The 1,122,500-nt window shown below is 39.8% G+C and overlaps 2 protein-coding genes, 5 long non-coding RNA genes, 4 other non-coding genes and 5 pseudogenes across 19 annotated transcripts; 7 read left to right on the top strand and 9 right to left on the bottom strand.

Moving 5' to 3' along the window:
* Window positions 1–33,147: 33,147 nt before the first annotated feature.
* On the top strand, window positions 33,148–33,300 carry LOC120101108 (U2 spliceosomal RNA; annotated as a pseudogene).
* Window positions 33,301–40,155: 6,855 nt separating this feature from the next.
* On the top strand, window positions 40,156–45,425 carry LOC134485769 (uncharacterized). The gene is made up of 3 exons (XR_010064020.1): window positions 40,156–40,358; window positions 44,014–44,232; window positions 44,917–45,425. It is a non-coding gene; the product is annotated as an uncharacterized LOC134485769 (long non-coding RNA).
* Window positions 45,426–107,374: 61,949 nt separating this feature from the next.
* Window positions 107,375–107,438, bottom strand: LOC120101220 (U7 small nuclear RNA). Its single transcript, XR_005501605.1, has one exon. It is a non-coding gene; the product is annotated as a U7 small nuclear RNA (small nuclear RNA).
* A 33,087-nt stretch (window positions 107,439–140,525) lies between these two features.
* LOC134485982 (uncharacterized) lies at window positions 140,526–147,335 on the bottom strand. The gene is made up of 2 exons (XR_010064464.1): window positions 147,127–147,335; window positions 140,526–141,182 (listed from the first exon to the last, which is right to left on the bottom strand). It is a non-coding gene; the product is annotated as an uncharacterized LOC134485982 (long non-coding RNA).
* Window positions 147,160–179,511, top strand: LOC134485983 (uncharacterized). Its single transcript, XR_010064465.1, has 2 exons — window positions 147,160–147,499; window positions 179,167–179,511. It is a non-coding gene; the product is annotated as an uncharacterized LOC134485983 (long non-coding RNA).
* Window positions 163,379–166,579, bottom strand: LOC134485981 (uncharacterized). The gene is made up of 2 exons (XR_010064463.1): window positions 164,971–166,579; window positions 163,379–164,154 (listed from the first exon to the last, which is right to left on the bottom strand). It is a non-coding gene; the product is annotated as an uncharacterized LOC134485981 (long non-coding RNA).
* A 118,253-nt stretch (window positions 179,512–297,764) lies between the features above and the next one.
* Rps10-ps14 (ribosomal protein S10, pseudogene 14) lies at window positions 297,765–298,245 on the top strand (annotated as a pseudogene).
* Window positions 298,246–313,663: 15,418 nt separating this feature from the next.
* Window positions 313,664–838,582, bottom strand: Stpg2 (sperm-tail PG-rich repeat containing 2). 3 transcript variants are annotated; one of them, XM_017591047.3, is made up of 14 exons: window positions 834,590–838,582; window positions 828,723–828,835; window positions 825,175–825,303; window positions 822,304–822,468; window positions 779,360–779,472; window positions 778,178–778,289; window positions 734,077–734,184; window positions 721,310–721,466; window positions 717,914–718,077; window positions 709,648–709,740; window positions 611,421–611,580; window positions 489,760–489,878; window positions 318,401–318,549; window positions 313,664–314,134 (listed from the first exon to the last, which is right to left on the bottom strand). In XM_017591047.3, coding segments are annotated over exons 1-14 (1,692 nt in total). In that variant the 5' UTR covers window positions 834,699–838,582; the 3' UTR covers window positions 313,664–314,133. The 3 variants fall into 3 exon arrangements, with proteins under 3 accessions (XP_017446536.1, NP_001094463.1, XP_008759742.2); NM_001100993.1 differs by having other exon boundaries at window positions 313,664–313,827; window positions 834,590–834,906; XM_008761520.4 differs by lacking the exon at window positions 313,664–314,134 and adding an exon at window positions 317,284–318,178.
* Window positions 429,458–429,564, bottom strand: LOC120101162 (U6 spliceosomal RNA). The gene has a single exon (XR_005501559.1). It is a non-coding gene; the product is annotated as a U6 spliceosomal RNA (small nuclear RNA).
* Window positions 539,124–541,752, bottom strand: Cycs-ps2 (cytochrome c, somatic, pseudogene 2; annotated as a pseudogene).
* Window positions 540,099–540,205, bottom strand: LOC120101136 (U6 spliceosomal RNA). Its single transcript, XR_005501533.1, has one exon. It is a non-coding gene; the product is annotated as a U6 spliceosomal RNA (small nuclear RNA).
* Window positions 838,583–880,138: 41,556 nt separating the features above from the next.
* Window positions 880,139–880,283, bottom strand: LOC120101272 (small nucleolar RNA SNORA48). The gene has a single exon (XR_005501647.1). It is a non-coding gene; the product is annotated as a small nucleolar RNA SNORA48 (small nucleolar RNA).
* Window positions 880,284–901,766: 21,483 nt separating this feature from the next.
* On the top strand, window positions 901,767–902,750 carry Nme2-ps3 (NME/NM23 nucleoside diphosphate kinase 2, pseudogene 3; annotated as a pseudogene).
* A 51,290-nt stretch (window positions 902,751–954,040) lies between these two features.
* Window positions 954,041–1,098,883, top strand: Rap1gds1 (Rap1 GTPase-GDP dissociation stimulator 1). Of its 7 annotated transcripts, none has more exons than XM_039102470.2 (15): window positions 954,041–954,245; window positions 986,265–986,372; window positions 1,021,805–1,021,927; window positions 1,027,151–1,027,276; window positions 1,052,608–1,052,754; window positions 1,069,854–1,069,982; window positions 1,071,802–1,071,927; window positions 1,076,420–1,076,563; window positions 1,077,073–1,077,204; window positions 1,078,200–1,078,334; window positions 1,079,507–1,079,632; window positions 1,080,343–1,080,482; window positions 1,089,118–1,089,244; window positions 1,093,249–1,093,377; window positions 1,097,040–1,098,883. In XM_039102470.2, the coding sequence occupies exons 1-15, from the start codon at window positions 954,242–954,244 to the stop codon at window positions 1,097,162–1,097,164; spliced, it is 1,821 nt and encodes a 606-aa protein (XP_038958398.1). In that variant the 5' UTR covers window positions 954,041–954,241; the 3' UTR covers window positions 1,097,165–1,098,883.
* On the bottom strand, window positions 1,037,261–1,069,171 carry LOC120100955 (uncharacterized). The gene is made up of 6 exons (XR_010063960.1): window positions 1,069,060–1,069,171; window positions 1,068,262–1,068,384; window positions 1,067,419–1,067,484; window positions 1,052,882–1,066,518; window positions 1,042,869–1,042,936; window positions 1,037,261–1,037,597 (listed from the first exon to the last, which is right to left on the bottom strand). It is a non-coding gene; the product is annotated as an uncharacterized LOC120100955 (long non-coding RNA).
* A 9,775-nt stretch (window positions 1,098,884–1,108,658) lies between the features above and the next one.
* Window positions 1,108,659–1,111,780, top strand: Hspa8-ps20 (heat shock protein family A (Hsp70) member 8, pseudogene 20; annotated as a pseudogene).
* Window positions 1,111,781–1,122,500: the final 10,720 nt, after the last annotated feature.

The following is a 1,122,500-nucleotide window of genomic DNA, read 5'->3' as shown; positions in this document are numbered from 1 at the left end:
AACCCTGAATAAAATATGTATGCAAATGCTGATTGGTTGGAATTTAAGTTCTACAACTAGTATTATATTGTGAAATCTTTCCATGGGGTGCTTACTGATCTGCGGAGAACAAAGATGTGTTCATTTAATACATCAGGGTTTTTCTTAGAGTATGTTAAGCAAAGGAAGGAGTCATAAAGTAGGGTCAAAAAGGAAGATCACCTCAGTGATAGGACATTGTGAGAAAAGACAAAGATAGAACATTCGTCAAGACTGAAAGACGAGGGAATAGGCTTTGGTGAGGCCTGTAAAGGACACTGAAGCCTGTGGATGATCACAGACAAGCTGGGTCTTCCCTCTTCAAGTAACCCAACCCTGGAATTCCCTCAAGGCATGGCCAAAATTTCGCTCTCCTTGATGACACCAGATTTTGTCACCTTGTCAGTAAATATCAGTCATGAAACAAGACTTTTAAAATATTGAATTACCTTAGAAGATCTAAGGTAATACCAATGTCATATTAGTATGACATTTTCTTACATTTTGAATATATTTGTGTGGTTGTTTCTGAAGACCCTTTAGATAAATATTGGTAAAAGAGTATGAGAAATTGGAGAGGGAAAATGGGAGTCTCCATGTCAAGATAGAAAGCATATCATTATGTCAGGTAGTTCTTAGCTTTTTATTTATGTTTGATTTCTGTTCTTCATCATAAAGAATTTTATAGCCTTTAGTTCAAATTAATTTTCCTTCTAATGTCTTTGAGGAAAGCGCTTGCTATTGAAAAATGCAGCAGCTTTTACTAAGAATTTTGGATCTTTGGAAGATCATTTTTGTTTGCTCTGGGATTGTTTTATCTCCATTAATGAAGCCAAGATATACACGGACTTTAGCATAACCATCTAGTAAACTCCATGTCAGAGATAGACACTACTAGCATTTTAGAGTTGAGAAATATATTCATAGAATGACTGCAAGAATTTTGACTTCACATTGCTGTGTGTGAGTGCAGCTAGAGTTCAGAAACCGTTGGAAGCATATAATAAAGATTTGTTCGCCACTGCTGAACAGAAAGGACGATACTCATCAATTTGGTTTATTTATACAATCATAATTTTGGAAACTTAAAAGGCAATAAAACTCATTTGGCTCTCAAATATAAACAGGCATTGCCAAATGAAAGCTATGATGGTCTCTTTCGAGATGGAATCATTGCAGAGAATCAACTGTGATGTCACTGCTAACAGTCAAATGTTAGCAATAATAAATACTTTATTGTGGGCAGCGTAAGAACTACCTGCGGATGAGCCACAGTGAAGGGAAACAGCAGCATCGTAGCGAATAAGGGCGCATGCTCAGGATGATCAGTAGCTCTGACAAGTCTTAACACACCATTTGTATTTCAGTCATCCCACAAAACTTCAGTTAGCATGAATTGTAAGAAAGCACAAAAGCCTTGTATATGAATTCAAAGCAAGAAATGAAAACGAACTTTGCAAACTGTGTGGGAAAAAACCCATATCTTGACTTGAAGGAAAAATTCAGATTTGTGGTTGTTTGAGCCACAATTGTTTTACATACAATATGAATTTGCATAAAATAAATGGCATTTTGAGGGCTGTGAATTCGCTGTCTTTATATAGTAGGAAAGCTCATTCTGTGTAATTGTGAGTGCTATATACACAGTTTGTAGTTGATGCTAGACATAAAAACTCTGCCAAGTTCTCCTTTCCTGGCCAATATATTCTTTAAACCCTATTTTTTGCTCCTGACACCCTCACAGGCTCTTCTGCCAACCAGAACAAAGCAGAACGAAGCTGACTAACACTCATGCAAGTTCTTAAAAATTGAGGTAAAAGTCACAGTACTGCTGCGAAATACATTTTCTTAATTATATTCTATAACAAATAACTAACTAGAAACCATGCCAATACATTTTCTTTAGCAAGAAAATGACTACATATGAAAGGACAAAATTTAAAAAGAGATTTTACATCAAAATGAAATCTGCGCATTTCACAAAATCTTCAGGCTTCATCTTTCTCTATCTATAGATATCATATGTTATATAATACATAACATGTAATATATAAGAATAATGTATAATTATATTAATATATGCTATATTAATTGCATATAATACAGTATTATAATATATGTTAAGATACAAAATGTATGATGTATATTTAAACATTATATATTATATATAATATATGCACAATATATGCACATAATATATATGTATATAGCATATAGTACATATTACAATGATTATATATTATATGTTAATTATATATTAGAAAATATATTTATGTAATCAAATTACATATATCAAAATCTACGGGGCTGGGGATTTAGCTCAGTGGTAGAGCGCTTACCTAGGAAGCGCAAGGCCCTGGGTTCGGTCCCCAGCTCCAAAAAAAAGAACCAAAAAAAAAAGCATAAAATCTACATATATTAAGTTATCTTCAAATTATCTGAGAGTTTTATTATATGTTGCATATTTTATCCATAGCAAGAGAAAACATAGCAGACAAAAAAGTCTTTCCTCTAGAAAGCTCGGTTTTTATATTTACTAATGGAATTGATATAACTTCTATTTTTTTGCAGTTTGGTAATGATTACCCTAATTTCCTACTAAAAGTATACTTATTTGAAATATCAGAATTATAATCACTAGACACAGGCCACAAACAACAGTAATTATACTATTCTCTGAAGCTACTTTTCACATTGAAATGTACCAGGCAGAGCTTTGACTGTAGATTGGGTGAGCGGTCGCGTCTTGGAGCTGACAACTCTGCACTCAAACCGTTGCATGTCTCTCAACTTCTGTATGACCTTGGGAAAATCAGCTTGGTCCAGTGATCCAAAATTAACCTCTCCTTCTTTAGTTGTTACTGCGAGGTATTCTTGTTCCAACAATTAGTCAAGTAATTAATGCACCACCTCAGAATGATCACGGGAGAGAGGAGCATAACCTGTCAGCATGCGTGAACCAGCCTCAAGGGTCTTTTATGACAAAGACCTTTCCACATGATAGCTCTTCTGCTTGTTTCTGTCTAGGTAGCTTCTGCGGAACCCAGCACTTCTATGATCCAGGAAGATCACATCGGTTCACTCAAAGCACGGCAGCTACATCATCTCACACCTCAAGGGTAAAGCTCATTAATGCCAGCACCTTTTCCCTGGGATGATCAACTGAAGGAGGAGACTAAGTAAATTAAGCCCCTGGTAAGAGTGGAATCTATCACTATGGCTGCTCTGGCCTGCAAGATGGATAATAAAGGGGTTGGAAAATTCCAAGAAGATATGGAAGATTCAGGAACAGGTTTCAACATATTATGATGTTCAGTTATTCATAACATTAAAATTTTGGACAAATTGTACTTCTGAAGATTTGCATCAGTCAATGTTATCTTTTTTGCAAGATGAAATTCTATACTTTTTATATATGAACCACTATCTTACTATTTACGTATATGAAGTTGACATGAGATATATTTGCCTTACTTGAAGTGTGTTCTGAAAGTACATGTAAACAGTTTGTAAAATCATCCTAAAATTATCTTGGTGTAATTCTTTGGGTTCCATGTGAGAATTTTTGGTTTTTATGTTTCTTTGTGATTTGAAATGCCATCCAAGAACCATCATATCCAGGCAGAGAGACAGAGGACCTCACATGAGTAACCATAAATGCTTTCTATTGCTCAGCTAATCATAGACACAAGGGGAGAACGAAGGTCGCAATGCTTAATAATTATGAGAGAGCCTTCTCTTCAACCATGATGGATTTGGGCCTAGGAAGTAATATTATTTCATCATTCTATGCTACAAAGGTGCAGAGAATGTAAAATCTTAGAATATAACTCAGCCTTAAAGGAAACCCCTCAAAATAGGTTTTAAGGATACTTAAATGCAAGATGTAGTCCCAGTTTTGCACATATCAGAACATAGGGAAACTGACATGAAAAATGCTGGGATTTAATACTGCAGAGTCTACTATCGCTAAGCATAAAACTGTAAGAGGAGAGAGAGTTCTCTTCCTGAACGTAGATAGGATAGCTGTGTAGACTGACACTTCGGGAGCTGTAGACCTCAATAGAATATTCAGACAACATCTAGTGACCTTAGGAAGAAGTACTCAGAAGACTTCATTCCTTTTATGGTCCAGTCCTTTTTCAGTAGCTTCCACAGAACATGGAGGAAAAATAAATTAGCCTCAGAATATAAATGCATAAACCTAGAACAAAAGGAGGGGTTATGAAGATATACATCACCATAAACTACACTAAATGTCATAGAAATTGTTATGCCATGGTTCTTTAACAAACAAAGACATAAGGTTAGTATAGAGCTGAGGTAAAGCCTGAAAAAGTAATCATGGCATCTGGTAAAAACTCTTGATAATATTGAAATTTTTACTCAGAAGCTCACTAATGAGTCCCGGAACGAAATGGAAAATAGAGTGTTAAATAACAACTGATTGCTGTAAACTGCATTTGGCAAATACCAGAGGAAAGGGACAAACTCAAAACATCATTTTGAAAGCAAATAGGAATGTCATCAAATATGAGGACTTGTCAGATTGGAACCCTGACTGCATCTCAGTTCCAAATAGGGCAACATTAAAAGGAGAACCATTTGAATTTAAAAGCCCATTGAAAACCCAGGCTCTCAGAAAAGAGTAAGCAAAGGCATGCCCACTCAGCTCGACATGACAGGCTCTGAATGATATGCAATGCAAACGCAAATGGAAGATAAAATGTCCCTTTCAGTTAGTCAAAACATCTCCAGGAAAATGGATATATGTTTGGATTTCCTACCGAAGCAGATAGGATTCTGGTACCTGCAATTAAGTCAAAAGGAAGATTCATGGTGTTTTAGTTAACAACCATCGGAGCAGATGAAGCCTCTTAGAGCCAATAGGGAAGTTGCCAGCATCTCTTCGTTTTGACAAGGCAAGCAGAGACACAGCTGTCAGGATGAAAAGCTGAACACCTCCGTTCTGGTGACTATGGTGAGTTATTCTAGACATAAAGCAGGAAGCACAGGTAGCAGCTAGTTCTTAGTAAGCCATTAGCTTGTGCTTATTTACAATTATCTAACATGACAAATAGTTTAAGGCAGTTACAGACTTTTGGAATTGAAGAAGCTGTGTAACTGTGAAACTGTGGTAACACAAACTGAAACTATAATAGGCAACCAGTGTACAAAAAAAGGGGTAGAACCTACAGCAGCCAATAGAGATTGATGCAAACCGTCAGATTTACCGTAGTTTTCCTGAATGGCATGGCTAGTTAAAACTAAAGAGAGCTGTCCACTTTCATTCTGTTGTAAGTACATGAATAAATTTCTAACATTCTCATAAATGCATTCAACCTTAAATAACTTTCAGAGATATCATTTTGATATTTGAGAGAATAGTGCAAATTTAAGAGTCTACAAGGGACCTAAGGAAGTTGTGGGGGTTATGAATGGTGGACATGTAATGTTTGGAGTTCAGGGAAAACTCTGTGGTCGAATAATAATTGTTTTTTACTCTTCGATCTTTCAGCTACAGATCCTAGAAAATCTGTTACATTCCAAGTAGCAAGAATGCCTTTTAACTCATCAAACGTCTCTTTAGACTCTTCCTGGATTTGTGATGATGAATTGATCTATGAAAGGAACCTAGATAGTTTCAAAGTGGAATCTGGAAGAGTCAGGCACCTGAATATAAAGTTAGAAATTTCAACCCACGATCTTAAGCTCCAGACTTTGGAAGTGAACACTTTGGAATTGGACAAACGTTCACTAGTAGCTAGTAAGTTAGCAAATCACATTTCTACAATGAAACTTATTATAAATTAGGTGGTGTAGCTCATTGTTTGAGTTGGTCCTAGGTTGTTGGGTAACAGATAGACTAAGAGAATGTTACCCCTGAAGAGTACATGAACTCATTGCTCTATTATAAAGCTAAAAGTAAGCATATCACTCTTCTGCATTATGTTTTTGATTCTAGTGATTCACCCAATCTGAGGAAAACCATAATAATCTATGGTCTTACTAAACAAAGAAGTGTTGTTAACATGGGTACTCTCTTAGGCTGCCATGTAAAATGATGATAGTAATGGTGAAAAAAAACACATGGATGTTGGATCATTTGTACTCATTCCAGGTTAGTTAGTGTTAGAATTCAATTCCTAAACACATCTGTTGGTGTTGGAAGGATATAGGGAAAACTACAGTATCACAGTGTTCCCTTAAATAAGTAATGAACCTGGCAAAGCATCTCTGAATGTGAACAAAGCACTCTTCAGGACATTTAACATGTGCATAATGAGGAAAATATAAACATCATATACAGTTTGGATTATAAAGATGCGTACTTTCTCAAAACCTGAGAAATCCTTTTAAAATAGATTACATTCCCATTCATAAAAGAAGCTGGAATAGAAGTATCAGAGGTAGCAAACATGAGCTGGGCATGGAGCACACTTTAATCCCAGCACTCAGAATGCAAAGGCAGCTGAAGCTCTGTTAGAGGCCAGCAAGTCCTATATAACGAGACTTACAGGGTCAAACTCTATCAGAAAGGAACAGGATGGGGGAGGAGGAAGAATATCCGGAGGACAAGAAGGACAAGGAGATGAAGAAAACAAGGAAGAGAAGCAGAAGGAGGAGGAAAAATAGGAGAGCGCAAGAGAAGAGGCAAGCAATACATTTGCTTATTTTTTATATAATTTTTTCAGATATTCTTTTCCAAAATATGATCACATCTCTTTATTGCCATGGAATTTCCACTGACTTTAGTTAGGGCCTTTCTATTTTTCTTCCTTCTAGATCTTCTTTTTCTTATTACTATTTTTTTACTTACAATTCTGCCATTACCTCCCCTCCAACCCTCCCCTCCCACAATTCCTCCTTCCCCTGTCTCCTAGAGGATGTTCCTCCCTCACAAGGCCTCCCTTCCTTCCCGAGGCCTCAATCTCTCAGGCATTTCTCTCCCACTGAGACCAGACCAGACATTTCTCTGCTATATATGTGCTGAGAGTCTCGGACTAGCCCATGTATACTGCCTGGTTGGTGGCTCCATCTCTGGGACCTCCTGGGGATAAAGGTTAAAGAGACTGCTGGTAATCTTATAGGTTGCTCTGCCTTTTAGCTTCTTCAATCCTTGCTCTAATTTCTCCACAGATGGGTCACAGACTTCAGTCCAATGATTGGGTGCAAGTATCAGCATCTGTCCCAGTCAACTGTTAGTAGGGTCTTTCTGAGGATAGCCATGCTGGGCTCCTCTCTGTAAACACATCATAGCATCAGTAATCGTGTGAGGCCTCGGTAGCCCACGCCCATGAAATGGATCCCAAGTTGAGTTGATCAGGTCACTAGACAGCCTTTCCTTCAGTCTCTTCTCCATTTTTTCCTTGAGTTCTTGATAAGAAATTTTGGCTATGGGTTGGTAAACACATCACTCCATACTAAACTCTGTTTATCTACTGGAGGTGGACTCTTTGAGTTTCCTCTCCCCACAATTGGGCATTTCACCTAAGGTCACCCCCATTGAGTCCTGAGAGTCTCTCACCCCGAGGTTACTGGTACTTTCTAGATGGGTCTTTCTACTTGAGGCTGCATATTTCCATTCATTCTGCTGGCCCTCAGGGCTTCTCTTCTTCACACACGCCCATTCCTCAGCCTGTTCCCCCTTTCCCTTACCGTTCCCTTCTCCCACCCACGTTCCTCCCTTCCTCTGCCTCCCATGATTATTTGTAATAATGAAATTACAAAGGAAGGCATCCCTGGAAAGGGAAAACCTAGGAAAAAGATCAGAAGCTACAGATGCAAGCATCACCAACAGAATATATGAGATAGGAGAATCGCAGGCATAGAAGATACCATAGAAGCTGTTGACACAGTAGTCAAAGAAAATATGAAATATAAAAAGCCCCTAACACAAAACATCCAGGAAATAAAGGCCACGATGAAAAGCTCAAACCTAGATTTTCTAGAAGGTAAATTTCATAACTATTTAATCCATCATTTATTTTTTAAATCAAGTTATGTCTTCACATGCGTACATGCAGCTTGTTCTTAGAAGCTGTGATTATTTTTCTCAGTTGGAAATCTGCATACCTCTACATTCATACTCTTTAGTTAAACCTGTGTCCAGAAATTTCTACAGCTGTGTCTATTATTTGAACAACAAGAAATGATAGTTACAGGTTAACATCAATCCAAGAATGCCCCAGGCTATACAAGTAACCAAAAGTTCAATGTCAAATGCAGAATATCAACCAGGGATTCAACTTACACTTTTGGCTTAGAAACAAATTTATCCGCTAATATTCATTAGTACTTCTAATTGTACATGACAAGAAATTATAGAAAGCAAAACGCAAAATTAGATGTAAGTTCTCTCAGGTTTTAAAGAACTTTAAAAATAATTTCAAATATAAATGTGAGAAAATACTGCATAGCCTATTCATTTCCTATCCATGGGATCATTTGTGATACAGAAACATTTGTCATGAGTGTGCCAGCTGAAAATGTGATACAGAGAACACACTAGGAATTCAGAGGTCACACTCCTTTTTAGTTTGATTGAAGTGAAATCCTATCATTGTTGCTATATTCTGTCAACAAGAATCAAATTACTCAACAGAGGCAGTCACCTATGGCAAAATATATTGTAAGATGAGATGAATTTAGAGTGATTTTTGATTCGTCTACCGTAGCAAATTTGTTTGTAAAGCTTTATAGTTTACTAGCTATGTCACAAATTATAGTATTCTGCTTTGTTATCAACCAGCAACAATTATTAATAAAGGTAGTTCAAAATCACCAGACCTTTCGGTCAGATAATCAGACAGTGTTCAGTCCTGAAGATGGCAAACTCAAAGGATTGAGACATGTCCTGGGACGATTCACCACTGTGCTTGAATGGTGAAACACTATGTGAAGTGAAGATGGGGGAGAGGAGGAGGAGAGGGGGAGGAAGAGAAGGAGGAAGAGGATAGGAAGGGAGAAAAGGGTAGGAGAGGAAGAGCAGGAAGAGGAGATGAAAAGGAGAAGTTATTCAAATACTGTATTTGAATGGTCCCAGAACATGTCTCAGATCTTGTGAGATCACTGTAGAACAGGCAGCATGAGAACTGCTTGAAAGCGTTGAATGTGTTGTGCTCTGTCCACCACTTTTCCTCTGGTCTTTTTTCTCCCAATCTATCATGACACTCTAAAAACCTAACAAAATGCAATCTTTCTTACGTCCACTATATTTACTGCATACAAAACTTTGTGACAGAAGCACACAAACTTCTCATACTCCTCTGTCTATCTAGATATAAAAATAAAGCAACCAATTATCTAAATATAAAAAAGAGAACATATAACTGATATACATGGTGTTTAAATTAGAGCCAGTCATTTGTATGCAAAGCCATGTCTTCTAAACATATCCATTTTTAATTTTTCAATATGTTTATGTGAAGTAAAAGAAAAAGTTACTGTGGAACTGTCTTTGCAAAGCAACATTTTTAAATTCCTCTTTTTAAGAGCCAAATGCACAAGATAAGTACAGATAAAAAATCTCCGCAAATGCAATTTATAAAGCTTTCATGACTTTGTAGTTATCTTAAGGAAATAGCTGTCATGCCATTAGTAGGTACTAATTGTCTGGTATATTAAGATACAATGGTAAGACAAAAGAAATTAGCCCTGAATTTCTATCTATAAAACAGAATATTTTTATTACCAGGTACATCCTGGTAATAGAGTTCCTCTTTCTCTAAACATGCCAGGATATTTAATTGCATTTGCAAGATTGCATTGTGAGTTAATGAGAATGCATAATCATCAGATACATGTTCATATGCTCTACCTCTCATCTTTATTTTCAGCCTCTTTGTTCCCTATTTTCTAAGATAGATGCTACTCTGCCTAACTCTTGAGTTTCATCGGAAACAAACTATGTCATAAATAAACTTGTTATACAAGAAAGAGAATTGTTTATTCCTCCCATTGAACCACTCAACTCCCTTTGTGAAGGCAGCAGATTGAACCAAATGAATGTTGAGAGACGTCATGAGTTCACTAGAAAAATCACACATTACGGTTGGATATGATAAACTAGAACTGTATCAGCATTCTGGTTATTAAACCTTCTTAATTAAATTTAATTTTATTTCCTCCCTACATTATAGTAATTGGACAGAAACCACATTGACTTTCTGTGCAAGGGAAAATAAACCCTTGTTCTAAGCAAGATAACAATTTAAACTTTCAAATCCAAATGTATCACTCAGGTGAAAGACACTTTTACACCCAAATGAAAAAATAAAGAGGGGCAATATTTTATTTCTACTGTTCCAGATGTTCCTGTAGACTATTGCAAGATAGTGAATTCTATAAGACCTGCTATATGGTAATCTTACAGTTTCCTCCTGTATCCCATTTTAAAAAATGCATTCAGAATAAAGTCAAACAAAGCCAGTTGAGCTACAACACAAATCTGATGACTGAAAAACAGAGATCTGCATTTTAAAATTTAGTTGTGTTTAGTTAAGTTTCGTAAGTTGCATTTTGTCATAGTCTAGCGCACATTATATCCTGGAGAAATGTCAAGAGAGTTCCAACACACAATCCACACACAAAACATACACAAGTGGCCTTGGAGTTTGAAAGGCAGAATTTGAAAGGAGATACAAGTCTTCCAGTAGAGCTATATAGCCCATTACTAAAACACAGAAAAAATAACTAGATCTTTGGATAGGGTTAAGATTGTGTAAGAAGAATTAATTCAAGTATTGAATTCCAATGAGCTGCAGTGAAGACAGATATTTGACTGAAGATTTCATGAGAGGAAATAATAGAAAAGTATTTTAAACTGTGTAATCAAAGTGAATGTAAAATGTGACAAGATGGTATTATGATAAGAAGCCAATGGGTTGTTTGTATAGCATGTAGAATGAACAATATTAAATTAATACTTTAACTTGGTGGTTTATATATTGCCCTCTTCTCGGGGCTTTTCTGATCAATCAATCATCCTTGCTCATTATGATTATCAAAATAGAGTCACCATATAGACTTTTAATTATCACCTATCTAAATTTAAAAAAGTAAAAAATAGCAATTCATATGAAATACAACATACCTTAGCAATTGCACTTTTGCTAACTTGGGCAAAACTCAAGTGACATGTATGCAGTAAAATATTGGGTGTACCTACTTTAATTGACAAGGATGATTTTGGTACTGAAAGTGGAGAATCTACATGCTAAAAATAATTAAATGATGACAATTTTTAAACTTTCTATTAGTTGATTATTTTACTTATTTATATCTCAAATGGTGCACCCCTCCCAGTCCCCCCACTTGTAGATTTCCTCCCCCATCCTCTCCCCTTTGCCTCTGAGATGGTTGCCTCCCATAGGTATTCCCACCCTCTTGGACCTCAAGTATTTACAGTCTCATTCTCTACCACTGATGCTAAACAAGGGAGCCCTCTGTTACACGGGCCTCCGACAAGCCCATGTATGCTCTTCAGTTTGTGGCTCAGACTCTGGGAATCACAGAGGTCCAGGTTGGTTGACACCGTTGGTCTCCCTATGAATTGCCATTCCCTTCGGTTCCTTTAATCCTTCCGATACCACTTTCATATGGGTCTCCAACCCCAATGTAATGCTTTGCTGTGAGGATCTGCACTGTTTCAGTCAGCTGCTGGTAGAGCCTCTCAGAGGACAGGGACGCTAGACTCCTGGATGCAAGCACAACACAGAATCAGTAGTAATAGTTTCAGGGCTTGGTGCTTGCGCATAGAATGGATCCCAAGTTGGGCCCATTACTGGTCAGCCATTACTTCAGTCCCTTCTCCATTTTTGTACCTTTATTTCTTTTAAGCAGGAGCAATTTTGGTTTGAGAGTTTTGTAGGTGGGTTGATGTCCCAATCCACCACTGTAGGTCCTGTCTGACTACTGGAGACGGTCTCCTTAGGTTCCATATCCCCACTGTTGGGAAAAAGCCAAAATCATGCAGTGGAAAAAAGAAAGCATCTTCAAGAAATGGTGTGGATTAAATGACAGTCTACATTTAGAAGAAGAATGCAAATTGATTCATATTTATCACACTGCACAAAACTCAAATCCAAATGGATGCAGTATCTCACTATAAAACCAGATACACTTAATCTTATGGAAAAGGAAGTAGAAAATAGCCTTAAAAACATTGGCACAGGAGAAAATTTCCTGAACAGTGGCTCAGGATCTAAGATCAACAATTGATAAATGGGACCTCATGGAACAAAAAAAAAGCTTTTTTAAGGCAAAGGGCACTGATAATAGGACAAGATGGCAGCCTCCAGATTAGGAAAAGATCTTTATAACTCTATATTCAATAGAGGCCTAATGTCCAAATAGTGTAAATAACTCAAAAACTTAGAGTCCAAAAACACCAAATTACACAATTAAGAAATGGGGTACAAAGCTAAAGAGAAAATTCTCAACGGAGGACTCTCGAATGAACAATTCATGCATTTAGCATCATGCACTATCTCCTCCCTACGGAATACATGTTATTGCTTTTATTTTCTCAAATAAAAACACAATGAAATTAAGTTGTTGCTCTGCAGTAGACTGAGCACACATATATTATTATTTATTTCTCTGAATTCCTGTCGTTTATAGATACAGGGAACATATGAATTTTTGAGCGATACAAATTATTTTCTTTCTTCCACAGGCCAGATCATAAACAAAACATAGGCTGTTCATAATGTGAAAGGGATACTTACAGCTTCACATGTAAAACCTGCATGATTTTTTCCTGTGACAACTTCATTTATTTATTCCTGGTGTGCTTTAGTTTGCACTTTAGAAACGTTACAAACATACCGACCAAAATTTAGATGGTCCTTCTTTTGTGTGACAACCATGTCAATGTAAGTCCTACCTTGACATATTGAGACTTACCCTGAGAAAGCACAGATCCTAACAAGTGTAGACAATGAGAAATTTGGCTATACAGGTGTTAGCATCGAGAGATTCATATGTCGAGTTTCTCCAGTTCATTTAGTTAGTATCTTTTTATCAGCTTTTATTTTATCCATACATTCCTGATTGTTCATGTCTCTGGAATAAATAAACTCAGTGTTTGAAGTTCTATTTTGTATTTTCCTTTCAGATATACTTCTAAAAAAAAGCCTTGTGATTCCTTTAGAAAAGAATGAAATACCGTTAATTCTAACACAAAATTCTTATGTATGTGTTTACAATGAATTTTTTTCATCATTAGATTTTAGAACTAGAATGTAAAATATACTATGTAAGTTTGCTTTCTAATGTATGATTTCCACTGTAGAATGTACATACAAAACTACTAACATTTTGAGCAGGAAATATTTTTTCTGTCCTGATTATTGTTAAACTAAAATGTATGAATAATATGTAAACATTTAGAAATTGTCAAAAATCCTACATTTAATAATAGATGTATACCATGTTTATTTGTCAATAGTTATGTGATAAATCCTTAAAGAGAGGTACTTGTGATACAGTATCAATGAATCAGAAATTTGATGACTTTCTGATTAAGGACCTCTTCAGAGACTCTGTTATTTTGTCTGAAAAATAGTGGTTCTCCTTTGTAGGTTCATCTGGAGAAAGATCTACCTCTGTCTTCATGTAGTGATTAGAAGCATTAGGTTCTATATAGCTGCTTCTGTGGACACTAGGGCCTAATGTTTTGCTGGCTATTGGCTGAAGACCACTGCTAGTTTGTATTCTTGTTGACTTCTCTGACATTGAAACATTCTTTGTGACATGCTAGAAGTTGAAACTGTAACATTAAGAATATGCCAGCAAGAAAGGAATCACAATATTTGTGATCAGATTGAAATGATACACATTCATTGATGTTAAAATTTATCTGTATGAGTCAAATCATTCAAAAAATGTGGGCACATAAGGTCATGAATGTCAGATAAGATATACATGGAGTGATCTTAGAGTTTCCTTTCATAACAAATATTTTTGCAAATCATTATAGTTCACTATGTCAGTATACATAGTCATCTGCCTCTGAAAGAATCATGTCAAATGTTTCTACCCACAGCTGCCAAATACAGAAAAATCAGGAACATACATTCTATACATTTAGGATATAATTATGAAGAACAGCCAATTAAATTATGTTTCAGGCAGTAATATTAAATCTAAATGGTCAGAATAGAGGGAATCTTAGAAGGTGATGAAAATGCTCAAATTGAAAGAGGCTCATACATGTAAATAGGATGAAGGAAAATAAAGTTTGTCAAAAAGAAAACATACGGGTATTAACAGTGTATACTTCCAAGTTAGCTACCCCAGTCCTGTCAGATAATAGAAGAGACACAGCTGAGAAGCTTGGCTAGGCATTAAATTTGACATTGTTTCAACGAAGTCTTCCATTGCATTTCCAGAGTCAAGCCTGGACCCCACAGCTCATAGTGAGTAGAGTATCTTACTTCATGACACCGCACAGACATGAACATACACACACAACTTCGGTAAACATTTCGTGACTTCCAAATCTATTCTGAGTTCATCCTAGCATAATCCAATGTCCTTTCTGATTATGCTATTATATGTCATTTCATTTCAAAGTGGTATAGCCAAGATCTACTGAATCATTAAATGGATTTCATGTCCCACTAATTAGTATTGATTGTCTGTTTGGAAAGCACTCACCCACTCCAACATGCTCATGTTCTCCTTATAAGTAATTATATCTATGGGATCTAGTCCGTATTTGGAGGTCTCATTAGAAACTATCTCGCTTCCAGGCTGCTGTTCTGGGCTGGCTAAGCATAATAGCCTAAAAAGCCCTTGTGAGAAAACATGTTTTCCCTCAGCTGAATTACCTTAGTATCAATAGTTAATACAAAAAATGGGTATTTATCAATGACAAAACACACCTGCCTCCTGATAATCAAGTGAATCTCTCATCCTTCATTCTCCCTTTAACCTGAGAATGAAACAGAATTTTGTCCTTATAACTTACTTTTCTATTAATGACCAATATAAAGTATGTATCTAGGTAAGAAATTCAGCAGTTCCTCTAATATACCCACACTCATTTTCACAAAATCTAAAGTTGAAACTGTCAGCCTTGACTCTTTATAGCAGAAGTTCAACAAATAAAAATAAATTACATCACTTAGTCTAATGGTTAATAAAACAGATAGAAAAAGAAAACATGAGACTCCATTGGGTCGAGGGGTTGATACAATTGCGTCATAATTTTAAGAGTTGTTTTGATCAAAACATGGCCAGAATTACTTCTTTCCTATTAAAATGTAACATGCCAGGAATATACATCAATATGTAGGCAATTAAAGTTTAGCAGATCCAAGTAGCCTATTAATTGTCCAGGTATTTCAGGTGAGCACAGTATCAATGGACAGGTCTAAGTTCAGGGAAGTTAGCATTGGACCTGGAGGTCAGTTGGTGCTAACTGGCCCATTAGAGGATGTCCTGGAGAACTTGGCCTCATTATCACTTTGAATGCTGACCCAGTAATCTATGCGAAGAAAGTGAAAGAGTTCAGGATCATTAGAACCTTTGGCTCAAGTACAAGGTTAGAACTATTTCTTAATGCTAAGGACTTTTATACAATTGGTTAAGTGTTACAGCAAAGATGCATACCTGTGCATTTCTGGAAAGCTAATAGGAAAAATAAAAATGACTAGAGCATATATTACATGGATTAAAACCCTAAGAAGCTCAGTTCAAGTTTTAAATCTATGGCTTGGAAATTCAATCCACACAGAGTTTTGAAATACTAGGTTCTTAATACAAATCATGTCTAAACAGGGTGTGAAAGGGCTACAAACTTAGTTTCTTGGGATAATTTCCAGCTTTTGCAGCTTATATCCTTTGCAAGTTATAAATGAAGACTGTTATGGGAATTAAGAAACAACCCCAGCAGAAGTAGGGGCATGATCATTGTTCATCCTTTTTCTAACTTTGAATCTAATTTATTCTTATTTTCATTCACATTTTAGTATATTTAGAGTACAGAGTACATAATGCCGTTAGAGTTATAGGTTCATATGATAATACTATCAATCTTCCTGGCATTCTCTTTCATTTCTAATAGACTTGGTCTGTATATGACAAAACAATGTTAAGTTACTTAGTATTTGTGAAGCCATAAGCAGTTCAGGGGATTTACCAGTGCCATGTAAATTAACACTCTCATTTTGGAAATTGTACTTGGTATCTGTATTTCATCCTGGCATCTTGTATTGGATGGTGAATAGATGATAATGGGAACTTGTAACAGGTCAGGCAGGGAGTTCTAAAGATGACTGATGACTCAAAACAAACCTGGATAAAAATTAGGGACAGTGATCTCCAGCATAGTTTATATATAACATATTAAGATGTATTTATCATTAAATAATGCATATATAAATAATAACATAAATATATCTTTCAGAAGTTGATTTAATAGTAGAAACTTAGAGGAATTTGAAAAATATTATAAAAAGATTTGTCACGCCCTTATGTATTTTTCTCCAATTATTACATTTTACATGTAAGAAGCACAAATTCATGGCCAGGAAATATAACATAAGCAAAATTCAGAAATGTAATTCAATGTTGTTTTGCTACATCTTAGCATTTACATCAAAATCAACTTCATTATAGCCACAAAAAAAATCCTCATTCTCCTTTAACCTCCTATCCCATTTTGGTTTATAATAAAATAATTGCAAGTATTTCTTGGGTATACAGAGAGAAGTACTTAAATACATGTTATATTTTTTCAACATAAAAACCATAAAACAAAATGTAGAAACTACTGAGATGGAATGTTTATTGTATTTGTCCATATTTTCACTGTCTATATCTTTCTTCACATCCATTTTGTCTCAAAACTCTTTTAACTTCACTTTTTCCATCATGTGAAGGTTTCATGGTAGTCTTTCCTTAAGAGTAGCTCTGAAGTGTAGAAGTCTGAATTACTTGATTCCTTTTCTCTTCTGGAAAGCTACCCTCAGTCCTTTGATGCTTTAAAGATTGCCTTCTCACAGACCCCACCTTCTCCATGCTATCAGATCAGTGAATTAGCCATCATCAAAAAGGCTTCCCTCTGCAATAGATGGAAATTTATACAAATCCCAACAACTGGTCAATCCACAAAGAATAAGACTGTTGATTACTTGGTCTAAATGGGTTATCTCTACCTTTTCCCTGCCTCCAAGGTTTACAGATCATCACAGAAGAGGGGTAGAAAGAGTTTAAGAGCCTGTGGTAATTGAAGTGTGCTGTGAATCAAAACACTATTTTGCTAACTATGGCCTCATTGAACAATTAAATGTACAGCTTCTATAACTGCATGGATGTGACCTGCACAAGATTAAGCCAATTAGAATCCAACCATGTATGGGGCGGAGCTATTGAACTCTCTCCTCCTAGCTAAGGAAAACTTGGCAAAATTACTACTGGGGAGAGGAAAATTAGTTTTAATCTATCTAAGATGTGGCCCCAGAGAGACTTTCCTTGCTCCCAAAGATGGTTGTACACACAGGACACATAGACAGCATTAATGAAATTAGTGGTTTTTTTTTAAAGAAAGAAACAAAGTCAAGAGAACAGAGCTGTTTGGAGAGAGGAGAGTAAATTAAACAGAGGATATGGTAGTGCATAGGAGATAAACAAAGGGAGGGAGAACCAAGGAGTTTGCTCCCAAGCCTGCCAGCAGTACAATTCCTACCTTACTGAGAAATTTAATATTCTGATTCTAGTGTTAAACTGACTACTCCAGATACCTTGAACATAAGGCCAAAATATATGTTTTATATCATTTTCCTAGTATTTTTGATGCACATGATATTGAGAATCATTGGGCAAGGTCAAAGGGCAATGCCTGTGATCCAGACAAGTGAACTACCCTTCCCAGTAAACATACAAAATCCAATTCATATGGCTTGTGTTCAATGCTAATTTCAGTGACTGCTGTGGTGTCAATATTAATGCACTTATTCATTATGAATTATCTATGGAGAATCCTCCAGTGGGATCGTAGTCGCCAGGCACTGAAAGTTGGAGAAATTGAAAATCTAATGTTCAATGAGTAGAAAGATTCTTGGTCTTATTGATTATCCATTGTGGTTATTGTTGTCCACATTACGTTAGTAATGAGAAATATCCATAATTATGGCTACAGTGTAAATTTTATTGTGTATTTTACCACTACCTTAAAAATTTTACTTTATACTTTTATTTATTCTGATATTGCTATCCAAACAGAGCATATTTTCTTTATTTTTCAGAAATTTAATGAGGTATTTTACATTACTCTCTTTTAAATTATATTATCTGAAAGCTCATTAGTTTTTCTGAATTGGTAGGAATGCAGCTTTTGCCAATTTTCTACAATTTTGAACAAATTCTCTGACTACACTGTCAGCCACATGCACTTTTCCTTTCTCTCAGGAAATCATAGGAAAGAAACTCCAGGTCTTTGCTTGCTTTCTAAAAGAAATTCAAGGTCATTTGCTTTTTGTGTTTCAAGTTCTTTCCTTTTAAATACTTTTATAATTAAAATATTTTTTAAAAGTATTTATTCATTTTGTGCATGGTGAGGTTATATGACTGATATGGTATGTATGACTATGTGTGTATGTCTGTGTGCACATGTGTCAGCATATGTGTCTATGTCTGTGTGTTTTTCTATATGTGTCTGTGTGTGTGCCTGAGTTTGTGTATGTGTCTGTATGTGTATGTTCATCTGTGTGTGTCTTTGTATGTCTCTCTGTATCTGTATGTGTGTCAGGTGTTTTGTCAACTTTTCTATATGCATGTTTCTCTATGTATGTGTCCCTGTGACTTTGTGTGTGTTCTGCATTTTCTCTGTATGTCTTTTTGTGTTGTATATGCAAATATGTCTCCATATGCATCTTCTTATGGAGGCCGGAGGAAGACAAGTGTTCTGCTTCTATCACTCTCTGCTTTGTTTCTTTTGAGACAAGATCTCTCAGTACCCGGAAGCTAGGGCGGCTGGCCTGCAAACCAGAACACTCGTCAATTCACCTTTCTCCACTCCCACCAAGAAGTCTTTTCAGGCATCAATGTCCATACAAATCTTTTAGCATAGATGCCAGATCCATAAGAACGCAGCAAACACTTTTAGGCGCTAAGCCATCTCTGTGGTTCTTACATTAGATACATTTTTTTATTATTTTATCTTTAGTTTCATAGACACTTCCGCTCTGTTATACATATGTATTGATAATTTTTCTTTGGTTTCGATTATTGTAATTTTAATCTAACATTTCTGTTTGTTTATACCTTATGCGTTCAGATTGCTTTGTTAAAATCTTCTATGCTCACTGTGCTTAAATCTTGTGACCATCTAGAATTGCTCTTCGAAGCCTTTCTGTAAGGACTACTTACTTTAGATTTGCTGCCAAATGATTCCAGCATCTTTGTCACTTTGGAACTGCATCTTCTCTCATTCTTGCTCATAATCTGCTGTTTCCCATATCATTGCTGTGTGACTATTTCCTAGATATTTTGCATCCTATGTTGTTAGACTCTTTTAGGAGGCCTCCTTAGGCTCTGTGTCAGCAGAGAGAAGTTACCCACTGCCTGGTATGGAGAAAGGCCTCACTCCTTAGAAGACAGATACTGACACTGTGGAACCAACAGAACACTGTCACTGGGTAAGAGGAAAACTCCAGCTTCTTGAAGTTCTCCTTGATGGCATCTTGAGATGAGCTGAGTCAGCTAAAGATTCACATTTAGATAGTAGCTCAAGGGTTCTATGTCCTTCCTCATTTTATGAGGTTGGAAAGTCTTTGTGGTGTTCGGCTTGGACGGGACTGTGTCTGGAAGTTTCCATCATGCAGACTGACCTTTTTCTGGTTTTCTCACTTCAATAAATAAATTTTCTTTTCTAAAAGTCTTCTATTTGTTTATACACTTTGATGTTTCCCATTCTGTCTCCTTTGGTTCCCAGTTGTGGACAAAGTACACAAAGGGTAAGTAACCCTTTGCCATCGCTTGGTTCTGAAGGTCCACAATGGTTTTTTTTCTTTTTCTTTTTTTCGGAGCTGGGGACTGAACCCAGGGCCTTGCGTTTGCTAGGCAAGCGCTCTACCACTGAGCTAAATCCCCAACCCACAATGGTTTTTATGGCTGACTTGAATGCATACATTTTTAGCTGTGCTTATTTATCAAGAGTAATAAAGAGAAATAGGTTTATTATTTACCTATTCTGAGCCAGAGGGCTCTACCCTGACTAATTTTGAAAGAATAATGTACTTATGGTAAATGTTATTTTGATAACTTAAATTTTTCAATGCAAAACAGTATTTCATGGTTATAATTTCATATAATTATTTTGTTGTGATGCAGGCATAGGATGACACTTTAGCAACTCTGAGCTACTTCAGCATTTGAGATTTCCACACCCATTCAAAACTAATGGCTATGCTCGTATCAGCGGCTACAGTGTCATTGCTTGGGGGCCTCTGACACCTTTTGTCACCTTTATCGCTGATACCCATGATGTGATGAAATAGTATCCTGAGGCTTTCTTCTCAACTCCCTGAGGCAAAGTGCTAGCTGCAGATTGTCCATAGCTTATAGCTGATAATGAAATCACAGAATGAACATTGTCCCATCAAGTGACACAAAATGGTCCCATTATGTAGAAGATGTGCTTATAAACACCAAGTTTACATGTCTGTAACAATAATATTTCACACGTACAAATAAACTTGAAAGCTTGTGATTTTAACTCTGAAAAACAAAACAGAGAAATCTGAGTTTTATGATTATTCCTTCTACTCATGATTTTTTTTGGACAGTTCTTCATTAAGAAAAATTATTGAACATAGAAACTGTATCAGTTAAAATGTATTCCTTCATTTATTTCAACTTGTATCAAATATTTATTAAATAATTGTTTGTGAGTTCTCAGAGATATAATGTTAGTAAAACACTTTAAGGCACCTTTAAGCTTCAAGACATTGAACGTCATTTAGAGAGACAAAGACAATATTTATGAAAACATGTCAATCTGTTCAGGAAAAAGTTGTAAGGACAGCAATCCATAATCTCAGTTTGACGTTACCTCAAGCCTTTTCCTAGACTCATTTAGTCCTTTATCACCCCAAGCTCATTCTCTTTGAAACTCCTATCCATATGCCAAATGTCAACAGAGAGGTAAGTTTTCACTGAACATAAACTCGTAGACAAGTAATTGATCAGAATTTTTCCTCAAAGTTTCATGTTTCAAAATTACCTCGTCTAAAGTATCATTGAAAATTTTTTACATTTTCAAAAAATCTTTAATTTCTCTGACAAATAGATGACTTCTACCTTTTTATAATCTACATGCAAAATAAAGGCTCTAAAGACCTGATGATCTTTGTCTCCTCTCTGTAGACACAGGAATGAGCATGGAGGTCTTTGAGGGTTTAGTCTCCACAGGGTACCTGGGCTGTCACCACTATGATCCTAAGTGAATATCAGTCTTGACTTCAAAAACTCATTCCAGCATCAACACTGTCATGTCACTTCCATGACTTTGAAGTTAACCTTCACAATCACTTTCTTTTATGTCTCTAAATGAATTTGAGGAGGATATTAATTCTAGGGATACAGTTTTTCTTGTTGTTGAAAAAGTCTTCTAGTCACTGCCACAAGAGACAAAGGACAGCCCTAGTGACTGGGAAGGGTGCAGTTTAAAGGCTAACTGGCAGGAGGTGTTCTCATGCTGATCACAAATAAGAATGTTGATAACAGAGACAACAAGGGCACTATTATGTGCTTAAAGGGGGTGACATGGCTGAGTATGCGTGAGTAAAGGGGGGATGGTATGAGGTTCAGCCTAGGCAATGTACCACCCTTTCATGAAGACCACGTGCCATTAGCAACCAATGACAGAGTGCTGACCTTTAGTGTTAGACTTGGAGTTAAAGCGCAACATGCATCTGCAATATTACAGAGATGATTTTACCTGGGAATTTACATTGTGTTTATGTTTCTCTGTTTCCCCGTTGGAAATATCCATTCTATTAAACTCATTATCCTCATCGTCTGCCATTCCTCTTTCTCTCATGACAAAATTATGATTGGGGTGCTGAGAAAATTGAAGCACAAAGACTTCATTTTACAATGTTGTTTCCGTTTTAAAATATCCACTACCAGTCTCTAACACAAATTCAAATCTGCCTAACATATCAATAAGGACAAATGTCTACATAAGCAGCAACAATTACATTAGTTTGGATATTATTATCTTTGAAGAAATTTAGGTTAGTGATGTTTTTACACCGAAATATCTTAGGTCAAGTGAGATGAAACTCATTGAAGAGCTTCTAGTAAGACAAAGAAGATCATAAATGCACAAGACAGCAACTGAGAAAATGAAAAAAAATTGATCAAGCTGTCTCATAATTTTTGTCATTGTTTAGAACAAGCACAGGGCAAATATCAGCTCTGAAAATTTTTACATATGGAACCGATTTTTCATATATCATAGCATTCTACTTGGGGTTGGATATTTCATGGCTTTCACAGGCTTTGTTAATCTAAAAGAAAGTTTAACAGAGAAATGGGAGATCTCATTGTCTTAAAACACTGGGCAGGACTGATCTATTAGAAAGTCTCAGAATTATTATGCTATAAACCCATTTACCAAAGCCAGTATAAATAACCAATCCTACTGTGTCCAAGTGGGATGGATAGACTCTTTGAAGTGGTATGAAAGGATGGATTCAGTATTACCACTAGAAGCACTCCTATACATAGTCCTTTATCACTTTACTCCCACTTTCCCAACCTAAGAGCTGAGGACATTCTGTAGAACATGAAGTTCTTTTCACATTCCCCAAGGCTCACATTTGCCTGATGCCTCTCAACAGGCTTGCACTATTGCTTTAGAAGGCAAAATACGTCATGTGAAAATTACCCCAAACTTAAGTACTTAAACAAATAAAGCTGCAAAAATGATTCATTTTATAATCTTGACATCTCTGGCTAAAGCCAGGAAGCTAAGAGGAGACAGTGCCATGATGTTGAAGAGTGATTAGCAATTAGGATCATTTTAACTGCAAGAAAATCACAATTACAGTATCCTGTTTCTCTAAAACAGTTCCTCCGTTAAAAGCGTCGGTAGTGACATTGGCTAGTAAGAGTCATTAAAAGAAACTTAATACATGGTACAAATAGAAAAGATACTGCCTGAAATAAAACAGTGTGCCTAAGAGCCCTGCCACTGTAGTTAGCAATGAGGAACTGTGGCATTCTGAACAGTAAATCAAATTTACTGCTATGGTGGAATAGGGAGATTGTTCTCAAACATATTCTACCTCCTCTCACATTCCTAATTGGTCACTGGACATTACTGAGCCAACATTTCTGGCAGAGATGGAAAATGCATTTTGGACACATTTTTATATTGTAAATATCAAGTATTACCATATCATTTAGAGAGTGTGCTTTCTCAACTTTAATGGAGTCCATTACTCCCCCGAAACATGCTAGTTACTAGCTAACATAATCACAATAGTCCTACTTCCAACCACACACTGAGCTATCATGCAGAGGGTATTTTATGAGTCAAATTCAAGCAACCCCTTTAGGAGCTCACTCAGAAGTCTTAGTAAAACATAAATACACTTCTGGGTCAGCTAAGCTTATCATATTTACCCATATAACAAGAGAAAGAAAATAGTGCAACATCTTAGAATCTGGACTTGGAATCAATTTATGCTAATAAGAAACTGTATCCTTTACAAACGTTTATAGGAAAAGATTTCAGATTGTGTGCTCAGCATCACATGGTGAATTTTATTCTTATTAATGTTTCACAAACACATGTATAAAAACGATATGCTTTTTTTTCCTGCTTCTAAGTATTAAGTAGAATTATTACAGCATCTGCTTCCAATGGTTGAGTGCACAAGCTATCCGTGCCTTATCGTAAATTCCACAATGCATTAAGATGCCATTAAATGTACCTTCCATGATTGTCTCCTAATTTACATTCTTTATAAATCATCAGGTAAGAATCAAGTGGACTGGGAATAGTCTGCCCTGCTATCCTTTCTGCCACAAACCAAATGCCATCCCTCCTCTTCACTTTAGCATCTTCAGCCTCCCCAAATGCTCCTTGCTTGAGCTTTTCCAGGGCATTTAACATGTCCAGACGTACCAAATACACAGTCATCAATGGTTCTTATACGATCACAATAATAGCATACAAATAAACTTTTAAAGTTGGCTAGAATATTATAGACAAAGATAGAAATCCTAATCAAACCTGCCTTTCTGTTGTAAAGCAGGAGTGCTTCCTTAAGACCCAGCAAATAGGAGATTAAAATAGGCTGTATTTTAAAGCATCCCTTCTCTCTCACTCCCATCCTTAATGCCCCCACTAAAAGGTTTCAAAATAGGCAAAGATTCTCAATATGAAAGAGGACTTAGAACTCATCTGGTTCAACTCCCACCCAGTGTAAGATCCCCACAGGTCACTGTCCCTCTGCTGCCTGAGTACTTGTAGTATAGGGGGCCCACATATTCGTAAGAATGTCCATCTTGTTGCCATTCAGATGAACTCACATTAGAGGTCCTGCAGGAAACCCCTCACTTCTTTTACAGTCTCTTCTTGCTCTTGTTTTACAAAGAGTGACAGTGTCTTTTCTTCTCTCTCGGTGGCCACACTTGTCTCATTTTGATTGCCACTCTTTGATACATGACAGTGCTGCTGAGTTGTAACATTTCTCTCATTCTTGTTATCTTTGTCACTTATCTTGGAAACCACTATTGCTCAAAGCAACATGGCTCCTGCCTGTCTAAGTTAGGGCATGCACTGCTGTGAAGAGACGACATAACCACAGCAACTTCATATAAAGGAAAACACTGAATTGAGACTGTTGCACAGTTTCAGGAGTTTAGTCCATGTTCATCATGATGGGACGCATGAGGTCATGCAGGTAGATACGGTGCTAAGGAAGGGGCTGAGAGTTCTACATCTGGATCTGTAGGCAGTAGGAAGAGAGAACAATACTGGGCTTGGTTCGAGCTTCTGAAATCCCAAAGCCCACTCCCAGTGACACACTTCCTCCCACAAGGATAGCCTACGCCAACGAGGCTACATTTCCTAATACCTGTCATGTGGAAACACTCCCTAATGACCAAGCATTCAAGAATATGAGTCTATGCGGGTCATTCCTATTCAAGCTCCCACACTCGTGTTGTCAAAACTAACAGCAAAGATCTTTGTGGTTTTTGTGAACTACACTCAACATTTTTGTTTCTATTGCAAAAAAAAGGTGTTGATTTTAATATTGTCCTTTCTGTTTTGGAAGAAGTCCCACAGCAATTTAACAGGAAAGAAGTTTTAGAACTATGGCCGCATGAACAAATGCATATGTTCTACATGGAAGTCTCGGAGAGAACACAAACACTTATTCCAGACAAGCACAAATAACAAATGATCGTTAATTTTGACAAATAAGTTAATGTGTCATGTCGTGCTTATTTATTTCTGGAAGAAGTTATCTAATGAAAATACCCTTTATTTCTAGATTTGGATGTCTTCCCAAAGTCGTATAACTTAAAGATTTTAATAATTCTGAATGTTAAAATAGTAGATGCCACTTGCCATAGTTTTATCTTTAATTCTGAACCTCTTGTTTTGCTTTAGAATGAAAGACGCGGGCACTGGGCAGTGGATAGTTGTCAAAGTTGTTTTATTAATAATTTTATTCATTTACACTTCAAATGATGTCCCTCTTTAGAGTTTCCCCTCCACAAACCTCCCATCACCTCCCTCCTCCCCTTTGCCTCTATGAGGGTATTCCCCAACCCACTTACCCATCCACTTCTGACTCACTGCTCTAGCATCCCCCTATGCTTGGGTATCAAGCCTCCACAGGACCAAGGACATCCCCTCCTATTGATGGAAGACAAGGCAATCCTCTGCTACATATGTGTCTGGAACCAAGGATCTTTCAATGTTTATTCTTTAGTTAGTGGTTTAGTCCCTGAGAGCTCTGGGTGGTCCATTTGGTTAGTAGTGTTCTTTTTATGGGGTTCCAATCCCCTTCAGATCCTTCAGTCCTTCCCCTAGCTCTTCCATTGGGGCCCCCAACCTCAGTTCAATGGTTGGTTGTGAGTATCTGTATCTGTATTGGTCAGGTGCTGGTAGACCATCTCAGGGGACAGCCATATCAGGCTCCTGTCAGCAAGTGCTTCTTGGCACTAGTAGTAGTGTCTGGGTTTGGTGTCTGCAAATGGGATGTATCCCTAGGTAGTGTGGTCTCTGGATGGCCTTTTTTTCAGTCTCTGCTCCATTTTTTTGCCCTTGTCTTTCCTTTGGACAGGAATAATTCTGTGTTGAAAATTTTGAGGTGGGTGGGTGGCCCCAACCCGCAACTGGGGTCTGTACCTATCCGTACTTGAGAAGTAGTCTCTACAGGTTTTATCTCCCCTTTCTTGGGTATTTCAGCTAACGTCATTCCCATTGCATCCTGGGAGCCTCTGGCTTCCCTAGAGTCCGGGACTTTCTAGTAGCTACCCTAGTTCCCCATCTCCCACTGCTATATATTTCTATTCAATTTCCTGACCCTCTGTCCTGCTCTTCTGTCCCTCCCCTTACCTGATCTTACCCGTTTTCCCCTCCACTTCCTCTCTCCTTCCCAGGTCCCTTCTTCCCTATACCTCCTAAGATTATTTTATCGTACCATCTACGCAGGATTGAAGCAGCCATATTTTAGTCTTTCTTCTTCTTCTTAAGCTTCATGTTTTGTGGGTTGTATCATGGGTATTCTGAATTCTTGGGCTAGTGTCCACTTATCAGTGAGTACATACCATGTGTGTCTGGGTTATCTCAATCAGGATGATACTTTTTAGTCCCATTCATTTGCCTGTGAATTTCATGAAGTCATTGTTTTTAATAGCTGAGTAGTACTCCATTGTGTAAATGTACCGCATTTTCTGTATCCATTCTTCTGATGAGGGACATCTGGGTTCTTTCCAGCTTCTGGCTATTATAAATAAGCCTGCTATGAACATAGTGGAGCATGTGTCCTTGTTATATATTGGAGCATCTCTTGGGTATATGCCCAGTACTGACATACAGAGGAAATAAGATTTTTGGTTTTCTGCTTTGTTCTTTGCTCTCAAAACATGTCCTAGTGTTTATAACAATGATATTAAAAGGAGCATGGAATTGGAATCCCCTATAACTTCCAGTCTACAAGCCTCAAGAGGACCAGGTTTTCTTTTGCTTCTGTCCCCTAGAAGAGTAATGCATGATTCTGAAGAATCTAGGGAGGGGAAGACCATATAGGAGAATACAGAACACTGTTCCTTTTAAAGGATATGGTAGTAGGCTGCATAACGCTTCATGTGCCCTTGTGCAGCGCACTCTCTTTTGGAGCAAGCAGAGGCATTGCCAAGCAGCAGGTATCAGGAGGGAAGAGTAGGCGGAAACAAACCCAAGTGTACGAGATTCTTCGACGTCTGTCTTCTCTTCCATCCGGGAGTTTTCCATGGGCACACCAGGTCTACAAACCAATTTTATATGTCATTCTCATCAGAACACAATCAAATTTTCTATCAAATGGAAAAGCAAATTCATTCTCGGTAATAACACATATACAAGATTAAACTTGTGCTGTCAGCTTTTCAGAGGGAATTAAGACCATGTTAATGTCAAGGAAAACAAGGCTCTACTTCCCACGTGTGATGATTTAGAAAATAAATTTCCCTGTTACTCATCTGTTTTAATTACGTGCCAGTCTGAGATGTATTTACGTATTCAGTGCAAAACAGGCAAAATGGTATGAAAAAGTCACATGGAAAATTTTATTCTTCTTACTTCAGAGTCATGGCTGATAATGCATGAAAAACTCTACAAGACAAATTAAAGACACTTGTGCATAAACACTGAGTCTTTGATTCATACCCAGATTAACTTAAATTAAAATATAGAAGACATGAAATCAGTTCAGTTAGATTTGGGTAAAGTGAAATCACTGAAGCTCACTTTCATCTTCACCCCGGGTCAACTACACATTAGCAGTATGACTAGAACCAAAAACTGTGGTTTCTCCCCAATTCCACTCATTTTTTCCCATTTAACATCATTCTTTAAAAATCATGCTCTTAAGTGTGATTCAGATTTGTAATTTTCTTCCATATATTTAATCATATGACACAGGATTTAAAAAATCTATGATAATGTTTATATTGTACTTGATATATAATGTATAATTTGCTAAATAATTTATACCTGCTTACCCTGTCTCCAACACCATACCTATCTACTTCTTGCCATGATGGCCAGGGACTAATCCTCTGAAACTGTAAGTAAACATTTGATTAAATGGTGTTCTTTGATGAGGTTTGCCTCGAATATGGTATCTTTTCACTGTAATAGAACAGTAATTAGGACACTCTTGTCCTGTCCCTTCTATCCCGTCTCATCTTCCCCCTCTTCCTCCACCACTATTACCTTCCCTTTCCCTTTCATTTTTGCTCAGTAAATTAAAAACAGATAAACTCTTCCTCTCCTTAACTTTCCTAAACTGCAATGAAGTTTTGTTGAAATCCTACAGTTTTAAATTGTCATATTTATTCTAACACAAACACAAATGTACACACACATACACACACACACACACACACACACACACACACACACACACACACATGCACATATTCCTAACAAAACCAGCAATTTCCCTAAGGTCCTCTATAGGCCTGAAAACTTCTTCCCAGAGTCTAGAATCTAACACACAAGTAATGAGGAATAATGAACATTATATTTGACAAACTTTTCCAAGTGATTTTAAGTTAGGTGCTATTTAAACCCATCTTCCTGACTTCTCTAACTCAGCATAATTTGTAACTCCATACTAAATACATTCTTTTATACCTATAGCTAGGTGAAGATCTCATCCTTTATCAAAGATGCTTCTTGTGTAGCAGATGGGGACTCTTACGGAATTCCCACAACTCGTCCAAACACAGAGAACAACTGACGCTGGGTGTTGCATACAATTGGAGAGGTCTACAACAGTACCTAGGACTATCATAGAAGATGGGCTGGAAAGACTGTAAGAGCCAGTGAACTAACATCACTGCCGCTGCTGAACAGTGTCTTCTAGACATTATAGGGAATCCGCATCCATCAAATCTCAACAATACAGTTGTCGAAACAAGAACTGCATAGAGGCAACACCCGTTGGCATGACAACATGACTCTCACAAAGCCCCATCCTTAGAGGAAATGTTGTAGCCAAACAATGGCTGTTGAGATAGAAATTATTCTTCCTTAGGAATAAAACAGTGTATTATCCAGCCCCAAATGGCAAATACATAAATACATATATATATATATATATATATATATATACATATACATATATATGTATGTATTAAGCATATATATATACTTAATTAACTTGAATTGTATTCCTGGTTCTCTGTCTCTCTGTCTCCGTCATACTCACACATACACATACACATAAACATACACACATGCACAGGCATGCACACATGCTCACATACATGTTTATATGTAAAAATAATATTTAAATGAAAAGAGGACCATATTTAAGAAGGAATAAAGAGGAGGATGAGTGAGTTGGGAGGGGAATGAGTCAAAATTATGTAACTACAGTACTCAAGTACAGAATTCACAGAACTAAAACTTAATTAGCAGACTGTAGGACACATTCCACTGTTTTGGGGTTTAGAATATTCAGATCAGAGATGATTTAAAAATGTTTCACATTGCCTCAAGAAGCATTCCTGTTGATAACCATTAATGTTTTATATTGGAAGGAGTGAACGTATAGCAGCAGTCTAATAGCGTTTCCTTTCATAATAGCATAGTCTTAAAGAATTAGTGATGTCCTCTACTAATCTCATCCAGCCTCACAGCGTGAGATGGTGTAAAGACAAAGAGGCAGACGAATAGATACAGAGCTTTGGACTGAGCTGTATGTTCTGAGTGTCCAGCGATCTCAGAGAGTGGGGCAAAGCTAAGTCTGCACAAGACAGATGGCTGTCCAGGGGAGAGCACTGCTAGTCTCTTTACACTTTTAAACTAAAACATCCTCATTCCTCTAGGTTGTTAAAACAGCTTAAGGCACTGAAAGTTTGTGATGTTCTCCTTTGAAACTATTTCCTGCAATATTTAGTGTATGGAATAGTTCCAAATTTAATGTGCACGTGCTTAATCACCCCTGGGGAGTTATGGAATACGCTGCTTCTGTTTGCTTCTCATACTCTCCAGCTTCATAACAGTTCACATATCACATAGTGGTCAGAAGGCCACACCACAGAGTCCTTGCTCCTCACATTGTGGATGCCGGATGTGTTTCCATAGTGATGTTACATCCAGATCAGAAACACCTCATGTCTACTCATATACTTCTGGTCTCTATCATTAAGTGTAGCTGGCACCAAGACACAAGCCCTCTGAGCTTTTCTTATTTTATGAGGCAAACACTGGGATTAAGGGAGACCAAAAAGAAAAGTATTAGATATCAAGATACATGAAATTAAAATTAGAACCCTCAGAATTACTCTCTAAAAATGATAAACATCATGGTTATTTGATTAAATCTGTTTTGTATTTCATCAATATTCTGTTGCCCAGAGAAAAACAGGCGCAGTCAGAACATTGTATACATCATTGAAGTCACTCAATTTTATTCTAATTGAGGACCACAAAGTGTTTGTGTATTGCTGAATATTAGATTAGACACAGTTGCCCTCCAGTGACCTTAACTGTGGTAGATGCTTACTGATACTGTCCACGACTAATCAATTCTCAGGCCAGAAAGCAAAAGAGAATCAACCAGTGATTGACCTCTGGGTACTGACTTCAGAAACACTGTGTGATGTTTCTACGCAATCATTCACAGTTTTCCTGGCTTTGTGGTTATCCTGACTTTCCATAGTTTTCTTGTCAGAAGTTGTTAAGAACCTGCTGATGGAAAAGTGTGCTAACACCCAACTCCAATACTTGTATTACCTGTATATCTGTATACATATGTGCATGTGTGTGAGTTTGTGTGTGGGATTATGTGTGAGGGGGGAGTATGATTATATGTGGATGTGAGAGTCTGTGTGTATGTCTGAGGGTGTCTTCTTGATGTGTAAATGTGTGTGCCTGGGTTTGAAAATATGTATTTGTGTCTTAGTTAGGGTTTTACTGCTGTGAACAGAGCCCATGACCAAGGCAACTCTTGTAAGGACAACATTTAATTGGGATTGGCTTACAGGTTCAGAGGTTCAGTTCATTATCATGATGGTAGGATCATGGCAGCATCCAGGCAGGCATAGTGCAGAAGGAGGTGAGAGTTCTATATCCTGTTCTGAAGGCAAACAGAAGATTGGCTTCCAAGGAGTTAGAATGAGGGTCTTAAAACACACACTAACAATGACTAACTTTCTCCAATAAGGCCATGCCTACTCCAACTAGGCCACTACTTCTAACAGTGCCATTCCCTTAGCCAAGCAAATTCATACCATCACAATGTGTGTATGAGTTTGTATATGTGTGTATGTTTGAGTGTGTGTGTGTGTGTGTGTGTGTGTGTGTGTGTGTGCACGCGTGTGTGTGTTCACTCACTTGGTGGGTTGAACACAAGCATGCTCAGGTGCATGGTGGGTCAGAAGTCAACACTTGTTTCATTTCTCAGTTGATGTCTTCCCAGGTTTTTTGAAGGAGGATCTCTCGCCTTCATGGAGCTCACCAAGAAAGCTAACTTGCTCACCACTGAACCCAAAGGATCAATCTGTCTCTGCCTTCCCAACACAGGAATTACAAGCATTTGCCACCCATGCCTGGGTTTCTTTCATTGTTTCCTAGGATAAAATTCAAGGTCTTATGTTTCTACAGAAAGCAATTTCCTTATTGACCTGTCTCCCTAGAAACCCTACCAAGTACATTTTAATTTAACCTACAGTAGATGCTTATAAAATTGAGTTTTTCTTTCTGACCACTTAATTCCCAGAAATAGTGACTCTGAAACTATTTATTAATAAATGTTTATGCCATAAGCTTCGGCTTGTTCTCTGACTGCCTCTTAACTTATTATCCTTTTTAGTTCTAACCCAAGTTCAGCAATGAGGCTTTTTTTCTCCTTGTGTTTTTACACCAATCCTCTCATTCAGAGGCAAATCTCCCCAGCCTTTGACTATTCACAGGATTCTCTCTATTCCTGCCTGATGCCCTACCTCCTATTTCCTGCCTCAGCTCATTGGCATAAGCTTTTTAATGACAGGAATGATTAAAAGAGATTCTCTCTACAAATGTTTCATATACATAAAAACATCAGCTACTCAATTAGATGTATATACATTAGGTACATGACAGAGGTAGATAGATAGATAGAAAGATAGATAGATAGATAGATAGATAGATAGATAGATAGATAAATTGATAGATGTATCATACATGCATACATACATACATACATATATAGTTTTACCATTATTTACTCTGTGAACAAAATGATTCAAATCCCTTCACTTCCACAGCACGCAGAAGCATGTTGCCAAATTCATATGCTGCTTTATGGTTTGTTTCCATTGGGAGCTGAACCCCATACTTATAACCAAGATTCAAGAATAGAAACAAGTCATTGCTTCTCACCTCACAAATAAAGACAAGACGAAAAGGAGTCATTGCAATTGGTGCAGTGAATTCATAATACCTTCCAGGACCTGGGCTACATCCAACTTCTCTTCCATGCTCACTTATGTCTACCCAGAACGGTAGCAGATAATATCCAGACTCCAGAAACAATGTGCCTGTTGAATCAGGAACAAGCTTGTGTGCCAGGGTGGAGTAGGGCAAGAGAAAAAGCTCTTTTCATCTAATTTCACTCCATTTAAGACTTTGTGAGAATCTCAATAGCTGTGAGGATCTCATTAGCCAGAAGCTACTAATGGACCCATAAGTAACAGACAAGGAGGATTAACATTTTAGTTTTGTGCCTGTGCACAATGATGACTGTATAAAATGGCAAAGTCATTTCTTTCTAAGGAGGAATAAGGGAGGGGGAGGAGGAGATGAGGGAGAAAGAATAAGGAGGAGGAGCATGAAGGGGACGAGTCAATAGAAGAAATTAGGACGTGAACTAGCAGTTTTAGAAAAGGAGGATCATCGCTTCTCGGCCTTTTGGCTAAGATCAAGTGTAGAAAAGGAGGATCAGGTATCCATTCTTTTTCTTACTTCATGTGTGATTGTATGTAGCACCTGAATTACACTGTTTCTTAGCAACAGTTTCCTGGACACTGTAGAGTGATAAAAACAGGTGCAATCTTGTCTACCAAAATCTTACTTGAAGGGATTTAAATGGACAGATGTAAATGCAATTCAAATAACAATATTATATTATGATCATTTAGAAAGGAGATATACTCCAAAATGTCCTTTTAGCCAATTACTAAAACAGGAAATTAAATGAGTCTTGAAGAATTAATAGTGCTTCTGATTATAAGGTGATTGCTGCCATGACATTAGAGACCTGAAAACAATATGAAATAAGAATAAAATTATTAGGTTTCAGTTACTTTCCAGGGATAAAGAGACACCTGCTGAGGTTTTATATACTTATTTGATTCTTCACAAATTGTAAAAAGTAACATTACTTTACTTTATACCTGGGGATCCATCCCATCTGCAGACGCCAAATCCAGACATTATTGTTGATGCCAAGAAGTGCTTACTGACAAGATCTTGGTATAGCTGTCCCATGAGAGGCTTTGCCAGAGAATGACCAATATACATGCAGATGCTCCCAACCAACCATTGGACTGAGTACAGGAATCCTAATGGAGGAGGTAGGGAAGGACTGAAGGAGCTGAAGAGGTTTGCAACCCCATAGAAAGAAAAACAATATCAATAAAACAGACCTCATAGAGCTCCCAGGGACATAACCATCAACCAAAGAATACACATGGAGGGACCCATGACTCCAGTTGCATGTGTTGCAGAGGATGGCCTTATCTGGCATCAATGAGAGGGAGGCCTTTGTTCCTGTGGAGACTCGATGCCCCAGCATAGGAACATGCTAGGGTGGTGAGAGTGAAGTGGGTGGGTGGGTGGGGGAACACCCTCATAAAAGCAAGGGAGAGGGGGTAGGGGGCTTGTGGAGGGGAAACCAGGAAGTGAACAACATTTAAAATGTAAGTAAATAAAATAACCCAAAAAAAGATTTCAACTTAATAAGTAAAATAAATGCAGTCCCAATTTTTACTTCTTTAATAGCCCAAATCATAATTCTTCCTTTAAAATTTTTAACTATATTTCTATTTATTCTTGTGAACCTCACATATGCATACATGTACACAATGTACTATTATCATATCTATTCTCTTTTTCTTCCTTCAACTCCTCTACATCTTACCTTAATGTTCCTTTCCTAATTTCATAATTTTAAAAAAAATTATAAGCCATCAGTTCCAACCAGTATTTTCAGTGGATGTGAAGCCTTCCAATGGACAATGGGAAACTTACCAGTAGAAACATCATCAAGCAAGAATAATTCTTAGCAATTATCAACTATCAATAATAGCTCCTTTTAAAGGGTGTGTCTGGGAGAGCAAATTCCCCCATCCATGCTGGACCACAGCTGCAAGTTCATGAATTTATTAACCATATGATGTCCAGAAAAATGTAAATTTACCTCAACGCCCTCATTCCCTTGCTCATATGTCCTTGCTGTTACACCTGCATGATGCTTTCTGAAGCCTGACATGGGATGGGACGAGATGGGAAATTTTTTATGAAGTTGTTCTCTATCTTTGAAATGACTTGTACCCTCTGAAAAAGAAGCTTATCAGACCAAGGTTTAATGCAAACCAAGTCTATGTGTATAGGCATAAATGTTTTCATGGTAAATTTGACCAAGTGGCCACTTGGGGTAGACCAAAATAACCAGGTCTACCCTAGAGCCTACGGCATGCCAGCCATGGACTTTTGGTTACGTTTATAATACCAGACATGAATTCTCTGCTGGGCAGCAGAATTCTAATCCAATTGGCAAGCAGCTAGTCATTCTATGCGAGCCATGCTTCTATTACTAATGTATTCCACTAATGTGAACATTATGCTTAGTCGATGAGTATTGCGCCATCAAAGTCCAGTCTGGGAAAGATAATTGATGTTTTTTCTTTCAACGAAGCCTACATTGTACCTTTAAACACAATGAAGGCTAGACAGTGGGGGGGGGTAATTTCTCACTCACTTTCAGACTGAGTCCTTTGTGTCCTCCTATCAGCAGAAGGTGTAGAGAAGAAATCTTATCTTACCCTGTAGTTATGGTAGAGAACTATATCAGTAACTACAAGAAAATTGACTTAGAGTTTTGATGTTGGAGTACTTTGTGGATGGGAAGGTGTGTAGTAACAGGGTAAGGAAGTCTATCAGATCACATTTCATCAGTATACAGAAGAGAGAGAGAGAGAGAGAGACAGACAGACAGACAGACAGATAAGAGACAGAGACATAGAGAGACAGAGAAGGAGAGAGACAGAGACAGAGACATGGAGAGATGGAGAGGGAGAGGGAGAGACAGACAGACAGACAGACAGAGACAGAGACATAGAGAGACAGAGAAGGAGAGAGACAGAGACAGAGACATGGAGAGGGAGAGAGAGAGAGGGAAAGAGAGAGAGAGAGAGAGAGAGAGAGAGAGAGAGAGAGAGCGAGAGAATGCTACCTCCCACCCCTCAGTTTCATTGTTTGCTCCTTGTGGTTGTGATAAAATATCACAATAAAAAGCAACTTGAAGAAGAAAGAATTTAATTAGCTTAAAGGTTCTGGTGCATCACAAAGGAAAACCAAACCATGAAATCAAGACAGATACAAGGAGGCAAGAAGTGAAGTAGAGACCAGGAAAGGATGTTGCGTGCTGGCTGGTTGCATCTGTCTTTCTCAAGAATGGCATCAGATGGAGCTTGAGGATTCTTATGAAAGATTAAGAGTAAGTCTTCTGCAAAGAAGTGCAGGCCGACAGGAGCTGGATGTAGATCGCTCCTGAGAGACACAGCCAGAATACAGCAAATACAGAGGCGAATGCCAGCAGCAAACCACTGAACTGAGAATAGGACCCCCATTGAAGGAATCAGAGAAAGAACTGGAAGAGCTTGAAGGGGCTCGAGACCCCATATGAACAACAATACCAAGCAACCAGAGCTTCCAGGGACTAAGCCACTACCTAAAGACTATACATGGACTGACCTTGGACTCTGACCTCATAGGTAGCAATGAATATCCTAGTAAGAGCACCAGTGGAAGGGGAAGCCCTGGGTCCTGCTAAGACTAAACCCCCAGTGAACTAGACTGTTGGGGGGAGGGCGGCAATGGGGGGAGGGGGGGGAGGGGAACACCTATTAGGAAGAGGAGGGGGGAGGGGAATGTTTGCCCGGAAACCGGGAAAGGGAATAACACTCGAAATGTATATAAGAAATACTCAAGTTAATAAAAAAAAAAAAAAGAGTAAGTCTTCTGGGACCTGAAGCCAACAGAGTCAACTAACATGGACAGTTGGGATTCTCAGAGATTGAACCACCAACCAAAGAACATACAGGGGCTGGACCTAGACCTCCCTGCACATAAGTGCAGTTTGGTCTTCATGTGGGTCCTGAACAACTAAAGTAAGGGGACTATCCCAAGAGCTGTTGGCTGTCTGTGGGATATGGTCTTCTAGCTGGGCTGCCTTGTCTGGCCTCAGTAGGAAAGGAACTGCTGAGCCTTGCAGAAATTTGAAGTGCCAGGGTGGGAGGAGTACCTGGGGAAGGGGGGGGGACCTGCACAGAGAAGGGGAGAGGAGAATGGGAGTGTTATAGGAGAGGGTGGCCAGGAGGGTGCAGTGTCAGGATGTAAAGTGAATAAGTAAAAAGATTAAATTATTTTAAAAAATGGAAGAAGGGAAAGGGATGGCATTGCAAGTGGTTATCTGCAGCTTTCTGTGTAACACAATATTTAGTTTAATACCTCCACAGACATGGGTCTTGGGATTTCATCGTAGGTATATTTTTGTGTCACACTGACAAAGACTGGCCAGTGCATCCCGGAAGCTGGCCAGTGCATCCCGGAAGCTGGCCAGTGCATCCCGGAAGCACCTCTGGTAGGCAGATGACACAGAGCGCTAACATTTCAGGCCTCCTCCCACAGACGTTGCACCTCAGCCATTCTTTAAAACCGCTGTGAAGAATCCATGACGTCCTTAGTTGTGGTCCTTCACATCTCCAAGGCAGCTTCTACATGGACAATGCTACCAACTTTGGAAGCCTAGTTGGGTTGGACCCTTTCCTCCTTAGAACACGGGAGCAGCAACTTTTGGATGCTGAAACCATTACTTTCTGGGAGCAAGCAAGTCTTTAGGTTGTTTTTTGGTTCGGTTGGTTTTGTGTTTGTTTGGGTTTTTGTTGTATTTTTCCCCCACAAACTTGAACTATAGCTAGGTGGGAATTTTCTGTAGGGTTCTATTCCATATGTTCCAGGGTGGAGTAGAGGGGTTTTCTTGAGCTGATAATATCATTAATAATCCCTATCTTTTCTTCATCATATGACTGTGTTGTAACACTGGGACTCCTCTTGCTCCTTTCCTCTCTGAACTATACATTTTTCACTTCTTACTTGTTGCTTCTTCCTTGGAAATCTGTGTAGCAGCAATCTGTAATAATCAAGGCACGGACTCAATGTTATGATCTCTTGAATTTTTCTGTGTCAAAGAAATCATTCCATTACTTTTTTAAGTTAGCCTCAAGCAAGTTATCAAGATAAGAGTAGAATATATCATATTCTTAACCAAAATATCACTGTAATCACCTCTAGCCAAGTTGATTATAAAGTCCATTTGTCTTCTGAAACTTCAAGCCAGTACATTCCTTTCAACTCACTGTCTCTCTAGATACTACCCACACAGCCTATTAAGCTCTGCTTACAGCATTCAATGTTTTCCTATTCCAGAATTCCAATGTTTCCACATTACTCCAAAGAAAGAACAGGGTCAGGTTCATTACAGTCAAAACCCTACCCCTGTTACCAATATTCTTATTAAAAATCTGTTATTATGGTGAAATATCGTGACCTTAAGCAATGCAAGGAATAAAATACTTAATTCATGTTATTGTTCCCAAGGTATACATTCCATCAGGCAGCAAAGACACAGCATGGTGTAGGAGCAAGAAGCTGGCTAGATTTGAATATTTGCATATTAAATTAGTTATAATAAAAATGACATCTCAGTCTATTTATCCCATACTGTATCACTTGAGACGATAATGAGGAATGAAAAAGTAAATAAATTCTCCTTTGTGCTGAAAGGCTTTTGGCATAAACATCCATAAGCAAAGACAGACTAATAAGGAAAACACAAATGAATTCATTTAATGCAGATTTAAAGACTCAAATGACAGCCAAAGAGCAGCTACCTCATGAGATCAGTCATCTGTTCATGCTGGGGAGGGAGAACTGCTCCTCCAAATTCATTTTACTCCAGAAACTGCCTTTCAGAGGAAATTATAATCAATGATCCAAATCTACCTTACACTGACTCTTTGGATGTAAAACATTGCTTATCGAAATTCTCAACTCAGAGGTACCCTTATCCACCATGTTTTAAAATATATATTATTGTAAACTATGCATCAGAAAGGTGTCTGCCTCTACATGTGATATTGAGACTTTCCTATATGATGACACATAGATTATTTTGAAGGAAAAGCCTGTTACTTTCCTTGTTTATCAATATTTTAGGAATTATCCCTAGTACTCTTTTTAAAGATTTTAAGTACTATTTTAATTAAATTATAATTGTACCACTTCCCTTTCCTTCCTCCAGCCACTCCAAAATACAGCCACTTGAGGAGTCAATGCCTGGGTTCAAGTGTTGTAATCTAGTACTAATAGAGGCACTTAGCAAGGACTTTATAACCATCTTCCCTTGTGTATCCATGTGACGTTGGTTCCTTTTTCCTAGAGAACATGTGCACATGAGGGTCTCCTGAAAGAAAGGAGGCAAGGGCTAAAAAGTGGCTTTCTTTAGTTTAATAACCTGAGAATTCCTGCTTCTGGGAGTTCCTATGTCATTTTAAGTACAAAGGACTCATTATACCAAAATGAGACTTTCACAATACTGTGTTTATGAAGCCAGAATAATCATAATGACTTCCATATAGTAGCTGCTTTCATGTGCTAGCTTCTGTTCTTAAAATACTGGATGTGTATGTCAAAACACTAGATTCTAACCAAGGTTCATTATGTAGAAATTGTCTTTATGCCTCTTTTTGGAAACAAACTGTGGCCCTGATCAGCTTAACCAGCAGCAGTGGTTCTCAAAACCAGTAATGAGAAGAAAATATTTAAACACAGGCAGTCAGGATCTAGATCCAGTGCTTGTATTCACTATGTTTTATTGTTTGTAAGTGATCATAAACTATCGTGTACAACTAAATTCAGGCTCTGCATGAATTGTTTCTTCATAATTATTTTAATTTCTCAAGTACATCAGATACCACACTGATTTGTATTTACCTATTAATTACTTAGGATTAACCAGAGTGTTCACTTTCTACCATCAATAAAAGGCAAATTAGTTTCAATGCAAGTGAATTAGTATACACTTATACACTTATTTACATTATACATATACAACATATATGTAAATTGAGTGAAATCTTACATTTCACTCATTTTTTAAAATGCAAACAATATTTCATCAATATGCTTGTACACCAATTCAACAAGGAATTATTGAAAAGCATCTAATTCAACTAAGACATGTTGAGCCTTTAGAAGTAAACAACCATATCTGAATTCACATGTGTGCTTTAAGTCACAGGCAAAAGCATATTTAAAGAGACTCTTGTGCTAAATGGATATCACTTTCCTGATACCTGCCTTTTCCTTTCTAAAAGTCATCTTGGACTCTCAAAATACTAGTATTGATCAAGAGAAAAGAATTCTTTTTATGTAATTCTAGCTGAGCATTCAAAAGGAATGTGAATTAGACTTCAAATATAAATCTGAATCGCTGTTAATTTTATGAAGGTTACTATGAAAGAGAAACATAAGTATCACAGGTGTTCATCTTCAGAACCAACAAAAAATGACAGCTCTGGTCTCTTTGGAGACTCACTTTTCGTGTACCTGGAATGCTTCATTACGCAACATTATTCATTATAAATGTCTCATTGTTCTGTCTAGCAACCAGATGTGCTGATGACAACTCTTTCACTCAAGGTAAATTACGTGATAATGGGAAGAAAGGAAATCATTTCATCTTGCATTCAATGGGATGTAATCATCAGGTTGGCATGTGCAGAAAAAAAAAAAAGCCAACAGTGACTTGAGACTGTTTAAGGTGAGTTTATTTTCCTGGAAACTACTGGTTTTTGTTTGCTTGGAAAGAAAAGGAGAAAGAAAGAAATGAATTTGTAATTACAACATAATAGGTTTCAGAAAATTCACATGGCTAATTATATGCACACTAGACAGGGTTCAGCTGGCCTGGAGGAAGAATTTTGTTTACTTTGAGAAGCTTCATTAAGCCTGAGTTTTCAATGTAGCACACAAACATTGGAGAAAATAATGTAACCGTTTACGGTGATGAGGTGTGTGAGTAGCATAATCAGGTGAACCTGATGCAACATTGTTTATAGCTGCGATATTATAAATATATAAATATGTAGATATATAGATATATGCATATAATATACACATACATACATTGATATGTATGTATATATTTATGTATGTATTACTAATGTTAAGAGGAAAATAGTGTTTCTTATTATAAAGAATGAGAAAGAATGGGATCTTAGTCCATGCCTATAGTTTACTAGAAAGACATTGATTAAAAAGACGACACACGTTTACTCACTCAGAGACACTGAAGTAGGCAGAATCATAGACACGAGACATTGTTCATGTGTTTGCCTCACCAAATTCTACAACTTGAAGAGATAAATTATGCTTTTCTGAATACAGTCAGGAGAAGCACATTAAATTCTTGTTGAAATGGTACAATAGTGTAACATATCAGAGTCTTCTACACTCAAATCTGCCAGTCCGGCATGAGGTTTATTTTTGAGTTGAGGTGAACTGATAAAAAGGAGACGAAAGTGAAGTCCTATGATGTCTTCCACTTGCCTACACACAGGGATGTGCACGAAGACTCTCTTACCTCCTCATAAGAACAAAGAAGGTAGGTTACTAGAGACAAATGGAAACCCTTGACAGCTTGGAGACAGCACAAGAAAAACTTACATAACAAAGGTTAATTTATTTCCAACACTCAGTGCGGATACTGAGCAGAGCTCCCACCCTCAGGAGAAGTAATGCATGATGGTAGTTTCGGCATCTCCACTCTAATTTCTTGAGACTGGGAATGTTTCATTGGACCAGAAGCTCACTGACTCAAATAGATTCACTACAGTGATCTCACCAGCTCCCATCTACCCTTTCTGGAATAATAGGTGTGCACTAGCCATTTAAGTTGCCACGTTTTCAGGTCAAGTACTGCCCTGAATGAGTTATCTCCCCTTCCCCTTTAAACCATTTTAATTTGTTTTTTTTACAATTATTTTGTTAGCTATGTATCTTCCAGTTATTTGAAACATATGTCAAAAAAATCTTTTCTTCTGAACCTGTAATCTATAGCTAGATTCAGTCTTTGTCAAGATCCATGAAAAGGAGAGAGAAAGAGAGAAAGAGAGAGAAAGAGAGAGAGAGAGAGAGAGAGAGAGGGAAAGAGAGAGAGAGAGAGAGAGAGAGAGAGAGAGAGAGAGAGAGAGGGAGGGAGGGAGGGAGAGAGAGAATTTTATACCCCAGTGAAGCATATGAAATAGAAACAAAATATAAGTTTGAGTCAAACCGAAAATTAGTTCCAAAAGACTCTTCTTCAAAAGATGTTTGCAGCAAATAATGCTATTTTGATCTGAGGAAGAACAGTTAGACACAACATAGCCAAACAACAATGCAGGTACTGAAGCAATCTATAGTGTTTTCATTAATTGCTAAGCTGCTCTCTGAATAATCTTAAGGGAATCCCAATCCCTAGGACCAATCCTACTTCTAAATTTCGATCACCCTAGAGCAGTGGTTCTCAACCTTCCTGATGTGGCAGCCTGTTAATACTTGTTAGGTGAACCCCAAGCATTCAATTATTTCATTGCTTTTCATAACTTTAATTTTGCAACTATTGTGGATCATAGTATAAATATCTGTTATGCAGGTTCTCTGATATGTGACCCTCAAAGACATCTTGGCCCACACGTAAAGAACTGTTGCATTATAGACCCGGATCCTTAACACAGTAACAGATGTAAAATGCTTTAAGAATATGATTCTAGGAACAGATTTTCATGTGCAATCTCTCCAATCTTGACACTGCTATCTAGAATTTATTCACTGTTTATCTTCCATGTATGTTAAAATACACATTAATAGATATTTTGATGTTTTTAAGGGCTGGAGTGATTAAAAGCATGGTTTTTAGACCTAAGAATCCAAGTTTGATCCCCTGCAACCACATGGGGACTCAGTAATCCAGCCCCTGTGATCCAGTGTCAATATCCGTCCTCTGCCAAGCATGAATGTGGGGCATAGACATACTTGCAGACCAATATCTGTATGCATAAATTAAAAACTTAATATTAAATATTTTAAAAATAATTTGTCTTACAGTTTTTAAATTCCAGTGTTTCCAAATAAGCCTACACAGAGAGCAAAACGGTACACAGAATGGGTGAACATGCACTGAATTGAGATTTCTGTTTGAAAAACAATGTCATAAGAAGCCATTATTTTGCATAAAGTTCTGTGCCAGGCACTAAAGGTCATACCAAAAGGGAGTCTCAAACCAAGTCTAACCTGATCAAACTGAAGCTTTAAAAAGCAAAGCCGTTCCTAACGAAGCCCCATACTTTTTTCTTTTTCTTTCTTTCTTTCTTTCTTTCTTTCTTTCTTTCTTTCTTTCCTGCTTTCTTTCTTTCTTTCCTTCTTTCTGTATTTATTTATGGAGTAGAGCATTCATCGTAACCAATAACAAAGAAACAATCTTTTTTAACCAGAGTGAAAATGAATTAACTCGTGCTTTAACCCTAACAAGAAAAGCTAATCAATTTGCTTTTTCTTATTGTTATTATTCTGTATCCTTGTACCCACTGTACGAAAATCAATCAGTCTCTTATGCCCAGTGGAGCAAAATTTTATTTTATCGAGTGAGGCATTGGACAATATTAGAATCACAAACAGAAGACAACTACACCTTTAAAATTGAATGTGATCTCACTTTGTCTTTCATAGTTTGATATTGAGGAGATGGCTATTGTCTGGCCATCTCATTAAAGACTATCTGTATAATGAATCACTTTATTGAAACAATATGGGTTAAATTGACTAGATAACATATTTGTGCGCTATAAAAATTAATATTTAGAAAATGGCATTTCTTTTTTAAATCAGTGCTTCTTTAAAAGGTAATTATTTTTCACTGATATCCATTCTAAGTGGTCATTGTTTAAAAGTGTAGTTTAATAAATATTAATCATATGTTTGAATTTGTAATTGAGATAAAATTAAATAGACCATGCAATACAAATAGAAATTAATAACAATAATTTTATATTTATATTATTTGAAACAGTACTTCCTTTAAGGAAAGAAATATCTTTTATTTCCTATAAAAGATCTGTTCCCTAAAGAAGAAAATAAAAATATCACTTATATACCTTGAGTATCAACTCTGCAATATAACACTTTCATAGTATTGTAGGAATGAGAGTTTAATCATTAGAACTATAATTAAAAGTGCCCTTCACAATTCTACAATGTAGAAATAGAGCTTATTATCATATCTGGCTTCAACATATATTAAAATTATTCCCCTGCTCCATTACAGTGAGTCTGGAGCTACAAATGAGTGCTTACTGTTGCAGTGAAATGCACTTTATTTCTGGTCAGCACAGAGAGTGTTGGGAATCCTCTACCTCCACTTTTGTTCTCGTTACCCTCAGCTCCTGGTGGGTTCCCACACTTATGTTCCAGTCAGTGTGAAAAGAGAACGGCATGAACACTACAGCCTAGAACTCCAAGGATCAAGAAATCCTTCTGCTTCAGCCTCCCAAGTAGGCAGTTATATGTGTATATTGCCACTGAAGATATTTACTTACACGGTTAAGACTTCTTGTCTCCATGGTTCCCTCCATGATGATTATTAATTAAACCTCTGAAACGTAAGTCAGCCACAATTAAATTCTTTCCTATGTAAGAGTTGCTGTGCCCATGGTGTCATGGTGTCTTTCCAAAGCAATAGAAACCCTACCTAAGACACTAATACTATCCTAACTTCCATACATGAAAATAGAATACCATATATACTAAATTACTTGCTCAGTTTCCTCAGTAAAAGACAGACAAAAAGAAAATATGAATCAAAACATTTCTCATTCCAATGTTCTTCTTTCTATAGCAAAGAGAATTCCTGAAGCAATGCCTTGTTCTCTCCTAATTGCTGAGTATGAATGCGACCATCACCATAGTATTGTAGATAGAGGCTCATTGTATTTTCAAGGTTCATCCAATCCTTCTTGTTCTCTCCAAATCATGGTCTTCATCTATGCCCCAAACTTTTTGTTTCTTTCTCTTTTGTAAATAGTTATAGTGACTATGTTCTTTGCCTTACAGAAGCTTTCCAGTTTCACGAGGGCCCATTTATCAATTCTTGATCTTAGAGCATGAGCCATTGGAGTTCTGTTTAGGAAATTTTTCCCTGTGCCAATGAGTTCGAGGCTCTTTCTCAATTTCTCTTCTATTAGATTCAGTGTGTCTGGTTTTATGTTGAGGTATTTGATCCATTTGTACTTGAGCTTTGTGCAAAGGTGACAAATACATATCTATTTTCATTTTTCTCCATACAGACTGTCAAGTTCCAAACAGGAACCTAGCATGACTACTCTCCAAAAAGCCCACAAGCAGCTGAAAGAGTCAGATACAGATATTTACACCCAACCAATGGACAGAAGCTGGTGACCCCTGTGGTTGAACTAGGGAAATGCTGGAAGAGGCTGAGGAAAAGGTCGACCCTATAGAAAGTCCAGTAGACTCAACTAACCTGGACTCTCGAGATCTCTCAAACACTGAGCCACCAACCAGGCAGCATACACCAGCTGATACGAAGCCCCCAACACATGCACAACAGAGGACTGCAGTGTCTAGACTCAGTAAGAGAAGATGCACCTAACCCTCAAGAGACTTGAGGCCCCACGTAGGGAGGAGGTCTGGTGGGGTGGTTTCAAGAAAGCAGGGACACCCTCTTGGGTCAGGGAAGGCAGAGGAGGTTTGGATGGGGAATAATCAGAGGGTGGACCGGGAGGGAGATAAAGACTGGACTGTAAAAAAAGATTAAAGAATAACAAAGTTAGTTATACACATTGTCTATGTCATTTAAATATTTTTAAAACATAGAAAAATTAACTCATAGTGTTCTTTTGTAGAAAACTAAAGGTTTTATCTATATCACTGAATTATCCCAGATAGGTTGTCTCTGGCATGAGAAAGATGTCTCAATATGTACCTAGCTTAAAAATACTTATGAGTGTTCTTACTATTTTAAGAACACTTCTCTCTTCTTCTCTCTCTGTCCATTCTCTCCCCATTCCCCCTCACCCTCTCTCTCCAGGTGTTCATGGCTAGCCTTTCCTCCCCTTCCTTCTCCTTCTTCCTTCTTCTCTGTCTCTGCCTCTCTGTGTCTCTTTGAGTCTCTCTGTTTCTCTCTCTCTCTCTCTCTCTCTCTCTCTCTCTCTCTCTCTCTCTCTCTCCCTTTCAACTCCTCCTCTTTGCATACCCTCAATAAACTCTACTTTATACTTAAAAAGTACTTAGCAGTATTGTATTAGTATTCTTGTTTCCCTTTCTCTGACGTTAATGTGAATTGTATTTTTATATTTCTCTGAAATTTCAATTATGTTTATATGGATTCTGGAAGTACTTATTTTGCAACACACACACACACACACACACACACACACACACACATATATATATATATTTAAAGCAGCCACAGAAAACCTTGATTATAGTATTCACATATTGTGTATCAAAACCTATATTAAGTATTGTAAAAATTCTGAAAAATGATACTATTCTCAAAGCTGTCTGAATTCTCTCTAGAAAGCTTTCCTTTCTCCTCCTAAAATGATCCTTCCAGGATGCGGGATGGGAGGAGCCAAGCTAAAGCATATGCAGTGTGAACTACAATAGAAAATTTCAGAAATAAATTCAGTGGTAGCTTAACCCACTAGTGGGGGGAAGCATATGCCGTTATCATACATCTTCCTGAAGTATATCTTAAGGCCTCACTGCCTTTGGCATCAACCAGCTGAAAACATTAAACTCTTTTAGCTCTTTTAGTGCAAAGATCTAGTTTGACCTAAGTCATTGCAGGTAAAAGGTGCCTATGATTTAGGGGCTCTAATGCAATAGCTAATAGCTTTGCTTGAGGACCACATTTTATGTCCCCAATGGATGCTTCCTGTTTCATTCACTTTAATTATCCAACATTTTAGGGATGGTTCTCTCTTTCCAACTTCCCTGTTGTTTTAAAGTTAATCACTGTTCATAATTGCAGTGCCGGATCATTGAGAAAGAAGAAAGAAGCCATTCTGCGAAGCCATGTATTTCTCCTGCTGATAGCAGGATTGTTCCCCAAAGAATATTTCCAAGTACATTGTCCATTTTAGTTACAATTGTCTCCAGAGACATGCCTTGTATAATTTTCCCTGAAACACCATTTGACCCATTATTAATTTAATGGACTTTATGATTTTTTCCTTTTATACAAAAACATGCATTCCATTTCCTTAATTTGATCTCATTTTCACTAGATATGAGAGATCATAATGGTCTAAGTAATCTCTCTCCATTTTCTAACAACTAATTTTTTCCATAAGATAGTGGCATAAAATGAACCTAAAATAACTTTATGTATACTATATAGTGCTAAATTGGATTTTCACCAATTTTACTGGAAAATGAACTATATCTTAAGATGTTTTCCTTTCAAAATACCATAAAGGTAATACAAATGCTGAAAAAAAAAGCAGACCAGGTTTACTTGAATATTTACAGTTTTCTAATCTTATCTCAAAATTTGTAAATGCATTCACTTGTTATACCATTGAAAGGTATAAGAAATTAGATAATCAAATGAAGTCTTGCATTTGTCACTAGAAAATTATTACTACAATTCCTCTAACACTATTTCAAATATAACACTTTAACTTCTTTCTATGATACAAAAAATTTATTTTTAAATATAATAACTTGTTATTTAAAGTCAGATATGAGGTGCACATGAGAGCAAAAGGTAAAAATCAATGTTTATGTTTGATTTCAGATAATGCATAGCATTAATGCATAGAATTCACTTTCTATTTATTCATTAAGCTGCCTCATTTGTTTTGATAACTAATATAAAAATTACAACCTCAAAAGTGATGAAGTCTAATTCAATCTCATTTGTTAAGACAGATAAGGTCTTTCTTGCTTTCAATAATGACTTCAAGTACCTTATTCCAAAATCCTATATGAATGTGTGTGAGTGTGTGTGTGTGTATGTGTGTATATATATATATGTACATATATATATATATGTTATTTTTGTGCCCAATCTGAATAGGGACCTTACCAATGTCGCTTCTTAGTGCTGCACACTATCCTTGACCATATTCCTCAGTTACTGTAGTTCTTATTTATAAGTCTCGTCATTTAATCTATATATTTCACAATGTCAAGGCCAGTGCCAACCTCAGTGTAAGTCACACAGTAGACACTGAACATTTGGATTGCAGGTATGGTTACAGGTATGAATAGTTGGCATAGATGTGTGTGTCTCTTTCTGTGGGTAATTTTCATTGCTAGTTATTAAGTCTCGTGGAGTTGTTGCTTCCTTCTCTCAGGACACCAAGGATCTAATGTTTTCTTTTCTCTTTCCCATTCATTGCCTATCTGAGATACTAAGAGGGAGAAAAAGAAGAATGTGTGGAAAAGACGTTGTAACTTATTTAGTAGTTCAGTTTGGGGTTTAGGTTTGGGGCACTAAACCGATTTCATTTATCAAATACCCTGAGAAAAAGTAACTTGCAGAACATTATGGTTTGTTCTAACCTAGACTTCCAGGCTACAGATCAGCATTATATAGAAGTCAAGGTAAAAATTTCAAATAGCTAGACACGTCATATCTCAGTTCAGAGATTTAAAATTGCATACATGTACACTTGCTTGCTTGCTTGTATGCTTGACTTTTCAGTGCTTTGTAATTCAGGATCCTGGCAAATGAACGGTTCTAACTATAATGGGCTGGACATTGAATTAATATCAATTAATTTAGACAATTGCCCACAGACATGCCCACAAGCCAAGTCTATCAAATGTAAAAATTTCCCCACTAAGACATTCTTCTCCGATTATTCTTAGTTATATCAGATTTACAATTAAAGCTGCCCATCACATGAACCTGTGACAAGTGAAATATTCACTTAACAAGAAATATAACTTATTTAATGAGGCATAGAAAGTACATGAATGGAAAGCCAAAAGAAAAGGGAAATTATGTATATTTGTTTTAATTTTGATGAGAAGTGGATGGTTGTGGGGCTGTATGATTGGATTAAAATCCAATGTTAAATAATAAACTGGAGCATAAGATCTAATTCCTCAAGTTGGTTGCCAGGTTCCTATGTCTTTAGAGTTAAGGGCACTGCTCTGTTCTTGGTAGAGGCAGGTTCTCTCACAGCAGTCTATCAATGATGAACTTCATAGGAAGTTCCAGTGTGACCTGCTTCAGATCGTAACAGTAGACAAAGGCCAGAGAGACCTTCCTGTTTCACGTGCAATTTCACATAAGCCAACAGGCCATATATTGGATTTGATGCCATCAACTCTATCAGTTGAATTGAAATGAACTAAGACACATAGAAAACCTGCTTAGAGAGAAAAATCAGCATACATTTATTTTCAGGGAATTAAAAGGTAGCATATACTAATTGGGAAAAGAAACAGGTAGCACATATTTACACTCTGTGAGTATAAATCTTTAGAAGTAAGTAGTCAAATATATGAGCGTCCATTTCTACTGTGCAGTCTCATATGGTAATAAAACTTGAAGTTAGATAATTATTTGAATTTATTTTTTCTTTACTACCCAGATTTATTGCCCTGGGAAGTGAAAATTTACTGTCTATTTATGTAAACTTATAAAATAGAAATAATGGTGGGAATTTAAAGATGTAATATTTATTGATATGAGATACTGCTAGAAAAGTATTTAATACACAGAAACTCAACCTGTGTATATTAAGTGCAGTTTGCTTCCCCACCACTGTGTGTGTGTCTGTCTGTCTGAATGTCTTCTTGTCTCACTGTCTCTCTGTCTCTGTCTTCCTCTCTCTGTCTCTGTCTCTATCTCTGTCTTTTCTCTATCCCCATGCCTCTTCTTCCTATCAGAGCTGACTGATAAAATTATAAACCCCCTTACAATTAAAAATAAAACACCTGTTGTATCTTTATCAAGGCCAGAACTATAAAGCCACTGCCATGATGAAATTGGAGCCTGAAGATCTAGGTGACTGGGAACTTCAGCCCAAATTCAAGCCTCAAAAGAACCAGAACCAGCACTGCTGATCTTACAGACAAGAAAAGTTAAATACGCCAGACTATACCCAGTGTGTGATTCAAATGCTAATCTTTCTGGAAACATATTCAAGGCACAGTATAACTATTATTTACCAGATTACTGGGCATCAGTTGCAAGTCAGTTGATACATTGAATTAGCCATATGGAGGTAAAAATTAAGAAGCAGGTAGCTGTGACTCTGTTACTCAAGTGTGGGATGACCAGAACGCTCAATGTTATATGCTGAACATGCAGAGGAGAGCACATGCCAAGCCTGGTCTTTGCAACTGGGCACTTGTTCTATGGTGGTCACCTAATCTGGAACTGTTGGCTTAAGCTGCCAATTTTCCAAGCTCGCCATTGTCTTCTTTATTGGCTTGCATATTGTCCTATCTCAAGTAACTAAAAATAATAAAATAGGCGATGTTTGTACTTAAAAAGAACTGTGCAAACCAAGAAAATCACTCTCTTCTTAGTTACAGGACAGAATAAAAATCATTGTGTAACGATGCTGAGGAATAATGTAGAGGAATAGAGGAACAAGCCTATAACTGCATTCATTAATCTTATTTTCAAGATTTGAAAGTGAACTACAAAATTATTAAGCTCTAGATCTTACATTTTTTGTTTCCCTAAAGGCTATCTGACACACAGTCTCTCTTCCTCGCTTATAGAATTTCTCATACTATAAATCTCCTCGATCTTCCTAACTGTACATAGAAGACACAACAACAGCAACAACAACAAAGATGGTTCCTGATGCTGAAGAGAGATTGGTCCTATCTGATTATGATGTAACACCATGGGCATCTGCTGGCTGCTTCCTGAGTTTATGTTATTAAGGTCCAGAGGAAACATATCAAGAGTAAGAGATACAGCCCCTTTGCAAAGAAACCAGGGCACATGGCTGCTATTTTCCCTCCACAAGGCTTATGCCTGCTCCAACATTACAGGCTGTGAACAGAGAGCTATCTAACAAGCCCGTGATCTCTGCGAAGCCTGTGCTGGAAAGGAAACCAGAGGATTATTATTTCAAAGTGACTCAAACAGACCTTTCTACTACAAAGTGTCTTTTCAATTAGAATGCTGGAAATCACACAGTGAGAAGATGTAAGGTAAGTCAGGCGGGCAAGGTAGGGCTGCCAACCTCTGCCGTGTACTCTTCCTTTCACATTTGATTTATCTCCGTGAAAAACTTGGGGTGCTGCAGACACCAGTTCCCTATGCTCCACCCCCACCTTTTCCTTAGAATGTCTGCATTCATCCCATTATTCCTTCAACTCTACCATGAAGCAGCTATCAGTGTTTGAAGATTTCGTTTCCAAAAGGTAGCCTTTTCCCTCTCTCTCTCTCTCTCTCTCTCTCTCTCTCTCTCTCTCTCTCTCTCTCTCTCACACACACACACACACACACACACACATGCTCAATATAAGCAGGCTCTGTTTCTTTTTCTTTTCTTTTTTTTCCATTTTGGGTATTTCTTATTTACATTTCAAATGTTATTCCCTTCCCAGGTTTCCAGGCCAACATTCCCTTAAACCCTCCCCCTCCCCTTCTATATGGGTGTTCCCCTCCCCATCCTCCCCACATTACCGCCCTCCCCCCAAGAATCCAGGTCACTGGGGGTCCAGCTTTGGCAGGACCAAAGGCTTCCCCTTCCACCGGTGCTCTTACTAGGCTATTCATTGCTACCTATGAGGTTGGAGCCCAGGGTCAGTCCATGTATAGTCTTTGGGTAGTGGCTTAGTCCCTGGAAGCTCTGGTTGGTTGGCATTGTTTTTCATATGGGGTCACAAGCCCCTTCAGCTCTTTCGATCCTTTCTCTAATTCCTCCAACGGGGGTCCCGTTCTCAATTCAGTGGTTTGCTGCTGGCATTCGCCTATGTATTTGCCGTATTCTGGCAGGCCCTGTTTCTAATCACGGAGAAATTAAATGAGTGGATCATTTGACAATATCTGTGAGTTGGAAATATCCACTAATGACCCTTATTACTGAAGACCTAAGCCCTCAGGCAATGAACCTAGACAACACTGATTAAGAAAGAAGCCTGCTGGCTTTACAGCTCTATAAAATGGAAGGAATCTTTGTGGAAATGGAAAGGGGTTGGGGAGAGAAAGAAATGTAAAGAAGAAGTGAGCTATAAAAACAGAAAGGCTTTTCCCTTCCTCCTCTGGGTCCCAGTGTTTGACTCCAGGGATGTGGATGCTCAGAACAATCAAGAGCCATCCCCAGAGCCCAGCGTTTGGAATGGAGGATTCCTTTTCAAAGATACACCACATTGTGAACATAGGCTTTTCTGAAAGAATAAAATAAAACATTAAATTTTCTTTTTTAAAAAAGTGTCATTTTGACTAAGGGCAACCCTGTCAATTCCCTCCCTGCTGGGCATAGTGAGGGAGGCTATTGCTAGAAGATTTTTCCTCAGTGGTTTCTCCAAGTTTTCCTTCGGCTCCAAGGCAAGCAGGTGACTGTCCCCTTTGGAAGAGCACTTTTTACACAGGATCCCCAACCACACACACACATGCACACGCGCACACACACACACACACACACACACACACACATTGTTTGAAACACTCCCAAAAGATTCCAGCCAAAGTTTGTTTAACCCTTATTATTCTACTTTTCTTTTCTTCCATGTACCCTACAGGCTTGGTTACTACAAGAAGTTCACATTTTGTCTCACAATGAGATCAAGACTTAAATGAACATGTACATGGCTACTCGTTGATTTTCAACTATGAATATGTTCAGATATAGATGAGCCAAGTTTTTGAGGTGATATAGAAATATATTCAGTTAAGATTACTTGAAGCTGAAAAATTATAAAGCACAACAAAAATAACTCATAAAACCAGTTTGAAGGAAACTAAAATCACTCAGAATTCAAATAAACCCCAGAAGCAATAACTTTTGAGATTAGAATATATTCTTCCTGGTTGCTGCCGCTGCAGAGAGCCCGTGGGCAGCACCCCACGAGCGAACTTAAGCCTCGGGACCACAGGTAAGACCAACTTTTCTGCTGCAAGAAAGCTGCCTGGTGAGCTTGGGACACATGGAAGCAGAATTCCTCTAGGAACGGGCACGTTCTGTGTTTACCGGAAGTCCCACACCCGCGGATCCCAGCCCGCAGCAGCTCTCTGCTCCCAGACCCCGTGAGAGAGAGACCCAACCTCCTGGTCAGGTGGGCACTCCTGAGGCTGCAGAGCAGAAGAGACCACCAACACTGCCCACCCCTGCCCACATCCCTGGCCCAAGATGAAACTGTATAAGGCCTCTGGGCTCCCGTTGAGGGGGGGGCCCAGGAGCGGCAGGACCCCTGCCTGAGACACCACCGGAACCTGAAGGAAACAGACCGGATAAACAGTTCTCTGCACCCAAATCCCGTGGGAGGGAGAGCTAAACCTTCAGAGAGGCAGACAAGCCTGGGAAACCAGAAGAGACTGCTCCCTGCACACACATCTCGGACGCCAGAGGAAAAAGCCAAAGACCATCTGGAACCCTGGTGCACTGAAGCTCCCAGAAGGGGCGGCACAGGTCTTCCTGGTTGCTGCCGCTGCAGAGAGCCCATGGGCAGCACCCCACGAGCGAACTTGAGCCTCGGGACCACAGGTAAGACCAAATTTTCTACTGCAAGAAAGCTGCCTGGTGAACTCAAGACACAGGCCCACAGGAACAGCTGAAGACCTGTAGAGAGGAAAAACTACATGCCCGAAAGCAGAACACTCTGTCCCCATAACTGACTGAAAGAGAGGAAAACAGGTCTACAGCACTCCTGACACACAGGCTTATAGGACAGTCTAGCCACTGTCAGAAATAGCAGAACAAAGTAACACTAGAGATAATCTGATGGCGAGAGGCAAGCGCAGGAACCCAAGCAACAGAAACCAAGACTACATGGCACCATCGGAGCCCAATTCTCCCATCAAAACAAACATGGAATATCCAAACACACAAGAAAAGCAAGATCTAGTTTCAAAATCATTTTTGATCATGATGCTGGAGGACTTCAAGAAAGACGTGAAGAACTCCCTTAGAGAACAAGTAGAAGCCTACAGAGAGGAACCGCAAAAATGCCTGAAAGAATTCCAGGAAAACATAAATAAAGAAGTAGAAGCCCATAGAGAGGAGACACAAAAATCCCTGAAAGAAATCCAGGAAAACACAATCAAACAGTTGAAGGAATTAAAAGTGGAAATAGAAGCAATCAACAAAGAACACATGGAAACAACCCTGGATATAGAAAACCAAAAGAAGAGACAAGGAGCTGTAGATACAAGCTTCACCAACAGAATACAAGAGATGGAAGAGAGAATCTCAGGAGCAGAAGATTCCATAGAATCATTGACTCAACTGTCAAAGATAATGTAAAGCGGAAAAAGCTACTGGTCCAAAACATACAGGAAATCCAGGACTCAATGAGAAGATCAAACCTAAGGATGATAGGTATAGAAGAGAGTGAAGACTCCCAGCTCAAAGGACCAGTAAATATCTTCAACAAAATCATAGAAGAAAACTTCCCTAACCTAAAAAAAGAGATAACCATAGGCATACAAGAAGCCTACAGAACTCCAAATAGATTGGACCAGAAAAGAAACACCTCCGGTCACATAATTGTCAAAACACCAAACGCACAAAATAAAGAAAGAATATTAAAAGCAGTAAGGGAAAAAGGTCAAGTAACATATAAAGGCAGACCTATCAGAATCACACCAGACTTCTCGCCAGAAACTATGAAAGCCAGAAGATCCTGGACTGATGTCATACAGACCTAAGAGAACACAAATGCCAGCCCAGGTTACTGTATCCAGCAAAACTCTCAGTTAACATTGATGGAGAAACCAAGATATTCCATGACAAAACCAAATTTATACAATATCTTTCTACAAATCCAGCACTACAAAGGATAATAAATGGTAAAGCCCAACATAAGGAGGCAAGCTATACCCTAGAAGAAGCAAGAAACTAATCGTCTTGGCAACAAAACAAAGAGAATGAAAGCACACAAACATAACCTCACATCCAAATATGAATATAGTGGGAAGCAATAATCACTATTCCTTAATATCTCTCAATATCAATGGCCTCAACTCCCCAATAAAAAGACATAGATTAACAAACTGGATACGCAACGAGGACCCTGCATTCTGCTGCCTACAGGAAACACACCTCAGACACAAAGACAGACACTACCTCAGAGTGAAAGGCTGGAAAACAACTTTCCAAGCAAATGGTCAGAAGAAGCAAGCTGGAGTAGCCATTCTAATATCAAATAAAATCAATTTCCAACTAAAAGTCATCAAAAAAGATAAGGAAGGACACTTCATATTCATCAAAGGAAAAATCCACCAAGATGAACTCTCAATCCTAAATATCTATGCCCCAAATAAAAGGGCACCTACATAGGTATAAGAAACCTTACTAAAGGTCAAAACACACATTGCACCTCACACAATAATAGTGGGAGATTTCAACACCCCACTCTCATCAATGGACAGATCATGGAAACAGAAATTAAACAGTGATGTCGACAGACTAAGAGAAGTCATGAGCCAAATGGACTTAACAGATATTTATAGAACATTCTATCCTAAAGCAAAAGGATATACCTTCTTCTCAGCTCCTCATGGTACTTTCTCCAAAATTGACCATATAATTGGTCAAAAAACGGGCCTCAACAGGTACAGAAAGATAGAAATAATCCCATGCGTGCTATCGGACCACCACGGCCTAAAACTGGTCTTCAATAACAATAAGGGAAGAATGCCCACATATACGTGGAAATTGAACAATGCTCTACTCAATGATAACCTGGTCAAGGAAGAAATAAAGAAAGAAATTAAAAACTTTTTAGAATTTAATGAAAATGAAGATACAACATACCCAAACTTATGGGACACAATGAAAGCTGTGCTAAGAGGAAAACTCATAGTCCTGAGTGCCTGCAGAAAGAAACAGGAAAGAGCATATGTCAGCAGCTTGACAGCACACCTAAAAGCTCTAGAACAAAAAGAAGCAAATACACCCAGGAGGAGTAGAAGGCAGGAAAAAATCAAACTCAGAGCTGAAATCAACCAAGTAGAAACAAAAAGGACCATAGAAAGAATCAACAGAACCAAAAGTTGGTTCTTTGAGAAAATCAACAAGATAGATAAACCCTTAGCCAGACTAACGAGAGGACACAGAGAGTGCGTCCAAATTAACAAAATCAGAAATGAAAAGGGAGACATAACTACAGATTCAGAGGAAATTCAAAAAATCATCAGATCTTACTATAAAAACCTATATTCAACAAAACTTGAAAATCTTCAGGAAATGGACAATTTCCTAGACAGATACCAGGTATCGAAGTTAAATCAGGAACAGATAAACCAGTTAAACAACCCCATAACTCCTAAGGAAATAGAAGCAGTCATTAAAGGTCTCCCAACCAAAGAGAGCCCAGGTCCAGACGGGTTAATGCAGAATTCTATCAAACCTTCATAGAAGACCTCATACCAATATTATCCAAACTATTCCACAAAATTGAAACAGATGGATTACTACCGAATTCCTTCTACGAAGCCACAATTACTCTTATACCTAAACCACACAAAGACACAACAAAGAAAGAGAACTTCAGACCAATTTCCCTTATGAATATCGACGCAAAAATACTCAATAAAATTCTGGCAAAACGAATTCAAGAGCACATCAAAACAATCATCCACCATGATCAAGTAGGCTTCATCCCAGGCATGCAGGGATGGTTTAATATACAGAAAACCATCAACGTGATCCATTATATAAACAAACTGAAAGAACAGAACCACATGATCATTTCATTAGATGCTGAGAAAGCATTTGACAAAATTCAACACCCCTTCATGATAAAAGTCCTGGAAAGAATAGGAATTCAAGACCCATACCTAAACATAGTAAAAGCCATATACAGCAAACCAGTTGCTAACATTAAACTAAATGGAGAGAAACTTGAAGCAATCCCACTAAAATCAGGTACTAGACAAGGCTGCCCACTCTCTCCCTACTTATTCAATATAGTTCTTGAAGTACTAGCCAGAGCAATCAGACAACAAAAGGAGATCAAGGGGATACAGATCGGAAAAGAAGAGGTCAAAATATCACTATTTGCAGATGACATGATAGTATATTTAAGTGATCCCAAAAGTTCCACCAGAGAACTACTAAAGCTGATAAACAACTTCAGCAAAGTGGCTGGGTATAAAATTAACTCAAATAAATCAGTAGCCTTCCTCTATACAAAAGAGAAACAAGCCGAGAAAGAAATTAGGGAAACGACACCCTTCATAATAGACCCAAATAATATAAAGTACCTCGGTGTGACTTTAACCAAGCAAGTAAAAGATCTGTACAATAAGAACTTCAAGACACTGAGGAAAGAAATTGAAGAAGACCTCAGAAGATGGAAAGATCTCCCATGCTCATGGATTGGCAGGATTAATATAGTAAAAATGGCCATTTTACCAAAAGCAATCTACAGATTCAATGCAATCCCCATCAAAATACCAATCCAATTCTTCAAAGAGTTAGACAGAACAATTTGCAAATTCATATGGAATAACAAAAAACCCAGGATAGCTAAAGCTATCCTCAACAATAAAAGGACTTCAGGGGGAATCACTATCCCTGAACTCAAGCAGTATTACAGAGCAATAGTGATAAAAACTGCATGGTATTGGTACAGAGACAGACAGATAGACCAATGGAATAGAATTGAAGACCCAGAAATGAACCCACACACCTATGGTCACTTGATTTTTGACAAAGGAGCCAAAACCATCCAATGGAAAAAAGATAGCATTTTCAGCAAATGGTGCTGGTTCAACTGGAGGGCAACATGTAGAGGAATGCAGATCGATCCATGCTTATCACCCTGTACAAAGCTTAAGTCCAAATGGATCAAGACCTCCACATCAAACCAGACACACTCAAACTAATAGAAGAAAAACTAGGGAAGCATCTGGAACACATGGGCACTGGAAAAATTTTTCTGAACAAAACACCAATGGCTTATGCTCTAAGATCAAGAATCGACAAATGGGATCTCATAAAACTGCAAACTTCTGTAAGGCAAAGGACACTGTGGTTAGGACAAAACGGCAACCAACAGATTGGGAAAAGATCTTTACCAATCCTACAACAGATAGAGGCCTTATATCCAAAATATACAAAGAACTCAAGACGTTAGACCGCAGGGAAACAAATAACCCTATTAAAAATGGGGTTCAGAGCTAAACAAAGAATTCACAGCTGAGGAATGCCGAATGGCTGAGAAACACCTAAAGAAATGTTCAACATCTTTAGTCATAAGGGAAATGCAAATCAAAACAACCCTGAGATTTCACCTCACACCAGTGAGAATGGCTAAGATCAAAAACTCAGGTGACAGCAGATGCTGGCGTGGATGTGGAGAAAGAGGAACACTCCTCCATTGTTGGTGGGATTGCAGACTGGTAAAACCATTCTGGAAATCAGTCTGGAGGTTCCTCAGAAAATTGGACATTGAACTGCCTGAGGATCCAGCTATACCTCTCTTGGGAATATACCCAAAATTTCCTCAACATATAAAAGAGACACGTGCTCCACTATGTTCATCGCAGCCTTATTTATAATAGCCAGAAACTGGAAAGAACCCAGATGCCCTTCAACAGAGAAATGGATACAGAAAATGTGGTACATCTACACAATGGAATATTACTCAGCTATCAAAAACAACGAGTTTATGAAATTCGTAGGCAAATGGTTGGAACTGGAAAATATCATCCTGAGTGAGCTAACCCATTCACAGAAAGACATACATGGTATGCACTCATTGATAAGTGGCTATTAGCCCAAATGCTTGAATTACCCTAGATCCCTAGAACAAACGAAACTCAAGACGGATGATCAAAATGTGAATGCTTCACTCCTTCTTTAAATGAGGAAAAAGAATACCCTTGGCAGGGAAGGGAGAGGCAAAGATTAAAACAGAGACTGAAGGAACACCCATTCAGAGCCTGCCCCACATGTGGCCCATACATATACAGCCACCCAATTAGACAAGATGGATGAAGCAAAGAAGTGCAGACCGACAGGAGCCGGATGTAGATCGCTTCTGAGAGACACAGCCAGAATACAGCAAATACAGAGGCGAATGCCAGCAGCAAACCACTGAACTGAGAATAGGTCCCCCGTTGAAGGAATCAGAGAAAGAACAGGAAGAGCTTGAAGGGGCTCGAGACCCCAAAAGTACAACAATGTCAAGCAACCAGAGCTTCCAGGGACTAAGCCACTACCTAAAGACTATACATGGACTGACCCTGGACTCTGACCCCATAGGTAGCAATGAATATCCTAGTAAGAGCACCAGTGGAAGGGGAAGCCCTGGGTCCTGCTAAGACTGAACCCCCAGTGAACTAGACTATGGCGGGAGGGCGGCAATGGGGGGAAGGTTGGGAGGGGAACACCCATAAGGAAGGGGAGGGGGGAGGGGGATGTTTGCCCGGAAACCGGGAAAGGGAATAACACTTGAAATGTATATAAGAAATACTCAAGTTAATAAAAAAAAGAATATATTACTAATTTTTAAAGACATGTATTTGAATATTTATATTTATATATTAAATATTTAAATGTTGAGATCAATGTGCGCAGAATATGTATTTTACTTTATGTAAAATGCCTTTTGAGGACTAGGAAATGGCTTAGAAATTAAGAGCACAGGCAAATTCTCTAGGATATCTGTTCCTTCAGGTTAGATGCCCAGCACCCACATGGTGGCTTATAACCATTTCTACCTCCAGTTCCATAGGCTCTGACATCTTCCTTAAGCTGACCCAGGCTCCAGCCTCACCCATGGTGCAGAAATATACATGCAGACAAAGCATCTATGCAAATAAAATGATAAAATTATGTTTAAAAATATAATGTAAGACTCTTCTATTTTAAATTAGAAAGATGATGCTTTAATTGGTGGTACAATACTGGGTATATAGATATAATACCTCAATCAAGAGTCCACATTAAAATAATCAGAGAAACTAATTATTTGAAAAACCCAGCAGCACGAGATTGACAAGCAAATATTAAATTTATGGTCTTGGTTAATATGGAAGCTGGTTGTGAAAGCAGATAAATATCCCTTAGCTCTTGAACAAAATTAACTTTTCTTTTTTGTCACTTATTAAAATGCTGTTTATATGAAGAATAAGACCTACAATTAGATCATTGTTCAAGAATAAAATAAGCCTGCCCTCTTGTAACCATTTTATTATCATGGATTGCATTCAAAAATCATCAGAACTTAAAATGTCTACAACAGTTTTTATTCACTTTCTAATGATGTAATTGAATTAGCTCATGCATTCACTCATTCCTTGAACACTTATTGCTGGAGAACACTAAGTAAGTGTTACTAACACTGTGGGAAACAATGGAAAGGCATTTGGCCACCTTGTACTTTATAGTCCAACAGAGGGTGACTATAGGGAAGCAGTAAGCAGATGGTTGTGTCCTGGACAGATTCTAGGGAAGACAAAACTTCAGCCGAGTGCCAGAATTGAGTACCATGGAAGCTAAGACAAACTACTGAAACTGAGAGAATAGAGAAGTGCTTTACTTAGATGAAAGAACGGCCACCTACAGGAAGACCCTGTGGGGGAAAAGTCATAGGCTACTGAAGGGGAGGTGAGAGAAGACATATTGATATGAGGGTGGGGAAGAGTTAGAGCCCCATCTATGAAGTACATGCAGATTATAGTAATGGCTGAAGAGTTATGGATGAAACAACACACAGTGCCTACTTATCCTGGGTTCAAAACAGTGGAAATTTCTACTTTTTAAAGCAAAACCACATTATGATAGTTACTCCCTTTATAAGACAGGAAACAGGAGAATATATTGGATTCAGCCTCCACCACATTTTTCTTGAACCTACAAGGTAAGAGGATAGATACAACATCCTTACATTCTCCATGAAGAAAGCCAGATTCTGTGACTTGGTTCTTCAGGCCAATCTGTAAACAGGCTTCTTTCTGTGAAACAATGTTCTGGATATTCAAATAAGCAAACTCAAATATATTCTTGAGTATTCGTGCTCCAAGTTCAAGTTATGTAATAAGTGTGTCTACTTGTCATAGTATCTAAATACAACAGCAGCATTTAGCAGAGCTGCTCTGAGGCTGCCTACTTGTGTGAGTTCCCTCAAACCTCAAGACGGTCTTAAGAAGTGAGCCTGAGTCTTTTTTTCTATTTGTATGGATGGAAATTGAGGCACAAAGCAAAAAGGAATGCGATGTCAAATACTCTGCCAGTTAATGGTGTTGATTCGAGGTTATAGGTCTCTGGAATTTATGCTTCTAAACAAAATAATCAATGCCTCTTAAGCTCTTTGACTCTGTTACATGTTTTCAATTTTTTGCAATGAAAAATGTAACACAGACCAGTGTATCTAGTAGGCTCCAAGATATTCACAAATTATTTCAGCGTCTTGCATCTATGTCCTTGTAATAATTCCTTCAACTTTGACATTAGAAACAAAGGCTTTGTCAAAGGCTAATCTTCTCTACATAGGACAGTAGAGCTGAACTTGCCTGGTGATGATGTATTGGCTTTCTCCCAACCTGGTTCTGTGAATTAGCTAGTTCTGAAGAGGCCAATTTAACAAGTCACTGAGACTGTCAGGGGCTGAGGATGTCAACCCAGTGATCAACAACAAGGGTCTGAAGCCAACCAATGACCCCTGTGGCTTGACAATGGATCCTTGCCCAGCTGAATTTAACAGTAGTCTCCCTGTCTTGGGAAATTCTTGAACTGCAGTCTGACGAAAGTGCCGAAACAAATCTACCCATGCTGGATTCTCAAAACTCAGAAACTAGAAGATAAAAACATGTCGTTTCTAGTCACACCACTTCTGGTAATTTATTATGCAGCAATTGGAAATTTAAAAAGGCAACAGTAAAACATATATAGAAGCCGGAGAGAAGGGGAAATGACATGGAAATGGAGAAAAGGGGAAATGACATGTTGGATCTAATAAACTTTTTCCTCCACATCTAACTTCTGTAACATGAGCATCCTTTATGAAGCTGGATGGGTCATGCCTTCTCAGAGCTATGAAAGAGGAGCTCCAGAAGGTTGACCAACTGGCTCCATAGCTGTGCTGCCCTCACCTATGATGACGTATGATCTGCTTCATAGTCTCGCACTATCCTGGTCCTCAGGGCAGCACTTCTCCCATGAGTACCCATCAGAAGCAGTTGTGTCATCCTCTTTGACTCAGGAGAAGACATGCACACCAAACATGACTATCAGCTCAAATTCACTGAAGATACTTGTTATTCCTGCTTTCACGATTTTTGTTAATTTGGAAGCCTACATGTCCACAGACATATACAGCATAAATAACATTTAAAAACTCAATCTTATACTCACATGCCCGTGGCCAGTTGAAACTGGTGATTTTCATCTCTTGTTGGATTCCTTGAAGTTCATAAACTACTTTCTCACCCTTCAGTCACTGAATGAATGTTTGTTTAATAAACAAAAATAAATGAAGGAGTCAATTTATTGATTTCCTTTAGAGTGAAGATCTCTGGACAGCTGCAAGCCTTAAGAAGGAAAACACAAAGTGGGATGGCAAGGTTAACTAAAATAGAGAGAGCTGAGAGCAAACTGTCCCAGTGTTTAAGGTGACCGCTGGGAACACACTTCACTAAATCCACATGTTAACATCACGGCAGCATTCTCAAAGAGGCCTCAAGTCAGAATGTCTGCCCAATGTGCTGGGATACATTCTGTGGTTAAAACACACATTCCCCTTCCTGGTCATTCCATGGGCCAGTGAGATCTGCTCTGTGGCTGGGTGAAATTAAAAAAAAAAGTCATAAGGGTATCTTCATCCTTTATGCATAAAGTAGATTACATCCTTTAAATACGTTTTATGATTTGTATTATGAAGAAGTGGTGTTGGCATCTTTAGCTTAATATTAAGAAAGACCATATGAAGATTTCATGCAATAAATGGCAATCGTCTACTGAAATAAAGGCCTCTTTACAAAGCTCATAAATCCTTTAAAAGAATGAATCATGCTTAATTTAGAATCTTGCTCTCCCAATAACAAAATATTTATGTATGTTTTGTGCTGTAGGCTAAGAGAAAATGGTATTAATAATACTTGACTTCGAGGGCTAATGAGGTTTATAACCTCCAAGTGACAGCCTGGATTTAACATCAAATACTGAAGATACCCACAATGGATAACTGGTGAAAATGTGGTTGGTCAGTTTAGTATTCTGCCTTCTATATTTCCTCTTGCAGAATTTTATTTATTGATTATAAGGTTATGAAAAGTTTTCATAGCACTAAAAAGGTCAAGTTCACAGTCTTAATATAGATTCTATTTACACGCTGTTATTATTTTTCTCTGCCATAGACTTGCTTCTTTTTGTTTTCTTTGTGAAAATACCCACTGTACATGAGTGACTCGAGATGAAGAGTAAGTCATTCTGGGATGCAGTTCTCCCCTAGCCACTCCTTGTGCTGGACCTTCAAGTCTGAATCCTTTGTCGTCACACACTGAGAATCCATCCTTCCACAGCTCTGACACAGTTCTCTTTAAGTATGACTACCTACATGACTCAATTGTTCTTCAGAATTCTCCCTGCTTCTTTAAGGTTTGGAGCAAAGATGGGAGTCTACAACTAGACAGGAATCTACCTCTCAGGAACCTACAACTAGAATCCTTTATTCAAAGCAGTGGACCTTGCCCACCTTGAGATACTCTAGTTACTTCCAGGTTCTTTTTCCTTATGTAAAGTTCCTCTAAATTTGAGTAAAAAGGGAAGGAGACGTTGGTTATCAGTTGCTCTTTTGCTGCTTTGAGAGTACACCATGACCAATGCAACCTATACAAGGAAGGGTATATGTGGCTTGTGGTTTCAGAGGGTACACGTTGGACATGGTGGGGAAATCTGCCAATGGGCAGCAATAATGGCAACTGGAGCAGAAGGTGGTGACTCTTATCTTGAACCTTAATCACCAAACAGAATGCTAATTGAGAATGGCATGACTCTGAATTAGCAAAGTCACCCCAAGTGTTATACTTCCTACCCAAATGCCATCATCAACTGGGAACCCAGTATTCAAACATACAAGCCTTCAGTGCACACTGTCATCCAAACCCTAATTCTTAGTTATGTTTTGAATTAAATTATGACTCCATCACCCTGTCAGAAATTAAATTGAGATATAAGAAACAAAGTCCTTATTTAGCTAAGATCCTCATCGACTTGAAAAGTTTGAGCAGAGTGTTCCGAGACACTTGGTTGATTTGTTGATACAGGTTCTATTTTCCAGTTTAATGAAAGTACTCTGCATTGAACACTACCTCAGTGGCTCAGGAGACTGTTAGCCATGCACATAAATGTGATTGACAGGATTCCAATGAAGTAACGTTTGGCAATTAAATACAAACACGTAAGCCTCAGTACCTGGGACTGTTATGCTTACTGGTTTCAACTTCAATTAATTTTTGGCTTGATTTCAATGTCATCATATTTTAAGGAACTGAGCATGAGGATTTGCAGGAAAAAAAATCTAAAAAGTTCCACTATCCCCTCCTGCCCACTGAGTGACTGGCATATACTCTTATTGAGTAGCCTACTGCCGCTTATCTTTTTTTGTAGAGATGTGTGTAATTGTATTCTTTTCTACCATGACTTGCAAGTTATTGGGATATCTATTTATCTTTGTGTTAAACATTTAAAAACTCCCATAGTATTTAGCTTGTTTAAAGGCAGAGGTACTCAGTAAATATTTATTCAACAAACAAGCAAACAGCAAAGTGTTAGTCAATTTACATATGTACTTACTGTATGAAGTCAGCATCACAAAGATATAGTAAAATCCAAACTTCTTGGGATAGAAAGAATTGGTTTTTCAGTTGAGAAAAATGTTAATGCAAAAATGTATCTCCTCTTAAATATTTCAAATGGAGATTTTGCTAATGATATGTTCTCTTGAAAAGACCTGCACACCATGTGCACTGTTTCAGACATTTATAAGGCTTTTGAAAGTTTCAAGTGACTTTAAAAATCATCTCCAGCCCCATCCTTCAAGCAGTGAGGTAGATAGGCCTCCCTGGGGGTGCTTTCTTTTTGAGTACCTGTGAGTCTGAGTCACGCTCTCTTGAAGACTCTCTTATGGTGTGATGGAAGGCACTGAATTCGGGACCAGCTGCAGTCTCCACATGCCTTTCTGCTCTGGTTTCAGAAAAACACATTGCAGTAGACACATCCGAACATGATGAATGTAGGGAGCACCGTGGCAGAGGCCCATGCTCTGCGGGAAGGGATGCAGACAGTCAGTCAGATGGGGAGTTTAAAAGGGCATCCTGGCTGCCTAAGCAATCTGAAAACCATCAAAAGTGATAAATCTAGTGATAGTCTTAGGTCATGTTCCAACTTCAACGTTGGAACATAACCAAAGTTCAATTCGTGATCCAATTTCTCTCCAGCACCCTCTCACCATAGGCATTGCCCGTTGGCAATATCACTTTTGCTCCTGGGGGCCCAACAACTCTTTGTAAAAATCAATGAACTCTCCCAGCTCACAGTTGTTGGTTACCTCAAATATTGGGTTTTATCTAATTGTTCAAAATTCCCTTTTTATCATTCCATCATTATTTTTCATTAGTTATGTACATTTTCTCTGGTAATCACATCTTTTATTATGACTGCTTAGAATACAGTCAGATACCCAAACTATGTTGACATTTGAATAAAATAATTTTCATTATTAAAAAATAATTTGTTTATACGACCTCCCAGTAGCTTGCTAGCTCTGAAACTGTGATTTATTACCACTCCCTGGTGCTGTGCTAGGTACTAGCTATGGATTTCACTGCTTTGAACTGATAAAGTCCTGATGGCAACATGCTCCTGAGTCAAAATGGAAAGATGTAGAGTGATCATGAGGAAGGCATTCTGAGGGAAATGGCAGAAGCTTAGGTCTATCTGGGAGACCGTATCACACAATCCCAGCCCAATAGATTAGATAAAAGATGGTGATCTGGAAGGCTAACAACGTTGCAGATTATAAGTGTTTTAAGAAGTGTAGCAAAAGGCAAAGGAATAGTCACTTAAAGCGAAGGAACATTTGCACAGAAAGAATCACGATAGCATATCTCTGTTCATTCATCAGTTCTGTTCCCGCTCACCTCTCCCAAACACACAAAGACTTAGACACAGGCACTTCTGTGGCTGAAGAAAATATATCATCCTTTATGATGTGAAACTAAGTATCTAGGGTTAACATTCGGAGATGCTTTGACCCTTCCTGCACTCGCAGAACACTGTTTATGGGGTAACCATTTCCTGCTTTTTAGACTCATGGAGTTTTGGAGGAGGGAAAGAGATATATGCAAGCAAGATCTGGAAGGGAGTGTGCCTTGCCAAGCCCCAAGAATAATCCAATCTGGCCACTGTAGCTTGCTGTGTATTAGCATTCGAGCAGAAGCACCGTGAAGTCAATTTATTCAGAAATAGAAATTCTCTGATTCAAAATTACCAGTGGCAATGGTTGCTTCTTTTAAAAAAAAAGTATGAACACTTTGAAAGAAGCAGAACTTGCAACCAAATCTTGAGTAGTGTGGGGTAATAGGCTAGGAGCCGGCGCTTCTTTTCCTTGGCACTGTAAAGTCTAAGATAGAATTGTGTGATCCTCACGGTCTTGAGAAAACAATGCTCTCTAAATAATATGTGTGGGAAGGGGGGAGGGAGAGCTGATGTAAACTAGGTCAGTTTTATGGTTTCAACAGACAAGAGGACAGCTGGGATCTTGCACTTTTGGATTTGTTTCAAAGTTGAGGTAGAATTGATTGCTTTACATGGGAATTGTCATACGAGTCCACAGACTTTGACGGGAGAGGCTAACGGTTGAAATATATAGCTCGGGAAAAAAAAAATCAAAGAACGAAGCATCACTAAAATAAGCATTTTACTAGGAAATAAAACCCTTCTGGGAGGCCTAGAAAAATAGGAATGCAACATTTTTGGTGGTAGTATCATAAAAATGCTATAAGATTTAACTTCAAATTTTACGTCATTGTTTATATGAATGAAATTAGTATAACCTAAAAATATTCAGGTTATAATACAAAATAATACCAGGTTAAATTTATTCAAGTTGTATAAATAGCAGTTGCCAAGAGGGTAAAGAACTATAAGAAGTGAGATTAATAAAAAGTCCATGGCTAATAAGAAAAGGCAGCATTTCATTTAAGTTTCGAACATGCCCCAGGCATTGGTTTTAGCAATATTAGAATCTGAAGAGGGTATTAGCATTTCTACTTTTCCTTTGTTGATTGCCTTCCGGTGGTAAGTTACATGGAAGCAGCTATGTGTGGTAGTTTGCAGGCAAGGGGCCTTATTCACTTAACGCCTACCTAAAAGATGCCTGTTCCCCTCCCAGGGTGATGATTCACTAAGAAACTTGCACTACTTTCTGCTTGAAATGTAAAGCGAGTCCATATTCTCTAAGTCTGCGGAAGCCAGGCCTTGGCATATGGGGGGAGTGAGAATGAAGAGTTAAAAAGTTGTGGGCTTGGCTTAGTGGCTCTTCAATAAACTGCATCTCCCTCACTGGAACCAAAGCAAATAGAACCAGAAGTTATATTAATTTGCTGCGAGACATTGAATGAACAGAACTACAGCACTTGGCAGAAACGATTGTTTTTTTTCAAGTATTACTGACACCTGGTGGTTGCAACTAAACAAGCTGCAATAAACAGAGATGGGCCTTTTTTTTTTATTTTTATTTTTTTATTAACTTGAGTATTTCTTATATACATTTCGAGTGTTATTCCCTTTCCTGGTTTCTGGGCAAACATCCCCCTCCCCCTCCCCTTCTTTATGGGTGTTCCCCTCCCCATCCTCCCCCCCTTGCCGCCCTCCCCCCAACAATCTAGTTCACTGGGGGTTCAGTCTTAGCAGGACCCAGGGCTTCCCCTTCCACTGGTGCTCTTACTAGGATATTCATTGCTACCTAGGAGGTCAGAGTCCAGGGTCAGTCCATGTATAGTCTTTAGGTAGTGGCTTAGTCCCTGGAAGCTCTGGTTGCTTGGCATTGTTGTACATATGGGGTCTTGAGCCCCTTCAAGCTCTTCGAGCTGTTATTCGTTCCTTGAGAATTTTATACAGTGCATGGTGATCATATTCATATGCCTCACCATACCTCGAAAATCTACTATCTCCCAACCCTCTATTTTTCTTTAAAGTATTGTTACATATGTACATAGAAATAGAAATAAAACCTACTTACGTCATTTAGTGTTATATGTTTATACATGGTAACCACTTGGATTTGGAAAACCGATACGGAGCTCATAACTGGGGGAAACGTTGCCTTTCTTTCTCATTAACGGTTAAGCGTCTATTGTTCCTCCTCTAGGGCAAGGCCTTGTGTGATTCCCTCTCCCACCTTCCAGGCTGACATGCTGTCTGGTATTATTATTGTTGAGCTCTTGTTCCGGCACCCATATTGCTGATATTACTCTCATGATTCAGTTTCCCTGTCATCTATGGAAAACCAAATTCAAAGGAGACAGCATAGCCCTCTAGCTTTTACCCATCCCCCTCACTTCCAAGGTGTTTCATGAGTCTTGAGTACAAAGGTTGTGCTGTAACAATAGGAGACGGGCATCCCACAGTCATCTTGACTAGTTATGTCTTTCTATAATGGTCTCTATCTGATGCTCTAAAGGTAGCTTCTCTGGTGAGGAATGGGAGCTGAACTTATCTGTGAGTATCTGCGAATATAATGCATTTCAAGATTAAACTGGCTTAGGAAAGTGGGAGGACTGGGTTTCCTCTAAGTTTCTGGCTCCGCAGCCATGGCTAGGCTTACAGTACCAGGAAGGAATTCTTCCTTATCGTGTGTGCTGTAAGAGCAATTAGGCGTCTCTCAAGATAAAAGTGTACATTATGGCTGCCCATTGCTGTGCTTCAGAGGGAGCACAGCTAGGTTGGATTATAGATTGCCCTCCTCCCTCCTCAACTTTCATCGCCTGCTGACACAGTGGAAGCTAGTACTCAGGAAGGAGCCTTCCAGATCAGTTTTAGCTCAGTTCCCACAAAGTTCTGTGTCTGAACTTTATGCTGTCTTTAGCAATAAAAAGTTAGCTTCAAATTCTGGGAGCAACCAAGGGAAATGACAAGACCCATAGTGAGTTTCACCCTCTTCTGACCAAAAACTCAAAAGGAGGTTTCTTGTGTCTGGTACTGGGTTTTATGTTAGATAGTCTAAGGGTCAGTATTATCCTCTCAGGTAGAGTAACTTTATGTTTTCATAGCCTCTGGTACCGTGGAAATTAGTATCCAGGTCACCTCTTCCCCTCCCTCTCGTTCTTGGCAATACTGGATATTTTATAAGTAGAAGAACAAAACTCGACCTGTGTCTATCATCGCATACAAAAATTTACTCTAAATGGATCAATCGCCTCAATGTGAAACACAGGACAGCGAACTGCTGAACTGCTAGATAAAAACATAGCCAGTTCCCTACAAGAGCCAGGTATAGATGATCTTCTGAATAAAAGCCTGTTTCCCTGGGAGTTAAGAACAATCAACATGTGGGGCCTTATAAAACTAAAATGCTTATGTACCGCAAATGAAATCGTCAAGTAAAGAGAAAGACTTTTAATATCCAGAATATATTAAGAATACAAAGCACAAAGAAGCAAGAAAACAAATGAACTAACTGAAAACAGGCAATGGACGTTAAAAGAGAAGTCCCAAATGAAGAAATGAAAATACCTAAAAGATGCTATAAAGACGATCAATGTCATTAGGAATGAGGGACATGCGCATTGTAACTATTTTGAGATGCCATCTTACCCCAAGTCAGTAGCCTAGGATCAGGAAAACAATTGACAGCAAATGCTGGAGAGGAAATGGAGAAAGGACGCTCATTCATTACTGGTGATATTGCAAAATGGTGCAGCCATTATAAGAATCAGTATGGAGAGTTATTAAAAGCTAAAATTAGATCTGCTAATGCAACCAGCTATACCACTCTGCGGCACATACCCAAAGAAAATACGCATTGTCCTGTCCTTTGCCACTCTTTTCACAGCTAAATTGACGAACAACCTAAATGTCTTAAAACTGATGAACAAATAATGAAAATGTTGTACATATACAAAATAGAGTATAATTCGTGTGCTGTGGTTTGAAAAAGAATGGTTTCCATAGACTCATGTGTTTGAATGCTTAGGGTGTGTCCTTCTTGGAGGAAGAATGTCACTGGGAGACAGGCTTTTTTGGTTTCAGAACCCCAAAGGAACAACCCTGGTAACTAACTCTCTCTCTCTCTCTCTCTCTCTCTCTCTCTCTCTCTCTCTCTCTCTCTCTCTCTCTCTCAGGTTCATGTGTAACTGGATGTAGAACTCTCAGCTTCTCAGCACCGTGCCTTCCTGTGCTGACCTGCTCTCCACCATGATGATAGCGGACTAAAATTCTGAAAGTGTAGCAAGCCTCAATTAAATGTTTTCTTTTATAAGAGTTGCCACGGTCGTGCCATCTCTCCACAGCATTAGAACAGTGACTGAAACAAACTGCAAAGGAAAATGGAATCGTGACATTTTCCAGGCAAACAAATGAAACCAGAAAACACTATTCTGCATAAAGTAAACCAGACCCAAGAAGGCAGAGGACGCATCCTCTCTCACTTGGAGTTCCAGATCTTTAGATGTAAAACCTGGATCACACACATAAACTAGGAAAATAAAAATGACAGAACTGGGGAATACCAGAACAAAGAAGCTATGACTGAGAAAATAGTGGAATGGGTAAGGGGTGGTGGCTTTACTTGGGGAAGGGAAAGGCAATGCTATACAGAGGAAGAGGGAGGGAGGGGAAATAATACTATGAACACTTGGGTGAAAAGAGTGCTCTGGGTAGATTTATGGCAACTTGATGTAAACTGTAGTCACATGAGAGGAGGAAACGCCAATGGAGAAAATGCATCTATAAGAGCAGGCTGTGGGCTAGCCTTTAGAGCATATTCTTAATTATTGATTGATGGAAGAAGATGCAGCCCATTGCGAGTGGTGGCACCCTTGAACTGGTGTTCCTGGGTTTATAAGAAACCAGGCTGAGCTAGCCATGCAGAGCAAACCAATAAGCAGTACCCCCTCAACAGCCTCTGCATCAACTCCTGCCTCCAAAGTCCTGCCCTGTTTGAGCTCCTGAGTTGGTTTCCCTCAGTGATAGACTACAGTGCCAAGGCGTAAGAATAAGCCAAACAAGCTCTTTCCTTACCTACAGGCTCTTTGTCATGGATTTTCATCACAGCAGCAGAAACCCAGCTAATTTTCAAGTCTCCCACCTAAAAAGATATATTTGAAGTGTGTGTGTGTGTGTGTGTGTGTGTTTCTTCTGTCTCTCTCTCTTTGTCTCCCTGTGTGTGTGTGTGTGTGTGTGCGTGTGTGTGTGTTTCATATGTGTTCATGAAGGTGCCCAGGGAAACTTGAAGAAGGTCTCCTCAAGCTCGAATCACAGGCTGTCATGAGTACACCAGTAAGGAAACCTTCTGAGCTTCTGTACATATGTGTGCATGTACTTATATACACATGAACATGAACATAACGTACCAATACATTTATAAACAAAAAAGGATTCAATGTTTTAAGTTAAGATGTAGAAAAACTTATGGCTGGCAGAGGGTGAAAATCCCAAGATGCCCTACTGATACCAAATAGACATTTTGTCTCATCTTACTCTGTTTGCAAATCTACTAATAAAATCACTAATACTCCTTCTGTGTCCAGCATTATTGTATGGATGTAAGAAAACACAAATTGTGCTGATCCATTTTGGAAAACCCTGTTCTATTTCTTTCATGAGAGTTGGACCTAAGAACTGGGGCTTAAGGAAACAGGGATTCGAAGGTTCAGCCCATAAGGAAATGTGCACAAACAAGTAGTTGGTCTGGAATTGCAGGGGGTATTTTACTGTGGAAAGTAACTAAGACAGACTCAGTAGATTAAGTGGCAGATGAAGGCCCTGATGAGACTACTAATCACCCCTGTCAGTTCTTCTGTAAACAAAATCACATAGGACAGATCTCAGAGATAGTGAAACACAGTACAAGGGATGTAAGCTCTCTTCTGAGGGGTCACCAGTTAGGTCTGCTGAAGTAAGTGCACATAGCTTGACAGGAGGAAGAACCCATGACTTTAGTCATATGTACATGTCCAGGAGAGACAGAAATAAACTGAAAAAGAACCAGATGTGTGAGACTTAAATAGCCTTCTCATCCGTGAGGGGAAAGATAGAGGGGTAGGGGGTGAATATAGCTTCTTTTCCAGAGGGAATAAATGGTTTCGGGGAGATCAATGGACCCAAAGTAGAGGCAATGGGCTGGGATACAATCACCATGAGCCCTAAGTGTTGTATTTGATCTTTACTTCTCTTTCTGTAAGGTATGTGCAAAATCTTTCTTGGTAATGAAATTGCACTAAGATTGAAGGCAAGTGTGTTTCTCTGGCTTATCCAGGTTTAGGTAGATAAGAGAACTTCAAAGAAAGTTCTTCCCCAGGTGCTCTCAGCTTGAAGTCTACTGCTGCACATTTTTGGTATCATTTTCAGAGCCCCAACATTAGCTTTCCATGGCATCATCTGAGCGTGTGGATCCAGCAGAGCTGAAGCTGGAATTGCCAGTGACTACCCATGTGTCTATGTGTTCTCTTTATTCTGTTCCTCTCATTCGCAATGGAAGATTGTGTAGTTCCAGGTACCAGGTACGTGGTCTGCCTCATCTTTCTGGTCCTGTGATTTTTCCCTCCCCATTTCTTGTATTTATCAGCTTTTGGTAAATACACAGCCTTCCATTTGAATTGGGATCTAGATTTGTAAGCCAACAAAGCAGAAGCACTGATAATAACCGTTTGTGAATATCATGCTCTCATAGCATTAGTTAACCTCATCATTATACTGTGGATGATATGAAAATTTCATCATTTGGTCCTGGCCTCAATATTTGCTGCAATAAAATGCAAGACAATCCACCACCAGATTGTACACACACACACACACACACACACACACACACACACACACACACGCATATATATTATAGATATCCATAAAAATGAATTAAAATTAATAAAAATATTCAACTTATTTCCATTAATTTATTTATTCAATTTACATCTTGATAGCAGGTCTCCCCTCTCCTCCAAGTCCCCTCCTCACATAACCCCTCTCCTCCCCCTCCCTTTCTGGTCTAAGAGGGTCAAGGTCCTCTGGGTTCCAACCCCCCATGGTACTTCAAGTCAGTTGATGTCTAGGTATATACTGTCCAACTGAGGCTAGCCAGACATAGCAGCCCAGTTAGAGAAACAGGGTCCATAGGCAGGCATCAGAGTCAAGAACAGCTCCCATTCTAGTTTCTCTGGGACCTGGATAAAGACCAAGCTGCACTTTCTGCTACATATGTACAGGGGGTGGAGGACCTAGATACAGCCCATGTATGCTCTTTGGTTGATGGTCTAGTCTCTGGGAAAGCCAAAGGGTCCAGTATAATTGACACTGTTGGTCTTCTTGTGGAGTCTATCCATTCTGGGTCCCTCAATCATCCCCCCAACTCTTCCACAAGACCATCCAAGCTCTGTTTAATGCTTGGCCATGGGCATCTGTATCTGTTTCAGTCAGGAGTCAGGTTGAGCCACTCAGAGGACAGTTATACTAAGCTCCCATCTGCAAGCATAGCACAGTATTATTAATAGAGTCAGGTATTGATGCTTTCCCATATGGTGGGTCTCAAATTAGGCCAGTCACTAGTTAACCATTCTGTCCGTCTCTGATCCATCTTTTGACAGTCCAAAATGAACACAGAATTCCATCTGGGTGATCTCAAATCAAGAGTTGTCAAAGCTCAGAAGGCAAAAGTTAGGGAGTGCCTCATACAAAGTTGTTTGATATTTATCATGACTAGTCGGTCCAGTGGATTCTGCAGATATTACTGGATAATTAAAAATAATTATTAATTTTTTAATGTTGAAGGGAGCTGGAGTTTCACTATTGATTTTTGGAGATATGTACAGGAAGTAGTCCTAGTTTAGTAGCTCCTACTTCTCAAATAGAACAAGATCACATTCTACTTAGGTAAACTAATCCGCTATGCCTGCCTACACAGCTCCAGGACGTAGTCTCCACGTTGAATTCTTCTAAGAACACAATGTATCAAACTCCATGTAAATCTTTTAGCAAACTGTAGATGATCTCTATTTCAGGTCAGGTTCAAGCACAATCAGGCAACATCACCGACCTGAGTAAAATAAGAAGGACCAGAAGTGTACACCTTGCACCAAATATAAACCATGAAGTCTAAATGAGGTTGAAATGATCCAAACAATTCTGTTAGTGTTCAAATTTCAAATTCTACAGCTCCCTGAACATCACTTCAACATGAATTCCATTCACTGCTCACAATTGCTGGACAGCACAAGGTATAGCTACAACTTAAAAACTAAAATGTGAATTTTATCTTTAAGAAGTGAAAATCTTTCCCGAACTTGAAGATAGAGAAGACACACCAAAGTGTGATTTGATTCCAATGGCTTGGAAGTCTCTATGCATCTTCTCTCCTGCTCTTTAAAAAGCAAAGGTATTTTTAAAAGTTAAGATCTTAAATGCACATATATTTGCTACTCTTCTTTTGGTGATGAATTCTTATTGGGTTTTTATTGCCTCTGTTATGAACAATTTAAATGCTTAATATATTCTAAAAGTACAAGAAAGATGTTCATACTCAAAGCCTCCCCATCTTCTCCTGTACATTTTTCTTCTCTTAAGTATACCCTGCAGAAAGGATTGAAACAGGTAACCTTGGGAACTAGGAAGTGGGGGGACCCTCTAAAATGTACCAGAGACCTGGGAAGTGAGAGAATTTCAGGACTCAATGGGAGGGACCTTAGATGAAATGCCCTACAGTAGGGAGAGGGTACTTGAAAAGTCCACCTCCAGTAGAAAACCAGGGCATCAACTAGAGGGATGAGGTTGCCATCCCACAGTCAAACACTCTTACCCAGAATTGTTCCTGTCTAAAAGAACTGCAGGGACCAAAATGGAGAAGAGCCCAACTTGGGATCCAGCTCAGGGGGAGGCCCCAAGGCCTGACCCTATTACTGATGCTATGCTATGCTTACAAACGGGTCTATCATGACTGCCTTCTAAAAGGCTCAACAAGCAGCTGAAAGAGTCAGATGCAGATATTTACACCCAACCAATGGACAGGAGCTGGTGACCCTTGTGATTGAATTAGGGAAAAGCTGGAGGAAGCTGAGGAGGAGGGCGACCTTATAGGAGGACCAGCAGTGTCAACTAACCTGGATCCCTGGTATCTCTCAGACACTGAGCCACCAACCAGGCACCATATACCAGCTAATATGAGGCCCCAAACACATGTATAGCAGAGGACTGCAGGGTCTGGATGCAGTCAGAGAAGATGCACCTGACCATGGAGAGATTTGTGGCCCCAGGGTGTGGGGAGGTCTGGTGGGGTGGGGGTGAGGATGGAGACATCCTCTTGGAGACATGGGGGTGGGGTGCAAGGAGGTGTGGGATATGGAACAGTAGGAGAGTAGACTGGAAGGGGGATAAAGTCTGAACTGTAAAATAGATTAAAGAATAACAAAAATTAAATAAAAATATACCCTGATGATTTTTCCTTCTACACTGCTTATCCTGATTCTTGGAATAGATCATACCTCATTTATCTTTATATCTTCTAACAGGCTTAACACAATGCCTTTCAAAAATAAAATGCTCTGTAAAAAGGCAGTGAGGTTTTCTTCTTAAAACCTACAGATAACCATCCAAAGCACAATATCAAGAGGCCAAGTTCAATGGGAAAATCAAAAGACACATGGGAACGTAGCAAACACCAAGGGCTGTGTTCTTCCCTGCCTCAGTTACAAAGCCAGCTAACTCATGTGTCATCCTCCAACACCTTTTCTCCAAGTGTATCTTTGCTTCTATAGACCTTGTTTTGTTTAGATTTTCTGGGTTTTGTTTATGCATTAAAAGTTATTACAGTTGGAATGGCTAATTGGAAAAACACATGAGTTCAAATTTAGGTTTTTATAGCTTGAAAAGTACAGTAAATTTTATATGATAAACTTTTAAAGGGCCTGAAAGTTATGAATTATAATGGCATTACAGGTCAAGCTTAGCAAGTAGACACACTGGGGAATTTCAGAATGTAAAAGGCCCTTAAGTAGGTATTCCTTCCCCAAGTTTTGTCATCATAGCCATTTCATAAATGCCATAGTGAAGGAGTGTGCACTACATACTCGGCAATACTGAAACAGAGTTGACATTTTATCATTTCCTTGTCCACAGTAGAAAGTGCCTGAAGGCCTGCAGTAAATGCTCCCCATGGAATATATAAATTGTCTCATAATACTATTGTTGCTGAGTTGGGCTTTAGGATATTACCTTGGGGTTTTATATTAAGCTAAGCACCCAGATTGTATTAAAATTCATTGTTCAGCCAGAGAGGCCTTCAACATGACAAGTTTCATTATTTTAAGATACTTTTCTAAACCAAAAATGTTTTAATTTTTCTACATGAGAGCACACAATAGAATGGAACGAACAATATCTCTTCACTATAGCAGAACTTCAATAAAGAAGGACAAATAAGAAAATATCATAGACATTTGTTTAATATGATTTTAGAAGTTACAAGAAATTTCAGAAATGAAATTGCTGATTCCATGAAATGGGAAAACTTTTTCGTGTTGTTAGTTTTCCTGTAAATTTATTCAGTGTTTGTAAAAAGTTGTGAAGATTAATTAAAATAAAGGAATAGAAAGCTTTTGTAATTAGTTAAAACTATTGGCTTAAGTGCTTAATATGTATTCCTCTGTGGAGTAGAAAAACGGCATTCAGTAGCGAATTTCCCAGTTTATCAACCTGACATTCAGCTGGACTTAAATACGTTTGCCTTTGAGATTTTGGATAAATGTTATGAAAGAGAAATAGAAAATGCCGTGTTTATTTCTTCCTCCAACCTCGGTGCCTAGTTCAGTCAGGTCTCAACTCACACTTATAGGATGGTTGGGTACATTAAAACCTATGGTAGGAAACTCACAATATCGCTTGGGGTAGCTGAGAAAACACTCTACAATTTTGAAACAAATTGAAAATTAATACTTTAAAACTCCTTAGCTGGCAAGGTAAACTTTCTTCCCCATTGGATCAAAGATATATGGACAAAAGCCAACTCATAAAAACAGATTGAGCAGCACAGGTGTGGCAGTATTCTGTCTGCACAGCATCGTTCTGATGTCTCCCCACGTCCTCCTTACACAGAAACATGGAATTACAGCCTGGCATGCTTGGGAGACTGGGGAGAGGCAGTGGCCAAAGAACTCGTCTTCACTGCCGAATGTGAACAGTAGATAAAAGCAGCCTGCAGGTTGCAATCATCCGTCTACTGAAAATGAAGCGGAAGAAGCTTCGCTTCCCCGTGTCTGGGTGCAGATGTGAAGCAAGACGTCAGCCTACTTTAAACTCCTTATTTTTAAGGAAATATCAGCTTATGGTTGGGAAATACTGGTTTACTGGAGCATAGACTCCAGACTAATTAATTATTTTTTTTTTGAGAGCGAACCAAGGTACATTTGGGCAATGAATTAAAATTAATTAACTTGGTGCCACAGTACTGGGAGATTTTTTTTGAAACACAAACATATCCGGTGTCACCGGAACATGAGCCAGACGCCAGGTACTCCAGACGTGGAGGTTGATGGTAGCTGTAATTCATGGCATTTTATGACATTTCATGGAACATTTGGTCATTATGACATTTATGATGTAATGAAATAGGCCATAAAATGCTGTAAATTGTTGGGAACAAAAGACATTCACATTTTTGATGGGCATCTTCATTTCAACCAAGATGTTCTCAGGTTAACTCAAAGCTCAACCTGGAGTTGAACAGTAAAGTTATAAGGTAGTCTTCTCTCGACGTCTCTGCTCTGTCCCCCTCTTCCTCCTTTTCTTCCTCTCCTCTCGATCTCCCTCCCCCTCCCTCTCTCCTCCCCTCCTGCATTTCACTCCTCTTTGCATCTTTTCCCCAATTAAATCAAATACTCAGATCTTCCAGCGTAAAAGCAGAAGAATTTTCTCCATATTTAGGAGAGAATAAAATCACTGTGGTTCTATGAGGGAGAGTAATAGATTCCCAAAGTGCAAAGTATGCGACTTCTAGCTCATTTGCATATCTTGTGGCTAGGTAAAATGTGAAACATGCAAAACTTCTAATAGTAAGTGATGACTGCATGACTGCAGCTTGCCTACACCTCATAATGTAATTCCTGAATTTTTTTTTTTTTTTAGTATCTACTGCCAGGTTTTTTAAATGTCAGGAATGCCCTTGTTGAATTATGCATGAAAATTAATACTGAAGTGTTTTTCCAGGAAATCGGTTTAAAACACACAAATGTTCACTTCAGGAAAGAGAAAAACAAATGCCCTCCAAACAGCACTTCATTAACCAAGCCCAGCGATTCTTTAAGATTCTTGTGCGCTGTGTACCTTACTTAGTATTTATAAAGCTACCCAACTCTCATTTGAATGATAAAATAGAAAAAGGTGCCCATCAATCAGCTCAAGTGTTCTAAAGATCGTCAGGCCTACCAAGGTTGCTCTACAGGGAAAGGCACTCGCTGCCAAGCCTGGTTACTAGAGTTTCATACCTTTACCTACTACGGTGGAAGGAGAGAGCGTGTTTCTGCAAGCTGTCCTCTCCCTCCCTACCCATGTGCCATGACAGTCAAATGTTCACTTACACACACACACACACACACACACACACACACACACACACACACACACACACACACCTACACAAAATAAAAACTTCATAAAAATGCCATCAGGACATTGGTTTTTTGTTTGTTCGGTTTTTTGGATTATTTTTAAAAAATCATATCTACATTATGCATTCAAGTGAATGGTAATTAATTGTGTTACTTCAGTGACAAATCTGGCATTGGCAAGTAGGAGTTAGAAAGGAAAATCCAAGTCAGATTACTTGTCCCTTTCCTGATTTCCATTTTGTTCTGTTTCATTTTGCCGTGTTAACTGACACTATTTCAAGTGATATTTATAGTCAGAGATAAGAACAAAGTCTAGAATTTATAATGGACTGAGTGTGTGTGTGTGTGTGTGTGTGTGTGTGTGTGTGTGTGTGTGTGTGTATGTCTGTGTGTCTGTCCACCAGAAGTCACTTGTTAGAGGCCTTCTTTCCAGTGAATTTGGGGATCTGGGGTATTTGGGGAGGAGTCAGAGTTTGGGAGATACTGAAGTTTAAATGAGTCTCTCTCTCTCCCTCTCTCTCTGCCCCCTTCCTTTCTCTCCTCAAGGAAAGACTATAGGATATCACAGAGACAGAGCGACGCTTTGTAATCCGAGGTAATCAGAAGGAGAACCATTGAGAACCACATCTACCACCCCCTTTACATAGGACATCACTCCTTCCACAACCTAAGGAATGATCATCACCCAGTCACTCGTGCAACACATTTATTCTATAACAGCATGAATTGACCAACAGCGGTAAAGTTCACAAAGATTTTATTCTAAGAGATAAATCATCCTTAGATTAAAACATTTTTCTATTAATTACTTATATACATTAGAAATTCCATATACATATATATGTATATGTCTACATACCTGTATAAATATATAGATCTCGAAACCCCTATAAGCTTTGTCACCATGAATGGAGCTAAATCACACACGAACCTTGATTGTAAGTTTTCAATGCCAGACATTCTCTAATTCAAGGCGAGAACAGCAGATCTTACTGTTCCTAGAGGAAGCAGAGACGCTCTGATCTTATTCCGCAGACTTGACCGTCTTGGCACAAGTCCACTTGAAGTTTAAGTTTCATGCCTCGCCTTCTACTTCTTGCTACTCCCAATCTAGAGTTTTATTTCTTTTTTATTTCTATTTTTATATGGACATTATCAATTGACCTTGGAAATGTGAAAGCATATTTCTAACAATTCATGCTGCTGCTAAAACATTGTTGGATGGAGTATATTTAGTAGTTCCTGTGAATAGTGTATAGAAATATACTAGAAAGCAAACAACTCAGAGAACGTGGGACCTTATATTTCACCAACAGGTTCTTTTGTATCTCGCCCAACTCCCCTGCCTCGACCCCAGAAAAATGTGAATGTATTCTCAGCATAACAGTTTTGTATTTTCTAGAATGCTATAAAAATGTAATCTTGTATAACCTTTGGGAATTTAAGTACTCTCCTTCAGCAAAATAAATTAAGACATGTTCATATCACTTACAAAGTCAATATTTTGTTTCTTTTGTTCCTAAGGAAAATCCAATTGCATGAATTTATCACAGCTAAAACATCTCATAGTTGAGTTTAGACTTGGATGATATGATTACATTTTTCTGGTAATTAAGAATAAGGTGTTTGACAGTCAGATATAGTTTTTATGTAATTGTAATTATTTTGTTCCCTTTTCTGAAAAATAACCTAGAAAAACGTTAGTTCATATGGCCAGTGGGTATTTCTTTTTCTATTCGATGCCTCCGAATTGGAGCTTTTCTTCTCAGAGGAAGGAAGGAGGAAATATTAATTGCACAATACCATGAACAGGAGCTAGAAATTTAGGCTACAGGAAGCTCAGAATATTACAAGATTCACATGCCCCCTCCCAAAGTAATAAAATCAGTAAACAATTGTAAGAAAAAGGAGACTCTCTGGCAGTGTTCCCAAGCTGCAGGAAGTTCATGGGATGCAGCCTTTGTGAGCCACCCATTAAACTAGGGCCAGCATCTTGATGAGACCACAGCCTCCTGGTCGCCATGCTATTTTAAGTGACCTAAATAGACTACCAGGCTCACACATTGAGAACTAGGTTGTCTACCTGATCTAACAACATTTGTTCATTCATACCATACTCTGTCAAACCTTACAGGAAGTCACTATGTGGCTTTCCTTTGACGTTTAGCCATCCTCTGCTGGCCAAGTGGTCCAGCTGTTTATGTCCCCTCAGCACTTGTTGCTTTTCCTCTGGCTGTGTTTTTGTCATTTGCTCATCCTGTGAAGCTGGTTTTCCTATGGGTTTCAGTTGCCTTTGATCAGTAATTTTGTTGCTGTGTCATCAAACCCTATCCTTGTCAAGGTGGCAAGGCCTTTTTCTCATTTCGTTATAGTGGTTTGTGTATTTCACTATTGTCTCATTCTTTTTTGGAATTTTAAAATTGAAGCTAAGGTATCTCTGTGGCATTGTTTTCTTGGTATCTCTTTCCTCTGACACAAGATCTAACCAAGATCTAACTGGTCAGTACTATTTTGCAGCCTACTTCTGGTCTCCTATGTCAGAACTCTGATTAAGCCAAGATCATAGGCAATCATTCATGATTTCTTCTACTAGTGTTAGAACTTAACATGGGACACTTCGTCTTGACTTCTCCTAAAACTGAACTTTCATAAACGAAAGGGAGTATGTGCTAAAGTATATTATTTTTTAATTTTTTTAAAAAGTATGTTTTAGTTTGCTTGTTTGTATATAGTTTATTCGATTACCCCAACGTCTTTATTGAATTTATTGTATTAGTCCATTAAGCCGCTGCTGTCAGATATTGGTTTATGATCTTAGAGTCTATTCAGAACTACTCAATTGCCCGTCCTGTGGTTTTATTTCTATGTTTTAGATCATTGTAACTTTTGGTAAATTTTAGAATTTCATCAAACGAGCATCCTGAACTTACTGTGAAAGATAGACAAAATGCAAGGTAGGCCCCAATCCTTCACAGGGAATTGAACCTCAAAATTAACCTTTAGTTCCATGGTCACCCAACTATATTTATATGCTGATAAATATAGATAGGTTGTACTTAGCACAGATGAACAAAGTTTGATAGTCAGAAAGTTTCTAGAATAGAGACTGACAAATACTATAGTCATAGTCTAGACAGGATAAGTCTCCCAGGTCACCTAACTGGTTGGGGTGGGGAGTCTGAACCACTATTAAGTGTCATGCTTCCTTTTCTCAGTCTCTATAATGCTTTATGTTAAGATGTTACAAGGTTTTTTTCCTTTGTTATTTTTAATATCATCTACAGACATCTACAAATGGCCCTAACTAATAAGTTTGTTGAATTCATGTCTATAGTTCTTACTACTCCTAACATAAGACCTCAGAAAACATGTTTTATGGCTGACAGTTCAGCCAAAGGACCCTAGCATTCTTAGAGAATTTAACAGTTATCATCACTAGGTCAAAGCTCAAACGAGAGGTCATCAAAATCCACAGGGCATTTTGTCCTGATGACATGTTTCTGTAAGGACCAAAGGATTGCTTTCTAAGTTATAACTCCTAAATCTGCCAGGGTTAAGGAGGGTGTCTAGAAGACACAAGGACAGAAAACTAGCATCCAAAGCCCACACTTGCTAATGATCTTCACAGCCATGAACTTTTTTAAATAATTTTATTTTTCTTGAATATTTTATGTATTTATTTTTCAAATGTTATCCCCTTCTCCCCTCCCATACCCACTTACCTGCCCACCCTGCTTCTATGAGGATGCTCCCATCCCCACCCACCCATTCCAACCTCAAAACCCTGGCATATACCCTACACTGGGGAAATGAGCCTTCACAGGACCAAGGGCTTTTCCTCCCATTGATGCTGGACAATGCCATCCTCTGCCACATATGCAGCTGTAGTCATTGGTCCCTCCATGTGTACTCATTGGTTGGGGGTTTAGTCCCTGGGAGCTCTGGTGGGGTTTGGATAATTAATATTGTTGTTCTTCCTATGGGGTTGCAAACTCCTTCAGTTCCTTCACTCTTTTCTCTAATTCCATTGTGGTTTCCTTGTTCAGTCCAATGGTTGGCTGCAAGCATCCTCATCTGTATCAATAGGGCTCTGGCAGACCCTCTCAGGAGACACCCATATCTGGCTCCTGTCAGCAAGCACTTCTTGGCATCAGCAATAGTGACTGGGTTTGGTAGCAGCATATGAGATGGATCCACAGGTGAGTCAGTCTCTGGATGACCTTTTCTTCAGTCCCTGCTCCACTCTTCTTCATTGTTTTTCCTCTCCTGAGTATTTTATTCCCCCTTCTAAGAAGGAATGAAACATCTACATTTTAGTCTTCCTTTTTGGATTTCATATGGTCTGTGATTTTTTTCTTAGGTATTCCAAGCTTTTGGGCTAATATACACTTATCAGCGAGTGCATACCATTTGTGTTCTTTTGTGACTGGGTTAGCTCACTCAGGATGATATTTTCTAGTTCCTTCTGTTTGCCTAAGAATTTCAGGTAGTCATTGTTTTGCATAGCTGAGTAGTACTCCATTGTGTAGATGTACCATATTTTCTGTATCCATTCCTCTGCTGAAGGACTTCTGGGTTCTTTCAAGCTTCTGGCTATTATAAATATGGCTGCTATGAACATAGTGGAGCATGTGTCCTTGTTATATGTTGGAGCATCTTTTGGGTGTATGTCCAGGAGTGCTATAGCTGGGTCCTCAGGTAGTACAGTACTATCATGAATTTTCTGAGGAACCACCAGACTGATGTCCACAGTAATTGTACCAGCTTGCAATCCCACCAACAATGGAAGAGTGTGTCTCTTTCTCCACATCCTTGCCAGCATCTATTGTCACCTGAGTGTTTCATCTAAAGCCATTCTGACTTGCGTGAGGTGGTATCTCAGGGATGTTTTGATTAGCATTTACCTGATGACTAAGGACATTGAATATTTCTTCAATAGGTGCTTCAAGGCCATTTGATATTCCTCAGTTGAGAATTCTTTGTTTCGCTGTGTCCCTTTTTTTTTTTTTTTTGGTTCTTTTTTTCGGAGCTGGGGACCGAACCCAGGGCCTTGCGCTTCCTAGGTAAGCGCTCTACCACTGAGCTAAATCCCCAGCCCATCTGTGTCCCATTTTTAATAGGATTATTTGATTCTCTGGAGTCTAACTTTTTAAGTTCTTTGTATATATTAGTTATTAGCCCTCTATTGGATGTAGGATTGGTCAAGATTTTTCATAATCTGTTAGTTGTCCTATTGACAGTGTCCTTTGCCTTATAGAAACTTTGCAATTTTATGAGATCTCTTCTGTCAATTCTTGATTTTAGAGAATAAGCCATTGGTGCTCTCTTAAGGAAATTTTCCCCTGTGCCAAAAGATCACACACTTGTCATTGCCAGGAGAACTTAATAAGTTCATATCTCTATTTCTTCCTATGTTCCTTGTCCAGCGTCTCTTATGGTATCTAAAGGCAGCAGAGAAGAGAGAATGTAAAAACAAAGTATATAAGGGAACAGCCCAGACCTGAGGTGATTTAAAGTATTACTTGGTCTTTACAAATTGTTTGTTGGAGCAATAATGAAGACAGAAGCAATTTTCCAGCTCAAATCCCATTAGATAAATGAGGAATTGCAATTGCATTAATTAACATACACTGCAATATTCTTATAGGTTTGCTAGACACTCTCATCAATGTTAGATCTAATTTCTTATTGTAAATAGTCGCTGTGTTCCTAAGTTCCACTATGTAGTGTGATTTCTACTTTTATTTCCAGAGAATGATGTGATTAAAAAATGATCCACAAATACTGAATATAAGATTATCTTTTATTGATAAATATTACATTTATCATTTAATTTCTAATAAAATTTGACATAGGGACATGAGGTATGTTGATACATATTTTTTTTGTCCTGATTGTCCCTAAAATACTGTATCACTTGAAATGTGACTACTGAGCTTGCAAACTCAGATATCTAAAGTCCTTTTTCATTTTTATGCTTCCTGAACTTAAATTGGAAGTTCAATTACCTATCTATCTTAGAGCTTACACATCTTCCCACCCACCACCACTCTTGTATCCACCATTGCTGATCATCAAGTTTCTGGGCTGTTTTCACTTTTGGCTCTGTTTTCCCTAATAAGTGATTGGCACTTAAACTACTGTTAATGAACAGCATTAACTCACTATCTTTAAAGATTACCCAGGGACTGACCATTGCCTTGTAAGATAAAATTATACTTCCTTTATAACAAAATCCTTTAGTTTTTATGTAGGTACCTGTCAGATGTTTCAATTGAGAAAGGACCTTGTCATCAAGCTAAATGAGCTGAATTGTGTTCTCCAGAATCTATGTAGTGGAAAGTGAGAACTTAGATTCCACAAGGCATTCTCTGACCTCAACTCAGTCACACTCTCCTGCATTTTACCAAGCTCAGCTCACACCCCTCTACTGGCTGGCATGCCCACTTCTGATGTCATTAACATCATTTTGTTTTTGTAGTAGGAATGGGATCATGCCTACTCTGGCTCTCATCATGACATAATTTCTAGCACACTATGTTTCATACCGAACAGTTTTAATGTGTTTGCTAAAAGACTGAATGAACGGGGGCTGGTGATATGGCTCAGCGGCTAAGAGCACTGACTGCTCTTCCAGAGGTCCTGAGTTCAATTCCCAGCAACCACATGGTGGTTCACAACCATCTGTAGTGGGTTCCGATGCCCTCTTCTGGTGTGTCTGAAGAAAGCGACAGTGTACATATATAAAAGACTGAATGAACCTTCCAATGCAGATAGACAGCATGGTTCTCTAGCATGGAGCACATAGGTCTTTGGGGAAACCACACAGTGAGCTTGAGAGGACTTTAATAAACCCTATAAAATATGTCTTGTAGCATCTGGATATATATATATATATATATATATATATATATATATATATATATATATATCCCTGATGCTTATAAGATAGACATTGAAGATTCTAGAAATAAAAATGTTTAACATATAAATTATGATTGAAACCATGGAACTAGCCAATATTGATCTGACACTGGGCAGTGTGTCTAGTGTAGAAACAGGTCTGAAAGCTTTATTTAAAAGACACCATTTCACCAATCAGCCAAGACTACAGAAATAAAATGGGGATGATCCTGCAAAGAGGCTAAGGAAGTAGGAGTGCCCAGACACTCAGAGATTACAATATACTTCAAGAAGGAGGCTACAGCAAAGTGTCACTTGTTGACAAATGGATGCCAGGAAAGTGGAAACTTGAATTTGAGGAAAACAAAAATTAGCCCTAAATAAATAAAAGTATTATGCAAATTTGATGATAATAATAACTATGAATCTCTATACATGATTGCTGAGATCCTGATACATACACCAAGATATGTAAATTCATCCAGGTATGTAAATTCTTCCAGAGGTTAGAGTTTGTTAAGGCTTGGGTACTGTGTCCACATAAAGGACTCAGTAGAGGGGGCTTCACTCCTAACTTCTGGGACCATTTGGAGAAGTTCTAAAACCGTTAAGAGGTGAGACCTAGTTTAGGAAGGAGGTCACAGAGGATCCTGTCTCTCCAACGTCTTTCTGGTCCATCATGAGAGGGAAAGCTTCTGCCTTCCATGTATTCCTTCTGCCACTCTGTCTTACTTTGGGCTCCAAATTGATGGCACCAGATAAGTTCCCTGGAACCATAAGCTGAGCAATGCTTCCTCCACCCACCTATATTGCTATGTTAACTTGTGATCATGCCTGTTCCACAACAACACATGCAGAGTTTTAGTATATATGTATCATGGAAAGTTACATGGCTGGGAAAGGTGAGGCCAAACCATAGAACACGGACTGGGTTAGGATGCTGACAGAGAAAAAAAGGATGATGACATATCAGAAGGATATGGGTAATTGACCAACTGGAATCTTCAAGGAGTTGGAGATATGGCGAGAACCATGGCAAACACATGTGAGCAAAATTAAAAGGAAATGATTTTGGATGGAAATGCGTAGCAGACTTTTAATATTTCAGAAATGAAAGAGCTTTAGCTTATGATCTGTACCTGAGTGAGTACATGGGCTTGATTGAGGTAGAATGGCTGAGCCCATGCCACAATCCCAACATTTGCCTCCACCTTAATCTACAGACGTGAGGTCAGCATGTTGATTTCAAATCAAATTTAGAACTCAGAAATGACTTGCTTTGTTCATTTCAAAGATTCATAATGACTTTCATACTTAGCAATTTTGTCAACCTTGCCTTTACTTTCCAGGTCTGGAAGCTGTAAAATTCTCTAAGCTTTTATGGGTGTACATGCCTCTATGATCTACATCGCTCGTTCGATCCAGCCACAAACCGCGAAGGTAAAGCGCATCAGCTTCTTCTCCCTACCAAAGGCAACACTAATTGTCTCTCACAGTAACAGCAATTCCTTCCCTCTCCTGAACCACAAGATCTTTTAAGACATGCTGCAGAATGTGGTGAGAGACGAAGAGTTTCATCAAGTGTTGCATCATGAAATTGCCTATTCTTGGATTATCATCTTCCCAGCCTCACACACCAGGTCCCTTTCTGCCACTTAACCCAAAACCTTATAGGGTAGCCTTGCACTACAAGGTCACGAGAGATGATTAAGTTTCTCTCTCTCTCTCTCTCTCTCTCTCTCTCTCTCTCTCTCTCTCTCTCTCTGTGTGTGTGTGTGTGTGTGTGTGTGTGTGTGTCTGTCTCTGACTCTGTCTCTGTCTCTCTGTCTGTCTCTGTCTCTGTTTCTCTCTGTCTCTCTCTTTCTCTCTCTCTGTCTGTCTCTGTTTCTCTCTGTCTCTCTGTCTCTGTCTCTCTCTCTGTGTGTCTCTGTCTCTGTCTCTCTGTCTGTCTCTCTGTCTGTCTCTCTGTCTCTGTTTCTCTCTGTCTCTCTCTTTCTCTCTCTCTGTGTCTGTCTCTCTATCTCTGTCTCTCTGTCTCTGTCTCTGTCTCTGTCTCTCTGTCTCTCTCTCTCTCTGTGTGTGTGTGTGTGTGTGTGTGTGTGTGTGTGTGTGTGTGTTTTACAAACTCCAACTTTGGTGCATTAATACATTTATTTTCTTCTTGCAACTCCTATGTTTGGTGTCCTGCTCTCCAACTCATTCAGTTAATCAGTGTATGGATAACTCTCAATTCCTTCAGGCTCCTTCCCTCATGAGCATAGTTAGACAGGGAGACATCAAAGAGCACAGAATGGATCACGAGCAATTTTTCAACTCAGACTTAAAGTGTTGTGTGTTGCTTCCACTGACCAAAAGTCCATCCAATATCTAATGAGAAATTTTACCGAATATTGTGCTCACGATGAAAAAGAAAGTAGGCTCCATGAGAACATAGGAGCCACTGTCAAGTTTTACACCTTGGTGTGGTTTTATTTGCACATTGACCATTAGGAAAATACGAAATTTCCTTCTATTCAATTTTGTCTTAGAATCTTCAACTTCTCACCATCACATCAATCTGAATATTATTAATAAGCTTAACAACTACTGCTATAGAATTCACAACTATGGCTTTTGTGATTTTTTAACGTGCATTTGGCTGTATGAGTTCGAAATATCTTATTGGTAAGCTATGTTAATATAAGTATTTATATTCTTTGCATGGTTAGAGTTAAGTCTTACAGCCTTTTATATTAATGTAACTTAGTAACCCAGTTGAGTATCTATGTGGTGCCATCGATTTATTGACTTCCTTATATTTTGTGGTCCTTGTGACCAAACTCAGGTCTCTGGGATGACAGGCAAAATGCTCTATTGTTGCTGATTACCCTCAGTCATTTTCTGTTTCCTGTATTCTTTTTCCTCCAGTATCTAATGTTAAGTGTTTGCCCACAGTTGATGGTTTGTTCAATTTCCCTCTTTACAAGTCAGTTAATCTCCTTAATATTTTTAAAATTATTCTAAAGTGTCATTATTTTTACTCCAAATACTTTAATAATTCTGCCAATTCATGCAGTCGCAATCTAATCTCTTCCATAATCTCCTGTTTATTAAAATAAGTGAATCCTTTCATTTTCATGCAATTCAGAGCGGTTATCTTTTTTGGCAGCAGTTTCCTTTGAGATAATGATCTTCATCTGGCTTTGGCTTGCCTCCCTTATTAAAGCTTATTGGTTCTAGATAGCTGTGCATGTTTACTCTCGTTAGAACCAAAACATCTCTCTCTGGCCCGCTTCTGATCCCCACAATCATAAATGTTGATTTTATTTTATTTTTAACCTCCTCCTCTCTCCCCCTCTGAGTTCAATTTAAAACTTCTATCAGTTATTTGACAAAGGATTTTGCAGCTCTGCTCAATGAAGTCTGCCTTCTGGCTTGCCCTAGGAAAATGAATAATACCAAGGACAATAAATGATAATATTTGGGACTGTTTCTGTATCTGTCGAACTGACTTTATTTGGTACAGTACTGTTCTGCTAAGTTACAGTGCATTTTCCCAACATGGACTGATTTTATTTGATCTGCCACTCAGTCCATGAATATAGCTGTTTTGGTGAGAAGAGAGTACGGCTATTTTAATGACAGCCCACATCCTCTATCTATAAAGTTGTCTTTATATTTGTGAGTGTTGGGCCACAATTGCAGATGATTCTTCAGAGACACATTCTTTAAGATGAAAAATTCTGAGGTTTCTATTTTCTAACTTGAGCTAAAAACATAGCAACAACAGTTCTTTTAGAATGCTGAACTCAGCATGAAAGCTTAAAAAATTTTTTATTCAAAGAAGTAATATGTCATTATTGGAAATGTATATGAATAAAAAGAAGCCTATCAGCATTGGTACAATGCCATTAATGGAAAAGTTTATGAGTTTTTTAAAAGTTACAAACACAAATTCTGTGACTCATGTTTGAGAGAATAACCAGGAATCCTCACACAAAGTTAAGACCATTCCATGGGTCATTTCTTAGGAAAAAATCTCTTGTCACCATTATCTTAGGATTTGGTTATTGGGTTAACACAATAGCCATCATTTAATTTGCTTACCTGTGTGCCCATGGATTACATTTAGCCAGATGGTTCTTCAGTATTACCTGTAACACGGACAGGGAAGTCCAGAGTCTCTTTCTAGGCTTCTTGCATTTGTCAGTGGGGAAGTTAGCATAATCTGTGGTCTAGAAGGTGTTGGCCTCTCTTGTTGCAGACATCTGCATAGCTATTGCATTTCTGTCTAACTCAGTGGCAGGACCCAAACAGAAGCACTCAGTGAGTCACCAAAAAAGCTGTCTCTCTGTCCAAGACATCTGTGGAGAGCTACAGGGCTTCACTCGCGCTCCAGGCAGGGTCACAGAAGGAAGCATTGTCTCATCTCTCTATGAGTAAAGGTCAAGTCACTATGAGTGAAGACGTTGTAGAATTCAAGAGGTCATGGTAGTTATTTGGGGAAAACATTGCAACCTCTATTATTCACATACTGTCCTTTATAGCCTTGATTTCATCTGTAGAAGACTCGAGAGAAACTGCAGACTAACAAAGCCCTCACGCATGCCTATTTGTCAGGTTTTCTCTTTTTCAGTGTATTCCTGAGAAAGTACATATCTCTTAAACAGTACAATCTTCTTTATAAAATTTTAATAAAACTTATACACTCGAAAGAGCGTTCCAAGCAAATATCTCAGTCCTTCATTTGAGTAAATCACTAGTAGAAAGATAAAATAAACAAATACACAAATAATAACAGTGAGGAAAATATCCTACTCCCAGCACCCCTGGGTGTCTTGTAGTTTTTTTTTTTAATTCTAGGTCTGAAAGCCCATGAGAATTTCTGCTTCCATATGTTATTGAAATATTTCATCCCAATCTGGGGTATCTACTCCACCTTTAACCATTTAGTTCAAGGGTGAAAACACGCAGAACCTTTATATCTATGATATGCCTTAATCAGCACAAGAACTGGGCAGATATCGATCCTTTATGTCATTATATCAATTTCCCAGCCAATAATCCCATTATATAATTTGCTGCGTTTCATTTGGGCTGCTCATAAATTCAATTAGAAAATCTACATGACCATATATTAAGATTTTTACCTCATAGAAACTTCTCTGTTCACCTGCTTTTCCCTCACCTCCATGTTCAACTCCAACTCCAAGTCCAGGAACACTAAACCACTGCCTATGTCTCTTATGCCTAGATATTGGCTGTCAGCATCTTTATGCACTTATCAGGGATAACTCGGGGGACAAGTCCACATACCATCACCCGGGTCTCGGAGAGGTTTACTGGAGCAACCAAACACCAACATCCATGTTAGCATGTCTTAGGAAAACAGCCTTAAGAGCCCTAAAACATTTGTTTTAACATTTTGTATCTATTTTATGGATTCTGTTTTGCTGCAAAAGTTTGAAAGAATTAATATCAATTAAACATACACTACGTATTTCTTCAATTTTGTATGTATGTGTTTTCTTTTTCTGTTTTTCTAAAGTACTGTTTTAATTTTTTCCTTTTTGATTAGATATATTTCTTTACATACATTTCAAATGTTATCCCCTTTTCTGGTTTCCTGTCCATAAGCCCCTATCCCTTCCCCTTCCCCTTCCCCCATACAGATGTTCCCCCCAATCATCCCCTTTACCACCCCCACATTCCCCTGCACTGAGGGGTCCAACCTTGGCAGGACCAAGAGCTTCCCCTTCCACTGGTGCCCCAACAAGACCTTCCTCTGCTACATATGCAGTTGGAGCCCTGGGTCAGTCCATGTATAGTCTTTCGGTAGTGGTTTAGTCCCTGGAAGCTCTGGTTGGTCGGCATTGTTGTTCTTATGGGTTTACAAGCTCCTTCAACTCTTTCAATCCTTCCTCTAATTCCCCTAAATGGGGTCCTGTTCTCAGTTCAGTGGTTTGCTGCTAGCATTGACCTCTGTATTGGACACGCTCTGGATGTGTCTCTCAGGAGAGATCTATATCTGGTCCCTTTCACCATGCGCTTTTTCGCTTCATCAATCTTATCTGGTTTTGGTGGCTGTATATATATGGGCCACATGAGGGGCAGACTCTGAATGACCATTCTTTCAACTGCTGCTCTAAACTTTGCTTCCATATCCCCTCCTATGGATATTATTTCCCCCTTTTAAGAAGGAGTGAGAGCATCCGCATTTTGGTCATCCTTCTTCTTGAGTTTCCTGTGGCCTGTGGATTACATCTTGGGTAATTCGAGCTTTTGGGCTAATATCCACTTATCAATGAGTGCATAACAAGTGTGTTTTTCTGTGATTGTGTTACCTCACTCAGGATGATATTTTCTAGTTCATTCCATTTGCCTATGAATTTCATGAAGTCATTGTTTTTGATAGCTGAGCAGTACTCCATTGTGTAAATGTACCACATTTTTTGAATCCACTCTTCTGCTGAAGAACATATGGCTATTATAATTAAGGCTGCTTTGAACATAATGGAGCATGTGTCTTTGATGTATGTTGGAGCATCTTTTGGGTATATGCCCAAGAGAGGTCTAGCTATACATCTCTCTCTCTTTTTTTTAATGTAAGTGTTAGATTTATTAAAATTACTTACATGCTGTGGTCTGGCTAGTTCGACAATGGCTGCCTCCTAGTGAAAAGTCCAATAATCTAATAATCTTTCAGTTCATGAGGTTGGATCTCAGCTTGTCTACATTTATTGGAATCTAGAAATAGGTTCTAATGCCAATGAAGAAATGAAGGGGTGAGAGCAAGCAGTCATAAAGCAAAGACTTCCTCCTTCCACATCCTTTTACATAGGCTCCACAGAAGATGTGTCCCAGATTTAGTGTGGGTCGAGGAACACAAATGATCCAAATTTAGGAAGGTCTTCCACCTCAAATAATCCAATGAATAAAAATCCCCCTCAAGTTGTCAGCTACTTGGTTTTTAGTTAATTCCAGATGTAAGCAACTTCACAACCAAGAGTAATGATCAAAAGACAGTATGCTCTCTAAATTTCTTCTCCAAGTAGACTGGATCAAGTGAAAGCTGCTACCGTTTACATTTTCTAAAATGATTGAGGTTGGAGATTGTCCAGTTCTGACCCTTAAAATTGTGCAAAGTCACTATTGGTGTGTCACAGTAGCTATGTATAAGTATCGTATAACTTTTTAGATTATTTAACAAATTATAGTTAAATGTCAGACACCAGACTGTCTGATTCATGGGAGTGATGTTCCCATCATTGTCACAAGAATGCCTGATATAAATAACTTGAAAGGAAGAAAAACTTATTTTGCCTTCCAGTTCCAGAGATTTTAGGCTATGGCTCGTTGGCTCCATGATGCGTGGGTCTGTGGTGGAGCAAAATCATGATTGGGAAGAACAAGACAGAAAAAACAATGACTTCTTGTATTGTGATGGTAAATACTGATTGTCGATGTGTCTGGATCTAGAACAACCTCTGAGGATGACCTGAGTCATTTTCTCCATTAGGTCCATCCAGTCAGAGAAATCAGTCCCTAATGTAGGCAGCCCCATTCCATGGGCTTGGTTCTCAGATCACAGAACAATGGAAAATGGATTATAGCCAAAGCCCAAGGAGGAGGCAGCCAAAATAAGCATGGTCTCCTTCTGCTTCTTGATTGGAGGGGACAATGTGACCAGCTTCCTCCATTATGTCCCTGACATGGTAGGTTGTGTTGTGCCCTGGAATAGTGTGACAAAATCAGCATTCCCTTATGTTATTTTTGCCAAGGAATTTTATCATAGCAACAAGAAAATTATCCAACATGCTTATGGAAGGTGGGACGGCCCTAAAATCATCTTGCATTCACCAGGGCAACAACAACAATTGTTTGGGACCAACTTATGTAGCGATTCTTATTTCCTCAGAATTTCTTAAATTTACTTAAAATAAAACTCAGAAAATGGTATAATTTCAATGTGTTTTCATAACATATAAAATACGGAGAACTATTAGAGTGTGTTGTCTGAAATGCATACATATTTAAAGCTACTTCATATTATGGACATACCATGCAGTTGCAAATATTCAATACGGTAGATAACTTGTTGAATTGTGTCGCTCATCATGTTCTAATAGTTCATGTAACTGTGGAAACTCAAGTTCTCCATTTTAACCCTCAGAGTATTTGCCATAAGAACACAAACAAGGACGGATGTTGAGATTTGCAGGGCTGCGGTGGCAGCTCACTCGACACAAGTTATCTCAGCTTTGGATTATAGCCAAAGCCCTAGGAGGAGGCAGCCAAAACAGACAAACATAATTCTGTTGGCCTGACTCTCAGGAATTCAGTGAGAGCCAATTCGTCGTTATTTCAGGCAGTGTTCCATCAGGCTACATCCGTGCTCTCTATGAGCAACAGTGAAGGGACACCTCATAGAGTCAGAGGTGTAGAAAGAGAGAGCATTGACGGATATTTGCATGCGTTGCGACCCTGATGCATATATGATAAGTGTTAGACAATTTACACCTACATGAATCTTTACATTTGCTGGTGAAGTTAGTGAGCCTCATTTGGTCACTGTTATATATCCGACATACATGACTCTAGAGATAGCTCAGGTCTGATGTCTTCTTTAGTTCCTATTGTCAACTTGTCCTAAAGTAGCTTTGGAAAAAAATAAACCCCAGCTGAGGATGTGTTCAGATTGGACTGGCCAGGGGCATTTCTGTGAGACTCTACCTTGACTGGTGTGGGAAGGTCCAGCCCACTGTGTAAGGAGTCATTCCTATGTAAATAGTCCTGGAATGGGTTTTTTCAAAACAGATCCCTGAATACAAATCAAAGAGCAAGCCCATTTGTTCTCTTCCAAGGTTTCTGTTCCAGGCTTCTGCCTTGAGTTCCTGTCATGACTTTCCTTGACAGTGGATTGTAACCGGAAGTATAAATTAGAAAAACAAAACAAAACAAACTTTCACACCAAGTTGCTGTTATCCATGGGATTTTATCAAAGCAGCAGCAAAGTGAACTAGAATACCTCCCAACTTTACAATTATAATTACGTTGTTTATTCCCCTCAGAAGACAAGATGTAGATGTCATGAGGGCTCTATAGTCACAGGATGATGCCTGAAACCTTTATACCTAAAGAGATCCAAACACTACAGGATTCTTAACACTTGAGACAAAACAAAGGTCCAAGATTATTTATGTTTAAAATAAAACTATACAACACAGCTCAACTACCAGAGGATAAAAATGGTTAAGTTTCCTCAAAATAGTGATTGAATTCAGAATGGTAGAAAGAGGAGGAGGAGGAGGAGGAGGAGGAGGAGGAGGAGAGGGGGAAGGGGAGGAGAGGGGGAGGGGGAGGGGACAGACAGAGGGAGGGAGGGATAGAGGGAGGGAGGGAGAAAGTGAGTAAATGTCTACAGTAGTAGAATACAAATTTGTTTCTATGAGACATAAACAATTAAGGTGTCATCCGACCTTAGCCCCAAGCCTGCCAGCTTCAGGCTGGGAGTTCCTGGCTGTTTTCAGCTATTGCTGAATTCTCTCTTTCAGTCTCATTCCATCACTGATTTCTTGTTCTCAGCACTGCTCACTACGTTAAAAGTGCTGAAGAGGGCCATTGTCTGTTTTAGGCTCCAAATAGCTAACAGTGGGCATTTCAAGTGTTCTTTAAAGTTTCTTATATTTTTATTCAGGAGTGCAATTATATCACATATCCACAGCGATAAAATAAAACAATATAAAATAAATAAAATGAAAGCGAGCATGGCGATGCCTCCGTTTTGAGGAAGTTGCACAGGCATGGAAATGTTTCCCCCTTTACGGTGACGCATATTGACTCTAAGGACAATTCTGTTTTTATTTCCAGAAACAAAAGCACTATCAACCAACTAATATGAGTCACAGTTCTACCATCAATGTATATAACATTTTTGCAAATTAAGTCATTTTACATTCCTTTATTTATTACATTTCTTACATGTTTCCCACATGACACATTTTAGTACATATATTCATACAAAGATATTTTAAATGGCATGGGGTTTTACTGAAGTGAATGGATAGGTTCTACATGTTTCAAACAGAAACGCATAGTGCAAATTTGACGTTTAGACTGTCCCCCACTTAAAAACCTCCCCAGATTAGGCATGTGGAATAGATGACTACCAAGACATCAGCATTTATTCATTGTTTACTAAATGTTAACATCCTCAGCACAAAGGGCATTTATCTTGTTTATGGTAGATAAACTCCACTCAGATCAAGGCTTCTGTACTGTGGCAATGCTAGGAATGTACAATGAATATGGTCTTTGCAAACCAGTATACCTGACTTGCCTCACTGTTCCTAATACTGGACGCTGGATGAAGATCCTTTTTTAACTTTTATTGACAGTATACAATAGGTTCTTAGGGTGACGTGCCACATATATCATTTGGAATTTCCTAGTCCTTTGTTTTTAAATTTGTCTCTGTCTTAAATATGATGTCGCTTATTCATCCCATCACTCTGACAGATGGCAGTTAATCAGATCTGAACTGAAGGAAAAGGAGTCTCAGAACATTCTGGCAATTTCAAAAATGTACCTAAGGCAGCATAGTTAGAATGTGGTACTGGATCTTTGAATGCATGGCCAACTCTATCATGGCCAATACCCTCCCTCTGATGTTCTGCTGCCATGGTTTAAGTTAGTGTGAGTCATCAAGCATCATCTCCTGCTTTTAAGAATTAAAAATAAATAACACTTTCACAGTGCTGTGAATTAGGTTCCAGACAATGCAAACCCATCATATAAAACATATTCCATAAATGTTCTACATAATTCCTAACTAGAGTTGCTGAAGACCTATGCTTATTAAGTGATCAAGTAACATATATGTAAAATGCATTTCATAACAAGTATGCCTAACAATGTGCCTATCAGTGTTTTCTTCTCCGATATACCTGTAGTAACTGCAAAAAAATTTGTACGATGTTTTGATTTTAAAAAGGACAAACTCCTTCAAATATATTTGTAATACATAAGCTTTAAAATTATAAAAAAATCTAACCACTTTATAGGCATAAAACAGGTTCAAGACCACAAATAAATTATATATTTTAAACTGCTGAAATATGAAAAAACTAAAAGGAAATTCCTATTTTCATGGAGGGATTTGTCAAACTGTCTTTTGAACCAGAAGGAACCTGCTAAGCTTATTTTTCTCTCAATTTGCTACTCCTTAATCACTCAGGTGATGCTTACCATTGTCACACAGTTCACTGCACAGATAGCTCATTAGCCTCATGGAAATGATAAATTATACTCCAATTGGTTGAACATTTGGTGTTTCTTTTAAGCCACACCCTTTGGAATGCGCTTTTCTGTTTTTCTCTTGAAAAACTATTCTCTGAAGGCTGACATATTCTAATATAGGTCTCATATCACTTAGATTTTCCTCTTCTTTGGTAACTGAAAACAAGATGAACAAATTAAATCTCCCCACTGCAAGGGTAAGATTCACCATTTGTAGTTAAAATGGAGCATGACATAGGAAAAGCCAGAGTACTGAGAGGAGATGGTACACAGCTTAGTGTGGTCATTGGCCAGTGTAGCCTATCAGGGGGACATTTGACAAGTATGCACAACCTGGGCAGATAAGAAGTCAACAACCAAAACTCTGAAATAGAACATTAATTGGAATTGGTTGCTGGTATTGAAAATATGAGATAATACAAAGACCTGTGCCTTCTCTGGTCTTGGAAAGCTCTTGATAACACCTTTTGTAATACTTTTTGTTTGGATGAGGCCAGAGTTCTTCAGAACAAAAATACCTTCCTCTCAAAATGTCTTTGACCATGGATTCCATTCAATCAATTGAAGATATACATCATAAACCATGAATACACAATGTAGAAATTATAGGGCCCAGTTGTAGAACCTGTTCTTATAAAGGCAAAAGGACTCTAAGAATAACACTAAAAATATCAGTTAAAGATAAGACAGTAGAAGACAATACCTTCAAGGAAGTACATTTCATTTATTTTCTATGGCTTACAAACCCACTTATATCCATACAGAAGTATGTTGTTTATATGTTTGGGTCACTAGATCATAGATGATCTAAAGTCAAACAATAGATTTTGTTTAATCTCCCTTTGTACTACATATTTTGACTGAATAGGATACAAATTCAATAAACATTCATTGAAGACATATTGAGCTGTCAAGGTGAGTGTCTAAGTATGGTCTAAAGGAAAAGTTTCCAAGGTAATTTGACTTTGAGGCAGAATATTAATGGGTCATCTCTGATCCCTTCCTTGTGATTTCTCCAGAAAACCATGTGCCTGAGTACACCCTTTTCCTATTACTTACAAATTACTACAATTTCAATTTTAAGGGTCTGGTAGGTTATCTATAAAATAGTATATATATATATATATATATATACATATATACATATATATATACATATATATATGTATATATATATATGATATGAGTGTTATTTTTTATTTTAATTTTAATTCCAAACTACATTGGATATGTAGACAAAATAAGTATTCCACTTTAAAAGGCTGCTGAGAGAATTGGAAGGGTCATATTTTTATCTTATTTACTATTTTTTCCCATAGCATTTTTGAAAATAACAATCCCACTTAATTATTGGACTTTTCAGTTGCCTGTGAAAGAAGGCTTTAGAGTCACAAGATATGTTCTCTCTTCTGACCCTTTATCCTATCTTCTCATTCCTGTTTCTAGGGAAATGTTTCCCACCTTTCTAATGCTGTTACTCTTTAATACAGTTCCCCATGTTGTGGTGACCTCCAAACATACAATTATTTTTGTTGCTACTTCATAACTGTAATTTTGTTACTATTCTGAATCATAATGTAAATATTTTTGGTGATAGAGGTTTGCCAAAGGGGTCACAACCCACAAGTTGAGAACCACTGCTCTAGGGTAATTTTTTTCAATGGTTGACTCTACCACTTTCTTTATACTCTCCATGAATTAAAACAATAGCCACTTGAAAGAGTAAAGGTTGTCGGCTTAAGAAATCGTTTACATAGATTTAAAGCACGGAGTTTAATTAGAAATGTTAGCATTTAGAGCCATTTGATTCATTAACCACAGTGATAAGAATATTAAATAAATTAACTTATCTGTTCTTCCTTAAGAACACATGAGGCAGGCACCACAAGGAGTTGTAATAAATGAGAGAAGTTGCTTCTCTTTACTCATACAGCTTGCTAAGCAGTAAAATTACTCCTGAGCCATGAGAAACCTCTCAGGTGGGGGTGGTTTCAGGTTAATTAACAGACAGACTGGAGTTCTTGTTGCTTGCTTCTGGTCTTCACTTAGCATGAGAGTGAACCCAGCTTGACATTCCTCCTGCTCTATCTTGATACCACTACCACGCTGTGTCGGGTAGAAGGTTCTGTGGGCTCTCACCCATCCCTCCGTTCACATATTGACAGTGTCTACATGACAGTAGCTACTTTGCTATTGGATAACTAACAGGACACAGAGTAAGACATTTCAGTGTTTTAACCTATTAAGTCACTTTTAAAAGAGCATTCTGTCGAGTGGGAGTAGAGGTGTTTCTCACTCTTTTGCCTGCTCTTGGGTCCCTTTTCTTCCTACTGGGTTATCTTATCTAGCCTGGATCTGAAGGTTTGTGCCTAGTCTTATTGCACCTTGTTATGCTGTGCTCTGTTGATATCCCTGGGAAATCTATACTTTTCTGAAGGGAAACAGAGGAGCAGTGGATGTGCAGGACAGGATAGGTTGCGGAACTGAGAGGAGGGGAAGGAAGGGATGCTGGAGTTGGAATGTATTATATGAAAGATGAATAAAGAAAGAGATAAAAAGGAGCATTCTGAAGGTGTAAAACTGTATTTTATACTTTAACTTCCAAATACATTTTCATGCCCAGTAGTTGGAAAAGAATAGCCATTCTAATATGAATAAGCATTTATATAAATGAACAAACTTGTAGTCTTATTAAATTTGGTATGTGATGTGCTTTATTTGCAAGTTTATATAGTATAGTTTATTAAATAAATAAAGAAAATACGGAGAGGAACTCCCTCTGAACTCCTTATCGACTGAAAAGTAGAACCTACAAGAGGAACTCAGTTACATGCCTGCTCCCTGGAAGTTCTATCAGTCAGAGAAAACTGACTCGATATACAAGACTAGAAGATGACAAGACACCCAAAACCTTATTAGAAACTTTCGACTTTCCCATTTATATTTCAAAGAACATATTTTCTTATCCCTATAGTCATCTGGCTATCCTGTTATAGCATAAGCCTTCCTTGCAGAGAAATACCAGAAGGGTTCAGTCACAAATCTAAATAAACTTCAGTTAGGCACCATGCATGCAGTAATAAAAGGTCACATTCCTCTAGTGTGAACTCTGCCTTTGTCTGTTTACCTCATTGCCCCAGCTGAAAGGCTCGACTGGATAGATATACCTTTGCATCTCTGTAATCCTGATTATGAACCAGGTCAAAGAACTCAAATGCCTGTAACATCCCATCACAAATTCCCTGATGCTTATTGGCATACACTAAAGATGATAGGCATCCACTACAAAAAAATAAAGATAATTTGGATTGTAAAACTTTAATAGTCCTAGACAGGATGGGTTCATTCTGTCTCTCCTAATGTCTCTCACAGCCTCTAATCAGTAATGTAGTGATTGTAATGGAGAGTTAAGAATAAATGCAAAAATTCTACCAGGTTATTATTTTATAAGAAATAGATATTTTTCTAATATCTAACATATAAATTACAACATGATGGATCTAGGTCTATGACATGATAATTTCATTTTACCAAAAAAAAAACCCAGTGGCTTAATGAGGAAAGTCTAAGATATTCTGTTATTGTACTGTTTTGAAAGTAGCTGGATGCTATGAAAGGTTAGGACAACGAACCATCCATCTCTCAGGCCTTCATTAGGTTACTTTAATTCCAGCTATTCACATGCATTTTTGATACATTTTTATACTAGGTAACCACTCCCAGACAATATTATGTATTTCTTATAATGACAAAAAACAGGGTACATAGGGAAGGGAGAGTGGTTCTGGAAAAAGTTGTGATATGATAAAAATCACCTTTTAAAATTCTCAAAGAACTAATAATACAATCAAATAAATATTAAATACTAAATTTAAATCTTAATAAAATGTTAAATAAACAGAAATAAAGGGATAAGAGGAAACAGAAAAGAAAAAGAAAAAGCTATGGTGATTTTAAAGTGGAGCCAAAACAGCTCTTCCAATGAGATACAAGTCCAGTTGACGGAAGAGATAAGGAAGGGATGGAAAATGACTTCTCTAATTTTGAACTGATCAGAGCGAAGAGGTATCTGTAGTATTCATTATGATAACAAAGACTCCTCAGTGAGGAATTTTCAGAAATGGAGCATGGAGAAGAAATGGAAAGTTATTATTTGGAATGGCTATGAAGAAAATAATTAGACATACAAACGGAGTTAATTATGTGGCAGCCAGGTGGATAAGGAATGACGGCATGGGAATGAAATGAGTGACGGAATGAGAGCAGAGATTAGACCATGGGAAATTATACAGAGCCACCATGATCCAGAGGACATCCTCAAGATGAGAAAGAAGTGCTGGTCAGTCCAGCACTGAGGGAAGGGCAACTGTGCTATTAAAACCAAGACAGGTGTTCAGTAGAGCAAGACCAGAGTGCCTAATGCAGGACTGGAATAAACAAGGAAAAGTATCCGTAAGTCTACATGAAGCAACAACGTGAGTGCCAATTACACTGAGGAGGGGGAGGACAGAGGTCATTGTGTGGTCACACAGACTCTTTTGAAGAGCTCTCAGTTTTGTGATTGCTATTGTTCCCTGTGAAAGAGAGTGAGAAAATGGAAGGTATTTTGACTGAAATGGAGGATAAAAGAAGTTTTCTGAGAGAAATTTAGTGAGAGCATCTCAAATATAAAATGACCAAACACAGAGAAGAAATTACTATAACAAGGGAGGAAAGGATACATAATATCTGAAGTAATGTCCTTGGAACATCACAACATCTGCTTCCTGCTCAAGCAGAGGTGTGGTTTTGCCAGCTTCAAAGAGCTTCTCTGTGTGGAGTTTAGCATTCTGGGGATTCCTCAGAGGGTGTTTGAATGCTAGGGCCCCGAGAGTTCATGTTGGTGGTGGTTGGTTGTTGGTTGCTGTTGACTGTGGTTTGTCAGAAGGAGAAACAATAAAAAACTTAGAGACCCTGAAGGTGAAGATCAAACTTGTTCAAATGAACTCATGTCCCTACTCAGCAGGAAGTAGTCTAACTAGAATGTCTCCCCCTTTTCCTCTATCTTTTTCCTCTCCTATCTAGCATTAAGTGGTTAAAAGGGTAGAAGAAAAGAGATGGAGAAGGGTGGAAGAAAGAACCCACAAATGAGCAAAAAAGAACAGCAACAGAAGAGTAGAGGAATGTACAAAAGTTTTGGCCTTAATAATAGGATACGAGGCCCCGATACATATACAGCAGAGGATGCCTGGTCTGGCTTCAGTGAGAGAAGATGCACCTAACCCTTGAGAGACTTGAGGCCCGAGAGAGTGGGGAAGCCTGGCAGGTGGTTGGGGATGGGGTTACTCTCTTGAGACAGGAGAGAAGAGGAATGGGATGAGGAACTATGAGAAGGTGGACTTGGAGGTGGATAAGGCCTGGACTTAAAAAAATACAAGAAAAGACTAAAATATTAAAAATGTTGAGGGCAAAGACTGAAGAAACGGTCATTCAGAGCCTGCCCCACATGTGGCCCATATATATACAGCCACCAAACTAGATAAGATTGATGAAGCTGAGAAGTGCATGCTGACTGGAACCACCTATAGACCTCTCCTGAGAGACACAGCCAGAACATGTCAAATACAGAGGCGAATGCTAGCAACAAACTGCTGAACTGAGAACGGGACCCCCTTGGGGGAAATCAGAGGAAAGATTGAAAGAGTTGAAGGAGCTTGCAAACCCATAAGAACAACAATGCCAACCAACCAGAGCTTCCAGGGATTAAACCACTACCGAAAGACTATGCATGGACTGACCCATGGCTCCAACTGCATATGTAGCAAAGGATGGCCTTGCTGAGCACCAATGGAAGGAGAATCCCTTGGTCCTGCCAAAGTTGGACCCCCAGTGTAGGGGAATGTTGGGGGGCGGCGATAAGGAGGGGTGGATGGGGGGAACACCCTGATAGAAGGGGAGAGAGGTTAGGGTCCTAGGGACAGGAAACCAGTAAAAGCATGCATACTTACATACTAACACATGTGTATATTATTACTTACTGTCTAACTTCAGGAATCTCCTATGTATGATACCTAATTGTCTTATAAAGCATTAAATTCTTAGTTGTTATCTTCTAGAGGCGGTGAGACCTGGGAGGATGGAGCCAATACATGAGGCAGAATAAAGTCTTACTCAATAGCCAACTTTATTCAGAGCATCAGACAATTTATATCCTAAGGGCTAAGAAAGGTCACCTGAGTAAAATTCTCATGAGTTCAAGCTGTAGACAATCACAAGAACAAGCCGCATGTGGCAAAACATGATTTTCCATAGAGGCATAAAAGCAAATATCAGACACTTGTACCGAATAGTCTGTAAGTAAACTCACTCCTATCTGACAAACCTTGGAGGAGCACGTAAGCACATTCTAAGAACAATTTCATGACTTGTTTTTAAAATTTTTATTAGACATATTTCTTTACTTACATTTCAAATGTTATTCCCCTTCCCGATTATGTCCATAATCGCCCATTCCCTCCCCTCCCCCATACAGGTATTCCTCCTATATATCCCCCTTACTACCTTTCCCATATTCAACTGCACTGGGGGTCCAACCTTGGCAGGACCAAGGGCTTCCCCTTTCACTAGTGCCCCGACAAGACTACTCTGCTACATATGCAGTTGGAGCCCTGGATCAGTCCATGTATAGTCTTTCAGTAGTGGTTTAGTCCCTAGGAGCTCTGGTTGGTTGGCATTGTTGTTTTTATGGGTTTGCAAGCTCCTTCAACTCTTTCAATCCTTCCTCTAATTCCCCCCAAGGGGTTCCTGTTCTCAGTTCAGTGGTTTGCTGCTAGCATTGACCTCTGTATTGTACATACTCTGGATGTGTGTCTCAGGAGAGATCTATATCCAGTTCCTTCCAGCATGCATTTTCTAGCTTCATCAGTCTCATCTAGTTTTGGTGGCTGTATATATATATGGACCACATGTGTGTCAAGTTCTGAATGGCCATTCCTTGAGTCACTGCTCTGAACTTTGCTTCCATATCCCCTCCTATGGATATTTTTCCCCTTTTAAGAAGGAGTGGGAGCATCTGAGGTCACAAGACTCTTGCTTCGTTGTCTTGTATTTTCTCACAATAACTCGGAATTCTCACATGACATAATTGTTGTTGGGCACTACTCTTCCTCCATGATCAAGATAATTCAAAAAACTGTTCTAGCATTATGTTATGAGCCTTTTGTTCCCAGTGGTTTTTATTGCCACGTGGCTAGTCCTGAAAACAAACCTAGAAGTAACATCATACTGAGATGCCAAATCTTTTAAATTCAGACTCCATTTTAGAAAACCTGACCTAAGTTTAAATTCAGGTAAACTAAGAGGCTAGTATCTAGCATTAGTTTCCAAGTTGCTTCCCCAACAAAACCCAATCCTAGCTCCAGTCTCTAGGCTAATCCCCAACAGGACCAAAGTCTCCAGGCTAAACCCTCAATAAGACCAGCATATCCAGGTTATTTCCCCAATAAACCTACACCCCAGGTTATAAGCCCACCCTCTGCTTAATGACCACCAATGCAGAAGGGAGCAGAAATTAAGTTTATGATGTGATTCCGAGCACCAGCCAATTATATTAAAGGCCACCATAGCTTTCCAAATAGATGCTTGCATTCATACTCCCTACTTACTGCTTACTATAAAGCTTTGCCCCATAGGTATCCAAGGATTCCCCCCAACCAAAACCATCTTGCATGCTTGTGGTGCATTGGGGGAGCCTGAGCTAGCTTGAAAAGAATAAAGACCATACTGTGAGTTGTATCAGATTGGCTCCTGTCTGTTTTGGGGGAATCACTAAAAATTCCCTGGCACCACAATACAAGCTGAACAAGTTATATTTAGGAATATTTGTATGACATAAATGCATGAAATAACATAACAGTGCAGGAAAAGAGGCCATAAATTTGAAGGAGAGGAAGGGATAAACGGGAAGATTTAAAGAGAGAAAGGGGAAGAAAAAATGTTGTAATTAAATTATAATCTAACATTTTTCAGGTTCAAAAATTAAAAACAAAAATTAAAGTTTTACCCCATCTCTTTTGCCTTTAAACAATCTTCACAAAGGTAAATGATGGGCACAGTATATCAACCGATATTCGATGATCATTTAATGAGTTCCTTTCTGTCTAAGGCATATTTATTTACTCAGTTTCTTACTATTTATCTAGAAGGCTAAGCATACCTCTTCCAAGTATCTTCTGATAGTTGATAATGCTCAAAGGGAACTGCTGGAGTTGATATTTCTCAAAGCTCTGCCCATCTCCTCTGCCTCATAAGCACAGCACGCACCCTCACTGATGTTGTGAACTTCATGTGTGAGCAGGAGGAGAAAAAAACGAACTCTGGATGAGGGCTCTGGTCAAGCCACAGCCCAAGGCCTGCAATGCTTTTGATCTTACTGTACATTTGATGCATGGCTGTGTCTTAGAAGCATAATGAAACACAAATCTGACAGTGCCTTAAAAACAAGGGACTTGGGTTCAGATGGCTTCTCAACACATACATCATAGAAAACCTTTGAGGTCAACATATAAGCTTTACCACTAACAACTGTCCTGGCCGACGACACAGAGTTACTGTGACTTTGGAAAGTGACAGAGTAGGGGCCATATGCAGAGGAAGGGGGAAAATAAAAGGAAAAGGCCAACATTCTTTTTAGCACTTACAACAGACAACTGCTACGATTTCTAAAGCCAGTCAAAGTGATGAGAGTCAAAGGCTAGGCCTGCTGCCAGTGGTTCAAAAGCAGCATGAGTCTAAAACTAGAAAATGCAGAATAACACAACAAATCAAAGTAAGAATGATGCCACTCCAGGACACTGACATCCTGCCCTTGGCAGCCTATAAAGGGTCAATATCAGACGCCAGTACAGGGAAGCTTATTAGCTGAAAACCAGACACATCTATAAAAGACTCAACAGGGAAGCAACAGCAACAACAAAATGACAACAAAAATGACATCGCTGAGTATTTTCATCTTTATATGCTCCAGTCAGTAATATTTAAGTTAGAAAATACAGTGATTGGTACTGTTACCTACATTTTCTATGTTTCTTTCACAGTGTTTTACACCCTACAGTTGGGTGCTTGAACAGTCCACATTAATCAAGAATCTAATTACAAATTTGAAAGACTTAATTAAATTTAATTACACTTACAGAATATCCTGTATTCAACCCTTTTATATATCTCATTTTATACTGAGATTTAAGTGTATTCATGTCATTAGGGTCAGACATCTGATAGTTAACTACATTAAAAACTGCAGTAATGAATCCCCATGGTTTGGTCTGCCATTCACAATAGCGAAGACACCTTGGAGCTGATGGTCAAGGTGACAACCTGACTCCTCCTTATGATGTTAACACACCAACAAGTAGCATCCAGTAAGAAAGAGAAAGGCGCACCAATTCCACCCAGGACAATGAATGAGTTTGGTGCAAGAAGTGTAGCTGGATATCCAGAGAAATTTCCAAGGCTACAACTTGTAATTTCGATATAAATTTTATTCTAGACTTGTACTGAAGTGATGCTCTGAAAGGATGTTACAGATATTGAGATACAACTAGCAAATTATGCTTCAAAACAACTTAGATATTTGTATGTAGCAATATACAAACAGAGAAACGCAGAGCTGTCTATTCAGACTTCGGAGGTGACTAAATGAAATGCAGATGTGAACAGTCAGGAGTATCTGTGGCGAAACCCTGTATGTAGGGTGTGTTTCAGAGGAAGAACTGAGGCATGACATTTTTTAAAATTCAAAGTCTTGCAACTTTTTATTGGCCTTGGCATTACATTATTATGATGAATAAATGAATTGATTAAATTTCAGTAGAAAATAATAGATGTGTGATGAAGCTATATAGACAATATACAGACAGATGATAGATAGATAGATAGATAGATAGATAGATAGATAGATAGATAGATAGATAGATAATACATGGTAGATAGGGAGACATATAGATTACTATTTATTATATGTATAAATTATTTATATTCAAGAAATTATGAATAGTTAATGATATCTACAGATGCCCAATATCTGATAAAGACCATCCTGAGCTTGGAGAGGAGTTCTGAGAGAAGGTGTGTCTGCGAGTGGTGAGAACAAATATCTTATAGTCAAATTATAGGTCCAAGCTGGCAACCTATGTTCTGCTCGAGATGTCTTCCTTGAAGTTCTCTGTAGATAGTTCTTGGCTCTGCAGTCTGTTCAAGTCAGATTTTTGGATTGCTCTCTCTTTCTCTGTGCATGTATGTTCTACTCTGCTCTAGATAGCTTTTTCTTGATATTCTTAAAAACTCTCTGGTTGAGAAAGCTTTCGCTTGAAACAGCTCTCAGTCCTAGTAAAATTCTAAAAGCTCTCTGGTTAGTCCATGGGTTTTCTGACCAAAGTCGGAAAAGCTGCTATTAAAAAAGAGAAAGATTCTTGAACTTTAAAACCAAGTCAGAAACATTATTAGCGAAATTCTAAAAGTAATTCTCAGCTTTTCTGATCAAAATCAGAAAGCCAGAAAAAAATTCTAAGAGATCTGTGTTCACTCTTCAGACAGCCTTCTCCAGGCAACTGTTGGGAAGCATTCTGAAAGAGCTGTGCTTGCTCTCTAAGTAGTGCTTGGGATTTCCAACCAAGGTCAGAAATCCTATTAGAAAAAATTCTGAAAGGGCTAAGAGCTATGTTCATTCTCCTTGGATTTTCCAACTAAAATCAGAAATTATATTAGAAAAAAGTCTTAAAGAGCTATGTTTGCTCTCCAAAGAACTCCAGGTACTTCAGTTTTCCCTATCAAAGTATTTGAAAGAAGGAAGTTTTCTCACTTTCTGCTAGCTCATCTCATTCAGACACCAAAAGCTCAGTTTTTATTTACATATGAGTTCGTTGTTTTTTTTTTTTTTCAGGTGTCGTCTTGACCATCCCGTAAATCAGCACTCCATGACCTTAGCCCCTTGACTCTTAGGAAGAGACAACAAACTTAAGAACAGACAATAATATAGCTGGGCTTGACCCTGCCCTGGAATTACCTTTCTGAACAAAAAGCCTGGACCTAAATTCACTCTGTCTCATACTGACCTTGAACTCAGGAATCTGCCTGCATTTGTACCTGCTTGTCTTTGCATCTCTCTGACAAGCTGTCTCATAGAGTAGCTGCCTCTGCTCTCAGTGAAGCTCCTTATACAATTCATATGTAGTCTTTATATTTTTGAATAGTTGAAAAATTCACTGACCACACGAAGCTCAAGAAGAAGGAAGACCCAAATGTGGATGCTTCGCTCCTTCTTAGAAGGGAGAATGAAAGGACAAAGGACAAAGAGTGGAGCAGGGACTTAAGAAAAGGCCATCCAGAGACTGCCCCACCTGGGGATCCATCCCATGTGCAGTCACTTACTGATGCCAAGAAGTGCTCCTCCATGCTACGTTCTATTCCTTCCTCCATGTTTCTTGCCTTGAGTTCCTGCCCTGATGGACTACAAGCTGCAAGCTCAATGAACCCTCTCTTCCCCAGGTTGCATGTGATGACAATGTTTACCACAGTAATAGATAGCAAACCTAGATGAACTGCAGCATTTAGAATCCATGACACCAACCCACCTTCTCATAAGGCGATTCCCTCCTGTACTTTGTCCCAGAAACTCATTACTAACATACTCTACTGCCGGGTATGGAATTTAATAATCCAATATATCTTTTGGTACACACAAGTCATCTAGAAGTGGAGGCACATTTATGTATTCTGTTTGGTTTTCAATTCATCTCAATCCATCAGGCATCTTCATGAAACTTCCAGTGTAAGAATGAGTACCCATTGAGACTTGTTTAACTAGAAACCAATTAAGTTCACATGGATTTAATTCATCATGAAGACCCTATAAAGTCTGAGTTTTAGAAAAGGAGTGTTTACCCTTTTGTAAAGTGTCAAATCACCTCTAAAAATATTGAAGTTTTAATTTTGATAACCTTGAGGAAAATCTCCTATCGAGATTAATCTGTGATCAACTCACCAGTTCTAATTTAGTGTTCACAATATAGTCTAAAATCTATTTATATCTTGAAAGTTGCCGATTGAGAGATAATTGAGTAAGTTATTAGTGCTATAACATAATTGTGGGACCTGTTCTGTCTCTCACAAGAAATTTAATTTGAAGAGAACACCATCATTTTATAGCAATGAATTCTAAGTTTCAGAAGCTTACTTCAACTAGCAAATCTAAATAAGTCTCAATATTCAGGAAAGTTTTAATGGGTAGAAGCTTGTATAACTCCAACTAAAATTGCATTAGGGAAATTATAATAAATATTATTATTTTTTGTTTAGCCAGAAGCATGATGGTACATGCTACTAATTATCACTCCAAAAAAGACAGTGATAATGGTATCTGCTTGGGTTGTTTTTAAAGGATTCTACTGTTGGTTACACATAGACTGAACCAGATAAAGACAAGAATTAGAGTCTATACTTGTGTAGGCTAGGAGTTGATGTCTTGTGAGGTAATGACATTGTGGGTTAGGATTCTGGCCTTGAGAATAAAATGAATACAGTTTGACAAGAGATATCATGAAAGGGAATTAGATCAAATTTGGCAATTCATAAGGCTGCAAATGGAAGGGTTTGCATGACTTACATATCTTTTATAACTTTGGAGATTGGATGACAAACTGGAATGCAGACTAGAGGACTTACAAATATTTATTATTAATATATTTAGATATTCAAAATAGGACAAGCTAGAAAGAAAACTCATTTGCACTGTATTCTCCTCTACTGGGATGTAAACATTTCTAGGAGAATGGCAATGCCACCTGCGTTCTCCTGTCACTGTGGGTTGAAACACAAGAACAGGAGAAGACTTTCCATGCTCCTCTTCTAATCCCTCTCCTTCCCCTACATTTTTCTTTGCCCTTTTCCTTTCTTCCTAAAGGAAGTGTGTGCAAACAGTTTTTTTGTTACTAATGGCTTCCCGGAGATATTTTTATCCCAGGGATTCTTTGTAGAACCTATACATTTTTTTATTTTTTAAATAAGTTTTCATATTTAGGACAAAATTAGATTGTAGTGTGGTATTTAATATAACATATTAAAGTAGCAAGATCAGATATTAATAAGTGATTGAAATCTAATTTGTATAAGATGTGTATATTTTCACCTTTTAGATGTTCTCATATTTATGTTCCTGAATTATATAATTTCTTTATTTTTTGTTTACTTTTTAAATTGAAAATAGATTTTAAATATAGTATTTTTGTTACCATTTCCTAACTCCTCCCAGACCCTACCAACATCTCTACTCATCCAAATCCACACCTTTTTATTCTTTCTTTCATTAGGCTACAAACAGGCATTTAACATTATAATAATAAGTTAAAATTAGATAAGATAAAATAAACAAACCAAAATAGGACAAAACAAGTGAATAAAAGGGCCAAAGAAAATCCCCAAGAAACATATATTGATATAAACACACACATTTTTTATAGAGATAAATTATTAAAACCCAAAACTAGAAATTATAATATAAATACAGGATGCCTTGTTGTTCTTTGATAAATAGTATAATTTAAGCCTTATAGTTTTAGAAAAAATTGAGAAATTAAAATTGGAAATGATCTGTGTGATAGAAATATCATTAGCCTTTTATGGAAATATGTTTAGTATTTTGAGCAAAGCTTAGTTTTTATAGCTCTTGTGAGTTTAAAATTACCATGCATTAGGTATTTTCTGACAGGTGTAAGAGATTAAGAAATTTTGTTCAGTTGAAACTCACACTGTGTGTAAAAGTCGGCAAAATTCATTGTACTGAGGAAAGTATTGATTTAAGATATTTTTCACACTAAACACAATAGGTCAGTGCTTCACAGATCTATACCACCTTAGATTATTTCTACATAATAGAATAAATCATAAGGGAATTTTATTTTTAACTATATTATGAAGCTAGAAGGCACGCTTCATAACTTCATGCTGTCTTATACTTTCTTGAGACTATTATAGTACACTGGGTAGCTTATAAGATTTATAAAATGATATATTTTATTAATGGTACCCACAACTTACAACTGGTTAGCTCTGACCCTGACAATCTACCAAATAAGTGATTAGTGTTTAAACCAAGGAATAGTTGCTTGAAACCCAAATCAAAAAATGTTAATCCATCTAATTGATTATCAGGTTCATGACCATTGTGTTTGGAAAAATAACTTGTTCCTTTTAATAATTCCATAAACTCTGCACATTACACAATGGTAACAATCGTGTTATTCCATGGAGAGGGACAAAACTGCTAGGAAAAATAATCATTTCCTTATTTTATCAAGCGTATCAGTATGTAAATGAGTCATATGGTATGTGCGTGTATATGTATGTACATGTGTGTGTATATATGTGTGTGTGTGTATATATATATATATATATAATTTCTGGATATCTACACAATGTTATTAGTCAAAGTTTGTGTATGTGTATGATTGTAGGGCATGAAAAACTGCATTTATGTCAATAAAAGCTTGCCTAAACATGCCATAAGATATCTGCAGGAAAGCTCTCTGGTATTCAGAGCAAAATCTAGTTTTAAAGCATCCATCTATATATCTAAAATGATGCCTTGAAAGTTTGAAACCTCCCTTGAAGAATGGCTTTGTGTACACTGTGACTTCCTAACGACTATGAGCAGATGGGATTGATTGCTAACTCAGTGTGAAACAGGAGGAAAAACGCCTGCGGATACTCACGCCTGGTAGGGATCAGTCATAAAAGCCCCACCAGCACAGGCTTCTCCGGGTGAAAGCCCCAGACTGATGAGTACAAGGCAAAGTTTGTGCAAAAGAAGTGAAATCAGCCTAGTAATGGCCTGATTATTGAAAGGACAGTATCACTTGTGGAAAAGGATGCTCTGAGAGAAAGCAGAAAAAGAGAGACCTTCTGATTGCTAGGCTTCGACTAAAAAGTTACACGATTTGTTTTTAGTGGCAGAGAGCAGGCCCAGAATTAATTTACGTTCTGGGAAGACTTTCTTACACAGTTATATCCTCTTTTATATCAGACTCCCCAACCCCCGCTCCAAGTCTCAAGAAAGAAAGGGAAAAGAAAGAGAAAAGTGCATGGCAGATGAGAAGAAACACGTATAAGCTACGGAGGGATGAATTATGTAAATTCCCAGGACTGTGGTAAGTGGACTCCTTGGGAAGCTCATTCTGTCCTCCTCAACATCGGAGGAAGATAAAGTAAGTAAATTGCCATTGTGAAATAATAAAGCACAGAAAGATCTTTATTGCCATCTGAGGATGGATGGAAGAATGGACTGCGGGTTCATTTTGATGTGAGCTTTTTTTTTTTTTTTTTAATAGCACTTCAGGTACTTAGAAATGCATGGTGTGTATAAGCCATTATTCAGCTAATGAGATGCTAAACTACAATTTGCGTTGAAATTGTCCAGTGCTGCTTTTCATTAAAGAGATAATGACTCAAAAGATATTTGAGGTGTTGCTACAAGCTGCTGTTTTCATTCCGTTTTTATTTGGCAAATTGGGTCACATTGTATTACAAGAAAATCATCTGTCCCTATAACATGTCCGCGTCACTTGATTGTGCGACAGGGAGAGGCTGGAATCGGATCATCTCTTTGCACCTGCCTGTGGCCCCAGAAGACGGCCTTGGAAGCAGAAAAGCAGACCTTTATGCAATAACCTTGGTTTTGCTCTGAGGCGCTTTTATATATATTGAAATGCGCTCTTAGAGAGTAAAACATCTGCACACACGCATGCACGCACTCACGCATGCACGCACTCACGCATGCACCCACGCACACACTCACGCACGCATGCACGCACTCACGCATGCACCCACGCACACACTCACGCACGCATGCACGCACTCTGCTCCAACAGAACATGGAAGACAATTTGGTGAGCAGAACTCTTATGCTTCTCTCAGATTTGTTGGCGTTGCAAAGAAGCCGAGGGTGTGAGCACCAGAGAACTCCTTAGCCAAAGGTAGGAATCACCTGACAGTTCTTTTGGAAGCAAAACATAGCCAAGCTGCAGGGCCACTTTCTAAGCTATCAGTCCTGTTGGTGTAGATCTCTATGTCGACAGTCTGCATCTGTCAATAGATTTCAAGGGGCAAAGTGGTAAGACGAGCTAGCAAAAACTAAAATGTTTTGGTACCGTCTTGGTTCCCATCACTGATGAGAATATGGGCGAATGTTCCGCACATGTGTTTGGAAGTGAGCACTACAGTGCAGAAGTGTGTTTCTTCTCAGAAGGGTCTGCCTGCGGGAGGGGGGGGAGTGCCCTTGGCTTCCTAGGTTCAACTACTCAACTCTGTTCTTTAAAAGTAGCCACATTGGGGCTGGGGACTTAGCTCAGTGGTAGAGCGCTTACCTAGGAAGCGCAAGGCCCTGGGTTCGGTCCCCAGCTCTGAAAAAAAGAACCAAAAAAAAAAAAAAAAGTAGCCACATGGGGTATCAGAATAAATACATTCTGTTACATTAAAGCTTTATTTACAAAGCCCAGCCCAGCCCTCAAGTCAGTTCTTTGTCCGTCCTTCTATAAAGCCACGCAAAAGTTAAAGCCTCAATTCACTAAACTTAATTTTATGTTGTGCCCAAAGCAAAGGCTTTTTTTTTTTTTTGAAGTATTTGGCTGGGCAAGAGAGATGTATCTCAGGCATGGTGTTAAAAACCAGATTAAAGAAACAGCAGCTCCAGGCTCCCTGAAAGAACCTACTTAAACACTGATAAAGGAGGGTATCCAAGGTCAACTTCAAACTTTTACATATGCATACACACATGCACACCTATCTTCACACACACAACTGCACACATTTATGTACTCATACATATGTAAAATCACACACACATTAATATGAAAAATACAAATAAATAAATAAATAAATAAATAAATAAATAAATAAATAATAAGGTTGCCCTCCAGGAAGTGGGAAGGGTTAGTGCCTTGGTTGATAAATTACTTCCCCCAAAAGCACAGGATTTGATCTCAGATGTCCAGCACCCATCTAAAAAGCTGGGGGTAGAATCAGGTACTCTCAATCCCAGGACTGGAAAGCAGAAACAAGAACATTCCATGGACTAGCTGGCCAGCAAACTGGTCAATAATCTCCAAGTTCAGAGAGAGAATTTGTCTCGAAAAAGAAGATGGAAAGCACTTAAGACACCTGGAGTCAATGGCTTTCTTCCACAGGTGCACACATGGGCACAACCACTTGCCACATACATGTGCATATACATACCACACACACACACACACACACACACACACACACACACACACACATTACACATTCAAACATTTCCCCCTAATGATCATGACAGTGCTATCCACCATGGAGAAATAAAATTGTCTTAACATTTAACAAAGAAATACTACAAATACTAAAGTATTCTGCATTTCCTGCATACTAACATTGACCAATCAGTATATAATATACGTGTGTGTGTGTGTGTGTGTGTGTGTGTGATTAAAGACAGCCAAACTGTGTATACACAAAACCAAGAGCACAATATTTTAAAAGTTCAGAATAGAATTAGGTGTTAAATTTTTTTCACACTTCATATATTCAAGACAAAGGGAAATCACTGGTCATAGCCACACATTAAGATAGCAGACTCTTGTAGAAAACATGTGGTAGTCACTGTGCTTAGCATATAGTTCACAGGAATATGTGGGAAACCTTCCCTGAAATAATCATACAAAAGAACATTGTACTGCAGCAGAGATGATGAAATTATGATATATCTAGTAAGCAATGAGAGGAGAGAGGGTTAACAGCACAAAGGTTGTGGAAATGACTCCACCATGAAGGAATTTAGTAGCTGGGGCTGTTTAGTAGGGTCTGGGGAGAGATAAGGTCTACAGATCATTGAGAGCTTACTCTAACACACTACAGAGCATAGCTTTTATTCAGAAGGTCATATATGGATGACAGAAGTAGGCTGCATGGAGAGGACATAAATTCCAAGTCAAATAATCTCCTTTAAAGTATTCTTGCAGTAATATGAAGGATCTATTACAAAACGCAAAAAAAAACACATAAAGCAGTTACGGGACACATTCACAAGCAAACCTGGCATTAAATCATCAGAGCTTTGTAACCTGGATACTAGTTTTGCTCACTGAAAGAAGAGCTTCTCTGTCTTCTGCCTTTTGTGGGTAAAAATAAGCATAGAAATACTTGCGTGCACGCAGCATTGTGAAAGTTGCAGAAAGTAATGTTTATAAAACCATCTGCTCGGTGCAGGTGTTATGGACAAACACACGGGAATTGGAAGCTGCCATTACCAGTTGTATTAACGTAACAAATTGGCTTGAGAATAACGGGGAAGATGAAGTACAGAGAGATGAAGAAGACCTAGAGAAGAGAAGGTAAGCAAACACCCAAAGGACCATTCTGCAAGACTGTATCATTAACCCACAAAGGAATTACAAAGGATGAAGCATGGAGCCTGGCGCTTAAGAGTGTTTCTCACAAGCTAGGCAAGGTGGCACAGAAAACCCTTGGGAGGCAGAGGTGGATCAACCATCTGGTGTTCAAGGCTCATCTGTACTGTGTAATAATTTTCATTGATTGACAAGTTATTTCACTACCCCTTCCCTAAAACAGAATGTATCGAACATTGGAAAAAGTAAGCATTTTAAGTTTAAAATAGTTGGAATGTGATCGACTATTTATGCAATAAATGTAACCTCAGTGGAGTTAGTTGTCCATTGTGTATCTGACACAATGCTGGCCAAGGCTGGACTTCTTGAGGAAGAGAAGGGGAAAGAGGAGGAAATATCCACAGATCCCTGACAGGAACACGAAAACATAAACGCACGACTCATCACTGAAGTGCAGCAGATACGACATTGCTTGATTACACCTTTCAACAGAATTCGATGTTTCCTTTTGCATCAACACTTGGCACCCTTTGTCCTCATCCATTAGTGTGAAACCCAATTTGCTGTGAAAGATGTGCCTGTTATTGATATAAAACTTAAATGTCTTCTCAAATCTTCAAAGTCAGTGAGAACACAGAGAAATAATCATCGGAGAGAACCAATTTTACTATAATTTTGTTTGTAATAACATTGATGAGCGATGCCAATTTCCTCCATGCTTCAATGTTGCTCCCTTTGATAGATGTCTGAGTGGATGGCTCACAGGCAGACCTGATTTCATCCTCCTCCTCTTTAGATGCTTTTTCTATCTCCTCTAAAATGTCTGACCGTGCACTTCACCGTGGAGCTCCTCTGTATTCAGTTCAATAATTGTCCATGCATAACTGGCTAACTTCATGTATCTGACCTCAGTGAGATAATATGTCAGGAGTCTTCTAGATATGCAAATAAATTATGCCTATTGCTTACTTGTGTCAAGAACTCACTGACTCTCTTGACTGATGTAAAATACTTGGCTATGAAGGCAGACAACCATCTTTGTATCAATCACACTGTATTTTCCACACATCTCTGCCTTATCTGAATATTTTTTCACACTGCTTTTTTTTATAATCACCCAATATTTTAGCCTGACCACTGTTAAAGTTTTTCCTTTGGACACGTAATATCTATGGGTTGCACATTTGAAGAACATATATTCCTGAATTTTTTCTTAACCTCATATTCATATTATACCCACAGCAAATGAGGGGGACCAAATTGGAAAGAAATAAAGTGATTTCATAGAGTTTTCTCTGCCAATCTCTCTTGGTTCCAAGTGTAAAAAGTTTTTGAGAAATTAAAAAATGCAATTAGGTAGTTATACATCTATTTGCAGTGCAATAAAGACAGAAAGTTTCTAGAAAAATCAATTCTATACTATATCTGCTGGTGGGTCATGTAATTTTCTATTAAATCACACTCTTTGACAGTGACATCATTTTAATATGGAATACTTATACAGGGATCAAATACAACGGACTTTTAGATATATGTTATCTTAGTTATCCTAGATACTAAGATTATAACTTTTAGCAACATAATTTTATTAGGCTCTCATTCTAACTAGGTGAAATAGGACACAATATACCATTAATCCAAAAATATGACATTATGAAGTAATCAAATGTAGAGAAGCTATATTAAGCTTTCTATCTAGTATGAATTATATCTGTAAAATGATATTGTGGCCATTTAGAACCAGCAAGCAGAACTCATAAATTATGCCTGAAATGGGTAATTCTGAACACTGGAGTAAAATGGAGCAATAAAATATAAATTTAATGATTGACAAGAAATCAATGAAGAACTGACTTGGCCATTTGGCCACATGCTGAAGAATTATAAATTTGGGTAGAACTCACACAATGTTAATTTTATGTACTTCACAGATTATTCACAATTTACTTAATCAAATCGATTCTGCATACATTTTCACAAAACCCTATGTTATTTGTTGAGCGAGAAAAGGAACACTTTCTCTTCCTTGGGGTGAGGTGAGAAGGTTTACCAATGATGCCAAATGTTGACACAAAGGACCTGCACATGTCCTCTGAGTGTTATCAGTTTCACAGGTCAGAAATGAAACACAGTCCCTATAAGTGAAAGCTCTGTCTAGAAGAATGGAGCCCAAAGGCTACCCTTAAATTTGGGACCGAATACTATTGTGTCATTTAGCTTCCTATTAAGTAATGAATAGTAATTTATTGGTCAGATGCCAGGATGATCCACAAGTAACTTAAAATTTTACTTTTACACACACTCACATACACTAATGTCTAACCACAAAGTTAATGACAGTGAGGTACCTAGACATTAAGAAATGACCAAAAATGAACATAAATTATTTTTATTAATATTCTCTCACTTTAATTACCTAGTCATACCCAGAAAAAATGAAGTAACAGCATCATGCACTACAATTTTAGTGTTTGGATTGGCATTTTATATTATACTATGACAAACTGAAAAGAATAAATCACTCTGCGTCACTTTAAGGGCAAGGGTTGATCAAATTTAAAATAAATTTAAGAAAAACCTTCCCTAAAATAATGTTTGATTATTTTTCATAAATTTATTATAAAAGACTGTTATTTATCTCTTTATTTCTTAAATTAGACACCTATATAATTGTTAGTGTAGATGATATACCATAAATATTTCTGTCAATAGAAATTAGTCAATGCTGCTTATTTTGTGATAGGGGAAGTAACAAACTGACCAAAAAAAATGACATAATTTGGAAGATGAATAGTGGTTTGGCACAGAAAAGAGATGGCAAATTTGCTAAGAAAGAGAAGCATCCCCTTGCAGGAAGATTATTAGATATAGAAAAGTCAAACAAGCAACTGATTAAATCAACTAAAAGGTGTAGATAAGCTTCAGGATGTCTAAGCAAGTTAAAACCACCCAAATATAGAAGGATAGTGATGTATTGCTTGCTGCCTGAACAGAGGCAGATGGAATAGTTCATTCTAGGCCAAACTATTCAATAAAGTATTTATATCAATCAACTCCAAAGTGCTCTCTGGAAGACAAATAAGTGGTGAAGATCTTTCATCCTTCGTATTTAAGGGTTAGCCCCCCGAGTTGTGGAAGGTGTCACTGTATAGAAGCCTCACAGGAGTAACAAAAGCTCTCCAGTCACATAAACACGCCCCACCCTTTGGAATGTTTGGCTACTGTCCTTACAATAAGGGCATCTGTTGATTTCTAGACTAGCAGGGCATCCGCTCATTCTCTGATCTAATTCCCAAAGCCTGGCACAAAATTCAAAGTTACTGTAACAGTCTTGCTTCAGAGTGGGTCCCAGTGGTACATTCGTCAAATCGGAAAGGGGTCTTACAGAAGCTGTTGAGTCCAGGGAATCAATGAATTATCCTGATGGTTAATCCCTAAGAGATTCTATTGGAGAATGGACATTGCTTATTTGTTGTTTCTCCAGATTGTGGTAAAGGGCTTTTAGAACAGAGGCATCATTGTAAATAGGCAGCTCTCTCCTTGGGCTATAGCAGCATGGGCATTTGCTTCTTAGCAACACTCGAATCCTCAATCCAGTCCATTTGAAGTCACACATCAACTGAGATCAAAAGCATATTGGTCGTTCTATTTTAATTCTACTTTGACCTTCTACCAGTGCTGTCTGCACCATGCCACACACAGTCCTTTAGCCTGCAACTGCTGCAGAACACTGGGTAGATTAGGACTACAGTTTACAACCTTGTGACTCCATCTTATTTTATTGCATGCAGCTGTGTGCTTGCAGACTGCCTTGTTGATGTCTAAAGACTGCATCTTTCATCATGATTCTAGCAAGGTTTCCTGGACTCCTGTGGACTTGTTATGAAACCTGTGTTACTTTACTGTGAATACTTGTACCAGTATCACACTTTTCCACTGTGTCTTTAAAGGAATCAAAAAACCACAAAATTTCTCTCTCCTAACATGACCAGGTAAATAATTTCAGACAGTTGTAAATAATGTTCTTAAAAGGCCCACAACTAAGTCATTCCATCTCAAGCAAGTAAAGACTTATATTACTAGAAATACAATAAATATTGAATGATGAGCCAAAACCATTCATAACCAACAAACTTTGACATCAGGAAATGTTTCCTCATTGCTACTCTAGGTCCTTCCTCTTTTATTTCCCCCTATTATGATCTCAGTAAATGAGAACAGCTAGCAATCAATCTTTGTACTATATCTGTTCCTTACACGAAGACTATTATTAAATTTCCCTCATAATCCTCAAACCCACTTAGCCTTCTCTTCTGTAAGCTAAATAATTCATCTCCCTTTTCTATTCCAGCCTTGTCTGAGAATTTTGCATTAAGTGGGAGGAGGAATGCTGGAGCCGGGGGGAATTTTTTAATCCAACATTATGTAATTATGTTAAGAGAAATAAGCCAACTGCAATGGTGTGTGGAGATGCCATGGGTAATACGGATAAGTGATGTAAATTGTCCAGGAATCCCTAACATCTGGATAATTTTATAATTTGACTTTTTATAAGACATAGTGTGTAAGCATCATTAATGCTTAGTGAGAAATAAAAAGTTGCAGCTAACTATACACTCCTTACCTACATATACCCATTTCATGCTTCTTCTGAACCTCTAAAATCGTCCTGTATGTTACCCACTAACTTCATTCTACAAAATGAAAAGTGTTTGGCGTCTTCCTGTACTCTTGACTAAACACTAGAAAGAAGAAAAATGGTTCATATATTTCAGGTGGTTTCCAACCAACAGCAATAAACTGTCTTGAATTCCATTTAAAGAAGTTAAATGCAGAGAGTGTAAGCTATTTATCAGCCTGGCACTCATGTTCAAAGAAGCAAGATACACACAATTCTTAAATTGTAGAAGAAAAAAAATTGCTGCAGAATTTGCCCACCATTTGCATCCCAAGCGATACAGCAGATGGATCTCTTAAATTGGTTTTTATCATCACACAACGGACTTAAGAGAAATTAAATACCTTTCGACTCAGAATAAACTGTTAGGAATTGCTGGACAGATCCAAGGTTAATGTGGAAGACTGGACAGCTATAGCTTGACTTGCCTCGTTCATGTGAAGGAGTGACAATAGGCAACACAGGCTGGTAGAACTTCAATAAATGACCTCTCAAATTCTCAGGCTTTTAACCTTTAATGTTCCTGTGAGATGTGAGAACTCCTAAATATTTCATTTTAATGCAGTGGACTAGGAATAGCTGGGCAATGTCCCTCTTGGATATGTAGCAATTTATTACTTTCAATCTAGGGAAGACCATTGAGAAAATCTCCTTATGACAGGCTTGCTATAGACTCTGTCACCTCCTTGACCTATATGCGTAATAGTATTCTGTTGACCCAAGTGGAAAGTATAGACCTAGCGTTTAGATTATTGCCATCATTTGTAGCCTTTTAAGAGTTCGATTCCACTAAACGTTTAAGGAGATAGGGTATGCAGCTCAAATTTTGCAATGTTTTTATTAGGGAAGCAAAGTGGATAACTGGATTTCTGCAGAGTATGTTTTCCCCAGAGAATGCACTCACTCTGCTTAATCAACTGGCAAACAAGACACCTAGGGTTATCCCTTTACCATGCTATTGCTCCATCAATAATGTAGAGTGTCATTAAGAAGTCATTTCTCCCTCTGGGCTGAATTTTGAGAGGTCCATCACATGGGGAAAAATGGGAATTCTGGTGTACAGACTATGCATCACATCATAATCCCGGGAACATGCTGTGCTATTCACCAGACAGTCTATGAAGATATGTTCCAAAGCATGCACCAGTGAATCACAAAATACACAGGCTCAGACTACCAAACCCATTTCATTAGGACCTCTCAAGGTTAAGATTATAATCATGCTTCAGGGCATAAGCTGATCACCAGCTGAGCTCAGGAAGACATTTTGCTCCCATGACAAGACTTCCCAGGAGTCAATGGCACTGCTGGAAGATTTCAATTTTGCAAATATTTCCTTACTATTCCAAATGTCTTCCTCATCTCTTTCTGCTTGTTATAAAGTGTGAAGATCACAAGGCCACACTGGCTATAATCCATCTCAATCTGAACCTTGATTTGTTTTTTCCTTCTCAAATTATTGTCGTCCCTCTTTCCAAATGGTAATCTTTTTGTTTTACTAAAAATTTATATGGCAACTACATTTCAAGATTGATGGTTATTTAATAATAAAGGACTTGTTTGAACTAAACTCCAAATAAGAATACTTCCAGGAGTAATAATGAAGTAAATAGATTCTATTTTGAGAAAGCGTATTTCTGACTGCAGGATCAGATAGTAATTTTCTCATGACTCTACTCAACCACCTGGCCAGCAGCTCAATGGACTGAAGAACAACATTCCTTCCTCACTCACTCCTGCTAATGGCACATCCCTCACAGTAGCAAATAAGCAGAGAAGTTGTGTTTGAAATGATGTCCTTCCAACATCCTCCCATTATATTAAAGAAGTATAAATGCAGAAGTAAGTAAATGAGCTTTCATCTCCATAAGCAAGTAGAGAGTAGACAAAAGAAACATTATCTACTGGTTTGATTGATTGATTGATTGATTGATTGATTGAGTATGTCAACTTGATACAAGCAGGGTTGTCTGGGAAGAGAGAACCATAACTGAGAAAACGCCTCCACCGGATTGCCTGTGGGCAAGTCAGTGAGGCATTTTCATGAGTAATGATTGATGTGGGAGGCCACAGAGAGGAGCCACCCCTTGACTCAGACCTCACCTTATGATAAGGCAGGTAGAGTAAGCCCCGGAAAGCAATCCAGTAAAGCAGCTTTTCTCCATGCCCTTTGTTTCAGTTCCTGCCTCTAGTTCCCTGCTTGAGCTTCTACCTTGACTCTCCTCAATGATAGATTGTGACAAGGAAGTGTAGGTCAAATAGTCCTGATTCCTCCCAAAATTGCTTTTGCTCACGGTCTGTAGAACTGCGACGGAGGGCGAACTTTGAACACGTGACTGTCGGAGGCGCGTCAGCTGCTGCTCTGGGAGCAGGCTTTATCTGGACCCTTTGCCTATCACTTCCACTTGTTGACTACAGTGTCTTTTATCCCAGTTAATAACCCACAGTTTCTTAAAGAAACCAAGTCCCATTCCTAAGTATTGACTTCTGGCACTGCTCCTATGGTATATCAGTGAAAAAGCATTGCCTTTAGGCTTTCATTTTTGCTATGTAAGGTGAATCATCTACACCATAACAAGCAGCCTTTGAGTTGCGATCAGCTTTAAAAAATTACTCAGAGTGGCGTGATAATGATCTATCAACTGAGTTAATCTTCTACGGCTCTAAGACTGGCCCAGACTACATGGGTTCAAAACCCACCTCTCTCACTTAATTTGGAAATTATTTAACCTTTCTTAATTTCCAAGCCCTGTGTCCAGGTGCTTTAGGAGTGACCTGTAGGGTATATATGAGGATTGCATCACTAGCATACAGTCAATATTCAATAAATGTTGAGGAAACTGCTATAAAGTGTGTATGTATTATGCCTGGCCCATGGTACATAGTCATTCGCTTTTATTATCAATGCTTTTGAATGGAAATCTTGGCCTTGTGTCACAATAGTACCAAGGAGAATTCACTTCTCTTAGCAAATGCTATCGTAGGCAGGGGCTTTGCTATGCATCACAGAAACCTTAGGATTTCTAACAGGCAGGCACTTTAAGGAAGAGACTATTAAGTTGCAGAAGGCTGATCAGTTGGCATACTTATCAATTTGCTTAATGACATATTCATGTAAAATGCTCATTGATCAAGCGGAGTTTCCATCTATGCTAGGATAGAGTTGGCTTGAGGGATTTGATGAACTTCTACAGCGCTTGTTTGACCTACTTTCGAGGGCTTTGGAGTGTCCCACCCAACTGGGATGAGCTGTTTTAACAGTTATAAAATTAGTCTTGAAAACTGAAAAACTCTATCTAAAAAAATTCCTAAGTGTGGCGTCAGACGGTATAAGTAATGATATCGCTACAATAAATTTCTATTAGTAATATCATTATTTATTAGGCTAATGGGTATTTCAGGGAATTGGACATTAGAAGAATCGGTTTTAGACAAGCTGACCCCCACATCTCTTTAAAAATTGTGTGTGAACGTAGTGCCATCAATTCGAACTGATGTCATGTCGATGAGTTGTCTTTTGATGAAATTCAGCTGTGGTTCAACCTACTGCTCCATTCACTGTGGTGACTCTTAGCTTCAAACCTGTCACAGATTTCCAGGCTTAGAGCCCATAAGCCCGCCTTGTCTGACCCTCGTCATGTGGCAAGAGTATATTTTTTCCCTGCACTGACTAGACAGGACCAGCGCAATCTGGTTCAACCTGGCTCTGAACTCACATTGATATGCTCTATGTTCTATTCTGGCTTCTCTCCAGTTTTCCTGTTTTGGTAACGCACATTTCAAACACTGTCTCCTTCCACAAGAAGTATTTTCAGCATAAGTTGCTCAGAGGTATGAGAATTTGCCTATGAAAAGAAAATACATGAGATGTCACAGATATATAGTAATAAATCAAGTCCCCTTTTCTGAAATGGTGGCAAACACGTGAGAACTTTTTTCTTAAAGTCAGTTTTGTTCTCCTTGATTCCCGGTCTTACACAGAAAGAACGAATGAACACTCTCCTCTTCTTTATACTCAATAATATTCTGCTCCAATTTTACAAAGTTGAGGAAATTCTTGTTTTAAGAAGAGTGTTTGGCTTTCCTGGCATTCAGAAGGTGAGGCGTCCGGAACTGCTAGGTGTCCGGAGTTTGTTTAAAGTTCCGTTTGACTAAGTGACAATGTGAACACGTTGGTTGCGTTGTGGTGTAACTACTAGTGTGGAAATTGTCATCTGCCAACAAGTAATGGTGGTCATACCTCACTGCCCCTCCAACTGCTCGCAGTCCGGCTCAGCCTGCCACCCTGAGCTACAGCCAGCTGTCAGGACTGTCACAGCTGCCATCTTATTTACTGCCATAAGCTTTCTTGGCATTGTGGACTCAGAGACTGCTGAGACGGCGCCTGCCATTGGCTGTAAAAGGTACAGGGAGGAGAGCCTCCGAGGAACCCTGGGAAGGTGCAACATGTTCCAGCCACCTGACAGTGGAAGCAGCCGGTCCTGAGTCTCTGAGCTTGTTCTTTGTTGACTGATAAGATTGGACAGGGCACAGTAGGCCCTCCAGAACTCCTATTCAGACCGTTTTAATTGAATGCGTCACCGACAAGGCACAATCACTTGGGCTGTGGCATCTATTCCAAACAAAACAATTGTTTTAAAGTAATTGCTCTGACAAGTCGGCCGGCAGCCATTGAGGATAAGATTCATGTGTTGCTATGAGAAGAGACAGAAAACACGTTCCCTGTAATTGCCGTGGCTGAGCTTTTAAACTCTCCCCTTTATTCCACATGAAACGCGTCCTTTAAAAAACCTCCGATTTGAATAAACATCGAGCAATTCTGGAGACGCCTCTTCGCTTTCTGAGTCTTTTATGCACGAAAGAGGCTCGTTTAGAGTATCTAGCCACAACAATTTACAATGAACTCGAACAGGAGGAAAAAGTAAGTGGGAAGGGCCAGCTTACTTCTGAGGTTCAGTGGGGCGCTCTATCGTGGTTAGCAAGTGCTGATATAAAGATGGCAATTACGCAACTTAAGACAGAAGGCCAATTACATCACCTAGTTAGCATATCCAGACTCAGATTTCCACAGTATGTAAGTGGCTTCTCAGGAGAGTCCCTATGTTGCCAGAGCCAAAGGAAGCAATTTTCTACATTTATCACACCTACACAAAGGACTGCATGGTAAATAACCCACTCTGGCCCACAGCCTTTGTTTATCCAGATAAGAAAATGTCCCTTTTCATATGGAAAATAATTATCATTGTAATAAAGCTTTATAAATGATTTAATATGTAAAATATTGTATATGGTATTTTATATCATGATTTACTATAAGAATTAACTGTGTAGTTATATTTTAGATTAATAGAAAACAACATTCTTACTGTCTTCGACATTCAGCATATCTTCCCACACAGAATATAGTTTTCCTGTGAAATCACAGCCACTATGGAAGTTCTAATTAATCCCCCCAATGCTTTCTTTTAGGAACTGGAGTTTCTCCTATGAGGTACCAGGCATATCAAGCTACGATATACAGAGGTCAAACCTGTGTGTTTAGTGATGATATTGCTGGGTTTGAAACTTCAGTTGTGACGTAACAGATGAAAAGTTGAGAGCATTATTTCTCTCTTTACACCTCTATTTCCTCCCCTAAGCAAAGGGTTCTGTCCCTCATCCCTGCATTTGCTCGGTAAGTATTCCATGTCGCTGTGTATGGAATGCCGCTCTCAGCCTCAGGAATATAACAAGGAACAAGCCAAACATAATAAAACTGGGGAAAACTTGGTCAACAAATAAAGTAAGCATAGTTCTTGTTAGAGATATTTGCAATGGACAAGGATAGGATGATGGGAAATAGGAGATGGAGAAGCTACAATAACCTTTTAGATGGCATTGTGTGGTAAGTTTTTGTTATTTGTTTTGTTTTGTTAGTTTTTGGGGTTTTTTATTTTTTGTTTGTTTGGTTTCTTGTTTTTTTTTTTTTTTGTTTCATTTTATTGTTTTGTTTTAAGTCGGCATTTAGTTATTTGAAGGAAGCTGGGGGCAGAAAAGCCTGTGAAGAGAATTCAGGTAAGGAGGGAAAAACATGCTCAATTAAGAGAAGAATGTCTCTGTGCAGTCAAGGAAGAGCAAGGAGCCCTAGTAAGAGCCTTAGAGGATACTTGGGAATTTTATCCGTAACAGTCAGGTCGGTAAACAGTCAGCTCTAGCCTTGATGGCTTCACAAAAGACCTCCATGTAAGGCGTGAGATGGGAATCCGCTTCCTCCTGTAGGTCTGGAGGTCATCACTCCAAACTGTAAGAAGAGTAGGCTCTGGGCAAGAAGATAGGAAAGGGAAAGCCGTTGTCTTGCAATCCCAAGTAATGCCGGAGAGAGCACAGTGGCTTTAATGATGCCTGCTGCTGCGGAGAGAGGTGAGCGTGTAATTGAATGATGACGCAGGATGGAAGGGAGGGACCTTTCAAGCGTGATTACATTTGTCCAAAGAGTTTGGGGGGAAGATGATAGGCTGACTGTCAAGCTAGGACACATTAGGAAAGGGGATAATTTAGGGGGATCAAAAACACCTCTTTTCTATGTTGCATGTGAAAAATGGTGGCCATCCGGAGTGTCTGGTGTATGAAAACTTTTCAAGAAACCACACACACATTCTTATGGCTATCGCCATCGCCACTGCCTAATGGCCAAGTCCTGGAACTATTATTTCCTAAATAAGTCTCACAAGCATAGTCCCCTCCCCTCACGTAGAGCAGTAAGTTAGTTCCACCCCCTACTGTCTTTTATTTGGTTCTGAGAATGGTGGTCTAGCTGAGGTTTCTAACGCAGCTGAAGCATGTTTAGATGTTTTCTCCACTACCTGCAGAATCCTCCTCCTGACGTGCAAATGTGAGTGTTCTCCTCCCAAGCTTAAGCCACGCGTCTCAGAGGCTCTCCATATTCCAGAGAATGAGCGCTGACTCTGTAGTCATCCATTCAACGACTCTTTCTCAGTGCAATCCTCTTGTTATATTCCAGGTCCCCAAACCGAAAGCCCCTCTAAATTCACAAATAATGAACGTCCCTCCGCATTCTCACAAACCATTTTCCCTTGCCTAGAATATCATTTTACTTCACAGTGTGCAACTTATAAAATTGTACCCCTTCGCTTAGGTCCTACTCAGGACTCAACTTTTCCATTGAAGGATTTTAGGAAGCCCATTAAACAGTAGACTCTGCCCATTGTTTCATGCTCTATCCGTAGCTGTCTTACTGTAAGCCGCATACTCTTTATATACAGAGAGAGTACACTATCATGCACTCTCCGAAGGTGAGGGAGTATCTCCTTTATCTTTAAATGAATATGAATATGACAGTTAGTGGCATTCATATTATTATATCATATACTTACCATATATTATACCTTTAGTATATTTATTTATAAAAATTATAAGTAAATGTATATTGTACACTCTATATTTCATATCATATTTTTTCACTGCTAGGACCCAGGTACCAAAGACAGAGAAGGGTGTTCCTTAGTGTACCTTACATGTTATATCATAAAATGCTATGTCATATGTAGCATTTCATATTCTTGGCGTTGCATATTCATCACGTCAGGGCACATCATGTGAAGGACACGTGTATTCTTCAGATCTTTCAAATTAAAACCACTTGAAATGTGAATTCCTGTCTTCTCAGACTCTAAGTCTATCCTGTGCTATCTGTGGATCACCTCTTCCTCACCGTTTTACTATTCACAGTATTCGGTGCCTGCCTACCTCCAAACTGAAATTTTTATTTTGGTTGCTAAGTATTCAAGTTCCTAATATTGTATTATAATTGTACTCATACATTTACTGTTCCTCTTAAAACTTTTGATATTCCTTTTGTTCTTTTAACTTAAAATATTAGTTAAAGTGTAATTGCATCACTTCCCCACTTTCCATTCAGCCCTCTGAATTTCTTCATGGTCCACTTCCGTATTGTCTTCTGGAAATTCTATCTCACTTTTTGCATCTCTCAATGATATGATATATTGGCCTTGGTATAAAAGTTTGATAATGGCATGTTGGAGTAAAAAGAGGAGCACACCACAACACAATTAAATCCATGGCCATGCTTGCTCATGGTGCATGGAAACTGCGAGACCAAATCTTTTAAGTTCAGACTCCATTTTAGAGAACCTGACCTAAGTTTGAACTCGGGTAAACCAACAAGCCATACCTAGCATTAGTTTCTAAGTTATACTCACCCCTGACCCCCAACAAAACCCAAACTTAGCCCAGTTTCTGGATTAACCCCAACAAGACCTGAGTCTACAGGATAATCTTCTCCCAACAAATCCAGCATTTCCAGGTTACCCCCAACAAATCTGCACCCCCCAGGTTACAAGCTGTCCCTATCTAATAACCATCAATGCAGACAGAGGGAAGCAGAAGTTAAGTTTATGGTTTGACTCCCAGCACAAGCCAAATATGCTAAAGGCCACAGCAGCTCTCCAATTAGATGCTTGGCAGGCTAGAGACGCCCTTCACTTGCTATTTTCTATAAACCTTGCCCTGAGAAGTTTTCGGAGCTCTACTCTACCAAAACTGTCCTATGGGTCAGCAGTGGGCTGAGTCCAAGCTCAAACTTGTAAAGACACTATGTGATTTCATCAGATCAGCTCCTGACAAGTCTTTGGGGGTTCACTAACACCTCCTTGGCACTACAGAACATCCTTTTGAAGACCTCAGGGCAAAGGGTAGTGACCATCTTGTTCATCATGTATACCCCATGTAGAAAGAAAGAAGTAAGGTAAAACTCAAGTTTGGAAAATAATCTTATTTTATGTTTAGGAAGCAGGCTCGTAGCTAGCAGAGTAAATGCAGACTCATTTTACCTTGACTTTTCTAAGGTCTTCTTACCAGTGCAGCAGGAAAGAGGAAGCAATATTATCACATCATTCCAATTTCCTTCAGCATCAAAATAGCCCCTATCTGAAAATAGATGTTTATAATGTTGTTTATTTCTGTAGGTTACACGAGCTAAGCTGTTAATGGCTGAAACAATGAACTAGAAGGTCTGAAGAACCATGTTTTTTTCTCTGCTAGGATACCAGAGAAATAAAATTCTGTAATCACCATGGCTCAACTGACATGGTTCCAGGAAACTCAGTGCTGTTGATGGTAAACCCACTGTTTTATTTAATTGTATGTCATGCTTAGTTTTTAACTTTTAATACAATACACTTTCAGAGATTTAAAAAGTCCCTCTTCGTTTGGCCCAGATTAAAAATCAAAATAAGAAAACATGCGAGGCTACTTCTAATTCTCAGATAAAGTCTAATTCCAAGGTTGCTTGGGCACACTCTGCCTGGGGCATATTATTTTTTGTCAGTGAAAGTTTAAAAATAAAATCCCAGGACAAAGGGCATTTTAAATAAATTAAAAACTGTCTCACTGCTCTCTGCAACCTTGGAGACATATAGGAAATTTACAGCCCATCATGTTATTTTTCTTTCCTTAGCATAGCTATTGGCAAATGGTCAGCCTGTCATAAGAGTCCAATTAAATTATATAGCATTGCAAGCTTTTCACTTCTCCAGTGTCAATAATGGGGCTCCTTCAGATGGCCCCTTGATATCCACTCCTGGGTATTTTAATTTCCTGACAAATCTATCATCTAAAATTTACCATCAAGAGTAGCCCGTCTCAGAGCTGTGATAAAAGAGCACTAGTACCGGTACTTCTCTTAACTCCAACAAAGGACACTCTTTCCAGGTCTTCTGTGGCTAGATACTACTATAAGTACCTTCTCCATGTCTGTGCATCTGCATACTATAACATTGAAATTTATCCCCAGTTTAGGTAAATTTGTAACATACAACTGCACAATATTTTAAACACTATTTTTGAACAATATCTACTCTGCCAAGACTGTCCTACAGGTCAGCAGTGAGCTGAGCCCAAGCTCAAACCTGTAAATAAAGGTCCTTATGTGATCAGATCAGATCAGCATCTGACTGGTCTTTTAGTTTGATCATCTAAACCCAAGCTATTTGTTCCCACTGAAAAGTCTCAAAGAGTATTAAGTATGATTGAGGACAGTTTGAGGTGGACAATTTTCAAACAGAAGAGGTCAAATGTAAAATCTTAGATGGTCACTGGCATTATGACATTTCACCAACAGTGTAGATGTACTTAGCATTTGAGGGGATTGAATTGTACTTAGGATCAGAGGGGAGCAAGGGATTTGTGATTTTTGAATTGTCACCAATTTGTATTTGACAGACTAGAGGCTAGCAAATTAAATGACTCATTTACAGAAACCAAACTGGGCTCAAAATACCAACCCTTCCACATATTAGATGCAGCTGCTTTGTGCGTTTTCCAATAGTAATGAGCTTCTTTGATGATCAGATGATCTCTGGACTGGCTGAAATATAAGCCCATTTATTATTAGGCGAGCAGGTAGTGCAGTACACATGTGATGTCACAGGCTGAATTGTGTCCATTCAAAAGATGTGTTGATAAAACAGAACAGGGTCCTATTGTAGAAAGGAGAACCAGCAGAAAAGAGAACAGAAAACAAATGGGGCAGTTGGAACCAGGGAATGCTGTGGCCAAGGGTAATAAATATGAAGAAGAAACTATAACATATTGGTACATTCACATACAGTACCTCAGAATGTGAGTGTATCTGGACAGGGTTTAAAGGTAATTAAAAGAAAAGAAGTCTTTATCTAAGCTGAAATCCCTTTTAAGGAGCAAAGAATTATGTGCATATTTATACACACACTCAAACTTCAGAAGAAAGACTATATAGTAAGGGTCAAACTAAGGAGAGAGGAATCCAAGGAAACCAACTGGTGGGACCCTTATAACAGGGCTTCCAACCTCTAGAACTCTTAGATATAATTTAGCATCCTTAGGCCTCTAATATAGTAGCAAAACCCAAACACATTATAAATCAGTGTCATCCAGAATAGAACTGACAAAGTTAACATCTTGTACATAGTTCTTCTACCTTAATCCTATAACCAGGACAAAAAAGAACAAGAGTTTTCCTTGAAACCTTGTGTCAAGTAGCATATGATGGAAAATACGTAGGACATGAGTCCTACGTGTATTCTGACCTGTAGTTATCAAAGGAAGTTAAGCAGCAAATGCATTGAAAATGAGCCACAGTGCTGAATTATGATAAGTCTGTATCATGTATAAGAAAAAGTTATTCCTAAACATGAGCTGAACATGAAAGACACAAAGAGACGTGCCTAAGTGGATGGGGAAAGCCTGTAAGACCTCAACCCTATGTAACCAACTGTGGGCAACTAAGAAATGCTGGTAATGGGAGAAATATTCTCCAGGGAAGAACTCATGAATTAGTTATGCAGTAACAATCAGGATTGGAGTAAAGGATGAGATGGTTCACTAAGGTTTGTGAAGCATCGAACTCTTTTACACTGCATGAGATTTAAAGCAGGCCCTCTAGTTTGCTTACCAGGGAGACGAGAATGGAGAGTAAATGGACTTCTTATGTCAGGTAAAGGAAGGAAATTCTATAACCAGTAGATAGAACAAGCCTTGGCTTCCTTCTTCTGCATCACTCTCCTTTTCAGTACATCAAATATTTTATCTAAATGTCCACAGATAAGAAAAAAGACTGTTAGCAAACAGATGGAGAGATAAGCTGGGATCGAGCAAGTGGATAGATTTAGCAAGAATTCAGATTCAGTGGAGTATAGGTCTTGAGTACTTAAATAAATCTGGTTAGTTTATAAATTCAGATGCTAATAAAATGAGAACGTGTATGGGGGAAACACAACACAAGCTTCCTTCTCCCATTATTGATTCATTGTCTGGTAATGGAGATACACAGCAGAAGGACTACTGTGGGGAGGGAGAAAACTGAATCAACAATTCTTCTTGTCCCTTTATAATTGATTCAGTTTTGTGCATGCTTTATTTAAAAATTTGAGAAGAGTTAAAACTATAGACTTTGGTGACTAGAGAGATGGTTTAGCAGTTTAAAGCACTGACTATTTTTTCTAAAGGACCTGTGTTCTCTTCCCGTATTAGGTAAAACACCAACACTCATAAAATTAAAAATAATTTGTAAAATTATAAAAATATAGTATGTTAAGAAATAGCAGGATATATCTATATCTATATATAGTTTTTATATTGGAATATAAATACATACAGACAGATAGATAGATAGATAGATAGATAGATAGATAGATAGATAGACAGACAGACAGACATTCCCATAAAAAACAATCATGCAGAAGATGAGAAAATGGAATGCACTTTAATAACTCAATTGAAGCTTTAAATGTGTCTTTGTAAATTGAATATGATTGGGAAAGGTAAACCAAAACAATATTATGATAACAACTGACTGTGCAAGATAGATAAGTTAGAGCCAGTAACGCAGTAGTGGCAGGAATGTTATGGGAATAACCAACTCTTTTCTGGTTATATTTGGGGTCTATCACAAAATGTAGTTTGTGCCAGGTACTCTTAGCTGAGCCAAGAACCCTTAGCTATTTAGGCATAGACCCTAGAATTGAGTCTACTACTATAATTCTGCCAAGTGGTCATAGTAAGACATTGTCCACTAAGTACTTATCTTTATACTCATAGATTGTTGAAGCTCTCAACCATCATCAGAGAAGTATGTTTTTGCAGTAGATAATGGTTAATATAGAAATTCACAGCTAGACAACATACAGAGAGTAAAAGAGTATGGAACGCTCATTCATAAACTGACATTTATCATACATCCTTTTTCACAAGTGGTGGGAAGAGAGTGAAAGTCAGAGCTAGTAGAGATCTTGAGGTAGCAGATAACTACACTGAAAGAGTGCTTTCCAGACATGACAAGGACAATGCACACACAAACTCACAGTGACTATGACTACATCCCCAAGACCCATCCATGATCAAACCAACAAATATCCCAGCATGGATGAGGGAGAGGTTTACAAAGTAACACCCCAGCTGAAAATTGCATATTACAAATTGATGGCCGCTGGAGTAGAAATATCAGTTTTCTTCAGTGATGTGGCTCCTTAAGGGCTACCCATGTTGGACTCTACAATCATATACATGCTGCCCGCTCTAAGCAGACCCAATAGTTTTAAAAAGAAAGGATACATGACATTAGTGGAAAGTAATGGTTTGTGGGCAAAGGAAAAGAATTAGAGAAAACTGAATGGTCATGGATTTGATTATAATATACCATATGTATGTACAAAATATTTAATAAAAATTATAAATCTAGAACGTTTTAAAAAAATAAGTGTTTAATTCAGGCACCCTGGGCAAGGGTTATAGATTAGAAGAATGGTGGAAATATTAACCTGTATGGGTGAGATGGTTTGAGAATACAGAGAATTTGAAGACATTTGCATAAAAACCTATAAAGCAGAGAGTAACATGAGCACATGAGCAGTGAGGAAGTGAAGGAAGGAGTGTATTCAGGAGTTGGCATCCTGAGGCAAGAAACAAAAGGAGGGAGAAAGGTATAATACAAGCCAGGAGCTTTGGTCTATGAAGCCCACCTTGACCCTAGCGGAAACGCTGACACTGAGATGAACTTTCCAGACCTACAGCAACAGGAAGGAGCAGCTACAATTTTGTAAGCTCGCATCCATGGAGAAAAGATTCCCCGTAGGAAGGGAATTTTCTTAGTCCTGACATCTGAGCTGTTGCCACGAGATTGACTCTTTGGGTCTTGAAAATATTGAGCCAACATGTATTTCCTGCAGTGCATTCTTTGTATCTCTCAGGTCAAGCTTTTTTGTTGTTTTAGAACAGATTTTCCTTAAGAAAAGGCAGAAAGTGGGTCAAACTGTAGCCCCACTGCTGGCACTGGGTTCAGGAAGTGTAAATAACACATAGGTGTGTGGATGTGGGGATGTCCTCCCTACCAACTAAGGTCACAGTCTACCACTACCAGATAGCTCCTCTGAGCTCAGTGCAAAATGGAGGACTCCCTTTACCTGAAAGGCTTCCCCTTCCCTGACCCTCCCATATCCTCTACCCGGGGAGGGTTGTGTAGTCTTTGGCAGGCCTACAATATCTGGAAGGCAGAGTTCATGGAATGCGTCTCCATACAAATGAGGCATTCATAGAACCTTAAACTCTACCCAATGATTTTTTATTTACCCTGAAAACTCTTTCTCACTCTCCAAGGTCCATATATACCCCTGGTTTACCCTAAATAAAGTATATGTGTTCAAACCCTTGATGAATAAAAGTATTGCACAAGCTAATATCATCTAAGAGAGCTGTTCCATTGAATTGCTTTGTCTTAAAGAACTGGAGCACTAAGATTCTTGAAGAAGCAACCCCATCACCAACATCCACTCAATCCCAGCTGGTCTAGGATCCATGCGGCTGTGTGTGGATACGCTGAGGGGGAACATCAGACAGAGGACACAGAGCCACACTGAGGACAGCATTTCATTCTCAGCTAGCACTTCAGATGGATTAAGCAGTTTATCCAGTGAAAAGACAAAAATGCTGACCCATATGCAATCTGAGCACACCTTCTAAGGCTTACAGTCTGTGCTATTCCAATCTCTGTAAAAACTGAGCACAGTTGTAGTCATAGGTACCAAACTGAGTCACAGGGAGTAAACACTTTCCTTCCTGACTACTTGCCATAATAAATTAGCAGAAGCAGCTGTTCTTGCCAGGATGGTGAAACTCTCTGGCCTTCAGCAAAGGGAAAGTGGCAAATCTCAGACCATAGTCTCAATGTACATGGTGGCGAATACAGTGTGTGCTGTCTTTGTTAAGGTTTCTATGTCTATGATAGAACACCATGATCAAAAGGAACTTGAGGGAGCATATTTCATCCTACAGTCTGTAGTCCATCATCCAGGAAAGCTAAGGCAAAAAAAATCAAGTCAGAATAGAGAGATGGGCACTGATGTAGAAACCATAATGGAGTGCTGCTTACTGACTTGCTTATACCAGGAAAGCACAGCCCACAGTGACCTGGATTTCCAATATGAATGATTAGTCCAGAAAATGTCCCCACAGACTGTAGACAACCTTATAGAGCCTTTTGTTTTCATTTGAGAGTCCCTTTTACCAAATGATTCTAACTTGCATCAAGTGGACATAAAAATAACCAGCAAAATTGTGGGCCTTGGTATAAATTTGAAAAAGAGAGATGTCACTCTAAAATGTAAAAAGGTGATGGAATGTGAAACTTCTACTTTCAAAGTGATTGTCTGGAAGAATCACTTTCTGCCTCGTCTGGTCCATTCATCCCCCTAGTGGAGATTTAGTACTTAAGGCACTGAAAGAATTCCGGGGGATGATTTCCTCATGCTATTCTTTTAGTGTTCATGCTGACACTTTAAACATGATCAACAGACAAGTCTATCATGGTAGGTTTTTCATGCTCTTCCTTGTATAAGCTGGACTCTGCATTGCATGATGTAAATAGGCAGCACACTCCTGGTCTGAAATCTCTTCATGTCATAATGAAATATTACTGCAACAGCCCCCTGATCACCATGCTTTATTGGTTCTGTTTATTCATAGTAAGTCATACTCTTGGCTACCGTGTCTTACTCCTATGGGAACCATGTTCCATTAACTATCTCCACAAGCCACTGTGTGTCAAAGCACCATCTATTTTCCCCACCAGTGACCCTGCAGCTAATTACAGCTGTATAGACCTGAATTCTCTATGTTATTCCTCCACAGATCTTCTCTGTTCTTACGAAGGTTCAGCTACCTGCATTGCTCCTAGAGAATAAACTTCATAATGGAAGAGCTCACCATAAACTTTAGCCCAATGGAAAAGAATAATTGGGGGGGGGGGTTGGAGGTATGACTTCTTCACCATAAATACACATCTAATTGCTCTGGTAAACAATCAGTCCTCTAAGAATACCAAAGAACATAACGTCTGGTGTATGTGTGTCAGCACACACATTCTCTAATAAGGCATGCTGTGTATGGATTTGCAACCTTCTTTGTGAGATATAACAGTTGTGCATTTTTATTCTCTGTCAGTCTGTCCCTAGTTTTTGTCAGTGTGTGAACCTCCTCTAGAGATATACTGTTAAATCTGTTTCAGTGCTGTTTCACATCTCACAAAAAAAAGCCACCCTATTATAACTTATCAAGCATAAGCTTAAAGACAGAAGAAAGACATCTCTTTAGAGTCCCTTGACTCATTCTGCCTGGATGTCAACAGAAGTAGGAGAAGTCAATATATTCATTGATAATATAATATACAAGATAATGTGGAGTTTATCATATCAGTTCTAGATATGAAATTATTTTTAGATGACAACTGTTATAAAACTAACCAGATCAAATCTTAAAGTCTCAGATAACACTTATTTTCCTCTATAACATGCAACTTATAGAGATCATGTAGGAATACCTTGTATTTCTTCTATTGAGCACCAGTTGGAAAATCTAAGAGCCAGAACCTGTAATCACATGAAGGGATGGCATATATAACTCATATGTCTATCAACAATTAACACTGTCACTCACTAGCAAGTGTAGCTAAGCATGTTAGTGAAGATGTGTAAATGAGGCCTGAAAGTATGGGGATGAGTGAAGAAGGAGAGGAAACAAAAGGGAAGGGAAGAAGGGGGTGAAAGGTAGCAAGAAGAGGAAGAGAAGTTAGAGACAGCAAGAGGTGATATTAGACTGGCTTAGGCTTTGAATTTATACAATATTTCATCTACTGCATTTCATTTGCCATAATAATCATAAAATCCTGACTAATTTTAACCAGAGGGCAAATCTTCCCACCTCAGGACTAGGATGGTGGCAAACACTGAGAGCACATGGTGGGTGGAAATGATGCTACACCATCTCTGAAAGCTACAACTCACCAGACTCTTATACCAGAAATGCGTGGCAGAAGAGGAATCTTATCAATTTGACAATTACTTAGACCTAACTTCTTCGCCTACTTATCTTGCTTTAACACGGCTATCTGGGATAACAGAGGAGTCATGGCCAACTTTGCTCTGTCTTTTTTTTTTTAAAGCTAAACCAATTTTTGAACTACAAGGCTTGATAGGCTACCTAAAACTTATTATCTAAGGTAATTAGCTACTATCACAGCAGTACGTTATTCCTGATATGTGGAAAGAGTTAAACAATTGCAGTTGGAAATAGGGAGGAGTGTGGCCTACTTTGTAATTACTTTTCAAGGTTTTTTTTTTTTCTCTTGATATTTCAGACCAGAAACCATTTTGGACAACATTGTGAAATATATACTGTGAAGTATTTGTATATTTGATGCTCAGTGAGGGAATAAAAAGACTGCTTATTCTATTTAGAAGCCATTTTTCTTAGTAAACGCCAATGAACGGTTACATTAAGATTTTGTTAGCGAGGGTTGGGGATTTACCTCAGTGGTAGAGCGCTTGCCTAGGAAGCGCAAGGCCCAGGGTTCGGTCCCCAGCCCCAAAAATAAAGAACCAAAAAAAAAAAGATTTTGTTAGCAATTATTCCGCAAAAAAAGATTGTGTTTTGTTCGTTCATTCATTTTTGCCTTGTCCCCTTTCAGATGAAAACATTCATGAATGTTTTCCTACAAATTGGTTTATTCATGTATCTTGTTTTGTCTAATAGAAATATACAAACTCACATTTTATGAACTGAAACTACATATGCTTAGTGGAAGAGAAGAGAAAAATGTAAAGCTCATTAGAACCAATTATGCACTTATCCACCACCCAAAATTGCAAAGTCTATGACAAAATTCAAAGTAGAAAAACAGTTAGCAGGGCATTGTGTAAATTGGGGGTGGGGACAAAAAAGAAAAAAGAAAAAGAAAAACAGCTTTGTATCCTCTCTCAGAACTCTTATCAGTTACCTATGCTCAGTTCTTGCTCAGCTCCTAGTAGGAGCTATTAGCTGTCATTGCTCCTTCTTTTACATTTTATAATGTAACCACATGGACATTTGTTTGTTTTTTTCTTTATAGGATTATTTGACCTCATTTAATATCAAAAGTTCTAAGTATATCCATTTTCATGCAAAATTTGTAATTTCAGTTTTCTTTAGGACTTAGTAGTGTTAAATATTCATTATCCATTCATCTGTTGATAGAAAATAGGTTGATCCCAAGTCTTTGCTATAGTCAGTAAAGCATCAATAAATACAGGGGTACAAATATCTCTGGTTACACAGGTTTGGGGGTAAATGCTATACAAAGAAAGAATCGTCATACAATATTTCTATTTGTAAATGGTTGACATTCTTCCAACTAATTTCCACAGTTAGTTGGTGTCCCCACCAACCATGAATCAGGGTTTCTTTTTTTCCATATCTCTTCAGTGTATGTTGTCAGAGTTGTTGATGAAACCATGCTGAATTAGGTATTATCTCAAAGTGGGCTTAGCTGAGGTGGCTACGGATATTGAAAATTTTAAAAATAATTACTGACTGTTTGTGTTTCTTTTCATGAAAACTGTACAATCAGGTCATTTGTCCGCAGCCGATGGACAATTTTATTTGCTTGCTGTTTGTTTTCTATAATTCTTATTTCTTTCAAGATGTCAGCTTAGCGTCTCCAGTGTAGCTGGTAAATATTTTCCATTGTTCTGTGGGATATCTGTTTACTCTTCTGATCATATCTTTTGCTCTACGGAAGGTTTTAACTGTCACACAACCCCATCTCTTACTATTTGGTGTTAGTTTTCATATTAGTGTTCTGTAAAAAAGGTTCTCCTTGCTCTACCTCCTCCCCACGTGTGCTCTCACTTGAGGTGTTTATCTTAGCCATTCTGACGGGCGTAAGGTGGAACCTCAAAGTTCTTTTGATTTTCATTTCCTGGTGACTAAGGACTTAGAACATTTCATTAAATATTTCTCAGACATTACAGATTCCTCTGTTGAGAATTCCCTGTTTAGCTCTTTACACCATTTTTTTTAATTGGGTTATTCGGGTTGTTGGTGTCTAGCTTCTTGAGTTCTTTGAAAAATTTAGATATTAGCCCTCCGTCAGATCTAGGGTTGGTGAAGATCTTTTTCCCAATCTGTAGGTTGCCATTTTGTCCTATTGACAGTGTCCGTTGCCTTACAGAAGCTTTGCAGCTTCATGAGGTCTCATTAAATCGTTTGTTGATCTTAGAGCCTGAGCATTAGTGTTCGGTTGGATAAATTGTCTCCCATACCAATGTATTCAGGGTGTTTCCCACCCATGGGACTTTTAGAATCTGAACCACCAATGAAAGAACATATATGACCTGGACCTAGGTTTCCCTGCATATCTGCAGCAGACGTGAAGCTTGGTCTTCATATGGGTCCCTAACAACTAGAGTAGGGACAGTGCCAAAAGCTGTTACCTGTACAAGGGATATGTTCTAGCTCTGCTGTCTTGTTTGGCCTCAATGGGAAAGGAGGATTCTAGCCTTACAGAGACTTGTCAAGGTGTCAGGGAGGGGAGACATCCATGGGTGACCCAGTGGCTCAGAGGAGAAGGGGAGGGGGAATGGGGAAGAGATTGTGGGAGATAGTGACCAGGACAGGAGGAGTGAGCAGGATGTAAAGTGAATAAGAAAAAAAAAAAAATATATATATATATACATATATATACATATATATGCTGTCATACCCTAAATCTTGAAGTGATTAAAAAATATATTCAATTATAAAAGTAAGTTGTCTAATATAAACTTCAGAATGGCTTACAGAAATTCGTGGAGAGGCATAGAGTGAGGCTCTTACTAAGTTTGGTGTGCAATGTTTATTTGAAATGTTTTCTAATCAGTTTATATTTTTTTTCATTTTTGTTGGTTGTTTTATTTATTTACATTTTAAATGTTATTCCCCTTCCCAGGTTCCCCTCCACAATCCCTCTATCCCCTCACCCCTCCCCCTCCCTCTGTGAGGGTGCTCCCCCACCCACCCAACCACTACTGCCTCAGCGCCCTAGCATTCCCTTACCCTGGGTCATGAAACTTACATAGGACGAAGAGGCTCCCCACCCAGTGATGCCAGATAAGGCCATCCTCTGCTGCATATCCAGCTGGACCCATGGGTCTCCCCACGGGTACTCTTTGGTTTGTGGTTTAGTCCCTGGGAGCTTTGGAGGGTCTGGTTGGTTGATATTATTGTTCTTCTTATGGGGCTGCAAACCCCTTCAGATCCTACAGTCCTTGCCTTCACTTCTCCTTTGGGGTCCCCATGCTCAGTCCAATGTTTGGTTGCATACGTCTGCATCTGTATTTGTCTGGCACTGGCAGAGCCTCTCAGGGGACAGCTATTCCAAGCTCCTTTCAGTAAGCACTTCTTGGTATCAGCAATAGCGTGTGGGTTTGTTGCCTACAGATGAGATCTATCCCTGGGTAGGGCAGTATCTGAATGGCCTTTTTTCCAGTTTCTACTCCACTCTTTGCCCCTGCATTTCATTTTGACAGGAGGAATTCTGAATTAATATATTTGAGATGGGCGGGTGGCCCCATCCCTTAACCGGGGGCAGTGCCTATCTACTGGATATGGTCTCTACAGGTTCTATTTCCTCTTTGTTGGGTATTTCGGCTAATGTCCTCCTGTTGTGAATTTCTTGGTTCCCTGGCATCTGGGATTTTCTAATGGCTACCCAAGTTCCCTCTCCCCCACTGCTACATACCTGACCCTATATACTTCTCCCCCATCTTTGCAAATAGTTCTACCTGAGGACCCCACTATACCACTCCTGGGCATATGCCCAAAAGATGCTCCAACATATAAGAAGGACACATGCTCTACTATGTTCATAGCAACTTTATTTATAATAGTCCAGAAGGTGGAAACAACCCAGATGTCCCTCAACAGAGGACTGGATACAGAAAGTGTGGTACAATTATACTATGGAGTACTACTCAGCTATTAAAAACAATCACTTCAAGAAATTCGCAGGCAAATGGATGGAACTTGAAAAATCGCATACTGACTGAGGGAAATGGATGGAACTTGAAAAATATCATTCTGACTGAGGTAACCCCGTCACAAAAGAATATACATGGTATACATTCACTGATAAGAGGATATTCGCCAAAAGAAACTCGGAATACCCATGATACAACTCACAAACCATGTGAAACCCAAGAAGAAAGAAGGTCACACCAAAGTGTGGATGCTACAATCCTACTCAGAAGGGGGAAGAAAATAATCTCTGGGAAGTAGAGAGAGAGAGGGGTCTGGTTGGGAGAGAAAAGGGGGAGGGTGGAAGGGGGCCAGTTCAGGTTGAAAGCAGTTGATAATTTTTTAAAGGACAAATTCTGACTTTCTTAGTGAATAGTGGTAATGTTGCTCTGCAGGGCTCAGTTCAAGTGCTTGCACAGGAGATATGGCTTCCAGCAGACTCCTGGGCGTCCTCTTAACATAGCTCCAATGTGAATTCTTCACTGCAGCACCGCTCCTCTAAATAAAGTCAATGGAAGGTAATAATTCAGGGTTAGGAACAGACCCCTATAAAGCAGACTATCACTATGAGAAAATCTGTTTTTAAAAGAAGAGTCAACTATTACTTACTTCACAATTGCCATAAAGAAATTATTTTAATCTACTGAATCTTTTTTTTTGAAAATTACTTTTTATTAGGTATATTTCTTCATTTACATTTCAAATATTATTCCCTTTCCTGGTTTCCTGTTCATAAATTTCCATCCCCTCCAATGCCCCCATATGGGTGCTCCCCCTTACCACACTCCTCCAAACATTCTGCTGCACTGGGGTTCCAACCTTGGCAGGACCAAGGGCTTCCCCTTCCACTGGTGCCCCAACAAGGCTTTTCTCTGCTTTGTTTAGTCTTTTGGTAGTGGTTTAGTCCCTGGAAGCTCTGGTTGGTTGGCATTGTTGTTCTTATGGGGTTGCAAACCCATTCAGCTCTTTCAATCCTTCCTATAATTCCCCCAAAGGGGGTCCTGTTCTCAGTTCAGTGGTTTGCTGCTAGCATTGACCACTGGATTGGACATGCACTGGATATGTCTCTTAGGAGAGATCTATATCTGGTCCCTTTTGGTATGCACTTTTAAGCTTTATCAGTCTTACCTAGTTTTGGTGACTGTATGTATATGGGCCACACGTGGAGCAGGCTCTGAATAGTGGTTCCTCCAGTTGCTGCTCTAAACTTTGCCTCCATATCCCCTCCTATGGATATTTTTCCCCTTTTAAGAAGGAATGGGAGCATCTGTATTTTAGTCATCCTTCTTCTTGAGCATCCTGTGGTCTGTGGATTGCATCTTGGGTAATTCGAATTTTCAGGCTAATATACACTTATCAATGAGTACATACCAGGTGTGTTTTTCTGTGATTGTGTTACATCACTCAAGATGATAATCTCTAGTTCATTCCATGTGCCTATGAATTGCATGAAGTCATTGTTTTTGAAAGCTGAGTAGAACCCCATTGTGTAGATGTACCACATTTTCTGTATCCATTCCTCTGTTGAAGGGCATCTGGGTTCTTTCCAGCTTCTGGCTATTATAAATAAGACTGCTATGAACATAGAGGAGCATGTGTCTTTGTTATATGTTGGGGCATCTTTTGGGTATATGCACAAGAGAGGTATAACTGGGTCCTCAGGTAGTTCAATGTCCAATTTTCTGAGGAACCTCCAGACAGATTTCCAGAGTGGTTGTACCAGTCTGCAATCCCACCAACAATGGAGGAGTGTTCCTCTTTCAGCACATCGCTGCCAGCATCTGTTGTCACCTGAGTTTTTGATCTTAGCCATTCTGACTGGTGTGAGGTGGAATCTCAGGTTGTTTTGATATGCATTTCCCTGCTGAGTAAGGATGTTTTACATTTCTTTAGGTGCTTCTCAGCCATTTGACATTGCTCAGCTAAGAATTTTTTTGTTTAGCTCTGTACCCCATTTTTAATAATGTTATTTGGCTCTCTGGAGTCTAACCTCTTGAGTTCTTTGTATATTTTGGATATTAGACCTCTATCAGATGGAGGATTGGTAAAGATCTTTTCCCAATCTGTTGTATGACATTTTGTCTTACTGACAGTGTCCTTTGCCTTACAGAAGCTTTGCAGTGTTATGAGGTCCCATTTGTCAATTCTTGATCTTAGAGCATAAGCCATTGGTGTTTTGTTCAGGAAATTTTCCCCAGTACCCATGTGTTTGAGACTCTTCCCCACTTTTTTTCTATTAGGTTGGGTGTATCTGGTTTAATGTGGTGGTCCTTGATCCACTTAGACTTAAGCTTTGTACAGGGTGATAAGCATGGATCGATCTGCATTCTTCTACATGCTGAACTCCAGTTGAACCAGCACCATTTGCTGAAAATGCTATCTTTCTTCCATTGGATGGTTTTAGCTTTTTTTGTCAAAGATCGAGTGACCATAGGTGTGTGGGTTCATTTCTGGGTCTTCAATTCTGTTCCACTGATCTATCTGTCTTTCTCTGTACCAATACCACACAGTTTTTATGACTACTGCTCTATAATACTGCTTGAGGTCAGGGATGGTTTGTTTATTGTTGAGTATAGTTTTTGCTATCCTGGGTTTTTTTTGTTATTTCAAATAAATTTGCAAATTGCTCTTTCTATGTCTCTAAAGAATTGAGTAGAAATTTTGATGGAGATTGCAATGAATCTGTAGATTGCTTTTGGCAAAATTGCCATTTTTACTATATTAATCCATGAGCATGGGAGATCTTTCCATCTTCTGAGATCTTCTTTAATTTCTTTCTTCAAAGACTTGAAGTTCTTGTCATACAGATCTTTCATTTGCTTGGTTAAAGTCACACGGAGATATTTTATTATTTGGGACTATTGTGCTGGGTTTCATTTCCCTAATTCCTTTCTCAGGCTGTTTATCCTTTGTGTAGAGGAAGGCTACTGATTTGTTTGAGTTCATGTTATATTCAGCCACTTTGCTGAAGTTGTTTATAATCTACTGAATCTTAACTTTAGTAAATTTAGGTACTCCAGTGCTGTATCTGCAATGCCTTTCTTGCTTTGCTTATTTCCAATGTCATGAATATTCTTTTTCTGCCTTATAATATTCTACCCAAGGACCCGAGATTTAAAAACCCAACTCAGAGATGAGTGCTAAAATAAGTAAAAATTAAATAACCATGCAAAAATTTGTAAAACGTCTTTAAGTGAGACGACAACAGAATTGTTCATGTTGCCTAGGGGGGTGGAACAAGGTAGCAAGGAGAGACTGGAAAAAGTAGAGGGAGGGAAATTTGTGGTGGTAGAGATGTAATATATGACGGAAAAAATAAAGAGAAAAAAGGCAGGCCAACCATGGAGAGAGAGAAAAAGAGCAGAGGTGCGGGGTCAAGGAAGGTGTTCCACAATCATACCCTTGATCATAACAACATGAGACGTATGGTAAAGACTGTGAAAAGGGTCAGATTTCTTCAGTATCAAAAGGAGAACTCAATCCTCAGAAAATACTAGAAGTCTAATTCAACAGCACCCTCAAAGGATGATTCATTATGAACAAGCACAGTTTATACTTGGTATGTAAGAATGTCCATTTCATGTAGATAAAATATTTTGCACATTACATTAACAGAATAAAGGGAAAGAGGTATGTGCCACTATTAAACGTAGAAAACTGTTTGATGAGACTTTCTATCTCTACATGACAAAACTCTCAGGAGAGCATTGCATAACCGCTCCTTTGCTACTTTATTTCTGTTATTATGTCAGCACTAGGAAGGGCACGTGTGGCAAATCCTTAACTAGTGTCATACTCAATTAGCAAAACGTTGAAAAACTGCTTTGAAAACAGAGACAACTGAAGGATAGCCATTCTTAATATTCTGATATACTATATTACTATAGATCCTTTTCAGAGGAATTAGGGAAAAAATCGTATGAAAAAGTCAATGGGAAAAATATGTGAATTGACACATATGATGTGATATTTAATTTAGCAAAGATGCCAATGCCAAAAACCCCACTAAAATTATTAGACCTGACACATGAAAGTATTAAACTGATAAAATATAAAGTCAACACATAAAAAAAGGTAGCAGTTTTGTGTCTTAACAAAAACCAGTACAAAACCTTCAAGACAATAATTGTATTTACATTTCCCTGGAACTAAAGGTAAAAAGGAAATATCTGAACACAGGAAGCAACACCACACTGGTAAACACTGGACTAAATACAAACAAATGCAAATGTATTCTGCTTATGTTTTAGAGGAAGTAGTATTGTTAAGGTGGTTAATGTAACAGAGGTTCTATGCAGATTACATATAGTACAGATACATTCAGTGTCAAAAAAATGCCATGAAATTACAAAAGTAACACCCATTAGGTAAGGTACTCTTCCCATCTAAAAGAAAAATTTTAGAGGCACGATACCATCTGACAGACTTTATTAAGTAGCTATAGTAATCAAAATATATTGTTAATGGCAGATAGTAGACAAAATGAACCACAGAAAAGAACACTATTCAGATTTTTGGAAAAATATCACAAATGTATTGCTTGGTCATTTTCAAAAATTATGCTAGGAACACAATAAAATGTCAATATGCTTAATAACATAATTTGTTTAAACTAGATATATATGTGCAAAAAAAATGATACTGGGCTCATCTCATGCCATCTACAGAAAACTCCAAATGGGTTGATGGTGCCAATGAAGATATGAATATATAAATCTACCAGAAAAAAGAACAACAAACAAATGAGATTAAGACCACACAACATACATCTAGTGAGTAATTCTGGATTTGACTGCCAATACATAAGGGACAAAAACAAAAAAAGATAAATAGAGTCCTATAAGCCAGAGCAAGCTTCTACATGGAGAAAGAAGTCATCACTACAGAGAACTGGCAAGCCAGAGAGTAGGAGAAATAGTTGAAAAGCACACATTTCATTTGGTGTAAATATGCAAACCACACCAGGAGCACAGTAACAAAAGAACATACCAATTACATACTGTAAATGCAAAGGGTACTAGTAGGCATTTCACAAAATTGACATACACTGAGCAGAAACCTGGAAAATATGTAGCAGTATTAATCATCTGTTAAATTCAAATTAAAACCATAATGACCTAGGACTTCACAACTTTTAGAATAATTATAACACAAAAAGACACTGTCATAAAAGGAGAGGAGATAGGATGTGGGGATTGCCATGCATTTTTTGTAAGAAAGTAAATTAGTATATCCTTTGCAGAAAAACCATATGATAAGATATGATGCCATGAAATGCGATGCGATGTGATATGATATGGTTCATATGGTATGGTACGATATTTTCAGTCCCTCAAAACAAAAGTAGAATTACCACTAGATGGGAAAGCCTCGCTTCTATGGAACATGTAAAGGGAAAAGGATGTGTGACCAGAGATAAAGAGATCAGCCTAGAAATCATTATGCTAAAATACTAAGCAAGCCACAGAAAGACTAGCAATGCTCCCACTCTGTGTGACTGGAAACAACTGGGGAAGTTGAAGGGCAATAAAGAAGCTGGGGAATGCTAGCCAAAGGTCCAGAGATAATAAGTTTCATTTTCCACCAAAAATAAAGATAATAGGCTAATCAGCACGATTTAGTACATGGATCTTAACCACATATGTATCGCATACATACATGCAAGTATGGTTTACCATTTAGTGTTAAAGAAAATATTAAAGTAAATTTTTAAAAATCCAATAAAAGCATGGCAGGGAGGGAAAAGGAAAGAAGATCAAAAAGCCTAGGATAGAGATGAGACATGAAAGTAAGAGTTGAAGGAAGGTGGCTCCATTCCCTTAATCTGATTACTTAAAGTGACACCAAGCATCTAGACAGATCGATGTAAATTAGTTTTCGAATTCTGGAGCAGTAGGTCTCACTTGAGCACACAGGAGGCCTGACAGAGCTCATGCAGGCCCAGTTCACCAGCACAGGTTTGGCAAGACTGTAGCTTCCCCAAGTTTCCAGACGAGTTTAGCAGATGCTCTGGTTTAAGAACCATTGGTTTAGATAAATCATCATTTTAGCGATATTGATGAACAGGAAAGAAAATTTTTCAAGGGAAGTCAGCTAATAATTTTTTTTTTGGAACTAGGAATTTTTTTAAAAAAAATGTTTTAACTTGATTAAGCATTTATTGGGTTACAAGAAGTCACTTATTATTAAATAAATGACCAGACAATTGAATTATTATTCATTTTAATTTCTGACATTTTGTTTTCTGCTTCGATTGAACTCTTTGGCTAAATAAATCCTGCAGCTTTTCCCCACTGCACTCGATGTCTGCACTAAGCTGAGTCTGTTGCCCATAACCAGGCAGGTGAGTGTCTAATTTTCTTACTGTTCCCACACACAGGAAGCAATACTTTGCTAGCATAATCGAACACCAGGCCCACATTTTCTGCTTTGTTACACTCACCCTTTTGCTCTCTGGGGTTTTAAATGTCCCATTGTGCCCTCATTCTTCCAACAGAGGAAATGACGCCACCCACAGAACGCGTGCTGGGTTTTCCCATCCTGATGGGAATGCCACAGTGGCCGTCCTGGAAGTGGAAAGGCACAGAGCAGGGACAACCAGCCCTGGATCTGGGTCATCCCAGCTGCCGCTGGCTTGGGAACAAACCCAGCAGGCTCTAAACTCCACAGAACCGATGTTTTGTATGCAACTCATTTGCACACAGCAAGCACCCCTCTGTGTGGCTGAGATGGTGCCTGATGGGATGCACTGGAGTGACAGAGGCTTCAGAGGGGAGCGAGGACCTGGCAGGATGCAGGGCTAAGATGTAAATGAGGTAAGGTACCGGTAATGGCCAGCCCTACCAGGCTTCATTGCTTTCAATAACACAAATGCTTTCAACAAGATGAATTTCCAGGACAAGAGGACGGCAGAAACACAATGCGATTGACAGACTGTTACAGGCAACTGATTGTATTATATTCAATAGGCTGAATCGTAGAATATGCCCAAATGCATCATACCTTGTGATGATATTCAAAAGGGACAAAAGCACAGAGGCAGAACTGAATTTAACTTTTCTCCGTTTATCTTTGTCAGACTCTTTCTCATAATATCCAGGTATACGAAATTTTCAGGATGTCACAAGGTTAAAAATCTTGGTAAACGCGTGGTACCCATCCCTCATTAAGGCATTTAATTAGCATAATGGACACATAGAGTATCAGGATTCTCTCAATCTGATAGCTATCTTCCAGGCAAACACAATCTCCCCTAAATCCTTGCATTATCTGCATCTATGGAATTATATGAAGTCAGCAGATAATTAGTAAAACCTATCCTAGTAGATTACCATAAGAGGCTGCAGGGCCTGCTGTTTTACTCTATCTTTGCATGTCGATAGCAATCTATACATTTATGTAACTATGGGCTCACATGTAAAAATGATTTTTTTTTCTTTCCTTTCATTTAAAGTTAACTTTCTAATTTTGAAGCAAGGAAGCAAAATACATTCTATGAGATATTTCTGCAAACATTTTTCCTAAGACCTATAAATATATATGCATAATATATCTTCCTGTGCTTACTGTAGAACAGCTAACTGAAACCTTGGGGCTAATATTTTCATTGCATTTTCACTCACAATTCCTGTGGTCACAAGAAAAAGCACGGTACAATAGCTACATCTTGGCTCCTCTACTTGGTATGTGGAGAGAGTGATAGTCCTGCTTTACAGTAAGTTTCCTATTAAAAATGGTCAGGAGAAATGTGCTTCATAAATGCAAGGCTGCTAACATTTTAAGAAGATAACTGTGCTATACACAATGGGGACTAAGACACATTTTGTATCAGGAAACACCTTAAAAATAGGACTGGCCTTCCTGTTCCCAGGGAAGGGCGATTCGGGCGTCTACTGGGATGGGCTCTGAGTGTTTCAAATGAGAAATCACTTTTTAAATTACAGAGTCTAAAGAAAGTGTGGATTTGGGGACTATTATTAAAAATATACATCTGTGTCACAATTGTATGTGAGTATGATAGTCCCTAGCCCTGAGGAAAATCTTTAAGCAATTTAACAGTACCTTTTCATTAATTAATTTATTTCCTGATCCCAACTTCAACTCCCTCCTTTCCTCCAAGTCTCACCCTATTACCTTGGTTCCCCGCAACCATACCCTTCCTTTCTCCTGAGGGAGGAACAGGACTCCCACAGATGTTAACCTACCTTGACATACAAAGTTGAAGAAGGACTAGGTGCGTCCTCTCCTAGTGAGGCTAAACCAGTCAGCCCAGTCAGCTGAGAGGGATTCAAAAGAAGGCAGCAGAGTCAGAGACAGCCCCTGCTTCCGCTGTTGGGCATCCCACATGGAGTCCAAGCTACACATCTTTTACATATGTGGAGGGGGCCTAGGTCCTTCCCATGCACGCTCTCTGGTTGGTGGTTCAGTCTGTGAGAGCATATATAGCCCAGGTTAGTTGATTCTGTATGTTTTCTTATGGTGTGCTTGACTTTTCCGACTCCTTCAATCTTCCCTCCCACTCTTCCATAGGATTGCCTAACTGCAAATATAGAAGATTATCATGAAGAGTGTCAGGGGTGGGCTCTCTCTCATGGTGTGGGTCTCACCCATGCATCTTGTAGTCAGGGCAAATTGTGGGTCTAAGGTTTTGTGGCTGGGTTATTGTCCCCATCCTTCCATTAGGAGTCTTGCCTGATTACAGGAGGTGGCCGTTTCATGTTCCACATCCCCTACTGCTAGTAGACTTAACTATTGTCACCCTCATACCTGGAAGTTTCCATTGTCCTAAATTCATCCTCTGTCATCCCCAGACTTGAACACTCATGTTCCTCCCCATCTGTGCACCCCCTGGTTCCTTCTCTCCATCAACCTCCAATATCTATTTCCTGTTCTCAGTGAGAATCAAACATCCCCCCTTGGGCCCTTCTTGTTACTTAGCATCTTTGAGTCTGTGGATTGCGGTTATCCTGTGCTTTAAGACTAATATCAACTTATAAGTGAGTATATACTATGTGCGTCTTTCTGGGACTGAGTCACCTCCATCAGGATAATATTCTTAACTTCTGTTCACTTGCCTGAAATTTTCAAGATGTCAAGGTTTTTAATAGCTGAGTCCATTATGTGAATGTAAGACATTTTGATATTCATTCTTCAGTTGAGGGATGTCTAAGTTGTTTCCAGTTTCTGGCTATTACAAATAAAGCTGTTATGAACATCGTTAAGCAAGCGTCCTTGTGGTATGGCGGAACATCCTTTGGGCATATGTTCAGGAGTGCTATACTTGGGTCTTGAGATAGAACTAGTGACAACTCTCTGAGGGACTTCCAGAATGGTTTCCAAAGTGGTTGTACAAGTTTGCACTACAACCAGCAATGGAGGAATGTTCCTCTTGCTCCTCATCTCCTCAAGGATGTGCTGTGGTAAGGTTTTTTTTTTTTATCTCAGCCATTCTGATGGATGTGGGATGGAATCTCAGGTTGTTTTCATTTGCATTTCCCTGATGACTAAATATAATGAATATTTCTTTAAGTGCTTCACAGCAATTAGAGATTCCTCTATTGAGAATACTCTGTTTAGATTTGTACCCCATTGTTAATTGGATTTTTTTTGTTGATGTCTAATATATCAGCACTCTCTCTCTGATGTTTGCCCATCCTACAAAAAGCCATCTAAAGATTAGATGAAATTTCCATCAAACTTTCAACACAACTCTTTACAGACCATGAAAAAACAATGCTCAACCTCGTATTGAAAAACAAAAGAAACCCAGAACAGCTCAAACAATACTGCAAAATAAAAGAACTTCTAATGTATTACCATCCTTGATATCAAGCTATATTACAAAGCAATTGTAATAAAAACCTCATGGTATTGGCATCAAAACAGACAAGTTAACCAATGAAATCAAATCAAAAACCCAGAAGTAAACCCACACATCTACGGACACTTAATTTTTGACAAAGAAGCCAAAACTGTACAGTGGAAAAAAGGAAGCATCTTCAACAAATGGTGCTGGTCTAACTGGATGTCTGCATGTAGAAGACTGCATAGATCCATACCTATCACTCTGCACAAAACTTACGTCCAAGTGGATCAGAGACCTCTACATAAAACCAGATACACGAAATCTGATAGAAGAAAAGGTGGGGGATAGCCTTAATCGCGTTTGCAGGAGGCAACTCTCTGAACAGAACACCAATAGCTCAGACACTAAGATCAACAATTAGTAAATGGGACCTCCTCACACTGAAAAGCTTCTGCTTTTCAAATTGAAAAGTTTCTTCAATAGGAAAACAACTGCAGCCTACAGAATAGGAAAAAGATCTTTACCATCTGAATATTTTTGTATATATGTATGTATGTGTGTGTGTATATATATGTATACATATATATATGTGTGTGTGTATACATATATATACATATATATATATGTGTGTGTGTGTGTGTGTGCCAGTGTGTGTGCTAGGTTTTGTCAGTCTTATGTACAATTGGACCCAACTTCACAAAAGAAAAAACATGTGCTTCATTCTCCCCAAATCTTTCATTTGCAAATTATCAGAGGACCCTTATCTCGCCACAATAGCGATTTGGGAACTCATGGGGATCAAATAAAATCTAAGAATTCTAACTGCCCTCAGTAGCACCAACATTAAATTTAATTTTTGATTTTTAAGAGACCTTCAGCCATTTCAAGTCTCAACCCACAAATATGCCTCATTCTCCGAAGGAAACAAGGGAAGTCCTTTCGACAGTCATTCACCAAGCAGTGGTTTGCGCTCAGAAATGCTCAGGCAACTGACGACTATAGAGAAAGAGCCAATGGTCCACCCTAGTTGGGTAAGACATCAATGCCATCCCCTTACAAGAATGATGTCATCTTGCTGGGCAAATATGGGTAAGAAAATATAAAGCTAAAACAATAGCTTTTTCTTTTCCTTCTTCACTTTCTTTCCTACTTTTCACTCACAGACACCAGAAGAAAATGTCAAACCTAAATTTTGCTTTAAGAAGTACATTATGGCTTATAGCGGAGTTCGGCAGCTTTGAGTGACTGATGTGAACAGCACTCTCCCGCATGCTACAGACACGTGCATAGGTAGAGTTCAAGGCCCTCTTTTATTTCCATCCATTTCTATGCTTTCATAATCGCATGTTCTCGCTCACTGAGCACTTACTTTTGAAAAATGGTATTTTAACACTCGACTGTCTCTTCAGCAAAAGTCATTTTATTGAAATAATAAAACAGACTGTATCCTGCTGAGCATGATATTCTGCAAGAAGACAGAGGGAAGGAACAGAGACGTGCCTACGGTTGATGGGTTTGAGTGCATACAAACAAAATGCCAAGGGAGAAGAGCAATCACCCCCAAACTACAGACCAGTATGTGTGTCCTTTACGGTGAGGGGTGAGGTTATAGTCAAAGAAAGAATATGCAGACAAGGAAGCTGGACACCAAGCCGTGTCTCCATATGAATTTTAGCATTCCTCACTCGGGAGTCAGCTCTAAGGGTCACTAGTAGACTAGTGGATGAATGAGAACATAAAGACAGGGTGAAGTGGTGGAAAGGGGGCCTTAGATGCCCATTTAGAGTGTTTGTGAAGTGAATGTGCTTCTATTAGAGAACGAACCAAATAAAATCCTCCCACTTCCGCAGGCATTTTTCACCTGGTGAAGAAAGCAGGATGTACAAATAATAATAATACAGAAAGGCCAGCAGAATAACAAATAACTCAGGCGCTTTGGATCTGTTTTTGAAACAACAGAATAGACTTTAAAAAGCAGTAAAGACAATAAAAATCCAGCCATTGTGAAGCAAGAGAAGCCTGGGCTGCAATAAAGGCAGTCAATAAAGAAGCTCTCTCATTTAAACATCAAATGCGCATTGTTTTGCAACACCTGTTATTCAGCCATAATAGCTTTCTTAACCTGTCAAAGTGTTTAAGCTGAGGAAAAGAAATGGGCCTCCAGCTGTGCAGTTCTGTGGAGAAAGCCTGTACTGAGCGATATTAGTTTAATGAAATGTGTACAGATTGTAATTGTGGTAATAAGAGGGCAATTCCCCGAGGTGCTGTAGGAAGGCGGTGAGCTCAGTCAGGCAGAAAACAGAAGTGTGCAGTCTGAGGAGACAAAATATGGCCTGCTTGGGAGAAAATGCAGGACTGAGTGGTAGGGAAAGAAGAATCCAGCAGGGAGGTTTACCTCAGAGCAAGTCTACAAGGGGTTAAGCCCCTCTTTGGAAGTTCTGGAAGTGACCCAGAGCTAATCTGAATCAGGGTTCAGACAACACCACCTCAGAAGCTTCAGACTAGAGGCCATCAGACCCCAGTCCTCAACATGATGATCAGGACCTTTCAGGAACTCGGTCAGAATGAGAGTCGATGGACAATCCCAAGCAGGTGGGGATAAAGGTGGTAGTTACACAAGAAGAAATACAAAGAAACTAGGAACCAAATAAACTCTGGCACGGGTTGCTTTTGTGTTTATCTTGGCATCGATCTGGGATCTGGGAGGGCTAGGCACATTTTAGGAGCTCACTGAAAGCAAGAACTATTTTTGTCGGCTCCCCCATAGACAATGCTCCAGTATTTCAAAATGCCTCAGTCATTTAAAGTCCCCAGAGCAGACACCAAAATGTAGAGCCCTCAAGGAGAACCGGCAACGCCAATGGTATATCTGAAACAAAGACTGGTAAGTTACTGGAAGCCTAGTGTAACAGAGTCTAGCGTTCAGAACTCCAGGGAGACCCAGTCAGAAGGCGCCATTCAGCCCTGTCCTACTCTGACAGGGTCTCGCGATGCATGTCAGAGAAAGACTCTCTTGTTCTTCTAGCAAGGAGTGAAATACGAACCGTTTTGAAATAAGCCAGAACATCCTGTTTTCCTTAACAAGGTCTACCCCCAAGAGAAACGTTTTACAGAAAGTCTCATGTTATGACTGTGTTTTATCAGAGTGTAACTGAACTGAGGAAAGGAAATACCTAACAGAAACATCACATATCACATCTCAAGTAAGGACAGGCAAGAACACTGAGAAGTACTTGTGACCTTTACATCCTGCTGGTGCACACTCTTAATCAGAAACTAAAAACCAATCACAGGACTTTGGAATAGGGCCCCTCTTGTCACATGCATTAAAGTCCAACCTACCGTGCGTTTTAACTCGGTACATGATGGGTGACTGGTCACAAAGGATCGCTAGGTTGCCTAGCTCACCTGTAATCCCAGCTCTTTGCCAGGTGTGCAGAAAGGTCCGGAGCCCAAGGCTAACCTGAGCTATGTTGTAAGACAACGTTTCAAAAAGAAAAAAAAATTCAAGATTTTTTTTCCCGACCGTAATTATTACCTCAAAGGTACCAATGGTTAAGGAAGAGTCCATGCAGGAAGAGGTGGGGAACGGAAACTTAGAGACAGACATTCCAAGAAGACCCAGAAGGAAATGTCAGAAACCAATGGTGCCTGTTGTATTGGGAGTAGAGAATGTCTTGACAGGTTTGTTAGTGGAGTGGACTCAGCTAGGAAAGGAACTCTGAGCCTGAGGAAACTTTAATAGAAAATTCAAAATCCAAACAGAAAAAAAAAAAAAAAACCAAAACAGAAAACACTCTTGGGGAATGTGAAACAACCATAAAATACAACAAATGAAAATTGAGGATCTCTACAGAGAGAAAGGTTTAAACAAGCCAAACAGAACTTCCCCCAAATCAGTGTCACAGAGAAAATGACACATCCAGTAATCTCATATAATATCAGGTAGAAGGAAAGTGTGGATGGTGGATATCAGGATATCATTTTCAATATACAAAATTTCAAAGCAAGGTGAGGCAACACTGAAAAGGAGCTGTCAGGGGGAAATGCACAGCCTGTCTACAGTGGGCATGGAAGATGGCTGAGTCGAGACTGCCGACAAGGAACAGCAGTGCTTACTTAACCTGGGAGGAAGCCAGTTTAATTCCCCGCACCCACACGGTGTCTGACAACCATGGACAGCTCAGTGCCGAGATCCGATTCCCTCTTCTGCCATCTTCAGACATGGCTTGCAATGTAGTTCAGTTATAGGTAGGCAAAATGCTCATAAACATAAAATAAAAATTAATAAGCTCTGAAAGGAAAATAAGTCCAGCTTTTACTCAGAAATAACATCAAACAGTCCATTTTACTATAAAAAATTAACTGTGATAATCTATGTTAAGACGACGCTGTGATCTACTAACCCTTCTGTGGTAGTACATGGGACGAAGGAAATTTTAGGAACTGTACAAACTGATCTCTAAACCTTCCTGTCCCTCAAGAGAACAATTGCCCAAAACCCTAACTCCCACGCACCAAGAAACACTTTCAATAAAGCCTTCACACACCAACTCATGAGCAGTCATCAATGTATAAGTGTTGAAAGCTCATTCAGATACCATGATGCAGCAAAAATCATTTTTATTACTTTTATGTTTTCACAAGTCCAGCCATTAGTCCCCTTCTGGTCCCCCCTCCTGGTCCCCCCTCCCACAGTTTCTTACTCCATTCCTCCCCACAGCCCGTCTCCAAGATGATGTTCCCCACCCTACCCCACCCCATCCCTGCCATGCCTCCCCACTCCCTGGGGCCTCAAGTCTCTTGAGGGTAAGGCACATCTTCTCATTTTAAAGTGTGAAGAAACGATCAACATATTGAAAGTTTGTAAGAGAAACAAAAGAACAAACCGCTCTGTGATGTTAACCTTCAAAACTGTCAGAGAAATAATTTCTCAAGCAAGATGTTTGTTGTTCATACACTGGCCTTATAGAAATGCTAAAGAACATTTTAGAAAGGAAACACAATCTGTATTAGAATCCCATAGCTAGGGTTATAACCCTTGGTGTAATACCATGCGCAAGACCCTGGACTAGGTCCCAGCAGCAGGAAGGAAGGGAACTCAAAGCCATATAAAGATTGGTACGTTCACATACATAAAATAAATCTTAAAAACGAAAAGGAATGGTATCATGTTCAAGAGCAAATAGACAGAGATAGATGAAAAATGAAATTTTATTATTTTAATTAATCTCAGCAGCTAGAAATTTATTCAAAAATACTATCACAGCACATTGAGTATACAGACATATATTATGTGTGTGGCGTGAACAGCAGAAGTGATAAAGGAGAGAGGGAGTAACTCTGATCGTTTTCCTATAATGAAATATACTGCCTAAGAAACAACACAGGGTTTTCTGAAAATGGGATTTGACTAATTGTAGATACGTTGTAAATACTAGAGCAACCTGTACAAGAACTGAAATGAAGAGTATAGCCAAGATGGTGACAAAAGAAAGAAAATTATACCCCTAAAAGTGCTCCGTGTGGCACATGATAGGCAGGGGAGGAGTCATAAAAAATAGAACAAAGGGAAAATGGCACACATAAATTTAGATATACCGATGGCTACAAGGAATGGTATTGGTGAAGCTATCAATTAAAACACAGATTTCCAGAGTGCGCACACACACAGGCACATACAATCCTAAATACGTGTTGTCCACCATAAATAAACTTTAAACATAAAGACACACATAAATGAAAAGTCTGGGAAAGGGTAAACCATGGCAGCCACAGCCTGCAGAAAGTAAAAGTAGTTTATTCCTTTCAGACCAAGCTGACTCCAGAGCTAATGAAGCTACGAGCTGTGGAAGCAATTTTAATTCGGTAAGTCATTATAATACAATACGTCATCACACTACGATCAGGGAGTTGAGTCTTCAAAAGATACTCTGAATTTCTCATGAACACTCGCAAGTGCGCCTGATAACATGGCAGCAGAGAGTGGCTGGGTTCACCTGAAGATGCAGCGATACTGCTTGGCAGCTGCAGTGGCCGGTGTCTGTGGGTGGCAGCAATGAATTGACAACTAACAAACTTGGAAGGAAGAAGGGTCTTGAAAGTTTTCCCCATGAGCAATGAGGCATCCCTGAGATCTATGACGTAAGTTAACTCAGGTATCATACGTCCCACAAGCAAGTCTCAAACTATCTCATTGCTATGTCCCTGTGTAGTTTTGATTTTACTTCTCAGTTAATAAAAGCTTAAGCTCTTTTCAGGGTAGATATCTGACTGGAAAAAAAATAGGTCAACCCACCAATGTAGTTGGAGATGTCAATACCCATCTATCAAAAGCAGACAGATCCTACAGGGGAAGGGTGGTGAGGACACAGGTGCACTGGGACTCACCATTAATCAACTACATGTAACTGACGCCTAATGAGCTCTATCCAGCATCAGTAGAGCAAATATCCTGTCCGAGATCATGCACGGTCTCTCATTCTATCACTTTCTAGGAAAATAAAGCATGACGTACGAATTTTAAAGACCAGAACTCGTACCATGGTTATTCTCAGACAACAGCGGTATTTGGTGAGAAGCCAATATCGGAAGGCAGGTGAGAAAAAGAAAATACACAGAAAATATGAAAAAAATGCAACGGTAGCTGGGAGTGGAAACACAGGCTCAGGAGCCTGGCGCAGGATGAGCGTGCGTTTCAGATCAGTTTAAGCACAAAACTCCATGAGGTCAAAGAAAAAGATCTTAAAGGAAATTTAACAAAGCATATCTAAAAATAAGTGACAAGACCACATAGCCTCTAGTTTTGTAGATTTGTACTAAAACAATGCTTCAGGGTATATTGCAGCATTGAATACACACATTGGAAAATAATAAAATTCTAAAATCTATCATGGTTTTTACCTCGTGAAACCAGAATAATAAAAGCAAATTAAATCAAAGGTAAACAGAACAAAAAATAATAAAAATCAGGTCACCTCCAATGAAATTTAAAGCAGAATATCAATAAAGGAAATCAAATCCAAAGCTGGCTTTTGGAAGGATGATTAAAATCAATAAGCCTCTAACCAGGCTAACGAAGTAAAAAAGGAAGACACAAATTACCAAAATTGGAAGTGAAAATGAAACTTACTTCAGCTCCCAAGGATATTAAAATGGAAACTTTATGAAAAATTCTGTATTCCTGTCTTGGTCCATTCAGATTACTATAACAAAATGTTATAAACAATGTGTTTATAAGCAAGAAAATATTATTTTTTGGCAGGTTTGGCAAGAGCTGTCTCCTGTTTTCAGATTGTACCAATTCAAGGATGTTTCTGTCTGATGGATGGACTTGCTAGCTCTTCAACCGTCTAAATACAGCACCAATCCAGCAAATAAGACCCTACTCCAGAGGTCTCATACCATCCAAAGGACTCACCTCAATATTGTCAGAAAGAGGAACAGAAGTTCTAAAGGAGAATTCATTAGTGACACAATGCAAACCATACCAGCAGAATGTGACAACGTAGAGGAAATCAGCCCATGCCTTGAGAAAGCACAGAAGAAATGCATAAGCAGTGTTTGAAGGACCAAAGAGTAGTACCATGGCAACAGCTTACATCCGCACATGGTGAATCAACATGGGGAACTTGAAATTACAAACACATTTCCAGTTTGTGATATGAAGATGTAGACTTTAGTCGAGATCGCCTACATTTCAAAGAATTTGATCTCTTACAGTGCTGAAAAATAGTAATTTTAGCATTTTCTATACAAATGGAACATTATGCTGAAGTATTAGTAAAATTTTATACAAAAATAATAAATTGTAAACATAACAATTGTAAATCGATGAAAGAACTCACAAAACAACATGAATTGGGAGATATTTCTCATTTATAGTCAGAATATTGTCAGGGTGTGAGTTATTATACATGTATGGATAGATTCAATATAATCTCAAATAAATCAATAACCTAGTGTAAGGACATTGCAAAGCTAATTCCAAATTTATTTTAAGAGAAAAAAGCCAAATATATCTAATATAATATTGAAGAACAAGGAAGGTAGGAGACTGGAGGTTTCTGTTTTCAAACTGATTATCAAGCCAAAGCAATTAGATCACGTGGTATGTATCAAGAAGCACGTGCATGTCAACGGAACAGACAGAGACTAGAAGTAGAGTCATAGTTAACATTTTGTTTTATTTTGTTTTTGTCAAAAATGAAAACAATTAAATGAAATTATGTATAGTCTTTCAAACAAATGGCAGAATATTCAGACATCCACGTATACGTCAATAGGTCCAACCAAAGACCCTCAACAAAATCAACTTCAAATGAGGTGCGGAGTCAAACGCAAGCGTAAAACTATAAAGGACCCAAAGTAAAGCATCGGGAAAAGTTGAAAAGAACCTTGAGCTCTGTGATGATTTTTAGGAACGACAGTGAAGACATGATCTGCGAAAGACAGAATTAATAAACCAGACTACATTGAGGTTACAAACTTTGCTCTGCAAGATACACTGAAGAGGATGGAATCCTTCTGCCCTGACTGGAGGAAAATGCAGAGAAAGGAATGTGCGTGACAGCATATCAGTGTCCGTATCTACAAAGGATTGTTAAAACTTGGCAATCAAAGGCGATCACCCGACCAAAAAGTGGGTCAAAGACCTTAACAGACATCTCAACAACAAAAGGAAAAAAAAAAGAAAAACAAATAATTATATGGGAACATGTACCATGTCATCATTCATTCATAAATTAAATAAACAGAACTAGAGTTATAGACTTGTGAAAATGACCAGAACACTAAGTACTACGCCAAATGCCTTCAATGATGAGCAGTCCCAAGAGCTGGTCCAGTGCGAGAGGGAATAAGATGATACACCTAGGGGTTGGGGATTTAGCTCAGTGGTAGAGCGCTTGCCTAGCAAGCACAAGGCCCTGGGTTCGGTCCCCAGCTCCGAAAAAAAGAAAAGAAAAAAAAAAGATGATACACCTACTTAGAGAGTGTTTGAAATTATCCTACAAAACCAACATACTCCTCCTATGTGATACAGCAATCACACATCAAGGCATTCGGCCAAAACATCTTCATATAAAAACCTGCTTCTAGATCCATGTAGACGTTTAGTTCACAGTCACTAAAATGTCAGAGCAACCACGATTTATTTTAGTGGGTAGATGAAAAAATGAACTGGAACCAATCCAGACAGACAATGAACTGTTATTCACCATTATCAGGAAATGTCTACCGAGGAACAAGCATATGAAAAAAAAACGCATAATAAGCAGAAACCACTACAGACTGTAGTCTTCTATGCTACTCTTGCAGACTTGGAAATCCATGAACAGATAAGTGGTCTCCCAGGCTGTCTGATTCTATAATGATGGACTCCTATCATTATGTGTGTCTGATCTGGTAGAATAGTGAGAAACTGTGGGATTATACACCATGATGCCATGTCAAAATAACCAGAGAGATACCTGTACCAAATTCACCAGTGTGAATTCATCATGATCGTGAGAATGAGGAGGGGTTAGAAATGTTTGCAGGTACTGACCACATAAAAATCTCACTGGTTTCCCCCCCAGTTTTACAAGTGAACCTAAAACTAATTTAAAAAAGAAAAATTTGGGGCTATGGACAGTTTATTTTTAAAGGTGCTGCCCTTTCTAGCATAAGGATGTGAGTCACAACACCAGAACTCATGTGTAAAAACCAGAACATGGTGGGGACCATTTGTAATCCCATGGTTAAGAAGCAGGAGAGACAGGGGTATCCCTAGAACTCCCTGGCCATCCAGCCTAGCCTACTGGGTGAATTCCAAACCAATAAGACACCTTATCTCAAAAACTAAGTAGATAGTACCTGAGGAACAACATTTGAGTTTTGCCTCTAGCCTTTGCATGCACACTGTTGCCTGTATCTGTACATGAGTAGCACACACAAAATAAGATTGTAAAAATGAATAAAGTATATTCCAAGTATTGCTTCACATCTGAATAAATACTAAGCCAGCTTAGCTGCTATTGTCTCCAAAAATGTCCAAGGTGGACAGAGGTGAACTCTGTAACCTCTTATGAGCCCAAAATATTAAATGTACGTAAAGCACTTTAAACTGTATTTACATTTCTGATCAATATCATATGTTGTTTTCCAAAAGCCAATCATCTTAAGTCTTACAAAGTACGGATCGGGTAGCAATTCCTAGATATCACCTATCAAATTTTCTTCTTGTATTGGTCAGCACTCTCTATAAAAAAATGAATAAAATGATATTTTAAAGGGGATTTATTAGATTGCCTTAAAATATAATCAAAGGGTTTCCTTCTAGTTCACTGAATCAAGTTTACAACCAAGTTTACCTACTACACTTACTCATACCCCAAACACATTAGAAGATGATTTATAGAAAGAAATTTAAAACTCAGATCACGACAGGCTTTACATATCTCTTCAGCTAGCCTATCTGAAAGTCAGAGCCAGTCCTTTAAAATGATAACACACATTCTAGTTCCTGTTGTACCCATTCATGCTTTTTTACTGTATCTGGACAGACCTAGATCAACAGTTGTAGCAGGCAGATGCCTTGAAGGTTTGTACTTGGGGGAGGGGCTATTGCAGCAAAGCAGCTGGATCAAGGGATTGCTGGGAATTTTGGTAGTAAGAACAGATTTTAAAACTTTTTTACTTAATACCAAAAGTGTCTCTTTTTTCTTTTACCATGTAATTATTAAATACTAAAGGCATGCAAATGTTTAATTAAATACTCAAAATGCACAACACGGTGCATTATCTGAGACGAGTATTATCTACATAGCTTACAGCATTTCCATGAACGATGTTCACTGTGATGTATTTAAAGATTTTGAAACATGAGAAAAATATGCCAAGTCCTTGGTTAACAATACTTTTGTTGGTTTTATTAATTTCAAAAGCTCCCAAGGCAAAGAGGAACAACACTTCAATAATTATAATAATTATAATGCACAGCTTAACTTTTGAAGTTGCTTGCAGATGCATGGTCCTCTAGAAGTGTTAACTCAGATAGAAGCGGGTCTAACTGGCATAATTACAAGCCGTTTTTCCTTAGGGTTACTCTGCAACCTGATCCTCCACTCCTGAAACATCATCAATCCATGAGGGGCAAAGGGCAGCATTTAAGGTCAAAAGACTTGACCTTGAATTTACAAATGGCATTTAACTTCACCACTGCTTTCTAATTTCCCTCCCATGTCATACACTGGTGTCTAGACCCACAGGAGTATGGTCAAATCTCAGAAATGTGATATTTCCATCATAGACTTTGAGAAAGTTAAACTAGTCACAGAAGACACAGTATTACTGAAGCACTATTGGGTCAAGGGCTCATCTCTTTCTCTTTTTTGCTTCTTTCTTCCTTCCATTTCCTTCCTTTTTTCCTTCCTTCCTTTTCTTTCTTCTTTTCTCTTCTTTCTTCCTTCCTTTTCCTTCCTTTCCTTCCTTCTCCTTCTTTCTTCCTTTTTCTTTCCTTTCTTCCTTCCCTTTCCTTGCTTTCTTGTTTTCTTTCTTCCTCTTTTTCTTCTTTCCTTCCTTCCTTCTTTTCTTCCTTTCTCTTTCTTCCTTTTCTCTCTCTCTCTCTCTCTCTCTCTCTCTCTCTCTCTCTCTCTCTCTCTCTCTCTCTCTCTCTCTCTCTCATTTCTATTTACCTCATTTAATTCCTAACCCTAACCCTACATTTAAGGAGTAATTGACAAGGAAATTGTAGAGTCACTATTTCATTTTCAGAGCCGAGCTCCTTCATTTGTCATCCCACTAGCATTCTAGTGAGAAGGAGAACTGCAAACAAGCTAATTTAAGCAACTTTTTACATAAACTGTAAAACTATATCACAGGCTAGTATGGTGAATTTAGTCCAATGAGAACATAAAGAAAAATATTTCCTATTCCTTGGTAAGGAACAGCTTCCTTCAGAACATATTGCAGCAATGGCGTTCTAAATCTGCGAAGATTAGAAAGTAGTTTTATGGTCAAGATGTTACAAACTGAATCTCGTTTTGCTTTAGACCACAGTGCCTTTCTCAGACTCAGTTTCCTGCAGGCATGTCACATATATACAGCCAGCATGGCGAGCTCAGGGAAATTCAGCAACGATATTGAAGCCAACTGTAAAGTCAAAATTCACCGTCTCTGAACGGTCGTCATTTTGCGCTTATTTAAGTAATAGCAAAATAGGCCATCTCATATTAGAAAAATCCTACTTGGAAATCATTTTCAAAGTACTATTGAATTGCGGCCGCAAATGTAACAAATGGTTTTGAAGTGAAAATCGACCTGAGGCAGGAAGAAAACTCTGTAATCTAGCACCAAACTCAGTTATCGTAACTCAACTTTGTAATCTCAGCTTGTTCCCCCACGACCTGGGTGTTTTGTTTTGAGATTATATTTTTTAAAAAAATGAATTCAAGGAGTCTCTGAAGCTGAGCATCCAGAGCCTGCTTCTTTCTCTCTTTTCCGAGAGTAGGTAATAACAGCCGCGAGGATTTCCGAGACTTCCGTCTGCTGAGAAGCTGTGTCGTGCATTGAAATTACGGCCCTCTGTTCCATGTGGTCACGTGAAGCATACTGACTGATTCCTTGTGACGGACCCTGTCACGGAGCCGGATGCTCCAGCTGGAAGACAACAGAAGAAATCGCTGCTGCAAACAGCCACTTAGGGGTTAAAATTTCATACTATTTTTGGAAGAACCATTCTATCTTAATCACAAAAGTAAGTGGGGTAGGTTATGTAGGACTATGTTCACATTATAATGCAATATGATTCTAGACCATTCCTATGTATATACCTTCATGTGACTGATTTTATAAATAAAAATAAAATTAAATTATTAATATCATCTAAAGAAACTCAAGTTGCTTGCTCCTGTAGTACTGAGAAATTTATTAAGGCATGGCCGAGCTATTAGTTTTCTATCATGTTCTAAAAGACTAGAGGGGAGAAGTGTTTCCCAGGCGAGCAATGCAAGGACTTGGGTTTGGGAAATGGGAAGTGTGCCTTCACTCCAAGCATCGAGCCACAGCTCTTTTCTTTCAAGGCATACCACTGCGGGAAGACATCTCCTTGGGAGTTATGCTGATATAAGTTTATCTTTATAATTTAGATATTATTAAAGTAGGGTATTATTCAAAGAAGAAAAGCTGAATGTTGTGAACATGGATGAAGCAAATGCTGGGGAAATGTCGATGGTCCTTTATAAGTTCCAGCCCCCCCTCCCATCCCTCGTAGTGTGTATGTGTGTGGGGGGGCAACCACAGGCATGGATATGCACACACAGACACATATGTGCATGGGGAGAGCAGAATTCTACATCTAATCTCTTCCATAGTCATTCTCTACCCTTCTTTTTTGAGACATGGCCTCTTACTGAACCTGAAGCTAGTGAATAAGGCTAAGGTGGGTAGCCAGTTGAACTCCATGGGTCTAGTTGTCTCCATCTTCTCAGAGCTGGGGTAACAGATGCCTGCTGCTACACAGTACTTTTCTACATAGGTGCTGGGGATCCAATCTCAGGTACTCATAGCTTCTACAGCAGGCACTTGACAGACTGAGTTGTGTCCAAGACCCTCCTATTTCTTTCCTGTGTACTTTTCCTATGTTCCATCTTTCTCACAACCCAGAAATCTTCTGACCTTTCCAACCTGCAAAGTGAGAGGGATCGTTATTAGGTTAATGTGAATGGTATTCAAGCAATTTCCTTAATCGTGATAACAAAACTTCATGATATTTTCATAAAAAAGGACACATAAAATTGTATTAAATGGGGTACATGTTAAAAATTGCACAGCCCATGTAAGAAAATTCTCCTGCAAAATTCATCTGACTAGAACCATGTTTTCAAAACTCCCAGGTCTTGGCGCTTGGTCTGTCTACTTAACAGAGCCCCGTCTGCAAATCCTTTCCAGCAAAGATTTAAAGATTTTTGCTTCCGATACTTTTCAAAATGAGCTTCATTCATACCAGTTTTTTTTGGCTGTGACCGAATTAAATATTATTTATTTTTATTTTGCTTTGGCCTTCAACTTCAGCAGAACACTGAAGATAATACATACAGGCTTCCTGCACTGAAAGGCCTGTTCATTACTAAGTCTTCTGCTTGTGTTCCCTGGCCTTCCGGGAGTCCTAAGTGCTCCCTTCAAGCTGGCCAAAGCTGGCCATTGAGTCACCCCGCTTTGACTCTGAAACAGTCATGGTTTCTTCAAGACAGTCCTGCCTATTTAGATCCAGGCCTTTCCACCCCATCTCAGGGAAACTAATCACCACAGATCCCATTCTCCCTTTTGCTGTACTTTATTATGTGTTTCAAGGTTGGAAACAAAGAAGGATCAATGCTTTTCCTTTAAAATATGACAGAGCTATTCCTTCCCTGCAAGACAGATAACAGAGATTAACTAAGGCTGTGATTCTTGATGGGGGTAGTCTTTCCGTGCCCATCCTGGCCTGATTGAGTTACTTACCCTTCATCAGAGTAATTGACTCCCCATCTTTACTGACAGCTCTGGTGACGTTTTAAGGCAGCCTGTTTGTTTTCTTTAAGTATGATGCACAAAACCAATGTCCCCTGCACTTGCATTCACCCAGAGGCCGAGACCGTAATTTCAAAACTAAAAAAATAGAAGATTAAAAATAAAAGATCATTGGAAGATATAGAGCCATAGTTCTAGCCTCGCCTGTGAGGAGTAATATTATCACCACCAAAGGACCTGGGTTCTGGGAGCTAAAAGTCTATATTAAATTGTCAATCAGTTGAATACTAGGGCTCCTAAGTAGGCAGTTCTTATCAAGTTGAATTTTATTTCCTCATAATCATATCTCATCCGTCGCTGATTCTATTTCTCTGTCTTCTCGCTATTTTCCTTCTATTACGTTTATTTTCCCCTTACTGGTCCTTTGAGGAAATATGCATTATAAAATGCTTTCAATGGTAGCAAGTTCATTTTCATTTACTTAGCAAAGAGATACAAGGGAGGACGGAAAGCCAGCTGGGTGGGGCATTCCAATGCACTCTCATGTCTCAGGAGCCAGAAGGGAATTACAAGTTCAATATCACTCTGAACAGCTTGGGAAGTACCCAAAGGCGCTGGAGACATAAATCAGTGGCGGAGAATTTGCCTAGAATACTTAGGGCCTGAAGTTCAAACCCCAGTACCCAAAATAAAAGTATCTACAATATGCAAAGAAAGGTGCTCAGGATGGGAGGTATAGAATGCACAAGATGAAAATATTGTCCTTAAGATCTTATATTAAGGAAAATAAGCATTCACATCAAAGAATACTGAGACAAATTCTGGTTAATTTCCTAAAGTAATCAACTCATCGACAGTGGTTTTATGGCCTCCTCTCCTCTGTTGTCTAATATTTCCTGCGCGCTGAATTCATAATGATGTTAAAAATGTAATTCGGATAGCTGCTTTATTTAAAATCCTTCATCAGTTCCCATTTGTCATCAAAGAGAGCTTCAAACTGCACAGTCAGCATTTTTTGTGATATGACCTCAGTTTCTCTCTCCAGTCTTTCAGGCGTCACCTCACCCTCTCTATACTGGTGTCCACTACAGGAACATTGTCCTGTTGGCCACTTCCTCCATAGTACCCAGCTGCACACACTGAAGCACAGTGATAGACATTTTCTCTACGGAACAATGTTGGCTTGGAAATGCTGAATTCAAAGTTCTGACCCAACACTCAGACAAGCATGCCTGTATGAATGTGGCTACGGCTTGAGATAGAAGCTGTGGTTCGCACACTCTGGAGATGACTTAATATCAATGCTTCCTGAGCAAGCACAAACAACAAGGTTTGGATCTCTAGTACCCATGCGAAAGCAAGGCGGGCATGTTTACCGCCTATAATCACAGCATTCCTCCAGAAAAACATGAGATTCTAGGGCCAAGAAGGCTTCCTAGATTTATCAGAATGAGGGAACTCCTGGTTCAACAGCTGTCTCAATCAGCCAAGTGAGGAGTCAAACACAACAGCCTGCAGTCTACACACACATAAACATATACACCAGTACATATATGTGCATCCACACACATGCAAGCATGTACACACAATAGGATATATATTAATATATTAGTGTGTAAATTAATAATATATCATGCATCAATTATATTATATATTAATATACAATATAATAATATTAATACAGTATGTTATGTTTTATTATATTTCATATATATTACTTACATGTTACATAATATGTAATATGATATGTTGTGTATATTAATTATGTATCTTGTAGTATATGCTGTATTAATATACAGTATATTAAATTAATGTACATTAAAATAAATGGGGTTATTATATAGATGCTGGAGATGTCTACAACTACATGATCACAAGAATTGCCAATGAAGAAAACATTAATTTCGAAAACAGTGCCATAAGAAGAAGCAAGCATATTTAAGATTTCATTATTAGACTTCAAAAATGTTGTAACATCAGAGTGAAGTGTGAGGACAATGAGATTTGCGGTATTTTATAAATGTTTTTGACTGCAAACATCTTTCTCGTTAGTCATCATAATGTTAAAAAAGCAAAATGGAGGAGGTTTTCTTTTAAGTGACTAAGGGAAAAAAAATACGTGTATAAAAACATCTTGGAAAGAAAAGGATCAGTTTTAAAATTAAGTTGTTTTCTAATAGTCAAGTAATTGAGGAAATGCAAAGAAATTTGAGTAGTGTCATTGTTTCTCAAGAAATGTAAATTGTCTACATTTGGTGTCTGTATATGGGATGGATTCCCAGGTAGGGCAGTCTCTGAATGGCCTTTCCTTCAGTCTATGAGCCCCACTTTGTCCCTATATTTCCTTTACACAGGAGCAATTCTGCGTTAAAAATTTGGAGATTAGTGGGTGGCCCCATCTCTCAATGGGGCAGAGTGCGGGGGTTTGCCTAACCTCTGGATATGGCTTTTACAGGTTCTCCCTCCCCTTTGTTGGGTATTTCAGCTAATGTTAACCCTGTTGGGGACTAGGAGCCTCTTGCTTTCCTGGCATCTGGGACTTTCTGGTGGCTAACCCCAGTTCCCCATCCCCCATTGCTATACACCACTGCTCAGTTTCCTGACCCTCTGTGTGTCATTCTTGTCTCATCCCACACTTGATCTCAACCCCTTTTTCCCCTCCTCTCCTTTCTTCCTCCCAAATCCCTCCCATCCTATACCTCCAATGAATATTTTGTTCCCCCTTCTAAGGACTGAAGTATCCACACTTCGGTCTTCCTTCTTCTTGAGCTTCATATGGTCTGTGAGAAGCTCTGCCAGAGCCTGACAAATACTGATGTGGGTGCTAGCAAACTGAACCTGGGACCCCAGAGGAAGAGTTAGGAGAAGGACTGAAGGAACTGAAGGGGTTTGCGACCCCATAGGAAGAACAAGAACATCAACCAACCAGACACCCGAGAGCTCCCAGGAACTAAACCACCAACCAAAAAGTACACATGGAGGGACCAATGACTTAGCTGCATGTGAAGCAGAAGATGACCTCATCAATGGAAGGAGAGGCCCTTGGTCCTTGGCTTGTTTCCCCAGTGTAGGGGAATGTCAGGGTGTTGATGTGGGAGTGGGTGGGTATGTGGGTGGGGGAACACCGTCATAGAAGCAGGGGGAGAGGAATGGGATGGGAGGTTTGTGGAAGGGAAACCAGGAAAGAGGATAACACTTGGAATGTAAATGAATAAAATATCCAAGAAAGAAAGGGGGAAATGTAAATTGTTCTGGAAATGGAGTCAAACGAAAAGAAGGTGTAAGAGCTGGCGGAACTGAGTGAGATGATGCCATGGTGTGGAGCGGTCGCACAGCGTGCGCAAACCCATCCAGAAGCGCCCTATGGCTGTGTGAGGTAGAATCGCCTCTTCCAGGTACCGGAAGCAATAGTGGAGCTCAAGAGCTGCTGTTTCAACTCGGGGCATTTAGTACAGGCAAACAGGGCCCCAAACAGACCCTGTGTGATCCTTGCACCTCCTAGGATCATATAATTGATTGGCAAGGGCCCCCAAATTGAACTTATTTATTTATTTTTGACAGCCCAATTCATTAGAGCAAGTCCATTGGCTGTTCTACATGCTTCAGTCCCTTGCTGCAGGCCAAAGAGAGATCGCCAGTAGCATACACCTGAGCTCTGTCCACAGGCCCTGTCCACTCCATCATGCTTGCTTCTGGTTTCACGTGTGAGCTCTCGGTTTCCCCTCACCCCTTTGCTTTTGAAAGCAAGCTCTCCCTGCGTTTCATTTTCTGCTGATTTTCTGCCTCTGTTTCCCCTGCGTCTCCCAGACCAACAAATGCTATGGAGCAGACAGACCCATTCATCTCCCCAGTCTTATCTGGAGGAGCATATGTTTCCTTTCTTTGAGGTCAGATTAACTATTCCTATATGCAACACAAAGAAGCAATATGCACTGGCAGCAAATTCTCCTCGGGCAAACCATCCTTTCTGTCCACTGTGTTAAGCCAATTTAACATGCTTAAACATGCCTTTTGTCATTCACAACAAAAGCAAAAGGCAAATGAACTCTGCTTAATAAATCATTTTCTGAGGCAGAAAAACTGCTCAGGAAATATGATGCCACACATTTAAGGCTAAAGTCTGAGACGTTTTAGTCACGAATTCATCCAGTTTCTCCATGACTAAAACTGGCTTAACAAAGACATTTCAAAGAGCAGAAGAAGTTTTTAAATTCTACACCAACCTCACTATGTATTTGAGGCCCACTTTATTTCTACAGATGGGTTTATTAGATAAATTATTTTTCTACAGAGAACATGTAATGATATAAATATATTTCAAAAGGATAGGAACTCTAATAAATGTTAGCCTCTCTGTGTGTCTCTGTCATTCTCTCTGTGTCTGTCTGTCTCTCTGTGTCTCTGTCTCTGTGTTTCTCTGTTCCTCTCTGTTCTCTCTGTTCTCTCTGTTCTCTCTGTTCTCTCTGTTCTCTCTCTCTCTCTCTCTCTCTCTCTCTCTCTCTCTCTCTCTCTCTCCTCTCTGAATGTGCATATGTGCTTAGGCCTTAACATGACAATTTGATTTATTCATGCTTCCAATTTTATGAATTCAAATTAGAAGCTATAATTCCCTAACAGGAGTTACCAAACTGTACTTTGTAAAGTATTTAGCACAAAAGACAAAGTACCTCAGTAAAAGAAAAGGAGTAAAAAATCACCTTGGAACAACACCAAAATGATAGCCAGACACCTAAAAATCACATTGTAAAACAAAGAGGCTCAAAAAAACATTGTGCATACTCACACCTGCATACACATTCACTGAAATTGGATTAATTTTCCAAATGCCAACTTCTAGTAAGATCGAATATAACTAACACTGCCAAATATTTGAGCACGCCTAGCTGTTCATATCTCCACATTAAATTTTGTTCTAATACAGAAGAATGAGATGTGCTGCACACCCGTTCATGCTAGGTAGCGCTTGCGTTCATTTCAAGCAAAACATTTTCAGGTCAAGTGATAACGTTAGAAACCCATCTTCAGGTGGTCTGGGATGAATTTTCTGGCTTGTCTTTTATCTCCTCCTCCCACCCAGCTGCTATATGGCATTTAAAGCTTGGACATGCTTCCGAATTCTGAGTGAAGGGGACTCAAAGCTTTCGGACACGCAGGTGCCACAGTATGCAGAGTCTGCTATTGCTGTGCTTTCTCGAAGGGGGGGCAGCAAATCATCCTGTCCAGATAGCTCAGTCCTTTCCAATTTCTGCAAATGACATTGCTTCTTGGTCAGGTGGGTAACATTGCAAAATACCGTCATCCATATGGACCCTACGAGGAAAACTGGGTTGAACGGCTTTTAGGCTTTTAGCAAGCTGTGCTTTGACAAGAACTGTCTACAGTTAGTAGAGATAAGTGACTCTTCCACAGGTAGTAGGTGCCTTACTGGGTTCTCTCCGAGAGTCTTATGTATTTAAATGAACACGTAGCCTTAAAATAATGAGGGCCTTAAGTTAGCTAAATGCACTTATAATAACCATAACACAGGCCAGTTACTGGGCAAAGTGATAAACATTCGTCACCTCTTTTACATGAGGATGTCGAGCATAGAGAGGACATTCCTTAGTACATCCTTTCGGGTTGTGCTTTTATAAGCCTACTGTAAGGAAAATAGCGTAATTGTGGGGCAACCTCTAAGTGTAAGTGAATTTTATACCATGCAGCTAACAATAATTCTACCATCCTAGGAAGTGCATATTCATTAAACTCTCATCCTACAACAAGAAATATTCTGTCTTACTTCATTAATTTCACCAGCACTCACAATAAAACCAACACATATCAACTCATTTTATGAAGATAAGAGTGCCTTTGTCCCTATGTTTCAGTCTCTTTGGTGTGGGATGCTACTCTGCAGGCTAAAGAAAGAGGAAATCTGGACACCATCCTAGCCAAAAACCTTTGAGCTGCCGTCTGTCCTGCTTGTTAGATGAGCTGGAGTGATGGTGGCACACAACTTGAGGGAGTGGTTAACTAATGTCTGGGTTAACTTGAGGCCCAAGCTTTGAGAGGGAGCCCATTCCTTACCCTGCCAGGAAGGCCGTAAACAGACTAGACAGCTTAAAGATGTAGGGGAGAATCAAACATGACTGGAAATACTGAACGGGAGAGAGAAGAAGAAAAGTAACCAAAAAGAAAAAGGAGAGAGAGAGAGAGAAAGAGAGAGAGAGAGACAGAGAGAGAGAGAGGGAGAGAGAGAGAAAGGGAGAAAGGGAGGGAGGGAAGAAGGAAGGAAGGAAGGGGAGACAGAGAGAGAGGGAGAGAGAGAGAGAGAGAGAGAGAGAGAGGGAGGAGGGAGGGAAGGAAAGAGGAAGGAAGGAAGAAAAGAAAGAAAGAACAAAAGAAAGAAAGAAAGAAAGAAAGAAAGGAAGGAAGAAAGAAAGAAAGAAGGAAAGAGAGAGAGAAAGTTCCTAACGCTATTCTGCTCATAGCTCTGTCACTGGCCATCAGTCATCAGAGAAGCTTCCTCCCACAGCACACGGGAGCAGATACAGAGAGCCACAGCCAGACGGTGTGCAGGAAGTAAAAATGAACCCAGGGAGAGAGGAGGTGGGGGCAATGCATGTGAGGGAGCTGGGAAACTGGTCAAAACCTATTGTGTAAGATGAGAGTCTGGATAATTAATATAGCAGATGGTACTGTGATAAGATGTAAAGGTGCATGTGATTACAACATTCTGGGTGCTCTTGGCTACTTCAGTGTATTGGCTATGAAAATATCATGGGAAACTTGGGAGAAAAAGGTCGTCCTGATAATATAATGCTAGCCAGTAGTGTTCTGTATTCTAAATGGTCCTCAACACATACGCTGAGTATATACATTACTCTATCCATTCATTCACCTGCCGTGATTCAGAGTTCAATCCCTGGCACCCACACCTGGTGGCTCACACCCACCTATAAGTCCAGGGCTTGAACATTGAATATTATCTTATCTTCCGGTCTCCGTCGGCACCAACAAACATGCAGTGCATATGATCTCATGCAGTAACACATACGAACTTAAACCAAAACATATATATATATATATACACACACACATATAAATATATATATATATTTATATATATATGAATCAATGCATCCACATCAGTTAGATTCATATCCCCAACTTCCTATTTGGCAGGAAAAGTAAATAATACTAATTAAAACATAATCAGTTTTAAAATATGTCTTGATAATCCAAATGTACATTTACATACAAAACTTTATTCTCAATACTTTCATTCAAAATTTAAAATTAAAGTAATTAAGGCATGTTCAATCCCCCCTTTATTTTTCCAAATAATTAAAATACAGTTAAAATTTCACCCTCCGTTTTCATCCCTCGAAACCTTCCCAAACTCATGACTTCATTTTGTAATTTTTGATAGATATTAAAATTATCAATAGATGAAATAGATCAATAGATGCATCTATTTAAATATAAAAAGTTATAAATCTTTAGGATTATATACATACACACATACATATCCTAAAAATAGACAAACTGTTTGTATTATTATATTTATATGTTACTATGATTATATGTACATGATACATGTAAAGGCACTTATATGTATGTGATTTCAGGCCTGACTATTTTGTACTGGCTAACCAATTTCAAATACTTATTAATCAGTTTAAGATTTCAAAATATGCTTTAATTTAAAAACTCCTACTTCAGTTTCTCACAGCCCCTGTGATGCCTAGAAAAGGAACTCATTCATTAGCATAAATGTAAATATCTCAGAGAAAATAAGCTAAAATCAATTTCACATGGAATTATATTGTACTCTATACATACAAAGATGCTTTCATGTACTTAAATGTAAAACTACAGGATCTGTACAATTAATCACTTTATAGTAACAAAAACAAAAACAAAGATATATCCACAAATACTAAAAGGGTAAAAATACACTGTGTATTGTAAGCATCTTTAAATTATATAGCCTAGATGTGCAGGCAGCTGAATGGAACTGGAAAAGATCATCCTGAGTGAAGTAACCCAGACCTAGAAAGACAAACATGGTGTGTACTCTCTACAAGTGGATATTAGTCATAAAGTACAGGGCCACCATGCTACAAAGTATAGACCTAAAGAAGCTAAGCAACAAGGAGGGTCCAAGGAGTGGAGGCACTTGAATCTCACTGAGAAGGGGAAATAGATTAGGTATACGGAGTTGATAGTGGGAGAAGACTGGATGGGGAGTGGTGGGGATGGGAACAGAAGGATGACATGGGAAGAGGACAGAGGAGGGAGTGAATACTGACAGGAACACCTGGACTGGGGAGGATGGGCATCTCTGGAACAAGCTAGAAACCTAGGACAATGGAAACCCAAGAAAATATGATGGTGATCATAACCAAGACTCCTAGCAATGGGGGTTATGGAACCTGAACTGGACATCTCCTGTACCTGGGCAAGATTTCCAAATGGAGGGATTGGAACACCAACCCATCCACCAAATCTTAGACGCACGATTTGTCCAGCCCCACAAGATGTGCAAGGGTAAAGATAGAAGAGAAATTGAGGGAATGGCCAACTAGCAACTAGCCCAGCTTGAAACCCATGCCATGAGAGGAAACCCCTCTTCTCATAATATTAATGACATTCTGCTATACTTGCAGATAGGTGCCTAATGTAACTGTCACTGGAAAGCCTTCACCCAGCAACTGATGGAAACTGAGACAGCAACTCAAAGCCAAACATTAAATGGAGCTTGTAAAACCTGTAAAAGAGAAAGAGGAAGAATTGAAGGAGACAGAGGGTAAAGGACACCATAAGGAAACCTACAAAATCAACTAACTTGATCCATAGGTGCTCACAGAGACTGAACCACCAACCAGAGACCATGCATTGAATGGGCCCCCTACATGTATGTCTATGAGGATGGACCCAGACCTACTACCCATAAATAATAATTATGATGATGATGACGACGACGACGACGACGATGACGACAACGACAAAAATGACAACGATGACAAAATAAAAGCAAATAAATCAGAACGGGACAAAACAAACAAACAGAAGATAAAAAAACCAAAGAAAAAATTTAAGAACTATCTATATAGATGCAGACACACATATTCACACACAGATAAGTCTCATAAAAACACATAACCATGCATCATAATGCACATGATAAGGTTAAAAAGCATGCCCTGACAAAGTGAGTCAATGATGGACTCCTTTCCTTATTATTTCAAGCTGTTTCTGAGATTCGTCACACATGTGTCCAGGTCAAAGCAAAGCGCTTGTTACTTTACCGTCTGAAAATCGTCCCCCTCATATTTTCATATCATCTTGCCTCCTTCCATTCATATTTCTGTGCAAGTGACACTCCTTAGAGGTTTCTTAATCTCCCATGGAAATGGTATTTAATATCCCTTTTCACGTTAAGGAGAGACTGGCATATCAATGAAAACCGTGTTTGTGTTCTGTAATTTGTCCTAATTGTAAGGAGTCTGCAGTATGTAGATGCCCAGTAAACATGAACTGAGGGACACTTTGCGTCATCGTTGGTTAAGATAGTCTCTTTACCATCATCAACAGCAACTGAGACAAACTGATGTCCGGCCACTTGCTTCATGAAAATCTGTATTTCATTTAAAGCACTAATTACAGTACATAATTATAACTCTGTAGAGGAAAGAAATCAAAATAGAGATCCACAGTCTCCTTTAGTTAGTGAAGAAACCATATCTACTTATTAACAGTAGACTCTAAAAAGAAGTAATTATCTTTCCTCTTCTGCGTCAGCTGTCATTCTTTTATTTTCTGTGCCACCTCCTTTGAACTGTTGCTATTACATTTACACGGTGATGCAGAATACTTATTAAGAAAGAAAATATTTGCTTATCTTAATGCTTGAATAAACCCCTATCCCTAAATATTCATGATGAGACATTACTCACCAGTTAAGACCTAAAAGAGAGAAATAAGGTTATAAATGTGGCCATAAAGCATAAAGTGGTACCATGTCCTAATAAGATTATTGTCTTCATAAGAAAGGACATTAAAAAGAAATCTGCTATACAAGAGTGTGTGCTTGCATGTGTGTATGTGTATGTGTGTGTGCTTGTGTGTGTGTGCTTGTGTGTGTGTGTGTGTATGTATGTATGTATGTGTATATGTGTGTTACACATCATGATAGATCAGGTGAGCAGCTATCACGGTGCTGTTGTCTATAAGTTAAGCTACCTTCCAAGAGAACTTGGCCAAGCTCCAGAGAAATGAGAAAGCTAAGTGTTCATCCTTATGCTTCCTGATTTATTGAATCCCAGAAAAAACAATCAAATAACAATCAAAAATGTTCCCTGTCATATTGAATTAAAGGACACACACCATGTATCATAGTGACTTTCACTGCTGTATACATTAAGATGCTTTATTTTAAGCTGTATACAAGCTTTCTTATAAACCCCCATAGCATTAAATCCCGCCTGGCATGGGATTGCATTCTCTGTCGTGACTAAATCATAGTAAGCATGTTTTAGTATGTAGTATTACCCTAGAGATTGGTTCCTATCCTGTTTTAATCACTATTCTTATCTTGAATTACTCTTATGTTACCAACACTTTACACAACTTAGTAGTAAGCTGTATCTTCGGAGGGAAGGGAAGTGGGTTTTACTGAAAATAGATTTTTTTTGTCCTCACATAATACATCATGTTTACAGATTTCCCTCCCTCTTCTCCTCCCACTTCCTCCTCTCTTCCCTTTCCATCTGGACGAACCCTCTTTCTGTCTCATTTGAAAGCAAACAGGCAGTGAGCCCATGGTGGCTGACTCAGGAGGCAGAGGCAGGCAGATCTCTGAGTTTGAAGCCATTGTGAGATCAAGGACAGCCAGATCCACACAGAGATACCCTCTCTTAAAAATCAAAAGAAGAGAAGAGAAGAGAAGGAAGAGAAGAGAGGAATAAGCTTAAAAGAGCTATAAATAAAATAAAGTATAATAAGATAAAACAAAAGATAACACATTAGAATAGAACAAATCAGACAAACCAAGGAAAAGAACCCAAGAAAAAGCACAAAGAAAGGATAATAGATGTAGAACCCCACTTGTTCACACCCTCAGGAATCACATAAAACCACAAAACTGCAAGCCACAATATGTACATAAAGGACCTATAGGGTATATATATATATATATATATATATATATATATATATATATATACCCCATATATAAATATATATATATATATTTATATATATACACACACATATGTGTGTACATATATTATGATAAGATATATAATATATTCGTGTGTATAATTATGTATAAAATATGATTATATGATACATATAATTATATATAATATATAAGAATATAGTATACATATATTAACAATAAAAATTAGATAAATTTCTAAGAGCCTTGACACAATATTATGAGTCAAAGAACCAGCCACTGAGTTCATTTTCTGCTGGATAACTAATGATGGGCATGCAGCCTACTCCTAAGAGTAGTTGGTTTCCACAGTAAGAATTTCCCTTGGAGAAAAATTAGTTTTCATTTGCAGTTGGTTATCAGTTGTGGAGATAGGGGCTTGTATCTGTGTTTACTTTCAACCATAGAATGCCATTCGGTGCAGATCCATGCAGGCCCCTGCTCATACTGTCTCAGTCTCTCTGAGTTCATGTTTGTGCCGGTCCTGTTGATTTACAGGGCTTTGCTTTCCTGGGGTCCACTATTCTGTCTGGCTTAGACCTGGGTGTTCCAAGGTCTTGCACTCTGTATAATGTCTGCCTGTAGGTCTCTGTATTTGTTTCATCTGCTGCAAGAGGAGGCTTCTCTGATGATGCCTGACGAGGCCCCCATCTATACTCATGTTCTGTGAGAATATCAGAATGCATTGGGGATCACTTTACTGACGCTTTTTTTCCCTGAATAGTAGTATTCGCTTTCCCCTAGGATCTCTAGTCTCAGCTTCTTGATCATACAAGCAGCGCTGGGTATGGGTTCCATCTTGTTGAGTATGCCTTAAGTCGAGTCAGATTTTAGTTGGTGACTCCCACAAGGTCTGTTCCACCACTGCACTAACATACCTATGTGGCTTGATTTGTATATAGATGCTGCTTAAATTTAGTTTTCATGGAATGCCTTATTTTCTCCATCTATTGTGATTCATAGTTTGCTGAGCATAGTAGTTTTTCCTGACATCTGTGGTCTCTTAGAGACTTTTGCATATCTGTTCCAGGCATTCTGGCTTGTAAAGTCTCTGTCTAGTAGGCAGGTATAAAGATAATTTGTAGGCATATTTGGGGTGGGGCTACTTTACTGGGTTTTATTATCTCCCACCCTTCCAACCCTCATTCCACCTCAATCCCTTCCAAACCCCCAATACTAGGTAGGACAGAAAAAAGGTTAGAGCGGAAAGGGGGCATAGAAGTGTTTAGACTACTTCCTGCTGATTCAGGGTGTGGAGTTCCTTAGGTCAAGTCCAATCTTGATTGTCAGAATGTCTGCAACCAGCAATCCTGCGACCCAGTGACCCAGCAACTTTAGAAGTGGCAGCAGGGACAAGCAGCAGCAGAGGAAGCAGCGCAAGGGAGCAGCAGCCACCACAGGGCCTCTCTGGGATCTCGCATTTATACCCTCTCAAGCGTCCCCAGAATTCCAGACATTATCTGCAGCTGGCAAAAATCACGCCCCTCCTAGAACACGAGACAATCATAGTTAGTGGCTGTGGACAATCTGAAGCAGCCCCATATCTCACAACAGGGATTAAAAACAAAATGATAATCATATAGCATTACTGGGTTTTTAAGGAAAACAAAATTCTCACTACACTAATATGTCTGCTTTTATTTCTTAACTGGTCTTTTTTCCTTTGTAGCATTTCCCATTCTTCCTGTTTTAAACATTTAGTGTTTTGATTATTATGGGACTAGGGGACTTTGTTTTATGATATGTCCTATTTGGTGTTTTGTATGTTTCTTGTACTTTAATAAGCATCTTCATTTTAGGTTAGAAATATTTTCTTCTATCATTTTGTTGAAAATGTTTGCCTTGCCTTTAACTTAGATTTCTTCTCAGACCTCTATACCTCATGTCCTTAGCATTGGTCTTTTCATAGTGTTCCAGATATCCTGGATGTTTTCCAGATGTGTCAGGACTTTTTTAGATTTAACTTTCTGTCGACCAATGTATCCATATCTTTCATGATAACATCAATGACTGAGATTCTTGCCTCTGTGGATCTCATTTGAGTACATAAATGTTTCCTTTTCAGATTTCATTCAATTTAGATTTTCTCTATTAATTTCTACTTATGTCTTGAACTGTTTTTATTAATTTACTTCTGTGTGTTTTCATGGATCTCTTTAAGAAATGTATTTATTTCCTCTTTAAGGATTCCTGTCATATTCACTAAAGCTGTGTTAAGGTCATTTTCCTGAGATTCAACTCTCTTACAGTACTCAGAACCTGTACCATATGTCCTCTAGTGGAGTCAGATTGTCCCGGCTGTTACTGCATTTTTATGCTGGTGTCTAGGCATCTGGGTTTGGGGAGATTTCTAGATGATGACATCAGATCTTGTGTTTTGGGGGAGGTTGGTGTTCTGTTCCTTGGCTTTTGTTTCTTCTCTGGTTCTTAGAAAAAGATAGTGGTGGTGTGTTGCCCAGTAGGAAAATCTTCTGGGATCTTGATAGGTGTAGCCACTCATGGTTTAATGTAAAATGTGTTTCTGGGACTTGATATCTGACACTTATGAATGAGGATAGGTTGGGAGGGGTTGAGGGGTCCACAGAGGAATAATAGCAGGTGTTTAAGCCAGAGCTGATTGGTACTCTGGGGATTAATGAAGATGATGAGGAGAGACCACAGCACAAAGTCTGCAGAGCTGGGAATGGGGCTGGGGGATCATATTTGGAGGAGCAGAGGAAGACATGAAAATCCGAAGTTAACCTACCTGTTTCTCTGGATGGAGTGGCCTGTGAGTAGGAAGTGCCTGAGTAGGAGAAAGCAAGGATTTGGGAAAAGAATATGAAGAGTGGAAGGTCTATGGGATCCACTGAAGGTGAGGTGGTGGGGAGGGAGGCCGTTGCAGGTGCAGTCTGCTGCAGTCGGGGATGAGACTAGGAGATTGGACTTGGAGAAATGGAAGCTATGGTGAAGCTCTACAGTTGACCTACCTGCTTCCCTGGCAGGAACCTCCTGTGGAATCCGGGATGCCTGATGGAGTTTGGGGCTATGATTGAGCAAAGACTGAGGAGGTGTTTGGGAGCAGAATTCTGGGATCCAGCGTTGATGGAGCCACGGTTGCGGTGGATGACTGCAGGAGGTATTCTGTTGAAGAACAGAGACCACACTGATGGATTGGAGTTGCCAGAGCAAAATGAGAGAAAGAAGGAAGGATCTGTAGTCAGGTCTGTTACCCTCCGGGCACAATCTGCAAGTTCCCAGAGAATGCGTTCTGGGGTTGAGCCATTTTACAATCCCATCCAAAGGTCATCTTCACACTTTCATAAAATAAAGCTGCATTGCAGAAATAACGCAGCGACTTGCTTAAGGCTTCATTTGAAAATTCTTAAAGGAACCAGGCATCTTTAGAGGAACGGTGAAGGATCTTGTTTGGAAAACAATTGGCATTGAAATATGCCCCCCTAGAGTTTTGAGTATGAAGGTCTATCAGTGTCAAACCTAATTGCTGTCAGTGTTTCCCACAATTGATGGTGTTGAAGTCAAGGAGTCTATAACATACCTCATCATTATGGTTCTCTCACTATGTGGCTGATGGGTACACCTGGGCACAACTGACCAAAGGCGGTTCGGATTTGTTTTGTCTTGCAGACAGATCTGTTATTGCTCTTGGAGATGAGGGCTGCCTTCAAACTCAAAACTCAGTCAGTGAAATGAAATATAGGTCCATTAAAAAAAATAAGAAAGAATTCAATACAAGGATTTAAATCTAATACAAACAGAAGACAGGAAAAGTGTGTTAACTATAATCTGAGAAAATATTCAAATGCCCTAATGGGCATAGCGTTAAACTATGGACTGGCTATAAATATAAGCTAAACAACAGTACGTGATGACCAGGTGGTGAAGGGACACAAAGAGTTTCTGGTGATTGTTCAATCCAATTGTTGTTGAGTCATAGCCTGAGAAGGACATGAAGATGATTTTAGGTTATAAATGACAAGGGCAGTCTCAATCCCTTATTGCATATCTAGTGCTTTTAAGCTGATCTCTCAGAGAGAAAACTTCTTGGGAAAGACTACACAGATATGGATTATTGACCATAGTTTAAAATGTCATTTTCTCAGAGGAAGAACACTTGCCTATAGTGAAGATCTCTCCGAATGCTCAGGTGAATCAAACGACCCCATGCATTCATATCAGTGTTTGTGTGTGGTGTTCAGATAATGACAAAATTAACATTCTACCTCAAAACCTGGCAGTATGCAATATTAATTTCATAAACTTGATGCCCTAGTAACAAGTATTTATATTAGAGGTCCTTTATTGAAAGTAGATTTTGAAAATAGAACACAGACTACTATAACAGAAAATGAAAAATTATTTTCAGCAAAAATATTCAGAAAGTAACAAATTCCAAATGATGAGAATCTAACAGATTATTGTATGTAGTTGGGGGGTAGATTTGGTACTAACATCATAAATTATTCAACTTAACTTGTTGTACGGAGCCATATTGGATTTGGGGCTAGCCGCTTTTTGACTGCATGGTTCAAAGTGACTAGGTAACTCTGGGCTGTTTGGCCACAGAGACTCACCCCTAAGATGACTGCATTAAGTCTTAAGATTGTTGAATGAGGCCTCTCCCATGAATTTACGGCACAGGAAGATAACATTCAAGGGATGCCTCAGCTCCCTTAGCAGATACCTGTTACCTCCTGAATCAACACCCAGTGTCTCCACTGCCTGACCTCATCCTATACCGCCTGACCTCTTTTTTTTTTTTTATTAACTTGAGTATTTCTTTTTTTTTTTTTTTTTTTTTTTTTTTTTTTTTTTTTTATTAACTTGAGTATTTCTTATATACATTTCGAGTGTTATTCCCTTTCCCGGTTTCCGGGCAAACATCCCCCTCCCCCCTCCCCTTCCTTATGGGTGTTCCCCTCCCAACCCTCCCACCATTGCCGCCCTCCCCCCAAAGACTAGTTCACTGGGGGTTCAGTCTTAGCAGGACCCAGGGCTTCCCCTTCCACTGGTGCTCTTACTAGGATATTCATTGCTACCTATGGGGTCAGAGTCCAGGGTCAGTCCATGTATAGTCTTTAGGTAGTGGCTTAGTCCCTGGAAGCTCTGGTTGCTTGGCATTGTTGTACTTTTGGGGTCTCGAGCCCCTTCAAGCTCTTCCAGTTCTTTCTCTGATTCCTTCAATAGGGGACCTATTCTCAGTTCAGTGGTTTGCTGCTGGCATTCGCCTCTGTATTTGCTGTATTCTGGCTGTGTCTCTCAGGAGCGATCTACATCCGGCTCCTGTCGGTCTGCACTTCTTTGCTTCATCCATCTAGTCCAATTGGGTGGCTGTATATGTATGGGCCAAATGTGGGACAGGCTCTGAATGGGTGTTCCTTCAGTCTCTGTTTTAATCTTTGCCTCTCCCTTCCCTGCCAAGGGTATTCTTTTTCCTCATTTAAAGAAGGAGTGAAGCATTCACATTTTGATCATCCGTCTTGAGTTTCGTTTGTTCTAGGGATCTAGGGTAATTCAAGCATTTGGGCTAATAGCCACTTATCAATGAGTGCATACCATGTATGTCTTTCTGTGATTGGGTTAGTTCACTCAGGATGATATTTTCCAGTTCCAACCATTTGCCTACGAATTTCATAAACTCGTTGTTTTTGATAGCTGAGTAGTATTCCATTGTGTAGATGTACCACATTTTCTGTATCCATTCCTCTGTTGAAGGGCATCTGGGTTCTTTCCATTTTCTGGCTATTATAAATAAGGCTGCGATGAACATAGTGGAGCACGTGTCTCTTTTATATGTTGAGGCATCTTTTGGGTATATGCCCAAGAGAGGTATAGCTGGATCCTCAGGCAGTTCAATGTCCAATTTTCTGAGGAACCTCCAGACTGATTTCCAGAATGGTTTTACCAGTCTGCAATCCCACCAACAATGGAGGAGTGTTCCTCTTTCTCCACATCCTCGCCAGCATCTGCTGTCACCTGAGTTTTTGATCTTAGCCATTCTCACTGGTGTGAGGTGAAATCTCAGGGTTGTTTTGATTTGCATTTCCCTTATGACTAAAGATGTTGAACATTTCTTTAGGTGTTTCTCAGCCATTCGGCATTCCTCAGCTGTGAATTCTTTGTTTAGCTCTGAACCCCATTTTTTAATAGGGTTATTTGTTTCCCTGCGGTCTAACTTCTTGAGTTCTTTGTATATTTTGGATATAAGGCCTCTATCTGTTGTAGGGTTGGTAAAGATCTTTTCCCAATCTGTTGGTTGCCGTTTTGTCCTAACCACAGTGTCCTTTGCCTTACAGAAGCTTTGCAGTTTTATGAGATCCCATTTGTCAATTCTTGATCTTAGAGCATAAGCCATTGGTGTTTTGTTCAGGAAATTTTTTCCAGTGCCCATGTGTTCCAGATGCTTCCCTAGTTTTTCTTCTATTAGTTTGAGTGTGTCTGGTTTGATGTGGAGGTCCTTGATCCACTTCGACTTAAGCTTTGTACAGGGTGATAAGCATGGATCGATCTGCATTCTTCTACATGTTGCCCTCCAGTTGAACCAGCACCATTTGCTGAAAATGCTATCTTTTTTCCATTGGATGGTTTTGGCTCCTTTGTCAAAAATCAAGTGACCATAGGTGTGTGGGTTCATTTCTGGGTCTTCAATTCTATTCCATTGGTCTATCTGTCTGTCTCTGTACCAATACCATGCAGTTTTTATCACTATTGCTCTGTAATACTGCTTGAGTTCAGGGATAGTGATTCCCCCTGAAGTCCTTTTATTGTTGAGGATAGCTTTAGCTATCCTGGGTTTTTTGTTATTCCAGATGAATTTGCAAATTGTTCTGTCTAACTCTTTGAAGAATTGGATTGGTATTTTGATGGGGATTGCATTGAATCTGTAGATTGCTTTTGGTAAAATGGCCATTTTTACTATATTAATCCTGCCAATCCATGAGCATGGGAGATCTTTCCATCTTCTGAGGTCTTCTTCAATTTCTTTCTTCAGTGTCTTGAAGTTCTTATTGTACAGATCTTTTACTTGCTTGGTTAAAGTCACACCGAGGTACTTTATATTATTTGGGTCTATTATGAAGGGTGTCGTTTCCCTAATTTCTTTCTCGGCTTGTTTCTCTTTTGTATAGAGGAAGGCAACTGATTTATTTGAGTTAATTTTATACCCAGCCACTTTGCTGAAGTTGTTTATCAGCTTTAGTAGTTCTCTGGTGGAACTTTTGGGATCACTTAAATATACTATCATATCATCTGCAAATAGTGATATTTTGACCTCTTCTTTTCCGATCTGTATCCCTTTGATCTCCTTTTGTTGTCTGATTGCTCTGGCTAGAACTTCAAGAACTATATTGAATAAGTAGGGAGAGAGTGGGCAGCCTTGTCTAGTCCCTGATTTTAGTGGGATTGCTTCAAGTTTCTCTCCATTTAGTTTAATGTTAGCAACTGGTTTGCTGTATATGGCTTTTACTATGTTTAGGTATGGGCCTTGAATTCCTATTCTTTCCAGGACTTTTATCATGAAGGGGTGTTGAATTTTGTCAAATGCTTTCTCAGCATCTAATGAAATGATCATGTGGTTCTGTTCTTTCAGTTTGTTTATATAATGGATCACGTTGATGGTTTTCCTTATATTAAACCATCCCTGCATGCCTGGGATGAAGCCTACTTGATCATGGTGGATGATTGTTTTGATGTGCTCTTGAATTCGGTTTGCCAGAATTTTATTGAGTATTTTTGCGTCGATATTCATAAGGGAAATTGGTCTGAAGTTCTCTTTCTTTGTTGTGTCTTTGTGTGGTTTAGGTATAAGAGTAATTGTAGATTCGTAGAAGGAATTCGGTAGGGCTCCATCTGTTTCAATTTTGTGGAATAGTTTGGATAATATTGGTATGAGGTCTTCTATGAAGGTTTGATAGAATTCTGCACTAAACCCATCTGGACCTGGGCTCTTTTTGGTTGGGAGACCTTTAATGACTGCTTCTATTTCCTTAGGAGTTATGGGGTTGTTTAACTGGTTTATCTGTTCCTGATTTAACTTTGATACCTGGTATCTGTCTAGGAAATTGTCCATTTCCTGAAGATTTTCAAATTTTGTTGAATATAGGTTTTTATAGTAAGATCTGATGATTTTTTGAATTTCCTCTGAATCTGTAGTTATGTCTCCCTTTTCATTTCTGATTTTGTTAATTTGGACGCACTCTCTGTGTCCTCTCGTTAGTCTGGCTAAGGGTTTATCTATCTTGTTGATTTTCTCAAAGAACCAACTTTTGGTCCTGTTGATTCTTTCTATGGTCCTTTTTGTTTCTACTTGGTTGATTTCAGCTCTGAGTTTGATTATTTCCTGCCTTCTACTCCTCCTGGGTGTATTTGCTTCTTTTTGTTCTAGAGCTTTTAGGTGTGCTGTCAAGCTGCTGACATATGCTCTTTCCTGTTTCTTTCTGCAGGCACTCAGCGCTATGAGTTTTCCTCTTAGCACAGCTTTCATTGTGTCCCATAAGTTTGAGTATGTTGTATCTTCATTTTCATTAAATTCTAAAAAGTTTTTAATTTCTTTCTTTATTTCTTCCTTGACCAGGTTATCATTGAGTAGAGCATTGTTCAATTTCCACGTATATGTGGGCATTCTTCCCTTATTGTTATTGAAGACCAGTTTTAGGCCGTGGTGGTCCGATAGCACGCATGGGATTATTTCTATCTTTCTGTACCTGTTGAGGCCCGTTTTTTGACCAATTATATGGTCAATTTTGGAGAAAGTACCATGAGGAGCTGAGAAGAAGGTATATCCTTTTGCTTTAGGATAGAATGTTCTATAAATATCCGTTAAGTCCATTTGGCTCATGACTTCTCTTAGTCTGTCGACATCACTGTTTAATTTCTGTTTCCATGATCTGTCCATTGATGAGAGTGGGGTGTTGAAATCTCCCACTATTATTGTGTGAGGTGCAATGTGTGTTTTGAGCTTTAGTAAGGTTTCTTTTACGTATGTAGGTGCCCTTGTATTTGGGGCATAGATATTTAGGATTGAGAGTTCATCTTGGTGGATTTTTCCTTTGATGAATATGAAGTGTCCTTCCTTATCTTTTTTGATGACTTTTAGTTGGAAATTGATTTTATTTGATATTAGAATGGCTACTCCAGCTTGCTTCTTCTGACCATTTGCTTGGAAAGTTGTTTTCCAGCCTTTCACTCTGAGGTAGTGTCTGTCTTTGTCTCTGAGGTGTGTTTCCTGTAGGCAGCAGAATGCAGGGTCCTCGTTGCGTATCCAGTTTGTTAATCTATGTCTTTTTATTGGGGAGTTGAGGCCATTGATATTGAGAGATATTAAGGAATAGTGATTATTGTTTCCCTTTATATTCATATTTGGATGTGAGGTTATGTTTGTGTGCTTTCATTCTCTTTGTTTTGTTGCCAAGACGATTAGTTTCTTGCTTCTTCTAGGGTATAGCTTGCCTCCTTATGTTGGGCTTTACCATTTATTATCCTTTGTAGTGCTGGATTTGTAGAAAGATATTGTGTAAATTTGGTTTTGTCATGGAATATCTTGGTTTCTCCATCAATGTTAATTGAGAGTTTTGCTGGATACAGTAACCTGGGCTGGCATTTGTGTTCTCTTAGGGTCTGTATGACATCAGTCCAGGATCTTCTGGCCTTCATAGTTTCTGGCGAGAAGTCTGGTGTGATTCTGATAGGTCTCCCTTTATATGTTACTTGACCTTTTTCCCTTACTGCTTTTAATATTCTTTCTTTATTTTGTGCGTTTGGTGTTTTGACAATTATGTGACGGGAGGTGTTTCTTTTCTGGTCCAATCTATTTGGAGTTCTGTAGGCTTCTTGTATGCCTATGGGTATCTCTTTTTTTAGGTTAGGGAAGTTTTCTTCTATGATTTTGTTGAAGATATTTACTGGTCCTTTGAGCTGGGAGTCTTCACTCTCTTCTATACCTATTATCCTTAGGTTTGATCTTCTCATTGAGTCCTGGATTTCCTGTATGTTTTGGACCAGTAGCTTTTTCTGCTTTACATTATCTTTGACAGTTGAGTCAATGATTTCTATGGAATCTTCTGCTCCTGAGATTCTCTCTTCCATCTCTTGTATTCTGTTGGTGAAGCTTGTATCTACAGCTCCTTGTCTCTTCTTTTGGTTTTCTATATCCAGGGTTGTTTCCATGTGTTCTTTCTTGATTGCTTCTATTTCCATTTTTAATTCCTTCATCTGTTTGATTGTGTTTTCCTGGAATTCTTTCAGGGATTTTTGCCATTCCTCTCTGTAGGCCTCTACTTGTTTATTAATGATTTCCTGTGTTTCCCTAAGTGTGTTCATGTCTTTCTTGAAGTCCTCCAGCATCATGATCAAATATGATTTTGAAACTAGATCTTGCTTTTCTGGTGTGTTTGGATATTCCATGTTTGTTTTGGCGGGAGAATTGGGCTCCGATGATGGCATGCAGTCTTGGTTTCTGTTGCTTGGGTTCCTGCGCTTGCCTCTCGCCATCAGATTATCTCTAGTGTTACTTTGTTCTGCTATTTCTGACAGTGGCTAGACTGACCTATAAGCCTGTGTGTCAGGAGTGCTGTAGACCTGTTTTCCTCTCTTTCAGTCAGTTATGGGGACAGTGTGTTCTGCTTTCCGGCGTGTAGTTTTTCCTCTCTACAGGTCTTCAGCTGTTCCTGTGGGCCTGTGTCTTGAGTTCACCAGGCAGCTTTCTTGCAGCAGAAAATTTGGTCTTACCTGTGGTCCCGAAGCTCAGGTTCGCTCGTGGGGTGCTGCCCAGGGGCTCTCTGCAGCGGCAGCAACCAGGAAGACCTGTGCCGCCCCTTCCGGGAGCTTCAGTGCACCAGGGTTCCAGATGGTCTTTGGCTTTTTCCTCTGGCGTCCGAGATGTGTGTGCAGGGAGCAGTCTCTTCTGGTTTCCCAGGCTTGTCTGCCTCTCTGAAGGTTTAGCTCTCCCTCCCACGGGATTTGGGTGCAGAGAACTGTTTATCCGGTCTGTTTCTTTCAGGTTCCGGTGGTGTCTCAGGCGCAGAAGTCCCGCCGCTCCTGGGCCCTCCCCCACGGGAGCCCAGAGGCCTTATACAGTTTCCTCTTGGGCCAGGGATGTGGGCAGGGGTGAGCAGTGTTGGTGGTCTCTTCCGCTCTGCAGCCTCAGGAGTGCCCACCTGACCAGGCAGTTGGGTCTCTCTCTCACCAGGTCTGGGAGCAGAGAGCTGCTGCGGGCCGGGATCCGCGGGTGTGGGACTTCCGGTAAACACAGACCGTGCCTCCTAGAGAAATTCTGCTTCCGTGTCCCAAGCTCACCAGGCAGCTTTCTTGCAGCAGAAAATTTGGTCTTACCTGTGGTCCCGAGGCTCAGGTTCGCTCGTGGGGTGCTGCCCAGGGGCTCTCTGCAGCGGCAGCAACCAGGGAGACCTGTGCCGCCCCTTCCGGGAGCTTCAGTGCACCAGGGTTCCAGATGGTCTTTGGCTTTTTCCTCTGGCGTCCGAGATGTGTGTGCAGGGAGCAGTCTCTTCTGGTTTCCCAGGCTTGTCTGCCTCTCTGAAGGTTTAGCTCTCCCTCCCACGGGATTTGGGTGCAGAGAACTGTTTATCCGGTCTGTTTCTTTCAGGTTCCGGTGGTGTCTCAGGCGCAGAAGTCCTGCCGCTCCTGGGCCCTCCCCCACGGGAGCCCAGAGGCCTTATACAGTTTCCTCTTGGGCCAGGGATGTGGGCAGGGGTGAGCAGTGTTGGTGGTCTCTTCCGCTCTGCAGCCTCAGGAGTGCCCACCTGACCAGGCAGTTGGGTCTCTCTCTCACCGGGTCTGGGAGCAGAGAGCTGCTGTGTCGAGTATTTCTTATATACATTTCAAGTGTTATTCCCTTTCCCGGTTTCCGGGCAAACATCCCCCTCCCCCCTCCCCTTCCTTATGGGTGTTCCACTCCCAACTCTCCCCCCATTGCCGCCCTCCCCCCATAGTCTAGTTCACTGGGGGTAAAGTCTTAGCAGGACCCAGGGCTTCCCCTTCCACTGGTGCTCTTACTAGGATATTCATTGCTACCTATAAGGTCAGAGTCCAGGGTCAGTCCATGTATAGTCTTTAGGTAGTGGCTTAGTCCCTGGAATCTCTGATTGCTTGACATTGTTGAACTTTTGGGGTCTCGAGCCCCTTCAAGCTCTTCCAGTTCTTTCTCTGATTCCTTCAACGGGGGACCTATTCTCAGTTCAGTGGTTTGCTGCTGGCATTCGCCTCTGTATTTGCTGTATTCTGGCTGTGTCTCTCAGGAGCGATCTACATCCGGCTCCTGTTGGTCTGCACTTCTTTGCTTCATCCATCTTGTCTAATTCGGTGGCTGTATATGTATGGGCCACATGTGGGGCAGGCTCTGAATGGGTGTTCCTTCAGTCTCTGTTTTAATCTTTGCCTCTCCCTTCCCTGCCAAGGGTATTCTTTTTCCTCATTTAAAGAAGGAGTGAAGCATTCACATTTTGATCATCCGTCTTGAGTTTCGTTTGTTCTAGGGATCTAGGGTAATTCAAGCATTTGGGCTAATAGCCACTTATCAATGAGTGCATACCATGTATGTCTTTCTGTGATTGGGTTAGCTCACTCAGGATGATATTTTCCAGTTCCAACCATTTGCCTACGAATTTCGTAAACTCGTTGTTTTTGATAGCTGAGTAATATTCCATTGTGTAGATGTACCACATTTTCTGTATCCATTCCTCTGTTGAAGGGCATCTGGGTTCTTTCCATTTTCTGGCTATTATAAATAAGGCTGCAATGAACATAGTGGAGCACGTGTCTCTTTTATATGTTGAGGCGTCTTTTGGGTATATGCCCAAGAGAGGTATAGCTGGATCCTCAGGCAGTTCAATGTCCAATTTTCCGAGGAACCTCCAGACTGATTTCCAGAATGGTTTTACCAGTCTGCAATCCCACCAACAATGGAGGAGTGTTCCTCTTTCTCCACATCCTCGCCAGCATCTGTTGTCCCCTGAGTTTTTGATCATAGCCATTCTCACTGGTGTGAGGTGAAATCTCAGGGTTGTTTTGATTTGCATTTCCCTTATGACTAAAGATGTTGAACATTTCTTTAGGTGTTTCTCAGCCATTTGGCATTCCTCAGCTGTGAATTCTTTGTTTAGCTCTGAACCCCATTTTTTTAATAGGTTTATTTGTTTCCCTGCGGTCTAACTTTTTGAGTTCTTTGTATATTTTGGATATAAGGCCTCTATCTGTTGTAGGATTGGTAAAGATATTTTCCCAATCTGTTGGTTGCCGTTTTGTCCTAACCACAGTGTCCTTTGCCTTACAGAAGCTTTGCAGTTTTATGAGATCCCATTTGTCGATACTTGATCTTAGAGCGTAAGCCATTGGTGTTTTGTTTAGGAAATTTTTTCCAGTGCCCATGTGTTCCAGATGCTTCCCTAGTTTTCTTCTATTAGTTTGAGTGTGTCTGGTTTGATGTGGAGGTCCTTGATCCACTTGGACTTAAGCTTTGTACAGGGTGATAAGGATGGATCGATCTGCATTCTTCTACATGTTGCCCTCCAGTTGAACCAGCACCATTTGCTGAAAATGCTATCTTTTTTCCATTGGATGGTTTTGGCTCCTTTGTCAAAAATCAAGTGACCATAGGTGTGTGGGTTCATTTCTGGGTCTTCAATTCTATTCCATTGGTCTATCTGTCTGTCTCTGTACCAATACCATGCAGTTTTTATCACTATTGCTCTGTAATACTGCTTGAGTTCAGGGATAGTGATTCCCCCTGAGGTCCTTTTATTGTTGAGGATAGCTTTAGCTATCCTGGGTTTCTTGTTATTCCAGATGAATTTGCAAATTGTTCTGTCTAACTCTTTGAAGAATTGGATTGGTATTTTGATGGGGATTGCATTGAATCTGTAGATTGCTTTTGGTAAAATGGCCATTTTTACTATATTAATCCTGCCAATCCATGAGCATGGGAGATCTTTCCATCTTCTGAGGTCTTCTTCAATTTCTTTCCTCAGTGTCTTGAAGTTCTTATTGTACAGATCTTTTACTTGCTTGGTTAAAGTCACACCGAGGTACTTTATATTATTTGGGTCTATTACGAAGGGTGTCGTTTCCCTAATTTCTTTCTCGGCTTGTTTCTCTTTTGTATAGAGGAAGGCAACTGATTTATTTGAGTTAATTTTATACCCAGCCACTTTGCTGAAGTTGTTTATCAGCTTTAGTAGTTCTCTGGTGGAACTTTTGGGATCACTTAAATATACTATCATGTCATCTGCAAATAGTGATATTTTGACCTCTTCTTTTCTGATCTGTATCCCTTTGATCTCCTTTTGTTGTCTGATTGCTCTGGCTAGAACTTCAAGAACTATATTGAATAAGTAGGGAGAGAGTGGGCAGCCTTGTCTAGTCCCTGATTTTAGTGGGATTGCTTCAAGTTTCTCTCCATTTAGTTTAATGTTAGCAACTGGTTTGCTGTATATGGCTTTTACTATGTTTAGGTATGGGCCTTGAATTCCTATTCTTTCCAGGACTTTTATCATGAAGGGGTGTTGAATTTTGTCAAATGCTTTCTCAGCATCTAATGAAATGATCATGTGGTTCTGTTCTTTCAGTTTGTTTATATAATGGATCACATTGATGGTTTTCCGTATATTAAACCATCCCTGCATGCCTGGGATGAAGCCTACTTGATCATGGTGGATGATTGTTTTGATGTGCTCTTGAATTCGGTTTGCCAGAATTTTATTGAGTATTTTTGCGTCGATATTCATAAGGGAAATTGGTCTGAAGTTCTCTTTCTTTGTTGTGTCTTTGTGTGGTTTAGGTATAAGAGTAATTGTGGCTTCATAGAAGGAATTCGGTAGGGCTCCATCTGTTTCAATTTTGTGGAATAGTTTGGATAATATTGGTATGAGGTCTTCTATGAAGGTTTGATAGAATTCTGCACTAAACCCGTCTGGACCTGGATCTTTTTGGTTGGGAAACCTTTAATGACTGCTTCTATTTCCTTAGGAGTTATGGGGTTGTTTAACTGGTTAATCTGTTCCGGATTTAACTTCGGTACCTGGTATCTGTCTAGGAAATTGTCCATTTCCTGAAGATTTTCAAGTTTTGTTGAATATAGGTTTTATAGTAAGATCTGATGATTTTTTGAATTTCCTCTGAATCTGTAGTTATGTCTCCCTTTTCATTTCTGATTTTGTTAATTTGGACGCACTCTCTGTGTCCTCTCGTTAGTCTGGCTAAGGGTTTATCTATCTTGTTGATTTTCTCAAAGAACCAACTTTTGGTTCTGTTGATTCTTTCTATGGTCCGTTTTGTTTCTACTTGGTTGATTTCAGCTCTGAGTTTGATTATTTCCTGCCTTCTACTCCTCCTGGGTGTATTTGCTTCTTTTTGTTCTAGAGCTTTTAGGTGTGCTGTCAAGCTGCTGACATATGCTCTTTCCTGTTTCTTTCTGCAGGCACTCAGCGCGATGAGTTTTCCTCTTAGCACAGCTTTCATTGTGTCCCATAACTTTGGGTATGTTGTACCTTCATTTTCATTAAATTCTAAAAAGTGTTTAATTTCTCTCTTTATTTCTTCCTTGACCAGGTTATCATTGAGTAGAGCATTGTTCAATTTCCACGTATATGTGGGCATTCTTCCCTTATTGTTATTGAAGACCAGTTTTAGGCCGTGGTGGTCCAATAGCACGCATGGGATTATTTCTATCTTTCTGTACCTGTTGAGGCCCGTTTTTTGACCAATTATATGGTCAATTTTGGAGAAAGTACCATGAGGAGCTGAGAAGAAGGTATATCCTTTTGCTTTAGGATAGAATGTTCTATAAATATCCGTTAAGTCCATTTGGCTCATGACTTCTCTTAGTCTGTCGACATCACTGTTTAATTTCTGTTTCCATGATCTGTCCATTGATGAGAGTGGTGTGTTGAAATCTCCCACTATTATTGTGTGAGGTGCAATGTGTGTTTTGAGCTTTAGTAAGGTTTCTTTTACGTATGTAGGTGCCCCTGTATTTGGGGCATAGATATTTAGGATTGAGAGTTCATCTTGGTGGATTTTTCCTTTGATGAATATGAAGTGTCCTTCCTTATCTTTTTTGATGACTTTTCGTTGGAAATTGATTTTATTTGATATTAGAATGGCTACTCCAGCCTGCTTTTTCTGACCATTTGCTTGGAAAGTTGTTTTCCAGCCTTTCACTCTGAGGTAGTGTCTGTCTTTGTCTCTGAGGTGTGTTTCCTGTAGGCAGCAGAATGCAGGGTCCTCGTTGCGTATCCAGTTTGTTAATCTATGTCTTTTTATTGGGGAGTTGAGGCCATATATATTGAGAGATATTAAGGAATAGTGATTATTGCTTCCTGTTATATTCATATTTGGATGTGAGGTTATGTTTGTGTGCTTTCATTCTCTTTGTTTTGTTGCCAAGACGATTAGTTTCTTGCTTCTTCTAGGGTATAGCTTGCCTCCTTATGTTGGGCTTTACCATTTATTATCCTTTGTAGTGCTGGATTTGTAGAAAGATATTGTGTAAATTTGTTTTTGTCATGAAATATCTTGGTTTCTCCATCAATGTTAATTGAGAGTTTTGCTGGATACAGTAACCTGGGCTGGCATTTGTGTTCTCTTAGGGTCTGTATGACATCAGTCCAGGATCTTCTGGCCTTCATAGTTTCTGTCGAGAAGTCTGGTGTGATTCTGATAGGTCTCCCTTTATATGTTACTTGACCTTTTTGCCTTACTGCTTTTAATATTCTTTCTTTATTTTGTGTGTTTGGTGTTTTGACAATTATGTGACGGGAGGTGTTTCTTTTCTGGTCCAATCTATTTGTAGTTCTGTAGGCTTTTTGTATGTCTATGGGTATCTCTTTTTTTAGGTTAGGGAAGTTTTCTTCTATGATTTTGTTGAAGATATTTACTGGTCCTTCACTCTCTTCTATACCTATTATCCTTAGGTTTGATCTTCTCATTGAGTCCTGGATTTCCTGTATGTTTTGGACCAGTAGCTTTTTCTGCTTTACATTATCTTTGACAGTTGAGTCAATGATTTCTATGGAATCTTCTGCTCCTGAGATTCTCTCTTCCATCTCTTGTATTCTGTTGGTGAAGCTTGTATCTACAGCTCCTTGTCTCTTCTTTTGGTTCTCTATATCCAGGGTTGTTTCCATGTGTTCTTTCTTGATTGCTTCTATTTCCATTTTTAATTCCTTCAACTGTTTGATTGTGTTTTCCTGGAATTCTTTCAGGGATTTTTGCGATTCTTTCAGGGATTTTTGCGATTCCTCTCTGTAGGCTTCTACTTGTTTATTAATGTTTTCCTGTGTTTCCCTAAGGGAGTTCTTCACCTCTTTCTTGAAGTCCTCCAGCATCATGATCAAATATGATTTTGAAACTAGATCTTGCTTTTCTGGTGTGTTTGGATATTCCATGTTTGTTTTGGTGGGAGAATTGGGCTCCGATGATGCCATGTAGTCTTGGTTTCTCTTGCTTGGGTTCCTGCGCTTGCCTCTTGCCATCAGATTATCTCTAGTGTTACTTTGTTCTGCTATTCTGACAGTGGCTAGACTGTCCTATAAGCCTGTGTGTCAGGAGTGCTGTAGACCTGTTTTCCTCTCTTTCAGTCAGTTATGGGGACAAAGAGACCTCACCGCCTGGTCAGGTGGGCACTCCTGAGGCTGCATAAGCTCCTGGAAGCGGAGGCACAGGTCTTCCTGGTTGCTGCTGCTGCAAAGAGCCCGTGGGCAGCACCCCGCGAGCGAACTTGAGCCTCAGGACCACAGGTAAGCCCAACTTTTCTGCTGCAAGAAAGCTGCCTGGTGAACTCAAGACACAGGTCCACAAGAACAGCTGAAGACCTGTAGAGAGGAAAAACTACAAGCCCGAAAGCAGAACACTTTGTCCGCCTGACCTCTTTGCCTCCAGCTATCACTACCTGTATCCGCACCTCCCCCTCCTCTGTGTTTCTCAAAGGACACTCCCCCTACCTGAAAGCCTTAAAAGCTGTAACATTCACCCCAATAAACGAGACCTTGACAACAGAATCTTGCTTGGTCTCCTTCTTCTCTCGCCCCCCATTTAGGCCCAAGGGTAGCGCACCTTCGGGACCCTGAATAACTGGGTCCCCGCTGGTGGCGACAAGTGGCGCCCGAACACAGGGACCCCGAAGTAAGGCCAACTACTGGAAGACGGAGACAGGAGATCCGCGGAGAGATTGAGGACTCTTCAGGCTGCATCGCTCGTGCATCACTGGAGAGGGAGGTAAGCCCGTTTGAATAAGTGTCGTCCCATCGCCATGGGGAAGGTATTGTCTAAGGAGGCTTGATTCATAGGAGAGATCAAGCGCTCATTCAGGGAGAGAGGAAAGAGTTAAGAAAAAGGATTTAATCAATTTCTTTTGTTTTATTGATGAAAAGTGTCCCTGGTTAATTTTAAGTGAATTTTTTTTTTGTCTTTGTGTGAGAAACTTGTCCTTAGTTTATAATTGAAGGAGCAGAAATTAATTCCTATAGTTGGAATAAGGTTGGAAAGTGTTTAAATGTCTTTTTGTAAGAAAAAGGATCCTAGGTGGTTCCGATTCAGGAGGTAGTGTCTTTGTCTTTGTGTATTTGTGTTTTGTGCTGGCTAAACTCTGGGTCTGTAGTTGCTCTCGAGTTCTGGAGTTCTGGAGTTCTGGTTTTGCAGATGCTCCCATCTCAGGCTGAGAGGGAGGATCGTGTCTCAGGAGAGACGCAAATGTGAGCGGTAGATGTGCCAGGGACTCACGGATTGCGCTGGCCTGGGAGACGTCCCAGGAGGTAAGAAGGGACCCCAGGGACGCCTGGGAGATTTCCGTCTGGGCGCCGGTGAGGATTCGGCCATTCTCATGGATTGGAGAAAAGACCCGCCTTTCCGTCTGTCTGTATTTCCAGAGTGGTCTTTGTCTGTGTGTCTTAGGTCCTTGTTTTGTGTTACTTGTGACTTTGACAATGGGAAGATTCTGGTTGGGAAGGAGGAGTGATGTGGAATCTGCTCCTGTTCATCTGTCTTTGCTGAGCTCATGGAAGCTCCCATCTGAATCAGCTCAGTTTTGTGGCAATCTTGTGGCGGCCGCTTGTTTTTGTTTTGTGCGCACTTTTGTTTTTTTGTCCGTTAATCTTTTGATTGTCTTTCTATGTGACTAAATGCTTTTGCCCTCTTCAGCAGACCTCTATTTTCTGGACTCTCTTCTTGTTTTCTCACCATTCCACTTGGGATGCTTGTTAGTGGCTGTTACAGGAAATCTATAATGCTCACTTGAGTGTGCTCGAGAAACTAGAATTTCAGGTTTGCCCTGGGTTCCTTTGGGATAGGTGTGGGGATAGGCTTGATTTCTATTGCAAATGATGTAACATTGCATATGTTAGTACTCCTAACACTTCTTGGGACTGTGCCTCTGGGATCACAACCTGTATAAGTTTAGAAGTTCTAAAAGGCAGTCATGACCTTTGTGTGTAGGTTCAGATAGTGTCCAGATTGGAATCCTGATGCTAAAGACTTAGTAAGACACAAAAGAGAGTTGAGAATTACTTAGGGCTATCTTAAGGTGGAGTCCAGCTAGGTGCTGCAAGGGCATCTGCTGTTGCCCTGCAACACAAGGCTTATGGAAATAAAGCTTCAGTTGTGTTAATACAAAATTGTAGGCTAGAGTCTTGAAAGTATTTAAAAAAAAAAAAGAAAGAAAGAAACCTGGTAAAACATATCTTATTCCAAACAGCAATTAAATTGGTTATTACAAAATACTGATATGTGGCCTATCACATATACAAATTTTTCAGGCGAAGTTGATAATTTTACTCTTTGCATGCTTTTGTATTTCCTATAAATTTGTGCATGCAACCCATAGGAAATGAGCTTACTGTATTATAGGTGGTTCATCTAATGAAAAGGCTACATGTATGATTGGATCACTTGTTTATTCTCTTCAGTTTCCCCTGCTTCAGCACAGATTATTAATTAACTGTAGCCAGTTTTTATAATGTTAAAAAAAAAACAAGCTTTCAATTCATATACTGATAGCCAATGTGCTGCTTGTGGTTTACAATTGATTTCAATTACTTAATGCTTTATTAAAGGCAGGTTTTCTACATAAAATCAGTGAGTGATTTCAGTGTGAATGTCTGACAACTCACTGTCCTTTCAGTGCTCTGGCTCAGACAACTAAACAAAACCATAGACCCAGCTCTTTGAAAATGATAATGGAGTTGATAACACTCCCTCACAAATAGAGGAAGACTCCATTTGCTTACTTTCAACTCCCAGCCTCACCTTGCCTGCTCAGGGATTTCTAGTACAGTATTTATAGGATTTGGCATCTCTAATTAATGCTTATGTTTAGGTAAATAAAGCTGGTGAGGGGCTGGAGAGATGGCTTAGTGGTTAAGAGCACTAAGTACTGTTCCTTTATAGGCCATTTAAGAACTCAAACTGGATTGCCTGGACACCTTACTTAGCAAGGGAGGACAATGATACCAGGCAGATTATAGGCCTTATATAGAAACAGTTAGTCAAAAAATCTCATTCTTTATATATGCAAAACAATAATGCTGGAGACAATAATTTGGTATAAAAGTCAATTTATAAATACAAGTGCTCAGTGTCCTCAATTTAATCCTCAAGGACTTATCTTAATAAATAATATTTTAACAATATTTTAATAAATAAAAAGGGGAGTTATACCTGTATGTTAAAATATGCTCCTTTTATTTCAATTTTAAAATTTGGATGCCAAGGAACACTCTGAGTTTATGGCACCCTACAGCTAGGCATACTTCTGCCTAGGTGAAATAGAAAGATCCACATATTGGCATGATCCTGTTCAGATATTTTATATGGGGAAGAGGGAATCTTTGTGTTTTTTCTACAGGATGCTACAGGAGTGTGCCAGCTGCCCGAGTGGCTGGTGAGACTTGCTGATCCTGGGAGCATGAAGATTCAGCTCTCCTGGTTCGGGTCCCTGGAGTCATTCCTGTGTCCTTGGAGGAATATGGAGGATTCCCACTCATCTTTTGTCATCACAGAAATTCTGGCGTTGCTGCAGTCATTGTGTCCCGTCCCACCACGGCCTGCGCTCCGACCCTCTGTGCACTGTTGCTTGGTGGAAGCTGCTGTGGACTGGGGAACTCTGCCCTGGTTTTGCAGATCTCAGTCATGGTTCCATTGCCTGCTGGTTGTTCCAGAGAAGAATGACCGATCCTGAAGTGTCCTGGGAAAGACCTTGGCATTTTCGCTGCTATTGTAGCAGCCATTACTGCTGCAGCCATTGTGTCTGCAGTGTCTGGAGCTACCCTCCCCCAATCTATTGTTAGGCAAGCACAGTGGGTGAACTTTCAGGAGTAGTTGCTAACAATTGGGAACTCTAAATTTTATTACAGGAGAGGCTTGACTAGGCCCTTGGTGGTATGGCCATAACAGCTGAGGAGAACCAGATGAGGTGCCCACTACTTATCGGGAGAGGCTCAATTTCCACAATCTCTTATATTAATGCCATCTGGCTCCTGCTCCTTCGCCCCTGGGCTCAAGTAAGAGGAATGAGAAGATGATCCAATGTAGCTTTCCTCAGTGACGGGCAACTTCCTCTGACCCTTGACCAATCTAGACATGGAGCCTTGAGGGCGACAAGGTGGTCCTATGACAGAGAGGCTGGGGTTTGAGAGGTCGATCCTAAGACAGAGGTGGCTACACCCCGTTTAAACGTGCGGGCCGGTCAAATGCTCCTCTGCCCAGTTTCTCCCCCAATAACACACATGTATAGCCCAGAACAGTGTGTTACAGCATAAGTTCATTCCTAGCCATTGGGGTGCAGTCCTAACTGCAAGAGTGGCTCACCATGGCCGAGCTGGGCACTCTGTGAGGCATGTATGGTCTCTCTCAGACCACTACTTCCACCTAATGGTTTTTTATAAAAGAAAAATGGGGGAGATGCACGGAGCCATATTGGATTTGGGGCTAGCCGCTTTTTGACTGCATGGTTCAAAGTGACTAGGTAACTCTGGGCTGTTTGGCCACAGAGACTCACCCCTAAGATGACTGCATTAAGTCTTAAGATTGTTGAATGAAAGCCTCTCCCATGAATTTACGGCACAGGAAGATAACATTCAAGGGATGCCTCAGCTCCCTTAGCAGATACCTGTTACCTCCTGAATCAACACCCAGTGTCTCCACCACCTGACCTCATCGCCTGACCTCTTTGCCTCCAGCTATCACTACCTGTATCCGCACCTCCCCCTCCTCTGTGTTTCACAAAGGACACTCCCCCTACCTGAAAGCCTTAAAAGCTGTAACATTCACCCCAATAAACGAGACCTTGACAACAGAATCTTGCTTGGTCTCCTTCTTCTCTCGCCCCCCATTTAGGCCCAAGGGTAGCGCCCCTTCGGGACCCTGAATAACTGGGTCCCCGCTGGCGGGGACAACTTGTTGTGGTCAATTAGCTTTGCATCCCAAAGGACATTATATGAGGGAGGTATATTTTCTCATGAAGTCTGTGGCGATTCCACTGTAAAAACAGATGGCAAGTCAACTGGCTTTAGTTGGATAATCCAGATAATGTCATACTAAGTGACATTTTTCAGCAGGAAACAATATCATTGGTGCCTCTTTCACCAACTAAGGCTATTTGTGGCCCTCTACCAGACTTGTTTCCATTGACAGGTACACAGAACAGTAGCATCATAGAACAGTCAAAGAGTGGACCCTGAGTATCCCAACCCCCTGAGCTGTCAGTTGAATCTATGCCTTCTAACTACTTAAACAGGGGAGTGAAATTCTATTTTACTATTTGGAAGAACTATGAACTTAATGAACAGCAAGTATGATCTCAGTAATATCAGTCATCCACAATTATGACTTTTGGTCAGAATGAGAAACAAGACTGATGTAATATTATGATTTGACCATCAAATATGTTATTCTTTAAAAAAACTGAATAAAATACAAATGGTGTGTGTGTGTGTGTGTGTGTGTGTGTGTGTGTGTGTGTGTGTGTGTGTATTCCTTATCAGTATATTATCAGGGTAAATATAATATGAACTTAGGTTTAGCATAAATTCACACCAGAATCCATTTCCCCTTCCACAATCCTGAAACTCTGACTTGTTTGAGTTTAGCCCACAGAGTCATTTTCCTACCAGAACATGAATCTCACTGGTATTTAATCCTTTGAATTGAATCACACACAGCTTCAGCCAATTCCAATAGGCACCATGTAACTGGAATGGCCGTGGCAGACACAACGCTGCTCTCTGCCAGCACTCAGTTTCATTTTTCCTGGGCAGCTTTATTACTGTGCATATGTTTATGAACATGAATTTTTTGTGTCTACAGATTCCAGTACAAAGGGAAAAAAGGATCTCTGCCTCTGAGAGGAAACTAAACCTTTAGGATGCAGTAACACCTTTGATAGTAAAATCTATAGCTGGACAATTGGCAGGCTAAAACACAAGCTCTTACCTCTGGCCAGATTGGAATCAGTCTCAAATACACTTGTCTGAAAGACACATGCAGACTGGTTTCCATTGGCACATTCAAACCTTGTCTTAACGCTTACCTATTTCATTATTTCTGAATCAATAGGAACGCTAGTGTGACTGGGGAATACTGAAAACCTTTCAGTCTGATGTCCATGTGTAAACATCAACATAGTTAGACAGGAAAGAACCAAGCATTCCTCACTGGCATGTTAGTCTTTGGATTTAGCATAAATTCCATGTTATGACAACATGAGGAACAACTTAGACATTTTGTTCACATTTGAGCCTTTTATAAAGATATCTGATACGGTTAGAGCAGGTAGCAGGAATTGAGAACCAAATTCCCAAAGGATCTGCATTTCACCTAGGTTTGCTCATCTGCCCATGGGGTGCCAACATTCCATCAGCTCAGTCTGTCTTCCAATACCAGTCACAGTCAGCCATGCCCTGAGAGGCAGTCATTGTTTTCACTTCTGTCTAGTGCCAGGCTTCCTTCTCCTCTCTAAGGCTCAAACCAATTTGATTCATTTTCTTATTTGGTCAAAGGAATTTTAAGGTCATTTTCAGAAAAAAAAACTTGTAATGTGCATCTGTATGTGTTTGTGTATGTGGGAATGTATGCCACATGAGTGCAGGGTCCCCTGGAGATCAGAAAATGGTACCTGATTCCCTATAGCTTGAATTGCAAATAGTTATAAGCCAAGGGGCAGGAGTGCTGAGACTTAAAATGGGCTCTTCCAGGAAATGATCTTAACTTCTGAGCCATTGCCACCACCCATTAAGGACATTTTTTTTAAAGCAGACAAATGCAGAGATTGCATTGAGTTCTTTACTTGTATGGTTGTGCTCTTGTGTCACAGCCACCATCTGACGAGGGCAGCATAGTGAATGACCGTGGCATTCCAAGCTCATCTAAAGTAGCAGCATTAGTAGGTTACCACAGTTGAGAGAGCATAGACCAGAGTTTAGGTAACTCTTTGATATAAGTAAGAGGCACGTCTAAGTCATTTGACCCCAAGTCTAAATGACTTTAGAACCATTTTCTTCTGTATTAATAGCGATAAAACCACCTGAATATCTTCTTGACAATTTTTTTTCTTTTCTTTTTCTTCAGAGCTGGGGACAGAACCCGGGGCCTTGTGCTTGCTAGGCAAGCGCTCTACCACTGAGCCAAATCCCCAACCCCTTCTTGTCAATGTTGAGTGGTTGTTACACGTTTTCTGGGAGTTTGTCTTTTAAAGGAAACATATGTCAAGTTACTCATCAGGAAAGGAGAGTCCACAGATAGTAATGAACAGAAGGGATCAGTTTTGTCAGGGCCTTGGTGGTACTGTTACATCATCATTTGGTCTCCTAGGCTGGTCCTCTAATCTGTATGCGGAAGAACAAAGTTGTATAACCCTCCATGATACCACTCAGAGTTGGAGTGATACAGCAGTGGGCTACACTTCAATGCTTTCCAAACAAGGAATTTTCCAGTAAGATAAATTAAGGAACAACTGAGCGCGATGTAAGTGCTAGTTGTTCATGGTGCATTTCATTAGCGAGCATAGACAAATAAAGGCAGTATTGTTATATTGCCCAAAATGGAGGCACACAGATACATGAAAACATAAAAATAGTGACTCCTGAAATGTTAGTCATCTCCATTCACAGCAGGTCTGAAGAGCCACACCTGCCCAAAAGGACACTGCTGCTCCCTGGCAGATTCCAATAATAATCTCGATTGAACCACTTTGCATAGCTTCTAAATCAGCCTTTTATCAAATAAAGTATCATACTGTACCATTATTTGTAAGCTATCTAATTGTTTAAGGAGGACTACCATGGTTCCTGAAGCCTTATTCTTAAGGAAGAACTAGAAAGGTTCTTGAGGATGGTACCACACAAAACTAGTCTCATCCCCTCTTCCCCCCAGAGACCAATGATTTTGACTGTGGGAATTTGGACAATTACTCTTAAGAATGCAGGTGTTGTTTCCAGGCAGCATCTTCAGAGGATATAATTGCCAGATAAGATGTTGCTATCACCAAGTTTTAGAAGTTATACCTGGAAAGATTGCAACTGACTCAAACTCATGCCAAGGTGGGACAGCAAATGTTGTTCAGACCATGAAGAGAGGCTTAGTGGTACATCAACAGGCATCAGGGATGCTAAGCACTGACAGAAGGAATCGCTCCTTCTTGGGAAATGATCTTTTGATAGCCCGAATTGCAACAGTTAGGACAATTTTCCTCATCTATAAATAAGTTTAGCATTATCACATTGTTATTACCTATTCTATGACAAATATTTTGTGTTTTGCAGTAAAGTGACTTTAGTCAAAGTCTACTTATGGGGCTTGCACTGACTGATACACACAGACATATACACACACAAGTGTGTGTGTGTGTGTGTGTGTGTGTGTGTGTATCAGTGCAAGCTCCACATATGTATCCGAGAAGTTCAGAGTTTTTCACACTAGATTTTGGCATAGTTCATCTTTCTAATTCTTGCAAAATCTCTTGTGTTTAATGAGATTGAAACTAAACACATTCTTGAACGTAATTTGTTAGAATAGAAACGAACAAACAGAGAACAGTGATTACGAAGTCACAGAAGTAGAACGTGGGCTTGCTCGTTTTTGTGGATTCGTGTGAGCAATTAAAGTTTTTATTTGTGCATAAAATAACAAGTAGCTATACAAGGGGAGAAATACAAAACATCACACTTTGGTTTGAATGATGAGGGGGGGTGATGTGCTACTCTCTCTGATAGGCCACAAAGCTACTAAACCCTGATTCCAGAATCTGTGAATACTTCCTAACAGAAAAATGTACTTTATAGGTGTGATTAAGTTAATGGTCTCGAGTCATCCACAGGGCTCCATGTCCTCACAAGTATCATTAGAACTGAAAGAGGTTCAGGAGAGGGTAAAGAGAAATAACTGGACAGGGACAGTAGAGGTTGCGGTCATTAGGTGCCTGGGTTTGCAGGAGTCAAGGACAGCTTCAAGAAGCAGGCAAGTGGCAGAATAGGTGTTTTCCCACGGAGGCTGGTGAAGGTGCTCAGCTCTGAGAAGCTGGGCATTAGTCCCTTACGACTTGTTTTATATACTTCTGTATAACCATATGTCTGTGAAATCAGTAAGCGAGCAGTGGTCTGTTACAACAGCAGTGGGAAGCTGAGGCAGTAGGAAATGAATATTGTGGTGGAATGACTAAAACGGAAAGCAACTCTTTGAGAGCAAACACAGTACTGTACTGACAGCCCAGCACCAATGCAGCAGATGTGCATCTTGGTCTCCATGTAAGCCCTCCCAGAAACTGGTTTCAAGGCTAGCCCTAAAGCTGTTGTCTGTCTGTGGAATCTATTCCCCAATAGGGCAACCCTGTCTGGCCACACAGAGAGGATGTGCCAGGGTCGGGTGATACCCTCTCAGAGGTGAATGGGAGAGGTTACAGAGAGAGGAACTCTGTGAGGAGAGTACCGGGACAGGGGGCAGCTATAGGGATGTAAAAACTAAGTTAATTAATTACTTAACTAACTAATTAATTAATTAAAAACGATGAAGTCATTGTCTAATTAGCAACGAGAAAAATCAATAGAACTATTGTTACTAACATGTTTGTCACAAGTATGGCATGTTAAAAGAATGCGATCTATGCTTCAGTGACAGAACTAGCACTAAGTTTCAAGAGCTCTTTTGGCAACAAGAAGTTGCCTTCCAGACCCTGCCCATTCCATATCCTTCCGAGTTCTACTCTCTCTTTGTTATCACTCCAATTATAATGCTAACTGACCTGACTCTTTTAATTATGCCAATATATAAACATGTTATAATACTATAAGAAGAAAGTCAAGAAGATAAATAACTTTACTGACACGGTCAGTCTCCATGAATGAAACTGTACCTTATTTATCCCCCGCACTGAAATAATCATCTGTCATCAAATCAAGGAAACAATAAAATATAATTAATAAATTAATAAAAAGGAAATTCCAGTGTTTTATTATTCTTATTTGAGATTATAATTATATCATTTATCCCTTCTCGTTGGTCCCTCCAAACTCTTTTATATGCCCCTTCCTTGCTTTCATTTCAAGATATGGTATTTTTTGTAATTAATTAGTTATATAGCTTTTACATAGCTCATTTGGCACCTTTTAAAAACTTTGGATTTTTATATTTTAATTGTTGTGTGGCATGTTTTATACGCATGCATGTATTGCACCACATGCATTTCTGGTGCCTTCAGGGGTTAGAAGAGACATTAGACCCTGTAGCAGTGTAGTTACAGACAACTATGAGTCACCATGTGGTAATCAAACCTGGGCAGACACACCACCCAACAGGTCCTCTACCAGAGCACCGCATGCACTAAAGCACGAGCCATCTCCCCAGCACCCCCCTAGGACCCTTTCAATATTCCACTTCAAAGCCAATCTATTCACCAATATTTTCCTAGTTGCCCTCTTCCTCAAATGATGTTATTCCCCAGGTCCCCATGCCCGTTTACTGCACAGTTCACGTCAGGCTCTGACACGCAGAAAAACTGGTTCAGTGTGCTTTTCGTTTCCCTGATGAAGTTCTTGATGGTCAGAAGTGTGTAAGGCACTCGAACCAGTGGTCATTCAACCTTCGGTTTGAATAATTTGAATCTGTTACATAATAATTATGCTTCAACTTAAAAAGGAATTGCCATGCTTTCCACCTTAACTCTGTAAACTAGTGTCTTTGAAGGTATGAAAATGTTTCCCCAAGCTTTTACGCCTCGTCAGATAAATCACGCCTTTTCTCATTAACTTGGTTTATTCTACACCACAGTACAAAAAAAAAATCTTCCAGGGAGTTGTTGCTCCAAGATGTCAGCTTTAATATATATTGTGGTGGTACCCGGTAAGATAAATGAGTTATTTTCCTTTAATATCCAATTTAAACAATTAAAATGGGTCTCTGACGCAAACTCATTTCACTGCTCCCCAGAACATTTTCTTATTGCTGTTAAATTCGAATCTTCGTTACTTGTAGGACATTAATATTTACAATGTACTCCATACATATAGATAATATCTTTATCTGGTAGTCTGGTGATTTATAGACAAGCATGTGGCCTAAACAGTGGAGACTTTAATAGAAAGCTTAATAGGAAACCATTCACAATGTAAACGTGTGTCTTCGCATTCTTTCCTGGGATCTAAAATAATGTGACTGTCAAATGTATGCCTCCACATACAGGAAGTAGAAAGCAAGAATTATGTCCAACTCTCTACCCTTCTTTCTGCTCTCAACCCACCACAAGACCGAAGATGACGCTACCACTAGCATGTGGTATATGCATAGTGGGTCTTCCAAAGCCACATGCAGAAACATCAATGCCACAACTGCAAGGAAGAATTATGTCTAGTTTGAGCTCTCTGATAATCATATCAAAAGCAATTCCATATGAAGGATCTAAAGGTGATCTACACTAGGGACTTGATTTTTGTTGAAACACTGGAGGATTTTTCATGTGAGTGTGACAAAATGTTTGTTTGTTTGTTTGCTTGTTTGTTTGTTGAGAAAACTGAATTAGACCAGAGGGTTCTGAGAAGAGAAAAGGTCTCTGAGAGAGGGCTGAACGCCAAAGCGTGAAACTCCCACCTGGGAAGGTGCAGAGAATGCATCACTTCGAATAGAAAACCTCTGCACATATCTTGTCCAAACCTTAAAGGTTCTTCTAAATTAAACAGTAACTAAGAGTAGAGTTTCATTGATTTTAAGTTTCAAGTATCTCAGATGTTATTTACAAAGTTGTTCCTGTGAAACACGAAAGTGAGATACTTGGCAAGAACACATCGTGGCACCTCTATTTACCAAAGCGGGATCATGTATTCCCAAGCAATGATAAAGAGAGTGTGCTTTGAAGAAATAGCGACGCACTGCAGGCTGTGAGTGTTGAGGGAGGCAGTTAAATCATAAGGAATTCTTATAAACGGTTGGAAATTTAACACGGGCCTGTGGGAGCATTCCAACCAGGCAAACCAGCCAGCCCTACATGAGGACACCCCTGCCTAGCCCATTCCTAGTAGCTTATCAGACAGAACACTGAATCTAGGATAGACAATCCTGTAACTTGTTTCACAATTCTCTTAAAATTATTGTGCGATAAGAGAATATATTTATTAAGGGCACCACACAATTATCCATGAAATTTGGGGATATTGTTGGAATATAATTCTAAACTGATTTGTAAAAATTCAAAGATGGTTTTCATTAAAATCTACCACCACATGATCAATTATGGCATTAAAAGAATTAAGGGGGTTCTGAGGGGAGGGGCTTTTGTTGTTGTTTTTTTTAAAGCCTGCATAGACAGAAATACATAGAAACAAGTAACAGAATTGTGTGTAGAAATAGAGAGTGACTCCACTCACTCAAGGTCAAATTTAGAATTTCTTACCTGATCTCTGGACACAACATTAGAATTTGGAAGATACAGCCTTTTATGTGATTAATATTTTGAAACTATGTATTTTATTCATTCAGTTATTTAACGTTTTAATTTATTTCTATGTTATCTTAAATGTCGCCTCACATTGACTCAGACCCTGAAATGAATGCGGGTTTAGTTAATATAAGGCTTTCATCCTCTAACTTAGTGCTATCTATTCTATTTTTGTAGGCTGCTATGTCATTAATGTTCCCATTTGCATCCAAATGTTTTGTTTTCCTTTTGGGATTGCCACACTTCAATGCCAACTTTGCTCATCTTCACATCCTTCTACATCGCCCTGCTCCCTCATGCCCTCTCCCTTCCCCAAATGGCTCCCTTTCTGCTGTTTTACATCATATATGTGAGAAAACCTGTGGTATTCATCTCTCTCCCCTGCTCCCAATTGTTCATTCAGTTACTCACCTGCCCATCCACCCTCTGAGCTTCTTCATGTGTAGTACATCTTCTACTTCAGTTCCCTATTTTCCCCTTTTTTGAATATTTATTTAATGCATATTTTCTATTTATTTATTTACAGAGATCTTGAAATACAATTTTTTTCCAAATAAAGAGTCGAGTATAAAGTTAGTATTTGACGGAGACTCAGACAAAAGTCAAATATTATTAGCAAATACTAACTGTGATGCCTTAGAGTTTACTAACTATGTTATGGCTAGATTTTATATATATATATATATATATATATATATATATATATATATATTTCTGAGACAGAATTGTACTTTCTGTTTCAGTCTGTCCTGGAAATTTCCATGTACCTACTGCTATCCTCAAGCTCCCTATCTTCGGGCTTCCATTATTCCACAACTCCTGTTTCAGCGCTGACAACATTATTGCCAATTCAATTAATAGCCAATTTTGAAGAGTTTGACATTCTTCAATTGAAATTACTACTTGACACTGTAGCCTGCTCCAGTGTTCCTACATTGGCGATGCTCATAGATTACTGGGATAAATACCTGCTTCCTTTTAAGATTGGTACATGGCAGGCTTCTGGGGATGGTGACCTTGAAAGTGTCATTTTATCACACCTTTGGCTCTTTAAAAATCTAGTTTTAGGCAATGAGTTCGTATGACACTGTTTATACATTTCTACCAAGACTTTAAAAACTCTTTGAATACATTTTCTAAATGTTTCCCAATACGTTTAAGAACATCACATACAGAATGTGTTCAAATGTATGGAGAGAACTCATTTGAATCTCTTGACAAGAGTGCCTGTAGAGTTGGATTGAGGAAAAAAGTCTGAACTATCAAAGCAAAGAAAATTCTGCAGGAAACAACAGCCCACCTACTTTTTATGCAAGCCACACTGTGTGGTTAATAAATTCTGTTAAGATGGTATTAAAGAACGCATTTCCCTCAAGCAGTCTCTTAGATATGTAAAACCTGATATTTCATCTTGTTTGAAAAATCTTATGAGAATGTAAATCAAGTTGAGGTAGCAGAATGTTATTGAATATGACAGTCATCTATTTGACCTACAATGTCTCTGACAAAACTTAATATCAAACAACACATTTTGCAAGAAAATAAAATGGGAATCAACCTTTATCCAATAATTCTTGACCTGTGGATCATGTTTTGATTTAACATTTGAGATAGAATCTCTCAGTTATATTGTTTGGTTTAATATATATTATTTTACTATAATCGTGTTTTTATTGTTATTTTGTTTGGTATCTAATATGTCCCCAGTGGAGAGCATGTTTCCAATTCTTCTATCCAGGTTCTGAAAATATTTAGATGTGGAGCCTTTCAGAAAAGCCAAGTCTGAAGTTGAAGAAATCACCCAGGAATCATGGGCACTTTGGCTCTCCCACAGGACCTGATTTGGTTCATAGCATATACAGTACTTGCTCAGGGCCACCTGTAACTCCAGGTACTGTGGGTCCTATGCTCTTTTGGCCTCCACTCATACATCTATATACATGTTGCACATGTGTGCTAATGCTTGAAAGCACACACACACACACACACACACACACACACACACACACACACACACACACACCCCACTCAGTCCTGGTTTCTCTTCATCCTGTCTACCACCATGTGAAGCCTCTCCTATATGCTCCCTCTATCATGAATTCTGTGACAAATTTTCTACTCTAAAATGTGAGCCAAAATTAACCCTTTCTAAGTTGTTTCCATCAGATATTTAGTAACTAATTGGGTTATATTTTGGCATCTCATTTCACATTATCTGTTTTCCTTGAATGAATTCTATATTTTCTTCTTCTTTCCCTATTTTAGAAGTATTTCTTCATTGACCTGTTGAATTAAGTATTTGTTTATGTTTTGCTCCCATTTTTGTCTTTTCTTTACATTTTTAGAGATGTTTTATTGTTAGTTTGAATGACATATTTTATTTTTTTCCCCTGTGGCTTTCAATGCTCATGTAGGTTAATCATCCTCATGATTTTTACCTATATCTACATAAACACAAATATCTTTGCCAGTTCAACTTACTCAGATTCTGCCTCCCTTCATGCACATGTCTTGACATTTTTAAGCTTCTTTTCCAAGGACTCTTGTACTTTGTTATTGACATTACTCAGGATATCGTCTGTGAATTTTATAATTTCCGAACGTTTATCTTTTTCTACTTTTCTATGTTTTGTAAGATTGTTCAATTAATTACTAAAGTCACTATTTTATTTTTCTTGTCCATTTTCTCATTTCATTAAGTAATGATTTTATTGAGACACAGTACATACTTTTACCTTTTTAGTGTCCAATGACTTATTCACAGTCATTTGTCCACCGACACAATTGAGAACATTTCAACTAACCATACCTAATTAAAAAAATAAAAAGCCCTCATACACATTTCTCCCTTCTAATTTCTGTCCAAGTCCTTCAGGGCCAGATCATTCCTATACACCATCTGCCTGTTTAGATTTCATGGTATGGTGTCTCATTGGCACATTGGCACATACTCATTGTGTAACCTTTTGTTCTATGTTTCTTTCAGTATATATCAAATCATAAAGATTCCTACATACTATGTATTAGTACCTAATTAATTTAATTTAATTGCTGAATAATGTTTCTTGTTTAGGTACTCTATGTTTATCAATTTATGAGTTTAACAATATTTGCATACCATAGACATGGATATGTTTGTCCTAAGTAAGGCTATTAGCAATATCAGTGTGAGGGGTCGTTGTGTGGATGTGTGCGTCTTTCTTGGTCATGTATCTAGGATGGAACTCTTGAGCTGAATAGAGTGTCGATGTTTCACATACTGAAGCATTCCATAAGACTGTTCTCTAGAGTATCCACGCCATTATTTTATTCCAGGCTGCTAAGTACAACGAGTCCAATTTCTCTACATCCCAGCCATGCCTGTTATCATTTAAAAGGAACTGTAGGCATCGTGGTTTCTCATTGTGGGTTAAATTTGCCTTTCTCTAATGTCTAATGTGTGTATTAGCCATTTCTATGCTTTCTTTCAGAACTTTCATTCTTTTTTTTGAGTTACATTTCATTGTCAAATTTTAATAGTTCTTCATGCAGTTCTTACTTGTAATATGATAAAAGAAGAAACATATTTAGTTAATGTATATATTAAATCATGAGTACATATAGTAGTGTCAATGAACTATCATTATTATGATATATATATACACACACATCTGTATATGTATAGTATCATTATTGTAAAAGTGTGGTTTTTATTATACTGTATTATATATATATATTATATACAATTTTTACTAAGTATATCCATTATAGTATAATTCTGTACGTCTCCAACTGCAACCAACTGCATTACTGGTCACTGAGGGAAGGACCCATGGCTCAGAGGCCTCACCTGCTGCTGATTTAGGATATGATTTGTGGGACGTACCTAAGGGGGGGGCAAGGCCTTTGCTGTTTTAACCTTCTTGGCCACCTCTGACCCAGTTCTTCTCCTCACGCCACCTTCTGAGTTCACCTTAACCCATCTCAAATTCTACACTCTGAGAGGTATGGGCTTCTTCTTCTTTTTTTTTTGTAAGAACCTACTTTTATTCAGTTTAAAATCAATATCATCACAGCTTTCGTCTGAGTTGATATTTTCCCAGAATACTTCACTTGATCTTTGACATGGTACTTTGCCCTGGTCTGTTTCTCTCAGGAAAATAAAATCTCTTAGACAAAAAGCAAGGAGAGGAAAACCTTCAGCACTTATTTTCTGAGACGGAAACTTCCTGCAGTGTCCACTGGATCCCAACAGGGTCCTCCCTGGATGTTCCCCTCTGGTTCAGTCTGCTGTGGTACCTCTGATTTGTGTGTGTGTGTGTGTGTGTGTGTGTGTGTGTGTGTGTGTGTGTGTGTCCGTGCGCGAGCGCGTGCGTGCGCTCACAGCTGGCCTCCCTGCCCCTGTACCTGTGGTGTTCTCACCCTTTTTGTGTATCTACCTCTCCTCTGATATAAGCTCCCAGGGTCCCTGGTGCAGGTGGCAGTCTAAGTATCATCCCTCCGCATGGGCTCCTTGTCGAATGTCTCAGGTCATCAAACCATCACTGCTATTCTCTCCTCCCTGATTTCCTTTTTTTGCTCCAGAGTGAGAGATATTTTTATCTTATAGCAACTATTACTGGAAATTTTACCATATTTGAAGGATTCTTATTCTCCATCCCTGGGTATATTTGTCAGGTTCCCTAAAGGCTTAATCGCATGTAAGCGATATGTAAAAATAACCTTTAAATTGTTGTTTGCAAAGATGCCACCAGGGAGTGATGCTATACTCCTAACTGGGAATACTTTTATCACTGGTGAGGAAAGTCACTGAGAGAGGGGCAGACTTGAGAGAGACATGGTGAGGAAGAACAGCCTTTTATCACAGATAGAAACCCTAGCTAATGCAGGATATGAGGAACAAAGCAAACATGACAAAAAATGATAATACCATGTGAGATTCTTTAGATATGATATCCCTCCCACGTCTTTCAATGCGAAGTGTTGCCTGTTTTGTTGACATAGCCTAGTGCTGGATTTAGACCAGGCTGGGCAGCAGATATCATTACAAATGCAGTTTTTGCTTTTAATAATTTTTTTCTCCTCTGGTGATCTTTAGAGTATTAAAACCCATAATTATTTTTGAGAAAAAATAAATTTTCAATTACATAAATAATCTTATTTTCCATTTTATTTATTCCTTCCTTTCTTCTTCTTCTCCCCTCATTTTTTTCTTTATTTCTTGCAGAAATACAAAATCTAGTTACGTAGCCCACACACTGCCCTTCAATTCTCTACATAGGCCAGGATAGCCTCAATTCTTCTAAATGATGGATGCTCTACCATGCCTTTCCTCAGCTTATCCATTATCCATATTTTATTCATTTCTAACAACTAATGCCTCGCCAAAGTGAGCATATCTCAAAAACTTCTTTTTCTTTCAGTGACATGCAATGAGCCCCTCAAAGAATTCCAAATGCAATCAATACTGAGATTAAGGAGAAATGTTAGGCTTTACTTGTCCCATGTCCAAGAAGAGTGACATTCAAGTATCACATTGAGTTTCATTTTGCATTTTACTAACAGTAGTTGATAGCCGAGGGTCAAGTTTGTAATTATATATTGATAAAACTAACATAAAAACATCCTGAGGTTTGCAAGCACAGCATTACATTTTTCCATTGATTCAATGTTTAATTGGTTATTTGTATAGCTCCTCAACCAGGTGGAAGGGTATTTTTTTTATTATTCACTTTACATCCTGATCACAGTGCCCCTCCTTCCTCTCTTCCCAGTCTCACCCTTACAAATCCTTCCTCCAACTGCCCCCTTCCTCTTATCCTCAGAGAAGTGGAGACCCCTTTGGGTACCACCAGGCCCTGGGACATCCTCTCCCTCTGAGGCCCCAACAAGGCAGTCCAGGTGCCAAGGGCCAGTGTGGGCTAGAAGAAGGGTTCTGGGAAAATAGGTGTCTGGGAGCAGTGAAAACAAAGTCAAATTGTGGATCCAAGCTGGTAGCCTATGATCTGCTGGAGACCGCCTACTTGCTCTCTGATCTGCTTTCTTTTTCTCTCATCTTCCTTCTCTGGAAATTTCCAGACAGTTCTCTCCCCTCTCCCCTCTCCCCTCTCCCCTCTCCCCTCTCCCCTCTCCCCTCTCCCCTCTCCCCTCTCCCCTCTCCCCTCTCCCCTCTCCCCTCTCCCGCTATTCTCTCTCTCTCTCTCTCTCTCTCTCTCTCTCTCTCTCTCTCTCTCTCTCTCTCTCTCTCGTTCCTCTACCCAAGACAGTTCTCCAAGCAGTTCTCTCTCGCTATTCTATAAACTTTCTCTGGATAGTTTATCTCCTGCAGATCATAAGCCCCATCTTGTATTAGGAATATCAGCCCAGCCATTTACTTTAGGTTTCCTTTTGCTTATTCTATAAATCTGCATCCAATGACCCAAGCCCCTTTATTCTTAAAGGGACAGCAAGCACACATTTTCTTTTACTATTGCAAAATTTGCCTGCTTCTGTTAGGCACAGAAGATAAACTAGTTGGGTGGGACTCAGTCCTGAAATTACTATTTCTACCACACCTAGGCCTAACCTTGTTCTGTCCCGGGCAGATGTTGAACTCAGGAATCTGCCTGTCTTTGTATCTTCATGCCCTTGTATCTTTCTGACAAGCTGGCTCATGAATGCAGCTATCTTTGTTCCTTTAGATTCCTGAAGCTCTTCAATATAAAATTTATATTGCATCGTTATATTTTTGCATAGTTAAGAAATTATATATTTTTGAACTCATGTTTTTAAAGTTCTTTTCCACAGCATTAAAGGCTGTCCTGAGGATCCAAACATTTTCTATTTTGCTGAGACGTTAGTCACACCATCGCCCTCCTCCACCACTGCTCACACTGTCTCAGGTTATCATTAACATTAACAGGGAGGACATTCCTCAGAGGAACATAAAAATACATACATATTATACAGACAGGCCTTATGCCCATGGCAGACATCAACCCTAGGGAGACCCATGTCCCCTGTCCCTATCCCAGGGGTGGGAACATGTCATCGTGTCACTCTGTCCCCACCAAGGCCAAGCTAGACTTGGCACCAGGTAGAGGATAGGGGATCCAATGGCAGAGAACAAAAACCCAGACAGCTCCTGTTCTACTTATTAGGGGGCCCACATAGAGACCAAGCCGCACAGTTGCTACAGATATGTAGGGGGCCTAGGTCCAGCTCCTGCATGCTGCTTGGTTTGTTGGTCCAGGCTCTGTGAGCCCCCATGGTACCAGGTTAGTTGGTTCTGTGGGTTTTCGTGTGGTGTCCTTGACCCCTTCAACTTGCTCACTTCTATCCCCCACTCTTCCACAAGATTCCCCAAGCTCTGCCTGATGTTTGGCTGTGGGTCTCTGCATCTGCCTCCATCCACAGCTGGATGGATCCTCTCAAGAACAGTTATGCTCGGTTCCTGTCTGCAAGCATAGAAAAGTATCATTAATAGCGTCAGGGGTTGGGATGGGTTTCAGGAGGGCAGTCATAGGGTGGCTGTTCCTTCAGCCTCTTTTCCATTTTTATCTCTGCACATCTTGTAGGGCAGAAAAATTCTGGACTAAAGGTTTTGTGCGTAGATCGATGTTCCCTCTCTCTGAAAGTCCTACCAGAGGTGGCTACTTCAGTCTCTATATCCTGCTGATCAGAATCCCCCTCAGCTAAGGTCCTCCCATAAACTCTCCATATCCTCTGCCATCCCAGGGCTCCAGATAGTCACCAGGGATCCTTACTCCCAACACTCTCTCTCCTTCCTTCTCCCAACACCTAATCATTGTCCCCATTTTCCTTTTCTCCTATTGTATCCTCTCTCTCCATTCACTTCTAATGACCCTTTTGTTTTCCCCTTCTGAATGTGATTTATGCATCCTCCCTGGGACCACCTTATGACCCAGGTTTATTGGTCTGTGGCTTGTAGCATGATTGTAGCACTTTATGGCTAATGTCTACTTATAAGTGAGTCATTACCATTCATGTCTTTCTGGTTCTGGGTTACTTCACTCAGGATGATATTCTCAAGTTCTATCCATTTGCCTGCAAAACTCATAATGTCTTTGTTTTTAGTAGCTGAATAGTATTCTATTGTGTAGCAGTACCAAATTTTCTTTGTCCATTCTTGTCTTAAGGGATATCTAGTTTGTTCCAGTTTCTGGCTATTATGAATAAATCTGTTATGAACATAGTTAAGCAAGTGTCCCTGTGGTATAGTGGGACATCTTTTGGGTATACATCCAGGAGTGGTATAGCTGGGTCTTGAGGTAGAACTCTTTCCAATTTTTGAGAAACCACCGAATTGATTCCCAAAGTGGTTATACAAATTCACAGTCCTGCCAGCAATGGAGGAATGTTCCCCTTGCTCCACATCTTTGCCAGCACGTGCTATCATTTGAGGTGCTGATCTTAGCCATTCTGATAGGTGTTAAGATGGAATCTCAGGGTCATTTAGATTTGCTTTTTTCTGATAACTAATGACGTTGATCATTTTTAAGTGTTTCTCACTCATTTAAGATTCCTTTTGTGAGAATTCTCTGTTTAGCTCTGTATCCCATTTTTAATTGAGTTACTTGGCTTTTTGGAGTCTAACTTCTTGAGTTCTTTATATTTGTTAGCCCTCTGTCAGATGTTGGGTTTGTGAAGATCTTTTCCAATCTGCCGTTTTGTCCTATTGATGGCGTCCTTTGCCTTACAGAAGCTTTTCAGTTTCTTGAAGTACCATTTGTCAGTTGTTGATCTTAGAGCCTGAGGCACTAGCTCAGAAAGTTGTCTCCTGTACTGATGTGTTATTCCTCACTTTCTCTTCTGTTAGATTTACTGCATCTGGTTTTATGTTGAGGACTTTAGTCCACTTGGACCTGAGTTTTGTGAAGGTGATAAATATGGATCTTCCTCACTATGGAGAAACTTAGAATACAGCATAGCACAACTCCAACAGCAGTAAGTAGTGTGGCTAGACAAAAGAACAGGTAGCATTAGGCAAACTGGTAAAAGGAAGAATTCTCTGAAATGAGACAATGTAAATAAAGCTTGAAAGATAAGAAAGCATCATGGTGGGATGTAGTGTGTAGTTAAAAAAAAAATCAAACCACACTAATTGGGCACTGCACCAGCAAGAGCAGTCTTACCTGCTCATCATGGTTCTTGTTGCCAGCTACCAAGACTCTCTTAATCTTCTCAAGCCATCCACTCTCTGTATGTAGCCTTTAGAAAGCGGGCCACCTCTGGCTCAGACCTCCTTAGCACCATAAGATGATAACAGCAGAGACTTGTAATATGCCAGCCAGATTTATAACAGTGAATCTCCAACCCCAAAATGCCCGTTCAAAGAACACAAAACTCAACTGATATAAATTCAAGCTGCATACCTAGATCAGACATTACTACATTGCTCTATATCCCGTCTACAAAATCCTACTTGCAGCTTCTCCAGACCACATGGGTCATCTCCATCTTCTTCTCCTTCAGGGTCTATCTTGTCTCTCTCATCCTCCATCTCATCCGACCTCTTCTTTCTCTTTCCCCTCTCTAATACTTTCAGCTCTGTCCCCTCTTTCCACTGCCCGATCACAGGCTCTAGCCTTATCTGATCAATTAAACTTTCATCTGAGCACAGGCACCCCTTTTGGGGGAAGAAGAAAAAACAGACAGCAATTTCCAACAGTGAGAACATCTGAGAGCACGCATCCCAGGTAGCAGAAGTGAGAAAGAAGGGGCAGAGAAACAAAGAAAGCAGTCTTAGACACGTGGACATTTGTGTAGACATATGGAGGTGGAGTTATGACCTCATAGTGCCATGCTACGGCATGACCACACATGTATGTACAATTCTCCAGTGCAGTCTGTATGTTCCTGAGGTCATAGCTCATGCACTCATTCCATTTTCATGAGGACCTGATATAGTCACTCTAGTCACTCTTGTAACTACAGACACTTGTGGTAGACCATTGAATCTTTTCATATAAATTAATTATGACACTCAAAACCAGGAAATGGCTTTCTCTTTTTATAATTTATTTTCCTGAGAAAATTCTTTAGAATTGGTATTACATTATTACATTTTTCTATAGTAAGATCTTTCACTCTTGGCAGCTACCTGTGTATTCCAAAACTGCAAAACATGAAACTATAATTGAACTAAAAAAAATGCACTTGAAAAGAATCCCATTCATGAGAATCCATTATTTATACTACTGTCCTCTTAATCTTTATTAAGTTTTCGGAAGCAGTGTTGTGCAAAAGGAAGTGATTGATTAGGCTTTCACCATGCTCCTCCATCTGTGCTCATGTGTGAATTGATTTTCTAGTTTTCTGCAGTCAGAAGTTGTGCACAGTCTGAAAATGGCATGAAGTCTGAAAACACAGATGCTGGGGACTAGCCATGGAGAGGATCAGTTAAAAGGTAGAATGTGCTGCCCAAATGTGCCAGAGGCATGTATTGCAATTGTCAAGCTCTTGAAACCATATAGATTAGGAAGAAAGTTCTTTGATACATCTACTGATCGATCACACAAGCACATAAACACACACGCACAGAGACAGAGACACACAGAGAAAGACAGTCAGAGAGACATAGACAGAGAGATTTATATAATTCCCAGATACAATAAAAGGTTTTTAACACTGAGCATTCCTATATTTAAACTCTTAAGGCCCTTGAAAAATAAACACCATAAAAATTGAAGTGTAGCTTAAATAGGGAGGCCAACAGAAGTGCTAATGTTTCTTGTGGGATTTTAGCTCTGATTTATTATTATCAGATACAATGGCACCTGCATTTAAGTCACTTTCTTTTTTCTTTTATCTAAATAAATGATTTCTAAGACACTAAACTGTTCACTGGTTAGGATAAAGATAGCCAGTAATCATATATATCGTATTATTCTACCACTCAACTTGTGTGTAATGAAACATTTTTGGCTACTTTATTGGGTTCTTTTATCTACCACCCTTCTCCATCCCAATCCCACTAGATAGATGAGAAAAAGGGTTAGAGGGGAAAGGGGACATAGATCTCTTCCTGCTGATTAGGGCCATTGCGTTTCATGAGGCAAATCCAAACTTCATCTACCGAAAAACTAACCAGCAGTCCAACAAACCAGCAAACAACAGAAATCCAGCAAACAGCAAAAGCCAATGCAACAGCAGGAACCTGGAGCAGCAGGGACCAGTAGCAGAGGGGGCAGAAACAGGGCAACAGCAGCCTCCACACCATCTTAGGGCCCTGGCGTTTATATACTCTCTCAAGAGTTCCTAAAATTCCAAAAGTAAGAGATCTTCAGTTGGCAAATCACGGGGTAAATCCTAGTCACCTGCTGTGGACAGTGTGAAGCAGCCCCATATTCCACACCTGGGATTAAAACAAAAACATATTCACAGAACATAGCTGTGTTTTTAAAGAAACCAAAGTTCTTACTACATTTGTGCGTGTATACTTAGCAATGCATTAAATATGCAGAACCTAGCTTGTGAGTAAGGAGACCTAATTAACCTGGAAATACAATGTGTTTATCAAAGAACCACTGTGATCCTGAAGTGCACCGGCTGTGTGTGCACTCAACAGGATCCACTGTGATCCCAGATTGTACCTCCTGTGTGCACTCACCAAGGTAAGTAAGTTCCTCATGCCATGCTTTGAGGGTAACATGAGCGTTTAAGAAAAACACATTCATGTGGAGATTTGAAGAAAGGCAGCATTGATACTATTTAAAACACATTAGACAGTACATGAGAAATATAGTATAGATCTAAAATTCATTCTGTAAATTACTTATTATCTACTAAATACTAGATATTTTATAGATATTTTAGGTATGCTACTTAATGATTTTTTTAAATTAACAATGCAGCACTCACTTATGAAGATATTAGAGATGCCCTCCATTGGAAATGTAAGCGAATTTAAATTATAAAGTGTAACATATACAAGAACCATTGTTTATTATGTGTTGTTTTAAAAGGAAACAAGGTCACAAGACCTATGCCAGAATTGATAGAAAAGAGGGAAAAGTATAAATCTGCATTTCACTGTTGTTATCAAATATGTGACCAACTCTACAGTTGCAATCAATTATTACTCATTCAATATGTATTTATTGGAAACAGGTTAGAATTTGTATTGGGCAGCTTTGAGTTCTACAATGAAATTCCCAAGACAGGAAACTAATAAGAGAAGAGATTTATTCAGCTCACTATTTTGTAGCAGTTGTCCACTCCTAGACATATGAGGAAGTAGAGAACACAGGCGAGAACAGGAAGTGGAGAATACGGGCTGGAACAGGAAGTAGAGAATGCAGGCAGGAACAGGAAGTGGAGAATGCAGGCTGGAACAGGAAGTGGAGAATACAGGCTGGAACAGGAAGTGGAGAGTACGGGCTGGAACAGGAAGTAGAGAATGCAGGCTGGAACAGGATGTTGGGAATACAGGCCGAAACAGGAAGTTGAGAATGCAGACTGGAACAGGAAGTGGAGAATAGAGGCTGGAACAGGAAGTGGAGAATGCAGACTGGAACGGGAAGTGGAGAATGCAGACTGGAACTGTCCATAAGTAGAGCCTTAAAAGGTCTGCTGCTGGGACTTAACTGTCAGCCAGGTCCTGACTCTGAAGAAGGTTCTACAGCCTTTAACTTAATGCCAAGCAAGAGAACAACTGTTAAAAGCACGAGTCTCCGGGAGATTTCCAGATTTAAACCATAGCATTGATTATTATTATATAAGTTTACAGAAATATTTCATGAGAAGTTTTATTCAAATTTCCTACAACAAATTCACCTTCTTTAAAACAAAGCTATCAAGGCAATGCATGTTATCTCTTTGAGATCATTTCTGTCCACATCAAAAAGTGTCCATGTCAGTGAAAGTGGAAGGGGGACAGGTGCAGTAGGGACGAAGGGACCAGGGAATGGGATTCCACCAAAATTAACCACTTTAGATGTTAATTAAGAAAAAAAATTTAAATAAAAATGAAGTGTCTATATTAAAGAAGGCAGGGGTATGCAAAACAAAAGAAGAAAAGAAAAGAAATGTCATGGTATGGACAGAAGGCAACTTTAATGTGGCAAATTATGAAGCCATTCTTTACTTGCCCAGTTAAGTTTGATATTTTAAAGTTCAACACATAATACAATGCTAACTGGTTTATATAAGTGAAATTCTGAATTAATGAAATGAATTGGCAGAAAAATAATACTACTGAGCATTTCATATTACTACTAAATCCCTATCATTCCCAAACCTGATATAGAATTTGATGCTAAAACAAGTCATGAATAATTTTTAGTTAAATAATTCATGGCATTACATAACCCAAAGAAACTTTTCCAAAATCGAAATGCTACTTGACTACTGTGAGGAGTTTGTCTCTTCACAAAGAATTCTGGAGTATTCCCAGACACTGGCTACTGCAAGGCTTGACAGGCAGATTTCACCACGGTCCCAGGGGTGCTTGGCTTCCCTGTACCTCGCTCAGCCCATGCACTGCAGTTTAGTCTGCAGAACTTGTCAGAAATACTTGCCTCTTTATCTGGGCTCCTCCAGTCAGATGCCCCGTCTCTGAAGCCATTATCCAACTTCTCTACCTTTGCATGGGGAAAGCAACAGGAAATCAGGATCTGTGTTCTTACTTTTTAATTATTTGTAATTGATCAAAAGTATCCATACACCATAGTTACAGAAATCCATCAATTATTGGCATGGTGAGAAATTGTATTCTTCCCGGTTTGCGCTCTCACGGTAAGTGAATAATGCATGGAATATTACTTTGGATCTGGCTCACTCTCAGAATAGCAAAAACATCACTCCGTTACTGGAATACTTAACAGCCACGGACCTCAGCCATGACCACGCAACCAAATTTACTGAACATTATCTATGGGAAGAGACTGTAGCGTCCCAGGGACCAGCATCTGGGGCTCTTGAAAGATGTCTCCCAGCCTCTTAGCTGCACCAATTTTCCATCTTCAATGTCCGTTTTCCCCATCTTTACTTATTGCTGTTTTGCCCACTTTTCAAACATCACCTGTTCTTTACCACAGAGGGCTTGATTTTGATTGAATCACCCAGCTTTGGCCATGGTGATGGCTACAGGAAGGAAGGGGCAAGGAAGGAAGGAAGGAAGGAAGGAAGGAAGGAGGAAGGAAGGAGGGAAGGAGAAGGAAGGAGGGAAGGAGGAAGGGAGGGAGGAAGGAGGGAAGGAGAAGGAAGAAGGAAGGAGGGACAGAGGGAGGAAGTAAGTAAGGGAGAAGGAAGGAAGGGAGAAGGAAGGATGGATGGAAGGAGGGAGGAAGGAAGGAAGGGAGAAGGAAGGAAGGAAGAAGAAAGAGGGGAAGAAGAAGGAAGGAGGGAGGGAGGAAGGAAAGAGGAAGGAAAGGCTCCCTTCATAATTTGCTTGATCTTGACTTTAGGTTGGGTAGCTTAAAACTGCTGAAAATATTTCTATACAGATTTCTCATCTGCACTTGGTCATATTTCTTTGGAATTAATATGTGCTTGTAGTTATTAAAACGTGTGCTTATTACAAGTTTAGTTTGTCAAGAAGCTGGCAAATTGCCTCACAGAGAGGCTATGTTATTCTTTATTGCTATCAGAAAGCCAGCTCTTTACCTCCTTGCCAGTAGTTAGTGTGGTCTCTTTTGGAGTCATTATTATCTTAGATGTTTTAACATATTCATGTTTTTCTAATCATGGTTTTGATTTCTGTTTCCCCAATGACAAACCAATGGCCTTTGAAGGCATTTTCCTGACATTTGGCCAATGTGTGTTGTCTGATAAAATGTCTGCTCTTGCCTTTGGCTGAGGGTCTAAGTGGAATGTTTGTTTCTTTAGGTCCTTTCCTCCTACCTCCTCCTCCCTTTCCTTTTCCTCTCCCCCCTTCCTTCTCCTCTTCCTCCACTTCTCTTCTTCCCCTTTCTCCTCTTTCTATGCCTCCCTCTCCCCCTCCTTTATCCCTATCTTCCTTGCCCTCCTCCTCTCCCTTTCCTCTTTCTCTTTTGGCCCATTGGCAATACGTAATTTGTAGATACTCCGTGTCTTCTACTGGATTATATTTTAGTGCCAAATCCAGAAACTATTTTAAGCGGCCATACATTTTCATTGTTTAATATTCTGAATTTGAGTCTGGGATCTTGCATAATTTTGGAGACGCAGGCTGGCTGGCAGGTGATGTGGAGGTGTTTGTGCTGTACGTTCAATGAGTCAGTGGGTAAATAATGCTCCCATGCCATATTTTGAAATGTCATTTCTTCTCCAATGAATTGTTCTGACACTATAGTCAAGCCTTGCTGTGGAGATGACATTAATAAGAGCAGAAGAGAGGAGGGGTCACCAGTGGACTGAAGCCCAGACAGTTCCTGAAAGGTTTCCATCCCAAGTCCAGTTCACATTCATCTTTTACACTCTAAAACAAGGTGTGGAATGAAGCAGTATTTTACAGAGGCTTCCCCAGCCCTCAGCAGGTTGGTAGGGGCAAGCACCCATTGTTTCAGCCCTTTCTGCGGTCACCGTGTTCCAGGTAGCAAGTGGAGCTGTGCTTAGCAAATGGGCAGTGCAGGCAGGGCTTTGAGTGAATCACTAAATAAATGAGTAAGTCAATATCTAGAGACTTTCTTATATTTTTGGTTGTGAGCCTAGCCTTTAACGGCTGAGCCATCTCTCCAGCCCAGAGACTTTCTACCTTCTATTTTAGTGTCTTCTGAGTATTTCCAAAGAAAACACACTACTCCCCTCACATTCTACTAATCAGGGCACTCTGATACAAGATGGTATCAGAGTTTCCTCCAAACCAAGAAACTACACCAGATGTGAGCCTAGTGCTGACCAATTTAATTCTATTGTGGTAAGTCTGCATGTGATAAGTGAAGTAAGATCCACAGGGTCGGTATTCAGTCCCACAGGACTGATGCTCCAGTCAGACACCAGTCTCAGGTCCAGGTTGAGGCCTCAACATGGGATCCCATGTTTCCATATTTGTCTAGAGTTAATTCTCTAAACTGGCTTACAAAACTCAGGGAAACGCTTTATCAATAGTTAGCAATTTATTATTAAAGATTACACCAAGGTACAAAGGAACAGCCTGATTGAAGACACATAAAAGATGGGGAGGGACAGAGCTTTCTACTTTCTTTGAATAGGACCCTTCAGGCCACTCCAGATGTTTATCAAGCTGAGACTTTCTAAATTGTCTTCTTGGGGTTTCTGGGAAGTATCAGTGTCTGGTCACTGTTGATGACATGTTTGTCATGGTGATGACATGTTTGTCATGGTGATGACATGTTTGTCATGGTGATGACATGTTTGTCATGGTGATGACATGTTTGTCATGGTGATGACATGTTTGTCATGGTGATGACATGTTTGTCATGTTGATGACATGTTTGTCATGGTGATGACATGTTTGTCATGGTGCTCAGTTTTACTTTCTGCCCCTTACCCAACACAGAGGTCACAGAGGTCCCAAGTCCCAGTGCTCTGTTCATATGGTTCTCAACCTGAAGCCACCCAGGTGCACTTGCTAACACACACACACACACACACACACACACACACACACACACACACTCACACACACACTCAGTATGCCAAAACCCATGGAAAAAATCAAATAAATATGAATTATATGATAATAATAAACAAATTTGTACAGAACAATTTCTCTGTGCTTTACAACATTAGGTTATTCTATTTAATTTGTCTCTATTAAATTTTAGACAGTCTTGTGATTATATATAGAGGCTTGCTGTACATTTTTGTTTATTGTTTTGCTTTTGAAAAATTATCTGTATGCATATGAGGGAAAAGACACGTGCATGTGAGTGTGGATGCTTGAGGGAGCTTTTTCCTTGTAACATCACCTTGTTCTGTAGCCAAGGCTGGCCTACAACATGATACATAGAGCAGGCTGACCTTAAATTCATAAAGATCTACCTACCTCTATTTACAGCACACTGAGATTAAAGGTGTGGGCCACTATACCTGGCTTTTGTGGGATTATCAGTGTCTAAGTACTGCAAAAATTTTGTTATCAGTGATCACAGATGATAGTATGTAAATTTCAGTGCCTAATTAGAGGACATGGAGTCACAAGTGACCTCAACATTTTTATGACCATACTGATTAAAATGATAATAATTCACTATATTTCCTGGAGAGTATTGTGTGTTCCTTTGCATTTTTCCTGTTTGTAATCATGCCATCTGATATGTATTTCTTCCTTTCAGTCTTCATTTTTCTATTTTATCATGCTAGCTAAAATTTCCTGTGATGTGCTAACCAGAAATTTTTCTGAGAAACAGCCCTAATTCTAATGCTAATTCACTGCAGGGAGCTTTGTTTAGGGCTTTTTCCCTCTTCTAAATTTTCATGATTATTTGAAAAAATGTGTCTTCCAAAGTTTTCGTCAGGAATGGATATTGAATTTTTCTATCAGTCCATGGAAAACTGGCAAAAATCATAATGATTCTTTTACCCAATACTGCTAATTAACAGCTAGGATTGATTATGGTTTTTATTTTTTATATTGAACAATTATTGAGTTTTTGGAGTAATCCTTGCCTTCGTCATGAAGACCAATTCTTTTTGTGCATTGCTGGATATTATGTGAAAATATTTCATGTGAAAATTACACATCTACTTGTCTGCTGAATACATTCCTATAGTTTTCCCTCCTTTCGTCTTTTCTTTAAAAATTACCTAAATGAGCAATTGCCCCTTCCTTTCTAGTTTTCTGCATTATATTCATCAAATTCATTTTAAATTTTCTTTAAACGTAGGTAGAGCTCCCCAGTGAAAGCATCCCTCTATAGAAACTCTCCTTTGGGAATATTTTGCACATTGGGCTATAGTTCCTTATTGGCCACATGGTTCTATTGCCTTAGCTGTAGCAAAAAAAAAATTTCAATCTGTTATAAATTATCTTTGATTTAATATCATGTATTAAGTCAGAGATTATTTAAGTTTGTTACTTAGTTCTCAAACATTGGGAGATTTTCTGTTACTGGTCTCAACTGACTTGTAATTTGATCCCAGAGGGGTTAGAGAACACGTGTAGTATGACCTTTACTATATTAAGTTTGTTAAAGTTTATTCTATTAGCCAGATACTCTGGATGGCCAACATCTTCTGTTCTAAGTCTGAAATGTGAGACAAAAAGAAAGCCACCGAAAGCACTCATACATGGCATTTAGTCAAGCCTGAGCTCCCGGCTCTATTTGTAATATGTTAATCCAATTTCCCATTGAGATAAGAGAAGATATCAGTATTTGCATCCTTACTGTGGATTTTTGCTATGTTCTCTATATTATTCTGATTTGATGATCACTGAATTTGATTTGTGAAATAATAAAATTAGTACCTGTAATGTTTGTGTCTTGTGAAAAATATTCTTTTAGGAATACTAACGGAATAAGCTATCTCATTCTTGCCACTGCCCAACTTCTTTACCTCCTCTGATTTGACATGAAGAACTGACTAGTTGGTGGTGGTAGTCATAATGGTGGTAGTGGGTGTAAGGCAGATACAATACAGGTGTTTGTGTGTACTCATAGGTGTTTACAAATGTCATACAAACTAATAAAAAGACTAATTAAAAAGATTTCCATGCATCATATTATAAGAAAATGTAGATGAAAAATATAAAATGGACTAAGAACTTCTAAAAGTTAAATAACTGGACAAATATAAGAGGAAAACATAAAATTTTATAAACTTTATAGAAGCAAAATATGCCTTTGCTTCTATAAAGAGATTATACATCACTGAAAAGAATGTTTACCTATATTAAACATAAAATAAACTATTCAAAGAGGAGAAATAATGCTTAGGTCAACATTAAGTGACCAGACTTTGTGAAATATAATTTTTAAAATATATATAATATATAACATATGTATATGCTAAGTATATATGATTTTAACATGCATTTATTTATTATTTTTAAAGACACACAAGGTTTTTCTAGCACGGAGTCAGCACTGGGATTTTATGTCATCAATAATTAATACAGTGCAGTGATGTTTATCTGTAATCCTAACACAGAGGCAGAAGACATAGGAGGGTGGAATTTACAGTCATCCTCAGCTACATAGTAACTTTCAGACTAATCAGGACTAGGAGACCCATCTCAAATAATAATATTAGTAAATATTAGAACTCTCTACAGAGATGACTTTAGAGAACTGATAGAGCATATAATTACTATCTACAATACAATATAATTGTATATCATATTATTTATGTGTGGAATTTATTGGATTGGCTTACACAATTTTTATCCAGGGAGTTCAAAACTGATTGACATCACTCCGGCAAACTCAAGAAGAATCTTGGAGTGGTCCAGTCTAGTAGACCAGATGTCTCAGCAGTTTCTATCTCACACTGCAGGCCTGGTGGGTTCTGGTTGAGCTCTTTGTCTTCAGCGCATGTCAGAAGCCTGAGGTAGCTGGTTTAAGTGTCAGGGAAAAACCCAACAGCCACAGTGGGTAGATGGACTCAACAGTAAGAGTGGGCATAAAAAACTTTCTTCCTTCTGTTTTCTTCCATCTTCCTTCAGCCACCAGAAGGTGCGGCCAACAGTAGGGTGGGTCTTCTGTCTCCAAATAATCTGACCAAGAATGTGCCTCACAGGAATGCTTAGCAATCCGTATTTTAGTTATGATCAAGAGAGCTTGACAACCAATATTAGCCATGACAAAAAATAATAACATAACCACGTTTCCTTCAAAGATAAACTACCATGTATTGTATTGCTACACACTATACACACTGAAGTTGAAATCCAGCACATTTGATAGAGAAAGCTTTCATATGAATGATGCAATTTACTATGAGGTCACTCTCAATGCTGGGGACCTCTCCTTACTAAAGCTCAGGAAAACTGACACCTCATGCTCTTTGCGGAAAGTAAAATAACACTAATTTAGATGGAAAATGTTAGATGAAGTGTAACCAGTTAACACACGACTTAGCATGTAGTGGCTGATATGTAACACACAGTTAAGGTATTGCTTACAGCTTACTATTTGTGTCAGAAATAAGTTTTATTTGTCTGACAATGGGTGAAATATGAATTTGGGTTCTACTGGTTCTAAAGCTGAGTTATAGGTTTGACATCTGTGTCTTATAACATCATTTTTAATGATAAAAGTCACACTCAAAACAACCTACTGAGCACTGTACACAAATGGTTTTATCTACAATTATCTAATATTTAAGATGCTGCAGGCTATAGGTTAATCAAAAACTATGTTTAGATAGATGCAGAAGTCTATCTCGTGTCCCCTTTTTACATGAGATCACTAGTGACTGAATCATGGGATGTGAACTAATCAGATTAAAACGGAATGAAGTAAATTGCTATGGCGTATTAGAGAGACTGTGACCTCACACTTTCTAAACATTCGCTACAAGTCAAAAGTGTTTTATTTCTCCTCACGGGCCACAAGGGGACATTTTCACTCTTGTGGCAGCTGCGTTTCTTTCAATCCAGTACATTCTGTACGGGGTTGAGAGTTTTGTCTTTTAATGCTTCACAGCCCCAATTAGGAACAAAATTAGCCACTGTCACAGGATGGATGGTTCCTTTCACAGAAGACTTCTTATGAGGGTATTTGAATTGCAAATGTCAAAACCCCTCAAGAAAGTTCAGCAAAATAATAAATAAGTAGACAAGCTTTCCTAAGAGCAGCAGTAATTCATTATCAGGCAATTAGCCCCGGAACAAGCCCACATTTCCAGCTTAGAATACGTCATTTGGTTTTGGAAATATGACTATGGTAAAGGTTGAAGACACAGGCTAGGGCTTCGATGTTAACCGTTCACAAACAATCTGACTCTAAGCTTAAGTGGGACAGCCATCTGATTGCATTCTCCTCTGAAGAAAGCTGAGCATCCGTCAAGCACCACTCCATGAGATTGTCTTTAAAGTGCAGTCCTCCGCTACTAAAGGGAAATGGGACATGGAGCTTCAGGTAATTAATTTTCCCACTGTCCTTTTCTTAGATCCTAATGGCACCTTTATTATGAATGGGCAAACATAGTGTAGAGCCCCAAGTCCTTCAAGCCACCTCTCCTTTCATCTTTCTGTTAAATCTCACGATGTCCTGAACAGTACAAAGGATTAAGCTGCTGATGGTCCAGAGACCCAGGGGACAGTCTAGAGCAGCATCAGACTAGGAAAGGTGGATTATTTGAAAACAAGATGTTTGCAATAAAGGTTCTTTCATCAATGGGTTTATTCATTCATTTATTTATTTATTTATTGAAAAAGAGATGTGAAGTAGAAAAATGAAAACGTGACATCTACACCTGAACCAGACCTTTGAAAGCCATGTGAGAATGCTGGCCCAGGGGGCAGAGGGTGACTGCTCCAGGTGGATGTGGCCTCACCCTCCCGGCATCTGCCTTGAGGCAGAAACAACTGCCTGAAATCAGTCCCAGGCCTGTTTGGCTCCACTTCACGCAGAGATCACTTGACGCAGCATTTCCAGCTCTCTTTTCTTCCAATTCTAGAGCTTTTGACATCTCAAGAGAACTCAGGAGCACAGCATTTTGTGAACTCCTGGTAAGCTGGCAGAGGCAGCCGCCTTTGAGCCCCTTCTTTTATCGAGGTGAATGAATGGAATGAAGCCCTGACTTGCCTTTCTCACTTCCCCCATCCTGCTCTACAGAATCCTGAGTGAGACACTTTGCTGGAAGTTGTTTTGCCACACTTAGCATCCTATGATGTCATAGCGAGCTCATTGATCTCTGGATGTTCTGAAAGGACATGTGTCACATGACTGTGTTGTGTTTAACCTATGAAATATGCATATTATCAAAAGATAATACTTATGTGTGTATGCATGCATGCATGTTCGAGTGTATGCAGGTGTGTGTATGTTTGTCTCTCTCTGTGTGTGTGTGTGTGTGTGTGTGTGTGTGTGTGTGTGTGGCCATTTCTGTGGAGACAGAGGTTAACCTCAGGTGATATTCTTCTTCTTTCAGACAAGGTCTTATTTAGACTAGCTCTTGACAAGTCAGCCATACTGTGAAAGAACAAGCTTCAAGTTTGCACCCGACTCTGCCTCCTCAGTGCTAGACGTACAAGCACACACTCCAGCTAGACGTACAAGCACACACTCCATACCTGGCCTTTTTACATGGACTCTGGGGCTTGATTTCAGGTCCTCAACCTTACAAAGTGAGTGTTACTGATGGATCAATCTCCCCAGCAGGAAAGGATGATTTTAACAGTCCCAAGTTGGTTTTACATTCTACGTAACCTAAACCTGATATTCCATCACTTGTAAAACTCTCATTATCCCACTAAATGTACTATTTGGAAACTGAAAATTAAAACAGTGAGGCCATCTGTACTTGTCAATTTCTGATGGTCTAGCTTATTCCTAGCATGTTCAAATGATGCAACTTAGTACTTGATTAGCACTTCTTTCTGATTGTAACCATTCTACAACATCTCCTGTGCTTAACAGATCATTGACTATCATTATCCATATCTCCATACCTTCAAGGCTTATGCCTCCAAATACTGTTAAAACTGTCTTTGCGGCTTCACTGGCCATGAAAACAAACATTCTGTATGTCTTCTCTGTACTTTGTTTTCAAAGTCACCTGTCACCTTTCAGTTGCTAAACTTAACCTCTGCTGACCCCACTGAAGCTCTACAAGTTAAGCCTTGTAGCCCAAAGATTCACTCTCTTGTTGCCCTCCCCCATCGTAATGGCAGTTCTGTTGACTCCCCCTATTGGAGCTATTGTAGTATTTTTTTCTGTCTTTAAGGTATAAAGTCTAGTGTTTTCAAAAATCAACCCTTGGAGCTCAGCTATGTGGGCATTTTCTTGGGATCTGGATGTTCTTTAGTAGCAACTGATCAAGTCCTCACTTGCACTCCAGAAGCAGGATTTTGAACAAACATTATAGACAGCATAAATCTTTGGATTCATCCTGCCTCTCCCCAACCCACCACCTTCTATGCCCACACAGAAATATATTCCACTTTTATTAGCCACAGACCTGATTAATGGTATCAGTATCCACCAATAAGCAAGTCCGATTATAAAGTCTGGTTATGATAAAGACAAGAGATAGTTGGGTATTGACTCTGGATAGGATGAAATTTTCTCTGATCTGTTGATGAAATGTTGATAAGAAATACAAAGGAGGCTGGAAAGATTGCTCCGTGATTAAAGGCTTGTATGTACTACTCTTGAGGAGGACCTGAATCAGATTCCCTACATTTATATCAGAAAGTTCCCGCCTGCCTGTAATTCTAGGTATAGGGGTTCTGACAACCAATGCTACACCCTTTGGGTACATGTAATCATGCATATTCACAGGCACACGTTCATACATATGATTTACAAATAAAATAATTAATTGTAAAAGAAGTGCATACTGGTGGATATATTGCCTACTCTTCTCTTTTTCTAGTGAATTGAAATGTTCAAATGTTGGCATTTTTATTTCCTCCAGAGAAAAGGAGATATTTTCTGGGGCACATAACAGCAGAACTCTGTCTTGTGAGCTTTTCACCTGTTGCCGCATCAGAAATCAGAAACTCTCACCTGTGGTTACTCTGTTACCCTGACCTCTCCACCGTGGCATTATTGATGTTTCAGCATTTCAGCTATGGTCCTTGATCTATGCCTCTGCGAGCATTTACCTCTCCCAAGTACTATTTGCAGGCAGTTCTAGTCATAGCTCACTGTAACATGATTACTTGAAGGAAGATGTGGAATTTTCATTGCTTGTTTCCTCTGACATCTGTAATCCATATGAGACATGCTTGAGGACTGTCACTTCTACACTTTAAATATCTCTTAGCTATTGCTTTCTGGCTCTACCAATGTCCCTCTCCTATGAAAGTCTCCAACCCTGTTTCCAATGTATTTCAATATCACAAACTAAATCCCAAAATATAAATGCAATGCTACTTTACTCCTCAAAAATCCTCCAATGGCCCCTTCCCACCTTCAAGATAAACTCCACCTGTCACAGCGAAGCAACAGACTCAAGGCGTTCAAGGCCCAGTGGAGCCCTGAAGCTTATTTATTCCTGCTTTCCTTCTTTCTAAGTCTCCAGGGATTCCTAATTATTCAAGCACATCTCAGCTCGCCAAGCCTGTATACTTACCTTCCACACCGTGTAGAAAATTTTTCATTTTCAAACATTTCTTCTTTTTCCCCACAATGTCTGCTAGTCTACCAAAACACTTCTTAGGTCTGCAGGTAACACATCTCAAACCTCATAAATTCTATTTTCAAGCACATGCAAACATCAAGAACTCCTCACTGACTCTTTCCTATCAGCCATATTCAAGTAATCATGATCTTAAATACTTTTAACTGAAATATAATTACGCATTCCCCCTTTCCTCCATGCAATCAAATCCATGTACCAGCTCTTGTTACTGCTTGAGGTCATCACCTCCATGATTGTTCGAACAGCTTGATGTATATGCATCTTACCATCTGTTGATCTAGCTCACACCAAGAGCGATCACAAAAGTCCATTAAGTCCTATGTCAAATCAGACCAAATCATCATGTGTCTGGGAAGGATGCATTCCAAGGCCCTCAGAATGCTTTAAACTGTAGAGAACACCAAATTCTAAATATTCTTCAATTTCTTTCTTTATTTCTTCCTTGACCAAGTTATCATTGAGTAGAGCACTGTTCAGCATCCATGTGGTACTGAGAAGAAGGTATATTCTTGTGTTTTAGGATGAAATGTCCTAAAGATATCTGTTAAATCCATTTAGTTCATAACTTCTGTTAGTTTCACCGTGTCTCTGTTTAGTTTCTGTTCCCATGATCTGTCCATTGATGACAGTGAGGTGGGTATTGAAGTCTTCCACTATTATTGTTTGTGGTGCAATGTACTAAAACTTTGAGCTTTAGTAAAGTTTCTTTTATGAATGTGGGTGCCCTTGCATTTAGAGCTGAAGCTATGTCCAATTGACAACTTCTCCCACATTTTTAATGAGGTCTACAACTGAACTAGCATGACATACATTAACTGAGAACACACATATGCATTTGTTTAGTGATGTTTTAAGGATAAAGTAGGAAAGGATTGAGAGGAAGAGAGAAAAAGAGATGAGAGAAGTTAAAGCTAAAAAGTGTGTATACCAGCTTTTGGTTGGTATGTATTTTCAGTTTATATGACATGTATGTTTGTTCATCACACATGTGCCTGGTGGATTCAGAGGCCAGAAGAGGATGTCAGATCATCTGGAACTCCAGGACCAGACAGTTCTGAGCACCATGTGGGTGCTGAAAATGAAACCAAGGTTCCTTGCAGGAGCAGCAAGTATTCCTAAAACCCATCGCAAGCCCTGACACACTGGTTTTATGAAGAGTAGTAGAAAATCTGGGAAGACAATTGAGTTCGAGTTAGGACATTACTTTCGGCAAAATGGTAAGCAAGATAAGAGTGTGTTTGACAAAATTCGTGAAGATTTTTCTTAGCCTTTCTTCTCCACGAGTGAGTTGCATAGTTTTCACACATAACTGTACCTTTTGCATTCAGTTAGGGATAAGAGAAGAGTTGTTCCTTCCTGTTGTTTCTTCAAGTGACTTTAAAACAATAGCATATCGGAGTGTTGTTAAGGTGGTGTGATCTGCTCTCCAGCCAGACAGACTGATGAGTAGATGTTAGACAGATAGACAGACAGACAGATAGATAGGTGATGATAGATAGATAGATGATAGATAGATAGATAGATAGATAGATAGATAGATAGACAGACAGACAGACAGACAGACAGACAGACAGATAGATAATAGACAGACAGACATAATAGACAGGCAGACAATAGATGGATAATAGACATGGTTCATTGACTGGTTAAAATGCATGCTACCTCAAGAGAGGATCCTTTTACCGAGGTTCTCTTCCTCTCAATCCTACTCTAATTTTTCATAATACTATATAATTTTAACTATATTTCTTTTCCTTCATGTTCAATTACAACAGTGTGGAATCTCTATTAGAGAAGTTCTTGAATATTTTCTTTTTTTCCTACATCTCTAAAAAAAGATTTTATGAATAAATGAATACATGCAAAGTGAATACACTATTTCTCCTTTACATAAAAGTGCATAAAATATGATCACATATTTATTATATTGCAAAGAGTTTGCTACCGGTTTGGAGAGATTTGGAAACAAAGGTCAGCCATCTTATGAGGCGTACACACACAAGCTCAACTATTGGTTCACCAGAGAGCTTGTCCTGCATGTGGATGTCTTACTTAGAGATCATTAATTCCACTGGGCATTTCACCAGCCACAAGCAAACCTAAAATATCACATTTTTTCTATTACTTAAGTATACTTAAGCTTAAATGTAACTCTTACTAATAAAGCCATGGTTATTTACATATGCGAGGAAAAGTGCTAGGAGGATGGCTTAGTTGGTAAAGTGCTTCCTGGGCAAGGATGAGGACCCAGGATCAGAGCCTCAGCACTAATAAAACGAAATTGTGGCATGGTGCATCTGTAACCTTGGTACTGAGAAGGTGTCAGAGACAGGAGGATTACAGAACTTGCAGGCCAGCTATCGTGAACCCAAAGTTCAGTGAGAGACCCTGTCTCACAAAGCAAGAAGGAAGGAGATTAAGAATGATACTCAACACTGAACTCTGGCTTCCACATGCACATGGATACATATGCATCCCTATCCATGTGTACACATGCACGCACATTGACATATGCACACACATTAACCTGTGCGCATATGAACATATGCACACACGCACATACGTGAACACACAATGACACATGCACACACATTAACATGTGCACACATGAACACATGCCCACATGCACACACATTAACACCTGCACACATATTGATGTACACACATAATAGACACACATACACTAAATATTCACAAACAAAATATTAATGCAAAAATGTTTACTGAACATATTAGTTTCCTTTATTTACTAAGCAAGTACCATGTATGGCTTTGGACCACATGAATTTATTTTATCACAGGTCTGCAATTTCAAGCCAAAATGATGGCAAGCCCACACTTACCAAAGGCCTCTTCACTTTCCTTCCTTGTCTTTTGTAACCCCCTGACTTCCAACTCCTCCTGCTCTTAACTGGCTTTGTCTCTGCGTCAGTCTCTCTCGTAAAAGAATAGGAGCCACATAGGATTCCAGGCTGACCATCATCCAGTATTATGCCATTTCAATTTCACTTTAAATAACTTTTTTTCCCAAATAGGATCACAATCTGAGATACTAGAACTTGGAACTTAATTTGTGGGGAAATTTCAAACCAAACATCCTGACAATACAACTATATAGTGTTCCAGTCACGAACATTGTTTATTCAATTTATTCAGGCCTTTTCTCTGACATGTCATGTTCTGAATAGTAAAAATGAGCTAAATCTATTTATTACCTATAAGGAGATATGTTAAATACATATGTCTAATCTGTAATATTACGGTATGGACAGAGTGCCCTGGGAACACAGACTCAGGTGTGATCCATTCAGCCTGTGAGATGAAACAAAAACAGTGCAAGATAATCTTTCTGCAGTGTTGTGGAAGTGGGAAGGCTAGGCAAGTGGAAAGATTAGAGAAAGCATCCTAAACACAGGGCTGTTCAACCTACATGTATCGACTACCTGCTGTGTGATAAACGTGAGGGTTAGGAGCTAGCATGCTGATGTATTCTGTGTCTGTGTCTGAGGATACAGACAGTAAATGCCCATGTGTTGATGGTATGTTAATTTATCATTGAGCCAGGAAAGTAAAGTGGTTGTATAATGAGATGTGATAGTTGCTCAGAGGGAGCAGTAAAACAGGTAAAGAAGATAAATATTGAAACTTGAATAGTGTGTTAAGTGACATGAAGTTAATATAAAGAGGGTCATAAGAAATGACTGAACAATTTTTCTTAAAAACAAACTTTTGAGGAGCATGTAGTACAGACCAAAGAGTTCCCCAGAATGCAGTGTCTACCACACAGTATCTAGTCCAGGTTTGCATACAACAATAGAATGTGGTCTTTGCTGGATGTTACTTGCAAGTATTTTTATTAACATCCATTAAGGAGATGGTTATCTCCAAAACAGATAAGTCTATAGCACCTGTAAGTATCAAGCTATGGGAAAATGGAAAGAGTATGTATAAACTCAAAGATTTATTAACATGAATTGAGAGTATTTTTATGCACTTGACATTTTAAACTCCTGTTTTGAACCATTCAGTATACACACACACACACACACACACACACACACAGAGAGAGAGAGAGAGAGAGAGAGAGAGAGAGAGAGAGAGAAACATATGAGCACAAAACATTATAGCAGGACAAATTCTCTTCTGTACCCTTAAGTTTCTTTAGTGGTGGTATGTACATTAAACTGGAGAAAATCCTGGTCCATAAGAAAGAAGATGGATTTTAAAGTGTTATGTATCTAGGAGAGTTGACAAAGGTCAGATGTTAGGGCCAATCTATCCTCTCACTGGGTAAAGGGAAGTGGGCAAGGGCACTTACAGAAAGACAAACAGCTTCAGACAAGGTAAGGGGCAGGAAAAGAGGGCACACTTACAGGAAATCAAGTCACAATATAGAGAGATAAATGAGCTCTTGGGACAGGAGAGGAGGGCAGGGGAAGGGAGGGGGAAGAAAGGGGAGGGCAGAGGAAAGAAGAGGAGAGGAGGGTGTTTCTGTGACCGTCTGTGTATTTGTGTCTCCCCTCAGTCAAAGGAGAATCATGATAATTCCATCTTGAATTCTTGGTGAGGGGTGGTTCTTTTCTACAGAGAAAGGACTTCAACAACTCAGTTTCCTTCAACTCAAAGTTTTTATATCCCTGTGGCCTGTTCTGGATGAGTTCAACCAAGACAACAGAAAGATGGGTCTAGGGAATGAACAAAACGCCGATGTCCTCCATGCTTAGGATGTGACACTTCAGGGAACAGCCATCTGACGTGGTGCTCTCAGTGTGTCACCAGGTGGTGGTCACGGATTTACAGATTTGTATGTCCTGCAGGTGAAAAGCTGGCAATGCCTACTTCTGCCCCAAGAAGAATATCCCAAGTTCCATTTGTCTCCATTAATTTCTGAGGAGACTTGTGGTTTAGAAAAAAAAAAAAAAACTGCAGTCACGATGACAATATAGCTCAGGGATACAACACATGGTAATCTGGTAATTAACCTCCACAACCACAGGAAGTAAGAAAGGAGAGAGGGAAGCATGGAGAGGGATGTATGGATGCAGGGAGGGAGACGGGGGTGGGGGGAGAGGAAGGTGGACTGGGGGAGGAGAGAAGGAGGCAGGGAAGGTACAGAGACTTAATACCAGTGGAAAAAGTTAAGGAACTTTTGTTGGGACTTTAAAATCCCGGCAAGAGGACACAGTCCTACGTCCCAGACAAGGACATAGTCTTGCCTATGAGCAGGGAGTCCTAGAAGACTATGCCCAGTGACTAACTTCTGGGCATGAAGGACAAAGGAAGATAAGGGCAGGGCTGGAGGGCAGTCGTGGCCTCCAAGGCAGAAAGAGTGGCTGCACAGATGATCATGGCGTACCCTTCTGTACCAGCCAATGCTGATTCTGACTCCAGAACCATCCGGCATGCTTTCCGAGTTATCTGTGCTAAGCATGTGTGGTGCGAGTTGTAATCTGCAGTGCTTTTCTATACAAATATTAAAAACACATTCCTCTTTCATGGACCAGTGCACGCTGGGGGTCTGTCACAAACGCTGCAGCCTTAGCCCCCATTCTCCTCCATTTTTTACTTGCTTGTATATCCAGATGAGAGGTTTTTAAAGGCATTCTCATTTGCTGCAAATAAAAGCTGAAGTGCAAGGGGAATCCTTAGGAGAGCAAGCTGCCTCTCCCGCACTCCATTACTCCCTCCACTGTCTGTGATTACTGGGCATGAACTTAACAAAAGGCTGCCTTAGAAACCAAGGGTGAGATCCCATTCCTGTAAAAGAATCTATTAAACAAAGCCAAGGCCCATGAGATTTGCAGAATAGGAAAAACAAAGAGATGTCTGACCCTGTTTGTGCAGGACAGAATAAAAGCATCAACACTGACTATCAGGGGCTTCCAAACAATGACAGCAGAACACAAACTCTGAACGAGACGACGATTTGCATTAAAGTGTCATTGTGTACTCTGTAATTAATTAATAAATTAACAATTATTGACCAATTTTTATTCATGGCGTACTCCTGGCAGGCAAAACGTAAATTCATGTGGGTGTGTGTATATATAGATATACATGTCCTTCTAGTACAGGAAATATTGTATATATACCCACATTAAGTCACGTTGAGGTGATTTTAAAAGTATATATGCTCAATTTTATTAGTTTGTGTGTGTGTGTGTGTGTGTGTGTGTGTGTGTGTGTGTGTACATGCATGCTTGTGCCTTTAATATGTGTGTGAAAGTGGGCACGATCTGGTTCTCTCCATCTGTAGATCCAGGAGATCAAACTCAGGCCCTCAGATTTGGTGGCAAATACTCTTAGGCAGAAAACCAAGTCTCCTGTTCCGACTGTATTTTTCATTTGTTTATGTTTTTGTTCATGGTTGAAACAGGTTCTCATGTATCTCAGATTGGCCTCAAATCCATCCCGAGCAAAGGATTCCCTGAATCGTCCTTTCCCTACTTCCCAAGTGCAAGAACGCACCATCACTTCCAGTTACATATGACGCCGTCATTGAACCTAGGGATTCATGCATGAGAGAGAAAACTTCTATCAACTGAGCTAGATCCTTAAGTCCCACAAGGCTTTTGTTTTTTTAAAGATACTAAAGGATCTCAGGTCACAGAGGACATCAAAACAAAGCAGACCTGCTGTAAGAATTGCATGGCCGAGAGCTTAAAAACCCTTCGATGTAAAAATACAATCTTTACTTTGGGCAAGTTGAATTACCTCCCAGCCTGCAGCTGCTTGGGCATGTGCTATGACTGCATTACCCAGTGTATACAGCAAGTTTCCGCCCACTGCCAGTAAGTCAGGGCAGCAGTGACTAATGCTAACATTGAATTTGCAGTGCGTGGGCATGATACCCTGTTGTTACCACAAGTTCTACAACCCTCACAGCGGCCTTTCTTGGCTGAGTCCTTTGCAACAAACAAGGTTTGGCATGAGAGAGCACGTATATCATATACCATTAGATTTGTGATCTGTGTTAAAAATAAGAGTGAGGTTGGTTTTCATTCATTTTGTATTTCACTTGAAATAAAACCTTTGGTCGTTATTGCAAATCTACTTCATTCTTCCTAGGTACTCTAATTTACATTTATCCCATCAAAAACTCACAGCGTGAGTGGTTTTGTTAAAAAAGAAAGATATTTCACCCAACACCACCCTGACCCACAAGGGTGCTTTCTGAATGCATATGACAGAAAAGAAGTGAGCATGTGTGAACCCCAAATAAAATGTTCCTTTCCCCTTTACACAACCTTCTCCTCCTGACTGGCCTGTCTGCCGCTGGGAAGGTAATCTATAGACTAGCAGGCCAGTGCGCCAACTGCCACAGTGAGTGGACAACCTCAGCTGCTACAATATCTGTGAGAGGGGCTGGCCGGAACCACTGCTGTTAGGATGGGTCAACATTCAGTCCATTGTCTTGCTTTGGGTCTACATTGAAAGCGAGGTATTTTATTCACCAATTTCCCATCTCAGGGTGGCACGTGGGACTCACGATGGGTGATGGACAGGCGGACGATTAAGTTGCTTTCGAGAGAAGAAGTGCTTAGCGGAAGAGGTATGGAGCAAAGCAGCCAATAACGTCATCCGCAAGACTAATGGGCGGTGCCCACAGACCTCTAAGCAAAGCAGGGAGCGCCCTTGGCTCTCTCTCCTGTCCCTCTGCGTTTGCAGTATGCGGGGCAATGCCTATCATAGAATATATTTGGAATCTCAAAGGTAAGATCACCTCGCACAAGTGTAAAACGCCGTGTTAGACTCCACTGCCAGCTCAGCGGAGTCCCGTGACGACCTAGTGAAGTCCCTGTCACCAGGCTTCATAGGAAGAAAAGCAGGACAAATAGGAGCCATTTTTGGAGTGTGGACACCTCGACTTGTTCATGTACTAACTTCAAAAAAGTTACTTCTTTAAAGGGACGGACCCTCCGGTTTCTCTCAAGCCCTTCTGTAGGAAACTTGCTGGCCAGTCATAGTCATTTGATTTCCTAATTTCAGGGTTGTTTCTGGCTTGGAGCTTGGCTGCCAGAAGTCGGTAATAACCAGGCAGGTGAGATGCCTGAGATTATGAGACAGCGACGTTTTCCATGAAGTAAATGGGACTTAGAGGCAGCTGTTTTGACTTGGAGGTGAAGAGCAAAGCACTCCGGCCAGAACCTTGTGTTTAACAAGTCAGCAGCAACATGGGTTCAGACGTGAAACCCAAACTAACCCAAAGACTGTTCCCCCGAGAATCTGGGAAAACACAAGCAGAGAGGAAGCGAAGCCTGCAAGTTCCCTGTGATTTGTTCTTTGTTCAAATAGGCTTAAACCAACCTCCACCGGGTACATAGTTAACAGAGGCAAAATGAGACAGATTTTTCTCCTTGAACTGAAATTGAGTAAATTTGTAATTCCTCTGTCAGTCACACCTGCTAGTGTGAACATAATTTGGCTGCAATGCATCCCGCCTTGTTTTGATGCTAGATTTGTACCTGTTGTGATTTTTCCAGAACTCTTCTACAGGCCCAGGAGACAACTTGCAACTTAGATAATCAAGGAAAAACAGTACCTTGTCCTCACAACCAGTACTAGAGCCTCTGTCTCAGCCAAATGCTCTGCTGTCAGGATAGCTATCATGGTGCCCTTTGGCTGTTTTAGCCCAGGGCATGGACCATTACACAGGGAGTAAACATTTGTAGAAGTCTAGTCAAGTAGGGCTTCATTTCTGTTAAACAAAAAATGCATAGTAGAACCAGCCCCTGGGTGTCTCGAATGACTCATCAGTTCAGTTGGTAGCAGTGCTAGGCACCTCTGCCTGAGAGAAACCAAATAAGTAAGGATGGCTCTCACCTACAACTCAAGAGTACTCTGAAGCACTGCTGGGGGGCGGGGCAGAGTGGGGGTTGCGGGGGGGATGCTAACCGGAGCTTCTCTCTTCCAGCAGACAAAATGGTCTTCCCTCGTTTCTTCCATAAAGAACTGACTGGTTTGACTAATGAGACAAGGATGGTTTCGCGTCCTTGGCCTTGGCGGCCTCCTTCCCAAAAGGTTGGCGGGGTCCAGGCTTTAATCCCCCATCTCTACAACTAGGACACGGCGTCCTAATACAGGGACTCGAGCCATTAAGATGGCGGTTCACACAAATCAAAGCCTTGAGCTGTGGTAGTATTTCATGTCCAGGGCAATAAAGCCTCGCCAGCTAAGTGAGCACTGTTCCCCCCAGTTCTAAACTTGAAGAAGAAAGAAGTTATAGCGGTTCCCACTCATTGCTCTCCCGTCTCCAATCTCAGGGGCACTGTGCGCACAGAAGACAACCGGAGAGCCTGGTACCCAAGGGCCCAAAGAGGATGGCCAGGGTGAGAGAAACTGAGAAACTGCAAATGGCAATTGTTACTAAATAAAAACAAAAAAGATGAGAGTCAGAAAAAGAAAAAAAAACCCTCAGAAAGGAACTCTCAATAGTGGCTGTGTGGGCCTGTGAGCTGTATAGATCAAAAAACGAAAGTCATTTTTCTACGTGAAGTCTCAGACGAGTAAAGCCGGTCACCTGAATATATGTGACAGTTATAAACAACTTATTTCTTTAAGCCGTTTTTTATTTACATAATTTAATCACAAGAATATATCTGTGGATAGACGGAATAACAAGAATTTTACTATCCCACACGTTGCAAACTGGCATACAAAGCCAAGAATTAATTACCCCATGTAACATAGCTGGCAAGGAGTAAAGGGGGATTAGAAAGCTATGTAAGCAGGATTGAAATAATATATATGTTCTTTGATGCCTGGATGGCATCAGTAATATATCACTTGGAATTCCTCAGGCCTACACACTCTCCTTCACACAAAGAGTCAAACAGGAATAAGGAGTTATTTATACATAACTGGGCTCACAAACCAGAGAAATGCATCAGGGCTTAGTGAGAGTGATGTTCAACCAGAGAGAGCGGATCGTGCCAACAGCCGTATGATCTTGGATGTGGATCTTTCCTTAGGAATCTTTAAGAGAGCTTCCTTCGATCCCTGTCATGGAGTTCACCTTGAAACAGCTTGATGGGAAACCCTCACACAGAGGCCCTAAATAAGCCTGAAACTGACTCCCAAGAACAGAAAATACTAAAAATATGTGTGGTTTAAGCCTCTAACTTTATTATAATTTTTTTTTCAGTAACAGCTCGCTAAGCAATTGTTTATGCATCTATTTTCCCAGTAAAACAATTAGAATCCCCTTCAGGGTCAAAGGTGCAAGCGAGCTTAACAATTTCCTTATCTTCCTGCTTTGCCTGCTGCTTAAGTTGCTGGAGTGAATCTTATAAGAAGCACTTACTTTTTGGTCTGGTGTGGCAGGCACAGTCTTACTGTGTTCTCTCTGAACCCGTGGCAGATTTAATACTCAGTTGTCTACTGGCAAGAACTGCAAGGCCCAAATCATTTATTATGGTGTGTTTAAGAAAATTTCTACATTAACAAGTTCTTTTGACATAAGCTTTAATGGAGAGCATAATTCAGTCTCAAGGTACCTTAAGGAACATTTATCCTGAATTGCTTTGCCAAGGCCTGCAATCGGGTGATGAACACTTTCCTCTGATGACACATGCAGCCCAGGATTATTTTGACAGACAAAGGAAGAGTGGGAAGCCAGGAGAAAGAGATATCAACCTCTTCAATTGTTCCTAGGCAATATTTTTTTTCATCTACGACGTCCTTTTCATTAATGTACCTTTTATTCATCTCTTTTCTTTTTCTTCTGCAAGTGTTAAAGAGGAGTAAGAAGTTGGTTTAATCATTTTCTGAAAAATCAGCTAAATTCTAACGTTGTTTGATAACATCCGGTCACAAAAAAAAATGCCAAGTGCATTTCCATTTTGAGTGCTTGCTTAAACAGCCCTGCAGGCGGGTGACACTCCAAATGGCCTACACCATGAGCAAGTTCTGCATTCCTTTCAACACACACTCCCTTAATCCACTCCCTTATTCTCGAAAGTAATGCATTTTCCAGCACATCATTCCCTAAATGAGGGTGATCCATCATCACCGGAGATTCACCAGTGAGGACCATTAATAAAAACAGACAGCTCCAATGGTGTTTCCTTTGGGAAGGTTTGTTCCTTGGGAAAGCAATGTTTGGTTGTTTGTGTCAAAGCCGCAACCCAGATGTTTCCACAAGTTCTACTTCCCCTGGTGAGCCATTTCCCTGGACTGCACGGCATGGTTGGTTTCATTCTAGGCTTCATTAGGAGGCCGTTCCTCTTAAAACTATCCACTCGGCATAACTGAATGGGACTGTTCTTCCCTCTCCTAAACACTGAGGGATTAAAAATTAGTATATTAATTGTAGGAGATACCCTATCTCTGATCAGCCAAGCACTGTAATCTGATTAAAACCCACACATTTATTACATATATTCAGATGCCTATTTGATTAGTAACAGCACGGTTCAAACATGTGGAAAGTAGTAAAATTTCAAACGTTTGTCAATTGTTCTCCAAGTTCTAAAAATACCCACATGTGGGGCTGGAGACAGTGGTTAAGAGTGTTTGCTGCTCTTCAGGAGACCAAATTTTCAATTACTAGCACGGATGACTGCCTGTACCTCCAGCTTCTTCTGGAGTGTGGGCACTTGTACTCACACATGTACAAAGAGAGAAAGAGAGAGAGAGAGAGAGAGAGAGAGAGAGAGAGAGAGAGAGAGAGAGAGAGAGCTTGTTGTACGAATTAAAAATAAAGATAAATATTAAAACTATAAACTGGAATTGTTATATTGTCCAGGTCTGCATTATCAAGGTCTACAAAAGAAATGAATACTCTGTTTTCAGTATTTATTGAAAATTAGCCAAGTGGTGTTTTATTGAGTGGAATTATGTGACCCGATTTTTCTCCTAGAACATCCACATTTTTATATCTAGCTATGTAACTTTGCCCACATAGACAGAATTATTTCTTGTACATACTTTAGTCATTAAATCTAGGTATTATATTTCAGAAGCTGGTTTCCACATAGTAAATTCTCCAACAGAACATTTCAAAATCAACAAACAGATATTTTTATCTGTTCCATGTTTGATTTAGCCTGCAAATGATTGAAATGATTCTAGCTTACACTGTTGAACAAAATAATATTGGAAATAAAAATATAAATCATTAATTAGCAAAATTAAACAGTGTGTGTCTGTATGTGTGCATGTGTGAGTGTGTGTGTGTGTGTGTGTGTGTGTGTGTGTGTGTGTGTGTGTGTGTGAAATACAAAGAAAGTGACTAGGACAGATCAATTTTTTTTGTTGCTGTGAATCTTGGCAAAGAGTTTCAAGGTAATTCAGTCAAGGAAAACATATTGTAAAAATATGTATGGATAGATTATAGTAGTTGACTTATATGGTTGACCTCTATGGATATTATTTGAAGCAGAACACATGAAATTCTGCGTAGAGACCGTGCTGGGTATTTAATTGCATCAAGTTCTGAGACATGGGAAGCGTTTTTCAAGGGTCTTATTGTAAACCTGGATTTAAGATCGAGAAGTCACGTGTGTCTATCTCACAGAGAAAGCCTGCCATGAAGGAGCTGCTCATTCAAGGCAGTTAATCACATCACCACAAAGAACTGTGTTAAAACAGAAAATGCGGTCCATAAAGGCTGAGTGTAGAGAAAGAGTACGGTATGAAACGAAGGAGGGGACTGGGAATAGACTAATTTATATGATTAATATTTTTCTCAAAATTTCATGAAGTGGGCTATGAATTTTATAGTTTCCCAGAGCACTGGAGTTCAAATTAACTTGAGCTTTGAAGGCTCCATCCCAAAATAGTCACAATAAAAATGTAGAAAATTGCAATAGAGGACATAGCATCTAAACAACTAGAAAAGTAGGCAAGCTAAAACACCATAGCTACACAGCAAAAAAAATGCATTCTGGAAACTGAGTATATAAAAAGAAAAAAAGGGGAAAAAGTTGAAGTTCATAAAATTTCAAATACAAGTTTTCACATAAAGGAACAATGAGAGAATTAGGAAGGTTCCAGACACAAATTTGCTAAAACTGCTCTGTAGCACAGAGGGGAGGGCAGAGAGTTGCTCCTCTGAGACTCACCGCCCTTCCTTCATGTGGGTACAGCAGTGGACCTGAAAGTCTGAGATTTAAGCTTCAGGACTGATTTCTTTGAAAAGTAGGAGTAGCCAGAGAGCGTTCTGCAGTGACCCAGAAAGCCAGAGAATGGAAGCAAATGCTAAGGAGATTATCAGCCACTTGCCAGTTCTCCTCTCAAGCCTTGCTAAAGAAGGCATCTTCAGCAGATTCTTCAAAGCATTTTAAGCGATTACTGAAAGGTGTTTAACTAAAGCTACATGGAATCCCAGATGGAGGTCAAATATAGAATATAGAATAATCTGATGTAGTCCTCCTCACTAAAGTATAAAAACAAAAGAGCAAAACTGTTCTGGATAATAACACTTACTTTCGTTTCCTTCTTCTTTACTTATGTATCTCATTAAAAAATAATAATGGATGGAAAAGCCAACCAGCAATGGACCTTCAGTGAAAGAGAAGAACCAATGGCGGAGATCTTTCCACAGGTGTAATTATCGGGAGCTTAAAATGAACCAGGGAAAACGTGTAGAGGAAAAGGCAGGAGACGTGCATGAATGCAGATTTTAGCAGAGGGGCAAACACTGTATAAACAAAGAGAATGAAAAGTCTAGAAGGATAGAACACAGAATCAGAATTCTAGAAAACTGACATCACTTGAAAATCACTGCCAGCAGAGATTCTCCATAGAAAACCAACATGAAAGGAAGAAAAGGGCCAGGACACCTGAATTCTGTGGGCCTCCATCAAAGATTCCATTGCTTGGGTCCCTGCTGGTGCTGAAAACCACGGGCCCCTCCATGGCATCTCCATGGTAGCAGAACGCAATACTCTGCCTTCCTTTTGCTTCTTCTCTTTTGGGTCTGTCACTTTGCAAGCAGGCTTGCTAATGACTCAATGAATGCCTGCTAAAAACTGGTGACAGCTTGCCCATCTCTTTGCTTTCTCCAAGCTGAAAGATAAAGGTGAGAGCAATGGAGGCGCCCATCAGTCAGGCCTTAACAAGTCCTACTCCAGACCTCCCAAGTGATATACCTACAGTCACCTTGGTCTCCATGAACAGTAAACGATGAATGGCAGATGGCGTGATATTCTTTCTCTGCTTTTTATAGTCTCTCCTCTATTTAATTAGTATGGTAGAAATGATAGGAAAGTCTAGCCTACTGATGTTTTGCCCTAAAACTCCAATTGGAATACCAGAGGTTAGAAAATATATTCTTGGGGAGTAGGAAGGATAGAGAGATGGCTCTACAACTCCAAGCATGGGCTACTCTTGCAGAAGATCCAAGTTTGACTCAGCATCCACACGACAGCTCACAACCACCTGTAACTCCAGTTCTAGGTTAGCTAATGTCCTCTTCTGGCTTTTGAAGGTACCAGACATGCATGGGGAAACATAGACATGTGTATGCAGACAAGACACCCAGACATGGTTTTTTTTTTTAAGAAAAAAGCCTTAGAAATAAAACATATACTGTACTGGAAGAAATTATGGCTTCAAATTTCTCCAAAGAAATGAATCCTGACAACCCATAAGCTGAGAAAGACACCCATAAACCACATTGCATAAGGGCAAGGAGAAGAATCTCAGTCATTTCAGTAGAGTGAGCAAGTAAAAGCTAAATACAAAGAGAAGAAAGTCTTAGAAGCAACCAGAGAAAATGAGTGCATACAAAGTTATGGCTGTCACTGGCTTCTCACCCAACACTGGAAGGGTCAAGAACATGTAATGGCATCTTTAAAGTGAGGTAGAATTCTCCATCACGTGAAAATATTCCCCAAAGGCAAACGATAGAGCTTTTCAGGGTGACAGAAGCTGAAAAAAATACATCCCTAGGCTCCTTGCACTGCCTACCACACTGACATAGCCTCCAGAAGGACTCAGTAAATAACTAGGTAGTACAAAAGTATGAGCAAATATTATATAGGTTTTTTATTTACATGAACATGTAAATTTAACTTTAAATATTGTTAAAAGGATAATGACTTATTAAAGCAATGTCTATAATATATGTAGAAATAAAATATATGACATTAGATCACATTCTATGTTATGCATTTTTACATTGTTAATAAACCAGGAAACTCTTCGCATGTTGTCATTAATTAGTGATAGCTGTTGTGACATGTAGAATTACAGCCATAAAGCTGATGCCGGTGATAAAATATGATGATATTTATTACTACTGAAATATGTGATATTTACTAAACAACACATGAGTGGGGTATATTACAAACGCATTTCAGATTAGCAGAATAAAGTATGATTGTGACAAACCTCACACTATTGTTAAGTATATATAGTTAAGAAGGATTAATTGGAAAAAAAAAACAACAGTGACTTCTTCAACATGTTTTATGAAACAAATATACACAAAGTTTTTACTTTGACCCCTGGAAGAATATTCAATTGACTGACCACTTGGTATTGGCTAGTTAGGTGGTGTGCTATTCCCTGTGGGAGGACTGTTTCTCACCCTCTTAGCTTTCCTTGATTGCCTGTACTTCATTGTCTACAGTGGAAGTCTCATGAGCTTTCCCCTCCATGTTAGTATGTCTGTGGTGTGGTTCTTGTTCAGGTCATGTCTGGTCAGCCATGACTGTGAGACTACATGGGAGTAGCTTCTCTGACATTTCTAGGAGACGCACTTTCACAGAAATTTTCCTGCTCCCCTGGCTTTTATCGCTCCCTCTTCAGCAATGATGCTTGAGCCTTGGATGCAGTTGTGTTCTTGTATCCTGTGAGAGTATTCACAACTTTGTATTTTGATAAGTTGGCTTCCTATAAATGTTATCCTATAAGTATACAAGTAATATCTGGACTAAGCGAATTGTTTTTTTATACTCAGGAAAGTATACACATGGACACACACAACACCCCCACACACAGAGAGAGATAGAGAGAAAGAGAGATAGAGAGAGAGACAGAGAGAGACAGAGAGACAGAGACAGAGAGACAGGGACAGACAGAGAGAGAGAATTTAAAATAAGATGCCATGAATTTGTAAGGGAATAGGGCAGAAGGTTATGTGGCAAGGGAGGGAGAAAAGATATAATTGCATTATAATCTCAAGATACAATTTTTAAAGATTACTTTATGGAAACCGCTATAGTGCATGCAATTTTTAGGTGTTTCTGATTCTGATATCTGCATCAATAAAATATCTGATCACAAATGTTTTTATTATATTATCAATAAGCAATGGGTATGTTTTATGTAAAATTTATCTTCTTTATTTGAAAACTGTTTGCTCATAAATTGTTCAAATAATCAAAATAATTTCATTGTTCTATTTATAAAAATGCAATGCATTTTCTAAACATTTTTCTAAAAAGATTTATATACAAGTCCTGTACAGAAAGGTAGAATTTGAAAAATTATGTGAAATAAAAGTGAAGTTCTTTGAGTCACCCTTGAGACCGTTACATTTAATATTAGCATTACATTTAAACATCAATCTCTGTTTATTTGGATCATAACCGAATTAGGTATATATACATATTTGGAAATTGTTACATACATACACACACACACACACACACACACACACTTGTCACTATACTGACCTATAATCTAATTTATTCACATTATCAACTATATAAACAACCATGATCCAAAAAGCGCAGTAGGTGATAATATCTGGCATCTATAACATGTGTATGCTGGGAATTTTTCTCAGTACTTCACAAAGACTAGCTGATTTTTTTCCCTTTACAATAGTGATTATCCTACTCATGAGAAAACGAAGAGTAAAGAGTTCAGCTAAATTGTCAAAATTGCTACCACATGGAGTCACAGAGGCTCTTACTCTTCTGACCCCACCTCGGAGCCTGCTCTGTGTACTTATGCCCTAGCTTATTGAACCAACCTATTTGTGGTCATTTAAACCTATTTTAATCCATGCAGCAGTCTGCATTCCTGGATCCCTAGCACTTGGGAGCCTTGCAGACCTAGGAACACTGCCTTTCTCAGGGAAAGGAAACATAAAGCTCAGTAAACAATTTACTTACGAACATGTCTTTTACGCGGAATCAAACAATGAGGCACCTCTAGCCCCAAACGCATCCACATCCAGCTCTCACAGCACGTACACTAACGCAGTAGGCCCTCTACCTTGTATCTTTCCGGGGTCGAAAACACGGCAAATGGAGACAACAGCAGTAGAACTAGTCAGACTAGCTGGTTCTGGACCCCTCCTGCTGCTGTCCGCCTTTCCATCAGAACTCTCAGTAGGAGGGAGAAGAGACTTGACTGTGACTTCTGCTGCATCCCTGGCTTCTGACTTCTTCATCCTACTCTTCCTTAATGTGGCCCTTCCCGAAGTGAACCCTCTTGTCTCAAGAAAATGCAACAAATGTTTTCCTTTTCAATGGTATAAGTTCTCGGTGTGATTATTCTGCGAATCTCATCGATTAAAATACTGCAGGTCCCCATGAGAAAAATTACTCGTGAAGACGTGAATATTTAAAAAAAAACAAAAACAAAAACAAATTTTCAATCGTCATTCCTCTCATTAGAATTGTGTGCAACTTTTCATGTCAGATATTTGTTTCTTTTTTTTTTCTCCTAAGAGAATTTGAAGCCCATTTACCTCTTTCAGAGCAGCATTGTATATTTGTGGTTGAATTGGGGTACTATGATTTTAAGCTAATTAGTGCTCTCAAAAGAGACCTCATGTTCCCTGTAACTCTTCTGTAGTTTAAACCAAGTTCCCAGGATATGTCCTCTGTGGGGGAAATGGATAACTAAGTCCCAATGTGTGTTATGTTTGCCTGTTCTGCACTGCAGAGCTGTTAATGAGAGCCAGATGCCACTTACAGGAGGCCACCGAGAGTGCTGTGCAGAACGAGACTGCTCATGGGCTCCCAAAGACAAACAACTGGACAACTTTCCTCAAGACCTTCGCAGAACAGGAAAGCTGGTCACATTTGATAGAACTGCTCAACAAATTCAGGAAGCGTGTTGATAAACTTAAGTTACTATTCCATAATAGAAAAACCTTAATTATTACTAGATATTGACATGTCCCAGCCACTGTGGGCAAAAGATACTAGCTAACATTTCTATGATGTTTGAGAAATAAACATACCATACAACATAGGTAATCGTCTGCTCAAAAAACAAATATGCATTTGATAGAAATAACATTTCAAATTTCAAATGATAATATTTTTCCAGGCTGGCTAAATGTGATAGACTTCCTTACCTGTTGGGTCGAGGCATACAGGCAATGAGTCAAATAGCCAATAATCTACAGTTTAGTTTAGCTATGATGATTAGTTCATTAAATGAAGCAAATGCACCAAGTTGCAGTTATTCTTGACAACTTACGCTGGCCATAACTTAACATTATTAGTGGTGTGTGTATGAGTACATACTGTCACTCCCAGCTTAACTCAAAAAGAATGATTTTTATCAGGACATAAGACAAACAAATGAAAAGGTTTTTTTTTCCTAAAGCTGCCTCATCTTTTTAAACTTTCTCCAAAGAGAAACACAATCACCTCCAATCTGACTGAAATTTTATGACTTAAATCATTAAATAACTTTCATGGAGAAAACAACTGGAGACAAAACATTAAACTTACAGTTCAGTGTAATTCGGACACATTCATCACTGATAAGATCATTATTATCCCTCTAAGATTTCCACAAACTCTTCTGTGTTCCCCACTGTAAAATGGTATATAGACTGCTGGCTGTTTTTTGTCAGCCTGACATAAACTTACCTTAATCCAGAAACTATCTCCATAAGAGTGACCTATAAGCTAGTCTATGGGGACATTGTCTTGATTAATGACTGATATGGAAGGATTTACTTCACTGTGCACAATGCCTCCCCTAGGCAGGTGGTCCTGAATTGTATAAGAAAACAGGTTGAGAAATCCATGGAAGACAAGACAGCCAGTAAGTAGCATCTCTCTTCTTCTGTTTTTGCCCCAGTGTTCTGCCTTGAGATGTTGCTTTGATTTCCTTGATAGACTATGGTTGCTTTTTTTCATTATCTTTATAACAATAGAAACCTAACTAGGATGCTGTCACAGAATTGATTCTATGGGTTTGGGGAAGGTTGGTGTGTGTTCATAAAGTTTGAGCTAAGAAAATCATTGAGTGCTCAGAGCTTAATTAGCAATTGAGAAAACAAAGATAATAAAAGCTAATAAAAACAATGGAAGCCTGGCTTGTGAACATTTAGAAGGAAGTTAGAGAGTTCTTCAAGATTTTATCAGTTTGTTAATGTGATATTTTAACTGAGATTATGTGGTTTGGTCAGCTGGGACAATGATTAGTATCAACTCCATTGAGGTGAAATCTTTTGAATGTCTTTCCTTAGGGTCAGCACACAGAAGCTGTGGTCCAGAGGAAGTCAAGGCTAAATTTTATGCTGGTAGTTGAATTTGGTAGCTTGTAAGAGTTTCTCACATGGTACTGGTTGTACTGGTTTGGCAACATGATCGGTAGGTACATAGAGAAAACATGGTCTATTACCTGGAGAAGCCAATGTAGGCTATTGGTGATGGTGCAGTGGTGACCCCAGGATTGAAGGAATCCAAGAAGAAAGTTTGGCACCATGTGTCAGAGTCCCTGAGGAGAGACCAAGAATCCACTGGTGAAGACGTGCCCTGTGGAGACTCAAGCCTTTTGGAGATGCTAGTATAGTGAGATGTCCCCAGAGCATAACAGGAGCCACAAAGTAGAACCATCTTGAGCCTTGGGGACAAGGTGTATGAACAGCATTCAGTATGAAGAAGTGGAACCACCCAGTGCTTATGGAGCCTAGAGGATTGTGAACTGATCTCGGGTATCAAGCACTAAACTTCTGACATTGTTGAAATTCAGTCTTGTATTGGATTTTAATCATGCCCTGGACTTTTCCTCTTGGAATAAGACAGTATTTAACTTGTTTTTGGTTTTACATAGTTGAGAGACTTTGGACTTTCAAAGAGATGCTGGTTATTTTAAACAATAAATTTTTAAAAGGCTATAAACCTTTAAGGATCTATTTTGTTTTCTAATGTTAATTTAAAATCTTGGGAATAATAAGAAAGGGAAGATAGTGGTTTAATAAGTGATGCATTTGTGTATCAAGTTGATAAATAGGGCAATTCTGCTGATCAGCTTTTGTCAACTTGACATAAAACTAGACTTGTTTGGGAAGAAAGACTCTTAGTCAAAAAATATATCCATAAGACTGGCCTGTAGGCTAGTCCATGGGGTATTGTCCTGATAAATGATTCATGTAGAAAGGCACATCCCAGGTATTATGGGAAATACCTGTCCTGGGCAGGTGATATATAAAAAGCATGCTAAAGAAGCCAAGGAAAGCAAGCTGACAAATAGTGTTCCTCCATGTTCACTGCTTCAGTTTCTGACTCCAGATCCATGCCTTGAGTCCATGCCCTGACTTCTTTTCATGATTGTCTACAACTAAAAGTTGCAATAATCCCTTTCTTCTTGATATTGCTTCCAGTCATGGCTTTTAGAAAAACAATCAAAGCCTAACTAGAAAAGTTACCTTTCAGAACTTGATGGTAAGACTGTACTGCTAAAGACACCACATTCTTGCAGCATAGAACATGTACTTATAAACCTGGTACTGACCTGGAAGCATCATTTCTACTGACTTGCTTTATTGTGCTGAAAAGTGCCATGCAAGGTATTAGATGAGAGAATAACTATCAGTCTGACCAGCCATGAAGCCTGAAAGCTATGTTCACTGCTACAGTAATGGCACAAATATCATAGATATAACCAACCACTTTCCTGTTTTATTGAAGTTCCACTGTACAATATGAACCCCATACCTAGCACCGTTACTGAGAAAAGATCCCATGACTAGACAAGTAATAGATCTTTGGGGGGAAACTCACCATTACTATTCTATAGTGGACATAGTATTAAAATGACTCCTGATGACTTACTGATATATGAAAAGAGTAACTCACCTCTCATTCCTTATCTGAGAAGCTTCTGTTTGCAGTCTATGGTAATTAACACAAAGACACGCAGCTGTTCAAGGTGCATAAAATAGGAGACTGAGGAATAATCAAGCCTAAATGGGACACCTATACAAATGCCTGCCCTATTCCCAAGACTCATGAATTATTACAGAAGAGAGATCAGAATGTTTAAGAACCAGAGCAGTGGATGAATATAAGCCACTTATTTCTGAATAATCCCTTCCCACCTCCTCATTATTACACAATAGGCACATGGCTTTCAATATCCGAAACAAATTCTCTACCAAATGGGTTCTCCAACTACTTTTTGTATAAGTTCTTGAGTCTTATAACCTCCACACTAGGTTAAACTATTGCAAAGATGGAGAAATTACTTTTATAATCAATCTGAAATCCTTTCCCTTTAGGTCAACATTTCTATATTAAAACTTGTTCTGAGAGATGCTGGTAGGTAAAGATACCCAGAGACTTGCTTGCCATGTGGCCTGCTGCTGAGGGAGAAGATGTGCAAGTGTGTGGCAGAGAAAAGGGACAGCAACAGAAGTGGAACAATTTGAGTACCAAGAAGAGAGGAAGATCTGGAGATGAGAGTGTCATGAGGGACAGACAGCCTGATGTGAGTAGCTGGTTCTGCACCCAAGGTGATGGTGAAGTCCCAGCCTGTGCTGCTGCTAAGGACCATGTCTGCGTCCACGGCTATTCAGCAGCAAGGGCCTGTATAGATGTTCATGGCCCATGTTACCACCAAAGGTTATGTGGACATCTTCGTCTGGGCTGTTGCCTGCGATCATTGTTGATGTTCAAGGGCTGCTCAAAGCTGGCCCCACTCCTCACTGGCTGCAGCACTTGGGGAAAAAAAGGCCATAAAACTTGCCTGGGTAGCACAGTAGAGCTGACCATGGTAGGAAGTTGGTCAAGTGATCTGGCCCAAGGGCACGAGAGCAAGAGCAGAAGAGCTGGTCCTAGCCCTTGTCTTCCAGGTGGGTGAGCTAGACCCTCAGTTATAAGAAAGAGAGATCTGGCCCTACCCCTTGTTATCCATGGCCCTTGGGTGAGCTATCTGGGGTAGTGCTGGAGAGCTGGTTCTGGTGTTGGTTGTGAATGCAAGAGAGCTTGTTGGGATGACCACCTCAGCTACTAACCAGACTAGGATTTTAAGTTGGCCTACCCCAACACATATACCATTTATGGAAATTAGAGACCATGCAGTCAGTCCAAAATATCCAAAGCCACAGGATCACCATGGCACAGGGCAACAAGGGAATATTCAAGAGGAATCCCAGTAAGGATCAAGTGCTGACTATATAGCAGAAGTCAGACGCCTGAAACCAGAACAATGACTCATTTCAAGGAACATTTGCAAGTAAGATATGTGACAAAAGGACATATTACATGACACATTGACACCCTACAGCTTCCTCAGCAAGATGTTTCTGTTGCTTTTTTTGTTTGTTTTGTTTTTGTTTTTCAGTTTCTATTGGTGGGAGGTTGAAGGGACAGAGAGCAGACAAGGGCCAGAAAGACGAGTGGGATCTAAAGTTGATGAAGAATCAATACAAAAGTTAATGTTTTTCTGTACAGTTTTCATGTTTTGGCAGCTTTGGATGAGGCTGGAAAGAGTACCAACTTAGCGTTCATTTTGCTCTTCTGTAATTTGCTTCCTCATTTTTTACTCAAAAAACCAAAGATATCATTGTTAGTTCATTCCTCCTTGTGTTGGTCCAGAAAATGCTGCTGAAATAGCTACTGCCAGGCACACAAGCAGGGGTAAAATTTAAAGCTTACTAGATGTCAATTGATGTCTAAACTAAGTGTCAATAATGTCCTGGAGACCATGATAAGCAGAGATGGAACTTCCAATTTTATCATTTTCCTCCATGGTCATTTCAAGCGGATGATGTACAATAGTAACTCAGTGTAGAAAATGAAAATCCAACAATCCAAAGAGATTCGAGGGTTTTGTTTAGTTTTTCTATTTTGTCTTTTATTTCCCACCAGTAAACGTTAATGTCTAGATTTTATGTCAATATTGTCTTCTAAAGATAGAGAAATACATTTGTAACAGTCATACACAGAAGAGAAAGCAAGACTCTGGGAAAGGTAAGATAAAATGTGGCAGGACTCACGTAAGAAATCAGATATGTATCAGGATTTCTTTCTAAGTGGTATTATTTATAACGCCAACAGCATGAGAAAATGTCTTCTATTATATACTGAGTGACTATATTAAACTTTGTAAATTCAGAGACACTGTGATTTTTCCTACACAAATTGGTTGTCTTTTTAATATTTAAATGCATAGGATTAAAAATAAATGAAGAGATGAGAATGATGTTTACATGGTTGTACAGCAGACACTGCACACTTGGGACAGAGGACTTACAGGAACAGAGCTAAAACTGACCTGGAGGCCTCCCCCTTAATGACCAGCTTTTGCAGTATCTGAGGATATTATGCAGGATGCCAAGGGAGAGGAGAAGATGGTATTTCTACCCAGCTGCAAAGCCTGAGAAGCACAACCATAACTGGACCTGCAAAATATCCACAGAGGTGAAATAATGGAACTTTTGGGAGTCACCAACAGAGGATTTCTATGCCTGGTACTACAAACCTGTAATGAGAAAGGTCAGACCCTAGAGGAGAACCTACTACTGCCATTTTCCTTTTTTAAAAAAAGTTAACTTTATTCTAAATAAAATACTGAATTTGCATATCCACAGGGAAGTGTAGTTCTCAAGTGTCTTCAAAACGACAACAAAAACAACAACAAAATACCCTTCTTTTTTCAACAAATGGAGACAAATACAGAGACCCACACCTTGTCAAACTCTAGAGAATAATTGACCATGAAGTGCTCAACCACAATTGATACATCTGAAATGCATTTATGGCTCAAGGAAAGTCACAAAATTGCGGGATGAATTGTAGGAACCAGAGGGCCAGGAGGTCTGCTGCTACATAGTGTCCTTGAGCATCTTGGACATGATAGGACAACTCATCCACAAAGTCTCCACAATACAATTCCTCCAGCAAGACCTACATGATGACAATACCAGGCTTCTGTGAATGCGGAAGGAGAAGTCCCACAGTATCTCACCCCTAGATGAAGAGCCACAGGCAGTTAAGGATTGCTGAGAGACAGAGCATCCTTTTCCTCCAGAGCTGAGTTCCCACATGTTTTGGTCATTTTTGAACTCAGCCATTGGCAAACAAGCACATGCACACACATGCACGCACACACACAAGACAAAGGGACAGGAAAGAAGCAAAAACAATGCTAATATATAGAGTTTTCAAAAAATTCTTTTGAATACATGTCCATTGGATTGAGATGTAGTTCAGGGTCATGGGCAATGAGATAAATAAACAGCAATAATAATGAATGAGCACACAGTAAGCCTCAGAGTCTCGATTCAGCCATATTGAGTCAATTCTCTTAGATGTGTAAGTGTTTGTTGACTATCAATTGGATGTTAAATCTTGGTGTTGGAATAATCAACCACCATGGCTATTACCAATTAAAAAACATTTCCACTTCTGTATGATTCAGCAGGTCTCAGAAATAATTAGCATATACATTATGTAATTCTTAAAGGAATGGTACAGAAATTTTATACAAAATTTCTTTCTCTGTATAAACAACTATCAACTCGTCTGTAACAACTCATTTGTTAGAATTTTGTACATTAAAAATAAATATGAAAAATGCATGGGTGATAGAAATTGCAAATGGGAAAGAGTTTGCAAATGATTTTGAGACTGAAAAAAATTTCAGACAAACAGAAATCTGCTGTGGAAAGTTGCTTAGAAGTGATGATAAATAAAAGAGGAGGAAGCTACGGAAGACAGCCATGATGCTACAGACAGCCATTATGCTACAGACAGCCATGATGCTACAGAAGGCAGACAGAATGCTAAAGATAGTCAGGATACTACAGATAGTCAGGATGCTACTAATAGCCACATAAGATGCTAGAAGGGTTCTAGGAAGGGTGGCTCTGTCTAGTTGGTTATTTGTGTTTTACTTATTGGGAAACCTGTAGTAAATTCTTCCTCTGTGATTTGACTAGTCTATACAAAAAAACAATCAACCCAAGGGAGATTATTTTATTCAAAAATGCCCATAAACATAGAAGAAGCAAACAGAACTACAGATAGTTTGGACCAGAAAGTAATTCCTCCTGTGCACAAAACAAAGAAAGGGTTTTAAAAACAGCAAGGGGAAAAGGTCAAGTGACATATAAGGGCAGACCTATCAAAATTACACCAAACTTCTCACCAGAAATTATGAATGCCAAAGGATAGTGTGCAGATGTCATATAGACACTAAGAAAACATAAATGCCAGTCCAGGCTACTATATTCAGCAAAACTCTCAATTAACATAGATGGAGAAACCAAGATACTCCATGAAAAAAAAAACAAATTTACACAATATCTTTCTACAAATCCAGCCCTACGAAGGATAATAGATGTAAAACACCAACCCAAGAAGGGAAACTACACCCTAGAAAAAGCAAGAAAGTAATCTCCTTGCAACAAAACAAAAAGAAGAGAGACACAAGAACATAATACCACCTCTAACAACAAAAATAACAGGAAGCAACAATCACTATCCCTTAATATCAATGGACTCATTTCCGCAATAAAAAGACATAGACTAACAGACTAGATATGTAAAAGAGGACCCAGCATTTTGCTGCATACAGGAAACACACCTCAGTGACAAAGACCTACATTTGCTGGAAAACAACTTTACAAGCAAACGGTCTGAAGAAACAAACTGGAGTAGCCATTCTAATATTGAATAAAATTAACTTGCAACCAAAAGTCACCAAAAAAGAAAAAGAAGGACACTTCATATTCATTAAAGGTAAAATCCACTAAGATAAACTCTCAATCCTGAATATCTACACTCCAAATACATGGGCACCTACATTCATAAGAGAAACCTTACTAAAGCTCAATGCACACATTGCACCTCACACAATAATAATAGGAGATTTCAACACCCCACTCTCACCAATGGACAGATCACGGAAACAGAAATTAAACAGAGACATAGGGAAAATAACAGAAGATATGAACCAGATGGACTTAATATATTTAATAGAAAATTTCATATTAAAACAAAAAAAAATGCCTTATTCTCAGCAACTCATGGTACCTTCTCCAAAACTGACCACATAATCGGTCACAAAACAGGCCTCAACAGATGCAAGAAGTTTGAAATAATCCCATGCATCTTATCAGATCGCCACGTATTAAGGCTGGTCTACAATAACAAAAATGGCAGAAAGCTGACGTATACAAGAAAGTTGAATAACATTCTACTCAAAAATAACTTGGTCAAGGAAGAAATAAGGAAATTAAAGAGTTTTTAGAATTTAATGAAAATGAAGCCACAACATACATAGACTTACGGAACACAAGAAAGCAGTGCTGAGGAAAACTCATAGCTCTGAGTGCCTCCAAAAAGAAACATGAGAAAGTGTACATTAACGTCTTGACAATACACCAAAAGCTTTAGAACAAAAAGAAGCAAATTCACCCAAGAGGAATAGAAGGCAGGAAATAATCAAACTCAGGGCTGAAATCAACCAAGTACAAACAAAAAGGACAATACAAAGAATCAAGAAAAGCAGGAGCTGGTTCTTTGAGAAAATCAGTAAGATAGATAAAACCTTAGCCAGACTAACCAGAGGGCACAGAGACTGTATCCAAATTAACAAAATCAGAAATGAAGATGGAGTCATAACAACATAATCTGAGGAAATTCAAAAAAATAATCAGATCCTACCCCAAAACCATATATTCAACAAAACTGGAAAAATCTGGAAGAAATGAATAATTTTCTAGATAAATACCAGGTACCAAAGTTTAATCAGGAACAGATAAACCATCTAAACAACCCCATAACTCCTAAAGAAATAGAAACAGTCATTAAAAATCTCCCAACCAAAAAGAGCTCAGGACCAGATGGGTTTAGTGCAGAATTCAGTCAGACCTTCATAGAAGACCTCATACCAACACTGTCCAAACTATCCCACAAAATAGAAACAGAAGGAGTACAACCAATTCCTTCTATGAAGCCACAATTTTGCTTATACCTAAACAACACAAACACCCAACAAAGAAAAAGAACTTCAGATTATTTTCCCTCATCAATACTGATGCAAAAATACACAATAAAAATTTTGTAAACCGAATCCAAGATGATCAGCCAACATGATCAAGTAGGCTTGATCCAGGGATGCAGGGATAGTTCAATATACAGAAATCCATCAACATAATTCACTATATAAACAAACTTTAAGAAAAAAATAACATGATCATTTCATTAGATGTTGAGAAGGAATTTGACAAAATTCAACACCCTTTATGATAAAAGTCCTAGAAAGACCAGGAATTCACGGCCCATACCTAAGCATAGTAAAAGCAATATACACCAAACCAGTAGCTAACATTAAACTAAATGAAGAGAAACTTGAAGTAATCCCACTAAAATCAGGGACTAGACAAGGCTGCTCACTCTCTCCCTACTTAGGCAATATAGTACTCAAAGTCCTAGCCAGAGCAATCAGACAGAGAAAGGAGGTCAAAGAGATACAAATTGGAAAGGAAGAAGTAAAAATATCACTATTTGCAGATGATATGATAGTATATCTAAGTGATTCCAAATTTCCACCAGAGAACTACTAAACCTGATAAACAACTTCAGCAAAGTGACTGGGTATAAAATTAACTCACATAAATCAGTAGCCTTCCTCTACTCAAAGGATAAACAGGCTGAAAAAAAATTTAGTGAAATGGCACCCTTCACAATAGGCCCAAATAATATAAAATACCTCGGTGTGACTATAATTAGGCAAGTGAAAGATCTGTATGATAAGAACTTCAAGTTTCTGAAGAAAGAATTTGAAGAAAATCTCAGAAGATGGAAAGATCTCCCATGCTCATGGATTGGCAGGATTAATGTAGTAAAAATGGTCATTTTGCCAAAAGTAATCTACAGATTCAATGCAATCCCCATCAAAATTCCAACTCAATGTTTCATAGAGGTAAAAAGAGCAATTTGCAAATTCATTGGGAATAATAAAAACTCAGGATATCCAAAACTATACTCAACAACAAAATAACTTCTGGGGGACTCTCCATCCCTGAACTCAAGCAGTACTACAGAGCAATAGTCATAAAAACTGTATGGTATTGGTACAGAGACAGGCAGGTAGATCAGTAGAATAGAATTGAAGACCCAGAAATGAACTCAACACCTATGGCATTTGATCTTTGACAAAGGAGCTAAAACCATCCAATGGAAGAAAGATAGCATTTTCAACAAATGGTGCTGGTTCAACTGGAGGTCAGCATGTAGAAGAATGCAAATTGACCTATTCTTATCAACTTGTACAAAGCTTAAGTCCAAGTGGATCAAGGACCTCCACAACAAACCAGATATACTCAAACTAATAGAAGAAAATTGGAGAAGAGGCTTGAACACATAGGCATTGAGGAAAATTTCCTGAACAAAATACCAAAGACTTATGTTCTAAGATCAAGAATTGACAAATGGGACCTCATAAAACTGCAAAGCTTCTGTAAGACAAAGGACACTGTCATTAAGACAAAATGACAACCAACAGATTGGGGAAAGGACTTTACCAATCCTACATCTGATAGAGCACTAATGTCCAAAATATACAAAGAATTCAAGAAGTTAGACTCCAGAGAGCCAAATAACCCTATTTAAAAATGGAATACAATGGTAAACAAATAATTCTCATCTGAGGAATATCAAATGGCTAAGTATCTAAGAAAATGCTCAACATCCTTAGTCATCAGGGAAATGCAAATGGAAACAACCCAAACAACCCTGAGATTCCACCTCACACCAGTCAGAATGGCTAAGATAAAAAACTCAGGTGACAGCAGATGCTGGCGAGGATGCGGAGGAAGAGGAACACTCCTCCATTGCTGGTGGGATTGCAAACTGCTATAACTACTCTGGAAATCAGTCTGGAGGTTCCTCAAAAAATTTGACATTCCACTACCTGAGGACACAGTCATTCCTCTCCTGGGCAGATACCCAAAAGATGCTCCAACATATAACAAAGACACGTGCTCCACTATATTCATAGTAGCCTTATTTATAATAGCCAGAAGCTGGAAAGAACCCAGATGCCCTTCAACAGAGGAATGGATACAGAAAATGTGGTACATCTACACAATGGAGTGCTACTCAGCTCTCAAAAGCAATGACTTCATGAAATTCATAGGCAAATGAATTCAACTAGAAAATATCATCCTGCGTGAGGTAACCGAATCACAGAAAAAAAAAACACATGTTATGCACTCATTGATAAATGGATATTATCCCCAAAGCTTAGATTACCCAAGATACAATCCACAGACTGCATGAAACTCAAGAAATATGACCAAAGTGTGGATTCTTCACTCCTTCTTAAACGGGAGAGCAAAAATATTCATAGGAGGGAAAATGAAGGCAAAGTTTGGAGCAGAGGCTGAATGAATGGCCATTCAGAACCTGCCCCACATGTGGCCCATATATATACGGCCACCAAAACTAGATAAGACTGATGAAGCTAGGAAGTGCATGCTGACAGGAACTGGATATAGCTGTCTCCCGAGAGGCACAGCCAGTGTACCTCAAATGCAGAGGTGAACGCTACCAGCAAAACATTGAACTGAGAATGGGGTCTACCTTGCAGGTGTTAGAGAAAGGATTGTAGGAGCTGAAGGGGCTTGCAACCCCATAAGAACAACAATGCCAACTAAGCAGAGCGCCTAGGGACTAAACCACTACCCAAAGACTGACCCATGGCTCCAGCTGCATATGTAGCAGAGGATAGTTTTGTTGGGTACCACTGGAAGAGGAAGCCCTTGGCCCTGCTATGTTTGGACTCCCTGGGTAGGGGAATGATGGGGAGATGGAAGGGGGTGGATGGGAAAGGGAACACCCTTATAGAAGAAGGGGAGGGGAGATTAGATATGGGGCTTATGTCTGGAAAACTGGAAAAGAGAATAACATTTGATATGTAAATAAAAAATATCCAATAAAGAAAGAGAGAACAGAAAAAAACTAACTCAAATACTTATAAACTGTTCAAAATTTCTTTCTGGTTTCCCATTCCACTCAGAGAAAAATCCATAGTCTTCAAGACTCTTCCATCACTTCTGCGCCTTCATGGCCTGTTACCTCCCAGCTGATACACTGTCATTTCTTAATTGCACACTCTCACTTCTGACTTCCTGGGCACTTATACTTTGCATGGAGTTCTTGATCATAACCATCACCCACTCTTGCCTGATTTCCTCTCAGATTGACTTCTTCTCAGTGGGACTTTCTAACTAAAATTTCTCTCTTCCTCCCTTCCCTCTCTCTCTGTGTCTCTTTGTCTCCCTGTCTCTCTCTGTGTGTGTCTCTATGTCTCTCTCTGTCTTGCTCTGTCTCTCTGTGTGTCTCTGTGTCTCCATCCTTCCTTCTCTACGTTCTCTCTTTCCACGTTTATTTAATTGAGTTACCATACATCTCCACCCTACCACCCCAGGCACCATGAGTGCAGCATATCTTTGTTTTTCTGCACTACAAGTCCCCAACAGAAATGATCGAGAGAAATACAATAAATATTTAGTAAATTAATACATGTATAACCCATGGAATCACAATAATGGACTAGATGAAAATCTTAGCAGAATGAAAAGAGGAAATAACAAGAAGAGTGGTGCACTGTCTAGATTGTATGCCAACTTGACCCAAGCTGGAGTTATCACAGAGAAAGGAGCCTCTGTTGAGGAAATGCCTCCATGAAATCCAGCTGTAAGTCATTTTCTCAATTAATGATCAAGGATGGGAAGGCCCACTGTGGGTGGTGCCATCCCTGGCTGGCGGTCTTGGGTTCTATAAGAAGGCAAGCTGACCAAGCCAGAGGAAGCAAGCCAGTAAGTAGCATCCCACCATGGCCTCTGTGTCATCTCCTGCTCCCTGAGCTCCTTGAGATCCAGTTCTGACTTCCTTTGGTGATGAACAGCAATGTGGAAGGTGTAAGCTGAATAAACCCTTTCCTCCCCAACCTGCTTCTTGGTCACGATGTTTGTGCAGGAATAGAAACCCTGACTAAGACAGGAGGAAAATAACAGGGAGAGAGGAAAGTAAAAAGAATGGAGAGTGGTGAGGAAGAAGGGAGGGAGGGAGAGAGAGAGGGAGGGAGGGAGAAAGAATGGGAAGCAGGGAGATTTCAAGTACACTTTGGCCCATAGACATTATTCTTTCCTGTCAAGTGACTTAATGAATAGAAATAAACAACCACTATGAGACTACTTTATTTTCCCTTTCCTTATTTGCCAGTTCTAGTGCCAAAATCTCTTCAAATACCAAGCCCTTTTACGTTGATAGTTTTTGACAAGCCTACCACACCCAAACAGCTCTGATCCCAGCCTTCTTCCAGCTGATGCATGAATTAGTAATGAGGTTTTCCAGCAATAACTGAATAAGGGTACATTTTAGTGTCCCAAATTTACACAATGACGATGTTTCTGAGAGAAAATAAAATAAATAAAACCTGTCCTTGGAGTATCTTATATTGGAAGGACTTTTTACTGGGCTGAAAGTAATTTTGGAAAAGATATTGTACCATCAGGGTTGAGGTTATAAAATGGGAATAAATAATTGGAAAATGAGATTGAAAGGTTGTACTTGGTTTTATATTTCATAAGATCACCAGCTAGTACTTTCCACTACATTTTATGAAAGTCATCTGCTACACAGTGAGCTCAAGAAAACACAAATGACCTTCTATTTCCATCTCTGAGGCCCATATCACAATGACTCAGAAGCACTGCATTCCGAATATAACTCACACACAATTATGCTCCATATTTGTAAGAAATCTAGTACATAAATCTCTAAATGGAACAGTTTAACCAACTTTGAAAGAATGAGCCGCTGAATGGACTCATAATGACATAATGTAGAAGCATAAAAATTGAAAGAATATAGCCACCTTGTAAATTCTCTCCATTTCATATTTATGCTCTCTCTTCTATTTATTATATCATATATCAAATTATTCTGCTTCCTTGGAAAGCCGTTTCTATAAGAGTAGCGCTGGAGACACGAATCATCTCGCTCTATAGGAGAAACTTAAGGATCCCTGACACGCTGTATGACGCACACAACCCTGTATCGATTCTTATATGTTTTGAAATGCAAAAAACTCCAGTGGGCATACGTCAAGTAGCAATATTTACATGATCAGTAGGCTGAAATTTTCTTGGGTGAACAATGAGTCTGGATAAATGTGCACATTTGGAAAACAGCATAAGCCTAGAATTTTGAACAAGTGGCTAACAGGAGTCATGAATAAAGTGGAGAACTCCCCACAACAAAAGTAAGTGGCTTTATATACTGAACAATACTTGAGTGTCATCTCGCGTGTCGAGAGTTAAGGGGGTTAATATACATGCTGGCCTTAGAAATAATGATGGATACTGTGGATAAGTTTGGATTATTTAAACTGTTACTAAATTGTACCCTTTAATTTCTTTTTTATGATCAGTAAAGGGGCTCACTACATTTGATAACATAGCATATTTCTTATGAAATATAAGAAGATACAAGCAGCACTTGGAAGTACCTTGCTTAAAATACATTTATCTCACGGGATTTAAAAAATTCTTCTATCCATTGACAATAAACACTCAGAGTCTGCTTTGACTAACCATTATCAAATATTCATATTTATCATCTTAAATTCCATTTATGAATATTCTTTTATTAGAGAAATAAAACATCATTAGCTTATTACTCAGAGGAAGGCCATGCTACCCATTTTTATTTATCTATAGCAGCAATTCAGATGTGTAAAATATTTTTAATTTATAAGGCACTTGCATTTACAAAATAACCATGTCAGAAAATTCTTAGAGCCTAAGCACATCTTCGCAAGGCATAAATTTTACTGAGAGGTGAATACGTAACAGGTTTGCTAAAGCTAATGTGGTATAGTAAGGAGTAGAATTTAAAGCTGCACATATTTTTATACAAAAATTAATCTCAGGCTTAGCTGTCTGCTCCCAGCATGACATGTCTGAAGCTATAGAACCTTGAGAGACATGAGAGTTGGAGATTGGTGGCACCCTGAATGCACAGCTAGACTATTTCAAACCTTCTCACTGGTACGTGGTAGGGAAGCAATTCTTAGATGCACCTGTACAAAAGAGGAGTCTGAAAACAGAAATCCAATCATTGTCATAATTAGTGAATTATGAAATAAAGAACAGGTCTCTCATCTATCAAACTAAATTCCTTTCCTAAAATAAACATGTTTAATAATCACAAAGTAGAAAGAAGCATGAAGAAAAGAGTAGCCAGGAGTGGAATTGCTAATTAGAGGTGATTCCTAAGGCTTATATACACTTTCTTCTGATTAGTACAATTTATTTCAGTAAATTTCATCAATAGGTAAACTTTAATATTGCTCATTTACAATAAAAATATAAGAAATATTTTATGTAAACATTTATCTGTCATAATCTTTCAATCAGCTTACCTATATACATTTCTGATATTTTTATACATCTACCATGAATAGAGATGCAGATAAAACTGTAAAAGGAAATATTTCTTGATTACAAGAATGACTTCAGTGAAAATACTCACTGCAAGACAGTCATGATAGGATGAAGTTATAAGCCATGTCAGATCCTGGACAGTCATACAGAAATAGAGTATTGACTCTTGAAAGTCCTGTTCTTTCACATAAACACCATACATACATACATACATACATACATACATACATACATACACACATACATTCATACATACATACATCACACACACACATACATTCATGCATACATACATATATTCATACATACATACACCACACACATACATTCATACATTCATACATACATACACCACACACACACATACATTCATACATTCATGCATACATACACCACACACACATACATTCATACATTCATACATTCATACATGCATACACCACACACACATGCACACACACAGAAACACACACACACATGCACACACATGCATACATGCACACATGCACACACACACATGCACGCACATGTACACCAATAACAATATGTAAGAAGCAGAGAGATTGCTCAGCAGTTAACACAATCTTGCTGAGAAGCCATGTTCAGTTTATCACCACCAGTAACTCCAGTTCCAGGGGATCTTCCTCTGACCATTGTGGACAACAGCCATGCACAAACTGAATGTGATACAAGATTTTCACACTAGGTATGTGTTACCTGTATATTTTGACTTATGCATATAAGAAGGACAATCACAATGACCTATTAATTAATCTTTCCTGGGAAAATTAAATGTGAGAATACATTTAACATATTTCCCAAGAAAGCAATAAAATGGGGAAAGTAAAGATTCATTTTATATTGATTTTGTTTACATTCAAGAGTGAAAATTAGAATACCATCTGCGTCCAGAGCTAAGGTTGTCCCACAGCCCTCCAGAACCAAAAGCTGCCCACAGACAGTTGGTCTCCCAGGAGTGCTATAGCTTCTAAGCCCACATGTGGGACCCCACTTTTGCTCCACTGACTGACCAAGAAGAGACACACCAGGAGCACATTGACTGCAGGAGCAGCAGGGCCACCTGGGACAGGACCCCTCCAGTCTCCACCAGCACCCAGAGCTAAGGCTGCCCCACAGCACTCCAGACTGAAAACCTGCCCACAGAGAGAGCTGGTCTCCCAGGAGTGCTCTCACTCCTAAGATCACAGGCTTACAGTCCCTCAGGCAGGACAAGCCAATCAGAGACAGCAAGACCAACTAATATCAGATATAGCCAAATGGCAAGAGGCAAGCACAGGAACCTAAGCAATAGAAACCAAGTCTACTTGGCCTCGTCAGAACCCAGTTCTCCCAGCACAACAAGCACTGGATACCTCAACGCACCAGAAAAGCAAGATTTGGATTTAAAATCATATTTCATAGATGATGATAGAGGACTTTAAGGAGGACATAAATAACTCCCTTAAAGAAATACAGGACAACACAGGTAAATAAGTAGAAGCCCTTAAAGAGGCAACACAAAAATCCCTTAGTTACAGGAATATGAAACCAAACAGGTGAAGGAACTGAATGAAACCATCCAGGATCTAAATGGAAATAGAAACAATAAAGAAATTACAAAGCGAGACAACCCTTCAGTTAGAAAACCTAGGAAAGAGATCAGGAGTCATAGATGTAAGCATCACCAACTGAATACAAAACACTGAAGAGATAATCTCAGGGGCTGAAAATACCATAGAAAACGTTGATACAACCATCAAAGAAAATGCAAAATGCAAAAAGCTCCTAACCCAAAACATCCAGTAAATCTAGGACACAATGAGAAGACAAAACATAAGGATAATGGGTATAGAAGAGAAGGAAGATTCCCAAGTTAAAGGACCAATAAATAGCTTCAACAAAATTATAGAAGAAAACTTACCTAACCAAAAGAAAGAGATGCCCATGAACATACAAGAAGCATACAGAATAGATAGATTGGTCCAAACAGATTGGACCAGAAAAAATTCCTCCTCTCACATAATAATCAAAACAACAAATGCACAAAACAAAGAAGGAATATTAAAAGCAGTAAGAAAAAAAATGTCAAGTAACATATAAGGGAGGAACTATCAGGATTACACCAGACTTCTCAACCAAGACTATGAAAGCCAGAAGATCTGAGACAGATGTCATATAGACCCAAAGAGAACACAAATGCTAGCCCAGGCTAATATATGCAGCAAAACTCTCAATTAACATAGATGGAGAAACCAATATATTCCATGACAAAACCAAATTTACACAGTATCTTTCCATAAATCAAGCCCTACAAAGGATATTAGATGGAAAACTCCAACACAAGGAGGGAAACTGAACCCTAGAAAAAGCAAGAAAATAATTTTCTTTCAACAAACACAAAAGAAGATAGCCAAACAAATATAAATACACCTCTAACAACAAAAATAACAGGAAAAAACAATAGTTATTCCTTAATATCTCTTAACATCAATGGACTCAGTTTCCCAATAAAAAGAAATAGACTAACAGACTGGATAAGTAAACAGGACCCAGCAGTTTGCTTCATATAGGAAATGCACCTCAGTGACAGACACTGTGTCAGAGTAGAAGGCTTAAAAAAGTTTTCCAAGCAAATGGTCTGAAGAAACAAGCTGGAGTAGACATTCCATTATCAAACAAAGTTGACTTTGAACCAAAAGTTATCAAAAAAGATAAGGAATGACAGTTCATACATATCAAAGGAAAAATCTACCAAGCCGAAGTATCAATTCTGAACATCTATGCTCCAGATGCAAGGGCACACACATGCACAAGAGAAACTTTACTAAAGCTCAAAGCATACATTGCACCACACACAATAATAGTGGGAGATTTCACTACCCAACAATCATCAATGTACAGGTCATGGAAACATAAACTAGAGACACAGTGAAACTAACATAAGTTATGAACCAAATGGACTTAAGAGTTATCTATAGAACATTTTATACTAAAATAAAAGAATATACCTTCTTCCCAGCACCTCATGGTACATTCTCCAAAGTTGACCATATAGTTAGTCACAAAACAGGCCTCAACAGATACGAAAAAAATGAAAATAATCATGCATACATTCTATCAGATCACCATGGACTAAGGCTGGTCTTCAATAATAACAAAAACAACAGAAAGCCCACATACACATGGAAGCTCTACTCCAAGACAACTTGGTCAAGGAAGAAAGAAAGAAAGAAAGAAAGAAAGAAAGAAAGAAAGAAAGAAAGAAAGAAAGAAAGGAAGGAAGGAAGGAAGGAAGGAAGGAAGGAAGGAAGGAAGGAAGGAAGAAAATAATTAAAGACATTTTAGAATTTAATGAAAATAAAGGCACAACACACCCAAACTTATGGGATACAATGAAAGCAGTGCTAAGAGGAGAAAACTCATAGCTCTAAGTGCCTCCAAAAAGAAAGTGGAGAGACCATACAATAACAGCTTAACAGCATACCTGAAAACTCTAGAACAAAAAGAAGCAAATACAGCCAAGAGGAGTAGAAGGAAGGAAATAATCAAACTCAGTGCTGAAATCAACCAAGTAGAAACAAAAGAACTATACAAAGAATCAACCAAACCAGGGTCTGGTTCTTTGAAAAAATCAACAAGATAGATAAAGCTTTAGCCAGACAACCAGAGGAGACAGAGACAGTATCCAAATGAACAAAATCAGAAATGAAAAGGGAGACATAAAAACAGAAAATGAAGAAATTCAAAAAATTATCAGTCCCTACTACAAAACCCTATACTCAACAAAACTGGAAAATCTGGAAGAAATGGACAATTTTCTAAACAGATAACAGGTACTAATGTTATATCAATATCAGATAGATCATCTAAACAGTCCCATAATCCCTAAAGAAATAGAATCAGTCATTAAAAGTCTCTCAGACAAAAGAAGCCCAGAACCAGATGTGTTTAGTGCAGAATACTTTCAGACCTTCAAAGAAGACCTAATACCAATACTCTTCAAACTATTCCACACAAAATAGAAAAAGAAAGAACACTATCCAATTCCTTCTTTGAAGCCACAAGTGTGCTTATACCTAAATCAAACAAAGACCCTACAAAGAAAGAGAACTTTAGACCAATTTCCCTCATGAATATTGATGCAAAAAATACAATAAAATTCCCACAAACCAAAACCAAAAACACATCAAAATGATTATTCACCATGATCAAGAAAGCATCATCCCAAGGATGCAGGGATAGTTCAACATACGGAAATCCATCAAAGTAATTCACTTTATATAAAAACTCAACGAAAAAACCCACAAAAGCATCTTATTACATGCTGAGAAAGCATTTGACAAAATTCAATCCCACTTCATGTTCAAAGTCTTGGAAAGTTCAGGAATTTAAGGCCCGTACCTAAACTGAATAAAAGCAATATACACCAAACCAGTAGCCAACTAAATGGAGAGAAACTTGAAGCAATCCCACTAAAATCAGGAACAAGACAAGACTGCCCACTCTCTCCCTACTTATTCAATATAGCTCTCAAAATCCTGGCCAGAGCAATTAACCAACAAAAAAGGTCAAAGGATACAAATTGGAAAGGAAGAATTCAAAATATCACTATTTGCAGATGATATGATAGTATACTTATGTGACCAGAGAACTCCTAAACCTGGTAAACAACTTCAGCAAAGTGACTGGTTATAAAATTAACTCAAACAAATCAGTAGCCTTCCTCTACTCAAAGAATAAACAGGCTGCTGGGGTTGGGGATTTAGCTCAGTGGTAGAGCGCTTGCCTAGGAAGCACAAGGCCCTGGGTTCGGTCCCCAGCTCCGAAAAAAAGAACCAAAAAAAAAAAAAAAAAAAAAGAATAAACAGGCTGAGAAAGAAATTATGGAAACAGCACCCTTCACAACAGTCCCAAATAATATAAAATACCTTGGGGTGACTCTAACCAAGCAAGTGATCAATTCATAGGACAAGAACTTCAAGTCTCTGAAGAAAGAAATTGAAGATCTCAGAAGATGGAAAGACCTCCGATGCTCATGAATTGGCAGGATTAATATAGTAAAAATGGTCATCTTGCCAAAAGCAATCAATCTACAGATTCAATGCAATCCCCATCAAAATTCCAACTCAATTCTTCATAGAGTTAGAAATAGCAATTTGCAAATTTATTTAGAATTACAAAAAACCCAGGATAGCCAAAACTATCCTCAACAATAAGAGAACTTCTGGGGAAATCACCATCCCTGTCCTCAGGCTGTATTAGAGAGCAATAGTGATAAAAACTGCACGGTATCGGTACAGAGACAGGCAGGTAGATCATATGCTGATGTCAAGAAATGCGTGCTTACAATAGCCTGATAAGGATGTCTCCTGAGAGGCTCTGCCAGAGCCTTACTGATACAGATGAGGATGCTTGCAGCTAACCATGGGACTGAGCACAGGGACTCCAATGGAGGAATTAGAAAAAGGACTGAAGGACCTGAAGCGGTTTGCAACCCCATAAGAAGAAAAACAATATCAACCAACCAGACACTCCCAGAGCTTCCAGGGACTAAACCACCAACCAAAGAGTACACATGGAGGGACCCATGGCTCTAGCCACATATGTAACAGAGGATGGCATTCTCTGGCACCAATAGGAGAAGCCCTTGGTCCTGTTATGGTTCACTTCTTCAATGTAGGGAAATGCCAAGGTGTTAATGTGGGACTGGGAGCATCTTCATAGAAGCAGATGGGATAGGAGGGAAAGGGGATAACCTTTGAAACGTAAATACATAAAATATCCAATAAAATAAAAATTATGAATAAATTAGATTACCAGACAAAAACATATCTACTATCTCTGGTGTCTGTATCATTAACAATGCCAAAACAAATGTGATGTGTGCCACATTAAGAAAGTGTCTTAGTTATTTTAATGTATTATTTATTGGTTAATTAATATAGGATTTAAAATTTTTAATTCCATAAATTTCTATTTTAGGCAATACCAAAATTTTAAAATAAATAACAAAATTAAAGTTCACACTAAAACACTTTCTTATCTAAACTTGATTAAAATTTGGGTTTTTTTAATATTTCATTTAACAGATATACAGTATAGTTGAACATTTAAATATGTTTATTTTTGTTTTTTACCGATTTATGCTTTCAGTGATTCTTGGAATATGAAATTGTGTTAAATACTTAAATATGTAAGTGAGTCATCAGTGAATGGTCTGATTTTTCTAACTGTTATGGTTTTCATATGTCTTGTGTGCCCATTTATCTTGTATACTTCATCGAAGTACAAATCTAATCCTAAGGCATGTGTTTGTGTACAGCCTGACTATTATTAACTGCTGATATATACATTTTTGCCTTATCAGTAATGTTTGGCCATATTTTAGCATCTCATACATATCTCCCTAGGTTACAGCTATTCACAAAAAAACCCTCATCGGTTCTGGCAATTGATCTTATCTCTGAAAACAATCTGTCCCTGTGCTCCAATCCAGCATTGTGCTCCAAGCCAGCCTTTGGTACATTTGCCTTTCAATGAGCATGCGTGTTCTTTAAAAGAGACCTAGTTATCCATTCATTTTTCAAAGAATTGAGAAGCTACATGAAGTGAAGTTATGTGATCTTTCTCCAGACCCCTAACAGTGGCTGGCTGGAGTTTCACTGTAATTATCTTGACTGCTGATCTTCAGGCCCTGTCATAATCATCTCCACAAAAAAGTAGGGTAGAAAGAGACTTGTCTCTACTACTTGAGAAAAGCCGCTCCTCTGACTACTACCTTCATTTAAGCTGACCGACTCAGTCTCATTGGATAATGAAGGATGCAAAGTGCTGTGTTGAGAATTCTCACCCTCATGGCAAGTCGCTGTGGACAGTCTAAAGCTCCCAGCTCAGTGTGAAAGCCAGTTCGTGTCAAATCCTTCACTGTATATAGGCGCAAGGAACTATATTCTGCAGTGGTCTGGGAGCGAGTATCCTCCCATGTGAGCCTTCCAGTGAAAATGCTACCCAACCCTCCCTGGTTCTCATCCAGTGAGAATGCATCCGGAGAGCCATTCAAGCTGGTAGGACTCCTGATCCATGTAGACCGTGAGGTCATGATGGTGTGTTATTCTAGTGTTGGGACAATTTGGGAGGAAGTAATGTAAAACTCTGGACAGGGAAAAATGCTGGTCATAATATTCCAAGAGAGGCATGAAACTTCTGTTTCCTCGAGAAAACTACTCTGCACTCTGGTGTTTCCTGAGCTGTCTTAGCTATGGGTTTTGAAACAAATCCAAAAGGGATTGCAACTCAGAGACAGTCCTGCCCAGTGGACAGGAGTTTTTCCTTTTTCTCAAGTTCAAGGATTTTTATTCTGAAAATGAAAATCATCTCCTGAGTCATTATTATTCAGCATCAAGAATGAAATGTTTGAATTGAGATTTTGCTTACTCATGGGGGGGAAAATAACAATATTCTCATGTATTATTTGTGTGCCTTGATTTTCTTGGGTGCCCTTTATAAAAAGTCAAGACATACCCAGGGAAAAAGGACTGAGTTTCAGAGACTTGGGAGCCATGTTGCCTAGTTACATAAACTATTAAATGTCAGAGAATCATCTGGAAGGAAGAGCGAAAGTGTTAGTAAATTACTATTACAAACTTTTCGCTGTTGCAAAGTCATGAAGAATGTTCAGAAGCAAATCAGCCAGATGTGGTGACAAGCAGTGCATAGTTACTTGATGCCTTGGGTCCAGTTTCTCTCATGGTCACAGAGAGCACAAGCTTAGCATTTTAAAACATAGTTACATTAGTTTATTCTTGTATGGGTAAACACTCTACTAGTCCTGGGAGTTGTTTTGCCTGCAGTTTACAAGGTTAAGGCCAACGTCGCCTGGGACTGCTTTTACTGGGATACTAGGGGACAGTTCATCCCTTGGCTCACTTAGAATCCCATCTATTAACAGAGCCCAGTGCCATGGGCTTGGCACTCATAGCCTCTTCCCTGTAGCTGTTAGATGTAATTTTCGGCTTCTAGTTGCTGACAGAATTCTTTGGCTCATTGCCTCTTTCTCCAACTCCAAAGCCAGAAACAGTGCCTTGAAGCATTCTCATATTTCAAATTTACCTTATTCATCTGTCTCCAACTTTTCTCATCCACTGAATCTCTCTGACTCTAGACAGAGAAATTCCTCAACTTGTCAGGGGTGATGTGACTGGACCACACATCAGTGAGATAATCTCCCATTTCAAAGACAGGGGCCTACTTCACATAAGCAAAATCCTTCTGTCAGCTAATTATACTATAGTCACAGGTTTGGGGATAAGAGAGAGGGTACCTTAGGAAGTCATTGCTCCATCTCTCATATGATTCTTAAATTAAGATATAAATAGCAACATAAATTATAAACACATGTAGGGAACCAGAAAAATCTTCAAACTCTGGGAATCATTGTCCCAAAAGAATATCATCATTTACATTTGATAATCTTAAGAACTGATCAAATTGGCCTAGAGTAAGAAATGTAACCTTTCTACTGATTTTTCTTATACTTGATACAAAAGATTGATCATTGCTAGAGAGTTGGCTCATTGGTTATTTCCAGGGAAAGTCAGATAGATTCTCAATTATACAATAGTAATTAAGTAATGAATTCAAGTTTAAACATTTTTTCAATTGAGAGAAGAGAATGTAGATCTTTCTATTTTTCTTCATGCATCTCCAAACCATGTAAGTAAAACTTGGCAGCTATGGTTTTAGAAGTCCCTGATCTTTCTTGTCATTTCAAGTTTGCTCTCAGGACTCGTGGCAACTCTATGGCTAATACTGTCAGTCAGTCATTCCCTGCAAAAATGGAGCCTCAAAAAAAGTCTCTAGATACTGAAGCCTGAGTGAACTGCTCTGACTGTCAATCCCAAGTCTCTAATTTCTACAATTTTAGGCTATGACATTTCAACTTATAGTCATAGGAATGTATGATCACACAAGACTTCTGTTTCTTTTTCAATACAGTATTTAATAAGTTATGTATGATATTCAGTAACAAGATCTTGGGTTAGATGAGTTTTGCTCAGGTCTAGACTAGTGTAACTATTGTGAGCACAGGGGCTCCTCGGGCAGCCTATGGTACGTGAATGTTGGCTAAGTCCAGGTTTTGCCTCAGTGTATTCTCTCTGTGTATGGGTGGGTGGAGCTTATGTAGATATAACCTCATCAGAAATTAAAGGATCTCATGAAGTGTGAAGATCTCTCTGGGTACAATGAAATCCTTGACCTGGACTTCTTCTAAACTTGCCCCTGCATTTCTTCCCTTGACTGGTTCTAATTGGTATCCTATTTCTATGATAAAACTATATGGATTTGCAATACATTTTGAGATTTTCATAAAGTAAAGATTATGAGAGATAGAATGAGAATGCATGAGGCGGCCAGTCAGAGCCTCAAATGTGCAGTGAATCTTGAAGGCTGGGTAGCCTATGGGAAAATCATGCCCTCACTTCCTGTTATTGCAACATCCTGGTACCTATTCAAAGGTTGATGGCAAAGGAAATTGGAAGCTACTTATGAATCAGAATCGCATTATTGCTCCATGTATACACACACACATACACACACATACAGACACACACACGTACACACGCCAATCCAAAGCAACTAAATTTCCAACATTATAGAGATATAGTTAAAAACATGTACCTCCAGAGAAATCTGTTAAAATACCTATGAAATAAAAATAATACAAATGTCCTTCAAGAGATGGATAGAAAATGAAAGTGACATACTTCAATTCCAGTGGCACTGGGATACCGTTCCATTGAAATGAAATTTCCTATTCAGTCCAAAGGAAAGAAGTTAGAAAATATACTGAGTGTGGAAACTTACAGCCAGGAGGACAAATCCCACACGTTGTGTTATTTGTGTTTCTGGCTCGTATTTTTTAGAAGTGAGTATATAACCTGAACAAAATGCAAAAGCTAGGAAAGTAAATCAGGATCCTGTGGGTTTGCATGGAAAGGGGATGGTCAGGTGGAGGACAAAGAGGAGTGTTATGGAGAAGAAATGAGAGGGAATAACTAACAAAAATGTGTCTGAGAAGGCATGGAAAGGCATATTATATTCATTTATTTTATATCTAATATGTATTTATGTACACACATATATACACATATGTGGTTTAAATGAAGTCATTTTACTTGGGGTAATAAAGTTTTCCCGAAAGTTATAGATAATCTAACAAAAATCCAAGTACAAAATATGGAAAAACTCCTTTCCAATTGTTGGTCAGGAAGTTCCAGGACTCTCAAACCCATATAGACTATCACCATTGCCCCTGGTTGTCTCCTAGAATTTTAAGGGAATCTCCTTTTGCTGAAAATATTGTACACTTCAGACATAGAACTTAGAGGAATCTAGATAGATCTGATCTAGAAACCTACTTCTCATATGCAAGCCTCAGCAATGATCACCATGTGAAAAGGCTTCCGAAGACTCAAGAGTTGAATTTATTATATCCTGGGGAAACCAACAGCTACCTGTCTTGTTATACTATCTCCTCAAGACAAGGGCATTCATTCCTGCTACTGTAAACCTACTCAACTACCTGTGGCTGTAAAGCTGTTGCAGCCCAGGGAGAGCCAGGCATTCATATGTTTGGAGATACAATATAATCCCTAACTGCACTCCAAACACTATCCTGTTACCCACAGGTAAGTTCAGCTGAACTTTTCCCCCTACCCCCCGCATGAAATAAGTTTCTTTTTGCAATAGAGACCATTATGGAGAGCCACAACTGATCCAACCGTAGAGAACAGATTGACCACGGAGCGATGCAACTGACACATCTATAACACAACCCCTACATGAATGACTCAGGGAGCATCCTCAAAGAGGGCTGAAATATTGTTAAGGCCAGAATACCAGGGCGACTACTTTAAGAATGTGTCTTCTGTGTATGAGGGAAGCTGCACTCATGGAATCACAATGTTTACTTAATAAAAGGCCCAAACAATGACCTCAGTTAGGGAACCTGAAAAGGGAACATCTCATATCCGTATGAAGACTTGCCCTTATTTGAAAAGCTACAAATAATTAAAGGTTGCTAAGAGAGGAGAATCGGTCTTCTCCAGGGATGAGCACCCTAGCTGGCTGTTCGATACCAAGTATTCAACCCTAAAACCCCTAAATAATGTGTGTTATACATATTATACATATGTAATAATGTTAATTTAAAAGGGGAGCTTGGATTTGACAGGGAACATGCAAAGCAGGGTCATAGGAGGTTAGGGAAGGGAAAATGTGAAGGCAGTATTCATACATGAAATCCACAGCAAAAATTTCTAAATGCAGCTATGATCAAAAACACATCACCATGTCATCAATCACCTGCGTATAAACCCATTTATTCTTGAGATGAGCAAACGCAACTGGTCCTGACAGTGTGGAGAACGAGCACTTCTGGGAAGGATACTGACTTCTGACAGTTTTCAAAGTAGGCTTTCCAAGTCCCAGAAGGGATCGTATACTCTACAGGCAGGAGAGAGTAAAGAGAAGGGGCAAAAGGCTAGACAAGTATGACACAGAATCATCACAACTGACAAAAAGGGGGGGGGGTAGAGTGGGTGATAGCCTAGGAATGTCTTTCTAGAATTTGGCAGCTAACAATGCCACTGGCCATACATAAGAAAAACTAAAACTTGGTGTTCAAATTTGAGTTAGGAGAGTTGAAGGTGACTTTCAGTCACATCATTAGGCTAAAACCTGATGTCAAGACTGAAAGGGCAGCAAGAGAGAAAGAGAGAGTGAGGTCAAGCTTGGCTGGGAAGAGGACTGTCTGATAGAAAAGCAAGGGATGAGTGGCTTCCCACATGAGCTGAAGACAAGGCCAATGGAAGAGCTAAAGGACAGAGTAAAGGCCACAAAGGCCAATGAGCAGAACAGGGTTGTATTGAAATGAAGTGCTTGCCTAGAAGATCGAGTGTCATAAATAAAGTGTCCAGAGGAAGAAAAAGCCAGATTAATCTGTGCTGGAAGAATTCTTAAGAACTTTGCAAAGGTGGTAAGGCTTGCATGCAGTCTTGCAAGTAGAAGTTGCTAGAAAGAAGATGAACAGTGGCCTAGGCATAGAGCACTGTGAAAGTGTGAGGAGAGATGATTATCTATTTTCACAGGAGTTTTATAAGGTGAGGATCCAGGCAGAGACTGGAAGGGACCTGGGTTGAAAAAGGGAGGAGAAAAGGGGAACAGGATTAGGAATGAGGCCTGCAGGAGAGAAGCCCAGAGGATCAAGAGAATGAATGGAGATTGTGAGAGGTGGGGGGACCCTCTAGAAAGTACCAGAGACCCATGAGGTGATAAACTCTAAAGACTTAATGGGGGTGACCTTAGCCAAAGTGCCCAACACTGGCTAGGGGGAAATTAAAGAGTTCACCTCCAGTTGATAGACAGGGCCTTAAGCAGAGGCTCACAGCCGCTACAGGCAAAATTTCTGACTCAGAATTGTTCCCATCTAAAGGAACTTCAGGGGTAAAAATGGAGAAGAGACTGAAATTCAGTGACCAGCTCACCTTGGGATCCATCTCATGGAAAGACAACAAGGCCTGACACTATGCTATGATGTGCTTACAGACAGGAGCCTAGCATGGCTGTTTTCCAACAGGCCCTATCAGACGCTAACTATGACAGAAGGCTGATACTTCCAACCTGTCATCGAACCAAAGTCAGGGACTTCATGAGGGGAAGGATTGAAGCTGAAGGGAGAGTGATCCCCTAGGGAGACCAGCAGTCTCAACTTACCCAGAGCTCCCAAGACTGAGACACCAACCAGAAGCACACAAGGGCTGGTCTGAGGCCTCCAGCACAAATATAGCAGAGGACTTCCAGGTCAGCCATCAGTGGGAGAAGGCCCCAGGGAAGTGGGAAGCCTAGAGGGGGGAAGAGCACCATCTTGGAGGCAAGGGAGACTAGGAATGGGATGAGGAACTGTAGGAGGAGGGACTGGACTGAGAGGGAGGGGGCAACGACTTGAATGTAAATAAATAAAATAAAATGAATTACAAACCAAACAATTAAAACATAGGAGCTTAATAACAAATATAATATACTGCTACCTATAATCCAGCAGTATAGCATATTATCATGTTCTGTCATAAATTACCACATCAGAAAAGAAAGTACCTCAAAATTCAACACTTACATGCACCACATGACTGGAGTCATGGAGTCTGGAGACTCCCCCCATGGAGTCATGGGGACTGGAGACCTAAGGTAATTTTCTTTGGCATTCATTAGTAACCTAATTTTATTTTCAGTTAGATATAAAGTTTATTTTAACAAACAGTATAAAGAACAAACTCATTCACACTACTACTAGTCAAAGGATGAAAATCATTAAAGATAATTGTGGTTTTCATCAAAAGTTCTACAAACCCATGCACTTTTCACATCACTGAAATGTTGCAAATAGAGACTCATATTGATAAATTACACTTGAATTAGTATCTAAGAATTTTTCTGTGACTTTAGAGATTTTTTTATAAAATATATTGAAGATATGAAATAGTTAATGTTTAAGCATTTGCCCGTTAAAAATATTTTTATTAATCATTTTATTTATTTACATTCCAAAAGTTCCCTCCTTCCTGGTCCTCCCTCCACAAGCTCCTCACCCAATCTCTCCTTTCCTTGGCTCCTGAGAGACTGCTCTCCCACCCACCCACCCATTCCTACCTCAACCCCTTCCCTGGGGCATCAGTTTTCTATAGGATTAAGCACATTCTTTCCCACTGAGGCCAGACAAGGCAATCCTCCACTCCATATGTAGTGGGAGTTATGGACCAGCCCATTGGATACTCTTTGGTTGGTAGCTTAGTCTCTGGAGCTCTGAGGGATCTAGATTAGTTGATACTGTTGTTCTTCCTATGGGATTGTAATGACCTTCAGCTCCTTCAGTTCTTTCCCTAACTCTTCCATAGCGGTTTCCCACCTCAGGTCAGTGGTTGGCTGTGAGTATCTGCATCTGTCTCAGTCAGGTGCTGGTAGTGCCTCTTAGAGTACAGCCGCCCTAGGCTCCTGTCTGCACAACATGGCATCAGTAATAGTGCCAGGGTATGGTTCCTGCACGTGGGATGGATCCCTAGTTGGGCCAGTGTCTGGATGGTCTTTCCTTCAATTTCTGCTCCATTTTTGTTCCTGCATTTCCTTTAGAGAGGAACAATTCTGGGTCAAAATTTTGAAGATGAGTGGGTGGACTCATGCCTCAAATGGGGGCCATGTCTATCTACTGGAGGGCATCTCTTTAGGTTGTATCTCACTCTGTTATAAATATTGAGGTTTCTTGCTTTCACAGTTTTAAATGATTTTCGTGTTTAAGTCTCTACACAACACACTATACAATATATTGTTACCTTATAATAAATTTCTGTCCATATGTATCCATTCTAATGGAATAAAATGTGATTTGTGATAGCATATGGAAGATAGTATCTTGTGCTATCATGGAGTATCCATCCTGACAGTGACCTGTCAGACACAAAGTCAAAAACTATATAATGCTTTCTGCCATCCAGTGGAGAAAGATGCCTCTGACAAAAGTCAGTATGTGGTGATGGACAGATTATAGATACATAGATGATTAATTACAGATAGATAATTGATAGTTGATGTATAAATGATACATAGATAGATGATAACACATAGATACATAATAAATAGGTGATAGGCAGACAAGACAAATGATAGATAGGTGATGGGTAGAGAGATGGATGATTTACAACCTAGAAATATTTGGATCACAGATGTATTGCATTTTGTTTAATAATAGGTAAATGATAGAAAACTGAAAGACATATAGAAGATGCATAGATAGGTACACAGATAACAAATAGATGATTGATAGAAATATAATAGGTTACAGAAGAGATGATAAACAGATAAACAATAGATAATAATTAATAGGCAGATTAGATAAATATACAATAGATGATAAACAGAGATAATAAATAATTTTCTGTGGGATTTTGGTGAGCTGGGCAATAGGACCTAACTGGTTGAAAGCTAGTCAAGATAATCTTGTGAAGATGTTTTTGGACATGATTATCCTATAAATTCATAAAGTAAGCAAGCAGAACAGCTTCTACAAGGTGTTTGAATCCATTTGTGTTTATATAACAAAGCATCTCAGACTTAATGGCTTACAAACAACAGAAATTTTTCTCATACTGTTGAAGGTTGGGAAATCTAATGTCAAGGCCTTAGCATATTCCATCTATAGAGGTTCATCTTAATGACAGCACCTTTTGGTAATCTCCATGGGAAAGTTAGTTTTTTGGAATCTCTTGGGAAAGGGTAATAGTGAGGCAGAGTGTCCATGACCTAATCTCCTCTCATAGGTCCTTTAAACACTGTCTTATTATTAAGATCCAAAGTGTAAATCTTAGAGATCCATGTATTTAGTCATTGTAGAAATAACAGACTGAGCTCCCTCAGGAATTGAGGCAACTTGAGTCCTTTCAAATCCTGTGCTCAAGTTTTTGACATGATCTCTTCTGGAATTTTAAGCTTGTTACTGTGCTTCATAAATTTCAGGTTTGCCATCCCACAGAACTGCGAGAGTCAAGCTTTTCAAAAGGCATCTTGCAGAAAAGAAAACGGAAGTGGCTACTGCACCCACAGGGCAATAGAACCACTCCAAGGAGGAACCTGAAAGACCAACAGACACCTCAAGAGGAGATACCCCAGAGGAGGAGGAGGCTACAGAGAACACAGTATCTCTGGGACAATTTCAGAATGGCTGGTTTTGCAGAAAAATGTTCTTAAAAATGGTTTTATGGCACCGAGAAAACAATGGCAGAGGAGGCTATGTTGATGTCCATGGTCTGGGCTGCTGCCTGAAACCATGTGGTCGTTCCTGATCTTACTGCTGTTAAGGGAAGGAGGCTTCTTTTGCAGTGGTATCATTGACTTCAGACTCAAAATTGAGAGTAAGAGACATTGAAGGGCTCCATGACAACCCTTTTCCACCCTATCCCACCCTGTACAGGAAGCTATTGAAGAGAGTCCTTAAAAATCATGATACGATGCTAATGTGGTTCTTCACAGTTGAGGGTTCAGGGAGGGGGCAGGAGCAGTGGGAATGTGGTCAATTATCTTTAAGGGATTGATCACTGGTCGCCTGAACATGTTCCAGTAACTATTTGGGCAAGACAAATTGAACTTGGCAAATTTGTTTTATTTTGGTTTTGGTTGCTTTTGTTTTTGTTTTTGTTTTTCTGGGAAGGCATAGGGTGAAGGAATGGGAACTGAGCATAATCAGGGTGCACTGTATAATATTTCCAAATAAATAATAAAAATATTATGTTGGGGAAAATGCCTCTCAGCAAGTGAGCGGATGGATGGATTGAGATAGAGAATCAGAGGGATAAAGGGATGGAGGAATGGAGAAGGGTTATGAAATGTAGCCAGATTTCATGGGGTTCAAAGAACCTAGACATTGTGTGATTCAATTACCCCCATTTACACCCCCATTATCTGTCAAGAATGAGCTAACCTCAGACAGACAGTGAGGGAGACATATTTTAAAGGATATTTAAAAAGAAGTATTACAGCTAGGGAAATGGATAAGACAAGTTGTGAGTTGCAGAGGTTTAGAATTCCAATAATTCTTTTCCATATGGTGTCTCCTATTTTTCTTAATTGACAAGGATTACAAGGCTTATTCTCCACATACACATTTGGATAATGAAGAGAAGAAAATGGTGTTTCGGAATGTGATAGATGACTACCTACATTCAGAGAGGCATTCTCTGCCTAGGGGCCTAATTAGGTTATAATGTTGATTCTTTGGGCTTCCCGATGAAGTCCCCACCATATTTGCAAGCTTCTTTTCTAACACACCTCCCCTCTGAAAGACTGTTGCTCAGAGACCATCAGCTACATGAACAGAGCCCCAAAATTTCTCCCCTCTATGTGGTATTATAGACATTTTAATTTAGTCACCTTTTAGCTGCAAAGTGAAAGTAGGCGGTGACTTTCCTGTTGTCTATGATTAACGGTTACAGATGTCAGATGAGACAGAGCCACTCACTTGGTTGCATCAGAAGTTGAATTCTGAGATCTCACCTAGAAAGATTAAGCGATTACTTCTTAGGATGCTGGTTTTCTTGGTTGGGAAGTTGAGCTTTAAAAGTTCTGTGAATAATTATGGAAATGATTTGGTAATCATGGTGAGTGGGACGAGCTGAGCTCTGGTTTGACAGAACAATATCTCAAGTCTCATGCTTGTCCCTCAGTGTCAGAAGACTGCTTGCGAACAGTTGGCCTCAAAGGGCGTAGTTATTAATCTTTTGATGACAGGTCATAATTTGATTAGCCCCTTTTGCCTAAACACACTTATACCTCAAATCAAACCTTCCTTCCTCTGTCATAGTGTTATTATTTATGTGTTCATCCCAATATCATTTTTTAATCTTCTAAGCCCCTGCACTTATGTGGTTTTTTTCCTCTATTTTTGGTCAAAGAACTCATAGACGGAACACTAATGCGTTAGCATTCCACGTTTTTACAGGAATATAACAAATTCAGCATCCCCTCCCAAACCTATAGAATTTCCCAGAGGCCTCAATTATGTGTTTCTTTTCTACAAAACAAAATGATCTGCTGAAACAACATTGGTCCTGTATTACTGTAGGAACAGAAGCCGCATAAGGAAATTCTCCTCTAGGTGATGAATACTGAGGGAAATCACGCAACTGGGCTCCAGACAGCACCCAGTCTGTTCTGTCTCTAATTGTAATCCATCTTACTTTAAACAAAGAGGGGAGGGGGAGGACTTACTTGTGGACACTGAAGAGCTATGGAAGCACTCTCCAGTGGCCAGGTGAATTACACTCTACAGAAGTAAATAGAATCACAGAAATATCCATGGCTGGACAACCGAGCCTCCTTTAGATGTGCCCATAAAAGACTAACAAAGCTGGAAATACGAGTGCATAGCCTCAGCTAAGCAGATGTTTACAGGTGAGATTTGCTCCAGAGAGAAAGCATCTGTGCACAGAGAGAGACTTTTCTCACCGCAGTGCCCTTGGGAAATCCTTAAGTCTACACATAAGGCCTTCTTTAAAATATGTCCTGATAGACTTCGGCAATCAGCTTGGTCTGAGTCACTGTTAGCTTGTGCTTCGATGACATCAATCTTCCAGTTCCCTTTCTTGCTACCCTTTAACATTTCTTTTTATGATTCGAAAACTCAAATGCAAGAAGAACTCGGCAGCTCACACTTGCCTGTAGTTTCAGAAGGAGGAAGACTCACACTCCCTAAAGGTCTTTGCTGAGTGTAGTTGCTGCCTTTTGCTTTGGCATTTTCTTACTGCTGCATAACAACTACTCACCCCAAAAAGACTGGAGGACGAGGACAGTCACCTTACCAGGCTGCAGGGCTCTGGGTTTGACGCAGCCCGCAGGCCGTTCTCTCCCAGGTCCTGTGACACATTTAGAATCTTGCTAGTGAGGGTTGGTGGGGAGGGGTGGGACTGACATGTCTTAGCAGGAAGATCGTGCAGGCTGTCAGAAGGCTGTGAGGTACCTCCCTCATCTGTAGTTTTCTTCCCACTACACTTGGAAGCTGGGTTCTAGAAGAACAGACTCGGGAGACAGGAAATAGAATGGACAGAAAGCCCTGCAAGCTGAAACAGAGTCATTTGCACATAATGCTGCCTGCAAGGCCTGTACAGAAGCCAGAGGCGTAGCTAGGCCCCAGGTGAAAGTGCCACTCTCCCCACCAGCACCCATACGCCACCTCTATAAAGTTCTGCACATACCAGCCAAATCTAAAAAGCCCCCAAAGCTAAGCTATTTCAGAGACTCCATTATTCATTTGTTAAGGAAACGTAATCTCACTCTTCCTTTGGTTTGCTTAATGGATCAAGTCATTACTGAATATAGAATGAGTTGAAGGGCAATCAGTCATTGATATTTACAATAATGGCTTAAGTGTATGAAAACATACCAGAATCGTGAAAGTCAGTTATTTTGTAGGGTATAATTATTAAAGAAGGGAGTGTGCATTTAATTAAAAAAATAATAATAGATACTCATCTAGGAAAATAATACTGTTTAGTTGAGGGCCAAGCAGAAAATAATTCGAAACATCTCTAGTCTTGTATGTCTCTTCACCACAGCTCCAAGGAAGAAAACATGTGACACCTCCTCACAATAGATGGAAATTGCCTCTTGCATTAAGCCATCTATGCCTGAGTATTATGTGCAGAATCTGTGCAGGAAAAGCGATGTGATAGTTTCTCTGATATACATTTTATTTTTACTATCTTAGGAACTGATGATATAAAAAAAACAGTATAATGGATAGACATTTTCGGGCTTTTAACAAGGTAATTGAAAAATGCACGCTGTTCACAAAGGAGTAGAAAGCGCTGGAGGGGAACATATATTGTTCCAGAAATGCCCTCTGATGAAGGAGGGAGGAAAATAGGACTTAATTCTCCTATGTCATGTCTCGTGTCCAATTAACCACTAAGTGCTACCTGTTCATCTCTCTGTCCATTTTTCTCCACCCCGGCACAGCTCCTTGAATTATGTCATTGTTATTTTTGTGGACCACTAAGGTAACAATTTCCTAAATGGTTTCTAAGACTCCTGTCCTGCCCTTTAAGTCCACTTTTGACATTGTCACTTGAGTAATGTGTCTTAGAACGAAAGTGGAGCCTAGAGTGACACACTTCCCTGCTTAACACTCTTCACTAGCTCTCTAATGCCCCGCAGAGGAATAAAAGTGTGAGCTCCCTGTGTGACATCCAGAACCTAAGGGGGAAGCCCCTGCTCGTCCCTCCTGGTTTCAGCCCTTCCCCCTGCGATGACCATTTCAATATGAGTCTCTGTAGAGCCAGCCTCCCTTGTCTCCTAAGTTCTGTCCTTGCAGGTCTTTCTGACAATGCATTCCTTTCTTCTACTGTGGAAGAGTACAAGTCTAATCGCTGTCTGCTCTGCTCTGTATACATGAACTGGGGATGGTGCATGTCCCAAGCGGCATGTAAGGAAGATAGTTCCATATAACATGGCAGCAGAACAAGTCAGGAAGAACTGATGGAGTCAAGCAATGTCACACAATGCCCTCATGGAAGAACATCCGATAATACCTGCTGACTTTAGGCTGGATACCTGCTCCATTGCTCGGAGTAGACATCAGTGGATATGCTCACCATCGGATTGCCTTGTGGGGAGTTATTATCAGTAAAGATGCCCGGGTGCACCCAGGCTTCCTGGAAATCTGACTTGTGTTGCATTTGGTACTTGGACTTGAGACTTTACAATAGGATATTCTTGGCAACCCAATCCAACTGCCGCTCACCTGCTCCTGGAATATTTCTTTGCTGCCTCTTCTGGCTCTGTCTAGGCTAGGTGAGGCGATGGCCCCAGGGGAGGTGATGACCTCAGGCTAGGTGAAAGCCCCAGTCTAGGTGATGATCCCATCTCATGCTGCCTAGACGCCAATATTTATTTCTGTGGCTTCATCAATCTCTATTACGAATGCCTGTTTGTTATTTTTCCCTCTCTGCGTGTCTGTGTTTTATTTAAAGACAACTGTCAATAATGCTCCATCATCTACCACGTGCCCAATACATCATGGCTTCTGACTTAATGAGATGAAAATTATGCCCTGAGACCTTGAATGCCACCAAAGTTTGGAGCAATCACTGAGAATATTCATTCTCACGGGGGGAGGGGCGGGATCAAAATAAGAATCAGAGATTCCCTGGATATGAATGTCATAAGTGACTGGTAAGAACCTAAATTTCAAAATATAGCCTTAAGGACACAGTTCATTTCCTTGCATTATTTTCACCACAAAAGGAAAAAATAAGTGTTTCATCATTAAATATAGCAAGGGGCTGTCAGAGATGTCTTAAATCAAACTGAAAAGATTCCCTTTTGCATTTTATGAAAAGTCTCGTGTAAGAGTTGCTGAATTGTATCAGATGCTTATTCTGATTCTACTGGGCTTATTTTTAGTTTTCCTTTTAATCTCATGAGATGTTTTGGTAAAACATTTTAGTACTGGATGAATTAAACACACTGAGATAAACCCTGATAATGATCTATCATTTTTTCATGCATTACTTAATTTGATTTGCTGATATTTTGTTGAGAATCCATGTCAAGTTTCATACTTTTCAGATTTGATAAGTTCTTGTGGCAGTTCAAGTTCATGATCCTTCCTTGTCTACATCAAGACCCCTTTAGCTTATCAACTCCTTTAGGATTCATATAATTGTTCTTATTCCCAAAAATTCTATTCATTATCTTCCATTCCTTTCTCATCATCATCTCAGGTTGCTGATATTTTCTCTAGAACGTGCAGCGTATTTTGCATTGCTGTTTGAAATCCTGCCTGAGAATCCCATGCTTGTCACCTGCCAATGAACCTGATTGTCTTGATTTTCTCCTCTTTGTACTCTTTTACCCCTTCTCTCCTTACCTTAGAAGTTTTCATTGCATTAAATTACTTTGTGAATGAAACTATGGAAAACAGTACAACATTGAGTTATAGCATTAATTAACCAGAAATACTTATCTTCTTTGACTATAAAGCTGCTAGTATGAATTAATTTAACATGTATTTGATTTTGGTTTGTACTTTCTTGGACACCCAATTAGATGCAGTGATCGCTGACCTCAAGTTACTTGGTAAGGTGAAAAACTCTCCTTTAGAAGTTGAGGCTGGAAATGCATTGTGCTGTTTTGAAAACAGCATTGTGATTTGTGCGTGAGCCTTCGAATATGTAACACACATCTTAAATTCTTCCTGAAGAACGTGTGTTCACAACTTAAACATGTTCTCTGTGTTTCAAGAACGTGTGTTCACAACTTAAACATGTTCTCTGTGTTTCAAAAATATTTCAAAAACTTCAGTAACATATATTGGGGTCAACGCTGTTATTAATAATATGTCCAAAGGGCAGAAATATTGTTACAATTGCAGGAACATAATGTGGTCATAGTGAAAATGATGGTTTCTTCATGTGTGATATGTTCCATACCATGACAGATTTCAAGCAATGACAATTTCTTTAGACTGCAAAAGACAGTATATTCAGATGAGTAATTTGTCCAGAGTGAAGGCATTTCACTGTTTTAAAGTTAGAACTACTCTTGGATCACAGTTTGAGGTTCAGTCTCTTAGTTCTGATGTCAGAACAGCTGCTCCCTAGTATGATGTCTAGTTTTCAAATGACCCCTTACTGATCCAAAATCCCTAACACTTGCACATAGACCAACATTGTACCAGAGCTGGTCTAGAAGACAAACGAGTGGATCCAAAATTCGGTTGCTGATGGTTCTGTGACTTCAGCCTAAGATGCCCACTGCCTGATAAAGACTAATTGAAAACAGGTAACCAGGATAGGGATGTCACTACCGAACCCACACAACTTGCACAGAGAGCCAGAGCTGCGGACACTTAACCATGTTGCTTCTACTTCTTAAGTCTAAGATACACTAGAAAACAAATATTTACTGTTTAAATTTGGGGGCGAGTTTATTACACACAGGGAACTCATTCAAGTTGCTTTGCTTCTGTGTTTTAATTAGTATTATCAGACACATGGGGAGATGGCCACATGACAGCCACAGCAAAGAAAAGTTGGAAAGGCTAAGTGTTGCCAGCCACTGCAGAAACAGGAGACCTTGGGAGGGTGAGTGGGAGAGTCTTGCTCAAGAGGCTTCAAAGGGAGTGAGGCTGTCAACTCCTTGGTTTTGGATTTCTACAATTTAGAATTATGCAGGAATAATGTGTGTGTGTGTGTGTGTGTGTGTGTGTGTGTGTGTGTGTGTGTGTGTGTGTGTTAAGTTGACCATGATGTGATGTTTTATGGCAGCTCTGGGGTGTGATACAGGATCATCAAGACTATATGCAATATAAACATGTATACACATTAGACACCTGTTGAAAAGCCATAATAAGTAAGAGTTTCAAACATGGGACTACGGTATATACATTTGAATTTCACAGCTAATAATGAATAATCCAGGCTGGGATCCACTGAACTTGAGGACTTCGAAGCATTAATTCTGATCATAATGGGTTCAATCCCTGGTGGAATTTTTAAACTGTATTAATTTGCCATCTCATCATGATTATTCATGTGGGCTCTTGAATGCCATTTGTAACATTTATGTGACTACATACATGAGCCTAATTAACTGCTTTCACATTGATATTCCTTGTATTGTGTTATTCACATTAAATTGTTTTAAAGTAGATTCCAGCTTCAAAATCAAAAAATTATATTTGGGGGGATTTATAATTTTCCTTAAAAAGAACAACATTCAGACGCCTTCATGAAGAATAGTTAGTTTATTTTGTTACGGTTTTTAGAATTTTGTGATAAAGTAGAAAATTATCAGGGTCTGCCTCTCTGGCTTTTGCAAAAATAACTATTGAAAAAAATATCAAACAGATGCTGGACATAAATAGATTGTATAAAATCAGACATGTGGGAACTTCTGTGGCTCCCACTCATTATTTTTAGAAATGTACTTCGATGAAAGAGTTATTTTGTACTTTTTCAGATCAGTACAGAGAAATGAACTTCTTTGTCCTAATGCTAAAACAACAAAGGTATGATGTCATCATTTTTACCTGTCATGGGGGAGGCAAGCATCCCTTCTTAAATACAACTAGAGACTCAGTGGTCTTCAATTACTTTCAAAATAATGCTACTCTGTTTTCTGTTCTGTACCAACACTGCCCAAAACACAGAGGGCAAATGTGTTATACGGGAAATAAAGATTCTTAAATGTACTTGTATGTACTTCCGAAAGAAACAACTGGTACCAATATATCAGGACCACAGAAATCTCCATCCCTGTGGCTTTGGAGAAAGGCTTACCTTTCCACTGCATCAGCAAATTTACTGAGGATGAAGATCAGACCCATTGCTAAGGTCCATTTCAAGGAAATTAAATTTACGACTGATATCAACGTCACGCTCAGAGGAACTCACTTGGAGTAAGATAAGTAGCCACCGAAAGGGGGAGAAGGCTAATTGTGGTTGTGAACATTAGATGTTTACTGTAGGGAAATTCCCGGTTTAAGATGACTTCTGCATATTAACTGTGCAGAGGTATAGAGCAGAAGATAGGATTCACATGCAAGCTTCAATTAAGGTCATCAAAGAGTACCAAGGGAATGAAACCCTGGGGTAGGAAGGCAATCAGAACTTACTCCTTAACCAGAAATAGCATTCCCTAATTGACAAATCTTCATTAGTAGCAGATGGCAGGTGAGTAAGAATTTGGGGGAATGGCCACCTTTTTGACATTACCTCTAATTAAGAAGGTTTGTCTCAGCAACCAGGGCAAATTTTGAGACCTTCCCACTTTTCCCAGGTCAATAATAATTCAGAGAAGATAATGAAGTCTGTTCCCCTCTGTCTGTCATTTACTCTAGCTGTTTCCATCTGCTCTGAGGTGAGAAGATGAACTGTTCAATGATTTTAGTCTAGACTGAGCACTCAGGAGCCCACAGTGGCTCATGGGTGTGACTTCATATTGGAAAACTGTTAAGGGAGAGCTCTCCTAGATACCATGCATGCAAACCTGGAAGAAGGAAGATGGCTTCAAATACGTTTATTACTCACAGCACATACGGCATAACAACAGGAGACACGTGGATGCCACTGCATCCCATGCAAAACAGCACGATTGAGAGGTAAACCAACCCAGACCAGTGCAGGCAGTGCAGCCAGTGCAAACTTCTCAACAGCCCTTAACGAACCACTTACTCACCTCAAAAGATAGCTCTGATAAAGATTTTATCATACGTAAGCATCTGATAAATTCTGCTGCAGAATGGCCCCAATGCATCTTGACTGCTTGAAGCTTATCTTTGTGTAGATATTTGTAAATTAGTTGCTGTAGCAATTTTGCGATTTCAAGTAGGAGTCCACAGAATCACAGTTTCAGCATCATCTCGGAAGTTACTAGAAATGCACTTCTCAAGCTTCACGCATTGTCACTCAATAAGAAACCCAGGGCATCATCTCAGCAACCTCTTTTAACAGTCCTCCAGGATGGAGCGCAAGCTGGCTTGGTCCCTCATATCGTCTTTGGTTTGTGATGTGACCTTGACCTGGGCATTGCAGTTCTTCTCTGTACGTGTGCTGTGAGAAGCGAGCCTGCCTTAGCTGGAGCCAGTGCCGGAGCTGTGACACCAGACTGGCCACCAACACTGGCACACAAACTGCTTAATTGGACCAGGGCAAGATGGCTCCAAACCACGGGGCTGGAGCTAGGCCCGCGCATGCGGAGATGGTGGCAGGAGTTGGAATTTGACAAAGTGGCCCTTGGGCAAAGTAGGGGTTCAGGGGTGGGGACTAATGAAAAGGAAGGAAATTTAGCAGGCAGTGGTTTTAAGCAACTAAAATCTAAAGTTATGATAATAGAAATACATGTGAGTTGATGGATAGTGCCACACACTGTTCTAGACTCAGATCCAGCTACTGAACCGGGTATCCTCACACTAACTATGTAGACAGCCATTACTGTTACTCCAATTTATAGCCCAAGAGTCAGAGATGCTGATAGAAAGTCACTTGCTCATTTTTTTAACCACTGAACAACATGCATGAAACAAAGGAAAATATAAGAACTTCCCAATTTTGTGTAGAAATATTTAAGGAAGTTTTAAAAGAGCAAGTCCAGGCCCAAAATGAAGAAAGCATATATATGATGTGTGATTGATATATGATATTATACATTTTATGTTGTATTGTAAAACATATGAATATATAGATATTGGAAAATATATACTAAGGTATATATTATGAGTTATATATGATATAATATATGACATATATTTTATATATGAAAAAGAAAAATCTGTGGCCCATTTAAAAATTGTTTAAGGCTGTGTAAATAACTATTTCCCAAATTTCAACAAGGAGGCAGAAATTTTGACACATAAATTTGTTCATCTCCAATCTTCAAATTATAGCAGGCAGCTCTTTTATCCACTTTCATTCTGTGAAGAGACCAGAGGATATGTAGTTCTGCTTCCCTGGAGACCATATTTGACACACTGTGTATTCAGATTTTTAAAAACTAAAACACAAACAAACAAAAGTACAACACTTGTCTTTAGGAGCTTTATAGACAGAAATATTGTATATATCATTTAGTAGCCCTGCAAAGGCCCTTGTCAAACCCCATTCTAGAATGAATTTTCTATAAGGTAATTCACATCTAGACACTCTTTTCACAAGAGTTCAATGAATCTTCCAGGAAGCATCATTGCTCTGTTGACTAGGTCTGAGAGCACTCAATTACACTTACTTGCAATTTGTCTCTGTGAAAGTCTTTTTGGAGGCACTGTGTTTAGTAAATGCAGGATAAAAGTGCTTAAGTTCATAGGACAATTTTTGAATGATCATTGTGCGATACTGCGATTATGAATTAATTTGTGATTTTTATAGCTTAATATCTAAAGCAAGGTAACTGTGAAGAAAATTAATCCTTTGTGTAGCTTCCAGATCTAAGATTCAAGAGAAGCACACAAGGATCTACTCGCTTCTGGAGACAGCCTCTCTGGCTACATTATTTAATAGTCAGTTATTGCAGGGCCTTGTGTGTAGCATGACAGGAAGCCAGCAAGTGTGTCTTGGGCCATGATCAGACTTTTCAACACCTATCTCATGAGTCCTAACAAATGCCCAAAGAAGTACATTGATTCATTCCAAAGCCACAGCCCCAGTAGTCCAAGGGCTTCTCACTAGTTTCTTCCCCTTAAAAGTCTTCATCATATTCCTACACCATGATGCTTGGAAGCCCAGTCTATGACACATATATAATCTTTAAGAAAATAAAACCCCCAAACCATAGTTCTAGGGTCCCGTGGAATAAGTGTTAGGACATATTTATATAAATAAACATTAAGATACCCTGAGGTAGCCTTTTCTACACTTCTACCTTATAGACTAAGATGTAGAGGCAACCTGCAGGTCTGGTTGTACATGGAGTTAGCACAGCATTGAAGGAAACAATTAACAACAAAACCCGAGTATTTGTCTTCAAAAGCTGGTGCCGTGCCATTCCTTGTTAGCTACTTATCGCTACTTGCGAGATACTCAACTTTCGGTGTCTTGGTCCTCTGCTCTGCAAAATGTCATTTCCCAATAAGAACAGCCTCTTAGAGCTATCCTAAAGATGAGCATTTGTGAAATGTTTAGAACGCTACCTGGAATTATGTAAGCAACACGCAGTGGAGGTTAACAAACATTTTAACCAATTTGGGGGCTGATGTGGTTGCTTTTGACCTCCGTTTCTCAGTTTACATGTCTCTCTTATTAATTCCATGTATCAAAGTTGTGAGTGGCTGGTATGTCTTTGGAGGGGTGGGTTATATAAATGATATCATAAGGGCACACTATAAAATGCAGCAGGTGGGATAAAAGAACCTGGGAAAGAAATTTCTTCTGTCAGATTTTGAGGCTAGTTGGCAAAAGTCAGTGCTCTGTCAGCTTAACGTTCACATAGTCAATGGAGTCCTCTCCAGGAAAACGTTCCTATAAAGAAAGACTCGGTTGGTGAAAGATTCTATTTCTCTTAATAATAATTTTGATACAGCTATTATTCTTTGCTTTGTATGAGTAGCTTACAGTATTCTACCAGAGTTTGAACACCAGGTGGGCTAATAGAGCGTGTTCTTACTGGCACAGTAAGGGGCACAAAAGTTGCAGAAGAAGCTGGACTCACTCCTGCGTTGTCGACAGTCAGATTCCTATGGCCAGGGTATAGACTCTTGCTAGCACAGATCGGGCGATGGAGGCATCATCAGAGGAAATGGGAGAGGTGTTTGCCATGTGACAGGACTAGAGTTGTGAGATGATAATTGTGTCAAGATGGAGACCAGGTTTGGAGCCCTCCAGCGCTAATGAAGATTTACTCAGTGGAGACGTTTGATCAGATCTTCTGGGCGGACGCTGAGGTTTCATTAGTTAAAGACGTAAAGTAGTCTGCCTGATTAAAGAGGCGAGGAACAGTGGGGAGCACCCATAAATTACTATGGCTCAATTAGGTGCAGACAGTTTGGTGAGTGTTTATTACTAGTACAAAGGAAGATTTTCCAATTAGATTAAAAGGTTCAGAAACAACAGTTACACTCGTAGTGATTTAAGCGGAAGTCCAGGATAATGCATCGTCAGAAACTTTATTGATTAAAATTGAGCTGCTAAGTTATTTGTAGAGTTCATTGTTTATCCGTAGAACCCCCGATGTGAAGGACAATTTCCCTGGTGAGATCAATGGGAAGCCTGAGCTAATTTCTTCCCGCCCTGGAAACGGATAAGAACAGAAAGGGCAGCTCGTCCAATGATGAAAATACCAACATGATTTATTCAGGTTAATCATCAAGAAAGTGGCATTACATAAATCACTGGAGATCCATGGCGTGCCACAGAAGGCCCTTCAGGCTGCTTCTCTGTCATAGTAGGGCCACTGCAAGACGCCTAGGACTTAATCAGAGAAGCCTTTAGCTAGCTCAGCTGCAAGGAGAGAACAGTAAGAAATCAAACGGAGGCTGCGTAGGTAACTTCTCTGGTGGTAACTCCTAGGATTCCTGTGGTGAGTTGGGTGGGGTGGACCCTGAGGAACATTCCGGCATCTCTTCTATCTCATTGTCTTGAAGTCTCCAAATGACATTGATAAGCTCAAAACAAACTTGAAATTGCTTGACCTGATCTAATGTATTAGGACCCATATTTCATAGCCTATGAGATTAAATAGGAAAGGAAGAAAAGAAAGGCAAGTAACTGGTTGCAGAAATCCTGGCGCTTTTGGCCAGCAAGGTGCTGACATATTTGTCACAAACTAACAATGTGATCACATTCGCCGTAGTCACATTGTGATTACACACACAGTAACCAACTTCAGAGAAAGGGTCGAGTTGCTTTTATTTCAAGCTCTATGGTAAAACAACAGTAAACATGCCTAGAAGAAAAGATATAAACAATCATACAATTAACTGTCTACCTAAAAGTATCTATCATACACTCAAGTCAACGTATAATTATACATACATAGCTTTTTGAAAGTTTCTCATCTGGGATAAAAATGTCCCTTCCAAGAGCCAAAGGCAATCTAAAAAAAAATTCCACTGGGCATTGAGTTGTTGGTCAGGATTGTCTAAGTGACTCCCACAACTTTACAGGCCATGGGTATTGTCCTTGGTTGACCTCAAAAGTGAAGGTAAGTCCCTTTTGCTGAAGGAACCATGCACCTTCAGACACAGGGCTCAGATGCCATAAAACTGATACTGAACTCAAGGCTTCCTCACTGAGGACTTGCCTTCATAATGAAACCCCATAAAAGCTTCCAAAGGAAGGAAACAAACAATATTCCCACTCGTGATGCCTACAAAGCTGACGGTCTGCCTATAAGAGTGCAGTCGTAGAGCCCATACTTTGACAGTAACCACCAGTTCTTAAATTAGAATTAAGGCCCACATAACAAGGGGGAAATCATGCTTGTTATTGTGCTCAGGGCTAGGAAATCATGGATCTGGGAGATGAACCCCAAACTGACCCTTGGTGAACAGCACAATCAGTAACTGCCTTGTAAACATCTGACCTTTCACCCACAGAGAAGTGTAATCCTCACTCCTTATCACGGAAACTTTTTTTTTTGCAACAGATTAGAGACCATTAAAGAAAAGCACAACACATCCAAATGGAGAGTTGTCCGGTCCAGTTTCAAACGATGCATCAACAGTACAACTGGCACCCAGTGCTCAGGGATCGCTGCAGAAGAGGAGGCAGAAAGATTCTAAGAGTCAGAGGGAAAGGGAATCGTGATAGTGACTCCTAGAAACGTTATAAGCTATATGCACAAAGTCTTACCAACATGACTGCCTTAACATGAGCTGAACGAGGACCACAGCCAGCAGTGGGCGTGCAAACGTGGAGAGGGGAAAACATGAGGACTCAGCACTACGTAAAGGAGCTAAGGAAAGCTGAGAGTGGGAGAAATGTCATCCTAGAAAAGACCACCACGATTGGTTTTCTAATACCAAATGATCAGCCTCAAAAACACACATATAAGTAACATTACACAAATTGGGCAGATTGTATTTACGTACTGAGAAGTATTGTATATGCGTCTACATATACATAAACAAGCTACATATAATTTAAAAAGCCATGATTTTGATGAGGAGCAAGTAGAATATATGGGAAGGTTAGGGGTGAGGAAAAGTAAAAGAGGAAACAATATCCTTTTGCTATAATCTCAAAAATAGAAGCTATAACATTTTAAATAAAATATAGCCAAAAGATAAGTAATGTTCTGTTTCAAGGCCCATGCTGAAGAATAACATTTATTTTGCTCATAGAATTACCACCTGTGGTTCTATTATCTTTTATATATTTTTCCTAATTTTGCTTTCCAAACAAATTTTTAAGGAGGTATCAGTGGTTTGAAATATCCAAAGGACAGAAATGTGATAACTGACACTCTGCTCTGAAACTTAATATCAGCTTTTCAGCTTTTATTTCCATAGAACTACATACTGAATCATGCTCATAATGGCATTAAGAAATTAACATCCTGGTACTGGTCTACTACTTGTACATGTACACACACGCGCGCGTGCGCAAATACACACACACACACACACACACACACACACACACACACACACACCACTCAGGTATTTGAAATAAAATTTCTGGGGACTTGCAACCCCATAAGAACAACAATGCCAACCAACCAGAGCTTCCAGGGACTAAATCACTACCCAAAGACTATACATGGACTGACCCAGGGCTCCAACTGCACATGTAGCAGAGGATGGTGTTGTTGGGGGCACCAGTTGACGGGGAAGTCCTTGGTCCTGCCAAGGTTGGAGTGGATAGGGGGGAACACAGGTATGGGGGAAGGGGAAGGGATGGGGGTTTATGGGCAGGAAACCGGGAAAGGGAATAACATTTCAAATGTAAAAAAAAGAAATATATCTAATAAAAAAAGATTAAAAAAGAAAAGAAATAAAACTTCTGGTTTGAAAGATGACCTGGACTGCTTATCCTAGGCCTTATATATATTAATATTGGACTAATATTGATCACTCCTATGCCTATGTTTTCTATTCTGGATAAATGTAGATAATACATTTTAATGTGTTTAAATGTTAAAATAGTTATGCATATTAAGATGTTCCTCACAATAACTGTCACATAAGAGATGCTCAAAAGTATAAAGTTTTAGTTGTATTACACTTTTGTGGCTTTTCCCCCCTGTAACTGCATTGAAGAACCAACCACCCACTGATACAATGTAATCAGGTTTCAGTATTTTGAACAGAAGCTGTTTTATGTGGTTCTGAGGACTGACCTGGTGTCTCCATGTTCATGACAAGCACTTTACAAACTTAACCCTCTCTCCAAATGTGCACAAATGTATTCCCTGAAGGTATGAGAAGACAGCTCAGCGGGAAGACTTCTCACCTAGTACACATGAGGTTTACTCCTCTCTTGCAGCCACAGCCGTGCAAAGCTCAGGGTTGCTGGCACACACCCAAGCACAGGGAAGGCAGAGACAAAGTAGGAACTTAAAGGTGATCCTCGGCTACACAGTAAGGTTGAGTTCACCCTGACATATGTGAGGCCCTGTCTCAAAAAAAGTGTGTACGGTCTTGTAATTCCTTGGAAAACTGCCAGCCAGGCTAGTCAGAGACTAAGGTAGGTCATCTCCGTCTCCCTCCTGTCCTCTAATTCCAAACCCAGTCTTATCCCCAGTTTTGAAGCAGACCACCTGTTGTGGTCTCTCCTTCTCTGCCCTCACTCCTGGATGACACACCCAGCTTTTCTTTCTCCCGTGAATCATCTCAGTGCCCCTCCACTAACCCATCTCCATTCCTTAGTGTCACTTGCCAATAATTATAAACACAGCACTCCAGTGGCCATGTGTGGCAGCATCTTTTTTCCCATTAATTAATATATTCACTTTTACCTCCCAATTGCAGCCCCCTCCCAGTCAAGAAGGGGGAGACCCCTGAGTACTAACCCAACCTGGTACATCAAGTCATTTCGAGGTTAGGCACATCCTCTCCCGGTGAGGCCAAACAAAGTTGTGCAGTTAGGGGAACAGGACCCATAGGCAAGCAACGGTGTCAGGGACAGCCCCTACTCCAGCTGTCGGAGATTCACATAAAGACAAAGATGTTCATCTGCTACATATTGGGGGGTGTCTAGGTCCATCCTATAAATGCTCTTTAGTTGGTGGTTCAGTCTCTGGGAGCCCCTAAAGGTCTAGGTTAGTTGACACTCTTGGTCTCCTTGTGGAAACCCTATTCCCTCCAAATTCCTCAATCCTTTCCCCAACTCTTCCACAAGACTCCTGGGGTTGCATCTAGAGTCTGGCTGTGGGTCTTTGCATCTATTTCAGTCACCTGCTGGGCGGAGCCTCTCAGAGGACAGTTATGCTTGGCTCCTGTCTCCGAGCATAACAAGAGCATCATCAATAGTGGCAGGGATTGGTTCTTGCCCATGGGATGGGTCTCAAGTTGGGCCAGCCATTGGTTGGCCATTTCTCAGCCTCTTCTCCATCTTGGTCCCCGGATTTCGTGTAGGCCACACATGTTTTTCATTGAATGTTATGGGTGGGTTAGTGTATCTCCACTGGGAGTTCTGCCTGGCTACGGGAGCTTCCGTATGCATGTGCCACACTGCAAAACGTCTGAAATAGAGACACACCTCATAGACAGCCTGGAGCCTGCCCTCTCAGGTCTCTGGAGATGCCTGTTCCTCACGTTGCCCCGACCTTGAACTGCCACTGATTTCTGCTCATTCTAACCCTCTCTTCCCAGCTCTCCCTTACCTGACACCCCTCATTCCCCTCTCCTTCCCCTGCCCCATCTAGTTCCTTCCCTCTATCCTTCTCTGATGATTATTTTATTTCCTCTTCACTATGACCCTCCCTTGGACCCTCCTTGTTATTAAATGTCTTTGGGTCTGTGGATTGTAGCGTTATTAATATATTATGAACATCAACCCTCTGTCTGATGTAGAGTGAGTGAAGATCTTTTCCCATCTGTAGGCTGCCCTTTTGTCCTTCGACAGTGTCCATTTTGAAATTTCATGAGGTCCCATTTATTTATTGTTCATTTTAGTGCCTGAGCTACTGTTCTTTTCAGGAAGTTTGTCTCCTGTACCAATGAGTTCAAGGCCATTCCCCACTCTCTCTGCTATTAGACTTAGTGTATCCTGTTTTATGTGGAGGTCTTTGATCCAAGGACTTTTGTGCACGGTGACAAATATAGATCTATTTGGATTCTTCCACATGCAGACATGTAGTTAGATCAGCTCTGCTCCCAAGTTATGATATTAAAGTCATGAGCTACCACACCCTGCCTATACTGGGCTTTTAAACTCTGGTCTATCTTACCACTGTGGCTAAGTGAAAGCTCTCCTTACGTGTCTATCTTGTTTGGGAAACACTTGTCACCATGTGGATATCTGGAAACTTGATGACCCAATGATCCCCGCCACCTAGAAAACTTGATAAAATATAATTCCCTGAACTCTATTCTACTCTGAATTTCTGACCACCAGGGATGAACATCTGTACAAGTAGTCAGCTCTGGAGTGAAATAAATGATGCTAACACCCGGAATACTCAGGGACAGGAATGTGTAAGGAATGATAAGCTTTCTAAAATTTTACAACTGTAATATATTTTATTCACTTAAGACAAGGAGCGACCATGAGCCTCTGCATTAGTACCTTTTACTGAAGAGAGGCTTCTTTGTTCAAACCCAAGGTGACACAAATGGCCTTGGCTAAGGATCCGCAGTTAACTTTCCAGCCTCTGCCTCAGATCCTGCAGCCACTGCGATGTTGATGCCTCAGAAGAATCGGATTGCCATCTATGAACTCCTTTTTAAGGAAGACGGGATGGTTGCCAAAAAAGATGTCCACATGCCCAAACACCCCGAGCTGGCCGACAAGAACGTGCCCAACCTTCATATCATGAAGGCCATGCAGTCTCTCAAGTCTCGAGGCTACGAGAAGGAGCAGTTTGCTGGTACCTCACGAATGAGGGCATCCAGTAACTCTGGGATTACTGCACCTACCTCTGGAGATCATGCCCGCCACCCTATGCTGCAGCAGTCCCGAGACCGGCAGGCCTCGGCCCAAAGGCCCAGAGGGTGAGCAGCCTGCAAGATTCACAAGAGGGGAGGCAGGCAGAGACACCTACAGAAGGAGTGCTGTGTCCCCTGAAGCTGACAAGAAAAGTGAGGCTGGGGCTGGTTCAGCAACAGAATTCCAGTTTAAAGGGAGCTTCGGTCGTGGATGTGGTCAGCCACCTAAGTGAAGTTGGAGATTATGTTGTATTGAATAAACTTTGAAGAAACACGTGAGGAAAAAGATCAGTAGTTGAAACAACGGACATAAATGTGGGAAATGGCCGAACTTAGTGCCCGGTATGTAGAAAGGCACATCCGCAAACAGGTGAGCAAGGTGGGTTTCAACACTCAAAATGCTTAAAGGAGCTTGAAAAAATAGTCAGTCACATAAATTAGTGGCGGTAAAATGAATTATTCCTTATTGATTAAATATACCCAGATTTAAGAAAATGGTGTTGTGAGCTGAATTCTTTCTTCACAACCCCCCTAATGTTCTGACCTCTAGACCTCAGAATGTCTATCGATATTAGCAAAAGGTTATTGCAGAATTAGCGGATTCGGCATGATGTCACACTGAAGTACAGTGGTCTCCTAATCTGTCAAAAGGGGTAGCTTTATGAACAGGAAATAAAAGATGCAGATGTAGATACAGGAGCATGCTCTGAGCTGTAGACAGAAGTCAGAGGGTGCAGTCGAGCCTGGAGGTGCCACAGGCTGTCTGTTAATCACCAGAAGGAAGCCAGGAGAGTAGCAACGGCCATGGTTCCTTCTTACAACCCTCAGGGCAAAGTGAACTCAGTTTTCTTGTCTGTAAAAACTGCAAGGCAGGATGTTTCCGTTCTTTAGAACGGCTCTATCAAGGTAGTTCAAATAAATGATCTGCTTAGAATATAGGTTTTAAAATGTAAATAATTCAAAGCATTGTACACAAAAGCATTTGCATACAAGGATAGTTCATAACATTGTCATCAAAGGAGTCACTGGATCAACTCAATGCCCTTCCTCTAGCTTCTTTTACTTCTTCAGTGTTTTTCCCTGACTCCACCTTTTCTGCCCTAACCTTAGATTCCAGGGAGATGGGGCAGGCTAATTAACATCTTATATCAGGAGAAAGATAACCCCTAAGGTCCACAGAGTCCTGTGGAATGCATCACCCCCCAAAATTAGAGTATGTGTGATGGTGAGGTTGCAGGAACAGGAGAGGTCATTTTAGGGGAGTCAGATTACTCTGCCCCTACCCCCAAAGGCAAGGAGTATTTTTTGAGAGAGTCCGTAGCATCAGAAGCAGCATGCTGATCCTCTGGGTCACAGCCACAAGAAAACTTAACTACATACTGCTTGGGCCCAGCAACAATCCTTCCTCTGTTCAAATCTCAAGCTCAAATCAGGACCCTAATGATAGACTAGAGGTAACTATAGCCCTCTATCTGTCTCTCCTCCCAGTACCTACATTGATTAAAGCTTCTTTAGTTGTCTCTCACTAATGCTCATCTCTTTAATTGACTTAACTGGGACAGGTGGTGGTGCCTCCTCTGTTGGGACTCCCTAAGCCAGGATTCCTGCCTTAAAACTCCAGGAACGTAATGAGCTGTGAAGGACAAATGCAATATTGTTCCTGATTCTAAGCTTTGAAGCCAAATTCAGAGAGAACTTTATAGAAGGCACGCAGAGTTTAGTTTACATTTTAAAGGGATGAGACTTGGAGACTAGTTTCTTTAGCAATTATGTGGGATGGAAAGATGGCTTTGCAGATTTAATAGTTTGAATTTTCTAAGAGTTTTCAAGACACCCATATATATTTTCGGTTATTTTAAAAATTCTGACAGGCACAGTGGGAAGGGAAATGCTATGTTCTCTCTTTCATGCCCTCTAGCACACTAGCTAAAAATGGTGCCCCAGTGGTCAGAGAGAGAGAGTTAATTCATATCCCAGATGCCTTGCTCTCTCCCTAGGAGTAGATTGCTTATTGGCCTGACAAGGTCATTCTTCATTTTAACCATTACCATAACATTTTATATTGTCAAGCACTATGTGGTTTTGCAGTCCTTAAAATCCCCCAGTGTAGTAAAGGAGATGACAAACACAATTAGGTCTGATTTACAGACCAGGGAACTGGGATTCAAACAAGAGACAAAGCCGTCATTGGTAAGGGCCATCCCAGAAGGCCAGGCTAAGGTCTCTGTTTATCATGTGTAGTACAGGAGGAAGCCTGAGGGATATCAGCTATGCATACAGATTCTTACCTTTTCTGGAACTTTCGCTCCCCACCCAAGCTGATTCTTGCCAGGAACCATCTGTCAACGACTGAAGGTACACGGAAAGCAAGGCACTAATTTATGTCCCATGTGCTGAAATTTTAGCTACTCAAGATTAGAGTTGCATGAAAAAATAGAATGAAATATATGATAACTTGGGACGGGCTCTCCAAAATGACAGCAGAGGACTAAAAACCTTCGTTACTCTTTACGTGGCCTTGACAGCAAATAGTTAAAATAGTCGAAAGACAGGCGTCTGGTTGCTTAGTTTTGGAAAAAGGAGCCGAAAGGTTGGAATTATCTATTATTTAGCATAATTTCATGTAAATAGTATATGAACTTGAAAATACCACAGTTCCTAATTTGTCACTAGTGTGAAGTTCAGCCTGTGACATAGCCTTCCAGCAAGGGCATTTTTACTTTCTCTGGCAGCACGTAAAATCAGCATTTGTCTAGATACTGATTGTCAAACAATGCTAGACTTTTTGCCATGTTTGAAGGGAGTACATTCTGATTCAAGCCCACAGCCTAAAATCCCATCTCCTGGAAAGCAATAAAAATTTAAAATGAAGTGTGTGAGAAAACCCTTCAGAGTGAGTCAACATGAGCAGTGGGCTAACGGGTAAGTGTGTGGCCGCATTTCAGACTCCTGAGTTTGAATGTTGAACATTTCATGTCTATCTCAAGGCAAATTCAAACATGCAGACCGCCAAAGGAGACGTGATTTTATGTAATTTAGTGTTTACTTGAAATGTTCTTACCCATTTTCCCCCTGCCAGTCAGAGACCTGGGGTCGCCCTGATGTTCCATTGATTCCAAAATCAATGACTGTACTCTGGTGTTTAAGAGTATGATTGCTCTTTCAAAGCAAGCTGCACAGGAGAGGTGGTCCTTCTGAGTTTGAACAATTTTTACCACAGTGAAGCAGAGGCGCTGGGAATCAATATGATGAGCTAATTATAATGGAGTTGCTGGGGTTCTGCTATTGTAATGATGAACTGACTGAATTTATCATTTGGTGGCCTGAAAAGAGTAGGCATTAAAGCTGGAAACCTATGGAATAAGACATCTACCAGCCTACGGAACATGATATATGCCAGCCTATGGAATATTATATATACCAGCCTATGGAATATTATATATACCAGGCCTTGTTCCAACAAACACACTTTAATAAAAAGGAACACAGGTTAGAATTTTATTCTTTCATCTAGTTTGTTTCCTTCACATTACAAAATTCCTGGATTAGTGAAATCACATAGAGTGTGATAAGTAAAGTAAGTTCCTGATAGAAGATGCAATTGATACTATTCATTTTGCCACAGAATGACCAGATATGAATCCCCAGATACCAATGCTCTTCAAATTTAAGAGAGACTATTGCTGATCACGAATACTTGACAGAAGTGGTGTGAAGGAGGAACTAAACTAAACTAAAAGAGTCCAAATGATCCCTTCATTGGTAAGACCTACTTTCATTGAATATTTTTATTGAGATAAATTTTCTCTTTTAAAAAAATATACAACTAAGTGGAATTTAGTTTATTTTTAGGAAGTTTTAAGAGAAGGGGAGAGGGTAATATGGAGAGGGACTTGTGAGGGTGGGACTGGTAGATGAAAAGGGTGGCAAGCCTGCAATTGAGATGGAAATAGAATTAATTAATTAAATAAGAGTAGGGGGCTGTCATGTGTCTTTTTCAAAAGTAGTTTAGCATTATTAATACCTTTCCTAATCCCTTCTGTACTCTAACCACTATTCCTGTACAGCATATGAAATTTCTTACTCCCTTATTCTTCTAAACACCATATTTCAGTTCATTATAACTCCCCTCTCAAACCCGTCTCTGGTCCCTCAGTGATTTCTGGGCTTCAGTGGATATTCTAAGCCAAACACACACAGCATAACAATCAACACTAACAGGCACATAAACGAGAAAATATAGTAGTATTTGTCTTTCTGGGTTTCAGTTATGCCACTCAGAATGATTGTTTCCAGCACCACCCACTGGCCTGGTAATTTTATTTTTCTTTGTATGTAAAGAATATTCCATAGGCATAACACATTTTTATTGTACATTCATAAAATAATGGACATCTAGGCTTATCTCACTTTCCTGGATATTGTGACTAGAACAGCAATGAACAAGGGTGAGCAGATGTTTCTAGATATGAAATCGTGTGCACACGTGTGCGCACACGCAGACACACACACACACACACACACACACACGAATAAAACATCTAGATCATGTGTGCTTTTAGCTTTCTGATGAACCTCCACATTGATTTAATAGTGGCTTCAAGAGTTTGCACTCCCAGAAGCACTATGTAAGGGTTCCCTTATATTCACATCGAGACCACCACTTACTGACAACAGTATGTTTGTTTGATCTTAGCTGTCTGATTGGAATGAGATAAAGTTTTCAGTCATTTTCATTTCAATTTCCCTGATGGCTAAGGATATTGAATATTTTTAAATGTCTCTCAACCACTATACTTCCACTTCAGAGAACTAATTGTTTACTGCTACTCCCCAACCTTCATGACTTTTAATTATTATCTTTTAGATAATGTACTTATAGCATTCTCCCCTTCCCTTTCATCCCTCATGCACCCTAGACCCTAGCTGTCTTTCAAATAACGATATCTTAATTGTTTTAAAGTGTGTGTATGTGTGCGGGCACGGATGTGTGTGTGTGTGTGTGTGTGTGTGTGTGTGTGTGTGTGTGTATGTTTATCCCTATATGTATAAATACAATGTGCTCAGTCTGTATTATGTTGGTCTATACTATGTTACTAGTCAGTACACATTGTCCCAGGCTACTACTTGGAACTGGACAACCGGTTTGTGTGCTCTTCCCTGAGTACGCCTTCAGCATTCTTCAGTGCCTGCAGTTCTTTGTCCTCAATTCAGATCTAGTGATGTTCCGCTGTTCTGCATTAGTGTGTATATTGGTGCTGTCCTTGGTCGGATCATCTTTAGGGAGTCATACTGTGACACTTCACAGGTACAGGTTCTCTGACGTTTCTAGTAGACACACTTTCACATTAACCTCCCTGTTCCTCTGCCTCTTACTGTCTTTCTGCCTCCTCCTGTACAGTTACCACAAACCCTTAGATTCCAGAACTGTGCTGAAGATGTATCATGTAGAACTGGGCTGGACAGTTCGTTTTGATAGGTTGTGAGATAGGTTATGGTTCTGTGATGGTTTCTGTATGTTGAAAGAGAAGCTTCCTTTCTAATCGAAGCCCCTCCTTCCTTTCCCTATACCCCTTTCTAATCAGTCAACCCTACCATGTCCCCTCTCTGTTAATCTTTCCCAATCCACCTCAGTGGTGTCTCCTCACTTCCTTATTCTTTGCTGTCATTCCATGTTATATGCTAACATCTGAAGATTTAGAACTAGCTGTTTCAGATCAGAAAGAATAGGTGGCCTTTGTCTTTCTGGTCTGGTTACCTCACTCAGAGAAATCTTTTCTAGGTCCGTCTATTTTCCTAAAAATGTCATGTTTCCTTTCTCCTTTACAAATGAACATTATTCTGTAATGTACGTGCCCTGTGGTTTCCTTCTTCTGCTGAAGGGCATTTGGGTTATTTCTATTTATGGCTATTGTGAATGAGTTGTCAGTGAGCATTGCTGAGCAAGCATCTGTGGAGGGGAATGTCAAGTCCTCTGGGCATATGCTAAGCAGGGCACAACTGGATCACACAGGGCACTCATTTGTAGGTTTTTGTTTTTTGAGAATTCTCCACACTCACGTCCAGAGTAGCTGCATCAATTAGCATTCTTAGCAACAGAGCCACAGTGAATGAAGTTTACTCTTTCTTTAAGTCCTTGCCAGCATCGTTGCTAAATTGCCATGTTGACCTTTGCCATTCTGATTGGGGTAGAGGAAAACTCAAGGTTCTTTTAATTTGCATTTCCTAGATGGCTAAGGATGTTGAATATATTTAAAAATATCTTTCAGCCATTTACACTTTATATATATCTCCACACCTCAGTTTTGACTGAGATGTTTATGTTGACCTTTGTAACTTTTGTATATTCCAGGTAGTAGCTCCGCCCCCTACCACACAACCGCCATGTTGGATGGACTACAGGTAGAGATCCTCTCCTCCAGAGGTAGGCTACCTCTGGCATTGGAAGGCGGTGTCCTTCTCTGTGTAGAAGCTTCTTAATCCTAAGAAGTTCCACTTCCCATTTTGTCCTTTGATAAAGATTGATTACTTGTCCATCCATGTTTCTTCTCACTTATATTTTGGTGCTGCACCAAGAGTCCAATGCTAAATCCAAGATTAGGAAGGATTTTTCCCCTAAGGTTATATAGTTTCAGAGGTTACACTTAAATCTTTTTTTGTAATGGGACTTAAGGTTCATATTTAATATGAAGAAATGGCCCCGTTTAACTCTTTGGTATGAGAGTTTCTAAATCATTTGCTAAAGAAACTTTTCCCCCATTGAAAGGCCCTGGTACTGTCATAAAAGACAGTTGACCAAAGGTATTTTCATTTACGTCTAGATTCTCAATTATATCCCACTGATCTAGATATTGTTCCTCACGTCACTACAGCACTTGTTTTACTACTATAGCTTTGTTATAATGTTTGGAACTGAAATTGAACTGAAAGCCTTCATTGCTCATTTTCATGATTATATATTTTAAATTTCACGTACATTTTAGATTTTTCTTGTCCATGAATCACTGAAAGTTTAGATGTAATTATGCTACATTTTCTTATGTTTCAGGAAAGAATTTCTATTAAAAACAAGATTAAAATTTAAAGTTCATGAATCCAGAATGATTTTACACCTAGTTAGCTTTACGATTTAATGTTTTAAAGCTTATTAAATATATATTCACTACTATTTCATTTGCTTTTAAGGTACTTTTTATCTTATTCTACCTCCTTTTTATTGTCTATTTCCTCCTGGGATTCTTTTAAGTAACTCAGATTTACAGTGGTCAGATTTATAGAAAATTTGAAATATATCTGTATTATACAAGAAAGACTGTGAGCTGGGTTTGGTGGTCCCTGGTACAATTCCAGTCTATTTTGCAAGGCTGAAGCAGGAGGATCACAATTTCAAGGCCTTCCTGGCTACAGAGCAAGAAACTGAATAATCTAAATATGGCTATGGATGTAGCCTGTTGGGAGGGGTTTGCCTGGCATATGCAATGTCCTGGGTTAAATCCCAAGCACTGACAAATCAAACAAACAAAAAACAAAGCAAAGCAAAACAAAAGAACCCAAACAAACAAACTAAAACCAGGGGATTGGAAGAAAGGGAGGAAGGGAAGAAGAGAAAGAAGGAAGGAACGAAGGAAGGGAAGAAGGGAAGGAAGAAGAGATTGTAGAGCCCAGGGTATGTGTGCACCCACTGTCTGGGTATCCAGCTGTAATAAGCATGGCTATGATCTCACCATAGCAGATACACATATTAGTTCCTATTTGTCTTGTTTTCATTTTCTTTTATTGAAAATATATTCTCTTCTTACATAATACATCCTGATTTCCTCTCTCTTTACTCTTCTCAGTTGCTCCTCCCATTTTTCCCATACAGATCCCCTCACTTTATGTCTCTCATTAGAAGGGAGTAGGCTTCTAAGAGATAATGATAACATATAATAAATAAGATAAATAATATCCCTTAATATATAATAAGATAGATAATAAAAATAAGTAAGATGAAAATAAATAAGATAAAAATCTATCACACTGAAATTAACCTGTGGGGGCCCATGATACCAAAAGGAAAGTGTAAAACACCAAGCAAGACATAAGCTGTTTGATCTATGCTGCCTACAAGATAAGCTAGGACAGGGTGACACAAAGCTAGTGGAGTGACTGATCAATGTCTAGTATAACTTAAGGCCACTCCATAATGTCAAACCTATATCTGATACTTGCTAGCCCAGAGACCTGGGGTGAAACCAAATATTACTGAGTTAAAACAAACAAACAAAAAAACAAAACAAGACATAGTGATAAAATGACTCCTGATGTTATTCTGCACAAGAAAATGTTGCTACAAAGAAAATACAAAAATCCATGCTACAAAAGGACAAGAAAATATGGTCAATAACCAGCGGAGATTCATAAAAGAAAGTCTAATGATGATGAAATAAAAATGACCAAACGCCACAGAAAGAATCCAGCTCTGGAATGGTTTTCTGCTTAGAAGAGATAGTAATGAGAACTTAATTCTCTAGCACTAAAGAAAAACAGCTCAAGGGATAAATAAATTTGCTCAGGAAAGACCACAGTGAAAATCTAAATGAGCAGGATGAATCATCATGCACAGGTACAGAGACAGAATGGGAAAGGCAATATTAAAATAAGCAAGGCATGAACTAATTCAGCAATGTGTATAGCATGCTAAGCCAGAGTCATTTAAACCTGTGAGCCCATCCAGCTGCAAGACAGATCATGCCTGTGGTGTCTCTGGGACACATGTGAAGGAACTCCCCCCAAAAATGCTATATATAAAGTAAAGTAAGATCACACCATCTATCACATCAGTGGCACATACATGGTAAATTACGGTTAAGGTGCAACCAAAATTTTCTTGAATAATAGCAAGAGATAAGTGACTGTGAGATAACAGGGGCCTGTTTTTCCGAAGAACATATCATGCTGGCCCAATGTATTTGAAAGTTTAGGTCACAGTCTGTAAATGTACTAAGTCATTTAGCACCCAACGTCTTATGGGAAATCCTATGAAGAGATGAATCTGCCCCTAGCAAGGCTAACAAGAACATACTGGTGATCTAAAAACTAAAAGTCTAAATTGGGAGATACTTTATTCATGAACAAAATAGTTCTTCATTTACAGAAGGCTTTTTTAAAATGACATAATTTATCTGAGACTTAAAAGAATTTCATGTTCTTTAAAAATAACAATTTATTTACCATATTAAGAGAGCCTTCTTAAAACTCCTCCAGCTAGTGGATGCTGTCTGTCACGCAGCACTCAGTTTCTGAGGGAAGATTTTACCAGACAGCCTGTGCTGTCAGAGCCTTCAAATGATTGACTCGGTGACAATCAGCCACTTGGCAAGTGTTCACATTCATTTCCACGGTGGCTACTTCCAAAGAATGGTCTCTTTGGGCATATGAAGGCCAGTCTGCTTAGCCTAGTATGAAACATGGCCGCCACAGATCCATCATGTCCAGATCACTCTGGTATGAAGCAGGAATTCTACAAATCAAGACTCACTTCTCCCTTGGCTTTTCCCCAGATTTTCAACATCTATTTCTCAATGTTGAATCCAAAGTATCTCCTCCCTCTTTCATGTTTAAGTGCATAGCCAAGAAAAGCAGGCTACAGCATTTTTAAACCTTTTGTTAAGGTTGAGACCTCCTGGGCCTTTCTCTATCCCATTTGGCACGTTCATTGGTGCCTTGTTCAGGTCATATTGTGGAGGTCACATTGGTGGGACTTACTGATATAGCCCTGATGTTACTAGGAGACATAATCTCACATTAAACCTCCTTATCCTTATGTTCCTAAAATTTGTCTTTTCCTTCTTCTCTTGTGTCCTCTGAGCCTTAAGGGTAGGAATGCTCTGTAATTTATTCATTGAGACTGAGCACCATGGTGTGCATTTTGATTGGTTGTGGCTTTCTGTAGTGATCTCTGCCTATTGAAAAGAGAAGTTCTCTTGATGCAGGATGAAATCTACCCATCTGTGGGCACAGGACAGATGTTTACAGATTGTTCTTAGGGAATACAGGTAAGCAGGTAAGGGTTGGAATAGGAGAGGTGGGCCTCCCCAGGGAATAGCACATCAATTGGTTGTTCAGTGCCCAAAAGCCAGTCAGTCCTAAATCATACATACAAAACAATAACAATAACAATAATAATAGCTACACACACACACACACACACACACACACAAATACATAAAACCATACAATAACCATTAATTCACAAAAGGAGGCTATGAATCAGTAAGACATCAAGGAGAAGTATATAGGAAAATTTGGAGGGAAGAAAAGGAGAAAATTAGAACAAATAAATAAATAAACCACTATTCATAGGTCGGAGGGAGAATGTTTTTAATTAATAGGCGTGGCTAGTATTGGGCAGGGAATTAAGTTCAAGCTTCTCAAGTGGAGAAGTCAAAGGAAATAAGCACAAATTTACTTTGACCAATGTCATTTATTGCCTAATAAGTTTTAAAATGTTTCTCCTCCATGGACATGTTTTCTTTACTGCTATTAGACAAAATGAGAAATATTAATAAAGTCAAAAATAGGCACAGACAATGGAAAAATAGAAAAAGATAAGGAAATAAATTTATAGTTCTAGCTCACCCATGGTTCGTTTCTATTTCTGACATTGGTTTATAAAGTTGTTATAATAATACACATAGATTTTGGTTGACTATAAATCACACACATTGCTTTCTTGTTTCCAAAAGCGTATTTTAATATCATGATAACATGAGGGCTTATTTCCCAAAGGAAAGAATGTTCACCATCTTTCTCTAGGCTTCAGGTGGATGTCTGAATCTTCAGCGCTCAACCTCTGTTACAGCACTCTCATCTTTACCTGTGTTGTCTCCCTGTGCATGTTCCCATATCCAGAACTGAACATTTTATAAGAACACTGTTACACTGAATTTAGCCCCACTCTGATTCCAAGCATTCTTAATAATATGGGCTGCCAGATGATCAATTTTTCCAACACCTTAATTGCTTACTCAATAGCGAATGTGCTCATGGACAGGGTTCCAGAGACTCTATTTCCTCCAAGAATTTAACTGTCAAAGTAAAGCTCCAATTTCATAAATCTCAAAGTTCATGTTATTCCTGTGGTATTTCTTTCAGACTTTATTTCCTTCTGTCTCATATGAACCATGTAATCTACTTTTTACTAGATCTTTTTCGGAAAAGTCAGGCAATTCTATATACTTAAAATGCATTCTCAATTTAGAGCATCCTTGAAACTGTTCTTTTAAAAAAATGGGGTACAGAGCTTAACAAAGAATTCTCAACTGAAGAATATTGAATGGCTGAGAAGCACCTAAAGAAATGTTCAACATCTTTAGTCGTCAGGGAAATGCAAAGCAAAACAACCCTGAGATTCCACCTCACACCAGTCAGAATGACTAAGATAGAAAACTCAGGTGACAACGGATGCTGGCAAGGATGTGGAGAAAGGGGAACACTCCTCCAATGTTCGTGGGATTGCAGACTGGTACAGCCACTCTGGAAATCAGTCTGGTGGTTTTCAGAAAATTGGACATAGTAGTACCTGAGGACCTAGCTATACTACTCCTGGACATACAGCCAAAAGATGCTCCAACATATAATAAGGAAACATGCTCCACTATGTTCGTAGCAGCCTTGTTTATAATAGCCAGAAGCTGGAAAGAACCCAGATGCCTTTCAACAGAGGAATGGATACAGAAAATGGTTACATTTACACAATGGAATACTACTCAGCTATTAAAAACAATGACTACATGAAATTCTTAGGCAAATGGATAGAACTAGAAAATATCATCCTGAGTAAGGTAACCCAGTAAAAAAAGAACACACATAGTATGCATTCACTGATAAGTGGATATTAGCCCAAAAGCTCTGAGTACTCAAGACACATTTCTTTTTTTTTCTATTTTTTTTTATTTTTTTATTTTTTTTTATTAACTTGAGTATTTCTTATATACATTTCAAGTGTTATTCCCTTTCCCGGTTTCCGGGCAAACATCCCCCTCCCCCCTCCCCTTCCTTATGGGTGTCCCCCTCCCAACCCTCCCGACACATTTCACAGACCATATGATGCTCAAGAAGAAGAAAGACCAAAATGTGGATGCTTTCAGTTCTTCTTAGAAGGGGAAACAAAATACTCACAGGAGGAAATATAGGGACAAATTGTGGAGCAGGGACTAAAGGAAAAGTCATTCAGAGACTGCCCCACCTGGGGATCCATCCCATATGCAGCCACCAAACCCAGTCACTAATGCTGATTCCAAGAAATGCTTGTTGACAGGAGCCTGATATGGATGTCTCCTGAGAGGTTCTCTTAGAGTCTTACTGATACAGATGAGGATACTTGCAGCTAACCATCGGACTGAGCATTGGGACCCTAATGAAGGAGTTAGAGAAAAGACTGAAGGAGTTGAAGAGGTTTGCAATCCCGTGAGAACAACAGTATCAACCAACCAGACATCCCCAGAGTTCCTGGGGTAATAAACCACCAACTAAAGTGTACACATGGAGGGACCCATGGCTCTAGGCGCATATGTAGCAGAGGCTGTCATTCTCTGGCATCAATAGGAGAAGTCCTGGGTCCTGTGAAGGCTCTATTCCTTAGTATAGGGGAATGCCACAGTGTTGAGGTGTGAGTGGGTGGGCGGGAGAGGGACCATCCTCATAGAAGCAGGGGGAGGGGAAGGGAGAAATGGGAGAAGGGGGAAAGGGGATAGCATTTGAAATGTAAATATAAAATATCCAATAACAAATCTGGAAATAATGTAAGCTTCACATTTTGTAGAAAGATCTTCATTGTCTTCTGAATTCATTTTTTATAACATATTCTGTGACATATGAAGCTTATGAGCATCTATGATAGAGAACTACTGATGACAAAGCTGAATGTTCTGGCCACAAAACACATACTTGCTTAAGCAACTTGCTTAGAATCCCATAGCTAGAACTTGAGGTCAAATCTTCTTTCCAGTGCCCAGTAGTGTTGAGGAATTTTCTACAACTCATTTTAGTTCAATTTATTCAATTCAATGCAACAGTACTTGTTCATTTAGGAGTTACCCTGTTTAATTGTTTTTTGTTTTAATCATTAGTGATTCATCCTAGATACATTAATGACGATGTTTTGCAATAGGTTGTCCTGAATTGAATTGGAACGTCACCAAAGTAGTTGATTTTTTTGAGATTTCATTGATTTTCAAATACATGCATAACTCAATTACTATCTATATACTTTCTGTGGCTTTTTGTCAAATACCAAATTGCCAATGATCCTTCTGGAATATGAGCAATGACATAAACCATTTGCTGTGAATAACTGGTTTTCCAAAATAGTATTCATGGCAGAGCATCTACCAAGCTTTTGAGATTGAATATGTAAACTTATAACATGGATGCGATGAACATTAATCTGACAGAGCAGAAACCAAAGACATACAAGAAAACTGAATTTTGAGACTGATTGGGAGAAAGGGAGAACACTGTAAATCAGCGAAGAAGTGCGTGAAAACCTACTAGCAAGCAGAGATTAAAAAAAAAGCAATGTAAAGGGAAAACAATCAAACAAACCAACTACAAGATCCAACAAAGTCCAACCATAATCTTACCTTCCAGTGGGATCCTCCCTAATTCTCCCAGGGTAAAAGCAAGTTGAACAGTGTCACCAACCCCGAATCATAGCAGCAGGCAGAGAACTTGACTGCTGGAGAATTCCATGGTCCCACAGTGCATCCATTATGGCTGCCTGCTGAGTTTCCTACCTACTTTGCTACCTAGGATTCTCTGTTAGCTATTTTTATACAATAGAAGCCAAGCCAAGCTCCTGCAAAGGGTTCCGGTATTGCCATCTATCTTTCCAGTGCTAGCGGCTGGGCCCTGATGAAAACTGAACCACATTCAGTGGCAGCCTTGTTGAGTATCTTCTAGTTTTAGGTTGGGCAGGTTTCATAGCCACAAGCTTAAGTCCTACCCACACCTGTCCAATCTGTGGTTCCAGAACTGTAACTGCTGGTGCCATGGGCAACTTGTGACTCATTGTGAAGGTCCTGGATAAAATGTCCTTTATATATTTGGACTCAGTAACCAGCATCATCACATGTGGCATCACTGGTATTTTACTCAAGGACTTGGGAATAGATAATATTTCCACACGTTGAAACTTTAGCAACTACTGGACACAACCAAATGTCATCAAATAGCCATTTAACTAAAACATGTATGGAACCCCATACCCATGGCAAAATTTACAACTAACTTCATTTCCTGCTGCATTCTAGATAAATGATACACTTGAAGATCCTGACTGCATTGAAAAGGAAGAAGAAATAATATCAAAGCCTAATGTAGATTTTCTCTATTTCAAAGCTGAAGCACCACTGATGTCCTGAATCCCACCTAACTGTTTTCCCACAAAAGCTACTCCATAAAGTTGGAAAAAATGGCCACCAGTGCATAAGAATACACCACTGGCACAAGGGAGCACAAGTAAAAGGAAACTTGGCTTCCCTGAAGGAGAACAACAGTAATTCTCCAGCAGTAGATTTCAAATAGCAATACTCGAAAAGGAATTGAAAGTAAGGATTCCAAGTAAACTTTCTTCAGATGCCAAGGAAGCAGATAGACAACACAAATAAGTGTTAAAATACTGTGGTATATGAACCCAAAACTTAACAAAGAGATGTATGTACTTTGAAATGTCAGAACTTTGGTGCCTAGTTTGCAGTCAGTATGATAACATTTGTTCTTGTCTTGTCCGACAGACTACAGCAAAGAAGAAGAGCATCTCAGAACCTGACGAGTCTTCTGAGTTCATCGAGTCACAGAAAGCAAAAGGAGAAAATAAGGAAGAGAAGGAATGGGATTAAAAAACCTAAAAACAACAACAAAAAAAACACAAAACAAACAACAGCAACAAAAGAAACAAAACAAAACCCAAGATATTTGAGATGGAATACCATTAACTTAATTTTCCCATTACTGCAATTTCAGAAGGTTAAGAAATGGGAATTAAAAATTCACACGAAATGGAGCCTAGAGATTTAAAAAACTTTCAGAGATATGGATACCTATACTTAAGCAACTCAATGTAACAAAACCAAGTAGACTTACCCCGATTGGATGGTCACTGATGCATCCTGTGCTCAAAATAGTAAGAGAAGCTAGAGCTAAAGACATGAAGAGCCCTGTGTCGAGCCACATGAAGTGAAATTCCCATTAGACTTCCAGCAGAGTTCTCAACAGAAAGCCCACTGGTCAGCATCAAATGCCTGAGATCCTACCAGCCATGGCGACGGCACTCAGTAGAGCTGGCCTTCAAAACTGAAGTCAAAAGTACTTTTTCAAATAAACACAGATTTAGAAAATTCATTTCTACCAGATTGACCATATCAGAAATGCTTATTGAGTACTAGGAACCAAAGATAATAATCACCATCATAAAAGCACGTGTTGCAACGTGTGCAGAATTGACATAAGCTAACCCATAAAGAGTTTCCTATACCGCTGCCCCAGGAAAACAAATGAATATCCGTCTTCCCAAACAATAGTCCATGGGAAAGGGTTTGCGACAATTTAATTACTTTTCCTTGTTTTTCTACTTGCACATAAAATAAACACAAAGAGAGACACAGTGAATAGTCTTTTGCGATTCTTTTAATTTTATACTTTTTGAATTTCAGAGAAACGGAGCACAGGAAAACTGGCCAGGAGGGTAGCGCATACACACATTAACAGCACAGCTTTTCTTTAGCTCGCTTGGAGTTCAGAGCATCACTGCATTTTCTGATGAGAGACAGATTCTAAAGATAAAAAAGAAAAGCTTTCATTGGATGTCTTAAACTCCTTATTTCATATGGCACCATCAAAAGTATGTGTTTACAAAGAATGCAATGGAGAATATGAATATATATTTTTATTAATATATCTTCTGTAATGGGGAAATTTGGTAGAAAATTAGAATTAAATGTGCTACAGCAATAGACTTTCCTGTCTGTAGAGGTTAGAATGGGCACTGTGTTCTTCGAGCAGTCACCACAATGGAAGAGCATCTGTGAGAGAAGACTGCCAGTTTACCTTGGGTTATACAATGTTACCTTTGGGATATATCTGTGAGGAAAGAAAAGTGGTTTCAGTAAGTTGTGTCTCTATTGTATAAATGTCTACCTGGGCCAAAATATGCTTTCTAATTACTTCTTTTTATCTCAAACAAGGAGCTGGTGTAACAGCTCAGCCAAACATCCTAATTGTGGAACACACTTTAAAATGTGCTTCTTTAAGAACAAAACAATGACCTACGTATCTTCAAGAAGTTCCTCCCTACAAACATGCCCTTTGGGTTGTACTAGTGGTCTGCTGGAGACTGGGGCTTCATAATGTGTGTAATGTGTGATTTGTACCTGCAACCTTGTGGGTGCTGTGTTACAAGAGTAGCACATCCAACGAGATGAACCCGAGAGAGAGTCAAGAGAAAATACCAGCAAATATGCTCTTAATTCTTTTATGGTATAACTTAACATGCTGGTGTTTAGGCGGGACAAATGGTCTGGAAGCAAAATTCCTTTAGAATACTACAGCAGCAAGAAGAACAGTGCAGTTACTTATATAATATGCTGCAGAATAAGAAGCTCTATTAGGATTCATGTGTGGAGAAATGCTAGCCTTTTCCTAGGCATTGTGTCTGTGAGATTACACATAACAAAGAGTGCTTTGGTACCTTCTATGGCAAATAACCCTTGAATACATATGACTTGATACAGGGAAACCTGGGAGTATGAGAATTTGTTCAGGTTCTAGCCCTCTTACCATCTGATGTGACTTTTCAAACTGAGAGGTGGCTGTTTTCTAACTTCCAACCACAGGACAGTGCTCCGTTGTCTTGCTTTCTCCTGTTACACTCATTGAGTTGGATTGGTAGCAGCATTTGGACATAGTAGCTCACTCTTCTCTGAGAGTTAGTACTGTAGCTCGGCCAAACATTAACGTTCTCCCTAATCGTGTCATAATTAAGCATGTGCTTTTCTTTTCCCCAGAAATTTAATTAAAGATGGAGACTCCAAGTGGATTCACATTTACAGGAGTGTAAGATACTCCTACATGGAAATCTGGTAGGTTTTTATGAGGGTTTGCATTGACAACGGTAAGCATGTCTACACAAGGAGAAGATGGTCTGGCGTCCTCTTGTTCATCTGTAATAGTGGATTAACTAATGAGTGAGTAGAAGACTAGGAGACTGGGAGTTTATAAAATTCTCTTTTTTCAGTGTAAATGTCCATTGAAGATACTGGGTTTTGGAAATTGTTGGTACATAAAAGAGAAAACACCTAAGAATAATGATGATAATAAGAAATTTTAGATATGGCAATGAGCAATATATTATAGACTATGTATCTGAAAAATCGTATTACTAAAAACTTATTTTGGTCTAAAATCACATCAAGGAAGGAGGCCACAGAAATAACCAGAAGAGCCAGGAACCTGAGGAGAAAGATAAGGAGCAAGTAACCCAAGGCAAGCCTCATGCTACCTTTGAGGGAGACAGAAAGGCAATGTTGAAGAGACAAGAAATCACTCTGAGAGGCTCCATCCAGCAGCTGATTCAGACAGACACACATACCCACAGCCAAACAGTGGCTGGAGCTTGGGGACTCTTGTGGAAGAATAGGAGGAAGGATTGCTGGCCCCGAAGGGGATAGGAACTCCACAGGAAGATCAACAGAGTCAACTAACAAGGGCCCTTGGTGCTCTCAGAAGCTGAACCACCAACCGAAGAACATACATGGACTGGACCCAGGCCTCCCCTCACATGCACATATGCAGCAGATGTGCAGCTTGGTCTTCACCCATGTTCTGAACAACTGGACAAGCGGCTAACCCAAAAGCTGTTGCCTGTATGTAGGATAAGTTCTTCTAGCTGGGCTGCCTTGTCTGGCCTCAGTGGGAGAAGATGTGCCTAACCTCACAGAGAGTTGGTGGGCCAGGGTAGAGGTTGGGGAGGATACCCAGGGAGGTAGCCACCTGCTCAGAGGAGAATGGGAAGGGGGAAGGATTGTGGGAGGAGGTGACCTGTAGGGGGCAGTGAATGGAATGTAAGGTGAACAAGTTGAAAAAAATTAACTGAGAGAGAGAGGGAGGGATGGAGGGAGGGAGGGAGGGAGAGAGAGAGAGAGAGAGAGAGAGAGAGAGAGAGAGAGAGAGGATTCAGAGCTCAGAGTCTGCCATTCTCAGGGTCTTACAGGCAGAACCTAAAGAGAAGTGAAGAACACATGTAATCCTGCAGAGTACTGCTCTCTAACATAAATATTTGTCAAAACGCACACGCATGTGGCCAATATACTCAAAAAGTGGCCTTAAAAATGACAACTAAAGATCTCAGCAGTGGCGCAGTTTCCAACATTGCACAAGATGGAGGAAGCGGGTAAGAGACAGGCATGGTGAACCCTGACTGCCTGGGAGGTGACAGGCTTAGCACCTTATAACTGAGAGATGAGAACCGTAACTCCTGACGAGTGAGGAAACCGTGTTCTAAAGACTCCGGTATCAGCCACATGCACATCCCTGTACAGGCATTGGAGGAACATGAACACCAGAGCATCAACCATGTGGTAAATTTCCATAAGCAACATTGGTTTGAGAAGACCATTAGCCATTTTGTCAGATGTGGTGAAGGAGAGAAAACAGAAGGCAGACAGATGCTATAAGCAGAGCCAAGTCTCAACCGGAGTCGGGGCTGCCTTCTGTGGTTTAAACATTATGGAGAGTGAAATGCTCACAAGCCAAGAAGACAAAACTTATGCATACGAGTCAAAAGGAAGTTCTGGAGTTGAACAAAACATAATTTAAATTAAGAACACAGTAGATGTACTTATCGTCAAGTTAGATGATGGAGGGTTGGTGAGCTACAGGAAGTTCTTAAGGAAACAGAGAATAAAAATGTAAATGAAATAGTTACAATGCTTATGAGAACATGTGGGATTCATTAAACATAGGACAAAAATACTTGTCACCAGATTATGAAGTTAGGGTGAGAAAGGATATAGAACAGCAATATTTGAAAAGATAATAGGCTATAATTTTACAGCTAATAAAAAATCCCACTAAATTACACAATGCCAAATATTAGCAAACATCAAAGAACATTGTAGAAGCAGCTGAAGGCAAGAAAATGTAAGAACATTGAGTCTGTGCGTGGGCTGTTGTTTTGTTTTGTTTTGTTTTTCTGATGCTCTGACAGCAGATAAAAGACAAAGTCTTCAAAGCAAAAACAGCTCATTAGGGGACTAGGAGACAGATACTGGTGATCTAGATATGCAGAAAGAAAATATTTTCCAAGCTAGATTTTTTTTTAATTTCACAAAACATTTTCCAAAATTTAAAATGAAACAAGGACATTACTTTTCAATACAAAATAGTTGGTCCTCATCTAAATGTGGCTATTCCAATCTAGGTCATCATCATCACTGACCAATAGAATCATAATTTTGGCTGCAGACAATTTTATACTTTATAATTACTGCAAGAAAAGGGAATAAATAAAATGTAAAATAATATTATTGCGAAATTCTTAACCTTCATAAATACAGATATCCATTATTTATATTTGATCTCAGTGATACTAATAAAGAATTTTATTTGTTCCTCTAACAGGCTGTCATGTAGTAGATTTGAAGGTAGAGATGTTTATTACTTTGATAAATAACTTGTTTGTTTAGAATTTAGTTCTGCAATAATTAATATAAAAATACTCAAGACATGAGTACAATACCTTTGAATAGTATAAACACTGAAATGGGAAAGGGTCTTTAGATACAGCATGATCGAGCTGTGTAAGTTCTATCCTACATTACAAAATAGATAATCAGGCCTAAGGTATTATCATCGTCATGAGGAATTCAGTGGTTAGTTTAGAGCTAGTAAGCTATCTGCTAATGCTTTAGAAGAGAAAACCTATTGTTTGTCTAAATGTACATAAGGATTACAATTTATTCAGAAGATATTCATTCTGCTATATCATACAATCCCAAAATGTCTGGCTTGAGCACACTATGAATTTATTATAATTTATTATAATACAATTTATTTCTTTGTATTGGAAAACTAGTTAAATAAGAGTCCATAATTTAATTACATTGTGGTAACTCTTCTGTCTTGCCACTAAAAACAAGAAGAAAAACAGGGTATTAAAACAAGTTTAGCAGTCTAATGTAGAAGCATGAAGCTGATTTTCTACTATAATCTCTTAATGACTGCTTGACACCATAAACCAGGCTAATCACCTTGAGGGAAGTCAAGGATCTGACCAAGACATCTACACCACAGTGAAAGTGCATGTTACATACATGTCTCTCCATGACTCTGTGGGCCCAGTATACTTACCAGTTAGGATGCTTAAATCTCTCTCTTTGATATTTTTGTCTGGTTTTTTGCACTGCATGACCAGCATGTTCTCTATTGAGGGAAGCCGAACATGGTAGAGTGACATTGTATGTTCTCTTCAGAAGCGAATGTCTAAAAAATGGACTGAGCTGTAGAGAACAAAGGAACAACTTATTTTAATTATATCATCTGTATGCCTTAAAGGATAAGTTTAGATAAATAAACAATGATATCATTGATACAAATTAACTCATATATCATTCATTAATATACTACGATTTGGATTAATATCTATAAATGTTCTTTAACATGTAAAAAGGTTATTAGCCATGACCTTAACTAAATTATACTTAATAGTCTTGCCAAAATTTTATGTGTATATTATATTGATACTATATAATATATAATATACTATAATTACAGTATATGTAAATATATAGTAATATTATATGTTATAATTACAATATGCAATATATATGTGTTTATGTATGTGTGTGCATGTATATTATAATACTATTTCAGTATTATGGACATGAGCTAGCAAGATACAGGACATTTACCTTGCCTACGCATTATATCAATGAAGACTCTAAGAAGAAAATGTTTGAAGCCACTTTAGAAGTGACTAAATGGTAAAATTAATGCAGTGTTCATTCATCTGCTATTATCTAAGTGTGCTTTTGGAGACATTTGTAAAATAGGGAGAGTGAAATCATACATTGCAATGGTAAAATCTTAAGTCCTAAGTCTGCTGTGGTACTGCTGTTGGTATCAATTGCAGCAGTCCATGTGAGCAGACCAAACCCAACGTTAGGTGGTTACACAGCCCTTGCAACACCTCCCTTCTGACTCGGACTGCCCTTCTGGTGGACACCACACAGTAAAAGTTATGGAAGGGCTGGGAATGGAGAAGAGTAGTTTAAGAAAACAAGTTGAGAATTCTGCATTCTGGGACTTATAGTTTTCCACATGGGGCTGAATGTGATAAGACAACAGTCATAGGCCTAAAATCAGCTTCAAATAGGAGTATAATTAGCCGTTAGCAGCGTGTCTTCCACAAGATTGTCCCTTATCGAAGAGCTTTAATTTCCTCATGTTTTAATGGAGTCAGAGCAGGTTTACTTTATATCACTTTGTATTTGATAGACAAATTAACACAGTTAGTCAATGTGAAGTAGTCCTTATCAATTCCCCCTATCTTCCATGTTTCTTCTGTATAACTACGCCAACTTGTAAGTTACTACCCTACAACTCTGTAAGGGCTCTGGTTACTTGTTCTAGAGCAAGTTCTCAAGCTTCCTAATGTTGCAACCTTTTTATATGACCCCCAAACATAAAAAAAACATTTTTGTTGCTATTTTATACGTCTAATTTTGCTACTGTTATGAATTTTAAGGTGCATTTTCTAATGGTTTTAGGCAACCCTGTGTAAAGGTTGTTCAACCCACAAAGGTGATGAGATCCAAAGGCCAAGAATCCTTGCTCTAGAGGGTTGTTTTTTTCCATTTGAGCTTAACCTCTTCTGTCTTTGGATCACATGTTCTCTTGTGTGTTCCTCTTCCTGACAACCTTACACACAGGTAAACAGGATTAGAGCAATCAAATTCTAATTCTGAAATACTAGGACATCACTGATTTGCCAAAAATCTCAGTCTCTCTCTGTCTCTGTCTGTCTCCCTCTTTCTCCTTCTCTCTCCCTCTCTTTCTCTCTCTTCCTCTGCCTCCTACCTACCCCTCTCTGTATGTGTGTGTAACCTGGGATCACAGTAAAATGAACAAGACGATCAGAGTGTTAATCCAAACCATGATTTCCTACTTCTCACCAACTTCCAAGCAAAAACACTGACTCCAGAAGGTTGAAAGTCTGTCACTATTAGGGAATGAGGAAGTAAGGTGAAAAAGTTAGGAGCTAAAGGCTGGAATTAAAAAACACATGTTGTGAGGCTCCAAGTGTCCATACTGGCTCATTACTCAGTACAATCTTCAAAGTTAATATGATGATTTGAGTTTCAGGCAGACTTAGCGCAATGCTGAGTTACTAGTAGATCTGAAATTGGGCACAAAAGTGTAGAAACACAGTGGATGTGTGAAGGCTGCATCTACATCAGAAACAAGAAATAACCAGTTTACCAAGGCTACTGGGCCACAGAATCTTCCAAGGCCCTTCCCTAAGGGCCCCTCATGGTAAAGATTTTAGATATGGGACGTCTCCCTTACAAAGACTTAGAAAGAGGGCGCCACACATGAGAGAAAAACATAGCGCTATACTACTTAAGGCAGTGGACATTCTTTCTGCAAACATGGTGGTGAATGAAATAGAAATGTACTGTAAAGTATAAGCATTTTGCACCATATGACAAAGTATGCTTCAAGCACCCAGAAAATGGCCGTATTAAAGGGACACACATGTCAGAATGAGCAGTTTTGTATTAATAGACAGTAAATGACTGCATATCATCTAGAAATCATGTACCTATAAAAATAAAAACACATAAATGTTTCAAAAGTATAATCATAAAATATTAGTGGTTGCCTTGTGTAGGATTTTATTTCAGAAAATCATCCCAATCATAAAAAAAAATGGGTAACTGCTTCACACAACAAGATGTGAATATTATTCCAAAAGTCGAGGAAGAGCTCTGCATAAGGGTATTACATCTACTAAAACAAGGAAATAAAATGTTGCCTTAATTACTTTACTGCATTAAAGTGTGTGGTTGCAAACCATGTAACATTGATGGATATGTGCACTACAAGACTTGAACTCACTAGAAAGCTGGACCAACAAAAGAGTAAAGCACAGCAGAAGATTCCTGAACACAGGGCACAGCACCAACCACCCAATGCAGGACCATGGAGCAAAGCAATACAGTGGGGCACTAAGAGTCTTTGGGGTTATAGCACTAAGAAGCCAGAGAGAAATAACATCCGTGATGCCACCATGACACAGATGCTCTGATAACCAGAGAGAGCCATAAACAATTTGAACTGAGCAACTAAACTGAAGTGATGTGGAAGACAAAGCCTAACTTAAGTTCTAACCCACTGAGAAGACATCAAGTTCACAACTCTCTTCTTCCTACCTCGCATGCAAGCGAGAGAAGTAGAAAGCCTGCCACCTTACTAGAGACTGGGCATCAGTGATTTTGCATTTCCATCATTTTATGCCTGAGGAGAGCACTGAATAGGTCTTGGTATACTTGAGCTTCAGAGAAATCCTGTGCAGACTGTGGCTTTTAGAACCCAAAAGTCTCTGAAAGTACATTCCTGCGGCAAAGATGAGCCCGGTGTCCACTTAAGAGTTTTATGTTAGGTATCATATGGCTTGTAAAACTGATTTAAAATTAATCTGAACTAAGAACAATTTATATGTGTTGTTCCCCTAAACCATGATGAATGTGTCTGAATCATGAATTACAGTTGAGGGACAATGAATCCACTTTTAAAAGCTATGTTTCTGTCTCAAACACTTAATGAAATAAATTTGAACATGTTCTAATTTTCCATTAGTTATGGCTTTCGGTAAAGTTATAAATAATATGGTATATATTCACTATGTGCCATAAAATATATTGCATAAATCATTTCTGTCACAAGGGGTTATTAGCACACATTTATTCATATGCTTGCTTGGATTAAAAGTATATATTTTCTTCTCCAGAATAATGAATGCCTTTCCAAATCACAGTAAGACATTTTTTTTCTTAGATGTATTTCTTTGTTCCTCATTAGAAAAGAAAATGACAGGGTTCTTAATGTTTGTGGTATGTGTATATATGTTAAAAGATAGAATATCAAAACCATTAACAAATCACTTCAAGAATGTCGCTGCTGCCCAGAAATACTAAGATCAAAAACCTGTTCCAAAGTAAAGGTGATGAGAGGAATATAGTGACTAATGATTTATTCTGGCTGTGATATATTAATCAAACAGTTAGGGGAATTAGAATATGATCTATATTATAGATAATGGTACAGTAACAATGTGAGAATCCCTGATTTTTAATCATTGCTTTGTAGTTTCAGGAGAGAATACCTTCCTGGCGAGGAGATAAATTTTGATGTACTTAAAAGTAAAATATTATGGTACATTCTAGGTCTAATAATGTCATAAAATGGTTTATAACAAGGTATCGCTATTCATGTGTAAGAGAGAATCAAAAAGAGACATGGTAGGAAGGTTTAAAACATATTTCATGCAAAAAATAAAATATCAACCTTTGGATGTTTTTCAAAATACATTTCACCATGTGGAAATCTTATTCTTTAAAATGGTATGTGTTTGGATGTTTTCCATACACAGATCTAAGTGTATCACAATTGTGCCTGGCACTCTCAGAGGTTAGAACAAGGGGAGTAGGAGCCACTGTAACTGGAGTTACAACTGGTTTGGGGTCATGGGTGGTGGGTGCTGGGGACTGAACCTGGGTCCTCTGGAAGAACAAGTACTTTAAACCACTGGACCAACTCTCTAGCCTCACAACACACAACGCTAAGTGAAGAGTCCTCTCTGCCTCTCTAGCATTCAGCTGAGGTCATTCAAGTTTGTCTTCCTCCAGAAATGGAAGTTCTGGACTGGAGTGCTGGCTCTGTAGGTGAGAGCACTGACTCTGGAGAACAATGCCACATTCCTTAGGTGAGCAAAGGAGTCTGTGACTCAGGCAACACTGCAGGTGGTGGTGCCGAAGGGGTTAAAAACCAGACTACCAGGGAGTCAGTCTTCTGTGGATCAGTAACTCCTATCAATGGTGGCATGAATAAGACTGAGCATTGGTAAAAATGATGGGCATATTAACATGGAAAAGTTTTGTAGGTTCCGATCCACAGACAAAGATTACAGGCAACTAAAGACTGTGAGGAGAAAGGGGGTTAGTCTCTCCAAGGAATGAGCCCCTTATATGTTGTCCAATGTAGAGTGGTCAGCCCTGAAGCCATATGCACACAGACAATGAAAATGGACTCAGTAGGTTGTAGTTACATGTTTGCATACTCACGCAGATGCACATACTATGTACCTAGGAAGGGTATCGGCTCATGAATGGGGTGGACAGGGGAGGAACTGGAGTGAGAGTGCCAGGGAGGGGCTGGGTTTTCATGCTCAGAATTCGATCCAAGCCCTCTACTAGGTATGTGCTATGTTCATTAGCAATGAACTTCCTCCGGGCCTGGCAACGTCTGCTTTGATGTTAGACAATTCCGCAACTTTTGAAAATTTGAACTGGAGGTTTTTAAATATGTTACTGAGCTATTTTACGGCCCTTCTAATTATCTAATCTAACTCTATTAATTCTACCCAATGTTCTCACAGTACTAAGTGTTTTCCATTTTTCCTGTCAGTATCATATAATATGATTCTCTTTTAAACAACTCTAGGGTACCACAAAGTGACATGATGTGCAAAATTGGGGTGTACCTCAGAGTCAGGAAGCCAGAACCTGTATTATCCTTTGCAGAGAATTTGCAGCACACATGTAGGAGGGAATTTAATCCTGTCTCCTTAATACTCACTCCACCTCAGTTTCCCGCCCATCTGCAACTATATTCCTGCACTCTGTCTCTTCAGATGCAGAAAGGCCTACTCTGCAAACCCCTTGGAAGATTTCAATATCGCTCACACCCAGCTTGTCCCGGCCTCCTATGGTTGCTTCTGCTTCTCACCTGCTTGCATGAATCACATCGTGATTGTGTGCTGAATAATTTTTTAACCTATTCCAGAAGCTTTTTTTTAAATCTATTCCTTCATACAGCACTGGAAACTATATCTAAAACATGCAAAGGTCTTATTTTATTTTGATTTGGTTTACGTTCTGAGATCATTTGGTCAGTTTCTGGAAAAATCCTCAGGTAAGATTATACTGTGTGTTACTTTTCTGTCTTCTCTACTCCCCAATTAAGGTTGCTGCGACACAGATTTAACTACCGCAAACTACTCATGTATTATTTGAGTCAATAATCATTTTAGAGTGTAGTATATAGAGAAAGGTATGCAAGCAATCTATAACAATTTTCAGAAAAAGTACTGCTGTGGAAGCAGGACTTGGGTCAACAGTAAGAACACTGTCAGTTCTCCAAAAACTCCTGTCTAGACCCAAGCCCATCCCTTCCACTGCCTCTATCCGCACTGGATGCATCCACAGAGAGCATCTCTGCTTGTATCTGGCTTCGGTCATTCACATTAGGCTTAAGATATAATCCTCGTAGTTAACTATTCTCCTCATTTCCCCCATGTACCCATTTTATAAGCACACTAAAGTAAAGCACTTTATAAACTGTGTCTGATGATCACCTTGGATAATTTCTAGTTTCAGATATAAAAATTAATGCTATTGCCCAACAATGTGCACGTCTGCTAATGCGTATGGATACACACTTCTTTCATGTACCAGAAGAGTAGCTACTAGGTCGAATAGCTGCACACTTAGGTTTATAAAACCAACCAAAGAGTTTCTGCAGTTATCTGGGGGAATTTCATGTGTTTCTACACTTTTCCCAATGTTCTGTGCCTCTTGTCCCCGCCTCATTCTTGTATTTGAGCTACATTAGCAGAAATAAAGTGGTACAACACTGCCATGAACGCATGTTTCTGTGACCCCAAAGTTCACATTCTACAACTTATTCCCCAGTGTGCTGGTTTGAAGTGGTTCAGTAAGTAGGTACTTGTTTTCGAGGCAGCTCTCATGAGAGAGATTGGTGCTTTCATATGACCAAGAGGCAGGTAGCTACCTTTCCACTCTGTGAGGATGCAAAACCTGGGAAGTCATATGCAAGCCTGAGAGCTTTGACCAAGACCCAACTACACTTCAGTCTGATTTTGGAATTCCAGCTTTCAAAAATTTGGGAGCAACTTTACTTTGTTTATAAGGTAAATCACCATATACTATTATGTTACAACATACTGAATTATCAAAGGCAATACAGTCTAAACTGACTATCTTTACCTTTACTGCCTACGTGTATATATACACATTAATACATATACATATACACATGTATATGTGTACATGGATGCATATATGCATATACACATACATAAACATACATATATACATGCACATATACATATGCATATATCCATGCATATATACATACATTTACATGCAGATATACACACATATATGTGTGTTTATGGTATATATTATATATTTATATGTATGTACATATATATACAATATATAATACATAATTATATATCTAATATGTTAATGTATATGCCTATGATAGTTGATGCTGTCAACTTGACAGTATCTAGCATCACATGTGATAGCCTCTGGACATTCCTGTGGGTGTCATCATGATTACATTAATTAAGACAGGAAGCCCTGCCCTCTGTTTTTAGCATCCATTTTCTGGTTTAGTTCCTAGACAAAGGAAGTGAACGGCAGCATGGATTCCCCCTTTTGCCTCTTCAGTGAATATGTGCTGTGACCAGCTGCTCCAGGCTCCGGCTGCCTTCACTTCTCCACCATGGCTGACGTGAACCGTGAGCTACAATAAACGCTTCTCCCCAGAAATGCTTCCATCAGGGCATTCTACCGTGACAATAGGTGAAGACAGAGTTTCTTCTATTTCATTTTTCAGAAGTTGTACTGTAATTGCTTTTCATGCTTAGATATACAACACATCTAGAACTGTTTCTGTTTGTGACATAAAGTATCACGTCCCTTTTTCTCTATGTGGAAACATCACCTGTTGGTAAAAGATAATCTAATGGCTTATTAGCAAAAGGCAGGAAATAGAAGAAGGGAGTTCTGGGAGAGACGCTGGAACTCTGGGAGATAGCCAGACCCAGGAAGATGTCTTATTCTCCAGACATCTGAGGAAGTCAGACATGAAACGGAAGAGAGATTACCAGCTATGTAGCAGACAGAATAATTCAAACGGGTTAACAAACTTATGAGTTAGTCGGTGGAAAAACACTTAACAAAGGGCCTTAGGCACTGTGCATAAGTAAGCCTTGAAGTCATTAATTAGGAACTGGGGCACCAGTGAAAAAGCCAGAGGTGACAAAAAGCCAACTGGATGAGCATTATTTCTCAGTGAGCTCACCTTCCCTGGTCTACTGTGCCATCATCGAATCTCTAAGGTTAATATTTGTGTTTACCCCATGTCAGTTATTACAAAGCGAATTCTACATAGGACCCTAAGACAAGCTCATGACAACTCCTAGAAGGAAAGCTTTGTCGTGCACCTCACTAACCCTGCAGTCCCTAGCAGTTCTTAAGTTTCAGTGGCTCAAAATGACCAGAAAAGAGTGTTTCAGATCAGTTGGTTCAACCCAGAAACACAATTGCTGTGTTCTTGCTTCTCGAAGCTTTGGAAACGTTTACCACTGCTGCCCAGGTGCCTTCCTCAGCCTCACCAACCACTACTCTCAACAGAATTTTGCACCTGTGATTTTATCAGTATGTAGCAGAATATTAGTGTTGTTTTAATCTGTATGTCCTAACAAAAGTGGATTGTGTTTTTAAATACTTATTTGTTGGTCATAATGTTCAGTTCTCGTCACCATGAAATCACAGTAACCAAATACAAACACTCAAAACACTCTATTGTACAGATGCCCAGCAGTATAAGAGGCTACATGTATGCCCTGTGCTGTGCTCTTGACATGTATTCTCAAACAACCAGCTAATGGCTTTCAGGTGGGGAAATGTTTCACTATTGTGTCAGATGATGTTCTTTCTCCTAGGGAGTTGTCCTTTATTATAGAAGTAGTTATCTTCTTTTGGGCTGATTTCTCAGCTTCTAAGAAAACCTGGTAAGATGAACCATGCTTCTGTACTCCAAGTAAAATCATTGAAAAATGAGAAACAAAAATAATAACAAGGCAAACAATGTTATCAAAACGTTTTTCATTCACGTCATAGTCACATGATTCTATGGTCTTAAATAATCTAATTACCACTAAACTACATGGCAATAAAAAATTTTATGCACATCTCTGATTTAAACATGCGTAACACTTTAAATCTTCATGATAAAGATTTATGTCCACTCTACAGCACCGATGCCATTGGAATCCCTGTCTGGTGCTAAAAGTTCTGTGAGTTGACATGGCCTTTCCCATATGTAGGTGACTCGTGCTAGGTCTAACGACTATCAGCTTTGTTTATTAATATTTTGTTATTTCCCAATTATTGTTCTATGGCCTGTTTATAGTTTTGTTGTTGTGGCTGCTTTATTTTTGTGTTTTATAGCATCGATCACAGAATATATGCACAATACAAAAATTGACTATTCAATTCCTTCAAATACATACTTCAGCAGTGTTCAAAATAATACTAAGCATACGTAGATCTCATTTCAATATTTACTGAATTTTACTAGCATTATTGTCATGAATTTGCTTTTAAGATAGATCATTGACACAGAATTAGTAAGTTACAGCGATTCAGACTATGAATGGAAGCCGTCCAATTCACCTTGCTTAGTTTATCTTTTACGTCTTATTGTTAAGAATTTCCATTCAAGTTCTTGCTAATTTGACTAGAACTCAGTAGTAACTGGTTCATCTGAAGAATACAACTTGATTTTTGGTCTTAAATAACTCTTGCCAGGTTAGTTAAGAAAGGTTGGCATCTGAACTACACTCTACATATTTGAAATCAGTCATGCCTCACTATTTCTTGAGTGGGTCTGGGAACTGAGTCTTCTTTTCCATCACCAGGAATAAGCAGCTCTTAAAAGAACAGTTGGCTCATAGCAAGTGATCTCTGATTTGTTACTTCTGTTATTATGATTAGTGTAAGGGGCATGTGCATACCAAAGTATGCAGGTGGGCGTGACAGGACAACATGGTGGAGACATTCTCTTTTTCCATATTTTACATCAGCTTGTGGGTTAGACTCAGATTAAATATGTGTGACAAGTGATTTTACCCCCTGAGCTATCTTACTGGCAGTCTCTGCTGCATTTTTAAATAACATTGTTCTATTTCTTTTTACATGTGAAGTGTCATGATTGTTCATGAATAAGTTGTAACATTCTAGATCGCTAAACAGACTACATTTTTCTTTTGGGGGATCCATCCATTTGTAGTTATTAACGTATATTATTTATGTCTTCCTAAGCTTAGTAAATTTATCCAAAATGGGTATAAACATAGTAAAACTGTTAGAATGGACCTACAGAGATGGCTCACTTCCTGCTATACCAGTGGACCCAAGTTCAGCTCCTAGCATCTCTATCACGTGGCTCACAACCATATGCAACTCCAGATCCAAGGGAGTCAATACACTCTGCTATCTTCCAAGAGCAACTTCAGTCGCCATTCCATACACTACCCATCCCTCCTTCTCTCTCTCTCTCTCTCTCTCTCTCTCTCTCTCTCTCTCTCTCTCTCACACACACACACACACACACACACACACACACACACACTCACAACTAAGTAAGTAAAATAAAAATAAACATTAGGACAAAACAAGTTAATTAAAATTAAAAAGGATGAAATTAGTTAATTTAAGAAACTAAGCAGGTGATCAATTTCAGATGGCGTACATTATGCATTCAAGTAGAATATGTGATTATCTATAAGTTCAGAAATAACTATGAAGTTCTAAAGATATTTGCAGTAGACATTTTTGGTACCAATGCTAGTGTACTCAAAACTCACAAATGTGTAAAAAATAGTTAACATTTTAGTGACATTTTTTAAAAGTTCACAGCATTCAAACGAAATACTGTAGCTGAGAAGTGGAAAATGACTAAGTTATCTCCAGAACATGAGAAAGGTCATGAGGAGTACCTTCCCACTGAATCCACCCATCTGCTGGGCAAGTGGTAAGGTAGAGCATTGACATTACAGGTGGAGGAGATAAGCCAGGTTCATTGATTATATTCAGAACTGAATACTATTATTACTCTTTGGTTTTCATGGCAACTATTAGAGATTTCCTGTTTCTTAAGTTAAAATGTTAAAAGTATACATTTTTACTGATGGTTTTAATGTCTCAAATATCAAATACTTAATTTTAAAAAAATCTTAATTTTACATTAGCATAATCAAAGGCTCTCATTTTACTTACATTTTAAAAATGAAAAACATCCTGTTTCAATACTAAAGGCAAAGTACAAGAGAATAAGCAGATAACTTCTCAAAAGAAGTGTTCAAATTTAAAATAAATTACATGTATAATGAGTTCAAGGATTCATTTTACATTCATACAGTATTCATAATATATGAACCAAAAGTATAAAGTATATTAATAATAAAGTGATTTTAAAAACCTATTAAAAGGAGACCAGTTTTTTTAGATGATTATACTATAAATGGAATTGCGGGGAAATGAAAAAGCAAGCATATAGGTTAAAAAGTTAGGCATTTGTTGACTGGGTCAGGAGGTATGTGTAAATACTGGTGTAGTAAATCATTAGATTGTGAGGAAGGAACACTGCCAAGACATACAGATGAAATGAAAATCATCTTGTAGTATGGGCAGAAATTGTCTGAAGTCATTAAGAGTGCTTGGCAATTCCTTTATAGAGGCAACTCCATATACTGCCATGCGGGTGATCTTCTAGCAAGCAGGACATCTATCAGGCATCTATGTAAAGACTTACAGACCATAATCTCTCTAGTCCATTTAGAAATGCTAAACAATCTATATAAGATCAGAATATAAGAGAGAGCCATTGAGATGATTGCACTATTTTACAATATGGCCCCTAAAAAGTGAATCCTGTGGCTAAATTATGAACAAAACCAGTCGTGGATTTCATTTATAACTAATAAAGTTATACCCCAATCTGAAGGTTCACAAGGCTCTGAGAAATAGTCTGAGAATTAGAATCTTTGTGTCAAACATTTTCTTCAACTTGAAAATTCGTTATGTCTGTGAGAATGGAAAAATGCATATTAAATTTATGAATGGTTGATTGTGATAATGCCAAGTTATTTCTTTGGAATCCAAAAACTCATGATTAAGTAATTTAAGTCTGTTCCTTTGTTATTAGTCAGTCGGGAGTAAGAACTGTTCTCCTCTGGATCATTGGAAGGAAAAGTCCCATTTATGCACTTTCCGGCTCAATGGCTACAGTTGATGTCAAAAGGATGAGTTTTCCCTGTGAGCCCCACTCCCTTTACTGCTTTACCCCAAACTCCTACTCTGCACTGATTAAAGGTCTGTCTCTTGGACTTTTAATCTTTGTACAAGGTAAGATCCTAAAAATGGTTTAAAAAAATTAGTTTCTCTGTATATGATTGCTAGAAACATAGTCACTTTTTTATTTCTTTCCCCTCTGTCTTCTAAGCACTATAGAGGAGTTGATCTAGCATCTAAAACACACCAAATGTGGGGCATGTGGACTGTGCTACCAGATAGAAGAACTGGTATGGTTGAAGCAGGTTCAAAAGCCCTGTGAATCTCATAATTGAGAATGGCAGGCATTGGAACCAGCTCCCGGCCAATATCTACCTGTCCTGAAACACGTAACCATGACACCCCACTAAGAGGGTCAGAACAACCACTCACATAGTCACATAGCATAAAAACCTAGAGTTCTCTATGCTGATGTAGTATCTAGATGTGTTTAGCCACTGAGCTTCCTTCCTGGGCATCCCTACCTGCAGAAGGTATTTAATCCCTGGTTCACCTTGATGCATACACATCTGTCATAAATAAAGCAGGTTGCACAAGCAAGATGCATAGGGAATATGTAGACTCCCAGACAGACAGTCAACTCCTTCTGGTCCCCAGCAGTGTCTATGTACACAGGAGATCGAGAAGCACAGCATCTGCCCTAGCTTTTGCTGTTTCTCTCCTAGGGAAACACATGCTGGGACCTTCTATCTCAGACTAAGTACTGTCTTCCCTGACAGTGCTCGCCAACAGTGCTCCGGCATCCCAGCAGCTAAGCAGACATGCACCCGACAACCAAGGGAATAACATTTGAAATATAAATAAAGAAACATATCTAATAAAAAAGTTAGTAATGCGATTAGAATAGCCAAGAAATGAACAGTGAGCATGTATTAAAAACTTCTATAATAAAAACATTAAACCTCTAAAAAATATTTTCTATATTTAATTGCATGGAGGCTCTAGAACAAAAGTAAATGATAATGATTACAGTATCACTTTATTCGGGCTTTAATAAAAAATTACTGCTCTAAAACTTAACATTATGCTTGATATCAGGTTGTTCTACATAGTGATTACTAAAGGCACTATCGAGTCATAATTTAACTAAGCTTTTTCTGTGGATCAATTTCCTGAAATTTAGCAGTGACTTACTAGCATCCTTTAGAAGTTACACTGTTCATGTTCTTTAAGTTTTTAATTAGTTTCGTTATTATTTATTCCAGATATCAACTCTCTTTGATCACAAATGTTCTTTTATTGACCAATAAAGCCACTATTTACATGGGGGCTTTGAGATAGGAAAACAGTTGAGAGCTGTAAATTGGGCCTTGGGGCCAAACAAATAGAAGCTTGGAAGGCAGCAATGTTTGAGGGCGATGTGGACAATGGAGGCCCAGCTCCAAAGGTTTCAGAGAGAACAATGGATGAAGACCAAATTTCTTACGATATTTTGCCAAATAGTGTGGCTGCTATTTGCCCTTGTCCTGAGAATCTTCCTGAAGCTAACTTGACAGTATTTGGAATACTTTTGCAGGCAGAGATTTCAAGGCAGCCTGATGTTGCCTCTGCTGCATCGTTATTGGTCATCACTCTTATGCAGGTCTACACTCACAATACAAATAGAGCAAAGAGAAAATGTATAGTATCAGGAGAAAAGGAACATCTGGAAATGTAATGTGGGAGCAGTGGATTGTGCTGAAAGACATAAGAAAAATTCTGATGTGAAACAGAATAAAGGGACTGGTGTCACTAGGGCTGGGATTCATGGGAAAGGATTTGGATATGTATGGTCAAGCAGATGCTGCTAGCCACCGTTATCAATATCTGTTAATACCCACCATATCTGTCATTCCATAGGATGCTGTACTCAGCCCTCATAACTTAAAGTGCAGGGGAAGCAAGAAAACAGTATGCCATATACTTAAATTGGCACCCTCAATCTGAAATTACACCATTTTTTGATACAACAAATTAGTGGAGGAAAAGGATGCAAAATTGACAAACATTTCTGAAGTATTTACCAAACACCCATGTTTCTGTTCACCTTTATAATACAATTCTCTAGAACTCATATACTCAGTGTTTTTTCAGAGAAAAACCTGAATCCTTAAAGATTGATGATTAACAAGTTGAAAGGAATAGGATTATGAACAGAGGTCTGTAGCAATAGGGGATGGGGAACTGAGGGTAGCCACCAGAAAGCCCCAGATGCCAGGAAAGGAAGAGGCTCCCAGGACCAAACAAGGATGAGATAGCTGAAATGCACAACAAAGGAGAGGGAGAACCAGCAGAGACCACATACAGAGGTTAGGCAAGGCCACCTATTGGGGGATGGGGCCACCCCACTAATCTCCAATTTTTTAACCTAGAATTGCTCCTGAATAAAGGAAATACAGGGACAAAGTGTGGAGCAGAGACTGAAGGAAAGGCCATCCAGAGACTGCCCCACCTGAGGATCCATTCCATATACAGACACCAAACCCAGACACTATTGCAGATGCCAAGAGGTACATGCTAAGAGGAGCCTGTTATAGCTGTCTCCTGAGAGGCTCTTCTAGAGCCTGACAAATACTGAGTCAGAGGCTCACAGCCAACCACTGGCCTGAGCACAAGGACCTCAATGGAGGAGTTAGAGAAGGGACTGAAGGAACTGAAGGGGATTGCAACCCCATAGGAAAAATAACAATATCAACCAACCAGACACCCAGATCTCCCAGGGACTAAACCACCAACCAAGAGTACACATGTAACAACCCATGGCTCCAGCTGCATGTGTGGCAGAGGATGGCATTGGTGGCATCAGTGGGAGGGGAGCTCCTTGGTCCTGTGAAGGCTCAATGCCCCAGTATAGGGGTAGAGGAATACCAGGGCAGAAAGAAGGGATAGGTGGGTGGGAACAGATAGTATTTCTGGTCATAGGTTCCCTTTCTTTTCTATTATGTTCAGTGCTTTATGTCTATATGATACCTTAAACCAACAAAATTATTTATGCAGCTGATTTTTTTCTTCTGATCTTACCCCCATGTCATCCATTATTATAGCTAAACTAAAATACCACATAAAATATGATATAAAAAACACAAAACATCATTTTCAATGTTAAGGTTTTAAATTACATTTTAAATATTACTATATACATTAAGCTTAGAATTAAGTTCTACATGCAGAACTGTCTTTTATTCTTTGAGGGAAATATACGTTTCAGTTAAAAAACTATAATTTGGATCAAAATGGTATTATTATCTAATCATAATTTAGCTAAGGAGAAATATTAAACAACCTATATAATTTTTGTCATTTTTACACTAGACTGGATATTCTTCCTAAAATTACTTTCTCATACTTAGTATTAACAGTCCGTGTACTTGATAAACACATTAACATATTCCACTAGTACTAAAGCCACTTACATTTTGAAATATTATAAATTAATTGTGTTAAAAAGTGATATTTAGGGCAAGTATTAAGAAAACACAATTATACTCAAAATCTCTAACTTCTACTGACTTCCAACCAAGTAGACTGACTTAAAACAGTGCACTGTTTTGGACAGCAACATGGCTTAGTAGGTTCAATTCCTTGCTACGTATCTCAGTTCACATTAGGGAAAAGACAACTGTCTGGATAAATCGTCCTCTGACATCCACAGGCTGCCACCCTGACGCACAGGTACTCGCTCTCACGCACGCACACACAAATGCGAATGCACATTTTCAAGGATAGACTAGTGTGTTGCACCGTTGAACTCCCCACAGCAATGAATGGCTCCACCGCCTAGGTGTTTACTATTATTTCCCTGCCAGTTTGCTATGATGTGAGGTGAAAAAAGGTTGCTCATTGTGCTACTATAAGTCACGGACATTTTAGACATGCATTCAAAAACGATTAATGCACACACCTACACACACATACGTTTATATGTTGAAAACTTCAGCAGAGGTTGGTGCATTAATACATTATAAATGCGTTAAGATAATAAGGGCAAAGTTATTGAGTAACCTCATTTTCTATGTTTACATTATTACTTTGAACATGAACGTGTCGTAATACTTAAAGATATTATATAATGAATTTCTACTTTCCTTACGTGTAAGGAAGGATTTCCTATAGCAATATTTTTAAATTTATTCTATTTACTTACCTTCCAGTCGTTCCCCCTTTCTGGTCCTCTCCTCCAGTTCCTCATCCCATTCCTCTTCCCCCCTTGCCTCAGAGAGGGTGCTCCCTCTCATCAGATCTCTCCCTTCCCTGGGGCTTCTCCCACAGAGGCTAGACCAGGCAGTCCTCTGCTACACAGATGTCAGGGGCTTCAGACCCGCCTGAGTGTGCTGCCTGACTGGTTGGTGGCTCAGTGTCTGGAAGGTCCCTGGGGTCTGGGTTAGTTTAGACTGTTGGTCTTCTTACGGGGCAGTCCTCCCCTGCAGCTTCTTCAATCCCTCCCTTAATTCAACCATAGGGGTCCCAGACTTCAGTCCAATGGTTGGGTGTAGGTATCCCCATCCATCACAGTCAGCGGCTGGTAGGGCCTCTCTGAGGAGAGCCATGCTAGGCTCCCATCTATAAGCACACCATAGCGTCAGTAATACTGTCAGGCCTATATTTTAAACAGAGTAGCTAAAATAATTTGCAACTTTTCCTTTGTTTTTAATGACACTAAGTTCCTGCCTAGATCAATACAGAGTTATAACATTGAACAGAATGTCTTTTGTAACTCTAGGCAAACAGAATAGAGTTGACTGGAGGGAAAATTATCACACATGCCTCCCTCTAAGATGCTGAACTCAGGATTACACTGTAGCTCTAGTCACAAAAGATGGTTATTTGCTTTCCAGTCAACTGTCTCCTGCTGCTGAATATATATATATATACATATATATATATATATATGTATATATATATATATATATTCATTCTTTGTTTCAGAAAAGCTTTAACCTGAGAATTACCGTATGCCACAGTTGCCAAATGAACTAGACTGCATAAGCTAGAAGACAGCTAGACAACACAGTTTGAAAAATAAAATGAAGTGTTGGAAAGGCCCCCTGCACTGCTGCAGACATTGGTGCAATTCCACACGTACACTCTCAAATACCCTAAAGTTGAAGGAAGTTCCCGCAGAGAGCAATGTGTCTCCCAGCAGCAACTGGATCTACCTTCTTATCTAATAAGCGCCTGCAAATACAACTTTGCTTGTTGTTTCACTTCCCTGGGAGGTGGGGTGCACTGTGGGGCTCCCATTTTGCTGCCTAATATTTCTTCTGAGGTTGTTTGTCTGTTGTGATATTTTGAAGCTCATGATTTCGTGAAAGGACAAGCAATATCCAAATCAAAATGTTAAAATGGGGTTGCGCTCCTCTCAGCAAGGCGTGTTTGTTAGGGTCCCAAAAATAGAAAGAAAAAGGAAAAGCAAATGTTCATGATTCACCACACAGTCTTTTTAAACACGGAAGCATGTGTAGGCATTTACAGAGAAAAATAAAGTGCCATTTGAGAAAAGTCGTTTAATTACTCCAAATAAAAACGAAGAAATAGTCTGGGAACTTTACTTTTCCTATTTATTCTCAAGTAGGAATAAAAATGTAAACAGGAAGCAACATAAGCAAGGAAATGTACATAATTCTGTATGCTAACTCAATGTTCAAAAGCTAGATTACATAAAACAGTTAATAAATACATCCTTTACCATGTCTCCTGTGTCAGTTGCTTTGCTACAGCATGTAGGGATCTAGAAACTTAATAACTATAAGTTATTATCATTAATTATGTTATATAAACATAATAATAATATTAATAGTAATTTCCCTTAAAATTTCATAGAGTAGAAAAGGGAACACAATTCTGCCCTGCCGTGTTTTCCGTATTGTTTTTCAAACTTTAAAAACCATGAACCAATAGAAATCTTCCAATCGCTACAGCAGCTATACTTCTCAGGCTAAAACGTCCGCTGTAGGACGATGTAAAAGTACTGTGGCTAAGTCTGGTGTTGTGAGCTGCATCTCTGGAATTAACACGGTAGAAAGTGCAGACGCTAGCAAGTGTCATTTAACCTTTACACTAGTTCATGGCATGTGTGGCTCTCCACAGTTAAGTGAACACACATGCACACACACACAACCACATACATATGCACACACACATACACACACACATATACAGACATACCCATTTAGACATACATACACATGCATACAAACACCCAGAACACATATATACACATGCATACACACACAGGCACACACATACACACATCCATATACATGCATACACACATATGCACACATATACACACACATCCATCTACACATACATATACATGCATATACACACATACACACACAGCCTTACACACATATACACATATATAATACACACATACATACACACATCCATCTACACATACATACACATGCATGTACACATATACCCACACACATACACACCCATCTACACATAATACACATGCATACATACACAATTTAAATGTTCTGTGTGCATATTCAAGTCAGCTTTTTTCTTTGAAGTTAATTTGAATTATCTATTTAGAATGCAAAATAATTTTTCAGGAACTACAATTAAAGTTTGTTGTATTGCTAGAAGTTTTAAAAGTAATTACCAAAATCAGCAATTACCAAATTCAGCAATAATTCTTAACTTTCTGTACCATAAGACTCTGACTTTTTACAGCATTCTGAAAGGCGTGTGGCAGAGTCTATCAGGAAAACGTGTTTGATTTCAACACTGGTGAGGATCGCATCACATGGGTCAGGAAGTTAACACTTTAAACCTATCCAGTGTACTCTTACTAATGCAACTGCTCTCTTTGTTCCTACGCTCCTCATTACTTCTGCCTTCTCTTATCATTCCACTTTGTTGGTGCCACCTAAATATGTTTTACTGCCATGAGTACTAAATACACGTCAATGGAGATCGACTTAGAATGAGTCCCCGGTTAGCGTGTGCAGAAAGTCCTACAAGAAGCTGCAATTGCACACAGCCCTTGATGAGCTCTACCCAAAACCAGGGTTTGGTGAAACCTTTTCTCTTTCCTAAAAAGCTGCGCATGTGACCAGTGCATGTGTTTAATAGAATGAAATCCTGTGAGCATTAGGCAAATCCCGGATATCCATTGTAAGTGAGCCAGACTGCCAGTTATTAGTATCATTTCAAAGCAAACTGTACTGAGAACTGTCAAATATCAGAGAACATACTACAGAATTGCAGTGTTCTTTTAAGGAGGCAAACTATAGTTACAAATGCATGTCATTTCTATGTAAGAATTGACCATATTTTAATAAAGTCCATGTTCCTCAGCTTTTGTATAATATTTCTAAGTCTAAGTCCAACTCCTCTCACCAACATCTCATTTAGCATTTAGAAAACGGACTTTGTTCTTGATGATATGAAATGTGTGATTTTTAAGTCATGGAGGTTACCTGCTCAAAAAAAGTGCATAAGTGTGCAACTTAGAAATAAATGTTATCTAGGAATATTTAAAGTCTACAACAGGAAATTGTTTTCCTTTAATCCTAAGAGAAGTCATGAGCTTAAAATTTGTGATTAGTCTGTGTACGTTCTAACTGAACGACGAAACACAAGCGCACCAACGGCACAGGCTGTAGGCGTGCTTTTTAATATTAAATTAAGAGGAATAAATTCCTACATTTTGCAAAGATGAGATGGAGACATGGTTGAAAATCTGCTTCTCTTAACATTTAACAAGACACAGAAACAGTTCAAATGCTTGGGTTCTGCAATGGACAGAGACTGTGAGGAACGGCACAGACTGTGAGGAAGGCCCAGTGCAAAGCCGAGGCTAGAAAGGCAGCAGTGACACAAGAACGCTGGAATCTGGGTTAAAATACACACTTCCCTTGACCTGAAAATGCGCCATTTGCATAAAAATTAGTTAAATCGGTCCTGACTTTTTCAGCCATATTTTCTAATTTTGAGTGCAGCAAATGAAAATCAGGGTAAGTCCAAGAACATTAAAAACTCCCAGGATGCAAGAGACCAGGGTTCTGATCCACCAGGGGCTTCTAGCATGAGTTTGTCCTGAGGGGCAGGTTGTGAATATGTGGAAAAGCCTCCATGTCACATAGCATGGGTTACACAGAGCTGCAACATCGGCCCATTGTTCCCGTGTCTGTCCATTCATTTATTTCTTCACCGTTCTTTCTTGACACTCTAGTTACGGATCTCAAATGATTCTAGTGCGTATCTAACATGATTCTGGCTATGTATCTCACATGATTCTAGTTATGTAGCTAACATGATTCTAGGCCCTAAGGAAATAGCAGTAAAAAAAGACATAGATTTCAAATTTATGGAATTTGAACCATAATAAAGATATTTAAATGAACAGAAATGAAACTATGGCCTGCTGGAATATGATGTTTATTACAAAGAAAATTAAAGAGAGAAGAGAAAGTTCATGACAAGGGATTTCAATAAGTAACAGGGCAGAGAAGGAAGGCCTTGGGAGAAGGGGACAGGCAGCAAAGGCTGGAAGACAATGGATTAGCCATGGGGACAGGTACAAGTGGAGGTTCCAGCAGACACAGCTGATAAAGAGTCAGGTATAGAGTGTGCTAGGTGGAAATTAGTAGACGGTAAGATAAAATGAGTTAGACTGGAGCTGGAGGCAAAAATAATATGCATGCACATGGTCGCTGTAACTTTTAATTCTCATATGGGGTCAGAAGTGAAGACATGAGGAACTTTGAAGTGAGATAGTTACTTACTCAGACGTTTAAGTTTAACCTGTGATAACCATACACATTAGTGTACACAAAGTCATGTTTGCACACACGCATATATTTTATTGGGACCTCATCTGATCGTGGTTATCATAACAAATAACAGTAGGAGAAAGTACAGAAGAAACGGGGCCAGTTATGAACCTGTATAACTAGGGGTCAGGAATTTGAACAGAGGTCTGTAGCAATGGGAGATGGAAAACTGAGGGTAGCCACCAAAAAGTCCCAGATGACAGGAAAGAAAGAGGCTCCCAGGACCCAACAGGGATGACATTAGCTGAAATGCCAAACAAAGGGGAGAGAGAACCTGTAGAGACCATAGCCAGAGGTTAGGCAAGGCCACCTATTGGGGGATGGAGCCACCCCACTCATCTCCAAATTTTTAACCCACAATTGCTCCTGACTAAAGGAAATACAGGGACAAAATGTGGAGCAGAGACTTAAGAAAAGGCTGTCCAGAGACGGCTCTACCTGGGGATCCATCCCATATGCAACCACCAAACCCAGTCACTATTGCTGATGCCAAGAGGTACATGCTAAGAGGAGCCTGTTATAGCTGTCTCCTGAGAGACTCTGCCAGAGCCTTATCAATATAGATGCAGATGCTTGCAGCCAACCATTGGACTAAGCACGGGGAGCCCAATGGAGGAGTTAGAGAAAGGACTGAAGGAGCTGAAGGGGTTTGCAACACCATAGGAAGAACAACAATATCAACCAACCAGACTCTGCCCCCAACCCCCAGAGACCCCAGGAAATAAACCACCAACCAATGAGTGCACATGGAGGGACCCATGGCTCTAGCCGCCTATGTAGCAGAGGATGGCAATGTCTGGCATCAGTAGGAAGAGAGGCCCTTGATCCTGTGAAGAAGGCTCGATTCCCCAGACTAGGGGAATGCTAGGACACTGAGATGGGAATGGGTGAGTGGTAGTGAGGGCACCCTCAGAGAAGCAGGGGGAGGGAGATGGGATGGGGGATTTCCGGAGGGGAAACCAGGGAAGGGGATAACATTGGAAATGTAAATACATAAAATATCCAGAGAGAGAGAGAGAGAGAGAGAGAGAGAGAGAGAGAGAGAGAATATAATTAGGCGACGGCAGAAGCACGGAACCTGCACAAAGTCCTAGGTATCTGGATCAAGTGGAGAGTAGCACTAATAGGACCGGCTTACTGCAAGAGGACACGAAAGAGGAGAGTCAGGCTTGTCTGCAAAGTGCTTTCTGGAAGCTGGAAGGCTGTGTTGCTGCTGAGATGAGAACCAACAAAGAAAGCTGGTCTCAGAGAGCAGTTCTGTTCTTAGGAGAAGCTCAACACGAAATGAAGTGCTGCCAAGACTTCAGGTGGAGTGGAATCCAGGGTCCACAGTGTAGAAGGACGCAGCGGCTGACTCTGAGAGTTGTCGTCTGACTCTACACTTGTGCTGTAGAACACACAGACAGAGCCTCTCGCCCACACACTTAAAAAGTAAATGCAATACAAACTTTAATGAGTCTGATTTTTAAGCTAAGATTCAAACTTGGAAATGCCTATTATTCAACCAAGCAGAGATGGACATAGGGTTGGGTTCAGAGTTCTGGGATAAGGATAAAAACACGGGACCAACACAGACAACATCTAAAGCTCTCACCAAAGTCGTAAGTAAAAGAAGTGGAAGACTGTCCACTTCTGTAAGGTACTTCAGCTTCAAGTTCAGAGGGAATCAGAGAAAGAAATTGAAAAATGATTGTTGTGTAAGGTAAAATGTTGCCGTTGGTGTCAAGCATGCAAGTTGCTAGTAGGAATGGATGTCAAGTGTTGTGTTAAATGCTGACAATAATTAGGTAAGAGAGGAATGAGGACTGGAGAAACAATCTGGTCACGTGGCAACTACTGTGACCATGATAAAGTGTTTTGCCTGCAGTGCAGAGAGCTGAACCCTTCTAGGCTCAAGTAAGAAGAGGAGAGCAAGCTATAAGTGACTTATGCTTTCAGTGACTGGAGACAGGCATATGGGACAGGGGACCACCAAGCACTTTCGAAATGTGACAGACAAAGATGTGCTTGCATACTGCTGACAGCAAAAAGGAAAATGCAGTAAAGTAAGGGAAGCAGAGATTTTTTTTCCAAAAAGATAATTTCACATAAGGATGGACTTAGTGTCATCTAGTACCAGAGAAGAGGCTTGAGAAAGAGGCAGACATGAGGATCTTGTCAAACACACAAGCCAGCCACACTGTGGACACTGGATTACTTAGCCTTTACATGAAATAATGCATATAAAATCAGCCTAAATTTTTGAAAATGTGTCAGATACGTGATGTCAGAATCCAATCAACGGCCCAACAAAGCTGATCTTTTTATTTTCTGAGGGGAGGAGTATAATGATAAGTTTATTTAGAATGTACTTTGCAATGTTATGATGAAGACACCAATGGGCATGCTAACATGCAAGGGGGAAATTCACGCAACCTCAACACGACACAAAGAAGCGCAGGCAGCTGGGGGATGCCGAGATTGGGAGAAACAGCCTCCCCAGGAAAGAGCTCCCCAGTGGTTTATCCTTGACCAGCTCTGACCTTGACCAGCTCTGAGATCACATCCGTATGGGTAACAGTGTATGAACTGTGCGGGTTGTGTAACAATGATTAAAGAAAGTGAGGCCATTGGTTTAAGAGAAAGCAAGTTGGGTGCACGGAAGAAGCTGGAGGTAGAAGGCAAAAGAAAAGAGATGACTCAGTGGGTGAAAGCTCTTGCTGCCATGTTTAACAACCCAACTGCATCCCCACGTGGCTCTCACAAGCTGTTTTCTCATCTCCGCCCATGTTCTGTAGCTACTGGGACACACCCAAACACACACACACACACACACACACACACACACACACACACACACACGCGCAATGTAAAAATCAGGACATAGTTTTAAATCAACATATATGTATATACATGTATGTATATATACACATACAAATATTTACATATATACACATATACATTAAATATATATGTTTTGAGGTGTGTGTTAAGGACAACATGATCACAGTATAAAAGACAAGTAGATAGTACAAGCTAAAGATAAAAAGAAAAAAAAAAGAAAATACCATAAACTAAACAAAAGACAATGAATTAAGTCAAATATAATCCAAGGACTGATGCATATTTTCTCAACATTTGATATATAGGGGAATTTGATAAAAGTCCAATTCAAACATATTACTTTAATTGCTGTTTCTCAGCAGCCTAGACATCACTCTCCCCAGGGAAACATCAAGGCTGGGCTCCTGCAATCCGGTAAGAACCGAAGAGTTGTCTTATCTACTCTGTTAGTTTATATTTATTCATAGATAACATAATTTATAGGAAGATACATACAGATGCATTATTTGCTTGTTGGGGAGATAAGTCAAGTGTAATAGGTCCTAATACTGTGCCCCCTTTAAACCTAATTTTCAGAACGGCCAATAAGATACTTACACTAATGTATCAGAATGGTTTGCACAGGTTCACACACCAATGCTCAAATACTTATAATTTCGCACCTAAACATTCAGCCAGAAATCAGAAGTGGTGTGTGCCAGGAAAGCAGGATTTACAAATACTGCATTTTAAAAGGTTTTTTTTTCAGATTTCTTTGTAATGGCTAGATCTGATACTTTTAAGTAATGTCTGCTTTTAAAAAGTCCTTTTCAGAAAGTCATAAAGATAGAAAAATAGAAAATATATTTCATCTAACCCATAGTCATTATGCTGGAAGTCTCTGGTATATTTCTTTATGAGATGTTAATATACATTTTAATAGAATATTTAAATGTAATTAATTTTTTATAGTTTGTACGGTAACATAAAGATCTTACTTTGTTTAAACACTGAGGAACATTTTAAGATATTCCACCTGTAGTAATAATATTTGTACAATTTTGGGGTTTCTGTAATACATCAATATTTTTAGTATATTCACAGTTATACATTTCCCTTCTATTTTTGATAGCTCTTTAAAAATGTACTTATAACTTACTTTTATAGTAAAGGAATATTAACTTCAAGGTCACTGTTACATATAACTAAACTGGTCTATAGTCTATTTTTTACTCAACAGATTCAAGTTTTAATCAAATTATACTTCTGCATTGAAATACACTGTAGCACTTCGGGCTCAGAAAGAGCATGGTGCAAAACCAATAACGCTGGTAATGAGAACAACCTAAATTATACCCCAGGGAAATAAGATGAGAAAAATTGCTCTAAGCTTTATTTAAAATTCTAAGTTATATTATTCCAAATAACCAATTACGCTTAATAGAAAAATGCATGTATAACTTTGGTAAACTTACTGCTTTCTGATATCTTAATGTCTGAATGTCCTATTTTATCGACTTATACTGAAATTTTAAGAGAAAGAAATCTATTGCCAATATTACTTATAATATTGAAGATTAGTAATGAAATTTCTTATATGTGTTCCCTGTGGGATTTTTTAAAAAAAAGTAAAGACGTGAAAAATAAAATATTTGGATAGCAGTTTCCAACACCAGCCATAGTTTTCTGCTTGTGTGGGTCTTAAATCCAATTAGAGACTTTTGGTTTGACCTCCTGTATGACCTCCACTACTACACTTTTAGGTGATCATGTCATGTCATGCTGGTCATTGTTGTGGTTCACAGGTGTCACAGCTGGGTAGGAGTGCTGCTTGCTTCCCTCCTTTGGAAGCTTGCATGGAGCCTCTGGTACCATGAGAGCTAGTCAGCAGGGAGGAGACATTCATGTCAATTTCAGCACAGGGCTCTGTTTTGGAAGTGCTCTTTGTCATCAGCAATAGAACTTACTTTAGGGAGCGGTCAAGAGCAATAGTAACCCTCACTGTATATTGGGGAAACTCTCGAAGAACCACACCCAGTTAGTCAAAGAAGACTTCCCTTTCTGGGCTGGATTTCAGCCAGCTGCTCTCCTACCCCACCTCTTACTTATCTTCCTTAGGCCTAGGAAGGAGGCGAAACCACAAAACACCCAGATGTAGCTATGTAAAGATTCCTAGAGACGTCAAATGAAACTCTGCTAAAAATGTATAAAAATAAGTATTTTTAAAGGAAGACAAATTTTCTGGTATTTTGACACAACAAACCACATTATATTACTTTATTGAAAATAACCAGGAAAAGGACCAAACAAAACAAAACAAAACCAGACAAGACAACATAGATCTGGAAAGACTCTAGGAGATATCACCCTAAGGCATGGACCAAAAGCAAACTTAACAGTCTCCTCTTTCTCTTTCCGAAAGTATTTGCTCTTTCACTGGAAATGCTAAGAAACTCACAGAGGAGGGCTGCTAAGAGCCAGAGAGCTACATCACTTTCTGAGGCCTCACAAAACTAAATGTAAGAAAACTATGAGAAGTCATTACAGAGGCTGGAGGGGGATAATTGATGAACTCCCATACCCCTCCTTCAAATGACCCAAGCTTGGTTCCCAGCACCCATATCGAAGACCTGCAATCATCTATAATTCTAGGTCTGGGGTCTCTAGCTCCATCATGACTGGTTGAAACCAGATGTAAGCGAATGAAAACAGGAAAAGCAACCATTCTTACATGTTTGAGTGAGTGAGTGGCACAGCTGTAATTACCTCCTGATGTGAGCACTGGGGGAAAAAAACTGGAAAGAAGAAAGAAAACATAAGCAAAACTTCTAAACTGAATGTTGCACACAGGTTGAAGAACATTTCTATAGGAAACTGGAGCAAAAATAATTCAAGACAAATCAAAACTGACAAAAATTGGTGCTGGCCAAATGATAAACTAAAAGGAATTCTTTAGGAAGAAGTGGGGAAAAGCATAGCTCATCACACAGATAAAAGTAACACACATGGAATGAGTTTTAACTCAATGGTTGCCATACAAAGTCCTAATAGTATACAAGAGAATTAGAACATACAACAGAACAGCTTAAACCAAAGGAGTGTATTAATCTGTGTTCTCAGAATCATGTAGGAAGTAGCGAGAGGAAATTCCCTATTGGCTACTGGGAGTTGGCTCAGTGGGTAAAGTTCGATACAAGCAGCAAGCATGAGCACCTAAGATTAGCCTCCCAGTACCCACATCAAAGGGAAGAATGGGCCTATGTCTAGTCCCAGCGCTGGACAGGGAGAAGCAGAGACAAGCCTGCTCCCCAGGCTCAGGGCTCAGCTAGCCTAGCTGAAACTGTCATGTTCAGTAAGAGACCCTGCCTCAAAAAATAAGGAGGAGAGTAATCCAGGAAGAGATCCAACTTTGGTACCTGGTTCTATAGGGACATGCTCAGAAGAACATACACACCACACACACACACACACACACACACACACACGCACGCACGCATGCACACACGCACGCACAAGCATACACCCTACAACAACAAAAATGAGATTGATGCCACACATGAAAAATATTTCTTTTTGATTTTCATTTCATTCATTTAATAAATTGGCTCAGACCTTAACAATAAGTAACAAAAATAAATGGGATCTCTTGTCTTTTGAACAAACTTTATAATGTAGCATGAAAATATCAAATATGATTCAATATTTTAAGCTAAATTTTTTAGATTAAAGTAATCATCTCCCAACATCTATGTCTGTGCTGCCTGACAGGAGAGTTCCGTGACTCTGATGCTCTGTGGAGAATTGACACTATATGGTGCCTACCCTTCACTGTGGGGAGTTTCACAGTTCTATACTTGGCCCATTTCCTCTCCAAGTCTGCACACTGCACCCGTGACCTGGTTGTCATTCAATTGCTGCTTTCCTGTAGTGCACCGTAACCCTGTAATGTGTGACCATGTACCTAGGAGGAAGTCAAGCACTGTGGAATGAGCCCCACTGTTGGATTATATGATCCTTAGGACAACATGAGCCTGTAGGCTTATGGCATTCTGAGCTTTAACTAAGAACCTGGTGTGTGCTTCCCTTTACAGTCCTGAGAGTCCATAGATAGCTCTTTGTTTTCCAGATACGTTAAGTAAGATACTGGTGAAGTCACAGTGTTAAGAGACAGGGGGAAAGAGATACCTGCATTGAAACAGCATTTCAGACAGCACAGCACAGCAGTAAACACGGACAATTCTGAGGTCCGAAGAGCATGCACAAGACATGCATAAGGTCAAGCCTAGCATGAGCTCAAGTGGCTTGTCAAGTCCCACCATTAGCTGAGGGGCTCTTGGCAGCTGATGGCCACTGCGGGTAGAGTCAGTGAACTTCTCAAGGACATGTTTCATTAGATTGGCCATGTACATATAAGCAGTACTAAGTATATCCAGTGGGTATTAAATATAATTTTAAAATGAAATTATATTAATTTTAGAAGGAGAAATAGTTGCAGACTAGAAGAGAAATTGGAGGGGAGGTAAAAGAGAATGGATTTTATCAAAAACATTATATGCACGAATAAGTAATTAAAATAATTGTGTGGACTAGAGGGACAAGTATATGCGGTTGCAATTAAAACTAGAAACATGGCTTTAATTAATAACATTAGAGCTCCTGTGAGCATTATTAAGTGAGCATTTGTGTATGTAGTGGTGCATACAAGTGTGTGTGTGTGTGTGTGTGTGTGTGTGTGTGTGTGTGTGTGTGTGTGTGTGTGAAGCCCTGTGGGTTAGAAGAGAAAAACTAATATAAACTCTTAATAGATTCTATAGGAGAAAAAGGTAAGTAAATATTAATCATTATATATGATATTTGAAGTGACAGAAGGAGGTACAAATGATTAAAGGTGGTGAGTATATGAATGTGAAACTAGGAAAGGAAAGGCACCAAGGTTAACCCTAGACACGAACAAGCACCACTGAAGACTTTGTATACATATAGCTTTGTTGCTGGCAAAGGGATCCAGTTCGTTTGGCCCACATGAAAGGTATCGTAGCACTACATCTGCAAACACCTGGAAAATACCAGACAAGCACGAAGCTAAGATTACATCTTAATATAGTATACATTTAAGAGGCGGTTATACTATATTCCTTCAAAACTAGAACCATATGTCACAGATCGTTACATTATTATACCACTGTTAAGGAACATTTGCATGGGAGAAGAAAGGAAGCTTCCTCTGAAGTTACTAGACCCCGAATTGACACAATTGTAATACTTCATCATTCCTCATTGAGCAGGTACCCCTTTCCTAAAGAACTAATGCAAAGATTTTATCTAAATAATCAAATGCACTTTACAAGAAAAGAAAGAAAAATATAATGTTGACTATAAGGGGCGTATGCCTTCCAAAACATTGGCCAATTAATTTTAACTCAAAGAAAACATGTAAAAGCTTATATATGTTTATAAAATAACAGCAAAAGTTTATATTTAAGTTTTGAAAGGGAAACTAAATTTATCACTGTGAACTTTAGAAATCTAATGCATAAAAGTAAGAATTGATGTTCTCAATTTTAATTAGATTCAGAAGAGAAATCTTATAAGAAATTGTTATACTGTCTTTTCTCAAAATAAACTGCAAAGAACAGTGAGGTTTCATTAACACATTGTTCAGGGAGTCATAGAGAAGTTACAAATAGGAAAGAAAATGTGATAAAGAACGGCTTAATGAGGACGTGTGGTATAGAGTATGTAGAAACTCTGAAATAGGAGTGTCATGTTACAGTTAGGGGATACTAACAAGGGTTTTATGGTGATAAACCTGGACTTGCCATAGGTGTGTTTACAGACCTAACAAACTAACACACTGTCATAGCTTACCACACTTTTGTCACACTTTAACTGAATGGAAGATTCCATCCACTTTTAGGGGAGAACACAGTAGTTAGTATTTTGAATTTTACAATCACAATATAAAGATGTGTTTCAGGTACCACATGCTATTAAACTGATTACTAGAACTAATTCTGAAAATAGGGACAGTGGCTCACGCACATTACAAAGTGGCAAGAAAGAACAGGTGATGCAATCAAAGATTAAGGGGGAGTGAAAATCTTATCACCAGCATAGTAGGTTGATTAATTCCTGTCAGGGTCAAAGTTGCAGCTGTAGCAATAAATTACACCTTGCTATTAGAGAGTAAACTCTGGAAAACCTCTCAACAAGCCATCTAAAACATCTCAGCTGATAACACTGAGACTGACCGTGGGGACTATAAGGAATCAAAGAGAGACTGCGAGTTCTAAATTCTAATCATCTTGGGCTCATAAAATTTTCATATCATGTGTCTACTTTACTGGCTGCACAGCATAGAGACAAGTCTGGGATACTGACCTGGAATCTTTAGCATCTGTAAGGCAGAGAAACACAACTCATTCTCACCTCCAATATCCCAGCTTCCACACATATCCACACAGCATCATTATTCTCAAATAAGTCCAGTGTTGGAGCTAGCACAGATTATTACCGTGTTACAAATACACTTGAAAAGCATAACAAGAAAAGCCCTGATCATGAGCTTCTGTATGTGTATAAGACACGGAACTGGTTATTTACCATAGTTGCCTATGTCTCAAGACACTGATGCTATCACTGGATAAGTTAACTTCTGAATTGGATTATTTCTAAAGTGTGTGTGTGTGTGTGTGTGTGTGTGTGTGTGTGTGTGTGTGTGTGATCTGAGAGAGCATGGTAACAAAAGATAATTTACTGAAAGAAGGAGAAAGTAAGTTATTAGGTGGGTAGCACAGAGTGACAGTAGTGTGACACGTGAGAAGCCACAGAAGTCTTCAGTTATCATGAATCAAATTTACATAGCTAAGTGGTCAAAGATTAATATGGAGCTGCAGGGCAGCATGACATTGTCTGCATCATGCTAAGAGTCCCATTACATGTACTTACTTGACATCCTTCTGAGATTGAGTACAATCTAAAGTTAAATCTCACATACACTTTCAGGGGAAGGGAGACAAATGTCTTTCTGACTTCCATTCAGAAGGTCCAATGGGGCATGCCCAAGAAACAGAGATAGACAAAAGTGAATTGTCATGAGTAAAACGGAAGCCAAGACTTGATCTTCCCGTGTGTTGGGCTGGCCCAAAGTGATTAAGCTCTCGAGGGAAAACCCTGCCCTCACCAGATAAATCATAGCACTGAAGCTTCTACAATTGTTCTATACGCACGATCTGGCATACAATCAGAAGGTAGTAGTCATGCAAAGAGGCAGGAAAATATGACCATCAATCAAGACAAGAACTGAGCAATGGAAGCAGATGAACAAATGACCCAGACATGGAAGTTATCCAAGGAGAACGCTAAAATAACTAAGATCAATATGTTGTTAAGAGTTAAGGTAAAGATTGACAAAATTGATGGAAGGAGTGAAAACTTCTACAAGGAGTAGAAACCATAAATAACCCTCAAGTAGATGCATAACTTTTAAAAATTACAATATTGAAAACACACAACTCAGTTTGATGAAGCTAAGCATGAACTAGACAGAGAAGAAAACAGAATGAATGAACTATGAAAGTGGACAGTAAAAACTGAAAAGAGAAACATAGGGAAAAAAAAACAAAAAGAACACAATAGAGTGTGGAAGCAAGAAGTGCAGGGATGTTCTAGCATGTTTGTAATTCCACAACACAAGGGCAATCACAGAGTTTTTAGCCAAAGATATTTATGAACCAATCATGAGCTCTATTTTTTCTGGAACTTTAAGGTATCAGTCCACATATTCTAGAAGCTCACAAGATGAAAGGGAGATAAATGAAATGAAGACCACAGCGGAGTAAGACAAGGGACCAAAAGGATCCACTCACGCAATAACTGTAAAAATGATGTCTGACTCATCTCAGAAATTCGCAAGTCAGTATAAAACGTGCCGAGCACTGCAGGATCTTAAGGAACATATGAACAACTGAAATCCCTGAAGATTTTTTTATAGTATAGAATAGAGTTTATTCAGGGCATGGAAAGTAGTAGGACCCAAGGTGGTAGTAGGGGCCGAGAAAGGGAGGGAGGGAGAGAGAGAGAGAGAGAGAGAGAGAGAGAGAGAGAGAGAGAGAGAGAGAGAGGAAGAGAAGTAGAGGCTAGCCATGAGCACGTGGAGAGAGGAAGGGAGGGAATGGGAAGAGGGGGGAGCAGGAAGGGAAGAGTAAGAGCAAGAGCATTTATGAAGATTTTAACAAAGTGAAGCGTCCATCTGAAATGGTGATGAAAATATTATTATCAGCTAAAATTGGTGAAATACTACAGGTAGTTTTTCATGCTGAGTGAAGTGATTGCAGATGGAGAGACCAATGATGAAAACGATGACATTTTAGATAGACAGCCTGTCTCGTGTCTTGTGATGTACAGCAATGTGGAGGAGGGTATCAGCATAGCGTAAAGCACAGGAGTGATGCTAAGCTGTTTCAGGGTCTTGGTATTGAACTTGAATGTGGGCTGTAAAAAGGTCAGCAATGCATTGGGAAATCTCAAGAATAAGCCCTGAAATGCAATACATAAACGTAAGTAAATATAGCGATTTATAATTAACAGTAAAGATGAAATAACAAGGAAGTATATTCTTGATTATTTAGTTAGTAAAGAAATAAAATAAACAAAAATAACAAGTGTACCTGGTAGATGTGGAAATGTATCACAAAACAATAGGTTTAAACACAGCTATATGAATAATCATGTAGAGACTAAAAATACTAAAATATACAATGAAAACACAGAAGTAATAAGAGTATCTAAAGACATTAAACATATGCTTCTTATAAAAATGTGTCTTAAAAAATATGAAATTACAGAATAGCAAAGAAAATGATGGAGATGGTAGTTACCATCAATGTGAGTTAAACAGAAAATTGTTCAATAAACAAGAAGACTTTTAAGATAAAAAATGTCTTGGATCAAAATTAGGATAATTTAAATGATCAATCCTTAATATTAATATGAAAATGAAGCAAGCTTTAGTTATTATGTAACTGACAAGTTCCAAAACTACAAAATAAAATATTTATAAGACATAGGGAGAAAGGTGTCCACTTGTTAATCACAGTAGAGTTCAATGTTCCTCTCTTTCAGAGTATTTGGTAGACCCTACAGATTATAAAATAGTATCACAGAAAAATGAAATTGTCTGAAAAGCCAATTAAAGCAAATGTAACAATTATCTAGTATAAGTACAACGTCGACCAAAATGTATTACTAGAGGATCACTTATAAGGAAAGGACAAGAGGGAAAAATTAAATATAGAAAAAAAAAAACAAAGTAACTGATGATAGAATTATCTTTCAACATGATAAAAAGAATGTTCCCGGGTAGATATGGTTTGATGGTAAGTCGAAGAAAACACTATTGCTGATAAAGAATGAAAGCTATACAAACATGCCCTATCTTGAAGTCTTCTTGTCAGTTAATATGTATGGAGGAGGATTTGATACGGGGCTGCGATAACTATGCAGTCAGCCTGCATGACTTGCGAAGTTTCTGGGATGCCTTCTTTTTCAATTCTGAGATTATATAGAAAAAAAATCCACAAGATGTCAGAGAAAAATTAAATTGGTGGTTGGAATGTTTCAACCCGACAACATTTAAAAATTGGATTAGAAATACATAGGCCATAGATAATCACTGCAGTAACGTGGGTGAAAATTGTTAAGTGTTACAGAACAAAGGAGAAAGCATGGAGAGGACGTTCCATTCCAAGTGAGAGCAACAGTAGAGAGTTTATAGTCCTGGGTGATCTGCATAAAGAACTACGGCAAGACGGACAGACAATGGACAGGATGTAAGAGGGACTGAAGTGAGTTCACATAGAGCAGAATTATCTGTCTTTGAGGCATGCATGGAAATCTGTAGATGGAATAATCAGCAAAAATCAATAGAGTCTACACAATCATGAAGAATATTCGAAACAGATCAATACACATTGTATCTATCAGCAGTTGAAGAGGTCATCATGGTTGTATGAGAATTCTAGAGAGGAGACACAGAAAAGAGAATAAAGGACAGAGGGAAAAAATTCCAGATCCTGTGTTGAAACAAAAGTTACATGGTCCACTAAGAGATCAAGAGCTCAATAGAGGAATGCTCACCTAAATGGCAAAGATCCTGGGGTATTTTATGAGTATTTCAGCACAATATAATGATTTAGGAAAACAGTAATTTTCACTATACAATCAGAATGCTTCTATGAACCTTGAAACTCATATACACCTGAGCAATTATGCAAATGACTCCAGCTGGTGGTTCTCCAACTCAGTTTTGAGACCATCACACAGCACAGGCTCAGTCCTACAAGGTCTCCACCCTCCCCAAATTAGAAGCCATTTGCAAGCCCAGGCTGTACTCTGTACTTCTGACTGCATGGCTAAATATCAGGATTACCTTGACCTCTGGATATAGTCTATAAATTTATTAGGCCCACTCCTAAAATTTGGGGAAATGCTTCAGTTGAGTTTATACTAAAGACTATGAAAGGGTGCTCAAGCACTCCCAGGTGAAAGAGATGGATGGCAGAGGGGAGGACAGGGAAAAGAAAAGGAGGGGAGGAGAGAATAGCTTCCATTACATCACTGGGCACACTACTCTACACAAGTCTAATGTGTTCAACTATCCAGAAGCCCACAGAGTCCTGCCCTTCTGAGGTCTTATAGAAGCTTCCTTATGCAGTCACAAATTGATGACTATTGGTGATCAATTCAAACAGTAAACAGTACTGACTACCCACTTCCTAGAAGCTAGGGTAGACGACTACTGGTGATCAATTCAAACAATAGTTAACTACCCACTCCCTAGAAACTGGGAGTGCCCAACTCTAATGTGGAATTATGTCTTAATCTCCATAACTAGCCTTATATTGCAAGCCTTGTGGGTCCTCTTACTGCCTGTTTTTTAATTAATGTGTCAGAGACACATCTCACTCCAGAAAGTCCTAAGTTCAAGAAAAATATGCTAAGCAACAACACAAAGGCTGTACTGGAAGTCTCAGTATCATAAAGACAATTAAAATTTCCTTCAAAAGTATAATCCTAACACACTTATGAAGGAGATAAAAATGTCCCACCATGCAAATAAAAAACAAGCAGATTTAGAGAGATTATACTTAAGAAAAAAACCAAAAAACAAAATCATTAGTCTTCTTCCAGGCTTCAGTAAAACCAAGAGAACTACAAAACAAGCAGGCTCTTGAAGAAAATAACAAAAATATATGTTGGTCATGATCTCCCAAAAGTGAACGAGACATGACTAATCTATGTTATGAGGACTTAATGTTATAAATTGAGCTGCACATCTGTTTTGTTTTGTTGTAGAACACTTTCAGAGATGAAAACATTACTTACAGGAATTTACATGTCTGTAAATCATGAGTTTAGTAAGTCCATGTGGTCACATTATTATTAATAGTTATGGATATTACTAGCAAGTCATATATCCTTCTGGTTTTTCAGATTTAGGGTCCTGTATACAGAAATATACAACCACCTGGGACAGACCATTCGGGAATTTTTAGCAAGATATAAAATTCAGTTCTCACGGAAAATCAAGCTCATTGTAGAGACCACATTCCAAGTAAATGAGAAAAGACACAGGCATTCATGGGTTCTCAGAAAGGAAGGGTGGCAAAGGGGTCTGAAAGACAAAGCAACTGGAAAATAATCACCCCATAAAAAGTCAACCATGTCTCTAGAGTAGTAAATTTGTAGTAAAGTTGTGGAAATTTAAAACAGGAACCTAGGAAGGGATGATTTTTTTGTTAAGTTCAAGTAAGGGATTTTAAGGCAATGCTAGACTATCAAAATCTTGGCAGCCCTGTTCTTTTCTATTTCTAATGTCTGAGTTCTGTGATGCCTCTTCTCCTCACTTCTCAGTTCAATGTCTATGAACTTATTAGCAAAATACATTAGCAAATATATTTTTCTTTTGTAAACTGAATGAACAAGTAAATGTTTCTTCTATATTATTCTTAAATTGATGTATAATACTTTCAGACTGATTGAAGACATTGCCCCAAACTCTATTATAATAACTGACAAACGCCATGAGAAAAAAAAAGTATGGGTGGGAGTGAAGGGCATAAAATTAAACCAACCAAGCCATTTCACTGTTCATGATTGGCTTCAAGTGTGCCCTGAAAAGTTCCAAAATTCTTTAGAGTGCCCCTGATATTCCTCCTTCCATGTAGCCCACAGTGCGATAAAATTAGATTAGGGGAAAGTGCCATGTTCTGAGGTCAGTTAGTAACCAATGAATAAACTATTTCTGTCTTTAGTTAAAATATCCATTCTGTACACTATGTTTTTATTTGTCTGAATTACCTGTCGTGGTGAACTCAATCACAAATTTAAGGACTAAAAAGGACCATTGGAGCGGCAGGACCACTGCACCTGAGACACCGCCAGAACCTGAAGGAACAGAATGGATAAACAGTTCTCTGCACCCAAATCCCGTGGGAGGGAGAGCTAAACCCTCAGAGAGGCAGACATGCCTGGGAAACCAGAAGAGACTGCACTCTGCACACATTACTGATTCCAGAGGAAAACACCAAAAGCCATCTGGAACCCTGGTGCACTGAAGCTCCCGGAAACGGTGGCGCAGATCTTTCTGGTTGCTGCCGCCACATAGAGCTCGTGGGCAGCACCCTGTGAGCAAACTTGAGCCTTGGGACCACAGGTAAGACCAACTTTTCTGCTGCAAGTGACCTGTCTGGTGCACTCAAGACACAGGCCCACAGGAACAGCTGAAGACCTGTAGAGAGGAAAAACTACACGCCTGAAAGCAGAACACTCTGTCCCCATAACAGGCTGAAAGAAAACAGGAAAACAGGTCTACAGCACTCCTGACACACAGGCTTTTAGGACAGTCTAGCCACTGTCAGAAATAGCAGAACAAAGTAACACTAGAGATAATCTGATGGCGAGAGGCAAGCGCAGGAACCCAAGCAACAGAAACCAAGACTACATGGCACCATCGGAGCCCAATTCTCCCATCAAAACAAACATGGAATATCCAAACACACCAGAAAAGCAAGATATAGTTTCAAAATCATATTTGATCATGATGCTGGAGGACTTCAAGAAAGACGTGAAGAACTCCCTTAGAGAACAAGTAGAAGCCAACAGAGAGGAATCGCAAAAATCCCTGAAAGAATTCGAGGAAATCACAATCAAACAGTTGAAGGAATTAAAAGTGGAAATAGAAGCAATCAAGAAAGAACACATGGAAACAACCCTGGATATAGAAAACCAAAAGAAGAGACAAGGAGCTGTAGATACAAGCTTCACCAACAGAACACAAGAGATGGAAGAGAGAATCTCAAGAGCAGAAGATTCCATAGATATCATTGATTCAGCTGTCAAAGATAATGTAAAGCGAAAAAAGCTACTGGTCCAAAACATACAGAAAATCCAGGACTCAATGAGAAGATCAAACCTAAGGATAATAGGTATAGAAGAGAGTGAAGACTCCCAGCTCAAAGGACCAGTAAATATCTTCAACAAAATCATAGAAGAAAACTTCCCTAACCTAAAAAAAGAGATACCCATAGGCATACAAGAAGCCTACAGAACTCCAAATAGATTGGACCAGAAAAGAAACTCCTCCTGTCACATAATAGTCAAAACACCAAACGCACAAAATAAAGAAAGAATATTAAAAGCAATAAGGGAAAAAGGTCAAGTAACATATAAAGGCAGACCTATCAGAATCACACCAGACTTTTCGCCAGAAACTATGAAGGCCAGAAGATCCTGGACTGATGTCATACAGACCCTAAGAGAACACAAATGCCAGCCCAGGTTACTGTATCCTGCAAAACTCTCAATTAACATAGATGGAGAAACCAAGATATTCCATGACAAAACCAAATTTACACAATATCGTTCTACAAATCCAGCACTACAAAGGATAATAAATGGTAAAGCCCAACATAAGGAGGCAAGCTATACCCTAGAAGAAGCAAGAAACTAATCGTCTTGGCAACAAACAATGAGAAGAAAAGCACACAAACATAACCTCACATCCAAATATGAATATAACAGGAAGCAATAATCACTATTCCTTAATATCTCTCAAAATCAATGGCCTCAACTCCCCAATAAAAAGACATAGATTAACAAACTGGATACGCAACGAGGACCCTGCATTCTGCTGCCTACAGGAAACACACCTCAGAGACAAAGATAGACACTACCTCAGGGTGAAAGGCTGGAAAACAACTTTCCAAGCAAATGGTCAGAAGAAGCAAGCTGGAGTAGCCATTCTAGTATCAAATAAAATCAATTTTCAACTAAAAGTCATCAAAAAAGATAAGGAAGGACACTTCATATTCATCAAAGGAAAAATGTACCAAGATGAACTCTCAATCCTAAATGTCTATGCCCCAAATACAAGGGCACCTACATACGTAAAAGAAACCTTACTAAAGCTCAAAACACACATTGCACCTCACACAATAATAGTAGGAGATTTCAACACACCACTCTCATCAATGGACAGATCATGGAAACAGAAATTAAACATTGACGTAGACAGACTAAGAGAAGTCATGAGCCAAATGGACTTAACGGATATTTATAGAACATTCTATCCTAAAGCAAAAGGATATACCTTCTTCTTAGCTCCTCATGATACTTTCTCCAAAATTGACCATATAATTGGTCAAAAAACGGGCCTCAACAGGTACAGAAAGATAGAAATAATCCCATGCATGCTATCGGACCACCACGGCCTAAAACTGGTCTTCAATAACAATAAGGGAAGAATGCACACATATACGTGGAAATTGAATAATGCTCTACTCAATGATAACCTGGTCAAGGAAGAAATAAAGAAAGAAATTAAAAACTTTTTAGAATTTAATGAAAATGAAGATACAACATACACAAACTTATGGGACACAATGAAAGCTGTGCTAAGAGGAAAACTCATAGCGCTGAGTGCCTGCAGAAAGAAACAGGAAAGAGCATATGTCAGCAGCTTGACAGCACACCTAAAAGCTCTAGAACAAAAAGAAGCAAATACACCCAGGAGGAGTAGAAGGCAGGAAATAATCAAACTCAGAGCTGAAATCAACCAAGTAGAAACAAAAAGGACCATAGAAAGAATCAACAGAACCAAAAGTTGGTTCTTTGAGAAAATCAACAAGATAGATAAACCCTTAGCCAGACTAACGAGAGGACACAGAGAGTGCGTCCAAATTAACAAAATCAGAAATGAAAAGGGAGACATAACTACAGATTCAGAGGAAATTCAAAAAATCATCAGATCTTACTATAAAAGCCTATATTCAACAAAACTTGAAAATCTGCAGGAAATGGACAATTTCCTAGACAGATACCAGGTACCGAAGTTAAATCAGGAACAGGTAAACCAGTTAAACAACCCTGTAACTCCTAAGGAAATAGAAGCAGTCATTAAAGGTCTCCCAACCAAAAAGAGCCCAGGTCCAGACGGGTTTAGTGCAGAATTCTATCAGACCTTCATAGAAGACCTCATACCAATATTATCCAAACTATTCCACAAAATTGAAACAGATGGAGCACTACCGAATTCCTTCTACGAAGCCACAATTACTCTTATACCTAAACCACACAAAGACCCAACAAAGAAAGAGAACTTCAGACCAATTTCCCTTATGAATATCGACGCAAAAATACTCAATAAAATTCTGTCAAACCGAATCCAAGAGCACATCAAAACAATCATCCACCATGATCAAGTAGGCTTCATCCCAGGCATGCAGGGATGGTTTAATATACGGAAAACCATCAACGTGATCCATTATATAAACAAACTGAAAGAACAAAACCACATGATCGTTTCATTAGATGCTGAGAAAGCATTTGACAAAATTCAACACCCCTTCATGATAAAAGTCCTGGAAAGAATAGGAATTCAAGGCCCATACCTGAACATGGTAAAAGCCATATACAGCAAACCAGTTGCTAACATTAAACTAAATGGAGAGAAACTTGTAGCAATCCCACTAAAATCAGGGACTAGACAAGGCTGCCCACTCTCTCCCTACTTATTCAATATAGTTCTTGAAGTTCTAGCCAGAGTAATCAGACAACAAAAGGAGGTCAAGGGGATACAGATCGGAAAAGAAGAAGTGAAAATATCACTATTTGCAGATGATATGATAGTATTTTTAAGTGATCCCAAAAGTTCCACCAGAGAACTGCTAAAGCTGATAAATAACTTCAGCAAAGTGGCTGGGTATAAAATTAACTCAAATAAATCAGTAGTCTTCCTCTACACAAAAGAGAAACAAGCCGAGAAAGAAATTAGGGAAACGACACCCTTCATAATAGACCCAAATAATATAAAGTACCTCAGTGTGACTTTAACCAAGCAAGTAAAAGATTTGTACAATAAGAACTTCAAGACACTGAAGAAAGAAATTGAAGAAGACCTCAGAAGATGGAAAGATCTCCCGTGCTCATGGATTGGCAGGATTAATATAGTAAAAATGGCCATTTTACCAAAAGCGATCTACAGATTCAATGCAATCCCCATCAAAATACCAATCCAGTTCTTCAAAGAGTTAGACAGAACAATTTGCAAATTCATCTGGAATAACAAAACACCCAGGATAGCTAAAACTATACTCAAGAATAAAAGGACTTCAGGGGGAATCACTATCCCTGAACTCAAGCAGTATTACAGAGCAATAGTGATAAAAACTGCATGGTATTGGTACAGAGACAGACAGATAGACCAATGGAATAGAATTGAAGACCCAGAAATGAACCCACACACCTATGGTCACTTGATTTTTGACAAAGGAGCCAAAACCATCCAATGGAAAAAAGATAGCATTTTCAAAAAATGGTGCTGGTTCTACTGGAGTTCAACATGTAGAAGAATGCAGATCGATCCATGCTTATCACCCTGTACAAAGCTTAAGTCCAAGTGGATCAAGGACCTCCACATCAAACCAGACACACTCAAACTAATAGAAGAAAAACTAGGGAAGCATCTGGAACACATGGGCACTGGAAAAAATTTCCTGAACAAAACACCAATGGCTTATGCTCTAAGATCAAGAATCGACAAATGGGATCTCATAAAACTGCAAAGCTTCTGTAAGGCAAAGGACACTGTGGTTAGGACAAAATGGCAACCAACAGATTGGGAAAAGATCTTTACCAATCCTACAACAGATAGAGGCCTTATATCCAAAATATACAAAGAACTCAAGAAGTTAGACCGCAGGGAAACAAATAACCCTATTAAAAATGGGGTTCAGAGCTAAACAAAGAATTCACACCTGAGGAATGCCGAATGGCTGAGAAACACCTAAAGAAATGTTCAACATCTTTAGTCATAAGGGAAATGCAAATCAAAACAACCCTGAGATTTCACCTCAAGCCAGTGAGAATGGCTAAGATCAAAAACTCAGGTGACAGCAAATGCTGGCGAGGATGCGGAGAAAGAGGAACACTCCTCCAGTGTTGGTGGGATTGCAGACTGGTACAACCATTCTGGAAATCAGTCTGGAGGTTCCTCAGAAAATTGGACATTGAACTGCCTGAGGATCCAGCTATACCTCTCTTGGGCATATACCCAAAAGATGCCTCAACATATAAAAGAGACACATGCTCCACTATGTTCATCGCAGCCTTATTTATAATAGCCAGAAGCTGGAAAGAACCCAGATGTCCTTCAACAGAGGAATGGATACAGAAAATGTGGTACATCTACACAATGGAATATTACTCAGCTATCAAAAACAATGATTTTATGAAATTCGTAGGCAAATGGTTGGAACTGGAAAATATCATCCTGAGTGAGCTAACCCAATCACAGAAAGACATACATGGTATGCACTCATTGATAAGTGGCTATTAGCCCAAATGCTTGAATTACCCTAGATGCCTAGAACAAATGAACCTCAAGACGGATGATCAAAATGTGAATGCTTCACTCCTTCTTTAAAAGGGGAACAAGAATACCCTTGGCAGGGAAGGGAGAGGCAAAGATTAAAACAGAGACTGAAGGAACACCCATTCAGAGCCTGCCCCACATGTGGCCCATACATATACAGCCACCCAATTAGACAAGATGGATGAAGCAAAGAAGTTCAGGCTGACAGGAGGCGGATGTAGATCGCTCCTGAGAGACACAGCCAGAATACAGCAAATACAGAAGTGAATGCCAGCAGCAAACCACTGAACTGAGAATAGGACCCCCGTTGAAGGAATCAGAGAAAGAACTGGAAGAGCTTGAAGGGGCTCGAGACCCCAAAAGTACAACAATGCCAAGCAACCAGAGCTTCCAGGGACTAAACCAATACCTAAAGACTATACATGGACTGACCCTGGACTCTGACCTCATAGGTAGCAATGAATATCCTAGTAAGAGCACCAGTGGAAGGGGAAGCCCTGGGTCCTGCTAAGACTGAACCCCCAGTGCACTAGTCTGTTGGGGGGTGGGCGGCAATGGGGGGAGGGTTGGGAGGGGAACACCCATAAGGAAGGGGAGGAGGGAGGGGGATGTTTGCCCGGAAACCGGGAAAGGGAATAACACTCGAAATGTATATAAGAAATACTCAAGTTAATAAAAAAAAAAAGGACCACTGGAAAACAATTTAATAGAATAGATTTTTTTTAAAAAAAATTTTGTTATATATGTATATGTATGTATTTATATTATATATATGTGTGTTTGTGTATATACATATATATTACGCATACACAAAACATACACATATATGTACACTGTAGCTGTCTTCAGACACACCATAAGAGGGCATCAGATCTCATTACAGATGGTTGTGAGTCACCATGTGGTTGCTGGGAATTGAACTGAGAACCTCTGGAAGAGCAGTCAGTGCTCTTAACCGCTGAGTCATATTCCAGCCCCCTCTAATGGAGTCTTTATCGAGACAGATTTGAATCGCACTAGCATTGCTCCGTGTATCATGATACACTAACATATGTATCGGCTCAGTGTCACCTGTATACTGCTGACACTGACGTTAAGGGCCGAATCTAGGCTTAGCAAGGAAAAAAATCTGGACATATAGAAGGTGGAATTCTAGGTGGATCTATCTAAGTGGGAAGATCTGCTGTAAATGTGGGTAGCACCATTCTCTGGCCTGGAGCCCACGACCAAATGCAAAGCAGAAAGATAGCTGAGCCCCACCACTCTTCTCTCTCTGCTTACTGATGGAGGATACAGTGTGGTCAGCTGCTACAAGTTCCTGCTGCCATAATGGTTCCTCTCTTGCCAAACTGTGGCCACCGTGAACTCCTCCTTACACTGCTGTTGTCTGGTAATGTGACCCAATAGTAAGAAAGAAAACCAATGAAACAGAATATATTTTAGGCCACTTAAGGAAATGTTCTTCAAGTCCTTTATATCGTTCTTGGATACTTAGAAAAAAATTTGCCTTTTTATTAAATTTATGAGCTTGGGCCAAAAGAATGCAATTTTGTTTAAAACAATGGACCCGTTTAAAAAAAAACATGAAAAGTCGTGGAAGCTGCAGTGTCATGAGCCTCAAGGAGAAGGCCGATTGGCTTACTAGAGGCTGTCTAGGTCCAATTAGCAGTAGCGGTGTCATAAGAATCTCGTACAGTCAGACAGACAATGCAGCAAATGGAAACTGTCTCAAGTTCAACTCCACTGGGACTTTCAACACTTAATCTTAGTATAGCATTGGATTTTTTTTTCTGATTTCAAACACAGTAAACATGACCTCGTTGTATTTTTAATATTATTTATCATAAATGAATATTTACTAATTTCAAGTTACTTTCCAAGTAGTTTTCCCTTCAATAATTCTGGGTGTCCAAAAACAACTCCATTAGTTTGAGAAGCTGCATTACCAAATCTATTCCTGCTAACCACAAGACAATAACTTAAAAGATTGTCCCCACGATTAAATTGGAGCTAAAATGTTAACGAGTGAATTAACTTTAATATGCAGTCACCTCGTTGGTTTTCCTGTGTGGAGATTTCTACCCCTGCTTAGCAGAGGGAGCCTCGACCATGTTGTCTTTACAGATTGCTCACTTACTCAAATCGCTATCACTTATCTACTAAAAATACGGTGAATAACGGAGCGAGCTTTCTGAAACATATATCAAGACGAAAGTTTTATAGCTTCAGTATTGCTTACAAATCAATTCCTTAGACCTGGACTGCCATTAGGAGCTTTTAAGGCTGCCGAGAGCTGTGTCATTCACCGCTATTTTGACACATTAATGCACTAATGGTATGTGCAGGCTGACATAACTTCTCTCGCATTCTATTACGATAATTATCAGGACCCTAGGAGACATTCAAAGTTAAGCAAGGTGACGAGTATGTAAATACTCAAGTATTCCTGAAGCATCCATTTTAAAATGACAGTGAATAATTAAGAAGCTATAAAAATATCAAGATAAAAACTGTCTGCTAAGAACCTCTTCCGAGGAAACAAACCATAAATAAAAGAGACAGTCACTAGAAATAAAGGAAGGAACATTCAAGTATTGCATATCACTTAAAGTGGGAAACCCTGTATTTGTATATTTTTTTATTAAATAAGGATAAAATGTCTGACACAGTCATACACATCACATGTTAAGACTGTGAGCTACTGGCAGTCGCGGGTCAAGTTTATGCTTAAGAAGTGCATTATTTCATAAAACTGTAATTGTGATGAAATCATTCACCATTAATGGAAAGATGGATACAGTTCTTCTGTGAAGGAAAATAAAGTATAAACATAAGTTAGTGAATACGGTCTACATGTGACGTAACGTCTACACGTGACGTGACGTCTATATGTGACGCGAAGTCTACATGTGACGTAACGCCGTTACTGCCAATAGCGTACTTAATAACCTACTTTCTCCACTCTCCTTTTTCCTGCTAATTGTACAAAATTTCTTCAAATAAATTATTATTATATATCTATTCATATATTACTATATATGCTATCTCTCTGATTAGTCTGAAGATCGATAATGGAGGATATCAGTGCTTGCTCCCACCTGCTTTTCCTGGAAGGCACACAGCTCCACAGAGTTCCTTAGAATTTTCTAGATTCAAACTTAATTTGACATTTTAAAGAGTAACAAAAAATAATGCTGCTAATCCGCAGGCACCATATTAGATAATCCGTTATAAATCGATATACGTCAGCTCAGGCGAACAACACCGCGAACATTCTTTTAGGTTGTAGCACAGACATTGCTACCGTCTATCAGCCACAGACACTACTTCCTTTATAACCTAACAACTTATAATAGTGGTGAGAAGAGAGGAGAGGGTAAGGCTTTGTCATTATACATCCTCCAATAATTGTTCCAGATTGCATGGGATCTGCTAGATGTTCTGATGCTGTAGCTAGAATAACTAAGAATGCTATGCACAGGAAGGGTTATTCAATGTTAAGCCTCATACAATCAGAATTTTAGTACAGCATTCATCAAAATCATTCACTTTATTGAGGAAAAAATAAGAAAACCACTGTTTTGTTAAAGCTAATATGTTTTTCCTTTGTGTGAAATTGCAAAGTTTATTTTATATGTTGAAGACTTTCATAATTTTAAGAAGCTAAACAATTTCCCCAGCATTTTACATTTGGATGTGGTAGAAAGGTAAGTGGTTTATAGTAACCTTTGTTAAAATTTACTTTTCTGACATGTGACCTGACAGCCTGCCCTGTGCAGACTGTGCATTCCTTGAGTGATCTCACTAGCCCTAGGTCACATACAGACTAAGACACACAGGTAGAAGGATATTAGGACACTGTACCAACAGTGTATATATGAGGAATAAATAAAAATGAGTATGGCCCCAAGGGGGATTTGAGCCTGAGGACAGTGGGTTATCATCTCGACTGAATGGGATATAGGTCTACAAGAAGGGGATCATAGAAAAATCTTTATGAATTAACCAATTTATGAAATTTAAATTTTCATTTCTTGAAATGTATAGTCTTGTACCTTCTGAGGCATTTGTCACAGGCGAATACCAGGGTTTCCTCTGCTGCAGTAAAGTGGCTCCTTGTAGAACCCAGCTAGTCAAACAATCTGAAATGTCATGCTGCTTTTAAAGTTACACCTTTAATGGGATGCAAAGCATTTTCATCCATTATATAAATAGCACATGGCACTTGACATTCTCCTACTGTTTTATGGCCTTAGATATACAACCTGGAATTCTCAGTTCAAAAGTTGAGTCCCTGGGCTGGAACAGTAGACAGCCTTCAGAAAATTCAGTACCAAATCATCAGGATTATGATATAGGTTTTTCCTATGTGTAAGCTGGACAAATGTTTACACATTTAGACTCATGTTCACCTCTGTAAAGACAGTAAACATGCTAATATATCTTTGGGTAGGTGTAATAGTTAACTAAAACAATTATTACATAAGAGACTATTAAGCACAAAATAGATACTCAATAAATGTCTTATTCTGATCTTATCCTAGCAGCTTCACATTCTCTTCAGATAGGGTTACAGAAAATGTGATTTTGTGATTCTTAGCATGTTGCTGCTAGTAATAGAGAAATCAATAGTAAAAAATTGTTCATTACATTTTAGAAGCAGGTTAATTACAGAAAATGTTTATTATAGCTGTGATTGACTATGTAATTATTTGATCATCAACCAGATTATTTTATGAAAGTAGAGCTCAGAAAATAACTTGACAATATTGTTTAAATATTACTTACTCAATATAAATAATTTTATTACAAGTATTAGATTATGAGTAATTTATAGAAAAATGAGCAACAGGAAAGAAATGTTTGCTGAAACAAACACTTGTTTCATCCAACATCAAATTACGGTAATTCGTTTGCCACTCATTAATTTAGCAGCCATATCTTGTCCTCACTGCAATCGCTGTTCAAAATATAGTGACAAGAAGAGCCGTGAAGATCACAGGAGTAACCATTAGATGAGCAGCAAGAACCAGGCAGAAAGCCATAGTAATGTGTTTATGATTAAAACTGCGGATAAGAAACCTGGACCTCTAACAGAGAGATCAGGCTCACTCTAGGGGAATGGAGGACCTTCTGAATAGAAGAATTTTGCAAATCGGGTATGGAACAGCCCAATGTAGTGTTGGTGGTATATGAATAGAATGGAGACCACACATACACGAGTGCTATGCTGATAACACTCTACAAGCTACAGCAAAGCAGGTATTGGGTGTATTTGTTGTTGCAATATAAAAGAACAAAATATGAAAAAAAGGAATTCAGATAAACTTGACTCCCTATAGGTAAATATGCTATGCCTACTCCAGAACTGTCATCTCTAGAGACATTGGTTTAAGCAAGCTCATCAGCAAAATCAGAGCTATTCCTCTTAGGGCTGGTTGTCTAAACTTGATAACAGAAAATAAACTAAATGTATCAGTTTTGTAATGCTTGTGATCTTTAGAGAAACTGTCTAAAGGTGTTTGAGAAACAAGGGACAAGGAACAAGGGACAAGGAACAAGGGAACAAGGAACAAGGGACAAGGAACAAGACCCATTTTGTGCTGAGTTCCTTCTTCTTCATTGTCTCTCTTTTAGATTTTCCTTTATTTCACTTCTGCTGTGTGGTAGAAGCCAGAAACCCCAGCAAGATCCTCATGTAAGGAAGCTTCTTATCCCAGAACTGTAGCACATCAGCTTGTTTGTGTAAAGGGGCAATAGCGTAGCCCTCACACTGCAGCAACTTTCTGTTGTTCCGAAATTTTTCCTAGTAATAGTCATGTCTCCACCCTGGAGTTTCACACTCAGATTTACACAACCAATCACTGGACCTCCAATATGACACAAGTCAACATTTCTAGAGCTATTCTTTTTTTATTGTCAGGTGGCTTTCTAGATCCATTTCTAGCTTTCAGGTTGTTTGCTCAGCTGGATGGACTAAGTGCGCATCAGTTAGTGCTGATGGGTACATAATAAACTGCCCTACGTAATCAACAACTTGCACTATAGAGAACTGCACTACTCGGTTCACTGTCTGATGTGCTATTGTATGTTTTTGTAATTGGTTGGGTCACACGGAAGGAAAGCTTATATTTCTTTTTTATTGGATATTTTTTATTTACATTTCAAATGTTATCCCCTTTTTCGATTTCCCATCCATAAACGCCCCGGACTCATCCCCCTTCCCTTTTTTCTATAAGGATGAGTCAATCACCCACCCCTTCCAGGTTCCTCATCCTGACATTCCCCTACACTGGGGGGGGGTCTAACCTTGGCAGGACCAAGGGCCTCTCCTCCCACTGGTGCCCAACAAGGCCATCCTCTGCTACATATGCAGCTGGAGCCATGGGTCTGTCCGTGTGTACTCTTTGGGTAGTGGTTTATTCTTCAAACAAAATTATTTCTGATCCTAAGAGTAGCCTATGTTTATATCCCTCTCTTTCAAATATTAAACTTCTGCACCCCAACTTGAGTAAAATATAAATTGACTTTTGAATTATAAACCTGTCATAACATAGAACATGCACTGAGAAAAGGAAATCACCTAACAGTGAGAAAACAAACTATATTTCATCTAGATCACCCCATATCCTCTAAAACCATCCTGGCATGAGCTACTTTTCTCTAAGAGTGAGTTTTTAAAGGTATTTATAGAAAGATCAATATTTTAGGCTACACCAAGTCTTTTGCTCTAAGTTTGGCATGATATGCTTTGGAGAGCTCAATCAACAATATTATATTCATCTGCGATTTATTTTGTATGAGTATTTTTAAGTTGAGTATAATTTACATGTATTTAAAAATATCACTTCTACTGCTTTTTTTTAAGAATTGTGATTGCAAGGAATTAAACCTTGAAAACTGAGTAAATGGATCATCATTTGCAGCTATTTCAAGAGGTAGAATACGTTACTCAAGATGGCATTTTCAACAGCCAACTCATCTACGAATCCCTTTTTTTCCTTGCAACAAAGTGGTTTTATTTAAGCTCGTGCTGAATTAAAACAATGTATAAATTTTGATGACCTTGATTCAAGTGCATCTCACTGTGGCAAAAATAAATCATAAGCCTGATATTTGATTAGCAGTGGAGAAAACACATGAAGCTTAAGTAGAGCCTCTAAAGTTCTTTACAAATGCACTTTAATAAAATTTAGACAGCCAGTGCCCGGCACCACACTTCTCTACTGTAGGAAAACAACTAAAAGTGTTTTCAAACCCACGATTTAGAGAGGATGGGAAAGAGTCCAACGGGAATGTGGCACGTCCTGAGAGCAGAGGAAGAAAGCAATTGAACCTGGTAGCTGCCAGTTTTCCCACAGAACAAGCATGGGACCAGGCAGCCAGGGACTCGAAACATCTAGAAATAAGACCAATGTGAACACTTGAGAGCTATGAAGATAAATAACCCCAAAAGCATATAAATGTGCCCCCTCTGTCTCTTAATTCATAAGAAAATGCATATTGTAAGGCTCCTTAAAATGGACTACGGAGAAAGAAAACCACTAGGCTATCATAGCCCGAACAATAGCTAGAGTTCACACTGAGTTAAGGGAAGTTTAAAAATCAGACAAGCCCAAGGAAAGAGGCTTGGTTGACAACAACTAGTAGGCCCGTAAATGGAGAAGAGCTGCATTACATGGATGTGATAGTCACCTTAGAGACAAGGCTATTCTAATCTAAAAGATCCAAAATTCTATCTTTTTTTTTAATTTTTTTTTTTTTTTTTTTTTTGGAGCTGGGGACCGAACCCAGGGCCTTGCGTTTGCTTGGCAAGCGCTCTACCACTGAGCTAAATCCCCAACCCAGATTCTCTTTTAAATAATTACACTCAACTGTAAATAAAGTAGCTGTTTGGCAGCATAAACCTAAGAACTCTTTGAAGAAAAAAGAACAATCAGAAATTATAGTCGTATTGCTTAGTATCTACCCCTCCCCCCACACGCTGCAGAAACAAACATTATTGGACATCTAGATAAGTAAAAGCTGTGATTTGCACTTAAAACAACAATAATAAAAGTCTATAGAAATGAATCCAAGAGACAAGACAATGTCTAGTGGCCCACACCATACCTTGCTTACCACTCTGAGAGCTGAGACAGCAAAACTAAGAGTCTGAGTCCAGCCTGAGCCATCTAGTGGGACACTGTCTCACAAGAAAGAGAAAACAACAGAAATAAGCTTCTAAAAAGGCCAGGGCAATTAAATTTTGTTCATAGAGTCTTAAGGCATCTATTACGAACATAATCAAATATTTAAAGAAGAAATACGTACACTAGGAAATATGAAACTGAGGTAAAGTCAAAACTTTTTCAACGATCAATGAGCAATCTTTTTCTAAGTTTGGTGTTGGAACAAAAATAGAAAACCAGACTCAACCAGGTTAAAGATTAAGGTGCCATAGAAGGAAAGATCAGAACCATTGAGAACAAAGAAGGTAAAACATTCAATTAAAACACAAAAAGAAAGTCAATAAAGTAATAAAAATGAGGAAAGCACTTCCAAGTACCTGGTACAGAGTGGCCTAAGCCTAATGCACTTTTGCTGTAGTTTTGGATAGAAAAAGACCGAGGAGCATCAAGAGTAACTATTTACCACCACATACAGCCTAGAGCAGACAGCCTGAAGTAGAAGAGCAGCAGGCCACGGTAATTGTAACTAGGTAAAGAAAATATCCTAATTTCTTCACGTGAGAAAGGGGCACACACCTTACACATCAGAACAAAGAAAAGTCAACTGTCTGCTTCAGAGCACTACATGGCAGAGGCGAGCAGTTTTCCGTTTTGTAATGCTAGGTGGATACGAGTATAATTTCTAAAAATAATTTTTCAGAAGTTAAAATAAGGTATTTTCAGAAAAGTAAAAACATATTCTAAGAGTTCACTGCTCATAGGACTTCTAAATATAAAATAAATCCATTTATTTAAGCAGAAACTATGACATTATTACAAATGAGAATTGCAGTTTATACAAAGAAATAAAGGCAGCATTTCTAATAGAGTTGCTTTAACCCCAGCAAACCTGTTGTGAGCATAGCAGATACTCCTAAGGCTGGCAAACTTATGGAATAGTCAACGTGATATAGCAACTGAAGACAACAGCTTGGAAACTTCTTATGTGATTAAATATTTGTCATATACACTAGCAATCCAATTCTAAGTATCATCTCAAGTTCATCCAAATGTCATGTTCACACACAAAAACCTTATATAAATATATGTATCTTTATGCATAATCCTTCAACTTATTATAAAAACCCCAAATAGTCTTCAAATGTGAACTGGGTGTATAAATTTTGGTATGTTCATAAAATAGAAAATTCAAAGATTATCAAATCTTGAAATATATAACAGAGCAGAAGGATTGCAGGTATACAGTGAGTAAAGGATGTCCCACTTGAGAGGTTTTAGTACTTTATTGTCTTTATTTATAAAATGTTTTGGCAAAGGAAAACCATCACAGATACCATATTTGTAGTTGTAAGGATGCTTATCATAGAGAAAAGTCTTCTTTATAAATTTGGGAGTTTTCTGGCAAGAGGGAGAGCAGAGCAGAGCAGGAGTTGGGAAGTTGGGGAGGAAGATGAGGGATGAGGGCATAGGTGGGGAAAGTTAATCAAAATAAACAATTATTAAAAAGTCCTGGCTATACAATCTAAAAGACAAAAAGGTTTGAAGATAGATATCGTACAAGAGTAAAAAAATGCCATTCCATGAAGTAATGAGTTACTGAACAAAAACTCAGATTATGGGGTTTCCTCTCTGTAGGAGTTATTTGTTGGTAAGAAATACTAAAGGAGCTCTCAGAACAATAGAGGGCATTGTGGTTCTTCTTGCTTTTCCCACCAGAACTAATTGTGACTACCACACACTTCGAAAACAATGCTAAGAAAAGAAGCTGGGACTGAGAAGAAAGTGTCACTGGTGCTGGCTGGTTTTCAAGTTGCTAGGTGTTGCTAGGCAGGCTGGAGAGGGAGTAGATGACATCCATTGTCTTGGTGGCTGACACATCTATGAACTACAATACCAAACTCCCAGGAAATGTGTCTTTGTGCAATAGTAGCATGACAGCCATGGAGGTGACCAACTGCTTATCACTGGATTTGACTCCTGTTCCAGAGGAGAGACCCAGTAGTTAGTGCTGGAAACTCTGTCAAAAACCCATGACTGAGGAAGTCGAGGGCCTTAGGGAGGAATCTGATACTGTGGCTTAAGTTGATAAAGTAACAATAAATACATGCTTATATTCACAGACAAAGGCTACGTTCAACCTCGATCAGAGAAGCCTTCCTTTACAGTGAACCAGCGTTAATAAACAGACACATGGTTGCACAAAATGCTAGGACTGAGAGTTGATAGTTCATTCAAAAAAAAGAAAAAAAACCACTGATACTAACTCTTAAGGTAACAGGGAACATTGTAGAAGAGGGAATGGAAAAATAAATGCACTGGAAGAGAGAAAGGCAGAGAAATTCCAACTTCTGAGCACAATATGACCATGGTGATCATGATCTCATAGCTGCTGTTCCGGTTGACATTGGGTTATACAAGTTGCACCCACCCAACCGACGGTTATAGATGAGAAGAGGCTCATTTAAGGACTAACTATTGGCAATTACCAGATTATTATACAGCGCTAATGGATTGCTCCAAATCCATGGTCTCAAAATCATCCCTAGACAAGCTCTGGAAGCATGAAGAAATGAAGAGATAGATATATATTCCATATTCTAAATGAATATGGAAGAAGGGTGGAGCTCACAACAGTAGCAAGAGATAGGGACAGAGAAACTAGAATGAATATATACATATATTAAATTTCCAAGGAAAAAAATTTCACATTTTTAAAGCTATGTATTTGATTGTGGTAATGATTACAAGACCAGTAATTTTTCAAAGTTCATAGAATTTTTATAAAATTTTGTATACATTTTAAAACATGAAGATTGTATGACAGTAAAAGTAAAGTAAAAAGAGACTTACATAAAATAAAATAAGTTAAAAACTTCTAATAAATCTACAGTAGCATATCTGTGCAAAAGGATCAAAGGAATTACACATGAAATCTCTATCTTTTCAAATCATGTTGCTGATAATATTAAATACACATGACAAAAATATGAGCATAAACTTTACGCTATAAAAACTTAACTTGAAGTCAACTATAGATTGAATCATAAAAGGCAACAATTGTAACACCTACAGATTTAGAATAAAATCTTGTATTTGTGGAATGACTGTTTCTCAAACGTGAAAAGCACTGCATACATTAAGGATAAGCAGAGGACTGTAAGTCAATGATAATTCTAAGAATTTAGTAAGATTATTCATGTTATTGTCTAACATGTTCCTCATGTGAGTCTTAAAGGAGTAAGAACCCTGAGTGAATGGTATAAAGTCATGCTCCGCATGCTCAAAAGAAAAATTTGAAACCATGTGAAATGCCTCTATACACTCATTCATAAACTGCCAAAATCTAAATAAAAACAGGTAGTGGGTGGGATATAGAACTGGAATAGCATGTTGTTGTTATAGTATAGGATGGCCAGAAATAAACTTTGTAATTTCTTTTAATAAAAATATCCATTACATGGATATTTCGTGCATTTCAATAATTGCATTTCAAATTACTGAGTAGAAAATATTTATGCGCAAACAACCTGCATATTAATTGTTCGTGCCATTTCATTAAAAGAATAGCAAACTATAAGAATCTTTAAAATTTATTAACGGCTATAATAGAAGAGTTTTGATAAGTCTACACAATGGAAGATGTACTCAGCACTAACAAGAAAGGAATTTGCTCATCTATGCAGCATCGAAAAATTTTTTAACAAACAAAGGCTCACACAAAGACTTCACAGGGTGCGGTTACATGACACTACAGTGACAGTAGGCATGTATGCATATGAGAAGTTGTCTACGCCTGAAGGACACGGGCAATAGGAAAAGAATGCCTAGCACCAAGAAGGAAAGTTTCTTCTTGATTAAATTACTGGGTAACTGTGGATTTACATTTCTAAAACTTATCAACTTATGTGTAGAAAACGAATTTTAAGGGTGTCGGGAAGATGATTCAGCAGCAGTAAGTACATGATACTTTTGCAGAAGACGTGGGCTCTATTCCTACATCCACTTGGCACCTCCCAACCACCTTTACCTTCAGGACTGTGTTATCCAATGCCTGCCTCTAGTCTCTGTGGAAAACCGCCATGCACAGGATGCATGTGCACTCATTTAGGCACATACTCAAATATCAAAATTAAGTCCATTTTACTGTATATAATTACATTTAAATAAAATTAAGAAAATGCAAAGAGTATAGATAGAAAAATCTATATGATCAATATCATTTCAATTTCAATAAGACACCTGATATTCCTGGAGGCTATGGATGTTGGTTATGTATGACAAAAACTAAGTTTGAATAAAAACTATTCTCACTAAGTGTTGTATTTATTTATATGACACACTGTACTTTGAATCTCTAATTTGCAATTTCCTGATGGTTTATGTGATTATGCTTCAATATTCTAACAGAAACTATTCTAAATAAAATGGGAATTGTTAAATGGTATCAAGCATACATTGTCTTATGGTTATAAGCATTTAAAATGTTTATCCTACCTATGAAAAGTCAAACTTTGTTTCTCATCCATTGTTTAGTAGCATAAGCATTTTCTGTCAACTCTCACCCAGTATGAGCACATGCTGGTAAAACAAATCATTTTTATCACCCCTTTAGGGCACGTTCTATTTCCCTCCTGCACTGTAATGAGGATAATTAATCTATATTATATTTCAGCATGTCTTTCAAGAAGCACACATTGCACTTGCTTTTCTTAATTTAAAGAACGCACATTTTTATATTTGGCTGTGTGATGGGTAGTAAAGCAGTTAATTTCATTTTCACTGCGTGCTCCTTTATGGGAAGTAGAAGGAAGGGAAAGGTGATGGGCGAGAAGAGGTTTACAGGAGGGCAATGGAGAACAGAAAACAGAAGCATGGACAGGAGACTAGCAGAGTGCAGTACACGGCAGAAAGGCAGAATGGGAAGTGAAGTAGACGTGGGGGTTCAAAAACACAAACTGCACATGAAAATTCTACAATTAGCTTCCATGCTAATTAAAATCGAAGGAAAATAATTTATTTATAACTAAATAGAATGCCATGCTCATTTTTTGATAGAACATAAACATTTCCAATCATTTAATAGGTTATATGAACCTTTTAACTTTAGAAATCTAAACCTCATAAATTATTCACTTAAACCCTCTTCCATTTCGTCACTACAACCACTCAATATGTTTCAATTAAAGTAGGTGCATATTCCTACTGTGTTTACTTGGTATGGAATTTTATGTAACTATTGCTAGATCTCTGTGATGGTTTGCATAAGAACGGCCACAACAGGCTCATACACTTGAATGCACCGTCAGAGAGTTGCACTACTTGAGAAGGATTAGGAGGTGTGGCCTTGGCGGGGTGGCTGTGGACTTGTAGGAGTAAGTGTGTCACTGGGGTGGACTTCAGGCCTTCAAAAGCCCAAGCCAGTTCCAGTGTTTCTCTCTTCCTGCTGCCTGTGGATTTGGATATAGAACTCTCAGGTATTTCTCTGCCACTATATCTGTCTTTGAGCCCTACCAAGACAACGATGGGAGAAACCTCTAAAAGTCTAAGCAGACTCCAATCAAATCCTTCCTTTTTTTAAGTGTTTCTGTCTTTTCACAGCACTGGCTAAGGCAACTTTCTGTGTTGAAATTTGCTTGTGAAAACAGTGGAAAATTTCTAGATGTTTCTGAACTGGTCTGATCATATACGGTTTTCTTGATTTCTTATTTAAAATTCGCTCCTTTCACTTGTCCATCTCTCTACTTGCATAAGTGTAGCTTGGATAAGTGTATAGTGGCAGTTGGATTGACCATAGAGGTCTCTGTATTAACATCTTCTTTTTGTGCAATAACTCAGTGAAATTTCCCTAAGAGATTGAGAACTAGGCCACTGGCCTAATCATGGACTTTTTGTTCCAGATTCCTACTGATATACAATATATGTGTTCTCAGAAGAGTATACCCCTTGCTTTACTAGACTACCTCAGGCACAGGGAAACAATGAGAGTTTAACAAAATAATCATTTATTTTGGGAACAAAATCAGTGCTCTTAATACCACAGAGAAGGCTCTCATAGAGGGGAAATACCACATTGAGGTATGTGAAATTGAGGTTTTGGTTTTCTTCTGGATTGTGTTTTACAGATTTGCTTTATAGATTCTAACTAATAGACTTATAGATTATAGTTTATAGATTATAACTGCCTTTATAAAGTGTAAATGCTACCAGACAGAAAGGATAAAAATAAGCAATACAAGTAAACATAGAGTAAACTATTTCCTAGCATAATGAATTAAATAATAGAGGGGACATGGTAGCCACTGAGGAGAATAAGGAAAGGGCTCTCTGGATTGATAAGATGGAAACAGTGACATTGGGGTCATGGAGTGATCAGTTGGCAAGGATGCTAAGGCCAGTCCACCACTGTAACAGAAGCAGCTGGGACTAGAAGAAACCATGTGGATGAAGAACCAGGAGTGAGGATGAGAGTGGCCCAAAATGTACGGGACACCATATAGAAAATAGAAGGCTGAAACATGTTAAGAAGGCCAAATGAGGTCCTAGTGTATGACTTACTTTAGGAAAAAAATATCCACTACATGAAATACCATGGCTGTCTGCATAGATGGTAAGACAATGGCTTGATTTTTGCGGATCTGCTTTCCCTGATGATAGCCTGCAAATAATTCCACTATGGTACCCATAAATCTGAAAAATCTCCTAACTTACCAGGAATTACCTCCTCACCCACAACACTACCATCTGTTCACTCATAAGCAACATTTCTCAGACACTGTTTCCCTAGAATTCCCATTGAGAGCTCATGCAAATGCAACCAGTAGACATTCATTCTGATAAACAAGTCATCAGGTTTATGACTCTTCATTAAGAGAAATTGATGACTCTAACAGCAGTGGTCTGGAGATTTCTTACTATCACTTGCAGAACTGCTTTCAGAAAAAGCAATTGAATATATAAAAAAAGATTCCCCATGGCAGGGTCATGTGAAGAAGAAATAAAGTAAGTTTTCTGACTTGTCATAAAAGAAAGGGACTGTTGGTTTTTCATTTACAAACCGTGTCAGAGGAAAGAGAATCACTGTGCATTTATAGTGTATTTTCCTACCTAAATGTTTATTCCTACTTCCACCCTGAAAATCTAGTTTTAACATAGTAATAAAACCTTAAATTTAAGGAACCTTCTGAATTCTCAAATTGTGAGTTAAAGCTATTGTTATTGTAGCCTCTCAGATATATACTATTTATATCATTTATTTTATAGCATAAGTTGATTATATGAACCTTAGTCTAGTCTTTCTCTTAATTGTATTTAATCTTTGTTTTTACACTTCAGATTTTATCCCCCTCCCAGTCTACTCTCCAACTGTTCCATATCCCATACCCTCCCACCCCTGTTTCTACAAGGATGTCTCCACTTCCCCACTCCCTACTCCCTAGAGCCCCCAGTCTCTTGAGGGTTAGGTGCATCTTCTCTGACTAAGCTCATAACCTGCAATCCTCTGCTGTATGTGTTGGGGACCTCATATCAGCTGGTGTATGCTGTCTGGTTGGTAGTCCAGGGTCTGAGAGATCTCAGGAGTCCAGGTCAGTTCACACTGCTGGTCTTCCCACAGGGTCACTCTCCTCCTCAGCTTCTTCCAGCTTTTCCCTAATTCAACCACAGGGGTCAGCAGCTTCTACCCATTGGTTGGGTACAAATATCTGCATCTGACTTTTTCAGCTGCTTGTTGGGTATTTTGATGAGCAGTCATGGTAGGTCCCTTTTGGTGAGCACTCCATAGCCTCTGTAATGGTGTCAGTTCATATGGCCTGCCCTTGAGCTGGCTCCCTCTTAGGGCCTGTCACTGGACTTTCTTTCTCTTCTCTGTTTTTGTCCCTGCAGTTTCTTCAGACAGGAACAAGTATGGACCAGAGCCCTTGACTGTGGGATGTCAACCCCATCTCTCACTTGATGCCCTGTCTTTCTGCTGGAGGGTGGATCTACAAGTTCCCTTCCCCACAGTAGAGCCTTTCACCTAAGGTCCCTCCCTCTGAGTCCTAAGTGTCTCTGGTACATTCTGGAAGGTCCTCTCAATACCTCCCAAGGTTACCTGTTTCCATTCTTCCTGCTGTCCCTCAGGACTTCAGTCCTTCCCCCCACCCCACCCAATACTTGTCTAGTCTTCTTAAGAGCATAAATTGTTGTTTTAAAAATTTACCACACTTTAGTAAGAATCAGCTGGAGAACTTATAAAACACACAGATCTACAGCTTCAGGAGATTCTGGTAAGTTCTAAAGATTTACTCAATTGGCATCTTCTCGATAAACGTTCTCAATGAGAAACACTTCATAAAGGTTGAATAGCTGAAATCTTGCTATCATAACATGATTTATGAAAAACAAAATTCAAAAAAGGGGTCAAAGGGAGGATAGCTTAAACTTAAATATATTTGCAAAATAGCTTTCTGATAATGGAACTAAACAGATATAAAGAAAGCACTTGTTTGGAAATATTTTTCATAAAAGTTTTGTGCATACAAAGTTAGAATTTATAATTACAGTTAATTCCTTGTTAAGTCAGTATCTCAGAATACAGGATCTCCATGTTAATGGAAGCTAAGAAGATAACCACAAAATACACAGTGGAAATTCTGATCACAGGGCTGGAAGAGCTTTCGGCTTCAAGGATTACATCTACAGATTGTCGAGCTCATCATGAGATTTATATGTGGGAAGAAAGTCAGCATCCATGGGTTAGGTAATTTTAAGAAGGATAATGGGAATATTGTTGTCACCTCCAAATAATCAAAGGACATTCATGAAGGAAACAGAGCAGCCATGTGAACTGCTGCAATAACTACTGAAGATGAGAGTTGTTGGGTAAACAGTGAGAGATCAATAGTCTGTGGCACTTACAGCTCTGCAGTAAAACCTCCACACACACAAACATTACAAAACATGAAGAGAGGGCAATTCCTAAATAGCCAGAATGTTATAAAAGAAAATCAGAAAATTAGCATGACATTATACATTTCCTAATACATCAAAGTCTATAAAATATAGACGCAACACCAGAATAAAAAAGACAAGTTACTAATCAGAATTTAACCTTTTTTTTTAAAAGTTATAACATATAACATGAAGTTAAACATAATATACTAGGTAGTATATTCTGTCAGGCAAGGATTTTAAGTATGGCATATAGCCTGATAGCGTTTACTATATAATGAACTCGTTGTTCTTTATACTGTCATTTCTCTAAATGTGAACTAGAGAGTGTATCAGTGATCTAAAATGGCCCCAATATTCAGATGTGACTCAGTGGTCTGAAGGGGCCTTGAATTCCAGACATCTGATAAGATTCCAGTTGATTCTGCCTCTTCTGATCTTGGAACTATAATCCCAGTAACAGTTAAGGCAACTGGAATTCATCAAAATGTTTCAGTTACTAGAGAGTGATTTAACAAAACCATGCTAGAGTTCAGCCCAAGACAGTCAAGGAGAGGCACACACATCTACATTTTTAACAAGTTCTCTGTGTAGTATAACTTGCGATGCACTGTGGAGCAGGGGTGGAGGGGGAAGGTGGAGGAGGGAGTGGAGGGCAGGATCTGAAGGACAGGTTGGAAGGAGACAAGCTACCTATAAACAATAGCCTTCCTCACACTTCCCTCCTGGGAGCTTTTACACTTTAAAATGTCCTTTATATTAACTTTCACTGGAGTTCAAAAGAATAAAGCTGTTAAGCAATGAGATTGCAAAATGATTTGTTCAGGGGCCTCTGCCCACCTGGGGATGGCCCTAAACCATTCAAAACAGGTTAAGTGGTAGAAATTGAGTGAAAATACGTTTCAAATTCTCAAGAAGCCAAGAGGTTAATTATCAGGGTCAGTCCAGGATCCAGAACCTTGGGCCTTCGATTCAATACTTTCCTTAATGATTTGGAAAAGGAGGTGAAGTTTTGAGATTTGCAAGAAAATTTTATTGTAATTTTCTTGAGATTAGGGTAATTGGTTGAATTCAAAAAAGTCTTAGCAGTGTGGAGTAATTAAGAAATACAGAGATTTATAAAAATCCATTCAAAACATGAAAGGGCAAAGAACATTTAAAAATAAATTTTTCCTATGGACGGACATGGTCGGAACTAAATGTGATTTTTCTCAGGGTAAGATTTGTTTGTCTCTTTGTGCAGTGAAGATATTTGTTCACTACCCAGAGGCAATAAAAATGGAATGAAGTATTAAACGATATTAAAGAGGCACCAAACTATGATACAGAGAAATATCCAATTTCTGAATCAATAACATCTCTTTACCTTACTATAGTAAAATAGTGTTTGTTTTAATAGTCCCATTGTTTTGAAGCTAAATGAAAGCCAGAAACAAGAAGACCAATGAGAAATTGTTATACTCATGAGAGAAATGATGTACCTTTAAAAAAATGAAGGACACACTTAGTTGAGAAAGAAGAAAATTAAAGGGTATAATAGTATATAAGGTAATGAATACTAATGGCAAAGCCAATTGGGAACTCTGATCTTCCCATATTTCTAAAGACCATTTTCTGGTAATGGAAAAAATATAACTCAATTATATTGGAAGATAGATAAATGTTATAGGCAAGGAGTATAATCATTATTAAGTGTCTTTCCATGAAAAGTCCATTGTAAAGGTATTATATTTTCAAGGTAAATAAAATGACAGCATAAGATAAGCAGACATTGTTAAAAATAATGGGCTATAGCTATAACTGAGGATGATGTGAAGGGGACTAGGTAATATGATCATTTAGAATTAGTAAGATAATTTTTCTCTAATTCTTATAGTACTTTGCAGTACAGCAAAGAAAAAGAAAATGAAGAGAGGAAATGTGTCTGTGTTTAACCTGACTCATACAGAGCATCTAGTTTCTTGGACCAACTACTTCTAAGAGAAAAACAAACAAAATATTTTTTTAAAAGTTGTTTACAGGGGCTAGAGACATCTGAGTGATTCATAACTATCTTAGTTAGGGTTATATTTCTGTGAACAGACACCATGACCAAGGCAGCCCTTCTAAAAACAATATTTAATTAGGGCTGGCTTACAGGTTCAGAGGTTCGGTCCATTATCATCAAGGTGGGAATATGGCAGCATCTAGACAGGTGTGGTGCAAGGAGAACTAAGAGTTCTTCAATAGAAGGCAGCGAGGAGAAGACTGGCTTCCAGGCAGCTAGAATGAGGGTCTTAACACTCACTTCCACAGTGGCACACGTCCTCCAACAAAGCCCATACCTATTCCAACAAGGCCCCACCTCCAAACAGTGCCACTCCCTGGACCAAGCATATTCAAACCACCACAAGAATATGCTCTTCTCTTCCAGAGGACCAGAGCTCCAGAGTTTGGCTTCGACCCACATCAGGTGTTAACTTCAGCTCTAGGTAATTTCCTATTTATAGGAGAAATGCATTGAAAACTAAGTAGATGTTGGGACTAGGGATATAGCTCAGTGGTATAAGATTTGCCTAACATGTTAATGGCCCTGAATTTAATCCTAACACTATAACATAATAAAAAATGTATATACAAATTAAGTTGAAGTCATTGCAAAAAGCCTCAAGTCATGAAATTCTAATCATTTAGTGATCAAGTAATGCATACTATGTGTGAGTAACAAGTGTGGGCTGGGAACTTGCAGGCAGAAGAGATAGAGTCCATGACTTCATTAAGCAAACAATATCATAGTTATATCACAATATGAGAACAGAATCACAAAGAAAGCATATGAATGTATGATGTTAGAGACTATATAGAGGTTATCCTGGCCAGAATTATAGTGAGGTAGGCAGCTAAGGAAGCTGGAGCAATAACTTAATGTTTATATCCTGAAACACAACAATGAGGCAGAGGAAGTTAAACTGGAATCTTATGTGCTTTTGAAACACCCATATTCGGTGACATATCCTATAGCAAGGCCACACCCTCTAATCCTTCTAAAACAGTTTCACCAACTTGGACCCAAGCACTCAAGCATGAGACCATGGGGATCCTTTTCATTCAACCACCACAACTACACTCAGGAAAATTTGTAATTTAAGACAATTAAAGAAGCAAATAGGTCAAATAACAATTTTTAAATTGTGGGATATAAAATAAAACTAAAACATATAGCTAGATAAGATAAAAGATGGATGGTGGAAAGGAAAGGCCACAGGAGGGCCTTTTCATTGGAAAACCATCTACACTGAGCACAGCATTTTGACTTGAATCAAAGACCATAGGCATTGACATCATTGAAAAATAAATTCCTCATTGTTTCATTATTTCTTTTCTATTCCAATTGGAATATAGAGTTGATTTTATATGAATAATATCTCAATTTACTAAAGAAGCGTGAGTTTGGTAAAGAAAAATAATTATTTAAAGAAACTATTATTTTTAAACTGAAAAAGATTTCATAAGTTCTGAAAGTATGAAAAGAAACAAAACATAGGTACAAGTTTAAGGTATTTTGAGTTACAACATCTAAGATTTATATTTTTACATTTACTTATTTACTTAGTTGCATATTTAATTAGTGTATGAGTGTGTGTGCGTGCATGTGTTGTGCATGTGTGCATGTGTGTATGTGTGTAGTATACATGTACATATGTGAGTATACAGATGTGTGCTTGAATATGAGATACTAAAGGTCAATGTCAGTGCTGTCTTCCATTGCTCTCCACATTATTTCAGGACAAGTTTGCACATAAGCCTAGAAACCTCTCTGTATAAGCAAGACTGATTGGCCAACAATTCCCCAACTTTAGAGGATCTTTTTACCTCTATCCCAACCCCACCTTCTGGTGCTATAACTACTCGCTACTGTTGCTCTTAGCTTTCACATGGGTCCTGGAGATATGCACTAAGATCTCTATGCTTAAGCACCAAATTTTTCTCAGTGAGCCACCTGCTTAGGCCCATTAAAACATTTTCTATTAAAATATTCATGTATTAAAATGGCCTCACTATACTATTTTAATAAATTATTCCAAACTTATTGTTTTTATTGTGATAATCTAAAGTATTTGAATTTACTATTTTCATTGGGATAATCTATTGTAAATATGCCAAAAGAAGTGGTGATCCAGTGCTATTTTGTATAAGATTCTGAGAAACCCTGATTCAAGTGGAAACAGAATACAGGACTGACATGGTTAAAGGGACCTGTTTAAGTAGGTCATTCTGTGCTGAAAGAAACTAAAAGAGAGCTTGTATCAATGAAATCCAGACAAGGTAAGAAAAGGTTGGGATGAGGTGGGATCAACCACAACAACTGCATAGTTTAAAAAGAATTGTTATTGAAGAATTGTTATTGAACAAACAGCTTTTAGCAGCTTAAGAATCACCTAACATGATTGTACTTAGAATATAAAATAAGTTCAGAGATATTATCCTGAGAGAATTTTAAACTGAACAAGTACGGTACCAATTCAATCACTACTGTCTACCAATTTGCACCCTTGTATATTATTCACCCAAACTGAACCCTTTCTCTGTAAATCTAAAGTAAACTTTACTTTGTATCATTGTCATAAGAATCAAATGACATGCTTCTTACATATTTAATTACTGCCACAATACCTACACTTATTAAAACTAAATCAGAGCAAGAATAACCATGTATACTTTCTAAAAATAATTGTATCACATTTATGCATGTGTCGTGTCAGTTACCCTGAGTATCATGTTTGTCAAAGTAGCTTTTAGAATGACTTGGATCAAGACCTAACTTTTCTCCTTCAGTACAGATAGACAGAATGGATTGAATTGATGATACCTTCGAAAGAATCTGCAAATGAATCTTTGTGGACATAATTAAATGGAGGTCCTCAAGGTGACATGATCTTGGATTAGGATAGACTCTCAATCAAGTGGTAAATGTCTGAATTAAAAGGTAGACCAGTAGGCTACAACAAACCCATAATCACAGAGATATGTCTGGGTAATCACTATGTTCACAAAACAAAATGAAGAGACAGAACATAACATGAAAGAAAGGGACTCAAAGACAGGTGGTAGGGGTGAGAGTAAGCACGGAATATGCAAGACTAATTTGAAACTGTAATAATTGTTGAAAACCCAAACCTCCTACAAGTGTCACAGAGTGATTGTGAACTCTTTTCTGTGGAATCAAATTCAACAAAGGAAAGACTTGCTTCTAAAACTGTGTATACAGGGAACAGAAGGGGACCCAAAACAATGGCTGAGGACTCAAGTTCTATTCCTAGCACCCAAGGCTCAGCTCATAGCCATCCCTATCATCAGGTCCCATAGATCTGACACTCTCCTTTGTCCTCCACAAATATCAGGCACACACGTGAGGCAGCCAAACTGCAAATGCATATATAAACCAATTAACTGATTTTAAATTTTAAATTTCTAAACATCTTAGGGCTTCTATGAGTGAATGATCAAAGACAGAAGAAAAAGCTACTCTGAAATAGAATTATGATAAATTCTGGATAAAATAGTTTTATGCAAACCACCCCAAGGAAGTAGGGCACTATGTTCTATGTCATTTCTCAGAGTTTCTTCCTTATAATTTCTTCTTAAATTGCAGTTTCCTAATTACTTCTGATCACTGTGCATTTCTCCAGTTTGCATCAGAACAAAGCAAATTTCAGTTCCTGCTGACTGTCCCCAAGGGAGATCTGATTCTGGTCTCAGTCCTTCCTCAGCAGCTTTGCACTTGTGATCATTATTATGCAAATTGCCATTGCCAAGTGAAGAATTCCTAATCTTGAACCTGGAAAAAAATGAGTCTCATTATTGTCTTAAATGTACTTTCTTCATTTCATTGACAGTGGTCAAATATATAAATACAAATCAGAAAAAGCTTTCGAGTGGGTTTGCAGGATTGACTGGGCCCTCACGTTTTAGGTTCTTGCTTAGATGGGCTTTCACAGGACGTTATATCATTAGATGAGTTTCAGAGACGATTTGAAGCGTAGATGGTTAGTTAATATTATGACATTATATTGTCATTATTTCAGAACTTCATAATTCAGACATCGCAAAATGAAATGGCATGGTGACAAATTTAACTACAAGGTTTTAAAGAGACAAATAAAATGTAACAAGCCTCTGTGTTAGATTGGTTTGTCTCAAAGTAACTTGGGCACTGGGTTGTCTAGAGGCCCGAATGAATGGAGATTAATTTTGAAAAGATTATCAGACCATAATCTATGTGAGGCATCTCTCCTTTCTTGGCCTCAGTTTAGTTAAATTATGTATAATAATGGCACTCACTGCATAAGACCACAAGAAGGAACGAACTGGAAAAGCACTTAGCTTCCACCACGGAATCAGTGCGTGGAGTAGTTGTTCCTGTGACAGACATTGCCAGAGCGGTTACAGTGGCACGGGCTAGAAGACTCAGTCAATAACTTTCCTATCCACTTGCTACGCCCTCCCATTCCTTTCTTACCAAATTTGACCAGTGTTTATTCATATCTCTAATTAATCATATTTTATATAGCTAGATATCATAACAAAAATAGGTATCAAGGCACGGATTTGAGTTATTCGCAGAAACTGTAAGCATATAAGACAAATGTAATTATAGAATAGAGGAAACACAAACATTCTGTTAAAATGTAGAATTTTTTTTTCAGTTTTGGATTTCTTAAATCCATAAGGAAAAAAACACGCTTTAAAGCATACATTTTTTTTAGATACTAGAGAAGAAAGATGTGAAAGAAACAGTCCAGCAAAACTGGGGACATTTGCTTCGAGCTTTCAAGTGCATGCAAGCAGTTGCTTTTTTGTGACAGCAGCAGCTGGGATGAATTATTTTACTTAACACTACTGATTTTAGGTTCTCAAGTCTTAACAAAAGTTCAAGCCAGGTCTCGAGCCACACTCTGAAGCCAATCAAGCAGACTGACCATCTTAACATTTAATTGCTTTCCACCGGAGTAATAAGTACAATCACAAGGCTCTATTCAGTGGAGCTCTTCTCCCGAATAATCTACAGCATTATGGAAACACAGCAATGGTCCCTTTGAGGTTCTTAAGTATGTCTCCAATTTTCTCTATTATGAAAGCAGTTAATGGCCTACATTCCATTTCTATATGACAGGAATACTAACAACAAAAGTCTGCAAGATAAATGACTAAACTGGAATTGAGTGGCTTTGTTGGAAACATTCTTTATCATTATTTTTATTACATTCTTATTTTGTTTTTTACACTCCAGATTTTATTTCCCTTCCAGTCTACCCTCTGACTGTTCTACATCCCATAACCCCCACGACCCTCATGTCTCCATGAGGATGTCCCCACCACACCCACCTCACCAGACCTCTAAACTACCTGGGCCTCCAGTCTCTTAAAGGTTAGGTGCATGCTCTCTGACTGAATCCAGACCCAGCAGTTGTCTGCTGTAAATGTATTGGGTGCCTCATATTAGCTGCTGTGTGCTGCCTGGTTGGTGATCCAGTGTCTGAGAGATCTTGGGGGTCCAGGTTGATTGAGACTGCTGGTCCTCCTACAGGGTTGCCCTCCTCCTCAGCTTCCTCCAGCTGTTCCTTAATTCAACCAGAGGTATCAGCAGCTTCTGTTCGTTGGTTGGGTGGAATTATCTGCATCTGACTCTTTCATCTGCTTGTTGGAAACATTCTTAACCATGACAAAAACTAATATGGCTTCTTATTTTCTTCTACTTTCTGCCATACTTATATTTCAGGACTACTTTACTTTTGTTGCAAAATAACATGTTGCTATACATGCTTAAGAATAGGTTTCCAGAGTTGTATATGTACCCTGAAGGCGAGCTGTCCTTTTAAAAATCATTATCAAAGACCAATGGAATAGAATTGAAGACCCAGAAATGAACCCACACACCTATGGTCACTTGATTTTTGACAAAGGAGCCAAAACCATCCAATGGAAAAAAGATAGCATTTTCAGCAAATGGTGCTGGTTCAACTGGAGGTCAACATGTAGAAGAATGCAGATCGATCCATGCTTATCACCCTGTACAAAGCTTAAGTCCAAGTGGATCAAGGACCTCCACATCAAAGCAGACACACTCAAACTAATAGAAGAAAAACTAGGGAAGCATCTGGAACACATGGGCACTGGAAAAAATTTCCTGAACAAAACACCAATGGCTTACGCTCTAAGATCAAGAATCAACAAATGGGATCTCATAAAACTGCAAAGCTTCTGTAAGGCAAAGGACACTGTGGTTAGGACAAAACGGCAACCAACAGATTGGGAAAAGATCTTTACCAATCCTACAACAGATAGAGGCCTTATATCCAAAATATACAAAGAACTCAAGAAGTTAGACCACAGGGAAACAAATAACCCTATTAAAAAATGGGGCTCAGAGCTAAACAAAGAATTCACACCTGAGGAATGCCGAATGGCTGAGAAACACCTAAAGAAATGTTCAACATCTTTAGTCATAAGGGAAATGCAAATCAAAACAACCCTGAGATTTCACCTCACACCAGTGAGAATGGCTAAGATCAAAAACTCAGGGGACAACAGATGCTGGCGAGGATGTGGAGAAAGAGGAACACTCCTCCATTGTTGGTGGGATTGCAAACTGGTACAACCATTCTGGAAATCAGTCTGGAGGATCCTCAGAAAATTGGACATTGAACTGCCTGAGGATCCAGCTATACCTCTCTTGGGCATATACCCAAAAGATGCCCCAACATATAAAAAAGACACGTGCTCCACTATGTTCATTGCAGCCTTATTTATAATAGCCAGAAGCTGGAAAGAACCCAGATGCCCTTCAACAGAGGAATGGATACAGAAAATGTGGTACATCTACACAATGGAATATTACTCAGCTATCAAAAACAACAACTTTATGAAATTCGTAGGCAAATGGTTGGAACTGGAAAATATCATCCTGAGTGAGCTAACCCAAACACAGAAAGACATACATGGTATGCACTCACTGATAAGTGGCTATTAGCCCAAATGCTTGAATTACCCTAGATGCTAGAACAAATGAAACTCAAGACAGATGATCAAAATGTGAATGCTTCACTCCTTCTTTAAAAGGGGAACAAGAATACCCTTGGCAGGGAATAGAGAGGCAAAGATTAAAACAGACACAGAAGGAACACCATTCAGAGCCTGCCCCATATGTGGCCCATACATATACAGCCATCCAATTAGACAAGATGAATGCAGCAAAGAAGTGCAGGCCGACAGGAGCCGGATGTATATCGCTCCTGAGAGACACAGCCAGAATACAGCAAATACAGGGGCGAATGCCAGCAGCAAACCACTGAACTGAGAATGGGAGCCCTGTTGAAGGAATCAGAGAAAGAACTCGAAGAGCTTGAAGGAGCTCGATACCCCTTATGAACAACAATGCCAATCAACCAGAGCTTCCAGGGACTAAGCCACTACCTAAAGACTATACATGGACTGACCCTGGACTCTGACCTCATAGGTAGCAATGAATATTCTAGTAAGATCACCAGTGGAAGGGGAAGCCCTTGGTCCTGCTAAGACTGAACCCCCAGTGAATGTGATTGTTGGGGGGAGGGCAGTAATGGGGGGAGGGTGGGGAGGGGAACACCCATAAAGAAGGGGAGGGGGAGGGATTAGGGGGATGTTTGCCTGGAAACCGGGAAAGGGAATAACACTCGAAATGTAAATAAGAAACACTCAAGTTAATAAAAAAAAAGAAAAAATAATCATTATCAAATATTATAAAAAAAACTTTAACAGCAAACTCATCTATTGCCTATATAAAATGTTTGTGAATGCCGATTCTAAACAATAACATGTTAGTATTCTTCATGATGTATTTTGATAGGAGAACATAATTTCTAAGTCTCTCCTTAGATGACAACCTTATTAGTTATTTATGTTTTTGGTGAGAAAGGAGTCAGAACACATATAAGAAACCACAGACTGATTAATTTATTTAATCAGATTAATTTATTTCCATGAATTTTGCTCAATATTTGGAATATCCCTCTACTCCTTCTGTCACTGCCATCCGCCTCAGACTGTTTTGTCTTAGTATGAGTCAACCTGAGTACCTGGCTAGGTTTCCCTTTGAGTTATTACCATCTTTATGTCTTCAACATCTCATTAAAAATATCAATGGCTGGGTCCAACTGCTTTAATTTCATTTTATAGTTGCCAGTCAGCTGAGGAGATAATGGTGTTTTCAAAAATATAGAACAATTTGCTGCTTCTTCGGGGAGAAACTTGGAGTTGAAGTTTGTCAAATGTTCTCTCCATGTCTGCCAGACACACATTGCCAGATCTCTTCATTTCTGGTCAGCAACAATACAACTCTCATTACATCCCAACTCATATACTGTCAGTATAAAAACCAATCCTCAGCGACGTCCCTTGGAGACTTTGGAAAGGGTTTGTATAAACCAAACCCTTCCCTGCTCTGGAAGAGTATGGGTGCTGGGTGTCCTTTCTTCGTGCACAGGAATTAGGGTGAATGGGTGTCCCGAATATACAGACTAGCTACGGTGAGGGATTTTGTGGTCCTCTGACGTGCCGAAGCCTTTCTCGTCTGTATACGTGTCCACCAGTAGAACTTGCCCATGGCTCTGTCATGTGTTGGAAGGAAGTACAGACCTTCTTCCCCTACCATTCTTGCACCCAGTCTCCTGTTCCTATTCTTAAGACTCAGTCTTCCATTTAATACCTTTTTACAAAGAGAATCTTGTTCTGTGGTAGGGGGTCACATGTAACCCATGTATAGTATAGAGAAAGCTAAAACTACGATAACTGCAGCTAATACTATATTTTTAGGCATGTGTCACTGTTCCTTTGAGCAGATATGATGAGACATTTTCCTCTCCTTTCGTCTCCATACATAGAACTGGCTTATGCTGAGGTTCACAATATTATATTAAAAACATGATTATAAGAGATATGGACATCGCAGGGCCAACAGGTCTCTTCTGAATAAAGATACTTGGAGTAGGTAATTTTTGAGATAATGCACAAATGAGAGAAGCTCCGAAATGTCAGTCTTTCATAAGGGGAGTAAATAGCCAGAAACAAAATCTTCCTCTGCCCCTGTGATTCTTTCTATGTGAAGGAGAAAATGGTTGATGACATCTCTCTAGACAAAGTCAACAGAGAAAGTGTGCATCTGACTTTCCATAACACAGTCCTGTGCTTCTGCTACCTGTCCTGCGCTAAGCAGTCTCCTGAGCAGGATCATTCATTTGTTTCAGGTAAGTATGAAAGTTCAGCTGGAGGACACGAACACTTAGAGACCATCCTAGCTATGACCCCCTTTCTCCAGGTGATCTCCACGTGAACGTGCGTTACTAACCTTCTGTTTCTTCTTCTCTTCTTAATCCCTGTCTCATGACAATAAAGCCCAGTCAAAATCTTATGAAGTACTAGGAAATATCTTTCTCCCTAAAACTAGGTACGTGATACCACAAATGCTAGGTGGGACCTACTGAACTTTAGTCTCCCTAAGGGAGGAAAATTTATGTAAATTTCTTTATCATGGATATATTTTCTTCCCTGTAAAAGCAATGTAGAAAGAATGATCATAGAACTCAGGGAGATAAAACATCACCATTAATAACTTAATGTCATAATTTTCACCTAAAAGGTAGACAAGAAAATTATTTATGGTCGTGGTGACCTATGAAAAGAAGGAAGGAAAATTCCCTGAGATTAATTACTGAGTGATAAACATTCAGCATACTCTAAGTCTTGACTAATTATATCTCCAAAAATATGTATATAACATTCAGATTGAGAACAGAATGGCATAAGTTGTCTAGAACTGGATGGGTGTGGTAGGATTCCAGTTTTTATAGAGTTAGGGTGGCAAAGTCTAATTCTGGTTTTGTGTAAGTCATTCTTTTTGCCAGAAAGACACCACCAACTACAGACATTTGTCGCCACAGAGGTCTTTATCAGTCTATATTTTAACACAACATATAGCTGTTCCCCTCATATTATAATGTCCAAGAGGTTTTTTTAAAAGCCACAAAAGAATGGATTCATTGTTGTATATCTCTAAACATAGTTACCCTGAGTAGTAAAAACATTTTTATGGAGAAATTTAGTAGCATAAGAAATAAAGAAGCTTTATTGCATAAATATTAAACAAAGCACTCTTCATTTAGTAACAGATAAGCAAGAGAGTGGTCATTAGAATACATGGTGAACTTACTTAGATTTACATAATAATGGATGGAATTAACCATATTTAATGTTATTAGAGAATAGCAAATCTTTCTCATCATAATCATCTTGATCTACTTCTGTCCTCAGAAATTTTAATTCATCTAACTTAAAATGTGTTCAACAAAAGCACTTCACAATATTAGTGCAATTTGCATCAAATGCACTAGAGAAAATTACCTAATACAATTTTCTAAACCATTTAGTATCATGAACTTGGCACTAAAAGGAGAAAATTGCATTTTATGATTCGCAGGCTGCGGGAAACATCATACACCTGAATTCACACAATCTACATATTTTATATGATTCTCTCAATGAAAAACCAACCTTTAACAAACCAGAACACTAACTTAAGTGCTTTACTGCATTACAGTGAAACAGAAGATAAAACATCTAACTCGACTTGAGAAACAAATGCTTTAACTATAAAAACACTTTAATCATTTATCTCCTGTTTTCACAATAAAATTATGTCTTTCCTTATCCCTGCTGTCATTTTTATAATACTGGATGGATAAAAATAACAGGGACTTAAATTATGTATATAGTTACATTACTAAATCCAAATGCCTTGAATTAAAGACTACCAAGTAAAGGCATCAAAGAAAGAGATGCTTTCCCCACTCGTTCAGTCTAAAGATTACATCATCCATTGTCTGTTTCATGTAGAGGGAGTCACAGGAACAAAGGTGAATTTCTTTTATTGGTATATACTTCTCTTACATAACTCTTCCTCCTGCTTTACTTATGCATTAATTAAATACACTGGGTATAGTTATTCATGTAGAAAATTTAACTTGTAAGCTAAGTTTCTTGATATGTAACCCCATAGACACCCATCAAAGAAGTCAAGCATTTGCCATGTGTTCTGCAACACGAGGACCTTTTCTTCTCAAATGAGAAGGTCCAGGTGCCTATCATTTCTCTCTCATCTTCATCACAACGTGGCACCCAGCAGCACTGACTACACGGCTTTAATAAAAGTTTCCTTGAGATTCTTCTGGTGACGTGCTACTTAAAATGTAGAAGGGTGACATTTCAACTCAGATAGCCCAAACCTATTCATCCTGTTGAAGGAAATAGAAAACGTCTCTTAACCTCGGCACCAGAAAGAAAAATAAGATGGCAGAAAGACACAGGGCAGACGCAGATTTACTTTTCCTAGCAAGCGAAGGATGTGTGGAGCCTCGCAAGCAAAAGTCGTCATCTCCAGGGTTAGCAATGAATGCAGGCAGCAACTGTTCTGCTGGCCATATTGCAGCAAAGGAAGCTAACTCTTCAGAAATCACTATGTAAAGACTGAACTTAAAGTACCCTTTACATCTGTCTCCTCTTGCACACTTCCCCTAAGGGTAGCTGACTGTCTTGTGTGCTGCTTCTACATAGAAAAAATTACATGGCAAAAATGGAGGCCAACCCTCAAGTCAGCATCCAGAGAGAAATGGAGCTCTTAGCTCAAAATTCATGGGAGGAAGTGAATCCTGCCAAATTGAAATGCTATACAATCACACGTCAGTGTGAGCACAGACTAGAAGATACCTGGACCTCAGCTGTTTAGACAACTGTGCTAGGGTACAAGTTCATGGTGCACATGGATTTCTCAACCAAAGAAACCATGCGATAACCAATGTGGCTAGGAGACACTAAAGGCCTGTGTAAACTATTAATCAATGATTGTTAAACTTTACAACTTCACTCTTTTAAAGTCTTGTTTTACTTAGCTTTATTTCCCTCTAACTTTAGGTCACCTATCATTAAAAATTAAGCAATTTCCTGAAAACATAAAATATATCTTTATGGCTATATATAAAATATATGTTATTAATGCTAATGAAAAACATATGTCAGAGTTCCACAAAATATATTTTGCTACAATTACTACAGACTAATAATTACTTGCAATTAGCAATAAAATATCCAAATGAAAAATTGACATATATAACAATGGCTGTTATAATTTTAATAAAATCTTAGATGCATATTTGAAGAATATAATCAATAGTTTATTTTTCATACCTTTAACAACTGTGAGAAATAAGCTTTCAATCTTCACAAACTCTCAGATAATAAAGAAACCCACACTTACATTTACACTATTCTTTCAGGAATCTACAGAGTGCCTTTCCACACCGAAGACACTAGAATAAAGGGTAAAGGTTCCACATAGGTCTGTCTCTACTTCTCTATGCCCAGTGAGCTATGTGGGTGTTATCCTCGGCAATGGGATCCCACCATAAGGTTGTAGAGAACACTGTATTTTAGCAACAGTCAGTGTTGTTTGGGGATTTCCATTGGACCCTTGCCCAACAACTCAATTGAATGCAACTAAGTCCTGCTGCTTGAAGTCTCGTTTAGTGAGAAGAGGTGGCCAGATGAGACTTCATGTACACCATTAAAGGAAACTTCATTAGAATCACTTTCATATATTCTAAACTGTTTCTACCGCACTGGGTTTCATATTATCCCTCAAACGGCCTCAATTCTAGCTCTCTTCACACAGTCTCTTCCACTGTCACTTTTCTCTCCACCAGCCCTGTCCCCCGCACCCAGTCCTACCACGAAATCTGTTCTATTTTTCCTCACGGGGTAATCCATGTGTGCCACTAGACACTTCCTCTGTACCTAACATCTGTGGGTCTATGGGTTGTAGTTTGGCTATCATTTGCTTAGTGGCTACTGGCCAATTATAGGTGGATACATTTCCACATTTATCTTTCTGTGTCTGGGGTAGCTCACTCAGATGATCATTTTTTTTCTAGTTCTATATATTTGCCTGCGAATTTCATGGTGTCATGTTTTTAAGCGCTGAGGAATACTCCAGTCTGTAAGTACACAACATTTTCTTTATCCATGCTTTCCTTGAGGGACATCTAGGTTACTTCCAGTGTGTGGTTATTATGAATAGAGCTGCAGTAAACATGGTTAGGTAAGTGTTCTCTTATGAGGATGAAGCAGCCTTTGGATATATGACCAAGATTGGTACGGTTGGATCTTGAGGTAGCTCAATCCCCGACTTTCTGAGAAACGTCCATATTGATTTCTATAGTGGCTGTTCAAGTTCGCACTTCCACCAGCAAAGAATGTGTCTGCTCTTATTTGACAACCTTGCTAGCGGGAGCTGCCACTTGTATTAACCATTCTAGCCATTCTGACAGGTGAAAGCTGGGATGTGAAAGATTTGATTTGCATTTCCCTGATGACCAAGGTTGTCAAACATTTGTTTCTCAGCCTTTGAGATTCTTCTATTGAACATTTTCTGTTTAAATCTGCACTCCCTTTTTAATTGTATGATTTTTTGATATCTTGTTTCTTGGGTTCTTTATGTATTTTGGATACTAGCCTTTATTGGATATGGAATTAATAAAAATCTTTTTTCATTCTATAGGCTTCTACTTGTCCAGTTAATGATATCCCTTGCCTCATAGAAGACTTTCAGTTTTATGAGGTACCATTTATTAATTGTTGATCTTAGTGCCTGAGCTGTCAGTGTTCTGTTCAGAAAGTTGTCTCCTGTGCCAAAGCATTCAATGATATTCCTCACTTTTTCTTATATCAGGTTCAGTGTATCTGGTTTTATGTTTATGTCTTTGATCTACCTGAACTAGAATTTTGTGCAAGGTGATAAGTATGGATCTTTTGCATGCAAACACCCAGTCTGAACAATACCAATTGTTGGTGCTATCTTTGTTCAGTGTGTATTTCTGGATTCTTTATTAAATATCATATATCCATATGTGTATGCATTCATATCTGTGTCTCCAATTCAGATCCATTGATCATCATGGCTGGTTTATTGCCATAGCTCTGTAGTACAACTAGAAATATTACAAACTCAGGGAAACCAAACAAATCTCAAATCAATGAAAACTGGGTCAAGGCAGAAATAAAGATAAATTTAAAGCTTCCTAGAATTCAATCTAAAATTATTGGATACAACAAAAGTGGTTCATAGAACAAATTACTTACATTAAAAACAAGAAACTGGTGACCTATCATACTAACAATTTTAAAGCTTACCTAAAGCTCTAGAACAAAAAGGGTAATCACATCCAAGAGATGTAGAGTACAAGAAATATGAAATAAATAAAATATGAACAAAGAGAGCAACACAAAGAATCCATGAAACAAAGAGTTGATCCTTCAAGAAAATCAACAGTATAGACAAATCCTCGTCCAAACTAAAAGTCAGAAAGAGAATATCCAAATTCTCAAATTCAAGAAATAAAAGGGAGTTAGAACAGAAGACACTATGGAAATCCGGAGAACCACAAGGAATAAAATCCTGCACTAAAATGGAAAATCTAAAAGAAAAGGATAATTTTCTTGCCAGGTACTACTTAGTAAAGTTAAATCAAGATCAGTAAACAATTTAAATAAACGTATAACCCAGAGTAAAATACAAGCAGTCATTAAAAGTCCTCCTTGCCCTCACCCCCCCCCCAAAAAAACCATCTCAAGGCCAGATAGTTTTAGGCACAAAATTCTACCTGATTTTGAAAGATGAGGTAATTCTAATACTCAATATAGAGATGCAGGAATGGTTCAACATACAAAATTCAGTCAATGTAACCCACCACACACACACACACACACACACACACACACACACACACATACACACACGAGATCATGTCATTGGATGCCAAAAAGGCTCTTAATATATTCAACACCACTTCATACTGAAAGTCTTGGAGGGATACAAGGAACATACCTCAAGATAATAAAGGTAATACCACTACAATGAGGAATACAACAAGGCTGTCCACTCTTTCCATACCTATTCAAAATATTATTTGATGTCTTAGATAATGCAATAACACAACTGAAGAAGATCAAAAGAATACAAATTGCAAAAGAAGTCAAAGTATCGTTATTTATTGATGATGCCATATTGTATATAAATCACCCTAAAAATTTCACTAGGGAACTTCTACATCTGAAAAACAAGTTCAGCAAAGTAGCACAATGCAAAATTAATTCACAAATAATAGTAGCCCTCTTGTGTTCAAATTACAAATGGGCTGAGAAAGAAATCAGGGAAGGAACACATCTCACAATATCCTCAAATAATCTAAAATATTTCTAGGTAAATCTAACCAAGCAAGTGAAAACCTTGTATGAGAAAAACTTCAGGCCTTTGAAGAAGGAAGTTGAGATGTTGTCAGAAGATGGAAAGCTCACCCATGCTCATGGATCCATAAGATTAACAGAGTAAAAACGATCATCCTACCAAAAGCAGTCTGCAGATTCAGTGTAATTCCTAGCCATCTCCTTACAGACCTTGAAAGAAAACTTCTCAACTTGAGAGAGAGAGAGAGAGAGAGAGAGAGAGAGAGAAGAGAAAGACAGAGACACAGAAAGAGACAGAGAGAAATTGAGAGATAGAGATAGAGAGAGACACAGACAGACACACAGAGACAGAGAGATTGAGAGAGAGAGAGGGAGAGACAGATAGACAGAGACAGAAACAGAGACAGAGACAGAGAAAGAATGAATCAATCCTGGAAGTCTCCCCATTCCAACCTTGCTTTCAAACATACCACAGTAAGATCTGAGGTCATTCAACTGATGCTTGGCATTCAATAATGTAATATATAATTGAAAATAATTATTCTGGGTGTTGTATTGGTACATAATCAAATACCAATATTTATGACGCTATTACTATCTTACATATAAGAATACATTGTTTCTCAGATATATGCAGTCATCAAAATAGTGTTATATATGAAGAGTTAATCACCAATTACAAATGCCCAATCAATGAGTAAACAGAGATAGTGAAAGCAGGTGTGGATAAACAGCATACTCCACATGTTATCATTTCACAGTGGCTATCTCATCAATAGATTATCATGCAATAGATGAGTATGACAGGTCAAAGAGGAGTATCAGAGGTAGCCATTCACTAATACAGAATGTAAACGTTTCTCTGCTTTTTTGCATCAGGCAAAATGAGGATTATTTAGTCTGCAAAGAAGTCTTGAAAAAACATATTGGCATTATTTTATTGGCACTCTGTCCAGTTTACCCATTTACACTTATATGTAATTTATGATTTCATAATAATCATCACCATAAAACAAATAATATCAAGTAACTGATAGGCCACTACTTGAGTAAAAGGTGTGTACTTACATGTTAAGAAAATTAACACTTTCCATACATATTAACTTGACTGCATTAAAAAGATCAATCTTTGATGGTCTGCTACATAAAGAATTTGAAGCGCGCATTCTCTCTCTCTCTCTCTCTCTCTCTCTCTCTCTCTCTCTCTCTCTCTCAGTGTGTGTGTGTGTGTGTGTGTGTGTGTGTGTATGTGGTAGAGAGGTTTTAGTTTCTTCAAGGACATTATTTTTTTACCAAGAATTAATGTTTTCAGTTTCTAGAGAACGATGAGATGTTACAGAGGGTAAGGAAATCTATGAATGTAATTCTATACCATACTAGATAAATATTTAAAGGTAAGGCAATAATAATTTCATGGGGATTGAATCACTGAATACTTTGTTCTCACTAATTCTTCAGATGCATTGATAGAAGTTCTAACTCATTAAGTGCAATAAAATTAAACTTTCATGAAGATAAAATTAATTCACATAAGCATTAAAGTTCATTTTCAAGTTTATATTCTGAAAATCCTTTCATTATCACTCATATATCAATAAATATACTATAGAACCAGAAAAATCAGTTTTGATAAAAAATTTATTTTGTTCCTTAGATTGATTTTGGATATGACTACCATGACCATAATATTCTTTTTATCACTTTTACCCTTTACAGCTGTGGTGTACACTGGTCATGAATGGTTATTTAAGTTTTAATTAATTAAAATTAAACACAATTAAAGCTTCATTTCTTTCGTTGGCCTAATCACACATTAGTTGCTCAGTTGGGAAGTTAAATGGAATGCTTCCATTATCTCAGAATGATCTTTTGAGCACTGCTGTTGTGCAAGTGTCAGAGAGCCAAGATTACAAAGCAGGGCGATTGGCATCTCTTGAGTAAAACAGTTAAAGCTGAACCTTAGCTATGTCTCAGGTCTCAGAAGTACAAGCAATTGATGGTTGCTGGGGAGGACAGAAATAATCTTTTCCTGGGGTGATCCCTAGGATAGGTTAGACAACTCCAAAACGACTGCTCTAAAAACATATACAAAACTAAATGGTTTTGGCAAGTTGTATTTATAAATGTGTGTGTGTGTGTGTGTGTGTGTGTGTGTGTGAGAGAGAGAGAGAGAGAGAGAGAGAGAGAGAGAGAGAGAAACAGAGACTCAAATAGAGAATTCTAATTAAAAAATATAAAATCTAGTATTTGAAGAGAGAGAGAGTACAGGAATTGAAGGGATGGGTAGGGAAAACTGATGTAAATTCAATACTCATATATAAAATTCTCAAAAATGTTATGAATTTTAAAAGAATTTTGAGTTTTCCAACTGTGCCTGGCTTTTAGTAAACAATATTGCCTATTAACAAGGATTCTGCTAATTTCTAGAACTTCAGCAAAATTTAAATATGTGGAGTGATTAAAAAAAACCACTAGAAATTTTTCTTTAGCTTCATTTCAAAGCTATAAACTGTGTGAAAATTTCTAAAAGCACACCAGGATTAAATTAATTTACACTTTACTAATAAATCTATGATAGAGACACACTATGAGATAAGACTCAATCTATTCTCCAACACGGTTTGCCATTGTTGTTTTAAAGTCTAAATATCCAGCAACTTCGAAGAACACTTATAATGCAACCCCATTGTTTTCCAATTTTCATTTTGTTGTCCATAAAGTAGAAACTGATTATTATAGTATCACAGGCAAAGAGAAATGTGGAAAGATTATTATATGTCCTAAAACCATATCCTTGAAGTGGTTTAAAAGTAGCTCTAAGTTCCAGTAGAAAATGTTTTACAAACAATGGTTAACACTGCTAAAGTTTCAGAGTACTGCATCTACATTTGGCTGACCTTGTGGGAAACTTTTCACAGTACCTCATAGCAGGGTCACAAGCTCCTGCCCCTGTCTTTATTAGCCCTAGGAAATTTAAAAGTTTCTAAAATCAGAAGAGAAGTATCTTATGGTTTTACTGCTGTGAAGAGACACCATGACCAAGGCAATTCTTATAAGGACAACATTTAATTGGGGCTGGCTTACAGGTTCAGAGGTTCAGTCCAGTATCATCAAGGTGGGAACACTCCAGCATCCACACAGGTATGGTAGAGGAGGAGCTCAGAGCTCTACATCTTCATCTGAAGGCTGCTAGCAGAAGACTGGCTTCCAGGCAGCTAGGATGAGGGTCTTAAAGCCCATACCCACAGTGACACACCTACTCCAACAAGGCCACACCCACTTCAACTGGGCCATAACTCCTAATAATGTCACTCTCTGGGCCAAGTACATAGAAGCCATCACAGAAAGTGTTTCAGTTAGCTAGTCTATACCCAGTTCATACTTATTACTTGCTTTTATTATTTGACTCCTCTCTGTTTTAGAAGCTTCAAGACTTTTCCTTTTGCCTAGGTTCTGAGGATTTACTCAGCATTCATTCTTAGGATCATAACATTCCTAGAATAATAGCATAGCACCTCACACTTCTACTTCGTTATGTGTATGTTTCTCTTATGATTTCCAGTGCCTGAACCAAGGGTCTTGGGCATGACAGAAAAGTTCTCTGCACATCTAGGAACATTCCACAGTTCTATTTAAGGACTATATTATTGACTTTACAAGTAACACCTTGCTACACCTTTCTCTGTGTCATGGCCAATCAAAGCATGTAGAGTATATGTATATCAAAATTTAGGTTGAATCAGTTCAATATCTAGATTAAAAATGAATTTAGTGGACATATAACTTTGCAAAGTAACAAACACCAGATACAATACAAACATTTTGAAATAATTTCATGGTGCATAATAGTGACTAAAACAAAAATGAAGTAATCCATCAATAAATAGAAGATCTTATTTTGCTGTGATAATAAAAGTGTATTAACTATTATATCTGATGTTCCTTTCTCTAGTAGGAGGTAAGCACACTAAATTTTTCTTTTCTTTGTCATTAATTCATTTTCTTCTCTTTGAAACATTTTAATGTATTTTGATCATATTTCACTCCCCTAAATACTCTCAGATTTTCCCTACATTTCTATATGTTCAACCTCATGTCCTTTCTGTATATCTTGCAGGGTATAGTTAAATAAATGTAAATAAACAAACCAAAAAAAACAAGATGGAAATAAAGCACCGAAACGAGACAAAATGAAACAAACAGCCCACACTCACACAAATATGGAGCAATTCTGTGTTGGCCAGTAATACCATTAGGCTTGCAATGAGATGGAGCTGACTCACCCAGTATCATGCTAGTTGGGAAAAATCATGTCCCTATTTACAGCCGGTATCAAATACAAATAGCTTCATGGTTAGGAATGGGACCTTGTATCTGCTTCCCCTTGTCCATGCTGGAATTTTGTCAGTGTCAGCCGAACTCAGGGTATCACAGACTCTGTGAGTTCATGAGTGTCACTATTGCTGTGTCTGAAAAAGACTGTCTCTTTGGAATCACCCATCACCTCTGGCTTTTAAAGTCTTACCACCTCTTTTTCTGTACAGATCCCTGAACATTGAGGTAAGGGTGTCGGGGGAGTTTTATAAAGCTATTCCTACTAGGGCAAGGAACTCCAAATTTTCTCACTTGTACATTGTTAGCTATGGTCTGTGCTAATTACCATCTAACACAGAAAGAAGATTCTCTGGTAAGCTGAACATTGCACCTATGCGTATAAGCAATATGCCCTTAGAGGTCATTTTATTGCTATGTTTCTTTACATAGGAGTCGTTTTCCTGGTATTTTCTTTTAGGGAAGTAATGTAGTAGGTTGTCCCTAGGAGACATGATCTATGTAGTCCAGGTTCTTGGCCACTTGAGCAGTATCAAGTATGAGCTCCATGTCACAGAGTGGGTTTTAACTCCAAACAGTGGTTGACTGTGACATTTGAGACACTATTGCACCAGTATATCAGGTAAGTCAGTGTTGTGGGTCAAAGGGGCTGTTCTTTAGTGGTATAAAGGATGACTTTTATTCTCTGGAACATGCAAAGTACCTTCCAAAACCAAGAATTCTAGTAGGTAGGTCTGAAGACATCAGCTGGATTTCACTGTGCCCTAAGGCAGGTAGGCTGTAATTTCAGCAATACGACACTATCATCAGGTTATGGAGCATAATAAATACCCTTGAAACAGCCTAAGATACTTGAGGATCCTAGCACCAAAGGCTCAACAAGATGTAACCCATTCGTAGCACTGAAGGTTTTACTTGGTAGCATAAGATGTCTAGTTTTGGCATGCTCTCCCAAATGATATGATAATTCCATTTAAAGTCCATTCATATATATTTTAAGAGGATCCTGTGGAGGTTGGTTTGAATATGGTTTTTCAAAATCTTTACTGTTAGTTGTCTCTCCTATATTCCCTGTCCCCATACCCTCTTATTTCCATTTTCTCTTTATAACACTGTTCCATTTCCCCTCCCTCAGAAGATCCACTCCCTTCCAGTTCCTTATTAACTACTTAATATGTGTTGTTATTTGGATTAAAATGAGCATATCTAAAGTTCAAAATATGACATTCATATATATGAGAAAAATTCAGTATTTGTCTTTTGTGGTCTGGGTTACCTCACTCAGGATGATCTTTTTTCTACAAGATCCACTTATCTACAAGTTTCATAATTTAATTATTCTTAACAGCAAATATTCCATTGTATAAATGCTCAACATTTTCCTTATCTACTCATCATTTGATAAACATATCAGCACTTTCCAATTTCTGGAAATTGTGAATAGAATAGCAATGAACATGGATGAACCAGCATCTCTGAAATAGAATGTAGTCCTGTGGGTTTATGCCCAGGAGTGGAAGAGTTGAATCTCAAAGTAGATCAATTTCCAGCTTCGTGAGGAACCAACTCACTGGTCTCTAGAGTTGCCATACAAGTTTGCACTCCTACCAGCAATGAGTATGTTTCTCCTTTCCCTATATCCTTACTAGCATGAGCTATCATTTGTTATATTGATCTTGGCCATTCTGACTAGAGCAAGATAAAAACTGAAGTAGTTTTACTTTGCATCCTGAGTGAGGTAACCCAGACCACAAAAGACAAATACTGAATTTTTCTCATATATATGAATGTCATATTTTGAACTTTAGATATCTCATTTTAATCCAAATAACAACACATATTAAGTAGTTAATAAGGAATTGGAAGGGAGTGGATCTTCTGAGGGAGGGGAAATGGAACATAGTGTTATAAAGAGAAAATGGAAATAAGAGGGTATGGGGACAGGGAATATAGGAGACACAACTAACAGTAAAGACTTTGAAAAACCTGATGGCTAAATATGTTGAACATTTTACTTTTCTTTTTCCTTTTCTTTTTTCCTTCTTTCTTTCTTTCTTCCTTCCTTCCTTCCTTCCTTTCTTTCTTTCTTTCTTTCTTTCTTTCCCCATCCCTGCCTCCTTCCTTCTTTCTTTCTTTCTCTCTTGAGACAGGATTTCTCTGTGTAGCTCTGGCTGTTCTAGAACATAATCTGAGATCAGGCTGGCCTCAAATTCAGAGATCCATCGGACAACACAGCCTGGCGAATGTTGAATATTTTAAGTGTTTCTTAGTCATTTGTGTTTCATCCTTTGAGAATATATGGTTTAGTTCTATTCCATTACTTTCAAATGGCTATTAAATTTGTATTTACATTACTAATAAGATATTATTATTTATTAAAATGTTATAAGATTTTTAGAGGTGAATCCTCAAAACAGCCACATTTATAGGTCAAGGATATTTTAATGAATGGTGAATGGAAGCAAAACTTTGTTTTTTCCATGCTGGGGTGGGGAGACAGTTTTGGCCAGACAATTGATTTTCAGCAATGTTGCATTATTAGCACTTGTCTATAGCTTACAGTGCAATAAAATCAAAACGAGAAACTCCAATGTATGCTGTAAATAATGTAGGTTTCCAATGAAGCACTAAAACTTCCCAGCAACATAATGAGTAGATTGTTTTGTTTTTTGTTTTGAGAGAATCTCCCCATGGAATCCTAACCATCTAGGATCTTGTTTTATACATGAGGTTGGCCTTGAACTTTAAGAGATCCTGCCTCTGCTTCCCAAGTGATGCTCATAGTTTTAAAATTCATTTGTAGGTTCTATATTCTAGATACTAACCTTACCACAGATGCATCAATGGTAAAGCCTTTTTTCTATTCTGTATTATGCTGCTTTGCTCAAATACTGGTGTCTTTTGCTGTAGAGAAGCACTTTAGCTGCAAGGGGTCCCATTCATTAGTTGCTAGTCTTAATGCCTGTGCTCTCAGTGTCCTGTTCAAGAAGTCCTTCCCTTCACATGAGTGCTCATGAGTTTAAATCTATACCTTAAAAATGTCTTCTATCAGATTTAGAATACCTAGTGTCTTTGGTATAGGAAGATACTCTGTACGCCCCTAAAGAGAACCGTGAGCATATCCGCCCAGCCATAGAAACCTTTGACATTCAGAGAAAGCCTAAACTGGAGGGCTTGGTCGGGTCATTCCTCTTGTAACTCAGGAAACCCCATGGATGAGGGAGAGAAAAGATTTTAGGAGTCAGAAAGGATGGAGGACAACAGGAGAAGACAGTCTACTTAATCAACTAAGCAGAGCACAAATGGGTTCACAGAGACTAAAGTGTCCCTGATTCTTTGCCTGCTCTTGGGACTATTTTCTTCCTAGTTGCCTTGTCCAGCCTTGGTATAAAGGCTTTTGCTTTATCTGATTGCATCACATTTTGTTGCTTGGCTGCTGTTACATGGAGGCCCACTCCTTTTTAAAGGGAAATGGAAGAGGAGTGGATCTGGATCTGGGGGAGAAAAATGATAAGATGTAGCTACTAGGTGTATTCTGAGCTGGTATGTGTGGTATCTCAGAGCTTGTAGAGTGTCTGTCCAGGCCTTCCAGCACTCAGAATCTCCATTAAAAGGCCCCCTGTTGTTCTAAAGAGCCTACTTTTTCATAGGCTTACTCTTTTTTTCCTTAGTCTTTCCCTTAGTGTCTTTTAAAATCCTTTCTTTGTTTTGTACATTTTGATTTGATTACTCTGTGCCCTGGGTAAGTTTTTGTCAACTTGGCATTCTATATGATTCTTGTACCTGGATAGACATCACTTTATTTAGAGCCCAACTTTTCTATGATTTTGTTAAGAATATTTTCTACGCTTTTGACCTGGGTTTATTATGGAGTTTGTTAAAAAATATATTTTCTATGCTTTTGACCTAGGTTTATTAAGTTTCTTCTATACCCAATATTCATAGTTTTTCTTTCCATCGTGCCTTAGCTCTTCCTCAATATTTTGTGCATGGATTGTTTTAGATTTAACATTTTCTTTGACTGAGATATCCACTTCTTCCACTTTGTTTTTAATACCTGAAATTTGCTTTTCTGTATTTCCTTTCAATCTATTGCCAAGGCTAACTCCTGAAGTTTTTGTTTGACATCCTGAGTTTTTCATTTCTAGTTGTATCTGTTTGAGTTTTCTCTAGTGATTCTTATTTCTTCCTTACTTTCTACTTTCATTTCTCAAATTATTTCCATTATTTCATTCAGCTGATTGCTAGTGTCTTCATAGCCTTCTTTAAAGGATTCAGATACTAATAGGATTCTTAAAGATATTCATAGTTGCTACTTAAACTCTTGTCTTGTACCTCAGCTAAATTGCTTTTCTCAGGGCTTCCCACAATAAGGTTGCTAGATTCGGTCTTGTGGTGAGGACTCAGCATCCCCTCATTCATTCCTGCTGCAGCCTTCACTCTCTTCTTCTAGCCCATAGCCATTGCCTTGTTTTTCCAACCCTTAAACCTGCTCTTTGAGGGACCCACAATCTCTACTTTTCACTGGGACCGAGGTATCCAAACCTGTCATGACTCCAAAGAATAGAATATGTGTGACGTATATGGAAGAAAAAGTCTAAATAAAACCACAATATATAACTAATTAAAAGATGGTAGTCTAGGACAACAAATTACTTAATGATTAGCATTTACTGTATTTATTAAATGCATCTAAGTAGCAATAGTAATGCCAAGAGTTACTCAGATATGAATTTTAAGTTAACTGACTCACTGCCAGGCTCTGCATTCTTTAACCTGCAGCATGGAGATAAGAGGTCAGATTTACCTAAAATGCTATCAAAAACGGTGGGAAAGGCTCTAAAAATGTGACAATATTAAGAATGTAAGAGTCTCCTGACGAAATACTATCAAAATTGTATCAGTGAAATATCCTGAGGGGTCTTTTTCTTTACATAAGCATACACCTTGACAATATTGGTGAAAATTCTGTCACACTCTGATGCTGTTTTAGGCCTTTATGATCTGATCTTGTCACTTAATATGAAAAAGTAGAGTTGCTGATTTTGGCTGCCCTGGTTCCCTGCGAAGATACAAAGAGAATTGCTATCATCAGATGTATCCCATGATCCTATAGAGGTTACCTATTTTTAGTCTGTCCAGGATTATTCAGCTTGCAAATGCCATGGTTATGCACACTTACAATAAAAACATGCTTATATGACTCATACATCCCTACAACACACTCACACAGTGAAAAGGCCAACTAAGAGGCCATATAAGATATTTAAGATGGTTCAATCAAGTACAGAAGTAGATGAAAATACTGAAAAGCTGTAAAGACATATCACAACATATCATTAACATAAGCTTTAATAATATAATATCCATTGCTAATATACAGAAGAAAGAAAACATGATGTAAATTTATTCTCATGTTTTAAATAAACAAAAGATAGAACTAAAAGCAAAGACTGCAGTCAATAAGCTGTTTAAAGAATAATGATTTTAAAAAGACAGTCCACAGAAGAAACAGAGATGATGAAATAATAAGGCTGCAGCTAAGGACTGAGTGCATGGCGATACAGTAAAAGGAAGTGGATGACAACAGATTGACCTAGTGGAAGTTTCAAAGAATTTACATCACACTGTAACATCTGTGCTTTTCAAATCCATTTCTATGAATTAACTCTAAAATTTGGAATTATACTGGAGAAAAATTTTTGCCAGATGAATAACAGGAAAGATACAACTATGAGAGAAAAGAATGAAAAAAATCTGTTCTTCGGTTTTCTAAATTTGCAGTTGGTTTGCGCAATAGTAAAGGCCAGATTGCATTGTATGATCTCCTGCGAGTCAACTCAGACACACTTGCTCCATTCTTGAAACACAAAATGTCAAGTGTAAGGGTTTAGAAAATGTTTGTAGTTATAAATAAAGGGCTCGCTTTTTGGATAACCTGACTCTTCCACAGATCATCACACTTGAGGACGAAAAATGATGAGAGACCAGACAGAGGGATGGGACTCTGAAGGATGTACCTTTCATGTCTTTCAAGCACATGCTGTACCCCCATCTGCCATGGTTCACTGAAACCAAATTGGTTTTCTCTTCTTGTATCAATATCCAAATCATGGCTTTCTCAGAAGGCATCTGCTAACCTTCTCATTAATCCTGTGAATGTCATCAGTCAGGCTATTGGGAGCTAATCCATGTTCTCACTCACAGGATGTGCACGAAGTTTTCCAGAATCACTAGGGGTGTTTAAAAGTATTATCTCTGCTAAATGATATATACCTGCACTTTTAAGTAATTCTCCAAGTAGACTATTCGTTGGGTGAATAATTTAAAAAATATCCTAGTGACTTAAAAAGATTCATAATTCAGTAAATTATATGAATCAAAAATATAAACTACAAAAGAACAAGAATTAAAATTTTTCAAAGAAAAAAATTACTAAATTGGATGTACAAAGCAACAGCAATTGGAAAAGGCAAAAATAATAACTATTCTCATAAATAATTTTATATAATAAAATATTTCAAAATTTCCAATATCTATGAATCATTTCATTTTCTAAGCGACTGTGGCAGTGTAGCTCAGTTAGCACACTACTTGCCTCACATGCGCAAAAGTCCTGGATTTGAAGATCTGTACCACATAGAAATGGACTTAGGGGACTGGAAACATGGCACAGATGTTAGGAGAGTGATGCGCTCCAGCAGGGAACCTGAGGTTTGTTTCTAGTACTTATGTCGAAGGCTCACAACCATCATAGCTCATGCTCCAGTGGTACTTAGGGTCTTTGGTCTCTGTGGTGCGTTCACTTCCATGTACACTCCTACACACAGATCTAGAAGTGGATGTAGTGATGGAAGCCAGAATATGAGTGGCTGAGTAGAAGGATCAAACATTCAAGGTCATTGTTAGCTAAAGATTGAATTTGAAGATAGCCTCGTGGCTACATGGTGCTTTTGACTCAACAATAACAAAAACATTAGCAAAATTGCAAAGATAGATAGATAGATAGATAGATAGATAGATAGATAGATAGATAGACAGACAGAAAGAAATAGATAAATAATGATAGAGATAGCTAGATAATTATATAGATACAGATACTCTGCTTTCAATTTTTTAGGTAGATGCACATATATGTGTCTTTCTGTTATTTTTTTTTCATAGAGGCAGCTCAGCTCTATCCAGGGTAAACAGGTCTACATAGTTTTGCTGAAGCATGTAGGGGCTTCCTGGGTACATATGAATTGGCTGGAGATTAGGGTACTAGGAGTGACTCATTTGCAAGAGAAGAGGCATTCTGGGAATTCTGGATGCTTGTTAGACAGCTTCTTTATCTGGAGAAAGGAAGTTGAACCTCTAAGCTCCCAATGCTGTAAGACTCCTTGCAATTCCTCAGGTAGAGGGTCAGCCAGAGAGGAGGAAACCCCACTAAGAAAAAAAAGAGTTCTCCATCTTGCACCAAGCTCTAGAAAGCTATGCAAACATGGATCCTTCAATAGTAGGATCCAACATATTTCCTCACCTCACCCCCTTAGTCTCTGAACGCCAACACTGCCACACCGGGCCATGAAGAATCTGATGGCTGAACTCATTCAAACCCTACCAAGGCCACATGCACATCCCTGGGAATAATGCAGTCAATTTTAGAGCCTCTTATATCCTCCAGATGCTGCCCTCCCCTTTTCTTCCTTCTTAAGAATTTACACCTCACACAGCCACCTAATTCTCTAAGCATCAAAGTGTGCCTGACATGTTTCTATGTGTATTTTAATGAAATGATACAATGTTTATTCATTTTCTTGTCTTTTCACAAATTCTTTTGAAATTCATATTTTTGTTTGTTTTTCAAATACTTTTAAAAATTATTTTATTTATTTATATCCCAAAGGTTGCCTCCTTCTTGGTACCCCCTCCCAGAATACTTGACCTATCCCCCTCCCCTTTGCCTCTGAGAAGGTGCCCCTCCTCACCCCTGGCATCCCCAATCCCAGGGGGCATCAAATCTCTATAATACTAGGCGTACCCTCTCCCACTGAGGTCAGACAAGGCAGTCAGGCATTCCAGGAGCCTTGGCTGCAGGTTCTTTGGTTGGTACCTTAGTCTCTGGGAGTTCCCGCGTTAGTTGACACTGTTAGCATTTTGTCTAGGCCCCAGCCCACAGTTACCTCTCAATAGCCAGGTATGCCTGACTCACTTTTATAAGGGGCTGCTTGGCCCCTTCTCTCTCTCTTGCCTGCTTTTGCTCTCACTCTGTCCTCTTTCCCTTCCCCCCTCTCTCCATATTTCCCCTTATTCCCCACCCCTCTCTTCCCATGTTTCTCTCTCTTTCTGTTTCTATTACTCCCTCAACTTCCTTCCCCATGCATTGAATAAACTCTATTCTATATTATACTATCACGGTCATGTGGCTGATCCCTCAGGAGGAAGGGATAATAATAATGTGCTTACCCATGGGATGTATTCCAAGTTGGGGCTATCCCTAGCCATTATTTCAGTCTCTGCTCCATTTTTGTCCCTGCATTTCTTTTAAACAGGAGCAATTTTGGGTTGAAATTTTTGAAGGTGGGTGGGTGTCCCCATCCCTCCCTCCATGGGGCCCCTGTCTAACTATTGGAGGTGGTCTCTTCAGGTTCCATATGACCACTGTTGAGCACTTTGGCTAAGGTCACCCATACCCACATTGTTTAACTTCTTAGGGTTTGTGGGGTGTATCATGTGTACTCTGTACTTCTAGCTAATATCCACTTATCAGTGAGCACATACATTTTTTTCATATATAAGCAAAATAGAATACTTAGAAAAATCGTAAATGGCAATTGCTTAGTATGATAATTATTATACACACATTCTCCTCTTCACTCTTAGATTCATGCCTATAAGCTATCAATTCAGAAATTCAAGTACTGAGTTCACACATGTATAGTGTTGATGTTCCCTACATTTGACTACTAATGGATTCTATAATGGGCTCTGTTTTCGGGCCCCCCTCTCCCAGAAAAAAAGCATGTTCCTCTGGTGAGAGATGAGAACAAACTTATTTATTAGTTAATAAATTTTATATAAGGTTATTTAAAATGAAGTGATTGTTAAAATCTGAGGATGGTATTTGGGGTAAATAAAGAGAGGTTAAATTTCAGCAGTGCTAGTTGTCGACCCAGGTGAATATATCACATTGAACCCCATAAATACTCATGATTAAGTCATGTTCATAAAAATATAAAGAATTCTAGGACTGGAAAGACACTTCATCACGTGAAGGTACAAGCCACCAAGCCTGACAACCCAAGTATTATCTCCAGAAGCCACATGATGGAAGGAAAAAACAGACTTGCATAAATTGTCCTCTGACATTCACATCAGAGACATGTGAATGCGAAACATATAAGAGACATGGCCTATACATGCCCTAACACATAAATGATGTGTAGACAGACAGACAGATGGACAGAAAGACAGGCTGACAGGTAGTAGAAAGCCCAAAGAAGTTTCTTTGAAAATCTTTTATAAAATTCACTTCGACAAATTGAAAACTCTTTTCAAGTGAAATATTTAGGAACTCATTTAGATACGCTCTCTGAAGGAGACAGAAGAGAACATGAGTATGGTAGCATCACAACTTAGATTTCTACTTTTCAAAACCAAGTTTTAATGTACAGTCTGATCATTCTATCTTCATGAACCAATGCAAGTATAGAATGCAATGCTGTCTCTCTCAAACTGTTTGTTGTTTTAAAAGTAAATCATGTGAATGGGCCTCAGCCTCTTAAAAGCCCCACAGACTTTCTACAAGGCAGGTGGGGTCCTGATCTTCACAGTTCTTTCCATACCCATGTGCTCATGTTTAGCGGACTCACCCCATCTGAAGCTCAATACACAGGAATAAAGGTTTCATGGACAAAGAGAAGCAAACTTACTAATTCTTGCAGTTGAAAGATCTCTGTGGCCAGATATGGGAGCTAAAGACACTTTAGATTCTCTTATGCTTGAACAAAAATATACTAAGCACATCAGTTGAACATGATTAATATACCTTTCTGTACTCAGTTTCAAGATGATCCTGTGTGTGCTATGTCACCCAGGCTGTCCTCTAACTCAAGTATTCTGTGCCTCAGACTCCACTGTGCAAGGATAACAGGAGTACAACCCATACCAGCTCTATGATAGTCTTTAAGAAATAGTGTAGACAGATATTCTCCTTTCCTTTTGCAAAGACGTAATAGAACTAGGATAATCTCCAAATGAAACACCAAAAGAACTTCAAATGCTTTCTACTGACTTTGGATCCTACTCTGACATGGACACTGCCTACTACCTAACATAGACACTGAGAAGCAGGTCCATGCCATTTTAGTCGTCATCTATATGACTGCATGAGTGACCTACTTACTTCCTTTCCTTCTTGAGAGGCAGAGAAAACGTAAGCCCCACCATAGAGTGTTAACTTTCAGTTACGTACTGAGGCAAGGAGATGTTAGCTTTGATGTCACTCTTCACTAATACAGGTTTTTAAAGTAAATACAAGATAATTTCCATCCCAGTGAAATGTCTAAATAAGGGACTTGGATAAAGGAGATACAAATAGGCAAAGAAGAAATTAAGGTATCACTATTTGCAGATGACATGATAGTATACATAAGCAACCCCAAAATTATATCACAGAATGCCTTTAACTGATAAACAACTTCAGCAAAGTGGTCAGATGTAAAATTAACTCAAATAAATCAGTTGCCTTCCTTTATACAAAGGATAAACAGTCTGAGAAAGAAATTAGGGAAACAACTCCCTTCATGATAGCCACAGACAATTAAACTATCTTGGGGTAATTCTAACCAAAAAAGTGAAAGATTTTATGAAAAGAACTTCAAGTCTCTCAAGAAAGAAATCAAAGAAGATCTCAGAAAATGGAGAGATCTCATGTGCTTAAGGACTGGGAGAATTAACATAGTAGAAATAGACATCCTACCAAAGGTAATCTACAGATTCAGTGAAATCCCCATCAAAATCCCAATATAATTATACAAAGACATTGAAAGAGCAATTCTCAAAGTCATCTAGAAAGGCAAAAACCCAGAACAGCGAAAATAATTCTTAACAATAAATTCACCATCCCTGACCTCAAGCTCTAACACAGAGCAATATTGATTAAAACTGCATAGTATTGATACAGAGACAGGCAGGTTGATCAGTGGAATAGAATTGAAGACCCAGAAATAAAACCACACACTTACACACACTTGACCTTTTAAAAAGAAGCCAAAAATATACAGTGTATAAAAGAAAGCATCTTCAATAAGTGGTGCTGGTCTAACTGGCTGTCTGTATATAGAAAAATGAAAATAGAACCATATTTGTCACCATGCACAAAGCTCAAGTACAAGTGGATCAAGGACCTCAACATAAAATAGGTGCACTGAATCTAATAGAAGAGAAAGTAGGAAAGAGCCTTGAACTCGTTGGCACAGGGGGAAATTTCCTAAACAGAACTCCAATGGCTCATGCTCTAAGATCAAGAATTGATAAATGGGCCCTCGTGAAACTGGAAAGCTTCTGTAAGGCAAAGAACGTAGTCAATAAGGCAAATCAGCATCCTACAGATTGGAAAAAAAACTTCACTAAGCCCATCTGACAGAAGGATAATATCCAATACATAAAGAACTCAAGAAGCTAACCAGTAAGACCAAACGACCCAATCAAATAATGGGGTTTAGAACTAAACTAAGGATTCACAATAGAGGAATCTCGACTGGCTGAGAAGCACCTAGAGAAATGTTCAAACCCCTTAGTGATCAGAGATGTGCACCCAACCAATGCACAGAAGCTGCTGACCCCTGTGGTTGAATAGGGAAAAGCTGGAAGAAGCTGAGGAGGGAGACCCTGTAGGAGGATCAGCAGGCTCAATTAACCTGGACACCTAAGATCTCTCAGACACTGGATCACCAACCAGACAGCATACACCAGCTGAGATATACAGCAGAGGACTCCTGGGTCTGGGTTCACTCAGAGAAGATGCTCCTAATCCTCAAGAGACTTGAGGCTCCAGGAAGTTTAGAAGTTTGCTGGGGTGGGTAGGGTGTCATCCTTGTGGAGACATGGGGGAGGGGTGAGAAGTTACACATGTGGAAATGTTGGGTTGGGGGAAGATGGGTCAGGAGGAGACTAAAAATCTGGAATGTAAAAATAAATAAATAAATAAATAAATAAATAAATAAATAAATAAATAAATAAAGACTTGAATAAACAATTTGCACCAGAGTCTTGGAAATATTTTTTTTCTTTTTTTCGGAGCTGGGGAACGAACCCAGGGCCTTGTGCTTGCTAGGCAAGTGCTCTACCACTTAGCTAAACCCCCAACCCCTTCGAAATATTTAAAATCTCTATCATAAATTAAATGAATATTATATCATTAGATTTAATTTTCCCAAAGAAACCTCTTCTAAAAGTATGTATCAAAAAATTCTTAGTTGTTTGACATTAAAAAAAATACTAGTTCAGAGGTCTAGAATAAAGATCTAGTTCAAGATTTCATAACTCCACATGTTTCATATTGAATAAAATATGTTGCCACTTGATATAACAGCATTAATCCTAATAGAACATCATTTATGATTATATGACAATTAAATAATTGTACAATGTAGGAATATAATATGATAAGTATGATTCTTAAACTAGAATGAGAAAAGATATTTAAATACTAGGACACCTCCAATGTCTGTTAACTAAATCAGGTATTTAGAAGTGACTCAACGATTTCAGTTTCATTTTGTGTTTTTACAAGGAACTAGAAATGAAAACCATTTTTGCTCAACTAAATAAAAGTGAGATAGAAAAGCTCCACATAAGTTTTTCAGTCCCATCTTAAAACATTCCAAGAAGCATTTGAAAGGTAGTTCAAAGCCATGGCAATTTCATTGCTGTGAGTTTTATATGTGTCATAAAGCTTCCTGCTATGGAATTTTTAGATCTAATTTTCATCCCCAGATAAGAACTGAAAGACAAATTACTTTTAAGCAGCAGCTTAGCTCTATTCACATTCTTCAAAATGATTTGAAATGGTCCAAAGCTTTTCAGAACACACAATGTTGACTGTATCTATTTTAAATTGTCTGCTCTTCCCCTCAGGAAGTTGTCTGGAGTCTGACTCAGTGGCTTCCTGGATAACCTCTGCAGCCTCGTGGTACGTGTCCATAAAAGCAGCCGTGCTCTCTGGGTGCACGCTGTCTTCTAAATCACAACTGTGTCGTGCTCCTCTATCTGCAAAGAGGTTTTGTTATTTTACTTTACCCTTTCAATACTCTTTCCAAATACGAATGTTTCCAATGCACACATAGAATGGCTGTTCTACTAGGCTGTGCATTTTCTGCAAATCCAGAAGGGATGCTGTTAACCAGTTAACTGAATTATGCTAAAAACAAGGTAGAATACAAGCATATTTTTACAAAAAGTAAACACTACATCATAAAGGCTAAGATCAAGGTCTTTGATACAAAGCCCCTCTCATGTATATGTTTCAACAAGAAAACTCATTAAATGGAATACACATTTAATCCACAGACTGCCTGTTTTATTTCCTAACATAAGGCTTTTGTGAAAGATGCTATTTATATACGATTTGCTACCATACTCTTTATAATATTTCTACTTAGATGGCATCCAGGTTAATAATAGATGGTTGTCATAATTCATGTCCTTGGCATTTTTGTATAATTTTTATTGTCTTTTAACATCTGTAATTATTTTATCTGCATTTTATTATAGATCTCCATCTTTTCTACTATGTATAGAATCACAGACTGTGCTTTAGTCAGGTATTTTCAACAGAATCGAGGAACGGCTGCACAGACTTTAAGATTAAATTTTAAAAATTACTATTTAGGTAAAATTAATATCCTCTGTCCCAATCTGGATCATTCCTCAGTCAGAATAAAGACAAAATCATGCAAAACTACTGTCAAAACTATGGTAATGCTTACAGTTTCTCTATCAACATAATAGGATCTACATTGAAACTGTCTGTTAAATAAATTAATTTTACCCCAATTTGATATATATTATACTTAAAATATTTCTTACTATATTAACAGCAAACCTATGGCAGCAATGGTCAATTCCTATTATGGTAGCAATGGTCTATTCACAACAGCCAGTGGGAAGAGTCTAGATGTTCCTAAACTGGTGTTCATAAGTTGATGAATGTATAATAAAAATGTGATACATTGACACAATTGGAAAAAGTATTTTTCTATAACTAGATAATTCATAAATAAAAACTAAAGAACTATTCAGAAACACATGCGACTTTTATGTAACAGACACTCGTTATGGCTGACCAGAAGGGAGCAGATATCAGAATTTTATACAATGATTAAGCGTTGTTTACAAGTTACTTAGCAATGCTGAGTGAAAGGATTTGCCCTGTATTTCTCCTGCAAATAAGCTCACTCATGAAGAAGACAGTTCTAAATCCCCAGTACTCCATTAGCCAACTTTACCTTATTATACAAAAATACCGGTCATGGTCTACTTTGAAGTAAGACAGGTTTATTTAGCTGCAGCTTTGAAAGTTCAAAGTCAAAAAAAAACACCTTGATGTGACCCCTGGTGAGGGTGACCCATGAGAGCAGAGCATGGCAATTCAATTAACAGTCTCATCTCCAACCAATCACAGCAGAGAAAGAAAGGAGGAGGGCAGGTCCCACAATTCCTATTGGTACCAACTCTCCAATTACCAAAGTGCTGCTCCTAATAAGAGCCTACCTCCCAATATTATGATGAGAATAAAGCCATCACAGAGAGAACTACAGAATGTTTGTATAAAAGGTCTCTCCCCTGCACCCCAGCTAGTTGATGAAGGGGTATATATGGCGAACGTGGATGTGAGCTCTCTTTGGTCTTCCTTCAAAGTGACAGTACAGTATTAACTCTGTCCACATGATACTGCACAGAAACAAGTCAGGGTTAGGGTTACAAGGTGATGTCATACCCAGAAGGAAATCAGACAGGTTTAGCTATCACCTAGGGAAACCTGTGTCATCATTGTTTCCAACCATGATAATAAAGTACGGCTGCAAAGAGAGAAACACACAGACATATTGGGGGTAGGAGACTACTAAGTAACAACAGAATACTGCTCATGTTGCTACTCTACTGGCAATTTGTCCTCATGATCTGGATTACTGTTTCATTTAATAAACAATGCTGGGGGACTTTTACCATGTTATTTAAGTTTTTTATTATTGCTGAATGTGCATGCACTGTATCATGAGGATGTGGGTTTGCATGACAAAGCATGCATGTGGAAGTCAGAACATGACTTTGAGGGAATCAGTCCTCCCATCTTTCCATGAGTTCAGAGGATCAAACTCAGGAGAGCAGGCCTGTGTGGCAAAGTGCCTTCATGCATGATACTCTAAAATGCTTATTTTCCCCTAAACGTCCCTAAATGTAAGGATCATGTACATTTCATCTCTTAAATAGTCATTCATCAAAACTACAAAATGAGCATTGGTATGTTACTGATAATTAAATTTCAGAAGTTTGTTCCACCAAATTTTTGCATGGATTCCCCATTTCTGTTCCAGGATGTACAAGGAAGACACTAAGTGTGAGTCTTTCCTTAATTTCCTCCGGTCTATCAGAGTTTCTCATTCTTTTGTTTATTATGACATGGACAGCCTACCATTTGAATACTAACAGTCATATCTGTGTGAGTGTGGGATGTCCATGGGTATGTGGTTTTATGATATGGTCATCACCGTCATCAAGATTAAACTGAGATTGTGGATTTGGGAAGAGCACCTGAAAGTTGAAATGCTGTTAATACCACTACCTACAGGATGGGAGAAGGGATTAACATGGGTGGCACTAGCCCTGATCATGAATAAAAGGTACCACATTTACTTCCTTTCCTATACTTTAGCAAAGAGAATCATACCCCCCTAAATTTTAAGGTGTGTGTGTGCGTGCGTGCGTGTGTGCGTGCGTGCGTGCGTGCGTGCGTGCGTGTGTGTGTGTGTGTGTGTGTGTGTGTGTGTTTGTAAGTGAGTTTGAATTATGGTAGAAAGGGGAGGTGACTTATGGACTTCTTAAAGGGAGAACTATCTATATCAAATATTTAAAATTCCCCTGAGAAAAATTCATCCCTTTTTCATTTATTCCATTATTAATTTGTCAGTGTTTGTTTTATACTGTGAATTTTAATGAAATATCAAAAAATTCTAAGCCATGAATTTACTCTCAGTCGCCAGTGTGGGCTCGCAGACACTTCATCCACTGAGGGTTTCCAGCACATTTTAAGTCCTCAGCTTTATAAGACTTTCTACCGTAATGCTTTATTCTTCCTAACGCAGTCCTAAAAATCAATAATTTTCCTGAGGAGTTCAGGTTTATTTTATTGAAAAATAACATCTGGAAGCCAAAGGGCTGTATCCACACCAGTCTTCATTTACAGCTACAACTAATGAAGGCTCACTGCTGATGGTTACAGTGGGAAGAATGCAGCGCCAAGGATAATTCATCAGCGTGAACTGCTGACGGTTGAAGACTAAATCCTGTTTTCCACTCTTCTGTAGAGAACTGCATCGTTTTATATTATTTCTTTCTGCTACTTTTATTTGGACTTCATTAATCTTTTTAATTTTTGTTTTTATAATTTTTCTTTGACAATTTTATTCATGAACTTAATAGATCCTGGATGCTTTAAATTTTAATTTAGTTTTTCTTTCTTTTTCTTGCACAACATGTTTTCTCATGAAGAACAGGCTACTTTTAAACTCACTATTTAGCTAAGGTTGGTCTGGAATCCATGATCCTTCTACCTTAGCCTCTTAAATGCTGATGATTACAACAGAGTTATGTGATACCTGGTTGTCATATTTTAAAAATTGTATTAACTGTTTTAACCATAGTATTTTGAATCCTACCTTTCCATAGTATATCATATAGCAAATTATATATTTTAGTGACATCTCAAGTGTTTGTTCAGTCAGTATGATAACAGAGCTTGTACTATTGAATTGACAAAAAGAGATTTAGCATTCTTTAATAACAAGACAAAATTAAGCCATTCTGTGAGTTGCTTTAGTAAAAGATGACATAAAGATGAGATCATTTGAAAAAACATCATAGAAAAATATGGAAGTTCTTTAAGGAGTCATGACGATTCAAATATTCAGTTAATGTTTTGTTTCTGGAAACATTCCATGCTATTTCCTAATTCCTTTTAGTGAGATCAGGAGGAAAAAATATTATGCAATATAACCTTAATTAGTACAGGAAAGAAATGGAATCAATACTGTCCTAACTTTTCATTTTCTCTCCCTACAGAGGTTTCGATTTTTATAGTCCTATTTTCTCAGGCAAAGCAGCAATAGAACAGTAACCGTCCATAACGAGTTTTGAAAAATAACATGATTTCTCACCTTTCTAGAGAGAAAATCCTTTAGGGGGATGCTTACGAGTTTTCTTTCTGTTATTTGTGGCTCTTGGAGACTAGGAAATCACTTTATTATACTAGTGCCTTTGTCTTTTTCTATTTGGCATTATTGATTTGTCTCTACTCCATTTATTTCTGAGCACAGAACTGTACGAGAACTGATTGTTTAATTTGTTGTTTGTCAAAAATCTATCAGTAAGGTTTAGGGACTGGCAATGCTACTTAGGCTCAATTGTGCAACACCTCTGAATTCCCACCTTGCACTTTACTCCAAGATGTAAATAGGACAACAACATGACACTTTAGAGACATATTTCTTAGCAAAATCTGACCAGTGTATGTCACGTCTTATATGTCCTCAGAAAATTCGTATTAAGAAAATCAAGAGTAGGAATGAGATGCTGGTGAGGATGTGGAGAAAGAGGAACACTCCTCCATTGTTGGTGGAATTGCAAGCAGGTACAACCACTGTGGAAATCAGTCTGGAAGTTCCTCAGAAAATTGGACAAAGTACTACCTGAGGACACAGATATACCACTCCTGGGCATATGACCAAAAGATGCTCTAACATATAATGAAGACACATGCTCCACTATGTTCATAGCAGCCTTATTTATAATAGCCAGAAGCTGGAAAGAACCCAGATGCCCTTCAACAGAGGAATGGATACAGAAAACGTGGTATATTTACACAATGGAGTACTACTCAGCTATTAAAAAAATGACTTCATGAAATTCATAGGCAAATGGATGGAAACTTTATCCTGAGTGAAGTAACACAGTCACAAAGGAACACACCTGGTATGCACTCACTGATAAGTGGATATTAGGAAAAAAGCTCAGAATACCCAAGATACAATTCACAGATCATATGAACCTCAAGAAGAAGGAAGACCAAAACCTGGATGCTTCAGTCCTTCTTAGAAGGGAGAACAAAATACTCACAGGAGGTAGATGGTGGGAGGCACTTGGAAGGAAGAGAGAAGGGGGAGGGGAAAAGCAGGGGACAAGATCAGGTGTAGGAGAAGGGGGAGATGTACAGAGGGTCAGGAAATTGAACAGAGACATGTAGCAATGGGGGAGGTAGCCATCATAAAGCCCCAGATGCCAGGAAAGCAAGAGCCTCCCAGGCCCCATCTGGAATGACATTATCTGAAATACCCAATAAAGTAGAGAGAAAATCTGTTGAGACCATATCCAGAGGTTAGGCATGAACCCCGGTTGAGGAATAGGGCCATAGACCCATCTCAAAAATTTTAACCCAAAATTGATCCTATTTACAAGAAATGCAGAAACAGAGTATGGAGCAGAAACTGAAGGAAAGACCATCCAGAGACTGCACCACCTAGGGATCTATTCCATATACAGACACCGAACCCAGACACTATTGCTTATGTCAAGAAGTGCTTGCTGACAGAAGCCTGATGTAGTTGTCTCCTGAGAGGCTCTGCCAGAGCCAGACCAATACAGATGAGATGTTTGCAGTCAACCATCAGACTTAGCATGGGGACCCCAATAGAGGAGTTAGAGGAAGGACTGAAGTGTCTGAAGGGGTTTGCAACCCCATAGGAAGAACAACACTGTCAAACAACCAGATCACCCAGAGCTCTCAGGGACTAAACCACCAACCAAAGAATATACGTGGAAGGACTCATGGCTCCAGCTGCATATGTAACAGAGGATGGGACTTATCTTACATCAGTGGAAGTTGAGGCCCTTGGTCCTCTGAAGGCTCAATGCTCCCGTGTAAAGAAATGCTAGGACACTGAAGCAGAAGTTGGGGGGGAGCATCCTCATAGAAGCAGGAGTAATGGGGGCATGGGATAGGAGGTTTGTGGAGGAGAAATCTGGAAGGGGTATAACATTTAAAATCTAAATAAATAAAATAACCAATAACATCTTTAAAGTATATAAACTTAAATATATGAATTGTGAAAACATATTATAAATATAATTACACAAATCTTACCAGTAGTCTATGGATTAAATATTTTTAATTTTACCTTATTTTAATATATTAGGTTATAAACTCAGTAATCAAATTATTCTATATCTATTCCCACAGAAACAAAAAACAATCAAAAGGATTATTTGGCTATAATATATGAAGTATATATTAAATATCTAAGAAACCATATTATATATCAACTTTTTTCAGTTGCTCTTGTTAAAATTTATGAAAATATGGATAAACACACACACACACACACACACACACACACACACACACACACACACATCCCCACACTGGTAGATTTTTTTACCCTACCCCTTCGGATAATTCTCCCAAGACATGCCCTCACAAACCAACCTACCCAGAAGTATTTCTCCTAATAATTTCAGACTTTATCAAGGTATCAATCAAGATTAACAATAAGAGAAACCCACAGGAGATTAGTAGCATTACACTTCACAGTTTTTAAGAAGGTGGTTATTAAGTCTCTATTGGAATTGATTGTTCTCTGTCAGCCTTGGTAGCAAGTAATCTGTAAACAGAATTCCATATTTGCTTGTAAATCAAAGTAACCCTAAGTAACTGTGAGTATTGTGTCTTCCAATGACTGTCCAACATCTGCTTCAGGAGAGTCAGTTTTCTATTACTGCAACAAGAGTTCTTCCCTAGGGGGAGGGGAGAGGGCTCAGTGGTGAAGAGTCCTGGCTATTTATCCAGAGAACCCAATGTATTCTCAGCACACAAGTGATGGCTCACAGTTGTTTGTACTTCCAGTTCCTGGGAATCTGGTTCCCTCTTCTGGCTTCCTTGTGGAAGAAATTTTTGTCTAATTCCATTTGTGGTCAGGTAATGCGGAACGTAAGGTGATGGTAACTGCTAACAGGAAGAGTTTTTCTGTTCTGACATTATTTAACATCCAGAACACAGTGCTGTCAGGGGCGAGCAGAGCATAAAGCCTGTTTTCATATGTGTGAGATACAGCGAACACCAATGATTCATTCCTATGGCGTTTATAATCACCCATCTAAAATGGCGAGTGATTGCCGTAAGAGTTGAGCAAATATTTGTTCTCATTTTGTCTTCTGAATGAAGACACTGCTTGTCACTTCCCCTTACACTGTGTGAGTCCTCCATTGAGGATAGAAAGGCATGAGCTGAACAGCATCTCAAAAGCAGTGTTTGCATAAAGAACGGTGTCCTCATGAGGCTCCTGTTTCTATTGAAACTCAACAATGAACAGAAGGACAAAGAGCTGAAAACTTATGGACCTGTGTGTGTGTGTGTGTGTGTGTGTGTGTGTGTGTGTGTGTGTGTGTGTGTGTTGCTCTCATGTGCACCTGTACTCTGTGGGAATGTGTGTTCGTATATGTATATTTGATATCTGATATGGTTTGAACTTCTAATAGTCAGATGTTGTAAATGTGTTAGGATTACAAGCGGGGCTCTTTGGAGTTGATTGGCTCATGAGCCTTCCTTCCTAATAAATGTGGTTAACTGCTTTAAGGGCCTCACACTTTGACTATTTGTCCTCTGCATTCTGCAATGTGAAGACCCAGAGTCACTCGCTGACTTTCGCATCCCTTACTATACAACTCAGCTGATCTAGAATGTCCTCTCTTCCAGAACCGAGATAAGCACATTTCTACCCCTTGTGAATTACTCAGCCTCAGACAGTCATAAGCGGGATAAAAGAGAGAATGGTGGTGCCCAACACACCTGATAATCTTCACACTCAACCAGAAGGCACTTTCACTTTGTTCTATTAAAAACACAGAGACCTGGACCTACAGTGAAGATTCCTTAACATTATCGAATTTGCCAAACTTCACAAACCAAACTTAAATATGAGGGATTTTTCTACAGCAAATGCTGATATATATGAAAGCATAACTCAGAAAGGTGTTCGGTAATTGAGAAAAATACTTTGTTTATTACAGACCATAATAGCCTGAGGCAATTTACTCCTGAGTGCTAAGGAAAAGAGTGTTCTTTGAAGTCAGGGAAGTAGAAGCAGTTGGATGCTTTTCTAAAGAATTTATTCTGTGTTACAAGTAGAGGGAAGTAGATGCAGATAGATGTGTTTCCAAAGAATTTATTCTATCACTAAAGTTGTAAACAAAATGTGGAACTCAAGTCTTTGTTAAAAATATCTATGGGCATATGGACAGTAGAAAGGATACTGTGGTTTATTTTATAAAGTAAACAGGAATTGTTCTCTAACCTTAGTTTACAGAGCATATAAAAGTGCATAGTAGATTGAACTACATATATTCTAAAAAACACAGTTATCAAGTTTGTAGCACAACACAGCTCTTAGCCTAAGAATTCAGGCTGATTCATTTTGTAGATGGATGTGAGTCAAGACAATCCACCATTGACCGTCAAGTTCCCTGTACATGCTTGCTGTGAACTCCAAAAAACGGTAAGCCCTGGCCACTCTTTTCCTGCCCATTTCCCAGAGTTTTCTTTGAAGCAAAAGATGCAGCACGTCTTCCCAAGAGCAACCTGCGTCTATGTGGTGTAAAAGCTATGACTCTACCAAGTCAAGCTCTTTCTCTATTCATAAAGGATGCTGCAGTCCCTTGTTTCTGCCTTGGCCTCCTGAGCCCTGGGACCATATCTGTTCTCTTCCATACCTGGTGTCACATAATATTTTACCCATCAGACATTAAATTTCATGGAGCGAGATATTAAAGTTAAATATGATTGCATTATTTAGAATTTCTTATCTTCTGATGAAGTAGCTGGCGGAAGCCATTTGAGGAGAAGTTAATTTGCTCTCACTATGTAGGATAACAGTCCCATCACAGTGGATGAAGCAGCTCTGTGTATGGCAGTGGGAGAGATAACTTGTCACCACAGCTATACATGCTTCCTATCCCGAAGGTTCCAAAACACCTCCCAAAACAGTGTTGTCATCTAAGGATCAACTCTTCAAACGTAAGGCTTGGGGACATTTCACATCCAAAGCACAAAAATGGCCTAGGAAAATAATTGTATAAAATAAACTTATAATGGATATTTATTGAAAAAGGAGTTGGGAAAACTGTAGGAAAAATAATTTCTTTCTGATACATTTGGCTGATTTTTAGGAATGAAGACAGGGTGTGATGATGTAGTCTTGACTATCCTGAAACTCAGTTTGTTGACCGAGCTGGCCTCAAAGTCGCAGACCTGCCTGCCTCTTTCTTCTGACTGCTGGGATTCAAGGTGTGTGTCACCATGACTTTGGCTTATATACTTCAATAAGAGCTTTCTGAACAGTAGTCCATTATATGCAGTGCTGTGTGGGAAGATGTAGTAAGTAAAAAAGATTGAGTCCCACTGTTTTCTTTTGTTATTCTCCTTCCCGGGAGCCTTTTATCAAGATGGTTAGTTTAATTTGAGATTCGTAAGATACCATTTCTGTTCTTGAGTTTCTCTTAAGTTCTAATTTAAGTGAACATGAATTGTCTATAGAGGTGGGGTTTAAACCATAACTATGGGCGCAGTAATGAGAGGGCTGAGTGCAAGTCTAATGAATGGGTGTAAGCAATGACACAGAGATTTGCAGGTGCCGTGGCCTCAACTCTGACCCCCTAATATCCACACGCAGAAGCTCTAACACTGCACACTCCAGTGGGGTAATCAGACTCATTGGGACAGACCCTTCAGAATATGGTTATGGTTAGGCTGAATCATAGGCTGGGCCCGAATCCTGCAGCACTGCTGAGAGTACAGAGATGCTGTAATGTATGTAGGGAACAGCTACATGAGGTCTTACTTGAAGAAAACTACCACAAATTCCTTTCACCAGAATTCAAACTGAATGGAAGCTTAGCCTTGAGCATGTAGACACCACAACTGTAACAAAGCAAATACACAACAATGTAGATACACAAGTTCATTCCAGGAAGTCTGGGGTATGTTGCCATGACAGCAAATAGATGAGTCCTGCAAGCAGCTCAGGAACGTCACCTAAGGTTTTTTCATGAGGAAAGTGTTATTATTATGACAGATTCAAATAGACTTGGTTATTTAAAAAAGAAAAACAGGGATGGCTATACTTAAGGTAAAAGATACAACCAAAAATTCTGTCTTGGAGCAGAACGAGATTAGCTTAGCTCATGGTTTCAGAGGTATTCACCATCATGGCAGAAGACAGTGACTGGGCAGAGGTCTTCTGATGATGGCACTCAAACTGGGATAAGCACTTAAGCTTACCTGCTCCTTTTTTTCTCCCAGCTAATGAAAGCACACAACTCCCGCCGTCTAGGTGTGTCTTCCTTCCCCAGTCGTCTCTGCAGAACTGCCTTTACAAGCATAACTCTGACATGCTTAGCCAATCTCCTAGAAGATTTTAAACCGAGTCAAGTTGACAGTGAAGATGAACTGTCAGAATAACTAACTCACTGTGAATCCAGGGAGACTTTTCTGAGACTTAAAAGCTACTACTGGAAATCTTTTATATACCTTTAGCTAACTTATGCTCTTACATAGTACAGACAATGCTTAGAACAATCATTCAGATACTTGAAAAGTGATGTCCTTTCTTTTTACAGCTCTTAGAATATGTTATGTGCTTTCCCACTTTATAATGTACTCAGATAATGTACATGCCTGTTAATACTCAGAGAACATACATGATGTGCTCAGAATACGGTATAATCATGTGTGCAAATAATGCACATGGCTGTTAATACTCAGAGAACAGACACAATGTGTTCCAGAATACATTACAGTCATGTGTGCCACTCAGAGTAATTGCACCAGGCCGTTTTCCCTTGTCAGCTTCGGTCTTCTTTTCATTCTCCAAGGCTCACTGCTGGGATTTGTTTAACTCTCTCTTATTCTCAACTAACGAGAACTGTGCTCATCCACTCCTTGGCGCAAGGCATCTCTTCCTATTGATCTTTGCTGCATTTTAATTTGCACTGATAATTAGTTTTGTTTTTCAGCTATGACTTTTCCAGGGCACAGTCTCCTTCATGCATACCTGAATGCACAATATCCCTGGCAATTCCAAATGCGCTTATTTCCCCTTCTCTTCCTCTGCTTGCACTCTTTGGTTAATTTTACCTCACAAATTTCATTCCAGCAGATTTACAATTTTAAATTATTAATAATCCAGTATATTGAAAAATTTACATGTGTAAATTTTAAGGCCCTATAAAGCATTGTCTATTCATTTAAACATATAAAGGGTTTGCCTATATGCTAGATATTTTTATCTCCTTGAGATTTATTACATAATCCTGCTCAGTGTAAAATTTTAAATAAAATGTATTTATTTTAGTAAACCAATCTAGTGTTCCAAAATTGTTTTTCAATATTGATTCAATTCCTGAGACTAGTATCGTAATGGAAAGTTAAATTTGAATTAGAAGACTTGTCCATTTCTGAAGTACTTATTTAACATGTAAAGATAAAAAAATATAATGTCAAGTACCTAGACAGGCTCTGAAATATACATTTATTGGTGAAAATTCTCCAATAGCAAAGCGGCTACATAGAACTCAATTTCCACTTCTCTTTTTAAGCTCCATAGGAAAATGTTTAAATTTAATTGTTAATAGAAAGGGAATTTTTATTTCCGATCTTAAGAGAAATAGACCCGATAGAACGTGATGTGTTATGGTGAACTGCCTCGGGTGTCTGTGGAGACTGACGAGTTCTTTCACCTGACGGAGGAGCAGGAGGCCCCGTACACTCGGCAGTACAGCTCTAAGAAACAGAGCTTACTAGTAATAGAGCAGGATAACTAATACCAACCCAGGGAGATGGGATCAAATGTTATAAATTATTTTATCCTGAAAATACATTGTGAGTGTAAGGCTATTTTTCTTTACTCAGAAATGAAGCTGGGCCATCAAGTAATCTACACAACAAAGCTCAGATTGTTAAATCTACATTTACCTAAGCATTATCAATGAATACCAATACTACTGACACTGATCTAAATTTTGTAGCAATGTAGATTTATCAGTTTTGTTTCCTATTTTTCAAAAATAATATTTTAATAGTTGTTAAGTGTTTAGCTTGTGTCAGATACCTAGTCATTTCTTAATAAGCATTGAGAATGCACCAATTCTAAATTACTTAATTTTTTAATGTAAAACTTTAAATCTGTACTATCTTAAAATTGTGTAAAGTCATGTAAACAACAAGAAGGATGGTATATGCTTAAAATCCCGGCACTTAGGAAGCTGAGGAAGAAAACTGTGAGTTCACGGCCAGCTTGGGCCACACAGAGTGATGGTAAGGGCAGTCTGGTCTGCAGAGCAAGATCTTAGGACAAAAGCAAGCTAATGTAAGATGAAATAAAAAATTTCACCAAACTGATACTTCACTGCTTTCCCTCTCAATAATACATTTGATGGCCAGTTATGCAGTGTCACTTGTTCATAACAGAGTGGCTTCCAGACTAACTTTTTAATGAAATTTTGAATTAGGACACCTACCAAAGAGCAGCAATCCCAATATTCATCATTCCTTTACATTGTTTACTGGATTGGGTTTTCTTTCAGTTTATTCCAGACAGATTCTTATTATATTGCCTAGACTGGCTTTCTGTATATTGCGCAAGCTGTTCAAACACATGGAGCTTGTCCTGCTTAACACTCCTGAGTATGTGTGTATATATGTGTATGTATGTATATACATGTGTATATGTATATATTAATCAAGGAGAACATTAATATATATATTAATATAAAGAGTTAAACATTGTAAGTAAGTTTCATAAAGTGTTGGTTGCAAAACTACAATAGTAAATTCGGAGCCATGAATATACAATAATAAAAAAATAGGCATGGAGAAATATTCAAAACACAAATCACTGAAAGAAATTAATAGTTAGTTTAATGATATATGATAAGTTTTAATATTGTACATTTACAAGAGTACAGTATGTACATGCTAAGATTTATAAAAACATATACTATCAGTAATAGCATTCCATTAATGCTATAAAAATTCTATTTTTGCTGTAGTAATATATCACTAGTAAATATACAAACACTATAGACTGTTAACAAGATAAAGATAATACAAAGGTTTTTCTTGTAAAACTAAGTTGTCAGTTTTAAACATACTTACAAAAGGTAATAGTCAGAAAAATGAATTAAAAAGTCCAAGAATGCCTTAAGCAAATACAGTGAATTAATGAAAACATTGATTTTTTGATTATCAACAAGTATTCTAAGGCTATTAGTAGAACAATGTCTGAAACAATGACAGGCCTATGGGAGCACTAAAGACAGAAAGCAATCCCAGTATTCATCATTGTGTCTGCAGAACCCAGCATTGCAAGTTGTGAGAGGACCAGTGGGCAGAAGGAGGTTAGGACTGCAGAACTAACAAGGAGGCAGCAGGCAGGAACATGATCAGGATGAAAGGAAATTCTGTAAGTCAAATATAATTTGCACAGGCACAAAAGACCTGGAAAGCTCTGTGTGAAGAAAATGCGTATATTAATCAATAGATAAAAATGCTCATCCTGAAGGAAATCAATCCCACCAATATTGACTGACTGTGAAACAAATTAACGATTACCCACATAGCGAGCGAGCATCATTATCTGTTAGGGCTGTAACCCCATACAAATCCCAGCACTGCCACCTCGCCATGTCACTATTTAAAACAGTGCGACTGGACTAACCCAATCACAGAAAGACATACATGGTATGCACTCATTGATAAGTGGCTATTAGCCCAAATGCTTGAATTACCCTAGATCCCTAGAACAAACGAAACTCAAGACGGATGATCAAAATGTGAATGCTTCACTCCTTCTTTAAATGAGGAAAAAGAATACCCTTGGCAGGGAAGGGAGAGGCAAAGATTAAAACAGAGACTGAAGGAACACCCATTCAGAGCCTGTCCCACATTTGGCCCATACATATACAGCCACCCAATTGGACTAGATGGATGAAGCAAAGAAGTGCAGACCGACAGGAGCCGGATGTAGATCGCTCCTGAGAGACACAGCCAGAATACAGCAAATACAGAGGCGAATGCCAGCAGCAAACCACTGAACTGAGAATAGGTCCCCTATTGAAGGAATCAGAGAAAGAACTGGAAGAGCTTGAAGGGGCTCGAGACCCCAAAAGTACAACAATGCCAAGCAACCAGAGCTTCCAGGGACTAAGCCACTACCTAAAGACTATACATGGACTGACCCTGGACTCTGACCCCATAGGTAGCAATGAATATCCTAGTAAGAGCACCAGTGGAAGGGGAAGCCCTGGGTCCTGCTAAGACTGAACCCCCTGTGAACTAGTCTATGGGGGGAGGGCGGCAATGGTGGGAGGGTTGGGAGGGGAACACCCATAAGGAAGGGGAGGGGGGAGGGGGATGTTTGCCCGGAAACCGGGAAAGGGAATAACACTCGAAATGTATATAAGAAATACTCAAGTTAATAATAATAAAAAAAAAAGAAATGTAAATATAAATGTCCAAAAAAAAAAAAAACAGTGCGACTGAATGACCCATTCAACAAACACAAAACAATGATGCAGAGAAGCATGCTGATCTTCCTGAACTACACATTGAAGCTTAGATTCACTGAAAACACAAAAATCTAAGAACTCTACTTAACAGACTTATTACTTTATTACAGTTACTAACCACTCCCAAAATGTAGTCTATGTTGCTGTACAAAATGTCTGCTTCAGGGAGGGTAGGGTAGTATGAAGATAGATTAATAATGCTAAAGACTACTCAAAATAGACATATAGAAACCTAATGTAGAAGCATCCAGATAGATAGATATATAGATAGATAGATGGATAGATGATATATGGATAGATGGATAAGATGGATAGATGAATAGATGGATAGATGAATTAAGTGAGTTTTTCACATACATACATATTTGTGTATTTATATATATATACATGTGTACATATAAACACACACATACATAAGAATATATGTGTATATTCATATATATGAATTAAAGTGGAGATACCCTATTATAAGATGACAATGTCAGTAATAGATACTAGCATAGGAATGATATAAAGCAAGTTTGCATAGACCCATCTAAACAATACATGCTCTTTGTGTTGCTCTTTGTTGTCCTCCAGAACTTAAAAGTAAGATCATGAGGCTTATACTACATGCTTGAGTAAAAGAACATGGCAGAGACCAAGCTGGTAAGAACCTAGAAGCTTTATGCCTGCTGGTTAACTTTCATAGTGCTGGAAGATGTTGTGCTAGAAGAGAAGAAAGATCATTATCAATCATACTCAGCCAGGAATCCTTCAAGTAATAATAATTACTGGCCTAGCAAGACATACTGACTGATGCAATAGGGGCATACACATTATGAGAGTAACCAAGCGATTTCTGATTAGACTTTAGTCCTACTGCACAGAAAGAAAACTCTACTTGGTACCTTTATTGGACTAACAACCAAGACTTATATAGGTTGTGTGGCATAGAATAGAATATATTACTATCTTTTTGCTAAATATACACAGAATTAGACGTATTTCTAATGACTTAGTATACCTATAGATAAATGCATCTCGTAACCCTCACCATCAAATGCCACTCTCCAGCTGTTGTGTGACCGTCCACTTGTATATGATGATAAACACCATGATCCATAACTGGCTATAGGGCAGAAAATAAAAGACTGCATAAAAGTCATACCTACAGGGAACATAGAGACTACACCTTCACTCGCGAGGCTCAAGAATCATGCAGAAGAGGGGACAGAAAGACTGTAAAAGAAGGAAACACTATCTTGTGAACACAGTAGGGCTGCTGCACATTTGAACTTACAGAAGTTGGAATGGTGTCCAGAAAGCCTATGGCAAGCCCAAACACTACATGGAGAGGGAAGTTGGGCAACCAATCCCACCCCTAGCTGTGAAGCTATTGGCACACACTAGCTATGGTAAGGAAGACATGGTATTCTCTAATAGTGTAGCCCTGGTAAGTCATCCATATCCCAATGAGACACCACACATTTACATTTTGGAGTCACAAATTGGTCTTGAAAGGTATTTAAAATAAATAAAAAAGACACAAGATTGGTTGTTTAGGAGAAAGAGTGCATCTGTGAAGAGTTATGGGAAGGAGGGAATTGATCAAAATTCTCCAGGAACTAATAAAAATCTTTAAAATTAAGGAAAGTATTTTCAAAATATCTGCTTCAACAGGAAACATGAAGCAATCTTAACTGTTGTCTTGCAATCCTCTATTTCATAAAGAACTACCCTTATGATATAATAAGGAATAAATCAATCCAATTTTAAACAACATAAATTACTATAAAGTATATTTAAGTATGACTCTGTTGGTCTAATGGTTTATTCTTCAATTGTTTTCAGGAATATAAAATAATTCTATGAGCATGTTATTGTCTACATATACATTTAAACTACAATTGCATTCACACTCACTTTTATAATATTAACATCAAATCCATATTAGAAAGAAAGAAGATGCTTCAAGAACAGACAATAGCTTTCTCTATAAAATTAGTGGATTGACAACAAAAATATCAAGTAAGTATAAGAGATAAAAGAGATTTAAGAGAATATTCAGTGAAGAAACTGTTCAAGTCAAAATGGCTTGTCTCTTTTGTGATGAGTTCTGAAGCTCACATATGCATGCAGAAGAAAATAGGATCGCAAACAATGCAACCTGGGCAAGCATTGACAGACTGAATGGGGTGTGGAAGAGTATGTGGCACACTTTTGAGACCGACCATATATTTATAATAATTACAAAGAACAAGAAAAAATCTATGCGTTTATGATTGAATGAAAGAAAAATATCATTCAGATTACAGTCATAATTCATTGAAATATACAAAATATCTCAAAAGAGTAGCAACACATGAATAAATGTACACTTATACATAGATCCTCCCTAAAATACAAAATATTTCTCAATTTGTAAGGTTGACTTTCCATTGAGAATATAGATCTTACTAATTCTGACCTTCAAAATCAGAGGGAACAACTGCAGAGACACCATTTTTGGATGAGGATCTCCTCGCTGAGATACCAATAATATTGCTAACTGTCAAGTTCAGAAAAAGAAACAGTTTTATAGTAATTCAAGGAACATAAGTTCCTGACATTTCCCCGTCACTGTGAGGGCATATTCCTGAGCTTCTGCGACACATTTTACCAAGTGACCTGGGTCATGCTTGCAAACTAGAGCAATCCTGATGTTAAAATGAATTTCTTTGGCAAATAATTAAATATACTCAAGACATGTAGAGAATCCAAAATATACCCTTAAATCATTTATATCTCCTGAAAGATGAAAATTGCAAAAACATTTACATTTCTACAGGATCTTCAGCTTAGGTGAAATTTTTTTTTTAAATATGGAACGCTTCACGAAATTGCGTGTCATCCTTGCTCAGGGGCCATGCTAATCTTCTCTGTATTGTTCCAATCTTAGTATATGTGCTGCCGAAGCGAGCACCAGCTTAGGTGAATTTTTAAAAATGCTCTATTAACTTATACATAAAAAATAATCTTAAATTTCTAAGATGCCTTATTCTTAGTGAGGAGTGTTGGAGCAAGCTGAAGCAAATGCTCTCACAGACACACCGCAGTGTGGGAGACGACGCAGAGAATGTTCCCTGGTCCAGGGGAAATCTTGGTGTTGGCTTGTACGAGGTTGGGTGAGTTGCCAGAGTAAGATAAATGGCGCTGGGCTGTGCCATTAACCTGTGACATTTCTGACAGCGCAGGGCTGTGTGCAGTGGGAAAGTTGACTTTTTTTCTTTGCTATCTTTCAACTTATAATAGAAATAAGAAAAGATAGGTGAAATGCTCTCATGGAAGACAGTAACAACTCAGGATGCCCACCTTGAAGAATAGAGGTTTCCCTGCCATATGAAGAAGTGGATTCTCTATCAGGAAGCCTTGATGAGGAATGTTATATAAGTCAATCTATTTAAAAAATGAACATGAAAATACTTGTATATTCACACGGATAATTATGAACAACAAAACCTCTTCACTAGAAGTATGACATGTTCTTTACTCTATGAGTAAAATTAACTCACCTCACTTTTTGTGAGAACAAAATTATGCCACCTTGAAAATAACTATTAAGCTTTAACATACATTCGATAATGGCATGTTATTTGTGACATTTTTAAATTTATCAAATGTCACCAAAATTTTATCATAGATTTTGTATTGTTTTGCTTTTTACTGGCATGAAGAAAGCAGAATAGTCAGAAAAAAGCTATAATTTCAAAAAATAGAGTAGCGCATTTTCGGGAAAATTATAAAAAAACAATAGGATCACGAGTTCATGCTGAAGACATTCGCTGCTTATTTGGGAGAGAAATGCGATGGTTGAGGTTATTCCTTGCTTTCCATGTAGCAATAATATGACTTTCTCATGATCCCAAATCCTTTCTCATAAATATGATATAAAGGTGCACAAAATTCATCCTCTAAGGACTATGCTATAACACATTTATTGAGCCATAATAACCAAGACCTGTCATAAAACTGTGATTAATAATCCATCAGCAAAATTGACGGGTAAGTCAGTATGCTGCAGGGTGACAAAATGGAGAGCAATGAAGACCCTGAGGGCCAGCTGGCCTTACATAGAAAAGGATGCTAACACAGTGCCTGTCCCTATATCTATAGCACGGTGACAAAACCATGGAGGCTGGAGAACAAAGTTTATATTCTACGACTGAAAACATTAAGAGTCATCGTGATGATGGGGTGGGAGGTGTTGAGGGATGTCTCAGTTGGAGAAATGCTTCTGTGTAAGCAAGAGAATGAGTTCAGATCTCCGGTATCTACAGAAGAAGATAGACACAGCAGCATATGCACGCCTATCACCAGCCCCAGAGAGGTATAGCTAGGTCGAAACTGTGGCTTGCTGGCTAGCCAGCCTCCCCTAATCAGTAAGCCAGTGAAAGACCCTGTCACAAAAAATAAGATGGATGGCTCCCAACGAACAGGAGGTTGCTCTCTGGCCTCCACAAGCAAGGAGAGAATTTTGTCCACCCACCTACAAGCACACACACACACATGCACACATACAAAACACACACATGCACACATACACACACACACACACACACACACACACACACACACACACGCAATATACATAGACTGACCCATGGAAACAGGCATATCATTTACTCACACATGTTTTTCATCCCAGCTCGTAAAATACGTACTATGAATTAAGAATTGACTCAGTCATACTTGAGAAATCCATAGCTATTAATGAGAGGTCATGTAGATATGCAGACAGGTAAGCAAAGGGGTCCTTTCCCCAGCATTAGAAAATATAAACTTTACGCACATGTGTCAGTTATTTTAGTCTCTCTATTCATTAATTCTTATAATAATACAGTAATTACTTCAATATAGAGCAAAACAAGAAACACCACTGGATATGTAGGATACTGATATTTTTAAGTTTTGAACAATTTTTTTCATATTCTACTAAGGTTTCTTTTTTGCTGACTTAATTTCAAATATAACCCAAAGGAAAAAAATATTGTTTCAAACACAATCTCCCAAAAGATAATCTAAAGTTATAGTTTCATTTTGATGTGGCAACTGGAGGGGAAGATTTAGAAACTCGTGTGAAAATAAAGTTTCATATAAAATTCTCTTGTTTATAAATGAAACATATAAAAGCTTAAAAATAAAACAAGTTCACTCTGAGGACTTTAAATGCCTCAAAGCATCATTGTTTTGACAGTTGGTGAAATTGTTGAATCAAACATATGCTATATTTAAAAGAATGTAGCATATAAAACCATGTTATATTTAAAAGAATGAAAGCATATAAAACTATACACTATTTAACAGTACAATATATAAAGATTACTAGAATATTTTAAGGGTTTCTTAATGATAACAAATTTAGGAATCCACATAGCTCATTGATTTTACATATACATGTATCAAAACATGTATTTATATACCAATATATTAATATATACAATGATAGATTTCCAAATTATAGTCAGATTAAAAAATTATACACTAATAAGGATAAAATTGTGATAAAAACAAAACCATTGGCTACTTGACACTAACTTTATGTTAAAATGTCTTTGCTTACATAAATTAACTCATTCAAGTTTTGTAACCATCACACAAGATAGGTTCAGTTTGCTACCTGTTAATTATGTCACACAAGACATATAAACATCTTGGCTAGTGAGGTCATGGGTCTTAGAGGACAGACTGCTATGGCCACCTTTCAAATCCTGTATAATTTATAACTAGATTTAAAATACTCATCCCTATACACACAGATAGGTGTAGGTCTCACTCTTTCTTCATCGAAAAAGCTTATTTTTATAGCAGACTAAAAATTTAGTCATAGAGGAATCTGACATAGAGGAGGTCAGATTCATTATGGAAATCTTGCAGTCTCCCCATCCTTTGCCTCCCAGTGAATTGCTTACATTATTTTTAAAGTGGCATTTCTGTCTATTCTTTGAAAATTCCACACGTTATCTTTTAACTGTATGTATTCCCGACCTCCCTCACTATCTTTAAAAACAAAATATAAAACAAACAAACAATACCGTAAGACAACAGTTTGTGTTGCCTACTACCCCTGGGTCCTGGCAGTGCTCTAGAGGGTGGTCCATATAGCATGTGCCAATCCACTGAAGAAAATGGGCTTCCCTTCACCCAGCAGCAATCCAATGAGTCACATTCCTATCAGATGCTTGTTTGAGAATTGGAAGAGAACGCTTAATGTTTGTTCTCCATCTTAGTACAACTGCTTCATTTCATGAAAGAAATCAATACTACATTACTTTTCAACATTGTATTTTACATGAAACTTAAGTAATACATTAACCACAACTAAAACTGCACCTATAATGAAAACCAGAAATTTAAGAGCTTATAAAGGCTCCGTATGTGTTTATACTTTGACTTCTATTAACACGACTAATAACATTAGTAACACTGTGTTCTTACCAAAAGATTATGTTATTATGCAAACCAATATGTACAAATACATTTTAAAATAAACTTACACTTATTCTTTAATTTAAAAGAATAATACATTCTAAACAACAAATAGAACCATAAGTAATATAAATTACCATAAAATTACTCAAACCCCAATAATTACAAAGTTACTTGTTGATGGTTGGAAAGTTTCGTACAGTCTTTTGCAACTATTTTTAACTACATAATGCCTCTGACTGGATCATGATTTGATGCAGACTATCTCTTCTCAGTTTACCCATAAAACTGGTAACGTCGTTAGAACAGTCCATGGATCTCAGTAGGGACTTCTCTCCGGATTATATTGTTACTGCTGACTTCTTTCAGCTTTCACTAAATTAGCAGCGATTGTACTTAAATCTTTCTAGCTCAAGTCTGAGGTAAAATTGCATATTTAGTACTCTACTGTCAATCAAAGCATAATAAGAAATCGGAATCTCTTCTGTACAAAAGTGAGCTAATTCTTCTGATCATTGGAAAAGGTGAAAGAGACTGAGACCTGGATTTCTTTACTCTTCCTCTTGTCACTCAGCTCCCATTGGCCCTTGTTTATTGAATGGAAAAGACTCAGGCATCCTACTATGACCTTTTGCCCTCCCTTATCGACTGCTGATTGATTGACCCAAGGAGTTACCATTTAGCCCAGGTTGCCCATGAACTTTTAATGCCCCTCCCTCAGCTACCTGAGCATGGAGGATTATAAACTTGTACATTACCCTGGAATCTCATTTATTTTAAACATCAATATTACTAATGACTATGATTAGCTTTCAGGCATTAAATTAGTTGGTGACATTTAACCCAGTGGGTTGAAAAGAAGCATTTGCAATTCTAACACCTCCAGGCAATGGCTACTCTCAGGGGCTCCTTTTAATCTTCTTCCCCCTGCCATTGGTCAACAGCCCAAGGTCTTTGTCTGAGGTTACCCCAGACTCCTTATATCTGTTTGCTCCCTGGTTTTCTAATCTGCCTTGTTAAGGGGAGTTGATTTCCACAGGTCTACTCAAGAACTGTTTGAGGATGATGAGTGCTGGAAAAGCCAATGGAATATGGTCACAAGTTCGTGGCAGCAGCAGAACACTGATTTGAACACTGATTTGGTTTGTTTCACCAAAAGGGAATAGATTATTTCTCTTGTATAGCTGGATCTGCACTAGGCAGAGAGGAACAGAAGACAGTCCAATGATGCACTATGGTATCTGGCACAGTACAAAGCAGTCCTTGAAACCACAGTCCTTGAACAGGGAGTAGTGGAGCAAACCAGAGACAACTGTAAACTCTAGCAGAAGGATAGCCTGCATTCCTTCCTGAAGGTTGATCAGACGTTAGCCAGTGAGTAGTTAATAAACACAACATGCCAGTCTCAGAGAAGAAACGGGGTCCTAAAGGATGTAACTGTTAGTGGTCATATATGTATAAGCAGAATTAGAGGGCCGAGTCAATCATACTTATATATTTAGGAATGCAAACATACATGCAACAAAGACACTGAGGCCATGAATTTGATATAGGCAAGGAGGAACAGAGGAGATGAGGGAGGAGAGGATGGTGTAATTATAGCATAATTTCAAATATAAAATATCATAAAGTAGAAGTCAGTTCTAAACCTTTAAATTTTTGTGGGGGAGCTTACTAAAGTGATCTCATGAGACACATGAACATTAGGGTTATTTTTTGAGGTGAACTTAAAGCAAAAGTTACTCATTAAAAGCTTAAACACATTTCAAAAACATTTTAAAGCCACTTCATTTATAAGCAAGCATCCTTGTTTCCTAGAAAGCAGCAAAGACTTTCCACTGTGCGCTGACACCTAGGCTTGAAGGAGGACTCTGTTACAATAAACAAACCTGGAAGAACTGCAGTGACAATCCCCAAAAGGCATTTAAGCATAGCACTGCACACAGAACTCCTTCAACAGCTGAGTGAGGGATGGAGATAAAATGTGCCAGTGCAAAGAAATTCTGGAAAGCATACGGCACTTAGCATCAGGATTTGAGGACACTCCAACAGAACTGATGTTTGAGGTGTTTTTCTTAACAATGAAGTGGGAGTCTGGTGCAATGAGCCCATGCCTTGATTCAAATACATCAAAGCTCCAGTTCTATATCATTGTTTCTATGATATATAGTGATCGTGGACACATCATTATTGCTCTTAAAGGCTGTGAGACATAGGACATTTCTCCTTATCAAAAGTAATGATATCCCCGGTGAGTGAGAGACCCAACCGCCTGGTCAGGTGGGCACTCCTGAGGCTGCAGAGCAGAAGAGACCACCAACACTGCTCACCCCTGCCCACATCCCTGGCCCAAGAGGAAACTGTATAAGGCCTCTGGGCTCCCGTGGGGGAGGGCCCAGGAGCAGCAGGACTTCTGCGCCTGAGACACCGCCGGATCCTGAAAGAAACAGACCGGATAAACAGTTCTCTGCACCCAAATCCCGTGGGAGGGAGAGCTAAACCTTCAGAGAGGCAGACAAGCCTGGGAAACCAGAAGAGACTGCTCCCTGCACACACATCTCGGACGCCAGAGGAAAAAGCCAAAGACCATCTGGAACCCTGGTGCACTGAAGCTCCCGGAAGGGGCGGCACAGGTCTTCCTGGTTGCTGCCGCTGCAGAGAGCCCCTGGGCAGCACCCCACGAGCGAACCTGAGCCTCGGGACCACAGGTAAGACCAAATTTTCTGCTGCAAGAAAGCTGCCTGGTGAACTCAAGACACAGGCCCACAGGAACAGCTGAAGACCTGTAGAGAGGAAAAACTACACGCCCGAAAGCAGAACACACTGTCCCCATAACTGACGGAAAGAGAGGAAAACAGGTCTACAGCACTCCTGACACACAGGCTTATAGGTCAGTCTACCCACTGTCAGAAATAGCAGAACAAAGTAACACTAGAGATAATCTGATGGCGAGAGGCAAGCGCAGGAACCCAAGCAACAGAAACCAAGACTGCATGCCATCATCGGACCCCAATTCTCCCACCAAAACAAACATGGAATATCCAAACACACCAGAAAAGCAAGATCTAGTTTCAAAATCATATTTGATCATGATGCTGGAGGACTTCAAGAAAGACATGAACACACTTAGGGAAACACAGGAAATCATTAATAAACAAGTAGAAGCCTACAAAGAGGAATGGCAAAAATCCCTGAAAGAATTCCAGGAAAACACAATCAAACAGATGAAGGAATTAAAAATGGAAATAGAAGCAATCAAGAAAGAACACATGGAAACAACCCTGGATATAGAAAACCAAAAGAAGAGACAAGGAGCTGTAGATACAAGCTTCACCAACAGAATACAAGAGATGGAAGAGAGAATCTCGGGAGCAGAAGATTTCATAGAAATCATTGACTCAACTGTCAAAGATAATGTAAAGCGGAAAAAGCTACTGGTCCAAAACATACAGGAAATCCAGGACTCAATGAGAAGATCAAACCTAAGGATAATAGGTATAGAAGAGAGTGAAGACTCCCAGCTCAAAGGACCAGTAAATATCTTCAACAAAATCATAGAAGAAAACTTCCCTAACCTAAAAAAAGAGATACCCATAGGCATACAAGAAGCCTACAGAACTCCAAATAGATTGGACCAGAAAAGAAACACCTCCCGTCACATAATTGTCAAAACACCAAACGCACAAAATAAAGAAAGAATATTAAAAGCAGTAAGGGAAAAAGGTCAAGTAACATATAAAGGGAGACCTATCAGAATCACACCAGACTTCTCGCCAGAAACTATGAAGGCCAGAAGATCCTGGACTGATGTCATACAGACCCTAAGAGAACACAAATGCCAGCCCAGGTTACTGTATCCAGCAAAACTCTCAATTAACATTGATGGAGAAACCAAGATATTCCATGACAAAACCAAATTTACACAATATCTTTCTACAAATCCAGCACTACAAAGGATAATAAATGGTAAAGCCCAACATAAGGAGGCAAGCTATACCCTAGAAGAAGCAAGAAACTAATCGTCTTGGCAACAAAACAAAGAGAATGAAAGCACACAAACATAACCTTACATCCAAATATGAATATAACGGGAAGCAATAATCACTATTCCTTAATATCTCTCAATATCAATGGCCTCAACTCCCCAATAAAAAGACATAGATTAACAAACTGGATACGCAACGAGGACCCTGCATTCTGCTGCCTACAGGAAACACACCTCAGAGACAAAGACAGACACTACCTCAGAGTGAAAGGCTGGAAAACAACTTTCCAAGCAAATGGTCAGAAGAAGCAAGCTGGAGTAGCCATTCTAATATCAAATAAAATCAATTTCCAACTAAAAGTCATCAAAAAAGATAAGGAAGGACACTTCATATTCATCAAAGGAAAGATCCACCAAGATGAACTCTCAATCCTAAATATCTATGCCCCAAATACAAGGGCACCTACATACATAAAAGAAACCTTACTAAAGCTCAAAACACACATTGCACCTCACACAATAATAGTGGGAGATTTTAACACCCCACTCTCATCAATGGACAGATCATGGAAACAGAAATTAAACAGTGATGTCGACAGACTAAGAGAAGTCATGAGCCAAATGGACTTAACGGATATTTATAGAACATTCTATCCTAAAGCAAAAGGATATACCTTCTTCTCAGCTCCTCATGGTACTTTCTCCAAAATTGACCATATAATTGGTCAAAAAACGGGCCTAAACAGGTACAAAAAGATAGAAATAATCCCATGCGTGCTATCAGACCACCACGGCCTAAAACTGGTCTTCAATAACAATAAGGGAAGAATGCCCACATATACGTGGAAATTGAACAATGCTCTACTCAATGATAACCTGGTCAAGGAAGAAATAAAGAAAGAAATTAAAAACTTTTTAGAATTTAATGAAAATGAGGATACAACATACTCAAACTTATGGGACACAATGAAAGCTGTGCTAAGAGGAAAACTCATAGCGCTGAGTGCCTGCAGAAAGAAACAGGAAAGAGCATATGTCAGCAGCGTGACAGCACACCTAAAAGCTCTAGAACAAAAAGAAACAAATACACCCAGGAGGAGTAGAAGGCAGGAAATAATCAAACTCAGAGCTGAAATCAACCAAGTAGAAACAAAAAGGGCCATAGAAAGAATCAACAGGACCAAAAGTTGGTTCTTTGAGAAAATCAACAAGATAGATAAACCCTTAGCCAGACTAACGAGAGGACACAGAGAGTGCGTCCAAATTAACAAAATCAGAAATGAAAAGGGAGACATAACTACAGATTCAGAGGAAATTCAAAAAATCATCAGATCTTACTATAAAAACCTATATTCAACAAAATTTGAAAATCTTCAGGAAATGGACAATTTCCTAGACAGATACCAGGTATCAAAGTTAAATCAGGAACAGATAAACCAGTTAAACAACCCCATAACTCCTAAGGAAATAGAAGCAGTCATTAAAGGTCTCCCAACCAAAAAGAGCCCAGGTCCAGATGGGTTTAGTGCAGAATTCTATCAAACCTTCATAGAAGACCTCATACCAATATTATCCAAACTATTCCACAAAATTGAAACAGATGGAGCCCTACCAAATTCCTTCTACGAAGCTACAATTACTCTTATACCTAAACCACACAAAGACACAACAAAGAAAGAGAACTTCAGACCAATTTCCCTTATGAATATCGACGCAAAAATACTCAATAAAATTCTGGCAAACCGAATTCAAGAGCACATCAAAACAATCATCCACCATGATCAAGTAGGCTTCATCCCAGGCATGCAGGGATGGTTTAATATACGGAAAACCATCAACGTGATCCATTATATAAACAAACTGAAAGAACAGAACCACATGATCATTTCATTAGATGCTGAGAAAGCATTTGACAAAATTCAACACCCCTTCATGATAAAAGTCCTGGAAAGAATAGGAATTCAAGGCCCATACCTAAACATAGTAAAAGCCATATACAGCAAACCAGTTGCTAACATTAAACTAAATGGAGAGAAACTTGAAGCAATCCCACTAAAATCAGGGACTAGACAAGGCTGCCCACTCTCTCCCTACTTATTCAATATAGTTCTTGAAGTTCTAGCCAGAGCAATCAGACAACAAAAGGAGATCAAAGGTATACAGATCGGAAAAGAAGAGGTCAAAATATCACTATTTGCAGATGATATGATAGTATATTTAAGTGATCCCAAAAGTTCCACCAGAGAACTACTAAAGCTGATAAACAACTTCAGCAAAGTGGCTGGGTATAAAATTAACTCAAATAAATCAGTTGCCTTCCTCTATACAAAAGAGAAACAAGCCGAGAAAGAAATTAGGGAAACGACACCCTTCATAATAGACCCAAATAATATAAAGTACCTCAGTGTGACTTTAACCAAGCAAGTAAAAGATCTGTACAATAAGAACTTCAAGACACTGAGGAAAGAAATTGAAGAAGACCTCAGAAGATGGAAAGATCTCCCATGCTCATGGATTGGCAGGATTAATATAGTAAAAATGGCCATTTTACCAAAAGCGATCTACAGATTCAATGCAATCCCCATCAAAATACCAATCCAATTCTTCAAAGAGTTAGACAGAACAATCTGCAAATTCATCTGGAATAACAAAAAACCCAGGATAGCTAAAACTATCCTCAACAATAAAAGGACTTCAGGGGGAATCACTATCCCAGAACTCAAGCAGTATTACAGAGCAATAGTGATAAAAACTGCATGGTATTGGTACAGAGACAGACAGATAGACCAATGGAATAGAATTGAAGACCCAGAAATGAACCCACACACCTATGGTCACTTGATTTTTGACAAAGGAGCCAAAACCATCCATTGGAAAAAAGATAGCATTTTCAGCAAATGGTGCTGGTTCAACTGGAGGGCAACATGTAGAAGAATGCAGATCGATCCATGCTTATCACCCTGTACAAAGCTTAAGTCCAAGTGGATCAAGGACCTCCACATCAAACCAGACACACTCAAACTAATAGAAGAAAAACTAGGGAAGCATCTGGAACACATGGGCACTGGAAAAAATTTCCTGAACAAAACACCAATGGCTTATGCTCTAAGATCAAGAATTGACAAATGGGATCTCATAAAACTGCAAAGCTTCTGTAAGGCAAAGGACACTGTGGTTAGGACAAAACGGCAACCAACAGATTGGGAAAAGATCTTTACCAACCCTACAACAGATAGAGGCCTTATATCCAAAATATACAAAGAACTCAAGAAGTTAGACCGCAGGGAAACAAATAACCCTATTAAAAAATGGGGTTCAGAGCTAAACAAAGAATTCACAGCTGAGGAATGCCGAATGGCTGAGAAACACCTAAAGAAATGTTCAACATCTTTAGTCATAAGGGAAATGCAAATCAAAACAACCCTGAGATTTCACCTCACACCAGTGCGATTGGCTAAGATCAAAAACTCAGGTGACAGCAGATGCTGGCGAGGATGTGGAGAAAGAGGAACACTCCTCCATTGTTGGTGGGATTGCAGACTGGTAAAACCATTCTGGAAATCAGTCTGGAGGTTCCTCAGAAAATTGGACATTGAACTGCCTGAGGATCCAGCTATACCTCTCTTGGGCATATACCCAAAAGATGCCTCAACATATAAAAGAGACACGTGCTCCACTATGTTCATTGCAGCCTTATTTATAATAGCCAGAAAATGGAAAGAACCCAGATGCCCTTCAACAGAGGAATGGATACAGAAAATGTGGTACATCTACACAATGGAATATTACTCAGCTATCAAAAACAACGAGTTTATGAAATTCGTAGGCAAATGGTTGGAACTGGAAAATATCATCCTGAGTGAACTAACCCAATCACAGAAAGACATACATGGTATGCACTCATTGATAAGTGGCTATTAGCCCAAATGCTTGAATTACCCTAGATCCCTAGAACAAACGAAACTCAAGACGGATGATCAAAATGTGAATGCTTCACTCCTTCTTTAAATGAGGAAAAAGAATACCCTTGGCAGCGAAGGGAGAGGCAAAGATTAAAACAGAGACTGAAGGAACACCCATTCAGAGCCTGTCCCACATTTGGCCCATACATATACAGCCACCCAATTGGACTAGATGGATGAAGCAAAGAAGTGCAGACCGACAGGAGCCGGATGTAGATCGCTCCTGAGAGACACAGCCAGAATACAGCAAATACAGAGGCGAATGCCAGCAGCAAACCACTGAACTGAGAATAGGTCCCCTATTGAAGGAATCAGAGAAAGAACTGGAAGAGCTTGAAGGGGCTCGAGACCCCAAAAGTACAACAATGCCAAGCAACCAGAGCCTCCAGGGACTAAGCCACTACCTAAAGACTATACATGGACTGACCCTGGACTCTGACCCCATAGGGAGGGGGACAATGGGGGGAGGGTGGGGAGGGGAACACCCATAAGGAAGGGGAGGGGGGAGGGGGATGTTTGCCCGGAAACCGGGAAAGGGAATAACACTCGAAATGTATATAAGAAATACTCAAGTTAATAAAAAAAAAAAAAAGTAATGATATCTACTACACAAACTTTCTGGAGACTGAGGAAAAACGAGCAACCCTTGTTGGTTTGTGTTGCTCGCAATGTTATCAATATAATGCATTTATCGTAGCAGCATGGCCTTTTTATGAAATGTCAAGATTTAATATTCAAGTTAATTTCGATTAGCTTATCTTTACTTAGCTAAATGCTAGATTCCATCTATATATATATATATATATATATATATATATATATATATATATATATATATATATATCCAGGGTCAGGCTGCTTCACATCTGTAACTAAGGCCAGTTTGGTTAATGGTAATTCACATACAGTACTTCACTCATTTATTACTAAATACATATGCTCCTTCTGACTTTGTAGCTGTCTGTATGCGAACGGCACTGAGGGCAAACCATGGTTTCATAATATTTACTAACAATAAAAATAAAGTTAGCAAGCTCTTAAAATAATTCCTAACTTTAAATCTTGCCTATACCAGCAACTTTCATGTATATGAATAAATACCACAAATATATGTGATTTCTAAGCTACGACTACCATTTTCAAAACACAAAAGAGCTTTTATTGCTTATATTTGTTCAGTTTTAGAACAAATTATTTCTAAATAGAATTATAAACAGACTGTGTCAGAAGGAAGAGAACACATAATCACAAATAGGCAGCACCTGAATTCTAACAGCAAGTAAGAACTCTATTTTAACCCCACTCTAGTATAGAGTAGGTTCAGACTTAAAATCATGAGGAAATTTTAAGATAACTTACATTGCAATAATTCAAGTCAATGATTATGGTGTCTAGAATACTTAAATTAATACAATAAAGATTGAACTTGAAAAACCTAAAAATACCTAGAAAACGCAACTGTTTAAACTAGAATCACACATTTTAAGCGAATAAATTTACATTCTAAGTTTGCAATGAATTTTCTACCCCAAACCTAAAAGGCATATTTCCATCTCTCATCATTGAATGTGTAACCAACAGGTCAAGCAGAGTTGGAGGCAGTACAGTGAACTATTGTGATAACTGGCAGCAAACTTTGACAACCGCAGGAACTAAAAGTGACCATATGGAATCTTAACAGCAAATTCAGAAATAAAACGTGCTTACATAACATAACAAATTTTTTTCATTTTTAGAACATTGTCAACTAACCTGGAGCCCTGAGATCTCTCAGACTCCAACCGGGCAGCATAAACAAGCTGGCCTGAGGGCCCTGACACATACACAGCAGAGGATGGCCCGGTCTGGCCTTAGTTAGAGAAGATGTCTAACCCTCAAGAGACGTGAGGCCTGAGGGAGTGTGGAGGCCTGTTGGGGAGGGGGAGAACATCCTCTTGGAGACAGGGGGGAGAATGAGTGTGATGAGGATCTATGGGAGTGGGGACTGGGAAGGGGACAATGGCTAGACTATAAAAGAATAAAAGTAATCAGAAAAAAAAAAGCCTGATCATAATATAAAACAAGCCTAAAGTTTCTTTTTATTTCCTTTTTTGTGTGTGTAGGAAATTTGCCTTTGTGTATTTTCTTTTTATTATTGGATATTTTCTTTATTTGCATTTTAAATGTTATCCCCTTTCTAGGTTCCCTCTCTGGAAACCCGCTATCCCATCATCCCTCCCCCTGCTTCTATGAGGGTGTCCCCAACCCACCCATCCACTCCCAGATCCCTGCCCTGGCATTTCCCTACGCTGGGGCATTGAGTCTTCACAGGACCAACAGCCTCTAATCCCATTGATGTCCTACAAGGCCCATCCTTTGCTATGTATGTGACTGGAGGTATGAGTCCATCCATGTATATCCTTTGGTTGGTGGTTTTGTCCCTGGGACTTCTGGAGGTGTCTGGTTGGTTGATATTTTTGTTCTTCCTATGGGTGGTAAACATCTTCAGCTCCTTCAGTCCTTTCTCTAATTCCTCCATTGGGGTCCCAATGGTCAGTGAAATGGTTGGTGGAGAACATCTGCATCTGTATTGGTCAGGTTCTGGCAAAGCATTTCAGAGGACAGCTGTACCAGGCTCCTGACAGGAAGTGCTTCTTGGCATCAGCAATATGGTGTCTGTGAGTAGGATGGACCCCCAGGTGGGGCAGTCTCTAGATGGCCTTTCCTTCAGGCTCTGATCCACATTTTGTCTCCATATCTCCTCCTTTAAGTATTTTGCTCCCCTTTCTAAGAAAGAATAAAAAGCATCCACACTTTGGTCTTCCTTCTTCTAGAGCTTCATTTGGTTTGTTTGTTGTATCTTGGGTATTCTGAGATTTTGGGCTAATATTCACTTATCAGTGAATGCATACCATGTGTGAGGTTTTCTTCTTTTGTTGTTGTTGTTGTGGGTTTTTTTTTGTTTTGTTTTGATGATAATTGAGTTACATCACTCAGGATGATATTTTCCATCCCTTTGCCTATGAATTTCATGAAGTCTTTGTTTTTAATAGTTCCCTTCTGTAAATGTACCACATTTTCTGTATCCATTCCTCTGTTGAGGGACATCTGGGTTCTTTCCAGCTTCTGGCTATTATAAATAAGGCTGCTATGAACATAGTGGAACATGTGTCTTTGTTGTATGTTGGAGCATCATTCGGGTATCTGTCCAGGAGTGGTATAGCTGGGTCCTCAGGTAGTGCAATGTCCAATTATCTAAGGAACCTCCAGACTGATTTCCAGAGTGGTTGTACCAGCTTGCAATCCCACCAACAATGGAGGAGTGTTCCTCTTTCTCCACATCCTCACCAGCATCTGTTCTTACCTGAGCTTTTGGTCTTAGCCATTCTGACTGGTGTGAGGTGAAATCTCAGGGTTGTTTTGATTTGCATTTCCCTTATAACTAAAGATGTTGAACATTTCTTTAGGTGCTTCTTAGACATTCGATATTCCTCAGCTGAAATTCTTTGTTTAGTTCTGTACCCCCACTTTTAAATAGGGTTATTTGGTTCCCTAGAGTCTAACTTTTTGAGTTCTTTGTATATATTTAATATTAGCCCTTTATCAGATGTAGGATTGGTAAAGATCTTTTCCCAATCTGTAGGTGGCCATTTTGTCCTATTGACAGTGTCCTTTACCTTACAGACTCTTTTCAATTTTATGAGGTCCCATTTGTCAATTGTTGATCTTAGAACATAAGCCATTGGTGTTCTGTTCAGGAAATTTTCCCCAGTACCCATGTGTTTGAGACTTTTCCCCACTTTTATTTGTATAAGATTAAGTTTTTCTGGTGGAGGTGCTTGATCCACTTGGACTTAAGCTTTGTATAGGAAGATAAGAATGGAATAATTTGCATTCTACTACATGCTGACCTCCAGTTGAACCAGCACCATTTGTTGAAAAAGCTGTCTTTTTTTCCACAGGATGGTTTTAGCTTCTTTGTCTAAGATCAAGTGACCATACGTGTGTAGGTTCATTTCTGGGTTTTCAGTTCTATTGCATTATTCTACCTGTCTATTTCTGTAATAATACCATGAATTTTTTCATCATTATTGCTTTATAATACAGCTTGAAGTCAGAGATGGTGATTCCCTGAGATGTTCTTTTTTGGTTGAAAATAGTTTTCACTATCCTGGGTTTTTTGATATTCCAAATGAATTCAAGAATTGCTCTTTCTAATTCTAAGAAAAATTAAGTTGGAATTTTGATGAGGATTGCACTGAATCTGTATATTGCTTTTGGCAAAATGGCCATTGTTATTATATTAATCCTGCCATTCCATGAGTATGGGAGATCTTTCCATCTTCTGAGGTCTTCTTCAATTTCTTTCTTCAGAGACTTGAAGATCTTGGCTTACAGATCTTTCACTTGTTTGGTTAGAGTCTACTCAAGAAATTTTATATTAATTCTAACTATTGTGAAGGGTATGGTTTCCCTAATCTCTTTCTCAGTCCATTTATTTTTTGAGTAGAGGAAGGCTACTGATTTGTTATCAGATTTAGGATTTCTCTGGTGAAATTTTTGGGGTCACTTAGGAATACAATCATATCATTTACAAATAGTGACATTTTGGCTTCTTCCTTTTGAATTTGTATCCCTTCCACCTCCTTTTGTTGTCTAATTGCTCTAGCTAGAACTTCAAGTACTATATTAAATAGATAGGTAGAGAGTGGGTAGTCTTCTCTAGTCCCTTGTTTTAGTGGGATTGATTCGAGCTCTTCTTTGTTTAGTTTGATGTCAGCTACTGGTTTGCTGTATATTGCTTTTACTATGTTTATGTATGGGCCTTGAATTCCTAATCTTTTCCAGACTTTAACATGAAGGGATTTTTGAATTTTTTCAAATGCTTTTTCAGCATCTAATGAAATGATCATGTGGTTTTTTTGTTTGAGTTTATGTGGTGGATTACGTTGATTGATTTCTGTATATAGAACCATCCATAAATCACTGGGATTAAGCCTATTTGATCATAATGGATGATTGTTTTGATGTCTTCTTGTATTCAGTTTGTGAGAATTTTATTGAGTAATTTTGCACGGATATTCATACGAGAAATTGGTCTGAAGTTCTCTTTCTTTGTTGTGTCTTTTTGTGGTTTTGGCATCAGCATAAATTAGGCTTCATAGAACAGACTGTGTAGAGTTTCTTCTGTTTCTATTTGTGGAATAGTTTGAAGAGTATTGGTATGAGGTCTTCTATGAAGGTTTGATAAAATTCTTCAATAAACGCATGTGGCCCTGGGCTTTTTTTTTTTTTGGTTGGGAGACTTTTAATGACTGCTTATATTTCTTTAGGAGTTATGGGACTGTTTAAATGGCTTATCTGACATTGATTTAACTTTGGTGCCTGGTATTGGTCTAGAAAATTGTCCATTTCATCCAGATTTTCCAGTTTTCTTAAGTGTATGTTTTTGTAGTAGTATCTGATGATTTTTAAATTTCCTCATTGTCTGTTGTTGTGTCTACCTTTTCATTTCTGTTTAATTTCTGTTTTTGTTAATAGATACTGTCTCTGTGCTCCCTGTCTAGTCTGTCTAAGGGTTTATCTATCTTGTTGATTTTCTCAAAGAACCAGATCCTGGTTTTGTTGATTTTTGTATATTTCTTTTTGTTTTGACTTGGTTGATTTCAGCTCTGAGTTTGATTATTTGCTGCCTTCTACTCCTCTTGGGTATATTTGCTTCTTTTATTTCTAGAGCGGTTAAGTTTCTAGGGTATGATCTCTCCAGTTTCTTTTTGGAGGCACTCAGTTCTGTAAGTTTCTTGTATGTTCATGGACATCTCTTTCTTTAGGTTAGGAAAGTCTTCTTCTATAATTTTCTTGAAGATTTTTACTGGCCCTCTAAGTTGGGAATCTTCACTTTCTTCTATACCTATTATCATTAGATTTGGACTTTTCATTCAGTCCTGGATTTCCTCGATGTTTAGGGTTAGGAGTTTTTTGCATTTTGTTTGCATTCTGCATTTTCTTTCACTGTTGTGTAAATGTTTTCAATGGTATCTTCTGCACCTGTGATTTTCTCTTCTATCTCTTGTATTCTGTTGATGATGTTTGCATCTATAATTCCTGATCTCTTTCCTAGGTTTTCTATCTCCAGGGTTGTCTTCCCTTTTGATTTCTTTATTGTTTCTGTTTCCATATTTAGATACTAGATAGTTTTGTTCAATTCCTTCACTTGTTTGGTTGTGTTTTTCTGTAATTCTTTAAGGGATTTTTGTGTTTCCTCTTTAGGGCTTCTACCTGTTTACCTGTGTTCTGTATTTCTTTAAAGGAGTTTTTCATGTCCTTTTTAAAGTCCTCTATCATCATCATAAGATACGATTTTAATTCCAAGTTTTGCTTTTCCAGTGTGTTGGGGTATCTAGTACTTGCTGTACTGAGAGAACTGGGTTCTGAAGATGCTATGTAGCCTTGGTTTCTGTTGCTTATATTCCTGTGCTTGCATCTCACCATCTGGTTATCTTGGGTGTTAGTTGGGCTTGCTGTCTCTGACTGAAATCTGTACCTCCTGTGAGCCTGTGAGCCTGTGATCTTAGGTGTGACAGAACTTCTGAGAGACCAGCTCTCTCCAGGTATGATTTAGGTCCAGAGAACTGTTCTACAGGGTCAAATCTAGGGCACAGATGGAGTCCAGAAGAATCCTGTCTCCAGTTGCTCCAAAGTTGCTAAGCCAAGCCTGAAGTTTCTTCACTGACTCCTAGGTAAATCCACATGAAGTTGTTCTTGTTTTAGAAAAGACTTGCACCCTATGAAAAATAATTATACCAAAGGTATCTATGGTGGAACTGTAAATCTGCTCTTTACTGGGAATTAGAGGTGCTGACAGGTAAGGACAGCAAGTATACTCTTATGTGAACAGAGGGATTCACTGTGATATCTATGTCACTACGGGCTTGTCTCAGCCCAAGTGTATATGTGTATATGCCTAAGTGCGCTGAGATATCAGGTATGATAAAAGTTTTATGAGCTTCTGATAAATATTTCCTTTTTTATATTGTAGTAAAGGAAGTGAGGCCTAGGAAAGATGTTTAAATTGTCTGACACACTGTCTACCATGCTGCACATCATGTTCTGTAACTATTCTGAAACTTGTAAATAGAAAATGGGAAATTTAATGAATATAAATAATACCAAGTGCATATTTTTCCTTTAAGAGTTCATCTTTGTAATCAGTCATATCCTTTTATGCTTTGACCACCTTACCCTTTGCTTATAATTTTAAAATTAAATAACAGGTACAGGAAATACTTGTAACCATGGCTTTTTTGTTTGTTTGTTTGTTTTATTTTGTTTTGTTTAAGCATGACCCCAGGCAGTTCTGAGGCTGAGGCAAATTTTTTTTCCAATATGATTTTATACCATTTTAATTATATTCAAGTAATGAAGTCAGTTAAGGAACAAGTAAGACAATAAACATAGTCCCATGATCACTATTTCTAAGGGTTTATCAGGATGACCAAGATATCTGAGCCTACTTCCCTACTCTAGCTCAAAATCATATTCGTGCCTGAAGTCTATTTCTTTGTTCTAGCCTAAAATCATATTCCTCCATGAACTTACTTTCCTGTCCTGGCCCAATGTCCAATCCCTGTCTGAACTTGCTTCTTTGTTCAAACATAAAATCAGATTCCTGCTTGAGCTTACTTCCTTGTCATGGCCTAATGTCCAATTAATGCCTAAAACCCAGTTTCTTTCCCTAGTCCAATGTCAAATTCCTGTCAAGCAGCCCCAAAAAGCTCTCCACATCTCCCCCCTTTTTTTATCTCATAAACAAGACTGCACTTGTCTTAGGTCATCTGACAAGAATGTCTTCCTTTCCCATCATAGAATATGTATTATCAAAAGCAATACACTTATGCCTTAGGTTGGTAGGTCTCTATGCAAAACTTACCAGGCTCTGACTGCCAGCCTGTTTAATTAATAACTCTCTGGGGGTCTATTTTTAGTTTCAAGCTATGTACATTGGCTGCCAACATATTAATGTTGTTAAAGGCAGGTTTTAACACAATGGGCATAAAAAACAGAATTCCCAGGATGAGAAAGGCTACCATGATCAAGTGATGTATGTCATTCTTAAAGCTTGACCAAGATGGAAATACTGACCTCAGGCCATGAATAGTTTTACCAGAATTGACATTCATCCATAAGTTGGTACGTTAGATGCACGGTATTTTCTTAAATGAAGCATACAGCCTTTAGTGTTTAAAATTTACAGTTTTTAATCTAAGAATTTTGAGATGATACCCCAAGCTCACTGTCAGCATTCTATATTAGTATACAATAAGAAATCAAATTAAATGTATATTCTAAAGAGAAACAAGGTACATAAATAAAGAATAGTGAAATACAACATAAATTTTGTCATTAAAAGTAATGAAAACTATTAATGAAAGGACTGGGGAGATGGGTCAGTGGTTACGAGCACTGACAGAACTTCCAGAGGACCATCGTTTAGTTCCCAGCACCCACATGGCAGTTTGTAACCATGAGCTTTTCCACCCAGCCTCTTTGTTCCCTGAAATAATGACTTTGATACTTAATATTTTATGACTAAATGTTTAGGCCAAAATCTTTTGCTTGTTTTCTGACTAGCTTATAACTTAATCACCTGTTTATTCTATTCTAAATCCCACTACATGGTTGGTTACCTCTCCTAAGTTTCATGTGGCCATCTTTCTTAGAGTTCATGGTAAATCTCCTGTGCCTATTTCACAGAATCCTATCTCTCTGTAGAGGATGTCCTACCTTCTAATCTCACCTCAGTTTATTGGCCATAGGATTTTTAATTGACAGGTAATACTTTCTACACAGTACATAAAAATTCTCTCTACAGAAACTCACAACTGTCTGTAACTTCAGTTTAGGAGGATCCAATATCCTCTCACAGATATACATGCAGGCCAAACACCAATGGGCATAAAATAAAATTAATTGATTAATCAATCAATTGAAATTTTAGTAAAAACAAATAGCTCTAAAAACACACTATATATGAGAAATACTAAACGATTCAGCAGGGTGTGTGTTTGTGTGTGTGTGTGTGTGTGTGTGTGTGTGTGTGTGTGTGTGTGTGTGTGTGTGTGTGTCAATAATAATTAAAGGAAAAGAGTCTATGAATTTAGGAAGAAATAGTAAGGATGACATGGGGAAGTTAAAGAAAAGAAAGGGAATAAGAAGCAATGTAAATACAGTACACAGACATAAAATTAAAAATATATACTTAATAATATAGACAACAAATAATATAGAATAAAGTATAAAAACATTATTTTATTTTAATTTTTAAAATAATGTTTGATGAGGATACTCAGAGGAGCACACACAGTGGAAGGAGAGTACTATCCACAAGTTGCCCTCTGACCTACACATGTATACTGTGGCACACACAAAAGGAAAAAGACAAAAATAAAGAGCTAGAAGAGCAAGAAAGGAGGGATATAAGTTTTAATGAATGGAATAGAAAATGAGATTTGATAACAATGTGGAATTCTAAAGAGAGGGAAAAGGGGGGCAGGATCAGGTGTGAGAAGAGACAAGGGAGAAGTACAGAGGGTCGGGAAATTGAACAGAAATATGTACCAATGGGGGATGGGAAACCGGGGATAGCCACTAGAAAGTCCCAGATGCCAGGGAAGCAAGAGGTTCTCAAGACCCAATAGGGATGGCATTAGCTGTAGAGACCATCTCGAGTAGAAAGGCATGGCCCCTAGTTGAGAGATGGGCCACCCACCCATCTCAAAAATATTAACTCAGAATGGCTTCTGTCTTTAAAAAAAATGCAGGAAAAAAGAGTGGAGCAGAGACTGAAGGAAAGCCATCTAGGGACTGCCCCACCTGAGGATCCATTTCATCTACAGACACCAAACTAAGACTTTGTTGCTGATGCCAAGAAGTGCCTGCTGATAGAACCCTAATATAGCTGTCTCCTGAGAGGCTTCACCAGAGCCTGACCAATACAGATGGGGATGCTCAAAGCCAACCATCAGATTGAACCCAGGACCCCAGTTGAAGAGTTAGGGGAAAGACTAAAGGAATTTGCAATCCCATGGGAAGAACAAGAATATCAACCAACCATACCTCTCCCATCCCCCAACACTCCCAAGGACTAAACTACCAACCAAACAGTACATATGGAAAGACCCATGGCTCTAGCTGGTAATGTAGCAGAGGATGGCCTTATCTGGAATCAGTGGGATACAGGGCCCTTGGTCCTGTGAAGGCTCGATGCTCCAGTGTAAAGAAATGCTAGGACAGTGAGGTAGGTGTGGGTGTATGGGTAAGGGAGCACCCTCATAGAAAAAGGGGGAGAAGGGATGAGATAGGTGGTTTGCTGAGGGGAAACAAGGAAGCAGGATAACATTTGAAGTGTAAATATATAAAATAACCAGTAAAAAAAAATGTTAAATTCCCAAGAAAAAATTTCAAAGATGAGATCAGTGATAACCAAGTAGGTTATCCATTAATGCCGTGGATGATACTGGTAGGGTGTTCTTAGCACCAGCTCAGCTAAAGTACCTATTACCTGGTGTGATCTACTGGTACAAAGAGGCCTTTCTGTATAAGAGTAACATGAGGATACTGAGCTATCAAAATAGAAGAATCTTAATTCAAGAGCACATCAAAACAATCATCCACCATGATCAAGTAGGCTTCATCCCAGGCATGCAGGGATGGTTTAATATACGGAAAACCATCAACGTGATCCATTATATAAACAAACTGAAAGAACAGAACCACATGATCATTTCATTAGATGCTGAGAAAGCATTTGACAAAATTCAACACCCCTTCATGATAAAAGTCCTGGAAAGAATAGGAATTCAAGGCCCATACCTAAACATAGTAAAAGCCATATACAGCAAACCAGTTGCTAACATTAAACTAAATGGAGAGAAACTTGAAGCAATCCCACTAAAATCAGGGACTAGACAAGGCTGCCCACTCTCTCCCTACTTATTCAATATAGTTTTTGAAGTTCTAGCCAGAGCAATCAGACAACAAAAGGAGATCAAAGGTATACAGATCGGAAAAGAAGAGGTCAAAATATCACTATTTGCAGATGACATGATAGTATATTTAAGTGATCCCAAAAGTTCCACCAGAGAACTACTAAAGCTGATAAACAACTTCAGCAAAGTGGCTGGGTATAAAATTAACTCAAATAAATCAGTTGCCTTCCTCTATACAAAAGAGAAACAAGCCGAGAAAGAAATTAGGGAAACGACACCCTTCATAATAGACCCAAATAATATAAAGTACCTCGGTGTGACTTTAACCAAGCAAGTAAAAGATCTGTACAATAAGAACTTCAAGACACTGAGGAAAGAAATTGAAGAAGACCTCAGAAGATGGAAAGATCTCCCATGCTCATGGATTGGCAGGATTAATATAGTAAAAATGGCCATTTTACCAAAAGCAATCTACAGATTCAATGCAATCCCCATCAAAATACCAATCCAATTCTTCAAAGAGTTAGACAGAACAATTTGCAAATTCATCTGGAATAACAAAAAACCCAGGATAGCGAAAGCTATCCTCAACAATAAAAGGACTTCAGGGGGAATCACTATCCCTGAACTCAAGCAGTATTACAGAGCAATAGTGATAAAAACTGCATGGTATTGGTACAGAGACAGACAGATAGACCAATGGAATAGAATTGAAGACCCAGAAATGAACCCACACACCTATGGTCACTTGATTTTTGACAAAGGAGCCAAAACCATCCAATGGAAAAAAGATAGCATTTTCAGCAAATGGTGCTGGTTCAACTGGAGGGCAACATGTAGAAGAATGCAGATCGATCCATGCTTATCACCCTGTACAAAGCTTAAGTCCAAGTGGATCAAGGACCTCCACATCAAACCAGACACACTCAAACTAATAGAAGAAAAACTAGGGAAGCATCTGGAACACATGGGCACTGGAAAAAATTTCCTGAACAAAACACCAATGGCTTATGCTCTAACATCAAGAATCGACAAATGGGATCTCATAAAACTGCAAAGCTTCTGTAAGGCAAAGGACACTGTGGTTAGGACAAAACGGCAACCAACAGATTGGGAAAAGATCTTTACCAATCCTACAACAGATAGAGGCCTTATATCCAAAATATACAAAGAACTCAAGAAGTTAGACCGCAGGGAAACAAATAACCCTATTAAAAAATGGGGTTCAGAGCTAAACAAAGAATTCACAGCTGAGGAGTGCCGAATGGCTGAGAAACACCTAAAGAAATGTTCAACATCTTTAGTCATAAGGGAAATGCAAATCAAAACAACCCTGAGATTTCACCTCACACCAGTGCGATTGGCTAAGATCAAAAACTCAGGTGACAGCAGATGCTGGTGAGGATGTGGAGAAAGAGGAACATTCCTCCATTGTTGGTGGGATTGCAGACTGGTAAAACCATTCTGGAAATCAGTCTGGAGGTTCCTCAGAAAATTGGACATTGAACTGCCTGAGGATCCAGCTATACCTCTCTTGGGCATATACCCAAAAGATGCCTCAACATATAAAAGAGACACGTGCTCCACTATGTTAATCACAGCCTTATTTATAATAGCCAGAAAATGGAAAGAACCCAGATGCCCTTCAACAGAGGAATGGATACAGAAAATGTGGTACATCTACACAATGGAATATTACTCAGCTATCAAAAACAACGAGTTTATGAAATTCGTAGGCAAATGGTTGGAACTGGAAAATATCATTCTGAGTGAGCTAACCCAATCACAGAAAGACATACATGGTATGCACTCATTGTTAAGTGGCTATTAGCCCAAATGCTTGAATTACCCTAGATCCCTAGAACAAACGAAACTCAAGACGGATGATCAAAATGTGAATGCTTCACTCCTTCTTTAAATGAGGAAAAAGAATACCCTTGGCAGGGAAGGGAGAGGCAAAGATTAAAACAGAGACTGAAGGAACACCCATTCAGAGCCTGCCCCACATGTGGCCCATACATATACAGCCACCCAATTAGACAAGATGGATGAAGCAAAGAAGTGCAGACCGACAGGAGCCGGATGTAGATCGCTCCTGAGAGACACAGCCAGAATACAGCAAATACAGAGGCGAATGCCAGCAGCAAACCACTGAACTGAGAATAGGTCCCCTATTGAAGGAATCAGAGAAAGAACTGGAAGAGCTTGAAGGGGCTCGAGACCCCAAAAGTACAACAATGCCAAGCAACCAGAGCTTCCAGGGACTAAGCCACTACCTAAAGACTATACATGGACTGACCCTGGACTCTGACCCCATAGGTAGCAATGAATATCCTAGTAAGAGCACCAGTGGAAGGGGAAGCCCTGGGTCCTGCTAAGACTGAACCCCCAGTGAACTAGTCTATGGGGGGAGGGCGGCAATGGGGGGAGGGTTGGGAGGGGAACACCCATAAGGAAGGGGAGGGGGGAGGGGGATGTTTGCCCGGAAACCGGGAAAGGGAATAACACTCGAAATGTATATAAGAAATACTCAAGTTAATAAAAAAATGATTAAAAAAATAAATAAATAAATAAATAGAAGAATCTTGTTAAGGACTACAAGTTAAGTTTAACTCTGTAAATAGTAGCACTCAATTACAAAGTGATGAAATGACTAGTAAGGGATTTGTTCCTAATGCTGTCATTAGCTGTTATGAACTCAATACTGCAAGTATTGCACACCTCACAGAGTCTGAAATGGAGGCATGACACAGAAGTACAGAATGGGACAAGAAACTCAAAGTGGCTTGAGGATTTAACTTGTCACTTAATTGCATTGCCAAGTGTCAACTTAGATTGTGAATAGTATTGAGACATAGTTATCAATAGTTTAAGAAATATAATCATGAATCTATACTTCTCATATTCTATCATTTTCTCACACAGAGTAAAATAAAATAATGAGATGAAAAACAGGAAAAGCATATTTGTGGGGTTGGTAGCAAGCTGTGTGGTGGGCTCAATAATGTATATCTCTAATCTCAGAGCTGGGAAAAATAAGTAGATACTGTGAGAGTTTGCTGAAGGGAAGAAGTGGGAAAGTAGCTCCTCTGAGAGAATGTTGTGCAATGTCCCAGAATGGATATCAATGGGCCCAGCTATATTTATCTGTGGAACAGGTATGAACAGGAGATGAGAAGTGGAATAGGGAAGTAACATGCCTATTGAAAGTAGAGTAGAATATCTGGAGCTGCGACAAGTCATTGCATCTTAAGACTACACAGTAGGGAAAAGCGAGCATCTACACACACACACACACACACACACACACACACACACACACACCATTTAAAAATTAAATACCATCCTTGTTTCTCATGCAGTAAACAAATCAATTCAAGTTGATCAAATCTCAATGTTAGTCTTCAAACTCTGAAATTTCTAGAAGAAAGAGTAGGGAATACATCCAGGATATAGACTCAGGTAAAGAGTTTCTCAATAGAACTCCAGTCACACAGCAAATAGAGCCAACAACCAACAAGTAAGACTTCATGAAATTACAAAGTTTTTGTACCACAAAGAAATAGTTAATTGATTGTAAAGGCAGTCTACCAAATGGAAAAAAATTATTACCAACTACACATCTGATTGAGGATTCATGTCTAAAAATATACAAAGTAAAAAAACGAAACACCAACAAAAGAAACAACTCTTAAAAGTTATGAAAAAGAACAGATAAATCACAGAAGACTAAATACAAATACCTGAGAAATAATTTTTAAAAGTTCATCATTCCTAGCCATCAGGGAAATGCAAATTTAAATTTCATTAAAATGTTACCTTACTTCACTCTAAATAGAAAAGACTAAAGAAACATCCCAATATTTAGGAAGCAGAAGCAGGTGAATCTCTATGAGTTCAAGACCAACCTAGAGTACATACACAGACTCTATCTCAAAAACAAACAAATTAAATACAGAAAACAAAACTTCTGGAAAGGTCATGGTGGGAGTGAAAACCGTTGTGCCACAATGGAATCAGTGTAGTGGCTCCTGGCAAAACTAAAGTAGAATTGCCGAATAACCCAGCCCCAACATAGTCCCCAACTCCTGGGCATAGTCCCAAAGGAGTCTGTCCTCCAAAGAGATATTGATTTTCCATCTTCATTGTTGCTTGTTCATCGTGGCTAAGACATGGGGAAAGCCTAAATGCCCATCAACTGATGGGTAGTAAAAATGTGATCTCTACACAGAATGAAGTTTTATTCTGCTGAAAAGAAAAATGAAACTTGCAAGTAAAATGATGGGACTGGAAAATATTATACTGAGGCCACGCAGACCACAAAAGACAAGCATTACATGTTCTCACTCACATGTGCATCATGAGAGTGAATCTTTAGATTTGTATTTTTAATCTGGAATACCAACAGGACTACTGAAGGGGAGGGGAAAGAAATATATTGAGGGAAACTGGATAACAGAACACTGGCAGTGTATAAAGGGAGAGTGAGATGATGGGGAGGGAGAAGAGAAGGGAGGAGAGAGGGGAGAGGGAGGGAGAAGAGAGGCGAGGAGAGGTGGGAGGACTCTTGGGGAGGAGAGGGGAGGAGAGAAGATGGGGAGAAGAAAATACAGGGAATAGAAGTGGTGGGGAAGATGAGGGGTAAGAAGAAGGAGAGGAGGAGATGGGGAGAACAGAGGTGGATGTGTAGGTTGGGGCAAGGAATGGGGATGGATAACCAAGAGTAAGGCTATTTGAGAAAGCCATATGGAAGTCTATTTTATAAATTTAATACATTATTTCCATGAGTATAATTTGCTTTCCCTGTACAGGGGATAATGCTCCTCCCAGCACTCACAAGTTGCCAAGTCAAAAGCTTGTTGCCCTTGAGTTGTTCATCAGGGGAGTCCTGTACACCTCAAAATAATACAGGTCATGCTACTGAACTAAACCACCCTCCAGAACTTAATGGTAAGATCCCACTGTTGAAACACCACATATTTTGTTCATGGGGTATAAAGAATTCCATTCATTACCAATCAACCAAGAAGTTTTTTTCTCTGCCAGCCTTTCACAGTATAGGAAAGAGCTATGCAGGCTGCTGGGGAGAAAAGGGCATCAACAGGCTTCCCCAGTTATGAGTTACTATAGTAACAGGCCTGGCCAGACACATCCACAGGCATACTAGTGGCAAAACTGTCACTGGGGTATGCAACTATTTTATGATTGGATTAAGGCCTGTTCCTCAGGAGGATATGATGTGTTCTATAAGTATGCCCAAGAACCCACTGATGGGTAGTACAGGTGCCAGAAATGAACTACTACTATTATTCTCATATTGAATATAAATCCACACCCCTTAAATGCTTATTCTTGCAAACACAGATTATTGCTGCCCTTAGATCACATTAGAGATTTGTGTTATAGATAGCGATTAATGAAGGAACTCACAGTGGTCAAAGTTCAGAGAATATGTGAAGGGGAAATGTTCAGGCTTGGAGACCATTGGTGGAGGGGAAAAGAAATCCTGTAAGAGCGAGTGACTGTGGAAGACTAGAGTGAGGTGGTATCTTCTGGATGTGACAAAAATGCCGCTGTGCTTGCCTAGACAAGATTTAAGATCAAACCAGTTAACATTCTAGTATAGTGAGGGGGAAGAGCTGAGGATCTCCAACCCTAGGAACTACTGGAAGCCAATGGCTTCTGGGAGAGGGAGAGTCATTTCCTTCTAAGAATATAGCCCACTGGATAGCCACACAAACATGAGTATATAGGCGACACAAATTGGACTCAGTGGTATGAATAAATGTGTGTGCACATGTGTGCGTGTGTGTGTGTGTGTGTGTGTGTGTGTGTGTGAGTGTGTGTGTGTGTGTACAATGTTGAAAGGGGCCGATGACATTGGGGAAGATAAGAGAATTTTTAAGGAAAGGAATGGACATGATCAGGATTGAATGCATTATATGCAAGTATAATATTCTTAATGTATTAAGATCATTCATAATAGGAAGGATTTTGGGATGTTGGTGATGAGTAAATGCATAGAATATATTTGATTCTAAAACTGTAAAATTTAGTATGAAGCTTAACAGCTTCCATTTCAAATGCCAAGTCTAACTGTACATTAGTCATTATGTTTTATAGTCTTTGTGTTCAGTTAATTTTATTATGTGATGTTTTTATTTATTTTCAAGTATTTATAAAAACTTTATAAAATAAAATTTAAAAATTAAGCTAAAATAGTGAAAAATCAAAATTAATATACCAAAAGCTGTTGGCTATATAGTACACATACTAATTATAAAAATAAAAAATATATATTTTTGATCTTTATACTAATTTTTATACATCATGTGCTCTTACTCAACAGGAACTATCAAGTTATTTTCACTGTAAAGATGAGGGGAATAGAAAAGAATAAATCTAAAATTGGCTAATGCTCAATCCCTAATATTGTAGAATACAGTAGATTGAACAAATGTGAAACGGGTTTGGAAATGGACAAGGTGTATATATTAGATGCATCTATGTATACCACAATGTACATATATATCTCTGAAATAACTGGTAATGCAACTTGAGAATTTTTATGCAGCCTAAACCTTTATGCAAGAAAGCAGAACTGGCAGCCAGACAAGATTATCGTGCTCTCGGTAACTGATGCTCTCTAATGGGATCCATCGATCTGAATTTTATAAGAAAAAGGACTCTACTAAAATCTTAGTTGTCCTTTCTCACTCTTTGGGGTATCTGATAAAAATACTAAACCAAATACAATCTTTCAATTCAGTTAACATTTTTATTCACATTAATGTCAATTTCTTGTCTTTCTGATTTGAATAATGTAAAAGCAATTCCCAAAGAGGAACCATCATTTGTTTAGAAAGAGCAAAAATTATAAAACCTGCTCTAAATTTTAATAATGCCCAGGACACTTTTCAAATGCCCAGGCATTTTTCAAATGTCCTTGAAGTTGTTTGAATCGTTTTTATTTCTTACTGGGGTTTTAAAGCCATATTCATTAAAGAATTACTCCTTTAGTGAAACTAGTTCTATTACATAGAGCAGAAAAGCTGATATTTTTCCCATCAATATGGTTTTCTAATCTCTCCTGTTTTAACAGAAATAAACCAGACATATATTTTTCATAGTTGGGTAATTAATACATACATAGAACATGTTTTAATAGGGACCACCGTCCAATTCCCTCCACTCCGATACCTTTTCTATCAATCTGTCACTACTTAAGTTTCATGACTACTCAATGTTGCTACCATGTGTGTGAGCAGAGGGCCATCTTCTTAGGGAGCAGCATCATTGAGTAGAACTGTCTCTCTCTTCTAATACATAGCCAATTGCCCACAGCTGTGGTACCAGGTTCTGCCCCTCCTCTCAGAATGTCCAGCCTCTGCCATACACCGGCTCAGAGAGGACAGGGCGAAGTCCAGAAGAGGTTGGATCTGAGGTCCACTTCTCCCTATAAAGCATCAGGTGCTGCTATTTGCCAGGCCAAAGGGCAGAAGTGAAGTCCTGGACAAGCAGGATTGCAGTTTGGTTGGGAAACAGTGTGCGGAGAATGGTGTGCAGGAGAGGCCTTTTCTGAGGATCGTTAATGAAGCAGTTCTCTGAGACGATCTTAACTCGTTCGCATTTTTTTTACTGTGAAAATATTTGAATGGGTACACTTTGTTCAGGATGAACCAACATTATATCGTTGTGGTGAAGGGCATGAGAATATACAGGGAGGAAGAAGATCATTGGCTGAAGGCTAAGGCTACTGAGATGCCGTCTTTGCATGAGGAAGAACTCCAGATACTAGGTTATATTAAATACCACCTGAGACCACTTGGTGGGGGTCACTTGGTTACATGCTCAGAGGCAGGCCTTGAAACAGGTAAGGAGTTTGCCCTACTCCTACCTGTCTCAGGATGAGGTTCTAATCTCAATTTTTGAGATTTCCAGGGTTTCGACATAGTCAACCTCACCTGTTCCATGCCAATTCCTCTAATGGCGTGGTCCATATGCCCTACACATACCTACTAAGTGAGAAATAAGACTTTATAATCATCAGCCCACCCCATGCAAGAATTGCATGGCTTCTTTTGTACAAGTCTTGGTTAAGAATAAACCTAAATCTATGTCTCAAATAGTAGGGCCCTACAGTGATTTACTTTCCAATTTTTGCTTTTCCACAATTTTTTCTACTTGGACTCCAAACATTACCTCAGCCAAAATAGTTTAAAGAATTTTGATGGTGCTATTACAATCTATTTTAATTTTGCATGCTAATTATTTTGGCAAAGACATTCTTTGAAGTCCCATGATCTTTAAAGATGTGTGGCCTCTAAAAGGAACTCAAAGTTCACAAATCCCCTCCCCAGGAATACCGTCAACTAGCTGTCTACTTCTTTTGTCTTTTAATCCCTCAAAGTCCTAAACTTGAGCTATGGCACCATCCATCGTCAAGGGAGTTCCTTTCTCTCACATTATTCCCCCCTGCAGAGTTCTCTCAGGTATAACTGGAGATGCCTTGGTCTACTGATTGTACATTTAGCCAGCCTGATAAGCTTAAACATCACACAGCCCACTCATCTCTCTCCAGTCATTACTTTCATCCTAAATTTCCATGCGCTTTTCATTCTTCGCTCTAAGTTTCTACCTTTCTCTCTTCATTTTGAAACATTATCAGAGGTAGAGCTCATGGGTTTTGGCCAGGTGCTTTTATTTCATACAGTACTCACATACATGTAAACAATCTTTATTCCCTCAGATTACTCTTTCTCGGGTCAGTACACTTCATGAACCCAATGACCAAACTCTTACCAAGTAGAGTGCAAGTTTTCCCTCTGCCTATTTATTTTCATAGTATTCTACAACTTTTAGCACACACCTCAAATTTATCAATAAACTCATTTATAAATAGATTATTGTCTAAAGTGTAATTTCATAGCCAACTACCAAAATAAAGGCTCCTATATATAACACATCAATGGACATTTCCTCTCCTGTGTACATCTATCAGACCGCAGTGGCAAGGTCAGGCGCAGTGTACTGTGTGAGGTGTGTTAAGACTACTGCCTCTGCACGAAATCTAACTTGTACACAATGACTAAACTACATATAGAACATATGTATGTATTACATGACATTTGCAAGATGGAGAATTTCAAGACATGAGATGCTATGACGTGTCCACAGTGTGTTTTAATTCCTATAGTAAATGTTAATAGACAAAACTCACAGAAAATCTATCTTGTTGAGGCCTTCAGTAGCTCATAAGAGTATGAAATGACTTTGAAAGCCATTCCGTTGTTTGACTTCTTCTACAGAAGCCAAAGTGGCTTCATATATTTATTGAGATGGAATCAAAGAGGAGCTGTAATAGATTATCACCACCAGAACAAAAATCTGTGAGCCAGAGATAGAGAAATGATGGTTAGATATCAGGTAGGTAAAGGATGGTTGGATGGATGGATGGATGGATGGATGGATGGATGGATGGATGGATAGACAGTGAAATAGACAGGCACAACAATAAAAATAAAATGGATGAAGCTTGTGGAATCTTATGAAAGAATAGGAGGAAGGATTGTGCCCCCCACCAAGGTCTACAAGAAGACCAACAGAGTCAATTAACCTGGATACTTGGGGCTCTCAGAGACTGAACCACCAACCAAATAACATTCATGGGCTGGACCTAGGGCTCCCCGCACATGCACGTATGCAGCAGATGTTCAGCTTTGTCTTCATGTGGGTCCCAAACAACTGGAGCAGGGGTGATCCCAAAGCTGTTGTCTGTACATGGGATATACATGTTCTTCTAGCCGGGTTGCCTTTTCTGGATCAGTGGGAGAGGATGCTCCTAGCTTCACTGACTTGATATACCAGGGTTTGTGAATACTCAGGCGGGACCTCAATAGTTCAGAGGGGAAAAGGAGGGGGGTGAGAAAATGATTGTGGGAGGGGATGGCCAGAAAGGGAGAGGAAGCAGGATGTAAAGTGGATAAGTAAAAAGTAGATAGATAGATAGATAGATAGATAGATAGATAGATAGATAGATAGATAGATAGATTATAGATACATAGATACTGTAAATGAAAAACTGCTGACAATGCATTGTTGTTTGACTAGATTGAGGATGTGGTATCTCCAGACATACTGAAGATATAATATAGCTTAATTCAAAGTCTTCTCATTTCATTTACAAAAATATACCAGATCACTATCCAGAATTGGAGGATAATATGCTTTATGGATAGAAGCTGTCTTCCAGAGGATGATCTCACATGGCAATGTGTTCCCACATACTCTCACTTTGCATCAGCTCATAAGTATGCTGGAAGATATGTGAACAAATGACAAAGCTTTATCTGTTTGTATAGAAACCAAGGCCTTGTCCTACTCCACATGCCCAACAGACCTCAGTGCCAATTCGATGATATAATAAGGACTATTTTGGGCTTAGGAACAGTTTACCTAAGAACTGCACATGGCCTCTTCAGTTACATGGTAAATAGTAGGTAGGGAGGCAAAGAAGCTGAGTTGTTAGAACTTTCTAGACCTAACGGACATGGATTGAAAGGATTTTGATATAAGCTTGAGTGTGTGCTGTAAACCTGAGACATGAACACATCTATCACCCAAATGACAACTCATCACAATATTCTTCCTCTCAGCCTGTGACTAGTAATCTCGATGTATTTTTCCCAAGAGAGAAGGAGCACTGGTAGATGAAGTTATGCATTATAGTGATGGGAATATCAAATTAGGTTTTTCTTGGTAGTTGTTGAGCAACTGAGCTACATAGAGGGCCCCCACACACACATAATCTGACATGAATTATTGGATGCTTTGTCACATATAAGTACTAGAACAAAACTATAACAATGATTCCAACAGCATAGAAAAGATGTGACCCATGAGAGAGGGGATGTTTTTAGTTCCTAGAATGAATGAAAAGTGGTGATTTCTTGACATGTAGCTTTTCCATGAAATATGTCTATGAAATAATCAAATATTGCTAGATGTGAGACTATTGCTATCACCATCTAATACACATTCAAAATGAATAAAGTCTGATTACAAGGTTCATTGGCACTTACTGTGGGTTAGGGAGGTATAAATAAATGTTTATAAGTGTCATGGAAATGGGTATTATTTTCCTATTAATTTATAAATAAGAAAATTGAGTTGTACAAGAGATTAAACAAAATCAGTGGAATTTTATATTGACTATCAACCTTTCAATACTGACCTAGACAGAATCACCTGAAAAGACAGGCCTCTGGGTGTGTCTGTGACACATTATCTAGGCTAAATTAATTGAGATGGTTTGATCCTCATTAAATGTAGGCTGAATTATTCCATGGGCAGACAGCCTCGACTGAATAAAAAGTGAACTGAGCACAGGATCTCATCCCGCTCTGCTATCTGAATGCAGATGTGTCCAGTTGCCTCAGCTGCTGCAGCAATGGCTTCCCAGCCATGATGGGCTGCACCCTCAAACCATGGGCCAAAGAGAAACCTTGCCTCTGTAGGTTGTTGTTATCAAGTATTTCGGTCACAGCAATGAGGAAATATAGTTACAAAGTTAGTAGATGAGAGAAATGAGTTAAGTGGATTTTTATTATAATCATGTATAATATATGTGCTTTAATAATATACAATTGATATTTATTTGAATATAGAAGTTCCCAATTACATGCAAGTGATGTGAACTTGGCCAAACTACAGAAAATATGCAAAAAGAAGACAGAGTTTATTTTCTAAAACTTCTAATGCCAAAATGTCCCTATGGATGCACAGATGTCCTGAATGCCAAACCTGTAAGAGATTAAAGCAGGTCAGATAAATCATGTGTAGGAGTCAGAGCAACAGGTGTAACTCCGTGAGTAAAATAAGTCATTCTCAACAAACAGGTCAACAATAACTGAGAGAGACTTCAGTGTGATGAGAAGCCAAAGAAAACCCTATACAAATCAGGTCAGTTGTTAATGAAGCACACACCAGTTAAGACGTTAATGAAGCACAGACACGGGCATGTCTCCTTCTCACTGTAACCCTGTCACTCATCAACAGAGTGGAGATCTAAGTATCCATGTAGTAGGCTGTCCCTAGGATTAGTAGATGGATACAAAGTCTTTATGATATGGTCAGGTTCTGTGGAGATTTGAATATGCCTGGACCAAGGAGTAGAACTATTTGGAGGTGTGGCCTTGTTGGAGTAGGTGTGTCACTGTGGAAGTGGGCTTTAAGACCCTCATCCTAGCTGCCTGGAAGCCATTCTTTCCCTAGCTGCCTTCAGATACCTGTAAGCCAGCCCCAATTAAATGTCCTTACAAGAGTTGTCTTGGTCATGGGGTCTGTTCACAGCAGTAAAACCCTAACTAAGACAGGCTCCTACAATCCAGATTCACTGTGTTGTTTTCTAAGATGAATTATATAAAACAATAATGTTATTAACAATCTTATTGTGACTTTCTATTTTAGGTAAAGAACAACTGATGATTCCAACAAGTTAGAAAAAGAATTAGAAAACACAGAATACATGGCATCAGAATTCCTTTAAAATAAAGTGAGAAATGATTAAAGTGTACACTTTTGTACTATTTTGGGGATAAATGAAAACAGTGGAGGTGAGGGCCTTTGCACAGTACCTGAACATATTTAGCAGTCACCATATGTCAGCCACTATTATCACCATGGCGACTGTTAAGACAATTTTATGCTAGACATGTAAACCATTCTTAAACTCTTAATTCATAGAGACTTATAATTCACAGAGAACTGATATTCAAAACATGAATATAGGTGAAAAGATAAGAAGAGGGAGGGAAGGACCTGAAAGGTACCTCAATAAAGGTTGGTTAGTTGTTTGTTTTGCTGTTGTTTTGTTGTTGTTGTTGTTGTTGTTGTTGTTGTTGTTTATCAAAATACCATCATCTTAACCAGTATTTATTTCTTTGCTATGTTATTAATATATACTCATATAATATTGAATCAATATCATTAGCTGGGATTCAGAATTTAATCCTGGATGACACTTTCTATACATGTGGCCCTATCACAGGGATCTCTTCCTCATGCTAGACTTGATGTGGCTTGTCCCCATGGCTGACTGCTGAGACCCCAGCACATCCTTCCGTTCCCTCCTCTCCAATGGCCTCATCTGCTCCTGTCACTCCACCTCACAGCCCCACTCTTTGAGATGGTTCATAGGTGAAAATGCTCTTGATTTATATGTCTTTGTCATTTTAGAATGAGAAAAGAAGATAAAACACCACACCATATATACAGAAGTGATTTTAGGACACCTTCAAATGGCTCTGCAAACAGCACCCCGATCACAATGGCCTCTTACATACATGAAAACAGGTAAGAAAAGCATGTAGAAAATTGTGATTTTCTTTTTTTCTCATCTTTCTTTCTTCTCTTCCTTCCTTCCTTTATTTTTTTGCTATAATAAAACAAATAAAGCTTAAAACAAGAAATCTAACCAGTTTTTCAAACTATTAGTGCTTGAGCAAGACAATAATACAAAATTGATTCAGAATATTAGACATTGATTTTTATTTTATCTTTAAATATATGTATAAATACAATGTCACTTTAAAGTTTTCTAAGACTTCTCTATCCATAGAACTATTTGAGAGCCTGAAGATGCTAAATTAAAATCTCTCATGTAAATAATATTTCATGTTAGGTCCACAAACTCCTAAAAATCATTGATAAAAATTACTGATTAATAATCCATAATAAAACTATAACTAATTTTTTCTTTGTATAATTTCAAACATGAATCAATTATCAAAGTAAAGTATTTTGTCAGTTTCAGAGGAATTGAAATTTATATTGTGGGTGTGAGTCTTAGTCTTTCATGGATGAATCATCTAAAGATGATGCCCGTAGGCTAGTCTTTACTGAAATCTACCTGGTTCCATTTAATACGTTTTTGTGTTGTCACTTTAAAGCGTATATTCATATGAATGCTCTATCACTCTAAATTGTACTGAATAGGACAATAATTGTATCTAACTGTTGGACTATTCTGGGAATTAACTAAAATAATGGAGGTGAGGGCCTTTGTATAGTACTTGGGCATATTTAGCAGTCACCATATGTCAGCCATTATTATCACCATGGTGACTGTTAATAAGATTTCATGCTAGACATGTAAACCATTCTTAGACTCTTACAAAGCACATCAAAGAAAAAAAAGTAAATCAGTAAAAGTAAAAGAAATTTATATAATTACACATATGAGTAAATCAATTTAAAATAATGCATATCAAATTGACATTTCATTTGCAAACAATTTAACATTTTAAATATTTATTATATTATATTTTTATTTCATGTGCATGCATGAATGCCATGTCTGTAGAAGTGGCAGCAAATAACAGAATAGTACATTGGATACCCTGTGACTAGAATCAGAGGCAGCTATGAACCTCCTGAAACAAACTTCGTTCTTCTAGGAAAGTTCTTCATGACCCCTGCATGCCATTAAAACCAATACAAGCTGGGTGACTCTTACACCTTACCAAGTACAGCTGCAGCACAAGGTTCAACCTCGGGTGTCTTTGGAACATAGCTTCTTTGTGTTCTCAGAAAAAACTTTCCAGAAGATTTCACCTCAGTGGTGCTGGTCTCTTCTTAATCACTATTAATTTCTTAGCTTCAGCTGACCAGCATCAACTGTCCCAGTAGTCCTTTCTATTTTGCACTCTAAAGCCAGAGCCACATAGCTGAAGCTGTCATGTTCTGCTCCTTGCTGGGGCTGGAATATGACCCCCTTATTCTATTAACAACTTTCTGTTTTCTGATTCCCTCTCTGCCTAAGCTTGGCTTTCCTGGATCCTACTCTGTAGATTGACCTTGAACTCAGAGATCTGTTCGTATCTGTCCCCTGTAATGCTGGGATTAAAGGCATGTAGCACCATGCCTGGATTTAAAGCTTTTCTTCACCTAGAGCCTGCTTTGTCCCAGACTGGCCTTGAACTCAGAGATCTGTTTGGCTTTGTTTCCTGGAATTCAAAGTATGTACCACCATTCCTAGAACTTAACTTAGCTGGGTAGGCTCTTGCCCCCAAAATCCCTTAATCTGCAATCTCCTGTAACATAGGATTCAGTTCCAGTCAACTTCCTGGTGCCCCTTTAATACTTGAATCATATATTTTATATTTTCTTCCTCTCTAAACCTGTTATGCTTGTCCAAAACACTCTTCATGAGAATCAATCAAAGAACAAAGTCTCTTCTGAGCTTTTTTGAGAATTCTTTTGTCAATGCAATTAATATAAATCTCTTTACCTTAGACTCAGGTAGACTCTTCACACAAGGGCAAAAAGCAACCACATTCTTCACCAAAATACCATAAAACGAGTCTCTAGGCCACATATTGAAATTCTTGTCCACTGAAATCTCTTGGGCTAGGTCTGAACAGTTCAAATCATACTCAGAAATAAGTTTCCCATATTCCTATTAAAATAGACCATTAAGCCTGATTTAAAGCATTGCACTGTTTTCCAAAGTCCCAAAATCCATATTCCTCCAAACCAAAGCATGGTCAGGCCTATCACAGTAATACCCCACTTCTGGTAACAACTTCTGTCTTAGAGTTTTACTGCTGTGAACAAACACCATGACCATGGCAAGTCTTATAAAGGACAATATTTAATTGGAGCTCGCTTATAGATTCAGAGGTTTAGTCCAGTATCATCAAGGCAAAGGAGCATGACAGAATCCAGACAGACATGGTACAGGAGGAGCTGAGAGGTCTATATCTTCACCTGAAGGCTGCTACTGGAAGACTGACTTCCAGGCAACTAGGGTGAGGGTCTTAAACACATGCTCACAATAACACACCTACTCCAAAAAGGCCATACCTCCTAATAGTTCCACTCCCTGGGCCAACCATATATAATCCATCACAGGCCCATACCAAAACTTTAAGTGGAGCTTGGGGAATCCTGGGGAAGAGGAAGCAAAAGGATGGAATGAGTCAGAGGGTTCAAGGACACCTCAAGTAAGAAACCTACAGAATATTCTAACCTGGGCCCATAGAGGCTCATAGATACTGAATTGCCAACCAGAGAGCATACATGGGACAGATTTAGACCCTCTGCAGTAAGTGCTGTAAGTTACAAATTCAAAAACAAAAACAAAACCCAACAACAACCAAAGAGAACCTTCCCAATTGAAAACTAGTAATAAATACTTGAAAACAGTTGCCAGGTAATTTTCACACTAAATGAAGTAGAACAACCACACAGTACTATACAATCATCCTGCATTTGATACATGTCAGTTGCTATAATGTTTCAAACAAGTATTACTTAAGACTATAAAATAATTGTTAAGAAACAGATTAAAACAGTAAAAAAGTAAGTATAGATGAAATTTCTTATCTCTTCACTTTATGACATCTGGGATAAATAATTATAATTTTTAGGCAAGTAAAAGTAAATGTTTTAGGGTAAAGATGAAGAAAAAACCTACTAATTCATTTCTGAAATGTATAACGAATGAAAGTTTGACAGATACTGACTTTGGAAGTTTGCATTTGTATGTACAGCAGAGGCATGCTGGTGAGGGCCACAGTGGTATAATGATATAGTATATGGCACAGAAAATAACACAGGAGAGATTTCGCAAACCTTTCACTCTCTCCGTGTATTTGTATTCTGTAACTACATGCCAAACCAAGCATATCATAGGTGTCCTGCCACTGTCATGCTTCATGCAAGGACATTCCAAGTAAAGGAAATTTGCAAACTGATGGCAAGTGTCTAGAGCTAAGCATCGTCTCATCACTCTCCACATGTCCCTGGTCAGCCACTTGTAACTAATTCATTAATTACTTAATGAATTGTGCACATATGGTCGAAGGTATAGTGGCAAGACTGGTCAGTTTAGCATTTCTTAGATAAAAATAAAAGATAGTAGCAACCTATTTTGTTCTCAGTAGAAGAATAAAAAATAGTGATTTTTTTACCAAATTGGAGAATATAGCAATTAAAATTTAAAACCAGAATCCATAAGTTCTGGTATGGATGTATCTCAAAACTGGATGGAGTCCAAGATTCAGATATAAAGTTTAGGCAAGGCACGAGTACATTTATGTGTAAAAGTAAATGTAGAAAATACACAATGAATAGTTAGAATCTGAATAAGCAAGAAAAATCTGGAAGCAAATAGGGAAGACATTAAAGGAAGTAAACAAAAGGAAAACAGTTCTGTGCCTGAGAGAGAGAGAGAGAGAGAGAGAGAGAGAGAGAGAGAGAGAGAGAGAGAGAGACAGAAACAAACACAAGAGAGACAGGGAGACAAAGAGATAGATGATAGATAGGTAGATAGATAGATAGATAGATAGATAGATAGATAGATAGATAGATAGATAGATAGATAGATAGATAGATAGATAGATAGATAGATGAGATGGATAGGTGGATAGGTGGATAGGTAGATAGGTAGATAGGTAGATAGGTAGATAGGCAGGCAGGCAGGCAGGCAAATCTTGTTGATTTTCTCAAAGAACTATCACTTGATTTTGTTGATTCTTTGTATGGTTCTTTTTGTTTCTCTTTGGTTGATTGCAGCTCTGAGTTTGATTATTTCCTGCCATCTACTCCCCTTGGGTTTATTTATTTCTTTTTGTTCTAGAGATTTTAGGTGTGCTATCAAGCTGCTAGTTCTTTTTGTGGTTGTTGTTTTTGGTTTTGTTTTTCTTTATTTTGGAGGCACTCAAAGCTATGAGTTTTCCTTTTAGCACTGCTTTCATTGTGTTCCATAACTTTGGGTATGTTGTGCCTTCATTTTCATTAAATTCTAAAAAGTCTTTAATTTCTTCCCTGACGAAGTTATCATTGACTAGAGCATTGATGAGCTTCATGTGTTTGTGTTCTTTCTGTTGTTTTGTTGTTATTGAAGATCAGCCTTAGTCTGCGGTGATCTGATAGGGTGCATGGGATTATTTCAATTTTTTTTTTAATCTGCTGAGGCCTGTTTTGTGATGGATTATGTGGTCAATTTTGGAGATGGTACCATGAGATGCTGAGAAAAAGATATATTCTCTTGTTTCAGGGTGAAATATTCTGTAGATCTCTGTTAAATCCATTTGGTTCATAACTTCTGTTATTTTCACTGTGTCTGTTTAGTTCTGTTTCCATGATCTATTCATTGGTGAGAGTGGGGTGTTGAAGTCTCCCCGTATTTTTGAGTAGGGTTCTATGTGTGTTTTGAGCTTTAGTAAAGTTTCTTTTACAAATGTGGGTGCCCTTGCATTTGGAGCACAGTTGTTCAGAATTGAGAGTTCATTTTGGTTTACATTTCCTTTGATGAGTATAAATTGTCCTTCCACATCTTTTTTGATAACTTTAGTTGTAAGTCAATTTTATTCTATATTATAATGCCTACTCTAGCTTGTTTCTCGTGATCATTTGCTTGGAAAATTGTCATCTAGCCATTTATTCTGAGGGAGTGTCTGTTCTGAGGCAAAGGGGAGGGGGAATAGGATAGGGGTTTGCATAGGGGAAACCAACTGGGACAGGGGATCACTTTTGAAATGTAAATAAATCAAACAACCACTTAAAAGTAAATATAAATAAAAGAATTCTAAAATTGAACAAGAAGTGTGAAATTGGGCATGAAACTAGGATACTGGAGGTAAGACAGGCAAAGGCAGACACTGGAGAGTATCTATAGACCTATACTCAGACAAGGCAAGAATTAGACAATAAAAAAGATAGGTAAACAAATGCTAGATAGAATCCCAAGAAAAGAAAAGAACAGATGAGGAAGAGATTATCTGCATGGATTTGAAGGAACTTTTAAAAATAAGTAGCCAGCTAGATGAATGTCATGTTAAGATATTTCATGACCTATAGAGTAAAAGTTCATGCAAATGGTCTTAAGACTTTTCAATGTTACATGCATTGGGTATGTTCTGGTCTTGAACGCCGTATATTATTGGCTGGCTACATGTGTGAATTACATGACTTTGTTGAAAACACGACTACTTGAATCAGATATGGCAGAATAGTTTGCAGAACAGGAAACTGAAGTGGAAGGCTGATATAAAGAGACTCTGACTTATATCACCACTGAGCTCTATCTCTTTTAAAAATGGATATTTTCTTTATTTACATTTCAAATGCTATCCCCTTTCCTGTTTTCCACTCTGGAAACCCCTATCCTATACCCCTACCCCTGCTTCTATAAGGGTGCTCTCCCACCCACTCCCTCCTATCCGCCCTGGCATTCCCTTGCACTAGGGCATTGAGCCTTCATAGGACCAAGGGCTTCTCCTCTCATTGATGCCAGACAAGGCCATCCTCTGCTACATATGCTGCTGGAGTCATGGGTTGCTCTAATGTGTACTCTTTGGTTGGTGGTTTAGTCCCTGGGAGCTCTGGGGTTTATGGTTGGTTGATATTGTTGTTCTTTCTATGGGGTTACAAACCCCTTCAGCTACTTCAGTCCTTTCTTTAACTCCTCAATTGGAGACCCCATTCTTAGTCCAATGGTTGTCTGAGAGCATTGCCTCTGTATTTGTCAGGCTGTGGCTGGCAGAGCTTCTGAAAGCTCATCCCACCAAACTTTAACATGAAGCCATTATAATAGTAATGGGATAATTCATTTTAGAAGAGCTTTATGGAAGGACATCTACATGTTTAGGTGCCAAATTTAATACACAATAAACTGGATCTGTTCTCAAAGTAGAAAGCCTCTCATTAAAAATAATTGTTCTGTGAAGCACATTTTTACTATTGTTCTAAACTTTTCTGCAAAACTCAAAGAGGAATGGTATTGTCTTAGCTGGTTTTCTATTGCTGTGATAAAACACCAGGACTTTTTGGAGTCATGTGTAACTTTGGAGGGAAGTTATCCATATCAGAGTCCATCCCTGAAAGAAAGACAGGAACTACAAACAGAGCAGGAACCTGGAGGCAGGGCCTTATGCAGAGGATATAAAGGAGCGCTGCTTACTGGCTCACTTCTCCATGGCTTGCTAAGCCTGCTTTCTTATAGAACTCAGGACTGCCAATCCAGGGGTGTCCCTATCCACAATGTTCTTGGCTCTCCCCTGTAATCACTAATAAATGCCCTACAGCTTGATCTAATGTGGAGTAATTTCTCAATTGGGGTTCCTTCCTTTTCATAACCCTCACTTGTGTCAAGTTGAATAAGTTAGTCAGCACAGGTATCTACTAAAACAATTTAAAGTCCTCATTCAAGAAAAAAAAACTGTAAATTGTTGGCAACATTTACACATAAAATTCCCACCTTTAAGATTCATATTAAAATTTTTTCAACATATATTTTTATCATTGTACAGATATTTTACCAATTTCTTATTGTAATTTTATTAATAAGTTCCCAAACTAATAATACTGATAAATTAGTAATTATAAACCTAAATATATGATTAAATCAAATGTATTCCTGAAACTCCTTAAAGACTTAATTATCAAGCAATTATTAAAACAGAATCAAGAATGGTTAGTCAAGACTTGGACATTTAGTTAATTTCATCAAGAACTTGGCTTAATTTATCTATCCAAATGATCTGTGTGGTGCCTTTCTTGAATTAGGACCTTGGAACTCTAAATCTTACTATAAAAACTGCAACTAGGAAAGGCAAATGAGTAAAATATGAGCTTTAGACTATAGAGCATTCTGTGGCAGCAGATTGAGAGCTCAAATTATACTATTTTCTCTTAGTCTGGTAAATTTATTCTTGACCTTGCCTATTATTACATAAGAGGCCACTGCTGAGAGTTGCAGTTAACACAGCTATGAAACTTTAATATCGTCTTCCCCCATTACAAGTCGTGTGATTCCCTGTCATTTCTGAGATCGCCTGGATTGAGACATGAAAGACGTAGTGACACACTGGACAGCCATGCAGTGGATCTCGGACAAAGGGTAGCTTCAAAGACGGGGAAAGAAGCTTCATAACAGGTCCCTGTCATGCCATCAATTATGACCTGTCACACTAATGACTAAGGAAATGCAAGGAACGGCGACAATGGGAACATTCATCTTCCTCTTCTCTGGCAACGCTGCACCTGTATCCCTCTGCACTCTGTCTTCTGCTGCCTCCCGCCTACCTGACTTTTGTTCTCCATGACAGTGAATGGGAGCCTGAGAATGCAGCCTATCTATCATCCTTTCTTCCTGAAAGGCACCTTGACTGCAGCTAATGGCCGCAATAAGACCAAACAATAAACACTCTACCCTGCCTCTTAGGGTCAGGTTTTGTAAAAGTGGATCTGATTATGACAAAATAAAATCAAGAGATTCCATCAGAAAGATGAATAATATGTTGGACAATTTCAAATATTTTGCTCTACTGGCTCAAGCCATGAACATGAACTATACTTTGAAGAGAGATGTGGATGAAAACTAATTTCTCATGTGGATTGCACACGCAGACACAGTAAATAGTAAGTGTATAACATGTTTATGAGCTCCACACATGGGCTTTGTGGTTTTAGATGAAGTTGAAGACAATCAAGGCTTCCTCTCAGGAAAGCCTTTAAACAAGCATCTACACATTTGACACTGCCCTTCTATTACTTGCAAGATAAATTTATAAGATGTGCTCATGTAGAAAGACAAGTAAAAGAAAGAATAATTTTACCTTATGGAGAGCAGCCATTAAATGAATAATTTTTGTTGAGCATTGTTTTGTTTGCAAGAGAGTTCTGTTGTTTTAGGGGACTAACTTTTGAAGCACATCCAAGTGACAATCCTTCTACTTCCGACTCCTGATTGCTATGACCAGAGGTGTGAAGTACTATGCCTGGCTAACAGTTATTCTGAATTTCTATTATGTGGCATGTGGCCTTCACATGAATCTGACTGCATAATGTAAACTCTTTGTTTTGTCACTATGTGGACATAAACTGTGTATTTCAGCATCTATAACTTTTCAAGAGCCTCTTATGATAGCTTCCGGCTCTTAAGGTTGTTGCTAGGAGCAACTTGACTAGTAATAAGGTATAAAGAAAGCTCTAAATAGCTGTTTTAAAATATTGCTATGTTCTTAAACTCTAAAATAGGAAGGGTACTTTTTCTGTAACATTAAATATAAAAGCTAAGCTGAGCATGGTGTCATGTGTCTGTAATCCTAGCACTCAGGAGGCAGAGGTAGCAGGACATTGTATTCATGACTAGCCTGGGCTGAAGATGGATGGATGGATGGATGGATGGATGGATGGATGGATGGATGGATGGATGGATAGATGGGGTACTGATGTACAGACAGACAGACAGACAGATAGGTAGAGATCTATTCTATCATGGTTTTTATTGACGTTGTTGCCAGCTCTACATTACACATCAAACATTGAAGGCACTTTTAATAATTTTGATTACATAAGACACTTGAATGGTAGATTGTTATTATTTTCATTTTCTTTAGTAAGTGATGGCATTAGCAGATACATTCTCAAAGATTCCTACAAGCTTAGAAATTTTATGTTGGACAATTAACTGCATTTAAATCTCTATTTTGTCTGTATAGGACAGGCAAAAGCGTGCACCAGAATGATCACTTAACTTACACAACGTGTTGACCAGCCATCACAGTTTAAGCCCTTACCAAGTTAGTATTGGCGGTATTGCAGGTTTTAGTTTTAGCAAAATTAAAACCTTGAGGTAAACTAAGTTTGCCCCTAGAGCATCTCACCAGCATGAAGACTGCCCTAAGCAACTCCAAATCAGGAATCTCGTGCTCCAAAGCCATGAACTGTTCCCTCCAGCCAGGGACTGCTACGGCTCAGAGAAAAGGTTTTAAGGAAGACGGAAGTGGTTTGATCTATCAAACAGCCAAGTTCTCTGACAGAGCTGTCTGTCTTTTACTTTAATAACTTACCACTTTCTTAGCAGATGAGGCAGAACCAATTACAGCTATTACAATAATTGAATCATGACAAACAATTGACAAATGGGTTGTAATGACCAGACCAATTGCCACAACTTAAAAGTCAGATTTCACAGCTATCCTTCATGCTCTTCAGCCTGCGCCTATGTTCTTCAAAAGGTGAGCAGTGGACTCTAGTGAGTGACCTTGCTGTCCCAAACCTTAACTATATTCCTCAGAGGGAGAGATGGCCAGGCCTGGTTACTAACAAGGAAAGAAAATTATTACCAAATTGCAAACTTAAGTTTTTAACAGTATATTTCGGGTGATGTTTTTCAAACAGAAGGAAATATGTTTTGGGCCATTCCTTCCTAGCTGTGGAATGTGAGTGCTATGCCTGCACTAGGCCTCTTGAGCTACAAGACCAGTCTGGCTATGTGAGTTGGCAGAAGCCCATGACCTGGTAAAGTCACAGAGGTTCCATGAACCTCCCCTGGCGTTCTAGGCAGCCAAGCTCTTCTGTATATGAGAGGAAGGAATTTCCATATTTATTCATTTTATTTTACATGTCCCTGACATGAGTCTTAATCGGAATGGGTATTTGAAGATTGGGAAACTGATCTAGTTCTCATTAAAATTATGGGCATATAATTTTCTTTACAAATATCATGAAAACTACACATGCATGATACTGAGGCCCTCAGATACTGCTCTGTGAGAAAATGCTGCAGAACTGCTTGTTCAAATGTTTTGTGTATTTTATGCTTTGTATATGTGAAAATTATTGGCTTAAAAATTCTAAACAGAATGCTAGACACTGAAAAACTGTATCTCAATACTAATATGTAAAAATCATTTTCACTGATTCATATTTTTTAAAATTAATTTTAAACTTACATTTAGGGTGATTTCAGTTTTCTAACCACTGGAACCACTAAGAAATCGTGCTGTTTATTAAGCATAGATAGCTAATAACTGCACCCTAAAAATGATGTCTTACTGGGAGAGGTCTACCTGTAGCCATTAGGTTGTGCCCTCATCGAAGATACAAATCAAGCAAGTAAAGAGTGAGTGGCATTTCTTGTGTCCTCGTCTCTGAGATTGCATCCCATTCAGCTAATCCCAAGGCAGCCACCATAATCACAACTGTGATAGGAACTCCACTTTAATAAATTTATCATACAGAGACTTGTTTCCTTTGAAAATCACTTATAATTCTATGATTTGTTGTTTGTTCGGTCATACTATTTGTGATTTAAACTCATTGTTAAGCCGTTGGCACTGGGATTTCAGGTTAAACTAGCCACGTGCCAACTGCGAATGCACCAACTTTCATAACTTTATTTCTTGTGGCAAATAAAGGCGTAAGAAGAGAAACATTAGGACTAATTACAGCAAAAAGAAAGTAAAGAGCCCTAGAACATAAAAGTTACTGGACAATGTTCAAAGTGTGGGCCTGAGCACCCACGGGACCTCTGAGGTAAGTAGGCTTTGTGATTAAACCGGTTTCCTGACCTTCATGGACTCCCAGCTTCATCTGAGAAGGCCGCACAATTCTTTAGGTGCTTCTCAGCCATTCGCTATTCCTCCCCTAAGAATTCTTTGTTTAGCTCTGCACCCCATTTTTAATAGGGTTATTTGGCTCTCTGGAGTCTAACTTCTTGAGTTCTTTGTGTATATTGGATATTAGCCCTCTATCAGATGTAGGATAGGTACCAGGTTCTCATTGGAAGAGTTAGAGAAAGGATTGAAGGAGCTGAAGGGGTTTGCAACCCCATAAGAACAACAATACCAACCAACCAGAGCTCCCATGGACTAAACCACCATCCAAAGAGTACACATGGACAGACCCATGGCTCCAACTGCATATGTAGCAGAGGATAGCCTTGTTGGGCATCAATGGGAGGAGGAACCCTTGGTCCTGCCGAAGCTGGACCCCTGAGTGTAGGGGAATGTCAGGGCAGGGAAGCGGAAGGGTAGTTTGGGAAGGGGAACACCTTCATAGGAGCAGAGGGAGGGGGGGAAGGGATAAGGGGCTTATGGACGGGAAACTAGAAAAGGGAATAACATTTGAAATGTAAATAAAAATATACTGAGAGAGAGAGAAAGAGAGAGAGAGAGAGAGAGAGAGAGAGAGAGAGAGAGAGAGAGAGAGAGAGCCACAAAGTATTACAACAGGATGGCGGGGTGCTCTCTAGGCACAGCGAGGTGCGGTGACAAACTTGTCATTCCAGCTCATAACACTTATAACCGTGTCCTGAGCACGTTTCTCATGCTGCATTCTTACTGCCAAGACGTTATCGGCTTCTACCACTCTATGTTTCTTTAAAACTTAGGTTTATGTTGCACGACAGCAAAAAACTAAAAATAGTTTTAGAATTTATACCATAAAGCTACAACGCAGTGTGGGGTTTTTGTTGTCTGTATCCACCTGGACTATTATTAAATTAATTCTCCACTATAAAATTGTTTCCATAAGGAAAAGTAACCACTGTGACTAACATCTTGCTGTTAGTTTTTTTGAAAAATACTCCTTATACTTCCTTGTTTTTACAAACATATTTTTTAAGAGTAACAGCATAAACTCTATATCCAACAATATTCTCCCAACTCAGTGAATTTAATAATTCTAGGGAATGCACTATTGGCTCCCTCAGAATACCAAGAAAGGGAAACAGAGGCTATAGCAACTCCTACAGCCAACTGCCTGGAGTCATGCAGGGCTTTCTAGTTTGAATTCAGGCATCTAATTTAGGATCATTGACGTTAACTACTGTTCCATACACCTCTTAATTTTCCGATTAAACAAAATGAAACAGGAAATTTTAAAAATAAGCTGACTGACTGTGGCATGCATCAGGGGCAATGACAAAGGTGCAGTTAAAGGATTCTCCAAAGGACAGGCCCGATGCAGACCCAACGACCGCATCGTGTAGAAAGAAGCGGACACAGTTTCACTGCTAGTTGAGCCAGCCCATTTCTTTTCCATTGAACTGGAAGATACGAAGAGCACTGTTACTCGAAACTCAGCAAGCAACATGACCAACAGTGTGTTTCCATCAGGTCCTTTCTCCTGCAACATTTTCATGAGTCCTGGTACACACAGAACATGTGCGGTTTCCAAATGAAGCATGCATAGCGGTACCTAGAAAACTATACTGCTATAATTGCACCAACTAAGTGACATTTCCAGAGTTATGCTTTATACATACATACATACATACATACATGCATACATACATACATACATACATACATACATACATACATACATACATACTGGAATCGTTTACAATTAGCAATGCAGACAGAAGAGGCATAACCATGTTCTAAGGCATGGATGGAGTATAATTATAATAATGGCGGCCATTTACATGTCTATAAGGAGACTTGATCACAAAAATGAGATATTATCAAAAACATACAGAACAATTTGACAAAATTCAATACCCTTATGACAAAATTAATAGGGACAAGTAAAAATTCCTTAACTTGACACACAGCAAAATGGAAATTTTGATCAACATTGATAAAAACATACAAAAATTAGATGAGAGAAACCATGCAGCTTTTTATTTAATAAAATAGAAAAAATAAGAAAACAACTGGAGAATAATTGCAAACTCATGGATAAGAAGTGCCAAGCTGTTAACTCTTCCCACTTGGCCTATGGGTTCAGGGAATTAACAGTTCCATGAAGTTATGTTGAGGAGATAAATAAATTGATTATAAAGTTTAGATTAAAAGTCAAAAACACAGGCACACAAACATCGCATCAAGCAGCACCATACACTGTCGGTAGTAATAAAGACAAGCATCTGCCTCACTCCTTCTGTGGCCAGGGAGGCTAGAAAGACTCCTGAGGCTTGAAGGATGGTAGAGTTTTATGTGGCACATTCTCTGAACTGAAGTTTTCCTACAAATTGAGACATTTCCTCCAGGGTGGTAAAAGCAGCTTTAAAAAGTTACAAAAGGTCCCAGGTTCATGTTCCAGAGAACAAAAATTTGAAATTTCCCGAGGGCTCCTCCCACCAGCACACAGAGGAGTAGACATTTACACGGGATGAAGACTGAATGGGCCAACCGTAGAGAGAAAGGTGCATCTGGATCATGGAGCTGCCTACGAGCTGTGCAGAGTCATTACCCATCCCATCTTTATGATGTAACTGCTTTGAAGCCACCCTTGCTCCCTGTAAGTGTCCCTCAACCATACTCCTCTTAATCACCTCAGGAAAAGAGAAAAGGCACTAATTCACCAAAACAGATACTTGAGCAATTGTTACTTTGGTTTGTCCTGAGCTTTCTTTTTAGAATAAGTAGACATGAGTGTTAGATCTCCCCAAGAAGAGTCTGTCACAGCCAAAGTGTACAGTGAAAACAATTTTTAAATTACAAAATGGGGAGAAAACTTAAAAGGTGTTTTATGAAATATCATGTATGAGTGGTTAGTAAGCACAGGATGAAATGCTTATGGTTCTGACATTAAAACATTTCATGCTAAAATGGCAACAAACTATAAAACCTCAAACAAAAACATCACAAAATGTTGCTGACTATGTGGAGTAGTGGGCTCTTTCATTGATGGTGCAAATTCAAAGTCATTTCCATAAGTGAGGGTACAGTGAGACCACCAAACTCTACCACTCCGGGTAGAAAGAAAGGTTTATTGGAAATCAAACTCCCAGGATGTCCCTTGGAGGAGGGGAATGGGGAAGCAGAAACAAGCAGGGACCAGATAGTTGCTGGGGGTGAGGGGAGGTCATGGGAAGGCAGAACAACCTGGGTAAAGATGGAGGATAAAGTAGGGACCTTGATCTGTGACAGGTTTCTTTGAGTTAATCAGGAACCAAATGTTACTAATGGACATAAATGGAGAGAGATCAAGGAAGTATTCTTTCCTGACAAACAGGAGCCCACCTTATGAAATTCCTGGGGAAAGCATAACTTAGGTTTTCCTTTACCCAATAACAGTCCTTCTGCCTACCTGGTAAGGATTCAGTCTGAGCTGTGCCCAGCCACACTGGCATTTTGGGCAGCCTGCTTTGGACATCACAGTTTCAGCACTCTCAAAGACAGTGCCTCTAGGCACCAGATATAATCTTACCATGTAATCCCACAATGTAGCTCCTCAAATAAATTGAAAGGTGCATGGATCGATTTATCAATGACAACTTTATTCAAAACTAACGAAAATAAGAAAAGAAAGCTCTCCTTCAACAGCGCGTAAACCATGAAAATCTGTACATGGGGATTTATCACGGAAGAAAACTGTGTCTTGTTGAGTCACAAACAAGGCAGACATCTTCTAGAAGCTTCTCTGGGGAATTACGTTTTGGGGGAATTAAAGTTTCCATCATAAAATATCCTGGCTAGAGCATGGCTATGCATTAAAATCAATATTACATTCTTTCTAAGTCCATAAAAATTATAACAGCTTTATTTTAACAATGTAAAAAAAGATGCAGTACCTTATATAAAGTATTGTTTTTTTTTCTTAATCCTTCATGTCCTGTCAATAGCCTTTGATTCTTCTTGCCAGTTTGACATTTGTCCCACCTCCTACGACACCGAAAACCGGTTGGAAGCTATTTGGACATGGTGGGGGCTTGTCAACCTGACCTTGGATGATATGACTCAGCCATTTTATTAACAATATCTCATATTGGGAATTGGGTGGCTGTGGGGTTTGGGGTTTGTTTGTTTTCAGGATGACTGTTTAGAGAAGACACTTCATCATTCTGAGAAGGGTCAAGGATGCCTGCCTTACAAGATTAAATAAAAAGGCAGGTTCCCTACCATGATGAACACTCGCTTGCTCTCCATTTTCATATTCATTTTCTTCTTTAATAGTTATAATGCTAAAGCCATTGTTTGACAAATAATGACTTTATTTCCTCGTGATGTTTAATTCATTATTTTGAATAATTTTGTATGTGTACACATATACGCACATGTAAGTCACTGGGAAGACTTGGGTATAATCTTCATATATGCCATTTACCTTCTTGGCACAAGGTATATCAGTGGTTTGGAATTCCCAGTTGGCTAAGCTCTTTCCTCCTCTATTATATGAAATGTATTGTAGTAGTTTAAAAAATAAATCTCATTAGTATTAGAAATGGAATTTTTCTAATTGTTTTTTAACTAATTTTACAAATACATATTCTCTCTCCAAAAACATATTTAACACTTTAATATTTTCTGTAATGTAAGTCTACAATAATGAAAATCAGTAAAGCTTATGCATGTAACATAAATGTTTTTAAACTCTGTACTAACAACAACTCTTCAATATAACATGGGGTCATCATAATTAAGTTTTAATATTATATTAGAATCAGTTATCATGAAACTAGTATTTTCCAAGACATAAAATGGAATGTGCTTCCAGATTGTGGGATCACTGACACAGGAAATAGTCACAGTTGGCCAACTTCATCGCTCAAGGAAACACTTTCAACCTGTTTGATCTAGTCAGGGTGAGTACCAACATAGAAATAAAGGAAGAGTCGGTAGGAGGCTGTGCCTATTCAAAAGCCAAAGACCATCTTTGATCAGCAGTGATTACACAGTTAATAGAGAAGAGTGAGCTTAAAGTCCAACATTCCTAATCGCTGTTGATGAAAACAGCCTCCCAAGACACAGCAGGTAAACAGAGCCTCAGCCTAAGAGAAGATGGCACCTGCCATCTTGGTTGTTACCCTGGTTCTTGGTTAAATACCCTGGATGGATATGGGTTATATCACTTTCTATGTGTGACTGTGGATGTATCATGCCATTAAAAGTTCATAGTTCCTTTTTCTAAATTGCCCCAGACTTTAAAAAAAGAATGAAAGTGGGAAGAAGGAAGAGGAATCAAGACTAGTAGCCACAAAGAATAGAGACCAGGCCATACTTGTCTTTCCAGGTTGGGTTACTACACTCGGTATATTTTTTTCTACTTCCATCCATTTACTTAAATATTTTCACAATTTCATTCTCCTTTGCATCTAAATAGGATCCCACTGTGTACATTTACCATATTTTTCATTCATCAATAAAATAATAATCACAACAATAGCCTGCCTATATGTGGCCAATAATAAAATATTGGCATTTTATCTTAGAAGTAACTAATAGCTGTGCAATTGAACGTAAGGCCTACTCAAAGCATGTCTGATACTACAAACCTAGAGGACTACCTGTGGCTGCAGAGTCATAGGTCATGAGGAGAATCTACTACTACCTTTTCCTAAACCAGCACACCTCTTAAATCTATTATAAATATTCATCTTTATACCCACAGCTCATTAAGTGTCAAAGAAGCTTCTTCCTTATCAGTTTCCATCAGTTGCTGGGAGAAGCCTCTCTCGGCTCCTGTCTGCAAGTATAGCAGAACATCATTAATAGAGCTGGGGGTGTGCTCCCTCCCATGGCATGGGTCTCAAGCTGGGCCAGTCATTGGATGGCTCTTTGCTCAAATTGTGTTCCATCCTTTACCCCTGAATATTTTATAGGAAGGACAAATTGTGGGTCTGAGTTTTGTGGTTGGGTTGGTTTCCCAATCCCTCTATTGGAGCAGTCATGCCTAGTTACAGGAGAAAGCTGGTTCAGACTCCGTATCCCCTATAGCTAGGAGTCTTAGCTACAATCACCCTCATAGATTCCAAAGAGTTTCTATGGACCTGGGTTTCTAGCTCATCCCAGAAATTTATTCCAATCTATTTGTCTCTCCTACTACTCTCTCTCTCTCTCCCTCTCCTACTTTATCCTCCCTGTTGCTGTCCGCACCTCCTCCCCTACCCAGTGCCCTCCCTCCATCTACCTAAAATGATGAATCTATTTCCCCTTCTCAGTGATATTGAAGTTTTCTCCTGTCACAGCCAAACACTAAGGGGAGCTTGGGAAATCCTGTGGAGGAAGGGGAGGAAGGATTGAAGGAGACAAAATAGTCAAGGGCACCACAAGTAAACCTACAGAATCAACTGCTCTGAGCACATAGAGACTCACAGAGACAGAACTGCCAACCAGAAAGCTTGGATGGGATGGACCTAGGCCATCTTCATATATGGAACAGTGATACAGCTGGGTTTTCATGTGGGACTCATAAAGTGGGAGAAATGGCTGTCTTGGACTACATTGCCTGTCTTTGGATCCCTTTCCCCTAACTGGGCTGGCTTCAATTGAAGAAGATGCACCTAGTCTTACTGCAACTTGGTATACCAAGGTTGGTTGATATCCTTGGGAGGCTTCCCTTTATCTGAGGAGAAGGGGAGGAGGATGGATGGGAGGAAGGGAAGGGTTGAAGGATGGGTTGGCTTCACAATAGTCCTGAATAACATAAAGTACCTCAGTGTGACTCTAACCAAGCAAGTGAAAGATGTGTATGACAAGAACTTCAAGTCTCTGAAGAAAGAAACTGAAGAAGATCTCGGAAGATGAAAAGATCTCCCATGCTCATGGATTGGCAGGATTAATATAGTAAAGATGGCCATTTTGCCTAAAGCAATCTACAGATTCAATGTAGTCCCCATCAAAATTTCAACTCAATTTTTCTTAGAGTTAGAAAGAGCAATTTGTAAATTCACTTGGAATAATAAAAAACCCAGGATAGTAAAAACTATACTTAACAACAAAAGAACTTCTAGGGGAATCACCATCCCTGACCTCAAGTAGTATTATCACCCTATAAGAGCTTAAGTCCCAGTGGATCAAGGACGTCCACATAAAACCAGATACACACAAACTAATAGAAGAAAAAGTGGGGAAGAATATTGAACACATGGACACTGCAGAAAATTTCCTGAACAAAAAACCAATGGCTTATATTCTAAGATCAAGAATAAACAAATGGGATCTCATAAAATGCAAAACTTCTATAAGACAAAGGACACTGTCATTAAGACAAAACAGCATCCAACAGATTGGGAAAAGATTTTTACCAATACTTCATCTGATAGAGGGCTAGTATCCAAAATATGAAATTAGACTCCAGAGAGCCAAATAACCCTATTAAAAATGGGGAACAAAGCTAAACAAAGAATTCACAGCTCAGGAATATTGAATGGCTGAGAAGCACCTAAAGAAATGTTCAACATCCTTACTCATCAGGGAAATGCAAATCAAAACAACCCTGAGATTCCACCTCACACCAGACAGAATGACTAAGATCAAAAGCTCAGGTGACATCAGATGCTGATGAGGATGTGGAGAAAGAGGAACACTCCTCCATTGTTGGTGGGATTGCACACTGGTACAACCACTCTGGAAATCAGTCTGGACCTTCCTCAGGAAATTGGACATTGCATTATCTGAAGACCCAGCTATACTTCTCCTGGGCATATACCCAAAAGATGCTCCAACATACAACAAAGACACATACTCCACTATGTTCACAGCAGCCTTCTTTATAATAGCCAGAAGCTGGAAAGAACCTAGATGCCCTTCAACAGGGGAATGGATACAGAAAATGTGGTACATCTGCACTATGAAGTACTATTCAGCTATAAAAACAATGACTTCATGAAATTCATAGACAAATGGATTGAACTAGAAAATATCATCCTGAGTGAGGTAACCCAATCACAGAAAATCACATATGGTATGCACTCACTGATAAGTGGATATTAGCCCAAAAACTTGGATTACCCAAGATAATATCCACAGATCACATGAAGCTCAAGAAGGATGACCAAAGTGTGGATGCTTCATTCCTTCTTAAAAGGGGGAACAAAAATATTCATAGGAGGGGATATGGAGGCAAAGTTTGGAGTAGACACTGAAGGAATGGAATTCAGAGCCTGTCCCACATGTGCCCCATAACAAGGTAAGCCACCAAAACTAGATAAGAATGATGAAGGGCATGCTGATAGGAACCAGATATAGCTGTCTCCTTAGCGACACAGCCAGTGCATGTCAAATACAGAGGTGAATGCTAGCAGCAAACCATTGAACTGAGATTGAGAACCCCAATGGAGGAATTAGAGAAAGGATCGAAAGAGCTGAAGGGGCTCACAACCCCATAAGAACAACAACCAATCAGAGCTCCCAGGGACTAAAGCACTACCCAAAGAGTACACATGGACTGACCCATGGCTCCTGCTGCATATGTAGCAGAGAATGGTCTTGCTGGGCACCAATGGAAGGAGAAGCCATTGGTCCTGCCAAGACTGGACACCCCCCCCCAGTGTAGGGAAATGTCAGGGGGATGGGAAGATGGGTAAATGGAGGGTAGAACACCTGTATGGGGAAGGGGGAAGGGATAGGAGGCTTATGGACAGAAACTCAGAAAGGGAATAACATTTGAAATGTAAATAAAGAAATATATCCAATAAAAAAAAGGAGGGGTTGGGAAGAAAAAAGGAAGGGGAAGCTAAGATTGGGATGTGAAGTAAATGTAAATAAATAATTTAAAAAATTATAGATGCAAAGTTAAAGGGAAAGCCTGCATTGATGTAGCTAAGAATCAGGCATTGTATATGTAGATAAATAGCGCACTAAAATGGGGACTGTTTCATATAACAAAATAGGACAAAAGAAAAGTGAAAGTATATTAAAAAAGAAGCTTCTTGTAGCAGTTGAGAATCATTACAGAGATCAAAAGCTGCTAAAAATTCAGATAAAATGGAACTCTGGGGTACCCAACCTCAACAGATACAACTACAGAACATCATGAAAGAAAAAAATGAGAGTGTATGAGCCAGGCAACCAGAATGCTTGGTAAAAGGTAATATCTTCTAGACATGGTAAAAAGCTCCACTCATTAAATCTCAACAACATGGATGCCTAAACAAGTCCCGTACAAAGGCAGCTTCGGCCGATTTTGATGGGAAATCTCACCAGGCCTCCGTGTTAGATGAGAAGCAATGGGCAAATGGGCAATGAGTGGCTAAGAGATGAAGTCGATTTTCTCCAGGGAAGAGCCCACGTAGGTTACTCAATAGCAAATAATCAGTCGTATTCACACCTTCATACACACAATGCTAAAGGAACTCAATAGGTTGTGTGGGAGGAGGGGTGAGGGATTTGTGTGCATATATGCAATACATTAATACGCATCTGCAAATAACAAGAGTTCATGACTCCGTGAGAATCATCTGAAATACGTAATCAACCAATTTTCTAATTAAAATTTTGTTTTTAGGATCTAGTGGACATATCTCTCTTCAAATACAATAGCTACGGAAATGACTCACCTAAAACTTCTGAAGACAACACACAGTATCTCACACTCTGGGCTGGGGCGGGTTTCCCACAATGACAGGTTGAGAGTATTTTCTACAACAAAACTTAATCTCCCCAAAATGCAGAAAAGGGATCATTGAAGGGATAGTAAAACCAAGTCGTTATAAATACTAATGAAGCAGAATTAAAGGAAGGCCAGAGTCCACAGAGAGTCAGATGCCTTCTCTTCATGAGGATGAATGACAGGCAGCATTTAAGAACTCTCTTTAGGCAACGATGATGACTTTTTCGCTTGAAGGGCAAATCCTAAAAGCAAAACGTGTAAGACACATTTCTGTGAGCTCTGCAAATCCTGATCTACAAAGCTTAGAACAGATTGAATTTAAAAATCAGACGCTTAACAGATTTTAAATAAGTAAATTAATAAACAATTTTGCACAGATTAACACATATACTTTGGGGGGAAACTCTTGGACCTACCCTTTATCAGCAATGAAAACCATGTGTGGATGCATGTATGTTCGCTCTCTGCTACTGTTTATTTGAAATTTAGCAGACCGTTATAGAAGAGAGCCACATTGTGAATATTAAGAATTAAATCTGATTTTACTTTAATTCATATTACTATAATTCTCAACATTTTCTAACAGCCAATCACAGTTGTACTCAGAAATCTTCAGTGTCTATAATTCAGAGTGGAGACTTCGGCATCCTTATGTAAAACAGGTCCAAATTCATTTTATTTAAATACAGAGAAAAAGAACAGCGTGCTGAGAAGTTTGTCTAGTTTGCTAATTCCGTGAGTTTGTATGCAGTGTTTTATTTTTCTCTGTCAATTTTGGATTGTCTAAAAAGAAAACTCTCATAACATTTTCATATTTTATAAAAAAAAGTGACTTTTTATTGACTCTTTTTGCCTGACTTCCTTACTCCACACATCTTTGCACTCCTCACCTAGTCACAAAACTCCAAATATCTTTTTATGATTAAAACACTCACATATTTTACCAGATTGCTATAGTATTCAAAGAACATATTTTCTGGATTTAGTTTTAAATTTTCAGGGGCTAAATCAAATTGAGTCAATACTTATGAGGTAGAAATGAACTGGTTTACTCCTAAGATAAAAGTAATAACAAAATAATAATGGTTGCTTATGAACCCTCCTACAGTCAAGTCCTACAATAAATACTTTTGCATCTATATTTGTGATAGTTTTTATCTTTGTTGCAGATTAAGTTAATTTAACTAAAATTTATTGTCAGTTTTTTTCTTAGTGCAATAAAACTAACTTTACCATGCATTTAACTTTAAAGTTTTTTTCATCTTTAAGAAATGAAACCCATATTATAATATAATTGTATACTAGCATACATAATTCTAAATATAGAAAATGGGGCAAATTTATTTAAAGTAGAGGCCTAGCTATGTAGTTAATGTCTCCTTACTTCTTGAAAGTAATACTTTGAAACTAATTCAAGCTCTCTAGAAAATTAATTTTTCACAGCTTGGCCCACTGTTCTGTCAAGTCATATGTTGAAATCTTAACACCATCCCCCCAGGGTGAAAATTAGAAAATGAAATATTTGGCAGGTAATTAGTTAAAATATGTCAAAAATATGTTTTGAGACCCTTATGAATGAATGCTGTACAAAAGACAATAAATTCTTATGAGATACCATTGAGTAAATATTTTCATTTTTAATGATCCAAAGGGAAAGGAAAGAGGTTAGGAAACCTATTTAATTAAATAATAATAGAAAAATCGCTCAAACCATGGGAAAAATAAAAGCATGTGAGCCCATAAAGCACATTCAGACCACAGGTCTTCTTGTAGGTACAGTATACTCAGAAGCTCTAAATCCAAGACAGAAAGAAAAGCATCAAATCACACTTAGAGAAATACCAAACAAACTGAGCAAGTACTCACCAGGCAAGGGGCAGAGTATGACGTACCTGAAGTCTTAAGGAAATGAAACAACACACTCTCCTCTTAAAGAAAATGAAAGAGTGAACTTTTCATTCAGAAATGGATAAAAAAAGTCAAGAGCATAAGAACCACACCACCAAAGCAGGAGCCTTACACATAAGAAACCAACCAAACAGAAAACACCAAAAAACACAATAAAAAAACACCTTGAAAGAGCCCTACATTAAAAAGAAAAAAGATAAAAAAAATTAACACGGTTAAAACATAGAAGGTGCAGTCATGAGGTGGCAGTTCACGCCTCTAATCCCAGCACTTGGGAGGCAGAAGCAGGTGAATCTTTGTAAGTTCAAGGCCAGCCTGGTCTATAGAGCAAGTTCCAGGACAGCTAGAGCTTCAGAGAGAAACTTTATTCAAAAACAAACAAAAAAACGTGTGTGTTTGTGTGTGTGTGTGTGTGTGTGTGTGCATTGCGTGTGCGTGTGTGTGTTGCTAAAGTCACTGATACCAAAAGGAATATGAGTAGAATAGCAAGTTACAGTGTACATTGATTAACCCAGAATAAAGAGGAGAGCAGAGAAAGAAAGGAGCCAAGGACATGTAAAGTATTCAGGAAATGTTAAATTACAAGGAAGAGGACTTACCTGTCAAACAATGAAATATTAAACACTTTCAGTTAAGGATTTATAACCCAGGACGTACATACGAGCTGAAAGGATCTGCTACCAACAAGAACATCTTTTTGATAAAAAAGACACATGAGGAACCGGTGTGACAGCCTTGCCACTAAAAAGAGAATACTTGGTCAGTGGGAGTGTTTGTGTTTGTGTCACACAAAGCCTGGAGGAGCTACGGAATTCATTCCACTAGAAATAGACTTTAAATAAAGTGCAAGAAGATCCCATACCAAACACATGCATAACTAATGCTAGCGTTTGTGGGGAATAATGGAGTTGGCCTGGTCTAGCTACCTCGAGAGACATGCATCATGGGTTTTGAAGTCAGAGCCCATGGATCCTGGGGCAGTATGCCCTTCAGTTCCTGAGACACTGAAACACTCCTTTGGACAGTGAAGCGTTCATGCCACCTTTAGATTCTTCATGTTCCCAAGAAGCCAATAGACTACACAGAAGCTTGACAGGACAGTTGGCCATAGCCATTCCACTTGTGTACCCTGTGTAACTTGACTAGCATCATTGTGTTCTGGGAACCACCATTACATTCTATTTCTGGTAAGGGTATAAAAAGTCTGATTGCTTGCAATAAGCTTGTCTCAACCTCAATCTCGCTGGGACCTCTCCATCCTGGCCTTGTTAAGATTTATTATCATCGGCCCTATCAGGTAACCTTACGTCAGTCAATAATTAGTGGAACTTATCAAGTGCTCATCAAATACCCACCAAATGACACTCAAAAGTGTCATAAAGACCTAATAGAAGCACAGTAGCCACTATTTTATACAAATTTAAGCCATACTTTCAGAAAGCCCTAATCATGGAAGACCATCATTTGTTATGAAGGCAAATGACATATATTAAAATACTAACTATATAAATATACATTTTAAGAGTAAAAAAATCCAAATATTTATTATATTTACAGGAAAGTAGATATGGCCACGCTATAGAGGACATATGTAAAGTTAATACAGTGTTAAATTTATAATTCTTCAATGATTTTTCTTAAAATGTCAAAATACATTTTCAAATGTATCTTATTCAAGTAAGAGATTCTAATTTGTCAATAATATCAATAAACCAATAAAACTCGATGTACATATGCTCTGTACTTTCTAGAAACAATTCTATTCATGTCTTAGCTGAGAGAAAGCTTTGACAAACCTCGTATGTCGTAGGGCCAGGAGAAAACTTGTCCTGAAACTCTTCGAAACGCCTTGGTGCTTTAACGAATGAGATTATGGCACCAGACTTCATTAAAATGGGATTGTATGTTGCAGGTCCTAAGAGAAAAGGAACATGAATTTAAAGTAAGTTTGCACTCATTGGCTCTAGTTAGTTAGCTATTACTCTTACCTTTCTGTTCTCAACCTACAAAATAAGAGACATGTGTCTAGTTTATGTAAACACTTAAGGACATTGAACTGATAAGCATAAAATGATGTCAATTAGTTCAGTTGCTAAATGTAGTATGAAAACAATTTTGAAAAAGAAGACAAAACTACTTCCCCAAGATAGACAGCATAAAAAAATATAATTCACCATTTATTTCCCAAATATTGATTTCCATTAAGTAAGGGGGTCATGCAGCTACATTTAGAAGGATTAAGAAGATTCGAAGAGACAGACAAACAGGTTATACCTACATTTCCAACTCCAGGGAATCTAGCTTCTAGCTTCTGCAGGCACACACAGAAAGTAGAAAGAAAAAGAAAGAAAGGAAAGGGAGAAAAAAGAAACAAAGGAGAGAGGGTTGGGGGGAGAGAGGAGGGAGAAAGGGAATGAGGGAAGATCTTTTTCAATGGAGAAAACAAAAACTTACAGGGTATCTATGAAAATAATAATCTTAAAAAAGAAATGGCCAAAACAAGGGAATCATGGAAGGAGGACATACATTAAAGAGGAATATCATGAGGTTTGTAAGAATGAGTTTTGCATGAACGTTGTAAATTTGTCCAAGTAATAATATCAAAAATAAAAGCTCAGTAGGAAACTGATCTGGAGACAAGGAATCCAATTAACCACTTAGGAGAAATGGGTGAGATTAAAAATAGAGAAACCAACAGAAGAAAAGGGGAGTGAAAAAAAGACAAAGAGAATCTAGTGATCAGATTGTGACTAAATTTATACCGTTTAATTAATTAATTTATTTATTTACTTATTTACATCCCAAACACTGCCCTCGAATCCCAACTCCCACCTCACAGAGTCCCTACCTCCTGCCCTGCATCCCCTTCTGCTCTGAGAGTGTGAGGACTTCCTAAGTATGCCTCCACCCATGCACATCAAGTCTCTGACAAAATCAGGCTACAGCTTTAAGGAGACTCCACTCCAGTTGTTGGGGGGCCCACATGGAGACTGTGCTGCATGTCTGCTACATATGTTCCATGGGCCTTATTCCAGCCAGCGTACAGTATGTTCTTTGGCTGCCAGCTCAGTCTCTGACAGCTCCCAAGAGTCTAGGTTACTTGACGATGTTGGTCTTCCTGTGGGGTTCCCATCTGCTTCAGCGCCTTCAATCCCTCCCCCAACTTTTCCACAAGAGTCTCTGACTTTGGTCCAATGTTTGGTGGTGGTTATCTTCATCTGCTTCAGGCAGTTGTTGGGTAGAGCCTCTCAGAGGACAGTTATTCTAGGATCCTATCTGCATGCATAGTAGCGTGTCGTTAATAATGTCACTGATTGGTGCTTGCCCACGGGATGGGTTTCAAGTTGGGCAATTATTGGTTGGCCATTCCCTCAGTTTCTGCCCCACCTTGGTTCCTGCATTTCTTTCAGACAGGACAAATTTGGGATCGAAAGTTTTGTGGGTTGGTTGGTATCCCCATCCCTCTACTGGCTAAAGGAGCCTCTTTTCATTCCACGTCACCACTGTTAGGCATCTCTACTAAGGTCATCTGCATTGACTCCTGGAAGCCTCCCTCTTCCCAAGTCTCTGGAACTTCCTAACTTCATTCTCCTGACACTCTGGGCCTCTCTCTTGTCTCACCTCCAGAAATTCTTTTATTGTTCAGCATTATATTGGCTATCCAGGGGTTTTTGTTTTTTCCATATGAAGTTGAGAATTGCTCTTCAAGGTCTGCAAAAAAATGTGTTGGGATTTTGATGGGGATTGCTTTGCATCTGTAGACTGCATTTGGTAAGATGGCTATTTTTCACTATATTAATCCTACCAATCCGTCAGTATGGGAGATCTTTCCATCTTCCAATATCTGCTTTAGTTTCTTTCTTCAGGGACTTGAAGTTCTTTTTCTCTGGCTTGGTTAGAGTTGCACCAAGATATTTCATATTATTTGTGGCTATTGTGAATGGTGTTGTTTTCCTAATTTCTTTCTCTGTCCATTAATCATTTGTATAAAGGAGTGCTGCTTATTTCTTTGAGTTTATTTTCATTCAGCCACTTTGCTGAAGTTGTTTATCAGCTGTAGGAGTTCTCTGGCAGAATTCTGAAGATAGTTTATAAATACTATCATATCATCAGCAAATATATACCTTGATTTTAAATATCAGGGTAACTGTTGCCATATAGAATAAATTAGGTAGCATCCTCCCTGTTTTTATTTTGTGGAATTGTTTGAGTTTTGGTATTAGCTCGTCTTAGAAAGTCTGGTAGAATTCTGCATGAAAAGGATCTGGCTCTGGGCATTTTTGCTTGGGAGATTTTTTTAATGACTGCTTCTATATCCTTGGGGGTTCTGGAACCATTTAGATAGATTAACTGATCTTGAGTTAACTTTGGTGAGTGGTATATGTCTCATAATTCATTTTATTTAGTTTTTTTCAGTTTTGTGGAGTATAGGCTTTTGAAGTAAGACCTAATGATTTTTTTAAATTTCCTCAGTTTCTCTTGATATGTCTCTCTTTATTTCTGATTTTGTTAATTTAGATTCTGTCTCTGTGTCTTTACTTAGTTCAGTGAAGAGTTTGACAATCTTGTTGACTTTATCAACGAACAAGTTCTTGGTTTTGTTGATCCTTTCTATTGCTCTCTTCCTTTCTAATTGATTTATTTCAGCCCTGAGTTTGACTATTTAGGGTCATCTGCTCCTCTTGGGTTTTTTTGCTTCTTTTTGTTCTAGAGCTTCAAGGTATGCTATTAAGTTGCTAGTATAAGATTTCTTCAATTATTTTATGAAGGCACTTACTGCTATGAAGTTCTCTCTTAGCACTGCTTTCATTGTATTCCACAAGTTTGGACATGTTGTACCTTCATTTTCATTGAATTATAATGTTTTTAATTTCTTCATTTCTTCCCTGGTGAAGTTATTGAGTAGAGACTTGTTCAGTTTCTGTAAATATGTGGGTTTTCTCTTGTTTCTGTTGTTGTTGAAGTCCACCCTTAATCCGTAGTAATCTGATAGAATGCATGGGGTTATTTATTTCCATTTTCTTGTATCTGTTGAGTCTTGCTGTGTGCCGAGTTATATAGTCAATTTTAGAGAAGGTTCTGTGAGGTGATGAGAAGAAGGTATATTGTTTTGTCTTGAGGTGAAAGGTTCTGTAGTGCATCTGTTTGTTTCATTGTTTCTCTGTTTAGTTTCTGTTTCAATGACCTGTCCATTGGTGAGAGTGGGCTGTTGAAGTCTACCACTCTTATCCTGTGGGGTACAAGGTATAGTTTGAAATTTAGTAAAGTTTCTCTTACAGATGTTGGTGTCCTTGCATTTGGGGCATAGATGTTCAGAATTGAGATATCAGCTTGGTGGACTTTTCCTTTGATAAGCATGAAATATCCTTCCCCGTCTCTTTTGGTAACTTTTGGTTGAAAGTTTATTTGACTAGATGTTAGAATTGGTTATTCCAGCTTGTTTCTTGGGTTCATTTGCTTGGAAAACATTTCCCCAGCCTTTTCCTCTAAGTTAGTGTCCATCTCTGTTCTGAAGTGCAGCAGAATGATGGAACCCATCTGCTTACCTAATCTATTTGTCTGTATCTTTTTATTGGAGAATTGAGAATTTTGACTTTGAGAGATATTAATGACCAATGATTGTTATTTCCTGTTATGTTGATGCTGGAGGTGTTACTGTGTGTGTGTGTGTGTGTGTGTGTGTGTGTGTGTGTGTGTGTGTGTGTGTTGTTTAGGTTTTGCTGTGAAATTATTAATTTCTTGTGCTTTCTTGTGTGTAGTTATTCTCCTTGTGTAAGAGTTTTCCTTCAGTATCCTCTGTAGAGCTGAATTAGTAGAAAGATATTGTTTAACTTTGGTTTTGTCGTGGCATATCTTAGTTTCTCTATCTACGGTAATTGAGAGTTTTGCTGGGTATAGTAGTCGGGGCTGACAGCTATGGTCTCTTAGGGTCTGCTGAACTCTATCCAGGATCTTCTGGCATTTAGAGTCTCTATTGAGAAGTCAGGTGTAATTCTGATACATCTGCCTTTATATGATACTTGGTTTTCTTCCCTTGCAACTTTATTATTCTTTCTTTGTTCTGTACACTTACTGTTTGATTATTATGTGGCAGGTGAATTCTCTTTTCTGGTCCAATTTATTTGGTGAGCTGCAAGCTTCTTGTACATTTATGGCCATATTTTTAGGTTAGGGAAGTTTTCTTTTATGATTTTTGTTGAAGATGTTTTCTGGCCCATTGAAATGGGAACCTTCACCCTCTTCTATTCCTAATTTTTTAAGGTTTGGTCTTTTCATAGTCCCAAATTTTCTGGATTTTTTGAGTTAGGAACATTTTAAACTTGGCATTTCCTTTGACTGATATATCAGTTATTTATGATATTTTCTACACCTGAGATTCTCTCTTCCATCTCTCATATTCTGTTGGTGATGTTTGCATCCATAGTTCCTGTTCTCTTTCCTAAATTTTCATTTTCAGGGTTGTCTCCATTTGTGTTTCTTTATTACTTCTATTTCCAATTTTATGTCTTGGACAGTTTTATTCATTTCCTTTGCCTGTTTGATTCTATTTTCTTCTGTATTTCTTTAAGGGACTTGTTTCCTATATAAGGGCTTCAACCTGGTCGTTTGCGTTTTCCTGCATTTCTTTAAGGGGATTATTTATAGCCTCTTTAAAGGTCCAAAGATCAGAATCTTGCTCTTCAGAAACGTTAGGACATCCAGGGCTTGTTGTAGTAGGACAGTTGGGTTTTGATGGTGTCATGTTGCATTGGCTTCTGTTGATTATGTTCTTTCCCTGACCTTTCACCACCTGGTTGTCTCTGGTGTTAGTTAGTCTGGGTGTCAGGTTGGAGCAGGCCTCCCAAGAGGCAGGTGGAGCTGTGGGGTGGGGAGTGGTTCACTGATCAATGACTACAGATGTAGGTGCAGACTGGAAGGAGGATGAAACTCTGACATGGCAGAGCAGAATCCACTGCTGCTGGGCTTGCTGGGGTACCAACAGGTGCAGGATTGGGATGGGGTCTCACTTGTGTGTCTCAGGTTAAAGCAGACCTCCTGGGAGGCAGGCAGAACTGTCAGGTAGGGTACAGCCTGTGTATCTGTGACTGTGCATCTGGAGTTATCTGCACTAGGGGTTGAAAGCACCATGCTACACCCCACAGATTTATACAACTTAATAGTGTAAATATAGACAGCTTAATTTGCTCCACTCATAGTCCATCATTAACTAATGTTCACAATATCTGACCCATACTAAATCCTGTGTTTCAAGAATGAGCTCGATGAAGTCAAACACTTCAAAACGACAGACTTCACGGAAGACTTCCTTATCATTTATGTGTTGGAATACTTCAGGACAGTTGTGATGACTGAAATTTCAACAGAGGAATCACACTGAGACACTTCAGGAATATAATATAATTTGGGGCTTAGAATACCATCAATGAACAAATATGCGATATAGTAAATACAAAGACATTAATGGAAAATAAATTTAATTCTTCTGTGTCTCTATCCAACATTCATTCAAAACTATGTATTTATGAGCATGCATTCCTTATGCTCTCAAGTTTAGTAGGTTTTTAGATTTAATACATTCATATGAATCATGTTAATCTTTTGTTTCATTGTAGTACAGCATTTCAAAATTTGGAGAAGACATCCAGCCTTTAGTTTGAACGCTCCACATCAGCTGAAGTCAGAGTTAATTAAAGTTATAAACATCATTGTAGGAAGCTAAAGGTTAATGACCTACAAAGGCATATACATGTATTTTAACATATTTCTTCTTACTATAAAATAAGTGTAAGTGACTCTAGGATAATGTGATTTGTATGGATCTAGAATGTAGTAAAATAATAAATATATATTTAAACAAATTATCTTGTGGCAAACTTTCATATACAAATTCAACTATACATAGAAAAATGCATGTATTGCTGTAGTAACCAGAAAAGATCTGCCCTTGAAAACTGGCTGTGTAATTCCAGTTAGTTAATTGAAAATTGCAACTGTTCTGACCTTGATTGACGAAGGTTAATGCAACAGGTAAGGCTATTATCCAAACATTATTTTATTGAGACATTTTATTTCCAATTATGAAGAAACCTAGTCTATCCTCTGCCCTTACTGCTATGCTATAACAATAGATAAACATGTTTGCTAATTGTTATACAGATTCTTTATATATTCTGCACATATATGTATTCATTCTGCATACATGCATACATACAGATATACAGAAGAAATATTTCAAGTATAATTTAGTTGATTTGCTTCTTTTCATTGGAATTCCTTTGAGGAATATTTAAGTAAAGAAAAATATTTTATCATTCATCTTCCTGCATTTTAGCACTTGGTCTGATTTAAGCTACAGAGTATAAAAAGGTTTCTTCCACTTAGTCTTAAAATATATTTCCAATTATGTATACTTCTGCTCATATGATACAGGTCAAAGACTTGCATCACTACACCAGCTCTGATTCACAGCTGGATTATGCAGAATGCATCTCCTATTTATATACCAAAATGCCACGTTTTAATCATAGGTTTTGGAAGAGGAAAACTTCTCATCCAACACCTATGAAAAGTCGCCTGAATCCTGACTGGTATATAATAGGAAATTCCATAGCAGGTGATTCTTATAATTACATATTTTCCAGCTCTCTGCCAATTCAGTCTCTATGAAATGTCACCCAATGCCACAGGGCAAGAACAGAAGCGAACAGAAACACTGAGTAATCTAAAATAAAATCTGTGCTCACAGCCCTTCAGTGTGACCATTTTGGTACATAAGAGTGGACTCTAAAATAACCACTTCTATATAAAGCTGGAAATCTTTGATTAAAAAACTGTCTTCAGAGTGAGTCAAAATTTAGATATCTTGAAATCATTCCTATGTATAATGAACTCCTTGTCCCGTAAAATGACAGAAACTCACTTAAAAGTAAATATTTCCTGTGTGAGCACAGTTTTATGAATTAAAAAAAATGACGAAATTGCTTATTTGAGTAACAGGGTTTTAAAATACCATTTACAGAGGTCATATTTCATACAAGTTATTTTCTCAGTGACTTGATTACTTGGTTCTATAAATGAAAGAATATGAAAGAAAAAAAGATGAGTCCACCAAGAACACCGTCAGCACCGGAGACATGTTTGATTGGTTGTTTTCCACTGGATCTAAGATTCAATTTGACTCAATGGCACTTCAGATTTGAATCGGTGTCTCAGTCTATTAAACTGAGCTTGCAGATAATGAAGAAAAATGCAGCCTAAATCAATATAAATTTTCAGTAAAATTCTTATGTCTGTGTTTACTATCTCATTAACTTCTCTGTCCAGAATCAAACTACTGTTGCACACTTGCTCTGTTGGTTGCGTGATTCAACTTTTACTGAATGAGACATCTCTCCTGCCCGGCACTGTTACAACTCAAAGACAGAAGGCATAAAGATAATGATTCTTTAAATACTTCCTTGAATATTGAATATTTACGTCTTAAGGGTGATATCTAAAGTTATTACAGACCATCAGGAAATTACTCTCAAAGAACCTTAAGATATGGAATATTAAAGTATACGCCAAACCAAGATTAGGGAATCAGTCTACCTGAACCATGCTTCTGTTAAAACACTTGTTCCTCACATTGATTAAGCAATGGGGCAGTCATTGCTCTGACACATAAATATACAAACATACGTGTTTATCTTGATTGACATAAAGCTTCAGTCAGCAATTGCGGTCTTTACAGTATATACTTATCAAAATGTGCATTTATCAGTCCGGTCAAATAACCTTTTAAACTGCTTCTAAAATAAAGATTTTTCTTATTTTCTGGTAATATAAGTACTTAGTTTTCAAATTTCATTACACTCATGATGCAAAGCATTACAGCCCAGCATTCCAGTACAAATTATAGGAACCCAGTGGAAGGGAAACCATCTTTGACTTAAACCCACTGTGTGGAAGGCCATAAATATGCAACTCATGAATGGGTTTCATTAATAACTGAACAATTGAATCAAATTTCACAAATTTCAAATTTCAAACATTTAAATTGTCCTCCAGGTAAATAGAAGACGCAAATGACCTGAAATACAATACAATTTTCCCTCCCTAAGTAAATTTTGGGTTTATATTCAACTGTTCATGTTTTAAATTCATGGGCAAAATTAAATTTGCAGCTAAGAAAATTATCTAATGAAAAAATAAAATAAGTCTCAACATGATCACAGTGCTCTGGGATCACTATCATGTCGACACTCGCTCAATTTGGACTCAGTTAGCAAAGCTTAATTTTCAATAACGTTTTCATCTCTGAGAATGTTATATATAAAGGTCAAAGTAATACTTCCCTTCCTTGTGAGACATATCATGTCAGAGATCAGGCTAATTCTATTCTTTAAAGGGAAATACTAGCTTTAATCTTAGAATAATGGAAATATTAGATTAAGCTAATTAAATCAATTAAAAATATCATACATGAGTTATGATTTAAAACAAACACAAAAGAAAAGAGAGATTTTTTCCATTGTAACCACCATTTTCTCAACTTTGCATAAAGCTAGACACTCCACTAGGAGAGAAAGAGAAATGTGCTGAAAGGCAACTGAGAAAGATAAAACCTTCATTCATTACGTAAATTAACAAAATCTGCATAAAGCTCAAAAATACTATATAAATGATACAATAACCTTTGTGACTTGAGTCATCTATTTTTATTAATTAATCAAAATATGGTGGTACATGCCTACAGTGAAAGGAGTGTGTGACTGACCTGGCCGATAGACAGGGGTATAACTAAGCAAAGGGTTAACATGAATTTCAAGGATCTCAGTAAGCTTTGTGCTCCTTTTTGGACTTCATGTGCAAAACCTATGTGCACTTTAAGTATGAAAAAGACCTTTTCTTCAGTGGGCAGTGCTCTGTACTTACTGTGATCCCCTGAGCATGCTCAACGAAAATAAAGGGCAAAGTCCACGGCTATAATAAAGAATGGAGTCTACCTGTAGGTGGAACAGGTTTTGTCTCCTCCCTTTAAGAGTTAGTCTTCCTCCCAGGAGCCACAAGAATTGGCTGTATCTGCCAAGGGTACAACAGTTCCTTTTTCTTGTCTTTTTTTTCTTCAGATGATTGGTAGAGCCAAAGTTGCCTTTAAATCTGTGAAGGGTTTGGGCTTGCTTATCCTTTCTCTACTGCCCGCACCCCCACCAGGAAGGTGGTAGACCTCCATGCAGGAATACCTCAAAGAGCGAAGCTTTCTTCCTCCTCTTCCCCATGCTCCTCCCCTGGCAACAGTTTCCAGATGGACTGCTCTCTTGCCCGGAAATTTTCTTTTGAAACGCTAACAAATTGTCTGTCCTTGGGCTTCCACTTGAGTCCTTTTAATTTTTTTCATTAATGATATCAAAAACTCCAAGATGGACACCTAACAGATTTTTATGCTATCGTGTGATGGCTCCTCCAGGATTCCTCAAGATTCCTGGTAATACCTCTTTCATGCCTTTCTTTATTTGGAACAGAATACAAATCCCTCCCTATAGCCCTAGATGGTACGACTACAATGAGAGTTCCACAAATGTTCTTCCAAGCTTTCCTCTCAGATGCTACAGGTTCAGGTCAACCAACACTAACAGCAGCAAGATTACTTTATATCGGTTTCTTTCAAAAAGTTAAAGGGTTTCTTTATGTGCTTCATCCTATAATCCAGGAATCTATCCATTGCAGACTGCCTGAACCTATTACATAGCTTGAGATGTCAGGGACTGAAAAAAAGTTATTCATATCTAGCCTTATATATTTTACTCTAGTACTCTTAAAATATAGTTCATAGACCACAAACATCAGGAATTACCCAGAATGGTTTTATGTTTGTTTTGTGGTGTTTCTAGACATCTTACTCTGATCCCAGTCTGGCCTCAACCTAGAGATCCTGCTACCTTAATTTCAGGAACTCTTGGATTACAGGTGTGAGTTATCACAAAGCTGTGCCCAACCAAATCCCAAAATGCAGGTTCTTTTATCCATCCACTACACTACAATAAAGTTGTGCTCTATGAAAATCTGACCAAGAAAATAGAATTTCACAGAAACCCTGTGTTTTAGACCTCTGACCTACATCTTAGACTTTTTTTTTGGTCTAAAGTATATTTAAGTATCAAAACCTTTCCCCCTCAAATAATCAAAAGAAATGGTGGTACTCAGAATCCTTCTTCTGAAAAGCCAGGTGAGCATGTAATTGATTCTACAAAGCTGACTCAGTTGTGCGCACCCATGGCAGAGCCTCAGGAATCTCAGAAGACAGCAGAATCATGGGAGGGAGGGGTCTGGGAAAGTCCTTCGATGCACTCACAGGACTTTCAAGTGTTTAACTCTCTTCTTAGTAGCTGTGTAGAGCAGAAACAGCTTAAAATCATATTCTACTTCAAACATTAAAAACATATTCAGATTGCATGCCACATGTGACTTTGTGTGCACTTTAAAAACAATTGGTTTAAAGACAGAAGTGAGTGATAGGGACTGGTACTGTAGAAGCAGGAATAGGTGCTGCTTTCAGACATGTTTTTAAACAGTATTGAAGTTTTGCCGACATGTCCTCCTACCTCAATCTTGGGCCAACTTTGTAAACATAATTCCTAATCCTTTGAGCTCTAATCCTTTTGAGAATGACTGTTTTTTTCCCTCCTCTATTTTACCCTGGTGTTTTCCGGGATAAGTCTTAAATCTGAGGTCAAGTGCAGTCTTTCTCCTTGCTTGCCATGTGGCCTTGGTAAGTTCTCTGAACTTGCTAAGTTTTACCTTGCTCCTTTCTGAAGGAGGGGTAAAATGGCCCTAGGAAATTAAGCATCCCTCAGGTTCTATATGGTGAATATCGGCACAAGTCTAAGCTGATTAATCCTAGAGCATCTCTGAGTTAAAGAAGGAAGACATCTCTTAGAGGCTACAGAAAACTGAGTTCAAAGGCTACACTGTGACCTGCCTCTTCTTGTGCCTTTGTATTCCTTCAGAGTGGCTAGCACCTCCACAAACACACTTACCAGAGGAATGTCAAATGAACTAAGGGGAAATGCCCTGCTCCCCCTGCACGTGGTGTCTTCCTAGCAGGTGAGTGCTTATAATAAGTTGGAGAAAAGCTGATAAATTAATGGATTTTGCCTCTGGGAGTACTTTCCATTTTACATTTAAATTTTAAAAGTTCCAAGTAGAAACACACGTAAAGAAAACAAAAATGCCACAGTTCCAACACCCCTTTAAACTTCCACAGCGCCTGATATCTAGGCTTCTACACCTGGCTACTCTCTAATCCCATTCAATGGACAATGAGAAAAAAACCTACGGCTAAGTGCTGTTCTCCCTGAATCCAAAGCCTGTGCTCCATTTGATGGGGAAGGCTGCCTCTCTGTGGCAGAATACGATCGTGTCATGTTTGCTGGGGGACAATTTTAGATCTCACTCCTTTTTAAACATCTAAAAAAATCTGCATAATACTCAAAAGCACAAGTTACACTATTTTAACCATGGTCATGTTTTTGCTTCGTGTTTAAAAATGTCTTTGAACCTTAGGAAGCAGCCCTCCTCACCTAGGAAAGACGGAGGCAGCATTTGTACAAGTAGCAGATATTCTCTGAAATAGGCTTGCTCAAATAGAATGGTCACATTAGCTGTCTCTTTTGAAAATAGAAGTCATTATTCACTTTACACTGAGTGACCTCTACTGGTCAGAAAGACACATTAATAGACATCATCCCCACCAGAAAGCAGCTGGTGTCTTAATTTTGCCAACAACTGACTCACATATACTGTGTCATACATGTTGCCTGCTAGTCACTCACAATAAAACCATACAGGGATGTAACAGAACTCAGATACTGAAGATCAGGCATGTAGATCAGGTAAATAAATTTCAAAAAAAACTGGTTTCTTGTTCTTCCTCATGGTGACCATTTTTACTTGAAAGGAAAGTATTCATAAAAGGTCTTACTAGGAAAGAAACATACTCTATAACAAAAGCACTTTCAATATTTTGATGTTATTAACTATACAAAAGCTGAAAGACAGATTTATGCACTGTTAAATGAAAGCCAGTTTCTCTTCATCATAAACATGTGCTTCACTACTCTGCAGAAATAAAGGATTTATTTAATTAAGAATAAAGACACAGAATTAACATCTGCATCTCTAAAGCAGAATTTTATTTTTCTTTCAGAAACCAAGAGAACTATGAGACAACAATGAGCGAGTAGCAGTAAATCTTTCCCTACAAGTTCCATCACTACTGGTACACAAACGCCAGTATGGAAAGAGCGGGTTATTTCCTTGTGGTTTTAACAGAGGTCAAAATGTGACGTGTAGCAATAGAAACACCAAAGAAGGCTGCCTGCAAAAAGTTTTAATAAAGAATATTGTTACAAATCTTGCCTGCTAATTATTATAATATCTCCTTCCCTTCCTTATTTTTCACTCTTTTTAACGATGTCCAGGGGGTGGGGAGAAACAATTTGGTTTCTGCTTCAGCTGAAATCTATTTATATGCAAATAACTTATCCATTATTACTGTGAGAAGAGACTTGTGCATAAAGAGAGAAATAAATTATCACTAGAAGCCATTAATGAAATCTATTTCAAAACAACATTTTACAAGAGCCCTCACTCATGTAATATTTGTTTAAGCCTGGAGGGAAAATGGTGAAATTCTGCACATAGATGAAACCTGATACCACAGTATTTCCCATGCCAGTTTGCTTTGTATAATGCATTTATCCTTTGCTTAGAAATGACAAATGGAACTCCAGGACATCTTTTCAGAGAACTTCATCAGTGAAATCAAAGCCTGTGTGTTTATCCTGTAGTTGCCAGATTTTGCAGTGTTCTCTCTTGCCACTGTTGCTACTATCCTGGGTTGAAAACATTAACATTATTTTTTGCACTATAACAGTAGCAATGTACAATTGGATAAGTTTAAGAAGAAACAGGAGTCTTATAAGAACAACTTGAGTTTCAGGAGAATAAGATGACCATAACTAAGAGACCTACAATATAATTTGATACATCTTGTCCCTTTCTCTGTTTGGATTTCTCTGTTCTTTAGTTTATAGTTTCCTTTTTTGGAGGAGAAAAAAGTGTCCTTCTATTAAAGTTGCTGCTATATTTTTCTTCTGTCATCCTCTTGATTCTGTATTAGATATCAAAGGTAGAACTGAAATCCTTCATCTGGATATAAGTTCATACTTTCTTACAGACTTTACTTTTGACCTTTTTTTATTGCAACATGATTCTCTGATATTTCCTCCTAATGTTTTCTACTTTTTATCTCCCATCTTTGAACATGGTACTTTGTAAGGACATAATCATACTTTCTCCAGTAACTGTGTCCTATTAAACACTATGTCCTACTAAACAATTAGTCTTTAACCTGCGGGTTGTGTAACATCTATACATTTAGCTGTCTTCATATGTCTGAGTATGAGGTTTTCTGCTTTGTAATTGATTTGTCTTGATCTTATGTGAAAGTCATGCTTTATGAATATACATTTGTCATGTGCAATGCAGTGACTACTCTAATTCTTCATAATTTCTCTTTTTAGCTTTCTCTGTACTTTTATTTTTATATATATTCTAGTGCATTTATCAATTTCTTTAAAAATATTCCAATGGGAATCATAAATCATCGCGCTCACTATTAAAGAGTTGGCTTTATAACATGAAGTAATACCACATAAAACTGGTAGCACGTGTTGCTCTTGCCAGAGCCCAGGTTCAGTTTTCAGTAATCACGTATGGATCACAGCCATCTGTAAATCCAGTTCCAGGGGATCCTCCTGATCTCAGGAAACAGAGGCACTCATACAGTTTACATGCGTGCATGCAGACAAAGTAATTATATACATAAAATAAAAGTAAAAATAAATTGCTCTAAAGTACTATAACCTTTAGATTATCTATCTTCGAGGGTTTCTCTTTCTTCTGTGTTCCTATCTGACTTTATCAAGAAGATACAGTATGAATGAGTATTTTTGTGGCAAAACAGAGGTGAACAGAGAATTCATTAAAAAACAAAACCAACATGGCTACAGAGGTGATAGACCATAATGGTAGAAAATACAGTGTCTTCAAGAAATGATGCTGGAAACCTAGATGTCCACACGATGGAGAATAAATTACATTCATATAGCCCTCGCCATATTCAAGGGTCTATTAAAATAAATCCAGGACTTTAACATAAATCCTGAAACTCTGAAGCTGCCAGAGAGAAATGTAGGCAAGATATTTCAAAATATCAGTATTGAGAAGGGATTTCTGTAAAGGATTACAACAGCCCGGGAAATAATAATCCAAACTGACAAATGGAATTACATGAAATTAAGTAATTTCTACACAGCTAGGAAACCAACTGAGTGAAGAAGACTGCGGAAGAGTAGGACACCTTTGCCTTTTATACTTCTAATCGAAGATTAGAACCTAGAATCTATGAAGAACTCAAATGTTCATGTCAAAAGAAGCGAACAACCCAGTCAATAAACAGGCCAATGAATTAAGTAGACAGCTCCCAAATTAAGAAATACACATGGTCACTGGTGTTTGAAAAAGTGTTCATCTTTAGCCACATGAGAAACATAAATTCAAACTTCTCTTTCCCAGTGAGAATGGGTGCCATCAGGGAAACAGGGAGCGGCTTGTCTGCATAAGAACATAGGTTATAATGGGAACAGAGCCGGCCCCACATGTGGCCCATACATATACAGCCACCAAACTAGATAAGATGGATGAAGCAAAGAAGTGAAGGCTGACAGGAACTGGATGTAGATCTCTCCTGAGAGACACAGCCAGAATACAGCAAATACATAGGTGAATGCCAGCAGCAAACCACTGAACTGAGAATGGGACCCCCGTTGAAGGAATCAGAGAAAGGACTGGAAGAGCTTGAAGGAGCTCGAGACTCCATATGAACAACAATGCCAACCAACCAGAGCTTCCAGGGACTAAGCCACTACCCAAAGACTATACATGGACTGACCCTGGACTCTGACCTCATAGGTAGCAATGAATATCCTAGTAAGATCACCAGTGGAAGAGGAAGCCCTTGGTCCTGCTAAGACTGAACCCCCAGTGAACGTGATTGTTGCGGGGAGGGTGGTAATGGGGGGAGGATAGGAAGGGGAAGCCCATAAAGAAGGGGAGGGGCTAGGGGGATGTTGGCCGGGAAACCGGGAAGGGGAATAACAATCAAAATGTAAATAAGAAATGCTCAAGTTAATAAAGATTAAAAAAAAAAGATAGTTTATTCAAGAGCAAAGTATGAGTGGCCTTGGCCCTGTAACATTAATTCAGGATGTGTATGTGTGTGTGTGTGTGTGTGTGTGTGTGTGTGTGTGTGTGTGTGTGTGTGTGTTTGTGTGTGTGTGTGTTTATGTGTGTGTGTGTGTGTGCGTGCGTGTGTGTGTGTGTGTGTGTGTGTGTGTGTGTGTGTGTGTGTGTGTTTATGGGGTGAAAAAAGATTGTTGCAAGAGACCTTACTGCCTACATAGTAAATTTAAGCATTTACCAAATGCTTTTGTTTGGACACTTGTAGGCTGGTAGCAGCAAAGCAGGGAATCTCGGGAAACTTTGGCATTATATGAGGACATTCTTAGTTTTGGGGTAGGTGTAGGTAGCACTCTGCTAAAAATATATTTTAAATGCTTTGATAATCACAACAATATGAGGTCAGATGTAGAGTTGGGCAATATAAAGCTTTTCTAGGATCAAAACTAGTCTAAAATAATTCGTCTCTGCATACAAAAGTTTAACCTCCATAAAATGAATTTCAGTCATTTGGCCTTGTAGATTTCTCTTCTTATCTTTTCATTCCTTTTAGCATTTTTAATTCTTTTGAGATTGTGATATAATTACATTCTGTTCGGTCTTTCCTTTTCTCCCTCTAAACTGTCCCACATGACTCCTCACCCTTGCTCTCTATCAAATCTTTGGGATATTTTACTTTGTGTGTTTGTATAAATATATATGTTATATATATATATATATATTACATTAAACATGTAAATATACTCTTCTGCATACAGATAATGTTAGTTGCATGTATAATTTGCATCCAATTGTTGTCACAGCTACAACCATCATGGCATGGTCACACTTAGAATAGTGGCAAGCATATGTACCTTCAGGAAAACCAACAGTTATCTAGTTGTGCTTAAGATCTGCTCAACAGGAAGGAAATTGTGCCCAAGACTGGACATCTGTCCAGTCATCCAAGGCTAGTAATATAATACACCCATGGATCTTGGAGGAGATTCCACAACCACTACTTTACCAAGTAGCAAATCCCTCATTGCATACTAAATATTTATCCTTCTACCCACTTTTAAGAGTAGCTCTCACTCTTTATTAAGGGAACATCTCTTTATAACAGATGGAGTCCATTACCGAAAACCACAACCACTTTAAATGCAGAGTTGTGGAGCCTAGTTCCATCTGATAAGTCTATGAAACACTCCTGCACCAAAGGTTCAGGGATCGCTGTAGAAGAGGGAGCAGAAAGATTGTAAGACCCAGAAGAACAAGGAGTTTGCATTGAGACTGTGTCTCCTAGAAATTTCAGAAAAGCTGAGGGCATAAAGTCCTACTAACATGGCTACTAAGCATGACGTGGACTAGGCGACACCAACTGGCATGCAGGGGCAAGATCACAAGCCTCAACTTCAGAGAGAATAACTAAGGAATGCTTTTGGGAAGAATGATCTTCCCTAGAAAAGAGAACACCAACTGCTCATCTAATACCGAGTGTAGATTTCTTTCTAAAGCAGGGTCTCATGAAGCCCAGGCCGGACTCCCACTCACTAGGTAGCCAAAGACAGCCATCGATTTCTGATTCCTCCATTTCCCCTCAAATGCTAGAAATAAAGGCACATCCGATTATACTGTGGAAAACTCGAAAACGGCTGTAACTTTTATTTTCTTATTATTGATGTTGTTGTTGTTATTGTTGTTGTTGTTATTTTATTTACTTAAAATCCAGTCACAATTGCAAATTATACTCCTTCTCCCTCATTTCCAAGAGGGTGCTCCTCCAGTTCTTTATTTTTTCTTGAAACTTCAATTTAGATTTTTTTTTTAAATTTGTGGAATACTTCGGAAAGTATTGGTATGAGGTCTTCTAAGAAAGATTGATAGAATTCTGCACTAAACCCATCTGCTCCTGGGCTCTTTTTGGTTGGTGAACTTCAAATAACTCCTATTTATTTAGGAGTTATGGGGTTGTACAGATGGTTTATCTGTTTCTGATTTAACTTTGGTACATGGTATTTGTCTAGAAAATTGTCCATTTCCTCTAGATTTTCCAGTTTTGTTGAATATAGGCTTTATAGTAGGATTCGATGATTTATTGAATTTACTCAGATTCTGTTGTTATGTCTCCCTTATCATTTCTGATTTTGTTAATTTGGACACACTTTCTGTGACCACAGGTTAGTCTGGCTAAGGGTTTATCTATCTTCTTGATTTTCTCAAAGAACCAGCTCCTGGTTTTGTCCTTTTTGTTTTTACTTGGTTGATTTTGGCCCTGAGTTTGATTACTTCCTGCCTTCTACTCCTCTTGAGAGTATGTGCTTCTTTCTGTTCTAGAGCTTTTAGGTATGCTGTCAAGCTGCTTGATGTATACTCTCTCTATTTTCTTTTTGGAGGCACTGAGAGCTATGAGTTTTCCTCTTAGCACTGCTTTCATTGTGTCCCATAGGTTTGTGTATGCCATGCCTTCATTTTCATTAAATTCTAAAAGTCTTTAATTTCTTTATTTATTTCTTCCTTCACCAAATTATCAATGAGTAGAGCATTGTTCAACTTCCATGTGTATGTGGGTTTTTTTGTCATTATTGTTGTTATTGAAGACCAGCCTTAGTCTGTAGTGATCTAATATGATTCATGGGATAATTTCAATACTCTTGTATTTGTTGAGGGCTGTTTTGTTTCTGATTTTATCGTCAATTTTGGAGAAGGTGCCATGAGGTGCTGAGAAAAAGGTATATTCTTTGGTTTGTTTTAGAATAAAATGTTCTATAAGTATCTGTTAAATCCATTTGGTTCATAATGTCAGTTAGTTTCTCTATGTCTCTGTTTAGTTTCTGTTTCCATGATCTGTCCATTGATGAGAATAGGGTGTTGAAATCTACTATTATTGTGTGAGGTGCAATGTACGCTTTGAGCTTTAGTAAGGTTTCTTTTATGAATGTAGGTGCTTTTGCATTTGGAACATAGATATTTAGGATTGAGAGTTTATCTTGGTGGATTTTTCCTTTGCTGTATATGAAGTATCCTTACCTTTTTTTGATAACTTTTGGTTGAAAGTCAATTTTATTCAATATTAGAATGGCTACTCCAGCTTGTTTCTTGGGACCATTTGCTTGGAAAGTTGTTTTCCTGCCTTTTAGTCTTAGGTAGTGTCTGTTTTTGTCACTGAAGTGTGTTTCCTGTATGCAGCAAAATGTTGGGTCCTCTTTACATATCCAGTCTGTTAATCTATGTCTTTTTATTAGGGAACTGAGTCCATTGATGTTAAGAGATATAAAGGAATAGTAATTGTTGCTTCCTGTTATTTTTGTTATTAGAAGTGGAATTATGGTTGTCTCTCTCTCTTCTTTTGGTTTCATTGCAAGGAGGTTACTTTCTTGCTTTTTCTAGAGTGTAGTGTCCCTGCTTGTATTGGAGTTTTTCATCTATTATCCTTTGTACGGCTGGATTTGTAGAAAGATATTGTATAAATTTGGTTTTGTCATGGAATATCTTGGTTTCTCCATCTATGTTAATTGAGAGTTTTGCTGGATATAGTAGCCTGGGCTGGCATTTGTGTTCTCATAGGGTCTTGTATGACATCTGCCTAGGATCTTCTGGCTTTCATAGTTTTTTTTTTTTTTTTTTTTGAGAGACTCCTGTAGCTTTATTCACCACTTATATACCCAAGTCTCCAGGTAGAAAACATCTGGGAAGCACAGTGGGAAACCCTGGCTTGTGACTACCTGGCTCATGACTTCGGTGACAAAAGACCAACTATGAGACCTGAATTAATTAGGGAGAAATCCGAGAATCTCCAGGATAAAGGCTGAGGAAGTAAAAGGCAGAAGTAAGTTGACCACCACCCAGGTGTGGTCCAGGTGTGTCAGTTCCACATGCATCAGCTGGGCTCAGCAGAGGTCATGCAGTGGAGACACTGGGTGTTTACTACTTGGTCTTTTCTTCCTGTGCCGTAAATACATGGGAGAGGCCTCTGTCCAACAATCCCATGACTTCTTAACTGTGGCCATACAGTTACAAAGCGGCCAGGCCCAAATCCAATATGGCACTACATCTCCCCCGTTATTCTTTTATAAAAGACCATTAGGTGGAAGTAGTGGTCTGAGAGAGATCAGACATGCCTCACAGAGTGCCCAGCTCGGCCATGATGAGCCACTCTTGCAGTTAGGACTGCACCCCAATGGTTAGGAATGAACTTATGCTGTAACACACCGTTCTGGGCTATACGTGTGTGTTTATTGGGGGAGAAACTGGGCAGAGGAGCATTTGACCGTCCCGTACGTTTAAACGGGGTGTAGCTAACTCTGTCTTAGGATCGACCTCTCAGACCCCAGCCTCTCTGTCATAGGACCACCTTGTCACCTTCAAGGCTCCATGTCTAGATTGGTCAAGGGTCAGAGGAAGTTGCCCGTCGCTGAGAATAGCTACATCAGGTCATCTTCTCATTCCTCTTACTTGAGCCCAGGGGCGAAGGAGCAGGGGCCAGAAGGCATTAATTTAAGAGATTGTGGAAGTTGAGCCTCTCCTGATAAGTAGTGGGCACCTCATCTGGTTCTCCTCAGCTGCTACCACCAAGGGCCGTAGTCAAGCCGCTCCTATAATAAAATTTAGAATTCCCAATTGTTAGCAACTACTCCAGAAAGTTCACCCACTGTGCTTGCCTAACAATAGATTGGGGGAGGGTAACTCCAGACACTGCAGACACAATGGCTGCAGCAGTAATGGCTGCTACAATAGCAGCGAAAATGCCAAGGTCTTTCCCAGGACAGTTCAGGATCAGTCATTCTTCTCTGGAACAACCAGCAGGCAATGGAACCATGTCTGAGATCTGCAGAACCAGGGCAGAGTTCCCCAGTCCACAGCAGCTTCCAGCAAGCAGCAGTGCACAGAGGGTCGGAGCGCAGGCCGCAGTGGGATGGGACACACTGACTGCAGCAACGCCAGAATTTCTGTGATGACAAAAGATGAGGGGGAATCCTCCGTCTTCCTCTCAGGGCAGAGGAATGACTCCAGGGACGCGAACCACAAGAGCTGAATCTTCATGCTCCCAGGATCAGCATGTCTCACCAGACACTCAGGCAGCTGGCACACACCCTGTAGCATCCTCCAATCCGTCCCAGTCTGCTGTAATTCTGATAGATCTGCCTTTATATGTTATTTGACTGTTTTTCCTTTCTGATTTTTTTTTTATTTATTTTTTTTATTAACTTGAGTATTTCTTATATACATTTCGAGTGTTATTCCCTTTCCCGGTTTCCGGGCAAACATCCCCCTCCCCCCTCCCCTTCCTTATGGGTGTAACCCTCCCAACCCTCCCCCCATTGCCGCCCTCCCCCCATAGACTAGTTCACTGGGGGTTCAGTCTTAGCAGGACCCAGGGCTTCCCCTTCCACTGGTGCTCTTACTAGGATATTCATTGCTACCTATGGGGTCAGAGTCCAGGGTCAGTCCATGTATAGTCTTTAGGTAGTGGCTTAGTCCCTGGAAGCTCTGGTTGCTTGGCATTGTTGTACTTTTGGGGTCTCGAGCCCCTTCAAGCTCTTCCAGTTCTTTCTCTGATTCCTTCAATAGGGGACCTATTCTCAGTTCAGTGGTTTGCTGCTGGCATTCACCTCTGCATTTGCTGTATTCTGGCTGTGTCTCTCAGGAGCAATCTACATCCGGCTCCTGTCGGTCTGCACTTCTTTGCTTCATCCATCTTGTCTAATTGGGTGGCTGTATATGTATGGGCCACATGTGGGGCAGGCTCTGAATGGGTGTTCCTTCAGTCTCTGTTTTAATCTTTGCCTCTCCCTTCCCTGCCAAGGGTATTTTTTCCTCATTTAAAGAAGGAGTGAAGCATTCACATTTTGATCATCCGTCTTGAGTTTCGTTTGTTCTAGGGATCTAGGGTAATTCAAGCATTTGGGCTAATAGCCACTTATCAATGAGTGCATACCATGTATGTCTTTCTGTGATTGGGTTAGCTCACTCAGGATGATATTTTCCAGTTCCAACCATTTGCCTACGAATTTCATAGACTCGTTCTTTTTGATAGCTGAGTAATATTCCATTGTGTAGATGTACCACATTTTCTGTATCCATTCCTCTGTTGAAGGGCATCTGGGTTCTTTCCAGCTTCTGGCTATTATAAATGAGGCTGCGATGAACATAGTGGAGCACGTGTCTCTTTTATATGTTGAGGCATGTTTTGGGTATATGCCCAAGAGAGGTATAGCTGGATCCTCAGGCAGTTCAATGTCCAATTTTCTGAGGAACCTCCAGACTGATTTCCAGAATGGTTTTACCAGTCTGCAATCCGACCAACAATGGAGGAGTGTTCCTCTTTCTCCACATCCTCGCCAGCATCTGCTGTCACCTGAGTTTTTGATTTTAGCCAATCGCACTGGTGTGAGGTGAAATCTCAGGGTTGTTTTGATTTGCATTTCCCTTATGACTAAAGATGTTGAACATTTCTTTAGGTGTTTCTCAGCCATTCGGCATTCCTCAGCTGTGAATTCTTTGTTTAGCTCTGAACCCCATTTTTTAATAGGGTTATTTGTTTCCCTGTGGTCTAACTTCTTGAGTTCTTTGTATATTTTGGATATAAGGCCTCTATCTGTTGTAGGATTGGTAAAGATCTTTTCCCAATCTGTTGGCTGCCGATTTGTCCTAACCACAGTGTCCTTTGCCTTACAGAAGCTTTGCAGTTTTATGAGATCCCATTTGTCGATTCTTGATCTTAGAGCATAAGCCATTGGTGTTTTGTTCAGGAAATTTTTTCCAGTGCCCATGTGTTCCAGATGCTTCCCTAGTTTTTCTTCTATTAGTTTGAGTGTGTCTGGTTTGATGTGGAGGTCCTTGATCCACTTGGACTTAAGCTTTGTACAGGGTGATAAGCATGGATCGATCTGCATTCTTCTACATGTTGCCCTCCAGTTGAACCAGCACCATTTGCTGAAAATGCTATCTTTTTTCCATTGGATGGTTTTGGCTCCTTTGTCAAAAATCAAGTGACCATAGGTGTGTGGGTTCATTTCTGGGTCTTCAATTCTATTCCATTGGTCTATCTGTCTGTCTCTGTACCAATACCTTGCAGTTTTTATCACTATTGCTCTGTAATACTGCTTGAGTTCAGGGATAGTGATTCCCCCTGAAGTCCTTTTATTGTTGAGGATAGCTTTAGCTATCCTGGGTTTTTTGTTATTCCAGATGAATTTGCAAATTGTTCTGTCTAATCTTTGAAGAATTGGATTGGTATTTTGATGGGGATTGCATTGAATCTGTAGATCGCTTTTGGTAAAATGGCCATTTTTACTATATTAATCCTGCCAATCCATGAGCATGGGAGATCTTTCCATCTTCTGAGGTCTTCTTCAATTTCTTTCCTCAGTGTCTTGAAGTTCTTATTGTACAGATCTTTTACTTGCTTGGTTAAACTCACACCGAGGTACTTTACATTATTTGGGTCTATTATGAAGGGTGTCGTTTCCCTAATTTCTTTCTCGGCTTGTTTCTCTTCTGTATAGAGGAAGGCAACTGATTTATTTGAGTTAATTTTATACCCAGCCACTTTGCTGAAGTTGTTTATCAGCTTTAGTAGTTCTCTGGTGGAACTTTTGGGATCACTTAAATATACTATCATGTCATCTGCAAATAGTGATATTTTGACCTCTTCTTTTCCGATCTGTATCCCTTTGATCTCCTTTTGTTGTCTGATTGCTCTGGCTAGAACTTCAAGAACTATATTGAATAAGTAGGGAGAGAGTGGGCAGCCTTGTCTAGTCCCTGATTTTAGTGGGATTGCTTCAAGTTTCTCTCCATTTAGTTTAATGTTAGCAACTGGTTTGCTGTATATGGCTTTTACTATGTTTAGGTATGGGCCTTGAATTCCTATTCTTTCCAGGACTTTCATCATGAAGGGGTGTTGAATTTTGTCAAATGCTTTCTCAGCATCTAATGAAATGATCATGTGGTTCTGTTCTTTCAGTTTGTTTATATAATGGATCACGTTGATGGTTTTCCGTATATTAAACCATCCCTGCATGCCTGGGATGAAGCCTACTTGATCATGGTGGATGATTGTTTTGATGTGCTCTTGAATTCGGTTTGCCAGAATTTTATTGAGTATTTTTGCGTCGATATTCATAAGGGAAATTGGTCTGAAGTTCTCTTTCTTTGTTGTGTCTTTGTGTGGTTTAGGTATAAGTGTAATTGTGGCTTCGTAGAAGGAATTCGGTAGGGCTCCATCTGTTTCAATTTTGTGGAATAGTTTGGATAATATTGGTATGAGGTCTTCTATGAAGGTTTGATAGAATTCTGCACTAAACCCGTCTGGACCTGGGCTCTTTTTGGTTGGGAGACCTTTAATGACTGCTTCTATTTCCTTAGGAGTTATGGGGTTGTTTAACTGGTTTATCTGTTCCTGATTTAACTTCGATACCTGGTATCTGTCTAGGAAATTGTCCATTTCCTGAAGATTTTCAAATTTTGTTGAATATAGGTTTTTATAGTAAGATCTGATGATTTTTTTGAATTTCCTCTGAATCTGTAGTTATGTCTCCCTTTTCATTTCTGATTTTGCTAATTTGGACGCACTCTCTGTGTCCTCTAGTTAGTCTGGCTAAGGGTTTATCTATCTTGTTGATTTTCTCAAAGAACCAACTTTTGGTTCTGTTGATTCTTTCTATGGTCCTTTTTGTTTCTACTTGGTTGATTTCAGCTCTGAGTTTGATTATTTCCTGCCTTCTACTCCTCCTGGGTGTATTTGCTTCTTTTTGTTCTAGAGCTTTTAGGTGTGCTGTCAAGCTGCTGACATATGCTCTTTCCTGTTTCTTTCTGCAGGCACTCAGCGCTATGAGTTTTCCTCTTAGCACAGCTTTCATTGTGTCCCATAAGTTTGGGTATGTTGTATCTTCATTTTCATTAAATTCTAAAAAGTTTTTAATTTCTTTCTTTATTTCTTCCTTGACCAGGTTATCATTGAGTAGAGCATTGTTCAATTTCCACGTATATGTGGGCATTCTTCCCTTATTGTTATTGAAGACCAGTTTTAGGCCGTGGTGGTCCGATAGCACGCATGGGATTATTTCTATCTTTCTGTACCTGTTGAGGCCCGTTTTTTGACCAATTATATGGTCAATTTTGGAGAAAGTACCATGAGGAGCTGAGAAGAAGGTATAACCTTTTGCTTTAGGATAGAATGTTCTATAAATATCCGTTAAGTCCATTTGGCTCATGACTTCTCTTAGTCTGTTGACATCACTGTTTAATTTCTGTTTCCATGATCTGTCCATTGATGAGAGTGGGGTGTTGAAATCTCCCACTATTATTGTGTGAGGTGCAATGTGTGTTTTGAGCTTTAGTAAGGTTTCTTTTACGTATGTAGGTGCCCTTGTATTTGGGGCATAGATATTTAGGATTGAGAGTTCATCTTGGTGGATTTTTCCTTTGATGAATATGAAGTGTCCTTCCTTATCTTTTTTGATGACTTTTAGTTGAAAGTTGATTTTATTTGATATTAGAATGGCTACTCCAGCTTGCTTCTTCTGACCATTTGCTTGGAAAGTTGTTTTCCAGCCTTTCACTCTGAGGTAGTGTCTGTCTTTGTCTCTGAGGTGTGTTTCCTGTAGGCAGCAGAATGCAGGGTCCTCGTTGCGTATCCAGTTTGTTAATCTATGTCTTTTTATTGGGGAGTTGAGGCCATTGATATTGAGAGATATTAAGGAATAGTGATTATTGTTTCCCTTTATATTCATATTTGGATGTGAGGTTATGGTTGTGTGCTTTCATTCTCTTTGTTTTGTTGCCAAGACGATTAGTTTCTTGCTTCTTCTAGGGTATAGCTTGCCTCCTTATGTTGGGCTTTACCATTTATTATCCTTTGTAGTGCTGGATTTGTGGAAAGATATTGTGTAAATTTGGTTTTGTCATGGAATATCTTGGTTTCTCCATCAATGTTAATTGAGAGTTTTGCTGGATACCGTAACCTGGGCTGGCATTTGTGTTCTCTTAGGGTCTGTATGACATCAGTCCAGGATCTTCTGGCCTTCATAGTTTCTGGCGAGAAGTCTGGTGTGATTCTGATAGGTCTGCCTTTATATGTTACTTGACCTTTTTCCCTTACTCCTTTTAATATTCTTTCTTTATTTTGTGCGTTTGGTGTTTTGACAATTATGTGACAGGAGGTGTTTCTTTTCTGGTCCAATGTATTTGGAGTTCTGTAGGCTTCTTGTATGTCTATGGGTATCTCTTTTTTTAGGTTAGGGAAGTTTTCTTCTATGATTTTGTTGAAGATATTTACTGGTCCTTTGAGCTGGGAGTCTTCACTCTCTTCTATACCTATTATCCTTAGGTTTGATCTTCTCATTGAGTCCTGGATTTCCTGTATGTTTTGGACCAGTAGCTTTTTCCGCTTTACATTATCTTTGACAGTTGAGTCAATGATTTCTATGGAATCTTCTGCTCCTGAGATTCTCTCTTCCATCTCTTGTATTCTGTTGGTGAAGCTTGTATCTACAGCTCCTTGTCTCTTCTTTTGGTTTTCTATATCCAGGGTTGTTTCCATGTGTTCTTTCTTGATTGCTTCTATTTCCATTTTTAATTCCTTCAACTGTTTGATTGTGTTTTCCTGGATTTCTTTCAGGGATTTTTGTGTCTCCTCTCTATGGGCTTCTACTTTTTTATTTATGTTTTCCTGGAATTCTTTCATGGATTTTTGAGATTCTTTCAGGCATTTTTGCGGTTCCTCTCTGTAGGCTTCTACTTGTTCTCTAAGGGAGTTCTTCATGTCTTTCTTGAAGTCCTCCAGCATCATGATCAAATATGATTTTGAAACTAGATCTTGCTTTTCTGGTGTGTTTGGATATTCCGTGTTTGCTTTGGTGGGAGAATTGGGCTCCGATGATGCCATGTAGTCTTGGTTTCTGTTGCTTGTGTTCCTGCGCTTGCCTCTCGCCATCAGATTATCTCTAGTGTTACTTTGTTCTGCTATTTCTGACAGTGGCTAGACTGTCCTATAAGCCTGTGTGTCAGGAGTGCTGTAGACCTGTTTTCCTCTCTTTCAGTCAGTTATGGGGACAGAGTGTTCTGCTTTCGGGCGTGTAGTTTTTCCTCTCTACAGGTCTTCAGCTGTTCCTGTGGGCCTGTGTCTTGAGTTCACCAGGCAGCTTTCTTGCAGCAGAAAATTTGGTCTTACCTGTGGTCCTGAGGCTCAAGTTCGCTCGTGGGGTGCTGCCCACGGGCTCTCTGCACCGGCAGCAACCAGGAAGACCTGTGCCGCCCCTTCCGGGAGCTTCAGTGCACCAGGGTTCCAGATGGTCTTTGGCTTTTTCCTCTGGCGTCCGAGATGTGTGTGCAGGGAGCAGTCTCTTCTGGTTTCCCAGGCTTGTCTGCCTCTCTGAAGGTTTAGCTCTCCCTCCCATGGGATTTGGGTGCAGAGAACTGTTTATCCGGTCTGTTTCCCTCAGGTTCTGGCGGTGTCTCAGGCACAGGGGTCCTGCCGCTCCTGGGCCCTCCCCCACGGGAGCCCAGAGGCCTTATACAGTTTCCTCTTGGGCCAGGGATGTGGGCAGGGGTGAGCAGTGTTGGTGGTCTCTTCCGCTCTGCAGCCTCAGGAGTGCCCACCTGACCAGGCGGTTGGGTCTCTCTCTCACCGGGTCTGGGAGCAGAGAGCTGCTGCGGGCCGGGATCCGCGGGTCTCCTTTCTGATTTTAATATTCTTTCTTGTTCGTGTGTGTGTGTGTGTTGTGTGTTTGTGTGTGTATGTGTGTTTGTGTGTGATTGTGTGTGTGTTTGTGTGTGTATGTGTGTGTGTTTGTGTGTGTGTGTACGATTTTGTGTGTGTGTGTGTGTGTGTGTGTGTGTGTGTGTGTGTATGTATGTTTGGTGTTTTGACTATTATGTGACAGGAGGACTTTCTTTTCTGGTCCAATCTATTGGAAGTTCTGTGAACCCATACATCTATGGTCACTGGATCTTTGACAAAGGAGCTAAAACCATCCAGTGTAAAATAGACAGCATTTTCAACAAATGATACTGGTTCACCTGGAGGTCAGCATGTGGAAGAATGCACATCAATCCATTCTTATCACGCTGTACAAAGCTTAAGTCCAAGTGGATCAAGGACCTTTACATCAAACCAGATACACTCAAACTAATAGAAAAAAAAGTGGGGAAGAGCCACAAACACATGGGCACTAGGGAAAATTTCCTGAACAAAATACCAATGGCTTATGCTCTAAGATCAAGAATCAACAAATGGGATCTAATAAAACTGCAAAGCTTCTGTAAGGCAAAGGACTCTGTCATTAGGACAAAACGTCAACCAACAAATTGAGAAAAGATCTTGACCAATCCTACATCTGATAGAGGGCTAATATCCAAAATATACAAAGGACTCAAGAAGTTAGACTCCAGAGAGGTAAATAACCCTATTAAAAATAGGGTACAAAGCTAAACAAAGAATTCTCAGCTGAGGAATATCGAATGGCTGAGAAGTACTTACAGAAATGTTCAACATCCTTCGTCATCAGGGAAATGCAAATCAAAACAACCCTGAGATTCCTCCTCATACCATTCAGAATGGCTGAGATCAAAAACTCAGGTGACAACAGATGCTGGCAAGGATGTGGAGAAAGAGGAACACTCCTCCATTGTTGGTGGGATTGCAAACTGATACAACCTCTCTGGAAATCAGTCTGGAGGTTCCTCAGAAAACTGGACATTGTACTACCTGAGAGCCCAGCTATACCACTCCTGGGCATATACTCAAAAGATGCTCCAACATACAAAAAGGACACATGCTCCATTATGTTCAGAGCAACCTCATTTATAGTAGCCAGAAGCTGGAAAGAACCCACATACCTCCAACAGAAGAATGGATAAAGAAAATGTGGTGCACAACAATGACTCATGAAATTTGTAGGCAAATGGAGGGAAATAGAAAATATCATCCTATGAATTGAGTGAAGTAACCGAATCACAAAAACACACACGGTATGCACTCACTGATAAGTGGATATTAGCCCAAAAGCTTGAATTACCCAAGATACAATCCACAGACCACATGAAGCTCAAGAAGGATGACCAAAGTGCAGATGCTTTATTCCTTCTTAAAAGGGGGAACAAAAATATTCATAGGAAGGGATATGGAGACAAAGTTTGGCACAGAGACTGAAGGAATGGACATTCAGAGCCTGCCCCACCTGGGAATACAGCCTAGATAGATAGTTAGATAGATAGATAGATAGATAGATAGATAGATAGATAGAGCCACCAAAACTAGATAATTTTGATGAAGCCAAGAATTGCATGCTGACAGCATCCTGATATAGCTGTCTCCTGAGAGGCTTAGTTAGAGCATGTCAAATACAGAGGCAAATGCTAGTAGCAAACCATTGAACTGAGAATGGGGTCCCTGTTGGAGGAATTAGAGAAAGGATTGGAAGAGCTGAAGGGGCTTGCAACACCATAAGAATACCAATACCAACCAACCAAAGCTCGCAGGGGCTAAACCACTCCCCAAAGATCATACATGGGCAGACCCATGGCTCCAGCTGCACATGTAAAAGAAGATGGCCTTGTTGGGCACCAATGGAAGAAGACCTTGGTCCTGCCAAGGCTCAACCTCCAAGTGTAGAGGAATGTCAGGGGGTAGATAATAATGGGGGGTGATTGGGGAGGGGAACATCCTTATTGAAGAAGGGGAGGGAGATGGTATAGGGAGCTTATGGCTGGGAAACTGAGAAAGAGAATAACATTTGAAATGCAAATTAAATATTTCCATTTTTAAAAAAGCTAAAAAAGTACATAGGAAAATAATACAAACTATATTCATGGCTCTTGGTATGTAAACTGGTATAGACACTATAGAAATCGATATGGAAGTTTCTCAAGAATGTAAAAATAAAATTAGCAGATGACTTGTCTGTATCATGCCTGTACATATAACTGATGGACATTAAATCAGTATAAAACGACGATACATGCACATGCACATTTATTGCCTCAGCAGCCAATATTCTGAGGAAATGAAACTAGATATCAATCAACAAACAAATGGACAAAAAGTGTGAAACTATGAATTTTATGCAGTTGCAAAGAACAAAAAATATCGTGATTTTGTATGGCAGTAGAACTGGAGATCTTGTTAAATGAACCAGAACTCAGAAATACAACTACTACATGCTTTTACTCATATACTCTTGTGTGTCTGTGTGTGTGCATGCATGTGCGTGTGTGTGTGTGTGTGTGTGTGTGTGTGTGTGTGTGTGTTCGCGCACGCGCACTTGTGCACACGCGCACACATTAGGAAGGAAGTAAGAGTCCTAAGGCTGGAGAGAGAGTGGAATGACATATATGACTCGTAAAAGCAACAGAGGTAGAGTTAACAGTATGGGGGGAGCAATGGGAGAGAGGAGGGAACATTAACAAATTATTTCGACATTTCTCTATAAAAATGTTTCAAATACTAATTTTTAAAAACAATAAAAAAGGAAAAATGAATAGTGGTATAGATTGTTCCCTTCATCAAGTTAAGAAAAATTCTGTAGCCATGATTTTCCATTAATTACAAATTGATAAATATATGATTAAAAGCTAGCTTGGGTGGCTTTTTATCAGATTATCTCTTTAATGAGTACAGCACAAAATAATGAGAATTCTCTAAAATACACTGCCACCAAAACTTCCTGACAAACCCCAATGCCTTAGCTCTGCCCTTGGGCACCTGGGCAATCCATGAGGCTGCATCCCCCTGAGTGTCACAATCACCATGCCTCACACTGGTCATACCAAGGACAGAGCACAGAGAAAGGGGGCTATGGCACTATGTTTAGAGGCTACCAAGTGCTCCACACATTTATCTTTAATGGCAAAGCCTACTAATCAATGTGTTCCTCCCTATAGCATCATACAGGGCTGAGAGCCAGATCTGTTAACAAAAGAAGTGACAAAAATCTCAAATTGTACCCAGATGTGGTGTTAAAAGCTTACAATCGCAGCACTGGGGAGGCTGAGATGGAGGGTGAGGAACAACAATTTGAGGTTAGCCTGTGCTACACTATAAAGTGACATCATCTCCAAAACAAACCAATGCTCCAAGTTTGAAAGATTAAAAGTGTTTCTTGAGAAGCTTGTGTTGATGATGACAGAGATTTACTTGTGCCCTTGAGGCCCACACTTTAAAAGACTGCTAAGTGGATACATTTTACAATCTATCCTGCTCCTTTTATTTAGAGATAAAGTTACCTTTAACTGTAGACGAAATGAATATTGTATATATGAAGCTAATTAAACGTAGCAAAAATGTAACCAGCTAGTTTCCATTAGTTGTAGGTAAGAAAACCAGTGGTTTTTGGTTATTTTGATTTTGTTTCTTTTTGTTTGTTTTTCATATATCGAATCTAAAGACCATGACTTTTAAATCATAGAGGGAAAAATAAAATAACCTGTGCTCTGTCAGCCTCATCAGTGAGGGAATTTTGCCTCTTCCTGTTTGAAAGACTGAGACAGAAATCTTCAACTTTGCAGTAAGCTCTTCGTCAAATTTTGTTCAGTGTTGCTGTATGTATATACATACACTAACTACAAAGATAACTACACATACACTACAGCAATATTCCCTGTTGCCTCCTCCAAGAGATTAGTGTCATTCAGTCTCCTAAGATGTTTCCCATGCTTGACAAGAAAGGGTAAAAGAAATGCACAGAGTATGAATTATCAGCTTTACTCTAACTCATCTCTGTGGCCTGTGCTTCTAAATCTAGGACTTGCAGGAAGATGCTGATTTTGAAAAGATGTTATAGAAACTGAAATGCCCTGCACAGGCTTGTGTGTCTGAAAATTGGTTCCCAACATGCAGTGCTGTTTAGGGAGTTGCCAAAATTTTGAGAACCATGGTCAAGCTTGAAGAAATAGGTAGCTGGGTGTGATCCTCGAAGGTGATATGTGCTGCTACTTCAGCATAAGCTTCCTCATGTGGCCAGATGTGACAAGGAGTGACATACGTTCATGACAACCCAAACTTGGCCACTCCAGCCACAAAGTGCAGCCATGAGGGATCCCGTGGCAAATAAACTTCCCACTCCCTCAGATTCCTTCTGTCAGGTATTCTGTCACAGAGGTGGAAAAGTAACTTATCCGGGTATGTGCAGATGAATTTAAATTCCAAAGTCATAAGAATGAATGAACATGAGGCATGGCCATTCACAGCCTGTTTTATACAGTATGATAACATTGCAATAGTAAAATTGTATAACAAATGCATTATACATGTAACAATATCCATAGCTTTTCAACTTTACTGTAAAACAATTGTAAATCAAAGCATCATATTATAGTTTCACATAATAATCTTCCATCTGATCATTTCATGTTAGTTTAATATTTATTATAGTAATAGTCATATTCTTCAGTAATATTAATTTAAAATTTAAATACACTACCTATTATCTATTCTCAATTCCCCAGTGTGAGTTTTGCTGTCTCAGTGAAAGAATGACAGGTTTGCCATGTGAATAGGCTAAAGTCTGATGAGGATGACAAGATCTATTTTATCACTGATCTGACGCGCACACACACACACACACACACACACACACACACACACACACGAAAGCTGAAATGACTTCTTCTAATTATGAGATATCCCCTGGGGTCTTGTGCAGAGGGAACAATTGCATAGGAAGTTAGGAGCTATCACACTTAATTCTGTTATCAAATAAACTTGAGGAAACGTAGAACAAACAAATGTTGTTTATGTAAATTACATTAGCAGCTTTATATTTCAGAATAGCTATTGTAATTCTTCAATTGTGAGTATTATTTCCAAGTTGTGATAGAAGTCATCTTTGATGCTGTTAGTAGTGAAACAATGCACACAATCTCTGAGCAGGACTTTCCTTCTCATAAGTAGCCTAGAAAGACTTCCTTTTCCTTTTGTGGCATCATATTGATTTGCTCTATAGCCGTATAGATGTAGTCCTGCTGAAACTTTATTTAGCTAAGGAAAATGACAATTTCAATTCTCTATCTATTCAAGCGGCTGACACGAGCTGAGGAATACTTTATATATGAAAATATCAATTTGGACTTATATAAGCTATTTGAGAAACGTGAACATACCCCTCAGTAGATCCTATATTCATCTACAAAACTAAAACGCACAACACATAAGAAGTACACTCAATAGAAGATGAAGACAAGCCTAATTTAAATGGTTTAAGGACCTGAGTCTGAATGATTATTTTTCAAATAATGTTGTACAAACACAAAATAGGGCATAAAAAAAATCCAGTCTTATCAATCATTAGAAACATCAAAAGCTCACAATCAGAATTATGTACTTGTTGGGAAGTGTATTTTCAAATAATTAATGGTGATTAGTGTCCAGAATGTTGTGGAGAAAAACAGTTCATCTATACTATGGGTGGAAATTAAATTGGCACAGTCATTGTAGAAAACAGGTCAGTGACTCCTCCATGTTTAAGATGAAACTTCTCTATGACCCAGAAGTTTGTCCTCTAAGAATTTAACCAAGGGGACATCACTGCCACTTAGAGATGTCTGCACATGCCTGTCATTTACATATTATTTATACTAAATTTTATATGATAATTGCCCTAGTATTCATACGAAGATAACAAATAAATTGTTCTATAAATACACAGACATACACAGAGAGATTATTATTCACTCTGGAAAATGGAAATTCTGGCAACTGGCAACAATGTGGATGAACCAGAGGACTTACAAAAAGAAATCTCTACCATAAATATTATATAATCTGTGTTATACAGTTACTGGTTAAAAGCTTCTTGGTGCTATATAGAAAACACAGAGGAAAGAAATAAATCAAGTGCTAACTAAGAAAATCCCAGTGGAACGATAAACAAATTTAGACCATAAACAAGGTAACAATACAATATTGAATATAATCAGTACCATTATTTCTCAGAAGTTCCAGAGAAGCAAGGAGCTTATCTGATTGGCAGAATTTGAAAAGGTCTCATAAGAAAGGGCAGTCTAGATGGACATACCTAAAACTGTGAATAATATTTTGCTAATTAAGTTCAAGGTACTCCCAAGTAAAAGAAATGAGTTGGAATTCTGACCAAGCAAAGACATATTTTGAAAACTGAAATGTCTAATTTAATCCTATGATATGAGGGAAAACTTGATGTAGAGCAAACGGAGAACGGAGAAACCAGAGCAGGCATGGGAAGTTCAGGCCGTCAAGGCTCAGCTGAAGGCCATGTATTTACATAACACACAGCGAGCCAGTAAGTATATCCAGGAAACATGAATGGCATACTCGGACCTGTGTGCTGCAAGACCTTTGAACCACTTGTCTTTCCACACGTGAGGATAATAGACAATGGCTCCTAAGATTACGGCATTATTTCTGTCCTCAGGAATGTTTCTTATAGCGTAAATGTAACAGTTTTATCAGGGATAGCATTTCGAGTAATATGTGATAAGCTATGACAGAATGAGCCACAAGGCAATCATGACTGGCTCTCCTCTTGAAGTCACATGATTCTTTAATTATTGGGAGGAAACAGAGCGGAGCTTCACAAGAATACACAGAGGCATTTTCATCATATTGAGCACTCCCCAAAAGAGGTGCTTTTAATAATAGTATAGCTGGCCAAGCTGATTATTTATGGTGCATTTCTATTACCAGAGTCAGATTTAGATCAAATTATGAAGTTCAATGGGAGGACAGCAGCAAAGTCCTTTCTTTTTCTTTATCATCTAACAGTGTTAATTTACTTACCGGAGGGTCTTCCTTTCTGGGTAATGCTGGGAGGTATTTCCAGAAAGCCCTCCTTATAAAATTGCCTGTCCAGTCAATCTATAAACAGATTATCAGTGGTTTAGGTATAATTTATGAGCTTCCAGTAATGGTTCTAACATGGGCCTAAGTCAGATGTTAGTTTGGTGAAACTTAGTTTAAAAAGAGATCATCATTGAAGACTATAATTGTACAGAAAATGTCCCTACTTGATCCAATCAAGTCAAACACACCAGGAAAAAGCTACTACGACTATATATAATACTATTTCATTTTAAATAAGTGCATTAAATTCTATGTTAATCTCTGTACAGAAGAATTTTTTAAACTAAATGTGTTTTTCATCATTTCCCTCTTTGTCTATTGATTTCATGAAGAATCATCTCATATTAATTAATAGAGCCTTTCAGCTAGTTATAATAAATGTTATGGTCTCATATATCTAATTAAAATAAACAGTTTGCCATGTAACACCATCAGTAAAATGCCATGACTGAAACGTCAGAAAAGCCATTGTCTGAACGCAGATAGGAAAGCGTGCTTCGAATTTAGCAAGCCCTTACCTGAGAAATGCAAACCAGCTCTTATATGCCAGGTTACACAGGACTTTACTGCCCAGTGAATGTATGATAAAATCCAAGTAGGAAACTCGAAGAAAGTTGACATGATTTTGGTGTTCATAAAAAATTTATCTGAGTCATTTAAGGATGTGCTAAATGTACCAAAATGGAGGTCTACTAATTCTCACTTACTGATCACGGCCACTGGAAAAATGTGGATATAGTGTTAAGATGTGGATTCTGATCACCCAAGTAAGACACATGAGCGGACAAGGACTGTCATTAGAGCCAATTTCTCTCTGGGACTTGAGCACCTCCTCCCTAGCTCTGCCCTTTCCTGCGTGATCCAGTGGCTGCTCTGTGTGTAACATCATAACCACTGCATCAGCAATTGTTTGCTCCATGCAGACGGTCCCTGAAAATTCTCAATCAATGATGTAGCCAAAGAAAGAGTTATGAAGCTGGCATACCATGGGAGTTACAGGTGATATCACTGCATTATTATTGGGCCTTCAATGGATTCTGTTACCTTATACACAGCAAAAACATCAATTTGGGTCTTTAACATTCTAAAATGAACATTTTTGACAAGTTTTAAAATCACGCATGACTCTGTTGTGCTAAGGCCCATGCCAAGCTCACAAGGTACAGCATCAACACCCTTGTCTTTCCCAGCATTACAGGGTGGGCTCCCTCTAAAACATGCTTCTGGGACTATTCAGTCTCGTAGTTAAACTTCTCCTCTTGGCAAAATTACTATCAAAAAATTGAAGAAAAAACATTTTCCAAAAAACAAAACATAGAGAAGCAACTTTAACTGAGTAGTAGAAGACAAGTAAAATGCTGAATTCTTGGGTTGTGATTGGAGGGAGAAAGCTGTGAAACAGAAATGCAGCCCAAATCTAGGCAGGTAAACCTCTTCTTATTTTGTCATGGATGTTTATGTGCTTGTGGATATGCACATGTTTGTAAACATGGAGCCCGGAGCTGACATACTTCCCCCCTCTACCACTCCATTGTATGTCTTGAGGCAGAGTCTCCAGATGAACATGGAGCTGGCTGATGCAGCTGTTTGGACACCTAGCTTGCCCAGGGATCCTCCGTCTCTGCCTCCCTAGGGTTGGGATTACAGGTAGCTGTTGTGCTTACCTGGTTCTTCTGTGGGTTCACAGGATGCAGACTTTGGTCACACTTGCAGGATAAGCAATTTATCTATCTTTCCAACCTTAGTCAACCAAAATATAAGTATCAATCATTTAGAGAATAAGGGGGAGGATCGAGAGGCTCAACCTAATTATTCTGATAGATGATGTCTCAGTTTTATTAGCTTTTCCTTACTATTTGTCAAACCTTAAGATAGCCCTCCTAAGTATTACAGAAATGAAGAATCTCAAATGCCCTCTAACACATTTTCTGGTAACTGGGTCTACTGCATGGGTTCTGTCTTAGGGGCTCTCTACAAATGTGTAAAAGTACAGAAACTTTGATGGGTAAGGAAAATGGAAGTAGAACAGCATGAACAAACTCTCTCCTTCAGAAGAGATCATACCGAAATCAAAACGGGCACTGACACACACACACACACACACACACACACACACACACACACACACACTACACTACACAAATACTCCTAAAGACTTCTCTTTAGTCACATGGTTATGTAATCAACTCTATTAGAGAAAAGGATACAGAAAGGATTGTTTGGCTTTACATCCTCCACAGCTGAGGAAGCAGATAAGGTGAATTACAGAGGCCAAGTCCGAGGTATTACTGCTAGGTAGGAAGATAAACCCTTAGTGCGTGTGCCTCATAGTTTTAGTGAGAATGCTATCATTTTGTCATTGTTTGACTTAGTGAAAATGGAATCTTATTAAAGTACACAGTGGATGCCAGATAATAGGAAGACACGTCAGAAAGGACAGAAATGTTGGTGCTTTGAAAAGAAACTGAATTGCTACTTGACCAACCAAAAGAGTTCTGACAAGGGTAAATTCACTTCTGATTTGAGAAGGTTTCTAATTACAGAAGGTATAGCGCAAAGGAGTAGAGATAAAATATATTTCCCAGGGATTGGATCAGGGTCAAGAGGATTTTCCTGCATGAGCCCAGAGAGTACATCCTTTGAGTTGTGGTCTCTAAGACAAGGCAGCATAAAAGCAGTCCCAGGCAACGTGTGGATGAGTGAGTACAACTGTATTCCAATCAGAGTTTCTATGTGTTATCATTAAAATCTGACTCCATGTAGGTCAGTATATAACAGTATTCTTGCTTTGTTCTTTCTGAGACATCTTAAATGTACAGGTTGTAGAAGTACAACCAAGCTTGACTTAGAAGCCTTAACTTGACAGCCCCTTACAGGAGTAAGAGTTCTCATAAATTGGCTTGCATCCTGTTCCCCAGTTCAATGAAAAGAACTCTAACATCACATCCCATTAGATTTAGAGGTCTGTCTGCCTTGCTCTCTGGAAAAGAGTCTAGTTGTTCTCAATCCCTTTCTATAAAATTCACTACAAGGAAATTTAATGTATTGGATCGAGTCAATGGATAAAGGAGACAAAACCATCCGCACAGTTACATGGGGAGAAAAGTCATGTTTATCCCTGCTATTCATGTTGCTTTCCTCAGACATGGAAGCTTGCATCCATGATGAAGCAAGAGAGACAAGTATCATTTCACTCATATATCATTTTCTAGATAGATTAAAAAGTATGTGTGCCTGCTATGTTTTCTTATTTAATATTACTGTCAGTGACTTCAACCCATCCATTATTCACTATTTTATTATGTATTTGAGTAGATAATTATCTTATGAGAAACATCAAATGCTTAAAAGCAAGATGATGAAAACTTATGGACTTAGATCAGGAAACAGCTCAATCTGAATCAATGAATTAGCAAATTAAATGGAATGATTTAGTGAACATTTTATGAATGTGTAGGAATGCTGATTTAAAATGTATGTAGGATCTGTGGTGCACGGGATGACGCTACTCGACAGTGGGCCTAAACTAGAGATGAATTAAAATTCCTGTCTTGTGCAATTAAGAAAGTAACATTTCCCAGTTTCTCACTGTTAATTGAAGAGAATTACCAGGATGTACAGGACCCACTGCAGAGACACTTGCACCTCGTATCTCCTTCCTCTTGCTGTACCTCACGTGCCCATTTGTATTTTAAATCTTATCCTTTAGCCTCTTCCTGAAATACCCAGCGAGTGTGTGGTTACTAGCGTTTGGGAGTCCTGGGACCTGTATAGTGAATAATCCGCCTTGAGTGGTCTTCAGGTTTATTCACACATGCACAAGAGTCCTGTGTGTGCTGAGGTAAGAGTGACAGTACAGTCGTCTTCCAAATAGACATGGTGTGTTTGTTTGTTTGTGAAACACATACTGCTCCTCACTACAGCACAATATAGGAAAGAAATTGAAAGTCAAATTGAATACATTTCTACTAAGGAATTTCTGTCAATAAGTGATAATAACAAGAGAATTTAGGTGTAAGTGGGCATCTTAGGAAAACAGTCAAAATGTCCTAACAGTGATGTGGAGAGAATCCACTGATGCCAGCTAGGACTCAAAGCCACCTTATGAGGAGGTTTGCTCCATGAATGTGAGAGCCCAAGAATTCCTCCTCAGGAAAGAACTAAGAGAAGAAACATAGCCCCCAAAGGGACATCTAATTCTACTCACTGACTCAACATTCTCTTGGCCCCAGCTTCTCTGACATAGCCTTCTCTCCACATACATCATTATCCCCCCTCCACATATATCACTACCCTCCCCCTCTCTCCACATACATCACTACCCTCCCCCTCTCTCCACATACATCACTACCCTCTCCTTCTCTCCACATACATTACTACTCTCCCCCTCTCTCCACATACATCACTACCCTCCCCCTCTCTCCACATACATCACTACTCTCTCCTCTCCACATACATTACTACTCTTCCCCTCTCTCCACATACATCACTACCCTCCCCCTCTCTCCACATACATCACTACCCTCTCCTTCTCTCCACATACATTACTACTCTCCCCCTCTCTCCACATACATTACTGCTCTCCCCCTCTCTCCACATACATCACTACCCTCTCCTTCTCTCCACATACATCACTACCCTCCCCCTCTCTCCACATACATCACTACCCTCTCCTTCTCTCCACATACATTACTACTCTCCCCCTCTCTCCACATACATCATTACCCTCTCCTTCTCTCCACATACATCACTACCCTACCCCTCTCTCCACATACATCACTACCCTCTCCTTCTCTCCACATACATTACTACTCTCCCCCTCTCTCCACATACATCACTACCCTCTCCTTCTCTCCACATACATTACTGCTCTCCCCCTCTCTCCACATACATCACTACCCTCTCCTTCTGTCCACATACATTACTGCTCTCCCCCTCTCTCCACATACATCACTACCCTCCCCCTCTCTCCACATACATCACTACCCTCTCTTTCTCTCCACATACATTACTACTCTCCCCCTCGCTCCACATACATCACTACCCTCTCTTTCTCTCCACATACATTACTACTCTCCCCCTCTCTCCACATACATCACTACCCTCCCCCTCTCACATATATCACTACCCTCCCACTTTTAAGGCCTCGGCTTAGCTTGCCAGGAATAACTTTGCAGAATTCCAGAAGATCAAATTCTAATCAACAAGAAAATGCTTTGTAATTTCTAGGTACTTATTTTTATTTATAGTATATAAATAGTACATGGCAATTATATTTAGAAAGTATTAATATATAATGTAGAAATCACTTATTCATATAATTCCTAATTTTATTTATGTTCTCTAAGATTTAATAACATTCACTGTTATGCACATTTAAATTACAAGCATTTTTTCAGCAGGATTATATTCCACAGAAATTTTTATATTTTTTTCTGTAGCTAATATTTTATCATAGCACCCCTAAATATAGGTTGAAGTGTCTCTAAGTGGCTTGGTTATTTCACATTATGATAAAACACATGATCCCTTCATTTCATAAAGGATAAACTGAAGATCAGAAGGGTTATGTAAGTCAGTCAGTCAGGTTGAACTAGATAAAGAGCTTCTCCAGCTTTCCCACGTAGCGTTTCTGACCCCGCTTTATTCTCCATTGCACAATACCGCTTAGTTACTGGTCCTGGAATAACCAATGCACTGGAGCATTGGTTATTGGTCTCTGCTCTGTTTACAGCACTGGTTCCCAAACCCACAAAGGGAAACGCCCACTCTTCGCAGGAGCGTTCAAGACCCTTTACAAAGTTGTCCACATCCCCTTCCGGCGCTCAGGCACCTCGCACCAGCACTTGCTCAGAATGGTCCTTCACTGTTCCCTGGGAGCTCGCGGGCTAACACGGAACTAATACTCATGTGCCTCTTTCCTTTGCCAAGGTTTAATTTCCTCTTCTTTTATGTGTAGAAATGCTGAAATCTTCCAGGGCTCTGTTCAGATCTTGTATCCTTCATAAAGCCTTTTCAATCACAATAACCCCACTCTAATCTTTTTCATTCTCTGAATTCATAATACCCTCTTCAAATGAATACAAAGTGTCTTCCCATTAGAGTAAACTATCTCAATTATTCACTCCCATGTCAATTTCCCTGTGATGCAAAGAAATAACTGTACTGACTGCCCTCATTTCAAAGTCATGAATGTAAATGTTGTACTTTTTTCCTGTGGTTAAATAAAGACCATAATCCTGCCATCTGTAAATGTACTTTCAGATGGCATTAAATTAGTTTGAAATGTATCTATCGTACTGTTATAGTAACTTTTTCATTAATGCCATGCAGTTTACCATAACTGTTATGATAACTTTTTCATTTGTAATAACTCTCTTTCCCCACTTGATTCAGCCCCTGGTCTGAAAATGTACATTTTCTGACCGAGCAATTGTTGATTCCAAATACCTGAAGATTTCTCATGTAAGAGGAACGGTGTAATGTCTGTTTGTCTGTGTCTAACTTATTTCACTAAACATAGCGTTTTAGAGGTCTATTCATGCTATAACATATAACAAAATTTCACTTCCTTTCATAGATTAGTAGCATGCTACAGGAGATAATATGCTCTATTGATCCATTCCTTTCTTGATGAACAAAGGTTTGCTACCTTTTTGCTATGCACAATATTGTACAAATTTTCATTCACATTTCTAACTTCACTTCTTTTAGATTCCCAGAGGTGAAATGTGAAGATATCTGACAGTTTTATATTTAAACAGTATAAAACCAACAAAACTTCCCCAAATTTTACATACCATTTTATAATCCATTAGGATTGTGCAAAAGTCCCCTTTCTCCAAACTCTTGCCTGTAATTCATACTTTGGAGACTGTAGCCATCCAAATGTGGTGTCACATCTCATGATAGCTTTGATTTGCATTTCCCTGGCAACCAGTTATGGCCATCACAATATCACTTACATATCTAACTTTCATTATGTTGACCAGTCCTTTGACCCATTGTTTTCCTTTATACAACATATTTTGATCATGTTTTTCCTCCTCCAATTCCTCGAAGCTTCTCCACACTTCCCTATCCAACCAATGTCATGTTCTTTCTCTCCTTCACCCCCTTCTTTCAACAAGCAAGCAATGAGATCAATAAGGCACAGCATGAATACTAGTCAACAGGTATGATACTTCTAATTAGTCATGAACATGCTGACTTCTCTGTTTGATGATACACATTATCTTCAGCAAAAGGGCTTTACCCTCAGGTTGCGGGAGGCAACCAATAGCCTTGGCAAGAGTCTGTGATGTGTCTTGTGTTCTATGGGACCACCTTGGTTAATGATTCAACAGGATGTAGCACATTCCTGGCACTGGTGGCTTGTTTCACCTACTACTGTTTGGTGATTTCATTTAGGTTGTTTTCACAGATACACATAATTGAGGAAGCTTCTAGCATAGTAGATTTCCATGTAACTTTTCAAATGGTCTTAGTGTTAGTTGTCTCTCCTCATATTCCCTCCTTTATGTTTCTTATTCACCCTTTACTATTTAATATTCATTTTGCAGTTTCCCCTTTATTTCTCCATATCATTAGATTCTATATCTAGTTCCTTGTGAGATCCTCTCTTCCTTCCTCTTTCCTAGCCATTGAAGTCAACAGATTAAATACTATTTGTCATGCTAAAATATCTTGTTTCTGGCTTTGCTTAAAATATTTTTGAAACACCACTCAGAGTAAACAGCTAATTAAGATAAATGAGGCCATTGTGAGTTTTGCAGGGCAAATAGAACTAGAAAATACCATCCTGATTAAGGTAACCCAGACCCAAAACGACATGTGAGGTATGTACTCACTGATAAGTGGATATTAGCTAAAAATCCAAATACCTGTGATAGAACTCACAGACCCCATGGAAGTTTAACAAGAAGGAAGGCCCAAGTGTGGATACCTGGAACCCACTTAGAAAGGGAACAAAATAATCATCAGAGGCAGAGGGAGAGAGAGAAAACTGGATGGGAGAAGGGAAGGGGATGGGAAAAGGAGGGACAGGATTGGGTATGGAGAAAGACAGGAGGGTCATCCAGAGGGCCAGGAGAATGAATCAAAATATACAGCAGTATGGATTAGGGAGCAGGGGAAACCTGTAGAAAATCCCAGAGACCTGGGATGTGGGAGGCTACCAGGACTCAGTGGGGATGGCATTAGCTGAAACGCCCAACAGTGAACAGATGGACCACCCTCAGTAGAGAGACATGGCCCCCAGGTGAGGCAGGGAGCACCCACACATCTTCAAAAATTTTAACCCAGACTTGTTCCTGTCTAAAGGAAATGCACATAAAATGGAATAGAGACTGAAACAAAGGCTGTCTAATGACCCGCCCAACTTGCTATCCATCCCATGTGCAGGCACCAAACCCCAACACTATTACTGAGGCCATGACTGAGACAAATGTAGATAGAGCCAACCATTGGAATGACATCGGGGACAAATATGGAAGCGTTAGAAGGACTGAAGGAGCTAAAGGGGATGGCAACCCAATAGCAAGAACAACAGTGTCAACTAACCCAGACCCCTCAGAGCTCCAGAGCTGAGCCAAAATCCAAGGGGCACACATGGGCTGGTTCCGGCTCAGGGCACATGTGAAGCAGAGGGCTGCCTTGCATGGCCTCAGCGGGAGAGGATGTGCTTAATCCTGTGGAAACTTGATGCCCCAGGAAAGAGGATGCTGGTGGGGGTGAGACGAGGGTGGGTGGTCAGGTGGGGGCACCCTCTCAAAGGCAAGGAAGAGGTAGAGGGAGTGAAGAACTCAGGGAGGGGAGACCAGGATGGGGGACAACTTTTGGAATGCAAATAAATAAAATAATTTCGTAAAAAGACTCACATTGAAGAAAAACGTCTTAGAGTAGGTGTCTGTACCTATTTCCCCTATGTAAATATAACGGAAAGTGGCAATGGTGTTTATGAGTAATAATAACTCAAGCACGACTCGAACAAGGGAGTTGAAACTTGAGAATCTAATACACGAAATCCTGGTAAACATTGCATCTAAATTATTGAATAGCCGGAAGCAACAGTGTTCCTGTTGCATGTTCCAGCCCTCTTCTCTGTGGAAGCCATAGTACTGTGCTCTGTAACTGATATTCTTTACCTATTCTGACATATGCCTATTTCCCTCACATATACCTACAGTATCTTATCCCTAGTAGTATAAATTGTCAGTTTCTTTAAGAGAATAAAACATTTGCATTCCTTTCATTTATTTCCAACTTTATTTTAAACGTTTACAAAATACGTAGCTCTGAGAAGCTATTGGTGTGCCGCTAGATTTGACTCATGCTAGATAAGCTAAAACTCTTCACTAATTGATATCTATTTACACCCCCTAGATGTGCTCCACTGAGGATGGGCTCTACGTTTGAATTACAAAAGTATCCTTACTTCTACAGTTAACCGAAAGTTAAACCCACAGATCCAATCATTCAAAGGGAACACATATGAGAGAAAGCCTGTGGCATCTGTCTCCCAAGGGACACGTAGAGGGTGTCCTGACAGAATCTCATAGAGCACAGGTGACAGAAAAGGAGAAGGGCTGAGGGTGGAAAGGTTAGAGCAAGCCAGGAAGTGGGGGGATGGGAGAAATAAAAAGGAGAGAACGAAGGGTTAACCAAAATGAAGAAAGCATGAAAAAGCCGCATAGAAGCCTGCGTGCCGATTAAAAACATAAATTTAAAAAGTAAAAGTTAAAAGGGAGCTATCCTGCATGACTCAGTAATACTGCTTCTAGACACTATTTACCGGACAAAATTCCACTGCCACATGTGGGATACCTCCTTATGAGCTGTCAGTCAGGGAGAACCCAGGGGTCTCCTCCATGATACAGAGTCCTCCTATTCCTCTTAGCCGTCCCCCAGAGCTCATGACAAAGACCCTGTTACTTAACGTATCCTATGCCTTTGTTGCAAGACATAATGAAATCTAACTCAAGATGAGTTGGGATGTTCCTTCCTGCCGGCTTGATTTCCTAACACTGAAAATGCTGTGCAGGCCCCTGAGCCATAAGTCTTGCCCAGCTATGACCTTCACACACTTCTACTGTTGTGATAAAGCTACAACCAAAAGCAGTTTGGGGAGGAAAGGCTTCATTCGCTCACACTCCCATAGTGCATCATTGAAGAAAGTTAAGGCAGGAACTCAGGGCTAGAACCATGGAGGCAGGAACAAAGGAAGAAACCGTAAGGACAGCCTCCTTACCGCTTGCTTCTCATGACATGCTCAGCTCGCTTTCTTATGCCAACCAGTGCTGCCTTCCAGGGGTGGCACTGTCCACAATTAACAAGTAACTTTTTTTTAAATGTCACCTAAGACTTTCCTAAAGGCAGATTGATAGAGGTATTTTCTCAATGAGCTTCATCTTCTCAGATAACTCTAACATGTATAAAGTTAACCAAAAAAAAATTAGGGTTAGTAACCAACTGCCCTCAGAATAGGTTTGAGACCCATTCTACACCACATATCATCGGTGCTATAATACATGGCTATGAAGTCACCACCTATGGAGAATTCACTGTTTTTAGACAAATTGACATGGCTCTGAACTGCATTCTAAATATCAATGTCTGTACCCATAGACAAATGCTACTCTCACCCTTCAGAGAAGTTTCTCTTTGTGATGAAAAGCAGTTGTGGCTTGGGGCTGCTCAAGGTGCAGAGGAAGGCGATGAGAGAGCATTCAGCACGGAACAGGGCATTTATCCCACCCAATGTAAGGCTTGGGGAGCGAAAGGAATGCAGTAGCCAGGAGGAAGGAGAAGAGATGTGACCTGCTCTCTTAGGGACACAAAATAACCACTGAGAACACGTTCTCATGGCAGCCGCAGCTGTCTGAACAGGAGCTTCCGAAGACTTGGCTTGTTAAGAGCTAGTCATAGATCCAGAAGGGATTTATGGGAACCTACTTCTCTTGGATGAATTGACTGATGATGGATGAATTTTGGGGTGAGAACGGTAATTTTTTTCCATTACGAACTCAATAATAAGTCTAACAGACTTCAATAAATAGTCCCAGGCCCATGGTTGCATAGTCCTTGTTATAAATCAGTGTGTTACAAACAAAAAGGTATGGATGTGGAAAAGACACTTGTGGGGAGGATGCTTAAGTTTTGCGCAAAGATGGCAAGATAGATTAAACTGAATTTTTTTAAAGATCCTCTGTTGAAGACATACTAATTAAATCATATTTTAAGAATACATATCTTCATTCAGTGTTTCATTTTGAATATTTTAATAAGCATGATCAAACGTTTGACAGCTGGCTAGGATTCACGTGCTGGAAAGAACCACTATGACATGAAGTAGCCCTTCAAATGTGGAGTTTCTTCTGGGTTTCCATGTGTCTGTTTCATTTTTTTTCCATTTGGTTCATAACTTCTTTTTTTTATTTTATTTTATTTTATTTTATTATTAACTTGAGTATTTCTTATATACATTTCGAGTGTTATTCCCTTTCCCAGTTTCCGGGCAAACATCCCCCTCCCCCCTCCCCTTCCTTATGGGTGTTCCCCTCCCAACCCTCCCCCCATTGTCCCCCTCCCCCCAAAAGTCTAGTACACTGGGGGTTCAGTCTTAGCAGGACCCAGGGCTTCCCCTTCCACTGGTGCTCTTTCTAGGATATTCATTGCTACCTATGAGGTCAGAGTCCAGGGTCAGTCCATGTATAGTCTTTAGGTAGTGGCTTAGTCCCTGGAAGCTCTGGTTGCTTGGCATTGTTGTACATATGGACTCGAGCCCCTTCAAGCTCTTCCAGTTCTTTCTCTGATTCCTTCAACGGGGGACCTATTCTCAGTTCAGTGTTTTGCTGCTGGTATTCGCCTCTGTATTTGCTGTATTCTGGCTGTGTCTCTCAGGAGCGATCAACATCCGGCTCCTGTCGGTCTGCACTTCTTTGCTTCATCCATCTTGTCTAATTGGATGGCTGTATATGCATGGGCCACATGTGGGGCAGACTCTGAATGGGTGTTCCTTCAGTCTCTGTTTTAATCTTTGCCTCTCTCTTCCCTGCCAAGGGTATTCTTGTTCCCCTTTTAAAGAAGGAGTGAACCATTCACATTTTGATCATCTGTCTTGAGTTTCATTTGTTCTAGGCATTTAGGGTAATTCAAGCATTTGGGCTAATAGCCACTTATCAGTGAGTGCATACCATGTATGTCTTTCTGTGTTTGGGTTAGCTCACTCAGGATGATATTTTCCAGTTCCAGCCATTTACCTACGAATTTCATAAAGTCGTTGTTTTTGATAGCTGAGTAATATTCCATTGTGTAGATGTACCACATTTTCTGTATCCATTCCTCTGTTGAAGGGCATCTGGGTTCTTTCCAGCTTCTGGCTATTATAAATAAGGCTGCAATGAACATAGTGGAGCACGTGTCTTTTTTATATGTTGGGGCATCTTTTGGGTATATGCCCAAGAGAGGTATAGCTGGATCCTCAGGCAGTTCAATGTCCAATTTTCTGAGGAACCTCCAGACTGATTTCCAGAATGGTTGTACCAGTTTGCAATCCCACCAACAATGGAGGAGTGTTCCTCTTTCTCCACATCCTCGCCAGCATCTGTTGTCCCCTGAGTTTTTGATCTTAGCCATTCTCACTGGTATGAGGTGAAATCTCAGGGTTGTTTTGATTTGCATTTCCCTTATGACTAAAGATGTTGAACATTTCTTTAGGTGTTTCTCCGCCATTCGGCATTCCTCAGCTGTGAATTCTTTGTTTAGCTCTGAGCCCCATTTTTTAATAGGGTTATTTGTTTCCCTGCGGTCTAACTTCTTGAGTTCTTTGTATATTTTGGATATAAGGCCTCTATCTGTTGTAGGATTGGTAAAGATCTTTTCCCAATCTGTTGGTTGCCGTTTTGTCCTAACCACAGTGTCCTTTGCCTTACAGAAGCTTTGCAGTTTTATGAGATCCCATTTGTCGATTCTTGATCTTAGAGCATAAGCCATTGGTGTTTTGTTCAGGAAATTTTTTCCAGTGCCCATGTGTTCCAGATGCTTCCCTAGTTTTTCTTCTATTAGTTTGAGTGTGTCTGGTTTGATGTGGAGGTCCTTGATCCACTTGGACTTAAGCTTTGTACAGGGTGATAAGCATGGATCGATCTGCATTCTTCTACATGTTGACCTCCAGTTGAACCAGCACCATTTGCTGAAAATGCTATCTTTTTTCCATTTCATGGTTTTGGCTCCTTTGTCAAAAATCAAGTGACCATATGTGTGTGGGTTCATTTCTGGGTCTTCAATTCTATTCCATTGGTCTATCTGTCTGTCTCTGTACCAATACCATGCAGTTTTTATCACTATTGCTCTGTAATACTGCTTGAGTTCAGGGATAGTGATTCCCCCTGAAGTCCTTTCATTGTTGAGGATAGCTTTAGCTATCCTGGGTTTTTTGTTATTCCAGATGAATTTGCAAATTGTTCTGTCTAACTCTTTGAAGAATTGGATTGGTATTTTGATGGGGATTGCATTGAATCTGTAGATTGCTTTTGGTAAAATGGCCATTTTTACTATATTAATCCTGCCAATCCATGAGCATGGGAGATCTTTCCATCTTCTCAGGTCTTCTTCAATTTCCTTCTTCAGTGTCTTGAAGTTCTTATTGTACAGATCTTTTACTTGCTTTGTTAAAGTCACTCCGAGGTACTTTATATTATTTGGGTCTATTATGAAGGGTGTCGTTTCCCTAATTTCTTTCTCGGCTTGTTTCTCTTTTGTATAGAGGAAGGCAACTGATTTATTTGAGTTAATTTTATACCCAGCCACTTTGCTGAAGTTGTTTATCAGCTTTAGTAGTTCTCTGGTGGAACTTTTGGGATCACTTAAATATACTATCATATCATCTGCAAATAGTGATATTTTGACTTCTTCTTATCCCATCTGTATCCCCTTGACATCCTTTTGTTGTCTGATTGCTCTGGCTAGAACTTCAAGAACTATATTGAATAAGTAGGGAGAGAGTGGGCATCCTTGTCTAGTCCCTGATTTTAGTGGGATTGCTTCAAGTTTCTCTCCATTTAGTTTAATGTTAGCAACTGGTTTGCTGTATATGGCTTTTACTATGTTTAGGTATGGGCCTTGAATTCCTATTCTTTCCAGGACTTTTATCATGAAGGGGTGTTGAATTTTGTCAAATGCTTTCTCAGCATCTAATGAAATGATCATGTGGTTTTGTTCTTCAGTTTGTTTATATAATGGATCACGTTGATGGTTTTCCGTATATTAAACCATCCCTGCATGCCTGGGATGAAGCCTACTTGATCATGGTGGATGATTGTTTTGATGTGCTCTTGGATTCGGTTTGCCAGAATTTTGTTGAGTATTTTTGCGTCGATATTCTTAAGGGAAATTGGTCTGAAGTTCTCTTTCTTTGTTGTGGCTTTGTGTGGTTTAGGTATAAGAGTAATTGTGGCTTCGTAGAAGGTATTCGATAGTGATCCATCTGTTTCAATTTTGTGGAATAGTTTGGATAATATTGGTATGAGGTCTTCTATGAAGGTTTGATAGAACTCTGCACTAAACCCGTCTGGACCTGGGCTCTTTTTGGTTGGGAGACCTTTAATGACTGCTTCTATTTCCTTAGGAGTTATGGGGTTGTTTAACTGGTTTATCTGTTCCTGATTTAACTTCGGTACCTGGTATCTGTCTAGGAAATTGTCCATTTCCTGAAGATTTTCAAGTTTTGTTGAATATAGGTTTTTGTAGTAAGATCTGATGATTTTTTGAATTTCCTCTGAATCTGTTGTTATGTCTCCCTTTTCATTTCTGATTTTGTTAATTTGGACGCACTCTCTGTGTCCTCTCGTTAGTCTGGCTAAGGGTTTATCAATCTTGTTGATTTTCTCAAAGAACCAACTTTTGGTTCTGTTGATTCTTTCTATGGTCCTTTTTGTTTCTACTTGGTTGATTTCAGCTCTGAGTTTGATTATTTCCTGCCTTCTACTCCTCCTGGGTGTATTTGCTTCTTTTTGTTCTAGAGCTTTTAGGTGTGCTGTCAAGCTGCTGACATATGCTCTTTCCTGTTTCTTTCTGCAGGCACTCAGCGCTATGAGTTTTCCTCTTAGCACAGCTTTCATTGTGTCCCATAAGTTTGGGTATGTTGTACCTTCATTTTCATTAAATTCTAAAAAGTTTTTAATTTCTTTCTTTATTTCTTCCTTGACCAGGTTATCATTGAGTAGAGCATTGTTCAATTTCCAAGTATATGTGGACATTCTTCCTTGATTGTTATTGAAGACCAGTTTTAGGCCGTGGTGGTCCGATAGCACGCATGGGATTATTTCTATCTTTCTGTACCTGTTGAGGCCCGTTTTTTGACCAATTATATGGTCAATTTTGGAGAAAGTACCATGAGGAGCTGAGAAGAAGGTATATCCTTTTGCTTTAGGATAGAATGTTCTATAAATATCCGTTAGGTCCATTTGGCTCATGACTTCTCTTAGTCTGTCGACATCTCTGTTTAATTTCTGTTTCCATGATCTGTCCATTGATGAGAGTGGGGTGTTGAAATCTCCCACTATTATTGTGTGAGGTCCAATGTGTGTTTTGAGCTTTAGTAAGGTTTCTTTTACGTATGTAGGTGCCCTTGTATTTGGGGCATAGATATTTAGGATTGAGAGTTCATCTTGGTGGATTTTTCCTTTGATGAATATGTAGTGTCCTTCCTTATCTTTTTTGATGACTTTTAGTTGAAAATTGATTTTATTTGATATTAGAATGGCTACTCCAGCTTGCTTCTTCTGACCATTTGCTTGGAAAGTTGTTTTCCAGCCTTTCACTCTGAGGTAGTGTCTGTCTTTGTCTCTGAGGTGTGTTTCCTGTAGGCAGCAGAATGCAGGGTCCTCATTGCGTATCCAGTTTGTTAATCTATTTCTTTTTATTGGGGAGTTGAGGCCATTGATGTTGAGAGATATTAAGGAATAGTGGTTATTGCTTCCCGTTATATTCATATTTGGATGTGAGGTTATGTTTGTGTGCTTTCATTCTCTTTGTTTTATTGCCAAGACGATTAAAAATATGGAACGCTTCACGAATTTGCGTGTCATCCTTGCGCAGGGGCCATGCTAATCTTCTCTGTATCGTTCCAATTTTAGTATATGTGCTGCCGAAGCGAGCACCATGTGTCTGTTTCTATTCTGGACATATTTTCTCATTCACATTCTCTCCCCATCCTGTCACTTTCATAAAAATGTCCACTACTTTTTTAAGTGTCAAATACTGTTTATTTGATATCATACATAAACCATAATAAGTAAAAGGCAGCATCCTTGACAAAGGGAATTCTAATTAAAACAGAATCGTCAATAATAGACAGTTGCTTCTTGGTGTTTATCTATTGCCTGTAAGAGGACAGTGGGCACAAACTGAAACACAGATGAGTCTTGGTTCTGAGACAGTGATAGAATTTTCCCAGTGTTTAAACATATTCATATACCCAGTTATATAAATCTAAGTATAAAACCATTCAATAGGTTTGAGGCTATACCCCCATATTTATGGAAGGTAAATCATTACTAATTAAGTCCAATCGTATCTTGAGAAAGGGAGAGCAGGGATAGCATGTATACAACTGGAAGTGTTACTTTAAATAAGATCATATCCACCTATGACAAGTCAGTTTCACTTAAATCAGGACTGTCCAACAAAAACATTGTTAGCCATTCGTGATCTGAATTTTGTGTATTAATTAAATATCATTAAATCATTAAAAGCCATAAGACATTTGTTTTATAAAATATAAGGCAGTGGAATTACTCATTAGTAGCCTTTTTAAGACAAGCTATTAGGTCTGCCCTTTCTCCCTTCTTCTTAATTCCAGCGAAAATCATTTTTATTCCAGGGATGTATTTTTTGGGATTCTCCAAATACTACCTCAGGGCATCCTCTCCCCATGTGATGCCTTTGTTCTTGTTGGCATCTGTGTAAGAAAATCCAGCAGCCTGGCCTGTCTTCCACCCAAACAGATTTGGTCCAGTCTTATGCTTTTCCAGCATGACACTGGGCACACTTCTGAACAAAAATCTTCTTGCCTTTTTCAACATCACCCATTTTAAATTCGCTCCCGGCTAGTCAACATCACAAATGTTCAGTCCAGAAGACAGACATCCCACTTTCTAAATTTCCACTCTTTATACCTGCATTTCTCTGTAAAAATTATTTCAAAGCCTTCTACTTTTTAAGGGACATAAATGAATCAATTACAGGATATAGTCCACCATGCCATATTGTAATGTTTTACTGACAGATAATTAAAAATTGAAGAGTACAAACACTATTTGACTTGAAATATAGATTGTGATCATTCTCTATAATTAAATAATTTTGCCACCATTTCATGGAGAAACCAGTGTCTCTGAGCAGATGTCCAATCAAGTCCTTGGGTGGACTCCTTCCTCTCATTCAAGAACCTCATGAACATTTCTTCAACTTTTTATTCTTCCTTATAATTTCAGTGGAGTAGAATCAGTTGCATATCACCAGCAGCGAAGTTTAAACATTTAACATTAAACAGGAAAATGGGTGAACTTGGGAGTTAAAGTGGGATCACCAAGGCTGAGAGGAAAAAGCTGCACATTCTCTGATCCTAGCCAACAGTTCATACATGCAAACAGCTGTAACTATGGGTATTCCATAATATCTTAAAAGGACATCAAGAATTTCTCTATTTGGGTCCATACCCGATTTTAATTGGATCATTTGCATTTTTATATCTAATTTCTTGAGTTCTTTATATATTAGAATTATATCATTGTGTAGAGTTAGTTTAAAAAAATCCTTTCTCATTCTGGGCTGCTGCTTTCTTCATTTCATGGTGTCCTTTGCCTTACAGAAGCTTTTCAGTTTCAAGTCCCACTCATTGTTAACCTTAGTGCCTGTGCTACTGGTGTTCTGTTCAGAAAATCTTTAATTTTAAATTGTATTATGTGTTTCCTGACTTTCGTTGTGACCAGTTTCTTGAATTCTTTATATATTTCGGACATTACTCCTCTATTATATAAGGAGTCGATAAAGAAGAAACTCTTTCCCCATTCTGGAGGCTGCCGTTTAGTCCAATTGACCGTGTCCTTTGCTTGACAGATTTTCAGTTTCATGAGGTCCCGTTTCCTAATTGTTGATCTTAGCGTCTGAGCTTTCTGTAGGAGGAACTTAGTCAAGCAGGCCCAGCTGCAATGCTGGCATAGAGGCCTCTGACCCTTTTGCCTCTGCAGTTCCTGTTTGAATTCCTAAACTTTTGAGTTCCAGAATTCCCTCAAGTGTTGTTTTCTTTTACTTCCATTTTCAGGTCTTGAAGAGTTTCATTTGTTTCTTTCAGCTGTTCATTTCCATTTTCATAGATTGCTTTATGAGATTTATTCATTTCCTCTTTAAGAGCATCTACCATCTTCATATAGTTGGCTTTAAGGTCCTTTCTTTGATCTACGACTACATTGGAATATTCATGACCTGCTATGGTAAAATAGCTGAGCTCTGGTGGAGACATGTTGCCATAAATGTTATTAATTTCATCCTTATAGTGGCCTCTAGGCATCTGCGTTTGAAATGATTCTATGTGCTAATTTCTGGGTTTGTCTTTTTTGGGTGGACATTTGTTTCCTTGGTTTCTGTTTCCACTCTGGATTTTCGGAGAGTGTAATAGCTGTGTGTTGCCTGTTTTACTGGCTTGTCTGCTGGTGTTGGAGCCTGGGATACAGAAATCGGTTGGGGAGGAAGTGTAGGAGAGGATAGTCTATGGTATCCACAGGAGATGTGGGCATGGGAATGGATAGTTCCACTAGTGATCTGTTACAATGCTAGGGATTGGGTCTGCAGGGAACAAAGTGACTGGAGGTCTGTGGCAACTTACCTGGTTCTCTGACAGTTGTGACTTAGACAAATTTACATTCCAGCTAAAATATACTCTTTTGGTATCAGCAAGTGTCAGAGAATGATGAAGTCAGCAAACTGCTAGGGTAGATTTTACCTGATCAATACTTTCGTATGAGTCACTACCAGTATTCACCTCACCATTTTACAAGCCCTGGGCTTTTCTCCAAGCAGTAAAACATTCAAGTGAAATACATTAGAAAACATGGGGAAAACGCACATGCTACTTACCGCCCGCTGTCACGTGCAGTGTGTACATCCCTACACTTACAATTCGAGTCTGTCCCTCACCATCACAATGTTTCGTCTTCTCCTCATAAGCAGCTCCTCCCCACAAATGAAGTTAATTAGATCACAAGCAGCTCACCCACTAACTGAGTTCACTGACAACACGAATGCGCTGGCCCACTGTAGTCAGATGAGGTGCTCTGGTTGGCAATCAAGTCTGTTGCATAGACTCTCGGGTTTCGAGTGGTTCCCACAGTGAGAACAGCATAGTCTTTATGTCACGTGATGCCTTCTAAAATTTAGTTAACCAACTTTATTTTTACATCCTCGTTTCATATCCTTAATACAAAATAGATTTTTTCTGATTAATATTAGTAGTATGTTATGCACAAATAAACTAAAACCTACTCTAGTTTAACGCCACAGTTTTCAAATGAGTGTATTCATATACTGTTGATGGCCACAATGGCCAAGGAGTTCATCCTACTTCTGTAGTCTACTCTTCCTTCCCCCTTTCTTGTACATATTTGCTAGAGATGTTAGTACAAGTTAACAGCTAGAATAGGTTGTAAGACTGACATCTGTGACTAAATCGTTGGCAGACTAGCCCCGAATCACCACAGAAGATTAAAAGACACTTCCTACCGCTAACATAAGCCACCCTCAATAACACATCTACTTCATTTGGAAATATTGATGAGTAAAAAAGTATAAACTATTAAATAGTAATTACGATTGTTGTCACTAGGTTTATACAAAATTTGAAGATATTGGTCCAGCTGCTAAGTAATGGCCATTGTTTGATGAGGTCAATGGTGGTTGATAATCCCAATATTAATTCTTTTGGTCATGAAAGCATTGTAGAGGCCTGTATGTATGACAGTGTAGAAGTCTTAGAGAGTGAGTCATAAGGAACATGGAAACTAATGGGTACAAGCTAAAGAATTTAATAGGAAATAACAGGAATTCAGCTACATTTTTTTTCTGGTGTATTGAATGATACATGAAAACCAAAATAAGCAATTAAAAAAATCTCAGAATTTTAAAAGATAGGAAAATTCTAGCTAAAAAAAAAAAGAAATTCGGCAGGATGCAAAATGTTCATAAAATAGATAAATGTCTTTTAAATTCCTTATACGTAAAGAGGGTGAAATTTCCCAGTGAAATGAGATATTTAATCCAAGGCACTGCTGAGGCCGTGGCATCTATGAAGAAAGTTTTAAAGACAAAGAAAGATTTGGAGAGCGTCAAAGGAACAGGCAGACAAACGGCTCGATGTCTCCATCATGCCAAAGGATAGAGTATGATAGTGAGGTCATCCTCTGCCATGAGTCTTTGCCCTAAACACAGAATTGTAGATGTCATAACTGTCACTGACTTTCCAAAGCACAGGGTTCAGAATGAGGCCAGCTTTGCCATGCTTCTCTGAGAAAACTGCCCTGTATGTTACGATGGAGAATGTAACATATTCTAAACTAATGGAAGTGAAACAAAACTTACAAATGGTAAACATAGAATTAGCAAAAAAAAAACAAAAAACAAAACAGGAAGCACATGGACTTGGTCAGAAACAAGGCAGTGCCTCATGTTTGCTCGGCAGCATCACAATGGCCGTGGCAAAGGCCTGGACTTGTTGGTCTATGGGTAAAAGAAGGCTGACAAATTTAACAGTCTACAGTATTTAGAATTTGGGTAAGCCTCATGGAGAAAAATCAAATACAAGTAATAAAGTATAAGACTTAAGATGGCCAGCACAGACCATCTTGCTTAAGGAGTTGCACAAAATTGTTTCCTGAAGTTTCATATTTGTCTCAAGGTACAAAGGATGCAGGATCCCTCAGTCTATACGTTGTGCCAGTCAGTCTTCAGAAAACTAGAGGAAATGGAGCCGTTCAGTCTGCCTCTACTGGTAATCTTTCCAACCCAGAAACAGCACTGCACATAATGTCTGAAACGTGAGTCTGTCCTGTCAAACAAAGCTGTGATTGTTTTCAGAGGCTCAAGACAGAGCCTCTAAATTTTCTTTTCTTTCTGGCTTCGAGAATGTTCACACATTTCTTGGCTGATGGCCACCCTGAGTCTCAGGGTTAGCAAGAGCAGGCAACCTTCTGACAAGGGAACGCTGGCTCTCCTGTTCCTGTCTCTAACATGTAGGAGGCTGTGATTCCACTGGATCCAATTACAGAATCAAAACTAATTCTCCACCTTAGAGTCAAATTACCTGCAAATTTATTTACTTTTTGCCATTTACTATGTATTGACTCATGTCTCCAAAAAAAAACCGATGTAGTGAAGTTCTAACTCAGGATTCTGTTTTAGAATGTGATCCTATTTCAATATATATATATATATATATATATATATATAGTTATGAAATATATAATTAGTTAAAATAAACACACAATGGTCTGAAAGTGGATTACTGGTTGAGAACTTGCTGCTCTTGCAGATGACCAGAGTTTAGTTCTTAGCACCCATAGTTAGTTGATCATAACCATCTCTTCTGGACTCCATGGGCAACTGCATCCAGACATGTATTCACCCACACTTAGACACACACATGCATACAAATAATGTAAAAAAATAAATTTTAAAGAGATGAAATAAGTGTATTCTATGGTATGGTGGGAGGCTGGTGGTCTGAAGTAAAATATACAGAAAGTGACATATAAAGTAAAACACACCGAATGCAAAGTGACACAGACACGTGGTGGGAGCTGGCCTGGCATTGAGAGGCAAGGGCTGTCAGATGGCTGGCAAACACCGGAAGCTAGAACCAAGGAGGGAAGGTCACCCTTACAGAGGAGAGCCAGGTGACTTCTGATGTCTCCACTGGGGACTTCCTCACTACAGAAGTGAGTAGCAAGTTTCTACTGGATGAGGTACCAAGTTTACAGCACTTTGTCGCTACAGCAGATTAACACACATGAAGCACAGTGGCTTCCCAGGTTCTGGATCCATTGAATCTAGTCTGGAAGGAAAGGAAAGTTTTCTACTGTGGAGTATCTTGAGGCTTTTCTCTCTTTTATCTTCCAGGAAGTCTTCTGGGTCACTGAAATGCTGTTCACCACTGGGATTTGTGGAGTGGGGCATTATTTGGTGGGAGTTTGTTTGTTTGTTTGTTTGTTTGCTCATTATTAGTAGGTGAACCCAGTGCACCCCTATATGTAATTCCTATATCTATGTGTGGTTAAGCACACATAGTCCATGAGTGAAATAGACTACTCGCAAAGGCAGAGGGAGAGGAAGAGAGCAAGGCTGAGTCAGCCCAACCCAGGTGTTCTGGAAAAGAGAAGACACTAGTTTCTAGCTTCAATTTGGGGGGCGGGGGTAAACGATGTATTTAAATCCAAGTTTACAGGTGGCAGAATTTATTTCTATCCATGTTGGAAGAAATATATATACTTCCAATGTTATTTTAACCCCACTGAAGCAAAATTATTCACTTTCCATGTTTTGTTCTGTCCAATTTATCATTCTCCTTTCTAATAGGGAAATATGACACATTTGTCTTTAGAGACGAGGCATGCTCCCTGCCGTCCAGTGACCAGTCTTCACAGAACATTCCACTCAGACCTGAGCTGACTCTCAGTGGCTGGTAAGGGCAAAGGCAGAAAAATGTGTACGGTGAGGGGTCAAGGGAAAAGCACTTCCAGGTGAGCAGGGAGTTTTTCCTACGGTAACGACTCTGCTACTGTGTATAGATGAACATCTTTAACAAATATGCACACTGACTTCTACATACAGTTGAAATGTGGGGACGGAGGATATACGGGGGGGGACATAATTTGACAATAGCAATGAGAAAGAAATCAAAGCTACTAACTTCATTTTATTTTAAAAGTATTTTATATTAAAGAAGTATTTTAATTTCCTTGGCCATTATCAAATTATGAACAGATATTACTCTTAATATCATATAACTATAAAGTAATAATGTAATCTATTTTACATAAATGTTAGTCTATCTCTTTGATCTGATATTCAAAGCTTACATATTAAATCTTCCTAATGTGCTTTCAAGTCTCACGATCAACAATAGAAAGTTATATTGTGCACAAATGCTGACACAAGAAGATAAGAGTCTCCATCTACCCTAAGTATTAATAAAATCTAGCATACAGTTTTCTATATGGCATACACGTTTACCACATAGGTAAAGGTAGTGAGTATTTTAACTTAACCTTAGATTCTCGAAATCAAGAAAATAATTATTCACTATAGAAAGAAAAACAAAAGAGTTAGAAGATGATTCAGACCCTATTGAAAGAATTTCAACTCAAAGTTTGCAAGTGTGTTTAATAAGCACCAATTCTGTAAGATGTTTCTGTTGTTTGATTTGCTGGATTCCTTCTATAAAAGAGTTAGCTCATAACTAAAGATAAACATAAAACACAGAATAGAGTGATTACATGTTCCAGTTATTCCTGGACAGTCTTGTTGAATGCCAGCATCAACATGAGCCACTCTCAACTCAAAGCTTTTCAAAGGGACAATACTACATTGTCATTCCATTAACAATACAATCAGGAGAATTAAGACAAAAATAAACTGTATCTTCAACAAACAACCTTTAAAGTTGCATTAATAATTGTAAAAAAAAATACTTGTAACCAGTCTGTAGTAGTGTTGTGACAGGAAAGCACACTATCTTACAGGGAGGTCTCAACTCTGTGTTCCCTGTGTTAGGTGTACAACTGCTGAGGCATGAAGCATTGGATTGCTGACCCTGCTGCCGTCTGGTGGCTATGATCTGATAAGCCAAGACTTCTCATTATGAGAGAGAGAGAGAGAGAGAGAGAGAGAGAGAGAGAGAGGAAGAAGAAGAAGAGGAAGAAGAAGAAGAAGAAGAAGAAGAAGAAGAAGAAGAAGAAGAAGAAGAAGAAGAAGAAGAAGAAGAAGAAGAAGAAGAAGAAGAAGAAGAAGAAAGGAAGGAAGGAAGAAACAAACAAAGAAAGAAACAAAGAAAACAAAAACAGAGAAATGTTGATAATTAGTAATATATCGATACTATATCACCCCCAGAAGTAGCAGATCCTTTCACTCCAAATTGATTCAAGGCTACACTAGAGTTCTGTTGTTAGCTTAATATATTTTGGATTCTATAAAAAGGAAGAAAAACCCGAGCATTGGGTGTGTGTGCCTGTGACCCCATCACTTGGGAGGCTGAGGTAGGAGGAGTTAGTGTTCCCTTTGAAGCCATACCATACTAAATGTCCAGGGCCTGTCTCAAAAGAAAAGTGGGGTGGGCAGGAAGGAATAATCTCCCAGTAAAAGGAACAGAAAAACAAATCATAGAGATAGGAATTAAAGTCTACTATTGAACTATATTCCTAAAAAGAGAGTAAACTTGACATTTAGCTTATGGAAGAATCAGCATAATCTATCTGCAATAAAGCACATGAGAGGGCCTGACCTTTGTGTCTCGGTTTTCTTCCCTCTGTAATCTTGCTCAACTGTTATCAGCAGTAAACATCAAAGAGGGAAAGGTATCTCTTGAAAAAGTCGCCTGTGCCTTTTCACCTTTGTTTCTATGTAGAATTGCTTTTGCCTACCCAATAAAAAGGTTAAGAGATACATCAATTCAGAGGTCTGGGGTTCAGGAGAGAAACATATGGGCTTGACCTTAGAGATTCAGGAATGGAACATGGATGGTAGGACCCTAGAGTCCAGCATCAGCTTTGGTTTTGCGGTCAATGCTATACAAGACTTTGGAAAAGTGGGCGTGCTGGATGCCAGCAGCGTTTGTGGTCCTAAGAATGGTGGGTGTTGCCATCAGATCCTATCAACTATCATCAACCATGACGATGTTATCAGAACATGCTGTTGGAGCTGCCAGGGTACAGCAGTCAAATGTGAGCAACTTACTCACAGACACCCCAGTTAACTACCTGTGAAAATAATGAAATCTATAATTAATTTTCTTGTTCTGCATTCAAGCAACATTGCTGACATCACATAGCAGATAGTAAACTGCTCTGTGATCTGCACAGGGAGAACAACATTCTGGCTTCACCTGAGAAGCTACACAAATCTGAAGGACCTAGCATACACCCTGTCAGTCATCTTAGTGATAACTCTTCCTTACATGAACGAATTATAAAGTTAGAGAGTTTGGATTCCAAAACAAGACAACTTTTTAAATCAAAAGGCAGAACAATTTTTACATAAATTTTAGCAGAAAAATAAGAACAACTTAGGTTTTGGGGTGGGGTTTTTTTGGTACTTGCTTTTATCAAGCAAATTAATTTAGTAACATCTCATTTTTAATTAACATAAAAATTATAAATGTCAGTTTCTCTTTTCTACCTCACTATATTAAATTATAATTTACTGCATATTATAATTTCTTACATATTTAGTAAATTGCAATGATAAACTTAATGTAATTAAAACAATGAACGGAAAAGTGAACATGATCATCTAAAATTTCTAAATATTAAGCATGGGTAACTGAAATATTCTGAAATTCATGAGAATAAATGGTCTAAAATTTATGTTTGGTGATTTTATGATGGAAATGGTAATTAAAGCTCAGTTGCTGACAACCTGAGACACACTTTGTCGTGTTTATGCCACTTCTACTTCTGTTTGCTATTTCTCCTACTAAACTGATGGACAGAGAGCTTGCCTTTTCACAGGGTTCCTTCTATGCCCACAGCAAAGGACAAAAGAGGACAGCGGCTGAACCTGGGAATACTCGGGTCAATGCTTTGTCTTCCTAACTGATGTTTTAGGGTTTTGCCATTTGTTATAATAAAGACATTTCGCTGAATAGGAAAAATTACTTTAATATGATAAAATGGATCTCTCTAGCAACTAAATGTGACAGCAATTTTAACAATAATAAACTAGCTTCTTTTAGAGTTTCGATTTTACAATATTTATATACTTAACTACAAATTAAAGGAAATAAATATGTGGTTTATATTTCTCTGGAGTTATCAGACCATATAGAAAATGCAATTTTAAATCATTTCTCCATAAAAGTTATATTTTGTCTAAAGGAATAACTGTATAATAAACCTGAATGTGAATTCTGTCACCTAAATGTAGGATTTGGATTTGGATGTCTTGGTTCACAGTTATAATCACCTCACTGAAGAGGTTCAAGAAAAGAAATAGTGAGTTCAACACCAGCCTGGACCAAATAGGAAAACTGTCAGATCAGTAATATCATTGAGGAATTAGAGGTTAGACTATTTTGGATTCAGTTTAGTGGGTAATAAACAGTCTTGCTGGCTTTCCATCCAGAGGTGACCAGCACTTGGCTGTAAAGTGAGGGGGAACCTTCTTTCTATAGAGAAAGAATGACAAGATATTTAAGTGGACCAAAGACCACTACAGGCAGGGATAGCACACTGGAGAAGACCTGGATGAGAGAGCTGGTGGGCCATGACGATGCAGTAGAGGGCACAGAGGATATAGTTCCCCTACCCACCCAACCAACCCCGTGAGTCATTGAGAATGCAGGCATGCCAAAAGAATGGAAGGTTGGAGCACTGTTGGGTCTTGCGCTTGTAGAAGAAACAGAGTCAGGAAAATGCAAAAAGCTTGAAAGCACAAAGTGTCCATCTTGGAAAACAATAATAAATAACCAGAGCAAAGATAAGAAAAAAACAGGGTATTTCCAGAGTGGGTGAGTAGGATTTGACTCTTGTTGAAAAAGCCACAGGCAGACAGACAGACAGAGGAATTGGTCCATTTCAAAATCAAGAATTTGGAGCTGAGAAACAATGACTTGATAACAACCATACATGTGTTGAGACGCATTACTAATATATGGATAGCAAGTCATGAGACTAGACAAGCATCCCTTAAATAACTGTCCGTAAAATTCCACATTTGATTTCTATCCTTTAACTAAAATGTAATTATGTAATTGGCATTTGTTGTTACAAGGCTAAAAGCTGAAATTTATACAGTTTATCACATTGTACAAAACAACCATTAGAAACTGTCAAATATTTAAACCGTGAAAAGTCTGACAATCCAAAGTGCAATTAGCAAAAATGCTTTTAGGTAGATAAGGTTAAAATTGCTTTTTGGTTTAAAAAATGTATGTAGATATAATACTTAAAGTTTCAAAAAGATGTTTGGCACATTAACTTTATAAATTAAGTAGTTCTAAGTAACATAGATACACTTTATAGCCATTTAATTTTATCGAGGTTATAGGGGGTTTTTCGGTAAGGGAGTGGTAAAACAGAGTCTCATACTGTAGCCAAGGCTGGTCAGGAACACCCTCTTCAAGCAAGGCTGGCATCAAACTTTCAGCTATCGTGACTCGGCCCTGAGAGCTGGGATCATAGGCACCCATGATGACACGTAATTGAGAGGGCATGAGTCTTGAAGTGCTGCTACTTGGGAATTTATCTCAAAAGTGTGCAGGAATGATCCCACACCTAGCAGAAGGGCTATGTGTAATTGACCGATGCGGGTAGAGGAAGAGTTAGTTGTCTATAATGTGTGGCACCTGCCTCCATGAATGGCCACACAAACAAGGGTAAAAGCAGCAGGGGATAAAAGCTCAATTGCCTTTTTAAAAAAATAATAAGAATACAAATCTGGGGGAGTATGGAATTGGAGGTAGATATTGGAAGATTTGAGAGAGGAGGAGTGCAACCAAACTACAATGTGTAAATTAATAAAATATTTTTAAATTAAAATGTATATATAAAGTAAAGGCAGAATAATAACTTTGCTCCCTTATAGCAATTACCTGTGATCATGCATGCCTAATATTCATCCAAGAAGAGAAAACTGTCAAAAATAAATCCATTTCCAGTTATTTTCCAAAGACAACCAGGGCCATAAACATATGAAGATGACATTAGAGATACAAGTGAGATTTTGCAGACTAGTTGTTCTTTGAGCAGCCTGCCCCAACGCTATGACTTTCAACTACTACCGGAAAAGTGACAGCAGTCTGTTCCCGAGAGGTCATGCAGCACAGCAGGGGGACTCGGATGGAGCTGTACGATGCTGCCCTTGGAAGCACAAGCACCCCATACAGTGTATGGTCAAGCTGTATTGTCATCAAAACTTTCACACGAGGTCAACACACAGTTGTGCGCCTTCTCTGTGCCGCATCTTTATCTCAAACTCACTTTTAATTTCCTCTCTGAAACTTTCCTACATTCTGTTTTGGAAAGTACAAGACTGATTTCCATGATTGAAAGGAGGGTGTTTTCAATCACGTACTTATTTGATTTGACAAGAAAATTGCAGCTGATGCTATTTCTAACAATGACATTGAAATAGCTGTATTGTCATTGCACGATCCACAGGAGTATTTAAAAGCCTTCTTTATGAATAAAAATGTTCGCATGATGACAGGAACTTGGGACTTGAGAGATAAAAGCATTCTGTGGTAAGCACAACCTTTAATGCAAATGTCCTTCCGATCACACAGATCCTAAAGCAACAAAGAAAAGCAAAATTATTTAAACCATCATTTTATCACTGAACACATAGTAAAACCAAATCAGGCTTTAACTGCCGTTCGTATGTCACACTATGCAAAACTAATTAAAGCATATGTTTTACACCGGGAGTGTGATGCTGAAAATTTAATATGACAAGTCCATATTCCATTGGATAATTATTTAGATTTTGTGTATTTTATAAAAGAATCAAAATAATATGTTTGTCTTGAAGGAGGAGGATTTCAAATCAGTTATAAGTCTGTGTCTGAAATATTTGGGGTCAGAAATAAGAACTTGCCTCCACATCTTGGGAATCCCAGTCCCAAAAAGATACATCTACAACACAGCTCGTTTACACAAGCTCGGGCATCACTGCAGAAGGTGTTGGGGAGCGCAGAGAGTCTAAGAACCAGAGAGAGGATCAGTAAGTTTTCTGTGAGACGGTCTCAGAAGCTACACCAAAAAAGTCTCACCAACACAGCCACATAAAATGAGATGAAGAGAAACGCATCGACAGACATGCTAACACAGGTAAGGGGAAACCATGAGATCTCAACCCTACACCAGTAAGACTTCCCAACATGGCTGCTCAAACGTAGGCTGAACGAGAACAGGCAAACTGGCTGAGGGAAAGCCCACAAGGCCTCAGCCTTACAGAGAAGTGCAGGCAACAGAGCAAAGCAGAGAGTACGAGGGGTGAGCTTCCCCAGCCACACCTAGCTATAGTAAAACTAAGGATGCACAAACAATTCTCTGAATAAACGTTTATCCTCACTAAGAAAAACTGAAGGATATTCAGTCTTTTCTCTCTACCATATTACAATAGATCACCTCAAACATAAATAAAAGCAGCTCCCTTGGGGAATGGCTCTCCAACAGAAGAGTCACTGAGAAGTAATAAAGTAAAGAGAAGAAGACAAAACCAAAAGGCATTTGTGGTCTTTACAGAAACAAACTAGAGACGCATATCTGCCCCTACGGAACCCATACTCTAGTAAGTTGAAGGTGATAACATACAGTGGCTCTACAAAGTCACCTAGAAAACTAGCCACAGAGTAAAATAGCTCACAACACTTTCATTACCTATAATTAAAAATAATTAAAATCTATCTTCAAAATATTGCCACAGCTTTAATAAAGGAAGGGCTATTTAAATTGTTAATGAGTGTAAATACATAGTAAAGAATTAAGAATTGTCATTTTAAATGATACAAAATATCATTGCTAAATTTTGATGTTTGGAATGTTGTTTTCATTACATATTTCAATAAAAAGATGAAGGTTTTCATTTTATAAATTTGTGCATGTATGTAGATTAATAAATATATAAGTACAGTTTATATGTAAAATTTAAGATGAATCTTATTTTCATTTAACCCTATAACATTGGTAATAATATTAGAATTGTTCCACTTTGCAGATGAGAAAACTCAGTTACAAGGGATTCTGCTATGACCTGACAGGGGACACGTGACCCACCCGTGGCAAAGTGACTCAGTTCTGGGAGGCCATTCCAAAGTTTACGCTCTCGGCCAGTCCATTGGCTCTCTGGGCCCCTTGCTCCATCACCGTAGCTTTGCTCTCCATTCTCACTATCTGAAGTTTGCTACTGTTAAATCTTCTTGAACCCCAGCAACTGTAAAGTGGCTATTCTCTAAAGAGACATCAGTGAACTAGGGAAATGAGAAAAACATCGTTCTGTTTGCCAAGATCTGTCAAATGTTTGTAGGAGGTGGGATATAATAATTATGGAGTGATGCATGTGATTCCCATAGGAACTGTGGCCTGTAGAGAGAATGAATAATTTTGAAAATATTAAGGGCATTATTATCCACCACATTAATATAATTAAATAGATCAATCAAGCCCATGAAAGCCCTGGAAAACCTCCAAGAGATAAATCCTCTTTATTATTGTTGTTGACAGTTTTTTCAGGGCAATGGGATCTACAAAAGTAATGCTGAGGCTGTACTGCCCTGCGCTGGGAGCCAAGGGTCCTACAGTGGAACTGCACTGCACTGGGAGCCAAGGGTCCTACAGTGAAACTGCACTGCACTGGGAGCCAAGGGTCCTACAGTGAAACTGCACTGCACTGGGAGCCAAGGGTCCTACAGTGAACCTGCACTGCACTGGGAGCCAAGGGTCCTACAGTGGAACTGCACTGCACTGGGAGCCAAGGGTCCTACAGTGAAACTGCACTGCACTGGGAGCCAAGGGTCCTACAGTGGAACTGCACTGCACTGGGAGCCAAGGGTCCTACAGTGAAACTGCACTGCACTGGGAGCCAAGGGTCCTACAGTGGAACTGCACTGCACTGGGAGCCAAGGGTCCTACAGTGAAACTGCACTGCACTGGGAGCCAAGGGTCCTACAGTGGAACTGGTCTGCACTGAAAGCCAAGGGTCCTACAGTGGAACTGGTCTGCACTGAAAGCCAAGGGTCCTACAGTGGAACTGCACTGCACTGGGAGTCAAGGGTCCTACAGTGGAACTGGTCTGCACTGGGAGCCAAGGGTCCTACAGTGGAACTGCACTGCACTGGGAGTCAAGGGTCCTACAGTGGAACTGCACTGCACTGGGAGTCAAGGGTCCTACAGTGGAACTGGTCTGCACTGGGAGCCAAGGGTCCTATAGTGGAACTGGTCTGCACTGGGAGCCAAGGGTCCTACAGTGGAACTGGTCTGCACTGGGAGCCAAGGGTCCTACAGTGGAACTGGTCTGCACTGGGAGCCAAGGGTCCTACAGTGGAACTGGTCTGCACTGGGAGCCAAGGGTCCTATAGTGGAACTGGTCTGCACTGGGAGCCAAGGGTCCTATAGTGGAACTGGTCTGCACTGGGAGCCAAGGGTCCTACAGTGGAACTGGTCTGCACTGGGAGCCAAGGGTCCTACAGTGGAACTGGTCTGCACTGGGAGCCAAGGGTCCTACAGTGGAACTGGTCTGCACTGGGAGCCAAGGGTCCTATAGTGGAACTGGTCTGCACTGGGAGCCAAGGGTCCTATAGTGGAACTGGTCTGCACTGGGAGACAAGGGTCCTATAGTGATACTGCACTGCACTGAGAGCTGGCAGTCCTACAACATAACTGCACTGTGGTGAGGACCAAGGGTCCTATACCATAACTGCTCTGCGGTGAGGACCAAGGGTCCTACAGCCGAAATCCACTGCACAGAGAGCCAAGTGTCCTTCAAGGGTTTTGTTCCTTCTAATGTTAGGAATGGTGAGAAAATTACTCTCTGTCTATGCTGCCTTCCTTAAACATGAAAAGAAAGCCAACTGCTAACCACGTGTAAGACTGGACGACAACAGTGCTTTGCTGGAGCTTGGTAAGTAAAGGCAAGAACAGATCTGATCCACTGGTGATCCACGAATAACTCTTCAAAATGTGATAACAGTTGTTCTTACTTAAAGGAAATTGATGAACCCTCAGCTCATATTTAAACTGCACTAGCAACAGCCTCTGTGGGTTTGTAGAACTTTTCTCACTGTCAACTTCTATCCAGAAAGTTGACGTAATAATCCTCTGTATTAGATGTAACCTAAAGATCTCATTCAGATCCCACTGTAAAGAAAATTTACACAAACGATAATGTAATTATGCTCCCAAACAGAAAAAATCGAGGGGAAGTTACATCCTACCATAGGTCCCTTATACAGATTCCATTCTGTAAGAAAACGGTGTGTATGCCTGAACCAGCCCATGTTCTCTAACCAGATGTGGTTATCCCCAGGGATGAGAGAAAGAATTGCAGAGCCAAAAATTAAGAATGCTTCTTCCCTTCTTCTGCATGTAAAGGCTAGTACTTTGCAGTCAAATGCAAATATATAACTGTGGTTAGACAATCAGAGGTGACTTTGGTCAACTACCTTTTATTATTTTAGAATAAATGCTTTAGTTCCAAATACTTGGTTTAAGAAAAGTAGAAATGATCTGGATGCTCACTTCTCACTATGCACATCCATCCCCACTACCAAAGGACCTTAGCTAGACCTACACGTTTATCTCCACCCATCCCGCAACCTCCCCAAAGAACACCTGACCTATCTGGCTACCCGTGCTCATTCCCAGACACCGACTTCAGATAGGCAGGCCCAACTCAGGCCTCTAACCCTACTCACCACTGCCAAGGCTCCTCACATCCTTATGAGGATGCCCTCATCCCTATGTAGAAAATCTAAAACTACCAAAAATCGGTCCCACCCTTTCCTGCTATGTGAACCTTGTCCTTTCTCTGGGAAGAAACCAGACTCAATCCAAGTACACCAATCCCAACAACCTGAGGACAACCCCTCTCTAGAAAGGGGATCTTACACCTGCTGGTTTATTGAAGGTGTTCTCTTTTCTCCAACTGAAATACTGACTTCTTTATCAAAATGGATAGCTACATGTAGAACAATAAAACTCAATATTATATTCATGCCCCTGCACTAAACTCAATCAATTCCAAACAAAGCAAGAATTTTAACCTAAGACCTAATACCCTAAATCTGATATAGGAAATACACTAGAACTCAGTAGCAAAGGAATAGATTACTAAAGAAGACATAGATAACACAGTCATTTGGGTCAACAACTAATAAATGGCACATTATAAGACTAAAGTTTCTATATAGCAAATGATTATATCACTCAAGAAAAGAGGCAGCTGACATTGTGGGGAAGAAAACTTTATCAACTATACATCTGACAGAAAATTATAATTCAGGATGGATAGATGGATGGGTGGATGGATGGATAGATAGATAGATAGATAGATAGATAGATAGATAGATAGATAGATAGATAGAAGATATATATTAAAAACTTAATCTCAAGAAAACAAATCACCCAATTAAAATATTGGTTATGGAAATCTCAAAAGAAAAAAAAGTGACTGAGAAACTACTTTTTCTCTGGGGTAAAGTTTCTTCATTCTGTTTCGTTTTGCTTTGTTTTTTTCTCAGTATGGATCACATTGAGGCTACCCCTTGTTTTAAATTTTACCTGTAAGCTTTTCTATTATATAATACTCCTGAGTGACAAATTATGGGGATGCAGAACCCGTTATTGATTTCTAGGACTCCGGAGTTGGTTTTCATGTGAACGTCACCACAGGACAAGACAGGTGATCTTACTTTTTTCATTTAATTTGATGTTTACTTATTCATTTTATATCCTGCTCACTGCCGCCTCACAAAAGCCTTCCCCCATCCCCCTCCCCTTCTTCTCTGAGCCAGTAGTGGACTCCTGGGTATCCCACCCCTAACCCTGGCATACCAAGTCTCTACAAGGCTAGGTACTTCCTCTCCCACTGAGGCCAGACAAGGCAGCCCAGCCAATAGAACATATCCCACATACAGGGAACAGCTTTTAGGATAGCCCCGGTTACAGTTGTTCAGAACCCATGTGATGGCCAAGCTGCACATCTACTACATATGTGCGGGGAGGCCTAGGTCCAGCCCATGTATGTTCTTTGGTTGGTGGTTCGGACTCTGGGAGCCCCAAGGGTCCAGGTTAGTTGACTCTGTTGGTCTTCCTGTGGAGTTCCTATCCCCTCTGGGGCCAACAATCCTTCCTCCTATTCTTCCACAAGAATCCCCAAGCTCCATCCACTCTTTGGCTGTGGGTGCCTATATCTGTCTGAGTGAGCTGCTAGGTGAAGCCTCTCAGAGGACAATGTGCTCTAAGACTGGTGATCTTAATAATGGTGTGTCTTGACTGAATAAATGTCAGCATCGTGTGTATGATAGCATATTATAATTTTGTAAGATATTGTCTTAGGTAAGTTGGGTAAAGGTAAATGGGTCTTCTTTGCATTATTAAGATTCATGGATTTTACAGAATAAAAAATGTAGTATAAAAATGTGGTTATTGAACCATCAAGGAAGAATAAAAGAGAAAAAACTGAGTTTGAGTCATACTACTATTAACAGTTTGTTACAGTTGGTATCTGAAACCTTATCAATAACGTTCTTCGTGCATTATCACATTAAAATCTATTTGTTTATCCCAAAGAAAAGATCTAGTTCAATGCCCTTGGACCTCAGGAAAATGAAAATTGAAACTTCTTTGAGGTTTTATCCTACCCAGTTAAAGTTGCTAAGGACAAAAAAAAAGTAAATGACAACAAATGTTGGCGTGAACGTAAAAAAGGAGAAGACTTCTTCAGTGCTGGCGGAGTGCAAACCAGTATAGACACTAAGAAAGTCAGTGTAGAGACTCCTTACAAGACTAAATGTGTATATTCCATTCAGTCCAGCTATATTCCTCTCGGATATATGTGAAAGGACTCTGTATCTTACTCTAGAAATACCTGTTCATCCATCCTTATTGCTGTTTTATTCACTGTAGTCAAGAAATAGAAACAGACTGAATGTCTACTAATTTATGAATGATTAGTAAAACTGCATTATATTTACACAATGGGATATTAGTCAACTATTAATAAAATGGGCTTTGGGGAAAATGGAGAGCGCTGTAACCAACCATTCTGAATAAGGTAACCCTGACTCAGACAGACAAGTCTTGCATGTGTTTTCTCATTTATGGATGTCAACTTTGAATCTTCAAATACGTTTCCTTGATTTGAAATATCTAGAAGGACCATGAAGAACATTTTTCAAGTAAAGAGCAATGGGATGCACTGGTATAGTGTTAAATGTGAATTATGGATCAGGAGGGGTTACAGTAAAGTGGGGAATAAAAGAGCCAAGGAGGGAGCATAGAGAGATAACAGTAAAGGCCTTTCAAAAACATAATGAAACCCACTACTATAGAAACTTCCCTGGTGTGTGCATTGTGTGAGTGTGTGTGTGTGTATGAGTGTGTGTGTTGTGTGTATGAGAGTGTGTGTGTGGTATGTATGAGTGAGTGTGTGTGTGTGTGAGGTGTGTGTATGAGAGTGTGTGTGTGTGTGTGTGTGTGTGTGTGTGGTGTGTATGAGTGAGTATGTGTGTTTGAGGTGTGTGTATGATTGTGTGTGTGTGTGTGTGTCTACGTGATGAGCTAAAATGAAGTTTCCCTATAAAAGGATAACAATGCTTCTGCTAATGACTAAGGCTAATATAACACACAGGGCAAAAGATGGGTCATTTCTTTTGAAAATGCTGACCAGTGAGAGCCCATAGACTCCCAAACATAGCAGGATACTGTCATTGCTCTTGGTTACCTTCCAGGATGTGACCATAAGACTCTGACGACACCATATGCTCAAGTCTTAGAACATGGAGAAATCATGGTGGTATGGACCTGAAAGCTTCATCCCTAATGGCTACCTTCCACGGTGCTGGAAAATTCCATTCAAGCTACCTGAGATAAATAATCACCAGTCATTCCCAGCTCTGAGACATGTGAGAGACAACATCTGGCCTGGGAAGACGTGCACACTGGTGCAAAAGCAGCATAAGCATCATAGGAGGAACCCATTACTGTTGGTTGGATTTAAGTCCAACCACGCAAGGGAAGTCCTATACATGACATCATTATCTGATTCAGAGCATGTGAGGAAGACCTACCACTAATATCCTACTAAAGAAACAGAATCAAAACTGAATCCTAATGACTTAACATGATAACCACACATCAACAAATCTCTCAATCCTCATCAGGCAATTTTCTATTTGCAGTGGATGGTTATTAACATATTGATCCACACCTGGCCAAGATGAAAAGAACAAGAGACAGCAGCAGCTTCAATCCTAAAGGAAACATATAACATGCACACCCTCCCACGGCTTACAGGGATCATTGTGGATGAGCAGAAAGAATGAGTGTAAGAGCCTGAGCCAGAGGACGTCTACAAGGAAACATTACATTTTATAAGTGGCGGGGGAGCTGGACATACTAATTTTAAATATACAGCATGAACAAAACTGCACAAGCCCGTCTATGCCACATCACAGCAGGGCAGGGCAGTTGGGCACACACTGCCACACCTCGGCAAGGAGTTACTGACAGCAGTTAGAGTCTGGGAAGAGAGGCAAAGCATTTTCTGTAAGAGTGTAACCTCCGGTAAGGTGACCACCGGCTGTTCTGTAGAGGAACGCAGAGCCAAGAATACTTGGGCAGAAAAAAATTGGGCTTGAAGGATTTAACATAAAGTCCTCAAAGGTGGATGAATAGGAAAAGTAGAGATCAATCAGGTGTGAGTGGATGTAGGGGATGAATATGACAAAACACGTGACTAGAAAACTCTCAATATGTCTAATTTTAAAATGCCTATTCAGAAATAAATACCCAATTTAAGAAAAAATGCCTATGTAGTTGTTTAGCACATTTTGAATTAACTGTTCTCAATTATTTCCCGTGTACTGTCCCTGATAGTCACACTAAGATATTAAATTATTACCTAGTAAATTACTGCTTTTAAAATCTATCAGCAAAGCACGAGCATATATGTTCTTTGGCCTACTTTCTTGTTTGTGAAATTAAATTCGAATTGCTTAAAATTAGATCAAACAGTAAAATAGGTCTATAATTTGGATAACTTTCTATGCACCAGGAATTTCATTTTTACTAATGGACTATTTACTTCTTTTCCTGATCTAAATTTTTTTGATTTGCTGTTAAGTTGCCTCTGCCAAATATGTGTGAGAATAAATTTCACTATTAGAGATTTAAGTAATGGTTTTTCTTGTTTCTGTTCTAATGTTTCTAGAGTGAACATTTTAAAAATTAAATCATTAGAACCAGAACCAAAACGGATTGGTAATAAAGTTTGCACCTGAATAATTTTATCCAGATTTAAACAAGTATATAATGTGGTAAGGAACAGAATAAGGGAAGGAGAAAGGGGAGGAACAAAAGAAAGAAGGATGGAGGAAAATAAAATTGTACACATGGAAACAGGTAAAAATGACAGAAGCTTGACCGTTGCGGTTTTTTTCCTTGTAATCTAATGATTCTTGCTATGAAATCTTATAACATAACTGCATATAGACTAAATTTTACTTCTAAACTTCTTTCTAGTTAAAATAATTGTGGACCTCTCTAATTGGCATTGATTAGAGAAAAACTTAGAATGATCTAATGGATGATGTTTTAGTGGGTTCTTGCTTATTGTTCAGTGGACATATTTATTGACCAGTATTCCTTAGAATATAAAATATGAATGGTTATATATTGTTATATAGTACATATCTAATATAATATATCTGTTTATAATGAAAGTAAAAATATATATCACATAAACATGTAAATATAAATAATGGCATGCAATGAGTTATGCATTATGTGAACATATATATGTATATAAAATTTCCTTTAAAAATGCTAAAGGCCACGAGACTCACTCGCACAGTGTGTATGACAGTTTGCATGTTCCTTACCCGTACCCTTGTATTTTTATGCCTCTGAAAATAAGGAGAGATTGCATCCTGTCTACCTGAAGCAAGCTACAGTTCTATGCAATTCAATTTAGAGATGTCAAAAGCATCCATGTCGTTTATATAAAATTCACCAGTTGTCTCTCTTTTTCTTTCACTTTGATCAAAGATGACTAAAACTGATCAAAACAATTTGTCCAATTTGTCATCATGACAAGGCTTTCCATCAACTCTGACCCAGATGTGTATCACATGCAGCTTCTGATTTAACAGCCCACCAGTTACATTTGAACCACTATAAAGTGTTCATGAATGAAATCTGTGTTCTAGTTGATTCCACTTCAATCCCAATTACAGTTTTCCTTCCAGCCATGCATGTAGCCATAGCAAAATTGTGCTACCATATGTAAACTATTCTTATACATACTCGAAATGATAGAATTAATGGAATACAAACCACCAGTGTTCTACCCATGTTTACTAAAAAGCTCTTTTCTAAAGGTAAGTGTTAAACATTTTTCTATAAACTAATAGCTGAACTTAACTAGGAAGCATAGGAAACAGTGAGACAGCTCATAGTCTTAATAAATAGGAGGGAGAGATAGGAAGGATAGATAATTATTTTTATTATGTAATTTATTGAAATCAATTTCAAAAACTACTGAAGCATAAAGCATTAGGATGCTCGTGCCCGTCCCCTCTTGCTCCCGTTCTGCGCTCTGTCCCCTTGTCCCTTCTCTCTCCATTCCCTTCCCTGCTCTCTCCACATGCTCACGGCCAGCCTCTACTTCTCTCTGTCTCTCTCTCTGCCTCTACCACCCTCTCAGTTCCTCTCCCCATGCCCTGAATAAACTCTTTTCTATACTATAGAAACTAAGGCATTATGATGAAAATAATGTCATTTTAAAAATCATAAATATCATTACTGAAGAAAAAGACCCGGGCACATAAAAAGCCTTCTGTGAATTGCATCTGTAACTTCTGACTAAATTTATTCTAGTCTAAGTTTCCTGTAATTTCTTCAAAAGAAAATTCAGCTACAAAAATATACTTTAAAGAAATCAGAGATACTTCTTAGTTTTCTTATCATAGATAAAAGAAAATGTTTGCGTAAGGGAAAAATACAGAGACGCCAGAGTTCTTACAATTGCACTCATTTTTCCTAAATTATTAAAAAAAGATCAGGCACAGACATACTACAACCACACTAGACATGTCTTTGAAGAAAAGTATAACTGGGGTAAATTGTTCTGTGCAGATATCATTTAATTAATATAAAATAGATTAATCTGGCATATTTTCAAACTATGCATGAAGAAACACATAGCACCCTGAGAGGACAGTACTTTGAGAACAGCAACAGGATCATTCTTAAAATTTGTGATTCCTTAGAACACTGTACACCAGTAAACAGTCCATTCTGTTGAGAGGATTTCACCTTAAAGGGCATCACCACAGATTACTCTTAACCACCATGTAAAGAATGACTGTTAAGTCAGCAATGAAAGCAGGTTTCTTAAGAACCTATGTCAGGTCATACTATAATTTATACTAAACTACAATTTCCATGGATTTTCATGTATGCGGCTGAATGAATGATTTTTCTCTGAGAAGTGCTTCTGTAAATGTAGTTGAAGATGCAGGGGCAGGTAATAATTTAGCTTTCTAATTTTAAGTTTAAAAATCAATGTTAATAATTTGAATATAATTAAACATACCATTTCACACATCTTATTAAATTTACATGCCGTGTCATAGTCAAATAAAAGATTGTATCTACCAAAAGCATCATTACTTTCTATCCAAACACCTTCCTCTCCACGCGTACACAACTGTCAGTTTGAAGAAGACCTTGCAGGTACTCAGTTGTTCTGATTTTGTCAGATAACTTTCATTTTAACAGTATTACCCTTTTCTGATACATAGACATGGTGTGTCTATTTCCATCTCTATTTATACAGAAGTGATGCTTTCTGGGCTTCTACTTTTCAAATTTCCAGAATTAAAGAGTACTTAAAATTCTCTCAGTATTATACATCATCATGCAACCATAAATCACTTTCACGTCGACCTTCACCTTTTGCATTGCTATTTGTCATACTTTATCTCGCCTCCTGGGTCTGTGCACGCGGGTCTGTGTGCACTGGTGTGAGTCTGTGGAGGTCTGAGGTTGATACCAGATCCTTCCTCTGTCACTCTCTGTGGCAAGGACCTTCCCCTAATAAATAAAAGTTTCAGAGGACCAATCACCGGGCGAGGAGTAGGTGCGACTTCCAGGTCAGAGGTGGGGAAGAAAGGAGGAGAAAAGGGACTTGAGGATGTTGGATGGAGAAGAGGTTGGGGTAGAAGACGTAATGAACTAGAGGCCCCTGGTTAGATGGCGATCCTAGTGGATCTGTCACCGGGGGATTTATTTTAGCATGGTTTACTCAGGATGTTAGCAGTTGCACCCAGCGATTGAGTTACTTGTTGATTCTAAACTAAAGTTTGTGTGGTGTTTTATTTTTCTTTTTTTCATAAAGGACAAGATTTAATTGGGGCTGGCTTACAGGTTCGGAGGTTCAGTCCATTTTCTTCAAAGCAGGAGCATGGCAGCGTCTAAGTAGGCATGGTACAGGAGATGAGAGTTCTACATCTTCATCTGAAGGCTGCTATCAGAATACTCACTTCCAGGCAACTAGTAGTAGGGTCTTAAAGCCTGTGCCCACAGTGACATACCTACTCCAAAAAGGCCACACCTCTAAAGAGTGCCATTCCTTGGGCCAAGCATATACAAAGGATCAGATTCCACTCCCTGGCTCCCATAGGCTTGTTCAAACACATGAGCCTATGGGGACCATACCTAGCCATTTCACAATAAAAAAAAAAGCCTATTTGGTCCAACTTCCAACCTCCCCATAGTCTATACTAGTCTCAACAATGTTAAAAGTCCAAAGTTCAAAGAATCTTCTGAGATTCATCCAATCATTTAACTGACAGGAAACCAGCTGGGCAAACTCCAAACACCTCCTTGTCTGATGTCAAAGTGGTCTTCAGATCTCCAACCCCTTTTTCACCTTTGTTGACTGCAACAAACTTCTTTCTCCCAGGCTGGGTCCACGCTCTGTTAGCAGCTCTCCTCGACAGGGACCCTTCGGCTCTGGCATCTTTCACATCTTTGGGTCTCCAAGGCAATTTCAATGGTACAACTGCTTCCAGTGTCTGGGATCCACACAGGATCTTCAGTGTGGTGTTTTCCTTTGTGCAGCGACTCAACTGAGTTCCAGAGAAAGGTAGGGTGCCCCCCAACCAGCCACAGAGTTTGATTCGTAGGACTGGCGTGGTAGCAACCCTCCATGGGAACTCAGAGGGTTGGGTGGAAAGATTTTAGAGCAAAGGGTCAGAGAGTCTGCAGGGATGAGAACATCAGGCCAGTGCTATGTGGCCCACAGGTGCCCTGCATAGTATGGGATGGTGACCTTTTATAAATACGTAATGCAACAATTCTCCACCTTATAAGGTGGGCTCTCTTAACTGAACCCAGAGTTAGTCTGACTGACAAACTTGCCCTAAGGATCACCTCTCTCTGCAGTCTAAGCTGTAGAATTATAAACAGGCCACTAACCCACCAACATGTACCTCCTGAAACTATCTTAATTTGCTTACTATAATTACTTCCAATAATTTTATTTTCCTTCAAAATATGTAACTATGGTCTTTATGATTGGAAAAATATGGAGCCAAATAAAGTCTTCGTGCTGTTGAGCAAGGGCTTTAACTCCCGAACTGCCTCAACAACTTAAAGTTCTTACATTTCTTAAATTGTAGAACACTTAAAATTCTCTAAGTATGGGGCTGGAGAGATGGCTCAGCGGTTAAGAGCACTGACTGCTCTTCCAGCGGTGCAGAGTTCAAATCCCAGCAACAACCTGGTGGCTCACAACCATCTGTAATGAGATCTGATGCCCTCTTCTGGTGTGTCTGAAGACAGCTACAGTGTACTTATATAGAATAAACAAATAAATCTTTTTAAAAATTCTCTAAATATCCATACATCATAATGCAATTATAAATCATACTTTCACTTCAATCTTCAACTTTTGCATTGCTAGTTAATTAGTTATAATTATATATTACATATTCAATTCTGTGACCTTCTCTATTGATTCAATATGTCTGTAGGGGTTTTAGATCATTTACCCTCTATTAGAGAACAAACAAAATCATGTGCTGTCCAAACAGATGATTTAGTTATCCTTTATAGACTACAGCTTTTCTCAAATTCCTAAACTGGAATTTTACATAAAATCACTTGTTAAAAATTGGAGAAGGGGTCATTTTGCAATATTTCCATTTGGGGGAAGTAGGGTTATACCTTCCAGCACTGACTATGGTAATAGGTGTGTGGTTTCCATGGTTTCCTACCATTATATTGAGAAAGATGATTTCTAACCCTACTTTGCTGAAATTTTTGTTTTCGATTTTTCATGCTTTTACCTTACTTTTAAATTTTTCACAGCTAGACAGATGTACAGATAGAGCTGTAGGTGTAGAGATATCAAAGTCTGACATCTTCTCCCATCCCTGCCTCTGCTTTTGGTCCCATCCTTTCTAACACCCATCTTTGCTAAACTAGAAAAATCTCAATTCTTTCATGTTGTATGTACAAACACGATTTATGTGTCTAAATCCTAGGGACTGATGTCTCATAATAATGAGAACGCATGCATGTATGTCTTTCTGAAACTAGCTTAATATTCTTACTATATTTACCTCTAGTACTGTTCCATTTTCCTTCAAGCAATGCTACTACGGTCTATGGCTGACAAGGATCCACTATGTGTGTATGCCACATTTCCCTCATACATCCTCTGTTGATGGACACCTATGTTGACTTCATAGCTCAGCACATTAGGAAGTATAAGTTTCTCTGTGACTTGCCAACTTGAAGTCCTTTAGATACAAACTGAGAGTGATTCCATTGTGCTGTACCATAGATCTATTTTTGGTTTTTAAGTAATCTCCATACTGACTTCCCAGGAGCAGCAGATAAGGGTTCCCTTTTGTCCAAATACTCAGCAACATATGTGGTTGTTTTCTGAATGACTGCCATTCTGACTGGCTGAGATTAAAACATTATGTATTTTAAATTGTTATTTCTCTTGTTGCTAGCGAGAGTGAACATTTTATGTTACTGGCAATTAGGTTTCATCTTTTGAAAACTGTGTTCACTCAGGAATGCATGTATTGATTCTGTTCTTTCGTCATTTAGCTTCACGAGTTCACTGCATATTCTACATAACAATAGATTATAGCTAGCAAAGATTTTGCTCCCAGCCTATTGGCCATCTCTTTTGTAAACTAACCGGTTTCTTTCCTGTGCAGGATTACTTAGAATATTTTTTCTGTTTATGAGATTGATTTAAATTTCATTTTTTCTTCTATTTTGAGCAAACATGATCATCCTCTGGCCCTTTCATTCATCCCACCCCCTTTTCTGCAACGATCCCTGAACATTAGATGTGAACGTTGTTTTGTAGATCTGTCCACTGGGGCTGTGCTCCACGACTCTGCATTCTCATTCGTTGTGGTTTTCTGTAATGGTCTCCATCTGTTCAAGGAGATATTTCCTTGATGAGAGTAAGGGCTACACATATCTGTGGTACAAACATAAATATTACAAAGTGTAGCGGATTGTGTTAGTTACGTAAGTAGTGGTGTAGGTTTGTCCCCAAAATATCTGCTTCACTAGGCCTTGGTTTTCTAGGCCTCCAGGACAGGGATGGCCTTTCTTTTGTTTAATAGGCAGTAAATCTGGGTTAAAAAAATTTGAGATGGGTGGGTGTCCCCATCTCTCCACTGGGGGCCATGTCTATGTACTAGAATTGGTCTCTTCAGGTTCTATCTCTCCACTATTGAGTATTTCGGCTAATGTCATCCCCATTGAGGTGGGGATTGGGGGAACCTCTCACATTCCTGGCATCTGGGACTTCCTTACATTTCTTTTTGCTTGGGCATCACTCAAGCATTTATTCTCCTTACATCATTTATCGTTAACATCATTAAGCTATTTCTTTGTTTCTTCTTTAAATTCCATAAATTCTTCAGTCAAATTTATTACAGTCCTTTTAAATTCTGTGTCCTGGAATTCATCTAAATAGTTCTCATTGGCAAACAGTTCTATAGCACTGGTGGTTTTGGTGAGGAGATACTTACTGTCTTGCATTTCATATTTTTGTACTTTTGTGATTAGATATGGAAATGTGGAGTACTTTTGTTACTTTAACGTCTGATATGGACAGAACAGTTTGAGACAGAGACAGGATTTGCAGGCAGGTTAGGCCTAGAGGTTGAAAATAGCTTGGAAGGAAAGAAGTCAAGTGGACAGACAGACTTAAATGACTGAAATGGGATGTGTTTCCTCATACAAACCTGGGGTGTGGGAATAGATCTGCCTGAACAGGCAGGCTGGATGTGCTGTGGGAGGAACCTTTGGGTTGGAAGGACGTGTCTTAATAGAAGCCTCGAGATTGGTTCAGCTCAGCTCACGGAGGAGTGTTTAGACTGTGCTTGAGAACTAGATGTGAGACACTGTCTAAATAGAATATGTTGAGCTGAATATATGGGGGGGAGGATCAGGCAAATTCATGGATTAGACCTTGGAGAAGGACAGGCTGATCTATCTGACTGGAGAGGTTGGATGTGATATGGAAAGGACTTGTGGGTTGCTGGCAGATAAGCAGATCTTGGTTGAGGGTTAGACTAAACCAAGACACTGGATTTGAGACCTAGGCTAGGTTTGGGGTTGGGAAGAATCCTTCGTTAGGAAGATTAGAAGGAGAAGAATGTGAGAGATCTAGCTTAGTAGAGAGGTTGGGTGGTGAGTGGGAGGGACTTGGGAATAGTGGAAGATAGAGTGGGGTCCTGGCTGAATTCTAGAGGTAGTTACAGTGAGCGAGTGGTCATCAGAATAGGCCGGGACACTGAATTTTGACTCAGAGTTAATGATTGTATGTAGATGTGGAGAGTGACACTTATGAGCTAGACCCAGGAAAAAGATGTGAGCTGTCTGCCTGGGTAGAATGGTGAGAATAATTTTTAACATTAATAGCCACTGAAGTTTGTCAGGTTTAATTTTTAACAAATGTTATTGATCAATTATATTAATAAATGTCCATATGTTAACCAAACTTACATTTTAGAGGTCTGTATTTATTAGTAGTATATAACCATATAGTTGGACTTTATTGAATTCATCCTTTAATTTTTAATGTATCTCTTTAGTTTGATGAGCCTACCTAAAATTTATCAATGTGATCATTTTTTAAATAATGATTATTTTTGAAGGTCTATTTTTTCTCCCCTGAATTTCAAATATTTCTTATTTTCTAATGTTAACATTAAACTGCTGATTTGTAAAATGATATATAGGGACTGAGGTGGACATTTCTGATTTCTTTGGAAACTCAGTTGTGTCATGTGATGTTTTTCTGGAAACTGCCTTATGAGAGGATATTTTGGCTGAAGCAGACATATGGGGGCATGTTTCGCCGAGAACAGACAACATGTGTTTTACTAGAAGCTGCCTAAGCATGTGACATTTTGCTAGAGCAGATTCTTCAGAGAACATACGATGTTTGGAAAGGGTATAAATATTAACCCAATAGATGGTAGATGATGCTGTGTGGCATTGGTTTGCTTTGCTATTCTTTGCTGGTCTTCTCTGGGTTTTGCTAATGCTGGTCTTCTCTGACAATTCTATGGCATTGGTTTTGCCTTGCCTTCTTTGCTGATCAGCAGTTGCATGACTTTGTAGAGAGAAATGTACCAAGGAATTTCTGATGGTGTTCCAGCAGATGCTTGCTACTTCTGGAGTCTGAGGCCAATTGGAAGAGCCTTGCGGTTTCTTCTGGATCAAACTGCCATTTGTGATTTGTGAATAGTGTTTGCCAATGTATTGAGCTACTGGTGCTGAAACTTGTGAACTGAACTGCTGCTATCCTGACAATGAAACTGAAGTAACTCCAAAGAACTATTTCTAAGCAGGTCCACATCCTCCTTTGTCCTAATAATCTTTCCTTTCCCCTACCTCTGGTGGGTGGTGAACTAGGTTAAAGCATTAAGTACTCTTATTAAACTAGGTCTTGAAAAATATGTCTATAATGGACAGTCGCCAATTTCAAACTTATGGTAGAATTGGGTCCTAAACTTGATAGTGTAGGTTTTTATTCTATAAATAAGTGAAGGAAATTATGATTCCCACATAAATTAACTGAATTATTGAAATGGAAAGTCGTTCCAAGTTACTTAGTTGGATTGGAAGATTAAGCAAAAGATATGCTATTTAAAACTAAAGTAAATATCAATTCATATTAATAAAGACATGACTAAGAAAAATTCAATTCCAATAACAATATTGATCTTGTTCTTCATTAAGTATATAAATTATTTTAAGTCCAATACAAATATATTAAGGCAAATCTCAGTATCCTTTCACAACTATTTGGTGTATATTAATGACAAAAAGTCATCAATAGCTACTTTCTTCTAATGAATCCATATCAATACCATCACCACATCAATAAGTGATAAAATAATGTATCTCAGCTTTATTAATTTTTAAGTTCTAAAAGTATAGATTCTGTAAGAACTACTTATGACTAAAATTAATTTTCTATTATGTGATTTCTATCATACTATATTTCATGTAATTAAAATTATAATCTTGAGGGAGTTTTTGTTTGTTTTGTTGTTTTTGTTTAGATTTTTGAGACAGGGTCTTTTATGTAGCCTTGCTGCCTTGGTTGTCCTGGAACTCACTCGGAATATCAAGCTAGCCTTGAACTCACAAAGATCTACCTGACTCTGTTTTACAAGTTCTGGTATTAAAGGTGAATGTCACTTCACCCTACTTATGGAAGGACTTTTAAGTGCCATGTTTCCCTAAGTGTTTCTCATCTAAGTACTCCAAGTACACATTAATGTGGGAACATTAGGTGTCTGGACAGCAGATAGGGCATCTATTCAGTGCCCTGAATGATGACCTTCGAAAGATGGTTGTTTCACTGTTTCTTTTCTTTAAAATTTTCCTTCTAACCCCTAAAACTGTAAAATCTCAAGGCAATCAAAGAAGTCATTAATTTCCTACTTAGGTGAAAAGATAAGAGGAAGGATACCAAACCATAAAGAGTGTTTTTACCAAAGCTCACAAGTCTTATAATAGATTCTGCATACATTCCTGTTTACTTGTTGTCTGATGGTCCCACCAGAGTGTATACTGTACATACTGGGATATTTCTTCTGGTTTTCCTAGAATGCCACAGACTATACCTGAAACTGTTTGCATTGTAGTATTTCCTGTCTGTGATAGTTAATATTGACTGCCAACATGATAGGTCTAGTTTATCCACTGGGTTAATTAAAGTGGGAAGACTCACAGTGACTACTAGGCTGATTAGAGGGCTAAGAATTAGCATCTGTCACACTCCTTCCTCACTTGGGATATGTCCTGTCCAGCTGCCTCAAGGTCCTGCCGAAAAGACTTCTTTGCTAGGGGAGACTGTACCCTTAAACTATGAGCCAAATAAGTCCTTTCTCCCTTAAATTTGCTTTTCTTTTATCAAAGCATAGGAGAAATAACTAAGACATTTGACTTATTTTGCATGGTCAGATTTCAGTCCTCTTCAAGGAATTCTTATTTTCAAAGCAAAAAGAATACTTACTACCAATTTTTTTAGTTTTGCATACTAGTTAACAAATTATCATATTTCCCATGACTAAAACAGGTAAGTCAACCCATAATTATTAGGATGAGAAGTTTGCAAGTCTCAGCTTGTGTCTCTGCCTGTTTCTCAGAAGACCAAAACAGAAGCTTCAGGGACTTTCTTCTTTTAGGAGGGTTCCAGGAAAATGGTTACTCCAAGACTCACTCAGATATTTTTTATCAGCTTTGAGTTCTTGAATAGAACACAATTTCCCTCCTTACTGGCTGTCAGGGTGATTCTTCTCTTGATGTTTTGTTTGTTTGTTTGTTTGTTTGTTTGTTTTCTGCTCCCTTCTGGCCTCAGCAGCAGCACGCTCGCAAAGCTCCCTCAGTTCTGGATTCTTTGTCTCTGCCTCACATTTCTACTGCACACCTCTTGTTAACACTACTGCCCCTCTCATCTTAAGGAGCACACCCAATTAGACAAGATGGATGAAGCAAAGAAGTGCAGACCGACAGGAGCCGGATGTAGATCGCTCCTGAGAGACACAGCCAGAATACAGCAAACACAGAGGCGAATGCCAGCAGCAAACCACTGAACTGAGAATAGGACCCCCGTTGAAGGAATCAGAGAAAGAACTGGAAGAGCTTGAAGGGGCTCGAGACCCCAAAAGTACAACAATGTCAAGCAACCAGAGCTTCCAGGGACTAAGCCACTACCTAAAGACTATACATGGACTGACCCTGGACTCTGACCCCATAGGTAGCAATGAATATCCTAGTAAGAGCACCAGTGGAAGGGGAAGCCCTGGGTCCTGCTAAGACTGAACCCCCAGTGAACTAGACTATGGGGGGAGGGCGGCAATGGGGGGAGGGTTGGGAGGGGAACACCCATAAGGAAGGGGAGGGGGGAGGGGGATGTTTGCCCGGAAACCGGGAAAGGGAATAACACTTGAAATGTATATAAGAAATACTCAAGTTAATAAAAAAAATATATAAAAAAAGAGGTTAAATGGGACCACCTGAATAATCCAGGTAGCCCTCTCTGTTTTAATAGGAGCAAACTATCAGCCTTTAAAACCCTCTGCAAAATCCCATTGCCAGGTAAAACTTGACATTCGGTTTCAGAGATTAAGCAATGGACATCAGAGAGGAGGCCATTTTTGTCCTCATAAGCCAGTGGTGTGAAGTAATCAGTCACTAAACGTTTATAACATTCTAAATAGTATAATGTGACACCAGATTCTCAGATTCGGCCAAAGTTTTTCAGGTTCTGTAAGCAGCCTACAAGTGTACTTCCTGGGCCCCTGAAAAAGGCAGAGCAGACATCTGAAGGTGTGTTTTCATTATCTGTTACTGACACAGGTTCACTTCAATTTATATTTAATAAAACCTTATGGCTGCGGCATGAGAACTGTTCAGAAAAGGTGCAATGAGATGGAAAACTGTCTTTCTGAACTTTTTCTCCCACTAAGAAAAGAAAAATCACTGCATAGTTCAAAGAGATAGGAATTGTTACAACCTCTGAAAGAATGTACCCTACAATGAGTTTAATTTAATCTTTACAAAGTAACTTGAGTGGAAAACACAGTTCAGAAGGCCATGCTGGACAGCGAATTTCATTTATACTAAAATAAAATGGCGAAGAGAACAACCATAATCTCTACCTCATACACTGGGCTGATGTTTGACTTTATGTTACGCCATTTTTCTGCCAAGCAGTGAATGCCGTTTTAAAGCTGTCACAGTCAAAAACAGTTGAGAACACAAATAGCCTCCGTTAAATTTAGGTTATGTCACAGTAAGATCTCAAACTGTATCATCCCAATTTGTTCCAAATGTGTCAGTCCTCTGTCTTCTTGTTGTATTCTATTTCAGGTCACAAAGATTAGGTAAAGGGCAGCACTATGTTAACCAAGATTACTAATCACATAATACAAGTTTTATAATAGAAGTATATGGAGATAATAACCACATAAAAGGTTTTATTTGTAGTAAATCTCAATGTAGAGTAGACCATTTTCCTGCATATATATACACATATACTTACATTTTATAAGTAAATCTGTAATTTATGATTTTTAATGAGTTCACCTGGACATCAAATTTACAATTGAATCAATACTTATTCTTAAAAGTAAAACAATTCCCATTATAGATTATATTTACACAAAGAGGATCAGTTTGCTAATCAGTATATATAGTAAATAAATATATATATGTCTGTGTGTGTGTGTACACTAATCAGTATATATATATATACATATAGAGAGAAAGAAGTCGATGACAGATGATTGATAAATAGATGTTTGATAGATTGATAGATATTGTATAATATCCCTGTATATTACAAAATTCAACTTGTCTGCATTCCCTGCAGGAGGAACAAGCAGCTCCCTGTCTTTTACAGCAGGTGGGGGAACTGAGATCACCACACAGCTGCATGCATCTCCTAAACCACACAGACAGTATTAAAAGCTTTATCATATAGATGTTTAGCATATATTTTACCCAACATATTTTTAATTCTTGAATAACTACTTATAAAAATAAAGCAAAAAGTTCATAACAGACTGAGTGGATGAAAAGCCCCTGAGAGATGGAGAACAGGCAAGATTGGTAAGGAAAGACTCACTTAGGAGAGTGCTTGCAGGGAAGAAAGGCAGACAAGGGGCAACGTGAACTCAGTACCTGAGCCAAATAACTAGGCCTCTGCAACCCCTCTACTGAGAAGAGTGCTTGGCTGTGGTGAGCACAGCAAATCCTTTACCTTTTATGCTTGAACCTTTCCAGCTTCTCGCCTGGGGCTTGACCTAGCCAGTCCTTACTGGAGTAGATGCTCCCCTGTGCCCCATCTCCCCAGTTCCCTCAACTTTCTCTCCTGACCGTATCCAGAAATCACCTCCCCTGTCTGATGATCAGTATCCCCCCTACTTAAAAAGTTTCCCCCTTTGCCTCATTTCTTTCCTGACAACTAATAAGTAACACACGCTGTAGTATATTTTGTGCTCTAACTTGTTTGCTGATTATGTCATTACTAGAATTTTAGTTCCATAAAACAGGAAAAGCTTAGATGTTTATGGATACAGCTTACATGTGCACTGCAGACAATATGTACTGACTTGGATGAATAGCTGAGATCACTGGCTAACAAGCGTCTCTTATAGGGGATTTCTTCTCTTACTAGGGGCTTTCTAAAAGATACCTAAGAGTCATTAAAGGTATTTTGTGGGGTGGTTGAGGGGGATGGTTCCATTCAAGAAAAACATAAATGACTCTGGAACAATGGACCTATATACAAAATAATAAAGAAAAGAACTCGTGAAAAAGTAACAAAAATAATCCAAATTATTTTTTGTTTTTTATTGGTTATTTTACTTATTTACATTTCAAATGTTATACCCCTTCCTGGTTTCCCCTCTGCAAAGTTACAGAAAAGGATAGCTCAGAAGGAGCAAATATTTTCACGGTATGTAACCTTTTTCACACGTGCACATAGCAAACCCAAAGGTATTTAGTAAAATGAGAAACCAGACTATTGGCCTAGATAGTCCCAGCTAGGAAAGAAATGAATTAGAGGTGAAAGTGTAAGGTGTGGAAGGGGGGCTGAATGTTTGCAATTAAAAAAGAAAACGGTGGAGGGAAACATAAAGCAGAGTGTTCAATCTGCTTACAAAAGTAAACTCTATCTCCCAAAGATGGTAATAAAAAGATCCCAATTTAAGAATCAAATAACAGTTTGAAATAAAAGAGGATGATATACTGAGTCCTCACCTTCTCATCAGCACAAACGAAACAATAGAGACACAGGAAGGAAATTTTAATATGATAAAAGGTTCACTTCTCCAGAAGGCAATAATTTATAGTCAACTAATATTATTGATTCCAATATCATTAATCCAAAGTTAAATAGAAGCAAAAGAGTAATTATAAATTATATCACTAAAATGGGAGTTTTTAACACTCACTCAAAGTAATTAATATATTAAAAGAGACACAAAAATAAGAAAAAGTAGATGAATAAGCTTACTTTAGGTACAATCTACAAAATTTTGTCCCCAACTACTTGCAAAAAGGCATCGTTTTAAACAAAAATGGAGTACTTGAAAAATGCTAAGCATTTAACTGTAAATTAAATAAGATAAATTTTCAAAAAATGGATAATTTTGTTACCAAAAAGCAATTAATTTACTTTCAGTTACAGAAAGACTACATACTTTGGGATGATAACACAAGGTTATCTCAGTTGGACAGTTTCCTTCTTAATGTGCTAACATCAATTCCAAACACCACAAAGAGCCCATACTTCAGAAATTGAGGCAAGAGGATCAGAAATTCAAGGACATCCGGAACTATAGAGCAAGCTCAAGGCCAGTTTAAGGCAAAAAAAAAAAAAAAAACCCTACTAAAAGCATATGAATATAATGATTTTTTAAAGACTAAAAAAATATAAAAAGGTTTCACTGAGTACCTAACAGATGCCACACATAAAATATATTTCATTTGTATTCACCAAAAATAATAATAATTTTGAAGTGGAAATAGAGAAAGTAAGTACTTAAATAATAACTATTGTTATTTTAAGATAGTGAGGTTTTGAAATTGTCCTGAAACTGTTTAAATCAGAACAACGTATAGTTAAAAATGTTTCCCCATTTTACTCTTTTTTTTTCTTTTATTGGATTTTTTTTTATTTCCATATCAAATGTTATTCCTTTTCCCAGTTTCCCAGACATTAGCTCCCCTATCCCATCCTCCTCCCCTTATCTACAAGGGTATTCTCCTCCCTATCCACCTCTCTTTCTGCCCCATCCCCCGACATTCCCCTACACTGGGGGTACAACCTTGGCAGGTTGGCCAAGGCAGCCTTGGCAAGGGCTTCTCCTTCCATTGGTGCCCAACAAGGCCATCCTCTGCTACATGTGCAACTGGAGCCATGGGTCAATCCATGTATTTTGGTAGTGGTTTAGTCCCTGGAAGCTCTGATCGGTTGGCATTGTTGTTCTTAAGAGATTTCAAGCCCCTTCAGCTCTTTCAGTCCTTTCTCTAAGTCCTCAAACAGGGATCCTGTTCTCAGTTCAACAGTTTGCTGCTAGCATTCGCCTCTGTATTTGACACGCCCTGGCTGTGTCTCTCAGGAGACATCTATATCCAGTTCCTGTCAGCATGCATTTTTTAGTTTCATCAATCTTATCTACTTTTGGTGGCTGTATATATATGGGCCACATGTGGGGCAGGCTCTGAATGGCCATTGCTTCAGTCTCTGCTCCAAACTTTGTCTCCATATCCTCCCTGTGAGTATTTTTGTTCCCCCTTTTAAGAAAGAGTGAAGCATCCATACTTTGGTCATCCTTGTTGAGCTTCATGTGTTATGTGGATTGTATCTTGGGTAATTCAAGTTTTTGTGCTAATATCCACTTATCGGTGAGTGCACACCATGTGTGTTTCTCTGTGACTGGGTTACCTCACTCAGAATATTTTCTAGTTCCATCTATTTGCCTATGAATTTCATGAAGTCATTGTACTCCACTGTGTAGATGTGCCACATTTTTTTAATCCATTCCTCTGTTGAAGGGTGTCTGGGTTCTTTCCAGCTTATGGCTATTATAAATAAGGCTGCTATGAACATAGTGGAGCATGTGCCTTTGTTGTATGTTGGAGCATCTTTTGGGTATATGCCCAGGAGAGGTATAGCTGGGTCCTCAGGTAGTGGAATGTGCAATTTTCTGAGGAACCTCCAGACTGATTTCCAGAGTGGTTGTACCAGTCTGCATTCCCACCAACAATGGAGGAGTGTTCCTCTTTCTCCGCATCCTCGCCAGCATCTGTTCTCACCTGAGTTTTTGATCTTAGCCATTCTGACTGTTGTGAAGTGGAATCTCAGGGTTGTTTCAACTTGCATTTCCCTGATGACTAAGGATGTTGAGCATTTCTTTAGGTACTTCTCAGCCATTCAATATCCCTCAGCTGAGAAGTCTTTGTTTAGCTCTGTACCCCATTTTGTAATAGGGTTATTTGGCTCTCTGGAGTCTAGCTTCTTGAGTTCTTTGTATATTTTAGATATTAGCCCTTCATGAGATGTATAGGATTGCCATTTTGTCCTAATGACAGTGTCCTTGGTCTTACAGAAGCTTTGCAGTTTCATGAGGTTCCATTTGTCAATTCTTGATCTTAGAGCATAAGCCGTTGGTGTTTTGTTCAGGAAATTTTCCCCAGTGCCCACATGATTGAGACTCTTCCTCACTTTTTCTTCTATTTGTTTGAGTGTATCTGGTTTGATGTGGAGGTCCTAAATCCACTTAAACTTAAGCTTTGTACAGGGTGATAAGAATACATTGATTTGCATTCTTCTACATCCTGACCTCCATTTGAACCAGCACCATTTGTTGAAAATACCATAATACTGTTAAAGCCAAACAGGAATAATCAAAATCTGGTAGCTAAGGCTCCTGGGGAAGCACCAGGAAAGGATCACAAACCAGCATCACATGCAATATTTGTGATGGGGATGGGGAGACAGTTGTGTTGGTGAAGCATCTGAAGCATGAACATGAGAATGTGAGTTTGATCCCCCAGATCCCACCTTGGAATGTAGGTGTGGTCACCATGGTAGGAGGTAGACCCCTTGGATCTCCAGAGCGTCAGCTACTTAGGCAATGGGTGTGCACCTAGTCAGAAACCTTGTCAAAAATATAAGATGAAGAGCAAGCAGAAAGGTATCAAATATCAAAGCCATGCTTCTACACACATGTGCATGTGGACCTGTGTACACATACAAACACACATAAAAATATAAAACAAATACATGTATTACATCCTTTGTGAAAATATTGACTGTGAATTCCAAAACAATAAAGCTTCTATTAAAAGTAATATTAAACTTTGAAAGATATTTAAATGATATAATAGAAAACATTTATACAATTTATCGCATTAAATGAAGATGTTAAGGTATTCAAAAAAGTATTAAGAAAATGAAAGGAGTCATAGAGAAGATACTTTTACAATGATATGATCATAATGCAATGTCAAAGAGGTGGCTCGTGAGAGAAAGGTGCTTGACGCCAAGCCTGGTAACCTGAGGCTGTGTGTTGTTGTAAAAATATAAAAAATAAAAAAAGTACGGTTGTCTTTTACCCCCCCCCCTTAGGTCCGGCACCTCAGTGCCCCAAGATATCTGCTAGATATCCTGGCGGAAACACATCCCAACTCCAAGGCGGCACAGTGTCTCCTGCCACCGCATACTTTCCTACACTCAAACCATCACATAAAAGAACACACAACACAATAACCTTTGACCCAATTGATAAGATATAAATGCCCACCTAAATTGCACCATCCATCCCTTAAGAACATTAATAACAACCCATAAATACACAGAGCAGAATCTGAACATCACCTGCCATGGCTTCTCTCCCTCTCCCTCCTGTCTCTTCCTCCTTTCCATTCCAGTCTCCTCCTCTACCTTCAAACTTCTCTCCCGCCCATCTTCCTTCTCATCCAGTGACAGGCCTCCTTCTATCCCTTACCTGCCCCTCACCTGTACTTTACAAATTCAATGGGGAGAAGGTTCTGGTGAAGTCACCTGATTCCTGAGTACGTGACTAGGCAGCTGTCCTTGGGGCAGTGGAATTAGCATCAGAATACAGATAACTCCAGGGCAAACCACACATGGTGGAAAGACAGAACTGACTCCTTTACATTGTCCTCTAATTTCCACACACATACTATGGCACAAGCATGATTACACACACACACACACACACACACACACACACACATATCAGCAAATGAATGAATGAATGAGTGAATGAATAAATAAATAAATAAATAAATAAATGTGATGTAAATTTTTAGGAACATGACATATAAAGAACAATATTAGATCAGTAATAAAGGTAATCCAATAAGTAGTCAACAGATATGAAGAATTAGTTTACAATAAAATATTAACTAGAAATTAAACTTTGATACTCATAAGGAAAATGCACATGACAAGCTTAAGGAAACAGCTCTAAGTCAGAAGAGACAAACGAAAGTGGCTAACAATGCTGTACTTTGGTAAGTCCTGGAACAATAGCAACTCTCATGTACTGCTGGTGGGAATGGAGTCACTAGATTCATTTGGAGGAAAACAAAATACCATTAACCAAGGTCTGTTAAATGAAACATCACAAAGATTATGATTCAGAAACTCCATTCCCAGTGGGGTAATGAAAAGGTGTCTGTACTCATTTGTGACATGAAACATGTATAAGAATGCTCACCATAACACTAACCAGCACCAAGGAAACAACGCGAGTTTCCATCTTCAGTGGATAACTAAGCCATAATACACTCTTCTACTTTGAGTTAACCAAACATCGTTTGCTGAAACAATCGAGAATTAGACCCTGCAAATCTCAAGTCTAAGGGAAAGAAACCAGACAAAGGATAATACAAGCTTCATTATTCAACTTACACATAAACTGGAAAACAGCCAAAGAAAATCAGTGGTGACAGAGAAGAAACAGTGTCTACTTTGGAGCCATGGTAATGAGAACGTGAAGGTTAGGGATCAGGGGAGAGGCTGGAACTAGGGGGCCCTGGTGTGACGCTCCTTCCTTTTGACAGTGGTTACATGGGTGGTTCACTGAAAGAAACGCATAGATATGTATGGTGATAATACGTAACTTTCTCTATGCATACTTTATGTGATAACTTGTGTGTGTGGTGTGTTTTGGATTACATGATTACATACATGAATGCATGATGTGTACACACATGCACACACCTTTGGAAGTCAGAACAGAACTTTGAGTGTCTTCCTCTATCGCTCGGGTCTCTCACAGAATTGGAAGCTTTGGCTGGCCTGTCTGCCCCTCCCCCCATGCTGGAATTATAAGCCACACACAGCTTGAAATGTTTATTTTAAATTATGAATAGTTTGGAGGTTACAGGTTATAATTAATAAGCAATGACACAAAGATGTATAGTAACATAAATTGTGGTTTCTATTAATTGTCTTATAACATATTTATAATAAAATATTACATATAAAATATGATCCCCAAAGTTCTACCATTTGGTAAGATAGATAAATTGAACCTATCTTAGTATAATTTAGCTTTATGTGTGGAAAGAATAATTTTAGAATACACTTTTGGTTTCAATATTTCTTATAATTCCGCATCTCATTACACTTGCCCTAAATGCACATCTTTCTTAAAAAAGACTAAACCGCCCTTCTAATCTCAACTTGGGGCAGTAAACGCTTCTAACAACATGGTGGCATTTTAAGTTATAGGTACTCTAATGTGTTCAGGTAACCAGTGCTGACTCTACAATGTATCTACCAAAATCAATTTTTATCACTCAAAATCTATTTCAATTAGAGAGCAATGCCAAGGCACTGACACACTAATGGGTCTCAAAATATTTCAAAAGGAATAAGGGAATTGCGGTGCGTGTTAACTGAAATGCAGCTGTGATTAGGATAACGAAGTGGATGGACTGAACCTCCCACACAGTGAGCACACAAACTAGCATTCCAGAGGGCACCGAGTTTTAATGAGCACTGGCATTGTCTAGCTGCATTTTATGGAATAATCGCCATCCAGTAAACCTATTTTTAAACTTCACAATATCTTTTAATGAAACAGTTGTTTGACTGTTACAAGTATTTGATTTTTAATTTTTATTTTAGAACAAGAGTGTAGCATTTCCAAGAAAGGATCCACTCTACAAAACTGGACATGCTTGAAAGGACTATCATATCTGACCCGGCTGAAACAGCCTCATGTACTCCACCACAACAGCAATTACATGAAAATGATTAAACTGGAATTAGAAAACAGCTTTCTAATTCCTGGAGTGTTAAATTAACAAGGCAAAAATGATCACCTCTTGCTGGAAACGTTGCTCTGATTATGTATAAAAAGTGGAATCCTATCAAGGACATCATGAGCCTCGGTTTCCTTTCTCTCCCTATTCCCTTAACCATTTCTTGTCATTTAATAAGTGTCCCAATTTCAGTAATTATGTTTGCTGGACTTAGAATGAATGAATACTCTTATTTCCTCCAAATCCACACATCTTCATTTTTTAATTATTCAACTAGTTCAAAATGTATTATCTTCCATTCTTTCCAACTTGTCCTTCCTTCGTTCTTATTCCCAGCTCAGCTCTGATTCTACTGTTGTAAGAAGCAGTGAAATCCTGATATTTGGGGCTGGTGCTACACCTGTTACAACAATCCGAACCCTTTTAACCATCACCACAGAAGCTGCAATCAATGGGCCAGCCAAACACAAGCACAGTGCAGCATTTGGCCAGCAGCATGGGCAAGCTCTTTTCAGAATTAGGAGGACATCAGAAAGGAACTTGCTTCAAAACTCTAGAATTCTCGGTGTCTTCCTTCTCTGGCCAATAACCTGGCTGTGGGAGTTTCTCTCCTGCTTTCTGGCTGATGTAGCAAACTTGCGTTCAAAATGGTCCCTTCTCTGTTCTCACTTTTATAGTTTCTCCTCCATATCTGCTCAACTTTTGGGGTCTGCCTCTTCATGCTCTACAAATCCATCAGTAAGCACTGAATGAAAGTTTCGAACTTTAAGAAGGAGCTGATAACTAAAGGAAATTCAGTGTGGAAGAAATATATTTTAATTTTAGCTCTATGTCAAAGAAGACTAAACCTTAGTCAGCACTTTTCAAGCACACACACGTCAGGTGCACACACAGGGCTTCTTAGTGCATCCATGGTAGGACCTTGCCTGCCTTATTAAATGAGTCAGTTTGAGGTAGGAAATGTGCTGACGCTGCTACTCCATTAACTGCATGGACAAGCGAGTTTCCTAATTGAAGTGGGAGGCAACCTAAAATGACATTCTATGGGGACGCTTCCCCACGGCCCCTGATCCAAGCTCCCTGTGAGAGAATACTCTTCTCACCTATTTCAACAAAAAAGAAAACTACCTGACCAGCCTCAGAAGCAGAAACACACCCTATCTGGACCCCCAGTAGACACACCTGACAAGATCTCAGAAGCATTTCCTACCAGGAAACCCACAGCTACGACGCTCTCCTAAAAGCCAAGAAAAGCGACAGAAACCAAGGACCAAAACAACCGCCCAACAGAGACCAGAGCAGATATTGGTGCCTGGAATCACAATTAGCCTAAAGCCAGATTCTTAGACACCAGTGTAAGAACACAATCAATGACACCCAGGACAATATGTCTGCCTAGAGTCCAGAAACCTTACTATATACAATAGGCCCCATGAAGTGTAATATAACTGAAACACAATAAAAAATTTAAAAAAAAACCCTTTATAAATAAATGTAAGAGAGGACCTTAAGGAGAAATGAATACATTTATTAATGACGTCTATGAAAACACAAACAGTGGAAAGAAATGAAGAAAATGGTTCAATACATGCACTTGGCAATAGAATCAATAATGAAAACCCAAACTTGGGGGTAACTGGGAATGAAAAATTTAGTAACTCAAACAGGAATCTCAGAGGCAAGCCTCTCCAACACAAAAGAAAAGATGGAAGAGAGAAGGTCTGTCACCTAAGGACAGTATAAAAGAAATGGACATCACAGAAAGCAAAAGATAAATGTAAGAAAGAAAGACAGACAGACAGACAGGAGGAAAGAAAGAAAGAAAGAAAGAAAGAAAGAAAGAAAGAAAGAAAGAAAGAAAGAAAGAGAGGAAGGAAGGAAAGAAGGAAGAAAGAAAGAAAGAAAGAAAGAAAGAAAGAAAGAAAGAAAGAAAGAAAGAAAGAAAGAAAGGCAGGAAGGAAGGGGCACTATGAAAAGACAAAGTTGAGAAATAACAGTAGAAGAGGGAGGAGGAGAAACCCAGGTAAAATGTGTGGGAAATATTTTCAACAAAATCATAGAAGTAGCCTAACCTAAAGAAGGCAGTGCCTATCAGGGTACAAGAAGCACACAGAACACCAAAAACCAGGCAGAAAAGAAAGTGTACATGTCACATAATAATCAAATATTAAATGTACAGAACAAAGAATACTTAAAGCTGTAAGGTAAAAAGACCAAGTAACATAAAGTAAGACCTACAAAAACAACATCTAAAACCCAGAAAGGCCTGCATATATATGCTGCAGACTCTAAAATACCACACAGGCCAGTGCAGACTACTAAACCCAGTAGGACATTCAATCACAATAGTTGGAGAAAGACATTTCATGATAAAAAAAAAAAAACAAATTCAAGTAGCATGTGCCTACAAATCCAGCCCTAGAAAGCACTAGACGGACTACTTCAATCTGAATTAGTTAACCACACCCAAGTTAAAAAAGGAATACATAATATCAGACCAGCAAATCAAAGAGGGGGGACCACACCACAACAACAAAATAACAGGAATTAACCAACATTGCTCATTGATAGCTCTCAACATCAATAATTTCAATTTCCCAATCCAAAGACTCAGACTAACAGAATGCACTCTAAAACAATATCCATCCCTCTGCCCCATCCACATCCTGCAATGACAGCACTATGGTGGTGACAGCAAAGAGCATGTGCTTAGTCTCACATAGTATATTAGATTTTTCCTCAATGTAGCAAATCCATGAAAAAAAAGTTACAGGACAAGAATAACTCTTTTGGCTCAAAGTTTCAATCATTTGCTTCCATTTTGTTCTATGTCTGAGGTGAGGCAGAAAATAATTACAGGAAGCATGTGGCAGAGTAAATTTCTCATCTCATGATGGCCAAGAGGCAGAGAGAGAGAGATGGGTGGAGGCATCTAAGTAAGGCAAGTCCCCACCGACTTACCTCCTCCAGCCTGGACCAAGCTCCCATCAATCTATCATTTCCAAACTGTCTATATGAATTCTGAATCCACAAATGCATCCCTTCATTAGGTAAGGCAAAAGCCTCATAATCTAGTCACACACAAATCCCCACCTCTGGAGTTTGCTTGAGGCACACTGTATCTAAAACATCACACTTGATTCCAGGTTAGAGAGGCAAGAATGAATGAAGGTGGGAGAATCACACTATAGAGACCAAAGATTTTACTATCAATTACAAGACCTTTCTCCAAGTCCTCTTGGCTATAAATATCAATCTGACAGATCAAAAAGAAGAACAAAAGAGAAATGTCACTAGTCTAATCACTTCAACTTAAAGGTTGCATTAATTTCTGTGCAATTATATGATTAAGAATGAATTGTGATGCCCCTTCTAAACAACTTAAAGGTTCTCTGGCTGGCATGGGGTCTACTGCTTCCTAGAGACAACTCCTCACTACAATAGGGAGGAACTAATCAACAATAGCTGTCCTTGACATTAACAATAATAATATTAGTTAAAATCATATACTCAAACATTTTAATTTTCCTGTAGTTTCCATTCTTTGTATGCATACACGAAATACACAATTGCCTGGTAATGCCTATCATAATATAAAGACAATTTTATAGCAACCTTTCTCTGTAACACAACACTCACAACATCTACATGATTTCAGTGGTTTTATTAAGTTCAATAGCTTCTACTATGATAACATCTTTATGTTCCTGAAACTTGTTTTCCAAATACTTCTGCTAGAAGGAATGGTATTTATGGGAAGTATGTTTCCAGTAGCCTGGTAAATACTACCAAGTCAGAAAGAACTGCCTTCCTCCAGAGCAGCTGCTTTCTAGGGCAGCACCTAGATATATGAGCTGGATACAGTTGAGATGCTGTGAGCCGTTGCCTAGCTTCTGTAAGGGACAAGGCTCTGGTACTAGTCCCTGAACAAAAGAAAAGGGAGGGGAAGAAAAGGCCAGTCTCTACTACAGTAAAAATTAGTCTATTGTTTCTAGCATCTCACCACTGAAATTATACTTTCCTCAAGGATTAGGTCCTAATCAACTAGATGATATAAAATTTTCCCTGGAGTCAGATATTAAGGACAAAGATTTAAAAGACAAGAAGGCTAACAATATGACTTTATTAGCATAAGAATGGTGGAAGCCATAAGCCAAAGAATACAGAAAGCTTTGGGCAACTTTATCAGGTGACATCCTGATGGCCCTAAAACCACTGAGGCTGTAATTCAGCCCAAGGGTGAAGGACCTTGGAAGCCAACTCTTCCCTAGAACGCAGGTTCTGTTCCAAGAACTGGAATTAATGACTCCGGCTGAACGAGAAGGAAAGACCATTCTCTGAATACGTTCTTACACATATACCTGGTATCCTCCGTACATCAGGCTCTGGAATGCAAGGATAAACCAACTGAAGCCTGCAAGAAGCCCTCAGAGCCTGCCACAGAACACGGTTGAATAATCCTGCTGAATTACGAATTCTAAATGAAGTATAACGTAAAAGTCAATGTGTACCTTACAACAATATAGTGAGAAATGCCACAATTTGATTATTGTGCCATTACTCTATACTTAAATAAAATGTTCCAGGAAGCTAATTTATTAAAAATTATCATCCAGGAAATATGAAAGTATTTGTATGCTTTATAAAATACAAGTACTATGTGGTCAACCCAAGTTAGACTTAGGAAAGGGAGGGGGAGGTCAGGGGAATGAAACTTTCCAAAGAGGTCAAGAATTCCAGAGGAAGTGGTCATGAATTCTAGAGGAGGTAGGCAAAGAATGAGAAAGAGTTGGAGAAGAAAAGGAAGGGAAAAATAAAGTTAAAAAGTAAATATAGTGTGCTAAAGTTGAGTTCTTAAAAACAGTTCTTTATTCATTTGTCTTCTGAAATATCTATATAATTTCAGAGTCAAATAGAAGACTGAGGAGATGTCTCAGCAGTTAAGAGTACATAGTGTTCTTGCCTAAGACCTGAGTTCCACTCCTAATACCCTTACCGGGCAGCCTACAACCCCTAGTAGAACTCACTCCAAAAAGATCCAGGACATATACCCATACCCAAACACAGACACAAATGCAAATAAAATAAATATTTCAAAGCCATAGAATCTCGCATTTAATGTGTATTTACCACTGTTATGCGGTCTTTTTTTTTTTTTTTTTGCATCTCTTCTACTTCCCTATACATCTGAACATTCCACGGACCTCTCTCCCACTAGCTCACTAGCTCCCTCTCAAACTCATGGCCTTTATTTAATCCCTATTATTATATGTATGTATACAAACCATGCATTGTGACACAGGACTTGGAGGATCCAAACTGGATCTGAGCTGAATGCCTACCCTAAAGCCTAGCTTTCATATCACCAGAAAGATAAATATAATACACAGATAGCCAAGATCAGACTGAGTAAGGCCTAAAACACCCAAACTTTCATGCCTTTCAGATGATTGTATATACAACACAAGAGGACCAATCCGAACTAGACATGGATACTTAAAATACCTTAAGGAGTCCACCAGAAAAAAAGATGTATCTGATAAACACTTTCAGGAAATTTGCAGGATATAAATTCAACAAACAAAAGGCATGGCTTCCTTCTATACCAATAATAAATTCCTCAGAAAGAAATTAGAAAAAAAAGCTTCATACACAATAGCATAGAATAACATAACAATAAGTCATCAAAGTGGCAGAAAGTAAATATGACATTAACAGAAATAATTAATAAAATACAAGATGTTAGAAAGACCTTCCATATTTCCAGATTGGCAGGGCAAACATTATAAAATTGACTATATTATCAAAAGTAATCCACATTAAAATTCCATTAGCATTATTCACATAACTAAAAAGTAAGAATCCTGAAGCTCATAAGGAAACACAGAAAGGTCAGAGAGAGGCAAAAATATCCTAAGCAAAAACAACACTGTCAGGGACATCACAATTACTAACATCAAATAACACTATAAAGTTACAATGGAAAATGCAGTGTGATCATAGTGATGGTGATGGCATCAAATAGGCATGTGTACCCCTATAGTACACTAGAGGACCATGAAATAAGCCCACAAGTTATGGAATCTAGGTTTGGGCAGTTGTGACAATAAAAGATACAATGACAAGAGGATGGCTGGTTCAGCAAATGGTGCTAGAAAGGTGAGATCACCTCTAGAGGAGTAAAGGTAGGCATGGCTAAGACCAGTCTTAAAGGGCTCCTGAAGCATAGGAAATAAACCCAAGAACTGTACAGAGGTTTATAGAGAGGTCTAAACTTTGGGTCTAACTAAGTTTAATGTATTATTGTTTTTAATCCGCAAGGTTTTTCTTAGAATAAAGCTTATAATTGAAAAAAGGCTAAAACTAGATCACCTATAAGACCTAGTTGTATCATTCCTGGACATGTATCGGAAAGACTCTAAATCCTACTTGGACGTCCATTAACACTGTTGTCATTCACACAATAACAAGAAAATGAAACCAACCTGTATTTCAATCAACATCTAAATGGATAATGTAGGCCAGTTGAAAACATGTAAGCAATGAGATTTATTTCAGACACAGAGAAAAAATAAATTTAGGAAAACTATAGAATACTGTACAGATTTAAAAGTCATTACATTAATAATGGTATAGCAGGTTCTAAAAAACAAACACTACATATTCCCTCTCATTTGCAGATATGATAGCTTCTAGTTTTTACATGTGTGTATATTGTCTTTTTATAAGTGTGGGATAAGTATAGGTATAGGCCATAAAACTAAAGAAGGGGTCATTATCAAGTGAAAAGAGGTTTTATGATAGGGAGAAAGGATGATATACCACACATGACAAAATGGAAAGGAGACTACGGAGGTCATCAGGTACAAGCACAGGGGTTGGGGAAAATCCTTCCGAGGGAGAAGGATGAGTCTACGTAAAGTATTATGAAAATGCCATAATAAAATGCGTAATTCTATATGCTAATGGAAAAAGTAAAAATGTAAATGAAATAAAATAATTTAAAAGAGATATGAGGAGACCCGGTGAGAGAGAGACCCAACCGCCTGGTCAGGTGGGCACTCCTGAGGCTGCAGAGCGGAAGAGACCACCAACACTGCTCACCCCTGCCCACATCCCTGGCCCAAGAGGAAACTGTATAAGGCCTCTGGGCTCCCGTGGGGGAGGGCCCAGGAGCGGCAGGACCCCTGCCAGAGACACCGCCAGACCCTGAAGGAAACAGACCGGATAAACAGTTCTCTGCACCCAAATCCCGTGGGAGGGAGAGCTAAACCTTCAGAGAGCAGACAAGCCTGGGAAACCAGAAGAGACTGTTCCCTGCACACACATCTCGGACGCCAGAGGAAAAAGCCAAAGACCATCTGGAACCCTGGTGCACTGAAGCTCCCGGAAGGGGCGGCACAGGTCTTCCTGGTTGCTGCCTCTGCAGAGAGCCCCTGGGCAGCACCCCACGAGCGAACCTGAGCCTCGGGACCACAGGTAAGACCAAATTTTCTGCTGCAAGAAAGCTGCCTGGTGAACTCAAGACACAGGCCCACAGGAACAGCTGAAGACCTGTAGAGAGGAAAAACTACACGCCCGAAAGCAGAACACTCTGTCCCCATAACTGACTGAAAGAGAGGAAAACAGGTCTACAGCACTCCTGACACACAGGCTTATAGGACAGTCTAGCCACTGTCAGAAATAGCAGAACAAAGTAACACTAGAGATAATCTGATGGCGAGAGGCAAGCGCAGGAACCCAAGCAACAGAAACCAAGACTACATGCCATCATCGGAGCCCAATTCTCCCACCAAAACAAACATGGAATATCCAAACACACCAGAAAAGCAAGATCTAGTTTCAAAATCATATTTGATCATGATGCTGGAGGATTTCAAGAAAGACATGAACACACTTAGGGAAGCACAGGAAAACATTAATAAACAAGTAAAAGCCTACAGAGAGGAATCGCAAAAATCCCTGAAAGAATTCCAGGAAAACACAATCAAACAGTTGAAGGAATTAAAAATGGAAATAGAAGCAATCAAGAAAGAACACATGGAAACAACCCTGGATATAGAAAACCAAAAGAAGAGACAAGGAGCTGTAGATACAAGCTTCACCAACAGAATACAAGAGATGGAAGAGAGAATCTCAGGAGCAGAAGATTCCATAGAAATCATTGACTCAACTGTCAAAGATAATGTAAAGCGGAAAAAGCTACTGGTCCAAAACATACAGGAAATCCAGGACTCAATGAGAAGATCAAACCTAAGGATAATAGGTATAGAAGAGAGTGAAGACTCCCAGCTCAAAGGACCAGTAAATATCTTCAACAAAATCATAGAAGAAAACTTCCCTAACCTAAAAAAAGAGATACCCATAGACATACAAGAAGCCTACAGAACTCCAAACAGATTGGACCAGAAAAGAAACACCTCCCGTCACATAATTGTCAAAACACCAAACGCACAAAATAAAGAAAGAATATTAAAAGCAGTAAGGGAAAAAGGTCAAGTAGCATATAAAGGGAGACCTATCAGAATCACACCAGACTTCTCGCCAGAAACTATGAAGGCCAGAAGATCCTGGACTGATGTCATACAGACCCTAAGAGAACACAAATGCCAGCCCAGGTTACTGTATCCTGCAAAACTCTCAATTAACATTGATGGAGAGACCAAGATATTCCATGACAAAACCAAATTTACACAATATGTTTCTACAAATCCAGCACTACAAAGGATAATAAATGGTAAAGCCCAACATAAGGAGGCAAGCTATACCCTAGAAGAAGCAAGAAACTAATCGTCTTGGCAACAAAACAAAGAGAATGAAAGCACACAAACATAACCTCACATCCAAATATGAATATAACGGGAAGCAATAATCACTATTCCTTAATATCTCTCAATATCAATGGCCTCAACTCCCCAATAAAAAGACATAGATTAACAAACTGGATACGCAACGGGGACCCTGCATTCTGCTGCCTACAGGAAACACACCTCAGAGAAAAAGACAGACACTACCTCAGAGTGAAAGGCTGGAAAACAACTTTCCAAGCAAATGGTCAGAAGAAGCAAGCTGGAGTAGCCATTCTAATATCAAATAAAATCAATTTTCAATTAAAAGTCATCAAAAAAGATAAGGAAGGACACTTCATATTCATCAAAGGAAAAATCCACCAAGATGAACTCTCAATCCTAAATATCTATGCCCCAAATACAAGGGCACCTACATACGTAAAAGAAACCTTAGTAAAGCTCAAAACACACATTGCACCTCACACAATAATAGTGGGAGATTTCAACACCCCACTCTCATCAATGGACAGATCATGGAAACAGAAATTAAACAGTGATGTCGACAGACTAAGAGAAGTCATGAGCCAAATGGACTTAACGGATATTTATAGAACATTCTATCCTAAAGCAAAAGGATATAGCTTCTTCTCAGCTCCTCATGGTACTTTCTCCAAAATTGACCATATAATTGGTCAAAAAACGGGCCTCAACAGGTACAGAAAGATAGAAATAATCCCATGCGTGCTATCGGACCACCACGGCCTATAACTGGTCTTCAATAACAATAAGGGAAGAATGCCCACATATACGTGGAAATTGAACAATGCTCTACTCAATGATAACCTGGTCAAGGAAGAAATAAAGAAAGAAATTAAAAACTTTTTAGAATTTAATGAAAATGAAGATACAACATACTCAAACTTATGGGACACAATGAAAGCTGTGCTAAGAGGAAAACTCATAGCGCTGAGTGCCTGCAGAAAGAAACAGGAAAGAGCATATGTCAGCAGCTTGACAGCACACCTAAAAGCTCTAGAACAAAAAGAAGCAAATACACCCAGGAGGAGTAGAAGGCAGGAAATAATCAAACTCAGAGCTGAAATCAACCAAGTAGAAACAGAAAGGACCATAGAAAGAATCAACAGAACCAAAAGTTGGTTCTTTGAGAAAATCAACAAGATAGATAAACCCTTAGCCAGACTAACGAAAGGACACAGAGAGTGCGTCCAAATTAACAAAATCAGAAATGAAAAGGGAGACATAACTACAGATTCGGAGGAAATTCAAAAAATCATCAGATCTTACTATAAAAACCTATATTCAACAAAATTTGAAAATCTTCAGGAAATGGACAATTTCCTAGACAGATACCAGGTATCGAGGTTAAATCAGGAACAGATAAACCAGTTAAACAACCCCATAACTCCTAAGGAAATAGAAGCAGTCATTAAAGGTCTCCCAACCAAAAAGAGCTTAGGTCCAGACGGGTTTAGTGCAGAATTCTATCAAACCTTCAGAGAAGACCTCATACTAATATTATCCAAACTATTCCACAAAATTGAAACAGATGGAGCCCTACCGAATTCCTTCTACGAAGCCACAATTACTCTTATACCTAAACCACACAAAGACACAACAAAGAAAGAGAACTTCAGACCAATTTCCCTTATGAATGTCGATGCAAAAATACTCAATAAAATTCTGGCAAACCGAATTCAAGAGCACATCAAAACAATCATCCACCATGATCAAGTAGGCTTCATCCCAGGCATGCAGGGATGGTTTAATATACGGAAAACCATCAACGTGATCCATTACATAAACAAACTGAAAAAACAGAACCACATGATCATTTCATTAGATGCTGAGAAAGCATTTGACAAAATTCAACACCCCTTCATGATAAAAGTCCTGGAAAGAATAGGAATTCAAGGCCCATACCTAAACATAGTAAAAGCCATATACAGCAAACCAGTTGCTAACATTAAACTAAATGGAGAGAAACTTGAAGCAATCCCACTAAAATCAGGGACTAGACAAGGATGCCCACTCTCTCCCTACTTATTCAATATAGTTCTTGAAGTTCTAGCCAGAGCAATCAGACAACAAAAGGAGATCAAAGGGATACAGATCGGAAAAGAAGAGGTCAAAATATCACTATTTGCAGATGACATGATAGTATATTTAAGTGATCCCAAAAGTTCCACCAGAGAACTACTAAAGCTGATAAACAACTTCAGCAAAGTGGCTGGGTATAAAATTAACTCAAATAAATCAGTTGCCTTCCTCTATACAAAAGAGAAACAGGCCGAGAAAGAAATTAGGGAAACGACACCCTTCATAATAGACCCAAATAATATAAAGTACCTCGGTGTGACTTTAACCAAGCAAGTAAAAGATCTGTACAATAAGAACTTCAAGACACTGAGGAAAGAAATTGAAGAAGACCTCAGAAGATGGAAAGATCTCCCATGCTCATGGATTGGCAGGATTAATATAGTAAAAATGGCCACTTTACCAAAAGCAATCTACAGATTCAATGCAATCCCCATCAAAATACCAATCCAATTCTTCAAAGAGTTAGACAGAACAATTTGCAAATTCATCTGGAATAACAAAAAACCCAGGATAGCTAAAGCTATCCTCAACAATAAAAGGACTTCAGGGGGAATCACTATCCCTGAACTCAAGCAGTATTACAGAGCAATAGTGATAAAAACTGCATGGTATTGGTACAGAGACAGACAGATAGACCAATGGAATAGAATTGAAGACCCAGAAATGAACCCACACACCTATGGTCACTTGATTTTTGACAAAGGAGCCAAAACCATCCAATGGAAAAAAGATAGCATTTTCAGCAAATGGTGCTGGTTCAACTGGAGGGCAACATGTAGAAGAATGCAGATCGATCCATCCTTATCACCCTGTACAAAGCTTAAGTCCAAGTGGATCAAGGACCTCCACATCAAACCAGACACACTCAAACTAATAGAAGAAAAACTAGGGAAGCATCTGGAACACATGGGCACTGGAAAAAATTTCCTGAACAAAACACCAATGGCTTATGCTCTAAGATCAAGAATCGACAAATGGGATCTCATAAAACTGCAAAGCTTCTGTAAGGCAAAGGACACTGTGGTTAGGACAAAACGGCAACCAACAGATTGGGAAAAGATCTTTACCAATCCTACAACAGATAGAGGCCTTATATCCAAAATATACAAAGAACTCAAGAAGTTAGACCGCAGGGAAACAAATAACCCTATTAAAAAATGGGGTTCAGAGCTAAACAAAGAATTCACAGCTGAGGAATGCCGAATGGCTGAGAAACACCTAAAGAAATGTTCAACATCTTTAGTCATAAGGGAAATGCAAATCAAAACAACCCTGAGATTTCACCTCACACCAGTGCGATTGACTAAGATCAAAAACTCAGGTGACAGCAGATGCTGGCGAGGATGTGGAGAAAGAGGAACACTCCTCCATTGTTGGTGGCGTTGCAGACTGGTAAAACCATTCTGGAAATCAGTCTGGAGGTTCCTCAGAAAATTGGACATTGAACTGCCTGAGGATCCAGCTATACCTCTCTTGGGCATATACCCAAAAGATGCCTCAACATATAAAAGAGACACGTGCTCCACTATGTTCATCGCAGCCTTATTTATAATAGCCAGAAAATGGAAAGAACCCAGATGCCCTTCAACAGAGGAATGGATACAGAAAATGTGGTACATCTACACAATGGAATATTACTCAGCTATCAAAAACGAGTTTACACCCGAGGATCCCGGCCCGCAGCAGCTCTCTACTCCCAGACCCGGTGAGAGAGAGACCCAACCGCCTGGTCAGGTGGGCACTCCTGAGGCTGCAGAGCGGAAGAGACCACCAACACTGCTCACCCCTGCCCACATCCCTGGCCCAAGAGGAAACTGTATAAGGCCTCTGGGCTCCCGTGGGGGAGGGCCCAGGAGCGGCAGGACCCCTGCCAGAGACACCGCCAGACCCTGAAGGAAACAGACCGGATAAACAGTTCTCTGCACCCAAATCCCGTGGGAGGGAGAGCTAAACCTTCAGAGAGGCAGACAAGCCTGGGAAACCAGAAGAGACTGCTCCCTGCACACACATCTCGGACGCCAGAGGAAAAAGCCAAAGACCATCTGGAACCCTGGTGCACTGAAGCTCCCGGAAGGGGCGGCACAGGTCTTCCTGGTTGCTGCCGCTGCAGAGAGCCCCTGGGCAGCACCCCACGAGCGAACCTGAGCCTCGGGACCACAGGTAAGACCAAATTTTCTGCTGCAAGAAAGCTGCCTGGTGAACTCAAGACACAGGCCCACAGGAACAGCTGAAGACCTGTAGAGAGGAAAAACTACACGCCCGAAAGCAGAACACTCTGTCCCCATAACTGACTGAAAGAGAGGAAAACAGGTCTACAGCACTCCTGACACACAGGCTTATAGGACAGTCTAGCCACTGTCAGAAATAGCAGAACAAAGTAACACTAGAGATAATCTGATGGCGAGAGGCAAGCGCAGGAACCCAAGCAACAGAAACCAAGACTACATGCCATCATCGGAGCCCAATTCTCCCATCAAAACAAACATGGAATATCCAAACACACCAGAAAAGCAAGATCTAGTTTCAAAATCATATTTGATCATGATGCTGGAGGACTTCAAGAAAGACATGAACACACTTAGGGAAGCACAGGAAAACATTAATAAACAAGTAAAAGCCTACAGAGAGGAATCGCAAAAATCCCTGAAAGAATTCCAGGAAAACACAATCAAACAGTTGAAGGAATTAAAAATGGAAATAGAAGCAATCAAGAAAGAACACATGGAAACAACCCTGGATATAGAAAACCAAAAGAAGAGACAAGGAGCTGTAGATACAAGCTTCACCAACAGAATACAAGAGATGGAAGAGAGAATCTCAGGAGCAGAAGATTCCATAGAAATCATTGACTCAACTGTCAAAGATAATGTAAAGCAGAAAAAGCTACTGGTCCAAAACATACAGGAAATCCAGGACTCAATGAGAAGATCAAACCTAAGGATAATAGGTATAGAAGAGAGTGAAGACTCCCAGCTCAAAGGACCAGTAAATATCTTCAACAAAATCATAGAAGAAAACTTCCCTAACCTAAAAAAAGAGATACCCATAGACATACAAGAAGCCTACAGAACTCCAAACAGATTGGACCAGAAAAGAAACACCTCCCGTCACATAATTGTCAAAACACCAAACGCACAAAATAAAGAAAGAATATTAAAAGCAGTAAGGGAAAAAGGTCAAGTAGCATATAAAGGGAGACCTATCAGAATCACACCAGACTTCTCGCCAGAAACTATGAAGGCCAGAAGATCCTGGACTGATGTTATACAGACCCTAAGAGAACACAAATGCCAGCCCAGGTTACTGTATCCAGCAAAACTCTCAATTAACATTGATGGAGAAACCAAGATATTCCATGACAAAACCAAACTTACACAATATCTTTCTACAAATCCAGCACTACAAAGGATAATAAATGGTAAAGCCCAACATAAGGAGGCAAGCTATACCCTAGAAGAAGCAAGAAACTAATCGTCTTGGCAACAAAACAAAGAGAATGAAAGCACACAAACATAACCTCACATCCAAATATGAATATAACGGGAAGCAATAATCACTATTCCTTAATATCTCTCAATATCAATGGCCTCCACTCCCCAATAAAAAGACATAGATTAACAAACTGGATACGCAACGAGGACCCTGCATTCTGCTGCCTACAGGAAACACACCTCAGAGAAAAAGACAGACACTACCTCAGAGTGAAAGGCTGGAAAACAACTTTCCAAGCAAATGGTCAGAAGAAGCAAGCTGGAGTAGCCATTCTAATATCAAATAAAATCAATTTTCAATTAAAAGTCATCAAAAAAGATAAGGAAGGACACTTCATATTCATCAAAGGAAAAATCCACCAAGATGAACTCTCAATCCTAAATATCTATGCCCCAAATACAAGGGCACCTACATACGTAAAAGAAACCTTAGTAAAGCTCAAAACACACATTGCACCTCACACAATAATAGTGGGAGATTTCAACACCCCACTCTCATCAATAGACAGATCATGGAAACAGAAATTAAACAGTGATGTCGACAGACTAAGAGAAGTCATGAGCCAAATGGACTTAACGGATATTTATAGAACATTCTATCCTAAAGCAAAAGGATATACCTTCTTTTCAGCTCCTCATGGTACTTTCTCCAAAATTGACCATATAATTGGTCAAAAAACGGGCCTCAACAGGTACAGAAAGATAGAAATAATCCCATGCGTGCTATCGGACCACCACGGCCTATAACTGGTCTTCAATAACAATAAGGGAAGAATGCCCACATATACGTGGAAATTGAACAATGCTCTACTCAATGATAACCTGGTCAAGGAAGAAATAAAGAAAGAAATTAAAAACTTTTTAGAATTTAATGAAAATGAAGATACAACATACTCAAACTTATGGGACACAATGAAAGCTGTGCTAAGAGGAAAACTCATAGCGCTGAGTGCCTGCAGAAAGAAACAGGAAAGAGCATATGTCAGCAGCTTGACAGCACACCTAAAAGCTCTAGAACAAAAAGAAGCAAATACACCCAGGAGGAGTAGAAGGCAGGAAATAATCAAACTCAGAGCTGAAATCAACCAAGTAGAAACAGAAAGGACCATAGAAAGAATCAACAGAACCAAAAGTTGGTTCTTTGAGAAAATCAACAAGATAGATAAACCCTTAGCCAGACTAACGAAAGGACACAGAGAGTGCGTCCAAATTAACAAAATCAGAAATGAAAAGGGAGACATAACTACAGATTCGGAGGAAATCCAAAAAATCATCAGATCTTACTATAAAAACCTATATTCAACAAAATTTGAAAATCTTCAGGAAATGGACAATTTCCTAGACAGATACCAGGTATCGAGGTTAAATCAGGAACAGATAAACCAGTTAAACAACCCCATAACTCCTAAGGAAATAGAAGCAGTCATTAAAGGTCTCCCAACCAAAAAGAGCTCAGGTCCAGACGGGTTTAGTGCAGAATTCTATCAAACCTTCAGAGAAGACCTCATACCAATATTATCCAAACTATTCCACAAAATTGAAACAGATGGAGCCCTACCGAATTCCTTCTACGAAGCCACAATTACTCTTATACCTAAACCACACAAAGACACAACAAAGAAAGAGAACTTCAGACCAATTTCCCTTATGAATATCGACGCAAAAATACTCAATAAAATTCTGGCAAACCGAATTCAAGAGCACATCAAAACAATCATCCACCATGATCAAGTAGGCTTCATCCCAGGCATGCAGGGATGGTTTAATATACGGAAAACCATCAACGTGATCCATCATATAAACAAACTGAAAGAACAGAACCACATGATCATTTCATTAGATGCTGAGAAAGCATTTGACAAAATTCAACACCCCTTCATGATAAAAGTCCTGGAAAGAATAGGAATTCAAGGCCCATACCTAAACATAGTAAAAGCCATATACAGCAAACCAGTTGCTAACATTAAACTAAATGGAGAGAAACTTGAAGCAATCCCACTAAAATCAGGTACTAGACAAGGCTGCCCACTCTCTCCCTACTTATTCAATATAGTTCTTGAAGTTCTAGCCAGAGCAATCAGACAACAAAAGGAGATCAAAGGGATACAGATCGGAAAAGAAGAGGTCAAAATATCACTATTTGCAGATGACATGATAGTATATTTAAGTGATCCCAAAAGTTCCACCAGAGAACTACTAAAGCTGATAAACAACTTCAGCAAAGTGGCTGGGTATAAAATTAACTCAAATAAATCAGTTGCCTTCCTCTATACAAAAGAGAAACAGGCCGAGAAAGAAATTAGGGAAACGACACCCTTCATAATAGACCCAAATAATATAAAGTACCTCGGTGTGACTTTAACCAAGCAAGTAAAAGATCTGTACAATAAGAACTTCAAGACACTGAGGAAAGAAATTGAAGAAGACCTCAGAAGATGGAAAGATCTCCCATGCTCATGGATTGGCAGGATTAATATAGTAAAAATGGCCATTTTACCAAAAGCAATCTACAGATTCAATGCAATCCCCATCAAAATACCAATCCAATTCTTCAAATAGTTAGACAGAACAATTTGCAAATTCATCTGGAATAACAAAAAACCCAGGATAGCTAAAGCTATCCTCAACAATAAAAGAACTTCAGGGGGAATCACTATCCCTGAACTCAAGCAGTATTACAGAGCAATAGTGATAAAAACTGCATGGTATTGGTACAGAGACAGACAGATAGACCAATGGAATAGAATTGAAGACCCAGAAATGAACCCACACACCTATGGTCACTTGATTTTTGACAAAGGAGCCAAAACCATCCAATGGAAAAAAGATAGCATTTTCAGCAAATGGTGCTGGTTCAACTGGAGGGCAACATGTAGAAGAATGCAGATCGATCCATCACCCTGTACAAAGCTTAAGTCCAAGTGGATCAAGGACCTCCACATCAAACCAGACACACTCAAACTAATAGAAGAAAAACTAGGGAAGCATCTGGAACACATGGGCACTGGAAAAAATTTCCTGAACAAAACACCAATGGCTCATGTTCTAAGATCAAGAATCGACAAATGGGATCTCATAAAACTGCAAAGCTTCTGTAAGGCAAATGACACTGTGGTTAGGACAAAACGGCAACCAACAGATTGGGAAAAGATCTTTACCAATCCTACAACAGATAGAGGCCTTATATCCAATATATACAAAGAACTCAAGAAGTTAGACCGCAGGGAAACAAATAACCCTATTAAAAAATGGGGTTCAGAGCTAAACAAAGAATTCACAGCTGAGGAATGCCGAATGGCTGAGAAACACCTAAAGAAATGTTCAACATCTTTAGTCATAAGGGAAATGCAAATCAAAACAACCCTGAGATTTCACCTCACACCAGTGCGATTGGCTAAGATCAAAAACTCAGGTGACAGCAGATGCTGGCGAGGATGTGGAGAAAGAGGAACACTCCTCCATTGTTGGTGGGATTGCAGACTGGTAAAACCATTCTGGAAATCAGTCTGGAGGTTCCTCAGAAAATTGGACATTGAACTGCCTGAGGATCCAGCTATACCTCTCTTGGGCATATACCCAAAAGATGCCTCAACATATAAAAGAGACACGTGCTCCACTATGTTCATCGCAGCCTTATTTATAATAGCCAGAAAATGGAAAGAACCCAGATACCCTTCAACAGAGGAATGGATACAGAAAATGTGGTACATCTACACAATGGAGTATTACTCAGCTATCAAAAACAACGAGTTTATGAAATTCGTAGGCAAATGTTTGGAACTGGAAAATATCATCCTGAGTGAGCTAACCCAATCACAGAAAGACATACATGGTATGCACTCATTGATAAGTGGCTATTAGCACAAATGCTTGAATTACCCTAGATCCCTAGAACAAACGAAACTCAAGACGGATGATCAAAATGTGAATGCTTCACTCCTTCTTTAAATGAGGAAAAAGAATACCCTTGGCAGGGTAGGGAGAGGCAAAGATTAAAACAGAGACTGAAGGAACACCCATTCAGAGCCTGCCCCACATGTGGCCCATACATATACAGCCACCCAATTAGACAAGATGGATGAAGCAAAGAAGTGCAGACCGACAGGAGCCGGATGTAGATCGCTCCTGAGAGACACAGCCAGAATACAGCAAATATAGAGGCGAATGCCAGCAGCAAACCACTGAACTGAGAATAGGTCCCCTATTGAAGGAATCAGAGAAAGAACTGGAAGAGCTTGAAGGGGCTCGAGACCCCAAAAGTACAACAATGCCAAGCAACCAGAGCTTCCAGGGACTAAGCCACTACCTAAAGACTATACATGGACTGACCCTGGACTCTGACCCCATAGGTAGCAATGAATATCCTTGTAAGAGCACCAGTGGAAGGGGAAGCCCTGGGTCCTGCTAAGACTGAACCCCCAGTGAACTACTCTATGGGGGGAGGGCAGCAATGGGGGGAGGGTTGGGAGGGGAACACCCATAAGGAAGGGGAGGGGGGGAGGGGGATGTTTGCCCGGAAACTGGGAAAGGGAATAACACTCGAAATGTATATAAGAAATACTCAAGTTAATAAAAAAAAAAAAAAAAAAAAAAAAAAAAAACAACGAGTTTAAGAAATTCGTAGGCAAATGGTTGGAACTGGAAAATATCATCCTGAGTGAGCTAACCCAATCACAGAAAGACATACATGGTATGCACTCATTGATAAGTGGCTATTAGCACAAATGCTTGAATTACCCTAGATCCCTAGAACAAACGAAACTCAAGACAGATGATCAAAATGTGAATGCTTCACTCCTTCTTTAAATGAGGAAAAAGAATACCCTTGGCAGGGAATGGAGAGGCAAAGATTAAAACAGAGACTGAAGGAACACCCATTCAGAGCCTGCCCCACATGTGGCCCATACATATACAGCCACCCAATTAGACAAGATGGATGAAGCAAAGAAGTGCAGACCGACAGGAGCCGGATGTAGATCGCTCCTGAGAGACACAGCCAGAATACAGCAAATACAGAGGCGAATGCCAGCAGCAAACCACTGAACTGAGAATAGGTCCCCTATTGAATGAATCAGAGAAAGAACTGGAAGAGCTTGAAGGGGCTTGAGACCCCAAAAGTACAACAATGCCAAGCAACCAGAGCTTCCAGAGACTAAGCCACTACCTAAAGACTATACATGGACTGACCCTGGACTCTGACCCCATAGGTAGCAATGAATATCCTAGTAAGAGCACCAGTGGAAGGGGAAGCCCTGGGTCCTGCTAAGACTGAACCCCCAGTGAACTAGTCTATGGGGGGAGGGCGGTAATTGGGGGAGGGTTGGGAGGGGAACACCCATAAGGAAGGGGAGGGGGGAGGGGGATGTTTGCCCGGAAACCGGGAAAGGGAATAACACTCGAAATGTATATAAGAAATACTCAAGTTAATAAAAAAAAGAAAAGAAAAAAAAAGAAAAAAAAAGAGATATGAGGTCTCTCTACATGGTGTGCACACCTATGATTGTGCATCTAAGGACATGGCAGGAAATGATATTACACAGTAGGACCATGTCGCAAGAGAGCTGGAGAGAACAAGGTAGACAACATGATCTGAAAGATACATGAGTGACAGCATCCAGGAAATCACCTAGTAAATATTCCAGACAAAAGCAGGTGCACTAAGGCCAAGGGTACACTGATAATGTACGGAAAACACGGGCTGAGCAATGTCAAGTCAGGGGTAGAAAGGAAAACGTTCTCAGATGGGCCATGATGTTAGGGAAACAAAGAGTCAAGATTACAAGTTTGTTCTCAACTAACTTTTGCACTCCATTGGTAATCACATAGATGTTATGACAGTAAGCATGATCATACTGCTGCATGAATATAGAGGAGAAGGAAGTCTTTGACAAGCACATACACTTAATTGATATATCAACTTAGAGAAAACTGTAATCATATCAATATCACAACCCCAAGTTTACATTTCTCTTTTACAGTGGAATTGAATTTTCTCAACTTACATTCACCTTATTCACTTTACACTCACTGCCCCCTCTTTATCACCCCCTCCAACAATCTTTCCCTACCTTTTCCCCTCCCCTTCTCCACAGGTCTGGTAGGGGTCCCCCTGGGTATCCTCCCACCCTGACACATCCAGTCTGAGGCTAGGCAGAGATGTGCTACTGTTAAAGGATAGACTCCCAACTCAAAATAGCTGGATCTTACGATAGATCTATTTTCAGATTTCAGAGTACCCTCCACACTTGTAGTAGCTGTGCCAATTCAGACCTCCACCAGCAATGAATGTATCCTATTGGAGGAGGAAAACAAGCATCAATATCACCTAACTACAGACTCTGCAAGCTACAACAGTGACAGGCCTGAAAGATGAACTGACTAGAGTAATAGTAGCACAAATTTCAGGAGAGTACCAAACACATTTTAATTTGATTTAAGGCACAATTCATGAGATGGAACTCACATGTTGATACTGTTAATGAAGCAAGACACCAGAGACTATTCTAGGGGCCCTAGGGGTAGCATTCTGCTATTACTCTACTCAGTGAACATGACAATAAATAAGCTTCCTAATGACATATTGCTCTACCCATCAGTCAACCATCATCACAAAAGCTTCCTCTAGCAGAACACAAGGATGAGGATGGAGACAGACAACTGGACAATGTGCGGAGAGTGAGTGACTTTGACACACTCAGGAAATATGGGATATCTATCATCGTTTTCTCAAGACCTGGGGGACCTATGCTGAAGAAGAAGTGGAAAAATTGTAAGAGCCAGAGTTGGTAGATGACTCCAAGTAGACAGCATGGGACAGACACAACAGAACTGATGCACAAATGAATGCACAGGGACTGTGACAACATGCACATGTCCTCAACAAGCTCGAGCCAGACAAAATCACAATGAGGAGAAGGGGAAATGAGCACAAATACAACCTAACTGAAAAGCCGTTTACAATCAATAGATTCTTGGAAGGGACAATCAGTTTTTTCAGTTGAATGACACTGAGTACATCAACCACACTCCAGGACAGGCTTTTCTCTCAAGAGTAGTTTGCCAACGCAAAACAGACTCCATATTACTCTGTGTGTGCTTTTGGTTGGTTGGTTGGTTGGTCGGTTGGTTGGTTGGTTGGTTGGTCGGTCGGTCGGTTGGTTGGTTGGTTGGTTGGTTGGTTGGTAGGTTGGTAGGTGGGTAGGTTGGTTGGTTGGTAGGTTGGTTGGTTGGATGGTTGGTTGGTTGGTAGGTTGGTTGGTTGGTTGGTTGGTTGGTTGGTTGGTTGGTTGGTTCGTTGGTTGGTTGGTTGGTTGGTTGGTTGGTTGGTTGGTTGGTTGGATGGTTGGTTGCTTGGTAGGTTGGTTGGTTGGATGGATAGATGGATGGTTGGTTGGTTGGTTGGTTGGTTGGTTGGATGGTTAGTTAGTTGGTAGGTTGTTAGGTTGGTTGGTTGGTTGGTTGGTTGGTTGGTTGGTTGGTTGGTAGGTTGGTTGGTTGGTAAGTTAGTTGGTTGGTAGGTTGGTGCATTTGTTTGATTTACTTTTAGGTTTTTTTAAGAGAAATAATATGAAGATGGGTGGGTAGAAAGTGGGAAGAACCTTGGAGAAGTTGGGAGAGGGGAAAGAATATGACCAAAATATATTCCCAGAAAATATTTTAAATATATTTAAAAATAGGAAATTATATATAAATAATATGTGGATAATTTTAACTATAATCTATGTTTAGTAAAAAATCATTCTCAACTTGTGTATAATTAAGAAGAAATATGTTTTGGAGTATTTCAAAAACCAACATAACTTGAGATTGAACAGGAAAGAAAATTAGTTCATATTTTATAATAAAATAAACATACTCCAAAAATTAATCTTATCATTTTTTCTCTAGTCAGAATTGCCATGCCTTCAAGCAGCTCAGAAATATTCCTAGAAGCTATAAAAGGGAAAAAAACACTCTATGTTTATAGCAATCTGTTAACAGCACTCAATGTGAGGAAAGAGCTGCATTTGGACAAGCTTTATGGTACTTTGGGAACTAGAATATTACAAGTCACTGAGAAAATAGAAGAAATAATTAGTTTTCACACTACAGTGATTTTTATATCCAAGGTATTACTTATGTTTATTAAAAGAGTAAAAAAAACCAGCTTCGTGGAATATGTTCAATTAACTTCTAGGATAAATTATATTTGTTCCTTAAAATAATTTCCTTTGGGAATCCGATGCAGAAATGACAACGTTATCTTCCTGAGAAATGATCTATACTTGCACAGTAAAGTCAGTCAGTACCTGATTGGTTTAAGCAATGAGTATTATCTTACATGCATTGCACTGCTCTGATAAGCACTCTGTCAATTGGTGAGTCTCCACTAATAAATATACTTTAAGTTTCAAGGTTTTTCATCATTCAAAAATTTGAGAATTAAACTGGGCAAGGATTCTTCATTCCTTCATTCTCCATCCTCCTCTGATTCCAATTCCCCAGTTTTATCTCCAACTCTGTAGCAGACCATCTGCATAAGTCTCTCCTTCCTCTTTCTCTCCATCCCCTAAAGTGGAGGATATATCTCTCTAAAGTGGAGGCAGCACTCTCCACTTACCATCTTCCTCCGTCACCCAATTCTTTTCTCTCAGCCACTAATTCCCTAAAGCACTTCCTGGAAACCCACTGACCACATCTGCCAAGGAATCTGGTAGGCCATATTCACCCTATCTGTCCTCCAATTCCAATCCTCTCTGTAGCAGAAAGTATGCTAATACAGAAAGGAGGTCTAGCAAATCCCAACTTTCCTCCTTCCTGTGGGCCCTCTTAGCTGCTCCCCAATAGACCACTCCCATTCCTACCTGTCAGTTCTCAATACCTAAAAACAAGATCTATCTGGGAACCAAGTGGCCAGAGTGGATGAATGTCAGAACCTTTCCCTACTAGGCAACCCGCGGCCTCCACTCTCTCCTAAGAACCAGAGAAAGCAACAGAAACCAAAAGATTGACTATGCAAGAGTGACAAAACCAGATATCAGGACCTAAAATTCCAATCATCAAAGTCCCCAAATCCTAGACACCAGCATAAAAACATAATGAATAAGAGTGGGGGCGATACATCTCCACTATGTCCCCGCAACCCTACTAGAATGAGACATGAAAAATGCAGTCTAACTGAAACACAAGACAAGGACTTCAAAAGGCCTTGTCAAGGTCTTTAAAGAGGATATGAAAAATCCATTAATTAAGTCTATGAGAACACAAACAGTGGAAGGAAATTTAAAAAAAAAACAATGGTTCAATACATAAAGTGGAAATAGAATCAATTAAAGAAGGCTCAAATTGACCAAAAACTAAAAACTAAAATTCTGTCACATCTATACAATTGAATATTAAATGGACGTTAGCTGTTTACTCTTCAATAACAAAGCTACAATCCATATAACTGAAGAGGTTAAGCATGGAGCAAGGGTCTATCAAGGAGGGATGGATATCCCAAGGAAGGTAAAATAGATGACAAGGTGCTAAAAGAGACGCTCAGTGAGTAAGGACACTTGCTATCAAACTCCTTTCAGCTTTGTGGGGTGCAACACAATTCCTTCTCTTGGACTAGTTCCACCCCATGTTAGCAGCTTTCCTTCACCTATGTATACCTATGCTATGGCATCTCTAATACTGTGGGGTCTCCAAGGCAACTTCAATTTCATAGCTTCTTGTTCCAATGTCTGGTATCCACACATGATCTTTTGGGATCCTCCAAAGGGTTTTGGTCACATCTTCATCTTTGCCCTCTGTAGTACTCTAAGCTCTGGCTGACTCTACTCCACTGCTGTTGCTGTTCTTGGTGATTATCTCATGATACTGGCATCTCAAATATTCTGGGGCCTTCAGCTAAGACTAGGCTTTACCAATAGTATCTCATAGGTTCCTTTCATGATGCCAAGCCTCAACATCTTTGCGTGACTGTTCCAGTCCTGGGTCATCAACTGCAACAGACGCTGCACCTTCACCAATGGTCTTCTCTGGAGTCTCATAATGTCAAGCCATAGATGCTCTCCATGACCCTTTCTTGCCTTTAAAATCAGTACCATCTGGGTGATTCTTACACATTAGCAAGTCCAGCTGCAGCCCAAGGTACATCTTTGGCTAGCTCTGGAACACAGCTTCTTTGTGCTCTCAGAAAACAATTTCCAGAAAATTTCACCTCACTGATGCTGGTTTCTTTTTAATCATCGCTATTCCTACTCCAGCTAGCCAACATCAATTGTACAAGTAACTCTTTCTGTTCTTGTCTCTAAAGCTAGAGTCACGTGGTCAAAGCCACTGAGTTCTGCAGCTTCCTGAGGTTGGAAACTGTCCCCTTTTTCCTATTACACTGCCACCAGCTCTCTGTTTTCCAATTCCTTCATTGTCTAAGCTTGGCTGTCCTAAAACTTGCTCTGTAGACTGACCTTAAACTCAAAGATCTGCATGCCTCTTCTGATTGGAGGTTTGTACCACCATGCCCAGACAAGATCTCTACATTCTTAATTGTAGTTCCCAACAGATATAGTCAAGTTGACAAACAAGAATATGACAATCCATCCCTTGTCAATTTGACACATAATCATATTTCCTTATGTCGAAATGAAACCAATGACCAGCTCATAATAGTGCTTACGTATAACTATCCCTTGCTCAAATTCAAAAACATAAACAATAAGCTTAGCTGAGTGGGACGTTGCCCTGAGGTCACCACTCCCCTAATCTGTTTATCTCCTTGAACATAGGATTGAGCTCCATTCTACTTCCTTCTGTGTTTTTAATACTTGAACCATACATTTTATATTTAACTCTCTCTTCTTGATTCTTTTCATCAAAATGCTCATCATAAGATTGAACTTTAGCAACCGCACAGCAGAATTTACACCGGGCTGTTTTGAGACTTCCTTTGCTAATGCAACTAATCTAAATCTCTTCATCTTATCCTTGGACAGACTCTTTAAACAAGGGCAAAAAGCAGCCACATTCTTCACCAAAATACCATAAACACAGTCCCTATGAGACATACTAACATTCTTCTCCTCTGATACCTCTTGAGCCAGACCTCCATGGTTCAAATTACCCTTGGCACCAGTATCTTCTATATTCCTACTAGGAGTGCCCATTAAGTCCCACTAAAAGCATTCCACTACTTTCTGAATCCAAAACTCACATTCCTTCAAACAAAATCAGAGCAATACCACAGTCTCTGGTACCAACTTCTGTCTTAGTTTGAGTTTTATTGCTGTGAAGACACACCATGATCATGGCAACTCCTATAAATGAAGCATTTAATTGGGGCTGGCTTGCAAGTTCAGAGGTTTAGTGCACTATCTTAATGGCAGGAAGCATGGCAACATGCAGGCAGATATGGTGCTGGAGGAGCCAAGGGTTCTACATCTTGATCCAAAGGCAACTGTGAGAGACTCTCTCCCTTAATGGGTTGAACAGAGGCATAGGACCTCAAAGCCCACTCCTACAGTGATATACTTCATCCACCAAGGTCACATGTATCCTAACAAGGCTACAGTTCCTCCTAGGTCACATCTCCTAACAGTGCCATAGGGAACTATGGCCAAGCATTCAAACCACCACACCTGACACCTGAATTCAATCCCAAGACTCAAAAGGTAGAAGAGAGAGGGACTCCAGCAAGTTGCCCTCTGATTTCCACAAGCACACTGTGGCATGATCATGTGAAAGCACACAAAAGCACACACACACACACACATGCACATGTGTGCATGCATCACATACAGACACATCAATAAATAAAATGTAATAAAAAGTCTTTTTTAAAACATTCAAATATTTCAGAGCATGGTGATCCATACCTACAACTGTAGTCCAGAAGAGACAAAAATCTAAGCATCTCCAGTCCAAGATAGCTTGGGATGAACATGATATGGTGAGAAAAATTAAAGTCAAAACAGAAATTATGGCTCAGGTACGCCCTCTCAACCTCTCTGGCAGCTTAGCCAGAAGGTTTTCCCAATAACTAATGCTGTTAAGCCGTTAATTTTTTGTATTTTATTTTAAAATTAAGATATTTACATTTTTCTCAAATTTTAATTATAAGTAAATATTTTACCTACTATAAAGTAATTCTACTCTTAGAGAATGTGTCTTTTAATTTTATTCAGTGTGTGTGTGCATAGTGAGTGCTAGACCATGGGTGCTCCAGTGTGATGCGGAGGTCAGAGGATGCCAGGGCAACTGTGTGGAGTCAGCTCTCTCCTTCCGCCTTCACCTGGGTCCTGTAGACAGAGCTCAGTCTTATTTGGCAAGCGCTTTTATGTGCTGAACCATCTTGCTGACCAGAGAGATTATTTTTAAGTTGATGAAGGAAAAGAGAAACAAACTTTCTAACAAGCCTTAGGTAGTCAGTCGCTCAGAGGTTATTTTCTCATACCGTTAGGACTCATTCCCACTCTAAAGCCCTGGTCGTCTTTCTGCTTTTGGCCATGCCCCACAGCCTTTGTGTGTCTGTCTGCCTGCGTCTTCCTTCCTGGCTTCATCTATTGCCCCATGTACCTCAGTCACTCAGTAGATGTGTACTGTAACTGACACTGAGCACTGGGTGACAAGGGTGCTTGTCTTTTGTTTGCTGCTATAGGGACGCTTAATACACACGGGACACATAAGAGGCTCTTGGAATAGAAATGAAATCAGTGAACAAAGGAATCAAATCTATCTTTTTATAAAATTTCCCAAATTTTACAAAATAAATAGCATTTCTATATTTTTATAGAACTCTACTAAAGTTGATAGTCAAATAAACTGAACCTCACTTTTCATTTAGGAAATTACACATTAAATTCCACTTGATAACTGTCATCAGCAATTCTGAAATTATAAGCATCCCATTTTGGTAACTTTAGAAATAGAGGTTTGGGTCAGACATAATATAGATTTAACACACTCTTCGAACCTGCCCTTTAGGAATACAGACAGCAAGTTACACACCCACGGCTAAGCAGGAGTCTCTAACTTGGAACTCTCAACAACGTCTTCACCATCCACTTTCCCTTTAATTCTAAGCTTTCTCTCCACTAAATGTTCCAAAGCAGGTCAATATAAGAGGTAAAGTAATATTTAAGTACTTTTCCACTTAGCAATTTCACATTACCTGAGCTGGATCAATCACAAAATCATTTACATACCTATGAATTAAAACTTGGAGTAATAAAAGGAGATTGCTTTATAATGTGATACACCTCATTTAATAATTTCTTCATTAAATGATTCTAATGTGTTTTTATTGGTTACACAACATTTAATGGAATACAGCATACTGATTGCAAATATACTCTCTCCCTGTTTAATTTAGACTAATGAGAATGGGTTTTATCTTTCTTAAATATATGCACTCAGGGAACAGGCTTCCTTTGTAATTAAGACAAAACCCTTCCATATCTGTTAAGTTCTAAAGCCATTTAAAGCAAATACATGGAAATGAAATGCTGAGTCAAGATACATATTTTATAAATCTGTGAATCTTATAAAATGATTATTCATGTTTACCAACTTCTCTGTATGTATATATATATCCAAAAAATTAACTTGAAAATGTAATCTTATTTAAAAGTTAAAAAGATAATATATTTTCTTTAATTCTATAAAGCAAACCCCTCCAAATAATATAATAACAAACATGCGTAACACTCTCTAAACTTCAAACAGTCTTACACTTTCATTTTTATTTATAGCATAGTACTATAAAATAGTTCGATATATGAATTTTAGACTTAACAATAAAAAGTCCTTTCTAGAGATATTAAAGTAAAACAAGGGTCTAGGGAGGTGGCTCTGTAGCTAAGAGCATTTAGTGCTGCTCTTGAAGAGGACCTGGGTTCAAGTCCCAGCACCCACATCCACTGGCTCACAACTGTGTGTAACTCCAACTCCAGAATGCCCTTCTCTGGCCTCTACAGGTACCAGGCATGTGTCGGTTGGATGTATGTACTTACATGAGTGCATGAATAATAAGAATAAGCATTTTTAAATTAATAAAAAAAACTTTCAGGGGATACATGGCAAGCAGAGTAAATAATTTTTGCTTCCTTATTTCTAACAAGCCGCTGACATGAAAAGACACCATTCATAAGACAAGTGCCTCACCAAACAAACTGAATGAGTCTCACTGAACTCACCATAAAACTCACTCTTCAAAAGTATTAGATACACTTGTCTCTGGTAAAATTGAAATCTATTAAGAACTGTAAGTAGAAATAAGGTGTTCACATCAGAAAACTCATGATCATGATGATAAGTGTGTGTGTGTGTGTGTGTGTGTGTGTGTGTGTGTGTGTGTGTGTGTGTGTGTGTGTAATTATCACATACATATCAAAAGAAACTAAGAATCTTTTGTCCTTCTAATTTGGAAGCACCTCCACTCCAGCTAAGATTTTAAGTTGGATTTACACCTGAAAGTTGACAAGGTAAGAGTAGTACAATATCGAAGAAAGGAAGGAAGGAAGGAAGGAAGGAAGGGAGGGAGGGAGGGAGGGAGGGAGGGAGGGAGGGAGGGAGGGAGGGAGGGAGGAAGACAAAGCAAGAAGACAAAGCAAGAGAGGAAAAACAGTTACCTTTCAACTTAAAGTCTATCATATCTGAGACATTCTGTCACTTGTCTGACAGCTTGTCATCTCTTACTTTAGTTTCTCACTAAAAACTGTGGGCAAAAGAAGTTTCTTAAGTCTGCTTCACCATTTTCCTTCATGTTCTCCAAAGATCTGGTACAAATTGCTTACATCGTGACAAAACATTTGATACTCTTCCTGTCGTCTGTCTGGCTTTGCTGTGTAAATATAGGCTGAATACATAGTAACTGACTTAGTGCTGGACCTGTGGCTTCTCTTGCTTCTCTGACCTAACCCTGACAAGAGGTTTAGGGGAAAACAGGCTTCTTAGGCTCCGGGGTCAGAGGATCCAGCCCTTGTTTGATGGCACAGGAGGCACAGTTGTAAGACCACATCCTGTCGACTGCCCATGGAGACCCCTTGCTCTCATCACCACGGACCAGTATTCAGCTGGCACTCTCCTTTTTTTATTGATTCCACCACCTCGGCCCATTAGGCGCCACCCTCTGCATTTAGGGCTAGGCTCCGTGCCTCCGGAACCGCCTGGGGACACTCACAGCAACACCACCAGCTGGACCTCACCAGGGCCTTGGGCATCTCACAGTCCAATAAGTCGACAAATCTTCCCATGGGGCCGTTCCCTTGATCTTTGAAAATACCCGAGTAGCTTATATAAATGGGCTTTGTTTCTTCTACTATTCTGATTTTTCCAAATGAGGAGGAAGTAGTATTCTCCTTTAATAACTTTTATTGCGCTAAGAGTTCTGAGTTTTCCCCAAGTAGAATGCTAGATGAAATTAGTATCTTAAGTAAAACTGATAAAAATGTTTTTGAATAACTAGGAAACATAACAACTTAGACCAATTTTACCTTTGGAAATCAAAGGTCTCCCACCCTTCACTCTCCCCTGTTTATCTTCGGAGGGGAAACCTATGCACTTGTATGACTATCACTGTGAATGTGCTGAGATCGTCTATTCATACGGAATATGTGCCTTCCCGTAGCGTTAAGGAGCAGTGAGCCTTACCTGGCCCATCAGAGATTTTCCCCAGGCACCGAGGAGCTGCACTCAGGAAAGAGGAATGCCTTTGTTTAGCCACTGAACTACGAGGCGGCATGTAGTTATGTTGAACTTGGGACATATCATATGATTTCTGAACATCATAGCAGCCAGGAGCTGGAAGACTCTAGAAAAAAATGTATAAGATAAGCCTAAGTGTACAGTATATGAAAGATATCCAAATACACATTGAAAAATGTTCACACTCAGAAAAGCACCGGTTAAAATATGTAAAAAATAATTTAAAAACAAAATTGTAATGACGATTCCACCAAAGCTATCTTTATAATACAATTACAATTCATTGTCCAAAATTAAGATAAACAGAATCAGGACATGTAACGTCAGAATATTTTAAAGAGTGCGTAGGCCTCATGGCCTCATGGTCAGATCTCATAGTCAGCTTTAATGATGAATACTGAATTCTATACAGGACTGAACAATGAATGTGTGTTTTCATCATCGCAAAGCTGTCCCTGCCTCCCTCTTCTGACTTATTCTACAAAATGAGACTGCTCTTTCATTTTTAATAGGCTCCAATTAGGTTGGAAAGCCCCTACTCTCATCACTCACTGTTTTAAACGGTATGCAGCTACGTTTGCATTTTAATCAACATGAAACACATATTAATTATAAGAATAATTCTAAACTAAAATACAAATGTCATGTACTAGTTGCATAATTAATGCTTTGAAATATTGTCTAATTATCTCAATGAAAACTTTACAAAGAATTCTGCGCGAATTATTTTACACGCTGCATTACTTTGAAATCTAGTCACTTACCTTATACACTAACATTTTGGGGGTGGAGAGATGGCTCAGTGGTTAAGAGCAATTGAAGCTATGCCAGAGGACCCAGGTTTAAGTCCCAGGACCCACAAGATGGCTCATAACCATCTGTAACTCCAGTTCTAGGGGATCTGACACTGCCTTTTGGTTTTCCTGGGCAGTAGGCAGTATCTATGTGGTACACAGATACACATAAAAGGAAATACCCATAAAACACACATAAAAACTAATGATAAATCACTTAAATTTTCTATGTTTTATTGATTTAGTGAGACACAAGACAGTGTTTTGGTTGAGTGTGGGGTTCAAGTGTTAGTTATTTGCTTGCCATGTGATCCTGGGTCTAGTTCATGAGGTGAAAACTAATTTTTTATATCATGGGATTAGCACAATTAGTACATTAAGTCTAAAAGGTAAAAAAAAATGAAAAGAAAACTGGTCCTTGACTATGAAAGCATGTGAACTTAATCTTATCATTCTAGAAAAGCTAATTTCAGTGCAAGTTAAAACGCAAAGCTAACTAGTCAGAGTTCAGACTACCAGGGAAGTTGTTCATGTCTTTTCCACAAAAGAAAAAAAATCTAGTTATACTGCCATGAAAACTTCCTCCCTGCTTGCTTATTAATCTTACTTACCTCATCATATTTATGTTTAAATCGTATTGTATCTGAGCAAGATTTGTTAAGATTTGCCCAAGGTGATGATCACTATAACCACCAAGGAACTGTGTAGTAGCGAGAATGGAAGTTATTCCAATACCTCCTGTCCTGAATGAGCACCACGGTGAGGAAAAGTGCAATGTAGATAAGAACAGTCCCCTTCTCTTGTGATCTTTTACACTGCACAGGAGACAGGCAAGGAACATGAAGAGTGGGCAGAATGGGCATTCCTCAGGTCTTGCATTTTTGTCCTGTCCCCAGTGTCTTAGTGTCACTAATACTGTTGTGATAAAATACCCCGACCCCCAACACACACACACACACACACACACACACACACACATACACACACACACACACACACACACACACACACAAACTCTTTAAGGAGAGAGAGTTTATCCAGAGCACCGTTCCAGGTAACTATTGCCATTGGTGGAAATTCACTGTGAGAACCTGAGGCAATTAGTCACATCCACAGTCAGGAAGGGAAAGAATGAATGCATGTGTATTTACCGGTGTTCAGCTCACTCTCTCCTTCTTGCTCAGTCCAGGGACCAGCCCAGGACATGGTACCTACCAAAATGAGGGTAGGTACTTGCTTCTACTAACCCAATTAAGAAATTCCATTGCAGACAGACAATAGGCAATACTAATTCAGACAATTTTTATTGAGATTTTCTTCCCAAGTGATTCCAGTTTTCCAGTTGAAAACCCACCACCATAACCAGTATTTGAGATATATATATATATATATATATATATATATATATATATGTATATGTATATATATATATATGCAGTAGAATCTCCTTCACAAAATCTAAAAATATCTGATACTCATTTTTCTGATCTCATTTTCTTTTAAAACTAGGACATGAATTTAGGTCATAGGCTCTATGCTAGCTTTTCAAAGAAACAGAGAACATTAGCATTTCATTCCAGTGGGGAGACCAGCAGAACTAGTGGGTACTCCTCCCAGGAACAAAAGACAGGGGCAGAAACAAGAGATCCAAGAGGGCTGATGGAATGAAGCATGGGTTTTAAGGCAAAGCAAGGGCAAATGAGAGCTGCCTGACTTCCTCATCTGGAAGGCGAGGACCCTGCACAACACTTGATGTCAGTAGAACTCTTAGTGCAGCATGCTAGGGTTAGGGACACCTCCACCATCACTGTCACCGTCTTCACTTCGATGGCCCTGGATGAAAGCCTTAATGCTACCCCACATACGTCAGAAAAGAGATGCTGGCAGAACATTGATAGGAACGCCTTCTAGCACATTAATCCCCACACACAAAGGGACTAACTCCAGAGGAGCTGGGTTTTAAGCTGCATCCCAGGAAGCTAAACTCAGGGCTCCACTCGCCTTGCAGGAGATTGATGCTGTACCCCAACCATTTCATAAACTTTGTGATTTCATTCAGTGCTCTCCAGGTAAAGCCCGTGGAATATTCCTAAAACTCAGAACTGCTCAATTTGCCCACTTTACAACCTCCGATGCCATTTCCTGATGTCATCCAAAATCAGAATTTTCCAATTTCAGTGTTTGCTGAGACTTTGACATATGAAATTCCCTGTATGTTCTGGCCCCAGTGTGTGAGAGTGTGCATGGTCTCTAACCTTCCAACACTGTCATTACCAACACTGACTTAACTGTTAAAACCCTCAGCCCAGCTAACGAATTAAATGACCATCTGACCCATGAGTTACCTATCGCTCAAGAGGTAACAAATCGATGGACCTGGTTTTTAGCATCACAGTAATATATACACATATATGTGTATGTATATATGTGTACATGCATGCATTCAGGTATGGACATATACCTGTGCTTGTAGACTGCTCTGGTGATTTATAAAACCAATTGACGAGGATAATTTCAAAAAATACACATGTGGAATCTTCCTCAACCCAGGAAGAATTGAAGACCCTCAGAATCCCACAGTCTCTCTCCTCTGAAATGCACTGAAGTTACTTTGGACAAGTATAGCTGGTCAACACCATGATGGACAGGCTTGCCCAAGTTGCCCGCTGAGAAACTGGCCACCAGGATGCACAGAAAGGCACAGTACGTTACATAGCTTCTCTGGGCCTAATCCTGCAACCTTTGAGTATTTTCAGGCTGGGTCAGGGGCACAGAGACCCTTGGATCCCAGAGATCTAGTGTTACTGCCATCAGGGAACCCTCAGGGAGAAATGCAGCCCACAAGACTGTTTCCCCATAGCATCTGAATGTATTGTATCAGCCATTTCAATCCATCTAATGGCAACTGGCAAATGGAAAGGAAGCTCTTAGTGACTGACATCTGTTCTTGTGCTATTTATTGGTTTCTCTTGAAATATAGCACTACAAAATGGCCTATAAGATTCCAACTTTTGAACTGCACCTGCCTAACTAGTTAAATATAATAAATGCATCTTGACTTATGAATTTATTTCCTGATGTAGTTATGTCACTCTTCACTTTACCTATGTGTGCAGCTGTGCATCTGCAAATAAAATTAGATTGTTCTGGTAAATTTAACCTTTGAAAAATACTGACAGAGACTATTTATTTCTGAATTGATTTTCATCTGAACACTGTTACTTGTGTATCAACTTTTGAAATTTGTAACATTTTAATCCTTGTTTTAAGGTTATGGGAGAGCTGTGAAGCAAGGGGATTTTATGCACCAAAGTCAAGAGAAGGAGAACTTTCTGAGCAAGCCAAGATTTCAGTTGTTTGCTTCTCTGTGGACATTTACTAGGACTCAGAAAAGGTCAGAGTGGCATTGTCAAGGATTAATCTAAGGCAAAGTGGAATTAACAGAGCTTTTCAAGGTCACATAGACAAGACCACAAGAATAAAAGGCGGAGAAGCTAAAACCACAGCTGATGCTTACTGTGGAGCATATGAAAATGCACAACAGGAAAAGGGACTGAGGTCTGAAAAGCAGAGAGGATTTCTTTTGCAGCTAAATGGTTCTCAGGATCCACATTATAGCAAGAGTCATATAGACACTTTGAAATTGGCTAGCTTTGCATCAACTTGGCATAGTATAGAGTCATGCTTCCATAAGACTGGTCTATAGGCAAATCTGTAGTGAATTTTCTTAATTAGTGATTGATGTGGGAGCATCCAGCCCATTGGGGTTCATGCTACCCCAATACTGAGTGGTCCTGAGTACTGCAGGAAGGCACACTGAACAAGGTGTAAGACCAAGCAAGTGAGCAGCGTTCATCAATGAGCTCTGCTTCAGTTCCTGCCTCCAGGCTCCTTCTTTGAGTTCCTGCCCTGACTTTTAATGGACAGCAAACTGTAGGATGAAATAAAAGGTCATCTTCTTTCACGACCATGGAAACTTCTACTAAGACAGATATTAACTTCTTCCTACTGTGGGATCCAGGGCACTTGCTTAGGAGTTTTGGTGATTTGAATAGGGATGCCCCCCCATAAGCTCCTATATTTGAATATTTAGTCATTTGGGAAGTGTGTAACTGGGCTTTGGCTTTGGTGGTTTAAAGGCTCAAACCATGCCCAGTGTCTCTCCCTCTTCTATGTCTGTTTCTGCTGATAGTTCCTATACATATTATATTTTATCTTTAAATGTCACTTATGATTTACACTAAAACTGACTTCATGCTTTTGTATAATGTCTAATTTATTCCAGCTGTTCTTTCATGGCTAAGAGATTTATGAAAATAGTCTAAGATTTCAGGCTAAGTGTCCCAAATACATAATTATAAAAGGTAATTAAAAAAACTCTGACAAAGGTTTGTCATATTGTGAAATGACTTAAAATACTTTCAGCTTTCTACTAAAGCTTTCAATCAAAATCTTTAGTCAAATATATAGCAGGAAAAACTGTGTAGGTCATAAATATCATGAAGTATGTTTGAATATGCAAAAAGCTTTGATTAAAGCAATTTACCAGTACACTTATCCACATTGCTTAATTGAGGCTTTATACGGAAGACATTCAGATGATAATCAGATCATCTTTGTTAAACACACTACAGATTATAACTAAGAACATGTTGTCCTTGCTTTTCTTCAGCATCTCTAATATTCATCGTGGTAAACATACACCTGTGGAGATTTACAAATTTGAAAACAGTATCTTACTTTAGAAGACAAAAACATTTAAAGACAGGAATGCAATTGTATTGTTAATCATTAACAATAAGCAAAAAAAAATCCTAGCTTCATTTTGCATGTTCTCTTGGCACACAATAGGCTATATAATTATTCTGTTTTATTAAAGAAATTAGAACTATCACATGATACCTATGCCAAAGGGGGAACAAAACAACAAAAAGTGCTATAGACAGAAATGGTGTCATAAAAACCACTGATTAACCCCTGTTGCTCTCTGAGGACCCTGGGCCAAGTCAAGTCTCCCTGAGCAGCCTGCTATGGACCTCCATTCTCCTACCACCTCTCCCCACACATTCCTCAACATGTAGATCCTGAGCCACTCAGGTAAGCTTCCCTTTGCCCTCCCATCTTCCAGATTCACTGAACCCTCTTGGCCAAGCCAAACTGCTCTGTGCAGCCTGGTATTCCAGAGGGGCTTCCATTTTCTTGCCACCTCTCCCCAAAACCTCATCAGAGCTGAGGCTCCTGAAACATACAGGCATATGGGTCCTAGCCATGTAGACCTGCAGGTCATGAAACATATAGCCCAATGACATCCATCAGAGAACTGTCACACCAGGAACATTAAGGTTCAACTACCCCCCGATACCTACAAAAACAAGAACATCCTGAAATCAAAACCATCCAGATAGCTAAAGGCACAGGAAAAAACATAATCAAAAAAAACCTAGGATAATATGACAACTATAGGGCACAGCTACCCCACTACAGCAAGCCCTGGATATTCTAACAGAACCTAAACACAAGAAAATGATCCTAAATACACTCTTACAAAGATGATAGATGCCTTTAAAGAGAAAATAAAGAAATCCCTTAAAGACATGCAGCAAAATAAAATTAAAGAGGTGGAAAAATAAATAAAACTGTTCAAGTCCTGAAAATGGAAATAGAACCAATAAATATAACACAAACTGAGAGAATCCTGGAGATGGAAAACCTAGAGAAGAGAACAGGAACAACAAATGCAAGCATCATCAAAAAGAAAATCTCTGGTGTAGAAGATACAATAGAAGAAATTCATACATCAGTCAAAGAAAAAGTTAAGTCTAAAAAATTCCTGACATAAAACAGACAGGAAATCTGAGATAGCATGAAAAGACCTAACCTAAGAACAATAGGAATAGAAGAAGGTGAAGAGTCTCAGCTCCAAAGCCCAGAAAATATCCTCAAAAAAGTCACAGAAGAAAACTTTCCCAGCATAAAGTAATAAATGCCTATAAACACATGAGAAGTTTATAGAACACCAATTAGACTGGACCAGAAAAGAAAATCTTCCCACTACATAATCAAAACACAAAATTTACAGAACAAGGAGAGAAATTTTAATTGGATATTTTTTATTTACATTTCAAATGTTATCCCCTTTCTCCCACCCAACCATTCACCCCTTCCCACCTCCCTGCTTTGATATTCCCCTACACTAGGAAGTCCAGCCTGGACAGCAACAAGGGCTTCTCCTCCCATTGGTGCCCAACAAGGCCCTCCTGTGCTACATATGCAGCTGGAACCATGGGTCGCTCCATGTGTACTCTTTGGATGGTATTTTAGTTCCTAGGAGCTCTGTTTTGTTGGTGGTGTTGCTCTTATGGGGTTGCAAACCCCTTCAGCTCCTCTAATCCTTTCTCTAACTTCTCCAATGGAGACCCTATTCTCGGTTCAATGGTTGGCTGCGAGCATCTGCCTCTGTATTTGTCATGCTCTGGCAGAGCTGGGAAAGAATATTTAAAACAGAGGGGAGAAAAGACTAGGTAACATACAAAGGCAGACCTACCCAAATTATACCTGACTTTTTTTAAACAGAGACTCTAAAAGCCAGAAGAGCTTGCCTTCATAGCTTTTAGAAGTTGCGGTATCCTGGAACCTCTAAAAAAAAACCAACAGGTGCCAACCTAGACTACTATATGCAGTAAAACTCTCAATTACCATAAATGGAGAAACAAATTCAAATTATATCTATCAACAAATCAAGTCCTACAGGAAATACTAGAAGGAAAACTACAACCCAAGGAGGAAAACTGTATCCAAGAAAACAGAGGAAAAAGTAATTCCAGCAAAATTTACAGCAGAAAAAGGGACACACACACACACACACACACACATACCACCACCACCACCACCAACAACAACAACAACAACAACAACACAACAACAAATTAACAGAAAATAACAATCACTGATCATTATCTCTCAATGTCAATTGATTTAATTTCCCAATAAAAAGACACAGGCTAACAGAATAAATATAAAAAGGTGATCCTTCATTCTGCTGCATACAAGAAACAACCTCAGCAATAAAAACAGCCATAACCTCAGAGTAAAGCTGTTGAGAGCGATGCCCTTGAAACCCTCCATTATTGATGTTAATAATATGGTTAGCGTTAAGTATGACTGGGTTCATGGAAAATCCCCAGCCAGCTGCAAAAGACTAATACAAATCTGGTGGTCAAGATGAATAATGATATGATAAAGTTGTGACCTTGCTGAGAAATACATCTGACGTCAAGATACCCAATGTGATGACCTGTAACCTTTTTGAAAAACCAACATCCTGTTGACATCAGCTGACCACAAAAGAACTGTGTCCTTGGCCTGTGTAAATGTTTCACACTTCCCCCCTCCCTCTGTTACCAATGTTATGGTATAAATTCAGCCTTGGGAAAAAATAAAATTGTCGCCTTGATCAGACTCTTGTCTTGGCATCCTTCTTCATATCTCTTGTCCCTCATTCTCTTCCAGGTACCCTCAACACCCTCGTTAACATAAAGCAATGGGAAAAAAGTTTTCCAGGCAAATGAACCCAAGAAGCAAGTTAGAGTAGTCATTCTAATATCAAATAAAGTAGACCTTCAGCCAAAATTAATAAAAAAAAAAAGACAGAGAAGGACTCTTCATATTCATCAAAGGAAAAATCTATCAAGATAATATGTTGATTCTGAACATCTATGCTCCCAACACAACGGCACCCACATTAGTAAAAGAAACATTGCTAAAGCTTAAATCACACACCAATCCACACATATACCTTCTTCTCAGCAACTCATGGATCCTTCTCCAAAACTGACCATATAGTTGATCACAAACCAAGCATCAACTAATACAAGAAAACTGAAATAATACCTTGTATCCTATCGAACCACCATGTATTAAAGCTGCACTTCAACAATAGAAACAAGGGAGAGCGTACACACTCATGGAAATTGAACAATTCTTTGCCTAATAATCTCTGGGTCAGAAAAGAAATAAAGACAGAAATTAAAGACTTTTTAGAATTCAATGAAAATGAAGGTACAACACACCCAGACTTATGGGATACAATAAAAGCAATACTAAGAAGAAAGAAAGTTCATAGCTCAAAGGACCTCCATAAAGAAATTAGAAAGTTCTCATATAAGCAATTAAAAGTACCCCTGAAAAATCTAGCAAAGAAGAAGAAGAAGAGGAGGAGGAAGAAGAGGAGGAGGAGGAGGAGAAGAAAGAAGCAAGCACACCAAAGAGGAGTAGAAGGCGGGAAATAATCAAAATCAGGGATTAAATCAATCAGTAAGAAAACAATAAAAAGGTTCAATAAAACCAAGATCTGGTTCTTTGAGAAAATCAACAATATAGAAAAATCCTTAGCTAAAAGGAACCAAAAGACAGAGAGGCAATATTCAAGTAAACAAAATCATCAATAAAAAGGGCAGCATAACAAATGACACCAAGGAAATGCAAAGAACCATTAGGTCTTACTTCAATAGACTGTACACCACAAAATTGAAAAATCTAAATGAAATGGATGGTTTTCTAGACAGATACCACTTACCAAAGTTAAATCAAGATTAGGTAAACTAAATCAGCCTATAACTCTCCTCCCCCCCAAAAAAACCCAAAAAAGCAGAAGCAGTCATTAAAAGACTCCCAACCAAAGAAGCACAGGGCCAGATGGTTCTACCAGACTTTCAAAGAAGAACTAATACCAATACTCCTCAAACTAAGTCCACAAAATAGAAACAGAAGGAAGATTGCCAAATTCATTCTTTGAGGCCACAGTCCCCTTGATACCTAAACCACATAAAGAATCAACAAATAAAGAGAATTTAAAGTCAATTTCCCTTATAAAAATTGATGCAAAAATACTCAAAAAAATACTCTCAAATCAAATCCAGGAATACATCAAAGATATAATCTACCAATATCAAGTAGGCTTCACCCCAGGGATGCAGGGATGGCTCAATATACAAAAATTCACCGAAGTGATCCAAATATAAACAAACTGATAATCACTTGATTATCTCATTAAACATTGAAAATGCTTTTAAGAAAATGTAACACCCCTTCATGTTAAAAGTATTAGAGAAAACCGGATGTAGATCTCTCCTGAGAGACAGAGCAAGAATACAGCAAATACATAGGCGAATGCCAGCAGCAAACCACTGAACTGAGAAAGGGACCCCCGTTGAAGGAGTCAGAGAAAGGACTGAAAGAGCTTGAAGGGATTTGAGACCCCATACGAACAACAATGCCAACCAACCAGAGCTTCCAGGGACTAAGCCACTACCCAAAGACTATACATGGACTGACCCTGGGCTCCAACCTCATAGGTAGCAATGAATGGCCCAGTAAGAGCACCAGTGAAAGGGGAAGCCCTTGCTCCTACCAAGACTGAACCCCGAGTGAACATAATTGTTGGGGGGAGGGCGGTAATGGGGGGAGGGTGGGGAGGGGAACACCCATATAGAGGTGGAGGGGGAGGGGCTAGGGGGATGTTTGCCCGGAAAACGGGAAAGGGAATAACATTCGAAATGTAAATAAGAAATACTCGAGGACCGCTGCGTCTGAGACACCGCCAGAACCTGAAGGGATCTACTGGATAAACAGTTCTCTGCACCCAAATCCCGTGGGAGGGAGAGCTAAACCTTCAGAGAGGCAGACACGCCTGGGAAACCAGAAGAGACTGCACTGCACACATCTCTGATGCCAGAGGAAAACACCAAACGCCATCTGGAACCCTGGTGCACTGAAGCTCTCGGAAAGGGCAGCGCAGATCTTCCTGGTTGCTGCCGCCGCGGTGAGCTCATAAGCAACACCCCACAAGCAAACTTGAGCCTCGGGACCACAGGTAAGACCAACTTTTCTGCTGCAAGCGACCTGCCTGGTGAACTCAAGACACAGGCCCACAGGAACAGCTGAAGACCTGTAGAGAGGAAAAACTACACGCCCGAAAGCAGAACACTCTGTCCCTATAACTGGCTGAAAGAAAACAGGAAAACAGGTCTACAGCACTCCTGACACACAGGCTTATAGGACAGTCTAGCCACTGTCAGAAATAGCAGAACAAAGTAACACTAGAGATAATCTGATGGCGAGAGGCAAGCTCAGGAACCCAAGCAACAGAAACAAAGACTACATGGCATCATCAGAGCCCAATTCTCCTACCAAAAAAAAACACGGAATATCCAACCACAACAGAAAAGCAAGATCTAGTTTCAAAATCATATTTGATCATGATGCTGGAGGACTTCAAGAAATACGTGAAGAACTCCCATAGAGAAACACAGGAAAACATTAATAAACAAGTAGAAGCCTACAGAGAGGAATCGCAAAAATCCCTGAAAGAATTTCAGGAAAACACAATAAAACAGTTGAAGGAATTAAAAATGGAAATAGAAGCAATCAAGATAGAACACATGGAAACAACCCTGGATATAGAAAACCAAAAGAAGAGAAAAGGAGCTGTAGATACAAGCTTCACCAACAGAATACAAGAGATGGAAGAAAGAATCTCAGGAGCAGAAGATTCCATAGAAATCATTGACTCAACTGTCAAAGATAATGTAAAGCAGAAAAAGCTACTGGTAAAAACATACAGGAAATCCAGGACTCAATGAGAAGATCAAACCTAAGGATGATAGGTATAGAAGAGAGTGAAGACTCCCAGATCAATGGACCAGTAAATATCTTCAACAAAATCATAGAAGAAAACTTCCCTAACCTAAAAAAAGAAATACCCATAGGCATACAAGAAGCCTACTTCTGTAGGCTACTCCAAATAGATTGGACCAGAAAAGAAACACCTCCCGTCACATAATAGTCAAAACACCAAACCCACAAAATAAAGAAAGAATATTAAAAGCACTAAGGGAAAAAGGTCAAGTAACATATAAAGGCAGACCTATCAGAATCACACCAGACTTTTCGCCAGAAACTATGAAGGCCAGAAGATCCTGGACTGATGTCATACAGAACCTAAGAGAACACAAATGCCAGCCCAGGTTACTGTATCCTGCAAAACTCTCAATTAACATAGATGGAGAAACCAAGATATTCCATGACAAAACCAAATTTACACAATATCTTTCTACAAATCCAGCACTACAAAGGATAATAAATGGTAAAGCCCAACATAAGGAGGCAAGCTATACCCTAGAAGAAGCAAGAAACTAATCGTCTTGGCAACAAAACAAAGAGAAGAAAAGCACACAAACATAACCTCATATCCAAATATGAATATAACAGGAAGCAATAATCACTATTCCTTAATATCTCTCAATATCAATGGCCTCAACTCCCCAATAAAAAGACATAGATTAACAAACTGGATATGCAACGAGGACCCTGCAATCTGCTGCCTACAGGAAACACACCTCAGAGACAAAGACAGACACTACCTCAGAGTGAAAGGCTGGAAAACAACTTTCCAAGCAAATGGTCGGAAGAAGCAAGCTGGAGTAGCCATTCTAATATCAAATAAAATCAATTTTCAACTAAAAGTCATCAAAAAAGATAAGGAATGACACTTCATATTCATCAAAGGAAAAATCCACCAAGATGAACTCTCAATCCTAAATATCTATGCCCCAAATACAAGGGCACCTACATACGTAAAAGACACCTTACTAAAGCTCAAAACACACATTGCACCTCACACAATAATAGTAGGAGACTTCAACACCCCACTCTCATCAATGGACAGATCATGGACAGAGAAATTGAACAGAGACATAGACAGACTAAGAGAAGTCATGAGCCAAATGGACTTAACAGATATTTATAGAACATTCTATCCTAAAGCAAAAGGATATACCTTCTTCTCAGCTCCTCATGGTACTTTCTCCAAAATTGACCATATAATTGGTCAAAAAACAGGCCTCAACAGGTACAGAAAGATAGAAATAATCCCATGCGTGCTATCGGACCACCACGGCCTAAAACTGGTCTTCAATAACAATAAGGGAAGAACGCCCACATATACGTGGAAATTGAACAATGCTCTACTCAATGATAACCTGGTCAAGGAAGAAATAAAGAAAGAAATTAAAGACTTTTTAGAATTTAATGAAAATGAAGATACAACATACCCAAACTTATGGGACACAATGAAAGCTGTGTTAAGAGGAAAACTCATAGCGCTGAGTGCCTGCAGAAAGAAACAGGAAAGAGCATATGTCACCAGCTTGACAGCAAACCTAAAAGCTCTAGAACAAAAAGAAGCAAATACACCCAGGAGGAGTAGAAGGCAGGAAATAATCAAACTCAGAGCTGAAATCAACCAAGTAGAAACAAAAAGGACCATAGAAAGAATCAACAGAACCAAAAGTTGGTTCTTTGAGAAAATCAACAAGATTGATAAACCCTTAGCCAGACTAACGAGAGGACACAGAGAGTGTGTCCAAATTAACAAAATAAGAAATGAAAAGGGAGACATAACTACAGATTCAGAGGAAATTCAAAACATCATCAGAACTTACTATAAAAGCCTATATTCAACAAAACTTGAAAATCTGCAGGAAATGGACAATTTCCTAGACAGATACCAGGTACCAAAGTTAAATCAGGAACAGATAAACCAGTTAAACAACCCCATAACTCCTAAGGAAATAGAAGCAGTCATTAAAGGTCTCCCAACCAAAAAGAGCCCAGGTCCAGACGGGTTTAGTGCAGAATTCTATCAGACCTTCATAGAAGACCTCATACCAATATTATCCAAACTATTCCACAAAATTGAAACACATGGAGCACTACCGAATTCCTTCTATGAAGCCACAGTTACTGTTATACCTAAACCACACAAAGACCCAACAAAGAAAGAGAACTTCAGACCAATTTCCCTTATGAATATCGACGCAAAAATACTCAATAAAATTCTGGCAAACCGAATCCAAGAGCACATCAAAACAATCATCCACCATGATCAAGTCGGCTTCATCCCAGGCATGCAGGGATGGTTTAATATACGGAAAACCATCAACGTGATCCATTATATAAACAAACTGAAAGAACAAAACCACATGATCATTTCATTAGATGCTGAGAAAGCATTTGACAAAATTCAACACCCCTTCATGATAAAAGTCCTAGAAAGAATAGGAATTCAAGGCCCATACCTAAACATAGTAAAAGCCATATACAGCAAACCAGTTGCTAACATTAAACTAAATGGAGAGAAACTTGAAGCAATCCCACTAAAATCAGGGACTAGACAAGGCTGCCCACTCTCTCCCTACTTATTCAATATAGTTCTTGAAGTTCTAGCCAGAGCAATCAGACAACAAAAGGAGGTCAAGGGGATACAGATCAGAGAAGAAGAAGTCAAAATATCACTATTTGCAGATGATATGATAGTATATTTAAGTGATCCCAAAAGTTCCACCAGAGAACTACTAAAGCTGATAAACAACTTCAGCAAAGTGGCTGGATATAAAATTAACTCAAATAAATCAGTAGCCTTCCTCTATACAAAAGAGAAACAAGCCGAGAAAGAAATTAGGGAAACGACACCCTTCACAATAGACCCGAATAATATAAAGTACCTCGGTGTGACTTTAACCAAGCAAGTAAAAGATCTGTACAAGAAGAACTTCAAGACTCTGAAGAAAGAATTTGAAGAAGACCTCAGAAGATGGAAAGATCTCCCATGCTCATGGATTGGCAGGATTAATATAGTAAAAATAGCCATTTTACCAAAAGCGATCTACAGATTCAATGCAATCCCCATCAAAATACCAATCCAATTCTTCAAAGAGTTAGACAGAACAATTTGCAAATTCATCTGGAATAACAAAAAACCCAGGATAGCTAAAGCTATCCTCAACAATAAAAGGACTTCAGGGGGAATCACTATCCCTGAACTCAAGCAGTATTACAGAGCAATAGTGATAAAAACTGCATGGTATTGGTACAGAGACAGACAGATAGACCAATGGAATAGAAATCAGTAGTCCTCCTTTATATAAATGATAAACAGATAGAGAAAGAAGTTAGAGAAATAACATCCTTAACAATAGCCACAAATAATATAAAATATATTCGTATAACTAACAAACCAACTGAAAGATCTGTATGACAAGAACTTCACATCCATGAAGAAAGAGACTGAAGATCTCAAAAGATGGAAAGATCTCCCGTGCACATGGATAGGTAGGATTAAGACAGTGAAAATGACCATCTTACCAAAAACAATGCACAGATGCAATGCACTCCCCATCACAATTCCAACACAATTTTTATAGACCTTGAAAAAGCAATTCTCAACTTCACATGGAAAAACAAAAACAGGACAGCCAAAACAATCCTAAACAATAAAAGAACATCAGGAGGAGTCATCATCCCTGACCTAAAGCTGTGCTACAGAGCAGTAGTGATAAAAACTGCATGGTATTACTACACACAGACATGTTTATCAATGGAATCTAATCAAAGACCAAGAAATAAACCCATGCACCTATGCACACATGATTTTTGATAAAGAAGCCAAACCATACAATGAAAAATAGAAAGCATCTTCAACAAATGCTGCTGGTCTAGCTGAATGTCTACATACATAAGAATGAAAATAGATCTATATTTATCACCCTCTACAAAACTCAAGTCCAAGTGGTTGAAAGACCTCAACATAAAACCAGATCCACTAACTCTCCTAAGTGGGAATAGCCTTGAACACATTGGTGCAGGAGACAATTTCTCAAAGAGATCACCAATAGCTCAGGCTATAAGATCAACAATTGATAAGTGGGACCTCATGAAACTGCAAAGCTTCTGTAAGGCAAAAGACACTGTCAATAGGACAAAACAGCAGCCTACACATTGGGAAAAGATCTTTACCAACCCTACATCTGACAGAGGACTAATATCCAAAATCTACAACAAACTCAAGAAGTTAAATACTAACAATCCAAATAACCCAGTTAAATAATGGGGAACAGAGCTAAACAGAATTCTCAACAGAGGAAACTCAAATGGCTGACAAGCACTTAAAAAAGTGTTCAAATTCCTTAGTCACCAGGGAAATGCAAATCAAAACAACTCTGAGGTTCTATCTTACACCCATTAGAATGGCTAAGATCAAAAACTCAAGAGATACCACATGCTGGGGAGGATGTGAAACAGGGGAACACTTCTTCATTGCTGGTATAAGTACAAACTTGTACAACTACTTTGGAAATCAATTTAGCAGTTTCTCAGGAAACAAGGAATAGTTATACTTCAAGACCCAGCTCCTGGGCCTAGACACCATTCCTGGGCATACACCCAAATGATGCTGCAACATGCCACAAAGACACTTCCACAAGTATGTTCATAGCAGCTTTATTCATAATAGCCAGGAACTGGAAACAACCTAGATGTCATTCAACTGAAAAATGGACAAAGAAAATGAGGTACTTCTACACAGTGAAATGCTATTCAGTTATTAAAAACAGACAGCATGAATTTTGCAGGCAAATGGGTGGAACTTGAAATGATCATCTTGAGTGAGATAGATAATCAGTCCCAAAAGGAGAGGCATGTTATGTACTCACTTATAAGTGGATATTATCCATAAAATACAGGTTCCATGAGATACTACACAGACCCAAAGAAGCTAAACAAGAAGGAAGGCCCAAGTAAGGAACCTGGAAACTCACTTAGAAGAAGGAATGGTCATAAGATGCAGATGGAGGGAGGGAACTAGGAGATAGATGGGATGAGGAGAGGTATTGGGGACAGGGTTCAGGATCAGGTACAGGGAACAACAGGAGAGATACCAAGATGGCCATGAAAATGAATGAAAATCTGCAACTGACAGGGGTAAGGAGGCGGTAGGCATCTCCAGGAAGGAACAGAGACCTGGGATAAGGGAAGCACCCAAAAATCAATGGAGGTGACCTTAGCTATGACAACAATGAGGACATGGAGTCTGAAGAGGCCACCTCCTGTAGCCAGGCAGGAACCCCTGTGGAACGATACACATCAACCTACCAACAAAACTTTCAACCCAAAATTTATCCTGTCGATAAGAAATGCAAGCATGGGGGATGGAGCAGAAACTGAGGGGATGGCCAAACAATAACCCTCCCAAATTGAGACCCATCCCCTGGGCAAGCACCAACCCCTGATCCTATTAATGGTACTCTTGTGCTTGGAGACAGGGGCATGTTGTCCTCTGAGAAGCTCACTCAGCAGCTGACTCAGACAGATACAGACGCTCACAACCAGTGGGTGGAGCTTAGGGAGTCTTAAGGAAGAACAGGAGGAAGGATTGAAGACCCAGAAGGATACTCCACAGGAAGACCAACAGAGTAAACTAACCTGGACCCTTGGGGCTGTCAGAGACTGAACAACCAGCCAAAGAACAAACACAGGCTGGACATAGACCTCACTATACATATGCAGCAGATGTGCTGCTTGGTCTCCATGTGGGTCCTGAACAACTGGAGCAGGGGCTATGTCAAAAGCTGTCGCCTGCATGTGGGATATGTTCTTCTGGCTAAGATGCCTTGTCTGTCCTCAGTTGGAAAAGAAACACCTAACCTTGTGAGGACTTGAAGGGCCAGTGTAGGTGATTCCTTTCCCACTGAGGCCCTGACTCTCTAAGAGGAGGAGAGGATTCTACTAGGATTCTCCACCATGGCATTTCAGCTTTCCAACTGTTTGCTAAACACTTCAATTTTTCTTCTCAAAATAAACCATATTATCTTCTTTACCCACAACTATACAACAATCTACTCTTCCTCATCTGTTTGTAATAGGGATTGCTTATTTGGCCAGACCTAACAATACAAAGACAACCTTTCATTCCTTGTCTTTCTCCCATATAATACCATTGAGAAGATAATCATCTTTTACGTAACATCATTCTTTTAACACAGGAAGATCTCGATGATGAGGTAAAGCACTACTTCACAACTACAATCACTAAATATTTCTTGAAGGATCAGCATGATTAGAGGCAAATGTTTAAGTATAAAACATGAAATGATTATTTAAATTAGCAAACGGGTGGCTCAGTAGACACAAGTTATCTTCTGATCTCTCTCCACGTGCTGTGGCATACATACCTATATACATACACAATAAATTAGATAGATATATAGATAGATACATAGATACATAGACAGACAATAGACAGACAAATAGAAACATAGAATATGTAGGTGGATGGATGGATGGATGGATGGATGGATGGATGGATGGATGGATGGATGGATACATAAATAAATAAGTTTTATAAAACTTTTTGTATTTTAAACATGAAGCCAACCCTACAGAAATCCTTATGGTCCTTTTTTACTATATCAATCCTGCCAATCCATGAACATGGGAGATCTTTCCATCTTCTGAGATCTTCACTTTCTTTTCTTCAGAGACTTGATGTTCTTGTCATACAGACATTTCACGTGCTCGGTTAGAGTCACACCAAGGTATTTTGTATTATGAAGTGTGTCTCAGCCTGTTTATCCTTTCAGTGGAGGAAGGCCACTGATTTGTTTGAGTTAATTTTATATCCAGCCACTTTTCTGAAGTTGTTTGTCAGGTTTAGGAGTTCTCTGGTGGAATCTTTGGGGTCACTTAAGTATATTATCACATCATCTACAAATAGTGATATTTTGACTCTGTCCTTTCCAATTTGTATCACTTTGAAGCCACAATTACACTTATACCTAAACCATGTGAAGACCCTACAAAGAAAGAAAACTTCAGACCAATTTCCCTTATGAATGTCAATGCAAAAATACTCGATAAAATTCTCACAAACCGAATTCAAGAATACATCAAAGGATCAGCCATCATGATCAAGTGGACTTCATCCCAGAGATGCAGGGATGGTTATATATATGAAGATCCATCAATATAAGCCACTATATAAACAAACTCAAAAAACCACATGGTAATCTCATTGGATGCTGAGAAAGCATTTGACAATACCCCTTTATGATAAAAGTCCTGTAAAGATCAGGAATGCAAGACCCAGAGCTAAACATAGTAAAAGCAATATACAACAAACTACTAGCCAACATCAAACTAAATGGAGAGAAACTTATAGCAATCCCACTAAAATCAGGGGACTAGACAAGACTCCCCACTCTCTCCCTACCTATTCAATATAATACTTGAAGTCTTAGCCAGAGTTATTAGACAACAAAAACTGATTAATAATTTTTAACCAGTAATTAAATACAGATATTAATGAATGCGTTTATAGCAACATTGAATCCATATTTAACCTTGTTCCTGAGTCTCTTGTGATGTTAGGCTACTAAGTCTTGAGATCACTTTACACATAATGCATAAATACCTTGCCTGTAAGCAATCACATTTTACACTTGATCTTAGCCAAAAGGCCGAGAAGCGATAGCAATCACATTTTAAATGTATGTTCAGTTGCTGATTTCCTAACGAGGTTCCGATTTCAGTATTGGTTAATACAATGTAGACTTCATCAGCTAAGGACAAGAATGGAGAGATCCAATCAGGCTTCACTCAGAGATTAACTCCAAAGACGCATTACACTGGGTTTCTACGTTGTAAAATCTGATTAATAGATGAAGTAAGATCTATTTTCTTCTCCTCTTGATTATTGCATTTTCATAACCTTCTTTAATGTTGGTTTTATAGAAAAGGATGAACAGTGACCTATAGTCTTCTTCCTCAAACACACCAATCTCACTGAACAGAAACTGAAAGCAGCTATAATTAACTAGAGGAAAGATTTTTTAACTCAGAAGTTGCTTCTTTTATAACATTTAGTGTAATAGGAAGAAAATGACTATAAAAGAGACATAATTATCTCAGAGTTTGTTGGACAGATTCAGACACTATAATCATACTGCTAAATTTAGATGTAAATTTGAGTGTGATTTGTAAGAAATGTACGGATTTAAATATACAAGGTTCATATTCATTAACTCTGTGGAAAATATTTACAAGTAAGATGTCAGAAATTTGTTATATTCAAACTTTTTTTTGAAACTGGATTACACATACCCTTAGTCAAGACCTTGAGGCACACTTTACTCTGGGCCATATCTTACGCTAGAAGCTACATAAGAACGATGGAAGAAGGAGTGGTTTGTTCATTCTTCACCTGTTTGCCTTCACTTTGCGAACACATCCATCCTTTGCTGGCATTGCAGCCTATTTCTTTGGGATTCCAACTTAAGCAGGAGACCAGACTCGTGGGACTGAGCAACAACTAGATTCTTGGACTTTCCATTTATAGCTGGCCATTGTTGGATTGGTTAGAACTCAGTGTGTAAGTCATTCCAATAAATTCTCTCTCTCTCTCTCTCTCTCTCTCTCTCTCTCTCTCTCTCTCTCTCTCTCTCTCTCTCTCTCTCTCTCTCTGTAAGAGGAGTTCCCAACCTCCACCCAATGTTTGGCTGTGGATATCTGCATGATTTAGTTGACTACTGAGTGGAGCCTCTCAGAGGGCAGTTATGCTAGCTAGGCTCCTGTCTGCAAACATAACAGAGTATCATTAACAGTGTCAAGGATTTGTGCTTGCCCATTGGTTGGGTCTCAAGTTGGGCCATTTATTGCTTGACCATTCCCTCAGTTTCTGCTCCATCTTTGTCCCTGTATTTCTGTTAGAGAGGACAAATTTTGGGTTGAAAGTTTTGTAGGGGGGTTGGTGTCCTTATCCTTCCATTGAGAACCCTTATTGGCTACAAGAGGTGGCCTCTTCAGGTTCCATATCCCCACTGTTATGCATCCCAGCTAAGGTTACTTGAATTGATACTTGGAAGTCTCCCCCCATCCCGGGTCTCTGCCGTGTCCTAAAGATATCCCCTATGCTCCTACTCGCTGCAACTACAGATTTCCATTCATTCTTCTGGCCCTCTGACCCTCCTGTCTCTCCTCACACCTGATCCTAAACCTCCATTCCCCTCCCCATTCCCTCTCCTAACCATTCCCTCCCTTCCTCTGTCTCCTATGAAACAGACAGGTTGATCAATGGTATTGAATCAAAGATGTAAAAATAAACCCACACACCCATGGACACTTATTTTTGTTTAATAAAGAAGCCAAAACCATGCAATGGAAAAAAATCAGGCATCTTTAACAAATGGTGCTGATCTAACTGGATTTCTAAATGTAGAAGAATGCAAATATTTCCAAACGTATCACCCTGCATAAAATTCAAGTGCATGGAACTGGAAAATATCATTCTGAGTGAGCTAACCCAATCACAGAAAGACACACATGGTATGCACTCATTGATAAGTGGATATTAGCCCAAATGCTCTAATTACCCTAGATGCCTAGAACAAATGAAACTCAAGACGGATGATCAAAATGTGAATGCTTCACTCCTTCTTTAAAAGGGGAACAAGAATACCCTTGGCAGGGAATAGAGAGGCAAAGATTAAAACAGACACAGAAGGAACACCCATTCAGAGCCTGCCCCACATGTGGCCCATACATATACAGCCATCAAACTAGATAAGATGGATGAAGCAAAGAAGTGCAGGCTGACACGAACCGGATGTAGATCTCTCTTGAGAGACACAGCCAGAATACAGCAAATACATAGGCAAATGCCAGCAGCAAACCACTGAGCTGAAAACAGGACCTCCCCATTGAAGGGATCAGAGAAAGGACTGAAAGAGCTTGAAGAGGCTCGAGACCCCATATGTACAACAATGCCAAGCAACCAGAGCTTCCAGGGACTAAGCCACTACCTAAAGACTATACATGGAGTGACCCTGGACTCTGACCTCATAGGTAGCAGTGAATATCCTAGTAAGAGCACCAGTGGAAGGGGAAGCCCTTGGTCCTGCCAAGACTGAACCCCCAGTGAACATGATTGTTGGGGGGAGGGCGGTATTGGGGGGAGGATGGGGAGGGGAACGGGGACGGGGAGGGGTTAGGGGGATGTTGGCCCAGAAACTGGGAAAGGGAATAACAATTGAAATGTAAATAAGAAATACCCAAGTTAATAAAGATGGAGAAAAAAAATTCAAGTGCAAGTGAATAAAAGACCTCAATATAAAACCAGATACACTATATCCCATAGAAGAGAAAGAGGAGAATGTCCTTGACTGCATTGGTACAGGAGACTCCTTCATGAACACAATATCAATGGCTCAGGCTTTAAGATCAACAATTGAAATTTATACCTCATGAAATTGCAAAGCTTCTATAAGGCAAAGGACACTCTCAATAGGACAAAATGCAGCCTACGATTAACAAAAGAGCTTCACTAACCCTACACCTGTAAAAGGCCTAAGATCCAAAATATACAAAGAACTCAAGAAGTTAGGCTCCAAAAAAAAGCTAAATAATCCAATTTAAAAATAGGGCACAGAATTAAATAGAGAGTTCTTAGCAGAGGAATCTCAAATGGCCGAGAAGCACTTCAAGAAATGTTCAATATCCTTAGTCATCAGGAAAATGCAACTCAAAACGACCCTGAGATTCTACCTTATACAAATTAGAATAGCTAAGATCAAAACTTGAGGGACAGCAGATGCTGGGGAGGATGAAGAAAAATGGAACATTCCTCCACTGCTGTTAGGAATGCAAACTTGGACAACTGCTCTGGAAATCAATCTTGTAGTGAAGTGGAAACTTCCGGTTTCTTTGGAAAGTCAGTTATGTTAAATGAGGTTTTGCTGGGCACCCAGGTGAAAGGATGTTTTGCTAAAGCAGACACGTGAAAAAATGTTTTCCCAAATCTGACACAGGTGAAAGGCTGTTTTGTCACAGCAGACTTGTGAGAGGACACATGATGTTTAGAAGTCACAGACAGGAGCATCGGTCTGTTTTGCTCTGCCTCACTGTTCTTCACAAACAGTACACATATATTGGTTCGCCTTACATTGTTTTGGTGAGTTTCACTGATGGTGACTTGATAGAAACCTACCAAAGAATTTCTCGTGAGCATCCTATGGCTTCTTGCCACTTCCTTGGACCTGGGAGGATTGGTGAGCCTCCCAGTTTCTTCTGGATTAACCTGGACTTTCTGATTACTGTAAGGTGTCTGCTGAGTATGCAGCTGCTGATTTGTGAGTGGTGATTGCCGAATGGGCTGGACTACCACTGCTATTAGTGCTGGATTTTGCTAGAAGATTGGACAATGAATATTGGACTCACCCACAAAGAACTAGTTCTAAACAGGTCTATTTCCCCATGTACTAATAACTTTTTCCCACCACTTGTGGTAGGTGGTGGGCTAGAGAAGTTGAACCCTTATTAAAAGCAGGTTTAGAGAAACTTTATGCCAATATGGTTTTCTCAGAAAATTGGACATAATATTACCTAAGGACCCAGCTATACCACTTCTGGGCATATACCCAAAAGATGCTCATATAACAAGGACACTTGCTCCACTATGTTCATAGCAGCTTTATTTGTAATAGCAAGAAACTGGAAACAACCCAGATGACCCTCAACTGAGAATGGATAAAGAAAATGTAGTTCATTTACACATGGGAACACTATTCACCTATTAAACACAAGAACATCATGAATTTTGCAGGCAAATGAATAGAACGAGAAAATATCCTGAGTGAGGTAACCCAGACCCAAAAGGACATACATGGTATGTACTTAATAATAAGTGGATCTTTAGCCATAAAGTACAGGATACCCATGATGCACTCTGACAGACCCAAAGAAGCTAAATAAAAGTCTTTTTTAATTTAGATTCTGGGATTATTTCCCTCAAGCAAAAACGTAAAATAGGTATTCTTTTATAGAAGTATATTTTTAAGTTAATGTTTTCTTATGTTAATAAGAATATGTCTTTATTAAAGGCAATTAGTTGTTCTTACATATTACGCATTCCTTCTATGTCTAGTGCACATGAAATTGCTGAAGTGCATTGTTCAGTGGCTCTTCAGATCTGTTAGAGCTTAGAGCATGCTGCATACTTTTGAATGTCGGTGTTTTCAACACAGCACTGCGTGGGCATTATCCCGTTGCCTGTGGCTTGTGTTTGGTACTGAAAATTATGCTGTTGAAGATAGTTACTCTTTGGTGCCCGTGACAGAGACTGTGCATTTTCTCATTTGCTTGGTTTTTCAACCACCTTCTGCTCTGCCTTGCCGTATTTTAGAAACTTTAAAGCCGAAAACCATTCTTCATGAAAACTGTCACTGCTAGTGATCCAAGGATGATTTGTTTTTGTTATTCAAATACAGTTTTGGAAGGCTGGATATGGAGCAGAATTATGTAAAACAGGAGGCTGGACATGACAAATTCCTTACTGAAGAAAATGTATTCAAGGCAGTGTGAGTCAAATTGGCAGCTTAGGCAGAAGAAAACAACTCGGGCGTGCAGCCTGCTCATCACACAGGAGCAGAGAGGTTCTGGGGCCAGTAGTTTACAGTTGCAACTTCCAGTCCCAGCGTAAATCCTAAGGGCCCATGAGCAGCACAAATCTTGTGGCAGCCAGGTAGTGCTGTACCCCTTTGTGTGTATTCTCAAACAGCAGACTACTTGTTCATTGATCTAGTTAATATTGGCACAAGCGACTAACTGACATTAAAAATTACTTCTATCTAAATGCTGTGATTTTTTTTCCCAAAGACTATGCATGCCAGTCTCTCTCGGCTGCATTTGTTAGTCTTTTTCCTTTGGTATACTAACATTTCACTTGCATGCGTTTCCTGCTTATCTTCCTTAGGATTTGTTTCCGCTCTTTGGATCTGAGAATTCACATTTTCATTTGTATTGGGGGAAATATATATCAGTCATGACCTCCCTATTTCTTCCCCAAATTCTGTCAATTAAGAGCTTGTGGGATTCCTTTTGATGTCGCCTTGGGATGCTCTGTCTTTTCTCCTACTGTTTCTACTGCATTTACAAATGGATATCTCCTTAGTACATCTTCAGAAATTCTCTCAGGTCTTTTCCAGTACATTAGTCACTTTATCATTTTAGTTATTAAGAAAACATGACACCTGACAGTTTTTATCCCTGTTTCCGACACATAAGGGTCTGCACACCAGGGCTAAGACAGTAGCTCCACTAAGCACCAAATGCCCAAGATCTTCCTATTTTTTCAACAGCCAAGCTAAAATGAGGTTCACTCTTACAATGGCCATCTGATAGCAAAATGGGTAACCCACTTCCTTCCTGATTGCTTTTCAGGAACATAAAGCCTAAATGAATTGAAAGAAAGCAAATCGTTATGTATTTAAGCAGTTGCAGACTGAGAAGATGGCTTAGCTGGTAAATTGCTTACTGCCCATACATGAGAACCTAAGTTCAGGTCACCAATACCTCTATGAAACCTTGGTCTTAGGGTACATATCTGTAACTCTAGCACTGAGGTGGGATTGGGGGCAGGAAACAAGCAGAGACACAAAACTCATTGGTCAGCCAGACTAGCCAAATTGATGTGTTCCAAGTTTAATGAGAAACTATGTCTCAAAAAATGAAGCAGTCAATGATTGAGGAGGGTACAGAAACCACTATCCTACACATGCACACACATAAGCACATGCACTCATGCACAGATGTATGCATGCCTCCTCTTCCACACAAAAGCACTTGAGCAAAATCAGGAAGACAATGAGGAATATGAAAGAAAAATCCAATAAACAGAAATGCTTTAAAAAATCCATTTGAAATTGTGGAAATGAAAGTTCAACAAGTCAAAATCAAACCTCAATTGGAAAGCCTCATACACCTGCTGGATTAAATACAAAACAGATTATCAGGGCTGGAAGAAAAGGAACACAAATCAAAACATTCAGACAAGAATAAAGAGAAAAGGAAGTGTAGGCAGAAGACACAAGACAAGTGAATCACCATTAAAAGATTAGAATGTATAAATGATGACTAGAGGACAACAAAGAGGGATGAGCTGCAGGCACAGAAAATAAACTCAATGAGGAAATAGGGAAAAAACTCAAGTCACAAGAAAGAGGCAGACATGGATAAATACGATGCCTTCGGAACCATCTTAGAAAGGAATTTCCCATATTATATCATAGTTAAAATGTTGCACATAAAAAAAGAACATTTAAAATGCTAGGACAAAAATTCCAAATAATATGTAAAAGAAAACCCGAAACTCAGAGACCCAGGAAGGCTTGAAACTATAGCTTCCCCCTAAAAAATCAAATAAATGTAAGTCTATATTACTTGCTGTGCTGAAGAAATGATAATTTGTAACTGAAGAATCCATGAGGCCTTCTATGAAACACAGAAGCTATGGAAAGCCATAGCCACAAGATAGCAATGTCAATGAACTTAAATGGATCCTACACACACGAGAGAAAGATAAACACAACCATGAGAACACGTATGTGGACAGAGAAAGAACTGATCATCACAAAAAACAGCAAAATGACAGAAATTATTGCATCACTCTCAAAAATAATTCTGAATGATAATGGTGTCAGTTTTTTAATTAAAAACAAAGTGAAGATTAGCATTAACCAAACAACAAGCAAACAAAAGCAGATGTGACTCATTGTCTACCTTCAGGTAATACATCTCACTAGCAAAGGCAGTGAAAGGTTAGAATAACAGAGTCCAGATCAGGTGTGGTGACATAAGCTGGTGGCACAGGCTAGAGAAATGGGGCAGGGGGATCATGAGGAAAAGATATACAAAATGTGAAAGTGAGCAGCAAGCTTGAGTACCTGGGCTCTCATCTGTCAAATCAAACTTCAACGCAAAATTATACAGAGACAAAAAAAATGTTACTTCATATTAATAAAAGACAATCCATGAATAAGATATAAGAACAAAATATATGCATAAGTTATAATAACAGTAAACATTATATACGTATCAAATGGTTGTTCATTTTTAAATAACTGTAAAGGGACTCAAACTATAACACACTCAGCTTCATTTTGAGATCTACCCATATTTAAATATATATGTATAGAGTGAATGTGTGCCCAAAATCCATACACCTAAGCCCTAACCCCCTACATCATAGTAGCTACAAGTGGTGCATCCAGAAGATTGCAAGTTAATGCTCTCAAGATGACCCTTATAGAAAGAGGCCTAGCCAAGAAAATCCCTCTCCATCATGAGAACACTCAGCAGAGAGACCCCTTCACCTTCCAAACCTCTAGAACGACTGAGAAGTCGAATCTTGTTGGTAAGCCCACCTGGTTCCAGCCTGATGTGCCTAAGCACTTCCGCACTCATCTCCAATGCTCAGTCGGACTTCAGCAGATGGAGCTGTGAGTCTTCTCATCTCACCGAGAACATTGGATCCTTTACACTTTGGGATTAGTAATGATGACTAGGTTTACAATGCTGATCTAAATATTCACAGACGCTTTACACTTTTCTGTGTAAATATTTGTTTTACTATCTCTTTCAAAAAGTTTCCTGTAAGTAAACATCTAGGTGTATTTTTAACAATTTCACTTTTTGAAACAAAAATTGTTTTCCAAAGTTGTACCTTTTATTTTTTATACATTAATTTATATATTTATCTCTAACGGCTGATGATTTCTAACACGGAAATGGAAAAAATGTAATGAATTTTAATGTTAAAAAAGAAAACATTAGAAATTATCATGATCTTACAGTATAAAGGTTACAGTAGGTATACATGGAAAATAATTATCTTGCATATTATAAAATAAATATTATAATCTATATAACCGTTTTAAGGATATTAGTTTGATATTGTCAGAAGTTTATCCACAGAAAAGCATAGCTCTCTTGTGTCTTGCATGCCATCGGTGATTAACTACAGCAAAGTCTCAATGTTACTTTCTTATAATTTTAAATTTAGATAAGCTAATATAGAATAAATAAACAAAATTTAGTGTGTAAGATATTAAAATTTTACAAGGGAAAATGTTCTGTGCCATGATTGGGTTCCAACATGTAATATTCTATGTAATACAGCTGTTGTCTAGGACTGCATTCAAATAACATGCTGTCTTCTTTCCTTCACATCATGATTTTATAAATATACAACAGAATGTTATTAAAGCTTCTGAGATATGGTGTTTCAAGCTAGAAAAAATAATCTTATGTGCTACAGAAATTAGATGGTAATTTATATCAAAAGTTAACTTTATTAAAAATGTAGCTGATATATTTCACTGTAGAAAACATCAAAATAATTATGATTCAGTGAATGTAATATAATCTCAAGTGAATTATAACAAAAAAAAAATCTGTCTTCCAACTAGCACATTAGTGAGACTTGCCTAATTAAATCAATTGACTTCCAGTAGAAGAGAAGGCCCTAAGTACATTATAACCCTCGTATGAAGAAACAGATGTAATCAGGTACTTACAATGCACATTAGGAAATTGCTGGGAACTGTTTAATATGTGAATTATTTTTGGTATGTAGCAAATCAAAGGTCTAAGAAAGATTTTAAACTCTAGTGTAAATGCATAATGTGCAAATTCAGGTTTTAAAAAAATCTACTCTGCTAATGCTTCTTTTTATAATTAAGCAATGGTGTCCTAAAACCATTTTTATAGAATTTTATATGGGACCATAAAATGCATAAATTAATTTCCTAAGTATAAATGCCATATTAAGGGGTAATTAGAAAGGCCTGAGAGACATTATCATTAGCATACATGCTGCTTCCTTGGTTTTCTGGTGTTTAGGGAATTGTTTTACTTTTCCAGAACATCTTTTCAATACTATGAATAAAATGTACTTAAAAGTTGGAAATATCCTACTATCTTTAAATCTGTTTTTGCGTGTTCCTTTCTCTTTTCTCCTTTATTTATTTTTAGAGAATTCATACACACACACACACACACACACACACACACACACACACACACACACACTACTTATTTTTTCACAGTCCAGTCATTGCCAGCCTCCTGGTCCATCCCCTCACAGTTCCACATCCCATTCCCCCTCAAGTCTCTCAAGGAATAGATGCATCTTCTCTGACTGAGGCCAGACCAGGCAGTCCTCTGCTGTTTGAGTGCCAGGGGCCTCAGACCAGCTTATGGTGCCTGGTTTGTGACTCAGTGTCCAAGAATTCCATACTGTGTTTATTTCATTCTCCTATTTCCTCCCTCTAACTCACCCGATATTTTTCGCACTCCTTTTTAAATATCTGGTCTCTTATTCGTTAATTATAATTGTTACATATATCGTTTTATGTTTATGAATCTAATATGCTGAGATTATTTAGTATCGTTTATCTATGGTTGAGGCTCACCTCTTGGTATTGGCAAAACATACAAGGGGGCTTGTTCCTGGCAAAGATTAATTTTGTTGTTCCCCTTTTCAGCAACCATTAGTCACTATGAGTACCCAATGACTTTTACAGCCTAAAGTTTGAAGTCTTTCACAGTCATCCCATAGAATAGTTTGTTTTTCTTTATGGCTGAAAATAATTCCAGTATTATATAAACCACATTGTCTTTATTCCTCTATTCTTGAACAGATTGGTTCCATAGAAGAACTCTGAAGAATGGTACTGCAATAAGCTTTCATATGCAATTGTCTCTGAGATACATTGACTTGAAATCTTTGGTATAAATACCGAGGAATAGTAGATCTGGGTCACATGTAATGTCTATTTTTGTGTGCATTTTTTAGTCAAAGTGTGTTACTAACTCAGGGTGATCCTTACACTCAAAGGCTCCCTGCCTCAACCTTCAACTGTTAGAATTACAGTTGTACCATCATACCAAGATTTAAAATCAGTAAACTTGGGAAGGTGAAACTTTGTGGGAGTGTGGAATGCTATAAAGGAAGAAGTAGGGTATAGATATGATATATATTATATAATTTTATGTATATAATTTTAAGCAGTAAGTAAAAGGTATTTAAAAGGAAAAAGAAAAATATTTTTGCTCGTTACATAACCCCACAAGTGGCAAATATACAGAGAACAACTAACTGTGAGTTCCCCATCCCCGATTGATACATCTGCAACACAGCCCTATACCTAAGGCTTGGGGAACATCACAAAACAACATGGAAAAGGGAAAAGAAGGATTGTAAGAGCTAGAAGACCAAGACAAGGCATCCAGTGCAAGACAGTGTCTACTATTCATGTCTGCACCAAAGGAATCTCATGGGTACCTAAACAAGACCTAAACACTGATGTTTCACCATAACATGGCAATGTGGATGAGCCAATTTTCACAAGATGTAACTCATAGAAGAGTTCAATGGACAGTTTTTATAGGAGTTTGGTAGATGGGGGCAGGGTGAGGGTGTTAAGCCTAATTCTGACAACAGTGGTCTACATCATGACTCAGAGGGAGCAAAGATTCTAATGGAACGAGAATTATCAAAAGTTCCAGGAAAGTCTGGAAAACACAGTGAAAAATATGTTTTTTCTTGATGTCCCTTACAACTCCAAAATGTTATTTGATTAGTTATTATTCCCTTGAATTTTCATTAAATAGACTTTGCAAAATCATCTTTGGTTGTCAATAACATTCTTGAAATATATAACCAAACTCATAAGGAGGCAAGTGAGTAATAAATTGTCTGTGAATTTAAAACAATCTTATGGACATAAGTAAAATGACCTAAATATTGGAAATGGAATAGAAGAAATAATAATTTTGCTCATTTAGCATGAACAACTGACTCTCTGGCATGTGGTTTCAAAAGATGGCATTCTCAGAGAAAATTCCCTCATTGAGTATACTTTATAACTCTACATGTTTAAGTCTCCACAGGCTGCTATACTTTTTCATTTCTCTGATCTGACTCATGACTATCGGACATAGACATCTAGAGTATCACTCCACACTACAAATAAAAGTCAAGTGATCTACATGATGGCACCAATCTTGGCTCCATCAGACAGAGAGAAGACTCAGATCAAATGCAAGAAAGTGTAGCAAAATATAAAGAAGGAGCAGGGTCTCTCATGAATAGTGTTATAAGCACTGGGTAGTCTGAGGTGGGGAATAGGTAAGACTGAGAAACTACATACATACAAGTGAAAATTGGTTTCAGTGAATTTCTCAAGGCTAAGTGTTGAGTAGTGTAAGAATGTAAGACACTAGATACCCAGATACAAGGACTGTGAGATGCCAGGGACAGCACTATGGTCTGTGACCTCACAAGGTATCTTAGGGGCCAGAGAAGAGTACTGAAGAAAGCATATCTCATGGAGAAAACTAAAGAGAACATTTGCTGCAACCGTAAGAAGGCCAAATGCTTCACTCCAAGCATCATCTACATGTACTAGGGAGCACAATGGACATGTTGCTGCCAGCAAACGAACACTATTGCTGGCAGAAAAATACAGCAGGAAGGAGTGGCCTTTGGAAAAGGGGCAGAAAAACCAGAACATTGTTCCAGAAGCTCCAGATACTCAGAAACCTACTGAAAACTTATGCTGAGTCTTACAGTGTTAAAATATCCATTCCATGTCTTCACATTGCTAACAAAATGTGTCACAACATGACATAGAGCCTGAAACTAAGGATAGAACATAAATAGCAAAGAAAACTCTGACAACCAACATCCACACAAACGTTGGGAACGATGAGGGAGTGTGGGCCAGCAACGCCCAGAGATGAAACATAGCAACAACAAAACACCAGACCAACCCAACTCCTCAGACACAGTCCCAGCCCGCTGCCTGAAGCCCTGTCAGGTAAACAGTAAGTCACTAGAGACAGTAACCTTATCCACAGCATTTCATTTCTTAATCTGCTACATATCACATATGAAGTCACATTAAAATCAAAGATGGTACTCTAAGAGGTAATAGGGTCAGAAGGCAATGTTTTACAAAGGGACCCAATAGTTGTTGGAAGATTGGGATACATATAAAGAAACAAGGGTTTGGTCTGCTTTTCCTCTATCTACTCTCTGGTCGTGTGATTCCTTTGACCACATTATAGCAGAGCAAGGAGGCCATCGCCATATGACATTTATGACAAATAAATGTCTACACTTGATAAATTACCCAGCCTCTGCTTTTCTGTCACAGCAGCAGAAAATAGAGTACAGAAGGAATTCAGGACTAGAAGCTGAATGTTCTGTAACAGACAGTGAAATGTAGAAGTGGCTTTCACACTGCACAGTAGGTGCTAGAAGCACAGGCTAGGACAGGTCTAGACTGCTACAATCAACTTATTCCAAGGAAGACCAAGACTATGAGAGAAGTGTACACTTTCTCCAAAATTTATTCAGTGGTTGTGACTGGGAAGATGATACAAAACTGCACTGTGTGGGCCCCCTGCTGAAGTCTCCATGGGCATGAATAGCAAGGAAATGAAAGCAGGGGAAAAACCATCACTTTTCTCACAAGGAACATGGTGGGATTGAACCTGTGTCTTGGGACTTAATGAAATAAAGAATGAATGAGGCATCAAGCAGGCTAGCCAGTGAAATAAGCATCCAAACCGCAAAGCAGCTATGTTTTTGTGTGGCCACGCACAGATGACTTAAATGTAGATAAGGGGAAGCAGAGGTTAAGGAGAATATTAGGACTGCCCATATAGAATTAACCAAAATAACTTTAGAAGAAACCAAGCCTGTCTATACCTTAGGTTTGTGTTTCCAGCCTTGAGAGTTGTAGGCTAATAAATTCAATGTCTAAGTCACTGAGTTTGGTATTTGATATAGCAACAACGGAAAAGCAATGCACAGCTAAAGGCAACAAAGGCCTGCACTAAGGAGAGAACAAACCAAGAGCTCAGGGAGAAAGATCAAAAAGATCCTGTGGCTCCTTGAAAGGAAGTAGAATCCTAAAATGCCCAAGGCCTCAGGTCCTCAATATGGTCAAAGAATTCAGGATAGGAGAGGAGTAAAGTCTAAGACTAAGCTCAAAATTCTTTAATTCTTTACAAACTAACCAATTAATGACAGAACTTTCCTGCTACAAACCAGAAAAATTTACTGAGCCACCATTCTCTTCTGAAAGTTTGTGTCTGTGTGTGTGTGTGTTTGTGCATGTGCACCCGTGTGTGTGTGTGTGTGTGTGTGTGTGTGTGTGTGTGTGAAGGATACAGTGACCAGAAGAAAAAGATTGTATAAATTTGCACAAAGACATTATGAAATCAAAGAAATCAAGATACAGCTCTATAAAGATAGAAATCAAGTAGAGACAGACCTGTGAGACAATGCCAAGAAGTGCATGATGACAGAAGCCTGATAGACCTGTCTCCTGAGAGGCTCTGCCAGAGCCTGACAAATACAGAGTCGAATACAGGAGGCAACAACTGCACAGAGCACAGGGTCCCCAATGGAGGATTAGAGAAGGGACTGAGGGAGCTGAAGGGGGTTCGCAACACCATAGGAAGAACAACAATTCAAACACACAGACACACACACACACACACACACACACACACACATATGCACACACACACATACACACACACAATAAATCTTTATAAATAAGTAAAATTACAACATGCTACATCTCTCTCGGTTTGGCTAAGGAAGCAGGTCTAGCAGAAGTATTACAGAAAAGCAAGTTTTCATATAGGATTTACAAAATTTGGGAAAGTGTAAGCAGAGCTACAAAAATACCCCTATCAAGTTTATCCTAAAACAATGGAGTTGATGAAATGCCAGGACTCACCAGAAATGCTAGGAACATTCCATGGCTGTTAAATGACAATCTGTGGGAAATTCCTAATACGACCATGATGATACCTGCACCTTGCTGTCCCGTGAGAAGGACTCCCATTGTATTTCCTCCTGAGTGTCATGTGAAATGCTAGAATTGCAAACATCTAACCTCTAGTAACTTTGCTGGCACTGAGTCAACCACATACAATTCAGGAAAACCTGGTATTGTAAGTAATTTTTTTCTTCTGTATGTGACTTATTGTCTTTTCTTACCCTGAGGTGGTAAAGCTATTGTTATCTATTGAAGTGTACAGATCTCAACAATTGCCAAGTCCTGATTCATCAAACACCTCCCACAGATCAGGTGTAGGTTAAGCACTGTATGTATATTATCTTAGTGTAGGGGTAGACACTATTATTTCTGGGTTATATATGTTACAATTAATGAATGGGTAGGTTACTTATGACCAGCAAATGTCTAATGAATCTGAGTCTGAACTCAGGTCAGGGTGAGTCAAGCTTTAGTAGCCAAAACAGCATGGGAGTTGGCATTAAAAATATGTACACAGAACAGAATGGAACAGAGAGGCTAGAAATAAAGCCATGTGTTGGTGGTCAGTGTATTTTCAAGAACAGAGACTAGTGTCCGATGGCCTAGAACAGGCTACCCAATGAGCAAAGGAAGTGAACTGCTGCTCCACATGCAGAAGAATAAGATCACACTAAAATATACTCAAAACAAACTAAATGCTTAAGAATACGATCCGAAATTTTGAAGTTACTAAGAAAAACAAAGAGAAATAACGCCATAATATTGGTTTGGGCAATTTCTTTTTTGGGACAGGACCTAAAAAGTATGTGAAACAACAACCAAACCAAAGCAGGGTTGTAGCTAATAAAAAAAGTTTCCATATAGAGTGTGTGTGTATATGTATGGTCACAGTGATGTGAATAATACCCACACACACATACACACACACACGTACACACACAGGTACACACACACACATAGGTGAAGTTTTCAATAAATTAAACAAAATGTAAGAAAATATAGTAAGTAGAAGAATATTTTACTTATCCTGAAAGTAGTTGACATTTTATGCCATATACTCTATGTGTGTATATATGTATGTGTGTGGGTAAACTGAATGAAAATACAACCAATAGAATGAAAAATGCGTGCAAACTATACAGAAGATGTATAAGTGCTCAATTTAATAACACAAGATCAATAACCTGCTTAAAAGGAGATGTAGGGCTTTAATAGCAATTTCTCAATAAAGGATAAATCAATAACCACCGATGTTTTAAAAGTGGTCAGTTTGAGTAATCATGAGTAAAATGCAAACTTAAGACAGGAGGTGCCATTTGACATTTGCCAAACTGCCATTATTAAAGAATTTTAAAAATCACCTTCCTTGTTTACACAAGAGTATCTGCCATGATACAGTGGCAGAATGCCGGGTGCCCCATTTCCTCCCTGGTCTGGAGGCTACACAACAGGTGGTGCTCCCTGTTCAGTGCAGTTCAGCAATGCTCTCCCCATAAGACATTGGATGGTAAAATTTTAAGGAATTCAATGAACCAATAAAAACAAAGAACCAGTTAATTTCTTTAAAGGAATAAAATGCATGCTAGCCAAAGAAAAACTCTTTATGAGGCCTAGTCTTGTCAAATGTCAAATATGTAAATGTGGTACTCACATATGAAACATGTAAAAAATTAATAATTATTTCAATTCATGTTTTTATTATTTTAAAATGTAAAAAAACTTAAAAGGAAATTGATATTTATAAATATTTTAAAAAGTAAGTTACTTACACTACTTTAATTTTACCCATGAATATCAATAAATAAAAACACTTATGGAAGCATAGACCATGCATTCATCTAAGAAAACACCAAGTTTTTAAATCACCAAATCGAATTTGAATACTTAGAATAACAGAATTAACATTAAATAAAGAATAAGACTCTGAGTCATAAAGAAAAGGAAACCAGAGCACTATCAAATAAGAGAGAGATTTACCATAGACCCATACATGTTCCTGTCTATATGTCAACACAGTACATATAATATTAGTTCATCATTAATTGAATCTCGTGAAGACAATGGTAGGATTAATGTAGTAGCTGACATAGCACCATGTTCATATTCATTAAATAAGACAATAGGGTATATGGTGTAAAAATATCAACTACTTCCAGGATATAAGTAAAATATTATTCTACTTATTGTACTTTCATATATTTTATTCAACTTATTGAAAGTTTCATGTGTGTGTGTGTATTATTAGAATTATCCCTTCTCTTCTTTTTATTTACCTTCCAAAAGTTGCTCCCATTTGCAGTACTCTCTCTCTCTCTCTCTCTCTCTCTCTCTCTCTCTCTCTCTCTCTCTCTATCTGAGTTCTTCATCCCCTCCCTCTTCTCTCTTCTCCCTTGCCTCTTGATAGGGTGTTCCCCAACCCATCCACCCACCCCCACCTAACTCCTACAGGAATTCCTCCTCCCTCAAGTTTCCATAGGATTAAGCACATCCTCACCCACTGAGGCCATACCATACAAGGCAGTCTTCTGTTACATATGTGCCTGGGGTCATGAACCAGCCCATGTGTGCCCCTTGGTTTTTGGTTTAGTCTCTGGGAACTCTGAGAGGTCCAGGTTAGTTGAAACTTTGTTGTTCTTCTTATGGGGTTGCAATTTCCTTCAGCTCTTTCAGTCCTTCTTCTAACTCTTCCATAATGGTACCCAATCTCAATCCAATGGTTGGCTGTATCTACATCTGTCTCAGTCATTTGCTGGTAGAGCCTCTCAGGGGACAGCCATTCCTGTCTGCACATACAATATGCCTCAGTAATAGTGTTGGGGTTTGGTGTGAGTGCGAGTGCATGGGATGGATCCCAAGTTGGGCTGGTCACTGGGTGGTCTTTCTTTCATTTCAGTATCTGCTCCATTTTTGTCCCTGAGTTTCCTTTAGACAGGAACATTTCTGGGTTAAAATTTTTGAAGATGGGTTGGTGGTATCCTGTCTCCACAAATGGTGCTGGTTCAACTGGCAGTCAGCATGTAGAAGAATGCAAATCGATCAGTTCTTATCACCCTGTACAAAGCTTAAGTCCAAGTGGATCAAGAACTTCCACATAAAACCAGATACACTCAAACTAATAGAAGAAAAAATGGGGAAGAGCCTTGAACACACTGACACAGGGGATAGTTTCTTGAACAGAACACCACTGGATCCAGGTTCTTAGATCAACAATTGACAAATGGTATCTCATGAAATTGCAAAGGTTCTGTAAGGAAAAGGACACTGTTAATAGGACAAAACGGCAACCTACAGATTGGGAAAAGATATTCCCTAACCCTATGTCTGATAGAGGGATAACATCCAATATATACAAAGAATGCAAAAAGTTAACCTCCCAGAAAACAAATAACCCAATTAAAAAATGGGGTAGAGAACTAGAGATTTCTCAATAGAGGAATCTCAAATGAAATAGAGATCTCTCAACAGAGGAATCTCAAATGGCCAAAAAGCACTTAAAGAAGTGATCAACATCCTTAATCATCAGGGAAATGCACATCAAAATGACCCTGAGTTTCTACCTTACACCAATCAGAATGACTAAGATCAAAAACTCAGGTGACAACAGATGCCAGCAAGGCTGTGGAGAAAGAAGAACACTCCTCCATTGCTGGTGGGATTGCAAACTGGTACAACCACTCTGGAAATCAATCTGATAGTTCCTCCGAAAATTGGGAATAGATCTACCTGAAGGCCCAGCTATATCACTCCTGGAAATATATCAAAAGATGCTCCACCATACCACAAGGACCCAGGCTCCACTGTGTTCATAGCAGCCTTATTTGTAACAGTCAGAAGCTGGAAACAGACCAGAAGTCCCTCAATCAAAGAATGGATACAGAAAATGTGGTTCGTTTACACAACGGAATACTATTCTACTATTAAAAATGAGAACATCATGAATTTTGCAGGCAAATGTATGGACCTAGAAAATATCCTCCTTAGTGAGGTAACCCAGACGCCAAAGGATGTGCATGGTGTGTTACTCACTGAGAAGGGGACATCCGCACCCTCTCTAATCTCCCTCCCACGCCCCTTCCCTCAGAGTTCCTTTCCCACATGTGTCTTGTTTTGTTACTCACTAAGTTTACCCAGGGACATAAGTGTGACCACGGACTTAGAAACATCCATTGTAACATTATGGGTTCATCAAAAGGTACACAACTGTGGGACCAGTGGAATCGTGTCACCAAACAAATACTGGGAAGGTCAAGCGGATTCAGAAACCACGGTAAATTCTCATACCTGAGAACAACAGGCACTGTAGATGTTTCATCTACTTCTGACCTTATTCCTATCCTGGAGTGCATGACCAGAACACCCCACAGGAGGATCATGACAAATTGTCACAGAACACAGAACACAGAGTTCTCCATGCCAATGAGATATCTAGATGGGCCAGCCCTGAGTGTTTAGTCAATAAGTTTCCCTTCCCAGACATTTCTTGCTGCAAACCTTATGTAATGTCTGGTCCACCCTGAGGAGATGGTATAAATCTATTTTAGACTACCAATAAACAGTTTTGACAAATAAGAACTGTCTCGACAGGAACAGCAGAGGGGAAAAGCCTTCGTCACACAGAGCTGTGCTGCCTAAATCTCCCACAGAAGGTTCCTCTGACCTCAGACATGGACACTCACCCCTGAGCTAAGCTGGGGATCCCCCTCCATGACCCTGCCCATGCTTCCCAGCTGCAACTGGAAGCCCAGGAAGTTGGGAACCCCCGCCTTCTCAACCTCACTCTACCCTGTCTCTTACAATATTGGCTGGGACCCCAATATTGGACTATGTTCATTTAGTCTGCCTGAGTGGCAGTCACAATCCATGGCAAGTCAGAGCGAGGACCCACACACAAGTGAATACCTCTCCTTGTTTGCCTCTCCTCCAGAATCTATTAGTAGCCAATAGTTCAGCAGTAGGCTCGGCCTACGTGAGCCTCTCCCAGACCTATAATTGACATGCCCAGTTTTACGAAGGCCCACTACAAGCAGCTGGTGCTGCTAGGAAATCATGACTGCATCAGCTGTATCATGCCCATAAGATAACATTTTTCTTAATTCATAAGAAATAATAGGGCAAGGTAGAGGGGTATCCTCCATCATGCCTGACAACATGAGTTAAATTCCATGGACCTACATCATGGATGCACTTCTGTAAGGTGTCCTCTGACATGTAGACACACGCACACAAACAAATTAACACATAAATAAATGTATTAAAAATTTTGGGTAAGAAAGTAATCTGTAGAAAATTAGCTTAACCTGTATTATAAAACGGTTCCTAAACTTCCAAAACGCTCTAATTTACACAGAGATTATTTGATATTGAGTACGTTTACAAATATCAGGTTGGTTGAGAAGTCTCAGAAGACAGAAGTCGGGCAGCAAGTCACGAAAAACGGTGATACAAACTCTTGACTTTACTGAATGTAATTTGTCATTTTTTGCCTCGTTGTTGTTTGTTTTGAAAGAGAGAGAGAGAGAGAGAGTAACATGGAATTGGGTGAGGAGGCTCTAGTTGGGAAAGGAAAACATTGTCAAAATATACTGTATAGAAATTTCTATAAGAAATGCTTCCGCAAATCTTTTAAACTTAAGTTTGTTATGAGTAACACTACTGAGTGTTTTTATTAGTTTTCAGGTATATTCTGGTGCATCTGTAATCCTGCAGCCTGGAAAAGAGGGGCAGCACGATAACTGATCGTGAGCATCCTCAGCTGCAGGAAAAGTTCAAGGCCAACTGGGACCATATGTGGCCTTGTTTCAAAAGAAATTAATTTTTAAGACATTTACTAACTCACATGATTTGTTATAGGAAAATAATCTAGTATCCACAATTGATCAGATAAAAGGAAAATCTACTACATAACAGAGATAATATGAGCCCAAAAAAATAAATAAATAAATATTTTATAGTCTAAGTTATTATGTACTAGTTCCGTACTTCATAATAAACTTCAGTGGCCCAATTATAAACCTTAGCACCATTAGCCATTAATTATTAGTATCAGCATGAATTCTTGGTATAAGTCAACAGCGATAAATAAATGCATTTTTAATTCTGTTTAGAATGCCTGGCTTATAGCCACTTGTTTGGTGAACGTTAGATGCCAGTTGGGATGTTTTGACTTATGAGTGAAAGGTCTCCAGACCAAGCAACGACTTTCACAGTTTCACTGCAATTGTTTTCGCTAATTCCAACTACATCAACAAAGATCCCGTTTCGTCAAATACAGTCTTTGGCACATGTAAAGATCTGTATACCCCCTGCCACAGAGCCAGCATTTTCACCTTAGCAAACTCCTTATGACTGCTGGAACCTTGGCCAAGGTCAAATGTGCCTCTTGGACTCAGGATTGTTTGACACAGGATTTATTTTGAGTTTTATGACATAACCTTGAGAGATCTGGCATCAGACTCAGAACCATGCTGGGCATGAGACGGGCTCAGGAGTTTAGTATGAGTGAAAGCCACACAACCTGCAATGCTGTGTGTTGGTGGTTACCACGTCCAGAGGAAATGCTCAGAACTGAAGTTTTACTCATTTTATGGTGATATTATTACACTGAAGTAATAATGGCAACAAAACTTCAAAACACATAAGGTATCAAGACACAGCCAAGGAAAGTGTTAGCAGTGAGAAATGTGGCATGTGCACTTGAACACAATTCATCACTTAAAAGAAGTGTGTGCGAGTTTCTATAGGTAACTAATAAAACAGGAGATGCAGTCCAATTCTGAATGCTAGCTTATCTTTCACAAATCTCAGCACAAGAATTCAGAATTTCACTTTACCTCATTACTATTATTGTATCTTAGCGAAACTAAATGGTAAATCGAAGCAAACAAAAGCGTCCATATTTTTGTTCTAGAGAGCATAGACTATGTCCTTTTCTATGGCGTGCCTAGAATATTGCCCTCATGAAGCAAACTGAATGCCTAAATCCGAGTACTAAAAACACATGTATTTTGATAATCACTATTTAAGAAGATAAATAAGTCAAATAGAATGGCAGGGTTCAAAATCGTGATTTTCAGGGTTTGTCATTAACTTCTGTTTACTGTTTTCTTGCCAGCTAGCACTCATTGATAAAATGTGAGCGAACCTGTGTGTCCTCTGGAACAATGTGCCAAAAGAATTAAAGTCCTTAAGAACTCAATGTCCCGTCTTGTAGCTCTCCGAGCACAAAGGCTGTGCTGTGCTGTCATCACCCCAGAGTTGTGTGCCTTTGTTACCAGCAGCCTGAAGAACGGACGTTCAGACAGACAGGTAACCACAGCTCGGTTCAGATCGCTTCCAGATTTCAAGTGAAAACAGGTTCAGCAACAGTTATTTTAAAAACACTATCAAAGCACTCAATTTCCTGAGTTTTCCCTTACCAACTAGATATCATATTTATTGTTACAAATATGTTTTAAAGGAAGCAGAATCAATACAACTTAAATTTACGCTTTATAGAGAACTGTGGAACACAATTAGATTTCAGATTAGGGACTTTTTCCCCATAGATCTCTCTTTTTTAACATTTGTTTGTTTGTTATTTCATACAGTTTTCTGCCTACATATATGCCTACATGCCAGAAGAGGGCATGGATCCCATTACAGATGGTTGTAAGCCATTACACGGTTGCTGGGGAACCCAGGACCTCTGGAAAAGCAGTCAATGCTCTTAACCACTGAGTCATATCTCCCCACCCCTTCCATAGAACTCTTAACTGAGTTCTTACTTTACATTTCATTCAAGTATTTCTTGCCAGCTCTTTAATGTGTAAAAATGAAGTACGTCGCCATTTGTTTTTCTTTCCCATATAACAAATATATACAAATCTGACATTTGTAACTCTGGCTAACAACCTATAGCTAGACAGGTCACAGGCTCTCGAAAAGAAACATGCTGCTATTATACTGCTGAGCTGATATGAACTGACTCCTAATGATTCATCACTATACCATAGATCATGGAGTCACTCATCCCTCATCTTATGAGTTTCTATTTTGTGATGTGGTTAACACATCTAGCCAAGGTGCAGACAATAAGAAACTGCAGAATATGCAACCCTAATGGAAACCTATGTACCACAACCTCTTCCCACAGCTCAGAGATCATAGTAGAAGAGGGAGTGGAAAGAATGTGGTAGGTGACTACAAGTAAACGTTATCTCCAGTCACAGCAGAGGAGCCACAGGTATGAACGCACAGAGCTTGTGCCAGGATGTACAAAATCTGTGCAAGCATGAGTCAAAGAGAGGGGAGATGAGCAACTAGCTCTACCTTACCCCTAGAGAAACTGGCAAATGTTAGCTCCTGGGACAGAGACACAATTTTCTCTAAGAGTGTAGCCATGGTATGCCAACCACTCTTCAGTAGAAGACCACACACCAAGAATAATTGAGCAGCACAAGTTTGTCTTAGGGTTTTTCTTAAATGATACAAAGTTGGATGAGTAGGGAAGAGGAGTAAAACTAAGAAACTTGAGGGAGAGGTCAAAAAAAAAATGATCCCAATCTATAGAGGAATTTTAATCCAGCCATATGACTGCTGTGGCAAGGGATCACATCCAAACACATTCTAGGTCTGTGCAATCCAGAGGGAATGACACACCTTTAATCCCTCTGTCTGGAATATAGACAATCCCTTGGTACCCATCCTTAATCCCAAACAATGTACGTAGGCTGTAGAAAAAGCAGCCATGGTTGAAAGGAAACTGAAGAGGAGGGCGACCCTGTAGGAGGACCAGCAGTCTCAATTAACATGGACCCCAAGATCTCACATTCACAAGCTGAGATGAGGCCCTCAACACATATACAGCAGAGGACTCACAGGTCTGGGTTCAGTTAGAGAAGATACACCTAACCCTCAAGAGACTGGAGGCCCCAGGAAGTTTAGAGGTCTGGTGGAGTTGGGGTTAGGGACATCCTCACAGAGACGAGGGGGGGTTGGGCAGGAAGGAGGTATGGGATGTGAAACAGTTGGAAGGTAGACAGGGAGGGGAATAAAATCTGGAGTGTAAAAGTAAATAAAAAAATTTAAGTGATGTCTAATTGGGGGATTGAGGGACAGACAAAGTGACAAATTAGAGAAACATTTGACAGAATGAGTCAGAGATAGGGTATACCCAACTCTCACATTCACACATGAACAGCACAGAAAAAAAATGACTTTAAAAGCAGCACAGAGACAGACAGAGACAGAGACAGAAAGAGAGAAACAAAGAGACAGAGACAGACAGGCAGAGAGAGACAGAGAAAGACAGAGAGACAGAAACAGAGACAAAGACAAAGACAGAAAAGGCAGTTTTACTGGGATGGTTTTACAGAGATAGGTTGCAGGTGAAGACAGAATGAGCCAGTGAATGAGGAGTCAGAAGATTAGAATGTTACCAGAGTAGTTTGAAGCCAAGCAGAGCAATTCAGTGAGAAGCTAAGAGAAGCAAGTTTGAACCAGCAGGCTTGGAGAGGAGTTTCAGCCAGAATAGCTAAGTTGAACTAGCCAACCAGAGTTCAGAAAGAGCTAGAATGAGCTTATGAATCAGTTAGATCATGAAACAACAATTATCTCTTGTAAATTAAATTACAAAAACCTATTACATGAAATTCTCAAAGAACTAACTAAAAATTGTCTTATCAGTCAATCAGATAAATAGTTCCCACTTGAGAAACCAATCTACTATATTAAAGATATGCTAAAATATGCTTACTTATGCAGACACATACACACAAGTATATATGCACATATATTTATGCATGGAAGATATAATGCTAAAGTTTTAAAAAAATCATATTTATTTACAATCTAGAATTTCAGAGGTTAAAGATTCAATTGATTTGTAAGCATTTGGGCTAAAATGTGTAACTGTTTAAGAATGACATAACCAAGCTCAGAATATACAAAACATTAAATCAGAAATAAGAACCATGGTAGAGAAACATGCAAAATTATTCAATGGCAGTGAGTAGTAAAGGTAGGTCAGATCTGACACACAAAAAAATTAATTAATTAATTAATTAATTAGTTGATTTACTGAAAATATATTATCGAGTAGATAAAAGAAATGGAATCACAGGTGGAACAGGGAGAGTTCATGCACAAGGTCATCCTAGATACTGCATTCCTGTACCAAATCCATAGACTACTTCTTACAAAACACTAAATTTAGTGCCGTGTTGAGAGTCATGACACACTGTCTTATCTACCTCAGGACAAGCATACCCTTTCCATCTGTGACCTATCCACAATAATTTTCTCATTTCATATGTAAAAATCATTTTTAAAGATGCCTACAATTCCCAGTGTTCGAAGAGGAAAAATGATATTGGCACGGTTTTTTAAAAGATGAACAAATAAATTAATGGTTTATTTTTCTCTGTCAGAGTAATTATCAGATCTAAGTGTGGCTATGAATATTAATAGGTAGCCTTTTTTACTTCGGCACTTCCTTCTACATATCACTTGAAGTGTACGTACAAGTGTGGTCACTGCTCTGTCCTCACAAGTGATGCACTAAGGTAGTACAAAGTATGGTATGACTTACATAATCACAAAGCGTGCTTAAGCATAGGAGACCTGGAACAACTGCACAGATACAGCTAGCAAATCAACACTACAGAGTGAGTTGGTCTCTGGATATTTTAAGCTATATAACATGCATTTAGATATATAGGATGCTTAACTTTTCTTTACAAATTATGACTTAAAAGTTATTAATTCATAGGACGTTTAACATAAGACAGAGTTTTGCATAAGAGAGCTCCCTCCATGAAGCCACATGGAAGCATAATGCAGAGGGTTAGATCATGACTCCCTCAAACATCTCAGAATAATTGAGCTTCTGAGGAGAGGTTTTTGTTTTAGTTTTGCTGTTGTTGTTTGTTTGTTGTTTTGTTTTTTTGTTTACATTCTGGTGGGAGTAAAGAAAGGTTCTACTTAGGCACATCGGCAGTCAGGAAGCAAAAACGCTGGCTGCTAGCGTTCAGCTACTTTCCCAGATTGTTGCTTTTTATGTTGGTATGTAAGCCTAGGCAATGGTACCTCCTCCAATTAGAGTGGGTCTCTCTCTCCTCCTCATTAAATCTCTCTGAAAATTCAAAACACCAGAGGTATGTATCTAAGCGATTGAAAGTCCCGTCAACAAATATTTAATATATTCTACCATAATCTGTATGCAATAAAATGTAGAGGTGTAACCATGGAGATCAATGAGCAGAAGTCTGAGCTCAGGCTTAGGCATTTGTTAAATATGAAATGTGAGCAAATGACTTCACATTGCCGAGCCTCTTTTTGATTCTAAAAGAATAAAGAACTCCCTAAAGTGTGAGGCATAGAGAAATAAATAAGAAAACATAGCTGATGTCAACATAAAATCATTCATTTACCCCTCTCCTGATTACAGTATGTTAGACGCCATCTGCTTAGCTACCACTTAGTGGAAGTGTACTCCAGTGCAGCTTGTTGTACAGTATCCAAAGACTATATCACATAACCTACAGCCAGGATGTCTAAAGAAATGGGAAGTTCTTCTGAGACGAGAACATGAGAGTGAAGAACCACAACACATTAGCGATGAGGATACAGAAAGCATCAAAATGTCTTTTACTGAAACGACAATTCAGATTGAAATATCTGGTGTTGAAAATACAGACTTCCTTTAACAGAAATTAATAAAATTACTGATGGAAAAAGAGAGATTAAACTCACATGAAAGATATTCAAGATATAAAGACATACTTTCAAAGTCTTTATCCCAGCAAACTAGAAAACATTAAAAAGAGAAAGGATGAACTCCTTGAAAATATTACCTATAAAAGTTAAATCAAGACGAAATGAACAATTTAAATATACCAATAATCCTAGTGAAATGGAAAATGTCATCAAAAATCAGCCAACTACAAAGCCTCAGGGCCAAATGAATTCAGCATAGGAGTCTATGCTACCTTCCAATGAGAGCTAACACACATACTCTTCAAACTATTGTGTAAAGTAGAAACACATACCAAATCTTTATATGAAACCACTATTGTACTACTATCAAGCCCAAAGAATCCAACAAAAAAGAAAACTAAAGAGCAGTATCTTCTGTGAGCACACATGCAATACTTCTTAAATAATTGTACACTGAATTCAAGAACACACTAAAATATTAAACACCATGATCAAGTTGACATCATCACAGAAATATAACAATGGTTCAGCATATATAAATCAATTAAACACAACCCATCACATAAGAAACTAAAGTACAGAAATTATATTGTCTCAAGGACAGAGAAAAGATATTAAACAACATCCAATATCAATTCATGATCAAACTCCTAAAAAGACTAGAAATACAAGGCATATTCCTCAACATAATAAAGTACATTTACAACAAACCCACAATGAACCTCACTGGAAAGAGAAGGAAATTCAAAAGTACTTCCCTAAAGTGAGGAACAAGACAGGAATGTCCACATTCTCCATCCCTATACAGCATCTTGCTTAATATCTTAACTAGAGTAATAAGACAACAGAAAGAAAGAATGGAATAAAAATAGAAAGGGAAATGACAAATATATTTATTTGCAGAAGTATGAATTACATACTAAAGACTCCACAAAAAACTTCTATAGCTGGAAAACACTTTCAGCAAAGTAGCAGGATACAAAATTAATGCATACAAATCAGCAGCCTCTCTATACAAATAACTAACATACTGGGAAATAAAACATGGAAACAATATCTTTCAGCCATCCACAATGGCCTCAAAGGAAAAAAAATACATCTTGGAACAACTCTAATCACATAATTAAATGATTTATAAAAAGAAATTAAAAATTAAAAAACATCTTTGACACTGAAAAGAAATCAAGGAAGGCATTAGAAGATGGAAAGACTTGCTGGTGGATTTGTATGATTAATGGTGTGAAAACGGCCATCTTACCCAAAGCAATCTATAAATTCATTGTAATGCCCATAAAAATTCTAAAACAATTCTTTACAAAAAAAAATCCTACTTCATATGGAAACACAAAAATCCCAGAATAACTGAAAGAATTCTGAATACTAAAGAGCCTGCTGGAGGTATTAACATCCCATATTTCTAGTGGTGTTACAGAACCACAATAATAAAAGCATCGTGATAGTGTTATAAAGATAAATGTGTTGATCGGTGACAGTGAATTGCAGATCCAAATATAAGTCCACACATCTATGGATACCTGATTCTTCACTAAGAAGCCAGACAGGCATCATGGAGAAAAGACAAACTCTTCACCAGGCACTGCTGTTCAAACTGGATAACTGCACGTAGAGGAATGCACATATATCAATACTTATCAGCCTGCACAAAACTCAACTCCAAACAGATTAAGGACTTCAACATAAAATCAAATACCCTGCACATGATAGAAGACAAACTAAGGAAAGTGCCTGAACTCATTGGAACAGGAAAGAACTTTCTGAACAGGACCATAATAGCACAGAAGGCAAAATAAACAGTAAATGGGACCTCTTTCAGTTAAAAACCTTCTGTACAGCAAAGGACACCATAAGTGATGGAAACAGGCCGCCCACAGAATGACAAACTCCATACCAATTATGCATTTCACCAAGGGTTAGTATCTAGAATGTATAAAGACCTCAGAAAACTAAATATCAAAAATAAATGAATAAACCAATTAAAATATGGAGTCCGGAACTAAACAGCTCCTAAGAGGTGAAGCACAAATGACTAAGAAATCCTTTGAAAACTGTTCAACACCCTAAGCTCTCGGGGAACTGGGAACTGAGAGTACTTTGAGATTTCATCGGATCCAAGCAGAGTGGTCAAGATTAAAACAAATTACAATAGTGGTGAGGATGCGGGTAGAGGAGAACTTTTTCATTGCTGGTGGCACAGCGAGTATGGAAATCAGCGTGGAGGCTCCTCCAAAAGCTGAAAACCAATCTACCACAAAAACAGCTATACCACTCTTGGGCAGTTGTACGAAGGACTCCTCAGCTTACTACAGAGATACTTGCTAATCCGGGTTTGTCGCTGCTCTATTCATAATTACCAGACATTGAAATTAGATTTCCATCAACTGATGAATGGGTAATGAAAATGAACTACATTTATATTGCAGACTATTATTCAGCTGCTAAGAAAAATAAAATTTACAGGGAAATGGATAGACCTCAAAAATCATCCTACGAGTGAAGAAGCCCAGACCCAGAAAGGCGAGCAGTGTATGTTTTCCTTTGGAAGAAGTGATGAGGGTGGTCAAAACAGGGTCTTATGTAGCACTACTTGTCCTAAAACTCACTATATAGATAAGGCTGGCCTTGAACTTACAGAGATCAGCCTGCCGCTGCCTCCCAAGTGCTGAGATTAAAAGCATGTACCACCATGCCCAGCTACGTGTTTTTTAAGTATGAATGCTAGCTTTATGTTTAGATATGTGTATCTCATTTAGAATATTCAGAGACATCTGATAGCTTGTAAGAGATCATGGTGGGCACGGGTACTGAATACAGTCTTATAAAGGGATAAAGGAGAAATTAGAACAGAATGATGAAATGGGTTTAGGTGAGAGGCAGGATAAAGGAGGGATTATGGGAAGGATAAGTAACAACTGGAGGCTTTTCAAAAAGCCATAAGAAACCCTACTACTGTAGGAGCTTTCTAAAATATACACATACATAAAGGAATTTGAATGAATTCACCATTTAATGGGGGAAGACAATGCCCCAGTTAGACACCATGTACTGCAAAGTAAACCCCAGTGTCCAGAATTGGTTACACCATTTTTAGTCATTGGACTTGTAGACCCCCAAACACAAAAAGGTATCGCCAAGGTGATTATTTGTTCTCCACATTAAAACCCTATCACTAAAGACCACATATAATTAGGGCATAGAGCATGGAAAACTATAGCTGGTACTCAACTGGAAATTTCACACCTACTGTCTTTTGTCCATGGTCCTAGAAGGCACCATAAACACTACCAGAGGAAACAGTAATCACTCGTCTCAGTTAGGAGACCTGAAAACTATAACAAACTCGCTGCAAGATATGCCCATTACTGTGATGGTGCCATGAATGTTAGGGAAATAACCAATCACGTTTGATCGGGCTTAAGGACCGCTCTATGTGATGGAATGTGTACATGTTACTGTTACTGAGGACAGGAACTTGAGAGGATGTAAGTCCTGGGCCCAGAAGAAACCCTGTTACTATCATTCTGCTAAATGAACATAGCAATACCAGGAGTCCCAATAGCATATTCAGTATATTCCCATACCCAGCCAGAGAAGCTTCTCCTTGCAGGAGATGGTAACTAACACAAAGACCCACAACAGGGCAATGAACAAATAGTTAGAGATGCTGGAACCCCTCAGCCCTGGACGGGATGTTTTTATCACACCTGTCAACTCAAGGCTCAGAGGTCTATATAGAAAATGGGGCAGAAATATTGTAAGAGATACAGGTGGTGAGTGATTTTTAGGAAAACAATGTTTTTCAGACATAACAAGGCAGTTGAACATATGCACTCACAGAGAATATGACTGCCTGCATATGTTTTGTGGGAACTCCAGTCAGTTAAAAATCTCAGCATGAAGCAGAAGTGGACATAGAGGCCCACCCTTATCTAAGAGGCTGTTTATAAATGAAAGCTTCTGGGGGCTGAAAACTACATGCGGTTTTGTAGCTTTTGTTTTGTTCTTAAGAGAGAAAAAGTATAAAGTTGGATTAGTAGGAAGTAGGGAGGATCTTCGAGGAATTAGGGAATAGGAAAGAAGATGAAAAAATGATATGTGAACTATTCAAAGAATAAGGGGAAAGAGAGAGAAGATGGGAAGAGAGTTCTGATAGAGCACTAAGAAACTGGAAGCCTGTGAATGATCTCCCAACAGCAGAGAGAAATGCAAAGTGTGACACCATCTGGCAGGAAGACATTTGCAAGAGTCCTTGCTGAGATGTCAGCATCTAATTGCCTCATCTGCATTTGAGTCATGACAAAGAAAATGAAAATGATAATCTCTGTAGGGTAAAAAAGTAAACTTGTAACTGAAGGCAGGGTTTGCCAAGTCTTTCAAAGCAAATAACTTTAGGACAACAAGCATTTTATATCCAACTGAAAAGATCAAATACAATTCACAGACCACATGAAGTTCAAGAAGAAGAAAGACCAAAATGTGGATGCTTCAGTCCTTCTTAGAAGGGGAAAGAAAATATTCACAGGCGGGGATATGGAGATTAAAAAGTGGAGCAGAGACTGAAGAAAAGGCCATCCAGAGACTGCCCCACTTGGGGATCTATCCCATATACAGTCACCAAAACCAGAAAATATTGTGGATGCCAAGAAGTGCTGTTGTCAGGAACCTAATATAGCTGTCTCCTGAGAGGCTTTGCCAGAGCAGGACAAATACAGAGGTGGATGCTTGTAGCCAACCATTGAACTGAGAACAGGGTCCCCAATGGAGGAGTTAGAGAAAGGACTGAAGGAGCTGAAGGGGTTTGCAGCCTCATAGGAAGAACAACAATGTCAACCAACCAGACCACTCAGAGCTACCAGGGACTAAACCACCAACCATGGAGTATATATGGAGTAACCATGGCTCCTGCTGCTTATGTAGCAGAGGATGGCTTTGTTGGGCATCAATGGAAGGAGAGGCCCTTGGTCCTGTGAAGGCTTGATGTTCTAGTGTAAGGGAATCCCAAGGCAGGGAGATGGGAGGGAATAGGTGGGTGGGTGGGGGAGCACCCTCACAGAAGCAGGGGGAGGGGGAGGAGATGGGGGGTTTCTGGAGGGGAAGCTGGGAAAGGGGATAACATTTGAAATGTAAATAAAAATTATCCAATAAAGAAAAGAAGAAAAAAGAAAAGATCATAGAGTTGGTGCCTAGGTTGTGGCAATTTGAAAGAAGATGGCACCCAAAGGCTCATATGTTTGCAATTTTAGTCTCCAGTTGATAAAGTCCTTATGATGGATTAGACACATTAGGAGGTGTGGCCTTTCTGGAGGAAGTCTGTCACTGAGGTTTCAAAATCCCATACAAGGCCCAGTGTGTGTGTGTGTGTGTGTGTGTGTGTGTGTGTGTGTGTGTGTGTGTGTGTGTGTGTGTGTATGAGCACACCAGCATGTGTGTCTGTCTGTCTCTGTTTCTGTCTGTCTTTGTCTCTGTCTGTCTCTGTCTGTCTCTGTCTCTGTCTCTGTCTGTCTCTGTCTGTCTCTTCTACCTCTCCCTTCCTCCCTTCCTCCCTCCCTCCCTCTCTCTCTCCCCCTACTCCAGTGATTGTTACCTTCAAGTCAAGATGTAAAGCTCTCAGCTACTGCTCCACCACAGTTGGGTATTCTCTTCTATAATTTGCTGTGTTCATTCTATCTTTGTTGGCTGCAGGCACTTCCACTAGGTTCCTCCCCCCAGGGACTCCCAAAGGCTTCCCGTCATCTGCTGCCATTACCTGCAGCCACTAGGTACAGGTTGGTTAAAAGGATTGCTTGCCAACCCAGTCTCTCTTTTCCTCTCTCTCCCTGTTCCCATCTGTTCCCAGCCTCTGCTCCCCGTTTCTGTCCCCCAACCCCCACCGCCTTCTCTGCCCTCTTGGCTCTGCTCCCATGTATCTGCCTCTATCTCTTATCTAGACCCTCACTCCCTGTCTTCCCCTCAAATAAACCTCCTTTCGACCAGATTTTTTATGTGGCATGATTTCTCAGGGGCCCACCAGGTACTCCCCCGGCCCATGCTGCATTATACTTCATAACAGTCTCTTCACAGAGATACAATACTAACTAAAATAGCTTTCAAAGGTAAACATCAGTATTCAACTTCAATTGATTTCTGCCCTTTCTTTTTAAGACAGTCTTTTACCGAGCTTGCAACTCAATGATTCATCGAAACTAGTTGGTAAGGAACCTGAAGCTTTGTTCCTGTAGCACCTAGTTTTAGTGTGTATATTAAAGACCAAATTCCGGCCTCCACAGTAAACGCTGTACTTACTGAACCACCCCTGCCACTGCATTCACACTAAGCTTATGTAGACCCCTGTGGCTGGGTTTAAAGCCGGGACTAAGAAGCACTGGGCCATCAAACTGGTCTGTGATTTTGGATCTACTGCTGTGACTGGGACGACATGAACAAGTATCCACTCACTCCAGAAAGGAAGCCAACGTGGGTGCCTCCAACGTCCAACTTAAAAATCATTGAAAATCAAATGTGTTCCATTCGGGTTACTTACAGGAGCAGATATAACTCGAAATGATTGCATCACCCAAGCTCACCCCAGCAGGAATGAAAGCTCACTTCAACAGAAAACATGGCGTACACTACACATCTGCGGGCTGATTAATAGATTGGGGGGAATTTTTTCCAGCAGTTTAGTTGGTCTCTGCTTCTTCCAGGGAGTTCCGTTGTCTAAGAGCATCTTGCAACAGTCTTGCAAGCATAATTACATATACTTGTGGAGGGAGGGACTTAGTAAATCTGGTCTTTTTCAGGTATTTCCTGAAGCAATTGAGTAGGTAGCCTCCTGAGCTCAATGAGCTTACCTGTGGGATGAAATGTTTTACCTCACCTCTGTTAAAATATCCATTGTTTCACCTACCCTTTAACACCCAGTGTCCCAAATAGCTTCCTTCCTAGATGAAAGGTTTTAATCTCAAAGGTAGTGCTGAACAAAGACTATCGAATAAAGAAATATGGTTGATATAATGACCCAATAATACAATTCTAAAGGAAAATCTCTACCTTCATTACCAAGCTTGGAATAGGCTCATCATCGAATCTTAAAAATTAAAAAATAAATAAACAAACTTCAAAAAGCAAAATAAACTTGCATTGTTATTTATGTTCTAGAGAGATGAAGACATATGTATTTCATAATAGTACTAAAATCAAGCTTTATTTCTACAAGAAATTTGTATAAATTGAACTTCGAGAAAATTTAATCCATTCTCATAAGGCCAGGATGGATAGCAGAGGATACTTAGTTGCTTTGGAGAGTAAGGTCCTGACTGCTTTCTTCATCTCCATCCATCAGCCTGTGTGCTGATGATCCATTTTCTTAAATGTTGGCCTCAGATGTGCCTCAAATTTTGAATCTTTTGAGTGCAGGGATATTGGAACATGCATGTACACAAACAGATGCATTGTAGATAGGACCTCAGTCCAACAGAAAAGGTAGTTTTATTTTTTATATAATTTGTACACATAGCCTGAAAGTAACTTTATACAAATTTAAACATACCTGCATTTTGATTGTAACCGGATGCATGACATCAGCAATAGAATTTTCCACTTGTGACAATGTATTTGCACTCAAAACTGTTGTACTTTTGAACCATTTCAGATTTAGGGTTTCACAATAGGATGCTTCACTAAAAATTAGCTTGAAATTTACTGTGCTCAGAAATGTCTTCTACCTAAATACCTTTCTACCTTTGAAGTCTGTTGGATGATAATTATTTGCATATTTCTGGAATTAAAGCAGATGAAGAGGATAAGCTCTAAAATTTGGAGCCTCAACTTAGAATGCTTTATGTCTACTGTAACCAAAAGAAACACAAGACTGAATGTCAAAAGTGCAGCTAGACAGAAAGCCCATCTTCCTTGGAAGGGTAATAGCAGAACATGGCGATACACACAACCTGTAACTCCTGCACTGAGAAAGCCACAGTGGGAGAATGGATGGCAGTGAATTGGAGGCCAGCCTAGGATACATAGCAGGTGCAAGGGCAGTCAGTGCTACATAGAAAGATTTTTCTCTCCAAAGAATAAAGAAAATCAAATTAAAACAGAAGTAAACTTTCAACAGTGATTATGTAACTTCAAGTTTGGAAACTCCCCCAAGGTCATTAACATGTGGATGTTACAGTAATATATACAACCATCTGAGCTAAGGACTTCCTCCTGTTACTAAATATAATGAATATCAGGCAGAATCAATGGGCTTCAAATTTAAAACTTCATAGTGCATACATAAAACTCAAAATATTTCATGCAATTTGATGCTAAATTTGAAATCTAAGTTGGAATATTTTAAATTTAATAAGCAAGTTTAAATGAGTAAGTTGAAGAAAAAAATTTTAACACTTACAATAATAACATTTTTAGGTAACTTCCTGATTTTGAGTGTTTATTTTAATCTGAAATAACAAAATTATAATTGCAAATCCTGAGAATATTCAAGCTTGAATCAGAGCTGTACCTTTAGAACAAGGTACTAAATATAAAATTTCCAAAATATGTAATAAGTATGAAATATAGACACGCATGCTAGATAATCAAGCCTTTGAAATGATTCATCTGAACTGGATGGGCATAAGAAAAATCTCCCCACAGAGCTATTTACAGAGTAACTTTTGCCAGAGACAAAGTTGTCCTAAATCACATTCTCACTGTATATTACTGAGCATTCTATGAAAATAAAAACAATGAAAGCCCAATAGGAAATTCTGGTTTAGTGACCCAGTCTCAATTTCTCAGAAAACTGAGTAAATAAAAGTATACAAAAACAAACTGCAAAATATAAAATTCCCATAATTACCAAGGGAGTGAAAGCCCTGAAAACAACCTCCCAACAAAGATAACCTTCAGTCTTTACAAGTAATGAACAGAACTCTCCAGTGAAGGAAGGTGGAGACACTATCTTTTCCAAAGCCAATATAACACTGACCCCAAAGCCTGTAAGAAAACTATAAACTAAGATTAGAATGTAAACTAATTACAAAGAAAGGACATTTCCCTTCCCTGTATGTTCCTCTGTCGAGATGTTGCTCTTCTGACTTACACAATAACTTGCTGTCTCCATTCTACTTTAGACATTACTGCTGACCTAAAGACTTTCACAACAAAACAAAGGAATTATAGCGATGGGTTTGTATCAATGTAATAAAAAGAACAATTTCACATTTTCTGGGTCACACCTACCCAGGCACTACAGCATAAATAAAAATATCTTCTTTATGAAAGAGTTAGAATAAAGGAGCATACGGCCACAGACACATGTATCAAACAACTAAAACCACATATGTCAGGACACCCTAAGGTCAAGCCTATGCCAGTAGCCCTCCTCCATACTCTAGCCCCTGAAGATAAGATCCAGCCATGCCTCCAGTTTAAAAGTAGCTTGGCAAAAATAATTATTTTTCAAAATTCTCAATCTATAAAAATTGCAGTGACTTATATAAAACCAGAACACACCTAAAACCAAAAGGGCCAGAAAAATGATTAAGAAAAAACAGAACTTCCACCAAAAGAAAGAAACCATGATGAGTGGAGGAATTATAGAGCAGACATTAAATGAAGCAGATTAGAGAAGCAGAAAGTAAAAGAAGGGAGTGGTGGGGTAGTGGGGTAGTGAGGTAGTGGGGTGGTGGGGTGGTGGGGTGGTGGGGTGTAGGGTGGTGGGGTGGTGGGGTGGTAGGGTGTTGGGATGATAGTGTGGTAGGGTGGTGGGATGGTGGGTGATGAGGTGATGGGTGGTGGGGTGGTGGGGTGGTGGGGTGGTGGGATGGTGGGTAGTGGGGTAGTGGGGTGGTGGGTGGCTTGAAGTCTGAGCTCCAGAAGATAAAAGGCTTTGCTTCAGTGAGACAGTATGAAGAAAGAGTATAATCATAGGACCTCATCACCTGGGTCAATATCTGCTTCATAGGAGCTAGAGAAAAAACCAAAGTATTAAAACAGGGCACAAGGTTATTGAAGCAAATGTTTCCAAACTGAAGAGAGAACTTCTGTGTCGTGATTTCAAAGACCCTCACCATGAATGACAATCTCTGCAGGACTGCCATAGGATTCCAAGCAGAATCCTCACAGACTTGCAGACAATGGGATGATAGACTAGAAGAACTGAACTCTTAAAGGAGTCAACAGAGATGAGTCCTACAGCTCCCAAGCCTGACCTTCTGAGGCTTAGGACAGATAACTACATTCTCAGCAGACACTCAGAGCTGTGCTAGTCCATATGGTTATTGGTTAACCACATGAGAAACGCTAAAGGGAGTTCACAAGATTGAGATCAAAGAGCACTACATGCACCACCAAAGCATCTGGAAACCACAGTGCTATTGTGAGGATAAGAAGAGAGCCAGTCATATTTGGAAACTAACGCTATCGATAATGGATCATTTTAGCATACATTTAAGTGGCACCTGTATTAAAATAATTGTAGCTATGATAGCTTGTTACTGGGTGTATAGTACACAAACATGTAAACAGTGTCATCTAAAACAAACAATAAGGGATGAGAAAAGGCAGTTATGAGCTTAAATAAGATTGCTGTCAGATATCCTAAGCACATCCCACAGTAACTATAAGAATAAAACCTATGGTAGACACACGAAACAGACCTGAGCTACAACATTATAAAGAAATAATCTAATAGGCAAAATCACAAAAAGGCAGCAAAAGATTTTTTTTTGCAGGTAAGATAAGGAGATCTAAAAACAATACAAAAAGCAGCAAGAGGTCTTTACCTATCTATAATTTCTTTAAATGTCAACAAATTAAATTCTCTAATCAGACAGGAATCGATTAACAGTTACAAGGAGCCTTTTAAAAACTCACTGTATTCCGGTTTCATGGTACATGTCTGTAATAAGAAGATCTTCCTTCCCCCCCCCCAAAAAAAGACTGGGAATATGGCTCAGCAGGTTAAGATCTTTACAACCACGGGTTGACAATCTATCTAATTTAATCACCAGAACACATGCATGTGCATACATACATACATACACACACACACACACACACACACACACACACTAAATACCATTAAAAACTAAGAAAAAGTTATTAAAGTACCTGAATAAAATTTTAAAGATAAATGACAGATTAGAAGATTAAGAAATAAAAACACATTACATGTGACCAGGCATGTTTGTGCACACCTTTAATCCCAGCACTGGGGAGAGAGAAGCAGATAGTTCTCTGCTAGTTACAGGACAGTCAGGACTATATACAGAGATCCTGTCTCAAAAAAGAAAGAAAGGGAGAAAGGAAAGGACGGATGAAGGGAGGGAAGGAGGGAGGGAAGAAGAAAAGAAGGGAGAAAGAAAAAATGTTACATGTGAAACATAATCTGCATAATGTAAAGAAATCAAGAGGATCGATATTAATATCATGCAAAGTAAACTTTGAATAAAAAACTACAAAATGGAGATACATAAAACAATTTACTCTATAAGGTTGAATAGACTATAGTCATCAATAGACTGTAACAATTGTGATATACCCTATGTTGGTGCATATACAGCTATTATCCTCTCTTCATGAACTGACAATTTTAATATTATACAAAAGCATTATAAAATAGATATATCATATATTATCCATACATTAATGTATATGCAGAGAAATACCAATGCGAACCTGAAGACTTTGATGTGTCCATTTCAACAACACATAATGATTACAACAAAAAGGTCAGACAGAGAACAGAGCTCACCCAATGAAGCTGTGCAGAGCACCCATCGTGGCAAAATCAAAGTCTTACTGTCTCAAACATGCGAAGCATGTATCTGTGTTAAGTATGTTGAAGTGTATGTAAAAAGGTTTTCAACAACAGTCATCAGAGAAATGCAAATGAAATGTGCAATGAGGCACCAACTCACACCGACCAGGATGGCTTGCCAGCATCTAAGCTACAGCAATACTGACGGAGAGAAGAGAAGAGCCTTGCACATGGTAGTGGGATATAAGCTGGTTGCTTACTGTACCCTCTCATAATAGAAGGCAGAAGAGGGTGAGGACAAAGAGCAGGAAGGAGATGGTCCAATCTCATCATTCCCATCAAGAACCCACTTCAGAAAACTAAACCACCACTGGGTAGCAGCACTCATCCATTGTTCTAGGTCTGCCTCTTAAAGTCTTAGGAGGGAGGAGGACATCAATCTACCTACAAAACCTTCAACCCAAAATTTTCCCTGCCTACAAAAGATACCTGAATAAAGATGAAACAGAGACTGAAGGAACAGCCACCCTAGGACTGGCTCAACTTGAGGCCCCTCCCAAGTGAGAGAGCCAACCACTATTCATGATACTCTGCTATGCTTCCAGACCGAAGGCCAGCAAAACTGAGAGCATTGTCCAGCTGTGGATGGAGGCAGAGACCCACAGCCAAACATCAGGCAGAGCTCAGGAGTCTTGTGGAAGAGTGAAGGGTAGAAGTGAGCAAGTCAGAGGGGTCAAGGACACCACAAGAAAATCCAGAGTCCACTAACCTGGTCCATGGGGATTCACAAAGCCCAGGCCATCAGGGAGCATACAGGAGCTGGACCGAGGCCCCATACACATTTGTAGCAGATGTACAGCTTGGTCTTCATGTGGGTCTCCTAACAGGTAGAGCAGGGGCTGTCTCTGACTCTGTTGCCTGTCATTGGATTGTCTGCCCCCTCCATGGACTGCCTGGTTTGTCCTCAGTGGGAGCAGTGAGAGAGGATGTGCCCAGACCTACTGACACTAGGCCTCCCAAGGTAGGATGGTACCCAAGGGAGCTCTCCTACTTTGAGAAGGGGAGGGGGTATTGAGGGAAAGGACTTGTAAGAGTAGAACTGAGAAGAGAGGAGGGAGGGGAGCTATGATCTGGATGTAAAATGAATTTAAAAAAATAGAAGAAAAAAAGAACCTTACCAATTGAAAAGCTCCTGGGTTTCAAGTTCCTAGTTGATAAAACTGCAAGAAATAAATTTCTATTCTTTATAAATTACCCACCTCATACACTGTGCTACATATATATAATAGCGAAAAAATGGACTCATTTAGACTTTAAGTCATAATTGGTAATTATAAGTTCAAAGGCTTGAAGTTTAGTCTTTAAATAACAAGATATTTAGTGTCTATGATTAATTTGCCCAGAAATAAAATGAAATGGCCATACGGGACTGTGTCTCCTCATCCTGGGGAGAGTTGGGAATGCTTCTGTCTTATAAAGGCTATCATGGTCCATGAGGCAGAGGCAAGGGTGTTTGCAACAGTGATGGGAGTTCACTCTCACGGCAAAAGAGTTTGAGCAGCCAACGGGGAGACTAAGCCAGACTCTGGAGTGCTGTCTCTTACGTTTGAATTTTAGAACCCATAGATCCTGCATCTGCACTGTTAGATGGCTCCTAGTTAAATCTGGCCAACCGGAGGAGGAGTTGGAGGGCATTTGCACAGGGCCCACAGACAGCTTCCAACCTCCCCTTCACAAGGAAGCAGCAGCTCTTCCCCAGAGCTGCAATTCCCCTGCATCCTTCCCTCCCTGTTATGCTTCTCTTGTGCTACCTGCACACAAACTTCTTGGTTTCTTTTCACTTATAGCATTTTATGCATCTACCAACCTCGTCTTAACTATGTGAATTGGTTGATTTCTACATTTATTCTCTGGGTCCTTAAGCTGATAGCATTTGTTTCTTCATCACTAGAGGTGATTTTGAAAAGATAAATGAATTCCTAATGCTCAAATACACTGATATAAAGTTAATTTCTCATGCATAAGCTCATCTAGAATAAGGAAATTGGACTTTTTAAAGTCAACTTCTAAATGTCATGTTTCATTAATCGGGCATTCTTATAAAGAGATTTTAATGGTATTAATACCATCTTATACCAATAAAGAGGTTGCAGATATAGTTATTCTGGCATCAATGACATTAAACGAGGAAGGGCAAGGACTTAACTATTCATCTGGAAATCGCTTTGAACATACTGTCCTTTTAACTCCCACATAGTCTGCAAGACATGACTGGGTACCATACGGTGTGGGAATCAGCCTGGGATGGATGCCACGAATAGAGTATAATTTAAGTCTCGGATATTATGTAGAATAAATACCTTGTTGGCATTCATTTTGAATTACTATAACACCTTCAAAATGAGGACAGTTTTTATTCTCAAGACACATAAAAGAGCAAAAAATATTACCAGCCAAAGAATATAAGTATAATGATTTCTTCATAAATTTATTATTTATGTGATAATTATGTAGTCTAAACAAAAGTAATTTAAAACTTCTGGTTAGAACACCAGTCTGAGTTAGGTTACTCTATTCTGTTTGCTATATTAATTATTTATGGCTGTCCAATAGGAAGAAGGAATTTAGACCAGTTGTCTTCAGTATTAGCTATAAGTCTTGAGAGAAATGGCAACTACATGGCTTATGGAAAGTACATTAAGAACTAATGAAGTTAGAAAATTAAATACAAATATTATAGAGACTTTAAAGTGGAAGTACAGGACATGAGCAAGCATACTGTGATTGACAGGTTCCCTTCTCAATATGTCATCCTTGCCCAGAACCCCTTAGTTATCCCAGCTGTCCTGCACTTTTTAGAATACAATAAGATTACCAGCAAACCATTCAATCTGAAAAGCAAAATGAAAAGAAATGTCAGAATCTAATAAATAAATATGTATATGTATGTATATGTATGTATACATAGGTATGTTCAAATTCATTCGAGTATAAGGCAGAAGGAATCAAGAACGTGAGGGCAGTGAATACAGGCTTTAGAATAACTCCAATTATACAGGATATCTCCACTGAAACCCACCTCCACTGTCTTTGTAGTGTTCCCAGACTCTTATGATCTAGGTCACAGGCTGAGATAATTTTTATTTTGAGTTCCAAGACACTATTAACAGCTGACCTAGAACCAGAGGTCTAAAGGGCTCAGAGCTTCCCAGGCTTAAGTAGTTCTGTCCTATTCTCTTTGTTCCTCAATACCTACAAATGATAGCCATCTCCTGACTGCTGTCTCTGTGGAGTGCCCATGTTCTTTGCTTTTTCAATTATCTATTGTTCATAACTGCTCATATTATATTATCTCAACATGTAGGTTTTTGTCTTTTTAGTAGCCCCCGACTGCCACAGTGCTTGCTGCTAAAAGTGTACCACTATAGCATTTGTCAGTAGCAGGAAAGACAGATATTATTTCAACCCCTTCCAAAATGTTAGGTAGAAATCTGAAGCATTCAATTTTCATCATCTTGACAATATTAATCCAGAGTCTCTAATGAGCTATCACTGCTCCCAATGCCTGTCTTCCCAGGGCTCACTCATATTTTCGATGCATAAAAAGGGCCTTACTCTTGAATCCCACCTTCTCTATTCTCTATACTTCTCTGCCGTTCATCATGGGAAAGGCGTTTTTCCCCATGGGTCCTGCAATTTCCTAGTCTGCCTACAGTAAAGCCTTGATACTCTGTTACAACAATGATAAGAGCATGTCCCAGGTGTCCTTCTGCTCCCATGAGCCACCTCCACTCAGTGTGAGCATAAAGCAGTTTCTCCAACAGACTTACAGAGATGAGCATGTCTAAGGAACCAACAAATGCAAGACCATAATAGGGAATGTTGCTGTGTTCTATGAAGGTCTGAGAATACGTTAAGGTGAGGTTTCAGAAAGTAGAAAACTCAGACAATTCTTTGACACACAGCCTCAGTAAATCTTGCCCATACCATACACACGAATGATGTCTCTGAATGAGCTGCAAGAAATGTTTGCTAACTTGAGACTAAACATATAGTCTTCCCATTCTTTTAACACTGTGCCACAGTGCCCCACACTGAAATCCTGAGAAGTGGATTCGCCTAAGGAGAAGTATGAAATAAATACTGCCATACTTCAGAGTGCTCCTGTTTAATATTATGAATGATAAGAAGAAAGCACATCCAGCAGAGTGAGTTGCTCAAAGTCCCCTAACTTCTACTGTCTTGTCACTGGACTCACCTTTCAGTCCCAAGAAGCCTTATGGGACCCCAAGAGCCTCTTGCTTCCCTATGGAGGACTGTGATGCTCTAAGACTAAGCAGCTTGGAACCCTGCTCCACCAATTCCTTCCCCGTTGGGTCTGCCTGAGGCACAGCCAGCAGAGTCGGGTATATTGACCACCAGTATCTGGCCCACAACTCTCCTGCTTTCCTGAGAAATCCTGAGCCATTCGGATCATTCAGCCAACAACAGAAAAAAATCAGACCACAAAAGGACAGCATAATCAACAAAAGTCAGGACAATATGCTACCACCAGGTCCCAGCTATCTTACTAATAGTTAGCCCTGGCTATCCTAATGAAAGTGAAATACAAGATAATCTTGAATCCAATCTTATATATATGATAGGGGCCTTTAAAGGCAAAATGAATAAATTCCTTGAAGAAATGCAGCAAAATACATCCAAACGCATGGAGGCAAATAAACGTGAAGAAATACAGGAAAAGGTAATCAAACTGGAAAGAGGATAAATAAAACTGAAAGGAACAGGAAGTACAGAAATAAGCATCACTAATTGAATACAAGAGATGGAAGAGAGAATCATAAGCATAAAAGATATGATAGAAGAAATAAATACATCCCAGCCAAGTAAAAAAGAATCCAGGACCAGATTTTTTTTTTTTTTATTAACTTGAGTATTTCTTATATACATTTCGAGTGTTATTCCCTTTCCCGGTTTCCGGGCAAACATCCCCCTCCCCCCTCCCCTTCCTTATGGGTGTTCCCCTCCCAACCCTCCCCCCATTGCCGCCCTCCCCCCATAGACTAGTTCACTGTGGGTTCAGTCTTAGCAGGACCCAGGGCTTCCCCTTCCACTGGTGCTCTTACTAGGATATTCATTGCTACCTATGGGGTCAGAGTCCAGGGTCAGTCCATGTATAGTCTTTAGGTAGTGGCTTAGTCCCTGGAAGCTCTGGTTGCTTGGCATTGTTGTACTTTTGGGGTCTCGAGCTCCTTCAAGCTCTTCCAGTTCTTTCTCTGATTCCTTCAATAGGGGACCTATTCTCAGTTCAGTGGTTTGCTGCTGGCATTCGCCTCTATATTTGCTGTATTCTGGCTGTGTCTCTCAGGAGCGATCTACATCCGGCTCCTGTCGGTCTGCACTTCTTTGCTTCATCCATCTTGTCTAATTGGGTGGCTGTTTTAACAGAGAATTCTACCAGATTTTCAAAGAAGCACTAATCCCAATACTCCTCAAACTATTCCACAAAATAGAAGTAGAAGAAAGATTGTCAAACTCATTCTATAAGGCCACAGTCACCCTGACACCTAAACCACACAAAGACTCAACAAAGAAAGAATTTCAGATCAATTTCCCTTGTAAACCTTGATGCATAAATATTCAATAAAATACTCACTAACTAAATATAAGAGCACATAAAAGACATCATCCACCATGATCAAGAAGGCTTCATCCCCATCAATGATCCACCATATAAACAAGCTGAATAATAAAAAAAAAAATGATGATCTCATTAGGCGCTGGAAAAGCCTTTGAAAAATCCAACATCCCTTCCTGGTTGCTGCCGCTACAGAGAGCCCCTGGGCAGCACCCCACGAGCGAACCTGAGCCTCGGGACCACAGGTAAGACCAAATTTTCTGCTGCAAGAAAGCTGCCTGGTGAGCTTGGGACACACGGAAGCAGAATTTCTCTAGGGCCGGGCACGTTCTGTGTTTACCGGAAGTCCCACACCCGCGGATCCCGGCCCGCAGCAGCTCTCTGCTCCCAGACCGGGTGAGAGAGAGACCCAACCGCCTGGTCAGGTGGGCACTCCTGAGGCTGCAGAGCAGAAGAGACCACCAACACTGCTCACCCCTGCCCACATCCCTGGCCCAAGAGGAAACTGTATAAGGCCTCTGGGCTCCCGTGGGGGAGGGCCCAGGAGCGGCAGGACCCCTGCCAGAGACACCGCCGGACCCTGAAGGAAACAGACCAGATAAACAGTTCTCTGCACCCAAATCCCGTGGGAGGGAGAGCCAAACCTTCAGAGAGGCAGACAAGCCTGGGAAACCAGAAGAGACTGCTCCCTGCACACACATCTCGGACGCCAGAGGAAAAAGCCAAAGACCATCTGGAACCCTGGTGCACTGAAGCTCCCGGAGGGGCGGCACAGGTCTTCCTGGTTGCTGCCGCTGCAGAGAGCCCCTGGGCAGCAACCCACGAGCGAACCTGAGCCTCGGGACCACAGGTAAGACCAAATTTTCTGCTGCAAGAAAGCTGCCTGGTGAACTCAAGACACAGGCCCACAGGAACAGCTGAAGACCTGTAGAGAGGAAAAACTACACGGCCGAAAGCGGAACACTCTGTCCCCATAACTGACTGAAAGAGAGGAAAACAGGTCTACAGCACTCCTGACACACAGGATTATAGGACAGTCTAGCCACTGTCAGAAATAGCAGAACAAAGTAACACTAGAGATAATCTGATGGCGAGAGGCAAGCGCAGGAACCCAAGCAACAGAAACCAAGACTACATGCCATCACCGGAGCCCAATTCTCCCACCAAAACAAACATGGAATATCCAAACACACCAGAAAAACAAGATGTAGTTTCAAAATCATATTTGATCATGATGCTGGAGGACTTCAAGAAAGACATGAACACACTTAGGGAAGCACAGGAAAACATTAATAAACAAGTAAAAGCCTACAGAGAGGAATCACAAAAATCCCTGAAAGAATTCAAGGAAAACACAATCAAACAGTTGAAGGAATTAAAAATGGAAATAGAAGCAATCAAGAAAGAACACATGGAAACAACCCTGGATATAGAAAACCAAAAGAAGAGACAAGGAGCTGTAGATACAAGCTTCACCAACAGAATACAAGAGATGGAAGAGAGAATCTCAGGAGCAGAAGATTCCATAGAAATCATTGACTCAACTGTCAAAGATAATGTAAAGCGGAAAAAAGCTACTGGTCCAAAACATACAGGAAATCCAGGACGCAATGAGAAGATCAAACCTAAGAATAATAGGTATAGAAGAGAGTGAAGACTCCCAGCTCAAAGGACCAGTAAATATCTTCAACAAAATCATAGAAGAAAACTTCCCTAACCTAAAAAAAGAGATACCCATAGGCATACAAGAAGCCTACAGAACTCCAAATAGATTGGACCAGAAAAGAAACACCTCCCGTCACATAATTGTCAAAACACCAAACGCACAAAATAAAGAAAGAATATTAAAAGCAGTAAGGGAAAAAGGTCAAGTAACATATAAAGGGAGACCTATCAGAATCACACCAGACTTCTCGCCAGAAACTATGAAGGCCAGAAGATCCTGGACTGATGTTATACAGACCCTAAGAGAACACAAATGCCAGCCCAGGTTACTGTATCCAGCAAAACTCTCAATTAACATTGATGGAGAAACCAAGATATTCCATGACAAAACCAAATTTACACAATATCTTTCTACAAATCCAGCACTACAAAGGATAATAAATGGTAAAACCCAACATAAGGAGGCAAGCTATACCCTAGAAGAAGCAAGAAACTAATCGTCTTGGCAACAAAACAAAGAGAATGAAAGCACACAAACATAACCTCACATCCAAATATGAATATAACGGGAAGCAATAATCACTATTCCTTAATATCTCTCAATATCAATGGCCTCAACTCCCAAATAAAAAGACATAGATTAACAAACTGGATACACGGCTGCCGCTGCAGAGAGCCCCTGGGCAGCACCCCACGAGCGAACTTGAGCCTCGGGACCACAGGTAAGACCAAATTTTCTGCTGCAAGAAAGCTGCCTGGTGAGCTTGGGACACACGGAAGCAGAATTTCTCTAGAACCTGGCACGTTCTGTGTTTACCGGAAGTCCCACACCCGCGGATCCCGGCCCGCAGCAGCTCTCTGCTCCCAGACCCGGTGAGAGAGAGACCCAACCGCCTGGTCAGGTGGGCACTCCTGAGGCTGCAGAGCAGAAGAGACCACCAACACTGCTCACCCCTGCCCACATCCCTGGCCCAAGAGGAAACTGTATAAGGCCTCTGGGCTCCCGTGGGGGAGGGCCCAGGAGCGGCAGGACCCCTGCCACAGACACCGCCGGACCCTGAAGGAAACAGACCGGATAAACAGTTCTCTGTACCCAAATCCCGTGGGAGGGAGAGCCAAACCTTCAGAGAGGCAGACAGGCCTGGGAAACCAGAAGAGACTGCTCCCTGCACACACATCTCGGACGCCAGAGGAAAAAGCCAAAGACCATCTGGAACCCTGGTGCACTGAAGCTCCCGGAAGGGGCGGCACAGGTCTTCCTGGTTGCTGCTGCTGCAGAGAGCCCCTGGGCAGCACCCCACGAGCGAACTTGAGCCTCGGGACCACAGGTAAGACCAAATTTTCTGCTGCAAGAAAGCTGCCTGGTGAGCTTGGGACACACGGAAGCAGAATTTCTCTAGAACCTGGCACGTTCTGTGTTTACCGGAAGTCCCACACCCGCGGATCCCGGCCCGCAGCAGCTCTCTGCTCCCAGACCCGGTGAGAGAGAGACCCAACCGCCTGGTCAGGTGGGCACTCCTGAGGCTGCAGAGCAGAAGAGACCACCAACACTGCTCACCCCTGCCCACATCCCTGGCCCAAGAGGAAACTGTATAAGGCCTCTGGGCTCCCGTGGGGGAGGGCCCAGGAGCGGCAGGACCCCTGCCGGAGACACCTCCGGACCCTGAAGGAAACAGACCGGATAAACAGTTCTCTGCACCCAAATCCCGTGGGAGGGAGAGCTAAACCTTCAGAGAGGCAGACAGGCCTGGGAAACCAGAAGAGACTGCTCCCTGCACACACATCTCGGACGCCAGAGGAAAAAGCCAAAGACCATCTGGAACCCTGGTGCACTGAAGCTCCCGGAAGGGGCGGCACAGGTCTTCCTGGTTGCTGCTGCTGCAGAGAGCCCCTGGACAGCACCCCACGAGCAAACCTGAGCCTCGGGACCACAGGTAAGACCAAACTTTCTGCTGCAAGAAAGCTGCCTGGTACTCAAGACACAGGCCCACAGGAACAGCTGAAGACCTGTAGAGAGGAAAAACTACACGCCCGAAAGCAGAACACTCTGTCCCCATAACTGACTGAAAGAGAGGAAAACAGGTCTACAGCACTCCTGACACACAGGCTTATAGGACAGTCTAGCCACTGTCAGAAATAGCTGAACAAAGTAACACTAGAGATAATCTGATGGCGAGAGGCAAGCGCAGGAACCCAAGCAACAGAAACCAAGACTACATGCCATCATCGGAGCCCAATTCTCCCACCAAAACAAACATGGAATATCCAAACACACCAGAAAAGCAAGATCTAGTTTCAAAATCATATTTGATCATGATGCTGGAGGACTTCAGGAAAGACCTGAACACACTTAGGGAAGCACAGGAAAACATTAATAAACAAGTAAAAGCCTACAGAGAGGAATCGCAAAAATCCCTGAAAGAATTCCAGGAAAACACAATCAAACAGTTGAAGGAATTAAAAATGGAAATAGAAGCAATCAAGAAAGAACACATGGAAACAACCCTGGATATAGAAAACCAAAAGAAGAGACAAGGAGCTGTAGATACAAGCTTCACCAACAGAATACAAGAGATGGAAGAGAGAATCTCAGGAGCAGAAGATTCCATAGAAATCATTGACTCAACTGTCAAAGATAATGTAAAGCGGAAAAAGCTACTGGTCCAAAACATACAGGAAATCCAGGACTCAATGAGAAGATCAAACCTAAGGATAATAGGTATAGAAGAGAGTGAAGACTCCCAGCTCAAAGGACCAGTAAATATCTTCAACAAAATCATAGAAGAAAACTTCCCTAACCTAAAAAAAGAGATACCCATAGACATACAAGAAGCCTACAGAACTCCAAATAGATTGGACCAGAAAAGAAACACCTCCCGTCACATAATTGTCAAAACACCAAACGCACAAAATAAAGAAAGAATATTAAAAGCAGTAAGGGAAAAAGGTCAAGTAACATATAAAGGGAGACCTATCAGAATCACACCAGACTTCTCGCCAGAAACTATGAAGGCCAGAAGATCCTGGACTGATGTTATACAGACCCTAAGAGAACACAAATGCCAGCCCAGATTACTGTATCCAGCAAAACTCTCAATTAACATTGATGGAGAAACCAAGATATTCCATGACAAAACCAAATTTACACAATATCTTTCTACAAATCCAGCACTACAAAGGATAATAAATGGTAAAGCCCAACATAAGGAGGCAAGCTATACCCTAGAAGAAGCAAGAAACTAATCGTCTTGGCAACAAAACAAAGAGAATGAAAGCACACAAACATAACCTCACATCAAATATGAATATAACGGGAAGCAATAATCACTATTCCTTAATATCTCTCAATATCAATGGCCTCAACTCCCCAATAAAAAGACATAGATTAACAAACTGGATACGCAACGAAGACCCTGCATTCTGCTGCCTACAGGAAACACACCTCAGAGACAAAGACAGACACTACCTCAGAGTGAAAGGCTGGAAAACAACTTTCCAAGCAAATGGTCAGAAGAAGCAAGCTGGAGTAGCCATTCTAATATCAAATAAAATCAATTTCCAACTAAAAGTCATCAAAAAAGATAAGGAAGGACACTTCATATTCATCAAAGGAAAAATCCACCAAGATGAACTCTCAATCCTAAATATCTATGCCCCAAATACAAGGGCACCTACATATGTAAAAGAAACCTTACTAAAGCTCAAAACACACATTGCACCTCACACAATAATAGTGGGAGATTTCAACACCCCACTCTCATCAATGGACAGATCATGGAAACAGAAATTAAACAGTGATGTAGACAGACTAAGAGAAGTCATGAGCCAAATGGACTTAACGGATATTTATAGAACATTCTATCCTAAAGCAAAAGGATATACCTTCTTCTCAGCTCCTCATGGTACTTTCTCCAAAATTGACCATATAATTGGTCAAAAAACGGGCCTCAACAGGTACAGAAAGATAGAAATAATCCCATGCGTGCTATCGGACCACCACGGCCTAAAACTGGTCTTCAATAACAATAAGGGAAGAATGCCCACATATACGTGGAAATTGAACAATGCTCTACTCAATGATAACCTGGTCAAGGAAGAAATAAAGAAAGAAATTCAAAAACTTTTTACAATTTAATGAAAATGAAGATACAACATACTCAAACTTATGGGACACAATGAAAGCTGTGCTAAGAGGAAAACTCATAGCGCTGAGTGCCTGCAGAAAGAAACAGGAAAGAGCATATGTCAGCAGCTTGACAGCACACCTAAAAGCTCTAGAACAAAAAGAAGCAAATACACCCAGGAGGAGTAGAAGGCAGGAAATAATCAAACTCAGAGCTGAAATCAACCAAGTAGAAACAAAAAGGACCATAGAAAGAATCAACAGAACCAAAAGTTGGTTCTTTGAGAAAATCAACAAGATAGAAAAAACCCTTAGCCAGACTAACGAGAGGACACAGAGAGTGTGTCCAAATTAACAAAATCAGAAATGAAAAGGGAGACATAACTACAGATTCAGAGGAAATTCAAAAAATCATCAGATCTTACTATAAAAACCTATATTCAACAAAATTTGAAAATCTTCAGGAAATGGACAATTTCCTAGACAGATACCAGGTATCGAAGTTAAATCAGGAACAGATAAACCAGTTAAACAACCCCATAACTCCTAAGGAAATAGAAGCAGTCATTAAAGGTCTCCCAACCATAAAGAGCCCAGGTCCAGACGGGTTTAGTGCAGAATTCTATCAAACCTTCATAGAAGACCTCATACCAATATTATCCAAACTATTCCACAAAATTGAAACAGATGGAGCACTACCGAATACCTTCTACGAAGCCACAATTACTCTTATACCTAAACCACACAAAGACACAACAAAGAAAGAGAACTTCAGACCAATTTCCCTTATGAATATCGACGCAAAAATACTCAATAAAATTCTGGCAAACCGAATTCAAGAGCACATCAAAACAATCATCCACCATGATCAAGTAGGCTTCATCCCAGGCATGCAGGGATGGTTTAATATACGGAAAACCATCAACGTGATCCATTATATAAACAAACTGAAAGAACAGAACCACATGATCATTTCATTAGATGCTGAGAAAGCATTTGACAAAATTCAACACCCCTTCATGATAAAAGTCCTGGAAAGAATAGGAATTCAAGGCCCATACCTAAACATAGTAAAAGCCATATACCAAACCAGTTGCTAACATTAAACTAAATGGAGAGAAACTTGAAGCAATCCCACTAAAATCAGGGACTAGACAAGGCTGCCCACTCTCTCCCTACTTATTCAATATAGTTCTTGAAGTTCTAGCCAGAGCAATCAGACAACAAAAGGAGATCAAAGGGATACAGATCGGAAAAGAAGAGGTCAAAATATCACTATTTGCAGATGACATGATAGTATATTTAAGTGATCCCAAAAGTTCCACCAGAGAACTACTAAAGCTGATAAACAACTTCAGCAAAGTGGCTGGGTATAAAATTAACTCAAATAAATCAGTTGCCTTCCTCTATACAAAAGAGAAACAAGCTGAGAAAGAAATTAGGGAAAGGACACCCTTCATAATAGACCCAAATAATATAAAGTACCTCGGTGTGACTTTAACCAAGCAAGTAAAAGATCTGTACAATAAGAACTTCAAGACACTGAGGAAAGAAATTGAAGAAGACCTCAGAAGATGGAAAGATCTCCCATGCTCATGGATTGGCAGGATTAATATAGTAAAAATGGCCATTTTACCAAAAGCTATCTACAGATTCAATGCAATCCCCATCAAAATACCAATCCAATTCTTCAAAGAGTTAGACAGAACAATTTGCAAATTCATCTGGAATAACAAAAAACCCAGGATAGCTAAAGCTATCCTCAACAATAAAAGGACTTCAGGGGGAATCACTATCCCTGAACTCAAGCAGTATTACAGAGCAATAGTGATAAAAACTGCATGGTATTGGTACAGAGACAGACAGATAGACCAATGGAATAGAATTGAAGACCCAGAAATGAACCCACACACCTATGGTCACTTGATTTTTGACAAAGGAGCCAAAACCATCCAATGGAAAAAAAATAGTATTTTCAGCAAATGGTGCTGGTTCAACTGGAGGGCAACATGTAGAAGAATGCAGATCGATCCATGCTTATCACCCTGTACAAAGCTTAAGTCCAAGTGGATCAAGGACCTCCACATCAAACCAGACACACTCAAACTAATAGAAGAAAAACTAGGGAAGCATCTGGAACACATGGGCACTGGAAAAAATTTCCTGAACAAAACACCAATGGCTTATGCTCTAAGATCAAGAATCGACAAATGGGATCTCATAAAACTGCAAAGCTTCTGTAAGGCAAAGGACACTGTGGTTAGGACAAAACGGCAACCAACAGATTGGGAAAAGATCTTTACCAATCCTACAACAGATAGAGGCCTTATATCCAAAATATACAAAGAACTCAAGAAGTTAGACCGCAGGGAAACAAATAACCCTATTAAAAAATGGGGTTCAGAGCTAAACAAAGAATTCACAGCTGAGGAATGCCGAATGGCTGAGAAACACCTAAAGAAATGTTCAACATCTTTAGTCATAAGGGAAATGCAAATCAAAACAACCCTGAGATTTCACCTCACACCAGTGCGATTGGCTAAGATCAAAAACTCAGGTGACAGCAGATGCTGGCGAGGATGTGGAGAAAGAGGAACACTCCTCCATTGTTGGTGGGATTGCAGACTGGTAAAACCATTCTGGAAATCAGTCTGGAGGTTCCTCAGAAAATTGGACATTGAACTGCCTGATGATCCAGCTATACCTCTCTTGGGCATATACCCAAAAGATGCCTCAACATATAAAAGAGACACGTGCTCCACTATGTTCATCGCAGCCTTATTTATAATAGCCAGAAGCTGGAAAGAACCCAGATGCCCTTCAACAGAGGAATGGATACAGAAAATGTGGTACATCTACACAATGGAATATTACTCAGCTATCAAAAACAATGAGTTTATGAAATTCGTAGGCAAATGGTTGGAACTGGAAAATATCATCCTGAGTGAGCTAACCCAATCACAGAAAGACATACATGGTATGCACTCATTGATAAGTGGCTATTAGCCCAAATGCTTGAATTACCCTAGATCCCTAGAACAAACGAAACTCAAGACGGATGATCAAAATGTGAATGCTTCACTCCTTCTTTAAATGAGGAAAAAGAATACCCTTGGCAGGGAAGGGAGAGGCAAAGATTAAAACAGAGACTGAAGGAACACCCATTCAGAGCCTGCCCCACATGTGGCCCATACATATACAGCCACCCAATTAGACAAGATGGATGAAGCAAAGAAGTGCAGACCGACAGGAGCCGGATGTAGATCGCTCCTGAGAGACACAGCCAGAATACAGCAAATATAGAGGCGAATGCCAGCAGCAAACCACTGAACTGAGAATAGGTCCCCTATTGAAGGAATCAGAGAAAGAACTGGAAGAGCTTGAAGGGGCTCGAGACCCCAAAAGTACAACAATGCCAAGCAACCAGAGCTTCCAGGGACTAAGCCACTACCTGAAGACTATACATGGACTGACCCTGGACTCTGACCCCATAGGTAGCAATGAATATCCTAGTAAGAGCACCAGTGGAAGGGGAAGCCCTGGGTCCTGCTAAGACTGAACCCACAGTGAACTAGTCTATGGGGGGAGGGCGGCAATGGGGGGAGGGTTGGGAGGGGAACACCCATAAGGAAGGGGAGGGGGGAGGGGGATGTTTGCCCGGAAACCGGGAAAGGGAATAACACTCGAAATGTATATAAGAAATACTCAAGTTAATAAAAAAAAAAAAAAAAAAGAAATAAAGACATGTAGGCTAACAAAAAAAAAAAAAAAAACAAACTGGATACGCAACGAGGACCCTGCATTCTGCTGCCTACAGGAAACACACCTCAGAGACAAAGACAGACACTACCTCAGAGTGAAAGGCTGGAAAACAACTTTCCAAGCAAATGGTCAGAAGAAGCAAGCTGGAGTAGCCATTCTAATATCAAATAAAATCAATTTCCAACTAAAAGTCATCAAAAAAGATAAGGAAGGACACTTCATATTCATCAAAGGAAAAATCAACCAAGATGAACTCTCAATGCTAAATATCTATGCCCCAAATACAAGGGCACCTACATACGTAAAAGAAACCTTACTAAAGCTCAAAACACACATTGCACCTCACACAATAATAGTGGGAGATTTCAACACCCCACTCTCATCAATGGACAGATCATGGAAACAGAAATTAAACAGTGATGTAGACAGACTAAGAGAAGTCATGAGCCAAATGGACTTAACGGATATTTATAGAACATTCTATCCTAAAGCAAAAGGATATACCTTCTTCTCAGCTCCTCATGGTACTTTCTCCAAAATTGACCATATAATTGGTCAAAAAACGGGCCTCAACAGGTACAGAAAGATAGAAATAATCCCATGCATGCTATCGGACCACCACGGCCTAAAACTGGTCTTCAATAACAATAAGGGAAGAATGCCCACATATACGTGGAAATTGAACAATGCTCTACTCAATGATAACCTGGTCAATGAAGAAATAAAGAAAGAAATTAAAAACTTTTTAGAATTTAATGAAAATGAAGATACAACATACTCAAACTTATGGGACACAATGAAAGCTGTGCTAAGAGGAAAACTCATAGCGCTGAGTGCCTGCAGAAAGAAACAGGAAAGAGCATATGTCAGCAGCTTGACAGCACACCTAAAAGCTCTAGAACAGAAAGAAGCAAATACACCCAGGAGGAGTAGAAGGCAGGAAATAATCAAACTCAGAGCTGAAATCAACCAAGTAGAAACAAAAAGGACCATAGAAAGAATCAACAGAACCAAAAGTTGGTTCTTTGAGAAAATCAACAAGATACATAAACCCTTAGCCAGACTAACGAGAGGACACAGAGAGTGTGTCCAAATTAACAAAATCAGAAATGAAAAGGGAGACATAACTACAGATTCGGAGGAAATTCAAAAAATCATCAGATCTTACTATAAAAACCTATATTCAACAAAATTTGAAAATCTTCAGGAAATGGACATTTTCCTAGACAGATACCAGGTTTCGAAGTTAAATCAGGAACAGATAAACCAGTTAAACAACCCCATAACTCCTAAGGAAATAGAAGCAGTCATTAAAGGTCTCCCAACCATAAAGAGCCCAGGTCCAGACGGGTTTAGTGCAGAATTCTATCAAACCTTCATAGAAGACCTCATACCAATATTATCCAAACTATTCCACAAAATTGAAACAGATGGAGCCCTACCGAATTCCTTCTACCAAGCCACAATTACTCTTATACCTAAACCACACAAAGACCCAACAAAGAAAGAGAACTTCAGACCAATTTCCCTTATGAATATCGACGCAAAAATACTCAATAAAATTCTGGCAAACCGAATCCAAGAGCACATCAAAACAATCATCCACCATGATCAAGTAGGCTTCATCCCAGGCATGCAGGGATGGTTTAATATACGGAAAACCATCAACGTGATCCATTATATAAACAAACTGAAAGAACAGAACCACATGATCATTTCATTAGATGCTGAGAAAGCATTTGACAAAATTCAACACCCCTTCATGATAAAAGTCCTGGAAAGAATAGGAATTCAAGGCCCATACCTAAACATAGTAAAAGCCATATACAGCAAACCAGTTGCTAACATTAAACTAAATGGAGAGAAACTTGAAGCAATCCCACTAAAATCAGGGACTAGACAAGGCTGCCCACTCTCTCCCTACTTATTCAATATAGTTCTTGAAGTTCTAGCCAGAGCAATCAGACAACAAAAGGAGATCAAAGGGATACAGATCGGAAAAGAAGAGGTCAAAATATCACTATTTGCAGATGACATGATAGTATATTTAAGTGATCCCAAAAGTTCCACCAGAGAACTACTAAAGCTGATAAACAACTTCAGCAAAGTGGCTGGGTATAAAATTAACTCAAATAAATCAGTTGCCTTCCTCTATACAAAAGAGAAACAAGCCGAGAAAGAAATTAGGGAAATGACACCCTTCATAATAGACCCAAATAATATAAAGTACCTCGGTGTGACTTTAACCAAGCAAGTAAAAGATCTGTACAATAAGAACTTCAAGACACTGAGGAAAGAAATTGAAGAAGACCTCAGAAGATGGAAAGATCTCCCATGCTCATGGATTGGCAGGATTAATATAGTAAAAATGGCCATTTTACCAAAAGCAATCTACAGATTCAATGCAATCCCCATCAAAATACCAATCCAATTCTTCAAAGAGTTAGACAGAACAATTTGCAAATTCATCTGGAATAACAAAAAACCCAGGATAGCTAAAGCTATCCTCAACAATAAAAGGACTTCAGGGGGAATCACTATCCCTGAACTCAAGCAGTATTACAGAGCAATAGTGATAAAAACTGCATGGTATTGGTACAGAGACAGACAGATAGACCAATGGAATAGAATTGAAGACCCAGAAATGAACCCACACACCTATGGTCACTTGATTTTTGACAAAGGAGCCAAAACCATCCAATGGAAAAAAGATAGCATTTTCAGCAAATGGTGCTGGTTCAACTGGAGGGCAACATGTAGAAGAATGCAGATCGATCCATGCTTATCACCCTGTACAAAGCTTAAGTCCAAGTGGATCAAGGACCTCCACATCAAACCAGACACACTCAAACTAATAGAAGAAAAACTAGGGAAGCATCTGGAACACATGGGCACTGGAAAAAATTTCCTGAACAAAACACCAATGGCTTATGCTCTAAGATCAAGAATCAACAAATGGGATCTCATAAAACTGCAAAGCTTCTGTAAGGCAAAGGACACTGTGGTTAGGACAAAACGGCAACCAACAGATTGGGAAAAGATCTTTACCAATCCTACAACAGATAGAGGCCTTATATCCAAAATATACAAAGAACTCAAGAAGTTAGACCACAGGAAAACAAATAACCCTATTAAAAAATGGGGTTCAGAGCTAAACAAAGAATTCACAGCTGAGGAATGCCGAATGGCTGAGAAACACCTAAAGAAATGTTCAACATCTTTAGTCATAAGGGAAATGCAAATCAAAACAACCCTGAGATTTCACCTCACACCAGTGGGATTGGCTAAGATCAAAAACTCAGGTGACAGCAGATGCTGGCGAGGATGTGGAGAAAGAGGAACACTCCTCCATTGTTGGTGGGATTGCAGACTGGTAAAACCATTCTGGAAATCAGTCTGGAGGTTCCTCAGAAAATTGGACATTGAACTGCCTAAGGATCCAGCTATACCTCTCTTGGGCATATACCCAAAAGATGCCTCAACATATAAAAGAGACACGTGCTCCACTATGTTCATTGCAGCCTTATTTATAATAGCCAGAAAATGGAAAGAACCCAGATGCCCTTCAACAGAGGAATGGATACAGAAAATGTGGTACATCTACACAATGGAATATTACTCAGCTATCAAAAACAACGAGTTTATGAAATTCGTAGGCAAATGGTTGGAACTGGAAAATATCATCCTGAGTGAGCTAACCCAATCACAGAAAGACATACATGGTATGCACTCATTGATAAGTGGCTATTAGCCCAAATGCTTGAATTACCTTAGATCCCTAGAACAAACGAAACTCAAGACGGATGATCAAAATGTGAATGTTTCACTCCTTCTTTATATGAGGAAAAAGAATACCCTTGGCAGGGAAGGGAGAGGCAAAGATTAAAACAGAGACTGAAGGAACACCCATTCAGAGCCTGCCCCACATGTGGCCCATACATATACAGCCACCCAATTAGACAAGATGGATGAAGCAAAGAAGTGCAGACCGACAGGAGCCGGATGTAGACCGCTCCTGAGAGACACAGCCAGAATACAGCAAATACAGAGGCGAATGCCAGCAGCAAACCACTGAACTGAGAATAGGTCCCCTATTGAAGGAATCAGAGAAAGAACTGGAAGAGCTTGAAGGGGCTTGAGACCCCAAAAGTACAACAATGCCAAGCAACCAGAGCTTCCAGGGACTAAGCCACTACCTAAAGACTATACATGGACTGACCCTGGACTCTGACCCCATAGGTAGCAATGAATATCCTAGTAAGAGCACCAGTGGAAGGGGAAGCCCTGGGTCCTGCTAAGACTGAACCCCCAATGAACTAGTCTATGGGGGGAGGGCGGCAATGGGGGGAGAGTTGGGAGGGGAACACCCATAAGGAAGGGGAGGGGGGAAGGGGATGTTTGCCCGGAAACCGGGAAAGGGAATAACACTCGAAATGTATATAAGAAATACTCAAGTTAATAAAAAAAAAAAAGACATAAAAGACTATCATCAAAAAAAAAAAGAAGAAAGAAAAAAAGACACAAACATTAGTTGAATATAAATAAAAGGTAGTTATTAGGTATTACAAAACCATAATACAAGAGATGATAAGAAAATTTGTTGTAGAAAACATAATTATCCCAAGGTCAGTAAAGATACGAGTTTTTAATGTGAGGGCTGCACAAAATGCCTGGAAGCTTGACTTTCAAGGCCTGTGCACTTTGCACATTCTTACTCATTTCCCTATGAACATAAATTAAAAAAAAAAGACTAAAAGCTTGCAGGACGGAAAGTACCTGGGCTCTCCACAAAGAGATGAGAACAACTGTGAGCAGGGCTGCTCCCCGCGTTAGTAACGCTGAGAGCCCAGAGCAATAGAGGGAGGCATTTGCTAATGTGTGCGGGGAAATGATCTGGATGTAGAATTCTCCCTGGACTCAGAATTTCCGTGAACTGGCTGAAGAATATGCCTCTCTAGCATGCTAGAGGCCAGTATGTTTAGGACCTTTGTATGCCCAGGGATGGAGCTGATCTAGTAGAAATTAACAAAAGAGGCCAAAGGAAACCAAAGAAGGGTGACGTGGATGCTCCCCCTATGGAATGAAGAAAAGTGAACAAAACAAAACAAAAACGAAAACAAACCAGGATTACATCTTAGCTGAGCTGTGCTCCTGAGGCAGGGCCTTGAAGATGCTCTTTGTGTTTCGTGACTTCACTTGGTTACGTACAGAACAGCAGCTAAACCAACCTATCACACACCAGAGGGCTGAATTAGAATTAAAAACAGAACTCAAACATTAGGACCCTAAGTACTAGTGTTAAAAATAATAAAGTCAAGTGGTTGAGAGGCAGAGTATGTAAGAAGTTTCCCATTTCTTAGTGCCGTTGATGGATGTAGGACATGGACCAACCACTGTTAGGCATTACATGTAATGATTAGTGCAGAGAACAAACAAAACCCCACATAGTAACAAACCTCAAAGACCCAATTACTGTTAAAAGGAGCCATTTGTTAGAAAGGAGCCAGGGGGAAAAGGACGGGGCGAAGGTTATTATTCAGCTTACACTCTACGTGTGACTTGAATTTTATTTATGAAGTGAATAAATTTTAAAATAGATGTGTAAATTGTACTCAAGGGGTTGGATATACATTTAGAATGGTATTCTGGTGCACTGATGTCAGCTGACTCCTCTGAACACAAAATTCCTGAACAAAACAGAAACAGACCAATATTCATGAGGAGCTAAAATGAAAGCAGCGTGGCTAAAGGCTAAATTCAGGTGGAAGGGACACGGCAGGGCAGAGGCCACCCGAGGCGTTTGTCCAAGGACATGAGCTTCAGGTCTACATTTATAGGCTCAGAAATCTCCTTGGGAATAAGTGGGATCTTAGACACTCCTGATGGAAAATCTCAAAGAAAATTTATTAATACATTAAGACTCTAATGCAGTTTCAGGAGGAAAATGCTGGTATTTCTACCTTTCCCACCCACTCAAGGATTTAAAGGGCCATTTCTTGTCTCCTGTCTGTTGGTTTGCATCCTGCGAGAGAAGAACTGCACTCGGGAACGTGTGGTATTGAATTTATTAAATGAGACAAATTATTCAAAACATGAAATACTCGTCTTCCACAGACGTTCATGTAATTGAGTTTATTAACATAAACAGGAGCTAATGCCTACTTAGTACTTAATTTATGCTGTATGTATTTCATATGATACTAAGTCATTTGAGTACCATACCTCTGGTCATCTTTTAACTGAGAAAAATCAAGGGAGAATTTGAAGTTTAAGAGAGAGCCCAAATGCCAGCAGAGACAATGGCTGCTGTGATGTTATTCTCCTAAGGGCTTAAGATTAATTTTCACCCAAATTAAACAGCAGTGGTGTGATTTCTGCCCTGTACAAGAAGAGCTGTCCTCGTGTGGGCATCCCAGGGTTACAGAGACACGGGATTCTCATTTGCTCTGTAGTGGAAATGGACAGAAGCCAAGCACCAGCCATATTGCTGGAGTTAACTTTCCTCTAGTTGTGGGAATACCTGGTGTCGAACTTGCAAACCTCAGCTTTTTTAAAAATGAAAAACCTTGCAATTCATCAAAGTTACTTGGTGGAAAAATTTACTATACTTAAAAGTCTTTATATTTTATTCCATAATCTCTATTTATGGATATATTGATATGTGCAGATCATGCCGTGGTACACTCTGAAGGTCAGAGACCATTTGCAGCAGGCTTTTGGGATTGAATTTCTTTCTTTTTAAAAAATTTTTATTATATATGTCTTTACTTATATTTCAAAGGTTATTCCCCTTCCCAGTTTCCTGTCCATAAGCCCCCATTCCCTCCTCTCCCCCTCCCCCATACGGGTATTCCTTCTATACATCCCCCTTATTGCCCTTTCCCATATTCCCCTGCACTGGGGGTCCAACCTTGGCAAGACCAAGGGCTTTCCCTTCCACTGGTGCCCCAACAAGGCTATTCTCTGCTACATATGCAGTTGGAGTCTAGGGTCAGTCCATGTATAGTCTTTCGGTAGTGGTTTAGTCCCTGGAAGCTCTGGTTGGTTGGCATTGTTGTTTTTATGGGGTTGCAAGCTTCTTCAACTCTTTCAACACTTCCTCTAATTCCCCCCCAAGGAGGTCCTGTTCTCAGTTCAGTGGTTTGCTGCTAGCATTGACCTCTGTATTGGACACGCTCTGGATGTGTCTCTCAGGAGAAATCTATATCCAGTCCCTTTCCGCATGCATTTTTAAGTTTCATCAATCTTACCTAGTTTTGGTGGCTCATATATATATGGGCCACATGTGTGTCAGGCTCTGAATGGCCATTTCTTGAGTGACTGTTCTAAACTTTGCTTCCATATACCCTCGTATGAATATTTTCCCCCTTTTAAGAAGGAGTGGGAGCATATGCATTTTGGTTATCCTTCTTGAGCTTCCTGTGGTCTGTAGATTGCATCGTGTGTAATTTGAGCTTTTTGACTGATATCCATTTATCAATGAGTGCATACCAAGTATGTTTTTCTGTGATTGAGTAACCTCACTCAGGATGATATTTTCTAGTTCATTCCATTTGCCCATGAATTTCATGAAGTCATTGTTTTTGATAGCTGAGTAGTACTCCATTGTGTAAATGTACCACATTTTGAATCCATTCCTCTGTTGAAAGGCATCTGGGTTCTTTCCAGCTTCTGGCTATTATAAATAAGGCTGCTATGAACATAATGGAGCACGTGTCTTTGTTATATGTTGGGGCATCTTTTGGGTACATGCCCAAGAGAGGTATAGCTGGGTCTTCAGGTAATGTAATGTCTAATTTTCTCCATGTCCTTGCCAGCATCTGCTGTCACCTGATTTTTTTTAGCCATTCTGACTAGTGTGAGGTGGAATCTCAGGGTTGTTTTGATTTGCATTTCCCTGATGACTAAGGATGTTGAACATTTCTTTAGGTGCGTTTTTGGCCATTTGATAATCCTCAGCTGAGAATGTTTTGTTTAGCTCTGTATCCCATTTTCTAATAGGGTTATTTGGTTCTCTGGAGTCTAACTTTTTGAGTTCGTTGTATATTTTGGACATTAGCCCTCTATCAGATGGAGGATTGGTAAAGATCTTTTCCCAATCTGTTGGTTCCCGTTTTGTCCTAGTGACAGTGTCTTTTGCTTTACTAAAGCTTTGCAGTTTTATGAGGTCCCATTTGTTGATTCTTGATCTTAGAGCATAAGCCATTGGTGTTTTTTTCAGGTAATTTTCCCAAGTGCCCATGTGTTTGAGACTCTTCCCCACTTTTTCTTCTATTAGTTTGAGTGTATCTGGTTTGATGTGGAGGTCCTTGATCCACTTGGACTTAAGCTTTGTACAAGTTGATAAGAATAGGTCAATTTGCATTCTTCTACATGCTGACCTCCAGTTGAACCAGCACCATTTGTTGAAAATGCTATCTTTCTTCCATTGGATGGTTTTAGCTCCTTTGTCAAAGATCAAGTGGTTATAGTTATGTGGGTTCATTTCTGGGTCTTCAATTCTGTTCCACTGATCTACCTGCCTGTCTCTGTACCAATACCATACAGTTTTTATGATTATTGCTCTGTAATAAATTGCCTGAAGTCAGGGATGGTGATTCCCCCAGAAGTTCTCTTATTGTTGAGTATATTTTTCACTATCCTGGGGTTTTGTTATTCCAAATGAATTTGCAAATTGCTCTTTCTATCTCTATAAAGAACTGAGTAGGAATTTTTATGGAGATTGCATTGAATCTGTAGATTGCTTTTGGCAAAATGGCCATCTTTACTATATTATTCCTGCCAATCCATGAGCGTGGGAGATCTTTCCATCTTCTGAGATCTTCCTCAATTTCTTTCATCAGAGATTTGAAGTTCTTGTCATACAGATCTTTCACTTGCTTGGTTAAAGACACACCAAGATATTTTGTATTATTTGGGACTATTGTGAAGGGTGTCATTTCCTTAATTTCTTTCTCAGCCTGTTTATCCTTTGAGTAGAGGAAGGCTACTGATTTGTTTGTTAATTTTATACCCCGACACTTTGCTAAAGTTGTTTATCAGGTTAAGTAGTTCTCTGGTGGAACTTTTGGGGTCGCTTAAGTACACTACCATATCATCTGCAAATAGTGATATTTTGATTTCTTCCCTTCCAATTTGTATCCCTTTGACCTCCTTTCACTGTCTGATTGCTCAGGTTAGGACTTCGAGTACCATATTGAATAAGTAGGGAGAGAGTGGGCAGCCTTGTCTAGTCCTTGATTTTAGTGGGATTGATTCAAGTTTCTCTCCATTTACTTTGATGTTAGCTAGTCGTTTGCTTTATATTGCTTTTACTATGTTTAGATATGGGCCTTGAATTCCTGATATTTCCAGGACTTTTATGAAGGGGTGTTGAATTTTGTCAAATGTTTCTCAGCATCTAATGAAATGACCAAGTGGTTCTTATCTTTGAGTTTGTTTATATAGTGGATCACATTGATAGATTTTCGTATATTAAACCATCTCTGCATTACTGGGATGAAGCCTACTTGATCAGGATGTATGATCGTTTTGATGTGTTCTTGGATTCGGTTTGCAAGAATATTACTGAGTATTTTTGTGTCAGTATTCATAAAGGAAATTGGTCTGAATTCCTCTTTCTTTGTTGGGTCTTTGCGTGGTTTTGGTATGAGTAATTGTGGCTTCATAGAAGGAATTTTTTAGTGCTCTGTTTGTTTCATTTTGTGGAATACTTTGGACAATATTGGTATGAGGTCTTCTATGAAGGTCTGATAGAATTCTGCACTGAAAACATCTGGTCCTGGGCTCTTTTTTGTTGGAAGACTTTTAATGACTGTTTCTATTTCTTTAGGAGTTATGGGGTTGTTTAGATGATTTATTTGTTCCTGATTTAATTTCGGTACCTGGTATCTGTCTAGAAAATTGTCCATTTCCTCCAGATTTTCCAGTTTTGTTGAATATAGGCTTTTTTAGTAGGATCTGATGATGTTTTAAATTCCTTCAGATTCTGTTGTTATATCTCCCTTTTCATTTCTGATTAGGGAGCTTCTGGTTAGTCTGGCTAAGGGTTTATCTATCTTGTTGATTTTCTCAAAGAACCAGCTCCTGGTTTTGTTGATTTTTTGTATAGTCCTTTTCGTTTCTACTTGGTTGATTTCAGCTCTGAGTTTGATTATTTCCTGCCTTATACTCCTCTTGGGTTTATTTATTTCTTTTTGTTCTAGAGCTTTAAGGTGTGCTGTCAAACTGCTGACATATGCTCTCTCCTGTTTCTTTTTGCAATCACTCAGAGCTATGAGTTTTCCTCTTATTATTGCTTTCATTGTGTCCATAAGTTTGGGAATGTTGTATCTTCATTTTCACTAAATTCTAAGAAGTCTCTAATTTCTTTCTTTATTTCTTCCTTTACCAAGTTGTCATTGAGTAGAACATTGTTCAACCTCCATGTATATATGGGCTTTCTGTCATTATTGTTGTTATTGAAGACCAGTCTTAGTGTATGGTGATTGGATAGGATGCATGGGATTATTTGTATCTTCCTGTATCTGTTGAGGCCTGTTTTGTTACCGATTATATGGAGAAGGTGCCATGAGGTGCTGAGAAGAAGGTATATTCTTTTGTTTTAGGATGGAATGTTCTGTAAATATCTGTTAAATCCAATTCGTTTGTAACTTCTGTTAGTTTCTCTACATCTCTGTTTAATTTCTGTTTCCATGATCTGTCCATTGGTGAGAGTGGGTTCTTGAAATCTCCTACTCTTACCATGTGAGGTGCATTATGTGCTTTGAGCTTTAGTATCGTTTCTTTTATGAATGTAGGTGCCCTTGAATTTGGAGCATAGATATTTAGGATTGAGAGTTCATCTTGGTGGATTTTTCCTTTGATGAATATGAAGTGTCCTTCCTTATCTTTTTTAATGACTCTTGGTTGAAAGTCAATTTTATTTGATATTAGAATGGCAACTCCAGCTTGTTTCTTAGGGCCCTTTGCTTGGAAAATTTTTTTCCAGCCATTTACTCTGAGGTAGTGTCTGTCTTTGTCTCTGAGGTGTGTTTCCTGTAGGCAGCAAAATGTTGGGTCCTCATTGAGTATCCAGTTTGGTAATCTATGTCTTTTTATTGGGGAATTGAGTCCGTTGTTGTTGAGAGATATTAAGGAATAGTGATTGTTGCTTCCTGTTATATTTGTTGTTAGAGGTGGAATTATGTTTGTTTGTCTCTCTTTTGGTTTCATTACAAGGAAATTATATTCTTGCTTTGTGTCCAGTGTAATTTCTCTCCGTGTGTTGGAGTTTTCCATCTATTATCCTTTGTAGGGCTGGATTTATAGAAAGATATTGCATAAATTTGGTTTTGTCATGGAATATCTTGGTTTCTCCATCTATGTTAATTGCAAGTTTTGCTGGATACAGTAACTTGGGCTGGCATTTATGTTCTCTTAGGGTCTGTATGATATCTGTTCAGGATCTTCTGTTGAGAAGTCTGGTGTAATTCTGATAGGTCTGCCTTTATATGGCACTTGACCTTTTTCTCTTACTGCTTTCAATATTCTTTCTTTGTTTTGTGCATTTGGTGTTTTAACTATTATGTGACAGGAGGAATTTCTCTTCTGGTCCAATCTATTTGGAGTTCTGTAGGCTTCTTGTACGTTTATGGGCATCTCTTTCTTTAGGTTAGAGAAGTTTTCTTCTATAATTTTGTTGGATATATTTACTGGCCCCTTAAGGTGGGAGTCTTCACTTTCTTCTCTACCTATTATCCTTAGGTTTGATCTTCTCATTGCGTCCTGGGTTTCCTAGATGTTTTGGGTTAGGAGCTTTTTGCATTTTACATTATCTCTGACAGTTGTGTCAATGTTTTCTATGGTATCTTCTGCCCCTGAGATTCTCTCTTCTATCTCTTGTAATCTGTTGGTGATTCTTGTGTCTATGGCTCCTCGTCTCTTTTGTTTTCTATATCCATGGTTGTCTCCCTTTGTGCTTTCTTTATTGTTTCTATTTCCATTTTCAATTCCTTTACCTGTTTGTGTTTTCCTGTAATTCTTTCAGTGATTTTTGTGTTTCCTCTCTAAGGGTTTCTACTTGTTTACTTGTGTTTTCCTGCATTTCTCTAAGGGAGTTCTTTATGTCTTTCTTAGAGTCCTCCATCATTATCAAAAGATGTGATTTTAAATCTAAATCTTGCTTTTCTGGTGTGTTTGGATATCCAGTATTTTCTTTGGTGGGAGAACTGGGCTCTGATGATGCTTGGTAGTCTTGGTTTCTGTTGATTAGGTTCCTGCACTTGCCTCTAGCCATTGGGTTGTCTCTGGTGTTTGCTTGTCTGGCCTTCTGGTATTGACCTGGCCCTGCTGTAGGCCTCTGTATCAGCACTCCTGTAGAACTATTTTCCTCTTTTCTTTCAGCATTTCCTGAGAACAGGTGCTCTACTCTCAGCTGTGGCTGTGCTCCTGGAGACTGTCTTCCAGCTCTAGGCAAGGGCAGGAATCATAGGGTCCTGCCCCTGATTGCTCATGTAGGTCCTTTTACCCAGTGGGCACAGTTGGCACTATGCGAATCCCTCTTGGGTCTGGACTGTGGGCACAGGGTATTCTCTTCTGATTCTCATGTGTGTCCACTCTTCTGAGGTTCCAGCTCTCTCCCCCACAGGATTGGGGTGCAGGGAGCTGTTTGGCGGGATCAGTTCGGTCCTGGGCGCAGACCAGAACCGTGGGTACAGGCAGCTGTCTGTTCCTATATCCCTGTGTCCAGAGGCACTATGCAGTTTCCCCTTGGACCAGGGATGTGGGCTGAGGTGTGTAGAGGTGGCAGTCTGTCCTGCGGCCTCGGGATGTCTGCACTCCTGGGTGGTCTACTCTCTTCCCATGGCATTTGGGTGCAAGGAACTGTGGGATGGTATCAGTTCACTTTCGGGCAGAGCCAGGAACAGGAAGTGCCCTGACCCAGACGACTTCTGCCTCTGTGTATCCTGAATCCACCAGGTAGGTAGGTCACTTGGTAGCAGAAAAGTGGGTCTTACCTCTTCTCTCAGCTGTGGAAGCGCTCCTGAAGACTGTCTTCCAGCTCTAGACGTGGGCAGGAATCAAAGGGTCCTGCCCCTGATTGCTGGTCTAGGTCCTTGCACTCAGCAGGCACAGTTGGCACTATGTGATTCCCTCTTGCATCTGGACTGTGGGCAGAGGATATTCTCCTCTGACTTCTCAGGAGTGTCCACACCTCTGTGGTTTCAGCTCTCTCCCCAACAGGATTTGGGTGCAGGGAGCTGTTTGGTGGGATCAGTTAGGTCCTGGGTGCAGACCAGAACCTCGGATACCGGAGGCTGTCTTTTCCTATATCCCTGTGTCCAGAGGCACTGTGCAGTTTCCCCTTGGACCAGGGATGTACGCTGAGGTGTGCGCAGAGGTGGCAGTCTGTCCTCCGGCCTCTGGATGTCTGTACTCCTGGTTGGTCTGCTCTCTTCCCCACGGGATTGGGTGCAGGGAGGGGATTGAATTTCAATTTTCAGGCTTGGCAGCAAACATCTTCACCTACTGTGATGGCTAATTTCATGTCAATTAGACACAAACTACAGTCATCCAAGAGAAGGGCAGCCAAATTCAGTAGTGTAGGAGTCATCCAGGTGGTCCATGAAGGGATGGGTCATGGACATCAGCTGAGGCTCTGCACTGTGAGGGGCCAAGAGAGGTCACTGATGAAGGTGCTGGCTCAGTGGCAGTTGAAGGCCCAGGATTAAAGAGGTCATGATGAGAAGCCGAGGCTTGCCACCATGAATAAAGAGAGCCCAGGAGAGGCTGTTGTGAAAGTTCAACCCAGTTGCAACAGAAGACCCCAGCGTTCTGCAGATGGCAGTGCCTTGTGATCACCACGAAGAACAGCAGCAGGAGTGGAGTCAGGTGACGCTTCGGACATGAGCTGTGTGAACTGCAGAGGGCAGAGATGGAGAAGTGACCCAGGCCCCAGGGAGAAGCCCAGAAGTCCATGAGTGAATCTCACACATTGGGTATTATCGCACTGTTGAAATTTGGTTTTGCTTTGCTCAGGTTGGGATTATGTCCTGGTTCTTCTGTCTTGAGGTAAGAAAATATTTTTGATTTTATAGGAGACCACCAGTTAAGAGACTTTAAGCTTTTTTAAAAAGGAGAGTTTTGCGGTTTTATAGAGAATTTGGATTTTAAAAGAGACTGGATTACTTTAGAGACTTTTTTTATTTTTAAATATTTCATTTTATTTTTATTTATTCCCGTTACATCCCTTTCACTGCCCCTCCTGCTACTCACACACTCTAACAATCCTACCCTCTTCCCCTCCCCTTGTCCTCTGAGAAGGTGGAGGCCCCCATGGGTATCCCTGCACTCTGACACATCAAGTCCCTGCAGGGCTAGATGCATTCTCTCCCACCAAGGCCAGACAAGGCAGTCCAGCTAGAAGAACACCCCCCCTACACCCCTGATAGGCAGTAGCTTTTGGGATAGCCTCTGCTCTAGTTGGGGCTGGATCCTCATGAAGACCAAGCCGCACATCTGCTACACGTGTTTAGGGAGACCTAGGTCTAGCTCATGAATGTTCTTTGGTTGGTGGTTCAGTCTTTGAGACCCCTAAGGGTCCAGTTGACTCTGTTGGTCTTCTTGTGCAGTTCCTATCTTCTTCAGGGCCCTTACACCTTCCTCTGAGCTCCATCCACTGTTTGGCTGTGGGTCTAAAGAGACAACTTTTAAGGTGTTTGAATTTGAAAGGCCTTTTAAGTTTGTAAAATATTTTAAAATTTGTTTATATGGTGTTGCCTTTATTATTGTTATCCTGGGGATGTACAAGAAAGGAGAGATTGTGGCTTACCAGCAGTGTGTTTGTGTGACAAGTGGACAAGGGGTGACTTGTGCTGGCTAGTTTTATGCCAGATTGAAACAGGTATAGCCAGAGCGAGCTTTACTTGAGAACATGCTTCCATAAGAGTTGGCTGTAGGCGAGCCTGTAGGGCATTTTCTTAATTATACCCTGACTTGTGTTTGGTCACAGCTATGATAAACCTAACTAAGACACCCATTGAGGAGTCATGCTGGTTTAATCACTCGATAAGCACTTGTAAATAAAAAAATGTAAGGAAATAGCGAAAATGCTATCCTTTTGTATATTAATCTGCGTTTCTTTGGATATTAGATATTCTGAGTACATATGTGACTGCATTCAAGCTCAGGAATGTAAACACCAACAGCAGTTTGTGTATTTCTCTTTCCAGGTAGTTATGCAAATATGAATGTATTTATTGAAATATTCTTAGAGTTTTATTTTCAACCAAATTACCAATGGAGAGCCATAATAGAGATGAATACAGTGTTACTGTTTGAGACACACAATAATGCAAAAGGTTACCAAGCTTTAAGAGTAATGGCTTCCTCCAGTCTAAGCTTACTGTATGTTGAGTTTAGCACACACTGTCAGTCATAGAAACAGCCATTAATATTTCCAATACATTCATAGCCTCTTTAAGCTTACACGTTTCTCACCTTCGATGATAGGAACACATGTTAAAATGAATTAATCATACATATGCATACTTATCCATAATAAATGTGCTTGTATGTCAGAAAGCTTGGAGAACAGAATTATGGACTGAGGACAAAATTTTCTTAATCCAGGTGTACCTTGTAGACACATGAGTTTAAGCAACTTTGTAAATCTGTTTCCTCAGAGATCATATTGTGGTATAAATTAAGTGGATTCTTTTCCTGTTACTCATAGAAAAATTTTTAACTATAAAAATTGTAAATGGTGGGTTCAGAACTAAGTCAACACCATGCCTATACGTCTTTCCTCTTTATTTTATTAAACTTATTTATTCATTTATTTACTCACTTTACATCCCAATATCAGCTCTACTGCCAATATCTTATTTCCCCTTTGGAGAACGATTCAAGTATCCTCTGTGAATTATAGTGTGGTTATCTTGTACTTTATGGCTAATACCCACTTATAAGTGAATACATACCATGCATGTCCTTTTGAGTTTGGGTTACCTGACTCAGGATTATATTTCTGGTTCTAACCATTTGTCTCCCTAACTTCTTTCTCAACCCATTTATCGTTTGTATAACAGGGGAGTGAGTATAGATGTCTTTGGGTAAATTTTGTATTCTCTGATAAATATTTTGGGCATATATATATATATATAAATATATATATATATATATATGTACATTCCTATCATCTGTGAATAGCGATACTTTGATTTCTTCTTTTCCAGTTTGTGTCCCTCTTGATTTCCTTTAGTTGTCTTTCTGCTCTAGCTAGGACTTCAGTTGCTATATTAGAGATAGGGAGAGAGTGGGCAGCCTTGTCTTGTCCCTGATTTTAGTTGGATCCTTTTAAGTTTCTCTCTATTTAATTTGATGTTTGTTATTGGCTTGCTATATATAGCATAGTTTGTGTTTGGGTATGCAACTTGTATCCCTGATCTTTCCAAGACTTTCAACATGAAGGGATGTTGGATTTTTCTTTTTCTTTTTTTTTTTTAACTTTTTTTTTTATTAACTTGAGTATTTCTTATATACATTTCGAGTGTTATTCCCTTTCCCGGTTTCCGGGCAAACATCCCCCTCCCCCTCCCCTTCCTTATGGGTGTTCCCCTCCCAACCCTCCCCCCATTGCTGCCCTCCCCCCATAGACTAGTTCACTGGGGGTTCAGTCTTAGCAGGACCCAGGGCTTCCCCTTCCACTGGTGCTCTTACTAGGATATTCATTGCTACCTATGGGGTCAGAGTCCAGGGTCAGTCCATGTATAGTCTTTAGGTAGTGGCTTAGTCCCTGGAAGCTCTGGTTGCTTGGCATTGTTGTACTTTTGGGGTCTCGAGCCCCTTCAAGCTCTTCCAGTTCTTTCTCTGATTCCTTCAGTAGGGGACCTATTCTCAGTTCAGTGGTTTGCTGCTGGCATTCACCTCTGTATTTGCTGTATTCTGGCTGTGTCTCTCAGGAGCGATCTACATCCGGCTCCTGTCGGTCTGCACTTCTTTGCTTCATCCATCTTGTCTAATTGGGTGGCTGTATATGTATGGGCCACATGTGGGGCAGGCTCTGAATGGGTGTTCCTTCAGTCTCTGTTTTAATCTTTGCCTCTCCCTTCCCTGCCAAGGGTATTCTTTTTCCTCATTTAAAGAAGGAGTGAAGCATTCACATTTTGATCATCCGTCTTGAGTTTCCTTTGTTCTAGGGATCTAGGGTAATTCAAGCATTTGGGCTAATAGCCACTTATCAATGAGTGCATACCATGTATGTCTTTCTGTGATTGGGTTAGCTCACTCAGGATGATATTTTCCAGTTCCAACCATTTGCCTACGAATTTCATAAACTCGTTGTTTTTGATAGCTGAGTAATATTCCATTGTGTAGATGTACCACATTTTCTGTATCCATTCCTCTGTTGAAGGGCATCTGGGTTCTTTCCATTTTCTGGCTATTATAAATAAGGCTGCGATGAACATAGTGGAGCACGTGTCTCTTTTATATGTTGAGGCATCTTTTGGGTATATGCCCAAGAGAGTTATAGCTGGATTCTCAGGCAGTTCAATGTCCAATTTTCTGAGGAACCTCCAGACTGATTTCCAGAATGGTTTTACCAGTCTGCAATCCCACCAACAATGGAGGAGTGTTCCTCTTTCTCCACATCCTCGCCAGCATCTGCTGTCACCTGAGTTTTTGATCTTAGCCAATCGCACTGGTGTGAGGTGAAATCTCAGGGTTGTTTTGATTTGCATTTCCCTTATGACTAAAGATGTTGAACATTTCTTTAGGTGTTTCTCAGCCATTCGGCATTCCTCAGCTGTGAATTCTTTGTATAGCTCTGAACCCCATTTTTTAATAGGGTTATTTGTTTCCCTGCGGTCTAACTTCTTGAGTTCTTTGTATATTTTGGATATAAGGCCTCTATCTGTTGTAGGATTGGTAAAGATCTTTTCCCAATCTGTTGGTTGCCGTTTTGTCCTAACCACAGTGTCCTTTGCCTTACAGAAGCTTTGCAGTTTTATGAGATCCCATTTGTCGATTCTTGATGTTAGAGCATAAGCCATTGGTGTTTTGTTCAGGAAATTTTTTCCAGTGCCCATGTGTTCCAGATGCTTCCCTAGTTTTTCTTCTATTAGTTTGAGTGTGTCTGGTTTGATGTGGAGGTCCTTGATCCACTTGGACTTAAGCTTTGTACAGGGTGATAAGCATGGATCGATCTGCATTCTTCTACTTTTTGCCCTCCAGTTGAACCAGCACCATTTGCTGAAAATGCTCTTTTTTCCATTGGATGGTTTTGGCTCCTTTGTCAAAAATCAAGTGACCATAGGTGTGTGGGTTCATTTCTGGGTCTTCAATTCTATTCCATTGGTCTATCTGTCTGTCTCTGTACCAATACCATGCAGTTTTTATCACTATTGCTCTGTAATACTGCTTGAGTTCAGGGATAGTGATTCCCCCTGAAGTCCTTTTATTGTTGAGGATAGCTTTAGCTATCCTGGGTTTTTTGTTATTCCAGATGAATTTGCAAATTGTTCTGTCTAACTCTTTGAAGAATTGGATTGGTATTTTGATGGGGATTGCATTGAATCTGTAGATTGCTTTTGGTAAAATGGCCATTTTTACTATATTAATCCTGCCAATCCATGAGCATGGGAGATCTTTCCATCTTCTGAGGTCTTCTTCAATTTCTTTCCTCAGTGTCTTGAAGTTCTTGTTGTACAGATCTTTTACTTGCTTGGTTAAAGTCACACCGAGGTACTTTATATTATTTGGGTCTATTATGAAGGGTGTCGTTTCCCTAATTTCTTTCTCGGCTTGTTTCTCTTTTGTATAGAGGAAGGCAACTGATTTATTTGAGTTAATTTTATACCCAGCCACTTTGCTGAAGTTGTTTATCAGCTTTAGTAGTTCTCTGGTGGAACTTTTGGGATCACTTAAATATACTATCATGTCATCTGCAAATAGTGATATTTTGACCTCTTCTTTTCCGATCTGTATCCCTTTGATCTCCTTTTGTTGTCTGATTGCTCTGGCTAGAACTTCAAGAACTATATTGAATAAGTAGGGAGAGAGTGGGCAGCCTTGTCTAGTCCCTGATTTTAGTGGGATTGCTTCAAGTTTCTCTCCATTTAGTTTAATGTTAGCAACTGGTTTGCTGTATATGGCTTTTACTATGTTTAGGTATGGGCCTTGAATTCCTATTCTTTCCAGGACTTTTATCATGAAGGGGTGTTGAATTTTGTCAAATGCTTTCTCAGCATCTAATGAAATGATCATGTGGTTCTGTTCTTTCAGTTTGTTTATATAATGGATCACGTTGATGGTTTTCCGTATATTAAACCATCCCTGCATGCCTGGGAGGAAGCCGACTTGATCATGGTGGATGATTGTTTTGATGTGCTCTTGAATTCGGTTTGCCAGAATTTTATTGAGTATTTTTGCGTCGATATTCATAAGGGAAATTGGTCTGAAGTTCTCTTTCTTTGTTCTGTCTTTGTGTGGTTTAGGTATAAGAGTAATTGTGGCTTCGTAGAAGGAATTCGGTAGGGCTCCATCTGTTTCAGTTTTGTGGAATAGTTTGGATAATATTGGTATGAGGTCTTCTATGAAGGTTTGATAGAATTCTGCACTAAACCCGTCTGGACCTGGGCTCTTTTTGGTTGGGAGACCTTTAATGACTGCTTCTATTTCCTTAGGAGTTATGGGGTTGTTTAACTGGTTTATCTGTTCCTGATTTAACTTCGAAACCTGGTATCTGTCTAGGAAATTGTCCATTTCCTGAAGATTTTCAAATTTTGTTGAATATAGGTTTTTATAGTAAGATCTGATGATTTTTTGAATTTCCTCCGAATCTGTAGTTATGTCTCCCTTTTCATTTCTGATTTTGTTAATTTGGAAACACTCTCTGTGTCCTCTCGTTAGTCTGGCTAAGGGTTTATCTATCTTGTTGATTTTCTCAAAGAACCAACTTTTGGTTCTGTTGATTCTTTCTATGGTCCTTTTTGTTTCTACTTGGTTGATTTCAGCTCTGAGTTTGATTATTTCCTGCCTTCTACTCCTCCTGGGTGTATTTGCTTCTTTTTGTTCTAGAGCTTTTAGGTGTGCTGTCAAGCTGCTGACATATGCTCTTTCCTGTTTCTTTCTGCAGGCACTCAGCGCTATGAGTTTTCCTCTTAGCACAGCTTTCATTGTGTCCCATAAGTTTGAGTATGTTGTATCTTCATTTTCATTAAATTCTAAAACGTTTTTAATTTCTTTCTTTATTTCTTCCTTGACCAGGTTATCATTGAGTAGAGCATTGTTCAATTTCCACGTATATGTGGGCATTCTTCCCTTATTGTTATTGAAGACCAGTTTTAGGCCGTGGTGGTCCGATAGCACGCATGGGATTATTTCTATCTTTCTGTACCTGTTGAGGCCCGTTTTTTGACCAATTATATGGTCAATTTTGGAGAAAGTACCATGAGGAGCTGAGAAGAAGGTATATCCTTTTGCTTTAGGATAGAATGTTCTATAAATATCCGTTAAGTCCATTTGGCTCATGACTTCTCTTAGTCTGTCTACATCACTGTTTAATTTCTGTTTCCATGATCTGTCCATTGATGAGAGTGGGGTGTTGAAATCTCCCACTATTATTGTGTGAGGTGCAATGTGTGTTTTGAGCTTTAGTAAGGTTTCTTTTACGTATGTAGGTGCCCTTGTATTTGGGGCATAGATATTTAGGATTGAGAGTTCATCTTGGTTGATTTTTCCTTTGATGAATATGAAGTGTCCTTCCTTATCTTTTTTGATGACTTTTAGTTGGAAATTGATTTTATTTGATATTAGAATGGCTACTCCAGCTTGCTTCTTCTGACCATTTGCTTGGAAAGTTGTTTTCCAGCCTTTCACTCTGAGGTAGTGTCTGTCTTTGTCTCTGAGGTGTGTTTCCTGTAGGCAGCAGAATGCAGGGTCCTCGTTGCGTATCCAGTTTGTTAATCTATGTCTTTTTATTGGGGAGTTGAGGCCATTGATATTGAGAGATATTAAGGAATAGTGATTTTTGCTTCCCGTTATATTCATATTTGGATGTGAGGTTATGTTTGTGTGCTTTCATTCTCTTTGTTTTGTTGCCAAGACGATTAGTTTCTTGCTTCTTCTAGGGTATAGCTTGCCTCCTTATGTTGGGCTTTACCATTTATTATCCTTTGTAGTGCTGGATTTGTAGAAAGATATTGTGTAAATTTGGTTTTGTCATGGAATATCTTGGTTTCTCCATCAATGTTAATTGAGAGTTTTGCTGGATACAGTAACCTGGGCTGGCATTTGTGTTCTCTTAGGGTCTGTATGACATCAGTCCAGGATCTTCTGGCCTTCATAGTTTCTGGCGAGAAGTCTGGTGTGATTCTGATAGGTCTCCCTTTATATGTTACTTGACCTTTTTCCCTTACTGCTTTTAATATTCTTTCTTTATTTTGTGCGTTTGGTGTTTTGACAATTATGTGACGGGAGGTGTTTCTTTTCTGGTCCAATCTATTTGGAGTTCTGTAGGCTTCTTGTATGTCTATGGGTATCTCTTTTTTTAGGTTAGGGAAGTTTTCTTCTATGATTTTGTTGAAGATATTTACTGGTCCTTTGAGCTGGGAGTCTTCACTCTCTTCTATACCTATTATCCTTAGGTTTGATCTTCTCATTGAGTCCTGGATTTCCTGTATGTTTTGGACCAGTAGCTTTTTCCACTTTACATTATCTTTGACAGTTGAGTCAATGATTTCTATGGAATCTTCTGCTCCTGAGATTCTCTCTTCCATCTCTTGTATTCTGTTGGTGAAGCTTGTATCTACAGCTCCTTGTCTCTTCTTTTGGTTTTCTATATCCAGGGTTGTTTCCATGTGTTCTTTCTTGATTGCTTCTATTTCCATTTTTAATTCCTTCAACTGTTTGATTGTGTTTTCCTTGAATTCTTTCAGGGATTTTTGCGATTCCTCTCTGTAGGCTTTTACTTGTTTATTAATGTTTTCCTGTGTTTCCCTAAGTGTGTTCATGTCTTTCTTGAAGTCCTCCAGCATCATGATCAAAAATGATTTTGAAACTAGATCTTGCTTTTCTGGTGTGTTTGGATATTCCATGTTTGTTTTGGTGGGAGAATTGGGCTCCGATGATGGCATGTAGTCTTGGTTTCTGTTGCTTGGGTTCCTGCGCTTGCCTCTCGCCATCAGCTTATCTCTAGTGTTACTTTGTTCTGCTATTTCTGACAGTGGCTAGACTGTCCTATAAGCCTGTGTGTCAGGAGTGCTGTAGACCTGTTTTCCTCTCTTTCAGTCAGTTATGGGGACAGAGTGTTCTGCTTTCGGGCGTGTAGTTTTTCCTCTCTACAGGTCTTCAGCTGTTCCTGTGGGCCTGTGTCTTGTGTTCACCAGGCAGCTTTCTTGCAGCAGAAAATTTGGTCTTACCTGTGGTCCCGAGGCTCAGGTTTGCTCGTGGGGTGCTGCCCAGGGGCTCTCTGCAGCGGCAGCAACCAGGAAGACCTGTTCTGCCCCTTCCGGGAGCTTCAGTGCACCAGGGTTCCAGATGGTCTTTGGCTTTTTCCTCTGGCGTCCGAGATGTGTGTGCAGGGAGCAGTCTCTTCTGGTTTCCCAGGCTTGTCTGCCTCTCTGAAGGTTTAGCTCTCCCTCCCACGGGATTTGGGTGCCGAGAACTGTTTATCCGGTCTGTTTCCTTCAGGGTCCGGCGGTGTCTCCTGCAGGGGTCCTGCCGCTCCCCCACGGGAGCCCAGAGGCCTTATACAGTTTCCTCTTGGGCCAGGGATGTGGGCAGGGGTGAGCAGTGTTGGTGGTCTCTTCCGCTCTGCAGCCTCATGAGTGCCCACCTGACCAGGCGGTTGGGTCTCTCTCTCACCGGGTCTGGGAGCAGAGAGCATGTTTGTGTCTTTTAAATAGTAAATATTTCAACGAGACCTAAAATATATATATATATATACATATATATATATATATATTCCTTTATTTGAATCCATAGTCTGGGTAATTTTTTATGTTCATCTTAAAATACTTGAAAACTTATAGCATCCTACGATGTGTTTTTGTGTGTGTGTGTGTGTGTGTGTGTGCACGCATGTGTGTGTGTGCATGTGTGTATGTGTATGAAGAGAGAGATAAAGTAAATTTCTAATATTTTTATTTTGAGGTGAAATTTTCGTATAAATTCCATTGTTTCAGACATACAAGAGGTTATTTCAAATCTGTTTTGAAAGTAGTAATTTGAATCCTTTCTTGTATATGCATATACTTCATACTCCTGTCATTTATAGAGGAGATATAAAACAGTGTTTTGTTGACTAAAGTAATTTCCTCTACATTTACATTTTACTAATAAGTGTTTGACACCTAAAAGACAACACAAAGGGACTGGAGAGGAGACCAACTTCAGTTCCTCAAAACCCACAGGATGGAAATCGGAAACCAATTCCCACTAATTGTTCTCTGACCTATGTGCACGCAAGCACACACACACACACACACACACACACAAATTAATTAATTAATTAGATGTAAAACATACAGATAAGCTAAATTGGTTACATATGTATTTAGGGATTTATGTGCTTACACATATGTACAGATGCATGTAACAACAATTAATAAAAGAGGAGGCTGTGTACTTAAAAGAGAACAATATTGGGAATATAGGAGAGTTTGGAGGGAGGAAAGGGAAGTGGGAAATAATGGAATTACATAAAAAATCTCAAAAAAAGTAAAAGAAATTTTAAAAAATTATGAAGACCATACTAAAAAGAAGTTCCCATCTACAAAGATAGAGAACAACAACATCCGGGGTAAGGGGGTGAAGAGTGGAGCCCTCTCTCAGAGAGCTCAGCCACAGCATCTCTACTGCAGTAAAGCAGACACATGTGTGCACTCCTGTGGTGCCCAAGAGACAGCAGTGTGGGTCCCACTGCCTGCGATAATATGGCAGGCATAATACTAAAGCCATTCTAAACCCAGTCCTTGTCTTAGTTAGGGTTTTACTCCTGTGAACAGACACTGTGAGCAAGGCAAGTCTTGAAAGGACAACATTTAATTGGGGCTGGCTTACAGGTTTCAGAGGTTCAGTCCATCATCATCAAGGCAGAAACATGGCAGCATCCAGGCAGGCATGGTGCAGGAAGAGCTGAGAGTTCTACATCTTCATCTGAAGGCTGCTAGCAGAAGACTGACTTCCAGGCAGCTAGGGTGAGGGTCTTAAAGCCCACACCCACAGTGACACACCTATTCCAACAGGGCCACACCTTCTAAGAGTGTCGCTCCCTAGGCTGAGCATCTACAACCATCACCGTCCTCATTTCGATCTCGGATTACTTCTGGCATGTTTCACTGTGTATATACAACTATGAGCCACTGAAGACAAGCTCAGTGCTAAAACTCTCCAAGATGAAGAAATAAGCAAACTAACCGAGTCCACGTACTGAATAAGCAGGAAAATCAACCACAGATTCGGGAGCCACTAGAATTCAGTGTTTCTTAATCTGTGGGGTCATGACCTCTTTGGAGTCACATATCAGCTATCCTGCATATTGTATATTTACATGTGATTCATAATAGTCACAATTGGAGTTATGAAGTAGCACAGAAGTAATTTTATGGTTGGGGATCACCACAACATGAGGAACTGTATTAAAGGGTCACAGCATTAGGAAACTTGAGAGCCACTGTGCTACGTGACTCTTAAACTGTCTTTATTTTTAAATAGTATTTTTTGAGTTTTGTATCATAACTTCTTCTCTCTCACACTTCTCCAGCTCCTGTCCCCCTACTACCAAATTCACGACCTCTTCCCTAATTATTACTTTACATGTCTACTCAAATGTATAAATGTGTACACAAGTATATATGACCCACTGAATTGGTTAGCTTTGCTTGTATACAAATGTGTGCAGGTTTGACCACTTGGGATCAGACAACCTTTGTGGGAGTTTATCCCTTGGCGGTGACTGACCCTCCCTCTCAGCAGCCATTGACTTCCTGTCACTCTTCATCTAGGGGTGGGACAATGTTTTGAACCCATAATTACAAAAGAATTTCATATGGCATGATGTTCATTTTGATCCTACCTCATAAGTCCAATTAATGCCTAAAAAAATCATTTCTGAATATTAGTCACCAAATTCCTATGATTTCCTAAAAATTCACAAGTAGAGTTAATAATTATTGTTTCTGTTTCTTCCTTAATGTCGTTCATCCTGCTTATGAACTGTGACTTTGCCACCTAAAAGGTTATAAAATAGCTCTGCCCTCTCTGACTTAGGTTTCATTTCAGCAGGGCCGTGCTTCGGAGGTGTGCCTATGTTTTGAATGCTGGTTGATGATCCCATTTTACCAATGTGTCGTTAACAGTATGTTTGAAAGATGATCTGATGTCTACAGTATTTGAATGATGCCGTAAACACATACATTGTAACCACTGTCTTACTTTGGGCCTCACTAAAGTGCTCTAAGCTACAGCGATTTACTTCTCCTGTTCTGAGGCTGCAAAGGACAAGATCAGGGCACACACAGGTTCCTCAGCTGACAAGGGCTTGTTTCCCCACAATCGGCAGCTTCTCTTGGATGTAATACCCTCAAAGGGCCAAGGAGCTCCTGCCCTTCTGACATCATTGTTTCCCAGTGGGCCTCACTTAATGCTGTCATTTGGGGACTCAGATGTGAGCACATGAATTCATACACACTGAGACACTCAGACCACGGCAACATTCTCAATTGGTCTCACTTTTTAAACTATTTTATTTTGAGAACTTTTTAATAAAATCAATTTGAAAAAACAGTCAATATCATTCCTAAGTTTTATTTGTTTTACTTCTTCCATCTATCCAGTGTAAGCTACCTATAAAATTGGTAAGGAATTTTTCAAATGAACACAATTTTTAAGACTGGCTAATAGAACTAAAGAATCACTGGTGAGTCTTAGATCTCAAAATGCAATTAAAGGGAAATAAAGGAGAAATTCCACTTTGAGAAACCTGAGTTGAATCTAAAGTAAACTTTCTATTTCAAATTCAACACATTAAGTTCAGCTTTCATGTATGTCCTGGTAATATTGTTCGCTGACTCTACACATTCCGTGTAACATGGTCCCTTGCAGCAATGTGGGAGTATTAAGTTAGTCAAAGACATTACCGAGGTCTCTGTCGAAGGCCGCAGTGTAACACAGCCTATATTACACAATCTGCTCCATTTCTAAAAGTACAGGTAAGTGTGATTATGGGAGTCTTCTTACCATTTCTTGCACTGGTGTAGTTCTTTCTTCTCTTGACAAGAAAGCAGCGTATTTGTTCATCAAGTTAGGTAATTCATCATGAATTCCTCTAACCTGTAAATCCCAAAAAAGCACATTGAAACAGAGGTAACGGGTACACAGTTTATAATATTGATGTCAGTAGCACTAGAACTGTAAGCTTGCAATGAAGCTCGTCAGTATTCCTCCATCAGTAAAAGCAGACAGATATTCAAAATTTAAAGCTTTTACAGAGGATGTAGAAGTAAAAACTTAAATCCAATGAGCCATGCAGTGGAAACAGTTGATTCTAAAGCCTCTAGCTAAGTATAACAGATATGCATTAGTCAAATATATAAGGGAGGTCGTTATGCAACTAACTATGTCTCCTACAAGTGTCAGAAGCTATCATGCCCATTGTGTCACACCAACACTGGATGCCTAAACGTGAGCTGAACAGCAGCAACAACGGGGACAGGGTGGTGTGCACACTGGAAAGCCCAGGGGGCCTCACCCTCACACTAGGAACTACAAACAACTAAGGAACGCTGAGAGTCAGAGAAATAGGAGTTTCTAGGAAAGAGCACATGCATTGGTTATCCAATAACATATGATTAGCCCTGAAAAGACACATTAAAGTAACATTAAACAGACCAAGCAGGTTGTGCTTACATATTTAGAAAAATATATATGTATTCATATACACATATGCATGTAAAAACAATTATTGAAAAATGAGGCCATGAATTTGAGAAAGAGAAAGCAGTGGAATATTAGAGAGTTTGGAAGGAGTAAATGAAGGGTTGAAATAGGTAATTATACTATAATTTAAAAAATAAAAATAAATAAATTAGGATGAATTTTAGCTGTACTCAAAGGTCGTATTTATAAATCAATTACTTTTCAGCCTTATGAGTACACTGTAACCTCAATATAAAATTATAATTTTATGTGTTCAATTTAGTAGCATGATTTGTTAACACTTTATTAGTAGTACATAAAGCATATTAGCTAAAACTTTAACTTAATTTGGTGCAATTCTGAACTAATATGTTTCCTAAGCAAAATGATCAATATTCTTTTAATGTGATATTCCCTCACATGCACTGAAGATGCAAATTAATAGACTAGAAGAGACAGGTAATCTAAAATTTTAATTTACAATTAATTATTCCCTGTAAAGTACTATTTCTAATTTAATCTAATTTACTCATCTTATTCATTTAAACTGTATAAAAATGGATAAAGGCATATTCTCATCTTTTATACACATCGCTGTTTTCACTTCAGAACTTCATATTTTATTTAGTATTTAAGAATTTGACACATGGTGGGTAATAGCCTGATACATGAATTCTTTACTCATTTTGAGGTTAACATTGATTTACTAAAAAGCCAGATCTCTTACACATCCTTTCTGTAAAACTGCCTGTTCCTTTAGCCAAATTGCTGAAGTTAGTCCTAGAAATAATCCCAGTTTACGTCAAAATGACAAAAAAGAAAAAGAAAACTAAGCAGTACAGTGATTAAAAAAATAAATTAAATTAAAAAGACCTGAACACTGGGAACAGAGAAAACACACATCATGACAGTAGGCTGTGTGTGATAGACTTGTACCCAACATTATAGCAAACAATGAAAACTTAAAGTATTTGCATTACATCCAGGGAACGTCAGAAGTATCTATTTCCAACAAATACGTCAGTCAGTGAAACTGAAGCACCAAGAATTTCCCAACTCAAAAAAAACAAAAAAAAAAAAAAACAACTGTAGTCCAAACAAATGCACTACTAAATTCTTTAAATAAAAGAGAAATTAAAGACAAATTTTACATGATTAATGAATCAGCATTTTTCTATCATCCCAGTCAATAGAGCAATTACAAAGAAATCAAACAAGACAAGGGGGCGGGGGAGTAGAGAAAGATTTAAATAGAACAAGACTTTCTAAAAGAAATCAAATAACAATGAACGCTGGCGAGGACACAAGCAAAAGGAAAGAGCCTTATAAACTATCATTGGGAGTAACAACTAACACAGCCACTCTGAAATCACTGTAACTGCTCCTTCAAATGCCTAAGACTGCAATTTCCATAGGATTCGCCTGGAGCTACATACTCCTCAGCATTGTGGAAAGGACTCACAGTAAGCATGCCAACACAAGTACTAACACAGCAGTGTTTGCTGCAGCCCGATACTGAGTTATGGAATCACCCAAAGTAACCATCAACAGACGAATGTGGAATATATACTTGAGCCGACAACGTCCCCCACGAGACCCACACACTAACAAAAACCCCAAGGCCAGGCATGAGAAACACTTTTGAACCACTGAGCAATGCAACGCAAGTGATTCCCTAGACAATACACCCTACTGATGTGGCCTTTGGTTGCATCTCAGCGGCTGAAGGTAAACTCTTACAGCTGAAGTCACTGCTCAGTCGGGACACAAAACTTGTCTTGAAGGTGGATACCCTTCAGTCTAACTTACACAGTACAAGCCACCAGAGGAGGGAGCAACTAATCATCTCGCCCAGATGTAATACCTATGAGCATGGTGCTGAGCTGCATGGGAAGATGCAGTAAACGGCACGCACATACATGTTGGTAGTAATCAACAGCCGTCTAAGTGGATGTAAGGCCCACTCAACAGCTGGGACATCATGCCTAGAATTAAAGCCTAACCGGGTTCCAGGGCTAGCAAAGTCATTAGGAAATAGTCAACTATTTCCACATAGCTAGACCTTCACATTCCTTACTGCATGCTAACCTTATCCTCACACACACAAGTAAGTGTAGCATCACACCTAACTGAAGAAGTGTCTCTTCACAGCAAACAGAGACCACTGCAGAAACCACAAGGGGTTACAATGCAGACATCAATGATATAGCTACGTCACAGCTCATGAAACTATGGTCTAAGGAATGCCACGGGAGGAGCTGCAGCTAGACTGTAGGAGCTAGAATATCAGGGAGTCGGATGTGAGATGGTCTCTCCTAGAAATAACTACACAAACAAGACAGGATCGATGCCACTGTCGATAGGCAAGCTGACACGGGGGAACAATATCGCAGGGCTCCACCCCCACACAATGAACTATAGACAATTAATGACTGCTGGGAGACAGAGATTGACCTCTCCTGGGGAATGATGCCTTTATGGGTTGTCCGATACAAAGTGGGCAGTCCTGAAACCATATATACGTAAACAACAAAACTAGTCTCAAGAGACCGTACTTAAATATGTGTGATTGTGTATAAACATATATCAATAATAATCATAATCAAAGAAAATCTTACTACCAGTTTGGGAGTGAGGCTCACTGGTGGGCTGTAGGAAGGGCACGATGGAGGGGTACAGATCTCCTTCTACCATAAACTTGCCTGGCCCATGGACACAAATGCTGCATGCTTTCTCTCACATATATATATATATATATATATATATATATATATATATGTATATTCCAACATTCACTTTTAAAACAAAACTTGAAATTAGAAGAAGACTATGGGTCAGCATGAGGACACCATCAGAAACAAAGAAGAGGGGACTAGAGATGCTCAAAGGGAAATATGCAAAGAATCAAATGCATAATATATATTTTGAGAATGGTATAATGAAACTCATTAGTTTGTGGAATCAATATATAATGATAAGAGAAAGAAGTCCAAAATTTAAGGAAAGTGAAATTGAGTGTGCTTGGGTGTGTGTGTGTGTGTGTGTGTGTGTGTGTGTGTGTGTGTTTCTTGTGTTTTGTTTTATACTGATTTATTGGGCATCTTTTGGAATGAGCTGTGAAAAGTGGGGGATAGGGAGCTGGGGTAGCCACCAGAAAGTCCCCGATGCCAGGAAAGCAAGAGGCTCCCAGGACCCAACAGGAAGATGTTAGCTGAAATACCCAACAAAGGGAAACAAGAACCTATAGAGATCATACCCAGAGGTTAGTCAGAGCCCCAGTTGAGTCATGGGGCCACTCACCCATCTTAAAAATTTTAACCCAGAATTGCTCCTGTCTAAAGAAAGTGCAAGGACAAAGAGTGGAGCAGACTGAAAGAAAGGCCATCCAGAGACTGCCCCACCTGGGGATCCATCCCATGTGCAGACACCAAACCCAGACACTACTGGTGATGCCAAGAAGTGCTTGCTGACAGAGGCCTGGTATAACTGTCCCCTGTGAGGTTCTGCCAGAGCCTGACAAACACAGAGGCAGCTGCTTGCAGCTAACCATTAGAGTGAGCGCTTGGGTCAGTGGGGGAGCACCCTCATGGAAATGGGATATGGATATGGGTTTTGCAGAGGGGAAACCAGGAAGGGGGCCAACATTTGAAATGTAAATAAATAAAATAACCAATTTAAAAATGAGAGAGCAAATAAGAAAGGGCAGGGACTTGAGTATATGGAAAGGTGGGAAGGATCTGTGAGGAGCTGAGAGAGGAGAAGCCATTATTAGACCACATTGTATGAATAGAATTTTTCAATAAAAAAGAAAATAAATTTTTAAAAAAAAATAATTCAATAGCTTCATTTAGGGATTAAAAAAACACTTAAAATTGCAGGTTCTCCTAACAAAAAATTTATACGCCCAAACATGAAGGCGAGGGGGGGAAAGGTGCAACAGCTTGAAAGTATGAAATACAGTCTGACATACCTATGTATCAGGATCCCAGAAGCAGGAAAGGATAGGGCATAAGAAATATAAGAAGAAACCACAGCCAAGAGTTATTTCAAATGGACAACACAGAGCGAGCAGAGATGTACCAACAGCTCTGCAGATTTCAGAGAGATGTACCGAAGAGAAAGCAGCACTCCATCACACCAGAGACACAGACGGGAGTCACAAAAGCATCAGTTCACATAGCACAACAACCCACTTCTCACGGGAAGCCACACAACGGCATCGCTAAACTACGGAAAATAACTAGCAAGCTAAGCTTTTACATCCAAAGAATTATTCAAAATCCATGCACCATGGGCCTCTTCTGACAAGCCAAGCTTACAACTCAGCAGCAGCAGACGCCGATGAGAAGCACAAGGAGTTTAAAATATCCTAATTTAGAATGTGGCAGTGACTGAAGACGGAGTAACACACTCTAAGTTAGGGTTGCTGAAGACGCGGCAGGACTGATTTTTTTTTTTATTGGCTAGCAATTGTCAAAGGATGCCACTGGGGCTCAGATAGGAAAACACAATGTTAACTAAAACTAGTGAACTAGTGGTGCATTTTACACAAAGCACAGCAAAATGTTCTAAAAACTACTAAAATTCATGACAGGTGCCTCAAAACCACTAACAAAGGTTTGCTGTGCTAATTTTATAGTCATAATTAAAATAGGGTTATATCAAATTGAAAAGATATATGAGACAAAAGTTTGAGATGAAGTTTACAAATCTTAAAAGAATCTGCCAATTAAAAGACTAAAACCCCCTAGGGCAGACATGGGTGAATTAACTTTTGTTCATTTCTCAACTCTTTAACAAACTGGTGAAATGAATGGATATAAGTTGACAACGAGCAGAGAGCTATTGTGACGACCTTCAGATACGCTGTGGAGGTGGGAGGAGCTTGGAGAAAAATAAAATAAAATTGAAATGTCTATAAAGTTGGCAAGTATAGCTAGTTTTAGACACTGACCCAGGAGTCAGAGCTCCTGGACTGGAGACAAAGGGCTTTGCCCTTACTGACACAGCATGTGTGAGCAGACCGCGACAATCCTCCTTGTTCAGAGGGCACCAGAGAGACCAGACAGGTGGGACCACTGGAGACCTGCCAACAATAGCTTTCTTATGGAAGAAAGCATGTGTGTAAGGGACCTGCGTCCCTTACGATGGACAGACAGCATGAGCCCTGCCTGAGGCAAAGGTATAATGTCTTTAAAAGTTGTTTACTATAAAATCATACTGAAAAGGGAACTGTGAAAAAATGTGCAAAAGCAATGAAATATTTACATAGAGAACAAATGCTGAGAGTCTGAAAAAATAAGCTTCAAAAATTAGCTGAAAAATATAATGTTTCATCATATGTTTTCTGTTCAATAAAATGCAAAACTTAATTTGGAGCATTCAATTAAACACGTACATAATCCCTGCCTTTAAATCGCTAAGCACATTATATTCTGGTTTGTTCCCCTGTTAGTGCTGATGCTTCGTCTTAATCATAGTGTACATAGTAAATACTTGCAAAATCTGATTCCAGCTTAATTGCAAGATTTTTAAATGTCCTTAGACACAATGCAATGACGCACAGCTTAGGAAACAATTTCTGCAAAGTAGCCATTTCACATTGTAATACTCTGAAAGTCAGACACGGTGTTCTAAAGTCAGTCATCAAAATAGAGTATGATCTGGTAGACGGCTAATGTCAATATGTGCAAAGCACTCATAGGCCAATGGAGGGAACTGGAAAATATCATCCTGAGTGAGGTAACCAAGTCACAAAAGAACATACATGGTATGCTCTCACAGATAAGTAGATATTAGCCCAAAAGCTCCGAATACCCAAAATATGATTCACAGACTGTATGAAGCTCAAGAAGAAGGAAAACCTAAGTGTGGATGCTTCAGTACCTCTTAGAAGAGAGAACAACATACTCACAGGAGGAAATACAAAGACAAAGAGTGGAGCAGAGACTGAAGGAAAGGTCATCCAAAGACTGCCCCACTTGGGGATCCATTCCATATGCAGCCACCAAACCCAGTCTCTATTGCTGATGCCAAGAAGTGCTTGCTGACAGGAGCCTGATATGAATGAATGTCTCCTGAGAGGCTCTGCCAGAGCCTTACTGATACAGATGAGGACGCTTGCAGGTCACCATTGGAGTGAGAACAGGGACCCCAATGGAGGAGTTAGGAGAAGGACTGAAGGAGCTGAAGGGGTTTGCAACCCCATAGAAAGAACAACAATATCAACCAACCAGAACCCTTCCCAGAATTCCCAGGGACTCAACCACGAACCAAAGAGTACACATGGAGGGACCCATAACTCCAGCTGCATATGTAGCAGAGGATGGCATTGTCTGGCATCAATAGGAGGAGGAGAAGCCCTTGGTCCTGCGAAGTCTTGTTTCCCCAGTGTAGGGGATTGCCAATGTGTTGAGGTGGGAGTGAGTGGGTGGGAAAAGGCGCATCCTCATAGAACCAGGGAGAGGGAGGATGGGAGAGGGGGAAACCGGGAAAGGGGATAACATTGGAAATGTAAATATATAAACTATCCAATTAAAAAATGAGATGTGAGTTTTCACTTGTTTCTAAGTCATTTATGCCTTCTCTTTTCCAAGTGTCAAAATAAATCCTGAGTGATGAAGCAGAATGTCACTTGTGGCCAAGGAGATGGCTCAATGGGGAAAGACATCGGCTGATAAGGCTGAGGCTTAAGTACATCTCAAGAGCCTACATGGTTCAGGTAGAAAACTCGCCCATGGAAGTTATGCTCTGGCCCTCACAGACACCCCATGGCATGTGAACACACACACACACACACACACACACACACACACACACACACACTGTTTAAAATGCCAGGATATAACCCAGTACCATTTCCAGTGAGTTTATACTAAAAAAAAGATTATAAATTATATTATAGTTATATAATACAATTACATTATACATACTTCTGTGTAATCTGTGATATTATATAATTATATATTATAAAATTATATTCCCTATGTCTGTCCTAAGCCAAAAGCTAATTAATAAACTATTCCCTCCACTGAATCAAAATTTCAAGCTCCCATTCTCATCTACTGAACCCTACTGCTTGCCTTACCCACGAAGAACTTCTTCTTAGAAAACAGCATTTTTAAACTGGCCCTCTGGTTAATTCTCCCTAAACCTCAACGATTCTGTACCAAATATGTCCATTGCTTTGTCTGAAGCTATGAGGCCTCTCTTTCCTGACCTCCTCCCCTTGAACACAGCTTTGCTGCAGTCTTTTGTCAGATGTGATGTCTGTGATCTCCAGAACTTCGGTTTGTACGGTGTTTGTTTTCATGCTTCTGTCATTCATCTGCGGAGTGTGATCAGTCTTCTACTTTTCATGACACATAGAATATAGCAGTAAGAATAGCTCACCATGGGGCCGGGGACTTAGCTCAGTGGTAGAGCGCTTGCCTAGGAAGCGCAAGGCCCTGGGTTCGGTCCCCAGCTCCGAAAAAAAGAACCAAAAAAAGAAAAAAAAAAGAATAGCTCACCATATTTGCTTAGCAATTGTGTTACTACATAATAAATAAAATAAAATAAACACATGAATGTCTTGCTAGTAACCTACCACCTGATAATCACTGGGCCCAGGGCCAGCGAAGGCTTTTTCCTGAACTGCGAACAGAGCTCGAGGCACAGAAGAACCAAATCCAGTTTTCATTTTTTTCTTCAAGTGGGGTTTTTTAACCTGTGCTTTTACAATGTTGGTTGAGATATCATAAAAACCAGGACCTAAAATTATAAAGAACATTATATATAAGAATAAGCACGCCTTTGAGAACTTTTTTTAACTCAGTAACATTCAGTAAACTTTTTAGAAGGAGGCCCATATATTTCTGGCTATATAGTATAGGCACTTTTTAAAACTTATCAATCGCTTTAAAAGTTAAAGAGCAAATATGAGTGGGTGTCAGAAGCATGCAGAGAAAGCAGTGACAACATTCTAAATGATTCGACTTACATGAAACTATAAAGCTTAAAAAAGGCAGGCTCAGAAGGTGCCTGGGGACAAGAATGGGACATTAATGCCAAGGGTGCATGTGAGAAATTTTAAATTATGGAACTGTTCCAAAACTTTGTAATGACAGTGATTGCCAGTGTAAAAGAAAACTGGCAGTGTGGCATCATTTGTAAGCCATAAGCCATGCTGAGCTGTAGTGACCACTCCAGGAAATCGCTGACAGAAGAAATCTCAAATGTGCTGAGAAGAAACATACTGAGAACGGCAGTAGCTACTTTCTTCCCCAGAGACAATACCCTGAACCTTTACAACATCAAAGCAAAGCGACCAAAGGAAATTATTCCTTCCGTAGTAATTTTTCACAGCCTAAGTTAACTAAACCTTCTCCCCTCAACTACTAAGGCTTTCTAACTCCTTCCCTAATGAGACATGCTCTAATTTTTCCTAGGGTCCTAGTTTGTCTTCTGTTGCAATGATTGAAACATTAGCCAAAAGTAACCAGGACGGAATAGTCAGATTGAGACAAATGTAGTGAGCTCAGTGACCTCAGGAACTTACAATGTTCTTGATGGGAAGGAGGAAACTCCGCCTCTCCTGCCCTGCTCCTCCAGTGCACACAGCTCCACTCCACACATCCCTCTGTCTTTGGTGGTCACGCCAACTCCTGGCCTCTCCAATATGCTGAGGTCTGCACTGCAACAGAGGCTGCCTCTCCTGGGCACTCTTTATGAACTCAAACCAGGCCTGAAGGTGCCAAGCCTCACCTCTCTCTACAACACTTCAATCTCCACTACAACCGAGACCGCGACTGTGGCAGCGGTACCCTGATTTCTCTGCTGGGATCCATCGTTCCTAAATGGTACCAAGCTGCATCTACTGCCTCTACCTTTACGTCTCCAAACCCAGTGCCATGTAGACTATTCTTCCCCATTATCAAGCTCAGAAACCAGTTTGAGATGTAACCTTGACTTCGTTGTCTGTGTGCTGACACTGAGAAAATACTTCTCAGAATAATGTCACCTCAATGATGCTGGTATCGTATTAGGCACAACTGATTCTTCAGCCAATTCTAAACAGCATCAATTGTTCCAATAAAGTAAAATTCCACTACCAGAGATTCTTTTTGTTTTCATTTTTTAATTGGTTATTTTATTTATTTATATTTCAGATGTTATCCCCTTCCCAGTTTCCCCTCCACAAACCCCCTATCTTCTCCCTCACCCCTGCCTCTGTGAGTGTGCTCCCCTACCTGCCCACCCACTCCTGCCTCAGCAGCCTAGCATTCCCCTCTCCTGGGTCATCAAGCCTCCACATGAACAAGGGGCTCCCCTCCCAGTGATACCAGATAAGGCAATCAATCCTCTGCTACATATGCAGCTGGAGCCATGTGTTCCCCCCACCCTATGTGTACCCTTTGGTTGGTGGGTCCCTGGGAGCTCTAGGGTCTGGTTGGTTGATATTGTTGTTCTTCCTATAGGGTCGCAAACCCCTTCAGTTCCTACAGTCCTTTCCCCAACTTTCCCATTGGAGTCCCCGCACTCAGTCAGTCTTTGACTGTGTACATCCGCATCTGTATTGGTCCGGCTCTGGCTGAACCTCTCAGAGGCTGTCCTCTACCAGGCTCTAAACTTTATACAAATGGTCCTAATAGAGTCTTGGCTTCTTTCTGGAACTTCACAAGCTATGCCCCACCTCCACACCTCTCTCAACATTCTTGTCTTCCAAGCTTCCATAACAGCCCATTAACTTCTGAGTCTTCAACAGCTTTTTCCAGCTGAAAGCTCTAAAATGCTCCCAAGGACCACAGTCAGGTCCGTCAGAGTAATGCCCCCACGATCTTAGAGCCAGTTTCCTGCTCTAGTTCAGTCTCTCTTGCTGTGATAAAGCGATAGAGCATTGAGCAACTGAACCTAGAGGGAAGAGAGGGTTTATTTGAATTACAGATTAACAGCATTAAGGAAAGCCAAGCAGAAACTTAAGACAGGGACCTGGGGGGGGGGGGGGGCAGGAGCTGAAGCAGAAACCATGGAAGAACACTGCTCAGTGGCTTGCCTCCCCTGGCTTGCTCAACTGCATTTCATATATAGTCCAGGCCCATATACCCAGGAAGTCTGGGTTTGGCCCATCTATATCAAGTAGCAATCAAGGAAAAGGTCGCATAGACATCCCCACCTGCCAGTCTGGTAGGAGCAATCCCAGTGGAGGTGCCTCTCCCCAGCTAAGGGTAGGGTTGTGTTAGGTTGACCATGAAACTAACCAAGGCAACTGTGATCTGTGCTCCCTTGATAGCAATTCTAAGTGCTGTCTTGTTTAATATAGCTCATGAGCCTCTTTAAATGACAGCTGATACATCTATCAAGATCACAAACTGTATACTTTAAATTATTTTTATTTTGGACAAACTAAATGTCAAAAGAGAATACATGAATAAATCACAAAGCTACATAATGATAGAAAGTTGATGTGAAATGTGTTTAGCATGTAAAGAAGATCACCTATCATCTAATGCCCCTCTCAGCATACCCACTTCGCTCCTTCCTGACAGTAACAAACATAACGGGGTATTTTCTATAGGGCTGGTCTGAATGAATCAACTTTCACATACTTTTCACTCGAGATAATATAAACAGCTTTCTTTGATGTTGAAAGACATTTTTGTTAAGATAGTCAGATACTTGGAATAAGTATTTGAGTGTCCTCTCTATGGTTCAGTTTTTCTTCAAGAGAAGTCTGTGTGGGTGGGTTCACATTCCTTAATGAAATAGGACATATCTGAATAGAACCCATAATTCAGTTATGTGTATTCTAGTCAATTGGCTCTGCTATCTAATCCTACTAAAACTTTACTATATATTGATTTGTCTGCTTACCAGATAGTCAATACCTACACTTTTTCTTTACTTTAGAATAACATAGAAATTTAATAAGTTAAATTCTCTCATGTATCCACCCTGTTAAGGATATTAAACTACACACAGTTAGACTAAAATATTAACAACAGACCTGGTAGTTCGTGGGCCTTGTAATCCTCTGTGAATCGGGCAGCTCTTTGACCAAATGGTGAAAACAGTCCTGATCTTTTCTTTGGGACCTTGAAAGCAGTTCGTGTTTCATTATACGTGCCAGGAGCTGGGGTAGACGATTTGATAGGTTCAAATCTCTGGGAAAATATGCCATTAGAAATCAAAAGTAAGATTCCATACTTCATGAGTTAGAAGCTGCCTTCTGAGTGATACAGCATCTAGAAGATACTTTTTAATGTGGCAAATGAATTAAGAACTTTTGCTCAGCAAAACATTAAGTTTTACACAGCATTTGGTAAACTCACTGAAATACTAATAGAGTTAAGGTGTGTTAGAGAGCTCGTGTGTGTGTGTGTGTGTGTGTGTGTGTGTGTGTGTGTGTGTGTACACAAATGTCTACATGTTGGTGGTGAGCAGAGATCAAGTCAAAGGTCTTTGTTAGTTGCTTCTCCACCTGAGTTTTTGAGACAGGGTCTTTCATGAACCTACAGCTCACTCGTTGGCAAGGCTGGCTGGCCAAAAGGCCCCAGAGATCACCCGGTATTTACCGTCTGATACTGATGTAATCAATACTGTGGTTGCCTGGAGCATCTCCTCTTTTAACTTCTACAGTATGGTATAAGGAGTCATTCATTGCTCCTTTGTTTCTGTTTTATTGTAGTTTTAAAAGGTTTTTCATCAATTATTTATTGATTCACTTTAAATCTCAATATCTGCCTCCCTCCTCCAAGTCCCCCTCTTTCACAGCTCCTCCTTCCTTTCCCCTTCCCCTTCTTCTCTGAGAAGGGGTAAGAAACGCCTGAGTATCATCCCACCATGGCACACCAAGTCTCTGCAGGACAAGGCACATCCTCTCCCACTGAGGACAGCCAAATATGGCAGTCCAGTCAGGGGAACAGGATCCACAGGAAGGCAGCAGAAACAGGGCCGTCTCCTGCTCCAGTTGTTGGGGGACCAGGCATTAAGACAAAGCTGCATATCTACTACACATATGGGGGGCTTAGGTCTACCCCATGCTTGGTCTTTGGTTGGTGGCTCAGTCTCTGGGAGACCCTAAGGGCCCAGGTTATTTTATTCTATTGGTCTTTCGGTAGAGTCCTGTCCTCTTTGTGTCCCTCAACCCTCCCCCCGACTCTTCTACAAGACATCCCAGCGCTATGTAGTGTTTGCTATGTTTTTCTGCATCTGCTTCCATCACAGGCTGGATGAAAGCTCTCAGAGGGCAATTATGCTAGGCTTTTGTCTCTTAGCATAACAGAATACCATTAGGAGTATCAGGAATTGGTTCTTCCCCATGGGATGGGTCTTAATTTGGGCCAGTCACTGGTTGGCCATTCCCTTCAACTATGGCTCATTTTGTCCCTGCACATCACATAGGCAGGACAAGTTTTCAGTCAAAGACTTTGTGGGTGGGTAGCTGTCCTTATCCCTCCACTGGGAGTCCTGCCTGGGTACAGGAAGTAGACACTTCTGTCTTCATATCGCCCACTGCTAGAAGTCTCATCTAGAGTCAATCTCAGACTCCCTGGAGCCTCCCCTACCCCTGTCTCAGGTCTCTGGCACTTCCTAGTGATGCACTCCCTATGAATTTCCATTCTCCTTGCCCCGCTCTCCCTACACTTGATCCCCTCCCTGACCCTCTCCCACCTCCATTCGCTCTCCCACCCAGTTCGCTCCCTCTATCTACCTCCAATATATATTTTATTTCCCCTTATGAGAAAGAGCTAAGCAGCCTTCCTTGTGCCCTCCCTGTTACTTAGCTCCATTGGGTCCATGGACTGTATCATGGTTATCATATACTTTATGGCTAATAGTCACTTATAAGGGATACATACCATACATGTCTATTTGGGTCTAGGTCACCTCACTCAGGAAACTATTTTGTAATTCCATGCATTTGCTGCAAAATTTACAACATCCTTGTTTTTAATAGCTGAGAAGTATTCCATTGTGTAAATGAACCACATTTTTTTACCCATTCTTTCGGTTAAGGGACATCTGGGTTGTTTCCAGTTCCTGACTATTAGGAACAACGTTTCTACAAACACAGTTGAGCATGTGTCCTTGTAGAGCATCTTTTGGTTTTATGTACGAGTGGTATAGTTAGGTAAAGAAGTAGAACTATTCCCAATTTTCCTGAGAAACTGCCACACAGATTTCCAGATTAGTTGTATAAGTTTACACTCCAACCAGCAATGTTTAGTGTTCCCCCTGCTCCACCACCTATCAGTGAGTGCATACCACCAAGATGCGAGTGTATACTTTTGTGACTGGGTTACCACACTTCGGATGAAATTTTCAGGTTCCATCCATTTATGTAACAATTTCACGTACTCATTGTCTATAATAGCTGAGTAGTACTTCATTGAGTAGCTGTACCACATTTTCTATATCCATACCTCTCTTGAAGGACATCTGGGTTCTTTCCAGCTTCTGGCTATAATAAATAAGGCTGCTATGAACATACGGAGCATGGGTCCTTGATATATGTTCAGCATCTTTTGGGTATATGCCCAGGAGTGCTACAGCTGGGTTCTCAGGTAGTACTATGTCCAATTTGTGAGGAAACACCAGACTGATTTCCAGAGTGGTGGCAGCAGCTTGCAATCCCACCAACAATGGAGGAGTGTTCCTATTTCTCCACATCCCTGCCAGCATCTTCTGTCACCAGAGTATTTGATCTTAGCCATTCTGACTGGTATGAAATAGAATCTATGGGTTGTTTTGACATGCATTTCCCTGACGACTAAGGTGCTTCTCAGCCATTTGGTAGTCCTCGTCTGAAAACTCTTTGTTTAGCTCTGTACCCCATTTTAATAGGATTATTTGATTGTCTGGAATCTAACTTCTTGAGTTCTTTGTATAAATTAGATATTATACCTCTATTAGATGTAGGATTGATAAAGATATTTTCCAATCTGTTGGATGCCATTTTGTCCTAATGACAGTGTCCTTTGCCTTATAGAAGCTTTGCAATTTTATGAAATCCCATTTTCCTTTTAGAGAATAAACCATTGGTGTTCTGTACAGGAAATTTTACCCTGTGCCTATGAGTTCGAGACTCTTCTCTAATGTCTCTTCTATTACATTCAGTAGATCTGGTTATAAGTGGAGACCTTTGATCCACTTGAGCTTTGGGCAAAGAAATAACAATGGGTCGACTTGCATTTCTTCTACATGGTGACCTACAGTTGAACCAGCACACTTTCTTGAAAATGCTGTCTTTTTTCTATTGGAGAGTTTTAGCTCCTTTGTCAAAGATCAAGTGAACATGGTTGTGTGGGTTCATTTCTGGGTCTTCGAATTCTATTCCACTGAGGTACCTGTCTCTGTGTCAATACCATGCAGTTTTTATCATGATTGCTCTATAATACAGCTTGAGGTCAGAAATGGTGAATCCTCCAGAAGTTCTTTTGTTGTTGAAAATATTTTTTGCTATCCTGGGTTTTATGTTATTCCAAATGAATTTGCAAATTGCTCTTTCTGACTCTGTGAAGAGTTGAGTTGAAATTTTGAAAGGGGTTGCATTGAATCTGTAGATTGCTTTTGGCAAAATGGTCATTTTTACTATATTAATCCTGCCAATCCATGAGCATGGGAGCTCTTTTCATTTTCTGAGATCTTCTTCAATTTCTTTCTTCAGAGACTTGAAGTTCTTGTCATACAGATCTTTCACTTGCTTGGTTAGACTCACACTGAGGTATTTTATATCATTTGGTATTATTGTGAAGGGTGTAATTTCCCTGATTTCTTTCTTGGCCTGTTTATCCTTTGAGTAGAGGAAGGCTAGTTATTTGTTTGAGTTAATTTTATATCCAGCCACTTTGCTGGAACTGTCTATCATGTTTAGGAGTTGTCTGGTAGAATTTTGGGGGTCATTTAAATATACTATCATATCACCTGAAAAGAGTGACATTTTACTTCTTCCTCTCTAATTTCTATCCCTTACACCTTCTTTTGTTGTCTGACTGATCTGGCTAGGACAAGTGTGATATTGAATAGATAAGGAGAAAGTGAGCAGCCTTGTCCAGTCCCTGATTTTAGTGTAATTGCCTCAAGTTTCTCTCCATTTAGTTTCATGTTGACTACTGCTTTTCTGTATACTGTTTTTACTATGTATAGGTATGGACCTTGAATTCCTGATCTTTCCAAGACTTTTAACATGAAGGGGTGTTGAATTTTGTCAAATGCTTTCGCAGCATCTAATGAGATGATCATGTGGTTTTTTTCTTTGAGTTTGTTTATACAGTGTATTATGTTGATTGATTTCCATATATTGAACCATCCCTGCATCCCTAGGATGAAGCCTACTTGAGCATGTTGAATGATCATTTTGATGTGTTCTTGGACTCAGATAATGAGGATTTCATTGAGTATTTTTGCATTAATACTCATGAGGAAAATTGGTCTGAAGTGCTTTCTTTTTAGGGTCTTTGTGTGGTTTAGGTATAAGCGTAATTGTGGTTTCAAAGAACGAATTGGGTAGTGTTCCTCCTGTTTCTATTTTTGTGGAATTGTTTGAAGAGTATTGGTATTAGGTCTTCTTTGATGGTCTGATAGAATTCTGCACTAAACCCATCTGGTCCAGTGATTTTTTTTTGGTTGGGAGACTTTTTAATGACTTTCTATTACTTTACAGATTATGGGAATATTTAGATGGTTTATCTGATCCTGATTTAACTTTAGTACCTGCTATCTAACTAGAAAATTGTCCATTTCATGCAGATTTTCCAGTTTTCTTGAATATAGGCTTTCGTAGTAGGATATAATGATTTTTTGAATTTCCTCAGTTTCTGTTGTTATGTCTCCCTTTTCATTTCTGATTTTGTTAATTTGGATACTGTCTTTGTGTCCTCTTGATAGTCTGGAGGGTTTGTCTATCTTATTGATTTTCTCAAAGAAACAGCTCCTGGGCTTGTTGATTCTTTATACAGTTCTTTTTGTTTCTACTTGGTTGACTTCAGGTCTGAGATTGATTATCTCTTAGCCTCTGTTCCTTTGGGTGAATTTGCTTCTTTTTGTTCTAGAGCTTTCAGGTGTGCTGTCAAGCTGCTAGTGTATGCTCTCTCCAGTTTGTTTTTGTTATTGTTGGTGGTGGTTTTTTGTTTGTTTGTTTGTTTGTTTGAGACACTCGGAGCTATGTGTTTTCCTCCTAGCACTGATTTCATAATAACCCATAATTTGGGTATATTGTGCCTTCATTTTCATTTAATTACAAAAAGTCTTTAATTTCTTTCTTTATTTCATCCTTGACCAAGTTGTCATTGAGTCAATGGGATTATTTAAATCTCCTTGTGTCTACTAAGGACTGTTTTGTGACGAATTATATGGTAAATTTTTGAGAAGGTACCATGAGGTGCTAAGAAGTTATTTTTTTTTCTTTTAAGATGAAATGTTCTATAGATATCTTTTAAAACCATTTGTTTCATACCTTCTGTTAATTTCAATGTGTCTCTCTTTAGTTTCTGTTTTCATGATCCGTCATTAATGAGAGTGGGGTGTTGAAGTCTCTCACTATTATTGTGTGATGTACATTGTATGCTTTGAGCTTTAGTAAAGTTTAGGTGCCCTTGCATTTGTAGCATAGATGTTCAAAATCGAGGATTCCTTTTGGCGGATTTTTCCTTTGATGAATATGAAATGTCCTTCCTTACATTTTTTTTGGTAACTGTTGGTTGAAAGTCAATTTTATTGGATATTAGAATGACTACTCCAGCTTGCTTCTTGAGACCATTTTCTTGGAAAGTTATTTCCCAGGTTTTTATTCTTAGGTAATGTCTGTTTTGTCACTAAGTTGTGTTTCCTCTATGCAGCAAAATGATGGGTCTTGTATACATATCCAGTCTGTAAGTCTATGTCTTTTTATTCCCAGGCTTCATCATAACAATTCTTTTTTATTGGATGTATTTTTATTTACATTTCAAATGTTATTCCATCTCCCAGATTACCGGACATAAGCCCCCTATCCCATCTCCCTCCTCTTCTTCTATAAGGGTGCTCCCATCCCCAACCAACCCCACTTTTGGCACCCGATGACATTCCCCTACACTAGGGGTTCCAGCCTTGGCAGGACCAAGGATTCTCATTCCATTGGTGCCCAACAAGGCCATCCTCTGCTGCATATGCAGCTGGAGCCATGGGGCAGTCCGTGCATAGTCTTTGGGTAATGGTTTAGTTCCTGGGAGCTCTGGTCAGTTGGCATTGATGTTCTTACAGTGTTGCAAGCTCTTCAGCTCTTTTAATCCTTTCTCTAATTCCTCCAGTGTGGATCCTGCTCTTAGTTCAATGGATTACTGCTAGCATTCACCTCTGTATTTGACATGCTCTGGCTGTGTCTCTCAGAAGATAACTATATCAGCCTATATCATGCACTTCTAAGCTTCGTCAATCATATCTAGTTTAGGTGGCTCTATATAAATGGGTTGTACACCCATATGGGGCAGGCTCTGAATGGCTTACTTCATTCTCTGCTCCAAATTTTGCCTCCATATCCCCTCCTATGAATATTTTCGTTCCCTTTTTTAAGGAGGGAAGCATGCAAATTTTGGTCATCCTTCTTGAACTTCATGTTGTCTATGGATTGTATCTTGGGTAATTCGATCTTTTGGGCTAATATCCACATATCAATGCGTACATACCATGTGTGTCTTTTTGTGATTAGGTTACCTCACCCAGGATGATATTTTCTAGTTCGATCCATTTGCCAATGAATTTCATGAAGTCATTGTTTTTGACAGCTGAGTAGTACTCCATTGTATAGATGCACCATTGCTCTGTAATAATGCTTGAGGTCAGGGATGGTGATTTCTCCCAGAAGTTATTTTATTGTTGAGAATAGCTTTCTATATTCTGGGTTTTCTGTTATTCCACGTGAATTGGCAAATTGCTTTTTCTAGCTCTATGAAGAATTGAGTTGGAATTTTGATGGGGATTGCATTGAATCTGTAGATTGTTTTTGGCAAAATGGCCATTTTTTACTATATTAATCCTGCCAATCCATGAGCATGGGAGGTCTTTCCATTTTCTGAGATCTTCAATTTTGTTCTTCAGGACTTGAAGTTCTTGTCATACAGATCTGTCAGTTGCTTGGTTAGACTCACACCGAGGTATTTTACGTTATTTGGGACTATTGTGAAGGGTGTTATTTCCATAATTTCTTTCTCAGCCTGTTTATGTTTTCAGTAAAGGAAGGCTACTGATTTGTTTGAGTTAATTTTATATTCAGTCACTTTCTTTAAGTTGTTTATCAGGTTAAGTAGTTCTCTGGTAGAACTTTTGAGATCACTTGAGTATACTATCATATCATCTGCAAATAGTGATATTTTGACTTCTTCCTTTCCAATTTGGATTCCTTTGACGTCCTTTTATTGTCTGATTGCTCTGGCTATAACTTCCAGTACTATATTGAATAAGTAGGGAGAGAGCGGGCAGCCTTGTCTAGTCTCTGATTTTGGTGGGATTGCTTCAAGTTTCTCTCCATTTAGTTTAGTGTTAGCTACTTGTTTGCCGTATATGGCTTTTACTATGTTTCCTGAACTTTCCAGGACTTTTAACATGAAGGAGTGTTGACTTTTGTCAAATGCTTTTTCAGCACCTAATAAAATGATCATGTGGAGTTTTTTCTTTGAGTTTGCTTATATAGTAGATTAAGTTGATGGATTTTCATATATTGAACCATCCCTTCATACTGGGGTGAAGCCTACTTGATCATAATGGATGATTATTTTGATGAGTTCCTGGATTTGGTTTGCAAGAATTTTATTGTCTATTTTTGCATCTATATTCATAAGGAAAATTATTCTGAAGTTCTCTCTCTTTATTGGGTCTTTGTGTGGTTTAGGTATGAGCATAATTCTGGCTTTGTAGAAGGAATTGGGTAGTGCTCCATCTATTTCTATTTTGTGGAATAGTTTGGACAGTATTGATATGAGGTCTTCTATGAAGGTCTGATAGAATTCTTCACTGAACCCATCTGGACCTGGGCTTTTTTTGGTTGGGAGACTTTTAATATCTGTTTCTATTTCTTTAGGAGTTATGTGGTTGTTTAGATGGTTTACTGTTTCTGATTTAACTTTGGTACCTGGTATTTGTCTAGAAAATTGTCCATTTCCTCCAGATTTTCCAGTTTTGTTGAATATTGGCTTATGTAGTAGGATCTGATGATTTTTTGAATTTCCTCTGATTCTGTTGTTATGTCTCCCTTTTCATTTCTGATTTTGTTAATTCGTATACATGCTCTGAGCCTCTTGTTGGTCTGGCTAAGGATTTATCTATCTTGTTGACTTCTCAAAGAACCAACTCCCGGTTTTCTTGATTCTTTGTATAGTCCTTTTTGTTTCTACTTGGTTGGTTTCAGCTCTGAGTTTGAATATTTCCTGCCTTCTACTCCTCTTGTATGTATTTGCTTCTTTTAATTCTAGATCTTTTAGGTGTGCTGTCAAGCTGCTTGATGTATGCTCTCTCCTATTTCTTTTTGGAGGCACTCAGAGCTATGAGTTTTCCTCTTAGCACTGCTTTCATTGTGTCTCCAAGTTTGGGTATGTTATGCCTTCATTTTCATTAGATTCTAAAAAGTCTTTAATTTCTTTCTTTATTTCTTCCTTGACCAAGTTATCGTTGAGTACAGCACTGTTCAACTTTCATGTATATGTGGGCTTTCTGTCATTTTTATTGTTATTGCTGACCAACCTTATTCCATGGTGATCTGATAGGAAGCACTGCATTATTTCTTGTCTTCTTGTATCTGTTGAGGCCTGTTTTGTGACAGATTATAAGGTCACTTTTTGAGAAGGTACTATGAGGTGCTAAGAAGGTATATTCTTTTTGTTTTAGGATGAAATGTTCTATAAATATCTGTTAAATACATTTAGTTCAAAACTTGTGTTAGTTTCTCTATGTCTCTGTTTAATTTCTGTTTCCATGATCTGTCCATTGATGAGAGTGGGGTGCTGAAATCTCCTACTATTATTGTGTTAGGTACAATGTGTGCTTTGAACTTTAGTAAGGTTTCTTTTAAGACTATTGGTGCCCTTGCATTTGGAGCATAGATATTTAGGATTGAGAGTTCATCTTGGTGGATTTTTCCTGTGATGATTGTGAAGTGTCCTACCTTATCTTTTATGATAACTTTTGGTAGAAAGTTGATTTTATTCAATATTAGAAAGGCTACTCCAGCTTGTTCCTTTGGACCATTTGCTTAGAAAGTTGTTTTCCAGGCTTTCATTCTGAGGCAGTGTCTGTCTTTGTTTCTGAGGTGTGTTTCCTATTTGTAGCAAAATGCTGGGTCCTCTTTACATATCCAGTCTGTTAGTCTATGTCTTTTTGTTGGGTAATTGAGTCTATTGATGTTAAGATATATTAAGGAATAGAGATTGTTGTTTGCTGTTATTTTTGTTGTTAGAGGTGGAATTGTGTTTGTGTGTCTGTCTTCTTTTGGTTTCATTCCAAGGAGATTACTTTCTTGCTTTTTCTAGGATGTAGTTTCCCTCCTTGTGTTGGAGTTTTCCATCTATTATCCTTTGTAGGGCTGGATTTGGAGAAAGATATTGTGTAAAACTGGTTTTGTCATGGGATATCTTGGTTTCTCCATATATGTTAATTCAGAGTTTTGCTGGATACAGTAACTTGGGCTGGCATTTGTGTTCTCTTAGTATCTGTATGACATCTGTCCAGAATCTTATGGCTTTCATAGTCTCTGGTAAGAAGTCTGGTGTGATTCAGATAGGTCTGCCTTTGTATGTTACTTGACATTTTTCCCTTACTGCTTTTAATATTCTTTCCTTGTTTTGTGTATTTGATGTTTTGACTATTATGTGATGGGAGGAATTTCTTTTCTGGTCCAATCTGATTCGAGTTCTGTAGGCTTCTTGTATGTTTACGGGCATCTCTTTCTTTAGGTTAGGGAAGTTTTCTTCTATAATTTTTTGAAGATAGTTACTGGCCCTTTAAGTTGAGAGTCTTCTCTCTCTTCTATACCTATTTTCCTTATGTTCAATCTATTCATTGTGTCCTCTATTTCCTGGATGTTTTGGGCTAGGGACTTTAGCATTTTACATTGTCTTTTGACAGTTGTGTTGATGTTTTCTATGGTATCTTCTGCCCCTGATATTCTCTCTTCAATCTCTTGTACTCTGTTGGTGAGGCTTGCATCTATGACTCCTGATCTCTTTCCTAGGTTTTCTATCTCCAGGCTTGTCTCCCTTTGTTATTTCTTTATTGTTTCTATCTCCATTTTCAGATCCTAGATGGTTTTGTTCAATTCCTTCACCTGTTTGGTTGTGTTTTCCTATAGCTCTTTAAGGGATTTTTGTGTTTCCTTTTTAAAGGCTTCTACTTGTTTACTTGTGCTTTCCTGTATTTCTTTAAGGAAGTTATTTATGTCCTTCTTACAGTCCTCTATCATCATCATAAGATGTGATTTTAAATCCAAATCTTGCTTTTCCAATGTGCTGGGATATCTAGTATTTGCTATGGTAGGAGAAGTGGGTTCTAATGATACCAGGTAGTCTTGGTTTCTGTTGCTTATGTTCTTGTGCTTGCTTCTTGCCATTTGGTTACCTCTGACATTAATTAGTCTTACTGTCTCTGACTGGAATTTGTCCCTCCTATGGGCCTATGATCCTGTGAGCCTGTGATCTTAGGAGTGAAAGCGCTCCTGGGAGACCAGCTCTCTGCAGGCAAGTTTTGGGTCTAGAGGGCTATGGGATAGCCTTAGCTCTGGGCACAGATGGAGACTGGAAGTCTCATGTAATTCTAATAGGTCTCCACTTATAAGTTACTTGGCAATTTTCCCTTGTGGCTTTTAATATATTTTCTTTGTTCTAGACATTTAGTATTTTGATTATTATGTGATAGGAGGATTTTCTTTTTTAGTCCACTCTATTTGGTGTTCTGTAAGCTTTCAAGAAATATTCATTGCTGCCTCACATTTTTTATCTATTCCTGTGTGATCCACTGTGGTGGAGGGGTGAGGGTAGTGGTTCACAATGTGCACTATTTTCTTACTTCCATAATGTGAATTCACCTACAGCATGACTAATTTCACACTACCAGCATAATATCAGTCAACTTGCAAAAGTCCTGGAAACCACCATTGTCTTGTAAAAATTGATATAGGTGCACTACAACCCATCCCAACTCCTTACCATTCTTTCTAGAGAGCCAACAACATTGCTTTATGCTCTATGAGTATGTATAAAATCAAGCAATTATGTGTATGTTTCCTTTACCCCTTGTTCTTATTCAAAATCGCAGTGTATCAAATATGCTTTCTGCATTTTAGGAAAGCAAGTAAATGTCATGGCCAACTAACCTGACCTCTGAGAGACCAGAAAAGGGCATGTCAGCTCCTGGATTTGTCAATTTTTACAATCCCATGGATAATTCTAAAGTGTATCCAGAACTTGGAGCCATAGTTGCAATAAAAATCTTGTGTTTTGTAACGTAATATATCAAAAGATGAGGAGAGTCATTGCATTTTGGTAAAATACTAGACCATTCCTGAAATTCATCTAAAATTTCCCAGAAACATATCTGCATTTACTCCTATAAAGCAAAAATTGTTACTCCTAAGTCTACCTTCTTAATTGGATTTTTCTTTTCTATCACTATAACTCATATATCTTTTCAAATTAAACTAAACTACCTCTATGAGGCAATCAGTTTTGCTTTAACTCCTCTGTATCTCCAGTCATTATTCTTTCTTTCACTACCATCCTTTTGAACAAAATTATTTTTCTTTCCCATTTATAAAATATAATTTAAATAACATAAATTAGACCTATATACTAAATGAATGGAAGTCACAAAAACTCAAAAGTGCCAATTATAACCTGTATTTTTTAAAAATCAAAGGCACGCACGCACACACTGTCCTTTATGCATACCTCTGATGCAGTGCCTTAAGCACTGTTAAGATGCTCAAGACTAAAATCTAATATTTAATTTTGAGTCTCCCTAGTCCCTCAATACATCTAGCTCATTAAAATATAATCTTAATTATATCTATAAAATATATATTTAATCTGTCTGCCTCCAAGGAGGAGATCCTAAATATATTGAAAACAAAGTAGTTGTCTATAATAACTTTCCCAAGTTAAATAAAATAATCAGACCTGCATAGAGTAGAAGTAGATAATTTTCACAACTACCTTGTCTGCAGGCTGTTGCATTATATATGTTGGCCAGTCTCTTAGTTTTCTTTCTATACAAATACCCTAAAGACATTTGTGCTTACTTGGAATGCTCCTTGAATGACCTGAAGTGGTGGCTGTGGAAGAAACATCTGACTTCAACATCACTAGTGAAGGTCCTAGGGCAGGAGCATGTGTGCCCCCAATGGCAGTGTGACAGAATACTGTCATACCACTCTCTACATGTTACATATTTCTACATGGACTACACTTAATACTCCATACATGCATTAGCAAATTGCACTTTAGGATTCAAAATAAATTAGGTAATTCATATCATCCAAACTGAATGTTCACATATAAAAATTTGATCAATAGAAAATACTTAATAGGTGTTTCCAATTTAAATATTTACCTGTGTATTTTTGTTAATATTCAATCTTATTTCACATAACTGTGCCCATAATTTTGCAGTGTTTTGCCCTTACTATACCCATTTCTAATTTTCTGTATGCCTTTATGCATTTTATAATCTCCTTAAATGCCTTTGGATTTGTTACTGTGTTCCCACCATGTCTGTCACACTATGGATATGAAAATGTATGGGCACCGTTACCTCTGTTTCAGGAAAGAAAAGAAGAGATGAAGCATCCACAATTGTTGACATGGACTTTATGTGATCAAATTGACTTTTAATGTTGTACTTTCCAGGTCCTGGTACTCCCTAAGTCACAGAGAGAAAGAAATAAGTTAAGAAAGGATTGTCTTTCTACAACACATAAGAAAACACTGGACAATTCTTATAGGCTATCACCATAGTCTGTCATTAAGAGAAAAGCAGAGGGGAGGAGGGAACTACCTACAAAGAAACAAGAGGGGGGAGGGGGGAGGGAGAGGGGGAAGAGAAGAAAAGAAAAGAAGAGAAGAGAAGAGAAGAGAAGAGAAGAGAAGAGAAAAGAAAAGAAAAGAAAAGAAAAGAATAGATGTCCTAGTCAAAATATCATTTGGCCCTGAATCGCACTTCCTGAAGCTTTGCTGCCCTCTGCTGATGAAGTGAAAAAATGTTCCTATGGCTAACTATTAAAAGAAAGAAATAAAACGTTTTCAACTATCCTTTCATTTCAGGGTATAAATGTAGCCTTTTCCCTTTAAATGTGCCTGGTTTGCGGTGCAGATTAGTGGTGAAATTCCTGCTTACCATGTACATAAGGTTCAGCACACAGCAGCAGGGAGAAAAACCTCCCTGTCTTCTCCAACTTTCAATAATTAATAGCAAAACAAATAGACATCAGGAAATATTATATTTTAAACAGAAATGCTTGATATAAAAAATTAACTTTTACTTGAATACTTTTCAACAAACAAAAATTAATTTATTTATCACAGGACCAACTTCCTTATTATTGTTAGATAAGAGAAATCAATAGACAATAGATGGAGAGAGTGGGAGGGAGAGACAGACAGACAGACAGACAGACAGACGAATGGATGATAGATTTTCATCAGCAAATATCACACAGCTAATACTCCAGTTTGTGAAAAGGAATTAAGGAAGATCTTAGAGCATGGTGTGGTGGTATACACCTTTAATCCCAGCACTCTGGGGGTAGAGGCTGGTGGATCTCTAAGTTCAAGGCTAGCCTGGTCTAAAGAAGACTTTCAGTATAACCAAGCTTAGGCAGTGAAGGAAACAACTGAAAACAGAAAGCTGATGAAGATGTAATTGAGTGAGGGAACCATGTTCCAGTCCCAACAAGCAACAAAACTTGGCAGCTTCTGCTACACAGTTCTGGCTTTAGCATTAAGGATGAAAGAAAGGGATAATAGAATCTCCCTCCATGACTAAGGAAAGCCGCTGAGACCAGGCATGTGTCAGAGGTGTCCCTGCATGGAGTAGAGTAAAGGAAAGTGACCACAGGGCAAGGTCCCACTCAGCAAAGCTTCCAACTTGTAAAAAAAAATTAAAGAAAAGCTCATAGGCTTCTGTACTTTTGACAGAAGCTGAAGTTATCACAGAGAAAATAGACTCAGTTGAGGAAATGCCTCCATGAGACACAGCTGTAAGGCATTTTCTCAACTAGTGATGAAGGTGGGAGGACACAGTCCATTATAGGTGGTGTCATCCCTGGATTGATAGTCTTGGATTCTATAAGAGAGCAAACTGAGCAAGCCAGGGAAAGCAAGCCAGTAACATCCCCCACGGCCTCTGCATCAGCTCCTGCTTCCTGACCTGCTTGAGTTCCAGTCCTGACTTCCTTTGGTGATGAATGGCAATGTGGAAGTGTGAGCTGAATAAACCCAATTCGCTTCTTGGTCATGATGTTTGTGTAGGAATAAAAAGCCTGACTAAGACAGTTTCCATTATCCGTGACTCTTATAGTAAGAACTTAACACACACACACACACACACACACACACACACACACACACACACACACTTCCATAATGATCCCCGAGCCTTGGAAGGAAGGAGCACAATATACATTTACCATTTAAGTCTGAGCGTTCTGCATTCTCTTATTCTCTATGCATTGGCCAGTTTTGTGTGTCCACAGTGTAAAATAGTATAAACATTGTTTAAAAGTCTAAAGTTCAAAATCTCTTCTGAGACTCATGGCAATGTTTTAACTGCAATCTCTTATAAAAATCCAAATGTACTAACAGTTCGTGTACTTCCAACTCACAACAGCACAGAATATATATAACTGCTCCAAAGGGAGGAAAGGGGTGTGGTGAGAAAATACTGACTCAAGCAAGGTGGAAAGCCAGCAGAGCCAACTCCGAACTCTCTATCTCCTTCTCCGATGTCTCCAACTCTTTTCAGCTTTGTGGACTACAACACACTTCTTTCTTTTGGGCTGGTTCTACTTCCTGTTAACAGATTTTCTAGGCAGGCATCCCATGGCTGTAGCTTCTCCAACGTTTTGGTGTCTCCAAAGCAATCACCTTGAGAGTTTCACACAATGATATCTCTAGGCCTCCATGCACTTCCTTCAACAGGGCTGTTACCTAGTCCAACAAAGCCAGCCTCTAAGAGTACCATTCTCTGTGAGAGATGGGGCCATTTTCATCCAAACTCCCACACCACTCTTGCACTTGTTTGGTTAGAGTTACTCCTAAGACATTTTATTTGTTTCTGACTAAGACTCATCCTCCTTGTTGGGGGTCTGGCCACTAGAAATTTGACCATGCTCCAGTGAGCATGCACCAAATGAAATGAATCTGTTGGGTTTTGTGGGGTGAGAGGGTAACAGAGTAGAGGAATCACAGGGGAAGGGGGCAGCAGGTATGAGAGACTGGGAGATGAGAGAGATGGGGGGGAATATGATGTGAGATTTCCAAACAATAAATAAAATTAGTAAAATAGTAACAATCATCAGTGGTCTCAAATAGAAAGCAAAAAAGCAGATTCATTCAATGGCACTGGAGAGGAAAGTCGGGAGCCAAAGTTTGAAGGATCCAACAAAATGGATACAAAAATTGGCAATAGTAATAAAAAAATCTAAGCAACAGGGAGAAAATTTCAGCACAAAAATTGACATTTTGGAAAAATATGAAGAGTGACTTGAAATTTTAATGAACAATAGAAACAAAAAAAAACCCAACGTAGATACTACCAAAGATGTAATGAACAAAGGTAACAATAAACACGGATGGAAGATTAAATACTGCACTCAAGGATCCATAAAAGGCAAAACAAACATGATGACAGGTAGGACTCCTGAGTACCGTGCAGGACGGATACACGTGACACATACCTGTACCCACAGAAGATGAGAGAAAGAGGCAGGAGTCAGGATCGTGAAACTAGCCTTCCATACAAAGTGAGTTCCAGGTAAGCTATGTAATGAGCCCTCTCAAAATCATTAACAAATAACTATTACTATTATCAATATATTACCCTGCCTTTATTGCTGCTGTTATTTGTATTCTTTGTCTACAGTAGGCCAGAGAGTCCACCAGTGTTGTTTGGCTTGAGTGGCTGAGCCCTATTTTCTATTGCAATCATGACTAGTGATGGATGCTGTTTTAAGGTGACTACACTGAGACCATTGGGTATTCTGTAACCAATAGCTAAATGGACAACTAATGTTTACTAATCACCTGCTTTTAGCCAGCAAGATTTCAGTTTCAATTCACAGATAAGAAAGATACAATGCAAATAGATTATTTCCAAAGTCCCACAGTGATAGGCGGCAATCACTAACTTCCCTTAATTGAGATATGAATGTTTGTGTGAAAATCCTGGCGGAGAAACATAAGCAATAGTCAGAGAAACTAGAAGCAAAGCAAGGTTCAGAGAAAGACCAGTTCCATTCTGAATGTTAGTTTCATAGTTCCTATATGACATCGAAATGGAGGTGTCATAATGCATTAATTTCTACAGGGTTGGAACTCAATGGGGAATCAGTGTTGTAAACACAGAGTGGAAGTAATAAGAATAGACAATAATACCTGAAACCATAAAAGTGCATATGTTTTCCAGGTAAGCTGCCTAAATAAAAAAGATACAATGGCTAAAATACCATTTCCTGTTTATGTGATTCCTGGTATTATGTTTACAGATTAGGAAAACAGCCCTTTCGCTTGAAATGAAATGTGGTTTTGATATATGTTCCAGATATAATTAACACTCATAGTTCACCCTCATGAAGGATTGAACAGAGAACATGTAACTTGGATTTGGATCACAGAGAGCATCTGTCAATTAAATTTGTTTGCATAATTACAATGTAAACTTTGATTCATTAAAAAAAGCAAAGATTCTCTGGGGGTTTTTAACTATTCAGATTTAAACAGAATGAAATCAAATAAACATGGTAAGGCAAAGCCTAGAGCAATTGAAAAGTATCATATTAATCAACAATAGCACTATAATTGCCATTGGCCTCAAATGCCACTCTTTGGCTGTATGTCATCCAAGTGAGAATATGAGAGACAGGAAGCGCTTTGTAGGCTAAGTCATGTCCTTGTTACCCAACCATATGTTTAGTAGCCACACTAGGAAACAAAATAGCTATCTGGTTTAAATTTAGGCAAATCAAAAGAGGAAAAATGGAAATGTAAGTTACTGAGCTTGGGCATATATTACTCCTCCAGAGAAGTAAGTTGTAATATACAGTATCATACAGAAAACAGGATTAAATTCAGTGATGCTCATGAAAAGCTATTAAGATTCCATAACACATTTGCTGAATAACAATTCATGTCAAGACTGGTATTTGTAACTCAACTGAGCCAAAACTCTGTTACAGCAGGCTGAATCCACACTTCAACCACAATTACTTGCGTTTTCACCAAGAAAAAAAAATAAACAAATAATTTTTATAGTTTTTGTACAATTGCTACAACGTCTATATGAAGTATCTAGTAACAATCAAGGTTCGTAATGCCTATTTTAGCAACTTGGTTACTATGCAAATGTTTGGAGGTCAACAGTTATTAGTATGAAATGTAAAGTCCCACATACAGTCACTTAATTTCTTCTGCTTTTAACAAACCTAAATTCCCCTTTCAATATGAAAATGTTATCATTAATATTGAATATTACACAGAGAGTTGAGTCATCTAAATGAAGATGTTAAGGATCGTAAATCTTAAATGACTTGAAGGAGCAATATATGGTTAATTGGTACTCACAAAATACTCACAAAAATTGTGTCCAATGCCAGCTTGGACCAGGCAGGCAGAGAAGTGTTGAATGGAAATTGACTCAAAAGAAAATCATTCTCCCTTGTACACAGGAGCAACATTTAATTAAATCCAACTTGTTATAAGAGTTGGTTTGGGGTATTTTGTTTGTGTTTCCTTTTGTATTTTAAGCAGAAAATATGGATTTGTGTCTGAAATCTCACAAGCTACAAGTGTTGGTAACTCATTCGACTTTAACAACTTTAAATATGACATAAAATACAAGTGTACATTAAATTAACCCCGTAGGTCACTAGGTTCCACACTCTTTTCTTTGATGTCTTAGTCTATTCAAACATCTGTCCATGTGTACTCCTTTACATATTTATAAACATGGTAAAATTGAAATTTAAAAATATCCAAAAAGAGATGTAGTATTTCCATGCCTCACTATAGTGGTTTCCATGGTGAGATCATGATGCTCGCCCTGGTGGTCAGTGAAATCTGGCATCTTCAGACACAGATAGCTGTGAGACTATGATATGATATGCATCATATGATAGTATGATTGTTTAGCTAGATGACTGTGCCATGAAAAGACTACTGATTCGCATCCAACATTACCTGATCCTATACACAGCCTGTGCTTGCCTTCACAATCCTTGTTATGACACACAACACTTATTCCTCTTCACAAACCAGTGAGCGAGACAGACTAGACTTTTCCATGCATTATTCCCATAGGAAGCATATGGAGGTAGACTAATGGCGAGATATAGAAAGTTCTAGAAAAGTGAACTCAGCTGGACCAGCAGATAGAACAGGTAAATTCACAGTTGTAGATCAAGTCATCAAGTAATGAAAATACCAAAATAAGAATATTCGCTGATCCTGTGTGGTAAAATACGAATATGAATGTGTAAGGTCAAGATAATTGGGTAAGTTGTGATTTACTAAGCTACTTTAATTACCTATGATTGTTTAAGCAAGTGTTTGCTTTGGTTTGAGTGTGTCCAGAAGGTCAATGTGGAGGAATTCACAGCATATTCATCAGCATAGTTATCTTGGGGAGCAGAGTAGTAGGCCATGTTTAAGTCATGAGGAGGAACCTTCAGGACAGGACCTTTTTTCATATGAGTGGGTTAGCTGTCACTGAGTTTGGCCCACTTCCTCTCTTCTACATGTGCCACTTGCCTTGTGATTTTTCCCATGAACTAAAAAAGTACAAGGCCTCCACCAGATGTGGCTTCCCAGTCTTGAGCTTACCAATCTCTAGAACTAGAAGCCAAAATAAGTCTTTTCTTTAAAAATTAGCCAGTCCTAAGAATTCTTTTATAGCAAAATATAATAGAGTGAGATGGAATCTGAAACTTAAAATAAAAGGAAGAACCCTTGTTTATAGCTTCATAATAGTATTTCTTTGCATCTTGTACCTGCAGCCTCCTAGATGAGTAGTCAGTACCCGTTGACATCACCAGTTAGGGGAAGTTTTAAGGCTTATTCTTAAGGGTCTTGAAAATTGAAATCAGGTGTACCTTGTGAGAATCAGTAACAAAGTAGTTATATTTCGATATAAAGAATAAGAGTGTTTGTAGTCTTTCACTGTGTAGCTATAGGCACCTCAATGATGGATAGCATAATTTAAGTTGTATTTGAAATTGCTTCCTTGTGCTAGCTCCTATGTGAAATTTGATAATTTAAATTCATAACCATAGATCCCTGCAAATTGCACCAAAAGTTTAGTGGCTGTCAAGTATGTCTATTCATATTAAGCACAAATTATGGAGAGATGGCTCAATGAAGACTACTGTCAGCTCCCTAGCAGATAATAAATTGTAATATTTTATGGCAAAATGTGGAAGGTTGGAAGCTCCCACTGGGAAGACAACAGTTGACTACATGACTGTCCCACTATGAAGTAGTCCTACGAATTATTTCTTCATGTTCTGTTGCAACATATGGAAGTGGTTTATACAGTATCTAACTAGCACGTCACAAGTTTCTTTCTCTGAAGACGGAGAGAGACCTTGAGCTGGGAAAACGCTCAAATCTCAGATGCAGGTTACTTCTGCTTACAGTTATTGTTTTCAAATCATCAGAAGAGAGTTTTAGCATTAAAGAGCATATTCATGTGGTCTGGTGGTGATTAGTCCGAACCACAGAGAATACAAAATATTCCATAGAAATAGACGATATGAAATCATAATGGTCTGTACTGATATTTGCCTCGTATTTCATTTTTTCTTTTTGGTATTTTGGGATAAGGTCTCACTATGTATCCATGGCTGGCTTGGAGCCCACTATATAGACCAGGCTAGCCTTGAACTCAGAGATCCACCTGCCTTGGAACCCCCAGTGATGGGGATAGAGATGTGGGCCACAGCATCCCCTGTATATTTCATTTCAGTAGCTCATATAATCACCTGTCTTCTCATCAACATGCTTATGTTACAATGGAAAGTGCATATTAATTGTGCATTTCTTCATTAGCCACACTTTATAAGTGTTGATCATATTCATACTTTGACTTTATTTGAAACCCAAGATAAAATCACAAGGAATAAAGGCTTGGACGGGGCTATGATTTCTTCTGAATTCAATCTACTGTAACCACACTCACTCTGCATTATCTTCTCCTACCCTCCCCCACCCTGCTGACCTCCTTTTTTTCCAACTACTCTTCATCCTATGTTCATGTCCTTGTGTGTGTACGCACACACACACACACACACACACACACACACACACACACACACACACACACACATGCACACAGGTGGCCACAGCTGCTGTGAGTTCATGATCTTGTGATTGACTGGATTTACTAAAGTATAATCAACACATTTAAACTTCTATACACTTAACACACGTAATGTGATATTTTGATAAATGTTTATATAATGAAATGATTAAAACCATGAAACTAAGGAGCATCATAGCACATACTATCATTTTTATGTGTAGGTTAGGATATTTAATCTACTTTAACAACTTTAATGTACACATTTGGTGTTATCAACCATTATTTGACATGCTGTAAGAAAGAACTTTTAAATATATTACTCCTGTCTAATTGAAAATGTGTATCCTTTCACTGACATCTAGATCCAGCCACAAAAGCGATCACCATTCTGTTTCTATATGACAGAGACTTATTGCATTTATCAATGTTTTCCAGATTCTTCGATGTTGTTCCACATAATAGCAATATGTCTGTATCTATCCTTCAATGAGTTCATAGGCTAACTATATACTGTAGATACTGTGACTAACATGACAGTGAACGGGAGAATGCAAACATACATGTAATGTATTATTTATTTTATTTTGGATAAATTCACAGATTTTTGGATCCTTTGGTAAGTAATTTTAATATGATTTTCTACAATGACTATATTACCATTACCCTATTAACAGTACTGGAAATACATCTCACCAACACCACCTATCATTTTAAAACGTTTTGATAATACCAGCTTTAATGGGAGTGAGGTGATATCTCACTGTGGCTTTTATTTCCACAACCTTGGCGATGAATGAGCTTGAGTACTTTTTAAAATAACTGTTAGGTATTTGCATGTCTTGTTTTGAGAAGTGCTTATTAAAATCCTGGGTCAGTTTTGCTTTTAACAGAGTTACTTGCTCTTCTGCTACTGAAATGTTTAAGTTCTTCCTATAACTCCTTTAATCAGATGAGAAGTTTGTAAATAGTTTCTCCCATTCCACAGGTTGTGTCTTCTCTCTGTTAACTGTGACCTTTGCTATGAACAAGCTGTTTTATTCATTCTTACTTGTGTATGTATTGTATTTGCTGTCTGTACACTTCAGCAATTTCTCAAAATGACATTCCAGGCCAATGCCAAAGGTATGACCTAAATTTTCTCTCAGTACAGTAATTATCATTATTAGTGGAATTATTGTTTTGGTTTTAGGCATCATGTTGAAATCTTTACTCATTCCGACTGACTTTTGTTTGTGTTACAAATGAGGATCCAGTCGAATTCCGCATGTGGGGCCCACATTTCCCAACACTTATCCATCCAACAGTTGATTCCTTTTTCAAATATATTCCTGGAAACTTTGTTACAAATCAGTCACAAATGCATGCATTCAATTATTTGCTATTTATACTGTCCCAGTCTTCTACATGTCTCTTTTGATCATATTAGCACACCGTTTTATTTAGTGTGTCTTTGTAGAATACTTTAAAATTGTGGGGTATAATATCTTCACCTTTGTTCTTTGTTCTCAAGAGGTTTTAGCTAGTCCCTAAGTTCTGAGAGTCTTTGCCCCTTAGTATTATCATCTATTTTTTTCTTTGAAAAGTCACAATAGGGTTGGGGATTTAGCTCAGTGGTAAAGCCCTTGCCTAGGAAGCGCAAGGCCCTGGGGCCCTGGGGCCCTGGGTTCGGTCCCCAGCTCCGGAAAAAAAAAAAAAGTCACAATAAATTTTGTTGAGAGTTTCATTTCATCTCTAGATTGATTTGGATGATACAGGCATAATTTAACAATATTGATTTATTCTATTTGTAAATAGGAGACACAGTTCCATTTGTTTGCTTTTTAAATATACTTCAGCAATGCTTTGTAATTTTCAGTTTAGAAATATTCCCTTTATTCTAAATTTATTATCGAAATACTTTAATGCTATTTTAAAGGCATGAAGTGGAGCTTCCCTTCAGCTTCCTTATTAAATGTTTTATTATCCAGATACACTGGGTGATACATGTTGAGTTCTGCAGCTTTACCAGACTCTTTCACTGATTCTAACAGCTTGGTGTTTTGTTTTTTGTTTTTTTATTAACTTGAGTATTTCTTATTTACATTTCGATTGTTATTCCCTTCGTTTCCGGGCCAACATCCCCCAACCCCTCCCCCTCCCTTTCTATATGGGTGTTCCCCTCCCCATCCTCCCCCCATTACCGCCCTCCCCCCCCAGCAATCACGTTCACTGGGGGTTCAGTCTTAGCAGGACCCAGGGCTTCCCCTTCCACTGGTGCTCTTACTAGGATATTCATTGCTACCTATGGGGTCAGAGTCCAGGGTCAGTCCATGTATAGTCTTTAGGTAGTGGCTCAGTCCCTGGAAGCTCTGGTTGCTTGGCATTGTTGTACATATGGGGTCTCGAGCACCTTCAAGCTCTTCCAGTTCTTTCTCTGATTCCTTCAACGGGGGTCCTGTTCTCAGTTCAGTGGTTTGCTGCTGGCATTCGCCTCTGTATTTGCTGTATTCTGACTGTGTCTCTCAGGAGCGATCTACATCTGGCTCCTGTTGGCCTGCACTTATACATATACAGCCACCCAATTAGACAAGATGGATGAAACAGCTTGGTTTTTTGTTTGTTTGTTTGTTTGTTTGTTTGTTTTTAAGTTCTTGACCTTCTCTACATATAAGAGAATCTTCAAACAATTCATCTCTCTTCTTAGTCGGGGCACTTTTGTTTTTATGGCTTAGTGTAGCTACTGCTAACCCTTTAGTGATTATATTAAATAATACTATATTGAGTTTGAACCCTTCCCTTGCTCCTCGTTTTAGCAGGAAAGTCTTCAGCATTTTCCACTCTTGACTTTACTATTACCAATGAGCCTTCAAAATATGGTCTTTATTGTTTTGTAGATTCCTTCCATACTTGTGAAGATTATTTAATCATAAATAAATATTGAATTTTGTAAAACTGTGTGCTCTGCATTTTGAGGTGTTTTTTAACCTTGCATTCTGATCACATAGATCACAAGGTCCCAAAAATATGGCACGTAAGTCTACAGTTTATGTGATGTGGCTGAATTCAGTGCAAAAGTATTTCTTGAGAATTTTGCATCTATGTCCATCAGAGGCATTTCTCTGTAATAGTTTTTCCTCTTCAGGAAGGTAAGGCTGGGCTCATTAAGTAAAACTGTTCCTTTCCTTTAAAATTTTTCTATTGGAGCTTTAAAATGACAGGCACTTTAATTCTTTAAATGTTCTTTAAATGTTCAGTAAAGTTCATCTATAAAATCACCAGGTTCCTAACGTTTTATGCTGTAATCTATTAAGATTTATTACTTTTAATTGTGTATGCATGTCTCCAGGGGGTGTCAATGTGCATGGAGGTGCGCCCCAGAAGCCATAGGTATCAGATCCCCTGAAGCTGGGCTTATGGGCAGTTGTGAGCTGTCAGACTGACGTGGGTTCTGAAAACTAAACTTGGGTTCTCTGCAAGAGTAATATATGATCTTAACCACTGAGTAATCTCTCCTGCGTGCTCTTAACTCCTCGGTTATCTCCACAGCTCCATTTTTGAGGTTATTTTTTTAATCACTGATTCATATGTCTTAAAGATTATGGAATGTTCAATTTTTATTCCTTCACAATTCCAACTTGAAAGATTATCTAAGAAATTACACATTTTTATCAGTTAACCAACTAGTTGATACATAATGCATAGACATTAAATATTTAACAAGCGTGTCCCTCACAGTGTCCTGTGTGTGAAGATGCAGTCTCCAGCTGACACTGCTCTTTCAGAGGTGTCTCTGAGCATGTGCCCACCTGGGAGGAATGGGAGGAACTATAGGAACTTTTCACAAGCCACTCAGGTTCTCAGAGAGTTCCTGCGCTTTATTATCTGCCAGATGCATGCCAGTCAAATGAATGACACAGACATAGCAACAGGAAACATTAGGACTTTGGGTCTGCAATTAAACCACTTCTAGGAAGAAGCAGGAGCTAGACCTCTGTGCTGGTTTGTTTCGTACTAGACAGTGAGGTGAATAACTATGTGTGATCCCATACTACTTAAACCAACTCCTTTGTTCTCCTTACTTTGGAATTCACAAAAATGTGTTCCATTCACAGATGTATCTTCTTCGGGATCCAGACCTCACCATTACATGTTCATGTGGACATATGACTGTCTCTAGGCAAGTGCAGCATTTGGGCTCCTCCCCCAAAGCTACACTTAAGTGAGGAAAGAAGGGATGAGAAGTACCACACACCATTTATGATATCTAGAAGTCACATTACCTGCTCCAACATCTCCTAAATGCAGGCTAGTTGGAAGCACATCTCTTACAGTCAGGCTAGTTGGAAGCACACCTCTTACAGTCAGGCTAGTTGGAAGGACACCTCTTACAGTCAGGCTAGTTGGAAGGACACCTCCTGATTGCAGGCTAGTTAGAAGCACAGCCCTTAAGAAGCAGCTTTGAAAGGGCTCAGATGAAGCCTTTCCAGGGAGAACTAGATGGGGTTCCTGCCTGTTACTTTCACACAGCTCAGGGGGTCCTGCTGGACACCCCTGTTCTTGTTTATTCTGCGTGACCCTGAACAAGACAGAATGCAGAACCTGGTCTGCTCGCTGAGGTACGTGGGTTAGAATTAGGATCCTCACGAGGTGGTATAAAACCTGGTCCATTGGGATGCACAGAAATTTCTTCCAGGAAGATAGGACAGGTGTGGTTTTATTACTGAAGTCAAATGAAGAAAGAAAGAACTTCTCATCATTTAACAAAACGACGAAGGTAGCCTTCTGTATTTTAACCATCCGAATGTTACACACTGGTCTAAACTTTTCTGCATCAGGATCTTTTCGATCTTTCCTCTCAGATTGTAAAAAGTAAATGGCATCCAAGGCAAGCCTGAGCTCGCTGCTGAAGAGATAGCTGATCCAAAAGTGCATCTGATAAACAAATCGCCATGAGAAAGCAACTCACAGGACCATCGATCCCTTCAATGGCAGTTCTAAACTCACAGGACCATACGATCCCTGCAATGGCAGTTCTAAACTTGACGTTGACTCGGTCACGGTCACTGGGAAAACTCTACAACTACACAAAGGAGTCGATCTCATCTGCCAACTCTGCTGACTCAGAAGCCAGGACAAAGGGACATTTTAAAAGACAAGTGGGATTCTAATGCGCAACCCACGTAAAGAACAACTGCATTGGCAGGCGGAAACAGGCCGGCGGGCACCTCTACGGCGACCAAGTGTGTGATGGAGATGTGGGAACGATGCAGGAACGCAGTGGGGCTTGCACTGTGGAGAAGTGTGGAACTGGCGATGTGACGGTGCCTGGGGTTGAAGGTAGGAAGGTCAGGCCATTGCCCAGTACGGTCAGTGGGGTCCAGTGCAGCGGCCTGGGGCTTATGCAGATGCAGACCCCACCCCTGCCCCTCTTCCCCATTCCCAGCCCTGTAGGATCTGGCCATGTTTGGGTCACTGGTCCTGATGTAGCCAGCTGTGAGGTAGATGTTCTTGTAGCCTGTGTTAGCAGCTACCACCATGAGGGTGTTTGTGGTCTCTGTGTCAGCCTGGAGCTACCCACCCATCTCAAAAATTTTAACCCAGAATTGTTCCTATTTAAAGAAAATGCAGAGACAAAAAAGGATCAAAGACTGAAGAAAAGGCCATGCAGAGACTGCCCTGCCTAGAGAGCCATCCCATATACAGACACCAAACCCCAACACTAATGCTGATGCTAAGAAGCACTTGCTGACAGGAGCTGGGTATAGCTGTCCCCTGAGAGGCTCTGCCAGCATCTGACCAATACAGATGCAGATACTCACAGCCAACCATTGACTAAGCACAGGGACCCAAATCACTATCAACTAATCTGACTCCCTACCCCAGAGCTCCCAGGAACTAAATCAACAACCGAAGAGTATACATTGAGGGACCCATGGCTCCAGCTGCATATATAGAGGATTGCCTTATCTAGTGTTAATGGGAGGGAGGGAGGCTTGACGACCCAAGGGGAATGCTAGAGGGGTGACACAGGAATGGGTGGGAGGGAGCACCCTAATAGAGGCAAAGGGGATGGGGGATGGGATGGGGGGGTTCCAGAGGAAAAAAAGGGAAGGAGGACAACATTGAAATGTAAAGGAATAAAATAACCATTTTTTTTTTAAGAACTGCTTTGACTTCAGATATGGAGATGCAGATCTTGGAGTTTGCCCTGCTGGTTTTTGCTCTTGGTTTGGCCCAGTATTTCCACACAATGCTCCCTTCCCTCCCTTTGGAATGCTATGCTGGTGTATGTTGGAAGCAATCTGATTTTTCATTTTGATTTTACAGGGGATTATAGTTTTCAGATTGTCAAGTCTCAGAGGAGATTTTGAACTTTGGGCTTTTAAACAGCCCTGTTGGAGGAAGTGTGTCACAGGGAAGTGGGCTTTAAGGTTTCAACAGCCCAAGCCAAGCCGGTTTCTTCCCTCCTTCCTTCTCTCTTCTCTCTCTTCTCTCTTCTCTCCCTTCTCCCCATCCCTCTTTCTTTGCCTGTGGATGCAGATATAGAACTCTCCACTTCTTCTCCGGCACATCTGCCTAAGACATGGTTCCACCATACTTCCCACCATGCTAATAATGAACTAAACCCCTCAAACTGTAAGCAAGCCCTAATTAAATGTTTTCCTTTATAAGTGTTGCTAGAGCACTGAGGAAAACAGGAACCAAAGCACTAACTCTCAGGATGAAAACAGATGAAGCAACAATATGTTAGATTCTTCCCATGTTCTTTAGCTCTTTCTTTCTACTCACAAGATAAAAGGATATAACATATAAAAGAGAATGTGCATAGGAACTCTATACCCTTAAAACTCAATCAGCAGATCCTCTACTTAGTAAGACTTGACATAATTATGGATGAAAAAGGCAACTAATAGTAGTTGAAGAAAAAAGTGTGTCTTACACAAACGGAAAGAGTAGGTGACATTACATACATACTCTTTGGTATATAAAACAAAACAACAGAGTACAAAGAAGTTTTGACCCTTAAAGCAATATTTGCCAAAGCTTGGATTAGTTAAGTCATGCCAAACATGAACTTACTACTTTACTTGGAACTTTGGAGTAAAACAGATTGGTCAGATATCCGACCCATGATTCATTAGCTTGGCCCCTTACTTTATAAAGGCTCCAAGGTCTCCTTCTTAAGAGAAACATAAACAAAGGTCTGAGAAGATGGCTCAGTATTTACATTTCAAATGTTATCCCCTTTCCCCACTCTTTCATACCCCATATCTGTCCTCCTGCTTCTGTGAGGGTGCTCCCACTCCCACCCACCCACTGCAACTTCAACGCCCTGGCATCCCCTACATTGGGGAAAAGAGCCTTCACAGGACCAAGGGTTTTTCCCCCTGTTGATGCTGGACAATGCCAACCAAACCACCAACCAATATAACCATTTTTATACCTCATAAGTAACTAGATCTGGACTGCAACCACCAATGACCACCACCATCACTAAAAGAGAAAGCAGACATTATGTGCCTTCTAAAGTAAGCAGACAGTACAGTCACAGAATAAATAATTGTGCTGAGAGGATTGAACATTAATTTGAATGTCTCTAAGCTTAGCAATCTATAGAACATGCAAAAACAAAATAACATTTATATCAATGAGGAGCATTCATCAAAGCCTAATAATGGGAAATCCAATAAAAGAATACTGACTGTACAGGTGGCTCCGTGGTTAATACACTTGCTCCTCTTCCAGAGGACCCTAGTTCAGTTCTCAGCACCCATGTCAGGCAGCTCACAATAGCTTGTAACTACAAGTTCAGAGGATCCAATGCTATCTTCTGGCCTCCGTGGGCACAGACACACACATGGCATACATTCACAACAATTACACAAGTGCACACATAAATAAAATATAAATAATTACTTTTAGAAAGAATACCCTGTGCCTTTCCAATAAATATGTAGAAAAGGATGTATGGGAAGCCTTACAGTAAATGTATCAACCAATTACATAGTTCTGATTTTAATTCTGGTTGAAACATTTATTAATATAAAAAAATTTTAAAATGTGGAGGAAATGCTACAAGATGTAAGCAAGAAGCAAAAATGAGACTTCTCTAAATAGGACTCAAGTAGCTCCGGAAATAACAAGAATTGACTAATGGGATTCTATCACAGTAAGCAACTTCTTTACAGAAGGGGACAGTTCACTGAGTGAGGGTACAGCCTGTACTCTAGGGGAAAGCCTTGTCAGGTTGCCCTCTCATGTCTGCCAGGGAGTTAACCAAAATAAAGAACTCGAAAAGTAAACAACAAAAGCTCAAACAATCCTGCTGATAGATGGGTAAATGAAGTTACCAAAAGATAAAATGCAAATGGTCAATAAGCACATGAAAAAAGGTTCAATAGCTTTATCAGGAATATACAAATGAAACTACATTGAGATTCAATCTTACTCCTGTAAAAATGGCTATCAAGGGAACAGATGTAGAGTCCCACAGCCAACCACTACACAGAGATGAGTGAATCCAGCAGAGGACGGGGAGTAAAGGATCAGAGGAATCCGATGGGTCAAGGACACCACAAGAACACAGCCCACAGAACTGACCAGGACTCATGGGGGCTCTCAGAAATCAGGGAGTTGTAAGAGTCTGTCCTAGGCCTTTTGCAAATATTGTAACTAAGTAAGTGGTGTTCCTGTGGGATTCCTAAGAATGAGCAGGAACTGTCTGACTCTTTTGCCTACTTATGGGACCTTTTTCATCCTTCCAGGTTGCCTTGTTCAACCTTGATGAGATGGTATGTGCCTGGTCTTATTAGAGCTGGCTATGCCATGTTTGGTTGATGTCCCCAGGAGGCCTGTTCTTCTCCGAGGGGAGGCAGCATGGGGGTGGGAAGTAGAGAGATAGTGTGGAAGATTGGGAAGAGTGGGAGGGGAAACTGCAGTCAATGTATAATAAATGAGAGAAGAATAGAACTTAAAAAAAAAAGAGTGACTACCAATGAAACAAAAACAGGAAATTCCATATGATCCAGCTCATTCTTTGGTATATTTTTAAATAATTCAAATTCTGCATTTGACAGAGATACAATGGCATCCATGTTTATTGGGGGAACTATAATAGTCAACATATAGAATCAGCCCAAATGCAGACCAAAATGTGAATGGATAAAGAAAATGTGATTCTGTACAAAGCTTAAGTCGAAGTGGATCAAGGACCTCCACATCAAACCAGACACACTCAAACTAATAGAAGAAAAACTAGGGAAGCATCTGGAACACATGGGCACTGGAAAAAATTTCCTGAACAAAACACCAATGGCTTATGCTCTAAGATCAAGAATTGACAAATGGGATCTCATAAAACTGCAAAGCTTCTGTAAGGCAAAGGACACTGTGGTTAGGACAAAACGGCAACCAACAGATTGGGAAAAGATCTTTACCAACCCTACAACAGATAGAGGCCTTATATCCAAAATATACAAAGAACTCAAGAAGTTAGACCGCAGGGAAACAAATAACCCTATTAAAAAATGGGGTTCAGAGCTAAACAAAGAATTCACAGCTGAGGAATGCCGAATGGCTGAGAAACACCTAAAGAAATGTTCAACATCTTTAGTCATAAGGGAAATGCAAATCAAAACAACCCTGAGATTTCACCTCACACCAGTGAGAATGGCTAAGATCAATAACTCAGGTGACAGCAGATGCTGGCGAGGTTGTGGAGAAAGAGGAACACTCCTCCATTGTTGGTGGGATTGCAGACTGGTAAAACCATTCTGGAAATCAGTCTGGAGGTTCCTCAGAAAATTGGACATTGAACTGCCTGAGGATCCAGCTATACCTCTCTTGGGCATATACCCAAAAGATGCCTCAACATATAAAAGAGACACGTGCTCCACTATGTTCATCGCAGCCTTATTTATAATAGCCAGAAAATGGAAAGAACCCAGATGCCCTTCAACAGAGGAATGGATACAGAAAATGTGGTACATCTACACAATGGAATACTACTCAGCTATCAAAAACAACGAGTTTATGAAATTCGTAGGCAAATGGTTGGAACTGGAAAATATCATCCTGAGTGAACTAACCCAATCACAGAAAGACATACATGGTATGCACTCATTGATAAGTGGCTATTAGCCCAAATGCTTGAATTACCCTAGATCCCTAGAACAAAGGAAACTCAAGACGGATGATCAAAATGTGAATGCTTCACTCCTTCTTTAAATGAGGAAAAAGAATACCCTTGGCAGGGAAGGGAGAGGCAAAGATTAAAACAGAGACTGAAGGAACACCCATTCAGAGCCTGTCCCACATTTGGCCCATACATATACAGCCACCCAATTGGACTAGATGGATGAAGCAAAGAAGTGCAGACCGACAGGAGCCGGATGTAGATCGCTCCTGAGAGACACAGCCAGAATACAGCAAATACAGAGGCGAATGCCAGCAGCAAACCACTGAACTGAGAATAGGTCCCCTATTGAAGGAATCAGAGAAAGAACTGGAAGAGCTTGAAGGGGCTCGAGACCCCAAAAGTACAACAATGCCAAGCAACCAGAGCTTCCAGGGACTAAGCCACTACCTAAAGACTATACATGGACTGACCCTGGACTCTGACCCCATAGGTAGCAATGAATATCCTAGTAAGAGCACCAGTGGAAGGGGAAGCCCTGGGTCCTGCTAAGACTGAACCCCCAGTGAACTAGTCTATGGGGGGAGGGCGGCAATGGTGGGAGGGTTGGGAGGGGAACACCCATAAGGAAGGGGAGGGGGGAGGGGGATGTTTGCCCGGAAACCGGGAAAGGGAATAACACTCGAAATGTATATAAGAAATACTCAAGTTAATAAAAAAAAAAAAAAAGAAAAAAAAAAGAAAAAAAAAAGAAAAAAAAAAAAAGAAAATGTGATTCATTTCTTCTTTACAGGGAAAAAGCATAAAGAAAATCAACAATCTGTTGATACAAAAATATGGGTGAGAATGGAGACCATCACAACTAAGAAAATGAGCCAGATGCAGAAAGACGAATATGCTTTTCTCTTGTACACAGAATCTAGGTTTTCACAAAGGACACAAAATTATAGTCGGGACTACCCAGAAATAAAATGCATGGGCTATGGATTATGAATATGAGAGGGAAGTGGGATACAGGAATATTATCAGAGCGTATTATATTAATGAAATAATTTCACAATAAAACTCATTCTTGGACAGATGTTGGTGCCAAACACCTTTAATCCCAATACTCCACAGGCAGAGGCAGGAGGATCTCTTGTGAATTTCAGGCCAGGCTGATCTACAATGCAAGTTCAGGATAGGCAGGACTACATAGAGAAACTGTGCCTCAGACAGACAGATGGGGGGTGGGGAGAGCAAGAGAGCGAGAGAGCGGGAGAGAGAAAGAGAGAGAGACAGAGACAGAGACAGAGACAGAGACAGAGACAGAGCTGTTCTCTTATATGATTAACATCTAATGAAAAATATAACTCAGTCCTCATTTTAAATTTTAATTAATATTAGAAAAATTACAAAACAGAAATGTGAAGTGATTCTTTGTTAATATTATTAAGAATTTCAAGATGACATCCAAAACACATCAAGTCAACGTGGAGTATGTGGCCCTCTTCAACCCACACTGCTGCACGCTAGTGAACCCTGCCTTGAGCACAGAAATGCATGGTAATTCTACAAATAGGGCACACAGAAGGCCAGGAGTTAGAAATACCAAGCTTAGCTTAGAGTTCATCACAGGCAACAGGTCTGGGTGAGATACAAACCAAATCTATGAAGGAAAAGAAAGTGAGACACTGGCTTTACGATACTAATTGTATAGCAGAAACAAAGACAAAATCAACAGCGGAGGCGTAACCATGTTCTTCTCAACAGACTATACAGTAAAATTTGGTTTCAGCACCACTAAGAGTCCAGACATTGTAGTGGCTCTCCATTCCCTCTCCTTGATTATCATAATATTCACATAGAGTCAAGTTGTAGCTTCTTTCCCAGAGTGCTGCAAACACAGTTAACAAAATAAAATGTCTGCTCTCAAAGAGCTTGAATGTTAAACAAATATATAAATAATGTATAATGATGCTTTCTGTCAAAAAATATAGAAATAGATTGGCGATTAGGTTTAAATAATTAAAGAGGCTCTATGTAAGCAGAGATACAAATCAAACTAGGGGATTGGGGTTTTCAATGGGAAAGTATTTCAGACAGGAACAAGAATTAATTAAAACACAATTAAAGAGGGGAACCAGTGTGACATGTTCAAAGGAAATGAAAAAGGTCTGTGGAACACCTAGAATATGACATGGAGAAAATGTAAAATATACAGGTGAGGGGTGCACTGATTCTACATCACTGGTAAGCTTATTGACACAGTAAAATGTATGAGCATTATTCTGAAAGTGGTAACAATGCTTTGGGCAGAGGAACAACATGATCTGATGTTTAATTTTGGAAGAGAAAGCACCAATTTATAGAAGTCTCAGGAAATCCAGCCCCCATGTAAAGGATTGTAGCTTTAAGCAAGATGTTACTTACAAGTTCAGGCATGTTAGGATATCATACGCAGGCAGAAAAGGTAAGAGAACTTAACAATTGGGCCATGTCTCCAACTCATGGAATATTCCTATGAGTACAAACTCCTAATAGTGAGTAAATATGATGATGTATGTGCCCATGCCTCAATCTGAATATCTGCAGTACAGTAAGGCACTGTGTTACAATTTGTGACAATTTCACACAAACGCACACATATACACACAAATAAAAGTAACTTTTAAAAATAATAACCTGTGTTTTCTCAATAAATATAGAAAAGGTGTCGAGGAGAATGTACAATAAACGAACCATATAAACCAATTGCAATGTACAGTTCTGAATTTAATTCTGGTGGAAACAAATCTTGTGAACAAACGAGCAGAAGTTAATGGAACATTAATTTCACTTCATTATTTTTACTACATTATGTTGTGACTTGAAGGGAACTCAATACTCTGATGCCTCAGGGTCTTTGGCTTTGCAGATATGATATCAATTTCAACATATTTATCAGAAGTTGGGTTCATATATCAGTATTCCACATATAGTATACCTAAGTATATAATCTAACCTAAATGTGCAAATTGCCTTAGTGGCCAGAATCTTCCAAAACTGCACGTTTGATGGAAAATTTTTAAGCCAACTGCATTCTCAGGAATGGCAAATCCAGTAGGAAATAGAGTATGAATTAATGCAGAAGTTATTTATCAAAATCTGGAGAGGCACACACTTTAATATTTATTCCATTTGGAAAAAGAGATTGTGTCACATTCCCTTATCCAGAGCTAACAAGAAAATTTATATCTTCATCTGCAGGCACGTGGATAAGGCCAGCAGAAATGGCTCTCCTACCAGAGTCACTATTAATGTGTCTACTCATGAATCAAGAAGATGCCCATGAGCCACTCTCGCTATTCAGGGTATTGCATGGTCTCACACCGCCTAAATTACTCTCTTCATCTGTGGGTATAGAAGTGGCCACTTTATTTATTCACAACTTTATTATTTCTGACAATCAATATCAGTTACAGTTCTTTTTAGTAACCATGCAATGTGTATTCAGAAATGTGAGGAAATCCAATTCACTTTTAAGAGGTTAGCATTCACAGATGTCAGAAGACTCAGCATTCAAATGTGCCCTCATCAATCGTAACAACGCATTGAGGCAATGTTTTCTTCTCACGTATTTCTGTAGGAATCTAAGCAATCCATCTGGTTTGTTAAGAATCAATCATTCTCCTCAGATGAAAGCAATTATGTAATGGGAGACTGCAGCTCTGTGCTTGATTATTAGGAAGAAACAAAAGTGGATATTTTGCAGAAAGCAATTCTGGGTCTCAATTTTAAAAGTCTGAAAACCTATAATAAAAGCTGTAGGAAATACTTGCTCCTAGCCCAAACGCGGTAGAACTACAGTGCAAGCACCGTAACTCAACTCGAAAGACAACTTTAAGTCAACGAGCCAACAAGAGATATTTGGTCATTTAAACAGTGAGTACAGGAGTTAATTTTTCTAATACTATTCTTTATTATTATAAACTTGGAAGCCAGAAAACATGTTCTGGACACTAAACTAAGTTGCTATTTTAATTGTATTGTAGTCAACGATATCACAAAGATTATATCACCTTGGTTAAGTTTATAGAACAGAAAAAGACAGCATCAAAATGTAAAATATGTATAACATTTTATGTATACCTTGAAAAAAGTCACACTCGGGCTATTCTATTGGTTGTGTTAAAATATTAAATATCAAGTTAAAAGGGACAAGAGAGAGCTAGCACACTGAGAGAGGTTCTCCTCAATAAGCACTTCCTGTCTAGGTGTTATGCCGTCTTGTTAATAGTATGCTCCACTGACAGTCACTGATAGTTTGAACTGGGTTGTAAATTCATGGATTTTCTACCATCCGGAATTCCATCAATCATTTATCATTGAATTAACAAGACAAAGCAGCTTTCTATTTTCATTTATTTCACACAAGTTATGCTCCCCACACCACAGACTACTTTAAAAAAAAAAACTCCAGTGTGAAACCTGGAAAACTACCAAGGATGAAAGGCGATCACTACTCTTCCTCAGCTGTGATGCCTAGGAATCACAGGGATACCTATGACTTACAGTACGGAAGTACGTCCCAAAAGGGCAATGGTGGTTCTTCTATCCTAGAAGAGGCCAACCATGTCTAACTGGACTTAAGGCTCACTCAGTAGGGAGAAATCATGCCTGTTACTGTACAAGCCTAGCAAATTAGCCATGGCTAGTGAGGTCATAGATCTTAGGATAGAACTCGGTATAGCCACCTTCCTTTTTCTTATTGGTTATTTTACTTATTTACATTTCAAATGTTATCCCCCTTCCTAGTTTCCCCTCTGCAAGTCCCATATCCCCTCCTCCCTCCCCCTGCCTCTATGAGGGTGCTCCTCCACCTGCCCACCCACTTCTGCCTCAGCGTCCTAGCATTCCCTTATCCTGAGTCATCAAGTTTCCACATGACCAAGGGGCTCCCCTCCCACTGATACCAGATAATGCAATCCTCTGCTACATATCCAGCTGGAGCCATGGGTACCCCCCTGTGTACTCTTTAGTCCCTAGGAGCATTGGAGTACCTGGTTGGTTGATATTGTTGTTCTTCTGATGAGGTTGCAAACCCATTCAGCTCCTACAGTCCTTGCCCTAACTTCCCCTTTAGGATTCCCACACTCAGTCCAATGTTTGGCTGTATACATCCACATATGTATTGGTCAGGCACTGGCAGAGCCTCTCAGGGGACAGCTATATCAGGCTCCTGTCAGTAAGCACTTCTTAGCATCAGCAATAGTGTCTGGGTTTGGTGTCAGCAGATAGGATGGATCCCTAGGTGGGGCAGTCTCTGGATGGCCTTTTCTTCAGTCTCTGCTCCACTCTTTGTCCCTGCATTTCCTTTCAACAGGAGGAATTCTGGATTAATATTTTAAGGTGGGTGGGTGGCCCCCATCCCTCCACAGAGGGCCATGCCTATCCACTGTATATGGTCTCTACAAGTTCTATCTCCCTTTGTTGAGTATTTTGGCTAAAGTCCTCCCTGTTGAGTTTTGGGAACTTCTTGGGTCCCTGGCTGGCATCTGGACCTTTTTAGTGGCACCCCAGTTCCCCCTCCCTACTGCTACACACTTCCATTCAAATTCCTGATCCTCTGTACTTCTTCCCCATCTCCTCTCATATCTGAATTGCTCCTCCTTTCCCCTCCCCCTCCTCTCTCCCTCCCAGATCCCTCTCTCCCTCTACTTTCCTGATGATTACTTTCTTCCCACTCCCGAGTAGTACTGTAGCATCTACACTTTGGTGTGATCTTCTTTCTTTTTGAATTTCATAATATCATTTTGAGTGAGGTAGCCAAGTCACAAAAGAACAAACATGGTATGTACTCGCTGATGAGTGGATATTAGCCAAAAGGAAGCTAGGAATACCCATGATACAACTCACAGACCATATAGCCATCTTCTTAAACCAGTATAATTCTTAGCTGTATTCTAAATACCTACCCTTATATCACGGGTAACTTTCAGCCTCCTCAAATAAGCTCCAGACCATTACAAAACACCACAAATGCTTAAAAATATATTTTTAAGACTGATCTCAGGGTACCCACACTAACACATCTACAACACAACTCCTACACCTTATGGGACATTGGGGAACATCAAAGAAAAAAGTGAAAAGAAAAATTGTAAGAACCAGAGGACTAAGGATGTCTCCTATGAGACTGTTATAGAGAAGTTAAGTTCATGAAACCTCAACAACATGGCTGCCTGAACAAGACTTGGACAATGGCAACACAAATATCTATGCTAACACTGAAGGAAGAACTCTCATGTGGCCATATTCCTAGATGAAGTGCTGCGGGCAATTAAAGTCTTCTCAAAAAAGGAGAGTCAGTCTTCCCCAGAGATGATCCCCGCCTTGTTTGGTTATCTAATACCAAGTATTTCATCCTTGAAAATAAATACATATAAGCCACATTAAACATACTCAGCAGGTTATACTTACATATTTCTCTGTGCATACGTATAAAATAATAATTTTTAAAAGAGGCCATAAATTTGAGAGGTAGTAAGAGGGTGCACGGCAGAGATTGGAGGGAGAAAGTGTGTGTGTGTGTGTGTGTGTGTGTGTGTGTGTGTGTGTGTGTGTGTCTGTGTCTGTGTCTGTGTCTGTGTTGTGTTGTGTTGTTTTATTGTTTTTCAAGATAGAATTCCCAGTGTATCCTTGACTGTACTGGAACTCACTATGTAGACTAGGCTAGCCTTGAACTTAGAGATCTGCCTTCTTCTGTCTCTAGAGTATTGGAATTAAATGTGTGCATCACCATACCCAGCTTTATGACTTCATTTTTAAATTTCAAATAAAAAATTAGTAATATGATAGGTTTTAAAACCTGACTTGAAAATATACTACAACACAATATAGAATAAGGGGCTAGAAAAATAGCTCAGTTAGTAACCTTGCTGCATAAAACCCACATAAAAATACAGTATGGTTGAAGCCACTTCTAATCCCAGCCAATGGAGGCAAAAACAGGCAGATCTCTCAAGCCAGTTGGCCAGCTAGTTTGGCCAAATCAGTGAGATCCAGTCACACTAAAAGATTCTGTCTCATGCTGGTACGGTAATGGCACAAAAGCTGTATGAGTAACCAGCCATTGTCTGCTTGGATTTAAAACCCACTCCATGAAATGCAGCTCATTTCTGACACTGCTCAGGTGGCCAGGAACTGAAGACTTCATAAACTATGGACCTGCGGGGAAACCAGGCACTACAGTTCTGCTAAAGGAGCACCCCTGATGGTTTTCTACAGCACTCATACATCAGGATATTGCTTAACCATCTTCAGAGAAGCTTCCTTCTGCCACAGATAACAGAGACACACAGCTAGAGAACTGAGAGAACACTCAGTCCTAAATGGAATGTCCCCATGAAACCCTTCCCTCAGGTCTTAGGGAAACCTGCAGAAGAGGAAGTGGAAAGATTTGAAAGCCATAGGGGATGGAGGACACCAAAGAAACAGGACCTTCTCAATACAGCAGGACTGGTGCAAATATGAACTCTCAGAGACTGTAGCAGCAAGTGTAGGGCTTGCACAGCTCTGTGCCAGTTGGGGCCCTGGCGCTAAGAGAAGTGGATACAAACCCCATCCCTGTCCCAAAAGCCATCTCCAGTTGATAAGTACTTGCAAAGGATTAGTTTTCTCCAGTGGAATATTAACAGGGTGTACAAAACAAACTCAAAAGACAGGCCCTGTGCCCATTAGGAGACGACCAACACAAAATAAACTCAATGATATTTTTACAGGGTTTTTAAGTCTCAGACTGCTTTATCTGGGACTTTGGGGATCTTGGATGGTTGTTGGTTGGTTGGTTGGTTGGTTGGTTGGTTGGTTGGTTGGTTGGCTGGTTGGTTGGTTGGTTGGATGGTTGGTTGGTTGGTTGGTTGGATGGTTGGTTAGTTGGTTGGTTGGATGGTTGTATGGATGATTGGTTGGTTGGTTGTTGGTTGATTGGTTGGTTGGTTGGTTGGTTGGTTGTTGGTTGATTGGTTGGTTGGTTGGTTGGTTGGTTGGTTGGTTGGTTGGTTGGATGGTTGGTTAGTTGGTTGGTTGAATGGTTGTATGGATGATTGGTTGGTTGGTTGGTTGGTTGGTTGGTTGGATGATTGGTTAGTTGGTTGGTTGGATGGTTGTATGGATGATTGGTTGGTTGGTTGGTTGGTTGGTTGGTTGGTTGGTTGGTTGGTTGGATGGTTGATTGGTTGGTTGGTTAGTTGGTTGGTTTGCCTTGAGGATCTTTTGCTTATATATTATGGTTTCTGACTTTTGTGTTTTTATGGAATTTTTATGTGTGTGTCTCTAAGTCTGCATCTGCTTCTTCTGCTTTTTGTTTGACTCTTATGCTTCTGTTTATTTTGTCCTGCTCTGGTTTGTTTGTTTTCTAGTCCAAAAAAAAATCTTGTTTGGGGGATGTGGGGATGATCTGAAAGGAGTTGGGAAAGGAGAAACTATAATAATATATTGGGTGTGTAGAGGAATTTTAATCTAGCAACATGGCTGCTCTGGCAAGTGATCACATCCAAAAAGACCTTCTAGGTCTATGTGGTCCAGCTAGATTAACACATCTTTAATCCCTCTGGCTGGAATACAGATACACCCTCAATACACACTTTAAATTCCAAATAATACAGGTAAGGTTAGTTTGTTAGAGGAAGCACCAATGTTTGAAAGTGATCTCTAATTTTGGGACAGATGGAGTGATGAATCAGAGAAAAATTTGACAGAATGGGTCAGAGATAGGATATGCCCAACTCTCACAAGAACAGCAGATGAAAGAGGTGACATATGGAGTTAACCTAGCAATGAATGACCAAATAACAAAAAATATACACAAAGGAATATTACTTACCCACAAAAAATGAGATCCTGTTATTTGCAATACTATATATGAGCCAGAGGATTATGTTTAACAAAATGACAAGCAGAAAAACAATACTGCATGACCTCACCCAGTTGTGAAATATACAAACTTGATACAGGTAGATAGTAGTTACCAGAGCTATTTGAGGAGTGAAGGTCATGGAAAAATTGGTCAAGGATACATGTTCCAGTTGAAAATAATAAATGTGCTGAAGGAGTCTTTGGCAAAGCATGGTGACGACAGTAAATAATGATGTGTTACAGTCCTGAAAACGGTTGAGGATGTATCACTGTCAACACCGTAAGGGTAACTATGAAGTATTGCATTTGCTAAGTAGCCAGAGTCAGCCATTCTACAACATGCTTACAGCTTTAAAACATGGCTTCCAGTGCCAGTTTACATGTCCATTTAATGGATGAATAATAAACTGGAAGGGACAAGAAGATGTTTATAAAGCGATAAATAATGAAATTTTCTAGAGATGTTAAATGTTGAGACTGGACATGTGTAATTGTTGACATTTAAATCCATTAAGGATATTTCAAAGTGTGTCTTTCCCTCTAGCTGCCATTTCAAACTATCCAATCCTCAGGTTCCCTGCTGACTGAATAATATTGGAGGGTATATGATATATGCCAGCAAAATCTGTAAAGGTCACCATACTTCTAAAAGGTACAGTGAGAATCCCTGTGCTCATTCTGTTAGAACTTCACTGTGTGTTTAACTTTTAAACTAATACATAGCCAGAAAATGCTGGATACACATCAAATATTGCTTTAGAATACAGCAGGGCCTGCTATAAGCTTCAGCTAATGTATACAGAAAGAACTCTGGTATAGACTTTAAAACAGCAACCTGCCATTATGATGCTCTTCCTCACTTCAAAACCCAAAACCACTGTTTTCAATGTTTGTTTCAGTAACACCTGTGAGACCCTGATATGCTTTCAAAGGACCTTCAAGATAAAAATTAGTTTCATAATAACATTTAATTATTTTTCACCTATTTTCTCATCCTCTTATATATACATAACTATTCTGCAATATTGTTACTTTTCAGTTTCAACTTATAAGAGTCTGTGTGTGTATATACATACATATACATACATATATATACATTTACAAAAATTAATTCAAGTTATTTAGAGTCAATAGTAAGAACCATGTAAAGTGTTTCTTTTTTTTTCCATTTCTTTTTTTTATTTTATTTTTTTTATTAACTTGAGTATTTCTTCCTAGTGATGCACTCCCTATGAATTTCCATTCTCCTTGCCCCGCTCTCCCTACACCTGATCCCCTCCCTGACCCTCTCCCACCTCCATTCGCACTCCCACCCAGTTCGCTCCCTCTATCTACCTCCAATATATATTTTATTTCCCCTTATGAGAAAGAGCCAAGCAGCCTTCCTTGTGCCCTCCCTGTTACTTAGCTCCATTGGGTCCATGGACGGTATCATGGTTATCATATACTTTATGGCTAATAGTCACTTTTTTTTCTTCTTTTTTTTATTATTATTTTTTTTATTAACTTGAGTATTTCTTATATACATTTCAAGTGTTATTCCCTTTCCCGGTTTCCGGGCAAACATCCCCCTCCCCCCTCCCCTTTGTTATGGGTGTCCCCCCTCCCAACCCTCCCCCCATTGCCGCCCTCCCCCCATAGTCTAGTTCAATGGGGGTTCAGTCTTAGCAGGACCCAGGGCTTCCCCTTCCACTGGTGCTCTTACTAGGATATTCATTGCTACCTATGGGGTCAGAGTCCAGGGTCAGTCCATGTATAGTATTTAGGTAGTGGCTTAGTCCCTGGAAGCTCTGGTTGCTTGACATTGTTGTACTTTTGGGGTCTCGAGCCCCTTCAAGCTCTTCCAGTTCTTTCTCTGATTCCTTCAACGGGGGACCTATTCTCAGTTCAGTGGTTTGCTGCTGGCATTCGCCTCTGTATTTGCTGTATTCTGGCTGTGTCTCTCAGGAGAGATCTACATCCGGCTCCTGTCGGTCTGCACTTCTTTGCTTCATCCATCTTGTGTAATTGGGTGGCTGTATATGTATGGGCCACATGTGGGGCAGGCTCTGAATGGGTGTTCCTTCAGTCTCTGTTTTAATCTTTGCCTCTCCCTTCCCTGCCAAGGGTATTCTTTTTCCTCATTTAAAGAAGGAGTGAAGCATTCACATTTTGATCATCCGTCTTGAGTTTCCTTTGTTCTAGGGATCTAGGGTAATTCAAGCATTTGGGCTAATAGCCACTTATCAATGAGTGCATACCATGTATGTCTTTCTGTGATTGGGTTAGCTCACTCAGGATGATATTTTCCAGTTCCAACCATTTGCCTACGAATTTCATAAACTCGTTGTTTTTGATAGCTGAGTAATATTCCATTGTGTAGATGTACCACATTTTCTGTATCCATTCCTCTGTTGAAGGGCATCTGGGTTCTTTCCAGCTTCTGGCTATTATAAATAAGGCTGCGATGAACATAGTGGAGCATGTGTCTCTTTTATATGTTGAGGCATCTTTTGGGTATATGCCCAAGAGAGGTATAGCTGGATCCTCAGGCAGTTCAATGTCCAATTTTCTGAGGAACCTCCAGACTGATTTCCAGAATGGTTTTACCAGTCTGCAATCCCACCAACAATGGAGGAGTGTTCCTCTTTCTCCACATCCTCGCCAGCATCTGCTGTCACCTGAGTTTTTGATCTTAGCCATTCTCACTGGTGTGAGGTGAAATCTCAGGGTTGTTTTGATTTGCATTTCCCTTATGACTAAAGATGTTGAACATTTCTTTAGGTGTTTCTCAGCCATTCGGCATTCCTCAGCTGTGAATTGTTTGTTTAGCTCTGAACCCCATTTTTTAATAGGGTTATTTGTCTCCTTGCGGTCTAACTTCTTGAGTTCTTTGTATATTTTGGATATAAGGCCTCTATCTGTTGTAGGATTGGTAAAGATCTTTTCCCAATCTGTTGGTTGCCGTTTTCTCCTAACCACAGTGTCCTTTGCCTTACAGAAGCTTTGCAGTTTTATGAGATCCCATTTGTCGATTCTTGATCTTAGAGCATAAGCCATTGGTGTTTTGTTCAGGAAATTTTTTCCAGTGCCCATGTGTTCCAGATGCTTCCCTAGTTTTTCTTCTATTAGTTTGAGTGTGTCTGGTTTGATGTGGAGGTCCTTGATCCACTTGGACTTAAGCTTTGTACAGGGTGATAAGGATGGATCGATCTGCATTCTTCTACATGTTGCCCTCCAGTTGAACCAGCACCATTTGCTGAAAATGCTCTTTTTTCCATTGGATGGTTTTGGCTCCTTTGTCAAAAATCAAGTGACCATAGGTGTGTGGGTTCATTTCTGGGTCTTCAATTCTATTCCATTGGTCTATCTGTCTGTCTCTGTACCAATACCATGCAGTTTTTATCACTATTGCTCTGTAATACTGCTTGAGTTCAGGGATAGTGATTCCCCGTGAAGTCCTTTTATTGTTGAGGATAGCTTTAGCTATCCTGGGTTTTTTGTTATTCCAGATGAATTTGCAAATTGTTCTGTCTAACTCTTTGAAGAATTGGATTGGTATTTTGATGGGGATTGCATTGAATCTGTAGATTGCTTTTGGCAAAATGGCCATTTTTACTATATTAATCCTGCCAATCCATGAGCATGGGAGGTATTTCCATCTTCTGAGGTATTCTTCAATTTCTTTCCTCAGTGTCTTGAAGTTCTTATTGTACAGATCTTTTACTTGCTTGGTTAAAGTCACACCGAGGTATTTTATATTATTTGGGTCTATTATGAAGGGTGTCGTTTCCCTAATTTCTTTCTCGGCTTGTTTCTCTTTTGTATAGAGGAAGGCTACTGATTTATTTGAGTTAATTTTATACCCAGCCACTTTGCTGAAGTTGTTTATCAGCTTTAGTAGTTCTCTGGTGGAACTTTTGGGATCACTTAAATATACTATCATGTCATCTGCAAATAGTGATATTTTGACCTCCTCTTTTCCGATCTGTATCCCCTTGATCTCCTTTTGTTGTCTGATTGCTCTGGCTAGAACTTCAAGAACTATATTGAATAAGTAGGGAGAGAGTGGGCAGCCTTGTCTAGTCCCTGATTGTAGTGGGATTGCTTCAAGTTTCTCTCCATTTACTTTAATGTTAGCAACTGGTTTGCTGTATATGGCTTTTACTATGTTTAGGTATGGGCCTTGAATTCCTATTCTTTCCAGGACTTTTATCATGAAGGGGTGTTGAATTTTGTCAAATGCTTTCTCAGCATCTAATGAAATGATCATGTGGTTCTGTTCTTTCAGTTTGTTTATATAATGGATCACGTTGACGGTTTCCCGTATATTAAACCATCCCTGCATGCCTGGGATGAAGCCTACTTGATCATGGTGGATGATTGTTTTGATGTGCTCTTGAATTCAGTTTGCCAGAATTTTATTGAGTATTTTTGCGTCGATATTCTCTTTCTTTGTTGTGTCTTTGTGTGGTTTAGGTATAAGAGTAATTGTGGCTTCGTAGAAGGAATTCGGTAGGGCTCCATCTGTTTCAATTTTGTGGAATAGTTTGGATAATATTGGTATGAGGTCTTCTATGAAGGTTTGATAGAATTCTGTACTAAACCCATCTGGACCTGGGCTCTTTTTGGTTGGGAGACCTTTAATGACTGCTTCTATTTCCTTAGGAGTTATGGGGTTGTTTAACTGGTTTATCTGTTCCTGATTTAACTTTGATACCTGGTATCTGTCTAGGAAATTGTCCATATCCTGAAGATTTTCAAGTTTTGTTGAATATAGGTTTTTATAGTAAGATCTGATGATTTTTTGAATTTCCTCTGAATCTGTAGTTATGTCTCCCTTTTCATTTCTGATTTTGTTAATTTGGACGCACTCTCTGTGTCCTCTCGTTAGTCTGGCTAAGGGTTTATCTATCTTGTTGATTTTCTCAAAGAACCAACTTTTGGTTCTGTTGATTCTTTCTATGGTCCTTTTTGTTTCTACTTGGTTGATTTCAGCTCTGAGTTTGATTATTTCCTGCCTTCTACTCCTCCTGGGTGTATTTGCTTCTTTTTGTTCTAGATCTTTTAGGTGTGCTGTCAAGCTGCTGACATATGCTCTTTCCTGTTTCTTTCTGCAGGCACTCAGCGCTATGAGTTTTCCTCTTAGCACAGCTTTCATTGTGTCCCATAAGTTTGGGTATGTTGTACCTTCATTTTCATTAAATTCTAAAAAGTTTTTAATTTCTTTCTTTATTTCTTCCTTGACCAGGTTATCATTGAGTAGAGCATTGTTCAATTTCCACGTATATGTGGGCATTCTTCCCTTATTGTTATTGAAGACCAGTTTTAGGCCGTGGTGGTCCAATAGCACGCATGGGATTATTATTATCTTTTTGTACCTGTTGAGGCCCGTTTTTTGACCAATTATATGGTCAATTTTGGAGAAAGTACCATGAGGAGCTGAGAAGAAGGTATATCCTTTTGCTTTAGGATAGAATGTTCTATAAATATCCGTTAAGTCCATTTGGCTCATGACTTCTCTTAGTCTGTCGACATCACTGTTTAATTTCTGTTTCCATCTTCTGTCCATTGATGAAAGTGGGGTGTTGAAATCTCCCACTATTATTGTGTGAGGTGCAATGTGTGTTTTGAGCTTTAGTAAGGTTTCTTTTACGTATGTAGGTGCCCTTGTATTTGGGGCATAGATATTTAGGATTGAGAGTTCGTCTTGGTGGATTTTTCCTTTGATGAATATGAAGTGTCCTTCCTTATCTTTTTTGATGACTTTTAGTTGAAAATTGATTTTATTTGATATTAGAATGGCTACTCCAGCTTGCTTCTTCTGACCATTTGCTTGGAAAGTTGTTTTCCAGCCTTTCACTCTGAGGTAGTGTCTGTCTTTGTCTCTGAGGTGTGTTTCCTGTAGGCAGCAGAATGCAGGGTCCTCGTTGCGTATCCAGTTTGTTAATCTATGTCTTTTTATTGGGGAGTTGAGGCCATTGATATTGAGAGATATTAAGGAATAGTGATTATTGCTTCCCGTTATATTCATATTTGGATGTGAGGTTATGTTTGTGTGCTTTCATTCTCTTTGTTTTGTTGCCAAGACGATTAGTTTCTTGCTTCTTCTAGGGTATAGCTTGCCTCCTTATGTTGGGCTTTACCATTTATTATCCTTTGTAGTGCTGGATTTGTAGAAAGATATTGTGTAAATTTGGTTTTGTCATGAAATATCTTGGTCTCTCCATCAATGTTAATTGAGAGTTTTGCTGGATACAGTAACCTGGGCTGGCATGTGTGTTCTCTTAGGGTCTGTATGACATCAGTCCAGGATCTTCTGGCCTTCATAGTTTCTGGCGAGAAGTCTGGTGTGATTCTGATAGGTCTCCCTTTATACGTTACTTGACCTTTTTCCCTTACTGCTTTTAATATTCTTTCTTTATTTTGTGCGTTTGGTGTTTTGACTATTATGTGACGGGAGGTGTTTCTTTTCTGGTCCAATCTATTTGGAGTTCTGTAGGCTTCTTGTATGTCTATGGGTATCTCTTTTTTTAGGTTAGGGAAGTTTTCTTCTATGATTTTGTTGAAGATATTTACTGGTCCTTTGAGCTGGGAGTCTTCACTCTCTTCTATACCTATTATCCTTTGGTTTGATCTTCTCCATTGAGTCCTGGATTTCCTGTATGTTTTGGACCAGTAGTTTTTTCTGCTTTACATTATCTTTGACAGTTGAGTCAATGATTTCTATGGAATCTTCTGCTCCTGAGATTCTCTCTTCCATCTCTTGTATTCTGTTGGTGAAGCTTGTATCTACAGCTCCTTGTCTCTTCTTTTGGTTTTCTATATCCAGGGTTGTTTCCATGTGTTCTTTCTTGATTGCTTCTATTTCCATTTTTAATTCCTTCAACTGTTTGATTGTGCTTTCCTGGAATTCTTTCAGGGATTTTTGTGTCTCCTCTCTATGGGCTTCTACTTGTTTATTTATGTTTTCCTGGAATTCTTTCAGGCATTTTTGTGTCTCCTCTCTATGGGCTTCTACTTGTTTATTTATGTTTTCCTGGAATTCTTTCAGGCATTTTTGCAATTCCTCTCTGTAGGCTTCTACTTGTTCTCTAAGGGAGTTCTTCACGTCTTTCTTGAAGTCGTCCAGCATCATGATCAAAAATGATTTTGAAACTAGATCTTGCTTTTCTGGTGTGTTTGGATATTCCATGTTTGTTTTGATGGGAGAATTGGGCTCCGATGGTGCCATGTAGTCTTGGTTTCTGTTGCTTGGGTTCCTACACTTGCCTCTCGCCATCAAATTATCTCTAGTGTTACTTTGTTCTGCTATTTCTGACAGTGGCTAGACTGTCCTATAAGCCTGTGTGTCAGGAGTGCTGTAGACCTGTTTTCCTCTCTTTCAGTCAGTTATGGGGACAGAGTGTTCTGCTTTCGGGCGTATAGTTTTTCCTCTCTACAGGTCTTCAGCTGTTCCTGTGGGCCTGTGTCTTCAGTTCACCAGGCAGCTTTCTTGCAGCAGAAAATTTGGTCTTACCTGTGGTCCCGAGGCTCAGGTTCGCTCGTGGGGTGCTGCCCAGGGGCTCTCTGCAGCGGCAGCAACCAGGAAGACCTGTGCCGCCCCTTCCGGGAGCTTCAGTGCACCAGGGTTCCAGATGGTCTTTGGCTTTTTCCTCTGGCGTCCGAGATGTGTGTGCAGAGAGCAGTCTCTTCTGGTTTCCCAGGCTTGTCTGCCTCTCTGAAGGTTTAGCTCTCCCTCCCACGGGATTTGGGTGCAGAGAACTGTTTATCCGGTCTGTTTCCTTCAGGTTCAGGCAGTGTCTCAGGCAGGGGTCCTGCCGCTCCTGGGCCCTCCCCCACGGGAGCCCAGAGGCCTTATACAGTTTCCTCTTGGGCCAGGGATGTGGGCAGGGGTGAGAAGTGTTGGTGGTCTCTTCCGCTCTGCAGCCTCAGGAGTGCCCACCTGACCTGGCCGTAAAGTGTTTCTAAGAAAGAGTTTGAGTATGGTGCCCCACAAGCTAAAAGGCATATTAACAGAAAAATCTATAAATAAATGTCACTGTGTATGTTAGAAACATTTTTGCAAATATAACATATATAAAATAATAACAAATCAATCATTGTACTTAATTGATAAGCCCTATGGGTCGAAGAATACACTTCAAATATAATGCAAGTGAAGGCAAAAGGGCAAGTTCACCAACATGAAAGTTCCCACTCACAGGACCAAATATGCTTATATATAGTATAAATGTGGTCTCTGTCACTTTAAGCTATTTAAATAAGCATTATATTGGCCTAAAGATGTGTTGTACATACGTCCCAGAAAAAAAAGTCCTATTCCTTTACTATCTTGATCCTTAGACATCTTGAAACTGAACAGAAGAACAATTTTTCTGATTAGAACACAAATTCTTAAGTCCCAGAACTTGAATATATTCTCAAATATGAGCCTTAAAATCTTTCATTTCCCTTCCCAACTGTAATGTAAATTGACAATTACAAGAAAAATACATTCTAATAAATTAAATTCCTAGGTAAAAATTCGTTCATTTAATATTATAAAGGAAATTATACCCTTTTGATGTTGTTACTACTACAACTTGAAAATTCTCAGAGTATATTTCTCTTGGGAAATTTCATGAAGAGAAAAATGAGTATGCAGCTAGTTTTATTTAGGGGGAAAATGATTTCTAGAATTGCCAAGTTCTACAGTACTCCAGGATACCAGGCTCCAAGCTTCAAAATAAATAATGCTGGATTTGCTATCCTGTTCACAAAATGATGTGGAGTGACCACTTCATAAGATATTTTCATGAAGTCAGAGTTCTAAATGCATGCAGGTACCTGTGGTCCTGGGAATAATAAACAGGAGCTTCTCTGTAGAGCTAAAGAGAAGAAAGCAAGAACAAAAGGCCAACTGGACACTATCAGAGTCTCACTGCTCATACTGATGGGTTATGGTGGACACGATGCCTGAATTCTTGCAAAGCGCTTGCTACCACTCACAGAATGTCATTTAAGGACATAATTCATTGCTAGATTTGCATATTTTAATATTACAAACATGATTCTCCATTTCTTGCCATCACATTCACTGCATGTACAGATACTGAGCTTGCAGTATCTTAAATATGTAGTCTCAGTACCCTCAGTACAGCATAATCCTGTCTGAAGTCCTGCAGATTAATGGAGGAAAATGTTGGAATGTATGGTATCTTGAAACAGATGTGCCATCAAAGCTAATCATATTATTTAGATTTGACCTGTAATAAGTCAATACCATTAAACTAGGATAATCTGAATAAAAATTTATAACTAGCCCACACCTAATTTATAAATTAAAGTATAACCTAGCCTTTTCAGATACCCATAATTTCTATTTTTACTAGACAATGAGATCATTTTCATTTTCTCCAAAATAATATTTCTTATAAATTATTTGCAAATGTGAATCTATATAAATGTTTACAAAAAATATCTTAACATTCATCATTTCTTAAAGTGTTTTTCCCACATCAAAACAGGTAAATGTGGATGCATGTGGACGAAGTGACTTTGTCTGTCCTCTAGGTCGGCCCACAGGGCAGCATTGGCAGTAATGACCATCTGTTCGCTCCTGGCAGCAAGCAAACTTCTAATGAAGACAGATGTGGGTCGCCGTGGGCACACGGGCAGCAGAGTGCTAATGACACACCTAGCGGTCACTGCCTACCTCTCCTGACTGATTGATCACCTAGAAGGTTCAGTGGGGAAGCAAAGATGACTACTGTAGGTGCTCATTAGTCTTACCAAGACACTGCTCTCGTTTCCCTTACACACTTATTACAACCACATGTCTATCAAGTCTTAATATACTACTACTGTACACTATATCCATTCTTCCAAAATAACCTTGACATCCATTCTGAGAACTTAACTCCTCCTACATTCGTGACTGACTGACTCATGAGTTATCAACTCCATATTATGATACAGGAACATAAATTCACAAAACATAAGATGCAATATCTTCCATCAAAAAACTATTTACGGATAGTTACATATAATTTGATTATCAACATAAATCTTTCCAAATGCTACTTTGAAAATATTATTGAATATCTCTAGCTTCTTTAAAATTATTTCACTCTATTAAAAATGTTCACTTATTGAGAACAACTTATGAGAATCATATCTGTTTGATGAAATACAAAGATTATCATTTGTAAAGTAGATGAGAATTCAGTTGCTTTTAAAATAAGTTTTATCGTATTATACCTAAGCTGTTAAAAAATAACATTGAAATTGTTCTTTAAAATGACAATCTATGAGACATCAACATATAAACTACAGTAAAAGCAAACAACTGTTTTTAAAAAGTACATTTTATGTATGAATAAATTTATGAGAAATACCATTCAATGAGTAATAATTTTAATCAAGTTTGAAGGCACAACAATACTTTATAGACTACATTTTTATAAATTTTACTTTCTATATTAAGATTTAAGACAACTGCTGCTGCTTCTGTCACTAGGGCAGTTTACTCTTCAATTGGCTTAGTAGAGTAAGCACCCGAGCTTGACCTTCACTGATTTCACAATCTATGAGAGTCCCAGTTAATGTGAACACAGAATAATAGGTAGATGATTGATAGATAGATAGATAGATAGATAGATAGATAGATAGATAGATAGATGCCTGGATGGATGGATGGATGGATGGATGGATGGATGGATGAGTGGATGGATGGATGGATGGATGGATGGATGGATGGATGGATGGATGGATGGATGAGTGGATGGATGGATGGATGGATGGATGGATGGATGGATGGATGGACAGACAGAGAGATGGACAGACTGAGAGACAGAGACTTTTTAATATTTTAAAGCTTAGGCCTCTCATCCACTGCAGTCTCTCAGCTACTCTAACCCAACTAATTCTGGCATTGCGTCTCACCACGTGGCTGCCATCTCTACCTCCTTGGTCAGCTTTAGTCCATCTATCCATTCACCCCTGTGACTGCTGGCTCAATCTTCCACTTCTGATTTCTTCTTCCAGAGTTCCTCTCTCAGCCTGAAAGACCCACCATCTACTTCCAGCCCAGCTATTGGCCATCAGATCTTTATTACAACCAAAGAGATACTATTCTACATTGCCTTAGGCAGGTGAGGAAGAAGGAATAGTTACAAAATAGAAATCCAGTTAATGGGCCATAGGAATGGCAATTCCAGAATCCTACCATGACTCATCTCTCTACCAGTACAGAATTAACAATTGAATATGCAGAGACAACCTCACACAATGCACCCCACCAATCAATATAATATATGTATGTGTGTGTGTGCATACATATACCTGCGTGTACACATGCTACCCCAATAACTATAATTATCCATTAATTGTTTTTTAAGGTTTTATTAGTCATTTTTACGTTCTGAGTGTTCTGCTGGCACATGTATATATCAATTACTTGCATTCTTAAGCCCATAGAGGCCCAAAAAGGCTGTCAAACCCCCAGAACTGCAGTTACAGATACCTGTGACCCTCCACATGGGGTTCTGAGAAGTAAACCTAGATCGTCTGTAAAAGCATCAACTGTTCTGAACCACTGAGCCACTTCTCTAGCCCCACCCCTTAATTACTTTAATAGCTAGGATTAAAAAATCTGCTTTACCTAATAAAAAACATAAATACAAATTTCAAAGGAAAACAAGCACCAGTTAAAACTTATTAAACTCGAAATATTTTTCTTGGGATAGCATCGAAATTAATTGTGAAGTGAACAGGTTTGTTTATATAAAAAATAAACGGCTAATACAGACATCCTAATAATATTAGAACATTACCAAGAGAAAAAAAGTAGGGGTAGATTTCTTCAAACAGCAATAATTAATATGTGTTACATCTTTATTTTGGTATTTTGAGAATTCCATACTTCAATGTGCTATATTTATATCACTTCTACCCATTTCTACCTCCTTTCCACCCCTACCATCACCCTGTCTCCAATTCATCAGCTCTTCTGTAATTATTAGTTACATATTTATATAAACACACACATGCACACATGCACACACACACACACACACACACACACACACACACACACACACACACAAAACCTACTTACTCTACTTAGTGTTGCCCAAAAGAACATGCATTTATGTCTGTCCACTTAGGAGTGAAAAACCTATTAGAAGGCTTATCCCTAGATAAAGTTGATCCTCTGTCCCTCAACAGCTAACTGAAATAGCTATTTTCTTCTTTTTAATTGGTTATTTTATTTATTTATGTATTTACATTTCAAATTTCCCAGTTTCCCCTCTGCAAACCCCCTACCCCATTCCTTTCTCCTGTGCTTCTATGAGGGAGCTTCCCAACTCACCCACTCCTGCCTCACTGCCCAAGCATTCCCCAAGCTGGGACATTGAGTCTCCACAGGACCAAGGGCCTCTCCTCCCATTGATGCCCAATAAGGCCATCCTCTGCTACAAAAGCATCTGGAACCATGGTTCGCTCCATGTGCACTCTTTGGTTGGTGGTTTAGTCCCTGGGAACTCTGGAGGGTCTGGGTGATTGATATTACTGTTCTTCCTGTGGGACTGAAAACCCCTTCAGCTCCTTTAGTCCTTTCTCTAACTGCTCCATTGGGGTCCCCGTGCTCAGTCCAATGATTGGCTGCTGGCATCTGCCTCTGTATTTATCAGGTTCTGGCAGAACCTCTCAGGGGACAGACTCCTGTCAGCAAGCACTTCTTGGCATCAACAGTAGTGTCTGGGTTTGGTATCTACAGATGGGATGGATCCCTTGGTGGGGCAGTCTCTGGATGGCCTTGACTTCAGTCTCTGCTCCACTCTTTGTCCCTGCATTTTCTTTAGACAAAAACAATTCATAATGGCTAAGATCAAAAACTCAGGTGACAGCAGATACTGGTAAGGATGTAGAGAAAGAGGAACACTCCATTGTCAGTGGGATTGCAAGCTGGTACAACCACTCTGGAAATCAGTCTGGAGGTTCCTCAGAAAATTGGACATAGTACTACCTGAGGACCCAGCTGTACCACTCCTAGGTATACACCCAAAAGATGCTCCAACATATAACAAGGACACATGCTCCCCTATGTTCATAGCAGCCTTATTTATAATAGCTAGAAGCTGGAAAGAACCCAGATGTCCTTCAACAGAGTAATGGATACAGAAAATGTGGTACATTTACACAGTAGAGTACTACTCAGCTATTACAAACAATGATTTCATGAAACTTGCAGGCAAATGGATGGAACTAGAAGATATCATCCTGAGTGAGGTAACCCAATCAGAAAAGAACACACATGGTCTGCACTCACTGATAAGCGAATTTTAGTGCACAAGCTCAGAATTCCCATGATGCAATTCACAGACCATATGAAGCTCAATAAGAAGGAAGACTACAGTGTGGATGCTTCAGTCCTACTTAGAAGGGGGAACAAAATAATCATGGGAGATAGAGGGTGGGAAGGACTTGGAAAGTAAAGAGGAGGGGGAAGGATCAGGTGTGGGAGGAGACGAGAGAAGTGCAGAGGGTCAGGAATTTGAATGGAGATGTGTAGCAATGGGGGTTGAGGAACTGGGGGAAGCCACTAGAAAGTCACAGATGGTGGGAAAGCAAGAGGCTCCCAAGACCTAACAGGGATGACATTAGCTAAAATTACCCAACAAGGGAGACAGAACCTATAGAAACCACATCCAACAGTTAGGCAAGGTCCCAGTTGAGAGATGGGGCCACCCACCCTTCTCAAAAATTTTAACCAAGAACTGCTCCTGTCTAAAGGAAATACATGGACAACGAGTGGAACAGAAACTGAAGGAAAGGCCATCCAGAGACTGCCCAACCTGGGGACTCATCCCATATGCAGCCACCAAACCCAGTCACTATTGCTGATGCCAAGAAGTGCTTGCTAAAAGGAGCCTGATATAGCTGTCTCAAATATACATACATATGTAAAAAATATATGATATAATACACGCACTCACATCACACATTTATAAATACAACCTGCTAGTTCATTTAGTACTGCTGATATGTACATGTGCTTGGGGATGACTGCTTGGAATGGATTACCTATCAAGGGCCTCATCCCTGGAAGAAATTAATTCTCCCTCTGTGTGGTCATGAATTGCCTATAGCTCTTTATCTAAGGGGCTTTATGAGACTTCCTCTATCTACACTGGCATGTCAGTTGGTGATGTCATTTCTCAGGTCTTGGTTAGGCAACCATATTTTTTAGATTTAATGGTACACTTTCCCTGTCATATATAGAAGATATAATCATTGAACAGATGCCAAGTTCATAAAAGAAACCTTAAATCACACATTAGAGATAAGACCTTGGTTGTGACTAACTTCAAATCTGACTCTGAAGACCAGACAAGTCATCTAGATAAAAACAAAATGGCCAAATGCTAGAGTTAAATTACACCATAACAGAACATTCCACCCACATATTAAGAATATGCTTTCTCCTCAGCAGTCCATGTAACTTTCTCCAAATGTGACCACAGATAAGGACACAAAGCAAGTCTCAACAGATTATCAAAAGTTTGAAATAACATACTGCATCCTACTTGACTACCACAAATTAATGTTGACTATCCACAACAGTGGGACTAGTATAACGTTTACAAACTCATAGAAGCTGAACATCTCACTACTGAATACATTTAAGTCAAGATAGAAAAACGAAGAAGCCCAATAGTGCAAGCATCAAGACCAACAATTAGCAAATGAGAGACCTCATGAAACTAGCATGCCTCTGTACAACAAAGGATACAATTCGCTCCCGTGCAGAGGCAGCCTACAGAACAGGAAATATTTTTACCAATTATACATCTGAAAGAGGGTTAGAATGTAGAATACACAGATAAGTGAAAAATCTAAATGTCAATTAAAAACTGGGTCACAGATCTACACAGAAAGCTCTCGAAAGAATATTCAGTATCCTTAACCATCATGAAAATAGAAGGGAAGCTATTTTGAGATTTCATCTTACCCCAGTCAGAATGGCTATAATCAAAAACCAAACAACAATCAAAAGCTGGCTGGAGAACGAGGAGACTCACTCACTGCCAGTGGGCATTCAATCTAGTCCAGGCACTCTGAAACAGCACTCTTCAAAAACCTAGAAGGAAATGTACTATATGATCCAGCTACAGTACTCTTGAACATACATCCTACTAAAAAGATTCTGACCATCATGTTCATTGCTGCTGTTTACAAGAAATGTAAACAGCCTAAACATCTATCAACACATGAATGAGTAATAAAGTGTGATACACCTATACAATGAAATATTATTCAGTTGTTTAAAGATGAAATTACGATATCTGTAGGTAAATAAATAGATTAGAAAATCACCATTCCAAGGGAGGTAGCCCAGAACCTAGACAGACAGATATCAAATGTTTTCACCCGTGGATGTTAACTTTAAATGTTTAGATACTGGTGTTTCATTTACAATTCCCACAGAGGTCAGTAGACCAGTAGTGGGCCCTGTGGAGGATGTAATAACAGGAGAAATTAGAGCACAGTGGTATAAAGGGTTAATGAAGCAGGAAGAGTTAAGTGAGTGGGGATGGAGGGGCAGAGGAATGAGGGAATAGGAGAAGTAAGGTTAGCACTGGAAGAGCTAACCTGGAGGTTACATAAAAAAACTACTGCTGTAGATGCTTTCTAAAATACAAAGCACATACAAATGCTTAAAATTTTAAGTGGAATTTCCTATGACAGGGTAACAGTGTCTTACTAGATACCACCAGCTAACAAATAAAAACCCAGTGTCAAGAAGAGACTATCCATCTGAGGTGTTGGGCAGTGAACATCCACACACTTCAAATATTACATGTTGCTGCTGGCATTTCTTCTGGTTACCCAGAACTTGACAGGAATGCCTATTGATGAAGACATCATGTACTGGCACTATAGAACGTGGCAAATCATACTGGTTTGACCTGGAAGTTGTATTCCCCTCTGGCTAACTTTCAGGATAATGGAGGGTATTATGTATGCTACTAGAAGAGAAAAGTGACCCTCAGTCTTGCCTAGCTAAGAACTGTCAGCTACAGTAACGACCTGTGGCAAGATATGCTCACTTGTGTAATGGTGACACAGGTGTCTTGGGGGGATCTTAATACTTTGTTTGGACTCAAAATCCACCAGACAAGATGAAACCCATACCTGCTTTAGTTAGTGAAGCCAAAAACTAGACTTGTTAAAGGCCCTGGAGGAGAACCTACTATGATTACTCTTCAAAATAGACCTTGTATTAAATTGACTCCTAATGACTTCTTGTTATACCCATAGACAAATCCAATATGTTGTATTAAATAACAGTATTTATTGCACGTTGTACATAGCTCCTTACATATAACCATAAAGTTGAATAGCTGTGATAGATTATGTTTACAAAGTAAGTACTTTCTGGCATTTCATTTAAAAAAGTTTGTGACCTTTATTTATTCAACCATTCTTTTTCATATAGAATGAACTCTTTCTTTTTCTTCCTCTTTTCATGTGTGTGTGTGTGTGTGTGTGTGTGTGTGTGTGATGTACATACATGTGTGTATGAATATTCACATATGCAGGCGAAAGTGTATGTGGCAAGTGCTCACGTATGTGGAGGCCCAAGGGTGATGCCTGCAATCTTCTGCGACTGTCCTTCTGTCTTATTCATTGAGGCAAGGAGTCTCAAACCACGCCCACCCAACAGTTACATGGGCTCTGGGGATAAGAACTCTGATCGTCTTGTTTTCACAAGCAAGTACTTTAATCACTGAGCCAACTTCTCAGATCTCTTTGGATCTTTAGAATTCCAATGTCTACAGAAGATGGTGTGAACATTTGTAAGAGCCAGAGGTTGGGGAAGATCAGAGCCAAAGAGCATCCCCAAGACATGACAGCACCTCATGAATTCACAGTAGCTATGGTTGCCTGCCTTAAACCTAGACAGGATCGAGCTAGTCAGGGATCTAAAATGGAGGAGGAAAAGGGCTTACAAGCTCCTATCCTGACTGAAGAGCTGTAATGGTTGTTTCTAAAGGAAGAAGAATCAGTTTCCATTAAGGATGTGGGGAGATAGGTAAGAAATCACAGGGGAGGGAAGGCGTGGGAGGAATAATACTACTAGTGTTATTCTGTATTACTATTCCTAATAAAGCTAGTGTTATAAGGAAAAGTGAGTTCCTTATGACAAAGAGTCCAAGCAAGGACAGTGATCACTGTCCTGTACAGTGAACATGTACTCTAGCTACTTCTACAGTGCCCATTGAGTGACACAGCCATCTAGCACAGTAGACACAGGAGAACTTTAATCTGGTGACAATAGACTCAGTGATCTTATAAATTGATTAAATATCCCTTTCAACTTACCTTTTTTTCTTCCTGTAATGCTATCTCTTCATACAGCCGCGGAACATATGAATAACAGTAGTGCTCTTGATCTCTCTTGATGTTAATATTTTCATAACGTAGTTTCCTTTTCCTTTCAAAAATCCACATAAAGAATTTGAGAGTTTTCAATTTTAAGCACACATTTATTTTTATAAGCAGAGATAATTTTTATAGCAACAGCTTCTGCTTTAGATGGATTTAATAAGAGCAACAGGTTGGGTCAATACATTTAAATTCTTATGAAAATACATTTCATGTTGGTTGGTTTTGTTTTTTAAAATGGAGCACTCGGGCCGCCAAGATGGTTCAGTGGGTCAAACGTACTTGATATCAAGCCTGCATTTATATCAATCTGAGTTCGCTCCCTAGAACTCACATGATAGAGGAAAACGATGCCCATGAGCTTCCTTCTGATCTCAGCATGGGTGTGCACATATATGTACACACATACATAGACACACACAAATGGAAGGAAGTTAAAATTCAGAACACTGTTATAAAATTGTTCTAATAATAATTACTCCAAAAGGAAAATGGTCCATAATACTTACGGCACGAACTAACATCATTAGAGGTAATTTTAGAAAACGTTTTCTGATATCCTACTTACCATATGCCTTTAAAATCCAAAAATCCCTTGGTATTTTAATTTCTGTTTAAAATAAGGAAAAATAGCCCTTTCTATTTATATCATAAAGCAGTAAGCCAAAGGGTATAACGATCTCTAAGTATCAAGGATAAATGTTTTTCCATTGCTATTGGACAGTTTGAAGAAAAAAATAAAATAGCAGTGAACAGTCCCATGTGCTGAGGCCGACAGCCTGCCAGGCACTGCGCCTATAATCTAATAGAAACCACCCAACTCCCTTAGCTTTGTACTCTCACCTATACTTGGACATAACAATAACTAGTTCTCCATAACTCAGTGAAAAGAGCCAAAAACAGATTTAGTGCCATTCATGGCCCAATAAACCCACTTTAACTTTTAGCATTAATAATTGCTAGAATCATATTTAAGTAAACCATACATGCTGTTTTTCCCACTTACTGAACCATTATGCAGACCAGGCTGGTTCTGAACTTGCAGCAATCCTCCTGCCTCCCAAGTGCAGGAAGTCCAGTGTACCCCACCGTTCCCAGCTGGCTTTGGCTTTAACTTACTGGATGATATCATAGTGTCCGGGGCCAGGGCCTGAATATTTGAGCAATTCTTGTCTTCCTGTAGCAATACCAAAATTTACACCTTTGTATTTCAAACTTGCTTTAGGATAATCCTAAAAAGAAAGAAGGAAAGACTAAGAAAAAGAACATGAGGCAAATTGGGAAGCATTGCATTTGACTGAGGTCTCCAGACAAGAATCCTCGGTCAACAGACTTGTACCAGTGAAATCTGGGAGGTCCCTTTACGCTGGATTCTGCCCTTCCTTCTCCCACATCAGCCAGGATTCTCAGAGAACTGCCTCTAAAATCAGTCTATACTGAACCAATGGGAGCAGTTTCCTCTTGGTACTACACTAGGTAATTTAATGCCTCTAGGGCAATAAAAAGCAGTTCCACCTAGAAACAGGCTAAATGTATTATTTACAAAAAAAGAAAAAAAACTATTTAAAAGGCATTAACTAAAAGGACTGGGGTAGTGCAAACAATAGCAACAGATCTCAGGCAATAATCCCATGATTCTTAAAAACATATTTGTGGAAATTTTTCAAAGAGCAACAAGTGGTTAAAAACAAATTAAATGCTATCCAGTTCATGTTATCGCTAATATATCAAGGAGGTGTAAGGATCATTATGGGCTCAGGACTTCCAAGACCAAGTTCTCAGCACAGAGGAGATGTATTTGCCTGGGATGGACAGAGGAGGGAATAAGAGACAAGACAGGAGATGGAGGACAAGGGAGAAGGGGAAGGGAACAAAGGAGAGAAGGTAGGGGTATTTGTCCCAGGAGAAGAAGGGACAAGGCTCTGGATAGAGTGGGGACAGATGTGTCAGATAGGAAAATGACAGTATATAAAGGTACAAGGGAAAACCCTGCATTGAGATAAGGTGTTTAATTCTAATTGGACATGTTAATTACGTGAACCATAGTGGGCTTTTCATTTCTGGCCTTCAATATTTTGATAGCCGGACCTTGGTAGTCAACCCAAGGAGGAGGAAGTGACCAAGTAAAGGAACAGACCTTAGTGATTAGATTTAGGAATGTGATCCTAAAGGTTTTCAGCAACATAGGCGGAATAGGGGAGAAGTGCAGAGTCTGCCAGAGCCGTATTCGTCATGCCCAGTCTGGCTAGAGCTCCTTCACACAGGATCTTCTTCTTATTTTTTTTAATTTTTTATTAGATATATTTATTTACTCACGTTTCAAATGTTATTCCCCTTCCCCGTTTCCAGTCCATAGTCCCTATCCCCTCCACTCCCCCTCCCCCATATGGGTATTCCCCCCATCCATCCCACTTACTGCCCCCATATTCCCCTGCACTGGGGGTCCAACCATGGCAGGACCAAGGGCTTTCCCTTCCACTGGTGCCCCAACAAGGCTATTCTCTGCTACCTATGCAGTTGGAGCCCTGGGTCAGTCCATGTGTAGGCTTTCGGTAGTGGTTTAGTCCCTGGAAGCTCTGGTTGGTTGGCATTGTTGTTTTTATGGAGTTGCAAGCTCCTTCAACTCTGTCAAAACTTCCTCTAATTCCCCCCACGGGGGTCCTGTTCTCAGTTCGGTGATTTGCTGCCACAATCGACCTCTGTATTGGACATGCTCTGGATGTGTCTCTCAGGAGAGATCTATATCCGGTCCCTTTCAGCATGCATTTTTTTTTTTAGCTTCATCAATCTTATCTAGTTTTGGTGGCTGTATATATACGGGCCACATGTGGGTCAGGCTCTGAATGGCCATTTCTTGAGTCGCTGCTCTAAACTTTGCTTCCATATCCCCTCCTATGGATATTTTTCCCCTTCTAAGAAGGAGTCGGACCATCCGCATTTTGGTCATCCTTCTTCTTGAGCTTCCTGTGGTCTGTGGATTGAATCTTGGGTAACTCCAGCTTTCTGGCTAATATCAACTTATCAATGAGTACATACCAAGTGTGTTTTTCTGTGATTGAGTTACCTCACTCAGGATATTTTCTAGTTCATTCCATTTGCCTATGAACTTCATGAAGTCATTGATTTTGATAGCTGAGTATTACTCCATTGTGTAGATGTAACACATTTTTTTTAATCCATTCCTCTATTGAAGGACATCTAGGTTCTTTCCAGCTTCTGGTCTTTGTTGTATGTTGGTGCATCTTTTGGGTATATGACCAGGAGAGGTATAGCTGGGTCCTCAGGTACAATTTTCTGAGGAACCTCAAGACTGATTTCCAGAGTGGTTGTAACAGTCTGCAATCCCACCAACAATGGAGGAGTGTTCCTCTTTCTCCACATCCTTGCCAGCATCTGCTGTCACCTGAGTTTTTTATTTAGCAATTCTGACTGGTGTGAGGAGGAATCTCAGGGTTGTTTTGATTTGCATTTCCCTGATGACTAAGGATGTTGAACATTTCTTTAGGTGCTTTTTGGCCATTCAATAATCCTCAGCTGAGAATGTTTCGTTTAGCGCTGTATCCCATTTTTAATAGGGTAATTTGGCTCTCTGGAGTCTAACTTCTTGAGTTCTTTGTATATTTTGGATATTAGCCCTCTATCATATAAAGGATTGGTAAAGGTCTTTTCCCAATCTGTTGGTTGCTATTTTGTCCTAATGACAGTGTCCTTTGTCTTATAAAAGCTTTGCAGTTTTATGAGGTCCAATTTGCCAATTCTTGATCTTAGAGCATAAGCCATTGGTGTTTTGTTCAGGAAATTTTCCCCAGTGCCCATGTGTTCGAGATGCTTCCCCACTTTTTCTTCTATTAGAGTGTATCTGGTTTGATGTGGAGGTCCTTGATTCACTTGGACTTAAGCTTTGTACATGGTGAAAAGAATGGATCGATTTGCATTCTTCTACATGCTGACCTCCAGTTGAACCATCACCATTTGTTGAAAATGCTATCTTTCTTCCATTGGATGGTTTTAGCTCCTTTGTCAAAGATCAAGTAACGATAGGTGTATGGGTTCATTTCTGGGTCTTCAATTCTGTTCCACTGATCTATCTGCCTGCCTCTGTACCAATACCAAACAGTTTTTATGACTATTGCTCTGTAATACTGCTTGAAGTCAAGGATGGTGATACCCCCCCCCAAAAGTTCTTTTATAGTTGAGAATAGTTTTCGTGACCCTGAGGTTTTGTTATTCCAAATGAATTTGCAAATTGCTCTTTCTATCTCTATAATGAATTGAGTAGGAATTTTGTTGGGGATTGCATTGAATCTGTAGATTGCTTTTGGCAAAATGGCCATCTTTACTATATTATTCCTGCCAATCCATGAACATGGGACATCTTTCCATCTTCTGAGATCTTCCTCAATTTCTTTCTTCAGAGACTTGAAGTTCTTGTCATACAGATCTTTCACTTGCTTGGTTAAAGTCACACCAAGATATTTTATATTATTTAGGACTATTGTGAAGGCTGTCATTTCCTTAATTTCTTTCTCAGCCTGTTTATTCTTTGATTTGAGGAAGACTACTGATGTTTGTTAATTTTATACCCCGACACTTTGCTGAAGTTTTTTATCAGGTTAAGTAGTTCTCTGGTAGAACTTTTGGGGTCACTTAAGTACACTATCATATCATCTGCAAATAGTGATAATTTGATTTCTTCCCTTCCAATTTGTATCCCTTTGACCTCCTATCGCTGTCTGATTGCTATGGCTAGGACTTTGAGTACTATATTGAATAAGTAGGGAGAGAGAGGGCAGTTTTGTCTAATCCCTGATTTTAATGGGATTGCTTCAAGTTTCTCTCCATTTAGTTTATGTTGGCTATTGGTTTGCCGTATATTGCTTTTACTATGTTTAGATATGGGCCTTGAATTCCTGATCTTTCCAGGACGTTTATCATGAAGGGGTGTTGAATTTTGTCAAATGTTTCTCAGCATCAAATGAAATGACCATGTGGTTCTTATCTTTGAGTTTGTCTATATAGTGGATTACATTGATGGATTTTCATATATTAAACCATCTCTTCATCCCTGGGATGAAGCCTACTTGATCATGATGGATGATCATTTTGATGTGTTCTTGGATTCAGTTTGCAAGAATTTTATTGAGTATATTTGCATCAATATTCATAAGGGAAATTGGTCTGAAGTTTTCTTTCTTTGATGGGTCTTTGTGTGGCTTCACAGAAGGAATTTGGTAGTGCTCTGTCTGTTTCTATTCTGTGGAATAGTTTGGACAGTATTGGCATGAGGTCTTCTGTGAAGGTCTGATAAAATTCTGCTCTGAACTTATCTGGACCTGGGCTCTTTTTGGTTGGGAGACTTTTAATAACTGTTTCTATTTCTTTAGGAGTTATGGGGTTATTATATGATTTATTTGTTCCTGATTTAACTTTGGTACCTGGTATCTGTCTAGAAAATGGTCCATTTCCTCCAGATTTTCCAGTTTTGTTGAATATAGGCTTTTGTAGTAAGATCTGATGATTTTTTTTTAATTTTTTCAGATTCTGTTGTTCTGTCTCCCTTTTCATTTCTCATTAGGGAGCCTCTGGTTAGTCTGGCTAAGGGTTTATCTATTTTGTTGATTTTTCTCAAAGAACCAGCTCCTGGTGTTGTTAATTCTTTGTATAGTCCTTTTCCTTTCTCCTTGGTTGATTTCAGCTGAGTTTATTTCCTGCCTTATACTCCTCTTGGGTTTATTTATTTATTTTTGTTCTAGAGCTTTTAGGTATGCTGTCAAGCTGCTGACATATGTTCTCTCCTGTTTCTTTTTGCAGGCACTGAGAGCTCTGAGTTTTCCTCTTAGTTCTGGTTTCATTGTTTCCCATAAGTTTCAGAATGTCTTGCCTTCATTTTCATTAAATTCTAAGTTTTTAATTTCTTTCTTTATTTCTTCCTTGACCAAGTTGTCATTGAGTAGAGCATTGTTCAACTTCCATGTATATGTGGGCTTTCTGTCATTATTGTTTTTATTGAAGACCAGTCTTAGTGCTTGGTGACCTGATAGGATGCATGGGATTATTTCTATCTTCCTGTATCTGTTGAGACCTGTTTTGTGACCGATTATATACTCAGTTTTGGAAAGGGTTCCATGAGGTGCTAAGAAGGTATATCCTTTTGATTTAGGATGCAATGTTCTATAAGTATCTTTTAAATAAATTTGGTTTATAACTTCTGTTAGTTTCTCTATGTCTCTGTTTAACTTCTGTTTCCATGATCAATCCATTGGTGAGAGTGGGTGTTGAAATCTCCTACTATTATTGTGTGAGGTGCAATGTGTGCTTTGAGCTTTAGTAAAGTTTCTTTTATGAAAGTAGGTACCCTTGCATTTGGAGCATAGATATTTAGGATTGAGAGTTCATCTTGGTGGTTTTTTCCTTTGATGAATATGAAGTGTCCTTCCTTACCTTTTTGAATGACTTTTGGTTTAAAGCCAACTTTAGTTGATATTAGAATGGCAACTCCAGCTGGTTTCTTCGGGCCATTTGCTTGGAAAGTTGTTTTCCAGCCATTTACTCTGAGGTATTGTCTGTCTTTGTCCCTGAGGTGTGTTTCCTGCATACAGCAAAATGCTGGATCCCCTTACATATCCATTCTGTTAGTCTATGTCTTTTTATTGGGAAATTGAGTCCGTTGACATTGATATTAAGGAATAGTGATTGACGCTTCCTGGTATTTTTGTTGTTAGAGGTGGAATTATGTTTGTTTGTCTCTCTTTTGGTTTCATTGCAAGGAAATTATATCCTTGTTTTCTGTCCAGTGTACTTTCTCTCCTTGTGTTGGGCTTTACCAATTATCCTTTGTAGGACTGGATTTGTAGAAAGTATTGCGTAAATTTGGTTTTGTCATGGAATATCTTGGTTTCTCCATCTATGTTAATTAAGAGTTTTGCTGGATACAGTAACTTGGCTGGCATTTGTGTTCTCTTAGCGTCTGTATGACATCTGTCCAGGATCTTCTGGCTTTCATAGTCTCTGGTGAGAAATCTGGTGTAATTCTTATAGGTCTGCCTTTAAATGTCACTTGACCTTTTTCCCTTAATGCTTTTAATATTCTTTCTTTGTTTTCTGCATTTGCTGTTTTAATTAATATGTGACAGAAGGAATTTCTCTTCTGGTCCAATCTATTTAGAGTTCTATAGGCTTCTTGTATGTTTATGAGCATCTCTTTCTTTAGGTTAGGGAAGTTTTCTTCTATAATTTTGTTGAGCATGTTTACTGGCCCTTTAAATTGGGAGTCTTCACTTTCTTCTTTACCTATTATCCTTAGGTTTGAGCTTCACAATGTGTCCTGGGTTTCCTGTATGTTTTGGGCTAGGAGCTTTTTGCATTTTACATTTTATTTGACAGCTGTGTCAATGTTTTCTATGGTAACTTCTGACCCTGAAATTCTCTCTTCTATCTCTTGTATTCTATTGGTGATGCTTGTATCTATGGCTCCTTATCTCTTCCTTAGGTTTTCTATATCCAGGGTTGTCTGCCTTTATGCTTTCTTTATTGTTTCTATTTCCATTTTCAATTCCTTCTCCTGTTTGGTTGTGTTTTCCTGTAATTCTTTCAGGAATTTTTGTGTTTCCTCTCTAAGGGCTTCTACTTGTTTACTTGTGTTTTCCTGCATTTCTTTAAGGGAGTTCTTTGTGTCTTTCTTAAAGTCGTCCATCACTATCAAAAAATGTGATTTTAAATCTAAATCTTGCTTTTCTGGTGTGTTTGGATATCCAGTATTTTCTTTGGTGGGAGAACTGGGCTCTGATGAAGCCAAGTAGTCTTGGTTTCTGTTGATTAGGTTCCTGCACTTGCCTCTAGCCATTGGGTTGTCTCTGGTGTTTGCTTGTCTTGCTGTTTCTGAGAGTGACTTGACCCTGCTGTAGGCCTCTGTGTCAGCAATCCTGTAGGACTATTTTTCTGTTTTCTTTCAACCTTTCCTGAGAACAGGTGATCTGATTTCAAGTGTGTCAGTGCTCCTGGCAACTATCTTCCAGCTCTAGGCATGGGAAGGAATCAAAGGGCCCTGCACCCAGCAGGCACAGTTGGCGCTATGTGATTCCCTCTTGGGTCTGGACTGTGGGTAGAGGGTAATCTCCTCTGACTTCTCAGGAGTATCCACACTTCTGAGGGTCCAGCTTTCTCCCCCAACGGAATGTGGGTGCAGGGAGCTGTTTAGCTGGTTCAGTTCGGTCCTGGGTGCAGACCAGAACCACGGGTACCGGCGGTTGTCCGTTCCTATATCCCTCTGTCCAGAGGCACTGTGCAGTTTCCCCTTGGACCAGGGATGTGGGCAGAGGTTTGCAGAGGTGGCAGTCTGTCCTGCAGTCTCAGGATGTCTGCACTCCTGAGTGGTCAGTTCCCTTCCCCACGGGATTTGGGTGCAGGGAACTGTGGGATGGTATCAGTTCACTTCTGGGCAGGATCTTCCTTTTAATACTAAAGAAATTATTTATGTCAGGAAAAAGTCAACCGAAGTTTTTCCTCTAACATTGGTAGGAATATTTGTCAAATGTAAACATGAACCACAAAGAGTTAAAGCACTGGTCTGATCAGCAACTAAAAAAAGAAAATACAGTGCAGTAAGAACAGTGGATTCCCTTCCAAAGATTCTCCTCTTATGATACATTCCACTTTATAAAGTCATTTAAGAAGCCTGGAGAGATGGCTTAGTGGTCGGGCTCAGTCACTGCTCCTGCAGAGGACCTGGGGTCACTTCCCACATAGCAGCTCATGATCTTCTGTAACTTCACTTCCTGGCTTTCCACTGTCCTCTTCTGGCTTCTGTGAGCATTGCACTCATGTAGTGACACATGAAAGCAGGTAAAACATTCAATACTAAAGAGTCCAGAGTAATTCCATGCATTGGTCTGCCACCCCCATCTTTCTATATGTCCTCAAGCCCTATTTTATTCCCATGAATAAAACCACCAGATAGGTGTAAGCCTCTGCCTTAGGATAGCCTTGAGCCTACACCAACACCCTGCTACTAGCCATACCCTGAGTTGGAGGACTAGCCCTCACCACACAAATTCCTTCTTTATTATCCCCTGAGCATCTGCTCTTGGGTTTATGCTTCAAAAGGAGACCGCTCCTGCCCTTTCAAGGTCGTTGTGTCAGCTCTGAGCCTGACCATGACCCTAATCAGTTAGAAGCATTTTCCCTGCAGTAAATAAAGTGGTCCTTTCCTCATTATTCGCATGCCCCGTGGCCCCAACAAATATATAAAATAACATACTTTTATTTGAGATACTTATAAATAAATCCTACAGAAAATAAATCACTGAAGATTTTTTAGCAAATGTTTTAACTGAGATTAGAAGATAAACTCTGGATTGTTTATTGTTAGCTCATCCATCTGAAAAGCTGATTTTGTAGAATATGCAAGTGTTTGTTATATGTGCACGGTGTTTTGCCTACATGTTTGTCTATGTACCATGTCTAAGGAGTCAGAAAGAACACTGGATCTCCTGGAGCTAGAACTAGAGTTGCAGATGATTGTGAGCTGCTATGTGGTTACTGGGAACTAAACTTGGGTCTCCTTAAAGAACAACGAGTGCTCTTAACCCTTGATCCACTTCTCCAGATCCTAAATTTTTTAAGTAATCTTGAATTACTAAAGCCATTGCTACATATTAAGTAAAATCACTGTAACATATAGTTTAGCTACATAATGTTCTAGGTGACTTTCTATTTTAACACAATGTAATAAATTCTCAATTATCATTACGAACAAAATCAGTGCAAAAATAAATGTTAGTAAGATAAAGCACAATTTCAGCTCAAACTCCCATTTACTGTGCTTCACCTAGACTCCAAAAGTTCTATAAGATAGATACAGGCCAGACATTTTAAGGGACTTCCGAAACAGGCACCAACTGCATGTGAAAAGACCTGCAGCTGAATCTGCTAACATTTCAGAAAGACAGAAGCTGAAGATGATAGCGTGTCTCCGGTAATGAATAGTTAGTGATTTCCAGTGAGAGAGGCAACATTCAAAAGCTTTGGGGTGCTGTACAAAATCCAGAAAGAAGCCACTGCATCTGGACACAAGAGCTGAGTATGGGAAAATGGAGTTACCAGCTGGGGTGTGGCAGTTTCCTCTGAGATTAAAACCTTTCATCTTGGAGAAAAATGTGTTAAGACACAGTATGTTAAAGGAGATAAAACAGCAGGAGGAGAGTTGTAAAAACACAGGATGAGAAAAGGCAAGAAAAACACAGGATAGTCTAACATCCCATTCTGCAGGGAAGCTCATTAAGCTCAAGAAGTAAACAACTCAATAGCTTTAGGAAGTCACTGAAACTGAACAGACTCACTGGGTCCCTTCTTCCCCAGGTATCAGCAGAAAGAATTGCTGAGAAACACTCTCAAACAAGCTCTGCTGCCTAGAAAAGACAGATGAGACAAACCACTTAGAAGAAACAGTGTGGTAGAGCTGACTGGAGGATATCGGCAGAGCCACCTGGAAGAGGTTGTCAACTGAGCTGCCTGAGACACTCTTCAACCTGGTAAACTGCCTGTAGGCTTGCAATGCACTCCAGGTTTCCAGGTGAGCTGTCAACCATGTGGGGGTGAGCTTTTGGTGCTTGCAACTGACTTTGAACTGTTTCTACTCTTGTGAATAACCCCATTGGTCCACCATGTTAGACTCTAGTGGTATGTAAAAGATGCAGTTATGTTTGGGGATGTTTCCCATCTAGAGGGTCAAACCACTTGGAAGGTGAATATCAAAACTAACTCTGGGAATCAGCTCATCATGATGACCCAGTGACCAAGAAAATCTTAGAGTCAAAGCAATAGCAATACCAAATGCTTTTTTCTGTTGTTTTATTGTCAAGGTGGAACTGGCCTGAAAGCCTACTTCTTGAGGATGAGCTCTCATAGTATCAGAATGTTCCGTGCAAACAGCCAATGGAGAAAAGTCTGATGATGCCTAAAGCCTAAGACAAAACCACAGCAATGGCCAGCCCAGAGAGACATCTCCAGTGGTGCAACATTGCACTTTTATCTTGGGAGTGACCAACACCCATCTTATGGGCCTTAAGGCCCAATCAATAGGAGAGAATTAATTCATGCCTGGCACTGTATCTAGTCCACTACCCTTGGCTGGAGAAGTCTTAGACCTTAGATGAGGCCTTTCTAGTGCCATTTTCCAAAACCATCATCATCACCACCACTACCACCACCACCACCACCACCACCACCACCACCACCACCACCATCATCATTACTGCTAACTATATTACAAATGCTTTCCCTTATACCCACAAGAAAGTGTAGCTCTTACCCCTTATCAATAGGGATAAGATAGGGGAGAATACAGAGATCCCCAACTGTACAAGCAGAGAATATATGATTGTGGGGAGTATGGCCCCAACAGATACATTTATAACACACCCCTATAGCTAAGGCTCAAGGAAAATCCAGGAAGAGAGGGCGAAAGGTGGTAAGAGTGAGGAACCAGAATCCCTGTCCCCAAACAGCACCTTATAGACATGACAAAATCTGAACAGTATAGCTACCCACACAGGATCTGCATAATGACAACACTAGGTGACATGCCACTGTGAACAAGGAAAGTTCACAAGGTCCCACCTCTAGAGGAAGAGCTGCAGGCAACCACGGTCTACTGAGAGAGGGCGAGCCTGTTTTCTCCAGGGACAAGCTCTCTTTATCCAATCCCAAGTAGTGGGTTCTAAATATGCCGAGTCATGAGTAACACAGAATGAATTCAGAAGGGAGAGTGTGTGTGTGTGTGTGTGTGTGGTGTGTGTGTGTGTGTGTGTGTGTGTGTGTGTGTGTGTGTGTGTGTGTATAACAAAGAACATGCCATGAATGTGAGAGGGAGTGAGCAGAACAGATATGGGGAAAAGTTAGAAGAGAGAGCAAAGGTTTGAAAGGATGTGAATACAACACTAGTGTGTTAAATACTCAAAAAACTTAGAATAAAAAATGAACTTTTTTCAAATATTGAAAAAAAAAACTGTTCAAACTTGTTGAGGCACACCTTTAATCCCAGCATTCAGGAGTCACAGACAAGTGATTCTTTATGAGTTAAACACCAGCTAAGACTACACAGAGAATTCCAGGCCAGTCAGGACAACATACTGAGACCCCGTCTTAAAATAAAGAAACATTGATAGAACATAATCAGCGTTATTTTAACGTCCCTTCAATAAAGCATAGTACCAAAAGGGGGTGTTGGTATTGTTCTAGCTGTGATATAGATCACACTGGATAAAATGGTCAGCAGAGCACCAAGTCCTTTGGCAAGGACTGCAGGGCCTGCTGGAGCAGCAGCTGTAGTCAGTGCAAACAGGCTCACACAGGAAACACATAAAGGAGCCCCAAGAAACACATTGTTAAGAGAAGTCAGCACAAGGCTTGGGGTCATCTATCAAGATAGACAGACAGAACACCTATGGCAGGACAAACAGTACTGCCTACTGTTATTTATTTTTGTTCCTGCCATTTGATAAAGCTTAGGAAATGTGATGTCATATAAAGAAAAGTGATTCTGCCATTTCTTCTGGGATGTTTTTATTGTGCATGGTCTCAGTGTGCTCCTCTTCAATGGACATTCAGCCCTAATACCATGGGGGACGAATACTGCTGTCCTGTAAGGCTTACACCAAAGGAAGAAACGTTGTTGTTGTCATTGCAAGTGGGGGTTCCAATTGATACACGAACTTCTTATCAGATCTTTGAAAGAAGAGTTTATGAATGAAATGCGAAAGAGCTGTGAAACTGTGTGTAGGGAGGAACCAGGTGAGGCCCTGGGAGGTGTGTCCATTCTGTGGGTCTCCTAAGTATATCAAAAAAGAAACTAAGAAAGCCTACCACAAAAGGAAATAAGAAAAGGAATCTAGAGGCTGGAGAGATGGTTCAGTGGTTAAGAGCATTGACTGCTCTTCCAGAGGATCTAAGTTCAAATCCCAGTAACCACATGGTGGCTCACAACCATCTGTAATGAGATCTGATGCCCTCTCCTGGTGTGTCTGAAGACAGCTATAGTGTACTTATATATAATAAATAAATAAACATTTTAAAAAAGGAAAAAAAGGTATCTAAAGGCTTTAAAATAAACGAGGTCAGTTGAATTACTTTCCAAATTCTTCAAAATGACCTACTGGTGGCTCTATTTTCACAAACTAATGTCTACTGTTTAATTAAATATTGGAGCTTTTATTTGAAGTACATTAGTCCTAACCTATTAAGGGAGATCTTTCAAGACCCTTTGTGGATAATGGCAAACTCCATACATGTGAGGGTAACTTTCACCTAAAGGATAGACTTGATGGTATCTGTCCTTAGCATCCTCCCTTGGAGGTTATTAAAAAGGAGTTATGTAAACACAAGCATCCACTGCTGTGACAGTTGTTCTGATAGCTAACATGACTCCTGAAAAACCTAGATTTGGATATGCTGGACATATGATGATCTGCATCCAAGGCAGGGTAGAACACACTTTAAAAAACGGAGGTAGTTCTGTTGGTGGAAAAATCAACATTTCCTGCTTATGATGTATTTTGTTTTCAATTAACGGTAAAGCAGAATCTCACATTTGTATAGACGAGCCCTAGTAATAATTCCACCATACAGTCATGTTGAATATCTTAGATGGTTTATGTATTACACACAGTAGTGTGTCTACTTACTCTACCCTCTATATTTGTGAAAATAAAGCTTTCACATCATGTTCTTTAACCTTAAAAAGAACATAAGACAGACGTAGTAGTCCACAGCTTTAACCCCAGTATGAGAGAGGCAAAGATAGGCAGGTCTCTGTGAATTTGAAGTGAACCTGATCTATGCAGCTAAGTAACAAGCCAAACAAGGCTATACAGTAACACCCAGTCTCAAACTTTGATGGTTCAACCTCTGACCAGTTCAAAATCCTTTATATATGCAATAAATACATATGCATGTGAATAAACACACAGATACACACAAAACGAAGACATTAGTAAAATCATTTTACTGTAAGAATAGTAAGTGGCACTTTATTTAAACCACATGAACTCATAACTACTTGGCTTATTAACTTCTAGAGTACTCTGATAAATGTTCAATCTCAAATGTAATTTCACAGGCTTAAAAAACAGAAAACAAAGGATAAATTGATGCACATTTAGTTCTCAATCACATGAGCTTTTATGTTAAGAAGAGTTTCCAATGCCAACTTCAAGGTCACTGTCACTGTGGAAAGTTATTAACAAATAAAATATGACTTAATTGAGGCAAACTCAGCATGGAGCTGTAACACTTTAAGTGAACGGTGTAATAAAATTTGATAAAGAATTACTAACTGCCATTGTGACTGACGATTAAATGAATGGAGAGGGGACTGTGTAACTTTTCCCCCCTCATCCTTTCTTAATTAAAGATGGAAACAGACTTGTGAAGATTAGAAGTCTTGAGTCCCATCAGTCTGAGCACTAATGCACTGCTCTGCAGCCGTTCACAGGTCAGCATCGTCATTTCAGTCCCAACCTCCTCGTCACATCACCGTCTGGAAATACATTTCTAGCTGTTATTAGAAAAGAGAAAGGTTATATTTTATCTTTCAAAATGTTATCCTAAATAAATTGTATCCAGAATTTTCCTGCAGAGGAACTTAGCTACAATATATCATTTGTTGGCTAGCATTTAAAGCAATTCTGTATTTAAGCTTTCGGTTATTCCTTTAGTAGACATGACTCATTCATTAGAAAAAGCCATAGTAATTACCTATCTATTACATTATTATGCTAATGCCTTTTTACATGCCCATATGGTCACTGATTTCAAACATGAGATTATCTGCAAAAGGCAGAAAATGTGCTGCAAAGAATAATCAGAAATGTGGGTGTGATCTGACTGAGCATTGCTGCAGTGTCATTTACACAGCAGGGTCAGAATCTGTGTCCTCAAGAAGCAGGGGAAATGGTACATTCTGCTAACAAGCTGTGTACCCAGGCTCAAACTCAAGATGAGTATTTCACAAACTATCACAATTCAATATTCACTGAATATTCCTGAATATTGAGAAAGAGGCCTTTAATTCACGTGTAAATCTCTGTCCCTATCTTAGGCTGCCTTTTCCTACTCCCTGAGTGGTATAGCGGTGCTTGTTCCTAGTCCAGAGCCTGACAGCATAGGGTAAAATGCTGTATAGCAGTTAGCATTTGGTCTGCCCAGGAGTTCACAGCCCTGGCGGGGAGATGGAACTCAGAACCAGTCTGTCGCCACAAGGTGGGGCACTCCTAGCTGATGCACATCACAGCTAGCAGCCCATGCAGACTCACATGAAACTCCAGATTAAGCAAAAACCATGAGTAACCCCTAGTCCTAGCTCAAAAGACCCAGGCCCTTCCTTCCGCTCTTTCTCTCTCTCTCTCTCTCTCTCTCTCTCTCTCTCTCTCTCTCTCTCTCTCTCTCTCTCTTCCTCTCTTCCTCTCCTGGCTTGACATGAAAAAAAAAAAAAAAAAAAAAGACCCAGGCCTTCCCACTCTAAAGACAGACACTGTCTTCTTCCCATGTTTGTTTTCCTGAAGAACTACTGCACTGACCCCATCCAAACCCAGACAGTCCTACAGACCATTAACAAAAACTCTGATCCCCACCCCCACATCATGGTGGACTGGATGACACTGGCCACTTAATAGGAGTGAAATTATGCCTGGTACTGGAAACGGAGCCAACCACATATGGCTAGGGAAGGCATTCATCTTAGAAGAGACCCTACTACCACCTAAACTAGTATAATTCCTAACTGCATTCTACATGCTTATCCTAGCACCCACAGATAAGGGTAGATCTAAATGCTTGTTTAATAAGCTTCTTTATACAGCAGAATAAAATCAGTACAGAAAGCCACAACTGCTCAAATTGGAAAGAAGCAATAGACCATGAAATGCCCAGCCTTACCACAAAATCCTTCATCCAAGGCTCAGGAACATCACTGAAGAGGGATGGAAGACGGCAGAACCCAGAGAACAAGGAAATCATCTGTGAGATTGTGCCTTCGAGCTAAGACAGGAAAGCAATACCCACAAAACTTTGACAGCACAGCTTCCTAAACAAGAACTGAACAACTGCAATAGCAGTTGACATCCTAGCATTGATGGGGGGGGGGGGGATCTCACAGGGTCCCAACCCAATATGAAGTGATACAGGCAATCAACAACTGCTGAGAGAAAGAACTGGTCTTCCCCGAGAAGAACCCTGATTGGTTCTCCAATACTAAGTGGTCATCCCTAGAAACACGTGCAAGTAACGCTGAATGGAATTGGCAGGATATATTTATCTGTTCATTCAGTTACAGGAAATGTAACAGTGGTTGAAGAAGAGGAGGCTTTGAACTGGGGGGAAGGGGCATAGGTAGAAGGGAGAAGAGTGGAAATATTACGATTATATTTTAATTAAAAATTTAAAAATATATGGTATGAAACACAACCATTATAAAATAAACATGGCTGAGCAAGTCTCTGGAGAAAGATGTCAAGTCTTTTGGGCATATGCTAAGCAATTGTATAGCTCAGTTATATATCTTTAGCTTGTTGTTGTTGTTTTGGTGTTTTGGTATTTGGGGGGTTTTGTTTGTTTGTTTGTTTTCTTTTGATTTGGTTTGTTTTGGTTTTTTGTTCTGTTTTGTTTTGTTTTCCCAAACACGGTTTCTCTGTGCAGCCTTCTCTGTCCTGGAACTCACTTTGTAGACCATACCAGCCTCAAACTCAGAGATGCTCCTGCCAATGTCTCCTGAGTGCTGTGCCACCACCTGGCTTGTTCTGTTTATTAATCTTGGTGTGTGTGTATCTTCCATTAGTGAGAAAAAAACATCACAGTTGATAAATCCTGACCCAACCTCAGGTTAAAACTGAGGTCAGACTGATCCTCAGGCATGTATAGAACCCCCAGGAATTTTTGCTATCCTGCATTGTTCTACAGGCTTTCTGTTCTCCAATCAAATAAAAATGCTCTGGTGATGCAAGTGTGTCCTATTCTTATTAAGAGTTTATATCCTACCATGCATGTTAACAGCCATCACAGACTTGACCATGGAATGGCTACACTCGTGGCTTTTACCCTTATCAACCCTCTGCTCACTCAACTTGGGCCACTTCTTTAGACTTACAGTCACAGGAGCTGTGTGCCCCCAGCCAGGTTCTGTGTGGCTCCATAAAACCTTCACGTTTAGAGAGAGTCCATCCTGTTCTCCTCTTGGATGAGAACAGCTAGTTACAACACTGGGGTATAAAATGCCTGCCTCTGCTTCTTCTCTCAGCCCTGAAGTCCTGCCCTCCTTTTTCTGACTAGCTACTGGCCATCAGACCTTTATTAAGCTGAGCAGCAAATGAGTAAGGAATATGTTTACAAAATACTGAGGCAGGAGATGAGCCATAAGAATAGCAATACCAAATGTGGGGCCAGTACTCAGCTCTCTGCCAGTATAGCAATCAACAACTGAATAGTACAGACAGCCTTCACACACTGTTACCCCAACAGCATGACTACAAACACAGTTCTGAACACATTAAAAAATTCAATCACTTATAAAGTGAATTACCACTAACTTATAAACTTTCTTTCTCTCAAGATCTGTAAGACCATTGGGATGAGCAATCAGATAGCCTATACATTTTAAACAGAAATTTAACAGGGATAAAACTGTAAAATCCTATTTTTTTACATTTATTTATGTTATTCCTATAAGTACACTGTCACTGTCCTCAGACACAACAGAAGAGGGCATCAGACCCCATTACAGATCACATGTTTCCTTTTATTTCTTTCCTTGTCTTGTTTTAACTAAGACATTGAACATTATATTGAATAAAAGTGGAAAGTGGATATACTTGTCTTATTCCATAGTTGGAAGGAAAGATTCTCAATCTGTCACCATCTGGTATGATGTAAGATAAGGTCATAGATACAGGTCTGTCATAGATGATACAGGTCTGTCATAGATGATACAGGTCTGTCATAGATACAGGTCTGTCATAGATACAGGTCTGTCATAGATGATACAGGTCTGTCATAGATGATACAGGTCTGTCATAGATACAGGTCTGTCACAGATGATACAGGTCTGTCACAGATACAGGTCTGTCATAGATGATACAGGTCTGTCACAGATACAGGTCTGTCATAGATGATACAGGTCTGTCATAGATACAGGTCTGTCATAGATGATACAGGTCTGTCATAGATACAGGTCTGTCACAGATACAGGTCTGTCACAGATACAGGTCTGTCATAGATACAGGTCTGTCATAGATGATACAGGTCTGTCATAGATACAGGTCTGTCATAGATGATACAGGTCTGTCATAGATACAGGTCTGTCATAGATACAGGTCTGTCATAGATGATACAGGTCTGTCATAGATGATACAGGTCTGTCATAGATACAGGTCTGTCATAGATGATACAGGTCTGTCATAGATACAGGTCTGTCACAGATACAGGTCTGTCATAGATACAGGTCTGTCATAGATGATACAGGTCTGTCATAGATGATACAGGTCTGTCATAGATACAGGTCTGTCATAGATGATACAGGTCTGTCATAGATACAGGTCTGTCACAGATACAGGTCTGTCATAGATACAGGTCTGTCATAAATAGCCTGTATTTAGTCATGTCCTTTGCCTTTATTTTATGGAGCACTTCAGGAAATATGGAGCACTGACCTGGTCTTCTATTAAGCGTTGCCAAGACTCAGAAGGGAACTGATCTAGACAATGACTTTTCTTTGTTGAGAGGTGGGCAGTATAGTATATTTGTTTTCGTTGATGGTGATATTTTAAATCTTATTTACTGTCATAGATCTTCTAGGCTGGTGATAGCTTCTTGATTTAATTTTGACAGCCAAACATCTAGGAATTTACTACTTTTGTATTTTCCAAATGCTCTCTCTTTTTTTTTCTTAAGAATATCCATAGGAGGAAATAATGAGTAAAAGTTTGGAGCAGAGACTGAAGAAACAGCCATTCGGAGTCTGCCCCACATGTGGCCCATATATATACAGCCACCAAAACTAAATAAGATGGATGAAGCTAGAAAATGCATGCTGAAAGGGACTGGATATAGATCTCTCCTGAAAGATACATCCAGAGCATGTCTAATACAGAGGCAAATGCCAGCAGCAAACCACTGAACTGAAAATGGGACCCCCATTGGAGGAATTAGAGAAAGAATTGAAAGAGCTGAAGGGGCTTTCAACCCCATAAGAACAATGCCAACTAACCAGAGCTTCCAGGGACTGACCCTGGGCTCCAACTGCATAGGCAGCAGTGAACAGCCATGTTGGGGCACCAAAGGAAAGGAAAGCCCTTGGTCCTGCCAAGGTTGGACCCTCAATGTAGGGAATTGTTTAGGGTGTCGGTAATGGGGGTTAGATGGGGAGGGGAACACCCATATAGGGGTGAAGGGGGAGGGGTTAGGGGGCTGATGGACAGGAAACTGGGAAAGGGAATAACATTTGAAATGTAAATAAGAAATACCCAATTTAATAAAAATGGAAGAAAAAATAGTTAGTGAAAAATCCCAGGATATAAAAACCTGTATTTACACAATTATATACATTGTATAATATATTTGTATATAAAATATACTATTAATGTATGGCTTCTGACAGCAAATGCATAAATAACCTGAAAAATAAAGAGAAAAAAAGAAAAGAACTGTTTGTTTTATGTACCCACCAGAAGAGGGTATCAGATCCCATCACAGATGGTTGTGAGCCACCATCTGGTTGCTGAGAATTGAACTCAGGGCCTCTGGAAAAGGAGTCAGTGCTCTTAACCACTGAGCCATCTCTCCAGCCCCTCAAGTTTTCTTTTAAAATGTAAGTTTTCTTTTTTAATGTAAGTTTTCTAAGTACTCTCAAATGATTCTTCTGACTCCATAAGAAACTGTGATAACATTCTTTTCATCCCTAATCTTTACTTTTATGTATGTGTGCATGCAAAAGGATCTCTCTCTCTCTCTCTCTCTCTCTCTCTCTCTCTCTCTCTCTCTCTCTCTCTCTCTCTCTGTGTGTGTGTGTGTGTGTGTGTGAAAAATCCATGGATCAAACTTAATTTATATACTTAGTGTCAAGTACCTACATCTACTAAGCCATTTGACTAGGACATGGAATTTTTACCATGAACACTCAAAGTTATAAACTTTGTTTTTAGATCTGCTCTAGGTATACCCCAAAGCTGTAAGTTGTATTCTGGTAAGTTGTGTTTTTACTTTAGTTTGACTCTAGAATTTTTTTCTCTGCCTATTATCTCAGTGATCCACTAGTTATTCAAAAACATATCATGGAAGAGTGCTACAGGTTACCACGTTTGTGAGGTCACAGCTTACCTAGAAGCAAACTTCTCTTCAGAAATTAATTAATATTTCACTAGTAGCAATGTAGGCATCAGACCAGAGGTCCAAAATAAAGTCTATAGTGCCTTTTGGCTCCTGCTAAAATAGTACTTCAAGACCTATAGGCAAAACCTTAAACACTCTCAAGATTATGCCTGGGAGTGGTGACTAATGCATTTAATCCCAGCAGATGGATCTCTGAGTTCACGGCCAGGCAGGTCTACAGAGTGAGTTCCAAGACAATCATGGCTATATGAAGAAATCCTGTCTTGAAAAAAATAATAATCCCAAGAATATTTTTCTTTGTAATGCTCAGTTTTCCATTCTAAATCCATTAGAACTTTCATTACATCACAAGAGTAGGATAAGTAAAGATATTGGTGTAATGAGAGCCAGCTTTCTTGTTATGAGGGACTTCAAATGCAAAAAGAATGAAAGGCTAGAAAGGCTATGCTGTTTTTTGGGGTTTTTTTGTTTTTTTTTATTAACTTGAGTATTTCTTTTTTTTTTATAATTAATTTTTTTATTAACTTGAGTATTTCTTATATACATTTCGAGTGTTATTCCCTTTCCCGGTTTCCAGGCAAACATCCCCCTCCCCCCACCCCTTCCTTATGGGTGTTCCCCTCCCAACCCTGCCCCCATTGTCGCCCTCCCCCCAACAATCTCGTTCACTGGGGGTTCAGTCTTAGCAGGACCAAGGGCTTCCCCTTCCACTGGTGCTTTTACTAGGATATTCATTGCTACCTATGAGGTCAGAGACCAGGGTCAGTCCATGTATAGTCTTTAGGTAGTGGCTTAGTCCCTGGAAGCTCTGCTTGCTTGGCATTGTTGTACATATGGGGTCTCGAGCCCCTTCAAGCTCTTCCAGTTCTTTCTCTGATTCCTTCAACGGGGGTCCTATTCTCAGTTCAGTGGTTTGCTGCTGGCATGCGCCTCTGTATTTGCTGTATTCTGGCTGTGTCTCTCAGGAGCGATCTACATCTGGCTCCTGTCGGTCTGCACTTCTTTGCTTCATCCATCTTGTCTAATTGGGTGGCTGTATATGTATGGGCCACATGTGGGGCAGGCTCTGAATGGGTGTTCCTTCAGTCTCTGTTTTAATCTTTGCCTCTCTCTTCCCTGCTAAGGGTATTCTTGTTCCCCTTTTAAAGAAGGAGTGAAGCATTCACATTTTGGTCATCCGTCTTGAGTTTCATTTGTTCTAGGCATCTAGGGTAATTCAAGCATTTGGGCTAATAGCCACTTATCAATGACTGCATACCATGTATGTCTTTCTGTGATTGGGTTAGCTCACTCAGGATGATATTTTCCAGTTCCAACCATTTGCCTACGAATTTCATGAAGTCATTGTTTTTGATAGCTGAGTAATATTCCATTGTGTAGATGTACCACATTTTCTGTATCCATTCCTCTATTGAAGGGCATCTGGGTTCTTTCCAGCTTCTGGCTATTATAAATAAGGCTGCGATGAACATAGTGGAGCACGTGTCTTTTTTATATGTTGGGGCACATTTTGGGTATATGCCCAAGAGAGGTATAGCAGGATCCTCAGACAGTTCAATGTCCAATTTTCTGAGGAACCTCCAGACTGATTTCCAGAATGGTTTTACCAGTCTGCAACCCCTCCAACAATGGAGGAGTGTTCCTCTTTCTCCGCATCCTCGCCAGCATGTGCTGTCCCCTGAGTTTTTGATCTTAGCCATTCTCACTGGTGTGAGGTGAAATCTCAGGGTTGTTTTGATTTGCATTTCCCTTATGACTAAAGATGTTGAACATTTCTTTAGGTGTTTCTCAGCCATTCGGCATTCCTCAGCTGTGAATGCTTTGTTTAGCTCTGAACCCCATTTTTTAATAGGGTTATTTGTTTCCCTGCGGTCTAACTTCTTGAGTTCTTTGTATATTTTGGATATAAGGCCTCTATCTGTTGTAGGATTGGTAAAGATCTTTTCCCAATCTGTTGGTTGCTGTTTTGTCCTAACCACAGTGTCCTTTGCCTTACAGAAGCTTTGCAGTTTTATGAGATCCCATTTGTTGATTCTTGATCTTAGAGCGTAAGCCATTGGTGTTTTGTTCAGGAAATTTTTTCCAGTGCCCATGTGTTCCAGATGCTTCCCTAGTTTTTCTTCTATTAGTTTCAGTGTGTCGGGTTTGATGTGGAGGTCCTTGATCCACTTGGATTTAAGCTTTGTACAGGGTGATAAGCATGGATCGATCTGCATTCTTCTACATGTTGACCTCCAGTTGAACCAGCACCATTTGCTGAAAATGCTATCTTTTTTCCATTGGATGGTTTTGGCTCCTTTGTCAAAAATCAAGTGACCATAGGTGTGTGGGTTCATTTCTGGGTCTTCAATTCTATTCCATTGGTCTATCTGTCTGTCTCTGTACCAATACCATGCAGTTTTTATCACTATTGCTCTGTAATACTGCTTGAGTTCAGGGATAGTGATTCCCCCTGCAGTCCTTTGATTGTTGAGGATAGTTTTAGCTATCCTGGGTTTTTTGTTATTCCAGATGAATTTGCAAATTGTTCTGTCTAACTCTTTGAAGAATTGGATTGGTATTTTGATGGGGATTGCATTGAATCTGTAGATTGCTTTTGGTAAAATGGCCATTTTTACTATATTAATCCTGCCAATCCATGAGCATGGGAGATCTTTCCATCTTCTGAGGTCTTCTTCAATTTCTTTCTTCAGAGTCTTGAAGTTCTTATTGTACAGATCTTTTACTTGCTTGGTTAAAGTCACACCGAGGTACTTTATATTATTTGGGTCTATTATGAAGGGTGTCGTTTCCCTAATTTCTTTCTCGGCTTGTTTCTCTTTTGTGTAGAGGAAGGCTACTGATTTATTTGAGTTAATTTTATACCCAGCCACTTTGCTGAAGTTGTTTATCAGATTTAGCAGTTCTCTGGTGGAACTTTTGGGATCACTTAAATATACTATCCTATCATCTACAAATAGTGATATTTTGACTTCTTCTTTTCCGATCTGTATCCCCTTGACCTCCTTTTGTTGTCTGATTGCTCTGGCTAGAACTTCAAGAACTATATTGAATAAGTAGGGAGAGAGTGGGCAGCCTTGTCTAGTCCCTGATTTTAGTGGGATTGCTTCAAGTTTCTCTCCATTTAGTTTAATGTTAGCAACTGGTTTGCTGTATATGGCTTTTACTATGTTTAGGTATGGGCCTTGAATTCCTATTCTTTCCAGGACTTTTATCATGAAGGGGTGTTGAATTTCGTCAAATGCTTTCTCAGCATCTAATGAAATGATCATGTGGTTTTGTTCTTTCAGTTTGTTTATATAATGGATCACGTTGATGGTTTTCCGTATATTAAACCATCCCTGCATGCCTGGGATGAAGCCTACTTGATCATGGTGGATGATTGTTTTGATGTGCTCTTGGATTCGGTTTGCCAGAATTTTATTGAGTATTTTTGCGTCGATATTCATAAGGAAAATTGGTCTGAAGTTCTCTTTCTTTGTTGGGTCTTTGTGTGGTTTAGGTATAAGAGTAATTGTGGCTTCATAGGAGGAATTCGGTAGTGCTCCATGTGTTTCAATTTTGTGGAATAGTTTGGATAATATTGGTATGAGGTCTTCTATGAAGGTCTGATAGAATTCTGCACTAAACCCGTCTGGACCTGGGCTCTTTTTGGTTGGGAGACCTTTAATGACTGCTTCTATTTCATAAGGAGTTATGGGGTTGTTTATCTGGTTTATCTGTTCCTGATTTAACTTCGGTACCTGGTATCTGTCTAGGAAATTGTCCATTTCCTGTAGTTTTCAAGTTTTGTTGAATATAGGCTTTTATAGTAAGATCTGATGATTTTTTGAATTTCCTCTGAATCTGTAGTTATGTCTCCCTTTTCATTTCTGATTTTGTTAATTTGGAAACACTCTCTGTGTCCTCTCGTTAGTCTGGCTAAAGGTTTATCTATCTTGTTGATTTTCTCAAAGAACCAACTTTTGGTTCTGTTGATTCTTTCTATGGTCCTTTTTGTTTCTACTTGGTTGATTTCAGCTCTGAGTTTGATTATTTCCTGCCTTCTACTCCTCCTGGGTGTATTTGCTTCTTTTTGTTCTAGAGCTTTTAGGTGTGCTGTCAAGCTGCTGACATATGCTCTTTCCTGTTTCTTTCTGCAGGCACTCAGCGCGATGAGTTTTCCGCTTAGCACAGCTTTCATTGTGTCCCATAAGTTTGGGTATGTTTTACCTTCATTTTCATTAAATTCTAAAAAGTCTTTAATTTCTTTTTTTTTTTATTAACTTGAGTATTTCTTATATACATTTCAAGTGTTATTCCCTTTCCCGGTTTCTGGGCAAATCCCCCTCGCCCCTCCCCTTCCTTATGGGTGTTCCCCTCCCAACCCTCCCCCCATTGCCGCCCTCCCCCCATAGTCTAGTTCACTGGGGGTGCAGTCTTAGCAGGACCCAGGGCTTCCCCTTCCACTGGTGCTCTTACTAGGATATTCATTGCTACCTATGGGGACAGAGTCCAGGGTCAGTCCATATATAGTCTTTAGGTAGTGGCTTAGTCCCTGGAAGCTCTGGTTGCTTGACATTGTTGTACTTTTGGGGTCTCGAGCCCCTTCAAGCTCTTCCAGTTCTTTCTCTGATTCCTTCAACGGGGGACCTATTCTCAGCTCAGTGGTTTGCTGCTGGCATTCGCCTCTGTATTTGCTGTATTCTGGCTGTGTCTCTCAGGAGCGATCTACATCCGGCTCCTGTCGGTCTGCACTTCTTTGCTTCATCCATCTTGTCCAATTGGGTGGCTGTATATGTATGGGCCACATGTGGGGCAGGCTCTGAATGGGTGTTCCTTCAGTCTCTGTTTTAATCTTTGCCTCTCCCTTCCCAGCCAAGGGTATTCTTTTTCCTCATTTAAAGAAGGAGTGAAGCATTCACATTTTGATCATCCGTCTTGAGTTTCGTTTGTTCTAGGGATCTAGGGTAATTCAAGCATTTGGGCTAATAGCCACTTATCAATGAGTGCATACCATGTATGTCTTTCTGTGATTGGGTTAGCTCACTCAGGATGATATTTTCCAGTTCCAACCATTTGCCTACGAATTTCATAGACTCGTTGTTTTTGATAGCTGAGTAATATTCCATTGTGTAGATGTACCACATTTTCTGTATCCATTCCTCTGTTGAAGGGCATCTCGGTTCTTTCCATTTTCTGGCTATTATAAATAAGGCTGCGATGAACATAGTGGAGCACGTGTCTCTTTTATATGTTGAGGCATCTTTTGGGTATATGCCCAAGAGAGGTATAGCTGGATCCTCAGGCAGTTCAATGTCCAATTTTCTGAGGAACCTCCAGACTGATTTCCAGAATGGTTTTACCATTCTGCAATCCCACCAACAATGGAGGAGTGTTCCTCTTTCTCCACATCCTCGCCAGCATCTGCTGTCACCTGAGTTTTTGATCTTAGCCATTCTCACTGGTGTGAGGTGAAATCTCAGGGTTGTTTTGATTTGCATTTCCCTTATGACTAAAGATGTTGAACATTTCTTTAGGTGTTTCTCAGCCATTCGGCATTCCTCAGCTGTGAATTGTTTGTTTAGCTCTGAACCCCATTTTTAATAGGGTTATTTGTTTCCCTGCGGTCTAACTTCTTGAGTTCTTTGTATATTTTGGATATAAGGCCTCTATCTGTTGTAGGATTGGTAAAGATCTTTTCCCAATCTGTTGGTTGCCATTTTGTCCTAACCACCGTGTCCTTTGCCTTACAGAAGCTTTGCAGTTTTATGAGATCCCATTTGTCGATTCTTGATCTTAGAGCATAAGCCATTGGTGTTTTGTTCAGGAAATTTTTTCCAGTGCCCATGTGTTCCAGATGCTTCCCTAGTTTTTCTTCTATTAGTTTCAGTGTGTCTGGTTTGATGTGGAGGTCCTTGATCCACTTGGACTTAAGCTTTGTACAGGGTGATAAGCATGGATCGATCTGCATTCTTCTACATGTTGCCCTCCAGTTGAACCAGCACCATTTGCTGAAAATGCTATCTTTTTTCCATTGGATGGTTTTGGCTCCTTTGTCAAAAATCAAGTGACCATAGGTGTGTGGGTTCATTTCTGGGTCTTCAATTCTATTCCATTGGTCTATCTGTCTGTCTCTGTACCAATACCATGCAGTTTTTATCACTATTGCTCTGTAATACTGCTTGAGTTCAGGGATAGTGATTCCCCCTGAAGTCCTTTTATTGTTGAGGATAGCTTTAGCTATCCTGGGTTTTTTGTTATTCCAGATGAATTTGCAAATTGTTCTGTCTAACTCTTTGAAGAATTGGATTGGAATTTTGATGGGGATTGCATTGAATCTGTAGATTGCTTTTGGTAAAATGGCCATTTTTACTATATTAATCCTGCCAATCCATGAGCATGGGAGATCTTTCCATCTTCTGAGGTCTTCTTCAATTTCTTTCCTCAGTGTCTTGAAGTTCTTATTGTACAGATCTTTTACTTGCTTGGTTAAAGTCACACCGGGGTACTTTATATTATTTGGGTCTATTATGAAGGGTGTCGTTTCCCTAATTTCTTTCTCGGCTTGTTTCTCTTTTGTATAGAGGAAGGCAACTGATTTATTTGAGTTAATTTTATACCCAGCCACTTTGCTGAAGTTGTTTATCAGCTTTAGTAGTTCTCTGGTGGAACTTTTGGGATCACTTAAATATACTATCATGTCATCTGCAAATAGTGATATTTTGACTTCTTCTTTTCCGATCTGTATCCCCTTGATCTCCTTTTGTTGTCTGATTGCTCTGGCTAGAACTTCAAGAACTATATTGAATAAGTAGGGAGAGAGTGGGCAGCCTTGTCTAGTCCCTGATTTTAGTGGGATTGCTTCGAGTTTCTCTCCATTTAGTTTAATGTTAGCAACTGGTTTGCTGTATATGGCTTTTACTATGTTTAGGTATGGGCCTTGAATTCCTATTCTTTCCAGGACTTTTATCATGAAGGGGTGTTGAATTTTGTCAAATGCTTTCTCAGCATCTAATGAAATGATCATGTGGTTTTGTTCTTTCAGTTTGTTTATATGATGGATCACGTTGATGGTTTTCCGTATATTAAACCATCCCTGCATGCCTGGGATGAAGCCTACTTGATCATGGTGGATGATTGTTTTGATGTGCTCTTGAATTCGGTTTGCCAGAATTTTATTGAGTATTTTTGCGTCGATATTCATAAGGGAAATTGGTCTGAAGTTCTCTTTCTTTGTTGGGTCTTTGTGTGGTTTAGGTATAAGAGTAATTGTGGCTTCGTAGAAGGAATTCGGTAGTGCTCCATCTGTTTCAATTTTGTGGAATAGTTTGGATAATATTGGTATGAGGTCTTCTATGAAGGTTTGATAGAATTCTGCACTAAACCCGTCTGGACCTGGGCTCTTTTTGGTTGGAAGACCTTTAATGACTGCTTCTATTTCCTTAGGAGTTATGGGGTTGTTTAACTGGTTTATCTGTTCCTGATTTAACTTCGATACCTGGTATCTGTCTAGGAAATTGTCCATTTCCTGAAGATTTTCAAATTTTGTTGAATATAGGTTTTTATAGTAAGATCTGATGATTTTTTGAATTTCCTCTGAATCTGTAGTTATGTCTCCCTTTTCATTTCTAATTTTGTTAATTTGGACGCACTCTCTGTGTCCTCTCGTTAGTCTGGCTAAGGGTTTATCTATCTTGTTGATTTTCTCAAAGAACCAACTTTTGGTTCTGTTGATTCTTTCTATGGTCCTTTTTGTTTCTACTTGGTTGATTTCAGCTCTGAGTTTGATTATTTCCTGCCTTCTACTCCTCCTGGGTGTATTTGCTTCTTTTTGTTCTAGAGCTTTTAGGTGTGCTGTCAAGCTGCTGACATATGCTCTTTCCTGTTTCTTTCTGCAGGCACTCAGCGCTATGAGTTTTCCTCTTAGCACAGCTTTCATTGTGTCCCATAAGTTTGGGTATGTTGTATCTTCATTTTCATTAAATTCTAAAAAGTTTTTAATTTCTTTCTTTATTTCTTCCTTGACCAGGTTATCATTCAGTAGAGCATTGTTCAATTTCCACGTATATGTGGGCATTCTTCCCTTATTGTTATTGAAGACCAGTTTTAGGCCGTGGTGGTCCGATAGCATGCATGGGATTATCTCTATCTTTCTGTACCTGTTGAGGCCCGTTTTTTGACCAATTATATGGTCAATTTTGGAGAAAGTACCATGAGGAGCTGAGAAGAAGGTATATCCTTTTGCTTTAGGATAGAATGTTCTATAAATATCCGTTAAGTCCATTTGGCTCATGACTTCTCTTAGTCTGTCGACATCACTGTTTAATTTCTGTTTCCATGATCTGTCCATTGATGAGAGTGGGGTGTTGAAGTCTCCCACTATTATTGTGTGAGGTGCAATGTGTGTTTTGAGCTTTAGTAAGGTTTCTTTTACGTATGTAGGTGCCCTTGTATTTGGGGCATAGATATTTAGGATTGAGAGTTCATCTTGGTGGATTTTTCCTTTGATGAATATGAAGTGTCCTTCCTTATCTTTTTTGATGACTTTTAGTTGGAAATTGATTTTATTTGATATTAGAATGGCTACTCCAGCTTGCTTCTTCTGACCATTTGCTTGGAAAGTTGTTTTCCAGCCTTTCACTCTGAGGTAGTGTCTGTCTTTGTCTCTGAGGTGTGTTTCCTGTAGGCAGCAGAATGCAGGGTCCTCATTGCGTATCCAGTTTGTTAATCTATGTCTTTTTATTGGGGAGTTGAGGCCATTGATATTGAGAGATATTAAGGAATAGTGATTATTGCTTCCCTTTATATTCATATTTGGATGTGAGGTTATGTTTGTGTGCTTTCATTCTCTTTGTTTTGTTGCCAAGACGATTAGTTTCTTGCTTCTTCTAGGGTATAGCTTGCCTCCTTATGTTGGGCTTTACCATTTATTATCCTTTGTAGTGCTGGATTTGTAGAAAGATATTGTGTAAATTTGGTTTTGTCATGGAATATCTTGGTTTCTCCATCAATGTTAATTGAGAGTTTTGCTGGATACAGTAACCTGGGCTGGCATTTGTGTTCTCTTAGGGTCTGTATGACATCAGTCCAGGATCTTCTGGCCTTCATAGTTTCTGGCGAGAAGTCTGGTGTGATTCTGATAGGTCTCCCTTTATATGTTACTTGACCTTTTTCCCTTACTGCTTTTAATATTCTTTCTTTATTTTGTGCGTTTGGTGTTTTGACAATTATGTGATGGGAGGTGTTTCTTTTCTGGTCCAATCTATTTGGAGTTCTGTAGGCTTCTTGTATGTCTATGGGTATCTCTTTTTTTAGGTTAGGGAAGTTTTCTTCTATGATTTTGTTGAAGATATTTACTGGTCCTTTGAGCTGGGAGTCTTCACTCTCTTCTATACCTATTATCCTTAGGTTTGATCTTCTCATTGAGTCCTGGATTTCCTGTATGTTTTGGACCAGTAGCTTTTTCCGCTTTACATTATCTTTGACAGTTGAGTCAATGATTTCTATGGAATCTTCTGCTCCTGAGATTCTCTCTTCCATCTCTTGAATTCTGTTGGTGAGGCTTGTATCTACAGCTCCTTGTCTCTTCTTTTGGTTTTCTATATCCAGGGTTGTTTCCATGTGTTCTTTCTTGATTGCTTCTATTTCCATTTTTAATTCCTTCAACTCTTTGATTGTGTTTTCCTGGAATTCTTTCAGGGATTTTTGCGATTCCTCTCTGTAGGCTTTTACTTGTTTATTAATGTTTTCCTGTGCTTCCCTAAGTGTGTTCATGTCTTTCTTGAAGTCCTCCAGCATCATGATCAAATATGATTTTGTAACTAGATCTTGCTTTTCTGGTGTGTTTGGATATTCCATGTTTGTTTTGGTGGGAGAATTGGGCTCCGATGATGGCATGTAGTCTTGGTTTCTGTTGCTTGGGTTCCTGCGCTTGCCTCTTGCCATCAGATTATCTCTAGTGTTACTTTGTTCTGCTATTTCTGACAGTGGCTAGACTGTCCTATAAGCCTGTGTGACAGGAGTGCTGTAGACCTGTTTTCCTCTCTTTCAGTCAGTTATGGGGACAGAGTGTTCTGCTTTCTGGCGTGTAGTTTTTCCTCTCTACAGGTCTTCAGCTGTTCCTGTGGGCCTGTGTCTTCAGTTCACCAGGCAGCTTTCTTGCAGCAGAAAATTTGGTCTTACCTGTGGTCCCGAGGCTCAGGTTCGCTCGTGGGGTGCTGCCCAGGGGCTCTCTGCAGCGGCAGCAACCAGGAAGACCTGTGCCGCCCCTTCCGGGAACTTCAGTGCACCAGGGTTCCAGATGGTCTTTGGCTTTTTCCTCTGGCGTCCGAGATGTGTGTGCAGGGAGCAGTCACTTCTGGTTTCCCAGGCTTGTCTGCCTCTCTGAAGGTTTAGCTCTCCCTCCCACGGGATTTGGGTGCAGAGAACTGTTTATCCGGTCTGTTTCTTTCAGGTTCCGGCGGTGTCTCAGGCACAGGGGTCCTGCCGCTCCTGGGCCCTCCCCCACGGGAGCCCAGAGGCCTTATACAGTTTCCTCTTGGGCCAGGGATGTGGGCAGGGGTGAGCAGAGTTGGTGGTCTCTTCCGCTCTGCAGCCTCAGGAGTGCCCACCTGACCAGGCGGTTGGGTCTCTCTCTCACCGGGTCTGGGAGCAGAGAGCTGCTGCGGGCCGGGATCCGCGGGTGTGGGACTTCCGGTAAACACAGAACGTGCCCGGTCCTAGAGAAATTCTGCTTTCCTGTGTCCCAAGCTCACCAGGCAGCTTTCTTGCAGCAGAAAATTTGGTCTTACCTGTGGTCCCGAGGCTCAGGTTCGCTCGTGGGGTGCTCCCCACGGGCTCTCTGCAGCGGCAGCAACCAGGAAGCAAAAGTCTTTAATTTCTTTATTTATTTCTTCCTTGATCAGGTTATCATTGAGTAGAGCATTGTTCAATTTCCACGTATATGTGGGCATTCTTCCCTTATTGTTATTGAAGACCAGTTTTAGGCCATGGTGGTCTGATAGCATGCATGGGATTATTTCTATCTTTCTGTACCTGTTGAGGCCCGTTTTTTGACCAATTATATGGTCAATTTTGGAGAAAGTACCATGAGGAGCTGAGAAGAAGGTATATCCTTTTGCTTTAGGATAGAATGTTCTATAAATATCCGTTAAGTCCATTTGGCTCATGACTTCTCTTAGTCTGTCGACATCACTGTTTAATTTCTGTTTCCATGATCTGTCCATTGATGAGAGTGGGGTGTTGAAGTCTCCCACTATTATTGTGTGAGGTGCAATGTGTGTTTTGAGCTTTAGTAAGGTTTCTTTTACGTATGTAGGTGCCCTTGTATTTGGGGCATAGATATTTAGGATTGAGAGTTCGTCTTGCTGGATTTTTCCTTTGATGAATATGAAGTGTCCTTCCTTATCTTTTTTGATGACTTTTAGTTGGAAATTGATTTTATTTGATATTAGAATGGCTACTCCAGCTTGCTTCTTCTGACCATTTGCTTGGAAAGTTGTTTTCCAGCCTTTCACTCTGAGGTAGTGTCTGTCTTTGTCTCTGAGGTGTGTTTCCTGTAGGCAGCAGAATGCAGGGTCCTCGTTGCGTATCCAGTTTGTTAATCTATGTCTTTTTATTGGGGAGTTGAGGCCATTGATGATGAGAGATATTAAGGAATAGTGATTATTGCTTCCTGTTATATTCATATTTGGATGTGAGGTTATGTTTGTGTGCTTTTCTTCTCTTTGTTTTGTTGCCAAGACGATTAGTTTCTTGCTTCTTCTAGGGTATAGCTTGCCTCCTTATGTTGGGCTTTACCATTTATTATCCTTTGTAGTGCTGGATTTGTAGAAAAATATTGTGTAAATTTGGTTTTGTCATGGAATATCTTGGTTTCTCCATCAATGTTAATTGAGAGTTTTGCAGGATACAGTAACCTGGGCTGGCATTTGTGTTCTCTTAGGGTCTGTATGACATCAGTCCAGGATCTTCTGGCCTTCATAGTTTCTGGCGAAAAGTCTGGTGTGATTCTGATAGGTCTCCCTTTATATGTTACTTGACCTTTTTCCCTTACTGCTTTTAATATTCTTTCTTTATTTTGTGGGTTTGATGTTTTGACTATTATGTGACGGGAGGTGTTTCTTTTCTGGTCCAATCTATTTGGAGTTCTGTAGGCTTCTTCTATGTCTATGGGTATCTCTTTTTTTAGGTTAGGGAAGTTTTCTTCTATGATTTTGTTGAAGATATTTACTGGTCCTTTGAGCTGGGAGTCTTCACTCTCTTCTATACCTATTATCCTTAGGTTTGATCTTCTCATTGAGTCCTGGATTTCCTGTATGTTTTGGACCAGTAGCTTTTTCCGCTTTACATTATCTTTGACAGTTGAGTCAATGATTTCTATGGAATCTTCTGCTCCTGAGATTCTCTCTTCCATCTCTTGAATTCTGTTGGTGAGGCTTGTATCTACAGCTCCTTGTCTCTTCTTTTGGTTTTCTATATCCAGGGTTGTTTCCATGTGTTCTTTCTTGATTGCTTCTATTTCCATTTTTAATTCCTTCAACTCTTTGATTGTGTTTTCCTGGAATTCTTTCAGGGATTTTTGCGATTCCTCTCTGTAGGCTTTTACTTGTTTATTAATGTTTTCCTGTGCTTCCCTAAGTGTGTTCATGTCTTTCTTGAAGTCCTCCAGCATCATGATCAAATATGATTTTGTAACTAGATCTTGCTTTTCTGGTGTGTTTGGATATTCCATGTTTGTTTTGGTGGGAGAATTGGGCTCCGATGATGGCATGTAGTCTTGGTTTCTGTTGCTTGGGTTCCTGCGCTTGCCTCTTGCCATCAGATTATCTCTAGTGTTACTTTGTTCTGCTATTTCTGACAGTGGCTAGACTGTCCTATAAGCCTGTGTGACAGGAGTGCTGTAGACCTGTTTTCCTCTCTTTCAGTCAGTTATGGGGACAGAGTGTTCTGCTTTCTGGCGTGTAGTTTTTCCTCTCTACAGGTCTTCAGCTGTTCCTGTGGGCCTGTGTCTTCAGTTCACCAGGCAGCTTTCTTGCAGCAGAAAATTTGGTCTTACCTGTGGTCCCGAGGCTCAGGTTCGCTCGTGGGGTGCTGCCCAGGGGCTCTCTGCAGCGGCAGCAACCAGGAAGACCTGTGCCGCCCCTTCCGGGAACTTCAGTGCACCAGGGTTCCAGATGGTCTTTGGCTTTTTCCTCTGGCGTCCGAGATGTGTGTGCAGGGAGCAGTCACTTCTGGTTTCCCAGGCTTGTCTGCCTCTCTGAAGGTTTAGCTCTCCCTCCCACGGGATTTGGGTGCAGAGAACTGTTTATCCGGTCTGTTTCTTTCAGGTTCCGGCGGTGTCTCAGGCACAGGGGTCCTGCCGCTCCTGGGCCCTCCCCCACGGGAGCCCAGAGGCCTTATACAGTTTCCTCTTGGGCCAGGGATGTGGGCAGGGGTGAGCAGAGTTGGTGGTCTCTTCCGCTCTGCAGCCTCAGGAGTGCCCACCTGACCAGGCGGTTGGGTCTCTCTCTCACCGGGTCTGGGAGCAGAGAGCTGCTGCGGGCCGGGATCCGCGGGTGTGGGACTTCCGGTAAACACAGAACGTGCCCGGTCCTAGAGAAATTCTGCTTTCCTGTGTCCCAAGCTCACCAGGCAGCTTTCTTGCAGCAGAAAATTTGGTCTTACCTGTGGTCCCGAGGCTCAGGTTCGCTCGTGGGGTGCTCCCCACGGGCTCTCTGCAGCGGCAGCAACCAGGAAGCAAAAGTCTTTAATTTCTTTATTTATTTCTTCCTTGATCAGGTTATCATTGAGTAGAGCATTGTTCAATTTCCACGTATATGTGGGCATTCTTCCCTTATTGTTATTGAAGACCAGTTTTAGGCCATGGTGGTCTGATAGCATGCATGGGATTATTTCTATCTTTCTGTACCTGTTGAGGCCCGTTTTTTGACCAATTATATGGTCAATTTTGGAGAAAGTACCATGAGGAGCTGAGAAGAAGGTATATCCTTTTGCTTTAGGATAGAATGTTCTATAAATATCCGTTAAGTCCATTTGGCTCATGACTTCTCTTAGTCTGTCGACATCACTGTTTAATTTCTGTTTCCATGATCTGTCCATTGATGAGAGTGGGGTGTTGAAGTCTCCCACTATTATTGTGTGAGGTGCAATGTGTGTTTTGAGCTTTAGTAAGGTTTCTTTTACGTATGTAGGTGCCCTTGTATTTGGGGCATAGATATTTAGGATTGAGAGTTCGTCTTGCTGGATTTTTCCTTTGATGAATATGAAGTGTCCTTCCTTATCTTTTTTGATGACTTTTAGTTGGAAATTGATTTTATTTGATATTAGAATGGCTACTCCAGCTTGCTTCTTCTGACCATTTGCTTGGAAAGTTGTTTTCCAGCCTTTCACTCTGAGGTAGTGTCTGTCTTTGTCTCTGAGGTGTGTTTCCTGTAGGCAGCAGAATGCAGGGTCCTCGTTGCGTATCCAGTTTGTTAATCTATGTCTTTTTATTGGGGAGTTGAGGCCATTGATGATGAGAGATATTAAGGAATAGTGATTATTGCTTCCTGTTATATTCATATTTGGATGTGAGGTTATGTTTGTGTGCTTTTCTTCTCTTTGTTTTGTTGCCAAGACGATTAGTTTCTTGCTTCTTCTAGGGTATAGCTTGCCTCCTTATGTTGGGCTTTACCATTTATTATCCTTTGTAGTGCTGGATTTGTAGAAAAATATTGTGTAAATTTGGTTTTGTCATGGAATATCTTGGTTTCTCCATCAATGTTAATTGAGAGTTTTGCAGGATACAGTAACCTGGGCTGGCATTTGTGTTCTCTTAGGGTCTGTATGACATCAGTCCAGGATCTTCTGGCCTTCATAGTTTCTGGCGAAAAGTCTGGTGTGATTCTGATAGGTCTCCCTTTATATGTTACTTGACCTTTTTCCCTTACTGCTTTTAATATTCTTTCTTTATTTTGTGGGTTTGATGTTTTGACTATTATGTGACGGGAGGTGTTTCTTTTCTGGTCCAATCTATTTGGAGTTCTGTAGGCTTCTTGTATGCCTATGGGTATCTCTTTTTTTAGGTTAGGGAAGTTTTCTTCTATGATTTTGTTGAAGATATTTACTGGTCCTTTGAGCTGGGAGTCTTCACTCTCTTCTATACCTATTATCCTTAGGTTTGATCTTCTCCATTGAGTCCTGGATTTCCTGTATGTTTTGGACCAGTAGTTTTTTCTGCTTTACATTATCTTTGACAGTTGAGTCAATGATTTCTATGGAATCTTCTGCTCCTGAGATTCTCTCTTCCATCTCTTGTATTCTGTTGGTGAAGCTTGTATCTACAGCTCCTTGTCTCTTCTTTTGGTTTTCTATATCCAGGGTTGTTTCCATGTGTTCTTTCTTGATTGCTTCTATTTCCATTTTTAATTCCTTCAACTCTTTGATTGTGTTTTCCTGGAATTCTTTCAGGGATTTTTGTATCTCCTCTCTATGGGCTTCTACTTGTTTATTTATGTTTTCCTGGAATTCTTTCAGGCATTTTTGCGACTCCTCTCTGTAGGCTTCTACTTGTTTATTAATGTTTTCCTGTGTTTCCCTAAGGGAGTTCTTCACGTCTTTCTTGAAGTCCTCCAGCATCATGACCAAATATGATTTTGAAACTAGATCTTGCTTTTCTGGTGTGTTAGGATATTCCATGTTTGTTTTGATGGGAGAATTGGGCTCCGATGGTGCCATGTAGTCTTGGTTTCTGTTGCTTGGGTTCCTGCGCTTGCATCTCGCCATCAGATTATCTCTAGTGTTACTTTGTTCTGCCATTTCTGACAGTGGCTAGACTGTCCTATAAGCCTGTGTGTCAGGAGTGCTGTAGACATGTTTTCCTGTTTTCTTTCAGCCAGTTATGGGGACAGAGTGTTCTGCTTTCGGGCGTATAGTTTTTCCTCTCTACAGGTCTTCAGCTGTTCCTGTGGGCCTGTGTCTTGAGTTCACCATGCAGGTCACTTGCAGCAGAAAAGTCGGTCTTACCTGTGGTCCAGAGGCTCAAGTTCGCTCGCGGGGTGCTGCCCACAAGCTCTCTGCTGCGGCAGCAACCAGGAAGATCTGCGCCGCCGTTTCCGGGAGCTTCAGTGCACCGGGGTTCCAGATGGCGTTTGGTGTTTTCCTCTGGCGTCCGAGATGTGTGCAGAGTGCAATCTCTTCTGGTTTCCCAGGCGTGCCTGCCTCTCTGAAGGTTTAGCTCTCCCTCCCACGGGATTTGGGTGCAGAGAACTGTTTATCCGGTCTGTTCCTTCAGGTTCTGCCGGTCTGTTCCTTCAGGTTCCGGCGGTGTCTCAGAAGCAGGGGTCCTGCAGCTCCTGGGCCCTCCCCCACAGGAACCCAGAGGCCTTATCTGTTTTTTTTTAAGGTATATTTAGGTAATATGCCCAAGCTCAAACTCAAGGTTTGTGGTAGTAAGCCATAACTATTTGTTTCTAATTCTGTTCTGAGATGCCCTAGGAATAATGATACTATCAAATATCTATCTGGAGAAAACAGGGTCTTATAAGGAAATGGCTAATGCCACCCTGGGGTGGGGAGTGGCAAGCAAAATGATATGACATGTCAAAAGGACACAAGTAGCAGCTTACAGGAACTCCAAAAATTAAAATCTGAAATGAGCTGAGCTTTAAAAATATGTAATGAAAATAATATTTTAAGAAAACAGAAATGCATGAATCTGACATAAATACATATATAAGAATACAGCTACAATTCTCTTTTAAAATATTTTTAGAACAACCCCCCCAAGAAAAACCAGATATTGAGAGGATGAAGTCGGAAAACCAACATTTGATGAATATAACACTAAAATATTCAAGTATCATTAGTAGATAATAAAATTGGCAGCTGAAGAAAGCTCTATAGGGAGAGTCTGACAAGAACTAGAACGACTACTTAGTTTTGAAGCACCTTTCCAAAATTAAAATTTATAGGAAATAAAATCAGAAGATAGGACCATTACTTTGCTGTCAAAAGCCATCTAGGAAAGGCTAAAGGCATATTTGTGACTTTTCTGGAGATGGTCCACCACCATTTCACATGGCCTGTAATGGGTGAGCTCTAAGAATGCAGGGTCCTTTAGAGATTTCATTCCAGGATTGCTTATCGCTGCTGATAAGCCTTTCCTGTCACTATTACATAGCCTAATGATTCCTGGGCATCAGCACACACTGTTGGGCAGATTTTTTTTCAGATCAGCATGAAGATGTAGTAAAGATGTAGTAATTCTGTATATACAAATTGATGATTTCATAATTTCTAGTAATGATTTTATAGAATTCCTAAATTTATACAAGTAATTCCAAGCCCTCTATAGAATATTAGCTAAAAAAAAAAAAAAAAGAACTCTGTAAGCCTTCACATGTCATGAGCTAATTGCACTAGAAAAAGAAAGCAAGCTTGAAACAAATTTACAATCAAGAAGAACATTCCTTGCCTAGGAAGCGCAAGGCCCTGGGTTCGGTCCCCAGCTCCGAGAAAAAGAACCAAAAAAAAAAAAAAAAAGAAGAAGAAGAAGAAGAACATTCCTTCTAGGCTAGGTAAGACCATTATCTAGTAAGGAAACATCATAATCTTGGAATGGACAATTTATTGTAGGTACAAGGGCCAAAAAAATGTTCTAGTTTATCTATACAAAAGTTCAAAATAATAAGACACAAGGCAGATGATTGTCTCTTGACAAAACTGTGCTAACTTCTAACAAAAGGAATGGACAATTTATTGTAGGTACAAGGGCCAAAAAAATGTTCTAGTTTATCTATACAAAAGTTCAAAATAATAAGACACAAGGCAGATGATTGTCTCTTGACAAAACTGTGCTAACTTGTAACAAAAATTATTGCTTTAACTTATACTGAATTTATGGGGGTAAAAACAGATCATGAATGTTGGGTCAGATATTAGTCTTAATGTAAAGACATGTAAACTCATGACATAAATTATTGCCCTAAACATTCTATGAACTTATTGGAATGTAAACATGTTTAGAAAATGATATAATCAATTATCCCGTTGTAACAGTTCTACCTGATAGCTGTATAAGGTAAATTTTTAGAGACAGTATTAATACTGAGGAAGGCAATAAAGGTTGTTGGAGCTTTGCTCCATCCACTAAATGTGTGTGTGTGTGTGTGTGTGTGTGTGTGTGTGTGTGTGTGTGTGTGTGTGTGTGATAAACAGATGTTAATTTCTCTTTATGTAATCCATTGAGACCTCCTACCAAAACTGTAGCATGTGTTCTACTTAGATGATGGCTACATTAGTGCCCATCCTTATTACTGTACCCTGTTTGACAATAGTTTTATGAAGCAGCAGTTTTATAAATTACAGTATTTTTAAAATTGTTAACAATTCAAAATATCTAATAGCCCCCAAACTCGCCGTATGCAGATGTCCACAAACCAGATGGCTTTTTAATGTAATTGATTCTAAATGCAAAGGTATATATAAATGAGTAGTTTTATTGGGAGAAAAAGTAGTGTAAGTTCCTCTCTGAAGCTAAGCAGTCAGGAGTGTTTCTTTTCGTTATGTTCTGAGTACAGCTGCTGGGTGCTATGCAGAGAGCTCAGGCAAGCTCAGAAGTCTACACATGTGACGGAGTTCTCTGAAGTTATTGATCTGCTCTTGGGAACATTTACAAATACTTGATTAAAAATCAAGTGTATGAGACACCGCCCGGACCTGAAGGGACCCAGTCAACAGTTCTCTGCACCCAAATCCCGTGGGAGGGAGAGCTAAACCTTCACAGGGGCAGACATGCCTGGGAAGCCAGAAGAGACTACACTCTGCCCATATTTCTGACTCCAGAGGAAATCACCTAACGCCATCTGGGACCCCGGTGCACAGGGGCCCCAGGAAAAGGCGGCGCATGCTCTCTTGGTTGCCGCCCTCACAAAGAGCTCAAAAGCACCCCCCACGAGCAACTTCAGCCCCAGGCACTATATCCAGCAAAACTCTCAATTAACATAGATGGAGAAACCAAGATATAGAACATTCTATCCTAAAACAAAAGGATATACCTTCTTCTCACCACCTCCTGGTACTTTCTCCAAAATTGACCATATAATTGATCATAAAACAGGCCTCAACAGATACAGAAAGATAGAAATTATCCCATACGTCCTATCAGACCACCACGGGCTAAATCTGGTCTTCAATAACAATAAGGGGAGAATGCCCATATATACATGGAAGTGGAACAATGCTCTATTCAACGATAACCTGGTCAAGGAAGAAATAAAGAAAAAAATTAAAGACTTCTTAGAATTTAATGAAAATGAAGGTACAACATACCCAAACTTATGGGACACAATGAAGGTTGTGCTAAGAGGAAAATTCATAGCTCTGAGTGCCTGCAGAAAGAAACAGGAGAGAGCGTATACCAGCAGCTTGACAGCACACCTAAAAGCTCTAGAACAAAAAGAAGCAAATACACCCAGGAGTAGAAGGCAGGAAATAATCAAACTCAGAGCTGAAATCAACCAAGTAGAAACAAAAAGGACCATAGAAAGAATCAACAGAACCAAAAGTTGGTTCTTTGAGAAAATCAACAAGATAGATAAACCCTTAGCCAGATTAACGAGAGGACACAGAGAGTGTGTCCAAATTAACAAAATCAGAAATGAAAAGGGAGACATAACTACAGAACCAGAGGAAATTCAAAAAATCATCAGATCCTACTACAAAATCCTATATAAAACAAAACTTGAAAATTTGCAGGAAATGGACAATTTCCTAGACAGATACAAGGTACCAAAGTTAAATCAGGAACAGATAAACTATTTAAACAACCCCATAACTCCTAAAGAAATAGAAGCAGTCATTAAAGGTCTCCCAACCAAAAAGAGCCCAGATCCAGATGGGTTCAGTGCAGAATTCTATCAGACCTTCATAGAAGACCTCATACCAATACTATCCAAACTATTCCACAAAATTGAAACAGATAGAGCGCTACCGAATTCCTCCTATGAAGCCACAATTACTCTTATACCTAAACCACACAAAGACCCAACAAAGAAAGAGAACTTCAGACCAATTTCCCTTATGAATATCAACGCAAAAATACTCAATAAAATTCTGGCAAACTGAATCCAAGAGCACATCAAAACAATCATCCACCATGATCAAGTAGGCTTCATCCCAGGCATGCAGGGATGGCTTAATATATGCAAAACCATCAACATAATCCATTATATAAACAAACTGAAAGAACAAAATCTTATGATCATTTCATTAGATGCTGAGAAAGCATTTGACAAAATTCAACACCCCTTCATGATAAAAGAAAGAATAGGAATTCAAGGCCCATACCTAAACATAGTAAAAGCCATATACAGCAAACCAGTTGCTAACATTAAACTAAATGGAGAGAAACTTGAAGCAATCCCACTAAAATCAGGGACTAGACAAGGCTGCCCACTCTCTCCCTACTTATTCAATATAGTTCTTGAAGTTCTAGCCAGAGCAATTAGACAACAAAAGGAGATCAAAGGTACACAGATTGGAAAAAAAGAAGTCAAAATATCACTATTTGTAGATGATATGATAGTATATTTAACTGATCCCAAAAGTTCCACCAGAGAACTACTAAACCTGATAAACATATTCAGCAAAGTGGCTGGATATAAAATTAACTTAAATAAATCAGTAGCCTTCCTCTACACAAAAGAGAAACAAGCCGAGAAAGAAATTAGGGAAACAACACCCTTCATAATAGTCCCAAATAATATAAAATACCTTGGTGTGATTTAACCAAACAAGTAAAAGATCTGTATGATAAGAACTTCAAGCCTCTGAAAAAAGAAATTGAAGAAGACCTCAGAAGATGGGAAGATCTCCCGTGCTCATGGATTGGCCAGACTAATATAGTAAAAATGGCCATTTTACCAAAAGCGATCTACAGATTCAATGCAATCTCCATCAAAATATCAATCCCATTCTTCAGAGAGTTAGAGAGAACAATTTGCAAATTCATCTGGAATAACAAAAACCCAGGATAGCTAAAACTATCCTCAACAATAAAAGGACTTCTGGGGGAATCACTATCCCTGAACTCAAGCAGTATTACAGAGCAATAGTGATAAAACCTGCATGGTATTGGTACAGAAACAGACAGATAGACCAGTGGAATAGAATTGAAGACCCAGAAATGAACCCACAGACCTTGAACCACCCAATGGAAAAAAGATAGCATTTTCAGCAAATGGTGCTGGTTCAACTGGAGGTCAGCATGTAGAAGAATGCATATTGACCCATGCTTATCACCCTGTACAAGCTTAAGTCCAAGTGGATCAAGGACCTCCACATCAAACCAGAAACACTCAAACTAATAGAAGAAAAAGTGGGGAAGCATCTCGAACACATGGGCACTGGAAAAAATTTCCTGAACAAAACACCAATGACTTATGCTCTAAGATCAAGAATCGATAAATGGGATCTCATAAAACTGCAAAGCTTCTGTAAGGCAAAGGACACCGTTGTTAGGACAAAATGACAACCAACAGATTGGGAAAAGATCTTTACCAATCCTATAACTGATAGAGGGCTAATATCCAAAATATTCAAAGAACTCAAGAAGTTAGACTGCAGGGAGACAAATAACCTATTAAAAAATGGGCTTCGGAGCTAAACATAGAATTCACAGCTGAGGACTGCCAAATGGCTGAGAAACACCTAAAGAAATGTTCAATATCTTTAGTCATAAGGGAAATGGAAATCAAAATAACCCTGAGATTCCACCTCACACCAGTCAGAATTGCTAAGATCAAAAACTCAGGTGACAGCAAATGCTGGCGAGGATGTGGAGAAAGAGGAACACTCCTCCATTGTTGGTGGGATTGCAGACTGGTACAATCATTCTGGAAATCCGTCTGAAGGTTCCTCAGAAAATTGGACATTGAACTACCTGAGGACCCAGCTATACCTCTCTTGGGCATATACCCAAAAGATGCCCCAACATATAACAGACACGTGCTCCACTATCTTCATAGCAGCCTTATTTATAATAGCCAGAAGCTGGAAAGAACCCAGATGCCCTTCAACAGAGGGATGGATACAGAAAATGTGGTACATCTATACAATGGAATATTATTCAGCTATCAAAAACAATGACTTTATGAAATTCATAGGCAAATGGATGGAACTGGAAAATATCATCCTGAGTGACTTAACCCAATCACAGGAAAACATACATGGTATGCACTCATTGATAAGTGGCTATTAGCCCAAATGCTCGAATTACCCTAGATGCACAGAACACATGAAACTCAAGAAGGATGACCAAAATGCGAATGCTTCACTCCTTCTTTAAAAGGGGAACAAGAATACCCTTGGGAGGGAATAGGAAGGCAAAGTTTAGAGCAGAGTCAGAAGGAACACCCATTCAGAGCCTGGCCCACATGTGGTCCATACATATTCAGCCACCCAATTAGATAATTAGATGGATGAAGCAAAGAAGTACAGGCCGACAGGAACCGGATGTAGATCTCTCCTGAGAGACACAGCCAGAACACAGGAAATATATAGGCGAACTCCAGCAGCAAACCACTGAACTGAGAACAGGACCCCCGTTGAAGGAATCAGAGAAAGGACTGGAAGAGCTGAAGGGGCTAAAAACCCCATGTGAACAACAATGCCAACCAACCAGAGCTTCCAGGGACTAAGCCACTACCCAAAGACTATACATGGACTAACCCTGGGCTCTGACCTCATAGGTAGCAATGAATAGCCTAGTAAGAGCACCAGTGGAAGGGGAAGCCCTTGGTCCTGCCAAGACTGATTGTTGTGGGGAGGGTGGTAATGGAGGAGGATGGGAGATACACCCATAGAGAAAGGGAGGGGGAGGCATTAGGGGGATGTTGGCCCAGAAACTGGGAAAGGGAAATAACAATCGAAATGTAAATAAGAAATACTCAAGTTAATAAAGATGAAAAAGAAAAGAGTGAAATCCTGAAAAAAAAATGGCTCTTTGCCTATGTCGTCCCTGTGAGCTTTCCTTAAATCTAGCCTTCATTTCTGATATTTTCCTCACTGTGAGGATCTAATAAAGTATAAAAATACAGCAGCGACAAAGTACTATGCAGTTCTGCTTTGGAAGTGAGTAAAACCGCACTTTTGCATACATTATATGGATTTATAAATAAACCACATACTTTAACTGGATGCATGAAACTTTGACAACTTCTAAACGATTAGATCTCCGTCAATGAACCTGATTGACTACATTTGTTCCTTCAAACAGAGAAGCTTCTTTTTTTTTTCACACTAATTTGTACAATCATGGATAATTCTCAAGTCAAATTCTTTTATGAATAAAATGCTCATGATCTTCCTTAGAAAGCAGGGGAGAGTCTGCATGTTGCATTTGTACACTGTGGTGGAAACTTCTAGTAATTGCCACCATTCCTTCCTCTCGGAGGCAGAGTCAGATTACATCTCCCAGCCTTCTAGGGAGCAAAGACGGGCCCTGTGGCTGAGCTCTAGTTTCTGAGCCTAGAGGGTTTCATTCATTTCCTCTGTTCTCTTCTGCCGGCTGGAGGGCAGGCATACATACATGAGGGGAAATCCTTCAGTATGCAGGAAGGCAGTGAACATCAGTGTTCTGTTACTTATAGTGACTGATGCATGCATGACGCACAGACAGTAACAGGCAGTCTTCTTCCAGATGCCGTCATCAAAGGTGCCATACTTACAAACTGAGGATTGTAGTACGCCGGACCCATCGTCTTGTCACTAGAAGGTGGGGTGCGTCTCATAATAGTGTCGTCCTCGTTGAGGTGATACCCGTGCGACTTTCCCGAAGAGGGAATTGAAGGAATATCAAGGCTTCTGGAAACTGCAGGTTTCCTACAGATTTTCTTAAAGCATAAAATGTTTGTGAGGAAGACAAGAAAGAGAAGAACAAAGTATTTTAATTTACTAAAGGCAATCATTAAATGCTGACTTAATAGATACATCATATTACCCAAAAAAGGTCTTATAAAAGTGAGCTGAAGGAGTGGATTCAAGTTTTAGCACATTTTGTAGACTAAAATATAGACACTGTTAAGGCCACTATAAGAACTAAGGATTTACTCTTAACTTTGTCAGCCATTGATCTTGCTTAGTAAAGCAGAGAATGTGGACTTTAAAATTAAATAAATAAATAATAAGTAAATAAATAAATATATAAATAAAACAAGGCATCCCTGCAACAACATCAGACACTGTGGGAGTGTGTACCATACAGAACAATCTTAAGTTCTTTCCTTTGGTCCATTTAGTAACACTTCCTGCCTTCATTCCCTGAAATTCATAACTTGTCGGTATATTACCTGTGACTTGTATACAAGGTAACTACACAGACTAAAGAGCAGAGAAATGTCTGAGATAATGCTAAAATGTATGGAAATGTAGCAAACTCATTTATAAATATGGCCTGTGACGTAAATGCAGTAATGAAATGTATGCTTCAATTCTGAAAGAGCTATGGCAAAATTGACAATATTAGGGCAAGAAGCATTGATTAGCCTGTGTTTTAAAGGTTTATAATTTAAATGAAAACAGGTTGTAGTAGCATATATTAGACAAAATATATATATATATATATATCAAACAAAACATTGACATTTAAAGGATTTAGTTGTGTAAAAAAATGGTGTGGGATTATATTTGTCCCAGCATTTTCTGGACAAACAAATGCAATGGTGTAGGTACACATGCCCATACACAGCTGTGCTACTGAAAAGCTGCCACTGCTCCAGGAATTTTTCTCAGTCGATACATGGATTAAGTAGCGTCAGTGGCACTTATGAAAATACTTACAGAATTAAAACAAGGATACATTGAATAGCTTTCTTTCTGTTCAGTACTTTCAAAAGAGACATATCAAAGGTTTGCAAAACCTAGCCTTTCCTTCCTCCAGCTTCCACCCATGTTGCCCTCCCATACAGAGATCCTCCGTGAGCACGCCATGTCGATGCACACTGCAGTGTTGTTGTTACTCAGGAGGTTTCTACAGCTACAATGTCTTTGAGTACCATGTGAATTCTTCTTTAAGACCAAGGATATCATTTCCCCTATCCCTTCCAAACACTCTTTCATTCTGGGGCCCTAAGATGGCTCTAAGATAGTATTTCATCAACTATATCGTCCTACATTTTGTTCCCTATTAAAATTGTGGCTCTTGGGGGAAGGGGATTTACCTTCCGTGTATGAAGAATGTCTAACATTGTGTTAACTGACATACGTGATCATTCAACAATGTTTGACAATGAGTAAATGAACATTTATTTTGTCCCTGCACATAAAATATATCTGATATCTAAATGCATGACCTAAAACTCAAACTTTTCTTTGTACTAACAACATTCAACTAAGACGTTAATCCTGAAATATAAAATGCTCTTTTGCAGATGACCGTTTAAATAGGATTAATTTGAGCTATGTGAAATACTTGAAATAAAAAATATAATCAATCTAAAAATATGTTTTTCCAGGCAGTGATGAGAAATGCCTTTAATCCCACAGAGGCAGAGGCAGGGGCAGGCAGATCTCTGTGAGTTCAGGGCCAGCCTGCTTTATAGAGCAAGTTCCAGGACAGTGGGCTTACACAGAGAAACCCTGTCTCAAAAAAACAAAACAAAACAACAATGACAACAGCAATATATCTCTCTCTCTCTCTCTCTCTCTCTCTCTCTCTCTCTCTCTCTCTCTCTCTCTCTAAAAAACATGACCAAATCCATATTAAATAATGCTATTTATTCCAATAGTATGGGGCTTTGGTATGAAAATAACTGCATTCATAACTAGAATGCATATTCCAATCCTACACTTCAAGGACCATCTCCAAATCAGTCCCTTCCATAAATCCTCTAGGTCTTCTATAATGCAATAGTCCTTTAAATCCCTAAAGCATCTCGATTCATGATCATTCATCTACGACTTGTCAAATTTTGTCTTTAAACAGCAGCTACCTCTGTCTCCCATAGAAATTGTTGGCTTTCTTCCTTCAAACATCATGTTTTGTTCTGTGTGGCTCTAGAGCTAGAACTCAGGACCTCACACAGGCTCAGCAAATGTTCACTAGGCTACAACTGCAGCCCAGGAAGCATCCTGATGACATTTTGTTAACAGGTATTTACACACAATCACTAAAAGCCAGTACATAGATCAGCAGGCTTTTTAAATCTTCCTGCTCCCTACTCACTGCTTACGCTGTGTATACAGAATAATCAAGAAGACCAGAACCCACAGATATAGCTCAATGATTAGGCATTTATCTAGGACACACAAGGCCCTGAGTCCAGTCTCCAGGATCATGAAATAAATGGGAATAAAAATGAACTATAATGTTTATATAGTTAAAAACTAAAGTTTATAAAATTATTTAATATTCATCTAATTACAAAATAACTATAATATGAATAGTAAGAATATACCAAGGTTTACAGTAAGGCTTTTTTTTTTAACATTTTTAACATCAAGCACACTGCTTACAATTTCTTTTTTATTTTATCTGAAAGAACTGTCATTAGAAGTTACTTAAAAGGTGACATACTGCAGATGTTCTTTGGCTTACGTACCTGTCTGATTCTGATACATAGTGTCCCAAGGTAAGGGCAGTCGTAGCTTGCAGGTCCTGGACCATCCGAAATAAGTTTCTTAAATCGCTTCTCTCGGTTTTGCAGAGTGCGGCCTCCTTTTATTTTATACTAAATTAGAGGTGAGAATTATTTAGTAATTCAAGAAGTACTTCATGGTTCCTATTTTATAAATACAAAATATCACCAACAAATTGTTTTAAAATGGAATCTGAGAAAGACCCCAAGTTCCTCTATGAAGATACTGAGATAATAGTTATAATTAATTATAAGTTACGACTCTAAACTCAAACCAAAATTTACCGTAGTTTAGAGTATCCTAAGGGAGTACAAAAGAAGGAATTAGAGTCAGGGTTTTCCAAACCTCCCAAGTAGAGTTAAATAGACTGTGTTGCACATCGTTGGAAAAACGGATACTTAGGATCTGAATTTTCAGACTATTTCAGTAGCAAAGTCTGGCCTTCTGTGCTGGCTAGTTTTACCTGAACCTGACAAAAGCTATAGTCACTGAAAAGAGAGAACCTCACCTGAGAAATGGCAGTGGGCAAACATGCTGGGCATTCTCCTAATTAGTGATTGATGGGGAAGGGGCCAGGCCATTCTGAGGAGGGGAACATCTCTGGGCTGATGATTCTGTCTGTGCTCTATAAGAAGGCAGGGTGAACAAGCCAGGAGCAGCCAGTAAGCAGTGCTCATCAATGACCTCAGCATCAGCTCCTGCCTCCATGTTCCTGTCCCTCCAAGGTGAACCAAATAAACCCTTTCTTCCCTAATTTGCTTTGGGTCATGGTGTTTGATCACCGCAACAGTGACCCGAAGACTCACATTGGTACCAAGATGGTGGGATAACTGCTGTGACAGACCTGGTCATGTTGTTTGGGAGAGGATGGTGGGAGGGCTTTGGAACTTTAGCCCATAAAATCCACTGCCTGTTCAAAGCTGTTGTGCCTGAAATTTGATGGTAAGGGTTGAGAGAAATGCAGACGATGGAAACCTGGCTTGTGAAATTTCAGCGGGAAGGTTGAGAGTCCCTTAAAGACTCTATCGGGGCTATTTGCCATTTAGAATTAAGAATCTGTGGTTCTTGTCAGCTGAGGCTGAAGAATCAACTGTGATTAAACAGTGAGAAGTGACGCTGGTTAGTTGGAGGTGAAAAATTAGTGGTAATTAAGAGACCAGTGACACTGAGGTGAACTCAGGGTCAATGCACAGAAGCTGTGTTCTAGGACGACCAAATTTGTGCCTATTGCTGGCAGTCAAGCTTGGCCATGTGTAAGTCTCCCAACTGGTACTGGATTTGAAGTCATAAGAGTCATGAGAGCAGCTGAGGCATGACACTCAGGCCAGAAGAGGCCTTTGGTGGTGTTCCAGGTTCATTAACAATGGAAGTCCCAGCATCAAAAGGGTCATTCAGAGAGTTGAGGCTTGTTACCTTGAAGAGATCCCAGGATGTGGAATTGGTAAAAGTGCAGCCCGTTTACTCCAACATTTTGGAGACGTTGGAATCCTGGGATGAACGACAAGGACAGCCACAGCCATGGTGTAAACCTAGCATGAGTCTCAGTCTAGAGAAGCAGTGTAGGCTGTAGAGGGTCAAACCAGAGGAGGACTCAAGCCCTCAGTCACTTGATTTGGGCTCCTCACCCTCCCAAAGTATTGTAAGTGAATTCCTGAAGTCTGCCACTGAGATGGGCACTGCTGGACTTCTTTTTCTTTTCTTTCTTTTTTTTTTTGACTGATTCTCATTTTACAGGAGACCACAGTCCAGAGACTTTGAACTTTTAAAGAGAGGTGAGGGTTTTACAGAGGCTTTGGATTTTTAAAGAGAATGATTTTAAAGTGTTCGAATTTGTAAAGACTTTATGTAAGTTTACAAAACATCTTGTATTGTGATGTTAACATTAAGGCATGATCATGGGAGAGAAAAGAAAGGTTGTGGCTTAACCATGATGTGTTCAGGTGTCAAGTTCACAGGGAGGCAGTTGTGCTAGCTACTGACAAAAACTACAGTCAACTGAGAAGAGAGAAATGCGGTTGAGAAAAGGCCTCATGACCTGGTTGCAGTTAACCCTGTGGGGCATTTTCTTAAGTAGGGGTTGATGTGGGAGGGCACAGCCCATTCGGTGTGTATGTTGGGAGGGGCACACCCCTAGGCAGTGGCAAAACAAGCAATGAGGAGCAACAGGCCACAACATCCTCCAGGCATCTACTCCTGTGTCCTGATTCCAACCCTGACTTTCTTCAGTGATGAACCTGATGTATAAATGTAAGTCAAATAAACCCTCCTCTCCCCAAGTTGTTTTGTGTCATGGTATTTTATCATATCTATAATAATCCTACCTGAGATACCTTCCAAGCTTGCTCACGATTGGGCATTTTTATAATGCACAAGTTGATCATTTACAGAGAACTTTATACGGGCTTACTGGATAACTTAGCTTTCTGCTCATCTTAGTCTTCAGAACTGTCTATTTGTAGAGCACACTAGAAGGAATCTTCCACAGCTCATCACACTACAAACATAGATACTCCAGAACCAGAAAATTACCAGCAGACTAATGGTGAGTTTGTCCCAATAAAAATCCCAAAAGTTATAAAAATCATATTCATTTAATGAAAAAAACTGCAGTGTCTTCTGAATACACTTATTTCTGGTCATGAATAGGGTCATTTTATTTTGGTCACAGACCCATGAGGTTATGCAGAAATAGAAAGCAAATGAGACACGGCAATATAAAGTGCAACATTAAAGTAAAGCACAAAAAAAAAAAAAAAGACCTCCCTCCACTGCTACCTACACATGTGACCATTTGTAAAATTTTCAGGCATCGAAATTCACTCAAGAGTCCCATTCTGCTACTCTTGTGGACCACTGAAGCATACAACCATGTTTTATACCATATAGTAGATATAGAATAATGTCTTAGTTAGGGTTTTACCGCTGTGAAAAGATACCGTGACCAAGGCAACTCTTATAAGGACATTTAATAGGGGCTAGCTTAGAGGTTCAGAGGTTCAGTCCATTACCATCAAGGCAGGAACATGCCGGTGTCCAGGCAGGCATGGTGCAGGAGGAGCTGAGAATCCTACATCTTCATCTGAAGGCCTCTAAGAGAAGACTGACTTCCAGGCAACTAGGACTAGGGTATTAAAGCCCACACTCACAGTGATACACAAGGCCACACATGCTAATAGTGCCACTCCCTGGCCCAAGCATATGCGAGCCATCAGAAATAATGAGAAGCACACAGGCAATCAACAGCAAGTGCACTGACACTCTATTATTTGAGTTATGGCACTACAGATTTAAAAGAGAAAGATATGGGGGAGGGAGATAAAATACAGGAAGTGGCACTTCATTATTTATTTTTGAGACAAGAAATAAGCATTTTTGTCTTGTTTTTAATTGGTGTTTTAGCCTAAGATTAGTCTTGAGCTTGCAATGCCGGAGTTATAAATGTGTGCCACTGCATCTGGTTAAGAAAACATGATTGTCATTAACTCGGCCAATTATAACATTACACACACACCTGTGCTTGTGACACATTGTAGTGCGCTGGACCTGGAACGGCTTTCCCAGGGTCAGAGGAGACAACATAAGCATCTTTTTTAGAACTCAAAGAAAGAAACGGTGCATAGCAACCTATAAAAAGAAAAATCACTCCATTGGCATATAGATCAGAGAGATTTCTGAGAAAATAGTCTCAGGATATATATAATCATTTAGTACCCTCAGAATTAAGACTATATTTATTTTCAGAACTAAGAGCTGTTTGTACCAATTATAACATTTTTAAAATTCTCATGTAAGATGACAATTTCTATTATTATCTATTAAATGTGAGGCCCTATAGGAGTGAACTTAATAAACTACAACAAAAAAAATATAATTCTCCTTCTCCCCCGCCTCTGTGTATGAATTTGCTATCCATATGTGAACATGTGTGTCTAGTATGCAGACTTATACATAAGTGTGTGGGAACCAGAGGTCAGCATCAGGTGCCTCCTCCCATGCCTTTCCAGCTTACGCTTTGAGATGGCTAATCACTGACCCTGGAACTTTTCACATGGTGACTAGACCAGCTTGCCAGTGTATCCGCTACTCCACTCCCTGGTCCTGGCCCACCCCTGCACTGGCATTACAGAAACACATAGCTATGGTTGACTGTAGGTGGGTGATGGGATACAAACTCAGATGCTGATGCCTATACAGCAGGCACCTTAGCCACTGAGCTGCTTCTCCAGCCTTTTTCCTCTTCTAACTGTGACAGTTATATTTAGCTGATAAAACACTTTATCTACCAAAGACTACTGCTTTGTGATCTTAAATAGTAAATATTATATATATATATATATATGGTACATAGGTGATATATATTATGCATGTAAATAAAGTTATAGATGTTGCTAAAGATGTACCTCAGTGAGGCACCTACCCGTGTTGCAGGGAGGGTGAGGGGAAGGGGGAAGGGGAGGGAGAGGGAGGGGAAGGGGTGGAGAGAGGGGAGGGGAGGGGAGGGAAAGGACGAGAACTGAGATGGAGAGAATTTAAACCAGCCTGACAAGTTATTGATGATGCTTTGGCACACAGTTGGTGCTCAGTAAATATTTCTTGATTGCCTAATTCTATACAGAAGTTGACAAATCCATGCTATAAACTTGAAACAAGCAGTCACTGTACTTGACAAGTTTGGATAGCAAACGTGGATAGCCTACTAAATTCATTTGGAGAAGGTAAAGGATATATAATATACCCATTCTTCATAGTGTTGATGTTAGGGTATGTAACAAGTATGTGTGGTTTTAAACTCCGTATATAAAAGAAATGGACAGTGAGGAAGGAATCTAGTACTCATAAAATCTTCACTGGACTTTTTCAAAATTAATCACACAGAATCTTCTGCTACAGAGCTCAAGTACATGCGGAGTTATGAATACAAGAAAAAAAAACACAAAAATGAAAATATTGTAAGTTCCACACAGAAAGGTCCTCTTCTATTTTATTTGTAGCTGGCTACTAATGTTTATAAAGTTTCTCAGAATTTCCAACTGGTCTGGTTTTCCCCAAACATTGGATCTCAAGTGCTAAAACTAGAGTAATTCCCTACAACCAGGATGACTGACAGCCTTGTAATATTCTGCTGTTGGAGTATAGTGTGTGAAGATGTGTCTCTGTATATTCAATTGTTGATTCTGTACTGGCAGAGAGCTAAATAGTGGCAGGATCTGGGTGTTTTATTCCTAGAGCCCATCATCCGTCCCATATTTTGTAAATATTTGTTCTTCCTTACCTGCCCATGGATGGACCAGAGCAGAGCAGAGTGCTAGAACCTGCCACACGGTGGGGTGTAATGGCAGGAGTGGTGTGCTTAGACTACCTGGGAGATTGCCCCGGCTGAAAGGCTTTAAAATATTTTAAGAGACCTTTGTGTTGTTATTTATATCGCTGGCAGGTATAGGTAGTCTCACAGTATTCTTCACAATCAACAATAAAGAATAACTGGTTTTCTATAGTACACATTTTGTTAGTCATTCAAAACGCTGAATCTCTTGTATACTATATTATGTAATCTATAAGCCTGTGTGATAAAGAAAGTACGGTAATAAGGCAAAAACCTGATTTCAAATGATGGAGAAATTAAGTAAAGACAATAACCGCACTAGTTATGCTGCCGATGCCTAAATTACAAAATGTAAAAGAGGCTCCAGGGAATTCACAGTGGTAGAGTTTGATGTGGGGTATACAAATAAGCTGACATATGGCACCTTATAATGACAAATAGACGTGACAGAAAAGAGAAATTAAGAGCATGGGAGAAGGAAAGATTTAAAAGGAATGAGTTCCATTTGGGATATATTGGGTTTGATGTGCCAAGAGCAAAAGATAAATCAAACTGGCACAGAGCAATAAAAGTCCATTCTACCAAAGAAGGTGTCCAGTAGGTGATGAAAAGACAAGTCATATGGCCACAATGGCAGCCACAAAGCAAAGGGCGTTCTTCACCTATAAAACAACGAGGTCATTGAAACAGGCATTCATCTGCAGGGACACCAGTCTACACAGCAATCACATACACATTAATTTATCTATGTCCCAACTGCACTCCCTGATATGTCCATTCCTGACTAACTCTGACTAGCTGGTACAATAAAGTCATTCACATATACACATATAGGTGCATCTATAGGACCACTGATAATCTCCTCCCACCCTGCTCTGGTGGCAGATAAAACCTCTCCTTCAAAGAAGAACTCTCCAAAAGAAAGTATTTAGGAGATGCTATTGTCCAGCTTAGTTGGCTGATACATAATCCACATAGACACCTAGCACAGAGCTAATGTTGGATGCTGATCGTTTTGTAAGGACACATAAGAAGTGATGAAATACTCCTGAAGCCATACCAGGATAGACTCATTTTTCTAAAAGAACATGTTTTCTCATGTGATAAGATAGAAGGCAGCTGACTTTATACTAGGCTACCTGCCCTTAGGGAAATTCTGCTTTGGGGAGATATGCTTCCTTCCTTCTAACAGATCAGTTGTAAGAAAGCAAAACACAGCTCTTTTGTTCTGTGAACTTGAATATCCATTCTCTTTCCCACTTATAAAGGCATAGTGGCTCAATCCTGATCCATTCGGGTTGCAAATCGTAGATAGCTTATTCCTGATCAAATGGCCTAAAGCCTAAAGTAATTGATACTAAATATCAATTAGTATATTAAATAGGATTTCTTGAGAAAAAGGTAGAACTAGTACAGTGGAGGTCTGGCTGAGTGAGATAAAGAGGGAAAAGGAGAGGATTAGGTTGAGAATATCCTAATGGTACAAAACCTGTCCCTGTTGTGAGGCTTGCAGTAACAATTAAGTTACACAAGGTCCCACCATCTTTCCTTCACACATCAGACTCTTAACATGTTCCTGACCTTTGATTGAAATAATATGGACGCCTCTGCACAGTCCAGTGAATTAACTATTATAAAGACGCAGGAAACAGCATGGTGGCTGCTTTTATATTCTCTCGCCAAGAAATTACTTCGCCAAGAAATCTAGCAGAGAAATGCACACAAACACCTGTTCCATCAATTATAAACATGTTGTCTTGAATATAGCGCGCACACACACACACACACACACACACACACACACACACACACACACAATCACTTCAGAGTTCCCAGGCACAGAATTTTTAAATTTACTTCAAAGGTGAACAAAGTGTAATCCTTTAAGTTAGTACATGGAGCTGGTTTCATCCTACGTATTACCCTTTATTAACAAAAGCTATAGGGTTTTGGAGAGGGGATTGGTGTGTGTGTGTGTGTGTGTGTGTGTGTGTGTGTGTGTGTGTGTGTGTGTGTCTGTACATGTGGAAGACAGATGACAACTTGTAAGAGTTGGTTATTAAGCTCACATCCTCAAGTTTGGCAGTAGGTGCCTTTACCCACTGAGCCATCTCACCCACCCCATAGGAACTTTCAATGTGATCCATTAGTTTATAACTTACTACAAGGTATTTTTCACTAAGAACATTGTGTTATTTGGTTGAAAACTAAGAATGGAGTAAATATCATGATTACAGTTCTCAAGTAGTTTACATTTACACATACACACACACACACACACACACACACACACAATCAAACTGCTACCCCAAAAGTCACCGTAAGCCAGAAGAGGGTAAAAGTAAGCATAGTCCGAGAATTTTATTGCAATTGAATATCAAGAATAAATAGGAACATGCCAGGTGAGTGGGGGAGGGACACAGGACACACTGGTCACATGCATTAGCAGGTACAGAAGCACATAAGTGACACAGAACGATTTTAAAAATATTACCAAGTTAGAATGGGTGAACTGTAGGTCAAGTGTACCAGCATGTACAGGTGTTTGGAAAAATCAGATTAAATGGAACAGGAGACCAGGGATGAGAACCTAAATTCTACTGCCATTGAAGAGTTCAGATTTTTTAACCCTGCTCTTACAAAAGTTATGTTTTTGATTTCCAAATAATGTATTTTTTTTAAACCTACTACTATACCCAAAATGAAAGATAAGTTAAGACACTGAGACAGAAACAACCTGCTACTGTTTTGAGGAAAAAAAATAATTAGGACCTGTATTAAGTTGGGTAGTTATGAAGAGAGGGGAGGAGTTTCTGAGAGATTGTGAATGTAGGTAACCAATGGTCTTAAAGGCCAAAAGAAGTAGTCAGGCAAAAGAAGCAAGCTAGAGTTCTAAAGCTTAGACCAGCCATGCAGGGATGTCCACCAAAGTGACTGACAAGGATGCAGACTTCAAGGCAATAGAAAACTTAGAAGTGTAAACCATTTCTATCCACAAAGAATTTCACTTGGGAGTGGATGAATGTAAATAGTAATCTAAGTTATTGACATGAATTAAGAAAGCACAATGAGCAAAACAAGAAAAAGATGCAAAGTTCAGTATCTTCTAAATTTAGCTATGCATGATTAATAGGAAAGAAAAAAAAAAGATTCCTCACTTCAGCATTGAATCGTGTGTCAGGTACTGAACAGCAGGATCAACGAACCAGAAAGCAACAACAACAAAGAAAAAGAAAGAAAAAAAAGTGGTCAGCTGTACCAAAATAAAGGACAAAAAGCACCATAGGTATGCAAGAGCTGCATAGGTACCAAAAATGCTGAGGACAGAGGCTAAAAGGATGTAAAATTTGAGATCTGAAACACAGTAAGAATTATACCATGTCCAGAGAAACTTAACCCAACCATAATCGAACAGGGATGTAAACAGAGAACTTACTCCTAGAACTTTAAGGGAGCAGGGAGGTATTTTATATCTACTGAAAATGCAGGTTTACAAAAGAAACCACTATAATTTGGGTGATATTAAACTCAAAAAAAAATCAGAACTTTAAGAAGCAGGGAGCAAATTAGAAATATTTATTAAAAGTTGGACCTATTTCACAAACTGAAAAAAAAAAATGAGAAAAGCAAATTATCAGTCCCTAGGCTACCTCTGAAGACTGTAACTTTTCGCACAATGTAGAAAGGTTCTCAGTAAGTATAAAGCCAGGAATGGTCGATGGCACACAATTTCACTTTTAGGGGAACAAACGGTGGGGCGGCGGGGGGCTGTCTGTAAGTAATAATACAAAATAGAAATGTAGAAAACTACATCGTAGTAAGTAAATCTGATTAAAGTGTGTGCAGAAGCAAGTACACAGGCTTGTATTTCATACAGTCAACAAAGCCAAGGTATTAAAATCCTAGTTCTAGTATTGTCTCTGCCTACAACGTGTTTTGTTACATTTCTGAAAAGTGGTCCTTTTGACTTCGTGTTTAACTTGTAAGGGCAGGCTGATGGGGGGGGGGGGGGGGGGGGATGGTCCGTCACAGGAAGCTGGCCATCAGCATCTTACCTGTGGCCTGCTGCTTAGGAAAAGGTACCTGGTAGGTCCCAGGACCCACGTGCTCCTCGGTGCTGCCCCGGTTGGCTAAGTCGAGCCAGCGGGGAGCACGGTCGTACATAGTGATGAGGGGAGGGGCTCACGGAACCGAAAACCAGACAGGCGATCGCAGGAGGCCTGCGTTGTCCCTAGACACGGAGGTAGTGTGCGAGCTGCATGCTGACTGGCTCAGTGGTGACAGCTTTCCCCCGGGTCCTCTGGCATAGAAGTAAAGTGGAGAGGACAGCGGCCAGAGTCGCCGCCTACCAGCGTTCAACTCAGCACTCGCGCGCCACTTCACAGAAGAGGCTGAGCCGCCAGAGCTTCCGGCTCTGGCTCCGCCTATTCCTCGCCTACCGGAAGCCATGGAAGGGCGGAGGCGGGAAGGACTCCGCTCCCTAGGTGCATTTCCGGTTCTGGCCTCGGAGCATTTCCGGCTGAGCGCTCAGAACTCGCACCGGTCTCAGGCTGATCTCTGTGCTGGGCCAGGCGGTGCTGCACCTCATCTGCGTCTCAGGTTACCTGCTAGATTGCTTCCTGTTCCAGACTACCTTTGCTAAGCAGAAAAGCCCTAGAAACGCGTTAGGAAGCGAATTAATTTAATTTTTTTCCTTGATTTGCTCTCCCTATAAATTAGGATAACTGGAAAGACCCGGGGGGAGGGGGGCGGGAGATAGGAAAATTCGAGGACCCGAAACAGGGTTTGGGATCAGTAATGTCGCACTTCACTCCTGTGGCATAGGCATCCTCTGAATAAAGTCACTCTTGACTGTGAAAATTTCTAAAGGAAACCTGGGAGCGCAGAGGTTTGAGGCGGGTGACAAGAAATGGGAACATCGGAAAAAGGGAAAAGCTTCCCTACTGAATCAAGTCAAGTGCACAGGCTGAAAACTCCTTCTGATGTTGGATACTGATCAATGGCAATATTAATTGTCTACAATAAGGTGAAAGCATTAAAAAAAAAAAAAAACCCAAGCCACCCTCATTGGACCTCTTAATCTTCAGCAACAGGAGCTGGAAAGTATTATACTCCATCTCTATATGCGTTTGGTCATTTTTCTGTTAAGAAATCTACACAGCTTCTAAGCATCCTTAAAGGCTTAGGCCAGTGGTTCTTAACCTTTCTAGTGCTCCAACCCTGTCTAATACAGTTCCTCAGGTTGTGGTGGCCCCATACCCATAAAATTATTTTCATTACTACTTTGTAACTAATTTTGCTAGTGTTAGGAATTATAATGTAGGTAATTTCGGAGACAGAAGTTTGCCAAAGGGCTTGTGACTCACGAGTTGAGAACCTCTGGCTTAGGCAATCCTTCCACAGCTCTGCCTTACCCACAAAAGAGCTACAATGCCTCAGTTTGTCCCCAATACAAACTTAAACATATTTAAGTTCTGTAATTCTTAGTTTGCTACTTAGTGCTGGATTAATTGCGCCATCTCCGTTATAATAAAAGTGCATGGTTCCTAAGAATCTTTTGATGTCTTCTACTCCACAGCTGGATCATTATTTTCTTGAAAAGTACTTATTGGCAAATGTATGGTTCTCTTTATCTTCTAAGTTAACCTGTATACAAATAAAACTAAAGTCCCTGTTGGGACATGAATAGCCCAAGAAGTGGCAAGCAAGATGTACAGATCGGTAGGAGAGTATGACAGCACTTGGGAACCGAACTTTCTTTGTAATGAATTGTTAAACTTTCTTGTTAACTTTAGTGCTGCCTACGTTCTTATAAAACTCATAATGAGTAGCTGGGAAGTGGTGACACGTGCCTTTAATTCTAGCACCCAGAAGGCAGAGGCAGGTGGGTCTCTGTGAGTTCCAGGCCGTCCTTGTCTACAGAGTGAAATCCAGGGCAGCTAGGACTACACAGAGAATCCCTGTCTGGAAAAAGGAAGCATAACGGTTCTCTCAGTGTTACCTTAGCTTCATTTATCTGGCTGGACCCCACTCAGAAGACCTAGAATGAATTCGCAATGGCATAGTAGGAAGAGTCACAGATAAAAGGAAGGACAATTGTGTTGTTAAAAGTGATGTTTCCTTTAACAACCTGTTGGACATTCCTTATACATCGTTTGCTCTTGATGATACACATCGATTCAGGCAGCAAGTTCATGCCAGAGTATAGCATCCACAGCCTGGCTGTGCTACAGCAGTGGCATAGCTAGCCATTTGTCCAGAAACTGAAGAAAATACATAGATAAAGTATTTATTGATAGCTACCAACAGGGATGCTAGCAGGGTAGAGAATGACCATACTAACCGTTAGTGTTCAGAGGAATGTAGCACAAAGCACAGGCCACCCCTGCACAGCTGAGTGTCCCCTTTCCATCAGCAGTCGTGTCCAGCTGCACCAAGAGCATCTCAGGGTAATTTTTATTACACCTGATTAACACCGGGAAAGAAAGGGGCTTTGGAAATCAGACCACATACGCAGTGACTCCATGAGCTTCCTAGATTGTTGTGTCCTTGCATGACCAGCATGCCGAGGAATTGATGAATGATCCTATAGGTGGCAGGTTTTCTCTGAGGATAACCTAGTTGCCACTGTTCCCAGGATATATGAGAGGGGATGAGTTACTCTCTAGAAGCCCTTACCTAAATGTTCTGATCTCAGCCTGTTTTCTTTGTCGCCTTGCTCAGAGTCTTGGGAAAAGAAAGGGTCATTTCAGGGACACGGTAGCTAACTGTCCTTCTGAGAGATGGTTCGAACGTCCCATGGTTTCTATAAACAATGGGGGTATCGTCATATCCTCTTCTGGCTGTTTGCTGTCCTTAATGACATGAATAACCTCTTCCTTGAGTAGATTTGGGGTTTGATTAGCAATAGAAGTGGTAGCATGTTATCTGCCTTCTATCTGTCTTAAGTTTTTGATTATTGACCCTAATCTGATTTACATAAACCCTTCATGGAGAATAACTTAATTTAAATGAATCCTTCATGAGAGGGTGAGAGAGTCACCACCTCAAGCTCATTCACAAATCTGTAAAAGGGAACCTGTGCCTGAAGTTCCAACTTGGTATACAGTATTTCCTTTGCCTGGCTTGTCTCCTTAGTGAACATGCTTTCCTCAAGGACTTCATAGGGATGCATGGATAATCAATGGAAGAACCCTAAATAATTCTGTAATGCCTGATTTGCAAGAATTCCGCATTCTTGTAAAGTCTTTATTTTTAGCATAGAAATGTGTTTTCTTGATTACTGTGACTGGTCTTCACTGTATGTGTCCAGCAAAAAGTTTCTTCTTGTGGGTCAGTAACCAGAGCACTTTATAGCATTTCAGGATTAGAAAATGCTTTTAAGTAAGAAAAGTAAATTTTTTAAAGTCTCTTATTATGATGTTTCTTGAACAGTCCTCACTGAGTATGCTGCTTTAAAATGTTAATTATAACTATCAATAAACACAAAGTAAATAATTTGGTCCACATTGCCCAAATCAAAAGACGTTTAATGCTAATTAGCAACACTGTAGTTAACCACTTCTGTGATGTTAGGAAGAGCTGTTTGGACTAAATTTTATCTGACCTTAGAATTTATGTTCTTTCCATTCATACCTACTAGGTCCTTTCAGAATAAACTTTTTAATGGCTTTAGGTAGGTGAAGTGTCTTGAACTTTTAATCCTAGGCTTCAGGAAACAGAGGTGGACCTTTGTGAGTTCCAGACCAAGCAGGGCTGCATAGTGAGACCCCTTCTCAATGAAATAAAAGAGGGAGCATCAGAGATGGTTCAGCTGTTAAAAGCACTGGCTGCTCTTAAGAATTGCAGGACCTTGCTAAGACTGAACCCCCAGTGAACATGATTGTTGGGGGGAGGACGGCAATGGGGGGAGGCTGGGGAGGGGAACACCCATAAAGAAGGGGAGGGGGAGGGATTAGAGGGATGTTTGCCCGGAAACCAGGAAAGGGAATAACATTCGAAATGTAAATAAGAAATACTCAAGTTAATAAAAAAAAAAAGAAAAAAAGAAAGAAAGAAAGAAGAAAGAATTGCAGGACCTACATGGAGGCTCACAGACACCTGTAACTCCAGTTCTGGGGGACCAGTGCCCTCTTCTATGCCTCTGTGAGCAACAAGCATGTGTATAGTATACAGGCAAGAACATGCAGGCAAAACACCTTACAGACATAAAATTTAAAATACTTTTTTTAAATTTATAAAACAAAAGTAGAACTTTGTTAATAACAAATTTCATGAAATCAACGTGATTGTTCATCAGATATGCAGTGCAACTATGTAATGAAGAAACATACAGGTTATTTTTTCTTTGTAGAATTTCGATGATTAATTAAAAAGTATGATATATTAAGTATCAAATGAAAGCAGAGAATATATTAAATAGTGACTGAATACATTATAATGTAATATGCCAAAATGATTTTGAAAATAATTTTTATTTTGTTGTTGTTGTTGTTGTTGTTGTTGTTGATTTGTTTTATTTTCCTTTTTGATACTCAATCTTGAAGTGTCGCTAAGGCTGGCCTCAACTTCAAATTTCACCTTCTGCCTCCCAGCTACAGTGATTACAAATACATGCTACCACACCCAGTTTAAAGCTAAATTCCTTAACTCATTGTGACTTTAGTTCTCCATTGCTTTGCCTATTTTGTAAAAAGGAATGAGTCATTTTACATTTATCTAAGAGAGCTAAATAAAGCCTATCAGTGTTGCTGGAGGTCACACTGTGTGTTTCAAAGATTGCAAAGTATGTTTTACATGTTTTGTTTACTATAACATCTCATTACTCCACATTTCAGGGAATACATTTTAGAAATTAGTTGTCTTTCTGTTTTCACTGTTCTTCCTGAGCATCTACTCTGGGCCAAGCAGTATGCAAGCACTTGACAAGAACTCATTTCTGCCACCCTAATGTACCAAATTCTATTCATTTCTCCACTCAAACCAAAGCGTAAGGCCGCTAAATGTATTGGCCGGTATGTCATATATTACAGAGTGGTGGAAGTGGGTTTAAAGCCAGTCAGAGTCCATAGCCTGGTTTCATGGGCATTAAAAGGTTTACACATGCTCTACTCTCACAGAAAATTGTGCCTTCCCCAGTTCTTTATGGTTTTGTTTTGGTTTAGTTTGTTGGACTTTTCTTCATGTTTGCTTGTTCCTCTTTAAGAAATGACTGGAGATAGCTTTCCAAGGATAGAATGGAGGCTTCATTACAGTAGGGTAGCATGATTCCCAGTCACAGTGCTCTCCATGCCTTGATGGTGCCTCCCTCCCATTCTTAACATCATTTCCTGGACCAGCAATGGCCTGCTGTAGATCCAACTGCTATAGGCAGGAAGAACAAAGGTGCAGTCTGCTCCCTCTCAAGAAGACTTGGTGTCTCTCTTTTTCTTCTCTACATGCTTTCCGGTCTTCTTCCATTCTATTTTACTCTTTCTCACAACTCATCTATACATTGAGATACATGCATACCCACGTGCTTGGTTAATACCTAATACAAATGTCCCACAACCACCTCATATGGACTATGCCAAGACTTAAATCTTAAATTTGTCTTCCTCTCTAAGAAGTCTTATCCTCCCCCCCCCTCTCTCTTCCCACTTCTGTTCTAAAGAACAAGCTTCACCCGATAGATAAGGCTGTGAAACTCTTTATGACTTCTCCTCCCACATGCAAACAGCCGAGGTCTGTTACTTCCACCTCTGCGATCTTGCTGAAATCCACCTCCTCGCCCCATTCTCACTGTCATTTTGTTGATGCTCTGAGCCCTGTTGGTTTTTTCTAATATCTCAAATGGAATGCCTGCCTCCAAATTCTGTCACAGCTTATCCCACACAGTACAGCTAGGTTAACCTTAGCAAGTACAGTTTGCCGAACATCACTCCCCTGCTTGAATATTTCCTGTGGCTTACCTTGAATAAAAGTATCATTTGGCTGTTTCAACAATCCTATATACCTTTCTCTTCCCACATTTCACTATTCCCCACCCACACAACTACATATACAGACATACACAAGTACAAAAGCATAAATTTTATTTCTGTTCATCCACAACATTACAAATGAATAAAAAAATGTATCTAAACAAAGTGAAGGAATCAAGATAGAACACTGTGTAGGCATTTTAAAGATTTAGCATTCCAGTTAATAATCTTAATTCCGAGGAAAAAAATAATCTTAATTCCGATGAGATATTGTTGAGAAAAATATTCAAAAATACATATTACCACTTTTCAAACTAAGAACTCTAAAAACATCTATAAATACCAAATGTGTGCATAAGCATGTGGAAAATATGAATGGATATGTGCCAAGCTATGAAGTATAAGTTATATTGAATGGAGAGGAGATGTGTAGAGAAGAATCTGTAAATATATGAATATATGTCACATTTTTACATTATTTGTAAAAATAAGGGAAATGTTTACATGTTATTCAATAAAATTTAATGTGTGAAGTTTTTCTGGGAAAAAAATGGGAAAAGAGAGTCATTGGAGCTGTGACATGATGTCATTATTCTGTTGGAATAAACGTTGTGAAGCACGGACACAGCCAGAGTCCAGAGAGGTGGGGTTCAGTGAGGAACAGTGATGTTGTACATGCAGACACGTGCTGTGCAGTGCTGAAGGAAATCGTCACATTCCACCCTATTCATGTGAGGCCTGAGTGAAAAACTCAAAGCCAAGTGAGGCCAACACTAAATGGAGGCACAACTACATGTGTCCCAAAAGGAAAAGTGTGGTGAGGCAGTTGGAAAAGTTTTACTGAAAAACTCAGGATGGTGAGGGATACCCAAGGTATGAAGAAATTAGTTAAGTGAATTTCCAGAAGCATCTTGGAAAATTCAAATGCAATATCGCTCTAACTAACTTTGGCTAAAATCAGTATTTGTGGTAAGTCATCTTGTGGGAGAAATAATAACTGCAAGCCCTTCTAGTGCCCCGTGATAATTGGGTTGGAAATCAAAGCAAATGTGACCACCTAGTCACTGGCTTCCTAAGGACTGAGCCTTTCTGTGATGTGAGCTCCAATTCAGTTCACTGGGAATTTATCTTTAATAGCCTGCATGTAAGGCATTACAAATGCACTGGTGTTATATGACATTACCAAGTGTAACAAGTTGGTAAAGACAGTGATAATTGTTTTTAGAAGTGTGAAAGGGATGCGGTCTCACACTACTTTCCTTCTGAAGAAATAAACACTAAACAACGCATCTTTAAAAGGGATTGGGTGCTGAACCAGTGCCCTAGCAAACCTTGGGTGCTGGCTCTGCACCCACTTCTACAACGCCCAGGGGAAGCCCAACTCCCAGGTGCTCTGAAACACCCAGGATCACAGGAGAGGTGACAACATCTGCCCCAACACCCACCCCAACTGAAACCCCGGAGTAACTGGGTACCCCAGGATCCAGGGGCACAGGTTCCTTCCAGTCTGAAACAGTGCCCTTAGCAGATCTTGCATGCTCCTTCAGACAACGTACCACGACACCCACAAGAAGCCCAGTTCCCAGGTGCTCTAACAAATCCAATATCAGAGGTGCTCTGAAACACGCAGGATCAAAGGATCACAGAGGAAGCTCGACTCCCAGGAAATGAGACACAACCAGGATCTCAGGATCACAGGATCACAGAATCACAGGATCACAAAGAAAGTTGGACTCTGAGATATCTGACACAACCAGGATCACAGGAGAAACAAGCTGTAGTCAGAGACAGCAATGGCAGGTAGCACTACAGATAACCAGATAGTGAGAGGCAAAGGCAAGAACATAAGCAACAGAAACCAAGGCTGCCTGGCAAAATCAGAAACCAGTTGCACTACAGCAAGTCCTGGATACCCCATCACACCAGAAAAGCAAGATTTGGATTTAAAATCACATCTCATGATGATGATAGAAGACTTTAGGAAGTACATAAATAACTCCCTTAAAAGAATACAGGAGAACACAGGTAAACAGATAGAAGACCTTAAAGAGGAAACAAAAAAAAAAGCCCTTAAAGAATTACAGGAAAACACAAACAGGTGAAGGAATTGGACAAAACCATCTAGGTTCTAAACATGGAAATAGAGACAATAAAGAAACCACAAAGGAAGACCTCCTTGAAGAGAGAAAAACCTAAGAAACAGATCAGGAGTCATAGATGCAAGCAACACCAACAGAATACAAGAGATGAAAGAGAGAATCTCAGGAGCATAAGATACCATGAAAAACATTGACACAACAGTCAAAGAAAATGCAAGATGCAAAAAGCTACTGGCCCAAAACATACAGGAAATCCAGGACACACTGAGAAGATCAAACCTAAGGATAATAGGTATAGAAGAGAACAAAGATTCCCAATTTAAAGGGCCAGTAAATATCTTCAACAAAATTGTAGAACAAAACTTCCTTAACCTAAAGAAAGAGATGCCCATAAACATACAAGAAGCCTACAGAACTCCAAAAAGGTTGGACAAGAAAAGAAACTCCTTCTGTAACATAATAATCAAAACAGCAAATGCAAAAAACAAAGAAAGAATATTAAAAGCAGTAAGGGAAAAAGGTCAAGTAACATATAAAGACAGGCCTATCAGAATTACACCAGACTTCTCACCAAAGACTATGAAAGCCAGAAAATCCTGGGCAGGTGTCATAGAGACCTTAAGAGAACACAAATGCCAGCCCAGGCTACTATACCAGCAAAACTCTCAATTAACATAGATAGAGAAACCAAGATAGTCCATGACAAAACCAAATTTAAACAGTAACTTCACACAAACCCAGCCCTACAAAGGATAATACCTGGAAAACTCCATCACAAGGAGGGAAACTACGCCCCAGTAAATGCAAGGAAGTAATCTATTTTAAACAAGCCCAAGAGAAGATAGCCACTCAAACATAATTCCAACTTTAACAACAAAAATAACAGAAAACAACAATCACTTTTACTTAGTAACTCTTAACATCAATGGACTCAATTCCCCAATAAAAAGACATAGACTAAGTGAGTGGATACTTAAACAGGACCCAGCATTGTGCTGCATACAGGAAACACAACTCAGTGACAAAGACAGACACTACCTAAGAGCAAAACACTGGAAAAATTGTTTCTAAGCAAATGGTCCCATGAAACAAGCTGGAGTAGCCATTCTAATTTTGAATAAAATTGACTTTCAACCAAAAGTTATCAAAAAAAGACAAGGACAACATTTTATACTTGTCAAAGGAAAAAAAAATCAACCAAGATGAACTTTAAATTTTGAAGATCTATGCTCCAAATGCAAGGGCACCCATGTTCATAAAAGAAACTTTACTAAATCTCAAAGCACACATCTCACCTCACACAATAATAGTGGGAGACTTCAACACCCCACTTTCATCAATGGACAGATCATGGAAACTAAACAGAGACACAGAGAAACTAACAGAAGTTATGAACCAAATGGATTTAATAGTTATCTGTAGAACATTTCACTCTAAAACAAAAGAATATACCTTCTTCTCAGCACCTCATGGTACCTTCTCCAAAACTGATCATACAAGTGGTTACAAAACAGGCCTCAACAGACACAGGAAGATTGAAATAATCCCTTGCTCCTATCAGATCACCATGGACTAAGATTGGTCCTCAATAACAACAACAGGAAGCCCATATATACATGGAAGCTGAACAACACTCAGTGGAAGTAGGTGGGTAGGGAGAGCACCCTCATGGAGGCAGGTGTGATGTGGGATGGGGGGGTTTCCTTAGGGGAAACTTAGAAAGGGAGTAATATTTGAAATGTACATAAAGAAAATATCCAATAAAAAGGATTGTTCATAATTTTTAAAAATTATAAATTGGCAAATTTGACATTTACTGAAATTCAGTATATTAAACACTTTGGGTATTGAGTTCAAAACTCATGTGGCTCAACTTATAAATTTTGAACCAAATTTAGTCTACTCATTGTAATTTTAAAACTGCTCTCTTGCATAATGGCCCCACAGGAACTTATTATATCTTCAGAAGATAGGCAATGGTTGGCGTTCTATCTCAGCACTCTACTGTTTTTACTAAATATAAGAACTTATTTCTTTCTGCTATATATGTACAGCATATTCAATCAGTTTATGCTTCTCACTGATTTAATCTGTCATCCAATTATAATCTATTTTTTAAAATCAAGTTAGACACTATTAGGAAGGAAATCTCGGTTGAATCTTGAACATGTTGTGCAAGTAAAGCCATTCTCAGAGAGGGTAAACTTGAGAATTATTTAAGGGTTAAGACATTTCGGTTTGTAAGGAGAAAATCTTCTGGAGACCACTGTGCACGAATTTGAACATAGTTAACTGGCTGGACCATATGCTTAAATAACTGTCCTATAATTAAGTTTACTGCAAACAGAAATAACTACCTTACGTTGTATACATGATCTGTGAACCCCCACGACTCTAATAGGAAGAATATGTTGACAACATAACTTTTTACCTGGGTATAAAAAAATTCAACAGAATTCCAAGAGTAACAGGTGTCTGCTGATTATATACTATCAGAAACCTTAACACATATGCAAGATATTTCATAGATCCATAGACATTAATAGCAGTTGTTGGTGAAAGTTCTAAAGGCATAAGCAATTCAATGTCAAGAAACTAATAAAAGCCACAGAATGGCATATGATGGCTATTCAAGTGGAAATTAAATCCAAATAGGTCTAATAGGACGAGCACAATGGTGTTCATATGGGATGCTGAACATTTATATTTTATAAAGCTAATTCTTTTAAAAAAACAATTTAACATTCTACCAGGACTGTGATGCCCTAGCACAGCTGGTGGTTTTTTTGTTGTTGTTGTTGTTTTTGTTTTTGTTTTGTTTTGTTTTTGTTTTTAGGTACCCAATTTTACCTAGTTTTGCTTCATATAAGGTTTTTCTTTTTGTTAGTTTGTTTGGGTTTGGATGGAGGAGTGTAGATTAAGACAGTCTCTCTTTGTAGATCTGGCTGGCCGGGAACTTACTATGTAGACCAGGTTAGCCTGAACCTCAGATGCACCTGTCCCTGGAGTACTAGGATTAAAGGCCTGAGCCACCACACCTGGATGCCTAGGCTTTCTTTTTTTCTTAAACATGAAAACCAGGTTTTCAAAGGTCATCAAACAGGTCCAAATTAAACAAACCCAAGCCTAGACAAAGAATGGAAGCTTTATCAATTTTATTTTATCAATTTTATCTGATAGAAAAATAAAACAAAAGTTTCCCTTCCCCATTTCTCCTAATGTAACCAAGTAACAATTTTTCTCCTCCTATAAAACTCAAACAAAACAAAATCCAGTGGCTCAGGAAGTGGCCTGTGGTGCTCATGAGGTAGCCTGATAAAGGTAAGGAAATCAAAGACCTCAACCTCCCAACTGTTTTCTTTCCTGTCCACCATCAACGACCAAGAATCTCGTTAGCTGTCATCTCCAACCCACCATGCACAACCTTTTTATTACGTTACATCAATACAATCCACACAATAGACCATGCTCAATAAAGGACATCTTAGAAATACCTAGAATGTACACACTAATTCCTAGGGACTGGAATATATTCTTTCCTAATTCTGTTTTCATTTTTTGTGCTTGTATTTTCTTTCTTTCTTTAGTTTTATAAACTTCATCACAAAAAAGCTTGCAAATAAAGAAAAACATCACCAACCAAAACTAACCATACCCTAAATTTACACTTTACATCAGACCAATAAATTTCCAGATTTGTTGTAAATATTTTAATATTCTATAAACTAAAACACTCTGTAAAACCTTCAAGGATTTTTTTTTAAGTAAAGATCACTAGATGGCACAATTTCACCAATTTAGGCTAATAAATTTTCATACTCTATATAAAATTTATAAAGTTTATATAAAATAACTTAGATTTTATAATTCCATCTAAGCAATTGAAATGTAAATGGCAATTTTGCAAGCTATCAAGGATACTTAAAGGCCCTGTCTCACAAAGAGCAACAACAATGACTTTCTGAGGAGGCATGCCCATTCTTGTGGCCTATGTGATTTCCACACTGGTTTGCCCTGGCCAGGGCAAGAAGGTGCAGAAGACGAAGATGCAGTCCACCATCTGCATCTTCAGATACTTGTAAACTCTCAAATCTGGGTGTGGCTTTATGAACAAGGGAATGTGTGGATGATCAAACCATTGGTTCTGATGAGTGCATGAGCCTCACTTAAAGGACACAGAAGAGATTCAGTTGAAAACAAAGTCAAGAAAACAGCTGCACTGGATCTTGCTAAGAAAATTGTATTTCTTGGCTATAAAGAGTTTCCAGCTTTAATGGAAGGATTAGGAAGTTGAGAATGCAGTACAGAGAATATGGTTCTTGTTATCAGGTAACAGTAAGTACTGGCATATTGTTTTCAACATTTTCTTTAAAACCTAGGGGCTGGAGAGATGATTTGATGGTTAAAAGAACTTGCTGTTCTTGCAGAGAACCCAGGTTCCATTCCCAGCACCCATGCATTTACATGGTATATAGAAAAGGATGCAGGCGAGACACTCATAGACATACAAGTAAAATAAATCTATAAATAAAATAAATAAAAATAATGAAGAAGTTTTAATTTTTTTAAAGTTAATGTATTTTAAATACTCCATGTTTGATAAGCTTATTCTTGAACATAAAAATGGCAACTCTAAAACCAGATGAATAATTGAAATAATAAAAAAACAGACATTTCTTTGTAAGACATAAGAGTATATTAACTGTTAATTTGTATCGAATACACATTTTAATAATATTGACATACCATAAAAACTATAATGCAATGATGTGAAATGGTGACAGCATTGATAAACGCTTAAAACGAGGCGTTAGGAGTAAGAACCTAGAAGTCTGAATTATTTTTGCCTTACTGCTTAAGATAGTTATACCCAAATGTGACCTAAATTCTCTCATATTTAAAAATTAAAAGGAAATAGTGCATAGGTAATGGAAAATGATGAAACGACCAGATTTCATATCCATTTGACCTTTCATTTGTTATAACCATCATGTTTGTAACAAAAGCCCCAGATCTGTCTACTGTGTTCACTGTCACTTCGTTTCTTGGAAGTATTTATAGTTCTGAAAGTTTAACTGTTCTTGGGCTTCATTTTGGGCACATAAAGCAATATCAACCAAACAAGGAGGTGCTATACCTCACCTGGAGTGAATTCTGCCCTGCCTCCACCTCCTGACATGATCTTTCCTAACGGCTACTGGCGAGCACTGTCAGCTGGGGCAGTTACACTGTTAAATCTTCGCTGATGAGGTTCTTAGAGGTCATGTCCCAACTTAGATACTCTTGCCCTGTGCGAAGGTTTCCTGTTCTGAGGAAAATCCTTACCTAGCACAAAGGACACAGATTCTGCAAGGTCACCTATAAAGAGGGGAATGGGGATGATCACAGTGTGTTATGAGCTAGAATTTTCAAGCCATGCTAGACAATAATAGAAAGACAGAATGATCGTATATATCAGCCTGCTAGCCAAAGCATGTCGGTAGACGGAGAGAAAGCGAAAAGAATGGAAGACTCTGCAGAAGAAGTCTATGGCAGGGTTAGGGACCACTGAAAGTTGCTGGGTCCATGGGTGGCAGCGCAGTGGCCATGCTAAGTGGACAGGTTCCTTAGAGCAAGTTTTTCCCAGACACCTAAGAGAGCTTTCCTACCCATAACAGCTCTACCACAAATCTCTCTGACCCCGTGTGAGTTCTCATAATTCTTACATACAGAGCTGTGATGTAAGAGCAGTTGTAATGCTTCTCTAATCTATCACCTCAGCAGGATAACCAGTTTTCTTCTTAAGAACCTTTACCCTAATAGCCTGGGGAAACAGGGCTCTTCACTCAAACGCCAGTTTAACATTGAGGCCTTTTTTTTTTTAAATCCTTTTTCTCTTGCAAAATAATGTTTAACCAATATCCTAGACAACATGTCCAATGTATTGTAGAGAATGAGAAAGAATATAGAGTACTCTTCGGAAGATGGCATTCTTTAAAGGAGGCATTATAATGTAGGCACATAATGAACAGTGTGTCTTACTCCCCAGTGTTTCCATTTCATCCCTGAAGACGGGCTGAACAAATTACAATAATTCATCCCCCTTGCCAGGGATGACTTGTTCAACAGAAAGCAACTGCAGCTGTGTTAGGCCTGCCTAAAATATCCGCCACCCTAAAGATGCCCATTCTAATCCCTGAACGCTGCGAATGCAATGTCTGTGATCCGTTATAAGGCACAGTTAGCCTTAAAGTAGGAGAAAAGTTGGCTGAAACTAATCCCATCACACCAGGCCTGAAGAGTAAAGGACTTTAGTCCCAAGACACCTGATTCAAAACAAGTGATTGCTGACTAATATAGGCACCCCCTGGAGCTACCTTCAGTAGCTCACAGCTGACAGTAAGGAACAAGGGACATCAGTCTACAAAGGAAAGGGGGAGAGGTGGAGGAAGAGGAGGGGACCAGGGTGAGGAGGTATGGACTGGGAAGTTACCAACACTTGGTTGAAGAAGAAATCGGGTTCTTCCTCAGCCTTTTAGACTGAAGCCCACGCCAACGCAGCCCACACTTTGACCTAAGCCTTGTGAGGGGACCCTGGTTGAATCCCCTTGTGTTTCTGACCCACAAAACTAGGAGTTAATAAATGAATGCTGTTTCAGGCTACTAGATTTGCGATAATCTGTTATGTACGTGGCTCTTTTCTACTTCATTGCTAAAAACGAAATTGCAAATGAAAAGTGAAATGAATCCCATGTTTATTGTGACTTCCTTTGCTATAGCAAAGACTTAGAATAAACTTGGTTGCTATCAGCAAGTGATATGTTAATAAAAAGTGTGGGGATATGCGAAATGAAATACCATTCGGTTTTAGAGGAGAGTGAAATCATAAGATGAACAAGAGAATGGATGGACTTAGGATGTATTGCATTAAGTAAGATCATGCATTTTCTCACTCATATGTGGAATCTAGCTAATAACATATGTACACATGTAGACAAATGTGCCTATGGATACAGTATAACAGGTAGAAAAGAGAACACAAAAGGCTAAACATTACGAGATGAGGAAGGGCAGAATGCAGGAAGTGAATCTGAGTTATGATGCTGTACATGTTTTCTACTCTTACTCTATCCTGGATTTTTCATTGTTAGTGGTTGATAAAAGCATAATATGTATTCAATAGTGAAGGTATAGAATCCAGTGGGGAGCTCCACAACTTCCATTCCAAATGGCCACCCTAACTTTATAGACATTTACTGAGTTATATAGACTCTGTATATTCTGCAAGGAGTTCTGGGGAAATTGTATTTCTAAGAATGATGACATTATGTTATAAATTCAAAAAATAAGGAAAAGAAGAAATAAGAAAGAGAATGAGACTTGGGATACAAAGTCTCCATGTTCTTTGGATGTTGCCCTGTCTGGACTAGACCTGACTTGGGATGGAAAGGATTATGTTGATAGACTCCCTGAAAACTGGAGCACCCTTATAACTGAAAATAAACTGCTTTTGGTACTATTGCCTAGGGCACAGATAAACTAGAACCTGAAGGAAACCTGTTATCTGCCTGTCACTAAAAGAGATTAACCCTGAAGTCCACCATGTATGTATCCAGGACCATGAAACAAACGAAATTTAAGGCTTAAACAGACAAGCATCAATGTTAGACATGACAACTCACCCCTGAAATCACAGTTCTTGGGAGTTTTAAGTAACAGGATTGCTCCAAGTTAAAGGCTAGTATGGAGCCAACCTGGGCTTAAAGTGAAAGTCTGTATCAAGGTAAGTGGTGAGAAAGGGGGGGGGGGGAGGGAGAGAGGGAGAGAGAGAGAGGGAGGGAGGGAGAGTGAGAGAGAGAGAGAGAGAAAGAGAGAGAGAGAGAGAGAGAGACCAGATATGTTAGTATGCACCTGACATTCAAGTGCTTAAGAGGCAAAGGAAAACAAAACAAAACAAAACAGGAGTTCTAGACTGTCATAGCCACATAACAAACAACAACCTGGGGTATATAAGATTGTCTCACCCTTACCCCTCCCAACTGATAAATGAGTTTATTGATCAAAAGCTAGTATAGTTATATTACAAATATGTATTAGGTAAAAGAACACTAAATACTAACATTGAAAGCTTGAAACAGGGGTTGGGGATTTAGCTCAGTGGTAGAGCGCTTGCCTAGGAAGCTCAAGGCCCTGGGTTCGGTCCCCAGCTCCGAAAAAAAGAACAAAAAAAAAAAAAAAGCTTGAAACAATAAGAGTGTAGCTTAGCAGAAAGTAGTTACCTAGCAGACAAAGGCCTTGTGTTAGATTCCCCAGCTCCTGTTCCCCCTGTCCTCCCCCAAAAAAACATCATGGTCCATCGAACTGGTCACTTATTATTCATATAACTTAGGGCAAATCCTGCAGTTTCACTGATCTTTTATTCCTATGTTAAAGAAGGGAAGTAATAATAGCCAATATCATTGTTCTATTGTAATGACTCAATCTGGTTTTAAAAGAATGAGGTGATGTGTCCCAGAGCACATCTAAACTCCAGTGATCATTCATGTTTTCAATCAGAGGTCAAAAATACAAATCAAACATCGAGCAAGAGAGAAAAACAGATACAAGGAGTAAAAGTTAACAAAAAATGTAAAACTTTTAAAAATATATAGTAAAAGATAAATATCAAAGTTTTTTAATATTGGAGCTAAATAATATAGTCCTATTATGTCACCTACTATGTTACATTTTCTCCTACTTTCATTGTTACTTAAAATGGCTCAATGCATAGTAAGGTACATACATTTATCAAAAGGTTTAAGCATTAAACTTCATGAATGTTAGAAAGAAAATCTAAAGGAAATACGATCATGTCCTAAAGTCATAAATACAGTTTGTAACCCAAGCCAATTGATAAAACAAAGTTCTGTTTGTTATGGTGTCAAAACAAACAAACAAACAACAACAGAAGAAGAAGAAGAAAAAAGAAAACAGGCACTAACATAGGAGTGTTGCAAGGTAGGAACTTACTTTAATGGCCCGGCCAACATGTAGTCTCCTCTGAAGTAGGAGAGACAAGCAGCCAAGACTAAACAAGGGAGGCTTTACACAGTCAAGCTCAAGCCTGAGGCACACAGCAAGTGATTACAGAGGTGAATTATTTTTGTAGTTAGTAATTTAGTTAGCTATCAGTCAGTTCTTGGAACATACCGCGAAACAGTTTATGGTCAGCCTGTTCTCTGCACATACCATGGAACAAGGGAAACGATTTACGATGTATAAATCACAAGATTATACAGGAGGAACAAATTTTAAAAAAAGAAGTTGACCTTTAGCTTGGAACATGATTAGAAAACAACACCGCAGGCAACAATATAGAGGTAAATCAAATTCTAATGTCATGTTTAACTAGGAAATGAAAGGAAAGTTTCTTCACATTATCTTCCTTCTCTGTGTGTTTCTTTCTAAGTTTCCTCTTCTTATAATTAATTCACTCATAAAGTTGACACCATCCTTGTGACCTTATTTAAATATTGACCTCCATCATGACCTCTCACCAAACTGTCACTGATTTGTACTGGCAGTTAGGAGTTCAACATCCAAACAAACTCAGCGAGAATACAATTCCATCTGTAATACTAAGGCACATTCTCTGCCTTCATGGGAGGTTTCAACATAAAGTGCGACATAAAATATGTATTCTGTTTATTATATTCAATAAACTTTTAAGACAAAAAGAGTTATTTTGTAGTAATGGTAATGTTTGTGTGCATAATTCATCTATTGTATTTTCATGCTTGGTATAGTACCAAATTAATGTTTTTAAAATTCACTTAAACCATTATTCACATTGCCATAGGGAATTAATTTTAATATAAATATATTTAGCTATAGTTGCACATGAACTGTCTCAATATTTAAGAAAATAATTTTCAGTTGGCCGGGGAAGCAGGCAGCATAACTACTGATCTTAATCTCTTCCTCCTTTCTTCAAAATCCCCCCCCAGCTCTGTAGCAGACCATGTGCCTCACCCACCCACCCCTGCAGTTCCAGTGTGTCACACAGATCTACTCCAACCTTCCTATCCACACCCCCTGCCGCACCCCATAAGCAGCAATCACCCCTGGAAACGCACCAGCCCTGCCAACCTGGGGAACAGGCAGGCTAATTGAAGATCTTTTCCTCACTTGCTCCAAATCCAATCTCCCAGTCTCACCCTAACTCTTTGGCAGACCGTCAGCTATGGCTCCACGCCTCTCTGAACCCATCTCCAATAAATCACACAGATCTTCCTCTTCGACCTTCTCCCCACTTACCCTGTTATGCCAGGCCCCAACCCCAACAGGTATTCTCTCTGAACTCACCAGTTGAAAAGAGGCGCTCAAAGCAGGCAAGCTTCAGATCTCAACTCTCCCTCCTCTCCTCCAAATCCAGTCCCCCATTCTCATCGCCAGCTCTGTAGCAGACTACTTGCTCTGGTCTGGAGAGATTAGGGATACAGGTGCTTATTTCAACACTATAAAGGCAGTTTACGGAAAGCCCAAAGTCAATATCCCCTTAAAGGAAAAGAAACTCAAACCAATGTCACTAAAAACCAGGAACAAGACAAGGTTTTTCACTCTCCATACCTGTTCAGTATAGTATTTGATATCTTAACTAGAGCAATTAGACAGCTGGAAAGAGACCAAGGGGATACAAATTGGAAGGGAGAAATCAACATATCTTTACTTGCAGATGATAGGATAAAGCCTATTCTCAAGTGTTAGTTTTGTTTCATCATACTTTTATTATATCATTTTATAATCCCTTAAAGCTTGTTTATTTTCTAATTATTGTCAGAAAGTGGGAGGATCTGACAGGAATAAAGGAGGAGAAAACTGGGAGAAGTAGAGGGGGAAGAAAATATAATCTGGATATGTTTTGTGAGAAAAACTATTTTCCATGAAAGGAAAGAGAAAATAATTTTCCTCCTTTTAAAATATTAATACCTAGCTGAATTGAAAAAATTCAAAGACTATATAAATGAAATCTCTGGGATAATGTGCAGAATTTCTACATGGTATTACTGTACTGTAATGTCACTTTTATGTCTCCAGTTGAAGGGGTGAGATGAGAGCCATGCCCAAGCTGTGTGAAGAAATGGCCTGGGCTAAGCCCAGAGCATTTCTTTCTCTGTTCTAACTATCCCTAAGCCTAGGCCTGGAAGCTTCTAGCCTCCATACAATCTAATTTTCCAAACTGACTAATTCAATCTGGCTTCTCTTAGCTTCTGACTGAATTGTTTTGCTTGGCTTCATACTAATTTTGGCAAAATATTCTAATCTTCTAGCACCTTCTCATCCACTGACTTGTTCTGTCTTCACCTGTGTCTAACCAGTCTTTGGAAACTGACCTAGTAAAACTGCCACACGCACAATACTGCCACCACCGTTTCTCCCTACACTGCTCTTAACTCACCTCCTATCCTTGTGCTATTCTGAGAGTTGGGTGTATCCTGACTCATTCTGTCAAATCTTTCTCTAATTCATCACTTCATCTGCTCCTCAATTAGACTTTCAAACATGGCTACTTCCTTCTACAAACTAACTGTACCTTCATTGTTAGGGATTAAAAGCATGTACTAAGGGTGTATCATCGATATTCCATCAAGATTATACTGTAATCTAGAGCATGTCTGCATTTCAACTGGATCACATAAACCTAGATATTATCCCTTAACAGAGCAGGCATACTCTTAGATTAGAATTCTTCTACAATGCATATAATTAGAAGTTTAAAGTTCATCCAACAAAAACAATGTTTTGTTTTTATACATTAAGCCTCAAAATGTTGCCAAATGTTTTAAAATTTGGGGACTTTGTAGACAGTTCTATAAATCAAAATACAAGAGTAACAATCCATGTTGTAGTGCAGATTTAGAAGTGACCATCAAAACATATATTAAAATCATGTTAGTGATCACTCAAAATGAGTGAGTAGATGCGCTTGCAGACAAAAAGACATCAAGGTTAAAATTTTTCAGGTGGATCTGTAGGAGCCTGTGAAAGAAAAATAATAAAATTAGTTAGGCATGTGAGCATATGGAATTAGAGTTAAAATAACTCAGCTAAGAAATGTAAGAATTGAGTTTTAAGAAGTGCTTTTATGGTGAGTGGAAGTAAAGAAGAGTAGAAGGGGATTTTAGAAGGCCCATTGCCATTGGAGAATTTAGTGCATTGTTTTTCCCAGAAAAGATGATTTCAGTCTGGAGGAGAAGAGGTTAGGATTGGCAGAAGCCAAACTATAGAGGCTTGAACAGTAGGAGGGATATTTTTCATCTTCTGAGACGGGAGGGAGGAAGTTAGGATGAGTGCAGATGTTTTTCACAAAGGAGGTTTGCAAATGTAGGCACAGGGGAATAATTCAACAGCAGGGTGCCTAAACTCAAGAGAGGTAATTACAGGGGAGAGCAATGCTGAAGAGATTTTCCTAAAACAAAGTAAGGATTACAGAATCCGAATAGCTGTTGTGTCCAGGCAAGACACAGACCTCAAAAGCAGCTGTAAGTAAAATAGCAATTTATATAGTTGTCAGTGCAGAATGTTCTAGTTCGTGATCTTGCTAATCCCAGAGATTCAAGGAGAAAGACCACTGCCCCAAATCCTCATGGCCAAATTAAAGCAAGCTTTTATTTTAAACTTGTGTTACACAGTTGTCTCTCCCTAAGGCAAGGTTCAAGAGATCAGCACTGGACGTGGGGTTTTTATATAGTTCAAGAGTAGGGGTTTCCAAATGCTGTGTTTGGCAGGCAAGTAGGCAGGGTCACAGAAGCAGAATATATACATTATAAGTTAGTCACAAAAACCTCAGGTGGGGGTGTGGGATGGAGGGACTCAGTTAGAAGGTGGTCATAATAAGGCAGTCTTACAAGGTAGTCATGAAAACACAGTCATAGCAATGCGGTCATAATAACCTTCGGGAACAAAGGCTCGGTTGTCATTTCCTGGAACGAGCAGTACAAAACCATTTGTACTGAAGATTATAGGTAGGGCATAGCTCAATTCTTAAGAAACAACTATAAATCTAATTTGTTCTCACCATAAGATGTCTTTTAATTCTAAAATTGAGGCAGGCTGATTTATCAATGATATAAAAGTTTAAATGTTTGGTAAATATGATTACCACCTCCAAAAAAGTTAAACTGTGTTTTTTCACAGGATCCATTTGTAGATAAAAGTACATGAATAACAGCATTTCTATCAGTCCAGGAGGCTTTCATTACACCCCATTGAATACATTTACATAGCTAATAACAAAAAGATGGTGAAGGTATTGATCGGCCAACCAACCATTTGAGAGAATGGTTCAGACAGACATCATTCCCCTGGATCAAACCCAAGACCTTACTGTGCCTCCTTCAACCCTTCATTCTTCAGTTCCTTGACATACCTTCCATTGTATGTATGTATGTATGTATGTATGTATGTATGTATGTATGTATGTATTGTTGTTTTGCTCTGTTTGGAGATGGGTGTTGGTGTTGATGGCAATGGTGGTAGTAGTGATTGATGTTTTGTTGTTTTGATTTGGTTTTTTTGTGTTTGTTCATGTTTGTTTGTTTTGAGATGGGGTGTTATGTAGCCCAATATGACCTTGAATTTCATTGTGTACTCAATGCATACTCAAGGCTGTCACTGAATACTTGAGACTCTTGCTCTACCTCCTTAATATGATATGTTTCTTAGCATGTGAACACACTTATGTAACCAAAGTAAAATGACAAAAATCAGGAGGTTTAACTCTGGACATTATTACTTAATTTGACCATGTACTCTCTTGGTCCTCATACTCTTGGTTCCTCTCCCTTTATTGGTCCCCTCTTTTGTTTCACTCTCTTCTCTTCCTCTCTTGCTCTGTCTGTCTCTCTCTTCTCATGTCCCAGTCCAGTCTGCTGGCCATGTTCAGTCTACTTCTTTCTCTCCTTGTTCTGGACTCTTCCAGATGCTCCTCTCCGTTCCATCCCTCATGTCTACAATAAAAACCTTCTCAACCTTACCTAGGAGTGGTCATGTCCTCCTTTCATTCTCTAAGGATCAATCACTCTACAGCGCTAGAGTTTCAACAGAAGGCCTTCCATACGCTAGGGACATCTTTCAGCACTGAGCTATATCTCCAGTCCAGGGTTGCTCTTCATGTTTGGTTTTTATATCTACTCTTTCTCTTTTGACCTGGAACAACACATTATCCCTTCATAACACTGACATTTTTTAAAGTGTGTCCATAGAACTTTGTATTATGTTTCTCATTTTAGACTCATTGTATGTTCTTTGTGACCTAATACAGATCATGCATTTGAGGCAGAAATGATGTATAAAGTGTTCTTGTATTATTAATGTCCCTAGTTGGACAATCTAATTGCTTTATTTCTGGTGATAAACTTTTATCGTTCAATGAAAGTACTGTCTGTCATATTCTTCATGGTAACGTTACCCTGTTCTCTATCAGTAGAATATTTTGTCGCCTAGCTGATTAAATCAATGACTACTGGTAGATTTTTTAAATTTCCATTGAGAGAGATGTCTCAAATTCTCAATAGTTGTAGACTTTCTTGGACACGTGTCTCACCTGCTTCTGATAAACAGCTGTGCTGAGCTCTTCAGGAACACTGCAGACTAAAATTAAGAATTATGGTGGAGACTGAAGGAAGCGAACATTTGAAACCTGAAAGAACCTGCTGCTATTATAGACTACAGGATATTAATGAGAAGAAGCTGTGAAAAGCAAGCTATGCCCTACTTTCCAATCCTCTCTAGTGTGGTAATTCCTTTTCTCAGGCTATGCCTTGCCCTGTAGGCTCCATCTTACAAGATAGTTATCAAATAAGATATTAGATGGCTCAAATGTCATGAGTAAACTCTTCCTTCATAATCACCAGTCTATAAACTGAGGAACTGAAACGAGTGACTCCATTTTCAGTGAAAATGCAAAAGCAAGATGACTTTGTACCCTAGTGTGCATATCACCAACACTATCTATACCACCTATGAGATGTAGATCAATAAATAACTTGTTCCCAAAAAAGAAAAGGATGCTGGCATACAGATTTGTCATAGTAAATTTGGACCATATGAACATATTAAAATCATATCAGGAAAACCATGTTGAGAGAACTTATCAAACACAGCAAAGTTAGGACAGCATCTTACCCAGAACCCCTAAAAAAGAAAACACCCAATAATATAATGGCTATGGCCCCACTGACTTGTAAAAGGTTTCTGTGTAGTTATGTGGGAAACTAGCTGGTTAAGGAATAACTGCTGCAGTATTAATTTCCAGCATCAATAAATATATAGGGAATATTAATTTAAATCAATTTACAACCGGAGCCTTGATTCAACTCTACTGCTGGGCTTGACTCTACAGCAATGCCTCCAGCTGACTTCATTGTGTTAGTGTCTGTCCCAGAGATTTTCTTTGCACTACCAGAGTTCTCCTTGCCTCTTGGTTGGGCCTCTTTAAAACTCCTTGAACTCTGTGTGGCCTCTTTAACCCTCCATTTTATAACCTACATGTATTTAACATGTAATGTATATTATTTGTGATCTGAAAGGTAATATTAGTGCTTATGATTATTTCCCTTGGCCATCTATAATGGGAAATCAGGACTACTTGGCAAACCATTAAGAAGCTTTTGCATTAGTTATTCAATCAAATCTGACTCTGGGAAAGACGCAAACATTGTCGGTCTGTGTTTCTAGCATGGTATACTCAGATTACTGGGTCAAGAGTAGTCTGCTTAATTACTATGATCCTTCTGCTCTGCTAGGTGGTCTACTCTGCTCATCTATCATCACTTGAATGAATCAACTCCTGCCACGTGATTTCTTCTTGCCCTTAGGCCCAGCCTTGCCTCCAGGAATAATGATCTTTGTCCAGGACATGCTCTGTTCTTCAATATGTTGCTTTGCTGATAATCCAAGCACGAGATAGTTAGCAAATAAGACATTAAATGGCTCGAATGTCATGAGTAAACCCTTCCTTCATAATCACCAGTCTGTAAACTGAAGAACTGAAACTGCATGACCTTGGCTAGAGGTCAGGTGTTTGGCTTCACCAATGGCTTCTCTGGCTACTTCACAATTTGATCCCCAATAGTGGCCCACTTTATAATAAGCTCTATAATCTTATAATACATTCTATGGGTCTTCTCTAACTTCTTGACAGAGTTCAGAAGGATCAGAGAGCTGAGGAGAGGCCAAATTTAGACAACAGTAACCCAAGGTGAGTGACTGCATGTTTAGGACAATGACTTCTATCCCTGAACTTTCAACCAGAGTAGAAGAGAAAGACTGAAAAGTGAAGGCTGAGATGCCAGGTCCTTGTTCTGCATTTAGCTCCTGTTCTGGCTTAGTCATCTGCCAACTTGACACAGACTAAAATCATCTAAGGGTTAGGAACTTCAATTAAGAGAATGCTGCTATAAGATCATGTGGCAGGCAAGTTTGTAGAGCATTTTCTTAATTATTAATTGAAGTGGGAGGACATAATCCATTGTGGATGGTGCCATACCTGAGTTCTATAAGGAAGCAGGCTGAGCAAGCCTAAAGGAACAAGCCAGTAGGCAGCATCCCTCCATGACCTCTGCATGAGCTCCTGCCTCCAGGTTCCTGCCCAGTTTAAGTTCCTGTCTTGATTTCCTTCAGTGATGAACAGTGATGTAGAAGCATAAGCCGAATAAATCCCCCTTCTTCCTCAAGTTGCTTTGGTCATGGTGTTTCATAACAGCAATAGTTAACCCTGATGGAGACAGTTCCTTTATGGAGCCCATTGAAGAGCCACCACTGTAGCAAAAGCAGCTTCTAAGGACCTGCTACACTAGTAGCAGATTGCTGGAACTCTACTTGCAAACAATATTGGGTGATCTTTCCCATATGCTTCTATGAGGGAGAATTCCAGAAAAGATGCTGTTGTCTGGTTGTGAGCAGAACACTCCTGGAAGGAATTTCTGTGTCTCCAGAGATGGATGGGCTCATTGGAACTTCAGTGCTATGGAAAGCTTGGGATTTTGAGGTTTAGAAGCTAATTACTTTATCTTGTGATAGTTTCAGCCTTCGGAAACAGCCATTCCCTGCCTCATTCTGTATCTGAACTAACACCTCATGATAATAAACTCAGTAGAATGTTAACATCCACCAGGCCTAAGAGCTAAGAGTGATTTATGATTTCTTGTTTTTTTTATGAAACTGCTTCTACATTGGGACATGGAATTCAGGGGGAGGGGTAACCTAAATCTGGGATGTTCTTAGGCCAGGGTATCTCAAAATGGCTTCAGATTAAACTATCTCCTATTTCCTATAAGATAACTGTGGTTTTTTATGCTGACACCTCTGTGAGATGGGAAACAATGAATATATTTCCAGACTCTTCAAGCTATACCCAGTCCTCAGCAGTTAGTCACGCAGTCGTAGGAGATGGAGGAAATACTAGAAAAATAAAAAGGTAAAAACATTTTGGATATTGGCAATAATCAGTTCATAAGTACTCAGGAAAGCTAAAATATAGACGAGTTTTTCTATATTAGTCTTTTGACACCCAAATTCCATTCATAGGTTAAGATCAAGAAACAATATATTAAAAAACAGCTGATAGATGAAAAATTAATATTTGCTAAGCTCATAAATTATGATTTAGGACTGCCTAGTCCTTAGAAGAAACATGTAACTTTTGTATTTGTAGGAAACACAACTAGCCAGGCGGTGGTGGCATACTCCTTTAATCCCAGCACTTTGGAGTCAAAGGCAGGCAGATCTGAGTTCAAGGCCAGCCAGGTCTAGCAGTGAGTTCTAAGACAGTCAGGGCTACACGGAGGAACCCCATCTCTGGAAATTAAAAAAAACGAACAAACAAAAAAGCTAAAATCAAAGATCTACAGGATTGCTATAAACATGGGACTTAAAAGTTATGTGACCAAGAAAAAAGCCCAGATCTGATTCTAGGTGCTTCCCAAAATGTTATAGGAGATGCCCGCTGTCTGTATCACTTTCATGTGAGCATATATTTTGGAAGCAACAGAAGAAAAGAAATTGCTAAGGTCAAAATGACTTGTAATTTGATTAAAAGAGGTTATGCGTATATCTTTCAAATTTAAATTTGGGTTATAAAACTCTTTGGTCCGTGGAAAGAAATTGTTTATCACATCACTTCAGTGTTAATGAAATAGCAGCTATTACTGCTCAGAAAATGCCACAGCTTCGAAGAAGTAGAAGAGAGAGAGAGAGAGAGAGAGAGATACATTTGCATAGATTTCCAAACCCTATGCAAGTTATCAAGGCACACCAACTACACAAGCACAAAGACTCAAGTTTTAAAAAAATTAAAATAAGATATGTGTTAGAGTGATGGAATTGTGGGCATTTTAGCTTTTTCAAGATCCTTTATTGACTGGAAGAGCTTGAAGGGGCTCGAGACCCCATATGAACAACAATGCCAAGCAACCAGAGCTTCCAGGGACTAAGCCACTACCCAAAGACCATACATGGACTGACCCTGGACTCTGACCTCATAGGTAGCAATGAGTAGCCTAGTAAAAGCACCAGTGGAAGGGAAGCCCTTGGTCCTGCTAAGACTGAACCCCCAGTGAACAGGATTGTTGGGGGGAGGGCGGTAATGGGGGGAGGATGGGGAGGGGAACACCCTTATAGAAGGGGAGGGGGAGGGTTTCGGGGGATGTTGACCCGGAAACCGAGAAAGGGAATAACATTCGAAATGTAAATAAGAAATATTCAAGTTAATAAAAAAATCCTTTATTACTGTTATCTTTGCTTATTATGCAATAAATAAACACCAGGAAGAAAAATATTGCAAAGCGTTTAATAGCCTTTAAAAAACAAAACCTTAAGACTGATTCAATTTGAGAAAATTTTGTCTATTTCTTAGCTTTTTTTTACTTTTTTATTTATTTATTTTTTTTTTACTCTGAATGGACAAGTCCTGTGGTCTATGTCGAATTGTCAAATTCTGTCTCCCGGGAAGGTTTGTGTAAAGCAGAACTGAAGGTCAAAGCAATGTTAATGCATTACATTAAAGTAAAATAGGATGGCTTTGCATTTCAGTTGGATCCCTTCGGCTTTGCAATGTTTCAGTGATCTTATTGCCAGTATTGGTTATTCTCAGTAGTTTGAATTGTTTTAAGGGCTTGAAATTTATGGGGAAAAAAAGACATCGGTTCAAAAACATTAAACCAGGGGCTAAGGATGTCGCTCGCTGTAAAGTACAAGCTTCCGTGTGCATCATTTTGTGTTTAACCCCCCACCCACCCCACCCCCGCACCTTAAATATAAAATGTTAAATAAAATGCTAATGATTGAACAAAAGAATTCCCCATCTTTGTTAGCGGTAAAACAGAAGTTCTAAATAAAGAAATAACATTACTCATCGTTATCAAATTAGCAGGTTTTAAAAGCAATACTTAATGCTAACAGGAGTGAAGAGAAATATCCCCTAGTCAGTGCACATTCTCATAGCCCTGCACTCTCCTAATTCATGTCCTCCAGCACTGAAAATCTCCCCGTCTTTACCTTGTTTGCCTGAGCTCAGTCATGTGTTTCCTAACTCCTGTCGCCTCACTAAAATCTGAGATATATTTCTGAGATCCAATCTTGCCACATTACTGCCTTTATTTTTCAGCCTCTAGGTTTCCAAGGTAGAGCAGTTAACATCTGAAAGAGAAATAGCTAACTCATGGCTACAGCTCAATTTTGTCATGGTTAGTACGGACAATACATTCTCAAGACAACCAGGATTTGTTTCCCTGACAGCCACAGGAAGCCAAATTAGAATTACAGTATTGCTTAATAAGCTTGGAATTAGAATAGGAACATTAGTTATACAATTCGCACAGTTAATGGCCTCAGGCTGAGACTGGGAGCTCCTACCTTCCCAGGCCATTTTTATCAGTCTGAACATTCCTGGCCTGACAATGCCTTGATGAATATTAGCAACCTTCCATTTAGACTTTCCATTTTCTCTACTCCAATAGAAATGACTTTTTTCATTTATATAATCTCTCTAAATAAAGTATAATGCGGCTGCTTAGAGTTTTACTTATTGAACAACACACTCCAGACCAGCCTCGTGAGATTGCCCATAGGATAGCCTGACAGGAGTTTAGGATGCTCTGAAACTTTTCAGGTCTGCATTTCTATGTCACCCCCAAGTTTATTTTCACAAAGTCCACAGTAACCAAATAGCCAAGTTTCACCTCTCCCCAAAGCACTATTCGATGCTTTGAAAATGACTTATAACCTAGGTGGACACAATTCCTGTGATGCTAGCTTGTTTGGGTAGTTTAAATTTAAAGTTCTTGCTTTGTTTTTATTTTAAACCATTCAGAGTTGATTTCTCAGAAGGCCATCTGAATTTTATTACTGTTTTGATCTTGGTTGTCAAAAATATGTCACTGGAAGGTCTCTTACAAACTCTTAAGTTGGGTCTGGAGAGATGGCTCAGTAGTTAAGAGCATTTGTTGTTTTGCCTTCTTTTCTTTTACTTATAATCCTATAAAATTCCTGTCTAAACTCATTCTATCACCGTCCATGAATTTCCTCCTTTGGGTTTGTGAGACAAGGGAACTAGACATCACGGTTTGGGCGAAGCCCCAATGAACATTGATGGTTGTCCACCTTGGTCTTGGCCCTCACAGCTTGCATACCTGAGGTAATGGTTACTTTTCTAATGATTGATAAAACACCATTATCAAGGCAACCTAAAGAAGAAAGAATTTATTTGGCTTAAGGTTCCTGAGGGCTAAGAGTCTGCCGTGGTAGGAAAGTACAGTAGGCATATCGACAGGGACAGGAAGCTGAGACCCATATTCTTATTGTTTACCTTAAAAGCATGAAGCAGGGTGAGCAAACTAGGAATAGCACGAGTCTTTAACCTCTTGTCTTAGTTAGGGTTCCCACTGCTGTGAAGAGACACCATGACCAAGGCAAGTCTTATAAAGGACATTTAATTGGGGCTGGCTTATACTTTCAGAGGTTTAGCCTATCATCATGGTGGGGAGCATGGCCTCATCCAGACACACTTGGTGCTGGAGAAGGAGCTGAGAGTTCTACTTGTTGATCTGAAGGCAACCAGGAAGAGACAGTCTTCCATAGGCAGCCAGGAGGAGGGTCTATCCCACACTGGGTGTGGCTTGAGCATAGGACCTCAAAGCCCACCCCTATAGTGACACACCTACTCCAACAAGGCTACACCTCCTAATAATGCCATTTCCCATGGGCCAAGCATGTTCATACCACCACACCTCTGAAATCCCACCTCCAGTGTCATACTTAACTCCAACATGGCCATATATCATAAACTTCCCCAAACAATGCTACCATATCATGAAGCAACCTTCCTAGTGCTCTTTTTTTTTTTTAATTAATCTGCGACTATAAAACCCTAGACTCCTCTCTGTTCTTTGGCGTGCCTGACATTCCTCATTAATAAATATTTTACTTTTTGCAATTTGCACAAATAAAATCATCTCAATGACCCAGTGTATTTTGTCTTTACCACACCAAATCACATACACAAATTTGACCAAGTTTTGATGAGGATTATATAGCTAATATATAGTTAGCATCCACTGTGTACTCAATGGTGAAATTATCTGTAATATCTATGATAATCTATATTCTATGTTCTAGAATAAGTGAACCAAATAGAAAACAAAGAAAATTATATTCAGTTGCGTTTTGGCTAGATTTTTTTTCCAAGCCAAGGTCATCTGAGAAGAGGGAACTTTAACTGAGAAAATGTCTTTATTATATTAGCCCACAGGCAAGTCTTTGGGGCATTTTGTGGCTAATTATTTGTGAGGGAGGGCCAAGTTCACTGTGAGTTATACCATTCCTAGGAGGTGGTCCTGGGTTGTGTAAGAAACAGACTAAGCAAGCCAAAGGGAGTGAGGCAGTAATAGCACTCCTCCATAATCTGGAGTCCCACCCTGAATTTGCTGCCTTGGCTTCCCCTGATGATGGCCTATAATCTGAAAGCCAAAATATACCCTTTCAGCTTCAAGTTGCTTTCGTTATAGCATTTTACCCCAGCAATAAAAAACATGCTGTATAAGCTTAAGTCCAAGTGGATAAAGGACCTCCACATCAAACCACATACACTCAAACTAATAGAATTAAAACTAGGGAAGCATCTGGAACACATGGGCACTGGAAAAAATTTCCTGAACAAAACACCAATGGCTTATGCTCTAAGATCAAGAATCGACAAATGGGATCTCATAAAACTGCAAAGCTTCTGTAAGGCAAAGGACACTGTGGTTAGGACAAAACGGCAACCAACAGATTGGGAAAAGATCTTTACCAATCCTACAACAGATAGAGGCCTTATATCCAAAATATACAAAGAACTCAAGAAGTTAGACCGCAGGGAGACAAATAACCCTATTAAAAATGGGGTTCAGAGCTAAACAAAGAATTCACACCTGAGGAATGCCGAATGGCTGAGAAACACCTAAAGAAATGTTCAACATCTTTAGTCATAAGGGAAATGCAAATCAAAACAACCCTGAGATTTCACCTCACACCAGTGAGAATAGCTAAGATCAAAAACTCAGGTGACAGCAAATGCTGGCGAGGATGCGGAGAAAGAGGAACACTCCTCCATTGTTGGTGGGATTGCAGACTGGTACAACCATTCTGGAAATCAGTCTGGAGGTTCCTCAGAAAATTGGACATTGAACTGCCTGAGGATCCAGCTATACCTCTCTTGGGCATATACCCAAAAGATGCCCCAACATATAAAAAAGACACGTGCTCCACTATGTTCATTGCAGCCTTATTTATAATAGCCAGAAGCTGGAAAGAACCCAGATGCCCTTCAACAGAGGAATGGATACAGAAAATGTGGTACATCTACACAATGGAATATTACTCAGCTATCAAAAACAACGACTTTATGAAATTCGTAGGCAAATGGTTGGAACTGGAAAATATCATCTTGAGTGAGCTAACCCAAACACAGAAAGACATACATGGTATGCACTCATTGATAAGTGGCTATTAGCCCAAATGCTTGAATTACCCTAGATGCCTAGAACAAATGAAACTCAAGACGGATGATCAAAATGTGAATGCTTCACTCCTTCTCTAAAAGGGGAACAAGAATACCCTTGGCAGGGAATAGAGAGGCAAAGATTAAAACAGACAGAAGAAACACCCATTCAGAGCCTGCCCCACATGTGGCCCATGCATATACAGCCACCCAATTAGACAAGATGGATGAAGCAAAGAAGTGCAGACCGACAGGAGCCGGATGTAGATCGCTCCTGAGAGACACAGCCAGAATACAGCAAATACAGAGGCGAATGCCAGCAGCAAACCACTGAACTGAGAACGGGACCCCCGTTGAAGGAATCAGAGAAAGAACTCGAAGAGCTTGAAGGAGCTTGAGACCCCATATGTACAACAATGCCAAGCAACCAGAGCTTCCAGGGACTAAGCCACTACCTAAAGACTATACATGGACTGACCCTGGACTCTGACCTCATAGGTAGCAATGAATATCCTAGTAAGAGCACCAGTGGAAGGGGAAGCCCTTGGTCCTGCTAAGACTGAACCCCCAGTGAACGTGATTGTTCGGGGGAGGGCGGCAATGGGGGGAGGATGGGGAGGGGAACACCCATAAAGAAGGGGAGGGGGAGGGATTTGGGGATGTTTGCCCGGAAACCGGGAAAGGGAATAACACTCGAAATGTAAATAAGAAACACTCAAGTTAATTAAAAAAAAAATGCTGTATAACTTGGAACTCACTAGGTTGAAATCTGGGCAAGAACAGATCTGAACAGTCTTAAAAGATATCCTTCCAAATGAGTGGTTTCCTGCACTGGACCAGTACAACACTGGCCTGTCACTGCTCCACAACGGATTAGGAAGGATCTTATGAGGCCCTCCCCTCCATGGGGAGCTATAGGCAGTTCATGGTTGCTGGGTGTGGGAGGTGGGAGGAGGGTAGGGGCTGGAGGTTTGGTGGGGAGTGTAGAGTTACACTCTTCTGTGGCTTGGCCTCAATGGTAAATTGCTTTTGCTTAAGAACAAGTAAATAATGACCCACCCATGCCCAAGTAGGTGATCATAATTAGACACAATGACTTAAAGAAATGTAAAGTAGAAACGGCCCCTTAATGGGAATAAGGCAGAGGAGTGGGAGCAAAAGGGAGCAAGAGAGACATAGGGCTACTTTAATCAAAGTTCTTTATATGTCTGTATACAATTAAAAATGGTGGCTTTAGCAGATTAAATTGTGAGAGGGATCAGAAATTACATCTCTTATTGACCAAGAATTATGATTGGCATTGGCAAAGGTTAAGTTTTCTCATAAAAAGGAGAAGTGATGTGGTCTCAGTCTTTGGGCAGCATGGGAGGTAGGGATCTGTTGTACATCTCGATCAGCAGTTCTCAACCTGTGGGTCATGAACCCTTTGAGGTTGTATATTAGATATCCTGCATATCAGATATTCACAGCAAGACTCATAACAGAAGCAAAATTATAGTTATGAAGCAGCAACAACAATGTTATGGTTGAGGGTCTCCACAACGCAAGGAACTGAATTAAAGAGTTGCAGCATTAGGAAGGTCGAGGACTACGAATCCAGGTGGTCAGCAGGGTCCAGTCTGAAGGCAGCTCCATCTGCAGGGCAAGTGTATTTGTGGCCTCAATCTAAGTTCAGCTGTGTATCTGATCAGACCAACAAAAGCCTCCTGACCCGGTTTAAAGTGGCCTAACCACTTCATTATTTCTCCTTGGTGCCTATATTGTCTGTGTATGATATATGTAATGTTTATGTTATATAATGTATCTCTACTACAATTAAGGTAATAATTATTTTTAGTTGACATTAACTAACTCCTAAACAGAAAAGATAATGCAGGGAAATATACTCACCTATTTGGTTTCTTTGTGGTGCTGCAATCTGACCTAAATTAGCCATAGGAAGAGAAACATGAGAAACCCAAGGGAGATTAGCGGTACATGGTGAAAGAAGATAAGAAGATATGGCCTGCTCCTTGGAACCAGATTTCTAGATTCCCAGTGCTACTGCACACCGTTTGGCCAGGGCACTCCCTTCCAGCATAGCATTTGAACTTTATCTCCTCAATCTTCCTCATCAAAGTTTCCTAATCTCACCTAATAGAAGCCTCTTCCTTCTGCACTCTCTGAGCCTACAGCAGCACAGGGCTCTGTACAGCTCCCTAGATTCTCCTAAGCTTGCCCTGCACATATGACGTATGCCCAACCCTGGCTCTTCCCTGGGGTTTTTCTGTCTCTTTGCAAACACAGGAGACGACAGAGAAAAGCTAAGTCCAAATCCACTATAATCCTCACTTCCTAGACTGAAATCTGACTTCAAGTCTTCCTGAAGATAAGCCTCCCTTCCTAATGTAGTCTTTGTGTATCTGTGTATCTATGAATTCATGTGTGTGCACATGCATACATGGGCTCCAGAAGTCAGTGCTGGGCGTCTTCTACACTGCTCTCTACTCTTTCATTTTTTAGGCTAAGTTTCTCACTGAATTCGGGAATCACTGATTTAGTCGACTGGGTTGTCGTCACCCACCCAGGTGCTAACTCTTCTGCCGGTCTGCAGGATTTACTAAGATCAATGATGCATTCTGCCATGCCTGGCCTTTTCTTTCTGTTTTTTAAATAAGTTTTATTTCATACATTTCCATCATATTATCCCTCCCTCACGTCCTCCCAGATTCTCCCTACCTCCCTTCCTACCCAACTTTCTCTGTGTGTGTCTCTCTGTCTCTGTCTCTCTTTGACTCTGTCTCTCTCCCTGTCTTCTTTATCTCTCTGTCTGTCTCTGTCTATCTCTGTCTCTCTCTGTGTGTCTCTCTGTCTCTCTTCTCTCAAACAAAAAACAAAAATCAATAAGACAAAAAAAATACTAAAATAAAACAAAAAGCTAACCAAAACAAAACCATAGAACAATGAGTTTGTTTTGGGTTGGCCTGCAATAGCACTCCATTAGAAAAAGCTAATCTTCCTTTCCCAGTGAGTATCAGTTGCACTTAGCTTCTTGGTTAAGGGCCAGACCTTGTGATCACTTCTCCCTCTCAGTGCTAGAACCTCCTCTGACTTGAACCCATGGCTTGCACCTGTGCAGCTCCAATGACTACTGCCATGGTCTCTGTGAGTTCACGTGTGTCTGTCCTGTTGTGTCTGAAACCTACCGTTCCCTTAGAGTCATCCCCTGGCTCTAACAATCTTTCCACCTCCTCTTCTGCATAGATCTCTGCACCTTGAGGAGAGGGATTTGATGAAGACATCACATTAGGGACTGGGTGCTTGTGGAGAGCATCCAACAGCCCTGGCAATAATACCTTGAGATTTTTCTTCTGGTGGAGGCAGGAGTGTCCATGGGCCTCTTTGGACAATGATGTAACAAGATGCAACCCATTCCTGGCACTGGAGGTTTTGCTCGTTCATAGCTGACTTTTTGTGTGGTGCTAAAGATCTAAATTCTGGTGCTCACACTTGCACAGCAGGTGGCCTACTGCGGAGTCAGCTCCCCTGCTCTCTAACATCATCCTGACTGTGGTTATTAAAGATCTTCCTTTTAAATACCCATTTCTCTTCACCACTATTATTTAAACTGTCATGGGACATATAGCATGTCACATAGTGATTCAAATCCCATTTACACTATTAATATCAAATCAAAAAATAGATATATTGGGAGGGCTGGTTCTGCAGCCAGGCCAAATGCAAAAGGATTGAGACTAAGGAGAAGCCATAGTGGTAGTGCATGCTTTTAATCTCTGTACTCAGGGAGGAGGCAGAGCCAGGGCGATCTTTGTGAGTTCCAGGCCAGCCTACTGATCTACAGAGCAAGTTCCAGGACAGCCAAGACTACACAGTGAAAACCCTGTCTCAAAAACTACTACTACTACTACTACTACTACTACTACTACTACTACTACTACTAATGCTGCTGCTACTACTACTAATAATAATAATGATGATGATGATGATGATGATGATGATGATAGGAAGAAGGAAGAGGAGGAGGAGGAGGAGGAGGAGGAGGAGGAGGAGGAGGAGGAGGAGGAGGAGGAGAAGAAGAAGAAGAAGAAGAAGAAGAAGAAGAAGAAGAAGAAGAAGAAGAAGAAGAAGAAGAAGAAGAAGAAGAAGAAGAAGAAGAAATGAAATGAAACTAAGGGGGAAAGCTTCTGTGAGGACTGAAGTTGAAAGTTGGCCAAGAGAGACTGCAGTTGTTCTCTAGGAATGATGGGGAAGAGAAATAGGGGAACCCTACAGATTATTCTCTGGTCTAACCTGGCCTCCCTTGGAAGCTTCTGGCCCAGCCCTCAAGAGTGAGCCCAGAATCGTACTTAAAAGCATGGTGTTCAGAAACTGCTACATAACGGGATAGTTCAACCCTCACTTCACTGGCATTCTCTAAACTTCTGTTTTCTCTCCTTGGCATTTTCCCATGTTTCAATCTTAAAATTTGCAATTTACAGAATAATCCCACTAGGTATTCAGAGTGCAGCCATAGCTGGATAAATCGGAACACAAAGTCAAGTGTTCTCCCACCCCAATGGTCCGGTTCCAGTTTATATGGCACATGCCTCAAAGGCTTTCTTGTACAGGAAGATGCAGCTCCCTTGAGACTGAGCTTAGACACCTGGATTTTAGCAGAGCAAAAACTGGGTTGTGGGGGGGTGGGAGTGGCACTGACATTCCAAACTTGCTTCTCTCCTTCTTCTAGAAAGATGTGGAAATAGATTTGGGACAAATGAACCCTTTGTTCTTGAAATTTTGTTATGTAAATGTGCAGCAAAGACTATATACACAATTAACAAAAGTAAGGGTTTTTTTTTTTATATATATATATCAAGATGGATGGCTTACTTACGGGGTAGGCAGGAATTCTATTCCCAAGACTTTCTCCCTGGAGGAAATGTGACCTTAGAGATGGACTCCTCTGCATCCTGGTTCCGTTACTTTTCTCAGGAGAATAGTTGAGGGCATTGCTGAAAGAAGATAAAGACCTGGGGCCAGAGGTTGAAGAACTGTTTGCATAAGACACATTCTAAGCCCTGGGCAGGAGCAGTGCCTCTCTAAGCTCCAGATGGTGAAGTGTCACGTGGAATTGAGGAACAGTCTCCTCTGCCCAGAATCTTTCATCAGCTACCACCACTGAGGAGTGTTGTCAGTGTTTGAACCACAGAACTAGAAGCACTCGCTAACCCCTTCCCCTCCCTCTCTCTCTTTCTTTTTTCTCTCCCTTTCTCTTTCTCTCCTTCCCTCTCTCTTTCTCCCTCCTTCCTTTCCCCTTTTGTTCTCTCCCTTTCTTTCTCCCTTCCTCTTTCTCCCCCTTCCTCCCCTCACCCTCATCTTTCTTCCTTTTCTCCCTGACCTCCATCTCTCTGTTACCTCTAATGGTGTTATTAGCTTCCTACTGAAAGCAAACAGAGAAGACAGGGCTACTAGCATCAATTTTCCCAGACTTCTAACTCTATTACTGAAAAGCAGGATCTTCCTTGTTAGCTCCTTCTGCAACAATCTTGGTGAGATGGTCTGAGGAGGGTCACAGGGCCTACATTACCTAGAAAAAGAGTATCCTCAGGGATGTGGTCAGAGCTTGTCTGCAGAAAGAATGAGAGTCAGCCGATGGTCTGACCAATGTACCTGGCAGCTAAAAACAATAGCACTTGCATTATGTGAAAAGCTGAGTAAGATTATATCCAGCTCTTGGCACGTACCACAGCTTCTGAGCAGCCCCATCTGAGCTGCTGCTCTCAGACAAGCCCTTAATTAAGGAAGGGAAAAACCTGATGTGTTAGAACATACAGCACTAAGAAGGACACACAAATACTTGTGAATAAACATATAGATAAAAACCTAGTTTGGTTCTGTGAGGTATACTCTCACTATATAGTACTTGCTGGGCTATAACTTACCATGTAGCACCGGCCTCTGCCTCCCAAGCACTTCATTAAGGGTGTGTGTGCCACCACACCCACTATGATAAGCTTTTAATATTTAGTATTTTTGTTTTAAAAAGAAAAGCAACAGCAGTGTTCTGGAGGACACCAGGTCTCAGGCTCGGCACCAGGCTGGGCTACTGTGGAGGTTTTGAGTGACAAGTGGCCACCATTGTGTATTTCAACACTTGGTGGTTGCTGCTGGAGTTGATGGAGGCAGTGCCTCACTGAAGAGGACTTTGGGGACTTATCAAGTCCTGATTCTCTTCTAGTTCTCTGTCTGCTTTGTGTTTACAGTGGAAATTAAGGTCACTCAGCTACTAACTCCTGCCATTATTTCTGCCAAACCTAACTGTGATAGACTCTCATCCTTCTGGCAGCATAAACGCACATAAACCCTTTCTTCCAGCAATTGCTTTTGGTCACAGTGCTTCATCACACTGACTAAACATAACAAAACCAACTACACGCCAAGATCTTACCATCATTTTGTCTCTTTTCAGGAAAATTATTAACTTGAAAAGCAAGAGAAATCAGTAAATATTGTCACCTAAGGAAGAATATTGAACTAGGAGGCCCCCCTTGTTATGCAAGCACTGACAGCTGAAGACTGTGGCTAGGCTGAAATCTGAGCGGTGAGTGAGACCTGTCTTCCAAAACATGCCATGTATGTGCATGGACCTCCCAGGATCAGGTTGACAACTGAGCTAGGCTGTGGAAATAACAGAAGGAATATTGCCAACAGCCTGCAAGGAGACAGTGATGATGGACTTCAAATGAATGGAGCTTCCTGCAATCATTCTCCTCTGCCATTTAATTTGGTTGAACATCTAGAAGCACTGTGTCATGCATGGTGAGTTTCAGGTATGAAGAGAAAATTTACAGGCCAGTACTATGAGCAGTGTGAAGACTCAAAGGAAAGACCCTCGAGTATATGCATTCATTTTTATTTAATTTTCTTCTTCCCAGGCTGGGGATGAAACCCAGGAAATCACCTGTTCTTAGGCTACATGTCATAACTGAACTGTACCCCAGCCTTTCACACCCATCTTCACTTCCTTATTTGGAGTGTGTGTGTGTGTGTGTGTATGTGCGTGTGTGTTTGTGTGTGTGTGTGCGTGTGGTCATAGAGGCTAGAGTTTAGGGTGTCATACTCTCATCCTCAAATTATTGCCTTGCCTCTTGCCAAATACAGAGCTATGTGGGCAGCAAGAAAGTCTCACAATCCTCCTGTTTTCTTCCCAGCAGTCTCAAACTCAGGTCCTCATGTGTGCTCATTAAGAGCTTCCTTTTGAGCCATCTGACTTCAACAAACACATTTCTTTGGTAGAAAATTATACCAAATGACAAAAGTTAGGGTGGATTCCTGCATCTACCATGGTTACTGAGCCAGGAAGATGATGTAAGTGGTGACATTTCATGTGTCACTCACATCTATACATTTTTTTTGCTGGCTTTGAGATGTTTCTGAATACAAAGAAGAAAAAGGAAAGTGGATAAAGAGATCTGTCCTTAGTGATTTTGTGCCAATTTTGTGCCAATCACCTTCTACAGAACTCCCAGAAGAACCCATAGCACAGAATTCCATACCAATGTAATGGGTGGGATTATGCTAGATGTCACATCAAGATGCTCCAAGAGATTTTCTCTAATGTCAGAATGCATCATAGAAAACTTGAGTCAGTACACAGCTTTTCATTCACGTTAAGTTATTTTATTTATCTTTACACTGATAGAGATTGTACACAGACCTTAAACATGCTAGTGACATGTTCGACTACTGAGTTATATCCACAGCCTTTTGTGTTAATTATTGTTCTAATTCCTCCTGAACATGATTCTCTAAAATTACCATCCTAGTTTTAGTTCTAATTTCTATGCTCAAACACCCTGACAAAAGCAACTTAGGGGAGAAAAGTTTACTTATTTCATGATTCCAGGTTACAGTCCATCACTGTAGAGAAATCAAGGTTGCAAGAATTTGAATCAGCTAGTCACATCTACAGTCAGCAGAGAAAGAATAAATTCATGCTTACCACCACTTAACTCACTTTCTCTATTCCTGTAGTCTAGGACCCAAGTTCATGGAGTGGTGCTACCCACAGTACCAATGGGGAGATGGGATGGTTCTTCTCATCTCAGTTACCCATAGATATGCCCATAGGCCTACCTAACCTAGGTAATTCCTCATTGAGACCCCTTTCCTGGTTATTCTCCATTGTTGCCTATTGGCAACACTAACCATCATAAAACTCTTTTAAATTTGCTGACGCTTATTATTCTTCTTCTACCCAAGTGGATACCTCTTCCAAGTACTTCTGAACCATTCTCATTAGGGGCAAACTCATCATCAAGTGATCTCTGGGAGGACCATTCCTCTACCAAATGTGTTGGTGTTCGTGTATCTACAGTGTAGAACAACCCACTATTCTGAACCCTTGTATGTTAAGATTTGTTGTTAATTAGTTGGGTTTTTATTGAGATGGGTCTTATTCTGGCTAGCTTTGAGTTCACAGCTGTCCTCCTGCCTCAGTCTCCCAAGTGCTGGGTTGAGCCACCACACCCAACAAGTTCTTTTAATACCTGAATCAGAACCTCAGATTTTCAGCTTTCGTGAGGTTTTCATTGGAAGTCTTTGTCTACACAATTGCTTGAGGCAGATGCCTGTCCTGTGATTATCAACCTCCTTTGAGTGTGTCTTGTATTGGTTTAGGCATCAACAAAGAGAGACATTTTTATCCAAGAGCTACGTTTTAAAATCCCTTAAATACCCATGGTATTTATATCACTGTACCTTCTGCAGACCAGATTAATCACAGACTATATCTACCAAGACCATGAGCCCAAATAAGCCTGTTTTCTCTAGGAGCTGGTTACCTAGAATAATTGTTTCATTAACAGAAAACTTTAAAACATGCCACTTAATGGTCAAAGTTATGTATGTTCAGTGTGCCTTTTCACTGTTAGTGCTCTGAATGTTGAAATGCTTTCAGGTTGACCTCTTTTACTGGGTACACATGAATGTATGACTGTAGATGCTACAGATAGACTAAAGTCTGTTCTGTTCTTAGCAGGTTAAATGTGTTTGGGCATGTTTGCTTAAAACCTTTCTATATAAACTAGTTTTCTGGATTTTCTACTGGGATCATGAGACTCTGCTCATGAGTTCTTTTCTCCTGTCAAGATCATTCCTGCCTAGACAGTGATCCTCTGCTATACAAGCATAGCAGGCAAGGGAGGTAGTGAATAGCTTTGTAGGTCAAATCTTCTGAGGGTTACTTTGAACTTTGGTAGACCATTAGTGTCCAGGAAAAAAAGTAGCTACATATGTCACATCTCTAGGAAGAAGGAAAAAAGCATTATAGTTCAATTTCAACATGTATACTTGATTTAAAAAAGCTCACAATTCTGTATTGATTTTTGACTACTCTGGTTTTATAGGATGGATGACAAATTATGTGTTTTCCTCTATCTATGTGTCTCTTTTAAAGTACTCTTGTACCATTATAAAAAACAATAAAGAAAAAAGTTTGACTCTGCAATAGTAGTATAATTACAGTCATTAAATTGCTTACCATAGATTCCTAATTATCATTCCAGGGTAGTAACAATTACATATTATTACTAACTATGTGTCAAATTTACTTTTCACAAATTCAGTGTGCTTACTTCTGAAGCCTTGGTTCTCAAGACTTTTTTTTTTCATGCTGCATAGTCATCCACACAAAGTTATTTGTAAAAAGAAGAAAAAAACTGGAGAAAGTGCTGTTAAGTACCTCACCGCAGTGATAAACAGTCCTTTATATGGATGATCATTAAGTTTATAAAATCTAGCACCCTTTATTTTGAAGTGCAAGAGATATTTTGAATTAAGGCACTTTACTGTTATCTTAAAATGCAACTCACTCCTGGTATGACCATAAATACATAGTTTCACCCCAAAAGGCAACATAGCACATAAGAGAAATACAAGAAATATAGGTTAAAATAAAGCTGTGTGTGTGTGTGTGTGTGTGTGTCTAATAAAACTTTTGTGAATGTGTGAGCACAACTAACAAGAAGGCATATCAAGTCAGTAGGTGTTTCATATGCTAACAAAGAATAGTTACAATTAAAAAACACAAGGAAGTATTTAGTGTCAGGAGCGAACAAGCTAATAACTAGCAGGTGATCTTCCTGAGATAAACCTGTCTTGGATTAATAATCCAAGACAGATTTGCTCCCAAAGGCAAGGTCCAAGAGAAATTCATTATAGGAAAGATTCCTGCTATTAATATGCTTTTCCTGTTGTTGTTATTAAATGTATATAACAATTACTAGGTGTCAGCTGACCCTTTTGATCAGATCTCTGCAGAACTATGAAGATGCACTGCCTTGTAGTGATGCTATATAAACAAATAGATGAGTTCTTAATTCTTAATGGTGATCCTCTAAGAATTCCTGTTTATAGCAATTTTAAGCTCTTTTAATTACACTGATAGTCAAGCCTTTCTGATAGTCAAAACTGCTATGAGAATTCTGCCAGTCTCTAGTGTCACAGAGTTAATTGCTTCTGATAGTAGGCAGGCATTGTTACTCAGAGCACATTTCAAGAGGTTGTAAAACCATTAAACAAAGAGCATAAAAAGAAAGTTAATGATTTACCTTAGGTGCTAGGACAGAAAATAAAAAAAAATATTGACTGGGTTTATCTGTACAAAACTTCACTAAAAACTTAACTATAGTTTTAAACTCTGCATGAACCTGTGGAGTAGTGACAGGTGATGAATATTTAGCCAGATAATGACTCCTAATGGATATGCATGTAAACATTCTCTGTTGAAAACGTCTCTTTTGATTTAGGATTTGAATTTATGTGTAAACTTGTGATGAACTTTTTACCATGTGATCATGTATTCTGAAAGATGCTTAAGTGCTGAGGACAACGAGGAGAAGGATTATTCCACTTTCGCCTTTTTCTTAGAGAGCTTTCATAGGAAACTATTTACAATTTAGAAATAAAATGAAAATTCACTTTTCAAAGTGTCCCTTTTTCTTCCTGCACAGGCTGAAATTAGAGCAGCGCAATTCCTGTGGAGATAGAATAAAGGCTATATTACTTAATCTCCTATTGTTTTAGGATGAGATGCTAAATGCCAGAGACTGCAGTTTCTGGCCTCAGAGGAACACAGAAGACAATTCAGCTACAGTAGCAAAGCAACTTAGACTTAGATAAGTAAACTTTTTACTATTATATAGCAACACTATATCTCAAAAGACAAAGTCTTCCCTCCCACACACTTTTCCCCTTCTGCTGCCTCAAGAAGAATCAAGAATAAGAAAGAAGACCTGCCAGGGCTGGCCCCAGGCAATTTAGCTGAATATTTTTGACACTTTTCTATTCAGTTGACATTTGAAATCACTATGAAAAGAACAACAAAGTGCAAACTGATCAAAATTATAGTAGCAGCTTAAATGTCATGAATGGTGTTGAATGTCATTGACATGATTTTCCACAATGAGAAATTATTCTTGTTACATATTAAAAGGAAAAATTATACAGTTTTCTAAGAATATGCACAGTATTTGCATTCCTGAAAAAATTCCAAACATATTAAAAACCCCATGGAAGTACTTTCAAGTATATGTAAAAGACTGTCACGTTCCAGGCTTAGAAAATCACAGTCTTCTTGACTCATGAATATACAAGGAGCTATCTAAAAGCATCTCAGGTTGTTGAGTGTAAAGCCGGAAGGCACTAGGTTGTGCCTGGCCTCTGTGAATGTCACATAACACGGTGGTCACATCTCAGACATTCTTCAAGACTGAGCAAGCCAGATCTGTGAATCATACAGCCCACTGTACCACAGGACACTTACACTTGGAGAAACCAGAGGGTGAGGCCACCTGTCAGAGGGTGGACTGTCCTCATGTGCCCTTGTGCTGTGTTCCAGGTGTTCACTGGCCCTGGTACCAAATGAAAAGAGGACTTGAAGGGTGGATCTGAGGATGGGTAAAAGAAAAAAATTGCTATTAGAGCCAGGAGAGCTTAGGGACCCAGGCTTTGGGAGGGCAGCAAGTTATTAAAGAGAAGCAAATGGCCTCTGAAAGAGTATTAGACAAGCTGGACAGAGAACCAAGGTCTGTCACAGTAGAGCAAGCCAGTGAGGAGAAGCTCTGTGGGTGATCCCCATGAAAGGACTTGAGCCAACTCACCCTTTTTGTTTTCTGTGGCGATACCAAAATCTAGTGTCAAGTATCACAGCTTAGTATTAGTGGTTGTTTTGGGGAGTGTTGGAAGAGGATATATGCTAGAGAGCTGGGGAGGGGGGGTGATGCTCATCATGAGCAGGCCTTAGACCCTGCACTGACACTCCAAACCTCAATATCTTCATTCCCATTTTGCAACAAACTTTCAGGATCAAATAATGAAGCATTTTCATTGGCTCCTTTACTTAGAACTCCTGAAGATCCCTTTCAAGCACATGTTCCACAGGTAGCACGTCCTTCTAGAACTAGAGTTAACAACTGAGAGATTTCAAACCTCTCCTCTTGAACCTCTACCAGTTAGGTCTTTGATAATGAGAAATGGAAGTAAGGAAGGCAAAGTCAATTTTAAAAGCATCCGATAGTCTCTGGCTTTGTTCCCAGATCTTACATAGCTGAGATTGGGTGTAGGGGCCGTTAAATTGTGGGATTAAAACCTTAAATGTCATCTAGGAAGAAGGATCAGTCATCAAAATGCTTGTGGCATAAACAATGAAGGTTGAAATTCAATCCCCAAAACCTGAACAATAAAACCAGATTGGATGGCATACACATGTAATCCCAGAACTGGAGAGGCAGAGGTAAGAGGATGCAAGTCAGACAATTCAGTGAGTGAGAAAATAAGGTAGGGAAAAACTGACGAGGTCACCTGACTTTGACCTCTGACCTTCACAAACGTGATACCTGGGTACATACATATGCACACACATGTATCAGTCTGTGCATGCCCATGGACTCATACATTCACTTAGACAAACACACACACACACACACACACACACACACACACAACCAAATAAATTCCTGAATTGAATATAAAAGTGATAAAGTACATTTCTTTGCTAAGAAATAAAGATGTTAAAATATGAGAGGTTTTGAATTGAAATACAAGTTAGAAATCAAAACAAGATATATCAAATTTCATCATTAGATTGGTTAGAATTCACAACAGTAAAAGTTAAAAATGACAATTTTTCTGGTAGTGGATTCATGTTGAAAGCAGACAGAAACATACATCGTGTGTTGATCATAAGCTAAGTAATTTCTCCAAACTCTCTAGGCTCAGTGAGCCTCTGTTACTGATGAGGACCCACTCATTTCAGAGCTTTGATTCTGGGCCTGGGTGGTGGCTGAGCTGGTCAGCCCATCGGCTCATCCTTATCCACACCACGAGGGTGAGCTCTCCAGCTCTCCTCCTGCTAGGACACTCAGTCCATCATCAGCATGAGGCAAGGTCAGCTCTCCTGCTCTCAAGCCCTTGGGGGCAGCTTACCCACACCCACACCTCCAGAGCCAGGTCCACTGTACTGCTAAATCAAGGTGCCACTCTTCCATGTGCTACAGTCAGCAAGAGGCTGGGCCAGCTTTCTCAAGTTCTCAGGCAGCGAGGGACCAGAGGAACCAGAGAGAGCAGAGGGCAGAGGGCAGAGGGCAGAGGGCAGAGGGCCTCTCTCCTCCATCCTCCAGGCTACCTTATGACAGAAGGTAAGGGATGGCTGACCCACTCCCCCAACCACCAAGGTCAGCTCTTCTGTGCAGCTCAGATGAGGTACAGAGCCCGATCTCCCATTCTCATGATACCGGAGATCAGCAATTCTAAGAGACCCAGGTAGTGAGGGGAAAGGCGGGAGGCCTCCCCCCAAGCTCCCTCACAGCAGAGGAGTGGCAGGGCCAGCTCTCCTATGCTTTCATCCTCAGGGCTGGCTCACCCATACCCCTGCCACTATGGCCATCTCCACTGTGTTACCTGGCCAAGGCTCAGAGACTACTCTCCTGTGCACTACCACCACCGAGAGACGGGGTCAGCCCTTCAGAATGCCACATCCAGTGAGGTGTACGGCCAGTTATACACCCTGGATATTCATGTGGCTCCCAGCAGCTTTCCCAACTAGGGACATACCCAAGATCTTTGGTCTCTAGTGGAATTGGAACCATGGACATTGACAATGACTCAAACGTGGCTCTCAGCAGCAGCTCAGGCTGGGACCTCACCATGACCCCAGATGATGGGGCCGGCCACTCACAACAGGCAACTTCTCTCCACCCTCAAGTCACCAGTTTCATCTCTCCTCCCAGTGCTCAAGCTGCTCCACCTCTCTCTCTCTCTCTCTCTCTCTCTCTCTCTCTCTCTCTCTCCCCCCTCCCTTCCCCCCCCTCTCCCATCTGACTACCACATATTTACACATTGTAGTGTCTGCCACCCCAGGCTGACCACCTGGTGGCAGGCTCCTGGGTGACATCTTCCATTGCCGCCCGCCTGTGCCATGTGCTGGAGGCAGGTCCGTGGGTAGCCTGGAGATCTTCAGGTCTCTGTTTTCCTCCTCCTACGCTGGGCAGCCTGGATTTGATTTGATTTCTATTAGTCCTAGAAATAAAACAGCTTTGGCCACCAAGGTAGGCATCAAGCTAGGATGAACAAAGGACTGTTGTCTGCCTTGCCCCTTACTGATACAAGAACAGCACCACCACCAACAAGGTGTCTCTGCCCAATGCCAGGAAGTGTGTTACCAACTTTCAGAGCCTTCTCAGCAGTGTCTTTCTCAGTGGACCATCTCCAGTTACCCAACACTTTGATACTGCCTGGGCACCTTCCCTGTTTTCTCCACTGCCCCCTTTGTTTCTTAATATATAATGCCACTTGATGACTTGATAATATAGTTAGTACTAGTGCTGCTGTAGTGTGCTTGCAGGTGCTCACTCATCCCTGTGAAAGTCAGAGAACTTTCGGGAGTTGGTTCTTTCCTTCCACCCCATGAGTTCTGGGGGTCAAGGCTGTGAGTCCTGGGCAGCAAATACTTTCACTCCCTGAGCTAGCTCATCAGCCCATGAGGTGTTTCTATAACACAGTTCTCCCTTTCAAGTGAGTTCTAGGACAGCAAAAGTATCTATTTTGCCCGCAGATGTATTCCCAGTGTATAGCATAGTATCTGGCATATAGAAGGCCGTGGTGTTTTTTGCAGTAAATGTGCTTTTGTCTCCAAATGAAAAGCAGTCAGAGGAAGCTCAAGGCATTCATCAATGGCTTGTGACAGGAAAACCTGGTTAGTAGCAGAGAGCCTCTCTACTGTTTATACGAACATCAGTGTTATCTCTGCTTATTTTTAGAAGTGGCTGTTTTAGCACCAAACACTGTATCTTCATAAAGTCTCAAGCTGAAGGGCAAAGGGAGGAGGCGAATGTTCCTGTGTATATGCCTTCAGGGTACTAAATCTTTCCCAGACACCTTCAGTGGACTTCTAAGGTCCACTGACCAGAATGGTAGCATGCTGTCACTTCTAGATAAAATATAATTAACATATATAGTAATTAGGATGTATCCCAGGGGCTGGACAGGACTCCATTTAAACAAAATTAGAAATCCGTTAAAGAATTAGTGACCAGAAGGAATGCCAACTATACTTACCCGAGTGAAATATAGTTAACTATTTATTACAATATTATAATAAATAAATTTAGAAATAAAATATGTAATGCTACCTTTGACTAATCAGCATCATAGTTTTCTCTCAGTGCTGAATGAATAGACAAAATTCCAGGTGCTGGTAATTCAATGAAAGTTGCATATAGTACATGTAACAGAAGCTTAATTAAAATTGATTATAGAAATGTTACCTCCCTCACCATTAAAAAAGAATCGGCAAACTAGACCGTTGAGGATGGGATGGACAGAATGTCTCCAGGATGCCACCAGGGATTCATGCTTCAGTGTATTAAACTGCATACAATGTTTCTTCCTTTGTTCCACGAAATGGTTGTGTTACTCCCAGCAGGTCTGCCCCTCCGCGCAGGAAAAGAGAAAGAGAAAGGACTTCCATTCAATTCAGCTACATCTCCAAGCAGGCCTAGACAAGATTTCCTTCTTGTGTTGCTTTGTCCATGCCTCCTTGTCTAGGTATTCTATGTGAACACTGTGTGTGTGTGTGTGTGTGTGTGTGTGTGTGTGTGTGTGTGTGTGTGTGTGTGTGTGCGTGCAAGTATTGTGTGTAGGCAAGTATGTGTGTGTAGGCAAGTATTGTGTGTAGGCAAGTATGTGTGTGTAGGCAAGTATGTGTGTGTAGGCAAGTATGTGTGTGTAGGCAAGTATGTGTGTGTAGGCAAGTATGTGTGTGTAGGCAAGTGTGTGTGTGCAGGCAAGTATGTGTGTGTAGGCAAGTATGTGTGTGTAGGCAAGTATGTGTGTGTAGGCAAGTATGCATGCCACAACAATGTCAAGATCAGAAGACCACCTAGAGGGATTGATTGTCTCTCCCTATGCCACGTGGGTCCCAGGAATTGAACAGGGTCAATCCCTTAGCCTGCACCTGCTAAGTCACCTCACCTTCCCTGTTTTGGGGGTTTAGTTTGAACTATATAAACTTTTGGTTCTATTATCAAGAAATTCAGGAAAAAAAACATAGTATATAACTGGCAGGGTCTGGGCTTAAGCCTACCAAAGCGGTTAACATTCACTACGAAAGGCGATAACATTCCCTACCTTTGGATCCATCAACCAGATTGTGGTTGATTTCCGTGTGTCCTTTAACTTTTTCAACATGTGTTCTCTAACGTGAAATGAGCATAATAAAGCTGTTTCTATTTTTCAACAAGAAATAAAAATTTAAAGATTGGCCTTTATAGGTTTCACCAAAATATCTTTGACATTAAAATGTCAGTTTCAAATGATTCTGTCAAAATATCCTAACTGAACACAGGACATGGGGTATAAATTCTTTGAGCTTCCAGTGACTTAGATATACATTAAGGGCATTTTACTTAACTTTCAAGTTTACTCATAAGGAGATAAAACGCAAGCAACAAGATATACATGAAGTAGCACAACACTCACTAAACCCTGGGGATTTTCTTCTTGTTTGGGATATTTATTTTAATTTTTCTGCTTTTAGTTTGTCTCTTTGGCAGAGTCTCATGTAGCCAAGGCTATCCCTGAATGGTTAAGGATGACCATAAACTTCTGATCCTCCTGCCTCCACTTACTAAATGCTGGGATTACAGGTGTGCACTGCCATACCAAATTTACAGAGCACTTCTGACTGAACCCCAGGGGTTTGTTCATGCAAGCTAATCATTCAACCAAAGGAGCCACATCCCACCCTAACATTAGGTTCTGTTGTAGTACATAGACACACAGTTCAAGTGAGATAATCCTTTTAATTATCCCATGACCTATTGGCTTCATTGAGCTCTCTTCCACACCCTCTCATCTTTACTGAGCATTTACTATGTAATAGAAACCTAGAAAATGTTACCAATGAGATGTGTAATATTATCTATATTTTACAAATAATGAGAACACAGAACAAAAAAGGCTGAGGAAATGACTCAAGATTCATAGGATAGGTGATGCAGAGCTTAATTAATATCCAGGCAATTTGACCTACACTTCTCATCTTTAGCTAGTCCACAACTCAAATACAAAATTCCTCTATTTAGAAATTATAGAAACATCATAAATCAGGTTAAAAACCGATTTATATGCAAAACTTCTTTAACTATTTTAAGTTGCAAGTCTAGCAAAAAGTAATTGTAGAATTAGCCAAATGCCTTTTGAAACCCACCCAGGCATTCAAACATTATCTGAGCAGATTTTTCTAAATGACAGTGTCCTATACTAATTTCTAAAAGTTCTACTCTAAATTCTTCTCAGAGTACATTTGTTCATACTTTTTATAGGAATACACAAAACCATACACTCTCAAGTGAATTCGTGTACCGATTACAATTTTGCTAAGTCAGCCTAGAAAACTGACAACGTTATGGAAAAAAGTCTAACAGCTGTGCTGTGAAGATAGCTTTGTTGGTAAAATGCTTACTGCACATTATGAGATTCTGAAAGCAGAACACACCAGCGCCCATGTCAAATATCTAGACATGCGGGTGTGTGCTGTATGGAATCCACATATGAGAATCCTTGGTGCTTGCTGGTTAGCCAGTCTAGACAACAACCAGCTTCAGGTCTGATGAGAGACCCTGTATTTGAAGAAGACATTTGACAGTTACTTCTAGGCTACATACACAACACACATACATATTCATACACACACACAACACACACTCACATACATACAAACTCACATACACACATACAATTACACATTCTCACACACACAGACACACACACATACATATACACACACTCACACACACACACTCACACACTCACACACATATAATCACACATATAATCACACATTCACACACACTCACACATACACTTATTCTCACACATTCATACACTCATGCATAAATGCACTTACACACACTCATACACATTCATGCATGCTCAGACATACACACACACACACACACAAATCAAGCAATCTATAGCAGAAAAACAATATGGACAGATTTATAGATATTGTACTGGCATAGAAATAGTATCTGATGCTTACATGACTCCAATTACTAAAACAAAAAAGGAGTTATGAAATGTTATTTTAAAATGGTAACCAAAATTATATAAGCAATTTACAAGCTTGTAATTTATATAATTTGTGTAGCTTATAAGAATGCTATATTTATTGGCAAATTATAGTTGAAGATTAAGCAATTTTATAACAAGTAATTCTGTAAATATCTGAATTTACCAATATGTATAAATTAATTTCACTAAAATTTGATGAGGGCCTACTATTTTCTTCCCGACTAGCTGAAAGGCAGAAGTTATAAACAAATTCCTTAAAAGACCTGATATTTTACAAATATTTATGAAGTCGGTACAGACATATACAGATGAGTGAAGGACTATGGGAGAGAAACCAGGTGAGTGTGGATAGAGAAAGCAGTATACAATGTCAAAAAAGAAATCAATTTTACAAAGTAAGGTATCGGCCAGACTGGTAGGACTGGGAAGCACAGAAAGAGTTGGCGATTTTGCACAGTTGTGCATTCTTCAGTGCCCTTCGAGATAAAATGTGAGGCAAGGAGTGTGAGGCAATTTGTTACAGGCAACCTGGGCGATGCGTGGAGGATCTTCTCCCTCACAATTGCAGTCTGAGCTCTATCCAAGGTCAATGCAAGGACGTGGGAAGGGACAGCGGATGATTTACATCAGCAAAGTAATATCGTCTGGTAGTCTACTTCCACTATTCTGCTGGAGGACTTGATTTAAAGTATGACATGTCTTCTTTGCTTATAATAGCACATGCTGCATTAAAATCTGTTTGACAGTAGAGGAGCCATGCCACTCCTGTTGGGATACAGTTTGTAGATGAAGCTCATTTGGTTGTTATGTGTGCAGCCCGGGTTTAGTCCAGAGCCCTGCAAATAAACAGATAAATCAATCTTCCTTTGCAGCATGCTGTTGGAGACTTTCTCTCTCCCTAACTATGTTAGTCTTGAGTTGGAATATTAGTTCATTTTTATTAATGTATTTCCTGTTACTGTTGTTTTTAACCCATCTGTGCTATATTCTTTTTTTCTTTCAATTCTTCTACTCCTTTGTATTAGCCAAGCGATTTTACCCATTATTTTCTCCTTTCCAATATTCGATTATTAGCTATACATTTTAAAATGTTACTTAAGTTATGGATTTCTGCATGGTAGTTTCATAACTATGTTGCAGCTGACTTTTTTATTAACTCTTTCAGTGCTTGAAATTGAAGTTCAGACTTTGTACGTGCTAGGAAAGTGTTTTACCATGAACTGTATTCCCAGATTATCGGCATTTTAGGATTAAGAAAGGGTGATAGATGTGTACTGTAGGATTCTCGGCAGCATATGTGGCTCCTGCTTAGTGGACATCACTAGCATCGTGCCTCCTCTGAAGTCATGATGAACAAAAATTGTCTGGGGTTATTGGCACATATATCCTTGGGTACAAAATCCCCCTTCCTGAGAACTCCGCTCAAAAGGCTGTCCCAATACACCAGCTAGTAGCCCTTTGTGAGAATGTTAATGTGTCCATTCTAAATGGACATGATGCTGTAAGGGTTAAACTAGAGATCAGATTTTAAAGACTAATTAAAAACAAACAGAGGCCATTAACTCTGTTAATTAATTCTCTCTTCCTTGTGTGCTATTGTTGTCAAATATCTCCATTTCCTATTATATAAAAACAATGATACTGCTGATAACCTTTAAAGAGCCAATATTTCCCCACACATGACCCACTCTTATTCTTTCCTACTTTCTGTATTTCCGGGCACCCACGTCAAAGCATCTCTATGACTGGAGACCATGACCCGGTGTTCATTCACTGAACATCCACTAGAACACTAACTCAAGTCCACTTCTCTGGCTTTCGATGTAGCTAGATAATTTTTACTTATAAATACTATTACAGATTAGATCTGATGTGGCCCCCTAAAGGCTTGGTATTGGAGATGTGGCATTATTAGGAGGCTGGTGGAACATTATAGGAAAGAAATTGAGTTATTAGAGACTTAGCTTGAAATCCTGGCACCTCCTGTGTCTCTGTTTCCACCAACTCTATACCACATACTATTGCCTTGACTTAGGCCTCAAAGCTGCAGCCAAATATGAGTCAAAATGAACCTTTCTCCTTAAAAGCATTTATCTTGAGTATTTTGCACAGGAGCAGAAAGCAGGCTAATATAAATGCTCTTATGTAACGGGAGCCCAAAATAATGGAACATATGTAGTACAATAACAATAAAACCAACAAACACCACCAAAAACAAAAGACAAAGGACCACTCCCTTTTGCTATTCTAAATCTATCCTAATCTTTCTTAATCATAAATTAACATTGCCTGCTTTTGCTCTTAATTTAACATGGTCCATATATATATATATATATATATATATATATATATATATATATATCTCCTAGTTTCTTTTATACAGCATTGTGTCCATGAGATTCTTGAATAATATTCCATTGTATGGATATCACCTTTGGTTTCTCCATTATTAGACTGATGTAGATTTTGGGTTGTTTCTGGATGTTTGCAATAATAGACATGCTATGACATTCTTGAATATATATACACACACATATATATATAATATAAACATATTACCATGTATATTATTATGTATATATTCTTGAATATATATTACTATGTATATTTTGCTATATATAATATATAATAAAAATAGAAACATATAATATATAATAAAATAACAATATTGGTAATAAACTGTCTGAGTTACATAAAAGAAACTGACAATTTTGAAAGTAATTGTACCAATGAACACTGGCATAGTCGGTGTATGAGTGTTCCAGTTTCTCCATGTCATTGCTAGCACTCGGCTATTGTCAACCATTTGATTCTTAAACAGTCTGATAACATTATCTTTTGATAAACGTATTATATGATGCTTATTAAAGTCATTGTACCACTGTCAATGTCAGTGCGATCACTTTGAAAGTTTTTCAGTATCTATTTAAGTTCACTATGTAATCCAGAAATTTCATTACTTTGACTTTGTTTTCATTTATATCTATCTATTCTTTCACAATTTTATACATGGATATAGCATATCTTAACCCTATCTACTCCGAATTCTGCCCTCCGTGTCCCCTGACACACAACCTGCACACCTCCAAACACACCTCCTATCACCTTCATGCCTTCATGGTTATTTGGTTGCTTGGTTGGTTGGTTAGTAGGTTGCTTGGTTGGTAGGTTGCTTAGTTGGTTTGTTGGTTGGTTGGTTGGTTGGTTGGTTGGTTGGTTGGTTGGTTGGTTTGTTGGTTGGTTGGTTGGTTGGTTGGTAGGTTGGTTGGTAGGTGGGTTGGTTGGTTGGTTGGTAGGTTGGTTGGTTTGTTGGTTGGTAGGTTGCTTGGTTGGTAGGTTGCTTGGTTGGTTTGTTGGTTGGTTGGTTAGTTGGTTGGTTGGTTGGTTGGTTAGATGGTTGGTTGGTTGGTTGGTTGGTTGGTTGCTTGCTTGCTTGCTTGGTTACTTGGTTGGTAGGTTGGTTGGTTGGTAGGTTGCTTAGTTGGTTTGTTGGTAGGTTGGTTGGTTGGTAGGTTGCTTGGTTAGTTGGTTTTAATCTTTGTCTCTTCTTTCACTCCTATAATAGTGTCTTTTAGTGAACATAAATTCTTAATTTAAAAGTAGGAACTGAGACATCTTGGGTAGATGAGGATGGCCTTGGGTTGGCTGTGTAGCTAAGAGTCATCTTGATTTCAGCTCACAAGTGCTGGTATTACAGATGTGTGCTACCATACCTAACTCTAAACTCTACATTTAAATTAATCTATTTTTCAGTGCTATTGCAGTTATGATATCTTGTTCAAAAAGCAATTGCATACCACAAGACCTTGGAAATTATTTACATGTCCAGAGATTTTTATCACTCAGACTCCATATTTATACCTATGCCTTGCTGTATTGTAATCTTTAGGACAGTCTTTTGCTAGCTCAGAATTCTAAGGCATTGGCTTTTATGTGTCTGAAGAAGCTATTCTATTCTATAGCTTGCTACTCTGAAAACTCTTCTTACTTTAGTCAGTTCATTTTGCCCATGTATATATTTTACAACATAGAGGATTTGAGGCTAGGACAGCTGTCAAGACTCAGTTGGAGGTGGCAAAGCTGCACTATACATTATTCAGATCTTGAACATGTGTGTTGCTCAAACATCTGTAATGTGCAGGGTTGTGCTATTTAGAAACAGCTAAACCAGGGATTTCAACGAGATGATGTTTGTCATTCTTGTTATCCTTCAGATCTCCCTATGCTTCTTGCTCTATTCCTCTTCTCTCTGGAAAGAGCTGTCGATCTTGCTGTTACTTTAACAAATGATCACAGTCTTAGTGGTTTAAAACAACACAAAAGTTGGGCTTTGATTCTCCAAGTCAAAATTTCAAGAGGTGTCCTGTGGGGCTATGACTCAAAGAATCGGCAAAGCTAGCGACTTCTAGACAGGTCATGAAAGAAATCTAGTCCTTCCCTCTTCTGAGGACTGAATGCGTGTATTGATTTGCAGACAAATGATCCTAATGCTGCTTCTATAGTTTTGCTCCCTTTTGCTCATTCCAATATCTGCCTTGCTTTTAAAAGAAGACTGACTAGATCGTGGCTGCCAAGAGACATATCCACACAATTCAGGATACTCTGCTAAAATCAAGATGCACAACAAAGCAAGTTTTAAAAGAGCTCTTGAGCTTGAAGGGGCTTGAGACCCCATATGAACAACAATGCCAACCAACCAGAGCTTCCAGGGACTAAGCCACTACCCAAAGACTATACATGGACTGACCCTGGACTCTGACCTCATAGGTAGCAATGAATAGCCTAGTAAGAGCACCAGTGGAAGGGGAAGCCCTTGATCCTGCCAAGACTGAACCCCCAGTGAACGTGATTGTTGTGGGGAGGACGATAATGGAGGGAGGATGGGGAGGGGAACACCCATATAGAAGGGGAGGGGTAGGGGTTAAGGGGATGTTGGTCAGGAAACCAGGAAAGGGAATAACATTGGAAATGTAAATAAGAAATACTCAAGTTAATAAAGAAAAAAATGGAAAAAAAAAAAGCTCTTGAGTAACACGTCCATCCCTAATCCCATCACTAAGGCAGATAGAGAGCATGCGTGATCTGCGAAAGAAATGTTAGAGCAATGGCCCATGATTTCAATAAGTATTTGGAGAGGAATGCTTTCTAAACGAAGAGTTGTCAGCAACAACCAGAGCTCTCTGGTCAGAGCCCAAATTTACTGTCATGAAATGCAGAACTGCAGCTTCTCTTGGATGTAGCAGCAACACTGTGTACACTTCCTTACTGGTTTCAAGGGAAGGTCCTGGCACAGGCATAACCTGGACAGAGAAGGGAATTGGCATCCCCTGAAGACTCTGAGGAAGGATTTTTCCATCTGTGTCGGGCTCCACTAGAAGTTAAACAACAGCCTTTGTTTGTTTGTTTGTTTGTTTTTACACTTCAGATTTTATTCCTCTCCCAGTCCACAGCCCCCAGTTCTATATCCCATACCTCTTCCCCAACTCCATGTCCCTACAAGAATGTCCCAACCCACCCACCCCTCCCTACCTCTAATCTTCCTGGGGCCTCCAGGCTCTTGAGGGTTAGGTGCATCTTCTCTGACTGAACCCAGACCCGGGAGTCCTCTGCCATATGTGTGTTGGGTGCCTCATCTCAGCTGGTATATGATACCTGGTTGGTGATACAGTGTCTGAGCGATCTCGGGGATCCAGGTTGAGACTGTCGGTCCTCCTACAGGGTTGCCTCCCTCCTCAGCTTCCTCCAGCTTTTCCTTTTTCTTTTTTCTTTTTTTTTTTTTCCGGAGCTGAGGACCGAACCCAGGGCCTTGCGCTTGCTAGGCAAGCGCTCTACCACTGAGCTAAATCCCCAACTGAGCTTTTCCTTAATTCAACCAGAGGGGTCAGCAGCTTCTGACCATTGGTTGGGTGCACATTTCTGCATCTGACTCTTTCAGCTGCCTGTTGGGTCTTTAGGAGGGCAGTCATGATAGGTCTCTTTTTGTCAGCACTCCATAGCGTCAGTAATGGCGTCAGGCCTTGGGGCCTCCTCTTGAGCTGGATCCCACTTTGGGCCTGTCACTGGACCTCCTTTTCCTCAGGTTCTTCTCTACTTCCATGCCTGCAGCTCTTTCAGAAAAGAAGAATCATGGGTCAGAGCTTTGACTGTGGGATAGCAACCCCATCCCTCACATAATATCCTGTCTTTCTGTGGGAGGTGAGCTCAACAAGTTCCCGCTCCCCACTGTCGGGAATTCCACCAACCCCACCCCCACCCTCTCACCCCCCCCACGCCCCCACCCCGTGTCCCTGCTCTCTCACTTCCCAGGTCTCTGGTACAGTCTAGAGGGTTCTCCCAACCTCCTTCCCCCACCCCTCCCAGGTCACCTGCTTCCATTGTTTCTTCTGGTCCTCAGGATTTCAGTCCTTTTCCCCCACCCAATACCAGATCATGTTCCCCTCTCCTCCCACCCCATCCACCCCATCTGCTTTCCCTCCCCTGCACCTCTCTCCTTCCCTCCTCTCCTTGTGGTTGCTTTTTTCTCCCTCTCAAGTGTGACTGAGGTGTCCTTTTTTTTTTCCTTTAATTCTTTTTTTTTAAATTAAATTGACAAAAAGAAGTGAGGTTTGATTCAGAGTTGTAATTAAATAAAATAACATATTGCCACACAAAGCAGACTAAAGTTTAGTCTATAAATATTCAAATTACACCTGAGAAAAGTTTATTGCAGGAAAACTCAGAAGAGCATCACACACACACACACACACACACACACACACACACACACACGTTCAGGTGATCTGCTCTATTGTTAGGGTAACACAGAATATGCCTCACCTCTCTCCCTAATGCTGTGAACTCTGATTTACATTTACAGGGATTGTGAGCCGTTCCTCTGATGTGAGCAGGAGCTTAGATGCAGCTTTATGGTTGACCAGGCTTTACTTCTTGATGATTCAGTTTTGGCCAATATGATGGTTAATCTTGACTGTAAACTTGAGAGAGTTTAGAATCACCTACTAGACATACCTCCATATGTGCTTTGTGGAGAGTCTTGTGATGGTATTTATGGAGAGGTTTAACTAAGGAGAGAAAAACTACACTGAATGTAGATGACGCCATGCCATGGGATTCTGCATCACACTGGGTAACAAAGAGAAATGGAGAAGAAAGGCAATTGTACAGTTTCTGATGCTGCAACTAAACACTTTGGCCAAAAGCAAGTTGACACAAAACTAACCAGGACAGTGGACCTGTCGACTATTTGACACAGACACATCACTGCTAATTTACAAGCCTTTCCTTTCTTGCTCATCTCCAAAAGGACACATTAACATCAATATAACAGTATAAAATATTTTACACACTAAAAAAGTCCCATAGTCTACAAATTCAAACACCTTAAAATTCAATCTTTTTAACATGTGAAGTCTCTTTTTTTATTGGATATTTTATTTATTTACATTTCAAATGTTATTCCCTTTCCCACTTTCCCCTCCGGAAACCCCCTATCTATCCCATACCCCCTTCCCTTGCTTCTATGCACCCACCCACACTGAATCCAGCTTTCACAGGACCAAGGGCCTCTCCTCCTATTGATGTCTGACAATGCCATCCTCTGCTACATATGCAGCTAGAAGCATGGGTCACACCATTTGTAGTCTTTGATTGGTGGTTTAGTCCCTAGGAGCTCTGGGGGGTCTGGTTGGTTGATATTATTTTCTTTTTATGGGGTTGCAATCCCCTTTGGCTCCTTCAGTCCTTTAAGTCCTCTATTGGGGTCCTCGCACTCAGGCCAAAGGTTGGCTGCGAGCATTTGTATTTGTCAGGCTCTGGCACAGCCTCTCAGGAGACAGCCATATCAGGCTCCTGTCAGCAAGCATTTCTTGGCATCTGCAATATTGTCTGGATTTGGTGTCTGTGTATGGGATGGATCTCCCAGGTGGGGCAGTCTCTGGATGGCCTTTCCTTCAGTCTCTGCTCCAAACTTTGTTTACATATTTTCTTTAGACAGGAGCAATTCCGGGTTAAAAATTTGGAGCTGAGCGGGTGGCCCCATACCCCAACCTAAAACCTAAAACTTCTTTAAAATTTCAGTCTCTCAGCTGTGGGCTCTTATAAAATAAAAGCTAAATTAAATACATCCTTCCTTCAAGTGGGAAGAAGCAGGGCACAGTCACAATCTGAACGAACCAAAACCAACCCCTAACAGTGAATTAACTCAATGTCTAATATCTGGGGTTCACTCACCATCCTCTGGGCTCTGCCAAAGGACTTAGATCATAAGTTCAGGCAGGCTTTACTCCCCACTGCTGCTGTTCTTGGTAGTCATCCCATGGTACTAGCATCTCCAAAATGGTAGAATCTTCTGCTGCAATTGGGATGCATTTTCACCAATAGCCTCTCAGAAGCTCTCTTCATTCACGGTGCCAAGCCTCAGCTTCTCTGCATGACCTCTTCAATCCTGGGCCTTCAACTGCCACTGAGGCTGCACCTTCACCAATGGCCTCTCCAAGACTCTCCCAGTGCCAAGCCTCAGCTGATCTCCATGTCCCCTTTATTCTTTCTAAACCAGTACCACTTAGGTGACTCTTAAACTACCAAGTTCAGCTGCCGGCAGGAGGTACAACCATGGCTGCCTCTGGAGCGCAATTTCTGTGTGCTGACTCTTCAGTAACATGTCCCAGAAGATTTCACCTCAACAATGCTGGTCTCTTTCTAGTCACCACTAATTTCTTAGCTCCATCTAACCAACATCAAATGTTCCATCAATTCAAAGGTTTCACTTCAATGGTGACAGTTTCTTCTGTTAATTACAGCTGAGTCTTAAGCCCCACCTAACCAGAACCACAGATTCCCTCTGAAATTCCACAAGCCAATCCTCTGCACTGCTCTCAACATTCTTGTCTTCCAAGTTCCCACAAAATATCCCACTGAGCACTCAACACTCCATGGCTTTTCTAGCCTGAAATTTCAGTTTCTCCCCCAGACCATGGTCAGGCCTATCCCAGAAATACCCCTGTGTAACTTGTCTTACAGTTTCTTTTGCTGCAACAAAATATCTTGACCAAAAGCATGCTGAGGAGGAAAGGGTTTAATTGGCTTACACTTCCACATCGTAGCTCATCATTCACTGAAATCAGGACAGGAACTCAAACAGGGTAGGAACCTGGAGGCAGGAGCTGATGCAGAGACCATGGAGGGATGCTGTTTACTGGATTGCTCCCCATGGCTTGTTCAGCCTGCTTTCTTATAGAATTCAGGACACCAGCCCAGGGGTTACACCACCTACAATGGGCTGAGCCCTCCCCCATTGATCACTAATAAATGTCTTATAGCTGGTCTTATGGAGGCATTTTTCTCAGTTGAGGCTCCCTCCTCTCCGATGACTCTAGCTTGTGTCGAGTTGCCAATACAGGCAGTTTAGGAGAAGCATTAATCTCTGTTTCCTGACTGAAGACTCAATTCAGCCAGCCTTCCACTTCCACTTCTACAACTTCTCCACCACTGTGAACCGTATCCCTTAAACTGTGAGCCAAAAAAATTAGCCTCTTTCCTTCAGTTGTTCCTATCAGCTCTTGAGCTACAGCACTGTGACAACCAACTAATATGGCCCACTGGGAAGCTCTGCAAACCCTCACTCCTACTTTTTAGAGGACAGCCTGCCCAGAATTAGTCTGGGGCAAGTATATCTTACCTCTGGATTAAATAGTGCCCTCCTCCAAGTGCACATCAACTCAGAATGTGAGTATGAGTTTCTATTTGGAACTTGTAGATATAACCAATACCACTGAGACCAAAAATATAAGACAGGGCCAGCTTGCTGGCAGCATCCTATTGCAAATAGCATGTGTCTCTTTCAAGCTTGGGGATTTTCTTGGAAACTACGAGAACTCATTGTGCTCAAATCACTCCAGTGCAGCAACCACAGGGGTTAGAAGTAGGTAAATGAAGGTCTGGCAAGGCTTCCTGCTCTCCCACAAGGTGATTCTATGGCATGAAAGAGAATTAACATGCAGACAATGGCAGGACTCTTTAAAGACGACTCTGACCTGTAATCTGCTGTGACCGGCCTAGGAGACAACCCATTGTCTACAGAGAGTCATTCTTCTATTTGAAAATTATACGGGTAGAAAGTCAGATAAAGTCTACCATATTTATCAAACAAACCAGGAAACTAAAATAATCCTTATAGCACTCACAGTAAATGAACTGAGCTCAAGAAATAACTATCGCTTCCTTAAGTTTTCTTCTCATTTCCAATTTAGCCAGAGGAAGCCAAAAATTCATACCTGACAGATGCCACAGGACAGTCCTCACTAGCGGGCTGCCTATACTTTTCTTAGTCCCATAGCCTCCACTCAGGGCACAAGCCTTTCTTTTTTCTACTACAATGTTTTCCTGCTCCAATACCTCTTCTAAACTCAAGCCATGAGTCTTTACCAAAAACCTAATGGCAACGTCTGCCTGCCTGGCTATGCCAATATCCTGCTACAGCACTGTTTTGTCTCCCGTGTTAGTCTTCATTTACTTCCACACAGCATCCCATTTCTCTCGACTCCCAACACAAATTAATCCCCAGCAGCCTGCTGCTGGACTTCGTTCATCAATGTTCCTGCTATTGGCATCTCCCCTTGGATAGATATCGGTCGATCTCAGTTTGGCTTCTTCACTTCGCCTGCTACATTGGATCACGCTGTCAGCACCTAAGTACTGACTCTTCTGCTGAAGGGACCCACGGAAGACAGATCATACTGAAGGAAGCCCAGTCTTAAGAAAAGAAAAGACTAATCACTTAGAACATTTCAGAGGCAGTTAAACCTACAGTTCCAAATGCTTTAACCATCGCTTTCTTCACGTCAAAGTGCTAAAACACCTATATTTTTAAAAGAATTATTTATTTTATGTATATGAGTCCACTGTAGCTGTCCCCAGACACACCAGAGAAGATCATTGGATCCCGTTACAGATGGTTGTGAGCCACTGTGTGGATGCTGGGAATTGAACTCAGGACCTCTGGAAGAACAGTCAGTGCTCTTAACCATTGAGCCATCCCTAGAGCCCCACCTATATTTTTAAATTGTGAGACTATTATCATGGCCTATCATTTCATTAATGTAGTTACCTCATATTATTTATTTCTTCAAGAAAGTAGCATAGTGTGGTGGTTTGGATGAGAAATTGCCCCACAGGCTCATGTATTTAAATGAGTGCTGCTGGTGGTAATGTTTGGTGAGGTTATGGAAGTTTGGACTTAGAGCCTCCCTGAAGGAAGTATGTCACCGCAGCCATAGCACGCCTTCCTGGCCATTATGGACTGTCCCTCTTGAACAAGAAGGCAAAATAAACTCTTTGTTTTATAAGTTGCTTTTGGTCATGGTATTTTATCCTAGCAACAGTAAAGTAACTGATACACACTTACGGTCATCCGTTGTGCTTCTCACAGAGCTAAGAGTTCAACGGATATTGAATTGAAAATACTGAAATTTGACGAGGTATCTAAAGCAGTATTATTCAGTAATATTCCACAGCACTGAGTGAGGTTTACAAGAAAAGCTAATTACTTTTACACAGTAGGTGAAAACCTCATGCCTGGAATGTGTGAGTGATTTTCATTTTGAGTAAATTAAGAGCATTGACTCACCTTTGTTGCAAAGTTATTCATTTACTTTTAATCAGGGAATATTCACAACACTTTGGAAGCCAATAAATAAATAAATAAATAATATAAATAAATAAATAAATAAACTAGAGCACATTTTCCCTGTAGGCTCTTACTTGAAAATTCAATTAAGATTTATTGATAAAAGACTGCTTCAGCTAAAATATATTACCCTAATTTAGGAATCAATAAGTATTTCTCTGAGTTTTATGCACTATAAATTATTTAATATGTCTATCTGATGTCCAAGTGTGTTGGTAAATGGGAAGCCTGAAGCAACGTGTGGGACAGAAAGTCATTTGGTTAGCGTGAGAGAGATGGCATTTGTATTCTAATCATAACGGAGCTCATGAGCCATTTTAGCAGCCTACATACTACCTTTGGATGTATATAGTGTTCCTTCTGTCTGCAATCTTTAACACCTGGCTGGTCCACCCACACATCAAGAGAAATTTTAGACGGTTTAGACAATTACCTACACACTTTCCCATCTCCCTCTGATTTTTTTTGTTTGTTATGCAGTGTATTGTGTGTTAGTATGTAAGCCGTGTGTTGAGTGTTAGTATGCATGCAGTGTCTGTGTGTATTTGTGTGTGCACAGTGCATTTGAGCGTAGAGATCTGAGGATGGCATCAGATACTCAGAGCTCATCAGTCAGCAATGCTGGCTGACCAGCGTGCTCAGGGCATCTGCTTGTCTTTGTGCCCCCACTCCTAAGCACTGGGCTTTACAGGCAATCACCTTAGTGTCCAGCTTTTTATGTGGACACTGGGGATTTGAACTCAGATCCTTATAATTACATGGCAAGCACTTCACTCATTGAGTCATCTCCCCGGACTCTTTGGTCTTTGCACGTGTAACAGTTTCCACTGAGGCTGAATTTAAACACTAGTGACATGTTAGCAATACCTCTTATTTAAGTGGCTGTCGCTGGTCTCCTTGGAGATCTTTGTTTTTGCTCTTGGTTGTGTAAGACGCTCAAGGGCCTATTATCTTGGGGGTAAGTCTCATATCCTCATGTTTGCCCAAGGTCTTCCTGGTATACAACACTTGCCTCTAGGGAATAACGAGGGGAATTTTTCATGCTAATGAAGGAGCCACTTGAGAAAAAACCTGACTCAGAAGCTGAGCAACTTCTTGTGATTTAGCATAGTCGACAGTTTTCTAAGTTTGGAAAGATTTTGTCACAAAGGCTTTTAATTGGCAAATGGCATTGTGGGGCTAGCTTTTCTCATTGTTACCACTAAATGCCTGGCAGCAAGCACTTGAGAGAGGAAGGATTTATGTCAGCTGACAAAATAAATCTGAGATGGTATGGTCCAAAGTGATGGGAACAGCATGGAACAAGAGTTGTAGTAACTTCTTACCCCAATAAGCCTATACACAAAATACAGAACTTAATTATTATAATTAAAAGCTATATGCCTAGATTGAGCAGATCTATCACTGTACTAATCTATTCCCCAGCTATGAGATCCCTTGCTACCTGAGGCTTCCCCAGGTCACGTGGACCTGCTCCATCTTCCCTCCACCTCTTCTTCCCCTGTCCTTCTTCCTCTCGTTCCCTACTCTTCCCAGACTCTCTAAAACCTCCAGCCCCAACATTCCCTTCCACTGCCCAATCACAGGCTCTAGCCTTTATTTGATCAATGAAAATGGGGAGAAGGTTCACATGAAATCACGTGAGTACGTGATCCACTCCTCCTAGGGGGAGCCCATTTTGAGGAAGCAGAATTAACGTTGGAATACAAATGGCACCAGGGCAACCCACAACAAGGAAGGGTTGAGCCTGATGGACACACTGGATCTGCAGTCTGGAAGCAAAGAGAAAACAGGAAGTAGAGCCCGCCTACGTAACCTCAAGACCCAACCAAAGTGACCCACTTCCTCGACTGAAGCATCACCTCGTGAAGCTTCAAACCTTCCAAAACAGCATCGCTAGTGTTCAAGCACAGGAACCTATAGGGGGTGGAGGGCGGGGGCAATCCACGTTCGAATTATATCACTACAAGTTGTGAACAGACATCTCCCTTTAGGGGGTTTGAGCTTATGAACCAGGCAATTCAAAACTCCAGGTGCTACATCACCAGACATAGAATCACCAGGTGCTACGTCAGTCATTATTCAGCAAGCTATTGGCTGGGTGAGAGGAATGGACAAGGGATGCATAAGTATAAACCTGAAGCCAGACTATGACGTATCTACGGGGCCGAAAGACACATGACTACGCCAAGAGAAAGTAGATGCTCCTCAGATTGGTCCTAGCTCCCGCTTTTCAGTTAGATGCATTCATTCCTCTAATCCTTTTGTGCCTGGTACCCAATAGAGGCAAGTCACCAGACAAAAATGTCAGGAAATAAAATGAGAGATTGATCCCATTTTCAAAATAAGATTCTGTGATCAACATAGGAATAAACAAGGTGGGGCGTTGTAGAAATGGCTTGAGAGATGTCGGGAGGTTTATTTTTAAAAATGAAAGAAAATGCTTTGGTCTGCCGTCACATAGGGTGCAACCGGAACAAAATCCTCTTACAGTTTAATAAGTTAATTCGGTGCCTGCCATACGCAATAAAGTTCCAGAGAGTTTGGTCCTGTCCTTTTGAAGATGAAAATAATGCCATAGTTTGACAAACAACAAAACCACACCTAACCAGCAAAGCTTGCAAAAACACATATATGGACAGAACTAGGAAACATCTGTAAACCAGAGTCCACGAAAAAATCTACACATGGAAAAGCAGCTCATGATGGAGATGCCTCTTCATACTATTTAATATGTGAATTAGCCAGTAAGGTAGTTTGACTATTTGGGCTAGCATTTTAGAACAAGCTCAAAATAAATTCTAGATGGATAAATATTTAGTTACAGAGAGAGAGAGAGAGAGAGAGAGAGAGAGAGAGAGAGAGAGAGAGAGAGAAAGAGAGAGATATTACAGCTTGTCTTTCTTATTTTATTTTCCTTCGAGCAGACGACTTCTTGTTCTGCTTAGCTTTTTGTGTGATGAGATACTGTCTTACCACATAGCAGGGCCTGCCACAAACTCACAAGCTTGCTGCCTCTGACTCTAGGACACCCAAGTCCTGCAATTAGAGACACGCGTCACCATGCCCTGCTTAGCACAAGAATATTTCACAGTGACTTGCAACCCAGATGTCATTCAGAAACACATTTCCCTGCACTGAGATCCCAAACGACAAATGCCACTACGAGTTGACAAGTACAGACAAAATACAACAATTCACTGAAAGGGGAAAAAAATATTTGAAATACATCAGTAAACTTTTTAAATTTTTTAATATGTTTATGACTGAAATCAGCTAGAAAAGAACAAGATGAAAAATGACACCGACCGCCCTACCTATTCTAAATACATTTAATAAAGGACTATTTGATGAACAAAGGGAACAGTCTCCCGACCCTACGGTCTGTGGTTGCTGGCAAGCAGAACTCCCACCTAGCTGGTGAGCATCCGAAGAGTCATTTTTACTACCTGTGCCTGATGCTCGGTGACAGGTCCCTTCCAATTATTTTAAATGGCATCTCTGCAAATCGGTGAGGAGAACAGTCCATAAAAAGTATGTATCTGAGTTTATCTACCTCTTCAATACTGACATTGTGGGGCAGACAGTTGTCTGTGAAGTGACTTTCCTATGCGTCGTAGAATACCTGATAGCATCCTTGGCTCACAGGCGCTGGACACTAATAGAAGCAACTCTTAAACCCCAGTCTTAACAGGTCTAGACCAGGTCTCGAAACCCACCCCCTAGGGATTGAACAACCATTAGGAAACAAACATAGATATTTATGTTCCGGTTCATAACAGAAGCAAAATTACAGTTACGGTGGGGAGGCTCCACAACATAAGGTATCAAAGGTCACAGCACTAGGAAGGTTGAGAACCACTGTTGTAGACACTGCTAATTGCTGCCCTGCTGCTGACAAGTGATGTATTTATAACGTTCCAGGCAGGGTGTTAGGGAGAAAAATAAGGCTGGGCGAGAAGGGCAGAGTGGAAGGAGGCTTGCACAGCCTCTCACCAGAGTAGAGAGGTGAAAGCTTTCTTCCAGGAGAGAAGAGGAAAGAACTGAATGTGTGAGCCCCTGCTGACCTACCGCCAGAGAGAACTCCAGGCGGAAGAAAGAGCAATCTGGAATCTGTGCTTAAGGAGGACCCATGGATGTCAGCAGAAAGGCAAAAAAAAAAAAAAGGAATTTACAAAGGGTTGGGGATTTAGCTCAGTGGTAGAGCACTTGCCTAGCAAGCGCAAGGCCCTGGGTTCCGTCCCTAGCTCTGAAAAAAAGAAGGAAAAAAAAAGGAATTTACAAATATAGGGTCAGAGAGGAAACCAGTGGCCAGATCTTGTAGGCTTTTGTAAGTCATAGAAAAAGAATTCTGAATATTTACATTGGGCAAAACAAAATTCCACAGGGGGAGTTTTGGAGAAGATGAGTAGGATCTCACTTATGCTAACGGGGGGGGGGGGGTGGTGAGTAAAAAATAGCCAAGGATCTTATGAAAAAATAATCAACTTCAACTTAATTAGTTCAAAGGACGTTTAAAAATTGATGTAGCACTTTTTCCACGTGGGACATTCAGAAAGATTAGAAAGCTGAAATATCAGAGCTTTTCTGCTTCCCATGGACATCAGAGAGCATGTGCTTGCAGGACAAGTTGTCATTACTTATTCAAACTTAAAAGTCGATGCGGCAATGGCATTAGCAAGAACTTAATGCATGATTCTACATGCACGTATGTGTGAAAATAGATCATAAAAACGACTATAGTATTACATTAAAGTAGCAGAACTAGCATTTTGATCACTGGCTAATATTGGGCTGATGGTAAGAACCATAACAAGACGATCAGTAGAAATTGTACAGTAATAGACAAATTTAAGGTAAATCCATGTAAGAAAGACTAAGCTATGTCCAAAATGGCTTATAGTATAAAGCCACTGTTATTTCACATGCATGTGCTCGCTATAAACCAACTCATGTGCTTCATGGTTCCAACTCGGCACTGTTCCCCATCACTAATTTTCATTGAGCGTAAGAAAAGTCTGTTTTGTAATGAGTGACTTCTTTTGAATGGAAGCTTAATTTTTTTTTAATCTTTGTTCATTTTTCTAGATGCACATCGGAGAACTCTGGGGTTTTTTTTAATATTTTTTATTCTACACATGTGTTTACAGGCCTGCAAGTATATATGTGCACTCTATACATGCAAGTCTTGTTCCAAAGGAAGACAGAAATGACATCAGGGTACCTGGAATCAGGATTACAGTGGTTCTGAGTCCTGGGTGCTTTAGTCAGAACCCAGTTCCTATATCACTATAACCACTGATTCTTCTCTCCAGCTCTAAGGACTCTGATTTTTAAAGACATAAAATATGTTGTTTTAGGATAATTTTTAAACTAAACATAATAACTTTTCAGATAAACTGTCGATGTTTCTATATAACTGAAGACTCCCAGAAGATTATGTAAAAAGCCATTAGCAACGGTTGTCTCTCCGACGTATAAGGAGAAGTGATATTTGATGAGCAGTTCCCGAACCAGTTTCTTTAAGCTACTGTCTGTAAATGACAGGTAGCCAATCCTAATGCTTTTGGCTTTCCTGGTTATTATTGTTATTTCTCTAAGGCTTTCCTTGCATGCACCCTGGCTTCTACTCCTCTGAGAGCTGTAAGCAATTACTCTTAGGCTCTAAGAGCATCTACCTGCCTAGCCTTCTGCCAACGTTTAAAAACCCTGACAAACAGGAGCAGCAAGAATGTGGGGGAAATGCTAGTGTAGTATTTAGAAGGAGGAGGATTTATTAGAGAGCTAGAGGACTCGGGTGCCTGCTGTGTCTTCTAGATGTGACAGGGGTGCTGCACCCTGGAAATGTCAACAAAAGTTTCCCTAAGTAAAACCTGCATAATGACCACACTAGATGGCAATGTCAACACAGGTGGGAGAAATCTCACAAGGGCCCACAATGTCTGAAGAGCTACGGGCTCTTGACTAATGGCTGTTGAAGAAGAGAGAATTCGTTTTCTACAGGGATGAGACCAGTGAGAGGTTATCCAGTCCCGAATGGTCAGCTCTAAAACCACACACATACAAGCAACTCTAGGGGCCATGTTTGAAGAGGGAAGGGTGGAAGCGATGCAAATACAATTTGGTCATGTACAAAGTTCTCAAGAAAAATCTTAAAGAAGAGTCTCAATAAAAGCTAGGTATATTGGCAATTGTTTACAATTCCAGTGCAGGCGAGACAGAGATGGGCACATCCTTGAGGATTTGGGACAGCCAGACCAACCTATTTAGCAGGTCAAAAAACAAGGGGGAGAGCATCTGAGAGATGACACCCAAGGCTGTTCTGTGGTCTCTACATGCATGTACATGCATGCGCACACATGAACATTAACATATTCTGTTAAAAGATGTTTAGTAACTGCATTACTGCTCATTGCTCTCATTGCCCATCTCAGACACCAGCGGACCAGCCAACTTTCGGACCGTGACTAACCTCGAGGGTACCTTCATTGTCATCTAGCCAGATGGTGTGCCGCACAGCCTGGTGGGTGAGATCACCAAGTGAGTGCTACACTGAGCATCCTTTCATGAAGTACATGAACTCAGAGCCCATGAGGGTCACGGTCTGGGAGGGGCTCAGTCGGGAGAAAAGAGGCAGAGTGATGCTGGGAGAGACCAATCTGGATGATTCTAAACCAGGCACTAATCATGGGAATTTCTGCATTCAAGTTGGTGGGGACATCATTCACGGCAGTGACTCAGTGGACAGTGCTAAGGAGATGTGTCTATTGTTTAAGCCTGAGGAACCGATTGGCTAAGTCTTGTGTTCATGACTGGGTGTATGAGCAGACAAGGATAAACCAGAGTCCTTTTTGGCACTGCTGATGGGTTCCTAGACAGAGCTCTTCACCCCACTGAGTGGATGGATCATCTTTTCTAAATCAATAAAGACTGGGGAACTGGGGTGAAAAGAAATGACTGCATTGCATCCTATTTATAAATAAAAAATAAAAACTGGTAGCAGTTGTTATGATACAGTGTTTTATTGTGCAATTGTAAGATTATTACAGGTTTTCTACAGCTTCAGGCTTTGCGAACAAATCTGTGCTTAGCTTACAAGATTTATTCATTCCATAATTAAGTAAGTAATACTGTATAAAGTAAGTTATATTTTGTTATTGGTCTTCAGGGGGCCCATTTTTATAAACCTAGGTCAGAGAAAATAAGACTATTACTTTAGATCAAGATGAACTAGATCAACTGCAGTTAGGGGGTTGGGAAAGGTAGTTTGTTTTGTTTTAATTTTTGTTTTGCTTTTGTTGAGACAGGGTCTCACCATGGAGCCCTGGCTGTCTTGGAACCCACTATGTAGACAATGTTGCCCTAACATTACAGAGTTCTACCTCCCTCTGTTCCCCAGATAAGGAATTCAAGGAATGTTCTGCAACATCTGACTCATCTACAGTTTATAAAGACCTTACAGTTCGGTGGTCCTCAGCCCTCCTAACGCTATGACCCTTTAATCCAGTCCCTCATGCTGTGATGGCTACCAACCATAAAATTATCTCATTGCTACTTTATAACTATAATGTTGCTACTGTTATGAATTGTAATGTAAATGTTTTTGGAGTTAGAAGTTTGCCAACAGGGTTGGGACCCACAGGTTGGGAACCACTGTCAAAGGTGGTTTCCCCTCACTGTTCTTAAATATTGCTTGCCTGACCATGACCCCCACCTCAGCCTGTGTATCTGTCTCTACCATGAGAGGCTAACGTGGGCTTTTAACATTAGGGTGGTTTCCCGAGCAATGATACACAGTCTAGAGGTATGCCTGTCAGGTTTTTCTGATGTCCAAACTCATTTCATGCTTTTTCTAACCTTTACTTTCTGATTTTTATTTCTAACATCTATTTCAGAGCAATTTTCTAGCTAAAATATTTTCTGATTTATTGACATCTTCCGGGTGAATAACTGTCAGATTCCCATTGGCCTTTCCACTTCCTTCAGCTGCAAGCAGATAAACACTACAGAAGAAAAAAACAGATGTTCACAATCAGCCTAAATAACATATGGCTTTGGGTGTGTGTGTGTGTGTGTGTGTGTGTGTGTGTGTGTGTGTGTGTGTGTCTGTGTCTGTGTCTGTGTCTGTGTGTGGTGTGTGTGTGTGTATGTGTGTGGTGTGTGTGTGTGTGTGTGTGTGGTGTGTGTGTGTAAGTGTGTTCTTTTTTTTTAAGTTTTATAAAGGACAATATTTAATTGGGGCTGGCTTACAGGCTCAGAGGTTCAGTCCATTATCATCAAGGCAGGAACAGGACAGCATCCAGGCAGGCATGGTGCAGGAGGAGCTGAATTCAACATCTTCACCCAAAGGAAGCCAGGAACAGACTGAACAGCCCCAGACAGCTAGGATGAGGGTCTCCAATCCCACCCCCACAGTGACACACTTCCTCCAACAAGGCCATACCTTCTAACAGTGCCACTCCCTGGGCCAAGCATATGAAAACCATCATATTCCACTCCCTGGCTTCCATAGTCTTGTTTAAACACATGAGTCTATGGAGGCCATACCAAACTTAGCATAATTAAAAAAGTACATTTAGTGTGTGTGTTCTTACACTGCCAATGTCAGTAGTGCCAATGATGTACAAGCTAATACATGTGAATATCTGCTATCAAACAGTTACTCTTCCAGTAACTATCAAAATAGTATCAAAATGATTATTCAGGTTCCCCTACTCTTTAAAGACTGATGTGATCCTATTGGGTGTTCTTAAATGCTAATTTGGTAAAGTCCTGTTTTCCACTTTAATTAAGGAATTCAATGAACATTACCATACAGATCAAATTCTTCAGTTGGTTGGGTCAAACCCTTCATGAAGGAAATGGTTGGTGTTGTGAACACGGTTGTGAACTGGAGAGCAGGAGCCCTGGAGTTAAGAACATTGCTGTTCCAAGCAACCGTCCAGCAGACCTTAGCGATTCTCAACTCCATTACTTTCTGCCATTGCAAGGTCTTAGAGATCTCTGCTTCGCTGAGTACGTTCGGGTTCTGCGTAGAAGTCTCCTTCAATCTCCCCTGTGCCTTAAGAACACACTAATTGTATCAGCTTCTTTTTTCATTGCTACAACAGAATAACTGGGGGGTTGGGGAAGAGCAACTTGAGGAAAGTTAATTCTGACTCACAGCTTAAGGGTAAAGCCACTGTGGCGAGGACTGCATGGCCACAAGAATGTGACACAGCCAGTCACATTGCTGTGACATATCCAGTCACATTACACCCACAGTTGGTAACTTAGTCAGGGTTTCTATTCCTGCACAAAGCATCATGACCAAGAAGCAAGTTGGGGAGGAAAGGGTTTTCTCAGCTTATACCTCCACATTGCTGTTCATCACCAGAGGAAGTCAGGACTGGAACTCACACAGGGCAGGAACTTGGAGGTAGGAGGGGTACTGCTTACTGGCTTGCTTCCCCTGGCTTGCTCAGCTTGCTTTCTTATAGAACCCAGGACTACCAGCCCCAGGATGGCATTGTCCACAATGGGCCCTCCCACTTTTGATCATTAATTGAGAAAATGCCTTACAGTTGGGTCTCATGGAGGCATTTCCTCAAGGGAGGCTCCTTTCTCTGTGTAAATTCCAGCTTGGGTCAAGTTGACACACAAAACCAGCCAGTACAGTCTGGAAGCAGATAGCAATGCATGCTGGTACTCAGCACATTTCTTTTTTCTCCTTAGTGACCCCAACTAACAATATAGTTCCATTAACATTTAGAGTAGGGACTCCCTCCTCAAGTACCCCAATCTAGAACCCCTCTTCCAAATATATCTGGAGGTTTCTCTCCTAAGAGATTATAGATCCTGTCACCTTGACAACCATTATAAACCATCAGATAAACAAACAGGAACTAATGAGTGTATAGCTGCAGTCCTGTTCAGGAATCTCTCAATCTCTTTAACGTGGTGATCCCCTACTTGAGAAAGGTTGTAAGTTTGGAGTTTTTCATATATTCAGTTATACAAATGACATCTCTTGGTAATTCACATATAAATCAATATTATTTGTATAAACATGAGGTAGCTACAAGAATACTACAAATTAGTATAAAAATAGACTTCGAAGGACTGCTACTGTTGCTTTTGGTGAGAAGACCTATTTTTCTCGACTGGGTAGAGGAAAACGTGCAAATTATACATCTTATCATAAAACTATTGGGAAGTGGTAACAATGCTGTCTTCTTTCTGAAACCTTGAAAATCCATGATTATATGAAAATTATGCTTTTTAGTATTCTAAGAAACAGAATCTGGAAGCTAAGACACGCATTTCCAAAATACATAGGAAGTTTCTTGAAATCTAATTTTAATTCATTTACTTTGTGATCAAATCTAATAACTGGTAATTACTGATAAATATGTAATTCATCATGGGCTGTATCACATTATCTGCTCCAACCAAACACAGTTCTGCACAGTTGTATGTTTCTTTTCAAGTGAGGCAGGCTCTTCGAAGTCACAAATGAATAAAGCATTCGGAGCCAGATCTTTGTCTCTGTACTTTGAACGAACTCTTCTTCTAGAACTGCCTTTGAAGCAACGACAGGATGAAAAATTGAAAAGGGAAATGGCAGAGGGAAATCAGAAATTGGCCGTTGTTAGTTAACATTATTGGGAAGTCGGCCTGCCGGCTTCAAAGAAAGACGAAGGAAATTGGAGGGGAAAGGATCAGAGAGAAAAAGTAACAGCTTTGAATGGAAGATCAAGCAACTTAATTTAATTGCACAAATTAGAAGCCGATGAAGCTGAGCTGCGGACCAGCATCAAAATCTTCAGTGCTGCGAAGATGATTCAAAGTCTGCCACAAATAAATAGTAGTCAAGAGAGAAGAAACTGAATGGCCTAAGAAGCTGGTCAGAGACCTGTTCCACAGCGGAAAGGCAGCGCTCAAGAAACACTGCAAAGAAGGCATAGGCAACTTAGAGACCGATTGGCACAGAAAAGAAATCCCGAACTATGGGTGTGGCCACGGAGCTGTGGGACAGGGAGGAGCGGGCCTGCAGCGAGAGTGGGGTCGAGGCTGTCCAAACCTGGAAATCTCGCCCTGAGATCATCTGGAGTAGGATCACTCCCTCCTGCCCTGGGTCTGTGTGTTCGGTACTATTTAGCCCTGTAACCCATGCCTGCCCTTGTCTCATCAGAGGAGGTCACAACCCGGTAGCCAGGCTAAACTTCCTTTCCCCGGATAAGATCACGTGCTGCAGCACCTGGATTTCTTTCTCATGCAAATGAGGCATCCCCAGTACCCTGGCTCTGTCCATGAAGTACAAACTCACCCCAAATCCCCTATTCAACCGCGCCCCCAAAGGTTTAAATAGCCTTTATTTCTCCCAATAAATAGAACCAGTTCTCTGAAGCTGCTCTCCTGTGTGTGTGTGTTCTTAACTCACTGCTGACCAAGAAATTGCCTGCACCCACCCATACTAGCTAAGCTGCTCTCCCTCCAGTTCGGCCTGGTGCTCAATGCGCCTGGCTAGCCCCGATGGGGGTCAGGGAGAGAAGCAGACATAGCCTATAGCTATGGCTTTATTAATGTACCAACAAAAGCTATTTTTGTGTAGGGACTTTAAGAAAGAAAGGAAAAGAGAGAAAGAAAGAAAAAAGGAAGGAAGAAAATCATAGCCAAGATAAAGTAGAGGATAAGAATTATCTACTCTACTAAAAACGTTTCCTAGGGCCACTGTATCAAATTCCCATAAACTTTGATGGCTTAAAACACCAGACATTTATTTTTCCCACCGTTTGGAAGGCTAAAGTCTGAAATCAAGCTGTCGGCATGGTTTGCCCTCCCTGGTGGTTCCAGAGAAAAATCACTGCCTACCTTTCTCAGCTTCTGAAGACTCTGAGCAATCCTTGGGCTTCCCTGCCCCTCCCCCACCCCGCACATCCCTCTGACCCTCACCCCCCCACCACATATCCTTTGTGTGTCCATTCTATCTGCAGTCCTTATTAAAAAACAATCTGTCATTGGATTTAGGGCTCACCTTGTCCAGACTGCTCTCCTTTCAAGATCTTGCCTGAACACATCCACAACCCCTCTACTTCTAGGCAAGGTTAGAGTCGGAAGTCTGGGTGGGCAAACACCACTCAAATCACTTCCTATACCCATGGGGACAACTACCATTTCACACAGCTGGGTTTCTATGTCTCCTAAGGAGAATGCTACAGTTACTACAGTTTCCGGGTTTTGCAAAGATACAGAAGGAATCGATCTTGCTTCTGAGATAAGCAGGAAAATATCAGCCATGGTGCTGAAGTAACAGTGCTTGGCTTGAATAAAGAGACACAGGGCATGAAAGAAAGATCAAGGCCTCCAGTTTCTTCTGCGCTTAGCTCTTCGACACAAACCTTCCCTTGAGTAAGGACTTTTGCCACGCATTCTTCTGACATAGTTTTTCCTTACTTGTGATAGACAATGTCTTGCTTTTCTTACTAAAAAGAAAAAAATCAATTAAATATATCTATCACTCCTCTATCCCTCAAACTTCTCTCATGTCCTCACTCTCTCCTTCCGAAATTCATAGCTTCTTTTAAAAGCATAATTGTCACATATAGAAAAATGCATAAATAGACAGAACCCGTTGAGTCTGTTTAATGCTGCTTGTATGTATATGAGTTCAGGGCGGACCACTTTGTCCTGGACAACCAATTAGAGAGTTCATCCACAGGAGAGACTAATTCTCTCTTAATAGTCAGCACTTGCCTATGGTTTTGGCCTAGGCATGGGACCCTATGATACTTCCCCCTTCCCATTGGCTACTGATACCATCATTGTTTAGGCAGCCATACTGTTAGGGCATCATGGGTAAGGTTTCCCTGTCATTTCTAGGAGACACGACCTTACGGCAGGTTTCCCGGGCCTCTGGCTCACACAGTCTTTCTTCTCCCATGATTTCCCTGAGCCTTAGGTGCAGGAACTGTAGACACATTGGTTGGGTGTGATGATCCGTTAATCTCTGTGTTATGTACTGCTGTGGGTTTCTGTGAAGGCCTCCATTTGCTGGAGAAAGAAGCTTCTTTGATGAGGGGTGAGAGTTACACTTACCTGTAGGTATAAGGGAACGTTTTAGAATGTAAGTAGAAATGATGGTGGTTTAGGAAAGTGAGGGTAGCAGGTTCTGCTTTTAGAGCTGTAACTTCACTAACGTGGGGTAGTTGGACAAGTTTCTACCACCAGACATCACTTCCTCCCTATGGAGTGAGACTTCATTCCAATCAGACAGTTGTTGGTTATTGGTTGGTAAGTTGTTGGTAAGATGTGAGTGCCACAATTGCACCTTTAAGGGAGCCTTGCGGTCCTGGTCATTGTTGTAGTTCACGACCTTCAGAGCTGTGTAAGACCATTGCTTGCTTCCCTGACTTGGCTGTTTATGGACCACCTTCCGGTCCTATGAAGGATACACCGCAGGAAGCAGGTTTTCAGATATTTCCAGCTCCGATCTTTCCGCGTCATCATCACTAGGGATCTGCATTCAACCTCTGAAAGGCAGTCAAGAACGGAAGCAATAGCCTACATTGTTTTAGAAGTCACTACTCTGACCGCCCACTCAGACGGAGGGTTCTCAGGCCAGAGACTGGAGTTTTTCTTGGGTAGTCTATGGCTACTGTGAGGAGCGTTGTCAACTCACGTGGCATACTTCATTTACGTATGAACATTTGTTGTGCATAATTCTTTGTACATATAAGACAATATGATTCCTGGAAGCTTTATGAGATGTCCTTTGGGGTTATTCATCACGGAAGAAAAAAAAATATGACAGAAGGTAGGCTATAATTCCACAGACATGTTACCTCTTTTCATAAGACAAAAGCCCTTTATGCTTAATTGGTGTTTAAAATGTACAAGTAGTTATCTCTATCTTTCCTTTATTCATTTCAGTTTAGCATATCTAAGCATGACTAGAATATTTTTCTCTGAAGCACTCTAATTGTTTATTAATGTAGAATACAGTCTGGAGGACTGTTAGGATTTTAGTTTATAATTCTTTTTGAAGTCTGCATAAAATGGTGGGTTTTTGAAAAATTCATCACAATTTCTCCATGACCTATATTCTTTATTCTTAAATAAAAGGGGGGTCTCATTACAGGAAGGAATTTTAGAACTATCTTCTTAGTCTTTACTGTTTTCCTACTCCCATGTAGCACATGCATGTGCGAGCGTGCGTGCGCGCGCGCGCGCGCGCACACACACACACACACACACACACACACACACACACACCACCACCACCACCACCAACAACAACAACAACAACAACAGCAACAACAAAACCCAATTACATCACTGTAAAAACTGAGTAAACTTTTTCAAAGTGAGGTCATATTTGTTCTACTGTCTCGGTTAAATAAGAACAGAGGACACCGAATACCAGGGGCTAATGGTATAGACATGAGAAAAACTCTGGCCCTGCCACTCAAGTGTTGAAGATGGTAGGCATAAACAAAGAGTTCCAGAGTACATCATGTGACGATCACCACAGTGTGGGTGTTTACATATTGCTGTTATGATATTTGCATATTACTCTTCCAGATAAGGTGCCAGAAGATGGTGTCACTGGGAAGTGACATTTCAGCTAAATCTGAAAGGATAAGAAAAACCTGGCCGAGCAGAGGTTAAGTTGGCAGAGAATGTTCTAGACAAATAGACTGCTGTGTTAATGAATGCTCTATGCTGTGCTCAGAAAAAATGGCAAGAATTATATTGTGCCAAAGAGCAGGGTCTGTGCAGGTAGAATACAAGAAGAAAAGGGGTACAGGGCTAAGTAGATTGAGTTGAGGTTTTAGTGTGATTTATCTATGTGGTAGGGATAATATTTTATAAATACTAATCCAGATACTGCAGCATGTCTGTGAAAGCATTTTTGCTTACATTCCCCCAGTTCCAAAGTCAAGCCCTAAGACCCATCCACTCGGGATGGTGGAAATACTACAAATAAAGTAGCTTTGGTTAGCTTTTAGTCTCAAAGCAGACTTTTTTAAAATTTCTTTTGGATGATACCATTTGAGAGAGACATGTTTTGTAAGAGATATAAGAGGGTGTGCTGAATTCTTTGACCTCTCCCCTTAATACTTCAAAGGATTACCCTATATAGTTTGTGTGTGAAAGAGCTCAGTTAAGCACGAAGCTCCAACTAAAAAGAGTCTATGCCTTTTTCATCTCTGTGGGCTATGGCAGAAAGGAAACAGACAGAAAGCGTGAGGAAGGCAGTGCCCAGAGAGCATCTTCTCTCCTGACCTACGCAAGCTCTGATGCGGTAGAAGAACTGGAGGGGTGGGGGAGTGGGAACACTTGGAAAAAATCGGCCAAGGACATTGCCTGAGAAACAGCAGCAAGGAGGCCACAAGGCCTAGAAGAACCCCACTCATGTCTTCACTGGATGAGATCAATACAAACGCCACCAGGAACTATTGGTGTGAGACAAGTTGGCATGAGATCAATACACATTACCAAGGACTAGTGATGGAAGACTAGTTTTCAGTTTGTAGAAAAATAGTGGGAAAGATGAAAGGTAGTCCACATCTCAGTGTTCTGGAAGATCCTACCAATTACAGCAAACACATCGAAATGAGTAGAAATCAGGGAATCTCAGATGTTCCTGAATGCTTTGGGGAAAGAGACTGGCTGAGGAGGCCGCCAAACCAGCAGAGTCTACGTCCCAGAGAGGACGCAGTGTGGGTAGACTCTAAGGTCTAAGGCAAATGCCAAGACTTGAGCAACCGGTGTCACCACATACCCACCAAAACTGCGTGTTTGATGGTCACGGGTATGGGAGAATATCCAAAACAGGTTAGCCAGCCACCTAAGGCCCTGATGTGGAGCTAGAGAGATGAAGAAAACCAGCAGGGCTCTCAGGAGGAACTCTGTCACCAAGCCCAACGTGGTAAACAGTCAGTGCCTGAGATACAACGAAGGCTCTGAAGTTGAATAGAGAGGGAGATATGAGGAACGTAGTGGCAGGAGTTGACGGTAAGGTGGACTGAGACCAGAAGACGTCATACCCTGTACGCCGGGATTGCAGTGGATAGTTTTGGGTGTGGGGTGATGGGTAGCCTGGAAGGAACAAATTGGAAAATGGAAACAACATGTAAGAAATATACAGTTTAGTATATCGGTGCTTGAGTTACAATTGTGCCTAGGCTTGGGAATGTGTACACATCACCAGCCATAAATGCGGGCATTCATTTTCACTAAAATTTTATTATATATCATGCAGTTATTCTAACAGTTGGAAAACTCAGCATCTATATGGACTTCTGATTTGCTTCCCCTGATCCAAATCATAGCTAAAAGCCGCATGCTGTCCCTTCATTGACTAGAACAAACATAATTCAGAAGTAGAAATAAAAAGTTGGGACTGGAGAGATGGCTCAGCGGTTAAGAGCACTGACTGCTCTTCCAGAGGTCCTGAGTTCAAATCCCAGTAACCACATGGTGGCTCACAACCATCTGTAATGAGATCTGGTGCCTTCTTCTGCTGTGTCTGAACAGTGTACTCACGTACATAATATATATATATATGTATATATATATGTATATATGTATATATATAAAGAAAAAGTTGAGCATCTGATTATATTTTTAAAACACTTCAGAGCTAAAAGATCAGAGTTTCTAGAGTTCCCAAGCATCCTCCAAATACATGTAACTCTGTTAAGAAAATCTAATAGCTGACCACTCAGTACTGGATAACCAACTGGGGGGCTCTTCTCTGGGGAATACTATTTCTCCTATTCTCATAATGCCTTTGATTCTTGGAGTTCAATGGTCATCTCTTTTAGATTGATGTCTATATGCAGGTGAGGGCAGGCACACAATAAGGCAAGGCCTGTGATTGGATAGTGAAAAAAATAAGGTGGGCAGAGTTTTTGAAAGGCAGGAGAGAGAAAAGAAGAGAGAAGATGGAGGAGGAGAAGGATGAACCACTCCCCATGTGGCTTTAATTAGCCGCAGACAGCTATGAATATCTTATAAGGGATGGATAATTACAGGACAATTTGTCTTATCTAGGTTGTCAGTTTATATCAATGTCAATTGGCTCTGAGTTTATTGTGTGAACGTTTTCTGGAGTGAGAATTTACTGATATATATCTGATTGATAGATTACAAATCTCTAGAGTTTTGATTTTACCGGGTTGCTGGGAATATGAACAGAGTCCCCAGCAAGAGAGCCTCAAGATAGGTACTCACTACATGGGGCTAGTCATGGAGGTAGAGAGATGGCCAGGGACAGAGAGTAGCAGAAGGTAGCATGGCATGGTGCATGGAGCATGGAACCATTTGTAGTTGTTTATTATTAATTACTACAATCTCTGACATCATATACATACAAGCAACATCATATAGACTGGTCAGGTTGTATTTTTATATTTTTGAATATATATGTACACACACACACACACACACACCTCTCAACAATTTTTAAAAAATGAGATTTGAGAGAGACAGAGGGGGTGCCTGGAAGGGCTTGGAGGAACAAAGTGGGGAAAAGATGTAACTATATTTTAATTTCAAAAAATCTTTAATTAAAAAAAGAAGAAATATCAAATATAAGTGATTAAGACATTTTGAGGTTTTTAAATAACTAGAGGCAGTGCCAGAGCGAGGGAGAGGGAGGAGGGAGAGGAAGAGGGAGGAGGGAGAGGGAGGAGGGAGGAGGGAGAGGGAGAGGGAGAGGGAGGAGGAGAGGACAGCTTGCATCTGTCCCTTGCTGTAGCCCCATCTGTATGACAACTAGATACCTGCCTCTCAGGGTAGAACCCAGAGTTTATTGGGCCTCTTAAGAATAATTAATTTATTCTTATTGATGTCTAACTAGAAAATTGAAATTATGGGCTAAAATACTCCAAGTTTTTTAAAGGTAATGTACTGCACACATGATTGAATAGATAAACACGTCACCTTTTCCTACTTTAATTATAATAGAGTTATATTTAGGAGCCTTCTCAATAAGATAGATGGAATTTTTTTTAAATATACATTATCTTAGTGTTACCAAAAATGATTACTAGAAAGGATTGGATTACTTTAATAATTGGGATCAGAAAGGGGATGACAACCGTGGATTCAGATCCTAGCATGTGTTATTCAAACCCAAAATATTTAGGTACTCTCATTGTGAGATTTTATTCCATTTCTCAGGTACAGGCACCTAGGAAACAAGGCTGATGCAATTCTCAGAAAAATCCACCAGGGGAAACAACATCTCCAAAACAAACACAGCAAATGAACTGAGCCCAAAACTTAAACCCAGTGTTAACTCTAAAGCCAATGCTGGGCCATAATGGTAAAACGATCCCACGATATCCACATTAAATCCCTCCGCTTGTGCTCTGCAATGATTACAAAAATCTATCCTTTATCTGAAATTCGAGAGCAATAAATTGTCTGTCTTGGTCCAATGGAGTAGCATTGTTTTTCCGTTAGCATTTGAGTCAATAAGGTAATAAAAAAGAAAGAGCCCTCGTGGGTATATTGGAAAACCTCCTGTTTGGGCTGTTCCCGCCTAAAAATGTTAATGCAAGATTAATGTTCACAATACATCCCACAGGATGTTTCTGGGTTGGAATAGTAATGTTCTTCTGAGAAACAGACACATTTGGGGTTTTTTTGCCCCTGCCTTTTAAAAGAGAGGGGAAAAAATGTGTACATGGTAGAGAAAGTTTCATTAAAAACCTTTCACTCAATTGCCTTCTTGAGCATCCACCAAACCATTACGATGAAGTGATCATTCACCAGCTATCATAGAAAAGGGGTTTTAATTTGAAGTAGCTTTCTAGAAGCATAAGGGGTTCTCAGTCTAACTTTCATCTCTAGCTTAAAATGTTAATATGTGATCATGAATCCACTTTCTGAATGACTAACAGTAAGTAGTCACTCTGGTATTTGTCCCTTTTAAGGCATCTGATAAAAATTTTGTTCTGTGAATTTGGCAAGATCTAAAAATCTTGGGAGACATTCTGTATTTATGATTCATATGCATAATGTAGTACATATATGCTGTCTTCTTACATGGATAAGGATAGCAACTGTACAAAGTACGGAGGAAATGTGGAAACCTTACTAGAACATGGGGAACTTTGTAAGTTAGTCGCTAGGAATCCTGTATAAAACTGACTCCTGGCTTATAAAAAGAAATCGTGCTAAAAATAAAGGAAAGACATGGCTGGTGTTGGTTCATTTCTCACTGACCTGAAGCTTTAGAGTTCTCATTAGACTAACTCACCCGGGAGCTCCTGGGGTCCTCCTAGTTCTAGCATGTGCTACTAGGCTGTTTTATACATAAGTGCAGAACTGGACTCTGATGTTTCTGCTTCTGTACGCTGTACCAACTTAACCATCTGCTCAGCCCCTACAACCTATTTCTTTTATCTCCATTTTCTATATTTTCAATCATTATGTCCCATATATATGTATACACACAAACACACACACACACACACACACACACACACACACACACACACAATCTTTCTGTCTAGCCTATTTCACTAAATACAATGACCCTTCAGCTTCACTCATTTTGCTACAAAGCATGAGTTATCATTCTTTTCTATAGATGAATAATGTTTTACTGTGTATGTATATACCCCACTTTCTTTCATTTTATTTCTACATTCCTATTTATTCATTATTCTGTATATAATGCTAGATTGTAGGCTGCTGCAGTACTTGGTGAATCTGTACAAAGACTACCAAAAACATGACAGCCATACATACAAGAATATATTTCTTATATATGATATATATGGCACAGTTAATCCTAACTATTTATAATAATCTTTCCCCCCTCTAACTTAAAACACTTAGGCTTGTTCTGGTAAATAAACATTTCTATATTCTTTGATCACCCCAGGTGATCAAATATGTTTAGTCACATACAATATGGAAGTAAGGATTTGTCTTAGCTTGGGTTCCTGTTGTTATGGTGAAACACCATAACCAAGAGTAAGTTGGAGACAAAAGGCTTGATTCGGCTTATGTTCCATAGCCACAGTCCATCAATGAAGAAAGTTGGCACAGAAACTCAGAACAAGGCAGGGACCTGGTGGCAAAGCTGAGGCAGAAGCCGTGGAGGGTTGCTTCTTCCTGGCTTGCTCAGCTGCTTTCTTATAGAACCCAAGAGCACCTGCCAAGGGGTGGCCCCATCTACAATGAGCTGGGCTCTTCCATGTCCATAACTAATTAAGAAATTGCTCTACAGACTTCCCTACAACCCAATCCTATAGAGGCATTTTCTGAATTGGGGTTCTGTCCTCTCTGATGACTCTAGCCTGTGTCAACTTGACATAAAATTGGCCAGCACAGAATTTAAATGGAAGGAAGAGTCCCAATCTCATGAACCTATAATGACAAGAATATCCTGGATTAGCTAGGTGAGTGCAAACTATAATGGGTGCTCATAGATGGGAGAGGGAGTCAAACGAATAAGAGGAGAATTTGAAGATGCTCTGGTGCTGGTTTTGTTGATGCAGGAGGAAGCTACTAGAAACGTAATCCAGGAAGCTTCTAAAGTTGGAAAAGGCATGGACACTCCCCAATAGGCTCTCCAGAAGAAGGAGCAACTATTATCCACATTCTCATTTTAACCAGTGTCATAGGGTTATACTACTGTGAACAGATACCATGACCAAGGCAACTCTTACAAGGATGACATTTAATTGGGGCTGGCTTACAGGTTCAGCGGTTCAGTTCATCATCATCAAGACAGGAGCATGGCAGCATCCAGGCAGCCATGGTGCAGGAGGAGCTGAGAGTTCTACATCTTCATCTGAAGGCTGCTATGAGGAGAGTAGCTTACAGGCAGCTAGGCTTGAGGTCTTAAAGCCCCCGCTCACAATGACACACCTACTCCAATGAGTCCACACCTCCTAACAGTGCCAGTCCCTGGGTCAAGTATACCCAAATCATCACACCCTAGATATCTATTTTGGACTTCTGATCCTCAGAAACATTTCAGATAACAAAACAAGTAACGAAGACGTGAGTCAACTATGGTAGAGTCCAACATGGCAGAAAACCCTAAGGCCCAGACAAACTTGTACATATTTTGCAAGTAATTACAAGCTGTGGTTTCAAGAGTACAGTGGTCATATCATGTCCAGAGATCACTCACATGCCATGCCTCCTCCAGCTTATTGGTTCTTTCCTTCCTCTCTTCCGCTCGACCCTCACCCTCAAAAGTATCCGGTTAGGGACGAGCTTTCAGCAGTCACTCACTGTCTGCACTCTGACCAGTTCGGAACTTCCAAAGAAATTGCTGCCAGCCACAGAGCGCGGCTTCTTTGACCAAAGTGGACGAAAGTACTAATCCATGTCCATTAAACAGAAACATCTAGAAGGAGTTTAACAGCATAGCTTGCACTGCAAAACAATAGTGGTAACTTTCCCAGCAACACCTCTTTCTGCTCCAGACATAGATTTTTAAGTGATAGGGGTGGGGTTACATCGAGAGACAAGAATTCCAGCCTATAGAGCAGACCTCAAATCCAAAATAGAAAGTGGTTGGCTGCCCCCAAGACCGTCATGCCACTGTTGCACACGTGAACACAGCTCACCTGGCAGGTCAAGAGGATAGTGTACAGAGCCCACAACCTATAACTGTTGATGACAATTCCCCAGCACTGTGCATAGAACCTTCGGGCAGTATGAAACCAGGTTAACATACACTCTCATCTCGTTTCCTGCTCAATATCCCTCTACCCTGCAACGACAGTACATGAATGTCATTATTTTTAAACAAATGTATGCTTTTCTTTCTATGGGAAGGTTAGGCAGACTAACTTTTCATGCCAGGGAAATTGTAGTCTAAGCGGATTCTTTCTAAATGTGCTTTCTCATCTAACCTTTCTGGTGCAGGAAGAATGTTAATATTAGACTTGAAGAGAGATTTGAGACATTCGTAGTCAAACTGACACTAAAAGTGTTGACTTTCATATCCCCATGCAGTGCCAAAAATGGATCAGCAGTAGATAAAACATGAAGAGAGGAAGCCAAAAAAGATCTAGTCAGACTAAAATGTAAGATAAATATCCGTGGATCAAAAGCTGAGGCTCCACAAGTTCCTGTGGACTTAAAATACAAAAATAAATGCTTAAGGTTTAGCTTCTGAAGGCTGACAAGGACAGAAACCATCCCGGAAACATGGAGAGCTAAGACCGTGCTTGCTGTTCAAAGATGGTGTGTCAGGTAGAACTCAACTCTTACTTTAAAAATAATGAAAAATATTAAAAACAAAAACAAAAAAAACAATGCTGTATCTGCTACTCTGACCATAGTTCATGTAAAGTTTCAGGCTTAGGCAGAGAGAAACACCATTATGGGTCCCCATCAATGTAAACAAGCCAACTATATTGCCAAGTCAGCATGCAGCAAGGATTCCAAACTGATGCGATAGAAACTCCATGCTTGTTCTTGAAGCCAAGACATCTGGGCAGCGGTAACCAGGAGACCGGGGAAGCAAGGATGAGCACAGGCAGGGAATGCCAGCACAACACAGAAACACAGGCGGCACAGATGCCAGGATCCTGGGGAATCCCCCTTGACGATACCACTCGGATAAAGCCGGATGTGCAACCAAACAGCAGGACTGTAGGAATCAGAGCAAAGCAGTGAGTTTATTAAGTAGAGATAAGAAAATAGTACAGCTTTTAGATTTAAGCACAGGATGAGAAGGGGAGACACTTGTGCTCTGTAAAAGCTAATTTTTTTTTTTTAGGTAAAGAGAATAAATGCTGTCAATTCACCTATTAATTGGCCTGTAATTGGCCTTGAAATGCTACCTGCTGGCTATGATAGGGCTGTCACAATCATGAACACACAGCCAGCTGTCATGACCACCTACAGAAGATCTGCACACAAAAACAGGCATGAGATTAGGGGAGAAACTATTGAGGAAAGGAGACAGGGAAATGGAGAGGTAAGAGAGGGTGGTTATGGGTAGCAAAGGTGATCTCAATGGTATACATGCACGAAAAATATCTCACCATGTTGGCTAGTTTTAGGTCAACTTGGAACAAGGTGGAATTGTCTGAGAGGAGGGAATCTCAATGAAGAAATAATGCCTTTAAAAGATCTGGCTGTTGGACATTTTCTTAATTAGTGACGGTAGTCAATCACTAATTAATCATGACCAATCGCTAGTTCATTGATTGTGGGTGGTGACACCCTGGGTTGGTGACCCTGGGTTCTGTAAGAAAACTAGCTGAGCAAACCATAAGGAGCCAGCCAGTAGGCAGCACCCCTCCATGGCCTCTGCATCAGCTTCCGACGTGGAAGTCTGAAACAATCAAACCCTTTCCTCCCTGTAGAGAGAATCTCGAATGCACTGTGTGGAAGCATCAACAGCCAATAAAAATTTGGTGGCCAATGAGCTGAGGCAGGATTACCTCAGGCAGAGGGAGAGAGGAATTGTGGGAAAGAGTCAAGCGCAGGAAGGTTCTCCACCCAGACTCTGAAGAGACGGATGTGTGAAACCGAGGAGAAGTAATGAATCATGCAGCACTCATAGAATAAATGGGTCCTACCAGTTAGAGCTAGTCGGGGGACAAGCCCAAGCCATGGCCTAGGCATGTATTCATCCACGAATAGAGTTGTTATTTGGAAACAGGGGCATGGGTAGAAGAGCACAGTTATACCACCCCCACTTGCTCTTGGTCATGGTGTTTCATCCCAGCAATGGTAACCCTACCTAACACACCCGTTACTGTGGGAACGGCATAGTGTAGTCACACAAACCTGAACAGTATACCACTCCCTCAGGCAGGGTCACTTGCTCCTACCAACCTGCACAATGTGATATCGTGCTAAATACTATAGTCAGGTATAACATAAATATGCTATGTAAACGTGTGTACACAAAACCGTTGAAGGAAGATTTTTTTAAGTAAATCTGTCATGGGGATACAGATCCAGAAACCCACTGCTCATCTTGTTACCAAAAGAAAACCAGGAGGCAGGGACTGGCAAAGGGAAATGTGTACATTCACGGTTTGGTCAGAACCTGGGAGAGAAAAGCTCTTCGTTTCTCTCTGCCTTGTCAATCAAAAGAGATGAAGCAAAAACCGTCGACATGCATATGTGGGTTGAGCTGAGAGATAGGGAAGTCTCCTGGGAGATTATTTCCCTCTCCTCTGCGGTCAGGGCTTCATCTGATCCTCTCCCCAGTATGGGATGTCTTGGGAAAACGTTAGTCCTTCAGAGTCCATGTTTACAGGGTCCCTGTCCTCTGGGGCACATCCATTTACATGAGTGGAGCTTGCAGGACTAGAAGCCCCTGTGGGAGAGCCAGTTAGTAATGGTGAGTGGACGCACAGCTGAGGATGCTTCTGAACAGCACTCTAGACTACGTGAGTGCCCTGCCCTCAACCCTTGTGTACTGAACTGACGTTTAAAAAAAATGTCCTTAGCAATTAATTAAATTTAACTTACTCTAAAACTTATAATCCATTCTTTTGTAGATAACATAACAATTGCATAACTACAAAAATACTTCTATTATTTTATGTAATTAAGATACACATTTTAGTTATCCAGTAGCTGAATTTTTAATTTTTTAAAATTTTATTTACTTCTTTATTTATACCTCAAACACTGCCCCCTTCCATTCGCCCCTCATATAGTCCTTCACCCATACCCCCACACCTTAGCCTCTGAGAGGGTGACCCCCCACATATCCCCCTACCCTGGGGAATCAGGTCTACAGTATTCAGAGCGTCCTCTCCCACTGAGGCCATATGTGCGTGGGGGGGAACGGGGAGAGCGGGAAGCGGGGTGGAGGGGGGTTGGTCCAGCCCGTGTATGCTCTTTGGCTGGTGGCTCAGTCTCTGAGAGCTCCCAGGGGTTAAGATTAGTTGACATTGTTGGTCTTTTTGTGAGTTTCTGTCCCCTTCAGGGCCTTCAGTCCTTCCCCCAGCTCTTCCATAAGGGTCCCCAACCTCCGTCCACTGTTTGGCTGCAAGTGTCTGCAATTGTTGCAGTCGGCTGCCAGGGAGAGCCTCTCTGAGGTCAGTTATGCTAGAGTTCAAACTTGAGACACAGCACACACCTGAGCCTAAGCTCACATGGGAGCAAGATCATTACCATCACCGTCTTCCCGCTCCACATCACATCCCACAGGAAGTTCTCCGGGCAACCACACACACGGAGCTGTCTTCTGGGGCAGTAGCATCTTCTCATTGGACCCTTCCTGAAGGACCACCCGGAGCTCTTCCCAAGCCTTGGCCTCTCCAGAGTGGTTTCCTCGCTGTGTTCGTCTCACAATGGGTTGGCTTGGGAGTGGATTGTGCTCCAAGAATACCCAGGCCCTGTTAAGGCAGACTTGTGATCACCTCAGTCAGTGTTTCCAGACTCTTCTGGTCTCAGTTAAGGGTCTATAGAGGTTTCTTCTGAACTCTTTCTGTGAATTTCCCAAAACGTTTGTCCTCTCTTGGTAGTTATTTTTATCTTGGCTCTTAATCAGCTATACATTCACCAGGCAAGAAGAAACTGTCGACACCATTATACTCTCAGGGGGCCACCATTATTCACGTGATGTAATCCATTGCTGACCAAATACTAGTATATAACTCACGGCTATGCAATATAAATTCATAGAGATGTATTGCTTCAGAGATGTATGGAGCCTCTATAAGCTACGCTTCTTTAAATAGATCAAGGAGTATTTCTGTCTCCACAGCATTCCAGGGCAGGCAGACTTACTTGTTCCATGAGGTTATCCAAGAATGGCTGTTTTGGTTACATCTCCAGCCAGTCAGCACGGGAAGAATTCCAGTGCAAGCATATTTTAAGAGGTTACATCATTTCAACTTAATGCAATTGTCCCGGATTTAGTCATGCCCTTGCTGCATGGGAAGCTGAGAAATGTGACCAATTCATGTGGCCTCATGCTTAGGCAGAGTGAACTGGAGGCATGTTAAGGTTCTGGGACCCCACTAGCTACCTCCGTGCTGCTAAAATGTCTTCCTTTGGGGAGAGGCGTAGACAATGTCTACCTTCCTCCTAACATCTCAGTGACAAATTTCGACAAAATTCACTGAGCCAAAGTTCATGTGGGGGGAAGCAATGAGTTTATCAGGCTTATGGTGCAGAATGAGTGGTGGGCAGAGCGGTGAGTGACCTTAAATTAGCCAGTCTGGAAAGCTTTCGTCCTGCAGAGAGTGGCTTTAGAGTGGTTGTATTGGTGGAACCCACTTCCCCTCATCCTTCCCCATCTATATGCTCTAGCTCCTCCCAGAGACCCCAAGGCTATGTGCAATTAGGGCAAAGTTTCGCGTATAACTGGTTGGCAAGAGTGTCTGGATACTCAAACGAGGCTCCCATGACATACATTCTCCACCTTCTCCTTCCAATGTCAACAGTCAACAAGCCCAGCTGTGGAGGTCTTTGGCTAGCAGGTTCACATGCCCCTGAAGATGGGGCAGTCTGGCCGGCAGGCTAGTCCAGTACCACATTCTGCCACAAAACTAAAAGGGTAAGTGGATAATAACATGCAAAAAGACTTAAGTAAATAGGTGGAAATGTCTACAGGATTGGTGGCTACATTTTGCCAAATAGTACCTTTGTCTTCTAGCTTCACTGATTACCAAATATATCGTAGCAACTCAACAAATCAGGCAACGCACTTTCCAAATAATGTCTATGGTTACTTAAAACATCATAACACCAACACTTACCTAATTCTAGCTCCTGAATGAGTGGACTGAGCCAGCACCCAGTCTGCTCTTGGCTCTACACCCTTTTTGAGATGCAGTTGTTTCAAAAGTCTGGGTGCAAGGAGGCCTAGATGAGGAGGAGAGGGCTGGCTATATTTTCATCAACCTAGCGCAAGCTAGAATCACCAGGGCGAAGGGCGCTGGATTTGAGAAAGCACCTCCATCAGGTTAGCAATTGACATTTTATTGATTGATGACTAATGGGATAGGATCAAGCATGGTGTGGGCTATTCCAACTCTGGGGAGGTGGTCCTGGGTTACAGGAAAGGGCAGACTGAACAAGCCGTGAGGAGAGAGCCAGGAAGCAGCCTTGCTCCACAGCCTCTGTTTCAGTTCCTGGCTCCAGGTCCCTGCCTCGAGCTTCTGCCTTGATTTCCTCCCGTGATGGATTACAAACTGTGAGCGACAATAAACCCTTTCTCTCCAAGTTGCTTTTGGTCATATTTTATTTCAGCAATAGAAACCAAACTGAAACATGGAGCGAAGAGAATATATCCAGTCATGTGACTTATTGATAGAACAAAAAACCCAAACCCTCAAACACATGCATCATTTTCTCTGCCTGGATCCAATTCATAAAGGTTGATTTAAAAGCAAGACTTATATAGTTTGATCATCAGTGCTGTTTTAGGCAAGAAATCGATAAGCTGGGAGAAATTACATCTGCTTCTCTTCCTCTATTGCAATCAGTGAAAATATAAGCTTCTCGAGCGTCTGTGAACTTTAATCATGAAAGTACTTATTTACATTTAGAAGAAGTATAAAGCTCGGGTAGAAGATGGATTTTAAGATACCAGCAGAAGCTGTGTTGAGGGCTGCTGTGCAGGCAATTGCCTCAGAGTATTAAAATCTGCAAAAACAAGCACATTACTGCATATCATGTGTTTGTGTGTTTAAGATGAACAGTAAGGAGGTAGGCCATTCTAGCATCTGTTGTCTACAGCTCTATTGATTTCCCAGTTTTTCATATTTGTTTTTTGGTGGGGATTTCTACTTCAATGACAAATCCCACAAAAATCATTATGATTCTGTGGTCCAGGGGCTATTCTGTGGTGAAGCTCTTCCCTAATATGTGTGAGGTTTTGGGTCCAATCTCCAGAACTTGGGGGGATTCTGGGTTCACATTGTTCAATCCTTGCCATCACTGAAATAGAAACCAAAAGTGTATGTGAGGAAAACAGAGAGAGAGAGAGAGAGAGAGAGAGAGAGAGAGAGAGAGAGCTCTAAGCTCAGTAAAGATGAATTTCAAAGGAAATGATGAAAATATTAATTATTTCAATTCTTGCTAGATAATTACTGTGATAGCTTAAATACAGGGGATGAGTTGGTGTCAGCACTGTGAAGCATGCTCTTAGCTATGCATTGGTACAGCTTGGATGCTGCTACTCAAAGTATCTTCTGGAGATGACTAATCCACACACTGCTAGTGGTCTTTGGTTAAGGGAACACTTTCCGCAATATGACAAAAATCTTACATGTGCTGAATCTAAAAACACTTTTTTATTCTTTTTTCCTAGCTTATTACATTTGTCTGAAGTTGCTTGAAATTTTAAAAATCTGGTTGTTCCTGCAACCAGTAGAATTCCAAAAGTCATGTACGTACACCCTTACAGTGAGAGTGATTTCTTTAATGTGACTTGGAAGGTGATGGTGTTTGCTGAGCATTTAATATTTTGAGAACCTTTAATTCAGGTGGAACAAAGATCACTCCTTATCCACACTCTGGATAAGGAAACTGAGCCCTGGATAAGAGAGTGAGAGAGCCAAAGCCACACAGCTGGATGGGCAAGGTGTAACTAGAGTGGCCATCTTTTTTTTTTTTTTTTTTCGGAGCTGGGGACCGAACCCAGGGCCTTGCAGTTGCTAGGCAAGTGCTCTACCACTGAGCTAAATCCCCAACCCCAAGCGGCCATCTTCTAAGGCTACACTGGTGTTCTCTCTACCGATCCCTAACTAGGAGTGACTTTTCACTGGTCTCCTACAAAAATCAAAACTGTGACTCTATCGCTCATCTTTGAAATGAAGTTATTCATGCTTTTCAATTCAATTGAAGCTGAATGTTCCCGGGGATACAGAGAAACAAGAGAATCATTCAGACCTGACCTTCACCTTTCAAGCCAGAGCCTTCAATCTCAACTAACCTTAGATGGTTGTTTTCATTGTCCCCACAGGCTGGAAATGGGGTAGTGAAATGTTATTATTTTTCACCATGTTATTTAAAAGGGAAAGAGGAAACAGAAGGCCTCCACTAGATCCTAATCCAGAAAGTATGCCCAGTCAATGCTGCCCAAGAAGCTATCAGAGAGATCGCTCCTGAGAGACACAGCCAGAATACAGCAAATACAGAGGCGAATGCCAGCAGCAAACCACTGAGCTGAGAATAGGTCCCCTGTTGAAGGAATCAGAGAAAGAACTGGAAGAGCTTGAAGGGGCTCGCGACCCCAAAAGTACAACAATGTCAAGCAACCAGAGCTTCCAGGGACTAAGCCACTACCTAAAGACTATATATGGACTGACCCTGGACTCTGACCCCATAGGTAGCAATGAATATCCTAGTAAGAGCACCAGTGGAAGGGGAAGCCCTGGGTCCTGCTAAGACTGAACCCCCAGTGAACTAGACTATGGGGGGAGGGCGGCAATGGGGGGAGGGTTGGGAGGGGAACACCCATAAGGAAGGGGAGGGGGGAGGGGGATTTTGCCCGGAAACCGGGAAAGGGAATAACACTTGAAATGTATATAAGAAATACTCAAGTTAATAAAAAAATAAAAAATAAAAAAAAAATTAAAAAAAAAAGAAGCTATCAGAGATAGGTGACTATTTAAATTTATTTTAATTTACACTTTTAGTTAGTTATTTCTTGCATCTCAGTGTGTGGAGGGGTGTAGGTGCCACAGCATGGTGCATGTGGAAATCTACATTTCACCACTGTATGGATGCCAGGAATCGAACCCAGATCATCAGGTTTGGCAGCAAGAGTCTCTATCCACTGAGCTACCTCTTCTGTCCTTAAGGAGTAGTTCAACTTAGTCTCCAACTTGTGATCCACCTGCCTCCGTCTCTTCACTATCTCCTACAACGTGAGCCAACACAACCAACTCAATTTCAATTAAAAGCTTAATTCTTCAATGCCATCGGTCACCATCGAGACTCTCGATCGCCACAACAGCTGGTGTTTTGCATGTCAGGCAGCACAATTACAAAACATTTCTACTGTCATAGAAAACTTACTGGATAGGACTATTACAGTTTGCTCTTCTTTTTCTTGATCTCCAGAAAGACTCTCAACTCTGAAGATATAAAAGCAAAAAAAAAATTAAAATTATGAATATTCTCTACAAAAAATCTAGGTGTGTATATTGAATGATTACCTTGAAGTCAAAACAATTTCATATGCAATAGCTGGTCCATTAAGGAATCAGAGAAGAGCCTATCTTAAACGTGATAGGGGTACATTGAACAGGCACTGCAAGAAAGGTCAAAGGCTAATTTTGAGACAAAGTGAGCATCAAGATAAAAATCTTTAAGTGATGAATTTTATCTTTGTGATTTAAAAAGAGGAAAGAAAAGTAGGTAAAAAGAACTAATGAAAAGACTTTTTTAAAAAAAGTAGAAAAGTCAGCCTTTGTCACTCTGAGGGCTTACAACAAAGCCAGCATAGCAGATCAGAAAATTATTCTCAGGAACACAGGCAGGGCACTGTTGCAATCGTGGTGAGCTTGCCTTACCATTTTATAATAGAAATTAGAAATTCAGAATAGAAAGTATAAAATTATAGGACAGAATGAATCTTTTATAGCAAGCAAATCAACCATGACTTAATGTCCGGGAAGTGCAATGTGTTTTTAAAGAATCTCTGAAGACATATGGCTTGCATCCTAAGCCCTGTTTCCCAGCCAGCTGCCATGCTCAAATCCCACTGAGCATTTCAGGCAAAAGCTCTCTTGACTGTGTGCTGGTTTGTTTCTCGTTCTGATAAAATACATTTGAGCTGCACAGACGCCTCAAGGACTCTTTCCGGCCGCTTATCATGAGGCCACATCAAAGGTGGGCCATCACCTCTTCTTCATAGCCTTCCAGAGCAAGCAATGCCTAGAAACCCATCCCACCTCCATCTCCCTATTTCGGTGACAGAAAGAAAGGCGCAAACGAGGTGCCAAGGGGGCAGAAGAGAGCTGGAGAACAGGCTGCAATCTAGTGTGCCATTTATGCCCCCGACCTCTTGCAGGGCCCTTTTCCTTCCAGGGCAGGGAGAGAAGGGATTTAGAGTTGTTTTCTTGGTCATTAGAAAAGACAGACAAAATACATTCATTTCTGAAACATCCCTGGAGTCAAGAGCGATAACCGTAGATGATCTATATTTTTAGAAGAGTTTGCGAGCGGCTTCTCTGAATCTTGCCAGCCGGAAGGAGTCTGTTGGAAGTCTAAAGATAGGCGAAAAGCTGGCAGATGTGATTCGAAGTGTTCACGAGACACTACAGGAAGCAGAGAGGTGGGAACAGGGAGGAGAGAGCACAGGCTCCAGGGACAGGCTGACGAGTAATCACTTGGAGCCTGGGTGTCACACAGGCTCTATTGAGGGATGCCCGTCGTTTAATCAGATGTACATCAACGTTATCTGGAGCTCATCTAGGGTTAAAGATAGCTATCTTGTTGGAAAACAGAGAAAATAAAGATGAATAAGAAGAACTTTGAGAAAAATTCCAAGTTACCAGTGTTGGGATCCGAAGGAAAGAGGATCAAAGTCTCCAAGTAACCAACTCTTATTAAAGTAATAGTTTCACGTACTCATTGACAAATTGCTACAAGGATGAGAAGGGAAAGTTAAAGAAACGTGTCAGCTACAGCCTAGCATTTACATACTATTAACTCCCTAAGGTCTGAGCACCGAGTCTGCTCATTGCTTTCTAGTCTTAACACATGGTGTGCACATGGGGGGTGACACTGTGGGAAGACACACACTCCGACTTTCTTTCTGAAATTGGTTGTGCTGGCTACTCTTTTTTTTTTCTTTTATTAGATATTTTCTTTATTTACATTTCAAATGTTATCCCCTTTCCCAGCTTCCCCTTTGGAAACCCCCTATCCCATACACCCTCCCCTTGCTTCTATGAGGGTGCTCCCCTATCCACCAACCCCCTCCCACCTCCCCACCCTGGCATTCTCCTACACTGGGGCATCGAGCCTTCACAGGACCAAGGGCCTCTCCTCCTATTGATGCCCAACAAGGCCATCCTCTGCTACATATGTGGCCAGAGTCATGGGTCTCTCCATGTGTACTCTTTGGTTGGTGGTTTAGTCCCTGGGAGCTCTGGGAGGTCTGGTTGGTTAATTTTGTTGTTCTTCCTGTGGGGTTGCAAACCCCTTCATCTCCTTCAGTCCTTTCTCTAACTCCTCCATTGGGGTCCCCGTGCTGGCTACTCTTATGTCAACTTGACACAAACGGGAGCCTCCATTGAGAAAATGCCCCATAAAATCTGGCATGTTCTTACTCAGTGATTGGTGTGGGAGGGTCCATCCAATATTGGAGAGGCCATTTTCTGGGCTGTTGGTCCTAGGTTCTAAAAAAGCAGGCTGAACAAGCCATGGGGAGCAAGCCAGTAAGCAGCACCCCTCGATGGCTTCTGCATCATCAGCTCCTGCCTCCAGGTTCCTGCCCTGTGTGAGTTCTTGTCCTAATTTCCTTTGATGATGAACACCAATATGGAATGTCATTGCAGCAACAGAAACTCCAATTTGGAAATGTGGCCTTCTTGCAGGAGGTGTGGCTTTGTTAGAGGAAGTACGTCACTGTGGGGGCGGGCTTTGAGGCTTCCAATGCTCAGGCTCTGCACAGTGCGGAAGAGAACTTCCTCCTGGCTGCTTACAGAAGATAGACTCCTCCTTCCTACCTTCGGATCAAGATGTAGAGCTCGAGGCTCCTCCAGCACCATGTCAGCCTGCAAGCTGCCATGCTTCCTGCCATGGTGGTAGTAGGATGAGCCTCTGAAACTGGAAGCCAGCCCCAATTAAATGTTTTCCTTTACAGGAGCTGCCTCGGTCACGGTGTCTCTTCACAGCAGTAGAAACCCTAGCTAAGGCATCTTCAAAAATGGTGTCTTTAAGAGACATTTAAGATCCAAGCTACAACATTTCATAGACAAAGACAAACCAAGACAGCGATAGTCGTTTGGTCTTCTTACATTTGTGGCCTTGGGTTTTGTCTTTGGGCCATAGGAACTCTTTCTGAAGAATACTATTTCCATTTTTGCTTTCCTTTCCTCTCCTTTCCTTCTTTTTTTTTTGTTGTTTGTTTGTTTGTTTGTCTGTCTGTCTTTTGGCATGGGTTGGTGGTGGGAGCTCTCTGTGTAGGGCTAGGGAACATGCTTGGGGCTTTGTCATGCTAGGCAAGCACTCTAACAACTGAGTTACGTCCTTAGCCCAAGAATGCTTCTTAAAGATATAAAGAGAGAAAACAGAGCACTAACTGTTCAGGATTGATTCTAGATTTAAGCCAAATAAGGAATGGACCCACATCTTTCTAAATTCTCATAGCAGGTACTTGCTGAATGTTTTGGCAGTCTGGCTTTTGACACCTTTTCTGGATTTAGATGTTCTGTTCTCCGAATCTTGACGGGAGACGGGATGTTCCTTTCCAATCCAGAGCTGTATACTCTCCTTGGTGAGTTTTTCTCTTCGTCCCTCCCCCCTTCCTCCCTCCATCCCTCTTCCATCATCTGTGTATTTCTATCTTGCCCTCCCTTTGATTTTTTTTTTTTTGAGAAAGGGTCTCTCTGTATTGCATTGGTTCTCCTGGAACTTTGTAGACCAAACTCTGGCCTTGACCTCATAGAGATCTGCTTGCCTCTGCCTCCTGAGTGCTGAGAATAAAGATGGCTATCTGTGTATCTCTACGTTTGATTCTCTTGTTCTTCTAGAGAATCTGATATCCCATATCCTTTATGGTATTAATTTAGTGCTATGCTTAGCAGAGCCAACTTCTATTGTTTGTAACCAAGATTCTCAATCTACCAGGAGAGTAGTTCATACAACATGCCTGCTCTATGAAAAAAACAAATGTTGAGTTATTGGGGATCACATCATATAGCATAGAGGGTAAGAATGAAGAAGTGTGACTATATATACTGAAACCCCTGCCTTTCTGAGGTCACCTTCTCAATCTAACTGCCCAGTTCTCTGGATTAACCTTTCTGCTGTGTTTGAGACTTTTCTTGGTGATGGCCAGTTTTAACTTTCATTTTGAGTGAATTGAGAGATGTCTGTGGATAAGTAAAGCATGCCTAGGCAGGCGTCTGTTGTTCCATTTCCAAAGACAAACCATGGGAATCGTGCGCCCCTGGCAAGTGAGTTAGCTTGAGGGTTTCATTAGATGGGGACATAGTGAAACACAGGAAGTGGATCCACATTGGAGGAAGTAGGACCTTGGGGAGAGTGTTCTTCCTTGGTGGTTATATCTTCTCTGCACATCCCTATGTGCTCCCTCTCTCTACTTTCTACCTTTTGTGATAGTAACTTCTCTACATCCTGTCCACCATAAAAACCTGAACCCAGGAGCAAAATACAACCTTTCTCCCTTAAGTTGTTCCCTTAGGGATTATGGTCTCAGTAATGCAGAGACTTCCTCTCGTGGAGATCTCTACTCTCCTTTGGCATCTAGGAGGTTAAGGACTGAGGAGAATGACTGTTGCATTCTCAGAGCATCCATCTCCTGCTGCAGGACATGTGTAACTCAATAAGATTTCAGTAAACAAATGAATGAGTGCATATTACGTGTTGACCAGCCAAGGAATAACGCACATAGGAAACACAGGTCAGAAAAAAAGTCATAGTAATCTATTTTATGAATCCTGATTTAATTATAGTGATTAATAATATGCAAGCGAATTATAGCGGTTAAGTCATGTATTTTAACTTATGACTTAAACAGATCACTAGTGAGCTTGGTCTGTGTGGTGGTTTGAATAGGCATGCTCCCCAAACGTGTATTTCAATACTTGGTTCCTAGGGAATAGCATTATTAGGAGGTGTGGCCTTGTTGGAATAGGTGTGGCCTTGGTAGAGGAAGTGTGTCACCATGGGGGCGGGCTTTGAGGTGGCTCACAGTTTCCTCCTGGCTGCCTTCGGATCAAGATGTAGAACACTTAGTTCCTCCAGCACTGTGTCTGCTTGCACACAGCCATGCTTCTTGCCATGTTGATAATGGACTGAACCTCTGGAACTGTAAGCCAACTCCAATTAAACGTTCTCCTTTATAAAAGTTGCCTTGGTCATGGTGTCTTTTGACAGCAATAAAATCCTAAGACTGTCTGTTTGTTACCCTGTTGATTAATCCATTAAAATCAAGACTACAAAGGAAAACAAGGGGGCCACAATTCATTTGGCCCCCAGGGCCTAAGGAACTTCAAAAGTCCTGTGGCTACACAACTTCCTATACAGATCTTTGCCTCAGAAACTCAAAAGTTGTAAGTTTGACAATTCCATCATTCTTTCTTTGGAGCTCAAAGGTCACTGGGTTGATCTTTTTTATCTCATAGAAGCAAAATCTAAACTTACAAAAGTAGTTTTACCTAGACAAATATGTCTGGACTCTGTTAATTTATAATTAAATAATACTTGTATCAGAACTGTAGTGATGGCCCAGCATTTAAAGGCAGTGGCTGCTCTTCCAAAAGAACTGGGGTTAAATTCAGAGCACCCACACAGCAGCTCATGACTGTCTGTGACTCTAATTCTGGGGAAATCCAATCCCCCTTTTTGTCTCCTCAGGCACTGCCTGCACATAGTACTTAGACATATGTGCAGGGAAACATGCCTACACGTAAAACAAAACAAGAGACAAACAAATGAAAAATACTCGTAGCAAGGTCAAACTTGTCCCAACATAACCAGATATGAATCTCATGGGCACCAAATGATCAGAAATGGATGTTGAAGAACTTTAGCCTGTGAACAACTCATCATCTGTTTTTACTACAACTTTATTGAATAAAACTGTGTCCATCCGTTCAGGTATTGTCCATGTGTGACTGTTTTCGCACTGTTGCTATGAGTTAAGTAGTTGGGAGCACAGTTCACAGGAGACCTTTGTTCTTTAGCAGGAGAAGGTTGCTGGTGCTAGCTGTCAAGAAGACCCAGAGCGAGCAGAGCCATCTAACTTTAGGAGGGAGACTCAGAGCACCCTGAATGTTCTGCCCCTTAACACCGTCAGAACTAAAATTCGTTGATCCTTCTGCTTTCTCAGCACCGTCAGTGGAATGAGGACTCATGGCTGTGCACCGTTGGCATACACTTATCCCTGGCATGTCTTGATTCCATACCCACTTGTAACTCAGTCAATTCCCTTTCCACTGAAGTTTGGTTATTCTCATTGTCTGAAAAGAATACTCTTCTTTTTATTGACAGCCCTCCTCCCTGGAATTATCAGCCCATTTCTCTGCCGCCCCCCAACATACTTAAGTACAGTGGAACATACCAGAGTCCTTACAGTACAGTTTCTTCCACCTCCCTGATTGGTTAGGCCTCGTTTATCTCCTTCCATGGTTTTCATGCAACTAATTCTCTCCCACTTGACCCTCCCCTTAAAGCCTCCCACACAGTGGCATTTTCTGAGGCGTCTTTGGGTGCACAAGGGTTCTGCTCACACTCATTTGACTCAACGTCTAAATCATAATCTCTGCTCACAAAAACAACTCACACAACACACAGGACACTAGACAGCCATTCATCGTTCATTTTCCTAACTTAGTTGTATGGTGCCCTCACAGGTTGCTAAGAACAGAAACCACTGAATCTCTCACCATCTACCTCGCACCAAACTTGAAATTGTAAATGGTTTCCAGTTTGAAATATGTTTAGAAATTGTCTCCTCTGCCCCATTTATGACCTTCTTTTATGTCGTCGCCATCGAATATCTTTAAAATCGTCTCACCTTGCGTTCTTGTCCTAGTTGGCTATTTCTCTACTTTATTTCTTCCACTCTTTCCAATGTTATGTTTCTGTGATATAAATTTGATCCCTTAACCAATCTCTTCAGAAATCTCCAAGATTTCCCAGTGCCCTACAAAGCAAAAAACTATTTGGAGTGGCATTAGAGGACAATTATGCTCACAACTACTCTTTCAGATTTATTACCAACTAAATCCCACCACGAAACTTAGGCCCAAGCTGGATCTCTCCCTCTCAACACACCAAATAGAATGGCCAGCACAAATACATTTGAAGGGCAACAGCGAGTTACAGTTTGGTTGACATACTGTGGTGTGTGTGTGTGTGTGTGTGTGTGTGTGTGTGTGTGTTGTGTACATGCGTTGCTTGAAAAGTTTTGGGAAGAAACTCATGAAAGCTACTTTCCCTTTGAAAAAGAAGCCGGAACAACATTATTAGAAAAGCTTCTGAGGATATTTTTAAGCCCTAATCAGAAGGAATAACACAATTTCGAGAGACAATTTTTATGGGAAGAACTGCATTTTAGCCTGTTTTTTTCTGATTATATATTTAGTATGTCTATATTTCTAGTAGTGCTCTCCTAGCTTTTATTGATGGACTAAAGCTGAATGACTTGAATAAAAGGTGTGCATGAAACAAATTCGAGAAGTTAGATTTCTTTTAACTAAGATACGTTTGTCTCCATCTGTACATCATCATTCCCTGGGAAACATTAATCATGTTGTACAGGAACTGATCTCTATTTGGACAATTGATTTGGATTCTACCTTCCCTTATCCTGTGTTTCTGCTGTAATTGCAGTTTTAATGCTACCTCTCTGCTCTGGCCTCCCAATCCTTCGTCATACAATCAGCGGAACGGATGAGTTGGCCCCGTTCCACTGTCCTTATCTCTACACAATCCTATCACTGTCAGCAGCACAGCACTTACTCAGAAGAGCTCCCTGCGCCTATTCTTTCAGTCCCTGATCATAAGTCTAAAGCTATTAAGATTCTTTAGAAAACAGTTGTTCCATTAGACATCGCTCCTGGTACCAAACAGCTGATGCTGGATATGGCCCTTTCTCCCATTAAATAGAATTAGATATGAGATACTTTTAATGAGGCTGCTAATATTCTGTCTTTAAAGCTCTCTCTTCCACGGCCGTCAATTAGGCATGCAATTGATGTTCGAAAGGAAATCATGTCAGGCATGGTCCTGACAATGCTAGTCAACAGGAAAGACACAATCTTCATTCTCATTGTTACTGTATTTCTAGGGCAGGAAGGAAGCAAACAAATAAGTGAAATACAATATCAAACAACAAGGCAGCGAAGAAAATGAAACAGGGTGATATAGTGACTGTTTTAGGTTGATTTGTGCTCATTACCGAAGAGAAGCATCTAATTCTTTTCTGAGATGCTTGATCTGTGCCCTGAATGATGAGAGGGCTACGATAATATCTGAGGAAAAACATCCCTGGCTGAGGGAAGAGCCCTTTCAGTGGCTGTAAAGCAGCAATGGGTCTGGCATATTAAGGAACCAGAAAGGTGGTTGAAAGCAGAGGAATTTCAGAAGATGACACAGATATACTCATGGGATAAATGACTTGGAGTCTTATAAGTAGGGTACAAAGTTTAGAATTCCTTCTATGTAAGGTGGGAAATATTTGGGAGAGTTGAAGCATTACAATTAGGGGTCTAATTTACATTTTATTATGTTTTGTTTTTTCTTATTGGATAGTTTATGTATTTACATTTCAAATGTCCCCTTTCCTGGTTCCCCTCTCTCCCAACCTCCTTCCCCCTGCTTCCCATCCACCTCCCTACCCTGGCATTCCCCTACATGAGGAAAATAGCCTTCACAAGACCAAAGGCTTCTCCTCCTACTGATGCCAGACAATGCCATCCTCTGCTATATATGTGGCTGGAGCCATGGGCCCTCCCATGTGTACTCTTTGGTCAGTGGTTTAGTCCCTGGGAGCTCTGGAGGGGCAGCTCTGGTTGGTTGATATTGTGTTCTTCCTATGGGGTTGCAAACCCCTTCATCTCCTTCAGTCCTTTCTCTAACTCCTCTACTGGGGTCCCCGTGCTCAGTCCGATGGTTAGCTGTAAGCATCCTCATCTGTATCAGTAAGGCTCTGACAGAGCCTCTCAGGAGACATCCATATCAGGCTCCTGTCAGCAAGTCCTTCTTAGCATCAGCAATAGAGACTGGGTTTGGCCATATAGAGACAGCCCAACCTGGGGATCCATCCCATATGCAGCCACCAAACCCAATCACTAATTTACATTTTATAATTGTGGCTTGGTGTGTAGTGATCAGATTGTGGCTGGCATGGGGGATAGGAGGGAAAATGAGGGAGAACAGCTAGGATGCTCTTGAAGTCTTGGGGTGAGAAGATGCATTGGGTTGAACAAAGATAGCCTCGTGGTAGACATGGATGTTGTGAAAACAGTTTGAAAGGTGGTAGATTAGAGGTGGGCAGAGAGAACAAATAATGAAAGAGAAGAAGCAACAACTACCAGGTCATTGTCTGAACCAAGTGATGTCATTAAAAACTAGATGAGTAGGCTGGGAGGTGGGAAACAATCAGACTGTCTGTTTGAACTATGTATGTTTTGAATTTTTGGTATCTAGAAGAAGTTGCTAATAAACACACATGGAGCTATGTTTGGATCCAAGATGCCTTATGCCTTGAAACAAAGTGAGCACATTCAAAGGAGGTTTATAGAGAAAAGGGAGAGAAAAGGCAGGCCACCAGCATGAGAGGTCAACACAGAAGGTACCTGGGGTCTGAGGAAGGAAGAGTGCTTCTCTACTGAGCTCTGACATTTATGTCCATTGCCAGATGTATCCTCGCTCTAGACCAGCCAGCAAGATCTTCTTTCCAGTGTTCCTGTTGGTAGAAATTCTAGCATTTGACTGGGAGCCACTAGTCCAATGTGCTTATTTATTCCAGGAACACAAATGTTTCAGACAACTTCCTTCATTTAAACGATACTACTTGTGCTGCAAGCCACCCAGTCATCCTTTCTGAACTCAGCTCACTGTTATCTGACTTTGGAATCTAGACATACAGGCTATCCCCCATGGCACAAATCCTGTTGCGCCATTTCTTTAGGGAGAATATATGTGTTTTCTTTCTTTATTTTTCTAGCATTTTGTACCTGATTGAATTCCATCTCGGTAATCTGAAGTGCTTTATTAAGGTGGGTGTTTGGATAGAAAGCTAGAGTGCTTGGCTTACTGGCACCACAAACATCCTAAGTCTTGATAAATGTGTGAAACTCACTTATCTCACTACAGAACAGACACAGGCAAAGTGTCTTGGGGAAAAACAAGTGTGTAAGTAGGTTCAATATGGTTTTGGGGTTTTTTTTCCACCTATAGCCTTTTCAACAAGATGTGGGCATTTGCAGGTGCACACATGTGGTGTGTGTGTGTGTGTGTGTGTGTGTGTGTGTGTGTGTGTGTTGTGTGTGTGTGTGTGTGTGTGTGTGTGTGTGTGTTTGAAGATTGCCCTTTTATAGGCTGGAAATTTCATATATAAAATGAGTTTTGGTCAAATCCACTCCCCAGTCTCTCCCCTCCAATTCTTTCCCTATCCCCACCATCATTTTGGCCTCATTCCCAAGTTCATATGGTCTTTGTTGTGTTTCTTAAGACTTCTTAATTCATTCTATGTGCATGTATGTACATGCAGGGCATGGGTATGTCCATGAGGGGCATGAGTCCCTCTATGTACATTTATGTCTGTGGAAGGGCATGGGTAGCCCCTCAAGAACAACATCCCTAAAGACAACTGATTTTCTTTCATCTCCCCGGCAGCCACCAATGGTCACTAGCTCTTCAGTGAAGGGTGGGACATCATGAGCTTGTCCCCTACAAATGCCAAGATTTTGGCTTGATCTTGTACATGCCTTATGCCTGCAGCCACAGCCACTGTGAGGGCTGTTGTTTCTGGCAAATACTGTCTCACTGTAGATGTTCACTAATTAGCTCTTACAATGCTTTTGCCTCCTCATCCACAAGGATCCCTGAGCCTTGCAGAGAGAAGGTGTAGTATAGATATTCCATTGAGATATGATCACTCTATAGTCCCTTATTTTTCTCATGTTGACCATGTGAGTCTCTGGCTTGACGGATATCTACTGTGCAAAGAAGCTTCTTTGAGGAGAGTGGAGATATATATTAATTTATGGGCAAAACGATAAGAATGTAGAGGCAGTGTGTTACCATGCCCATGTAGCCAAATCATAATTTTAGGTTCTGACTTTTTTAAGGGCTATAACTTAGCCATCGTAAGTATTGATTCAAATATGAGACATCTTGTGAAGTAGGTTTTACATTTAATCAGAAAGTACTTGGTGCCTCCTATAACATTCATGCCACTATTGCATAAATGGGCATATCTTGCCAGGCGGTTATGATTATAGCTTACAGGACTCACGGCTGAGGAAGACTTGACTTTTCTCCCTGCATGCATTGCACCTTGCAGCCCTATGAAAGCTAGTTAGTAGAGATGAAGCTTTTTGGGCCAGTACCTGCATGATTCCTCCATGTCCTATGACTCAAGTATATAGTATTTTCAGCAATAGTGTTTTCACATTAAGTTTGCACAGATATCAAAAGGAATAGCAACACCATATAATGTTTGCAGAGGTCTATGGAACCCCACTGACCAATAGTTTGGGAAAAAGTTACCTCTAACTAACACTGGGCTTTTTATTAGATAGTCGATGATGTTTGGGGAAGATAGTGTTCCCTATTATAGGGCATTGTCATCTAAATATCTTTTATATGTGTTCATGTATGTGTTTTAGGAAGCTTATAGAGTAAAAGATTTCTACATGGCATTTTCAGAGATCTTTAATATTAGTTGTCCCTCTCCAGACCCAATGCTCTACCCGACTCTCCTAGCACCACCCCATTTAACACTTTCTGTTCAATTATTCCTCTTTGCCCAATCATACTACATGTATTCTGTCCCCTTTCTCTTGAGATACCCTCCCATGCTCCCTTACTGGTTTCCTGCCCTTTAAGGGTATTCTACTGTAAACACACATATCTAAAGATTCAGAGCTAGCCCTCACATGGGAAAGAGAACATGCAGCATTTGTCTTTTTAGGTCTGGGTTACCACGCTCAGAATGATTATTTCCAGCTCCATCCACTTGCCTTAAAATTTTGTAATTTCATCTCGATTTATATAATTTACATTTTGTCATAGACCATTGTGTAAATACACCATGTTTCTGTTATCTGTTAATCTGTTGATAGATATCTAGGCTCTTTCTGTTTTCCTCCTATTGTGAAAACATCAGCAGTGAATATGAACAGGCAAGTATTGTCTGCAGAGAACCCAGAGTCCTTTGGGAAGATGCCCTAGACTGGAGCAGCTGGATCATATGGCAGATCTGTGTCTAGCCTTTGGAGATGCTCCACACTGAGTTCTAGAGTAGCTACATCAGTTTGGAGTTCCACAAGGAATGAGTGAGTGCTCTCCCTTCTCTCACATCCATGCCAACATTTTCTTTCTATCTTTTATTCTTGGCCATTCTGTCTAGAGTAAAATGAAATATCAAAGTTGTTTTAGTCTGTATGTCCCTGAGGGCTAGGGATGTTTCTGAAAGATATTCCTCAGCTATTTGTATTTCTTCCTTTGAGAACTTTCTGTTCAGTTCCTTGTTTCACTTTTTAATTGGATGGCTTTCTTGGCATTTAGTTTTTTACATTCTTTGTATATTCCAGACAGCAACCCTCTGTCACATGTATAGCTGGCGAAGATGTTTTCCTATTCTGTTGGCTGCCACTTCGCTCAAATGATGGCATCCTCTTCTGGATAGACACCTTTCAGTTTCATGGTATCCTAATTGTTATTTGTTCCTCTTAGTGTCTGCTCTATGCAGAGTGCTCTTAGCTGAGTCCTTTCCTATACCAGGGTTGAACTATATTCTGCACTTTCTCCTGTATCACATTCAGAGTATCTGCCTCATTTGTTTTCTTGCTTGCTTGTTTGCTTGTTTGTGGCAAGATCTCCCTCTGAACCTGAAGCACTTAGGTCCGGCTAGACTGACTGGCTCATGAACTCCAACATCTGCCTGTCTCTGCCCCAAGTCTCCAAAGCTGGGGTGACTAATTGACATGACCAGGCCAGGCTGATTTGTGGGTGATGGTGTCTCGAACAGGTCCTCTTGCTTCCTAGCAGCCACTGTTTCTCACCAAGATATCTTCCCAGAGCTCAACATCCTCTCCCATTGGGTAGTTAACAATTTTGTGTGAGAAAAATACACCGCCGATATAAATCTCTCCACCATCACCACTCCTACACACACACACACACACTCACACACACACACACACACACACACACACACACACACACACACACACCTAAATTTCTGCCACTTGGTGTAAAGTCAATGTTAAAACCATTGCTTACATATAGTTGATATCAATTAATCATACTGCACTGAGGCTCTTCTGTATGAATTCCCCATCTCTCCCACTGTCTCCAGGAGAATAGTCACCTTGAGGTTGCGTCTAGAGCCACAACCATCACTTGTGCGATGCATCCACATGCCTTCCTCATCCTCCTTGAAGAATGCAGTTTACAAAACAGAGTATCTGAATTTAATGATGGGAACCAAAGGAAAAAATATACTTCACATTGATATCTGTTTGCATCTATAAGAATGAACTAATGCTACTAAATATATGAAAAACACTGCTTTCCTTGCTTGCTCTGGAACTGAGTATAAAATAGCCCCAGGACAGCTTGGCAGCAACACTTCATAAATCTATCACCTCCATGCATTCTACAGTGCTGCAAATGCTGCAGGGTGTTGCCAATGAAGCAAAAAGTTTAAAATAAGATGTATTAAAATAATAGCACAGGCTTTATAAAAAGTCATAGGCTGACCGTGAAAGTCACATAGTAACCAGCTTGCTGACATCTTTTAGAAGGGATCCCAAGATTAAAGGCAGAGTAACACCCATACTACCTGAAAGTTGACATATTCCCAATGTCCTGACATTTTCTGTGAATTCCATATTTTTTAAAACAGTAATATTCTCAACCAGTTCCTTCAGGCAAGGGTAACAACAAAGATGGAGAAAACAATTGTTCTTCAGGATACTTATGCTACAAAAGCAGCATTTTAAAAATAAGGATGTTCCCTCATTATGTAATTTTGTTGTTGGAAACAACCTAAATATAAAAATCCTTTAATAACTACATAATTAAAGTCTTACAATGGCATCTTTAAAACTTAAAAATTCTTCTAATCGAGTACTTTCATAGAATCCACTTCCTTAAAACTTTTCTTAAACAAGCAGTTTCTGATAAGTTGCAGGAACTGGTATTAGGATTAATACATGCATGTTCACTTGTTGGATTTCAATATTTCCATTGTTGGTAGGTGAATTTCCACCATGAGAATGGCACTAAAAATTATTGTTATGATTTAGCAATGGTGCCTCCTTCCATCTAGACATAATTGTTCTGTGAGATTGCTCTTTCAACGAAAGCACTCGTCAAAAATAACAAACCTATGTGTTGAGCTTTAAATCAGATCTCTGACCCACTATAACTCAAGGCATTTAAACCAAGACTTTTTTTTTAATTGATGAGGCATTTTAAACTAAATTGTTCTTCCTAGACAGGTCAAGAGTTATTTATTATGCCACTGATAAAAATAATTTCTATTTTTCCATTTGTTTCACAAAGCACATTTTTTTACAGCAGACCCATGGTAGCCCACAATTAAGATCATAATTATTAAACTTGAGGGGTGTTCAAAATGTTTTCATCAAGAGTACATGATTGGAATGGGATTTGGAGATCACTGCTTTAGGAGAATGAGTCTCCAGTCCCTGGGATCACTTCTTATCCACTACACCTGCTCTTCCATTGTCAGACTTCTCCACAGCCTTCTAAACTGCCCCTCTCTCTACCCCCACCTCGGTCTTTCCTCTCTACACTCAGACATTCAGTCACAAAGAACAACAGACTTCCATTCGTAGATAACATACTTATGTGGGTTCCACAGGCCCCCTTCCTGTTATCTTTGTGAATTCTTCTCCTTGAATTGTTGGACCCTTGACTCCATAAGGAGAAAGGGGTACAAATGCCCTGTGCCCTCTGTAGAGCAAGGTTCCAAGAAGCCCTCGTAGCTTTTGCTCCTGTACCTATAGGGATGCTAAGGTGTCAGGTAAAATGCTCTGTCACACTGCTAGTGAGTGTAAAAAAATATATCTATATAACGTGGGGAGGTAGAGGCCCCCCAGGCGGAAGAGAGCAAAAGCTGAATCTTCTCCACAGAGCCACCAGACAGCAAATGGCTCCTTCCCCAGCCCAATCACAGCCCCATATAATTTCAGCTGCATCTGAATAGTGTAGATCCAAAGCCATCCAGCCAGACCTAGTCAGCCTACAGTACTTTTATAATAGTTGTTTGTTGTGGTATCTTAAACTGCAAAAGGTTAGACTCCTCTTGCACATACTCAATCTTCTGGGAACCTATCTTGAGTATAAAGTAACTTTCCACTGAAGGGCATTTTATCCCATACTCCATCGGGTGACATGTGCTTAGTCCCGCATAACCCACAGGACCGATGGAGAGAGCAGCTGTTCCCCTTGCTCCCCATCGTCTTCTTGTACAGACCTCTGATCTCTTGAAGTTCATGCCATCTGGCCACCTGGGCCTCTAAATCTTGTTGCTGTCATCTGCTAATTTCTTGGCCGTTCTTCCTTACTCACAGATAACCTAACTCCGGTCACACAGTCTGCCCCTAATTTCCTCATCACGCTCTATGGTTTCAGCGGTCACATGGATGACAGCCTTATATAAGCTTCTTCTCAGTTTCCTCGTTGTTTAGCCGTCCCCTCCACTCATCTTCAGCCACCTCTCCGACTGTCATCATGCCTTGGGATTTATAAACCAAATCACTTCTGCAGTACAGGTGTTAAATTTTGATGCTCTCTGTTTACACGTGCTATTATCTGTCTGCAACTACTTTTGAGCACACCTGGCTCTTGAACAAGCAAAGAATGTCACTGAAGATAATGACACAGCCAGGCTAAACCAGCTCGTGTTTTATTTATTACAAACCTCGGGATGGACAGTCAATGTTGCCCAGTCACAGTACTTCCTAGTTCATGCTCTCCCTCCCCCTCTCTTGCCCACACTAATAGCACCCCTGGCACCTTGAGATGAAGTTGTTATTACATCTTCCCACCATTAGATCCACCCATCTGTACCTGCACCATCCTCCCTCCAGTGACAGGCTCACACTAGTTGCTCTTCCCTGGGCCAGTCCCCCTCAAAAGTTCTTAGTCACAGTCCCCCTTGCCTTTCCACAAGTTCTTTACCTGCCGTTAGTCTATCCTCTTAAACCAGTGTGTCATTCGCATCACTGTAAGGGCAAGCTATCAATCACTACTCCCCTCACCCCATGCCATTCCTCTGCTCACTTCCAAAGTAAAACTTCCCTTGTGTTTATAGAAACAATCACTAGAAGCCATCTTCAGATTCTAAACTTGACTCCCCTTCTTGTTAGTCACAGACACTACTCTTGCTGAATCGCCTACAGTCTTTATTTATGTTGCCGAATCTAAAGTGTAATGATTCTGTTCTCGTCTTATTTTCCCCCACAACTTTCATCTAACTACTTCCTAAAGAGAGAAATCTCATGCCTAGTCTGAATTCCTCCTTGACTTTCTCCTAAATCCAGTTCACCAAGAGAGCCCATCCTTTCTCTCTGTAGATACCTACATGTCTTGCTTTTATTTTCACAACTGCCCTGGTACACTTGTAAAGTATCTTGCCCCAAAGGAGACAAGAGCCTTCTAGATGTCACCTTCCCATCCTCGTGTCTCCACAGCAGACAGTTCTTTCACATCACAAATCTGTTTCTATCACTCCGCCACCAATAATATTTCATTGTTTGCAGTTATAATTAAATACAAAGGGTTTCATGACAGATAAGATTCACCTCATGGGAATATCAGATTAATCTATATCTCCCTCTCTGTGCACTTGGTAGAAAGGAAAGGACACTCTATAGGAAGACAAATCACAGAAATATTTCTAGCTTCTTTCAGCAACTGTGTCCCCTCTTTTTACCCCTTAGGGCTCCCATCTTACTCTAAAAGGGAAGGAGAGAATTCCCATTGGTAAGATAGGAGCTGAGGAAGCACACATGACTCCCAGAAGTCTTAAATTCTCTCAAAGGGCTCACCTCTCCTCAGGCATAGCTGCTCCTGGAGGTGCTGTGGGTGAGTATGCAGTTCAGCTCTGCCTAGGTGAATAGAGGAAGTAAATTACTCCAAGTTGATGGCAGTGAACGGTGTACCTGGAACACTATTCAGCTATAGCTTTTCAACCAGCAGGATCAATGCTATTCTGACTTCCATGCGCTAACTCCCAAGTCCCATCTTCCTCATTGGCTGTTTATTGACACACACCAACACCCTAACCTCTAAGTTTGTATTGCCACTGAATTTGTCACTCCCCCATGTTGACTAGGTCTCAGTTACTCTGACCCTTTCCCGCTTCCCCCAAAACAACCAAGTTTCCTGATGTATCCATAGTTGAGCATACAGCTCAACTCTGCCTAAAACAGTCTTCACAGATTCCTCTCATAACCGACTCTTGATCTGCATGCCTTAGGTGGAGTGTGGAGATCTGAAAGTAAGTGGCCTTTTCTCTCTCAGAGTGGTAGTGCTTCCTAAGTACTGTTTTGGTCTCATCGTCTGCATCCCTTACAGTACTGACGTTTTTAATGTGATGCCCATTTGCTTATGGTTTATCATTTAAATGGCCAAGATGAGGAAATAGCACCTAGCTTACTAGTGTGTATCCATAAACTTTAAATCATAAGTCAGAATCATTACATGGAAATAGCTTGCTGGCTTGATAACCACAAAGTATTTGCTTCAGTTGATTTCCATGTGAAATGTTCTCATTCCCATAATCGTTTTATGAGCTTCTTCTCTGAGAAGCTCTGGTTGTCCTGGAACTTGGTATGTAGAACAGCCTGGTCTTGAACTCACAAAAATCCTCCTGCCTCTACTTCCTGAATATCAGACAATACAGTGCTTTTAAAACAATAAAACAGACTTTCAAAAATGCACATGCTCCGGAAAGGTGTTCATTGTAAGAATCCTTACTCACTGAAGTCCAATGAAATATAAAGTCGTTTGTTTGCCCAGCTTCAGGGCGTGATGATCTTTCTTTTCCAAGTTTCTTTATCGTAAACTTACTTTTAAAAGAATACTTAACTGAGCTGGGAATGTAACTCTGTGGTCAAACACTTGCTTGGCATGCACAGAACCCTAACTTTGATCTGCAGCACCTTAACAACAAGAATTGTACCAGTTCAATGATGTTTATTGAAAGTATATGCACATAAAGTTCTTTCCCGTAGTGGGAATAGAGCTGAATTCCTAACCCCACATAGATATAATAGAACTTTTATAAAAGAAAAAAAGAACTTTATAAATAAATTTATAGTGGATTTGAAAAGATAAAAATGTATATCGATGAAATGGCTAAAGTACACATATAAAATGAGATGTATTTTCTATCACGTCAGAGAAATGTATTTTTATCAAGTAAATTTGCAAGTATGTCACCTAGGTATCTTTATACATATAGGCTCTTAATTTTCAAAAAATGTAATGAAACAAAAATGAATTCAACATTAGCTGCTAAGATGGGTGGAGTTCTCTCCCTTCCTGTCTTAAGTGGAAATTCGGCTGTCTCTGCTCTAAGTTACTCAATAGTGTGAGAAACAATGAGTTTTCAGGCTGTGCCTTGCCCTGAGAGACTCCACATTACAAGTGGCATTTGAGTCCACTTTAGGATCTAAGTTCCTATTATTAATTAAAAATGGAATTAAATAACTTCTATTACCAAGAACCAGCAAACAAGGGAAATCAGAACCACTTGATGAACTGCAGCTAATGAAACTGATGTAACTTTCACATTTACTGCTACTCAATAAGTTCTGATATTTTGGAAAGAAACAAAGATATGTCCACATTTTGGACATAACATCATAGCACACTTACAGCAGCCCCTAAGATGCCCATATCCTAATGGTTGGAACCTGTGACTATGATACCTTATGAAAGGAATTCTTGAAGATGTGCTTACATTAAGATTGTAGGATAGGAAGGTCACCCTGGATTGTCAGAGGAGATCCAATGTGACCCATTGGATCACATTGGCTTTATAAGGGAAGGAGGGAAGAAGGCTGAAGAGAGGCGGGTGTGGAGACAGATGAGGGCTTGAGCAAGCTGGCTGGAAATCAGACACAACGGATGTCTGTAGCCTCTAGAAGCTGCAAGACACAAGGCCACAGATTCTCTCCTTGAACCTCCCAAAGGAATAAAGCGATGCCTGGCTTTCGAGATTACCCCAGGAGGATTCATTTTAGATATCTTACTTCCATATCTGTATTATAATAAATCTGTGTCATTCGAAGCCATTAAATGTGGGGTCATTTGTTACAGCAGTCATAGAAAGCTACTACAGAGGCATTAAGCAGATTTTATATAGTCCATAGTACTTCAAATGTGTGTAGCCCTTCAGGGTCATCATTATGGGAGTCAATTATCACTGAACTGTGAGTAAATAGACAAGCTGGTTAATGAGGCTTTTTTGGTCCAGAATGAGCCAGAGTTTATTACAGAACGTTCATAAGTATGATGAATTACTTGATAAGGACTGGATAAGATTGAATTAGAATATCTGTAAGATGCCAAATTTATACAATTAGTTTTACACATATATAATCACAAGAGCAACAAAAACTCATCTAAAGTACTTCTCAGTTTTCCTTTAAGCCAATCCAGGTTAGAAAGAATGGGGAGTTTTGAGATTTGAAGCAGTGTTTTTTGGTTTTGGTTTTTTGTTTTAATTTATTTATTCTTTAATCTTTTTTGCAGTCCAGACTTTATCCCCTTCCCGGTCCACCTTCTGACTGTTCCACATCCCATATTTCCTCCCTGTCTCTAAAAGGATATCCCTATCTGTCCCCCACAAACCCCCACCCCACCAGATCTCTAAACTCCCTGGGGCCTCAAGTCTCTCAAGAGTTAGGTGCATCTTCTCTGACTGAGCCAGACATGGCAGTCCTCTGCTGTATACGTGTTGGGGGCCTCATATCAACTGGTGTATGTTGCCTGGTTGGTGGCTCAGTGTCTGGGCGATCTCAGGGGTCCAGGTTAGTTGAGACTGCTGGTCTTCCTATAGGTTCACCTTCCTCCTCAGCTTCTTCTAGCTCTTCCCTAATTCAACCACAGGGGTCACCAGTTTCTGTCCATTGGCTGGATGCACATATCTGCATCTGACTCTTTCAGCTGCTTGTTGGGTCTTTAGGAGGACAGTCATGATTGACCCCTTTTTTTGTGAGCACACCATAGCATCAGTAATAGTGTCAGGTCTTGGGGCCTTCCCTTGAGCTGGATCCCTCTTTGGGTCTGTCACTGGACCTTTTTTCCTCAGGTTCTTCTCCATTTTTATCCCTGCAGTTCTTTCAGACAGGAAGAATTATGGGTCAGAGTTTTTGACTGTGGGATGGCAACCCCATCCCTCCACTTGATGTCCTGTGTTTCCTCTGGAGGTGGCCTCTACAAGTTCCCTCTCCCCACTGTAGGGCATTTCATCTAAGGTCCCCCCCATTGAGGTCTAAGAGTCTCTCATCTCCCAGGTCTCTGATCCCATATTCTGGAGGGTTCCTCCACCCCCTACCTCCTGAGGTTACCTATTTCCATTCTTTCCGCTGGCCCTCAAGGCTTCAGTCTTATTTCCCCCACCCAATATGTGATCATGTTCCGCTCTCCCCCTCCCCCTCTGTCCCCTTTCCCACCCAGGTACCCACTTCTTCCTGTGGTTGCTTTCTTCTGCCTCCCAAGGGCCCTTCTGCTTGTTGATCTTTTTGAGTTCTGTAGATTGTATCCTGGAAATTCTGTATGTTATTTTGGCTAATATCCACTTATTAGTGAGTACATTCCATGCATGCCCTTTTGGGTTCAAGTTACCTCACCCGGGATGATATTTTCTAGTTCCATCCATTTGCCTACAAAACTCAGGATGTCCTCGTTCTTAACAGCTGAGTAGTACTCCATTGTGTAAACAAGCCACATTTTCTGTATTCATTCTTCTGTTGTGGGACATCTGGGTTGTTTCCAGCTTCTGGCTATCACAAATAAGGCTGCTATGAACAGAGTGGAACAAGTGCCCCTGTGGCCTGGTGGGACATCTTTTGGGTATGTGCCCAAGAGTGTTAAAGCTGGGTCTTTGAAGCAGTGTTTTTAGTGAGTCTGTATGCACATGTGTGTGGGAAGGACGGAGAGTGGAGATCATTTTAAGTGGTAAAAGCTGCCTCCAGCAGAGCGAGCTCCATGGGACTGATATTCCTTATATTTAAATGGAACTTCACAGTTTTCCCCCTTAGCCATAAATCACCTTTCTTCCCTTTTTCCCATCTCTTCCTTTCCTGTTCCCCTCCCCCTTCTCCACCCGACAAGCTCTCCCTATCACATTACTTCAAATGACTATTACTTAAGGCTGGTGAGATGGTCCAAAGGGTAGAGACACTCGCTGCCAAGACTCAGGCTTGAGTTCTGCCCCAGGAACCCACCTGGGAGAGAGATTCCAACTCCAAGAAGTTGTTCTCAGAGTTCTAGACATATACGGTAGCACGCATGTGCACAAGTGCACATCCATGCAGACATGGACAGAGGGCAACAAATAAATGCATAAATGTAAAAAAAATTATTTAAAAAGACTTTTTTTGACCTCTAATCAACCATCAAACAATTCTTAACACTTTCAAAGACTGCCCATTTTTCTTTAACATCACTGGCTTTTAGTTCTGCACACCTGAACTCTGTGTGTGTGTGTGTGTGTGTGTGTGTGTGTGTGTGTGTGTGTGTGTAATTTTTTTTTTCATAAAGCCTTACTTTGTAGCATGCAATTCTCCTCCCTGTGTGTAAGCTCGTTCTGTTCTGAATCACCTGATGAGCTATGGTGGCTTTTAGGCAGTGGTTGCAAACGATCCTGTGTAACTTCTGCACTAGCTGACAACGGGGCTTTCTTTCTTCTTTCATTTTAAATTTATTCATTATTTCTTTGTAAGTGGCAGGCTACCTGTTTCACAGCTTGAGACTTGAGAAGTCTTGAGACCTTTTTTAGAAAATATTTTTAATTCATTGAGAGTTAAATACAATGTATTGTGATCAATACATTTTGAACACTCTTTTCTCACCACCTGGCTCCTTCCTGTTCACTCCACCTCTGTGGAACTGATTTATGTTCTTTTTCTTTTTTTCTTTAAGTCAAGCCCAGTAATCTTAAGTATGGACTAAAGTCTGTACAACAGAAGTTTCACAGAAGAAAGCTGACTCTGCCTTTCCCAGTAGCTTTCATGTGCCAAATGCTCCTCAGGTAGTAGAGGGGCTGCATGCCATCCCCCTGCCTCTGCTGGGATTTGTCTGTTTTGAGGCAGTGCTTGTGGTCACAGTCGCTGTCAGTTTATGTGAGCGTCTATCCTGCTATGTTCAGAATACACTGTTCCTTGAAATCATTCACCACTCTGGCTTTTACAATCTTTCTGTCCTGTCTCCCTCAAAGTTTCCTCAGTCTTGAGGGGGGGAGCCTCACTCAGAACATTTTAGGTTTCCCAACAATCTCCCAACTTCCTGTTTGGATTTCCCTTTTAGCTGTAACTTGGCTATAAGTTTAACAACATTTTCAAAACTTAAAAACTCTCTGGGATGCCTGGGATGGTGGTGCATGGGACCTTTAATCCCAGAGCTTGGGAGGTAAAGGCAGGTGAAGTTCTGTGAGTTCAAGGTCAGGCTGGTCTACAGAGTGAGTTCCAGAACAGCCTGGGCTACACAGGGAAACTTTGTCTCAAAAGACAAACAAGTAAAAAAAAAAACCCAACCAACCAACCAACAACCATAACAGAAACCTCTCTGACAGGGGCTCTCTGCTGCATTCAGGTTAATATCCCCTCTCTTAGCTACCAAGGCCCTACAAGATTGGCGTCCTCTTTTCTACTTTTGTCTCATGGTCTCTCCATTGCTTGCTTCACTGAAGCCACAGAATCATCTTCAGGTCCTGTGTCTAGACCTGTGCACCATAGCTTCTGCCTACTCAAGAGTATCCCCTTCTGGATTTTCCCTGGTAGAGTTAAATATTCCATCCATTAAGAGTTCCTCCACAGTAGCCTGCTATAGCAGTCCCAGTGCCATATTTGTAACTGTTTGTTCCTATTTGGACCAAGGCTTGATGTGTTCACCCTGTGCACTTAATTCCTAAACCGGAACACACAGTCTCAGTACAACCTCAACGATGCTACTTGGCTTTTCCCTCACTAGTTTTAACCACATTATTGATTTATTTTTCTGAAACGTTCAGTGGTTCCTTATTTTCAGTTTTGTCAAGTTAAAACTCTTCTGTCTGGTTTCCTTCGGTCCTTCGAAGTTGGTCTCTCAAACCGAACTCCAAATCTCATTTCTCACAAGCTACTCTTTTCATGTCTGATCAGTGTGATATGTGTTGTGGGTCGCGATGCCTCTGGTTGGAATGAAATTATTCCCCTCGCCCCATCATTTCCCGAAGAAGAATTCTACCCTTCCGTTAAATACCTTCTTATGAAGTTATCTTTAGTTTCTTTTCTTTCTGTTTTGCATTCACAGACTTAGGAGGTTTTTGAACAGGAAGAGACTTTTAAAATAGACTGGTCTTACCCTCACTTTGCATAATATATACCTACAGTTATTCGAGCCTGTGATTCTTGCATTGTTATCTTGATGGGTTTTAGAATCACCATGGAAACAAACTTCGGGACCTGCTAGGAGAGTTTCTAGATTCACTGAGGTGGCAGGAGCCAGCCTGATTGTGAGGGGCATATTCCATGGTCTGGAGACCTAGACTGAAGAAGAGTCCTTCAGTATCAGAATCTATCACTAAGCTTCCAAGCTGCAGAAACAAGTCCCTAACTGCCTCAGCTCCTGCCAACATGCCTCCAATGCCACGACATACTGTACCTTCTTAAAATATAAGCCAAAAAAACAAAACAAAAAACCCCCAAACCCTTATCTCCCCTAAACTGCTGTTCTCAGGTACCTGATCACATTGATGAGAAAAGCAACAGACACATTAACACTGAGTTTACAAGAGATGCTCACCTAACCAGGTGAACTTCTTAAGTCTTGTCACAAAATGTAGGTCCATACTTTTTTTTTTTTTTGAAATCTATCCACATTAGTTTGAGTTGACAGAACATGAAAAAGAAAATGTATATTCCGCGGGAATGTGTTACTGCTCAAACGGCGTAGAGAACAGTGAATGGGCAGGATCTAAACTAAGGCTAAAACACCCCAGTAGCTCAGTCTGGATGAGCATAATTTGACTAACGAGGGCTTTTAAAAAGAAACAGTTCCGGTAGAAAACTTCCCTGTGAAATCATCTGTTTAATTGTGCTAAAGTTCAGTTGACTCCTCCAGTGAGATTCCCTCCAAACAATATTCCAAGCACTGTAAGGAAGAGGCAATTGGATCTGTACCACTGCTGTAAAGACATCCTCTCTCTTCTCTTCCCCTTTGCACGGTCCCTCCCAGCATGTTTAAAAAAATCCCTTTAAGGGGTTTTAACCACCTTCTAGTAGGCATTACCGAGTGAAGTTCTGTCTTTCTCACAGACATTTTCCTTGCTGCTTTTCCGCTCAAATAAAAGCCGTTTCTCAAGTCATGTCAGTTTTCAAAAGAACTTGTTATCCAAATGAACAAGAAACTTATGGACACATTTCATGGGGGGCATTTGTGAGCCTCTAAATTGTGCGTTACAAACCTCCTCTTCCATTTCTAACAGGCCTGCTCACATCTTGCCACTACCTATCTTGCAGTAGGGGGAATTGAAGTGACATCTGGGAGGCCTCGTAACTGAAGGAGTATCTTTCTGTTTGTGATCGTGACTAGCGTTGTAAGCAACTGTTCTGGTTTTGCCTTGTTTGAGAACAGGGACGTCTAGGAACACAAAGAGTGAACATGGTACAATACTCAGTCAGTAGAGAACCCATTGTTTAAACAGGATAATACAAAGTGGTCTTTATATTTAGTATATATATATTATATTAGTTTATATTTAGTCCTAAACTGTAGAAGTTTAGGACTGGTTCCCCACGCTCCCAGAAATCAGACTCACACTCAAAATGTATTTACAGATGCCTTGGCCATATAGCTAGGCTTGTCTCTTATTAGATTATAACAAATTAGTCCATTTATTTTAATCTACATTCTGCCATGTGGCTGTGCTCAGGTACCATGGGTCCATATCGTTTCATCTTCCTGGGTGAATACCAGGCTCTAAACCAGAATTCGTTCTTCCTCCCGGATATCCTGCCTTCTATTCTAGCCTTTCCTATTGGCCATAGGTTTTTAAATTGACAGGTGATGCATCCATACACACACAAGATAGTCTTTCTACAGATAACTGTTCTAACTCTGAGGTGCCAAGTCTATTTCTTTACTTTTTACATGTCTTTTATTCCTACAAGGAAAAATCAGGACACTGGTCTTCCTCTTTAATGTATATGGATGGGTGTTTGGCTGCAGAGTACTCTTGTGTACCACGTGAATGCATGGTGTCCAGGGAGGCCGGATGAGGGCAGTAGATCCCCTGGAACAAGAGTTACAGGTGGTGATGAGCCCCCATGAGGATGCTGGGAATGGGAACCATGTCCTCTGCAAGAGAAGCCAGTGCTCTTAACACCGTTCTTCTCTTTTAGGATAAAATCATCATGGAGGGGGGAAGGACAGAAAGACTTTTATTTATGCAAATATTTGCTCTGTTAACTCTGTTCTCAGCACTTGTGATCTAATGGCAAAAAAGGAAAGGGAAAAATTACTATCTTTCAGGACTTACGCTTAAATGTGATCGTTAAAGAGCAAAATGCATGACATTCTAGTGATAATATTAAAGAGAAAATTAAGTATAGCGGTGAGGATATAAAGTGGGTGTCAGTCTAGGTGAGATGGTATGGAAGGGTTCATACAGATAACCTTTAAATCAGAGGTTCTCAGCCTTCCTAACACTGCCACCCATTAATACAGTTCCAAATGTTGCGATGACCCCCTAACCGTAAAATTATTTTGTTGCTACTTCATAGTTTTACTACTGTTATGAATCATAAATTAAATATTTGTGTTTTCTGATAGTCTTAGGTGACCCCTGCAAAAGAGTCATTTGATGCCCCCCCCCTCAGGGGTCATGGCCCATAGATTGAGAACCACTGTTTTAGACAAAAATATTTTTAAGTCGTTATATTTCTGTAAAAGGAGAAGAATTGTGTATGGTGGCACATTCCTTAATCCCATCATTTGAGAGGCCTCGGGAGAACTGATGTTTGTGGGGTCATTTGGGCTACAGAGTGAGCAGGCCAGCCAGGACTATATAACAAGAACATACCCCCAAAACAAAAACAAAACACCAAGAGGCATTCCATTGGGTGTAGTCCAATAGTCTCACTCTAGTCTCACAGTACCTACCAGTGTATTGGAGTTCAACATAAGCACTATGACTGACCTGCTCTGTGCCTTTAAGTGGTAAGCAAGTTGAAGTGTTGGCTTGTGGACACAAGAGGAGCACAAATCATGCTTCAACTAATGCCAGGAGCGAGGACAAACCCCCAGTTGCTCTTCTAATTTCAACTCACATATGCAAACGAAAGCTAGAAGACACCCTGAAATTATTGTGATCTATATAATTAGCAAAGGAAGTAACCAGAAAACTTAAAGCAACTTGAAATGGAGAGTGTGGAAGACATTTGGGAAAATTAAGGAAAGAGAGATCAAACATGTGAAGTAATAGACAGGCTTATCTTGCTCTTTTGCAAACATCTGGGGAAAGAGAAACGGTATGTGGCGCATGTCTGTTTGTAAGACTTGGGGTCCTACTGGCTGAACTGAGCCCAGCCATCGTGCTGAAATCCCTAACATAACAGAATGTGGCCTTGTTTAGAAATGAGGTCGTTGCAGACACCAGCGTCAAGATTGGGAGTGGCCTTCCCAATCTTCACGACCAGTGTCCTTATAACGAAGGGGACATTAGACACGTAAGCACATAGGGAGAAAATGTGAAAGCTGGAGTCTTACTGCCACAAGCCGAAGAAATTACTGGACCTTAAAAGATGCCCTCAGAAGGTGCCCTGGTTTGTCTTCTACCCTCCAGAACTTCAGTAATTTTCTTGTTGGAACCCTGTTTGTGGGGTTACTACAGCCCTAAGAGGCTTCTGCAAGATGATTTTGGGGCAGATAGGAAGAGTATTTTTCTTTCTAGAACGAGGCGCCTAACTTCGGTATCATGTCTATGTTTGCGCTGCTGTAAATAGATCACACCTGTCTTTAATTATGTTGCATTTTTATTTCAGAAAATCACATAAAATCCCAGTGCATACCATATCAAGAGGCTCTTGTGATCTGAGAGTGCAATATTAAGATACTGGTCTGTGACAGTCACAGATGAAGAAACGGCCCTCCCACACCACACCCCCCCCACCCCCCACCCCCCACCCCCGTCTGACTGTAAGAGCCGCAAGGGGAGTCCTGGCTTCAGCTATCTTCTTCCTACAGATGGCCACAGCCCTGGGATAAAGTCCAGGTCCTAATCAAGTACACAAGAGGTCAGGACACGTGCAGGTTTACTGCCTCCTCTTGGTGCCCCCCAAGCCACGGGTCCCCGAGCCACGCGAGCATGCCGGGTGGCGAGGATGCCAGTGACGGGAGCATCTCGGCCACAGTCTCCGGGTGGCTCATTCTCCACCTTGTTACCCCGGCCCGTAGGTGGACTTTCAATATTTATGATCTGGGCACTTCTCTCTTCCGTGGCACAGCGGGAGTGCGGTGGACACAGCCAGGAGGGTCTACCCCGACGGCTGCCCAGTTAAAGGGTTTTAGGCAAGCACTCGCTGAGGGTGACCTTGCGGCCGCTGTCCACTCGAACGGCTTTCCCGCCAGCCCCGGAGGACAGCCTGATGCGCCCTGGGGACACGCCCGCGGACAATTAGGTCCTCCTGCTCCGCCGCCCCTGCACGTGCTCGCCTGGGGCGTGCGGTGCCAAACACGCTGGCTGAGACTTCCCTCCCTGGGGTGGGAGGGCTCTGGCCCTTCAGCTTAGTGACTTGAGCCTGGCCTCCGCCCCTCAGGCGACAGTCACCAACCTGCACCGCTCGGGTCCGCAGACGCACGGTCCCGGGCGGGCTCAGCTTCACCGGCCGTGGGCAGGAGGCAGAGTTGGGCGCACTGAGCATGCTCGGCGGGGAGGGCGGGGCGCTCGGCCGCGCGTCGGGAAGGCGCTCCTCAGGACGGCTCCGCGCCTCCGCGCCCGCCCGCCCCGCACGTTCGTTCGCTCGCTCGCTCCCTTGCTCGCAGCCACGCCCGCCGCAGGCTGCGCCCGGCCGCCCCGCCCCGCCCCGCCCCGCCCCCCGCCGCTCGTCTCCGCCGCGGCCGCGCCGCCCGCAGCCGCAGCCGCTGCTCCTCCCCGGCGGCCGCTCCCCGCGGGTCCCTCCCTGGCTGCGGGAGACGCGGAGGTAGAGGGAGGACGTCGCCGAGCCGCGCCGCCCGCACCCGAACCCTTCGCCTCGCCCTGCCGGTCCTCACTCTGTGGGAGGAACATGGGTGAGTCCTGCCAGCCGTCATCGCCTGACATTTTTCTCCCCTCAGCGTGCTGCAGGGTGGCAATGCATTTCTCCTGCAAAGTTGCCGGGGTCCCCGCGTCCGCGAGGTGCCGGGCGGCGGCCCTCCCCGGGGAACGCGGGCGCACGAGGGCAGCCGGGCCGGCGGGGTCGCGCACGGGGTGGGGTCGGCGGCCGGTTCGGCGCTCGCCTCCCCTCCTCCACGCTTCCTGCCGGCGCCGGGCCGCGCGGGGCGTCCCCGGGGCTGGGAGGCCGCGGTGCTGCAGGCTCGGTCCCACGGCGAGCCGGACCACTTGGCGGAACTTCCTTCCCGTGGGCGCGAATGCTCCCTCCCCAGCCTGCGACGGCCAGCGCCGGTGCTGGGAGAGCCGGCAAGTAGTTTGGGAGGGCGATTGCCAGCGAGTGCTGCCGGAGCAGACAGCTTCCAAGGTGGAGGTGACGACTCGCCCGCCGCCATGGGCAGCGCGAGGCTGGCGGGAGCCGCTAGCTGTTGAATTAGTGTTGGGAGACTACGGCGTGCACAGTTCCGCTCCTCGAGCGGTTTTCTCGATTTCCACTGGTTAGGCTACTGTGGCTGGAAACTGTACCCTGTAACACATTGTTAAGGAATTTACATGCTGGTTATTCTGCCCAGCTGCCCCTGCCTAAATCTGCATAATCTGATTCTAGTTCTATTGTATTTATAGTTAATCCTAAAAGAATGGATATTTCAATGCAAATGTTTATTAGAAAACTGTTCATATTTGAACGTGAAAATTTCCTCAGATCCTGCCTACCTGTGCATAATTACAAAAGCACCGGATACATTCTCTTCTGTAATTAAGAGCGAAAAGTTTCCTTTGATAGTAACAACTTGGATCACCGGCCCAGTGCACTTTCCCAGTTTGCTTCTATTCCGGTCTATCGTAATTTCCCCTTTTAAAAACTGGCTTCTTCAGCGTCCCTCCAGTCGGACTTTGCCCACTCCTTCTGGGAAAGTTATTTATGAGTGTGGTCCTTTCATCTGTCAGTACAATGCTCAACATTTAGAGTTAGGTCATGGCAATACAGAACCCTCAAGGAAGCATCTGAATCTAGAAATGATGTGGTGGCGTTTCCCGGAAGAACAAATGCTCTGAGCTTTGAGTCAGATCTTTGTCATTTAGTAGGAAGGAGACCGTTGAGGGAGAATGGGGTGATTTTAATGAAACAAATAAAACAAACCACCTATGCCCCTGAATTTTATTTTCACTTGTTTGTCTTCTAAGTGGAACATTTCTTTAAAAAAAAAAAAAAGGTATTCTTTTACTAATCCAGATTACAGATTAAAATCTGCGTGTTTTTTAAAGATGAGATTTAGTTAGAAACTCATTTTAACTAAACGTTCAAAATGTTGAATCAGTGATTTTTCAGTGGAGGGAGATATCCAAGATCCGTTGTGGCATATTAGGGAATAAAAAGACCCAAGACAGATTAGATTAATTAATAGTCCTGCCAATCTTGAATGCTGTTGGATGATTTTAAAAGAGAAAGAAAAAAAGCCAAATACAAACCATTTTATTTTGAAGCTTCTCAAACTCTTATGATACTGCCTGTTAGCACTTGGGGGACCCTGTTGGAAGTTTTGTTTGTTTTGTTTTAAATAACACATAATGTCTGATGGAGTAATTTATATGTTTAGTTGTTTTGTGCATTTAACCTTATGTTCAAGAAGATGACATTTGTCTTGTTTTGTGTCTTTTGGAGGAGTTTTCACATAGTAGGTGTTCAGTAAAATTTGGTCAAATTCTTCATCATACTGCCATGTACTTCCAGCTCTTGAACTTGAAAATGTAGGCCCTGCACAAATACATGGATTGGTAGACACGGCAGTATAGGAAATGTCTTGTTATAAAAAACAGTTACATTGTCACAGGGTATGGGTTTTGAAGACAGCCTTAGGTATGAGGTTTCCTTCTATAATGCTATTTACAATGATTAAGATGTTTTTGTATGATCAGGAGGTATGTAAAATAATAAAACATTGAAACCTTGGGAGATAATTTCATATCTGAGCCACTGAAGTTATGACAGCTCCTAAGATATACTAATTAATGGTGTGGAATTACTTTTTTAACTGTCTTTTAAAGAAATAAATAAAGTGCATTTTATTTATTTTAGGTAGTCTGTTTTGTTTTTTGACATCTTGGGTATCTAACCCCAGGGCCTTATGCACGTTTGACCCCAGCTGGAACCATTAAAGGATATTTTTATGGCAATGGCTTTTCTCCATAAGAAAATGAAGGATAATTTCTGTGTAACCTTGCAGATCCCAGCTATTACTTTACATGTATATGTTATTGTAAGCCAATATTGATCAAAAATTCATCTTATGAGGTGCGAGAATGAGTGAGACAGACACACTTCAGGTTTCTTACAATCTTCAGAACTATGCGAGCCACAAATAGGAGTGTGAGTTGCAGGTGTGAAGGCACACATCTGTATTCTCACCACATTGGAGGAAAGGCTGAGGCAGGAGGGTCAAGAGGATAGATGAGTTTGAAGCCACCCTAGGCTGCTTGGCTGGATTAAAAAACTATCCTGTCTCAAACAGCAACATAAAATCTTTATTCAACAGGAAGAAACCTGCAAATGATACAAAGTGTCTTTGCATATATTGCAAAGGTGCTGGAGATGCAGGGGTTTTAGAGAAGTGTTAGGTGAATCAAAGGTCGGTGAGGCTTCTAAACAGTAGAAATGAGACTGTCCGCTGGGAAGAGGGGGATGGCGTAAATTGAAAATAGATCAGGAAGGTTAAAGACTTTGCTGGCAAAGTTTCTAAAAAGCCCCTTTTAGCTAGAGAAAAATACAGAAACAGTGGGAAACAGAAGTGGAAAAGCATTAGCAGTCGCCAAATAGTGGTAGGTCTGAAATGCCAGGCTGAAGTTTGCACTTGCTGAGGGAACCAACCATTAAAGGTATTTATGGAGCAGAATGTTGCTGTTCTGATGATAAAGATAATTTTGCAATAGTGACTCACACTTCTTTGACATTCCCTTTTCTTATGTCTGTGTCACAGGATAGTATAGTCTCTTTCTTTCTTTCTTTCTTTCTTTCTTTCTTTCTTTCTTTCTTTTAAACCTCTGTGGTATCTGTTATGGAGATTTTGGTCTAATGTTAGTTTTAGAGAGAGCAAAATCATCTAAACCAAAGTCTGTTTTGATTATAAATTTTATGACATTTGAATTCAGGTTTGGAAATGTACCCAGGATCTCAGATGTCTTGTATTCATTCTATGTATGATGTTTCTCCTTAGTTCTCAAATGGCATTTTCTCCTTAGCAAAGCAGTTTAAGTGTTCGAGTCAGTTTGTTAGCTTTGGTTAAATGAATGTCTTAAGAAGCTCTGTATCAAGGCTGACATAGGGACTGTATTCAGACTGCAGAGGAACAGAATTGGTTCAGTGCATTTATTTATACAGGATTGCTACTTGAGGAATTCCTGGAATTAAGCCAGGGATGGGGATAGTGATAAAAGGAATGTTAATAAAGTGATCTGCAAGCCATGACTAGCTGTATCTGTAAAGTTCAGAGGCCCTCTGATGATTTTTACCTCTTTTCCTTTCACAGCGACTTGAGATACCTAGATACCTGTTGTATAAACAGACAGACACGCACACACCAAAACCAAACCAAAAAACACACTACAACTCTGTATCTACCAGACTGTTAGACATCACTATGTGATAAATTAATTGAAACTCATTGGAGTTCAAAGTTAAACTTAATATATAAAAATTAAATTGAGATTTAATTTTAGTGATTATATTGTGTGCTCAGCATATGGAAATAATGATTTCATGCACACAAATAATAATAAAATATAGTAAAAAATGTGATGCTTTGCATAATATAAATGCCCATTTTAATGTCTTATCTAAATGTTTATCATTTAATTTTTAATAATGGTTTTAATAACTGCCTCAGATTTTGTAAAAGTTAATAAACATGCCTCATGGGCCAGTAGCGTAAGTCTTCAGAACACCCCTGAGGTAGAAATTAGCAACTGTGGGTGTCAGTTATCATGTTACACTTTATAGAACTTAAAATTTAATCTTCTTAACTCCCTATTTTACTGATTCAGAGAAATAGTGTGTCCAAGAGGATAAAACGTTCTAAAAATCTTGACTTTAAAGTCGTCACTTTCAAATTTCAGCTAGCATGGGAATCGTTTGGAGAGCTTGTTTAAAAAAAAAAAAATGACTGGGGCAGCTCACAGTTCTGATTGAGTGGGTTTGCTTTGTTAAGACAAGTCTCAGGTGAGAGAGTAATGGGAGTAACGCCTCCACACAGCAGAGGTTGGCAGGCTTTGTCTGTAAAGGGCCAGATGGTAAATATTTTAGACTTTTAGGCCAGGAGGCAAAGTCAAGACTCTTAAACAGAGCAAAAGAAATATATGACGGGAGAAAGCAAACAGCTGCAAACCTTTGGTTGAATTCAAAACACAGTAGCATTGATTGGACAGTTTGTGCAGCCCATATTGTTTCGAAGGATCACATGACACTCAGTTCTGGTTCTAACTGGCCTGGTTGGATTATCAGATTGGATTACAATCAGTGCAGAGCTCTAATGAAAATTTATGATTTTTGTCTTTGAAGTTCTTCACATACGGATTGCTGGGTACCTCTACTTTCTTCCTTGTTTTGGATATGTTGAGGGTTAAGTCCAGGGTTCTGTGCGCCTCTGTTCTCAATGAGCCTATCTCTCGGATAGGGGGCCGTTAAAGAATTCTTCTGTGCTCTCCATAGTTCCCAGTCTGCATTCAGATGAACTACTTCCAGTTGAAAACTCAGCTTGCAGTGCGCTTGTGAAAGGCTGCAGCTTGAAAAGTTTTAGCTTGAAAAGTACGTACTGTAGTAACTATGATTTGGGGGTTTCTACTCTACCTTCGATCATTTAGTTCCCAAATGAAAGATGTAAAGCCTTTATGAGTACAGTAGGCCTTCAGAAGCACATGAGCTGGGCAGGTGTCAGCCCTCTATGCTACCTTGTGTACTTCCCTGTCAGGAACCCCGGGATAGAACTTGCCATGCTCCGTCTGGAACACTCCTACTTCAGCTGGCTGGCCTTCACCGCCGTGTTCTCACTTATCTGTCTCCTCATGGCATCTTCTCTGCTTTCTTCGTGGTCTCTGCCTCTAACCCCAAGACCCTGGAACGGAAGCCTCTCCTACCTGTCTTCTGTCCAGCCACAGTCTGTAGTTAGTCTTGTTGACCAATCAACTTGGATCAACAAGGGATAACGGGAGGCAAGGTTACATAGCATCAATTGGCGTACATCCCTGGGGGCAAGCAGACCTTGGGGGCCCGTGTTTAGCCGTATGACCAATACATAGCAACAGACTGAACCTCAGCACATATACCTGTTAGGTTTTCTGTGTTCATGGATATCTTGTGTAACAGACGACAAAGCAAGAATTAAACAAGATGGATCACTTGGTACTTCTCATTTGTCCAGATGACATTATTGTACTACACAGTTCTTGTATGAGTTTTCCACTGACATTAAGGTGAGATGCATTAGGAACATCAAATATGTGGGGAAATCTGGGGGGTCAGCTTGGGGGTCAGTTGTTTTCATTCTTTCTTTGCTATTTGTAGTGAGCTTTTTTTTTTTTTTAAGTTCAAAACATCTCATGTGTCCTGATTTTTTTTTTTTTTTAATCAACCATAACCCACAAATGCTAACCCACTAGGCTCCCGTGTGGTAAGGCAGATTGAGATTAAGGCAGATTTTCAGTTTCTGCTCTGACAGGGATAGACGGAGCCAACCGTGGGGTGGTTAAATCTGTGAGTGCAAGTCAAGTTTTCTACTTGTGGCACAGACAAGGGATACACTTAAGGATTAAATGCTTTTCTCCCCCAAAACCTGCTAATGAAGAACAGTAAGCCTCAAACATTGTGTGTTTGTAAAACATAGTTTCTAAGCTGGTTAAGTCAGCCTCTTTGTGCTCCTTGTATATGTTACCACTTTAGGTTATACAAGATTAGCATTTTCTTAACTTTGAAAATACTCTGGTCTTTTTTTTTTTCTTTACTTTTTTTTATCGAATTTTTTATTTACATTTCTAATATTTTTTCCCTTTCCCAGTTTCCTGTCCCTAAATCCCTTACCTCCTAACCTCCCCCCCCCCCCCCCCGCTTCTATGAGGGTGTTCCCCCACCCACTCCCTTCTCACCTCCCCATCCTGACACACATTGGGGGGTCCAGCCTTGGCAGGACCAGGGGCTAATCTTCCCATTGGTGCCCAACAAGGCCATCCTCTGCTACATATGCAGCTGGAACCATGGGTCTGTCCCTGTGTACTCTTTAGATGGTGGTTTAGTCACTGGCAACTCTGGGTGGTTGGTATTGTTGTTCTTATGGGGTTGCAAACCCCTTCAGCTCCTTCAGTCCTTTAACTCCTCCAATGGGGACCCTGTTCTCAGTTCAATGGGTGGCTGCAAGCATCTGCCTCTGTATTTGTCAAGCTTTGGCAGAGCCTCTCAGGAGACAGCTCTATCAGTCCCCTGTCAGCAAGCACTTATTGGCATCAGCAATATTGTCTGGGTTTGGTGACTGTATGTATATGGGCTGGATCCCCAAGTGGGGCAGGCTTTGAATGGCCCTCCCTTCAGTCTCTGCTCCAAAGTTTGTCTCCCTATCTCCAAAAATACTCTTTCTAATCATTGTTCTTTGTAGCATTTCGGAATTGACTTCTTGAAAACAAACCAAGCAAACAAACACAAAACCAACAAGTGAAAAAGAGGTGACTTACGAACCAGGGGAAAGATTGCTATTGTCTCCCATTGCCTGTTGGTAGACTGTATTACAGGCACCTGCTCCACGCCCTGAGTGTTTTAAGTTCTCAGTCTTGCCCAGCAAGCGCTTTGCCAACTGAGGTGTTTCTTGTTGTGCTTTTCTTGGGAGACAAAAAGGAACCTCTGGTTACCCCAGATAGATATCCAGGACAGACCACAGTGTGATTCAACCAAATCCAACCTGATGAAACCAGGGAGTTGGTAGGGCTTTCCGACTGGGGGCTTGCTTATGGGAGCATGCGTGACCTTCCCATCCCCACAGAGCTGCCAGGTCCAACCCTTTTAGGGTGGCCACAACGTGGACGCTTACTTTCAGTTACGCCTCTAATTCCTGTCACTTGGAGTTGGGAGGCTGGATGGTGAACCGCAAGGTGAGGGTCCCCTGTCTCTCCCTGGCTTCATCCACTCCCTAGGGAGTCCCAATAACTCTAGGACCATTATTAGTACCATAGAGCTGGCTACTGTATTATTTTGCTTTGGTTACCATAGCTACCAGGGGCAAAGCCCAAGATGGAATGCTGTTATGTCTAGGGAAAAAGCCGCCATACAGCACCTCCCCAGACCCTAAAGAGCTATCGATTCTTAAATAAACTTGAGATTTGGCTGTGTTGCAGTCAAATATAATTAACTCATCACGGCTAAGTGATTTTTCTTGCCTGCAGAAGAAGTATGCCATTTAGAAACTTACCTGGTTTGCATCTCTGCGTCTTTATTTTCTTGAAGAAATTCTGCTGTGACAAGATATTCTGTTATCTGTTTCATCGTTTGGATGATTGCTGTCCTGTGAGCGGTGTCCTTAGAGTGCGGTGGATGCCAAGAGTATTCTGTATTATTCTAGTAAAGCTACAGTGGTGTTAGGGTATAACATGTAATAATGATTTGCCAACCATTGAGTGACCATAAACTATCTCTTGGTTTAGTTTTAGATCCATGGTACTGAGGATGAATATTGTACTAAGGTTCATGAGTATGGGAACAGATCAAAATTCACTTGTCCACGGCACATATTTCTTTTGTAACATCCTAATGTTAAAATATATATATAAATTGAGGTCTGTGTGTAAACTAGATTTGACACGCTGGTCAAAACGAAATGTTGACTTCTTAAATAGTCCAAAAGTGAGGCTCCATTGGGCCTGCATTTCTACTGACAAAACCGATTAGTATTGAGTGGAAAAACCCCTCAGTAAGGCAGGGCACACACGCATGTCATCAAAGTCTAGCATCGTGGATTCCTTGAACGAACTGAATTAATGTAAAACTGTGAACTCCCCAACCTAACTTATACCCTGCAGAGCTGACTCTTGATTCAGGGTTTGCTCAGAAAGGTACCTGACGTCACAGCACATCTGGATTTCTGTTATTGTTTCTAAATTACGAAAGACTTGATCTCATTAAAGTGGAGTATGGTTGAACTTGCCACATTTTGAAAATAAATACGTTCTAAGTTTAAAGAGGCTATGAAATCAAATCATACAGCTAGTCAGTAACATACTTACCTGCTGTCATTGTAAAACACAGTTCAGCTGAGTTTTCAGTTGGCTAGAATGAATTAGGAACTAACAGACAAACAGAGTCGATTTATTTTCAGCGTTTTCCCTATACGGTAGTGTAGAGGTTGAAGAGAAGACTCAGTGGTTAAGAACCCTGCCGCTGTTGGAGGAGACCTGGTCTCGTTCCCGGCAGCCATGCGGTAGCTCCCAGCATGCGGTAACTGCAGGTGTAGGGGATCCATTGATATTTTCTACTTGTGTGGACACCAGGTGTGCACATGGTACACGTGTGTTCATGTAGGCAAAACATGCACATAAAGTAAATCTTAAAGAATGACATCTATAGTATAGCCTTTGACAAACTACTTGAATTCTTTTTTTCCTTTTTTTAAAATTTTTTATTAAATAATTTCTTTACTTACATTTCAAACGTTAATCCCCTTCCCATTTTCCTGTCCATAAGCCCCAATTCACTTCCCTCCCCCTCCTGCATATGGGTATCACCCATACATCCCCCTTATTGCCCCCCATATTCCCCGGCACTGGGGGTCCAACCTAGGCAGGACCGAGGGCTTCCACTTCCACTGGTGCCCCAAAAAGGCTATTCTGTGCTGCATATGAGGTTGGAGCCCAGGGTCAGTCCATGTATAGTCTTTTGGTAGTGGTTTAGTCCCTGGAAGCTCTGGTTGGTTGGCATTTTTTTCCATCTTTATTAAATTCTTTATGTACCTATTTTATCTAGGGCCTAAAACATCCAACCACTTTTGACTAGAAAAGCTATGACCCATTATAAGACAGGACCTCCAAGCTCAAGTGCCTAATGAGAACTGTGTTACGGCAGACCAATTGCTGCTGTTGTCCTCCTTTATTTTTGGCTTTTGAGATTAATTTTACTTTCTTGGGAAAATAATGGAATCATCAGAGTGCTATTAGATATTTTATTATATATAATCTAATAGGACTATTAGTATATCTTAGAAAGCATTCACTAACATGCAAGGCAACATAAAATTGTTATCTGTACAAGAACTACAAAAGCAATAATATGGTCATATTACTTTTATTTTTAAGTTACAGAAAGGACTTATAAAATTATGTAAAATAATCTCAAATAACTACTGAGTTGTCTTCATTTGTGCTGGGATTTTTTTTTTAATAGAACAAAGCAAACAATTCATGGTACTTTTTCAAATTGTTGTTTTGAAAGCTGTGAGGTATGTATGCTGTCTTAGTTAGTCTGAAAGTAAGACCTTTGTCAGGTTGGAAAAGCTATTTGCTGTAAGTCTTGAAAAACATTCCTGTGTCAAGATTCACTAAGTGTTTGGTACCGATCATTATAAGCAAAGCACAGTTGATGAATGTATGCCTCACAGGAATGGGAGTGCCAGCCGACTTCATAAAATTGAGAAATAGGTTTGGTTTGAAATGTAATTAGGACAAATGTCGAATTTCATGTGAGCTGATTAATTTCCTTTTACCTGCAAAGATTCGTGTTTGGAAAGGTTACAGTGTTAAGCTGCAAGAAGGAATCACACCAGTCCATTAAGGTGTGCTTCTGGAATCAGAGAGAGGACTGAGAGAGCTGAAGGGGCTTGAGACCCCATATGTACAACAATGCCAAGCAACCAGAGCTTCCAGGGACTAAGCCACTACCTAAAGACTATACATGGACTGACCCTGGACTCTGACCCCATAGGTAGCAATGAATATCCTAGTAAGAGCACCAGTGGAAGGGGAAGCCCTGGGTCCTGCTAAGACTGAACCCCCAGTGAACTAGACTATGGGGGGAAGGCGGCAATGGGGGGAGGATGGGAAGGGGAACACCCATATACTAGGGGAAGGGTAGGGGTTAGGGAGATGTTGGCCTGGAAGGGGAATAACAATCAAAATGTAAATAAGAAATACTCAAGTTAATAAAGATGGAGGAAAATAAATAAATAAATAAAATGATAGATTTTATAGGAAAAAAAAAAAAGAAGTGCTTCTGGCTTTCACATGGTTTGTGGATGGAGGTGCTGTCATCAAGTCAGAAGCAAGACAAGATCAGCACAGTAGCTGTTACACTAGAAAGCTGCAAAACAGGTGGACCAGGCAGTCACGGGTCACTTTTGGAAAAGCTTAAACTCTTAACTGTAGATAAGAATAACGTAAAGGAAATGGATCATAGAAACAGAGAAGATCCTAACTGAACCCTTGGAGGAAACACAGACACAATGACGGAGAGAGTGACAGATCGCAATTCAGCACAGTACTCACTGTGAAGATCTGGACTTCTTTCCTTGAATTTATTTCCTTTATGAATTAAATACCTGTTAAAGTATTTCATTATTTGGATACTGTGGCAGAGACTGTCCCTGCCATAGTTCACTGTTTGTTTTGTTTTTAATTATATAATCAGACATGTAGATAGCTGCTACCTAGTACAACTGGTTAATTTGGTTGGAAATTTCCCTTCTTGAGGATCGTCCGTCTACAAAAAGCAACATAGCTCTCCACAGCTCTAATCCGCACAGAACGAGTTTACTGCACAAGGTGCTAACTGGCTGGGCAGAAGAAAGGCCAGAACTTTGATTCATCCCCTGGTTGGTACATATTCTTTTTTTTTTTTTTAAGATTTATTTTATGTATATAAGTACACTGTAGCTGTCTTTAGACACACCAGAAGAGGGCACCAGATCCCATTACAGATGGTTGTGAGTCACCATGTGGTTGCTGGGAATTGAACTCAGGACCTTGGGAAGAGCAGTCAGTGCTCTTAATTGCTGAGCCATCTCTCCAGCCCCCAAAATTAATTTATTTTTATTTTATGCACATTGGTATTCTGCCTGCATGTATATGTGTGTGAGGGTGTTGGTTCCCCCTGGAACTGGAGTTACAGAGCTTTTGTGAGCTACCATATGAGTGCTGGGAATTGACCCTGGATCCTTTGATTAAAAACAGCCAGTGCTCCTAACCACTGAGCCATCTCTCCAGCCCTGAGTTGGTACTTATTCTAGGCAGATTTATTCAGCTTCTGAATTCAACTCTGTTGACAGTTACTTCCCTGAAGAGTTTCGGGTGTTGCATAAGATAGCGCCCATGTGAATGTTAATGCCCATCTTTAAAACCGAGACTATAATCAGAACTTAAACCAACTAAGAGTCATGGTTACTGTACTTAGAGAACCTTGTAGTGGACATTGTTATGATAGCAGATTATATTTTTCGGAGATGGCCATAATTTCTTGCTCTGCAGAACCAGTTATAGCTTGCCATCTTCTCGGGAGCTCCTTGTCTGGATACACCTAGGATTTGTTTTTAACCAGCAGAGCGCAGAGTTCAGTGGAAGTGGTGATATTGTATGACTTTCTTGTCCTGAGTGATGAAAACGTTAAAGCTGCTTGTTCGCTGCAGCAGTGCTCTGTCTGAAAGCCCGAGGAGTCGGAGCCCTTCAAGGCTGCCATGGAGGCGGGAAGTGAAGCTTTCAGGAGGAGTGCTAGTGTCGGGTCCTAGGCACACAGTTCAGGGCTCAGGCTCTTCCCGGCCAGTCATCAGACCCCTAGTGAGTGAACCAGTGCATGGTTGACAGGACGCCCCAATCCAGCTTTGGGGCACTTCAGAGTCACTCCTGGTCTCTAGGACTCAACACAGAAGGGCTGAACCTTGGGGAGAGAACCAGTTCCCAATGTGCACATGTGGTATTCCTAGTTCATGGACTCTACGTGCACAGCACAGTGGCTTTGTTTCACATCAGTAAGTTTGGTGGGATTTAGGGAACGATGATAATTGGAGCATCTCGTCAGAAGCAGGTTGGTACTAAAGTCCGTCATTGAAGTAGATAAGCGCTTCCTGTGTAGTTCTGTAGCTTCACAGGCAGAGAACTTGATAGGGGGTTTTCCTCGCAAGCCCCGGTAACTGGACGACAGTTTTATTCCATTCAGTAGTAACACCAGCTTCCACAAAAGTGATAGGAAGTTACTGGGGATTAACAGTAGTCATCTTTGACATGTGGGCTGCTTATGTTTTGAAGTCATGTATGTGTCGTACTACATACACGAGCACAGAGTATTTCTAGAAGGACACATGGGAAGTGCTAACACTAGTTGCTTCTGGGAATAAACAGAATAGGCAAGTGCAGCGCTCACCAAAGTAAAAGTAGCCTTGGTGCTGTGAAAAGTGGGGGAGGGCTGCGTTGTGTTCATCTTTCTTCTGTCTTTAGCACCGAGTGCTGTGTTGAGTGATTGCTGGTCATCTAGTTCATATCGGAAGAAACAAGTTTGGGATTATCTTCTTAATTAATCAGTCATCTTATATATATATAACATTTCTGTCCTTCCTCACACAGCTCCCCAGTTCCCATCTCAAGAAGCCTAGTTCTAGAATTGTGTCTGTCCATGCCCAATCAGGAGATAAAAACCAAGTATTTGTGAGAGGAGAGAGAGAGAGAGAGAGAGAGAGAGAGAGAGAGAGAGAGAGAGAGAGACAGACACACACATACCTAGATACATAGATACTGTATACTGTAGCAGGAAACATAGCTTATTGCTCAGAGCTTCTTTTCATATTTTACTTACTTTTTAGTGTATAGGGTGTTTCTGTGTATGTCTTCACCACGCGGGTGTCTGGTGCCCACATAGGTCAAGGACGTCAGATCCCTGGAACTGGAGTTACAGATGGTTGTTAACTATCCTGTGGTTGCGGGGAATTGAACCAGGATCCACTGGAAGAGCAGCAAGCGCCCCACCCACTAAGTCGTTTGCCAACGTCTGCTCCAAGCTTTTCAATGCTGCTCTTCAAGCCCAAATCTCAGTTGGGTGGTGTGATTAGGAACCTGGTATTATCGTGGAAGAGTGCACTGCAGAAGAGAAACTCTCAACTTAGGACTCCAGAACATTGTATAGGGTCCCAGCCAATAAATGTCTACACACACACACACACACACACACACACACACACACACACACACACCCTTATCTATTACATAAATCTCTTGAGAAGAAGTCATCTCTTGTGTGTTGCCTTAGAAAGAGTTAAAGACAAATCTCTAGAAAGAAGAGGGTATTGGACAGCTGTGGGGTATGGGAGACTTTTACTGTACTTTACCGTTTGTTTGCTCAGATAATTATAATGATACAGAAATGCCACAGAGTCTAAGGGAAATTATGTCTTGCACACAATACGTTTTTTAGGTGTTCTCCATCCTCACCCCGTGTGTGTGTGTGTGTGTGTGTGTGTGTGTGTGTGTGTGTGTGTAGTAGTGCATATGTGTATGTGTGCTTATAGAAGTCACTGGACTTCTCTGGCATCTTGCTCAAAAACATTGTACATCTGCTTTGAGACAGGGTCTCCCATTGGTCTGGAATTCACCAGTTAGGCCAGAGCCACTGGCCATCAATTAATTCTGAGACCTTTTTGGCTCTGCCTCTCAGCTTAAGGATTAGAAATACAAACAGCCTCACATTTGTCCATCGAATCTGAGCTCATGTCCTCATGTTATGAGGTAAAGAATATTGGCACTGAGGTGTTTTTCCAGCTCAGCGCCCAGGAAATTAAACAGAATAATTACTGTTAAATTATTGAGCAGTGATAGACCAGGGGACTCTAAAGGGTAAGATAGACCCAAGAATGGGGATCCAAGGGAGGGGGAAAGAAGATTTTTCAATGAAATAGGCAGTTTTATTATTCTAAACTCTCTTGGGTCAAGAGATCAGCCCCAGAGCCCTATATATACTAAGCACTCATATAGGCTAACACTGACTGTGCCCCGAGTCGCCAGCCTTCTGAGTTACAGTTCATTCGGGTTTGTCTAGGGCAAAGCTGGTCTGCGGTCACCTAACCTGTAAGAACAACGATGACGAAAATGGCAGTGCTGGGGCGAGTGCATAGGGACTTGCAGCAGGACTTGAGGAACTTAAAGCTGGGGAAGCACACTGCAGGGACCCAAGGCACGTGTGTAATGGTGACAGAGACTCCAGCATGTCTACTTAAAGTGGTGCTGGGCACAGCAGGGAACTCTTTCCACACTGACGCGGAGATGAGCTGTGGGCTCTACTGTGCAGAACTACACAGAAGGAGGAGGAAGGGAAAGGAGAAGGAGAAGGAAAAGAGGAGGAGGAAGAGGAGGAAGATGTGGTAAAGGTCCCAGATCGCAGGCATTTGACACTGGCTGTGAGGTGAGCTTGCATAGGAAATGGGACTGAGTTAGTTGATGCCTGACACAGTCTGTCGTCAAGATTTTATTCTTTTGTTTTAGTGTTTTAATCACTCATGCCTTCCGTTTTCATGTAGACTTAGGGGTTCGTCTGAATCTAGTCTGTGGTTCTCCTTTGCCGTCAGACATATCCTAGAATCTTGGGCAGAGCTTGGAGGTAGGATATCGATTACACCTGAACCTTAAGTACCGGGAATCGACAGTGCTTCCTAAGCAGGCACTTGAGTTGATTCTGGAGGAGTTGATGCTCTCAGCCTCAGCATTAAGTCTAAAACCTCTGTGCTAACTTGAGGAGCTAAGTGGACCCTGAGAGTAAAGAAACAAAATGGAGCCTTGGAAGGGGCACAGATAATAGAGTAAACTACTGAGACATTGTTCTGGCCGAATCCCTGTGAAAGAATGCTGGCATATTGAGGCCGTAAGTGGCCTTACAAGCATTCTAGGTGTAAGGAACTGTAGCAGGGCGGATACGTTTAAGTGGTTATTATTTGTGTGTGTGTGTGTGTGTGTGTGTGTGTGTGTGTGTGTGTGTGTGTGTGTGTGTGTGTGTTTACACCTCTATGTTGTGAAAGCTAGCTTAACAGTTTATAGTTTGGAAGTGTATCTCTTCTGTCTTGCATCTAGAACTTCTCTCCTGTGCACAGGTCATGGCAGCAATCACAGAAGCCCGGACATGGCATGTTACAGCCCACTAACATTGTCCCAGTATGATTCTTAGCTTTCTTTTTAAACATTTTCACATGCCGTGAAGCTTTGTTCTTTTATCTGCATTGATTTTTCTTCAGTGCCTTATAATATAGTCTTGGCCACTATTTGATATGGAAGTATAGTAAATCTTTCCATTTATAAGGCTGTGAGGAAGATATTAGCCCAGTAGTATTTTTCTTGTTCGGTTCTTAAAGCATTGAGCCTGGATCATTCCGTGACTTGCTCTGTGATTAAGTACAAAAGATAGTTATTAATTTGTAATTTGTATCATGCTGGATGCTAAAACCATATCTGACGGCTGTGAGACAGGAAATGGTTCTCGAACTCTTTTGCTGTGTGTGGAATAAAATTTAACTGCCCTGCTCTCACGAATTAAAGTTTAGTGTTGACATCATGAGGATGGGGGACACTGTTGGCCCTCAACTTAGACATGACTGGGAAGCAGTATTTTTCCTTCAAACTGAAATAGACTGGTGCTTTCTGGATGGGTTGTAGCTCAGTGGTGGAGCACTTACATAGAGAGTAGCTTGACCTCAAAGCCCTCAGCATGACTAAGAAGGAGAGGAACACTGCTCTCAGAATGTGTTTTGTAAGAAAATTGTGAAGAACCTTTTGTACCAGTTTTCTGAAATAACAAGAGAAGCAACTCCACTGTGATTGAAGTCACAAGAAAAATATTTCTTAGTCAAGGCAATTTACATCATAATTTGTAGCCAGATGTAGGTAAAGGTGGTGAGAAAAGTAATGTCAGGCTGTCAGGATCTATTGCTGTAACTTTTATTTTGTCAAGCCTTATTTTTAATGATGGTTCCTTAAGTGTTTTAACTTCCCTTGTAGCCCACCACCTACCAGAGGTAATGGAAAAGAAAGGATGCAGGGAAGTGGACCTGTTTAGAAAGGTTCTTTGGAGCAACTCCCATCTATGTTATCTGGAAAATCGGCAGTTCAGTTCACAGGCCAGCAGGCAGCAGCAGCTAGATCCACTCGCAAACACCTCACAGATATACCAGCAGTCTAGTTCAGTCGAGTCCAGTTAGCAACAATGGTGACATGACCTAGCAGAGACAGCTAGGCCTTAGCCTTGGCTCAAGTCAGCAGGAAGGACCTGGAGGAGCTCCAGAAGTTCTCAGCTCTGCCTTTTTCAAGGAATCAAAGATCAGCAAAAACTTCAAGACCCACAAGCATTGCACAGCTAGCTGTACCAGCAATCCAAGGTCCATCTCCGTCACTCTGTGGAGTCCTGTTTATATCCTCCAACCAAACACTGTCCTCCATGTGCCTTGCCTCAGCACAGGCCTTGCCTCAGCACACATCCAAACAGCCAGAGTCTGCAGTCCCAACAAATGCAGCTCAACTGTGCAATGTAAGGCGGACCAGTACATGTGTGTCGGTAGCAAAGAATCCTTTCATGCACTGTTTCTGCTTCAGTGAAACATTCCTTCACGAGTCTACCTTAGCCTTTCACACCTGTGTCCACTTTAAGGAAACGTTCTCCTTCACGTGTTTGTCCAGCAAAACACCATCCAACTGACTTTCCAAAGAACACGTAAGTTTCCAGTTCAGATTGCATTTCACTCAGGAGAGTAAAGTGAAAATGTTTACATGGCTCATCAAATAAAAATATATTAACAGAGTTTTTGATTTTTTTTTTAAACAAAAGAGTAAAACTAGGGAAATTAAACAAAATGCAAGGTTGGAACTATATGACTTTGTACAAAAATAGTTTTCTGAATCAGTTTATTTAGAAAGTTACTTAAGTTTCGGATTTCACTCGCTTGGCATGATTTTCTAACTATATAGAAGTTGACTAACTTCATCTGAAGCCTTATTTTATACGGAGTCATAGTCTTGATTGAAGGGTTAATTGATAGAAAGTGGCACTTACAGTTAGTTTAAGAATGGAGGAGCTTGGGGTTGGGGATTTAGCTCAGTGGCAGAGCACTTACCTAGCAAGCACAAGGCCCTGGGTTCAGTCCCCATCTCCGAAAAGAAAAAAAAAAGAAGAATGGAGGAGCTCTACCCTTGGAGAGAGATTACAGATGGGCTAGTCTCTGCCTGTCCTCAGATACCTGAGAGAGATCAGCCTAAGAAGGCAGTGTGTTTTGGCCCCAGTTTGAGAGCACAGACATCACCACTGCATGACATTGGGAGCTGGAAGTAGCATGAAAGTGGATGTTAATGCTCCGCTGCCCCATTTTCCCTACCCCCTTTATTGTTATTTTTTTTGAAACAGGGTTTCTCCATAGCCCTGGCTGGCCTAGAACTCAAGCCTCATGGCTGACTGGCTTCCTCTCTCTTTCACTTGGACCTAGACTGTTGCCCTAGGGTTAGTACTGCTTACCTTCACATTGCCTCTTAGTTAAACCTTTCTAGAAACACACTCTAGACAAATCCTTGGGTCCAGACGATTTTAAGTCCTCCCAAGTTGACAATCAAGATTAACCATTAAAATGGAGAGGTGATGGATGACCACAGGGGTTTGGTGTCATTGCTGCCCATACACCATATTGGGAGCAAACGCATGCATATGAATAGGTATATATATAAGAGTATAATTTATGAACTTTGATTTGGAGTTTTCATTAAATGAAACAGCTTATTAATTTTTTATTCAAACACTGTGAATATCTCTACTTCTTAAATGTTGTCCTCTCGGTACTGCACACACTCACTTTGAAGAGTAATTTTTGTTAAGATATGTCTTTCCCATGTCATGTGCATGTATGTGTATTAATAAAACCTATTTAGTATATATTTATATTCCTGTTAGATCATGGAGTGTCTGTGTGACTGTGCCCTAAGAAATAACTTAAAGGAAATGGCTCATGCCATTAAATATTCAAGGTTCTTTCTTCTTTGACTCAGTAATAATTCTGAAAGTAATAATAAATTATTACAATTTTAAATACTATTTTTAAGTTCATAGTTGTGTGTGGAGTGTGTGTGTTGTATGTGTGTGTTGTGTGTGGAGTGTGTGTGTTGTCTAAACTAGCAACATTTGACAGCAAGCACCTGGAGTGGCTATAGAAAAAATAAATAATTTTCTACTAACTTTTCTAGCTTGCTGTTATGTAAGTTTCTGCTTTGCTGTTTGCTCACTTGGCTCTCCCATCCTCAGACTCACGGAGGATTGCAGTGGTGTGAGCAGTGTGTCCTGTCTAGTTTTCTGTCAACTTCACACAAGCTAGAGTCATCAGACAAGGGGGAGTCTCAATTGAGAAAATTCTCCCAAAAGGTGGGGCTGTAAGCAAGCATTTTCTTAATTAGTGATTGATTTTATACGGCCCAGGCCACTGTGTGTGGTGCTGTTCCTGGGCTGGTGGTCCTGGGCTCTACAGAAAGCAGGCTGAGCAAACCATGAGGAGCAAGCCAGTCAGGGGTACCCCTTCATGGCCTTCGCATCAGCCCCTGCCTCCAGGTTCCTGCACCATTTGAGTTCCTATCCTGACGGATGAGAAACCATCTTATTTTTAAACATCGCATGGTTTTTTAAAGGAAGCTACTCAGAATTTTGCCCAGTCCAAAACTGCATCTCAGTGAATGTCTCTGCCCTTAGGATGGCCATTCTGAAGCATTAACATTTTGCTCAGGATTATTACTTTAACTACCAGGTATGTGTTATCTTTTCATTGGAGCTGTCATGCTTTATCTTATGTGGAAGAGATCTTTTTGGGGCAATATTTTGGTATTGATAACTCTTTCAAACTGGTGTATAACTCAGTGTTAGAACATTTACTTAGTATATGCAAGGCCTTGGGTACTTTTAAATTTTAAAGAATGCTTCTTTATACTGAAGGGAATTATCCATTTTCTTTCTTATTTTTTTTTAATGGGTACAGCCTTTATTTTGTATATGATGAAAAAGAAAAAGCATTTGCTTTTTTTTTTCTAGCAGAACTCAAAATTGTATTTACCTAGTAAAATAAATTATGATTATCTGATGAGAAGTAATGGACACATTTCTGTCATCATAAAGTATAATCTGTCATAAGGACATTTTCCATGACTTTTTTTTTATTTTCATACTACATTTTTAATCCATGGTGTTTATTTTATTGTATTTATAACACATCTTAGTTCTAGTGCTTGCTACAGTGAAAGACACTGATTCAGACTCCATGAAGGGAAATGGACTGTGGACTTCTTTCAACCCAGTCCCAGGCTTCTATGGGGCTTCTGATAAGTTCTTAGACCTTTTCTTTTCTTTTATTGAATGTCTTCTCTATTTACATTTCAAATGTTATCCTCTTTCCCAGTTCCCCCCCCCCAAGCCCTCTATCCCATCCCCCCTCACCCTGCTTCTATGAGACTGCTCCCCTAATCACACCCCCCATTGGCATTCCCCTACACTGGGGCATCAAGCCTTCATAGGACCAAGGATCTATACTCTCATTGATGCCCGACAATGCCATCCTCTGCTACATATGCAGCTGGAGGCATGGTCCCTCTTTGGTTGGTGGTTTAGTCCCTGGGAGCTCTGGGGGTTCTGGTTGGTTGATATTGTTGTCCTTCCTATGGGGTTGCAACCCCCTTCAGCCTTCAGCTGCTTCAGTCTTTTCTCTAACTTCTCCATTGGGGTCCCTGTTCTCAGTCCAATGTTTAGCTGTGAGCATCCCCATCTGTGTTTGTCAGACTCTGGAAGAGCCTTTCAGGAGACAGCTATATCAGGCTCCTGTCAGCATAGCATGCACTTCTTGGCATCCACAATAGTGTCTAGGTTTGGTGACTGTATATAGCATGGATTCCCAGATGGGGCAGTCTCTGGATGACCTTTGCTTCTCTCTCTGCTTCACTGTTTGTCTCTGTATTTTCTCCTGTGAGTATTTTGTTACCCCTTCTAAGAAGGACTGAAGCATCCACACTTTGGTCTTCCTTCTTCTTGAGCTTCATGTGGTCTATGAATTGTATCTTGGGTATTCCAGGCTTTTAGTCAAAAAGCCACTTATCAGTGAGTACATATCATGTGTGTTCTTTTGTGATTTGGTTATGTCACTCAGGAAATTTTCTAGTTTCATCCATTTGCCTAATAATTTCAGGAAGTCATTGTTTTTAATAACTGAGTACTCCATTGTATAAATGTACCACATTTTCTATATCCATTCCTCTGTTGAAGGACATCTGGTTCTTTCCAGCTATAATAAATAAGGCTGCTATGAACATAGTGGAGCATGTGTCTTTGTTGTATGTTGGAGCATCTTTTGGGTATATGCCCAGGAGGGGTATAGCTGGGTCCTCAGGTAATGCAATGTCCAATTTTCTGAGGAACCTCCAGACTGATTTCTAGAGTGGTTGTACCAGTTTGCAATCCCACCAACAATGAAGGAGTGTTCCTCTTTCTCCAGAATCCTCTCCAGCATCTGCTGTCACCTAAGTTTTTGATCTTAGCCATTCTGACTGGTGTGAATCTCAGGGTTGTTTTGATTTGCATTTCCCTGATGACTAAGGATGTTGAACATTTCTTTAGGTGCTTCTTGGCCACTCGATATTCCTCAGCTGAGAATTCTTTGTTTAGCTTTGTACCATTTTTAATAGGATTATTTGACTCTCTGGAGTTGAACTTTGTGAGTTCTTTGTATATTTTGGTTATTATCCCTCTATTGGATGTAGGCTTGGTAAAGTTCTTTTTGCAATCTGTTCGTTTCTGTTTTGTCATAATGACAGTGTCCTTTGCCTTCCAGGAGCTTTGCAATTTTATGAGGTCCCATTTGCCCATTCTTGATCTTAGAGCATAAGGCATTGGTGTTCTGTTCAGGAAAATGTCCCCAGTGCCCATGTGTTCGAGACTCTTCCCCACTTTTTCTTCTATTAGTTTGAGTGTATCTGGTTTTATGTGGAGGTTCTTGATCCACTTGGACTTTAGCTTTGTACAAAGAGATAAGAATGGGTCAATTTGCATTCTTTTACATGCTGACCTCCAGTTGAACCAGCACCATTTATTGAAAATGTTGTCTTATTTCCAATGGGTGGTTTTAACTCCTTTGTCAAAAGATCAAGTTACCATAGGTGTGTGAGTTCATTTCTGGGTGTTCAGTTCTATTCCGTTGATCTCCCTGTCTGTCCCTGTACCAATACCATATTTTTTTATTACTATAACTCTATAATACAGCTAGAGATTAGGTATGGTGATTCCCCAGAAGTTCTTTTATTGTTGAGAATAGCTTTCTATATTCTGGGTTTTTTGTTAATTCCAAATGAATTTGCAAATTGCTCTCTAACTCTGTGAAGAATTGAATTGGAGTTTGGATGGGGATTGCATTGAATGTGTACATTGCTTTTGGCAAAGTGGTCATTTTTATTATATTAATCATGCCAGTCCATGAGCATGGGAGATCATTCCATTTTCTGAGATCTTTGATTTCTTTCTTCAGAGACTTGAGGTTCTTGTCATACAGATCTTTCATTTGCTTGATTAGAGTCACACAAAGGCATTTTATATTATTTGTGACTATTGTGAAGAGTGTTGTTTTCCTAATTTGTTTCTCAGCCTGTTTGTCCTTTGAGTAGAGGAAGGTCACTAATTTGTTTTAGTTAATTTTATATCCAGTCACTTTGCTGAAGTTTATTAGGTTTAGTAGTTCTCTAGTGGAACTTTTGGGGTCACTTAATTATATTATCATATCATCTGCAAATAGTGATATTTTGATTTCTTCCTTTCCAATTGTATCCCTTTGACCTTCTTTTGTTGTCTAATTGCTCTGGCTAAGACTTCAAGTACTATATTGAATAAGGGAGAGAGTGGGCAGCCTTGTTTTGTCCCTGATTTTAGTGGGATTGCTTCAAGTTCCTTTCCATTTAGTTTGATGTTGGCTACTGGCTTACTGTATATTGGTTTTACCATGATTAGGTATGGACTTTGAAATTCTGATCTTTCCAAGACTTTTATCATGAAGGGGTGTTGAATTGTGTCAAATGCTTATCTAATCAGATGATTGTGTGTTTTTTTTCCTTTGAGTTTGTTTATATAGTAGATTATGTTGATGGATTTCCTTACACTGAATTATCCCTGCATCCCTGGGCTGAAGCCTACTTGATCATGGTGAATGATTGTTTTGATATGTTCTCAGATTCAATTTGCAAGCATTTTCTTGAGTATATTTTTTCATTGACATTCATAGGGAAACTGGTCTGAACTTCTCTTTGGTGGGATCTTTGTTTGGTTTAGGTATAAGTGTAATTGTGGTTTCAAAGAACAAATTGAGTAGTATTCCTTTTGTTTGTATTTTGTGGAATAGTTTGAAGAGTATTGGTACTAGGTTTTCTTTAAAGGTCTGATAGAATTCTGCACTAAAGCCATCTGGTTCTGGGCTTTTTATTGTTGTTGTCGTTGTTGTGAGAATTTTAATAACTGCTTCTATTTTTTTTAGGACTGTTTAGATAGTTTATCTGATCCTGATTTAACTTTGGTACCTGGTATCTCTCTAGAAAATTGTCCATTTCTTCCACATTTTCCAGTTTTGTTGAGTATAGGCTTTTGTAGTAGGAGTTGATGAGTTTTTTTTTTTTTTTAATTTTCTCAGATTCTCTTCTTATGTCTCCCATTTCATTTCTGATTTTGTTAATTTGGATGCTGTCTCTGTGCCTTCTGCTCAGTCTGGCTAAGGGTTTATCTATCTTGTTGATTTTCTCAAAGAACCAGCTCCTAGTTTTATTGATTGTTAGTATAGTTCTTTTTGTTGCTACTTTGTTGATTTTAGCCCTGAGTTTGATTATTTCCTGCCTTCTACGTCTCTTGGGTGTATTTGCTTCTTTTTGTTCTAGAGCTTTCATATGTGCTGTCAAGCTGCTGGTGTATGCTCTCTCCAGTTTCTTTTTGAGGCAGTCAGAGCTGTGAGCTTTCCTCTTAGCACTGCTTTCATTGTGTCCATATGCTTTGGTATGTTGTGCCTTTATTTTCATTAAATTCTAAAAAGTCTTTAACTTCTTTATTTCTTTCTTGACCAACTTATCATTAAGTAGCATGTTGTTCAGCTTCCATGTGTACGTGGGCTTTCTGTTGTTGTTGTTGTGTTGTTGTTGTTGTTGTTGTTGTTGTTACTGAAGACCAGCCTTAGTCCATAGTGATCTGATAGGATACATGGGATTATTTCAATCTTCTTGTATCTGTTGAGACCTCTTTTGTGACCAATTGTATGGTTAATGAGGTGCTGAGAAGAGGGTATATTCTTTTGTTTTAGGATGAAATATTCTACAGATATCTATTAAATCCATTTGATTCATAATGTCTGTTAGTTTCACTGTGTCTCTGTTTGGTTTCTGTTTCTATGATCTATCAATTGATGAGAGTGGGCTGTTGAAGTCTCCCATTATTATTGTGTGAGGTGCAATGTGTGGTTTGAACTTTTCCTTTTTGAATGTGGGTTCCCTTGCATTTGGAGAATAGTTCTGAATTGAAAGTTCATCTTGGTAGATTTTTCCTTTGACTAGTATGAAGTGTCCTTCCTTATTTTTTTTTTATTTTTTAATTTTTTGCTAACTTTTGGTTGAAAGTAGCTTTTATTGGTTATTAGAATGACTACTCCAGATTGTTTCTTTGGACCATTTTCTTGGAAAATTGTTTTCCAGCCTTTTACTCTGAGGTAGTGTCTGTCTTTGCCACTGAGGTATGTTTCCTGAATGCAGCAAAATGCTGGGCTCAATTTGTGTATCCAGTCTGTTATTCCATGTCTTTTTATTGGGGAATTGAGTCCATTAATGTTAAGAGATAGTGAGGAAAAGTGGTTGTTGCTTTTGTTATTTTTGTTATTAGAGGTGGAATTATGTTTGTGTGGCTGTCTTTGGGTTTTTTTTTTTAAAGAAGATTACTTTCTTGCTTTTTCTAGGGTGTAGTTTCCCTCATTGTGTTGGAGTTTCCATCTATTATCCTTTGTAGTGCTGGATTTGTGGAAAGATATTGTGTAAATTTGGTTTTGTCATGGAATATCTTGATTTCTCCATCTATGTTAATTGAGAGTTTTGGTTAGTGTAGTAGTCTGGACTGGCATTTGTGTTCTCTTAGGGTCTGTATGACATCTGTCCAGGATCTTCTGGCTTTCATAGTCTCTTATGAGAAGTCTGGTGTAATTCTGATAGGTCTGCCTTTATATGTTACTTGACCTTTTCCCCTTACTGCTTTTATTTTGTACATTTGGATGTTTTGACTATTAGGTGACGGGAGGAGTTTCTTTTGTGGTCCAGTCTATTTGGAGTTCTGTAGGCTTCTTGTATGCTCATGGGCATCTCTTTCTTTAGGTTAGGGAAGTTTTCTTCTATAATGTTATTGAAGATATTTACTGGCTCTTTAAGTTGGTAATCTTTGCTGTCTTCTATACCTATTATCCTTAGGTTTGATCTTCTCATTGTATCCTGGATTTCCTGGATGTTTTGGGTTAGAAGCTTTTTGTTTTTTACATTATTTTTTATGGTTGTGTCGATGTTTTCTATGGTATCTTCTGCCCCTGAGATTCTTTCTTCTATCTCTTATATTCTGTTGGTGATGTTTCCATCTCTGATTTTCTATCTCCAGGGTTGTCTCCCTTTGTGATTTCTTTATTGTTTCTATTTCCAATTTTAGATCCTGTATCGTTTTGTTCAGTTCCTTCACCTTTTTGGTAGTATTTTCCTGTAATTCTTTAAGTGATTTTTGTGTTTTCCTCTTTAAGGGTTTCTACCTGTTTACCTGTGTTGTCCTGTATTTCTTTAAGGGAGTTATTTATGTCTTTCTTAAAGTTTGCTATCATCATTATGAAATGTGATTTTAAATATGAATGTTGCTTTTCTGGTGTGATGGGGTATCCAGGATTTAGTGGGAGAACCGGGTTCTGATGATACCAAGTAGCCTTGGTTTCTGTTACTTAAGTTCTTACACTTGCCTCTTGCCATCTGGTTATCTCTAGTGCTACCTGCCCTTGCAGTCTCTGACCAGAGCCTGTCTCTCCTGTGATCTTGATTGTGTCAGAACTCCTCAGAGTCCAGCTGTCTCTGTGATTCTGTGATCCTGATATCCTGTTGTGTCAGAGCTCCTGGGAGCCAAGCTTTCTCAGGGTGTTGCAGGAGTGGGTGGAGAGACAGAGCCCTGGGTTTGCTCCAGGCACAGGTGCAAACTGGAAGGAACTCTGGCTGGTGAGGTTTTGCATTTCCCTGGTTCCTGGGGGGGGGGGGGGGTAGTTATGCTGGGTGTTGGGAAAGATGTTATGGCCTCAGCTGTCATTTTGAGTGCGTCAGAGCTCCATTCAGTGCTCCATGTTGTGTCCCATCTCCTGGGAATCGAGCTTCCTCTGTCATCCTGTGATTCTGGGTATTTCAGAGCACTGAGGAGTCAGGCTCACTCTGGGTGTTGTAGTAGTGGGTGCAAAGCCAGCGCCCCAGGTCTACTCTATGTACAGGTTCAAACTAGAAGGAACCAGTGCTACTGGTGGGGGGTTCCTGAGTTCCTGGATCCTGAGGGATCCAGTTACTCTGCATGTTGGGGAAGTTGTTGCGTCCTCCTCAGCTGTGATCCTGGGTATGTTAGAATACCTGGGAGTCAGGTTTCCTCTGGGTGTTGTGCGACTGGAGGCAGAGACAATGCACAAAGTCTGCTTAGGGCACTGGTTCAGACTGGAAGGAACCCGTGCCACTGGCTGGGCACGGGTTGCTGCATCCCTGGATCCTGGGGAACCTAGTTACTCTGTGTGTTGGGGCAGACGTTGTGGCCTCTTCTTTGATCCTGGGCAGTTCAGAGCACCAGGGCTATTTTCTTTCTTATTGTAGTACCTTATCAGCAGAAGGAGGTTGAAAAATTTTTGCTGAATGGTTTCATCATGTAAATTATCAAATATGTAATTGGGATTTATTAATGTGTATGGTAAAGATTTGCACCCGAGATATCTTATCGTAAGAAATAAGCTGGGCAGTGGTGGAGTCACCTTCAATCCTAGCATGCAGGAGGACAGAGGCAGACAGATCTCTTGAATTCAGGGTCTACAGAGTTCCAAGATGGCCAGGGTTGTTAGACAGAGAAACCCTGTCTTGAAAAATAGAAGAAAAAACAAACAAAAAGACCACAAAGAGGCCAAAGTGTATGTGTCTTCTCCTCTAACTGGATAACCAGCTGTTGAACTGGACTTACTGTATTCTTAGGGCTTGCATCTTGAACTCCTGGGCTCACGTGATCCTCTCGTCTTAGCCTCCCGCTTAGCTGGGCCTACAAAGCATAGCACTGTTCCTGACTCTCAGTATATGAACCTCATCAGTTATTCCTGTCCAGGGGGCGAAGAGGATGACGGTAGCTGCCAAATGAGGAGGCAAAGAAGGCTGGAGGTGTCACTGTGACAGATAATGCTCCATTAGGACGCTCGAGGCCGGGAGGGAAAAAGTTGTTGGCCTCATCATTCTATTTCCCAATACGTGCTTGTAAAATTGAGAGAGATAACTCACATGTGCTCAATGTACCATTTTTAAATTACTATTAGGTGAGTTTTGACGAATGTGCTCATGTAGTCACTACTTAAATCATGATGCAAGACATCTTTAACCCTGTTTTATAAATGGATTCACAATAAGATCTCTCTAAGTATTGGCCTTCATGTATTTAAAGTGCTGAAACCTAGGTTACCTTCAGCTGCCTCTGCAACGCTGGTCCTCAACCTTCCCAGAGCTGCAGCCCTTTAATACGGTTCCTCGTGTGGTCACCCCCAACCATAAAATTGTTTCGTTGTTGCTTCATAACTATGATTTTGCTACTGTTATGAGTTGTGGTGTGAATATTTAATGTGCAGGATGTCTAATACAGCACTGGGGTTGAAACCCAAGGATGAGAACCACTGCTCTGGATGAAGAGTCCAGTGAGTTGTCCTAAAATGTTTTCACATTACTATAGGGCCTCTCTGTGTAGTCCAGACTGTCTTGGAACTCTCCATGTAGACCAGGCTTTCCTAGAACTCAGAGATCCATCTCCCTCTACCTCCCAAGTGCTGGGATTAAAGACATGTACCACTGCACCTGGCCGTAATTAGGAGTTATTAAACAATGGATTGTCCTGTGAGGAGTGTAGTTACTTTATATCTTCAAATGCTTAAATTGTGCCAGAGTTGGTGATGAATCCCTGTAACCAGCATTTGGTTGGCTGAGGCAGGAAGGTTGAATTCTGTACCAACATGTGATATATAGTGTGACCCATCTCAACAGAGCAAAACAAGATGTCCAAGAGGATAACTCAGTGTTGAGGAGAGGAGTGCTTACTGCTCTTGCAGAGCACCTGAACTCCGTTCCCAGCATCTAGATCTAGGGGCTAACACTGCCCATCTCTCCAGTTTCAAGAGATCTGATTCCCTGTTCTGGCCGTGAGCACCATCCCACTCAAACGTGCATGCATTCATGTACCAGCATGTGTTTAAGACTGAAATAAATATTAAAAAGCTCAAACCCCCAAGTTCTTAAATTGTCCTTGTTGCTCTCTTCTGGTTTTAAAATGTAAGATGCTGTATTAGATTTCTGATAATATAGACCTCATAACAGGTACTAGCATCATTTACCTTTCCTTTCCTGTTGGTATACTGTAACTTTTAAGTATGTGAGACAAAGTCAGTAACTACACAGGTAGGAGTGTGTGCCTCCTTTATGCTGACTGACAAGTATAGCGTATTAACTAACAAACAAGGTGCTGGTCCAGTGTACCAAGTGTGCGTGTTAACATTTGAGAAGCTGTGAGACAGGCATTTATTAAAAAGTACTCTGCAGGTAGAAGACAGTTGCTGGGGTAGGGAAGCCTCTGAAGTGGGAGTGATGGGCAGGGATGGCCTCTGAGGTGATGATGATAGGTGGGAATGGCCTCTGAGGTGATGATGTGCAGGGATGGCCTCTGAGGTGGTGATGATGGTCAGGGATGGCTTCTGAAGTAGTGGTGGTGGTGGTGACTACAACGACGATGATGGGCAGGGATGGCTTCTGAATGATGATGGGTGGGGATGGCCTCTGGGTGATGATGAATAGGGATGGTCTCTGGATGATGATGATGATGAAGGCAGGGATGACCTCTGAGGTGATGATGAAGGACAGGAATGGCCTCTGAGGTGGTGATGAAGGGCAGGGATGGTCTCTGGATTATGATGATGAATAGGGATGGCCTCTGGGTGATGATGATGGACATGGATGGCCTCTGGGGTGATGATGAAGGACAGGGATGGCCTCTGGGTGATGATGATGGACAGGGATGGCCTCTGGGTGATGATGATGGACAGGGATGACCTCTGAGGTGATGATGGACAGGGATGGCCTCTGAGGTGATGATAATGGGCAAGGATGGCCTCTGGGTGATGATGAGGGGTAGGGATGACCTCTGAGGTGATGATGATGGACAGGGATGGCCTCTGAGGTGATGATAATGGGCAGGGATGGCCTCTGAGGTGATGATGATAATGGGCAGGGATGGCCTCTGAGGTGATGATGATAATGGGCAGGGATGGCCTCTGAGGTGATGATGAGGGGTGGGGATGACCTCTGAGGTGATGATTGGCAGGGATGGCCTCTGGGTGATGATGACACACATAATGGAACTTGATGGGAGGAATGTCAGTGAACATGAAATGAAATGAAGTCATCAAGAGGACATAGGTGTCCATGGCAGGTGTCTGTGGAGTTGGGCAGCCAGGGATCTGTACAGAGCAGGTTAGGATAATACATTCAGAAAGAAAGCTGTGTATTTAGTTTTAGATTACTTAGTTTGTTCTGATTGTAAAACTGTAAAACATGTAGCAGACTGGATTGAAAGCAGGAATTTTAATATTCGTAGTCATTTCAATCAGCAAATTAGTGTTTCTTGAATGACTCTTACAGCATGCTGCACGCTGTAATTTTGAGCTATTTCTTTAAAAAAAAATCTTTACTGGGTAAGCAAAGTGATGCGTACCTTTAATCCTAGCACTGGGAGACAGAGCAAGGGGATTTTTCTTACTTCCGGGCCAGCCTGGGGTACATAGTAAGGTCAAGGCTACCTAGGGCTACTTAGTGAGGCATCAAACCAACAGAAGGACAAAAGCTGTGTTTTTACTCAGTGTAGAGATGTTATATTTAGAGACTTGTTTTTAAAGTATTCTCTAGTACAGTCGAGCAACCTTTAAGTACTTGCTGAGTGTTGGGGAGCAGTAGGACACACAGGTCAAAAGAAAATCTGGGCGTTAACCAGAGCAGCAGTTCCCAGGTCTCAACCCCTTGTGGGGGTCACCTGTCAGATATTTAAATTATGATTCATAACAGTAGCAAAACTATGGTTATGAAATAGCAATGAGAGGGGCTGGGGATTTAGCTCAGTGGTAGAGCGCTTACCTAGGAAGCGCAAGGCCCTGGGTTCAGTCCCCAGCTCCGAAAAAAAAGAACAAAAAAAAAAAAAAAAAAAAAGAAATAGCAATGAGAATAAGTTTATGGTTGGAGATCACAGCATGAGGAACTGTATTAAAGGGTCACAACGTTAGGAAAATTGAGAACCACTGAACTAGAGCTTGTTAATTTTACTTTAACATCTTGATATAAATGTTTTAAATCAATCTTTCCCAGAGAGTGCATCATCCTTCTCTTTAAAATAGGGATTCCATATTTCTAGAATTACCGTAAGCTTGCCATGTACAGACTTGGTGACAGTGTGTGCTGTTGGGCTAGGGACTTAGCTGAGTGGTGGGAGACTGTGTAGGAGTTTATGAGTTAAGAGAGACTGCTGCTGTGTTAGTACACATTAGTCAGATGGTATTAGTATTACAGTCTTTACCAATGTATTTTAAAACACCATAAAAAATCTCTAAGAACCTTCATGATAGAGCAGGTCTTATTATTTTATGTGTATGGGTGTTTTGTCTGCAAGTATGTCTGTATCCCATAGGTATTCCTAGAGCCTTTGGAGGCCAGAAGAGGGATTTCGATGCCCTGGGGGTGGGGTTACAGGTATCTGTGAGCTGCCATGTGGGTGCTGTGAACCAAACCTGGGTCCTCTGCAAAAGCAGCCAGTGCTCTTAACTCTTGATGCAGTGCCATCTCTCTTGCCCTAGGTAAAAAACATTTTTTTTTTTAAAAAGCAGGGTACATTTTAGAAGTTCTACAAGAGGAAGTGAACTGCATGCAAGGCCCATTTAGTGTGAAACATGGTGGTTGGACAGAACGCATGTGGCCGTGAGGTGTTGAAAGTCCCTGTTGCTCTGTGGAGACCCCATCTCCTTTAAACTAGAAGGAGCTGAATATCTTTAATGTGTCTACTTTTCCACTAATAAATAGTTTATCGATAATAGGAAGAAACTAGCTATATTTGTTGCTGGTAAAATAAAATTAAACTTTTAGGAAACGTAGATCACATTTGATACATTGGTAGCTTCCCAGTGTTTAATGTACCTGCCTAACAATTAGACTGGTGGTGGTGTAATAAATTCAATAATTTGAAATAGTTAAGTCTGTGAGCACTTGGCGAGAAGCACGCCTCAGTGACTAATGCTTTTGAGTGAGTAGTGCAGGAATACAAACAGCTTGTGTAGACAAAAGATGTAAGGTGCAGGAGACCAGCAGCTTTTAATGTAATGTTGGAGGTGACCAAGGGTATCGGTTCTAATTCCACACGTCAGTTATCGAAGAAAAGCAACATAACGACACTGTGACAGCGTGCGTGTCCACAGCTATCTGAAAGGGGCATAAAATACTAGCTTTTCAACCATGCGTACAAGACATGGTCTTTTCTGCAACTACTCAGTCAAAACAACACACTATGAAAGACTGAACGTAGGAGATTTCTGCCATCCTCTGATGAGCCTGTACATCTACACATTGAGCCTATAAAGACCGTGTCACTCTTCGTAGTTCTGGGTTTTTTTTGGAGCTGGGGACCAAACCCAGGGCCTTGCACTTGCTAGGCAAGCGCTCTACCACTGAGCCAAATAGTTCTGTTTTTTTATACTACTATATTTTCATGTAAAGTGCATGCTTAGATTACTTACAAAATAAAACCTTAAAGGTCTTATTTCTTATTTTGTATTTTAAATAGAAAATACTGTAAACAAAAATTCTTCGGTAAGTCCCGATAAAATTTCAAATTCTGGGATTCCGCGGTGTAGGTCAGCTTAGAATCCAGGAGCAGAGTATAACTCAGAATCTTTTGCTTTTTACAGCAATACTCTATGAAGCATTTTTCAGGTGGTAGTGATAAAATAGGTTCTGTATCACATTTAACATCATTTGAAATCGTTGAAACTTTTCTGAACCTTCAGTTTTGTTTCCTGGCTTTACAAGGGTACACAGAGCTGGTGAGTTACTGGTGCTTGCTTGCCTTTGAACCTGACAACCTGAGTTTAGTCCCTGAGAGACCTGTAGGGTAGAAGGAGAAAACTGACCTCTTCAAGGCCACACAGTTATCTGGCATGAGTGTGCTTGTGTACACACACACACTCTCACCCCTCTCTCTCTCTCTCTCTCTCTCTCTCTCTCTCTCTCTCTCTCTCTCTCTCTTTCTCTCAATAAGTAAATAAAATAAGAGACTAGAAGGAAAATGGGAAAGCAAACATAATTTGTCAAACTGCTTTTGTGACTAATTTTCTTGCATGCATTTGGTTTCTTCAGTGAGCTTCTTCAGTAAGAATGTTGGGAAAGAGACACTGATAATTTGTAATGTTCATGACGACTTATATATGGAGTTACTCGTTCATATCTGACTTAAATGGACAGTTTTACTTTACAACTTTGCATTAGCTCATCCATGCTGCATCCAGAGCTAATCCTGCCCGGTGGGAACTTTGCACGCTAGTAGCAACCGTTTACCTTCTACCGTGGTTGGAATCTCTGGGGTTCTGATTTTCTCTCTCTCTGAACAGATAATCTCAGTGACGCATTAAAGAAGCTGAAGATAACAGCTGCTGACAAGACAGAGGGCAGTTTGGAAGGATGCTTGGATTGTCTGCTTCAAGCCTTGGCTCAAAATAGTAAGTTTCATTGTTTATTCAAATTCCAGACCAAGAGCGGACCAAGCCCTCATTGTTTAGAAATTGGTATATAGTCAGGCACATAACTTGAATTCACATAGTTTGTATTCTTTTGAATCTCTTTCTTGAATGCTGAAATTGTTTGCAGTGTTCTGTCCGCCTACCTACCCTCCACCCGAAAGTACTGAGAGCCCAACTGATGGGCAAAGAAAAGAGAAGTTGATTGGTGGTGATGACATTTATACTAGCCCCAGAGAGGAGCCATTATGGCTTTTTCCCTACAACACCTACATTTGTGCTTTTTTAACAAAGCCAAAAACAAGAAGCTAAACAGTTTATGTGTAAGGGGGACACAGGAGAAACTAAAGGGGGCTTAAAATGCTTAACATTGTTTCTCTTAGCACTTCTCTTTTAGCTTTTAAAAGAATTTTATTCTAAGATTAAAAATTTATATATAGAGATTAAATTGAAAAGAACCATCAGCAGTGATACAAGCATTTCTCAAACCCTAGGGCCAAGCCAGATGTTCAGTGTCTAGCAAATAATTCCAAAGAGAAATCACGTAATTCTTCATTGACTATCACAATACATTACTACATTTGATACAACAGATTTCTACTCACTAATTTCTGTATTATCATAGTGAGTGGATTTGAGTTAAATGTATAAAATGATCTTCAGTTGTTTCCATAATCCTACTTCGTTGTACTGTATTGGTATTTGGTTATGCTATTCCCCTCATGGACTAACTAGGTAGCGTTTTGAAGAGCTCAGAAAAGAATACATTGTTACAGTTTCCATTTCAAACACTTAGAGGCGATCTTTCTTTTTTACTTTATCTTTTATTAAACTGTCTACAGAATGTAAATTGATCAATAATAGCCATGCTTCTATAAAAAGAGCACATTTTGAAGCTATCCTGTGTTCACTTGTCACCATGACAGGAACGACTTAGAGGAAGAAAGACTTGTTTTGGTTCCCTGCGTCAGTCCATCCTGGCAGGTCGTGGTAGTGCAGAGTTGTGCCGTGACAAACTAGCAACTAGGAAGTAGAAAAAGGAAGGCTCTGGGGACTTTTCAAGGAAAATCCTTCATAATTGACCTCCCTTAGCTAGTACTAACTCTAGATGTTTCCACCATCTCCCCAGAGCCTTGCCAGCTGGTGGCCAGGCAGCTTCCACACATGAAGCTCTAGGGCATTTCAGATTGATACTGTAAAATTATCCTTTAAAGTTGAGTTTCAGTTACCTTTCCTTTTGATGTCGTAACTGTCTATTTAATACAGAGCCTACTCAATGAGAATATTTGTACAGTGCTCAAGATGGTAAGGAAAAGAAAGGAAATGCCTACTTCTGCCACCATAGTAGCAGCATGGCTCTTCATGCTTTAGTGATAGTAAGTAAAACTTCAAACGAGCTCCCTGTTTGTTTTCCAGTAGCCTGCCAGCTGAGGACATGGGAAGTTCACAGGTGCGAAAGATTGCCATAACCATAGGCAGTTCTTTTGAATGGTGCCGGTCTAGAAACTGGAAAGAACACAGTGACCTGATTTTACAAGTGCTTATGTAGGCAGCTTTACATAATAGCATACTTCTCTGAGGAAACTGAGGATCAGTCTTTTGTTGTTGTTGACAAAGAGTTGTACTGTTTTAACCTTCCCTTGTTTCCTATTGTCAATTCATTTTTTCTTTTTCTGTATGTTTTTTTTTGGGGGGGGGGATAGAATTTTTAAAGGAAACCATTAGCTTTAGAAACGGAACGATATAAAGATGGTTTCCTTGGTAACATGTGGAAAGTGAGCCTTCCTCCGGAAAGCATGAAAGGCCAGAGTTGAGAAAGGAAAGTGGATGAGGGATGCAAAGGTTAAAGCTCTTGTTTGTCAGAAGCCATCTGGGAAAGGCTACAGCAAGCGAGTGGGTTTGGCCCACCAACGGTTTGCATGGGTGCGATGGGTGGGCTCTGAGATGCAGGATCCTCAGAGACTTCATCCCAGGATTGCTTCTCACTGCAGATATGCCTTTCCTGTCACTATTACACAGCCTAATGATTCTGGGCATCAACCCACCCTATTGGGCAGATTTCCTCTGGAATCAACATGAAGATGTACTCTAGTACAGTAATGCCACGTAGATGAATTGAAGATTTCCTAATTCCTGATAATGATTTTATAGAATGACTAAATTGATACAATATCAAGTCCCTAACAGAATAAAAGCTGCAAATGGAGCTCTGTAATCATGTGTCATGGGCTAATTATTCTAGGATAAGAAAGTAGGCTTAGAACAAATTTACTATCAAGGAGAACATTCCTTCTAGGTTAAGAACGAGGTCATTATCTGGTAACTAAAGTTCATAAACTGGGAATGGACAATGTATTGTAGGTGCAAGGACAGAAAAAGTAAATGATGGACTAGTTTATCAGTACAAAACTTCAAAACTAGTAAGACTCAAGGCAGATGACTTGTCCCTGGATAAAAGCATGCTAAACTTGTACCTCAAAAATTATTGCTTTAAGCTTATAATGAACTTATGGATCTAGAGGCTCTAAGCAATGAATGCTTAGATACTAGTCTTAATAGAAAGACATGTAAACATTACTGTAGTAAATCCTTAAACCTTATAACATTAACTATTTAATTTACTATGAACTTACCAGATGTAAGAATGCTTAGAAAATTATGTAATCAATTATCCTGTTGTAACAGTTCTACCTGATAGTCCTATGAGGTAGTTTTCAGAGAATGGCACCAATGGAAGGAGAAGCCCTTGGTCCTGCCAAGGTTGAACCCCCAGTGTAGGGAATGCCGGGGGCGGGGCAGTAAGTGGGGGTGGATGGGGAGGGGAGCACCCTTATAGAAGGGGAAGGGGAGGGGCTAGGGGGCTTATGGACAGGAAACCGGGAAAGGGAGTAACATTTGAAATGTAAATAAATACCCAATTAAAAAAAAGAAAAAAGGAAAAAAAGTAAGTAAAATATCCAATTAAAAAAGGGAAAAATATAGAAATAAAAAAAAGAGAGAGAAAAGTCATAGGGAAATATTATTTTATGTTTACTTAAAAATAATTTTTAATACATATAAGTATGTTTGTATATATATATATGTATATACATATATATAATTCTTTAAATGAAATAATACAATTTGAGGTGATATCACTCAAAGGTGACCCTCTGGGGACAACCAACAGCCATCTAATTGATCTTAAAGTCCATTTAATAGGAGGGCACTTAATAGCAACTGCAGTGCAGATAAATGTTACAGCAGAGGGAACCCACATGCTTACAGCATGCTTGCCTTGCCCTATATAGGCCATAAATTAATTATTTTAAAAAGATCGAGGGTGAATATAATTAAAACATTGTATTCATGTATAAAACTATCAAAGAATAAATAAAATGTATTCCTTCTAAAATAATTTTTTCTTGGAATAAATATTTCTTGGAATAAAAAAAAATTACTATTTGGGGAAAAAAATGTTGAGAACAGAAATAAAGGTTTGTTGGAGCTTCTTTTCTCTGCTTCATCCAGAATGAGTGACTGAGTGGTTTTATTCTGATTTTGTTTTTGTCGTTTTGCATGCCTGACTCTTTTTCTTTTCCTTTCTCTCTTCTTTTCTCTCTGGTTCATGAAAAATTAACAAACTCTGAGTCTATCCCTGGCCAGGGAAGGAGCCCTTGACCCAGAGAAGAAAGAGCCAAGTAACTAAGCCTTTTTTTTTTTTTTTTTTTTTTTTTTTTTTTTTTTTTTTGTTAATCCCCAGCTACTCTGACCTTAGAATAGCAAGAGTTAAAGGAGAGAAAAATTGCCAGACAGTAAGCAACCTTTGCCCAGCAGTTGCAACTTTCACCCCTCCAATCACCAATGCCATCAATCACTGTCTGCCTCAGTCTACCCTGGGTGCTGAGCTGGTCACCCGCACTTGTTAAAAGTTAAAGGTTCAAGAAATATTGCCATGTACGAATGTAGGTTTAAATTAAAAACCTGCATGTTGCCTTGTTTGGACTTATTAATTGAAAACGGTCTTAGACTGTGTAATGCAGACTATTTAACAAAAACCAACAAAATAGGAGCTAAAGGCTTCCCAGAGAGATAATGGGGAAAAAATGTTTTCATTAGCAGTCAAAGGTAAAGTCTATAAATGTTTTCATTTCTAACCCTGCTGAGAAAGATTTGATTCAGGAAGCAGTTCTTACAAATGTTCAGTATTTGACTTAAAAGTTACATCTGTCATTGGAAAACACGTTACTGAAGAAAATATAATTCTGAAGTTATCTACACTGTGACTTTGGAATATTTGAACTGCATAGTGTAAGTGATTAATATCAGCAGTTAGAGTTTAAAAATTATTTTCAAATTATTTTTTAATTAAAGTATAATTATATCATTTTCTCCTTTTCTTTTCCTTCCTCCCAACTCTTCCCTATCCCCTCCTGCTCTCTCACATTCATTCCTAAATATATAGATAAACATATCTGTATGTTACTTGATCATATATGACTTCAGGGCTGATCCCTTGTGGTTGGTTAATAATATGGGGGCTCCACACTGAGGAGACTATGTCTCCTGCTTTTAGCATTCCCTAGTTGCCTCTAGTTCTCTGTCTGGGTTAAGGGCTCTGTGAGGCTTTCCTTTTCTGTGTTAGCATGTCTGTTGGTGATGTCTTGTTCAGGTCTTGTTTCCACGCCGTGTTGTAGAGACATCATGGGTGTAGCGTCCCTGACATCTCTGGGAGACAGTCTTATAGCAAACTCCTGCTTTATGGCTCTTGGAGCCTTTCTGCTCCCTCCTCCACTGTGTTCCCTGAGTGTTAGGTTGCAGGAGTTGTGTTGTAGATCAGTCACTTGAGGCTGGGCATCCCACCATCATTTGCTGTTTACATCTTTATTGGTTGTGGATTTCTATAATGGTGTCTATCTCTTGCAAAGAGAAGTCTCGTTTTTTTTTTGAGGCATGAAAGCTTACACCTACCTGTGGGAATAAGAGTACATGTTTAGAAGGCATTTAGGAATTATGCTGGTTTAGAAAAGTGGTGGTTGTAGGTTTTTCCAGAGTCATGACTTCACCAGCCCTGAGGCGTTGGATAGGTTTCTGTAGCAGAGGTTTAGTTAGACCACTTTGGTTCCCAAAGGGTCACATGTGGACACCCGCCCAAGAGCTCTTGGGATTCAGGAATGAAAGACACACATCTGCCTGCTTAATTTTGAGGCGCCTTGACTAGCTCAATGGCTGGGATTTTAAAACTCCCAGCAAACACTTCCCTCCGGTATTCCTGGGTTAATATCTTTTAAAATCTATATTTTATCTTTGCTTTCCTGACTCCTGGATGGCTCCCTGTCTTTGCTGCCCAAGACACTTCTGGGCAGCCCTTCTGGGGACAGTTTCCTTCTTGTCCCTACATTTCGGCCTTTATTCCCTCCAGCTCCTCCGCAGCATGGTCCGTCCTATCCCTTCTGTGGCAGCCTTTTCTTCCCTGCGTTCTTCCCCAGGAACCTACAAGTCCTGCCTCTTTCATCCCGCCCAGCCGTTGGCCGTTGTCTCTTTATTGGTTAACCAAAAACCAATTGGAGACAGCGACCTTCAGCATTTGGACACGCAGATTCCCAATTTGGGGCCGGAATTAAGACAAAACATTAGAACGATTCCTAACAGGTTCCCAGTATAAGGTGTGATTTCCCAGTTGTTGAGAAGGCCTCACGTTCAGTTCCAGAGCAAGTGGTCCTGACAGAGTGTCACTCTTAAACCTTTCGGGTCATCATGCTGTGCTGGCCATTGTCATAGTTCATAGTCATCATAGCTGGGTAGGACTGTTGGTGGCTTCCCTCCCCTTGGAAGCCCGCGTGCAGCTTCTGGTACCATGAAAGTTAGTCCTCTGGGTAGTGGCTTCCAGGTTAGATAAGACTCAGATCCTCTGGGTTCTGTGTTTAAAGCACATGGTACCTTCAGCAGTAAGAACTGACCTCCATCCTCCACAAGGACAACACCCTGCAAACACTCCTTACAAACAGCTCATAAGGGGCTTCTCATGTCTGGTCCTGGGGGCCTTGTCAAATAGTCTATGGCTTAGGGGTAGGGGATAAGTATTGCCACGCCAGGTGGGAAAATTCCATCTAAATTATATGTATTTATATGTACTATATGTAATTTTAGGCAAATTAACAATATGATTCCTTATGATCTTTTCAGACACCTTTACCATCATTTTACTCTCTTTTGTCCTTTCTGTGTTGAGAGGTGGTCACGCTAATAGTCCTGGCTCTCCTGGAACTTAGATGTCTGCCTACCTCTGTCTTTCTAAATGCTGTACACCACCACACCAGGCTCCCTTTTAACCAAATCTTTAGGAATTTTGTACATCCATACAATGTATTTTGATCATTTTCACTCCCGTTCCTCCCCCTAACCTCTGCCTCCCCAACCTCCTATCTGCATTTCGTTTAATGACTGAGTCTACGTTGTTGTATCCATGTATGCACTGGTGGGGGGCTGTCCCCTGGAGTGACCCACCTACCAGGAAGTGTGCTCATAACGAAAACCGACTCCCTTCCCTAGTGACCTTGAATTCTCACCTAGGGGTTGGAGTTTGTGAGCCCTTCTTCCTCCATTCTGGAATGTTGGCTGGCAAGATCTTGAGCAGGTCTTGTGCAGGCAACCACAGTGCCACGAGGTCATGAGTTCCTCAGTCCTGTCATATCCTTCCCAACCTGTGACCCTTAAACATTTCTGCCCCCTCCTTCCCAGTGTCCCTTGAGCCGTGGTAGTGGGGAAGTGACACACATGTCCCATTTGTCTCTGAGGGTCCCTCAGTCACCTGATATCTGTGCTTTGGCCAGTTGTGAGTTTCTGCGTTCAACACTGTTCACTGCACAGAGAAAGTGAGGACTGAGAGCTTCATACTATGCCAGTTTAGCAAAATAGTAGGCCCACAGTGCTGGGATCTCGGTCCATTAATAGTTCCAGACGTACGTTTTCTTCTGTGTATCAGGGTGTACATCTAAGCAGAGAGCACCTGCTTACCCTGATAACCCTTGCACAAAGGTCATTCCCACTGTGGGCATGCGTATCTCATCTTGACAGGCCTGTCTTTATTGTAGCTCACAGGGTTAGTAGCTGGTAAGACTTTATTGACTGGCTCTATATTGACTTCTGTACTGGCTGTTTCTCATGCTACTGAAACCAGAATCTTTTTTTACCTTGATGTATGATTTTAAGGTGGATATCTTCTTTGTTTGCTTTCTCATGCTACTGAAATCAGATCTTTTTTTACCTTGATGTATGATTTTAAGGTGGATATTTCTTTGTTTGCCCCACCCCTCATTGGTTTAGTTCCCACATCAATCTTTAAATGTAACAATTAGAAGATTTGAGTGCTGGCTAGAATACAGCTTTGCTTAAGCGAGTATTCTGTATAAATCTCTGATCTAAGTTAATAACATTCACTCACATGAATGCTTTGATCTCACTTTTTAAATATTTTTAGTAAATATAGGAAGGCCACCAGCCAAGAAATCAGACTGTTTGTTCTGGTTTCATTTGATTCTGCTTATAACTACATGACTTTCAGCAAACGTTTGCGGAGTCCTCGTGTGGTTACACTATTTCATCCTCATTTGAGAATTTAAAACAGTGAACAACCCATAGTATCCAAACATTTTGGAGTCCCAGTCACCCTGAAAGAGACACTACTAGTTTAAAGATGCAGGGATGAGGGTTGGGGATTTAGCTCAGTGGTAGAGCGCTTGCCTAGCAAGCGCAAGGCCCTGGGTTCGGTCCCCAGTTCCAAAAAAAAAGAAAAAAGAAAAAAAAAGATGCAGGGATGAGAAAAATTAGTATTTTATTCATATTTTTAAAAAATCCTGTTAACTTTATTCCATTTTAAAGCATGAGATTAGTACTTCTCTGCTGTGTGTGTGTGTGTCTATGTCTGTGTGTGTGTGTGTGTGTGTGTGTGTGTGTGTGTGTGTGTGTGTGTGTGTGTGTGTTTAAGTATCTCACTCATTGCCTTGCTGCTATTTGGAGAGAATAAAAAGTATTGTTTTACTTTTTCCTAGTCTTGTCTAGAATAGATTTCACTCCTTTTTATTCTAGTCCCATTGTCAAATGCAGGATACTGGGAGTGTTCTGAGCTTCCTTGATCAGTGTAAGTTCAGTCAGGTTATCATTGCAGAGGAACTGTCACACACACTACGTACTTCTTTTGGTTTTGGTTAGACATGAGAGCTTAATGAAAGAAAGTTCAGGTATTTATCCATGTCAAGTCTTTATCTTACTGTATGTAAGTTGTATTAATTACACACTGAATCAAGGTTTCTGCTGATGTATATAAACTATTGAAAACATTCTCTTCACCAATAAAACAATCTATGAAACACTCACCAAAAACAAACGACCCACTGTAACTTTTCTGATTTCATTAAGTAAGCTTTTGAAAACGTAAAAAGGGAAAAACTGAGTCAGAAACTTTAAAACCTAAGTGTGCAGACACCAGGAAGATGTAAAGTTAGGATTGGCCAGAAGAAGTAGAAGAACTTGACAAGCACTTTGGAGATTTACAGCAAATTAAAGGTGGCCAAAAATATGGGAAAGAAAAGGTTGAAAATAAAGGATAAAAAGAATGAATCAGAAAGAGGTGATTAATATCAAAGGTAGAGCTGTACTGTATCTGAAAGGTGCATGTAATTAGAGTCCTAAGGACAAAACGGTCGAAGAAAGCAGTACACAGGACAAGCTTCCTGCAACTGAGGGAAGACCGACCTCTATCAAAGGTTCTCAGCAGGTGCTTGTGAGAATGACCTATAATGCCGTAGCGACCTGTAGTAAAATTCTTAGTATTTTTAGATTTTTTTTTATTAACTTGAGTATTTCTTATTTACATTTCGATTGTTATTCCCCTTCCCGGTTTCCAGGCCAACATTTCCCTAACTATCTCCCCCTCCCCTTCTTTATGGGTGTTCTCCTCCCCATCCTCCCCCCCTTGCCGCCCTCCCCCCAACAATCATGTTCACTGGGGGTTCAGTCTTAGCAGGACCCATGGCTTCCCCTTCCACTGGTGCTCTTACTAGGATATTCATTGCTACCTATGAGGTCAGAGTCCAGGGTCAGTCCATGTATAGTCTTTAGGTAGTGGCTTAGTCCCTGGAAGCTCTGGTTGCTTGGCATTGTTGTTCATATGGGGTCATTTTATTTCATTTTATTTAGTATTGATCATTCGGGCACTGAGTTGCTGCTGTAGTAGTTGAAGCTCTAGTAATTCTGCAGTTATGTGTTTGATTGACGTCAGCTGACATCTTCAGTCACGTGTAAGAATCTTCTTCATCAGCAGATCGAGGGGCTGTTGGTTATAGTACACAAATATGAAAGTTCTCTAAGTATAGAATTCGTATAGGGTGCCTACCACTTATATTAGCATTGCGAGGTGTTGCTCCATTCCTCCAGGCACACGGGTCACCCGTGTGGTGTGTACTTCTTGCCTGCTTGTCCTTTAGTAGCTGTCTCAGTTTTCAGTGCTCTGTGAAGATCAGCTTGTCTGAAAGGTTGACCCTGGTGTACTACCTTATTACTTGTGCTCAAATAACCCTTTTATTACTTAGTAATGGCCCCCAACTCGAAAGTGGTAATGTTTGCCATCTGATTACCTAAAGAGAGCCCACAAAGTAACCTCTTTTAGATGAAAAGGGAAGGGTTCTCACTAAATGGAAAGAAAAAAATGTGTGCCGTTACAAAGGTCTGTGTTAAAAAGAAATCTTTTTCACCCATAAAACTGTGAAGAAGGAAAGACTATGCGAGTCGTGCTGTTGTAACTTAAATTGATCTAGAGAAGAGTATGCAATAAAAAATAGAAATGACATTACATTTGTGGGTGGAAACGTGAACTGAAACTGAGTCCTAATGGATCCCAGGGTGTTGTGCCAGATAGGGCTAAGCCTCACTTTATCCTGCCATGTAGGCAGTGTCGTAGCTCATTGTAAGAAAAAGAAGCGTATTGAACAGCAAGCTATCGCGAGACATGCTGCCTGCTTTATTATTGTTTGTTGCTGATCTCTTAAGTGTAAGCGAAACTTCACCTTAGGTAAGTATCTTTAGAGGAAAATTGCCTACATTATATATTAATTACATACATTTTAACATAAATGTATACACTATATCAGAGTGGCTGTTGTATTTCACAGCTTGTGTTAGAGTGGCCTTTGTATTAACAAGACCCCAGTGTGCAAAAGTCGTGATGCTAGTTAGCTACATATGAAGGAGAAGTTACAGGTGTGTGTGTGTGTGTGTGTGTGTGTGTGTGTGTGTGCAAAAGTCGTGGTGCTAGTTAGCTACATACGAAGGAGAAGTTACAGGTGTGTGTGTGTGTGAGTGTGTATGTATGTGTGTGAGTATGTATGTGTGTGTGTGAGTGTGTATGTATGTGTGTGAGTATGTATGTGTGTGAGAGTGAGTGTGTGTGTGTGAGTGTGTATGTATGTGTGTGAGTATGTATGTGTGTGAGAGTGAGTGTGTGTGTGTTTGAGTGTGTATGTATGTGTGTGAGAGTGAGTGTGTGTGTGTTTGAGTGTGTATGTATGTGTGTGAGTATGTATGTGTGTGAGAGTGAGTGTGTGTGAGAGTGAGTGTGTGTGTATGTGTGTGAGTGAGTGTGTGTGAGAGTGAGTGTGTGTGTGTTTGAGTGTGTATGTATGTGTGTGAGTATGTATGTGTGTGAGTGAGTGTGTGTGTGTGAGTGTGTTTGAGTGTGTGTTTGACTGTGTGTGTGAGTGTGTGTGTGTGTGTGTGTGTGGTGTAGTCTGGTGCTGTCTTTAATTTCAAACATCCTACAGGTATTAGGACTTACACTTTTCACAAGGGAGAAGCTCCTGTAACCAGTATTTTAATGTGTCAGTTTGTCCTGCTCTAAGAAAATACAGTTTTGTTCATTTATAAAGAGCTTGACCGATATAAAATGAGTTTACTTTTTGGTGTATGTGTGTGAAGGGTGTTTTATTTCGTTTTTTCATTTCTTTGATCTTCTTATTTGTTCTGGTTTTATCTTATTATTAGTTTTGGTTCTAGCAAGTGAGAAGAACATAAAGTTAGGTAGGTGGGAAGAGGGGGAGGACCTAGAGAAGGAGTTAGGGGAGGGGGAATATGTGATCAAAGTACATTGTATGAAGAAAACTTGTAAGAGTCAAGACTGAGCTGTAGTTGTTGGAAGCGTCTGGAGACCTGCTAAGACTCAAGAGCTGTGGGTGCCAACATCTGAAGCTCAAAGGATGCAACCCTGACTGCCTGGTGCAAGGGAAGTGGTTTGAAAGCCTAGAACTCTCTCCGGCTTGACTAGCTACAGCAGTGAGCCTCTGGCTTCGAAACGTTGGAGCCATAAATCTTAAGTTTTCACAGCCTTGGGATTATAAGATGCTGAGATATGAAAACCTGGCCTTCAAGCCTCTGGCACTGGGGAGTGCAGGAAGCCTGTATTGAAGAAGCCCTAACCCTTCCCTGCTCATGATTCCGTCTTGATAGAATAGATGTCCTTCCACCACCCACCTCCTGGTGCTAACACTGTTGTGGAAACAGAGTCTAATGAGCCCCAGAATCAAGGCACCAGCAGGTATGGAGTCTAATGAGCTGTCTCATATATTCTTTTTTTTTTTTTTTTTTGTCTCATACATTCTTGATGGTGGCTTGGTACTCAGGTGATGGGAGACAAGTAGCTCAGAGTGAGAGGGCGTTCAGCACCCTGATGATGCATTAACCACTCATGAAGACTAAGCCCTGCGGTTTCGTTTTTCCTTTCTTAAAATTTGAGACAGGGTGTTACATTGTAGCCCAGGCTGGACTAGAACCCACTGTGTAGTAACTTATGCTGGCCTCAAATGTAAGAGGTGCCTTTCTTGCTTCTGGCCTCCGAAGAACTGGGATTGCAGGGCAGTTACAGTTAGAAGGCACAACAGCTGGTTCTTAGGTGATTTGATAGCTTCTCGAAAGGCAATACTGTCATGCTCAAAACATGAAAATTTAGGCTAAACACAATGCTTTAGTTATTTTGATAGTCTGAGACAGGCTGCTTTAAACCAAAGATATTTATTTTGGCTTATAGCATAGGGGTCTAAATTCAAGGTGCTTCATCTGGTGATGTCCTTTGTCGGCAAAGACCTCAAGTGGAACAGAGTCACATGGCAACAGGTAGGAAACATGAGTACATCTGTGTCTTCACTGGTCATATCTGAGCTGCCTAGTTTTATGTCGACACAAACTGGAATCATTTTGGAAGACATAACCTCAGTTGAGTCCTCACCAGATTGGCCTGTGGATAAGCTTGTGGTACATTTTCTTGACTGTTGATCAATGTGATAGAGACCCACTCTTTGTGCACAGTGCCTTCCCTGGGCTGGTAGACCTAGGTGCTACCATAAAGTACACCGAGCAGGCGATGGGAAGCAAGGCCAGTGAGTAGCCTCAATGGCCTCTGCCTCACTTCCTGCCTTGAGGTTCCTGCCTTGAGGTTCCCTTCTGACTTCCTTTGACATTGTACTGATGTGGAACCGTTTTTCTCCCCACATTGCTTCTGCCTTGGTGTTTTAATCAGTAGAGAGAGAGAAAAAAGAAAACCTTAACTAAGACGATTCTCTCTCAAACAAAGTACCAGGAGTTTTTCTACTCTCTGGAATTATATTTTCTTTGGAGTTTTCAGCCAGAACTCCACAAAGTAATATTCTTACTTCTTTCCCATAAAACTATCATCAGCTTGGACTTCCAAATTAGTAATAAGCAGGGAGATGGCTAGCACTGTATTTTAGTTTCTAATATTAATAGACATTAATAATGTCTTTATTAATGCTTCTGCATTAAATTCAGCAACCTCGATTTTAAGCAAAACTCCCTTTTCATTAAAAAAAGATCAGTCTGAATAGAGTGGATTTGAAAAAAATATCAACTCCTTTAAATTCTAAGCCCTTCTTAGACAAATGAGTCACTATTAAAAACAGTAAAGGTCTACTCTATTTATCATTTTAAGCTAATAAGATTATTGTTGGAGAGCACTAACAATAGGAGAACTTTTTCTTAAGGGAAGAAAGTAGAAAATTTATACTGAATGTGATAGTGAGGTTCCATCAATTTGCATGACCTTCATTCAAAAACAAATGCTGACTTAAATTAGTACAAAGTAATTAGGATTGATAACTATGTAGTAGAGAAAATGTTTATTAATTAATTGGCCTGGGAAGCATAGGTTATGTCCCCAAATAGTAATATGTACCTACCGAAGTCTTCAAAACTACATTAAATAAAGGATTAATTTTACCAGAAAATTCATTAAAAGGCTGGCCGCTTGGGAAGTTTGACTGCACTGCGGCTTATCCCACGCCACTACCAGGAGTGTGCCAGGCTTCAGGGAAGCACCAAGCTCCAGGGTGAGACAGCACAGTCCAAGATGTGAGAGAGCCAAAACTGGGCTTCCAGGCCCCCAGTAGCCCTTGGAGAACCATACAGAGAAGTCAGGGAATCAAGTGTCAGGGATCCACAGGCTGGGACCACACAGGCGCCAAACTCCCGGACAGCTAGGCATCTCTGAGTCACTAGGAGTTAGGAGCAGAGTTAGAGCTGGCCAGACTGAGGACAGCATCTAGCCTTGGGAGGGGGAGGGCATGGGAAGCTGTGGCTTAACTCAGCAGTGGGGATTGTCCTTAGCTTGGTTGCAGTTGTGGCTGGAAGCACAGAGAAGACTTCTATTGGAGAACTAAACTGTGGTTCGATATTTGAATGACTTCTTCATGGCTCCCCATGGCGGACCTTGCTAAAAGAGACAGTCCCTGGTTCTACACTGTTTATTGACTGTTCATCGTGGAAAATGAATGCATGCCATACCGTACCGTCTTCTCAGGGTGGACCCTAGACTAAATACCTTCTGCAGGGAGGAATGTCTGGGAAGGGAAGCTTATTGGCTAAACCCTCAGGGCTTCTAGGAACCTCATTAGCTTGGAGAACTCTGTTCTGGGCCTACAGTACCACAGGTCGTATTTCCTTCTGTGGGGAGAGTGGCACATGTTCCAGGCCAGAAATTCGATAGGGAGTGTGGAGTCGCCTAAGTCTCAGGTGTGTACCTACTGAGTCTCTAGGTCTCAATCCCACTCTACCTTACCAAACTCCTGGCATGGTTTTACCGTCCCACAGTGAGGTCACTCGGAAGGCCTGCTGCTAACGCTAATGCCTGGACTTTCATCTCCAGGACGACATGGTGGATGGAGTTTTTTTTTTTTTTTTTTTTTTTTTTTTTGGTTCTTTTTTTTTTCGGAGCTGGGGACCGAACCCAGGGCCTTGCACTTCCTAGGTAAGCGCTCTACCACTGAGCTAAATCCCCAGCCCCGAGACGTTTAACTCCCACAGATTGTTCTCCGACTTCCACATTCATGCTCGAGTATGAACACACATGCATTCACACATACCAAAAATTTAAAATTCTTCAGCATTTAAATGTCCAAGTTAAAAATAACTGTAATCATTTCATAACTGTAATCATTCATGAGTCTTTAAAATACACCTCTGACTATGCGCTAAGCACTAGTTTATACTCAGCATTGTTGATTATTACAATTTTTTCGTGCCTTTAAAGATGTCATTTAACCTAGATTTTCATAATGAATTTGTAATATGTGAGTCTAGTTATTTTAAGATTTAATAAATATGGATGGAAATCATAGATGAATGTAAAATTTTTTTAAGGTTCATAACGTTTGCCCTTAAGAGGACTTGAGTCTAGCTAGAAAAGTTGGTATTTAAAATGAACTATTCCCCTTTGAGGGGGGATTTCATCCTTGCCTTAATTAACACAAAGCTCTAGATTTTTCATTAACTAAAGCTGAAGGGAGTGTTTCATCGGAAACATATGTTTCATGCTAGGCCGATAAAAGCAAATCCACTCCATTTCCCTTGTTCCCCATTTACTAAAATTTTAATTTTTTTGAGTTATAAATGTACGCGGATATTATCACCAGCTGTAAAATTGTCGAGACGGGAAAGTAATGGGAACACTGCAGACGCAGCAGAGAAAGAAATGAGCTTTGGAATCAGGAATGGTCGCACATAATGAATCCCAGCAGTCAAGACTCAGGCAGGGAAACTGAGTCGGACATGAGACTGCTCTGTTAGATCCAGGCAAAGAAGTTAACTCTTTCCCTAAAGTAGTCAAAGGGAAGGAACGATAGCTTTGAAATGCGAAGGATCCAGAATGACAGTTGCAGGAACACATGTTCATAGGGTGGTTTTATCTAATGGACACACGGAACAGATAATATTTTTAACGGACTATAAGATAGACAGTTATGCACACATATTTGCTGGGGAGCATATTATAAGATGTGGATGAAAACTGCTAAGAAAGGCATTGTTCTTCCTTACTCTCTTTCCCTCCTTTGTTGTGAGATCGGATTCATGTATTGAGGGTTGCCCTTGCAGCCAAGGGTGACCCTTTATCTTCTGATCCTGCTGTCTTCTCCTGCCTCGTGCTGTCTGCTTACCTCACAAAGTGACAGGATTGAATCCAGAGCCTGGATGCATGCCAGGCAAGCACTGTATCAACTCAGCCACATCCTCAGGCTTAGGAGACTTATTCTTGGTGGTTGTGGTCATTTTGCTGTAGCAGAAATCAGCCCTAACTGAAGAAATATAAATATCAAATTTATCCCCTTTTGAAAATAGGTTAATTTTTTTCTCACATAATATATCCTGATTAAGATTTTCCCTTTCTGTACTTCTCCAGCCTCCTCTCCTCCCACCTGGATCCACCCATTTCTCTCCTTAGGAAACAAACAGGCTTCTATGGGATAATATTAAATACAACAAGACAAAAACTAACATCAGAATTGGACCAAACAGACAAAAGGAAAAGAGCCAGAGAGAAAGTACAAGAAACAGAGCCCCATGTGTTCGCACACTCAGGAGCCCCACTGAACTAGAAGCCATGATATATACACAAATAAACAATACGATTAAAGGGGGGCCTGCATGATATCATAAGACAAGGAACCTCCAGACATACCTTTGAATATCTTACATTTTTAGTTATCTGAGAGTCAAGTGCAAATATCTAGGCTAATATCTATGTTGGGTCATTTAATATGGAAGATCTTTGGTTAAATTTCTTACTTTGAAGTAGAATAGTTTTTAATCTTATTGCCACTTGAAAAGTAATGTCTGATTCTCTTGAGTTTTAAGAAAGCTAACTTAGGTGGAGTGAAAGACTATTTCCTTTTTCTTATTATTATGTGCAGAGAGAGAGAGAATACTGTGCAGAATGTCATGGTCCATCAGTTATTCATGTCTAGAATAAGAAGCAGTCTGCTTCCTGAATGTAGGTGAACCCGTTAAAATATTAGGAAACAATTTGAATACAGATGAGTTAGTTCATTTTGTGGTACAGTAAGTGCTATGGTCACGTGCGGAGTACAAATTTAAAAACTAGATTTAGAACATTTTTGTGTAGCCATACTGTGCTTTTATGAAGCAAATATATACCTCCGTAGCACCCCCTCCCCACTTTCAAGTTTCATGCACAGTGTTTGATGCTGCTAAATAAATACTCTTTCTGTTGGAGGCTAAAAGTTGATTATTTGATATGGGAACTGATAGGTAAGTGTAAAATTATAATTAGCCATCCGAAATGCTACTGCTGATTCGTGTGGACTCCCTGATGGAGGCACACTTACTTGCTGCTGTTAAAGTAAAATTAACTCAGATCAAAAGGGAATTCTCATGAAAGAGTGGAAGGCAACCGGAAATAATCTGACTTTTGTGGATAGTTGAACTCAATAAAAATTTCAACTTTTCAGCCTTTGAATTTTTTTCTTTTAATGTTACATAATGCTAGATGTAATTGCTCTACGTAGCACGGAATGAATTCATTTTTACCCTTCTCATATTCTAAATGGCTCTTATAATGAACATACTAATTGAACCAATGCTTTTGGCTCATGAACTTAGATTTTTTTATATTACTTTATTTCCCCCTTGTGTTAACCACAGATTCTTTCCCCATACCATATAATCTGAGTACAATTTCTCCTCTACCAGTTCCTCTCTTCCTCCTCTCCTGTCCAGATCCACTCCCCTTTTTAGTTCGTATTAGAAAAGAATGGGCTTCTAAACGATAACAAAACCAAATAAAATGCAATAAGACAAACCACCACGTCAAAGTTGGACAAGACAAACCACAGAAAGAGAAGAGCCCCAAGAGAAGGCAGGAGAGTCAGAGGCCCGTAGGTTTGCTCATACAGGAGTCCCATCAAAGCACTACCTGAAAGCTGTGTATATGTGCAGAGGGCCTGGTGCAGACCTGTGCAAGCTCTGTGACTGCTGCTTCCGGCTCTGTGAGCCCATACGGGCTGTGCTCACTTACTACAGAGGGCCTCGTTCACCTTGTGATGGACGGCTCTCATAATAATGTGGTCCAAGATTTTCCCTTAACAATCCAATAAGCATCACATCACACATGGTGGTCAGGCATTTGCAAGGGCAGCTAACTAAATTAGAAGTTAGCTCCTGGGGCTGGGGATTTAGCTCAGTGGTAGAGCGCTTACCTAGGAAGCGCAAGGCCCTGGGTTCGGTCCCCAGCTCCAAAAAAAAGAACCAAAAAAAAAAAAAGAAGTTAGCTCCTATTTCAAGTACTTAGTTATAAGAAAAATGAGTTGCTCAAATTTTTGATCGTACAATGAAGCGTTTAACATAAATATCTGTTAGACTTACTTGAAAACCTAAAGTTACTGATGCAGCTTACATTCTGTTTTGAGTGGGAAGTGTGGTGGTTTACGTGAGGATGTCCTGCACAGGCTCAGATATTTGAACAGTTGGTCCTCAGTTGGAAGTGCTGTTTGGGGAAGTGATTCACCACGTTGCTGGAAGAGGTCACATCCACTGGGGGGCAGGGTTTCAGAGTCCATTGCCCCTCCCCATTTCCAGGTCACACACTGTGTTTCATGCTTGTGATTAAAGAGGTGATCTTTTAGTTTCTTGATTCCTGCCATGCCTTATCTACGTATTCCCCTGGACCGTAAGACCAAATAAACTCTATGCTGTAAGTTGCCTTTGGCTGTGGTGTTTTATCACAGCAGCAGAAAAGTAATCAATACTGAAATCAGTGTCCTGGGCTGGTAGGCGCTACTTCAGCATTCTCAGGAATGCAGTTCTTTGGAGCTATTGTTAATACATAAAACACGACACCAGGACCTCTGGCTATAAAGATTCCGGTTTAGTATTTCTCAGGTTGGGGCCTAGAATTTGCATTTCTAATAAGTTTTAAGAGGCTGATGTGCTAATCTGTCGATCTCATAGTCCCAAGCTTAAAATGGAGACAGTTGTCTTTCAGTAGAGATCTTTATGTAAAACGTTTTGTTGTAGATATTTTCCCTCACTTGAGCGTCTACAAACAAACAAGTAAAAAGCCAGAGGTATACCAGTGCTTGTTTGTAATCCTGGCACTGGGGAGGTGGAGACTGGCCAGTTCCTCCTGGAGCTTGCTGGCTAGCCAGTCCAGCCTGTTTGGCCATCTCCAAGCCAGTGACAGGCCCTTCTACAAACACCCAATGAATGATATCACAGGCCATCCTGTGGACCATTCTGTGGCTTCCGCATGCGTGCCTGCACGTAAGAACACGCAAAGCAAGGGATGATGACATTGGAATGGAGAGAAATGTAAAGCAGTTAGAAATTGTAGAGAGAGGAGGAAGAACGCACAGCTGTATAACAAAAAGAATAAAGCATGTAGGAGACCCAGGATATTACTGAATTGGAGAATGGGATCATGGATGTGACCGTGGTGGCTAGAGGGCTTCATATCAGTAAAGTCCTGGGACTAGTTTGAAGCACCACACAAAGGAAACAGTTCAAGTGTGGAAACAAACCTTTAGTGTCTTCGAAGACACTCAGTTTTGTTTGAGCACTATACTCTTAGTATCACCTAACTTTTCGGTTTTAAAGTAACTTACTAACCCTGCCTCTTGTTAATAGTTCTCTCTAGAGGAGAGTCTTTGTGAAAAGTATCGTTAATAGATGTTTATTGTGTCACATTTATTGTGTCACATTTATATGTCACATTTATTGTGTGTGTTCACTCAAGGGCCACAGCATGTGTGGAGGTGAAAAGATCCCCCTTCCTTCATGTGGGTTCTACCGTTGAATTCAGGTTGTCACTCTTGGTGCAGATGCCTTCACCTGAGCCATCTCTGTAGTTCCCTCATCACCAACAGCAGCCTGGATACTAAAAACCACTTTCCTTGTTGCTTTTGAAACAAGTCTCTTGTTTGTGCTCACTGAATAGTATAGATTAGCCTCGAATCTTTGATCTTTCTGCTTCCAACTCTTGGCGCCATCATACCTGATTTTAAACACATTTTTATTGACATTTTTACTTATTAGTCTTCTTTCTCATAGTTCCTATTCATTCATCTTGTTTGTAGCTCTTGGATAAACGTATATTTAATACATTTTCTTTTTCTGGCCAAACTCCTGTGTTGGGGAATCATATTCCTTTCTTTTCTGTTGTAACACTAGGGTATTGTTTTCCAAAGAAAGGTGACAGCACGTTTTCCTGATACATCTGTGGCACATTTGCATTCTTACTTGAAACTAAGTAACAAGTGTTGGGAGGACAAAGGTATGTCTTCTCCGGAGCATATTGAATTCACAAGGAAAGGGGAACTGACGTGTGTAGTTACAAAGGTGGTAAATCTCAGTTGGCAGAGTGGACCAGAGTTGGAGAGCCAAAGAGGAGCTCATGTTGCAGTCTAGGTTTCAAAGCAACTCAAGTCCTTTGTGCTAGTTGTTGTCTTTTTTTCTATGTCTCCCGTTGATAATACAGACATACCTATGTTGTAGAGAGCAAACAAGTTTTACCCAAAAACCACTGATTAAAATGTTAATACTATCCAGTAGCACCATCATGGAAACATCCTATTCAACTAAATAACCTGGACACCGCCATTAAACCAAATCAGCAAAGTAGACAAGTAGAACGTGCATTTCTATTGAAATATGAAAATGAATTGTATAGTACAATAGACAGTTTGGAATAACTGCTAAGAAAGAATGCCATTGGAATGGTCACATTATATGCAAAATCCATAATTGATTTTACTGAGAATTATCCTAACCTACTTTTGAACACTTACTGTTGAATCCCAAAATGAGGCTCCAAAGGCAGGGTACTTTTTTAAAGTAGGAACATATGGATTCAGAGTCTAGATTTTAGCACACAGTGTTCTTTGAGGTGAATTTATTTTAGATGCTTGTAATTTTCTCTTCCCATAGTTGAATGTTCCATATCTTTTCATTATACTAAAGGAGCAAACAGAATGTTTTCCTTTGACTCATAATAACTTAGTCATGGTGTGATTATCTTTTCTTTGTGATGTGCGTATGTGGGAATGAAGAGTATAAAAGCAGGGCAGTTTTCTACAGTGATTTCTAAAGGCTTTAAGAATATTTTTGCATATGTTTGCATTTGAAAAATATGATCTAGGGCCTGAGTAGTCTAATGCAGGCTAACAAGTTTAGTCCCCGCATGAGCTAATGACTGGTAATGCTCTGAAACTTCTGTTCTTGGCTTCAGATCTTTAGTGATCTTGACAACACGTGCCAGGGAGGCTCTAGGCACTGGGGAAAAACTGACGAGTGAATTTCTAAAATGTAAGGTAATTTCTTTGTGAGCTCAGTGAGAAACAGTTACATAATAATGGCATCAAGAAAGGTAGTTCATTTGTTTGATTTTTATTGCTTCTTCCCATAACAATTTATACATTATCTTATTTAAGTTTATGCCAGTGTATGGTCTTTGTCTTTGTGACGTTTTCATTTCTTTAATTAAGAGCATGGATACAGTCCTTTTTGTATGCCATTCGTTGGGTACCACAATACAGTCGTTGGTAAGATAAGTAATAAGGATGAAACCGTTCTCACCATGTAGCATTTGCTGACCTGGAACTGTACTGTCTAGCCCACGCTGGCCCCAGATTCTCTTGTCTTTCTGCCTCAACCTCTAGCTGAGCTTGATTGTATGACACAGGTGTCTTGGTCTAGATACTTTGTTTCATTTGTTTTGTTTTGTTTTTTAAACAAGGTCTCATATAGCTCAGGCTGGCCTAGAACTTGTCATGTTCTAAAGATGACCTTGACAGTTCTTGTGCTTCTACTTGCAGAGTGATGAGATTTTATAATGTGCTAATGCACATTGCCACTGTACTCAGATTATGCTATGCTGGGGGGTCAAACATGGGATCTCATACTCCTTGGGCAAGCATTCTACCCACTGAGCTACATTCCTGCCTGTCCTCTAGTTTAATGTTTTTGTGGTCTGCTCGTTTTTGAGACAGGGTATTTACTATGCAACTCTAGTACACAGTACAGAGGCCATGCTCACCTTGAACAGGTAAACATCTGCCTTCGTCCGCCTGCAGAGTGTTGAGGTGGGAGGGGTGAGCTGCTGGCATTCCTAATGACTTTAGAAAGCTCTGTATAGAGAGCTGGATTCAACTCGCAATTAAGAATCTGTGTCACAGAAGAAATGACATTTTACCTGTGTCTTGATGAATAATAGGTATTGTGTTCATAAACTTATTCTTTGGCTCCAAGTCGTCTTAGTATCTTGCACAGTGCCAGCCTTGGCTTTTTACCGTTCTGATATAGTCATGCACTGGGCAGGCCCTGGGGAAGCAGTCACCGGGTGCACAGTGCTGCCATTCCAGGGTCCCTCACTTGTGTTCTAGTCAGTCTTTGGTCACTGGGGCAGGGTTCCTGCCCTAGACAACCTGAGGGAGGAAGGGGACGCTTTGACTCACAGTTACAGAGGTTTCAGTGCATGGGTTTTGGGTTTGGTTCTGATCCACGGTGAGAGTGTAAACATCCAGGTGTCGAGAATGTGTGGCAGAAAGCAGCTCACCTTGCGGAAGCCAAGAAGCAGACACAGACCGTGCCTGCAGGCTCCTCCCATCCCCTTTATTCTGTCTAGGCCTCCAGCTTGTTAGATGACATCACCGTCCACGGTCCGTTCAGTTCTTCCTGGAAATGTCCTTCAGATACACAGAGAGAGGTGCTTTCTGTTCTCATGTCTCAATCCAGTCAAGTGATGAACTTTCCACCTCGGCCTTTTACATATCCTCTGCCAAGAGAGAGCTTTCTTCTTTCCTGCTTAGAGTATGTTTTACCATCCTTAAAACCTCGCCCGGTGGCTGCTCAGGTGATTAAGAGCATAAAGTACTCACTGTAAACCTGAGACTGAGATGGGATTCCCGACAGCCGTGTGAAAAGCTAAGCATTGCGATGCTCTGCTGGATTCCTAGATCTGATGGGTGAGGACAGGTGGACTCTACCCCTTAGTGCTAGTTCCAGGTTCATTAGGAGACCCTGGCTCAAAAAAGTAGGGTGGAAGGTACGACAAGGTAGCTCAGAGGGTAAGGAGTTTGTAGCTAAGCTTCATGACTCTAGTTCAGTTCCCAGAACTCAGGTGGTAGGGAGAATCTACTCCCTCAGAATTGTTCTTTGATCTCCACACGTGTACTCTGTCAATGCATGCACACATACAATAAATAAATAAATAAATAAATAAATAAATAAATAAATAAAAGTGAATGGATGAATGAATGAATGAATGAATGAATGAATGTAAACCTTATGTTAGAAAGTAAGGTCTTGAAGAAGACATCCTGAGGTCAGCCTCTCTCGGGTCTCCTCAGGTGCCCTTATAGGCAAGCACATTTACACACACACACACACACACACACACACACACACACACACAGAAAGTCTCTGTGGTGTTTGTGAAGTCGTGAAAGCATCCCTCTGTACTTCATACCTAGACCTCCAGGGTGGTTGGAATCACATTAAATGGTTACATCTCTTCCCTAGTCAATACATAGCTCTCCAGCGATGGATTGCACACTCTTTATCTTACATTCCACCATAAGGGCTTAGTAAAAATATATTTCCCCACTCCTGTGTCTGATAGCTGGAAAACAGCCGCAGTATTGTGGGGCTTCAGGGCTGGGGATAAGCAGGAAGAAGGAATAATGAATTTAAAATAGTGTGTACTTGAGGTATATAGAAAGGACGTCTCAGACAATGGGAGGAGGATGCAGAAAATCACGTGGGGGAACCTGGTTCAGTCAGAAACTCAGAAGATCTGCATGACCAGCAAGAAGGATCCGCACAGGGTGGCCAAGACGAAGAAGCCGGGAGTTGTCTAAGAGATGGAGTTACAAAAGGACTTTGAAGCCCTGCTAAGACTGTTGAAAAGCAAGTAAAAAGTATGTAAAACTTTTGACAGTTCAAGGGCAGATAGATGAAGGCCACAAAGAGGAAGGTAGCCTCTGACGAGGTCCTGGGCATGGTTTCTGTGATGGATTGTCAAAGGGACAGCCAAGGTGGGCCCTTCAGATCAGGAAATGGGATGACACATACAACCATTCATGTAGATTCAAAGTGGTCCAGGTCGGTAGCGGAGATTAGGAGGAGACAGACTCCAAGGTGATGTGATGTCAGTGATGGGGACACAGCACGCGCAATGTCATTGGATGGTAGAGGTTGAAAAGACATGAGCTGGTTTTGAGAAAAGCCAGGAGACAACCTGTCTCAGGTTTTCTACAAACCACAGCTACTTATTTTGTGTTTGGATATGTGTGCACCATGGCACACACGTGGAGGTCAGAGGACAGCTCTTAGGGGTCCGTGCTCTTCTGCACCGTGTGCGTGGCACTCAGGTTGTCAGGCAAGGCCGCAGTTGTGCTTACCACTGAGCCATCCAGCCTGTCTGCCGGTGTCCCCCCTGTGTCGCTAGTGAAGCAGTCTGAAGCAGGGTTAGTTTAATGGTGGTGGATTTGCTACCATAATGTCAGTCTCAACAGCGTGTTTAGACCATTTATTTGATCTTGATTTATTTGATCGTGTCTCTTCTCAAAATGATAAGGCTCACTTGTCCTGTTAGATATATTATAGATATATATTGTCCTGTTTGATAGATAGATAACATTATTTTGTTTTTAAATTCTTAGGTGGCTATTGTACATTATTTCTTCTCCCTCCTTAGTTTCCTTTGCACCCCAGACCACTTTTGCTCTGTATACCATGTATGACTTTCTGTATAAAAATCTAGGAAGCACAAACGAGCAAAAACATGGTATCAGTCTTCCTGAGTATGGCTTAATTCACATAGTATGAAAATCTCCAATTGTATCCATTTCCCTACAAGTGACATCACTTTGTTTTTTTATGGGTAAAAAAGAAAAAGAAAAAAAGCCATTGTGTACCTGTGCCACATTTTTTTAATCCATTCTTTTGGTGTCAGATGCCCAGGTTGGTTCTGTGATTTCGCTATTGTGAATGATACCGTGGTAATCACTATTGTGCAAGGGTTCTGTGAGGGACTGGATTATAGTCTTTCCAATAAACACCCATGGCTTACAAAGGGCTGGGCTGAATGGTTTACTTGGCTTGGTGGGTTTTTTGAGAAACATCCATGCTGCCCCTTCACAGTAGCATTCCCACCAATGGTGTGGCACGTGTTCCTCTTGGTGTCCGTTTCAGCATCAGTCGTTGTTTTCTAAGTAATGTATGCCCTTCTTCCTGGGCCGATGGAATCTCACTGTACTTTTGATTCGTATTCCTCTTGGACTTCGTTTTAGTAGGTTTACTGCCCATTGTTTTTTGTCTTTCTCTTTTGTGTTTGATGTGTACACATATGTATGCATGTTCACTTGCATGTGTGGGTGCACACGTGTGTTTGGGTGTGTACAAACATGCATGCATGTGGAAGCTGGAGTCTGACATTGGGTGACTTGCTTTATATTAAGGCAAGTCTCGCCAATCCTGGAGCTCACCAACTCTGGTTCTCATCTCTGCCCAACTTGTACGGGAGGGAGTTCTGGAGACCTCAACTCTAGTCCCAGTGCTGACAGCAAGTGATTTTCCCACTGAGCACTCTCCCCCACCTATCATTGAGTGGGTTTTGTTTTTTTTTTTTTCCTTTTTTTTTTATTATTATTAACTTGAGTATTTCTTATATACATTTCGAGTGTTATTCCCTTTCCCAGTTTCCGGGCAAACATCCCCCTCCCCCCTCCCCTTTCTTATCGGTGTTCCCCTCTCCACCCTCCCCCCACTGTCCCCCTCCCCCCACCAGTCTAGTTCACTGGGGGTTCAGTCTTAGCAGGACCCAGGGCTTCCCCTTCCACTGGTGCTCGTACTAGGATATTCATTGCTACCTATGGGGTCAGAGTCCAAGGTCAGTCCATGTATAGTCTTTAGGTAGTGGCTTAGTCCCTGGAAGCTCTGGTTGCTTGGCATTGTTGTTCATATGGGGTCTCGAGCCCCTTCAAGCTCTTCCAGTTCTTTCTCTGATTCCTTCAACGGGGGTCCTATTCTCAGTTCAGTGCTTTGCTGCTGGTATTCGCCTCTGTATTTGCTGTATTCTGGCTGTGTCTCTCAGGAGCGATCTACATCCGGCTCCTGTCGGTCTGCACTTCTTTGCTTCATCCATCTTGTCTAATTGGATGGCTGTATATGCATGGGCCACATGTGGGGCAGACTCTGAATGGGTGTTCCTTCAGTCTCTGTTTTAATCTTTGCCTCTCCCTTCCCTGCCAAGGGTATTCTTGTTCCCCTTTTAAAGAAGGAGTGAACCATTCACATTTTGATCATCTGTCTTGAGTTTCATTTGTTCTAGGCATTTAGGGTAATTCAAGCATTTGGGCTAATAGCCACTTATCAGTGAGTGCATACCATATATGTCTTTCTGTGTTTGGGTTAGCTCACTCAGGATGATATTTTCCAGTTCCAGCCATTTGCCTACGAATTTCATAAAGTCGTTGTTTTTGATAGCTGAGTAATATTCCATTGTGTAGATGTACCACATTTTCTGTATCCATTCCTCTGTTGAAGGGCATCTGGGTTCTTTCCAGCTTCTGGCTATTATAAATAAGGCTGCAATGAACATAGTGGAGCACGTGTCTTTTTTATATGTTGGGGCATCTTTTGGGTATATGCCCAAGAGAGGTATAGCTGGATCCTCAGGCAGTTCAATGTCCAATTTTCTGAGGATCCTCCAGACTGATTTCCAGAATGGTTTTACCAGTCTGCAATCCCACCAACAATGGAGGAGTGTTCCTCTTTCTCCGCATCCTCGCCAGCATCTGCTGTCACCTGAGTTTTTGATCTTAGCCATTCTCACTGGTGTGAGGTGAAATCTCAGGGTTGTTTTGATTTGCATTTCCCTTATGACTAAAGATGTTGAACATTTCTTTAGGTGTTTCTCAGCCATTCGGCATTCCTCAGCTGTGAATGCTTTGTTTAGCTCTGAACCCCATTTTTTAATAGGGTTATTTGTTTCCCTGCGGTCTAACTTCTTGAGTTCTTTGTATATTTTGGATATAAGGCCTCTATCTGTTGTAGGATTGGTAAAGATCTTTTCCCAATCTGTTGGTTGCCGTTTTGTCCTAACCACAGTGTCCTTTGCCTTACAGAAGCTTTGCAGTTTTATGAGATCCCATTTGTCAATTCTTGATCTTAGAGCGTAAGCCATTGGTGTTTTCTTCAGGAAATTTTTTCCAGTGCCCATGTGTTCCAGATGCTTCCCTAGTTTTTCTTCTATTAGTTTGAGTGTGTCTGCTTTGATATGGAGGTCCTTGATCCACTTGGACTTAAGCTTTGTACAGGGTGATAAGCATGGATCGATCTGCATTCTTCTACATGTTGACCTCCAGTTGAACCAGCACCATTTGCTGAAAATGCTATCTTTTTTTCCATTGCATGGTTTTGGCTCCTTTGTCAAAAATCAAGTGACCATATGTGTGTGGGTTCATTTCTGGGTCTTCAATTCTATTCCATTGGTCTATCTGTCTGTCTCTGTACCAATACCATGCAGTTTTTATCACTATTGCTCTGTAATACTGCTTGAGTTCAGGGATAGTGATTCCCCCTGAAGTCCTTTCATTGTTGAGGATAGCTTTAGCTATCCTGGGTTTTTTGTTATTCCAGATGAATTTGCAAATTGTTCTGTCTAACTCTTTGAAGAATTGGATTGGTATTTTGATGGGGATTGCATTGAATCTGTAGATTGCTTTTGGTAAAATGGCCATTTTTACTACATTAATCCTGCCAATCCATGAGCATGGGAGATCTTTCCATCTTCTGAGGTCTTCTTCAATTTCCTTCTTCAGTGTCTTGAAGTTCTTATTGTACAGATCTTTTACTTGCTTTGTTAAAGTCACTCCGAGGTACTTTATATTATTTGGGTCTATTTTGAAGGGTGTCGTTTCCCTAATTTCTTTCTCGGCTTGTTTCTCTTTTGTATAGAGGAAGGCAACTGATTTATTTGAGTTAATTTTATACCCAGCCACTTTGCTGAAGTTGTTTATCAGCTTTAGTAGTTCTCTGGTGGAACTTTTGGGATCACTTAAATATACTATCATATCATCTGCAAATAGTGATATTTTGACTTCTTCTTTTCCTATCTGTATCCCCTTGACATCCTTTTGTTGTCTGATTGCTCTGGCTAGAACTTCAAGAACTATATTGAATAAGTAGGGAGAGAGTGGGCAGCCTTGTCAAGTCCCTGATTTTAGTGGGATTGCTTCAAGTTTCTCTCCATTTAGTTTACTGTTAGCAACTGGTTTGCTGTATATGGCTTTTACCATGTTCAGGTATGGGCCTTGAATTCCTCTTCTTTCCAGGACTTTTATCATGAAGGGGTGTTGAATTTTGTCAAATGCTTTCTCAGCATCTAATGAAATGGTCATGTGGTTTTGTTCTTTCAGTTTGTTTATATAATGGATCACGTTGATGGTTTTCCGTATATTAAACCATCCCTGCATGCCTGGGATGAAGCCTACTTGATCATGGTGGAGATTGTTTTGATGTGCTCTTGGATTCGGTTTGCCAGAATTTTGTTGAGTATTTTTGCGTCGATATTCATAAGGGAAATTGGTCTGAAGTTCTCTTTCTTTGTTGTGTCTTTGTGTGGTTTAGGTATAAGAGTAATTGTGGCTTCGTAGAAGGTATTCGGTAGTGATCCATCTGTTTCAATTTGGTGGAATAGTTTGGATAATATTGGTATGAGGTCTTCTATGAAGGTTTGATAGAATTCTGCACTAAACCCATCTGGACCTGGGCTCTTTTTGGTTGGGAGACCTTTAATGACTGCTTCTATTTCCTTAGGAGTTATGGGGTTGTTTAACTGGTTTATCTGTTCCTGATTTAACTTCGGTACCTGGTATCTGTCTAGGAAATTGTCCATTTCCTGAAGATTTTCAAATTTTGTTGAATATAGGTTTTTGTAGTAAGATCTGATGATTTTTTGAATTTCCTCTGAATCTGTTGTTATGTCTCCCTTTTCATTTCTGATTTTGTTAATTTGGACGCACTCTCTGTGTCCTCTCGTTAGTCTGGCTAAGGGTTTATCTATCTTGTTGATTTTCTCAAAGAACCAACTTTTGGTTCTGTTGATTCTTTCTATGGTCCTTTTTGTTTCTACTTGGTTGATTTCAGCTCTGAGTTTGATTGTTTCCTGCCTTCTACTCCTCCTGGGTGTATTTGCTTCTTTTTGTTCTAGATCTTTTAGGTGTGCTGTCAAGCTGCTGACATATGCTCTTTCCTGTTTCTTTCTGCAGGCACTCAGCGCTATGAGTTTTCCTCTTAGCACAGCTTTCATTGTGTCCCATAAGTTTGGGTATGTTGTACCTTCATTTTCATTAAATTCTAAAAAGTTTTTAATTTCTTTCTTTATTTCTTCCTTGACCAGGTTATCATTGAGTAGAGCATTGTTCAATTTCCAAGTATATGTGGACATTCTTCCTTGATTGTTATTGAAGACCAGTTTTAGGCCGTGGTGGTCCGATAGCACGCATGTGATTATTTCTATCTTTCTGTACCTGTTGAGGCCCGTTTTTTGACCAATTATATGGTCAATTTTGGAGAAAGTACCATGAGGAGCTGAGAAGAAGGTATATCCTTTTGCTTTAGGATAGAATGTTCTATAAATATCCGTTAGGTCCATTTGGCTCATGACTTCTTTTAGTCTGTCTACATCTCTGTTTAATTTCTGTTTCCATGATCTGTCCATTGATGAGAGTGGGGTGTTGAAATCTCCCACTATTATTGTGTGAGGTCCAATGTGTGTTTTGAGCTTTAGTAAGGTTTCTTTTACATATGTAGGTGCCCTTGTATTTGGGGCATAGGTATTTAGGATTGAGAGTTCATCTTGGTGGATTTTTCCTTTGATGAATATGTAGTGTCCTTCCTTATCTTTTTTGATGACTTTTAGTTGAAAATTGATTTTATTTGATATTAGAATGGCTACTCCAGCTTGCTTCTTCTGACCATTTGCTTGGAAAGTTGTTTTCCAGCCTTTCACTCTGAGGTAGTGTCTGTCTTTGTCTCTGAGGTGTGTTTCCTGTAGGCAGCAGAATGCAGGGTCCTCGTTGCGTATCCAGTTTGTTAATCTATTTCTTTTTATTGGGGAGTTGAGGCCATTGATGTTGAGAGATATTAAGGAATAGTGGTTATTGCTTCCCGTTATATTCATATTTGGATGTGAGGTTATGTTTGTGTGCTTTCATTCTCTTTGTTTTGTTGCCAAGACGATTAGTTTCTTGCTTCTTCTAGGGTATAGCTTGCCTCCTTATGTTGGGCTTTACCATTTATTATCCTTTGTAGTGCTGGATTTGTAGAAAGATATTGTGTAAATTTGGTTTTGTCATAGAATATCTTGGTTTCTCCATCTATGTTAATTGAGAGTTTTGCAGGATACAGTAACCTGGGCTGGCATTTGTGTTCTCTTAGGGTCTGTATGACATCTGTCCAGGATCTTCTGGCCTTCATAGTTTCTGGCGAGACGTCTGGTGTGATTCTGATAGGTCTGCCTTTATATGTTACTTGACCTTTTTCCCTTACTGCTTTTAATATTCTTTCTTTATTTTGTGCATTTGGTGTTTTGACTATTATGTGACGGGAGGTGTTTCTTTTCTGGTCCAATCTATTTGGAGTTCTGTAGGCATCTTGTATGCCTATGGGTATCTCTTTTTTTAGGTTAGGGAAGTTTTCTTCTATGATTTTGTTGAAGATATTTACTGGTCCTTTGAGCTGGGAGTCTTCACTGTCTTCTATACCTATTATCCTTAGGTTTGATCTTCTCATTGAGTCCTGGATTTCCTGTATGTTTTGGACCAGTAGCTTTTTCCGCTTTACATTATCTTTGACAGTTGAGTCAATGATTTCTATGGAATCTTCTGCTCCTGAGATTCTCTCTTCCATCTCTTGAATTCTGTTGGTGAGGCTTGTATCTACAGCTCCTTGTCTCTTCTTTTGGTTTTCTATATCCAGGGTTGTTTCCATGTGTTCTTTCTTGATTGCTTCTATTTCCATTTTTAATTCCTTCAACTGTTTGATTGTGTTTTCCTGGAATTCTTTCAGGGATTTTTGTGATTCCTCTCTGCAGGCTTCTACTTGTTTATTAATGTTTTCCTGTGTTTCCCTAAGTGTGTTCATGTCTTTCTTGAAGTCCTCCAGCATCATGATCAAATATGATTTTGAAACTAGATCTTGCTTTTCTGGTGTGTTTGGATATTCCATGTTTGTTTTGGTGGGAGAATTGGGCTCCGATGGTGCCATGTAGTCTTGGTTTCTGTTGCTTGGGTTCCTGCGCTTGCCTCTCGCCATCAGATTATCTCTAGTGTTACTTTGTTCTGCTATTTCTGACAGTGGCTAGACTGTCCTATAAGCCTGTGTGTCAGGAGTGCTGTAGACCTGTTTTCCTCTCTTTCAGTCAGTTATGGGGACAGAGTGTTCTGCTTTCGGGCATGTAGTTTTTCCTCTCTACAGGTCTTCAGCTGTTCCTGTGGGCCTGTGTCTTGAGTTCACCAGGCAGCTTTCTTGCAGCAGACAAGTTGGTCTTACCTGTGGTCCCGAGGCTCAAGTTTGCTTGTGGGGTGCTGCCCAAGGGCTCTCTGCGGCTGCAGCAACCAGGAAGTTTTTTCATCTTTTGAGAACTATTGTTTGGTTCAGTCCCTGTGTTGATTTGATTGTTCCAGTTTTAGATTAGTGCTCTGTGGGTTCTTTGAATAGTTTAGATAATTAACTGGATGTCTAATGCGTAGCTAGCAAAGGTTTTCTCTTGTGCCTTAGGCTGTTAATTTCAGCGGATCTTCTTTTCTCTACAAAAGCTTTTTAATTTCATGAGGTCCCAATCACTGGTTGTTGGCATTATTCTCTGCGGGACCAGCGGCCTATTGAGAAAGCGCTTGCCTAGGCCAATATATTGAAATGTTTTCCCTCCTTTTACGCCCACGGCTTTAGGTCTCTCATTAAAGTTTTTGTTCCAGTTGGAGTTGGGTTTCCTGGAGAATGATACTCATTCTTCTATCTGTGAATACCCAGCTTCCCTAATTCCTAATTGTTGGTTTATTGAGGAAAATTACTTTAACCCACATTCACAGTTCATAGTTCAGAAACAAGGGTCAATGACAAACTTCTGTGGAACTTAATCCCAAGAAATTCTTCAGATTTGGAAGCCACTCTACTTTCCCAGTCTTTCTAGTGTCTTCAGAATCTTTTGGGGAATCAAATTCTGTAGAAATCTGCATATGCTTTGTTCTTGGCCCAGCCGTGTCCGCCCTAATAAGAAACTGGAGCTGCCAGAGCCACATGAAAGCGTCCCTGTGAAACCACAACGACACCTGAGGTTCCGCCAACTGGATACCACAGTGGTAAAGTCCCTTAACCTGAGACAAGTAGGCTGTGGCACCTACTTGCCACGCAGGTCACTCAACAGCCCAAGCTCCAGGGCGCCCCAGGCTGCACACCTTAGTGACTAACATGGATGATGTTGGAGGTACCCATGAGCATAGCAGGCCCCCTTCCTCCTGGCTCTCCTCCCTAAGTGAGCCAGCCACCAGTGTCCTGTGTGTCTGTCCCCACCCTTCTACACAACACTGCCGCTGTCCCCCACCCACCCCATTCCTGGCCCGGCTTGCCTCTGTCCCCTCCTAAATCATACCATGGCCGAGGAACCGGCGCTCGCCCCTTACCCAGCATTCTTGCTTGCCTCTGGAGGGGATAGAAACGCTTATCTCTGCTTTAACTTTCCTGGAAATGACAGTGATGTCGGTGGTCAGGGATTTGCCTTCTAAAAACGTTTTCTTCGTGTCTCTTTATTTTTTTTTTTTTTATTTCCCCTGGAGACTGGAGTAAATAGCATCTCGTCATTGGCTTATAATGATAGCGTGGAATACTCCTTCCTTCAATGTGTTTCCTCAATTACTCATTTTTAGATCCCTTGCTAAGACCTTACCGACTTGGGATGCAGAGTATAATCTCGTTAGGTTCACTCTGAGTATTGCTAAGTTAAGGACTCTGGAGAGCTCTGCAGATGGCAGCTTCCTGTAGCTTTGCTTACTTCCTGTTTCCCCCAGGTTTCACTCTCATATCCAAAATCTTTAAGACTAGAGTGAGGAAACCCACTTTTCCTGTCTTCTTCAGTAATTACTTTCACCTTGGAGAAAACCTGATCCCCTACTATTAATGAAGTTCCTTGTGTTGTCTACTTCTGCATACCCGCCTTCCATTAGTCAACTGGACAGCTTCCAATGTTAGCAGTTACCTTATGACCTAGTTAGCCATGATTTTAAAGAGACAAAGCTAGCACGTTCCCCTGCTTTTTCTGGGGATGATTTTCAAGTGTGGCTTAAGTTGCCCATAGAATGGAAATCATAATAAGCCTATCAGGATCATCTGCTGTAATTTTAAAGGATGAGTCTCACGGATTAATCACTCAGGAGACCCTGTTTCTAGTGGTATTGTTGCATAAGTGGGGTTTTGTTCTATTCTCTATGCTGTTTCCAATTGTATGTATGTTCTGTGTAGTGCTTGGTTAAATAAGAAGGTTTGTATACGAGTCCATGATGTACTTGGAGCACTGTTCTCTTTCTTATGATTATGCACACACCTTTCTTTCTGCCCTTTTATTTAAGACCCATTGGGAAAGGTTTTCATGAAGGGAATGTCATCTAAACTATTTCTTAATGCCCTCTCAAAACCATTTTCAAGGGTGCTCACAGAGACTGAGAACATATGGGTAGTGTACATTTTGAGGAGGAAGAGATATCGAGGTTCACTTAAACTTTGTTTAGTTGGGTGTGGTGGCACGTGGCTTATATTCCAGCTCTTTGGAGGAAGAGGCAAGTAGATCTCTCTAAGTTCAAAGCCAGCCTGGTCTACACAATGAGTTTCAGGACAGCCAGAACTATTTAGAGAGACCCTGTCTGAAGAAACAACTATTACTAGACACTGGCATTTTTGTGACATAGCCTATTTTGTTTGTTATATTTTTATGGCAAAAGAAAATTATCACTAGAGTACTTAAATTTTAAACCTTTATAAAAAAAAATCCATGTTTGTGGGTGTGGGAGGTTGTCACAGTGAAAGGCTCACAGTGTTTTGTTGTACGTGTTACTCCTGCTCCTGATGTTCAGATGTGACACTCGATAATCTTTAACTTACATTTAAAATGAACCGTGCTAGGATCATGTGCAGTTAATGCTCACCTTCATGGGCATGTGCCTAAGCCTCACATCCAGTCTGGATGCTGTGGGAAACCCGGTTCCTGCTGTCAACCCATCGTGAACAGATGGTGGGTTAGACCCCTGGGGCAGTATGGACCTCTTGTTTACAACTGTAGATCTTGTGGGGCAGTGGCCGGAAAACAAAGCATTGTATCCTGGTGAAATGACTCCGCCCCATGCTAGCTTCTTGGAAGGGTGTGTGTGTGTGTGTGTGTGTGTGTGTGTGTGTGTGTGTGTGTACGTACATGTTTTAGGTGTCAAATTTCTTGGTGGTACCTTAAAATTTTTGCCAAAGATGCATAATGAAAATATACACTGGAAGAGTTATGATCCTTTTAACTCATATTCCTGGGTAATTAAAGAACACATAAAACAGCAGTTTCTAATTTTTTTTGACCTATGATTAAAAATATATTTTATGGGAACTCGAAGTGTAGCTCAGTAATATGAAAAGTTATGGGCTTGGTTTCTGGTATAGCAAAAGCAAAACCGTGTGTGTGTGTGTGTGTGTGTGTGTGTGTATATGTGTGTGTGTGTGTGTGTGTGTGTGTGTGTGTGTGTCATAATTTAACCCAAAGCATAAAAAAATAAATTTTACCTTTATGTGTACATTTTGTTATTGTAAGTGATACTTCTTATTTCTCTCTCAACAACTTACTCACAGATTGGAAACTACAGTTTGAAAAACATTATTTAGGGTCTGGCAACGTGGCTAGTGGGTAAAGGTTCTTGCCACCAAGCCTGATAACCCAGGCTTGATCTCTGGAACTCATGGGGGAAAGAGAACTGACTTCCTTAAATTCCCCTCTGACCTCCACAAACATCCTGTACTAATGAAAGAGCATGCACACACAGAAAAAAGTAAATATAAAAGTGTCTTGAAGACAGAACAACTCGTAACATTCAGCATTAACTGTAAAGAAATACACGCTTGCGTCTGATCTCGAATTACTTCAATGAGAATGATTTCCCTACTTCATTATTCATGCCACCTGTCTCTTACGAAATTCGCAGTATTCTCTGTTCCTTGTGTGTTCAAAGATCCACGACATGTCAGTGTGTTATGCAATCAAGTTTTAATTGAAGATTTTAATGAGCCCTTTAATTTTCTCATTAAACACACTTCTCCTATAATCAAGTAGCAATGTTTCGCTTTTCCTTTTTTATCTCCGTCTAGATACCCTGTTGCCTTTGATGCAACAGGTTACTCTTTCAATAGTAGGTACCCGAAGAAGCTCCAGTTTATTAAGACTCTTTAAGGGAAGCAGCTGGGAACTCTCGAATTTCTGTTTTGCCAAGCAGAGTTTCAGATATAATGGAGTTCATTTCCTGTTTATTTATGTTAATAGTGATCTAACGAGTCATATCCAGACGTGGTCATCATATGGAAGCATGTAATCTTAGCCATCATTCATTATGTAAAGATTTTATGAGGATTTATTCATTATACTTGCTATTTGCAAGTCACTATACCATTATAAGAAACCATAAAAAAAAAACACATAAAATTATAGTGTTATAGCTCTAAGAATTCAGAAAGGATATAAGAAAAACTTCCTGCCCCGAATCGACACCACTGAAGCTAACAATAAAAGTAAGTAGTTATCTCATGGCCGACGGCTTGAGAAAACTCTCTCTGCAGTGTGACCAGAGATAAACGAAATAGTTCTATTGTGTATGTACTGTGAAGATTAAATCTGGAGGCAAAGGCAGCGCATACAGGCGAAGGTAGTTTGTATGAAAGCTCCAGTGTACGTGAGTGAGCGTTAATTGTGGGTGGGGAAAGTTCTTGACTCATTCATTGTCGTTTAAATAGTTCACATTTGCCTACAGAATTTCACGGAAGCCGTTTTTTCTTTCTTTCAGATGCAGAAACAAGTGAAAAAATACAAGGAAGTGGAATTCTTCAGTTGTTTGCAAACCTGTTGACGCCACAGGCCTCCTGCACAGCCAAAGTAGCCAACATCATAGCCGAAGTAGCCAAAAATGGTGAGGTTTTCATCAAGAGTTTTCTGCTCGGAACATCTTCAGTTTTACACCTTACTTGTCAGTATGTTTCGTTAATTTATGTTTTGATTTCCCAGATTAGACATTTTCCTACTTTTTTCTTTGACTCTGTTACTATTTTAGATGACTCCAGTTCAGCTGTTTTCTTCATATAGTCCCTCTTATTCAGAGTATAGTCAGGGGAAACTGCTATTCACCTCTGCTGTTCTTTGCCGTTTTTAGTTTAGGTCTAAGATTATTATTTATTTTTATTCTTTTTAGCTCATCATCCGTCCCTCCTCTCGTCACAGGGGAGCCTGTGTTTCTGCGTGTGTTGGTTCGTGTTGTGTTGTGATGCGTGTAGAGGCTCTTGCCTGTTTCCCCTACTTCACCGTCCCTGATAGCAGCAGTGTTGTTGGTGTGTGTTCCCTTTTCACACTTGCTCTCATAGAAAACAACTGTGCCTTAACTCCCTTACTGAAATTTAATCTCAACACTTTGGAAAAGCAGTGCTACCATAAATTATATAATACGAAATTCATCCCACTGTATTACTTATATCCACTGACCGATTCCTTGGAAGAATTAAGCAAATCATTTTTCACATGACTTTTATTTGACCAGTGTCTTAGTTAGGGTTTCACTGCTGTGGACAGACACCATGACCAAGGCAACTCTTATAAGGACAACATTCAATTGGGGCTGGCTTACAGGTTCAGAGATCCAGTCCATTATCATCAAGGCAGGAACATGGCAGCATCCAGGCAGGCCTGGTGCAGGAGGAATTGAGAGGTCTACATCTTCATCTGCAGGCCTCTGAGAGAAGACTGGTTTCCAGGCAGCTAGGGTGAGGGTCTTAAGCCCACAGCGACACACCCACACCGACAAGGCCACACCTCCAAATAGTACCGCTCCCTGGGCCAAGCTTATATAAACCAGCACAATCAGTTTTAGGAAACACTGAATAAGTAAAGCAACCTTTAAGCATAAGGAGGAAACAGGAATTATAACAACACTTAGTATGTCTTACTTCCACAGAATTTTGTATTATGCCTTTTGTTCTAATATGTTTCATAGATCAGTAGTTCTCACAGAGCAATTTAAACATTTCTGATTTCATTCGAGTAATTACCATGCTAATTGGTTTTGCAAAGAATTGTTTGGGCTGCTAAGACAATGTACATTTATGTAAATCACTGAAAGTGAAATTGGCATAAACACTTTCCTTATTTAAAGCTCATCAAATCCCTTTCAAGTGTCAGCGAGCTTCTGTATTGGTAAATCCTATCAGATTTGATTGTTCACTGAAAACTGGCTCTATGACTTACCTGTCGTTATCTAAGACAGTGACCTGGTTCAAAATAGGCTTCCCAATCCCTCGTCTTAAACTAACCTCTTTACTACAAAGCAGCTTGGCCTTTGAGTTGAGTTTTTGTTTAACCTCCTCAGAGTCACAGTATAGATTTCAGAGAATCAGAAGGCAAGATTTATTTTTACCGGAAGTCCTCTTGTTTATTATAGCATACATTCAGTTACTCACGACAGTTCTGCTAGCCGAGGTTTTGTCTAGAGGTGCTTTGGAGGGCACAGAATGCTTAGTATACACATGCTGCACCAGTAAGAAGCAGAGGTCAGGGTCCCAGAACCTACGTGAAAACTGGGCTCATATGTTGGTTGCCTGCAGTCCCAGCATCCCAGAGGCAGAGAGGGGATTACCAAAGCACGCTGGCTAGCCAGACTAGCCACAATCAGTGAAGTCCAGGTTCTACAAGAGACCACACGTCAGGAAATAAACAGCTTAGGCCTCTGTTCAGACGCACATACACTCTTGTCCCATGCACGTATGAATGTGTACACACTTGCAATAAGTAATAAAAACCAGTATTGCTTGGTGTCCATAACACCATAATGAGTAATTCTCAAGATTCGCCATTACGATGTACTTATTACATTGTGTTCTGTGTTATACACATTGTTGTAAATTCTTGTTGAGGTTCGTCTTAACAAATCTTCTAAGTGATTTCTGGTAAGTGCGAGGTTAAGAATCAAATCTTGGTCCAGAACAAAATCAGCAGCATGAGTCATTGTGCTTTTACTTCCTGTGTCAAAGGTTCTACCAGAAAGTCCAGACCATTAATCATCAGAGGGGTTTAGAGAAGGCCCCACCAGAAACGTGGGGATTTCTCATTCAGTGTTGTGATTTAATGTGTTTTAACTCTCTTTCGTTCCCTATCAGGTAGCTGTTTATTTTAATGTGAAATACGTTTTTCTAGCAGCATCTTGAAACAGAGGGGAAAATGTACCATGTTGTTTAGTAAAGTTTACCTTGACACATAAAGTGTTAGAACCTTAACCCATGACTGCAACAACAGCCATCAGTATTGTCTTTACCGATGGAAACAATAAAGAAGGCATTTACCAAAAGCAGAAGCTCTCCACTCACCATCAAGCCATTCATTCTTATTTATGCCTTATATCAAAAGAAAACTGTATCAAGCTAGGAGTTGATAGAGGAGGGTTGATGTAGAGCCATTTAGAACTCCGTGCATTAAGGCACACTCTAGCACTCCGTGTACTTGGCTTGCACCCTAGGATTAGTGCTTGGTTCTTTCAAGTATTTGAAAGTGAAGAAGGTACACATCAATCTTGTTTGCAAGTATTGGATAAGTGTATATGTAAACTTAGGAATCCGTGTGTCTACAAAGAAAAATGTCTTTTGTTTTTCATCCCAGCCTGTACTTTATAGTAACACTGAATAAATAGGTAGTTGAAGTAAGTCTGACAAAGAAGAAATAAAAAAAATAAATAAGAAATTAGGAGTTGTTTTACCAAATCAAAGATTCAAAAAGGTGTGGGAATCCACTTTGTTTTTAAATTTTATTAACATTGAACTACAACAATGCCTCTGAATCGGTCTACACATAATACAATAAATTAATTGATTAATTAATTATGTTTGTAGACATGCATACACATGTACACATGTACACATGTGTACTGGTTTCTGCTCAGTCGCACTGTCCTTTTTCTATTTTTTTCCCTACTGTGAGGTCCTCCTAGTCTCCATACTTTGGAGTTCAAGTTGACAAGAGAGTCTGACCTCTATTTCACCACCATTGCTTTGCTTAGCAGATTTTCAGCGTAGGCTCTTTAAGTGCTGTACAGGCTGGGTGTGTTTTAGAATCCAGCCCGGCACGGCCTGGTACAGGTTCCTGTGGTGTTGACCTAGCTGTGTGTGTGCTAGGAACACCTTTGAACCTTTGTAGATGCCCATCAGAGCCATTCTGAAGCTTCTCCAGTGTAACATACCCAGTATTGTATGCATTCTTGGTAAGTTCTGGGGTTTGCACATGTGTGAGAGAGCATGAATGCACACACACACACACACACACACACACACACACACGAGAGAGGGGGGGGGGAGTAAGTAAGGAGGGACGGACAGTCGCTTGTTTTAGATTAGCTAGGGAGTGTGTACTCATCCCCATTCAGAAAGGAGTTCTAGCTTACTTTCTCCAAAAAAGCAAGTTGCCTATATAGTAACTGAATACTGGCATCGTTACCAGCTCTGTCCTTGCTCCATGCTTCCTCATAAAGATGATCAGAATATTCTATACTTTTTCTGTAGTTTGCTTTCTATCATTTTACAAATACCTATATCGATTATAGAGTTCAAGTTTTGAGAAATTGGTATCAGATAATCAGAATATGAGAGCAAAGAAAAAAGTCATAATTCTTTGATGTTTGCATTCTTTGAAGGCAGTTAACAAAATCATGATGTAAGAACAAGGTACCGTTTTTGAAATAAAAACCCAAATGATACCATTTCTAGATTTCTTATTTAAAGAGTAATCAGTAAAATTACCTTAAGTATTGTAATCCAACTGAAGAAAGAAATTAATCTGTTATTTAATTTAACAGTTGAAGTGTATAGATATCTCAGAAATAAGTGTTAATGTCACAGGAAGCCCATCAGCAGATTGATGGTGTTGTCTCCTCTGTTCATGAGCACATATGACGTAATTCCCTTTCCACACCGTATCATAGGGCATTCTGCGTTATTAAAACTGCCCGTGATAAACTTAGAGGTTTAGTAGAAAGTACTTTTAACCATGGGGGTTTAAACTGTAGTAAGGTTCCAGTAATATAAAGAATGATAAGATACTGTAGGGATGAAATTCTTAAGGCTAGCGGCTGGCTACCTCCGTCACTCACAGCTGTCTATAGAGAAACTTCGTTCAGGAGTTACTGCTCAGCTGATAGCAGATATGTTGCACGTTGAGAATTTTTAGATGAAGGAAAAAGAGAAAGATTGCTTTTGAGGATATACATGGGCTACACGGAACAAAAACAGACTGAGGCCTGCACCCTCTTCAAAGTGGGCGTGAAAAGTTAGTGGTTTTTAGTAAGATAAATTCTACCCTGAGCTGTTTCTTCAGTAGAACATGCTGATGACAAGTGTGAAGGCTAATTCTAATTCTAACACTGGCTTTGGGAGAGGTCTAAACAACTGCCCTTTCTTATTTGGGATTTTTGGGGTGAGGAACTAAAAGGACGGAGTTTCTTTCTAATCCTTTCTATGATAGCATCACCAAGAGTCAGAAGCAGGGAATAGTAAACTCAAAGACCGGGGAAAGCAAATATGAATGACAAGAAGCATAATATTTGGTGGCTAGACCACCTGTAAACTCGTGGACCTAGCAAGAGCAGACTTGAGTGACCCATAAACTGGATGTCAGTAAGGGTGAGGAATTCAAGATTCATCTAGGCCTTAACAATCAAAAAACTACTATTAAAAGGATTCATTGGAACCTTTAATTTTTCTTCTTAACTTTGAGCTTTTCGAGACCATGTAGTGATAAATTGGAGCCCTTGGTGCCTTAGTTTATAGCTTATCCTTTAATTATCACACCCTGAAGTAACACACTGCCACCGTCACTCACTCTAAAGAGTGCCAGTCGTACTCTGTAGACAGTGCTAGCTTCGTCAGAATGAAACTTAAAACACTATTGGTTTATGACGGCATTTACAGACAGCAGATAATGAGATCCTACTAGTTTATGTGTGCCTATTGATTCCATCAGGTATTTAACAGGGTTGTAGGCAAGAAGCCTGAACAGAAATGTGCTTTCAAATAGTAAGCCTTTTAAACTTTTAAAATATGTGTTTATTAGGAGAGATGAACGTATATTTCGAGTTCTAATTAAACACCTCTCTTCTTTTCAGAATTTATGCGAATCCCATGTGTAGATGCCGGATTGATTTCACCACTGGTACAGCTGTTAAATAGCAAAGACCAGGAAGTGCTGCTTCAAACTGGCAGGGCATTAGGAAACATATGCTATGATAGCCGTAAGTATCAAGATCTTGGTAATACTCTTACCGCTCTTTAAGACTTAGGATTTTGGAATTAGTTTCACTCTGGTGTCAAGGACTGACTTTCCCAGAGAGGCCAGTTAGCTGTAGCTTTGCTTACTCAGCAGAACTGATGGAGACTCGGGCTATCCTGTTCTCAACTCAGTAGCTACAGGGAGTGAATCCCCATTCTTTACAAGAGATACTCGCTAAGCAAATTGCTAAACCTCTCGAGACCTTTAAGTTTAACAAAACTCCATCCGCAGATCGTTTAAATTAAGTCTTAACCGAAGTGCTATCTAAACGAACATGCTTATGGAGAGTTTCTAGTTTCTGAGTCTGTCCAAGCGAAGTTTTTTAACCAATCGCCATTCAGTAAAACCATTCCTGAACTCCATCATCTCCTCAAAAGCTAGATCGGCCCACTGCATTCACATTGGCTCCATTACATCATTGCCATCCTTACCACACCCCTGGGAGCGAACGCCGTGCTGCACAGGACAAGCAAGAACCTGCGGGGGATTAAGTGCAAACAAACCCGCAGTTGCTACTTCTCTTCTCACAGACACTAAAACTGCCGAGTGAGCGTAACGCTCGACCTGATGACACACACTGCTAATCCCAGCACTCCAGAGGCAGAGGCAGGAGGATCACGAGTGCAAGGCCAGGCTGGGCTGTATAAGAAGAGCTCAGCCAACAAACAGCAGACTTTGAGTGTTTTCAGATTCATTAGACATACCTTCTTTCCTCTAGATTTTTATTTTTGAGCCAGAAACCACACACTTAACCATTCAAGTTTAAACCACCTACAAAACCAGTATTTGTACAACCAGGATAATTTTTACGTCCTCCTCCATACCTTGAGTGAGTTGTATTTTTCTGTGAATACTAAATATTTGGGTTTGGGGCCTAACATGGTGTTTTAAAATGTGATTTGTACCTGTGAACCATGCACATATTTATAGTGAAAACAAAAACAGCAGAAGAAACTGTAGTTATTGGCTGTAATTGGTGTGTAGGTAAAGGTAGGCTCCTTTTCCTCACTCTCCTCTCTTTCCTGTGTGTAGCGATGTCCAGGGCATCTTAATGTAAAGTGTGGCCTCTGTTTTCCTGTCCCTGGTGATGCTTGTAAAGTTACACATGCTCTGCTCTGCGTCTTAAGGCATTAGCTTTATTTACAGAATGAGAGCTCTTCATGTTTATAATTTTGCATTGCGTGACTGTATGCATGTGTGTGTGTGTGTGTGTGTGTGTGTGTGTGTGTGTGTGTGTGTGAGTGGTTTTTATTAAGCATCATAGATCGTGATCTCAGCTCAAATGATTCATTCCTATAAAAACGAATTATTTTTATTAGCACATACACCTAACCCCTGCACAGTAGCAGTTACAGAATGGTTGCATGCACTTTCAAAGTGTTATAAATTATGGTTTCGTTCTTGCCCTCGTGTTTACTGGAGAATTTAAAGCTGTCAAAGTCTTTACATATTAGTCAGCTTTAGTTCTCTTGAAATTTTTTTCCTCCTAACGTGGGAATCATTTCCTCTTATGAGACTCTTGTCCTGGAGTCTCGCTTGGTAATGGCAGAATAGAAGAGAGAGCACTGCACTCTCCTCTGGTCCTGTGTGGTTTTCATGGGCAAACACAGTTTATTCCCTGTGTATTTTAAAGAACCTTGAATTCTGGGTGGCAAATGTCAAGATGATACGGATATAATTTGATGAAACTGAAGGTCACTGTGACAGTATGTACAGTGTTTGCCCCCTTTGCCTTATGAGATATGCAATATAAAGTTTTATTGGTACAGTCGGGGCTGTAACATTAATATATTTTATTTATGTAGAAACATTTATAGCTACTTCATCCTTCAGTGGAAATTACAGTTAAACTGACAAGTAAACGGTGACTTAAGCCAGATTTTCACTTCTTAGCCTCAGTTAAAGAAAATGGAGCTAAGGGCATTAAAACTGCTAAGCCTGAGTGATTTATTGCTGTAAATCATGTGACAACAGATTCATTCGCAGTGTTGTCACGTGTATAACTTAAGACTGCTTTCTTTTTCTTTCATTTTAAATTATATTTTTGTCAACTTCTTAGCATTCTCTCCAAAATTATTCTAGAAAAACTGAAGTTTATACTTCAACACCAAGATACAAAAGTATGGGTTTAGTACTGTCTAGTTACTTGCAAATTTATTTGAAGTACATTTATCGTTTGGAAACTTGACTCTTGCTCTTTGCTCTCTTCTCTTCCCTGCTCCTCCCCTTTGTCCCTTCTCTCCCCATTCCCCTCCTCACTTCCCTCCACTTGCCCATGGCCAGCCTCCTTTCCTCTCCTCTTCTACTCTTCTTCTCTCATTAAACCTCTCCACATGGAAAAAAAAGAAAGAAAGAAAGAAACCTGAAAGTTAAACCTACCTGAAAAGAGCATGATGACTTCTATTTTAAATAATGAACCATTTCCCCTTTATCAAGAAAATGGTGGTTTTGAGGGGTTTGGGGTGGGGGTGAGGGACAGGAAACATTACAAATTAGTAAATTTAAGAGACTTGCTTCTTCAAAATGCAACATATTTTAAAGTTCATATTTATCGCTACAAAATTTAACCTGTCCGTAATTGAGATGAGTAGTTAGTTTGTTCCAAATGCCCAATTTTTAAAGGTGTGGTTTTTATTCAGGGAGGTGGCAGGCGTGCAGTAGGCGTCCCGATAGATAGTAAACTTAGCATTTGCAGAAGAGGCACTGTAAGCAGCTGACGACAGGAGGGGAAAAATGAGAAATCTGTGTCTGTATGATCGATGTTTGCTAACATAACCTTAGCAATCTATTTGAAAGAAATAACCATAAAATGCTTGGAACTCTAGCAGAGAAGTAGGTCAAGCTTCAGTTTTAGTAACAGCCTTGTCAGTTCCCATTATGGGCGTTCTTCCTAACGGAAGGAAATTTTCTTATATAATCCCCACAGTGTGAAACAGAGCAGCACACCAACGAACGGGGTGTAGTCCAGCTTTACTGCTGGCCAACCTTGGCTGCATCTCTGTCTCCTGTGCGGAGATGAAAGAATTACTGGCTGGCAACAGTTTCCACTTCAAATTGTTTAGTGTGCTTTCTTCCTTATCACCTCTGAGGCATTTCACCACGGATTCCTCTTTCACAGCATTCAAATAGACTTTTGATGCAAGCAAGGTTTAAAAACTTGTGTGCCAGAGTAACTGTTAGCTTTGCCAGAGTAACTGTTCTCGAGAAGTTTGACATCTGGCAAAGAAGTCATATACAGAAACATTGTATTTAAATTTGGGAGTAGAACCTGCCAGGAATGTTGCTTTAAACGGAGAAGCATTCAGAAATGCTTATTCTACATGCACGTTCTCTTCACGGTTGCCTTACGTGGAATGTTTGTAGCATTCCCTATTTTCATTGACTCCTAAAATTAGAGCGATGCACGTTTTAAATTGCTGATTTGTTTAGTGTCCCTAAAGCTCTAAAGGTCCATGGGACGTCTCATCTACATCTAACGTTCCCAGGGATACAGTGGTTACTGGAGGTTTGAGTTTCTGTTGTTGATATTAACGCTTAAGTTTAGGAAATAGCATTTGATATACACATGCCTCTAATCCCAGCACTCAGGAGGCAGAGGCAGGCAGATCTCTGGAGTTCAAGGTCAGCAGTGAACTCTAGAGTTCACTACAAAGTGAGTTCCAGGGCAGCTAAGAGAAATCTTGTCTCAAAAACAAAACAAATAAAAACAGCAACAACAAAAAGGTATGAGTAGGGACTAGCAGAAAATGACTGTATAAATTTCATTACCTATTTTATGCAAAGAGCAAGATTAATGCAATTGAAATTTAGAATTGAATATGCTGCTTACAATAAGACAATGCTTGCTGTTAACATAATTCAATTATTAGAACGATATACATATTTTAAGACTCTTATATGATGTAGTGTCTCACTTCCACAGAGAAGAAAATTACAGTCCTCCTAGTGAATAAAATAATCAAAACAAGTTAGTAATCCAGTTTGCCAGAGGCACTTTTTTGTGAAGAAAAGTGAATTCTATTATTCAGTTGACTTCAGGTATACAAGAGAATGGTCAAATGCATGCATGTTACTGATTCTAAATGTGTGATGTGATTGGTTGATTGATTGATTGATTGATTGGCATGTGGGGGTGGTATTGCATCCACATGAATGTGCAGGGGTAAACCTTGGATATTTTTCTCTGCCAGCCTCCTTATTACCTTGAGACAGGTCCTCTCCATGGACTAAAATCTTGCTCTTTGGACCGAGCTTGCTAGGCAGTGAGCTGCCAGGGTTCAGCTCTGTCTGCGCAGCAGTGCCAGGGTTACAGGCACCTATAGGCCCAGCCTTTAACATGGGCCCTGAGGAGTGGAACTCAGGCTCTCACGCCTGTATAGCACTCTTACCTGCTAGGCCAGCTCCCCAGCCCCACTGTTATATTATTTTTATGCATGGGCCAGAATAATCTAGTTTAAATTAACTGCAAGTGCCAAGAAATAATATCTAAATAATATTTTATAATGAAAATTAGATTATTGTATGTTAATATAGTACAAAAATGCTTTGAAATTGCAGAGGTAATCAATATTTGCAGCAGCTTTATTAAATAGAGTTATTTATTCTGGCACTTGGAAATATTTGTTTCAGTGATCTAATTATTTGGTTAGAGGGTTTTGCTGCTTTTTTTTTTTCAATGTTTCGTCTCAGAAGAAATTGAATTATTAGCTAGTAGCATACTGATGACATTCAACTTTAATCAGTCAACTTACTATCAAAGTATGCCATTTATAGAAGAAAAGAAAGAATAACTGTTTTGCAAGGGAGCTTTTTAGATTTGGTTATGACTGTTATTGCATAAAAATACTTCATAAAGATGTTCTGTGTGGATTGAAGTAGATGCTATCTTATAGTTCTTGTAAGCGCTAAAAAAACATAGAGAAAGGACAGTGCTCCAAATAAAGTAGAGAAAATACCATAGACAAAAGCAGACACGATGCTAAGTACACACTACGTATGTAGCTTTTCCTACAGTGATAGCAAGAGGACAAGGTCCCGCTGCCTTTTAAAATAGGTCAAATTGTGCCTTCTAGGAAAGGAAAAGAGATAGGCTGTTAAAAGTTATATATAAGTGTATAAAAGTTTAATATGCCCCGTGGAACGCAGGTGATGAGACAGATAGGACTTCAGCTGCATCATTTAATGTGTCTGGTATTTTTTAGCTCTGAATTGTGTTAGGTTAAAATAGACTTGTTTCATGGATTACATAGGATTCATGACTGGGTATGGTAGGACACTTTTAATCCCAGTGCTTGGGAGGCAGAGGCAGGCAGATCTCTGAGTTTGAGGCCAGCCTGGTCTACATAGTGAGTTCCAGGACAGCCAGGACTACATAGTGAGACCCTGTGTCACTGTCCACCTCCAAGTAGGGTTTCTGTAGAAAAGCAAAACATGGGTTATAAGCCATTAGGCAAAGGAAATAATGATAATTCTACACGATACTGCAACCTGATCTCGTCTATACGGGAATGTGTGCTGGATGTTTACAGTGAACGTATAACAGACCGGGAGCTTATAAGGAAAGGCAGGAAAGAAAATCCAGGGCTAGAATACTTAACTCTGTGTAAGCACTAGGTAATCCTCAGCTTTTTGGCAGCCACAGTGAACAAAACAAATTGGTTTGTATGATTCTTACCTCATGCTAAAGAGGGATGCTACAGTTATTAAACAGACCCGTGAAACAAATGCAAGCAGGGGATTACTAGGATACTCCTATGTATGTGCCCCTGGTAACAGTGTGAGAGAGTGTCGGCTGGCGTTAGGTATGGTGTCCTTGGTAAGCGTTCTGCAGAGTTTGCTCACTGCTCCACTTAGTGACTTTCATCTTGCTCTTTAACAGAATCCAAGAAATAACACTGTGTAGTTTTGAGAAACATCGCCCAAATACATTGGGTTTTGGTGGTTACCTCAAGGAGGGAACTTAAATTTTGAAAGAAAAAAAAATGGACTTTTTTTCCTACTAGTTTAGCTTCGAACCAAGATACTTTGTGTGATATGTCCAGGTTGAAGTCTCTCGAGAGAGGAAAGGAAAAATGTTTGCCTTTATTAAGTCCATTGCTAAAAGTCTAAATCTGTGTGAAAGTGAGTCCTGCAAACTGTGTTAGCGCCACAGCACGAACCTGTACATAGATAAATTGATTAGACATGTGCATACATGTACACACACAAGATGGGAACTAATGAGGTCTGAAGAGAGCCTTTGATCTCACCAGGGTGGGTGTCCTGATGGAGATATTGTGTCTATACTGTGTGATATCCTTTTGGGATACGAAAGTAAATATTCCACAAGAACATGCTATGCTTGGGGCCTTGGGTGTCTTGGGTTGATTGGTGTTTGTTTGTATGTTTGCGTACATGCTTGTGTGTGCCTATGTCTGTGTGTCTTTGTATGTCCGGTAGCTTCCTGTGAGCCTCTACATACTTAAATAAAAAGCTTAAAGCATTCCGTATGTCCAGGAGGTAAACATATTCTCTTTTCTGTGACAAATACTCTTGCTTCTTTTAGCTCTTCTTGGGATGGAAGCTCTCTTCTTCTTCTTCTTCTTCTTCTTCTTCTTCTTCTTCTTCTTCTTCTTCTTCTTCTTCTTCTTCTTCTTCTTCTTCTTCTTCCCCTCCCCCATGCGTACATAAAATTATAAAGCATTACCTCATAGTGCTATTTTTACAGTATTTGGGCAATTAAAGTGAAGAACAAAATTGCCTACAATTTTTTTGTTCCTCCATACTTTTAACAATAAATAAACAAATACATACATTAAATGAAACCGGTAGCGTTGAAATAAGATTTAAGAGGCAGAAATAAACAGGTTTACATGTAAAAGAGAAAGAGCAATTCTGCCTCAGAGAGGAACTTGGTCAGAAGGCCAGTGTCACAGATTCTGACATGACTTCTGGGTTCCCAGGAAAGTATACGTTCATAAAGCCCCCCGCACAGGGATGGTGTGCACCTTGTGCTGGGGGAGTTCAGAGACGGTGCTGGGGGACAGGCTGCTCATGAAGGTGGAGTTGTTTTCAAGTAGCCTGATTAGGGGCGCAGCTCCCAGGTGATAAAGGATGCTGACTTTGCATATTTGCTAATAGTCGTCACCTACTTAAAACCCCTAACGTAAGGATCTACTGTACATCCTGAGGTATTGACAAGAAAAGGCTCGCAGTGTAGCTGTGATTGACGTTGCCACTTTCCCAGCAGTGTACAGCGTGGATATGGGGAGAGATGTGAGACACAGGTTTGCAAAGCTGTCCTAACAGGCCAGCTCTTGGTGCCAGAGAGAAGTGTAAATGTCAAGTGGGAGATTGGGGTGTTACATGGTTGGTTGGTTCTTGGTTAGCATTTGTACCTGGTTTAATACTGATGTTAAATACTTCAGGAACTGATTCTTACAGTTTGAAATCCCTGGTCTGTTAAAATGGTACTAAGAAACCCAAACAGTAAATTTTTACTATTAATAAAAACATCAGAGAGGAGCAAACTAGCCCATGCTTGATTAGTTCCCAAGTAGCACTATTCTGTAAAACATGTTAGCAAAGACATGGAGTGATGGTTTCTGAGTAATTGCAATGTCACAGATATGCAGGTAGAACTGAACTGATGGGGGTATCTCATGTGACAAAAATCGATAATTGTGGGTGGGGCGGTCAATAAGAAGTCACGAATGTTCTTCACACTTGGTGTTTGTGTCTTGGAGGCCAGGTGGCTTCATTGCACCTGTGTAGGAAGTCTGAGTGGCCATTGACTTGACTTTTCCTGGTTATTACGGTTTAGGTGATGCCAGGGGAAATCACTTTATAAAGCTCTGGGAAAAGGAATATGTGAGAACGCTAACAATTTTTTTTTTTTACCACTTTCACTTTACCTGTTAGAGCTGAACCTTTGACACTAACATAAATTTCCCACGATGTTTGTTGAGAGCCTACTAATAAATACTATCCTCGGTTGCATTTCGGTAGTGCCATTGACAGGCCACCTGTCACAGGAAGCATGGTTTAGAAAGAATTCTCAAACAGCCATCACTGAAGAGAGACCCGGAGTGGTGGACATGGTGTACAGGCGTAGCTCTGTGTCCTTCAGATGCAGGGTTGGGACCTCATTTTGAACGGCATCTGTGATGGCAGTGCTTGTGGATGTGCACTACCCAGCTTTCTCCTTGTCCTGATCTGCTGTTATATATGGAAATGCAAAACTTTGAAGTCCTACATAAAGGCATCATTTAAATCTGAATACAATAGGTCACGAAGTACAAGTTTATGCTTCTGACATGAGTACTTGATGACCGTGGTAATTTTTTTCCTCGTGACTCATTTTTATCATTCCACTAATGGAATATTTATAATGTTTGCTCTCCTCTATCTATTTTTTAGCAGATGCTATTAACACCTAGAACATTTAGAAATATGGGTTTTTGATTTGAGAAATGATGTCAATGTTTGGCAATTTTTCTTCATTTAAAAACTTAAATAAAGACTTGAACATGCTTTTAGTCAAATAGAAATTCAGTGTTTTGGCAAAATGGTAGAATTTAAGCATTGAAGTTTAATTTTCTTCCCTAGTAGATTTATAAATATTTAAAAACATTACAGGTATGTCTGCCATTAATTCAGGAAAATACTTTCTTTTGGTAAAATTAAATATTATTTATATCATTAAATATTAAATGTACTATACACTAACATAGATAGTAATATTTAAGGGAAACAGAAAACTCCTTCATAAACATATGGCTCAGAATGGCAGATTTATGTGGTTTGCAAAGCGGCTTAGATCATGGGTGACCATCCCCTTCAAGTCACGAAGGCCCCTTTTTAATAGCAAGCATTTTTTTTCTTTCCTTTTGAAGATATTAACCACATAATAAAGATTGTACTTGCAAAATCTACGGACTGAGAAAATGCACATATACCATTGAAGTGAAGTATGTAGAATTCGGTGTGTCAGGGCAGGGATGAGATGGGCGCTCTCTGTGAGTGACCCAAGCTAACTTCAAACCTGCCATCTTCCTGCCTCAGCCTCTGCAGTACCTGGGCTACAGATGTGCTGTCACAGCAGGCTGGGCTTCCTTTATGGGAGGAGGCTTCCGTGTAATTCATAAGACAGTTATCCGAAGTCCAGCTGCATTTGTCACTCCTTTCCATCAGGAGAATCATGCCACCGAAGGTACAAACTAAAGATGGGCCTCTCTTTAATCAGCCTTCTGTAAACCTGAGAAAAATTAATCCCTGAGTCAGATTGAAACAGAAACACGATGGGCCTCTCTTTAATCAGCCTTCTGTAAACATAGAGAAAAATTAATCCCTACTGAGTCAGATTGAAACAGAAACACAAAAACATGTTTTTGTAGAGTGGCTTGGGGCTAGGTTGGGGGTAGGGAAGGGGTGAGGTTAGGTACCTCCCAGAGGGGGAGCAGTTGGCTGGTACAGAAAGGGTAGAGGTTTCTTTGTTTCTCTGGCTTTTATTGTTACTCCTGTGTGTTCTTACTTTTTTCTCTGTAGAAACTCTTAATCGTAAGACTCTTAATTGACACGCGCAGGAAGAAATAGCAGGTGTTCTCCTTTGATCTCTGTTGCTATAATTTTAAAGCACTGACTGAAAGCAGCTTGGGGTAGGAGAGGATGCGTGTTCACTTAGGTCACAGCCCGTCCCTGAAGGCAGGCAAGGCTGGAACTCAGACAGAAGCCTGAAGCATGAGAAGGGAGGAGTGTTGGCATGCTGGCATGGTGATCTTGCCCAGCCCAGGACTACCTGCCCACCGAATGCTGTCTCCGCAAGAAACTGGGCCCTCCTGCATCAGTTTATCAAGACAATCCCTCCGCAGGCGTGGCCACAGGCCAGCTGATCTGTGTGATGTCCCAGTTGAGGCTTCTCTGAGATGATTCTGGACCGTGCCAAGTGTACAGTTAAGACTAGCCAGGACACAGGTCAGCAGTAGTTTTATTTTTGTACATTCTGCGGATGAATATTCAAAAGGTCAAAATAAGCCACATTTAGCAAAAGGTTCAGATCTTTCTACTGAGACGGAATCTGTCGAGTGAAGGAAGCCATGAGGCACTACGAAAGGAAGGGAGGCTTCCTAGAATTTACAGTGTTTAAAGTGGAGAGATGACTCAGCTAATGCTCTTGCTGTTCTTCCAGAGTAAGAATTCAGTTACCAACCCCAACACGGCCTTTCACAATAGTCCAACGCCAGTTCCAGGGCACCTGGGGCTCCCATTTGACGCAGACACCAGGCATGCATTTGGTGATTGTTTTCCTACAGGCAAAACACACAGACATATAAAGTAAAAATAAATCTTTATAACTCTATGTGTCAACTTGACTGATCACAGACTAAACTGATATTTGGTCAAACACTGCACTGTGTGACTCTGTAAAGTAGTTTGGAGTCACTGCACTGAGTAAAGTACTTTGCCCTCAATCATTCACACTGTTGAAGCCCCAGAGAAAATCAAAAACTCTGGCCCTCCCAGGAGAGTGGGAATGTCTCATGCAAACTGCGAGCCTGAGAAATTGGTCTTTCAGAACTCATTTATTTTTAATAGTGTATTTTATTTGAAACACCCAAACATTTAGACAATATGCATTGGTGTTATCCTCCTATAAAATGAAATAAATAATTTTTTTAAAAAATAGAGCTTTTTAGATGTAACCTGACGCGTCCCTGCCAGATTTTAAAGATAGAGAGACTGAACTTTGAGAATTCAATCCTCAGTATCAGAAGCTCCGTCAGAGACCTGACAGCCTTGCCCCTGGTAATCATCGTCTCTGTAATTGCTGCAGTTTTGGAAGTTATTACAGATACATACATACTCTGACATTAAATAAACATGCTGATGCCTCTACCTGAGTAGTTTCATCTCCAGGTGAAAAATACAGGAATATACATGTCCTGAGAACTTTTCTAAAATTCTAAAAATGGAATTTCTAAAATCTTAAATGAGCATTTTGCTCAATCTGTTGTAAATTACAAAAATAACTACTATGACCTGAATGAAGATGAATGAAATCAGATAAGGAAGGAAAACCTTATATTTAAAACAAAACAAAATCTTCCTTTAAAAATATGTGCACGGGCGTGCTTAGCTTTGTTTGACCCTGTGTCCTTGACATGTCTGTCAGCATAGAAGAGTGTGTAAATGCCACTTGGTTTATTAAGACTAAAGGATGTTCTGATTTGGTCAATATTTTAGTGATAAAGTAATCCAGGTAAAACAGTTTTGCTGCTATCAGTACAGTAGGAAAAGGTATATCCTTCAAGTTCTTAAACAGATAAGTTTGGTTTTATGCTATTTCTTCTGCCCAAAAAGCATGGATGATAAAACCTGAAATTACATCAGCCTACTAATTGCCCTGGGTATTTTCTTCCTTTTCTAGGAGGAAGAGTCATGCTGAAGGCATTTGTACATATCTAGTTTTTCTAAATAAACCCTTCCATCTCGAGCAGTCTTAACTGAATGCTTTCTACGGAGCACCCTTCTTATACTTGAACTGGATACCCTTTCCAGTTTGTCACAATTTATTGACACGGGCAAAGTGAGCTTTGTTCATTTTATTTCTTAAAATTGTTTTTCCTTATATTTAAAGTAAAATGAAGTTGAGCTGAAAACAGCAAAGTCTTATTAATGTGCCAGTCAGAAGCCAGAAATATTTGATGTGGATCTGTCATGAAACACATCGGTGTGGGAAGCAGGTGGGCTAACTGGACATACTCTCCTCAGCTCCTCCCTCCTGAGACAGCAGCAGGTGACCTTGCTGTGGCCCCCTTCACCACCACCCTGTCTGCAATGGATCATATAAATCTCCCCTCAAACATCCCTCCTTCTCTCACTGCTTCATCCCTGCCCCAATGCCAGCAGCCATGCCCTAGAAACTCTCTGGCCCCTGGAGCCGGGGAAGCGGGTAGGCAAACTGCAGATCTTTACCTCCTCCAAGTCCTCCCTCTGCAGCATCTGCACACCCCCACCCCCCACCCCCCACCCCTCACCCCCACCCCCTCCTCACCCAATCATCTGTGGGTCGCACAGATCTTCCCCTCCTAACTTCCTGCACTCCCTGGAAACAGGGAGTCCACTTGGCTGAGGGGAACAGACGGACTAATGAGGCTCTTCACCTCTCCCTCACCTCCTCCAGACCTGGTCCCCCAGGCTCATCCCCAACACCACAGTACACCACTTACCATGGCCTCTCCACCCACAGCCCTGTAACCCCCATTGCCCCTGAATCACTTAGCTCTTTCCCTCCCTACTCCCTTGCCTCACACATTGCTTTATTCTAGCTAACAAACCAGCAGGCATTTCTTGGGAGCTGCTCTGACCCAGGAGGCAGGTAGCACAACTGCAGAGCTCACCACTTCCTTCTCCATTCTTCAACATCCAGTTCCCCGGGGAGTCCCCAGCTCTGTAACAGACTTTCCGCTGTGACCTTCTTGGCTGTCTGTCCCCTTTTCAGGGGACTAAGCCAATTCAGATGAACACCCTGCTTTCCTCTTGTGGATCCCAATCCTGCTAGCCCATCCCTGTTCCTAAGTGTCACCACCTAATACCTAGAAATCACTGCACCAAGAACCCCCAGTGGCCATGCTTATCCGGATGACACCCCTCCCCCAAATTTCCTACCCAGTACCACATAGTTACCACCTCCTCACAAGAACCAGAGACCACAACAGAAGCCAAGGAACAAAACACCTACTCAACAAAGACAAGACCAGATAACAGTACTGAGAATTACAGTGTTCCCAAACCCGGATGCCAGGGTAAAATCACATCAACAGCCGGGACAATATGTCTCAATTAGAGCCCACAACCCTACCAGAGCAGGCCCTGAACACTGTACTATACAGCTGAAGCTTAATAAAAGACCTCAAAATAGGCTTATGAATATGAAAGAGGTCCTTAGAAAGGAAATGAAAAAAAATGCTTAAAAGAATTCTTATGAAAACAGACTGTTGAAGGAAATGAGTAAAGCTGTTCAAGACCTGGAGGTGGTAATAGAATGAAAACAGAAAACACAAAATGAAGGAAGTCTGGAAGTGAAAATGGAGGAACTCAAAACCGGCGTCTCAGAGGAAAGCCCCCTGAACAGAAGAATAAGGGTGCTAACGCATGCTTACAGAACGTTTCAGCTAAACACAGAAGAATATATACCTTCCCGGTGCTTCATGGAACTTTTTTTGAAAATTAACTACATACTCAGACGTTGAGCAATTTTCAAGAGGTAGAAGAAAACTGAACTAACGTCCTGCATCCTGTCTGACCACCACAGATTAAAGCGAGATATTAACAGTAGCAAACAACAGGACACTTATAAACTAATGGAAACTGAACAGCCCGCTACTGATTGGAAAATGTGTCGAGGCAGAAATTAAGAAACGAAAGGCTTTTGAGACACAGCATGCACAGAGTGTACGATTAAGGTGGTTGTAAGAGACGTTAGCACTAAGAGCCTACATAAAACGAATTAGGGAGAGCACATACTAGTACATCAGCAGAATGCCTGAACGCTATAGAAGGAAAAGAGATCAAACCCAAATGAAATAGAGAGCAAGAAGTCATCAGCCTTGGGGCTGAAATCAAGAACATAGGAACAGAAAGTAGCACAGCGGCTTGGTGAAACCACGAGCTGCTTCTTGGAGGAAAGTCAGTGAGACTGGCAAAGCCTTATCCACATTAGCAGAGGGACTGATGAGAGGGACAGGACAGGAGAGCCAGTGAGAACAGAAGGACATGCTTTAGAAACCCGTGCTCCAACAAACCGGAGAATGAAAAAGAAGTCGATAATTCTCTTGATATCGCACCACTTACCACAGTTAAATCAATACCACAGAAGCAATTTAAACAGACCTATAACCCCCAGTGAAAAAGAAGCAGTCGTTTTCTAAAAGCCCAGAGCCAGATGGATTTAGTGCAGAATTCTAACAGAATTTCAAAGAAGAGTTAATGCCAGTACTCCTGAAATTATTCCATAAAGTAAAATAGGAGGAACACTGCCAGATTTGTATCACATGGTCCTGGTTACCCTAATACCTAAGCCACATAAAGACCCAACAAAGGAAGAAAATTACAGATTAATTTTCCTTGTGAACATATGTTGTTCTGTGAACCTTTTCCTGGGAAGATAAAAGGCACCATTTTGCTTATCTCAGAGAGGCAGCCCACAAGAGACCAAAATTCTGGTACCACCAAAGTCTGACTTGGTGAACCAATGAGGATTTTTTTGGAGTTACAGGAGGAGAAATGAGTTAAACACAACTGCATTAGCCAGGTCCACACATGTGTTCATGCAGCGTGTACTCACGCTCACACACATACAGCATGGATGACTGCACACAAAAGCTGGCAAACCTACACAGCCTTCAGGCGGCCCAACAGGTTGAAGAGTAAATTTTTTTCCTTTCCAAGGTAGCCTTTACTTTTTTTTTCTTTTGCTTTTCTTTTATTGAATTTTTTTTACATTTCAAATGTTATCCTCTTTCCCAGTTTCCCCTCCAGAAACATCCCATCCCATCCCACCACCCCCTGCCTCCATGAGGGTGCTCTCGCACCCATCCATTCCCTCCCTCCTCTCCACCCTGGCATTCCCCTACACTGGGGCATTAAGCCATCACAGGACCAAGGGCCTCTCCTTCCATTAATGCCAGACAATGCCATCCTCTGCTACATATGCAGCTGGAGCTATGATCTCTCTATGTGTGCTCTTTGGTTGGAGGTTTAGTCCCTGGGAGCTCTCGGATGTCTGGTTGGTTGATACTGTTGTTCTTTCTATGGGGTTGCAAACCCCTTCAGCTCCTTCAGTCCTTCCCCTAACTCCTCCATTGGGATCCCTGTGCTCATTCCAGTGACTAGCTTTGAGCCTCCAACTCTGTATTTGTCAGGCTCTGGCAGAGCCTCTCAGGAGACAGCTATATCAAGCTCCTGTCAGCATGCAACAGTTAGCCTCCCCAATAGTGACTGGGCTTGGTGACTGCATGTGGGATGGATCCATGTACAGCAGTCTCTGGACGGCTTTCCATCTCTGCTCTACACCGTCTGTATTTCCTCCTGTGAGTATTTTATTCCCCCTTCTAAGAAGTACTGAAGCATCCACACTTTGGTCTTTCTTCTTCTTGAGCTTCATGTCGTCTATGAATTGTATCTTGGATATTCCAAGCTTTTGCGAGTGCCTCAGCTGGCCTATACTTCTGCAGGGTGGCTCAGCTGGTCTCTGCTGCTTCTAAGCAGGTGGTCTGCTCTCAGAGTCCCTTCAGCCCTTCTCCCTCAGTCTTCTTTAAACTCAGCTTTACTTCTGAGAGGGACAGGTGTTATTGTATACTCTGTCAGGGACTGGCCTACTGATTCTGGTTAGTTTCAGGAACTTCCTGAGACTAATTATTAGTAGTTTACCTCCCTGCTTAAGCTCCCCTAAAGGATGGGAATGGTTTAGTCTTGGAGGAGTGTTACATAACAACACAGTCAAAGGTACTCAATGAAATATTTGCAAACAGAAAAGAAAAGCACATTGAAAAGATCATCCAATATCATCAAATTACCTTCATTTCAGAGATACAGGAATGGTCCAGTATATGAAAATCAATAAGTAATCCACCATATAAACAAGCTGAAAGAAAAAACACACATCCTCTCATCGGATGCAAACCATGCTTTGGATAAAATCAAACACCTTTCATGATAAAAGTCTTGGTGAGATTACAGATACAGGAAGCAGTACCTCAATATAATAAAGGCAGTTTATACCAAGCCTGTAGTCAACATCAAGTTAAAGGTAGAGAAACTCAAAGCAATTCCACTAAAATCAGAACCAAGACAAAGTTGTCCACTCTTCTCTATATAGAAATATAGTACTTGAAGTCTAAGCTAGAGCAATAAGACAACTAAAGGAGATCAAGGGGATACCATATGGAAAGGAAGAAGTCAAGTAGCAATTTGCAGGTGCTATAATAGAACATAAATGACCCTAAAAATCCTACTGGGGGACTCCTACAACTGATAAATTCTCTCAGCAAAGTAGCTGTCTATAAAATTAACTCACAGAAATCAGTTGCCCTCCTGTATACAGATGACAAATGGACTGCAAAAGAAATTAGGGAAGCAATACCTTTAACAATAATAGCATCAAATAGTATATTGTGGGGTAACTAAGAAAGCAAGTAAAAGACCTCAATAAAATTGTTAAGACACTGAAAAATTTGAAGCTCATCAAAAGATCAAAGGTCTCGCATGCTCAATGCATCATGATCAGAGTTCGTTTGAACTCACGGACACAGAGGCCGTGTGCACAGGGCCTCTGTGTGGTATGCATTATGGCTCTGGTGTAGTTAGCGTCTCCATAGGATTTCCACAAAGGTGAACGGGTAGGTCTCTGACCATATGCCTTCTCTGGGGCTCTTCTTCTTCTGTTTGTTTGCTTTGTCCATTCCAATGTGTTAGTTTAGTTTTATCCTATATTTTATATCATTATATTGTATTTCACTTTACCACTATCCCTTATAGGCATGTTTGTTTCTAAAGGAGTTGATCTGAATGGGCGGGACGTTTGGGCTGATAGAGGAAGAAGTAGAAGGAGGGGAAACAATAACGAAGATATATTATGTTGTGAGGGGAAAAAGATCTTTCACTAAAAGGAGAGGGGGAAAAAGAAACATCACTATAAATTCATCTTACTTAGATCCAATATTATGTAATTCTTTGTGAAAAGGAAAAGAACGGTGATGATTTATTTTCTGATTGGTAGGTATTTCATGAGTTCACAAGTTAATGAAGGTCGGTATTTTTTCAAAAACTTGCTTTTGATGTTAAAATTGGTTGACAGTCAAGCCTGGCTTAAAAGAAGTAGTGAATTTTGGAGTGAGTCCAGTTGCATCGCCCTTCCACAGTGGTCCGGTTGACTATCTCTGAGTTGTAAAGTAGTTCCTTTATCATTATCTTATTTCTCAACCTTTATTTTTTCTAGACCTGAATTTTAAAGTCATAATTTATACACCAGGGCTGTTTTAAAATTGATATGAGATGTATATATTTACAGTGTAGTAGGGCTGCTGCCCTTTTGTAATTTGTATAGTCTGGGAATGAATCAGTGAAGCTTGAGAGAAGTCGGATGTGTTTACTTCACACAAGAGCATGTGATCCTTGTCGCAGTCCCTGGGACCTTCTTGTTTTCTTCTTCGAGTGTTCTAATGCCCAGGAAGCATCTACTACGCCTGTAGATAAGTGTGCGGGGAGTTATTCCAGGAGCCGGCTGGGAGAGCATGTCCTCTCCTTTCCCTCTCTCCTTTCGTGCTTGTTCTTTCCTTCCTGTTGCCTAGGAAAGGCCTTCACAAGGTGCTGAGTAGATCCAGTCACCACGCTTTAATAAGTTCAGAATCCTGAGCCAAGGGCAACCTCTTATCACTCTGAATTGTCCAATCTCAGGTAATCTGTTACAGCAGCAGGAAGTGGGCTAACACGGAGACACGGATGATTTGTGCAGTCCTCAGACACAGGATAAGAAGCCAGATCTAACAGCACCTATAGTGGAAGAATCCATTTCTGTAAAAAGACAGTCTGTGGCAACAGAAAACAGTGATTCCTGAAACCAGAAACCAAAGGAGAGATAGCCCTCAACCAAAGAGGAGCAGTCAGTTGGTTATGATGAAATTAGTCAGTATCGTGACCACCGTGGTGATTTCTTGATTAGTTACAAATCTCGAGGCTTATCAGTTGTACACTTATGATTTTTCTTTTGTGTATTGTCTCTAGCCAAAGTCTACATGTGCATACACTCTTTTACACTCAGGCCCTACTGTCCTTTTGAGAAGAAAGGTGTCCAGGGGTGTTTCCTGACCCCCTTTGGTGAGACATTTCTGCATTTGCACTTCCGTCACATTTTGAACACTTAACTGTGTTTAAACATTTTCCTCACACTTCCCCCCCCACCATAATGAAACGTTGAATTCATTATATCTGTGTTCACCATGTATAATTCAGTATATGAAATAAAGGAGTTGCACAAAATCCTTGATTAGTAAAATAGAATAACTACCAATTTGTCATAGTTTTCTGAGACACCGCGGTTAAACTGTTCGACTCACATTGGCATCAGTGTCTCAGAGAAGGAGAGTTGCTCCTATTAAATATTATTTAACTTAGATTATAGATGAGCTGGAAGAAACATTTTAACTACATGCACATCTACAGATGATCGTGGATTTGTTACTTAAGGATGTTAGGTAACTATACTGGTATTATAAAACCTTTTTATCCCTATAAAGTTTTAACACTGTTTCTTCCATTCATCCCCCCAGAAAAGATGTATATTCTATGCTTCTATGACATAATGTGAATAATTATTAACGCCTTTGTCTATCTCAGTAGAGTAGGACCTCTGGAAGCAAAGCCTTTCAGCATTCTTGTTTGTGTCCAGTATCTTGATAACAAGGCCTGGCAGTCAGCACCCATTCTGTAGTTGCGGAAATGGCCGTTTCTCCTGAGTTCTGTTCATTTTCATCGTATACATTTTTAAGCTTTATAGGTTTTTGTTTTTTTAGATGCCTGTGTGTTTTGGATTACTCCCATATTGTATTATATTGCTCTTGAACTGTGATACCAATTCCTGTTTTGATGTCTGCCAGGTCTGGCAGTGTAGACGTACTATTTTCCATTTGCCTGGTGTGTATGATGCATCTTTAACCAACCTTTCTTTAAATATTTGCTGAAGGTTCTCCTACTTCGAGCAGGCTCCTGCAGGCAGCATGGGGAGCTTGCTCCTGTTTTAGGTCTGATCTGATGAGCCCTATCTTCAAAGTGAAAGGCTTAGACTTGAAACCTACCAGCTTCCTAGCTGCTTTCTGATCATCTGAGCCATTCTTTGTTCCTCCACCTTCTTGAAGCTGCTGAGTGCTTTGGTGATGGCGTAGATAGAAATGGTGAAAGCCATTTAATCTCTGGAAATGAGGCCATTTTCTTTTACATTGGGTTGTTAGTGTGGAATACAGGTCAAGTCAGATATACCCAAGAGTTGAACTGGGCTTGTTTTGTTGTTCTCTTATATAAACCAAGCCCTCCTGGTGGTGCACTCTTCTCTCCTGGGCCTTAGAATGCATCTGCTGGAGGACTTTCCCCAGGGCTCCTACTTTCCCTGCAGCCAGGAACAATTGGTGCTGTGCTGTGTCTTAAGGGGATTTCTCCCTGTTCTTGCTGCTCTCCTGTAGTAAACAGGCCAAACTACTGAGTCAGCTAGGGCTTAGGTTGATATCAGGCATTCTGTTTGTTTTTCCTGGCATTGCATAAAAAGTCATTTCCCTTCCTTTCTTGAGAAAAGAATTCCTAATTTACCATGACTGTGTCTAGACAAAAATTACTGTAAAGAAATAAATAGAATTTGAGATATAATATAATGATCAGTGATCTAAAAGCTAAAAGTAGCAAAACTTGAGGGTGTGCTTCCCGTCAGCAGACGCTTACAGACAGCACGCATTAGGTCCTCTCTATACTCCCACCGTGGAAGTAGGCACAGCAGGGGGAAGACGCGTGGGGCCCTGTAGCTCATAGCAGCTCAGTGGAACCCCCTCCTGCTCCCCCCCCAGACCAGCATCCTGACAGAGGCTGAAATACTGTGTGAAGGCAAGCCCATCAGCATGGGAGGCTGGGCTTTTTTAGTTACTCGAGGTGATTACCTTGGTAATAATATTTCTAGCATTAAATTCTTACTGAAATTCTTATCATTTTGAGTTTTAACAAAGGAAAAAAATGCCCCTTCTAACAATGAGGAATAGCAACAGGGTTCCAGTATTTTCATTCTGTTCTTCAGAGACCTTACTTGATGACAGCACAGCACAGCTCCAGTTTTCCTCAACTGAAATGTCTTAGGGTCTACTAGAAGTAAACCTCCCACTTGTTTTTTATTTACTGTTAGCTGTAAGTGAACCAGAAATAGTTAAATTGGGTGGAAATTGCATCTAAAATCAGTCACGAATATTTTTTCCTCGTGTCTTCTGTTTTCTCTGTGAAGTATGAACTGTTCATGTTGTGGCTTGCATAGCCCTACCCTCTCTACACCCTGGACTGTATATACCTCGCACTGCACCCACCTGAATTTTCATATTAAAGACTTGTTACTGTGTTTTGCCCGTTTAAGCCCTGAACTAATTATATGCGAAGTAATGTGTCTGTCAGCTCTGTGTGTAATGACTTAATACTGGATTGTCCTAAGTTGATTTCTTGAAAGGGGGACCAGATAACTCTTCAGAAATTAATCTTTTAAAATATCTGCTTAATTGATGCTGAACATTGAATCTGTGTTATAGTCCCCACTGTGCGTGGTGGCACATGCCTATAACCCCGGGACTGAGACCGTTGACACAAAAGGATTGCCAGTTAAAGCACAGCCTTGGCTACTCAAAGTCAGTAAAGAGCCAAGTGCCTGTCCTCTTCTCTAAGTTAAATGGGAATGGAAAATGTGTCTTCAGAAAGCTACTCAGGAGAACATGGAACTAGACCTCAGACTTCCCAAACTCCACTTAGTGGCATTTAATCCTGATAACTTCTTTAAGCTGAATATGAGTTAAAATTAAAGCAAAGACTATGAATTACTGCTTCCTAATCTGCCAGTTGCTGTGTTCTTAGCTCTGAAAACTCTCCAGAATCAGAGGTGTTTGCCTCTAAGTTTCTCAGCAACTCGTTCCTTCTGGCAATCAGCAACTTTGAAAGTATCTGTCTCGTTCTGTGCTCTGTGGGCCTCACACTTGTACAGAGCTAGGGTCGCCCCCTGCAGACCTTATGTGCAGATGGTTTTGTTTAAAACTCGGTGAATACGGCAGTGCACTTAGAAACACAAGACACTGAACGTGTGAAAGAAACTCTTCGCGGCTGGGGAAATAGTCTTAGTAAAACGATCATCACACAAGCATAAGGACGGGAGTTCAGTCCCCAGCACCTATGTAAATTGAGGGTATTTGTTGTGTTCTGTAAACAAGAAAGGAGACCAGGATATGTTTTGGTAGAGCCAGGCATGGTGAGGTGGGAGAGGTGGCTCTGTGGGACCATACTGAGGCATCCCTTCTCCCTGAGGTACCAGCCATATGATGGATATAGGATGGGATAGAGGGTTTTTTTTAAGGCATGGGAAGGGGAGTTGGGAAGGGAGTAGAGACAGAGAAAGGTGGCAGGGGGAGGCTAGCTAAGAACATGTGGACAGGAAGAGGGAGAAAAGGAGAAAAGGCAGAGAGTAAGAGAGATTAGAGAGTGAGGAGGGGGCAAGCAGCCTTGTTTATAGTGAGTCAGGCATACCCAGCTGTTGGATCCTAGTAGGAATGCAAATAACATTCCTCCTTTTTGTTGTCATTAAAAAAAGGAAAATCTAGACAGAGGTGCTGATGAACCAGGAATGGGGTCTTTGAGATCTTTAACTACTTCCTGCTGACTTTGGGGTGACATGTCTCTGGGAAACCTAAGAAAATAGGTATGAGGCTGTTGGTCCAACAGTATTGACTTTTAATCCCAACATGAGGGAGGTGGACATGGGACATCACGGGATGTTTCCATAGTCTTGGACATTTGAATACGTAGTCCCAGTTGGGGGAGTTGTTGGGATAGGTGCAGGAGGTTAGGAGATGTGGCCTTGCTGGAGAAAATCTATTGCTAGGGCCAAGCTTTGAGGCTTCAAAATCTATGTGCCCTACCCTCCTTCTCCAGAGGCAACAGAGAGTTCTTAGGCACTGGAGTCACCATGCCTACCTGCTGCAGCACTCACCTGTTGTCATGGAGATGGAGTCCTTTCCCTCTGGAAGTGGGATCTCAGATGAACCCTTCTTTCTATAAGTTTCCTTGTTCATGGTCTTTTATTATGGCTATAGGAAACTAACATACACCAGACGAGTCTAATATGGTTAGCACTGGTACCCAGTGAGGGGTCCTCTTGAAAAGCAAGGTGCACAACTCCAAAATTAACCTCATGTGGCACACGCCTAAAGACCCACGCACAGGTGCTTTTTACTAGCTAAAACTTTATCACCAATGAAATAGCTGGATCAAGGATCACCTTATACATACATTTTTCACAGTAATTTTATTTTTAAATTTAAACAATGTTTAGGTGAATGTTTTTTAGACTGAATGATTCTTTACTGTTTATTTCTCTCACAGACTTAGAATTTTCCATCGTGCATTTTATAGTATCAGTTATGATGTTTACTAATTATAAGCTTATTAAGTTTTCAAATTTCATGCCTCTAGCTCTCATCCTTTTAACTGGCATAGTAAAAACAACCCCACATAGTTCAAATGTTCGGTTTACTAACTGGCTGAGACAAATAACATGAAGTCAAGGACTGTTGCCTGATGTCATTAAGGCACTAGCCGTGGTCTACAATACAGTGTGTAGCCCAGAGCAGGTATAGTGCAATAGTTAATTCTTTGTGCAGTACACATAGACAGTAGGTCCATATTTTAGCCACAAGGATACTTACCAGTCATGAGAATTGTGAGGCAATATATATACAATGTGAAATGAGCGAAACATGGAAAGCCACACACCACATGACTGTGCTCATGAGAGATAGCAGCATTTTATAATTGATGGACAGAAAGGAAACATCCTCAGTCTCTTATACTTGCTGTATAACATACTTGAAAATAAACCACCAACTCGCTAGTTTTTCCCAACATCTGTGAGACATAGCTGTGACACTCAAGTTTTATTGTTTCTTGCCTTTGGTCACAGAAAGGTATTGGAAGGGCAGTACCTTCACATTTTGCTCTTAGATGGAGTTAGTATGAAAAAATTATCATTTGGGAACTGGAAACTATATTCTATGATGTATTATCATTAAAGAATGAGGTAAGGTTTGCAGGTGTTGGTGGGTTCCTCCAATGGCTGTATGTCTCATAATTATGAAGAATTACATTGTAAATTACATTTATATATACAGACATACACAACACAAAAATATTAAATTGAAATGAAATAAGATCCATTAAAAATATGGAATTTATTTTGTCTTGACCAACTCTTGGTTGGATATACTATGTATCCATATAGTAAATATTTAGATTATTAACTATAAGTCGTTTTCTAAAATACTATCCATATACATATTGAGTAGTTCTTACTTTGTTGTTGTTGTTACTGGAAATTTTATTTCCTTTTTGTTTTAAGACAGGGTCATGCTCTGGCAAACAGGCTGGCTAGAATTTGGGAGTCCTTCTGCCTCAGCTTCCTAAGTGATGGGTTATAAGGGTAGACTGTACTTGGCTGGAAAGTAAAGGGGTGTGTGTATGTTTGTATCTGTGTATGTATGTGAGTGACTGCAAGTAACTACATAATGTGTTCATGGGGAGGCTTGAGGTAGATATTGGGAACCTTCCCCTATTGTTCTTCTCTACCTTATTCATTGAGGAAGGCTCTCTCACTTGGACCCAGAGCTGATCTGTATGCCTAGTGTACGTAGCCATTTGTCCTAGGGAATCCCCTGTCCCTACCTTCTGAGTGCTGGAATTACAGATGGGCTACTATGCCTCCCTAATGTTGACGTGGGTGCTGGGGGGGATCTAAATCCAGGCCTCAACGTTCATGATGAGTATTTTATCTACTGTCCAATCTCCCTAGCCCTGAAGCTTAAATTGCTAAGAACACAACATTCTCAGCTAGTTCCTCTGCCCTGTCGACATAGAGTTTTCTGTATCCATGACTGTTCAGCACTGTTGTGCATGCCTGTAACAGTATAACTGTTAGAACATGGTATGAAATTTAAAAATGAGTTTCATTTTAACCTGTTTCCTTCATTTTTTTAAAGAAACTAGCATATTATATGTGTGTATATGTCTATACCAAAAGAGATGTTTTAAGTTTCATATAGTCAAGTGATTGAGCATCGTGTATAAATATATGGCCTTATCCCAGTACCTCTATTAGTAGAGAAAGTTTTTCATTTATCAATGTCATGGCACTGTTCCTCTGTAAGGTGTGCTTCTTATATTGACCCTTCTGTGAGGTCCCTTAGCTAGGCTGTCCCTTCTGGCCCTTCTGTGAGGTCCCTTAGCTAGGCTGTCCCTTCTAACCCTTCTGTGAGGTCCCTTAGCTAGGCTGTCCCTTCTGCCGTCAGCCACCAGGTTGGCACTTGAGCTACTGAAACATGGCAGGTTTGAACTGAGGGTTATTTCTAGGGCAAAATACACGTGTATTTTGAAAATCTATCATGAAAAATGTAAATATTTTCTAATAACATTGACTACCAGTTAGGATGATAATATATTAGACATTTGGTTGAATGAAATTATATTGACACGTATTCCTCGTCTTATACTCTTTAAGGTGGTTCTTATAAATCTGTATTACACGCACAGCTTGTATATATGACCGCCATGATTCTGCTGGACAGCACCTGTCTATTGACTGTCTTTTGACATGAAGAGGTCAGATTGTAAAAGGCGCATATCCGTTTAACTTTCCATTCCTGCCTTCAGAGGTTGGAAAGTACTGTAAAGCTGTTTGCACACCATTCCAGCAGCCGGGTGGCGTTTCTCTTGTGCATTGGAGGTTTACAGGTCTGCCTGACCATAACTTCCCCACCACGTAGAAGTGGAAATATAGAGGTATATAGAGAGGACAAGGAAAAAGTAGAGCACGCATCAAGAGTGAGAGGAATGTATTTGTAGATCGTAGAAAACACTGCTAGACTCTAGGACCAGTGCTTAGTCATTACAGATTGTAACTGGAATTATACTGTGTCCCATCTACTTTTCAAAGAATTGACCTTGAAAAACACTCACAGAAAGATATTTATTGCTTTCTGAGTTGAGGAACAAACACTTTGACTAAACAATACTACTTAGGAGGCTGTGGGCGTGTCTCAGAGATAGAGCACTTGCTTAGTATGTGTGAGGCCCTGGGTTCTCTTCTTTAGGAACCCTATCCATTCAGAAGAGAATACCATTTTGTTCCCACTTCTTTTAAAAAAAAGAAATCTCAACAATTTCATTGGGGAAGCAGGGAGGGTAAATTTTCTCACCATAAAACACTCAAACTCTTTAAGCTCCCGTTTGTACAGTGAAGATATTCTTTGTTTTCCTCCTAAAAAAAAAGGTCATCTCCTTACCCCATCCCACTCCCATGTTCATGTTCGTTTTCTTTTCCTTCTGTTTGAGTTCTCAACAAGACATTTATTTAGTCACCCTGCTTGGGTTTATTTTCAGTTCATTAAATCGATAATAGCAAATGGTGTTGTGTTTTGTATTTGAAATTGCAAGGTACATTTCCTTTTTATTTTATTTTTAATTTAACTCTTTGTTTTACAGATGAGGGCAGAAGTGCAGTTGACCAAGCAGGTGGTGCACAGATTGTAATTGACCATTTAAGGTCGCTGTGCGGTAGAGCAGACCCCGCCAATGAGAAGCTCTTGACTGTCTTTTGTGGCATGCTGATGAACTATAGCAATGAGAATGGTAAACAAAATGGGACACTCGCTTTATCTGTGGGGAAACGATAAATGGCTTTCACTGTACTACACAACAGTTATCCGAAAACCAAACAAACTCCCAAGGGGCACACAGAACTGAGAATTCACCTTACCGTGCTGGAAAATTACACAACGGTCTGAGGTACAGAACTGGAACTAGGCTGTGAAGGTTGACCATGATAACACCTGAAGGCGAAAATCAAGTATATGGTATAGTTTAAGCTTTTTTGCTGTGAACATTTTAAAAAGAAACAATGTTAAAGTAGGCTCACATTTATGTCTTTAAATGCCAGGAGTGATTTTAAACAAACATTGTTTTTAGATTAAAAAAAAATAAAGCTACTGTATTATTTACTATATTTATTTGGAAGAATAAATATTCTTCAGTCAAATTGAGCTTTAGAATATCAAAGTTCAAAGTAAGTGTAAGTAGTTCATTATAGAATTAGTCTTTGAGATAATTTGTTCTCCATTTAAGACATTTTTAGGACCTAGCAACAAACGACAAACTTTCACACAGCCTGTGATTATCTATGATAGGACCATCCATCCATGCAATGTCAGTAAGTTTTCATAATGCTCTTGTGTCTTAAGCATGGTTCACTTATCATCATCTATGTAGAAAAAGTGCTCCAGTTCCAGAATGTTCTTGGCATGTAACAGAGGTCCTTGTGCGATTTGTTTCTTGTGGTATTTTAAGGTTTGCAGTTGTATATTGACTATGTAGTAATTTTTTATACTGAATGAGTTTTTTGTTCTTGTTTTTGTTTTGTTTTTTTTTTTATGGTAGGTTCATATGGTCAGTGATTTCTGCTTTCTTTTACCTTTGCTGAATCCATTTTGAAGGATTCTAAATAGAAATAGAACAGAATCTGGGTAAAAACCCAGTTTTTGGTTTCTATCTGGACTTTAGCTGTAGTATGCAGGTGTCTGAATTACATTAAGAAATTACATTACAGCTGTTCATGTTTCTTCTCTTTTTTTCTTAACTTCATTTGGGAATCCACTCAAGAAAGTAGAAAGATCCCAAGTGGAAGAACATTTCAAAATGCCACAAAAGAAACTGCGGCTTTGGACATAATAGACATTTTATGCATCTAAACTGGGAGTTTTCGCCTTTTGAGGAAGCTGCTTTAAAATGTGTGTTTAAAAAAAAAGAAAGTAATCAATGGGAGGAGAGGCCCTTGGCCCTGTGAAGCCGGTGCCCCAGTGTAGGAGATGCCAGGGCAGGGAGGCGGGAGGGGGAGCTGGGGGAAGGAGGAACGCCCTCATAGAAGCAGGGAGATGGGGGATGTGATAGGGGGTTTGTGGAGGGGAAACCTGGAAAGGGGATAACATTTGAAATGCAAATAAAGAAAATATCTAATATAAAACAGTAAGTAAATAACTCTCCCCTGGTAGCTAATATTGCTGGCAGTCCAAGCATGGTGACTGAGTTTAGGTCCCCAGGGTTACCGATACAAAAAGACAGCTTAGAGGCTCATTGGCCAGCCAGTCCATCTAGCTAGAAAAGGGGTGGCGCTCCTGGTTTAGTGAGGGACCCTGTCTCAAAAGGTACAGTGGAGAGCAATTGAGGAAGACATCCTGGTGTCAACCTCTGATCCTTTCTCAAGACACAGACAAAATGGCTGAAGGATCCTTCAAAACATGATGCGGCCTATAGCAGAGCATCACAGTGTGCGGCCGGGTGCACTGGGGTCGGATTGCACATACACTGTGCCTTTTTCAAAACGTAGTAGATAAACGAAGTTATTTTGTTAAAGAGACGTGGCAAAGGTCACTCTTCGTCCTCCGTCCTTCCCTCATCCTGAGCGCCCTTTCACATGATTCTCGTGGCCAGCGCTTTAACTCAAGTGCGGATCCATCCTTCCTGCCACTATCAAGCACCTTCGGTTTTGTGCTACCAGTTACTGTGTTACCTACAATTCCGTTTAACGACTTAAATACTGGGACTTCTTTACTGACCTGAGACCACTTAGGATTGACTCTGTGTACCCAGCACCCAGATGACTCACTGAGACCCAAGACACTCATCACCTGATGAGAGGGTTCCTTTTAGATGTGTTTACCTTTGAATCTTAGTTCATACCCCTGTGCCAAATGCCTCCCTTCTGTTGTGGAGAAAGAAAAAAAAAAATGAACTGTTACTTTGAACACAATTATTTAAGCTTTATCCATAGTGAAGAAGTTTTCAGGTTTTTTTTTTTGTTTTTTTTTTTTTAATTTTCAGATGAGAAAGTATGGAAACTGATCACAGAAAACTCTTAACCTGGGTGCCCTCATGAAAGCGGCTTTTTTGAATTATGTATTCACTATGTATCCTAGAATGCATTGACACTATGCAGTATGTTCATTCAAATACTCATGTCCGTGTCAGGAAGCTGTCAGTATAGCAGGACTTAAGTTCAGTGAATAAGGAACGAAGCAGTTCGGTAGAAGCATTTCTGTTCTGCTCGATAGAACTATACACGACTGAAAGTTAGCAGTTTATTATCACACTGGCTTAGGCCTCTGCCTTTAAGCTGTGACCTATTCCTATATTTTTTTACCCAGCGATGAAGCAGTTAGGACTTCTTATAGTAGAGCGTCTGGGTTGTAAAAAGTATCCTGCAGAGCCAGAAATGTTAGAGTAATAATTATAAAACCATATTTACATGTGACAGGGTAAGTTTAGTTACAAAAGTCACTTAATAATTTAAAATATCGTGCTCACTTTTTAATGTGGCAAACATTCCAACAGTATATAGCCTTGCAAAATAACCTGAATATTGATTTGATAGAAAAGCCTGTAAAGGAATTGCCATTCATCTTGGGGAAATGTAGCCTTCTATTACCTGGATACAGCTCGAGTTTTAAATGAGGGACTCAGATCGTGTAATCGTAGATATTTTACATCATTTTTGACGATTTTTTTTTCCCAGTTTGTTGACACTTGCTAAAATGCTGTGGTTTGAGAGCACTAAATATTCTAGCTCAGTGTTCCGCTGTTAACACGGGTGCTCTCTGACTGGCCGTGGAGTGTATTCCAGTCAGTCCATCATAGACCTGACAGCGGCATACATGGGCATCACACTTGATCCATTTAATCCACTGAAGATCGTGTCCAGCACCTCAGAGTTCCACTTATTTAAACCATGAGCACAGAGCTGGTGGAGGACTGTGGCCTACTGCTTCTCATGCCCAGCATCCCAAGAGACATGCTGCACATCACTGGCCTGGGCAAAAACTAAAACGTCAAGGTCCTCCTGAACCCATGTCACTTCCATACCATCATCCATTCCATAGTTCCTTTGATATATAGTATCCAGGTACTAGATACTTTATTATTACCTAAAGTTTTTATTAATAAAGCCAGTAGTGGGAAGAAAACTGTCCAAATGCAGCCCTTCATTCTGTAAGTTAGAAACACTATAAATTCTTTATTCTTCTATTAGTAGGTATTCCGCATCCAGATAGAGCAGGAAAGGACACTGAAAACAAGTGACATTTCCCATGTTATCCACAGACTTAGTAAGTCTATATATGTATACCTGGAAACCACAAACATTTATCCTTAAGCAAATCACTTAGAGATCAGGATAACACCTTGTGTGGGAACCTGTCCATTCATGGTCACCACTGTCAGTTACAAGTGGCATGTTCAATCAATAACTAATAGAAACTCTACTTAAAGGGTTAATATTTTTCAGTTGGTTAGTTGGACAGTTTTGATACAGGGTCTCACTGTGTAGCCCTAAATGGCCCAGAACTTTCTATATGGACCATACTGCCCTCAAACTCACAGAGATCACTGCTTCTTCCTCCCTGGTACTATGATTAATGGTGCGCACCACCATGACTGGCTTAATATTTTTCTTAATACACTTGTGTTAGAAAAACACAAATAGAAGGGAAGGGTTGTTACAACTTTAAAGCACAGTTCTAAATGGTGATAAGCAATAAAACTGAATTTCATAAACATAAGCTGTGCTATAAAATAAAGACAGACAGTCATTGGCTTTTTCATGTGACCTTAACGTATACATCCAGCAGCCATGTATTTGACTGTATGCCTTCAGTAAACACTAGCGCTAGCATTCTCTAATCTGTAGTAGTGCCATTGGTGAAGGGGGGCCGTCTTATGATATAGATAACTTTATTCCTTGGGTGCTTTATTAAAGGGTTTGTCACTGAATTTAAGTATTAAACTTAGTCCTTAAATCATTTGACTGAAGTATTTTCTGTCTCAGATTTAAAGATTGTTGCCAGGCCGACTAGAATGCTCAGTGGGTAGGGAGGTATGTGCTAGCAGGCCTGACGACCTCACTTGATCTCTGGATTCCGAAAGGTGGCAAGAGAGAACCAACTCCTAAAAATGCCCTCTCACCCCATGCTGCACAGTGGTCATGCACACGCTCACACACACACTTAAAAACGCACAGATCATGACACGTGAAATTTTAGCTACTACTTGTGCTTCTGTAGGTTTCGTTTAGCTTTCATTTTGAGAGAAAAAGAACACAACGTTGGGTGGGTAGGGAGGTGGGGGATCTAGGAGGAGATTGGGGAAATGAAATATATTATATGGAAAATTATTAATTAAAAGAAAATACCATGCACAAAGAATTTCTTCTGTTTTAAATAACTTTAATCATAATAGCCACAGTTATTCTATGTTTTTAAAAGAAGACATTTACCATCCTTGTTGTAATCCAAGTATTGTGTGTGTAGAAGTGGTTATGTGTAATATCTGTTATAGCCCAGTGGTGTAGAGCAGTGAACTGGAGTGATCTTAGAGTGTGCCTGTTAGGTTTTATCAGCCGGAGTCCAGCTAGAGTCATTTAGAAGAGGGAACCAGAACTGAGAAAATATTTTGGTGAGAATTGCTGGTAGAAAATCTGTGGGTCATTATCATAATTAACAATTAATGAAGAAGGGCCCAGTCCACGGTGGGTGGTGGCCTCTGTGGGCCTGGGTCTTATATAAAATTAAGCTGAACAAGGCAGTAAGCAGCACTCCTCCATGGCCTCTGCTTCAGTTGCTGCCTTAGTCAGTGATGGGCTGCGATTAGGACTTGTAATAAATAAACCTTTCCTCTGCCCACTCCCTCCTAAAATAATTTCCCTTTATCGTGAAACTTTTTTCCTTAGTGAATCTAATCCAGTGACTTGGCTTAGCTTCTCTTTCTTCACATTTAGAATAAAAGTAAAAAATGAATACTAAATGATAACTGATTAAAACACATTCTGCCCCAAGATGTGTTTATGCCTGTGTGTTAGTGTTCATTGATCATAGCCCATGGGAGCATTTCCTAAATGTCAGGTTTTGAGAAAAATTCGTGTAAGGCATTACTTTCAAAGTTTAATTAAGATGATGTGGTGTTTCTATTTATTTTCTCCATACTAGTTTTTAAATATATATTTAAAACATTAAATTAAAATTATAAATTAAATATATTTATTTAATATATTCATTCTATATATACATATATATACACACACACATATACACACACACATATAAAATCTGTAGGACAGAAAAGAAAACCCTCAAAAGGTAAAACTGTATATTCCAGTGTAGTACATTGAATGTATTCTAAACATTTTCTAAGCTTATAAAGACATGGGCCACGTACCTTTAAGTTCACGTCGTTTAAATCGCAGTTGTCGGTTGAAATGTCCTAGTGCGTTAAGTGGAAGTGAGGGGAGTTTGCCCTGTGTGGCTGAGTTGTTGGGATTTTATGCTTTATGCTATGCTAACCACTGCACTTTATTAAATACCTCCTAGCTGTTGGTTTTGATGTTTAAAGAATTCTGGATTTTTGCTTCTTATATAAGAATATTTTTTTAACCCTTTGCTGAATCAGACAGAATTCCTGAAGTTCCACTACAAATGCCTTTTTATTTACAGATGTTTTGTTCTTAATCCCATGTGGTCAAGTTGGCTTTACCCATTATAACATCAACTTCTGAGTACAGAGATTTTAAACTTTTATCGTAGTAAAATGCTATGGTTGAGCTACTTTGTCAGTGATTTCAATAACCTCACACTTAAAGTTTGGCGTTGCAGTACAAGAGTAATAACTGTTGGCATTGCTAGCCTCTGAGGTGTTCCTGCAGTTATTGCTGGATATTTAACATTGTAATGCTATACACATATGTAATGTGATGCTGCACACATATGTAATATAATGCTGTACACACATGTAATGTAATGCACACACATGTAATATGCTACACACATATGTAATGTGATGCTACACACATATGTAATATAATGCTGTATACATATGTAATGTAATGCTGCACACATCTGTAATGTAATGCTACACACCCATGTAATATGCTGCACACATCTGTAATGTAATGCTACACACATATGTAATGTAATGCTGCACACACATGTAATATGCTACACACATATGTAATATAATGCTACACATGTGCCCTCTGAGGGCAACACAGGAACAAAGGCTGTGTGGCTTTGTATCTCTAACCTGTTTTCTGTTTTCTCTGTATTTGCCTCAAGTTCAGATGTGATTTACTCAAGGCCTTTGGGTGTGATTTCCAAGATTTTCACATGAAAATCCACCACCACCATTCACAAAAACCTGAGAATTCCCAAATTGCACTTTTAATTATAAGACTCATTGTATAAGTGGGATTAAGTAACTTTTTTTAAAAAAGTTCCTGGGGTTGGGGATTTGATTTAGCTCAGTGGTAGAGCGCTTGCCTAGCAAGCGCAAAGCCCTGGGTTCGGTCCCCAGCTCCGAAAAAAAAAAAGTTCCTTAGGGATGAATGGATGTTCCACACTCAGGCCAGGGAAGTGGAAGGACTAGCAGCAGCTCCTTACAGCTCCCTCAGCTCCTTTAGATCCAGTCCCTCTGCAGCAGACCACCTGCTATGGCCTCCTGCTTCCAACCCCTCTTCAGTGAGTCACACACATCTTCCCCTCCTCTCCACTCATTGCTGATAAGACCAGATATTAGCACCTGACCCCTGGCTCACCTCCAACTAAGCACAGCACTGCACATACATGTCCAGTGGATCACACAGATCCTCCTTCCGACATGTGCAGTTTTATCCCAGCTCCCAACACTAGGAGGCATTTCCTGGGAACCCAAGGTCCACTACACCCAAGGAAGCAGGTAGGCTAACTAGAGATCTTCACCTCCCCACCTGCTAAGTGTCATCCCCCAGTCTCATCTACCTCTACAGTAGAGTACCTGCTGTTGCTTCCCATTTCCAGTAGATGGTACAGATCTTTCCCTTCACCTGACTCATTGCTTTATTCCAGTCCCTAATTCCAACAGACATTCCCTGGGAACCCTCAGTTCAATTTGGTGAGGAAAGTAGGTAGGCTAACTCCAGATCTTCACATCTCTACAGTCCTCCAAATCTAGTCACCCATTCTTATATCCAGCTCTGTAGCAGACTTTCTGCTGTGGCCTGTCCTTATTTTCTGACCCCATTCCCAGAGGACTGAGGAGATTCTGGTAGAACATCTGCGTTCTGGGAACTCCCTTACCTCCTAGCATACCCTCATTCCTAAGTATCACCATTCAATACCTAGAAACTCGTTTTAATCAGGAACCTCCAATCAACATACCTATGAGGATTCCAGAAGAATTTCCTACCAAGCAACACACAGCCACCTCACAAGAACCAGAGACCACAACAGAAGCCAAGGAACAGAACACCCGCCCAACCAAGATAAGACCAGATATTAGCACCTACAAGTACAATGCTTCCAAACACAGCTGCCTAGATGCCATTGTAAAAACGCACTAACAGTCAGAACAATAGAAGCTAGCACCCCAACTACAGCAGGCTCCGAGTATTGCACCATAGATGAAGCAGAATAAAAGACCTTAAAGTAGCCTTTACGATACAATAGAGGCCCTTAAAGAAGAAATGGGAAAATGCTTTAAAGAAATTTTATGAAAACACACATTGGAAGGAATAGAAGAAAATTGTTCCAGACCTGAAAGTGGAAATGGTATCAATAAAGATCACCCAAACTGAGGGAAATCTGGACATGAAAAATTTAGGATCAAGCAGGAACCTCACCAGCAGAACAAAGAGAGACTCTCAGACCTTGAAGACACAATAGAAGAAATGGATACCTTTGTCAAAGAAAATGTTAAATCTAAAACATACCTGGCAGGAAAAAAAAATCCAGGAAATCTGGGACACAATGAAAAGAACAAATCTAAAAGTGATTGGAATAGAAGAAGGAAAAGCAACACTGGTCAAAGGGACAGAAAAGATCTTTAGCAAAATCATAGAAGAAAAATACCCTAATCAGTCAAGGAGATGCGTATGAAGATACAATAAGCATAAAGAAAACAAAACAAGTGTAGGCCAGAAAGAAAGTACCCTCAGCACTTAATAGTCAAAACACTAAACATACAAAACAAAGAAAAAATGTTAAGAGCTGCAGGGGTAAAGACCAGTCAATATATTAAGGATTGGAGGGGGGGGCACAGCAGGTGATCTGCCGCAGAGGGGCTGGACTTGGAGGAGTACCAGAAGTGCTGGAGCTAACAATTGGTCTGTACCGAACATTTCACCCAATCACAAAAGAATACACCTTCCCCACACGTCCAGTATTGACCACAAACTTGAACAGAGAGCAAGTCTCGGGACAGATACAGAAGATTGAAATAACACTCTGCATCCTATCGCCACTCCCATGGATTAGAGCTGGACATAACAGAAACAACAGAAAGCTTACACACTCATGGGACTGAACAACTCACTACTGAATCAAATAAAAAAAATGGGTTAAGACAGAAATTAAGAAAGAAACTTAAAACTTTCTAGAATTGATGAGATTGAATAAACAACATACCTAAACTTATGGGACACAATGAATACAATTCTAAGTGGCAAAAGTCATAGCATTAAATGGTTAAATTTTAAAAAAAAAAATGGAGACATCTCATGCTAGTAACTTCAACAGAACACATGAAAGCTTTAGAACAAAAGGAACAAATCACACCCAAAAGGAGTAAATATCAATAAACCATATCAAACTCAGTTCTGAAATAAATAGAAGTAACAACAAAAAAAATCAATAAAACAAAGATTTGATTCTTTGAGGAAATCAGTAATATTGACAAACCCTTATTCAAATTAAGTGGAAGGTGGAAAGAAAATAGCCAAATTAACAAAACTAGCAATAAAAAGGTAACAACAGACACCAAGGAAATCCAGAGAATCATAAGGACATACTTCAAAGACCAAACTGGAAAATCTAAACAAAATGGGTAATTTCCTCTGTACATACCTCTTACCAAAGTTGAATCTTGATTGGATAAGTAGTTTAAACAGACCTATAACTGCTCATGAATTAGAAGTAGCAATTAGCAGTCTTCCAACAAAAGTAAGCTCAGGGCCTGATGGTTTTAGTGCATATTCTTCCATACTTTGAAAGGGAAATCAATACCAATATTTTAAGTTGTTGCACAGAGTGGCTCATAAGCCGCATTGCCCAGCTTGTTTAATGAGGCTTCAGTTATTCTGATAACAAACCATAGACCCAATAAAGGAAATTACAGACCAATTTCCCTTATGGACACAGACGCAAAATTTCTTAACAAAATGCTTGCAAATTGAATTTAAAGGTATGCCAAAATTAACATCTACCATGATCAACTAGGCTTCATTCCACAGATGAATGTAGGTAAATCTATAAACGTAATCTACCGTATAAACAGACAAAAGTCACCTGATCATTTCATCAGAAAGGCCTTGGATTAAAATCTTTACTCGATGATAAAATTCCTGGAGACTTTTATACAAGGGCCATACATCGACATAATAAAGGAAGTTTACAACCAGCCCATAGATAATGACCAACATGAAGTTCAAAGGAGATAAACTCACAGTAGTTCCAGTAAAATCATGAGCAACTTGAGGCTGTCTACTTTCTCTGTACTAGTCAGTGGAATACTTGAAGTTTTAGTTAAAGCAGTACAACTACTGAAAGAGAGCAGGGGATACAAACTGGGAAGGAAGAAGTCAAAATTATCTTTATGTGCAAATAATAGGATTGTATATATAAACAACCCTAAAAATCCCACTGGAAAACTAATGCTGATAAGCACGTTGATCAGGGTGGTTGAATGCAAAATTAACTCAAGAAAGAAAGAAAGAAAAGCAAAGAAAATGAGAACCCTTACTGTAGACAAATGACAAACAGACTGAGAAGGAAATCTTGGGAAACAGCAACCTTTCACAAATAGCCTCAAATAATACAAAACGTCTTGGAATGATTCTAGGCAAGCAAGTGAAAGACTTCTATGACAAAACTTTCAAAACATTGGAGAAAGAAATTGAAGATATCAGAAGATGGAAAGGCCTCCCATAGTCATGGATGGGTAGGATTAATAGAAGACAAATGACCACCCTATCAGAAGCAATCTTCAGATTTACTTCCATTCCCATCAAAATTCTAAGACATTTCCTTACAGATCTTGGAAGGACAATTATTCAGCTTTGTATGGATGCACAAACAAAAATAAGAAGGATCGCTAAAACAATCCTGAAAATTTGTTTCACTCTCCTGGAAGTCACTCCCCTGGATATTAAGTTGTACTACAGAGCTACAGTAATAGAAACAGTGTGACATTAATATAAAAATAGACATGTTGATCAGTGGAATTGAACAGCAGATCCAGACATGAATCCAGACATGTATGGATGCCTTATTTTTTATAAAGAAACCAGAAATACACAATAAATAAAAAAATGTGGTGTTGGTCACATTGGGTGTCTGCATGTAGAATACCATACTTATCGCCTTGAACAAAACTCAAGTCCCAGTGGATCAAAGATCTCAACATAAAGCCAGATGCAATGAGCCTGATAGAAGAGAAGTGGAGAAGAACCTTGAATGTGTTGGTACAGGGAAAGCATTTCTGAACAGAAGAGCATTAAAACAGGTGCTAAGGTCAACAGTTAATAAACGGAGCCTTCTGAAATGAGATGCTCCACCTAGTGACGGACATTATCATATCAACAAAGCAGCAACCTGAAAAATGGGACAGCATTTTCACCAATACATATCCAATAGGACTATGTATCCAATAGAAGGCTAATATCCAACATACATAAAGAACTACAAAAAAAAAAAAGAACAAAAAACTACATAGCAAGATATCAGATAACCAATCTAAAAAAATGGGCTACATACGTAAGCAGAATTGTCAAAAAAAGAAACTCAAATGGCTAAACACTTAAATGGGCAACATTCTTAGCCATCAGAGCAATGCAAATCAATAGTACCAGCCATACCACTCTTGAGCATATATGGAAAGGTTGTTTCATCCTGTCACGGAGACACTTTCTCAACCATGTTCATTACCACTCTATTTATAATAACCAAAAACTGGTAACAACCGAGCTGTCCCTCAACCTAAATACTAAAGACTAAATAAAGAAAATATGGTAAGTTTAGATAATAGAGTGTTATTATGTAATAATAAAAGAAAATGAAGTTTGCAGGTAAATGGATTGAATATCTAATTTTAAAGTGTAATATCTACATTATCTAGGATAATGAATAAAATACTTTTAAAAGGCAATATCTGTTTCTTACGAAAATGAAAACTAAATAGTTTATACCCTTGTTTGTAAACTATTCATGCTAAGATATACATTAACTTGGAATGTAGCTTAGTTTGCTAAACAAAACCTGAAGTTAGTTTAGCAGTGCCAAAAGCAGGAAAGAACTGTTGATTATTTTTATTAATAAGAGGGGTTTTTTTATGTCACATCTATTAACGCTGCTCTGAAAAGAGTTTTAACCTTAATAGCCAGTTTCTGAGATGAGAACATACTTTTAAAATCAAAGTAAACATGCCCATAGAACTAGAGTTTGTTTGCACTCAGTAATTTAACCTAAAGATGATACTGAGAAAAATTGGCTAGTACATGAAGAGACAGTTGCCACTTACTGGATTGGGGACACAACTTGGACTGACCAATGGGATGACCCAATTGAACAATGGGATGCTGACCACTTCCTGTTATAAGCCTGTCCCTGGGGTTGCTGCTGTAGATTCCTATCCTGTGAGTGGCAGTGTCCTCCACGTTTAGAACTTTCATGAATGACAAAGCATATTGTGTTGAGATTACTTTATTTTCAAAACCATGGAAGAACTCTGAATTCTCTTTTTATTTCATTAACCTTTATTAACTTTTAGCATGAGTATGTTGGTTAACCTCCCAATTTTCTCAAGAGGAAAGCCTCTTGATTAGCGTTCTGTCTTTCTGAACTTCCCATGTGTCACTGAAATACATAGCTTGGGAATTAATGGGGCATTCTGAATGTGAAACACATATGTGTGTTTCGTTTTTTAAAAACCTCTTAAAATAACGGAGTGGAGGTTGGTTTTTAAGACATTAACTGTAGTTTTTAATACCCTTGGCACTGGGTTTAGAATAACACTTTCTTCCCCATGTTCCTGGTAATCCATAAAGTGGAGCGGAGTCCTTACTCGCACAGGGGGGCACTTGTGTAGCCAAGTAACTCACCCTCTTAGTGGCTGTGTCTCCATCAGCTTTCATTTCAGCAGTAATGAGCTAAATCCAGCCTGAGACCTGAAATGCTACATCACCAAAAGCGTTTCTGATTTTTAGTGTTCCTAGTATGGGGAGTGCAGTCCCCTCAAGTCAGGGGTGGTTTTCTTCAGAGTCTGTTACGTTTGTTCCCTTGGCTTTTCAACAAGTTGGTAATAGAACATTTCATCGAGACTTCTGCCTTCTGCTTTTCACAGCACAGCATGTGCTGCTCATTTACCTTAGCTTAGAGTGCGAATGCAATACCCGACCTGTATTCTATGACTAACGGAAATACCATAGACACAACACCGATGTATAGGCCGTCACAATACTAATAGAGTGGGTGTTTCCTTTTGATAAACTCTCGTCTTTAAGTCTCACCAGTAGGGTTAAGAATCTTTGAGTATTGTCTGCAGGAGACTTAGGAATAAGCTAAACATGTTATAAACCTAAGAAACCTGTTTTTAGTAATAGATTAGTACAACTGAGTTATTGGTGTTTCAGCCTGCTTTTGTGCACCTATAGTCTATACCAGTGTTTTAAACATGAAACTTAAAACTCAGGAGGAAAAAGGTTCCTCAACTTGAGATCTTCTCTCCAGATCTCCATTCTTTGGAGTTTCCATGAATGTGACCTGAAGAACTTGGAACCATTGAAATTCAAATGTAGGTAGGTAAGTGTTCACACCAGCGCATGCGTTGACTGCCTTCTATCTCTCTGTATATGCATCTGTATTGCACCCCCCTCAGTGCCTTTCTTCCTCTTCCTCCCCATAGATCACGTAGGGCCCGTGTCATCTTGATACAGTGTGGTTTTGTAAATCTGTACTTTGATCAGTATCTGTCTGTGTTGTGTGTCAGGAGCAGTCGTAGAAAGTCTTCAGACGTTTATGGTGTTTGTGTTGTCTAGAGACCGTCTCAAGCATGTGTTTGCTGTCTATGGGCCCAGGTTACATCATGTGTTTCTGTGTTTGTAGAGTCTCTGATACAGATTCATGTGGAGGTGTTGGTGTTTGCATAGGGATGCAAATGTCACCGTCTTGTTCTCATTTCACGTGCTTTTCAGTGTGTTCAGAAAATGTGAGTGACTCGTGTTTCTTACAGAGTCCTGCCTGTTGGTCTTTGATTTAAAACTCTTGCTCCAGATTAGATGTATGAGAGCATCATGTCAGATGTTACCTTTGAAGAATATTCACAAGCTTTCTATGGACAAACAAAAAAAAAATACCAGTTACATACACACTGCCTCATTAGTAAGAACATCCCACAAAAATAGCATCTCCACTTAATTGAAGACCTACTTAATGGTAACGTACGCAGTTGGTTATATCTGAAATAAACTAGATCTGCAATAGTCTTCTAGGCCCAAGTAGTAGAGCCTGTTCAAATAAGCAAGATGAAAAAGTTAAGGTACGTTAGTGACATAATTTCTTTCAAAATATCTGGAACCTAAACCTACTTATAACATGTTTTCTCTTGTCACTGGGTTTTCCCCCTTGTATTTATTATATCTGACAAGTATTTCATTAACAGTCAGATTTTTTTCCCTATGATTTCTTCCTCTATACCGTCAACTCTTAAAAAATTGGGCAATTCTTTTACAGTGACTCTTAAATATCTGATCCCAAAGCCCTTTTAGTTGTTAAAAAAAAAAAAAGATCTTGAAGAATTTTTTATTGTATAAGTTAGTACTAGCAAAGCTTATAGTGATAGAAATTAAAATTTTAAGCATTTCCTGTAACATTTTAAAGTGATAAGCACATCATATGTTAACATGAACAGTCTATGAAAGTGTTTTAAAAAATAACGTTGCTGACAAAAAAACATGGGACTTTTTTACTGTGAATAATATTCTGACCAGAAAGAATCGAGAAGTTATTTAAGCGCCACTGCCTGGATTCTGCCAGACTGCGAGTGTTTTTACCAGTCGTTATTTTATTAGCGTCAGCGCACATGTCAACATATTGGAAACAACAAATACAATCCTGGCATTTTTATAAGACAGATTTTCCTTTGGTAATTTTTCTGGAAGGGTTTCAGCAGTTCCACTAGAGAACCCTAGGTATTCTAGGGCACCTCTATCCATAAAGTGAAAGTTCGTACCTGCATACTTAAGTTCTTTTTTTTTTCTCCTCTGGGTCTTCGATATCCAAGGAGAATTTATGTTCCCTGTGAAAAAAAATTTAGAGTCACTTGAGTATTACTGCTTTTAGTTAACGTCAGAGAAATAGATATAAAAGAATGCACCCAGTTGGTCCAAATGGCTGACTGTACATTTTCTCTTGTATGTGGTACGTATGTTTTATATGTGAGTATATAATTAATCTGGCTCCGGAGTAGTTTTTAAACATGTTTTAAAAAGAGGCAATTTTTGCACATTATGGTGATTAACACCATTTGTCGATGCTACTCTTACTAATGATCTGCCCTACTTCCAATGTTACTGGTGCAGCTTGTATTTTAAGGATTTTGTTAAGCTCCGCTTTCATTTCTTTTCTCTCTTTTACCCTGAAACCTAAAGTTAGGACATTTTTAAAGTAGTCCAGGGAAGCGATAGGGATGTCAAGGTAGGGGAGTGTGAAAAGCTTCAACCATCCTGTTGATGATGGTTTACCTTACTCATACAATGTTATCCCTCTGACGTGCCTGCACTGCTGGGTGTTTATAAAGCTCATCCCGACAGTCCTGAGGGGTGTGTGATGCTTCCGTTAGCAGCCGGAGGGCAGAGTTTGACTCACACTCAATGCATGCGCTAGTGCTCACGCTTACGTACCTGAGACTTAGTATCAAGCAGCTGAGGTCTGTGACGAGATAGATAGAATACTAAACGAGCAGTGCTATGCTGGGTTAGACCCCTATACTGAACGCTATTGGTAAGTAACTGGGATAGTTTCTAACGCAGAAAGGTTCTCGGTGCATGATCTTTACAAGAAATACTACACTTACAGTGGTCGTGTTCAGCCAACGTCTAACGAACTGCACTGGATTCTGTAACGTAAGTGTTCTGCCTGCAAGTGTTGAGAATCATCCACGTTCCTGTTATATTCAGGAAGGTTTTCGCAGTGACATCTAAAAGCACATAGATTCATCGAGTGAGCAGTTTACCTCATTTAGAATAAGCTTTACCACCACTTTTGAAATGTTTTTGTTAGGGCGTTTGAACTTTAAATGTAGCTCTCCCATTTTCACAGGCCCCAATAACCATCATTAGCTGTAATTACCTACTACTTTTCAGGGGCAATTATTAGTCTTTGACAATCTCTTCATAATTCATTCTGAAAGCCATAAGAGTTAACAACAAGACCACCAGGCAAGTAATGAGCTGGCATGTCAGAGAGCCCAGCCCTTCCTTTGCCTTTGCTGCTGATAGTCACCCTGTCCTCCAGGGGAATGAGATTGGTAGCTGTCAGGGGATTTGTGCTATGAAGAAAGTGTGTTTTGTCAGAAAAAGTTTTATCCTTACATCCCAGATCACTTTAAAGAATTTTGAGGGAATTACTAGCTTTTAAGTAGCATATTGTTTTAAGGTTGGGGGGAAGCCTTGGGAAGGATTCCTGTCTTCACATGAGCACGTTGTATAAAAGCGTGAATACTCGCTGTTCTCCTCAGCCTATCCTAAGAGGTACTACTTCAGGTTTGCACTGGGGTCATTTGCCTTCAACCTTGCTACAGTATTTTATTTATTATCATTGTCTATGAAGAAAAGCTGTGGAGATACAAAGTCACTTAAGACTAGTTACTTACAAAATGGAAGCCACAAGGCAGTGTTGCCTCATGCTTCACTTCTCTCGCGTCATTGGCCCCATTGAGTTGACCCATCTCTGTAATAAGTAAAACCGGTAAAGATGATGTTTTAGATACCCCTCCACCCCCACCCCCACCCTCACCCCTTGTTAAAACCGCATTCCTCCCTAGCGGTCAGCGTAGAGCAGTCTGCTGGCAACACTCAGAACCAAGCGCTTTACTTGTTACGTACTTCTGATGTTTTTTTCAGGCAACACTCAGAACCAAGCGCTTTACTTGTTACGTACTTCTGATGTTTTTTTCAGATTAAGAAGGAAGTATATTTTAAAGATTCTTTTCTTCTTTCCTGGTCTCTAAACTTCCTTGTTTTTTTCTTAGTTTCTGCCTATATTCTGTGAGTTGCTGTTACACAGATGTTTCTAACCGTTTCACTTGTATACCTTAAAAGCCTAATCATTAAATGTATCAATGGTATATGAAGACCCCCATTTAGAAGGAAAAATGATGGTTTGACAGTGTTTTTAAAACTTTCTCATTTCTGAATTTCTGCTGATCATTGAAAAGATTAGACGTTCAGGTCTTCGGAACTATGGTGATGTAAGTCCTCGAGTCTTATGTAGTGAGTGTGCCGGGGCCAGAGATGGCTCAACCCGCTGCAAGGCTTACAGCCAAAATGTCGAACGAGTGGACTTTTCTGCTTGCCGTCATTGTAATTCAGTAAGAACTGAGTTCCAGAAAATAACCTGTTTGCTAATGTAATCTCTTCTTCCCGTTTTCTCTTTCTGTGTTCACAGATTCCCTTCAGGCTCAGCTAATCAATATGGGTGTCATCCCGACCTTAGTGAAGTTACTGGGCATCCACTGCCACAACGCTGCTCTGACAGAGATGTGCCTCGTGGCATTTGGGAACTTAGCAGAACTCGGTACGTCTACACCGCAAGTCGCAAGTGCCATTAACCTATTCAATGCTCTTACAGTGACTGTCTTTATGAACCCCGGATCCATTTACATCATTTTAGTTTTTCCTTTGAGTATTTAAAATACTTTCTTCAGTGTTTAAAAGATAAATTAGATCTTCTTTTGTAATTTGTTTACAGTTGTAACTATTCTGCTTCTCTGGTTATTTTATGTATCAGGATTTAGATTTTAGGAGGTTCGAGTCTATAGCCCAGAAGTAGAGCACTTTTAAGAGTTAGCAAGAAGCCTGTGGCTTTACTCACACCAGAACACACGCAAAGCATGAACATTATAATTTCTTTTTAAGTATAAATTATTTGATTATAGAACCTCAAATGTAAACTGAAGTACCTTCCCATCTTTTCACAAAATCCCTAAAAGTGACAACTTTTGCGTTCATTATAAAATGCACATATATTTTACATCTAGAGAGCATACTATGTGTATGAGTGTGGAAGTCAGAGGATCACATGCAAGAACTGTTTCAGTCCTACCCTGTGGGTCCCTGGGGTTGAACTCAGCTTACCCGTTACCTGCTGAGCCATCTTGTGGGCGTCTGTGCATTTGTAAGAGTATTGTTACAAGCAAAATTGGAGAAACCTTTGACAGTAAGAAGACAGGCAGAATAAGACCAGGCTGCAGGCATTCCTATGTCACAACAAAAGGACTTCGTCTCTTTTTCTCTTCCATTTCTTTCTCTATTTTCTGTCTTGTCTTCTTTCTCCTTTGCTTCCCTCCCAGCTTTTAGAATGAATGGTTCCCACAGCCATGTTTATAATCCATTATGTTTGCAGTCTTTAGTGTTTTGCCCTAACATAGGAGTTAAAGCATAAATCTATTTATTAATCTTCTACTTTATAACGAAACAAAAGGCACCGTTCTTGACTATTGATTTTTCTAAAAGTGTGTGTTTACACACTATAAATGGAAGGCTCTTTGGTACTTTAGTTTGACTCAGAGTTTAAAATAATAGAGAGGGGTGTGTGTCTGTGTGTCTGTCTCAGTGGAGATTTGATGGCAACCTTGGTAAATCTCCCCAGTGTGGGTTCCATGCCTTAATCTCTGCACTCGGGAGAGGCGAGTGTTCTCGTGTGATATGAGGCCAGCCTGGTCTACTATGAGGCTAGCCAAGCTATAGTGTAAGACCCAGTCTGAAAGAAAAAGAGAGAGAGAAAGACTTTAAAAAATATTTCCAGGACAGGTAAGGTGGCTCAGTAGGTGTTGCCTAGACACACTGAAGAGGACAGAGGGCAAAGCTTCAAGGCGGGTTGGCCTTTAAATCATGTGTGGGAGCTCATGCCTTAGTGATGGAGGAAATGCTCAAGGCCTGAGGTGCAATCTGGAACACTGCAAAGACAAATACCGAAATACAGTGGTCAGGTCAGAACCGTATACAAGCACCTCAGCTAAGTGACATTAAAGGTACATCGGCGGCATCTTTTATTCAGCAAGGTAGAATATAATGTATCGTGAACAGTTTTCTCCTTTGCATGAAAAGCCTTGAACGTGTGAATTTATGACTTAGTGATTTTATCGTTGCTATGGTTACCCGTATGTTGCACAGCGAACAATTTTTATGGCTTTGAATGTAACTGGGTCAGAACATTTTCTCTAAAGTTTTAGACATTTTCTCTTTCAAGGGCATTAAAGGTCAGTGCGATGGTTTCCTGGGTTTGAAGAGCACTTGTGTTCTGTAACAGAACAAATGATTGAGCGTCAAAGTAGCAGCGAGTTTCTGCACTTAATTTTTTTTTTTTTTACTTAAAGTTTTGCTCTATTTTTCAGAGTCGAGTAAAGAACAGTTTGCTAGCACAAACATTGCCGAAGAACTGGTAAAACTATTCAAGAAACAAATAGAGCATGATAAAAGAGAAATGATTTTCGAAGTTCTAGCTCCATTGGCAGAAAATGGTAAGGGAAGAAAAAGCAACTTCTGATGTTTGCTTGTGTGGAGTTTCTTAGGTGCTGTAGTGCCAGTTCTTAATTCAAAGCCCTTCCTTGTGTTATTAATGTTACATTTTTGGTTTCTATAACTCTAACTTCAACATTATCTGTGCCATGACTGCATCTAAATCTGGAGAAGCCGCTTTCCAAGTTTGATTTTAAAGTCTTAGCAAAGATGCTCCTACAGTTATTTTTGCTCTGATATAGAACATAGATGAAGGCTTAGGAGATGGTTCAATGGGGACAGTCTTTGCCACTCAAGCATCAGGTTGCAGAACCCATGCAAAAGCCATGGGGCAGTAGGGAGAGGCAGGAACAGACCCCTAGATGCTGTTTCTGACACTTTAGCCTGCCCAGGTTCAAGGAACCATCCTGTCTCACCAAATAGAGTAAGGAACGCTTGAGGAAGACTGCCAGCATTGACATGTGGCCTAAATGTGCACACAGACATACATAGAATTTTAAGAAGAAAAATGAGGTAAAGAACTTAAACTCCTATATGAACCCTCTGAAGACACAGGAGGATAACAGCTCAGCTTTCTAGGCCTGTCTACAATGAGGATATTTCTGAGCCACACCTTTGAGAGAACCGGCTTAAGAGATGGACCCAAAAAGATAGAGTGCATCAGGAAGCAAACAGACTGCGTTGTAAATGACTTTTCAAACACAGTGTCTTTTGCATATTCAGAATATGACAAGACACTGATAAGACAACACACTACACTTGTAAGAACAGGTAGATTGAATCTCCAGACTGGAATTATTGTCCATCGGTTTAAAGTAGGGAGCTGGGAGCTAGAAAGGACGGTACTTGTTGAGTAAAATGCTTGCTAGGCAAGTGTGAGGACCCAAGGTCAAATCCCAGAACCCACATAAACCCATGCATGTGGAATCCCAGCGCTCTTGCAACAGCATGGAAGGCAGCAGCCTGCTGTGCCCAGCAGAGAGCAAGAGAGAGATGGTCTTCAACCAGGCAAAAGGTGAGGACCAGGGCTTGAGGTTGTCCTCTGACCTCCATGTGTGCACCATGAACACCCAGTCATGATCACACACACATGCACACACACGAAAGATTAAAACAGGGCAGTTTGTGTCTTTAGAGAGATGAAAAGCAATCTTTAAGAAAGATGTTTAAATAATAAAAATGCAACATCACAGCATATTCAGAAATAAACAAGTAGAATTCCCAAACTGTAATTTCCAACCTAAATTAGGTGCTTGCTGATGGGCGGGCTTCACAACAGGTCACATATAGTTGAATTAGGGGGTCCTGTGAACTGAAACACAGGAACTCCTGAATGAAGTCAGCGGAAAAGAAGAAAAGTTACACAGAGAACAAGGGATCATCTCGCACTCCCTGGTGGTGGTGGTGGTGGTGGTGGTGGTGGTGGTGGTGGTGGTGGTGGTGGTGGTGGTGGTGGTGGTGGTGATGGTGGTGGTGGTGGTGGTTTTGGTACCAAGAGAGATTAGATGCTTTGGGAATGAATGGTGCACAGGCAACATTTAAAGCCAGGTAGGCAGAAAAGCTCTAAGCTTGGTAGACACAGCAAGTTCTTAGACAGCCAGGGAGACCTCAGAGACACCCTGTCTGAAAAAGACTTCTAAAAGGAAATGCATTTGCACATAATTTAAAATACAACATGGCACGGAAAGTCAGACTCTGCTAAGCAAACCTGGGAATGAGAAACAATACAGTTGGAGGCATTGCATTTTTTTCCCTTAAGACAGGGTCTCTCTATTAAGTAACTGAGTGCCCTGGAACTTACTATGTAGTCTAGACTCGCCCTGAACTCAGAGACCCATGTGCCTCTGCCTTCCAAGTACTGGGATTACAGACATGTGCCACTATACCCAGGTCTGCATTAATTTTTAAAATTGATTTTAGATAAGGTACTGGCTTCAATTTGCAATTTAAAAACGTTTAAATATAGGAGGCTATCCTGACACCAAGCCTAAAAACCTGAGTTCAGTCCCCAAAGCCACAGGTTTAAGTAGAGAACCAATTCCTATAAGTAGTCCTCAGATCACAACATGAGCATACATTCCCGTCTCCATTCCAACACACACACTCACAGAGACAGACAGACAGACAGACAGACAGACAGACAGACAGACAGTAATAAGGAAAGAGCACTAAACTAGCTCTTAGAAATGGTTATTTGGTGATAAAATGAAATATGCGAGTGGTTTGTACTAACACCAGTGACAAGAGACTTAGAAAAGGAGGCTTGTGGTCAGAAGAAATGTATAGAGGGACTTCTTGTATTGTTGACAATTTCTTGATCTGGGTAATAATAATTTTCATAATCGCTTATCCTTAATATGTATATTTTCTGCAGATATGGTTTTTCTCTGCCTTTTAAATAAAGGTTATATCTTAGATAATCTTGATTACCAGACTGGTAGGCTTAGGTTGAGAAGTTCCCAAGATTAATGCATACCTCTGAGTGTGCTTGTGAGGCTCTCCAAGATCAGCTAGGAGTAAGTAGAGACTGTCCTTGCTGTGTCCAGGATTGTCACCCCTTCCTTGGCGTGACCCCTGAAACCTGGGCCTAAGTGTAGCCCGCCCTTTGCTCAGGAGAGCTATTTAGTATATGTATGTGATACAACTTTACACATGCGTACTCATCTGAGTGATAAAGGTGGTCCTTGTGTGTTGATAAGTAAATGTGCTAGGATGTCTGTTTTGCCAAAATGCCGGGCCGGTCTTCACTAAGGCAATGTAAGGTTTCTAAATTGGTGATCACAGTCAAACTGTGAGAAGAAAGCTCCCTCCGTAAGCCTCCTTCTTTGCATATTTTACCCATTCTAAATGCCTTAAACCTCACTCTTCAGGGAGAAACTTCTTTTTCACCTCATTCCTTGGTTCTACAAAATGAAATGTTACCCTGGTCTTCAAGGATTATGCCAAAGACTTACTGTCACCTCCTTACAGAGTGTCTGGATAGTAGTGTTTTTATTTATCGCTTGTTTTCTCATCCACATAAATCCTGTTGAATAGCCACAGGGCTCAGAGTGGTGGGCCTCTGAAAACTTGTTTCTGTATTAATTATTTGCATCCTGTCTATGATTCATTTTGTTTTATGAGCAATTGTAACTTTGTGGTTCAAGGCTTTAGAATTTCTAAGACTTCTTTATCATAGTTTTCAGTTCCAGTTTCTGCACATCTCTGGCTCTAGTGATCTTTTTTTTTTTTTTTTTTTTTTTTTTGGTTCTTTTTTTCGGAGCTGGGGACCGAACCCAGGGCCTTGCGCTTCCTAGGTAAGCGCTCTACCACTGAGCTAAATCCCCAGCCCCGGCTCTAGTGCTCTTTATGTAACCAAGGGAACATCCTACTTAAGCTTGGCCCAGGACAGGTGTAATTTTTAAAGTATTTTAAGATATTCAAAGGAAAATTAATAATCGTTGTGATAATATAAAGTTAAATTTTCTCCATGCTAGTTAACCTAAAATTATAAACATTAAGCATATGTATATTTTAAACTCTTTATTCCACACACCAAGAAACCATCATTGCTGTGTGGGACTCATATACAGCTTATGAAAACCAGTGACCCAAAGTAAAATCCAATCAGAACAATAAAATCACATTCTTTGACAGGAGGAGGTACAGCTGCAGATATAAAGTCCTCTAGAGTAAGATATTGGGACTATAAAACAATAAACAGCATTGGGGTGAAGTTACTATTTCAGTCTTTTTTTTTAATGAAACTATTATATTTTTTTCTGAAGTACCATAGTTTTATCAGTTAACCGTGGAAGATTTAACTTTTTTTTCTTTTCAACTGTACTGTGAAGGTTTTAGAGACATATTGGGAAATGGAATTTAGTGTAAGGAATCACCATGTACTCGTGATCTGAAGATGGTTTACATCAATGAAAACTTGAAGTTCCCTTTAAAAACAAGACTTAGAAATTTACAAACCACAGTAGCCAAACTGCTTCAGCACAAATACCAGTCTGAGTGGTGAAGGTTCAGATTTTCTCACAGTACCATAACTTTTGACAGCTTTTTATTCAAAATACATAGTAGACATATTTTAATTTTACATGACAAATATGTATGTGTATTATAGGCATGTGTGTATAATATACTATTGTCTTTCATCATAATATCTAAAATTATAGTGATACTGGTTGTTGTCAGACCTAAGAGAGACCCCGGATTTTTTGGGTGCTATAAGACATTTTAAGAGGATAGATAATTTCAAATAGAAAAATGAAATTTTTGTATAATTAGTCTGGACCGTCAAATACTTCACCTTGAAACTCAAGTGTTCAGAAGTGGGTTGTTGTTGTTGTTGCTATTGCTGTTGTTGTTGGCAGTGGTGTAGACGTGGGTGTTTTGTGTTTTATCTAAGTTATACATCAACTGATCTTAAAATACACTAGTTAAAATTCTTCAGGACAGGTCACTGTACCAAAGCTTGTGATTTCATTCTCATGGTTCTTTATTCAGACGCCATTAAACTGCAGCTGGTTGAAGCAGGTTTGGTCGAGTGCCTCCTAGAGATTGTTCAGCAGAAGGTGGACAGTACCAAAGAGGATGACCTTGCTGAGCTCAAAACTGCTTCAGACCTCATGGTTTTATTACTTCTTGGAGGTGAGTCTTGACTGCTGCCGACCAAAGGACATGGTCAGCAGGTATTTTAGACCTACTGTGCCTTTCGTAAACAACACTAGGCCTCTCCTTACTTTCCTGTCCTGTTTACTGTTACTGCAATGGTTTTTTTTTTCTTCTTTTCTTCTTTTTCTTTTTTCTTTTTTTTTTTTCGGAGCTGGGGACCGAACCCAGGGCCTTGTGCTTGCTAGGCAAGTGCTCTACCGCTGAGCTAAATCCCCAACCCTTACTGCAATGGTTTTGAAACCTTGTACACACCATGAAAAGTTAAGTCCCTGCTGTCTTCAGTACCTGAAGACCTGTCATGAGCACTGAAGGCAGGCTGGCCCTTGGAAACTTGGGCTACACAATTCATAAACTTCAGTGTCTAAATGCTACTAATAACCAATTACGAGATGTCTACTTTCCCCGTTGGATATCCACGTGGGAACATGGGTTTGTCACTCCTAATCATAGTTCCTTATTTAACGATTTGTTTCATTTCCCTGCAGATGAATCCATGCAGAAACTTTTTGAAGGAGGAAAAGGCAGTGTGTTCCAAAGGGTGCTCTCTTGGATTCCATCGAATAGCCAGCAGCTGCAGCTTGCTGGGGCATTGGCCATTGCAAATTTTGCCAGGAATGGTATGCACATTAGTTACTCCATGTGGATGAGACGTTCTGCATTTCTTAAGTGTCTGCTTATCTGTCACATCAACAGTGCTGCGTTCAGAAATGTCTACGTGTTGTTTCCTCAGTCCTTTAGAAGTCTTTACTGACTTACTAATATATGACATATTTTGTATAGCAATCTGAATTCTGATGTAGAAAGATCCGTGATCGTGTGGTGGTTTTGAATACTCGGTGCTTCAGGTTTAGGGACCTTGAGCATATCCATCTAGTGGGATCCTTCCCCAGTTACGTTATCTTGGCTGTAATAATCTGAGTATTCACTTTTGTGTTATTGCGTTATTTCCTTACATCTGTACTTACATATCAATAATCCTGTGGGTGTGCAGTATTTAGTTTAATAATCTTTCAAAGGCACTGGACCTTGTGAAATCTGATACTCTTGATAGCTAATCTCAGAACTCTTACTATGTCTAGAAAATATGGACTGTGTTTCTAGTTCAATTTGATTCCACTGTAAACTATTCATATATCACAGGTTGAGTGCCCCTTAGTCCAATATGCTTGAGACGTAAAGTGTTAGATTTTCTCAGGTTTCGGAATATTTATATAGGCATTAGGCAGTGTCTTGGCCAGAAGGCCAGCTCCCAAACATGAAATGTATCAGTTTCCTGTACAGTTGATGCATGTATCCTAAAATTCGTTTAGATGGTATTTTTAGTGCATCCTCACTGTGACTGGTTGACCACATAAATTCAGTTTCAGGTTCTACTCCCAGGGTCATATTTGTCATTACCCGAATATTTCAGACTTAAGGTTTTGCTTCAGGAACGTTTGACCTTACAGACGATCATGGCTGACTTACTTTGTCTTCCCTTCTCTTTAGAAGAACAATAGTTCTTTGGTAAAGGCCTGGTGTGGGTCAGTGGAGAGTGTAAAAGAGTTAGTGCCATAGGATACTTAGACACTTTTTTTTAACGAAGGAGGAAATTTGCCTTTGTTTTGCGTAGATGGGAATTGTATTCATATGGTAGACAATGGGATTGTAGAAAAACTCATGGATTTGCTGGACAGACACGTAGAAGACGGGAACGTGACGGTACAGCATGCAGCACTGAGCGCCCTCAGGAACCTAGCCATTCCAGGTAAGCAGCAGCATTTGTGTGGCTCATGGACCTCCCTGGCAGCACAAGGGGGAGAGCCTGCTGTGTGGTACCTGCCTTTAGTCCCAGCCCTTGGAAGGCAGAGTGGTTGAATGGTCAGTCTTATGTAATTAGTGAGTTCCAGGATTGCCGGGGCCACGTGGGTGTCTTAAAGGGAGAGGAGGGGCTAGGAAGAGTCTTTAAATTACTCATCTTGTTCCTGGCTAAGAAATGGAGACCATATGTTAAAATGTGTTTTCTGCGACAATACAAACCGATCTCATAAGACAGCTAGAAGAATTTATCACGTTTATGAGCGCCTCGATTTTCTTTAATGACATGCGTAAACATTCTTAGATATGTTCAGGTGAAGTCAGATATGACATATATGAACAGAGTCCACTAAAGAATCAGTATAAAGGTCGGGGGCTCTTTTTTGATTTTTTTTTTCATCCCATAAGCAGATACATAGTTTTGAAAAGGGCCTTGATGTATCTTTGGATCAACAGTTTTGAGCCATGGGGAAAACCATGCAGATGATTGCTGTTTAATTCTTTTATTCCCCTGTCGAAACTTAAACTTCTGACAAATCAGTGTAGTGACAGGAAGCCCCAATTGAAATGGTTCTGATTTGTTTGCATATCATCAGCGTCTAATAATGTCTGTCACATTTGTATTAGTACAGTTGACTCAAATACGGCAATAAAGAAAAGCACTAGAGTGAGTGCATGAGTATTTTACAAAATGTAAACATTTTCAGATTTATTTTACACATTTTCTAATTAAATGCTTTAAAATTGTGTTTAAAAAACCTAGAATGAATTATGACTGCTATGTTCCTGTAAACAGGATACTTACTTGCATATACCCAATCTCATGTTTTATTTGTGCCCCACACACACCTTGGGCAGGGGAGTTGAGACAGGCTGTATCCCAAGTTAGTCTCAAATTCAATATGTAGATTATAAGGACCTTGAATTTCTGATTCTCTTGCCTCAACATCCCACGTTCTAACTGCTGGCATAACCCAACATGCCCAACAGCCCCACCCTTAGCATTTCCAAATAGAAGTTATAAAATGGGGCCTTAACGCCAGTAAGTACCAGATGTGTGTTGAATGAATGTTCCTCGAGAGTGTTAACACCATTTTAACCATAGTCTCTTTTTCTTTCTAGTTGTAAATAAAGCAAAGATGTTATCAGCCGGGGTCACAGAGACGGTTTTGAAGTTCCTTAAATCTGAAATGCCCCCAGTTCAGTTCAAACTCCTGGGAACGCTAAGAATGTTAATAGATGCACAAGGTAAAGAAATGGTTTCCAAGTCACGTTCTTGGTGCAGTGTTCTGACTTACGTGTCCTTAGCTTTAAAGGGTCTTGATTTTCTCGTTGTCAGAACTATGGACTGGTAAAAGTAAATGGAAAAGGAGAGTTTAAAAGAGATTAATTTTAGACTTAATTTTTATGCTAAATGATTTTGAGTAAAAATCATGTTGTATATTATTATTAATATCTAAGTCCTGTGTGTGTTGATCTGTTACCGGCCCCTAAGCACCCTTTGTGCTTAGACATTTCCTCCCCATGTTTGTCTTGTCTTGAAAACCATATTTTAGTACAGGGATAGTCAAAATTTTTACAGATTTATCTTATATTTTCTATTTGAGGACACAATAAAAAAGTGTCTAGGAGTAGCCTGGTTTGTTTGTTGTTTTTATGTTTTTTCAAATTCTTAATCCTTCTCTGTCCTGATTGTTTGGAGTCCTTTGGAAAACCCTTTGTTTCAGTCTGCCAGAGCATTACCAGACTGTTAGGCTTACCCCTGATATGAAGTTACATGTTCTGGCGTCTGTGCGAAGCCTGTAATGTTATCGGATAAGCTAAATAGCCCACCAGGCGAGGACCGCTTGCAGTAATTGCTTTTATAGAAGTGTCGCACTGTTTTGAGAACTGCTTTCACGTCAGCTGACGGCCTGTCGGTGATTCGGTCTGTCTTTGGTTTGCCTTGTTTCCTACAGCAGAAGCTGCTGAGCAACTGGGAAAGAACGCTAAGTTGGTGGAGCGCTTGGTTGAGTGGTGTGAAGCCAAAGATCATGCCGGTGTGATGGGCGAGTCAAACAGACTGCTGTCCGCTCTCATACGACACAGTAAATCAAAAGTGAGTCCCAGACGATGCCGTCCGCTGACCAGCATCAGATTGGTCACTGTGGAGGCCAGCACTGTAGAGCCTCTCCTCATGCTCACCCGCTCATGGATTCTCTACAGATATGCTGATCTCCAGGAACAGCAGGAAATAAAGACTGGTGCTTTCCTTTCATTCCGTTACGTCACACTTAAAAGTAAGGCTTTGGCGGTAGGAGCTGGGAGGAAGTGAAGAAGGACTTTTCCGGGCAAAGACTTGGATATGCTTGACCCAGATGTCGGAGATTTAATAGGAAACAGCAAGGGTAGATCTATTGGAGAGCGTGCACAGGGGGTATTGTTGGAATTAAGATGAATTATATGCCAGGTAAAGTATCTGGGTTAGATTCTCCAGAAAAGTATGTCTGCCACACGCTTCCCTCCAACACTACGGGGGACTAAATCAGATCTGGGTATTTTAGGAGGGACTCTACCACTGAGCTGCATCCCCAGCCGTTTTGCATTTTTCTTTTCAGACAGAGGGAAGGCAGTAGAATCAGCAGCCCTCTATGTGTACTAGTGATACTTCTTTAAGTAGGTCTGAGTTTTATGCGTGGTACCAGTTAGGGCCGTGCCAGTCACGTGACAAAGCACAGAAGAGCAGTTCACTTTCCCTCAGTTCTGTGTTCTAGGCCACTTTGCCAAACTGTCCTAGAGGGTTTGTCCTTAGCTGTCTTTGCCTCAGGAGATTCCCCACCAATAGTTCAGAGTTCATACAAACCATCATTTTTTCAGCTATGTTATATATGACTGTGGAACTCCGATAAACTTCTGTTCTATTTGGTAGCAAGGGAAAAAGAGAAACAAACGAAAATCCACATGACTAAACCCCAAACTTGTTGTACATGGGAAAAGTCATACCAACTTTTAAAACAACCATATTTAGGAACCAAAACTTTTACATGCTATACTACTGAGTTAAAATTTAAATATTAAAATGTTTTATGCATTTTATTTGTCATAGGTACCTCTTTACTTCGTCTGACATCATCCCCCCAAATTAAAAAAAAAAAAAACATTTTTAAGTGCCCATTAAATATCCATCTGCATGTAGGTTCTTGGAAAGATGAAAATATGTGGCCTGTATCTTTGGAGACGTGTATACCCATGTGTGTGCACATGTAACAGAAAAGAACTTGTAACTATATAGGAGTTGGTCACATAATTTAGGTTTACAATTCAATATACATGGTTCTATTTTTCGCCTTACATGTTGTCTCAGTTGAGGGCTTCTATTGCAGCAACAAAACACCATGAACAAAAAGCAGGTTGGGAATAAAAGGGGTTTATTTGCCTTGCACTTCCATAGTCCATCAGGGGAGGAGTCAGGACAGGATCTCAAACAGGATCTGATGCAGAGGCCACAGAGAGGTGCTGTTTACTGGCTTGCTGTTCCTCTTGGCTTGCTCAGCTTGCTTCCTTAGAGATCCCAGAACTCCAGCCCAGGGATGGCACCACCCACCATGGGCTGGGCCCTCCCCCATTGATCACTAATTGAGAAAATGCCTTACTGCTGGTTCTCATGGAGGCATTTTCCCAACTGAGGCTCCTCCTCTCTAATGATGCTTGTGTCAAGTTGACACACAAAGCCAGCTAGTGTGTGATGTGTCTTCTTCCTACGTTTGAAAATAAGCTGCTCAAGAGCCGTAGAAACATTTGTTTCCACATGTCTGTAGTCGGCATTTGAAGCATAGTCATTACATGAGATCCAAACCAAGATCATGGCTATTAAAGACTGGGTGTGGTAATACACAGCAGGCAGAAACAGGGGCATCTCTTAAGCTTTATGTCAGCTGGATTTACATAGCCTACCTCTGCCAGGGCTCCATAGTGAGCCCTGTCTGAAAAAAGAACAGATGGACAGATACAGGGTTTTATGTAGGCTTAATTACAGAAATAATGTGTCCCCTTTTGTTATTTTATGGTTAACAGCATGCATTCAAACATTTTTTAATAAACCCCCTATAATCCTCTAATAACTGATTAACTTGTCCAAGAGTTTGTTTTTGAAGTTGCATCTCCAAACTATATACTGACCATAATTTGGGAAAAGCTTTAGAATAAAATTTTGAAATAATATAACAATGAATACATTGCCTGCAGAGTTTTCTCAATTGTTAGTTATCTCCTTTTTTATAGAACTGTTGCCTTTTTGTCAATTGGCAGGAGTGAGGGATTACAAGGTTTCATTAAGAACTGTTTACTGTTCTAGTTGGAGGTATAAACCTAGAGAATGGGGCCTTAAAAGGAGGCTGGGTAAAGTCTCATGCAGTGGCCAGCTGTATTCAGAACATCAGATGATGTATACTCTGACGGATAAGAAGAGTCACCCAAATCAAGTTTACAATCATGGGGATACACCAGAAGAGGCAAAAACATGTTTTTCTGTAGAGGCATATGAATTATAACAGCTGACGTAAACTCTCTCTGGGAGGAGCACAGAAACACATCCCCAGAGCAATTCTGTATCTAGAAGAAGCTAAAGGTACAGGATTACCTTGGTTCCTTGGAGTTTTCTCACAAGCACTCAGAATCTCACATAACTCCTTATTTGAACAAAGAACCACTAGTTTCCCAAGGCCTCGCACTTCTCCAAATCCTTGTAAATCTGAGGCGGTTATTAATGCTTTTGTTCATTAACTGACCAAAATTAAGCAAAAATGTTTCCATCTTTTGTTCTTAATATTGGTTAGAAGTGGATCTAAAGTCAGAAAAGGTGTGTTAAATACCCCGTCCAGCCAGGCATAGATGGGCATTCCACTATATGCCGTGGACTTGGGAGGCTGAGAACAGAAGGATCACAACTCAAAACCAGCCTGGGCTACTTGAAATTAAACAAGCCCACATCAAATTATTACGTATACAAAAGACTGAAAAGAGCGAAAGGCCTTAGACAAAGCCTGCAGTTCTGAATACCAGATGTGGGGCTAGTTCCATAGAGACAGCTGCTACCTTATAAACCTAGGACTTGGGACTTGGCAGGTGCTTGTGTACATTATGAATGAGAGAGTGCTGGTTTGAATCCATGCACTACCACTTAATAGCTGTGTGAGCTTGTTCCAAACCTATAAATTATTAATCGTGAGTTATGCAGGTTACAATGTGATAATTTTATACACACACATTGGGTAATATATCAGGGCAGTTAGCATTTCCTTTAAACATTTTTAAATATTTTATTAACATAATCATACATATTTATGGTCTAGTAGGTAGAACTTTAATTTGTATATAGTAGGTACTAGTTAGTTGGTATAATTTATATACCCATTTTTTTTATCATGTGTCTAAAACTTTTGGGCTCCTCACTGGTTATTCATTAAATATAAACAGTAATTGTCAACTCCAGACAAGTACCCTCATTAACACCACCGTGCGGTAGAGTAAAGAAACTATTATTTCTACCTGCATTGGGATACCCAATGATTCAACTTTTCCTGTAAGCCCACTAAGGGGCATCTGACTCCATTGTGTGTGTGCCTAGGAATGGGATACCCAAATTATTTGCTGTTTCCATGCTTAAGTTCTTGAGAGACCTCTGCAGTGCTCTCCTTGGCGGCTGTACTTAGTTGTGGTTCCACTGATGGCATATGAGAACGTTAATGAAAATTCACTCTCCTTTTCTCCGTATCCTTTGGTAGTCACTAGTGAAAAGGCGTCCGCAATGTTGACATGAGTCTCCTTCAGAGCTAATGAATGTCCTTTATTCTGTAAACCTATTGGCTATTTGATTTTGAGATTATCAGTTCATACCGTTTGCCATTTTTTAATTGGGCGATTTGGAATGAGCATTTTTAAATACTTACATATTCTGAATGTTAACCTTGTCTTGCTGTGGAGAGTCTTTGCCTGCTCTGCCATTGATCTGTTTTGGCGTGCAAAAACATTTTTCTGATTTTAGTTCCATTTCTCTGGTTTTGCTTTGGTTTCCTGTGCTTTGGAGGAAACAAAAACCACCTGTTCTGTGCATAGCTCAGTGCTTTAGAATTTGTTCTGTGTTGTCTTCTAGTATTTTCATAGTTTGGGATACTATATTTAGGCCTTTGCCCCCTGCCCTCCTGTTAAATTAATCTTCATGTGGGAAGAAATCACAAGTATTGCTTGTAAATAGTTTTCCCAATACCGTTTGCTGAAGACTCTCTCTCTCTCGGTGTTCACTTCGATGCCTATGTCAGTGAGGAGTCGTCTGTGAACGCAGAGGCTTGTTTCTCGGTATCGTGTTGTGTTTGTCAGCATCTACTCTGTGCCATCATCGTGAAATTTGAGTTTCTGTAGCTTTGAAGTGTGCATCGGGAAGGTGAGGGTAGCATGATCCACTGTAGCTCTGTTTAAGGATTGCCCTTCCAGGCCTCTTTTGCTTCCCTATGGATTTTCTGATCTGTTTGATTGATCATGTAGCCGTGTGAAGAAACCACAGTCTGACCAAAGGCTACACTAAAAGAGCTCCCTTTCTTGCCGTGGGTCCGCGGTGCAGGAGTCCGGAGGTTGAGCGTTTGTTTAACTCCGTGAGGTGTCCAGCTATGGCTCAGCTGTGGGTTGCTGTTGGGTTTAGTCTCTGCAGACAGGACTTGTGACGAGTCAACAATGCAGTAAACGCCTCTGTCACAGAGTACTCGGTTAGAGGTGTAGCTGGGGCCTTAAAGAAGAGCAGATCTCCACTCACAAATCCTTTCCTCTTCAGATGCTTCCAACCCCATGCCCATGTTCATTGCCCGGCACTCATTTTTGATTCCCGGTTCATATGGCATTCAAGTCAGTTGTCAGTAGTTGCTCGTTTGGACAAAAGCGTATTCTTCCCTTTCTCCCAAAGAAAGTCTTATCTGCTTGAGAGCTCAACCAAGGCAGCAGAACAACGGTGGACTCCCAAACCATTTAGTAATGGTCTAGCACCCCCACCCCATTATGTTTGGCATAGCTCTGTGAATGGAGGTGCCTGTTTCCTAAGGATGGGGACCCTGTCTGTTGACCACAGGCATAAAACAAGCAAACAGTGGCAGAATGAAGCACCTTGTGTCTCTTGCTTGTTAGTGGGAGGTGGTGTAACTCTTTTACACTCTTCATGGACCTCACAGAGTTGGGTAAGTAGGATGTGTGGGGTAGCCTGTCAGCAGTGTGAATACTCCATTTGGTGCTCACCTTGTGATAGTGTCTTTCAGTGGTTTTTAAGCTGCTGTCGTGCTAGTGTTTGTGGGCTGTGGATACAGGTGAGGCAGCAGCCTTTGTAGTCCGCCTCATTCCCTGTCTTCAATTGCTGTTAAAAGACCCTATGCCACATGCGGTGTGGCATTTGTGAACAACTATGTCAAAGGACAGCTCGCCCAACAGCTGCGTGCTATTTGCTTGGAAGTCTGCCCCTTTGAGTCTTCTCCCAGCCATGCCCTTGAATAACTGTGTTCAGTAATTGGGGAAAGCTCTGAAGTTGGGATATTCAGTCATGGGATGGCAAGGGAGGCCACCACCCATCAAGAGGTCTCTGTCCATGAAGATCCTAGGAAGGAGCCATGAACTTCAGTGAGGAGTTCAGAGATTCTCAGGTCAGATTTAGCATTAATATTCCGTTTTCAAATCCGTCTTGTCCAGTCAAATGTAAAATTTTGTACTCCGGACTCCTGTGGTCATGTCCACTGATGCTATGTCTGACAGATGTTTCCAGGGCTGGCAGGCCTGTGAGCAGCCCAGCACAGGGCAGAGTTCATGTGCGTTCACACTGACCAGTGGCGTCATACTTGGGAATATTGTATTTCTTTCAGAGCTGTTCTGAATTCTGTCCTAAGATTTAGCTCTCCAGAAGTCTCCACTGACTCACAGGTCTCCCCATGATTAGTCACCTCAGCCATGTGCAGTGGCTTCCTGCACTCATACCATTAGGTGAGTTCATTCTTTCCAACGGCAGGGAGCGAAAACGGAAGAAGTAGAGGCTAAGTCGCCCACCTACCAAGTAGGCATGCTGCTTCGCGCTTGAAAAGTGTAATGTTCCCTGGTTATTAGGTCTTTTAAAAAAGCCCATTCAGACAGGCTTTTCTATATCTAAAACGTCTAGAGACTTTGCTGATCTCCAGGGTTCACATAAGACTCCTTACTTAGTTCAACCATTGCGATTGAAATGTTTAAGAGAAGCTAACTGAATAGCTGGATTTATTTTTTTGGAGAATTATCATTTAAGTTATATTTTTTGGACCGTCTTGGCTTCAGAAATGGTGGTAGTAGTCTTTATTTCGGGGGGCAGGGGGAGTCTTGAAGTTAAAACATAGCCCTAAATAGGTTTGTGAAGCCTCTTTGGACCATGTAAAGCAGCTGGCTGTAGCACAGTGAACACAGCAAGTGTACATTTGCTTTGTCCATATTTGGTTTGGAGCAAGGGTCTGGACACTGACTTCCTGGATTTGAACCTTTGCTTTCCCCAAGCCTAGCCCCAGTCTGACTTGGACAAATCGCACTTTTCATTTATCAACTGGAGACGGTATCTTGCTCAGAGAATCCTCTGCAGGGTGAAAATGAGCTGTGTCTCTAAGTTCTTACCATATTCTATCAGGAAAGCCAGCCATTGAGCCAGCCATACTCAATGGAGAAGCCATTGAGTAAACATTTGTTAAAGTAGTTGCAGAGATGACAGACATTTGGAAAAGAAAATGGGGGTTGGGGATTTAGCTCAGTGGTAGAGCACTTGCCTAGCAAACGCAAGGCCCTGGGTTCGGTCCCCAGCTCCGAAAAAAAGAAAAAAAAAAAGAAAAAAGAAAAAGAAAATGCTCAGACACCCATTCTGATGAGAGGTGACTTGCTTGGACTACATGCTTGGCCTCAGAGACTGTTTCTCATTACAAGATTCATCCATTCCTTTGTTCGTTCAGTCAGTCATTCATTTCCTGTTATTCTGCCACAGCGCACTATTGATTTAAAAAGAGAAAGAAAGAAATCACAGACCTTCTTTGGGAATCACATGAGTCTGCTAATGTTTTCTGGTCTTTAGTCAGTAAGATCCTCTGAAAGTTCTATGAAACTCTTGAGTGATTTTAAAAATTAAATCCAACATTCTAATAAACCCTTACCTTGTTAACAAGTAGGTAATACTTAGGAAGTTAGAAAAGGGTTTAAAGCACCATTTCTGGAACGCGTGAGGTGGCTTAGTGGGCAGTGGGGCTTATGGCAAGTCTGGGTCCCTGAGTTTATCTCAGATCCCACACAGTGTTAGGGAGAATTCCCAGGATTGTCCTCGGACCTCCGTACCACACTTGCACTCACATGCACAAACACAATAAACAATAAATACAATTTTAAAGCAGGTTAAAGGGGAAAGACTTAGCAGCCGCCAGAGCACAGCTGCCCATAAAAAAAATGTAATTCTTAAATGCCACTTGTGATCGTTGGGCTCAAAGCAGTGATATTTTCTATAAAGGGTTGATTTAAAATTTTATGTGCGATAGAAACATAAAGGAAGCCATTTTAAATAGTTCAGAAAATTATAAAAGTACTCATAATTACAGTTAGATGTATATATAATTGAAGCTAACAGGAAGTAAAGTATTCTGAAATTTAGATTTTCCATGAAATTGCTATGAACGTAAGAGTTACAAGCTCACAAAATTTGTAGCAGGGTGAAGACAAACTAGTTCCTAGGAAGAACTGTAACTGCACCTGACCTTTTATCATATATCTTACATGTCCTTTTATATGATAACTTCGTATAATAACCACAAAACATATGGAAGATAAATCATGTTGCAGCCAGAGCCACTTGACAGAAACACAGGCTCGGAGTGTGCTCTGCCAAGGTCAGTGTTGATATTAGGACTTAACTACACTAGAACTCCCACTGCCTCTCCCTTAGTGTCACACTAAGAAATTGTGGCGAAGGTTCTATTTAGGTTTTGTTGTTGGTTTTGTGTGTGTGTGTGTGTGTGTGTGTGTGTGTGTGTGTGTGTGTGTGTGAAAAATAAATGTATATGCACTATTTTTTTCTGCAATTAAAATCTTTTATTCCCTTCCCTCCAAACACTCCCATATACCCTTCCTCTCTTTCAAATTCATGACCTTGTTTCTCACTAATACTGTGTGTGCACACGTGTGTGTGTGTGTGTGTGTGTGTGTGTGTGTGTGTGTGTGTGTGTGTATGTGTGTGTTTTCAGGACTGATTGTATGGTATTGGACAACCAGTTGGTGTGTTCTTTCCTGGGGAAGGCCTTTCTCCTGCTCTCAGTTTTTTTGACATGCAATTTTCTCAAATTTGTCAAGTCAAACAAAGGAGTAAAAGATAATTTTAAAATGTTTTTTTAAATTATTTAAAAAAAAAAAGACCTTTACCCAGAGTTCCTAGAGTCCTGCTTTGGGGAAGTGGGGGAAATGAAATGGTACTTTTCGTTCTTTAGATTCAGTAGCTTTTAGGCCTTCCTTGGTAGGAAGTGAAATGGTCTTTTTCACTTAGGCAATTTAAGTTGTCGTGTTTTGAAGAATTTATTTAAAGCTAAAAGCTTTTCTTTAGTGTACGGTTAAAATGCAGTGATGCCTTACAGGACACTGTCACACATATCCACTCAACAATGAGTTGACTGATGGGAACGCCATCTCCCTTTGTGTAGAATTAAGGTTGGTAATGCTGTGATATTTATTTATTGTAGGATGTAATTAAAACCATTGTACAGAGCGGTGGCATCAAGCATCTAGTTACCATGGCAACTAGTGAGCATGTGATAATGCAGAATGAGGCTCTCGTCGCGTTGGCACTAATTGCAGCTTTGGAATTGGGTGAGTACCTGGCCGACAGACTTACTTCTTCCCTGTTCTTACCTTCAGATAGAGGAAGCCTGGGAGTGGGATTGAAATCAAAGAGAGCCTTGGAATACTGTGGGAGTATTTTGCCAGTGTGTTCTTATATCTGAGTCTGTGGGAATTGTGTAAGTTGCTACCACAGGTGTTCAAGTGGCTACACTTTGTGTGACATTTTTAAATCAGCACTCTAAGGCTCAACTGTTAAGTGGTTATTTTACTTAGAACATACATAACACATTTTCACAGGGTTTATGGATAATTCAAATGATACCTGGACTATATCACAACAGGAGTCTGGAACTGGGCTTTTAGCTCAGTTGGCAGAGTACTTGCCTAGCACGCATAAGGCCCTGTGTTCGATCCCCGTGTGCCTGTTACCAACCTCTGTAGGTGTTTTTCTGTCATTTCACAGTACTGCCTTCATCTGCACTCTCACCCGTGTCTTGTCTGTGGGTGTTCAGGAGTTCCCACAAAGCAGAGTTAAATGGAACTGTTGGTTCCTGTCTGTGCTTATTGGTGGCTGTGTAATATACAGTATCCATGTAGACAAAATTATCCACGAGAAGCCAAGACACAACCTTTTGGCTCATTAACCAGACCCTGATCCATCAGCCAGGGATGGTATATTAGAGCCACAGAACCTTTGGGTAAGACCTAGAACTGCTTTACAGCACACCCTACCCATACGTCCTTTAAGTATAGAATCATGTTCTCTTCTTTCCTATTCGTATCCCTTTTTAGATTTTTCTCCTACTTCACTAAGACTTTGAGTGCTGTATTAAACAAGAGTGGAAAGAGGTCTGGATTCTTAACAGGACAGGCGTCCTGCTTTTTTGCAAAGTTAGTGTAACACCTTAGCTATGATTATAGTATGTAGCCTGTAATATGGTAAGGTATGTTCTGTCTGTTCCTAGTTTCTTGAGTACGTCTATCATGAAGGGATGTTGAATGTTCTCATATACCTTTTCTTTGTCTATCACGATGTCCTTAAGTCCTTTTCTATTCATGTGTGTATTGGTTTTTCGTATGTTCACCAAGCCTTGCAACCCTGGAATGAAACCAAATTATTTGTGGTTCCTAATCACCTTAATGTATTCTAGGATTCGGTTTGCAAATACTTGGTTGAGAAGTTTTGGTTGTGTGTTTATCAGAGCACTTGGTCTGTACTGTTCTTATGTTTGTATCTAGTTTGGGTGTCAAGGTGATCCTAGTTTGAGAAGTGCTGCATGAGATCTTGCTTCCAAGCTTGGAGAAGTCAGCTGCCTGTTCTTCATTTACTGCTTCAGTCTCATTACAGTTGAACGGTTTAATGTTGGTGGGTCACTGAGTTAGAAATCTATCCATCTCATCTGGTTTTCTACCTTTTCGAATCTAAGTATTCAAAGTGCCCCCAAATGGTCTTACGGATTTTGTAGGCATGTGTTTTAACAACTCTTTTTTCATCTCTAATCCTATTAATTTGGGCTTTTGTTTTAGTTTAGCTAAGGGTTTTTCAAACATCTGCCCTTCCTCCAGGGAGCCAGGTCTTTGGTTGGTTGTGTCCACTCATTGTTCTTTCAGTCTTTTCGTTAGCTTCTTCCCTAATATTATTTTCCACCATATGTTGAGTTGGTGACCTCTTTGGTTTGCTAGAACTGTAAGATCTTGCTTGTGTGTGTGTGTGTCTGTCTGTCTGTCTGTCTGTCTGTCTGTTTACATCTACAGCCTTTTCTTTTTAATATACCTTCACTGTGTCGCAGATGTCATGATGGAGATAACACTGTTATTTAATAAGATTGTAGGAATTTTGTTTCTTCAAGGACTACTGTTCATTTAATTGTGTAATTTTTTGTATGACTATTTGTATAGCCTCTGATGTTTCTCTTGTTGATGATGTCTAATTTTGCTTACTGTGGCCTACTAAGACAGGAATTATTTCAGACGTTTTTGTTTGGTTAGTGTTCTGTGGCTGTTGCTTTGGGGTATCTGTTAAGGCATGTTTGAGGGTCTATAGCATGATCGGCTTTAGAAAAGATTCCATATGGCACTAAGAAAAACGTATGCGTATTTCTTACCAGTTGGGTGGGATATCCAGTTGGTCTGTGGTGCAAAATGTAGCTGTGAGGCATCTTTGCTGGTTTGTGTGGGACGCGTGGGGTCCTTTGTGCCTTCCTCGTGTGTGTGTTGAAATTCAAAGCACCAAGACTTAGTTCCTAGACTCTGTCTTCTTGATGGACCCTTGCCCACGTTCCTTCCTGAGCGCCCAGAGCTGTAGTCTACTAACCTGCAAGGGCAGGTTTGTTCTCTGCCAGTTAAAGCCAGATTTTATTCACGGTGAATGCAAGAGAGAAAGCAGCCCCCTCTGCAAGGAAGGGAGCAGAACTGGAATCCACCCTTCTCCCAGGGACGTGGGGCAAGCAAACCTGCACAGTCTAGCTAGCTTCAGGGAAGAAGGAAGAGGAAGTAGGTGCCATCCCTGCTATTTTGGGACATGCCATACGGAAACTATCTACCCCCGACTCCCTTTGCCCTAGCTATTACACCTTCCACAGGATTAATCCTAATCTCTGTCCCTTTTGCCAGCTTGCTTACAGCTGTTGGCTTGGTAGACTTACACATCCTTTGACCCTCTGTGTTTATACATTGTTTGTTGTTTTTTTTTTCTTTAATCTTTTCTTACACACCAGACTTTAATCCCCCTTCCAGTCCACCCTCTAAATGTTCCACATCCCACCTCCGTCTCCAAAAGGATGCCCTCAGCCCTCCATACCTCCCACTCCCTGAGGCCACAAGTACCTCTAAGGTTAGGTACATCTTTTCTGACCGAGTCCACACCTGGGAGTCCTCTGCTGTATGTGTACCTGTGCACCTATGCACCTGTGCACCTGCACCTGTGCACCTTGGAGACAACACATCATCTTTTTTGAATCCACTTGGTCTGAGACTTGTCACTGGTGAATTGTGGAAGACGCATTTGAGAGTCTGCTGTCTCTCAGGTGACGGATTGCCCTCCATTGTTACTGCCAGCAGTGGGTTGGGTTGGGTGCAATTGATTCCCCCTTGGCTCTCTGTTCGTCTGTTCCTCTCTTGAGATATGTGTGTTCCTGGCACGTCTTCTGTACACACCCCTTTAGGAATCTTCTACAGTGGTGGCTCGGTTGTCATGAATTGCCTTAATATGAGTTTGCCTTGAACTGTCTTTTCTCGTCAGTTTTAAGAAATGACTGGTTGGACGTAGTCATTTCCTTCCAGGGCTTGAACTGTATTTTGTTCCATGCTTCCTCTCTGATCAGGTCGATGCTCCATTGGGTAAAAGTTCCCTGTCTCGGCTCCTCCTGCCTTCATGCTCTCAAGTTTGATTTCTTGCATGTATCCCAGATTCCTTGGGAGGTTTTTGACACATTTCTTTTTTTCCTTGTATATGTCTGAATTTATTATTGTCTTGTTTAGTTTTTTGTTTATTGTTCATTTTGCTTTGTCTTGCCTTTTCTGAAGTTGATTTTCTGGTGAGATCAAGGTCAAAACACAGGCGCACGTCTTTAATCCCAGCACTCAGAAGGCAGGCAGATCTCTGAGTTCAAAGGTAGCCTGGTCTACAGACTGAGACAGCCCAGGCTTGATCAGAGAAAAACCTCTACACAATATATCCCAGCCCAGATGTCAAAAATATAAACAATATTAACAACTATAAAGAAAAATATAACAAAATATCATATCTTGCATTAGCATCCTTGAGAAACGGGAAAGCACGGGACAGTACAGTTCAAAGAAACCCTGTCTCTAAAAACAACGGAGAAGGAAAAACAGTTACAAGTCAGGGGAGGGGGTTGTTGTTGTTGTTTTAAAGCCACTTAACCCAGAATCTAAACCTTTTTTCTTGCCCCACCCCCGACCCTTTTCTAAGAGATTCTCAGCAGTCCTTGGGACGCTCCCTGTGAGTAGTGTGCAGAAGAGAAGGAGTGTTTAGCAACGGCTATGACATGCTCTGTTTCCTGTTAAAGGTCCTGCGGAGAAAGATCTCGCAAGTGCTCAGCTTGTCCAGATCCTACACCGACTGCTAGCAGATGAGAGAAGTGCCCCGGAAATCAAGTATAACTCCATGGTTCTGATCTGTGCTCTCATGGGCTCTGGTAAGGCTCCTCCGTCTTCCATCAGATGTTAAGTGTATAATAAATGGTGACTTCAGGTTTAAAAAGAAGTTAGTTTGAAAGAGGATACAGGAACTTTGCCTCAGAGGGCAGAATGGGGGTCGGATACCTGAAGCTGTCATCACAGGCAGCTCTGAGCTGCCACATTTGGGTTGTGAGAACCACACTCAGTCTTGTGTCTTACAGGAGCCAAATGTGCTCCTGACTGCTGAGTCGTCTCTACACTTAAACCAAAACCGTTCTTCCATAAGAGAGCTGTCATAAACTACAGCAAAAAAGTAAATAACTGCAAAAGTCAAATGTGTTTATTAATGACAAGATATATTTTTTATGTCAAGAACAAGTTTTGGTACCATATGCTGTAGTATTAGCTGAAGACTTCTTTCAAGAAATCATTGATTTCTTGCTGATTTCCTGAGTGGTGGTAGTTGTTGAAAGAGAACTGTTGAAGCCCACCCCCCTCAGAATGTTACATCTGTATGTTGGTCCTCATAGCTGTATCAACTTTTTCTTACAGTGACGTAAAGCAGTGTTGGTAGGTACACAGGACTCTAGGGCTGCTGCAGTTTCTTGCTAGAGTGGCTCTTCTGTCCCAGTGTAACGGCCCTCTCAGTCTCTGCTGACTTCCTTGCTCTGACGTCTGATTTATGCGGTGTTAATCTAGTTAGTCCTACTTATTTTTGAGTAGTATTATCATGACTTTTCTTTCTCTCTACCTCAGTCTACGGTGTTGATAAGTTTGAGGTGTCCGGTAGGTAGTCTTTACGGAGTCATTTCATAATCCACTCTGCCAGTTCTGTTCATTGGTATGCATGCACCACTTATATTTAATGCAGTTATTTCTTCCTACTTAGATAACTACCCCCCGCCATTCTAAAGTTATGTGCTAGCAAAAAGTTCACTGTTTTTCCTCTTTTAAGAATGTACTTTATTAACCCCCTTCATTCATACAAAAAAATTTCTATAGTCAAGCGGTTTTTGTTCCTAGTTCTTTTCTGTCTACACAAGAAAGCCATGTTCCTTTGATGGTTTCTAATAAGAAATCCACTCTGTTCTGTTTCTCTTCCATATCTCTATTTCAATTTTTTTTAAAAAGTGTCTTAAAACCTATTTGAGTTTATCCTGTTTGAAGTTTTTCAGCTTTTACAATCCACAGGTCTCTTACTAAATAGTCTTTAACTATTATTACTTACGACTCTTTAAAGGTCTGCCCTGTTTTTCCTTCTTGTCCAAGGTCTCCATGGCTCGGATGTGAGATCTTTAGTGGTATCGCTGTAGGCTTTATCTTTTCTATTTCATTTTTATCTGTTGCTCAGATGATAACCTACGTTGCCTTATCTTAGAGTTTAGCAATCATTTCCTCAGGTCCTTTTATCCCAGTGTTAACTGCACCAGGTTTTTCAGCTTTCTAACATAGTTGTTTTGGCCCTGAAATTCCCATTTGCTGCTTTGCTGGGTTCCCCTTTCTTCCCGAAATTGTTTTCAGTCATGTGGAACATGTTCAGAGCTTTCTGTGGAGGTTAACTGTAATTAACTATAGAGAAGCATAGCTGTGCCCTACCAACCCTTTATCAGCGTTCTGTTCAGGAGCAATAAATATGTTCACGTTGCTTCTTCACCACCATCTGTCGCCACACTGTTTTCCCTTCCCCAGGACCGGTCCTGTATCCATCCAGCAGGAGCTCCCTGGTGTCCCTGTCCTCCTTGCCTCTGGCTGCTGCAATTCTGTGTTCAGCTTGTCCTTGTCCTTGTTATATTTGTGTTATTACAGGCTTATGTCGTGTAAGTTGAATAATAAAACACTCGTTGCAATGTTATGTCCCACCATGTGTGTACGTGACAATATGATTCCCTCCATGACGGGCATTCGTGTCTTATTTCTGCCTGGCCTTTAGAGTGAAGCCACCTAACACTGGCGTAAAAACCACTCAAGTCTGTTTCAGTTCTTTGAAAGCAGACAAAGCAGTGGGGATGAGGGGCCCCGTGAGAAACCTGTTCACTACTTTGCAGAGCTGTAGTACTGTTTCCCCAAGGTGGTTTCTGCCAGTCACACGCGTGGGTTCCCATTTCCCAGAATCCCAACAAACCCCATTTACTTTGAAGTTACCACTCCAGCGACTGAAAGCTGACTGCTGTGAGTCGCCTTTCTGCTGTCGTCAGTGATGCTGGGGATCTTTTCGTGTGCACAGTGGGAGTTGCTGTGAATGTTGTACAGTTCCTTCATAGGTTCTGGCCGTTAACCTTCTATCAGATCTGTTTATAAATATCCCTCCTTCCACTGACAATCTTTTTAACTTTGTTTTTACGGGTCTTTGATATATAAAAGCTTTTTTGTTTTGTTGAAGCACCATTGTTTGATGAAATTCATTGCTCTGTTTGTTGCCAGGAATAAAATCTAAGTTTGTGTGTGAGGCAGGGCATCAACTTCTGTCTTTTATGTATGACAACCTGTTTGTGGAAAAGCCTTGCCCTTTCTGACCAGTCTTGATACCCTTATCAAATCATTTGACTATATGTGAGAATTTATTTCTTCTCTCTCTTTTGTTCATCTCTGTCTGTCTCTGTAACAGAACTACACTAAAGTCAAGGAAGGAGAGGCTTCTGGTTTGTTCTTTTTCAAGATTTTGTAAACTTGAGGTCTTAAGATTTTATGTGGCTTGCCATACATGGTCCTATACACCTTTAATTCCAACACGTTTAAGGATGAGTCTGACTGGTTTACATAGTGAGCTCTAGGACAGCCAGGACTGTATAGAGAAACCGTGTCTCCAAAAAGAGAAAAAAAAAAAGATTCTATGTGACTTTATGATGGATTTCTTTGTTTCTAATAAAAGATTAGTATTCGTGTTTGATATTGGACATGCCAAAATTAACACATCAAGAACCAAGGAGAAGGCTCCGTGGGTAAGGGCACCAAAGCCTTCGTGAAAGCCTGAGTGTAGTTCTTGGGATCCACATGGTTGAAGGAGAGAATCGACTACCACAGATTGTCTTCTGACCACAACACATGCTCTGTGTGTGTGCACAAGCACGCTCAAAACACACATGTAAACAATGCAGATAAAATGTAAAACCCCAGCAGCTGAGGAGCACGGATTGTGTTAAACGCATCAGACCCCTTTCTTCCCAATAGACTCTTGGTCATACTAGGAGTCCTGCACTCTCTTACGGTTAAGGCTAAATGTGTAAGAAAAGGCAGGCTAGGAACTAGAAAGGAGGTGACTTTGACAGAATTTACTCAAAGTATAGGAAGTTAAAAAAAAAAAAACCTTCCATCTGTCACAAAATCTAACAGGTGTTAGTAAAGCAGGTTTTTGTTTGAACAGATAAGGAGGGTTAAGTTGTAGATTGCGTGTTAAGGTTATGGTAATGAGCTGTGTTTAACTGTATCTTCTTATTCTAAAGCACTGTGGACTGTAGAATCTAATAAAAAGTCTTTATAAATAACAGTGCACTCCCGAAAAAGACCTTGCTGGGTACTGCTGGGGTTCCTTCCTGCGTTATCCCTAGTTCTAGTAGAACAGTCAGATCTGTGTCTTGGGTAGAGTGTGTGGTAAGATGAGAGCAGCCTAGCAGACAGACCGTCCCGTCCGTCCCGCGGGAATGTGAGCATCCTCTATCCTCTTGCTGTTCTCTTCCAGAAGCACTACACAAGGAAGTACAAGACTTGGCCTTCCTAGATGTTGTATCCAAACTTCGAAGTCATGAGAACAAAAGTGTTGCCCAACAGGCCTCGCTCACAGAGCAGAGACTTACAGTGCAAAGCTGAGAACTGCCCCTTCCTGGCACCAGGCATCATCCCAGCTCCGACTCCCCCACTGTTCTCCATGCAGCCGCTCCTGAGACTCCATTCTCTACTACGTCACCTGTGCATGCGTGTAATGTTCCAGTACCAATGGAAGAACCGCCGTAGGTACCTGCCTAATAAGATTTCTAAACCCATAGTTAATGTGAACCTGACCGTCCAAGCCAGTCTCCAGCCATAACTGTTAGACCCTGCATTCCCGATGCCTGAGCTCCATTAAGTAGAATGTGCATGTCGTACTCCCATGATGACGTAGACTTGATGCTACATGCTGACTTGCTCCTCACACGCAGTAACCTACATAATAATGTACTGGTAACTTAGAATCAAAGACTGCAGCAGGGTCTGTCCAGCTTATTTAAAGGTGAAACCGAATGCTCAGAGTAGCACCGTGGTTTTTGTTTTTGTTGTTGTTTTGGTTTCTGGTTTATTTTTTGGTGCTGGGAAAGCACGGTGATCAAAAGAACTGTGTGGCTGCTCCTTCATTAGTCTCCTACCAACGTCAGGCCCGGTAACACCTAGAGTTGAACAGCTTTAGCACTCATTCTTTCCCTGCGATTTCTCCCTTTTTTTTTTTTTTTTTTTTTTTTCCTCTGAGCTGTATAGGCAGCTTGCCAGACACCGTGACAAACCTTCCTGGAGCTCCTCGTTCCATGTTTAACTGACAGCGGTACAGAGGCCCAGGGCTGGAACGTGGTTTTCAGTGTCAGCAGAATGTAGGAAGGAGTTAAACCCTAGCACACTGAACCACTTTGGATCCTGCCTGTACTTCAGATTCCGATTTGTTTGTAGTTAACGTCTAAACCTTCATCAGTAGCCAGCATTGTCAACGTGTGTCTCTGCAACGTCCTTGGCATTTGTTCAGTGAAGGAAACCTGAGGATGGCTTGTTTGGTGCAGAACGGACTTTTTTTTTCCCTCTGGTTTTCATCATTCAGGGTGAAAACGGGGGGGCTTCGTCTTTCACGCTCCTTTTCAATGTGCTAATTCCCGATGAACGTAAGAGGAAACACGACGTAAGCTAGCCTACACTAAAGAAAGGAAGGCCGGTTTTAAAAGCCATAGTAGCCAGTCCAGTACATTCTGCAGATGGCCTCATAGCAATCACTGTTAGAGTTCTTCACCTCCACTTTCCCACTGAGAACCACAATAATCTCCCGGCTGTAAGCCGGGACTCGATGTAAAGACTCTTCTTGGCAAAATGTAGTGTGCTCATCACTGCCACTTACCACCACCACGTGAGTTTTTAGAGCTTTGACACACAATCTTTATAAATGAATCGGGATTCCCTGTGAGCCGCCTGCCTCCTCACACCCAAGTTTGAGCCCTGCTGGTGTCCAAGGGAGGCTGGGCTCTGTTACAGGAATGGAGGGCAGTGAGAGGGCTGCTGAGAGGGGACCAGCTCCTTCCTCCCCAACAGGAGATACATGCATCTCTGCATTCTCTAAGTCAGACTTTGCTTTTCACACTTTTAAATTCAAGAAAGATCTACCTAATTTAAGTAAAAACCCGACTGACAATTCCCTCTGATGTCCAAATAAGGGAACTTTGGTGAGCGCCTGTGCTACACTCACTGTAGGAACGAGTTCTTTATTGTCTTTCTCCTGGGCTGGATAAGTGGACTGATGTTGCATAATACTGTCCATATTAATAACTTAATAAATAAATAGTATATGAAACTACAGTGGAATTACTTGGTTTTTTGGTGTGTGTGTGTGTGTGTGTGTGTGTGTGTGTGTGTGTGTGTGTGTGTTTTGTCTACATCTTCATTTTCAAGATCAGGATTCACTCCTAATTGATACAGTGTGTTGCTGATGGCATGCTCAAAGTTACAGACAGTCGTCAAACAATGTCCAGATAGACTGACTGATAGCTGGGATTTAGTAGATAGTTCTACTTCCAGATCTTTCAAAATAAAAACAAAACACTTAGAGATTTCTTTTTTTCTGTACTGCTTTTCAGTAAGAAAACAAAGAAAAAACAAAAACAAAAGAAACAAACAAACAAAAAAACCCTCAGAAACATCCCAAGATCATAGACTCGAAAGATGGGACCTTGTAACTAGACTACCGGCAATCAGTTCAGACTGATGGGAGCTGCTGGCTCTGACAAAACCAGTCACAATCCAGCTGTGCACTTAGTCACCGAGGCCTCAAATTAGGAACCTCACTGCTAAACCCAGGCAGTGAGTGGACAAATGCAGACTGGATGACCTTTCATCTCCAACTAATTCATCTGAGGGCTGACATTAAATTACTTGGCTGCCCACAGACTGGAGTTGAAAAGAGACAGTAAGAGAAATTTCCAGAAAGCTAGGAAATGTCTCTTCTTCCTTTTGGCCCCACCAGAAACTCGGCATCGTCTGACCACCTTTCCCACGCTGTAACTTTTTGTTCAAAGCAAATTTGATAAAGACTACTCCAGATTCTGATGTTTTCCTTGGAGTCATGTTTTGCCCATTCTTTGATGTGAATAGAGTTGTACAACAAACACCTGACAACGTTCTAAAATGATGACCTGTGGGGAGTGGCAGGGATTGCCATAATGGTCTGAGAAGGCCTGCATGTGAAGAACTCAGGAGATTAGGCTGTCCACGTTCTGATGGACATGTAGACTGTAGGTATTTACCTATTGAGATACTCATAGATGAGCATCACTCTTCGGATCCAGCTGTGACTACAGTCAATAAGCTACACGTCTACTCCACTCTGGGTAGCCATAACATTTCAACTATACAAGGATCATCAAATGGCATAAAGTGATGTTTGGGATGAAGCCTCTTAATTTTGGCTAGGAATATGTCATTTTTTTTTATACAGTTGTGTGACCTCATGAATTTACACATACCCAGGAGACCAAGATGTGCCAGGTAAGTATATGTTATATAGGCATATCTGAGTGGGATATTGAGGTAGCTATACTTTAAAAGTGTAACATATGGTCAGCAAAATGGCTCAGTGTGTGTAAGCACTTGCCACACAAGCTTGACAACTTGAGTTTGATCCATGAAACTTATGGTAGGAGATAACCAACTCCCAGAAGTTGTCCTCTAACCTTAACAAACTGCACCATTGCACACCCATCAAGCACACAACACGAGTACAAATTTTAAAGTAGAATAATGTAAAATACTTGGTCTTTGAACACTGATGTAATTCTGGCTTTGTTACCTATTGGCTGTTTGGCCAACTTGCTTGGGACTCAGCTCTTTTCTCTTCAGTATGGAAAACTTAAATAGTCCTCATGATCTTGAGGGAGAACTTTTAGAGATTCAAGATAAAGTAGATAAAAATGTGATATTACTATGGACTAGTCTTTTCTCACCCCTCTGCAGGTTTCCCACATAAAATAGTTTTAAAACAAAGCTAGGAGGGGTTGGGGATTTAGCTCCGTGGTAGAGCGCTTGCCTAGCAAGCTCAAGGCCCTGGGTTCTGTCCCCAGCTCTGAAAAAAAGAAAAGAGAAGAAAAGAAAAGAGAAGAGAAGGAAAAAAAAAAAAAAACAAGCTAGGAGTACAGCATGGTACTCCCAAGAAGCATGCAGGTCTCTATGAATTTGAGGCCAGCCTGTTCTACACAGTGAGTTCCAGGACTACATAGTGAGAGTGACCTAAAAATAAGTAATTAATAAAATCTTAAAAACTTTTTATAAAACAAAAATTTTAGTTCTATCCAGAATATAGATATTTTAATCTAACACATCAAACATAGAAAATATATATTGTGGTGTTCATAATTCCAGATACGAACATACATAGTGACAGTTATTTTGTACTCCAGAGTCAAGCCTTCATTAAGACAAATGTATACCAAGTCCCTGCGTTCTCTGGCCTTTACTCCCTCAGTCCCTACCTTTTCTCCTGACGGGTATTGCCATACTTGTCCAAGAGACATGGAGAGCATCCCACTTTATAGCAAACCAAAGGATCAAGTTGCCACACCTATCAGATGTACCCCACACTCAGGGCTTGGGCTGATGCAAACATCCCATACACAGTCCAGTCGCCTGTCCACCTAGTTGTATCCCACCATAAGCCATTTCCAACCTGTAGGCCCAGCCCACTTGCACTTCCATCCTCTGCCCAAACCTGCTCTGTCAGTATTAGCACTAACAAGAGAGTCCTATTTGACCAGATTTTACTGAAAATTTACAAACAATATGAAAGATCTCCTTTCTAAAAACTACCTATCCTGTAGAAAAGTTTGCCAATGAAAATTACCTTTATGAACCCAGGGAACAACTCAAAATAACAATCTCAATAAAGTTTTTAATTAAAAAAAAAAGAACAATCAAACTTCAAGGAACATTAAGAAGACACAAACAGCTCAATGATGATCAGGAGATTAATCACCAGAGTGATGCCCAAGAAAAGACAAACGTAGGCTGATGGGAATCACAAGGGCATTCTAGGACTTGAGAGCACTATTCGGTTGACATAGAAACATTGAAGAAGCTTCAACAGAAATGAAGATGAGTTTGAAAAGTCCAGTAACTCAACTAGAAAACTCAAAGCCTCATGGGTAGAATGGATCAAAAGAAGAGAGTAAAGGATATAAACCAAACCTTAGGAATGTGATTTAAAAACACAGCAACATACAGGAAGTGTAGGATGCCGTGAAAAGACCAACCTTCACGTTATAAGCATCTACCTGTTCTCCACAAGAAACATCTTTAGCTTTAAGTAATGCCGTAAGAGTAAAGAGGGATAGACAACATTCTCCAATCAGGTGGGACCAGGAAGTAAGCCGGCATTACTAATAACTGATAAAACATCTAAATCTACTGAATATAAAGACACAAATTAACATCAACTCATTCATAGCAGGTGATTGTCAGTATTGCACTTCATTCAATATACACATCGTCTGGACCAAAAACAAAAATATCAGAACTAATTGACATCATACGTCAACTGGACTTAAACATATCCACAGAATATTCCACCCAGATTCTGAACAGTATACACTCTGTTCAGCAATGCTCAGAAGCTTCTGAACCCAGATTCTGGAGCACAAAACAAATCTTTGCAAATCAAAAATGGTTGCCATGCTTTCTCATATCTGACCACACTGCAATGAAACTTTGACAGCAAATCATCTTTAGTGAATATGGAAACGTGTGGCGATTAAGCAACTCATTGCTGAATAGTGAATGGGTCAAAGAAGTCAAAGAAGGGAAAAAAAATCCTAGAACTAAATGAAAACAAAACTTCTGAGACATATTGAAACCAATCCTATGAGAAATTTATAGCTCTAAGAGCCTACATTTAAAAACCAGAAAAAGCACAAAGAAATGACTTAATGATGCAATTCAAAGATTTGAGAGAACAAAAGCAAACCCAGTTTACTGCAAGAAATAATAGAAATCAGAGAAGTCATCTTAAGGTTTCTATTTCTGCAATGAAAGACCATGACTGAAGTAACTCATGTAGCAAAGAGTGTACTTAACTTATTCTTTCACATCACTATTTGTGATGGTTTCTATAGGCTTGACCCAGGGAGTAGCACTTTTAGAAGGTATGGCCCTCTTGGAGTAGATGTAGCCTTGTTGGAATAAGTGTGAGGCTTTAACACCCTCATCCTAGCTTCCTAGAAATGAGTATTCTGCTAGCAGCCTTCAGATGAAGATGTAGAATTCTCATTTCCTCCTGCACCATGCCTACCTGGATGCTGCCATGTTCCTGCCTTGATGATAATGTACTGAACCTCTGAACCTGTAAGCCAGCTCCAGTTAAATGTTGTTCTTATAAGAGTTGCCTTGGTCATGGTGTCTATTCACAGCATTTCAACCCTAACTAAGGTGCTATTCATCATCAAAGGAAGTTAGGACAGGCATTCATGCAGGACAAGAACCTGATACAGAGGCCACAGAGGAGTGCTGCTTACTGGGTTGCTCGACCTGTTCTTGTAGAACCCAAGACCACCTGCCCAGGAATGGCTCTACCCACATTGGTCTGGGCCCTTCTCCACCAATCACTAATTAATAGAATGTCCTATAAGCTTGCCTACAGCCCAGCCTCACAGAGGCAGTTTTTTCAATTGAGGTTCACTCCTCTCTGATAACCCTAGTTTGTGTCTAGTGGACATAAAACTAGCTAGTAAAGAAATCAATGAACTAGAAACAACTAAAACAATATGAAGAATCAGTGTTAAGAGCCAGTTCTTTGAGAAGATAAAGATGGACAGATCTTCATCTCAGCTAACCAAAAGAGAGCCAATATCACTCTAATACCAAAACAGTAAAGACAAAAAGAGGGCATGGGGGTGAGAGGGGGGTAGGGGGAGGTGGGATACAGGCCTTGTAAACATAGACTCAAAAATACTCAATAAAATACTTGCAAACAAAATATTATCCCTCGTGATAAAAAGTTAGCTTTATCTCTAACGTGCAGGAATGGTTCAACATATACAAGTCAATACATGTAATAAACACTAAAAATGGATTTAAAGCCAAAACAAACCACATAATCATTTCAAACCTCTAACAAAATCCATACCTTCATGATAAAAGTCGTAGAGCATATAGAACAAGAGGGAACATACCTCAACATACTAAAAGCTATATATGAGACGCCTACAGCCAACATCATCCTAAATCAGTGGTAATCAACCTGTAGCTTCAGTCCCATTTGGAGATTGAATGGCCATTTAAATAGTCACCTAAGATCATCAGAAAACACTGACATTTACACTATGATTTTTAAACAGTAACAAAATTAACCATTATGAAGTATCAACAAAAAAAAAAAACAATTTTATGGCCTGGATTCACCACAACATGAGGAACTGTTTTGAAGAGTCACAGCATGAGGAAGGTTGAAAACCGCTGTCCTAAATAAAGAAAATTTTGAAGCAATTCTGCTGAAGTCAATCATGAAAAAGGAATGTTCACTATCCCCACTCTTTTTCAGCATTAGGCTAAAGGCACTAGTTGGAGCAAGAGAAGGTAATTAGGATAAAACAGGGAAAGAAGAAGACAAACTATCCCATTTTGCGGATGACATGACATTAGACATTAGTGATCTAAAAAAAAAAAATCTATCAGAAAACTTCTAGAAACATTTTGTCAACATTAAAAAATGTGGCAGGCTACAGAATCAACTTGCACAAATCAATAGATAACCTGTACAACAAACATGCAGAGAAGATCATGGACATGTTTTCATCCCCAATATCTTCAAAGATAATAAAGTACCTAACAATAAACCTAACCAAGTAAGTGAGAGGGACCTCTACAGTAAAGATTTTAAATCTCTGAAGAAAGTGATAAGGATGTTACACCGTGAGAAGATATATTGTGCTCTAGGGAGGGTAGAATTAATATTGTGAAATGAACATTTACCAAAAGCTATTTACAGATAAAAGGGCAATTAGAATCAGAATCCACAAATTTGTATTTCAGCCACTTACTATTTGACAAAAGTGTCATCATAAGCCAGAGAAAGGGCATTTTCAGCAAATGGTGCTGAGGAAACTGGATGTGCATTGCAGACATTGTGACTATACCAGAATCTCTCACCTTGCACAAAAACTAACTCAGAATGGACCAAACACCCAAACATGAAGCCCGAAACTTCCAGAAGAAACCATAGACAGTAGGATCTCTATGGGATGCAGGTGTAGGAAAGAACTTTCCAAATAGACCTCCATCTACCCAAGAATTAAGGGCAGCAACTGACTAGTAGGACTTCACGGAACTAGAAATCTTCTGCACAAGGAAAGTCATAATCAACTGGGTGAATAGAACACCCACAGAACGGGAGAGTACCTTTGCTGGTAATACATTTGACAGGATTAATATCCAAAATATATAAAGAACTCAAGACACAGAGTCAAAACAAACAAATGACCCACTTGACAAATGGGCCTGAGACCCAGAGAGTTCACAAAAGAGAAAAAAGAAGATTAAGAAATATCTCCAAAAAATGTTTTATCATTTCTAGCAGTTAGGGATTATGTAAATCAAAATCAGCTTTAAAATTCTCTTTTATCCCAGTCAGAATGGCAAAGCACAACAAAACAACTGATAACAAATTCTGGGAAGGATTCAACTGTTGGTTGGATTGCAACCTGGCAGAACCACTGTGGAAATCAGTGTGGAGAATTCTCCAGAGGTTACAACTAAATCTATCATATGACCCTATCATACCATTCCTTTGCATACACCCGAAGGACTTGACATCCCACTCCACAGATGACACTTGGTCAACCAAGTTCACGGCTGCTCCAGTCACAATGTCTAGGAAGTGGAAAAAGCTTCAATGTCCTTCAGCTGATGACTGGATAGTAAAAGTTTACAGGTACACTAAGGGATTAAACTAGAAAAAAAAAAGTCATATTGAATGAATAACCCAGACCCAAAAAGACAAATGTCACGTGGTCACTATTACTGTCAGATCCTGGCTTCAGATGAGAGTACATGTCCCAGAGTGACTACCAAAACCCAAGAAAGTAAAAAGACACCATTGCTATCATGAGGGATGAAGAAAGCAATAGAGGGGAAGTAACAGGATACATGTGATCTGATTGAGGACATGGAATTGCAAGCTGGGGTCCCTAGTTACAGAGGAGAGCAGAGGGAGAGGGGAGTAAAATAGAACAGTAAGAATGCCTGAAAAAGTCGTAAGAAAGCCTACTATTAACGTTCTTCCTACACGTACAGTTTAAATGAAATTTTATCATCTGAGCTGGCCAAAGACTACCACCTACCCTAAGCTCTGGTCTTGACAATCAACACTATAAGAAATTAAAATGAACACAAAATAGGAGTCTTTACTCATTCTGGGACTGAAGGGATGACTCATCGAGTAAAGCTCTTGCCATGAAATGGTGAGAACCTAAGTTCTGACAACCAGAGCCCATGCTGAGCTAAGCACAGCAGCACACATCTGTAGCCGTAGCATTTCTACAGAGAAATCGGGAAGGGTGGGAAAGGCCAGGATGACCCAGCTAGCTGGCATGGTGAAAAAGACATCTTGTCTCAAGGTGGAAGGTGAGGACCGGCACCCAAGCTTGTCCCCTGATCTCTATGCACACTGTGTGGCATGTCCACAGGTTCATACGCACTACACACACCATACAGAACATACTCTGCTCTTCACTCCTGCTGTATGATGTCCTAATGACCCACATAAATGAGAAGTGACTGCAGAATGACCATCTCTAATACCTGTTAACTCTTCAGCTTGCCCGGTTCCCATCAACTCAGTGACTCCCTCCAAGCCAGAAGAGGACAAGAGAGGCACTGCATGAAGAAAAGCATTTGATGAAAACTCACTTCTGGTTGCTTTCCCAAGAAAACTTAGCCATGCATCATTATGTATCACACCTTCATTTGACAGCTTTTGGTCTGTAAAAAGTGTGCTTTGTTAAATCAGTGACTCATGTCCAAAGCAAACTTCTGGAACAGCGTTCTACATGCTTTTTGGAGTAAATGCCCTATAATTTATATCATTAAAATACACCACTTGATGTAGCTGGTTTCCTTGTAGCATTTCACATATCCTTGGGTTTGGTTGACTTGCCTCATTCCACTCTGTCTCTCATCTCCCTGCTTCCTGTTCTCCCCGTTAACTAGCAGTTGCCTTCTGCTTTCAAACCACACACCAAGCTTCATACTAACTATATAGTCTTCAGTTACTTGGATGTACCATAGTTGCCCAACCTTTCCTCACATTTGGACTCCTAAGGTATCTTGAGTTTTGAAAACCAATCCCCAACAACCTCACAGTTCCCTGCACCCAAATGCCGTGGGGAAGAGACCTGACCAACCAGGAGTGCAGACATCCTGAGACCGCAGGACAGACTGCCACTTCTGCACACCTCTGCCCACATCCCCAGTCCAAGGGGAAACTGCACAGTGCCTCTGGACACGGAAATATAGGAACAGTCAGCTGCTGGTACCCACAGTTCTGGTGTGTGCCCGGGACCAAACTGAACCAGCCAACCAGCTCCTTGCACCCAACTCCCATGGGGAAGAGAGCTGGACCCTCACAAGTGTGGATACTATTGAGAAGTCAGAGGAGACTACCTTCTGCCCACAGTCTAGACCCAAGAGGGAATCACCTAGTGCCAACTGTGCCCACTGGGTGCAAGGACCTAGGAGCAAGGACCCTTTGATTCCTGCCCATGCCTAGAGCTGGAAGACAGTCTGCAGGAGCGCCGAAACAGCTGAGAGCAGAGCACCTGTTCTCAGGAAAGGCTGAAAGAAAACAGGAAAACAGTTCTACAGGAGTGCTGACAAAGAGGCCTACAGCAGGGTCAGGTCACTCTCAGAAAAAGCAAGACAAGAAAACATCAGAGACAACCCAATGGCTAGAGGCAAACGCAGGAACCTAAGCGACAGAAACCAAGACTACTTGGCATCATCAGAGCTCAGTTCTCCCACCAAAGAAAATACTGGATATCCAAACACACCAGAAAAGCAAGATTTAGATTTAAAATCACATTTTTTGATAATGATGGAGGACTTTAAAAAAGACATTAAGAACTCCCTTAAAGAAATACAGGAAAATGCAAGTAAACAAATAGAAACCCTTAGAGAGGAAACACAAAAATCCCTGAAAGAATTACAGGAAAACACAACCAAACAGGTGAAGGAATTGAAAATGGAAATAAAAACAATAAAGAAAGCACAAAGGGAAACAACCCTGGATATAGAAAACCTAAGGAAGAGACAAGGAGCTATAAATACAAGCATCACCAACAGAATACAAGAGATAAAAGAGACTCTCAGGGGCAGAAGATAGCATAGAAAACATTGACACAACTGTCAAAGATAATGGAAAATGGAAAAGTTCCTATCCCAAAACATACAGGAAATCCAGAACACAATGAGAAGATCAAACCTAAGGATAATAGGTATAGAAGAAAGGGAAGACTCTCAACTTAAAGGGCCAGTAAATATCTTCAACAAAATTATAGAAGAAAACTTCCCTCACCTAAAGAAAGAGCTGCCCATAAACATACAAGAAGCCTACAGAACTCCAAATAGATTGGACCAGGAGAGAAATTCCTCCTGTCACATGATAGTTAAAACACCAAATGCACAAAACAAAGAAAGAATTTTAAAAGCAGTAAGGGAAAAAGATCAAGTGACATATAAAGGCAGACATATAAGAGTTGCACCAGACTTCTCACCAGAGACTATGAAAGCCAGAAGATCCTGGACAGATGTCATACAGACACTAAGAGAACACAAATGCCAGTCCAAGTTACAGTATCCAGCAAAACTCTCAATTAACATAGATGGAGAAACCAAGATATTCCATTACAAAACTAAATTTACACAATATCTTTCTACAAATCCAGTCCTACAAAGGATAATGGATGGAAAACTCCAACACAAAGAGAGAAACTACACCATACAGAAAGCAAGAACATAATTTCCTTGCAATGAAACCAAAACAGAGACAGACAAACATAATTCCACCTCTAACAACGAAAATAAAAGGAAGCAATAATCATTATTCCTTAATATCTCTCAACATCAGTGGACTCAATCCCCCAATAAAAAGAGATAGACTAAAAGACTGGATATATGAAGAGGACCCAGCATTTTGCTGTATGCAGGAAACACACCTCAGAGACAAAGACAGATACTACCTCAGAGTAAATGGCTGGAAAACAACTTTCCAAACAAATGGTCTGAAGAAACAAGCTGGAGTTGCCATCCTAATATCAAATAAAATTGACTTTCAACAAAAAAAAACCATTAAAAAAGATAAGGAAGGCTCATCAAACGTGGAGCCAGCTCTTAGGTTCTCTGTGTGGTCTTGTCGTCAGCACAGCCAGGCCTATATGCAAGCAACCATGTCTAAGGGACCTGCAGTTGGCATTGATCTTGGCACCACCTACTCCTGTGTGGGTGTTTTCCAGCATGGAAAGGTGGAAATAATTGCCAATGACGAGGGTAACCGCACCACACTGAGCTATGTTGCTTTCACCAACACAGAATGATTAATTGGGGATGTGGCCAAGAATTAGATTGCAATGAACCCCACCAACACAGTTTTTGATGCCAAATGTCTGATCGGATGTAAGTTCAACGATGCTTTTGTTCAGTCTGACATGAAGCACTGACCCTTCATGGTGGTGAATGATGCCCAAGGTCCAAGTCTAATACAAAGGGGAGACAAAAAGTTTCTACCCAGAGGAAGTGCCCTCAGTGGTTCTGACAAAGATGAAGAAAATTGCAGAAGCTTACCTTGGAAAGACTGTTACCAATGCCGTGGTCACGGTGCCTGCTTACTTCAGTGACTCTCAGTGGCAGGCAACAAACGATGCTGGAACTATTGCTGGCCTCAGTGTACTTCCAATTATCAGTGAGCCAATGCTGCTGCTACTGCCTATGGCTTAGATAAGAAGGTCGGAGCTGAAAGGAATGTGCTGATTTCTGACTTGGGAGGTGGCACTTTTGATGTGTCAATTTTTGAAGTCAAATCAACAGCTAGAGACACCTACTTGGGTGGAAAAGACTTTGACAACCAAATGGTCAACCATTTTATTGCCGAGTTTAAGCGAAAGCACAAGAAGGACATTAGTGAGAACAAGAGAGCTGTCCGGCATCTCTGCACTGCTGTGAGTGGGCAAAGCACACCCTCACCTCCAGCACCCAGGCCAGTATGGAGATTGATTCTCTCTATGAGGGAATTGACTTCTACACCTCCATTACCCATGCTTGATGTGAGGAATTGAGTGCTGACCTGTTCCGTGGCACACTGGACCCTGTAGAGAAGGCCCTTCGAGATGCCAAACTAGACAAGTCACAGATCCATGATATTGTCCTGGTGGGTGGTTCTACCAGAATCCCCAAGATCCCGAAACTTCTGCAAGACTTCTTCAATGGAAAAGAACTGAATAAGAGCATTAACCCCAATGAAGCTGTTGCCTATGGTGCAGCTGTCCAGGCAGCCATTCTATCTGGAGACAAGTCTTCTCAGACTTGTTCAGGATTTGGTGCTCTTGGATATCACTCCTCTTTGGGATTGGAAACTACTAGTGGAGTCATGACTGTCCTCATCAAGCGCAATACCACCATTCCCACCAAGCAGACCCAGACTTTCACCACCTACTCTGAAAACCAGCCAGGTGTACTCATCCAGGTGTATGAAAGTGAAAGGGCCATGACCAAGGACAACAACCTACTTGGGAAGTTTGAGCTCACAGGCACCTCCACCACCCCGTGGAGTTTCTCAGATTGAGGTTACTTTTGACATTGATGCCAATGGCATCCTCAATGTTTCTGCTGTGGATAAGAACACAGGAAAGGAGAACAAGATCACCATCACCAATGACAACGGCCACTTGAGTAAGGAGGATATTGAGCACATAGTCCAAGAAGCTGAAAAGTACAAAGCTGAGGATGAGAAGCAGAGAGATAAGGTTTCCTCTAACTCACTGGAGTCTTATGCTTTCAACATGAAAGTAACTGTTGAAGATGAGAAGCTTCAAGGCAAGATCAATGATGAAGACAAACAGGAGATTCTTGACAAGTGCAATGAAGTCATCAGCTGGCTGCATAAGAACCAGACTGCAGAGAAGGAAGAATTTGAGCATTAGCAGAAAGAACTGGAGAAGGTCTGCAACCCTATCATTACCAAGCTGTACCAGAGTGCTGGTGGCATGCCTGGAGGATGCCGGTGGCTTCCCTGGTGGAGGAATTCCTCCATCTGGTGGTGCTTCTTCAGGCCCCACCATTGAAGAGGTGGATTAAGTCAAAGTAGAAGGTATAGCATTGTTCCACAGGGACCCAAAACAAGTAACATGGAATAATAAAACTATTTAAATTGGCACCAAAAAAAATAATAAGGTAGGATACTTCATATTCAAAGGAAAAATCCACCAAGATGAACTCTCAATCCTAAATATCTATGCTCCAAATGCAAGGGCACCTACATTCATAAAAGAAACCTTACTAAATCTCAAAGTACACATTGAACCTCACACGATAATAGTAGGAGATTTCAACACCCCACTCCCATCAATGGACAGATCATGGAAACAGAAATTAAACAGAGACATAGAGAAACTAACAGAAGTTATGAACCAAATGGACTTAACAGATATTTATAGAACATTCTATCCTAAATCAAAAGGATATACCTTCTTCTCACCACCTCACGGTACTTTCTCCAAAATTGACCATATAATTGGTCGTAAAACAGGCCTCAACAGATACAGAAAGATAGAAATAATCCCATGCGTTCTATCAGACCACCACGGGCTAAAGCTGGTCTTCAATAACAACAATAATGACAGAAAGCCCACATATGCATGGAAGTTGAACAATGCTCTGCTCGATGACAACTTGGTCAAGGAAGAAATAAAGAAAGAAATTAAAGACCTCTTAGAATTTAATGAAAATGAAGATACATTCCCAAACCTATGGGACACAATGAAAGCAGTACTAAGAGGAAAACTCATAACTCTGAGTGCCTGCAGAAAGAAACAGGAGAGAGCATATGTCAACAGCTTGACAACACACCTAAAAGCTCTAGTACAAAAAGAAACAAATAAACCCAAGAGGAGTGGAAGGCAGGAAATAATCAAACTCAGAGCTGAAATCAACCAAGTAGAAACAAAAAGGACTATAAAAAAAATCAACAAAACCAGGAGCTGCTTCTTTGAGAAAATCAACAAGATAGATAAACCCTTAACCAGACTAACCAGAGGACACAAAGAGTGTATCTAAATTAACAAAATCAGAAATGAAAAGGGGGACATAACAACAGAATCTGAAGAAATTTTTTAAAAAATCATCAGATCCTACTACAAAAGCCTATATTCAACAAAACTGGAAAATCTGGAGGAAATGGACACTTTTCTAGACAGATACCAGGTACCAAATTTAAATCAGAAACAAACCATCTAAACAACCCTATAACTCCTAAAGAAATAGAAGCAGTTATTAAAAGTCTCCCAACCAAAAATAGCCCAGGACCAGATGTGTTTAGTGCAGAACTCTGTCAGACCTTCATAGAAGACCTCATACCAATACTATCCAAACTATTCCACAAAATAAAAACAAACGGAGCACTACCAAATTCCTTCTATGAAGCCACAATTACTCTTATACTGAAACCACACAAAGACCCAACAAAGAAAGAAAACTTCAGACCAATTTCCCATATGAATATTGATGCAAAAATACTCATTAAATTCTTGCAAACTGAATCCAAGAACACATCAAAACGATCATCCATCATGATCAAGTAGGCTTCATCCCAGGGATGGAGGGATGGTTTAATATACAAAAATCCATCAGTATAATCCACTATATAAACAAACTCAAAGATAAGAACCACATAATCATTTGATTAGATGCTGAGAAAGCATTTGACAAAATTCAACATCCCTTCATGATAAAAGTCCTGGAAAGATCAGGAATTCAAGGCCTATATCTAAACATAGTAAAAGCCATATACAGCAAACCAGTCACTAACATCAAACTAAATGGAGAGAAACTTGAAGCAATGCCACTAAAATCAGGGACTAGACAAGGCTGCCCATTCTTTCCCTAATTATTCAATATAGTACTCAAAGTCCTAGCCAGAGCAATCAGAAAACGAAAGGAGGTCAAAGGGATACAAATTGGAAGGGAAGAAATCAAAATATCACTATTTGCAGATGATAGGATAGTGTACTTAATTAAGTGACCACAAATGTTCCACCAGAGAACTACTTAATCTGATAAACAACTTCAGCAAAGTGTCAGGGTATAAAACTAACTAAAACAAATCAGTAGCCTTCCTCTACTCAAAGGATAAACAAGCTGAGAAAGAAATTAGGGAAATGACACCCTTCACAATAGTCCCAAATAATATAAAATATCTTGGTGTGACTTTAACCAAGCAAGTGAAAGATCTGTATGACAAGAACTTCAAGTCTCTGAAGAAAGAAATTGAGGAAGATCTCAGGAGATGGAAAGATCTCCCATGCTCATGGACTGGCAGGATTAATACAGTAAAGATGGCCATTTTGCCAAAAGCAATCTACAGATTCAATGCAATCCCCATCAAAATTTCTACTCAATTCTTTATAGAGTTAGAGCAATTTGCAAATTCATTTGGAATAACAAAAACCCAGAATAGCAAAAACTATCCTCAACAATAAAAGAACTTCTGGGGGAATCACCATCCCTGATTTCAAGCAGTATTACAGAGCAATGGTCATAAAAACTGTATGGTATTGGTACAGAGGCAGGCAGATACATCAGTGGAACAGAACTGAAGACCCAGAAATGAACCCACACACCTATGGTCACTTGATCTTTGACAAAGGAGCTAAAACCATCCAATGGAAGAAAGATATCATTTTCAACAAATGGTGCTGGTTCAACTGGAGTTCAGCATGTAGAAGAATGAAAATTGATCCATTCTTATCACCATGTACAAAGCTTAAGTCCAAGTGGATCAAGGACCTCCACATCAAACCAGATACACTCAAACTAATCAAAGAGAAAGTGGGGAAGAGTCTCAAACACATGGGCACTGAGGGAAATTTCCTGAACAAAACACCAATGGCTATCCTCTAAGATCAAGAATCGACAAATGGGACCTCATAAAACTGCAAAGCTTCTGTAAGGCAAAGGATACTGTGGTTAGGACAAAACGGCAACCAACAGATTGGGAAAAGATCTTTACCAATCCTACATCTGATAGAGGGTTAATATCCAAAATATACAAAGAACTCAAGAAGTTAGACTCCAGAGAGCCAAATAACCCTATTAAAATGGGGTACAGAGCTTAACAAAGAATTCTCAACTGAGGAATATTGAATGGCTGAGAAGTACCTAAAGAAATGTTCACCCCATAACTCCTAAGGAAATAGAAGCAGTCATTAAAGGTCTCCCAACCAAAAAGAGCCCAGGTCCAGATGGGTTTAGTGCAGAATTCTATCAAACCTTCATAGAAGACCTCATACCAACATTATCCAAACTATTCCACAAAATTGAAACAGATGGATCACTCCCGAATTCCTTCTATGAAGCCACAATTACTCTTATACCTAAACCACACAAAGACACAACAAAGAAAGAGAACTTCAGACCAATTTCCCTTATGAATATCGACGCAAAAATACTCAATAAAATTCTGGCAAACCGAATCCAAGAGCACATCAAAACAATCATCCACCATGATCAAGTAGGCTTCATCCCAGGCATGCAGGGATGGTTTAATATACGGAAAACCATCAACGTGATCCATTATATAAACAAACTGAAAGAACAAAACCACATGATCATTTCATTAGATGCTGAGAAAGCATTTGACAAAATTCAACACCCCTTCATGATAAAAGTCCTGGAAAGAATAGGAATTCAAGGCCCATACCTAAACATAGTAAAAGCCATATACAGCAAACCAGTTGCTAACATTAAACTAAATGGAGAGAAACTTGAAGCAATCCCACTACAATCAGGGACTAGACAAGGCTGCCCACTCTCTCCCTACTTATTCAATATAGTTCTTGAAGTTCTAGCCAGAGCAATCAGACAACAAAAGGAGGTCAAGGGGATACAGATCGGAAAAGAAGAAGTCAAAATATCACTGTTTGCAGATGATATGATAGTTTATTTAAGTGATCCCAAAAGTTCCACCAGAGAACTACTAAAGCTGATAAACAACTTCAGCAAAGTGGCTGGGTATAAAATTAACTCAAATAAATCAGTAGCCTTCCTCTACACAAAAGAGAAACAAGCCGAGAAAGAAATTAGGGAAACGACACCCTTCATAATAGACCCAAATAATATAAAGTACCTCGGTGTGACTTTAACCAAGCAAGTAAAAGATCTGTACAATAAGAACTTCAAGACACTGAAGAAAGAAATTGAAGAAGACCTCAGAAGATGGAAAGATCTCCCATGCTCATGGATTGGCAGGATTAATGTAGTAAAAATGGCCATTTTACCAAAAGCAATCTACAGATTCAATGCAATCCCCATCAAAATACCAATCCAATTCTTCAAAGAGTTAGACAGAACAATTTGCAAATTCATCTGGAATAACAAAAAACCCAGGATAGCTAAAACTATCCTCAACAATAAAAGGACTTCAGGGGGAATCACAATCCCTGAACTCAAGCAGTATTACAGAGCAATAGTGATAAAAACTGCATGGTATTGGTACAGAGACAGACAGATAGACCAATGGAATAGAATTGAAGACCCAGAAATGAACCCACACACCTATGGTCACTTGATTTTTGACAAAGGAGCCAAAACCATCCAATGGAAAAAAGATAGCATTTTCAGCAAATGGTGCTGGTTCAACTGGAGGTCAACATGTAGAAGAATGCAGATTGATCCATGCTTATCACCCTGTACAAAGCTTAAGTCCAAGTGGATCAAGGACCTCCACATCAAACCTGATACACTCAAACTAATAGAAGAAAAACTAGGGAAGCATCTGGAACACATGGGCACTGGAAAAAATTTCCTGAACAAAACACCAATGGCTTATGCTCTAAAATCAAGAATCGACAAATGGGATCTCATAAAACTGCAAAGTTTCTGTAAGGCAAAGGACACTGTGGTTAGGACAAAACGGCAACCAACAGATTGGGAAAAGATCTTTACCAATCCTACAACAGATAGAGGCCTTATATCCAAAATATACAAAGAACTCAAGAAGTTAGACCGCAGGGAAACAAATAACCCTATTAAAAAATGGGGTTCAGAGCTAAACAAAGAATTCACAGCTGAGGAATGCCGAATGGCTGAGAAACACCTAAAGAAATGTTCAACATCTTTAGTCATAAGGGAAATGCAAATCAAAACAACCCTGAGATTTCACCTCACACCAGTGAGAATGGCTAAGATCAAAAACTCAGGTGACAGCAGATGCTGGCAAGGATGCGGAGAAAGAGGAACACTCCTCCATTGTTGGTGGACTTGCAGACTGGTACAACCATTCTGGAAATCAGTCTGGAGGTTCCTCAGAAAATTGGACATTGAACTGCCTGAGGATCCAGCTATACCTCTCTTGGGCATATACCCAAAAGATGCCCCAACATATAAAAAAGACACGTGCTCCACTATGTTCATCGCAGCCTTATTTATAATAGCCAGAAGCTGGAAAGAACCCAGATGCCCTTCAACAGAGGAATGGATACAGAAAATGTGGTACATCTACACAATGGAATATTACTCAGCTATCAAAAACAACGGCTTTATGAAATTCGTAGGCAAATGGTTGGAACTGGAAAATATCATCCTGAGTGAGCTAACCCAATCACAGAAAGACATACATGGTATGCACTCACTGATAAGTGGCTATTAGCCCAAATGCTTGAATTACCCTAGATGCCTAGAACAAATGAAACTCAAGACGGATGATCAAAATGTGAATGCTTCACTCCTTCTCTAAAAGGAGAACAAGAATACCCTTGGCAGGGAAGAGAGAGGCAAAGATTAAAACAGAGACTGAAGGAACTCCCATTCAGAGCCTGCCCCACATGTGGCCCATACATATACAGCCACCCAATTAGACAAGATGGATGAAGCAAAGAAGTGCAGACCCAACAGGAGCCGGATGTAGATCGCTCCTGAGAGACACAGCCAGAATACAGCAAATACAGAGGCGAATGCCAGCAGCAAACCACTGAACTGAGAATAGGACCCCCGTTGAAGGAATCAGAGAAAGAACTGGAAGAGCTTGAAGGGGCTCGAGACCCCATATGTACAACAATGCCAAGCAACCAGAGCTTCCAGGGACTAAGCCACTACCTAAAGACTATACATGGACTGACCCTGGACTCTGACCTCATAGGTAGCAATGAATATCCTAGTAAGAGCACCAGTGGAAGGGGAAGCCCTGGGTCCTGCTAAGACTGAACCCTCAGTGAACTAGACTGTTGGGGGGAGGGCGGCAATGGGGGGAGGGTTGGGAGGGGAACACCCATAAGGAAGGGGAGGGGGATGTTTGCCCGCAAACCAAAGAATTATTATTAAGTATTAAATAAATAAAAAAAAGAAATGTTCAACATCCTTAGTCATCAGGGAAATGCAAATCAAAACAACCCTGAGGTTCCACCTCTCACCAGTCAGAATGGCTAAGGTCAAAAACTCAGGTGACAGCAGATGCCATCGAGGATGTGGAGAAAGAAGAACACTCCCCCATTGTTGGTAGGATTGCAAACTGGTACAACCACTCTGGAAATCAGTCTGGAGGTTCCTCAGAAATTGGACATTCCATTGAGGACCCAGCTATACCTCTCCTGGGCATATACCCAAAAGATGCCCCAACATATAACAATGACACATGCTCCACTATGTTCATAGCAGCCTTATTTATAATAGCCAGAAGCTGGAAAGAACCCAGATGCCCTTCAACAGCGGAATGGATTTTAAAAAAAAAATGTGGTACATCTATACAATGGAGTAATACTCAGCTATCAAAAATAATGACTTCATAAAATTCATAGGCAAATGGAATGAATGAACTAGAAAATATCATCCTGTGGTCTTCATCACAGAAAAACACACTTGGTATGCACTCATTGATAAGTGGATATTAGCCCAAAAGCTTGAATTACCTAAGATGCAATCCACAGACCACAGGAAGCTCAAGAAGGAAGATGACCAAAATGTGGATGTTCCCACTCCTTCTTAAAAGGGGAAAAAAACCAAAACTAGAAAAGATTGCTGAAGCTAAAAATGCATGCTGAAAGGGACCAGATATAGATCTCTCCTGAGAGACACATCCAGAGTATGTCCAATACAGAGGTCAAGCAAACCACTGAACTGAGAACAGGACCCCCTTGGGGGAAATTAGAGGAAGGATTGAAAGTGTTGAAGGAGCTTGCAACCCCATAAGAACAACAATGCCAACCAACCAGAGCTTCCAGGGACTAAACCACTACCGAAAGACTATACATGGACTGACCCAGGGCTCCAACTGCATATGTAGCAGAGAATAGCCTTGTTGGGGCACCAGTGGAAGGGAAAGCCCTTGGTCCTGCCAAGGTTGGACCCCTAGTGCAGGTGAATATGGAGGGGCAGTAAGGGGGATGGATGTGGGGAATACCCATATGGGGGAGGGGATGAGGGCTTATGGACAGGAAACTGGGAAAGGGAATAATATTTGAAATGTTAGTAAAGAAATATATCTAATAAAAAAAGAAAAAGAAAAAGAAAACCAATCCCCCAAATGTTACATTGTGGTTTTAGATGCTACAAGTTCCTCACTTAAAAACTGACTTGCCCAGGTGTTGTGGTACACACCTTTAATGCCACCACTTGGGAGGCAGATCTCTTTGAATTTGAGGCCAGCCTGGTGTATGTAGTGAGCTCTAGGACAACAGGAGCTATGTAGTGAGACACTAGCTCAACAAACAAATACATAAAGAAACAAATGATCTGACGTGACAAAATCTTCTACTTTTAGTCACATCAGCAACTCCCTCTGGGTATCTGGCTCTCTTCCCATTTATCGCTGTCCAGCGTTTATCAGTGTGAGCGCCATAAAGGAAGCGCAGAGTACAGCTGTCAGCACCCATGGAGCTGCGGTGTGATGGCCTCTTAACACCATCAACTGCTCATCAGAATACCTTACCACTCTTACCAGGCCTGTGACCCTCCACAGACCTGTCTCTAACCAATCAACACATTGCAGGCATAGCTCAAACGGAAAGTGGACAGAGATGGGAAGACTGTCCTTTCATTTACAAGAACCATCGCTTAGCACTCTATCCCTTTCTCAGAAGCCAGCGATGGCATGGAGGCCCCCGAATGTACTTGTTTGGTCCAGATAACATTTGTTAAGACAAACGAAGCAGCAACAACAACACACTACACAACCATTGAAATTTCGATTGACTTTACACAGAGATCTAGTTATCTTCACTTCTCTAAGAATACGTGTAGAAGGTGATGGGGGTGGCTTGGCTGGTAGTGTGCTTGCTACACAAGCACGAGGATCTGAAGTCAGGTCCCCAGCACTCACATACAAATCATGCATAGAGCACATGTCTACAGCCCCATCACTGGATAGACAGAGACAGGAGGCTCTTCAAGAGCTCATCGGCCAACCAGCCTAGCAGAACTGGTGAGTTTCATGTTCTCTGAGGGATCTAGTTTCAAAAATAAAGTGGAAAGTGACTGAGAAAGGCAACGAATGTTGGTGCACGAACAGTCATGTGTATGCTACATATACAGATGAGGGAGATCTGGAGGGAGGCTGAATGTGCACTCCAGTGGCAAAACATACATTTACTATGGGTAAGGCTCTGGGTTCAGTCTCCAGATCATGGGGAAGTGAGAGTTCTAGCCCGGAGGGGCCTGCATTTCAGGATCACCATGCAGCTCTGAGCTTGCTGTAGGTCCCACACATGAGAGTTCAGCTCACGTCACCACAGGTGACTCATGGGAGGGTGACCTGTGGAGACCTCACATGGGAAGGAAGTAGGTTTTCAGGACAAAAAGCAACACTACACAGCAGATCACACACACAGGAAGTTGGAGTAGCTGACTCAAGCACGGCTCTGTGGGTCACACAGAATTGCACTGTAATTATTGTTTTTAAGGTTCTGAAGGCTGGTGAATCCTGGAGGCCAAAGGAGAAACGACAAGAACACGAAGGCAGAATGAATAGCAAGCTATCCCAAGCCTTTGCCCACCCCATCTTGCTAACAGGAAGGAGCCGATGCTGGCACCAGTCTCCCATCACAGCACTGACACATATCCTGTGGCGACTGCAGGAGTTTACAATGTCCCTTCTTGATCACATGAGGAATGCAGCCTGCTGTAGTCTGGTGTCTCTGTGGCTGTGATAATTTCATGACTTTAAGCAGCATGTCCATATCACAGTCCATCACTGGGGGAAATCAAGACAGGAACTCAATCAAGAACTTGGAGGCAGGAACTGAAGCTGAGGGCATGGAGGAATATGGTTTCCTGACTTAATCTCATGCTTCCCCAACCTCTCTTTCTTATACAACCCAGGACCACAAAGAGAGGCCATCCCACATCCATCATTAATGAAAAAGACTACATGCCAGTGTTCAAGGCAATTCCTCAGTTACCTTTTCATCTTCCCAAGTGACTTCAGTTTGTCTCAAGTTGACAAAAAACAGCCAACTCCCATCCCATTGAATACTGTGAGTCACTTGGCCCTGATACAGATAGGATCCGGCAAAGCCAAGCTCTCTACCAGAGATGTCATCCCACAATCTGCACCAAACCCCCAGGACGACCCAAGCCCCACGACTTCCACTATCGAGTCTGCCCTAGGAAAACATGACTTCTTGACTTAAATGGTTACCCAATTAGAAACTTTGTTCCACTACCACCTAGTGAAGAGGACACCCCGCTGACAAACCGTTCAGTGGCATCAGGCACACAGAAGGATGTGCACGGGAGGAGGAAACGGCTCAGGAAGAAAAAGATCATCCTCCAAGCCCTAAGATATCAAAGGGCACATAGGCTGGGAACTAGAAGATGTTAGTCACGCAGGGGCAGTTACCAAAGCTGGTCTCCTCTGGGGTTTGATCAGCCCAGGTGGGGAAAGTTCCAGAACTTCTTACCCCTCAGATGTCCTTGAAAAGTCCTACGGCATTAGTGAGGGCAGCTGAAAGCGCGTTGGTGGCAATATTGCAAGTTATTTATCCAATATCCATCTCTGTTCTCCTTATTTATAGAACTTCAGTTTTGCTCAGGAGACAATATGACTAACTTAGAAAATTCCTGTCGTCCCAGGTGGCTGAACCTGTGCTACGATTCACAGAAATATAAATTTCCAGAGAGAGAAATAGAAAAGGGCAAATTCCTGCTAGAGACAGCCAGCCACCTTCTCTTTCTCTTCCTTGTTATCAGTGCTGAAAAGAGCACAGAAGCACAGCTGCCCTCCCTTCTCGCCACCACTAAATACTGTGAGGATGAAAGGGTAGACATTGAGGTCCAGGGAAAGGAAATTACACGGGACCCAGATGGTAGGAACATTCATGAACCAGATAAGACCCTGCCCTTTGAGGAAGGATGCCACAGGCCTAGTCATTCATGTATCAAGATCACTCTAGGGCATCTTGTTCTGCCTATGGTTGCAACCATAGAACCTGGAACTTCCACAGTTCACTCCCCAGGGCAAAGGCCACCACCTTCTGACAAAACATTGGAGATTCACTGCCTATTTACTGCAGAAGGAGAAGGCAGGAAACAGTTTGTTAATGGATACCCAGACAGAGTAACAGTGCTGTAGGTGGAGAGGACTCTGGGCTCTTGGCATCCACATGGGATGAGGAGGAGGAGGAGGAAACAAAAGACCAGGATTGGGAAATGTAGATGGGACCTGAGATGCTTTAATGCTTCGTTATAGACTGGGAAGTGTAAGCCCAAGGTTTCTGAGTAGAAAAATTGATTTGTTTGTTTTGTGCTTTGTTCCAGAACCAGGATTGTTACTAACGGGAGGCAGGAAGGAGAGAGGAGCCACACCCCGGGAGACTATTCTTCTCCTCTTTCTGTATTTCTGTGGAAAGACAGAAAAGCTTTTGTTTGAGGTTCCTTTCAAGGCTGTTTAGATTGCAAGCAGGCTTGTGTAAGAGACACAGCAGCTTTTTTTTTTTAAATGTACAGGCAAATGAGATGACGTCACTCTCAGGCAAACCGAGCCAAGAATGTTTTCGGACCCTTTCACAGGTCGTAGGTAGCTTTCTTGGCTCATAATGCTTGCTCAGCTGTGTGTAGCACCCACCGGGTCCACAGTTCCCAGCGGGCCTCAGGGAGAAAGGATTACACAAACACCAAGGTTTCCTGTGGCTTGTCTCACCACCTCCGGAAGTGAGGTCTGCTTTTTGTGAGCTAGCCCTAGGGGAGGCTCAAAGCTGCTTCTCTGTCCTTAGGCTTCACCTGGACAGGGGACAGTCAGAGAAGTGGAGGCGGAGCCTGGGCCTGAGGATTGTGAAGTGTGTACTGGGGCGGCTGGGCAGGAGATGATGCTAGAGTTAACCCTGAGAGAGAGCTCTGGATGAGAGACAGGCAATGGCTGGCTTCCATGGGCCGACCAAGTCAGTGGGACAAATCTGCTGGGGTGCAGTCCAGAGAGCAGGACTTTGCTTCAGCTGAACCTTGGCCTTGGATGGGCAAGCCGTACAAACATAGCAAAGCACTCGAGTGCCTCCTCACTCAGTCTCGGTGATGCATTAGAGTTCCCTTCAAAATGCCAACTGCAGGCTTCCTTTAAAAAAAAAAAAGTTGAACTTTATGAAGCACTTAGGGAATCAAATTCCTAAAACCTGGGAAGCTGAATTAAGGATTTAAAGGTGAGTCTATCCTTCTGTGGTAAGTGGGAAAGCGCTGGCCTGTGGGAAAG

Source organism: Rattus norvegicus, chromosome 2 (assembly GCF_036323735.1).
Source record: "Rattus norvegicus strain BN/NHsdMcwi chromosome 2, GRCr8, whole genome shotgun sequence".
Classification (NCBI taxonomy): domain Eukaryota; kingdom Metazoa; phylum Chordata; class Mammalia; order Rodentia; family Muridae; genus Rattus; species Rattus norvegicus.
Note: the sequence above shows the minus strand (reverse complement) of the source record. Positions and strands in the feature narration are given on the sequence as shown.

Bases quoted from the DNA above. Each gene is read 5' to 3' on its own strand.
- Stpg2 (XM_008761520.4), bottom strand. From the start codon at position 834,698: ATGTACGACCGTGCTCCCCGCTGGCTCGACTTAGCCAACCGGGGCAGC. The intron at 779,473-822,303 runs GTAAGTATGGCA...CTTTCTTTTTAG, and splicing joins CGTACTACAATCCTCAGTTT to GATTATCCTAAAGCAAGTTT. The intron at 718,078-721,309 runs GTCTGTTGTTAA...TTATAATTTTAG, and splicing joins CAAGGCCCACGAACTACCAG to GTCCTGGTTTTTATGATATC.
- Rap1gds1 (XM_039102470.2), top strand. The intron at 1,071,928-1,076,419 runs GTAAGGGAAGAA...TTCTTTATTCAG, and splicing joins AGCTCCATTGGCAGAAAATG to ACGCCATTAAACTGCAGCTG. The intron at 1,077,205-1,078,199 runs GTATGCACATTA...TGTTTTGCGTAG, and splicing joins TGCAAATTTTGCCAGGAATG to ATGGGAATTGTATTCATATG.